Genomic DNA, 1,113,086 nt, shown 5'->3' on the forward strand with positions numbered 1-1,113,086 from the left:
CTGCGGTCCAATCGCGCTGAGCCAGGGGCCCTGCTTTCAGCCGGGTTGGAAAGGGATAGAAGCTCCCCCATCTCCTGCCCTTTTCTAAAGACAGGCAGCTCCAGCAAAACCCTCAGCCGTCAGGCGTCCCTTTCGTGGGGTCCCCGCCCCTGTCCTGGAAATGAGACCTCAGGTCCCAGGATGCAGCTGGCAACGCAGGGGAAGGGACTTGCCCCCACCCTCCACCCGCTACCATGACCCAGTAGAGGCCTTCCCGAGGGTCAGAAGGTCCGCAGAGCCCTGCCCCACCCTAGTCCATCAAGGGCACAGCGTTTTAGGGACATCCCTGGATTGTCAAGAAACGCTGGCTCATCCGGACCCCTGGGGAGAGCAGCATGAAGCCAGGAGCACCCTGACACCCCGAAAACAGGGAACCTGGGGCCCTTCTCAAACTCAAGGGGAAGGAAAGGGAGCCTGCCAAGGTCTGCTTCTGCGAGGCAGCTGCCACCAAAACCTGCGCCGCCGAGGGCCCCGCAGGGCCGCCCTGGCAGCTGGAAAAGCGCCTTCCTGCTCGCCCGAGGATGCAGAAGGCAACCGAGTCCCAGGGCGGCGGCGGGGCAACTGAGGAAATCACGCAGCCAGATGAAGCTCATAAATTTCCCCATGAACGATTGTTTTCATTTCCCTCCCATGCCACTAGATATTATAAGTGGAAAGCAAAACACAAGTAAATATGTTCATTCCGCTCTTGCGATCGGTGATAAACCGGAGGCGGCCGAGGCCGATAGAGGTCAGCGGGCCGCGCGCCGCGGGTCTGCGAGCGGACACTGCCACCCTCCGGCCGCGCGCGGGACTGCACCGGCCCCACCGCCCGGCGCTCCCTCCCGCTCGCTGCCCGCCAACGTTCGCTTTGCACCCTTCGCTCAATGTGCGTGCAAATTACAGGGACATTCGAAAGGACAGAGAGCTCCCATACTTAAAATAATCATTTTTGTTCATCATAACCTCTCTTCCAGAGATAACCGCTCTTATTAACGTTTTCGTACAATTATCTCCAGTCTTTCTCTATGTGCATTCTATGATGTTTTCTGTGTACCTATGAAATACAAAGCTGTTCCTACAATATTAAACCTTGACTTCGTAAGTAACATTTAAACGAAAGTTATTGTCACACAAGATAGCCTCACAGATATCTTTTTAGGGGCTGAGTAATATTTCAACTTGGGACTGCACCAAAAGTTACTGAACCATCTCCCAATTGTTCATTTAAAGAGTTTCTAATGTTTTCATCATTGTACATAATGCTATAACTGAAACCTCTATTCAGAAACGTTTGTTTACATTGTTAAGATACATCAATAAAGGCAGAATTACTAAATGAAAAGAAATTAACTTTTTTTTTTTTTAATGGAGTCTGGCTCCATCCCCCAGGCCGGAGTGCAGTGGAGCGATCTCGGCTCAGTGCAACATTCGCCTCCCTGGCTCAAGCAATTCCCCTGCCTCAGCCTCCTCAGTAGCTGGGACTACAGGCACGCACCACCACACCCGACTAATTTTTGTATTTTTTAGTAGAGACGGGGTTTCACCATGTTGGCCAGGTTGGTCTTGAACTCCTGACCTCAGGTGATCTGCCCATCTCAGTCTCCCAAAGTGCTGGGATTACAGGTGTGAGCCACTGCACCCAGCCGAGAATTAACATTTTTAAAGCTTAGTAGCATTATTATTTTCTAAATGTATAATACCTATGTGGAGAATATTATTTAAAATGATGAGTGAATATAAAATAGTGCTCAAATGAGTGGTCAGAAAAACTGTACCACCAACATATCAATCCCCACTCATCTCATCTTTCACTTGAATGCAAGGCCAATAAAAATTCCATCAAAGCTTTTTTGATATTTTGTCACAATGATTCCAAATTCCATGTGAAAGAGTAAATAAGTAAAAATCTCCAAAAAACATTTTTGTGAAAAAAGAGAGGAGACTTGCTCAACAAAGATATTAACATATATCACAGAAAGCTACAATAATTTAAACAGTGAAGCACAAAATAGCACAAAAGGGAGCAAATAGGCAAACACTTATATTTTAACATAAAGGCATTTTATATCAGTGGGAAAAGGATGGCTGATTGATGAAGTTACAGGTACAATCTGCCACTTATTCAGAAAACAAGAAAAGTTAGTGTCCTACTTCATACCACATATTCAAATGAATGCTATAAGGATTAAAGATTTAAATTTTAAGTGAAACTATAAAAGTGATATTTACATATATGGTAATAGAGAAGTTCTTTCTAAGTCCAATTGCAAAGGCAGAAGCTAAAAACTTTAAAATGCCCAGATTTGAGGTGCACAAATTTAAAATATCCACATGTGAAAAGTACAATTTTGAAATTGAAAGGTAAATCAACACTAGGAGAAAAAAATACTTTAACAGAAAGAAGGTTAATGCCCCAGGTGTGTAGAGCTTTCTCACAAATGAAGAACAGACAAACACTTCAAATAGAAAAAAATGAATTGGGGACATGAATAGCAATTCACCAAAACAAAATACAAATGATAGACATATAAAAGATGTTTAGTCTTATTAGTAATCAAAAGACATGCAAATTAAAACAAAAATGAGAAAATTTTGTCCCTATGTTGGTAAACACAAAAACAATGATTGTATTGTCAAGGATGGATAAATGAATCCTTTCAACACCACGGGTGATGGAGTAAATCAGGTAACTGGCAAACTTTATAAAGGGTAATTTGACAATATGATCAAAATTCTTAATAACACATGACCCAAATATTCTACTTCCAAAGGAATCTATCACGGATATGTACAAAGATTCACCCGTAAGATTGTTCATTACTATCAGAAACAAACCAAATGTCCAACAATAGGCGACTAGATTTTACATAGATCATATAATATCATAAGATAGATAATACAGTCAAGGCCTCAATAGTAATGTTGTAGAAATTAACATTTAAGGATTTCTTAACTTTTAATATTCAAGAAGTTCTCATAAAATACTGTTTTGTAGCAAAAAGCAAGTTACAGTGTAACCATGCTTTCTACACACATAGGAAAAAAAAACCTATAAGGTATTCCTTTAAATAATAATAATGGCAGGTGGACTACAAGTAATTTTTAATATTCTTTTTGCTGCTTTAATATTCTTTTTTCTTTATATATTTAACAATTTTTTATCAATTGTTAAGAAGAAAAATAGTTTTTAGTGGTTTTCTAGAAATATTGTATTTTACCTTCCCACCAGCATTACTTGAGAGTGTTTGTTCAGGCCAGGCAAAGGGGGCTCATGCCTGTAATCCCAGCACTGTGGGAGCAAAGCGGGAGGATCACATGAGGCCAGGAGTTCGAGACCAGCCTCCATTCTACAAAAAAAAAAAAAAAAGCAAAGAAAAAAAAGACAATGCCCATTCATTTGCTCATTTTTTTAATTAAATACTCTCAAAACACACGTTCAGAGCAAAGCACATTCAACCCTGGCCACAGCTGTAAACAAGACAAAGCCCTGCCCTTATAGAGCAGTCGATACGCTCCACAGTTAGGAAAACAGACAAGGAACAAACCAAGAAAGCAGCCCTGGGGGGATGTTCTGTGGCCTGCTGTGGAGGAGGATGCTCTGTGGCCTGCTGTGGAGGGAAGCAGGGCGAGGGGCACCGACGGGCTGGGGAAGGAGCTATGCTAGGGAGGGGTTCCGGGAGGGCCACTCAGAGGAGGTGACGGTGAGGAGACCTGATTGTGGTGAACAGCGAGTCACCTGCGGATCTGGGACAAGCATTTCCCCGCAGAGGGAACAGCCGAGGCGAAGGCCAAAGGAGGGGAGGGGCTTGGTGTGCCTGAGGAACAGTTGCACCAAGTCCCGTGTGGCTGAAAGGGAGAAGGCAAAGGAGAGGCGGCAGGAGGTGAGATCAGAGGCGTTGGGGAGGGGACAGGTGGCAAGAGCCCAGAGAACCTTCTGGGGCACAGGAGGGATTGTGGATTTTCTTTTGTGTATGATGGGAGCCGTTGGGGACTTTGTGTGTGAGAGCAACGAGATCTGATGTCATTTTCCCAGGATACTGCCAGCTCCCGGTTGAGAATGGAACCCAGCGCGCCCAAACTGCAGCAGGGAGGCCAATTCAGGAGGTCACTGCATGAGCTAGGCCTGGCCTGGAGTGGCCTGGTGCGGGGAACCTGGCGGCACTGGTGGTTCACACTTGCTAATTGAGTAAGCAACCGTCGTCGTGGGGGTGGAATCTTGATGTGTTTCTTTTCTGAGCCCCTTGTCAGCTGGAATGCTCTGGTAGCTCATCCTTCAGGAGTTCTGGATGTCCCTGAAAATAGAGAATCAGGCTGAGGGGGTTGCCCTCAGGATACACCACCCCCCTTTCTCCCCAGCCCAGAAGTCATCTTGTGCATTGGCCTTGAGTCCAACCAAAACGCTGGACAATCAGTGGCTAAACAAAGAAAGAAGAACGTTCTGTTGAATCATGATCGCCATCTACACTTTCAGGAGCGTTCATGTCCACCTTCACAGGTGTCAGCATAGAAATCACGCTTTTCCCAAAAATACACATCCTATGTTTTCCTGCATCCAATGCATCATGTCATGGAAGGAAGCACAAAATCTATGTGGTCCTACACATTTTTTTCAGGGTTTGGAGATTAACTAATAGATTTCCAGGACTTATTTCCTCCTGGGTTCTAATGTCATCCCACTATATTTATATGGAAAGAAAATGATGTCTTTCCTCCTCAATCATTTTAAAGTCATTATCATCTCTTGTAAGATAAAAATTAATCAAACTGTTTTCTTAAGATAATTCTTGTAAAATCGAGGTGCCTATTACAGGCCTGCACATCTTATGTCCCAGAAATTACACTCATCTTTGCCTCTCCTGTTTCCATAGTCCCATTTCTTCCAGTATTAACTATTTTTTTCTTTAATGAGACAGGGTCTTTCTCTGTTGCCCAGGCTGGAGTGCAGTGATGTGATCACAGCTCACTGCAGCCTCGACCTCCTGGGCTCAAGCCATCCTCCTGCCTTAGCCTCCCAAGTACCTGGGATCACAGGTGCATGCCACCACACCTAGCTACATTTTTTTTATTTTTTGTTTTTTGTAGAGAAGGGGTCTCATTATGTTGCCTAGGCTGGTCTCAAACTCTCAAGTGATCCTTCCATCTTGGCCTCCCAAAGTGCTGGGATTACAGGCGTGAGCCACGCTACCCAGCCCATAATCCCATTTTACCATGCACTTGGTCTCCAGTTTCTCAAGAGATCTGTGTCTGCCCTTGCCCCAGTCCCTCCTTGGGGAAGTTGCTTCTTTGTAGCCAGAAAAAGCCCTTGGGGTGGTGGAGGATGGGGGAACTGTGGGCTGGGCCCTGAGGACACAGTCTGAGGCAGGTCCTGTGCCATCTGGGGGCTGAGACACTGGGGTCAAATATGTCAGAGGTAAATTCGCAACTTCCATTATCCTTGCCCAAACCTGGAGGGGGCTGCTCTGTGTGCACCAGGGGGACCATAGGCTCAGGATGGGGCTCTTCTGTGCAAGGCAATTTGGGGATTCAGCCAGTGTCCTAATGCCTGGGGTGCCACCTGGTTGAATGAATACAAAGGCATCAGAGGAAGAGGTACTTGTGTGGATACAGGTATCTGGGACTCCAGGTGGGAGTCACTGTACTGAAAACCCATCTGTCCCAAGTAAAGCATGTGATAAGAGAAGGACATCTCCAAAAGAATACCTTGGGCACGATGCTACTGCAAAAGCTAAATCAAGACTCCCCCCGCCCCTAGTATTGGCATGGAAAAGTCTCCATGCCGGCAAGTGACACCCAGCACTAACCAAGGACATCTTAGTACCAGCAGTCTCTGACACACACGCCAGACCCCCAAGGTATCACAACTGGCCACAGCCCATCCCAGAGACAGCCACACCACAGCAAGGCAGCCACAGCATAAAGTCGGAAGGTCCTTCCACCCCGACCACTGCAACAAAGGCACTTGCTTACAGGAAGCGGTGAGAACATACATGGTTGCACATATGGACATGCACATCGGTGAGCATCTCTCCTCTGGACTTGAACGCCTCTGCACTGCACCAGCACTCATCGTGATACGTGGCATTTGGTAGGCACTTAATGAGTGTTTTCTAAATATAGGAAGGAACAAGGGGAATGGAAGGACTGTGTAGACATCATCCAGTGGCTTGCTTCTCTACCAGTTTCGTATCCAGAAGGCAGCATGGCATTTCAGGGTGCCGCTCAGGCCATATTGTCAGTTTCATACCGAGCATCAGCTGCGGGGGGAAAGAAGGACATGCATGTCCAGGGGGCTGGGTGGTTTTACCTCCGTTAAAAAATCACCTTCCAAGAGACACTCCCCAAGTTCTGCTGAGGAAGGACACAGCAGAGGGGATCCACCTGCCTTCAAAGGCGGCCAAAGGAGCAGATGCCAGCAGGCTTGAAGTGGAGCCCTTGCCACCCACTTGGCAGGCGGGTAAAGTTGGACAAACCCTGGTCTCTGTTGCCCCATCTGTAAGATGGCACTAATTACCTAAGCTTGTCCCCAGACTCTAATGACATAATGAGCATGAAAGCCCCGCATTAGCCAGGGGGCGAAAGGCATCGTTATCCCATGTTTAAAGGACGTCATTTGCCACTGGGCAGAGCAGAAGAAGGGGAACAGGAAGGAGCCAGAAACCTGATGCTCTTGGCCCATCGCCTATCAGCATCACATCTGAGCCTGGGATCTCCAGCCCTGGGCTCCTGCCTCTCCTCACGGGACCCAGAGCTGCCTGGAGGGCAAGACCCCAGTGAGTGCTCAGAGCAAAGGAGCCACTGCAGAGACTCAGAGTGGCAGCCCCATGTGTAAGGGTGTGACTGCCTTTTACCTGGTGCAAGGGGCAAGGACATGGTGGGTGGAAAGTGGGCAGTGAGGCCTCCCCATTTCAAAAGACTTCTCCCAGTGGCCCGACCGGACCCCCATGAAGGGCCTCTCCATGCCCTTCATCAGAGAGGAGACATCTCCACCACCACCAGGCATAGAAATCGCCTCCCACAAAAGCTGCTCAACTCCCTCCATCTCGGAACAGAGTGGCAAAGGCATGAGAGTGGCTACGCATTCGGAAGTAGACAAGCACACGTAACAAACACAGAGACGATCTGCCCATTTTTGGACCCCTGCATTAGATTCCCAAGCAGATGCTCCGCCACACTCACGCCGCAAGATTAGTGTGGGAGGGACTGGAGGAAGGGCTCAGACACCCGGACCGCTCTCTGCCCACCAGGCTGCGCGTCTAGGAATTGTCTGTGTCACGTTGCTCCTGTCACTAAGAGAGGGCTCACAGGAATGAGATCCCGCCCCAACAGCAAGCCCTGCCTATGTTAAAGGCAGAGCCTGCATGAGTCAGATCCTACTCCTACACCCCGTGGCCTGTTCGGGAGGCTGCCCCGTCCCCACCAAGGGTGCCCTCTCAGCCACCTTCACTGCACTCAGGCTTACCCTAGCACACTTTAAACCAGGAACACTCTCCCTTGAGCTATCTTTTTTTTATTTTTTTTTGAGACGGAGTCTCACTCTGTCACCCGGACTGGAGTGCAGTGGCAGGATCTCGGCTCACTGCAAGCTCCGCCTCCCAGGTTCACACCATTCTCCTGCCTCAGCCTCCTGAGTAGCTGGTACTACAGGCGCCCGCCACCACACCCGGCTAATTTTTGGTATTTTTAGTAGAGACGGGGTTTCACCGTGTTAGCCAGGATGGTCTCAATCTCCTGACCATGATCCGCCCTTCCTCAGCCTCCCAAAGTGCTTGGCTCTTGAGCTATCTCTTAAGGGACCCGAGGATGAAACAGTGAAACTGGAGACTGGCAGCTGTTCACTGTCAGTCTGGGGAAAGCAGATCCAAGCAGCCATGAGAAAACCCAGAAGCAGTCAGCGAGGAATCAAAGTCCTACCAGTGTCATGTGGCCCCAACAGAGCCCCGGAGAGCTGAGCAGAGGCCTGTGTGGCTGGGCAGGCAGGAGACATGTCCTGGAGGGAGCAAGCCTTGAAATTGTGGTCTGTAGAACTTGCCCTTCTGACCCAAGGGTGGCCATAGAGGAATGTTAAATCAGCACCCCTGGCCCTCAACCACGCCTGATGGCCTGGAGAAGTTTGCTTAACCTCTCCAAGCTGCCCTTTGGAGAACATAAGATCATGAACCTGGACCTCGTCCCACCCAGGAGATGCCATGAGGAACACAGTCCCCACAGCTCACAGGAAGTTGCAGACCGGAGGTGAAAGAGCGTTTTGCTGGAAGGTAATGAGATACGTTAACCACCCTGAAAGTTAGGGGATTCACCCAGCCTCCAGTTCTACACAGCTCTCACCTCACATTAAGCACCAAAAAACTCAACAATCAAGGTAAGTGCAATCTCTCTAAAAATCACAATGAATGCATTTTTCAAAATCCATAATAAGCAAGATTATCAAAATTGTAAATCAAGACAAGCTCTGATCTTGCTACCTCACTCAGCACAACCTGGCCATTTCACACTCTCGTAAGACAGAGTACGCCATCCTCATTTCACTCACCACCATTGTCATTAAATATTCATCGGAGTGATGGTTGGATTCGTTTTTGCCCCTACAAGGGCGAGGGCAGTGTGCTTCACTAGTCTGTGTGTACCTGGCACCTAGTTCAGAGCTTGGCACATGGAAAAGTGGTGCCCAGGAAATACCCAAATGTACATCATAGATGGAAGTTAACCCTGAAAGCTGTGCTGAGAGCTCTTCTCTGCTCACATGCCACGGTGGGCTTCTGCTCGTAGCCCTGGGGGACTCTCCACCCGACCCCATCGCTGCCACTGTACAAGCTCCTACCTTCCCGAATGTAGAAGCCAGACCTGGGTGTTTGTGTGTGTGTTTGTTTGTTTGTTTGTTTGTCTGTTTTTGAGACAGGGTTTCATTCCTGTCGTCCAGGCTGGAATACAGTGGCACAATCTCGGCTCACTGCAACCTCTGCCTCCTGGGTTCAAGCCATTCTCCTGCCTCAGCCTCTCCTGCCCAGGCCAGCTGGGATTACAGGTGCCCACCACCACGTCCCGGCTAATTTTTGTATTTTTAGTAGAGACAGGGTTTCGCCATGTTGGCTAGGCTGGTCTCAAACTCCTGGCCTCAAGTGATTCATCTGCCTTGGCCTCCCAAAGTGCTGGAATTACAGGTGTGAGCCACTGTACCTGGCCCAGACCTGGGTTCTAATGACCCCTTTGCTTTCATTTGTGAAAAGATACTTTCAGTGCAGAGCCCATGGGATGCAGTGGAGACACAAACAATCTGGCAGGTCCCAGGACAATGTGTGACTGATTTTCTGTGCCTCCTGGACTTGTCTCCACGGGCCACCGCCAAATGGCCATTGGAGGGTGTGTCCTGCCATTTTGGGCACTTGGGCAGCTGGGCTTCCGCCCCCAGGAGCCAAGTTGGATCCATTCCAAGACAGTCACTCTCTGTCCACTTCTTCACAGAGAACGTTTCTATATTGAGGAAGTTTAATTTGAGGCCAGTAGGAATCATAGTGTATGGGTTTGCCTGAAACAGGCTCACATGCAGGCAATGGCTAAATAAAAATCTCCAAATAGCCATGCCCTATTTTTGCATTTTTATGAGTTCTTTGAAAGGAAAAAAGAAGGGGTGAGGAAGAAATTAAGAAATACAAGGCTGAGCACAGTGGCTCACACCTGTCATCTCAGAGCATTGGAAGGATGGCTTGAGGCCAGGAGTTCGAGATCAGCCTGGGCAACACGGTAAGACCCCATCTTTAGAAAACAAAAAGAAAAATAAAATCTTTACAGAAAGAACTACAAGATGTTTCCCTGTCCTTACCTGACCTCCCAGCTGCAGGGGACTTAGGAAGGGAGGGGAAAGTGCAGGGGGCCTCCTGCATGGGCAGCCAGGTCATGGGTCCTGCCAACAGCCTCTACCCAGCTCCTCTTCTATAAGTGGACATTGGCCCCGTCCTCTGTATGCACCTGTTCTGTCTCCTCTGACCTGGAGAGACAGCTTTGCCTTTCTGCCTCAGAAGATGGAAAAAGGGGGGAAGTACCCCCAAGCTCCTGGGAAGATGCCTAGCTGAGAGGTGCCCAATGCCAGCAGGCCCAGCACTGCCAGCTCCCAGGGACCCAGGCCAAGCCAGAGACTGGCCTGGGAAATGGATGAGGGGAGAGAAGCAACATGTGGTTTTAAATCTTTGTTAAAAACTTGGCTGGGCACTGTGGCTCACGCCTGTGAGCACTTTGGGAGGCCAAGGCGGGCAGATCACTTGAGGTCTGGAGTTCGAGACCAGCCTGGCCAACATGGCAAAACCCTGTCTCTCCTAAAAGTACAAAAATTAGCCAGGTGTAGTGGCGGATGTCTGTAGTCCCAGCTACTCAGGAAGCTGAGGAAGGAGAATCGCTTGAACCCAGGAGGCGGAGGTTGCAGTGAGCCAAGATCACGCCACTGCACTCCAGCCTGGGCGACAGAGTGAGACTGTATCTCAAAAAAAAAAAAAAAAAAAAATCATAAACCCTACCAAAGGGTCAATCTCTCTTTCAGAAAGGACATTAGGTGCCGTTTTCCTGCTGGAAGCCCCATAAGTCCCCACTTCTCCTCAATATACAATTCAAAAAAGCCTCCAAATTGCCACTGCTGTCATGCTAAGCATTGGAAAGTTCTGCTTGACCTTTTATTAACATTTTTCTAAACCAATATGTTTGGTGTGGTGGTTTTGTTTTTTTTTTCTTTTTTTTTTTCCTTTTTTTTTGCTACAAGCACCCTGAGGACTTATGAAAAATACTTTTTTCTGTAGTTTATCCCATATGCACTTAATAGGCTCACAAATATAATACCATTATAAAAAAGAAAAACTGCCAACTCTGCTAAAAAAATTGTCATAACACTAAATTATTATATAAATATAAAAGGAGTGTGTCTGTAAAATATTCACTCAATGAACATCCCAAGGTGATGGTTTTGCTATGTTTTTTTTATTCCTGAGAGATCCATAACGCACTCGGATATGCCACATGTCACCACATGAATCAGGCAGTTAATACATGTGCTTTTTAGAAGCACGGATGTCTTCCCGATAGAATGTGCTATAAAAAACTGTGGAGATCCGGCTGCTTTGTCTGATAGGCATAATTTAATGTCTGGTTTATAATACTGCATCTTAAGGAAAAATACACACTGTCCTATGTAGTTATTTACAATATATTGCTAAGTCTATGCAAATATGTTTCCCCGAGCCCGGGATTATATAACAAAGGTCAACAATGTTTGAAATATTTTGAAGCATATTCCCAATATGCATAGTGTATGGTGCTAATATCCAATATATGCACATATATCTTAATATATTTCCAGATCTTTCTGTTCATTGTTCTCTCCGTAGCTTCCCACAGAATACTATTAGAGAAATGCTTTCTTCTGAGTAAAGCCAAACATTGCCTATCCATCTTGGAAAAATTTATTAAGGTGGCTAATTATGTGGTCCTTAATATTGCATTAGTAGGGAGGTTGCTCAATACCACTGCGGAAGAGAAAAAGATAGAAGCCAGTTCAATAATACTGAAACCAGAGATGCAATACGTGCGAAAATCAGCACACACCTATGTCATCCTATTTTTCTGCCCCAGATTTCCAAATCAGGCAATTCCACTTAGGGATCACACGTGTGCCTGTGCACCCACATGCGCGCGCGTGCGCACACACACACACACACATGCTTGTGATCTGGTGTGCACAAAACCAAGATTACAAGCCACACATTCTGCTTCTCCCTTCCAAATATTGCAGATTTTGCCCTTATTTTTCTGAATTTTGTGATCACCTGTGCTTTTCATTCAAATCATTTCCTTCAAGAGAAAAAAAAAATGCTTTGGCTAATTGCACAAGAGTAGGGGAGAGGGTTGTGGAAACCAGACCTGCGCTATCCAAACCACATTCAGAAGATAGCATAAAAGAGAGATTTGTTTACATCAAAGGTATATGAAATCTGAGCCCTCAATTCTGTCCCCCATTTCAAATTATATTGTTCCTCTATCATTCTCCAGTCACTGGGTTGAACTAAATTGGGAAGACTACAGTAAAACAGACACCAAAACAAGAGACTGAGGTCATTAGAAAGAGGCTAATCTCCAGAAAAGATACTCTTCCCTGGTATGTGGACCAGGCTGGACTTTGCATGTGGCTTTTCATACCTGTGCTGCTGTGACGCTGTGTAGCTGTCCCAAACTCTGGGCCACAACATCACCCAGAGGTTGACTCTGGCAGCTTCAGACTGCCTTGGTATTTAGGGTCCTCGAAAACCCCAAGGCTAAAAATCCTTCCAGCCAATCCATGTTTTAAGACACTACAAAAATCACCCATTTTCAAGGACTAATGGAGTATGTCTAGATGTGGCTATGGAACTGATGTATTTTTTTAGAATCTTTTTCCATGTTATCAGTCCAACCAGCCACACAGCCCACCTGATGAGGATTTTTAAAAAGACCCACAGCTGTGAAATCTGATGCTTTGCACCTCTATCGCCAGCAGAAATTAGTTATCTAGAAGTTTCTTGAACAGAACTCTCTCAGGAGGCGAGATTAAGTCTGTAATCACAGCACTTTGGGAGGCCAAGGCAGGAGGATTGCTTGAAGCCAGGAGTTCAAGACCAGCCTAGGCAACCCATCCCTACAAAAAAAAATTAAATTAATTTTTTTAAATTAATTAAAAAAATGAGTTATCTCAGGAAGGCAATCAGACACACAATGCAAGCCACCTCATGAGAAAGTCAGCTCTGTGGTTTCTCCAGAAGAGAATGTCATTACCAGAAATTCACACCCGTAATTCCCGCACTTTGGAAGGCCAAGGATGGTGAATCACTTGAGCCCAGGAGTTCAAGACCAGCCTGGGCAACATAGTGACTGAGACCCCATCTCTTTAAAAAAAAAAAAAAAAAATGACCATCTTGCTTGACTCTGGCCATGGGGTTTCCTGAACCCCCATAATGATCCCACAAAGTGTGGGGGAAGTGGGAAAATAGAACAACACACATGTACACTGAAGACAGCTCCTATTTCCTCCTAAGCCATAAACTGCTTCATAGAACCTTCCAGAAGGTTTTGAGGAAGGGTTTTCACAAGGGCTGAGAGAGCTGCGAGCATCTTTGTTCTCCCACTGGAAACTCAACTGTATATAAGACACAGCAAATGTTAAATCATTTAAAGAGAGCTATTTTTCATAGTTTCCAGTACATAAATGTGTTTCAGTGCATGTTATTGTAAAATAATGTTCCTACTTATGTTCTTCTACATCTGTTGTTGTGTTTACTCATCCTTTCCTTCTGACTTTTAGAAATAGCAATAAATCTATTTTTTAATCCCCTCTGCTGATGACTGATTATTCATTGCTAAAAGGAATGGAAGGAGGTCCATGTGAAGAGTGATCCGCCCTCCAGAACAAGCTCCACTTTCACAAGATAAACAGGGTCCGGGGAGATTCCTCTTTTGTCCTGGGTAGTTTATGCAAACTAAATAAGGACTTGGTGGCAGCTCAAATAAATATAAATTACCCTCCAGTGGAAACTCCAACCACTTGTTACAGTCAATTTCAGCGAGGAGGAGCCAAGGGTGACATCTACACAAACAATACAATTCATTTCTATACTGCATCCCTAATACAAAGATTGCAAAGGGCTTCGTGGGAGTCAGTCGTCACTGATCTAAACCAAACAGGGTGGGAAGCCAAGAAGGCAGAAGGAGGAGGAAGAGGAACTGCTGCTTCTGGACCCTGGGAAGAATCCCAGCTGTAATTGGAATCCCACCAAAGCAAGTGCCTACAGCTGTGTAAGTCAGGATAAGGCAGGCTCGCACTGCTGCAACAAATAGTCCCAAAATCTCAGTAGTTTGATACAAGTGTTAATTTATTTCTTTTTTTTTTTTTAAGTTTTTAGAGACAGGGTTCCATCACCCAGGCTGGAGGGTAGTGGCTTAATCATGGCTCACTGCAGCCTCAACCTCCTGGGCTCAAGCAGTCCTCCTGCCTCAGCCTCCCAAGTAGCTGGAATTAACAAGCACATACTGCCACACCCAGCTAATTTTTTTTCTTTTTCTGTAGAGATGGGGTCTCCCTCTGTGGCCCAGGCTGATCTCACACTTCTGAGTTCAAGCAGTCCTCCTGCCTTGACCATTCAAAGTGCTGACATTACAGGAGTGAGCCACTGTGCCTGGCCACAGCGTTAATTTCTTGTTCTCAGAGTCTGGGAGACTCACAAGGGCAGCTGCCTCACGTTCCATGTGTCTCAATGATCAGGCTGTATTGTTCTGCAGCTCCTATATCTCAACACAAGGCCTCTGTGGTTGCCCAGGCAGAGGAAGTGAAAGAAAGCCATAGTTAGTCACACACAGGCTCTTCTATGCTTTCACCTGGAAGCACTCTTTTGACCAGAATAAGGCACATCTTCCTATTTGCAAGGGAGCTGGGAAATGTGGGAGAAGAGAAGGTCATGTCTGGTGAACATCACTAATTCTACCCCAGGCGAGACAATTTCACAGAGCCACTCGTCGTCTGGGGATTGCAGAATACATCACAAAGGACCCTCTAAGCACTTTCCCTAAACTGTATTGTGCAATATGTTTGCCCCCTCTGTCTACAACTAAACGGTGCTTTAACTGCATTCCTGGGGCTAAGTGATGGAGCAAACTTAATTTCCTCATCTGTAAAATAGGGATACCAGTGCCAGTCTAACAGGCTACTACGAAGACCTAAGACTTTATGCATTTGTAAACTGCACATCATTAATGCACACATGTGTGTTGGTGGAAGTAACAACCATAGTTACTGGGCTAGTATTTCAGCATGAGGGGCAGGGAAACCCTGGTTCAATGCCTAGAACTTAGCATCCAGAGTAGTCACTGAATGGTGACCCCCATCCAGTTCCATTTGATGTCTAGCTGGCTGCTTTGGTGATTGCTTCTGTTTTTAGGGCCTTTCAAATTTACTCTGCTTTAACATATCTGCTGATGATATGAACACCTGTACTTATGTCTACTGGTTCTTACCTTAGAGTACTGGCTGGGATTTTTTGTTGTTGTTGTTTTCTGAGATGGAGTCTCACTCTGTTGCCCAGGCTAGAATGCAGTGGTGCTATCTTGGCTCACTGCAGCCTCTGCCTCCATGGTTCAAGCAATTCTCCTGCCTCAGTCTCCTGAGTAGCTGGGATTACAGGTATGCACCACCACAACTGTCTAGTTTATGTATTTTTAGTAGAGATGAGGTTTCACCATGTTGACCAGGCTGGTCTCAAACTCCTGACCTCAAGTGATCTGCCTGCCTTGGCCTCCCAAAGTGCTGGGATTACAAGTGTGAGCCACTGCACCCGGCCTACTGGTTGAGATTTTTTAATGAACTTTTTAATGGCATCTATCCCAGATACCTTACAATGGGATTCCCTTGCAGGTGCCTCCATTTGCACTTAGCCCGTGGTCAAGCTTGTTTATTTTGCCACTCTCAAAAGTGAATTCCAATGAATATTGTAGAAGGCCACAGGGTCTGGTTATTTTTCCAATCACGTAATGCTGATTTTCTTGTTTTGTTTGGTTTTTGTTTTTGTTTTGTTTTTTGTTAACCACATGTATTGCAAACTCTTCTTCCTAAAACCTTCTTGGCATGTGGTCATCTCTGGGTCACATCAGAAAGGACCAACTGCAAACAAAACCACCTTGAGGCTGGACAAAAGGAAAAGAATGAGATGGACTCTTTCTTGCTGGGTTCTTTTGGAAGTGGCAAGGCATAACAGGGTCAAAGAAACTTGGCTTTGAACTTGAGTTTCAATCTCAATTCTGCCATTTTTATACGTGCCCTTAAACAGATGATACCTGATATAGTTTAGATATTTGTCCACATTGAAATCTCATGTTGAAATGTAATTCTCAATGTTGGAGGTGGGGCCAGGTGGGAGGTGTTTCGGTTATGGGGGTGGATCCCTCATGGCTTGGTACTGTCCTGGCAATAATGAGTGAGGTCTTGCGAGATCTGATTGTTTAAGAGTGTGTGGCTCCTGCCCCTGCTCTCTTGCTCCTGCTTCCGCCATGAGAGGTGCCTGCCCCCTCTTTGCGTTCTGCCATGATTGGAACCTTCCTGACGCCTCACCAGAAACAGATGCAGGTGCTATGCTTCCTGTACAACCTGCAGAACTTGAGCCAATTAAACCTCTTTTCTTTATAAATTACCTAGTCTCAGGCATTTCTTTATAGCAATGCAAGAACAGCCTAATACAGTGTCCTGTCTTGGGGCCTTTCCTGGCAGGAGATGAGGGCGATACAGGGAGGACTCCATAAGACAACAGGCCAAGGATTATGGCTTGGTGGGTACTGTGCATTTGGTGAAGTCTAGTTCTCTTACTCAAGCTTCAGGTGGTACACTCATCACGGGGCACCTGAAGTATCATAGGACTGTGCCAGTGGAGGACTCGTGGACAAGTTGGTACAGGATGTGCACATAAATAGTCTCCTCTTCATAACTTTCTGTTGAAAAAAATGGAGCCATCTCCAGAAAGGAACCATGAGACTTTCTCATGGCTTGAGCTGTGACCTCCAGAAATGTCCTCCAACAGAGCTGTCCAATAGTGGGTTTTCCTGCCCAACAGCCCAACACACAAGTGCAAGTTTGATCTTCGCCACCTCCTCCAATGCTATGGTAGGTGACCCCGGCAGCAGGATTGGAATGATTATTGAAGTCATTGCTTCATTCTCAGACTACATCAACCAATGCCCAGTTCAGCTTTTCCCCACCAGTCTCTTGGCTGTTTCAACCAAATTACAAAAACGTGAAGATAAAATAATTAGAAATGCTCATTTGTCACTGAGAATCTGGCAAGAAAAACCTATATTTTGCAAGCAGTTTTAATATTGTATGTTTTTGTGCTTTCCTAAACTAATTTAGCCTACTAATTTTCTGTAATTACCTGCATGCTCTTAGCTTCCGCTGGTCAGTTGAGTTCTGAGACACTTACATAACCGGCATTAAAAAGATGCATTTAGCGGCTCAGATGGTTAAAGTAACAAAGCCTATAGAATCCGGAGGTTATTGTATTCTCCCAAAAGTACTTAAATAATAGCCTAAAATCTGAAGAATTACTTTAATACTTCAATAAAAATAACCCAATTCAAAACATTTTCAAGGAAACAGAGTTCTTTGCTCTAGGCTACCGAGTAATGGCTGAGAAAAAGTATATAGCCTGTCACTTCTGATTAGAGAACTGTGCCTCTGTGCTTTGAATGAGGGGCATGTCTGGTAATAGGAAGTGCAGATATTAAAGTTAATAAAATAATGTGGAATACGATATATATGAAACTTGACCAACTAGAGCACAGAATATAACATACATTACCCTGTTCAGTCAACTCCTGTGGCCTGGCATCTAATGACAAGCTTAATTTCTGTTTCCAATGAGAGCACAGCTAAAAATACAATTTCCAGATTAGACAAATATTTTATCCGACTCCCTAACAAATGTAACCAAGAATGGCTGACGTGTCTACAGAGATGCCCAGCGACCATGAGAGGGAATTACTAGGATTGCAAACTGCTCAGCCTCAAAACTCCGTGAAACCCCATCATCTTTGAGGTCATTATAAATAATTAGTTGCAGACACGGAGATGTTGAGGCTTCGCAACTAGGAAAGGACAAGGGTGGATCCATTTCTCTTCTGCCCTGAGAGGCTCCCAGCTCCCTCTCGGCAAAATTAGGCCTCCCCAAACCATCCGACATCAAGGCCCCTGAACACCCATTATTGCATCTTTAATCTAAAACCCCAACACCAACGATAATGGTTTTTGTTTTTCGATACATTAACCTTCAACTTGTATTTTCACTATTAAATAACCAGCCTGAGAACCTCCTAGAATTTTTTTTTCCCAGTCACCTAAAGGAAACCATGCAGTCCCCATGATGTGACCCTCTTAAGGGATTTAAAAGCAATTCAATGAGCTAATCTCAGTAAACCTAGAATTAAAGTTCTTGTTTCCATATTTCACTTTCAAAATATTTAGAACTTTGACAGATATGACATTATGTTTTCATTAAAACAGCTGATTTCAAAATGCTGCTCTGTGCAGAAACGCCATAAACAGTTTATGATGAACTGCCACGCTCTTAATTAAAACAATAAATCCAGCACACAATATTTGTGCAGCCTCCGGTCTGACCTTTGCCTCTTGCTATCCACCACCAAGCCGCGGCTGCATTCCCAACGCCAGACGTGGAAGGTTTTAAAACATGATCTGAAAGGCACTAAAGATAAAATAAGAGAAAACGTACCATTAGTCTTCGCAGTTATGATTAATTCAGTTCATATTTTACAATCTGGTTATGGAGTAAAACTGCAGACTTTACATCAAGTATTTGCCATTCACTATACCTAATGTATAAAAATGCTTGATATTTTAGAAAATGGCACCGAGCTAATTCACCACAACCCCATGAAGGACAGGAATTGAAATAATAAAAACAGAGAGTGATTCGCCATCCATCCAAAGTGAAGAGCGGATCGCACTCATTGGACGGTCAGCCTTGGACGATAAATATGTCGATTGCAGCCCGGCTTCACCATGCCACGTTTATCTCTGTGCCGCGAGATTTCAGATTAAAATATTCCCTAAATCTCTCACATCTGCTTCCGGAGCAGGCAACAAGGGTGTTAATTACCAAGCAGTAATGACAGTAAATTTGTTTCCCTGGCCTGGAGTCACCAAGCTAACCTCCAGCCTTGCCATCCCCAAAGACAGAAATGATTCTGAACTGGGGCTCACTCACTTGCACCCCATAGAGAGAGAGCACTGGGCTGGTTGGGGGACCATTTTGCAGCCTCTCTGTGGAGGGATGGGTGGACAGCCAGCATCTGGGCTCCAGGAGAAAATGCTCCCAACTGTCTTCGGAGCAGAGACTTCCTGCAGGAAGGGGAGGGAGTGTCCAGGCACCTTTGAGGACATGGAGACCTACCTCTTGATGCCAGCAGCAGGCTGGCCACCAAGACACCTCCCATCACACCTAACATGAGCATGTGTCCCCATGCCCTTCCTCCGGGCTTTGTTTCACCTCCTTCTCTGTCTTTCCAACCCTCTGTCCCCACCTGCTCCACATCCATATGACAAACACATACACACAGTACATGGACCCATACAGAGCTAGGGACAGCAAAGCCTCTGAGGCTGGGAGACCCGAAGTGACAGTGAGTGGGACCCAGCTCTGCAAGTCCTTGTCTGAGTTGCAGGCAGAGTGCACCAGGGCTCCAAAAAGGTGGAGGAGAGGAAAGCAGTGCTGGCCACAGGAGGCCATGCAGGCTCGCAGCCCCTGACCTGGGTCCCTTCTGTCCACGTTAGAAGGAGTAAAACCCCACGTGGGCCACCTCTCTCTGCCAGGGCAAGACCCTCACGTTGGCCTACCTGGCTCCAGCCTTTGGTCACCTCCAAAGCCTATCATGCTTTTCCTCTCTCCTCTCCAGGACCCTTACTTCCCTCCAAGGGCCCCTTCCAGCCAACACAGCACAGTGGACTTAGAACTGTCATTGGGACCTGAGCCCTGGAGGGAACCAATGCTATGCACCCCTGCCTGCCATGGAGCCTCCAAAGCAGCTTCCAGGGAAGGCGCTGCCAGAGCCTTTCTCCTACCTGGCCCTAAAGACGTGCCTTAGCCCTTGTTTGGTTGGGGAATTCTGTCCCAGCCATCCTAGCTGTGAAAGAGCCATGCAGGAAGGTTGGGACCTGGGGGTCCCTGAGCACCATCCAGGGCTCCTGTTCTCCCCTGGCCCTGCCCCACGTACAACATGGCTCTCTACCAGGGTTCTCACTCAGTGCCCTCATCGTGTGTGTGTGGGTGTGTGCAAGTGTGTGTGTGTGTTCGGATGGGATCTCGTTATGTTGCCCAGGCTGGTCTTGAACTCCTGGGCTCAAGCAATCCTCCCATCTCGGCCTCCCAAAGTGATTGGATTTTAGGCATGCACCATTATGCCTGGTCAAGCCTACAGCACCAAGTATTCCCAGGCAGTCTCCCATCCAAATACTAATCAAGCCCCAACCCTGCTTAGCTTCCAAGATCAGATAAGACTGGGCACATTCAGGGTGATATTAGGGTTATGCCTCACACTTTGCATCAAGCATCAGAGTTGGGATGGGGCCCATCCACCTTCCTGCCTTCACAAAAGAAGGTACCCTAATAGCAGTTAAACCCCTCTGCCCCCCATCAGCTGCCCCTACACTCAGGTACTTGGACCAGAAGGAACAGTTCCAGATCCTGGCCACCTGCCATCCCACCCCCTACATTTTCCAGCTGTGCAGCTCACCCTGGTCCACAAGGTCACACTACATGTATCCCTGGGATCACAGTGGCCCCTGTGAATATCATCATTTTTTAGAAAACTGATAGACCAGAGGAATAAAGTCGCCATCCTGAAGGCACCCAGTGAATAAGTGGCACCACGGAATTGAAACCCACACCCAGCTGAGCGCGGTGGCTCACACTCATAATCCCAGTACTTTGGGAGACAGAGGCAAGTGGATCACTTGAGCTCAGGAGTTTGAGACCAGCCTGGCCAACATGGTGAAACCCCATCTCTACAAAAAATACAAAAATTAGCCAGGTGTAGTGACACATACCTGTGGTCCCAGCTACTCAAGAGGCTGAGGCGGGGGGATCACTTGAGCCCAGGGGGTTAAGGCTGTAGTGAGCCATGTTTGTGCCATTGCACTCCAGCCCAGGCATGCAGTCTCACTGCAGCCTGAGAGTGAGACCCTGTCTCAAAAAAAAAAAAAAACGCACATCCTCTGCCTTTAGGGCTGATGGACCCTGATGGTAATGCCCTCCACCACCCTATACAACCCCACCCTCAGTCAGACCCTTGAGTTTCTCAAACTGAGGCCCATAGATACGTTCTCAGGGGTTCACGACTCTTTTTGTAAGTTATAATTTTTTTTTTTTGAGACAGAGTCTTTATGTCACCCAAGCTGGAGTGCAGTGGCACGATCTCAGCTCACTGCAACCTCCACCCCTGGGTTCAAGCAACTCTCCTGCCTCAGCCTCCAGAGTAGCTGTGATTACAGGCATGCACCACCACGACCAGCTAATTTTTGTATTTGTAGTAGAGTTGGGGTTTCACCAAGTTGGCCAGGCTGGTCTTTAACTCCTGACTTCAGGTGATCTGCCTGCGTTGGCCTCCCAAAGTGCTGGGATTACAGGCATGAGCCACGGCACCCGGCTGGTAAGTTTTAATTTTGTGTTTTCACTTAGTGCATTCATCTAAAAGAAACAATGAATAAAATAAATTCTGAATCACCCGGGTGACCAGTCACCAGGTCATCTCCATACAGTTTGTGTTTTCTGTCGGAAGAGACATACCTCGTTTTATTGCGTTCACTTTACTGCACCTCCCAGATAATTGTGTTTTTTTACAAATTGAAGGTTTCTGGCAACCTTGCATGGAGCAAGTCTATAGGCACCATTGTTCCAACGGCAAGTCCTCACTTCATGTCTCTGTGTCACATCTTGGTAATTCTTGCAATATTTCAAGCTTTTTCATTACTATTATACCTGTTACAGTGACCTGTGAGCAGTGATTTTTTTTTTTTTTTTTAAGTTGGAGTCTCTCTCTGTCGCCCAGGCTGGAGTACAGTGGCACAATCTCAGCTCAGTGCAACCTCTGCCTCCCGGGTTCAAGCGATTCTCCTGCCTCAGCCTCCCAAGTAGCTGGGACTACAGGCGCATGCCACCATGCCCAGCTAAATTTTGTATTTATAGTAGAGACGGGGTTTCACCATATTGGCCAAGCTGGTCTCGAATTCCTGACCTTGTGATCCATCCACCTGGGCCTCCCAAAGTGCTGGGATTACAGGCGTGAGCCACCGCACCCAGCCTGAGCAGTGATCTTTGATGTTACTGTTGTCATTGTTTTGAGGTACCAAGAACTACACCCATATAACATGGGAAATTTAATCGATAAATGTGCATGTTCTGACCACTTCACCAACTGATTATTCCTTCATCTCTCTCCCTCTCCCCAGGCCTCCTTATTCCCTGAGACACAACAATTTTGAAAACTGGCTGATGAATAACCCTAAAATGTCCTCTAAGTGTTCAAGTGAAAGGAAGAGTCACACGTCTCATTTTAAATTAAAAGCTAGAAATGATTAAGTTTAGTGAAGAAAGCAGGTCGAAAGCTGAGATAGGCTGAAAGCGAGGCGTCTGGTGCTAGTTAGTCTAGTTGTGAATGCAAACAAAAGTTCTTGAAAGAAATTAGAAGTGCTACTCCAGTGAACACACGAATGATAAGAAAGCTAAACAGACTCATTGCTGATAAGGAGAAAGTTTGAGTGGTCTGGATAGAAGATCAAACCAAACACAACATTCCCTTAAGCCACAGCCTAATCCAGAGCAAGCCCCTAACTCTCTTCAATTCTATGAAGCCTCAGCGAGGTAAGAAAGCTGCAGAAGAAAAGTTGGAAGCTAGCAGAGTTTGGTTCATGGGGCTTAAGGAAAGAAGCCAACTCCATAACATAAAAGTGCAAGGTGAAGCAGCACGTGCTGATGGAGAAGCTGCAGCAAGCTATCCAGAAGATCTAAGATTATTGAGAAGGTAGACACGCTAAACAGTAGATTGTGTTTCTTTGTTTGGGTTTTTTTGTTTGTTTGTTTCTTGTTGTTTTTTTTTTTGAGATGGAGTTTCACTCTTGTTGCCCAAGCTGGAGTGCAATGGTGCTATCTTGGCTCACTGCAACCTCCACCTTCTGGGTTCAAGAAATTATCCTGCCTCAGCCTCCCGAGTAGCTGGGATTACAGGCATGTGCAACCATGCCCAGCTAATTTTGTATTTTTAGTAGAGACAGGGTTTTTCCGTGTTGATCAGGCTGGTCTTGAACTCCCCACCTCAGGTCATCCACCCCCATCAGCCTCCCAAAGTGCTGGGATTACAGGTGTGAGCCACCACGCCTGGCCTGTTTATTTCTTTCTGCGAGGGAGTCTCACTCTGTCACTGAGGCTGGAGTGCAGTGGCGTGATCTTGGCTCACTGCAACCTCTGCCTCCCAGGTTCAAGCGATTCTTCTGCCTCAGCCTCCTGAGTAGCTAGGACAACAGGTGCCCACCACCATGCCTGGCTATTTTTTGTATTTTTAGTAGAGACAGTTTTCACCATGTTGGCCAGGCTGGTCTCAAACTCCTGACCTCAAGTGATCCATCCGCCTTGACCTCCCAAAGTGCTGAGATTACAGGCATGAGCCACTGCACCTGGCCTAAACAGGTGCATTTTCAGTGTAGATGCAATAGCCTTCTATTGGAAGAAGATGTCATCTAGAACTTCCATAGCTAGAGAAGAGAAGTCAATGCCTGGTTTCAAAGCTTTAAAGAGCAGGCTGGCTCTTGTTAGGGGCTAATACAGCTGGTGACTTTAAGGTAAAACCAATGCTAATTTGCCATTTCAAAAATCCTAGGGTCCTTAAGAATTATGCAAAATCTACTCTGCCTATGCTCTAGAAATGGAGAAACAAAGCTGGATGACAGCACATCTGTTTATAGCATGATTTACTGAACAGTTTAAATCCATTGTTGAGAAACACTGTTCAGAAAAAATATATATATTTTTTTCAAAATGTTGCTGCTCATTGATAATACCCCTGTTCTCCCAGGAGGTCTGATGAAGATGTATAAGAAGATGAATGTTGTTTTCACGCCTGCTAACACAACATCCATTCTGCAGCCCATAGATCAAGGAGTAACTTCAACTTTCAAATCTTATTATTGAAAAAAATACACTTCAAAAGGCTATAGCTATGATTAATAGGGATTTCTCTGATGGATGTGAGCAAACTCAATTGAAAACCTTCTAGAAAGGATTCACCATTCTAGATGCCATTAAGAACATTTGTAATTCATGGGAAGTACTCAAAATATCAACATCAACAAGAGTTTGGAAGAGGTTAATTCCAGGCTTCATGAGTGACTTTGAAGGCTTCAAGACTTCAGTGGAGGAAGTGACTGCTGATGTGGAAATAGCAAGACAACTAGAGTTGGAAGTGGAGCCTGAAGATGGGACTGAATTGCTGCAGTCTTATGACCAAACTTGAATGGATGAGGAGTTGCTTCTTATGGATGAGAAAAGATAGTGGTTTTTGAGATGGAATCTACTCCTGGTAAAGATGCTGTGAACATGGTTGAAATAATGAGAAAGGATTTAAAATATTTCACAAACTTAATTGATAAAGTAGTGGCAGGTTCTGAGAGATTTATTCCAATTTTGAAAGAAGTTCTACTGTGGGTAAAATGCTATTAAACAGCATTGCACACTACAGAGAAATCTTTTGTGAAAGGAAGAGTCAACTGAGGTGGCAAAGTTCACTGTTGCATCAGCCACTCCAACTTTCAGTAACCACCACTGTGATCAGTCAGCAGCCACCAACATCAAGGCAGGACACCCCACCAGCAAAAAGAGTATGACTTGCTGAAGGCTCAAACCATCATTAACATTTTTTAGCAATAAAGTATTTTTAATTAAGATATGTACATTGTTTTTTAGATATAATTCTATTACACACTTAATAGGCTAGAGTATAACATAAACATAACTTCTATATGCACTAAGAAACTAAAAAATTCATGTGACTCTCTTTATTGTGATACTTGCTTTATTGTGGCAGTCTGGAACTGGACCTGCAATACCTCCAAGGTCTGCCTGTACACTCTTCTAATGATCAGGGACTAAAGGGATGGGGTCAGAATTAATGTGCACCTTATGCACTGGGGTTGAAGGAAGACCAAATGGAATTGTAGAATTCTGTTCATGGCCGTGTAAGCCCTGAGTTAGTCCAACCTTAGAGTGGGAAGAAAAGAGTATTCAATGAGAAGACTCTCCACTGAGTCATCTCTCAGTTTATGCAAGTCCATCCAGGTGGGCAACTGGAATCTTCTCTCTGTTCTCCCTCCTTCATTTCTCCTACAGCTTCCTTGGCCTCTTTCCATTCCTAGGTGTCCCCTCTGGATCCATGCCCCACGCTGGAGGGACAGCATCGGATCTTTCAGCTCCTGCATTACACTGAGGGTTTTAGATATCTCAGGTTCTTCAAACTGTACCAACGACTTTTTCTTGCTCATCGTGACAGCTCTTAGATAATAACTTTCATGTGTTGTTATGCCAATGAATTATCTCCTTTTTATTGGTTCTTCCAGAAGGAATGAGGGAGATAAAGAAAGAAGGAGGCAAGGAAAGAAGAAATCCCTATCTTGTCACCAGTGATATCACCACTCTTCGCCATTGCTGGAGCATGGCTGAAACTCCATTGCTGGGAGCCAACTGAACTTCCTTACTCAAAACCAGACTTACATCTGAAATTCAGCCTGGTGATGTTGTTGGGAAACACTTCTCCCAGAGTATCTGGGTGGGGTGGAGGGACTCTAACCTCCAAGTGAAAGGGATTCCCACCTCCAAGAAGAAAAGTGATGGAAGAATTGAGTCAGCTCCGCCTCCACTCCACCCCCAAGATATGTAACATCACCAGTCTAGAAAGAATCCAGGTCATACTTGTCAGTTCCCGATTCATGTTGCAAATAACGGTTTCATTTCAGCAAAATAACATCATCCTTCCCATTAAAGGAATGTTGCTGTTTTAAAATGGAACTGGTTTCGTAACATTTTTGTTTTTAATTTGTAAGTGTGGCTTGGTTTTGTAGTTTTATAAAAGCTATAAATATTGGGAGTTTTTATCTACTTTGGTAAGATCTGTAGTCAGGACTGTTACTATCATTTCTATTGAGTAGTGACGAGGATGAAATGAAATAATGCAGAGAAAGGTGCTCAGCTCCCTGCCAGGCACATAGGAAGAACTTATTAATTGTTACTGAATGTTGATGTTGTTTTAGAATCTTGTATATTACAACAAAAATAATTCAAGTTATTATTGAAGGTCTGCAATATATGTTTGTTTGCTTGTTTGTTGTTTTTTCAGACACTGTGTCTCACTCTGTTGCCCAGGCTGGAGTGCAGTGGTGTGAACATAGCTCACTGCAGCCTCAACCTCCTAGGCTTAAGCAATTCTTCCACCTCAGCCTTCCAAGTAGCTAGGACCTTGGCGTGCACCACCATTCCTGGCAAATGTTTTGCAGTGGAGGGGAGGGGTCTTGCTATGTGGCCCAGGCTAGTCTGAAACTCCTGGCCTCAAGCAATCTTCCTGCCTTGGCCTCCCAAAGCACTGGGATTACAGGTAAGACCCACTGAGATCAGTCTTTTTTTTTTTTTTTTTCTGGATAAGCTACATGAGTCAAGCTTGAGGATGAAGGGGCTGAGCTACTGGGCCTCCAGGAGGCTGGGTCTCACTGGGAGGGAACGAGTCAACCTAAAGGCATAGCCATTAACTCATGAATGCCCACTACACACTGGAAAGGGTGCCATGTAAAGAGAGGAGGTGGAAAGTGCAAGAGGGTGGAAAGAGAAAAGAAAAGCAGATTAGAGCAAAGGAAGGGCATTAAGAGCACAGAGGGAGCTTTCTTACTCATCCCCATTGCTCCAGCATGGCTGAAACCCCATTTCTGGGAGCCAGCTGAACCTCCTTACTCAAAACCAGACTTACATCTGAAATTCTGTCCGCCCAGTGATATGGTTGGGAGAGCACTTCTCCTGGAGCATTTTGGTGGAGTGGGAGTTTCTCACCTCCAAGCCTTTCTACCTGCCAGGAACTGTACCTCTCTCCCTATTCACACACACCTGATGAAGTTCCACCCATTCCCCCAGATCCTCATCATAAGGAGAGAGCACGTAGGTCTACTTGGAGCTGGTGTGAAAATCTCCCCAAAGCCAGGGCATTGGTGGATTAATATTACCATTTCTTACTCTCCCCTTCTTGGTTATCAAGACAGACCGCAGAGTGGAGGCCTAGTACCCTGAGGGGTGGCATCTGCAGGATGGAGGCCCAATGACCTACAGGGTGGCATCTGCAGAGTGGAGGCCCAATGCCCTGGAGGATGGCATCTGCAGGGTGGAGGCCTAGTACCCTGGAGGGTGGCATCTGCAAGGTGGAGGATCAGTGCTCTGGAGGGTGGCATTTGCAGTGTGGGGGCCCAATGCCCTAGAGGGTGGCACCTACAGAGTGGAGTTTCAGTGCCCTGGGTGGTGGCATCTGCAGGATGGAAGCCCAATGCCCTGGAGGGTGGCATTTGCAGTCTGGAACTTCAGTACCCTGGAGGGTGGCATCTGCAGGGTGGAGGCCCAGTACCCTGGAGTGTGGCATCTGCAGGGTGAAGACTCAGTGTCCTGGAGGGTGGCATCTGCAGGGTGGAGGCCCATTACCCTGGAGGGTGGCATCTGCAGTGTGGGGGCTCAGTGCCCTGGAGGGTGGCATCTGCAAGGTGGAGGCCCAATGCCCTGGAGGGTGGCATCCGCAGGGAGGAGGTTCAGTGCCTGAGAGAGTGGCATCTACAGGGTGGGGGTTCAATGCCCTGGAGGGTGGCATTTGCAGTATGGAGGCCAATGCCCTGGAGAGGTATTCAAGAGATCCACCCACCTCAGCATTCCAAAGTGCTGAGATTACAGGGGTGAGCCATCACACCTGGCCTTGCCTGGTGTACTTAAAAGAAGAGATCAGGACACAGACACACTGAGGGAGACCATGTGAAGACACAAGGAGAAGACAGCCTTCTACAAGCAGAGGAGGGAGGCCGCAGAAGAAACTAACCCCCCTACACCTTGGCCTGGGACATCCAGCCTACAGAGCTACCAGGAAGCATACTTCTGTTGTTTTAGCTGCCCCATCTGTGGTCATTTGTTTGGCCACCCTAGCAGATTCATTCACCTTTGGACCCCAAAAGTCAAGAACTGACATGAACTTCCCTGTGTCCCACTGTGCTGTCCCTTCCACCAGGCAGACCCTGCCCAGTTGGTCTGAAGACGGTGGGCAAACGCTGATCGTCACCCCTGACCCCAGCCACCATTCTGCCCCCTCGGACTCACCCCCCAACATTGGAGGTGGATGTGACATGGATCAGCACAGGGGGCCCGTGATCTGGGCCTCCCTCAGTGCTGACGTCAGCAGGAGGGACCTGGGGCAACCCCTGCTGACGTGGTTTGGATATTTGTCCCCTCCAAATCTCATGTTGAAATGTGACTCCCAATGTTGGAGGTGGGCAGAGGGAGGTGTTTGGGTCATGGGGGCAGATCCCTTATGGTGGCTTAGTGCCTTTCCCATGGTCATGAGTGAGTTTTCGCCCTGTTAGTTCATGCGAGAGCCGGTTGTTCAAAGGCGCCTCCTCCTCTCTCTCTCTCTGTGACTCCCTCTCCTGCCACGTGACATTGGCCTGCTCCGCCTTCACCATCCACCATGATTGGAAGCTTCATGAGGTCCTCACCAGATGCAGATGGGGCCCCATGCTTCTTGTAAAGCCTGCAGAATCTGAGGTATTCCTTTATAGCAACACAAAACAAACTAATCTGTGCATGCGTCTGCACTGGGTTGGTACTTCGTGGTGTACTTTCCACTGTCTGCCCAGGCACAGAGCAATGCTGGGCGCTGGCCCCTCAGTGACTGTGAATTCCGGCAGGTGGCCAGCCCAGCTCCGCAGCCTCCCCAGAGCAGCCCACCATGCCTCCCCACACCGCCCGTGCACCCAGGGACACCCACCTCCCAGTCACCTACCCCACTGCAGTGCCTGGCTCTGTGGTGCAGGGCAGGAGGGCCAGAGGCATGGGTGGGAGCATAAAAGCTCCTGGGGCTCAGCTTGGCTTTACAAGGGGGCAAATGGACTGTTTCATTTCCCTAAATAGCCTTCCAGGAACACTTCCACATGGGGCCATAAAAGAAGGTTTAGAACCAGGAACTTTTAGAGGGGCTTTTATCTCTGTGAGTGTCTATTGAGTTTTACACCTCTTCAGGGTATCTGTTGGCTGTGGGCGGAGTAGGAAAAGGCCTCTCATTAAACACACAAAGGAAGGAATGGCCAGAAATGCATTAGACTCTTTGCTCTCTGGCTTTCAGGTAATTCTTGGGAGTTTTAAAACTCAGCTCCCACGGGAGAGCAAGCAGCAGAGTGAAGAGCAGCGCCCTCTGGCAGCTGATGGTGATCTGGGGCCTAGAGGAGGTCCAGGCAGCGGCCTGCAGCACCCCACTCCTGCCAAGGCCTCCTGAGGGCCACAACAGGCAGAGACAAGGAGCTGACCCACTGGAGGGGGCATGCCCAGGCCCATGTGCACCTGCAAGCATGCAATCCCCACAAACACCTGCACACACACACGCACACACACACACAGCATGCTTGCAGTCACTCCCAGGAGCAGGGTCACCCACAGGGACCTGGAAACACCCACCCCACCTTCCTTGGACCTTCTCTCCCCTGGACACCAGGCCTGCACCCAATTCCACCCCCTGGGCCCTCCTTTCACTCCTCACCTCCCTCCCATCCTCTCTCTCTTCCCATTCTTATAGTGACAACAGGCCATTTTCAGAAAAGGTGGCCGGGGGCAGCGCCATTGCTCCTGAACCCTCTGGCCACCACCTGCTGAGCACATATGAGGACAAGCCGCAGCAGCCCTCCTGGGACCCAGGCTGGATTCCATGGGGTCAGGCCTGATGCCAGTGGGCAGGTAAGGGATGGCAGGCCTGAGAAAGAGGCTCTCACCTCCCTCCCTTCCAACTTACAGCCAGCCACACCCTCAAGCTCTGGAAGGGAGTGCAGCCAGCTACACAATGTGCTCAGGTGCCCCCAGGTCCCTGCATGTTTCCCCACCTGCCTCAGAACATCTCCTCCACTGCCATCTGTGTGTTAATGCCAAACCATGGGCTCCAAGACCCCAGTGTAGAAGCAAGGGTTAGAGTAGGCTTCGAGCAGCAGAGCCCAGCCAGGTGGTCACACTAGCTCTGTAGGCCACCCAGTTGGCACATGCCAAAGCCAGGCATGGCAGCATGCTCTTGGGAACACGGGCTGGAGAGCTCTGACTCCAGCTCCTGCGTTACCTGCCCACTGACTCTAAGCCTTGGTTTCTTCACCCGTACAATGGGAGAGAATCACAGAAGTAAGTCGCTTCGCAGGCCTGTTGTAAGAACAGGCAACACACTGCATAGGAAGTGCTGGGCACCACGCCTGGCCCACGATTTGGCTCTCAACTCCAACCGTCACCATCTTGGCTATCGTCCTGGCTACCGCTTTCCTACTAACACTGCATATCCTACCCAATGTAAACAACCGCCCAGTGACCCGCGAAGGGCTCAGGCTTGTCCAAGAGCCAAGCAATCTACATTTTCCCACCAACCTACTGGGACAGGCAGCAAAAGCACTGGCCTACGCTCACCTCCGTAGCCCCCACCCACAGGACTCCAGCAACATCCGACCCTGGGCCTGGCTGGGCCCCATCTGTCTGGAAGTCTTACCCATTCTTTCTCTCACTCCGAGGCCTCCAGATAACCGTGGAGGCCAAGACAGCCAGAGCCGAGCTAGAGAAATCATTCCGTGCTGACTAGGAAGGACGCTGACATTCCCGAGTCTATTTCCATCTCGGGACTCAGAAATTTCCAGAGACACCCTTCACTCGGCAGTGAAGGCAGGTGCCCGCCAGAGCAGTGCCCACACCCCCTGCCCCTAAAACCCTGCACCCCGAGCCCTCAGCGAACACAGGTTGTAACTTCAAAATCAGGAAACGGAACATTGCTAATTCTCACGGCAGCATTAACTCATTCACTTGCACATATGGGGTACTTGGATCCCAGTAGGTCTTCTATATATATAACTTATTATACAGTAGGTGCAACTTGGGAGAATTAATGTTGCTATAGGAACATTCGGATCAAGGCTGGCTTCCAGAGGGAAGAGAGAAAAAATAAGTTTTCCTCCTCAGTGTACTTCTCTGTTTTGAGTTTCAGAGAGGAAGGAGCAGTGTAATCAAGTCAGATGAGGCAAGGAGGGGCTTCCCTTAGTGGTTTGGGGAAGGTGAGAATTCCTGGAAGCTGCTTGCTGGGGAGAGAAGACAGAAAAGCTCAGAGCATGAGCCAAGTGTCCTTGTGGCTAAAAGGACCAGGAAAGGGACTTCAGGGGCCAGATCCCCCCAGCCCTGGCCAGCAGCTCCAGGTGCCAAAGCTGGAACGTAGCCTTGGGGTGGCCTTCCCCTGAGAACGGGTTGAAAGCCACCTTAAAAACAGAATCTTCTGTGCTCAATCTCCCAGCTCCACACCCCTACGTCTCATTCCTCCCAACTTTCCATCCTTCCCAACGATAAGGTAAAAGCAAAGGGGAAATTGAAAATGAGTTTCGTGGTCTACACTGGCTCCTGGATAGACCACTGGGAGGACCCATCCCTGGCCGAAGGTCTTAAGCAGGCAGCGTATTGGAAGCTTGCATCCACCATAGCCTGTATAACTGAGCTCTGTCTTCTGGAGCAGCGATTTTGTGTCCACCTGTGAATGCTCCACCTAAACCAAACTATTTGTTAAAAACCCAGACACTTGGCTCTAAACCTCATCTATTAGAGGTTTTCCTGATTAGTAAATCTGGACATGCATCAAATCCTCCAAGAGCTATGAGACGCGTAATTCTACTATCTCCTTTGCAGATGACAGGGGTCCTAAATCGTCCTCCCCCACTACCTTCCCTGGCACATCTGGGGGTCTCAGCAGGCCATGGGTGTTGTGAAGGTCATAGCACAGCCAGACATGACACCTCACACACACCCCAAACACACACCCCAGGATGACTGCACCCCCCAGGCAGCTGGGCTGGCTCCTCTCAGCTGCCTTAGCAGTTGGCACTGTGCTGGGCAAGAGGAGATGGCTCAGAACGGGTTGGCTGCAGGAGCGGATGTTGAGCCCAAGATGGCAGCAAAGAGGGAAAGAAAAGATCCATGTTCCTGACACCATTTTCCAGCTCAGTGTTCGCCAGGTGCCCACTCGTACCCGGTGCTATCTTATGCCTGGGGGATCCAGAGATAAATAAGATACTACCTCTGCTCTCAGGATGCTCACAGGCTGGCACGATGGCCCACGCCTGGAATCCCAGTACCTAGGAAGGCACAGGAGGTGGGAGGATTCCTTGAGGCCAGGAGTTCAAGACCAGCCTGGGTAATATGGTGAGACACCCCCCCCCCACCGCCGACCCCACCCCATCTCTACAAAAAATAAAATTGTTTAACTTAGTCAGGCATGATGGCCCATGCTTACAGTCCCAGCTACTGGGGACGCTGGGGTGGAACTACTGCTTAAGCCCAGGAGGCTGAGGCTGCAGTGAGCTGTGATTGCACCACGGCACTCCAGCCTGGCCAACAGAGCCAGACCCTATCTCTGAAAAAATAAAAGAAAATAAGAAGTTGCTCCCAGTCCACCTAGGGGAGGAGGAAGGAGAGGCCTGGAAATAAATAACCAAGGGTCATGTCTTGCTTCCTGTCTCCCCAGGAACCAAGCCTAGGTAGGGCTGAATAGGCACCTGCAAATGCCCATGGAAGGACCATTGAGATGGCAGGATGGCAGAATGGCAGGGACCCACCCAAGGAGAAGTACCAAGTGTCCAAAGGAGCCTGGAGTGGTGGGAAATTCATTCTGAACAAGGAGGTGTCATCCCATGGACTTTGGCCCATCCCCTCCCACCCAGCTGACCAAAGGCAACTTGCAAAGTCCACCAAGAAGCAAAGCCTCCTTTGCCATTCAGTATTTCAGACACGTTCCACACACCGCGACGGACAAGGGGCCGCCGCCACCCAGAGCTGCTGTTTTGCATTTCATCTGAAGCTATGTCTACTTTTAAAAACATATATAACAGTGAAGTGGAATCTCTAAGCGCTTTCCAGGCCACTCTGCTCAGAGCTGCGTGCCAAACATCCTAACCATTTGGAGGGGCTGAGTCCTAGAGATGGGGAGGAAACAGAACAGCCCTGAAGGTGAGCAGAGAGGACATTAGCATTCTTCTCCTTCCTGCCTCTCAGATCGGATCATCTACGCTGTTAAAATAAAGGTGGATTTGCAGCATCCCAGAGTCAACAGTTTGCCAAATTTCACGTCACAGACCAGCAAGGGAGATGAGTCTAACACACCCACAGATCCTGGTTACTCTCAGATGGGGGCAGGCAGGTGGTGAAGGGTTATCTGTTTAATCATCAAAAGCCCAATGGGTCTCCCGGGCATTGCTGAGAGAGACCCTCTCCTAGAGCTCCCAGGCCCCTCAGAGCCTCCTACACATTTGTCACTCTGCTCTGTGTCGGAAATGCTTCTCTTTGTTCCCTTAGCTCACTTTAACTCAAGTGTGGCGTTTTTAATTCTGTCTGTGGCATGATTTTCAAATTAAGCAGTTGGTGTGCTGACAGCTGGTGTTACAACTGGCCTATTCCCTCCCCCCCCACCCCACCCACAAAGAGCCAACGTGGTGGGTGCACAGCCTCGAAGGAACTCACGCACGTTCCAAACACCCATCTCCTCCACGGGGGTGGTGGAGAGTTGTGGGGAGTGCTTCCGAAACGGGTGAGGGTGCTGAGAAGCTAAGATGGGAACAGCCTCTCACAGCCCTGGGGACATCCTGGGGTGGGACAGGATGCATCCAAAAAATACTACGCTCCACTTTCCAACACACCTCCTGGGACACAGTTCAGGTCCAAAACACCGTCTGCACTGTCAGGACACCTCCATGCCCCTCATGGGTCAGGTCACAGGCCGTGGCTAAGCACCAGTGCCCCTGCAGTGTGTGTGTGTCCCGTGGGTGTTACAAATGAGAATTCCAAGCAGAGTCTGATTTGAAAGTCCCATTTCTCTTATTCTTTTCTCTTGTTCTCTATCTCATCACAGCCCTGGGACTGCTATTCACCTGACAACCCTAGACAGGTGAAGGCGTTCAATTTCCTGGGGAGTAGGCATTTCCAGAATTTTGCTTAGACCAGAGTACTCAGAAATGGTCCCTAAACATGGAAACAAATTTGTGAAGGCAACCCCAAAAAGAGATGGCTTTATGGCCTATGGAAGTAACTATGCACACTTCCAAGCCACATCCATGCCAATCGGCCAGCCACAGCCTCACACCTCTCCCACGTCCGCATCTCCCAGCCCATGCCCATCGTTGAGCTCCCCTTGTATGCAAAGCCTGCTAGCTTTAGAGAGCAACAAACAGAAGGGGTCCATCCCTGATGTGCATGCCAGCTACCTCTCGGCCTCTGGCAATCCTTGACATTGTCTAACTTAACCATAAGCTGATGGTGCCTTCTTTGTTTTTTCTTTTCCTGGAGGCATTTTTATCACCTTCATAATTTAACCTATTTCTGAAACTAAGCAAATGTTTCATATCCTAGCTGTAAAGTGGAAGTTTTGAAAATAATTTTTTTTTGAAGGAGTATCCTAGATCTCAGAATCTGCAAATAAGTCAACAACTGTCCAGGCACAGTGTTTCATGCCTGTAATCCCAGCACTTTGGAAGGCCAAGGTGGGAGAAACGCTTAAGCCCAGGAGTTGGAGGCTGCAGTGAGCTACAATTATTCCATAGCACTTCAGCCTGGGCGACATAGCAAGACCCCATCTCTACAAAAAATTTAAACATTAGCCAGATGTGGTGGCACACACCTGTAATCCCAGCTGCTCAGGAAGCTGAGGCAGGAGGATCACTTGAGCCCAGGAGTTCGAGGCTGCAGAGCTGTGATAGCACCACTGCACTCCAGCCGGGGCTACAGAGTGAGGCTCTATCTCTTAAAAAATAATAATAAGTCCATCGGGCACAGTGGCTCATGCTTATAATCCCAGCACTTTCATAGGCCGAGGCAGGCACTTGAGGTCAGGAGTTCGACACCAGCCTAGCCAACATAGTGAAACCCTGTCTCTACTAAAAATACAAAAATTAGCCGGGCATGGGGACAGGCATCTGTAATCCCAGCTACTCAAGAGGCGGAGGCAGGAGAATCACTTGAACCTGGGAGGCGGAGGTTGCAGTGAACCAAGATTGCACCACTACACTCCAGCCTGGGCGACAGAGTGAGACTCCATCTCAAAATATTAATAATAATAATAAGTCAACAATTAATCTAAGTATCTAACATCTTATTCCTATCAATACAAAGCTGAGATTTCTGCATAACAAAGAATGTGTCATTCCTCTTTGCAAAGTTAAATAAAGTGTTCACAAGACCCTTCATCCAATGGAACTTTTCTTTGGCTCCTGTGGCTTCCAGGAAAATGCCCAGAGTCCCACCAAAGCCTACAGAGCCTGCCTGATTGGTCTGTGCCTCCCTGCAGCCATAATAGCCCAGGCCTCCCCTCCCCTGGCCTTTCCACTCCTTAAGCATGCACGCCCCTCCCTGCTCCACAGGTAGCCTTGTGCCCACCTCTCTTTCTCTGTTTGACCAACTCTGCTTCATTCTTTTCATTCTACATAAACGATGCTCCTTCAGGAAAGCAGTCCTTTTCAGACTCTACTACAGCCTCTAAGAAACCCCACTCTTTTCCTTGAGAGCATGTTTCATTCCTGTAAATATGTAATTACATGGGAAATTATAATTTTACTACCTGTCTAACTTCATATGGGCAAGAACTATCCATTTTTCTCACCATGGTATCTCCCACCCTAAACAAATCCCTAGTGCGTAGCAGGTCCTCAGAAAACGTATTTTTTAATGGAGCATGGATCTCCATTATTGAGTCATGCACACAGTTAGGCTTTTAGAAGGAAAGGGGATGAAATTGATAGGATAGACCTCAGCAAAATTAAAAACTTTTGTTCTGCAAAAACTCTATGAAGAAGATTAAAAGATAAGCTCCAGATTAGGAGAAATTGTTGCAAACCATATATCTGACATGACAAAGGACTAGTATCTAGAATACATAAAGAACCCTCAAAACTCAACAGTGAAAAGAAAAGAAACTAATTTTTAAATGAGCTAAAAAACATGAACAGATACTTCATTGACAAGGATATACAGATGGCAGATAATCACATTGCTACAGGAAAGGGGTCTGGATCCAGACCCCAAGAGAGGAATCTTGGATCTCATGTAAGAAAGAATTCAGGGTGAGTCTATAAAGTGAAAGCAAATTTATTAAGAAAATAAAGAAAGAAGAGAATGGCTACTCCATAGACAGAGCGGCCCTGAGGGCTGCTGGTTGCCCATTTTTATGTTTATTTCTTGATTATGTGCTACACGAGGGGTGGATTATTCATGCCTCCCTTTTTTAGACTATATAGGGTAACTTCCCGAGGATGCCATGGCATTTGTAAACCGTCATGGTGCTAATGGGAGTGTAGCAGTAAGGATGACCAGAGGTCACTCTCATCACATCTTGGTTTTGGTGTTTTTGGCTGTCTTCTTTATTGCAACCTGTTTTATCAGCAAGGTCTTTATGACCTGTATCTTGTGCCGACCTTCTGTCTCATCCTGCTACTTTGAATGCATTAACCATCTGGGAATGCAACCCAGTAGTTTTCAGTCTTATTTTACCCAGCTCCTATTCAAGATGGAGTTGCTCTGGTTCAGAAACCTCTGACAACATGAAAAGCAAAGTACACTTGGCAGTAGGTTTTGAAAAGTCTATTTTCTTTATGTTCAGAGATTCTACTTCTGCAGATTGCTCCAAAGGAAATAGAAATGTGTAAAATGATTTCAAGATCCAGAAAGTGTATGGTAAACTGGATAAAGAAACTGTGGCACATATACACCATGGAATACTATGCAGTCATAAAAAAGAATGAGATTCTGTCCTTTGCAGGAACATGGATGGAGCTGGAGACCATCATCCTGAGCAAACTAAGGCAGGAACAGAAAAACAAATACCCCATGTTCTCACTTATAAGTTGGAGCTAAATGGTACGAACACATGGACACATAGAGGAAAACAGCAGACACTGGGGCCTATCAGAAGGTGGAGGGTGTGAGGAGGGAGAGATTTAGAAAAAATAACTAGCGAGTACTAAGCTTAATACCTGGGTGACAAAATAATCTGTACAACAAGCTTCCATGACACAAGTTTACCTGTATAACAAGCCTGTACATGTTCCCCTGAATTTAAAATAAAAGTTTAATTTAAAAAAAAATGTCAATTGTAGCATTATTTACTTAGAATATTTAACCCTCTAAATCTCCAACTACAAGGCATTAGTTGTGCAAATTGTGTTTCATCCAAAAGAACCTAAAGGGCGAGCACGGTGGCTCACGCCTATAATCCCAGCACTTTGGGAGGCTGAGGCGGGTGGCTCACCTGAGGTCAGGAATTCAAGACCAGCCTGGCCAACAAGGTGAAACCCCATCTCTACTAAAAATATAAAAAGTAGCCGGGTGTGGTGGTGCATGCGTGTAATCCCAGCTACCCAGGAGGCTGAGGCAGGGGAATCACTTGAACCCAGGAGGCGGAGCTTGCAGTGAGCTGAGATCGCACCACTGCACTCCAGTCTGGGCGACAGAGTGAGACTCCATCTCCAACAAACAAACAAACAAACAAAAAGTAACTTGAATTTAAACTCCTCCAACGCGAGGATTTTTGTGTGGGCATCAGTGTATCCCAAATGCCTTCATGAAATGAGCTTCATTAAATATTATCAGATTGGCCAGGCAGTGGTTCACACCTATAATCCTGGCACTTTGGGAGGCCAAGATAGGCAGATCCCTTGAGCCCAGGAGTTTGAGACCAGGGGCAACATAGCAAGACCCGTCTCTACTGAAAAAAAAAAAACAAACAAAAAAAAAAAACAAGAAAATTAGCCAGGTGTGGGGATGTGCACCTATAGCTATAGTCCCAGCTACCCAGCTACCCAGCTACCCAGGAGGCTGAGGTGGGAGGATCACTTGAGCCCAGGAGGCTGAGACTGCAATGAGCCATGATTGCACCACTGCATTCCAGCCTGGGCAACAGAGTGAGACCCCATCTCAAAAAAAAAAAAAAATCAATATATCAGATTGATTCAACCTGAATGATGAAACACTCAGCACCACGGAAAATCATGACATGAGAAAATGTTCACAATACAGTAAGTAAAAAAAAAAAAAAAAAAAAGAAAAAGAAACAGATTGTAAGACTCTACATACATCATAACCACAGTTTTGTTTAAAGGAAAAGAAATATATATATCTTTGCATATTAAAAGACTAAAGCTAAGTAAACCAAAACATTAGCAAAGGCTATCTCTGGTGAATGAGATCTTAGGAATTTTTCTTTTCTTTCTTTACCTTCTTTCATTTCTTTTGTGTGTGTGTGTGTGTGTGTGTGTGTGTGTGTGTGTTCTATATAGAGTATTCCAAATTTTCTACAAATAACATTTATTCCTTTTTCAAACAGAAAATAAGACAGTAAAGTGAGGCCAGGCACAATGGTTCATGCCTGTAATCCCAGCACTTTGGGAGGCTGAGGCGGGCCGATCACTTGAGGTGAGACGTTCAAGACCAGCCTGGCCAGTATAGTGAAACTTCGTCTCTACTAAAAATACAAAAATTAGCTGGGCGTGGTGGCATGCGCCTGTAATCCCACCTGCCTGGGAGGCTGCAGCAGGAGAATCGCTTAAACCTGGGAGGTGGAGGTTGCAGTGAGCCAAGATCATGCCACTGCACTCCAGCCTGGGTGACAGACCGAGACTCCACCTCAAAAAAAAAAATAAAAAAAAGAAAAGAATACCGTAAAGTAGTTTGGAATCCATGTGGAGTTGTGATTTCTGAAGCAATAATGGAATTGGCAGGGATTTGCAGGGAACGCCCTGCCCATTGGCCAACAGCACACCTCCCAGCAATTCAGGAGTTTCTCAGACTACAGTCAAAATGGCACCTTCCGGATCTTATGCATAAACCGGCACCTATTGTCCTCTTGTTTACTGAGTATTTTTCCTTAAATTGAGGCTTTTTATTTAAAGACATTTCTTTACAGGGAATCTCGATCACGACCATGAAGGGAAATCCGTATCACTTGTCATAAATAAAATGAAACTGTACAATAGATTTCATTTCTTTAAGTGGCCTTATTTAGCTCTAGCTGAATACTGTCACCTGCAGAAGGTTCTGAGTCGGAGGCCTGCTCCCTCTTTTGTGACAAAGGAAGATTAGCAAATGTAAGAGAGGTGGGCGTTAAAGACATATTTGCAGCAAAGAAGCCTTTCTTCTGATATTGTCCAAAGGCTTGAAAGTGGATTGAAGGAGGAATGACATGTTGAAGCAGCATCATTGTCTGGGGTAATACCCGAGGTTCATTGTCCCATGGCCACGGAAAACTGGGACTCAGACACACCAGAGTGGGGTTAAGAGAGGAAGTTTAATAGGCAAAAGAAAGCGAAGAGCTCTCTGCACAGAGAGGGATCTGGGAGAAAGTGGGTTGCTGCTTCAGGGGTGAAATGCAAGAGGTTTTATAGATGAGCTAGAGGAGGCCGTGTCTGATTTACATAGGGCACGAAGGATTGGTCGGACCAGTTGTGTCATTTGCATAAGGTATGAAGAAGCTGACCACCCCACCCTACTCTTTTATTATGTAGATGAATTCTCTACCTTGCCAGCACCATGTTGCCTGGTTCTTTTTTTTTTTTTTTTTTTTTTTTGATGGAGTCTTGCTCTGTACCCAGGCTGGAGTGCAGTAGTGAGATCTCAGCTCACCGCAACCTCCATCTCCCAGGTTCAAGCAATTCTCCTGCATCAGCCTTCCAAGTAGCTGGGATTACAGGTGTACGCCATCATGCCCAGCTAATTTTTATGTGTTTTTAGTAGAGACACGGTTTCACCATGTTGACCAGCTGGTCTCAAACTTCTGACCTCAAGTGATCCGCCCACCTGGACCTCCCAAAGTGCTGGGATTACAGGCGTGAGCCACTGTGCCCGGCCAACTGTGGTTCTTTACTGTACATGTGGTGACACAGAAAAGGGAAGATGGAGCCTCCATGTTGAACATACCTGGCTTCCAGGTAGCCCTTTTCTATTGGCACAGTTACCAGCATTTACCCGTGCAAGCTCCTAGCTTGCTCATTTATGTTTGCAGCTTGATTTTTCAGGCTGCTCTTTGTTGGTTTGGGGGCTGCTTTTTGTTGAAAGGGAACCCTTGCAGAGGACTCCTTTACTCTCACTATCTGCTTAACTAATTTCTTTCCAGCTCCTGTTATCAATTTGATTCCATGTCATTTATTGCCATGTCCCTGTAGTACCCACAAGCATTTCTCAGGCTACCCGTGGTAGGCATCCCACACTCCAGGGCTGACTGGGCCTCACTGCTGAGCCTAAATGAAGCCCTGGGGTGCACCAGCCTCTGCCACACTGGGGCTCCACTGTCTCCCTCTGCACTGTCCCATACCTACAGCCCTACTGTCAGAGGCTTGTGAACCACAGCAACTCTATCTTGAATAGGGGCTGGGTAAAATGAGGCTGAGACCTACTGGGCTGCATTCCCAGATGGTTAAGGCATTTTAAGTCACAGGATGAGATAGGAGGTCTGCACAAAATACAGATAATAAAGACTTTGCTGATAAAACAGGTTGCAGTAAAGAAGCCAGCCAAAAGCCACCAAAACCAAGATGGCCATGAGAGTGACCTCTGGTCGTCCTCACTGCTACACTCCCACCAGCGCCATGTCAGTTTACAAATGCCATGGCAACGTCAGGAAGTTACCCTCTATGGTCTAAAAAAGGGAGGCATGAATAATCTACCCCTTGTTTAGCATATCATCAAGAAACAACCATAAAACTGGGCAATCAGCAGCCATCAGGGCTGCACTGCCTATGGAGTAGCCATTCTTTTCTTCCTTTACTTTCCTAATAAACTTGCTTTCACTTTATAGACTCACCCTGAATTCTTTCTCGTGTGAAATCCAAGAACCCTTTCTTGGGTTCTGGATCAGGACCCTTTTCCTGTAACATTACCACCCTCGGGCTCCAGGTATGGGACAGTGCAGAGGGGGACAATGAGAAGCCCAGAGACTGAAGGGGGCGCTGACTCCACAGGTCACTCTTAGACCTTAAAGAGTATCTTCTCCCACCCTAGGGAAGGAACATAGGTGAGGGAAGCAGCGAGCTCTGCTCTCTCTAGCCTGGTAAAGGTGTCAGATGTGAGTTTCTGGGATGCTGGGCAGGAGGAACTGGGGTGAATGATTTGCAGTCATGTTTGCCAGTTGCAGAACCAGGAAAAATGATCCTTTCCTTCCTCGAGCACTATCAGGTTAACCGCACCAGCTCCATTAGCGCTGGAAGCATCCATATGAAATTATGGGGCTTATGATGGCTTTGTCTGGGAAACTGTTCATTTCTGACCGGAAGTTCTATTACACATGAATTTAATTCTAAACAGTGTTACCAACAGCCCCAAATGATTTACATTTTAAGCAATCTTCTTTCATTATCTCATACCTTGTCATGGAGCAAAAGATGGATTTTTATGGGCTTCTATGATGAGAAATGATTAATGCCCCTAAATGGGTGCCTGTCTCTACTCCAGCCATTCTGACAAGGGGTCCCATTCCTCAGTTCTGCTTCAGTGGGCATATTTGAGAGCTGAGATCAAAGAAAGGGCATGGAAAAGAACATTACAAACTTTTCTTAAGTTGGATCTAAATAGGGTAAACATTTCCAGTGAGGGCATTGAACACCATTTGGTACCTAACATTGTCTTTCATCCAGAAAGAGAGAGGAAAGAGAGAGAGAGAAGGAGAAAGTTTGTCCACTATAAAGCCAAAGGCTGCAGCAAAAGCTTGAAAATGTATGAGAAGGCTCAGGCGCAGTGGCTCACACCTGTAATCCCAGCACTTTGGAAGGCCTAGGCGGGTGGATTACCTGAGGTCAGGAGATCGAGACCAGCCTGGCCAACATGGTGGAACCCCGTCTGTACTAAAAATACAAAAAATTAGCCAGGTGTGGTGGCAGGTGCCTGTAATCCCAGCTAGTCGGGAGGCTGAGGCAGGAGAGTCACGGGAGACGGAGGCTGCAGTGAGCCAAGATCGCACCACTGCACTTCAGCCTGAGCGACAGAGCAAGACTCCATCTCAAAAAAAAAAAAAAAAAGAAGAAGAAGAAAAGAAAAGAAAATGTATGAGAAGCAATTTGAGTTTAATCTTTCAGGGTCAGGGAGAGAGAAGGCACTGCCCTCCAGACAGATGCAAATCTGGAATGTTGCCTCCCATAGTGATGCTGTAACGAGGCACCTCAAAGGTAGGAGCAGATGAGGCATGCCAGCTCTCCTGCTTTACCTCTGCCTTTCGGATCATTCTTTCCAGGGGGCACCTGGACAACCAGCTCAGAAACACCATGAGGGTAAGGTTGTTGGATGAACTGTTACAAGGACACTTTTCTGGAAACCTCTGTTCACGCACCAGAATCAGATGGGACATTCCTCAAGAGACAGATTCTCTTCTCCAGTTCCCTGCAGTGAAGTCCTTCCCCTCCTCCCATCAAAGGAAGGGGTGTCTGTTTGAGGATCATGGCCTGAGTGAGCCCTTGCCATTGAATGGTTGGCTGAGAGGCTGAGTCACTGGGAGGAAAACGTGGAGTGAGTTGTGTCTGAGACCTCCCCAGAGAGAGGGGCCACTTTAGACTCCATCCAAATCATAGCCCAAGTTCCCAGCCCAAAAGCTAAGAAAGTCAACAAGATGCAAGAAATTCAAGTGCTCTGATTTTCAAATTGTAGAAAATATGCAAAAACAGCCTCAGAAAAAAATCATCTTTGCAGCATCAGAAACCCTGCCTTCCTCTAGGATTCTGTGGCTTGGGCGGCCTCAGAGGCACTACCCAAAAATAACCAACCGCAAGTCGAGGAACCAGAAAGCAAATTGAGCTGCAGAACGTGAATGGCCTCCACTCGGAGAAGGGGGGGTCATGTCCTTGAAGCAGGGCCCACGGTTACCCTGAGCCCCCTAGAACACTCCTCCCTCCCCCTACAGTTCATGGTATCTTTAGAAGCAAGGCTACAAACTGCTTGAATAGCGAGTAATTCAATTAACTCTATAGTCTGTGATGAAAAAAAGGGCCATTTTGCTAGCTCTAGTGGAGCACTAGTTTAACCCTGGTGCTCAGGAAATTCCCAGGCCAGACAGCATATTAAACCAGCTCTTCAACTTAAGAACAATTACTGTCATTTATCAGCCTGAATAGCAATAATGCACAAATCGACACCTTTCAGGAGGCAAAAAGCTAGTGAGGTGTAATGATATGCAAAGCCACAGCACTCTACATTTTGAACTGTCTCCATCCCATCAATACATCTCCTACTACCTACAATTTATCAATACAAATGTGGTACCCAATGAAGGCAAGACCAAGAAGATAAATATGAAGAGGGTGAGGGGAAAAAAGGCTCAGGAATGTTTGAATTTTAAAATGATGAAGTACAGATCACATTCTTAAAGCATTTTACATGCAATGACCCGATCACATCAAGTTCTCTCCTGAAAGAAGAAACAGAATAAGGGGATTTTTCCACCCCAAGGTTGCAGGCAGATGCAGCTCTTCTCTTCCATTTCCCAGATCATGTCTTTACGTGGAAATGTGTGATTCTTTAGGTCTCTGATAAAAGTAAATAAAGATATCGCCAATCATAGTGATGAATTTTCTTAGAGCCTTTTTCCTAATTACTTTCACATCTATCCTTTTTTATTTTAATTTAATTTAATTTTTTTTTTTTGAAATGGAGTCACTCTGTCACCCAGGCTGGAGTGCAGTGGCGCAATCTCGGCTCACTGCAATCTCTGCCTCCCAGGTTCAAGCAATTCTCCTGCCTCAGCCTCCCAAGTAGCTGGGACTACAGGCACGGACACCACACATGGCTAATTTTTGTATTTTTTAGTAGAGACAGGGTTTCGCCATGTTGGCCAGGCTGGTCTTGAACTCCTGGCTACAAGTGATCCGCCTGCTTCAGCTTCCCAAAGTGCTAGGATTACAGGCATGTTATTTTAATTTTATAATATCTTCAAGAGGTAAGATAAATATTATGATACCCATTTGGAAAGAGGGGGAAACTGAGGCATGCTGTGATTGAGACACTTTCTACATCAGTCAGACACTGGCAGAGCAAGGGCTAGAAACTGGGTCCAGACTCCCAGCCTGTCCCTCCAAAGTCACAGCACATCCAGGGCAAAACAAAGACTTCCCAGAAGCGCTCATGAGGATGTGCAGGAACTTCAGTACATGTGGCACAGGTGGGAGTAGGAGCCGCGAGGTGGGGCAGAGCAGAGACAAACAATTCCACATTTCAGGCCGGGCGTGGTGGCTCACGCCTGTCATCCTAAGCCTTTGGGAGGCCAAGGAGGGCAGATCACTTGAGGTCAGGAGTTCAAGACCAACCTGGCCAAAATGGCAAAACCCCATCTGTAGTAAAAATACAAAAATTAGCCGGGAGTGGTGGTACAGCACCTGTAGTCCCAGCTACTCAGGAGGCTAAGGCAGGAGAGTCGCCTGAACCTGGGAGGTGGAGGTTGCAGTGAGCTGAGATCATGCCACTAAACTCCAGCCTGGGCCACAGAGCGAGACTCCATCTCAAAAAAATAAAACAAAACAAAACAAAATTTCACATTTCAAGAACAGATGAATAGAATTACAAGTCTGCAGCTCACACAGACTGAGCCCCTACTGTGCACCAGGCGCTGAAGGAGGCAAAGACAATGCCTGCCCAGACCCAGGCCCTGCTTGTGGTCCTCCCCTCCCACATACCCGCCCTCCTCAACACACACTGACATTTTTCTTAGCAGCATCATTTAGCTGGATAGAATACATTTACTTTCTGTGGAGGGAAGCCAAGGAGGGTGGTACCTAAGACAGGAAACATTCCTACAAAGGCAACAGGGACGGGGGGAGGCCGGGGGGGGGCGTCCCACGGGAGCTCCTAATGCAAGTCAGGCAAACAAGGACCTCCTTGTTGAAACTGCACTCACTAAACGCTAGTGCCTCAAGGAGCCCCGAGGGTTGTTTACCACAGCAGTCATTTTTATCCTTCACCTTCCAACCATTTCACAGACCCATCCAGGCCCTCCCAGCCATTTCATCACAGACGCTCATCATCTCAGTCCAGGAATTTTGTTTTTGTTTTTGTTTTTGCTTTGTTTTGTTTGAGACGGAGACTCGCTCTGTTGCACAGGCTGGAGTACAGTGGTGCGCGATCTCGGCATACTGCAGCCTCCGCCTCCTGGGTTCAAGCGATTCTCCTGCTTCAGGATTCCCTTGCTTCAGCCTCCCGAGTAGCTGGGATTACAGGCATGCGCCACCACACCTGGCTAATTTTGTATTTTTAGTAAAGACCAGGTTTCACCATGTTGGCCAGGCTGGTCTTGCACTCCTGACCTCAGGTGATCCACCCGCCTCGGCCTCCCAAAGTTCTGGGATTACAGGGGTGAGCCACTGCACCCCGCCCTCAGCCCAGGAATTTTGAAATGGCCTCCAACTCTAGCGTGCAAACTCATGCCCTCTCTCTAAGCAATATTTTCAACCTATTTGAAAAGGAAAATAGTGATTGGTGGTAAAATGTAAAGGATTTGTTTGCTTCTATGTTTCTTTGGAAGATTAGTTGTTTTTTTAAAAAAAATCCACTTATCTTTATTTCTTAAGGTAATACCTACCTAATTTTTCTTTTTCTCTTTTTTTTTAGAGAGAGGCTTTAGTGCAGTGGCATGATCATAGCTCACTGTAACCTCAAACTCCAGGACTCCAGCGAACCTCTCACCTCAGCCTTCTCAGTAGCTGGGACTACATGTGCATGCCACCATGCCTGGCTAATTTTTTTTACAGACATAAGGCCTCACTATGTTGCCCAGGCTGGTCTCAAACTCCTACACTCAAGCGATCCTCCCACCTTGGCCTCCCAAATTGTTGGGAATACAGGCATGAGCCACTGCACCTGGCCCCTACCTAATTTTAAATCATATAGAACACACACACACACACACACACACACACAAATGAAACAATCATATCTTCTAAAAGCACTGAGATCATCATTTGACAAATGACATCTCATGTCTTAATTTTTCAATGGGTAAAGGAAAGCCCTAAACAGAATTCTTATTTTCTGACATCAAATAAGAATGTGGGTGCATTTCCCTCCCTTTAAGAAATTGCACCTTGCTCTTACTATTAAATGAGAATACCCTCTCTTCTTTTCTAAAATTTGGCTGCTGTACAATAAATACATAAATCAAAGAGACATAGGATCCAGACGCCAATTGGCAGACGGCACTATGAACACTATGAAATAAGCACCAGGACACAGGCATGCGGAAGTGTTACAACCTGTTCCAATCTGCTCCCTGTTCCCCCTTAAAACAAAAGAGGAAGAGAGTCCAAACCCTCCTACACACACACATACACACACGCACACACACACAGAGCAAAGTTTAGGAGGTTTAAATAGAGCCTAAGCTGCTAAGAAGAAGAGCCACCCAACTGCTTAGGACCTGGGTTTCCCACTCTTGACGCTGAGCTGCAATATTTGCCACATCTTGCCAAGCGAAGATGGTGTGAACCTGTCATGCAACTGCTGAGGAGTTTGGAAAAGCCTGGGGTTTTGCCAGTATTGTTATCATCCTCGTCGTCATTGCCATCAGGCCAGAGAAATTTTCCAAGCCCTTGAGCTTGGGGTCTTTCTCAACAGTCATGGGAGGGTGGCCGTTAGAATTACCTCTATCATTCATGTGATGAAATCCATTCAGAGATACAGGGGAGGCAGAGAATAGGTGGGTGTAGCAATTAGGACACTTTTGGTTGCAAGTAACAGGAAGTCCAGCCTGAAAAGGGTTGAGGCAAAAGAGAAGATATGGGCTCACGTACATGAAAGTTCCAAAGAGTAAACTGGCTTTGGGCAGGAATCAGTTAGAAACCTACCATTCCCAACCTCTCCTACTCTACTTCCTGGGGTAACCCTCTTCCCCAACATAACACTTGGACCAGCAGAAAATGAGTTCAAACCAAAGCTCAGAACTGACACTGATTGGCCCAGACTGCACTGACTTGGATCATGTGTTCATGCCCGAGCCAATCACTGCAGCCAGAGGGATGGAATGCATTGACTGGCTTAAACTAGGTCATATGCCCCTCTCTGCAGCGTGAGGGTAAGATCTTCACCAAAGCATGTGGGCAGAGAGAAGTAATGTGTGAGCCCCAGGCGGCAAAACCAGGAGGAGTGGGTGTTGGGAGGTCAAATGCAACAAACGCCCACTTCAAGATGCCATCTTTGGTCAGACCAAAAATCTCCAATTCCATTGACCAAGATATCATACCCAGAGTTCACTCACAATTTGAGTAGAAAATATAGCCGCTTACTTGTGTTGAATGACCTATACCTTCTACATCTAGGCTGAATATGGCCCCCGCATCACCAAAATCTGATGGATTCACATAAAGGACTCCTGAAGATGAGTTTTGCACTCACCAGTGTCCGGGATTTTAATAGCTGCCATTCTTGAGTTATAAAGCTCAGGCCAGAAGATTAAACAGTCCCTGGTCAAGAATTAAAGAAATGAGGTGAACTGCAGGACCAGTCACTTGCACTTTATATATATTGTTTAAGTTTAATTAAGATTACAGGTCAGATTAAGTAATTGCTTTCTATAAGAGATAGATAAACACAGAGACAGTTGCACCAAGATTGTTTAAAGAAACCACTTAGTTTCAACTTCAAATGTTCTTTTTTCATCCATTACACTGTATTTGTTGAAATATAACATACCTATGGGCAAGTGCACAAGTTGTAACTGTACACCTCAATTCTTATCCCAACATAAACACATTCAAGTAACTGCTATTGAGGTCAAGAAATGGAACATTACTGGTGCCCCAGGAACTCAATTGGGACCACCTTCCAATCAGTATCCTCCCCTTTCCACCCAAAGATAACTACTGTCCTGACTTCTAACAATGTAGATGAATTTTACCTATTTTTGGAACTTTATATAAATGGAGTTACACAGCGTGTATTCTTATGCCTGGATTCCTTCTTTCAAAAGAAAGTCACCCAAGTTGTTACATACAGTACAGCTCATTCATTTTTCTTACTGTTTAATAATTCATTATGTGGAGATTCTGAAATCTGCATATGCAATCTATTTGGGATTATCATTTGGACTATTGTTGTGAATGTTCTTATGCATATGCAGACATTTCTGTTTCTGTTTCTATGCAGGAGAGGAACTAATGCAGGTTCACCTTTGGCAAATAAAGGCAAATAGTCTTCTGACATCTATACACCAATTTATGCCCCTAGCAGCAGTAAGACCTTCCTGAACACCCTTGTCCACTAATTACTACTGCCTTGATCAGTTCATCTCTGTTCCTAACTATGACCACACTAAAAGAGGCTATGTGTAGAGCTCGGGAAGCAGCCAGAGCTGAGTTTAAATCCTGGCTTTGCCACTTACTAGCTGTGAGTGTTTATTCGGAGAATTTCACTTAGCCTCAGATTCCTGATCTGTAAAGGGCTTGTAATCATCATGTTCTTGCAAGAATCAAATTGGATTTTATAAGCCAACGTGCTTTGCAAACTGTTAAACTGCATACCCATGTTAGGAATTAGAAGGAAACTGTGGGTCCCTGAGGCCAATATTACAGTCTCCAAGTGTTAAGATAGAATTCTCCCCACAGCATTAGAAAAGTAGACCATAGCAAGTTAGAAAGACCTGGGTTACTGTACGACTTTCCAGGAGTCACTCAATCTCTTTGATCCTCAGTTTTTTTATCTGTGAAATTAGGGCAGCAAGGCTTCCCTGAGAGGATTGTGAAGATAAAAAGAGATAATATATCAGAAAAGAGGGAGAGGGAGAGAAAGGTTGAGAGAAAAAGAGAGAGAAAGAGAATCTAAGTGTTGATTCGAGTACCTACAAGTGCTCAAATAACAATGGTCATTATTAGTAAAAGTCTAGAAAATATGGGAGAAAACCTGGTTCCCTGAATCCTTTTCATTGATACTCTCATCTTTCATGATGAAGGTGGGTTACATGAAAAATTATCAATTGATAAAATTTGGCTTTTCTGTCTCAAGATCCTTTTGTTTTGTTTGTTTTCTGCCTGTTTCACCCATTTAAAGACTCACCATACCCAGGCTTTCTTAAGATCCACCTCCTTAAGAAAAGCTTGCTATCAGGCCTGGCATGGTGGCGCATGCCTGTAGTCTCAGCACTTTGGGAAGCCAAGGTATGCAGCTCGCTTGAGCTCAGGAATTTGAGACCAGCCCGAGCAACATGGTGAAACCCTCACTCTACAAATATTAAAAATAAAAATAGCTAGGCACAGTGGTGCATGTCTGCAGTCCCAGCTACTCAGGAGGCAGAGGTGGGAGGATCATTTTAGCTCAGGAAGTCAAGGCTACAGAGAGCCATGATCTGCCCTCAAGCCTGGGCAACAGAATAAGATCCTGTCTCAAAAAAAAAGAGAGAGAAAAAAAGCTTGTTCTCAGGAAAATGTGTCAGCATTCAATAAGACAGTCCCAGAATATCAGAGCTAGAAGGTACCTGAGGGCATACAACCCATTCAGTTCATTGTACAGATAGTGAAGCTGGGGCCAGAAATCTAAAGTAACACCACTGGTTAGTGGCAGAGCCAGAGCTAGGTCCTGACAACCAGCCCAGGGCTCATTCTTTAGTAGCTTAATACCAATGTTAATCTGTATCTCCAGTGTAAATAGAAGAATTGGTTCTTTCTTAAAGACCTTTCAAGCATTAGAGAAAGAGTTCAATCACATGTAATTGACCCCTAAATTAAACAGGCCCTGCTAAAATTTAGTGCACAGATACAGACAAAAACCATCAGTGTTTATATTTTAAATAACATCTTTCTTTTAAACAATTGGAGAACTGCTTCTAGCCATGACAGAATAACTGATATAAGACTTGCCTTCCTGCCAAAAATAACTATAAAACTAGACAAATATATGAGGCAACTGTTTTCAGACATTGAACAACAGACAGTGCACGACTGTAATTTTGAGAAAAGGCATACGCATGAGGTGAGCCCCATTGTTTATCTAGCTTTCTGGCTGGAGGCACCTTTCTGTCAAGGCACAAAGATGGGAAGTCCAAATGGAGCAATAGTTGCACTGAGCTGAGGAGGTGGAGATTGGAGTCCTACCTTGTTGAAGTGGCTGGATTTTATGAAGCAGAATAACAGAGAATAGTGATCTTCACAAAGAACATGGGGCCTTGGCTGTGGGCACAGAAGTGCATGCAGAGTGAGATTCCAGGAAGCCTAGCAGATGTCTCCTGCTATGCAGCTATGAGTGGTGTGGTGATACCAGAGGTCATGCACTGCTAAAAAGCACGGAAATTTTGGCTAAGCCAAGGTAGAGAAAGTCCACTGAATGCCCCAAGCCTCCAGTTGAGACCTCGAAAAGGCCATGCCTTTGGGTTAAGGACCCTTGCCTTAAGTGAAGGCAATACCATAAGACTCAGTTCAAAATTAAAATAGATCTGAACAACAAATTAAGCCAACCCTAACAGAACAGAAGGGATCTACCAATAATGTTACTGACAGAACAAACATTAAAACTCTTTAAAGAAAAATATGACATAATTTGGAATCTCCACAGTGCATTATTCACAATGTCCACTATGCAATCAGAAATTACTAGACATGAAAAGGAGCAACAAAATATAATCCATAATTTTTTTTTTTTGAGACAGAGTCTCGCTCTGTCACCCAGGCTGGAGTGCAGTGGTGTGATCTCCACTCACTGCAAGCTCCGTCTCCCGGGTTCATGCCATTCTCCTGCCTCAGCCTCCTGAGTAGCTGGGACTACAGGTGCTAGCCACCACACCTGGCTAATTTTTTTTTTTGTATTTTTTTAGTAGAGACAGGGTTTCACCATGTTAGCCAGGATGGTCTCGATCTCCTGATCTCGTGATCCGCTCGCCTCAGCCCCCACAAAGTGCTGAGATTACAGGTGTGAGCCACTGCACCCGGCCTATGATCCATAATTTTTTAAAAGCATTCAATAGAAAATGACCCCAAGAATACCCTCATGTTGAAATTAGTAGGAAAAGTCTTTCAAACAGCTACATAAATATGTGTTCAAGGACTTAAAAGATAACCATAATGAGTGAAGAACACAGATATAAAAAAAAATTTTTTTAAGAACCAAATGGAAATTCTGAAGCTGAACAGCACAATGCCTAAAATGAAAGCTCTGCATAAACTCAATATAAAATTAGAGACTACAAATGAAAGTTAATGAACTTAAAGACAAATCAAACCAGAGAACACAGAGAAAAATATAGGGGGGTGGGGAATAAACAGTCTCCTCAGAGACTTGTGGGGAAAATACAAGCAGTCAAATAGATATGTAATTGGAGTCCCAGAAGGAAAGGAAAGAAAGAAGATAGGAAAATATGTGAAGGACTAACAACTACATTTACATAAATTTTGTGATAAGTATGAGTTTATAGAGCCAAGAGGTCAATAAATCCCAAATGACACAAACACCAAGAGGACTACACCTAGATCACGTCAATGACAAACTGCTGAAAATCAAAGTGAAAGGAATGTCTGGGCATGTGATTACACCTGTAATCCCAGCACTTTGGGAAGCTGAGGCAGGTGAATCACTTAAGCCCAGAAGTTTGAGATGAACCTGAGCAACATGTGAAATCTCATCTCTACAATATATGTATACATTAGCTGGGTGTGGTGACACGTGCCTATAGTCCCAGCTACTTTGGAGGCTGAGGTGGGAGGATAGCTTGAGCCTAGGAGGTTGAGGCTGCAGTGAGCCATGATTGTGACACTGCACTCCAGCCTGGGCATTGGAGTGAGACTTTATCTCAAAAAATAAAAATAAAGAAACAATCTTAAAAGCAGCCAATTAATAAAGGCTCGTAGCTTACAGAAGAACAGTGATATTAATGACAGCTGACTTACCAGATTGGAATTTAGATCTATAAGAAGGAATGAACAACTGTAGAACGGTAAATATGTGGGTAAATATAAAAGAATACTTTTCCTCTCTTAATTTTTTAGTAAAACAACTGTCTCATCGCACAGTGTCATGGGGTTTATTAAATATTACTAAAAATATAACATTTTTAGTCATAAATGCACAAAGGGTGATTCAGTAAATGAACCAAAGCACAAAGGATGGTTCAGTAAGTGAATTTCTCTGTTGTAAGGGTCTTATGTTTTATGTGAGGTGGTACAATATTAGCTCAAAATAGACCATGATGAGTTAAAAATACACATCATAATTCCTAGAGCAACCACCTAAAAAAAAAAGTTACAAAGAGGTAGAGCTCTTTGTAAAAAAATATATAAAAAGATGGATTAAAATGAAACCAAAGTACAATAATGCAAAAGTATTCAGAAAAGGAAGAACAGATAAATGCAAATCAGATGGAATAACTAGAAAATAAATTGCGATATGGTAGACTTGTAGATTATCAATCACTAAATTAAATACAATGGACTAAACTCTCCAGTCAAAAAGCACAGATTGCCATATGGGTTTCAGAAAGCTCTATCCAACCATATGCTGTCTACAAGAGACATTTTAAATGAAAATAAATAGGTTAAATGTAAAAGGATGAAAAAAAGACAATAAGCAAAAAAAAGCTAGTTTGACTATATTAATGTCAGACAGACTTCAGAACACAGAATATAAACACAGATAAAGAAGGACTTTCATAGCAATAATGATTTCATAGTGAAAAAGAGATAATTTATCAGGAAAACATAACAACTCAAAATATGTTACAAACATATGTAATGATAATATATAGCTATATATTATTATATATAGATCTATAATATATATTGTTATATATGTTGATATATATATCAACATATATATCAACATGATATATATAACATATATATATCAACATACATAACAATAAATAACAAAGCTTCAAAATACATGAAGCAAGACCAAACAAAACTAAGGGGAAAATAGACTAATCCACAATTATTACTGGAGATTTTAACACCTGTCTGTTGGTAATCGCTAGAACAATTAGACAATAATAATAAATATATAGAATATTTGAAGAACATTATCAATGAATGTGACCTAATTGACATTTTTAGAACACCGTACCCAACAATTGTAAAGTGCATGTTGTTTTTAAGTGCACCTCGAAGATTTACCAAGAAAAATCATATTTTAGGTCAAATTGAAATCTCAATAAATTTCAAAATATTGAAATTTTAAAGAGTAAAATTTCACCACAATCAAAAAGCTGCAAATATGTATAAATTCACAACATGCTTCAAAATAATGCATGGGTTAAAGAAGTTACAAAAAAACCTTGCAAAATATTTAAACTAAATAATAATGTGTTCTTACACAGCATATGAAAGTTTGTGGGATGCTGCTAGAGCAGTAATTAGAGAGAATATATAGCTTTTAATGGGTTATGTTAGAAAAGAAGGAAGTTTTAAAATCAACAATTCATGTTTCCATCTTAAGCTGGAGAAAGCAAATTAAGTTTAACCTAATGTAAGTACGAGGAAGACAGTAATAAAGATGAATATCAATGAAGTCAAAAGATAGACAAATAATTGAGAAAATTAGCAAAACCACAAGTGTCTTTGAAAAAAATTAACAAAGTTGATGAATCCCAAGAAAAACTACGAAAAAAGACAGTAAACACAAATTTTCAATATCAGAAATGAAAAGGAGGACATCACTACAGATTCTACACACACTAAAAAGATAACAAGGCAAGATTATGAACAACTTAATTCCCATATATTTGACAGTGTATATGAAATGAACAGATGTATTGAAGATTTTGATTCATCAAAAGGGATATTAGAAGAAATACAATATCTGGAAAAGTCTTAATTCCATTAAAGAAGTTGAATTTGTAATCAAAAACAAACTTGAGGACTAATGGTTTTGCTGGCGAATTCTATTGGATATTTAAGAAAAGAATAATCCCAATCTTACATAAACTCTCTCAGAAAATAGAGGATGAGAGAACATTCCTTCACAAGTTTTATAAGGATAGGAGAATACTGATTCCAAACCTTACAAAGAAATTACAAGGAAAATTACCAGCAAATATTCCTTATGAACACAGCCACAAAAATTGTCACAAAATATTAGAAATAAAATTCTGTAATATAAAAAGAGAATAATACATCATGACCAATTAGAGCTTTTCACAGAATTTCAGGTTTTTTCAACAGTCATATATAAATCAGTGTAATGCACAATATTAACAGAAAAAGGGAAAGAAAAAATAATCTGACTAAATACAAAAAAAGAACTATCGAGATTCAACGTCCATTTGTAGAAGAAATAAATTTTAACTAGAAAAACAAAGGAACCTCATCAATCTGATAAAGGACTTCTGATAAATCTACAACCAATATTATGCTTAAGGGTAAAATACGAAATATGTTCCCCTAAAGATTGGAAACAAGGCAAGGAAGTTCTCTCCTACCATGTCTATTCAACATTGTCCTGGAGATACCAGCCAGTGCATTAAGAAAGAAAAAAGCCAAAATCAAAAAAGAAGAAGTAAAATTGTATTCATCTACAGATAGTATAGTGGTTTATACAGAAGACCATAAGGAATCTACAGAAAAATTGCTAGAACATCAGTAAATTTAGCAAGGTTGCCAGGTAATTCAGTATACAAAAATAAATAGTATTTCTATATACTGGCAGCAGCAAACAATTGGAAATGAAGTTTAAATAATTTCAGTTATATTTTACATTTTTGCATTAAAAATATAAAATATTTAAAAATACATGAACAAAGTAAGTGCAAGATCTTTGAAAACATTAATGAGAGAAATTAAAGAAGTAAAGGTCAATGGAAAGGCATACCATGTTTATGAATTGGAAGACTCAATATTGATTGACTTCCAATACTGGAGGACTCAATACAAAAGGCTCAATAACAATATATAGCTTCAATGAAATCCCAATCAAAATCCACAGACTAAATTCGTTACTGAAATGAGAAGAATCTGTAATAGCCAATAGTGAAATAATTGAAAAAGAAGAACAATGTTGGAAGACCCATACTATCTAATTACTAAGCTAAAGTAATGAACACAATAAGGTATTAGCATTAGAATAGATGAGTAAATCAATGGAACAGAATAGACCCATAGGTACTGATTTTCATCAATGACACCAAGGTCATTCAGTGAGCAAAATAAAGCTTTTCAAAAAATAGTGCTGAAAGAACTGAATAAATATATGGGGTAAAGTGAACCTCAATCCCTACTTCACTCTATACACAAAAAAAATCAAATTGAAACAGATTATAAGCGTAAATATAAAAGCTAATACTGCCAGGTGCTGTGGCTCACACCTGTAATTCCAGCACTTCGGGAGGCTGGGGAAGAAGAATCACTTGAGCCCAAAAGTTCAAGACCAGCCACAGCAAGACGCTGTCTCTACAAAAAATAAAATAAAATATTAGCTGAGCATAGTGGTGTATACCTGTAGTCTCAGCACGTTGGGAGGCTGAGGTGGGTGGATCACTTGAGCCCGAGAGTTCAAGGCTGCAGTGAGCTATGATTGCACCACTGCACTCCAGCCTGGGCAACAGTGTAAGAGACCCTGTCTCAAAAAAGTATAGTTTTATAAATACTATAATATTTAAAATATTATAGTAATACTGTAATAATATAATCGGAGAATAATTTCATGACCTCTGGTAGACAAACATCTCTTAGAGAAAATACAAAAGGCACTCACTTTACAAGAAAAAAGGATTAACAAATTGAATCTCGTGAAAGTTAAGAATTTCTACTCATCAAAAATTGCTGTTAAGAAAATGGGAAGACAAGCCACAGACTGGGGAAAAATATTCACAATTTGTGTATCTGACAAAGCACTTGTATCCAAAATACATAACTTAAATAAATCAAAAATAAAGACTTGAGCAGACTTTTCCAGAAAAGATATTTAAATGGCCAAAAAGACATGAAAGGTGCACAACATCATTAATCCTCTAAGAAATACAAATTAACATTACAATGAGATACTACTTCACAACCACTAGGATGGCTAAAATTAAAAAGACTGAGAGTACCAAATGTTGGCCAGAATGTGAAACAACTGGAACTCTCATACATTGCTAATGGGGATTAAAATGGAACAACCAATTAGGAAAACTAGCAGTTTCTTGGAAATTTAAACATACACTTACTCTATGACCCAGCAATTCCACTTTCAGATATTCTCCCAAGAGAAGTGAAAATGTATGTTCACACAAAACTTGTCCACAAATGTTCATAGCAGCTTTTGTCATAATAGCCATACAGCTGGATACAACCCCAAATGTTCATCAACAGAAGAATGGATAAACAAACTGTGGTGTATTCATACAATGGAATACTACTCAGTTGATATGTACAATAACATGGATGAATTTCAGAAACCGTAGGCTGAATGAAACATGCCAGGCACAAAAGGGTACATGTTATGTGATTTTATTTATTTGAAGTTCAAGACAGATCAAAGCAATCTATCATGATAGAAATCAGATCCACTATGGGTGGTGGGAATTCGCTGGAATGGGGCACAAAGGGAACTTTCTGGGGTGAGGGAAATGTTCCATATCTTTTTGTATATATTCAAGGGATACATATGCAGGTCTATTACCAGGGTGTATTGTGTAATGCTGGGCTTCTATTGAACCCATCACGAAAATTAACTCAAGTTGGATTAAAAACTTAAATGTAAGACCTCAAACTATAAAAATCCTAGAAGAAAATCTAGAAAAAAACTCTTCTGGACATTGGCCTAAGTAAAGAATTTATGACTAAGCCCTCAAAAGCAAATGCAACAGAATCAAAAATTGACAGTTGGTCCTCCATTAAACTAAAGAGCTTCTGCACAGCAAAAGAAATAATCAACAGAGGCTGGGTGCAGTGGCTCACGCTTGTAATCCCAGCACTTTGGTAGGCTGAGGCGGGTGGATCACGAGGTCAGGAGATGGAGACCATCCTGGCTAACAAGGTGAAACCCCGTCTCTACTAAAAAATACAAAAAATTAGCCGGGTGTGGTGGCGGGCACCTGTAGTCCCAGCTACTTGGGAGGCTGAGGCAGGAGAATGGCGTGAACCTGGGAGTTGGAGCTTGCAGTGAGCCGAGATCGTGCCAACTGCACTCCAGCCTGGGCGACAGAGCGAGACTCCGTCTCAAAAAAATAAAAGAAATAATCAACAGAGTAAACAGACAACCTACAAAATGGGAGAAAATATTTGCAATCTATGCATCCAACAAGAGTCGAATATCTAGACTCTATAAGGAACTTAAACAACTCAGCAAGAAAAAACAAATAGCCCCATATCTTGACTGCGGCCTTGGTTCCAGTTGTATGGTTTTGTCACCACTTGTGGAATTGTACAATTAAGGTATGTGTATTTCACTGTATACAGATTTTAACTTCAATTTAAAAAATGTAAATACACATTCCACTTGTACTGAATCTTGCTAATGTGGGACTCCAGCGCCTTACTAAGCCTCAACAGTGTTTTCTGAAGTTCCCAGAGTAGACTATGTGTCCTCATGAACAAGTCCTTCAGGCTTCCGTGCAGCCCCTGCTGTCATTGTGGCTTCTGCAGGCTCCTGGGGCTTCCCAAGCATCCCCGACTTTCCTGGCCTGGCTGCTGCCTCCCTTCCACTGCAGTCTCCCCTGTCTGTTAGATCTGGCTCCTCACACCAAAAAAGCTGTGGTTATTTATCTGTGATGACGAGCCCCTAGCAGGTCACTCATAACTCCTCAGTAGAAGACTCCCAAGCAGTGTAACTGTGAGAGTTCTGCCACCATAGTCATCATATTTCTCTGTTGTTGGCCCCAATGTTTGATCGGTTTTGCTGTTATTAATATTATTTTTCTGGAAAACTGCTCTTTCAGCTTTTTCTTAGACCCATCTTTCTTTTTTTTTTTTTTTTTTTGAGACGGAGTCTAGCTCTGTCACCCAGGCTGGAGTGCAGTGGCGCGATCTTGGCTCACTGCAAGCTCCGCCTCCCGAGTTCACGCCATTATCCTGCCTCAGCCTCTCTGAGTAGCTGGGACTACAGGCACCCACCACCACGCCCGGCTAATTTTTTGTATTTTTAGTAGAGATGGGGTTTCACCGTGGTCTCGATCTCCTGACCTCGTGATCCGCCCGCCTCGGCCTCCCAAAGTGCTGGAATTACAAGAGTGAGCCACCACGCCTGGCCCTCTTAGACCCATCTTTCTTCCCAAGACGTGTGGCGGCTGGACCAGGAGCAGTGATGAGCAGGAGACAACCTGTCCTTAAGATCACATCTCACTCCAGGGCTCACAGCCTTTCAAGGTCTTCCTTTGCAATGTCATCCCTGCCCCACCCCACCTCCTGAGAAGGCAGTCCATCCTGGACCCTCTCCTTCTCCCATATTTCGATGTGGATATCCAAGGAGAGCTGATGTGCTCTTTTTCTTAATTTTTTTTTATTTCAGTAGCTTTAAGGGTGCAAGTGGTTTTTTGTTACATGGGTGAATTTGATAGTGATGAAGTCGGGGATAGTCGTGAAGTCTGCACCCATCATCTGAATCGTGTATTTTGTACCCAATAGGTAGTTTTTCATCCCCAAACCCCCTCCCACTCTCTCCCCTTTTGAGTCTCCAGTGTTCACCATATCACTCTGTCTGCCCTTGTGTACCCATAGCTTAGCTCCCACTGACAAATGAGAACATGCAGTATTTGGTGGTCCACTCCTGAGTTACTTCCCTTAGGATAATGGCCTCCAGTTCCATTCAAGTTGCTACAGAAGGCTTTATTTCATTCTTTTTTATGGCTGAGTAGTATAACATGGTATATATATATACCATATTTTCTTTATCCTGTCATTGGTTGACAGACGCTTCGGTTGATTCCATATCTTTGCAATTGTGAATTGTGCTGCAATAAACATACGCATGCAGGTGTCTTTTTGATATAATGACTTATTTTCCTTTGGGTAGATGCCCAGTGGTGGGATCGCTGGATTGAATGGTAGATCTGCTCTTAGTTCTTTGAGAAATCACCATAAGCTCTCTCACAGAGGTGACACTAAATTACATTCCCACCAGGAGTGTATAAGTGTTCCCTTTTCACCACATCTGCCTGCTGCTGTTGCCCGTCCCACTAGACCTCTATGAGCTCCTCTGATCTCGCCTAAGAAAATCTTATACTCCTTCACATTATGCCCCAGTTTTTAGTAAAGTTTGTTAAACACAAGTTTATGCTAGCAGGGCTTTGGGGAAATGAGAGGAAGCCTGTCCATTTTGCCCCATGTGTAAACTCCAGGCCTTTCCCCATTTCTCAAAGCCCTCTGAGCATGAACTGAGTGTTTCACAAACTTTACTAAAGACTGGGGATAATAGGAGGGAACATACAGCAGAAGAGGAAAAAATTAACATTGGACACCAGATCTCTTGATTCCATCAGCTACAATCTTTTCCCCAGGGATCCCTGATTCCCTGGCAGATGACACACTGCAGGGGTCCTCTATAATCCTCTTTCTCCCCTCTCCCCAGGTTTTGTCAGGGGGATGCAAAAGCAATCAAAACAAACAAACCAAAGATCTCTGTTAATATTGCAGTGATCTCAGTGAGAGGAGGTCCTGTCTGAAGTCTGTGAATCTCGGTTACCCACCGTGCTTTGACCCCCAGTGCTTCAGGCCCCCTCACTGCCCTCTACCTCAAAGTTGCAGACACAAGCTGCTGGGAATTCTCAATGGACACACAGAGTCTCTTCCTACTTCTCCAACCCCTCAGCTTCAGGCATCACTGGGTTGAATAAACCTTGGTCCTCTCGACTTCTTCCCACTACCTCTCTGCCCCAGGCTGCACTAGGCTCCCAAGTCAGACAGCCAAGGCTGCAGCCCCTATCCCTTGCAGTGAGTCTTCTCCAGGGAGGGCCCTCATTTTGGGGTGTCAGGAGTGTCCACAGCATGGATGTGGTGAACAGGTAACACTTCTACACTGCTGGTGGGAATGTAAACTAGTACAACCACTATTGAAAACAGTGTGGAGATACCTTAAAGAACTAAAAGCAGAACTACCATTTGATCCAGCAATCCCACTACTGGGTCTCTACCCAGGGGAAAAGAAGTCTTTATATGAAAAAGATACTTGCACATGCATGTTTATGGTGGCACAATTCACAGTTGCAAAAATGTGGAACCAGCCCAAATGCCCATCAATCAACAAGTGGACAAAGAAACTGAGATACAGATATATATAGATATAGATATATATAATGGAATACTACATAGCCATAAACATGAATGAATTATGGCATTCGCAGCAACCTGGATGAGATTGGACACTATTATTGTAAGTGAAGTAACTCAGGAATGGAAAACCAAACATCGTATGTTCTCACTCATAAGTGGGAGGGAGTAAGCTATGAGGACAGGACACAAAGGTGTAAGAATGACACAGTGGACTTTGGGGACTCAGGGGGAAAGGGTGGGAAGGGGGTGATGGATAAAAGACTACAAATTGAGTGCAGTGTACACTGCTCACGTGATGGGTGCATCAAAATCTCACAGATCTCCACTGAAGAACTTACTCATGTAACCAAACACCACCTGTTCCCCAATAAACAATAGAAATTTTTTAAAAAAAATTTTAAAGAGCGTCCACAGGACACACACATCTTATGCTTAGCCTTGAACATCCAATGTCCCTATTTCAATAACTACCCTGTTGATATTTGCATTGCTGTGGCTGTGTCCATTTTACCTCACAATCAATTTTAGATGATTGTAGAACCAGAGCAAATGACTTGCAGTAGGGTTGGGGTTTAAAGGTTTGGTTTGGGTACTGGAGCTATGCTCTATCGTTGGATTTTCAATGACTAGCTAGGTGACCTCGGGCAAGCTACAGCAGATTACCTTGAAGTTACTTGGGCAAGTTACCCCACTGTGCCTCATTTTTCCCATCTGTAAAATGAGGATAATAACAGGATCATGGGGTGGGGTGAGGATTAAATGAGTTAATACGTGGGAAGGGTGTATAATCGAACAGTGTCTGCAACAGAGTAAGCGCTATTTAAACGTTTGTTAAATAAATTATAAACATTATATAAGTTGTCTTCATGGACTTCAAAAGGAGGACATGACATACGGTGGGAAAATTAGTTGAAGAAACCAAGACTTGTATACGTTCCTTTAAATACGCCACTTGTGTGAATATTTTTAATTCAGCTAAGGGGTAAATTATACAGGCGTGCACACAAGGTTGCTTTTAGCTTAGTCAACTAGAGCAGAAGCTTCAAGATGGTAACATAAAACAACACCCAAGACAATGTTGAAAGAAAGGTGAATGATATAATTGGGGTCAAGCCGTCTTCAACTGAGGGCACTCTCTTGGCTCCACTTCCCCTCACTGTAAGAAATACAGTTGGAGGGTTAAATACAAGGACATAGGCCCCAAAGATGCCTGAGTGGCAAGAGAAGAGAGGCCCCCAAGGCTGGCTTGCAGGCTGCCGGGCTGGGGGCAGAGGCGGGGGAAGGACCTTCCTCGGTGTCTTCTTATGAGGCAGAGGGGACCAGACTATCCCTCACAGCATCATAATGCTTAAGCAGCATGAAGTGGTAAAGCCCACAGTGAAGCAGGGATGCTCCACTGCCAGCGGAATCTCTCTCTCTCTCTTCTCTTCCCCCACCCTCCCCAACTCAACGGTGGGGGCAGGAGGCCCTGAGCAGCCAGCCCTCCAGCTCAGTCACTGGCCAGAGGAACCTCCACAGGATGGGCTCTCTGCCCTGCCCAGCAAGGCTACCAAGTCCGGGAGAAAGCAACATCATTCATTCATTCATCCACGCATTCAGTAATTATGTACTGAGTGCCTGTCATGTGTCAGACCCTGCCCCAGGCATTGGAAACATCAGAGACTCAAACCAAAATGCAGTATAGGCCAGCTGTGGTGGCTCACGCCTGTAATCTCAACACTTTGAGAGACTAAGGTGGGAGGATTGCTTGAGCTCAGAAGTTTGAGACCAGCCTGGGCAACATAGTGAGACCTCATCTCTACAAAATATCAAAAAATTAGCCAGGTGTGGTGGTGCATACCTGTGGTCCCAGCAACTCAGGAGTCTGAGGCAGGAGGATCGCTTAAGCCCAGGAGGTCGAGGCTATGGTAAGCTGTGTTCACACCACTGCGCTCCAGCCTGGGCAACAGAGTGAGACCCTGTCTCAAAAAAAAAAAAAAAAAAAGTAGTACAACCGCACAGTGAAACATTATCCAGCCTGAAAAGGAAGGAAATTCTGAAACATGCTACGATGTGGATAAACTTCAAGGACATTATACTAAGTGAAGTAAGCCAGGCACAAAAAGACAAATATTCTGTGATTCCACTTATATGAGGTCCCTACAGTAGTCAGATCTATAGAGACAGAAATTGGAATGGTGGTTACCAGGAGCTGAAGGCAGAGTGAACGAAAAGTTATTGTTTAATGCAGTGGTCCCCACCCCAACCTTTGTGGCACCAGGGACCAGTTTCATGAAAGACAATTTTTCCACTGATGGGGCAGAGTGTGGGAGAGGGGAGATGTTTCAGGATGAAATTTTTCCACCTCAAATCATCAGGCATTAGTTAAATTCTCATAAAGAGCACACAGCCTAGATCCCTCACGTGCACAGTTCACAACAGGGTTCACACTCCTATGAGAATCTAATGCCGCCGCTGATTTGACAGGAGGCAGAGCTCAGGCGATAATGCTCGCTCGCCTGCCTCTCATCTCCTGCTACGCAGCCCGGTTCCTAACAGGCCACAGACTGGTACCGATCTGCTACCCAGGGGTTGGGGACCCCTGGTTTAACGGTACAGAGTTTCAGTTTTGCAAGATGAAAAGAGTTTTGGAGATGATGGTGGTAATAGTTGCACATTGCATAACAATACGAATGTACCTAAGACCACTGCACTATACACTTAAATATTGTCAGGATGATAAATTTAGCATTATGTGTATTTGACAACCATTTAAAGCAACAACAACAATAATAATGATGAAAGAAGGTGGAGCTTGAGTAAGCACTTGAAGGAGGTGGTGCGATTAGCCAAGTAGACCCCTGGGGTAAGAGCAGACCAGGCAGACGGAAGCAAAAGAGAAGAAGCCACTGGAGTGGGACCATGTGCTTGATGTGGTGAAGCCACCGCATCCCCCCAGACTTCATGCCATGCTGGTGACATTTTATGCAGAGCACAGGGAGATAGGAGAGAGAACAGCACTTTGTGCTCCACAAAAGAAGGTCCTTGAGATATAAGCCCCAGAGGTTCAATGGACTATGTTGATTTCACCAGCTTTGGTGATAAGTAAGCTTCATCATTCCCCAGTCTGCTAATAATTAGGTCTCAGACAAATCAGTGATCAAACTTTGAAAGATAGTCAGTGAACCACTAAATCTCACAGAAGAACAATTGTACAAAAGTTTACTGTAGCCATATGAGGGAATTTTTATGAACCTTTTAAATCTGCTGATATACTTGGGAAGCAAGCGCATCGGTGGTGCATTTAAAAGTCTATGTGGAAGTAAACATTTTACGGCATGTTTGGGAGGAAGGGAAAAGTTAGCCAAGATTCATATTTTTCTAGGGCAAATGAGGTCATGCACTGGGTTGTGGCTGATCTTCCCTCCCATGGGATCCTGTAAAGATTCGTGAAGGCCCCAAACACTGCTGTTTTGCTACTCCTGGAGATTTGTGGGATTTGGCTTAAAACCAATAGTAAGCATTCTTCCTCAAGACAGTCCCTGAGGCTACAGCCAGAAGATGGCGCTATAGCTACGGAAACGAAGACAACAGCGTCCACGTGTGCCCTCCCACAGCCTGAGGACTTGGGACCCAGGAAGTGAGGCAGATGCATCCAGAACGAGGCTGGACTTTAATGCCCAACTGGGGTCTAAGCAGTTGTCCCCAAGCTTGGTTGGCACAGTGGCTCACACATGCAATCCCAGCACTTTGGGAGGCTAAGGTGGGAGGATCGCTTGAGCCCAGGAGTTCAAGACCTGACTGGGCAAGACCCGGGTCTAAGCAGAAGGCAAAAAGAGACCCCTTCTTCCTTCTCCTGATCCACAGCCCTGCCTGGAGCTTTCAGCAGAAGCGTAATAGGATACCATAGTTGCTCTGTGTTTCTGTGTGGTCTCAGCAGGAAGGCAGTCCTTGTTGAAGTGGACATTCGCCATTTAGGCTGTTAAAATTGCTTCTTCCTCTCAGATCCTGGTTTTCTTTAAGGGACTTGTGTCCCCTTGTCCGGGCTTGACCCGTAAGGATCCTTAACCCAGGCCCTGGAGGGAGCCCTCTCATTGCAGTCCTGGTGTCTGGACTTGCGTCTACCACACCACATGATGTCTCAAGCCACCCTGCTTCCTCTGTTTTTCCCAAGCTTTGTTCTCTTGCCTCTCTTGAGTTGTCTGGGAACCTTCCAGTAAATTGCCAATGTGCTGGTACTCGCTGGAATTTGTTGCAGTTGCCTGTCAGCAAAGAATCTTGATGGGTAAAGATGGGTATAGCTCCAGGGTCTGCTACTAAGACAAGCATCAGAAGTACTTGCACCACACATCTCCAGGCAAATACTCACTTTGCCTCCAGAGGTCCGTGATGGTTAATACTGTCAATGTGATTGGATTGAAGGATGCAAAGTATTGTTCCTGGGTGTGTCTGTAAGGGTGTTGCCAAAGGAAATTAATATTTGAGTCAGTGGACTGGGAGAGGCAGACCACCCTCAATCTGAATGGGCACCATCTAATCAGCTGCCAGCGCGGCCAGGATAAAAGCAGGCAGAGAGACATGGAAGGACTAGACTGGCTGAGTCTTCCAGCCTCCATCTTTCTCCTGTGCTGGATGCTTCCTTCCCTTGAATATCAGACTCCAAGTTCCTCAGCTTTTAGACTCTTGAACTCACACCAGTGGTTTGCCAGGGGCTCTCAGGCCTTCAGCCACAAACTGTCGGCTTCCCTACTTTTGAGGTTTGGGGCTCGGACTGGCTTCCTTGCTCCTCAGCTTGCAGACAGCCTATTGTGGGACTTCACCTTGTGATCAAGTGAGTCAATTATCCTAATAAACTCCCCTTTATATATTCATCTATCTTGTTAGTCCTGTCCCTTGACAGAACCCTGACCAATACAAGGTCCTACTGAAAAGTGGCCAGTGTGTTTCTCTGGGGGTGCAAATAAAGCCATGAGGAACTATGATTTCATTATTTCAAAAGCCAGAAATAATCCTTGGGATTCCAAGCCTTCACAGAGACAGAGGATAGACCCTATGCTGTCACCAGCTCCCTTTCCCAAGCAGGATTCTCAGGTTAGAAGTGTCAGGAGACATCAAAACCGAGAGGCTACCGTGCAGAATCCTAGATTTACTTTTATTTTAATTGTAAAACATACATGACATACAACTTACCATTTTCACTATTTTTAAGTCTAAAGTTCTGTGGCATTAAGTACATTCATATTGTGTGCAACAATGACCACCATGCATCTCCAGGGTTCCTTTCATCTTCCCCAGTTGAAACTCTGCACCCACTAAACACTAGTTCCTTATTCCTCTTCCCCATCTCCAGCCCTGGGCAACCACTGTTCTACTTTCTGTCTCTATGTATTTGACTACTCCAGATACCTCATATAAGTGGAATCATACAGTATTTGTCTTTTTGTGACTGGATTATTTTACTTAGCAGAATGTCCTCAGGGTTCACTGATGTTGTAGCATGGGTCAAAATTTCCTTCCTTGGCTGGGCATGGTGGCTCATGCATGCAATCCCAGCACTTTGGGAGGCCAAGGAGGGAGGATAGTTTGAGCCCAGAAGTTTGAGACCAGCCTGGGCAAGATAGGGAGACCCCATCTCTACGAAAAGTAAAAAAATTAGGTGGGTGTGGTGGCACATGCCTGTGGTCTTAGCTACTCAAGAGGCTGAGGCAGAAGGATCTCTTGAGCCTGGGAGGTCAAGGCTACAGTGAGCCATGATTGTGTCACTGCACTCCAGCCTGGGTCACCGAAGGAGACCCTGTCCCCCCCACCCAAAAAAACCCTTTCTATTCCAAGCTGAATAATAATCCCTTGTACAGATATACCACATTTTGCTTACTCATTCATCTGTCAATGGACACTTGAGCCGCTTCCACCTTTTGGCTATTATGAAGAATGCTGCTTTGAACATGGGTGTACAAATATCTGCTTCAGGCCCTGTTTTCAGTTCTTTTGGCTGAATTTACTCTTGAAGGCAGCTGAATGTGAGTTGCACAGCCTTGCCATTTTACAGGCAATCTACTTGAATAATGTCTATCTGAGCACTTCTCACGTGCAGGGCACTATGACAGGCTCAAGGGACCACAAGATGGATCTACATGGGCATGGGTCCTTCCCCAGGCCTCACCAGGAAGAGAAGAGGCTCCGGCACAGAAACATCAGGAATGATGCTTACCCAGCTCCTACAGGATCCCAGACAGGAGTGCCAGTAGCTCCTCTAGGAGCTCTGAGAACAGAGGGGCTGGCGTGAGCTGGCAAGGCACTGGGGATGGGCCATGAAGGGTGCCAGGACATGGAACCACCCTTCTTGTGGTAAGAGGCTGATTGTCCCATTAGACAAGCTCCAAGATAGGCCTTTCAAAGGCTCTCACCTGGAGTGCTCAAGGAGGCTCCTGCCCTGCACCCTCATGGGCAAGGACTTTACATGTGGTCTTGAAGGTTGGCAGCAAACCTCTCAGTGGATGTGATCTTGGGTAAGTTACCTATCTCAGGTTAGGTTGACCGAGCCTCTATCACCTCATCTGAAAGCTCATACAGTGGTTGTGAGAACTCAATGAAATCATGCGTGTTAATATTTAGCTCAGTGGCTGGCCTTAGGAATGCCCTGACACAGCATTGACTATTTCTCTCTAACCTACTAGCTCCATCTGAGCAAGAATTCTGTTTTGCTCATCACTGTATCCCTGGGAACTAGCATAGTGCCCAACACTTAGTAGGTACATAGTAACTATTATCAAATTTTCTAATCTTCACATTTTAAGCCACCAAAAAAAGGCAGGCATAGGTGAATTTACAAAACAAAGTGTGTTATATCTCAGCAAAAAATCACCCCGCTATGCATGCCTCTCTAGCACTGGGGCTAGATGCCTGAAAACTGCATTTTCCATATTCATTTGCTAGCTGGCTGACTTTGGGCTAGGTTTCACTAATACAAAGCACTGGGGATAAAAATGAAAGGCATGAGAAAAGGTAAAACTATTTTCCGGATGCTTCTGTGGCAGAAGTAGCAGTAGCAGCCGTGGAGGAGGGTCACAGGGAAGGGGACAGTGGCCAAGGCAGGAACAGTTGTGATGGCAGCAGCAGGCCAGAAAATGCAGGCTCAGGTTCCTGCTCAGGCAGCTCATCCTTAACAGCCATGGTCTCAGGGAGAATCCAGCCCTGGGGTTGCAGCTTCCATAGCTGTTACTCATTGGGTAAATTCACTGCACCTTTTTCCCTCCTGTCACTTTTCTGACACCTTTGTAACCAACTCCTTAGATTAAATGCCCTGTTTTGAAAGACCTGGGAGTGTCTGACTGATGGGATTTGAACTGATACAGTTAACTTATTCTTGGAGCAAGTGTCTAGGGGAGTCAGGGCAGCCCTTCTCCCATGGCCATTCTAGCGATGGTCCCACCTTTTCATCTCTGCACAGTGGAGGGTGTTATGAAGAAGCCTCACAGTCTTCCAGGCCCCACCAGAGACACAGGCCAATTCACATGGTTGTGCTGGTTGTTCATTGCACAGAAGTGCCCTGCTAAGGGTACATGCGTAACTGAGACCTGTTCTCCAAGCCTGTGCCCAGACTTTGGCACTCACCTTGTGGGTGGGGGAGGCCTTTCTCTAAGATATACATAGGTAGATGATAACCCTGCTGAGACAGGTGGGGCCAGCTCTTTTCCAAAAAGCTCAAAGCCCCTAGCGCCCTCCCAAACACCCGCAGGGTCACTTTCTGGGCTGACTCGGACATTTCAGAGGAAAAGCATTTCGATCAGGATTGAAAAATAATTCCACTTAGGCAGAGGCCAGGCCAGACTTAAGCAGATTCCAGATGCAGCAGAGCTTCTGGTGCAGCCCCAAACCTGGCTCTCCATTGCTCAAAACATCTCCAGGCCTCCCTCCTATTGTGTATGAGTTTCCACTGGGAAACTGACCTATTTCTGCCCTCACAGAGCTCCTCGGCAGTTGGACCTGCAGCAGCCAGAAATCTGTCTCCATGTCTCCTCTTACTAAATGAAGAACCCAGAAGACTGTACCAAGCCCCCCCACCAGATCACTAGCTCCCCAGGCTGGGCCTTGGTAGCACCCACTGTTTTCCAGGCATCTGTGTCCACACTACATTTTTGAAGGGCTTCAGTTACCTCCGACAAAATGCAATCAAATGAAACAAGCCACCCATCTTTGGGCTCCCTAACCCTTGCAGAACTCAACATTTCTTTTCCTGTTGATGGGGAGAAGCAACACCACCCACTGAGTTCACTGAAACCAAGGCTTCCATATTCCCGCAGGAGAGTGCTCGTATGCTTAAAACCCTCGCCATATGTGTCGATTTAAATGGAAACCAAACGGGGAAGGATTCTGACGACAGTCTGTCACTGACTGGAGCGCTACTTCCTCCAGTTAATTTATGTCTTCCGTAATCACATTGAGGCTTTTTAAAACGCTCTACCTGTGACGGCATTTTTTTTTCCCCATACGTTCACATTCAAAGGTCCCTGGCCCATGCGCTAATAGTCATTTTAAGACACCTCACACTCCTGGCACTTTATCTTCCCAGCTCTTTACCTGTATTAATTAATTAGTGCTATAAATACAACCAGCACATGACTACTCTGGAGCTAATCAGTCACTGACATGGCTCAGGACCTGGAGGAAAATTGGGAAAATTGAATCTTTCCAAAGTTGGGCCTGTGCAAGGTAAATTAGTCAATTGTGTCCTGAGGGTCAGTGGGGACCAACTGGTTTAGGCTCCACCTGGGTAGAAAACCAATTTCCTGAACAGCAAGCCAGCAACCCTAGTTAAAGTGATTCCGACCTGTTATAAGCAAAGCATGAATTCTGTTTTCCTGCTGGTTGGGTGTACGACCACTTACTGAGGGCCTGGTGCTGGCACAGCCCTCATCCTCAGCTGTATAAGGAATGTCAGAAGACAGTGTCAGGCCTTTCCCACTACATTGTTACGGTGGAGTTAAAGAGAGCCACCGTGCATTCCAGGGTTTGAAACCTCAATCCCAAAAACCAAGCAAGGGAAATCAGGGGACTTGGGGTTGATGTAAAATATTAGAGATTCTCTGAGTCATTCAAAAAAAATATTGAATGACTCAGAGAATCTCTGAGTGTGTTGCATGCCCGAGACACTAAGATACTTGATGTCTATTCTTTCTTTTATTTATGTATTTGAGACAGGGTCTCACTCTGTAACCCAAGCTGAAGTGCAGTGATGCAATCATGGCTCACTGCAGCCTCAACCTCCGGGGCTCAGTTGATCCTCCCACCTCAGCCTCCTAGGTAGCTGGGACTACAGGTGCACGCCATCATGCCTGTCTAATTTTAGTATTTTTTTTTTTTTGTAGAGATGGGGTTTTTGCCATGTTTTTCAGGCTGCTCTCGAACTCCTGGGCTCAAGTGATCTCCTACCTTGGCCTCCCAAAGTGCTGGGATTACCAGACTGAGCCACATCGCCCAGCCTTGATAACATATTTTTAAAGGGCTTACAGCCACTGAGGAAGACAGATTTGAAAACCACAAGAAACATACCCAAGAATCCACAATGCTCAGAATCCAAGGTGTAGAATATCCAACAAAAGGATATTCTTTTTTTTTAATATTTTATTTCCTTAGGTTATTGGGGAACAGGTGTTTGGTTACATGAGTAAGTTCTTTAGTGGTGATTTGTGAGATTTGGGTGCACCCATCTCCCGAGCAGTATACACTGCACCCAATTTGTAGTCTTTTATCCCTCATCCGCTTCCCACGCTTTCCCCTTGAGTCTCCAAAGTCCACTGTGTCATTCTTATGTTTTTGCATCCTCATAGCTTAGCTCCCACTTATGAGTGAAAACATACGATGTTTGGTTTTCCATTCCTGAGTTACTTCACTTAGAACAAAAGGATATTCTAAACTGCCCAATTTATCCGGTCATTGGCCTGCCTAGAAAGGAGGCTGGAAGAAGAGAACTCTTGATTCAACCATAGGCCTCGAGGACTCTTCTTAGTGCTGATCCAGCACTGTTTACGTTTAGCTTGCGCCTTCACTCTGAGTTTCTGGGTCCAAATTCTGGGTTTGGCCCTGGGGAGTTCTCCTCCACACTGAGCCTTGGCCTGGCCTACAGACCTCTTGTCCTGGCCTACAGACCTCTTGTCCTGGGGCTGGCCTCCTTGTTGGTCACAGGCAAATAGGGCTAAATGGGAGTGAGATCCAGTGAGACTGAATCCCTGAGGCTGATCTGGGAACCTCATTTCTCTAGCTCAGTTTTCTTAATTTCTTGTTAACTGCAAAATAAAGAGCTCATCTCGCGCAGAGTTTTCGCATGAAACGAATGGGAGCTGCAGGCTGTTGTTTATATCTGTGAGTAGAATTGTTTTGGTCACCTCTAATTTGCATTTGTTTTCTGCCCACCTTGCAGATTAAATCCAACAATGCTATTACACACAAGGCTCTGGGCTAGACACTGGGGGATTAAGGATGTAAAAGTCTTAGACACCAATTTGACAAAGAAGGAAGGCTGTCTGGGCTCTGGCTAGGAACTTGGGCCTTGTGTGGGATGTGTAGATAAACAATAGTGTCAAGAGCCAGACACTGTGACTCACATCTGTAGTCCCAGCTATTCAAGAGGTTGAGGCAGGAGAATCACTTGAGCCCAAGAGTTTGAGTCCAGCCTGGGCAATACAGCAAGACCCCACTTCTAAGAAATAAAAATAAACAGACAGGGTGTGGGGGCTCATGCCTGTCATCCCAGCACTTTGGGAGGATGAGGCAGGTGGATAATCTGAGGTCAGGAGTTCAAGAGCAGCCTGGCCAACATGGTGAAACCCTGTCTCTACTAAAAATACAAAAATTTAGCCAGGCGTGGTGGTGGGCACCTGTAATCCCAGCTACTCCAGAGGCTAAGGCAGGAGAATCACTTGAACCGGGGAGGCAGAGGTTGCAGTGAGCCAACGTTATGCCTTTGCACTTCTGCCTGGGCAACAAGAGCAAAACTCCATCTCAAAAAATAAATAAATAAATAAAAATCAATGATAGTGTTAAGTTTAGTTTACAAGAAGCCTTGAATGTATAGGGTGGGAGAGCTGGATTCTGCCTGCTTAGGGTGGAGAGTGGAGGAGGTGGGCAGGAGGTCAAGAGGAATTTTGGAAGAGGTCCATTTCCAACAGGCAGGGTTAAGCAGTGCCAGGGGAGGGAACACTGCAGGGCACAGGAACCATGTGGGCAAGGACAGGAATGGGAAGGGCATGCTGAGGAGTGATGAGTGGGAGCACACTTTCAACACCCATCCCAAAAAGGCTCTTGGACTTCCGCACTTCGTAGATTTCATTTCCTCCTTCAGTGTCCCAACCCTCATTCCTCACCCAGTCAAGTATCTTACAACAGCAGTGAAAGCAGGGACAGGTTTCCCTGGGAGCCAGCCTGCAGGGAAATGATCTCTTTATGTCTCCTGTGCCTTCCTGCCCCTTCTGCACTCTCATGGTCTAACTCTATTCTAAGGCAGTCCCTCTGGGTGGGAATAGGTGTGTTTTATTCTTGCATCCTTGGTGCGACAAGCCACCCTCCAACAGTTTGCTTCTGCAACTCATGAAAGAGTCCAAAATGTCCAAAGACAAGTGTTCCACCCATCCACATAGAAGGAAAAATCCTACAACTGGGCAAAGGCATTCTGAGCAGGTACAGGTTGAAGACTGTGAAATTGACCAAGGAAGGTGCCAATTCACATTTTCTTAAAGTTTTTCACTCCACTGTAACAATGTATTCTCAGGTGAGAGGGGGCTCTAGACGCCAAGTGGAGCTTGTGAGAGACACCCATTGAGGCTGTTCAGGAAACAGACACCACAGCCTGCCTGTGGATGCTTCCTCAAATTTCACCTTCTTGGAAAAGACACCATTCTGTTGGTGCACAGCCAAGGCCGTCTCTGCTTTCTGCAAGGTGCCTCTCTCTTTTAGGGATCTTTAGGAATCCCAGCAGCTGCCCTGTGCTGTGCACAAACCTCAACATCTACCATCACACAGAAATCCTGCTACCTCCTGGCCACTTTTCTATTCCACATCCCCCCCGCCAAAAAAAAATTTATTGAAGTAGGATTGACAAATAAAAATTGTATATATTTAAGGTATACAACATGATGATTCATATATATATATATAGTGAAAATATTTCCACTATCAAGCTGATTAACAAATCACCACTTCCCATAGTTACCCTTTTGTGTGGGGGGTCGGGGGTGTGGTGAGAACGTTTAAGATCTACTCTCTTAGCAAATTTCCAGTGAGTGATACATTATTATGAACTAGTCACCATGGTGACTATGGATTAGTCTGTGGATAGTCACCATGCTGTACATTAGATCTCCAGGACTTATCCATCCCGTATAACTAAAATTTTATACCTTTTGACCAATATCTCCCTCTTGCTCCCACCCCCCTAGCACCTGGTAAGCACCATTCTACTCTCTGTTTCTATGTGTTTAACTTGGTTAGATTCCACATATAAGTGAGGTCATGCAGTATTTGACTTTCTCTGCCTAGCTTATTCACTTAGCATAATGTCTTCCACATTCATCCATGTTGTGGTAAATGGCAGGATCTCCTTTTTTAAGGCTGAATAATATTCCATTGTATGTAAGTATGTCTGTGTGTGTGTTGTATGTGTATGTGTATATACATACACATACAACATACATACATATACACATACAAGACACACACAACAGTTTCTTTATCCATTTAACCATTGTCTTAGTCTTTTTTCTGTTGCTATAACAAAATACCACAGACTGGGTAATTTATAATAAACAGAAATTTATTGGCTTACAGTTTAGGAGGCTGAAAAGTCCAGTATCAAGGTGCTGGCATCTTGCAAGGACCTTCTTGATACATCATCCCATGGTGGAAGAGCAAAAAGGCAAGAATGGGTGAGAGAGGCAAAAGAAAGCCCAACTCATACTTTTATAAGGAACCTGCTTTCACAATGATAAATCTACTCCCAAGATGGCAGCATTAACCCATTAATCCAATGGAGTCCTCACAGCCTAATAACCTCTCATTAGGCCCCACCTCCCAACACTGTTGCATTGGGGATTAAGTTTCCAACACATGCTTTTCCAACACATTCAAACCATACCAAATGTCAGTGGACACTTCAGTTGTTTCCAGATCTTGGCTTTTATGGATAAAGCTGCAATTAAGTGGGAGTGCAGATATCTCTTAAGTCTTTTTTTTTTTTTTTTTTAGATGGAGCCTCACTCTGTCATCCAGGTTGTAGTGCAGTGGCACAATCTTGGCTGGCTGCAAACTCCACCTCCTGGGTTCAAGACATTCTTCTGCCTCAGCCTCCTGAGTAGCTGGGATTACAGGTGCCCACCACCACATCTGGCTAATTTTTGTATTTTTAGTAGAGTCAGAGTTTCACCAAGTTGGCCAGGCTGATCTCAAACTCCTGACCTCAAGTGATCTGCCTGCCTCAGCCTCCCAAAGTGCTGGGATTACAGGCATGAGCCACCGCACCCAGCCGAGGTTGTAATTTTATTTCTTTCTGGGTCATATGGTAGTTCCATTTTTAATTTCTTTAGGAAACTTCATACTATTTTCCCTAATGGCTACACCAATCTACATTCCCACTAACAATATACAAGGGTTCACTTTTCTCCACATACTTGCCAACACATATCTCTGCCTTTTTGATAATAGCCTTCCTAACAGGTATGAGATAATATCTTATTGTGATTTTGATTTGCAGTTCCCTGATAGTGATGTTAAGCACCTTTTTATATGCCTGTTGGCCATTATGTCTTCTTTGGATAAATGTCTATTCAGGTCCTTTGCCCATTTTAAAATCAGGTTATTTGTTTTTTTACTATTGAGTTATTGAGCCCTTTAAATATTTTGGATATTAACCCTTTATCAGATATATGGCTTGTAAATATTTTCTCCCAATACATATGCTACCTTTTCATTTTGTTAATTGTTTCTTTACTGTGCAGGAGCTTTTTAGTTTGATATAGTCTCATTTATTTAATTTTCCTTTATAGCCTGAGCTTCTGGTGTCATATCCAAAATAATCATTGCCAAGACCCATGTGAAGAAGCTTTTCCCCTATATTTTCTTTTAAGAGTTTTATGATTTCAGGCCAGGTGCAGTGGCTCACGCCTGTAATCCTAGCACTTTGGAAGGCCAAGGCGGGTGGATCACGAGGTCAGAAGATCAAGACCATCCTGGTTAACATGGTGAAACCCCATCTCTACTAAAAATACAAAAAATTCTCCAGGCGTGGTGGCACGTGCCTGTAGTCCCAGCTACTCGGGAGGCTAAGACAGGAGAATCACTTGAACCCAGGAGACGGAGGTTGCAGTGAGCTGAGATCATGCCACTGCACTCCAGCCTGGGCAACAGAGCGAGACTACGTCTAAAAAAAAAAAAGAATTTTATGATTTCAGGTCTTATGTTTAAGTCCTTAATCCATTTTGAGTTGATTTTTGTGTACGGCATAATAATACGGATTCATTATCATTCTTTTGTATGTGAATATTCAGTTTCTCCAGCAATATTTAATGAAGAGATTGTCCTTTCTCATTGTATATTCTTGTTGTTTTTGTCAAAGATTAGTTGATCATATATGTGTGGGTGAATTTCTGGGCTCTCTATTCTGTTCCATTGGTTTATGTTTCTGTTTTTATGCCAGTACCATACTGTTTTGATTACTATAGCTTTGTAATATGATTTGAAATCAGAAAGCTTGATGCCTGCAACTATGTTCTTCTTTCTTAAAGCTGCTTTAGCTATTTGGGATCTTTTGTGGTTCCTACAAATTTAAGATTTTTTTATATTTCTATGAAAAATGCCATTGGAATTTTGATAGGGATTGCACTGAGACTTTAGGTCACTTTGGATAGTATGGACATTTTAATAATATTAATTCTTCCAATACACAAAACACAGGATATCTTTCCATTTATTTGTGTCTTCTTTAATTTCTTTCATCAACATTTTATAGTTTTCAGTGTACAGATCTTTCATCTCCTTGGATACATTTAGTCCTAGGTATTTTATTCTTTTTGATGCTGTCATAAATGGAATTGTTTTCTTAATTTCTTTTTCTGGTAGTTTGTTTTTAGTGTATAGAAACAATTGATTTCTGTATGTTGATTTTGTATTCTGCAACTTAATTCATTTATTCTAACAGTTTTTTGGGGATGTCTTTAGGGTTTTCTATATATAAAATCATGTCATCTGCAGAGAAAATTTAACTTCTTCCTTTCTGATTTGGATGCCTTTTATTTCTATTTCTTGCCCAAGTGTTCTAGCTAGAATTTCCAGTACTTTGTTGAATAGAAGTGGATAGAGTGGACATCCTTGTCTTATTCCTGATATTAGAGGAAATGATTCAGCTTTGCACTGTTGAGTTTAATGTTAGCTGTGGGCTTGTCATATATGGCCTTTATTATGTTGAGGTACATTCCTTCTATACCTAATTTGTTGAGAGTTTTTATCATGAAATTATGTTGAATTTTGTCACATGCTTTTTTTGCTTTTATTGAGATGATCATATGGTTTTTATCTTTAATTCTGTTAATATCATGTATCACATTTATTGGGTTGTGTACATTGAACTCTCCTTGCATCCTGGGGATACATTCCACTTGATCACAGTATATGAGTTTTTATGTGCTATTGAATTCAGTTTGCTAGTATTTTGTTGAGGATTTTGACATTTATTCTCATCAGAGATGTTGGAAAGTAGTTTTTTCTTATAATCTCCTTGTCTGGCTTTTCTATTAGGTAATTCTGGGCTTTTGAAATGAATTTGGAAGTATTTCCTCTTCTTCAATTTTTGGTAGAGTTTGAAAATTGCTATTAATTCTTTTTTTTTAAGTTTGGTAGAATTCACCAGTAAAGCCATCTGTCTATGGGCTTTTCTTTGCTGGGAGATTTTTCATTACAGATTCTATTTCCTTGTTTTTCATTGATCCATTCATATTTTCTATTACTTTATAATTCAGTCTCAATATGTTCTATTGTTTCTCTAATCACTATTTCATTTATGTCTGCTCTGATCTTTGTTATTTCCTTTCTTCTGCTTGCTTATGTTGGGCTTAGTTTGTTCTTTTTCTAGTCCCTTGAGATGTAAAGTTAAGTTGTTTATTTGAGATCCTCACTCCTTCTTAATGTTAAGTATTTATCTATATAAATTTCCCTCTTAAACGGCTTTTGCTGCATCCCATAAGCTTTGGTATATTTCATTTCCATTTTGTTTATCTCAATTTTTTAAAAAAAAATTTCTTCTTTAACCCATTGGTTGCCGCTATGATCTGAATATTTACATCCCCCTTGAAACCCTAACCAATACCAATATGGTATTGGAGGGGAGGCCTTTGGAATGTTATTAGATCATGAGGGCAGAGCCCTCATGATTAGGATCAGTGCCCTTATAAAAGAGACGTCACCAAGCTAACTAGCCCCTTCCTCCATATGAAGTTACAGTGAAAAGACATTAGTCTATGGAGAAAGCAGGCGCTCATCAGACATTGAAACTTTCATTGCCTTGATCTTGGACTTGTCAACCTCCAGAACTGTGAGAAATATATGTTTATTGTTGATAAGCTACCTAGTTTATGCTACTTTGCTAGAAAAGCCTGAGCAAACTAAGACAGTTGTTCAGAAGTGTTGTTCAATTTCCACATATTTGTTAATTTTTCCAGTATTCCTCTTGTTGTTAATTTCTAGTTTTATACCACTGTAGTCAGAAGAGATACTTAATGTGATTTCAATATTCTTATCATTTGTCAAGACTTGTTTTGTGACGTAACATATGATCTATCCTAGAGAATATTCCATGTGTGCTTAACAAGAATATGTATTTGGTTGCTGTTGGATACAGTGTCCTGTACATGTCTGTTAGGTTTATCTGGTCTAAGGTTCAGTTTAAGTCCAATGTTCCTTACTTATTTTATATCTGGATGATCTGTCTGTTTTTTAAAATGGGGTATTGAAGTTCCCCTTCTATTATTGTATTGCTGTCTATTTCTCCCTTCAGATCTGTTAATACTCGCTTTATATATTTAGGTGTTCCAATGCTTACTGCATATATATTGTCATATTCTCTTGACAAATTGATCCTTTTATCATTATATAATGACCTTATTTTTCTCTTGTGATAGTTTTTTACTTAAAGTCTATATTTTTCCGGTTTACATATAGCCATTCCTGCTCTCTTTTGGTTACTATTTGCCTAGAATATATTTTTTCATCCCTTCACTTTCTGTGTGTCTCTTGTAGGCAGCATATAATTAAATCGTTCTTTTTTTTTTTTTTTTTTTTTTTTTTTTTTTTTTTTTTGAGACAGAGTCTCACTCTGTTGCCCAGGTTGGAGTGCAGTGGCATGATCTCAGCTCACTGCAACCTCTGCCAACCAGGTTCAAGTGATTCTCCTGCCTAGCCTCCCGAGTAGCTGGGATTGCAGGCACCTGCCACAGCACCTGGCTAATTTTTGTAGTTTTAGTAACGATGGGGTTTCACCATCTTGGCCAGGCTGGTCTTGAACTCCTGACCTCGTGATCCACCTGCCTCGGCCTCCCAAAGTGCTGGGATTACAGGCATGAGCCACCATGCCTGGCCAAATTAAATCTTTTTTAAAAAAATCCAGTCAGCCACTGTATGTCTTTTGATTGGAGAAATTAACCCATTTACATTTAAAGCAATTATTGATAGGTAATAACTTACTATTGCCATTTTGTTAATTGTTTTCTAACTATTCTGTAATTTTGTTTCTTTCTTCCTCTCTTGACATCTTCTTTTGTGATTTGATGGTTTCTACAATGGCATGCTTTGATTTCTTTCTTTTTATCTTTTATGTATCTACTAAGGCTTTGCTTTGTGGTTACCATGGGGCTTACATGAAGCATCTCATAATTATATCAGTCTATTTTAAGCTGATAACAACTTAACTTTGATCACATACAAAAACTACACTTTTACTTCTCTCCTCACATTTTATGCTTTTGATGTCACAATTTACTTATTTTTATATTGTGAGTCCATAAACAAATCATTGTAGCTATAGTTATTTTTCATACTTTTGATTTATACACCACCATTACAGTATACAAGTATTCTGAATTTGAGTACAGATAGTCCCTGACTTACAATAATTCAACTAATGATGCTTCAACTTTACAATAGTCCAAAAGCAATACACACTTAGAAAGAAAAATAAAACAAAACAAAAAATTTCAGTATAGTATTTTATCAATTACATGAGATATTCAACACTATTATAAAATAGGCTTTGTGTTAGATTATTTTGCCCAACTTTAGGCTAACATAAGTATTCTGGGTATGTTTAAGCTATAACATTCAGTAAGTTGAATGTATTAAATGCATTTTCAACTTATAATGTTTTCAACTTACGATGGTTTTATCAGGACATAACCCCATCATAAGTCAAGGAGCATTTATATATACTTACCTTTACCATTAAGTTTTATACTTTTATACGATTCATGTTACAAATGAGTGTCCTTTCATTTCAGCTTGAAGAATTTCTTCAGCGTTTTTTTTTTTTTTTTAGACAGAGTCTCGCTCTGTCACCAGGCTGGAGTGCAGTGGCATGATCTCGGCTCACTGCAGCCTCCACCTCTGGGGTTCAAGTGATATCTCCTGCCTCAGCCTCCCAAGTAGCTGAGACTACAGGTGTGTGCCACCACGCCTGGCTAATTTTTGTATTTTTAGGAGAGATGGGGTTTCACCATGTTGGCCAGGATGGTCTTGATCTTCTGATCTCATGATCCACCCACCTCAGCCTCCCAAAGTGCTGGGATTATAGGTGTGAGCCACCACACCTGGCCTTCTTCAGTATTTCTTATAAGGCAGGTCTAGCGTGATGAACTCCTTCAGCTTTTGTGTGTCTGGGAAAGTTTTTATCTCTCCCTCATTTCTGAAGGATAGCTTTTCCAGGTATAGTGCCCTTAGTTGGTAGTTTTTTTTCTTTTAGCACATTGAATACTGTATATTTGACTATATCCTACTCTCTCCTGGTCTGCAAAGTTTTTGCTGAGAAATCTACTGATAACCTTATGGGGATTCCCTTGTATGTGACCCATCTATTTTCTCTTGCCTCTTTCAAAATTCTCTTTGTCTTTGTTTTTTGACAATTTGATTACACTGTTCCCCACTGAAGTCTTCTTTAGATTGAATCTGTTTGGGGACCTTTGATCACCATGTATGTGGCTGTCCATATCTCTTCTGCTATTTGAAAAGTTTTAGCCATTATTTCTTTAAATAAGCTTTTGCCCCTTTCTCTCTCTCTTTTCCTTGTAAGATTTCCATAGTGCGGAAATTTTATTTCTCTTGGTGACGTCTCATTAATTCTGTAAGTTTTCTTCATTCCTTTTCATTCTTTTTTCTCCTCTGACTGGATAATTTCAAATGACCTGCCTTCAAATTCATATATTCTTTCTTGGGCTTGATCAAGCCTGCCATTGAAGCTCTCTATTGCATTTTTTCATTCCATTCATTGTTTTCTTCAGCCCCATAATTTCTGTTTGGTACTTTTGTGATTTCTTTCTCTTTGTTGAATTTGTTCTGTTCATGTATTATTCTTCTGATTTCATTGAGTTGTCTATCTGTATTCTCTTATAGCTAGGTGAACTTTCTTAAAACAATTATTTTGAACTATTTGTCAGGCAATTTTATAGATCTTCATTTCTTTGGGGTCAGTTACTGGAAAATTACTGTGTTCCTTTGGTGCTGTTATATTTCCCTGGTTGCTTGTTTGTTTGTTTTTTATGTTCCTTTAAGTCTTACACTGATGTCTTTCCACTTGAAGAAGCAGTCACCACTCTGACTTGCTTTGGGAGAGAAATGCCTTCACCAGTAAACCTGGTTAGAAATTCCAAGCCCTCTCAGACATTTTTAATGAAAGCATCCATTCCACCCTTCTTGTTTCCTCTTAGGATGGATGGAATTCTTAAGATTGTATGCCTTCTCTCAATTTTACAAAGCCGTGCTGGGCGTTGAGAACCTCCCTCATTTCCCATATGACAGTGTTTTGAAATGCTCAAATTTGTGTGCCTTCTCCCAATTCCCCAGAGTCAAGCTGGCTGACTATCCATGCTTTTTAACCATCTACAAAGGCTAACACTCACTTTCCAGGGGTACACACAGGGAGCCAGCCATGGGTGGAGAGATAGGTGAGGTGTTTGGAGCACTGAGGTGCCCATGGGTCAACTGGAGGATCTGCAGGTGAGGCATCCCAAACAGCTTGTGGGCAGGCTTCCTGATGGATTCTGCGAAGCAGTTAGTAGGATTGTGGCCCTTTGTTGAGTCCCATGCCCTAGTTACTGTGAGTCTCTACCTCTTTTTCCTATTCCCAGCTTCTCCCAGCTACTCAGTATACTTATCTCCTCAGTATTCTAGACAGGTGTGACAGGCGAGAAAAAGGCGAGCCTCTTGGGCAGCATTCCACACAGCTGTGGAACCTGGGCACTCACTCACTGCTCTCATTTTTTCCTGTGGGAGGAATTGTAGGCTGAGGGAGTCTCTTCTGTCACTGAGCTGTGACCCCATGGTGGAGGGAAGATGCTGGTAAAGTAAAAGTGTTCTTACCCTCTTGAATGCATCTATTCTCAGATTTTATGATTCAACTGTGTGCTGGAACTTCTCCCACTGGACTCTCAGATTCCCACAGAGGTACTCTTATCTTTGGGTGACTGTCAAAATTGGTGCACTATAGGTAAATGATGATAGAAAATTCCTATTCTACCATCTTGCTGACATCATTGCCTTCCATTTGTTTTCTGTTCTGAAGTTTCCTATGCTCTCTAGGGCTGCTTCTCAAGGCCACCTGCCCACATCATTGGTGCCTTCTCTCAACTGCCCATGGTTTCTGCAAGATCGCCCATGAAACTGTGTTGTAGTCCAGCTCTTATGCTCTCAGAACAAGAAACCTAGAAGAATAATAAAAATACCAGATTTAAGCCCAGAATCCACTTCAGCAGCATTCAGATCTTCCAAATGAAGAAAGCTAATTATCTGCACCCACTCTTCCTTAAAACAGCAACATTCAAAAAGAAGTGAGCAGCTCCTCTCCAAAGATGTGTAAGCAGAGGCACAGGAACTATCTGTTCTCAGCCAAAGATATTCTAGCCTTGTGCTACTACCAGTGTGGTCCATGGACCAGCTGCATAAGCATCACCTGGGATGCATCAGAAATGTAGAATCTTGTTAGAAATGCTCCTCCACTCTAGAGCTACTGAATTAGAGTCTGCACTTTATCAAGATCCCCGGATGATGCATGTGCATATTAAGGGTTGAGAAGTGTTAGTTCCCAGCCACAGCTGCACAGTAGAATCATCTTGGCAACTTTAGTTGTTAAATACCAACACCCAGGCCCCACCCACAACCAAGTAGATCAGACTCTCTGTGAGTGGGGCCCAGACGTCTGAATTTTAAATGTTCCCAGTGGGATTCTAATGTGGCCTGAGTGAGAACTTCCCGTGAAGATTCCTACACTTCATACCCAGCTAGACTTGAGAAATTTTCCTTCTCTTCCTTGTTGCTTTTTCATAGGTAATATGTGCACATACCTTTTTTAAAATCAAAGAATATAGGCCGGGCATGGTATCTCACGCCTGTAATCCCAGCACTTTGGGAGGCCGAGTTGGGCACATCACTTGAGGTCAAGAGTTTGAGACTAGCCTGGCCAAAATGGTGAAACCCCGTGTCTACTAAAAATACAAAAAAATAAATAAATAAATAGCCAGGTATGATGGTGCACACCTGTAGTCCCAGCTACTTGGGAGGCTGAAGTGGGAGGATCACTTGGACCCCGGAGGCAGGAGTTGCAGTGAGCCAAGATGTCACCACAGCACTCCAGCCTGGGTGACAGAGCAAGACTCTGTCTCAAAATAAACAAATAAATAAGTAAATAAATAAAAGTCAAATAATATAAACTAGTGTACAGGGAAAAGAAAGTCTCTCTCCATCTCTATATTTTAGTGCCCCAATTTCCTCTCCAAAAGCAACCACTGTTACCAGTTTTTTGTGTGTGTGTGTGCCCTTCCAGAGCTGTTCTGCTTTTTCTTTTCTCTTTTCTCTTTTTTTTTTTTTTTTTTTTTGAGACAGAGTCTCGCTCTGTTGCCCAGGCTGGAGTGCAGTGACATGATCTCGGCTCACTGCAACCCCCACCTCCCAGGTTCAAACTATTCTTCTGCCTCAACCTCCCAAGTAACTGGGACTACAGGCGCACACCACAATGCCCAGCTATTTTTTTTTTTTTTGTATTTTTAGTAGAGACGGGGTTTCACCATACTGGCCACGTTGGTCTTGAACTCCTGACCTTGTGATCCTCCCACCTCAGTCTCCCAAAGTGCTGGGATTACAGGCGTGAGCCACCATGCCCGGCCCTCCCAGAGCTTTTCTATGCATGATCAAACACATCAAAGTACAGGCACTCTTCTTCTTTATATACATAGTAGTGTTATACTATACGTGTTGTTCTGTATCTTGCTATTTTCACTTAACACTATATCTTAGACATTGTCCCATAGCAGTAATTGGTCTCAATTCTTTTTACAGCTACATACTATTCTATTGTATCAATTTAATGTCATTTATTAATCAATCTCCAATTAATGTGCATTCAGGATATTTCCAATTTTTTGTTACAAAAACAATCTGCAATGAATAATATGCAAAACAGCACACACTTTAGTCACTCTTTCCCTCTTTTCTTACTTTTTTTCAAAGCACTCATCAACACCACCTCAGGGGAACCACATCATTTATCATACAGACTGGGACACTTTTTTTTTTTTTGAGATGAACTCTTGCTCTGTCTCCCAGGCTGGAATGCAGTGGTGTGACCTCGGCTCACCACATACTCCACTTCCCAGGTTCAAGCAATTGTCCTCCCTCAGCCTCCCTACACCTGTAGCTGGGACTACAGGTGTCCACCACCATGCCTGGCTAATTTTTGTGGTTTTAGTGGAGAGAGGGTTTCACTATGTTAGCCAGCTTGGTCTTGAACTCCTAACCTCAAGTGATCTGACCATCTTGGCCTCCCCAAGTGCTGGGATTACACGCGTGAGCCACCATGCCTGGCCCAGACTGGGACACTTCTGAGAGCAGAAGGGGGCACTAACAGTTCTACTAGAACATACCTATAACTGTGCCAGGTAACTGGGATACATGGTCATCCTATATGATCTATTATGCATTCCCTATTTATTTATTTATCGTCTGCTTCTCCCACTCGAATGTAAGCTCCTGGAGGGTAAAATCTAGTCTGTCTTCCTCATGACTGTTTCTCCAGAGCCCTGAACAGTGCCTGGAATGCAGCGGTACCTCATTAAATGTTTGATGAATGACTAAATGAATTAAAATTAAATATCTCTGAATAGCATCATTAGCACATGTGTAAGAATATCATTAAGACAAATTCCTAAAAGTTGAATGATTGCATCAAAAGGTATGTGCTTTTTTTTTTTTTTTGAGATGAGATATTACTATGTTGCCTTGGCTGGATTGGATCCGAACTCCTGGGCTTAAGCTATCCTCCTGCTTCAGTCTCCCAAGTAGCTGGTAGTATGTGCATCTTATAATTTAGTAGATATGACTGTATTGTACTCCATGGAGTATGTACTAATTAGCACTCCCACCAGCAATGAGAGAGGGACATCTCCCTCCCTCAATCTGCATGGCCTGCATGTGTGCATGTGTGTGCAAATGTGCATGTGTGTGCAAATGTTCACATGCTCACACATCCATATTCAGTGTGCTCCACACACAGGCACACAGAGACCTGCTGCCACAGTGCTGCCAGGACAAGCACTGAATCTTCTGACTTCCCAGGGACACAGGTCCTGGTGCTGGGAGAGGAGAAGGAGGCCTCTCACACTCTCGATCAAGGGTGTTTGTTCATCCTCTCTTCTCCCCTGTACCCCTCCCAGACAGGATCAACATTTGCAAATTACCTTCCAGGCCTCTGACTATGAGACGCAGCATGGCAGCACCTAGTGCAGGCCTAGCTCAATAAATGTTTAATTAATTAATCAATCAAGCCAAATCAAAGATTAGGTTGATTATCCAGATATTTTTATCTGTGTGGAAGCAGGCAACTGGTTAATTGCTTTTTCTCTTTTTTAAAATTTTGTACTGAAATGATAATAATATATTTGGGAATTGTGCAGATATGGCCTCAAAGGTCAAAAGCCTGGTACGTATGAAATATTCCCAGGGTGTCTTCAGGGGCAGACTGCTGCAAAAGCAATCGTCATTATCCTAGGAGTCCATGCCTTAATGTTGCCATGATGCCGAGGTAGAAAATTTTCTGGCTTATGATGGAATAACTAAAATCCACAAATATGGTCTGTTATAGGAAAGGGTTCCGATCCAGACCTCAAGAGAGTGTTCTTGGATCTCGCACAAGAAAAAATTCAGGGAGAGTCCACAGTGCAAAGCAAAAGCAAGTTTATTTAAAAAGTAAAGGAATAAAAGAATGGCTACTCCATAGACAGAACAGCCCCAAGCACTGCTGGTTGCCCATTTTTATGGTTATTTCTCGATGATATGCTAAACAAGGTGGATTATTCATGCCCCCCCCTTCTTAGACCATAGAGGGTAACTTCCTGACATTGCCATGGCATTTGTAAACTGTCATGGCGCTAGTGGGAGAGTAGTGGTGAGGACGACCAGAGGTCACTCTCATAGCCATCTTGGTTTTGGTGGGTTTTAGCCAGCTTCTTCACTGCAGCCTGTTTTGTCAGCAAGGTCTTTATGATCTGTATCTTGTGCCGACCTCCTGTCTTATCCTGTGACTTAGAATGCCTTAACCATCTGGGAATACAGCCCAGTAGGTTTCAGCCTCATTTTACCCAGCCCCTACTCAAAATGGGGTTGCTCTGGTTCACATGCCTCTGATGATTTTCCCCACTGTGGCTGTCCATACATATGCTGATCATGAGGACAAAGGAATGGGTTATTGCATAAGATTCTTAACCATGCCTCTCCCTGTGGGATTCCAGCAGAATCTGGGCATGTCACAGCTCTGTGAGAAAATATTAGGTTGAGGCCAGGTACAGTGGCTCCTGTAATCCCAGCACTTTGGGAGGCAGAGGCAAGTGGATAACTTGAGGCCAGGAGTTCGAGACCAGCCTGGCCAACATGGCGAAACCCCATCTCTACTAAAATTACAAAAATTAGCCAGGCGTGGTGGCACGCATCTGTAGTCCCAGCTACTCAGGAGGCTGAGGCAGGAGAATCGCTTGAACCCAGGAGGCGGAGGTTGCAGTGAGCTAAAATCGCACCACTGCACTCCAGTCTGGGCAACAGAGTAAGACTCCATCTCATAAAAAGAAAAGAAAAAGAAAAAAAAGAAAATATTATGTTGGGTAAAATGTAGGAAAGTGAAAATCTGATCATCAAACAACCACAATGAGGAGAGATGCAATGTGGTTCCTGTGCTTCATAAATTTCCCATGGATAGTGGTGATTTCTACGAAACCCCATCCAAGAGCCCTGTGGGGATCCCATGTTCGTATCCCTAAGTTCCTCGTGTCGTCACTTAAGAATCATAAATTATCTGCCTTACTTTCATTTACAGATCGGAAGATGCTCAGATTTTTGTGCCATTGCATTTAGTTGCAGGTACTAGACTAGGGCTTTTTGGATATTAATCTGGTTAAAATTGTGCTCTTGGTGGATTTGGGATGGAATAAAATAACAGCATCCCGAGGGCCTTCTCTGCAAAATCCACAACCAGGCGCCCAGGCCGGATACATCCAGAACCTGCCACTCCCCTGTCCCCCGCAGCAGCTCAGTCTAAACAGGCCCGGGACCTCCAGAAGGTGCAGTCTGCAGATCGGGAAGCCCTAGCAGGTTCAATACAACTAGAAATTTTGGGGTAACTTCCAGAAGCTGGAAAAAATGATTCACAAATTCCCCTTACTTTCTAAAGATTTGCCTTTGATTTTTAAAACGCTCTTTCGGGTTGAGTTGGAGCACTCACTCACACATTCGTCTGGGAGGCAGTGATCTGGCAGCAGCCCATGCCTCAGAGCCTGCCAGGAGGACTCCAGCGGCTCTGCGAGGCCTCCGATTCCTTGCAGTCTGAGCCGGAGCGCAGAGATGCGTGATCCCGACCATAAGCGCTGCCTTCACAGGCTGTCGGGGAGTGTGAACCGGGGACAGCAGAGCTGGCTGGCAGCCCCGCAGTAGCCACTTCCTCCTCCACCCGCACGATGCAAACACTCAGAAAGATCAATAGCTGTTGCTTCAGAATTTCCCTCTGCTCAACGTTGTCAACACATGTTCAGCCACACTCAGTGTGTGTATAAGTCCACAAATACCCGAGCCAACAAACACATTGATCACACGTCGATCTTCACGGTCGACTCAACACCTTTCAATGGTGCAACACATCCCAGCGGAGGGCAAACTTGGGCCCAGCTAAGGATGGATGCCCGCAGGCTCCCAAGGGGTCCAAGTCTAATCAAGATTCACTAAGGCTTTGGGGATGCTAATCTGGGGACACTGCAACCACGCAGGGACATTTGTGCCATCTTCAGGCCCGGATCGCGTGTGAGGGAACATGCCTCCAGGGTCTGGATAACAGATCACGTATCAGCAAGCACAGAAGTAGGCCAGGCACAGTGGCTCACACCTGTAATCCTAGCAATTTGGGAGGCAGAGGCTGGTGGATCACTTGAGGCCAGCAGTTCAAGACCAGCCTGGGCAGCATGGTGAAACCCTGTCTCTACTGAAAATACAAAAATTAGCCAGGCGTGGTGGCACATGCCTGTAATCCCAGCTACCCGGGAGGCTGAGGCAAGAGAATCACTTGAACCCGGGAGTGGAGGTTACAGTGAGCCGAGATCACGCCACTGCACTCCAGTCTTGGCAACAGAGCGAGATCTGTCTCAAAAAAAAAAAAAGAAAGAAAGAAAAGAAAAAAGAAAAGAAAAGAAAAGCACAGAATGGGCTCTAGAACAGGCACATGCCTTCTGGAGAACTCATGTTTTCAGCCATGATGCGTCTTCCATCAAGTGCCACAGGACGACCTCTTAACAGGTGGCAGCTCTGGAACAACTCGGTTCCAAATTACCTGTGTCTGTCTGTATTAAAAAGAACAGGCAGCACTGTCTTTCCTGGGGACTCTAACCAACAGCCTCACGAGCACTATGGAAGGAACCCAACTTTGGCAATACATAGGCTTGGGGTCCCGCTCTGGCTGTGCCGTAAATGTCTGGGTGGCCTTGACCAGGTTTCAGAACCCCTTGGAGCTTTGATTTCTTAATCTCTAAAATGGGGATGATAGCATTCACTCCGAATTTGTTGTGGGAATTAAAGAAGATGCATATAAAACGTTTAGGACTCAACAGGAGGGTGGCACGTAGAGGGGCAGGAAGAGGCCAACAGTCAACCCACTGAGCAGGGAAACTCGGCCTTCCTGTGGTCTTTCCTCCTGCAGGGCAACCTTCCCCAGGACCCTCTGGAAATCAGAGGTCAGACCAATGTGCTTCTGTAAAGTATCATAGACTTGGGATTGACCTTAAACATGAGAGTGCATTATGGACATGCAGTGAGATGGGGATAAGGTAGTGCATGGACAGCATGCAGAGGAGGCATGGGTTGGGAGGAATAAGAAGAAAACCTTATGCTAAGTGCACCCATCCCTCACTCACACCTCAAAGACAGAGGAACTGATGGGTGACCTCCTGGAGGATGTTATCATGGTGCCCATGAATCTCACTGGAGTGTCCTCAGCAGACACTCCCGCCCCTGATCTTCACACCCACATTGTGGACCTTCCACAACAGACCCCACATGCACAACAAGGCACCATGAGGGTGAGGACTGTCCCCGTGCAGGTTGCCAGCCAGCTCCCCTTATCCCTGCAGTATCTTCCTTTTTTTTAGTTTTTTATTTTTATTTATTTATTTATTTATTTTTGTGAGACAGAGTCTTGCTCTGTCATCCAGGCTGGAGTGCGGTGGCGCAGTCTTGGCTCACTGCAACCTCTACCTTCTGGGTTCAAGCGATTCTCCTGCCTTGGCCTCCCAAGTAGCTAATTTTACAGATGTGCAACACCATGCCTGACTAATTTTTGTATTTTTAGTAGCGACAAGGTTTCACCATGCTGGCCAAGCTGGTTTCGAACTCCTGACCTCAGGTGATCTGCCTGCCTCGGCCTCCCAAAGTGCTGAGATTACAAGTATCTTCTGAGACTGTTGTAAAACCAGTGGGGACTCCTGGATACCTCGTATGGCCCCAGGGAGGAGCTCTAGCCCTGCACGGGGATGAACTGAGTGGACTTTGGCACACGTAGGATGCACACCCCATCACACAGGCAGTTGAGAACATCGCCTATCATCACTGTTTAGGTCCAGGAGGTCAGACTTGCACACACGATGGGGAAGCTGCCAGGCAAGTTCCCAGGACAGAAAAGCAGACATTGAAAGAGGCTTCTGAGAAGCCAATTTGGGAATCTGCGTGATATGATAGAGATGAGACAAGAGGGAGCAATGTCATTTCAGACTTCTTCCTGGAGAAAAACTATATGCATTTAGAGGAAAGACTTTGATAAGCTGCCTGTGGTTTGGGGGTGACACTGCAGAGGCCTGTTGAAGTAATAAAGATGGCATTTTAAAAATAATAATAAAAACTGGCCAGACTCAGTGGCTCAGGCCTGTGATCCCAGCACTTTGGGAGGGGTGGATCACCTGAGGTAAGGAGTTCAAGGCCAGCCTGGACAACGTGGTGAAACCCCATCTCTACTAAAAATACAAAAATTAGCAGAACACGGTGGCATGTGCCTGTAATCCCAGCTACTCGGGAGGCTGAGGCACGAGAATTGCTTGAACCCAGGAGGCGGAGGTTGCAGTGAACAGAGATCATGCCACTGCATTCCAGCCTGGGTGACAGTGTGAGACTCTGTCTCAAAATAATAAATATAAATAAATAAATAATAAAAACAAAGATGGCAATCAATCTGCCTCCTAAAGAGTATCCTGTTACCTAGGGCGGGGTTGGGGGGGCGGGCAGTGCTTTGTTTTATTGGGTTTGGGATTGTGAGTTTGAGGATAAGACTGAGGGAAGAGCTTAACAGTTGGACATAGAGAAGAGAAAGGCTTTGCACCCTGGCACGATGAAGAGCCAGATGATTGGACACTGTCTAGAGGACAGTTGGGAATGACCAAGAATGGCCATTGGTAGCCAGGAATTTTCACTAAGGATGTTACAAAGTCTTTGAGTTGTGACCCTAAAAACAAAACTTTTTCCCTACTCACAACATTTCTGGCACAAAATGTGTGCATTTTCCACATCAAGTCATTTTCCAGTTCTCTGAAGACACCAACTGGGTATCCAGTGATTCATTTCAATTCTGACCTTAGCTACCAAGAGATGGTATCAGACCCCATATAAGACTGCCTCCCACGTCACACACCAATTGCAAGTAGGGGGTCTGCAGGTTGCCCACACTTCTTTCTGTCTGACTTGGCTACAAATGAGGGGTTCCCATAGCCCCCTCTTCAATAATTCAATAATTTGCTACAATAATAATAATAATTAGAAAATAAAGGTTCAATAATTTGCTGTAACAGCTCACAGAACTCAGGGAAATGCTTTACTTACTGTTACCAGTTAATTATAAAGCAGATAAATAAACAGTCAGATGATAAGTATGTAGGGAGAGGTCTGGAAGGGGCAGGAAGTCCGTATGAGTTCCATGGAGCTATCTGGGCTATGCCACCCTCCCGGCACATGGATGTGTTCACCAACCCAGAGGCTTGTCAGCTCCCATTGTTCAAGAGTTTTTAGAGCTTAACCTCCAGTCTGCTTCCCAGAGGTCAGCGTGTGGGAATGAAAGTTTCAATCCTCAAATTACTTGGTCTTTCTGGTGACCAGAAAAGCTGATCTTTCTGGCAACCCAAGCCAAGGCTGTCTAGGGATCCCAGACTAAGCTACATCATTAGCATAAATTCATGGGACCAAAGAGGCTGATTATGATTAACAAAAGACTCTCCTATCACTCAGGAAATTCCAAGAGTTTTAAGAGCTCTGTGCCAAGAACTGGGAACAAAGACCAACTATATTTCTTATACTATAGCCTATAGCCCTCTCTGCCGACCAGGGATCATTCATGCTTTTGTGGGTAAGGACTTTTGGAGCATGTGGGAACAATGTCTAGGTTGACATGTGAGCAAAACACACACCACATGCCTAGACACAGGAACCAGGGGACGAGGGCCGAGCTGCTATCTATGCTGTAGCAGGAACCAGGGACTTGGGTACAGACCCAGCTCTGCAGCTGATGATTTTCATAAGCAGCCGAGATCAGGCCACTGCACTCCAGCCTGGGCAACAGAGTGAGACTCTGTCTCAAGTAAATAAATAAATAATAAAAATATAGATGGCCTTCAATCTTCATTCAAAAAATCCTCTGCCTTCTAAGGAGAATCCTGTTAACTGGGGTGGAGGGGGTGCTTTGTTTCACTAGGTTTGGGACTGTGAGTTTGAGAATAGGACTGCGGGAAGAGCTGAGCAGTTGGGCATAGAGAGGAGAACGGTTTTGCACCCTGGCACAATGAAGACGCAGGTGATTGGGCACTGTCTAGAGGACAGTTGGGAATGACCAAGAGGCTCTGGAAAAGCCCCTTCCCCTCTCTAAGTTTTATTTACTCAACCTTAAAATGGGCTCATGCGCTTCCAACCGTGAGGTGACAGCATTTATTAACAGAGCATTTGTGCATTGATATGGAATGTACTTGCTGCATCCCCATATAATGAATTTTCTCACAAATTACATATGCTAAGAACAGCTCAGATTAAACTGTAAGATCACATCAGATGCACTATTGATTTTCGTTATTTTAGTTTTCTCCATCCCTGAGTTTTCTTCAATTTATCCACCAATTTCAGCAGAACAATCTCTGCCTCCTCTTTCTAGTAATCGGTTTATAAAACTTCAGAACTTGGGAGTTTGAGGAACTAGGCTAGTTTGGATACAATGCCTGTCCTTCTACAGGGATGATGATTGCGGACCTCCTGAAGTCAGTAGGGATTCCTCTGGCTAGAGCAGTAGATGTCTTTCAATGGCAATGTGAATCAACAGCCATGCCTGTATACACACTCTTCTTATGAAATAAGGAAGGCTGGACACTGTGGCTCATGCCCATAGTGCCAGCACTTTGGGAGGCTGAGGAGGGAGGATGGCTTGAGCCCAGAAGTCTGAGACCAGCACAGGCTACATGGTGAAACCCCACTTATACAAAAAAATACAAAAATTCGCCGGGCATGGTGGCGTGCACCTGTAGTCCCAGCTACCTGGGAGGCTGAGGTGGGAGGATCCCTTCAGTCTGGGAGGTTGAGGCTGCAGTGAGCCAAGATCACGCCATTGTACTCCAGCCTGGTCAACAGAGCAAGACCATGACTCAAAAAATAGTAATAAAATAAAAGAAAGAAAGCAACTTCTGTTATGAAAAAATATCCTGCTAATGCACAAATGCTTTATCCCTCTAATATTATAGCTGCCCACTGGGAAACACTAGCGGCGCTTCTCCACAGACACTCTCTGGGGTGCCCACTTTCCCACCCATTTTGCCCTTTTGACCCTGTTTCCTTGCAATGACTAGGCCATACAGTTTCTAGGCAGTCCCAGTTCCCCCAAAAGGGCAAGCAAGGTAATTTTCCAGCAAAGGAGGCCCCTCCTGACTTTGCAAAGGCCACGTAGGGAGCTGAGATCCCTCGGGTGTCCTTTTCAGAATCTCTCCTCTGATTCATTGTCATCCCGGAGCAGATTAGCTCTGCATACAAACACCAAGTTATTAAAATTGGACACTGCTCTGCCTCTGATACTGGGAAACAGTTACAGATAGCTTTGTATAGAATGACTTCTATGACAGAGCAACAAGATGTACAACTCCAAGGCTATTAAAAACAAAGCAAGATGAAAAGCAAAACCAGAAGGGCTGCTTACCCAAAAACTTTCATGGGAACAGCAAATAAGTCAAGAGATTATTCATGAGAAAAAGACCACAAATAGAGAAACACTCAATGGCTTAAAGTGTGAGCCTTGGGGACTTGCAATGAGCTCATTCATCATTCACTTACTTTTGTACAAAGGGCCGAGCACTGTCCTAAGTGCTGGATCCCCCACAACTGAGAACAACCAACAAGATCCTAACTCCTCTGACATTTAAATACCTGTAGGGGGCCAGGCGCCATGGCTCATGCCTATAAACCCAGCACTTTCTTGAGTCCAGGAGTTCAAGACCAGCCTGGGCAATGTGGAGAGACCCTGTATCTACCAAAAGTACAAAATAAAATTGCCGGACGTAATGGCATGCACCTGCAGTCCCAGCTACTTAGGAGGCTGGGGTGGGAGGATCACTTGGGCCTGGGAGGTAGAGATTGTTGTGAAACAAGATCAAGCCACTGTACTCCAGCCTGAGTGACAAAGTGAGACCCTGTCTCAAAAAAAAAAAAATCAGTAAGAGGAGACCAACAATTAAGTTGTAAGCATATCATAAAAAAGATGACTTCAGGTTGGACATGGTGGTCACACCTGTAATCCCAACACTTTGGGAGGCCAAGGCGGGAGGATCACTTAAGACCAGTAGTTCGAGACCAGCCTGGGCAACATAGTAAGACCCTTTTTAAAAAAATTAGTTTTTAAAAAAGATAACTTCAGAAAGTTGTAAGCTCTATTAAGAGAACACAACAGAATAGAGTGATTGAGAGATATTGGCAGGGTCACAGATGTCACTCCTGTACCCTGGGTGTTTAGGAAAAGCCTCTCAGGATGTGACATTTAAGTGGGGTACAGAGAAGCAAAAAAACTCAGGGTAACTGCTGGAGGATTTTGGCTTGAGCAACTCCAGTGAAAGTGAATTATCAGTGTGTCAGGATGAGTGATAAACCCTTTCCATTATTCTTGGGAGGGACACAAGGTATTCTTTTGTTTTTGTTTCATCGGGAGTTTAGGAGCCAACTCATTAGAAATACAAGTGGTGGCAAAATTCCACTCTACAACCTGAGAAATACTTGAGCTCTTCTTTGCATATGATGATTTTTAACCTATTTCTTCAGAAAAACAAACGCCAAGCAGAGGTTAGAAACAAATGCTGGCATAAGTGTAAACATCCACTTTGCGAAGACTCAAAGGCAGACCCTTTCTCTGCCAGAAATGTGTTTCTCATCTGCAAAGGGCAGGAGAGGCCTTAACCCAACTGTCTGGTTGAGAATCCAGACTTCAAACTTAACCCAGTGGGTCTTGGAGCCAACTTAATAGAGAATGGAGTGTCTTTGTTGAAAACTCTAGTGTGTTTTGTGGAGGGGAGTGGGCAAAAGCTAGCTGAATGTGCAAGGGAGGGATGAGATTTTAGAAGAGGCAAAATATCAAGGAAGAGAAACTGCAAACAGATTCGTGCGACTCGATTGGCTGCGTAGCAGCAAATATCATTTCTGTGATTCCTATAAAGGAATCACACGACGACTTCCAAGTGCATCTGCTTGCTGTGTGGATGGCCTCTAATGAGACACAGTTTCTAGCCAATTGGGTTTCACACCGCTCAGTGCCAGCTTGGCGATTTGTTTTGCATTAAACACTGCAGCCTGTTAACCTGGTGAGTAACTGTTCTGGGTGGGCAGCCAGAATCCCTCACTGCACTGCCCTTTTTTCTTAAAAGAAAAAGATAGTGGTGATGATGGTGGGGGTGGTGATGACGATGATGATGAAAATGCGATCAATCAGGTTACCATCTTGAAAACTTGAATTCATTGAGCTAAAATGACCCAGATAATGGGCCTTTTAAAAATATTTTCTGGGCTGGGCACGGTGGCTCATGCCTGTAATCCCAGCACTTTGGGAGGCCAAGGCAGGTGGATCACTTGAGGTCAGGAGTTTGAGATCAGCCTGGCCAACATGGTGAAACACTGTCTCTACTAAAAATACGAAAAATTATATGGGTGTGGTGGCGGGTGCCTGTAGTCCCAGCTACTGGGGAGGCTGAGGCAGGAGAATTGTTTGAACCCGAGAGGTAGAAGCTACAGTGAGCCGAAACTGTGCGCTGCACTCCAGCCTGGGCAACAGAGCAAGGCTCCATCTCAAAAAAAAAAAAATTCTGGAACATTCCAGGGTAGTGCTCAATCCATTTTTCAGCCTTTCTGTGCCCTCTGCCCTTGCTGGGAGAACTAGGCCTCTCTGTTTCTTTCATTTCAGTTTCAAGATAATTTAGAGTTCTGGAGTGCCCAAGACACTTGGGAATTCCACCTGGAGGTGACTGAGCTGGGGCCTGGGGGCAGTGGAGGGGAGCAGTTTAGGAACAAAGACATCAGACTTCATAAATCTCAACTGTAAATGTAAGTCTTCCTGTGTCTGACACCACCAGAATTGTAGGATTTTTCTTCTTTAGGTGACAAAAATGAACGGTCCCCAGCAGAAACAGTCTGTCCATGCTCTGTTTCTCATTGGTCCAAATAAACTTAAAAACTAGGGCTAGGCCAAGAGTCTGGATCCCAAAGCACACTCACTGAGGCTCCATTAGAGCCCCCCATTTACCCTGAAAATACTGTGGTCACCCTCCCCACATTCCTCCTACCTCTTTCCACAGCAGAAGGGACGGGGTGTGTCAGCTGTGATACCATCAGCCACCAATGTGTGTCACTGCTCCTTCCACAATGGGACACTTGCTGGGTAAAACAGCTCATTCTCAAGCCTCCTTCCCTCGAGGTCAGGGCAGGGCAATGGTGGGAATCAGTCTGCAGAAGAAGAATCTTGATTTTCTGGATTTCAGCTGCAACTTCTGCTTCAACAAGAACTGCGTAGAGCCCATCAGAACCATTAGGCTGCTGAAATGAGTTGATGAAAGCTATGCCCCATCCACGTGTGAAACTTACAGAGTGATAATAAAAGGTTTCCGTGGCAATGACAACAAATATTTTGTTTCTTTGTTTGTTGCTTCTTTTTCTAGGCACTTCCACCAGGGGATACAATGAATTTTTTTGACCTACAATGAAAAAGAAAGTCTTCTTAGCTTGCAGAAGTCAGGAAAGATTGTGTGCACGTGCATATGTGTTTGTAGGTGTTTGCATAGTATACATAAGTGTGAGGTGTGTGTGTGTGTGTGTCACTTTCAAAGTACCAGAAGCCAAATTGTCTGTTGATTTTCTGACAAGCTACATGGTCCTTTTCAACTACCAAAAATAGAAAGATGACCATAAGCAGATGAATATTGTCAGGAAGCGCACACCAGACAGCCCTGAGCATTTGATTCAGCTGACATTGGCAATTGTTCACAGTGAGTTTCTGCTCCCATCATGGTCAAGACAACCCTCCAAGCACTGTGGCCCCTAAGGCCAAGCCCAGAAGTTGCAGGGCTCATTGGTTTGACACCAGTATGTGCTGATTAAGAGGCTGCACCCTGGAGAGCTACAAATTGTTTTAAGCATTTTATGATCTAACATCTTTTTTGTTTTTGAAACAGGGTCTCACTCTGTTGCACAATACAATACAATGCAGTGGTGTGATCATGACTCACTGCAGCCTCGATTCCCCTGGGTTCAAGCATTCCTCCTACCTCATCCTCCCTAGTAGCTGGGAATACAGGCATGCACCACCATGCCCAGTTATGTTTTTGGTTTGGGGTGGCTTTTTGGTTTTTCGTTTTGTTTTTGTGGAGACAGGGTCTTGCTATGTTGCCCAGGCTGGTCTTAAACTTCTGGGCTCAAGCAGTCCTCCTGCTTTGGCCTCTCAAAGTGCAGGGATTACAGGCATCACACCTCGCCTGTGATCTAACATTTTAAGATTTCAAGCAAATATGATTACTTTCCAAAAGAGAATATTTCCCCAATGCCTCTCTCAAAGAACTCAGGGTTAGCAAGCCATTTGAGACTTGTTTCGTGAAGTGTTTGTGAGATGGTTCCATAACATATAAAAGAAACTTAATCAAGGCAATATGAGGCCTTGTGAAAATTAACAAATAACGGGGGCTCTAGAGTTCAATGCAGAGGACTGGGCTGTGGCCAGACTCCCAATTGCAAGAGGGTGATACATATCAGGACACAAAGAAGCAGCCAGCAGGCAGGTCACGTCAGAAATACATAAACCCATGCTGTCCATAGTGCAATTCAAAGAACTTGTCGTGCTAGACCATTTTACATAAATATTTTCCAACATATTCAATCAGCCCCCACAAATTGACACTGTCACCAAAATCAAATCAATACTTCTTGGGAGGGAGGAATAAGTATCTTATCTAATAATCAACTTATTTGAGATCTGCAATGCTGGCTGCTGTTACCGAAAGACATTTCTCAATTATTTACATTTAACTATACATTACTTTGATTTTTGTCTCAGCTGCATTCAGATAAAATGTGAGCTTCTAATTTAATTTTCTTCTGGATTTCCTGTGACATATCTATTTATGCCAATTTCCCAGGAGGAAATGGACATCAGTAATAAAGATAGTTATAGAAAACACTTACAAAGCACTTCTAGCATGCCAGACTCTGGGCTCAAGCCACCATCAGGATTGTCCACTTCAATCTTCAGGCAAGTCTATGAGGAGGCCACAGATTGATATCCCCATTTTATGGATGATGAACTGGAGCTGAGATTAAGTGTCTTAACCCCGAGATTTGACCCCAGCAGTCTGACTCTAGAGTCCTGTTCCTGGCAGGACATGGTAACTCACACCTGAAATCTCAGCACTTTGGGAGGCCAAGGCAGAAGGATCGCTTGAGCCCAGGAGTTCAAGACCAGCCTGGGCAGCAATGCATGACCCTGTCTCTACAAAACATTAAAAAGTTATCCGGGCATGGTGGTGCGTGCCTGCAGTCCCAGCTACTTGAGGAGCCAAGGATGGAGGGTGACTTGAGCCTGGGAGTTAAAGACTGCAGTAAGCTTTTATTTATTTATTTATTTTATTTTTTATTTATTTATTTTTTTTTTTGAGACAGTCTCACTCTGTTGCCCAGGCTGGAGTGCAGTGGCACGATCTCAGCTCACTGCAACCTCTGCTTCCCAGATTCAAGTGATCCTCGGGCCTCAGCCTCCCAAGTAGCTGGGATTACAGGTGTGCACCACCACGCCTGGCTAATTTTTGTATTTTTAGTAGAGATGGAGATTCACCATGTTGGCCAGGCTGGTCTTGAACTCCCGGCCTCAAGTGATCCACCCACCTCGGCCTCCCAAAGTGTTGGGATTACAGGCATGAGTCACTGCACCCAGCCCTGCAGTGAGCTTTGCTCATACCAGTGCGCAACAGAGTGAGATCCTGTCACAAAAATAAATAAAATAAAATAAAAATAAAGCCCTGCTTCTAACCATTGCACAGCCCCACTTCCCAGTAGCATGAGTAATTCCAAGCAGAGATTTCCATACGATTTTCTGCTCTGAGTCAGCAGACAATAAGAGGGTCATGATGTTAACACCAGAATGGACCTAAGAGATGACCTCATCCCTGAAGAAGGTCAAAGCCACTTCCATCTGCTGTTCTGCTCTGCTGTTTGATTTCCTTCTAAGATGTTTGCCCTTCTCTAGGAGTTTTGTACAAGACTTGCAGCCTCTGTCTATTGCATTCTTTAGACAAACGGTATTTTCTGAGTAGGACTAGAAGCTAAAGAAAGGAACATGTGGATGCAGTGTGGCATATGGATGAAGCCTGCCTGCATCAAAACCCCAGCTCATCCTCTATTAACGATGTCTCCCTGTGGAAGGATAAAGTCACCGTACCTCAGCATCTTCATCTGTATAATGGGGATGATCATAATTCCTCTGCAACTTGGGGTTAGGAAGAGGAGGACAAGAAATCACACATGTTGGCCAGGTGCTGTGGCTCATGCCAGTAATCCCAGCACTTTGGAAGGCTGAGGCGGGCTGAGGTCAGGAATTCAAAACCAGCACGGCCAACATGGCAAAACACTGTCTCTATTAAAAATACAAAAAAAATAGCTGGGCGTGGTGGTGCACATCTGTAGTCCCAGCTACTTGGGAGGCTGAGGCAGGAGAATCACTTGAACCCGGGAGGCGGAGGTTGCAGTGAGCCAAGACCATGCCACTGCACTCTAGCCTGGGCAACAGAATGAGACTCTGTCTGAAAAGAAAAGAAAAGAAAAGAAAAGGAAAGAAAAGAAAAGAAAAGAAAGAAAAGAAAAGAAAAGGAAGAAAAGAAAAGAAAAGAAAAGAAAAGAAAAGAAAAGAAAAGAAAAGAAAAGAAAAGAAAAGAAAAGAAACCAAACCACACATGTAAAGAGCTCGCCATGCTCCTGGCACAGACTAACTGCTTAGTTCTCCGTTATGGGTCGCAGTCACCCCTGGGGACTCTCCCTGCACCACACCCTGCACAGCACCTGCTCTGGGACTTTGTTATACACTCTTTCTCCACTGTGCTGTGACTCACTCACTGGCCTGGGTTGTGCCTCATTCATCTCAGGAGCCCCAGCCCCAACACAGTTCCCAGCCCGTAGCTGGCACTCGTGAATGTCTGCTGATTGAGTGAGTGACTACATATATGCACTCGCTGCAACCCCAGCTCACTGCGCAGACGAGGCGGCAAGCTCAGAGGGACCAAGCCTCTAACTGGGGCCATGGAACTGGATGGTGTCACAGTTAAAGGGCGACTGAAGCTGCTTGACTTCCAGTCCAATGTTTGCACACCACAGCAGAGCACCTTAACTTTGCTTCTTGCTCAGTCACCCAGGCTGGAGTGCAGTGGCATGATCCTAGCTCACTGCAGCCTCAACCTCCTGGGCTCAAGTGATCCTCTCATCTCAGCCTCCCAAGTAGCTGGGACCACAGGAAGGCTAATTTTATTTTTTTTATAGAGATAGGGTCACTTTATGTTGCCCAGGTTGGGCTCACACTCCTGGGCTCAAAGAGATCATCCTGCCTCGGCCTCTCAAAGCGCTTGGTTTATAGGCATGAGCCACTGCTCCTGGCCTGCAATTTTCTTTAAAATGTTTTTTTGTTTCGTTTTGGTGTGTGTGTGTGTGTGTGTGTGTGTGTGTGTGTCTTTTCTTGAGACAGAGTCTCGCTCTGTCACCCAGGATGGAGTGCAGTGGCGTGATCTCGGCTCACTGCAGCCTCTGCCTCCTGGGTTCAAGTGATTCTCATGCCTCAGCCTCCCCAGTAGCTGGGTTTACATGTGCCCGCCACCATGCCTGGCTAATTTTTGTATTTTTAGTAGAGACGGGGTTTCAACATGTTGGCCAGGTTGACCTCAGGTGATCCACCTGCCTCAGCCCCCTAAAGCTCTGGGATTACAGGCATGAGCCACCACACCCAGCCTAAAATGATTTTATCACAGACTAAGATCAAACGGATAACCAGAGCATCATTAATATCAAACTAGGGATACATTCACAATCTGTTTTTCCTACTTTCCGTAATTTATATGTCAGCAATCCATCACAAAATGAAAAAAAAAGTTACAAAAATACGGACCTAAACATTTTTAGTGTCTTGCATTTTAACTAATTACACAGTAATACTATGATAATCTAATCGCAATTAACAAGATAAAAATGCACAGTAATCATGTATTGTACCTGATATAAGCAATATTACACGACCTAATATCCTGCCTTTTACGTGCCTATTTCATTCCTTGGAAGCTCCCTGGTAATGAATATGCTATTAAGCAGGGCTTTTTTAATTTGCATGTTTCCCTTATAGTGATTCATCAATAAATTTTTCTGATTTCCTTCATAAATAAGTTTCATTATTCCTCATTATTTAAAAAAAAACACTTTCTCCTGTCCCGAAAGGATATCATATATTAGATGACCTTCCTATATAAAATCACAAATGAGAGAAGACCAGACAACCTGCAACAAAATAAGTAATCAGACAATCGGGCACTAAATACAGCTGGGCAGACAGTAGGCATTATGGTATAGTCTGCAAAAAAGGCCAGGCGCAGTGGCTCACACCTGTAATCCCAGCACTCTAGGAGGCTGGGGTGGGTGGATCACTTGAGGTCAGGAGTTCAAGACCAACCTCCCCAACATGGTGAAACCCTGTCTGTACTAAAAATATAAAAATTAGCCGGGCATGGTGGCGGGCGCCTGTAGTCCCAGCTACTTGGAAGGCTGAGGCATGAGAATCGTTTGAGCTGGAGAGGTGGAGGTTGCAGTGAGCCAAGATCACACCTCTGCACTCCATCCTGGGCAATAGAGTGAGACACCGTCTAAAAAAAAAAAAAAAAGTCTACAAAAAAAATTTTTACAAAGCAAAAATCAAAAGAGAATTTAGTTTTACCACAGCATGAGTTAAGTCTCAGCTTTTGCACAATTTATCCATGATTTCTTCATTTTGTTGTTTTAAGCATGCTTTTAAGACATACTGGATAACTAGTAAAAATTGTATACAATTTCAAATGACAGATAAGTTTTATTGACTTAATGCTCTGATAATAAAATTATAACAATCAGTATTATTCTGATTTATTGCAATTTTTACTTTCACTTTGTAATGGACTTGGTGCATCCCAGCATTGAATGTAATGTTGCTGCCATCTCAAGGTCACTGACTGAAAATGAGGTGGCTCACTCCAGTCTGGTGTACTAAAGCACATAAGTAACCTAGGGCTTTATGGATGAAAATACCACTTTGTGGTCACGTCACAGTAAATCTAAACTTTTATTTGCAATGAAACAATGGGTTTTATACACAATTTTCAATGAAAACATACTCCAGTAATGCTACTATGGCAGTGTGAGTACTGGATCTGTGAGAAAAAAGGCTTTTATATCACAGTCCAGGGGAAAAATGTCAGTGCATGAAATTGAAGAACCATCTGTGCCACTGGCATATTGACACAGCGTCATCCAGATACAGTGGTTTCTTTAGAAAGAGACATCGTCCTTGAGTTTATTTTTCATTCGTAAAGCACGCTTGGCTATTTTCCCTCCCTCCTCAATCTTTCCCAGTTGGTGACCTCCACCACCCTGACACTCTTCCGTCTGGATTTATCAAAACTACCCTTAACATGAACAAACAGTTCACAGAAAAGGAAATGCCAACGAGCCGATTCAAGGAGATACATGTTTTGCCTAACAGATTGTCAAAGATCAACTTTCGATCACACTGGTTTGGCAAGGTAGTGCTGTAAATTAAAAAACAGGAATATGTGGTGATAGTTTCCAAATTTTAAAATGCATATACCTTCTGACCAGCAATCTCATCTCTAAAAATGTATCTGTCAGATCTATACATACGTGTGCGCACAGAGATGTATGTACAAGGAAATTTATCACAGCGAAAGACTGGAAACAAACTAAATGTCCATCAACAGAAGAGATGTAAATTATGGTAAATCCATAAAATGGAACACTGTACAGCCTTTGAAATCAACAAGGCAGCTCTATATGTACCAATGTGGCACAATTTCTGAGATCATACAGTTAAGTAAAAAAAAAAAAAAAGCAACTGCAAAACATTGTGTGTAGTGTGCTTAGGGTGTATGTATTTGCATAGAATCTCTGTGGAAAAACACTATCAGCCACTAACAATGGTTCCTTTGTAGGAAGAACCAGGGGACTGGTAACAGGGTGGGAGAGACTTAAAATTCACTATACACTCATTTTGTTTTGAACTGTATACCATACACATGTATTAACTACTTGAAATGTATACATAAAAATAAAACACTTCCAAAACTGCTTTGGATTGTAATTCAAATAAAAAGTCAATATTTATGAAGAAAAGACTGGCCAAGCTCAATGGCTCACATTTGTAATCCCAGCCTGTTGGGAGGCTGTGGCAGGAGGATCACTTGAACCCAAGAGTTCAAGATCAGCTTTGTTTTGGACAACAAAGTGAGACCTGTCTCTACAAAAAATATAAAAATTAGCTGAGCTGGTGGTGCGCACCAGTAGTCCTAGCTACTCATGAGGCTGAGGCAGGAGGATCGCTTCAGCCCAGGAGGTCGAGGCTGCAGTGAGCTATGATCGCACCACTGTACTCCAGCCTGGGTGACAGAGCAATATCTTGTCTCAAAAAAAAAGAAAGAAGAAAGAAAGAGAGAAAGAGAGAGAGAGAGAAAGAAAAGAAAGAAAGAAAGAAAGGAAGGAAGGAAGGAAGGAAGGAAGGAAGGAAGGAAGGAAGGAAGGAAAGAAAGAAGGAAGGAAGGAAGGAAGGAAGGAAGGAAGGAAGGAAGGAAGGAAGAAAGAAAGAAAGAAAGAAAGAAAGAAAGAAAGAAAGAAAGAAAAAAGAAAGAAAAGAAAGAAAGAAAGAAGAAAGAAAGAAAGAAAGAAAGAAAGAAAGAAAGAAAGAAAGAAAGAAAGAAAGAAAGAAAGAAAATAATAAAGAAGGGAGGGAGGGAGCGAGTGGGGGAAAGAAGCCACAGAGGAGAGAACAGAAGTAGAAGGATACAAGAAGGGCGGGTGGGGGCTGCCACGGGGGGCCTGGGGTTTGCTTCCCTTCACCATCCTTCCCGTATCCCCCCTTGACCATTTCTCTATTCTAAGCCAGCCTGAATCCACACTTCTTTTTCTTTCTTTTCTTTCTGTTTTTTGTTTTTTTTGTTTGTTTGTTTTTTGAGACAGACTCTCACTCTGTCACCCAGGCTGGAGTGCAGTGGCACAATTTCGGCTCACTGCAACCTCTGCCTCCCAGGTTTCAAGCAATTCTCTTGCCTCAGCCTCCTGAGTAGCTGGAATTACAGGCACGTGCCACCACACCCAGCTAATTTTTGTATTTTTAGTAGAGATGGGGTTTCTCCATGTTGGCCTGGCTGAGGCTGGTCTCAAACTCCTGACCTCAGGTGATGCACCTGCCTCAGCTTCCCAAAGTGCTGGGATTACAAGCCTGAGCCACCGTACCTGGCCTGAATTTGCATTTCTTCCCTAATCTCCTCCCATCTTCCATTCTCCTCTCACTTCCCATTTATTCTCCTTTGCATTTCCATTCACTCTCCTAGTGGTCAATTCTCATTTCAATTTCTCTGGTTTCTCATGTTCTGCCTGTCTCTGAGGATTCTCCCCAGCCCCCTCCATGAGGAGGACCAGAGCCAGCCCCTCTGTGCTGGTGCCAGTGTACGACCAGGCTTGCCAGGTACACACTGCGTGCACCCGGGACGCCCAAATAGTGTGAACAAGCCGCGTTGCGGTTAACAGCCCCATCTGTCATCTGCCCTCTTCTGGAACTCCAAGTGTTCAGCAGAGAGCTGTCTGTGTATCTTCTTCTCTAAGTCCAGATACCACAGTGATGAACAATATATCTGCCCCTTGGACAGCACTGGCCAACATGTAGAAGAAATGCATCCAGGATGGGGTCTAAAAATCTGGAGATATTTCACACATTTGAGGTGAGTCTCAGATAGGGACCCAGGAACACCCAGTACTAGCTGAATGTCTGTGCTGAATATGTGAGCAGAGGTGGTAAGAGAACTCCACACACAGAGGAGAAAATGGAGCTGAAGGAAGGAGGTGAGTACCTCCAACTGTTCCGCATCATGCGTTTACTGAATTTAACTTGCTTTCCCTTTTTCCTCTTTTATTAAAGCAAATCTCCTGCTATGTTTATAACTCCTTTCAACTGCACATCATTAACGGCGAAGCCAAAATCCTATTTAACATTGCTCAATAATTCAAATTCCATCAAACATCCATCAAAATACTTTTATAAGCCACTGATATGAAGCATTTCGAAAAGGTGCACATTTCATCTCTCCAAACCCACACAGAAACTGTTTGGTTTTCTTTTGATATTAATTTGAAATGCTAGAGTTCAAAAGATTAGGATTCCTGCACCGACTCAGTGAGTTTTTCAACTTGATCCACCTTGAAAACAGACACATTGTTTTTATTCTATTTGACAGTTATTGTAAAAGTTACAAGCAAACCAATAAACAGGTTATTTGATCTTAAAGAGATGCCTTGGCAGATTTCTGGCATATGGAAATCCTCCTCATTTTTCTCACAGAGATCCTCCAAGAGAACGTGAACATGGTAAGCCCTACCACACCATGTTACAGAGATTCTCCAGAAAGGAAAATGGTGCAGAAACTGGGCACTTGGCAGGATGGTTGAGCCCAGGCCTCTGCTCCGTGAGCCCCCAGCTGCACCACCTCTCTGCTTTTCCCATCCCTGAGATCCTTCCAGCTCTAAAATTCTACAACATTAACTCTGAGATAAACAACAGAAGAAGAGCAGGACAGCAAAAATGGAGAGCAATGAAAAGTGTGGCCAGGCACAGAGGCTCACACCTGCAATCCCAGCACATTGGGAGGTGGAAGCAGGAGGATCACTTGAGCCCAGGAGTTCAAGTCAAAGTCAACACAGTGAGCTCCTGTCTCTACAAGAATATTTTTTAAACAGACAGGCATGGTGGTACCCGCCAACAGTCCCAGCCACCTGGGAGGCTGAGGCAGGAGGATCACTTGGGCCCAGGAGTTTGAGACCAGCCTGGGCAACATAGTGAGATCTATATCTCTACAAAAAAAAAAAAAATTAAAAATTAGCCAGGCTTGGTGGCACATGCTTGTAATCCCAGCTACTTGGGATGCTGAGGCGGGAGGATCACTTGAGCCCAGCAGCTGGAAGCTGCAATGAGCTATGATGGTGCCACTGCACTCTAGCCAGGAGGACAAAGCAAGACCCCAACTCTGAAAAAAGAGAATAAGAGTATATAATGCATGCGAGGCTTAAAACCTAGATGATGGGTTGATAAGTGCAGCAAACCACCATGGCACATGTTTACCCATGTAACAAACCAGCACATTCTGCACATGTATCCTGGAACTTAAAGTAAAATAAATAAAAAATTAAAAATGTTTTAAAAAAGGAACTGTGTTAGAATAAAAGAGACTTGAGGGACTGGAAAACTATGGAAAAAAAAAAAAAGAAAGAAAGAAAAGCTTAAATCAAGCCTGAGTTCCAATCAGAGACAAGAAATGGACTTCCATTGTCTTCCCATTTTTTTAGGGATTTTATACAGATTCAAATTAAGAAAGACTATTTTTCTTTTGCCTCCAGATCCCTTCTTCCACCTTCTGTATGATCATCTGCGATCATCTCAAGCATATAAATAGAAAGTTTTAAAAGCACCCCCACCTCAGGAGGTGTCCAAACTGGGTTTTGAAATGGCACTCTAGAAATCCAAGATCTCCTGAAGACGCAAGGCATGTCATGAAATGAGGACGCGGTGGGCAGATGTGATCTCTGAGTAATGGCTGGGGCTTCAGGAAGCTGACCCCTGAACCAAACAAGCAAGCATGGTGGCTGTAGAATTATGGCCCATGAAAGAACCAAAGAGTGGGATTAAGAGACAGATGGCGTGAACCCAGGAGGCGGAGCTTGCAGTGAGCCGAGATTGCGCCACTGCACTCCAGCCTGGGCGACAGAGCGAGACTCCGTCTCAAAAAAAAAAAACAAAAAAAAAACAAAAAAAAAAAGAGACAGATGGACTCCTGGCTGGGTGCAGTGGCTCACACCTGTAATCCCAACACTTCAGGAAGCTGCGGTGGGAGGCTCCCTTGAGCTCAGGAGTGACCAGCCTGGCAAGAGAATCACTTCAGCCCAGGAATTCAAGACTGCAGTGAGCCATAATTGCCCCACTGCACTCCAGCCTGGACAACAGAGCAAGACCCTGCTCCAAACTGGGTTTTGAGATGGCACTCTAGAAATCCAAGAATTTTTTTTTTTTTTTTTGGAGAGAGATGGACTCCTAAAGACAGTACTTGGGAGTGGAGAAGGAATTATCTACAAGGGAAGAATTTAAGAGAATGAATGCATGGTAGGGCACTGACCTCATCAACCAAGGAATCTGAGATGAGGCCTGCCGTGAACAACACTGGTGACCACCAATCTGATGTGAGGTCTCCCTGTTAACTCTATCCTAACATTGTACAGAAGTGGATTGGACAGAATTACTGCAACCACCGGCGTTACAGGGTTTCAAAGACTTCTATTCTGCGTTTAAGAGATTTACAGGAAATCTCCAGGCAGTTAAGCTGAGGGGCTGAGCGTGCCTCTCAGCTGGCTGGAAGCCAATCATTTGGAGGGTCATTCTAATTCCTGGGATATGCAGTCATACAGTCAGGAAGCAGCCCTGACCCTGCTAAGGTCAGTGTCGTGGCCAACTACCCTGAGCTCAATTTAGAGACATAACTATGGCAACGACTGTGCCCAATCGGTTATTAGAGGAGATTTATTGACGGATATGCTGGAATAGCAGAGCCATTAATTGCAATTACCAGACAAGACACTTTGTTCATCTCGGGGAACTGAATGCCAAAATGCCCTAACAACTTTAAAATCCCATTTGCTCTTGGGCGCTCCGCTGGTGTCACTGCACCTGCCCAGCTTCCCAATCCTGAGATGGAGAGGATAAGGGGCTGAGCCTGACATGGCACCAGCTGGAGAAATCCACAATGCTGGGTCCTGAGGCACGAGGCAGAGGAACCTTCCATAGACCCTGCAAGGCCCTTCACAGAGGTGAGGGAAGCATGAGCTGTCCCGCTCCACCCAATGCCTCTTCTCCCAGTCTGCTCTAACACTGCTATAAAGACATACCTGAGACTGGGTCATTTACAAAGAAAAGAGGTTTAATTGGCTCATGGTTTTGCAGGCTGTACAGGCTTCTGCTTCTGGGGAGGCCTCAGGAAACTTACAATCATGGTGGAAGATGAAGGGGAAGCAGCCACGGGAGCAGGAGGAAGAGAGCAGGCTGGGTGCGGTGGCTCACGACTATAATCCCAGCACTTTGAGAAGCCAAGGCCGGCAGATCACTTGAGGTCAGGAGTTCAAGACCAGCCTGGCCAAAATGGCGAAACGCCGTCTGTACTAAAAATACAAAAATTAGCTGGGCGGGGTGGCGGGCGCCTGTAATCCCAGCTACTCAGGAGACTGAGGCAGGGGAATCGCTTGAACCCAAGAGGCGGAGGTTACAGTGAGCCAAGATTGTGCCATTGCACTCCAGCCTGGGTGACAGTGAGACTCCATCCCCCCCGCCCAAAAAAAAAAAGAAAAAAGAAAAAAATAGAAGGAAGAAAGCAAAGGGGAAAGTGCCACACAGTTTTTTTTGTTTGTTTTTTTTTTTTGTTTGTATGTTTGTTTTTGAGATGGAGTCTTGCTCTGTCGCCCAGGCTGGAGTGCAATGGTGTGATCTCGCCTCTCTGCAACCTGCACCTCCCTGGTTCAAGCAATTCTCCTGCCTCAGCCTCCCGAGTAGCTAGGATTACAGATGTGCAGCACCACACCCAGGTAATTTTTGTATTTTTAGTAGAGATCGGGGTTTCACCATGTTGGCCAGGCTGGTCTCAAACTCCTGACCCCAGGTAATCCACCCACCTCGGCTCCCAAAGTGCTAGGGTTACAGGCGTGAGCCACCACGCCCGGCCCAAAGTGCCACACACTTTTAAACAACGAGACAGTACTGGGAGATGGTGCTAAACCATTAGGTACCACCCCAATGATCCAATCCCCTCCCACCAGACCCCACCTCCAACACAGGGGAATACAATGGAACATGAGATGTGGGTGGGGACACAGAGCCAAACCATATCAGATCTCACCAACAGAGCACTGGAATATCTTCTGCCTTTGCTCTGCCAATCCACACCTGTCATTTCCTTTGAGATTTCCCTGAGTGGCCTTGCTATGTTTAGTGGTGTTCAGCCCTGGCTCTAATCACTCTGTGGTCCCCTGAGCCTGGAAGAGTCAATCGCTGGATACCAGCCTTCTGGTCTTCCTCAGGGCAGCCTCCTCTGAACACCTCATTTCTCTAAAACAGGAACCTCCACCTCCCTCATGTACCTTCCATCCCCTCACTCTGTTCTAGTTTCTTCCAGCGCTGAAATTACACTTCGCATTGGTCTGCCTCTTTGCCTGTTTATTTCCGTCTCTTTCACTAGATTCTAAGGTCCAGGAGAGCAGAAATTTGGTCTATTCCTTCCACCACTGTACCTTGGTGCCAAGTACAGCACCCGGCACACGGCTGGTACTCAAGAATATTTATTTTTTGTTTGTTTGTTTGTTTTTCTCTGTTGTGTTCTTGTTTCTGAGACAGGGTCTCATTCTGTCGTCCAGGTTAGAATGCAGTGACATGATCACAGCTCACTGCAGCCTCGAACTCCTGGCTTCATGCAATCCTCCCACCTCTGCTTCCAAAAGTGCTGGGATTACAAGCATGAGCCACTGCGCCCCTTGAGAAATATTTGTTGCATGAATGAATGGACTCGGTACATTCTGAAGTTGTGCTTACAGGGACCTTCTCTATCCAACTAGATCATGGCTTCTGTGAAAGCAGGGATTCTCTCCCTACTCATCCCTTCTTCCTCAGCACCGTGCATACCTCAGATGCTTTAAAATTTAAGCAAGTGAGGCCAGGTGCAGTGGTTCACGCGTGTAATGCCAGCAATTTGGGAGGCCAAGGCAGGCGGATCACCTGAAGTCAGAAGTTCGAGACCAGCCTGGCCAACGTGGTAAAACCCTGTCTCTACTAAAAATACAAAAAAAAAAAAAAAAAAAAAACCTAGCTGGGTGTGGTGGCTGGCGCCTGTAATCCCAGCTACTCAGTGGGGCTGAGGCAGGAGAATCTCTTGAACCTGTGAGGCAGAGGTTGCAGTGAGCAGAGATGGCGCCACTGCACTCCAGCCTGGGCAACAGAGCGAGACTCCGTCTCAAAAGAAACAAACAAACAACAACAAAAAAAGTAAGTAAATGAATGACATTGTGAACCACAAACACTATCCACACATCAGAATAAGAAAAAGCACATATCCACCACTTTTCTAGGGAAAAATAAGAGCTAACACTTAAAGAATGCTTTCTCCCGGGAAAGTTGTTAAGTACTCTTCAAGGTATTCATTCATAAAGTTCACAGGACAACACTAGGAGTTGGGGGATAGAATTCTCTGCTCTTGAAAGGTGAGGACTTGGGGTTACACAGCTAGCAAGTGACAGTGATGGAAATAGGTCCAGGCACTCCAGACAGAATCTCTGCCCTTAACCCCCGTACTAGGCTTTCTCTTTCTCCTGACTTGGAAAACTAGGTTAAATTCAAAAAACAATTAGAAAAGCATCCCAAGAGAGGACTTTGGGTGCTAACCCTCTGCTCTGCTCCCTTGAGTTTATCTTTTATTTTTTCTTTCCAAGTAGATTGCAAGTTACAAATCCCTGCTCCAAATTAAGACATCACGTGATAATCTCTCCCTTACAGGTTAAACTTCAAGACTATGCTTAACCTGTGGTTAGTGAGGCACATGAAGGTCTTTCCAAGAGAGAGTTGAATGCAGCTCTTCCCCGAGCTGTAAGAACGCAACCCCAGATTAAACTGGCAGAGCGAAGGCGGGAGCAGGCAGAGACAGCTTGGACTCTCTGCCAAGGGTGTAGAGTACAAGAATTTCCAGCTAACAAAGATGAACTTCTCCACTGATGCAAAACTGGCCCCCTCAGTTATCCCTGTGATTTACATCATTTCAGTGTTAACATGCAGGGGGGCCTTTGATAAATGAGACCCCTTAAGTAGCTGGAATTTTCTATACTCAACACTGATGCCCACTAATGTTAATTAAGTATTTATTGAAATCAAAATTTCTGGCCGGGCATGGTGGCTCATGCCTGTAATCCCAGCACTTTGGGAGGCTGAGGCAGGCAGACCACTTGAGCCCAGGAGTTCAAGACCAGACTGGGCTACATGACAAAATCCTATCTCTACTAAAAATACAAAAAAAATTAACCGGGCGTGGGGATGCACACCTGTGGTCCCAGCAAGGGAGGCTGAGATGGGAGGATTGCTTGAGCCTGGGAGGTAGAAGTTGCAGTGAGCCGAGATCGCACCACTGCACTCCAGCCTGGGCAACAGAGTGAGACCTTACCTCAGAAAAAAAAAAAAAAAAAGAAAATCAAGATTTCCTCAGTGGATCCAACAACCCACATAAATATAATCTTTGATAACCCATAGTGTCTACCATCCAATTCTCTATTTTACACTGTTAAATGGAGCAATGTGATATTGGGTAGACAGATTTGAAGCACTGCAAGAATCTACTAGTACCATGCCAGATGCTGATACAACATTGAGGATGACCCCACAGAATCCACAGTCTATAGAAGGGAGTGGCCATTCATCCCCAAACTACACAGATAAACTCCAACTATAGCAAGGGGCACACGGTGTTAAGAGAGGGTAAAGAGATTTTAATCTGGTCACAGAGGTCAATGAAGGCATCCCTAAGAAAATAGCTCTTTCGTTAAGACCTGAAGGAAGAGTAAGAGAATGAATGGGGAGTGGGGAGAGATAGTGAGGACACGGAGCTTGGCGCAGCTGGAAAACCAAAGTGTAGATTGGTGAGGATGGGCAGATGTGATGGGGCTGAGGCTGGGGCAGTGCCCGGGGACATCAGGCTGGACCTCGAAGATGAGATAAAGGTCTGGATCTTTATCAGCAGCCACTGGGGACCTTTAGGCTCCTTCAGAAAGGGAAAGATTCGAGGATTATGTAAAAGGTGAAACTGACAACCTGCTATGCATCCGTTCTGCACACTTGTTGAGGCAGGAGACTGGACAAACACACTAAAGAGAGAAAAAGAAAGGTCAACAGCAAGGGCTAAAATGAAAAGGACTTCCTGGCCCATCTTAAGGTAAACAGAAAAGTAAACACTGAGGGCACACATCTCCAGAGTGGTACAGTCAGGCCAAGTTTCGCTGCTCTCAGCTTACTGCAAATGTACACTTCTGCAAACGGCCCAGAAACGAATCTCAGAGCTTGATAACAATGAGTCAACCCATCTTCGACCATGGAGATGGGTTCTATTTTGCACTGCTCTCACTAAAACAAAACAAAAATCTAGGCGGGACGTAGTGGCTCACGTCTGTAATCCCAGCACTTCGGGAGGCCAAGGCAGGCAGATCACCTGAGGTCAGGAGTTCGAGGCCAGCCTGGCAAACATGGTGAAACCCTGTCTCTACTAAAAATACAAAAAAAAAAAAAATAGCCAGGCATGGTGGCACGTGCCTGTAATCTAAGATACTCAGGCGGCTGAGGCAGGAGAATTGATTGAAGCCAGGAGGCGGAGGTTGCAGTTAGCCAAGATTGGGCCACTGCGCTCCAGCCTGGGTGACATAGTGAGACTCGGTCTCAAAAAAACAAAACAAAACAAAAAATTCAAAAATCTATAACATAGCTATTATTCTTGTGATGACGCCAACATTATTATGCATCTGTAGAGCAGGGTACTGGTTTTAATCTGCACAAAAATCACAGAATGTTCATGCTGGGAGGAAACTTAAACATTATCTGAATATTTGTGTACTTTTCCAGTATTCTCACAGATGTTTTCATATATAGTTTATTTTCTATTAACATGTATGTTTGGTGTCCCCTAATTAACTATGTGTTTTTCATGTGGGCTATACCATGGGTACTGCCTTTCAAGTTACCCTCATTCCCATCTAAGCACCAGTGGAACACACACACCCACCCGCCCCCTTCCCCCCACACACACACACACGACTGTACTCAGAGGAGCTTAATCAACACTGTTAGTTGACTGACTGACTGACAACAGACCAAAGGCTGCCTCTGAGACTGATGGTCAAAACCATAAAGTCAAGAGAGGTATTTAGTCTCCATTTAAAAGAATCTGATTCGGCTGAGCTCAGTGGCTCATGCCTGTAATTCCAACAATTTGAAAGGCCAAGGAGGGCAGATCACCTGAGGTTAGGAGTTCAAGACTGGCCAACATGGTAAAAGCCTGTCTCCACTAAAAATATAAAAATCAGCTGGGCATGGTGGCAGGCCTTGTTATCCCAGCTACTTGGGAGGCTGAGGCAGGAGAATCACTTGAACCCAGGAGGCAGAGGTTGCAGTGAGCTGAGATCGTGCCACTGCACTCCAGCCTGGGCAACAGAGCAAGATTCTGTCTCAAAAAAAAAAATAAAAATGAAAATGAAAGAATCTGATAAAAATATAAGGGAGCCAGGCATGGTGGCTCATACCTGTAATCCCAGCACTTTGGGAGACTGAGTCAGAAGGATTGCTTGAAATCAGAAGTTTGAGACCAGGCTGGGGAACATAGCGAGACCCCCATCTCTACCAAAAAAAAAAATTAATTAGCCAGGTGCAGTATTATGCACCTGTAGTCCTGGCTACTATGGAGGCTGAGGTGGGAGGGTCACTTAAGTCCAGGAGTTGGAGGCTCAGCTAGGAGTCAGTAGGTAGGATCAGGCCACTGCATTCCAGCCTGGGCCACAGAGAGAGACCCTGTGTCAAAAACAAAACAGAACAAAACAAAAAAACCATAGGGGAGAGATGAAATGAACCGCCAAAGACTTGCTCCACCAGCTCTTCAAAGGATGGGAAAAACCAAAAGGGCTAGAACCTGAGGCCCCAGCCCCTCTCCGTGCAGGAAAGTTGGTTCTGTCACTCATGGGAAGAGTGGACCTGGATTAAACAGGAAAGCTGAGAAGGATGCCACATCCCTGGTTAAAAGGTCAGGGGGAAAATGAGTATATCAAGCAAACTGAGAGGTGTTGCAATTTCAGAAGGAAAGTAATTTTCTTAGATGACAGCATAAGCCACTTTCAGCTTTTTCTTTTCTTTGATCCATCAGCGTTGCCCTGGCCACCAACCAAGTTCACACAGTCCAAGCAGACATTCTGGATTGCATCAACATGTTAGCACTCTTCGTTTTCAAAATGTAGACCATATATAGCTAAGATTAAACCTGTAGCAACCAGCCCCTAGATGTCATTGTTGCTGCTGAAATATCAACTCTTGAGTCTTGGAATTTTTACATCTGAAGAGATAGCAGTGTTCATCTGAATAAGCCCCTTAAATAATGCAAATTCAATTCACTTTCGGTTTTTCAAAGCCAAGTCCAAAGTCTTCTGGACTTCTTAACCAAAATGCAACTAAATCTTAGGGTGTTAGCACACATTCAGTTGCCAACAAAATCCGCATTCAGGAAAAATAGGCTGAAAAACCCACGTAGTCGTATGTGACATTCCTAACGTGCTCACATCAAATTCCACGACATAAGCTGATTATGGAGTCGCTGGGCGATTCTGCCCTTCTTCTTTTCGTGTGTTGTCTGACTTCTGTGCCTGCCTCTGTCATCGGTGTCTGGAGCTCAGAGCCGTCTGTGCCTTGCGAACAGCAGCTTCCAATCAAGGGCGCGTGTAAGAGCAGAAGCGCCCACCCTGTTTCCAACAAGCCATTGAATGCGACATATTCTTTGTTCACAGTGTCCTTCAACTTCATCTCTTCCTTCCATTTCATATCATTCCAGGACCAGTCTTTGCAATAAAGACTGATTATTGTTTACTGATTGCTTTCTATGAGTCAGACATACATTCTGTTCTTTAAACTTTTCAATGGCCCTGTAAGGTAGGTATGAAGTAACTGAGGCACAGAGAGGTACAGTAACTTGCCCAGGACACACAGCTAGTGAGTGCTAACAGGTTTTGAAGCACAGGGTCAATAAAAACCAGTCCACAGACTGGATTCTTAGGGCCTCTCTGTGGCCAACTCCCTCGTCTCTAACTGGATGCCATGTTTATTCTCTTTCCAAGCCTCCGGCCCTCAATCTCACGCCCTATCTTCCCAAAAGATGCTTTTGAGTAGCTCCTCCAGTAAACTTTATGCTTGGGAGCATGTCTGCTAAATGAAATCACTTTTTTCTTTGATCATTCAGTGTTTACTGAATGTAACTACATTTTAGGCCCTGTTCTAGGCCGGGAGGGCAGGAGAGATATTGATGAACAAAACTGACAAGCTCCCCTGGGCTCTTGAAGCTCATTTCCCACCAGGGTAGACAGATGTTGAGGCAGTGATTACACATGGAATTAATGACAAGAGAGTGAAGTCCACAAGAGAGTGAAATCCACAAAGACACAGGAAATCACACAAGCAGAGCCCCAAACACGGGCCCTCCATCGGAAGGCCCTCAACAGGCCTGCTGCCTGTCTCTGCCTGGCCCAGTCCCAGCCCCAATCTGCCTTTCTGGCCAGAGCTCTTCCTGCTCCCCATACTGAGTCCTCCAACCCCAGCAGAGGGGTCTCCACCATTCAGATAGATGCCCTGTGTCCGTGTGCACCTCCCTGCTCCATTCAGGTTGGTCCATTTTCTTCCACGTGCCAGGGTGACCCATTCTTGAACTTAGCTAGCTCAGATTTTGCCTTCCCATTACCTTGTCCTAGGGATATCCCTGCAGGTGGCCTAGAGATATGAGTGGAAGGAGGAGGCCTGATGCAAGAGGGATGGATGGCATGGCAGCCTGACCACCTACTCATGAAGCTTCATGCACCCCACAGCTCCACTCATGCCTAATTCTGGATGCACCACTTATACCTGGCGACAGATGTCTACTGGGCCTTCCTGCCTTCTGGCCTTGTGGAGCTGAAGATGAGGCCAGAAGTGGCATGCAATTTGCTATTTGCAGTGTGGATGATATGGTTTGGCTCTGTGTCCCCACCCAAATCTCATCTCAAATTGTAATCCCCATATGTCGAGGAGGGTCCTGGTGGTGGGTGATTGAATCACGTGGGCGGACTTCCCCCTTGCTGTTCTCATGATAGTGAGTGAGTTCTCATGAGATCTGGTTGTTTGAAAGTGTGTGGCACTTCCCCCCTCACTCTGTCTCTCTCCTGCTCCAACCATGGTAAGATGTGCTTGCTTCCTCTTGCCTTATGCCATGATTGTAAGTCTCCGGAGGCCTTTCAGTCATGCTTCCTGTTAAGCCTGCAGAACTGTGAGTCCATTAAAGCTCTTTTCTTCATAAATTACCCAGTCTCAGGTAGCTCTTTAGAGCAGTGTGAGAATGGACTAATACAGTGAACTTCCTCTGGGTACGATATGCATTTTTTCCTTTCCTTTCTCACTCATGTCTCTTTCTCAGTAAAAGAAACATCCCAGGCTGGGCATGGTGGCTCACACCTGTCATCCCAGCACTTTGGGAGGCCAAGATGGGTGGATCACTTGAGGTCAGGAGTTCAAGACCAGCCTGGGCAACATGGTAAAACCCCATCTCTACTAAAAATACAAAAATCAGCCGGCGTGATGGCATACGCCTGTACTCCCAGCTACTCGGGAGGCTGAGGCAGGAGAATCGTTGGAACCCAGGAGGCAGAGGTTGCAGTGAGCCAAGATTACACCACTGCACTCCAGGCTGGGTGACAGAGCAAGAGTCAGTGTGAAAAAATAAAAATTAATTAATTAATTAATTAAACATCCCAGAAGGTCAAATACTATACCATGTTCCCTCTGCTTGGTCTTCCCCAGTACATGAAGAGCTCAAGCTGGGAATCTTAGAAGATAGACTCCTTGCAATCTGCAGTTATCCATTTACTGATGTCTTAAGCAAGAAGTAGAACTCCCAGCCAGTCAGTGATGATGCCAGCAGCTCCTCCTAGTCTATCACCTCAAGAGGAGCTGTCAAAATAACAAATGACATATTTTTAAGTTGCAGGATTACCCCTTAGCTGGGCTCTCTTGGTTTGATTAGCAGTTACTTTTCCTTTTAGTGTCTTTCTTCATCTTCTCCTCCTTCTTCTTTTCATTTTCTTCCTCTGCTCCACTCATCAATAAAGGCCACTGTTTTCAGGAAACTGCTTCTCTAGGAAGACTTGAACAGTATCCTATTACAATCACATTGTCTTGTTCAGAAGCAGGTGGTATTACCTGTCAACAGGGGCTTGGGGCAGAGCAAAAAGCTCCCATCCAGCTCAGTGGAGCCACTCCCTGGCTCCTGGGTAGAGAAAAATGGCCAAAGAAGAGAGCTCTTTGGAGGCCTCAAAATCTCATTTTCATTCCCCTTGCAGAGAAGAGACTGACTTTATTGACAAAGACGACTGAAAATTGCTTGAGCGTTCCAATAACCAGTCTGCGTTGAGGCAGAAAGACAGTCTGGCGGAGGCAAGCTCCCTGCTCCACCGCTAGCTCCGCCGAGCTGCGCTTTCCTGCAGCACCAGTCTGTGGCATATGCAGACTAGACTGAAAGGAGCCTCCTGTCGGCCTCAAAAGCAGCCCCCCTCCACCTCCACTCCCAGCCTGCTGGTGCGTTTCCTGGATCCCGATCACAAATCAACACGAATGCAGGGAATCTCTGCCAGACACCAAACTCTTAGGCTGATTCAGGAGCTTGGGGTCAGGCCTAAGTTGGCTTGGACCAGGCACAGGTCCCACTTTCCACTGGAGTGCCCTGTGGCTTGGCTGCACATTGCAGGTGGGCCACTAGATGTCACCATTATTGATTCTTGTCCTTATACCCAGGTCCTGAGTCTAAGACAGGATCTCAGGGCTAGGAGAACTCTGGAGAGAATTCCATCGCAGCATTGACTGCAGGGCTGCTATATTTACTATGTCTGAGTTCCTCTGTGGGCCTTTTCTAAATAAGTTACCATCTCAGCCCCAAAACAGCTGAGCGGCAAATAAACAAAGACCAGTGTTAGGCAGAGCCAACCCCGACTTTCACAATCACGTCCCCTGCCCTTTCTCCTCCTCTTCATCGTCATGGTTGGTCACTATGTATCCTTCTGATTTACTTGGGCCCTCAATAAGAAATAAATTAATATGTATGCCTCATAGCACCAGGGATTTTAGATGTCGATGTGCTGTTGAAAAAACGTAGGTCTGTGGCTTTTAGCAGAGAATAAATGACAGATGGGTAATTTATGATGGTCCTTGAGACCTGAACTATAATTATGAAGTATTTCTAGGTGTATATTCAGGATGCAAAGTATAAGGAACCCAGAGCTAATGTTACTCTATTACTGACAGCTGTATATATAATAATATATCACATCTTTTCATCTTACATTCCTTCTGACTTACATCAAGCAATCTTTTCATTCATTAATAAAATCAAGTCTTGCCATTATTCTTAATGATGAAGTCCCATCTTGAACCCAGAGGACTCCTATCATTAAGCTCTGTGCTTCTATATACCAGTCATCTGAAGCTCAAAAAAAAGGATAAATTGAACTTCTTGTTTTACAAGCAAGGTGAAAACATCGGAAAGATAAGAGTCCACTTGCTCACAGTCCCACAAGAGCTAGGTAACAAAGTCAGGGACAATTTTGGGGTTTATTTTTCTCAGCTCGCACTACCACATCCTTTTTTGCCTTTTAGCTCTCTTGCCTCCTCTCACCCTTCTACAATCTCTCCTTTTTTGAGGCAGTATATTTTTTAAAGGTCATGATAAAAATTACACCTTAAAGAAATACGGGCCACATGTCTCGTCCAATTTTCTGTTCTGTGTCAAAGACTTACATGATTAATCCCTTCAAAACAAACCTAATCTAATCTTATCACACCAAAGACAAGATGTCCTTCATAAGTATTGTGGCTGGAAACAAGTAGGTCTTTCTCCAGTTTCAACTGGTTCAATGTCTCATTCAGTTTACAACCAGTCATCACCTTGGCAACTTACTCGAGGCGCCGTCTTCAGCGTTCCCAAAATGTAAGTAGTGCTCCAGTTCAGCTTGTAAAGCACTATGTATCATCAAACTCCGTGGTCACTTTAGGAGATATAGAGACCCATGATACTTGTAGGAGAAGCGAAACCTTTAGCCTCATCGACTAATTAATGGCCTCAAAGTAAAATAATGAGGTGTGTGGAGATAGGGATTCAGTTACTGGGTCATCTCTCATCTGGAGACACAATCAGATTCCACTGAATAGGCACTAGATAACTGAGTAAGCGAGTTTCCTATCTATAATACTAAATCTTACTAGGATTGTTTAATTAAATCATGATAAATAACACTCTGTGGCAGGTGAGAGGTGCTGAGAAGAGTTTAGGTGAGATGTCCACAAGTTCAGTGGAACTACATCTGAATGCCTTTGCATTCTTCTGACTTAAAAATGTTGACTGTAACTTTCCAGAGAGTTCTTTTCTGGGAAAGAGAAATACTGAGGTTCTGTGTCCGAGGCTTTTTGAAGTTGTCTTGGTTTTCCTATCAGATTCTGCACTGTATACTTTCTCAGTCTTCAGGAATGAAGGACCAAATTCCTTCATTATCATTCCTTTCTGCCTATAATGATTTCTTCCTAATGGCTCTGGCTGTTCCAGGTACATCAGAGTAGGGAGTGGGTATCAGTGGCTGTGTCATGCTACAGTAACAAGCAGATTTCTCTAAGAACTAACATTAGAACTACCATTCCACCCAACAATCCCACTACTGGGTGTATACCCGAAGGAAGATAAATCATTTTACTGAAAAGACACCTGCATTCGTATATTTACTGAAGCACTATTCACAATTGCAAAGACATGGAATCAACTTAAGTGCCCATCAATGGTAGACTGGATAAAGAAAATGTGGTACATATACAGCAAGGAATACTATGCAGCCATAAAAAAGAACAAAATCATGTTCCTTGCAGCAACATGGATGCAGCTAGAAGCCATTATCCTAAGCAAATTAACACAGAAACAGAAAGTCCAATACTGCATGTTCTCACTTATAAGTGGGAGCTAAACATGGGGTATACATGGACATAAAGAAGGGAATAATGAACACTGGGGACCCCAAAAAGGGAAAGGCAGGGAGGGGGTCAAGGTCTGAAAAACTACCTATAGGGTACCATGTTCACTATTTGGGTGAGGGAATCAATGGAAGCCCATACCTCAGCATCATCTAATATACCATGTAACAAATCTGCACATGGACTTCCCTAATATAAAATTAAAGGAAAAAAAAAGCCAGGTGCGGTGGTTCATGCCTGTAATCCCAGCACTTTGGGAGGCCAAGGTGGGTGGATCATCTGAGGTCAGGAGTTCGAGATCAGCCTGGCTGACATGGTGAAACCCCGTCTACTAAAAATACAAAATTATCTGGGCGTGGTGGCATGTGCCTGTAATCCCAGCTACTCAGGAGGCTGAGGCAGGAGAATGGCTTGAACCCAGCAGGCGGAGGTTGCAGTGAGCCGGAATCACACCACTGTACTCCAGCCTGGGCAACAGGGTGAGACTCCGTCTCAAAAAAACAACAACAAAAAATCAGCTCCAAAATCATCAGAGACTTGCTCACCCTACATATCCACCACCGTGGGTCAGCTGGGGACTCAGCTCATCAGTGTCCCTCTAAGATGCCGGCTGACGGGATGGCCACCACCTGAAACATTGCCAGTCATCAAGCCAAAGGGAAACGTACTCTGGAGGGAAATGCACTGGCAATTAAATGCTCCAGCATGAAGGGAATGCCCTCACTCCCACACACGACCCATTAGCCAACACCAGTACCGGCCACACCCCCGAGCCACAGGGTCAGGAATTTCTATCTAACCTTACGCCAGAAGAGGGACAATGGGAACTAGCTGGTGAATACCAGTAATGACCACCACAGGAACTTCAGACGAAGATACACTTTCGTTCGCTTGTTTTAAAAGTTCTTTATTTTCCCTAGATTATAGTTTCTCTTTTGTGTTTCTGCACTCTCCCTTGATCAAATAATTCTGTCATTTCATCTGTCTACTTTCAGATTCATGGACATTACACTTAAGACATGACTAACGAAAAGCCTCTTCAGATAATGATAAGCGAGGATTGTTTGTGCCAATCGCCCAAGGGAAGGAATTTCTCATATTACTTGTTTGTTCTCCCTTTCAACACTTCGTATTTCTGGTTTTTCTTCACTGTTTTTTCCTTCCATCCTTCCATGCTAGTGTCCTGCTCAATCTCCTACCTTTTATTGAAAAAAAAAAATTACTCAACATTTTATTTTTATTTCTTCACAGCTATTTGGTCTAATTGGCAAAGGATTCTGTGGAATAGCAGAATTCTAACTTTGCAGCCGGGTGCGGTGGCTCACGCCCGTAACCCCAGCACTTTGGGAGGCTGAGGCGGGTGGCTCATGATGTCAAGAGATCGACACCATCCTGGCCAACATGGTGAAACCCCGTCTCTACTAAAAATACAAAAAAATTAGCTGGGCATGGTGGCATGCCCTGTAGTGCCAGCTACTCGGGAGGCTGAGGCAGGAGAATCACTTGAACCTGGGAGGTGGAGGTTGCAGTAAGCCGAGATTGCGCCACTGCACTCCAGCCTGGGGAGAGAGCGAGATTCCGTCTCAAAAAAAATAAAAATAAAAATAAAAATTCTAACTTTGCTGTTCCTAACCCCCAAATTCAGATGAATTTGAATTATGAAATACAGTAACAGGAATTATCAGCCTGTCTGATTCTAAATTTTGTTGGATCTTCCTCCCAGGACCGTGGACAGCCCAGCCAGCTGTAAAGGCCTCTAAAAGATCTGGAATAGATCCTGAAGAGGTATCTCACCAAACGAGTCCATTCCATTACAATGGCCAGAATCTTCAGTTTTACTCCCTTGCTCATGTCCACCGCTCACCCGGAGTCCGGACCCAAGCACCACACTGCGTAGTTCCTAATACAGCAAAACTATCCAGCATTTTTGGTGAAATTGGCTGGAATGCTTCACTCAGTCCGTTTTTCACTGTTAGCAGGGGAACCATCCTAGTATCTTTCATAAAACAGATCCGAATGACAAACACCATCGTGCCCTCGGACGGCTGAGCTTGTGTTACTGGGTCTGGTCCTACAAACCCTGAAAATCCTGAATCTCTCAAGCAAAGAGATTTCCCAGGGCCAGCTCTGGCCCTTAACAGGCACCCCTTAAAGCCAAGCTGCGAATCTGGCTAGGACCTCTATATTTTAGCCAAGAACACCTTGAAATGTACAGTCCTACCAAAAGAACTAATACAAATCCAGAAGCGCAAGGCTAAAGAAAAAAAAAAAAAAAAATCCCAATGCCCATTGTTGAAAGCCAATTGCGGGGTGAGTGGGGTGATAAGGCTAGCCTACAGCGGATTTAGGCGACATGGGGAGATGCCAAAGTGAATACACGGTGACTTCTAAATCTAGACGTCTGGAAGGGGCCATGAGAGCCAGACAACTGGGCCCGAACCCCGCCCAGGAGCCAGGGTTTGCAAGGGGCTAAGCCAGCTGGGCAGCCTTCCTCTCGCAGGTCCAGCCTCGGCGGCCCGGGATGCCGGTAGGCGGGGCCTGAGCCTCGCCCCGCCCCCGCTGCCCGCCATTCGGGTCACCTGACCCACCCGCGGCTCACGTGATCCGTCCCCAGCGCCGCCATTTTGGAGCTCCGGATGAGGAGGGGGAAAGCGGGGGAAAAGAGGGAAAAGAGCCGGGAGAGAGGTGGGCAAGGACGAGGGCGAGGGCACGGCCGGGTCCTGGCTGGCCAAACGAGGCTCGCGGAAGCAGCAGCCGCCGCCTGACCGCAGGTACCGCGCCCCGGGGCCGCCCCTCCGCCCGCTGTTAGCGCCGCCGCCGGCCATGTGCATCCTCCCCTCAGGCCTCTGCTGGCGCTCGCTTCCTCCTCAGCCGGCCGGCCCCCGCCCGGTGCTAGCCACAAGCCCCAAGTTCCGTGTCCCGGTTCTGTCTTCTGTGCAGCAATGCCTGCGGAGGCTCCGGGCTTGCCCTGCAGCTGGGGGTGGGGGGAACCTGCCGCTCCCTGCATACTGTCACCAGCCCAGCCCGCCTGCAGGCCCGCCCGCAGGCGTTGCTTCCTTCTCCAGGCGTTGCTTCCTTCTGCAGACGTGAGATTGCTTAGGCCAGCCGGGATGGACCCAGCAACGATGTTCTCACAGCATCTTTTGATTAATTTTCTAAGCCCCCTCATTCCCCACCCATCACCTCAGTCCTTTAGCCAGTGCGTGGTGTAGAAAAAGCTAGTACAGAAACGCAGCCCTGGTCTTCTACATTTATTACCATCCTCTGGAGATAGAATGGTATCTACAGAGATCACGGAGACCATCAGGGAAAGTTTCCACCTCTTAAAACTTGGGGGTATCGGAATGAATGGTTTGTGTAGAAGGCCGGGATGATTAATAAGGTGGAGGCCACTTTCCCAACCCCAAGGCGGTCTTTTTAAGTTTCTGCAGTGGGCTGTAATTTGCTATCAGTCTGCATCGCTCTTCTCAGACAATTACTGGATTTATCACCTCTTTGAGTTTGCACTTTCTCCAGTACTCCGCTCTCACTCAGAGTATGGGTTGCGTTATTGATTAAAAGAAAGCCTGGCCCTTCATTCCTTTACCTCACTAACTCGTTGAAAATTAACTTAAGGGGAGCCCTGAAGATGTTTTTTCTGCCCTGGCAGTGAGCTATTTGACTTAACCGTAATCGATAAGGTAGTTGCATTCTAGGTGAAACGAATAAGCATTTTTTTGTCTTTTAAATTTATTCCAGCCAGTATAAGAAACAGTGGCAAAGAAATGTAGGACCAGAGTAGGAAACTGCGTTAGAAGATATATAGGTCACACCACTGTGTCATATCTTTTTATGCCGTTTTTCTGCCTATTGTGCTTGGTTGCAGAATCACTCGTTAGATTGTATTTTTAGTTTAGATTAAAATAGCAATGTGCAATTTATTGTTCCATTCTCATTAGAAAATGATGTCAGTAAAACCAATAGTGTTGAGTCCAGTACGTAAATTCTGAGGTAAAACAAAATACACAATTATTGGGAGAAGTTTCCAGAGCTATTTTTTCCTAACTTCTGCAAAATCCTCAAGTCGGCTTGTTAGATAAATTATTTAAATTTGCATTACGTAATGGGATTGCATGAACATTCCTCTGAATTTCTTTTTACATGGAATATTGAGAAATTTTTCACTGCCAAAAAAAAAAATCATTACTTTGTTTCACCAAGAAAGAGAAATGTTTTGATACTATATACTTTCGTTCTTGGCCACAGCTGGATTTTGAAGATTGATCCAAGGGACTGTATTAATTTCAGGAATTGATTTGAAAGACACTGGCTCTGCCACTTAACAGCCATGTAACCTTGGGTAAGTCACTTAAACCGCACTGAGTGTTTCCTTATTTATAAGATTGTATAACACCCACCTAGCCTGTCCCAAAGAGTTACGAGGATCAGATACCACTAACTTGTTTGATAGAGCCTAGCTGTAAGGAGCTGTTACTCTTTTCAGTATTGATATTTTGTACATTTTTATTCTCATTGAGAATTAAGAGGAAAATTGGTGTATTAGAGAAAGCATGGTTTTAGAGTGAGATTGGCCTGGATTCCTGTTCTTAAACCAGTTACCACTTTGTGTCTGTGAGTCTCAGGTTCCTCATCTGCAAAAAAAAAAAAAAAAAAAAAAAAAAAAAAATACACAAAATTTGAGTATTACACAAAATCTACAGAGGCGTTACTCCCTAGACTTGCGCCCCATGGGCGAGGATTTCCTCAGTCATTTTTGTAGTCTCCAGCACTCTGGTTGGCACATTATAGGTGCTCAATAAATGATAGTAAATCTGAATATTGGTTAATGTTAGTTAGACCTTATGTCTTCATCGCAGCTGCCAAATTAGAATATTCTCTCAGGCCATGTGCCAACCAAGAAACTCTAGACTATGAAACTCCATATACTTGTGATATTTATACTCATTTTTTTCTTAGCGGTAATTAATAATTACCTTAGGCTCAGAAGACTTTAAATCAAATAAATTGTAGCCGATATAGTGAAGTAAATCTATAAATAATGTGTAAGCAGTTTCCAGGTAACTTTATAGACAGTTTATAATTCAGGGACCTGAAAGTTCATCTAGCTTCACCCTCTTGTTTTACATCTGAGCAATCTAAAACTCACAGAGACAGTGACTTGCCTAAGGTCACACAGCTAATTGAGGGCACTTTAGGTGAGGGACCCTTGAGCTTATGTCCCCTGCCTTCTTTTGGCTGGAGCAAAATAAATTTGTCATATTTTAGAATTACAATAATCTGGAAGAATGGGGAATTTATTGGCCATTACTTCTATAGCACAATTTTTTTTTTTTTCCATTTTGGAAAAAACAAATTCTTGTTCTGAAAGAGAAGGTTCCTTTGCATCATATTGTACTGTTCTTCATATATACACAGAAAATTACAGCCTTTTCTCCAGGCCCACATGAATTGTTCAACTTGATTTTACTCATGATGACCATACTACTGTAACTGTAAAGAACTAATTAGATATACAACCAAATAGCAAATTATAAGGAAATAAAGACAACTGAAATAATTTGGCTCCTAACTTTTTGTGAGAAAGATATTAATTAGAAGCGTTTGCCTGTGGAATACTGTTGTCAAGGAAAGATTTGGGAGAGTTGGTGGAAAGGGTTATAGAACTTTTCTGGTTTGGGATACAATTTTTGTTTATTACTTATTTATTTGTAACAATTTAATATATTTACTCTAATGTTGTTATGTCTAAACATTCCAAACAAGAAATCTCCTGTTTTGCTAATGCCTGTCGTCGTCTTTCCTCCTGGTGAACTTTCCTATTCAGCCGTATCGATCTTTTCACTCACCCCCAGATAGCATGCTTATTCTCACTTCTAAAAATATAGTCATGTCATGGCTGCTTTTCTGGTCACTGCTACCCTTGTGTCAACTTGCATCAGCAGTATTCCAAGGAAGCAAATGGCACGTTGAAATGAGGATAATTCAAGGAAGGTATATTTACAAAGATATTAGTAATAAAGGTGTTGGACTTCAATAAGCAAACCAGAGCATAATGCAGTTATCTGGAGCTAGCGGCATTAGGAGAGGGAGAGGTATCAAAATCAGAAGGGTCTTGGAGAGCAGCCTACCTGGAAAGAAGTAGCCTTCCATTGAGGAACACGGCCAATCCAAGGTGACCTAGAGATAGAGAACCAGGACAATGAATATTCTGATCTCACTCTGTTACCTCCCTCTGATCTGTCATGGTTCTTCATTGGCTGACCTCAACCAGAAAGCAGAGGGCAGGGGAGCCTAGTGATGTAATCCCTCTGACACAGAGCAGAATAGAAAGGAGGATACAGTGAGCCTAGAGGGCAAATGGATGATGTCTGGCATGCTGCCCATCCTTTGGGAACCAGTGGACATCTTACCTCTCCATGAAGTGTTTGCTTACCTTGCTAGCCCAAAGGAGCTCTTCAGTCTCTTTCAGGATTTAGTCATTGACTGTTGCCTTTTATTTTACCTTGTGTACTATTGCATTGTTTAAACGCTGTTACTTTTTAACTTCCAAATGTTTGCCTTATCCACTCAACTCAATTTTAAACTACAAGTATTAAGAATTTAAAATTTTTCCTGATACTTTGCCTTGCGCCTTGCACATAACAATTTGTTTGTTACACACACACACATATTTGTATTTCTGCATTAGTGGTCTAAGTAAAATTTCTGTGATTCTAAGAAATCAAGAAATTTGAAGAATTGGCCTTAAGGTAACTTCCCCTCTGTGTATACTTTATTATGATCTGTTTAGCCTTTTTATTATGAAAAATGTTAAACATTTACATAAGTAGAAAGAACAGTGAATTCCTAGGTACTCATCATTCAACTTCAATTACAGAATTAGTCATTCTTTCTTTATTCTCATCCTCTCCACCCCACCACTGCACTACCACCAAGGTAATTGTTTTAAACTGTGTTTACATTGATCTCTTGGAGGCCAAGGAGAGTATGCAGATTGTCATAGTTTATGTTGTCATCACTATTGAGCCACTGACATTATTTGTATACTCCTTATTTCATCTCTTTTGTTCAGATTTGCTTCACTTGACATGCAATCTCATATATATGTATTTCTGCATTAGTGGTCTAAGTAAAATTTTTGTGAAAATTGGAAGAGTTGGCCTTACAGTAACTTCCCCTCTGTGTATACTTTATTATCAGCTGTTTATCTAACTTTTTTTTTTTTTTAACAGAGACTCGTTTTTATGAGATTAACTTGTGCATTGATTTTGCATGGGGACCCAAACTGGTTTTTCAGGTGTTTCCTGACATATTTTATGTTGTCATATCTGTTTTATAGCTGCCATTACTGTACTTATCCCCAAATGTATGCAGCCTTTAAAATGAGATATTTACATAAATGTTCAGGGAAAATTGGAGCATCTGCTGCAAATTTCCATTAGTTCTTAATGCGTGAGCAGACACAGCTTTAAAAATCTTGAATGTTTTGTCAGATTCTTTTGTATTAGTCTTTTTCTTGAGTTAAGATGAACTCCTCCTTCTCTTCATTTCACTTTCTTTTTAAGGTACACACTGAAATATCCACGGGGAGCAATTTGCACTGGTCTATGTTACTTCTCTTATTAAGTAGAAGAAAGATAACATGAGTCACCTTTGTAACCCTATGGGTGTGCAAAGTCTCTTGAACAAACATTCACTTGTTAACCTCCAGATGATCAGTCAGCCTACATGGGTGTTACATTTCATGGGGAAGGAGACCTTAGATCTACAGTAGAGAGCCGCATCGTGTTCAGAAAATTGAATGTTTGAGGATTCCTATTATTAAACTTATCATTTAACCAATTTGCATTTAACCATTGAACTGACAGAAATAAGGCCTTAAGTTAATCACCTTAAAGGGAAATCAGTGGTCACATGAAGAGCCACAGCTCCCCTTGGCCTAAAAATGTGGAATTCTAAGACAATAAAGTGACTTAGGAAGTCACAAAAGGGTTTTTTCTAAGGAAACAAATTGTTCCCCCATTGGTCTCCTCTTTAATGACTTACAGCTGAGCATAAAGATCTAAAAAGACTTTTGTTCCCCCTACCTGAGAAAGATGAAACAGAGCTAGTCTTTTGAGAGATTGTTTAAGGGAGAGTGGCTGAAGGACCACGGGCCTTTGGGAGCCAGGGTAGCTATCATTGTTGGAATGGCCATGGAATGCATTTTCTGCTGTGAGGGCAGTTGGAGACAGCTGGTAGCCAAGAGAAAAAAGCTGATGCCATAGGGCAGAGTATTATTAGGAAGAAGGGAAGAAGTAGTACTGAAGAAGCCAAGAGGAAAGTGTTTGCATTTTTGCCTGATGTGGACCTAGATCTAGAAAGATGGCTTGCCAGAGGGAGTAGAAAATGAGGAAGAAAAGCCATAGCTGCTGCCCAGAGTTGTGGGCGACCTGGCACTGAAGCTGGTCAGCACTGTGTGTGTGTGTGTGTGTGTGTGTGTGTGTGTGTGTGTGTGTGTGTGTGTGTGGCGAGGGGCGGGGCCTGGCAGGACATTAGGTATCATCTTGGCAGGGGCTGAAGGGCCCTTATATGTTGATTCAACCATGCGGGGAAGAACAGCCATGATTCACCACCTAAAATAAGAATTCAGAGCCCGGGACTGAAGTTTAAGAATAGTGTGGTCTTTGGTCTATAGCTAGTGCCACTAAAAATTTTGTTGGCATTTATTTAATGTTGTGAGTAAGATTCCAGAATGCACCTAAAATGTGGAAAAACAAAACTTGTTGCTGGAAAAAAGCCTAAACTTAAAAATGTGATCCAAGTCAACAAATTAATCTCACTTTAAGCCAAAGGAAATGTTTGAAATGAAAGTACTGCCAGGAAATAGAAAGAGTATTCTAGACTTAGGCAGAAAGATTTATGGGTATTTTATGTTTAGTGACTTCCTCAGCTATAATGCATTATTAGAACGAACAAATAACCTAAGGACTCTGTTCATATCTGGACCTGAAACACAACTGGGATATCAATTTTTTCCTTCTCTGATGTCCCTTACCCTTTCAGGGGAAAAAAAAAACCCCATATATGTGGATATGAGTAATAGTTGGCCACTAATATGACCTCTAGAAAAAAACCACAGCATAGTTTGTGGTTTATCTTCAGGAAGATAAAGGAAGTAAAAGTAGGAACTATATCATTGCTTTTATTTAATTTCATTTATATAGTACTTTCCCAAATTCAGTATGCCCTGTACAAACTACATGACTATAGTTTCACAATTTCAAAGATTTGGGGAGAAAAAAAACAAATTTGTGATTTTAGTAATAAAACTGCAGCTCTATTTGGTATAAGAAATACCCTCTCAAGAATTGTATCAGTCGTTGGCTTTACAGAGTGATGTTTCACAGTAACTGGAGGGGTTTCACATGCCTTGAGAATGGCTGTGCTTCTTTAATCAAGGAATAGGAGTCTTTTTTTTTTCTTCTTTCTTGGCATTGTGCAAAAGGGAGGGAGTATTTTTGGTCCTGCTGGATGCTGAAGGCAAAGAAAGTGAAGAAAAAAGGAGAAAAAGATCATCATTTCTGAAGAAATAAGTGATGGAGGGGAGTGTCTTCATTAGTCTTGATAGAAGATTGTATTCTAAGGAGAAGTTCTAACCAATTTAAATCTATACTGGGGATCGCCAGGTGTGTGGACGTGGAGCTTTCAGCTTAGAAAATACTTAGATTATAGACACTAACATTCTCTTATATTTTCTAAATTACATGCCTGTAATTATCCTGTAACCTGGTATTTTTCTGTTTTACATTATCCTTTTTAGATATGGAAGAAAGTAGCAGTGTTGCCATGTTGGTGCCAGATATTGGGGAACAGGAAGCTATATTGACTGCTGAAAGTATCATCAGTCCTTCATTGGAAATTGATGAACAAAGAAAAACTAAACCAGATCCATTAATCCATGTTATCCAGAAGTTAAGCAAGATAGTGGAAAATGAAAAGTCACAAAAATGTCTTTTAATTGGGAAGAAACGCCCACATTCAAGTCCTGCAACACACTCTCTTGAAACCCAAGAACTTTGTGAGATTCCAGCTAAAGTAACCCAGTCACCTGCTGCTGATACTAGAAGGGCTGACATGTCACAAACAAATTTTACCCCTGACACTCTTGCCCAGAATGAAGGGAAGGCTATGTCTTATCAGTGTAGCCTTTGTAAGTTTCTGTCATCATCTTTTTCTGTATTAAAAGATCATATTAAGCAGCATGGTCAGCAAAATGAAGTGATATTAATGTGCTCAGAGTGCCATATTACATCTAGAAGCCAGGAGGAACTTGAAGCTCACGTGGTGAATGACCATGACAGTGATGCCAATATCCACACCCATTCCAAAGCCCAACAGTGTGTAAGCCCCTCCAACTCTTTGTGTCGGAAAACCACAGAAAGAAATGAAACCATTCCAGATATCCCAGTAAGTGTGGACAATCTGCAGACTCATACTGTCCAAACTGCATCTGTGGCAGAAATGGGTAGGAGGAAATGGTATGCATACGAACAGTACGGCATGTATCGATGCTTGTTTTGTAGTTACACTTGTGGCCAGCAGAGAATGTTGAAAACACACGCTTGGAAACATGCTGGGGAGGTTGATTGCTCCTATCCAATCTTTGAAAATGAAAATGAGCCCCTAGGCCTGCTGGATTCTTCAGCAGCTGCCGCGCCTGGTGGGGTCGATGCAGTGGTTATTGCTATTGGAGACAGTGAACTGAGTATCCACAATGGGCCATCAGTGCAAGTGCAGATTTGCAGCTCAGAACAGTTATCTTCATCTTCTTTAGAACAGAGTGCAGAAAGAGGAGTACAGCTAAATCAGTCGGTTACCCTGGACCCCAGTGAGGAAGAAATGCTGGAAGTGATTTCTGATGCAGAGGAGAATCTGATTCCTGATAGCCTACTTACATCAGCACAGAAAATCATCAGCAGCAGCCCCAATAAAAAAGGGCATGTGAACGTGATAGTGGAGCGATTGCCAAGTGCTGAAGAAACCCTTTCACAGAAGCGCTTCCTCATGAACACTGAAATGGAAGAAGGGAAGGACCTGAGCCCGACAGAAGCCCAGATTGGGCGCGAGGGAATGGATGATGTTTATCGTGCTGATAAATGTACTGTTGATATTGGGGGATTGATCATAGGCTGGAGCAGTTCAGAGAAGAAAGATGAGTTAATGAATAAAGGCCTCGCTACTGATGAGAATGCCCCACCAGGCCGGAGAAGGACAAATTCTGAGTCTCTTCGATTACATTCATTAGCTGCAGAAGCTCTTGTCACAATGCCTATAAGAGCTGCAGAGTTGACAAGAGCCAACCTGGGGCACTATGGAGATATAAACCTTTTAGATCCAGATACTAGTCAAAGGCAAGTAGATAGTACATTGGCAGCATACTCAAAAATGATGTCGCCACTTAAAAACTCTTCAGATGGATTAACTAGTCTTAACCAAAGCAACTCCACCTTGGTAGCACTCCCAGAGGGTAGGCAGGAGTTGTCAGACGGGCAGGTTAAGACAGGCATCAGCATGTCCTTACTCACCGTCATTGAAAAATTGAGAGAAAGGACAGACCAAAACGCTTCAGACGATGACATTTTGAAAGAGTTGCAGGACAACGCCCAGTGCCAACCCAACAGCGATACAAGTTTGTCCGGAAACAATGTGGTGGAATACATCCCGAATGCTGAACGACCCTACCGTTGCCGCCTGTGTCACTACACAAGTGGCAACAAGGGTTACATCAAGCAGCACTTACGAGTCCATCGACAGAGACAGCCTTATCAGTGTCCTATCTGTGAGCACATAGCGGACAACAGCAAAGATTTGGAGAGTCACATGATCCACCACTGTAAGACAAGAATATACCAGTGCAAGCAGTGTGAAGAATCCTTCCATTATAAGGTAAGCATTGGTTCAGGAAGTCTTTCAGAGGACCTTCGCATCTTAGAGTGAGAAGGGAACTTTATAGATCTAGTCCAATCACCTCATTTTATAGATAAGGAAACTGGGTCCCAGAAAAGTTTGGTAATTTGCCCAAGGGGATCCCAACTTATCAGTATTAAAGTTGGGACTGAAATCTAGGTCTTCAGAATTTCTGCTGTAGAATCCTTTTCCCTGCCTGCTGCCTCCTTAACAGCCTCTGTGTTTTAGTGTGTATAGTTTAAAGTGTTGATTTTCTGTTGCAAGAGAATTATAGGGAGTGTATAGTGGATTGACATCATACATACGTTTGACTTAAACAAATTTAACCGTACATCATCACAACAAAAAAATACGTATTTTTCATCTTATATGGCCCCAGAATGCCAGGCATTCAGTTCAGCTTCTACATAACCAACAGTGATGTGTATCATTGCAGAAGGAAAAATAGGCTATGGTGGACCTATTAAAAGGCACTGTCATGGAAACAGAGCCATGTGTGTCATGTTTTATGGGCAGGGTAAAGAACTTTCAAGAGTTATTTTTACTGTCTGATTTTTATGTTAAGTACTGACCTTATCAAAACCAATATCCTGTATGAAGTGCTATTCTTTTATAAAGGAAACTTGTTGAATCATTGGTTTAGAACTTTTCTTCTTCAGTGGGCCAGGTGACTCCTTGAAAATGTATTACAAATGTTATCCTAAGGGCTAACTAGGAGGTACACTTTTTCCCTCAGATTACCGAGAGCTGGGGTCTAGCTGTGGTAAAAAGGTAACAGGAGGGAGGCCGAGGCGGGCGGATCACGAGGTCAGGAGATCGAGACCATCCTGGCTAACACTGTGAAACCCCATCTGCTAAAAATACAAAAACTTAGCTGGGTGTGGTGGTGGGCACCTGTAGTCCCAGCTGCTCGGGAGGCTGAGGAAGGAGAATGGCATGAACCTGGGAGGCGGAGCTTGCAGTGAGCCAAGATCATGCCACTGCACTCCAGCCTGGGCAACAGAGCGAGACTCCGTCTCAAAAAAAAAATAAGGTAACAGGAATAAGAAAGCCCTTGAGTCTGAGGTTCACTGCTTGTCAGATTACACTCATGAAATTCCAAGTAGGACGTCCACATAGGCTGCAAAGACAAGTTCCAGAAGTCTCCAGGAGTTTCTTTTGCTACTGGGCTCTTGATTCATGGGAATGGAAGTAGAGGAGACAGGATGTCCTTGGAGGAGCACTTCCAGTTAGGTCTCTTACACATTTAGATATTTAAATGAAAAATTAGGAGTCCAGCGATGACTGATTGGATTTATTTTTGTGAAGTTGCATTATTCTGAACACTCTGCTCGTTCCTCCTCTGGGCCTGCCAGTGTTTCAGTAAATACGGACACGCCCTGCGTAATCACCTAAGAAAATGGTGACTTCCTTTCAGAGAATATGAAGAGGAACTGTCCATTGAATGTGATTATGATTTGCTAATGTACTTCTTTCTATAAATTGTCAAATGTGTCAAATGATCCTTTAGCAGACTTGATTTTAAAATATGGTAATTCATTGTACTAGGCCATGAAAGCAATGAACTCATTCTTCTACAGCCTCCTAAGAGTTGGACATGTATATTTATTGAAAATTATATCTTTCTTTCCACTTTTTAGAGTCAATTGAGGAACCATGAGAGAGAACAGCACAGTCTTCCAGATACCTTGTCAATAGCAACTTCTAATGAGCCAAGAATTTCCAGTGATACAGCTGATGGAAAATGTGTCCAGGAAGGTATCTATGTATTTTGTTATGCAGGATGCAGTGTCTCGCACATGACATAAAAGTGTCCTTAGTTGTCATGGTTATTTTCAGGGCAAAAGCCTATATTCTCCTCCATTTTTGTACCATGGATGTGAGTGAATCTGATCTCTGTTTCTGAGGAAATGCCGAGTACTGAATGAAGCAGATGATTACTAGGTCCTAGGTGAGAAGCCCTAGATAGTAAGGATTCATCTTCAGTTGTGTAGGTAGATATTGCAGTTGAAACTTAAGAGCCCCTTGGAAGGTGATGTACCAGCAAGCCAGAAAAGCTGCAACATGGAAAACAGGCCTCCCCTCCCTCTCTCGGCACCAGTTGACCTACTGAGAACAGAGCTTTTGCAGATGGTAAGCCCCCACCCCAAACTTTAACTGGGGCTTCCCGCTGTGATCTTATTCTTACCCAAGTGTGACTGCCAGATTTTATCTGCATTATTAAAAAAAAAAACACAGACACACAAGATCTTTTTATGTACTAGTTAGGTAGCAGTCAACCGAGTTTCTGGTAATAGGAATATTAGAATCAAAAGATTTAATTAGAGCTCCATGAGAAGGCGGATGCCACATCCGGAGAATTAAGGATAAAGTGTACTAAGCTGTGCCGCTTTGGTTCAGCTCACTTAAATTGATATACTTTAAATGTCTCCAGTGTGGCGCATAGTGTTTATGGGAGATAAAACATATTGGGGTGACTTTCCTTTTTAGATTTGCTAAGAATTAAAGTTAGAAACGACTACAGAGTGAAACGTTTTACCATCATGTTTCATTAAATTATACCCCAGAAAGCATAACCGATTCTAGAATGCTTCTGAAAGAACTGATTTTGACACCACTGTAGCACCAAAATTCTCATGTCAAACAGATGTCATCCCTGTAAAACTCTCCGAAACAAAAGGAGTTTATGACATAGCATCTGTTTCTGCAGTAGATGGCTGAGCTAAAACAGTTTTGTTTCCTTTTTACAAAATAGCCCTAAATGCCTCCTTTTATTTTAATTCATTATGTTTCCATATCCCCTTTAAAGGAGACATTAAAACGTCTAATATGATTGGACCATAAATCCCTAATGAAGGGATGAAGTAAATACTACTTAGTAGCACCACCTGCAGTTAATACCAGTGTTGGAAGATGTCTTTTTTAGCACCGTCCTAAAAAGCAAACATTTCAAACTGTCCAAATGAGTTAACATTAAAATTCACAATTTTAATAAAAAGATTAAAGTGTCAGCTCAAAATCAAAATAACCACTTCAGACTTTACAGTATTAATGTATGTTTACTAGCTTTTATGTTGCAGCATCTTTTCTTTGTGGCTCATGCCTTTTTTTTAGGGTTACATGTATGGATTTTTAAATTGCCTGCCGTGCCTGTTTTCCCCCACCTGGCTCCATTTGCTTTTTTCTCTCAGTACTGTAGCAGTTCAGATGGCTGCATACTTATACCTGGATGGGTACTTTATTAACTCAATATTAGATATTTTGAAATCTGATTGTCAGGCCAAAGAAAACATTTTTAGCTCACAAATAAGGTAATAATAATTCATGCTTTGTTAAAACTTCTTTACCTATTTAGTAAACCTGTTAAACAAGAAGAGAGGTGTGTGCCTCTGTGATCCCCAGTCTCTGCCATTCTGATAGCACAGATACCTTAGGGCATGTTTCAGCTTAACTAATTTGCTTGGCCAAAAGGCATGGCCTGCCTGTCTTGAGCTAGATACTGTGCTAGGTGCTGGGAGTACAGTGAAAGGCGTCACTGCCCTTCAGGAACCCAACTCAGTGAAGAAGACAGAACGAGGCTGATGGGTATGTCAGCAGATACCGCAGGAGCTCAAATAGAGCCGCAAACAAAGCCCTTTCGTATGGTGTTACTCCATGAAACCTAATTAAATTGTTTTTTATTGGAAACCTATAATTTGCCAGGCCCTGGGGATTCAGTCTAAACAAAACAAGCAGATCCTTATCCTCAGGGAATAGACAGCTTAGTGACAGGGCAGAGATTTTACCCAGACATACAGGTAAAGTACAGACTTTGCTAAAGGAAAAATATAGGACTTATTAAACTATGCTGTGAGGTTCTAGCATTTCCAATTTGTAGATGAGAAAACTGAGACTTCAAGAGGCAAAATAATTTACCCATGATCATACTGGTAGAAAGTGGCAGAGCGAGGACTAAGCCCAAGTTTTTGAACTTTAAATCCAATATTCTTTCCATTGGAAACAGTTGCTTGAAGTAGCACAGGCTCTCATTCTGTGCTATATTAAGTTTTTCCATCTGTCAGTTTTATTAGTTGTCATTGATCTGTAATATTTCTCGCACAAAACCATTATCCAATATTTCACACTTCCTTTTTTAGGGCTTTTTTTAAACTGTATTTGGAACAGTGCCATTTATAATCAAGTCCAAGTTTTTAACCTACCAATTAAGAGCAATACTTAAATTATAATTATGATTAGTGTGTATATTAATGTTATAGATTTATACCAGAAAATTAGGACATTTTGTTCTGCCTGGCAGTAGTTATTAGCAAAAGAAAATTTCAATTTTAGAAACTGTAAATTTAACTTAAGGATTTTCTTTGTTGAAATTTCAGTGTGGGTTTTCCTTTGTATAATACCACGGATTTTACTTTCATGCAGTGTATACAGGTGTCCTACCTAAGCTTTCTTCCTGCCAAGAGACACACAGTTCTTCCTGCTCTGCCTTTTTCATGAGCTTCCATGCTTGCTTTGTTTCTGAATATAAAGCAGAGTGTGAATAGCCTGTGGACTGTATGCTGACAGACAAGTACATGAAGCGTTGAATGTCTTCAAGAAATCATTTTATATGATCAAGTCACTCAACTCGTATTGACATAAGCTTACCCCAACTTGAATTACTCAGCCCTGTTGTTGCAGAGTGAGTTTAGTAACATGGCTTCTTTTCGTTGGATCCATGTTTCCTGCGTTTCGGAGAGCTGCATATTCATGTCGGTCATAACCTTTGTCCCTGTAACCTGTCAGTTAACTAGAAAGAATTATACATTGCATAGCACTTAAAAATTTGTGGCTGCATGATAGTAATAAATGTAAAATTTATTAGTAATTTAAGTATAAATAAATCAAATGTTTAAATTAAGAGGTAAATTTTGTTAGCCTGGATAAAAATAAAATCTAAGAAAACAAAAAAAAAAAAAAAAAAAAAAAAAAAATTTGCGGCTGCTTTTCCTTTCTTGTTGCATTGGTAGCTGACGTTTAGTGGTAAACAAAGAAAATGCACTGGGTGAAAAGGCCTTAGGCTTTTTCTGTAGGGGGAGAGTGGGGGAGAGATCTCTTGCTCTGTTGCCCAGGCTGGTCTCCAGCTCCTGGCCTCAAGCAGTCCTCCCACCTCAGCCTCCCAGAGTGCTAGGATTATGGGCATGAGACACCACACCCAGCCAGGCTTTTTATATTGAGTTGGTTATATATGCTTCATAGCTACACTTTATAATAATTGGAGTATAGTATTAAATTACAGCTTGTTGGCAAGTCAGTGTTTCTGTAAGACAGTATATCCAATATTGGTTAGAGTAACACCTATTTGGTGATACAGCTCAACAAGGTGTCTCTGATTAATTTAGCTCCTACACAGTCAGCCAGAAGCAAGTTCATTATGATTTAGAATATTGTACATAGTTATGCAGAAATCACTCAACCTATCTGTGTTTATAGGTCAGATGATGTTCAGTTTATATCTGCTGATAGTGTATATGCAGGAAAACCTATAAAACCACTTCAGACTTGTTAAAACAGTGAGAAAGCCATGATTGAAATATTAATACAACTGTGTGGTATAAATTTTCATTTACAATGGAATGTAAATGCTGTCATTTGAATCTTGTCAAAGCCTGCTACTAAAACTCTGAAATACCTTGTCTAGGGAATAAGTCTTCAGTCCAGAAACAGTATAGATGTGATGTGTGTGATTATACAAGTACAACATATGTTGGTGTCAGAAACCACAGGCGAATCCATAACTCTGATAAGCCGTACAGGTAAGTGTTATAATTCTAGAATTTTAATGCTTGTATTAAAATATTTCATAGTAAAGAAATAAAATGAAATAATTAAAAATGTATAGCACTTATTGAAACACAGGTTAAGAAGTAAGAAATTTTTACGAATTGGTTTTATATTTTGTTGTTTTATATATTTATTTATTTTTTGGGTCAGGGTCTTGCTGTATTGCCCAGGCTGGAGTGCAGTGGTGTGATCACAGCTCATTGCAGCCTCGAACTCCTGGCCTCAAGGGATCCTCCCACATCAGCCTCCCAAAGTGCTGGGATTGCAGGCATGAGCCACTGCACCTGGCTGGTTTTATAAGTCTTGTTTGGTTTGTTCAGATGTGAACTTTAAGCTTGAATCTTAGGACAGTAGGTATTTTGTCTAGTTGATATATAGGAAATTGTCTTTATCTGTCAATTTTCTGTTTTCATTTCATGTGGGTATAAATTTCATAGCTTTTTCAGTGCCTTAGAGTTCATTTCAGTAATTTGGCGCAGTAAGATACTCAGTATTCAGCAAAAGATCCTTAAAACTTAAAAGGCAATAAAATTTTCTATGAAAGAGTCCATTTTTCAAAATTAAGCTAGTATGTGTAGAATAAGTCATTTAATTTCGTTACTTGATTTTTCCCAAAAGCAAATTCACATATGTATTTCAGAAAATATAGGCATTCTCAGTGATAGTGCTAGGCAATGGGCATGAACTTTCACCCCCTTGTCAAAACTTAGCAGGTTTTAACTCTCTCCCCAGATTTTGTAGATATGATACAAGTGAGTGTGGGAAAGTTATTCTATTAATCTCAATGAAAACCCAACAGATTGTGCCATAAAAGGTCATTGTTTAATCCCATAGTGTGGTGATATGTGTATGGTTTTGAATATTCAATATGTGCTTAATTTGCAAACCAGCAGACTTACTTATAATCACTCTTCAGACAGTACATCTGTTTGCAGAGTCTTTTTTTTGTTTTTTGTTTTGTTTTGTTTTGAGGCGGAGTCTCGCTCTGTCGCCCAGGCTGGAGTGCAGTGGCGCAATCTTGGCTCACTTCAAGCTCCCCTCCTGAGTTCATGCCATTCTCCTGCCTCAGCCTCCAGAGTAGATGGGACTACAGGCGTCCGCCACTGCGCCCAGCTAATTTTTTTGGTATTTTTAGTAGAGATGGGGTTTCACTGTGTTAGCCAGGATGGTCCCGATCTCCTGACCTTGTGATCCACCCACCTCGGCCTCCCAAAGTGCTGGGATTACAGGTGTGAACCACCGCGCCCGGCCTACAGAGTCTTAAAACTCTGTGGAAGGTGTTTGACCTTGCCTCAGTCCTCCTCAGTGTCTTCCTTCCTTCCTTCCTTCCTTCCTTCCTTCCTTCCTTCCTTCCTTCCCTTCCCTTCCCTTCCCTTCCCTTCCCTTCCCTTCCCTTCCCTTCCTTTCCCTCCTTTCCCTCCTTTCCTTTCCTCCCTTTCCTTCCTTCCTTTCCTTCCCTCCCTCTCTCCCTCCCTCCCTCCCTCCCTCCCTCCTTCCTTCCCTCCCTCCTTCCTTCCTTCCTTCGTTCCTTCCTTTTTTTCTTTGACAGTCTCGCTCTGTCATCACCCAGGCTAGAGTGCAGTGGCGTGATCTCACCTCATGGCAACCTCCACCTCCCAGGTTCAAGTGATTCTCATGCCTCAGCCTCCTGAGTAGCTGGGACCACAAGCATGTGCCATGATTAGCTAATTAGAGACGGGGTTTCGCCAGATCTTGAACTCCTGGCCTCAAGTGTCCGCCCAACTTGGCCTCCCAAAAGTGCTGGGATTACATGGTTACACCATGTCCAATCAGTCTATTTAATAGGTGGGACTGAGTATATACACAGTCATGATTTGTACCGGGAAATGTTTAGGAGAATGTGATGGAAACAGGGAACACTAGCTTACCTGATAGGAAGAGAAAGCTTTGCCTTTATATTTTTGGTATCCTTGAATTTAGACATACCGTGCCAGATTCATGTGATTTAAGTAAGAAGAAAATAACATTTCTCTGGGTCCAGAATTAGATTGTTCTTTCATTCATGGAGAAATAGTTATTGAGCAAATATTATGCCTCAGGGGCCGTGCTAGATTCTTGGACTACAGTCATAACAAAACAGACGTCATCTTTGCTGTCATGGAACTTGTAGACAAACAATAAGCAAGTAAACCCTCAAATACTTAGGAAAAAAGTTAGTGATTCTGGTTCTGTTGAAGGTTAGTCATTCTGGATCTGCTTTATTAGATCAGTCTTGCAGCTTAAAGATTCATTTTGATAGCTGTCAGTGTCTCAGGGATGTTTTCTTATGTTCTTAAAATATTCACAGATTCATAGAATTCATTGCAGTTGTCCTAGGGTCTTCCTACCAACGGGCAACATCCCGTGAGAATCCTCTTTGTGTAACATGAGAGAACTCTCAGTCTGTTATTTTCCAAATTTATTCACACTCCACTTTGTCACTGGGTTTGGTGTGTGTTTATGCCTTAGAAACAATTTTGTCGTATCTCCCTCTTTGTACTTATTATCAGTTTTTCCTCATAAGTCTTGTTTTCTAATGTCATGGCTCTCCTTTTAACCTTCTTTAAATACTCACCATCCTTTGTCTTCATGGGATTTCTGGTCGCAGAGCATTACGGATTAACATGTTCTATTCCAGGATGTTTCTAGGACTTGCTCCTCATTGTCCTATACCGTGTGCCTTAAGTGGAGCTGGTAGCTCAGCCTTTATAATGTCTGACTTAATCCAAGGATCACAGGAGTTTCTCTGGCTCATTTCGTGTCTGCTTCATTCAGTTTCCTTGCCTGGTGCACTTATGGTCAGAGTTTGGGCTTGGTTTCTCAGAGTTCATGCCATACTCTATGCATTTCTGATTCCCTACATTTTGTTAAGAAACATGCTCACAAGCAGCAGTAATGAGTTCTTAAAGAGCTACAAGGCCTTGTTGCACAATTTCTAAACTTTGCACAAGGGCGCAAAAGATTTATTGTTTACTTTAGTGTGCCTGTTACATAGTAAGTTTTCTGTAGTGGTGAAACCTGTTCCTTTCTCATGCTTTTGCTTTTTATGCTGTCATTCCAGTCCTTCAATGACCCCATCTTTGTGGTCTGGGCAGTATGGCTTCATGGATCCCTGGTTCTGGGGGCAGATAGTCCTGGGATTGAATCTGAGCTCTCTCACTTGTGAGATTTGTGATCTTGGGCAAACTGTTTCACCTGTCTGTGCTGGTTTTGTCATTAATAGAATGAGGATATTAAGGTTGTAAGGATGAAATGAAATACCATATAAGGTACCAGCACATAATAAACAGCCAGTATGTGGTAGCTGGTAGTTACTGGGCCCAGCTTTTATCTTCCCAATAATTCATTATCTAACCAAAGAAAAGTACTAAAAGGCTGATGACCTCTAAAACACTAGGGAAACAAAGAAGAATTAATTCTGTGCCAGGGTAGGCAGGCAGAGCTCATTTTACAGGAGAGATGCTGGGCCCAGGCAGAGTGCTGTCCCTGCTGATGTCCCCATGCTATGTCTGGCTGCTTTGGAGTCACTCTAGTATCTTGGGAGCATCCCAGGCCTGGACCACACACTTCCTGTGCCCCACTGGTGACCTTGGGAATGTTATGCCACACTAAGCCTCTTTTCCCATACGAAACTGGGGAGAATACTTCCCCGCTCATAAGACTTTGTGAAGATTAAGTGAGATTATATTTATGAAGTACCCAGCATGTTACTTGGTGCATTGAAGGGGCTTGTTCCCATTTTCTGCTCATGAAGTTGTCAGATTATCTCAGAAGCCCTGTTCTTACCCAGAAAAAAAGAGAGCTGTTTTCCATTCCTGTGGAAGGACAGGGAAAGATTAAAATGACATCATTCCATCCCGGTCCTTACCAATGCAGCTATTAATAACTTTGTTTTTATTCTGTGTAAACCATATACCAATTATAGTTATACCTGACATTTTTTTCTTTTTTAAATTTTATTTTTGCATAAGTTGTTGGGGTACAGGTGGTATTTGGTTACATGAGTAAGTTCTTTAGTGGTGATTTGTGAGAACCTGGTGCACCCATCACCCGAGCAGTATACACAGCACCATATTTGTTGTCTTTTATCCCTTGCCCTCCTCCCACTCTTTCCCCCCAAGTCCCCAAAGTCCATTTTATCATTCTTATGCCTTTGCGTCCTCATAGCTTAGGTCCCACGTATCAGTGAGAACATACGATGTTTGGTTTTCCATTCCTGAGTTACTTCACTTAGAATAATAGTCTCTAATCTCATCCAGGTCACTGCAAATGCTGTTAATTCATTCCTTTTTATGGCTGAGTAGTATTCCATCATAATATATATATATATCAGAGTTCTTTATCCACTTGTTGATTGATGGGCATTTGGGTTGGTTCCACGATTTTGCTGTTGTGAATTGTGCTGCTATAAACTCGCATGTGCAAGCGTCTTTTTCAGATAATGACTTCTTTTCCTGGGATTGCTGGATCAAATGGTAGTTCTACTTTTAGTTCTTTAAGGAATCTCTACACTGTTCCATAGTGGCTGTACTAGTTTACGTTCCCATCAGCAATGTAGAAGTGGTCCTTATCGCCACATCCACACCAACATCTACTGTTTATTGATTCTTTGATTATGGCCATTCTTACAGGAGTAAGGTGGTATCACACTGTGGTTTTGATTTGCATTTCCTTGATCATTAGTGATGTTGCATTTGATTTGCATTTCCCTGATCATTAATGATTTTTTCATGTTTGTTGGCCATTTGTGTATCTTCTTTTAAGAATTGTCTATTTATGTCCTTAGCCCACTTTTTGATGGGATTGATTGTTTTTTTCCTACTAATTTGTTTGAGTTCATTGTAGATTCTGGATATTAGTCCTTTGTCAGATGTGTAGATTGTGAAGATTTTCACCCACTCTGTGGGTTGTCTGTGTACTCTGCTGACTGTTCCTTTTGCCTTGCTAAAGCTCTTTAGTTTAATGAGATACAGCTATTTATCTTTGTTTTTATTGCAATTGCTTTTGGGTTTTTGGCCATGAAATCCTTGCCTAAGCCAGTATCTAGAAGAGTTTTTCCAGTGTTATCTTCTAGGATTTTTGTAGTTTCAGGTCTTAGGTTTAAGTCCTTAATCCATCTTGAGTTGATTTTTGTATAAGGTGAGAGATTATACCTGACATTTATAACATTGACCCCAAAGTTTTACTGAAAAGTTCCACTCAAAATTTTTCATATTAGATGGTCCTTGGTTTAGTTTAATATTGCACTGCTGGACCTGCCCTGATTTACATCTCCCAGTACCACTTTTGTAGAGAACAAGATGGGAGAACAAAACGTTGTCCTAAGAGTATCAGTTTCTTTTTAACCATATGGCATGGAACCCATTTTCCCTTAGAAACACAACTGTACTGTGCTTAGGTTCTGAAACTACACTGTGGCAGGGGGACAGCATGATTTCAAGGGAAGTACATGGGCTTTGGGCTCAAGTACTCCACACACAGCCCGGGACATAGTAGGTGCTTGGTAAATGTTGACTGATAGTAATCCATATCCCACAATTTTTCCCATCTGTAAAATGGGTCTGATTCTATAAGCTTTTTGTATAAGTTTATGCTTGAAAATAAATGTGTAGTGGTATCATTATGCCTTTTCTTCCTTAAGTAGAATAGCTGCCCAAATAATATAAGATGATTTTTTTTAATACCCAGTCCAAAATACCCATTTTCCCCTAATTGTTTCAAAACATACTTTTGGAGGTAGCTTTTTCATATTGAGAACAAAACAAGGTCCAGCCACTCTATTAAGAGAGTATCTTAAGTCTCTCTCTCCCTCCCTCCCTCTAAATTTTTTAAATAGATTTTATAATTGATGTTACCATGCCTCCTGAAAATTGCATAAATCACAAAGGTACAGCTGATGAATAATCACAAATTAAACTTGTGCTTGTAACACAAACCATTATGAGCCCTTCAGCAGCACCCCTTCGTGGGCTTTCCAGTCATTAACCACCCCTCCCCTCTTTCTGGTAACCACTATCTTGACTTCTAACATTATCAATTAGTTTTTTTCTGTTTCTGAACTTAATAAAAATGGAATCATACAGTACATATTCTACTTTATGTTCAGATTTTTTTACTCAACGTGTGTGTGTGTGTGTGTGTGTGTGTGTGTGTGTCTGTATAGTTCCACCTAGCACAATTGCATTTCATTGTTACATAGTATTCCACTGTTAAGACCACCACAATTTATTCATTGTTCTGTGGATAGACATTTGGGTTATTGCAAGGTTTTCCTCCCTGATATGATCGATAACATTTTGAACATTCTTTTACATGTTTTTGGGCACATATATGAAATGAGTCCATTTCCATTGGGTTTATACCTAGGGGTGGAATTTCTGGGTAATTGGACATGTATATGTATTCAGCTTTGGTAGACAGTGTCAACAGTTTTCCCAAAATGGTTGTACCTATTCACATCCTCACCAGCACTTTGTGCTGTCAGTCTTTAATCTTTATTGTTTTGGTAGATGTATAGTAGTATTGTGCTTTGTTTGCATTTCCCTGATGATTTCTGAGTTTGAGCATGTTTTCATTTGTTTATGGGCTATTATTGCCCACTTCTTTTTTGCATTGTCTATTGTATTAGTTTAGCATTGTTATAAGGGAATATCTGAGGGTGGGTAATGTATAAAGAAGAGGTCTATTTGGCTTATGGTTCTGCAGGCTGTCCTCTGCTTCTGATGAGGGCCTCAGGAGGCTTCCAGTCATGACAGAGGTGAAGCGGGAGCAGATATGTCACATTGTGAGACATGGAGCAAGAGAGAGGGGAGGAGGTACAGGCTCTTCTTAGCAGTCAGATCTTGCAGTAACAGAGAGAGAACTCATTATTCATGAATAACTACACCAAGCCATTCATAAGGGATCCATCCCCATGACCCAGTCGCCTCTCCCCAGGCTTTACCTCCAACATTGGGAATCAAATTTCGACATGAAATTTGAAAGGACAAATATCCAAACTATATCATCTGCTGTTTTCTTACTGATGTGCAGGAGCTCTTCATGTATTCTGAGTACAAGGCCTTTGTGGGGCATATTGCAGATGTCATCTAACTATGGCTTGCCTTTCTATTTTCTCAATGATGTCTTTTGATGAACAGACATTTCCAGTTTAATATAATCAAATGTATTAATCTTTTTCTTTGTGTTTAGGACTTTTGTGTTCTTATATTCTGAAACTAGTTTTGATTTTTTGAAATAGTCTGTTGAGTAAGGTAGATGATGATACAGAAATAAAAATGTGTGCTGATTTTCAGGGATGGCGCATCAACTATGTGTGCTTAGGTATTACTGAGCCTCATTTACTAATATGGCACTAAAGCTAAAAATAAATCTAAACAGAAAACATTCCAGAAAGGCTTTCAGCAGGGGGAATGGCAGTTTAGAATGGAAATGATAAGGTTGTCTCTCAGCGTAGTCAGTTATTGTATGGGATTTGTATAAATATAAGTTTATTAGAAAGGATGATAATAGCTGGTATTTTTGAGAAGACTGTTTGTGGGCCAGGCCCGGTGTGCTAAGCATTTAATACGTGTCAGTTCAGTCCTCACAGCAGCCCAGTACTTAGGAATATTACTACCCCAATTTTGTAGACATGGAAACAGAGGCTGGGCTAGCTTAAATAACAGTTCCCCATGTCTCAGAGCCGGGGCCTGAACTCTTGCTCCTAATAACTGTGTCATCCTGCCTGTCTGTGCTACACCAGGGAGATTTCTTTATGAAGTGTACTGCTGCTGCATGCCAGCAGCCCACGCCAAATCGGGGTGTGAAACAGAAGCAATTTCATTATGCTCAGGGATTCTATGGGTCAGTCAGGAATTTGGAAAGGACACAGTAGAGACAGCTTGTCTCTGTCCCATACAGTCTGGGATCTCATCAGGGAAGGCTTGAAGGCTGGAAGTGACCCAGACAGCTAGGGGTTACAGTCCTCTGAAGGCTGCCTCAGCACAGGCTGGTGGCTGTGCTGGCTGTTGGTTGGGCCTCAGCTGGAACACATACATGATTTCTCCTTGTGGACTTTGCAGGTCTGCTAGTCCCCAAAATGAGCTTCTTAGATACGAAGTAGGCAAAAGCTGTGTTGCCTTTTATGACCTAACCTTGGCAGTCACAGCCCATCACTTCCACCAGTTACAGGCTTCAGTCTTTTTTCATCTGTAGGCATCGTGATTCTTTAGTCAATGTGTTGGCTTGGGGAAAAACTTAAGTCTTTAAAAAGCCTCAGTTTGTTTAAGGAAAATAGTGAAGGAGGTAGTTTCATCAGGAGGAAAAAATATGTATTTTGTTTTGAAGAGATGAACTGAAAGAGTTTGTTTTTCTCAGTGGCATAAAGATCTCTCAGGTTCATCACAAAATTTGAAGTGGCTGTTTTGTGGGGGCCTTAGTTATTTCTTTAAAAGCATAGAAAATGAATTGAAGGTCATAAGCCCTATTGCAAAAATTTCTATTGAAATATTTGTGTATGTGTTCAAACCAGACTCAGGTCACCCCAAATCTTGTAGGACATCCAGCTACTTTCTTCCATCTAAGCCCTCAAGGCAGTTGACCTGGAAACTATTCCCAAGGCAGTATTCCCAAGGATACAGTATTCCCAAGGCAGTTGACCTGGAAACTAACCTTGGTCCCAGGCCAGGAAAGTGGGGGTTTTTAAACCAGCATCCTTATCTCCTTGGGGTTCTGAGACCAAAGTAACTGACTTACTAACAGTGGGAAAGTCTGTAGAAAAATTCAGTCTCAGGCTTTTTAGCCAAGTTATAAGAAGCCTTGGGTCTCTACATTGGCTTTCTTTGGGTTGCCAAAGTAGCTTCTTTGCATTGGGAAGAAACCATTTTTTATACAGATACGGGTCGGGTTTTATTGGTTAACATAGAAATTGTGCTGCTTTGGACATTCCAAAGCCTGGATCTAGCAATGGCCATATTTACAGGCCACTCTAGGAGTACAGCAATCACGCTGTTAGGGTGTTCACTTCTTTCCCCATGTCATATGTATGACTTTGCCTTGGTAGACTTGAATAATTGAGTCCCAAATGGCTCTGTCATCAGGAGCATCCAGCAGTTCCACCAAGGAAGCAAAGCAGAATCGTGACAGGTAGTGTCATGATCAACATGCTCTTTTGTCAGTGTGGTTTCGTTTTGGTTTAAGCCTTTTTTTGGCCAATGGATGGGGTGGGATAGGAAGGAGCAGTTTACCCTACATGGAAATATGGTTGTTGCTGGTCTGTTGGTGAGGTGGTTAGAAATGATTTGTTAGACATAGCCTCTGTTTCAAAACATACTTTCTTTTCTTTATGTTTTTGTTTTGTTTTCTAATACATGTTATTGTATATATTGGAGGTTAACAATATGATGTATAGGATATAGACAGTAAAATGGTTACTGTAGTGAAGCAAATTAGCATATCTATCATCTTACATACTTTTTTGTGGCAAAAGCAGTTAAAATCTACTTATTTAACAAAAATTCCTAATACAGCACATTTTGATTACAGTCCTCATGCTGTGTATTAGATCTCTAGACAAGTTCATCCTACATACATGCTGCTTTGTATGCCGGAATCTTCTCTCTCTCCCCACCCCCAGCCCCTGGTAACCACTCCTTCCTTCTCTCTGTGTGTGTGTGTATTGGACTTTTAAGTAAGATTGAACAATATTTGTCTGTCTGTGTCTGGCTTGTTGGCATGAGGGCCCATCCATGTTGTGGCAAAAGGCAGGCTCTCCCTTTTTAAGGTGGAATGATTGTGTATGTGTGTGTGCGTGTGTGTGTGTGTGTGCGCGCGCACGTGCACCTGCCACGTTTTCTTTATCCATTTGTCCGTCAGTGGACACTTAGGTTGTTTCCATACCTTGGTTTTTGTGAGGAATGCTGCACTGAACATGGAAATGCAGATACCTGGTGAGGTGGCGATTTCATCTCCTACACAGAAGAGGGATTTCTGGGTCGTGTGGTAGTTCTGTTTTTAATTTCTTTAGGAACCTCCATACTATTTTTCATGGCCGTACCAATCTACATTGTCACCAACAGTGTAGTAGGATTTCCTTTTCCCTACACCCTTGCCAACATTTGTTCTCTCTTTTGTCTTTGATAATAGTCATCCTAACAGGTTGTCATTTCGTAGTGGTTTTAATTTGTGTTTCCCTGATGATTAGCGATGTTGAGCATGTTTTCATATCACTGTTGCAGTTTTTATGTCTTTGGAGAAGTAACTGTTCAGGTCCTTTGCCCATTTTTTAATCGAGTTATTTGTCCTTCTGCTATTGAGTTATAAGTGTTCTTTATAAATTTTGGATATTAACCCCTTATCAGATATGTGGTTTGCAAATATTTTTTTGCAGTCCTTAGGTTGCTCTTTCATTTTGTTGATTGTTTTCTTTGCTGTGCAGAGGTTTTTTGGTTTGATGTCCCATTTATTTATTTGTGCTCTTGTAGCCTGAGCTTTTGGTATCATAACCAAAAAATCATTGCCACTGCAGCGAGATTTTTCCTTGTATTCTCTTCTAGGAGTTGGATGGTTTCTGATATTCCATTCAGCTATTTTATCCATTTTGAGTTGATTGTTGTGGATGATGTAAGATATGGGTCCAATTTAATCCTTTTGCATGTGGATATCCAGTATTCCCAGCACCATTTATTGAAGAGACTATTCTTTCTCCATTATGTCCTCTTGGTGCCCTTGTCAAATATTCATTGACTGTGTATGTTTAGATTTATTTCTGGGCCATTTATTCTGTTCATGGATCTGCACTTCTGTTTTTATGCCCTTACCAACTGTCAAAACATATTTTCTATCATTTCTCCTTTTTCTGGGTACTACATGTATAGATCAGAGCCTTAAAAATGGCTGTGCCCGGCCGGGCGCGGTGGCTCACGCCTGTAATCCCAACACTTTGGGAGGCTGAGGCAGGTGGATCACCTGAGGCCAATAGTCCGAGACCAGCCTGACCAACATGGAGAAATCCTGTCTCTACTAAAAATACAAAATTAGCCGGGTGTGGTAGCGCATGCCTGTAATCCCAGCTACTTGGAAGGCTGAGGCAGGAGAATCACCTGAACCTGGGAGGGGGAGGTTGCGGTCAGCCGAGATCGATTGCACGATTGCATTCCAGCCTGGGCAACGAGCGAAACTCCCATCTCAAAAAAAAAAAATGACTGTGCCCCTCAGCCCAGGAACGTTCTTATCCCTGGAAAGGAAGGGGAGGCAATTGAGGCAAGGCACACAGGGAGTCTCAAAGGTATATTGGTAATGTTCTGTGTCTCAACTAGGAGTGTTAATTGTTTATTATTATTATTATTATTTTTTTTTTGAGATGGAGTCTCACTCTGTTGCCCAGGCTAGAGTGCAGTGGCATGATCTCGGCTCACTGCAAGCTCTGCCTCCCAGGTTCACGCCATTCTCCTGCCTCAGCCTCCCAAGTAGCTGGGATTACAGGCACCCACTACCATACCTGGCTAATTTTTTATATTTTTAGTAGAGATGGGGTTTCACCATGTTAGCCAGGATGGTCTCAATCTCCTGACCTTGTGATCCGCCTGCCTCGGCCTCCCAAAGTGCTGGGATTACAGGAATGAGCCACCGCACCCAGACCATTCTTTATTATTCTTAAAGAGTCTTGTGGGGGAAATGAACTCTATCCTAAAGAATAATCTACAATGCATTTATATTGATGTACAAGATAATTTGTTATAGCATTGTTTATAATGTCAAAAAGATCAAAAACATTCTAGCTCTATGCTACTTAGTAGAGTAGTTAAATTACAATATTTTCATAGGATGGAACATTATACCCCATTGAAAATGCATAATTTTTAACTTGAGAAAATACTCATGGAACGTTGTCAAAAGTAGGATTAAAAATCTATAGTATGATTCTACTTTTGCTTCAGATCTACATATGTACATTAAAAAAGACCAGGAAGCTATGCAAGTAATTTTTTAGAATTTGTCTTTATACTTGCCTATATTCCATTTTTGTGCAAGGAATATAGATTATATAATCAGAAAAGGGTTTAAATAAAGAGATAGCGTTTGCTGACCAGTTGAGTGGACAGGAATTGGCTCAGTAATTTAAACTAACAATCCATAAGCAAGGGGCTCTGATAGCATAGGAAACCAGATAACCCACAACTCTCCACATGAAGAAAAGGCGTTTTTTTCAGCTGTCAGTTCTGCAGGCCGAAAAGTTTGAGGGCCTGGCCCTGGCTTCTGGTGAAGGTTTTTGTACTACGTCACAACATGGCAGAGAAGGTCAGAAAAGGGGGGACACATGCGAAGAACAGAAGAACTGAGGGGTGTCCTGGCTTCATAACACCCCACTCTCAAGAGAACGAATTCATTCTGAGAACCAGTCCAGTCTTGGAAGAGCAGGAACTCACCCACCACCGAGAGAACAACACCAACATCCCGTTCATGAGGGATCCACGCCCAAACACAGAAACCTCCCACTAGGCCCTGCCTCCCAGTACAGCCACATTGGGGATCAAATTTCAACGTTAGTTTTGGTGTTGACAAACAGACCATATCTAAACTATGGTGCTGTGTGTCTGAGTCCCTTCAGGCTGCTATAACAAAGTGCCTTAGAATGGGTAATTTATGAACAACAGAAATGTGTTGCTCACAGTTCTGGAGGCTGGGAAGTCCAAGCTCAAGGTGTCAGCAGCTTTGGTGTCTGATGAGGGCCTGTTCCCTACTTCATAAATAACACCTTTTTGCAGCATCCTGACATGCTGGAAGGGGCAATAAAGCTCCCTTAAACCTCTTTTATAAGGGCATTAATCCTATTCACAAGGCCTCTGCCCTCATGACCTAGTCACTTTCCAAAGTCCCCACCTCTTAATATCCCTTTGGGGATTAAGTTTCCACATAGGAATTTTGGGGGGGGCACGTACATTCAGATCATACTACTCACATTCACAAGGCCTCTGTCCTCATGACCTAGTCACCTTCCAAAAGCCCCACCTCTTAATACTATCCCTTTGGAGGTTAAGTTTCCACATAGGAATTTTGGAGGCCGGGGGGGGTCACGTAAATTCAGATCATACCACACTATAATTTAAAACTTAGGAACTTTGAAAAATAAAATGTTTTGTCTCTTTGTAAGAGACTTATCGAGTGGTTTGAACAGTACTTGCCTTCTCATTGTATCCTTTGCAGTCTAGAATGAGCATCTTTCCTATGCCTTTGGCAAGTGGTCAGTTGTCCTTTCTAAGTAATTGTCATCATCATGAAATGTCTCCAAGAGTTCCTTTAACGCAAACTTTTTGGCCGCCATAACTTCCTTCAGGAACTACATACCTCGTCGTTAAATTCACTTTCACTAAGATCTTCTGGCTGCATATCCCAAGTTTTCTTCAGTGGCAGCAGTGTCAACATTTCCTGTGGCCTATTATTTATTTGTTCTAGAATTCATTTACATGTATGTCTAATTTTGCTTCCAGCATTATCACTTCGTGGGTTTTTGCTGCACTTCGATTTTGTTGGCAAGTTCCTCTCTTGTGACTATCCATTTTCGTAACATGTCCTGCAGGTTTAGTGTTGGGAGATAAGGATGCAGCATAACTACATGTTTTGCTGTCAGGAAGTGAACTGCATAGCACAATGACCAGTCACCAGCTTTGAAAGGCTTGCTTGTGGTCACTGGGCATGATGCATCTCTGTTTACATAGTAGACTGAAGAGCTGCCAGTCAAGTTTGTTCTCTGCAGTTACTCACAGTTCGTATTCCCATGGTAGTTAATAACTGAAATTTGAACCATGCTGTTGGGGGACTGATAATGTTTAACTAAGCCATAGTAACTGAAATTCATGCAGCTCGGAACTGTGCAAAGCAAGGACCCCCCCCCCCCCCCCCACACACACACACACACACTCACTCACTCATTGTTAGGCTTGTTCTTGTATATTTTATTTTTTCCATTGCTATTATAAATTGTTTTTTCCTTCTTGCTAGCATTTTGCTAGCATTTTAATATTGTTTCCATATAAGAAAGTTGTTGATCTGGATGGAATGTTAGTTTTGTGGCTTTATTGAGTTGTTATTTGTAACAGTTTTTAATTTTCTATTGGATTGTTAAGGTATATCATTATATTATCTGCAAATCATTTTCTCATACTTTCCTTTTATTTATAGCTTTTCTTTCTTTTTTTTTTTTTTCTTGAGACGGAGTCTTGTGCTGTCACCCAGGCTGGAGTGCAGTGGTGCGGTGGTGTGATCTTAGCTCACTGCAACCTATGCCTCCTGGGTTCAAGAGATTCTCATGCCTCAGCCTCCTGAGTAGCTGGGATTACAGGCACCCGCCACCACGCATGGCTAATTTTTGTATTTTTGGTAGAGACATTGTTTTACCATGTTGGCCAGGCTGGTCTCAAACTCACGACTCAGGTGATCCGCCCACCTCAGCTTCCCAAAGTGCTAGGATTACAGGCATGAGCCACCACGCTCGGCCTATACCTCTTCTTTCTTTCTCTTGTCTGATTGTCCTAGCTGGTACCTCCACAACACTGCATAGCAGTGGGGATAGTAAATGTCCTTGTTCTGTTCTTGAACTTAATGGAAATGCTTCTGGTGTTTCCTAATTAAGCTTGATACTAGTTTTGGAATTGAGAAAGTTATATTTTTATGATATTGAAGAATTATCCATCTACCTTATTTTGTAGAGAAGTTTTATTAAGAATGTATATTGGGTTAGGTGCTGTTGGTTTGATTTAAGTGCCTCCTGAGTATGACAGTAGGAAATACACAGCTATACCCATGGAATATATTTGTAAAAAAAAAAAAAAAAAAAATTAAATATGACCTTGGATCTAATGAAACGTGTAGATCATTGGTTCCCAACTAAGGGCTTTTGCCCCCTGAGAGGACATTTGCCAATGTCTGGAGACATTACTGCGTTTGTCACAACTGAGGGAGAATGCGCTACTGGCATTCAGTGAGTAGAGGCCAGGGATGCTGCTGGACAACCTGCAGTGCCCCAGACAGCCGCCACAGTGAAGAATTACCTAGCCCCAAATGTCAGGAATGCAGAGGCCGAGAAACTCTTTTCTAGATCTCACTCCCAGTTCACAAGAAACATGAAGGGCACAGGGACATGATAAACGACATCACCAGGAAGTCCTCAGTGTAGTCCATGCTGTGAGAGATTCTGCAAGACAGATGGCCTGATAGCTTCAACAGATACACGCATGAAGCCTGATGGGAAAGAAAGAAGAGATATTATAGATTAAAAGAGACTTAAGAGACTTACCAACCAAATATGAAATGTAGATCTCATTTGGATCCTAATTTGAATAAGACATGTCTGCAAAAATCAGGCAACTTTAAGTTAGAATACATGAAACAAGATTAGCAAAATGCCGACAATCAGTTATTGAAACTGGATGGTACGGATTCATCACATTTTTATTTATAATTTTCTCTTTGTTTAACGATTTCCATAATCAGAAATTTAAAAATGAATGTTGATTTTTTTAGATTTAGTCTCAGCAACACCAATGAAAATATGCCTTTTTGATTCCAGTCCTTTCAAATGGTGACTCATAATAATGAAGCTCCTAATACTGAACTGTCTGTATTCCTAGAAAAAGCCTCCCCTAAAAGAATGAGCACATACTGGTGCACAAATTAAAGTTTATAGACGGTGTTCTCAGAAGCTTTAAGTGCCTAAAATTTTTATACAAAGATGATTGTCCATTGTCAGAATTATATATTCTGCATAAAACAATAGAGAATTAAATGGAATTCCACCAGTTCCATCCAATATGAAATGCTAGGCAGCTTATTGTAGTCATTAAATACTTTATTGTAGAAAGTTTAAATTATGACAGTAGCCTTCCATAATTCCAATTTTATAAAAATGTATGTATTTTTAAATACTGGAAAATAGACATCAAAATAATAATAATGGTTATATCTAGTGATAAGGCTATGAGTGATTTTTATTTTCTTTTTTTTTCCTGTATATTTCTAATTTTCTACAGTGAATTTTTGAAATCAGGAAAAAAGTTATTTACAAAATTAAAGCAGTTCACCTGTCACCCAAATCTTGGTTTCTGATACCTTTCTCCAATAAAAAGAACTGGAGAAATTATCAGTCTAGTCTAGGACTGTGGTGGGGAATATGCAAAGTGATCCTGGAGCATCTCAGGTCCAGCAAGTAAGGAAGTGCTTAAGAAACAAAACTTGAGGTGTGGCAGCAGGACATGGGAGCCAACCACAGAGGCCCAGGGGGCAAGGCTGGAGGAGTTTGAGCAACAAAATAAATAGTGCAATACAGAATTTGCACCAATGTAGGGACCAGCCCCACAGGGTCGGTGGGTTTTTCTCCCCGTATGTGGAGACGAGAGCTTGTAGAAATAAAGACACAAGACAAAAAGATAAAAGAAAAGACAGCTGGGCCTGCGGGACCACTACCACCAAGACGCGGAGACCAGTAGTGGCCCCAAATGCCAGGCTGCACTGATATTTATTGGATACAAGACAAAGAGGCAGGGTAAGGAGTGTGAGTCATCTCCAGTGATAGGTAAGGTCACGTGGGTCACGTGTCCACTGGACAGGGGGCCCTTCCCTGCCTGGCAGCCGAGGCAGAGGGAGAGAGAGAGAGACAGCTTACACCATTATTTCTGCATATCAGAGACTTTTAGTACTTTCACTAATTTTGCTACTGTTATCTAAAAGGCAGAGCCAGGTGTACAGGATGGAACATGAAAGCGGACTAGGAGCATGATCACTGAAGCACAGCATCACAGGGAGACAGTTAGGCCTCCAGATAACTACGGGCGGGCCTGACTCATGTCAGACCCTCCACAAGAGGTGGAGGAGCAGAGTCTTCTCTAAACTCCCCTGGGGAAAGGGAGACTCTCTTTCCCAGTCAGCTAAGTAGCGAGTGTTTTTCCTTGACACTGATTCTACCGCCAGACCATGGTCTGCTTGGCAACGGGCATCTTCCCAGATGCTGGCATTACCGCTAGACCAAGGAGCCCTCTGGTGGCCCTGCCCGGGTGTAACAAGGCTCGCACACTTGTCTTCTGGTCACTTCTCACTATGTCCCTTCCACTCCTATCTCTATATGGCCTGGTTTTTCCTGGGTTATGATTATAGAGCAAAGATTATAATAATATTGGAATAAAGAGTAATTGCTACAAACTAATGATTAATGATATTCATGTATAATCATATCTATGATCTATATCTAGTATAACTCTTGTTGTTTTATATATTTTATTATACTGGAACAGCTCGTGCCCTCGGTCTCTTGCCTCGGCACCTAGGTGGCTTGCCGCCCACATCCCAAAGTATAAAATAACCATGTGTCCATACTGATGTATATAAATGGTTGAATAGGTGGGTGAGAATAGACACATCCCGTGCAGAAGAATTCCACGTAGTTGACATAGATGCCCCTCCCTCAAGGAGGCAGTTGATCATCCCAGCTCTTAAGTGTGGGCTGCACCCAGTGACCCCCTTCCCAGTGGTACACTATGGAAACAGGGTTGAGAAAGAGGAACTTGACCCTGGAGAAACCTGACCTCAGCCAGGGGAGGAAGGTCAGGGGCGAGTTCTCCTGAGAGTGGGATGTGGGGAGGATGGCCCTTTTCCTTTGTGGCCTTTCTCCCAAGAACCCATCAGCTCGGTCTAACCATGATAAAAAACAGCAGACAGCCCCAACTTGAGGGACATTTTACAAAATATCTGATCCATGTTCCTCAGATATGTCAAGGGCATTAAAAACAAGGCAAGTTGGCTGGGCTTGGTGGCTCAGTGCCTGTAATCCCAGTACTTTGAGAGGCTGAGGCAGGCGGATCACCTGAGGTCAGGAGTTAGAAACCAGCCTGGCTAACATGACGAAACCCCATCTCTACTAAAAATGCAAAAATTAGCCAGGCGTGGTGGCGCACGCCTGTAATCCCAGCTACTCAGGAGGCTGAGGCAGGAGAATCGCTTGAACCTGGGAGGCGGAGGTTGCAGTTTGCCGAGACCACACCACTGCACTCCAGCCTGGGCCCCAGAGTGAAACTCCGTCTCAAAGAGACAAGGCAAGTAGGAGAAATAATTGCAGTCTAGAAGATCCTAAGGAGACGTGAGGACTAAAAGCCATGTTGTCCTGGATGGGGTCATGGAACAGAAACAGGATGTTAAGTACAAACCAGGGAAATCCGAATAAAGCGTGGACTTCAGTTAATAATGAGGTAAGGAACATTGGCTCCTGATTTATGGCAGATGTACCCCAGGAATGTAACATGTTAACAGTAAGGGAAATAACTTTTCTATATATCTGTATCTGTATCTGTAACTATTCTAAAATTAGAAGCTTTTTTTTTAAGTAAAACAGTAAACAGTAGTTCATCACTTATTTTTAAAAGGTTGGAATAACATTAGAGATGTTCTATAGGATAAATTTGAGATTTCTGGCATTTGCTTTCTGACCCAGTTTTCTCAAAAGTATGAAATTCTTGTTGCATAAGTCTGACTTGTCACTGGGGGATCATTCCAGATAAAGAATTTTCTGGTGAGGCCCCGGGACCACAGTCTGAATGAAAGTGAGGAGGCGAGTGTCTGAAGAGCCAGCATTTCATGTCTGTTTCCCCTTTGCATAACATAAAAATTAACGTATGAGAGCCCGACATATGTAAAGGCACCTTGGTAGAGGCACTAGGCAGAAGGGAGTGGGCATCTCTTGGCTGGCAACGAGCTGGGTGCCCAACCATCATGGTGCAGGGCAGTTGCCCTTCTCAAGCAACTGATCCAGAGACATTTGAGCAGGGGACTGTAACCACACTATAGTACACACCACCACCATGTGACAGTCACAGATACAGACACTGAGTTTAATGGCTTGGGGGTGGAGAAGTTGCCAGCTGCCCACCCTCTGATAAAGATGTTAGTGAAGATTCCCTTAAAGATTTATTGAGGTTTATCAAAAAATTGCTGCATCTCAGATATAAATGGGCAAAATAAAATGAATTAAGGTTAGGTTTTTTTTGTAGATAACCAAGAATAAAATGTAGTGATTTTGTTTGTTTTATTATGCCAGCTGTAATAAAGTGTTAAGGAGAATGCAGGCTGTAAAAGCTTAAAGAGAATGGGGGAACAATTTTTTTAATATTTAAATAATGAAATGTCAAACATTTTACCACATTTTGAAGAAATAAAGCGTTGTATATATAGCTAAAGCCTCACTTTCTTACTTCTTCACCCCTTCCTCCTGAGAGGTAACCGATTGTCTTGATAGTGATATGTATCATTTCAGGTATTCGTGAATAACTTTTCTATGTATATAACATATGTATGTGTATATACATATATATGGATATATTAAGCAATACATTCTGTTGGTTTTGGTGTTTTAACAATTTATTTAAATTAAAAGCCTAACAGATATTTTTATTTTTCTTTTCACTGATCATTATTGACAATGGTTTCTGGTGCTAAGTGTAGATCTCATGGGGGTTTTTTTTTTTCTTTTTTTCCACTTTATAACATTCCACTATATGAAAATAAACCAATTTGTTTTCATATCCTTGCGGAAGAACAGTGGTTGTGGGTTGTATCCTTTTTTGGTGTTCATGGCTAGGATGATTCTTGTATGTGTTTCCTTGTGAACACCAGAATTGTGGGGCTACAGGTGTGTGCCACTTCAGCCTTAATAGATATTGCCAAATTGCTCTTCAGAGTGCCATACATAAAATTTGTACATTTCCATTTTTCCACATCTGTGAAAAATCTTACCAGATTTATCAGATTCCACATTTTATCAGACTTACTTATCTTTGCCAGTCTGAGGGGTGTGATACATTTCCTTGATTGTTAGTGAGATTGAATATCTTTTCATATAGTTGAATTTATTAGAAGTTCTATCAAGAATTGCCTATTTAGGCCGGGTATGGTAGCTCATGCCTGTAATCCTAGCACTTAGGGAGTATGAGATAGGAGGATCACTTGAGTCCAGGAGGCCAAGGCTGCAGTGAGCCATGATTCCACTACTGCACTCAAGCCTGGGCAACAGAGCAAGACCCTGTCTCAAAAAAAAAAGAACTAACTGCCTGTGTATTGCCTGTAAGTGGGCTGGTATTTCTTGAGATCAGCGACCTTTGGCCTTGGACCTGATTCCTCAGAGTGTGTGATAAAAGAATACTGCTGCATGCTATCACAAAGTTAAATTGGAGGTGGGTCAGAAAAAGAGTTTAGTCTTTGACCGTATTTAATTGTTTTATTTACTCCTATGCCGTTTGATTTTCTTTGTGCCTCGTTATTGCTGACTGTGTCTCTTATTGGTGTAGGAAAGAGTTCAGGTAAGTTATCTGATTTGTTAGGTTTGTAATTAAGTATTTAACAAAAATGTCTTTGGAAAAGTGCATTTGCAGTTTCCTAAAAAGATGACAGTTTTACAATACGGCCCAGCAATTATGCTCCTAAGTATTTGCCCAAATGATGACAACTTTTATCCTTATAAAAACTTGGGCTTTCCTTATAAAAACCTGAGCTTGCTGGGAAGCTGAGGCAGGAGGATTGCTTGAGCCCAGGAGTTTGAGACTGCAGTGAGCTATGGTCATGCCACTGTACTGGATCCAGCCTGGGCAACAGAGTAAGGCCCAGTCTCAAAAGCAAAACAGAACAACTTTGCACATGAACGTTCATATCAGCAATTATTCGTAATTGCAAAAAACTGGAAGCAACCAAGATACTGTTCAGCAGGTGAGTGAACAAACAAACTATGATACATCCACACAATGTAATATTACTCAGCAATAAGAATGATCAAGCCCTGAAAGACATGTAAAAACCATACATGCATATTGCTATGATTCCAATTATGTGATCTTCTGGGAAAGGCAAAACTTGGAGTCAGTAAAAAGATCAGTGGTTGCCAGGGATTCAGGGGCAGGAAGGAAGGATGAAAAGGTGGAGTACAGGGCATTTTTAGGGCAGTGAAACTGTTCGTATGACACTGGAATGGTGGATTCATGGCATTATACCTTTGTCAAAACACAGAATTGGCTGGGCATGGTGGCTCACACCTGTAATCTCAGCACTTTGGGAGGCGGGTGGATCACTTGAGGCCAGGAGTTCAAGACCAGCCTGGACAACATAGTGAAACCCCATCTCTACCAAAAATATAAAAATTAGCCAGGTGTGGAAGTGTATGCCTGTAATCCCAGCTACTCAGGAGGCTGAGGCACGAGAATCGCTTGAACCCAGGAGGCAGAGGTTGCAGTGAGCCAAGATCACGACAGAGCAACACTGCACTCCAGCCTGGGAGACAGAGCAAGACTCTGTCTCAAGCAACAACAACAACAACAACAAAAACCCACAGAATTGTACAACACAAATAGTGGACCCTAATGTGAACTATGGGCTTTTGTTAATAAAAATGTATCAATATAGATTCATCATTTATAACAAATACAGCACACTGATGTTAATAATGGGAGGAATTGGGTGCAGAGGAGGAGGGGTTATATGAGGACTCAGTTCTATCTGGCCAGTTTTTTCTGTAAACCTAAAGGCATCTAAAAAATAAAGTCTTACTAATTTTTCTAAAAATGTTTCATTGTTAAGTTCAGATTTTACCAAGTGTACTCAACTATGTGGAACAATTATGTTTTCTAATAGAAACTTTTTAAGATTATTATTTGTTTTATTTATGAAATCTAAATTGCTGAAGCTTTTTCAAGACGACTGCTTCCATTTTTTCTGGGTCTATAAAGAGTGCAGAGTTCATGTTGAAAATCATTTCGTTCCTTTTTGCTTTCTCAATTAAGTAGTAGAGTGGTACAAAGTATTAATTGTGTAAGTTTTTCTTTGTGTGTATGATTAAATAATTTAGAGCAAATATTTTGCCTATTACTACATCAAAAATCTTTCCAAATATTGTAATAGCTAAAGTAATCTGGAATGTTTGTCTTGATTCTTACTAATTCTTTACAATATAAAAGACCTTCTTTCATTGATTGCAGGACTTCCATTCTAGGACCTCTCTGAAATCAGTGTACCTCTTAGAATCAGTAACATCTTAGATTCAGTGAAATACAGTATGTCTAATAAGGGTTCAGAGGAAGGGCTATAATAATTGTTACAGAATCATGATAATTTTCACTGATGTTATGGGGCCGTTCTGATTTTCCCCTGCCTGCTTGTCTTCCAGATGCTCTCTGTGTGGGTATGTGTGTAGCCATCCTCCTTCTTTGAAGTCTCATATGTGGAAACATGCAAGTGACCAAAATTACAACTACGAACAAGTTAACAAGGCTATTAACGACGCGATTTCACAAAGTGGCAGGTATTTCATCCTACCCCCTCCCTTTATTGCTATATGTAAATTAAAGCCAGGATTAAATCTACTAGTCCTACATTGTAGCCTCTTCACGGTGTGGTGTGTTTGTTTTGTTTTTAAGAGTTCTGGGGAAATCCCCTGGAAAGACTCAATTAAAGAGCGGTGAAGAGAGTGCAGATCCCGTCACTGGAAGTTCGGAAAATGCGGTGTCATCTTCAGAACTGATGTCCCAGACTCCCAGTGAAGTTCTGGGTACCAACGAGAATGAGAAACTGAGCCCTACAAGTAATACCTCATATAGTTTAGAAAAAATCTCCAGTCTGGCCCCTCCTAGTATGGAGTACTGCGTTTTACTCTTCTGCTGTTGTATTTGTGGTTTTGAATCAACCAGCAAAGAAAACCTCTTGGATCATATGAAAGAGCATGAGGGTGAAATTGTAAACATCATCCTGAATAAGGACCACAACACAGCCCTAAACACAAATTAGGTGGAATAATGACTCGAGCAGGAAAGCAGTAGAAGAGGATTCCTTCACCACAGTTTCAACTTTACGCTGTCAAACAACTTCCTGCCACAGAAGAAATCGTTGATGTGATTTTTGAGGAAATGACAGATGTGACTTTGGAGCCAAACTTGTAATAAAAGGAATTCCAAATGGACAAGCGTAATGATATTTAAATATTTTGAGTGAGGGGGAGTGGGTCGAAGAGGAAGCAGAGGTGTAATCCTGTATTAACCCTCTGTCACCCCTTCTTAGTTGTTGAGTGTATTTATTAATAAAAGCTTATTAGAGTGTAGAAATGCAAGCAAAAGAGTTAAGAAAGGGCTTTTCAGGAACTCTTCTAAAAGTCAGAAAAGGGTCACAGTCTTAAGCAGAGCTTAGTTTTCTTCTCACTTGTCAAATGCAGACTGTGAGGCCTCCAGTGAGTAATGGGAGGCAGTTCTGGGAGGGGTTTTTTCAGTGTCACCAGCAGAGTCAACAAGGAAACACAATTAGAGGGCTTTGAAATGATCTACTGAAATCACTAAATTGATAGAAATTAATCATACTCAATCTAGGACATGTTCCTTTACTCCTTAAAAAAAGAAAGGAAAGACCTCTAAATTCAAAGCTACATTGTAAATAGGCATTCAAGAAGTATTGTCTTAAATTTACAATGAATTTCTTGTGAGCAGAGGATGAAACAGGTGAATTCCCACCAGACTCAAACCAGATCTCAGTTCATAGTAATGCTAAATCCTCTTGCATGTTCTCAGAGGTTCTTTTCAGTGTCTATCAGAACTTGGCATACTTTCTCCATAGTACATAGACCTTCTAATACTCGGCTAAATGAGACCACGCTTGTTATCTGAAAGTGTGTAAAAGAAACAACATATGAAAATTTACATTTGATCATCCGGCATTGGAAATAGTTTGAACTATTTCCAAAAATCCCTTAGGGGATGAGGGGTGAAATTTAAAAGCTCCTGAAAATGAGTACTGCTGTGTTGAGCTTTTCCTTCCTGGGGTATATTAATTTAGTTATATTTAGCAGAAGAGGAATATAACCAAATGTGACTAAAATATAGCAAAAATTCAGGTTGTTTGTAAAAATTTTAATAACAAATAGCATTTGGCAAGTCTATAGGATTCCTCCTATCTGGAAATTCTATCTTGTTAGAGTGCGATAGGACATATGGAAAACCAATGCAAAGTGCTTTAGCATTAAAACTCACCATCAAATAGATGTAATCTTATTAATTACACATTTTGTATTTTAATTATTTCAAGGAGTGAAGAAAACAGGGTGTTTTTGTTTTTGTGGTTCTGATTACTCATTTATGCATTGTTTTCTTAAAGTAAATTCTGCCTACAAGTGAAAAGGTCGGTGCGCTCTTCCGTGCACCATCCTCACGGTGCTATTTCCGAATATCTGAATATTGATTTCTAACACTTGGATGAGGCTGTGACCGATCAAATTGGAACACTGTAAAGGTTTTCAAATGGGATATGCTGTAGGCACATTTTAGGAAGAATTCTGTTCCCAAAGTCCAGGTATGATTGGATTAATATTTATAAATTATTATTAGGAATTATTTAAGTGGGGCCAGGCATCTTGCAACATTTTCTAATTTTTTTTTTCTTTCTTTCTAATCTAATTTTGGTGATATTTAAACAAACAAATAATTGTAACTTTGCAGCTTTTTTATTTAGGTAGCTTTAATTTATTTATGAAAGTTAATCCATTTCTGATATATGGTTTTTAAAAATATGAAATGGATTTATATATACTATATTCCTCAAATCCACTGTATGTGGACTTACATTCATTTTCTCCTTTTTTTGGAATTGAAACATTTTAATTTCAAATTCAAATAAAACATTTAAAATGATTTCATTATTATTACCCATACTGTTGCCACTCATATTGTAAGTCAGTTTTTTCATTGCTGGTACAATGACTCAGTATTTCTTTATAAAAATCTGTTGTTCTGAAAATCAACAACCTTAGAAGAATTTTGTCTTATAAAATTTCCTTGGCTTTAGTTTTATATCATATTTAGAAAATAATAATGAAAAGCATCCCCAAAATTTCAATGATGTGAATTTTTAAATTACCTTTCTTTATTTCTTTAAACTAATTCCATTGATTGTTACTTAAATTTTCCACCTGGAATCATGGATTTAAAATTTCCCCACTTAATGGGGAAAAAACTAACCCAGAAGTTCAACGCCTTTAAAGTTTCATCTGATTCTGGCCTAAGAATTGTCCTTAAAAGCTTTCTCCTGGCCGATAGGAGGAAGTATGTATCAAGGAGGTTCTTTACCTTCCCATTATCATTTTGTGGCAAGCCTTAAGTTAACAATGTGTCTACCAAGAACAATTGAGTTTTCTAAAAGTAATAATGAAGATTATGCAATTCTAATTGTAGAAGAGAGCTATTAAAATAATCAGTAGCCTGGGCACAGTGGCTCACACCTGTAATCTCAATACTTTAGAAGGCCAAGGCTGGAGGACTGCTTGAGTCCAGAAGTTTAAGACCAGCCTGGGCAACATGGGGAGACCCTGTCTCTACAAGAAATTAAAAATTAGCCAGGCATAGGTGGCACGTGCCTGTAGCACCAGCTACTTGGGAGGTTAAGGTGGGAGGATCACTTGAGCCTGGGAGATCGAGGCTTGCAGTGAGCTGTGATGGCACCATTGCACTCCAACCGGGGTGACAGATGAGGTCCTCTGTTTCCCCCCCTCCAAAAAAAAATTCAGTAGGAATTCCTTCATAGGAATAACATTTTATTTATTGGTATTGACTTCTTATTAGACAGAGCTCAAAGTATTTGTTTTCTGCTCTGAACACTTAAAAAATTATAAGACGTGATAGTGAAAATAGCTTTGAAAAGAAACTACATATGGCAAAGGTGGGGAGGGGGGAAGATGATGCATTCTGATCATTATAAAGAACACTTTTCAGGGCTCTATCATTTTCTCCCTTTCTCTAATCATCCAGAATATGACGGGTGTCCCAGTGTTCAACAGTATCATGCTAATATTCCATTTGATGGGTAGTCCAAGTTCTTTGGCCAGATAGTGCAATGTTGTGACACTGACCGAAGCCTTTGTTCTGGATCTTTCTTCCTATTGAAGGTGGCTGCTGGTGGCTTCATAATTTTCTGTTTTTTTCTCACAAAGTAAATGGTGGGCATCCATGTTTACATTGCACCTTCCCGTGCTGTAATTGGCTTGACAAAGACAAGCAGGCTTCTCTGTTGAGACTTATTGTGTTTTTAGTTTTCATAGACACTTATTTAATCTTTTTAAATTGTACAGCAAGGTGCTCTAAGTAATATTCGATAAAATATATTTAATAGAAATTTGCGTTTGATATTCATGAACATGAATACATGTATTTTTTTAAGAAATAAGTATTGTGTAACACTATGGCATTGCTTCTATAGCCAAAGTATAAAAATTTCTGGAATACTGACATGTAAAGACTACAGTTAATTCTGACACTGTATCTTATTAAAATAGGATGATTTGCATTTTGTAAAATTATCCTGCACATCGAGCTGCATGCCTTAAAGCTGAAACTCTAGGACTGTGTTCATGGGAGAGCAGTTCATCTGTTCAGAACAGTGAGGCAAGGTCTGTAGTGCTTCTTTAACTACCTTTGGAAATACTGTACAATGTTAGAATAATTTATTTTGCTTTACAGGAGTTTGTCATGTATTGACTTTAATATTGTATTTTGGTAATAAATTTTTTGTTAAAAAAAAACTTGGCTCCAAGTTCTATTAACCACAGGTTGTGTCCATTCTTTTCCTGGAAATGATGACTTTATTGCTTAGAAAGTTGTAAATAATTAAAAGCTTCCCGAGGGTTAAACGAAGGTTATGATGACTCTTGATAACTTGTTAATCTGTTGCTGACTAGCATTAGACTGTTACACAAAGATAAATTGAATAAGCATTTAGCTTTTAAAATCATTTTTAAAATTAAGTCTAATTTTGAAGCTTTTTTCCTTGCTATCCAGTTCAGTTTCTCTTCCAAATGTGACACGCTTATATGCTTTCAATTCTGATATAGTCAAAGTGCTAAAGACTAGTTCTGCTATTGACTAAGGAATTAGCATTCCTTAGTGAAGGCCAAAAACTACAGTGATATGTTCACACCTTGATCATTCTGTAGTCTATACAGACAGCTGTTGACATATTTGTTGCATTGACGAAGCTAACATCATCTGACTGTATCGTGGGTCTGGTTATCCATTTGTGCCCTAGAATCCTGGGCCACCTCAGTTGAAAGTGACCAAGGCCAAATATTTCATCCCATGCTTCCCAGGGACAACATAATCATATCCCCTGTCTTTGAAGAACCCAATCTGAAACTGTGTCACTAACCTCCAAATTAGAGAATCCTAGCATGGAAGCTCTAGAACATATGGTCCAGTGTGGCAGCCACTATAATATCTAAGTGTAAAATACATAACAGTTGCAAAGACTTAGTACAAAAAGAAAGGAAATGTATTAACAGTTTTTTATATTGATTACATGTTGATATTTTGGTTTAAATAAAATATTAAAATTAGTTTTACCTGTTTTTTTAATGTAGCTACTAAACAATTTTAAATTACATATGTGGCTTACATTATATTTCTTTTGGACAGCGCTGGTACAGAAGAGAGATTAGCAAACTAGGGCCCTCTCTTCAAAGCCAACCTGCCACCTGTTTTGGCAAATAAAGTTTTATTGGCACACAGCCATGCTTGTGTGTACATATCATATATGGCTATTTTCAAGGTACAACAGCAGCACTGAGTAATTGTGACAGAGACTCTATGGCCCACAAAACCTAATTTACCACCTATTTGATAGAAAAAGTCTTCTGACTAGACCTCTGAACTAGAACAATGGTATAATTTGTGCTCTAGAGCTACCAGAAAGAAAACGGCTTTTTACAAAGAAAGCTTTTTATAGTAGTGCTTTATAACTAAATTAGTTTGTTTCTTCCTTTGTAATTTTTATAGTCTACCTGTCTACAGATCTTAACCATATTTTATGACTTTCACCTATTTCATCGCTGATATTTAAAGCCAAACTGTTTGAAATAACAATGCATAATGAAATAATAAATTAAATCAAAATGCAGCTATAAAAAGTCTCGCTTGCCTCCTGACAACTTTACGGTGTTGATGTTGGCCCCCATGGCTTCACCCTGTCAGTGATGTGGGACTACAGCACACCGCCTGCAAATGTAACCATGGTGCAACATAACCCCAGTGACTAATCCACTTGGCTGGGGTGACAATTGAATTGAATAATCCAGGATATAAAGAAAAGAGTCTTAAATGCACCTCTTTGTAATGAATAGCATGTGCGACTCCAAAGCCAGCTTCAAAGGTAGGGAGGAGGTGGTAGTTGGCTTTGGTCTAGAGCTGTTGATTAAACTGGCAGAGCTAAGAAAAAGTCCGTACTCTTCTACATAGATTTCTTCCAAGTCAATCAGTGAATATGTAAAATGAGAACATTTTTGGCCCTGTAAATTCATAGAGAAGTTACTAATTGGTGCCATATGATAGACTGACTTAGGTAGTGTGTTTTAGTGTGTATCTCAGAATCCAAATCAGCGGAGCATGAAATGCTGAAACCATTTCCAGAGACCTATGTGTACAGCACAATCCAGTTTGCATGCCGTGCTAGGGGACTATAGACCTCATTTTTCTAGTGGTACATTAATATACTATATCTAGTTTTATTTGAACTAAGTATTTATAAGATTATGACAGCTTTGGTTTCTTTAATCTACTGATTTTTTTTCCCAATAATGGGTAATCAGTTTAAAGTGTTTGACTTACCAAAGTAGATTATGTAGGTAAGAAGGTTTTCTTTTGAATTAAAAAGTTTAATGTCAGGCATCTAATATAAATTCTTACTGCCATATAACAAAATCGTATCACATGTTGGTGGCTTTTTGCTCCCTAACTCAACCAGATTTACACCAGTTGTGTTACTTAATCCAGATAGAAAAGGGGTCATTCTGTAATAATTTGTAAAAATGCATATAAGACAGGTATTTCTACAATGGGGTGTTTGTTTTAAAAGGATTCTACATATTAGGTAAATGTGGAAAAAACATCTTAAAACTTCTAAAAACATCTTTAAAAAAAAATTGTCACCAGACGCAGTGGCTCACACTTGTAATCCCAGCACTTTGGGAGGCTGAGGCGGGCAGATCACTTGAGGTCAAGAGTTCAAGACCAGCCTGGCCAACATGGTGAAATCACATCTCTACTAAAAATACAAAAATTAGCCGGTTGTAGTGGCACACGCCTGTAGTCCCAGCTATTTGGGAGGCTGAGCTTGGAGGATTGCTTGAACCCAGGAGGCGGTGGTTGCAGTGAGCCAAGATCACACTACTGCATTCCAGCCTGGGAAATGGAGCGAAACTCTGTCTCAAAAAAAAAAAAAAATATTTGCACAAATCAGAAAATCATGAATCCTTAGCCATGAGCTCAGACCTGACTATTTCACCTTTATGATTTCTCAGCTTTGTACTTCGTTAAAAGGAAAAACAAAAAAGAATATAATTACCCATGTTACTACCATGGATTGATCAGTAATAATCAAGTATGGTTTTAAAATGAGAAAGTATGTTACCTTTAATGTATACACAATGGAAAGCTGGACCTCAATAGACCCTCAACAAAGTAAAACATTCATTTTTGAGGACTCTTATTAGCACCTACTAGTGACATTTAAAGGCTTATTGTCACAACTGTGCACATCTCCAATTTTTTTTCTACTTGTCATCTTATTTAGTATCCATATTTCAGAAATAATGTGGCTGTGTTTTACTGAAATAGGCACATCAATCCGCATCTTGTTCTTTTTGTTTATATCTGCAGTCCCATTTAAATTCAGTATTTCCAACCACAAACAGTATTAGAAAATTCTATTTCAGGCTTATGAGAAAAAGTACAGCAGGATATGGTTCAAAGCTTAAGCTGTATTTATTTCTGCTCTTCCACAGCTAGCATTCCACACAAAAAAAGTTATGCTGAAATAAACAGTGGTAGGAAACCAGTGGTTTCAAGGCTATCTGCACTTTCTAAAACCCTTCTCCATGTGAAACCTGGGAACACAGTTGGTGCGGCTATGCCTCCCTGGAATGATGATATTGGAGTCCACCACAGTTCCACCGCAGAGGTGAAAAACTCTAACGTGAGGCTCTTCAGCATTTGGGCCCCCCTGGAGCAACCCTCTGCTCAGCCTGCAAATGCAGACAAAAGCTCCAGTGTACTGACAGTTGTTTTTTTAAGTTCCAGGGTACATGTGCAGGATGTGCAGGCTTGTTACGTAGGTAAACGTACCATGGTGGTTTGCTGCACCTATCAACCCATCACCTAGGTATTAAGCCCTGCATGCATTAGCTATTTATCCTGATGCTCTCCCTCCTCCCGCCCCACCCCACCACAGGCCCTAGTGTGTGTTGTTCCCCTCCCTGTGTCTATGTGTTCTCACTGATCAGCTCCCACTTATAAGTAAGAACATGTGGTGTATGGTTTTCTGTTCCTTCGCTAGTTTGCTGAGGATAATGGCTTCCAGCTTCATCCATGCCCCTGCAAAGAACATAATCTTGTTCCTCTTTATGTCTGTATCGTATTCCATGGTGTATATGTACCACATTTTCTTTATTCAGTCTATCATTGATGGGCATTTGGATTGATTTCATGTCTTTGCTATTGTGAATAGTTCTGTGATGAACATACACATGCATGTATCTTTGTAATAGAATGATTTATATTTCATTGGGTATATACCCAGTAATGGGTACTACTGCATCAAATGGTATTTCTGGTTCTAGATCTTTGAGCAATCGCCGGGCGTGGTAGCATGCACCTCTAATCCCAGCTACTCAGAAGGCTGAGGCAGGAGAATCATTTGAACCCGGGAGGCGGAGGTTGCAGTGAGCCAAGATTGCGCCACTGCACTCCAGCCTGGGCAACAAGAGTGACACTCCATTTCAAAAAATAAAAAGTAAATAAAAATAAAAGTATACCTGCAAACCAGTCCAAATGCTAGCCTCCCCAAGTCAGGTGCCATCTTGCAGGCCCAAGGCATAGCTTACTAGTTCTATCGAGTGGCCTCGTGATCAGGTAGGAAAACCAAATCAGCACTTGTCTTTAACCATAATCCACTGATGAAACTTACTCTTGAAAGATAAAGTGGAACAAGGCATGGTGCAGTGGCTCACACCTGTAATCCCAGCACTTTGGGAGGCCAAGACAGGTGGATCATTTGACGTCAGGAGTTTCAGACCAGTCTGGCTAATGTGGTGAAACCCCATCCCTACTAAAAATACAAAAATTAGACAGGCATGGTGGTTGGGCACCTGTAATCCCAGCTACTCGGGAGGCTGAGGCAGGAGAATTCCTTAAACTCAGGAGGCGGAGGTATCAGTCAGCCGAGATTGCACCGCTGCACTCCAGCCTGGGCGACAGAGTGCATGAGATTCTGTCTCAACAAAAAAGATAAAGTGGAACAAGAGCTTCATAGCCATATTCCTAACTAGGTTATACCTTACAAAACTAACAAGAATACGTATGGACATGAGATACAAAGGGCATGATCGCTAATTAAAACCCTAAAACAGTAACACCTATCTATTGTAAACAGGCAAGCCAGCTGCACCTATACATTGTATTAAATACCGTAAGAGTTTGAAATTCAAGAAGACATCAGGCCAAGTACAGTGGCTCACTATAATCCCAGCATTTTGGGAGGCAAAGGCAGGAGGATTGCTTGAGGCCTGGAGTTTGATACCAGCCTGGGCAACACGGTGAAACGCCATCTCTACAAAAATAAAAATTAAAAAATTAGCCTGGTGTAGTGCCAGTTACTTGGGAGGCTGAGGTGGGAGGATGGCTTGAGCCTGTAGTGAACTGTGATTGCACCACTACACACTACTCTGGGTGACAGAGCAAGATGAAAGAAAAGAAAGAGAGAAAAAAAAAGGAACGGAAGGAGAGAGGAAGGGAGGCAGGGAGGAAAGAAGGGGGAAGGAGAGAAAAGGAAGGAAGGAAGGAATGAAGGAAGGAAGGAAGGAAGGAAGGAAGGAAGGAAGGAAGGAAGGAAGGAGAGGAGAGGAGAGGGGAGGGGAGGGGAAGGGAAAGAAAGGAAAAAAGAACGAAAAGAAAGAGAAAAAAGAGGGAAAGGGAGGGAGGGAGGAAGAAAGAGAAAAAGAAGAGCGAGAAGAAAGGAAGAAGGGAGGGAGGGAGGAAGAAAGAGAAAAAGAAGAGCAAGAAGAAAGGAAGAAGGGAGGGAAGGAGGGAGGAAAGGGAGGAAGGGGAGGAAGGGGGGAGGGAAGAAGGAAGGAAGGAAGAAAGGAAGGAAAGGAAAGAGGGAGGGAGGGAGGAAGGAAGGAAGGAAGGAAGGAAGGGAGGGAGGGAGGGAGGGAGGGAGGGAGGGAAGGAGGGACTAATGGTGTGCCTGAAGCGATACACATCAACCTGAACCTTCAAAAGAATGTACTTTTCACATGAGTAACGGCAGGTACTGCCAGTTGTTCCTCAGCATGCATTCTTCTATGATCACAGAATTTTTAGCTGGGCACAAAGCTGCCCAGGTAGGCTGTATTTCCCAGGCTTCCTTGTAGCTACATGAAGCCATGTGACCAAGTTATGGTTCATGGGATATGAGTAGTGATATATGAAACTTCTGAAGAGATCACGCCAGGCACAGTGTCTCATGCCTGTAATCCCAGTACTTTGGGAGGCCAAGGAGGGAGAATCACTTGAGGCCAGGAGTTCAAGATCAGTCTGGGCAACACGGTAAAACCCCATCCCTACAAAAAAATACAAACATTAGCCAGGTGTGGTGACACACGCCTATAGTCCTGTTACAGTAGGCAAACAGCTAGACATGAGCAGGAGGGGGAGCCCCTGAGAAAAGGGAGGTCTGGGAAGCCTCATGCCCAGGGACCACCCAAAATTTGCTAATTATTAACATCTCTAATGCTGGAGGGGGTGGGCAATGAGTCTAGTGTGAGCAAGGAGGAGGGGAAATACCTATACAGAAAGGAACACCCCTTAAGACTCCTAGTAATCACCCACTCTTCAGTTAACCTCTCAGAATGTCGCTAGCTGTGTGCTGATGAGGGAAAGAGGGCAAAGGAGAAATTCCTAAGAGATACCAGGTGCAATAAATATAGATCTGACCTCTATACAACCCTCCTGGGGTGGTGGCAATGAGCAATGCAGCCATTTGGTAGAGTTCATACCCAACACCGGCCACACATACCCACCAACTAGTAGTAAGAGAGGGTCCCGTGAGCCTGGGAGGGAATGCAGCAGGGATAACGGCAGGGACTTAAGGCAGAAGCAGGAAAACTAGACAAAGAAAAAAGGCAGGGACTTAAGACAGAGGTGGGAACTTCCAGAAAAAATCTGACATCATTAAAACCCACCACCGAACTCTAGGGGTGGCTGCTGGCTCATTCTGTCTCTGCAGCTGGCTCTGCCTTATCTTTCAGAGTATTCTGTCTCTCTAAATAAACTCTCTGCTCTCTATTTTCCTTCAATCAATTCTCTCTTTTTTGGCTAAACTGTCTCTTGGCCAAATTCCTTCTCCCAAGGAAGACTAAGAACTGAGGACTCTGCTCTTCCAGGTAACACCCCCAACTACTCAGGAGGCTGAGGTGGGAGGATTGCTTGAGCCCAGAAGGTCAAGGCTACAATGAGTTGTAATTGCACCACTGCACTCCAGCCTGGGCAACAGAGTGAGATACTATCTTTAAAAATAAAAATAAAAAATGTTTTTTAAAAAAAGAGATTAAATGAATCTAGGATCACAGAGTTCAAAGCTGGCTGAGAAAATATACCAGTTGTCCTTGAATCATTCACTGTATTTGATGGCTATCTTTTCTCTAAACATATTGTAATGCAAATATAAAATTGTTTTGTTTCATAAAACAATAGAATACATCAGCTGAAGTTACCCCCAAAAGAAATGAAACTTCTGGGTGTGCCCTCAAAATTAACGGGAGTTCCACCTCCCCTTCTTTCTCTGTTCTGCCACCTGTTATGTAAATGTTATGATCACTGACTATGAGAACAAGCACAGGACAGAACTCCTAAAACTCAATAACAAAACCCAATTCAAAAACAGGCAAAGGACTTGAATAGACATTTCTCTAAAGAAGATCTACAAATGGCCAACAAGTACATGGAAAGATGCTCAACATCACTAATCATTAGGGAAATGGAAATCAAAACTGCAATGAGATACCACCTCATACCCATTAGGGTGACTACTATCAAAACATAAAAAAGCAGAAAATAATAAAGTGTTGGTAAAGATGTGGAGACACTGGTACCCTTGTGCACCATTGGTGAGAATGTAAAATGGTACAATCACTGTGGAAAGAGTATGGTGGTCTAATGGGCATAGAGTTTCAGTCTTAGAAGATGAAGAGTTTTGGAGGTATATGGTGGTGATGGTTGCACAACATTATGAATGTAATACCACTGAACTGTACATTTACAAATAGTTAAGATCAGCCAGGCGCAGTGGCAATCCCAGCACTTTGGGAGGCTGAGGCGGGCAGATCACTTGAGGTCAAGAGTTTGAGACCAGCCTGGCCAACACGGTGAAACCCCGTCTCTACTAAAAATACAAAAATTAGCCAGATGTGGTGGCAGGTGCTTGTAATCCCAGATACTCGGGAGGCTGAGGCACAAGAATCGCTTGAACCCAGGAGGTGGAGGCTTCAGTGAGCCGAGATCACAGCCTGGGCAACAGAGCAAGACCTTGTCTCAAAAAAAAAAAAAATTAAGAAGATAAATTTTATGTTTTTTGCAACAAAAGAAAAATTTTTTTAAAAACCACAAGTGTGACATTTTTGTTGGAAGGACCCTGAGTCCCTGACATTGTGAAACCAGACTGCTTACATGACAGAAATAAACATCATTTCAGCCACTGTCTTTTGGGTCAATACTGAACCCTCAGCTCTTACTTCCAGTCTGCCCCACTTTTACATATAGAGAAATACATTAAAGGGAAAAGTAAACCACCAGGATTCTGCAAGGATCCAACCACCAAACCCTAGTCTATATCGGTGTTTCCACCTTTATTTCATGACCATCCTCCTGAGCCCTTCAAGGCATTTTTCCTAATTAATTTCCCCACCCATGACACAGAAGTACTGTATTGTTTATCTTTCTAGGTACTGTATCTATGCTTTTTCTTTTTTTATTTTGGGATGGAGTCTTGCTCTGTCACCCAGGCTGGAGTGCAGTGGCGTGATACTGGCTCACCACAACCTCTGCCTCCAGGTTTAAGTGACTCTCTTGCCTCAGCCTCCTGAGTAGCTGCATCTACAGGCACGTGCCACCACACCTGGATAATTTTTGCATTTTTAGTAGAGACAGGGTTTTGCCATGTCGGCCAGGGTGGTCTCTAACTCTTGACCACAGGTGATCTGCCCGCCTCGGCCTCCCAAAGTGCTGGATTACAGGCATAAGCCACCGCGCCAAGTCTGTATATCTATGCTTTATACATAAAAATTTTCAACCCCCAGGGACCAGTTTTTCCCCACTGGGGGGGTCATATTGCCATAGGGAATTTATCTTTGTATTTAAATGAACTGGTTTAATGAAGATAGTTACAGGAAAAGCTATTTATTTCAAACCTCATTTCCTGGTATCTTGACTGAACATCCAAAGAGGTCAAGAGATTGTGATGAGAAACCTGTGAGAGGAGGCTGGATTTGTTACCTCCATCACGTGGAGAATCACTAAAGTACAACAAAATCAACTCAATACAGCTAGACTCCATCTAGCTGTTGGGATAGTTTCCATCTCAGAGCTTTTGGACCTGGACAGTTGCAATCAAACACATGGACTTTATGCATAAGGACTCCTTTGGGTTATCTCATCTCTGTCCACCAGTTGACTGAGGAAGGTTTGTGGGGACACTTGGTAAGTGTTAGTGAAAATCCAGCCCTGCACTAGATTAGCCATAATTTAAGGCATGATAAAATGTCTGAATTCAAGAGTGTTGGAAACACATCCTTTTCTGGCTGAAAGTCCTGCTTACAACAGGAAAAAAAAAAAAAAAAAAAAAGTCCCAGGCCTGACAATACGCTTTGGCATCTATTAGTGGGAAAAATCTGCTGCTGAGATTTGTGGACACGTGTACATGCCTGTTTTGCAGGAAATGACATTACAGCAGTCCAAGGACACAAACCAGAAGGACCAGCCAAGGACACTGATTCTCGGACTAACATCTAGGGAATCAGCACATGTGGCAAAATCTTATGCAATAAAACATCATCATCTGCTTTAACTGAATACCTTACCTATTCGTGTCCTCATTCAAAAATACACAACAGTTATTCTAATCATGGAAATGAAAAAAAGTGTAGGTGGTAACCATGGAAATGAAAAAAGTACAGACAAGTAGAGGTAAGCAGAGGAGCAGGTGTTAAAGAAGAAAATGAGGCCAGACACAGTGACTCACCCATGTGATAACAGCGCTGTGGGATGCCAAGGCAGGAGGACTGCTTGAGGCCAGAAGTTTGAGACCAACTTGGGCAACATACTGAAACCCCACCTCTATTAAAAATTGATTGGGTGCAGTGGCTCACACCTGTAATCTCAACACTTTGGGAGGCCAAAGTGGGTGGATCACCTGTGGTCAGGAGTTTGAGACTAGCCTGGCCAACATGGTGAAACCCTGTCTCTAATAAAAATACAGAAAAGTTAGTGAGGTGTGGTGGTGCATGCCTGTAATCCCAGCTACTTGGGAGGCCGAGGCAGGAGGATCACTTGAACTCAGGAGATGGAGGTTGCAGTGAGCTGAGATCGCATCATTGCACTCGGTCTGATGACAAGAGTGTAATGGGTGACAAGAGCGAAACTCTGTCTCAAAAATAGTAACAATAATAATTTAAAAGAAAATGAAACAAAAATTCCATATGTAAATACTTTGTGAACTTTACATTTTATAGAATCCTTGGATTTGTGCACCTATGCTAATCTGTCTAAAAATTTTACCATTTTAAAGCACTACAAATCTAGTTAATATAAAGTTGAACAAAGAAGGAGAAAAAACACAAACAATATTTCATAATGCTTTTTCTGAATGTTCCCGGACCAAATCGAGGATCAGGCTGCTTATTCTCACAGCCCGATAACCAGATGCAGATGAACTGGGAAAGGAGGGAGTTTATTTCTGTAACTGGGTACAGGGAGAAGGCCTAGAAATTATCCCCAGACCAACTCAAAATCATAGTGTTCCAGAGCTTATATACCTTCTAAGCTGTATGTCTGTGTGTAAGTATGCGCTCATCTAAAGACATAAGTGGTCGACTTTTTCTGATCTCTAAGATCTGAGTCCTGAAGACCTTCCCCTGGAGCCTCAGTAAATTTATTTAATCTAAATGGGTCCAGGTGCTGGGATGATTACCCTTATCTTGTTTCCTGTTAAATCATGGTTTGGGGAGTTCCTTCAGACCCCAATAAACTTATCTGTGGAGGCCTGGGGAGTTTCTCCAGACCCCCAATAAAACTTGTACAATCCCAAACGGGTCCTGTTGAGAATTCCTCATTATCTTGTCATGCTTCAAGGCCCGGGAAAGGCCAGGGCAAAACTCTCGGTGGGCTCTCGTTACATTCCAGCCTTTGTATAGGGCACTGGCTCTATCAGCTTTTAATCTTTAACTTCACCACTCAGTCAGTACTGAAACGGTTGTTATGGAGGCCTGCGTTAGTGAGACCTGGCCTGCCACATGAAGACTCACAGAGAAGAAGCCATCTATTGACAAACATTTTAAAGAAGGGAAAGAGGAATCCAATGTGATGTCAGGGACTGTGGGACTCTGGAATGATGCGAGCATAGAGGAAGCTCATCCCTGGCACTTGGCCTGCGTTCCCTAAGACCCACGCGTGCCAAGCCAATCTCAGAGGACTGCCATAGATAGGCCCCACCTCTGTGGTCTCTGACATGAGTCATACACAGTGTGTGTAAAACAATACAATGGGATGTATGCAGAAAACACTAGGATTTCCACGTGTAGTCACTTTGCTTAAAAATATGTTTATATGAGCTGCGTGTGGTGCCCCATGCCTGTAATCCCAACATTTCGGTAGGCCAAGGCTGGAGGATCACTTGAGCTCAAAAGTTCAAGCCTAGCCTGGGCAACATGGCGAGACCTTGCCTCATTTAAAAAAAAAAATGTTTATATGTATACAGAAAGAGAAGACAAATTTTTTTTCTGATAAAAGTTTGGAGGCTGGGCGCACTGGCTCACATCTGTAATCCCAGCACTTTGGGGAGACCAAGGCAGGCAGATCACTTGAAGCTAGGAGCTCAAGACCAGCCTGGCCAACATGGTGAAGCCCCATCTCTACTTGAAGTACAAAAATCAGTCAGGTGTGGTGGCACACGCCTATAATCCCAGCTACTCAGGAGGCTGAGGCACAAGAATCGCTGGAACCCAGGAGGTCAAGGCTGCAGAGAGCCGAGATCGTGCCACTGCACTCCAGTTTGGGAAACAGAGTGAAACCCTGTCTCAAAAAATAAATAAATAAATAAATAAAAGAAGTTTGGCGACCATTGCATTGACTTTTATCAAGACACTTGAAAAGTCAACTAAATTGGATGAAAGCACTGTTGGAAAAAAATATATGTAGTGTACCAAACTGCCCCCATGCATGTTTCTGTAAGGGAATACTCAGCATTGTAAATATCTCATTTCTCCCAAACATTTCTAAACACTTTATATAATTCTAGTAAAAATTTCCATGGATTCTGTTTTAGAACTTAGTAAATGATTATAAAGTGTATCTGAGCAAATAAATATGCAGAAATTGCCAAAATACGTGGTTAAAAGAAGTGTAATGAAGGGTCAATTGCCCTCTCAATATGAAAACATTCTATAAAATAATTAAAAACATGTAGAACTGTTTCAAGACTAATTCCTTTTTAAATCATTTAAACATAAGTGTCATCTTATAATACAAAAATTAGCCAGGCATGGTGGCCATAGTCCCACCTATAGTCCCAGCTACTTGGGAGGCGGAGGTGGGAGAACTGCTTGAGCTCGGGAGGTGGCAGTTGCAGTGAGCCGAGATCGTGCCACTGCACTCCAGCCTGGGCCACAGGGCAAGACCCTGTTCCCCCCACCAAAAATAAATAAATAAATAAATAAAAGAGTGAGCTTATAAATAAGCTATATACATATGGGAATTCAGTATGTGGTACAGGTAATTTAAATCAGTAGAGTAAGAATGATGGTGAAATAATCAACTATTAATTAAAAAAGATTGTCAAGTCTCTCTCACACCATATTAAAAAGATACAATATTTTTAAATACTAGCAGAAAGAATTAAAAAACATTTACAATATTGAGATGGGGAAGGTTTTGCTAAGCATGATGGAAAAACCCAGAAAGTATAAAAGAAAGCTGACAACATAAAAATGGAAAATCCCTGCATAGCAAAAGACATACCAGATACACAATAATGAGAAACTATCTGCAGCATATATGACAACAGATTAATAAATATCCATAATTGGCCAGGTGCAGTGGCTCACACCTGTAATCTCAGCACTTTGGGAGGCCGAGGTGGGCAGATTCCTTGAGCTCAGTGGTTCAAGACTAGCCTGGGCAACATGGCAAAACCCCGTCCCTACAAAAAATTGTTTTAAATTAGCCAGGCACACACCTGTGGTCCCAGCTACTCAGGAGGTTGACATGGGAGGATTTCGTGAGCCCAGGAGGTTGAATCTGCAGTGAGCTGAGATGGCGCCACTGCACTCCAGTCTGGGCAACAGAGCAAGACCCTGTCTCGAAAACAAAAACAAAAACAAAAAAAACCCCATAATCTATAAATAATCCCATCATAGCAAGATTAAATAGGTGATGAAAGAACACAAAAAGACAAATTATACAAAAGAAATGCAAATGGCCAATAAACTCCTGATATATTGTGTTCACCTCACTAATAAAGAATGCGCACTAATCATGTATTATTTGTCACCTAAGATTGGCAAAGATTTAAAAAACTAATTGTTGGCAAGGGCATGGAGAAATAAGCGTCATAATACCCACTGGTGGAAAAGAAAAACAACAGAATCTTTAACCTTTTTGGAATGTAGTTTGCCAGTGTTTATCACAATTTAGAATATGAGTTCTAGGGCTGGGCATGGTGGCTCACAACTGTAATCCCAGCACTTTGGGAGGCCGAGATGGGTGGATCACTTGAAGTCAGGAGTTCGAGACCAGCCTAGCCAACATGGTGAAATCCCATCTCTACTAAAAAGACAAAAATTAGCCGGGCATGGTGGTGGGTGCCTGTAATCCCAGCTTCTCGGGAGGCTGAGGCAGGAGAATTGCTTGAACCTGGGAGGCAGAGGTTGGAGTGAGACAGGATTGCACCACTGCACTCTAGCCTGGGCGACAGAGTGAGACTCTGTCTCCAGAAAAAAAAAAAAAAAAAAAAAAGAATATTAATTCTAACAACCCTGTTTCCAGAAATACATCCTAAAGAGTTACATAAATATAAGCATGTTCTTACAGCATTCCCTGAAATAGCATAAAACTAGAAACAACCTAGATGTCCAACTAGATGGGAATAAATAAATCGTAACACATACATACGGTAGATATTGTATTGGTTATCTATCATTGTACAAAATTACCCCCAAAACTTAGTGGCTTAAAACGACAACGTATATTTATTATCCTCATAGTCTCTGTGTGTCAAATACTTGGGAGTGGCATAGATGGGCACTTCTGGCCCAAGATCTCTTATGCCGCCATCTGAAGGCTGACCTGCAGCTATTAGGTTGGTGCAAAAGTAATCATGGTTTTTGCCATTACTTTTAATTTCGCACCAACCTAATACTTCCAAGATGGCTCACTCCCATGGCTGCCAAGGTGGTGCAGGCTGTTGCCTACGTGGCCTTCTCTACAGGCGGTTTGAGTGTCCTCACTACATGGTGGCTGGCATCCCCGCTAAGTGAGCAATCCAAGAGAGGCTAAGGCTGAAACTGGGATGTCTTTTATAACTTAGCCTCACAAGTCCCACACTGTCACTTCCACGGTATTCTGCTGTTCACAAAGAAAAACCATGATTCAGTGGGACCGGATACTGCATGAGTATAAACATGAGGCAGCACGGATCGTGTAAGCTGAGGTCTAAAGGCTGAAGAGTACCTAGTCAAGTAAAGAGGGTTTAAGACTTTTTATAAACCATGTGACAAACCTCTGACAGAGGTTTATGTCAATAGAAAGTGAAGGAGAGTTTGGAGAGGGAAACAGAGCCTGATTTGTGGCAGTCCTTACAAGCTGTGTTATGGAGCTTAATTTTTATAATAAAGCCAAAATGCCTCCAAGGGATTTATATTTTAGTAAGATCACTATGGTTATTACGTAGAGGTAAATGGACTACGGTGGTGGCAACAGAGACGAGCAAAGTGAACAAGATCTGAGGTATTTACGAGATAAATGCCAACAGGACTCAATAGATGGTTGGATATGTGGATTACACAATAGAGAGGAATCAAGGATGGCTTCTAGGTTCTTGATTTGAGCAATAAGGTAAATGGAGCACATGGAAGGAACAGCAAGTGTGGGGATTAGAAAAAGGTTTAACATGTTGAGTTTGAGGTGTTTGCACACATGGAAATGTCCAATAGGCAGTGGACATATGGCACCTGGAGATCAGGAGATACGCCTGGACATAAAAACAGGAGTTATCAGAGTATCAGTGGAAATCAGATCCACGGGCCACAGAATCATTGATTTTTAAGAGGAAGAGGAGGCCAGCCATGGTGGCTCATGCCTGTAATCCCAACACTTTGGAAGGCTGAGGCAAGAGGATCGCTTCAGCCCAGAAGTTTGAGACCAGCCTGGGCAACAGAGAGATCCTCCCCCCTCACCCCCAATCTTTACAAAAAAAATTAAAAAAATTAGTCAGGCATGGTGATGCAGGCCTGTAACCTAGCTACTCTGGAAGATGAGATGGGAGGATTGCTTGAGCCTTTGAGAGCAAGGCTGCACTGAGCCATGATTCAGCCACTGCACTCCAGGCTGGATGACACAGCAAGTCCTCTTTCCAAAAAGGGAGAAAGGAGGAGAAGAAGAAGAAAGAAGGAGGAGGAGGAGGAGGAAGAACAAGAGGAAGAGGAAGAAAGAAGAAAGAAGAGAAAGAGAAGGGAGGAGGGAGGAGGAGTAGCTGCATCAAACTTAAAAGGAATGCCTGTAAGGTAGACAAAAGAAACACGCACAGTCTGTTGTCACAGAAGGCAGGAATGATGGAGAGTGTTTATACTAAGTCAAGCATTGAAAAATGAACACTGGGCTGGGCACAGTGGCTGACACCTGTAATCCCAGCACTTTGGGAGGCCAAGGCAGGTGGATGACTTGAGATCAGAAGTTTGAGACCAGCCTGGCCAACATGGTGAAGCCCCGTCTCTACTAAAAATACAAAATTAACCGGGTGTTGTAGCCGGCACCTGTGATGCCAGCTACTCAGGAGGCTGAGACAGGAGAATCGCTTCAATCCGGGAGCCGGAGGTTGCAGTGAGCTGAGATCGCCCCACTGCACACCAGCCTGGGTGACAAAGTCGGACTTTACCTCACAAAGTTAAAATAAATAAAATAAAAAAAATGAACATCATATATCAGACAGGAAAAAGCCGGTAAGACAGAAGAACTCACACCCTCGGGATCCCAAGACAAGGTACTTCCATGGGAAGGATGTAATGAACAGTGTTAAAAGACTTCTGGTGCAGTGCTTCTCAAAGTGTGATGTACATATAAATGACCTGGGGGTCATATTAAAATGCAGATTTTGACTACACAGGTCTTGGGTAGGACCTGAGACCCGGCTTTTCTCAGAAGACCCCAGGTGATGCCCATGCTGCATAGCCCACAGACCACATGTTGAGTAACAAGGTTCTGCTGTGGTTCCCAAACTTTTCTGAGCACAGAATTATCTGGAAAACTTCTGTATTAGTCCATACAGCTATACATACTGCTACAAAGAATACTGCTATAAAGAATGCCCAAGACTGGGTAATTTTTAAAAGAAAGAAGTTTAATTGACTCACAGTTCACCATGGCTGGGGAAGCCTCAGAAAACTTATAATCATGGCAAAAGGCAAAGGGGGAAGCAAGGCACTTTCCTCACAAGGAGGCAGGAAGGAGAAGTGCTGAGCGAAGAGTCAAGAGCCCCTTAGGAAACCATCACATCTTGTGAGAACTCACTATCACGAGAACAGCATGGGGGAAGCTGCCTCCATAATTCAATTACCTCTACCTGGTCTCTCCCTTGAAAGGTGGGGATTATGGGAATTACAATTCAAGATGAGATTTGGGTGCCGACATAAAGCCTAACCGTATCAACTTCTTAAAGATTAGTGGTCCCCTAGCCCTACAGATTCTAAATTGAGTAGGTGTGGGGTAGGACCCGATAACATGCATTTCTTAACAACCTCCCAAGTGATGGTGACAGTGACGCTGCAGATCCCCAGACCACACTTTTGAGATGCACAGCACAACTATTTCTGGCCCTGGCAGACACAACCAGGGAGGCTATTTAGGCTTCTAAACCTACTGCAAACCAGAAGTCTTCCTATACACCACCACTGTAGTCACAGTCCATTACCACAGCCCATTCCTTTTGTAGTCCCTCCCTGGCTCCTGGCTCATATGGCTAGAAGTGTGAGCAAGGACCTACACTCATCCATCACCTCCATGGTTACTTTATCAGAACCAAAGACTCATTCTTAATTGGCTTATTCTCCCCAAGACTTACTCTCAGCAGTAGGTCCTACTTAGGAAAAGTCTCAAAGCTTTATCTTGCTTAGGAATGTCCTTTCATAGTATTAAAACAAGCAGCTGCTGCTGAATTCTACTTTCTTTTTAACTAAGCGATGATGTTTCACAATGGTCACATTTCCCCCAGAGTGAAACCACTTGAGAGAAAAAAAAAAAAGCCTACACACTAAGAGGGAAACCCTATTTAAGGGGGGACTCAATTCACCTATGTATTCATGAAGCAGACAAATGTACATAAAGGCATCTTAACGTGAAAAATAAACATACAGTCCTTGCCTTAAGCCAGGCGACAGAAAAGCTACCAACAACCAGGCTGAAACAAGACAAATGCCATCTGAAAAAACAGCTGACATTTGTTTCTATCAAAGCCATCCAGCAGATACTTCAGTATCTTTCCACAGACTGTGTGCTCTTTACTAACAACCGACACACAAAGGAGGACGATCTCCAGCAGAGGTGACTAGGAAAGGCTTCCCGGATGGAGTAATTTAGTGTTGGAGTCAGACCAATGAGCTGCCTTTTCACCGGTGGAGGTCCCAGATGGCCATTCCTTTAACAAAAATCAATTAACATGCAAATTATGTACTGACAAATAAAACGTTTGATGGGTCCGCTGCAGTGGCTAAAGCCTGTAATCCCAACATTTTGAGAGGCTGAGGCAGGAGGCCTGCTTGAACTCAGGAGTTTTAGACCAGACTGGTCAACACAACGAGACCCCATCTCTATAAAAATTAAAATGAATCTCAGCTACTCAGGAGGCTGAGGAAGCAGGGTCACTTGGGTGCAGGGGACTAAGGTTGCAGTGAGCTACGATCACACCACTGCACTCCAGCCTGGACGACAAAGCAAGACCCCCGTCTCTATGAAAGATTTAAAAATTAGCCGGGCATAGTAGTGCGAGCCTGTGGTCCCAGCTACTCCGGAGGCTGAGGCGGGAGGATCGCTGGCGCCCAGGAGGCCGAAGTTGCAGTGAGCCGTGATAGAACCACTGCACTCCAGCCTGGGCGACAGACAGCCTCATCTGTAAAAAATAATTTTAAAAAAGGTTCCACCTAGTGTTTTTCGTGGTATGACTAAGAAAGCTATCTAGAAATAAAGCACAGTCAGTACCTGCTCTCAAAAAACGGCTGCCAATCTAGTTTGGAGACAGAAAAATATACCCGACTGAGAACACAGAGGAGCCTATTTTCGGAAGAGGGGCGTCTTTGGAGACGCAAAATCCTCCCTGCGGGACGCTGACCGGCAATCGTAAAGGACTTCCAAGCACTGGTCAGTGGCAATCGGGCGCTGGGGCTTTGCCAAGCCCCGGAGGCGGCGCGCCAGGCCGGGCAATGCGGGAAGCGGGGCAGGCCCGAGTGGCCCTACTGCTGCTGTCCCTACCGATCCCTGCACATCCGCCACAGAGCAGAAAACGGCACGAAGGAAAAAGGAGGGGGAGTTCCGTAAATCAGGCCCTCAGGGGCTCCCAGGCCCACACCCCTTTCAAGCCCCGGGAGCCACCGCGGAGCCGCTGCTCCGGGCCGTGCGGCTCGAGGCGAACCTTCCTCAGAGCCGCCGGGCCCTCCTATCCCGAGCCGTATCTCTAGCTCTGGCCTGAGGTGACCGGCGACTGCTTGAGCAAACACAGGACCCGCACCCCACTCCCCGATACTGCGGCTCCGCGGCCGCGATCAGTCTCCGGAACAGACCGAACGCAAGGCGGACCAGGCAAGCGGAAGTGTGACGCTTCCTTCCGGCCAGCGCCGCACGAGACGGGGCCCCCGCCCCGCGGGAGGAGGCGGGGCCTCGTGTTGACGAACAGCTCCAGGGGCCTATGGGCGCGGCGGCAGCCGCCCGGCCTCTCCGGCGCGCCCCCTCCCCGGGGCTGTCGACGCCCCCCAGCCCCTCATTTCCACAAAGCTCCGCGGCGGTTCTGCCCTCCTTGTACCCGCGGCGCGCTGCGGCCCGTGGCGCGGCCCCGCTCCCGCCTAGCCCCGTCGGCCTCCTTCCCCTCCCGGAGCCGCGCGTGAGGACGGCTCAGGCCGCAGGTCTGTGGCGGCGCGCGGGGACGCGCGGGCGAGGGTCTCCCGAGAGGGCGGGCGGGCGCCGGCGGAACCGACGGCTACAGCCCCGAGCCCCTGGGGCCGCCCCTCCCCGCCGCGTGGCGCAGTCAGGGGGCGCGGCCGCGGCGTCGGGGCGTCGGGAGGGGCGGAGCGCGGGAGTGTCTGCCGGGACGCGGGGCCGGGCTGGGCTCGGGAGGGACCAAGTTTGCGGAGCGGCTTCTGCTCGTCGGCCGTGCGGCGAGGCAGGGCCTGGGCTGCGACCCCGGCGGCCGCTCGCGGTCCTGGGAGAGCTGGGGCGCGTGCCCGAACTTCCCGGCTGCCCCTGTCCTGGGAGACCTACCCGATGGGGACGCCAGGTGTGCAGGGGCGTGGCGCGTAGGTAAGCGGACCCAGTGCCTGCTTCGCCCAGGGGATGCTCACTAGAGCGCTAGGCTTTTTTATTTTTATTTTTTAGAGACAGGGGTCTTGCTGTCTCGCCCAGGCTGGAGTGCAGTGGCACTGACACGTCTCACTGAAACCTCGAACTCTTGGGCTCAAGCGATTCTCTCACCGCAGCCCCTGGAGTAGCTGGGACCACAGGCATGCGCCACCGCACCCGGCTATTTTATTTTATTTTATTTTATTTTATTTTATTTATTTTATAGATAGGGTCTCGCTCTGTTGCCCAGGCTGGTCTCAAACTCTTGGTCTGAAGTCATCCTCCTGCCTCAACCTCCCAAAGCGCTGGAATTACATGAGCAGCCTCGCCCGGCCAGCACTAGTCGTCCTTATTAATAAAGAATCGCGTCTGGTCCCTTTTCAGTTGTTTACCACGGCATTCCTTTTGATCTGATGGAGGAACTTTTTTTCATAGTTCATGGGACTGTTGCAGTGCCTGACACATAATTGGTACTTAAATATATGTTGGTTTTCTGCCTTAACATATTAGAATATATGAATTGTTTAAAAAAGTCCTCTCCCACTTAGGGAGGACTCTAGGATGAGGTCACATGGGGGATAAGCCCATCTGTGGCTGTAGGACTTTGTTAAACACTCCTCTTCTCCCTCTCTGTTCCAGATTCTCCATTTCCAGTGCTTGAAAGCACAGTACTTAAATCTGGCTTCCTGCTTTTTTTTTTTTTTTTTTGGGTATGAATGAATACATGAATTGTATAATGTTAGTTGGTTTGTTCTGTAGAGCAAGTTACCCTTAGGAATTAATAAACTGTGAAAACAATCACGTCAGGCTACTAGTCACATTTAAGAAATAATTAGAGGCTGTTCATTATTCAGAGGAGTGAAGCAAGATGTTCTAGAGGACTGGAACCCGCTTACTCACTGCCACCACTCCCCCGCCTCCCACTTGCTGCTGCCAAACCAGTCTCCTGCTCCCCGCGGTTACTCCCACCGACGCTCCCTGGGATAGCAGCTGCCCTGATTGGCACACCCCCGCAGTCATCACCACTGAGGCATATTCCTGAAGCTAACAGTGTGAATTGTTTTATAGAACACTGGTGTTAAAATTCAGGTACCTGAGACAAAACAATATTTTAATTCTTCAAAATCCGGTTGTCAACACATTTACTATGGAGTATCTCCCACGTGGCCACTTCTGTGGGAGGTACTGAAGACCTACTACCGCCTATGGAAGTAGAAAATAATATACAACTGTATAATTACGTGACGCATTGCAGGGTAACTGCTATGGCTCAGGGAGGGAGAAGATCAGCCGGAACTGGAATGTCCCAAGATGTTCTGGAAGAAAAGCAGTGACTCGTTTGTGTCGCTCACCTGTATTCCTGACTCCTGGCAGGGCCTGCTGTAGAGCACATGCTTCATGAATAAATATGACTGAGTTAAATAAATATTTGAATTGTGTTTTGAGTGTACCTTTGAAGGCCAGCAACGATTTAGATGGCAAGATCGATGGCAGGCTGGGCACGATGGCTCATGTGTGTAATCCTAGCACTTTGGGAGGCCAAGGTGGGGAGGATCACATGAGGCCAGGAGTTCAGTACCAGCCTGGGCAAGATAGGGAGACCCCATCTTTACAAAAAATAATTAGCCAGGTGTGGTAGCACATGCCTGTAGTCCAGATACTTGGGAGGCTGAGATGGGAGTATCACCTGAGCCTGTGAAAGTAGAGGCTACAGTGAGCTGTGATGGTGCCGCTGCACTCCAGCCTGAGTGACAGTGAAACCCTGTATTGGGGGGAAGAAAAGAAAAAGATGGGAGGGCATGCTAATAGAGGGAAAATGGCATAAGTAAAGGCATTTCAGCATGGATGAGCACGGGGTGTGTTGGGGAGAAGGCACTGACGTTGATGGCCTGTTTATTGCTATCTAGGAGTGATTGGGAGAACAATGCATGTAAGTCTGACATCATGATGTCCATCCGGCAAAGAAGAGAAATAAGAGCCACAGAAGTTTCTGAAGACTTTCCAGCCCAAGAAGAAAATGTGAAGTTGGAAAATAAATTGCCATCTGGTAGGTGATTTAAACTAAAGCAGCAATTTGGATTGCTTTTATTTCTGCATATTAAAATGTCACTCTCCAATAGGATAAAAATTTGGTGGGACCTAACAATTGAAACTTGTTCTAGTACCCTGATATTCTAATTGCAATTTGATTAGATTGATTTTACAGTTATGATTTGACAAAAGATGAAAGAGCTTTGATTAGAAGTGTTTGTCAGCTGTCTGTTCATTAACTTACGGTTCTTCCGATCTCATCCTTTGACTCTCTAGAGTAATGGTCCCCCACCCACACCCCAGATTTTAGTCTGTCTCTAATTTTTCTGGTCGTGCATACTGTTTACACCAGGCAACCTTACCTTGGGTGGGTTTCCATTAAGGTAGTGAAAGGTGGATCAACATTTTTTAAAAATTCTTTATAATTAGTCAAATTCCTGAAGTTTTCTTTTGCTTTTTTTTTTTTTTATTGGTGGGAAAAGTAATCAGAACTTGGTCAGTTGTTTGTATAATGACTTGCTAAATGATGCATCAAATAGCATTAATTACCAACTTCTTGCTTCCTGAGTAGCTTTTGTAACTAAAGCATAGTCAGGGTTTTAAAAGTTAACATGAAAATCTTCATACCCATTAACCATTTTGGATATCTGACAGAATTTACATTATTTACAGCCGTGTTAATTCTTACCAGCCAGGCTAGTAAAGCAATTCAGGGAAACAGTTTAACAAAAGTAATCTGTAATGGGAGGTCATGCCACCTGGCTCAGCCATTAGCAAGTAATTAACGCGTTTTTGATAATAGTACTTTCTGAACACCTTAAACAATGCAAAGAAAGAAAAATATACTCCCATTCTGAAACTAACACCAATGGCACTGTCTTGCTGTTTTAATGTCATATTCTGCACATGTATACCCATAAGCATTCGTATACAGTTTTGCAAAATTGGGATCCACGTGCTGTTTTGTGGCTTGCTATTTTTCTCTTATTATGTTATGAACATGTCATAAGCCAGTTAATGTATTTTTGAAATATCATCTATGTAAAGTATTTTTATAGCTGCCACTGTAGAAGTAAAAGGTTTTCTTACCATTTGCTAATATAGACAGAACTGTGATCAATTTCCTTGTGGCCATATGTTTGCTTAAAACTTTCTTTCCTTGGGGCATGTCTTAGTCCATTTCCGTTGCTATAAAGGAATCTTGAGGCTAGGTGATTTATAAAGAAAAGAGGTTTCTTTGCCTCAGGGTTCTGCAGACTATATGAGAAGCCTGGCACCAGCATCTGCCTCTAGTGAGACCTCAGGAAGCTTCCAATCGTGGCGGAAGGCTTAGGGGAGCCAGTGTTTAGAGATCACATGACCAGAGTAGAAGCAATTTCTGGGGAACACAGGATGTCAGGCTCTTTTTTAACCAACCAGCTCCCTTAGGACTAACAGAATGAAAACTCAGTACTGCTAGAATCTCACCAAGCCGTTTATGAGGGCTCTGGTTCCATCACCACACCACCTCCCATTAGGCCCCACCTCCAATATTGGGAATCACATTTCATCATGAGATTTGGAGGGCCAAATAGTCAAACCATAGCCCGGTACATGCCTAGATTTGGAATTACTGGCCAAATGGGATGCTCATTTGGTGGCTTTTACTCACTGCTGCCATGTTGCATTCCAGAGAGGCACCAATTTATTCTTCTAGCAATAGTGTTTGAAGATGTCTATTTTTTATACCCTTACCAAAACAGAGTATTAGCATTTCAAAAGCTGTCAAATGGGCCAAGATTTTTAAAAGTATAACTCACAGTTTTGATTTGCATTTCTTTAACATTAATGAATTTAAACATCTTCAGTCTGTTATTATTATTGGCCACTTTTTTCTATTGTACATTGCCTGTTCATGTCCTTAATCTTTTTCCTACTGCAGTATTCATCTTGACAGAACAATAAATTGTCCTGAAATAAAATAAATTGTCCTGAAAGTATTCATCTTGTGTTAAGGGTATTGAAGCTTTCTTATATGTGCTATCCATACTTTGCCTAGTTTATATGTCCTTTAACTTGAGTTATGTTGGATTATTTATTCTGTGGGTTTTTTCCCCCAGAGCATTCCTGCAAAACCTGTGAGTTAAAAAAAAAAAGTTTTAGGTAATCGGCCAGGCGCAGTGGCTCATGCCTATAATCCCAGCACTTTGGGAGACTGAGGCAGGTGGATCACTTGAGGTCAGGAGTTCAAGACCAGCCTGGCCAACATGGTGAAACCCTGTATCTACTAAAAATACAAAAATTAGCTAGGCATGGTGGCATATGCCTGTAGTCCCAGCTACTCAGGAGGCTGAGGTGGGAGAATTGCTTGAACCTAGGAGGCAGAGGTTGCAGTGAACCAAGATTGCACTACTGCATTCCATCTTGGGCAACAGAGCAAGATCCTGTCTCAAAAAACAAAATTTTTTTTTTGAGGTAATCAAGTTTTTAAAATAGCTTTTAAAGAATAAGCCACCAATTGTACCTAGATTATCTAAAAGATCGATTACATCCTAGACACGTAACACATTTAGTCATCCATTTAACAGACTTCATAGTTAAATTATGGTAGTTAAACTGTGCCGGACAGAGGCCCTCAGTATTAAACATGAATAAGATAATGTATTTGTCTTCAAGAAGCTCACATTGTAGTTGGCAGAACGGACACACGGACAGTTAGATATGGGATAAAAGTTATAATAGAATGAAAACAGGTCTGTGGAATCAGAAAGGACCCTCCGCTGGAGACAGGAAAAGCTTTCCCAGTGACAGGCAGCTAGACTTAGCTTACTTGATAATCTGAAGTAGAACTATTACATTCTGATTTTTTTACTGACTTAGTTATTTATCTGTTCCATTTTTCCAAAAGGTTGTACCAGTAGAAGATTATGGAAGATTGTGTCATTGACAATTGGTGGAACCATTGCCCTTTGCATTGGACTTCTTACATCTGTCTACCTTGCCACGTTACATGAAAATGATTTATGGTTTTCTAATATTAAGGTATGGAGTTTCTTTGACCATTGTATGATTCACTCAGTGAGGTCTCCAGTAGTAAGCCATGTGGATGAATGACCAAGGCAACACAGTTTTGCCATAAAGAATCCAATCTCTAGAAAGGTTGGACTATAGAGTGAAAAAACTTTTGTGTTTATTATTTTAAAATAACATATTAGAATTAGAATCTTTTTTAAAATTTTTATTTATGTATTTATTTATTTTTGAGATGGAGTCTCACTCTGTCACCCAGGCTGGAGTGCAGTGGCGCAATCTTGGCTCACTGCAACCTCTGCCTCGCAGGTTCAGGCGATTCCTGTGGCTTAGCCTCCCAAGTAGCTGGGACTATAGGTGCGTGCCACCACACCCAGCTAATTTTTGTATTTTTACTAGAAATGGGGTTTCAGCATATTGACCAGGATGGTCTCGAACTCATGACCTTGTGATCTGCCTGCCTCAGCCTCCCAAAGTGCTGGGATTACAGGCGTGAGCCACCACCCCCAGCCAGAATCTTTATTTTTCATTTTAATTTTTTGAGATAGGGTATTGCTCTGTCACCCAGGCTAGAATGCAGTGGTGCAAACATGGGTCACTGCAGCCTTAACCTCCTGGGCTCAAGTGAGTATCCTGCCTAAGCTTCCTGTGTCACTGGGACCACAGGCATGCACCACCTCGCCAAGCTAATTTTTTGATTTTTTTGTAGAGACAGGGTCTCACTTTGTTGCCCATGCTGATCTCGAACTCCTGGGCTCAAGCAATCCTACTGCCTTGGTGTTCCAAAATAAGAGAATGAGCCACAGTACCCAGCCCAGAATTTTTATAATCAAATAAGTTTTTTCTTTTTCATTAACTTATTCCATTTATTTAGCAGTTATTCTAAATTAGTATTTTTCAAGTTATAGATTGTGAAATTAGTGCAGTAGGTCATGAGTAACATTTTTCTTAATGAAATCAAAAAGGAGAATACTATCATCTAGTAGGGTTGAGGATTGTTTTGTGAAACTTTTAATTATATATATATATGTATATGTATGCACAAACTGGGTCACAGTATACAAGATACTTCCTTTTCTTTTTTTCTTGTTGGCTACAACAGGAAAAAAAAAAAAAACAGAACAGAAAAGGAAATAAAAAAGCCACTGCTTTAAATCATGGAGTCTAAATGTGGCTCCACAGAGGGTCCTCAGCTCGTTCACGACTATCTGATACTCTGTGCAAGTGGTTTTGCAGAGTGTAGGGCGATGGGGAAGCCATGATGTTTCCAGGGAAAGGAACTGTAATTTTAATCAGATTTTCAGGAGGGTCAGCCAGGCGTCACGCCTGTAATCCCAGCACTTTGGGAGGTCAAGGCGGGCGGATCACTTGAAGTCAGGAGTTTAAGACCAGCCTGGCCAACATGGTGGAACCCTATCTCTACTAAAAATAGAAAAATTAGCCGGGCATGGTGACACGCACCTGTAATCTCAGCTACTCGGGAGGCTGAGGCACAAGAATCACTTGAACTCGGGAGGAAGAGGTTGCAGTGAGCCGAGATCGCACCACTGCACTCCAGCCTGGGTGACAGAGCGAGACTCCATCTCAAAAAAAAAAAAAAAGTTGAGGGGGTGGTCTGTGACTCTTTAAACATGTTTCCTGGTTTTCTTTCTCTCTCTTTTTCAACATTTCTAGAACTCCTCTTGGCATTGTTTTCAGAACTCGTATATAACTTACACGTGGAAATTTGCATCCAAATATACCTTACATTTTAATTTAATATGTCATGATCTTTAACCTAAACTGTGGTGTCTAATGACTAGTTGCTTGTAAAGGTAAACAAACACCTTCAAAGCCAAAGATGTGTATCTGTAAGAATGTTCAAAAGAAGTGACTGATGTAGGATCTAAAGACATTTTCCAAAGAAAGTTTTCCAAAACATTTTGAGCTTTGATTCTGTTACTGGAATGAGCCTCCAAAGGAGATTACTTTGATCACAAATCTAATTTATAAGAATAACCTCTAGTGTGTTTATTTTTAAAACTTGCTGTGTTACTTTATGGGTACAGTATATGTATCTTTATACAAATTGTCATAGTACCAAAGAAGAATAATTCTTATCTTTCAGTGACAGTAGGTAGTTCTTCTTGTCAGAAGAATTTTACTCGTTTATATATCTTTTTTTGGGAGGAGCGGGGGCGAACAGAGTCTTTCTCTGTCACCCAGGCTGGAGTGCAGTGGCACAATCACAGCTCGCTGCAGCCCCAACCTCCTGGGCTGAATTGAAGCATTACTCTCACCTTAGCCTCCCAGGTAGCTGGGACCACAGGTACACATCACTATTCCCAGCTAATTATTTAATTTTTTGTAGAGATGGACCTACTATGTTGCCCAGGCTGTTCTCAAACTCTTGGACGCAAGCAATCCTCCTGCATCGGCCTCCCAAAATGTTGGGATTACAGGTGTGAGCCACTATGCCCTGCATATCTCTTTAAAATGGAGTGCTGGCAGGGCGTGGTGGATCACTTGAGGTCAGGAGTTTGAGACCAGCCTGGCCAACATGTTGAAACCCCATCTCTACTAAAAATACAAAAGAAGAGGGCCAGGCACGGTGGCTCACGCCTTTAATCCCTGCACTTTGGGAGGCCGAGGCGGGCAGATCACGAGGTTAGGAAATTGAGACCATTCTGGCTAACACAGTGAAACCCCGTCTCTACTAAAAATACAAAAAAATTAGCCGGGCGTGGTGGCGGGCACCTGTAGTCCCAGCTACTCAGGAGGCTGAGGCAAGAGAATAGCGTGAATCCAGGAGGTGGAGCTTGCAGTGAGCCGAGATCGCTCCACTGCACTCCAGCCTGGGCGACAGAACGAGACTCTGTCTCAAAAAAAAAAAAAAAATAACAAAAGAAATTAGCCAGGCATGGTGGCACACGCCTGTATTTCCAGCTACTCAGGAGGCTGAGGCAGGAGAATTGCTTGAACCCAGGAGGCAGAGGTTGCAGTGAGCTGAGATCATGCCACTGCACTCCAGCCTGTGTGACAGAGCAAGATTTTGTCTCAAAAAAAAAGAGTGCTTATAAAGCGATTCCCTATAATTAAACCATGTAGTGCATATATATTAACATAAGTATTTTGAAAAAAGGCTGAAATATCCCTGTGTGAGCAGATAGCCCAAATTGAATGCTAACAACAGTATAGCAAGGAGACATGTTGAAAGAGATCATATAACTTAATTATAAACTATTAAGTGTAGCTCTTTAATTTAAAACTTGTAACCAGCCTTGCTAGTTTCCTTAAATAAATATACCCCATCATGAAGAAACCTGAACACGCTTGGTTTTTCTGTCTACTTTCACTGGGTTAAGGAAGTTCTAGTTTTACCTAGTATTTACTGAGCACCTGTTCTGTGGGTAACATTGAGTTAAACACTGCAGAGAACATGGAAGGAATAACGAAGATTTCTGAATTTACCAGCAGATTTTCCAGTATAGTAAGTGAATTGAGTAAATATATATTAAGCACCTACAGTATGCCAGCAGGGACTGTGCTTAGTGGTAGCAGTATCACTGAATAAGATAAGGCCATGCCCCCAAGGAACTTACACTCTTGAGAAGGATACAGGTGAGTATCCAGACAATTACAGGACATCCAAACTCAGTGCTAGGATGGGGTGAGATAGCGAGCACTGTGGGAGCACATATGAGTGGAAGCCTAACCTCATTTTGGAAGATCAGGGAGGCTTTTCTAGAGGAAATGATGGTTAAGTAGACCTGAAGGATGAGTAAGAGTTAACCAGGCAAGCTGGGGAGGAAAGATGGGTGTCCTAGGAGAGGGACAAGTGCAGGAAATTCAAGAGGCAAGAGAGCCTGGTGTGTGAAGCGTTGGCAGTAGTTCAGCCTGGCTAGAGAGTAGAAGGGGAGAAGGGATGTACTGGGAATGGTAAACAGAGGCCAGATAACAAAGGGTCTGTCTTCTCTGTCTCAAAGATAGAACTCTCTTTGAATGTATTATAGTAGTGAGCCCTATTTTTATTGAGGCAGCAATGTCATCATATTGGTGTTTCAGAAAGTTGCCTCAGGCTGTGATGTGGAAAATGGATTTGAGGAGAGCAAAACTAAAGTCAGGAAACTGCTAAGATAATCCAATTCAGTGGATTCAGCAATATTTAAATATCGCATTCAGATATTCAGTAAGTGAATATCTTCTGTATGCCAGACACTTTTGTAGGCCCTGGGAATAAAGCATTGAATGCGACATAGAACTTAATTATGATGAAAAGGGGAAAAATCAGAAAGAAAATGAAAATGAGTCCTGTGGTGAAAGTCACACAGGATGATGAGATAGTCACTAGAAGGCTGCTTGGAATTGGGAAGTAAAGCAGACCACTTTGAGGACATGTAAACCAAAACCTACATGATATTATAGAAGGAACCAGCCAAGCTAAGATCTGTGAGAACATTCTAGGCAGAGGAAACAGCAAGCCAAAAGTGTCTAAGGTAGGAATGAACTTGGCAAATCCAGGATCAGAGAGAAGGTGCATGTGGCCAGAATTTTATGAGCGATGAGAAGGTAGAAGAGAGGAGAACAGATCACTTAGGGCTTTGAGGCTGCATAAGAGTTGCAGAGATGTAAACAGAGTCAGAGCTTTTTAGGAAGTGGACTTGGAAGGATGTCTTGATTCATTGTTTGGAAGTCTGTTGAGAGGGAACAGTTGAGAGGCTGTCGGTCCAAGCTGCTTGGTCTCCTTAGCAGCGGGGTGGATGGATGGACATGCCATTTACTGTGACAATGAGCAGCAGGAGGAGCAGAGCTGGAGGATCAGTGAGTTCTGACACCAGCTACCCACCGTTAGGCCAGACCCCACAGGATGGGGGCACAGCTCTCTATAAAAATGCCTTTGTTTCACACACCAGTGGCAAGTTTGGGGCCCCCCCAGGCAACCCTCACTTCTGACCAGCTGGCTACAAATTCTGAGGTTCCCACCAGCTGCTCAGGTTCAATAATTCACTAGAACAACTCACAGAATTCAGGGAAGTGCTATATTATGACTACAGATTTATTATAGCAAAAGATTACAAATCAGAACCAGCCAAAGGGAGTGACACATGCAGCCAAGTCTTCGAGGGTCCCATTGGAAGCTTTCATTATCGTTTCCCCATGGAGTCAGGCCCATTACCCTCCTGGCACATCAGTGTGTTACACTATGTGGAGCCAACCAAAGAAGCTCTTCTGAGTACTGGTGTCTAGTTTTTATTGAGGTTTCGTTATGTAGGCATGATTGATTGGATTATTGCCCACAAGGCTGGACTCAATCTCCAGCCCTTTTCTGCTCCTTAGAGGTTGGGCTGCTAGCATATGGCTCAAAGCCCTGACTCTCAGGCCACATGGTTGAGTGTTCTGGCATGGCCAGCCCCAATCCTGAGTCATCTCCTTAGCACAAATTAGGAGCTCACCCTGTCACCTGCTAGCACAGGCTTTCAGATGAGGTCTGAAGAACCTACTATGAATAACAAAGACACTCTCATCACTTAGAAGTTCCAAGGATTTAGAGGCTATCTCCCAGGAACTGGGGACAAAGAGCAGCCAGATTCTTTATTCCTAGAGGGTAGAGTTTTGATACGGTTTGGCTGTGTCCCCCACCCAAATCTCATCTTTAATTGTAGTTCCCATAATTCCCACATGTTGTGGGAGGGACCCAGTGGGAGGTAATTGAATCATGGGGGCGGGCCTTTCCTGTGCTGTTCTCATGATAGTGTCACGAGATCTGATGGCTTTATTTATTTTAATTTTTTTTGAGACGGAGTCTCGCTCTGTCATCCAGACTGGAGTGCAGTGGCACGATCTTGGCTCACTGCAGGCTCTGCCTCCTGGGTTCAAGCAATTCTCCTGCCTCAGCCACCTGAGTAGCTGAGATTACAGGTGCGTGCCACCACGCCTGGCTAATTTTTGTATTTTTAGTAGAGATGGGGTTTCACCATGTTGGTCAGGCTGATCTTGAACTCCTGACCTTGTGATCTGCCCGCCTTGGCCTCCCAAAGTGCTGGGATTACAGGTGTGAGCTACCGCGCCTGGTCAGATCTGATGGTTTTATAGAGGGGAGTTCCCCCTCACACACTGTCTGCCTGCCACCATGTAAGACTTGACTGCTCCTCATTCACTTTCTGCCATGATTGTGAGACCTCTCCAGCCATGTGGAACTATGACTCCATTAAACCTCTTTCCTTCTTAAATTACCCAGTCTCGGGTATGTCTTTATCAGAAGCATGAGGAATGGACTAATACAAGGTTACCTCTCCGTAACTAGGGACAGAGGTCAGCCAAATTCTTTCTTGCACAGGAGGCAAGGCAGGGAAAAACAAGCTCAGGTTTGACTATGTTGTGAGGCACTTTTAAAGCAGTCCACATAGAAATATGGAGTAAAGGAAGCTAGACTTATGGGGCTGAAGGCAGGAGTTCCGTCTGTGTTGGAAATGGACATTTCATATTACCATCTTGTAGATGTGTGGGTGAGATTGTTTCAAGAGTGTGTAAAATGAGAAAGGAAAGAGAACCTGGGCCAGTTTCTGTCTGTGCCTCACATACCATCTGGGAAGCTATAAAACAGGCGCTTTTCCCCACCCACCACCCTTGTCCTCTGAAACTTACAATCGAGCTCAGAGTCTTACTCCGTTTTTTTTCCTCTTTGTTCGAGCAGTAGTCCATAGCACACATTTTGGGTTGTCTCCTATATCACAAGAAGAATCCTCCAATGTTAGAACCATTTCTCAAACCTGTAATACCTCTGCATAGGCATTTGGTTTCGTGTTTTGCTTAGATTCTCTAGATCAGCATTGTCCAATAGGACTATAATGAAGGAAGTGTTCAGTGTATGCACTGCCTAGTACAGTGGCCACATGTGGCTATTGAGCACTTGAAATGGGGTAGTACAACTCAGGAACTAAATTTTTTTTTAATTACTCTGATTTAATTTTTAAATATGTACATATTTTCTGTCAATAAACAATTAGAAATTATAAATAGCACTGAACAAAGACCTTATTTGGCTGAAGAAAAGCTCATTTTTGGAGTGTATATTCCTTTATAAATCTCCTATAATTTATACCATTTCTATATTGGGGAATTATTTGAGAAGAGTAAATCTGTTTTCCTTTCCTGTTTTGGGGTTATAACTTTTTCTCATCAAAATTGGTAGGTTAGTGTTTAATGAAAATACTTTGATTTTATTTTTGAATACTTTGAAGTAGTTGTAATTATTCAGAGAGTAACAGTATTGCTTATGTAATAGACAAGTTATACACTGAATTTATGCATTTGAAATGATTTTTTAAATGTTTGTTGTATTGTTTGTATATGAAAAGTGGGAACCCTGAAATAGCAACTGGAAAGTTGAAGGAAAAGATACTGGTTTCATATAGTCTTATAAAAGATATATCTAGTATCCTTTCTCAGCATATTTTTAAAATTTTAAGTTATTTTTCTATTGTCTTAATTGTATTATATTTCCCTTGCTGGGAAATTGAAAGTATTCAAGATTTTTTAAAATACCCTTTATTGAATGTCTGTTACATGCTTGGAACTATTTGGGGGCATTTTAATACATACTGTATTTATTCGTACCTTTTTTTTTTTTTTTTTTTTTTTTTTTTTTTTTTTTTTTTTGAGACAGAGTCTCACTGTGTCGCCCAGGCTGGAGTGCAGTGGCGCGATCTCGGCTCCCTGCAAGCTCCACCTCCCAGGTTCGCGCCATTCTCCTGCCTCAGCCTCCCGAGTAGCTGGGACTACAGGCGCCCGCTGCCAGACCCAGCTAATTTTTTGTATTTTTTAGTAGAGACGGAGTTTCACAGTATTAGCCAGGATGGTCTCCATCTCCTGACCTCGTGATCCACCTGCCTCGGCCTCCCAAAGTGCAGGGATTACAGGCATGAGCCACCGTGTCCGGCCTATTTGTACCTGTTTTTTGAGACAGGTTCTCACTCTGTCACTCAGGCTGGAGTGCAGTGGTGCAATCAAGGTCACTGCAGCCTTGAACTCCTAGGCTCAAGCGATCCACCAACCTCAGCCTCCCAAGTGGTGCCAGCTAATTTTTTCATTTTTTGTAGAGACAGAGTCTCACTTTGTTGTCCAGGCTGTTCTTGAACTCTTGGCCTCAAGCAAGCCACCCACCTGGGCCTCCCAAAGTGCTGGGATTATAGACATGAGCCCCAATGCCCGACCTACGTATTCTGTTTAATCTGCCTATCTTCAGAGCCCAAACACTAACTCTAAATTGTCCTTTCAATGCAACCCACTTTTTTACTGCCCTTTATTGTAAACAAAAAGTAAAAGGCACACCTCCCCCTTTCTTTTTTTTGAGACGGAGTCTTGCTCTGTCACCCAGGCTGGAGTGCAGTGGCACGATTTTGGCTCACTGCACCCTCCGCCTCCTGGGTTCATGTGGTTCTCCTGCCTCAGCCTCCCAAGTAGCTGGGATTACAGGCAGGCGCCACCACGCCCGGCTAATTTTTGTATTTTTAGTGGAGACGGGGTTTCACCATCTTGGCCAGGATGGTCTCGATCTCTTGACCTCGTGATCCACCCGCCTCAGCCTCCCAAAGTGCTGGGATTACAGGCATGAGCCACCACGCCCAGCTAGTAAAAGCCCGTTTTCTTACTTGGTGTTCTGCCCATATGGTGCCTGGCACGTCATCAGTGCTAAGTAGCTTCCAGTCTTCTGCAGTAGAGTCAACTGCTGGGGCTGCGGGGTATGAGGTAGGCAGAGGAAAAGGGGAGGCACTGGCTGCCGTGAAGAATCTGGATGGGAACTAGAACCAAAGGACGTGACTTCTGGAGCTTGCCTTCAAGGATACGATATGGTTAGTCCTGGCAGGTACAGGAGCCAGTGGATGCATTTGAAGTTATTTTTGTTTGGTAGTTTTGTTTTTTGTTGTTGTTGTTGAGATGGAGTCTCACTCTGTCGCCCAGGCTGGGGTACAATAGTGTAGTCTTGGCTCACTGCAACCTTTGCCTCCCGAGTTCAAGCGAGTCTCCTGCCTCAGCCTCCTGAGTAGAGTAGCTGGGATTACAGGTGCGCACCACCACGTCCAGCTAATTTTTGTATTTTTAGTAGAGACAAGGTTTTGCCATGTTGGTCAGGCTGTTCTCGAACTCCTGACCCAGGTGTTCACCAGTCTCTGCCTCCCAAAGTGCTGGGATTACAAGCATGAGCCACCGCGCCCTGCCATGTGTTTAATAAATTATATAGTAGGCATTTGTATAGTCTTCATTTTTATTTTTCGAATGTGTATTATTTTTTAATTATTGAAACTATGTTGTAACAATAATGAAAAATTTTAAATGAAAAACATTACTTAATATTCATTACCCTTAACAAAAAGCAGTTTTCATTTTTACCTTCTATTCTTCATCCAAAGTGCCTTAATATTTTACTTACTTATGACCCCAGTATAGCTAGTTTTTATAATCTACCTTATCTGCTGTTACATACTATGCTTTTTCCATATATACATTTTCACAAAACTTTTATAATTATGTAAATAGTTATGGTTTTATAATTTCATATTTTTGAAGTTTTTATACTCTTGATTATTCCACTATTTCCATGCTCCCAACTTTGGATAGTTAGATTGTTTATAATAGTACAGTTAAATCCTAACTTGGCTTACTTATTCTCACTTTAAAGTGGCAATGTAGTGGTATCAGTTCCTTCTTTCTTGGAATTCCCTCAGAGCAATTAAGGAATGTGAAAAATAGATAATCAAGTTGCAGCTTTGATGAAGGGGGCTGCCAAACCCAGTGGCACTCAGAAAGATGCTGAGAGAAGAGTCTGCGGCCAGGCATGATGGCTCACGCCTGTAATCCCAGCACTTTGGGAGGCCGAGGTGGGCACATCACTTGAGTCCAGGAGTTCAAGACCAGCCTGGCCAACATGACAAAACCTTGTCTCTACTAAAAATACAAAAATTAGCCAGGTGTGGTGGTGCACTCCTGTAATCCCAGCTGAAGCAGAAGAATCGCTTGAACCTGGGAGGGAGAGGTTGCAGTGAGTCGAGATTGCACCACTGCACTCCAGCCTGGGTGACAAAGCGAGACTTCATCACAAAAAAAAAAAAAAAAAAAAAAGAAAGAGGAGTCTGTAAGCTGCAGGGGTCAGATAAAGTGAGTAAAGCGTCGTCCTCCAAAGTTAGTGGCATCTCCTAAGGGGCAAAACCAACAGCACCCTGAGTAGGACCATGGGATGGGTGTGCAGGCAATAGTGGCAGCCGCTCTCATGGGGCCACTCTGCTATGAAGAACAGCATGCTAGACAGGCCGGAAGGAGCGATCACAGTGACAAGCCATATTTGTAAGAGATGGAATTTAAGAGGCCAGGAATGAAGGGAGGCAACTGCATTTCAAAGATCCCCAAAGTTATCAAGTTCTGTTGACTAAAATGAGGAAAAGACTGAAGAACTCACCCTTGTAAACCACCCTATATAATGAAAATTCTTGCTGACCTGAGCTGTGTGCCTGGCCTCACCCCCACATGAACTTCCTGCAAGTAGCTTGTGTAGTAAGAACTTGCCACATTCTGACAACTGATAAGGAAGGAACTGGGACAAGATTGTCCAGTGATACTGCAACAAAAAAGAGAAGAGAACAACAAGCAGACATCATTGGTGAAGAACAGTCACCAGAAGAATTTTACAGTGGAGATGTGGAGGTCGTAACCACACATGTCACATTAAAAGATAATCATTTGCCACTGTGGAAGATGAATACAAAGCAGAAACATAAGAAGGTGTGTGCCGCCTTCAAGAGAACAAAAGGAGGTGAAATATGAACTGGCAGACTTTAGACAAGAAATAGAATTACAAAGTAGAATCATTATAGAAATTATGACCGTCTCAGATGCAACATACAGGAGACTAGAATCCGTAGAATGTACAGAAAGAGCAATGTTGGACAGGACTGAGAGAGGTCAACAAAATGAAAGGAGATTGAATAAAGTGACAGTATGAGACAGCAAGTGACAATTGACGACAAAGAGCAGCAAGCATGCATCATTTGTGTCCCAAAAAAAGAGAACGAGAACAATAAATCAGGAAAACACACACACACGCACACACACACGTTTAAAGATGTAATTCAAGGAAACTTTCCAAAAGTAAAAGGAAATTTGAATCTACTAATTGAAGGGGCAGTGCAGGTTCCAGGATAAATTGGCCTGGAAAAATCATTAGCAGGATAGAGTTCTCCGAAGTTGCTGAACTTAAATATGTAAAGAAACCTTTGGACATTCTAGACGAAAAGATCAAGTTACCAATAAGGAGAAACAAAGGTCAACCTAGCATTCAGCTTCTCCACAGTAACGTCTAATGGTCAAAGACCATGAATGATGCCTAAAAAATGCTCAAGTAAAAGAAACTGATTTACACATTTTAACCCAGTCATTCCATTGCATATAAAGATGGCATACAAACTTTTTTGTTCCTAGAAATATGTATTTTTAAGAAAACCTGAAGAAATTGGAAGAGGAAAAACTTCATCCGTCCATGAGATACATGGAAAAACAATGGAAGAAAGATGCTCAGTGGGGCTCAAATTTATTTAACTGTAGGACTAAAACTAAAAATTAGTGATAGAACAAAATGTGTATGATATAATGTTATATTAGGTGCAAAAGTAATGTAGGTCTTGTCATTAATTTTATTTATTTATTTATTTATTTATGAAACAGAGCTCGCTCTGTCGCCTAGGCTGGAATGAAGTGGCGTGATCTTGGCTCACTGCAACTTCTGCCTTCTGGGTTCAGGCAGTTTTGTCTCAGCCTCCCCAGTAGTTGGGATTATAGGCATGCACCACCATGCCCAGCTAATTTTTTTTTTTTTTTGGTATTTTTAGTAGAGATAGGGTTTTGCCATGTCAGGCTGTTCAAGATATGCCAGGCTGGTCTCGAACTCATGAGCTTCCACTTCTGCCTCCCAAAGTTAGGATTACAGGTGTGAGCCACCATGCCCGGCTGCCATTACTTTTAAATGGCAAAAACCACAATTACTTTTGCATCAACCTAATAAGAATGCCAACATAAGTAATAATGTTATAATACACAATAGTGTAATAATAACATAACAGTGTAATATGTATAACACAAGATAAAAGAGGAAGGGGAAGAGACAGTAAAAGATGGTGGAGGCTGACTGGGCACAGTGGCTCATGCCTGTCATCCCAGCACTTTGGGAGGCCAAGGCGGCAGGATCGCTTGAGCTCAGTAGTTCAAGACAAGCCTGAGCAACATGGTGAAACCCCATCTCTTAAAAAAAAAAAAAAAAAAAAAAAAAAAAAAAAAAAAAAAAAAAAAAAAAAAACAGTATATCTAGAAAACCCCATTGTCTCAGCCCAAAATCTCCTCAAGCTGATAAGCAACTTCAGCAAAGTCTCAGGATACAAAATCAATATACAGAAATCACAAGCATTCTTATACACCAATAACAGACAAACAGAGAGCCAAATCATGAGTGAACTCCCATTCACAATTGCTTCAAAGAGAATAAAATACCTAGGAATCCAACTTACAAGGGATGTGAAGGACTTCTTCAAGGAGAACTACAAACCGCGCTCAATGAAATAAAAGAGGATACAAACAAATGGAAGAACATTCCATGCTCATGGGTTGGAAGAATCAATATCGTGAAAATGGTCATACTGCCCAAGGTAATTTATAGATTCAATGCCATCCCCATCAAGCTACCAATGACTTTCTTCACAGAATTGGAAAAAACTACTTTAAAGTTCATATGGAATCAAAAAAGAGCCCGCATCGCCAAGTCAATCCTAAGGCAAAAGAACAAAGCTGGAGGCATCACACTACCTGTCTTCAAACTATACTACAAGGCTACAGTAACCAAAACAGCATGGTACTGGTACCAAAACAGAGATATAGACCAATAGAACAGAACAGAGCCCTCAGAAATAATGCCACATATCTACAACTATCTGATCTTTGACAAACCTGACAAAAGCAATGGGGAAAGGATTCCCTATTTAATAAATGGTGCTGGGAAAACTGGCTAGCCATATGTAGAAAGCTGAAACTGGATCCCTTCCTTACACCTTACACAAAAAATTCAAGATGGATTAAAGGCTTAAATGTTAGACCTAAAACCATGAAAACCCTAGAAGAAAACCTAGGCAATACCATTCAGGACGTAGGCATGGGCAAGGACTTCATGTCTAAAACACCAAAAGCAATGGCAACAGAAGCCAAAATTGACAAATGGGATCTAGTTAAACTAAAGAGCTTCTGCACAGCAAAAGAAACTACCATCAGAGTGAACAGGCAACCTACAGAATGGGAGAAAATTTTTGCAACCTACTCATCTGACAAAGGGCTAATATCCAGAATCTACAGTGAACTCAAACAAATTTACAAGGAAAAAACAACCCCATCAAAAAATGGGCGAAGGATATGAACAGACACTTCTCAAAAGAAGGCATTTATGCAGTCAAAAAACACATGAAAAAATGCTCATCATCACTGGCTATCAGAGAAATGCAAATCAAAACCACAGTGAGATACCATCTCACACCAGTTAGAATGGTGATCATTAAAAAGTCAGGAAACAACAGGTGTTGGAGAGGATGTGGAGAAATAGGAACACTTTTACACTGTTGGTGGGACTGTAAACTAGTTCAACCATTGTGGAAGTCAGTGTGGCAATTCCTCAGGGATCTAGAACTAGAAATACCGTTTGACCCAGCCATCCCATTACTGGGTATATACCCAAAGGATTATAAATCATGCTGCTATAAAGACACATGCACACGTATGTTTATAGCGGCACTATTCACAATAACAAAGACTCGGAACCAACCTAAATGTCCAACAACGATAGACTGGATTAAGAAAATGTGGCACACATACACCATGGAATACTATGCAGCCATCAAAAATGATGAGTTCATGTCCTTTGTAGGGACATGGATGAAACTGGAAACCGTCATTCTCAGCAAACTATCGCAAGGACAAAAAACCAAACACCGCATGTTCTCACTCATAGGTGGGAATTGAACAATGAGAACTCATGGACACAGGAAGGGGAACATCACACTCTGGGGACTGTTGTGGGGTGGGGGGAGTGGGGAGGGATAGCATTAGGAGATATACCTAATGCTAAATGACGAGTTAATGGGTGCAGCACACAAACATGGCACATGTATACATATGTAACAAACCTGCACGTTGTGCACATGTACCCTAAAACTTAAAGTATAATAATAATAAAATTTTAAAAAAAACAATTTGCCAGGCATGGTGGCATGTGCCTATAGTCCCACCTACTCAGGAGACTGAGGTAGGAGGGTCACTTGAGCTCAGGACACAGAGGTTGTCATTAGCTAAGATTGTGCCACTGTCCTCCAGCCTGGGTGACAGAATGAGACCATCTCAAAAAAAAAAAAAAAAGATTGGGGAGGCCAGCTGGCACAGGGGTTCACAGCTGTCATCTCAGCACTCCAGAGGGCAAAAGGTAGGAGGATTGCTTGAGCCCAGAAGTTCAAGACCAGCCTGGGCAACATAGTGAGATCCCATCTCTACAAAAAAATTTTAAAAAATTAACTGGGTGTGGTAGTGTGCACCTGCAGCCCCAGTTACTTGGGAAGCTGAGACAGGAGGGTCACCTGAGCTGCAGTGAGCTATGATCACAGCACTGCACTCCGGTCTGGGCGACAGAGTGAGACCCTGTCTCTAAAAAAAAAAAGAAAAGAAAAAGAAATAAAAAAATATGGATGGGAATATCCTGATTTCTTTCTCTTTTATAACTGGAAGTCAAAAAGTTTGATTTAAAACTGATAAGACACACAAGCCTGGGCAACATGGTGAAAACTTGTCTTTACTAAAAATACTAAAAAAAAAATTAGCCAGGCTTGGTGGCACACAACTTACCCCCAGCTACTTGAGAGGGTGCAATGGGATGATCACCTGAGCTCAGGAAGCCAAGTCTTCAGTGAGCCAAGATCATGCCATTGTGCTCCAGCCTGGGCAACAGAGCAAGACCCTGTCTCAAAAACAAAAAAAGATCTCTGTAGATCTTCAAGTTGATCTACAGAGTCAACATGATCCCTTTCAGAATCCCTGGTGGACTTTTCACAGAAATTGACAAGCTAGTCCTAAAACGTATATGGAAACTCAGGGGACTCAGAATAGCTAAAACAGTTTTGAAAAAAGAACAAAGTTGTAAGACTCAAACTTTCTGACTTCAGAACTTACTATACAGCCACAGTAATCAAGACTCTGGTGCTGGCATAAGGATAGACATATAGATCAATGGAATAAAATTGGGAATACAGACATAAATCCTTAGATGGTCAAGTGATTTTCAGCAGGGCACCAGGAAGGACAGTTAACGTGGAGAAAGAATAGTCTTCAATAAATGGTCTATAAACAAATGGATATTCACATGCAAAAGAATGAAGTTAGACCACTGCCTCACACCATACACAAAAATTAACTCAAAATGGATCATAGGCCTAAATGTCTAAAACTATAAAACATTTAGAAGAAAACATGCAAATGAATCTTTTATAACTATGGAGTAGGCCAAAACTTCATAGAGACCACACTAAAAACACTATTAAAAATAAATAAATAAATTGGTCTTCATCAAAATTAGACATTTTCGTACTCCAAAGTACACCATCAGATGAGGCACTGTGGCTCATGCCTGTAATCTCAGCACTTTGGAGGCCAAGGCAGGCAGATCACTTGAGGTCAGGAGTTCAAGACCAGCCGGGCCAAAATAGTAAAACCCTGTGTCTATTAAAAATACAAAAATTAGCCAGGCGTGATGGCACACATCTGTAGTCCCAGCTACTAGGGAGGCTGAGGCAGAAGGATCACTTGAACCCATGAGGCAGAGGTTGCAGTGAGCTGAGATGGTGCCACTGTGCTCCATCCTGGGTAACAGAGCGAGACTCTGTCTCAAAAAAAAAAAAAAGAAAAAATTAAGACTCAAAAGTCAAAATTATTCCTTGATCCATGGGCTGTAGAATGAATTTTGTGTTAGCAGGCATGAAAATAACACAGATAACCAGATGCATTATCAGTGAGCAGTAGTATTTTGAAAAGAATTTTTTTTCCTGAGTAGAAGATCTCAACAGTGGGTCTAAAATAGTAAATCATGCTGTCAACACACGTGCTGTCATCCAGGTTTTGTGGTCCATCTCTAGAGCACAAGCAGAGTAGATTTCATTTCATTCTTAATAAGGGCCCTAGGATTTTCAGAATGTTAAGTGAACATTGGCTTCAACTTAAAGCCACCAGCTGTATTAGCCCCTAACGAGAGTCAGCCTGTGCTCTGAAGCTTTGAAGTCAGGCATTGACTTCTCCTCTTGAGTTGTAAAAGTCCGAGATGGCATCTTCTTCCAATAGAAGACTGTTTCATCTACATTGAGTATCTGTTGTTTAATGTAGGCACCTTCATCAGCGATCTTAGCTGGATCTTCTGGATGACTTGCTGCAGCTTTTCCATCAGCACTTTCAACTTCACCTTGCACTTGTATGTTAGGGAGATGGCTACTTCCCCTCAAACTCATGAACCAACCTCTGCTAGCTTCCAGCTTTTCTTCTGCAGCTTCCTCACCTCTCTAGCCTTCACAGAATTGAAGAGAGTTAGGGCCTTGCTCTGGATTAGGCGTTGGCTTAAGAGAATGTTTTAGATGGTTTGATTTTCTATCAGAGCATTAGACTTTCCCCGTATTAGCAATGAGGCTGTTTTTCATTCTTATCATTGGTGCATTCATTGGAGTAGCACTTTTAATTTCCTTCCATAACTTTTCCTTTGTGTTAACAGCTTGGCTCTTTGGCACAGGAGGCCTAGTTTTTGGTCTCTCTCAACTTTCAACATGGTTTCCTCACTAACTTATCATCTCTAGCTTTCCATTTAAAGTGAGAGACGTGCCACACTTCTTTCAACGCTTACAGGCTATTATAAAGTTAATAATTCCAATATTATTGTGTCTCAGAGAGCAGAGAGGCCTGGGGAGAGGAAATGAGACAGAAGAATGACAGAGCTGTCAGAACACACACATTTCAGTTCACTGTCTTACATGGGTGTGGTTTATTGTGCCCCAAAACAGTTACAGTAGTATTAATAACATCAAAGATCACTGATCCCAGATCCCATGACAGGTATAATAATAAAGAAAAATGTGAAATATTAGAAGAATTACTAAAATGTGACAGAGACAAAAAGTGAGCAATAGCTGTTGCAGAAATGGTGTTGATAGTTGTTTGATGCACAGTTGCCACTAAGTTTCAATTTGTAAAAATGCATCATCTGCAAAGGGCAGGAAAGTGAGGCACAGTGAGATGAGGCGTGCCTGAAGTCGTTTCCCTTTGTTTACAAGGTGTTCTTTCTTTGGTGTTTTGTTGTTTGTTTGTTTGTTTTTGAGACAGGATCTCGCTCTGTCTCCCAGTCTGGAGTGCAGTGGTGCGATCTCAGCTCACTGTAGCCTCGACTTCCTGAGCTCAGGTGATTCTGCCACTGCAACCCCTCAAGTAGCTGGAACTACAGGGGCATACCACCGTGCCCAGCTAATTTTTTATATTTTTAGTACAGCCTGGGTCTTGCCCAGCTGGTCTTAAAGTCCTGGGCTCCAGTAATCCACCTGCCTCGGCCTTCCAAAGTGCTGGGGTTATAAGCGTGAGCCACCGCACCCCCGCATTCTTCTTTCTTGTTGGAACATAAACATCTTTCGGTCAAATACTAAATTCTTGCCCCTTTTTGTTTCCCCAGCAAATAAATGTGCAGTGATAAGGAAGGCAGTTCTCCTTTGGCTATAAGCACCAAGGTCACTCTTCCTTTTTAGTCTTTTTTCCTTGTGCTAACATTTTCCACTGTTATTCTTGTTTATTTGATATTGCCAAATTTGCATGTCTTCCCATTGAATACTCCTGCAAAGCAAGGAGACTTCAGAATAGATAGGGTTAATCCACACAATAGTAGTACAGTAGTGCTAAGACTGCTGATTGCCTGAGTGTGGGCCCAGTGGAAGAACTGTCACTTCAGTAGCAGACTGCCCTCCTCACAAGCCCTGCTCGGCACTTCTCACATGCCACGGCTTTAATCAACTCTAGGGCAAGAATCATTCCCCTCTAACAGATGGACATGAATTTAACCAGACAATAAACCATGTATGTGCCATAAATACGTTTGCTGAGGGCATGATTCCCAGTATAGAACTTTAAGAACAGCTGTCTTATGGGCTACTATTTCTTGGTGAGATAATTTGTTAACCTAATTCTGAAACAGATTACATTTATAAAGTTAATTTTTCGGTGGCTTCCCCACTACTAGCAGTCTAATTATTTTGGGGGACAATTTTTGTAAACAAAAAAATTTTTTTTTTTTTTTTGAGACCAAGTCTCACTCCATCACCCAGGCTGGAGTGCAGTGCTGGGATCTCAGCTAACTGCAACTTCCACCTCCCGGGTTTGAGCAATTCTCATGCCTCAGCCTCCCAAGTAGCTGGAATTACAGACATGCACCACAATGCCCAGCTAATTTTTGTATTTTAGTAAAGATGGGGTTTTGCCGTGTTGGCCAGGCTCATCTCAAACTCCTGACCTCAAGTGATCTGCCCACCTCGGCTTCCCAAAGTGTTGGGATTACAGGCGTGAGCCACTGCGCCCGGCCTGTAAACAGAACTTTTTTACGTGAGTTGTTCTTGTTTTTTTTAAACATAAGTTTTTTGTTTTTTTTTTTTAAAGCAAGATGAGGAAGACTTCAGGACCATTGCGATAGATGTAGGGACCACTGCAATGAGGTCTTGCAGTGGTGGAGAGAGATTGTACTCAACTCCTAGTACAGCATGGGTGAGTAGGAATAGGCAGCCAAGGAGTGGGGTGGGGTCAGTGGCTGGGAAATGAGTAAGAGGAACCCCTGGGATGCGGGGGATCCTGGCTCAACCAGGCTTAGAGGGTTCTTGCTAAAGGCAGGCCAGGGTGACCAGACATTATGTGGGGGATCTATTTACATGAGATTTTTAAAAAGCTGATTTGATGTTTCCTTTCCAAATTTGGTGTCATTTGTCTCAAAGGACTCTTTAGGCTTTTGGGCATTGCCAGCAACTTGTTTGAGTGCCTGTGGGGAATGTGATCATTTATTGTGAGCAGTCATTTTTTTTTTCTTTTTGTACTTCTATTAAATTGCTATATACACTGTTACTTCAATGGTTTTAGCTGTACAGGTTTTGTTTGTTTGTTTGTTTTTGTTGTTGTTTGTTTGTTTTGAGACGGAGTCGACCTCTGTCTCCCAGGCTGGAGTGCAGTGGCGCGATCTCAGCTCACTGCAACCTCTGCCCTCCGAGTTCAAGTGATTCTCTTGCCTCAGCCTCCTGAGTAGCTGGGATTACAGGCGCCTGCCACCACGCTCAGCTAATTTTTTGTATTTTTAGTAGAGACAGGGTTTCACCATCTTGGCCAGGCTGGTCGTGAACTCCAGATTTCATGATCCACCCGCCTGGGCCTCCAAAGTGCTGGGATTACAGACGTGAGCCACCACATCCGGCCAGCTGTACAGTTCTTTATAAATACAAGTGTTTTGTCTTTCCACTTCTTTCTGTCATTATCTTTGAAGATGTTTTTGTTCTGTCAACATTGCATTCCCCATGGAACCTGTGCAAATTGAATATGAAGTATTTGTTCATTTTGCATTCTTTAGAGGATAACTACTATTGGTGTATATTTTCAAGGGTGTGATCTACCAAGCGAAGTATAAATTGCTGTAAAACTGGAAAAGCGTTTGAATGAGTGAAGCAGATGTTCTCTTAGCATGAAGCAGATGTAAAACTTGCAAGTGTCTGTCTAATAAAGTATAGCATTTGGTTCTGTACAGCTGGTGCTAGATTACCAATTAATCATGTTTGAATGCATTTTTACTAATTAGGTCCCCCCTCTGTTCTTTATGCATTCTGGCTATACTAAAGGGAGAGATGGGACACAAGAGCTTTCTACCTTTATACTTTGAGCAACGTTTTTTCTTATTCCCTGGTCTTTTATTCTTAGAACCATATAATTCACTCTTTCATTCTTTATTGGCTCTCCAGTTTGATTTGGGATGTAGGTGTGACAGGATTTTCACACTCCTCAAGTGCCTTTGAACACTTTAAGGAAGCTAGAGAAAAGAAGAATAATGTAATTAACGTTGTTGTTGTTCTTATTTGCATGGACAAAAGCTAGTATTTGCTCAGTTAACATCAATTCATAGCCTCTGTGGTTATTTGACTGAGTAGGGGTTTGAACATTCTAGAAACGAGTGATACCAGGTTGGTTTTATATTCTCAAAAGCAATAGAGCACGTTTTCTCAAAGATAAAAAATGAGTGGGTTAACATAACTACCCAGAAGAGTTGCCTTTACTGCTATGAAAGATACAACACAAATCACTAGCAATGAAAGTTTAAAAATCTGTATCATTATATAGTAGCCTTTTTATAAAGCAAGTGTGTTATTGAAATTAAATTTTAAGCCCAGGCACTGTGGCTCCTGCCTGTAATCTCAGCACTTTGGGAGGCCACAGAAGGAGGATCACTTAATCTCAGGAGTTCAAGACCAGAGCCTGGGCAACATGGCGAAACCTTACCTCTACAAAAAATACAGAAATTAGGCGGACATAGTGGCATGTGCCTGTAGTCCCAGCTACTTGGAAGCCAAGGCAAGAGGATCACTTGACCCTGACAGGCAAAGGCTACGATGAGCTGTGATCATGCCACCGTACTCAGCCTGGGTGACAGAGTGAGACCCTGTCTCCAAAAATAAATAAATAAATTTCAGAACCTGATGGGCCTTTTTTAAATGCTTGATTTCCCCAGGATAAATTTGTTTTCCGTGAAAGGAAGTTCAATATATAAGATTTGCTACCCTACCTCCCATTTTTCTAAAAGGAGTTAACAAACAATGGTAAAAAGATTTAGAGGGTAGCAGAAATACATTAAATAAATAATTTCTAAGTCTGAAGATAATAGCATGAATAGTTCTTTCTTTCTTTATTTATTTTTTGAGGCAGGGTCTCGCTCTATCATCCAGGCTGGAGTGGCTTGATCATGGCTCACTGCAGCCTCGGCCTCTCAGTAGGCTGAGTCTCAACCTCCTTCCTCAACCTCCCCAGTAGCTGGGAGTTCAGGTACATGCCGTTATGCCTGGCTACTTTTTTTTTTTTTTGTAGAGACAGGGTTTTGCCATGTTGCCCAGGCTGGTCTTGAACTCCTGAGCTCAAGCAATCCACCCACTTCAGCTTCCCAAAGTGCATGGCTATAGGCATGAGCCACACCGCACCCAGCCTGAGTGGTTCTTTTAATGAGATGTTTATTACCATTTGAAAATTAGTTGGAGTTAAGGGGAAGCAAAATGAGCTAAAAGAAGTTCATTAGCTAGAAAATGAGATGTTCAGTATTTATCACTTTCCCCCATTGGGTTTGTGGAATGTGGATCTGCTATAATATGAAAAAGCATGGCCGGGTGCGGTGGCTCACACCTGTAATCCCAGCACTTTGGGAGGCCGAGGCGGATGGATTACCTGAGGTCTGGAGTTTGAGACCAGCCTGACCAACATGGAGAAACCCCGTCTCTACTAAAAATACCAAATTAGCCAGGCGTGGTGCACATGCCTGTAATCCCAGCTGCTAGGGAGGCTGAGGCAGGAGAATCGCTTGAACCTGGGCGTTGGAAGTTGCAGTGAGCCAAGATCGCACCATTGCACTCCAGCCTGGGCAACAAGAGTGAAACTCCGTCTCAAAAAAAAAAAAAAAAAGACAGATCGAATTATATTTTAGACAATGTGTTACAGATTCTAGGACATGGTTTGTTTTGTTTTGTTTTTAACACTGGTATAAAAGAATCTCTAATGACATAGATTATAACTTTTTATTTATTTATGCTTTTACAGGTACAGGTTAAGTATCCCTCATCTGAAATGCTTGGGGCCAGAAGTGTCTTGGATTTCAGATTTTGGATTATTTGCATCTACATAATGAGAAATCTTGAGGATAGGATTCAGGTGTAAACATGAAATTCATTTATGTTTTATGTGTACCTTATGCACATAGCCCGAAGGTGATTTTATACAATATAGTTCATAAGTTTGTGCATGAAACAAAGTTTGTAGACACTGAACCATCAGAAAACAAAGGTGTCACTATCTCAACCATCCTAGTGGACAGTCTATGGTTATTTGGCATCACCATTGTTCCTGACTCTGAATTTACATGGTACCTTTATAAGTAATCATTTTGTTATACTTATTCGCACATAAGTACTTAACAATAAAAAATATGACATACCATCAATACAGTGAAAAAAATAACACTTTCAGGGTAACTTGTGGCATCATGTTGGCTCTCAGAAAGTATCCAATTTTAAAGTGTTTCATTTGGATTTCAGCTTTTCAGGTTAGGGCTGCTCAACCTATAAATAAAGTGTATCATCTAACAGTATTAATTGGATTATTCCAGAAAGTCTTCCGTGTCATTATTGCTCATTGCTTCTATTTTTTATAGTAATAATTTAAATTTAATAAAAGTACCTTGTGACTAAATTGGCTAATAGCTATTACTTTTAAGTTTTTAGTTCTTCTGGGGTTGAATACTTATCTAAAAGCAGTTTAAATATTTCATATATCCATTTACCTGCATAAACCTCTTCCCACCAGGGTTACACTTGTCAGAGTAAAATTCATGTGTCTGCCTTATTTGACTACGAATGCCTTTTATTCTTAGAATAAAATGAAAATGATTGATCTTATGTAATATTGATAGCTTTTAGGTAGGTGTCTAATGCAATTATATTTCTTTTCATTTGGGAGATTTTTTTTGTGTGCCATCCCTGTTTTGTGTCTCACTGATGTTACATAGGAATGGTGATGTATTCTTTAAAATTTTTTTTAAAATTAAACATTCACTAAAGTAGAGAATAGTAGGACAGACTCCCATGTATCCCTCACTCAGCTTTAACAATGATCAGCCTTCCATTCTTGTTTGCCAAGATTTTTTGAGACTATATTTTCAGAGTTTGTTCTCTTTCAGGTTGCAGTTATGTATCCTTTCTACAGTAACAATATGTATTTAAACAAAACTAGGTCACATAAACCCATAGGATCTAACTCTGTTTTAGGAAGTGGAGCGAGAAATCTCATTCAGAACAGAGTGTGGCCTGTATTACTCCTACTACAAGCAGATGCTGCAGGCTCCAACCCTCTTGCAAGGTAATTACAACTGATAGTTTCATTTGGGGTCTCCTGCATTTTTTTCAATATTTTAGTCAGAAGTACTGTGCACTAAAAACCACTTAAATGCTCTCTAGAACATGTGTAGTTTTTCCATGCTAATGTCTAAGAAGTTATGTAATACTTTATATAACCCTCCTCTCCTTGCCTTCCAGCTCTGTTCCATCCCAAAAGTAATATCTTTGCAATTTCATGGTTTTGTTGCTGAATTTTCTCATGATCATTTTGGAAGAGGTATTTGCAGGTGAAAGGAGTATTGTCTGAGAACAGGAGGCATTTTGGTAACACAAATGAAAACTACAGTTGTCCCTCTTGTCCTCAGTGCCCTATTCATTACTTTATTTCACAGTTGCCATTTTCCTGCATTTTTACTTCCCCTAAGTGGGTTAGACCCCACACTCTGCCTTTACTCCATCTAATGAAAGCCCCAACATGGATCTCTTCTACCTAATACATACTTGATCGGCTTAGCATGAGTGCATGTGACAGAAAACTGCTCTTTTATAGGCTTTATTTGGAGTCAGCTTTGACATTTTTGGTGGCAGTTATTCATAAATTATTTTTTTGCTGTTGTTTTTGAGACAGGGTCTCACTCTGTCGTCCAGGCTGGAGTGCAGTGATATGATCATAGCTTGCTGCAGTCTCAATCTCCCAGGCTCAAGCAGTCCTCCTGCCTCAGCCTCCCAAGTAGCTGGGACTACGGGTGTGCACTACCACGTTCATTTTTTGTTTTGTTTTGTTTCTCTGTGGAGATGAAGTCTCACTGTGTTGCCCAGGCTGGTCTCAAACTCCTGAGCTCAAGTGATCCTCCTACCTCAGCCTCCCAGAGTGCTGGAATTATAGGCATGAGCCACTGTGCCCAGCTCATAAGTGATGTTTTTTACTTGTAGTTTTATCACCTAGGAGACATGACATTTTGGTTATCTTTGGTTTTGTGCCATAAAAATTAATGAGTTGGTCCCTGTGTTGATAGCCAGAGTCATCCATAATAAGGGTAATAACTCACCAGCCCTTCACTTAGTGGTTTTAGCAGTCATTGATAATTATCATCTGTAGTTCTTATTTCAGAGGGGATGCAAATTAGTGACCTTCTAATTCTGTCATTCCTCCTGTATTTATTAGTTGGAACTCTGTTATAGAGAAAACCTTCTCATTAATTGTTTGGCTACCTTGCAGTACAGTTTATACAAGAAAGGCAGGCTTAGTATTCATTTTTTCCCCACACGATCAAACCTTGTTATTCACAGATCCCATAGTTGCAAAATCATTTACTTCCTAAAATGTACTTATAACCCTAAAATCAGTATTAATAGTGCTTTCACAGTCATTCATGGACACGTCTAGAGCAACAGAATAGCCTCTGGCATGCGTGTTTCCCACAGAGACTGAATGAGGCGACACTCTGCCTCCTTGTCTCGGCTCTCACACTGCAGTGTCCTTTTCAGAAAGTCTATTTCATGCCACGTCCTTTGCATTGTTTTGCTGTTTGTTGAAGTTTAAAATGATCCTCCGAGGCTGGGCGCAGTGGCTCACTCCTGTAGTCCCAGCACTTTGGGAGGCTGAGGCGGATGGATCACCTGAGGTCAGGAGTTTGAGACCAGCCTGACCAACATGAAGAAACCCCGTCTCTACTACAAATACAAAAAAATTAGCCGGGCGTGGTGGCGCATGCCTGTAATTCCAGCTACTCGGGAGGCTGAGGCAGGAGAATCGCTTAAACCTGAGAGGCGGAGGTTGCAGTGAGCCGAGATCACGCAACCGCACTCCAGCCTGGATGACAGAGCGAGACTCCATCTCAAAATTTAAAAATTAAATAATTAATTCATTAATTAAAACATGACAGACTCTTAAATGGCAGAAATTTATTTTCTCACAATTTAGAAGGCTGGAAGTCTGAGGTTAGGGAGCCACATGGTCAGGTTCTAGGGAGGGCTCTCTTCCTGGCTTGCAGACAGCCACCTTCTTGCTGTGTCCTTACATGGCAGAAAGAGAAGAGCGAGTTCTCTGATGTCTCTTATAAAGCCACTAATCCCATCATGAGGGCCCATAACTCTCCAACTCTTAGGTTGGAGAGTTATCCCTCCATAACACTCCTGTGTTAGACTTTAGGCTTGCCATAATGTGATACCACAGACCGCGTGGCTTAAACAACAGAAATTTTTCTCTGCCTTTTGGAGGCTAGAAGTCCAAGATCCACCTGCTGTTAGGATTGGTTTCTATTGAGGCCTCTCTTCCTGGCTTTGTAGATGCCCTTTTGTTGCTGTGTCCTCACGTAGCCTTTCCCTCTGTGCAAATGCAGAGAGAGCACAAGGGCAAGCTCTTGTCTGTTCCTCTTATAAGAACACCAGTCCTATCAGATTAAGACCCCACCCGTGTGACCTCACTTACCCTTTATTACCTCCTGTAGGCCCTGTCTCCAAGAACAGTCATATTAGGGGTTCGGGCTTCAGCATACAAATTTGAGGGGGACACATTTCAGTCTACAGCACTTCCTATTGAGGGACATCTGGGTTGTTTTGGATCAATCTTTTGCTGGTACAAATGGTGCTGCATGAGTGACCTTGTGCCGATGTCATTTTGTATTTTTGCCAGCCTGTGTGTGGGATTGATTCCTAGATACGGGCTTTCTGGGTCAAAGGGTAAATTCATATGTGATTTTGCTGGATACTACAAAATTCCTCTCCATAGAGATGACACCATTTTGTATTCCCAACTGTAGTATATAGGAGTCTACTTTTTTATGATCTCACAGAGTGTATTGTAAAACTTTTTTTGCCAGGGCAGTAGGTGAGAACTAGCATCCCTCGGGGTAGTTTTAATTTGCACTGTTTTAATAGGAGCAAGGTTGAGCATCTTCTTCTCTGTGGAAGGACTGTGTGCATGTTTTCTTCTGTGAACTATCCATTCATGCCTTGGATTAATTAGCCAGGTTACAGTGACAGAGGACCTCTATGGCTGTGGATCTCTATAACAGCAGGTCAAGTTCTCCTTCATCCTTCTCATGACGTGTCTGCTGTGAGGGAGCTGCAGCTCTACTCTGCCCCCAACATCTGCACATTCAAGCCCTATTTGGAACATGCCAGTGTCATGGCAGAGGGCAAGAGCAAGAGCTGGTAGAAACATGCCTTGTCTTCTAAAGCCTCTGCTCAGCTGTGGCTTACATCCACTCACATGCCACTGGTTAGAGCACATGGCCAAAGCCATTCTGGGGATTGGAGAAGGAAGGCCATGTATACTCTCCCAAAGGAGATACTGCAGGTTGCATGGCAGGAGGGCAGGGTGGAGAAATGTGAAATCCTCTTGCCCACATTTCTAGAGAAGGACCTTGTGGTGGTGGTGGTGGTTTCATTCCAGTTACAAAAGTTTTAATTTACCTATGTTTGTGTAAATGTTTAAATGATGTCCATTGAATATGTGGTAAGCTCTTTGAGGGCAGGAGTATGGTTTTTTTGCTTACTCTTATATCCCCAATGCCTACCACAGTCTCTAGCACATACTAAACAATCTGTGTGTAGTTTTGAATGAATGAATAATTATGAGTGTAATTATTTTCTTGCTGACTTTTCACATATCAATCTTAGGTTTTCATGGCCTAATATATGATAATAAAACTGAATCTATGAAGACAATTAATCTCCTTCAGCGAATGAATATTTACCAAGAGGTTTTTCTCAGTATTTTATATAGAGTTCTACCCATACAGGTATGTTATGTTTTGTGATACTGAATTATTAATATCAGATGAAAGTCAAAGTCTGCCATTTTGAGCTGAAAGTTGTCACATCTGTCTTTCTGATCTTCAGCTGGTTTAGTAGAAAATCAGCAATACCATATTCTTTTTCCATGTATATTGTGAACTTCATAAGATACTGCTTTTTATTTACGTAAGATACAAGGTTTTTGTACATAGATGCTTCCTGGCTTATGTATGTATGTGGTCTAGAAGCTAATAAATATTTTCATTTGCTCTCTGTAATCAGGAGTGATTACACATTCACTCCTGATGGATCTTTGAGAGAAAAAATTTGTAAAGTCAGCAAATCACAATGACCACTTCTCATGTGAATGACATATCATCGGACAAAGTTAGATATAAAACTTTGTAGAGTAAAGAGTGAAGCCAGACCTCTCACGGACTTCCTTCCCGTCTCTTCTCGGTGGCGGGAAGAAAGGCTGCCCGAACGCTTCTCTAATAGATGAAGGGGGTGTGGGCTTGCTGCTTGGAATTAGGGGCAAGCTCCTGCATATTCTGTTCCTACTGTCATGTTTTAAATGGCACTGAGGAGGGTTAGGGCTCACCTGACAAACATGTTTTATTGTTCCCTTTTACAGAAATATTTAGAGCCGGTTTATTTTTATATTTACACCTTATTTGGGCTCCAGGCGATCTATGTCACAGCTCTCTACATAACCAGCTGGCTACTCAGTGGTACGTGGCTGTCAGGACTGTTGGCAGCTTTCTGGTATGTCACAAATAGGTGAGTTGGAGTCAGTAGTCTTCTTTTCTTTCCAAAATGTAAGTAAAAATGAAGCCACTTCATTTCCAGCTCAGAGAAGTTTCTTCTGCCACATTTGTTTGGTTGGGAGCAGTTTCTCTTTGGTTTGCCTGGTGGTTTACTCAATTTTTCTTATTTAGTTAGGGAAAAAGTGCTACTTACATGTAATTCCAGCTGAGGAACAGAGAGCATTGAATTGTATATCAAGAAAATCATTCATAATAATCCCAAACCTATTATCTGTTTGCTGTGTGATCAAGATTTCTCCAGCCACATACGTCATCTCTTAAAGGGTTTTTTTAAATTGGCAAATAATAATTGTACATATTCATGGGCTACATAGTGATATTTCAATGCATAGAAAGTGTATAGTGATCAGATCAAGGTAATTAGCATATCAGTCATTAAAAAGTTTTTGGGGTTTTTTTGCTCTTTTTTAAAGCCAATGAAGATTTTTTTAAATTTTATTTATTTAGGGGTTGTTTTTGTTTTTTGTAGAGACAGGATCTCCCTATGTTGCCCAGGCTGGACTTGAACTCCTGGCTTCAAGCAGTCCTCCCACCTTGGCCTCCCAATGTATTGAGATTACAGGCATGAGCTACTGTGCCTTGCCTAAAAAGTTTTAATTATATCTTCACTATCAACCTTAATAGGGTTGTGTATGGCTCTCAGTTAGTAGAGCTTAAAGATGTACAAATGCAAGGGCGTTTTTGCCTTATTTAATATCTACTATTATAAGCAGTACAGCCTTATGAAATCACATTTTAAAAAAATGTATTCAAGATCATTAAATCATTGCCTGACCTACAGTGGAAACACCAGTATTCAATAGGAGTCTTAAAACTTGAACGTGAGTTCTAATACAGGTTTTATTTTGTAAGTCTAAGCAAATTACGTGTTATGACAGTCCTGTTGGGGGTTTACTGTATGCCAAGCACTTTACAATATGCGTTATATGTATTCTTCTAAGAACCCTATAGAGTAGATATTATTATTATCCCCATTTTAGAAATGATAAAATTGAGGCTTAAAAGGTTACATTTTGTATATAGATATACAGACATCTATATATATTTCTTTTATATAGAGATATATGTAGATATGGATACATTGATACATTGTTTCATATATATATATCTATATCTTTTATAGAGGGATATATGTAGATGTAGGTACCTTGTTTGATATGTAGATACACACGTGTATTATGTGTTACATATGTGTATCATTTATTGAATGCCTAGTATGTGTGGGGATGGTGTACAAAGATGAAAAATCTTACCCATACTTGCCCTCTTGGGATTCATGTTCTAGAGAGGCAGGAAGTTTTTTTAAAAATACTGTCAATGACATATTCAAGACTCAAGTGTAAAAAACACCAAAGAAATACAGAGAGGGAAAATGTATATTGCCTCTTGACACTAATAAAGTGAGGGAGAAATAAAAGTAAGGGTTTGGCATGATACATTTGTGAGTTTAGGAGTAAGGCTAACCTGGGCTTGAACCCTAGGTGCTAAGGGCATACCCATGGACAGAGCACTTAAATGTTCTCTATGCCAATTTTATGTTACAGGGATGATGATGATGATGATGATGATAAGGACAATTATTGAGAACCAGTGGCCAGAATCTTAAGTATACTTGTCCTTAATACATCTTTCACTGAGGAAGTCTTTGAGGAAATTATTGTAAAAGCTATCACTTTGGCCATTTGTGTTTTCTTTTGTACAGAATAGATACCACAAGAGTTGAGTTTACCATCCCACTGAGGGAGAACTGGGCGCTGCCATTCTTTGCAATTCAGATAGCAGCAATTACATATTTCCTGAGACCAAACTTACAGCCTCTTTCTGAAGTAAGTGTTTATAAAATTTCATATATTTTAATCCCCCAATTTTATATATGAAGCTTCAAAAAATGTGATGTGCTTAGTATCCCAATGCATGTGAATAGTTCTTATTCCATGACCAATTTTTAAACTTGAGTTAAATTAAGTTTTCTTTTCCTGAGCTTTTTCCTACTTTGCAAAGAAAATGTTTTCATTTTTGATGTTAAAAATGTACTCTACATAATCTACCCTTAAATAGTTGCAGCAAACCCACACACAATTTCTGCAAAACTGTCAGAATTTTTAAGCCCTTGCTCTTGAGATGTGATTTGGTGCATTATCGCCTCCATAATAGTGTGGAATACACACACCGTCTGTGAATATTTATATGCAAAGTGTCACTTTATGATAGTTAGAGCTTAAATAACAAATGCAAGGGTTTTCAGAGCAACAGTTTATGGTTTTTCTGTTTGGTTTATAGAGATACTGGCTGCTCTTGAGAAAACTTGTCTGCAAAGTTTTTTATTACTAGAGACATGTAAATTATACAAAGGTTTTCTTTTTACAGAGGCTGACACTTCTTGCCATTTTCATATCAACTTTTCTCTTTAGTCTGACATGGCAATTTAATCAATTTATGATGCTGATGCAAGCATTAGTGCTGTTCACACTGGACTCCCTGGACATGCTGCCAGCAGTGAAGGTGAGCTTTGCTTTCTTTTCTCACTTGAGATTTTGGCCATTTAGTGTTTTTATATCATAGAATGAGATGAAAATATGCAAGTACTTATGGATAAAATTGAAGCTGTTTCTTAGATCTGCTGTAAATTTGCTGTGGCCAATTGAAACTGAGTAATTTATGAAGCCTAGTTTGACCTTCTTTACTTTTATTCTGCTTATTTTAAGTTAAAAAATGGAATGAATTTATTTTGGGGCATAAATGCCTAGGTCAATTGTTATTTATAGAGATGACTTAAATTTTAAAATATAAGATAGCTCTTTTAAAATGTCTTACTGTGTACTGCCACTTTTAAAAAAGAATTCAGTAGGTATATAACAGCTTTTTTGTAGTACTTTATAAAATTTTCATAGTCACATTTAACTAATATGGGATGTGAATCCCTGTTGACTGGCTGAAAGTCACATGTGAAATAAAGAAACCAGTATCTCTCTCCTAGTGTCTGCTGCTGTCATTTAATCACATTTTTTCGTGTGCAAAAATATGATTTTATGTATTGTATACAGTTTTAAGATGGCTTATAGTTACTATTCTAAAGTAGTAGTAACTTAAATATTTCCCAAGTATAATAAAATACTTTCTCCAGATCTAAGGCGGCAGCGTAGCCCAAGGATTTGCACTCATTTATTCCATATCAAGGGAGATCCAATAAGCTTCCATAACTGACTGAGTCTGAATTAAGAAACATAAAAGCCTACCAAGAACTACACATTGCCTGTCTACTGAGACACTGTAATAGGATGGGCACTACAGAAAATGCCAGTATGTGTAATTCATTGTCATAGCCACAGTTTGCCTTTTAGCTTGGGAAACAAAGATTACAGACAATAAGAACAAGCAGACAAATGATATCTGCTAATTAGCTATACTAATATATCTAAAAGAAGAAAAGTTATTTTTAGGCAGAGAAGTGTTTACAGAAGTAAGAAGCTAGAACTAGACCACCTGGATGACAAATGAGGGCAGAATTTGGGTGGGATGTCAGGGGTGGGGGCAGAATAGGAAGGCAGAATAGAGCAAGAGCAGGTAGATAGGACAAAGTTTATATATGTGTATAAAATGTTTAGTGTTTCTGCAGGTGTGCCAGTGGCCACTCCTACACTGCTGGTGACCTGTACACTCCTGTAATCTTTCTTTAGTGTAGTTTCACAGTAGGTATCAAAAACCTAAAAATGCATTTGCCTTTTCACCAACATTTCTACCCCTATAAGTTTGTCCTAAGTAAATAATCTGCCATGTTCATTTTAGTTGTATTGTAATAAGAAAAAGCTGGGCAGAAAAGATAAAAAGAAATAAAAAACTGGAAATGACTTAAGCCAATAGCAATAGGATATACTTAAATAAATGATGGCATATCTATGCAATCAAATATTATATAACCATTAGTTCCCCCATATTTTTTTGAAAAAGCAAAACATACACAACATTTTAAAATAATATAGCTAATTTATTTTATATTTAGTTCTAAACTTTGTTCAACTTTTACATTTGAAACTGTGTTGGTATTAGAAGTAGTTTTAAATATCAGACTTTAAGGAGGAACATTATTACAATGAAAGGATCCTGAGTTATAAAACTAAATTGCGCTATCAGCTCTGAAAATAACTGGCTCTTTCAGCTTAAGCAAGTGATTTAACTTAGTTTCTTCATAAATTAGAATCACTTCTCTCTAACCATGTCAAATGGGAAAGAGCTGGAATAATTGGTATAGAAAAAGGTAATACAAATTCAGAGCTCAGTGTGGTGACAAGAAGCAGTACCTTCTACAGTACATTTTGTCATCTTTTCATGAATGATGAAACTTACCAGCAAAAGCTCAAGTTTCCACTCAGAAATGTGAACAGAGTAAAACAGAACAGCAAGCATATTATAAAGTGTATACTTTTGCTTAATTAAAGGCTAAAATATGGAGGTTAATAAAGTTTTCTTAATCTATTGTGGAAACAGACGCATTCATGATACATGCTTAAGAGATCGTGTTAAGTACCCTATATGGTTCCAGACAAGAGGGAGTAGAGACATTTCTCCCTGTTCCTCCCCAAAGTACATTGAAAAACCTTAGACAGTATATGTATATAACAAACATAAGAGGAATTTGAGAGGTAGAGAGAAGCAGACTGCCTGGGGACCTTGAGACCAGAGGGAAAATTTGACAGCAAGTTTCTTGGGTTTTCTTTTTGCCCCATATATCCTTGACTGGGTGCTGGAGAAGTCAGAAACCTGGAAATAACAATGGACTCAAACAAACAAAAAGCCTCCTCCCTCTAGCAAAAGGACCAGAAGAGAGGAAGCCTAACAAGACAGAAAACTTTCAAACATTAACTGCCTTATTCTAGCCAAATGCTACAGAAAAAAAACCACAGCCCCACTCCCACCTCCATCAGTAAAGTTCAGTGGGAAGCCTAGATTCCTACCCTCACCTAGCTGTCACTAGGCATGCCTCGCTTCCTGCCAGAGCTATGTCAGAGAAGTCTAGTGGGGAACCAGAACTTTCACCATCTCCCAGAGACATCTGTGAAGGCCACTTGGGAAACTTGGACTTCAACTCTCACTTAGTGGTAATGAGACATCCTGTCCCCCCTCTCTCAGGATGGTGTCAGAGAAGGCCAACAGGGAGGTTGAGACTCTAACCACCACCCAGATGTAATAAGCCTTTCTCTATCTACTGCCCTACCCCATGCTGTTGGTGCAGGCCATGTAAGGAGCAGTGGTGACGCACCTCTATCTCTCCCAGCCAGCATGTGTCAGCAGGGACCTGTAGAGAGCCTGAACTTTCACCTTCACCCAGCGATAAGGAAGTACACCTTCCGCTGACCCCCAGATGTCAATGGAGGGCAAGTGGGCACCTTGGACTTCCATTTCCATCTGGAAATACCGAGGCAGCACCCTTCTTTCCCCGTTAGCATAGCCTTGGCATAGTTTGAATGTTTTTGTGATCCCCCACCAAATTTATATGTTGAAACCAAAACCCCCAAGGTGATTGTATTAGGAGGTAGGGCCTTTTAGGAGGTGATTAGTGCCATTATAAAACAGGCACAAGGGAGCTGTTTCACCCCTTTCACCATGTGAGGAGGACACAGCCAGAATGCCATCAGTGAACCAGGAAACAAGCCCTCACCAGCCACTGAATCTGCCAGTTCCTTGATCTTGGACTTCCCAGCCTCCAGAACTATGAGAAGTAACTTTTTTGTTGTTTATAAGCTACCCAGATTACAGTATTTTGTTAGATAGCAGCCTAAATGGACCAAGACACATGGTGTCACAGGAGGCCTGCTAACATGGCAGATTTAAATAAGATCCAGGGTCCCATAATGTAATACGATACAGTTAAAAATCACTTCTTAGGCCGGGCACAGTGGCTCATGCCTGTAATCCCAGCATTTTGGGAGGCCGAGGCGCGCAGATATTTGAAGTCAGTTTGAGATCAGCCCAGGCAACGTGGTGAAACCCCGTCTCTACTAAAAATACAAAAATTAACTGGCTGTGGTGGCGTGTGCCTGTAATCGCAGCTATTTAGGAGGCTGATGCAGGAGAATAGCTTGAGCGAGCCAAGATGGGGCCACTGCATTCCAGCCTGGGCAACAGAGCAAGACTCTGTCTCAAAAAAAAAGAAAAAAAAATTCTTATATTAAGAATTAGGAAAATCTCTCTTGAGTGAAAAGAGACAATAGATGCTAACACTGAGATACACAGAAATTAGAATTATCTTACAAGGAATTTAAGGCAGCCATCATAAAAAAAAAAGCTTCATTGAGCAAAATTACAAACACACTTGAAACAAATGCAAATACAAACTCTAAGCAAAGAAGTAGAAGATACAAAGAAGCAAGTGGAAATTTTAGAAGAGAAAAATTCCAATAATCAAAGTTTAAAACTCAGTGGATGGACTCAACAGCAAAATGAAGTGGTCAGAGGAAAGAATCAGTGAATTTGAAGATAGAACAATTTAGAAATTACCTAATCTGAACAACAAGAAAAAATAGAATGAAACAAAAATGAACAGAGCCTCAAGGACCTGTGAGACTATAATGAAAAGTCTAACATTCAGGTAATCAGAAACCCAGAAGAAGACAAGAAAAGAGTTTACTGACGCTGAAAAAAGAATGCAAAGAAATACTTTTGGAAAAAATAGTTGAAATTTCCTCAAATTTGGAAAAAGCTATAAACCTTCAGAATCAACAAGCTGAACTAATATCAAACAGGATAAATCCAAATAGAGACACACTAAGACACATTATAATCAAACTTCTGGAGACTAAAGATAAATTTTAAAAAATTGAAAGTAGTCAGAAAAATACTGTACCTATAGGGGAAAACCAATTTAATTGACAGTGAATTCCTCATCAAAACCCATGGAGGGGCTGGGCGCAGTGACTCACGCCTGTAATCCCAGCACTTTCGGAGGCTGAGGCGGGTGGATTGCTTGAGCCCAGGAGTTTGAGACCAGTCTGGGCAACATGATGAAGCCCCATCTCTATAAATAATAATAAAATGATTAGCCAGGCATGATAGCACATGCCTGAGGTCTAAGATACTTGAGAGGCTGAAGTGGGAGAAATTGAGGCTTCAGTGTACTGTAATTGCACCACTGCATTCTAACCTGGGCAACAGAGCAAGACCAGTCTCAAAAAAAAAAAAAAAAAAAAAACCATGGAGGCCAAAAGGAAGTGGCATAGTATTTTCAGATGCAGAAAAAAAGAACCGTCAAGGCTGGGCACAGTGGCTCACGCCTGTAATCCCAGTACTTTGGGAGGCTGAGGCAGACGGATCACGAGATCAGGAGATCGAGACCATCCTGGCTAACATGGTGAAACCCTGTCTCTACTAAAAATACAAAAAATTAGCCAGGCATGGTGGCAGGCGCCTGTAGTCCCAGCTACTTGGTAGGCTGAGGCAGGAGAATGGCGTGAACCTGGGAGGTGGAGCTTGCAGTGAGTCTAGATCGTGCCACTGCACTCTAGTCTGGGCGACAGAGCGAGACTTCGTCTCAAAAAAAAAAAAGAAAAACGAAAAGAACCATCAGCCTACACTCCTATACCTAGTTAAAATGTCCTTCAGGAATGAAAGGGAAATCAAAACATTCTCAATTAAGGAAACTAATATTGCCAGCAGTCCTACCATAAGAGAATGGCTAAAGGAAGTTGTTGAAACAGAAAGGAAATGAGAAGGAATTTAAGAGCATCAGAAAAGAAGACAAGGCAATGAAAAAAGTAAAAATGTGAATAAATATAACAGACTTTTCTTATTCTCTTGAGTTTCTAAATTATGTTTGAGGCTGGGCGTGGTGGCTCACAGCTATAATCCCAGCACTTTGGGAGGACGAGGTAGGCGAATCACCTGAGGTCAGGAGTTTGAGACCAGCCTGGCCAACATGGCGAAACCCCATCTCTACTAAAAATACAAAAATTAGCCAGGTGTGGTGATGGGTGCCTGTAATCCCTGCTACTCAGGAGGCTAAGGCTGGAGAATTGCTTGAACCTAGGAGGCGGAGGTTGCAGTGAGCCGAGATTGTGCCATTGCACTCCAGCCTGGGAGACGAGCGAAACTTCATCTCAAAAAAAAAAAAAAAATTATATTTGATGGCCGAAGCAAAAATTATAACACTGTCTTATGTGGTTATCTATATGTAAAAGAAATACTTAAAACAATATAAATGGGAAGGGTAATGAGACTTAAATGGAGGTTAGGGTTCTATGCCTCACTCAAACAGTTAAAATGTCCATACCTCTAGTCTGTAAGAAGTTATTAATGCATAATGTAATAGCCAGAATAACCACTTTAAAAAGCTATACGAAGCAGTACATGAAAAAACAGTACAGATAAATAAAAATGAAATTCTAAAAATGTTCAGATAACCTACAGGAAGGCAGGAAGAAGAAAGCAAGAATTAGAAACAAGCAAACAAAAAAGAATAAAAGAGCAGATTTAAGACTAAAATAGCAATAATTACATTAAAGGTAAATGATCTAAATATACTAATTAAAGAGATGGCAGGGTGGATTTAAAAAGCATGACCCAGCTGTTGTCTAAAACACACTTCAAACACAACAATATAGATAAATTGAAAGTAAAAGGATGGAAAAAGATACAACATGCAAGTATTAATCAAAAGAAAGGAATAGTTATGTTAATATCAGAGAAAGTAGATATCAGAGCAAAGAAAATTACTAGGGACAGAACAGAACATTATATAATGATAAAAGGTTCAATGTACCGAGAAGACATAGCAATCTTAAGTGTACCTGCACCAAACAACAGTACTGCAACATGTGTGAAGCAAAAACTGACAACTGAAAGGAGAAATAGAAAAATTCACAATTGCAGTTTGAGACTTCAGCACCTCTCTCTGGACAATTGATAGAACACCAGACAGAAAATCATCAGAGATATAGAACCCAACAACACCTTCAACTGACAGAATCTAATAATCATTTATAGAAACTCCACCCAGTAACAGCAGAATACTCATTCTTTTCAAGCATTCACAGAATACTTACCAACATAGACTATCTCCCGAGCCATAAAACAACAACAAACGTAAAAGAATTAAGATTATAGAGAATATAATCTCTGACTACAATGGATTCAAATTTGAAAACAATACAGAAAGGTAACAGGAAATGTTTCAATACTTGGGAATTAAGCTCACTATTACATCTATAGTAGTAATAGCCAGAATAACCACTTTAAAAATATATAAAGATATACACTAAAAAAGAGTCTAAGAGGAACCTTGGACAGCATTGAACTCAACAAAAATGAAAGTGAAGCATATTTAAATTTGTGGGACACATCCAAAGCAGTATTAAGAAGAAAATGTGTAGCACTAAAATGCTTATATTAAAAAAGACAGAGGCCGGGCATGGTGGCTCACACTTGTAATCCCAGCACTTTGGGAGGCCGAGGTGGGTGGATCACAAGGTCAGGAGATCGAGACCATGGTGAAACCCCGTCTCTACTAAAAATACGAAAAATTAGCCAGGCGTGGTGGCGGGCACCTGTAGTCCCAGCTACTCGGAGAGGCTGAGGCAGGAGAATGGTGTGAACCCAGGAGGCGAAGCTTGCAGTGAGCTGAGACCGCACCACTGCACTCCAGCCTGGGTGACAGAGCGAGACTCCGTCTCAAAAATAAAAATAAAAAAGACAGAAAGTCTGAAATCAGTCATCCAAGCTCTCACCTTAAAAAAGGGAGCAAAATAAATTCAAGCCAGGAGAAGAAAATAATAAAGAGCAGAAATCAATGCTATTGAAAACATGAATAATAGAATTAATTAAAAAGAGCTAGCTTGGTCAGGCACAGTGGCTCATGCCTATAATCCCAGCACTTTGGGAGGCTGAGGCGGGTGGATCACCTGAGGTCAGGAGTTTGAGACCAGTCTGGGCAACATGGTGAAACCCTGTCTCTACTAAAAATAGAAAAATTAGCTGAGCGTGGTGGTGGGTACCTGTAATCCCAGCTACTTGGGAGGCTGAGCAGGAGAATCACTTGAATCCAGTAGGCGAAGGTTGCAGTGAGCTGAGACTGCACCATTGCACCCCAGCCTGGGCTCTCATTGAGCAAAACTCCATCTCATTCATTCATAGATAGATAGATAGATAGATAGATAGATAGATAGATAGATAGATAGATAGAGCTGGCTCTTTGAAAGATTAGTAAAATTGCGAACCTTCTCCATAATTGCCTTGGAACATTAAAAACTTTTCAATCTTAACAGACTTCCAAAGTTCTGATCTCAGGAAGAGTAGCAGGTGGATGGGTGTTGAGTGCTTAATGGATAGAATTCACATTGAGTGATAGATACACAAAAAGCCCAGACTTCATCAGTATATGTTATATACATGTAACGAAACCGTACTTATATCCCTTAAATTTACACAAATAAAATGTATAAAACAAAGTTTTGAGCCTCTGTGGTACTATTTATATGGTAGCCAGTATAGCATAGTGGTTAAGAACACAGACTCTACAACCAGGCTGCCTAAGTTTGAATAAGTCATATGTGGGTCACATGGAACAATGCTTGCTATTTTATTAATGTTAAACAGATACTGTGGTTATTATGAATGGTGATGAGGAGCATGAACACGATCCATTGAAGACAACTAGTTACTCTACACAGAAAGGATATACAGTTGACCCTTGAACAACACAGGGGCTCCTGGTGCCAATGTCTCCCCCCAGCAGTTGAAAATCTGCACACAATTTTTGACTCCCCAAAAACTCAATCACTAGTAGCCTACTGTTGACCAGAAGCCTTACCAATAACATAGTTGATTAACACATATTTTGTATGTGATGCATTATATACTATATTCTTACAATAAGCTAGAGAAAGGGAAATGTTAATTAAATCCAAAGGAAGAGAAAATATACTTACTGTTTATTAAGTGGAAGTGGATCATCACAAAGGTCTTTATCCTCATCGTCTTCACATTGAGTAGGCCGAGGAGGAGGTACAGGAGGGGTTGGTCTTGCTGTCTCAAGAGTAGCAGAGGCAGAAGAAAATCTATGTATAATTGGACTTGTGGTGTTCAGGGGTCAACTATATTCTTGCTGCCTTGTTTCTATACTGTACTGTACTAATAGAACCGGGAAAGAATATCCAGTATACCACTGATAATCCAGGACTTCCTAATACACAGTACTGCTCAGTTTTACATTTGGCTGTTCATCAGCAATTTTTCTTTTGAATGTATATAAAACTATACAATCTTGTTACACAAACTGCCCCTTTTTCTAGAAATAGGCTTACTTGATATAAAACGAACTGTAAACATCAAAAAACACCCACAAATAAAGGCAAACAGAAAGATGCTTTTGGAAAAAAAGCATTTGTAAATGAGTCAGTATCCTTAAAGAGTTCCTACAAATCCATGAGAAAACCATTTATAAACCAATGAGAAAAGGGAACAAAGGACACAAACACTTCCTAGAAAGAAGAGCGTCAAAAAGAGTCAAATGCATAGGTACAAATGTAACACAAAGTGACAACTTGTGCTTTACAAAACACCACAAAGCACTGTTGAAAGTTTTAAACGCCTGGATTGGAAAGATAATGCATGTTCTTGGATTGGAAGACTTACTGTTGTTAAGATGGCAGTGCTCCCCAAATTGATGTACAGATTCAACACATTCCCTCTCAGAATCCCAGGAGGAGTTTTTGCAGAAATTGACAAGCTAATCCTGAAATTCATATGGAAATTCAGGGGACCCAGAATAGCTAAAACAATCTTAAAAAAGAAGAGTAAAGTTGGAAGACTCACACTTTCCAATTACAAAACTTACTACAAAGCTATAGTAATCAGGACAGTGTGATACTAGCAGAAGGATTGACATAAACCCGTGGAATAGAATTGAGAGAGATAAGCCCTCACAAGAAATGGTCAATTAATTTTCAACAAGGGTGTGAAGATAACTAAATGGAGAATTAATGGTGTTTTCAACAAATGGTGCAGGAATAACTGATATCGACATGCAAAAGAATGAAGTTGAGCCCCTTCCTCTCATTATACACACTAACTCAAAGTGAATCACAGACCTAGGTGTAAGAACTAAAACCAAAACTTTTAGAAGAAAACCTAGTAATAACTCTTCCTGACCTTGGAGTAGCACAAACCTTAGATACAATACCAAAAGCACAAGTGACTTTTACAAAAGCAGATTAATTGGACTTCATCAAAATTAAAACTGTTGTACTCAAAAGTGTGCTTATTAAGAAAGTAAAAAGACAACCCGTAGAACGAGAGAATATTTGCAATCATATATCTCATCAGGAACTTCCAGAATATATGAAGAACTCTTATAACTCTGTCAGTGATAAAATAGCAAAGGATTTGGGTAGATATTTCTCCAGGTAAGATACATAAATGTCCAATAAACACATGAAAAGATGCTCAGCATCATTAGCTATCAGAGAAATGCAAATCAAAACCACAAGCAGATACCACTTTACACCCACTTGGATGGCTAAAATTAAAAAACAGAGACAAATGTCACAGATGTGGAGAAATTAGGACTCTCATACATTGATGATGATGGGATTATAAGATGGTGTAGTCACTTTGAAAAACAGCATTTCCTCAGCATTTCTTGATTTTAAATATAGAGTTACCATATGATTTAGCAATCCCACTCCTAGATACATACCCAAGAGAAATGAAAACATATCCATGCAAAAATGTTTGTATATGAATGTTCATAGCAGTGTGATTCATAGCTACAAAGTAGAAACCACCCAAATGCCCATATCCCTTCCATAAACAATGTAGTCCGGCCATGCAATAAATAGTGTTCAGCAATAAAAAAGAATGTTGATACATGGTGCAACATGGATGAAACTTGAGAACACCATGCTGAGTAAGAGAAGACAGCCAAAAAAGACTGCACTTTATTCCATTTCTGTGAAATGTCCAGAATATGCAAATCTGTAGAGAACCGTACATCAGTGGTTGCCGAGGCTGGGGGTAGGGGATGATGGAGGGTGATGGCTAGTGGATATGGGTTTCTTTCGAAGTGATGAGAATGTCATAAAATTAGACTGAGGTGAGAGTTGCACAACTCTGTGAATATACCAAAAATCATGAAATGTACACTTTAAATGGGTGAATTTGATGGTATATGAATTATATCAACTAATAAAACTGCTAAGAAGGAAAAACTCTTCCTTCTCTAACCAGTAATTGTACTCAGGAATCTATCCCTAAGGAAATGTTTTTATTCATCCATTCCTCCAATGTTTATTAAGTGCCACTCTTCTAGTGTGTATTTTTAAGGTACTGGGGATACAGCAGTGAACAAAATATGTAACTAATCAGATAAATCGATTAGGAATTCTGAGAATCAGACCTGAAAAATTTTTTTAAAGAGATGTTCACAATGTTAATAAAAAGCCAGAAACACCTAAATGGTCCAGTGGCAAACTAATTATGGCATATGGTGGAATGTTACATAATACATTTAAAATTTAAGTTTTCACAGAATAGTCACTGATGTGAGAAAATGATATGGTAGGATGTAAAGGATGTACAATCCTGTATATGAAATGCTATATACTGTTGTGAAATCAATATTATTTCTTTAGGTAATGGTGCTGGATTTTGACTCAAGAGCCCACCTATGGATTGCTATTTCTTTTTTGTGTTTTTCTGAAGTGTCTAACTCTCCTAGAGTAAGATACATTATCTTCATGATCCTAAAGATCATCAGCATCCATTTCCTTGAGTTCCCATTGACACTAAGCAAAAGCACTGAACTGCTGCAAGCCTCGCTTTTCAATGCTTCTATCAATAGGTTTGTTTCCCTTGAGGTTAAGAGAACAAAACCATGGGGAAAATCGGATTTGCTGCTAAATAAAACTGGTATTTTTCACTTGTCAGAATGAGTATGGCATTGTCTAATTTGAAAGAGAAGAAGAAAACTAACAGAATAAGTGTCCACTCTTTATTAGGGACTGCCTTTTTTTCTTTGTGGCATGTTTCGTGTATTCAAGTTAGTTGTGTTTTGCTTCTTTTGGTATCAACCTATCAACAAGTTTCATTACGTCAAGAGTTAATCCTTAGTGCTCATTATGTGCCAGGCATTTCCTCCCCACCCACCCCTCCCCGCTTTTTTTAGAGACCAGGTCTTGCTCTGTTGCCCAGACTGGAGTGGAGTGGAGCGCTCATAGCTTACTGCAGCCTCGACCTCCTGGACTCAAGCTATCCTCCCACCTCAGCCTCCTGAGTAACTGGGACTACAGGCTTGCACCACTACACCTGGCTAGTGTTTTATTTTTACAGAGACACGGTCTCGCTATGTTGCCCAGGCTGGTCTTGAACTGGGCTCAAGCGATCCTCCTGTCTCAACTTCCCAAGATGTTGGGATTACAGGATCAGCCACCATGCTTGGCCACCAGGCATTTTCATCCATTACCACATCTGGTTCTTCCGTGAGACCCTACATCAACGCTGAGGAAGGTATCATCATCTCTTGTTCACGATGAACCATTTAGGTCACATAGCTGGTTTGCACCAGAATCGGAACTGCAGTACAGGTGCTGTTGGTGCCGGAGCTGATGTCATTGCCCACTGTACTGTGCTGCCTTCTGTGAAGCTGTGAGGTCAAAGAGGACAAGGTCATGCAGCAGGAGGGGTTTGCAGTCTAATCGGGATCTGGGCACACACTTACACAGACAAAGCAAGGAATGATACAGTCCTAAAGTATAGAGTATGGAAAACTAGGAAATAACACAGTAAAGTACTTATTGTAACTGAAATCATTGAAAAGAAAACTGAAGATTATAAATGGCTCTTGCCAATTCCCAGGAATAAATACATTTATACTGTTGTTTACTTCCTCTACTTCATATCATCCCTCTTTACTTCACTTTTAATTAATGTTAGAAGATTTCTGTTATTAAAAGGTAAATAAACAGTTGGTATGTGTATGATTTAGTTTCCTTTTTTAGACTGTGTTTCTTTTTTTGGAGTCTCACTGTGTCGCCCAGGCTGGAGTGTAGTGGCGCATTCTCGGCTCACTGCAGCCTCTGCCTCCCGGGTTCAAGCGATTCTCCTGTCTCAGCCTCCAAAGTAGCTGGGATCACAGGCACGAGCCACCACGCCTGGCTAATTTTTTTTTTTTTTTTTTTTTTGTATTTTTAATAGAGATGGGGTTTCACCATGTTGGCCAGGCTGGCCGTGAACTCCTGACCTCAGGTGATCCCACCCGCCTCGGCCTCCCAGAGTGCTGAGATTACAGATGTGAGCCACCGCGCCCAGCATAGATTGTGTTTCTTGAATCTGCGCGTGTTTTCTGCGTTATTTGTAAGCTGAGGTGTATCCACCTCATGACCAACATGTCAACATGTGATGATCTCTTGGTAAAATGTTTGTACTCATCTAATCTTTGGTTCTTGCAGGCCACGTGGCTGTATGGAATACAGATAACAAGTTTACTCCTGGTCTGCATTCTTCAGTTTTTTAATTCCATGATTCTTGGATCACTGCTCATCAGTTTTAACCTTTCAGTATTCATTGCAAGAAAACTTCAGGTACGTCTTTTTTTTGTCCTTTATCAAAGTAAACTTTTTTTTAATTGTGTGATTTATTGAACCTTATTTTCATACAGCATACGAAGGGAAATTTACGACCTGATTTGCACTAAAAAGCGCACGTGGCATTGTGTACTTTTTCTTGTGCATGTGGTAGCATTTCTGTTTCAAGCTTTCTGAGGTCATCCTTTTGTTTTGAAAGTTATTTCTTAGATAATTGGAACCTTAACTTCAATGTGGGGACCAGCCAAAGATGCTTGGTTGAATGCCACTGATTTAAAGTTGAAGTAAAAGAGAAAAGTTATTAATTTTTATGTGTGTAAACTCAGGAGCGAGAAGAGTCTCGTGCTTGTGTTGGGAGCATGTTCATCACAGTCCTTCACGTTGGTGGATACCCTGTTGTTATCTGATGTAGTAATGCTACTGTTTTCCCCATCCTTCCATACCGTACTAGTTATTTTTAGGTGAATTAAAATTAACTGTTTTGAGAATTTTGAGAATCCAAATAAATAACTTTAGAAATAATGGGATATTTCCTAGGGTATTGTCAAATCATGTTTGAAAACAATGACTTGCTCTTTTAGCTTTATATAATTAAATTTCTTATATTTACATAAGATATGAGTAATTTGTTTTTGCCTAAAATTATAACTTCCTGTTTCACATATGCTAGAAACTTCTGTGTCAAGAAGCCATTTTGTTTTCCACTTTGAGAAGAAGAAATCATTTTTCTTATTAGTCTTTTGAGTGAGAATTGTTACGGACAAAGGCTTTTAGTTGACTATCAAAAACAACAGTTCACAGTCATCCTTTTAACCTTAATTATAAATAAATATTACTCATATTTGAACTGTTAAGATATTATTATATTTAACAATGTATAAAATTATCTGAAGATTACGAGAAAACTATTATATGTCAAAAGGCACAATGTACTTCTTTTTACAACCATAGGTCTTTTACGTAATTGAGTTGTAACTATGCCTGTGATGTAGGAATTAATGGATAAAAGATGTAACAGGGCCGGGCGTGGTGGCTCATGCCTGTAATCCTAGCACTTTGGGAGGCCGAGGCGGGCGGATCACGAGGTCAGGAGGTTGAGACCATCCTGGCTAACGTGGTGAAACCCCGTCTCTACTAATAATACAAAAACTTTGCTGGGCGTTGTGGCAGGCGCCTGTAGTCCCAGCTACTCGGAGGCTGAGGCAGGAGAATGGCATGAACCCAGGAGGCAGAGCTTGCAGTGAGCCGAGATTGCTCCGCTGCCCTCCAGCCTGGGCAACAGAGTGAGACTCCGTCTCAAAAGAAAAAGAAAAAAAAAAAAAAAGATGTAACAGTTTGTTCAGTCAGTGTATCCTGAGTACCTTCCAAATGGCAGACCCCAATCCTCCAGTTGCTAAGGTCTTAAAAAATAATTAGGAAAAAAAAGACTGGGACACATTTCCTCATCTTATGAAGCTCATTATTAAGTGATTCATTTACTACTAGAAAATCACAAATATTAAGACAGTGTAACCTCATGAAAATGAGTAGGTTGTATTTTCCACATATATTTTCCCTTTATGTTGTATGAGCCAGTGTTTTTAAATCCTTAAGTAAGCTCATCTTCAGTGTTCATGAAGTTATATTAAAATTTAAGAATTAAAACATAACTCTTTTAATTTCTAGAAAAATCTGAAAACTGGAAGCTTCCTTAATAGGCTTGGGAAACTTTTGTTACATTTATTCATGGTTTTATGTTTGACGCTTTTTCTCAACAACATAATTAAGGTAAGTTAATAAAATGACATTTAATGTATTTTTAATTAACTTACGGCATTGGAGATAATTTTTGAAACTTTCATTTTCTTTTTTAATAAACTAATTTTTTTAGAGACAGGGTCTTGCCGTTTCCCAGGCTGGCCTTGAACACCTGGTCTCAAATGGCCCTCCCACCTTAGCCTCCCAAGTTGCTGGGACTACAAGTGTGCACCACCACACCTGACTTCTTTGAAACTTTTAATTTTAAATAAATTCTTGCTTTATAAAGTGTATTAACATAACTCAAGAGTTACCAGTTTTACTTCAAACAGGCTCAGTTTTAACTTTGTCTTAGTAACAAGGATTATTTTGTTGATTTTAGTCATTAATTTCTATGTACCCTTATGTCCCACCTTGAACTTACTCACCTTTTGTTAATGAAACTTTTAAAAGCTTAACTTAAAAAGCATTAAACAAATATTTCTCTAAATTTAAAATTTTTATTTTTAGTACCATAATATACACATAGCTTTCTATACTGTGGTACTTAAAAAAAAAAAAGACATGATTTTTAATTGAGTTCAGTTAATAAGTAAAGTGGCCTTACCATCTACTTTCTGCTGGGAAGAAGAGTTGAGCTCATTTTTCCCGACATTTAACTGACTTATATGTAACAAGCCTAACAGAACAACTCATTTAGTAAAGTAGGCATCCATTGGTTTTATGTCCAGTAGGTGCTTTGCTAAGATTTTTACAATGCCCCAGGGGCTCTGCTTAGTTTAACATGCTTTTTAAATGTTTTTATTGGCTTTTTAATTTTTTTTCACAGTAGGCTTTATTAAAGGTATAGTTCTTGGACCTCGATATCCCATTTGTTTTTATGCTAGAGCAAAACTACATTGATCTCTTCGGATACTTTTGCCTGTCCTAGAAGGTTGGTCTCAGGATAAGAGGCATCTGCAAAACAAGCTCCTTCTCCACAAGAGAACTGTGGTCCTTGTTCACATCTGTTGACTATCAAAGAAAAAAAGATTCTTCACTCAGCCAGTCACTATGTCACTATGTTCTTTTTTTTTTTTTTTTTTTTTGGGCAGGGTCTCTCACCCAGACTGGAATGCACTGGTATGATCATGGCTCACTGCAGCCTCGATCTCCTGGGCTTAGGTGATCTTCCCACCTCAGCCTCCTGAGTAGCTGGGACTATGGGTGTATACCACCACACCGGCTTAATTTTTGTATTTTTTGTAGAGACAAGGTTTTGCTGTGTTGCCTAGGCTGGTCTTAAACTCCTAGGCTCAAGCAGTCCACCTGCCTTGGCCTCCCAAAGGATTATAGGCATGAGCCACCATGCCCAGCTGTCAGTATGTTCTTAAACTCCATACAGTCCAGTACTTATCAATAATTTATTTTTAAATTTCTAATTTTTTTTTTGCTTTTTTTTATTTTTTTGAGACAGGATCTCACTGTACCACCCAGGCTGGAGTACAGTGGCACGATCTTGGCTTACAGCAGTCTTGACCTCCTGGGCTCAAGCAATCCTTCCACTTAAGCCTGAGTAGCTGGGACTACAGGTGTGTGCCACCACACCTGGCCAATTTTCACAATTTTTGTAGAGACAGAATCTTCCACATTGCCCAGGCTGGTCTCAAACACCTGGGCTCAAGGTATCCTCCCACTTCATCCTCCCACAGTGCTAGGATTACAGACATGAGCTGCTGCACTCAGCCAAAAGCTTTTTTTGAGTTTATGAATACCCCATTTATCCTGATGGAATTATTATACACTATATGCCTGTGTCAAAATATCTGATGTACTCCATAAATATATACATCTATATGCCCACAAAAATTAAAAATTAAAAAGCTTATTCAAAGCCAGGTATGGTGGCTTATGCCTGTAATCCCAGCATTTTGGGAGGCTGAGGTGGGAGGATCGCCTGAGGCTAGGAGTTCAAAACCATCCTGGGAAACATAGCAAAACCTAAACTCTACTAAAAAAATTTTTTTCATAAAAAGCTTATTTGAGTGGAGCAGCCAGCATTTCTGGAAGAGTGGCCAAAGATACACAGTTCCTGCATTGGCCCACTCTACACATTCAGTGACTGGTTCTTGGATTAAACCAGTAAAGAGCTGCATCCCTGGACCACCATTTTTTGACTCCCCGAAGAATAACATCTGTTGAATTGCATTTGATGTTTTGCCAGTGACCTACAACAAGAGGAAGTAGAGAAAATTTTCCTTGAAAGTCTTTGCTGTTTTTGCTATACCCATGGGAAAAAATTGTTTTGAGTCTCAGTTCTAGGACTGTTAGGATCTCTTCTGAGCAACTGTTTTGTTTTACTCTTATAAACCTGTGAGTAACATAAATATATTGACCTCCCTGTTTGCGTTTGCTGCTGGAATGCAAAAGACCAGATTTGTGGCTCATCTCTAATGAATATATTGTGTGTACTGAACTCAATTGTGACTTCATCTTTTTTCCCTATCTTCATTTTTCTTCTAATACATTTTTTCACCATTTATGTTATTATATATGGATTTTTAAGCCACAAATTTAAAATAGAATTATATGAGTTAAAATTGTAATCACTAATGATGAGCACTCATATTTGTCTGTCCACCCCTTCACTGTTACAACTGTCTTGAATTGTCTTTGAGTGAATAAGTCTTGGATCGATTATATCCACAGACCAAAAGCCCCAAAGCCAGACAGGCCTTGTGGGCGGTGTATCTATTTGAGGTTTCAGATCATCGTCTTGTCAGTTTTCTGGTCTGAAAACTGATGCGCACTATGCCTCAGCCTTCTCCCTCTCCCTGAAACCAAAAAATCTCATCTTTTACCTATTTTGCATATTTAACTTATGTATAAGATGTTTTTTGAATAAAGGATTATGCTAAAAAGGGGAGTGGGGTTTGGAAGGAGTTTGGAAGTCCCTGCTTTGGAATTCCTCAGTTCTGAGAACTACTGTGAACATTTACTGATTTTATACACCCACACGCTCCTGTGAAATTGGACACTGAATATATAAATTCATGGGAAGTTATCAGGAAACCATGCCTAAAGGACTAATAGCAATTTTTGTTTTCTCTTTCCCTGATAGAAAATTCTTAACCTGAAGTCAGATGAACACATATTTAAATTTCTGAAGGCAAAATTTGGGCTTGGAGCAACAAGGTATAACTGAATTGAAAATCTATGTTTGCTATTTTCTATTAAATCAGCAGGGACTTTAAAACTTAAGTTGTCATTGTGCCTTCAACTATTAATTACAGACTCCCTTTGAGGAAAGATGCAATGTCATTTCTTTGTCTTGTATTGAATTTAATACTTTGCTTTCCATTTGTTCCCTAGGGATTTTGATGCAAATCTCTATCTGTGTGAAGAAGCTTTTGGCCTCCTGCCTTTTAATACATTTGGAAGGCTTTCAGATACTCTGCTTTTTTATGCTTACATATTCGTTCTGTCCATCACAGTGATTGTAGCATTCGTTGTTGCCTTTCATAATCTCAGGTATGGTATATTTCAGAAATCTAATGCTCTCCTTTAATGAACTTGTTCCATTTGCAGAAAAATTGCAAAGTTGAAAGTCGGAATATCAGACACAAGTAATAGTATTCATCTTAAAGGGGGAACATACCTCGTTTAGAGTGGACAACACTCCCAGTAATTAAGAGACAACAGAGTAATGATCAGATCGCATGTGGTCTGGGCTTAAGTCTTGGCCTGCACACTTGCGAACAAAGTGATTCTTGAGCCAGTTACATAACCTTTTGATATGTCCATTTCCTTATCTTTAGAATGGGAAAACTAAGAGTACCTACTCTACAGGATATTTGAGAAATAAGTAGGCCGGGTGCGGTGGCTAACGCTTGTAATCCCAGCACTTTGGGAGGCCGAGGCGGGCAGATCACGAGGTCAGGAGATCGAGACCATGGTGAAACCCCATCTCTACTAAAAAATACAAAAAATTAGCCGGGCGTGGTGGTGGGCGCCTGTAGTCCCAGCTACTCGGAGAGGCTGAGGCAGGAGAATGGCATGAACCCGGGAGGCGGAGCTTGCAGTGAGCCGAGATCGCGCCACTGCACTCCAGCCTGGGCGACATAGTGAGACTCCATCTCAAAAAAAAAAAAAAAAAACAAAAAAGAGAAATAAGTAAAAACAACATAAAGCACTTAAAATAGTGTCTGGTGCCTAGACTTTGGCAGGTACAAGCCATTGTGAACTGGTTTCATAATCACTGTTGACTCATAAGCTTCTGTTGTGTTTCCATCATTAGCATCCTGTGTTTTTCTCCCTTCCTCCTCTAGCTGCTTTTTTGTATTCTTCTTGAAATGTAAGAGTTAATTAATTATTGCTCATTTGTTTTCTTGCATCTTGCTTCAGGGCTCATAATGTTGGAGTGGACCATGATTATTAGTATCTACTGAAAGTTTTGAGTAATAACTGCCAATTTTAAAAAACTTAGCATATCTACTAATCTACTGAAAGAAAAAATTTTTTTTTTTTTTTTTTTTTTTTTTTTGAGACGGAGTCTCGCTCTGTCGCCCAGGCTGGAGTGCAGTGGCGCAATCTCGGCTCACTGCAAGCTCCGCCTCCCGGGTTCACGCCATTCTCCTGCCTCAGCCTCTCCGAGTAGCTGGGACTACAGGCGCCCGCCACCACCCCCGGCTAATTTTTTTGTATTTTTAGTAGAGACGGGGTTTCACCGTGGTCTCGATCTCCTGACCTCGTGATCCGCCCGCCTCGGCCTCCCAAAGTGCTGGGATTACAAGCGTGAGCCACCGCGCCCGGCCGAAAGAAAAAAATTAAGAGTATAAAGGCTTTTTAAAAACTTGTAAGAATATCTACCCATCAAGCTGCTGGGGGAGTTTTGCATTGACTATTCATGTTAAACTGAAAGAAAATTAAGTGTAAGAAGTTGAAGCTGCTGTCATTTGTGAAAACTTAATGAAGCTCACAAGGAAGCCCTTTTTCTGTAGTTACCTTGCCAATTAATGTGCTGGTGAACTGTGATTCACAGCCACGAGAGAGCTGTCATTAAAATGAGTCCAGAGCAGTTGAGAGGTTTTATGATTATTAAGAATGAAGCAACATTGAACCATGAAAATATTTCATTGACCATAAACTATTTTACTATCTTTGAGAAGTGTTCTTTTTTATACATAACCCAAGATAAAATTTAGCCCTGTGAAAATAGATGGAAATTATTCTGGACAGTATGATTTAGTATTATTCCAGACATACCAAGTGTCGACAGGACTCTAGACTGCATACAAAGCAGGAAGTTCAGTGGGCCTGCAGTATCTTTGTGAAAATGTCTGCCATTCTCTGTGTGAATCTATGAGCCATCTCTGGAGGCTGATTGGGTATATGATCATAGATAAAAGATTTTAGAGCATCTTCATCTACCAGATAGGGATATTAGGACTTTATTAGAGGAAAAGCACTACATTAAAGTAATTAAAGAATCATAGTACAGTCGTGTCACTTAACAAGGGGGATATGTTCTGAGAAATGCATATTAGGCGATGTTATCATTGTGCGACTATCATAGAGTGTACTTACACAAACATAGATAGTATGGCCTACTACACACCTAGGCTATGTGGTATAACCTACTGCATCTAGGCTGCAAACCTGGACAGCAAGTTACTATCTTAAATACTGTAGGCAGTTGTAACACAATGCTATGTATTTGTGTAACTAAATATATCTAAACATAGAATAGGTACAGTAAAAATATAAAGGCCAGGTATGGTGGGCCTGTAATCCCAGTGCTTTGGGAGGTTGAGAAGGATTGCTTAAGGCTAGGAGTTCTAGACCAGCCTGGGCAACATAGCAACACCCCATCTCTACGAAAAAAAAGAAAAATTAGCCAGGCACGATGGTGCGAACCTATAGTGCTAACAAGTCGGGAGGCTAAGGCAGGAGGATCACTTGAGCCCAGGCGTTTGAGGTTTCAGTGAACTATAACTGCACCGTTGCACTCTACCCTGGGTAATAGAGTGAGACCCTATCTCTATTTTTAAAAAATACTGTATAAAAGATTAAAAATTGTATACCTATATAGGGCAGTTATCATAAATGGAGCTTGCAGGACTGGAAGTTTTTCTGTGTGAGCCTGTGAGTGAATGTGAAGACCTAGGATGTTACCATACACTATTGTAGACTTTATAAACACTGTGCACTTAGGCTACAGTAAATCTATTTAAAAAACAAAGTGATTGTGCTATGACATTATAATGGCTGTGATGTCACTAGGCAATAGGAATTTTTCAGCTCCATTATAATCTTACGAATCCACTGTGGTATGTGCGATCTGTTGTTGGCCGAAATGTTGTTATGTGGCACATGACTGTGTCTAAATGTGAATTAACTTTTAAATAAGGGCCTTTTGTCAGTGCCAAGTATTTAAAGTATTTCTACCTTTTTAGTACTAGGAAGGATGATACTATGACTTGTTTTGTTTTGTTTTTGAAATGCGTCTCACTCTTGCCTGGGCTGGAGTGCAGTGGTGCAATCTCGGCTCACTGTAACCTCTGCCTTCCGGGTTCAGGCAATTCTCCTGCCTCAGCCTCCTAAGTAGCTGGGATTACAGGCGCGCACGACCACCCCTAGCTAATTTTTGTATTTTTAGTAGAGACAGGGTTTCACCATGTTGGCCAGGCTGGTGTTGAACTCCTGACCTCAAGTGATCCGCCTGCCTCAGCCTGCCAAAGTGTTGGGATGACAGGCATGAGCCACTGCACCCTGCCAGATACTATAACTTTTATGCAGACATCTGCATTAGTGTGAGGGGTACATCTGAAAGGGGCACGGTGTTCTGTGTTCATGGAATTAATCAGTGCCTTCCAGCTTGGCTGGGCTATGGGGGAGGTGCTGCAGACTTCTCTTAGGTATCTAGAGAGAATAAGAGCAGATACTCTCCTTGTCTGTTTTATTTTTATTTACTTTTCACACCTTGCCCTGTTTATGGATATTCTCCTTGTTTGGGGTATCCTTTTTGTACCTATATAGAAACCAGTGTTTGGGTTGTAATATTTACTTTAAAGATTCCAGTGGTGAATTACCAATGCTGAGAACTGCCTTAGAGTATCCTTTTAATTTTCCTATGTATCTATGGTAGGAAAAAAAGGATTTCTGGGAAATAAAAAAGGTCTCTAGTTACATAGAGAAGCATCATATGTGCCCAGTTCTATTGGGTATGTATGAAGGGATCAGTAGACCTTCATGAAAGTTTCATCTTTAATTAGTAGCCTTTACTGTTGTTTTCTTTTCCCCTCGACAACAAATTGTGCAATATATAAAGTCACTGATCAGTCTTAACATCACTGAAGTGGAGACAGCCAGGCAGTGTGTGCTTCCCAGTGTAATGCGATGTGGAATAGAGCCATCCCTTTTTCTGTGGGAATATGTTTCAAGTCCCTCAGTGGATGCCTGAAACCTTGGATGGTTTCAGACCCTCTCTATACTATGTTTTTTCCCATACATATATCCCTGTGATAAAGTTTAATTTATAAATTAATCATGGTAAGAGATTAACAATAATAATAAAATACAACAATTACAGCAACATGCCAGCATCACTTCTCTTGCAATTTGGGGCCTTAATTATGTGAGATAAGGGCTGCTTGAACACAAACAATACAGGGACATTTAAATGTATCTTACTTTATTAGTAGTTTAGTAGCTGAATGTATCTGCTTGTCTGTCTCGAGTGGGTGGGTAGACTATACAGCGTGGAAACACAGGACCAAGGGATGATGATCTGAGTCTTAGGTGGGACAGACAAGGATGGAGAGATTTCATCATGCAACACAGAATAGCATGTAATTCAAAACTATGAATGGTTTATTTCTGGAATTTTCCATTTAATATTTTCAGACAGCAGTCTCCTCAGTAATAAACCACTGAAAGTGAATCCACAGATAAGAGGGGACTGCTGTGCATCATAACCCCGTGAAGTGTTCTTGCCAAAAAAAATGAACTTGTGTCTAATAAACCTCTAGATCTAATTACAAGCTTACAAGAAGCATGAAACGTATAACCACCACTGTGAGCCACACCCGGGAGACGGGAGCAGCTTCAGGACATATGTTCTGTGTTCTTCCACAAACAAATGGCCTGTTTTTTAAAAAAAGGAGATACTTTTATAGATCAAAAGATATTTAAAGATATATATTAGTGAAATGTAACATGCAGTTCTTAGATCCTGATTCAGAGAAACCTGAAAAAAGCAGTTGATGCAAACGGAAAATAGAACGTGAACTGGGTATTAGATGATGTTAAGGAATTATTGTTACTTTTATTGGGTGTAATATAATTTTAATGTAGCCGTATTTGATAAAAGTCATCTTTTGGATATCAGGAGGTATTGGTAGGTTAAAAACGTGATTTTTGAGGGGTCATAAAGGAACTGAATTCCAAGTTAATGGATGTGTTTTTTGCTTTTGCTTATTTGTAAAAATTTGAAAAATACTTAACTGGTAAAACATCTTTTAAAGATCTCTTTCAATTTCAGCGATTCCAAAAAAATTTGGGTTTTTTTTTTTTGCATTCTCTTTTAATTTAAAGAATTGAAGCACTTTAAATTTTTACTTCAAAGCTGCTGTGAAATTTCAGTTTTTCTCATTATTAATGCATTTATATTGTTACACTTTAGCCTCATAAATTCAAAATTGACCAATGCAAATTCATTTCATTTTATGGAAATAATCAATTTCTGAACACATAAAGGCATACATTTCTTGTATCTTCTTCTTTTACAAAGATCTAACTAAAATTATGTTTCCAGCTTCAATTTTGTATGTTGCTGTTTTACTCAGTGATTCTACAAATCAACAATCCATGGGTAAAATGGAAAAAGGCACAGTTGACCTGAAACCAGAAACTGCCTACAACTTAATACATACCATTCTGTTTGGATTCTTGGCATTGAGTACAATGAGGTATTTTTGTCTTACCTGTTTGTTTACTTTTTATTTGACCACTCTTGATGTTACTTAGCAATATAATTTGGAAAGTGACAATCATCTTCATTAATGATCATGGTTCCCATAAAATCATCCTTATATACTATCTTCTCTCAGTATAAAATATTCATCATCAGTTTTTACAATTAATTACAAACATGCCTCTATGTTTTACTCAAAACGTAGTCCTCAAAATGCAGTGGAGTTAAACAACGAACCCTTTGGCAAATGGCATCTGCATAGTTTTAAGTAAGATTTTGCCGTCATAGACTGTAAAGCTGCCTTTATAGGTATCTCAGAATCCAAGTTTATATACAACTAGTACTTCTGACTTGCGCCTGTGTCTGTTCTTGCAGAATGAAGTACCTCTGGACGTCACACATGTGCGTGTTCGCATCATTCGGCCTATGTAGCCCTGAAATATGGGAGTTACTTCTGAAGTCAGTCCATCTTTATAACCCAAAGAGGGTCAGTGTCATCCCTTTTTCCATCTCCTTTTATGACTTGTAGTATTTCTTTCATACCACTTCTTTTTTTGTTTTTCAGTAGCTATGAGATAAAATGTATACTGAAATTGAAGCTGAAAATACATAATTGATATATTAAGATTTTATAGGGAATTATTTTAAAATAATCTTATTTTAAAAAATTACTTCTTTTTTCTCAGACTATAAGTTAGATATGTTCATTATATGGAATTTGGAAATACAAAAAAAAGCACAAAAGGGGAATTACAATTACCAATAATCCCCTTGTCCGGAATTATAACTGTTGTTATTATAAGGTATTTCAGAAAGATAATCATTCATATATGTATGACAATTATTCGGTAGCCTATAAATGCAGTTTTGAATTGCTCTACTCCATAAATTCACTAGGTGGCAATATGGTAGAAGCTGCAGATATCTTACAAATGATTAGAATCCTAATATCGACTCAGTTATTCTGCATATTGGAGACGTGTGCTCCATTAAATTATATTTCTGGTATTTTTTTTTAAGGCATATATTTACAAAGCAAAACTGTAAGGCAAAAATGTTTAAAAAAGCTGGGCACAGTGGCTCACTCCTGTAATCCTAGCTGCTCAGGAGGCTGAGACAGGAAGATCACTTGAGCCTAAGAATTCCAGGCCAGCCTAGGCAACATAGCAAGACCCTGTCTCTCAAAAAAGAAAAAGTTCAAAATACTTGTAATCTAAATAATGTCTTTCTTGTATAGATATGTCTAATGCGATATTCAGTACCGATATTAATACTGCTGTATCTGTGCTATAAGGTAAGACCGATTTTCTTCATTCTTGTCATTCATGTATTTAGCAGAATAATTGCTTTGATTCAATATATTTTGTGTATTATTTGGCAAATAGAGTGGTTTGTGAAGGTTATAAATACCTCCTTAGCTTCTTACTGAAGGTGACATTGATAGGAAAATGGATCTTTTTCCCAAATAGTTTTAACAAGTAAAAACATGATAGCGAAAACTACTATAGCATTTAATAATTCTAATTAATTTTGGTTTAGACTCTTAATATTCAACTGATGCAAATTCTGAAAATAAGGTGTTTTCAGACCTGTTTTGAAACGAAAGTAGGAAAATTATTTTCCCATTACCTGATTTATATAGACTAAGAGATTTTTAAATGTATCTTACTTTAAGCTCCATATTTTATTAGATGCTTATCTTCATAGGAGAATTAGACACATAAATAAGTAGAGCCTAAGGCTTGGCTTTTTAAAATCTGTTCTTCAGTATCAGTAGGAAGTATTTGAATTTTTCATATTCTCATTTGACTAGTTTCTGAAGCAGCATGAACTGTCCTTTAATTCAGAGAATTTCTTATCAGAGACAATGATCATTGGTCAGGTTGACTGTGGCTTTTTGTCACATCTTTGACATTGGCAGTCTTGAATCATCACTAGGGCAGATAGCACAGACTGTTTTATCCAACTGAGCTTCTGCCCTCTCTTTTTAAAAAACCTAACGCATTAAGTTTAGATTTTTTTTCCTTTAAATTTTACTTTAAGTTAAAACGATGGATTTCAAACTCTACCATGTAGAACCCCTTGATTTGGGAGGGTGGCTAAAAGCAGGGGTGATGGGGCCTCCCACAGAGAGGATCAGCTAGAGCAGCTCAGCTTTGGGGTTTATTTGCTTATATTTTCATGTAGGATTTTGTGAACCGAAGGTTTCAGGCTAAAGAAAATATTGCTAAATACTATATTGTAAATATTTCAAAAAAATGTGTTGTCATGAGCCTATCAAAACATTTACCATTAGCAAAACTCTGTGCTAACTCCTAGATATTAAAAAACACACAAATAGATTTATGCCTCCCCACCTCCGGGAATTTTATTGCTCTAATGTGAATAACTGAAACTTACTAAAAACATCTAGACACTAACAATTAAGGATTAAACAGTATATGTTACTGAGGAGTCCAGTCAGTTTACCTTTACACAGTGATTCTGAGGATTAAAGCACCCTCCTCACAGAAAAGATAAAGCTCATGAATGTTTTTCTCACCACTGAAGATGTACCAAACAGTAACCATCTTTCACACTGTTTTTTAAGCTATTTGAGGACTGAGGTGTTTTGTTCGTAATAAAATTGAGGAAGGACATTGTATAAGAAGTAAACTGTCCTAGGGAGCATTGATTCTTGAAGCGTGGTCCTCAGATAAGCAGCATCAGCGTCTCTTGGGATCCTGTAAACATGCATGTGTTTGGGTCCCACTCCAGACCTACCGAATCAGAAGGCTGGGAGTCCAGTACAGGAATATGCATTTAACCAGCCCCCAGTTTTAAGTAAGAACCCCCTGTTGTAGCGGTCACAGGGTTTCTCAGCAGTGGCACATTGACACTTGGGCCAGAGAATTCTTTGCCGCTGGGGGCGGGGGCGGTCCTGTGTGTAGTCTGCTCTGCGACATCTTCACCCTCTGCCCACTCATTGAAGCACCTTCTCCCCTGGCCGCAACCAAAAATGTCACCAGACATTGCCAGACGCCCTGGGGCTGGGGCTAGGGACACAATGTCTCCCCTTACTCATCTTGAAAACCACTGCTATAGAAGAACCGGGACGGCTAAAGAAGCCGTCATCTCCAGGAAATCCTTGCAGATTTTCCCTGAATAAGGGAGTTAGTATCCTGAGGAATCCTCCAAAAGACTGTTGGCCTAGTCTCTCTTGATGCAGGACTTTAGGAGAAATCCTAATGCATTCAGCTTTCAATGTATAAAATAGTTTAGATATTTCATCTCCACAAAACTTATATAAAATCACAGAGAAAATTAAGATGTTATGGGTATGAGGGGTTACCCTGAAACCGAATCTGTTTTCCAACTATTCCAACTCCTATAGACTTACCTGTAAGTAATGTGAATTCATATATTTCAAAGCCTGATTTCAGTTTTACATTGCAATTGTAGTTAGGGTTTCAAAATTTCTTGTTCATACTACCAATTTTGGTGTATCTCTCTTTAGTATAAGCCTATTAAAAGGGAAAAAAGCATGTACTAGCCTGCACTCTGAAGTCAAGACTTTAGTCAAATTAGTACGTTGGTCTTGATTAACTTAATTGGATTGCTGAAATCTCTACTGCTGATTGGTAAAAATGGCAGTTAATTAATTCAGCACTTTCATATTGTTAAAGGAGTTTGCCACAAAATTCTCACTAGCTTTTAACATTTTCAGAATTAATAACAGTAACTTTCAAACTAGAAAAATATCTAATATTCATTGAGTTCACAGATTTCAAATATGTTTATACTATAAGAATTAGACCATTTCATTAAAAAGTTGGTATTCTATTGGTTATCAAATTAATAAGGAAAAATAGATCATTGAAATATTACAAAGGCGTCATTTAATCAGTAATTTTTACTACATCTCTTCCAAAAACTAGAACCAGAAGTCCTGACACCTGATTTCCCATCACTAGCAATTTTCCTGATTCACCCACCCAGGAGACAAGATTTGAATGAGCAGTAAAAATGGCCAAAGATGAGATGACCAAAAAAACAGTGATAGGTCTCAAACACAGCCAGAGATCAATCAGGTGCTGCTTTGATTCTACTAGTGGTTCTTAAATAAAAGTATTATATTTTCTACATCAGTGGAGCATACATACATTGTCATTGGTCTTCTATGCTAATATGTGAAGCAAATTCTACCTTTGACCTTAGGATGTATATAGATATGATCAAGTCTTTTTAGTCAACTGTCATTTGATAAAAACAATTAATTTAAGATTTAGTTAATTGTTGAATTAAATGGACTTAAGATATTAGATAAGTAGGTAATTCAGAGAGTAATTTTTACATTTTGTTTAGAAAACCTTAAGTACTCAAGTTGACCAGGAGGTACCAAGTGCTATAAATACAGCCAGATGTACCAGATATTCCTGGAGAGCCCTACATTTAAATATTCTTCTCTCTTATTGTACCAGCAATTATATTAATATATGTCAAACCATTTGACCAGATTTCTAGTACAAAAATACAATCATGCTATTATGAAATGAAAAGGGGGCTGGATTTGGAGCCAGGGTCCAGGTTGTAGCTCTGCCACTTGTGACTTGGTCAAGTCAGATACCTCTCTGAGCCACAGTTTCCACACTTCTAAATGAAAAATAAATCCCAATGGGTGATGCTGTCTGTTGCGTCATCCATGTCGTGGGTTATTGTGAGGATAAAACAATGCCGTATTCTAAAGCATTTTTGCAGCAGTAAAACGGCTCTGTCTTCTACAGGATACATTCTACTTTTAGGGGTAAATTGCATGGTATTAGTTAATTACATATTCCTAATGGACTGTGAGCTTTCTCATGGTTGGCATTCTTGTCATGTCAAAATAATGTTTTGCTGGGTATTAACATCACATACAATAGCATTTTTATTGGAGCAAGATAAAAAGCTCATTTTTTAAAGTTGGCGATACCTCGCATCCTAATTAGCTTCAGCTGAAGATAATTTCAGAAACTTCCCAGACGCTAGTTCCCTTGTATTAGGAGGGTTGCTGCAGAGGTGAAATAGTTGTATATTCCAGTTGCCATGTTTATTTAGTTCACACATTATATGCAGTTTATCTTTTTTTCATTTAATCTTAGTGATAGTTGTGGGTATAGGGGTGGATTTTGTTTTTGTTTTGTTTTGTTTTTAATTTCAGTTCTGGCCAGGAATGATGGATGAACTCTCCGAGTTGAGAGAATTCTATGATCCAGATACAGTGGAGCTGATGAACTGGATTAAGTAAGAGGATTTTTTTTAACTTTTAAAATTTTAAGTGCCTTTTAAGAGTCACTATAGACCACATTTCGTTTTGGGGGTTTTTTGTTTGTTTCTGAATCTAGTTACGAAGAAACATTCGTCCTTACTACATTTTTCTTTAAAACTCTGTATTTGAAAATAACGTCTTTCTATTTAAGAAATATTCTCTCCAGCTATATCTCATGAAGAAAGGAAAATACCCATTTGGAGAGGAAAACAGATTCAATAAATAAATTTCAAACCACTGACAGAAATAGCAATAGAAGTTTATTTATAATATCTGTTGAAACTTAAAATTTTATGTCTCTGCCAATTTTATCTTCATTATTTTCATTTTTATACCATTCTGATTTTCTACTAATGGTGACACTTGAAAGTATTATTTCTGGCCAGGCGCAATGGCTCACGCCTGTAATCCCAGCACTTTGGGAGGCTGAGGTGGGCTGATCACCTGAGGTCAGGAGTTCAAGACTAGCCTGGCCAACATAATGAAACCCCGTCTGTCTCTACTAAAAATACAAAAGTTAGCCAGGCATGGTGGCAGGTGCCTCCTAGCTACTCAGGAGGCTGAGGCAGGAAAATCACTTGAACTCGGGAGGTAGAGGTTGCAGTGAGCCAAGGTCGCGCTACTACACTTCATCCTGGGTGACAGAGCAAGACTCACTCTCAAAAAAAAAAGGAAAGAAAATATTCTTTCCTCGTTTTTTAAATTATACTGTAAACTCCAGTTAAGTAGAGGCTCATGACAGCTCAGTGCAGATTTCATGTTAACTTGTCATATTGCCAAAGCCTAGAACCAGAGAAAATTTTAGATACAAAACCTGGAACTTTCCATCTTGACTATCATAATGCTTTAGTGTCCTATTGGCTCTTATTTCTGCCGGCACTTTGTTGTTTGGCCTCAGCATTCAGCATCAGAATGAAATTTGTGTGTTTCAAAGCTTTATTAACAAAATCTGCCTCCCACCAGCAAAAATAAACTTTTCTACCCAGAGCACCATTCCTATGCCCTGGAACACTGTATTTCCCTACTTTTAACCAGAAAGCAGCAGTGTAATTATTCACATGTAAATAGAGGCTGTGCATCACATGTGGTGCCTTCGGAAAGCATTGGCTGGATTGTCTGTGTCCCATGGCTAATGCTTACTCACCAGTACAGGTCAGCCCTGCGTGTCTGCAGAGATGGTCAGTGCTTGATAGCTGAGGCCTCCCTAGAGCAACGCATGGATCTCATAGAGATTTTTATCTAAAACATACACATGGCTTTGGTCCTAATGTCGGGCTGGGTTTGACTAGATGCAGTGAGTATAGTTTTTCACATCTTTCTAGTGCTGAGAGCACTAAGCCGTGCTTTATTTATTTAATTTTAAATCATGCCAGACGATTACAGAGTAAATAATTCCTTCAGTATTTATTATGTACAAGGAAAGAGAGTTATTCGTGTAAAGGAAAGCTAATTACTTTTGCATTAACTATAGTCAGCTGGAAATTTATGACGTACATCTGAAGTTGAGGCTGATATTTTCTATTTTCAGAACGGTGCTGTTGAAATTAATGCTGAGGACCCCTGCTTTCTGGTAGCATGCTGAAGGTGGTGGGTCTTGCGGATCTCAGATTAGCACCATAAACACCCCAGTCTTTCAGGAATTAATCATAAAGTCATTAAAAATGTATTCTAGCAGAGCCCCAGGTTATCTTTGGCAGTCTCAGACTGGATATATTTATTTGCAGTGCCTTTATTTTTATGCTTTTCCCCACAGAAAATTAAAATAACATTTCTGGCTCTGAAAAACTATGGATGAGAGATGATTCCAGGTGTAAAATACAAGTGTCCTATTTCCCTCGTTTGGGAGGTGATGTTCACTCCTCAGACCCTCCTTTTGCTAACAGCTCCTCTCCCTGTACTGCTTTTGTAGTAGACATACTCTTTTGGCTTTTTTTTTTTTTTTTTTAATTCTCAGCAACTGAAGGATTTGCCTTGTTCCAAAAAATTTTTTCTATTGTGATCTAGTCTCAGCTTTTTCCCCTAAAGTTCTTCAAATCTACACTTGATCTTAGCCAAAAGGCCGAGAAGCGATGAAGTTCTTCAAATCTAAATAATGTTTTTGTAAAACTAGTTGCTTGGCATGTTTGCAAAATAAGCGTAAGTGGTGATGAATGTATGCCAAAATAAAGTCTGTGTAGACATCAGATATGTTTGTTTAAATCAACACTCAAATCCACACTGGCCTGTAGGTGTGGATTCCAAACGCAAGTGACTGCCTTAATATTCTTTTAATCTGCCCTGATTTCTTCTGTTTTTGAAACATAAAATATGACCTTCAAGTTTCACCTCACTGCTTTGATTAGCCACACGGTATCCATGTTATTAGCAAGTATGAGTTGTGCTGGAGAAAAGGCTGCGGCCTAAGGACTCTTTCAGACGCATGGGCTGTGTCTGAAAGAGTCCCAAGACGCCTCGCAGAGTACCAGCACTGTCCTTGAGGGCTGCCTCTGTCCTCCCCAGCCTGTCTTCCTGTCTGCCCTGTTCCCAGACAGTCAAAGCAGACACACTCAAATGTCTGTCTTCTGCCCATGCAGTCATCACGGCATCTATTGGACAGGGGCACAGCCTCCATTAGGGGAGGGATGGCTGTCCTTGGGATGAATCACAACTAGAGAAATAGTGGCCTGTGGAAACCCTGGGGACACCTCAAGTGACCCTCCATTTTGGCACAGGGCACCCCTTACATGAAGTGTTAAAAAGAAGCTTATCCGTCCTCTTCATCACTCACACACCTGGAAGTGTCCCGCCCCGTGTCCTTGCTGCTGGAGTAAGCCACACTCCACACGAAGCATCACGTTGTGCTCCTGGACACAGGGCTTCCGCTTGGAGATTCAGGCTTTCCAAGTATTGTCAGAGGGCTTCTCTGCTTTGAGGGTAAATTGAAAGATGTGGTTGCCTCAGTGGGAGTTGGTTCTTTTCTTTTTTATGGGCTGAAGAGATATCCTCAAGGGAAAATAAAGGGCATTACTTGAGGGTGACACTTAACATGAGAAGGGTCATACCCAAGGGATTGGATTCCTGTGAAGACTCTTAAAGCCTTAACTAATTTATAAAGTTATTTCACATCTGAAGTTGTGCACTTATTAATATAGTTCAGCAGATGTTCATCGAGCCCCAGCTGTGTATGGGCACCGTGTGAAGTTTGTGGATGCAGGTGGTGCGCCACTGCAGCTGCCTTTCACTGGAGTAACCGCTGGGCCTCGCCTCAGCACAGTTGCCCTCATTCTTTTCTCCCGAATTCTCACCCTCAACTCCATTTTAAGTACTTCAGTGGCTTAGCAAGTTCAGTGGGAAAGTTTTTTTTAGAATTCTAATTTTTAGTAATAGAAAATGTTTTATGCTTTCCTATCTTTAGCTCCTAAAAGGAGTAGAGATTGAAGTTTCAGTATGAAACCAACAGTGTTTAGGGATTAAGCTGCTCTTTTTTACAAGGACGGTGTGACATTTGACATGTTGTTAAAGTCAGGGCCCCAGGCTGCGGTAGCCCCAGCTGCCTTCCCTAAGAGCTGGGAGGCATGTCCAGCCTTCCACACCCCAGCCTTTGTGCATTCACCTACCTGCTGCTCTCCACGCTACACCGATGCATTGCATGCCTTGTTTTCAAGCAGATTTAAATGCATATATTCATATTTACCCTTCTTTGCTGATAAGGTTTCCTGGATACAAAGATTAAAAACTTGGATTTTTTTTTTTTTTTTTTGCCTTCTGGTATCTCTTTCAGCAAAAATCAGGCGGTAGTTTTAAAGGTTTTCTGTGTGATTAGAAAGCACGTTTACCTCAGCAAGGCTGAATGCAACCACAATCTGTGGTTTCTACCTTGTTCCTTTGTGTCCTTGAATTTCATTTTTCGTTCCTGAAAATTTTCTTCTGACATTTTGCAAATAAGATAGGCAGATCTATAGATTTGCATATTTTGAGGGATGACATTTTAGCTACTTCGCTTTAGGAGATTTTCACTGGAAATAGTCTCTTTCCAGTAATGAAACCTGTGTGTGCGGTATTTTCTCAATGGGTCTGAAAAAATGGACCAACTTTCTTTCACATTTAACCAAAGCAGAAAGTTAGTGTATATTTTAAATATGATGTTGGCTAAGTTCAGACCTTAAATGCCTATAAGCCTCTTTTCTATTTAATGAATCATTTTGTAGTATTTGCATAATTCTATAAATTTTTGAAGTGTAGATAAAGCAAATGTTCACACATTATATTATAATGCTCAGTTTCCCCATTAGTTCAACAGCAATTAACTTGTTGAAGCTTAGAGCTTCAAAAATAAATGAGATTATTTGTTCAAAATGCCATCAGGTCTTCCTGGAATGACATTTAAATTATATAATGTAAATCCATTTGACCTGTGAGTCCTTGTCATTATTTAGTGACATTTCTTACAGAACAAATTGTGTGCAGGTTGGGCAGCCTGCTATGGAGCTTGGCAGAGAGCTATAAAAACAAATTATCCTTTCATTTTATACATCATTTGTTCAAACATTTGTAAAAATTGCTTTGTTTTTCTATAATAGAGAAATGTCATTCAATGGTTAAAAGCACATTAGCTATTTTAGATACAGACCACAGACTGTATCAGGCAAGAGTGTCTGTGAAGGAAGAGCACCCGGCATTATGTCCATCACTGTGCATGTTTTCAGCTAAGGACAACGGATGCCTTCTCCCTTTGCCTGCTAAATTTACCACAAAATAGAAAGGACAGTGAATATAAGTATCTTTTTAAGTTTAGAAATGTGTGATTGTTTGTTTCTCATTTTGTTCCACTTTGCTTGTAGCTTTTCCTTTGGCATTTGCCTTACGGGTAGAGTGAAGTATTGGAAGTAGCAGTGATATTTCCCAGGTTTACCATGGAGCTGGCGTATGAGACAAGGCCACATGGCATGGAGGGAAGAAGCATCATCCCTACTGTCCTCAGAAGTCAGTCATTTTCAAATAAGTGTTATTTTTGGTTTTATTTTATTTTATTTACTTTTTGAGATGGAATCTCTGTTGCCCAGGCTGTAGTGCAGTGGCGTGATCTCGGCTCACTGCAACCTTCACCTCACGGGTTCAAGCGATTCTCCTGCCTCAGCCTCCCAGGTAGCTGGGACTACAGGCAGGCACCACCACACCTGGCTAATTTGTGTATCTTTGATAGAGATGGGGTTTCACCGTGTTGGCCAGGCTGGTCTCGAACTCCTGACCTCAAGCAATCTACCCACCTCAGCCTCCCAAAGTGTTCAGATTACAGGCGTGAGCCACTGCACCCAGCCCAGAAGTATTATTTTTTAATTCATCTTATAGGCATGAGGATATGTGTATTTTACTGCTTTAAAATAAAGCCAAGTCCTCAGTGAAAGAGTATGTTAACAATCCAGATGATTGTGGCACTAACACATTAAACAGATTACACTTCTTTTAAACTTTCTGACTTTTTGCTAATAAGTCCAGACATTAAGACAGTCACAACTTAATGAGCTTTATTCCATTTTTTCTTTCATTCCCCTGAGCAGCCATGTGTCACTCACTCTGCTGGCGATGGCCCTGCTGTTGCCTTGGGGCTGCACCTGCTGGGGGCCGGGGGTGGGAGCCACTCAAGAGCTCTTAGAACCTGCTGGGGAGAGAGCATCTTCAGTGACTGCTGTTTCATTTCCAGCTTAGCTGAAGGCTTGCAGTAAGCATTAGTAAATATGTGATAGACTAGGCTCACTACAGCACTGGGTTATTTTGAAGTGTTTGTCTGTAATGGGAGCTGTTAAGTAAGCCTTTTTCTTTTTTTTTTAGCTGGAGTTTTGCTCTGTTGCCCAGGCTGGAGTGCAGTGGCACTATCTTGGCTCACTGCAACTTATGCCTCCCGGGTTCAAGTGATTCTCCCTCCTCAGCCTCCTGAGTAGCTGGCATTACAGGCACCCACCACCACGCCCGGCTAAGTTTTGTATTTTTAGTAGAGACAGGTTTCACCATATTGGCCAGGCTGGTCTTAGGCTCCTGACCTCAAGTGATCTCCCCACCTGGCCTCCCAAAGTGCTGGGATTACAGACATGAGCCACCACACCTGGTCTAACTAAGCTTCTTGAAGACAGGTTGTCATACCCTGTTTGCCAGCCCAGCACATAGTAGACCCTCAGCAATATTTTTTGAATAAAGAAAGAACGTTATAACTCCCTAGAGGGCAGTTTAGGACTTTGGGCATTTAAGCCTTTGTGAACTCTGTAATTCATCAAGGGCTATGATTATAGTCCAGGAGGCAGGCTGAAACCTTGGTCATTAGCTGTGGCTGGATAACAAGGCCTGTCATCTCTGCTGTAATTATAAAATGCATGCTACATATAGCTTTGTGCATCATCTTGGTGCTGAAGCTGCACAGAGATTCCTATTATACATTCAAAACGGTGATGGTGAGACAGTCTTGTGATTGGAATGGATGTTGGAAGCTCAGCTGCCGGGTTTGTCTTTTGTGTAGAAGGCCAGCTTGGCACTGTTCAGGCAGTGAGACTACAAACCAGGATCATTCGCCCCTGATAGCTCTCGCCTCCACCTCCTGCTCTGCCAGGCGTGGAAACCAGACTCATCATGTTCTCTCTGCATCCTAAATCTGTCTAGTTCAGAGGACCAAAGACAGCCACTTTTTGGCATGGATGTGTCAAGTTATCGTATCGTTGATTGCTGTGGAATGGCTCATGCCAGTTGAGAGTATTTAAAGGAAAGAAGCCTGGCTTGGAAAAATGGTGGCACTTTAAAAAATTAATATTTGTTCGTACTTGTTTCCTTTAGCAATTACACTCTAGGTGAGGGTAGCACAGTACACAAGGCCCAGAGTGTTTAGTAAGTGTCAGTTGAATTAAACTGAATTTCAGTGAAACCTTTCACTAAGGAATTCTGTGCACCTTCGCGTTTTCATTGAAACCCTCTTAATCCTCTGACCATGTGGGACAGAATGTGAGAGAGTCCCTGTAAATTGTTTGTACGGAGGACAGAGCTAACATCTATTTGTTCTTGTTCCTGGGTCTGTCAGAATGACAAGCTCTCAAGTGCAGCCAAGTTCATGTGAAACTTTTTTCCTGTTGGAATCTGCATTCTAGACTCTGGCATGCGAGAGGGGATGCATATTATGTGTCATTATGTATGCTCATTGTCATTCCAGCCACTTTTTTTCCTCACTTAAGAACGCTTATTGGAATGCAAGTGAATGAGAGTGTCATTGTTAGAAAGAAAATCTTGAATTTTTCAAAAGTAAACTATTTGTAAATGTCACAACTTGAATTGTGGGATGTCTTGCTTGTAGACATCCAAGGCCTCTGTTGGATGGCGTTCACGCTGGAGTCTTAGCGCTGAGTTGGAATAAATAAAACATCCTAGTGGGATGTATGAATGTGATGAGGCTTCTCTTAGAAACCGCAGCACCAGAGCTAGTTGCGTGCCCTGCTCCAAAGCCATGGAGAACAGCCTGCCGTGGCTTTTTCTGCAGAGGATGTTGAATTTTAATGATTTTAAATAAACTCCTCACAACCATCTTCCTCATTTTAGTTCAGTCCAGCAGGCACAGACTCCTCTCAACAAAAGAAGGATAAACGCAGCCCGCAGTGTCCTCAGTGGGCCTCTGTGGGAAATTCTGCACTCAGGAGAATCCCTAGAAGAGAGCCCTTAGGGCCTCCTGAGAAATTAACTCCTTGACCGCTTACAAGTGACTGTCACTCACGTTTCCAAAAAAAAAAAAAAGGAAAGGAATTAAATCAGCTACTATGATTCCTTTTTTCCAGGGAGGAAAAAGGAAAAATGCTTTTCCTATATTCTGGGAGGCTTTTCTTGGTCCTAGTCCCTGCCCCTCACACCCCTGGGAGACAGAGAATCGTAGCATGGTGGGAACTGGAAAGTGAGTTTGTGCCTTAATACTAGAGTGCCCTGTGTTCCTTGAACTGTATATAGTTTCTCATAATCAGGACCAAAGGTATGTGTAAAATAATTGTGTTTTCACATCAGAAGTATTTGTGTATCCCCCATATTGAGTAATAAGATATTGGCTATTTCAGAATCTTGTTTCCATGTTTTTTTGTTGTTGTTGTTAATTCTGTTTTTATTCATGGTGGTATCTGTGATTTTTTTTCCTTATTGCTTTTTTAAGCAAAAACCCTTGGAACTGACTCATGATCACCTGCAGTTTCTGGCTTGATGATTTGTTACATATTGCTCTAGGTAGCCCTTTTGTTAAGTTCAATACGCAAAGCAGTGGCAATCTTTTAGGTTATTTTTGTTAGACTCTGCCCCTCTGGAACAATAGCAGGAGAGGATTGTGGGTCTTGGCCTAGAAGCCTGCACTCAAGAGCTACACTGCCTGCCTTCTAAGACAATTCCTTATAAAAGTAAACCTAGCAAAACAGTAAGAAGTTTCCCCACTGTTATTCTGGTGAACAGTCAAAAACAGATACAAAACATTGTTGTAAAAAATATGGGGCTGGTGCAAAAGTAATTGAGGTTTTTTCCATTGAAAGTAATGGCAAAAACCGCAATTACTTTTGCACTCAATAGTTTGAGTGCAAATCAAAACTGAAGCAAACTCCCGTTTTTTTTTCCCTGGCTCGTAACACTTGGTAACATAGCTGGATTCTTCTGAAAGAGTTTAATATTGTCTTCTTTGTTGTCTTTAAGGACCTCTTAACAGTGGGGCTAATTCAGACTCTAAAATCTTTCAGCTCTAACACTCCAAGAAAAGCTGTGTTTGCGGGAAGCATGCAGTTGCTGGCCGGAGTCAAGCTGTGCACAGGAAGGACCCTAACCAACCACCCGCACTACGAAGACAGCAGCCTGAGAGAGCGGACCAGAGCGGTGAGGCTCCCCAGTGCCTCCCCTCGCTTCTTGTGGGCCAGCTATGGGCTGCGGGCCCCTATGTGTGGTAAAGATGGGGCTGAATGCTGCACCCTCCAGCATTAGGTTAGGAGGGTGTATTAGTCTGTTTTCACGCTACTGATAAAGGCATACCCGACACTGGGCAATTTACAGAAGAAAGAGAGGTTTAATGGACTTACAGTGCCACATGGCTGGGGAGGCCTCACAATCATGGCAGAAGGCAAGGAAGAGCAAGTCATGTCATACATGGATGGCAGCAAGCAAAAAGAGAGCTTGTGCAGGGAAACTCCCCGTTACAAAACCATCAGATCTCATGAGATGTATTCACTACCAGGAGAACAGCATGGGAAAGACTTGCCCCCGTGATTCAGTTACCTCCCACCCGGTCCCTACCACAACACGTGGGAATTCAAGATGTGATTTGGGTGGGGACACAGCCAAACCATATCAGAGGGGAAATCAGAACGTAAGTGCACAGGGCTGGCATCTCCTGGTTCAGGACCTCTGCCTGCCCATCCACTAAGGATGTGCCATTAAGCCACAGGTCCTCCCCAGGTCAGGACCTCTGCCTGCCCATGTCCACTAAGGACGTGACGTTAGGCCACAGGTCCTCCCCAGGGAAGAACCGAGAAGACACATGCCTTGAGATGTGCAGAAGAGCGCGTTTGGGAGCAAAGCTTTTGGATTAGGGAGGGGAAGGAAAAGGAGTTGAGGCATACTGTTCACATTTCTTATGGACCATTCTGAAGTCTGGGGTTTTTGTTTTTTAATAGATAATAATACAGTCTCATAGTTCAAAATTCAGAACATACAAAAGGAAATATGGTGAAAAGTGCCTCTCCCATTATTGCAGTTCTTAGTTCCCCTCCTAGGAGGCAGATAATGTTAGCAGTTTCCTGTGTTTCCTTCCACAGGTATTTCATACATATACAAATATGGGGGGAGGGTGGTGCTCATTTCTCCATTTTTACAAAAGAAGCGGCATTCTACATTCTGCTTCTTTGGCACTTAATGTGTTTTGGAAAACATTCTATATTCAGTATATTAACAGCTTCCTTCTTATTTTTAAAGCTGCTTAATATTTTACATGGATGTGGCATATTTTATTTAGCCATTTCTGCTGTTTCTCTGTCTTTTGTGATTATATGAACAATGCTGCAGATAAACTTGTCTGCCCATCACTCTTTCCAGGCACAGTGTCTGTCTGTACAGCAGATTCTTGGATGGGGAAGTGCTGGGTCAGGGTTGTTGGCATCTGTAATGTAAATCGAGAGAGGTTATCAAGTCCTCTGTCTACAGGTTGTATCTGTTTACATTCAAGTCAGCAGTGCAGGAAGGTGCCTGTGTCCCTTCGTCCTCACCAATCAGGTTTCAAACTCATAAATGTTTCCTAATGTCACTTTTTTCATGTTGGCGGTTAAAAAGTTGTTGAAAAAGTCTTGTTTTGAGTGAGATTTGACTAGCCTAAAAGCAGATGATTTTTACTAATCTCCTGTCTTGTATAAGAATCATTTGAATTTAAACTTCTGCTAAAATAGGAATTTTTTGATGGGCTCAGGTGTTCCAGATAGTTCCAAATTAACTAGGAGGATGCAGGAAAGAGGCTCCCTGGCTTTGCAGGCATCAGGTTCATCAGGGGTGGCCTCCACTGCTTGGACTGGAGACTGCAGAAAAGACAGGTCAAGTGCACAGAGCGTCCTGGGCATCTCCTTTCCTGTCTCAGTACTAGGGTTAGTCCCCACACACTGACATCCTGAAGGCCCTACGGCTCTTCATCATGACCCTGGAATCCTTGGAATGCCTTCAGCCTGAGACCTTGTGCTGGACTGCAGGACGACACAGTTGTCACAGTAACAGCATCCTACCTCCCTACCATTTCACCCATCCATGTGGACACATCAAGTTAGACCCTCAAGCCCAAATCAGAAATCTAGCACTCAAAATCGGCGCAACAAAGGAGGCAGTACCTCTCTTCATGAACCCCTACATTCAGCACCTCACACAGCCTGTTTCCATGCCAGCCCCAGAATCTGGGATGCTCAGTTTGCATCCATCCACTGAGGGTGGGTGGCATTGGTATGAACGTGAAGGGGGCCTCCTGTGGCGTTGCCCACGGTGTGCTGCAAGTGGCTCTCACCCCTAGGATGGACAAAAGGGAGAGGAGCAGTGGGGTCTCTCAATTAGCTGAGATGCGGCGTAGCAGGTAAAGCAGCCAATGCTGCCCCAGCCTAGGAGCAGAGACCCTACAGGGATCCTTCTCCCCACCTACCAGTTTCAGAAGCTGGGGCTCTGCCTTATTGGGATGTGTGTCCCTCAGACTGTCCCATCACCCTTAATGGGCCAGTTTAGTCTGGGGGTCCCCTTTTTAAAGGTAGAGACTGTGTCTTATTTACTCAGCCCTGTCATTTACCTTGGGACAGCAGTCTTAGAATTGGTGCCTACTGATGAATATAGTCCTGTCTTGAAGTAATACATTCTGAATCCAGATGTGTTCTTCCTAGCTCACTGTCTTCCCAAGGCCGAGAACTCACAGCGTTCTGGGAACTTCCACGCACACGCTCCAGGCCTACAAATGAACGAGTGCAGCGTGGCCTGGGCTGGAGAGAGCGCCTTGGGTGTTAGGTCTTAGACTCAGCCCTGTGGAAGGTTACATCACATAGTTAACTCCCTGGCAGTCAAGTAGCATTTGCCACATTGCATTTTTATCTCTTTTTGAAGGTTTATCAGATATATGCCAAGAGGGCGCCAGAGGAAGTGCATGCCCTTCTAAGGTCCTTCGGCACCGACTACGTAATCCTGGAAGACAGCATCTGCTACGAGCGGAGGCACCGCCGGGGCTGCCGACTCCGGGACCTGCTGGACATCGCCAACGGCCACGTGAGCATGCTGCCTCTCCCTGTGTGGGGGTCTCCTGGAGGAGCGGGACTCTGATTTGAATCCTAAGAATGTGAATCTTTATCCTTTATGTCTAGTTGAATTACGCTACGAATCAAGTATTTGCTTTTTCTCTTGCTTCCTACAGAACCCCTCTCTTGGCACTTTAGTGACTGCCACCGGGGCTGGGCAAGGGAGAGGTGAGAGGGGAGCCCTGGGTCCCCAGTGTCACACCAAACAGAGCAGCTCTGCCTTCAGCTCATTTGTATGATGGGGCTCTGCATAAAATGTATCTGTTAAGGATTTTGCTGCTATAAACAAAACCTCAGCCTTTAAACCCACTGCTCCAACGCTTCATATTGGCTAGCTGCTGCATGGCGGGGATGGTGGGGCCCTCCTGCCCTCCGGTCTAGGTGGTGGATTCCCCCTACCGCTTTTGCCCTCTTCCACTGAGTGTCCTGTGTCCACTGGTGCATTTCCACAGGCCAGCTTTCAGAGGCTAAGTTGCACTCCAGAGCAGAAAAGCAGCAAGCTGCTTCTCCCTTCTCCCTTCTCCCTTCTGAGGAAAGTGTTCTTGGAGCTATGCCAGGTCTCAGTAGAGCAAACAGATTTTCACCCTTTAGAGGTGTGATGTGTGCTGTAATTAATGGTATAAAAGCCAATAAATATTTGTAAACAAGTTGGACAAAGTGACAAACCTAGCCTAAATTTGAAAAAAAAAAAAAATCTTGACTGTACAGAATTTGAGATTCAGATTTTTGCCCAAGGAGAATCATAGTTCATAATTGTCTTGAGTTCAGAGGTGGTACAGACCAGAGACATCCATTTAAATTTTGATTTGAGTGTGATTTTTTCAGTTATTTATTTATTTATTTATTTTTGGAGACAGGGTCTCACTCTGTCACTCAGACTGGAATGCAGTGGCGTGATCTTGGCTTACTGCAGCCTCAACCTTCCAGGCTTAAGTGATCCTCCCACTTCAGCCTCCCAAGTAGCTGGGACCACAGGCATACATCACCATACCCAGCTAATTTTGTTTATTTCTTGTAAAGATGGGGTCTCGCTGTGTTGCCCAGGTGAGTCTCAGGCTCCTGATCCAAGCAATCCTCCTGCCTGAGCCTCCCAAAGTGCTGGGCTTTCAGGCATGAGCCACCACGCCTGGCCTAAATGTGACTTTTTCTGATGAGTTAGAGAGCTTTCTCTGATCACAGTAGTTCTCTGTATTTCGTTTCTATGAGAGAGACAGCATCGTATGTTCCTAAGAGCAAGCAGACCTGAGTTCTAGTTCTGGCTTTCCCATTAATGGGATCATCATGTGATGCTGCACTCTCCTTCTCAGCCTTGGTCTGCACTTCTGAAGGGAGAAAAGGATGGCCCTGATGATCTCCAAATGCCCATGGACATTGAAATAATATAATTTAATTTCACTCACATACCATTCTTAAACCCAATACCCATTCCTTCTACTGTCTTTTGTAAATAGGATTTTCCCCCCCAAATTGTATTTGGGTTTGTTTTGGTTTTAGATGATGGATGGCCCAGGAGAGAATGATCCTGATTTGAAACCTGCAGACCACCCTCGCTTCTGTGAAGAGATCAAAAGAAACCTGCCTCCCTACGTGGCCCACTTCACCAGAGTGTTCCAGAACAAAACCTTCCATGTTTACAAGCTGTCCAGAAACAAGTAGTGCAGATTTCTGCCCAGTGTCTATTTTTGATACGGAGAAACTGCATCATGATGAAACTCAGTAGATGACGTTTCCTATGTAAGTAGGTAGCCCAAACCTTCAAGCTGTGATATGAGTAAGTTCTACAGATGTTTACACAAGTGTTGCCATCTTTGAAAGCATCTTCTACAAGTGGAAGTCTTTTTTGTTGTGTGTCTATCTTTCTCGTTAATGTTCTTTAGCCTAAATGTTGACAACTTTCTAAGAGTGACCTAGAATTATGTTGTTGGAAAGAATGATGTGTGTTCCATGGATACCTGGATAGGCACATAACATGTTGGAAGATGAGCACCTGCTCAGGATTTGAAATACTTTTAATTTTCAGGTGACTTAAGACAGCTGTAATTGAATCAACTAGAGATGATGATCGACTTATTTAATATAATTTCACTGGTGAAGACCAATTGGTAGCTTTTTAAAAAGCTCTTTAGTGTCCTGTTTTACCTTAAAATGTTATAATATTTTCCAGTTGTCATGCTTTTAACATTAACAAAAAAAATCATGTTAAGGCTTTGTATCAAACATTTTGTTACACTGTCTGAAATGTAATGTGGAGTACTTCAGCAGTATGTGTCATGTATTGTGTGTGTCTGTGTGTGTGTGTGCATGTGCACACGTGTTTTAATGCTGGGCACAGAAAAGTGTTACAAGTTGTAAGTCCTTAAAGGGGCAGAAATATATGTAGCCAAGTAGAATTTATTACATTTTAGTGTTATTATTTTAAAACCTACTGATACTCTTTAACCTCTCCTGCTTTATTTCTTACTCATTTCAATTTATTGGGTTTGCACAATTTTGTAAACTTTTTGTGTTTTTAGCCTTTGTATTTTTTACAGCCTAGAATCTTGCGAAGTCTGAATATTTTTTAAATGTTCTATCTTAACTAGTTCACTAATACAGTATTTTTAGCAGACAGCATTTTCAGACAGCATTTTCATACCAAGTTTGACTTGTGGTCTCCAATCTTCCTGGGAAGGCCCTGGTAGTGTAATTCTTTTCCTTATTAAAAGGTAACCAAGTGCCTCTAAGTCATGCTTACTTATAAACAACAAAGAAGAGTATATGTACCTGCTCAAAATTTTTTTGATAATTGCTTGTATAATTAATTTCTAATGATGAGGACGTAAAAGTTGCTAGTAAGAACATAGTATGCATTTAATTAAATCAAGATGGCTAATGGAATTAACTTTCTCCCCTGTTCTTGCCAGGTGGAAATGATTTAAGCATTTCTCCTTGCAGTTGTATTGAAGTAAATTACCATAGGCATCAAGATGGCTGCATCACATTTTCAAATGATTTTATATTCAGTTGCTACTTATAAAGCAGCATTCAAAAAGTCTTTTACACTGTCATGTTGGACACAGCAGACTCAGCTTTTATCAAAACTTATTTAAATAAAAAATTGACAGTAGCTGGGTTATTAAATTATGCAACCAAAACTCCTGAATTATACCTTTTCTGTATCCCTTAATAAGATTGGAGACCACTGCAGTTTAGGATAATACAATAATAAAACGTTTTAATCAGTACTAAAACTTTAATTAAGCCAATAATGATGCATGCCTGTTGTAGCTGACAGCATGGGTCAGTATATCCTTCAGCGAGTGCCTTACTCTAATTGAAACCAAGCACACGTAAGGTACAATATGTTAGACTCTGTGATTTTTGTTTTCAAAATCCTCTGTTACGGCTATATTTAAATTTATTTTAAATATTCCTGTATGTATTCATCTAAGCATTTGGGCATTTGGAGTCTTAATATACAAGAAACATGTACTTAAATTTTTATGCTTATCACCGCAATGATGGCAAACAGTGATTTTTTTTCATAGTTTAGGTGTCATTGTTGCCAGCACCTTTAGTGCTCAGTCTTCAGTGAAAAATATAAAGTGCCAAAAAAATCTTGCAAAACAGAATCCATACTTAACACTCTTTCCAAGACACTGTGACCATGTACAGTAGTTTTTCTTTCCTGATGACCAAATCTCTCAATGAATCATGTTATTAATAAATATTTTTAGCACTCATCAGTAGTCTCCAATGTGACCTTCTCATTGGAGTACACAGAAGGAAAGCAAAGAAGAGCATCTGACTTCTGGCTCTGGCTTACAGCCTCTCCACCAGGCCGAAGCAAGAGACCCGCAGCGGCACTCCCCGCCACTCAGACCTGGGTGGTGATAGCCTCAAAGAATGGCTCTGTTTTCTATTGACAGAAAACCCACTTGATTTTGCTTCTGAGTTAGTAGTCAGAAGACCCTCTAAGTACAATAGAAGTGCTCTTAACGGACTCTGTCTATGTGACTCCCAGGCCCCGGAGTCTCCATCTCTCTCGTAAGCCACCTGCCCCGGCACAGCTGGAGGCTGTTCTCTGGGGTTCTCAGTGCTCCGGCTCCCTCCCTTGAGTTGTGCACCCGTCCCAAACCACTCCGTGCAAGTTCTGCTTCCTCTTGTAAGTACACAACTCAGTTAAGTATTTACATACACACGGAAAATACGGGTGTGAAAAGAAAGAACTTTCTGCAAAAATTAAGTTGAATACTTTGGTAAAAACTGATAAAGGCTGAGTTGCCAATAAAAGTTGCTTTTAAATTAGGTGTGACTGGGAAAATTATAAGATGTTGGGGAAAATACACAAATCAAGAAAATTTCTGAGCTTAGATTGCTTCATAGATTTATTTAAGTACTCATCCCACCTTTAAAAACTAAACTGAGAAGAAGGGACCCAAATCATGTTATTGGTGTGATTTATGTGAGAAGTAGAACTGTAGTCATTGGACCCTTAGGCAAAGGAAAATCCGTATCTTTATATCAGAAGATCGGCAAACGAATGTACAGTTACACAGTTTAGGTTATGATTCCCTACTTTAACCTGCCTACTTTATTAAATGACCAACTACTGATACTGATCACAATAGTTATTAGAGATTCTAATTTAGTTGGAAGGTTCTAATCACTTTTATTACAGGCATTTGAAAAATAGGGATTGTTTTCAAATATATTAGCCAGGAGCATAGTTAGATGTTACCCAGGCCATTTATCATCCTGTTAATGATGATTTTCCCAACGCTTGTGAGATCAGCGTGACAGGAGTGTGTGCGTGTGTGTGCATTTGTGTGGGTGTGTGGTTTTGGTTGGGTGCTGCCAGGTGGCAAAGGCATATGTAAATACATCATCCAATCTGCATCTTTATTTCACAATTAACTAAAAGTAAAAATGTCTATTCTGATTCCATATTGATTTTGTCTAAGATGTAAAAATTTGAGTTCATCTTTAGCGAAAACCTACCTGATTAACATACAAAATATTTGGTTTTTAAAATTTAACTCAAATCTCAAAATCAATAAAGTGTTCTCAGATCCTGTATCTTGGTTAATATGTTCCCAAATACTTTAAACATGGCAACCTTTTGGCCTAAGAGAGTGTTTGTCTGTTCATGGAAAAAAGCTTTCGAGATGAGAGAGTGTTTTACTTTCTTGTGGCAATTGATTTTCTGTTTTAACACCCTTTGGGTAAAATCTTACAAAGAGCTTTTATAATTTGTTTTACTGAATTGTATGGAGATTGTATACTAAGTAAAGCTCTTTTAAATTGCATAAGATGAGTGTCCTGCATTTCTTTGAAGGTCAAAGCCCAAGGAACCTGCTTGTTGAATTGCGTTAAATATTTGCTAAATAGAGTAAATCACTAAAGGTGGGTGTGTCTACTAAAAATACAAAAAATTATCCGGGCATGGTGGCGGGCGCCTGTAGTCCCAGCTACTCAGGAGGCTGAGGCAGAAGAATGGCGTGAACCCGGGAGGCGGAGCTTGCAGTGAGCCGAGATCTCGCCACTGCACTCCAGCCTGGGTGACAGAGTGAGACTCTGTCTTTAGACAAAAAAAAAAAAAAAAAGAGTTTTTCACCTGGATTAAGTCAGACCCACCCAATACAATCTCCATTTTTGTTAGCTCAATTGTAATTGTTATTGTTGAGGGTGTTTATTTTTTCGAATGGATTTTGGTTTAACAGCTGCTTATTTGTTTCACTTGAATTCCAAGGTTATAGTTTAGATTTATCAAGAGAAGACTACTATCAGCAGAATTTATCCTTGAAGAGATAAATGCTATTTGTTTTGACCTCAAGAACAGTTTCTACTTGATTAAATTCTGAGTCTTTAGTAATTCAGGAAGATGGGTGGTAGTGCACCTGCTTGGTTAGAGTGTATAGATAACAAATGTGTTGGACTGTTATGTTCAAAGCAGAAGTTGAAATTTCAAGCAGAAATGGTCAGAAAGACAAAATGGAAAAAAACTGGCAGTGAGGTCTCAAATATTCTGTACTGACAGGTGGTCCCTAGCAAAATAAGAATAATAATATAGATAAGCAAAAGATGTGGGATATGAATGAACTGAATTGCCAATTGAAGTCTGCACTGAAGGAGCTTGTGGACATCACAGCCCATGTTTCCACTGTACATTTCATACTAACATGCCGCAAACTTGTACATGAGACCCATGGGGGGTATGGAGAGATAACTGCAGTTAAAGTCCTGTGCAAGGACTTTCCAGACCTCCCCCTTAGTTCCACCAATCTGCTAATCCCAGAACCCAGCCACTAAACCTTTTCTAATAAAAGTACGGCCTAAAAGCCAGCACAGAATCAGATTTGAGCTGAATGCCTGTCTCCTTGTTGGTCGACCCATAACAGAAAGCTTTTCTTTACTCAGAAATAATGGTGTCATCATATTGGCTTCTAGCGCATGGAGCAGCCAGCCCTTCTGCTCAGTAATACCTTCCTTGCCCACATCCTCTTATTAGAGAGCTGGCTGAGACCACATTCATGACCCCTGCCCACAGCCAGCTGCCCATGGCTGTCTTACCCAGGGTGAACCATCATTCTTCTCTGTGTATTTGGAAATGTGATTCAGAGATTCTAATTGGTCTCCAGTGGCAACTTGAATGGTGAAGACATGAGGCTAGAGCGTCTATGTGCACACCAAGAAGACAAAGCCAGCCTGCAGCCTGCCATGAAGCAAACACAAACAGTAGCCATGAGACGCCAGGTGCCCCCAAGGAGGCAGGCAGAGGAAACCTGGGCTGTGGACTCCCAGGGCCCACGTGTAAGTCCCTCCCAAGGCTCACCCTCATTCATTGTTCCTGGGTTTCATGAAGCTCCTGGTTACCTTTCAGACGAATGACTTCTCTGACTTGGGCTAGGGCAAGAACACCTTCCTTATAACTAAGTTATCCCCCGTGAAGACCCTAAGGAGTTCCCATGAGTCTGCTTTTCTTGAGGCAGACACCTTTTTTGTAATGCTCTTTCATAACACCAATTCCAAACAGTTAAAATGGTACTTCTCACCCTGAATTCTGGTTAATTACATATGCTTCTGCCCTTCTCACAGTGCTTTGAAATTCTTGAAGGCAGAAACTTTTTTTTTCCATCTTTAAATCCCCAGTGGATTCTTGGAGTGAGTGTGTATCAGGGGTTTGTGGCCCTGGATTCTGCAGTGAGGTCAGGGTCAGATGACAGTGATACTCAGTGAACTATAATTAGTGTCTTCCTTCCAAGGAGAGAAACAGAATGAGAGTGTGGACTGTGATGCCTGGCAAGATAACTTCCCTCCCTACTGCCTTTCAAAGAAACTGACCTACCTATACATCCCCAAAAGAATGTATGAATATGAAAACTCCGCTAAAAATATCCAGGCATTCAAGTCAACAGCCAAAAAAAAGGCAGGGGGGAATAGTGACAGAATACAATGATAGAATATGTGTCCACTTACAAAACAATGTCTACCATGCCAGTGTTGGATGCAGCGCTCTGATATTTATTGTTAGACCAAATCTCATTTTGCTGTTCAGATCTTCAATATGTATAGAATTATTTCTGTGTTTCTTTCTTCTGTCAGAGGTTGAGAGGCGTTAGACTCTCCCATTGTGATTGTGGATTTGTCTCTTTCTCGGTTTATTTTATTTTATTTCAAGACAGAGTCCCACTCTGTTGCCCAGGCTGGAGTGCAGTAGCGCGATCTTGGCTCACTGCAACCTCTGCCTCCCGGGTTCAAGCGATTCACTTGCCTCTGCCTCCCGAGTAGCTGGGATTACAGGCACACACCACCATGCCCGGCTAATCTTTTTGTATTTTTAGTAGAGATGGGGTTTTGCCATGTTGACCAGGCTGATCTCGAACTCCTGACCTCAGGTGATCTGCCCACCTTGGTCTCCCAAAGTTCTAGGACTACAGACATGAGCCGTTAACACCCACCCTCAGTTTAGTCCTGTTAATTTGCTTTATATGTTTTGAAACTGTGCAGTTGGGTGCATCAGTATTTAGAATTGCTAACATTTGCAGGTGGACTGGTCTCTTTAAACATCTGTGAAATGCCCACTTAGTTTCTAAGCAGTGCTTCTGAGCTAATTTTGTTCAATACCAATGTAGTCTACCAGTTGGTATATATATTTGTGACCTTCTTCCTTGAACCTTTCTGTATTCCTATATTTATGATATGCTTTTATATAGTTAGGGGTTTTTTTTTTTTTTTGCCTCCATTTTTACTCTGTCGCCCAGGCTGGAGTACAGTGGCGTGATCTCGGCTCACTACAACTTCTGCCTCCCAGGTTCAAGCGATTCTCCTGCCTCAGCCTCCCAAGTAGCTGAGATTACAGATGTGCATCACCATGCCGGGCAAATTTTTGTATTTTTAGTAGAGATGGGGTTTCACCATGTTGGCCAGGCTGGTCTCAAACTTCTGACCTCAGGCGATCCGCCCACATCGGCCTCCCAAAGTGCTGGGATTACAGATGTGAGCCACTGTGCCTGGCCCATTTTTTCTTTTTAATAAAAGTCTTTAGGCCAGGCACAGTGGCTTATGCCTATAATCCCAGCACTTTGGGAGGCCGAGGCCAGAGGATCACTTGAGGCCAGGAGTTTGAGACCCCCCACCAAGCAATGTAGTGAGACTCATCTCTACAAAAAAATAAAAATTAAAAATTAGCCAGGCATGGTGGTACATGCCCATGGTCCCAGCTACTAGGGAGGCTGGAGTGGGAGGATCACTTGAACCCAGGAGTTGAACTACAATGATCTATGATCCCACCACTGCACTCTAGCCTGAGTGACAGAGAGAGACCCTGTCTCTAACAACAACAACAAAAAAGTTTTTAGTCTGTTTAGAATTTAATGTAATCACTGACAGATACATTGGAATCTACATACACTGTCTCACTATTAGTTTTCTATTTGACCTGTTTTATATTCAGTTCACCCCCTCTGTAAGCTTACATACTCTTTAATATTTTTTTCTGATTTTATGTTGAAATGGTGTCGAATTTATAGAAAAGTTATAAGAATTATAAAAAGAACCCAGATTCACTGATTTTTAACATATGACCATATTGGCTTTATCATTCTCTCAGCAGATTGATAGTTACAGGAAAATGTTTATTATTATTTCTTCTGAATTCTTTAGGTGTATGCTGCATATATCATACCACTATGCCCTTAATTTTTCAGTGATTATTTCCTAAAAATAAGGGTATTCCTTTATATAACCACAATTATATTACCAAATTTAGGAAATTTAACATCAACATGTGATAATCTATAGATCTAATGATATAATCTAATGATAGACATCTAATTTATAATATATGTTCTGATGTAGTTAATTGCCCACAAAATGTTTATTATAGCAATTATTTTTCCAGTAGAGAATCCATTTTGGAATCACACGTTGCATTTAGTTGTCAAATCTTTTTTTTTTTTTTTTTTTTGAGACAGAGTCTTCTGTCGCCCAGGCTGGAGTGCAAGTGGCATGATCTTGGCTAACTGCAACCTCTTCCCGAGTTCAAGCAATTCTCCTGCCTCAGCCTCCTGAGTAACTGGGATAACAGGCATGCACCACCACTCACCCTTGTAATTCCAGCACTTTGGGAGGCCAAGGCAGGTGGACCAGTTGAGGTCAGCAGTTCGAGACCAGCCTGGCCAACATGGTGAAATCCCTCTCTACTAAAAATACAAGTCTTGTAAGTCTCCCTTAATCTGGAACAGTTCCTCAACCTTTCTTTGTCTTTTATGAAATTGGTATATTTGAAGAATACAGGCCGGTTATTGTATAGAATCTCCTATGTTCCTGACTGGACTGCTACATAAATGATATTGTGTCCTCAGGTTATCACACCTGGAGGCTGATAATATTCATGTTCCCTTATTCAATGATTTTTTTTTTTTTTGAGACAGAGTTTTGCTGTTGTCACCCAGGCTGGAGTGCATTGGCACAATCTCAGCTCACTGCAACCTCTTCCTCCCAGGTTCAAGCGATTCTCATGCTTCAGCCTCCCAAGTAGCTGGGATTACAGGCATGCACCACCACACCTGGCTAATTTTTCTATTTTTAGTAGAGACTGGGTTTCACTATGTTAGCCAGGCTGGTCTTGAACTCCTGGCCTCAAGTGATCCACCCGTCTCAGCCTCCCAAAGTGCTGGTATTATAGGCGTGAGCCACCAAGCCCAGCTTCAAATATTATTTGAACTAATTATTTGCCCTTCCTTTTAATCGTGGTTGTTACTCTTGTGAAATAGAGTTGAGTTTATTGGTTTCAGTTGGCATTTAGAGTTTTTCCCCATGTATACTGATCTAATTTTATTTATTTATTTTTTACTATTTAGAACATTAACATCATGTAAGAGTGAAAACACTAAAAAAGACTCCAAAGAATGTTGCTCCTTCCTCATTCCTGCTATCTCGTCCTGGTCCTCTTGTGCAGAATCCCTTTTTTTTTTTTTTTTTTTGGCTCTGTCACCCAGGCTGCAGTGCAGCGGTGCAATCTTGGCTCACTGCAAGCTCCGCCTCCTGGGTCCAAGCGATTCTCCTGCCCCAAGCCTCCTGAATAAGCTGGGACTACAGGCGCCTGCCATCACGCCTGGCTAATTTTTGTATTTTTAGTAGAGACCGGGTTTCACTATGTTAGCCAGGCTGATCTTGAACTCCTGGCCTCAAGTGATCCACCCGTCTCAGCCTCCCAAAGTGCTGGGATTACAGGCATGAGCCACCATGACTGGCCAACTATAATCCTTTTTATTCATTTCTGATTTACCCATTCTTTTTTCCTTTTTGCAAAAATCAGCTGATATGCATGTTTTATTATTTATTATTATTATTTATTTTTATTATTTTATTATTTTCCATTTTTCTTTACACAAAATGAATATATTTTGCACTTTTTACTTTTTGATAATATAATTATATATTATATAACATATAATCATATATAACATATATGATTATATAACATATAATCATATATAACATATATGATTATATAACATATAATCATATAACATATATGATTATATAAATCATATCTATAACAAATCATATAACATGATTTATATACATCTATAATGTATATGGTTATATACAATCATAATTATACTATAATTATAGTTATACCACAAAATATATTATTATATATGTAACAATATAGTATAGTTAAATTATTATATCTTAGAAAACATTCCATGTGGGTCCATAAATATCTTCATTGTTGTACAGATGTTAAGCCTATTAACCATTATTGATATGATTGATCTCAGTGCTCTCACGTTGTTCTAATTACAGCATGTATAATATTTACCCTGTTTCTCTATATGATGTATAAGTATCTCACATTCTACAATTATTTTTTATATTTTTGAAGCCTCATATTTTGTTTCACTGATTACCTTATTTATACCTTTGATGTTCTTCATTCGGCATAAACAAGAAAGCTCATCTGTTATCTATTCAACAGTCACTGGTCATAGTCAACTTTTCTTCTCCATTCTGCTCCAATTTTTAGTTGCATTCTTTCCACTTTGTCAGAACATACTCTGTTTACATACCATTTCTCCACCATGTCTCCACCTGTTGTGTCTCATAATTACCTGAAGTGATAGAGCATTATTTCTAGGTGCTTTGTATTAAAGATGGATCTTTATTATAACCTCACAGCCTCTCTCTGTCCCTCTCTCTGCCTTTCCCTTTTTCTCTCGGTATTTGTGCATGAAATATATATTAAACAAAGTACAGCTGCACAATTAGAAAAAAGAAACAACATATGGGATAAATGGAAAAGAAAGAGCAACATAGAACATCTAGAATTAACCTTATCAATAATTATATTAAATGCAATGGTCAAAACTATAATTAAAAGGCAGATATCGTCACATTGGATACAAAGCAAAACTTTAAAGAAGCACACTTTGAATAAAAATGCATAGGCAGGTTTAAAATAAGTAGGTGCCGGGCACACTGGCTCACGCCTGTAATCCCAGCACTTTGGGAGGCCAAGGCAGGTTGTATGAGCTGAGGTAGGAGTTTGAGACCAGCCTGACCAACATGGTGAAATCCCGTGTCTACTAAAAATTCAAAATTAGCTGGGCGTGTAGTCCCAGCTACTCAGGAAGCTGAGGCAGGAGAATCGTTTGAACCTGGGAGGTAGAGGTTGCAGTGAGCCGAGATCACACCACTGCACTCCAGCCTGGGTGACAGAGCAAGACTCCATCTTAAATAAATAAATGATACATACAACATGATGTCTTGACATATGTATACATTGTGAAATAATTGCTACAATCAAGCTAATCATCGTATCTGTCACTTCACACATAGGTGTCATTGTGTGTGTGTGGTGAGAACATTTAAAGTCTACTCTCAACAAATTTCAAGCATATAATATAGTATTATTAACTTTAGTCACCATTGCCGTACATTAGGTCACCAAAACTTGTTCATCTTATATAACTGAAACTTATTACCTTTTGAGCAGCATCTCTCTTAGCCCCTGGCAACCACCATTCTACTCTATGCTTCTATAAGTTTGACTTTCTTGGATTTTTCATGCAAGGGAAATCATGCAGTGTTTGTATTTCTGTGCCTGTCTTATTTAACCTAGCATAATGTCCTCCAAATTCATTCATGTTGTCACAAATAACAAGATATCCTACTTTTTAAAGGCTGAATAATATATGCCATTGTGTATGCATGGAATACATGGAAATGTCGTCTACATACCACATCTTCATTATCCATTCACTGATCAATGGACAATTAGGTTTATTCTACATCTCGGCTATTGTGAATAGGGCTGCAATAAATACAGAATTGAGGATAGTAGTAGAATTGCTGTATCATACGGTAGTTCTACTTTTAATTTTTTGAAGAACAAATGCATTATGAACCTGAACTGTAAATAGATTAAATCAACAGTCTTATCCCATAGGGTTTTTGAAAAACGATTAAATTAATTAATAATTTAAAGCTCTTAGAACAGTGTTGGGTACAGAGTAAGCGCCTATTAATATTTATTGATATTATTAACACAATTTTGACACTTCTTAAAAGCGAGTTTGGCTTGTGTAATTATTATTCTTTTTACCCTCTGGTATAAAATGTTTACCCCTGATGTGGCTGACCCCTATGTGAATAGATACCTGACCTTCTCTTTGTCTACTGTCTGCCTATTTTGAAACACACTGTGCCATCAGCAATAAAGGAAATAGCTTCACAGAGCATTAGCAGCTACTTGAACATTCCAGGCGTGGTCCCAGCTGAAAGCACTGGCACATGTGGTCCCCCAGCCCAAGATTCCCTTCCCTCCCCTTTCTTTTTCTTTTCTTTTGTTTTTTGTTTTGTTTTGTTTTGTTTTTTTGAGGCGGAGTCTTGCTCTGTCACCCAGGCTGGAGTGCAGTGGTGCAATCTTGGTTCACTGCAACCTCTGCCTTCTGGGTTCAAGCGATTCTCCTGCTTCAGCCTCCTGAGAAGCTGAGATTACAGGCACCCACCACCATGCCTGGCTAATTTTTGCATTTTTAGTAGAGCAGGGTTTTGCCATGTTGGCCAGGATGGTCTCGAACTCCTGACCTCACGTGATCCACCCGCCTCGGCCTCCCAAAATGCTGGGATTACTGGAGTGAGCCACCGCGCCCAGCCTCTTTCCTTTCCACACGACTCCTTCCCTCCCTCCACCCAACTCTCTGTTCAAATATTGTCTTCTAAGAGTGACCTGTCCTAGTCCCCCAATTTTATACTATCAATCAGCACCTGATTATATTTTTGCTTGTTCTAGTTTCTTCACTAGAATGTAAGTTTCCAAAGGGCAAGGACTGTATCTCATTCACTCTCTCTCTTCTGCTTCCAGCACCCACTATAATTAGACTAGACTTCCTTGGCCTCCCTATGGAAAACAGCACCCCCTTCTTGGTCTCCCTTATTTTGCTTTGATTTTCTTTACAGTATGCATTATCATATTGTTTAATTATTTGTTTTTCATGTCCCTAAAACATAAACCTCATGTCTCCAGTGCCTAAAAGACCTGGCATCAATTAGACACTTAATAAATATTTTATTTTTTGTCTATTTTTATTTTATTAATTTTTTTATATTTTATTTTTATGTGTACATAGTAGGTGGATATATTTATGGGGGTACATGAGATATTTTGATACAGGCATGCAGTGTATAATAATCACATCAGAGTAAGTAGAGTATCCATCACCTCAAGCGTTTATCATTTCTTTATATTAATAAATATTTTAATGAATAAAGAGTATCTGGTATAAATAGGCCCTCAGCAAATATCCCAAGTGAATACATTTTCCAGAATATGTAATGGAAAAACTCAAGGCTATATTTCCCATGGTCAATCAAAACATAATAAAATTTTTATTTAAAAAATTCCATTATATCTTACATAAGGCAAATTAGTTCTATTATAAAGCCATGATTGCTAAGCTCAGATGGGCCCTCAGCAGCTCAGGAATTCTATTGTGTTGTCAACTTATTTTCTCATTTTCCATGACACTTATTCCAAGTCTTCTCTTCATCCAGCCCCTCCTCTTCCTACACTCCCAGTAGATAAATCCATATATCAGTAATCTATTTCTGTATAACAAAGTACTCCAAAACTTAGTGGCTTAAAACATTAAAAGCATTTATTATCTCACAGTTTCTGTTGCTCAGGAATCCAGGCATAAATTAGCTGGATGCCTTTGGCTCGAGATCTCTCATCAGGTTTCAGTGAAGCTGTCAGTGAGGTCTGTGGTCTCATCTGAAGGCTCAACTGGGGTAGGATCCTCTTCCAAGCTTACTCACATGGTTGTTGGTAGTGTTCAGTTCCTTGTAAGTGGTCAATTAGAGGCTTCCCTTAGTTTCTTGCCTTGCGAGCCTTTATTTAGGATTGCACATGACATGAAAGCTGGCTTTCCTCCAGGTGCACATGCACACAAGAAAGTCCAAGCCAGAGGCCACTGTCCTTAGGTTCTCTAATAGCAGAAGTGGCATCTCATCACTCTGCCATGTTGTATTTGTTAGAAGCCAGTCACTAAGGCCAGACCACACTTAAAGGAGAGGATTCCACAGGGAATGAACACCAGGAGACAGGGAGTCTTGTGAGATCTTAGAGTCTGCCTAGTGCACACCATTTCCAATTTTATAGAGAAAATAGAGGCCATAGCATTAGAACTTTCTCATCTTCTACTCATTTATCTGCACCACCCTGTCCTTTTCTGCTGTAGCAGTGGAGATGCGATACTTCCACCTGTGCTTTGGTTCCCATTTCGATCCTTTTTCTCAGATTATTGAGACCCAGTCTGAGAGGGATAAATTGATTGTTACCCCTTTGTTGCACAGTCAACCTCTCAACTCAACTGCATCATTCCCAACAGCCTTTCAGTGGACTCAAACTCTTCCCACAGAAGCAAACCAGCAAAAACACAAACAAAACAAAACCAAACCTCCACTTCCCTTCTCTTTCCAATATATATCATTTTATTTCTCTCCTTTATTTATTTTTCCAAATACCCTCCCTCCTCGAAAGAAAAAAATGCTGTCTGTTGCCACTTGTCAGTCCACTCCAAGGTAGCTTTTGGCAGAATTACTTGACTAACTGTTGCTGTTGTTACCAGTGACTTCATGAAACTCCATGAACATTTTTTAGTCCCTGTGTTCTCTTAATTTTGAATGCTGGTGACCGCTCCATCCTTTCTGAAACACCCTCTTCCCTTACTTTCTAAGACAATGCTCTCCTGGTCCAATTCCTGTTTCTGTAGCTTCCCCTTCTCTAGTGCTTGTGTGGGATTACCTTCTCCTATTCATCCCATTGATGTTGGAGCTCCTTGGGGCTTGGTCCTAAGATTTCCCTTCTCACTCTGATTTTCTCTTCTTTGGTGACCTTACCCAAGTCCTTGTTTCAACTACCATCTCAATGCATATGACTCACCAACTGACTTCTCTAGCCCCGACTTGTGTACATATTGACCCATTTGACATTTCTTCTTGATGTCTCAAAGGTACTTCAAACTCAGTATGTTCAAAACTGAACTCATTACTTTCACCCAAACCTGTTTTTTTTTTCTTGTGTTCTCTAGTGTATTTGTTTCCTAGGGCTTACTCTAACAAATTACCACAAACTCGGTGGCTTAAAACAACAGAAATATATTCTCTCACAGTTCTAGAGACAGGAAGTCTGAAACCAAGTTTCAAGAGTTGGCCTCCTTCCAAAGGCCAGATCGAAGGGAGGATCCTTCCTTGGTTCTTCCAACTTCTGGTGGCTCCACTGGTTCTTGTCTGGCAGCCACATAACTTCAGTCTGTTTCTCCATCTTCATGTGGCTTTCTCTTCTCCTCTTGTGTTTCAAATCTCCCTCTCTTACAAAGACTCAGAATAACCCAGGATGATCTCACCTCAAAATCCCTAATTACATCTGCAAAGACCTCTTTTTAAAAATAAGGCCATACTCACAGGTTCTGGGTGGACATATCTCTTGGGAGGCCACTCTTCAATCTAGCTCCATGAATGGCACCTTTATACTGTTGTTCAGGCCACAGGAACCTCATAACTGTTTGTGCTATCTTTTCACTTGTTTCCAGTATCCAAAGCATCCACAAGTTATTTTAATTCCTCAACGTCTCAGGTATCTGTCCACTTCTCCCTCTTTACCACTACTTTACTCAAGCTATCATCACCTATCACCTAGAGTCTGTAACAGCCTCCTGTCTATCCACAGCCACTCCTGCATCCTACTGTCCATTCTGTGCACTGTAGACTTGTTTCAAAATACGAATCTAATCATGCTGCCCCACTCTGCCTTATCTCCACGTGTTCACTGTTCTTAGGAAACAGACAAGTGTAACACAGTTTGTATTAAAATCAAAATGAAATGAGGATAAGCTGGAAACTGTGAAGCTTTTGGGATGGTAATACATAGCAGGCAGAGACATACTTGGTAAAATAAGAAGAATCCCTACAAGAATGGATGACTTTGAACCTGACCTGCAACAATTTAATATAATGACCTTCCTAGGTCCCTTCTCTGCTCTATAGAAAACAAAGCCACTGGGAATTGATGCGAAAAAGCATCTGTCTCCTTCAACACTCATCATGCAGTGAATTTTGAGATGGCTGGGATCCCCTCAGAGTATTTCTGCCAGCAGCATTTAAACTTGTCAAGCCTTCTTTCCCCATCCTCGTCTTTTCTTATAACTCTTCTGCTGTAGTACCTGAATGTGAGCTGTCCAATTGGTTTCAAAATGAACTGACTCCAAGTTACCTACTTTTATATTACTGTCACTACAAAGCAGTCCTCTCCAATTTATGTTCTAAAAATAGCTAAGTGGAGACCTTACAGGTCTGATGAAAGCAAATCTGTAGCATAAAAAAATAAGATATTCACCAGTCAATCATAAACCACCCTCTGGGCACCTATGATGTATTCAGCACTGCGCCAATTGCACTCTCCTTTAGCAAGTGTTTTGGCCCCAAAACAGAAAGATGGAGCGCAAGGTGATTTTCACAAGTAAAATATTCCCTCCACAATTTCTGTTCTTAGGATAGGCTTGATTCTGTTGCCATAATGAACAGCCCTAAAACCTTCATAGCTTAAAACAATAAAGGGTTATTTCCACTCTTGCTACTTATCCAGCAGGTTGGCTGGGACTTTCCATCATGCTGTCTTCCCTCCTAGACCAGCCGATGAAGCAGCCACTGTTGGGACATGCCTGGTCACTATGGTGGAGAGAGAAATGGCTCTTGAAGGGCTTGCACCAGTAATTAAATGCCCTGGCCAGCAAGTGAGATGCGTCTCTTTGTCAGCTCATTGGCCAGACTATGGCCCCCCTTAACCATAAGAGGCCCAGAAAATGCATTCTATGATCTTCTCAGAGAGAGCACTGGAAATATTTGCAAACAGCACTAAAGATGACCACAGTCTGCCCTCTGGTCACTAAATATTTGGACTACCCTTCTTCCCAGCAAGCAAAATATACTCACCACCCTCCCCAAGAGAAATAATCCAAAAGTTTCACCCAATGAGGGCATCAGACTTGAAGTCCCAAAGTGCTGGGTGGGGCATGAGTATCTCTACTGCAGGTCCAAGGAGGCACTCTCCATCCAGAGAGGGTATCTGTCCACTCTAAAATTACATCTGCAAAGACCCCTTTTTAAAAATAATACTCACAGGTTCTGGGTGGACATATCTCTTGGGAGGCCACCGTTCAACCTAGCTCCATGAATGGCACCTTTATCCCGTTTTTCAGGCCACAGGAACCTCATAACTGTGTTTGTGCTATCTTTTCACCTATTTCCAGTATCCAAAGCATCCACAAGTTATTTTAATCCCTCAACATCTCAGGTATCTGTCCACTTCTCCCTCTTTACCACTACCTTACTCAAGCTATCATCACCTTTCACCTAGAGTCTGTAACAGCCTCCTGTCTATCCACAGCCACTCCTGCATCCTACTGTGCATTGTGCACACTGTAGACTTGTTTCAAAATGAAAAACTAAACTAAAAGCCAAGTTATCTGCCCCACCTCCCAAGCTATTGCCCCACTCCCAATATACAAAAATGTAACAGTTGTCGGCTCACCGCCATCAACACACCTTCGGAGAGGAGAAGGATGGAAGGCACTCAGACACTGACTCTATTTTCCCTTCTCTGTCGTATTTATTTCAGTGAACATTTACATAGTGTCACTTGTCTGTCAAGAATGCCCCTAAGCACGGTACATACATTAATTGATTTAATTCTACAGCACTATGGGAAAGGTACTGTTGTAAACCCCATTTTCAGATGAGAAAACTCCAACAACTTATTTGTGCAAGGCCCCCAGCTAGTCCATGCTACAGCTGGGCTTCTGCCTGAAGCAGCAGAGCTCCAGAGTCTGCTGCTAACCATTATACCACACTACCTCTGCAGAATGTCTTCATCTTTAGAGATTCATTTACAAGTAAAATTCCAAATTAGACTTGCAACTTAAAAGTGGAAAAAATGTTTCTTATGAGAAGTACATTTGAATCTTGAAGGGAACAGATTGGTTCCTGGAGTTGCCAGCACCTACCTCTCAATGTGCACTTGCAAACTCCCCAGTGGGTTGTTGTGTGCAGCCAGGAGGAGCCTGTGGGACAGGCACACTTCTCAGAGTTGGGGTCACACTCAAATGTGGGACGCTCCCAGGTGGCTGTGTCAGAAAAGCTCCAAGTAGAAAGGACTGCAGCTTTGCTCTACTGCCAGCCAAGGAAATCACCTGTGAACAAGTACACACTCATGGGAGTGGAAAGAGAAATGGACTTTCTGAATCCAACACAGGCTGTGTTTTGAAGACCGCTTCATGAGTCATTTATGATTTTATGGCTGTAATTTCCCACCACTTAGACCTAATAATTTTGTCTATTTAGACCCAAGGATCACCACAAACCCCATTCCTTATATTCATAGGTTCTTTGTTTTTATTCTTCTTTGGATAGGTATTCCATCAACTAAAGCATGCATTTTAAGACACATCCATGAGTTCCTGACTCTAAGGTTTTTCCCTACAACAATCTGCAAATAATCATTTCACTATCTTTAACATCTTTAGTTTAGTTTTAATTATTTATTTATTTATTTATTTTTGAGACAGGGTCTCGCTCTGTCACCCAGACTGGAGTGCAGTGGCTGAATCATAGCTCGTTGCAGCCTTCACCTCCCAGGCCCAAGCAATCCTCCCACCTCAGCCTCGTAAGTAGCTGGGACTACAGGTGCATGCCACCACACCTGGCTAATTTTTTAGTTGTTGTTGTAGAGACGGGCATCTCACTATGTTGTCCAGGCTAGTCTCAAACTCCTGGGCTCGAGTAATCTATGCACCTCAGCCTCCCAAAGTGGTAGGATAACAGGCATGAGTCACCATGCCTGGCCATCACCTTTAGTTTTCAAGCAAAGAAACAGACAACCTGAAATTTCCCATAGTAAGCGGACCTTATCCTGCCCTGATGCTTACAGAATTTGTCTTGGCCCTGATTGCTTTATTCTGATTTGTTTTGTTATAGTAAGAGAATCCTTTTAGTGTATAATTTCTAGTCGTCCTTCTATTTTATCTATAAATTTGGTTTTGTTACGTTTGTTTTGTTTTCTCAGGAAAACCCACTGCGTGTGGTATCACTACTGTCGGTTTCCATCTCCAGCACCGGACCACAGCTGCCCCCCCAACCTCTGCCCCTAGTGCTTGATGCGTTTCCCCCAGACCTCATGTCCACAGCAGCAGTACAGATTTGATTCCAACGGGCTTCTCAGGCGGTTTTTTTTTTTTGAGACTGTCACCCAGGCTGGAGTGCGGTGGCACGATCTCGGCTCACTGCAAGCTCCGCCTCCTGGGTTCACACCATTCTCCTCCCTCAGCCTCCCGAGAAGCTGGGACTACAGGCGCCCGCCACCACATCCGGCTAATTTTTTGTATTTTTAGTAGAGACGGGGTTTCACCATGTTAGCCAGGATGGTCTCCATCTCCTGACCTCGTGATCTGCCCACCTTGGCCTCCCAAAGTGCTGGGATTACAGGTGTGAGCCACCTTGCCTGGCCTAGGCGGTTTTCATTTTACAAAGATTTTCCCCTCAACGAATTCTCCAAGATCTACTTTTCCCCTCTTTCTGTTGTTTAATGCTCTTGTCTTTGACCTCTTGGGTCTCTTGTTTGAACTCTTGTTTCATAAAGATGTCCTCTTTAATTTCTTTGAGGGATTATAGAATTCATAACTAAAGGTTTCTTCAATTATACGAGTCAATTCTTGTTCAGGTATATATTCTTTTTTTTTTTTTTTAGTTATTGATAAAAAATGTTTTTTGTTTGTTTTTTTTTTTTTTTTTTTTTTTTTGAGACAGAGTCTCGCTCTGTCGCCCAGCCTGGAGTGCAGTGGCGCAATCTCGGCTCACTGCAAGCTCCGCCTCCCGGGTTCACGCCATTCTCCTGCCTCAGCCTCTCCGAGTAGCTGGGACTACAGGCGCCCGCCACCACGCCCGGCTAATTTTTTTGTATTTTTAGTAGAGACGGGGTTTCACCGTGGTCTCGATCTCCTGACCTCGTGATCCGCCCGCCTCGGCCTCCCAAAGTGCTGGGATTACAAGCGTGAGCCACCGCGCCCGGCCCCGTTTGTTTGTTTTTTGAGATGGAGTCTCACTCTGTCGCCCAGGCTGAAGTGCAGTGGCAAGATCTCCACCTCCCAGGTTCAAGTGATTCTCCTGCCTCAGCCTCTCAAGCAGCTGGGATTACAGGCATCCGCCATCACACACACCTAATTTATGTATTTTTAGTAGAGACAGGGTTTCACCATGTTGGCCAGGCTGGTCTTGAACTCTTGACCTCAAGTGATCCACCTACCTCAGCCTCCCTAAGTGCTGGGATTATAGGTGTGAGCCACCATGCCCTGTCTTATAAAAATGTTTTTGATCGCCTATAATCCCAGCACTTTGGGAGGATGAGGTAGGCGGATCACTTGAATTGTGCCTTTGGTGTTGATATTAGATTAATGCTGGCCCCAAAGAATGAATTATGAAGTGTTTCCTCCACTTCTATTTTCTGGAAGAGATTGCGAGGAACTGGTATTTTTCCTTAAATGTTTGATAGAAGTCATCAGTGAGATTTTAGACCATCTGTGTGTGGTGCTTTCTTTCCTTTTTTACTTGAAGGTTATTGTTGATTCAATTTCATTTATATATATAGGGCTAATTAGGTTATCTCTTTCTTCTTGTGTGAGTTTTGGTAGACTGTGTCTTTCCTGGACATCCACATGCACAAAAATGTACCTGGAAACAGACCTTATACCTTTCACAAAAGGTCTTTTAATTTGTTTTTGAGATAGAGTCTCGCTCTGTTGCCCAGGCTAGAGTGCATCACCCTGATCACGGCTCACTGCAGTCTCTGCTGCCAGGGCTGAAGCAATTCTTCCACCTTAGCCTCCCAAGTATCTGGGACCACAGCAATGTGTCACATACCTGGCTAATTTTTAAATTATTTGTAGAGGGTGTCACTATGTTGCCCTGGCTGGTCTCAAACTCCTGGGTTCAAGTGATTCTCCAGCCTCAGCTTCCCAAAGTGCTGGGATTACAGGCGTGAGCCACCTCACCTGGCCCACAAAAATTAAATGGATCATAGCTGTAAATGTAAAACTATAAAACTTCTAGAAGAAGACATGGAAGAAAATATCTTTGACCTAGAATCTGGTGATGAGTTTTTTGTTACAACACCAGATTCATGTCATTGATACACATGTGCACATGGCTGTTGTCTAGAGAGGCAAGAAACGAGATTGAGGCCGGGCATGGTGGCTCCTGCCTGTAATCTCAGCACTTTGGGCGGCAGAGGCAGGCAGATCACCTGAGGTCAGGAGTTTGAGACCAGCTTGGCCAACATGACAAAACCCCGTCTCTACAAAAAAATACAAAAATTAGCTAAGCATGGTGGCAGGTGCCTATAATCCCAGCTACTGGGGAGGCTGAGGCAGGAAAATCGCTTGAACCTGGGACACGGAGGTTGCAGTGAACTGAGATTGCACCTTTGCACTCCAGCCTGGGCGACAAGAGCGAGACTCCATCTCAAAATAAAAAAAAAAAAAAGATTGAAGCACCCCTCAGAGCCCCTTCTGTCAGCTATAATTCCTTACTCTGTCTGCCTGCACATTCAATGAAGACAAATCTGAAAACTAAACAGAAATAAACCCTTAAGCTCCAGACCGTTTACATACCAAAAGCATGTTACTCAAAGCACTAGGCTATCAAATGGATGTCACATCCAATTTGTTTAAACAGACATAATATGTGAATAATGGTGGACAAATATATCATTGGACAAGTTTAGAGTCATAGCTTTCTTTTATCCTGAAGTCACAAAAGCTCAAGTTTAACTCTAGACAAATAAAACTGTGAATTGAAAAAAAAAAAAACTTTGGCCTTGCTCAAGAGATTTTTCTGTTGAATTTCTTCCAATAGTTAGTAATGGATAGATTAAATCTTCAGAAAAATAAAAAAAGTTTGTGTGTTTAAAGCAAGGTGATTTCTTTCTTTTTCAATATTTTTTATTTCAATAAGCTTTTGGGGTACAAGTAATTTTTGGTTACATGGATGAATTGCATAGTGGTGAATTGTGAGATTTTAGTCCATTCATCACATGAGTAGTGTACATTGTACCCAATATGTAGTTTTTAGTCTCCCATCCCCCTCCTATCCTCCCCATTCTTAGCCTCCAAAGTCCATTTTACCCCTCCGTATGCTGTTTCATATCCATAGCTTAGCTCTTCCTTTTTTTTTTTTTTGAGACGGAGTCTTGCTCTGTCGCCCAGACTGCAGTGCAGTGGCACATTCCCAGCTTACTGAAACCTCCACCTCCCAGGTTCAAGCAATTCTCTTGCCTCAACCTCCTGAGTAGCTGGGATTACAGGTGTGTGCCACCACGCCCAACTAATTTTTGTATTTTTTTTTAAGCAGAGATGGGGCTTCACCATGTTGGCCAGGCCAGTCTCAATCTCCTGACCTCAAGTGATCCACCCACCTTGGCCTCCCAAAGTGCTGGGATTACAGGCGTGAGCCACCGTGCTGGGTCTTAGCTCCCACTTATAAGTGAGAACATTTGATATTCAGTTTTCTGTTCCTGAGTTACTACACGTAGGACAATGGCCTCCAGCTCCATCTAAGTTGCTATAAAAGACGTTATTTTATTCCTTTTTATGGCTGAATAGTATTCCATAGTGTATGTATACCACATTTTCTTTATTCACTCATTGGTTGATGGGCACTTAGGTTGGTTCCATATCTTTGCAATGGTGAATTGGGTAAAACAAGATGATTTTTGTTAATAGAGTTGAACGTTCTCATGGGGAGCAGTTAGAAAACGGGTTAGGTGGCTGAGTGCAGTGGCTCACGCCTGTAATCCCAGAGGTTTGGGCAGGAGGATTGCTTGAGCCCAGGAGTTCAAGACCAGCCAAGGCAGTATAGTGAGACCCCAGTTTCTGCAAAAAATTTAAAAATTAGCAAGGTATGGTGGTGCATGACTGTGGTCCCAGCTGCTTGGAAGGCTGAGGTAGGAGGATCATTTGATCCCAGGAGGTTGAGGCTGCAATAAGCTATGATCATGCCACTGCACTCCAGCCTGGGCAACAGAGCAAGACCCTGTCTCAAGAAGAAGAAGAAAGAGGAGGAGGAGGAGGAGGAGGAGGAGGAGGACTACAGAGCAAAGTCTTTAAGGTTTTAATGGAAAATTCTTCACCTGGAATACTATTTCCAGTCTGATTATCTTTCAAAATTAAGGGCGGGATGACAGATGCAGTATATTTCAAGGAGTCAGCAAATATACTTCATTAGTGAAGAAAGACGCCAATGCATGTATCAGTACATTGGCCTCAATAAACAGATTATATCCCCAATGGCCTTAGCTGGGACATGGGAGGAAGGAATTGCTGCTAAGGATTTTACCTTGCAGGAGGGAGCAAAGTGGAAACTGATGAACTGTAAGTCTCAGTAGAATTTCACCATTCTATTGGATCATTGGTCCAACACAACTGAATCATCGATCCTAAGGAAACCCAGATCACCATTTACTTGGGTCACTCTCCTCCCTGCAGTGAGAGGTTGTCTGCACCATCTGGAAAGGTAAGATGTAGATGTGATGTAGTCTGCTGATGAGACTTCAACAGTTGTGCTTTCCAGACCACTGAAAACCCAAAGTATTATGGTGGAACCAGTACAGCAGTTTCCTCTTACCCACAGTTTCAGTCTCTGGGGTTTCAGTTACCCACAGTCAACTGCGGTTTGAAAATATTACATGGAAAATTCCAGAAATAAGTTTTAAAATGTGCACTCTTCTGAGTGACGTGATAAAATCTCACATTGCCGTGCTTCATCTTGCCTGGACACGAAACAGCTGTTAGTTCAGTGTAATCACACAGCCTACCCTACCTGCCAGTTAGTCACCTACGAACTGTCTGGGTTCTCAAACCAACTATCTCAGTATTGCCGTGTTTGTGTTCAGGTAGCCCTTATTTTACTAAATAATGGCCCTAAAGTACAAGAGGGGTGATACTGGCATATTGTTATAATTGTTCTATTTTATTATGAGTTATTGTTATTAATATATTACTGCAACTAATTTATAAGTTAAACATTATCATAGGCATGTATGTATAGGAAAAAGCATACTATCTGTAGGGTTTGATAATATCCACAGTTTCAAGCATCCGTTGGGGGTCTTGGAACATCTCCCTTGCAGATAAGAGGAAACTACTGTACCTGGCACAAAAACCTTCTTTTGAAAATTAAGCTAAAGGCATGCTGTATTGCTCTGTTTTCATGCTGCCAATAAAGACATACCAGAGACTGGGTAATTTATAAAGGAAAGAGGTTTAATTGACTCACAGTTCTGCAGGGCTGGGGAGGCCTCAGAAAACTTACAATCATGGCAGAAGGGGAAGCAAACATGTCCTTCTTCACATGGCAGCAGCAAGGAGAAGTGCAGAACAAAGTGGGGGAAAGCTCCTTAAAAAACCATCAGATCTCGTGAGAACTCACTATGACAAGAACAGCAGCATGGGAGTAACTGCCCCTGTGATTCAGTTACCTCCTGCCAGGTACCTCCCACAACATATGGGGATTATGGGACCTATGATTCAAGATGATATTTGTGTAGGGACACAGCCAAACCATATCACATGCACGTCCCTGTAGTTAGTTAGGTGAGTTCTGTTGTATCCAAAGCTATTCAAGGTGATTATTATTAGTACCATGCCTTCTGTGTTTTCTGGACCGAGTTCATGCTAGAATCCTCTTACTCAGCATGGAGCCAATTTCAGCATTGTCCTGCCTCAGCCACTTCCAGTATTGCATATAGAAATACCCATGCACCCTGAAGAGCCTTTCACAAGGCCCTCTCGTGATACTTAATGACACAGGGCCATTTTCTCTTCATCAAATCATGATTTTAAAACATACAACAAAATGTTTAAAACCAAAACAGGCCGGGTGCAGTGGCTCATGCCTGTAATCCCAGCACTTTCGGAGACCGAGCCACCCACCTCACTTGAGGTCAGGAATTTGAAACCAGCCTGGCCAACATGGTGAAACCCCATCTCTACTAAAAATACAAAAAATTATCCAGGTGTGGTGGCGAGCACCAGGCTGAGGCAGGAGAATCCCTTGAAGTGGGAGGCGGAGGTTGCAATGAGCCAAGATCACGCCACTGCACTCCAGCTTGGGTGACAGAGCCAGACTTTACCTGGAAAAAAAAAAAAAAAGCAAAGCATATGACAATAAAACCTGATAACTTGCTAAACGTAGAATTACTGGATCTGATATATCACAAAACATTACCACAACCATAAGGAGAACAAAGTACCATGATGGTTACTTTCATGTGTCAACTTTGAATTCCTGGTTTATAAAATGATTTATAGCTTCGCATTCACCAAATAGGTAAAACTACACTTTTAAGATGATAAGCTGGGCCAGGTCTGGTGGCTCACACCTGTAATGCCAATACTTAGATGGGAGGATCACTTAAGGCCAGGAGTTTGAGACCAGCCTGGGCAACATAGTGAGACCCCATTTCTACAAAAAATAAAAAATTAGCTGGCTGTGGTGGCATGCACCTGTAGTCCCAGCTACTCAGGAAGCTGAGATGGGGGATTGCTTGAGCCTGGGAGGTCAAGGATGCAGTGAGTTATGATTATGCCATTGCCCTCCAGCCTGGGCCACAGAGTGATACTCTATCTCAAATAAAATTTAAAAATTTTAAAAACTAGCTGGGTGTGGTGATGCATGCCTGTAGTCTCAGCTACTTGGGAGGCTGAGATGGGAGAATCTCTTGAACTTAGGAGTTCGAAGTTAAAGTGAGTCATGATTGCACCACTGCACTCCAGCCTGGGCCACAGAGCAAGACCTCATTTCAAAAAAAAAAAAGACAAACTGACTTGGTAAGACTACTTAAAATTAAGAAGACCTTTCTTTTTGGGCAACATTCCAACATGGTACATTAAAAAAAAGACCTTGGTTGTAAGTTTTTTGGGGGATTTTTGGTATAAAATTCTCCTAAATTTCTAATCTTTATTTAAGATGAACATAAATTGGCTCTATAGAGTTTTCACTGAATAATTAACTAAGGATTCAGCTTCTCATTTGTAATAAGATTGAAAAAGATAAATAAATCAGGCCTGTGACCAATTTACCTCAAAATACAATTTCTTCATTATAAAGAACAAAACAGGAAAGAAGTTAAAGAACTCCCTTAATAAAAGCACTGAACTGCCACAAGTCTAATAGACTATTAGAGCCTAGATGAAGATGGAAAATTACCTAATAAAAATTGCAATTTGCATAGATTTGCCCCATAATTACAAAACTTATTAAGTTCCATTTTCCCAGATGCTATAATGGGGTTCACCTTTCATTTAATGCAATTTGTGATCACTGACTACTTCAGGCAGCAAACGTTGGTAAAATCAAATCCATAATTACATTTTTGGTTCATACGTGAAAGACTGAAATATTCATTAACTGATCTATATACTATTTGTTAAAATTAAGTAGAAGGAAAAATTCTGAAGAGTGTTTTACTCAAATCTTTAACTACCTTTTTCAAGTCTTTCGCTCCATTGGCTCTGTCCAAAGCGAGGTTGTGAAGGTTACAAAACGGAAAGAAAACACTCGCTTTGGGTCTATATTCATTCCATCTAGTTCAATACAGTACATGTTTATTAAAATCATCCCATATGTGTGGTCCTGTCTGAATTAAGCAGGTGGGATAACTGCCAAATGTCTGTTTTATCCTGAATCCTGTAAGTAGCAAGTGCCTTTTGGTTGTGTGGCAGACTGAGACCAGTAAGGCCGCCAGTGAATCGTGCCTCCCTGGGTCCACTCTCTTTTCAGTGTAATTTTGTGACCCCTCCCATCAAGCAGTGATGGGTCTATTACCCCATCACCTGAATCTAGGCTGGGCTTGTGACTTGCTTTGGCCAATGAAATGCTGCAGATGTTCGGCTGGGCCATGAGAAGGCCTACAGCTTCCTTTTTCCCCTCTTGCAATGTTCCTGCTGTCAAGGAAGCAAGACTGGGCTAGACCCAATTTCAGGAGAGGCCTAGCAGATAGCAGACACATGAGGAGGCCATCATGGATTCTTGAGCTGCCAGATGACCACAGTGACATGAGTAACACCAGACCAGAGCAACAGAAAACCTGCCCAGCTGAGCCCAGCCAACCCATGGAAATAATATTACATAAATAAATTAATGAAAACATAATTGTTGTTTTTAAGCACCCCAAGTTTGGGGATGGCTTAAGCAGCCCTGGGTAACTGACACCACTGACACCATCTCCAAATCCCCAGTTTCCCAGAAGAGAGTCTCTACGGTTCTGGAAACCACACTAGTGGGTGTGACTATGGGGAATGGTCCCTGAAAACACAAATGTGTCTTCTTTTCATTTTTTCACTAGTAGTTATTGCTACTAGTTCAAATGCACTATTCCTGTTCTCTTCATCAGTCACAATAACATTTAGGATTATAGAAGATTTCTAGGTAGAAATAACCTACATATGGAGATACATGCAGAACGAATTTCAGTGTGTTCCTTACTCCAGTGAAGTCTTGCAGAGTGGTCTTAAAGGGCCTCCACATCTGCACACTTCCAATTTGGCTGTAATCATGTAGCAGACTCTCAAATACACAAGTTGATTGATAGTTTGATTGGTTAACTTATTCTGAAGTCATATCCATTGATATTTGTTTGAATATCATTCTTGGAGTGCAGAGAGGAAAGGTCCTGTGGAAGGTTGTGCACTGTGGGGCTGGTTCCCCAATCCAGCCAGTGAGGACTCCATCTTCCATGTCTCAATACCTTCTTTTTTTAGAGACAGGGTCTTGCTCTGTCACCCAGGCTGGACCACAGTGGTGTGATCCTAGTTCACTGCAGCCTCAACCTCCAAGGCTCAAGTGATCCTCCTGCCTCAGCCTCCCAAGTAGCTAGGACTACAGGCGTGTGCCAACATGCCCAGTTAATTTTTTTATTTCTTTTTTGTACAGATGGGGTCTCTCCATGTTTCCTGGGCTGGTCTCAAACTCCTGAGTGCAAGCAATCCTCCCACCTCAGCCTCCCAAAGCAGTTGGGATTACAGGCGTGAGCCACTGCACCCTGCCAGTCTCCCTCCTCTTAACTGCTTCCTGGGTTCCCTTCCCACCAGACTTGGTTTAATCTCTCTAGGCCCTGAGTTCCAAAACCCATCTCAGATTGGGTTAAAGGGGGAATTCACTCTAACTGTCAGAAAAGTTATCAAAAACTTGAGAACCCACCAAAGAGATTTGCCGGGGGTTTTTTCAGGGCAATCCTGGTTTTGCCTCTTTGATTGACTCTCTGTTGCCTGGGCTGTTTTACATCTCCGCAGGGGCAGAGGTGAATTTCAAGATTTTTTTGGTAGGTATGCAAATAACTACTGAACAGTAAAAAAGATAACCCCAGCTACAGGTTTCTGGACTGCAGGAGATTAGCCAGTTTGTGTGACCCCGCCCTAATATTCCTTTACTAGGTTGTCTAAAATACCCAGTCCCTCAAATGCCCTAAACCACTTTTAGCATCTTCCTGAACTCCACATTAATTAATGAGTCCAAGAAAATCTTTGGCACTTCCTTTTTTTATTGCTGAGTCATCTTACTTAATCTTTTGTGAATTATACCTTAACATAAAGCCCAAAAAGGGTTTCAGAGAAGCCAAAGCCTGGAGGGACTCAGCCTCCTAAAGCAGCCACCACCTCCCGCTGTTCTGGGCCACGAAGTCTCTCTCTCTTTTCTGTCTCTCTGTCTCTCTGTATGTGTCTCTCTGTGTCTCTCTGTTTCTCTGTCCCTCCGTCTCTGTATCTCTTCACCTTTGTCTTTGTCTCTCTGTTTCTGTCTCTGTCTGTCTCTCTCTGTCTCTGTATCCCTGTGTCTTTGTCTGTCTCCCTCTGTCTCTGTCTCTGTCTCTCTCTATCTCTTTCTGTCTCTGTCTCTCTTTGTGTCTGTCTCTCTGTCTCCCTCTTCATCTCTCTCTCTCTGTCTCTGTCTGTCCCTGTCTCTGTTTCTCTCTCTCTCTCTCTCTCTCTCCATTGATCCCATGCCTGCCCCTGCCACACTCTCCCCTAGACAGCCTGGCCCTCTCCCTCACACCCTCAGGGAAAATGGCTCTTCAGTTGGTATATTCTCGATTTAGAGGAATGGCCCATATGGACCAGAGTCCTTAAATCCCTTTCCAAGAAAGAGACTCCAATATGCTTCCAGCCTCTGCTTCTTGACCACTGGAAGATAAGGACAAGCATGTGAAGTTTCTGCATTTGTATCACCAAAAACATCACTGGAGTTCCTAGGGACCATGGTGTCCATCCCGAGAGTTCCCTGCCCCTGGTGCCTGGTGGAGAGCTGAGCCCTGGAGAGGATGGAGGCTGGGAAGGGGGCCGTGGTGTTGTCATGGCATCAGTCTCCCTCTTACCTCCAGAGCCACACACCCTTTGCCATTCACCACTGTTTTCTCTTTTTTGTTCTTGATTAACATTGCCAAAATTTAAGTCATTTTACATTTTTTCAACAGAGCCATTCCTTATATTAAAAATTCTACTCTAGGCCGGGCACAGTGGCTCACACCTGTAATCCTAGCACTTTGGGAGGCCGAGGTAGGTGGATCACCTGAAGTCAGGAGTTTGAGACCAGCCTGGCCAGCATGGTGAAACCCCTACTAAAAATACAAAAATTAGCTGGGCATGGTGGCGCACGCCTGTAATCCCAGCTACTTAGGAGGCTGAGGCATGAGAATTGCTTGAAGCTGAGAGGTGGAGGTTGCAGTGAGCTAAGATTGTGCCACTGCACTCCAGCCTGGGCAATGGAGCGAGACTCTTGTCTCAAAAAAATAAAAATAAAAATAAATTCTACTCGGCCGGGCGCAGTGGCTCACACTTGTAATCCTAGCACTTTGGGAGGCCGAGGCGGGTGGATCACAAGGTCAGGAGATCGAGACCACGGTGAAACCCCGTCTCTACTAAAAAACTACAAAAAATTAGCCGGGCGTGGTGGCGGGCGCCTGTAGTCCCAGCTACTCGGAGAGGCTGAGGCAGGAGAATGGTGTGAACCCAGGAGGCGGAGCTTGCAGTGAGCCGAGATTGTGCCACTGCACTCCAGCCTGGGCGACAGAGCGAGACTCCATCTCAAAAAAAATAAAAATAAAAATAAAAATAAATAAAAAAAATAAAAAAATAAATTCTACTCTAGTTCTTTTATCTAATTTATTGTTTCCTGATTTTGTCTCCGTTTTTCTTTTTCTTAGCTTTATTGTATTGGTTTTCTAGCTTTTAGGGGATGCTAAGTTCATTTCTTTTTATCCTCTCTTGCCTAACAATAGAAACACTTCATTCCCCTCCTCTGAGCAAAGGTTCAGCTGTGTCTCTCATAAGTTTTGGAGCTTCCTGTTCTCCAAGTTGCTAACTTCTAAGCATGCTGGAACTGTTATTATATTTGTTTCTTCCTGGACAGAAGGGACACTTAAAAGGCTTGTTTAACTTCTAGGGTTTGAGTTTTTTAAATCGACCTTTTGTAGTTGATTTCTAGTTTTGTTACATTGTCGTCAGAAAATGTGCCCTGTGGCCCATCCTGCTGCGCGTGGAACAAAATTTTCTTATTGTGCCTGTTTCATGGGTTCTTAGATAACATGATTATACACAGGCCAGAATGTTCCATGGCACTACGTCAGTCTTATTACAATGCCTCTAACTCTTTTGTTTTTCCTATTTGACCAAAGATGGAGAATGGTGTGTTAAACCATCTCATTGTGATTTTCCTTATGACAATTTATTCTTGAATTTCTTCTAGTTTGCTTTATACATTTCAACCTCAGTAATTTGCTACATCTATGTTATTGATACGAACATCTTCATTGTCAATTATACCTTCTGTACCGTTAATATTCTGACCTGAGGCCAGGTGTGGTGACTCACTCCTGTAATCCTAGCACTTGCGGAGTGCCAGGTCCAACCCGCAGACCCTGGCCGAACAACAGATGCACAAATGCACTCGGACACAGATATCCAGTGAAAGAGCAGGCTAGGGGACCTGGCTGCCCACAGACACCGAGGAGGGTGCTGTAAAGAGTCAGCAGCCGTGGCCCTGACAAGCTGGCCCTGTGAGCATTTATTCAGCACAGATTTAATGACAAAGGCTTTGAGTCAACACACTTGTTGGTAATTAACATGGTTGCCCTCCCCAGAGACAGCAGTCCTGCACATGGATGATTAAAGGCCAGGTTCCAAGGCCTAAGTAAATTAACTTATCTAGATCAGTTTCTTTACATCCCCTTGCTATCTAACCTAAGCTCTGAAGAGAATTAAGCTGCCTTCAGCCAAATTTTCTTTCAAAGCTTTGCAAACCCCTGGCCTTCCAAGAAGGTTTGCATCTTTCTACAATTTTGCCACCACCCCAGTCTCCTACAGGGGAGGTCGAGGTGGGAGGATTGCTTGAGCCCATGAGTTTGACATCAACCTAGGCTACACGGTGAAACCCCATCTCTACAAAAAGTACAAAAGTTAGCTGGGCATGGTGGCATGCACTTGGAGTCCCAGCTACTCGGGAGGCTGAAGTGGGAGGATCATTTGAGCCTGGGAGGTCGAGGCTACAATGAGCTGTGATCACAGCACTGTACTCCAGCCTGGGTGACAGAGACCGTGTGTCAAAAAAAATACTTTGACCTAAATCCATATCAAATATCAATAACATAACCCCAATTTATAAAACTGCATCTACCTAATATTCATTCATTCATTCATTCAAATATTTGAGCACTTGCCACATGCCAGGCACTATGCCTGGTGCTGGGGACAGAGTATTGAATGGAACCACAAGGTCCCTGTCTTCACAGAGCTCCTAGTGGAGGACAGAGACCATGATCAAATTTAGCAACAATGTAAGACTCACAGTCACACATACACACACACACACAAGCATCCATGTACCATTATGTGCTGTCATGCACACTTTCACACATGCACACAGCCATACACTGCCACACACATACTTGCATACATTCATCTTTAGCCTGTAAAAATATGCCTGGAGGATGGATTATGAGAAAGGGAATTGTGGGGCTGAAAGTCATGGGCATTTAAAATTGACCAGAACTGCCACATTGACACTCTCCAAAGACAGTACAATTATTGTACGTACGAACAGAGCAGGACTGAGCAGGAATGCTTCTCTCCCACACCCTTACAAACACAGAACTTTTTTTTTTTTTTTTTTTTTGTGATAGAGTCTCACTCTGTCACCCAGGCTAGAGTGCAGTGGTGTGATCTCTGTTGACTGCAACCTGTCTCCCAAGTTCAAGTGACTCTAGTGCCTCTACCCCCAAGTAGTTGGGACTACAGGCACGCGCCACCACACCTGGCTAATTTTTGTACTTTTAGTAGAGGTGGGGATTCTCCATGTTGGCCAGTCTGGTCTCAAACTCCTGGCCTCAAGCGATCTGCCCACTTCGGACTCTCAAAGTGTTGGGATGACAGGCGTGAGCCACTGGGCCCGGCCACAAACATACAACTTTTTTCTAGATTTTCACATTTAAGCTGGGTGATAATAGTTTGGATGTTTGTCCCTTCTAAATCTCACATTGAAATGTGATCCCCAGTGTTGGAGGTGGGGCCTAGAGGGAGGTGTCTGGGTCATGGAGGCAGATTGTTCCTGAACAAACGTCTTGGTGCCCTCATCTCACTAATGAGTGAGCTTTCACTCTATTAGTTCCCTCAAAAATCAGATTGTTGGCTGGGCACAGTGGCTCATGCCTGTAATCCCAGCACTTTGGGAGGCCAAGGCAGGTGGATCACTTGAGGCCAGGAGTTTGAGACCAGCCTGACCAACACGGTGAAACCTTGTCTCTACTAAAAATACAAAAACTGGTGGGGCACAGTGGCTCGTGTCTGTAATCCCAGCACAGGAGGGAGGCAGGGGCAGGCAGATCACCTGAGGTCAGGAGTTCCAGACCAGACAGCCAACATGGGGAAACCCCATCTCTACTAAAAATACAAAAATTAGCCAGATGTGGTGGTGCACACCTGTAGTCCCAGCTACTCAGGAGGCTGAGGCAAGAGAATCAGTGGAACCCAGAAGTCAGAGGTTGCAGTGAGCCGAGATTGTGCCACTGTACTCCAGCCTGGGCGACAGAGTGAGACTCCATCTCAAAATATAAATAAATAAATAAAAATACAAAAATTAGCTGGGCGTGGTGGCACACGCCTCTAGTCCCAACTACTCAGGAGGTTGAGGCATGTGATTCGCTTGAACCCGGGAGGCAGAGGTTGCAGTGAGCCAAGATCATGCCACTGCACTCCAGCCTGGGCAACAGAGTGAGACTCAGTCTCAAAGAAAAAAATATATATCCGATTATTAAAAACAGCCCAGCATCTCCTCCTGTCGCTCTTGCTCACTTTCTGTCCAGTTGACACACCTGCTCCCCCCTCACCTCTGCAGTGAGTGGAAGCTTCCACCTGCTCCCCCCTCACCTCTGCAGTGAGTGGAAGCTTCCACCTGCTCCCCCATCACCTCTGCAGTGAGTGGAAGCTTCCTGAGGCCTTACCAGAAGCAGATGCCAGTGCCTTGCTTCCTATACAGCTTGCAAAACTGTGAACCAAATAAACCCCTTTTCTTTATAAATTACCCAGCCTCAAGTATTTCTTTGCAGCAGTGCAAGACAGACTAAGACACTGGTCCGGTAGGTGACAGTAACATTTTTGTTGGTTTATTTTACATTTTTTTAACTCATAAACCTAAGCACCTTTCACCCTAGATTCGTCTTATCTATTTTTAGAAGCCCTTTACACATGCTGAGTATTAACACCTTGTCATATGTCACAAATATGTTTAGCTTTATTGATGGCGTGGTATGTATATAAATTATAAAATTTGAGGTGCCCTCTTTTTTTTCTTCCATTACATCTAGATTTCTTTCCACCTCTCAGATGATGAAAATATGCCCCCCTGTTTTCCGCTGCTACTTTAGCAATTCTTTTACTTTTGGGTTTTTAGCCCAGCCAGACTTTTTTTTTTTTTTTGAGATGAAGTCTCGCTGTGTCCCCCAGGTTGGAGTGCAGTGTCACGATCTCAGCTCTGCCTCCTGGGTTCACGCCATTCTCCTGCCTCAGCCTCCCGAGTAGCTGGGACTACAGGCACCCGCCAACGCGCCCGGCTAATTTTTTGTATTTTTAGTAGAAACGGGGTTTCACTGTGTTAGCCAAGATGATCTCGATCTCCTGACCTCGTGATCCGCCTGTCTCGGCCTCCCAAAGTGCTGGGATTACAGGCGTGAGCCACAGCGCCCGGCCTGCCCAGCCAGACTTCTGTTAATAATAGGAAGGCAGAGACAAGATTTCTCGCCAAAGGGACAGGCAATTGTCCTGGCAACATTTATTGACTAATCAATGAAGCAGTTCACCAAAAGTAAAATACTATTACCAGAGCAAGGGTAGAGAAGAGGGACGTTGGACAGTGGAAAAAATGAGCGTCCATTCCTCTGCATAAAATTTTCCTTCCAAATCTCAAATCTCAGAGCCTATGTTCTTTCTTTGCTTTTCTTTTCTTTTTTTGAGGTGGAGTCTTGCTCTGTCGCCCAGGCTGGAGTACAGTGGCGCGATCTTGGCTCACTGCAACCTCTGCCTCCCAGGTTCAAGTGCTTCTCCTGCCTCAGCCTCCCAAGTAGCTGAGGTTACAGATGCCCACCACCACACCCGGCTAATTTTTGTATTTTTAGAAGAGACAGGGTTTTGCCATATTGGCCAGGCTGGTCTCAAACTCCTGACCTTAGGTGATCTGTCCGCCTCAGCCTCCCAAAGTGCTGGGGTTACAGGCGTGAGCCACCGCGCCTGACCTCAGAGCCTATAATCTGAGAGAAAACTGTAACTATGTGGTAATGAACCACATCCAGCCAATAAAGAGCTTGCTTTATTTAGAGAAAACAGACTTTGTTTCATGGAGGAGACCAGGCTTCTGAACTGAGTCCAGGATGCAAGGAGGTGGCCACCTAGTCATGAGCAGAGGTCCTGGTTCTCAGGAAAAACAATACCCCAGGAGTGAAGGGGGCCAATATAGCATGTGTGCTGTGAGGAACTTTCCACGGTGACCAATTTAACACAAAGCCAAATCCTATGTTTTGATGTCTTGAATAGCTTGCCTTGAAGAGAAAGGTTGCCGTGGTAACTCAGAGACAATGTCTTCACCATAGACCGGTTGTTTAACCTGCAGAGAACAATCTTTTTATCTCTGATGCAATTAAAATCCAACAAGGAGGTTGAACTCAGCAGCACCAGTATGGTCTCCACAGGGAGACCTTCACTAAAAATGGTAAAACTAAGGCCAGGCATGGTGGTTCACACCTGTAATCTCAGCACACTGGGAGGCTGAGGCAGGAGGATTGCTTAAGCCCAGGAGTTTGAGACTGCAGTGAGCTATAATTGCACCACTGCACTCCAGCCTGGGCACCAGAGCAAGACCCTGTCTCAAAAAATCAAAACAAAACAAACAAAATAATAAGACACTCCAGTGAACAGTATTGGCAAGATCAAAAACATTTTTTATAGATGACATAAATGCTGTATTGGATTCTTTTTGAATCTGCCTCTAGACAGGTCAGGAAAAAACAATTACAAGAGGGAAAATGTAAATGTTTTTACCTTGAACATATGAAAAAGTAAAAAGTCCACCTAACAGAAATTGGGAAATGTAGATAGAAGGAGAGGGAAGGCAAGTTAGAGGGGGTTGATGTCTTCCCTCCCCATGGGGACAGGTTTAGAGATGCTACTGAACATCAATGGAACAAGACACAGGGGTCGAAGTGAGTTATTTGATGTTGCAAAGTCAGCCACCATCACCAACACCAACAAAATATAAACAGGCAGAGGGAAGAGGGTGTATTAGTCTGTTTTCACAGTGCTATAAAGAAATACCCGAGACTGGGTAATTTATAAAGGAAAGAAGTTTAATTGACTCACAGTTCCACATGGCTGGGGAGGCCTCAGGAAACTTACAATCATGGTGGAAGGCAAAGGGGAAGCAAGGTCCTTCTTCACATGGCAGCAGGAGAGAGAAGTGCAAGGAGGGGAAATGGCAGATGCTTATAAAACCATCAGATCTCTTGAGAACTCACTCGCTTTCTTGAGAGCAGCATGGGAGAAACCACCTCCATGATCCAGTCACTTCCTACTAGGTCCCTCCCCTGACATGTGGGGATTATGGGGATTATGATTCAAGACGAGATTTGAGTGGGGACACAGAACCAAACCATATCAGAGGGGAGTGGGGTGAGAGCACGCAATCTTCATTTGTCACATTAGAGAGTATTTTGAGAGCCCCCAGTGAAATCGAGGTTATAGCACCAGAGTGGCTATCAACCCTGCCCTAGGGAGATGCAGAGGAGCTAGGCATGGTTGTCTAGAGTGTGCTTTTCTTTTAAAATTTTTTTAAATTATTTTTATTAAGTTGAGATGGTGTCTCGCTATGTTGTCTAGGCTGGTCACGAACTCCTGGCCTCAAGCCATCCTCCCACCTCAGCCTCCCAAAGTGCTGAGACTAAAGGCATGAGTCGTCATGCCCAGCCTACAGTGTGCCTTTCATGGGATACTTCTTTTACCCAGTGGACAGTGACCAGAAGGTCCTTTGCATGGGAAGCTTGTTTACTCAGCGGATACTGACCAGAAGGTCCTTTGCATGGGAAGCTTGTTTCCTGAGGCCTCCCCACCAGTGGACGTCCTGGTGGCTGTTGTCTGAGCTGTGTCCAGCTTATGCCTGCCTGACCATTGCTCTGGCACTGGGATTCCAACCTCATGTTCCTAGCATCCCAGGGAAACGCAGCCTGGGGAAGCCCCTGGTTCTTCAGCTGGCAGGTGCAAATTCCATCCACCACCAGGGTAGGAAGCAAGGTCAAAGAGGTTTACTTACAGACCCTGGGCAAGGAGGGCACAATGTGTGGGAGGGCAGGTCACACAGACTGGAATGAAGAGTCAGGCAGAGAGAGGAGAGAGACAGATGCGGCTCATGGTGTATATATAAGGGAATGGGGCATGGGTCACTTTAAGTTCTTGGGAAAATGCCTGAATGCGCCACTTATTTATTTTTATTTCAAGAGCTTTTGGGCCGGGAGCGGTGGCTCATGCCTGTAATCCCAGCACTTCGGGAGGCCAAGGTGGGCAGATCACTTGAGGTCAGTAGTTCAAGACCAGCCTGGCCAACATGATACAACCCTGTCTCTACCAAAAATACAAAAATTAGCCAGGCATGGTGGGCACATGCCTGTAATCCCAGCTACTCGGGAGGCTGAAGCAGGAGACTCGGTTGAACCTGGGGTGGGGCGTGGCAGGGGGGTAGAGGTTGTAGTGAGCTGAGATTACGCCACTGCACTCCAGCCTCCAGAGTGACACAGCGAGACTCCGTCTCAAAAAAAAAAAAAAAAGTTTTGGGAGTAGAGGTGGTTTTTTGTTTTGGTTACATGAATAAGTACTTTAGAGGTGATTCCTGAGATTTTAGTGCACACATCACCCACACAGTGTACACTGTACCCAATATGTAGTTCTTTATCCCTCATTCCCTCCCAATTTCCCCATCCCTGAGTCCCCAAAATCCATTGTATCACTCTCATGCCTTTGCATCTTCATAGCTTAGCTCCCACTTCTAAGTGAGAACATGTGGTATTTGGTTTTCCATTCCTGAGTTACTTCATTTAGGATAATGGCCTCCAGCTTGATCCAGGTTGCTGCAAAAGACATTTTTCATTCCTTTTTATGGTTGAGTGGTTGAATGGTCCATTTAAAGGAAGCAACGAGAGAAAGTGGGGAGGCAGTCTGCTAGGCAGGAGAGAGATGCCTCTAAGTTTTTATCTCTGGCCACTGGCTTGAGCCATTTGAATGTGACAGTCAACTTCGAATGCCCAGGGAGCAACTTTTGATGTGTTCTTTCATTGCGGGGAGTCAGTCTATGGAATAGAGCCACAGGTGTATTAATTACAGTTGTGACATAAACACTAGATAAACTAGCACATGGCATAAAGTGACTCAGAGAGGAAAAGAGAGAGAGACAGGGGACCATTTCTCTTATGAGCAATTCTCTATTACTTAAGTTTCAACCATATGCATACACTGATAAAACAATTTTAATGTTTCACCGAAGACCACTGCAAGACATCTAAACATGTCTGATAATACTCAATAGGTGAATTTATCAGTTTTAAAAAGATTTGATCAACACGAAGGAAAGGGGTAACAACAGACTGAGAGATGAAACAGCATCTCCATCGTTGGCCATGTACGGCCCTTACCTGGAAACTGCTGGCAACGGACAAACTGAAAAACCACCAGAGTCATCGGAGCACTTGATGATTTCATACTAAGGAATTGTAAAGAGAAGAGGATTGATGGGATAGTGGTTCTGTGAATTTGTTTTTTTTCTTTTTTTTAAGAGTTGTGGTCTTGGCCGGGTGCGGTGGCTCACACCTGTAAACCCAGCACTTTGGGAGGCCAAGGCGGGCAGATTGCCTGAGATCAGGAGTTCGAGACCATCCTGGCCAACATGGTGAAACTCTGTCTTTACTAAAAATACAAAAATTAGCCAGATGTGGTGGTGCGTGCCTGTGATCCCAGCTACTAGGGAGGTTGAGGCACAAGAATTGCTTGAGCCTGGGAGACAGAGGTTGCGGTGAACTGAGATTGTGCCACTGCACTCCAGCCTGGGCAACACAATGAGACCCTGACACACACACACACACGCACACAAAAAAAGGGGGTCGTGGTCTTGCTCTGTCACCTAGGCTAGAGTGCAGTGGCACGATCATAGTTCAGTGCAGCCGCAAACTCCTGGGCTCAAGTGATCCTCCTGCCTTAGCCTCCTGAACAACTGGGACTACAGGCATGTTCCACCATACCTGGCTAATTTTTAAATTTTTGGTAGAGATGGGGGTCTCACTATGTTGCCCAGGCTGGTCTCAAACTCCTAGCATCAAGTGATCCTCCCCTCTTGGCCTCCCAAAGTGCTGGGATTATAGGCATGAGCTACCATGCCTGGCCCAATTTTTTTTTAACTAGTCCTTATTTTTTAGGAATACATACTGAAATATTTACAGATGAGATGGCATGATGTCTGGGATTGCTTCCAAGCCATCCAGTGGGAGGAGGGTAAGGATGGAACCAAACTGGCTGTAAGCTGATAATGTGGGGTTCATCATACTATTTTCTCAACTTGTGTCTATGTGTGAAATTTCCTATATTAAAGACAGACACAGAATAAGAATGTATACACTAAATGGCAACAGTATACATTTTGACATCTTGATTTTTAAAAAATTAAATACACGCTGTTCAGTTTTTAAGTAAAGCCCTAATTTGGGCAGATTCTCCCCTTATAAGGGACTTGAACACAAATTTCTGAACCATAGGGTTGGAGTATGAGTATTGCTGGCCCCTTAGTGGTTTTGGACAGGGAGAAACCAACAGTGCACAAAAGGGTGACTGTCACCAGACACTGAATCTTCCAGCACCTTGATCCTGGACTTCCTAGCCTCCAGAAGAGTGAGAAATCAGTTCATTGTGTTCCCCAAAGCTCCAAGGACCTCCTGAAATAGTCCTGAGTCCCTCTCAGCCTGGTGTAGCACCCAATTCACTCATCTGGCTGGTTTGCGGTGCCAGGCCAAGACACCACTTTGGGTGGGGAGGAGAAAGAGAATGAAGTAGGAGGGGAAAGCCTGAGCCATGATTTGGGAGAGAGAATCAGATGGTCAGCCAGAAAGATGCATACAGTAGGCACTTAATAAATGTTTGCCTGGATAGACAGAAACCGAAGTACAGGCACTGAAGAAAGGCAGTAACGTTTTCCCATGGATGGGAAGTCTGCTGCAAAAGGCCATAATAAAAATCGACATGATAATTGCTGTGATCTGAAAGTGTGAGTCCTCTTCCAAATTTGCATGTTGAAATCCTAACTCCCAAAGTGATGGTATGAGGAGGTGGGGCTTATTTGATCTGGAGGGTGGAGGCCACTAGGAAACTGGCTCTGACTGATAAGGCCTTCAGGATTTGGATGAGTGCCTTTATAAAAGAGACCACAGCCTGTAATCCCAGCCCTTTGGGAGGCTGAGATGGGCAGATTGCTTAAGGTCAGGAGTTCCAGACCAGCCTGGCTAACACAGTGGAACCCCGTCTCTACCAAAAAATACAAAGATTATCCAGGTGTGGTGGCATGTGCCTGTAGTCCCAGCTACTCAGGAGGCTGAGGCAGGAGAATCACTTGAACCTGGGAGGCAGAGGTTGCAGTGAGCAGAGATCACGCCACTGCACTCCAGCCTGGGTGACAGAGCAGGACTCTGTCTCAGAAAAAAAAAAAAAGAAAGACAGCGAGAGAGAGATCATAGAGATCCAGCTAGCCTGTTTCATAATATGAGGGCACAGCAGGAAGGTGCCACCCATGAGGAAGCCAACCATCACCAGATACTGAATCTGCCAGCATCTTGATCTTGGACTTCCCAGCCTGCAGAACCAATAAATTTTTGTTGATAGTACCCAGTTTATGGTATTTTTATAGCAGCCTGAACAGACTAATACAGTTTCCTACAAAAAAACCAAGGATTTTGTAATGCGAATGAATGCTAGGATACCAAATATTCCTGTGCTCTTCTGAGAGTCATTCTTGCTCAAAGAGCCTGAAGAGTTTCCGTGACTCTTGTCTAAACTTATTTCTAATCCCCAGTTGTTTATCTTTTAGGATTTGCATATTATTTTCTACTGCATTTGTTTGTTGATTTGACAGTGTGACCACAGCAGCCTAGCCACATGTCAAAAAGGCAGCCACAATCATAAGTCAAAGGAATTTAAGAAACAGCCAGGCACAGTGGCTCACGCCTGTAATCCTAGCACTTTGGAAGGCTGAGGCGGGTGAATCACTTAAGGTCGGCTAATTGCCTGAGGTCAGGCGTTGGAAACTAGCGTGGCCAAAACGGTGAACCTCCATCTCTACTAAAAATACAAAAATTAGCCAGTCGTGGTGGCGGGCGCCTGTAATCCCAGCTACTCAGGAGGCTGGGGCAGGAGAATCACTTGAACCCAGGAGGCAGAGGTTGCAGTGAGCCAAGATTGTGCCACTGCACTCTAACCTGGGAGACAAAGTGAGACTCTGTCTCGAAAAAAAATAAAAATAAAAAATAAAACAAAAAAAAAGTGAGGCCAGGTGCAGTGGCTCACTCCTGTAATCCCAGTACTTTGGGAGACCAAGGCAGGCAGATTGCTCACAAGTTTGAGACCAACCTGGGCAACATGATGAAACCTCGTCTCTATAAAAAATACATAAATTAGCTGGGCATGATGGTACATCTCTAGTCCCAGCTACTTAGGAGACTGAGGTGGGAAGATTACTTAAGCTCGGGAGGTGGAGGTTGTAGTGAGCTGAGATTGTGCCACTGTACTCCAGCCTGGGCGATAGAGCCAGACCTTAACTCAAACACCAAAAAAAAAAAAGAAAGAAAATGTGACTTTTTATTTATTTATTTGAGACGAAGTCTCGCTCTGTCACCCAGGCCTGGTTAATTTTTGTTTTTTCAGTAGAGACAGGGTTTCACCATGTTGGTCAGGCTGGTCTCGAACTCCTGGCCTTGTGAGATCCGCCCGCCTCAGCCTCCCAAAGTGATGAGATTACAGGCGTGAGCCACCGCGCCTGGCCAATGTGACTTATAAGCAATCGGAAAAGGCATTGCAGACATGGCAAGATTCTGTGTAAATTGCTTTAGCTGAAATTAGACACTCAATTAGGCACTTAATTACCCTGAAGCCTTATTGATGCCCTATTAGAAGTGGCCCTACCCACTAGAATCAAGTGGAGATGACAGGTCGGCTGCCTGTAGTGGTGCCGGAAGCAAGCCTGATACAGCAACCACAGGCAGCATTCAATCCACAGCTCCCAGGCCTCCTGGCCTCCTGTTATCCTGATCACACCACTCACTGCACGAGCATTTTCCGTCTGAGATCCTCTCAAATCTGAATTTTAAATGTGGGTTTCCTTTCAGGACTGCAAGCAGACAGTCATTCTGCATGGCCCCACTGTAAGGATGTCAACCTTTAGCGACAGCTCAGACCTTCAAGGGGTCATCAGCAGAGCTGCACTGATCAGCTGCTCCGAGTCCAGCTCTGACTGATGAAGTCAGCTAATGGTCCACGCGCCCCTTCTCATTCATAACTCACCTCCATGGGCAGCTGGCTCCAGGTCTCTGCCCCTGGTATCACATTATATGATAATTATATTCAGATTAGTTTTTCATATCCTTTGGACAAAGACATGCAAATTTGGGTACTTAGACATTAAAATCTTATAAAGTTCTCAAGTGATTTTAAGTCCAAGTTCTTAAATGGGATGCTTTATTGGAAAGAAAACATATGGCTATCAGCTTCCTATCAAGAACTGACTCCTGGCCAGGTGCAGTGGCTCATATCTGTAATCCCAACACTTTGGGAGGCTGAGGTGGGAGAATCACTTGAGGCCAGGAGTTCGAGACCAGCCTAGGCAACACAGTGAGACCCTGTCTCTACCCAAAAAAGAAAAAATGTAATTAAAAACAAAATAGCCAGGCATAGTGGTACCTGCCTGTAGTGCCTGTAGTTCCAGCTACTTGGAAGAATGGGGCGGGAGGATTGCTTGAGCCTAGGAGTTCAAGGCTGCAGTGAGCTGTGATTGTGCCACTGCACTCCAGCCTGGGTGACAGAGCGAGGCTCTGTCCCTTAAAAAAATGCCGATTCCTGGGTAGATAGGCAACTGACTTTAATCAGACACTCCCCTGTGGGTGGGGATGCTGTCTCACAACAGATTCAGCACCTTATTTTATTTTATTTTTTTGAGACGGAGTTTCACTCTTGTTGCCCAGGTTGGAGTGCAGTGGCGTGATCTTGGCTCACTGAAACCTCCGCCACCTGGGTTCAAGCAATTCTCCTGCCTCAGCCTCCCAAGTAGTTGGAAATACAGGCACAAGAAACCAGGCCTGGATAATTTTTTTTTTTTGGTAGGGGGACAGAGTCTCGCTCTGTCACCCAGGCTGAAGTGCAGTGGCATGATCTCAGCTCACTGCAACCTCCATCTCCCAGGTTAAGCAATTCTCGTGCCTCAGCCTCCTGATTAGCTGGGATTACAGGCTTGTGCCATCACGCCCAGCTAATTTTTATTATTATTATTATTATTTTATTTTTGGGTAGAGACAGGGTTTTACCGTGTTGACCAGGCTGGTCTCAAACTGTTGAGCTCAGGTGATCCATCCACCTCAGTCCAAAGTGCTGGGATTACAGGCATGAGCCACTGCGGTTCCCTTCTTATCTAACATAAGATATACTGACAGTAGTTAACCCTATATCTCAGCGTTTAAGTTACAGGTTTAAGTTAAGGTATATGTTTGGGTTCTATGAGGGCTAGTTGCATTGTGTTAGGTGAAAGAATGATTCTGCCACTGTTTCCATTTGGACTTAAGGGTGGGGAAAGGAGGTGACTATGCATGCCAAGGTGATGAAGGGGTGGAGTCTGCCAGATTGCAACTTTTCACCTTGGCACCAGCACTCCAGTCTAAGGCTGGGAAATCCATTGCCCGCATGGTCTGGGTGTCAGAGTCGGCCAAGAGTTGAACTCGCGTGAGATTTGAAAGGGTGAAAGCGAAACTGAAGCGCTTACTCTTGGAAGGTCCTTTTGGTGGGATTCTTCCTAATTTTAGACCCCACCAACCAACAGTGGGCTCAGCCCAGTGCAGAGGGCGGGGCTGTAGTTCCAGCAAAACATGCCTTACACAGACCTCCCCTTCACGCACCCAGCTTCCAGAATGTTCCCACAAACTCTGCTCTCCCCAGCCACACCTGTGTTTCTGGCTGTCATGGTTAGAGGCTTTCAACACCCACATTCCAGACCTTTAATTTCCTACCTTGGTGTAAATCTAGTAAGCCCCGTGTTCCCATAAAACATAATTTTTTTTTTTTTTGAGACAGAGTCTTGCTCTGTCTCCCAGGCTAAAGTGCAATGGCATGATCTTGGCTCACTACAACCTCCGCCTCCCGGGTTCAAGCGATTCTCCTGCCTCAGCCTCCCAAGGAGCTATGATTACAGGCATGTGCCACCATGCCTGGCTCATGTTTTATTTTTAGTGGAGATGGAGTTTCGCCATGTTGCCCAGGCTGGTCTCGAACTCCTGACTTCAGGTGATCCACCTGCCTTGGCCTCCTAAAGTTCTGGGATTACAGGAGTGAGCCACTGCGCCTGTCCCATAAAACACAATTAAATAGTAAAGAGACAAAAGAGATGAACAAACAGTTCACAAAAAAGGAACTACAGATGGTTCTTAGACAAATGAAAAGATGTTCAACCTCATTTATTACCACAAAGCAGATGAAAATTTCCTCAAGACACATTTTTCATCTGTCGAACTGGCAAAAATCCATAGGTTTCCTGGCACCCTCTGTGGACAAGGCTGTGGGGAAGGTATCTTCCTATAGTGAGCGTGGAAAAGTCCATGAAAGAGTCCTACAGAGGGCGCAGTTAGCAATAGCTGTCACATTTACATAAGTGGATGAGTGACTTCAGCAATCCAACTTTGCTTTTTTATTCTACAGATATGCATACCAGCCCATGAGTGTTAAAAGGTATCTATCTGTTCAAAGATTTTTTTTTTTTTTTTTTTTGAGAGGAGTCTCGCTCTGTCGCCCAGGCTGGAGTACAGTGACGAAATCTCCACTCACTGCAACCTCTGCCACCTGGGTTCAAGTGATTCTCCTGCCTCAGCCTCCTGAGTAGCTTGGATTACAGGCGTGTGCCACCATGCCCGGCTACTTTTTTGTATTTTTAGTAGAGATGGGGTTTCACCATGTTGGTCAGGCTGGTCTTGAACGCCTGACATCAGGTGATCCATCTGCCTCAGCCTCCCAAAGTGCTCGGATTACAGGTGTGAGCCACTGCACCCAGCCTCAAGGATGTTTACTGTAGTATTGTTTGCAGTAGTAAAAAACAAGAAACAATGTAACAATTGTCAAAACGTAAATAAATTCAGTTGGGTGTGATAGCACACAATTGTTCCAGCTACCTGGGAGGCCAAGGTGGGAGGATGGCTTGAGCCTAGGAGCTCAAGGCCAGCCTGGGCAACATAGCAAGACCCTGCCTCTTTTTTAAAAAGTTATATAAATTGGCTGGGCGTGGTGGCTCACACCTGTAATCCCAGCATTTTGGGAGGCTGAGGCAGGTGAATCACCTGAGCTCAGGAGTTCGAGACCAGCCTGGGCAACATGGAGAAACCCTGTCTCTACTAAAAATACAAAAAATTAGCCAGGTGCAGTGGCAGGCGCCTGTAGTCCCAGCTACTTCAGAGGCTGAAGCACGAGAATCGCTTCAACCTGGGAGGCGGAGGTTGCAGTGAGCTGAGATTGCACCATTGCACTCCAGCCTGGGCGACAGAGCAAGACTCTGTCTCAAAAAAAAAAAAAAGTTAAATAAATTAAGGTGTGTTCATATACTAGAATATTATGCAGCTGTGATAAAGAATGAAAGTAAGAACGCTGTTTTGCATTGATACGGAAAGTTATCTAAGATACTGCCATGTGAAAAGAAAAAGATGAATAACTATACACAGGGTGTGCAATTTTTTGTAGCAAAGAAAGAAAAAGAAAATATATAATTTGTATTTGTTAGTGTCCACATGAATCATTTCTAAAATGAAGCCAACGATAGAGTGGGAATTGGCAGAAACAGTACATGCAGGTAAAGATGGAAGAGAGTTTCTTTGTATGTCACTTTTGTTTTATTTTGTCTGAGACGGAGTCTCACACTGTCGCCCAGGATGGAGTGCAGTGGCGCAATCTTGACTCACTGCAAGCTCCACCTCCCAGGTTCACGCCATTCTCCCGCCTCAGCCTCCCGAGTAGAGGCGCCTGCCATCACACCCGGCTAATTTTTTGTATTTTTAGTAGAGATGGGGTTTCACCATGTTAGCCAGGATGGTCTCGATCTCCTGACCTCGTGATCCACCCGCCTTGCCTTCCAAAGTGCTGGGATTACAGGCGTGAGCCACCGTTCCAGGCCATGTTTTGTTTTGTTTTTGAGACAGGGTCTGGCTCTGTTGCCCAGGATGGAGTGCAGTGGCGTGATCTCAGCTCACTGCAACCTCCTGGGTTCCAGTGATCTTCCCACTTCAGCCGCCAAGTACCTGGGACTACAGGCGTGAGCCACCACGCCCAACTAATTTTCGTATTTTTTGAAGAGACAGGGTTTCGCCGTGTTGGTCAGGCTGGTCTCAAACTCCTCAGCTCAAGCCATCTGCCTGCTTTGGCCTCCCAAAGTGCTGGGATTACAGACATGAGCCATTGTGCTCATCTGTATACCATTTTTTAAATCATGTGAATATATTTCTATTCAAAAATTAAATATGCACAAAATCTAACTAGGTGTTGATTTAAGAAAAGCAAGTCTTACTACAATCATATTGACATTCGTTCAAAAAGTTAATTGCAGCCAGGAGTGGTGGCTCAAGCCTGTAATCCCAGCACTTTGAGAGGTGAAGGTGGGAGGATCATTTGAGGCCAGGAGTTCAAGACCGACCTGTGCAACATAGCAAGACCCTGTCTCTATAAAAAAACTTAAAATTATCTGGGCATGGTGACACATGCCTGTAGTCCCGGTTACTCTCAGGAGGCTGAGGCAGGAGGATCGCTTGAGCCCAGGAGTTTGAGCCTGCAGCGAGCTATGATTGTGTCACTGTACTCCAGCCTGGGCCACAGAGTGAGACCCTGTCTCTAAAACATAAAAAATCCTTTAAAGAAATAAATAAAAAAGTAATTGCTCACAAATTCATTATTTTTACTTAAAACCCATCTCATATATTTATATGGAGAAGTGGGGTCACAATGATTTAGCTAGCTTCTTCCCCTCAACCTTTAATTTTAACTATTTTAAACCTTAAGAAAAGTTGAAATAATGATACGATAGTCAGATACTCTTCTCCAACATTCACCACTTACTAATATTTTGCCACATTTCCTTTATTATTATCTACCTATTTAGTCACACTTGCACACAAGCATACATGCACTTTTCTGGGTGAAATTATCTAAGCATTAGTTGTAGACGTCATGACACTTTACCCCTCAATACTGCAGCATGTAGCTCTGAAGAACAAACACATTCCTTACACAGCCAACAGGTTACTGCAATCAAGAAATTTAACTTTACTATTGACTAATAAGCAGTCTGTGTTTAAATTTCCCCAATTATGCCCTTTGTATTTGTTCTTTTTCCTTTTTATTTTTTGTTTTTTCTTTTTTCTTTTTCTTTTTCTTTTTTTTTTTTTTTTTTTTTTAGACGAAGTCTCACTCCATCACCTAGGCTGGAGTGCAGTGGCACAATCTCAGCTCACTGCAACCTCCGCCTCCCAGGTTCAAGCAATGCTCCTGCCTCAGCCTCCCCAGTAGCTTGGATTACAGGCACGCACCACCACCCTGGCTAGTTTTTGTATTTTTAGTAGAGACGGGGTTTCACCATGTTAGCCATGCTGGACTCGAACTCCTGGCCTCAAGTAATCTGCCCACCTCGGCCTCCCACAGTGTTGAGATTATAGGCAAGAGCTGATGCGCCCGGCCTATACCTGTTTTTTTTTTTTTCTTTTTTTTTTTTTTTTTTGAGACAGAGTCTCACTCTGTCACCAGGCTGGAGTGCTGAGCAATCTCAGCTCACTGCAACCTCCGACTTTGTGGTTCAAACAATTCTCCTACCTCAGCCTCCCGAATAGCTGGGATTACAGGCACATGCCACCATGCCCAAATAATTTTTACATTTTTAGTAGAGACGGGGTTTCACCATGTTGGCCAGGATTGTCTCGATCTCCTGACCTCATGATCTGCCCACTTCGGCCTCCCAAAGTGCTGGGATTACAGATGTGAGCCACCGCGCCCCGCCTGTTTTCTTTCTGATTGACAATCTGGTCAATGATCACATTGCCTTTAATTGTTACACCTCTTTAGGCTCTTTTAATACACAGCAGTTCCCCAAACCTCTCTTGGTTATTCTTGATATTGACATGTTTATCTGGGCCTGTTGTTTTCAGAACGTCCCTAAACTCTGGATTTTCCAAGGTGATTTCTTACGACTAGTCTTAGGTTAAACATTTTTGGCAAAGGTACTTATAGGTAATGTGCCTTCCAGTAGGATGCCAAATGGTCCCATTGTTGGTGGAGAAGCTTGATTATTCGGTTAAGGTTGGTATCTAACAGGTTTCTCCATTGTAAACCCTCTTTCCTCTTGGTAATTAACAAGTCTTTTAAGGTGTTACTTTGAGACCACATGTGTATCTTGTTCCAACAACATATCACTCAATGGTTCAGCATCCACTGATAAATTTTGCCTAAATCAATTACAACAAAAGTTTTTGCAAAAAGTGGTTTGCTAGTTTTATCATTTCTTCTACATATATTAATTGCCATTTTCTTTTTGTGTGTAAGGTGTAAGGGGCACTATTACTATAATTCAAAAATATATATAAATATATATTTTATATGTAAATATGTATAACTAGTATAGTAATAGTTATAAATGTATAACTCAAAATGTATATAAATGTAAATATATATACATAAATTTATATATATAAATACAAAATATATATATACACATATAAAATATATATATATATATATATATATATATATATATATTTGGAAACACATCTTGCTCTGTCACCCAGGCTGAAGTGCAGTGGTGCAATCATGGCTCACTGCAACGTCCAACTCCTGGGCTCAAGTGATCCTCACACCTCAGTCTCCCAAAGTGCTGGGATTACAGGTGCACACCACCATGCCCAGCCTCAAACTATTTTTTATTTAATGTGTTACAATTCATTACTGTCATAATTCCTCACGCTCAACGTGTCCCAGTGGGAATGCCTCGGAGCTAGCTCCTGTGTCCCTCAGACATATTCCCATCAATCGTGGGGCATGTCCTTGCACTTAGAAATAAGATGTTGCAGGCTCAGTGTGTACATTTCTTGCTCCAGACCTGGAATCCACCATTTTCCATGAAGCCTTGGTTGCTTCTAGTAGGGAATGGTACTTAGAGACCACAGGCTGGGCACGAGGGGGTTTTATGGCTTCTGGGCCCTTTTTACTTACTCATTCTGATAAAGAACTGCTCTTTGCTCTTCAAAAATCTCTCAACCATTTCTCTACCCCACCTTCATTTTCCTTTCCTCCTCCTTTGGGCATCAAATTTTTGACAAAACGTTGGAAGCTCTGAAGACTAGAAACCGTGAAACTTAATGGTACAACATTTGAAATGAGACAACTTCATTTATTTCCCAGCACTCCCCACCCCCAAGTTGAAATGGGTTGCAACCAAGCTGTTTTAAGGACTGCTTATAAAGAAAGGAGCCACAGGCAGTAGTCTCACATTCAGATCTTTTTCTGGGAAGGGAGGGGAGAAGAGGAGGAATTTCATCTAATACAAATATCATTTGCATTTTAAAAGTCTATGTCTAATTGCTACTTACAGCTATAGTAAAAATTGATTTAATACACTGTAATTGTATGGTTTGAATATGTAATCAGAAATGCAAAGCTTGATGTCTTCGATTTTAATTTTCATAACTAAAACCTCTCCGTTCACATATTTCAGTAGTTTCTGGGCTGAAACACATTTTCTAATTAATGATCAAGATGTGTGCAATAGTTCAAGACCTTTTCAGGATTTGGACCACCCTGAATAATGCATTTTATTCCACATCATAATTATGCTTGTCTCTTTATTGAACTGGTCATTCCCTTGGCCATAGGGAGATATCCCCCAGAGAGTCAGTTCGTGAATTATTAAGTGGCCCAAGATTTGCATCATCCTGACAGGTTAAAGGGCCAAATTTACTTGATTATCAAACAGTTTTAGATGATTAAAAAAAATTACAGTTTGCAACAATTGGAGCTGTACTCCTATGTTTTAATAAAAGTTCTTTCCTCCAGAACAGAGTCTCAGAACAGCACAAAAGTCACTGCATGACTCTGTAAGACAAAGGACAAGCCAGTGGGTACCTGACTTGTGAAATCCAAACTCTGGCCACCTCAACACTTTCCTGTTCAAGATCAGCCTTGGTCAACACTGTATGTCAAAGTACATAAGGTGTATCAGCAGCCACCAAAACTCAAAGCAAATGGTTCAACCAAAAATGGGAACCTTCTGATTAACTGAGAAGCCTATAGGCGACTCTAACTTAAACTGCTTACACGGTTTTAAAAAATAATAATAATGATATTTGCAAATCCAAGAAAAAATATTGTATGGTTTTAATTGAATAAAACAAACTCAAGGAGCCTTATACGGTTAAATAACACATTCGGTGCACCTATATAAATGATCAACTTTTGGGAGGTAAATAATTTTTGACATTACTATCACCATGAGAATAGAGATATTGTCAGAAAAAAAGTTAATGATTTTGAAATGGCCCCAAAGAGTTTTGAATGTCCTGTGTAGTGAACCATTCAAGTCACCTGCACTTTTTCTTACCTTTGAGTTATTTTATAACTTTGTAAATTGTTGGAAACTGGTAGTAATGAAAATGATTCCTTGCTATAGATCTGCAAAGGAATTTTGTTTGGTGGAATGTAACTGATTATGGCCCTGTGGATATTCACCATTTCTGCACTTATTTCAGCATTCCTGGAAAAAAAAAAAAAAAAAAAAAAAAAAACACCTCTTTATGTGCTTTTTTAAGCACTCAAGGAGCAACTCTTTCCCTTCAGGCAAAAGGCAACCTGCTTCAAGCCAGCTCTGTAAACCTCTGTCTGCCCCAGTCCAGAGGCTCCTCATGCTGAAGCGCTCTTACAGCTCTCAGCGATGTTGTGCTCCTTGGTTCACAACACTTTCTGATTCTTTCCATATATTTCCTTATGTTTTGCTGTTACTTTAGTCTCCCCAAGTCAATTATGAAAGTCCATCCTCCAACAAAGAAGTACTTCACATTGTCTTCAATATTCCTATGGCATTCTTTGAAAATAAACTCTCTTGTTGCTGTTGTGATCATTGTTAAGGGTATGAAATACAGAAAGTTTGTGTTTGCATTTTCCATATACCTTTCATCAAATCAAGAGTTATCCTCCACCCGCAACGTCAGCTATGGTCACTACGAAAATCATCATTGTTTGATTTATTTCAGCTCCTCTTCACCCACCCTACATAATGACCCCCAATTCTGACTGCCACAAGGATTCTGTAGGAAAGCACCACGACACCCTAGAGAAGTAGAGAAAACGACAGATGTGGATATAGAACATTTGAAAAATATAAACTGGGCTGGGCGCGGTGGCTCACGCTTGTAATCCCAGCACTTTGGGAGGCCGAGGCGGGCGGATCACGAGGTCAGGAGATCGAGACCACGGTGAAACCCCGTCTCTACTAAAAAATACAAAAAATTAGCCGGGCGTGGTGGCGGGCGCCTGTAGTCCCAGCTACTCGGAGAGGCTGAGGCAGGAGAATGGCGTGAACCCGGGAGGCGGAGCTTGCAGCGAGCCGAGATCGCGCCACTGCACTCCAGCCTGGGCGACAGAGCAAGACTCCGTCTCAAAAAAAAAAAAGAAAAAAAAATATAAACTGATATCTCTGTCAATTTCTGTACTTTTTCAACAGAAAAAAAGGCACAATATTTTCGAATGTTCACGGTATATTTACAAAGGTCATCATATCCTGAGCTACAAAATTTAAAAAAAAAACCTAAATTAATGTCCAAAATAACAAAACGAGATGGGAGGCAGGACTCCACTCCGGAGTTGGGGCTCAGACACAGGACCAGACTGAGGACAAAGTAAAACAGGGAAGAGTTGAAAGCGCCTCTCCATAAGACACGCCCACCAGTGTGCCATGTCAGTTTACCATTGCCATGGCAACGCCCGAAATTTACCATGCCTTTCTATGGCAACAACCCGGAAGTGCCACCCTTTTTATAGAAAATTTTGAATGACCTGCCCCTTAATTTGCATGTAATTAAAAGTAGGCGTAAATATCACTGCCAAACTGCCCCTGAGCTGCCACCTCCATTCACTGCCTAGCAGGCCGCACTGCTCTGCTACTGTGTCCGGAATTGGTGGGTTCTTGGTCTCACTGACTTCAAGAATGAAGCCGCGGAGTGTTACAGCTCTTAAGGTGGTGCGTCTGGAGTTGTTCGTCCCTTCTGATGTTCGGATGTGTTCGGAGTTTCTTCCTTCTGGTGGGTTCGTGGTCTCGCTGGCTCAGGAGTGAAGCTGCAGACCTTCGCGGTGAGTGTTACAGCTCTTAAGGCGGCACGTCTGGAGTTGTTCTTTCCTCCCGGTGGGCTCGTGGTCTCGCTGGCTTCAGGAGTGAAGCTGCAGACCTTGGCGGTGAGTGTTACAGCTCATAAAAGCAGTGTGGACCCAAAGAGTGAGCAGTAGCAAGATTTATTGCAAACAGCGAAAGAACAAAGCTTCCACAGTGTGGAAGGGGACCCGAGCGGGTTGCCACTGCTGGCTTGGGCAGCCTGCTTTTATTCTCTTATCTGGCCCCACCCATGTCCTGCTGATTGGTAGAGCCCAGTGGTCTGTTTTGACAGGGCGCTGACTGGTGCCTTTACCATCCCTGAGCTAGACATAAAAGTCCTCCACGTCCCCATCAGATTAGTTAGATACAGAGTATTGACACAAAGGTTCTCCAAGGCCACACCAGAGCAGCTAGATACAGAGTGTCGATTGGTGCGTTCACAGACCCTGAGCTAGACACAGGGTGCTGATTAGTGTATTTACAATCCCTGAGCTAGACATAAAGGTTCTCCACATCTCCACCAGACTCAGGAGCCCAGCTGGCTTTACCCAGTGGATCCTGCACCAGGGCTGCAGGTGGAGCTGCCCGCCAGTCCCGTGCAGTGCACTCACACTCCTCAGCCCTTGGGTGGTCGATGGGACTGGGAGCCTTGGAGCAGGGGTGGTGCTCCTCGGGGAAGCTCAGGCCGCACAGGAGCCCATGGAGGGGGTGGGAGGCTCAGGCATGCCGGGCTGCAGGCCCTGAGCCCTGCCCCGCGGGAAGGCAGCTAAGGCCCGGTGAGAAATCGAGCGCAGCGCCGGTGGGTCGGCCCTGCTGGGGGACCCGGTACACCCTCTGCAGCCCCTGGCCTGGGTGCTAAGCCCCTCATTGCCCGGGGCCAGCAGGGCCGGCCGGCTGCTCCGAGTGGGGGGGCCCGCCAAGCCCATGCCTACCCGGAACTCCACCCGGCCCGCAAGCGCCACGCGCAGCCCCGGTTCCCGCTCGCGCCTCTCCCTCCACACCTCCCTGCACGCTGAGGGAGCCGGCTCCCGCCTTGGCCAGCCCAGAAATGGGCTCTCACAGTGCAGCGGTGGGCTGAAGGGCTCCTCAAGTGCCGCCAAAGTGGGAGCCCAGGCAGAGGAGGCGCCGAGAGCAAGCGAGGGCTGTAAGGACTGCCAGCACGCTGTCACCTCTCAATACCTTCATGAAGCACTAACACTACCACCTCGGTAAAGCTGTTTCTTCCACCCCTGACTCGCTCTTGAATTCTTTCCTGAGGGCAGCCACGAACCTTCCCAGGGTAAGCTCCAGCTTTGGGGCTCTCCTGCCCTACATAGAAAGCACATACCCTTACCACCATGGAAACAAAATAGCAAAGTGATCCAGTAAGGCCCCCCAAAATTGAATACACTGTAAACTGAAAATCACTGTTTTGGTCAAACTAGAAATCAACAAAAATCACCACCTATAAATAGATGACAGCAAGAGTGATAGATGTCAAATGTCAGAAAAAAATAGCTGTCTAGACTGAAAAATAAAGCCACAATATTGTATAGCTCCACCCATTGAAAGGTAGAGTTTGTTGTTGCTGTTGTTGTTGTTGCTGTTTTGAGATGGAGTCTCGCTCTGTCACCCAGGATGGAGTGCAATGGTACAATCTCGGCATGAGTCACTGTGCCTGGCCTGAAAGGTAGGGTTTGTTACTCAGCTCTTGAACCTGGGCTATCTATCCCCTGACTTGCTCTGGCTAACTGAACCTGTGGGAGTGACATTGCATGAATTCCTGAGCCTAACAGTCTCTTGTTTTGTTTTGTTTTTTTTCGTTTCATTTTTTGAGACAGACTCTCACTCTGTCGCCCAGGCTGGAGGGCAGTGGCGCGATCTGGGCTCACCGCAACCTCTGCCTCTCAGGTTCAAGCGATTCTCCTGCCTCAGCCTCCCAAGTAGCTGGGATTACAGGCGCCCACCACCATTCCTGGCTCATTTTTGTATTTTTAGTAGAGACAGGGTTTCGCCATGCTGGCCAGGCTGGTCTCGAACTCCCGAACTCAGGTGATCCAACCACCTCGGCCTCCCAAAGTGCTGAGATTATAGGCATGAGCCACTGTGCCCGGCCAACAGTCTGTTTTTGCTCTCTGGGAATGTTGTCCTGGCACTGCCACTTAAGGAAGCCAGTCTAGCCCACTGAGGATGAGTGGCCAGGTGAAGAATACGGGGCCAGCACGCACTACAGGACACATGAGTGAGGCCCTTGGACCTTCCAGCCCAGCTGGCCCAGCAGCCAAATACCACGCATCAATGACCCTGGGTAAGCAAAGGAACCACGCAGCCAACCCAAAATATTATCAGACATAAACTGTTGACAGATTAAGCCATATGTTTTAGGGTGGTTTGTCATGCAGCATTAGTTAACAAACAATAACTTTAATTGTTTTCATTATTAATCATGACTTTTTTTTTTTTTTGCGACACAGTGTCACTCTGTCGCCCAGGCTGGGGTGCAGTGGCACTATCTCGGGTCATTGCCACCTCCACCTCCCGGGTTCAAGCGAGTCTTCTGCCTCAGCCTCCCGAGTAGCTGGGATTACAAGCACCCGCCACCACACCTGACTAATTTTTGTACTTTTAGTAGAGACAGGGTTTCACCGTCTTGGTCAGCCTGGTCTGGTCTTGAACTCCTGACCTCGTGATCTGCCCATCTCAGCCTCCCAAAGTGCTGGGATTACAGAAGTGAGCCACCGTGCCCGGCCAGTCATGACATTTTTAACACATCACACACACACACACACACATTGTAGAGGATGTCTGCTGTTTTGGCCCACCCAGGATCCAGTTCCCTTTCCTCTGGTCACAGGTCCTCTCTGGAGGATTGGGATCTCCAGGAGTTGGGTGAGACTCAGGTGAAGTCAGTCCGTGTTGTTAAGTTTTGAAGAGAAGGCAAGGGTTAAAGAAAGACAGAGGAGAGAGACAGAGAGAGAGAGGTGGCTCTACAGCAGCGCAGGTTTTATGTCCAGAACAAGATCTGTGGAGGTGGGGGACCAGCTTAATGCCAGAGCCCACTGCCAGTTACAGGCTGGGGTAATTTACAAGTCTGGCTGGGGAGAAGGGGGATCTGCACGGTAAGGCTTGCTGCCCCGGAGGATATTGATAAGTTGTTTCTTTGATCAGGTGTTTTGGCCCTTTTTCTGGTGGGATGTTTTCCACGCCTATCCTGGAAAATGAATTTTTTTAATGCCATTTAAATTAGGCTCAAAGAGGCCAGGCATGGTGGCTCACGCCTGTAATCCCAGCACTTTGGGAGGCAGAGCGGGGCGGATCACGAGGTCAGGAGATCAAGACCATCCTGGCTAACACAGTGAAACCCCGTCTCTACTAAAAATACAAAAAATTAGCCAGGTGTGGTGGCAGGTGCCTGTAGTCCCAGCTACTCAGGAGGCTGAGGAAGGAGAATGGCATGAACCCAGGAGGCGGAGCTTGCACTGAGCAGAGATCACGCCACTGCACTCCAGCCTGGGAGACAGAGCGAGACTCCATCTCAAAAAAAAAAAAAAAAAAAATTAGAATCAAAGATAATCTATAGGCCAGATGCAGTGGCTCATGCCTATAATCCCAGTAGTTTGGGAGGCCAAAGCAGGAGGATCGTTTGAGGCCAGGAGTTCAAAACTAACCTGGGCAACATAGTGAGACCCCATCTCTACAAAAAATGAAAAAATTAGCTGGGTGTGGTGGTGCACACCTGTAGTCCCAGCTACTTAGGAAGCTGAGTTGGGAGGATTGCTTGAGCCCAGGAGTTCAGAGGCTGCAGTGAGCTGTGATTGCACCACTACACTCCAGCCTGGGAGAAAGAGCAAGACCCTGCCTCTAAACAGAAATTTAATTAGATAAACTTACAACTAAATATATTAAAAACAAACATAAACATAATAAATACTCAGATCTTCTTTTCCCCATCATCTACCATATTTTGACTTTGAGGTTACTTGCAGCTATTGTGTCTGTGCGGTAGAAACGCTATAAAATGGTGCCATCTCTTCCTAGATCCACATTAGATGACTTCATGTTGTAGCTGAAAATCTGCCTTGGTGGGAGTTTTGGAAATTGATAAACGCTACAAATCAGGCTTGAAAATATTTTTTTTAATTGCATAGATCTCTGTAATCCCAGCACTTTGAGAGGCCAAGGCAGGCAGATTGCCTGAGCTCAGGAGTTTGAGACCAGCCTGGGCAACATGGTGAAACCCGTCTCTACTAAAATATAAAATATTAGCTGGACATGGCGGCACGCACCTGTAGTCCCAGCTTCTGGAGGCTGAGGCAGGAGAATTGCTTGAACCTGGGAGGTGTAGGTTGCAGTGAGCTGAGATCGGGCCACTGCACTCCAGCCTGGGTGACAGAGCAAGACTTCGTCCTCCGACTCAAAAAAAAAAAAAATTGCCTGGATCTAAGGAAGTGGTGGGAAAAAATGTTAATGCCAATTAAACTTAAAAGTGAATAGTATTTATAGCTGTTACATTATGCATAGCACAGACAACTGAGAAAATAGTCTTCTGATATTCAAAAATTATTATCTGATTCAGCAAAGAAGTTGCTTATGTCATTGACAAACAAGTGATGTACCGACATATGTCTTATTTCACTTTCATCTTACTCCTTAAATAAAAATAGCAATCAGCATTTATGTCAGAAGTATACTAGTTGATTGCAATCATTGGTTGGCTGTAGATATAAGACTTCAGCAAAAATCAACGTAAACCTTTGGTTACAACCAACTGGCTTTATGAAAATTACAATAAAGAATACCATATACCATATATGTTATTACTACATAACTATAAGTTATATAATGGATTTTTTTTTTGAGACGGAGTTTCATGCTTGTTGCTCAGGCTGGAGTGCAATGGCGTGGTCTCTGCTCACTGCAACCTCCGCCTCCCCGGTTCAAGCGATTCTCCTGCCTCAGCCTCCTAAGTAGCTGGGATTACAGGCATGAGCGACTGTGCCCGGCCTAATGCATTCTTTAGTATCAGTAAAATTTATAAAATGTTGATATATTAAATAATACTTCTCTACCCAGGTCCAGAAAAAAAGGTAAAAGCCAAAAATAATTAGATAAATAAATGTTAAATATACAACATTTTTTCCAGTCTCCTGATAAATATTTACCAGCATCCAGCATACTAAGTGGGCACAAGGCAACCTTTTGGGTGATGGAAATGATCTGTATATTGACTGGACTGATGGTTTCATGGTATATACATTTGTTAAAATTCATCGAACTATGCACTTAAAATGTATGCATTTTATTATATGTAAATTATACCTCAGTAAATTTGATTTAAAAAAAAAACATAAAATTGGCAAGGTGTGGTGGCTCACGCCTGTAATCCTAGCACTTTGGGAGGCTGAGGCGGGTGGATCACAAGGTCAGGAGTTGGAGACCAGCCTGACCAACATGCTGAAACCCCGTCTCTACTAAAAACACAAAAATTAGCCTGGCGTGGGGGTGGGCGCTTGTAACCCCAGCTACTCAGAAGGCTGAGGCAGGAGAATCTCTTGAACCCGAGAGGCGGAGGTTGCAGCGGGCCAAGATCACACCACTGCACTCCAGCCTAGGCTACAGAGCAACACTCTGTCTCAAAAAAAAAAAAAAAAAAAAAAAAAAAAAAAAAAAAAAAAAAACACACACACACGAGAAAACGACAAAAAAAAAAAAAGCATAAAAGTGGGGACAAAGGTAAGGTGATGAAAACTCCAATTCCACAGTACTTTAAAAATTATTTGGGGTCTAGGCATGGTGGCTCACGCCTGTAACCCCAGCACTTTGGGAGGCTGAGGCGGGCAGATCGCTTGAGTTTAAGAGTTCAAGACCAGCCTGGACTACATGGTGAAACCCCGTTTCTACCAAAAGTACAAAAATTAGCCGGGCGTGGTCTCACGAGCCTGTAATCCCAGCTACTCGGGAGGCTGAGGCAGAAGACTCGCTTGAACCTGGGAGGCAGAGGTTGCAGTGAACCAAGATCTTGCCACTGCACTCTAGCCTGGGCGACCCAGCAGGACTCTGACTCAAAAAAAAAAGGCAGAGGGTGGGGGATTACAGTATTTTGTTTGTTTGTGTATTTATTTTGAACTTCATTTAAGCCTAAAGAAGGCAAAAGTCACAGACGCCTCCCCGACAACCTGCCAGCTCCACAGCCGACGCATGGCTGAAGCTCTGGGCGCTTGGTCCTGGCACCAGCACGCCTCTGTCTCTCATCTTCTGCAAATACCCAGGAGATCTTTCCTCTGTTAAAATAACAGCCGAGATTAATAGCTTTTTCAGTAATTATTGGTGACAGTAAAGGAAATGTGTGATTTGCACTTTTTTTTTTTTTTTTGGAGACAGGATCTCACTCTGTCACCTAGGCAAGAGTGCAGTGACGCAACCATGACTCATGCAGCCTCAACCTCCCAGGGCTCAAGGGATCCTCCTGCCTCAGCCTCCCAAGTAGCTGAGATTACAGGTGTGCACCACCATGCCCGGATAATTTTTGTATTTTATTTATTTTGTAGAGACAGGGTCTTGCACAGTCACCCAGGCTGGAATGCAGTGGTGCAACCACTGCTCACTGCAGCTTTGACCTCCCCAAGCTCAAGCCATCCTCCCACCTCAGCCCCTCCGAGTAGCTGGGATTGACTACAGGCATGCACCACCATGCCTGGCTAATTTTTGTATTTTTTATTTACTTAGTTTTTTCTGTAGAGACAGTGGTCCCACTATGTTGCCCAGGCTGGTCTTGAACTCCTGGGCTCAAGCGATCCTCCTACCTCATCTTCCCAAAATGCTAGGACCACAGGCATGAGGCATCGCACCTGGCCTGAATTTGTGCTTTTAAAAGCCTCTCTAAGTATTTGGTGAATTTTCCACAGAGATGTCCTTCTGCCCTTAGCTCTTCTGTGCAGGAGGTGAACAGGAATGAGCCCATTCACTCTGGAGGCATGTCTTCGTCACCGTCTGAGAACAAAAGCCAAGTCTGAAAGTTAAAGTCACAAATATAGAGGGAAAGTCACATATCTGGACATTCTGTCTTAATGAAGATCAGCCTTCACAGAGCACTTGGAAACATTAAAACCTTTATTTTTTCATCCAGATATGTTACAATATATTATAATATGTTACAATCACATTATTCTCTTTATATATGTACACGTCTGTATATGATATATATGTCATATTCATATTGACCTATATGATATATATCATATATACACAGTTTTATAGCAAGACAAATGCTTGTTAAGGACAAATTGGTTTTACTTATTTTTGTGAATTAAAATCCTACCACTAGACTTGCCTTTAGCACCCTAAGCCAAGTGGCTTATCAGTTATCAGTTAACACCAGTTACCAATCAGCAGGCACTTATGGAGTAGTGACTACGTGTTTATAATGCCCGCCTTTCTGTAAAGATGGGCATTTATTGCTTTGTGTTTCTTTAATTGATGTAATTAATCCCGGCTGATTGTTTCCAACCTATTCCTCTTCTTGGTCCAGCTGAGGAAGTATTGTTTGTACAAAACCAATTGCAGTATTTGTCATTACTTTTTTTTTTTTTTTTTTGAGATAGAGTCTCATTCTGTCACCCAGGCTGGAGTGCAACACTGCGATCTCGGCTAACTGCAACCTCTGCCTCCCAGCTTTAAGCGATTCTCCTTCCTCAGCCTCCTGAGTAGCTGGGATTACAGACACCTGCCACCACCTCTAGCTAATTTTTGTATTTTTAGTAGAGACAGGGTTTCGACATGTTCGCCAGGCTGGTCTTGAACTTCTGATCTCGAGTGATCCACCCGCCTCGGCCTCCCAAAGTGCTGGAATTTCAGGCGTGAGCCACCTCGCCCGGCCTTTGTCATTACTTTTGATGGCAAAAACTACAATTACTTTTGCACCAAGCGAATACATGTCATGACATATCTTCATTACCAGTTGACCTTTGGATTTTCACTCTGAAATGATTCTATCACAAGGAGAATCTTTAAGTTTGTAATGAATAATTTAATTGAGCTGGGCATGGTGGCTCACATCTGTAATCCCAGCACTTTGGGAGGCTGAGGTAGAAGGATTGCTTGAGGCCAGGTGTTCGAGACCCGCCTGGGCAACATAGTGAGGTCTCATCTCTTCAAAAAATTTTTAAAATTAGCCAGCCATGGTGGCATGCACCCGCAGTCCCAGCTACTCGGGAGGCTGAGGTGGGAGAATCGATTGAGTTCAAGGTTACAGTGAGCTATGATCGCACCACTGCCCTCCAGTCTGGGTGACAGAGTAAGACTCTGTCTCTAAAATAATAATAATAATAATAATAATTTAATTAATCTTATATTAATTGAGAATTTGGGTGATAGTAGTCCATTGTAGCAAATACACTGTTATTTAAGGAGTAAGGGTTAACTTGCTCATGAATCAAAACATTTCAGCACAACCCCAGGAAGAAACAGATCTGTGTAAACTGCAGGGAAGACGATTGAGCCCAGGAGGGTACTTAGCTCAGTGCCGTCACACAGGGGAGGTACAGACCCTCTGACACAGAGTTTTGCTGCTCTTTATTTCCAAAATCAGCCCTGGTCACACTGCTCCATGCTCCTTGAGCCCAGAAAGTCACTTGGGCTACCAGAGACAGCCGGGGCACTTTAGAATGCCGTGGCCCACAGGCCAGCCCATGGCTACCTGCATGCACCCAGAGAGCCCACCCAGAACCACTCAGGAAAGTGCACAGTAAGGGCACGGAGACAAGGCTTAGGGTTGCCTAAGAATCAGAGTGCAGCTTTGGAATACATGGGAACTGTCTCATGGCTCTGGCGCGGTTTGCTCACTCATTCCCATGGGAGGCTTCCAGATGGTTAGTGTGTGTATCCCCAGCCCACACAGCCTCCCAGGCGAGGGTCATTTGCTCACCACATTTACCACTTTTGCTGTATCCATATACCATCCTATTCTACCCAGAGGATTTTTACCCTCACTGTGTGCTGGATCCAATTCCTACTGGATTGCAAGAGTCAATTGTTAAATTTTCAGAAAATGTGCAAGCTGTATTTTGTTTTGTTTTGTTTTGTTTAATGTTTGAGACAAGGTCTCACTCTGTCACCCACGGTGGAGTGCAGTGGCGCCACCTCAGCTCACTGCAACCTCCACCTTCTGGGCTCAAGTTATCCTCCTACCTCAGCCTCTTGAGTAACTGGGACTACCGGTGCATGCCACTATGCCCAGCTAATGTTTTGCATTTTGGTAGAGATGGGGTTTTGCTATGTTGCCCACGCTGGTCTTGAGCTCCTGAACTCAAGCGATCCACCTGCCTCAGCCTCCCAAAATGCTGGGATTACAGGCATAAGCCACAGCACCTGGCCCATTAGCTGGTTTTTAAACATAGTCATTATTTTTTTTTTTAAAAAAAAGAGCTTATAATTAAATATTGTATTAAAATACGAAGGTACTAAATACCTAAAGCATCATTCCTGACTATTTTACTATGTTCTACTCCCACATTTGCTGTGATGTTATTTACGTCTCTTGTTTCTATGGTGGGAATACAATATAATGACGTGCTACGGTGCCCAACTCAGCCCCGTGTTCGGTGACCTCACATTGGCAACCTGAAATTGGCCATGGTGGAAGTATTTACACCACAGAAAGCAGCAAATGTGACAAATCAGAGTTTGTTTTGTTTTGTTTTGTTTGTTCCAAGAAACTTTGTTACGCATTTCCCAGTGCACTGCCAGATATTGGCATATCCCTTGTGGGGCTGGAGTGGGATGAATAGCAGTTAGTCTGGTAAATAGCAGGAGACCTTCCCAGCAGAGTGGATGGTCTGCACAGACACTTGGAGGTAGCAAAGGGCATGCAACCAGGGCCAGCCTGAGACTGTTAAGAGGACCTGGGTACTGCCCAGGTGTCAAAGAAAATGAGGACGGAGGGCAGGCGCCATGGTCCGTACCTATAATCCCAACACTTTGGGAGGTCGAGGTGGGAGGATCGCTTGAGGCCAGGAGTTCGAGACCAGCCTGGGCAACAAAGCAAGACCCCCATCTCTACAAAAGTTAAAATAGGTCACAGCACTTTAAGAATCTGTAATCCCAGTGCTTTAAGAAGCTGAGGTGGAAGGATCACTTGAGGCCAGGAGTTCAAGACAAGCCTGGGTAACACAGCAAGACCTCATCTCTAAAAAGTAAAAATATCTCTTGAATGAATGAGTGAGTGAGTAATGTTACTAGATGGGACCAAAGAATCGCCTTCTTGGGACGTTTTTTGTTTTGTTTTGTTTTGTTTTTTTAGTTGTTATTGTTGTTTTTGAGATGGAGTCTCGTTCTGTCGCCCAGGCTGGAGTGCAGTGGCACGATCTCAGCTCACTGCAACCTCTGCCTCCTGGGTTCACGCCATTCTCATGCCTCAGCCTCCCGAGTAGCTGGGACTACAAGTGCCCGCCACCACGCCCGGCTAATTTTTTGTATTTTTAGTAGAGACAGGGTTTCACCATGTTAGCCAGGATGGTCTCGATCTCCTGACCTCGTGATCTGCCTGCCTCAGCCTCCCAAAGTGCTGGGATTACAGGCATGAGCCACCGCACCCGGCTAGGATGTTTTTAAGGACAGGTGAGAGTCCTCCTAATTTTATTTGAGGAGAGGAAGTTCTCTTTGGTTGAGGCAGGTGGAGGCTACGATCAAATTTCATCTTGGCCCCCAATCATACAAGACCCCTGTCTGCATCAAGTTCCACAGAATGAAGACCCAGAACTGAGAGTTATCCAAAGGCCCATGGGGGCATAAACAGCCAGGAATGGAAAAAAAAAATGTATCGATGCCAAACTATAAAGAAAAAAAATGCAAAGTCAAGATGAATACACTTGATGAAACTCAAATCCAAGACCTTGCGTTGTCATTTATTATTTATATATATGCATTGTATTGGATGTGGAATGGGGTGCATTTCTGTATATTTAACATTTTATGTAATGGGTGCTCCAAAACTGAAGGAGCCCAGGAGGCTTTTAAAATAGCCCGCTTCCTGTTAGCCAGCAAACTTTCATTTCTTTTCTTTTCTTTTTTTTTTTTTTTTTCTGAGACAGAATGTCACTCTGTCTCCCAGGCTGGTGTGCAGTCGCACAATCATAGCTCACTGCAGCCTTGAACTCCTGGGCACACCACAATTCCTGGCTTATTTTTTAATTGTTTTGCAGAGACGTGGGGGTCTCATTATGTTGCCCAGCCTGGTCTCGAACTCTTGGCTTCAAGCAATCCTGTCGCTTCAGCTTCCCAAGTAGCTGGGACTACAGATGCAAGCCACTGCCCAGCTTATTTATTTATTATTTTGACAGAGTCTCACTCTGTCTCTCAGGCTGGAGACCAGAGGCATGATCATAGCCACTGCAGCCTCGACCCCCTGGGCTCAAGGGATCCTCCTGCCTCAGCCTCCTTGAATAGCCGGGACTACAGGCACATACCACCATGACTGGCTAATTTTTTTATATTTTTTTGTGCAGACAAGGGTTTCTCTATGTTGCCCAGGCTGGTCTTGAACTCTTGGCCTCAAGCAATCCTCCTGCTTCAGCCCCCAAAGTGCTGGGATTACAGGTGTGAGCCACCATGCACAGCCAGTCTGTGGCTTTCTAGCCATGACAAGGAAGTCCTGACGAGGTAATATAGCCATCTCCTCACCCTCCTGTATGGCCATCTCATGGTGAAGAAAGCTGTTATCCCAGCAAGTGGCCACAAAAGCTTGGACGGAGCTCCTTCTCAAGTAAAAGACTATAACTAGTTTTCAACGAGAAGCTTTCTTTTTTTTTTTTTTTTTTTGAGAAAGAGTCTTGCTCTGTCGCCCAGGCTGGAGTGCAGTGGTGCGATCTTGGCTCACTGCAACCTCCCCCTTCGAGGTTCAAGTGATCCTCCTGCCTCTGCCTCCCAAGTAGCTGCGACTATAGGCACCCACTACCACACTCTGTTATTTTTGTATTTTTTAGTAGAGATGGGGTTTCACCATGTTGGCCAGGCTGGTCTCGAACTCCTGATCTCAGGTGATCTGCCCGCCTCGGCCTCCCAAAGAGCTGAGATTATAAGCGTGAGCCACTGCACTCGGCCAGATTTATTTTTTAATGGACCAAACTCTGCTTCTGCTCCTTGCATTTCGGTGAGTTCCACGGCACCGTTTCCATGATATCACAACTGATCCATGCAGGATCATGGCTAATAAACGGCTCTAAAACAACCTGTGAAGACATAACCTTTAAGTGTGCCAGGTACCAATCTGCAATTCCACATGCCGCACACACAGCTCTGAAGCCCACGCTCCCCGCAAGCCCGCCGTGGCTTTCTCAGAGAGGATCGGGCATATGGAACCATAATGGTGCATAAATTTACAGCAACAGAGATGGACGAGGGAGATTAAAGCTTCATCTGTAAGGACATACTGCATGGCAAAAAAAAAAAAAAGAAAAAGAAAAAAGAAAAGAAAACAACAGTTATTGTAGTTTCTGCTTTGTAGTATAATGAGAAACTCAATCGCTTTTGATAGAGTGTGGGCTCCCTCTGCTGCTTGCAGGAGACACCAGGACTCCGGGCATTTGGGGTTCCTTGGAGATCAACGCAGAGGAGGTGGCCTGAAGTGGGAAGAGAAAGATGGGGCTGAGCGTTGCAGATGGACCGACTTGTTCTGCAGGCTCTGACCCTGTGGGCTTCTCAGAGTAATTGTGCTGCTGCCGCACCAAGAAGCAAGAAATGGAAGTAACAGAAAAAAGCAAAGAAACTGTAAGATGCACTGGCCAGATCACCTGTGTGCACAGTGGAATGCATCACGGAAGCAATGCAACCTGCCCAGAGCAGCTTCTCTTCCCCTCCCTCCCTCCTTCCCTCCCTCCCTTCCTGTTTAAATCTTTGCAGAGATGGGGTCTCATTATGTTGCCCAGTCTGGTCTGGAACTCCTGGCTTAAAGCAATCCTCCCGCCTCAGCCTCCCGAGTAGCTGGGACTACAAGTGCAAGCCACTGCTCTTTCTTCCTTCTTTCCCTTCCTCCCTCCCTCCCTTCCTTCCTTCCTTACTTCCTTCCTTCTCCTTTCGTCCCTCCCTCCCTTCCTTCCTTTTCCCTCCATCCCTGCCTCCCTCCTTCCCTTCCTTCCTACCTACCAACCTTCCTTCCTTCCTTCCTTCCTCCTTCCTCATTTCCTCCTTCCTTCCCTCCCTCCCTCATTCATTTCCCAGTCACAGGGTAGGACTGCACTTCCCCAGCCGCTTTGATGTTAGGCATAGTCACATGATTCACTTTGGCCAACACAATATAAAGAGAAATGATGGGTATCATCTCTGGCTGGAAACTTAAAGAGACAGGTTGGGCGCAGTGGCTCATGCCTGTAATCCTAGCACTTTGGGAGGCCTAGGCGGGCGGATGACTTGAGGTCAGGAGTTCAAGACCAGCCTGGCCAACGTGGTGAAACCCCATCATCTCTACTAAAAATACAAAAATTAGCCAGGTGCAGTGGCACGTGCCTATAATCCCAGCTACTCAGGAGGCTGAGGCAGGAGAATCACTTGAACCCAGGAGGCAGAGGATGCAGTAAGCCGAGATCACACCACTGCACTCCAGGCTGGGTGACAGAGCGAGACTCCGTCTCCAAAAAAAAAAAAAAAAAATTTAAGGGGACAGTGTGCAGGTCACTAGGTTATCTCTTCCATGGTACTTGGTAGCACTGAGATGACAGCTGCTCTGTCAGCCTAGGTCTCAGAGTGAGAAAATGAGGTAGGAGGCAGAACAGACTCCAGAGTCGGGGCTTGGACACCGGACCAGATTGAAGACTAGCTGAAACAGGGATGTGCTGGAAGTTTCTTTCCATAAGACACGTCCACCAGTGTGTCATGTCAGTTTACCATTTCCATGGCAACACCCAAAAGTTACTGCCCCTTTCCATGGCAATGGCCCAACAACATGGAAGTTAACACCCTTTTTCTAGAAATTTCTGCATAATCTGCCCCTTGATTTACATATAATTAAAAGTGGGTCTAAATGTGGCTGCAGGACTGCTTCTGAGCTGCTCCTCCCGGCACACTGCCTGTGGGGTGGTCGTGCTCTGCAAGGAACGGCCCTCTGCTGCTGCTGCTGCTGCTGCGCACGACCGCTTCAAGAAATGTTGCTATCCAACACCACCAGCTTGTCCTGGAATTCTCTCCTGGGCAAAGCCAAGAAACCCTCCCGGACTTAGCCCCAATTCTGGGGCCTGTCCTGCTAAGGAAGGAGGGAGGGTGAAAGAAAGAAATAAATGTGTAATTAGTTTGCTAGGGATGCCATATAAAACTACCACAAACTGAGTGGCTTAGAACAAAAGAAAATTGCTGGCCATGGAGAAAGAAGTACTGCAGTACCTGATGATAATAATTTTCCTTTCTGAAAAATCAGGCTGGGCATGCTGGCTTGTGCCTGTAATCCCAGCAGGGATTTGGGAGGCCGAAGTGAGAGGAATGTTTGAGGCCAGGAGTTTGAGAGCAGCCTGGGCAACACAGCAAGACCCCATCTCTGCAAAATGTTTAAAGAGCTGGACATGATGGTGCGCACCTGTAGTCCCAACTCCTAGGGAGGCTGAGGCAGGAGGATCACTTGAACCCAGGAGTTTAGAGTTCAGCTTGGGCAACAGAGTGAGACCCCGTCTCTTTTTTTTAAAAAAAAAATATTGTCTCACAGTTCTGGAGGCTAGAAGTGTGGTATCAAGGTGTCAGTGGGGCCATACTCCCTCTGAAACCTGCAGGAAAAGGCTCCTTCCCCATCTCTTCCTAGCTACTTGTGGTTTGCTGGTAATCTCTGGCACTCCTTGGCTTATAGATACATCATTCCAATCATGGTCATCTTCCCCTGTGCATGTCTGTCTCTCTGTCCAAATTTTCTAATTTCCCTCCCTCCCGCCACCTCCCACCTTTTTTTTTTTTTTTTGGTTTGAGACAGAGTCTCACTCTGTTGCTGTTGCCCAGGCTGGAGTGCAGTGGCACAATCTCGGCTCACTGCAACCTCTGCCTCCTGACTTCAAGCAAATCTCCTGCCTCAGCCTCCCGAGTAGCTGGGATTACAGGTGTGTGCCACCACACCTGGCTAATTTTTGTATTTTTAGTAGAGACGGGGTTTCACCATGTTGGCCAGGCTGGTCTCAAACTCCTGACCTCAGGTGATCCACCCTCCTTGGCCTCCGAAAGTGCTGGGATTACAGGCGTGAGCCACCATGCTTGGACCAAATATCCCCTTTTTGTAAGGACACCAGTCATATTGGATTAGGGACCGCCCCCAATGACCTCATTCTAACTTGATTACTTTTGTAAAGACCCTATTTCCAAGGTCACATTCTAAGATATTGGGGGTTAGGACTTCAACGTATCCTTTTGCAGGGACATAATTCTACCTATAACAGCAAGTTCACATAGCTCAGCCTTTCAGCTGGCTTCTTACCAGTCAATAAACCTACCCATATACTTGGAGTTCCTAATCAAATCTTTCTTGCTTTCTCCTTAAAAACGAACAGGTTAGGCCAGGCGTGGTGGCTCACACCTGTAATCCCAGGACTTTGGGAGGCCAAGATGGGTGGATCACCTGAGGCCAGGAGTTCAAGACCAGCCTGGCCAATCCGGTGAAACCCATCTCTACTAAAGATAAAAAATTAGCTGACTGTGGTGGTGCCCACCTGTTGTCCCAGCTACTCGGGAGCCTGAGGCAGGAGAATTGCTTGAACCGGGAAGGCAGAGGCTGCAGTGAGCCAAGACTGCACCACTGCACTCCAGCTTGGGCAACAGAGCGAGACTCCATTCGCCACCCGCCACCCAGAAAAAATGAACAGGCTAATCAAGGACCACCAGCTATCTAATGAGAGCCTATGGCATGTGGGAGAGACTGTAATAACCATGTTTTCTTTTTTTTTTTTTAATTTTAGATACAGGGGTCCATGTGCAGGTTTGTTACACGGGTATATTGCATGATGCTGAGGTTTGGGGTTCTATTAATCCTGTTACCTATATAATGAACATAGTACCCAATAGAGAGTTTTTCAGCTCTTCCCTTCCTCCCTGCCTCCCACTTTCAGAGTCCCCAGTGTCTGTTGTTGTGTCTGTTGTTTCCATCTTTATGTCCATGTGCACCCGAGATTTAGCTCCCACGTATAAGTGAGAACATGCAATTTTTGGTTTTCTGTTCTGTGTTAATTTGCCTAGGATAAAGGCCTCCAGCTGCATCCATGTTGCTGCAAAGAACATAATTTCTTTCTTTTTCATGGCTGCATAGTATTCCATGGTATCTATGTACCATGCATTTTCTAGTTTCTGTTTTTGATGCTCTGACATCTTGGGGCCTTGCTGACCCTGGAGGGATGGTCCCTCCCAGGGCTAGTCAAATCCTAAAGATAGTAAATGACTCTCCTGTGAGCACAGCTTTCAGATGCACACCAGCCAATCCAGAGGTCATTCCCCAACCACCTCTGTTCCAGGGCCGTCACAGGGCTGTTACACTCAGGGCAACTATTTCTCTGCCTTAGTCACTCCAGGGCCCAGTACCAGACAATTAGAGGCAGAGCCCACAAAAATTACTCAAACTAGCCAATCCTGAGCCCGCATATCTGCCTCACCTGTTCCTTCTCACAGAACTCACAAAAAAGGCTCTCGTCCACTTTTACCCTCTTCCCTCTGCCTCGTGACTGCCCCTGGCCCCTGTGTGGTGTGCCCTGCCTCCTGTTTCTGGCGGTCTGTGAATCTAAGCTTTTTCCTTCATGACAGTCATTTCTGTGCCTGTATGTCTTCCCATATCTAATTTAAACAAATCCCGGGTACCCTTACAACAGAGGCCGAGAAAAATAATCAGGAATAAAAACAACCTCAAAAGAAAGAGGAGTAACTCAGGAAATGAAAGAGGATGTTTAAATGTTTTCCAGGTATTATTACAACAATATTTAAGAAGTTATTACATTCAAAAATCAAGAATAAGGTAGTACTCAAACAGCACGATAATGTTGCATAAACAGAGTAAAGAGAATAAGTAAATAAATTTTTAAATGGTGCAATAAGGGAACAAGAAAGTGTTCTTATAAAATAAAAATATAATGGCTTAAATAAATTCAAGAGAAAGGTCAGATGATAAAACAGAAGAAGGCTTCCATAAAGTAGGACAAAAAGACAGAGATGGAAGACATGAAAGAAAAGGGATATGAAAGATTTATCCAGGAGGTCCAGTTTACAGGTGTCCCAGATAGAGAAAGATAGAAATCAAAGAGGAAAAAAGTATCAAATGGACAACAAAACAAAATTGCCCAAAAAGATAGAAGTTTCCAGATCAAAAGAATCTACCAAGCAAACAGGGCAAGGGCTTTTAAAGACCCAAACCTTTGCAAAATTTCAGAATCGTGGGAGGAAAAGGAAAGATTCTAAAACCTTTCTTTCTCTTCTTTTTCTTTCTCTTTCTTTCCTTCCCTCCTTCCTTCTTCCTTTCCCATTTCGTTCCCCTTCCCCTTTCCTCCCTCTCTCTCTCTTTCTCTCTCTCTCTCTCTTTCTTTTGGGGCTCACTCTGTTACCCAGGAAAATTCTTAGGCTCAAGCAATTCCCTTCACACCTCAGCTTCCCAAGTGGCTGGGACTACAGGTGTGTACCACCGTGCCCTAATTTTTAAGTTGTTGTAGAGAGAGGGTTCTCACTAGGCTCATCATGTTGCCCAGGCTGGTCTCTAACTCCCAGCCTCAAGTGATCCTCCCACCTCAGCCTCCCAAAGTCCTGGGATTACAGTTGTGAGTCACCACACTTGACCAAAAGTTTTCAGAAAGGAAAAAAAAAAAAAAAAACACCACTCACGAAGGAATAGGAATCAGATTTGTGTATCACGAACACCAAATGCTAGAAGACAGATGAGATGTACCTTTATACTCCAAAGGGAGTGGACACTAAACACAACTGGATCACGAACTGACAAGAAAACAAACAGTGGTGGTGAAGGTTATTTGAATAACTGGAGAGACAAATGTGGGCTATATCAAGTAGATGATACTATTTTATCTATATTAATTTATTGGGTACAATAATTATATTATATATTATCTTTGTTCTTAGGATATACACTTAGGAGTGAACTGACGTGATATCTGAAACTTTCAAATGGTTCAAAAAACTGTGTGTGTGTGTGTGTGCATATGCACACAAGTATGTATGTGTGTGTAGACAGATATAGTCAATGTGGCAAACTTAATGATTAGTGAATGTATGGGAAAGATATATACACGTTCTTTGTACTATTCCTCCGATTTTTATAGATTTGATGGTTTTCACAATGAAAAGTAAGGAATTTTACAAATTACCAATATATAACAAAGTTAGAAGGGCAAATTAAAAATAACATTTTGTATTATATTTTAATTTAAAGTAATTCTGAAGGAAAATATTTTATCCAAAAGTCTATAACCATGAATTAGTCAAGTGTTACAGTCAATTAAATATTTAGACATATGAGAATATAGAAAATTTGTCTATCACAGACTTTTTAAAGACAATTACTTGAAAATGTGTTTCAACAAACTTAAGGGTTAAACCAAGAAAGAACATAAGGAATCCAAGAAATAGAGGATAAAACTCAAGATGGCAATGAAGGAAAATCCAGGATAAGAGGTATGCAACAGGCCTAGTGAGAAACCTGCCTAGAATAAAGAGAGAGAATGAAAATCTTTATAAGAGAGTTTTCTGATAATAACAGTAGGGACTGCCAGAATACATAATATGATAGAGAGTTTAAAAAAGGACTGTTCAAATTTTTTTTATAAAGAAAAACAAAAGCAAGCAGAAACTCTAGGAAACACAAGAAGTTGTACAAGAAAAGAGATAACCTTGGTGTTGAACAATATTGAAAAGTCACCGCTGATGAATAATGACTATGAAACACGTCATTACAAAAAAAATCAACTAAACATGAAAGGAAGTAATGGAGGAAATTAAAAACAAAAAAGCTTTCAGATATACAGAAAGAAAATAGAAAAATGGGAAAAGTCAGTGCTAAATCAAAAACAAGATCCAACTACATGCCATCTGCAAGAGACTCATATTAGCTGTAAGGACATAAATAGGTTAATAGTGAAAGGATGAAAAAAAGATACTCCATATGCAACAGTAACTGAAAGAGAGTAAGGGTGGCTGTACTAATACCAATTAATATGGATTTGAAGTCAAAAACTGTTACAAGACACAAAGAAGGACATTATATAAAAAGGGTCAATTTGCCAAGAGGATATAACACTCATAAACATATTATGCACCAAACATCAGTGTTTCTATATATGTGAAGAAAACATCAACAGAATTGAAGGGAGAAATAGACAAGTCTATGATACAGTAGGAGATTTTAATGCCCCACCTTCAATAATGGATAGAATAAACAGAGAGAGATAATAGGAAGGGAGGGCTTAAACAACAGATGATAGAACAATTGAACCTAACAGACATACACAGAATACTCCATTCAACAACAGAAGAATGAGCATTTTTGACAAGTGTACATGGAACATTCTTCAGAATATACTATTTGTTAATTCAGAAAAAATCTTAATAAATTTAAAATATTGAAATCATACAAAGTATCTTTTCTGATCACAATGGAATGAAGTTAGAAATCCATAGCAGAAGGAAAACTTGAAAGTTTACCAATACACATGAATTAAGCAACATGCTCTTCAACAACCAATGGATGAAAGAAGAAATCACAAGGAAAATTAGAAATTATCTTCAGATACTTAAAAATGAAATATAACACACCAAATTTATGGGCTGCAGCAAATGCAGAACTAAGAGGAAAATTTATAGCTATAAATGCTTACATTAAAAGAGAAGAAAGATCTCAAATCAAAACCTAACTTTACACCTTAAGAAACTAGAAAAGAAGGAACAAACTAAACCCAAAGTAACAGAAGGAGGGAAATAATAAAGACTACAGCAAATATAAATAAAACTTAGAATAGAAAGACAATAAAGAAAATAAAAAAACTCAAAAATTTGTTTTTCAAAAAGATCATCAGAATTCACAAACCTTCAGCTAGATTGATTATAAAAAGAGAGAAGACTCAAATAAATGAAATCGGAAATGAAAGGGGACAATTTTACAGAAATAAGAAGGATTATAAGAGTACTACAAACAATTATATACAATAAATTGGAGAACTTAATGAAATGGACAAATTCCTAGAAACACACAAGCTATCAAGACTGAATCATAAAGAAATAGAAAATCTGAATAAGCCTGTAACTGGTAAGGAGATTAAACCAGTAATTTTAAAAAACCTCCCAACAAAGAAAGGTACAGGACCAGATGGTTTCACTGATGAATTCTACCAAATGGCTAGGTGCAGTGGCTCACACCTGTAATCCTAGCACTTTGGGAGGCCAAGGCAGGTGGATCACCTGAGGTCAGGAGTTGAAGAATAGCCTGGCAAACATGGTGAAATCCTGTCTCTACTAAAAGTACAAAAAAAAATTTAGCCAGGTGTGGTGGTGGGCGCCTGTAATCCCAGATACTCAGGAGGCTGAGGCAGGAGAATCGCTTGAACCCAGGAGGCAGAGGTTGCAGTGAGCTGAGATCACGCCACTGCACTCCAGCCTGGGCAACAAGAGTGAAACTCCATCTCAAATAAATAAATAAATAAATAAAATTCTACCAAACATTGAAAAAAGAATTAACATCAATTCTTCTCAAACTTTTCCAAAAAATGGAAGAGGAAGGATGTGTATCCTAAGTCATTCTATGAGGCCAAAATTACCCTGATACCAGAGCCAGACAAAAACACTACAAGAAACCACAGACTGATGCACCTTACCAGCATAGATGCAAAAATCCTCAACAAAATACTAGCAAACTGCATTCAACAGCACACTAAAAGGATTATAGACCATGACCAAGTGAGATATATTCCTAGAATGCAAGAAATGTTCAACATATGAAAATCAATGTCGCTGGGCGTGGTGACTCACACCTGTAGTCCCAGCACTTTGGAAGGCCAAAGCAGACGGATCACTTGAGGTCAGGAGTTTGAGACCAGCCTGGCCTACATGGTGAAACCTCATCTCTACTAAAAGTACAAAAACTTAGCCAAGTGTGGTGGCACATGCCTGTAATCCCAGCTACTTGGGAGGCTGAGGCAGGAGAATTGCTTGAACCTGGGAGGTGGAGGTTGGAGGTTGCAGTGAGCCAAGATCTCACCACTGCACTCCAGCCTGGGAGATAAAGCGAGACTCTGTCTCCAAAAAAAAAAAAAAAAAAAAAAAAGAAAGAAAAAAGAAAATCAATCAATCAATCAATCAATGTAATATAACACATTAACAGAATGAAGGGGGAAACTACATAATTATCTCAACTAATACGGAAAAAGCATGTGATAAAATTCAACATGACTTCATCATAAAAACACTAAAAAAATTACAAACAGAAGGAAACTACTTCAACATAATAAAAGCCATATATGAAGAAACCACAGGGAATATCATACTCAATAGTAAAAGACTGAAAGATTTTCCTCTAAGATCAGGAACAAGACAAGGATGCCTGCTTTCACCACTTCTATTCAACATAGTGATGAAAATCCTCGCCAGAGCAATTAGGGAAGAAGAAATAAAAAGCATCCAGATTGGAAAGGAAGAAGTAAAATGATCTCTGTTCAGAGAGATATGACTTTATATGTAAACTCTAAAGATTCCACCAAAAAACTGTTAGCACAAGTAAACAAAATTTAGCAAAGTAGTAGGATATAAAGCCAACACACAAAAATTGCATTTCTATACACTAACATGCACAATCTAAAAAAAAACTTCATTTATAATAGCATCAAAAAGAATAAAATACTTAGGACTTAACCAAGGAGGTGAAAGATTTGTACAATGAAAATTCCAAATCGTTGCTAAAAGAAATTAAAGAAGACATTAAAAAATGGAACAACATGCCCTGTTCATGGATTAGAAAACTTAATATTGTTAAGATGCCAATCCCGCTCAAAGCATTTTAGTTTCACTTCCATCCCTACCAAAATCTAGATGACATTTTTTGCAGAAATTGAAAATCCCATCCTGCAAATTATACAGAATCTCAAGGGACCCTGAATAGCCAAAACCACCTTGAAAGAGAAGAAGAAGGCCAGGTGTGGTGGCTTATGCCTGTAATCCCAGCACTTTGGGAGGCTGAGGCAAGCAGATAACCTGAGGTCAGGAGTTTGAGACCAGCCTGGCCAACATGATGAAACCCAGACTCTACTAAAAATACAAAAATTAGCCAGGCATGGTGTTGCATGCCTGTAGTCTCAGCTACTAAAGAGGCTGAGGCAGGAGTATTGCTTGAACCCAGGAGGCAGAGTTGCAGTGAACCGAGATCATACCACTGCACTCCAGCCTGGGTAACAGAGTGAGACTCTGTCAAAAAAAAAAAGAGGAACAAAGGTGGATGACTCATACCTCCTGATTTCAAAACTTACTACCAAGCTACACTACTCAAAACAGTGTGGCACTGGCATAAAGAAAAACACATAGGGCTAGATATGGTGGCTCACACCTGTAATCCCAGAGCTTTGGGAGGCTGAGGCAGGAGAATTGCTAGAGCCCAGGAGTTCAAGTTTACAGTGAACCGTGATCTCACTACTGTGTTCCAGCCTAGGCAAGAGACTCTGTCTCTTAAAAAAGAGAAAAGAGAGAAAGAAAGACACATAGACAAAAGAATAGTATACAGAGCCAGAAATAAACTCTCCAATGTGTGGTCGAATTATTTTTGACAAGGGTACCATGACCATTCAGTGGGGAAAGGACAGTCTTTTCAACAAATGCTGCTGGGAAAACTGGATAGCCACATGCAAAACATGAAGTGGGACCCTTACCTAATGCCATATTAACTCAAAATGGACCACAGACCTGAACATAATGAGCTAAAACTATAGAACTTCTAGAAGGAAGCAGGAGAATAGCTTCGTAACATTAGATTTGGCAGTTATTTCTTGGGTTGACACCAAAAGCAAAGGCAACAAAAGAAAAAATAGGTAAATTGGGCTTTATTGAAAATTAAAATATTTTGTGCATTGAAGGACACAATCAACAGAATGTAAATCCCATGGAATGAGAGAAAATAGTTGCAAATCATATACCTTGTTAAGGGATTATCTAAAATATGTAAAGAACTACTACAACTCAACAACAAAAAAGAAAGGCAAATTTTAAAATGGGCAAAGGGCTAGAGTAGACATTTTTCTTTTCTTTTCTTTTCTTTTCTTTTCTTTTCTTTTCTTTTCTTTTCTTTTCTTTCTTGAGACAGTCTCGCTCTGTCACCAGGCCGGAGTCCAGTGGTGCAATCTTGGCTCACTACAACTTCCAGCTCCCGGGTTCAAGTGATTCTCCTGCCTCAGCCTGAGTAGCTGGGACTACAGGTGTGTGCCACCACACCCAGCTAATTTTTGTGCTTTTAGTAGAGACGGGGTTTCGCCACGTTGGCCAGGATAGTCTCAATCTCTTGACCTCGTGATCTGCCCTCCTCAGCCTCCCAAAGTGCTGGGATTACAGGAGTAAGCCATCGCACCCAGCCTAGAGTAGACATTTTTCTAAAGAAGATATACAAATGGCCAACAAGCACATGAAAAGATGCTCAACATCACTAATCATTAGAGAAATGCATATCAAAACCACAATACCTCACCTCATACCCATTGGGATGGTTACTATCAAAAACAAGCAAAAAACAAACAAAAAACAGAACACAACAAATATTGGTGAGGAGATGGTGAAATTGGAACCTTCATTCACTGTTGGTGGGAATGTAAAATAGTGCAGTTGCTGTGGAAAATGGTATGGCCATTCCTCAGCATAGAATTATCACATGATCCAACAATTTCTCTTCTGGGTATGTATCCAAAAGTGAAAGCACGGACCTGAATAGATATTTGTACACCCATGTTCATAGGTGCATTATTAATAATAGCCAAAAGGTGGATGCAACCTAAGTGTCCATTGTCAGATGAATGGATAAACAAAATATGCTAGGTATATCCATACAATGGAATATATTCAGCCTAAAGAGGGAAAGAAATTCTGCCACATGCTACAACATGAATGAACCTTTAAGACATATGCTAGGTGAAGTAAGCCAGTCACAAAAGGACAAATATTGTATGATTCCACATATACAAGATACCTAGAATAGGCAAATTCATAGAAACTAGAATGGGAATGGGTGGAGACTGATTATTATTCTCAGACCCCTCCCACCTCCACCCATTCCTATTAAAGGCCCCTTGCACCAACCTCAATCTTTACTGGGTAGAGTTCCAGTTCAGGATGATAAAAAAAAGTTGTAGAGATTGATTCACGCCTGTAACCCCAGCACTTTGGGAGACCGAGGCAGGTGGATCACTTTAGGTCAGAAGTTTGAGACCAGCTTGACCAACATGGTGAAACCCCATCTCTACTAAAAAATACAAAATTAGCCAGGCACAGTGGTGCACGCCTGTGGTCCCAGCTACTTGGGAGACTGAGGCAGGAGAATCGCTTGAACCCGGGAGGTGGAGGTTGCAGTGAGCTGAGATTGAGTGAAACTGCACAATAATGTATTTCATACCACTGGAAAGTACACCTGAAAATGGTGAAAATGGTAAATTTTGTATTGTGTATATTTTGCCACAATTAAAACACACAGGCCAGGTGTGGTGGCTCATGCCTGTAATGTTAGCACTTTGGGAGGCTGAGGCAAAAGGATTGCTTGAGCTCAGGAGATAGAGGCCAGCCTAGGCAACATAGCGAGACCCCATCTGTATTTTTTTAATGTAGAAAAAAAATAACACACACACAAACAAACAAACAGAATCTGTATGAGTCACACGTTTAGGCAGCTGAATATCCTCTCTGCCAAAGTCAAAGGCAGAAGGGATTTGTTCCACCAAAGAGTTTACACCAGCCACAGCTGCCCACTGCAGTGTCCTCCCAGGAAAAGCCCTTTTGTGCGTGGAGGAGGCAGATGGCGAGGGTCTGTGCACATTTTTTATTTTTATTTTTTATTTTAGAGACAGGGTCTGGCTCTGTCTCCCAGGCTGGAGTGCAGTGGCACGATCACGGCTCACTGCAGCCTCGAACTTCCGGGCTCCAGCGATCCTCCTGACACAGCCTCCTGAGTAGCTGGAACTACAGGTGCACATCACCGCGCCCAACTAGTTTTTTAAAATTTTAGTAGAGATAGGCTCTTGCCATATTGCCCAGGCTGGTCTCTAACTCCTGACCTCAAATGACCCTGCCGCCTCCCGAAGCGCGGGGACCACAGGCGGCGAGCCACCGGCCGGCATCTGTGTGCACCGAGGAGCCGGGCAGCCACTGCCACGATACAGCTTTAGGACATTTCCATCACCCCACTCAGCCTTCCTGCGCCCCTGGTTCCTCATCTATAAATAGAGATAATATGCGCTTAGCCCTCTAGGCCACCAGCACATTGTACCCATAATTATTATACTTGTTGATGCCACACTTTTAGGTTTTAACCTTTCCAAAGCGCAACCCCGCCCCAGTGCAGCCCAAGTCCCCGCACGCAGAGGCGCCGATCACGGGTGGGAGGTGGATCCCAGAGGCCCCGCCCCAGGCCCCGCCCCGCCGTGCGCTCAAGCTCGACCGCCTGAAATCGGGGAATCGGGCCTCTCCTGGCGCCCTGGTAGCGGTGCGGGGCGTGGCTCCGGGCTGGATTGGTGACGCCTGGGCCCCCGCGGGCGCCTGCGCAGTGGGCAAGGCCGCGCTCGCGTCGAGGGGCTGTGAGAGTGACCGCGGCTGCTCCACCGCTGAGGCCGCGCCATGGCGGACGAGGAGCTTGAGGCGCTGAGGAGACAGAGGCTAGCCGAGCTGCAGGCCAAACACGGGGTGAGCGCACCAGCCCCCGCCAGGCCTGGCCCCCGCGGAGCGCCGCCCTCGCCCGGAGTGGAGGGCGCGCCCCGGGGCGGAGGCTCTGGGCGCCTCCCCGGGGTCCTGGTCCCCGGCGCTGCCCTGGCGGCCTCGTGGCTGGCTCCGAGGTGGCCTCGTCGCTTTCCCAGTCGCGAGGGGCCCAGGAGGCTGGCGGCGGGGGCCGCCACGTGCGGGACCTGCCCGGGCGTTGGGGTGTGGGGTCCCCTTGGCCTGGAGCTGGTCCTGGCGGGCCTGGATCCAAGCACAGTCTCAGCTTTTGGAGCCGGCAGCCGGACCGAATTCAGGTTTTCCAGAATTCAGTTGTTATGACTCAAGTGTAGCCGACAGGTATTGAGGGTTCGCTGTGTTCCGGGTGCTGAGAGCGCGGCAGGGTCGGAGGAACGCTCGCCTCGCCGGGATGACAGGGAGGGGCGGCCCGGGAAGCTTGGATGGATCAGACGCCCGGAGAGGCGTTTCTGATAAGGGACAAGGGACCGGGACCTTAGGGACGGAGGGCGCAGTCTTTGAGTTATTGTTGTCTCTAATACCGAGGCCCGTTTTATTTTCCATAAATTATTCCTATATGTAAAACACGGTTTCGTAATACAGGAATTCCCCTCCCCAGGGTGCTCTGTATTCCAAAGCGTTCTGTGAGGTTGAGACGCTCATCAAAACGTTGTAAGTGGGAACTAGTTCATTGATTTCTGTGAGGCCCAGTTTCTTATTTGGGGAGTTGTTTCTGCCACTGCAAGAGACTGTTATGTATAGGAAACAACAGAACCGTTCCTTTTTGTCTCCTCCCCCCCCCCCGTGAAATTTCTCTATTAAATTTAATTTTTTTTTCCAGGATCCTGGCGATGCGGCCCAACAGGAAGCAAAGCACAGGTATGGGCTGGAAACGTGAACTTTTTGAAGGGTGGTTTCACCAAATGGATTTCTTTTGCTGTAGTTATTTTAAGCAGGTGTGTGTTTTGCTGGAATGGTGATTCGGCCAAAATCATCTGCAGGGTATCTTCATTATTGTTAAATAAACACGTGTGCAGCTCCACATCAGACCTTGTATTGCAATTACTGGTTGATGTTTCTCTGCTAAAATGTGAGTACCTTAAAAATGAGCCTAATAATAGGCAGCTGTGGCAGTTTCCTCGGATGTGGGGGTGACATGAGTCCGGTGCCTCACTTAGTAAGTGCTCAGTAAGTGTTAACTGTTAAGCTATTCTGACTGTTTTATCCCAGCACAGCGCAGAGCACCTGAGACAGATGCAGGTAATTGATTCGGTGGCAGGTTTATTGAATGAGTATGTGATTACCCTATCATGCTATCATTTTTTTAAAATTGTGGTTAAATAAAATTTCACCACAATCATTTTTAAGTGTGCTCTTCAGTAGTGTTCACACTCTAGAATGTTTTCATCTTGCAAAACTGAAACCCTTTAGCTACTGGACAATTCTGTATTTCCCCTTCCTCACCTTACTCCTCCTCTCCAGCAAATATTTATAGAGCACCTGCTCTGGGTCAGGCACTGTGCTGGGTCTACAGAAATAGGAAGGCAGGGAGGGTTTGGGAGAAGACAGATGGTAAGAAGCATCTGGAGTAGTGATAGGAAGTAAAACGATGCGAATTTCATTGATTCTGCTGTGTACATCTTATTGTCACACATCTGAAATCAGGATGCCTTTTATAACAGATTGCTCTTGCCCCAGATTCTTCCAGAGGGGATTTACTTTTGACTCTGCCATCACTTGAGTACATTTCTGAGACCACTGAAAGTTAAATTCTCTGCTTGAGGTTTTCCCCTGCCTCCTGCCTAGTAGTGTGAATTCACACAGCAACCCTGTAAGACTGAACTTTTTTCTTCTTTACGTCAGGGCCAGGTGTATGCAAGCTTTTGTACTGCCCCTTACTGCATGGCAGATTTATTTCTTCTTTACTTTGTACTGAGAATGTTGCTCTTTGATACCCCAGTGGTGGGATCAGAACTCACTGCAGCCTCAAACTCCTGCTGGGCTCAAGTGATCCTCCCACCTCAGCCTCCTGAGGAGCTGAGACTACAGGCGTGCACCACCATGCCTGGCTAATTTTTTTAAACTTTTTTTTTTTTTTTTTTTTTTTTTTTTATAGCCTCGCTATATCACCCAGGCTGGTCTCAAACTCCTGGCTTCGAGTGATCCTCCCACCTTGGCCTCCCAAGATACCCCAGTTTTGAATGGAAATCTCTATGAGACCTCTCATTTTTAGGGTTTTTCATTTTTAGAGATACGTAAAACTATGGTGTATCTTAAAATTGATGGCATCTTAGGGTTGTGTGATATGATAGTTTGTGGCAGGCCAGGTGTGGCTGAAGCCTGTAGACCCAGCTACTCAGGAGACCGAGGTGGAAGAATCACTTGAGCACAGGAGCTTGAGCTGATCATACCTGCAGTGAGCTGTGATTGCACCACTGTACTCCAGCATGAACAACAGAGTGAGACCCCATCTTTTTTTTTTTTTTTTTTTGAGATGGAGTCTCGCTCTGTCACCCAGGCTGGAGTGCAGTGGCACATTCTTGGCTCACTGTAACCTCTGCCTCCGAGCTTCAAGCGATTCTCCTGCCTCTGCCTCCCAAGTAGCTGGGATTACAGGCACCCGCCACCATGCCCGACTAATTTTTGTATTTTTAGTAGAGATGGGGTTTCCCCATGTTGGCCAGGCTGGTCTCAAACTCCTGACCTCAAGTGATCACCCACCTCGGCCTCCCAAAGTGCTGAGATTACAGGCGTGAGCCACTGTGCCCGGCCTAGACCCCATCTCTTAAAGTTTGTGGCAGGGCTGCAGTACTCAAACTATAAAGAAGTGGCCTGTGGAAATGAGCTTTAAGCCACATTCCATGAACCCAAGGGTCTCTGAGCTGGGAGTGGATAGTGGGCACAGCCAGTCCCAGCTCTCCCTCTCAGTTGAGCCAAAGCATCTGTGCTCATTTGTTTTTAGATTTCTTAAAGGATTTCATTTGAAAGAAAAAAGAAACTTATAAGTCCCTGAGACCACTGTCCTGTGAACATGAACTACTTTCTATTTGGGTAGGTAGGAACAAGTGAGGATAGTTGCAAAGTTAATAATTTCATTCCCTTTCCCCACCCGGAAAAATAGAACTGAGAGTCTTAAAACATGGAATCTGACTGTAGCTTGGCCACAGTTACCTATGTCTCTTCAGCATAGCCTCCTGGATCTCAGCTTTATCTCTAAGAAAATGATATAGATTAGTCACGTGGTCCTTCTAATTGCCTGAAATCCCACTATAAATTTCTAGCACCTGTCACGCAATAGGTACTTAAGAAATGTTGGTGATGGTGTTTGAACTGAGGCTCCGCTCTGGTGAAACTGTAAAGCTCACCTTCCAGCCTGGTAGGTTCTCACCCGTGTAATATAAAGCTGGTTCTTTGAGGGCAAAAGGGGATTCTACTTGAATGTAGCTGCAGCCTTGTGTACAGCAACTACCATAACGCAGTGTGTATACCGCAGGCCCCATGTGGAGACACATACTGGATGGGTTCTTTTTCGTATGTTACATGGGAATGCCGACAGCTCTGTTTTAATTGTGTTTGACCTATGCTTTTGTTGTAGGGAAGCAGAAATGAGAAACAGTATCTTAGCCCAAGTTCTGGATCAGTCGGCCCGGGCCAGGTGTAAGCATCTTTGATTTCATTTCCATAAAGTTAGCTTGAGTTAGTTGAATGGGGTGATTAGATAGCAGTATTGCTATCACTAGATGAAATATTTGCTTAGGCTGAAAACACTTGAGATGTGTTAGAAGTATGAAGTTTATAAACCTAGAGAACTGTACTTTAATCTCTAGTAAAAGTGCCAGGTCACTTCTCTTACCAAGATGTTCTCCAGGTGCGTATTAGGTAAGATTTATAGGAAACAACTCAAAGGGCCAATCGCAAAATGTTGCTGGTAGTTGGCATGGGTGATGGGGACTTAGGGGCTTTTGTATGTGTTGTCAGTTTTAGTGTATGTTCAGAGTTGTTAATCATAAAAACCAAAACCTGTAGAAAGAAAAAATGAGCCAATCAGAATGAACTGGTATTTTCTGTATTTTAACTGGAAGCCCAGTTTGAGTGTAGAAAAGGCAGCCACAGGTGGATCACCACCATTATGTGTAATAAACCGCTTTCCAGAGGGCAGTCATATATTTTAAGAAACAGGAAGCATGGTGCTTAGAATCTGAGAACCAAACTTTAATCTTGGCTGGGCCACTACCACCACGTGCCCATGTGGAGATTGGCATGGCTGAACTTCAGTTTTCTCATTTTTAAGAGGAGTAACAATACTGTCTTGCCCTACACTGGTTGAGAGACAAGCTTGTGAAGTGCTTTGGAAAGGTCAATGCGTAGTTTTAAGGTATAACGTAAGTGCATTTGATTTTAATGGCTTTTTTGCATATGTATTTTTTCTTTTTAGTAAGTAACTTAGCACTTGTAAAGCCTGAAAAAACTAAAGCAGTAGAGAATTACCTTATACAGATGGCAAGATACGGACAACTAAGTGAGAAGGTAAGCTTAGACGGCCTTGAGGAACTTTACTGTTACCTGCTTTATCAAAACATGGCTTCAAAAGGTCAGCTGCATCTTCACTAGATTACAGAATTCTTGCTGACTCTTAGAAGAAATTATTGGAGAGAATAGTCATACCTACTGTAAAAGAGAATAAATTGCCTTTCCTGAATTCCTCTGCTTCGCTCCTTTCCTGGCGTTGCTCTGGAACCTTGTTGGTGTCTGTGACCCAATGACTGTTAGGGTCAGCTAGCTTCAATTACCCCTGCACTGGAAACAAGGTTTGTCAGTAACACCAATTAAAATACTACCAGTGTAAGTAGAAGGTGTGTTTTGCAGATGAGAAGGTGCTAAGATGCCTTGCTTATGTTCTCTGTGTTGCTGCAATGCCATGAGGGGTATGTTCTGGCAAACCTGACCTTTGAGATCAAGACAAACCCCACCTGCCCTGAGAAGCCCTCTACCGCCACCACAGCCTACCCGAATTGGTCATGTCCCCTAAACCCCTCACACTGAGAACTGCTTGTGTGGGAGAGAGCTGGTTGGGTTGATCTTTTCCGAGTGTGACTTAACCTCCTTCAAGGGGATGTTTAAGCTTCTCGGGCAGAAGTGGTGTGTCTGTATTCCTGAAACCAAACAGTGGTATATGTGATTGTCACACTCAGCTAGTGATGATAAAGGTGTTCTTAAATATGTTAGCTTTCAGTTTTCCTGAGGACGCAATTTTATGGATACTTCCCCCTCCTTCTCAAATGAAGAATAGCAGAGCAAATTTTATTTGGAGCTTAAACCAATAGTTATAACCAATAGTTTCAACCTCCTGCCTCACCACTCGTTCCCTCCTGAGCTCTTTTCCCACACCTCAAAAAGAGTACAAAGTGATTCCATCTGCAGAGGTAAATTCTTTGTTTAAAAAAGTACTGTTTTTCTTTTATCTTTTCTGGTTCACCTAGGTATCAGAACAAGGTTTAATAGAAATCCTTAAAAAAGTAAGCCAACAAACAGAAAAGACGACAACAGTGAAAGTAAGTGTCCCCAGATGCTCGTGGCAAATGAAAAGATGGATACTTTAAAGATTAATGTTGAATATACATCTACCACACATATTTTTCAGCCCAGAGACACTTTCCTTTTGTCAAACACGTGAAAGTTTGGGGAGAAAGTCTGAATCTATTGGGGGAGGGTTCTAATTTTTATAGGCTCTTGACTCCATTCCCACCCTTTTAGTTCATGGTAAGTTGCTTTAAAGACACAACTACTGTTCTACTAAAATTGGTAGAAATCTTTTCTCGGAAAATTTGAGTTACGCTTTATTAGAAATGTTCTGACACTCAATTTTCCTCCCAGTTCAACAGAAGAAAAGTAATGGACTCTGATGAAGATGACGATTATTGAACTACAAGTGCTCACAGACTAGAACTTAAAGGAACAATTCTAGGACAGAAGTTAAGATCTGATTATTTACTTTGTTTATTGTCTATATGCCTTTAAAAAAATAAACTTGTTATGCAAAATAAAACATTTGGATAAGTTGTTTTAGTATCATAGCCAAGTGGCCAGATCTGTTTTGAATTTTTCCCCTTCCTACCAAAAACTTTTTTTTTTTAAATTAATATTTTTATTCAACAGTTTTTTTGTTTGTTTTTTATTATACTTTAGGTTTTAGGGTACATGTGCACAATGTGCAGGTTTGTTACATATGTATCCATGTGCCATGTTGGTTTGCTGCACCCATTAACTCGTCATTTAGCATTAGGTATATCTCCTAATGCTGTCCCTCCCCCCTCCCCCCACCCCACAACAGTCCCCAGAGTGTGATGTTCCCCTTCCTGTGTCCATGAGTTCTCATTGTTCAATTCCCACCTATGAGTGAGAACATGCAGTGTTTGGTCTTTTGTCCTTGCGATAGTTTACTGAGAATGATGTTTTCCAGTTTCATCCATGTCCCTACAAAGGACATGAACTCATCATTTTTTATGGCTGCATAGTATTCCATGGTGTATATATGCCACATTTTCTTAATCCAGTCTATCGTTGTTGGACATTTGGGTTGGTTCCAAGTCTTTGCTATTGTGAATAGTGCCACGGTAAACATACGTGTGCACGTGTCTTTATAGCAGCATGATTTATAGTCCTTTGGGTATATACCCAGTAATGGGATGGCCGGGTCAAATGGTATTTCTAGTTCTAGATCCCTGAGGAATCGCCACACTGACTTCCACAATGGTTGAACTAGTTTACAGTCCCACCAACAGTGTAAAAGTGTTCCTATTTCTCCACATCCTCTCCAGCACCTGTTGTTTCCTGACTTTTTAATGATGGCCATTCTAACTGGTGTGAGATGGTATCTCATTGTGGTTTTGATTTGCATTTCTCTGATGGCCAGTGATGATGAGCATTTTTTCATGTGTTTTTTTGGCTGCATAAATGTCTTCTTTTGAGAAGTGTCTGTTTATGTCCTTTGCCCACTTTTTGATGGGGTTGTTTGTTTTTTTCTTGTAAATCTGTTTGAGTTCATTGTAGATTCTGGATATTAGCCCTTTGTCAGATGAGTAGGTTGCAAAAATTTTCTCCCATTCTGTAGGTTGCCTGTTCACTCTGATGGTAGTTTCTTTTGCTGTGCAGAAGCTGGTTTAATTAGATCCCATTTGTCAATTTTGGCTTTTGTTGCCATTGCTTTTGGTGTTTTAGACATGAAGTCCTTGCCCACGCCTGTGTCCTGAATGGTATTGCCTAGGTTTTCTTCTAGGGTTTTTATGGTTTTAGGTCTAACATGTAAGTCTTTAATCCATCTTGAATTAATTTTTGTATAAGGTGTAAGGAAGGGATCCAGTTTCAGCTTTCTACATATGGCTAGCCAGTTTTCCCAGCACCATTTATTAAATAGGGAATCCTTTCCCCATTTCTTGTTTTCGTCAGGTTTGTCAAAGATCAGATAGTTGTAGATATGTGGCATTATTTCTGAGGGCTCTGTTCTGTTCCATTGATCTATGTCTCTGTTGTGGTACCAGTACCATGCTGTTTTGGTTACTGTAGCCTTGTAGTATAGTTTGAAGTCAGATAGCGTGATGCCTCCAGCTTTGTTCTTTTGGCTTAGGATTGACTTGGCAATGCGAGCTCTTTTTTGGTTCCATATGAACTTTAAAGTAGTTTTTTCCAATTCTGTGAGGAAAGTCATTGGTAGCTTGATGGGGATGGCATTGAATCTATAAATTACCTTGGGCAGTATGGCCATTTTCACGATATTGATTCTTCCAACCCATGAGCATGGAATGTTCTTCCATTTGTTTGTATCCTCTTTTATTTCATTGAGCAGTGGTTTGTAGTTCTCCTTGAAGAGGTCCTTCACATCCCTTGTAAGTTGGATTCCTAGGTATTTTATTCTCTTTGAAGCAATTGTGAATGGGAGTTCACTCATGATTTGGCTGTTTGTCTGTTATTGGTGTATAAGAATGCTTGTGATTTTTGTACACTGATTTTGTATCCTGAGACTTTGCTGAAGTTGCTTATCAGCTTAAGGAGATTTTGGGCTGAGACGATGGGGCAGGGACAATTTGACTTCCTCTTTTCCTAACTGAATACCCTTTATTTCCTTCTCCTGCCTGATTGCCCTGGCCAGAACTTCCAGCACTATGTTGAATAGGAGTGGTGAGAGAGGGAGGGCATCCCTGTCTTGTGCCAGTTTTCAAAGGGAATGCTTCCAGTTTTTGCCCATTCAGTATGATATTGGCTGTGGGTTTGTCATAGATAGCTCTTATTATTTTGAGATATGTCCCATCAATACCTAACTTATTGAGAGTTTTTAGCATGAAGGGTTGTTGAATTTTGTCAAAGGCCTTTTCTGCATCTATTGAGATAATCATGTGGTTTTTGTCCTTGGTTCTCTTTATATGCTGGATTACATTTATTGATTTGTATATGTTGAACCAGCCTTGCATCCCAGGGATGAAGCCCACTTGATCATGGTGTATAAACTTTTTGATGTGCTGCTGGATTCGGTTTGCCAGTATTTTATTGAGGATTTTTGCATCAATGTTCATCAAGGATATTGGTCTGAAATTCTCTTTTTTGGTTATGTCTCTGCCAGGCTTTGTTATCAGGACGATGCTGGCCTCATAAAATGTGTTAGGGAGGATTCCCTCTTTTTCTATTGATTGGAATAGTTTCAGAAGGAATGGTACCAGTTCCTCCTTGTACCTCTGGTAGAATTCGGCTGTGAATCCATCAGGTCCTGGACTCTTTTTGGTTGGTAAGCTATTGATTATTGCCACCATTTCAGAGCCTGTTATTGGTCTATTCAGAGATTCAACTTTTTCCTGGTTTAGTCTTGGGAGGGTATATTTGTCGAGGAATTTATCCATTTCTTCTAGATTTTCTAGTTTATTTGCGTAGAGGTGTTTGTAGTATTCTCTGATGGTAGTTTGTATTTCTGTGGGATCGGTGGTGATATCCCCTTTTTCATTTTTTATTGCATCTATTTGATTCTTCTCTCTTTTCTTCATTGGTCTTGCTAGTGGTCTATCAATTTTGTTGATCTTTTCAAAAAACCAGCTCCTGGATTCATTAATTTTTTGAAGGGTTTTTTGTGTCTCTATTTCCTTCAGTTCTGCTCTGATTTTAGTTATTTCTAGCCTTCTGCTAGCTTTTGAATGCATTTGCTCTTGCTTTTCTAGTTCTTTTAATTGTGATGTTAGGGTGTCAATTTTGGATCTTTCCTGCTTTCTCTTGTGGGCATTTAGTGCTATAAATTTCCCCCTACACACTGCTTTGAATGTGTCCCAGAGATTCTGGTATGTTGTGTCTTTGTTCTCGTTGGTTTCAAAGAACATCTTTATTTCTGCCTTCATTTCATTATGTACCCAGTAGTCATTCAGGAGCAGGTTGTTCAGTTTCCATGTAGTTGAGCGGTTTTGACTGAGTTTCTTAATCCTGAGTTCTAGTTTGACTGCACTGTGGTCTGAGAGTTTGTTATAATTTCTGTTCTTTTACATTTGCCGAGAAGAGCTTTACTTCCAACTATGTGGTCAATTTTGGAATAGGTGTGGTGTGGTGCTGAAAAAAAATGTATATTCTGTTGATTTGGGGTGGAGAGTTCTGTAGATGTCCATTAGGTCCACTTTGTGCAGAGCTGAGTTCAATTCCTGGATATCCTTGTTAACTTTGTCTCGTTGATCTGTCTAATGTTGACAGTGGGGTGTTAAAATCTCCCATTATTATTATGTGGGAGTTTAAGTCCCTTTGTAGGTCACTCAGGACTTGCTTTATGAATCTGGGTGCTCCTGTGTTGGGTGCATATATATTTAGGATAGTTAGCTCTTCTTGTTGAATTGATCCCTTTACCATTATGTAATGGCCTTGTCTCTTTTGATCTTTGTTGGTTTAAAGTCTATTTTATCAGAGACTAGGATTGCAACCCCTGCCTTTGTTTTCCATTTGCTTGATAGATCTTCCTCCATCCCTTTATTTTGAGTCTATGTGTGTGTCTGCACATGAGATGGGTTTCCTGAATACAGCACACTGATGGGTCTTGACTCCTTATTCAATTTGCCAGTCTGTGTCTTTTAATTGGAGCATTTAGCCCATTTACATTTAAAGTTAATATTGTTATGTGTGAATTTGATCCTATCATTATGATGTTAGTTGGTTATTTTGCTCATTAGTTGATGCAGTTTCTTCCTAGCCTCAATGGTCTTTACAATTTGGCATGTTTTTGCAGTGGCTGGTACCGGTTGTTCCTTTCCATGTTTAGTGCTTCCTTCAGGAGCTCTTTTAGGGCAGGCCTGGTGGTGACAGAATCACTCAGCATTTGCTTGTCTGTAAAGTATTTTATTTCTCCTTCACTTATGAAGCTTAGTTTGGCTGGATATGAAATTCTGGGTTGAAAATTCTTTAAGAATGTTGAATATCGGCCCCCACTCTCTTCTGGCTTGTAGAGTTTCTGCCGAGAGAGCAGCTGTTAGTCTGATGGGCTTCCCTTTGTGGGTAACCTGACCTTTCTCTCTGGCCGCCCTTGACATTTTTTCCTTCATTTCAACTTTGGTGAATCTGACAATTATGTGTCTTGGAGTTGCTCTTCTCGAGGCATATCTCTGTGGCGTTCTCTGTATTTCCTGAATCTGAATGTTGGCCTGCCTTACTAGATTGGGGAAGTTCTCCTGGATAATATCTTGCAGAGTGTTTTCCAACTTGGTCCCATTCTCCCCGTCATTTTCAGGTACACCAATCAGACATAGGTTTGGTCTTTTCACATAGTCCCAAATTTCTTGGAGGCTTTGTTCATTTCTTTTTATTCTTTTTTCTCTAAACTTCCCTTCTCGCTTCATTTCATTCATTTCATCTTCCATCACTGATACCCTTTCTTCCAGTTGATCGCATCAGCTACCGAGGCTTCTGCAATCTTCGTGTAGTTCTCGAAACTTGGCTTTCAGCTCCGTCAGCTCCTTTAAGCCCTTCTCTGCATTGGTTATTCTAGTTATCCATTCGTCTAATTTTTTTTCAAAGTTTTTAACTTCTTTGCTATTGTTTTGAATTTCCTCCTGTAGCTCGGAGTAGTTTGATTGTCTGAAGCCTTCTTCTCTCAACTCGTCAAAGTCGTTCTCCGTCCAGCTTTGTTCCATTGCTGGTGAGGAACTGCATTCCTTTGGAGGAGAGGTGCTCTGCTTTTTAAAGTTTCCAGTTTTTCTCCTCTGTTTTTTCCCCATCTTTGTGGTTTTATCTACTTTTGGTCTTTGATGATGGTGATGTACAGATGGGTTTTTGGTGTGGATGTCCTTTCTGTTTGTTAGTTTTCCTTCTACCAGACAGGACCCTCAGCTGCAGGTCTGTTGGAGTTTGCTAGAGGTCCACTCCAGACCCTGTTTGGCTGGGTGCCAGCAGCGGTGGCTGCAGAACGGGATTTTCGTGAGACCACAAATTCAGCTGTCTGATAGTTCCTCTGGAAGTTTTGTCTCAGAGGAGTACCTGACCGAGTGAGGTGTCAGTCTGTCCCTACTGGGGGGTGCCTCCCAGTTAGGCTGCTCAGGGGTCAGGGACCCACTTTAGGAGGCAGTCTGTCTGTTCTCAGATCTCCAGCTGTGTGCTGGGAGAACCACTACTCTCTTCAAAGCTGTCAGACAGGGACATTTAAGTCTGCAGAGGTTCCTGCTGACTTTGTCTGTGCCCTGCCCCCAGAGGTGGAGCCTACAGAGGCAGGCAGGCCTCCTTGAGCTGTGGTGGGCTCCACCCAGTTCGAGCTTCCTGGCTGCTTTGTTTACCTAAGCAAGCCTGGGCAATGGCGGGCGCCCCTCCCCCAGCCTGGCTGCTGCCTTGCAGTTTGATCTCAGACTGCTGTGCTAGCAATCAGTGAGACTCCGTGGGCATACGACCCTCCAAGCCAGGTGCAGGACACAATCTCCTGGCGTGCCGTTTTCCAAGCCTGTTGGAAAAGCGCAGTATTAGGGTGGGATTGACCCAATTTTCCAGGTGCCATCTGTTACCCCTTTCTTTGACTAGGAAAGGGGACTCCCTGACCCCTTGCACTTCCCGAGTGAGGCAATGCCTCGCCCTGCTTCGGTTCGCGCACAGTGCGCTGCACCGACTGTCCTGCACCGTTTGGCGCTCCCTAGTGAGATGAACCCGGTACCTCAAACAGAAATGCAGAAATCACCCGTCTTCTGTGTTGCTCACGCTGGGAGCTGTAGACCGGAGCTGTTCCTATTCGGCCATCTTGGCTCCACCCCAAAAGCTTTTAAGCATGTGTGCCAGCATGACTCTATCCTTTGCAACGGTGCTGTGAATATTAGATAGGGAAAGTGTCCGTGGCGGAAACAGAAGCTGCTCCAGCACTCTTCAGGAAGAAAAACATAGCAGCAGCAGCAGCCGCCAATAACATGAGGGGAATTAAAACCTGTGCATCAGACTGAATCAGGTTCAACATTTGAGCACATCTAATATTCTAAGACGTAGATTCGGAAAGCAGGTAAGCTCTTTCTCTTCCTGCAGATACTACTTCCACTTAATGTAAGAAAATTCCTAGCTTTGCCGGGCACAATGGCTCACACCTGTGATCCCAGCACTTTGGGAGGCTGAAGCTGGCAGATCATTTGAGGTTGGGAGTTCAAGACCAGCCTGGCCAACATGGTGAAACCCTGTCTCTACTAAAAATATAAAAATTAGCTGGGTGTAGTGGCACACACCTGTAATCCCAGCTACTTGGGAGGCTTGAACCTGGTAGGCAGAGGTTGCAGTGAGCTGAGATCAGGCCATTGCTCTCCAACTTGGGTGATTCCATCTCAAAAAAAAAAAATGCTAGCTTTGATCTCATTTATAATCTGTTTTTCAGAGTTACTGATATTAACAAATACCACTCCCTCCAAAATAACTAGAGTGATAATGACTGAAAAAGAAATGACCAAAATAGACATGTTGGTAATGCTACTACAGTAATGAACATGTTTGTAAGAGAAATGACTTATGATTTCAAATCCAGTAGAGACAGTTCAGCGTTTAAACATTTTGGTAATATATCACTGATAATGTTGCAGGTGACTTAAATGTTATGTCTTCTGTTGTGCTTGCTTTCCACTAGGTTATGAAAACCTGCACTCATAAGTTACGGTTTTCAGAGACGGAGACTTGCTGTGTTGCTGACGCTGGCCTCAAACTCCTGAGCTTAAGTGATCTTCCCACCTCAGCCTCCCTCGTAGCTGAGACTGTAGGTGCAAGCCACTGCTCATATATTTACATCATAAACTTAACCATCAACCAGCTGTTTGGTGTAACCTTTTAAATGTCATAGTCCTGTGAGACCCAGCACAGGATTAAATTCATAAATTTAACAAGGTGAATAGGATTAGTAAAAAAGTGAAGGGAAATGTGGTTTGCAAACCTCGGTCTCTGTGTTAGCCAGCATACTACTGATACATGTTTAAACTAGAGATTCTACTATATTTGAAATTTGCAACTATTGTCAGTGAAGAAATAGAATATCTAACATCATAAATAAGTAGAACCGTTAAGAACATCAACATATTTTTAAAAGAATGATCATAAGATGAAATCTGGCTGGAGATTTTCTGTCAGGGTAAACTGGTAATTTAAAAAAAATTTGGTCAGGGATTTTGAAAAAATCCCAGTTCCGGGTAAATTTTGCTTTAGGCCTCATTTACATACAAATGCTAGGGGTACATGAGGCAGTTCACAAGTCCTGTGCTTTCTCACAGGATAACCATTGTCCTAATGGCAACTGCTGTGAATGTTTAAAGATGTTCAGACTCTTTCAGACACCTACCTGAAAGTGAAAAGTGGTTCCGTGTACAAGGAGAGAGGTTCCTGATGGCAACAAGAGGCTGGAGTACATTTTAGGGAGTGGAGAGTGGTTATTCTAAACTTTCTAATTTAGATCAGTGAACTTGCATTACTTTGAATTCAAAACTTTTTTTTCACAAAAATGGAAATTAGGGGCATTAATTTCTCAACTGTCACATCAAGTTTTGAGTAGGGAAAGCAATTGGAAAAAAACACAACTGGTTGTTTGCTTTTTTTTTGAGATGGAGTATTGCTCTGTTGCCAGGCTGAAGTGCAGTAGCGTGATCTTGGCTTACTGCAACCTCTGTCTCCCAGGTTCAAGCAATTCTTCTGCCTCAGCATCCCAAGTAGATAGGATTACAAGCGCATGCCACCACACCCAGCTAATTTTTGTATTTTTAGTGTAGACAGGGTTTCACCATGTTGGCCAGAATGACAATTGTTTTTTTAAAATAATCGAGGGAGTCACTTAAGATGGAAAACATTACTGATGACCAGAATAGCTCAAAAAGAAACAGCATTTACCTCTCCAGAGGAAGGGTACACCAAGCTTGCAGCTGCCACTGCCAACCAGTGAGATCCCTCGCAGCCCCCTTATTTTTCTGAATCTGTTTCCTCATTTGACAATTCTACCATCCACAGCGATTGTTGAAATTAAATGAGTATATGTGAAAATGTTTTCGGCTGGGCACAGTCGCTCATGCCTGCAATCCCAGCATTTTGGGAGGCCAATGTGGGCAGATCACTTGAGGTCAGGAGTTCGAGACCAGCCTGGCCAACATAGTGAAACCCCATCTCTACCAAAGATATAAAAATTAGCCAGGCATGGTGGCAGGTGCCTGTAATCCCAGCTACTCGGGAGGCTGAGGCAGGAGAATTGCTTGAATCTGGGAGGCAGAGGCTGCAGTGAGCCGAGATGGTGCCCTGCACTCCAGCCTGGGTGACAGAGCAAGACTCCATCTCAAGAAAATGTTTTCAAAATTATATTGCACTACCCCAAAATACTAGGTGGTATCAAATGTGTGTATTTGTATCTTGAGAATACCTGTGCTGATAAACTGTATAGGATGTATTAGGATGGTATAGAACCACAGCAGCTTTAGTCTATAAGGTGGTTTTGTTTAAAAGAAGTAGGGAAGGCTGGGCATGGTGGCTCACACCTGTAATCCCAGCACTTTGGGAGGCCGAGGCAGGTGGATCACGAGGTCAGGATATTGAGACCATCCTGGCTAACATGGTGAAAAACCCTGTCTCTACTAAAAATACAAAAAAAAACAAAAACAAAAACTAGCCGGGCGTGGTGGTGGGTTCCTGTAGTCCCAGCTACTCTGGAGGCTGTGGCAGGATAATTGCTTGAACCTGGGAGGTGGAGGCTGCAGTGAGCCGAGATCGTGCCACTGCACTCCAGCCTACTGCACTCCAGCCTGGGTGACAGAGCGAGACTCCGTCTCAAAAAAAATGTAGAGAAGAGGAAAAATCAGAACAAAGAAATTAGCAAAGCAACAGGGCTCATTTCCTGTTTGGGGTAGGAAGCTGTATTCCTTTTATTCTTCTGATTTCCAAAGAAAGAAAAACATTTTTGTGGGCCCTGGACACTGTGCCTACTGGGTTAAGTAGGCCTTGGTCAGTAGATGAATAATGAGCTAAGTGATCAAGTTCCCATATTTCAATCTCACATCTATAAAACTGAAAAATGTATATCCATTCATTCAATGGGGACCATTTTTCCCACACACGAAGCACATGTTTACAGCAGACAGGCTGAGAAACATATCCGCAGCCAAACTAAAAAAAATACCATGACAGTCAAGAATCATAAAGTTTACTGTTTCTTTTCCATCATTTGGCACATATCCAAGGCACATTAGAAAATTAGAAATCATAAATTACTTTGTAGAAAAATAATCCCTCCCTTCTGTACATACACAAGTATTTCCACGAACATGGACAAAACCATTTCCCTATTACAAGGTGATTTGAAAATGGACTCAGGACAAACCCATATACGTGTAGCTCTAGGCCAATAACATAAAAATAACAGTATAATCTATAGAAATTTATAAAAAGGAATAAATGGCAATAAATTCTAAACGAAAGTAACTTTGACCTGGTTTGTGCTGTTAAGTTTTGAATTTGAATCAAAAGACTAAGATGTGCCAAATCTACTCACTAATCCAGTAACCATCCCGTCAGGTGTGAGTGTGACATTCAAGGGAGGTTCTCAACAAAAAGGGATGTTTCTAGAAACACTGCTACAGGTGCACGTGTAGTAACCGAATATCTGTACCTACTTGTTAGAAGGAAAATGATAACCACCCTTTCCCATATGCATGATGTGGAACAGGTCTGATGCATCCTTTCACTAAAATGAACATCAAAATGGGATTGAGGCATCTTTTGGTTCGAGTGTTGCTTTGCAAAGAAACGTTGTCCAGCTGCTGCTTTCTTCCTTCAGATATGACATTTCAGCCTGGCCTCCACAGTACCATGAAACCTAAATTACTTCTCTCCAGCTTAATCCCAGGTGGAGGAATTCTAGCTGTGGTTTGTGAATGTACACAGGTCAGAGAGGTTTAGCACCTTTTGGGAGGAGGAGGAGGTCAGAATGTGGTGGTGAAACCTCTCCCACTGTGACCAACAAACCCTCATACTTAAAAAGAAGCATGCACCTCTGGCTTAAGGATCTGGATGCTACTGGAATTTTTGTCTGTTTCAAGTGTATTCATTCGCTTTGAAGAGGAGAGAGATGGTGGTGGTTAACTTTTTTGTTGCATTCTTTCCTGCCACAGAAAAGCTTTCAGGAACTTGGTGCTGAAGACTTCTCAAGCCAGTTTCATGGAAGCACAGTTAGTCCTCAGATGTGTTCACACTCAGCATCTTGTTGCATCCTTGCTTCCTGACAGTGGGTTCAACTCCTCATTCCTGTTAGGACCGGGAAGCACTAACCCCTTGGGGAGTGGGGAGGGGGCCAGCAGCCTCCGGGCCCTGGGACACGACCGCATCCTCTACCGTGTGTCTCCGCAGCATCCGCCTGTGTCCAGGGCCAGTCTGTGTCAGTCCAGGCCTCTCCGGCCAGTCGCTGTTGCCTTTCTCAGCAGCATGAGATCCACTCTGAGCTGGCGGGTTATTCTGTCTCAGTGTGACACTTTGCCTCCCTGGCTAAAGAAAAAGTACATTTTGAACCGTTCACGTCCTCACTGTACTGGAAGCCCCACAACCATGACAGTGACAGCTGCCCCTTAGTGCCTAGTGTCACACAACGTGCTCAGTGCTTGACAGGCATAATTCCAATTCTCACATCCCTGTCGTGGTAACATGACATGTGCATACTACATGTGTCAGACACAGAGTAAATGTTTCACTTGTTTGCACAATCTCTGTGACTCTAGGAGGCATGTACTACTATCGTTATCCCTGTTTTACACCTGAGGAAACAAGATCAGCAAAGTTAAGCCACCTGCCTAAAGTCCCACAGCTAGCAAGGGAAAAGCTAGCACTTGATGGAACTCAGGTAGATTTCAACGATTCTGGCTTTCCCACAAAGCAGCAGGTCTCCTAGCAACACCACGTAAGACTAAATATGATATCAAAATTAGTCATGTTAATTAAAATCATTTTAATTATCTAAAACAACAATTTAGAACTTTTGTGTATTTGTTCCAACAAGCCTATGCTACATACGCTATAAATTCTCATCAGCAATAAGGAAAGCCGTGGTCCTGAGAAGAATCACTGTCTCCGATCACAGGTTTTCCATCAAGCTTCTGAGTGATTGAAAAATGCAGTAGGGTCCGGGCACGGTGGCTCACGCTTGTAATCCCAGCACACTGGGAGGCCGAAGCAGGCAGATCACTTGAGGTCAGGAGTTCAAGACCAGCCTGGCCAACGTGGTGAAACCGCGTCTCTACTAAAAATACAAAAAAATTAGCTGGGAATAATGGCACATGCCTGTAATCCCAGCTACTCGGGAGGCTGAGGCGGGAGAATGCTTGAACCCGGGAGGTGGAGACTGCAGTGAGCCGAGATCGTGCCACTGTACTCCAGCCTGGGCCACAGAGCAAGACTCTGTCTCAAATAAATAAAATGCAGTGGGAAGATGGCCACATAAAGAATCGTCTGAGCAACTGTACACCATACTTGGAGACGTCATTTACCCATCTATATACAAACTGTCGTTTTCTTTCTTTTGTGATTAAAACCATAGTAAATTTGGGATGTTTCATCTCCTGTAAGCACCAAGACCTGTAGTTTCCCACACATATAACACTTTCCACTCCTCTGCTCAGAAATGTACTTTTAATTATGACAATCAGTGAAGTCTGTACTCTACACTGTCCCATGAAATAATTCCAGTTTTAACTGTTGCTAACTCACGGCGCAGGGAATAATGAAGATGACGATCAAGGAGATGTGTTTACCATGGATTACTTCTGACAAAGCCAGGCTTTAGAAAATATGATTAAAAGCCAGTGTTTAGTAACTTACCTCATGCAAAGAACCTTCGGTTAAATTAGGGACACTTCTATCTCTTGCCATAATCTCCCTTGAAGTCTTTCCCCTAAAACCCAAAATAAACTAAAATAAATATTTGGGTCAGTGGCATGAAACACTCTGGTTGGCCACAAGGTGGCAGCATTTTTGACATTATTAGGTGCAGATTTGTCCATAACCAATTACAATTGAAGCAGCTTACGTGCAGCTTGGAGTAAACTAGGGGCAAAAGCACAGAAATCAACTTGATTTTCATACTCACTTAAACTGACCAGCTGAGTGGACAAAGTAAAACTGTCTTGTAAAAGGCTCATCTGGTAGATCGTACAGTTTTGAGTTCCCTGTAGATAAAAAGATAAACATCTAAAAACTTCAAAAACAGTTGTAAAGATTATTCAAAAATTACAGCATAGACACAATCTTTCTATTCTCAGATTTACAAAATTTAGAAACTGAAGCACTGAATTTGCTTAAAGAAACACAGCTAGTACCTATTTATAACAGGCTGAGTATCTCCAATCCAAAAATCTAAAGCCTAAAATGCTACAGGCTGGGTGCAGTGGCTCATGCCTGTAATCCCAGCAGTTTGGGAGGCCAAGGTGGGCATATCACTTGAGGTCAGGAGTTCAAGACCAGCCTGGGCAACATGGAGAAACCCCATCTCTACCAAAAATACAAAAACTTAGCCAGGCGTGGTGGTGCACACCTATAATCCCAGCTACTCAAGAGGCTGAGGCAGGAAGACTCGCTTGAACCCAGGAGGCAGAGGTTGCAGTGAGCTGAGATTGCACCACCACACTCCAGCCTGGGCGACAAAGCAAGACTCCATCTCAAAAAAAAGCTACAAAATCCAAGACATTTTGAACTCTTTGACATCATGCTCAGAAGAATCTGATTTCCTGATTTAGATCCTCAACCAATGAGTATAATGTAAACATTCCAAAACCCAAAACACTGCTGGTCCCAAGCATTTGAGATAGGGGGTAGTCAGCCTGTATTATGAGAACCCCCATGAAATAGAAAAAAAAAACCTTAACTCCCTTAACTCCCCTAGCCACAACCAATTACGGTGAGACAGTCTCAGGGTTATCCAGATATGTGAATGGGTTTATCCATATTACTGTATTGCATTATTGCATACCTCACTGGATGAGATAATATTTCATATTGTAAATTTTAAAAAAAAGTAGAACAAGGACCCCTTCTAAGCTTTTTATAAAGAAGAAAATACTTCAGTACCACTGCTGTTTGGCAAGGGCTATTCTAATTATAATCAACCTCTGTACACGTACAAACTTAAAAAAAAAAATCTTGAGGCCGGGCGTGGTGGCTCACACCTATAACTCCAGCACTTTGGGAGGCCAAGGCGGGCGGATCACTTGAAGTCAGGAGTTTGAGACCAGCCTGGCCAACATTGTGAAACCCCGTCTCTACTAAAAATACAAAAATTAGCCAGGCATGGTGGCATGTGCCTGTAATCCTAGCTACTCGGGAGGCTGAGGAAGGGGAATCCCTTGAACCCAGGAGGAAGAGGTTGCAGTGAGCCGAGATTGCACCACTGCACTCCAGCCTGGGTGACAGAGTGAGACTCTGTCTCAAAAAAACTAACTAAATAAAAAATCTTGGTGGCTCACACCTATAATCCCAGCACTTTGGGAGGCCAAGGCGGGCGGATCACGAGGTCAGGAGATGTAGACCATCCTGGCTAACACCATGAAGCCCCTCTCTACTAAAAATACAAAAACAAAATTAGCTGGGCGTAGTGGCTGGCACCTGTAGTCCCAGCTACTCGGGAGGCTGAGGCAGGAGAATGGCGTGAACCCGGGAGGCAGAGCTGGCAGTGAGCCGAGATCACGCCACTGCACTCCAGCCTGGGTGACAGAGCGAGACTCTGTCTCAAAAAAAAAAAAAAAAAAAAAAAAAAAAAATCTTGAAAGGTAGCATTTACCTTGGATGTCCAGGAAATGCCCAGAACACCTGACTTTGGAACATGAGGCATGAAAGAAACTATCCCAGACTGTTCCCCATCTCCATAGGCAGATGCCTGAAACTTCAAGGTGGTGTTGACAGTTTCTATCTTATTTCCTCAGGAAACATCATTACCATAAACCAGAAAACTAGTAACAAAAAAAGCTTACCCATAGTCTGATAAATTGGGAGGTACATACATTTCTTTGGTGCCTGTATCTCCTCCAGGCATGATTATAATTACACTTTACATAAACAATTAAATGAACACCAGCAACTACTCATGAATGTGTTAATATACCCAAGTTGAGCATGACAGAAAGAAGGTAAACTCTTACATTTTTTCCTGATCTTAACAGTGACATACTCCTTGCGGTCGGTTTCAGCCACATCATCTAATGAAGCAACACAGCTTGGTACCACCTGAAGCAATTCCATTATTTTTGAATTCTGCAATTTGAAAGGGAAAAGGAACAGTAATGTTTTTATTCTTTTTTAATAGGTTATTTGTTTTTGATCTAAATGTCAGCATTAGTGTGACTGGGCAGAAAAAGCTCAGAAATAATTACAAATGGAGCTTGGAGGCCATAAACTCCAGTGGTAAAAGCAGGCCTGCGTGGGGAGCCCGGCTCTGCCCTCTCCGTGGCCTCCACGCTGGGGATTCAACCACTCCGTGCAACCAGCTCAACCATAATAAGATCTACTATTATATGCTTATCATGAGGCTGTTGAGGGCCCCCCATATAGTGAGTACTCATTGAAACACATTAATTAACTGGACACAGTGGCTCACACGTGCAATCCCACCACTTTGGGAGACTGAGGTGGGAGGATCGCTTGAGCCCAGGAGTTCAAGATTAGCCTGGGCAACACAGCAAGACCCTGTCTCTATTTAAAAATAATAAAAGGCCATGAGCGATGGCTCACGCCTGTAATCTCAGCACTTTTGAGAGGCCGAGGCGGGTGGATTGCTTGAGCCCAGGCAGTCGAGACCAGCCTGGCCAACATGGCGAAACCCTGTCTCTATTAAAAAAAAATTAGCTGGGCATGGTGGCACATGCCTATAGTCCAGCTACTTGGGAGGCTGAGGTTGGAGGATCATCTGCGCCGAGGTCAAGGCTGCAGTGAGCCAAGATTGCACCATTATATACTCCAGCCTGGGCAACAGAGTGAGACCCTGTCTCAAAAAATAATAATAATAAAATTAAAAATTTTAAAAGCCAAAAAAAATTCAACACAATCATTTAAGAAAGTACTAAACTGAGGGTTTAAAATATTTCAATTCTGTCACTGAAAATTAATATAAGGAGGCCAGGCACAGTGGCTCACGTCTGTAATCCCAGCACTTCAGGAGGCCAAGGGAGGTGGATCAGTTAGGTCAGGTGTTCGAGACCAGCCTGAGCAATATGGTGAAACCCGTCTCTACAAAAAATACAAAAAAAATTTAGCCAAGTGTGGTGCCACGCGCCTGTAATCCCAGCTACTCAGGAGGCTGAGGCATGAGAATCACTTGAACCCAGGAGGCAGAGGTTGCAGTGAGCCAGGATCACGCCACAACAGAGCAAGACTCTGTCTTAAGAAACAAGAAATTACTCTAAGGAGCCTATCCATGGAGTGGATTGATGGTGATGTTAGCTTCTCAGTTGTGTCACTTAACAGCCTACTCGCTGTCTATCTTGAGTAGAAAACAAAAGAAAGACTCAGCAGGAAAACAGGAACAGAAACAGCTGCCGCTCACCAGGGGAAAAGGACCCTTCCCCACCGCCCTCCACGCAAGCACCCACAGCACTGGAGAAGGCAGTAAGCCAATAATCACGATTCCTATAGCACTCAAGGACTTTTACTTTCATTTTTTTGAGACAAAGTCTCTGTTGTCCAGGCTGGATGGGGTGCAGTGGCACAATCCCAGCTCACTACAGCCTTGACCTCCTGGGCTCAAGCGATCCTCCCACCTCAGCCTCCTGAGTAGCTGGGACTACAGGCATGCACCACTATGCTCGGCTAATTTTTTGATTTTTTGTAGAGAGGGGGTCTCACTATGTTGCCCAGGCTGGTCATGAGCTCCTGCGCTCAAGTGCTTCTCCTTCCTTGGCGTCCCAAAGTGCTGGGATTACAGGCATGAGCCACTGTGCCTGGCCTCAAGGAGTTTTAAATCCACCAACGAAACAAACCTTCTCCATTGTCCTGCTAAGATAACGGCTGTGTTCACACTGCGAGGATGGTGAGAACAGAACATCATGACTTGCTCCTTCCTGAGTGCCTGACTCTATGTAACTACTGGATTAACTACTGGACCATGGCCCTACTGCTGGCTGGGGGGAGCCCCTCCACTCAGGCCTTTGAAAACCACCCATGAAAAGAATGATTCCTGGTTCCCAGAGCACCACCTCTGACCAGGAAACTGAGGACCAGCCATCTACCCACGCTGTGGACTTCTGGCACACCAACTACACCCAGTCCAGCGATGCCAAGGGCCAGGCGTTGCTCTTTCAGATCCAGCTTAAACACAAGGGATCCAGAGGGAGCTGTGAGGAGCTCAGGATTCCCTCGGCTCTTCGACCCTCTCCGCCTACCTGTTCAGCATAGTCTACAGCCGTGCGCTGCCGCTTGTTCAGCACCTGAACTGATGCTCCGTGGAGCAGAAGCAGCTCTACCACGAAGACGTGCTTTTCAATCACAGCCTCGTGCAGTGCTGTGTTGCCCTTATTGTTAGAAGCGTTAATGGAGGCTCCATGCTGGAAAGAGAAACCACACGATCAAAAGGAACGCTATGAAACGTCAGCATGGAATCTGGCTGTGGGTATACAGGTATTCGCTATAAAACACATTCAACTTTTCTTATGTCTGAAAGTTTTCTTAAAATTTTGGGGGGAAAAGTAATAATGAGAAAAAAAGATTTATAGACAAAGAGTTCACTGCAGCATTTATCCTAATAGCAGAGAAAACAGAAGCCACTTAAATGTACAGAGCAGAAAGAGGTTGAAAGAAATCACTATGGTATATCCATAGTTATGCAACCATTAAAAATCAAAGTTTAAGTAAATAAGTTTCTACATTAAACAACATTAAGACAGAAAACAATACTTGGGGCCAGGTGCAGTGGCTCATGCCTATAATCCCAGCACTTTGGGAGGCAGAGGCAGATGGATCACCTGAGGTCAGGAGTTCAAGACCAGCCTGGCCAACATAATGAAATCCCATCTCTACTAAAAAAAAAAAAAAAACCAAAAAACAAAAAAAATTAGCTGGGCATGGTGGTGGGCGCCTGTAGTCCCAGCTATTCGGGAGGCTGAGGCAGGAGAATCACTTGAACCCCAGGGGCAGAGGTTGCAGTGAGCTGAGAGTGAGCCACTGCATTCCAGCCTAGGTGACAGAGCAAGACTCCATCTCGGAAACAGAGAAAACAATACTTGGCGAGGCGCAGTGGCTTACACCTGTAATCCAGCACTTTAGGAGGCCAAGGCAAGAGGATCGTTTGAGCTCAGGAGTTTGAGACCAGCCTGGGCAACATAGTGAGACCCCCATCTCTACTAAAAACAAACAGCAAAAACTAGCCAGGTGCAGTGATGTGTACCTGTAGTCCCAGTTACCTGGGAGGCTGAGGCAGGAGGATCACCTGAGCCTGGGAGACTGAGGCTGCAGTGAGCTGTGAGGGTGCCACTGCATTCCAGCCTGGGCCACAGAGCAAGACCTCGTCTCAAAAAAAATAGCACTGAAACTATACACATTTTTTTAAAAGTCCACCATGATGAGTTTCCCTTGAGTAGCAGAGTCATGGACAAGTTGATTTTTCCCTACTTCTTTAAGGAATTCTAATCCATTCACATAACCTTTTTCAAGAGCAGCAGGGACAGAGGCGGCCACTCAGCCCATGCTCAGGTAACAGCGTGACACATTCCCGGTCAGTGAGGTGAGACCCAAACCCTTGGCAAAAGCAGCATCGGAGCTCTTGAGACTGCATCCTGGATGCTGAGGCACCGTCCGTTCCCATCGGAGAACCCCGTGTGGGAAGGCGCACGCCCCGCTCCTTTCCCCAGAGGCCTGGCGCTGATGGGTGGCCGGGCCTCTCCAACCCCAGTGCGCTGCAGGGGTCGCTGGGTGGAAACACCCCGTTAACTGGCGCAGGCGTGTAGACCGGGGGTAGGGAGGGGCCCTCACCTGTAGCAGCAGTGCCGCAACCTCGTGATGGCCACCGGAGCAGGCGTAAATGAGGGGCGTGTTTCCACTGAGGTCCTTCTTATTGGGTTTTGCATTTGAATCTAATAGACACTTCACCACCTGGGCCAGAGAAGGAAAACGTGCAAACTTAATCAAAATTTCTGTCACTTCCTGCCGGAGAAAAATTATGAAAAAAAAAACAAATAAAAAAAGAAAATAAGAAAAGTTTCTGGAGAGAAATCCTGAAGTTTGATATTCTTTTGACTTGTCTCTGAGCTTATTATTTTGTTGTTGTTGTTTTTTGGTTTTTTTGTTTTTTTTTTTTTTCAGACAGAGTCTCGCTCTGTCGCCCAGGCTGGAGTGCAGTGGCGTGATCTTGGCTTACTCCAGCCTCCGCCTCCCAGGTTCAACTGATTCTCATGCCTCAGCCTCCTGAGCAGCTGGGACTACAGGTGCCTGCCACCACGCTTGGCTGATTTTCTGTATTTTCAGTAGAGATGGGGTTTCACCATGTTGGCAGGGCTGGCCTCGAACTCTTGACCTCAGGTGATCCACCCATCTCGGCCTCCCAAAGTGCTGGGATTACAGGCATGAGCCACCATGCCCAGCCGTCTCTGAGCTTATTGAGAAGACTTTAGACCCTCAGGAGAAAAGGGACCAGGTGAAGAGGGGAGGGCTACCGTCTGCTGCGGGGCTGCTCTGTGCGGGTGAAGCGCAGGGTGACGGTGATCTCACTTCACCCGATGTGCTGGGCGACAGTAATCTCACTTCACCTTTCTATCCTTTCTACCTCAGGGAGAGCTGCAATCGCCACTCCGAATTTACAGATTAGGAAAGCCATGCCTGAAGCTCTATGCTAGGTGTTGGCGAGAGAGATGCAAGACCTGAAATATGGCTCCTGTCTTTAGAAAGTTAACAGTAGAACTGATAAAGGAAAATGAAAAAATATACACACAGTTTTCCTTCAAGAAAAGCAGGGCCTGGTGCTGTGGCTCATCCCTGTAATCCCAGCACTTTGGGAAGCCAAGGTGGGAGGATTGCTTGAGTTCAGGAGTTCAACACCAGTCTGGACAACATGGTGAAATCCCGTCTCCACAAAAAAAAAAAAAAAATTATCTGGGTGTGGTGGTGCATGCCTGTGGTCCCAGGTACTAGGGAGGGAGGCTGAGATGGGAGGATTGTTTGAGCCCAGGAGATTGAGGCTGCAGTGTGAGCTGAGATTGCATCACTGCACTCCCGCACTCCAGCCTGGGAGACAGAGCAAGACACTGTCTAAAAAGAAAAAAAAAGCAAAAAACCCCAGCACTTTCGAAAAGTTAATCACTCCAAAATTCAAAATTCTCCCTTGAGCCCCTCTATGGGGCTCTGACTGTTGTTTATGAAGTGCTGAACTGTTTGGCCCAGAGCAAGGCACTGTCGGGGTGTAAAGGTGGTAAGATGACTGTGGGGACAGGCTCGGTGGCCACCACACAAGCTCAGGAGCCAGATCCTGCTGGGGGCAGAAATCAGAATGACAACCTTGGTACCACCCAGATGGGAGTGGCAGTGGGGCGGGGACTGGCTCCACCCCCAGGGAGCACCAGGGCTCTGTGCTCTGAGGCTGAGTGGCCTACCGTGTGCACCTCAGAATCTCAGGGCTCGGGAGAGCAGTGTCCTCTGGGGTAGCCACCAAACCCCTACAGCGTTCACACCAAGGTCCTAGCCCAAAGCAGACACCCTGCTCCACCGCCCCCCGACGCAGAGCCGGAACCTGAAAGTGGCCCTGCTGGCAGGCCAGGTGGAGCGGGACGGCTTGGTCTGCGTTCCTGGCACCCGAGTTGGCCCCGTGCTTCAGCAGGAGGGGGATGAGGTCCGCCCGGCCGTGCAGGGCGGCGACATGCAGCGGGGAGGAGCTGTCCTGGCTGGTCACGTTCACACCAAGCCCACTGGCAGGAACCTTCGCCAGCCTCTGGGAAGCACAGAAAGTGGAAACGGAAACATCATCAGTATTGAAGAAACTGGGCTGGAATGACTGGCGCCATGTGCCCCCCCACAGCTCCCACGCACAATGCGGGATCATAGTGGGATCCAGGATAGATTCCAATTCGTTTAGAAGCACGTGGCATGCCAAAGAAGTGCAGTGGCACCACCACAGCTCACTGCAGCCTCGACCTCCTGGGCTCAAGTGATCCTCCTGCCTCAGCCTCCCAAGTAGCTAGCTCCACAGGTGCAAATCATTGTGCCCAGCTAATTTTTTTTTTTTTTTTTTTTAGAGATGGGGTCTCACCAAGTGGCCCAGGCTGGTCTTGATCTCCCAGGCTCATGTGATCCTCCCACCTCAGCCTCCCAAAGTGCTGAGACTACAGGTGTATGCCACTGTGCCTGGCTAATTTCACTTTTTTTGTATTCACCAGGGCTGTAGAGCCTCCAAATTCACTTTGAGGGGCATGGCCACAGCCCCGCAAAGGCGATGAGATTCACTTGCTGTTTGCACCTCTGTTTAAACCACCACTCAAGAAACAGTGATTCTTGGGTTTAGGTGAGAGTAATTTTACTTTATGATGATTAAAAATGTTACCTCTTTTTAAAAAAATACTGTATGCTAAATTAAAGGCTGAATTTTACTATATGTAAATTATATCTCAAAAATAAAAAACAAAGAAGCTGGAAAACACACGTGCACATACACACACACGCTAAATGAAATACCCTGCATATTTATCAGAATGGCTAAAGTTAAAAAGTCAAGGCTGGGCACAGTGGCTCATACCTGTAATCCCAACACTTTGAGAGTCCGAGGTGGGCGGATCACCTGAGGTCAGGAGTTCTAGACCATCCTGGCCAACATGGTGAAACTCCGTCTCTACCAAAAATACAAAAATTAGCTGGGTGTGGCGGCGCCTGCCTGTAATCCCGGCTACATTACAGGCGTGCATTGGGCTATAGAATCGCTCGAACCCAGGAGGTGAAGGTTGCAGTGAGCCAAGATTGCACCACTGCACTCCAGCCTGGGTCACTGCAACCTCTGCCTCTCGAGTTCAAGCGAATTCTCCTGCCTCAGCCTCCCGAGTAGCTGGGATTGCAGGCGTGTGCCACCACACCCGGCTGATTTTTGTATTTGTAGTAGAGACAGGGTTTTGCCATGTTGGCTAGGCTGGGCAACAGAGCGAGACTCCATCTCCAAAAAAAAAAAAAAAGTCAAAATACCAAATGTTGGCAGGGATGTGGAGCAACTGTAACACTCACACCCTGCTGGAGGGAACAGAAACTACTCCAACCACTTTGGAAAACTGGCAGTTTCTTATAAGGTTAAACATATCCTCACTACATAATCCAGCAATTATACTCCTAGGTGTTTACCCAACAACGCATATATCCACACAAAGGCCTGTACACAAATGTTCACGATGGCTTTATTTACAAATCCAGAAGCAGGAAAACTACTCAGATGTCCATCAACAGGTGAATGAAACAACAAATTCTGGTGTGTCCATCCAATCAACTACTATCCAGCAATGAACTCCTGATCCAACATGGGTCTCAAAAGTATACTGAGTCAAAGAAGCCAGACACAAAAAGGGACATGCGTTACAATTCCACTTACAAAAGATTCTAGAAAGTGTTAACTAATCCATGATGATGAAAAGCGGGTCAGGGGTTGCCTGGGAGAGGCGATGGGGGAATGGGGGAGTCAGAGCGGGGGGACGGCAAAGTCTCATAGGAAACTCTTGCAAGTGAGGGAAACGTTGTGTATCTTGATGGTGGTGATGGTTCCACAGGTTTATATATCTGTAAAACTTGCCAAATTGTATACTTTAAATACATATGCTTTATGTAAATATAAATTATATAATTATAATTTATATAATTATATAATTTATATAATTATTATAATTTATATAATTATATTTCAATAAAATATTTTAAAACAAATTCTAAAACACCACTAGAGGCCGGGTGTGGTGGCTCACGCCTATAATCCCAGCACTTTGGGAGGCTGAGGCGGGAGGATCGCTTGGGCCCAGGAGTTCGAAACCAGCCTGGACAACACAGCCAAGATCCTGTCTCTACAAAAATAAAAAAATAGGCCGGCAAGGTAGCTTATGCCTGTAATCCCAGCACTTTGGGAGGCCGAGGCGGGTGGATCATGAGGTCAAGAGATTGAGACCATCCTGGCCAACATGGTGAAACTCCGTCTCTACTAAAAATACAAAAATTAGCTGGGCGTGGTGGCATGCGCCTGTAGTCCCAGCTACTCAGGAAGCTGAGGCAGGAGAATTGCTTGGACCTGAGAGGCAGAGGTTGCAGTGAGCCAAGATCGTGCCACTGCACTCCAGCCTGGCGACAGAGCAAGACTCTGTCTCACAAAAATAAATAAATAAATAAATAAATAAAATAAAATAGCCCAACATGGTGGTACATGCCTGTAGTCCCAACCATTTGGGAGGCTGAGGCAAAAGGATCCCTTGGGGCCCAGGAGTTTGAGGCTTCAGTGAGCTATGATTGCACCACTGCACTCTGGCCTTGGTGACAGACCAAGACTGTCTCTAAAAAAAAAAAAAAAATTAAGAAAAAGTTTAGGCCAAGCGTAGTGGCTCATACCTATAATCCCAGCACTTTGGGAGGCCGAGGCAGGCGGATCACTTGAGGTCAGGAGTTTGAGACCAGCCTGGCCAACATGGCAAAACCCTGTCTCTACTAAAAATACAAAAATTAGCCAAGTGTGGTGGCACGTGCCTGTAGTCCCAGGTACTTGAGAGGCTGAGGCAGGAAAATGTCTTGAACCCAAGAGGCAGAGGTTGCAGTGAGCTGCTATCACGCCACTGTACTCCAGCCTGGGCGACAGAGGGAGACTCTGTCTCAAAAAAGGAAAAAAAGAGTAATACATAAAACACCACTGGAGGCCTGGTGCAGTGTTTCATGCCTGTAATTTAAAAACATCACTGGGCTAGAAGAGGATGGGGGCAGTGGATTTTCATTTAATCACAGACATGAAGCAGTTTAGTGCTGTGTCTTTTTGAGAAATTACAAAAAGAGAATAAGAGGTTTAGAAGTACAGGAAACCTAAGACTTCATTCTAATTGAGTTCCACAGTATTTTACTGTGTAATTAAAGTGGGAAAACACAGGGAGGAGGAAAATGGCAAAAACAGCAGCAGCAGAGACGCAGCAATCTCGCCACACACAGGTACTGAGAGCCCGAGGGCTTCGTCACTTCCCATCAGATGCTAGGGAACACCATCTGCCTTTCTTAACCTGCATTTTCATAGCCGCCCATCTCGGGGAAATTGCATTCTGAACCATGTGCATCCAGCAGCACGGGGCCAGGTCAAAAGGTGCACATCCCCAATGTACATGTTACCTCATAGCTGAAAAACGTTTGAGGGAAAACTTCAGTCATTTTCAATATCCTTAGAGTCACCCACGCTCAAGTTCTTTTTAGAAATGGTAAAATTATCCTACAATATAAAGGCTAACATCACTCTATTTTGTAAAGTCAAACCCATTTTCTTTTTTTTGAGACGGAGTTTCACTCTTGTTCCCCAGGCTGGAGTGCAATGGCATGATCTCGGCTCACTGCAACCTCCGCCTCCTGGGTTCAAGTGATTCTCCTGCCTCAGCCTCCCGAGTAGCTGGGATTACAGGCATGCACCACCATGGCCAGCTAATTTTGTATTTTTAGTAGGGATGGGGTTTCTCCATGTTGGTCAGGCTGGTCTCGAACTCCTGACCTCAGGTGATCTACCTGCCTCGGCCTCCCAAAGTGCTGGGATTACAGGCGTGAGCCACTGTGCCTGGCCAAATTCATTTTCTTTTTTATTTTATATTTTATATTTTTAGTTTCTTAGAGACAGGGTCTCACTCTGTTGGCCAGGCTGGTCTCAAACTCCTGGCCTCAAGTGATCCTCCAGCCTCAGCCTCCCAAAGTGTTGGGATTACAGGTGTATGACACTGAGCCCAGCCTAATTCTCTTAGTATGGTACATACACATCTATAATTAGATAGCTAACACGTGAATGCATGCTATGTATGCAACAGCATTTACAACTGCTTGAAAGAAGATGAAATACTGAGGTGTACACTTAACACAACACAGGCAGGATCTGTATGCTGAAAAAAATCACAAAATATTGATGAAAGAAGTCAAAGAAGGCCTAAATACTTGGATAGTTGTACCATGTTCATGAAGACTCAACATATGTTGAGTCATACGATGTTATTTCTCCCCAGTTCATCTATAGCTTTAATGTAATTCCTATCAAAATCTGAGCAAGGTATTTTGTAGACATACAGAAGCTAATTCTAAAATTGATACAGCTCAGACCAGTCTGGGTACTATAAGAGTGAGTCAGTAAGTAAGTAAACAAGTAGGTAAATAGATAAATAAAATCTACATGGCAAGGCACAGGCCACAGAATAGCCAAAATATTCCTGGCAAAGAAGAATAAATTAGGAAGAATCATTCAATCCAATACTGAGGCTTACTACACAGCATCAGCAATCAAGACAGCACGGTACTGGTAGGATGGGCCCATAGATCAACATAGCAGAACAGAGAACCCAGAAATAGATCCACACAATCTATAGCCAACCGAGGTACAAAGGCAAGTCACGCGAGGAGGGAGAGGCTTTTCAACAAATGGTGCTGGAGCAAGTGGACATTTGTAGGCAAGAAAAAAAAGAAGAACCTCAACCTAAATCTCACACTTTGAGTAAAAATTAACACAAATTGGATCATGGACTTAACTATAAAATATAAAATTATAACTTAAAAAAACAGGAGAAAGTTGGAAATCTAGAGCAAGGCAAAGAATTCTCAGACTTGACACCAGAAGTATAATCTATAAAAGGAAATATTGACAAACTAGATGTCTAAAAACCTTTTTCTCTGTGAAAGCCCATGTGAGGAGATTATAGACAAGCTATAGACTAAAAGAAAATATCTGCAAAGCACGTATCTGACAAACACCCACATATATAGAATATATAAAGAACTCTCAAAATTCAATGATAAAGCCAAAAACAAACCAATTAGAAAATGGGCAAAACAAATGAACAGATGTTTCACTGAAGAACATATACAGATGGCAAATAAGCACATGAAAAGCTGTTCAACAGTATCAGCCATTAGAGAAATGCAAATTAAGGCCACACTGAGATAGTACTACACACCTATCTGAATGGCTAAAACAGAAAATAATGACCACACCCAGTGCTGGAGAGGAAGAGGAGAAACTGGATCACTCATACATCGCTGGTGGGCATGTAAAACGATACAGCCTGCTTGGGAGAAGACTGTCAGTTCCTTATAAAAATGAACGATGGAATTGCCATGCAATGACCACATGACTCCGCAATTACACTCTTGGGCACTTAACCTAGAAAAATGAAAACTTGTGTTCTTACCAAAATGTCTACTTGAATGTTTGTTCGTGGCAGTTTTATTGATAATATTCCCCAAACTAGCAACAAACTACATGTCCTTGGACATTCCACAGTGAGTATATGCCACCATTAAACAAATGGAATGCCACCCCGCCATGGAGAAACAGACCTGATTCTAGGCAACAGTGTGGAATCAAATGGAGCAAAGAAAGCCAGTCCCAAAAGGTCATATGTATACTGTGTGATTACATTTATGTAACTTTTTTTTTTTTTTTTTTTTGAGACGGAGTCTCGCTCTGTCGCCCAGGCTGGGGTGCGGTGGCACGATCTCGGCTCACTGCAAGCCCCGCCTCCCGGGTTCACGCCATTCTCCTGCCTCAGCCTCCCGAGTAGCTGGGACTATGAGTGCCCACCACCACGCCCAGCTAATTTTTTGTATTTTTAGTAGAGACAGGGTTTCACCATGTTAGCCAGGATGGTCTCAACCTCCTGACTTCGTGATCGCCCGCCTCAGCCTCCCAAAGTGCTGGGATTACAGGCATGAGCCACTTATGTAACGTTTTTGAAGTGACAGGATTAGAGAAATGGAGAACAGGTGAGTGGTTGCCAGGGGTTGGGGATGGTGGGGTGGGCGTGGCAGGGAGAGAGGTGGGTGTGGCTGTAAGAGGGCAGCTTGAGTGATTGGTCTTGTGGTGAGAGAAGTGTTCTTGCAGGTGACAGACACGTGCTGCGTCTTGATGGTGGTGATGGCTTCACAGGTTTTACACGTGTAAATGCTCACCAGATTGTATAAATACATAGACTTTATTGTCTGTGAATTATACTTCAATAAAGGATTTAAAGACCAATTCTAAAACACTGGGCTAGAAAAGAATGGCCGGTTAGGTTTTAATCAAGGATATAAAGCAGTTTAGTGTTGTGTCTTTTTGAGACATTACAAAACAAGAATAAGAGGCTGTAAAAGAACAAGGAGGCCAGGCGCAGTGGCTCACGCCTGTAATCCCAGCACTTTGGGAGGCTGAGGTGGGCAGATCACTTGAGGTCAGGAGTTTGAGACCAGCCTGGCCAACATGGTGAAACCCTGTCTCCACTAAAAATACAAAAAATTAGTCAGGTGTGGTGGTGGGTTCTGTAGTCCCAGCTACTCAGGAGGCTGAGGCAGGAGAATCGCTTCAACCCAGGAGGCAGACGTTGCAGTGAGCCGAGATCGCCCGACAGAGCAAGACTCTATCTCAAAAAATAAAAAATAAAAAAAATTTAAAAAAAAGAACAAGGAGTATAAAAAAGTATCTGTCACAGAAAATATCTTGAATGTGACAGTGGATACATAAACCTACACATGTGGCACAACTATACAGAACTAAATACACACACACACACACACACACACGAGAACAAGCAGAACTGGGGAAATCTGAACTAAGATCCACAGATTGCATCAATGTTGATATCCTGGCTGTGATTCTGCACCATAGTTTTGCAAGGATGAGGGGAAAGCTGGGAGAGGGTTTGGGGATTTCTCTGCACTTGGAGGGAGAGTCCCCACGAAGAGTGAACTCACCTGAGTAAAAGCAGCAGCAGAACATGCGTGCAGCTTCCCTGGGGGGCTTTAGGTACCTGGAAGGAGACCCTCGAGCATCTGTTCATAAGCTCCTGCCATGGGACTCAGGGGCCCAGATAGCAGCCAAAACGCTAATCACAGGACACATCTCTGCTCACTTACCTGCCACGCAGGGAGCTGGCACCCGCCCTAGGCTAATGAGTCCCACCATATCTTGGGGAACACCTATTCACAGTCACGTAGAACAGTAATTATCTGGCTGAGAAATCGAGAACTTTCCTGAGGGAAAAAGGAAGAATTTGCTGGCCAGGAGCAGTGGCTCACGTCTGTAATCCCAGCACCGTGGGAGGCTGAGGCAGGAGGATCGCTTGAGCTTGGGAGGTCGAGACCAGCCTGGGCAACACAGAAAGGCCGAGTCTCTACAAAAAGAAACAAATTAGCCAGGTGTGGTGGTGCATGCCTGTGGTCCCAGCTAGTCAGGAGACTGAGGTGGGAAGATCATTTGAGCCTAGGCGGTTGAGGCTGCAGTAGGCCATGACTGTACCACAGCACTCCGGCCTGGGTGACAGAACGACACCCTGTCTCAAAAAAAAAAAAAAAAATTGCCTACGTTCCCCGACCTCCACCAACAGAAACAAAGCCGAACCTTCTGAGCTGGGGCACACTTGGGGCACTGGCACAATGGGTGACAGAATTCGGGGTCCGCTGCACTGACAGTGTCCTCCGCATCCTCCAGGTCCTCCTCTGTCCACTCCAACAGGTAACGCACCTGGTGATGGAGAGTAAGGGAAACAGGAACACATCCTCAGTGTCTTCGCATGCACAGTATCTTAAACACACACTGTCAACCGTTCCCAATCAGGGCACAGCTTCCTTCCCCAACCCCACAGCCATTTATAACCAGCTTCTGCTCCCTCATGAAGCCTTCCTCAGTCTTTCCACTTCAGAGCTTACGCCAGAGATTCTTTTCTTCTATCATAAAGAAGGGCAGGCAGGTCAGTGCTGCCTCAGGGTGATGGCTTTAAAACTCTAGTTCTAGGGCTGGGCGCAGTGGCTTATAGGTGTAATCCCAGCATTCTGCGAGGCAGAGGCCAGAGAATCGCCTGAGCCCAGGAGGTCAAGGCTACAGTGAGACATGATCACACCACAGCACTCCAGCCTGGGCAACAGAGCAAAACTGTCTCAAAAAAATAAACCCACCCTGGTCCTAGGGCACTTAGTGAGCACCTCACTCCCTCCTCCATTAAAAGTGGAAGATACGGCCAGGCATGGTGGCTCACGCCTGTAATCCCAGCACTTTGGGAGGCCTAAGCGGGCAGATCACCTGAGGTCAGGAGTTCGAGCCCAGCCTGGCCAACATGGTGAAACCCCGTCTCTGCTAAAAATACAAAAATTAGCCAGGTGTGGTGGCGCATGCCTGTAGTCCCACCTTCTCAAGAGGCTGAAGCAGGAGAATCGCTTGAACCCAGGAGGTGGAGGTTGCAGTGAGCTGAGATGATGCCACTGCACTCCTGGACGACAGAGCAAGACTCCGTCTCAAAAAAAAAAAAAAAAAGTAGAAGACACAGTCCTTTCAGGGGGCCAAAGGCAAGCTAGGGGAACCTGTCCGTCAGAATCTAAGGAAGGCTGTCTCCACTGTCCACTCATTTCACTCAGATGTACCTAATGGTTAGGACAGACGCCTTCCTTCAAGCCACAACATTCTCTTCAGGTGCCAGCCCAGGGCCGGCGGCTCCATCTCATCCAGATACCTGCTTATGACTCCTCGGAGCCCCAAGCCTCAGGCCCCCTCTCGTGGCCCAGGAATCCCAGCCGACCACAGCTTCTGCAGAGCCTCACAAACACCACTGGGCTCTGCCTTCATCTCTCTACTTCCTCCTCTCCCTAAAACGGTGCCCTCTCTTAAAACCAAGCTGCCTTCCTTGCATACTGGCTAGTGGGCCTGGGCTCTGAGCCCACACTCTGTGCCCCGGATGTGGTCTCTGGTCTTGGCAACGTCTCACCAAACTCCTGGAATATGGACATCTGAAAGGCAGGGCCCATGCTCGCTATGTGCCTGTATGTTGATCTGCCTCATTACTTGTCAGGAAAATGTAACATCGCCATTACCAAATATGCATTAAACATACCGCCCTCTGCACAAAATAAAGAGTCCACATGGCCCGAAACTGAACTGGAGACAAGAAACACAGGTGGGTGGCTGTTTTAAGCTAGAACAAGCTTTTTATAATACAAAGCACTTCTAAAGCTGGGCGTGGTGGCTCACACCTGTAATCACACAAGCACTTTGGGAGGCCAAGGCAGGAGAATCGCTTGAGGCCCGGAGTTCATCAGACTGGGCAATATAGCGAGACTCTATCGCTACAAAAAATTTGTTTATGATTAGCCAGGCATGGCCGTGCACAACTGTGGTCCCAGCTATTCAAGAGGCTGAGGCAAGAGGTTCACTTGAGTCCAGGAGTTCAAGGCTGCAGTGAGCCATGATCACGCCACTGCACTCCAGCCTGGGTGACAGAACAAGACCCTGTCTCTAAAAAATAAAAATGAAATAAAAAGCACTTCTAAAAACTCACCATTTCTAGATCTCCATCAGCAACTGCTCTTAAAAGTTTTTCTACCTTAATAAAAGGAACAAGAAAGTTAGAAAAATGATTTCAGTAATAAAATAATAATAGAAATAATATAAACATTCTGAAAACCTATTGGCTTGATTTGTCGAGTTTTAACATCTGATTTAGTACTTTTTTTTTTTTTTTGAGACGGAGTTTCGCTCTTATTGCTCAGGCTGGAGTGCAATGGCACGATCTCAGCTCACCACAACCTCTGCCTCCCAGGTTCAAGTGATTCTCCTGCCTCAGCCTCCCTAGTAGCTGGGATTATAGGCATGTGCCACCACGCCCGGCTAATTTTTTTTGTATTTTTAGTAGAGACAGGGTTTCTCCATGTTGGTCAGGCTGGTCTCGAACCACCGACCTCAGGTGATCCGCCCACCTCAGCCTCCCAAAGTGCTGGGATTACAGGCGTGAGCCACCACGCCCAGCTGATTTAGTATCCTGTAAACGTGTCCCTAAAACTGCTCAGAGAGGGCATCCTAGGAAGTTGCTGGTGTCACAGAACCCACTGCCATTTAGGGAATATAAACTGTAACTTCATCCACATGGAAAGGTAAGGCATGGTCGCCTTGGAGCACAAGTCCTTCCTAAGATGCCAGCCACCCCTATGATTTAGAAAAATACACTTAGCTAAGTGCAGTGGCTCAGCCTGTAATCCCAGCACTTGGGAGGCCATCCCCAGGAGTTTGAGGTTGCAGGGAGCTATGACTGTACCACTGCGCTCCAGCCTGGGTGACACAGTGAGACCCTGTCTCAAAAAAAAAGAAATACTGAACTCAGCTCTCAATATCTGCTAGCTGGGGCACCATGAGGGTGGACACTCCTTGCAGGGACAACTTCAGGTCTCCGTTAGACTTTGGACCGTGTCTCTTGGCTTTCTCTGCTGTGGTTTTGCACGGAGCTAAGCTTACTTGGTCCTCCAAGAGCATGTCATGGCTTGTGGGTAGTGGGATACTATGGTAGGGTCAGTGAGGGTTCAGCACTCATGGGCGGGTCATCAAAGGTGGTACATCCATTCAATAGTCCACTCCTCAGCGAAAGAATGAGGCAGATCTGGCCGGGCATGGTGGCTCACGCCTGTAATCCCAGCACTTTGGGAGGCCGAGGTGGGCGGATCACCTGAGGTCAGGAGTTCGTGACCAGCCTGGCCAACATGGCAAAACTCCATCTCTACTAAAAAAAAAAAATATAAAAATTAGCCAGGTGTGGTGGCAGGTGCCTGTAATCCCTACTACTCAGGAGACTGAGACTGGAGAATTGCTTGAACCCAGGAGGTGGAGGGTGCAGTGAGCCAAAATCGCACCACCACACTCCAGGTTGGGTGACAGAGCAAGACTCCATCTCAAAAAAAAAGAATGAGACAGATCTATTGTGCTGACACTGAACAAGCTCTAAGGTAAGTTAAATGAAAAACAACAACAACAAAAGAAAAAAAACAGGCCATCAATGAGCTTTTGCAAAATGCAAGGTGGACATGCATGTGAACGTCTACATAAACTTTGCAAGAAGTCAGGACAACATCAGGTTCTCAACAGAGGTGCTTATGGAGTGGGGATGGAAGGCAGAGAATGCTATGCAGATACCTTCTAAAATGATCCGAAAACAGGCAGGGCATGGTGGCTCACGCCTGTAATCCCAGCACTTTGGGAGGCCCAGGCGGGCGGATCACTTGAGGTCAGGAGTTCGAAACCAGCCTGGCCAACATGGTGAAACCCCATCTCTACTAAAAACACAAAAAAATTAGCCTGGTATGGTGGCACACCCCTGTAATCCCAGCTACTTGGGAGGCTGAGGCAGGAGAATTGCTTGAACCTGGGAGGTGGAGGTTGCAGTGAGCCTGGATTGCGCCACTGCACTCCAGCCTGGCCTACAGAGCGAGACTCTATCTCAAAAAAATAAAAAATAAAAATAAAATGATCTGAAATCAGCAGACCCCTACATGACCTGACTTGTCTTTTTCTCAGCCTATCCTCTCTCCAATACACAAACGCACTCTACCACACTAACTGCCGCTCAGGGAGTGGTCCACGAAAGGCACAACAAAGTATACAGCACCGCGAGATGCCGCTGGGCCCAGCTCGAAGGCACCGACCTCGGCCACCGCACAGCAGCAGCGGCCCCAGCACAGGCAAGCAGGCTGAGAGGGCAGCCCTCATCAGGCCATGGCTCTTCAGCTGGACACCACTGCCCAGGGCCACCAAGGCCTGCCCTCCCCCGCCCTCCCTCTGGAAGCCTCACCTCTCTGTAGTCCTTCTTAGTCTCCTCCTGCCTTGAGCCGGCTGACATGGAGGAGAAGCTGGAAGTGGAAGACTCTTGGCTGATGGAGTCCACGGAGCGCTGCGGGGACTGCACAGGGGCCTGCAGCCAGGGAATGCCAACGAGAGAGAAGACAGGGCACATGGACACATGAGGGCCAGAGAAGGCGCCCTTGGTCTCCAAGGTAACCCGACTCACTCAGCCCGGCTGACTTACCTCGGACGACTTCTGCCTCCTCTCGAAGGACAGGTGATAGGCTTCCATTACAGACAGAATCTAGGGGGACAAGGGGGATGCCAACAGTACCCAGTGAGATGGGGGTCATCTCGGCACAGCGCCATCACCCACACGTCCCACTGCCGGCCTAGCTCCTCAGAATGTCAGTGCAGTGAACCTTAGGTCACGTCGCCCAGTCGCACCCTTGGATGGACAGAAAAACCAAGACCCGGAGCCGGTGGGAACTTACGCACGATCACCCCAAAGTCGGGGCTTCCCCCCATCATGGCCTCTCCTGTCCCGTGGGAGGGCTCAGGGCTTCCCATGCAAGGGATATGAGAAGCCAGACCCGCATGGAGCCTGAAAGGTGACTGCATCCAGCCCCTAGGCCTGTCTGTCCACAGGCATGAGGTGTGGCCTTTCCTCCAGCACCCACAGATCTCAAGCAGCAACAGCTCAGAGCCAAGCCGAGAAGGCAGCCTCTCCTTTCCTCTGCAGATCTTCCTCTGGAAGGGCCTTTGGTAAACAAACGCCACAGCAATAGAACCCTCCTCCCAAGGCATCCCAGCAGCCCAGGCCATGGTGGCACTGCTCAGCCCAGTCAGCTCTACCTGCCAGAAAGCTGCGACCTTTGCAGTATTCGGGGGGTATAGCCGGAGACCCCTGAAGCCAGAAACAGGGATCTAACCCTTCACAAACTGTGCTTTACTGTAGATCTTACGCTGTCTCCCTGCCACACATGAAAAAAATAATTAAAAAAAAAAAAAAAAAAAGAGGGAAGCCGGGCGAGATGACCCATACCTGTAATCCCAGAACTTTGGGAGGCCGAGGCGGGCAGATCACTTGAGGTCAGGAGTTCAAGACCAGCCTGGCCAACATGATGAAACCCCATCTCTACTAAAAATATAAAAAAAAAAGTAGCTGGGCTTGGTGATGCACACCTATACCTCCCAGCTACAAGGGAGGCTGAGACAGGAGAATCGCTTGAACCTGGGAGGCGGAGGTTGCAGTGAGCCAAGATCATGCCACTGCACTCCAGCCTGGGCGACAGAGCGAGACTCCATCTCAAAAAAAAAAAAAAAAAAAAAAAACAATAAAAAAGAAAGATGAAAGCAGGGGCGGTGGCCCACACCTATAATCCCAGAACTTTAGGAGGCCAAGGCAGGCAGATCACTTGAGGTCAGGAGTTTGAGACCAGCCTGGCCAACATGGTGAAACTCCATCTGTATAAAAAATACAAAAATTAGCCGGGTGTGGTGGCGCATACCTGTAGTCCCAGCTATTCAAGAGCTGAGGTGGGAGGATGGCTTGAGCCCAGGATGCAGAGGTTGCAGTAAGCTGAGATCGCACCACTGTACTCCAGTTTGGGCAATACAGCCAAACCTTGTCTCAAAAAAAAAAAAGAGAACAGAAGTAAACTTTTGGAGGTGATGGATATGTTTATGGCGTAGATGGTGGTAATGGTTTCATGGATGTCCACTCATCTCTAAACTCATCAAGTTGTATACACTGACTACACACAGCTTTCTGTATGCCAATCACACCTCAATAAAGAGGTTTAGAGAAAACAAAAATAAAAACAAATTCAAACTGTGCTACTCCCAGAATAAGATGTAAACAAACTGAAAGAACAACCTAGAAGAGCTAGAAATTATAAAAGGGAGCCAGTAAAACATCAAAAGCCAGAAAGCTGGCCAGGCGCAGTGGCTCACGCCTGTAATGCCAGCACTTTGGGAGGCAAAGGCGAGAGGATCACTTGAGGCCAGGAATTTAAGACACTAAGATCGCATCTCTATTACTTTTATAAAATCATATATTTTGGGGCTGGGCGCAATGACTCACGCCTGTAATCCCAGCACTTTGGGAGGCCAAGGTGGGTGGATCACCTGAAGTCAGGAGTTCAAGACCAGCCTAGCCAACATGGTGAAACCCCATCTCTACTAAAAATACAAAAAATTAACCAGGTGTGGTGGCGGGCGCCTGTAATCCCGGGTACTCGGGAGGCTGAGGCAGGAGAATCACCTGAACCTAGGAGGTGGAAGTTGCAGTGAGCCGAGATTGTGCCACTGCACTCCAGCCTGGGCAACAGAGCGAGACTCCATCTCAAAACAACAAAAAAAATTAAATATTTTTGTAAAAAGGCAGAAAGTCAGGCCTGTACAAAGGGGGCTCCCCTAGAGACCTGGATTGGAACAGAATCCCTCAGGGGAGCCTCGGCTTGCAGATATTCTGGATGCCCATGCTGGGGTCTCCATTTCACAGGGCCCTGTGCTCGCCCCCGTCAGTCTGCCACACGCCTCTCTTAGGATGCCATTCACCAGCTCTGCTGCCGGGAGACGAGAGTGCAGAGAACTGGCCTCTGTGAGCCACCCCCAAGCCCCACTGACTCGCGAGAGGGGAGCACTTCACAACATGCTCCCCAAACTGTCTCCAGAAATTACTACCAGAAAAAGGTGAGCTCATTAACAAATTATGTATGAAAGAAACCATACTCAATGATGTCCAGAACTGGCCGAGTCTCAATAAAGATTCTAGGCATTGAAGGTGAAGCACCGGGAAAAGAGAGTTCCAACACATCCTGCTCCCTCCCCAGTTCCTGCCCCTGCAGAGCCTCGTTTCTATCCACTCCATTTGCCAATAAATCAATAGCACTCGGCAGCCAGAACAAACTCTGCCTGCAGGAGTTCCTGGAACAACCCTGAGAAAAACGCCCACTCAAACCAAAAATAACATAAATCAGTAAAACCCATTAATGATGACGTCCCACATGCGGCAGAAAGGGTGCAAGCCAAGTCTGCCCTCAGGCAATAATGCACAATTTGTCTAGGAGGCCAAGACCTAAGCTACGGACATCGATCTTCTTTCAAAGTCATCTTGCCCCTCAGAGATGGGAAGAGCTACCTTTGAGTTTAATGCACACTTTAGGGGCGTCTCCTTCAGTCTGTTCTGGATCTTGGTGGACGCTCCGTTCTGCAGCAATGTCTCTATGACGCCTTGGTAGCCCCAGCGGGCAGCAATGTGTAGAGGGGTGTCTCCTTTCTCATTGCCAATGTCAAGTCTGCACGACTCCACGTCGTAGTAAACCAGAGCCTTCACACACTGCAAAGAGATGGGGAAACGGCATCGCTCATGCATGTACCAAGCCTCGACAAGGCCTGTGCTCTCCTCAACCTCCTCACCAAGCAAATGTGCAGTAACAGACAGAACTCAGAGGTGTCACAGTATCTGATCAGGACACCTCATTCTCATTCTTTTTTTTTTTCTTTTTCTTTTTTTGAGACAGGATCTCTCTCTGTTATCCAGGCTGCAGTGCAGTGATGCAATAATAGCTCTCTGCAGCCTTGAACTCCTGGGCTTAAGCGATCCTCCCGCCTCAGCCTCCCAAGCAGCTGGGACTACAAGCATGCACCACCATGCCTGGATGTTTTTTTTTTTAATTTTTTTTTTTTTTTTTTTTGTAGAGACGGGGTCTCACTCTGTTGCCCAGGCAGACCTCAAACTCCTGGGCTCAAAAAATCCTCCCACCTCAGACTCCCACAGTGCTGGAATTATAGATGTGAGCCACTGCGCTCAGCCAGGACGCCTCATGCTTTCAAAAGGATGAAACTGCCAATCAATAAGAAGTGGCTGCAAAAACTGTGATGTCTCCATGTACAGAACAGAGTTACCACAGCAGGCCTGAGACTGCTAACCACTGAGAGGCCTGCTTGCAAGACTGCCTGTCAGCCTGAAACGTTCTACGGGTGCCTGGATGTGGGGAGTGTTCCCAAAATTCCCTAACTGATTAGGTGGCTCACACTGGGTCTGAATTGTTTTATACAATGTGGTTTATGCTGAATGCCCGAGTTTCTTCTGGGAGTATGGCATTTTGGTACACACTGTCCACAAGGTGCTTATGGGACTAGCCTTCATTAACTCTTGGGGACTGAGTTCCTAATGAGCCTCCCGAGTGGCCCACACTTCCTGTGTGTTGTTCCAACTCACTGCTGGAAGAACTGAGCCCATCCTGTGTGGCTCCATGAAAAGAAACTGGTTTTTTTTTTTTTTTTTGAGGCACAGTCTCACTCTGTCGCCTAGGCTGGAGTACAGCAGCACAATCTCAGCTCATTGCAACCTCCGCCTCCTGAGTTCAAGTGATTCTCCCACCTCAACCTCCTGAGTAGCTGGGATTATAGGTGTGTGCCACCACACACAGCTAATTTTTGTATTTTTTTTGGTAGAGACGGGGTTTCACCATGTTGGCCAGGCTGGTCTTGAACTCCTGACCTCAGGCAATTTGCCGGCCTTGGTCTCCCAAAGTGCTGAGATTACAGGTGCCAGCCACTGTGCCCAGCCGAGAGAGACTGTTTGAAGCTCACCCCTGCTCTCCTCTGGACTCCACCACATGCTTGTCCCCTTTGCTGATGTTGTTCTGTGTCCTTCTGCTGTAACAAACCACAGCTGCAAGTGTGACTATATGCTGAGTTCTGTGAGTCCTCCCAGCAAATGGCTGAGCCCAGGGGTGGTCTTGGAGACCACTGACACGACACACAATAGATCACTGCAGCTATTAAAGAATGTGCTAGATGGCCAGGCACGATGGCTCACGCCTGTAATCCCAGCACTTTGGGAGGCTGAGGCAGGCGGATCAATTGAGGTCAGGAGTTCAAGACCAGCCTGGTCAACATGGTAAAACCCCGTCTCTACTAAAAATACAAAAATTAGCTGGGTGTGGTGGTATGTGCCTGCAGTCCAAGCTACTCGGGAGGCTGAGGCAGGAGAATCGCTTGAATCCGGGAGGCAGAGGTTGCAGTGAGCTGAGATCGCGCCACTGCACTCCAGCCTGGGCAACAGAGCAAGACTCCGTCTCAAAAAAAAAAAAAAAAAAAAACCAGAATGTGCTAGATCAACAGGGACTGACCTAGAGAATTTCTGTAACGTAGAGCTGAGTTAGGAAAGCAAGTGGCACAGAAGCGTACAGGGCATGGTGTCATCTTCATACATCAACCACCTGGCCAGGCCTGAGCCCCACACACGTGTGTAAATCTATCCATATATCACTATGGAGAGAAGCCAGAGGGAGGGTGGGTAGGAAAAAATAAGCACATAGTGGTGAAACAGGACGTGAAAATGGAAATTATGCAATTCTTGGATATTATTATAAAAGTGAACCAGGAGTGGTGGCTCATGCCTGTATTCCCAGAACTTTGGAAGGCTGAGGTGGGAGGATTACTTGAGTTCAGGAATGTAAGACCATCCTGGGCAACATGGCGAAACCCCTTCTCTACAAAAATATAAAAATTTGCCAGGCGTGGTGGTGTGTACCTTTAGTCCCAGGGGAAGCTGAGGTGGGAGGATGGCTTGAGCCAGGAGGCTAAGGCTGCAGTGAGCGAAAATCATGCCACTGCACTCCAGCCTGGGCAACAGAACAAGACCTTGTCTCAAAAAAAATTTGTTTTTCTAATTTTAAAAAGTAAAAAATAAAGGCCAGGTGCGGCGGCTCACTCCTGTAATCCTAGCACTTTGGGAGGCTGAGGTGGGCAGATCACCTGGGGCCAGGAGATCCAGACCAGCCTGGCCAACATGGTGAAACCCCGACTTTACTAAAAATACAAAAATTAGCTGGGTGTGGTGGCACACACCTGTAATCCTAGCTACTCGGGAGGCTAAGGTGGGAGAATCGCTTGAACTCGGAAGGAGGAGGTTGCAGTGAGCCAAGATCCCATCACTGCACTCCAGCCTGGGTGCCAGAGTGAGGCCCTGTCTCAAAAATAAATAAATAATAAGTAAATAATAAAAACAGAAAATGTAAAAATTGAATATGTACACAAGTAAGAACCAGATGGTAGCAAGGATAAATGAAAATGATTTGACTTCAGGATAAGATAATGAGTGGCTTGTTTTAAACTTTGTTACTTCAATATGGCATCTGTAATATATTAAACATTCTTTCCTTTTTCGAGATGGAGTCTCACTGTCACCCAGGATGGAGTACAATGGTGCAATCTTGGCTCACTGCAACCTCCGCCTCCCAGGTTCAACTGATTCTCAAGCCTCAGACTCCTGAGTCGCTGGGATTACAGGTGCCCACCACCATGCCCAGCTAATTTTTGTATTTTTAGTTGAGATGGGGTTTCACCATGTTGATCTCAGATGTTCATCACTCCTGATCTCAGATGATCTGCCCACCTCAGCCTCCCAAAGTGCTGGGATTACAGGCGTGAGCCACCGTGCCTGGCCTAACATCCTTTCATATTAAAAAAATTTACACACCCAATGTTCCAATAATTATCGACACAAAATACATTAATGAGAAATCCCGACTTCTCTACGAGTGGGAAAGGGTGAACGCAGCCCCCCCGGGAACAGCAAGAGCCACTCACGTCCTCGTGGCCGTAGGTGCAGGCCAGGTGGAGTGGCGTATTCCCGTTGTTGTCCTGCACTTCCGCGCTGGCTTTGTAGTGCAGCAGCAGCAGCTGCGGAGATAAAGGAAAGCGATGAGCAGGGCACAGCCGGCTCCCTGGGAGGCCCAGTCTCCAGTCTTAGCAGGGGGAGGTCATTTACTCCCATCTTCAATCTTATTTATGCTACTATTCAAATTAAACCAACACCCATCCTTCCTGACAGTTTAGAAACTGAAGAAAAACGTCTAAAGCCCCACCTTTTCTTCCCCCAGATGATCAGGAAGTTTTTCTTTTTAGAGAGAGGGTCTCATTCTGTCTCCCAGGCTGAAGTGCAGTGGCACGATCATTGCTCACTACAGCCTCGACCTGCTGGGCTCTGGCAAACCTCCTGCATCAGCCTCTCAAGTTGCTGGGACTACAGGCACACACCATCATGCCCAAATAATTAAAAAAAAAATTTTTTTTTTGGTAGAGACAGGGTCTCCCTAGGTTGCTCAGGCTGGTCTTGAACTCCTGGGCTCAAGTGATCCTCCTGCTTTGGGCTCCCAAAGCACTGGGATTCCAGGTGTGAGCTACCACATCCGGCCAGGAAGTTTCAAATCTAAACCTAACGATCTTGTCCAGGAGACCCAGAAAGTCCTTGTACTCCCTGACTACTGCTGCAGCAGAGCTGGTGTGGAACGAGGGGGGCACAGCACCAGGAGACGGGGGTGCAGGGTAGCCAGCATGACCGTACAGTCACCGCGCAGAACCAAGCTCACAGGAGCAAAGCGACAGCCCGTCACAAAGGCACCACTGCTCACCGTCACGCTCTGGTAGCCCTTCTGACAGGCCAGGTGGAGCGGAGTGGCCCCGTGGTAGTCTGTGGCATTTACCACGGCGCCCTTGGAAACCAGGAGGTCGATGAGGGATGCCTGCCCTGCAGAGCAGAAGGACGTCACAATGGAGAAGGAAGGCACAGAGGCCTTCCACACCTTAACTATAAAACCACAACACTATTGCACCCTCCTAGTCCTGGGCATGAAACACACGGTAGATACTTTTTCTGCTAGAGAGGAACTACAGCTAATATTAAATAAGGCTCTGCAGACTCTGGACACGTTGGGGTGGGCCTTGGAGGGGACCCAGCGAAAGCCCACCTCTCAACAATAAAAAATAATGGAAAAGAGCCCTAGACTTCCAGAGGCTCCATGACTGATCAGTTCATAAGATGGAATATTATGCAGCCATTAAAAAATACTGACAAGTAAACATATTCTTGCATAGTGCCAACAGAAAACTAGCACACAACAGAGTATTATGAGCCCTAGAGCACCGCACACTTTATGCATCCACACAAGCATGCAGACACCCCAGACACTCATCAATCACAACTATCTCTGGGAGACAGGGATGGCTGGGGACTCTGGAGGACCTTATGTTTTCTATCTTGAATGTGCACTTTTTTATTTATTTATTTATTTATTTATTTATTGAGGCAGAGTCTCGCTCAGCCACCCAGGCTGGAGTGCGGTGGTGCTATCTCAGCTCACTGCAACCTCCACCTTCCAGGTTCAAGCGATTCTTCTGACTCAGCCTCCCAAGAAGCTGGAATCATGGGCATGCGCCACCACGCCAGGCTAATTTTTGTATATTTTGTAGAGACAGGGTTTCTCCATGTTGGCCAGATTGGTCTCAAATGTCTGACCTCAAGTGATCTGCCCACCTCGGCCTCCCAAAGTGCTGGGATTACAGGCATGAGCCACCATGCCCAGCCAAATGTATACTTTAAAAGACAATAATAATATTTTTTAAAGGCAGGGCCACAAGAACTGCAAGCTGACGATTCTGAGACCGTTATTGTAGTTCAGATTCAAGCCTTTCCTTGCTGGGCCCCCAGCCTGGGGCAGCATTAAGCAGTGTTTCCATGCCGTGGGAACCATGCAGGGGGGCTCACCCAGCGCAGGAGGCAGCAGGCTGGCTGTCGAAGCCTGTGGAACATTTGCTCCTCTTCTCCTTTCCGCCCTTGGAGGGTGGACCCACGATGCAGCCCCAACTGCCAACCCCCAGCCCATCCGCCAGGCCTCTCTGCTGGGTCACCCTGGGCACCATCCCTTTGCTGTGACAGCCCCTAGGGGCCAGCCCAGGACCACATACCACAGAGAGCAGCCACATGGAGAGGGGTGTGCCCCCTGTCGTCTCTGGAGAATGGAGTGACAACTGAAGGATCATTCAACCTCCTAAAATACAGAAGAGGCAGAAAACTACACAGGGGAATGGCACAGCAAAGCCTCTCCCTGACCAAGTAGATAGGCAGGTGCCACGGACAGTAGACGGCTCACAGGATGCCAAGAGGTGTGTCTCTGGCACTGTCCCAGGGCTCACCCAGCATGAAGAACAGAGGCACCTGGCCCTGGAGTCTCTCCCCCACCAACCCTTTAGGCCTCCACACCCAGCAAAAAAGCCTGACAAGGATAATGGGAAACCAAAAATGTTACTGAGAAAAACTGACATTCCTCCCATCCTAAAACTCCCTTTCTGAGGCTGGGGCAGGCCCTATAACCGGCCTACCCTGGGAGCTGGCCCGCCAGTGGGCAAGTGCTTTGACAACCTCTAACCTATCTGATTCTCCAAAGGGGCAGCTGTTATCATCTCCACTGTACAGCAGAGGCAGCTGGGGGGCAGGGAGGACAGTCCTTAACTGCAGTCACACAGCACACAGTGGAGAAGGTAGGTCCAGGAGGCCTTCTGTCTCCTGCTTCCTGGCACGCTGAGCCTCCACCAGCACCCTCTTACCCAGAGACGAGTTTCTCACAGTCATCGCAGAAGCAGAGAGGGTGACACATCTTTTGGACGGCATCTTTATCGTGGTCCTCTTGGCTCAGAAGTCTCTCCACTTCTTTCTGGTTACCTGATGCAATGTGCTGAAAAGTGATATCCAAGATGCTATCCACATGCAGGAATTACTCAATTATTAGGAGTAAATTTTTTGAGAGTCCTTTTGGTTTTTTTTTTGAGATGGAGTCTCATCCTGTCTCCCAGGCTGGAGTGCAGTGGCATGATCTCAGCTCACTACAACCTCTGCCTCCTGGGTTCAAGCCATTTTCCTGCCTCAGCCTCCCTAGTAGCTGGGATTACAGGCGCCCGCCACCACGTCCAGCTAATTTTTGTATTTTTAGGAGACATGGGGTTTTGCCATGTCGGCCAGGCTGGTCTTAAACTCCTGACCACAAGTGATCCACCCATCTCAGCCTCCCGAAGTGCTGGGATTACAGGTGTGAGCCACCAAGCCTGGCCGAGAGTCCTTTTAGAAATGCTCATCTACGCGTTTATGGATGAAATGATTTGCTCTCTGGCATTTCCTTCGTAATCATCTTGGTGGTGGGTAAGTAGGTGAGGAGAGGTGAACAACTGCACAATGGCGGCCTGCTCATTCTACTACTCTCTTTATTTCTGGAAATGTTAACAGTTTTCCATAATTAAAAAAACAATAACATGCCTGGAGCGGTGGCTCACGCCTATAATCCCAGCACTTTGGGAGGCCAAGGCAGGCAGCTCATGTGAGGTCAGGAGTTCAAGACCAGCCGGGCCAACATGTTAAAACCTTGTCTCTACTCAAAATACAAAACTTAGCCGGACGTGGTGGTGGATGCCTGTAATCCCAGCGACTCGGGAGGCTGAGGCAGGAGAATCACTTGAACCCGGGAGGTGGAGGCTGCAGTGAACCAAGATCACACCATTGCAGTCCAGCCTGGGTGACAGAGCGAGACTGTCTCAAAAAACAAAAACAAACAAACAAAAAAAATAACATGACAAAATTCATAAAGCAATAGGAACGGCGGGCAGACAACACATCTCTGAACATCAGTGTGGATTTTGCCACCTCACTAGAAAAAGCCTCAGTCCTGTTCCTCTTGTATTCTTTTTTTTTTTTTTTTTTTTAGTGAATCCCTACAGGGTGATAAATAACAGAATTTATTTATTTATTTTTTTAGAAACAAGGTCTTGCTATGTTGCCCAGGCTGGAGTGCAGTGGCATGATCAGAGCTCACTGCAGCCTCAACCTCCCGGGCTCAAGTGATCCTCCAACCTTAGCCTCCCATATATCTGGGACTACAAGTGCACAACACCACGCCCAGCTTCATCTTGTATTTTATTTATTTATTATTATTATTTGTATACTTGCTATGGACTAGGGGATCCTCTTTTATTCTAATAGAGCCTCAATCTGCAAAGGAAAGAGAATAGCTGCAATAAGCAGGAAACCCCATCAACACATAAACCTGCAGAGCTCACCCTGTGCTTCCTGGACGTGCTCATTCCCCGGGACCCACTCTGGCTCCAGGTCACCTGGAAGCACAGCAGCCTCCCCCAGAGGGCTCTGCCCTCGCCCAGCACTCACGGACTGCCCTGTGGTCACCTCAGCGGCCTGCCTGTGGCCAGTGCCTGAGCAGGGAGCTGCCCCCATGTGCCAGGTGACCAGACCACCAGGAAGTCAGGCACCGTGTTCCCAACCTAGTGCACACACCCACAAACATCTGACAATGGGCTCCTCGAGCCCAGCGGAGGCATCAGCTCTGCCAGGGCTGCCAGTGGAGGCGCCACTGAGCTGGCCTGGAAGAACGAGTGGTATTTCACGGAACTGAGAAAGCAAGAGGCCTGGCCTGCGCCCACAATGTGCCGCCCAGCACAGCTACAGCACAGCACGCTAGGGGAGGTGGGGAAACGTGCTGGTCTCACTCTGCCACCCAGGCTGGAGTGCAACGGCACAATCATAGCTCACGGCAGCCTCCAACTCCTGGCCTCAACTGATCCTTCCACCTCAGCCTCCTGAGCAGCTAGGACTACAGGTGCCCGCCACCAAACCTGGCTAATTTTTGTATTGTTTTGTAGAGACGGGTACTCATGATGTTACCCAGGCTGGTCTCGGGCTTCTGGCCTCAAGTGATCCTCCCACTTCGGCCTCCCAAAGTGCTGGGATTACAGAAGTGGGCCACCCCACCCGGCCTTGATCCCAAATTTAAAACCTCAGCATTCCTACTGCCCATTCTGAGCACAGAATGGAACTTCAGGGTTTATGCAGACCACCACACTGATCATTTTTTTTCTTTTCTTTTTTTTTTTTTTTTTTTGAGACAGTCTCTCTGTCGCCCAGGCTAGAGTGCAATGGCATGATCTCTGCTCACTGCAACCTCCACCTTCTGGGTTCAAAAGATTCTCCTGCCTCAGCCTCCCGAACAGTGAGACTACAGGCATGCACCACCACACCCAGCTAATTTTTGTATTTTTAGTAGAGGCGGGGGTTTCACCATGTTGGCCACACTTGGTCTTGAACTCCTGACCTCAGGTGATCACCCACCTCAGCCTCCCAAAGTGCTGTGATTACAGGCATAAGCCACTATGCCTGGCCAACCCTGATGGATTTTATAGAGACGCCAAGAGATGCAGCGTTCCACACCCACCTTTACCCACAGAGACGTCTTGGTATCTCACCTTAAACAGGCAGTCGGTAGGAGACGAAGTCATCTGAGAGAGTAAGCTCATTCTCTGCTTAAGGAACAGCCTGTCTCCAAATCCCTCAGACTCCTGCAGGGAAAAAACCAAACACACCACGAGACGTCAGTGCAGATCCTTCAAAACCCAGCACCTCAGCAACAACCCTGGCTGTCTCTTCAGAGCAGTACAGGCTGCGCCTCTCTCCCGTCTCATACGGGACCTGCTCGCTGAGATGGAGGATGGGCTGACGTCAGGCGGAAAGAAGGGCTTCCTGGAAGTGGAGGCTTTGACGGTTGCTTCCTGGCGGGGAAGGGGATGGCGGCGGCACCCTGACTGCGTGTATATGTGGAATGTGCCATCTCCAGCGTGGAATGCGGCACACGCACACCATCATCCTCCAGATGGAAACTCACATTGCCCTGCCCTCCCTCCCTCAAGCCTCTGACCAAATGCCTGCACAGCCCAATTCCCTGCTGTCTTATCTGGGGCCTTTGGGCAGGAAAGCCATTTCACAAGCTGGTCTCGATTTCCCACTGTCAACCAGCAGGAAAGAGAGGGGTTTTGCTTTGTGGATGTGCCTATTAAATAATATGGCCACATGGCCAGGCACAGTGGCTCACACCTATAATCCCAGCACTTTGGGAGGCTGAGGTAAACAGATCACCTGAGGTCAGGAGTTCGATACGAGCCTGGCCAACATGGTGAAACCAATCTCTACTAAAAACACAAAAAATTAGCAGGGCGTGGTGGTACATGCCTGTAGTCCCAGCTACTTGGGAGGCTGAAGCAGAAGAATCACTTGAACCCAGGAGGCAGAGGTTACAGTGAGCTGAGATCACACCACTACACTCTAGCCTGGGTGAGAGAGAGACTCCATCTCAAAAATAAATAAATAGGCCAGGCACGGTGGCTCATGCCTGTAACCCCAGCACTTTGGGGGGCCGAGATGGGTGGATCACTTGAGGTCAGGAGTTTGAGACCAGCCTGGCCAACATGGTGAAACCCCTCTCTACTAAAAATACAAAAATTAGCCAGGTGTGGTGGCGGGCGCCTGTAATCCCAACTACTCAGGAGGCTGGGGCAGGAGAATCACTTGAACCCGGCAGGTGGAGGTTGCGGTGAGCCAGGATTGTGCCACTACACTCCAGCCTGGGCGACAGAGCAAGACTCCATCTCAAAAAAAAAAAAAGGCAAAACTCTAGATACTTTTCATAATACTTTATTAACTCATTTCTTGCAAGACTGTTGAATGCTTCCTTGAGCACCTGCAACCAAACCGTGTAATAACAAATTCGCTTCCTGAAAAAGGGTCTTGGTGGGAATTAAAGGGAGTTTTTTCCAGCCAGCGGCTGCCAGAAGACCCCCAAACCCTGAAAAATTTGTGGAATAAGGATGTCTCTTTACAGCCCTCTAAGTTTTGACTTGGAGGTCCACCTAAAGATAGAGCTGACAGCACCTCTAGGGATAGGCCATTCCTGGGGTGGGCTGCCAAGCAGGGTCCTCCCAGCAGTCCCCCAGGAGGGTTAACTTAGCAAATGAATACCAGCACCTGTGAGAGGCACTTCTGCCCCCAGCTGCTGTGTGCTATATAAAGCTCTAACAATCCGCTTTACACCGCAATTCACAGCTGAGCAGCTTAGGGTCAGAGAAACATCACACATTGTTATCCGCGTAAATCCAGCACTCTTGCCGCAACTCTGGTTAACAATTTAGACAGCAGTGATGAAGAGAGGTAGGTCTCCCAAGACTGAATCTTCAGGGAAGAATGAGCTATTGGAAGAGAGGGGGTATCAGCAAGGACTTACTAGAGAAAGGAGTAAATCCTTTTTATGAGAAACCCAGTAATATAAGGAAGGCCAGAAGCATGCAAAGCTGCAGCCACGAATGGTACAGGTTCTTTCTTGTTTTTGTCTTTTATCTTTTTTTTTTTTTTTTTTTTTTGAGACAGGGTCTTGCTCTGTCTCTCAAGCTGGACTGCAGTGGTACAATCATAGCTCACTGCAGCCTTGAACTACCAGGCTCAAGTGATCCTCCCACCTTAGCTTCCCAAGTAGCTGGGACTAAAGGTGTGCCACCATGCATGGCTAATTTTTTGTAAAGATGGGGGTCTCGCTACGTTGCTCAGGCTGCTCTCAAACTCCTGGCCTCAGGTGATCCTCCTGCCTCAGCCTCCCAAAGTGCTGGGATTACAGGCATGAGTGACCAGGCCCAACTCAGATTCTTTCAAAGTTCTCTCTTTTTTTCATTCACAAAGGTAACTCTAGAGTCATCCCAGTAATTTATTTTCAGAAAGCTGAAGTCTTCATTTATGAACATGCTTAAAGAATGCTGAGTAGGTGTGGTGGCTCATGCCTATAATCCCAGCACTTTGGGAAGCTGAGGTGGGAGGATCACATGAGCCCAGGAGTTCAAGCCCAGCCTGGGCAAAATAGCGAGACCTCATCTCTACAAAAAATTTAAGAATTAAAAAATTAGCCGGGTGTGGTGACGCACACCTGTAGTCCCAGCTACCCAGGAAGCTGAGGCGGGAGGATCCCTTTGAGCGCAGGAGTTGGAGGCTGCAGTGAGCTAGGATCACACCACTGCACTCCACCCTGGGTGACAGAGAGAGATCCTGTCTCTAAGAAAAATAAAATGCTTATGGTCACCTCAAGTATATCTTGCAGAGAAAATTTCCGTGAAACTACATTATCTAAAATCAATAGTAAAATCTAACTCGATGTCCTCATATTTAGTCCTTAATACTTTTCAGAAACCTCTTCTGCTGTGAGGAGATACACTTGGGATTTTTCCCTAGGAAACACCATCAATACATAGCAATGACTCTCTACATTCCTAAAGGGAGCTTCATTACTTAAACCAGTGAGCAGCTAAGACAGAGGCCATAATACAGACAGAATCACAACAACAAGGAAGCCACGACGCCTGCTCCGTCAATTACAGGCCACAGTAAATATACGAGCATCTCTCAATACCTGCAGGGTGGGCTTCACAGCCAGCCATGAGGATGATGCATACCTGTCTCAAGGTTTCACCAGAACCAACCATACTCCATCCAGGAGGGCAGAACCAGGGTCCAACACCCTGACAACAAGAGGGGTGCCTTGGGCTGTGACCCTCCCTTGCCCATCCAAACTAAACACTATCCTTAGGGGCATCCTTACAGCCCAGATGCAGAGACAAACAGACACGCCCAAGACATCTGAGCCTATAGAAGGAGTGGACTCAGGCTGGGGGCAGTGGCTGGTACCTGTAATCCCAGCACTTTGGGAGGCCGAGGCAGGTGGATCACTTGAGGTCAGGGATTGAAGATGAGCCCAGCCAACATGGTGAAATCCCATCTCCACAAAAATACAAAAATTAGCCGGGCGTAGTGGTGCGTGCCTGTAGTCCCAGGTACTTGGGAGGCTGAGCAGGAGAATCGCTTGAACCCGGGAGGTGGAGGTTGCATTAAGCCGAGATTGCACCACTGCACTCCGGTCTGGGTGACAGAGCGAGACTCAGTCTCAAAAAAAAAAAAAAAAGAAAGACTGGACTCAAACCCTCAAACCAACACCAGCACGAGAGAAGCAACCTCTCAAATACTACTCCCAATGTGCCTGCAATATTTTCTGAAATAAAAGGAGGCGTGAGAAGCTGACGGATACTGTTTGGTCAGCCACCTCCTTACAACCTGGCAAAGGCCTCCACAGAAAATGAGAAAGTAGAAGACAGCCACGCTACGGGGCAGCAAGGGGATGGGAGCATCTTCGAGAGGTGGACACCTCTTTCCAGGTGACCAGAGACACCGTGGGCCCAGCAAGGCACAGCAGAGTGATTCCTCTGCAGGGCAGGAAAGCCGGCCAGGGAGTGAACTATCAGACCAATCAGAGCGCAAGAACCAGAGGGCAGGGCAGAAACCACTGCAGGCACGGTGAGAGAAACACAGGTTCCCAGAGCCTCATAGAAAACAAGTCAAATTCACAATTCTTACTCCCCAGCCATGGAAATGAACAGAAATTCTGATGCTGCACACACACATAGGTAGAGGCACAAGAGCACACACATACACATTCTTATTATTTATTTATTTATTTTTTATTTATTTATTTGTAGAGACAAGGTCTCACGATGTTGCCCACACTGCTCTCCAACTCCTGGCCTTGGGTGATCCACCCGCCTCAGCCTCCCAGAGTGCTGGGATTATAGGCATGTGCCACTGCACCCAGCCCACATACATACTCTAGAATCTTGCTGATTTCCCCCTAAATATGGAAACACGGCAGAAGAAAGTAACTTTTCAGAAGAGCCACAGCCAGCCACATCTGAGATGCGATGGATGACCCCCAATTTCACTGGCAGCCGAGTGGGGGAATTAAATCAGACTTCAGAGAAGAGCAGAGATTGATTCTTCATCAAGTACCTGAATACCGTCAACGAATACAGCGAGATCATGATCTAAAATTTTGGTTAAAAAGATAACTGTGTTCATTCCTTGCTACCGCCAAGTCATGTGGAGGCAGATGCTCAGGTGTGTTCAAGATTCAGCTGCACCCGTGACCCACCGCCATAGCCAAGGAAGGCATTGTACTGCTGCACCCGTGACCCACTGCCACGGTTGAGGAAGGTCTTGCACTGCTGCACCCATGACCCACAACCGTAGCTGAGGAAGACATTGCACAGCTGCACCCATGATGCACTGCTGCACCCATGACCCCCTGCCGTGGCCAAGGAAGACATTGCTGCTGGCGGTGTAATGGATGTTAACACTGATTTATAAGGGGTGCTGAAGGATGCCTTCATCCACGGTGGCCTAGCACATGGAATTCCCCAAGCTGCCAAAGCCTCAGACGAGTGCTAAGCCCATCTTGGTGTGCTTGCATCCAGCTGTGATGAGCCTGCAGATGCCACACTGGGGAGACCCTAGGTGCTGAACACCAGGTCAAACTAATTAAGATTGATGACAATGAGAAACAAAGGGAATGGGTAAGGCCTCTGTAAAACTGACAGAGAGGAGAAACCCCATGAAGGGGCTAGCTGCAACTATGTAGCAGTTAAGGACTGTGGCAAAGAATCTCGGGCCAAGGATGTCATCGAGTGCGTCACATACAAGAAATGAATGAATAAAATGCTGGCTCACATGCATCAGAAAAAAAAAAGAGAGAGATACAATTGTGTATGCACAGAAAAAAAGACAAATGCTAAAATATTAATAAGTGTCACCCCTGGCTAGTAAGTTTATGGGAAGTTTTTGTTGTCTTCACTGCCATTTTATAGACTGCAAATATTATTTGTAAGCAAATATTAGTCTTCTAATTAGGAAAAAATTAAGCTATTCTTTTGGGAAAAAAACAGTACTTTCTCTCTCTCTCTCTCTCTCTCTCTCTCTATATATATATATATATATATATGAGAGACAGAGTCTTGCTGTGTCGCTCAGGCTACAGTGCAGTGGCGTAACCTCAGCTCACGCCAACCTCTGCCTCCCGGATTACAGCAATTCTCCTGCCACCACGCCCGGCTAATTCTTGTATTTTTAGTAGAGACAGGGTTTCACTATGTTGGCCAGGCTGGTCTCGAACTTCTGACCTCAGATGATCCACCTGCCTTGGCCTCCCAAAGTGCTGGGATTACAGGCGTGAGCCACTGTGCCCAGCCCAGCACACAACATAATTTCAATTATGTAAAATATACATGGGTAGGAAAAAGACTGAAAATGCAAGAACATGTTAATAATGAATGAATGTGATGGAACTGCCTGCACCTGAGGGCGCCTGGACAGGCTGATGCTGTCTCCCAGACACTTTAGCTCATCATTATTTTGGGAGATTCTACATCAAAGTCTGACAAAGATGAACATTCAATCCTTGGCACTCTCACCTTGTAATACAGAGATCTTTTCATTTTGTTGATTTCAACTTTGTGATTTCTGTATGATCATGTTTTACTCACTGGTATGTAGTAAAACAGGCCAGCAGGACAACTATGGTTCAAGATTCTCATGATTCACGTAGAAATATAATCTCACACCCCCACCGACTCCAGCCAACGCTCAATAACAACCAAGGAAACAATGGCAAGGCCACTGAGTCCTCAAATTGCACACATTAATGGTCTCACAGATGGCAGTGGCGGCCCATCGGGAGCAGCTGCTGCAAAGACTCAAGCTGCAGCGGAGGAGGCGCGGCCAGGGTTGTACACTCTGCAGGGCCAACAGGAGCCAGGAACAGGCTACTGAGTTGGCAGGGTAGGAGCCCTGCACTCCCAGGCACAGCTGCAGCCGCCCAGCCGCAGCTCTGGATCCAGGCAACTCTGCGCTCTTGGGCCCAGGAAGCACCCCTGCCCCCGCAGGCTCGTAAGTGCCTGCTCCCGTTCCTCCCCACTCCTGGCACCGACTTCAATTTCGGAGGAAAGCTGAGGCCAAGCCCGGGTACTGTGGCAACCCAGCCAGGTGTGCACATGCTTGGGGTGACGCTGACACGCCAGCCTCATGATGCCTCAGACCCCTCCAAGATTTTGGGCGCTGATGAGCATGGGAGAGTAGCCAAGGTAGGGGCTGAGGGCAGCTCGGTGCAGGCCTGCAGATGCCCCTTGGCACAAACAGCCTGGGTGCACTGGCCAGCATGCTGATGGTGGCAGAAGGCAGACAGGCTCCTGGGCGGAAAGGGGCAGGTCCCCAGTGAAGCCCCACCTTTAAGACAGGGACAGCCTGAAGCCTGGGGGCCAGACTGTCAGTTCCAAGTGGAGTCCACGGCCCAGAGTGAGAACTCATAGTGCTTTCTCCAGACCCACCCATGGACCAATCAGCACATACTCCTTCCCTTCTGAGCCATAAAAAACCCCGGACTCAGCCAGACTCAGACAGATGTTGGGACTACCAACTGCAGGAAGGAGCTACCTACGTCAGGCCTCTTTGACTCATCAGGACAACCTGCCTGCGGAAAGAAGCTGCCCACTGCGGAAAGAAGCTGCCCACCGCGGAAAGAAGCTGCCCACTGAGAGCTATTCTGCCGTTCAGTGAAGCTCCTCTCTGCCTTGCTCACCCTCCACTAGTCTACGTACCTCATTCTTCCTGGACATGGGACAAGAACTCAGGACCCACCGAATGGCAGGACTGAAAGAGGTGTAACATAAACAGAGCTAAAACATGCTCCCGACTCACTACATTGCAGGTGACGAGAGGAGAGAAGAGCTCTGGCCCTTCAGGGATCCCAACCTAGGAGTTCCCTGAGCCAGGGCTATGACACCCTCTTTGGGGCTCTGCAGTTCCTGGTGTCTCCAAGCTTCCAGGCGCCACTGTGTTCCCCAGTGCCCACTGTGGAAGCAGCCTACAGTATGTCTGCTCCAGCTGCAGCCTTGCATGGAGCAGGACCCTGTACAAGCAACTTGGAGCTGCCCACCCCACCTCAGTCGTCACACCTGGTTGTGTGCAGTGGCAAGACCCCGCACTTGCTCACATACCCCTCGCCACTCCACACCTGGCTCGCCCTTGGCAGGCGTGGGATCCAGGCCAGTAGTGCAAGCCGAGCGCAGCCTGCCAGGCCAAGAGGGTGAAATGAGCCCGGCAGGCCCAAACAAAACTCAGGCAAAGGAGCCACCAGCCACAGAGGTTTCCGGCTGGAAAAGTGACAGTCCAGGGATCCCGTGACATCAATTCTTGGCTATCAAGGTCAAGAAATCCAAATTCCATACTTCTGGCTTCCCTTTGCACCCACATGTCTTTGGAGAGGATGGGGACTAAAGTAGGATATTAACAATGTAAATCCCAATGATAACCCACCAACTTTTACCACCAATTGGGGGCTTGGTGTTCTCTTCACTGAGTGATTTTCAAGACTCACAGCCCTCAAACAGCTGAGGCTCCACTCCTGGGAGGCAATTTAAGAATCCCTCTGCCCACATACCAACCCCAGCACCCTATCAAGGGAACCATGATGCCCACAAAGGAAGGCCAGGGCAGGGGTGAGATCTTACAGGGGGTTTAGCAGAGAGGCTTCCTTGCCGAATATATTCGATGGCAGCTTCGAATGAGGTCAGGCAGTATCCCAGTTCATCCTTTGCCGAGCTGCTAAACCTGAAGTTTTTGATGTAACTCAAATTTGCCATCCTAATGAAAGGAAGAAAAAAGTTATGTTGTCGTCTATCCAAGTCACACTTCTGCAAAAAAAAAAATATTATTGGCTTGGGCGACTGATCAAATATCTAGTCAGTCAGTTCGCTCAGGAAGCTACAACCACCATCCCCTGGGTCTCTCTGCAGAGCGTGTGCGATTAGGAACACAAGTAAAATGACTAGCTAGTTCCCTGAAATAGTCTTTAGCAAGCTGATTACTATAAACTGAGCTGTGGGTTCTGGGGGAGAGATTATGGGTTTGGGGACCAGAAAGAATGGCAATCAGCTTTCTGCTCAACCACTGTCTAGACACTCATTCCAGAACAAGAAACGTAAGCTCTCTGGGCCTTGGTTTCCCCATCTGTAAGTGGATGGATGAAGCGGGGGGAGGCCCCACACCTAGCTCATAACAGGTGTCCAATTGAAGGTGGGCTTTTCCTAGAGTTACATTAGAACTACCACAGTGCAGCGCTGCCATTTTTTTTTTTTTTGTGACGGAGTCTCGTTCTGTTGCCCAGGCTGGAGTGCAGTGGCGCAATCTCGGCTCACTGCAAGCTCTGCCTCCTGGGTTCACGCCATTCTCCTGCCTCAGCCTCCTGAATAGCTGGGACTACAGGCGCCCGCCACCACACCCGGCTAATTTTTTTGTATTTTTTAGTAGAGACGGGGTTTCACCGTGTTAGCCAGGATGGTCTCGATCTCCTGACCTCGTGATCCGCCCACCTCAGCCTCCCAAAGTGCTGGGATTACAGGCGTGAGCCACCGCGCCTGGCCAAGCACTGCCATTTTTAAAAGAGCACCTTAACAGAAAATGTTACCAATTAGGGATCTCCGTTTTCACAAGCAAGTATAACAGGACTGATAGCAGATCATCAGCACACATGGTCTCCAGGTTCACTGCAAAGGGGAAACACACATTGAATGCCATCATGAGATTCAAACAGACTGACAAGCGTATCAACTCCCTACCACCGCACACCTTGTGAAACCACGTATCGGGGGATCATACATTGAGGGAGAAATGTCATTGCACAAGCTCCTTTACAGCGTCCTGATCAGGTAACAGGTCCAGGGGGGAAAGAATACCCAGCATTTTCAGAACATGACCAAAACAAGGTATTAATAACTCAGGCCAGATATGGCGGCATGTGCCTGTAATCCCAGTGCTTTGGGAGGCCGAGACAGGAGAATTGCTTGAGGCCAGGAGTCTGAGGCCAGCCTGGGCAATACAGCAAGACCCTACCTCTACAAAAAAATATGAAAATTAGCCAAGGGTGGTGGTGCATGTCTGTAATCCCAGGTACTTGGGAGGCTGACGCAAGAGGATCACTTCAGCCCAGGAGTTCAAGGATGTAGTGATCTACAAATGCACCCAGCCTGGGTGAGAGTGAAACCCTGTCTCTTTTTTGTTGTTGTTGTTTTTTTGAAACAGAGTCTCACTCTGTCGCCCAGGCTGGAGTGCAGTGGCGCGATCTCGGCTCACTGCAAGCTCCGCCTCCCGGGTTCACACCATTCTCCTGCCTCAACCTCCCAAGCAGCTGGGATTACAGGCGCCCGCCACCATGCCCGGCTAATTTTTTTTTGTATTTTTAGTAGAGACAGGGTTTCACCGTGCTAGCCAGGATGGTCTCGATCTCCCGACTTCGTGATCTGCCTGCCTCAGCCTCCCAAAGTGCTGGGATTACAGACGTGAGCCACCACGCCCAGCCAACCCTGTCTCTTAAGAAAAAAAATACATATATGTTAACTCTAAGCAGACCACGCCTTGCCACCCCCTTGGACACTGAAAGAGCCCAGGGAGGTGGTTGCAGTGATACAAAATGAAGATGAGCCCAGAGCCATCACCAAAAGTCTCTTTCTTCCTAAAGTCACTAAGGTCCTTCTTAAGGTCACTTCCATTTGATAGACACGGAGTCCACTGCCCATGCGGAGTTTCACTTTTTTTCCATTTTGAAATCTTAAGTAATTCATTCACATTTAAAAATTCAAACAATACAAAAGAGCAAACTGTGAATGTTCCTCCCATCCCTGCCAGCCACTTTTCCAAGAGGCTCCTGCTGTTGCTTCCTGCACATCTGTCCAGGACATGAGCTCGCCATCACATCATGGCCAAACAGCTATCCCCCATTCTTTGATGCTATTGGCTGGAAGTCTACCATATGCATTCCTGTTTATTTCATTCGATACACTCAGGATCATCCCTTATCTATACACATAGCTATATCTCTTTCTTACTGACTTTTTCTTGACTTGTTTTCTTTCCTTTTTTTATATTTTTTTTTTTTTTTTTGAGAAGGGGTCTCGCTCTGTCACCCAGGCTGTAGTGCACTGGTGTGATCACAGCTCACCACAACCTCCAATTCCTGGCCTCAAGTGATCCTCCCACCTTGGCCTCCCAAAGTACTGGGGTTACAGAGGTGAGCCACCGCACCCAGCCCCATAAAAATCCCTTAAGATAGCATCACTCTTTGCTTTTTCATCTGGATGTAGCATCTACCCCTTGGCCAGGCCCCTTCCCAAGCACAGACCTCTCTGGCTTGGAGACTGCGTAATGAGCTGCACCACTTTTCGCAAGCAGACAAGCTTCTGCTGTGGAGAGGTACATTTGTTCAGTTGAGCCAGCTCTCTTTTGGCACGAGGTATGTTAAAGCTGTAAAATAATTTGGAAAGTGACAACTTCAGAGCACAGTAAGAGAACCCTCCAGCCTGGATCTAAGAACACATCTCAGGGTCTACACTTCTCACAACAAACCAGAAGGAATGAAACACAAAAACAGATTCTGAAAAGTCATCTGACTCCAAGTCAGCAGCAAAACAGAAGAGCCTTCAATCCCATTCAGGCTGCCAGGTGATAGAGCTGTACAAGAAAGTTGAAAAAAAAAAAAAAAATCCTATTCCTAGAGGGAAACAACCCAAAGAGGGTTGTGGGAGGTGAAACATTTTTGTGTCCTAATGAAACTTAAATTAGGCTGGGCGCAGTGGCTCATGCCTGTAATCTCAGCACTTGTAAACCAAGGTGGGCAGATCACTTGAGGTCAGGAGTTCAAGACCAGCCTGGCCAACATGGTGAAACCCCGTCTCTACTAAAAATACAAAAATTAGCAGGGCATGGTAGTGTGCACCTGTAATCCCAGCTACTCGGGAGGCTGAGGCAGGAGAATCACTTGAACTCGGGAGGCAGAGGTTGCAGTGAGCCAAGATCACACCACTGCACTCCAGCCTGGGCGATAGAGTGAGACTTTTTCTCAAAAAGAATAAAAATTAAAATTTAAGAAATGAAACTTAAATTAATTCCTAAGTAGGTACCTCTATGGCAAGGTTCCCTTGGGTGGGCAAGTGGGATGTCCCCTGCACGCAGAACCCACGTGGGCAAATTACATGCCCACTTGGGAACCAGCTGCACAAAACCCTGTGCCCAGCGGCTCCCATCCAGCCGGCATGCTGGTGCACAGTGCGGGAGGGGGACGGCCACAGTCACCTGTAAAGGGCAGCCCTTTATCTTTGGTTGCAAGTAACTGCACGGCTCCTCAGAACTAACCACGTCAAACCAGCATGTCACCTCTGCCACCAAGAGGGCCTGCTTCCGGGAAAAGACAGCACCCGCCTCTGAGGACACCAAGCCGCTGAGGTGCAAACTCTTACCTGAACTCCGATTTCACACCAATATCTTTCTGCTGAAGATCTTGAAGGCTTCTTGTGATTTTGTTAAAGGCAGCATCCTAACAACAGATTTTAACGAACCTTCAAATTTCTCAAAAAGCACAGAAGAAGGCTTCCATCTTGGGTGATAATAACTGAGAACCTACCTCGCTTGCCTCCATGGTCCCCACGTATTTAAAGATCAGGTCATAAATTTCATGATGGACGTATATCTGTGGAATCAACAGACGCCATTCAGGGTGTGAGCAGGCAACAGGGTGTGCCTCCCAGCCACTCCACCCCACCCTCACCTCCACTGCCTGCTTCATCAGGCTCATCTGGGCCTCCTGCTTGGCGAGCATTTTCTAGAAGGCAAGAAAAGCACAGTGAAAGGGCTTGGATTTGCATGGGGGTGCACCGCAATTCTCCCTCTCAGAAGTCCTGCTGCTTACCAGGTGAGAGTCCCTCAGAAGCTGCTGGAGACATTTGGTGTAGAGAGCATTCGCTGAATCCTAAACCACATAGAGCAGAGGGACAGGCCACCCTTACCAGCGAGGCCATGACAGGGGAGCTGGAGCGGGTAACACGCCCAGAGCTTCAAGTGTTAACGCAAGCTTTATCAAGTCAATTACATGATTTTTCTCAGCTTTTTTCTTAGGTGTATACGCATTAAAAGCAGGAGAAACTTCCCCTTGGGGGTTAACACAGAGGATAATAATACTCATTTTTATACTTCCCCCTGACTGTACCACTTGGTTTTTTTTTTTTTTTTAGAGACAGGGTATCACTTTGTCGCCCAGAGTAGAGTGCAGTAGTATGACTATAGCATGCTGCAGTCTCAAACTCCTGGGCTAAAGTCATCCTCCCACCTCGGCCTCCCAAGTAGCTGGGAGCATGCCACCACGCCTGGCTAATTTTTGTATTTTCTGTAGCAATGGGGTCTTTTTATGTTGCCCAGGCTGGTCTTGAGCTCCCAGCCTCAAGAGATCCTCCCATCTCAGCTTCCCAAAGTGCTGGGAAGACAGGCTTGTACCACCATGCCCGGTTAAACTACTTTTATAGTTAGAAAGAAACATTTTTAAAAGACTTCAAACAGTGAGGCAGCACCAGGCAGTTCCAGAGGGAACTGAGGGCTCCCGGCGCCCTGCACTGAACCAAGACAGGGCACGCCAGGCAGAGGACCGCACAGCTACTGACTATGTGGTGACGGAGGCTCTTTCTCTCGCATTCTCGGAATGTTCGGTGGAAAGAGGCGATGTTCCTGTCAAATCGCTCAGAGTGTCTTCCCAAGAACTCTCTCACATCTTCAATGGTTTTCAGGGAAAAGGGATCTGAGGGTGCCAAAGGCTCTTCTGAAAAAGAAACAGGTCAGGCCGGCTGAAGCCTCTGCTGGTTCCTGACTCTGTCCTATCCTACAGGGTCTAGGCCCTCTGGGGAGGAGAGCAAATGACCTTATTTCAAGGCACTGCACAAGAACAGCCCAGTTACAGGACACCCTGGAGTCCAGAGAGCCTGGTCCTCTCATGGCCTCTTCCTGGGACAAAACCACACTATCTGGGACCATGGGCAAGACCCCAATTCCTGACAATAAGAGCATCAGTGTGCATGTAGCACACTGTTATCTCAATTTTCTGGGGCAAATGAAGAATTATTATTTATTAAAAATAACGATATCTCAAAGAGGCACAATGCTGGGGCTGGGCGCTATAAGAGACAGCCCTGAAGCTGACACCCAGAGACAAAGCTGGGGTTACTGCTTTGCACAACTCATGGGGGCAACAGTCACATCCTAGGTTGATCACAGGTAGGCTGAGGTCTATGTGAATGCTGCCTCCTGGAATTGTGCAATGCCCGACCTGTGCAACAGCATCCCCGATCGACACCTCCTTAGCCCAGTGACTTTAAGTTCTAGCAGGAACCACTGGAAACAATTATATAGGTCTCCATGTGGCTCTTGAATATTTTCCAGGATGTTTAACCTTTATTAAAAAATAATTTATTGGCCGGGCGCAGTGGCTCCTGCCTGTAATCCCAGCACTTTGGGAGGCTGAGGCGGGCGGATCTTGAGGTCAAGAGATCAAGACCATCCTGGCCAACATGGTGAAACCCCGTCTCTACTAAAAATACAAAAATCAGCTGGGTGTGGTGGCGGGCACCTGTAATCCCAGCTACTCAGGAGGCTGAGACAGGAGAATCACTTGAACCTGGGAGCTGGAGGCTGCAGTGAGCCGAGATTGCGCCACCACACTCCAGCTTGGCAAGAGAGCAAGACTCCATCTCAAAAATAATTAAATAATAATTTATTTTATTGTTTTTGGAGATAGGGTCTTGCTCTACAGCCCACGCTAGAGTGCAGTGGTGTGATCATGGCTCAGTGCAGCCTTGAATTCCTAGGCTCGAGTGACCCTCCCACCTCAGCCTCTTGAGTAACTGAGACTACAGGCATGCGCCACCATGCCCGGCTAATTTTTTTATTTTTTTACTTTTTATCTTTTTTTTGAGGCAAAGTCTCACTCTGTAGCCCAGGCTGGAATGCAGTGGTGTGATCTCGGCTCACCGCAACCTCTGCCTCCCGGGTTCAAGTGATTCTCCTGCCTCAGCCTCCTGAGTAGCTGGGATTACAGGCACACACCACTGCACCTGGCTACTTTTTTTGTATTTTTAGTAGAGACGGGGTTTCCCCATGTTGGTCAGGCTGGTCTTGAACTCTTGACCTCAGGTAATCCACCCACCTCGGCCTCCCAAAGTGCTAGGATTACAGGCATGAGCCACCGCGCCCTGCCAACTTTTTATTTTTGAGACAGACTCTCACTCTGTCACCCAGGATAGAGTACATCAGCGTGATCTCAGCTTACTGCAAACTCCGCCTTCTGGGTTCAAGCAATTCTCCTGCCTCAGCCTCCCGCGTAGCTGGGATTACAGGTGCACACCACCACACCTAGCTAATTTTTATATTTTTAGTGGAGATGGGCTTTCACCATGTTGGCCAGGCTGATCTTGAACTCCTGGCCTCAAGTAATCTGCCTGCCTCAGCCTCCCAAAGTGCTCGGATTACAGGGGTGAGCCACCATGCCCAGCTTGATGTTTTTTATTTTTTTATAGAGACAGGGTCTCACTATGTTGTCCAGGCTAGTTTTGAACTCCTGGCCTCAAGTGATCCTTGCGCCTTGGCGTCCCAAAGTGCAGGGATTACGGGCGCAAGCCACCATACCCAGCCTTGTTTAACCTTTCGACAGCTAAGTCAGGAACAAGTTCAACAAACACATTTCTCTAAAACAGGAGAAAAGGGTTTTTTCTCCCAGAATACCTGAACTCTCTCTCTTTTCCAAAGGATGGGCTATACACAGGATGCTGAAACTCTCTTCTTTTTCATTGTAGAAAGTTTCTTCAAAGAGAATGGGCACTGAGAGAAGACAGGCAAAACCAGCTCCTAATTTAATCCTGTTCCCTTGTATAAAGACATCCTGGAAACAAGAAAGTCATCACTGCACCAGCAGCCGGGGCAACCACATCCCACTCTCAGCCTGGCCCCCGATGCAGCACTTAACCAGACCCTACGGCCTTCACCCCAGTGTGAGTTTGCTGGGGCACAAATACTCTCCTGTTTTGCTTGTTTTGATACTAAAATGTTTCCTCTTTGTTGGCCAAGATACCTGAATCATTTCTATTTGAGACAGAGTCTCACTCCATCACCCAGGCTGGAGTGCAGTGGTGCAACCTCGGCTCACTGCAACCTCTGCTTCCCAGGGTCAAGCAATTCTCCTGACTCAGCCTCGAGTACCTGGCACTACAGGCACCCACCATCACGCCCAGCTAATTTTTATATTTTTAGTAGAGACATGGTTTTGCCATGTTGGCCAGGCTGGTCTCGAACTCCCGGCCTCAGGTGATCTGCCCGCCTTGGCCTCCCGGAGTGCTGGGATTACAGGCGTGAGCCACCACACTTGGCCCACACGGTGCATTTGTTCATCTTTCTAGTTTCCTTCATTTGGAACAGTGCCTCGGTCTTTCTTTGCCTCTCACGACGTTGACATTTTTGTTGTGTACTGCAGACTCTCCCTCCATGTGTTTGGGAGGGTTTGTCTGATGTTTCCTGACAATTAGATTACAGTTTTACAGTTACATGTTTCTGATAGTAATGCCCTGAAAGGGGTGCTTTATCTCTCTCTGTGTATCCTGTTGGAAGGCACATGATGTCAGCTTTTTTCACTGTTGATGTTAACCACGGGGTATGTGTTGTTTTGTTTTGTTTTGCTTTTAAAGCGGAAGCAGGTAGGTTCTGAGAGAGGGAGATTTTATTCCCATTCAGGAATGGCCCTGTTTTTCCCGGCATCCCCATAGTCAGGGAAGCCCGGCCACACTGTCCTCACTGGGGCAGGGGCTGTGTTCAGATGCGGCAGCTGAGGCTTGTGGCGCTGTGACAGGGAAAGGAAGCACTGGGTTGTCAGTGCATCTGCTCTGCCCCGTGGCTCACAAGACACACTGCTGTTTTCCTGCTAGAGATCTGCTCACCCCAGCTGTCGGTCAGCTTAATGATTTATTCTCTTTTGGACACCCAGACCTACAAAGAGGACAGGAGTCGGGCTTTGTGCAGCTGGTCTGCCCCCAACACCCGGCCATGACCACAGTGAGCCGTGCAGGGAGTAGCAGGTGGGATTCAGCCCTGGCCACACTGGCAGCACCAGATTACTTCCATCTCTTAGATAAGGAGAGCTTTCTTACTTTTTCTTTTCACAAAGAACACAGGATTTCTTCTACTAAAGAAAAAGCTCAATGTTTTTTCTGTTGCAACGTTTAAAAAGGATCCAGGTCGGGTGCAGTGGCTCATGCCTGTAATCCAAGCACTTTGGGAGACCAAGGTGGGTGGATCATTTGAGGTCAGGAGTTTGAGACCAGCCTGGCTAATACGGTGAAACCCCGTCTCTACTAAAAATACAAAAAAATTAGCCGGACATGGTGGCGGGTGCTTGCAGTCCCAGCTACTCAGGAGGCTGAGGCAGGAGAATCGCTTGAACCCAGGAGGCGCAGGTTGCAGTGAGCTGAGATCGAGCTACTGCACTCCAGACTGGGCGACAGAGTGAGACTCCGCCTCAAAAAAAAAAAAAAAATGCACTATGTGATTCTAGAGCTAAGAAGAAGAAAAATTTTTTTTTTGCTATGAAAGATATAATTGGTATAATCAGCACAGACTGTATGAGGACAATATGTTGGAGAACATTCTATCAATGCTAAATTATCTGAGTGTGATCACTGCGTTGTGGTTACATAACAGAATGCCTGTTCTTGGGAAATACACACTGAACTGTCTTGGGCTAAAGGGCACAGTGCCTGCAACTTACTTTCAAAAGATTCAGGCCGGGCACAGTGGCGCATGCCTATAATCCCAGCACTTTGGGAGGCCGAGACAGGCAGAGCATAAGGTCAAGATATCAAGACCATCCTAGCCAACATGGTGAAACCCCGTCTCTATTAAAAATACAAAAATTAGGCCGGGCGCCATGGCTCACGCCTATAATCCTGGCACTTTGGGAGGCCGAGGCGGGTGGATCACAAGGTCAGGAGATCGAGACCATACTGGCTAACACGGTTAAAACCTCGTCTCTACTAAAAAATACAAAAAATTAGCCAGGCGCAGTGGTGGGCGCCTATAGTCCCAGCTACTCGGGAGGCTGAGGCAGGAGAATGGCGTGAACCTGGGAGGCGGAGCTGGCAGTGAGCCGTGATAGTGCCACTGCACTCCAGCCTGGGCTGGAGTGAGACTCCGCCTCAAAAAAAAAAAAAAAAAAATTAGCTAGGCATGGTGGCACGCGCCTGTAGTCCCAGCTACTCGGGAGACTGAGGCAGGAGAATCGCTTGAACCCAGGAGGTGGAGGTTGCAGTGAGCCAAGATCGCACCACTGCACTCCAGCCTGGTGACAGAGCAAGATTCTGCCTCAAAAAACAAACAAAAAAAAAAGATTCAAAATAATAATAATAATATGTATCGAGAGACAGCAATAAAACCAGTGTGGCAAGAACGTTAACAGTTTAGGGAGAAGCATGTTTAAGAGTTTTTTCAACTTTACTAAAACATTTGAAATTATTTCAAAACAAAAAGATTGTGTTTTGGGTAGTTTTTTGTTTTGTTTTGTTTTTGAGACAGGGTCTCGCTCTGCTGCCCAGGCTACAGTGCGGTGGCACAATCATGGCTTACTGCAAGCTCAAACTCCTCGGCTTAAGTGATTCTCCCACCTCTGCCTCCCAAGTAGCTGGGACTATAAGCACACACCATCGCGCCTGGCTAAATTTTTTATTTTTATTTTTGGCAGAGATGGGGTCTCGCTATGTTGTCCAGGCTGGTCTCAAACTCCTGGCCTCAAGTGATTCTCCTGCTTCGGCCTCCCAAAGTGCTAGGATTATAGGCATGAGCCACCATGCCCAGCTGAAACAAAAAGCTTTTAAAAACTAAAATATTCATCCCTGATGTCCTATTCGGGGCCAAGAAACTGACAAGCTTTTCATGGCACTGGGATAAAACAACTTCCTCTGGCTCGGACATCAGCAAGAAGGAGGTGTTCCAGCGACACATGGCAGAAACCCCATCACGGGCTCAGGGAGAGATGCTTGGCGCCTCCCGGCCTCCAAGGCAGCAGCTGGGGTCCCGCTTACTGTCACCACCTCCCTTTCCTCCACCACAAAGGCAGGGTCCCTCCAGGCCCCCATGGGGCTGCAGTGTGTGTCAAATGCCACCATTGCCAGTAGCTGTGAAAGGCTGAGAACAGGACTCTCTTCCCTCCCCTCTGGCCCCAAACACCAAGTAGGTGACCCTGGCTGATCCACCAAGAAATTAATACCTTTCCATTTAAGGTCTGAAAATGCTCTTCCACAGGTATCAAAATGTAGGACTCAAACTGACAAGTAGACTGGATGCTGCTCGACAGGCTTCCCTTGCAGGGTACTAAGACCTGGAAAAAACAATTCGGCGGAACATTAGACAGACGTGCCATTTACCACTTCAGCAGAACAGGGTGTGCCCAAAGGTGCTCCAGCTGGACACACAGCGGGACCTGCTGGCAGAGAGAATGCCCGAGGTCCCTTGACAACACGGCCACAGTGGCTGCCAGCTGAGTTGATCTGCTGCTGCTGTTGTTGTTGTTGTTGCTGTTGTGATGGAATCAGCCTCGCCCCACCACAGGCAGAGGGAGGAGGTGAACAGTACAAATCCTTCTCCACCTTCAGATGTGGAGGCTGACAGCTCCTTCCCACACTCACTGAGTCCCCCCCGCCCAAAGCTAGTGGCCCCAGGCTCCCTCTCTATTCTTAACAGTGCAGTTACAAGGACCCAGGGGCTCAGGGACAAGTCCAGACGGAGAGAGGAGCACTTGGAAAGTACAGAAAAGGGAAGCTAAGGCTGGGCGCGGTGGCTCATGCTTGTAATCCCAGCACTTTCGGAGGCCGAGGTGGGCGGATCACGAGGTCAGGAGATCGAGACCACGGTGAAACCCCGTCTCTATTAAAAATACAAAAAAAATTAGCCAGGCGTGGTGGCGGGCACCTGTAGTCCCAGCTACTCAGAGAGGCTGAGGCAGGAGAATGGCGTGAACCCGGGAGGCGGAGCTTGCAGTGAGCCGAGATCGCGCCACTGCACTCCAGCCTGGGCGACAGAGTGAGACTCTCAAAAAAAAAAAAAAAGGGGAAGCTAAAAAAAATCACACATTCTCCCACCATTCAAAAAAGAAACATGGCCGGGCGGTGGCTCACACCTGTAATCGTAGCACTTTGAGAGGCCAAGGCAGGCGGATCACTTGAGGTCAGGAGTTCGAGACCAGCCTGGCCAACATGGCAAAATCCTGGCTCTACTAAAAATACAAAAATTAGCCAGGCGTGGTGGCACTTGCCTGTAATCCCAGCTACTCAGGAGGCTGTGCTTCAGCCCAGGAGGTGGAGGTTGCAGTGAGTTGAGATCACACCATTGCACTACTCCAGCCTGGGCTGCAGAGCAAGACTCTGTCTTTAAAAAAAATAAATAAATAAATAATAAGAACACTTCACATGGATGATGGATGATGGTTTCCTTCTACTCTTTTCGTTACGCTTTTTTTTTTTTTTTTTTTGGAGACAGGGTCTTGCTCTCTCACCCAGGCTGGAGTGCAGTGGCACGATCTCAGCTCACTGCAACCTCTGCCTCCCAGGCCCAGGTGATCCTCCCACCTCAGCCTCCCAAGTAGCTGGGAATATAGGCGTGCACCACCACGCCCAGCTAATTTTTCTGTTCTGTTTTTGTTTTCATTTTTTGTTTCTTTAGTAGAGACAGGGTTTTACCATGTTGCCCAGGCTGGTCGCGAACTCCTGGATTCCAGCGATCTGCCTGCCTCAGTCTTCCAAAGTGCTGGGATTACAGCCATGAGCCACTGTGCCCGGCCAAGAGTGCATTCTTATATGCTATACAGTTAGATTACAGAGTGATTTACCTCACAGTTTCCTGAACATGATATCTTTACATATGAGACCGTGGTCAGCCATGCTATTATTATTATTATTGCCTTTTTTTTTTTTTTTTAGAGTCAGGTTCTCACTCTGTCACCCAGGCTGGAGTGCAGTGGCGCAATCATAGCTCACTGCACCCTCAACCTCTGGGCTCAAGCCATCCTCCTGCCTCAGCCTCGTAAGTAACTGGGACAACAGGTGCACACCACCATGACCAGCATTTTTTTTTTTTTTAAGTAGAGATGAGATCTCACTATGTTGTCCAAGCTGGTCTTGAATCCCTGGTCTCAAGTGATCCTTCCACCTTGGCCTCCCAAAGTGCTGGGATGACAGTGATGAGCCACTGTGCTTGGTCCATTGTATTATTCTTTCTACCTTTATATGTTTGAAATTAAACATAATAATCTGAAATGTAATAAAAAATTAAAATAAAGGGAGGCCCTTAGATATTAGGCTAGAAGAAACGACCTCAAGGCTCCCAAGTGGCCTCACCATTGCAGTTGGCAGACAAAGAAGATCCTAGAGGCCAAAGTGGGCCACAGGCAATGGGATCTAAAGAGCCAGTCCTCAGGTGTTTAATGCTTGAAGTCAGAGATGGCCTCCCTCCAGCTGCAGCATGAAGGACTCACACCATCCCATTCAAGGAAGGGCCGTGGCTGGAGGGCCTTCATCTGGCCTCTGGGAAGCAGGAACTTTTTTTTTTTTTTTTTTTGAGACGGAGTCTCACTCTGTCACCCAGGATGGATTGCAGTGGTGCGATCTCAGCTTACTGCAAGCTCCGCCCCCCGGGTTCACGCCATTCTCCTGCCTCAGCCTCTCGAGTAGCTGGGACTACAGGCGCCCACTACCACGCCCAGCTAATTTTTTGTATTTTTAGTAGAGATGGGGTTTCACCGTGTTCGCCAGGATGGTCTCGATCTCCTGACCTTGTGATCCGCCCGCCTCAGCCTCCCAAAGTGCTGGGATTACAGGCGTGAGCCACCACGCCTGGCCTCGGAAGCAGGAAGTTCTAAGGGGCCTCAGAGAACTCTGCCCCACTGTGCCCACATGCTGCCCGCTTGTTTGCGTCACCTTCTCCACCTCCCCGACTTGCATAACGCATGCCTGGCCCCATTCACTGTATCCCCACTGTCAAGCACACTGCTGGACACAAGGCAGGTGCCAGTGCATGTTTGCTGGGTAAATTGGGGGCCCTCAGGACCAACCCTTTCCCCAACCAGTTTTCTGGCAGACACAAAAAGGAGCTCTAGTTCCTCCTATGCCAAGAAAGAGAGAGGCCCCTGCTGCCCAGAGCATTTCATAGCAAGCAGAAGCCAACGCTGGGCTCTCAGGCTCCACCCATCCCCACAGCAATCTTGCTGAGACGGGGGAGGAGTCACCTGGGATGGGGGGTAGGCAGCTAGGCCAGCAGCCTCCGGGCTATCCCTTAGGGGGCTTCAAACTACTTCTGGAGTAGCTGTGGAGTTTTTACTGCCGGCAAAGACTTTTCAGTTATCAGCATAGACAAAGTTCAGAGTTACTGTGTAGACTAGAAGGTGGGGACCTGGAAATTTCAAGGCTTAACCAAAAAATGGTTTATTCTAGCCCCTTTAGAAAGAATTTTTAAAATAACAGTAATTAAAGAAAGGCCAGGTGTGGTGGCTCACGCCTGTAATCCCAACACTTTGGGAGGCTGACGCAGGTGGATCCCCTGAGGTCAGGAGTTTGAGACTAGCCTGGCCAACATGGCAAAACCCATCTCTATTACTAAAAATACAAAAATTAGCCGGGCGTGGTGGCGGCTGCTTGTAATCCTAATTACTCAGGAGGCTGAGGGAGGAGAATTGCTTGAATCCGGGAGGCGGAGGTTGCAGTGAGCCGAGATCGCACTGCTGCATTCCAGCCTGGGCTACAAGAGTGAAACTCCATTCTGGGGGTAGCGTTGGTGGCGGGGGTGTAGGGGGGATGTCCTGCAGGAGCTGGAGCTGCATTTTATGGGGAAAAACAAAAGGAGACAGGCGCGGTGGCTCACACCTGTAATCACAGCACTTTGGGAGGCTGAGGCGGGTAGATCACTTGAGACCAGGAGTTCGAGACCAGCCTGGGAGACAGGGCAAAACCCCGTCTCTACAAAAAATACAAAAATTAGCCAGGCATGGTGGTGCATGCCTGTAGTCCCAGCTACCTAGGAGGCTAAGACAGGAGGATCACTTGAGCCGAGGAGGCGGAGGTTGCAGTGAGCCAAGATCACGCCACTATACTCCAGCGTAGGTGACAGAGCAAGACCCCATTTCAAAATAAAGAAAGAAGGAAAGAAAAGTCAAATAAAAGGCAAGAATCTGCCTGAGTGGCACATACTCCAGGGCGCCCTCCTGCCTCCTCCCCAGGCTGGATTAAGCACTCCACAACTGCCCACACTGCCTTCTGTCCTGACACTCATTCCTCTGGCCTGCAAATGGCCTGTTTCTGGAATTCCCTGAAGGCGTGCCAAGTTCCCCACTGATCGTGTAACCTTGAAACCTGGCACGGTGCCTGGCGTGGAGTGGATGGCCACGGCTTGTTGGAAGCATCTATACTAAATAAATCCTGAGAACTGGAGCAGGAGTCTCAGCGACCTTAGCTTGGATGAAAGTCAGTTCCTGGGGCTTACAAGACATGCCGCTAGGCTCCCAGACTAGGCCCCCGGAGCCTATTTACCCCATTAAATCAGACACCTCAATAAAAGGACCAAGTTCAATCTCCTTTGAAATTTTTGTTTTTCTTGTAGGCAAAGGGGCCAGTCTCCTGGTGCACCTGGGAAACCTAGAGGACTTTCAACCCTGCACTAAAGCCCCAGGGACGCAGACCTGCCCAGCCTGCTCTGAGGACGCCGCAGGTGTGTAATTAGCCGGATAGTTGTAAGCACAGCGGTGACTTTTAGAAGCAGTGGGGGTGTCACGGGCCTCTGAGATTGAAATTTGAAATCTGGGTGAGCACAGGAGAAAGCGCTTCCACTGTCCAATCAGATAGCAGAGGAGGGCAGGAAGGAGACACCTGCCTGGATGTGGGGACATCCCCACAAAAGGAACACCTGGGAAGGAAGGCGCCTTGAGGCGTGGTGGGGCGGGGGCGGGGACAGGGGTGGCGGGGGAGGGAAGGAGCAGTCAAGCTGCACCCTCAGCTGCCCCACACACACTGCTGCAGGGCCACACGGAGATGAGGCGGCCCAGCAGCTTGGACGCAGGGAGAAGCGTGGTGCAGTTCACTCTGAGGGAGACACTTTTTTTGTTTGTTTGTTTTGTTTGTTTTTTTGATATGGAGTCTCGTTCTGTTGCCCAGGCTGGAGTGCAGTGGCGTGATCTCAGCTCACTGCAACTTCCGCCTCCCCGGTTCACGCGATTCTCCTGCCTCAGCCTCCCCAGTAGCTGGGATTATAGGCGCCCGCCACCACGCCCGGCTAATTTTTTGTATTTTTAGTAGAGACGGGGTTTCACTATGTTAGCCAGACTGGTCTTGAACTCCTGACCTAGTGATCTGCCTGCCTCGGCCTCCCAAAGTGCTGGGATTACAGGCGTGAGCCACCATGCCTGGCCGAGACATGTTTTTAAGTGATTTCACATTTTTTGGAGCCTGATAAAGGACTCTGATCTCCAGGGCAGACTCAAGGGCAGTCAAACTTGGTACAAGGTTACGACCAGCCTGGGCAACACAGTGAGACTCCATCTTTACCAAAATATTAAAAATGAAATAAAGTTGGTACAATGTCCAAACTTCATGGAAAGACATTTGGTATTCAACTGCTGAGGCCACGGGGATCCCTTAGAGGTGACAGAAAGGATGGCATTTTCCTGGAGACCATCAAGATATTCGACTTTTTCTTTCAATCCATAAACATACGTAGAGCACAACTGCGGACTGGACAGGTGTGGGTCCATGTCCCTCATCACACGGACAAGAGGGGGCCGGCATGGGCCAGCAAACCTGACCGGTGTGACAGTGATGGCAGCTCCTGCACTCTGCTGATTTCTGCTGAGAAGCTGGCCTCCCTGATTCTTTTCTCTTTTTCTTTTTTTTTAGAGATGGGGTCTCACTATGTTGCCCAGGCTGGAGTGCAGTGGCTACTTAGAGGTGCAATCCCACTACTGATCAGCACAGGAGGTTTTTTTTGTTTTTTGTTTGTTTGTTTGAGATAGAGTCTTGCTCTGTCGCCTGGGCTGGAGTGCAGTGGTGCAATCTCGGCTCACTGCAACCTCCGCCTCCAGGATTCAATAGGTTCTCATGCCTCAGCCATCCAAGCAGCTGGGATTACAGGTGCACACCACCACATCTGGCTAATTTGTGTATTTTTAGTAGATATGGGGTTTCACCATGTTGGCCAGGCTGGTCTTGAACTCCTGACCTCAAATGATCCGCCTGCCTTGGCCTCCCAAAGTGCTGGGATTACAGGCATGAGCCACTGCACCCGGCAAAGCATGGGAGTTTTGACCTGCTCCATTTCCAACATGGCAGTGTTCACCCCTCCTTGGGCAACATGGTGGTCCCCCACTCCTGGGAGGTCACCATATTGATGCCAAACTTAGTGTGGAGATGCAGTCAGCATAGCTCACGACATCCCAGAGCTCCTGGGCCAGCGATCCTCCTGCCTCAGCCTCCTGAGTAGCTGGGACTACAGGCCTGCGCCCACATGCCTGGCAACCTCACTGATTCAAGTCCACCAAACAAGGCTGAGGAAGACCAGAGGCTCACTGCTGCCCCATGTGGACCCCAGCAGTTCCTTGTGGATGGCCTGGATCTCAGGAGGAGCTGGACTGAGGGTCTGGGGTTCTGTGGGGGAACCCCAGATGGCACAGCCTAAGAAGAATCTCCATTCTCCGGTGTCCCCGAAAGGAAGGCGATAAGGCAGAAAAGTTCATTCAAAATCCCTGTTTTGCTAAAGTGGGCTTGAGTGGGATCCCATGACTTGTAGCTGAAAAGCACTTAGTTGGCCAGGCATGGTGGCTCATACCTGTAAACCCAGCACTTTGGGAGGCCAAGGCAGGAAGACTGCCTGAGTTCAAGGCCAGCCTGGGCAAGAAGTTGAGAACCCCGTCTCTACAAAAATTACAAAAGTTAGGCCGGACGCAGTGGCTCACGCCTGCAATTCCAGCACTTTGGGAGGCCGAGGCAGGTGGATCACTTGAGGTCACGAGTTCAAGACAAGCCTGGTCAACATGGTGAAACCCCATCTCTACTAAAAATACAAACATCAGTCAGGCATGGTGGTGGGTGCCTGTAATCCCAGCTACTTGGTAGGCTGAGGCAGGAGAATCGCTTAAACCCGGGAGGCAAAGGTTGCAGCAAGCCCAGATAGAGCCACTATACTCCAGCCTTGGCAACACAGTGAGACTCTGTCTCAAAAAAAAAAAACAAAAAAAAAAAAAAAAAAGAAAGAAAAGAAAAGAAAGAAAGAGAAAAGCCTGAAGTGGCAGCCACCGGGCTCAGTAACACCATGCTGGGCAAGATAGAGCTTCCCCAAAGAGCTTCCACAGAAATAACTATGCCAACAGTGTGACACTTCTAAAAAGCTAGATAAAGATATATATGAAAATATGCACTTGTATAGACAGTAGTTTAAAATATCATACAACGAAGACAGGAAGGGAGGAAATATTCCCGCAGTACGGCCAGGCCCTCCTTGATCCATGCCTGCCTTGCGTCCCGTACTTTTCCTCTGCGACACTCACCACCACCGTAATTAGTAGGCACTCGCTCAGTGAATGACTATCTCTCACACTAGAATTTAAGCTCCATGAGGGTAAAGATGGTGATCTAGGGCCGGGCGTGGCAGCTCGCACCTGTAATCCCAGCACTTTGGGAGGCTGAAGCAGGAGGATCACTTGAGGCCAGGAGCTCAAGAACAACCTGGGTAACATAGTGAGACCCCATCTCTACAAAAAATAAAAACCAGCCAGGCGTGGTGGCACATGCTTGTAGTCCCAGCTACTCAGGAGGCTGAGGCAGAAGGACTGCTTGAGTCTAGAGGTTTGAGGCTGCAGTGAGCCATGTTCATGTCACTGTACTCTAGGCAGCCTGGGGAACAGAGCAAGACCCTATCTCAAAAAAAAAAAAAAAAAAAAAAAAAGATAGTGATGTGTGTTTCTGTTTCTTGGTGAATCCTCACCATCAAGCAAAGTGTCTAGTATACAGCAGCTTTTAATAATTGCTGTGAAATGAAGAGATGACAACGAATGTCTTTGGTGAATTTTATGAGATTTTTATTTGGAAAGAGCTATATTCTCTAATTTTTAAAATAATGAACTTTTTGGCTTCTCAAATCTAAAGTAAGAAGATTGTGGTGAAGAAATATGCATCACAAAACTAATCATAAAAACTGGAAAAGATGTCAAGAAACCTAGCTTCTCTTTGGGAGACGGAGGCAGGCGGATCACTTGAGGCCAGGAGTTCAAGACCAGCCAGGACAACATGGTGAAACCCCGTCCCTACTAAAAATACAAAAATTAGGCCGGGTGTGGTAGCTCACACCTGTAATCCCGCACGTTGGGGGGCCGAGGCGGGTGGATCACGAGGTCAAGAGATCAAGACCATCCTGGCCAACATGGTGAAACCCCATCTCCACTAAAAATACAAAAATTAGTTGGATATGGTGGCACACGCCTGTAGTCCCAGCTACTTGGGAGACTGAGGCAGGAAAATCGCTTGAACCTGGGAGGCAGAGGTTGCAGTGAGCCGAGATCGCGCCACTGCACTCTAGCCTGGGTGACACAGCAAGGCTCCATCTCAAAAAAAAAAAAAAAAATTAGCCGGGCATGGTGGCTTGTGCCTGTAATCCCAGCTACTCAGGAGGCTGAGGCAAATCGCTTGAACCCGGGAGGCAGAGGTTGCAAAGAGTCAAGATCGCGCCACTGCACTCCAGCCTGAGCAACAGAGTGAGATTCTGTCTCAAAAAAAAAAAAAAAAAAGAAACCCGGTTTCTGATGGCAGAGCTTGGCCTGCGCAAAATGAAAGTCAAGTCCAGGCCAGGCACGGTGGCTCATGCCTGTAATCCCAGCACTTTGGGAGGCCAACGTGGGCGGATCACCTGAGGTCGGGAGTTTGAGACCAGCCTGGCCAACATGGGTGAAACTCCATCTCTAGTAAAAACACAAAAATTAGCTGGGTGTGGTTGCACACACCTGCAATCCCAGCTACTTGGGAGGCCAAGGCAGGAGAATCGCTTGAACCTGGGAGGCAGAGGTTGCTGTGAGCTGAGATCATGCCACCACACTCCAGCCTGGGTGACAGAGCAAGACTCTGTCTCAAAAAAATTAATAAATAAAAATAAAAATAAATGAAAGTCAATTCTGGCGTCCCTGAGAGGATGCTGAGAACCTGAAGCCACACTCAGCTAACCTGACTTCTCCTTCAGTTCAAACCCTCAGGCACCTCACATACCTAAGTAAAGTTGCCCCACGGGATAAGAGAAGTGGACATCCATTTGAGAGAGTAGGGGACAACAGACAAAAAGAAGGAAGACTCCTCAAGCAGAGGCCACAGACGACACAAATGCACCCAGGATACTGTGTCCCCCAGTGCTGTCCAAGTAGGATGCCCGCCAAGTTCACTGACCTGAGAACTGGAAAGACCCACAACGTGGAGCCCGCCCTCCGTCCAGGCAGATGCCCCCACCGTGACAGGCGACAGCATCTCCTGCCTGCTTTTCATTCCTGTTACCTGGCTGCCCCTGAAGGCTTCTGACGTTTTGGCCTCTACCAGAAAAGTTCTTTCATCATGGTATTTCCCTTTGGAAAAGCCTTTCAAAGCAGTGTATGAGTTCGTTTACTCGGTCCCTTATTCTATGAGGGTGAGCACCCACCTCCCAGACAGACCAGGACTCATGAGGCCCCAGAGAGCACAACTCATTTTAGCCCTGGAGAAGCCTCCATAGGCAAGAGAGAAACAAGAGAGCACTGCAGCGTGAGACCAAGTGTCACTGGGGGTGCTCCACGAAAGGGCACAGTTAGCCACAGGCAGGGGCCAGGAGTTCAGAGAAAGTATTACAGCCTGGACTGCAGTCCCCGGAGGCTTCCTGGAAGGAGCGGCTCACGGGGGCCCCCCGCTGCTCACTCACAGACCAAGCACACTGCTGGGAGCTTGCTAAGCTGGGTTTATAACGAACTCCCTCCAAACTGAGCTTTAGTCTACCACGTGTCTGGAACCATTCATGCCTCAGGACAATCCTGAGGCTCAGTGCACTTACAATGCCATGGATTTGGGCCACTTTGCTGCATAAGTCGGGGCGCCACTTTTGCAGAGCCAGATAGAAAGGATTTTTCAGGAGGTCTTCATCATACAGAGCCATATGGACTTCAGATGGGTCAGAGCAAATCTCCTGCAGTAAGGGAGGGAAAAGCAGTGAATGGCCATTTTCCAGTTTATGTAACACACGAAAGTCTGCATCTGATGCATCTAGCATTTTCTTTTTTTTTTTTTTTAGACAGAGTCTCACTCTGTCGCCCAGGCTGGAGCGCGGCTTAGCCTCAGGAGTAGCTGGGACTACAGGCGCCCACCACCACACCCGCTAATTTTTGTATTTTTAGTAAAGACAGGGTTTTGCCATGTTGGCCAGGCTAGTCTTGAACTCCTGACCAGCAGGTGATCTGCCCACCTGGGCCTCCCAAAGTGCTGGGATTACAGGCGTGAGCTGTCACACCCGACCTGCATCTGGCAATTTCTAAAGAGTATCCTCCAAATAAAAAAGGATTCACGACATGCAATTTTCTTCTCCCACAGACTTACTCCACCAGGAAATCTCAAATATAACCCACCAATTCCAAGATGACCCGTTTATTAGCTAATGTAGAAATTATGTTCAAAAAATCTTGTTAAACTCCAAGTCTTGGCTAAAGTATAAATGGCTATTTTTAGAACATCCTACATGACCAAAATTATGACATTCTCAAGATACTCATGTATTTTTAATGAAATATTTTAGCACATGGAAAAGTACTGAGTAATAATGCAAACCTAGCACCAGAATTAAGGAATCATCACATTTTGCTATGTTTGCCTCAGATTTTCTTTTAAGAAATAAAGTGGAAGCCAGGTGTGGTGGTTCATGCCTGTCATCCCAGCACTTTGGGAGCCTGAGGCAGGAGAATCCCATGAGCCCAGGAGTTCAAGACCAGTCTGGGCAATACAGCAAAACTCTCATCTCTACAAAAATAAACAATTATCTGGGTATGGTGGCATGTGCCTGTAGTCCCAGCCACTCGGGAGGCTAAGGCAGGAGGATCCGCTTGAGACCAGGAGTTGGAGACCAGCCTGGACGATATAGCAAAACACTATCTCCCCAAAAACTAAAATAATAAAATAATAAAATTTCTGTTAGTCTGTGCTATGGTCTAAATGTTTATGTCCCCGGAAAACGCATATGTTAAAATACTAACCCGATAGGTGGGGCCTTTGGGGGTGATTAGGTTACAAAGGCAGAGCCTTCATGAATGAGATCAGTGCCTTTCATGAATGAGATCAGTGCCCTTATGCAGCCGGGCACAGTGGCTCATGCCTGTAATCCCAGCACTTTGGGAGGCCAAGTCAGGCGGATCACCTGAGGTCAGGAGTTCAAGAACAGCCTGGTCAACATGGTGAAACCCCGTCTCTACTAAAAATACAAAAATTAGCTGGGCGTGGTGGCACATGCCTGTAGTCCCAGCTACTTGGGAGGCTGAGGCAGGAGAATCGCTTGAACTCAGGAGGCAGAGGTTGCAGTGAGCTGAGATCACACCACCGCACTCCAGCCTGGGCAACAGAGCGAGACTCCGTCTCAAAAAAAAGAAAAAGAAAGAGGCCTGGGAGAGCTCCTTTGCTCCTCTGGCCACGTGAGGTTACAGAAAACAGACAGCTGTCTATAACGCAGGCCCTCCCCAGACATCCAACCTGCAGGATCTTCACCTTGTACTTCCCAGCCTCCAGAACTGTGAGAAACACATTTCTGTCATTTTCAAGCCTTCTGTTACAGCAGCCTGCATGGGCTGAGATAGTCTATGAGTATAAAGTCATATCCCACTGTTTTTAATTTTCATTGGTTCATTAATTAAATGAATTTCTTTCTGTTATGTAAATTGCCTGATCATGTCTTTTGCTCACTTTCCTGCTGGGTTGTTGGCCTTTTTCTTAGGATTTACAGTTCTTTACACATCTGTATACTAAAGTTGTAAATATCAACTCCCAGCCTGGCTATAATCACAGCACCTGGGGAGGATGAGGTAGGAGGATCACTTGAGGTCAAGAGGTCAAGACCAGCCTGGGCAACATAGCGAGACCGCATCTCTACAAAAAAAGTTTTAAAAATTAGCCATGTGTGGTGGTGCATGCCTATAGTCCCAGCTACTAAGGAGGCTGGGGCAGGAGAATCACTTGAGCCCAGGAGGTTAAGGCCACTATGAGCCATGATCACACCACTGCACTCCACCCTGTGTGATGCAGCAAGATGCTGTCTAAAAAAAAATATATATATATATATATACACACACACACATATACACACACTCCCACATATACTCATATCATCTCCTAGTCTGTAACTTACTTTTTCATTTTGTCAAATGGGTGTGTTCAGAAATAGAACTTTGCATGTTATTTATTTTGAGACAGGGTTTCACACTGTCGCCCAGGCTGGAGCTGGAGTCCAGTGGCATGATCGTAGCTCACCGTAACCTTGAACTCCTGGGCTCAAGAGATCTGCCACCTCCCACCTCAGCCTCCAGAGCAGCTGGGACTGCAGGCATGCACCACCACACCCAGCCTTTTTTGTATTTTTTACTTTTTGTAGAGATGAGATTTTGCTGTGTTGCCCACGCTGAACTTGAACTCCTGGCCTGATTCAATCCTCCCACCTCAGCCTCCCAAAACGCTGGGATTACGGGCATGAGTCACTGTGCCTGGCCAGAAGTTTTGACGTGAATGGACAGTCATCCTTCAGTATACTTGGGGGATTGGTTCTGGGACCCTCTTGTATACCCAAGTCCACACATACTCAAATCCCACGGTGGGCCCTGTGGAACTCACATGTCTGTGTCAGCCCTCCATATACAGAAATTTGCATCCTGTGAATATGGTATTTTCAACCTGAATTTGGTTGAAAAAAACACATGTAAGTGGACCCACACCGTTCAAACCCGTATTGTTCAAGGATCAACAATAATTGGATTTGCCACTCTTTGCTTTTAAGGTCAGTGCTTTTTGAGCCTTAGGAAATCTGTAATTGGCTTGTCTATCCTCTGGCAGGTCTTTTTGCAAAGTGACTTCACTATTCCCCCATCAGAAGATAGAGTAGGCCAGGTACGGTGGCTCACGCCTATAATCCCAGCACTTTGGAAGGCCGAGGCAGGCAGATCACTTGAGGTCAGGAGTTCGAGATCAGCCTGACCAGTATGGCAAAATCCCATCTCTACAAAAATACAAAAATTAGCAGGGCGTGGTGGCATGTGCCTGTTATCCCAGCTACCTGGGAGGCTGAGGCAAAGAATCGCTTGAACTCAGGAGGCAGAGGTTGCAGTGACCCCAGATCCTGCCACTGCACTCCAACTTGGGCAAAAGAGAAAGACTCAGTCTCCCAAAAAAAAAAAAAAAAAAGCAAGTAGACTCATTTCCGCAGCCCCTGAATCAGAGCCAGCCCTATGACTTGCTTCAACCAACAGGCAGAATCGATGCTGTACAATTTGTGAGTGTCAGCTTCAACAGGTCTTACAGGGGCTGGGCACAATGCCTCACTCCTGTAATCCCAGCACTTTGGGAGGCCAAGGCAGGAGGATCACTTCAGGCCATGAGTTCGAGACCAGCCTGGGCAAAATAGCAAGAACTTGTCTCTACAGATAATAAAATACAAAAATTATCCAGGTGTGCTGGCACATGCCTGTAGTCCCAACTACTCAGGAGGCTGAGACGGGAGGATCACTTGAGCCCAGGAGTTTGAGGCCGCAATGAACTATGATTGAAACACTGCACTCCAGCCTAGGCAACAGAGTGAGACCCTGTCTCTTTAAAAAACAAAAAAAAAGGCCAGGCACAATGGCTCATGCCTCTAATCTCAACACTTTGGGAGGCCTAGGCGGTTGGATCACTTGAAGTCAGGAGTTTGAGACCAGCCTGGACAACATGGTGAAACCCCGTCTCTACTAAAATACAAAAATTAGCCGGGCGTGATGGCATGTGCCTGTAATCCCAGCTATTGGGAAGGCTGAGGCAGGAGAATCACTTGAACCCAGGAGGCAGAGGTTGCAGTGAGCCGAGATCACGCCACTTCACTCCAGCCTGGGTGACAGAGTGAGATTCTGTCTCAAAAACAAAACAAAACAAAAAGTCTTAGTACATTCAAGAAATAAGAAAAGTAAATGTATATACATACATACACACTTATAAAAGGCCTTGCGGATTCCATTCTCATTCTCTTGGTACCCCAAGATCCCAATGGTATGAAGAAGCCCACGTGCTGAAAGGCCATGGGGGAAGAGCGAGGCCTAGGTGGCCCAGCGAGCACAGCCAACCCACCAGCAGAATACAACCCCTTGAGGGAGCCCAGCTGAGACCAGCAGAGGAACCACCCACCCAACTCACACAACGTAGGAAGTAATAAATTGTGGCAGTTTGAAGTCACTACATTTTGGGCGGGTTTGTTACACAGCAAAGGCTACCTGAAACCACGTCCTTTCCAATTTCAAAGCCATAAAGATAGTCCTTATGATTTCTAAAAAGATTAAAGTTTTCTATTTTTAGGTCTTCAATCCATCTGGATTTTTGTACATGCTATAAATCGAGTGTCTAATTATATTTCTCCATATAGTAAGCCAATTGTCCTATCATCATTTTTTTAATATTCTATCCATTTCACACTGGTTGATAATGCTACGGTTGTCACACTCCAAGATCCCATATATGTTTAGCCTGTTTCCAGGCTCTACTCTGTTTCAAGGGTCTCACTGTCACTTGTGAAAAATACAATTATGTATATATTACATAGAAATACACAATGTCATTTTAAATTTTCTAGTAGCACATTAAAAAAGAAATATGGTGCAATTAATTTTAATAATATATTTTATCTTAATATATCCAAAATATGATATTTTCAACATGTGACCATTATTTATTTTGTTTTTTAGAGACGGGGTCTTGCAATGTTGCCCAGAACAGAGTGCAGTGGCTATTCACAGGCACGATCTCAGCTCACCACAGCCCTGAACTCCCAGCCTCAAGCAATCCTCCCATTTCAGCCTCCCAAGTAGTTGGGACCACAGGTATATGTCACCGCACTTGACTTGATCATTATTTAAAAGTTATTGGCTGGGCACAGTGGCTCACACCTGTAATCCCAGCACTCTGGGAGGCTGAGGTGAGTGGATCACCTGAGGTCAGGAGTTCAAGACCCTGGCCAACATCATGAAACCCTGTCTCTATAAAAATACAAAAATTAGCCACGTATGATGGCGGGTGACCGTAATCCCACCTACTTGGGAGGCTGAGGCAGGAGAATTTCTTGAACCCAGGAGGCAGTGGTTGCAGTGAGCCGAGATTGTGCCATTGCACTCCAGCCTGGGCAACAGAGCAAGACTCCATCCCCAAATAATAATAATAATAAAAAGTTCTTCATGATGGCCGGGCACAGTGGCTCATGCCTGTAATCCCACCACTTTGGAAGGTCAAAGCAGGTGGACTGCTTGAGTCCACGAGTTCGAGACCAGCCTGGGCAACATGGTGAAACCCCATCTTTACAAAATACAAAAATTAGCCAGGCTACTCAGGAGGCTGAGGTAGGAGAATCACTTGCCCCCAGGAGGCAGAGACTCCAGTGAGCTAAGATCGCACCACGGCACAGCAGCCTGGGCGACAGAGACTCTGTCTCAAAAAAACAAAAACAAAAACAAAACAAAACAAAAAACTATTATTAATGATATATTTTACATTTTTTTTATTCCTAAGTCTTTTAAATCTAGTGTGCATTTTACATTTACAGCACTTCTCAATTCATACTAGCCACATTTCATGTGCTCAATAGCCACTAGCAGCTATTACACTGGACAGGGCAGGGAGAGACCACATACGAACATTTATTTTACATGACTACAGCCTCATAATAAGCCTTACTAACTCACAGAGAAAGGCTTCCCTCCCACTTGTTCTCCAAAGGTTATTCCTTGTCCTTTACAATATCAAATGAATCAGAATCAGCTTGTCAATTACATGAAAAATCCTATTAGGATTTTTATTGGACCTGCACTAAATTCATGAATTTTTTTTTTTTTTTTGAGACAGTCTCGCTCTCTCACCCACACTAAAGTGCAGTGGCATGATCTCAGCTCACTGCAACCTTTGCCTCCCGGGTTCAAGCAATTCTCCTGCCTCAGCCTCCCAAGTAGCTGGGATTACAGGCACCCGCCACCACGCCAGGCTAATTTTTTTTTTTTTTTTGAGATAGTCTTGCTCTGTCACCCAGGCTGGAGTGCAGTGGCATCTCGGCTCACAGCAAACTCCACCTCCAGGGTTCACGCCATTCTCCTGCCTCAGCCTCCCAAGTAGCTGGGACTACAGGCGCCCGCCACCACGCCCGGCTAATTTTTTGTATTTTTAGTAGAGACGGGGTTTCGCTGTGTTAGCCAGGATGGTCTCGATCTCCTGACCTTGTGATCCGCCCACCTCGGCCTCCCAAAGTGCTGGGATTACAGGTGTCAGCCACCGCGCCCAGCCTAATTTTTGTATTTTTAGTAGAGACGAGGTTTCACCATGTTGGCCAGGCTGCTCTTGAACTACTGACCTTAGGTGATCCTCCTGCCTCGGCCTCGCAAAGTGCTGGGATTACAGGCATGAGCCACCACGCCCAGCCTGCAGTTTTGTTTTTTTTTTTCCCAAGACAGAGGTCTTGCTCTGCTACCCAGGCTGGAGTACAGTGGCACAATCTTGGCTCACTGCAACCTCTGCTTCCCAGGTTCAAGCAATTCTCATGCCTCGGCCTCCCAAGTAGCTCGGACTACAGACGCATGCCACAACACCAGCTAACTTTTTGTGTGTATTTTTTGGTAGAGACGTGGCTTCACCATGTTGGCCAGGCTGGTCTTGAACTCCTGGCTTCAAGTGATCTTCCTGCCTCGGCCTCCCAAAGTGTTGGGATTACAGGCGTGAGCCACCACACTCAGCCCTATAATTATGAATTTTATCATCCACATATATGGTATATCTTTCCATGAATGTCTTCTTTGATGTCCTCCAACTTTTCCATAAGGATCATATACGACTTTTATTAGACTATTTATATATTCTGTATAGACTTTGCTACTGTTGTGAAAGGGGTTACTAAAATTAGATTGCTTATTATAGGTAAGGTTCTAAAAGCAAAATCCAAATGGACTTACATCAGAGTCACGCTGTACAGATAAAATAAGAATCAGTATGGAACACACCTACCACTACCATCAGAACTAGGACTTCTGAAGCCAGAGTAGACCCTTCCATGATTCATGACTGAAAGGTCTGTGAACAGCCAAAAGAAGATTACAGGTCAGTGTTCAACTCACTTTAGAAATAAGCTGTTTGAAGGATGTTGCTGTCTGCAGACTGCTCCATGCTGCTAACTAATGTGAACCAGTGCTTTGCGTGTTTCTTGAAACATTCTACAGCTGCTCCTCATCGTCCCTGGTCTGCTCCTCTGAGCCAATGAGCTCTCAGAGGGGGTGCCTACAAAATGGGCACAGAAAAGGAAATCAGATTTCTTTTTTTTTTTTTTTGAGACAGAGTCTCACTCTGTTGCCTAGGCTGGAGTGCAGTGGTACAATCTTGGCTCACTGCAACCTCCACCCCTGTGATCAAGCAATTCTCCTGCTGCCTCAGCCTCCCTTGTAGCTGGGATTACAGGTGTGCACTACTACTCCTGGCTAATTTTTTTATTTTTAGTAGAGACAGGGTTTCACCATGATGGCCATGTTGGTCTCAAACCCCTGACCTCAAGTGATCCACCCACCTCGGCCTCCCAAAGTGCTAGGATTACAGGTGTGAGCCACTGCGCCCGGCCAGGAGATCAGATTTCTAACCATGTCATCCCACTTCTCTGAGCCTCCATCTGGGCCTGCGCCACAGAGAATGGTAATACCTGTCTGCAGGATTCTTATGAGGGTCATTTACATGCCACCTTCACTATCTGTGACATGCAGTACTGCATATCAACGTAGCACCAGTTACTGCAAGCTCACATGGGACCTTTGTGAGAATTAGAAACAGGCACCCGACTTCCCAGGGGACGCAGCCCTGTGCAAGGGCACCAGGCTAGTGAGCAGCTCCTAGGCCACATGCTGCACAGCCCCTGCTGCTGGGCAGTGAACAAGCTGCCCACAATGTGAGCACAATTTTTCCCAACAATGACACATAATGGCTCTCTTGCTAGTGTTTGACATTTTCCTTCAATAACTTATTGTCTTTATAAAAATATTTTCTTTTCTGTTTTATTTTTGTTTACTTCTGTAGAAATGGAGTCTCGCTGTGTTGCCCAGGGTGGTCTTGAACTCCTGGCTCAACAGGCATATGCCACCATCCTTGGTCTAAAATTTATTTTAAAAAGAAATCTTATTACTACTTTAAATAGAAAAACAGTATCACTTCCAACGAAGAGAAGATCATCTTAAAGTTAAAAATTATAAAGGTAATTACTGTTATTTAAAACCTCATAATCCCAGCACTTTGGGAGGCCAAGGTGAGCGGATCCAGCCTGGCCAACGTGGTGAAACCCCATCTCTATTAAAAATACAAAAATTAGCCAGGCGTGGTGGCACACACTTGTAATCTCAGCTACTCAGGAGGCTGAAGCAGGAGAATTGCTTGAATCCAGGAGGTGGAGGTTGCTGTAAGCCGAGATCATGCCATTGCACTCCAACCTGGGCGACAAGAGTGAAACTCTGTCTCAAAAAAAAAAAAAAAAAAAAAAAACCTCATTAGATGCTAAGCTTGAGCCTGGGGCCTTCTCTCTTCATTAAAATGAGAAAATCAGCAACTACTAAAAGAGCGTAAAGTGAATTTATCCTTGATACAATTAAATGAATGAAATATGCAATAGGAGCTACTCTCTCACTATGTAACAGGGATCCAGAATGCCTCCTTGGGAAAACACTATGCATACATAACTGCATGATGAATTCTATTCCTTGGGACTAATGGTAAAAATAGCCACGATCTGGGAGAGTCTTTGTCCCAGGCACTGTGATAACTTCCATACATCCTCATCTTTACTTACTTACCTTCATTTATTTATGAGCTGGGGGTCTCACTCTATTGACCAGGCTGGAGTAGAGTGACACAGTCATAGCTCACTGAACCCTCAAACTCCTGGCCTCAAGTAATCCTCCCACCTTAGCCTCCTAAAGTGCCACAATTACAGGCATGAGCCACCTGGCCTAGCCTAAGTTTTTTGTTTTGTTTTGTTTTTGGTAGAAACAGGGTCTCACTATGTTGCCCAGGCTGGTCTCAAACTCCTGACCTCAAGTGACTCTCCTGCCCTGGCCTCCCAATGTGCTGGGATTACAAGGCACGAGCCACTGTACCCAGTCTTCATCCTTTTTTTTTTTTTTTTTCCAGATGGGTCTTGCTCTATTACTCATGCTGGAGTACACTGGTACAATCACAGCTCACTACAGCCTTGACCTCCTGGGCTGAAGTGATCCTCCTGCCTCAGCCTCCCAAGCAGTTGGCACCACAGGCATGAGCCACCACGCCTAGCTAATTTTTTTTTTTTTAATTCTTCATAGAGATGGGGTCTCACTAAGTTACTTAGGCAATCCTCCTGTTTCGGACTCCAAGGTGCTGAGATTACAGGCATGAGCCACCGTGCCCAGCTAATTTTTTTATTTTCAGTACAGATGGGGTCTCGCTATGTTGCCCAAGTGATCCTCCTGCCTCAGCTCCCCCAAAGTGCTGGGATTATAAGTGTGAGCCACCGCACCCAGCCCTCATCCTATTTTAATGCTCACAATAACTCTAGGCAAGTAGGAATCACTAGCCTGTGTCACAGATGAAGAAACTGAGATTCAGCTGGCTGACTCAAGGCTAAATAAGAGCCATTTATTCATTCATTCATTTAGTAGAGATGTCGTCTCGCTATGTGGCCCAGGCTGTTCCCAAACTCCTGGCCTCAAGTAATCCTCCCGCCTCAGCCTCTCACAGCGCTGGGATTACAAGCGTGAGCAACCATGCCCAGCCTAACAGTCATACTTTATTTCAACCGATAGAAAAGTCCACAAGACAGACAGCCACACAGGCCCCTCATCTAATTCCCCAGGTCCAGCCAGAACTGTCTTGGCTGCAGGTGCCCTGGGTGCTTGAAAAAGGCCTGTGAGCTCCTGGCCAGTCCTCCTAGGGAGAAGAGACTAGCATAAAAATGGTCACATATAATCCCTGCCTGGGCCCCAGGGGTGCCTCTGCAACAACTCAGCTATTTGAATCGTTAAATTCACTTATTACTGGAGCCCAGATAATCCTTTTATGAGTCTCCACCACAATGAGATAATGCAATTTTGCTGGGACAGAGTCACAAGAAAACAAAACTCTTTCTAGTTCCTGACATAGTTGGTTCTATGTGGCACACTGCAAAAGTAAAGATGCTCTGGATGAAAGCCATGTGAGAAACAGGATGCAATATGGTCAGACTCAAGCTGGGAAAAGACGCTCCTTCTGCTTCAGAAAAGATGCTGGAGGAACACCAATACTTCCACCCCCCAAGATGAGACAAGGACGGGCTTCCACGGACGAACTAAAAACAGAGCTGGGAGGTAAGGAGGTAAGGACCAGAGACAGAAGAAAACGGCAGTGGTCAGGCACGGTGGCTCACACCTATAATCCGAACACTTTGGGAGGCCAAGGCAGTGGATCACCTGAGGTCAGGAGTTCAAGACCATCCTGGCCAAAATGGTGAAACCCCATCTCTGCTAAAAATGTAAAAATTAGCTGGGTGTGGACATGGGCACCTGTAGTCCCAGCTACTTGGAGGCTGAGGCAGAAGAATTGCTTGAACCCGAGAAGTGGAGGTTGCAGCGAGCCGAGATGGCGCCACTGCACTCCAGCCTGGGTGACAGGCTGAGACCCCGTCACGAAACAAAAAAGAAAGAAAATGAAAGAAAATAGCAGGGAAGGGGATGAAGTAGAGGATGCGAAAGTAATAAGACTCCAAGCAGAGGCCAGAAAGGGGCAGAACAGCAAGAGAAGGGAAGGCCACTGAGTGCCACATCAAAACATGCAGGTCACATGCAAGAACTGTGTAAACACACCATGCCCTTAACAAGCACTGCTGCGCGGACAGGGCCTGCTCTTATCTAGCCCCAAGTCATCTGCTTTATCTTGGACCTCAGTCTTCTTGGTCACCAAAGACTGAACCCTCTGTCCAGGAGTAGGGATTCAAAGAGCTCTGTCCTTTCATCCATGCCGTCACATGAAAAAAAAAGAAGAAAAAGGACCTCTGTCCAACACTCTTCACAACCTTTCTGTCCTAGTGTTAAAAATAAGTAACATGAAGGGTGCAGTGGCTCACGCCTGTAATCCCAGCACTTTGGGAGGCCGAGGCGGGTGGATCACCTGAGGTCAGGAGTTTGAGACCAGCCTGGCCAACATGGCAAAACCCTGTCTCTACTAAAAATACAAAAATTAGCCGGGCATGGTGGCAAAGCCCTGTAATCTCAGGTACTCAGGAAGCTGAAGCATTAAGAATCACTTCAACCCAGGAGGCTGAGGTTGCAGTGAGCCGAGATCATGACACTGCATTCCAGCCTGGACAACAGAGGGAGACTCTGTCTCAATAAAAAATTAAAAATTAAAAAAAGGGCCGGGCGCACTGGCTAACACCTGTAATCCCAGCACTTTGGAAGGCCGAGGCGGGCTGATCACTTGAGATGGAGTTCGAGACCAGCCTGGCCAACATGGTGAAACCCTGTCTCTACTAAAAATACAAAAATTAGCCAGGCATGGGCGCCTATAATCCCAGCTACTAAGAAGGCTGAGGCAGAAGAATCACTTGAACCTGGGAGTCGGAGGTTGCAGTGAGCCAAGATCACACCATTGCACTCCAGTCTGTGTGACAGAGTGAGACTCCATTTCAAAAAAAGACAAAAAAAAAAAAATCTGTACTATGCCAGGTGCAGTGGCTTACATCTGTAATCTCAGCACTTTGGGAGGCGGAGGCTGACAGATGATTGAGCCCAAGAGTTCAAGACCAGTCTGAGCAACAAAGTGAGACCCTGTCTCTACAGGAAAATCAAAAAATTATCTATGGGTATGGTGGCACACACCCAGCCAGGGGAGGCTGAGGCCGGAGGATCACGTGAGCCCAAGAAGTCAAGGCTGCAATGAGTTATGACTGCACCATTGCACTCTAGCCTAGGCGACAGAGCAAGACCCTGTCTCAAAAAAAAAAACAAAACAAAAAAAAGAGGCCGGGTGCGGCGGCTCACGCTTGTAATCCCAGCACTTTGGGAGGCCGAGGCGGGCGGATCACGAGGTCAGGAGATCAAGACCACGGTGAAACTCCGTCTCTACTAAAAATACAAAAAATTAGCCGGGCGTGGTGGCGGGCGCCTGTAGTCCCAGCTACTCGGAGAGGCTGAGGCAGGAGAATGGCGTGAACCCAGGAGGCGGAGCTTGCAGTGAGCCGAGATTGCGCCACTGCACTCCAGCCTGGGCAACAGAGCGAGACTCCATCTCAAAAAAAAAAAAAAAAAAAAAAAAAGTAATAATCTCATACGATCTGGTGCTTAATGCCAGAGTTGAATTCTTACATTAGGGTAAATGCTTAAAAAAACAGTTTTATACCCTGTCAAGTTTACCTGCAATAATTAGTTTGCTGGCTGGGCACAGTGGCTCACGCCTGTAATCCCAGCATTTTGGGAGGCCGAGGCGGGTGGATCACTTGAGGTCAGGAGTTTGAGACCAGCCTGGCCAACATGGTAAAACCCTGTCTCCACTAAAAATGCAATTAGCTGGTTGTGGTGGTGCACGCCTATAATCCCAGCTACTTGGGAGGCTGAGGCACGAGAATCTCTTGAACCTGGGAGGTGGAGGTTGCAGTGAGCCGAGAGCGGGCCACTGCACTCCAGCCTGGGCAACAGAGTGAGACCTTGTCTCAAAAACAAAACAAAACAAAAAAAGAATTAGCTTGCCATTTTAAAATAACATGCAAAGAAAGTTGGCTTTTTCTTGTAAAACTGGAAAGATAAGTGAATCTTCTTATAAAACTTCTTTTAAAAAATTCCATCCCTGCCTGGGCTCAAATGATGGGAAAATGTGCAGAAAATCCAGTTGAGTTAGCTGGAGATACCAAATACCCCTAAATGTGAGTTATCTGCAGTTATTCTATGAACAGGAGAGCCATGTGAGGCCTCAAACTAGTATTTCAGGCAGCAGTATGCACACTCGTGGTTTTGTGGTCTTCAACCGTCCTGCTAGCCCAGATAAGTCTGGGTGGTCAAGAACCCGTCTGGTGACAGCATGCAGCCCAGCTCAGCAGAATTCAGCATGGGGAATTCAGCCTCCTTAGAGATGCACTCCCTGCTGAAATCTCACTGCGATGGCTGTTCCCGCCCTTCCGGGGCTCTGACCAAACACTCTGACCAGGAACACTTCCCAACAGATGAGCAGTATTCTCCATTTGGTCTAATTTATGATTCAGAAGGAAAAGGTGAAAAACGAAAACTTTCTATTCATCTATTTTTCATACCAATGGAAGCAATGTGGTGATGTAATATATGCTGTTACAGTCACTTGTGTCCTCCTGACCTATAACATTTAGAGATCCTGTCCATATTCTTCTCAAAGCTTCTCATTAAAGCACCCAGCCCTGCGTCTAGTTCCCTGCAGAGATGGAGTAACTGCTCACCCACTCGAACAAAATGATAGTGGGGCATTAAGAGGAAGCCCCAGCTCCCAGGGAGAGGTCATCTCTCACAAGAGCTGCAACTCCACTGTCCATATCCAGGGTAGGTGAGGGGCTAGCCCCAGGTCATAGCCCAGCAAGTGCAAAGGCAAAAAGCCCAAAACAATCAGGATGCTCAGTGCCAGCCCAACACCGTGACAGCTGGAATGCGCAGGGTTAGAGAAGCCAGGACCGGAACCAGGGCGAGACCATGCAGGCAGCAGGAAAGTCTGCAAGAGCGCAACAGCCCCTCCGAACGCCACTGCATCACCCTGTTCCCGGACCACAGGGAGAAGAACCACCATGCACCCTCCACCAGTATCTTGGGCAGATGGGCAGGAGCTCTAGGGCCACTTCTCAGTGTTCCTCAGATGGAGAATCAACCTCAGGACCAATCAAGTCTGGATCCTTCTGGACTGAATCCTTTCTAGGATTGGTACCGATCATGACGTGGTCACATTCCTCCACTCCTCTGTGAGAGGATGGAGTCATTGGACACCAGCCTAATGCTGGCAAATGACAGACAGGAAGAGCCCCAGCAGGGCAGATGCCACAGAAACCCTAACCGGGACACAGAAACATCACTAAGACCCAGCAGCTGCCTTGGTGAGGGAGACACAGTCTAACAGTCACAAAGAGGCACAATGTAGACCCTAACCCCCGGCCCTCCGCAGACACCTCTGCCTGCCCTCCCAGGGAAGCTGCCGGCCAAGATTATTTCAAGTCACCAGGCAAGGCTGGGTGTAAGTTGGGAATGTAAGCCTATCCAACGTCAGAGCCCCAGGTGCATTCCTGTCCCTATGGCTGGTCAGGAGAGGTCTCTGCTCCTGCTCCCATCCTGCATCCCCTCCTTCCAAGGCCTATGGGCTGTGCCTCCTGGATCTGCTCCCTGGATTTCACTCACACCCGTCCACCAGCAACACAACAAAGTGATCTTTCCAAAGCAGAGCTCTGCAGGATTCCTCAAAGGCTTCCCCTCCACTCCCCACCAGGTGAGCCCTCAACTTCTCTGCTAGGTGCTCAGGACCTGGCACATTTGGCCTCTGGCCACCTTTGCAGCTTCCTCACCCTCTGCTGTCTGCAAAGCTCCCCCAGAAGGGAAACAGGATTTTTCCCTCTTTCCACCCATTGTCCTGAAAACTACTGCTCCCCTGGGAACGATCCTATGTAGCGTGTGGGTGGCTGGGAACCCCCCTTCCACACAACGGTCAAGGCCAGGAGTACCCAAGCCCTGGCAGCAAACACCCAGTCTACTGCTCACCCAGTTAAAGGATGGACCCCTGGGTGACAGCAAGCCCCGGGGCTCAGTGCACCGGACCCTCAGGCCACCTCAACACCAGACCTCATGCCAGGCTGATCTCGAAACGATAATAGCTACTGCTAAGCAAAACGTGGTGGCTAGTGCCTGTAACCCCAACACCTTGGGAGGCCAAGACAAGAGCATGGCTTGAGTCCAGGAGTTCAAGACCAGCCTAGGCAATCTGCTAGACTCCATCTCTACAAAAAAAAAATGTAAAAATTAGCCGTGCATAGTGGCATGCGCCTGTAGTCCCAGCTACTACAGAGGCTGAGGTGAAAGGATTGCTTGAGTCCAGGAGTTTGAGGCTGCAATGAGCTATGATGGCATCACTGCACTCCAGACTGGCCAACAGAGCCAGACCCTGTCTCAAAAAGAAAAAAAGACGAAAAGAAAGAAAAGAAAAAAAATATCCACTGCTCTACTCTTCGGCCAGTGGGAAGAGTGCATTTTTAAATCAAAATAGGGGCCTCTATCCATGAAACCCATCAACTTGTAAAATCTGAGCTCTCTGTAGCCTCACAGTCCCTCCAGCGCTGCCAGCAGCCCTCGTGCCCTGCATGCTCTAAATCCTCTGCGAAGACCCGTCCCTTGCTCCCTAGCCCAGCACAGGCCGCGAGTGCCCACGTCCCCTGCACCTCGTGGGGCAGCCAAGGGGGCACCGCGTGGCTCGTGCGCTCCTGGGCAGTCCATTTTCAACCAAAAGACGGAACAAACTCAGAATCCGGAACATCTGTCGGTGCTTAAGAGTTTTCCTTTAACAATCTTTACCTGTGGGGACGCAGAGACCCCGCCCCGCGAGAGGCCGGCAGCCAGGGATTCCCCGCTCCGCGCCCTCATCACCCCCCGGAAACCACAACCGCTGCGCGCGCGGCTCGGACCCCCACCCGCCGCCTCCCCTCCAGCAGCCCCTAGGCCGCCGGGAAACCGCGCGGGGCGCCCCGCGCCCCGCCAAGTCCGAACCCCCAGACCCGGGACCCCGGCCCCACCCGCCGGTGTCGACGCAGCGGGGCTCGGAGGGCGCATTCTCCGCGCCGACCGCTTCCTCTCCTCCAGACCCGAGGGGCGGAGTGGGCAGGGAGCGCCGGCTGCGGACCGGGCACCCACCTGAGGACGCGGGGACTAGGGCGGCGCGGGGCCACCTGGCGGACCCGGGAGCGGACTGCGGAGAGCAGGGAGCCCCTCCCCCCTCACTCTCCGGGCCCCGCCCGGCCGCCGCGCCCAGAGGCGCAGCCATCCTGCGGGAGGGGAGGCGCTGGAGGAGGCCACCGCGAGGACACTTACTTAAAAGGCTACATCGCTTCATTCCCAGCCCATCCTGGGCGGCGGCGGCACCTCCCTCGTCCGCTGCTGGGACCTCGATGCCCACCACCCTCGCGCGGCGATCTGGCCCTACAGCCCACCCCTTACTCCGCCGTGGGGCGGAGCCGCGCCACAGCTAACCGAATGAGAAACCGACGTTTCCCAGAGTGACGTGAGCACAGAGCAATCATGGAGCCCAGAGCAGCCGGGGGCGGGGCTCAGGCGGCTCCCTACGCTTCCTGCTCCAGCTGGCCCCGCCCCTGGCCCGCAACTGCGCGTGCCCAGAACGTGAGGAGCCGGGCTGCGAGTCGGGCTGACACTTAGAGGTGGGGTCAGCGCTCGGAAGCATGGACCAGCGTGAGCGCGACGCGGCAGGGACACCCGACCCCGGCAGCGCCCAGCCCCTCGGATTGCCAGTCACTGCTCGCTTTGGGGCACGGAGGTGCCCAGTCCTGCGGGGCACCCCACGTCCTGTCGCCGACAGGGTCCGGGAGTCAGTATAGCTGGGTTCTAGTCCCATCACTGGCAAAAACTCCGCGGGAGCCTGGCCCGATTTTTCCCTGGGCCTTAATTTCCCCATCCGTAAAACAGAACGGGTTGGATCTCCCGAGCGCTAACATTCCAGAACTCGGATGGGGTGAAGGGGAGGGAGGGAGGGATGGGCGACCCACACGTGACCTCCCCGCGTGGAGCCCCGCCTACCACTGATCCAGGAGGTGGCAGCTCTGGCCGGGACGGGCGCGGTGGGCGGGTCCTAGGAAACCCTACCCGGCCGCCCTTGGCAGCGCCCAAGGCGGAGCGCGCGGCTCCGCAGCCTGCTCGCCCCGGAGTTGGCACCCACGGAGGATGGGGACCGCACCCTCAGCTTCGCAGGGAGCCACCGTGGAGGCCAGGGCGGCGCAGAGACACGGCGTGTGACTCGGAGTGCGCCTGGGGAGGATGGACGAGGGAGCGGGGGACCGCTAACGGGGCTCCCTCTCCGCGCCCCGTCGGTAGAAGCGCACGTCGAGGGTCCCGGGCGGGCTCCGTGGACGTTGGCGGCAGCGCCGAGCGAGTCACGGACCATGAGGAGCGTTCGTGCCGCGCGGCCCAAGGCCGGGATGGGGGCTAGCCACGTCCTGCCGCGCTGAGGGGGAGGCTAACGGGCGCGGGCTGCCGGGCCCAGCCGGAGCGCACCGCGATGGCGAGGGAGGAGTGCAAAGCGCTGCTGGACGGGCTCAACAAGACGACTGCGTGCTACCACCACCTGGTGCTGACCGTCGGCGGCTCGGCGGACTCGCAGAACCTGCGGCAGGAGCTGCAAAAGACGCGCCAGAAGGCTCAGGAGCTGGCGGTGTCCACCTGCGCCCGGCTGACTGCCGTGCTGCGCGACCGGGGCCTGGCCGCCGACGAGCGCGCCGAGTTCGAGCGGCTCTGGGTGGCCTTCTCGGGCTGTCTGGACCTGCTGGAAGCGGACATGCGACGCGCGCTGGAGCTGGGCGCTGCGTTCCCGCTGCACGCGCCGCTGCGGCCGCTGGTGCGCACAGGTGTGGCTGGTGCCTCCTCCGGCGTGGCGGCGCGCGCGCTGAGCACCCGCAGCCTGCGGCTCGAGGCGGAGGGCGACTTCGACGTCGCGGACCTGCGGGAGCTGGAGCGCGAGGTCCTTCAGGTGGGCGAGATGATCGACAACATGGAGATGAAGGTCAACGTGCCCCGCTGGACCGTGCAAGCCCGGCAGGCGGCGGGCGCCGAGCTCCTGCCCACGGTCAGCGCCGGCCCTTCGTCGGTGGTGTCCGTGGAGGAGCGCGGGGGGGGTTGCGACCCCAGGAAGGCCCTGGCCGCCATCCTTTTCGGCGCTGTGCTGCTGGCGGCTGTGGCCCTAGCCGTGTGCGTGGCGAAGCTGAGTTGACGGACATCCGACGGCCGCCTGCTGCAGCCGCTCCCTCCCTGGAGAAAAGACTCGGGATGGGTATGGGGTCTGGCCTGCGCAAGGGGAGTGGTCCTAAAACCCCGTGTGTGCATGGGTACACGCGCGTTTCCAGTGCACATCCGCCTGGGCAGGACACGGTTTCCTCTTGCCGGCCCTGGAGGAGTTAACTTTGCGCCGGCCGTCAGGGCATTACCGCTAACGTCTGCAGGAGCTTTATTCCCTATTAATAGAAAACCGTCACAGTGACCCCAGATCCCTCCGAGTTAATGAGTTAACACATGTGCTGTTGGGGCGTCTTTACAGGGAGTCCGAGTTCGGTGCCCACCCCTGCCAGCGTCGCCCCCTCTCCGCGTGGGACAGTTTGAAAAGGTGGGTGGGGTAGAGTGAAGTTTGGAGAGGGGCGCTGTTTGGTTCTATGTGGTTGGTCTGTTTCCTGGACAAGAAAAATTGCAGTCAAATGTCAGCAGCTTTTATTACCTTCATCTTTCAGGGCCTAAATTTAGGAGAGTGTCCTGAGAGCAGTTCATACAAAGGGCTTTCTCTAAGACGCGCTACAGCCCTTCCTAACAGAGTTTATCCATTCGTCCCCAAGAGCAGCTAGAAGAGATTTGAGGTCATGACCTCCCACTGCCACTCAGGGGCTGACCCTGTTTAGGAAACCAAAGGGGGTGGATTGAACCCACTCTCACGGACTTGGATCCAGTGCGCACACTTGCCTGCGGAAAAGGGCTCTCCCCAGCCACCCAGAGATGGGGGTAAGAGGAAGAGCGGAGGCTTGGGGCAGGGCCACCTGGTGTTTAAACGGCACTTTCTCCTTCTCTGGGGCTTATTTTTGTTCAGAACTAGACCAGAGTGTTTGAACCTCCTTTGCAGGAGGGCTGGGAATCCTCTTTAGAGCACTTAATCCTATTTATCCCCTGGAATGTGCGTGCTGGCCAGTAGGAGGGCTGGCTTTGGCAGCTCCCTGACCCCCACGCTACCCGCCCCTCCGGGGTAATGTGGCATTACTGGCCCACAGAGGTTTTGAGCCAATCAGCTCTGAGACTGGGTTAGAATGTAACAGCTTTAACTTGGGATTTAAGAAGCTTTTTAAGAAGCTTTTAAAAAGTAATAATCCTGTGAAAGAAAAATGACGTAACCACAGCGTGTACTATGAAAGCTGTTATTTTAATAAAGAATGCTGGGCCATGAACTCCTGCCTGCCAATGAGTCAAACATAATATCTTTACATAGATACTTAGATTACTAAATATACATTGCATCTACTTCTGAAGTTGATAGTCTTCCCCCCCCCACTTTTTTCTTTTTTGAGTCAGGGTCTCCCTCTGTCACCCAGGCTGGAGTGCAATGGTGTGATTGTGGCTCACTGCAGCCTCCACATCTTGGGCTCAAGCTATCCTCCTACCTCAGCCTCCTGAGTAGCTGGAACTACAGGTGTGTGCCACCACACCTGTCTAATGTTTTTTAAGACAGTTAATTTATTTATTTTTATTTTTCTTTAGAGATAGGATCTTGCAGTGTCGCCCAGGCTGGAGTGCAGTGGCACAATCAGCAAACCACAGCCTTGAATTCCTGGGCTCAAGCTCTCCTCCCACCTCACCCTCCCAAGTAGCTTGGACTAAAGGTGTGCACCACTGCACTCAACTAATTTTTTGTAGAGACAGAGTCGGGCTATGTTGCCCAGGCTGGTCTCAAACTCCTGGCCTCAAGTGGTCCTCCCACCTAGGCCTCCCAAAGTACTGGGACTACAGGCATAAGCTACCATGCTCAGTCTAAAATCAATATTCTTTATTTTTTTCTATAATTTCACTGCAAAATAAAATCTGTATGCTTGAGTAGCCACACAGGTGTAAATGACAGAATGTTAAGTGGCCTTTAATTCTTTTGATCAACAAGTAAGAAAATGCTTGGTCCTTGGTCCCAGGATGACATCTGCCTGAGCAGTGCTGCCAAATCCTGCCTGTGGTCCAGAGAGAGCTCTGTCCCATTCTTGGGTAAGTTAGGCTGTAAAAACAGATGCATTTAACTTTCTTTTCTTTCTTTTTTTTTTTTTTTTTTTGAGGTGGAATGTCACTGTTGTTGCCCAGGCTGGAGTGCAATGGCGTGATCTGGGCTCACTGCAACCTTTGCCTCCTGGGTTCACGCAATTCTCCTGCCTCAGCCTCCTGAGTAGCTGGGATTACAGGCGACTGCCACCATGCCCGGCTAATTTTTGTATTTTTGGTACAGATGGGGTTTCACTATGTTGGCCAGGCTGGTCTTGAACTCCTGAACTCAGGTGATCTGCCCTGAGAGAGACTTTGGCTGAAAACTGACAAGGATTTTTTTTTAATTCTTTTTTACCCCAGAAGTGAGAACGGGGGTGACCAGGGGAAAGGAATTGGCCATTTTTCACATGGGCAGCTTGGAGGACCAAGGGGCAGAGGTGGTAGCAGAAGGGGTGCTGTCAGGACACCTAGACTTAAGAGTCACTCTCTCCCCAACCCCCCACTACTCCTCAGGAGGACTAAGAGATTCTAGCAGCTCAGATAGGGCAAATGTGGGATCTGTGTTTGTGTCTGTGATCATGCTTTTAAAAGACCCACAAGGTCGTAAGCTGATTAAACGTTTTGCAATTACTTTTTTTTCTTTCTTTCTTTCTTTCTTTCTTTCTTTCTTTCTTTCTTTCTTTCTTTCTTTCTTTCTTTCTTTTTCTTTCTTTCTTTCTTTCTTTCTTTTTTCCTTTTTTTTGAAGATACTGGGTCTCTCTCTGTTACCGAGGCTAGAGTACAGTGGCACAATCATAGCTCACTGAAGCCTCAAACTCTTGGGCTTGAGAGATCCTCCTGTTTCAGCCTCCTGTCTGGGACTACAGGCATGCACCATCACACCCTGCAAATTTTTAAAATATTTTTATTTTTTAGTTCTTGTACAAATGGAGCCTTCACTATGTTGCCCAGGCTGGTCTCAAACTCCTGGGCTCAAGCAGTCCTCCCACTTCAGCCTCCCAAAACCCTGAGATTTATAGGCGTGAACCACCATGCTTAGCTGACGATTACTAATAACAATAACCTCTTGCTTCACCCAGTGTGGGCGAATCTGAATAGGGGCCACTTCAAATTCTTTTGCGCCTGGTTGCCCAGAGTGCCTTCGAAAATGACACAGAACGTTTTTAAGCCACTCCTCCCACATATGGAGTCTCTTGTTACCTTCCCCAGAGTCTCATCTCTCTCTGGCAAGAGAAGGCTGGGACATTTCATAACCCTGTGTTGGAAAATATACTTAGGCCAGCACAGTGGCTGAAGCCTGTAATCTCAGCACTTTGTGAAGCTGAGGCAGGTGGATCACCTGAGGCCAGGAGTTCCAGACCAGCCTGGCCAACATAGCAAAACCCGATCTCTACTAAAAAATATAAAAATTAGCCGGGCATGGTGGCACATGCCTGTAGTCCCAGCTACTCAGGAGGTTAAGGCAAGAGAGTCGCTTGAATGCGGGAGGTGGAGGTTGCAATGAGCAAGATTGTGCCACTGCACTCCAGCCTGGGCAACAGAGCAAGACTCTGTCTCAAAAAAAAAAAAGAAAAAGTGTATCTAAAAATGAAGTCCTAAAGTTATTCTACTGTTTCTAAGACTGGGAACCTCTGTTCTTATCAAGGTATTTTGGGTTATGAATTTTTTTTTAAAAAATGGTTTAGCAGAACCTATTGTTAAAACAACCCATCAGATGTGTGTTTCACTGAGGGCAGTGGGAAAAACAAGGTTTTTCTTTTTTTTTTTTTTTTTTGAGACAGGATCTCAATCTGTCACCCAGGCTGGAGTGCAGTGGTACAATTGTAGCTCATTGCAACTTTAAACTCCTGGGCCCAAGCGATCCTCCTTCCTCAGCCTCCTGAATTGCTAGGACTACAGGCTTGCACCACCATGCCTGGCAGGATAAACAATTTTTGTTGTTGTCACTCTTTCCACCCACTTGACTTATCTTTGGGTATTTAATATGTGGATCAGATGTATACTTGATTCTGAAGGTCTTCTGCTCACTGAAATTAGTGATAAAATGTTGCAAAAAAAAAAGCTGAATTACAATAAATATACTCACCCTGTTGGACCTATTAATGTAAACAGCTCTTTGAGTTTGAAAATTTTAAATGTTAGGGGTATTTGGTATTATTTGGAGTTATGACATTGCCTAATAGAACTTCTGCTATACGACAAGCAAAATCACTTTCTGCCTTGTGCAATAGGCTGCTCTCTAACTAGTATCTCTGCTCTCATTTACATATAATGCAAGAGATTGCTTTCTAATAGAAGCCTGATTAAATTGAGATGTTTGATGCATAAGTCATTAATTTTCTGTGAACATTTAGTATGACCTTAAACCATGATACAAGTGTAGGAAAAAAAAAATTCAAACTGTGTTAGCTGACACTGAAAAGACAAAAACTTGGAATGTCAAGGCTTTTATCATGGGAACTTTGATTTCAGAAGAATGTGATCTGGGCTTTTGTTATTAGTAAAAATAATATTAGTAGGAGAAAAAAATGCCTGGCAAATTATTTTTATGTGTTCTAAGAACATATGCTTTTTTTCTTTCTCTTTTCTTTCTTTTTTTTTTTTTTTTTTGAGACAAGGTCTGGCTCTATCTCCAGGCTGGAGTGCAGTGGCACAACCTTGAGTCACTGCAGCCTCCACTTCCTGGGCTCAAGCGATCCTCCTGCCTCAACCTCCCAAGTAGCTGGGATTACAGGCTCCCAGCTAATTTTTTTTTTTTTTTTTTTTGTAGAGATGGGGTTTCACCATGTTGCCCAGGCTTGTCTTGAACATCTGAGCTCAAGCAATCCACTAGCTTCGGCCTCCCAAAGTGCTGGGATAACCAGCAGGAGCCACCACTCCCAGCTGCTTTTTTTTTTTTTTTTTTTTTTTGAGACAGAGTCTTGCTCTGTCACCCAGGCTGGAATACAGTGGCAAGATCATGACTCGGTGCAGCCTTGAATTCCTGGGCTCTAGTGATTCTTCCACTTTAATCTCTCGAGTAGCTGGCACTACAGGTGCATGCCACCACACCCAGCTAATTTATTTTAAAAATTTTGTGTAGATACGGGGTTTCTCTATGTTGCCCAGGCTATCTTGAACTCCTGGGTTCAAGTGATCCTGCCAGCTCTGTCTCCCAAAGTGCTGGGATTACAGGCATGAGCTATTGTGCCCAAGCTAAGAATGTGTGCTTTTAAATCCCACAAGGAAAAAAATATTTTTGGTAAATAAAATTAAAGCATAAATATCATGATTTACCTGACGTTTACCGTAAGCAACATAAAAGATACGTGATACTGAATGACTAAAAAGTAGTTTTAGTTAAAGAGAGTTCTAGTTTCCGTGAGGACTCTGACAATGCTGCATTTTATTTTACTTTTTAATGTGCACATTGGTACATGTTTAACTACTCTACTCCTTTTCAAAATGTACTTCTCTGTTCTGCAATGAATGCTTTTTAAGGGTGCAAGCCCCAGGGCGTGAAATGAATGTGGTAGAACCGGCCTCTATATTTCTTTTGGGTGTGTCTCCTCCTGCAAGGCTTGGCCAGCTGCGATGGGCAGAGGACACTGCCTCTCTCTCCAAGTACCTCAATAAGTCATTGACCTACTTGTGCCTCATGTCTCTCATTTGCAAAATGAGGGTCCTACCTGATTAACTCAAAGATTCCCCTTCTAGAGCTTAAAACATTGAACAAAATGCAGTTAAACAAGAAAAGGCTATGTTTGTTGGTTTTGTTTTGTCTTTTTTGGTGTAGTTGGTTGGTTTTTGTGTATAATGGAATGGAATCATATCATTTGCTGGTTATTGTCTAATATTAGTTTCAAAAACTAATAAAGATACTTTAAAACTTCAAATTAATTTTCAAAATCAGAATTAACTAAGCATATCATGCTTTCAGTGCACATCAGAATTAGTGGATGGGCTTAAAAGCAAATGTGTGTAAATGCTACTTATTGGTAGTATTTAAATTAGATTAGGAATTTAAATTCAGGCTCTAAGTTGGAGTCTAAGAAAGCCCACTGATTATTAAAACCGTCTGTTTTACCCAGCAATCCAGGCCACCTGAACATTGGAGTCTGGGAAACAGTAGATAGGAAGCTCTGTCATTTGTCTTGGAGGCTGGGAGAATCCTATCCCATAAGTAGTTTGGTAGCCTCAGAACTGCATGAGCTGCTTTACCACTGGGAAACACGAGTACAGCCTAGCTTGATTTTGTATGTGGCATCAGATCTAAGGTGGATGGAATTCAGGACTTCCTGTCTACTCTTTGATTTTGTTTTATTTTTAGAAATTTTTTATTTTGTTTTATTCATTCATTCATTCATCTTCAGAGACGTGGTCTGCCTCTGTTGCCCAGGATGGGGTGCATGGTGTGATCATAGGTCACTGCAGTGTTGAGCTCCCAGGCTCAAGCAATCCTCCTGCCTCAGCCTCCTTAGTAGCTGGGACTATAGGCGCATGCCCTAACACGCCTGGCTTTGTCTACTTTTTGAATGATGTCTCAAACTAGAAGGTCTATTAATTTAAAAAATTAAGGATAGCATGCCATAATTAAAAATAATAACAGTGGGAAAAGGCACCTTCCAATGATTCAGACATCAACTTGTGATTTAAAAAAATGAAAAATAAATAATAGGAAAAAAGGGAAAAAAATTAAATAAAAATAAAATTTAAAAAAAAAAAAAACAGGGCCTTGCTAGGTAGTCCAAGCTGGTCTCGAACTCCTGGCCTCACGTGATCCTCCACCATGACCTCTCAAAGTGCTGGGATTACAGGTATGAGCCACTGTGCCCAGCCTTAACTTGTGATTTTTTTTTTTTTTTTTTTTTTGAGACAGAGTCTAACACTGTCACCCAGGCTGGAGTGCAGTAGTGAAATCGTGGCTCACTGCAACCTCCACCTCCTGGGTTCAAGGATGAGCCACCACACCCAGCCTCTTTTTTTTTCCTTTGAGATGGAGTTTCATTCTTGTTTCCCAGGCTGGAGCGCAATGGCGTGATCTCGGCTCACTGCAATCTCTGCCTCCCGAGTTCCAGCAATTCTCCTGCCTCAACTTCCCAAGTAGCTGGGATTACAGGCACCTGCCACCAGGCCCAGCTAATTTTTTTGTGTTTTTAGTAGAGATGGAGTTTCACCATGTTGGCCAGGCTGGTCTCAAGCTCCTGACCTCAGGTTATCCATCCGCCTCAGCCTCCCAGAGTGTTGGGATTACAGGCGTGAGCCACTGCACCTGGTCTTTTAAAAAAATATATATTCTTAATTTTTGATATTTGAGTGGGAGTGAACATCCTGATCAATGTATTTACCCTTCACAGATTTCATTACATAAGAAGATGTTCAGGATTATAAATCTCCAAGTGCTTTTCTGCAATGTGATTTTTTTTTTCTGAGACAGTCTCACTCCCGTTGCCCACACTGAAGTGCGGTGGCACAGTCAGGCCTTACTACAGCCTCTACTTCCTGGGCTTAGGTGATCCTCCTACTTCAACCTCCTAAGTAGCTGGGACTACACATGTGGTGCCACCATGCCCAGCTAATTTTTGTATTTCTAGTAGAGACAGGGTCTCACTATGTTGCCCAGGCTGTTCTCAAACTCCTGGGCTCAAGCAATCTGCCTGCCTGCTTCAGCCTCCCAAAGTGCTGGGATGACAGGTGTGAGCCACCCTGCTCAGCCCACAATATGATTGTACTCAGACTTTAATGCAGGATGCAATCCAAGAAGATAGGTCTCCATATCAAAGATCTTTGGCTATGGTCAACACAGATCAAAGTCATATTTCAAATATTGTTTTTTTCTCGCTATTAGGAACTGACCAAAGGTCATGTTTCAGTCTTCTCTCCATGAGGACAAGATGAATAATATCTGGAAAGATGTTTTTCTCACTTATAAAAAATAGAAGATTCTGGATGTTTTTATTGCAGTACCATGAGATCTTGGGCGTATATACTTGTTCTTTGGTGTTTGAGATTTTTTTTTTTTTTTTTTGAGACAGAGCCTTGCTCTGTCACCCAGGCTGGAGTGCAGAGGTGCGATCTCAGCTCACTACAGCCTCCACCTCCCGGGTTTAAGCAATTCCCATGCCTAAGCCTCCGGAGTAGCTGGGATTACAGGTGCATGCCACCACGCCTGGATAATTTTTGTATTTGCTAGAGATGGGATTTCACCGTGTTGGCCAGGCTGGTCTCAAACTCCTGATCTCAAGTGATCCGCCTGCTTTGGCCCCCCAAAGTGCTGGGATTACAGATGTGAACCACCGCACTGGCCTGAGAATTTAAAAATTTTAAGGCTTATAAGACCAATGTAAATAAGCCAAATAAGAGTTCCTGTTGTCAAAAGGATTTAAAGAGTACTTCTGGCCGGGTGCAGTGGCTCACGCCTGTAATTCCCAGCACGTTGGGAGGCTGAGGCGGGCAGATCACTTGAGGTCAGCAGTTTGAGACCAGCCTGGCCAACATAGTGAAACCCCATCTCTACTAAAGATACAAAAATAAGCCGGGCGTGGTGGCATGCGTCTATAATTCCAGCTACTTGAGAGGCTGAGGCAGGAGAATCACTTGAAGCCAGGAGACAGAGGTTACAGTGAGCCGAGATCACACCACATCACAGAGTGAGACTCTGTTTCAAAAATACATATATTTAAAGAGTACTTTTAATATGCTAGTACCAGAAAGCAAAGTTGAGTGTCCCCTGCTTGTATGTATGTATTAGGCATATGGAAACATCTACAAGGAAGTAAAGAAATAAAAATATTATTAATATATATTAATATTTAATAAAGTGGTAGGATTATGAATGGTGTTTTTCAGTATTTTTCCTGAATAAGATTATATTGTTTTTACAATAAAATTTTGAATAATTTTGTCATCTAGAAAATATTATTCTGTTGTTTAAATTGGAACCCCAGCTACTTGGGAGGCTGAGGCAGGAGAATCACTTGAACCTGGGAGGCAGAGCTTGCAGTGAGTTGAGATCATGCCACTGCACTCCAGCCTGGGCGACAGAGCAAAACTCCATCTCAAAAACAAACAAAACAAAAGTAAATACAGGCCAGTTGTGGTGGCTCACACCTATAATCCCAGCACTTTGGGAGGCTGAGGCAGATGGATCACCTGAGGTCAGGAGTTTGAGATCAGCCTGGCCAACACAGTGAAACCCCATCTCTACTAAAAATACAAAAATTAACCCGGTATGGTGGTACACGCCTGTAGTCCCACCTACTAGGGAGGCACAAGAATCACTTGAACCAGGGAGGCGGAGGTTGCAGTGAGCTGAGATTGCACCACTGCACTCCAGCCTGAGCGACAGAGTGAGACTCTGTCTAAAAAAAAAATAAAAGTAAATACAGTTAAATTCACTCTAAAGGTGTGCAATAATGTACCAATAATGTAAACACTACTACAGCCAAGAAGATATAGAACATTTCCATCATCCCTAAAAAGCTCCCCCGTGTCACTTTGTAGTTCTCATCCAAAACACCATGGGATATCAGTTTGTAAAGGTCTCTCTCTTCAAAGAGGGAAAGGGCAGGTTGGGTTTTATGCATCCCAGGGTCTGTATTACACAAGAAAGTCATATTCAGCAGGTTTTGGGGGAAAGCTGTACATATTTATGGGGGCGGGGGGTTGACCACGTGTGCAATGGGTAAACATATAGGTAACATACATCCTCCATGTTTATTTTGGAGCAAGATTGTGTCAGGTGTTTGAACCAGAGCAACTCCATCTTGTATAGGGGCTGGACAAAATGAGCCTGAGACTGGTACGAGAGTTAAGAAGAATTTACTTAGGCAGATAGTGAGGGCACGTAAGTCCTCCGTAAAGTTTTCCCTTCTAAGGAGCAGCCTGTAAAATCCAGCTGCAGACATAGATCCGACAGTTGTGCCACTCCTGTTGAAGATGGCGGCTCCATCTTCCCTTCTCTTTGTCGGCCACGTGTACTGTAAGAAGTAGACAAGATGACACCAATCAAATGGAAAGCCCATTTGCATGATAAGATTAGGGTGGGGTGACCAGCCTTCCCCAAGATCATGCCACTGCACTCCAGCCTGGGGTGACAGAGTGAGAGACCCTGTCTCAAAAAAAAAAAAAAAAAAAAAATGCCAGGCACAGTGCCTGAGGCCTGTAATCCCAGCACTTTGGGAGGCCAACACGGGTGGATCACATGAGGTCAGGACTTCAAGACCAGCCTGGCCAAGATGGTGAAACCCCGTCTCTACTAGAAATACAAAAATTAGCCAGATGTGGTGGCAGGTGCCTGTAATCCTAGCTACTTGGGAGTCTGAGGCAGGAGAATCGCTTGAACCCAGGAGGCGGAGGTTGCAGTGAGCCAAGATCATGCCACTGCACTCTATCCTGGGCAACAGAAACAAGACTCCTCAAAAAAATAAAATAAAAATAAAGGCTCATGTTGCTGCGTTGGCTCATGTCTGTAATTCCAGCACTTTGCAAGGCCGAGGCAAGTGGATTGGTTGAGCCCAGGAGTTCAACACCAGCCTGGGCAACAAAGCAAAACCTTATCTCTACAAAACATACAAAAATTAGCCCATTGTGGTGCTGTAGTCCCAGCCACTCAGGAGGCTGAAGTGGGAGGACCACTTGAGCCTGGGGGTGTCTAGACTCTGGTCTGCTGTGATAGCATCACTGCATCTGGGCCACAGAGTGAGACCCTGTCTCAAAAAAAAAAAAAAATGAATAACCACCTAAAAATAACTTCTCAGAATGATTTTAAAGAAGGTTTTTTTTCTTTTATCTTTTTCTTTTTTTTTTTTTTTGAGACGTAGTCTAAGTCTGTCACCCAGGATGGAGTACAGTGGCATGATCTTGGCTCACTGCAACCTCTGCCGCCTGGGTTCAAGCAATTCTTCTGCATCACCATACCAAGCTAATTTTTGTATTTTTAGTAGAGATGGGGTTTCACCGTTGACCAGGCTGGGCTCAAACTCCTGACCTCAGGCAATCCACCCATCTTGGCCTCCCAAAGTGCTGGGATTGCCAGGTGTGAGCCACTGTGCCCAGCCTGAAGCGTAACTTTTGAGGCTAAGTCATAAAAGGCATCATGGCTTCTTCCTCTCTCATAGATCATTCTTTCTGGGAGAAGTTTACCTACCAAGTCCGGAAGACATTGACGGAAAGATCCATGCGGTAAGGAACTAGGCTCCCTGCCAACAGCCATGTGAGTGAGCCATTGAGGAAGTGGATCTCCCAGTGCTGGACAAGCCCTGGCTGACATGCTGATCACAACCTCATGTGAGATACTAAGTTAGGATCACCACATGGAGGTGGTCCCTAATCCCTGATCAACAGAAATGGTGGGATAATCAATGTCCATTGTTTTTTGTTTATTTTTCTTGTTTTTTGTTTTGTTTTGCTTTTGATTTTGAGACAGAGTCTTGCTCTCTCACCCAGGCTGCAGTGCAGTAGCACTATCTCAGCTCACTGCAACCTCCGCCTTCTGGATTCAAGCAATTCTCCTGCCTCACCCTCCCGAGTAGCTGGGATTACAGGCGCCAGCCACCACACTCAGCTAATTTTTTTTTTTTTTTTTTTTTTTAAGTAGAGAAGGGGTCTCACCACGTTAGCCAGGCTGGTCTGAAACTCCTGACCTCAGGAGATCTGCCCACCTCGGCCTCCCAAAGTGCTGGGATTACAGGTGTGAGCCACTGTGCCCCACCTTTTGTTTTTCTTTCGAGGCAGTCTTGCTCTGTCACCCAGGTCGCAGTGCAGTGGCGTGATCATGGCTCACTGCAGCCTCCAACTCCTGGGCCCAAGCGATCCTCCCATCTCAGCCTCTTGAGTAGCTGGGACCACAGGCATGTGATACCACACCCAGCTAATTTTCTTTCTTTTTTTTTTTTTTTTTTTTTTTTTTGAGACAGAGTCTTACTCTGTCACCCAGGCTGGAGTGCAGTGGCGCAATCTCGGCTGACTGCAAGCTTTGCATCCCGGGTTCTCACCATTCTCCTGCCTCAGCCTCCCAAGTAGCTGGGACTACAGGAGCGGACCACCACGCCCGGCTAATTTTTTTGTATTTTTAGTAGAGATGGGGTTTCACCGTGTTAGCCAGGACGGTCTCGATCTCCTGACCTGTGATCCGCTCGCCTCGGCCTCCCAAGGTGCTGGGATTACAGGCGTGAGCCACCGCGCCTGGCCACTAATTTTCTTTTAAGAGGCGGGGTCTCGCTGTGTTTCCCAGGCTGGTCTTGAATTCCTGGCCTCAAGTTATCCTCCCGCCTCGCCCTCCCAAAGTGTTAGGGTTACAGACATTACCCACAATGCCTGGACAATAAGTGTTTATTGATTTAAGCCACCAAGTCTTTGACTAATTTGTTAACAGCATTAGGTAAATAACATATCCACAAATTAATTTGTCCTGTGAGCAGAGCACTTTAGATATGAATATGATATCTGTATCTCTTTGAATGCTCATGGATAGTTGTTTGCTTCTGTACTGTTTCTTGGCTACAGTTCAGATAACTGAGTTTATATGACATGATCTCTGGATCCATAAACTGTAATTGTGTCATCTCAGAGCCCCAAGTAAGACAGTCATGGCAGTGTGCACATTTTGGACACCGTTCTGTGTTGGTTAAGGTCCAGTTTCTGCCAGGTGTGGTGGCTCACACCTGTAATCCCAGCACTTTGGGAGGTTGAGGTAGGCAGATCACTTGAGGTCAGGAGTTCGAGACCAGCCTCACCAACATGATGAAACCTTGTCTCTACTAAAAATACAAAAATTAGTCAGGCGTGGTAGCACGCGCCTGCAATCCCAGCTACTCCAGAGGCTGAGGCAGGAGAATTGCTTGAACCCGAGAGACAGATATTGCAGTAAGCCGACATCGCACCACTGCACTCCAGCCTGGTGAGAGAGCCAGACTCCCTCTCAAAAAAATAAAATAAAATAAAATAAAAGGTTCAGTTTCTCTTGTTTTGCTATGCACCCAGGACCAGGACTTGGTCATCTCACTCGTGAGTAACCAGCTTCTGTGAAAACCAGCTGATGTTGAAACACACACATTCACCCACAAAGGCATGGTGTTATTTTATAGCAAAGGGAGTAGTATGTTCTTAAGACCCTTAATCCCTCCATAAATGGTTAGTCATCTGTAAAATAGTGATAACTGTTTCCACTTCATGGGGTTTTGTAAGAATTACACAACTGGCCGGGCGCGGTGGCTCATGCTTGTAATCCCAGCACTTTGGGAGGCCGAGGCGGGTGGATCATGAGGTCAGGAGATCGAGACCACGGTGAAACCCCGTCTCTACTAAAAATACAAAAAATTAGCCGGGCGTGGTGGTGGGCGCCTGTAGTCCCAGCTACTCAGAGAGACTGAGGCAGGAGAATGGCGTGAACCCGGGAGGCGGAGCTTGCAGTGAGCCGAGATCGCACCACCGCACTCCAGCCTGGGCGACAGAGCGAGACTCCGTCTCAAAAAAAAAAAAGAATTACACAACTGATACTATACTTACAAAGTTCCTAGTGCCTCACACACAGTGTACTCAGTAACTACTAATATTATTATCCCCTAGGATTATTATTACTCCTAGTATTGAAGACATGTTACTTTAATCACCTGAATGCCTTATTTCCTTTCTCTTCCTTGCTCTGTATTTTTATTTTATTTATTTTTTTGAGACAGAGTCTCGCTCTGTCACCCATGCTGGAATGCAGTGGCACGATCTTGGCTCACTGCAACCTCCGCCCAGATTCAAGTGATTCTCCTGCCTCAACCTCCTGAATAGCTGCAACTATAGCCGCGGGCCACCACACTCAACTAATTTTTGTACTTTTAGTAGAGACGGGGTTTTGTCATGTTGGCCACGCTGGTCTCAAAGTCCTGGCCTCAGGTGATCCGACCACCTTGGCCTCCCAAAGTGCTGGGATTACAGGTGTAAGCCACAGTGCCCGGCCAGAGACCAGGTCTCTTCAAACAAACAAAAACCCTAAATATTGACAATATCATCTGTGGATTCTACCCAGGAAATAACCCACATTAAAATGATGGTTTGTGAGGGTTGGCAGGGGTATAGTGTATTCATCCAAAAACATAACAAATGTGTGATCCAATTATAATAGCAATTATGGGAGAAGCTGTCGCTGACTGATAAGGAGTTATAAAAGAGAAGACTCAAATTTACACAGGCTTTTCAAAAGATCATAATCCTCCTATTGGAGGTGGGAGTCTTCTAGTCACTAAAAAGGTGGAGAGAAATCTCCATGTGGAGGCCCAGATTAAACATCTCCCATCAAAGTGGAACTCATCAAATGTCCTAAGACACCTAAGGCCGTCCCCAGGCGCCCCGACAATAAAAGGTAACCAGAACACGAGAGAAATTACTCTGGGAGTACCTTTCACATTCAAGCTGTGCCCCAGGAAATTTATAATTTGGCAACTGGCTCATCCATTCATTTCTCATTGGTGTGGTTCACGTGTGCTTGCAAAGGTCAGACTTTTGCCCTTCGAATGTCCTCTCTCCCTCTTCCACAGGAAACACCCACATGTGGATCCTTGTTTAAAGGAGAAAGTACTAGTCCTGAGCTTTTAGTGCGGTGGATGTCATCAGGCCTGGGTTTGCAGCTTGTTTTTTTACCATGACAAGTCATATGCGCCCTTAAGCAGTCCCGCTCTTGGTCCAAGCTTCCTGCGTGGGAATACTGCGGTCCTCCTTTCAGGCAGCTGTGAATGACAAACGGTCGCTGGCTGCCGTGACACCCATTGTCCCGCGAGAGTGCCCTAGCTGGGCCCCAGTATCCTGGAGGCGGTGCCAGCTCGGGTGCCCCTCCCACAGGCAGGCGCCGGTGCCGACCAAACGCCCAGGTTCACCCAGCACCGGACGCTGGTCCTCAATCCTCGCGAGGCCCCCAGAGGTGCTGGGGTCCCTGCAGGGCCGGGCCACCTGCCAAAGAGCTCTGGCCGCGCCAGAATCGGATTCGGGAAGCGGCGCGCCATGAGCAGCTCCCTGCGGCCGGGCCCCAGCCGCTGGCGGCGGGCGGCCAGCATCGTCCTGGCGTCTGGCTGGACGCACCCGGAGACCGCCACCCCGCCGTCGCGCCCGCCGCCCGCCGAGGGCTTCCGGCTGCTACTGCTGCAGCGCTCCCCGCACCAAGGCTTCATGCCAGGCGCGCACGTCTTCCCGGGCGGAGTGCTGGATGCCGCCGACCGCTCGGCGGACTGGCTGGGCCTCTTCGCCCCGTACCACAGGCCGCCGCGCTTCGGCCTGGGCCCGGCGCCATTCAGCCGTGCCGCTTTCCCGTCGCTGCCCGACACCGATGACCACAATGCCGACAACACTGGGACGCTGCCTGAGGACGTAGCCTTCCGCATCTGCGCCGTGCGGGAGGCCTTCGAGGAGGCGGGCGTGCTGCTACTGCGGCCCAGGACTTCCCCACCAGGCCCAGCACCTGGGCCCGGCCTCGCCCTGGAGCCGCCAGCGGGCCTGGCCGCCTGGCGCGCCCGCGTGCGCCGGGACCCGCGCCACTTCCTGCGGCTGTGCGCCCACCTCGACTGCACACCCGACATCTGGGCGCTGCACAACTGGAGCGCCTGGCTCACCCCTTTCTTGCGCGGCACCACTCGCCGCTTCGAAACGGCCTTCTTCTTGTGCTGCCTGCGGGAGCCGCCGCCCGTCTACCCCGACTTGGCGGAGGTGGTGGGCTACCAGGTAGGGCCTGCTCATGGCCTTGCTGGGGACCGCAGGGACGTGAGAGGGAGGACCCCTCCCAGCGGCCCAGGCCCCTCAGGGACCCCCGCATAGGCCGAGCCCGGAGAGATTAATCTGCAAGGAATGCTTAGACGGGCAGGAAGCCCTCACTCCTGTAGACCAAAGCCATGCTCTTGGTGAAGCGCTCTCTGCTTTCCTAGGCTTTGGGGTCTCAAGGCCTGGAGCCTTTCTCCACGTGGTTCCTCCAGCGTGGCCACTGTGTAAGCACTGGTACATGTGTAGACATAGTTCATCTCCACAGCCATTTAATTTGGTTTTCTTGGAGAACAGACTTAATATGATTCCAGTCTTCCTATTTTTATTTATTTTTGGTACGGATGGGGGTCTTGTCTCTTTGTGTTGCACACCCAGGCTCATCTCCAGCTCCTGGTGTGTCCAGAATTGGTTTCTTCCGGTGGGTTCTTGGTCTCGCTGACGTTAAGAATAAAGCCGCGGACTCTTGCGGTGAGTGTAACAGTTCTTAAAGATGGTGTGTCCAGTTTCTTCCTTCAGATGTTCAGATGTGTCCGGAGTTTCTTCCCTCTGGTGGGTTCGTGGTCTCGCTGACTTCAGCAGTGAAGCCGCAGACCTTCGCAGTGAGTGTTACAGCTCTTAAAGGTGGTGTGTCCGGAGTTGTTTGTTCCTCCTGGTGGGTTTGTGGTCTCGCTGGCTTCAGGAGTGAAGCTGCAGACCTTTGCAGTCAGTGTTACAGCTCATAAAGGTAGTACAGACCCAAGGAGTGAGCAGCAGCAAGATGTACTGCAAAGAGCAAAAAAACTTCCCACAGCCAAAGGGGACCAGATCCGGTTGGCTGGTGGTGGCTCGGGTGGCCAACTTTTATTCCCTTATTTGGCCCCGACCATGTCCTGCTGATTGCTCCATTTTACAGAGTGCTGATTGGTCCATTTTACACAGTGCTGATTGGTGTGTTTACAAATCTTTAGCTAGACAGAGCGCTGATTGGTGTGTTTTTACAGAGTGCTGATTGGTGCATTTATAAACCTTTAGCTAGACACAGAGCACTGATTGGTGCGTTTTTACAGAGTGCTGATTGGTGCATTTACAAACCTTTAGCTAGACAGAAAAGTTCTCCAAGTCCCCACTGGACCCAGGAAGTCCAGCTGGCTTCACCTCTGAATCCCACCTCTAAACAGGACACTCCAACTGCTGTTGGGAATTGGGCGATGACTGCTGTAGCTACTTCCTGCTGGACAGGGGCAAAGAAGGGGCCCTGCAGTTGTAGTGTCCTCCAGAGGGGAACTCTCTAGGCCAGTGAAAGGGCCAGTGGGTCAGTCCAGGGGGTCCTCGGTAGAAGTTGTTAGTTGAGCTCATTTGGGTTTCCACTTGTAAGACCATCTGTAGTTTGATGGCCTTGATTCTAGAGGAAGCAAATTTGACAAGGAGGTTAAAAATACAGGGCCTGAAGGCAAGTAATAGTAAAAAGGCTGTCACAGGATGTAGAAAGGGGAGAAGCCATGTTGCCCAACTCCAGAGGTTGGTGTAAGAGTTTGAAAGGCATTGTCTGATTTCAGAAGCCTTTTCCTATAAATGCCGGGCGGCATCTCACACTATCCCTGACTTGTTAGTGTAAAAACAACACTCTTCCCCTAAGGTGCAAAGTCCTCCTTTCTCAGTAGTGAGGAGGTCTAGGCCTCGGGTGTTTTGGAGAGTCACCGCTGCCAAAGAGTCTATTTGGGATTGTAGTTACTATCCTTACTGGATAGATTTTGTTATTTCTTGCAAACTGTCTGAGAAATCCTTTGAGAGTGTGTGGTAGTAAGATAATGAAGTAGATAAACTGGCTATTCCGGTTCCTGTAGCAGTGGCCATTTCTAGCCCTATAAGTAGGGGTATTAGTTGTATGGCCCTGTGCTGACAGACTTGAGCTTTGAGGGGCACTGATAGGGTCTGATATCCATAAGATTAGAAGTTAGGATAATATATGTTACACTGTTAACTTTTAGCAAACTTTACTTTTGTTGAAAACCTTAAGTTTGGGATTTCAATTATTCTTTGCTATTAATAAGACCTCATTCAGTCCATATTAACTTAAAATTGGTATAGATGGCTCCTTCCTGATTCTGTAAGTACTTTAAGGTTTGGCTGAGTGCAAATAGCTTGCATGTTTGAGCAGACCAATTATTAGGCAATTTTCTTAACTCTGCTTCTATAAGAGTTTCCTTATCACGTACTGAATACCCATTGTGTCTTTTTCCTTAATCGCCCAGGAGGAAACATCTATCATCCTGTCCTGAAGGGAATTCCTCCTATGTCTGGTCAGACCTTCAGATTTAGATCCCCCGTTAGGAAACTTGCTGGGTTAAGGATTTTTGATAGGAAGGCTACGGGTTGTCAGTGGCCTCAGTGCTTTCAGGCTATGCCCTTGTTTACACTGACAGCAAGGTGGTATTGGAGTGTTATAGGGTTACAGAGAAGACCTTTAATTGTCAATTGTAGGTTTTATTTTTTATTTATTTTTTATTTTTTGGAGACGGAGTCTTGCCCTGTCATCCAGGCTGGAGTGCAGTGGTGCAGTCTAGGCTCACTGCAACCTCTGCCTCCCGGGTTCAAGCAGTTCTCCTGCCTCAGCCTCCCGAGTAGCTGGAATTACAGGTCCCCGCCACCACACCTGGCTAATTTTTGTATTTTTAGTAGAGACGGGGTTTCACCATGTTGGCCAAGTTGGTCTCGAACTCCTGACCTCGTGATCCGCCCGCCTTGGCCTCCCAAAGTGCTGGGATTACAGGCGTGAATTATAGGTTTTAAATTTACCCTGGCTTTTAAAGGAATAGGGTACACTTTTCTTTACTACTTCTATCTCTTTCTCTCTGACTGCTTTGTCTCTTCCTCTCTTTCCTTCTCTCTTTGACTTTCTGTCTGTCTCTTCCTCTCTTTCCTTCTGTCTTTGACTTTGTCTCTCTCTTTCTCTCTGCTGGTCTTTCCCTGCCTCTGCCAGCCGCTTATGCTGCTGTTCTCCCTTCTCCTTCCCCTTTTTGATGGCTTCGGCAGTATAAGACTGCCACCTCCTTGGGTTTTTGCACTGAGTGCTATAACTCTATGATTTCCTTGTGGTATTTAATGGGGGTTCCCCCGGAGGTTAGGAACTCCCTTTCTTTACATATTGCAGCATGGGCATGTAGGATTAGATAAGCATACTTGCTATCTGTATACACATTTATTCTTTTTTCCTTTCCCAGTTCTAAGGCCCGGGTAAGTGCCACTAGTTCTGTTAACTGGGTGCTGGTCCCTGGGGGAAGAGGTTTACTTTCAAGTATGGTTACATCACTAGCTATGGCATAACCTGCCCTTTGTATCCCGTTTTCCACAAATGAACTTCCAATGGTATATAGGTTAAGGTCAGGATTAGCTAAGGGGACTTCTAAGAGATCCTCTTGGGCGGCATAAGTCTGGACTACAACCTGTTGGCAGCCATGCTCGACTGGCTCCCCATCCTCTGGGAGAAAAGCAGCAGGGCTGAGGGCCACACATGTATGCACTTGAAGCACTGGTCCCTCAAGGAGTAGTGCCTGGTATCTAAGCAGGTGGTTGTCTGATAGCCATAAACTTCCTTTGTCACCTAGTTTGCCATTTACATCATGAGTAGTCCAGACAGTGAGATGCTTTCCTTGTATTATTTTGATAGCCTTTGACACTAAGTCAGCCACCGCCACAACTACCCGTAAACAGTGAGGCTAGCCTTTTGCTACTATATCAGTTTCCTTGCTTAGGTATGCCACTGGTTGTGGGATTGTCCCATGAGTCTGAGTAAGGAACCCAAGAGCTATTCCTGCTCTCTCTGTGACATTTAAAGAAAAGTTTCGTCCTGTGGGAAGGCTTAAGGCTGGAGCTTGAGTTTGTTCCTTCCAATGCCCAGACTTCAGGGTTGATTCCCTCCTCAAGCAGGGGACAACAAATGGGTAACTTGTTCCTCGTATTCATGTAGGTAATAGTTCCAGTTTGGGCTAATATATCCCTCCCTAATAAGGGTGTGGGACTTTCAGGCATAACAAGAAAGGCATGTGAAAAGAGCAAAGTCTCCCAGTTACAACTGAGGAGGTGGGAGAAATACCTGGTTACAGCCTGTCCCAGGATTCCTTGGATGGTAATGGACCTTGAGGACAGCTCCGGGACAGGAGATTAATGCTGAGAAAGCTGCGCCAGTGTCCAGGAGGAAGTCAATTTCCTGGCCCTCAATGGTTATACATACCTGGGACTCAGTGAGAGTGATGACATGAGCTGGTGCTTGCCCCGGGCACCCTCAGTCTTGTTGCATCATCTGGTTGGTGGCTTCTGTCCCAGAGAACCTTTGTCCTCTGGGGCAGTGTGCCTATCAGTGATTGCCTTGGCATAGTGGACATGGGCGAGGGGGCAGCTTGTTTCTCATAGGACAATCTTTTTTTTAAAAAGTGTCCTTGTAAACACACTGATAACAAGCCCTACCAGGTGATTGGCCTGCTCCATTTTCTGTCCCCTCTGAACCCCCAAGAGGGCCATGACTAAGTCTGCAGCCTTTCTCTGATCTCACTTTTCCTTTTGGGCCTGTCCATCTTGATCCCTATTATAGAACGCTGAGGTTGCCAGGTTTAATAATGCTTCTAGAGTTTGTTCAGGGCCCAGGGCTCACTTTTGGAGCTTTCTCCTGATATCCACGGCTGATTGGGTAATAAACTTATCTTTTAGGATCAATTGCCCTTCAAGTGAGTCGGGTGACAGGGGAGTATATTAAGGCCTCCTGTAGCTGCTCGAGGAAGGCAGAAGCATTTTCTTCCTTTCCCTGAGTTATGGTGGACATCATTGAATAATTCATGGGCTTTTTCCTAATTCTCCTTAGTCCTTCTAGAACACAAGTCAGCAGATGTTTACGACTCCAGTCCCCATGATCTGAGTCGAGGTCCCAGTGGGGATCCATACTGACTTGCTGACATACGGCTTGCTGACTGGTAAGGAATTTATCGCTTTCTTCAGCTGTCATTCTATCATTTACTGGACTAAGATACCAGGTATCTCCAAACTCTTTGGCTGCAGCTAAAGCCGCATTCTTTTCATTAAAGGCCAGGGTTTGATCTAACACTAGCATGACATCTCTCCAAGTGAGATTGAAGGTTTGCCCTAGACCCTGTAGGACATCTGTATACCTATCAGGATCATCTGAAAGCTTCCCAAGGTCTGCCTTGATCTGCTTAAAATCAGAGAGGGAGAAGGGGACATGTACCCAGGTTGGGCCAAATTCCCCTCCCCCTACAGCTTGAAGGGGACATAACCTATAGCCTGGGGGTTTTTGTGGTCCTTTGGAGATTTCTTTGCTTGTTTCCTTCTGGGCGGGAGAGATTAGAGGAGGCTTACCATTAATAGGAAGGGGAGCTATAGGGAGGCTAGGATATGGGGATAAGCTGAGAGGTCCTCCTGTGGGATGTAAATTGCAAGCTTTGCATAGTTGCGTATTCTCCTTCAATGAAAAGAAAGCTTGGACATAAGGTATTTCACTCCATTTGCCTTCCCTCTTACAGAAAAGGTCAGGCTGCAGGATAGTATTGTAGTTTATACTTCCCTCAGGTGGCCATTTTTCCCCATCAGAGAGAGAATATTGGGGCCAGGCTGTAGTGTAGAAAAAAATGAGCCACCTCTTTTTCAGGGTTTTTGGGTCAAATTGGTCCCAATGGCTTAGGATGCATTTCAAGGGTAAGCCTGTTGATGCCTGAGTGTTTCCCATCTGAAAGACAAAACTGCCTGCAGTTTTGGTTTGTTTGTTTCTCCCCCTGCCCAAGAACCCACAACGGTCCCTGGACCCTGCTGATTGGAATAGTTGCGCTCACCAGTGCAGCAGCAGAAACACCTCTTGCCCAAGAACCTGCAACAGTCCCCGGACCCTGCTGATCAGAATAGTTGTGCTCACCGACGCAGCAGCAGAAACAACCCCTGCCCAAGAACCCACAACAGTCCCTGGACCCTGCTCATCAGAATAGTTGTGCTCACTGACACAGCAGCAGAAACACTAGTTCTCCTAGACCACAAGGAAGAATGAGGAAGTTCGGATTTAGTGGCCTTTCCAACACATTCTCGAAAACCTGCACCCTTGCCCGTCCTCCTAGACCACAAAGAGGACCAAGAAAAATTGGATTTAGTGGCCCTTACTGATGCATTCTCAGAAACCTGTTAGAGTCCTAAGCATTCTCTTGTTAGTATTGGGACCTTACCCATGTCCTATAAGGATGTTATGCCCCCAAAATGAAGTGGAGGGCCATACCCTGAGGGAGAGAAGAGATCTCCAGAGTTGAAAGAGTGAAGCCTTTTGTCCCCACTTATATGAATAGGAAGGATACAATTTCTGAGGCTCCCAATATCCTAGCTTCAGGAATAGCTTTTGTTAGGCCTACTTATCTGAGGAGGGATTCTAAAATTCCAGATAGTCCCCCCCTACGACGGGGCTTTGAGCAAAAATTATGTCTTTCTGATTGGTGAGCCCAGGTGTCTAAAGAAGGTAAGAGTCCTGAAGTTTATACTAGAAATCATTCTTACAGGAGAAACTAGAAAAGCACCAGAGACGGAGTGGGTTTTAGAAGTGGGACTAGCCTTGAAGAAAGGCGAGAGGAAGTTTGTCTGACAGGCATTAGGACCCAGGAGGCAAGGGTCAGAATAGATAGGATAGATGGGTGAGTCTCACTTGGGCGACATGACTTTCAGAGTTCCACTCATGGCTGCAGGGTCAAACAACTTGTTTGAATCCTGGAGCTGAATGGCTTTCTTCTCTGTCAACCCTCGGCTCAGACCAGAAGTATAGGAAAAGCAGAAGCTGGTTCCAGGCAAACCAGCACTCCCAACTCTGAAGAGTCCAGGGTTGTTAGCCCTTTCCCAGAAAGTTTGACACGCGTGTCCTTAGTCTAGCAGCCACACTAGTTGCTTTTATTTAGCCCCCAAATTCTAAGGAAAAAATAGGACAGAATAGCAAGCAAAAGGGGTCCGAAGGTACTCACTACTTGGCGATAGGTGATAGTCCCTTCGTGGTCGCCAAAATGTGTCCGGAATTGGTTCCTTCTGGTGGGTTCGTGGTTTTGCTGACTTCAAGAATGAAGCAGCAGACCCTTGCGGTGAGTGTTACAGTTCTTAAAGATGGTGTGTCCAGAGTCTGTTCCTTCAGATATTCAGATGTGTCCAGAGTTTCTTTCTTTCAGTGGGTTCGTGGTCTCGCTGACTTCAGGAGTGAAGCCGCAGACCTTTGCAGTGAGCGTTACAGCTCTTAGAGGTGGCGTGTCTGGAGTTGTTTGTTCCTCCTGGTGGGTTCTTGGTCTCGCTGGCTTCAGGAGTGAAGCTGCAGACCTTCGCGGTGAGTGTTACAGCTCATAAAGGTAGTGCAGACCCAAAGAGTGAGCAGCAGCAAGATTTATTGTGAACAGCGAAAGAACAAAGCTTCCACAGCATGGAAGGGGACCCGAGCAGGTTGCTGCTGCTGGTTCGGGTGGCCAGCTTTTATTCCCTTATTTGGCCCCACCCACATCCTGCTGATTGGTCCATTTTACAGAGCGCTGATTGGTCCATTTTACAGAGCGCTGATTGATCCATTTTACAGAGTGCTGATTGGCTCGTTTTTACAGAGTGCTAATTGGTGCATTTACAAACCTTTAGCTAGACACAAGAGTGCTGACTGGTACATTTTTACAGAGTGCTGATTGGTGTGTTTACAAACCTTTAGCTAGACACAGAGCACTGATTGGTGCATTTTTAGAGTGCTGATTGGTGCATTTACAAACCTTTAGCTAGACAGAAAAGTTCTCTAAGTCCCCACTCAACCCAGGAAGTCCAGCTGGCTTCACCTGTCACTGGGCTCAAGTGATTCTCCAGTCTCAGCTTCCCAGGTAGCTGGACCCACAGGCACCTGCAACCACGCTTGGCTAATTGTTTTATTTTTTGTAGAGACTGGATCTCACTTTGTTGCTCAGGGAGGTCTTGAACTCCTGGCCTCAAGCGACCATCCAGCTTCAGCCTCCCAAAGTCTTGGGGATTATTGGCATAAGCTACTGTGCCTGGCCAGTTTCAGTCTTTTAAAATTTGTTGGCCAGTACAGTGACTGACACCTATAATCTCAGCATTTGGGGGAAGAAGGCCAGAGGATAGATTGAGCTCAAGAACTCAAGACCTGCCTGGACTGTAACATACTAAGACCTCATATCTACAAAAAATTTTAAAACTTAGCTGGGCATGGTGGTACATGCCTGTGGTTCCTGTTACTGAGGAAGCTGAGGTGGGAGGATCCCTTGAGCCTGGGAGGTTGAGGCTGCAGTGAGCCATGATCACACCACTGCACTTCAGCCTGGATAACAGAGTGAAGCCCTTTCTCAAAAAAAAAAAAAAAAAATTATTGAGACTTGTTTTATGGCCATGAATATGTTCTATCTTGGTGAATGTTCCCTTTGCACCTAAGAAAAATATGTTTTCTGCTGTTTGTTGGTATTTTGGTAAAAATGTAAAATTAGGTTGAGTTGTTCATAGCATCTTGCAGGTTTTTTTTTTTTTTTGAAATGGAGTCTTGCCCTGTCACCTAGGTTGAAGTGCAGTGGCCTGATCTTGGCTCACTGAAACCTCCACCTCCCAGGTCCAAGCGATTCTCCTTCCTCAGTCTCCTAAGCAGCTGGGATTATGGGCGCCCGCCACCATACCTAGCTAATTTTTGTATTTTTAGTAGAGACGGGTTTCACTGGGTTGGTCAGGCTGGTCGCCAACTCCTGACCTCAGGTGATCCACCTGCCTGGGCCTCCCAAAGTGCTGAGATTACAGGCGTGAGCCACTGTGCCTGGCCAGTCTTACAAGTCTTCTATATCATTTCCTTGTTTCATCAGGTGCTGAGAGAGGAATGCGGAAATCTTCAACTAATAATTGTGGAGTTGTCTTTTTCACTTTTTGGTTCTATCAAATTTAGCTTCATGTATTTTGAAGCTCCCATGTAAGGTACTGACTGTATCCACATTTAGGACTTTTAAAAGTTCATGGATTAACTCTTTGATGATTATGAAATATCCTTCGTTATTCCTGGTTATAATCTTTATTCTGAAATCTGAAGTTTACTCTGTTTGATATTAATATAGCGCCTCTGACTTTCTTTTGATTCATGTTAGTATATTTTTCTATCCTTTTAAACTATCTTTGTATTTATTATTATAAGTGTGTTTCTGGCTGGGTGCAGTGGCTTACACCTATAATCCCAACACTTTGGGAGGCCAAGGAGGCCTGATCACCTGAGTTTAGGAGTTTGAGACCAGCCCAGCAACATAGCAAAACCCCATCTACATTAAAAATACAAAAATTATCCAGGTGTGTGGGTGTCTGTCCTGCAGACCCTGACCCAATGATGGATGAATAACGTGCACTGATACAGATACTCTGCATTGCCAGTCTGACTGAGCATCAGGGCTACTTACAGACTCCCAGGAGAGTGCTGTAAAAAGTTGCGACCTCGGCCTTGACCAGCCAGCAAGACTCGCATTTATTCAATAAAGATTAATTGACAAAGGCTTGTGTCAACACCACTAGAGGGTAATTGACCTTGCAGACATCCCAGATAGAAAGCAATTAAGCACCTGCAGTAGATCAAGGGTTAGTCTTAGGACCACATGAGTAAACAAACGAGTTAGATAAACTCCCCACATTCCTTTGTATCTACTTTAATTTATTTAACTAAAGGTGAATGGACTAGGCTGCCTTCAGCCAGATCTGTTACCAAAGTTAGGCAACCTCTCAGGCCTTCCAAGAGGGTTTCTGGGTATTATAACTAAAATTTTTCCCACCAGCCTGACTGAACCGTCACACAGGTGGAGACAGGAGAATTGCTTGAACCCAGGAGGCAGAGATAGCAGTGAGCCAAGATCATGACACTGCACTCCAGCCTGGGCAACAGAGTGAGACTCCATCTCCAAAAAAGAAAAAAAAGTGTGTTTCTTGTAGGCAGCATATAGTCTTGCTTTTTATCCAATATAAAAACTTTTGCTTTTTAGTTGGAGTGTTTATTTATATTTGTTATTGTCAATAAGATTAGATTCACATGTACCATCTTACTGCTCATTTTTTGTTCCCATCTATTTGGACTGTTTTTCTTATGACTGTTTTATTTCCATTATTAACTTATTAACTATGTCTCTTTGTAGTTGCTCTAAAATTTGCAATAGACATTTTTCATTTCGTTTATAGAGTTAGAACCTTGCAGCAATATATTTGTTTTTTCCCTCCTGTCCTTTATGCTATTGTTGTCATACATTTGACTTTTATTATAAACTCTACAATACACTCTGATTATTTTTGCTTTAGACCATCAATTTTTTTTTTTTTTTGAGATGGGGTTTCGCTCTTGTTGCCCAGGCTGGAATGCAATGGTGCAATATCAGCTCACCACACCCTCCACCTCCCGGATTCAAGTGATTCTCCTGCCTCAGCTTCGCCAGTAGCTGGGATTATAGGCATATGCCACCACGCCCAGCTAATTTTGTATTTTTAGGAGAAACGGGTTTTCTCCATGTTGGTCAGGCTGCTCTCGAACTCCCAACCTCAGGTAATCCGCCCACCTCGGCCTCCCAAAGTGCTGGGATTACAGGCATCAGCCACCACACCCAGCCTAGACCATCAGTCTTAATGAGAAAAAAATGTCTTATGTTTACCTGCATATTTACTATTTTTTTATTGAGATGGGGTTTCATTCTTGTTCCCCAGGCTGCAGTGCAATGGTGCTATCTCGGCTCACCACAACCTCCGCCTCCCGGGTTCAAGTGATTCTCCTGCCTCAGCCTCCCCCAGGTAGCTGGGATTGCAGGCATGTGCCCACCATGGCCAGCCAATTTTGTATTTTTAGTAGAGATGGGGTTTCTCCATGTTGGTCAGGCTGGTCTTGAACTCCTGACCTCAGGTGATCCACCTGCCTCAGCCTCCCAAAATGCTGAGATCACAGGTGTGGGCCACTGTGTCCAGCCTTTTTTTTTTATTTGAGATGGAGTCTCACTGTGTCACCTAGGCTGGAGTTCAGTGGCGTGATCTTGGCTCACCACAACCTCCGCCTCTCTGGTTCAAGTGATTCTCCTGCCTCAGCCTCCCGAGTAGCTGGGATTACAGGCACCCACCACCATGCCCAGCTACTTTGTGTATTTTTAGTAGAGACGAGTTTTCACCATGTTGGCCAGGCTGGTCTCAAACTCCTGACCTCAGGTGATCCACCCAGCTGGGCCTCCCAAAGTGCTGGGATCACAGGCATGAGCCACCATGCCCAGCCACATATTTACTATTTTTAGCACTCTTTATTCCTTTGTGTAGCTCCAAATCTATCTCTGGTATCCTTCTGCCTAAAGAAGTTTCTCTAATATTTCTTGTAGTGTAGATCCTATGACAATGAATACTCTAACTTTTGCTTGCTTGAAAATAACTATTTTGCCTTTGTTTTTGAAAGATACTTTGGCTAGGTATAAAATTCTAGGTTGATAGGTTTTTTTCTTTATGTACCTAAAAATATTGCTGCCTTATTTGCTAGTTTGCATAAATTTCTTATGAGAGGTCTGTTACCACTCTTGCAGGTAATTTTTTTTTTTTTTTTAGACAGAGTCTTGCTCTGCCGCCCAGGCTGGAGTGCAGTGGTGCTATCTCAGCTCACTGCAACCTCCACCTCCCGGATTCAAGCAATTCTCCTGCCTCAGCCCCCTGAGTAGCTGGGATTACAGTCACGTGCCACCACGCCCAGCTAATTTTTGTATTTTTAGTAGAGACGGGGTTTCGCCACGTTGGTCAGGCTGGTCTCGAACTCCTGACCTCGTGATCCACCTGCCTTGGCCTCCCAAAGTACTGGGATTACAGGCGTGAGCCACCGTGCCCAGCCTCTTGTAGGTAATATTTTTTATTTCTTTCATTATGTTGATGTTTTCCTTTGTATCTTTACAGCATTGTTTTTTAATGCCCTTTTCTGCTAACTTAATCCTTGCTATAATTTCTGGGTCTGTTTCTGTTGACTTACTTTTTTTCTAGTTTTGGATGAAGTTTTCCAACTTCATCATGTCTTGCAATTTTTTACTGAATGTTGGATATTGTGACTTTATGTTGTTGAGTGCTGGATCTTGTCACTTTCCTTTAAACAGTATTGGACTTCGGGCCAGGCACAGTGGTTCACGCCTATAATCCCAGCACTTTGGGAGGCTGAGGCGGGTAGATCACCTGAAGTCAGGAGTTCTAGACCAGCCTGGCCAACATGGTGAAACGCTGTCTCAAGTAAAAATACAAAAATTAGCTGGGCATGGTGGCAGGCGCCTGTAATCCCAGCTACTTGGGGGGCCAAGGCAGAAGAATCAGTTGAACCTGGGAGGCAGAGGTTGCAGTGAGCCGAGATTGCACCATCACACTCCAGCCTGGGGGACAAGAGCAAGACTTCGTCTCAAAAAAAAAAAAAAAAAGTACTGGACCTTGGCTGGGTACAATGGCTCACGCCTTTAACTCCAGCACTTTGGGAGGCCAAGGTGGGTGGATCACGAGGTCAGGAGTTCAAGACCAGCCTTGCCAACATGGGGAAACCCCGTTTCTACTAAAAATACCAAAAAAATTAGCCAGTCATGGTGGCGGGCGCCTATAGTTCTAGCTACTCAGGAGGCTGAAGCAGGAGAATCGCTTGAACCCAGGAGGCAGAGGTTGCAGTGAGATGAGATCACAGCACTGCACTCCAGCCTGGGTGACAGAGCGAGACTCTGTCTCAAAAAAGGAAGAAAAAAAAAAGAGAGTATTGGACATTTCCTAGCAAGTGATTGCAAATTACCTTAATTGTCTTGAGGTTTAATTTTTAAATCTTAATGATTTTAAGTGATTTTAGCATGGGCCTATAGTAGCCTTTATTCTAGAGCTAATTTAGCTGCACTTTTTTTTTTTTTTTTTTGAGACATACTCTCACTCTGCTGCCCAGGCTGGAGTGCAGTGGTGTGGTCTTGGCTCACTGCAACCTCCACCTCCTTGGTTCAAGTGATTCTCATACCTCAGCCTCCTGAGTAGCTGGGATTGCAGGCATGTGCCACCATGCCTGGCTAATTTTTGTATTTTTAGTAGAGTCAGAGTTTCACCATGTTGGCCAGGTTGGTCTTGAACTCCTGACCTCAGGTGATCCGCCCACCTCTGCCTCCCAAAGTGCTGGGATTACAGGCGTGAGCCACTGCACCTGGCCATTAGCTGCACTTCTAAATGGGTGACCCTTATAAGGTCTACTTGAGTGCTGCTTATGTTCAACATGATCTCTCCACTGTGATTGGAAGGAATTCGAATAATCCTTGGCCCCAGGTGAGCTCTGGGAGTTTAATCTTAAGGCTCTCAGGTAATTGTTCTTTCTTCAGAAATCATTCTCTCCTTATGTATACAATGGTGAGTAAAGTAAAATACTAATAATAGGAAAAAAAAGAGGCATCATTCTTTCCTGGTCTCATGTGGTTTCACCTTATGCATACATAGATAAGTGTTGAGCAAAGATTCAAGTGCACCCTACACAGATTTCTAGAGCTCTACTCTGTAGGTCTTTCCTCTCAGGTACAGCTTTATCCTTGGTTTCTCTTTCCATGGTTTGAGTTACCCTCAGTCAACCAAGGTCTGAAAATATTAAGATATTTGGAGAGACAGAGACCACATTCACCAACTTTTATTACACGAAATGTTATCATTGTTCTAGTTTATTATAAGTTATTGTTGGCTGAGCATGGTGGCTCACGCCTGTAATCCCAACCCCTTGGGGGCCGAGGCAGGCAGATTACCTGAGGTCAGGAGTTCGAGACCAGACCAGTCTGACCAACAGGAATAAACCCCGTCTCTACTAAAAATACAAAATTAGCTGGGTGTGGTGGCGCATGCCTGCAATCCCAGCTACTCGGGAGGCTGAGACAGGAAAATCGCTTGAACCTGGGAGGCGGAGTTTGCGATGAGCAGAGATCGTGCCATTGCACTCCAGCCTGGGTGACAAAAGGGAGACTCCATCTCAAAATGATAATAATAATAGTTATTGTTAATCTCTTACTGGGCCTAATTCATCAATTAAACTTTATCATAGGTGTGTATGTGTAGGAAGAGCATAGTTTGTATAAGGCTTAGCACTTCCTTGATTTCATGCGTCCACTAGGGATCTGGGAAAGTATTCCTCTTGCATAAGGGGAGACTACTGTATGCTGCTTCCCAAATTCTGCTGTATGGGCTTCCCAAAATCCAAGCTGTGTCTCAAGTCAGTGAAAATCCCAGGCTCTGATTGGTCTCTTGCTCCCTGGGTTGCAGTCTGGGAATTCCCTTTAAGCAGTAACCCTGGCCATGGTAGGACTCACCGCCCATTGTGGCGTCCCAGGTGGCTGTGATTACAGGCGTGAGCCACTGCACTCAGCAGGAAAGCACTGCATTTTGTACAATGCTTTACTAGTAAGAAGTAATCAGTAAGTGATAAGGTATTGTAACCTGTGGTCCGGACTAACCTAAACAGGTTGGATTAAGTGGGTTGATGCCTGCCAAATTTAACCCTTTGTCTTCATTGTTATCACTGAACTCATACGGTTGCCTTGGAAATAACATAGAGAGATTGGGTGGTCCTTTGAGGCCCAGGGCTCTGTTTTTTAAATGCCATTTTGGCCAACTGCAGAATGATTAGGGGACTCACTGAACTCATAGATTGCTGGGTACCATACCAGGGCCCTGGGAATGTGAAGCCTTCACAGGCTTCTCAGTCAATGTTTAAGCATGTACGAGCTTGCAAACCTTTGACCTACAGTCATCTAAAGCAGAAATCAATTCCAAATCCCAGGGCTTGGGGGCGAGAATCAGTTTCTCCTAGGTGTATAAGTGGATATTTAGTAAACCAACTAAAGAACAACCTTATGGCTAGGCACGGTGGCTCACACCTGTAATCCCAGCACTTTGGGAGGCCGAGGTGGGTGGATCACGAGGTCAGGATTTCAAGACCAGCCTGGCCAAGATGGTGAAATGCCATGTCTACTAAAGATACAAAAATTAGGTCGGGCGCTGTGGCTCACGCCTGTAATCCCAGCACTTTGGGAGGCCGAGGCGGGTGGATCACAAGGTCAGGAGATGGAGACCATCCTGGCAAACACGGTGAAACCCCGTCTCTACTAAAAGTACAAAAAATTAGCCGGGCGTCGTGGTGGGCGCCTGTAGTCCCAGCTACTCGGGAGGCTGAGGCAGGAGAATGGCATGAACCCAGGAGGCAGAGCTTGCAGTGAGCCGAGATCACACCACTGCAGTCCAGCCTGGGCGACAGAGCGAGACTCCATCTCAAAAAAAAAAAAAAGATACAAAAATTAGCTGGGATGGTGGTGGGTGCCTGTAGTCCCAGCTACTTGGGAGGCTGAGGCAGAGAATTGCTTGAACCCGGGAAGTAGAGGTTGCAGTGAGCCAAGATTGTGCTACTGCACTCCAGCCTGGGCGACAGAGCAAGACTAGGTCAAAAAAAAAAAAAAAATCACGCCTGTAATCCCAGCACTTTGGGAGGCCGGGGCTGGTAGATCATGAGGTCAGGAGATCGAGACCATCCTGGCTGACACAGTGAAACCCGTCTCTACTGAAAATACAAAAAATTAGCTGGGCGTGGTGGTGGGCGCCTGTAGTCCCAGCTACTTGGGAGGCTCAGGCAGGAGAATGGCGTGAACCCAGGAAGTGGAGCTTGCAGTGAGCCGAGATCACGCCACTGCCCTCCAGCCTAGATGACAGAGCGAGACTCCGTCTCAAAAAAAAAAAGAACAACCTTTGAGTTTTTTCCATATCCGTTGAATCAGCTCTTTTTATCTAAATGTCTGTGGAAAGAAGGCTCAGGAAGGAGAGGAGGTTTTAGAATGAAGCCACTGAAGTTTACCGGGCAAATACTGCCTGGCTGAAACCCTACCAAGTTATTACTCTCTCGACTGTAGGCTGAGTCATTCCGGGTTGACTTCCTGAAAGCTGCTGTTGCTCCTGATGCTTCACTGCCGTTGTACCATGTGGCACACATCACCACATCACAAAGCATTTTGGTTGCTGAAGTCCCCATAGGGCCTGGGAGAGCTTTGTGGTGTCCATCATTATATCCTCAGGATCTAGCCAAGTACCCATTTCCCAGAGGAATGAACAGGCACCAAATTCTCCATCTACTGTGATGAGTTTACCCTTCGGAGTCTTTCTTCTTTCAGCAAGGACCAGAACCACCTTACCCTCTCTGCATCTCCCGCCTCTTATGCTGAACAGCTCTCCCAGGTCAAGCCTTGGGGGTCTGCCCTGGTTTATTCACTAGTTCTGAGGATCAGTGTCCTAATAAGCAACCTCTTAAGAGGATCAACCCAGCTTTCCTCACTGAATCTTTTCATGTTGTCTTGGAGGGATCTCGCAGGGCGCATTAATGAATTCATTTTACACATTCAATTCTACCTTAGGTACTGGTCTGACTGTCTCAAATCTCACATTGTCTATGGCATAAACCTTAGGAAACCCTGCCTTTGTCTTTCACAGTGGTCATCTCCATCAGAGGCAACTGAAAGTTTCTTAACAAAAGAAATTTGGTTGCCACCCCCACAGTTCTACGAAGTGAGAAGACTTGCAAACTTTGCCTCTCTCTCTGACTTGCACAAATTTTGTTTGGGTCGTGCATTAGAAGGACTGGAAAGGTGGCTGCCGATCATCTTGTTAACTGCTGATGGGATGGTCCATCTTTTACCAGGTAAACCAGCGAAGCATCAGTGCTTTTGTTAGTATTCACATTCAGTGCTCTGGGCTGCATGGCAGTATTGCCCAACATAGAGACAGGAATTACAGTCTGTGTGTGTTTTGTAATCTACAGGGTATTAGCTAAGTAAGATCAAAGCCTATAAAATATCCATATTATTATAACCAGAAATTCTGCATAATGTCATATATATATACACATACATTTATATTAATATATTTGCTAGACATTGACAAAGGTCTTTCTCATATAATTTGTCACTTTTTTTTTTTTTTTGAGACAGAGTCTCCCTCTGTCACCCAGGCTGGAGTGCAGTGGCACGATCTTGGCTCACTGCAGCCTCCACCTCCCAGGTTCAAGCAGTTCTCTGCCTCAGCCTCCCGAGAAGCTGGGATTACAGGTGCCTGCCACTGCGCCCGGCTAATCTTTGTATATTTTTTCAGTAGAGACAGGGTTTCACCATCTTGGCCAGGCTGGTCTTGAACTCCTGACCTTGTGATCCACCTGCCTTGGCCTCCCAAAGTGCTGGGATTACAGTCATGAGCCACCGCGCCTGGCCAATTTCTCACTTTTTTGCATTTTAAGTTTGAATTACGAGAACTCGTAAATTGTCATCTAATTTGAATTAGGGAGCTTTTTTTTGAGACAGAGTTTTGCTCTTGTCACCCAGGCTGGAATGCAATCTGGGCTCACTGCAACCTTTGCCTCCTGGGTTCAAGCGATACTTCTGCCTCAGCCTCCCGAGTAGCTAGAATTACAGGCATGTGCCACTATGCCTGGCTAATTTTTTTGTATTATTAGTAGAGACAGGGTTTCACCATGTTGGCCAGGCTGGTCTTGAACTCCTGACCTCAGGTGATCCGCCCGCCTCAGCCTCCCCAAATTCTGGGATTATAGGCATGAGCCACTGCACCCAGCCAACTTTGTTTTTTTTTCAGTTGAACATAATTTCAATTGAAATTATGAATTATGAAATTATGAAGAAAATAAAATGTTAACTCTATCTCAACTGAAAATACAAAAAAAAAAAAATTAGCTAGGCATGGTGGCACACACCTGTAATCCCAGCTGCTCAGGAGGCTGAGGCAGGAGAATCACTTGAACCCAGGAGGTAGAGGTTGCAGTGAGCCAAGATCATGCCACTGCACTCTAACCTGGGTGACAGAGCGAGACACTCTGTCAAAAAAAAAAAAAAAAAGGCCTGGCACGGTGGCTCACACCTGTAATCTCAGCACTTTGGAAGGCTGAGGCAGGTGGATCACCTGAGGGCGAGAGTTCGAGACCAGCCTGACCAACATGGAGAAACCCCGTCTCTACTAATAATACAAAATTAGCTGGGCGTGGTGGTGCATGCCTGTAATCCCAGCTACTCAGGAGGCTGAGGCAGGAGAATCACTTGAACCCAGGAGGCAGAGGTTGTGGTGAGCTGAGATTGCACCATTGCACTCCAGCCTGGGCAACAAGAGCGATACTCTGTCTCAAAAAAAAAATAAATAAATAAAAAGATTTATTACTCAACCTACAGTGGGAAAATTTAGCAGTTTTGATGTAATTTCTCTAAACCTGAAGATGATAAGAACAGCCCACTTTGAAACATCAAAAGTATATGGATATCAAGGCCAATCTTAATATCAGTATTGAATAGAATAAAGAGAGTCATGAACTAGTATAATAGTTACAGTTCACAGTGGAAACATACCAGTCACAGATGTTTATGGGCCCAAAGAAAACTCTTGGCTGGGGCATTGTGAGGGGATATTAAAAACACAAGAAAGAGGACAGGTGCAGTAGTTCACGCCTGTAATCCCAGCACTTTGGGAGGCTGAGGTGGGTGAATTATTTGAGGTCAGGAGTTTGAGACCAGCCTGGTAAACATGGCGAAACCTGTCTCTACTAACAATACCAAAATTAGCCAGGCGTGGTGGCAGGCACCTGTAATCCCAGTTACTTGGGAGGCTGAGGCATGAGAATTGCTTGAGCCCAGGAGGTGGAGGTTGCAGTGAGCCGAGATTGCGCCACTGCACTCTAGCCTGGGCAACAGAGTGAGACTCCATCTCAAAAAAAAAAAAGATAAAAAAAACACAATAAAGAAATTAAGGTAAGCTCATAGAATTAGGTTAATTAACAACTATCTCAGTTCCAAACATATTAAATAGATCAAAATAAATACTGATTTAACAACTATCTCAGTTCCAAACATATGAAACAGATAAAAATACTGATTTGTATGTCATTAATATATTGGAGTGATTTATAAAATAATACTCGATGGAATTAAAATTTTATCCCTTGTGCCATGGTGAAAAATAATTTTGTATTTAAAAATAAAATCCAATTTTTTCCTTTTTCAGGTGATGAGCTATATTTAGAAGATTCAGACTTTTTGGAAAATCTTATGTCTACTGAAAAAAAGACTGAGGAAATCATGAAGGAAGGCAAGCAATTTCACCGGATAGTGACATACAATCGCCACCTTTATGATATCCACGTGACTGTTCAGTCAAAGTATAAACACGTTTATCCTAAGAACTCTGTAGTAAGAAAAAGCCATTTGTAGGGTGCTTAAGCTTGTTTGTAAAATGGCCTACTTGAAGTCCTCATGAATAATGAGGGTTGACTTTCATTTTCTTGAAACTTAAGGAAGTTTGTGCCTATAAAAGTTATTGCAATTCAGTATTTCTTTTCTTTTTCTTTTTTTTTTTTTTTTTTGAGACAGAGTCTTGCTCTGTCTCCCAGGCTGGAGTGCAGTGGCATGATATAGGCTCACTGCAAGCTCTGCCTCACGGGTTCATGCCATTCTCCTGCCTCAGCCTCCTGAGTTGAGTAGCTGGGACTACAGGCGCCCGCCACCATGCCCAGCTAAATTTTTTGTATTTTTAGTAGAGACGGGGTTTCACCATGTTAGCCAGGATGGTCTCGATCTCTTGACCTTGTGATCTGCCCGCCTTGGCCTCCCAAAGTGCTGGGATTATAGGCGTAAGCCACCGCACCCGGCCTTTTTTTTTTTTTATTTGAGACAGAGTCTCACTCTTGCCCAGAACCCAGGCTGGAGTGCAGTGGCCCAATCTCGGCTCACTACAACCTTCGCCTCCCAGGTTCCAGCAATTCTCATGCCTCAGTCTCCTGAGTAGCTGGGACTATAGGCATGTGCCACCATGCCCCACTAAATTTTGTATTTTTAGTAGAAACAGGGTTTCACCATGTTGGCCAGGCTGGTCTCGATCTCCTGACCTCATGATCCGCCTGCCTTGGCCTCCAAAGTATGGGATTACAGGCGTGAGCCACCGCGCTCAGCATGGTGTTTCTTATATCAAGTGTTTTAGGGAGCTCTCTTGCTTATTCCATTCTTTAATCCTTACAGTGTGCCACACGTATGAAGTTTATAAAGTATTAATGATCTCATTACCCAAAACAAGAACATAATTTCACAAGGGTTACCACTTCTGTATTGTTTTATTATCTCAAAAATTTAAATAACATGTTCTGCTGCTTTATTGTTCTTGCTCTCCACCGTATTAGCACCTTCCCTGATGTGCTTTGGAGGTTGATCAATGAATTTCTGAGACTTTCTGCTGGAATTACTTGAGGGGTGTCTTATTAGATGATGAAAAGTAGGCTGAGATACCCTTCAAGTGACCTTGTCATTGTTTTCTTGCTATGTCTTTAGCTTAATGATTAAGATACAATTCTTTTTAAAATCAAATGGTATTATGTTTCCCAAATTAGAAATCGATTTTAGTTAACATTTTATTTTATTTATTTTTGAGACAGAGTCTCGCTCTGTTGCCCAGGCTGGAGTACAATGACACAGTCTCAGCTCACTCCAGTCTCCGCCTCCCGGATTCAAGCGATTTTTCTGCTTCAGCCTCCTGAGTATCTGGGATTACAAGCACCCACCACCACGCCCAGCTAATCTTTGTATTTTTAGTAGAGACGTGGTTTCACCATGTTGGCCAGGCCGGTCTCAAACTTCTGACCTCAGGTGATCTGCCCACCTCGGCCTCGCAAAGTGCTGAGCATGAGCCACCACACCTGGCCTAGTTAGCATTTTAAAGAAACACAAAGCCATAACAAAAACCATCATTGTTTGTATTCCACACTGTTAATGAATGTAAAGAGGTTAGAAATGTAGTGTTTGATTAATGATGTTTATTTTTACTGTATTTAATATGAGTAATTTTTCATCATCTTTCAAGAGGAATAATATTTATTGATTAAAGGTGAGAAATGATAGTGAAGACACCAATTCCATGTCCAGATCTTGACTGTATCATGCATTGTACAATTGATTTCATATTTTATGAAATGCCTTAGTTTTCCTACTATAACATAAAGACAATGATGAATAAAGTTTATGTGTATGATTTAATCCAGATTAGAGAACTATATCTAGTGCGGCAGTCCTCAGCCTGAGCACTTTTGCCCTAGGGAACATTTAGCTATGTCTGGAAACATTTGGTTGTTGAAACTGTGGGCAGAGTGGGTGGGGTGGGGGAGTATGCTACCACCATCTAGTTGGGAGAGGCCAGGGATGCAATTGAACAGCCTGCAATGCATAGTCTCACCCACAACAAAGAATTACCTGACCAAGGGTGAGACACCCAATCTAAGGTAAAATCTTTTTTTTTCAATAAATGATTCCAATATGTAAATTTTGAGAACCACAGATACTACTATTCTGTCTGCCTTTTGAATCTACAAAAATGGGAAATTATGTTCAATTGGAAAAAAGAAAAAGTTGGCTGGGCGCAGTGGCTCATGCCTATAATCCCAGCATTTTGGGAGGCTGAGGTGGGCGGATCACCTGAGGTCAGGAGTTCAAGACCAGCCTGGTTAATGTGGTGAAACCCTGTCTACTAACAATACAAAAAAATTAGCCAGGCGTGGTGGCACACGCCTGTAATTCCAGCTACTCAGGAGGCTGAGGCAGGAGAATCGCTTGAACTCGGGAGGCGGAGGTTGCAGTGAGCCCAGATTGCACTCCAGCCTGGGTGACAAGAGGAAAACTGTCTCAAAAAAACAAAAACAAAGTCTACAAAAATTATTGTTGTCTTGATTTTTTTTTTGAGATAGAGTCTCACTCTGCTGCCCAGGCTGGAGTGCAGTGGTGCAATCTCAGTTCACTGCAACCTTCACCTCCTGAGTTCAAGTAATTCTTGTGCTTCAGCCTTCCAAGTAGCTGTGACTATAGGCACCCGCCACCACGCCCAGCTAATGTTTATATTTTTAGTAGAGACGGAGTTTTATCATGTTGGCCAGGTTGGTCTTGAACTCCTGACCTCATGTGATCTGCCTGCCTCAGCCTCCCAAGGTGCCTGGGATTATAGGCATGAGCCACCATGCCCAGCCTAGCTTTGTCTTTTGACTCTCAAAGATTACTAGAATGTTGCCGCTGGAAGGGACTTCAGTGAACACCATGATTTTGCCAGTGAGAAAACTGAGACATGCAGCTGGTTAGTGCCACAGCCAACTCCCTCTTCACTGGAGTTGCCATGGCTCAGTGGGTGATATTAGAAAATGTCATGATAAAGTACTATGACTAGTTTTTCTTCATAGAAAAGATCGTTTTCACCCCACTTGACTATGGGAGTATAATATACAAATATTTCCATTTTCTGTGAGCCAGGTTGTAAAAAGATTGGGAAATATTGTACTGTAGCACAGGATCTAGTCAAAGAAGAAAAGGGTCTCCCCACACCGAGAACTGGGAGAAGTCTATATTACCCATCTTTGTGGATTGAGAACTGTTTTGAGACTTCCTATTTAAGATAGGGTTTTGCTGTGTTGCCAAGGCTGGGCTCCAACTTCTGGCTCAAGGGATCCTCCCATCTCACCCTCCCAAGTAGCTGAGACTACAGGCACATGTCACTGCACCTGGCTACGAGACCTCCTGTTTATTTTATTTTATATATATTTTGAGACAGAGTCTCACTCTGTTGCCCAGGCTGGAGTGCAGTGGCATGATCTCGGCTCACTGCAACCTCTGCCTCCTTGGTTCAAGCGATTCTCCTGCCTCAGCCTCCTGTGTAGCTGGAATTACAGGTGCCTGTCACCATGCCCGGCTAATTTTTGTATATTTAGTAGAGACAGGGCTTCACCATAGCCAGGCTGGTCTCGAACTCCTGACCTCAGGTGGTCCACCCACCTCGGCCTCCCAAAGTGCTGGGATTACAGGCCCGAGCCACCTCGCCCAGCTGGGACCTCCTGTTTAAATCAGATCCTGTCGTTTTCCATCTCTTTTTGGCGAGGTCTTGGGCTTTCAGCTGAGTTGGCCATACCAGGTGCCTTGATTGGAGGTGAGGCCTTGTCAACCTAATTTCAGGAACAGGTGAACATCATGCACTCTGCAGCTGTGTTTTTCTCCTGACTGGCAGCTAAACACCTTTCTTCTGCAACCATCCTGCCTGAGAGTTTAAGTGCATGTTATCTGTGGGACCTTGTGCAATCCAGTTTTCTTATAGAACTGCATGTTTATGTGAGCATTCTGTTCCCCAAATAATAGCTCCACAATTTCCATGCTCTCTCCAAACTCTTGCAGCCTTTTGTCATCTTGTTGGTTCCCTTACTAGCAAATTAACTTGTTTAGACTCGGAGAGCCCTGCCAGTTGAAGTCCAGCTGGGAAGAAATCCAGGACCAGGAACCTTTCCAAAAGGTGCAGATCAAGTGGAAATGTTGCTAGGAGGCCACAAAGACCCAGGGATTCGTGGCTGACCAAGACTCTTCCTCACCACCAAGGCTTCCAGCTCACAGCATTTAAGGGGTGCAGGCTGACCTAGAGAAAGCAGGAGGACGGGGCCCCTTGGCAGGCAACAAGGACCAACTGAGGTCCCGGCGTGGTGGTTCATGCCTGTAATCCTAGCTGCTCAGGGGGCTGAGGCGGGAGGATGCCTTGAGCCCAGGAGTTCAAGACCAGCCTGGGCAACACAGCAAGACCCCATCTCTACAAAAAAATTAAAAAATTATTCAGGCGTGGTGGTGCGTGCCTGTAATCCCAGCTACTTGAGAGGCTGAAGATGGAGGATCAACTGAGCCCAGGAATTCAAGGCTGCAGTGAGCCATGATTGTGCCACTGCACTCCAGCGTGGGCAACAGAGCCATATCCTGTCTCTTTAAAAATAAAATAATGAACTTGTAACCACCTAATGGGTTAACCCTGCCTGCTGCCTAGACAGAGCCAATTTATCAAGACAGGGAATTGCAATGGAGAAAGAGTAATTCACGCAGAGCAGGCTGTGCAGGAGACTGGAGTTTTATTATTACTCAAATCAGTCTCTCCGAGCATTCGAGGAACAGAGTTTTTAAAGACAATTGGGCGGGTAGGAGCTTGGGAAGTGGGGAGTGCTGATTGGCCAGGTTGAAGATGGAATCAGAGGTTGTCGGAGTTTTTCTTGCTGTTTACTGTTCCTGGTTGGTTTCGCAGAACTGGTCGAGGCAGATTATCGGTGTGGGTGGTGTCAGCTGATCCACTGAGCTGATCTAAGGATTGTTGTCTCATGTCCCCCTAAAATGTAAAAAACCAAGTGAGGCAGGAAAATAGGGTCCGGAGGTAGGGAACATAAGGCCGATTCACACTTCAGTTGTAAGGGGAAATATCCTCTCCACAGGGCATAATCAGAGTAAATGACTTCGTGACTTTACTTCACCGTCTTCATTTACATCGGGCGTACCCCAAGCAGAGGGTATTTAAATTCACAAAAATTCTGTAAGGGGGCCTTTGAGTCCCTATGCTCAGGCCTGCTCCCACACTGCGAAGTGTACTTTTTCAATAAAACCCTTCATTCCTTCCTTGCTTTGTGTGTGCCTTTTGTCAAATTCTTTCTTCAAGACACCAAGAACCTGGACACCCTCCAACTTTAACACAAGCTGTGCCCCGACCACCTCTAGCGAATGTCGTTAGGACTTCCTGTGTCAGGGGCGCCTGTCCTTAACCTTGGCAAAAAAAATTTTTTTTTTTTTTGAGACAGAGTCTCACTCTGTCGCCCAGGCTGGGGTGCAGTGGCCTGATCTCAGCTCACTGAAACCTCTGCCTCCTGGGTTCAAGCGATTCTCCTGTCTCAGCCTCCCAAGTAACTGGGATTACAGGCGCTTGCCACCATGCCTGGCTAGTTTTTCTATTTTTAGTAGAGACGGGGTTTCACCATGTTGAGGATGCTAGTCTCCAACTCCTAACCTTATCAGGTGATCTGCACCCCTCGCTCCCAAAGCGCTGGGATTACAGGCCTGAGCCACCTCGCTCTGCTGGCCAAATAAACTTTCTAAATGAACTGAGACCTGTCTCACATTTTCAGGATTCACAAGCTCTTATCAATTTTGTTTCAGAGTCAAACCATGGACTGAATTCCTTCCCAAGGTTAGTTGGGCTTCCGCCCAGGAATAAACAAGGACAGCTTAAAGGTTAGAAGCAAGATGCAGTTGGTTAGGTCTCATTTCTTTCACCATCACAATTTCCTCAGTTACAATTTTGCAAAGGTGGTTTCCAATGGACTCAGCCGCACGCGGCCCCTCTGTCCCTGTGGGGGACAGGCCAGTGTCCCCTGGGCCTGCAGGGAGGTCCTGCTGGCGGCAAAGGAGAGAATCACGCGACTCCTAGCCGGGCCTCCCTGGGCCTCGCGGGTCAGTCCTCCTGACCACCGCGTGGCGCTGTGCGGTGCGTTGTTGGGCCGTTGGGTGGACCACGTGGTCTCCGACGCCTCAAGGCCTGCTCAGCGTGCGCGGGCATCCGGTGGGTGCGGGAGGCTCGAAGCCAGGCAGGCAGGGAGCCCGGAGCGAGGGGCTGGTTACTGCCAAGATGGAGCGCATCGCCTCGGGCCGACCCTGGGGTCCGCGAGCGCTCCTGGGGACGAGGAGTGTGGGGCACCTGCTGCGGGGGGCCGAGGCGCTAAAGGTGGAGGGAAGGAACGCACTCGCGGCAGGGACCTGGCGGGGACGGCCAGCCTCGCCCGCGACGGTAGGGGACTTCCAGGGCGAGGGGGCCCATCTGCCCTCGGGCGCCAGGAGGATGCTCCAGCTCCTGGTGCTGAAGGTGAGCACGGCCAAGCCAGACCCACGCCAGACCCCCGCAGTCTCCCACCCCCACCCCAGCCCTGCAGAGCCTCGCACCCCCACCCCAGCTCCGCAAGCCTCCCACCCCCACCCCAGCCCCGCACAGCCCCCTACACCCACTCCAGCCCCGCACAGCCTCCCACACCCACCCCAACCCTACACAGCCCCCACGCTACCCCAGCCCCCAACCCCAGCCCTACACAGCCTCCACATCCCCCCACACCCACTCCCCCCAGCCCACGCATCCCCCCATGTCCACTCCCCCTCAGCCCACACCTACTCCCCACAGCCACTCCCCCCGGCCCCACACATGCTCCCACACCCACTCCCACCCAGCTCCACCCCCACACTCACGCTCATGCCCCCACCCCATCTCACTCCCACACACTCCATCCCACTCCCACACACTCCAACCCCCTATATACCATCCCGCCACGCCACGCCCCCACTACCACCCTACCCCATCCCATTCCCACCCCTACACACCCCCAGCTCCTACCCTAGTCCCAGCTCCCACCCGTTTCCTTATCCCTGCCCACCCCACAGTCACACCCTCACCCCTGTCCCCACCCCGTCCTCATTCCCATCCCCCCCCACTCACACTTCCACCCCGACATTTCATCCCCCCACACTCAGCCCCACACACCCCACCACCACCCCATCTCCACTCTCACCTGCACCCCAGCCGCAGCCCACCCCACCTCCACTCCACCCCCACCCCGCCCTCCCCCACCTGAACCCTCCCCCACCTGAACCCTCCCCGCGACCCCACCAGGGGGCACCCCGGGCTGGGAGCTGGGGTAGAACCGGAAAGCCCGGGTTTCACGGGCCCTGGCGTGGCCCGGGATGCACCTGGAGGAGCGTGGGATTGGCTGCCCCTCCGAATGCTCGATCACCCGGGCCAAGCGACACTGGCGTCCCCAGGGCCCTGCTCTCCGTACTCCACGGGGCCCTTAGGCTGGGCCCCTGGACAGGGTCGGGTGGCCCGGGCAGCCCCACCCCATGGGTCCCGGCTTCCCTCCTGCCCCCAGTCTCTGTTGCCGTCTCCGCTCACCGCGTGGGCTCTGCGTGGGCGACGGCCTAGTCCCCGGGAAAGGGACGCCCACCTGGACCCTTGCTTTTCCTCCTTGGAGCCCAGTGAGGGCTCACTGGTGAAGAAGAAGGTGTTGCTGGAGGAAGGAGTTGAGAGGCCAGAGCAGAGGGGTGGGTGTGGGTTATTGGAGAAAGAAATCTAAATCACTTTGAAAATCACACTTCATTGGGCCCAGGAGCGGGACGTAGCAAATTGTGGGATTGTTTTATTTTATTATTTATTCATTTATTTTTTTGAGACGGAGTTTCGCTCTTGTCTAGGCTGGAGTGCAATGGTGTGACCTCAGCTCACTGCAACCTCCACTTGCCGGGTTCAAGTGATTCTCCTGCCTCAGCCTCCTGAGTAGCTGGGATTACAGGTGCCTGCCACCACACCTGGCTAATTTTTGTATTTTTAGTAGAGACAGGGTTTCACCACGTTAGCCAGGCTGTTCTCGAACTCCTGACCTCAGGCCTCCCAAAGTGCTGGGATTACAGGCGTGAGCCACCGCGCCTGGCCTGTTTTATTGTATTGTATTGTATTGTATTTTTTATTTTATTTTATTTTTTTTGAGACGGAGTCTTGCTCAGTTGCCCAGGCTGGAGTGCAGTGGCGCGATCTCTGCTCACTGCAAGCTCCGCCTCCAGGGTTCACACCATTCTCCTGCCTCATTCTCCCAAGTAGCTAGGACTACGGGCACCCACCACCATGCCCGGCTAATTTTTTTTGTATTTTTAGTAGAGACGGGGTTTCACCGTGTTAGCCAGGATGGTCTCCATCTCCTGACCTTGTGGTCCACCCACCTCGGCCTCCCAAAGTGCTGGGATTACAGGCGTGAGCCACCGTGCCCGGCCGGTGCGATTTTTAAAACCAGCACTCTCCTGCTCTTACTTGATGTCTTGTGTAATCTCTCTGAACAAAGATTCACAAACGTTTGAGGAAGCTGACTCTTACAGATAATTTGCCCTGAGACTTTTAGGGTTCAGATCCACCTGGCAAGCTCCTCTCCCCCAATCAAATGTTGTCCATCAGTCCTAACGATGCTAGTCCGATTTTTCCTTTAGAAGAGACAGGGCTACACATCCTGACACATGCACAACCATCCTGGCAGAACTTTGACAGCAGGAGCTGGACTTGCTGCCTCCTGTTCAGGAACCCCTTTCCTCTCAGTTGGGCCCAGGAACTCTTTAATTTACCTGCTCAACTCTGGTCCGCCCCCGCCTCCGGCCCTCACCCAGCTTACCCCCTAAGCAAATTCTGTCCTGAATAGAAGTGTCTCCCCAAGTGCTGTGCAGGTACCACCTGTCCTGCAGATGAAGTTAGCTCTTACAAGGATGAAATATTTTTCCCCCCATGTATCCATCAACAGATGACTGGGTAAACAGAAGGTGGTTTGTACATATACAATGGAATATTATTTAGCCTTAAATATCTGAGAAATCTTTGCCTGACTCACAGTCACAAAGATTTTTTTCCCCCATGTATCCTTTTATTATTTTTTAAATTTTTTATTTATTTATTTTTTTGAGATGGAGTCTCGCTCGTTCTGTTGCCCAGGCTGGAGTGTGGTGGAGCAATCTCGGCTCACTGCAACGTCCGCCTCCCAAGTTCAAGCAATTCTCCTACCTCAGCCTCCTGAGTAGCTGGGATTACAGGCGCGTGCCACCACAGCTGGCTAATTTTTGTATTTTTGGTAGAGATGGGGTTTCACCATCTTGGCCAGGCTGGTCTCCAACTCCTGGCCTCAAGTGATCTGCCCTCCTTGGCCTCCCAAACTGCTGGGATTACAGGCATGAACTGCTGCACCTGGCCCCCGATGTATCCTTTTAGAAGTTTTATAATTTTATATTTTACATTTAGATATATGATCCGAGTTACTTTTTGTATATGGTGCAAGGAATGGATGAAGTTTCATTTCTTTGCACGTGATTATCTAACTGTTCAGCATCATTTGTTGAAATGACTATCCTTCCTCCTTTGTGTCTTATCAAAAATCAATTGACTATATGTGTGATTATATTCCTGCTATATTGATTTATGTACAATACCACACTGTCTTATTACTGTAGCTTTATAGGTAACTCTTTTTTTTTTTTTTTTTTTTTTTTTTTTTTGAGACAGACTCTCGCTCTGTCCCCCAGGCTGGAGTGCAGTGGTGTGATCTCGGCTTACTGCAAGCTCTGCCTCCGGGGTTCACGCCATTCTCTTGCCTCAGCCTCCCGAGTAGCTGGGACTACAGGCGCCCGCCACCACGCCTGGCTAATTTTTTGTTTTTAATAGAGACGGAGTTTCACCGTGTTAGCCAGGATGGTCTCGATCTCCTGACCTCGTGATCCGCCTGCCTCGGCCTCCCAAAGTGCTGGAATTACAGGTGTGAGCCACAGCGCCCAGCTAAAACTGCATATTTCTTTCAGCCTTCCGACCGTTGGTCTTCTCTGGACTCCTTGGGGTCTCATCTCTGCCAAGAATGTGACAGGTGTTCTTATGCAGACTTTAGGGCTCCCCCTCTATGGCTCTCCATTTAGGAATTTTACCCTTTAATTCTCAAGCTGCTATGGCAGCCCCAAACTCTGTTCTCTGATTCCTCAAGCCACAAACATTATGACTTTCTCCTTGAATTGCAGCTGCTTAACATCACGTGGACTGGGGAATGGGCTCAGGGGAAAAGCCGTGTAAAAGTGGATCTCACCCAGGGAAGTTTCCTTCTTTCAAGGGTTGAATCTCCTCCAGGTTCTGCTTGCTTTTGGTAGCTCTTCACTGCCTTCAAATAGTTATTTTTGTATTTTTTCCAGGATTTATTATTGTTACCCACAGGTGATATAGAAACTATTCTATTGTTGGCCGGGCGCGGTGGCTCACGCTTGTAATCCCAGCACTTTGGGAGGCCGAGGCGGGTGGATCACGAGGTCAGGAGATCGAGACCACGGTGAAACCCCGTCTCTACTAAAAATACAAAAAATTAGCTGGGCGTGGTGGCGGGCGCCTGTAGTCCCAGCTACTCGGAGAGGCTGAGGCAGGAGAATGGCGTGAACCCGGGAGGCGGAGCTTGCAGTGAGCCGAGATCGCGCCACTGCACTCCAGCCTGGGTGAGAGAGTGAGACTCCGTCTCAAAAAAAAAAAAAAAGAAACTATTCTATTGTTACTGGAACCAGAATAACTACTGTTCTTTTTTCTGATTATTTGTTATAAAAATGTTCAAACCTTCAGAAAAGTAGAAATAATACTAGTGTGAATACCTGTATTCTTGCCACCTTGGATTTAGGATCCCAAATCTTGAGATGTCATTTTTTCTAGGCAGAGTTCGGTGATACTTTTGAAAAATCATGAGTTCTTGGCTGGGCGCGGTGGCTCACGCCTGTAATCCCAGCACTTTGGGAGGCTAAGATGGGCGAATCACCTGAAGTCAGGAGTTCAAGACCAGCCTGGCCAACATGATGAAATCCTGTCTCTACTAAATATACAAAATTAACTGAGCATGGTGGTGCACGCCTGTAATCCCAGCTACTCAGGAGACTTAGGCGGGAGAATTGCTTGAACCCAGGAGGTGGAGGTTGCAGTGAGCTGAGATTGCACCACTGCACTCCAACCTGGGTGACACAGCAAGACCTTTTGGTATTTACAATTCAAATTTAACTTTTCACTTTATATTTGTGTCTTTAACAGTGAAAATCTTGGCTTCTAATAACAATAGTACATAACAAAATACATTCCAGGAAGTCTGACTTTCTTCCGTGTCCCTTCTCCATTTCTTCCCTCCCCTTAGGTCATGATTTGCATTTATTTTGGTTTATCTGCCATTATTTCTTTTTTTTTTTAATTATCAGCAGAATGTACTTATATTCACATTGCTTTCTTTCTTTCTTTTTTTTTTTTTTTTTTTTTTGAGATGGAGTCTCGCTCTGTCACCCAGGTTGGAGTGCAGTGGTGCGATCTCGGCTCACTGCTAGCTCCGCCTCCCGGGTTCACGCCATTCTCCTGCCTCAGCCTCTCTGAGTAGCTGGGACTACAGGCGCCCGCCACCACGCCCGGCTAATTTTTTGTATTTTTTTTAGTAGAGACAGGGTTTCACCATGATCTCGACCTCCTGACCTCATGATCCGCCCGCCTCGGCCTCCCAAAGTGCTGGGATTACAAGCGTGAGCCACCGCGCCCGGCCTGCTTTCTCTTTCTTACAAAAGAAGAGTACAAACCAGGCACAGTGGCTTATGTCTGTAATCCTAGCACTTAGGGAGGCCAAGGTGGGAAAATGCTTGAGCCCCGGAGTTTGAGACTAGCCTGGGCAAAATAGCGAGACACTGTCTCTGTTTTTTTTTTTTTTAATTAAAAAAATTTTTTTAACAAACAAAAGTACTAAAAACATTGCTCTGAACCTTGTGTTTGTATATTACTATAGATTTTTCAGAATATGGGAGATTGAGGACATCTGTTTGTTATTTCAGTTACAACACATAGTTGAGAATTACTTATATACTATTGGTTATGTGTTTTAGAATTTTATCTTTGGTCTAACCATTTAAGCAAAGGCATTTGTCAAGAATTTGTTAGGTCACTTAAATTAGAAACAGTAATTGTTGCTCTAAAGTTTATTATTTTGTGGTATTACTTTTAACTCATACACTGTTCTGTTTGTCTTTTAAAAATTTTACAGATTGAAGATCCAGGTTGCTTCTGGGTTATTATAAAAGGGTGTAGTCCCTTTTTAGATCATGATGTCGACTATCAAAAATTAAGTAGTGCCATGAATGACTTCTACAACAGCACATGTCAAGATATAGAAATAAAACCATTAACACTGGAAGAAGGACAGGTATGTATCTAAATGTTCTTTAATCACTGTGTATTGAAACACCACTCAAAATATAAACTATTTTGGCAACGACGATGATTCAAGCTTTTAGAGTATTTTAGTTTCTTACACTCAGTGCTTCGTGTTAGGTTTTTTTTTGAGATGGAGTCTCACTCTGTCACGTAGGCTGGAGTACAGTGGCACCATCTGGGCTCACCGCAACCTCCGTGTCTCGGGTTCAAGCACTTCTCCTGTCTCAGCCTCCTGAGTAGCTGGAATTACAGGCATGGGCCACCACACCCAGCTAATTTTTGTATTTTTAGTAGAGACGGGGTTTCACCACGTTGGCCAGGCTGGTCTCAAACTCCTGACTTCAGGTGATCCACCCGCCTCAGACTCCCAAAGTGCTGGGATTACAGGTGTGAGCCACCGTGCCCAGCCAGTGTAAGGTTCTCTAGGTTGCACAAGATTCAGGCTAGTCATGGAAGGGGGCGGCCACCATGTAAGGTCCATGTGGGGCAAAAGTAGACAGAATGTCATCTACACCCAGGCATTAGGGCCATCCCTCTGGGGCTGGGAACTAGGGGGTTATTTGAGATCCCACAGAGCTGTAGGGACCTCAGCAAAGAGGGAGTAGTGTCTTCAGTGTAGGGCCAACACCTCCCTTTTGGTTGCTCATGACTTTGGCCAACTCAGATATGTTCTCCTTACTCCATGCCGTGGCCCCTCCTTGCCTTCTTGCAGACTCAGCTCTCACTGCCCCTTGTCATGGTCTCCACAGCTCAGCTACTTTTCAGAAGAGAGTGAATTTTTGTAATGGTGTAATAGGAAAAGGTTTATAAACTCTTTATGAGAAAAAGCAGAAATAATTTGAATCCTCTTCCCCCAAATCATCTAATGATAACATAATTTATTTTAGTATATGTGCTGCCGAAGCAAGCACAATAATATAATTTGTTTCCATACCATTGACTAATTGAAGAAGTTAAACCAGGTCAATTGTTTTTAAAAATATTCCACATTTTGGGCTGGGCGTGGTGGCTCATGCCTGTAATCCCAGCACTTTGGGAGGCCAAGGAAAGAAGATTGCTTGAGCCTAGGAGTTTTGTGAACAGCCTGGGCAACATAGTAAGACCCTGTGTCTACAAAAAATAAAAAGATTAGAGGGCATGGTAGCACGTGCCTGTGGCCCCAGCTACTCTGGAGGCTAAGGCAGAAGATCACTTGAGCCTGGGAGGTAATAGCTGCAGTAAGCTGTGTTTGCGCCACTGCACTCTAGCCTGGGCGAGACAGCGAGATTGTCTCTTTAAAAAATGTGCGTAGCCAGGCGTGGTGGCCCACGCCTGTAATCCTAGCACTTTGGGAGTCTGAGGCAGGTGGGTCACCTGAGGTCAGGAGTTCGAGACCAGCCTGGCCAACATAGTGAAACCCCATCTCTACTAAAAATACAAAAAATTAGCTGGGCGTGGTGACAGGCACCTATAATCCTAGCTACTAGAGAGGCTGAGGCAGGAGAATCACTTGAACCTGGGAGGCGGAGGCTGCAGTGAGCCGAGATCACGCCATTGCACTCCAGCCTGGGCAACAAGAGTGAAACTCCGTCTCAAAAAAAAAAAAAAAAAAAAAATGTATATGTGTGTGTGTATGTGTATTGTTAAATATAAAGCTTTGGGTAGATTTAAGGTCGCTTCTGTTTTTCAAGAATAGGTGTACTGTGAACTTCATGTTGTATTGAATTGAGAGATGATGCTTTCAGTGATGCTGAGATTGACCAGAGGGGACGTCCTGACCCTCCTTGTGGCCTTACCTGTCAGCATTCGTGTGATGGCTTCTCCATTCACTGACCACTGCTGCCCAAATCAGCTCTTTCATTCAGGCACTTGACGTGGGGATTTCTCTCATTCCTTCTGCATTCATCAGCTGGAATTCTTCTGTATAGAACTTTCCCTGATCTCTTAGGACTGTTTGATGACCCTGAAATAACACAGTTCCTTTTTTAAATTTTTATTTATTTATTTATTAAATTAATTATTATTATTATTTTTTGAGACAGAGTCTCGCTCTGTTGCCCAGGCTAGAGTACAGTGGCGCCATCTCTGCTCACTGCAAGCCCCACCTCCTGGGTTCACGCCGTTCTCCCGCCTTAGCCTCCTGAGTAGCTGGGACTACAGGCACCTGCCGCCACGCCCAGCTAATTTCGTTTTTGTAGTTTTAGTAGAGACGGGATTTCACCTTGTTAGCCAGGATGGTCTCAATCTCCTGACCTCATGATCCACCCGTCTCGGCCTCCCAAAGTGCTGGGATTACAGGCGTGAGCCACGGAGCCTGGCCCTTTTAAAAATTTTTTAAATGGGAAGGCCTATGAATGCAAATAATACAGTTCATACTGCAAAGAAAGAGAAATCGTGTGGATCAGTTTTCAACTTAGTGCTTTGTGCCTAGCTATCACATTTTTGGTGTCTAGAGGGTGGTTTTGTTTTTCTCTCCTCCTCCTCTTCCTTTTTTTTTTTTTTTTTTTTTTGAAGACGGAGGTCTCACTCTGTCACCCAGGCTGGAGTGCAGTGACTCAATCTCAGCTCACTGCAACCTCCACCTTTTGGTATCAAGCAATCCTCCCACCTCAGCCTCCCAAGTGGCTAGGACTAAAGGCACGCACCACCACACGTGGCTAATTTTTTTTGTATTTTTTGTGGTGACAGGGTTTCGCCATGTTACCCAGGCTGGTCACGAACTCCTAGGCTCAAGAGATCTGCCCGCCTTGGCCTCCCAAAATGCTGGGATTACAGGCATGAGTCACTGCGCCTGGCCCTTTACACTTTTAAGTACAAACTTAAAACTCATTGTGAATTTGCAGTAACTATGTTATTTTACAAATGGAAGGTTCATGGCAACCCTTCATGGAGCAAGACTATAGGCACCATTTTTCCCACAGCAAGTCCTCACTTCATGTCTCTGTGTCACATCTTGGTAATTCTCCCAATGTTTCGAACTTTTTTGTTATTATTCTATCTGTTATAGTGATCTGTGGCCAGTGATCTTTGAGGTCAGTATTTTAATTGTTTTGGGGTGCCACGAATTGCACCCATGTAAGATAGTGAATTTTATCAATAAATGTGTGTTCTGACTGCTCCACCATCTCTCTCCCTCTCCCGAGGCCTTCTTGTTCACTGACACACAATTGAAATTAGGCCAATTAATAACCCTACAATGGTCCCTAAGTGTTCAAGTGAAAGGATGAATCACATTAAATTAAAAGCTAGAAATGATTGAACTTAAAGGAAGACATTTTGAAAGCTGAGATAGGCTGAAAGCTAGGCCTCTTGCACCAAACACTTAGCAAAGTTGTGAATGCAAAGGGAAAGTTCTTGAAGGAAATTAAAAGTGCCACTCTGGAGAACACACAAATGATAATAAAAAAAAATTAAAAAGAGAAGAAACAGCCTTATTGGTAATATGGAGAAAGTTTTATTGGTCAGGATAGAAGCTCAAACCAGTTACTACATTCCCTTTAGCCAAAGCCTGATCCAGAGCAAGGCCCTAACTCTCTTCAATTGTATAAAGGCTGAGCAAGGTTAGGAAGCTGCAGGGAAAAACTGTGAAGCTAGCAGAGGTTGGTTCATGAGGTTTAAGGAAAGAGGCCATCTCCACAACATAAAGTGCAAGGTGAAACACAAGGACTGATGGAGAGGCTGCAGCAGTTTCTCCAGATGTAGCTAAGATCATTGTTGAAAGTGGACACACTAAATAACAGGTTTTCAATGTATGCAAGACAGCCTTCTATTGGAGAAGATGTCTTCTAGGACTTCCAGAGCTAAACAGGAGAAGTCAGCCAGGTGCGGTGGCTCACACCTGTAATCCCAGCACTCTGGGAGGCTGAGGTGGGTGGATCACCTAAGGTCAGGAGTTCAAGACCAGCCTGGCCAACATGGTGAAACCCCATCTCTACTAAAAATACAAAAATTCACCAGGTGTGGTGGTGGGCGCCTGTAATCCCAGCTACTGGGGAGGCTGAGGCAGGAGAATTGCTTGAACCTGGGAGGTGGAGGTTGCAGTGAGCTGAAATGGCGCCACTGCACTCCAGCCTGGGTGACAGAGCGAGACTCTATCTTAAAAAATAAATAGGAGAAGTCAGTGTCTTTAAAGGACTAAAGCTTTAAAGGTCAGAGTGGCTTTCTTTTTAGGGTCTAATGCAGCTGGTGACTTTTAAGTTGAAGCCAGTACTTATTTACCATTCCAAAAGTCCTGTGACCCTTAAAGATTATGCTAGCTCTAGTCTATCTGCTCTACAAATGGAACAAGAAAGCCTGAATTACAGCACATCTGTTGACGCATGGCTTACTGAATATTTTAAGCTTACTGTTGAGGTCTATGCTCAGAAAAAAAGATTCCTTTCAAAATATTACTGCTGAGCTGGGTGTGGTGGCATGTGTCCACAGTCCCAGCTACTTGGGAGGCTGAAGCGGGAAGAACACTTGAGCCCAGGAGTTCGAGTCCAGCCTAGGCAATGTAGTGATGAGACCCTGTCTCTAAAACAAAAAACAACAAACAATTAGTGCTCATTGACAGTGCACCTGGTCACTGCAGAGCTCCCATGGAGATGAATGTGGCTTTCATGCCTCATTTTCAAGGTTGACTGGCTGTGTGAATTATTAACTATTCATGGTATTTCTACAAGATGCTTTGACTTCAGCATTAAATAGAAATACCTTTCATCCTTTGTCAGGATTTCTGTTGAATTATTCGAGTTTTGAGTTATGTGAGGTTCTCTAGAACCTATCCCTTGCAGTATGGCTGTACTGTATTTCCAACTTATTCCCGAGGACAACAATCTCTATGAGTCCCCTTCTTTTCTGTCTGAGCACAGCTCTCCTGCTGGACTGCTTTATAAAGCTGTGGTTAGCATATGGTTTATTAGTTGAGTTGGCTGTGGCCTGGCAGTCCTGTGGTACGGTCAGGATGCCAAGGGTTGTCACCTCTGCAGGGTGGTTCTCCTTAAAAGGGGCTGCAGGCATTTACAAATGCTTCTTAACTTACGATGAGGTTATGTCCTGATATTGTAAGTAAAAAATGCACTTAATACACCTAACCTGCTGACCAGCCTAGCTTACCCTAGCCTGCTTAAATTTGCTCAGGACACTTACATTAGCTTATGATTGGGCAAGATCACCTAATACAAAGCCTATTTTGTAGTAGAGTTTAAATATTTATGTATTTTATTGAATACTGCACATAATGTAAAAATTGCAATAGTTTCACACCATCATAATATTGAAAATTGTAAGTTAAATCATCATAAGTCAGGGACTGTGCACTTATTCAGCCATCAAACAGGTAGTTGATTGATTGATTGATTGAGACAGACTCTCATTCTGTCGCCCAGGCTGGAGTGCAGTGGCGCAATCTTGGCTCACTGCAACCTCTGCCTCCCTGGCTCAAGCGATCCTCCTGCCTCAGCCTCCTGAGTAGCTGGGACTACAGGCACATGCCACCATCCCTGGCTGATTTTTGTATTTTTAGTAGAGACGGGGTTTTTCCATGTTGGTCAGGCTGGTCTCGAACTCCTGAGCTCGAGTGATCCACTCACCTCGACCTCCCAAAGTGCTGGGACCACAGGCGTGAGCCACCACGCCTGGCCCAGGTAGTTTATTTTTAAAACATTTTATTACTGTTATTTTTTGAGACAGGGTCTCACTGTGCCACCCAGGCTGGAGTGCAGTGGTGCGATCATAGCCCACTGCAGCCTCCAACTCCTGGGTTCAAGCGATCCTCCTGCCTCAGCCTCCCAAGTAGCTGAGACTACAGGCACGTACCACCATGCCTGGTTCAAGTAGTTTTTGAAGACTTAGTATATGCCAGGCACTGTGCTAGGTGCTGGGAATTTGGCAGTAAACAAAATAGACAAAAATCCATGTCATCAAGGAGCCAGCGTCCAGTTATGACAGATAGTAAACAAATGTCAGAGGCCAATAAGAGTCATGGGGAGGCTGGGCGCAGCGGCTCATGCCTGTAATCCCAGAAGTTTGGGAGGCCAAGGTGGGTGGATCACCTGAGATCAGGAGTTCGAGACCATCCTGACCAATATGATGAAACCCCATCTCTACTAAAAAAATTTTTTTAAATTATCTGGGCCTGGTGGCATGCGCCTGTAATCCCAGCTACTTGGGAGGCTGAGACAGGAGAATCGCTTGAACCTGGCAGGCGGAGGTTACAGTGAGCCAAGATCGCACCACTGCACTCCAGCCTGGGCAACAAGAGCAAAACTCCGTCTCAAAAAAAAAAGAGTCATGGGTAAGGGAGTGGAAGGATGAGCCTGGTGGCAGCTTCCTGTTGGTCAGACACATGATTGACAATCATTCCTAAACATTATTTCCTGATTTAAGAAGGTAAAGGAATGCATTTTTCTTATTTTACTTTCTAAAAATTGTCCTCAGTTAAGGAGTGAAAACAATTGTAGTAAGAAAAACAGTGGCCTAGTACCCAGGCGGCCTGTGTTCCTGAGGTTTTCTTATGGGCAGAGGGGCTCAGCTTGGGTAGGCCCGGCCTCCTGGCATCTCTTTCCTCTGCTGTAAGGGAGAATGTTGACTGGGGTGGTTTTGAGAGTACCTTTTAGCTCTCTTGTTCTTTGATGAGATGTTAACACTGACCTTAAAAAACCTTTCTGTTGGCCGGGCGCGGTGGCTCATGCCTGTAATCCCAGCACTTTGGGAGGCTGAGGCAGGCGGATCACGAGGTCAGGAGTTTGAGACCAGCTTATCCAACATGGTGAAACCCCATCTCTACTAAAATACAAAAATTAGCCAGGCGTGGTGGTGGGCGCCTGTAATCCCAGCTACTTGGGAGGCTAAGGCAGGAGAATTGCTTGAACCTGGGAGGTGGAGGTTGCAGTGAGCTGAGATTGTGCCACTGTACTCCAGCCTGGGTGACGGAGTGACACTCTGTGTCAAAAGAATAAATAAATAAAAATAACTCTCTATTTTGCAGGTGTGTGTGGTCTATTGTGAGGAGCTAAAGTGCTGGTGCAGAGCCATTGTCAAATCAATTATGTCTTCCGCAGACCAGTACTTGGCAGAATGTTTCCTTGTGGACTTTGCCAAGAACATTCCAGTCAAATCTAAAAAGTATGTACATGTTTATCTCACCTTACACTCTTGTCAGAGACAAATGTCAGTTTCAAAGGAGAATGTCCATTTTAAAGTACGGGGCTAGAGGTCACTACACTGAGAAAAGACAAAACGAGTTCTTTAGCTTCAAGAAGGGGAGCTTTGTGGGTTTCAGGTCTGTACCCACTGACTGGCAGAGCGGGTGGGCAGGGTGAAGGCTGAGGTGGCTCTGGCTCTCTGCCACTGTCCGTCCTGGCAGGGGAGGCAGGTTCAGGTGGTGTTCTCTGCATCTCCTGGCTGCTCTCTGCATCTCCTGGCTACTCTCTGCATCTCCTGGGTTCTCTATCACCTGGCTGCTCTCTGCATCTCCTGGCTGCTCTCTGCATTTCCTGGGGTTCTCTCTCTATCACCTGGCTACTTTCTGCATCTCCTGGCTGCTCTCTGCATCTCCTGGGGCTCTCTCTGCATCTCCTGGGGCTCTCTCTGCATCTCCTGGGGCTCTCTCTGCATCTCCTGGGGCTCTCTCTGTATCTCCTGGGGCTCCCTCTGCATCTCCTGGGGCTCTCTCTGCATCTCCTGGTGCTCTCTGCGTCTCCTGGTGCTCTCTCTGTGTCTCCTGGGTGCTCTCTGCATCTCCTGGGTACTCTCTGCATCTCCTGGGTGCTCTCTGCATCTCCTGGGTGCTCTCTCTGCATTTCCTGGTGCTCTCTCTGCATCTCCTGGATGCTCTCTGCATCTCCTGGGTGCTCTCTGCATCTCCTGTGTTCTGTGCATTTCCTGGCTGCTCTCTGCACCTCTTGGGGTTCTCTTCTGCATCTCCTGCGTTCTCTGCATCTCCTGGCTGCTCTCTGCATCTTCTGGCCGCTCTCTGCATCTCCTGGGTGCTCCTTACCGGCTGCTCTCCTGCCTCTCCTCAGTTTCCTTGTGCCCTTTAGGGAGGCTTGGCTGCAAGAAAGACACTTCCAGGAGGTAGAGAGAAACGCGTCTCTCCACAGAAGGGGGGTTGGGGGCATAGTCTTAGGGTGCAGAGAGCAGAACTTGTACTCACATAGGTGTTCCTGGTTGTCCTGCTTAAAAGAGGGAGGGTGTGACCATCAATGAGATTGGGAGATAGCTCAGAATGAGCTGGTGCCGAGATGGTGCTGTGCAGCCTTCACTGCTTCTGGGATCACACGTCATAGTGTTCGTTAGAAAACATCAGCAACAAGTCAGTCTTGGTGTTTTGTGATGATTTTTCCACAGTTGCCCATCCCAGAGTAAGAGGATATCAGTTTAATAAATATAAAGATTCTGATTTCACTGAAGAAAGAGCAATACCAAATAGACTTGATTGCAATAAGAGGTGTCTATTTTTGTTGTTTGTTTTGTTTTTTTTTGAGATGGAGTCTTACTCTGTCACCCAGGCTGGAGTGCAGTGGCACGATTTCAGCTCACTGCAACCTCTGCCTCCCAGTTCAAGTGATTCTCCTGCCTCAGTCTCTCTAGTAGCTGGGACTACAGGCGCGTGCCACCACGTCCAGCTAATTTTTGTATTTTTAGTAGAGACGGGGTTTTGCCATATTGGCCAGGCTGGTCTTGAACTCTTGATCTCAGGTGATCCACCCGTCTCAGCTTCCCAAAGTGCTGGGATTACAGGTGTGAGCCACTGCGCCCGGCCAAGAGGTGTCTATTGAATAGAAGAATTTCATGGCAGACGTGCTTATCAGACATTGGGAATTTGCAGTAGTTACTGTAAGAGTAGGTGCCATTCGAGCTTGTGATCCTGCATCGCATACAACCGTAACCGCTGCAAAAACAATTAGTGTGTTTAACTGTTTGGGGAGCTTTTCTTTTTGCATTTGGTGTTTTACATTTAGTTTGTTTTGGGTGAGAAAACCGTATGATTAAATAGAGCTTGAGGAGACTTCAGGCGCCATGGGTGCAGCCACCTTTCCCTAACCTGTCTGAGACAGAAGATGGCCAGGCTGCCCAGACAGGCCATAATAGGAACCCTGGAAAGAAAGCCAGTTCATGTGGAAATAGTACGTGGAAGTGGTTTTTCGGCCGGGGTGGTGGCTCACGCCTGTAATCCCAGCACTTTGGAAGGCCAAGGCAGGAAGATCACTTGAGGCCAGGAGTTCAAGACCAGCCTAGGCAGCATAGTGAGACCCGGACTCTACAAAGAAAAAAATGTAAAAATAAAGTGCTCTGTTGTTTGCCGACGAAGAATGGAAATTAAATTGCCAAACTTATTATTTAAAAATCTCAGTCCTGCAGCTCTTTTGTGCAAAGTTGGCAAATATTAATTATTAAAACATCTGTTCATTTACAGAAACTTTTAAGGTAATTTTGGTCATATATTGAGATTGGTATTTGGAAAATCTTGAATAGAATTTGCTTTACAGGTATGTTCATTAGTATCCAGATCCAGTATTTGTCTACCTAAGGAGCCTTATTAGACTTTTTTTTTTTTTTTTTTTTGAGACAGAGTTTCGCTCTTGTTGCCCAAGCTGGAGTGCAATGGCACGATTTCAGCTCACTGCAACCTCTGCCTCCCAGGTTCAAGCGATTCTCCTGCCTCAGCCTCCTGAGTAGCTGGGATTATAGGAGTGCACCACTACGCCCGCCTAATTTTTTGTAGTTTTAGTAGAGACAGGTTTCACCATGTTGGCCAGGCTGATGTTGAACTCCTGACCTCAGGTGATCTGCCCAACTCGGCCTTCCAAAGTGCTGGGATTACAGGTGTGAGCCACCGCGCCCAGCCAGGAGGCTTCTTAGACACTGTTTTCCTAAACTCCTACCCCTATGTCATGAAATGTCAATTTCACTGATATACTATCTATGTACCATATTCGTGCTTTATGTAACAAAAGAGTAAGATTTTTTTCAACCTCCCAAGAAGCAGTTTTTCCCTCTTGGCCAAATGTCTCCAAGCACTGTTGGTGGCTATATTAGAAACAGAAAGAATTGTTTTTTGTGTGTTTTGTTTTACATCAAGTATATTAATAAAATAGGTATACTTTAACGGAATATGTTGTATATAATTTTCTGTATAATGGAGCTGTTTCTGTTTCACTTTTTAGCATCCGAGTTGTAGTAGAATCATTTATGCAGCTTCCCTATAGAGCAAAAAAATTCAGCCTGTACTGCACAAAGCCTGTCACATTACACATTGACTTCTGCCGAGACAGTACTGACATTGTGTAAGTACAGTTTAAGTCCTTCGAATCATTAGTAAAAGCCTTCTATCAAGTGCACGATCTTTGTACAAAGTCAGTTCCTCTGTAGAAGTGCTGAGCAGGAGGTCTCTGTTCTTCAGAAAGGGCTTCTGAGTCAGTGTTTGTCTGACCTGGCTGTGGTTGAGGGGATTTGGAGCAGGGCCTGAGCTCTGTGCTTCTTACCTTTGTTTCAAACTTATGAAAAGTAATAAATTAACTGTAAAGAAAAATATTCATAAAACATAGGATCATGGAGCATTATACATGTGTACACACACACACACACACACACACACACACACACACACGGTCTCACCCTGTTGCCCAGGCTGTAGTACAGTTGCATGATCATGGCTCATTGCAGCTTCACCCTCCTGGGTTCCAGCAATCCTCCCACCTCAGCCTCCCAAATAGCTGGGACTATAGGCACACGCCACCATACCCAGCTAACTCCCCTCCCCTCTCCTCCCCCCTCCCTTCTTGCTTTCTTTTTTTGAGATAGGATCTTACTGTCTTGCCCAGGCTAGTTTCAAACTTCTGGGCTTAAGTGATCCTCTCACCTTGGCCTCCCAAAGTGCTGGGATTCCAGGCACGAACCCCTGTACTGGGCCCGTGGAGCATTATAAAAGAGTCCATTGCAATTTTCTCCAGGCCCACATCCTTCCTCCTGGGAGGCCTGTGTGATCTTTTCCAGCTCTGAACTTGCAGGCGTTTGTCAGTGCTTTTACACACACTTACCTATGTGGAGCTTTTAACAAAAATTAGAACATACTGTCTTATTTGCAGAATTAACTTAAGAATGCGTGTAGAGGCCAGGCATGGTGGCTTACACCTGTAATTCCAGTGCTTTGGGAGGCCAAGGCATGGGAATCACCTGAAGTCAGGAGTTCGAGACCAGCCTGACCAACATGGCAAAACTCTGTCTCTGCAAAACAAAATTAGCCTGGCGTGGTGGTGGGCATCTGTAATCCCAGCTACTCAGGAGGCTGAGGCAGGAGAATTGCTTGAACCTGGGAGGCAGAGGTTGCACTGAGCCAAAATCGCACCACTGCACTCCAGCCTGGGCAGCAAGAGTGAAACTCTATCTCAAAACAAACAAACAAAAAAGTATGTTGAAACTCTTTGTCAACATACGTATCTCTTCTTTCTACTGTTAGTCTTTTTCATGGGTGGATGTGATTGACATACTTGCTGTATTTAATCATTCCTCTCTGGGTAGCCACTAGGTTGTTTCCAAACCATTTGCACAGTACAGTCCTGCAAGTATATGGATGAATCTGGCCGGGCCTGGTGGCTCATGCCTGTAATCCTAGCACTTTGGGAGGCTGAGGCGGGTGGATCACTTGAGGTCAGGAGTTCGAGACCAGCCTGGCCAACATGGTGAAACCCATCTCTACTAAAAACACAAAAATTAGCCAGGCACAGTGGTGCGCACCTGTAATCCCAGCTACTCAGGAGACTGAGGCAGGAGAATCGCTTGAACCCAGGAGGCAGAGGTTGCAGTGAGCCAAGATCACGCCACTGCACTCCAGCCTGGGCGAAAAAGTGAGACTCCGTCTCAAAAAAAAAAAAAAAGAATATAGATAAATCTGTCTAAAATACATAGACGTAGAGGCATATATATACATGTGCCCCACACCCCATCTTTGCTCCCTTTGTCTAGTGTTTGACTGCATCGCTAGTGTTTGTACAGGACAGATCCCTGCCCTGGGCAGTTCCCTCTCGGGTGCGGGCGCCATGTCTGCTGTCTTGAATGAGCACTACCGAGTGGCCTGACTTCTGCCTCCTGTGGTCTGTAGAGACGTCAGCCCCATCCTCCCACCTGGTGCTCCTCCTCTCCTGCCCTCCCAGGACGATGGCATTATGGAAGGAAAAGCCACAGGGAGCAGCCCAGTTCTGACTCCACTGGCATGCCACGTTGCATTGTGTACTCTGAACTCAGAAGCTGCCTTCATGGGCTGTTTGATGACCTTCCCATTCTCCACTCACCCCAGCCCCCAGCACCCACAGTTTCCTGGTGGTGGTGAGTGCATCACTCTTGTGGTCAGCGTGGCATCTACACTGATGTGAGGATAAGTCCCTGCTGAGTTCAATGCGCCCTACCAGGCCGCCCTCCAGCCAGCCCACCCCACTGCTCACAAAAGGCTCTGGGAGTGGGATTTCTTGCACGCAGCAGCCCCTGCCCCATGTACTGCCCTCTTTCAGAGCGGCCCACTGCTCACCCTCCAGGCATGATTGGGCCCCCGTATGTGCAGCCCAGCTCCGCTCAGAGGCGGTCGCGGGTCCTGTCGTTCTTGCCCCTCTCCGCGTGGGCCCTTCCCAGAACAAATGTGGGCTTCGGGCCCTTCCCCACCCACCCTAGGATGCCCCCAGGGAAGGGCCTACTGGGGTTTGGTCACCTTCTTTGAAATCTGATACCTTTGTGTTTGTGCTTTATCCAGAACACCCTTTGAATGTGTGTATTACAGTTTTATAGATTTTGTCAAATCCCCTTCAAAAAGACTAGCAATTTATACTGCCATCGTTGGGGTATGGAAAGCACTGTTATGCCCACACAATATTGAATATCGTTAGGCTTTCTAATTTCTGCTTGTTTGCTCAGTGAAAATGGTATTTTGATTTAATTTGTATTTTTCTGACTTGCAAAGCTGGTTATGTCTTCATGTGATTATTGTGTATGTGTGAGAGAGGGAGAGAGAGAATAGCTGATGTGTTTATTCTGTGTGAGAGGGAGAGACTGGCTGATGTTATTCTATGTGTGTAAGAGAGGGAGAGAGACTGGCTGCTGTGGTTATTCTGTGTGTGTGTGTGTAAGAGAGAGAGGAAGAGACTGGCTGATACGGTTATTCTGTGTGTGAGAGAGGGGGAAGAGACTGGCTGATGTGGTTATTCTGTGTGAGAGAGAGGGAGAGAGACTGGCTGATGTGGTTATTCTGTGTAAGAGAGAGAGGAAGAGACTGGCTGATACGGTTATTCTGTGTGTGAGAGAGGGGGAAGAGACTGGCTGATGTGGTTATTCTGTGTGAGAGAGAGGGGGAAGAGACTGGCTGAGGTGGTTATTCTGTGTAAGAGAGAGAGGAAGAGACTGGCTGATACGGTTATTCTGTGTGTGAGAGAGGGGGAAGAGACTGGCTGATGTGGTTATTCTGTGTGAGAGAGAGGGAGAGAGACTGGCTGATGTGGTTATTCTGTGTGAGAGAGAGGGGGAAGAGACTGGCTGAGGTGGTTATTCTGTGTGTGTGAGAGAGGGAGAGAGACTGGCTGATGGGGTTATTCTGTGTGTGAGAGAGAGGGGGAGAGAGACTGACTCGTGGTTATTCTGTGTGAGAGGGAGAGACTGGCTGATTTACCTGTTCATATGTTAGATTGGGTTTTCTCTTGGGTTGTTTGCCTTCTCATTATTAGTAATCTACTACATTTTGCTTTTTTAAAAAAGCTAATTATTAGGTAATTCCTTGTGTGTAACAAGGTTTTAGAACCACTGCCTTTACTTCCTTTTAGAAATCCTTTGTAATTCTCTTGAATTGCTTAATATCTTTCTTAACAGAATAAAAATAACCAACATTTTTGAGTAATGATTATGTCCAGGCACTGGGCTAAGTGTTCTATGTACATTATCTCATTTGATCTTTAAAACAATTCTTGGAGGATGGTGGTGGCATCTCTGGTACATAAAATCAGAAGAAATATAGAACATCATTCTGACCTTACATTTTATTTTTTTTCCTTGCTTCCAAGTTTCTCCTCTTTCCCCACTGCCTACAGCTTTTCCTACAATTTTCTTTGCAAAGCATAAGAAAGATGTAGAAAGGACAAGATGACGGGTAAAATGGGAGCCAGTGAGAGGGCGCTAGGGTCAGCAGAGTGAGGAACAGTAGTTTTATAGTAGCTGAGACCCAATGCGTTAGCTCACGCCTGTAATCCCAGCACTTCGGGAGGCCAAGGCAGGAGAATCGCTTGAGCCCAGGAGTTTGAGACCAGCCTGAGCAACATAGCTAGACCCTCTCTCTATAAAAAAAAATTTGTTTTAATCACTAGGTGTAGTGGGGCACACCTGTAGTCCTAGCTACTCAGGAGGCTGAGATGAGAGGCTCCCTTGAGCCCAGGAGTTCAAGGCTGCAGTGAGCTGTGTTCATGCCACTGCACTCCAGCCTGGGTAACAGAGAGAGGCCCTGTCTCAAAAAAAACAAAATGAAACAAAGATAGTATCTGGCTCTCCCACGACTGCCTGTGAGGGTGTTGGTGTACCAGCATGTGTCGCGCCCTCTCTGTGCTAGACTGTGCTAGACGCCGCACACTCAGGATCCCTGTCCCAGGAGCTTATGTTCTGGTTGGGGTGACTGATTTGTCTGGGGATGGTGGTGTCGTGACAGACAGTGCAGTGGTGAGCACAGGTCATTCTCAGAGGGACCTCTGTGCTGTGAGTCTGCACCGGTGCAGGTGACAGTGTTGAGAAGAGCGTGTTGCAGGATACAGTGGGATCTTCACCCCCAGAGCAGGGCCAGTGCCAGGCGCCCCATCATCTGTATCACGTGTTCCATATGTAGTGTGAGAAATGTTCAGTGCATGGTTTACAAAATGCTGTTGGTGTGCTAGCCTCAGATTTTTATGTAATGAAGTTGCATCTGTTCACTGTTCCAGACCTGCCAAGAAGTGGGACAGTGCAGCTATTCAGTACTTTCAGAACCTTCTGAAAGGTAAGCCAGTGCCTGATCACTGCAGCCTGCCTGGAAGTGACACCCACAGAGGCCTCAGCTTCTGCTGCTGGAGGGGGTTGGAGACGCCCCTGTTGGCCACACAGCCCTCCTCAGAGGAGTTCCCTAAGCTACCTGGGGCTTCTTCCAGCTCAAGTACCACAGTAACTCTACACCCCTAGTGGCAGTGAATGTCAGTAATTGATAGCTGAGATCAGCAGGGGGCTGTTTGTGCAGGGGAACCCTTACACAGTAATAATGCCTGCCTCTTCATTTGCATAAAAGCTGCGGCGCTGCAAAATAAATTCATGTGGATTTTATTGGACCAGCAATTGATGAAAAACCTAGCATTTTTAGTGAGCAAGAGATAGTAAATGGATATTTATTGTGTAATATTCATTACTGCTAATTTAAGATGCATAAAATGTCTTCAGCTGTTCTTTTTATTTTACATCGGTGACTATAAACAGTGTCTTTTGTGGGATCTATCTTAACCGCTGGCAGATACCTGGTTTTAGTGAGAATGTTGGCGGGTGGGAAACGCCCGGGGTGCTGCCTGGTACCTCGTTGGGTCCTGGCTCCTCTCCTGCGCTGTGCCATTGTCTGGATAGAGGAGGAGCCAGATCCTTTGACCTGGGAGCAGTGGGAGGCTGGGAGGTCACTGGGACTGGAGTGTTGGCCCCTGTGAGCCACGGGGGCTGCTGGGAAATGAGAATGCGGGTCTGGAGGAGGCCGGCCACCTAATCCTCAGTGGCTCAGTCAAGTGACTTAGCCTCTGAGCCTGGTCTCCTCACCTGTGACATGACCACTGTACTTACCTTGAAGGTAGTGGTAAGAACTCAGTGAAAGGTTTCTAAAGGACTTAGCACAGTGCCTGGTAGGTGGCAGTGATGATGCTGCTGTGGGGTTTTGAGTCTCTAAGGGAGTAGCCGGGTGCTGCACTCTGTGGGGCTTTGTAGGGTAGAACGGACCTCAGATGAAGGCCTGGGACTGGAAATCTGTGTTTGGGAGGAGTGGAGGAGAAGAGAGGACCAAGAGCTGTACTTGAGGAGGTATTCACAGGGTGGCACAGGTACCTGTTGACAGGGACAGGACCCGTGATCCACTCCACAATCAGGAGTGCCTTTTCCTAACATACTCCCCCTGGTCCTGCCCGAGGAAGCCAGTTGGGCACTCTTAAGTGGTTAGCAGAGGTTACTAGGTGGGAAATAGTCATGATTGTTTCAAATATACTTTTAACGTCAGCTAATTTGTATTTTCATTTATGCTATTTAGCAACTACCCAGGTGGAAGCCAGATTATGTGCTGTGGAAGAAGATACATTTGAGGTTTACCTTTATGTAACTATAAAAGATGAAAAAGTAAGTGAAAGAATTGTATTTTTAAAATATTTCATCATGATTTTAAATTTTACATTAATAAAACAGAATAAATGCCAAGGAAAACACTGTAGTTCATACAGCATAGAAATTGTCTTTATCTCTTAAGGTCTGCCTTAGACCCGAAGTTAGCCAGGTCTCTGTTTTCTTCTTTTGATTACTTTAAAAAATGACTTTGGCATTTTATTTAAAAATGGCCAAGAAGAGCTAACTATCCTAAATATATATGCACCCACTACAGGAGCACCCAGATTCATAAAGCAAGTCCTGAGTGACCTACAAAGAGACTTAGACTCCCACACAATAATAATGGGAGACTTTAACACCCCACTGTCAACATTAGACAGATCAACGAGACAGAAAGTTAACAAGGATATCCAGGAATTGAATTCAGCTCTGCACCAAGCGGACCTAATAGACATCTACAGAACTCTCCACCCCAAATCAACAGAATATACGTTTTTTTCAGCACCACACCACACCTATTCCAAAATTGACCACATAGTTGGAAGTAAAGCTCTCCTCAGCAAATGTAAAAGAACAGAAATTATAACAAACTGTCTCTCAGACCACAGTGCAATCAAACTAGAACTCAGGATTAAGAAACTCACTCAAAACCGCTCAACTACATGGAAACTGAACAACCTGCTCCTGAATGACTACTGGGTACATAACGAAATGAAGGCAGAAATAAAGATGTTCTTTGAAACCAAAGAGAACAAAGACACAACATACCAGAATCTCTGGGACACATTCAAAGCAGTGTGTAGAGGGAAATTTATAGCACTAAATGCCCACAAGAGAAAGCAGGAAAGATCCAAAATTGACACCCTAACATCACAATTAAAAGAACTAGAAAAGCAAGAGCAAACACATTCAAAAGCTAGCAGAAGGCAAGAAATAACTAAAATCAGAGCAGAACTGAAGGAAATAGAGACACAAAAAACCCTTCAAAAAATTAATGAATACAGGAGCTGGTTTTTTGAAAAGATCAACAAAATTGATAGACCACTAGCAAGACTAATAAAGAAGAAAAGAGAGAAGAATCAAATAGACACAATAAAAAATGATAAAGGGGATATCACCATCGACCCCACAGAAATACAAACTACCATCAGAGAATACTGCAAACACCTCTATGCAAATAAACTAGAAAATCTAGAAGAAATGGATAAATTCCTCGACACATACACCTTCCCAAGACTAAACCAGGAAGAAGTTGAATCTCTGAATAGACCAATAACAGGCTCTGAAATTGTGGCAATAATCAATAGCTTACCAACCAAAAAGAGTCCAGGACCAGATGGATTCACAGCCGAATTCTACCAGAGGTACAAGGAGGAACTGGTACCATTCCTTCTGAAACTATTCCAATCAATAGAAAAAGAGGGAATCCTCCCTAACTCATTTTATGAGGCCAGCATCATCCTGATACCAAAGCTGGGCAGAGACACAACCAAAAAAGAGAATTTTAGACCAATATCCTTCATGAACATTGATGCAAAAATCCTCAATAAAATACTGGCAAACCGAATCCAGCAGCACGTCAAAAAGCTTATCCACCATGATCAAGTGGGCTTCATCCCAGGGATGCAAGGCTGGTTCAACATATGCAAATCAATAAATGTAATCCAGCATATAAACAGAACCAAAGACAAAAACCACATGATTATCTCAATAGATGCAGAAAAGGCCTTTGACAAAATTCAACAACCCTAAAAACTCTCAATAAATTAGGTATTGATGGGACATATCTCAAAATAATAAGAGCTATCTATGACAAACCCACAGCCAATATCATACTGAATGGGCAAAAACTGGAAGCATTCCCTTTGAAAACTGGCACAAGACAGGGATGCCCTCTCTCACCACTCCTATTCAACATAGTGTTGGAAGTTCTGGCCAGGGCAATTAGGCAGGAGAAGGAAATAAAGGGTATTCAATTAGGAAAAGAGGAAGCCAAATTGTCCCTGTTTGCAGATGACATGATTGTATATCTAGAAAACCCCATCGTCTCATCCCAAAATCTCCTTAAGCTGATAAGCAACTTCAGCAAAGTCTCAGGATACAAAATCAGTGTACAAAAATCACAAGCATTCTTATACACCAATAACAGACAAACAGAGAGCCAATCATGAGTGAACTCCCATTCATAATTCCTTCAAAGAGAATAAAATACCTAGGAATCCAACTTACAAGGGACATGAAGGACCTCTTCAAGGAGAACTACAAACCACTGCTCAATATATATAAACAATATGGAATAACAAATTGTTTATGGATATAAACAAATGGAAGAACATTCCATGCTCATGGGTTGGAAGAATCAATATCTTGAAAATGGCCATACTGCCCAAGGTAATTTATAGATTCAATGCCATCCCCATCAAGCTACCAATGACTTTCTTCACAGAATTGGAAAAAACTACTTTAAAGTTCATATGGAACCAAAAAAGAGCCCGCATCACCAAGTCAATCCTAAGCCAAAAGAACAAAGCTGGAGGCATCATGCTACCTGACTTCAAACTATACTACAAGGCTACACTAACCAAAACATCATGGTACTGGTACCAAAACAGAGATATAGATCAATGGAACAGAACAGAGCCCTCAGAAATAATGCCGCATATCTACAACTATCTGATCTTTGACAAACCTGACAAAAACAAGCAATGCAGAAAGGATTCCCTATTTAATAAATGGTGCTGGGAAAACTGGCTAGCCATATGTAGAAAGCTGAAACTGGATCCCTTCCTTACACCTTATACAAAAATTAATTCAAGATGGATTAAAGACGTACATGTTAGACCTAAAACCATAAAAACCCTAGAAGAAAACCTAGGCATTACCATTCAGGACATAGGCATGGGCAAGGACTTCATGTCCAAAACACCAAAAGCAATGGCAACAAAAGCCAAAATTGACAAATGGGATCTAATGAGCTTCTGCACAGCAAAAGAAACTACCATCAGAGTGAACAGGCAGCCTACAAAATGGGAGAAAATTTTCACAACCTACTCATCTGACAAAGGGCCAATATCCAGAATCTACAATGAACTCAAACAAATTTACAAGAAAAAAACAACCCCATCAAAAAGTGGGCAAAGGACATGAACAGACACTTCTCAAAAGAAGACATTTATGCAGCCAAAAAACACATGAAAAAATGCTCATCATCACTGGCCATCAGAGAAATGCAAATCAAAACCACAATGAGATACCATCTCACACCAGTTAGAATGGCCATCATTAAAATGTCAGGAAGCAACAGGTGCTGGAGAGGATGTGGAGAGATAGGAACACTTTTACACTGTTGGTGGGACTGTAAACTAGTTCAACCATTGTGGAAGTCAGTGTGGCGATTCCTCAGGGATCTAGAACTAGAAATACCATTTGACCTGGCCATCCCATTACTGGATATATACCCAAAGGACTATAAATCATGCTGCTATAAAGACACATGCACATGTATGTTTATTGCGGCACTATTCACAATAGCAAAGACTTGGAACCAACCCCAATGTCCAACAATGCTAGACTGGATTAAGAAAATGTGGCACATATACACCATGGAATACTATGCAGCCATAAAAAATGATGAGTTCATGTCCTTTGTAGGGACATGGATGAAACTGGAAGTCATCATTCTCAGTAAACTATTGCAAGGCCAAAAAACCAAACACTGCATGTTCTCACTCATAGATGGGAATTGAACAATGAGAACACATGGACACAGGAAGGGGAACATCACACTCCGGGGACTGTTGTGGGGTGGGGGGAGGGGGGAGGGATAGCATTAGGAGATATACCTAATGCTAAATGATGAGTTAATGGAGTTAATGGGCACAGCACTCCAACATGGCACATGTATACGTATGTAACAAACCTGCACATTGTGCACATGTACTCTAAAACTTAAAGTATAATAATAAAAAAAAAGAAAAAAATTGGCCAAGAAATTATTCCTGTAGTGATGAGCATGAAATGTTGTTTTCTTCTCAGGGAACATGATTTTTATAAATATACTAATTTGCTGTAGCGTTAGTTCACTGCCTTTCCCCCTAGACCTTCTCACTGTATGTAACGTGTTTGCTGTAAAGAATTCAGATCACAAGCAGAAAGAAAGCGGACATCACATGTGAGCGGCCCCTACCTCTGCCAGGTGCCAGCTGTTAGCATTTTGGCTTCTGCACTTTCTGAAGGATGGCTCAGGGCACAGCTCAGCACCAGGCAGAGGTGGACAGAAGGGACACATCCAGGGATACTCAGAGCCCATGGAGGGTACCTTAACCATGGATTTTTTAAAAATTATATTTTGAAATAGTTTAGACTTACAGAAGAGATGCAGAAACAGTGCAGAGATTTTGGGGTATGCTTTGCCCAGGCTGTCCTGATGTTAACATAGCACAAAACTGCAGTACAGTTTTTAAAACCAGAAAAGTAACATTGATAAAATACCACTGAAAACCTGCAGACAGGTGAATGTTGACAGTTTCCTGGCTGATTTCCTTTTTCTGATCTAGGATCTGCTCCAGCACCTCCCACTGCACCTGTTTGTCATGTCTCCTTCCCCTCCTCTGGCCTGTGACAGCTCCTCGGTACTTCCATGAGAGCATGGCATTGACTGCTTTGGAAGAGCAGTGGTCAGTGGTTTTGTAGAATGTTCCTCAATTTGGTTTGCCTGATGTTTCTCATCTTTGTATTAAGGCTGTGCATTTTTGGCAAGAAGGCCACAGAAGTGATACCGTGCCCTTCTCAGTGCATCCCAGCAGGGGGTTATGATGTTAGTATGTCTAATTACTAGTGATGTGAATGGTTTTTTTCCTTCAGCTTTTAAGTTCGGGGTACATGTGCAGGATGTGCAGGTTTGTTACATAGGTAATTGTGTTCCATGGTGGTTTGCTGCACAGGTCATCCCATGACCTAGGTATTAAGCTCAACATCTGTTAGCTATTCTTCCTGATGCTCTCCCTCCCCCCCCACCCACCCCCTGACAGGCCCCAGTGTGTGTTGTTCCCCCCAGTGTCCGTGTGTTCTCATCATTCAGCTCCCACTTATAAGTGAGAACATGCAGTGCTTGTTTTTCTGTTCCTGCATTAGTTTGCTGAGAATAATGGCTTCTAGCTTCATCCATGTCCCTGCAGAGGACACAATCTTATTCCTTTTTATGGCTGCATAGTATTCCATGGTGTATATGTACCACATTTTGTGGTGTGGATGTTGATCACGTGGTTAATGTGTTTGCCAGGTTTTCCTTGTACAGAGGTGTTATTTTTTCCTTTTGAAATTAATAAGTATCTTGTGGGGGCCTACTTTGATGCTGCAGATAGCCATTTCATCAATGATTCTTGGCTGTGAAAGATATTACTGTGGTGTATACCTGTTTCATCTTTCCTTCTACATTTTTATCCTCTCCTCTCCCCTCCCTTCCGCTCCCCTTCCTTCCCCTCCCATCTGTCTTTCTCTGTCTCCTAGATTGAAGTACAGTGGCACAATTGTAGCTTGCTGCAGCCTCAACCTCCTGGGCTCAAAGGATCCTCCCACCTCAATCAACTTCACAAGTAGCTGAGACTACAGGTGTGCACCACCATGCCCGTGAAATGGGATCTCATTATGTTGCCCAGGCTGGTCTCAACAGGCAATCTTCTCACCTTGTCCTCCCAAAGTGCTGGGATCACAGGTGTGAGCCACTACACCCAGCGCCTTTTGCATTTTCAATTATTATTATTATTATTACTATTTTTTTGAGATGGAGTCTCGCTCTGTCACCCAGGCTGGAGTGCAGTGGCGCAATCTCAGCTCACTGCAACCTTTACTTCCGGGTTCAAGTGATTCTCCTGCCTCAGCCTCCTGAGTAGCTGGGATTACAGGCACGCGTCACCACGCACAGCTGATTTTTATGTGTTAAGTAGAGACAGGGTTTTACCAAGTTGGCCAGGTTGGTCTCAGACTCCTGACCTCAAGTGATCTGCCTGCCTCAGCCTCCCAAAGTGCTGGGATTACAGCCGTTAGCCATCACGCCTGGCCCCCTTCTGCATTTTTTCTTTCTTAGACGGAGTTTTGTTCTTGTTGCTCAGGCTGGAGTGCAATAGTGCAATCTTGGCTCACTGCAACCTCTGCCTCCCAGGTTCAAGCGATTCTCCTGCCTCAAACTCCTGAGTAGCTGGAATAACAGGTGCCTGCCACCACACCCGGCCAATTTTTTGTATTTTTAGTAGAGATGGGGTTTCACCGTGTTGGTCAGGCTGGTCTCGAGCTCCTGACCTTCGGTGATCCAACTGCCTCGGCCTCCCAAAGTGCTGGGATTACAGGCGTGAGCCACTGTGCCTGGCCCCCTTCTGCATTTTTAATTGGAATTTTATACCAAAGAACCCTCCCTCATCCCCCATATATTAATTGTTTGATAATTTGCATTAGTATGGACTTTTGGAAGTGTATTTTATTTGGGGAGTCATAATCTATGACTATCATTATTGCCTTGCTCACATTACCTTGGATTCTGGCCAGTAGGTGCTCCTTCAAAGGGGCTTTTGTATACTTTCAATGTGCCTCATCATTACTTGAACACTCTTTACTCTCTGATGCCACGGTGTTTATCATTTTGTTATTTGCCAGACCTAGCCCTAGAATCAGCCACTTCTTCCTTTTTGTTTTTTTTTTTTGAGATGGAGTCTCACTCTGTAGCTCAGGCTGGAGTGCACTGGCACGATCTTGGCTCACTGCAAGCTCTGCTTCCTGGGTTCACACCATTCTCCTGCCTCAGCCTCCCGAGTAGCTGGGACTACAAGTGCCCGCCTGGCTAATTTTTTTTTTTTTTTTTTTTTTTTTTTTTTTTTTTTTTTTTAGTAGAGACAGGGTTTCACCGTGTTATCCAGGATGGTCTTGATCTCCTGACCTCGTGATCCACCTGTCTCGGCCTCCCAAAGTGTTGGGATTATAGGTGTGAGCCACCATGCCCGGCTGGCCCCTTATTCTTAACCCCTTTCTCCAACAGTGAGGTGAGAAACCTACTCTCATTGGCTGCAGTCTACCCATTTGATTCATCCATGTATTCACATTAAGTAATTTCAGGATTGCTAACCCACACTCCTGTGAAAACAAAATTTGTATTTAGCCTTCACATTATGCAGCCAAAATACTGTTTGCCAAAGTTACTTAGGTTGTTTTTTCTCTTTTGCACCTTCTTCAGGGTGATTATGTTCTTCTTTTGTAATGGGGTTCATTTGTTACTGCTTATATTGCATTTTGGGTTCCCCAAATGTTCCCCATATCCTGGTTCATTTTACCTATGACTTTTCATTACTTATTTTACAACTTAGTAAAAATACCAAAATCAGCCAAAGGCTGTGACTTACACCTGTTTAATCCCAGCACTTTGGGAGGCTGATGTGGGTGGATTTCTTGAACTCTGGAGTTTGAGACCATCCTGGGCAACATGGTGAAACCTTGTCTGTACAAAAAATACAAAAATTAGCTAGGTGTGATGGCTTGCACCTGTAGTCCTAGCTACTTGGGAGGCTGAGGTGGGAGGATCACTTGTGCCTGGGAGGCAGAGAGCCAAGATCACACCACTGCACTCCAGTCTGGGTGACAGAGTAAGACCCTGTCTCAAAAACAAAAAAACCACCAAAATATTGGCTGCAGAACCAATCATTTTTTTTCATTTTTTATACCCAAGAGATCTATCCTGTAAGGACCAGTCTTGTAAAACATCTTTTTTTCAAATAAATTCTCTATAAACTTGCTTTCTTCTTGCTTTTCAAAAGTACGTCTCTTTCTAACCATGTGGGTTGTATACTGATAATGACTCTTTTTTTTTTGAGATGGAATTTCGCTCTTGTTGCCCAGGCTAGAGTGCAATGGCGCGATCTTGTCTCACCGCAACCTCTGCCTCCTGGGTTCAAGCAATTCTCTAGCCTCAGCCTTCTCAAGTAGCTGGGATTATAGGCATGCGCCACCACGCCCAGATAATTTTGTATTTTTAGTAGAGACGAGGTTTCTCCATGTTGGTCTTACTTTAAGGTGGTAAAGTGCAGAAGGCAGGGAGGTTCGTGCTTAGCTGAGAGCTTATAATGGATGCATGAGATCATAACTGCCAGAGGAAAAAATGTGGGCCAGCAATCCTTTACCAGATCCCAGAGGTGGCAACAGGATGTGTCCCAAGGTGTCTTCTTTTTTGGTCTGGCTTCTTTCATTTGGCAAAATTATTTTAAGATGCATCCACGTTTGTTGTTGTTGCCAAGTCCTCTTCCATTGTGTGGATATATTACAGCGTATTTACCCATTAACTCGTTGATGGATATTTGGGTTGTGGCCATAGGGCCCTTACAGATACTCATGTACAAGTCTTCCTGTGGATCTGTGCTTTCATTTGTCTCGAGCATTACCTAGGAGTCAAACTTTTGGATCATATTGTAGGTATTAAGAAGCTGCCATATTTTTTTCCAAAGTGGTGGACTGTTTTACCTTCCCATCAGCAGTGAGAGTTCCAGTTCCTCCATGTCACTTGTGTAAACATTCTGCTAAGTGTGCAGTGGCACCTCATTGTGGTTTAAATTTGCATTTCCCTAATGACAGTTTTATATGCTTATTTGCAATCTTCAGACTTTGATGAAGCAGACATTCAGATTGTTTGCCCATATTTTAATGGTGTTGTTTTCGTTTTATTGAGTTTTGAGAGTTCCTTATATATTCTGGGTACATGTCATCTGGATACTTGATTTTAAAATAATTTTGCCTCATCTCTTTATTCTCTTGAAGAGCAGAAATTTAAAATTTTGAGCAAATCCAATATAACAGTCTTTCCTTTGATGGTTTGTGTTTTGTCTCTGTCCTCCCATCAGGTTTTTGCCTGGCCAGGTAGTTTTAGTGCTACAGTGCGTATGTCCAAGAAGACATCTCATGTGTTTCACACAGGTGCTTGCTGTTTTTCCTCATCAGGATTGGTGGGAAGTATTTGGTTTACCAGAGCAGGAGTCAAATCTGTTTCTATCAGATTATGTTCTATAAAATAATTTCTCTGAAGATAGAACTTTGGGGTTAAGTTTGGAATATTTCCTTTAAAATCGCTTGACTATATTTGTCTTATTAGTGATGAAATGTTTAAAATTTTACAGGTTTGTGTTAATGATGATCTTGTTGCAAAGAACTATGCTTGTTATATGTCACCTACAAAGAATAAAAACGATTATTTAGAAAAACCAAGATTGAATATAAAATCAGCACCCTCCTTCAATAAGCTCAATCCAGCCCTTACACTCTGGCCAATGTTTTTGCAAGGAAAAGATGTTCAAGGAATGGAAGGTGAGTAGATTCTCATCATACCAATTTCCCTTACATTGTTTTATTAATAATCTTAGTGTATAGATGTAAGTTGTACAGACTTTTCCCCACATGGAGACAAAGACTTGGACTCTGTTTAAAGTTTAACCCTGATGAGGCTGTGACACATTGTAAGGTCCTAAAGTGTTACAGTTTGTGTTTATGAGACCAGGAAAAAAACTGCCCTCGATTTCTTTTTTTTTTTTTTTTTTTTTGAGACAGAGTGTCGGTCTGTAACCCAGGCTGGAGTGCAGTGGCGTGATCTCGGCTCGCTGCAAGCTCCGCACCCCGGGTTCATGCCATTCTCTTGCCTCAGCCTCCCGAGTAGCTGGGACTACAGGCGCCCACCACTACGCCCAGCTAATTTTTTTGTATTTTTAGTAGAGACAGGGTTTCATCATGTTAGCCAGGATGGTCTCAATCTCCTGACCTCATGATCCGCCCCGTCTCGGCCTCCCAAAGTGCCGGGATTACAGGCACGAGCGGCCTCAATTTCTTATTAATGTTGAGTTATGTTGTTAGAAGTCCAAATGTTTGTAATTTAGAGATACTAACAAAACAAGATTTTGAATATTTAGACTTTTAGACACCTTTAAAAAGAGCTATTTGTCACAAATAACCCTTAGCATGAAAATATAAGAGCTAGTCACGGATTGTGGAAACAATTTCCGATGTTTCTGTCCACATCCAGTTTTTAGTCCCCTCACCTTGTGTCCCCTAGTCAGGTTTCCTGTAACCTCAGAGCAAAAGCAAGAGCAGAAGTAATGTACTAATGAGTTCACATTTTTATTTTGGGTTTTATTTCATGCTTTAATTCTGAAATGTATTCTTTCTATCAGATTCACATGGTTTAAATTTTCCGGCACAATCTCTGCAGCATACATGGTGCAAGGGTATTGTCGGTGACCTCAGGCCAACAGCCACAGCACCGGGTGAGTTCTGCTAATGTGGTTTATTTCATAGGCAGCATGAAAAAAGTATTCTTAGCTTTTTAAAGATTAGAAAGGTTGTCCAGAAAGGCCATGGTAATTCGTTTTCTTTTCTTAATTTCATGTAACCAATTTGTGATGTAGATGCTGAAAGAGATCATGTGTCCTGCATTTCATACTTAGATATTTTACTGTCACGTAAAGAACATAACAGGCACCAGTTCATATGCAGGACTGATTTATTCCAGCCTAGCCATCGACTAGTAATCACTGTCTGTCCTTAGGGTGTACATATGTATTTATTATTGATTTTTCACTTAGGCAACAGGATGCATAAAAATAGGGAAGACATGCTTATGAGGGCAGAAATATGTAGTTTTTAATTCCAGTCTTTAAGATATTTAATGAATTGGAATTGCTGGGTGAGGGTGAAATTTGTTATCCCCTTTGATGCCTAGCTGGCCCTCTGTGGTGGTTCCTCCACCATTTCACTCTTATGCTGGATGTGTGTCCAGGAAGGCCTCACTTCGTGTCTTGGATAGGTTCTTGGAAACTGACTTTAAGTGAAACAATGTTACAATGAAACAACCTTGAGCAAAGCAACTTAATTTGAGGGCCTGCTGTACTTTGTTTCCCTTAAATCCATGGTTTCCAAGAACCTATTGATGAGTCAAGTGAGGACTTACTGATACCTGTGGGTGTAATATTTCATGTGTATCCATAGTAAACCACAACTACATTAAAGCTTTAGCCAACTAAAATATTTCCTGTACTTCAAATTATTTTCAATTACTTTGGTAATGTTGCTCATCATAGAGAAAGAAAGATACAAAGGGTTTTTCTAGCCACTTTGCCAACTAGGGTCCTCCATGGCTGGCATTGCCCACCCTGTCCCTGACCTGGGCCTCACTCAGCCCTGGGCCTGGCCGCTGGAGGCTCCCTACCCACTCACCCCACCTGTGCTATAGATTGTATCCACATTTGGCGGTTCCCAAGCTCTTGTCCTGCGTCCAAGAAGAATAAGGTTATGCTGACAGAAGGGTGAGGATGGGCAGAGAAGAATTTTATGGAGCGATGGAATAGCTCTCAGTGTAACCTCATTCTTCTTGGATGGGTGGTTTCTCTCTCATTGTGGCTGGGCTGGCACTTTTTATGGACTCAGAATGGGGAGTGTGTGCTGATTGGTTAGTGAGTATGCAAAAAAGGTTAAAGCAAACACACCACTCAAAGGTGGATATGACAGTGTAGAAAACCAACTAGGAAAAGGTAGGTGTATATGAAATAAGTGAAAGGTAGAGATCAATCAGAGGAAAAAATGCCAAACAGGAAGACAGTTTCTCAATCCAGACTGTGTATTACCCGAGACTTGTAGCTAGGCTTTAAACTGGTTTGTGCTTGAAAATTGGGTTTCACCAGGGACCCACCCCATCTCCCTAGGCATTTGAGTGCCTTTTGCTGCTATCAATAGCCCAAATTGTAAAAACCTGTCATCTCACTACCTACTTTTTAAAATTGTAGAGTCAGGGCCAGGTGCAGTGGCTCATACCTGTAATCCCAGCACTTTGGGAAGTCAAGGCTGGCAGATCACTTGATGCTGGCAGTTCAAGACCAGCCTGCCCAATATGGTGAAACCCCCTCTCTACTAAAACTACAAAAATTAGCTGGATGTGGTTGCACATGCCTGTAGTCTCAGCTACTCGGGAGGCTGAGGCAGGAGAATCGCTTGAACTGGGAGGTAGAGGTTGCAGTGAGCCAAGATTATGTCATTGCACTCCAGCCTGGGTGACAGAGTGAGACTCTGTCTCAGAAAACAAAATAAAATAAAATTGTAGGCCGGGCATGGTGGCTCATGCCTGTAATCCCAGCACTTTGGGAGACTGACACAGGTGGATCACCTGAGATCAGGAGTTTGAGACCAGCCTGGCCAACATGGTGAAACCCCATCTCTACTAAAAATACAAAAATTAGCCAGGCATGGTGGCATGTGCCTGTAGTCCCAGCTACTCAAGAACTTATTTGCTGCATGATGAAATGAGAAACTGGGATGTAAAAAGGAGGAGTGAACCCCGTAGACTCTTTTGCATTGAAGGTAAGGGTGGCAACACAGTGTAGAGAGAACAAGTTCGGGGCTAGAAGCCAGGAGACATGTGTTCTAATCCTGGGCCTACCACTGGCTTGGTGGGAGCCTCGACCTTCCAAGAGCCTGCAACTGCCCATCTGTACACGGAGGGGAGGTAGGGGCAGACTAGAAGGCCCCTGGAGTTCTAGCATGTCTCAGTCTGGGAATTTTTTTTTTTTTTTTGAGACAGGGTCTTGCTCTGTTGCCCAGGCTTGATTTCAGTAGTGTGATCACAGCTCACTGCAGCCTCAACCTCCTGGCCTCAAAGGAGGCTGCGGCAGGAGAATCACTTGAACCCAGGAGGCAGAGGTTTCAGTGAACCAAGATTGTGCCACTGCACTCCAGCCTGGGCGAGTGAGACTCTGGCTGAAAAATAAAATAGAAAAGAAGAGGAGAAGAGAGGAGAGGGCAGGGGAGGGGAGAGGGGAGGGGAGGGGAGGAATAATGCCTTTGGGGAGGGGAGGGGAGGGGAGGGGTAAAATAATGCCTTTCTTTCCAAAGGGGAGGGGAGGGGAGGGGAGGGATAAAATAATGCCTTTCTTTCCAAAGTTTTCCAGAGGGTATTTATAAAATCTTTATTTCACAGAAATGGGGTCCTACTACACATACCTCTTTGTAATGTATTTTACTTAGTATATGGCTGAATTCCCTTTCTAGGTCAAATATATCCGGTATAATGTGTTTAAGGACATAGATTCTGATGTGAGACTGCCAGGGTGTCAGGCCACTTCCTTCTCTGGGACATGGGGTGTTGCCCCCATCCCCCTGGGAGTTGCTGAACTGGGCCATCGTGCAGCGTGCTTGGCTCAGCGCCTGGCCTGTGGCAGCCTCAGTGCGTGTGGCCCCTGCCCCAGATTCTGATAATGCCTCTTGTAGGTCCCCAGGTGAGAATTACAGCAGAAGGTAGCACCCGTTGTTGATGGGCATGTATTCTTTCTGTTTATATTCTTTTCCCATTGGAGGAATAAAAATACCAGGCACTACATCATCGTGTTTAATTATTGCGTGGCTTTCCATTGCATGGTATGTCAAAATTACTTTCAGGAGTCCCAACTTGCTGGGCAGAAATTGTTTCCTGTTTATTACAGTCAGTACTGGAATGAACTATGCTTATCTTTGAAAAGGAAAAGATTATGGTGAACAACAACAACAAAAAAGATAATGTGAGGTGTAACTGAATTGGCATGTAAAAAACAGAATTATTAGATGTTACTTTTCTAAGTATAGATTTCCCTTTCCTTTAATTATTGTGAGAAGGTACTTCAGTTATATTTCAGTTAGTTTTTGGTGTTTCTCTTTGAAGTTGTCTAATATTTTTGAGAATCAAAGTATAATACTTTGCTAATACTTGCTTTGCTAATACTTGATTAAACACTTACATATTACAGAAGGGCTACAGTGAAAAATAATTTGCAACCTCTTCTTACCCCAGGATGTCCCCTAGAGATAAACTCACTTTTTAAAGTTGTTTATTTTGGTAGTTATCTCCAGATTTTCAAATAATTACGTATATTTTACTATTACTAGGCTTCTTCACTTTAGACATTGTATCGATTTCTAGGGCAGATTCACTCGTGCCCCTAACGCACATTCATTCATTCATCAGATATTTATGAAGCCCTCACTGTCAGGTGCTTTTCTAGGGATTCCTAGGAAGGAAACAAAGTCTCTGCTTCCATAGAGTTTACATCCATCTTCTCAATAAATTTTTTATTTTACAATAATCACAAACTTACAGAAAAGTTGGAGAGTATTACAAAGAACTTTTTTCCCAAACCATTTGAGAATAAATTGCTAACCTGATTCCCCAATACTTGAGTTTTTCCTAGAAAGAAGGACATTCTCAAAAATAACCACAATACAATGATGAGAGTGTGAAGATTAACACTGATATATTGTGATCATATAACTCCCAGGCACCATTCAGGTTTTGCTGATTATCAAAGAGATGTCGTTCAGCATCACTTGTTGCATTTAGAGAACACGTTTCTTTTTCTTCTTTTTTTTTTTTTTTTGAGACGGAGTCTTGCTCTGTTGCCCAGGCTGGAGTGCAGTGGTACATCTCAGCTCACTGCAAGCTCCGCCTCCCAGGTTCACACCATTCTCCTGCCTCAGCCTCCTGAGTAGCTGGGACAACAGGCGCCCACCACCAAGCCCGGCTAATCATTATTACTTTTTTTTTTTTTGTATTTTTAGTAGAGACGGGGTTTCACCGTGTTAGCCAGATGGTCTCAATCTCCTGACCTCGTGATCCGCCCGCCTCAGCCTCCCAAAGTGCTGGCATTACAGGCGTGAGCCACCACGCCTGGCCGAGAACACGTTTCTTTAGTCTTTCCTCTGGAACATTTCCTGGGTCTCCTTGATTTTTATGACCTTGCACTTTGGAAGATTACAGACCTGTTATTTTGTAGAACGTGTTCTGGATTTTGGTCATTCTAATAGGGGTGTAGTGGAATATCATTATTTTAATTTGCATTTCTCTAATGACATCGGATGTGAGCATCTTTTCATATGCTTAGTTGCTGTTGGTATATCTTCTCAGATGAGATGTCTCTTCAGGATTTCGTTATTTATTTGTTTATTTATTTATTTAGAGAGGAAGTCTTGTGCTGTCACCCAGGCTGGAGTGCAGTGGTGTGATCTCAACTCATGGCAACCTCTGCCTCCCAGGTTCAAGCCTCCTGCCTCAGCCCCCTGAGTAGCTGGGATTACAGGTGCCTGCCACCATGCCTGGCTAATTTTTGTATTTTTATTTTTATTTTTTTATTTTATTTTATTTTTATTATTATACTTTAGGTTTTAGGGTACATTTGCACAATGTGCAGGTTTGTTACATATGTATCCATGTGCCATGTTGATTTCCTGTACCCATTAACTCGTCATTTAGCATTAGGTATATCTCCTAATGCTGTCCCTCCCCCATCCCCCAACCCCACAACAGTCCCCGGAGTGTGACGTTCCCCTTCCTGTGTCCAAGAGTTCTCATTGTTCAATTCCCACCTATGAGTGAGAACATGCGGTGTTTGGTTTTTTGTCCTTGGGATAGTTTACTGAGAATGATGTTTTCCAGTTTCATCCATGTCCCTACAAAGGACATGAACTCATCATTTTTTATGGCTGCATAGTATTCCATGGTGTATATGTGCCACATTTTCTTAATCCAGTCTATCGTTGTTGGACATTTGGGTTGGTTCCAACTCTTTGCTATTATGAATAGTGCCGCAATAAACATACGTGTGCATGTGTCTTTATAGCAGCATGAAATTTTTGTATTTTTAGTAGAGACGGGGTTTCACCATGTTGGCCAGGCTGGTCTCGAACTCCTGAGCTCAAGTGAGCCACCCACCTCAAATGATCCGCCTGCCTCGGCCTCCCAAAGTGCTAGGATTACAGGCATGAGCCACCCACCTCATCTGGCAAGGATTTGCCTATTTTAAATTGACTTTTTTGTTCTCTTATTGTTGAGTTTTAAGAGTCTTTTGCACATTTTGGATAACAACCTTTTTTTATATGTGTCCGTTGCAAACATTTCCTCCCAGTGTGTGGCTTGTCTCTCATTCTCTTGACAATATCTTTCACAGAGCAGAAATGTTTAGTTTTAATGAAGTCCAGCTGATCAGTTGCTTCTTTCATGGATTGTGCCTTTGGTGTTGTCTCTAAAAAGCCATCGCCATACTCAGGGTCATCTAGGTTTTCTCCTATGTTATTTTCTAGGAGTGTTGTATTTTGCATTTTTCATTTAGATCCATTTGAGTTGATTTTTGTGAAGGTTGTAAGGTCTGTGTCTAGAGTCATTTTTCTGCATGTGGATGTTGAGTTGTTCCAGCACCATTTGTTGAAAAGAGAAGGTTGGAAGTTTTATTAGAGAAATCTTACATATTGTTTTGAAAGGAAGTTCATTGACACTAGAGAAGCTTTTGGAAGCTGGCAAGCTCTGATTGGTAGGTAATGGCGGTAGGTAAAACTAGTCTTAAAGTCGTGGCAGGTTATTTCAGCAGCTACCAGGTAAAACTGGTGTTGGGATTCTCGCAGTGCACCTCAACAGCGGGGCCAAGAAGGTGCTCTGTGCCTCGAGTACTTTTCCTCTGGCCTCTCGACTCTGATTTAGTTGGAAATGAAAGAATGACCTAGTTTGTATAATTAACTTTCACAGGACCATTGCGTTTAAAGTGATTATTTATATACAGTCATGTGTTGCTTACTGATGGACTATGTTCTGAGAAACACGTCATTAGGTGATTTTGGTGTGCAAACATCATAGGGTGTATTTACCCAACCTATGTGGTGCAGCCTACTACACACAGAGGCAATATGGTATAGCCTATGGCTCCTAGGCCACAAACCTGTACAGCATGTTACTGTATTGAATGCTGTAGGCAGCTGTAACACAATAGTAACTATTTGTGTTATCTAAACCAATTTAAACATAGAAAAGATGGTGATTATGCTATGAGGTTGCTAGGCAATAGGAATTTTTCGTCTTCATTAAAATCTTATGAGACCACCATCGTATATGTGGTCTATTGCTGACGGAAGGTCGGCATACAGCACGTGACTGGAGTTGGATTACTGTCTGCCATGTTTATTACTGTATTTGATTTATTGCCCTTGTTTTTTTGTTCCTCATTTGACGTCAGCTCTTTTTCTACCACTTGTGATTTTAATTGGGCATTTTGATACCATATAAATGGTAGGAGGGGTGGAGAGAGGGAAATAAATGTCTAGAGCCTTGTGATTAGACTTAGTCTTTTAGGGAGCCTGTACCTTTGGGCTGCATGCTTCTCAGGTGCCCTTCAGCATCCCTCACCTCCCACCTTATGTGGGACAGGATGGCTGGAAGGGGCTGAGTTGTGTTATTTTCCTCCCCCATCAGAAGGCTAAATCGGGCTGTATTTCCCTTCCTCTAGGTTAGGTAGGTTCTGATAAACTCCAGTAGTTTAGGCTCTGGTTCAGTAGTTTCTCCTGAGGTCAGGCCCTTTTGGGAAGAAACAGCACTCCCTTTATATTTCCAAGTAGTTACTTTTCCCCTCTTCTTGTCGAAGCACAAGGTGATTTTCCTGTGGTATTCACTGTGAGAACTGCTAGAGCTCCAGGAGGTAGAACTCACAGAAGTGTGGCACCCAGCCCCCGACCCCGGAGTTTTAACTAACAGAGGTGTCCATGCTGACCGTCCAGCAAATTGTCAGTTACAGTTCAGGTTTCCCTCCTCACTCCTGTTCCCATAGAAGTTTCTTCTTCTGGGTTTCTGCCCCTGTCCGTTCTGAGTCTCTCTGTCCACCTGTCAGTCTCTCCAGTGCTGGGGCAGCAGTTTGCCCTGTGACCTCACTTTGATGGACCTAGGAAGAGTTCCTGATTTTTCAGTGTGTTCAGCTTCTTACTTGTTGTTACGATAAAGTGATAACCATCAAGCTTTTTACATGCTCGACTGGAAACTGGAAATTACACTAAATTTTAAAATGTAAGATTGACAAATCTTGGAGATTCTAATTGCTTTTCTTTTTATACTTGTCCATCTTTTTTTTTTTTTTTTTGAGACGGAGTCTCACTCTGTTGCCCAGGCTGGACTGCAGTGGCACAATCTCAGCTCACTGCAAGCTCCGCCTCCCAGGTTCACACCATTCTCCTGCCTCAGCATCCCAAGTACCTGGGACTACAGGCGCCTGCCACCACACCTGGCTAATTTTTTGTATTTTTAGTAGAGACGGGGTTTCACCGTGTTAGCCACGATGGTCTAGATCTCCTGACTTCGTGATCTGCCCGTCTCAGCCTCCTAAAGTGCTGGGATTACAGGCATGAGCCACCATGCCTGGCTGTATTGTCCATCTTCATTGACTCCTTAAGTTGTTCCAGATTCTCATTTATGGAACCCTATATCTGTGTGATTTGAATCTTTTAATATCTTTTGAGACTCCTATTATGATTCAGGTATGATCTCTCTTGGAAAATATTCTGTGTACACCTTAGAAGAATAGGTGCTTTGCTGTTGTTGGGTAGAATGTTATAGAAATCTTAATTAGGTCATACTGGTTGATAGCATTGTTCAAATCTTCTTTATCTTTACTGATTTTCCATTAACTGTTCTGGCAATTATTGAGAAAGAGGTTTTGAAATAGCCAACTATAATTGTTTTGTTTTCTCTTTCCAGTTCTGTCAGATTTTTCTTCATGTATTTTGAAGGTCTGTTATTTAGGTGCATAAAGGCTTAGAATTTTTATGTCCTCTAGGCATGGTCTAGGACTTCATGTCTAAAACACCAAAAGCAATGGCAACAAAAGCCAAAATTGACAAATGGGATCTAATTAAACTAAAGAGCTTCTGCACAGTAAAAGAAACTACCATCAGAGTGAACAGGCAACCTACAGAATGGGAGAAAATTTTTGCAATCTACTCGTCTGACAAAGGGCTAATATCCAGAATCTACAATGAACTCAAATTTACAAGAAAAAAACAACCCCGTTAACAAGTGGGTGAAGGATATGAACAGACACTTCTCAAAAGAAGACATTTATGCAGCCAAAAGACATATGAAAAAATGCTCATCACTGGCCGTCAGAGAAATGCAAATCAAAACCACAATGAGATACCATCTCACACCAGTTAGAATGGCCGTCATTAAAAAGTCAGGAAACAACAGGTGCTGGAGAGGATGTGGAGAAATAGGAACACTTTTACACTGTTGGTGGGACTGTAAACTAGTTCAACCATTGTGGAAGTCAGTGTGGCAATTCCCCAGGGATCTAGAACTAGAAATACCATTTGACCCAGCCATCTCATTACTGGGTATATACCCAAAGGATTATAAATCATGCTGCTATAAAGACACATGCACACGTATGTTTATTGTGGCACTATTCACAATGGCAAAGACCAATTGGACTTGGAACCAACCCAAATGTCCAACAATGATAGACTGGTAGACTGAATTAAGAAAACGTGGCACATATACACCATGGAATACTATGCAGCCATAAAACATGATGAGTTCATGTCCTTTGTAGGGTCATGGATGAAGCTGGAAACCATCATTCTCAGCAAACTATCGCAAGGACAAAAAACCAAACACTGCATGTTCTCACTCATAGGTGGGAATTGAACAATGAGAACTCTTGGACACAGGAAGGGGAACATCACACACTGGGGCCTGTTGTGGGGTGGGGGAGGGGAGAAGGATAGCATTAGGAGATATACCTAATGTTAAATGATGAGTTAATGGGTGCAGCACACCAACATGGCACATGTATACGTATGTAACAAACCTGCACGTTGGGCACATGTACTCTAAAACTTAAAGTATATATAAAAAAAAAAAACAACAGAGCAGCTGAAAAAAAAAAAGAATTTTTATGTCCTCATGATGAATTGATTCCTCAGTCATTGTTAAATGGCTCTCTTTATCCCAGATAGTATTCTTTGCTCTGAAATCTACCTTAATATTAATATAGCTTATCTAGATTTATTTTGATTAATATTAGCATAGTGTATCTTTTTTTGTCCTTTTAGTTTTAACCTATTTGTGCCTTTATATTTGAAGGGGAGTTCTTGTAGGGAGCATATAGTTGTGTCCAATCTGTCAATCTCTGTCTTTTAATTGGAGTATTTAAATCATTTCTATTTAATGCAATTTATTTAAAATTTTTTGTCAAAAATTTTTGTGGGCACATAGTAGGTATATATATTTATGGGGTACATGAGATATTTTGATACAGGTATGCAATGTGAAATAAGCACATCATGGAGAATGGGATATTCATTCTCTGAAGCTTTATCTTTTGCATTACAAACAATCCAGTTACATCTTTTATTTAAGACTTACAGTCACCCTGTTGTGCTATCACATAGTAGGTCTTATTCTTTCTAATTTAATGCAATGTATTGATGTTGTTGGCTCTTAATCTAGCATCTTGCTATTAGTTTTCTGTTTGTCTCATCTGGTTTTTGTTCCCTTTACCCTATTTTTTTTGCTTTCTTTTGGATTAAGCACCTTTTATGTTCCATTTTAATTCCTTTGTTAGCTTATTAGCTATAATTTTTTTTTTTTTTGAGACAGAGTCTCACTCTGTCTTTCAGGCTGGAGTGCGGTGGTGCAATCTTGGCTCACTGCACCCTCTGCCTCCTGGGTTCTAGTGATTCTCCTGCCTTAGCCTCCCGAGTAGCTGGGACTACAAGCATGCGCCACCACACCTGGCTAGTTTTTGTATTTTTAGTAGAGATGGGGTTTCACTATGTTGGCCAGGCTGGTCTTGAACTCCTGACCTTAAGTGATCTGCTGGCCTCAGCCTCCCAAAGTGCTGGGATTACAGGCACGAGCCACCATGCCTGGTCAGCTATAATTTTTTGTTTTGTATGTTTAGTGGTTGCTTTAGAGGTTAGAGTAAACATCTTTACTTCTCGTAGTCTACCTTCAAACAGTATTAGGCACTTCATGGATAGAATGAGGAACTTAACAGCAGTCTCCTTCCATTTCCTCCCTCCTGGCCTTTGTGCAATTGTCATGCATTTTATTTATTTATTTATTTATTTTTGAGACAGAGTTTTGCTCTTGTCGCCCAGGCTGTAGTGCAGTGGCGCCATCTCAGCTCACTGCAGCCTCCACCTCCTGGGTTCAAGCGATTCTCCTGCCTCAGCCTCCTGAGTAGCTGGGACTACAGGTGTGCACCACTACGCCTGGCTAATTTTTGTATTTTTAGTAGAGATGGGGTCTCACCATGTTGGTCAGGCTGGTCTGGAACACCTGACCTCAGATGATCCACCTGGCTCAGCCTCCCAAAGTGCTGGGATTACAGGCATGAGCCACTGTGCCCAGACTGTTGTTATGCATTTTAATTCTACATATATTAGAAACCCCACAATACTTCATCATTTTTTATTAAGTAGTCAATTCTTTCTTTCTTTGAAAGAAGAAAGAAGTTGAATTTTCTAACATGTCATAAGCATGCAGGCAGGTCATCAGAGTCTGTGCTCTTCCTGTCTTGTTGGCCTTGCCATCCTGAAGGGTTTTGCCGCCATCCTCCTATTCCAAAATGATTTATCACTGTATCTCCCTTCCAGCTAGCTGGGGGGCAGGGGGAAGAGGTGAAGGGAGTACAACTCAGAGGTTGCACATGGTGCTTTCTCTTCATTTCTTTGGTCAGAATGTTCTTGTGCAGCCATGCTTAGTGGGGGATGAAGATCTGGGAGAGGTTGTCCTTTTGGATTGCCAGGCTCCCACTAAAAATGAGGGGTTCTGTTACCTCAGAGTTAGAAAACTGCAGCCATGGGCCAAATCTGGTCTGCCACCTATTTTTGTACAACCTGTAAGCTAAAAATGATTTTTCCATTTTTAAATAGTTGAAAAAATCAAAAGAGAAAGAATATTTTGTGACACATTAAAATTATATGAAATTGAAATCTCAGTAGTTACAAATAAAGTTTTACTGAACATAGCCAGACTCATTTGCTTACATATTGTATACAGCTGCTTTTGCACTATTGCAGCTGAGTTGAGTGGTCGCGCCCTAGGCCACCTGTCCCACAAAGCCTGCAGTATTTACCAGCTGGCCCTTTGCAGAAGGAGTTTGCTGACCCTGATCTGGAGCAAGGACTGAATGATATTCCAGGATAACCAACAGACCCTGCCACACTCCCCAGCACAGAGACCACAGATTTTGTGTGTCCCTTTAAATTTTAATCCTCTTTTAAAGAGATTTTTAAGATAAGAATATATGTTTTTATATTTACCTTCATATTTATCATTTCTGGTGGTCTTTATTCTCTCTTTTTTTTTTTCTTTTCAGAGACGGTGTTGCACTGTTGCCCAAGCTGGAGTGCAGTGGTGCGATCATGGCTCACTGCAGCCTCAAACACCTCAGCCTCCTGAGTTGCAGGGACTAGGCACACACCACCATGCCTGGCTAATTTTCAAATTTTATTTAGAGACAGGTTTTCATTATGTTGGTCAAGCTGGTCTCAAACTCCTGACCTCAGGTGATCTGATCTGCCTGCCTCAGCCTTCCGAAGTGCTGGGATTACAGGCGTGAGCCACTGCGCACTGAGGCCTTTCTTTGGTTTACTTTGCTTGGATGGAGCGCATCCATGCCCTAAGGGCAGGATATGTGGGAGCTGTTTCTCAGCTCTTGAGCTCTGTTACTCTCATTGCAATGGCAGAGGTGGCCTTCTGGATTGCAGATCGCTTTCCTCGTTACTTATGACACTGCACATGTTTTCATGTTCCTGTTGACAGTTTGTCTGTTCTCCTTTGTGAAATTCCTGTTTACATATTTTCTTATAATAAGCTTTGAGAGTTTTTATTTTTTAGTTTTTATGGAGACAGAATCTCCCTATGCTGGCCAGGCTGGTCTCAAACTCCTGGCCTCAAACAGTCCTCCTGCCTCGGCCTCCTGAAGTGCTGGGATTATAGGCGCAAGCCACTGTGCCTGGCTGAGTTTTTAAAATATATTCTGGAGATGTCATTTGTATTATAGATAAATTTCCTTCTAGGCTGTGGCTTTTCATTTTCTTAATGGTATTTTTCAGAGGAGAAGTTTTTGATTTTTGATAAAAGTCTAGCTAATCACTTCTTTTTCTTTTAGGATTTTATGTCCTATTTAAGAAATCTTTGCATTCTCTCTGTTTTCTACTTTTGGCTTTTACATTTAATTCTAGGATCCATTTCAAGTTAGTGATGTGAGGTAAGGGTCAGGATTTGGTTTTGTTTTTACCATGTGGGCATCCAGTTTTCCCACTACGTATTATTTTGTATTTGTGGAGCTGCATCTTCAAGGTAGATTCCTGGAAGAAGGGTTTCTGGTCAAAGAATGGTTTTATCTCTGTTGCCAGGTGCTGTGGGTCCTGTATCATCTGGGAGTCTCATGGGAATCTAGGAGACTGCCTGTTTGCCCACAGCCTCACCAACAGAGAGTTTTCAAGTTTTTGGATCTTTTTCATTTTGCAGTGAGAGATAGTATCTTAGATGAGTTTCCATTTGCATTTCCCTTATTATGAGTGCCACTTACGATTCTTTAACAAGTCACATACATTTATTGTGATTTTTTTTTTTTTTGAGACAGAAGTTTTGCTCTCATTGCGCAGGCTAGAGTGCAATGGCACGATCTCAGCTCACCACAACCTCCACCTCCCGGATTCAACTGATTCTCCTGCCTCAGCCTCCCGAGTAGCTGGGATTACAGGCATGTGCCACCATGCCTGTCTAATTTTGTATTTTTAGTAGAGTCGGGGTTTGTCCATGTTGGTCAGGCTGGTCTCGAACTCCCGACCTCAGATGACCCACCCGCCTCAGCCTCCCAAAGTGTTGGGATTACAGGTATGAGCCACTGTGCCCAGCCTTGTTGTGATTTAATATATATTTGGACGTCTTTTCATCATCTCATTTTGTGGGTGTGTGTGGTTTTCTTTTTGTTTGTTTGTTTGTTTGAGACAGAGTCTCGCTCTATCACCCAGGCTGGAGTGCAGTGGCTCACTGCAGGCAGTGAGATCATGGCTGACTGCATCCTCTGCCTCCCAGTTTTAAGCAATTCTCCCACCTCAGCCTCCCAAGTAGCTGGGATTAAAGGCATGTGTCACCACGCCCAGCTAATTTTTGTATTTTTAGTAGAGTCAGGGTTTCACCATGTTGGCCGGGCTGGTCTTGAACTCCTGACCTCAAGTGATCCACCTGCCTTGGGCTCCCAAAGTGTTGGGATTACAGGCGTGAGCCACCACGCCTGGCCTCATTTTGTGTTTTCTATTGACCATAATTTTTCTTTCTATTTTGTTATTTTCTGCCTCCTCTTGAATTGACCATTTTCCCCCCTTCCTTTTTACTCTTATATATATTGTATTTCATTTCTCTGAGCCTTAAATTTTATATATACTTATACTTTCTAATGAAGTTTCAAGGTAATCATTGTCTGTCCTCACATCAAGAACGACACATTTTCTTTTCTAAACTCCTCTTTTCATTTCTGTTCTATTTTCTAAAATTTTAATTTAACCTGTTGTTTTGTAAATACATTTTGCACCCAGTTTTTCTTTAAGTTCTTTGGAGTGGAATTGCTTGGGTTCGAATCCCAGATCTGTTCTTTATTAGCTGAATAAACATGGGCAAGTTATTTCACCTTTCTGTGCTTGCTTTTCTTAATCTGAAAAGGGGGAAATAATTGTGCCCATAGAGAAATCACATGGAATTCAATAAAGTACATGGTACCTATCACATAGAATTGAATCAGTTAATTCATATAAAGCATTTAGAATAGTTCTTGATATAAGTACTAAGTAGATGTTGATTATATAATTAATATTATTGTACTACTGATTTATTATCCTCATTCCCCAAATATATACTTTGTAGTTCTTTTAGTAGGGGGGTGTCTTTGTTCACGTTGCTGTAAAGGAATACCTGAGACTGAATAATTTAGCAAGAAAAGAGGTTTATTTGGCTCACAGTTGTGCAAGCTGTGTAAGAAGCATAGAGCTGGCATCTGCTTATGGTGAGGCCTCAGGAAGCTTCCAATCATGGCAGAAGGGGAACAGGAGCTGCATGTCACCTGGCAAGAGGGGAAGAGAGAAAGGGGAGGGAGTGCTAGGCTATTTATTTATTTATTTATTTATATTTTTTGAGATGGAGTCTCACTCTGTCACCCAGGCTGGAGTGCAGTGGTGCAGTCTCAGTTCACTGCAACCTCTGCTTCCCAGGTTCAAGTGATTCTTCTGCCTCAGCCTCCCAGGTAGCTGGGACTACAGGTGTGCATCACCACGCCTGGATAACTTTCATATTTTTAGTAGAGACAGGGTTTCACCATGTTCAGCAGGCTGGTCTTGAACTCCTGACCTCAAGTGATCCACCTACCTCAGCCTCCCAAAGTGCTGGGATTACAGGCATGCTGTTGCACTTGGCCTGTTTGGTTTCATAAATACTATTCTTTTATTTCTTGGATATTTTAATTAAGTTCATTTGAAAGTCCTTTTCAGACAGATGTTTTATCTTCATATCGTCAGATGTGGATATTTCTCTCCCAATCTCCTTTTTTTTTTTTTCTCTTTATCATGGCATTGAACTACTTTGTGGACTTAGTGATTTTTGTGTGAGAGCTTGTCTTGTATGAACATTTGTCTCTTGGCGAATATCAACTACCACCTCCACTCCTAGTTCCAGAGTTTATCTTTTTGGCTAAAAGGTTGTACCCTGATAATATAATTCCAAACCAGAAGACCATATGACATGCAGACTTGGGTTCCAAATTACTTTAAAGAAGGGTTAGGGCAGTTTATAATATCATTCCACATTTCTAGGGCTGCTGCTTATTTCAGTGACTTATTTAATAAGTGAAAGGTGTATCTTGTCATTTCAATTTGTGTTTCTTTTATTAATAGTAGGACACTTTTCTAGAATTGCCTCTGTATTTCCCTCATTAATGATTGGCGGGTAAAACAACAGCCATTTTATTATGCTGATGGGTTCTGTGGTCAGGAATTCGGAATGGGCATAGCAGGAGGGTTTGCCTTTGTTCCACACTGTCCAGGGCCTCAGACAGGGAGACATGAGGGCTGGCGGTAACTAAGTGGGGGTAGTGATCTGAGGACTCAGGCACGTTCTGGCAGTTGATGCTGGCTTTTGGCTGAGACCTTAGCTGGGACTGCCGTCCGAAATGCCCTGGCAGCCTTTCCATGTGGCTGCTTCCCCACAGCATCATGGCTGGGCCTCAAATATGAGCGTCCAAGATGGCAGATCCTGAGTATGTGGCCTTTTGGTAATGTCGCTTTAGAAGTCACACAACACCACTTCTGTGTTGGTTATGAGCCCACCCAGGTTCACAGGAAAGGAACATAGAGCCTACCTCTTGGCAGGAGGCGGAGTCGCGTTGTAAGAAGAGCCTGTGTGTTGGGAGATGTTGCCATGGTCTTCTGAGGGAAATGTCATCTGACAAGTTGGGAAAATACTATTGTGTTCCATTATTAGTCAGCTGGTATGGGAATTTTTACAACATTTTAATTGTTTTTACAGTAAAGGTGAGACAATATTTTAAAATTTAATCCTCTCAAGTAAGGTTTACTACAAATTCATATTCCATAAAAATTTCACATATTAAGATTTTTATAGTGGTATTTGCTTTTATTCCTTTTTATCCTCTTTTCTATTAATATCACTTTTTGGTGTAGCTTTCTTATTACCATTTTTATTTTGCAGACAAAGCTGTAAAATGTAATATGGATTCATTGAGAGATTCACCTAAAAACAAATCTGAAAAGAAACACCATTGCATCTCTTTAAAAGATACAAATAAGGTTGTATTTTTTAAATGTTCTTTAAATACAAAGTTCATATAGTGTTAATTTTCAAATTTTCTCTTTTGAAATCTATCTGAAATCAAAAATATGTTTTCTATTAAAAAATCATTGGCCATGATAGTTTCCTTCATGAGAAAATATAGTTTGCTTGTTTGCTTATTTTGAAAGGAGAAAGTAGCTCCAGCTTCTTCATGTCAAGCTCTTGTTCTTGGTCTAGTTTCCTTTCTACAAAATTGGATATTGATCCTCCTTTTAACGAAGGTGGGAAAATCTGGGATTCCAGGGTATTGTCCTAGTGAAGTGCAAGTCTAATCTGCTCTCCGTCCCTTTAACAAGACAGGTGAAAGTAATTGCAGAACATTTTAAATACTGATGATCTGGAATGCCACCTGCCTGCCATTTGTACGTTTAATGTAGTGGTTATAGCACTGGCATAATCACCCAACTTTCCAGTTTTTTATCTCTCTATCTCTGTGTGTGCATGAAAGCTGTCTGGGATGGTTGTTCATGAGAATAACTCCCATGGAATTTTGGTTGCAAAAGAATGCATATTATATTGCTTAGCATACACATTCTTTCTGAAAAAAAATGTTTCTTTTACAGCGTGTTGAATCTTCAGCGTACTGGCCAAGAAAAAGAGGCATAACCATATATGCTGATCCACATGTACCAGAAGCAAGGTATGATTTGAAAGTTCAAACTGGGTGTGGTGGCGGCTGCCCGTAGTCCCAGCTATTGGGGAGGCTGAGCTGAGGGGATCGCTTAAGCCCAGGAGGTCAAGGCTTCAGTGAGCTATGATCGTACCACTGCACTCCAGCCTGGCTGACAGAGTGAGACTCTATCTCTAGAATAATAATAATAATAATAATCAGTGTAATTAACGAGACTTAAGAGTGATATTGTCTTATACAGTGTTGTATAAGATTGATGATGGGAAAATAGTCCATTTTCAAAGAGTGGCCCAGGAAATTTTGGTTAAATGTATTAACATAAAGGAAAAATGTGACACCTGGTTGACAGCAAAATTGACTGAAAACTGATAGTGGCCCTAGAGTCTGTCTCCTCTTTGCCTTGTTGGACAGAGTTGTCTCTGTAAGGCAGGTCTGAAGATTGGCACGGAGTGGTCCTGATGAGAAGGATGGCCTCACGTGGCCAGATGGCAGCACAGGGTGAGTGGTTACCTGGGGCAGAAAGAGAAAAATGGTTTCCTGAGTGTCGGAGGCTGGGTGTGTACATTGTCCTCTTCAAGATACATGTCAGTGACGTTAACGAAATTGCAGAAAGGATGTAATGTTGTACCACTTCATGAATGGTCTAAGAACTCAAAATAGGTAGACTTTCACACTTCCCCTTGTGTCATGGACTTTATGCTGTGGTTGTCATATGTTGTACTTTTACATATATCATAAATGCTAGATTCTATCTCACTTTTATTTAAATAGTCAATTATATTCTAGAGAGAGTTAACCAACAAAAATATCTTCTCTCTTTACCTATGTGGTTGCATTGGTGTTCTTTACTTTTTGTGTAGATCCATATTTCCATCTGGTATTATTTTCCTTCCACCTAAAGGGCTTCCTTTAATATTTCTTGCATTGCAGGTCTGCTGTTGATTAACTCTTTCAGCTTTTTTTTTTTTTTTTAAAGTATTCATTTTAGGTTCATTTTGAAAAGGATACCTTTGCTAGGTGTAGAATTCTAGGTCGACAGCACTTTATTTAAAGATGTTGCCCCACTGTCTTCTCTCTTGCATTGTTCCCAGCACCGCCTCTGCCGTCACCGGTGCCTTTGTGCCTCTGCCGTTTCCTCTGACGGCTTTTCAGATTTTCTCTTGATTACTGGTTTTAGCAATTTAATTGTGATGTACTGGCCAGGCATGGTGGCTCACGCCTGTATTCCTAGCACTTTGGGAGGCCAAGGTGGGCAGATCACCTGAGGTCAGGAGTTCAAGACCAGCCTGGCCAACATGGTGAAACCCCATCTCTACTAAAAATACAAAAAAGTTAGCCGGGCGTGGTGGTGGGTGCCTGTAATCCCAGCTACTCGGGAGGCAGAGACATGATAATTGCTTGAACCCGGGAGGCGGGGTTTGCAGTGAGCTGAGATCACACCACTGCACTCCCACCTGGGCGACAGAGCAAGACTCCATCTCAAAAAAAAAAAAAAAAAATCATGATATACCTTGCTGTCATTGCTACCATATTTCTTATGCTTGGGGTTCATTAATGTTCTTCATCTGTAGCTTTCTTACATCAAATAGTCATTATGTCTACAAATATTTTTTCTGCGCCAATCTCTTTTTCCTCTCCTTTTAGAGACTCTGATGAAACAAATGTCAGATATTTTGATATTGTCCAAAAAGTCCCTGAGGCTCTGTTCATTTTTTCAGCCTTTCAATCATGCTATTCTGCAGATTAATGATTCTACTGATCTGTCTGTACATTCATTATCTTCTGTCATCCACATTCTGCTATTGAGCCCGTCCTGTGAGTATTCTATTTATTATATCTATATTTTTTTGAGACAGGGTCTTGCTCTGTTACCCAGGCTCTCGAGTGCAGTGGAGCAATCATAACTCACCATAGCCTTAAACTCCTGGGCTTAAGTGATCCTCCTGCCCTAGCCTCCCAAGTGGCTAGGACTACAGGCATACACCACCACAGCTGGCTAACATTTTAATTTTTTGTAGAGATGGGAGTCTGGCTATGTTGCCCTGGCTGGTCTCCAACTCCTGAGACCAAGTGATCCTCCTACCTCGGCTTACCAAAATATTAGGATTACAGGTGTGAGCCACTGTGCCTGGCCTATATTTCTTATTTCTAAAATTTCCTTGTTTTTTTTTTTTCAAAAGTTTATATTTCTTTGCTGAGAACTTGTGTGTTTCCACTCGGGAGTGCTGGCCTTCTTGTGAAGTGAGTGTCCGATGATTGCCACCCTGAGCCACCAGAGGTTGGTGCCTGCTGATTGTTGTTTCCCTTGGCAGTCAATCTGGTTTTCCTGGGCCCATGTGTGCTGAGTAACTTTGGACTCACTCTGGATATTTTGATGTTATGTTGCGAGATTCTGGTTTCTGTTAACATTCTCTAGAGAGTGTTGGTTGGTGTCATTTGTCTTAGCAGGCAGTCGGTACCTCCATGAGGTCCGGCCCTCATGTTCTGCCTTGCGATCTGTGGGTGGCAGTGGCCGTGTGAGCTCAGGCTCCGGGCCCTCGATGCTGCCTGGGGCCTGTTCTGCATCTGCTTAGCTTGGGGCGAGTCAGGGGCTTGTGTTGGTTCATGAACCAGCTCTTTCTTTTCAGAATTTCCCTCACAGTTACCAATTTCTAGGGCCTCCTTCCCCGTGTTCCTCTGGCCAGTAGTTTCTCTTGGAGACATTGGTGTGCAGTAATGTGGAATTGGGATACCTTGAGAATAAAACAAGTAAGGGAGAAAAAAGATGGAGATTTTCCTCACACAGTCTTTGGACCACAGCTCCCATCTCCCAGTTCCTCTGGCTTCAGGTGCAGGTTTTCTCTCAGGGTTTAAGGTCACCACACTGCTGTTGCTGTTGCTGGGTGCAGCCCCAAGATCAGAGCTGACCTTGGGGCCCAGTGAGGAAAGAAAAGAAAAACAATGGGGATTCCCCACACTTTCTGGTTTAAAGGGTGCCTCTTCCCGCTTCTCTGGCTTGAAAGAGGAAGTCTGTCCTGGAGATTCTGGCATCTGCACCTGTCACAAAGTCATCTTGAGGTCAACACAGAGAGACACAGAGAGAAAAAAGACAAGAAAGTCCTGGTGATTCTGTTTTTCAGGTGTTTGACTTCTCCCCCCTGCTGCTGGGCCTCATCCAGAATCTCTAGTTGTGATCAGTAGGAGAGAGAGGCTGTGGCGGGCCTACTCCATCCTGTCCAGCACCAGCACCAGAAGTGTCAGAAGTGACTTTTATACTTAAAGGACTAAGCTCCAGTTCTTACAGAAATGTGCTTATGTAGATAAACCAGTTCCTCAGTGGTGCTTCTTAAATTTTTAATCCAGAAAATAAAGATATTTTCAGGATTGGGGTAAAGGGCTTCACAATTTTTCACTTTTTTTAAGAGACAGGGTCTTGCTCTTGTTGCCCAGGCTGGAGTGCAGTGGCGCAATCACAGCTCACTGCAGTGTCCAACTCTTGGGCTTAAGCGATCCTCCCACCTTGGCCTCCCGAGTTGCTGGGACTATAGGTGCACACCACCGTGCCCGGCGTTTTTTATTTTTTTATTTTTGTCGAGATGGGGACTCGCTATGTTGCCCAGGCTGCTGTTCACAAATTTTAATGAATTTTTTTTTTCATTTCTAGTGCTTTAAGTCAGAAGCCAAATGAGAAACCTCTTAGATTGGCTGAGAAGAAAGAATATGATGAGAAGAATAGCTGTGTGAAGTAAGAATTTTTTCCTTGCCCTGAATTGTGTATTGAAATCATTATAATAAAATTATAAACAGAGAAATCTACACATTTTATTATTAATTTCAAACCTGTATTCTCATCAAAAAATAAATGTACAGTATATCTCTTGTAGGGGTTTGAGGTTAATTTTTTCTTTTCCATCCACTTGGGCACATTTTTCTGTTTAAAGCTTTGTTCCAGTGTAAGTAGACATTTTCTGCCTCGCCTTCTGGATTCTCTTGGTGAAGTGAACAGTGTCACAAATCGAATTAGATACAGTTGATCTTTTGGGGCTGTTGATGTTCTTTGGGTTGGTCTTTGCTTGCTTTCCAGTTCTCTGAGGCAACACTGCCAGAGAAACTGAGTGGTTTGCCTTGATTTTATACTTGTGTAATCTATAAAATATTGACATACCAATTTTCGTTTTGAGACAAGGTCTTCCGCTGTCATTTAGACTGGAGTGCAGTGGTGCAGTCACAGCTCACTGCAGCTTTGACCTCCTGGGCTCAAGTGATCCTCCCACCTCAGCCTCCCAAGTAGCTGGGACCATAGGCATGCACCACCATAACTGATTTTTACATATATATATATATATATATTTTTTTTTTTTTTTTTTTTTTAGGATGAGGGTCTTGCTATGTTACCCAGGCTGGTCTCAAAGTCCTGGCCTCAAATGATTCTCCTACCTCTCTGCCTTTCAGAGTGCTGGGATTGCAGGCATGACCACAGCTCCCAGCCTCACGCCATTTTTATACTTTTTACCATATTGGCCTCAACAGTTTTACATTCCAAGTAACTGTAGCTTCCCTGGAGCTCCCAGAGTGACAAAGTGTGAGACAGGTCAGAGGTGGGGAGGTCCTGCTGTTTCCACTGGTTGGCCTTGGGGGTTGGAGCCAGGGCGTGGACTCTGCAGCCATGTGGGCTTCCCAGCTTCCCAGAGGCCGTGCTGATGGCCTGCCAGGGCTTCTTACCCCACAGGACACCACCCAGTATTTCAAGGGTGAGGCTTTGAAAGCTTCCACAAGCCCACAGAGTTGGGGATGGCTGTTGATGCACCTAACTGACACCCCTCTCCCAGGGCAACCTCAGCCCTAATACCCAAAGGTTTTGCTGTCACAGTGGTTATTTTCCTTGGAATAGAAGGCCTTACATTATCCACACAGCTTATTTCTTTCTTTTATTATTTTAAATTATAACCTGGCAAATTAACCCTGGAATAGTCTTTTTTCTTTCTTTCTTCCTTCCTTCCTTTCTTTCTTTCTTTCTTTCTTTTTCTTATTTTTTTAATTTTTTTTTTAATTGGAGACGGAATCTGGCTCTGTCACCCAGGCTAGAGTGCAATGACGTGATCTTGGCTCACTGCAACCTCCACCTCCTGGGTTCGAGCAATTCTGCTGCCTCAGCCTCCTGAGTAGCTGGAATTAGAGGCACCTGCCACCTCGTCCAGCTAATTTTTGTATTTTTAGTAGAGATGGGGTTTTGCCATGTTGGCCAGGCTGGTCTCGAACTCATGACCTCAGGTGATCTGCCCACCTTGGCTTCCCAAAGTGCTAGGATTACAGGCGTGAGCCACTGTGCCCGGATGACCCTGGACTATTCTATTCCCTTTTATTTTCGTATTAAAAAGTTCTGTCTTGTCTTCTGTTGTGTTAAAATGCCCTTACTTAGAACCCACTGATTGAACAACATCAGTTATCCTGTCAGTCTCCTGTGGGTTTCAGGGAACTTTGAGGTAGTTCAAGATTAAACATCAAAGAAGGCTTTGAGTTCCTTAAGGACACGGGGATGACCTGGTGATCCTGGGACCCTCCCCCTTGACTGAGCAGAGGTCCTGCATTGGCTGCACTGCGTCCAAAGCCTGGGGAACCCTGTGCTGTCATTTCTGGTGAGATAGCCAAGGCAGCCTGGAGGAGAGGCACCCTTTCCTTAAGGATGGCCAGTCAGGGACCCGCATTGCTGCATCCCCAAACCTCACTTGGGACTGTGATAACAACTGTCATGATGTGGACAGAGGGGCACAAGGACCTTGGCTCGTTGCCAGGGGCCAGGTGTCTCACTAGCCTCCTCTGTGTGACACCTGTGGTTTTCTTTTCCTGTCTTTTTGTCTCGCTGATGGAGTTGCTCAAGCCTGTAAGTACCAGTAAGCAGTTGTGTTTCTTTCTCCTCGGGCCTGTTTCTTCATATAACTCATTTGGAAACCCCCAAGTTGCAGTCCATTCTGGAAGAGGTCACCCCAGATGCAGTCTGTCCCATTCCAGGATCACATACCACCAGGATCCCCTTGGGAATCCTGGATACTTGGGTAGCAGAGGAAGTGGCAGGGCCCACACCCAGGTTTAAGGGCTCTCCCAGTGAAATTCTCTCTCTTAATCTTTGGGTGTTCAAGAGAAACTGCTCTGTTCTGCTAAGGGTTTCTGGAGGTGGCAAGGCAGCCTGGATTGGGCTGAGATCATGTTTCTAAGCTGGTGCCAGATTCCACCCAGCCCGTGGAAATATGCTAGATGGTGGGTGAGTATCAACTGTGTGTGTTGACCCTCACAGCATTATTTTCAGGAGGATTTTGGACTTTGACAATGCAGCCATATGTGCTGCGGGGAGTACTTTCTTAACTGGTGAAGACGTCCTGAGCATAGGAGGGTGGAGTGGTGCCTGCTTGCCACTCACGTCATCTCTGATATTTAAGGTACCCTGGAGCTCTCTCTGCAGTTCTTTTCTTTCCATCTTCTGTGTCCCTCGTGCCTACTGTGATATTCATTCTTTATTATTCTGTTGTCTTCCTTTAAACATTTTAACATCAGCCTACTTTGTACTGCCCACTGATTGACGATGGAAAATTCTCCAAATATGCCCATTCTTTTTTTTTTTTTTTGAGACGGAGTCTCGCTCTGTCGCCCAGGCTGGAGTGCAGTGGCGCAATCTCGGCTCACTGCAAGCTCTGCCTCCTGGGTTCACGCCATTCTCCTGCCTCAGCCTCCCGAGTAGCTGGGATTATAGGCGCCTGCCACCACACCCGGCTAATTTTTTTTTTTGTATTTTTAGTAGAGACGGGGTTTCACCATGGTCTCGATCTCCTGACCTCGTGATCCGCCCGCCTCGGCCTCCCAAAGTGCTGGGATTACAAGTGTGAGCCACCGTGTCCGGCCTTTTTTTTTTTTTGAGACAGAGTCTCGCTCTGTAGCCCAGGCTGGAGTACAGTGGTACAAGCTCGGCTCACTGCAACCTCCGCCTCTCTGGTTCAAGTGATTCTCCTGCCTCAGCCTCCCGAGTAGCTGGGATTACAGGCACACGACACCATGCCCAGCTAACTTTTTTGTATTTTTAGTAGAGACGGGGTTTCGCCATGATGGCCGGGCTGGTCTCGAACTCCTGACCTCAGGTGATCTGCCTGCCATTAGCTTCCCAAAGTGCTGGGATTACAGGCATGAGCCACTGCACCTGGCCCGAATATCCACATTCTTTGTGATACCGTTTCAATGTCAGAGTCTGAACAGCAGTGCATGTCGAAGCCTGGACTGAAATGCCCTTCACACAGGCTGCTGAGTCCTGGGTCGGACACTGTCCTTCCAGACCCGAGCCCTCTGCCAAAGAAGGGCCACAGTGAGTGGTGAGGACACGGCTCTGTTGTACAACCCTTCCTCCTCCCTCTTGAAATCACACCCACACTTCTGTTCTTCCCATGACCCCACTCTCCCTGCGTCATGATTCCGGTGAGATGAGTGTGCATTGTCCCCGGGCTGTGAGCAGGTGAGTGCTGCGGGGCTCTGCAGTCACACAGCACAGCTGCTTCTCTGTTCTCACATAGCCTTTTGGTTTACCTGAAGTTAATAATTATCTTGTTTTTCTCTTTCCTTGGGTTTGTTTTTTTTTAATGGGGTCTCACTGTGTTTCCTAGGCTGGTCTCAAACTTCTGGCCTCAAGCAATCCTCCTGCCTCAACCTCCCGAGTAGCTGGGACTACTGTGTGCCACCATGCCTGGCTCACTTCCCTAAGTTTTTAATCTATCTTTTTTTTTTTTTTTTTTTTTGAGATGGAGTCTCGCTCTGTTGCCCAGCCTGGAGTGCCGTGGTGCGGTCTCGGCTCACTGCAAGCTCCACCTCCCAGGTTCATGCCATTCTCCTGCCTCAGCCTCCCGAGTAGCTGGGACTACAGGCGCCCACCATCACGCCTGGCTAATTTTTTTGTATTTTTAGTAGAGACAGGGTTTCACCATGTTATCCAGGATGGTCTTGATTTCCTGACCTCAAGATCCGCCCACCTCGGCCTCCCAAGTGCTGGGATTACAGGTGTGGGCCACCGCGCTTGGCCGTTTTTAATCTATCTTAAAGATTCATCCCCAGAATTCTCCTCTGTTGTCTAAACTGAGGTTCTCACTTGTGTGTCTTTGGACATCCCTCCAGACCCTTCCTGCCTGCTTTGGTCTGTGCCTGATACGTCCCGTGTTCATTGTCACCAACATCCTGAGATTCTCTGCATCTTTCTTGAATTAAATCTCCTCTTTTCCAGATCATCCATCTTCTTCTTACTTGGTTTACTCCCTTGTTTTGGTGGAGAGCATCCTTTAGTAGCTTTCTAGGAAGGGAGACACAAAACATAAATTTTTTAGAGACTTTGCATAAATGCTTTTAGACTATCTTCACACTTGATCAATAGTTTGGATATAAATTTTGAAGACATTTCTACTTCTAGTTTCTAGTGTAGAGACGTCCACTCTATTCTGATTTCTTATTCTTTATATATGACTCCTTTCCTTTTCTCTCTCTCTCTCTGGAAGCTTATAGGATCTTCCTTTGTTGCCAGTGTTTGGAAGTTTCCTGATGTTGTGCCTTGGCGTGGTTCTATTATTATGCTTGTCATTCAGTGGACCCTTCCAATGTGTAGCCTTGTGTCCCTTACCCCTGGGAAATTCTCTTGACATTTTCGTTGTTCTCTTGTGTTCCGTGTTCTCTGTCTTCTTTTAAGAACCTCTGTGATTCATATGTTGAACCTCCGGAATTGGTCGAGTAATTTTATAAAATATATTTTTCTTCTTTTTTTTTTATTATACTTTAAGTTCTGGGTTACATGTGCAGAACGTGCAGTTTTGTTATGTAGGTATACGTGTGCCATGGTGGTTTGCTGCACCCATCAACCCGTCACCTACATTAGGTATTTCTCCTATTGTTATCCCTCCCCTAGCCTCCCACCCCCACAAGCCCCAGTGTGTGATGTACCCCTCCCTGTGTCCATGCATTCTCATTGTTCAGCTTCCACTTAGGAGTGAGAACATGCAGTGTTTGGTTTTCTGATCTTGTGATAGTTTGCTGAGAATGATGGTTTCCAGCTTCATCCCTGTCCCTCCCTGCAAAGGACATGAACTCATCCTTTTTTATGGCTGCATAGTATTCCATGGTGTATATGTGCCACATTTTCTTAATCCAGTCTATCATTGATGGACATTTGGGTTGGTTCCAAGTCTTTATTATTGTGAATAGTGCCACAGTAAACATACGTGTGCATGTGTCTTTATTGTAGAATGATTTATAATCCTTTGGGTATATGCCCAGTCATGGGATTGCTGGGTCAAATGGTATTTCTGGTTCTAGATCCTTGAGGAATCACCACACTGTCTTCCATGATGGTTGAACTAATTTACATTCCCACCAACAGTGTAAAAGCATTCCTGTTTTTACACTGTATGTATACACATATGTATATATCCTCTCCAGCGTCTGTTGTTTCCTGACTTTTTAACAATCACCATTCTAACTGGCATGAGATGGTATCCCATTGTGATTTTGATTGCATTTCTCTAATGACCAGTGATGATGAGCATTTTTTCATATGTCTGTTGGTTACATAAATGCCTTCTTTTGCGAAGTGTGTGTTCATATCCTTTGCCCACTTTTTGATGGGGTTGTTTGCTTTTTTCCTGTAAATTTGTTTAAGTTCTTTGTAGATTTTGGATATTAGCCCTTTGTCAGATGAATAGATTGCAAAAATGTTCTACCATTCTGTAGGCTGCCTGTTCATTATGATGATAGTTTCTTTTGCTGTGCAGAAGCTCTTTAGTTTAATTAGATTCCATTTGTCAATTTTGACTTTTGTTGCCATTGCTTTTGGTGTTTTAGACATGAAGTCTTTGCCCATGCCTGTGTCCTGAATGGTATTGCCCAGGTTTTCTTCTAGGATTTTTATGGTCCTAGGTCTTATGTTTAAGTCTTTGATCCATCTTGAGTTTATTTTTGTAAAAGGTGTAAGGAAGGGGTCCAGTTTCAGTTTTCTGCATATGGCTAGCCAGTTTTCCCAACACCATTTATTAAATAGGGAATCTTTTCCCCATTGCTTGTGTGTGTCAGGTTTGTCAAAGATCAGACGGCGGTAGATGTGTGGCGTTATTTCTGAGGCCTGTGTTCTGTTCCATTGGTCTATATATCTGTTTTGGTACTAGTGCCATGCTGTTTTGGTTACCGTAGCCTTGTAGTAAAGTTTGAAGTCAGGTAGCGTGATGCCTCCAGCTTTGTTCTTCTTCCCCAAGATTGTCTTGGCTATGTGGGCTCATTTTTGGTTCCATATGAAGTTTAAAGTAGTTTTTTCCAATTCTGTGAAGAAAGTAGTGGTAGATTGATGGGGATAGCTTTGACTCTATAAATTACTTTGGGCAGTAAGACCATTTTCACGATATTGATTCTTCCTATCCATGAGCATGGAATGTTTTTCCATTTGTTTGTGTCCTCTCTTATTTTCTTTAGCAGTGGTTTGTAGTTCTCCTTGAAGAGTCCTTCACATCCCTTGTAAGTTGTATTCCTAGGTATTTTATTCTCTTAGTAGCAATTGTGAATGGGAGTTCACTCATGATTTGGCTCTCTGTTTGTCTGTTATTGGTGTATAGGAATGCTTGTGATTTTTACACATTGATTTTGTATCCTGAGACTTTGCTGAAGTTGCTTATCAGCTTAAGGAGATTTTGGGCTGAGATTATGGGGTTTTTGAAATATACAATCATGTCATCTGCAAACAGGGACAATTTGACTTCCTCTCTTCCTATTTGAATACCCTTTATTGCTTTCTCTTGCCTGATTGCCCTGGCCAGATACTGCCCTTTCTCTTGCCTGATTGCCCTGCCTTTCCAATACTATGTCAAATAGGAGTGGTGAGAGAGGGCATCCTTGTCTTGTGCCAGTTTTCAAAGGGAATGCTTCCAGTTTTTGCCCATTCAGTATGATATTGCCTGTGGGTTTGTCATAAATAGCTCTTATTATGTTGAGATACATTCCATCGATACCTGGTTTATTGAGAGTTTTTAGCATGAAAGGCTGTTGAATTTTGTCGAAGGCCTTTTCTGCGTCTACTGAGATAACCATGTGGTTTTTGCTGTTGGTTCTGTTTATATGCTGGATTACATTTATTGATTTGTATATGTTGAACCAGCCTTTCATTCCAGGGATGAAGCCGACTTGATCATGGTGGATAAGCTTTTTGATGTGCTGCTGGATTCGGTTTGCCAGTATTTTATTGAGGATTTTCGCATTGATGTTCATCAGGGATATTGGCCTAAAATTCTCTTTTTTTGTTGTGACTCTGCCAGGCTTTGGTGTCAGGATGATGCTGGCCTCATAAAATGAGTTAGGAAGGATTCCCTCTTTTTCTGTTGATTGAAATAGTTTCAGAAGGAATGGTACCAGCTCCTCTTTCTACCTCTGGTAGAATTCGGCTGTGAATGTCTGTTCCTGGACTTTTTTTGGTTGGCAGGCTATTACTGCCTCAATTTCGGAACCTGTTACTGGTCTGTTCAGAGATTCAACTTCTTCCTGGTTTAGTCTTGGGAGGATGTATGTGTCCAGGAGTTTATCCATTTCTTCTAGATTTTCTAGTTTATTTGCATAGGTGTTTATAGTATTCTCTGATGGTAGTTTGTATTTCTGTGGGATCAGTGGTGATATCCCCTTTATCATTTTTTATTGTGTCTATTTGATTCTTCTCTCTTTTCTTCTTTATTAGTCTTGCTAGCAGTTTATCTATTTTGTTGATCTTTTCAAAAAACCAGCTCCTGGATTCATTGATTTTTTTTTGAAGGGTTTTCTATGTCACTATCTCCTTCACTTCTGCTCTGATCTTAGTTATTTCTTGTCTTCTGCCAGCTTTTGAATTTGTTTGCTCTTGCTTCTCTAGTTCTCTTAATTGTGATGTTAGGGTGTCAATTTTAGATCTCTCCTTCTTTCTCTTGTGGGCATTTAGTGCTATAATGTGTCCCAGAGATTCTGGTATGTTGTGTCTTTGTTCACATTGGTTTCAAAGAACATCTTTATTTCTGCCTTCATTTCGTTATGTACCCAGTAGTCATTCAGGAGCAGGTTGTTCAGTTTCCATGTAGTTGTGTGGTTTTGAGTGAGATTCTTAATCCTGAGTTCTAATTTGATTGTACTCTGGTCTGAGAGACAGTTTGTTGTGATTTCTGTTATTTTACATTTGCTGAGGAGTGTTTTACTTCCGATTATGTGGTCAATTTTAGAATAAGTGTGATGTGGTGCTGAGAAGAATGTATATTCTGTTGATTTGGGGTGAAGAGTTCTGTAGATGTCTATTAGGTCTGCTTGGTCCAGAGCTGAGTTCAAGTCCTGGATATCCTTGTTAATTTTCTGTCTTGTTGATCTGTCTAATATAGACAGTGGGGTGTTAAAGTCTCCCATTTATTATTGTGTGGGAGTCTAGATCTCTTTGTAGGTCTCTTAAAAACTTGCTTTATGAATCTAGTTAGCTCTTCTTGTTGAATTGATACCTTTACTATTATGTAATGGCCTTCTTTATGTCTTTTGGTCTTTGTTGGTTTAAAGTCTGTTTTATCAGAGGCCAGGATTGCGACCCCTGCTTTTTTTTTTTTTTTTTTGCTTTCCATTTGCTTAGTAGATCTTCCTCCATTCCTTTATTTTGGGCCTATGTGTGTCTTTGCATGTGAGATGGGTCTCCTGAATACAGCACACCGATGGGTCTTGACTCTTTATCCAATTTGCCAGTCTGTGTCTTTTAATTGGGGGCATTTAGCCCATTTACATTTAAGGCTAATATTGTTATGTGTGAATTTGATCGTGTCATTATGATGCTAGCTGGTTATTTTGCCCATTAATTGATGTAGTTTCTTCACAGTATCGATGATCTTTACATTTTGGCATGTTTTTGCAGTGGCTGGTACCGGTTGTTCCTATCCATGTTTAGTACTTCCTTCAGGAGCTCTTGGAAGGCAGGCCTGGTGGTGACAAAATCTCTCAGCATTTGCTTGTCTATAAAGGATTTTATTTCTCCTTTACTTATGAAGCTTAATTTGGCTGGATATGAAATTCTGATTGAAAATTCTTTTCAAGAATATTGAATATTGGCCCCCACTCTCTTCTGGCTTATAGAGTTTCTGCAGAGTGAACCACTGTTAATCTGATGGGCTTCCCTTGGTGGGTAACCTGACCTTTCTCTCTGGGTGCCCTTAACATTTTTTCCTTCATTTCAACCTTGGTGAATCTGACAATTGTGTGTCTTGGGGTTGCTCTTCTCGAAGAGTATCTTTGTAGTGTTCTCTGTATTTCCTGAATTTGAATGTTGGCCTGCCTTGCTAGGTTGGGGAAGTTCTCCTGGATAATATCCTGAAGAGTGTTTTCTGGCTTGGCACCATTCTCCCCATTGCTTTCAGGTACACCAATCAAAAGTAGATTTGGTCTTTTCACATAGTCCCTTATTTCTTGGAGGCTTTGTTCATTTCTTTTTACTCCTTTTTCTTTAATCTTGTCTTCTCACTTTATTTCATTAATTTGACCTTCAATCACTGATATCCTTTCTTCCACTTGATCGAATTGGCTGTTGAAGCTTGTGCATGCATCACGAAGTTCTAATACTGTGGTTTTCAGCTCCATCAGGTCATTTAAGCTCTTCTCTACACTGGTTATTCTAGTTAGCCATTCATCTAACATTTTTTCAAGGTTTTTAGCTTCCTTACGATGGGTTAGAACATGCTTCTTTAGCTCAGAGAAGTTTGTTATTACCGACCTTCTTCTGAAGCTTACTTCTGTCAACTTATCAAACTCATTCTCTGTCCAGTTTTTTTCTGTTGCTGACGAGGAGTTGTGTTCCTTTGGAGGAGGAGAGACGTTCTGGTTTTTGGAATTTTCAGCCTTTCTGCTCTGGTTTCTCCCCGTCTTTGTGGTTTTATCTACCTTTGCTCTTTGATGTTGGTGAGCTACAGGTGAGGTTTTGGTGTAGATGTCCTTTTTGTTGATGTTGATGCTATTCCTTTCTGTTTGGTAGTTTTCCTTCCAACAGACAGGCCCCTCAGCTGCAGGTCTGTTGGAGTTTGCTGGAGGTCCACCCCAGACCCTGTTTCCCTGGGCAGAGGCTGCAGAACAGCAAATATTGCTGCCTGATCCTTCCTCTGGAAGCTTCATCCCAGAGGGACACCCGCCTGTATGAGGTGTCTGTCAGCCCCTACTGGGAGATGTCTCCCAGTCAGGCTACACATGAGTCAGAGATCCGCTTGAGGAGGCAGTCTGTCCATTATCAGAGCTCATGTGCTGTGCTGGGAGAACCACTGCTCTCTTCAGAGCTGTCAGGCAGGGACGTTTAAGTCTGGAGAGGCTGTCTGCTGTCTTTGGGTCAGATATGCCCTGCCCCCAGAGGTGGAATCTAGAGAGGCAGTAGGCCTTGCTGAGCTGCGGTGGGCTCCGCCCAGTTTGAGCTTCCCTGCTGCTTTGTTTACACTGTGAGCGTAGAACCGCCTACTCAACCTCAACAATGGTGGACACCCCTCCCTGCACCAAGCTCCCATGTCCCAGGTCCATCTCAGACTGCTGCGCTAGCAGCGAGCAAGGATCCGTGGGTGTGGGATCCACCGAGCCAGGCACAGGAGAGAATCTCCTGGTCTGCAGGTTGTGAAGACTGTGGGAAAAGTGCAGTATTTAGGCAGGAGTGTGTACTGCTCCTCCAGGTACAGTCAGTCACGGCTTCCCTTGGCTAGAAAAGGGAAATCCCCCAACCCCTTGTGCTTCCCAGGTGGGGCGACACCCCACCCTGCTTCAGCTCACCCTCCATGGGCTGCACCCACTGTCCAACCAGTCCCAGTGAGATGAACCAGGTACCTCAGTTGGAAATGCAGAAATCACCCATCTTCTGCGTCGATCTCGCTGAGAGCTATAGACTGGAGCTGTTCCTATTTGGCCATCTTGGAAGTGCCTGCTCTTTTTTTAATCTCTTTGTCTTTTTGCTTTACTTTTTTTCTTTTTTTTTTTTTTTTGTTTTTTTGAAATGGAGTCTCGTTCTTTTGCCCATGCTGGAGTGCAGTGGTGCGATGTCGTCTCACTGCAACTTCTGCCTCCTGGGTTCAAGTGATTCTCCTGCCTCACTCTGGGATTATAGGTGCCTGCCACCACACCTGACTAATTTTTGTATTTTTAGTAGAGACAGAGTTTCACTATATTGGCCAGGCTGGTCTCAAACTCCTGACCTCAAGTGATCTGCCTGCCTCGGCCTCCCAAAAGGCTGAGATTATAGGTGTGAGCCACCACACCCAGCCTGCTTTACTTTTTGGAATGATTTTACAATTTTGTCCTCTACTCATTTTATTGTGTTTTTTATGTCTAATATCACGTTTTTAATTTGCAAGGGTTTTCCTTTTGTTCTCTTTTCTCTTTCTGATAGTGTCCTGTCCTCGTTTCACATATACAGTAGTTTCTCTCATTTCTCTAAGGAGACTAATGATTTTGGTCGGGGAGTTTTCTTCTCCCTACACTGTTTCTTTTTTTGCAGGGTGCATTACTCGGTTTTTAAGGTTGGAGGCTTTCCTTAGACGTCATGCGGTCCTCGACTGTCTGCCTGTATTTCTTTTTTTTTTTTTTTTTTGAGACAGAGTCTCGCTCTGTCGCCCGGGCTGGAGTGCAGTGGCGCAATCTCGGCTCACTGCAAGCTCCGCCTCCCGGGTTCACGCCATTCTCCTGCCTCAGCCTCCGAGTAGCTGGGACTACAGGCGCCCGCCACCGCGCCCGGCTAATTTTTTGTATTTTTTAGTAGAGACAGGGTTTCACCGTGGTCTCGATCTCCTGACCTCGTGATCCGCCCGCCTCGGCCTCCCAAAGTGCTGGGATTACAAGCGTGAGCCACCGCGCCCGGCCTGTCTGCCTGTATTTCAACGTAGAGGCCCAGTGAGCTGGTGAGGGTCTCTGAGTGTACCAAGCCTGTGGGCTGTGGGTCTCACTGGGGAGCGAGCTGCTGTGAGTGCAGGGACCTCTGAATTCCGTCCAGATGCCCAAGGGAAGACTTCTCCTGTCTCTCGCCCCCGGGGCTAAAGACCTGCCTGTGTCCTGGGAGCTGAGTGGGAGGCACAGGCTGGGTCTCACCGTCCTGTGTGTGCTTAGCCTCCCTCTTTTCAGTTCAGCACTGTTTGCAGCTAGGCCTACAGCCCCGAGTCCTGAGAGTTCTGCTTTATCCTCTCCAGAGAATCAGCCCCTGGCCTTCCTAGGGTTGGGGTGAGTGGCAGTCTGGTGTGGAGCAGTGTAAGGTGATGCAGAGGTTCCCCCCTCTGCCACACTGCTGCAGCCAGGGAGCCTGCCCCTAATTCCTAAGCTTTCTGAAGGTCGTTCTCTGCAGATAGGGTCAGGCTCCCATGGCTGGCTCAGATTCAACTGTCTTGGGGCTGTTACCAGTTTGTCCATCTGTTTTTTAGCTTCCAACATTCTGTTCTGGAATATTGTCTCTAAAACATAGCTTTTTTGAAATATAATTCATGTGCCCTTTTTTCAAACGTACAATTCAGTGATTTTTAGTGTATTCACAGAGTTTGCAACCACACAAGTAAGTCCATTTCCATTAGTGGTCACTCTCCATTTTCCTCCCTCCACATCCTTTGGTAGCCAGCTGTCTGCTTTCAGTCTCTATGGGTTTGCCTGTTCAGGACATTTCATATCGATGGGATCATACGGTGGGTGGGCCTTGGTGACGCTGGTTTCACTGCGCACAGTGTTTCCAAGGCTCACCTCTGCCATATCATAAACGAGCACAGCATGCCTTTTCATGACTGACTTATATTCCGTTGCATTCATGGAGCGCATTTCATGTACCCATTCATCAGCTGATGACAGTTGGGTCTTGTGGCTTTTGCATTTAAAAATCTATTTACAGGGCCGAGCGCAGTGGCTCACGCCTATAATCCCAGCACTTTGGGAAGCCGAGGCAGGCGGGTCACCTGAGGTCAGGAGTTCGAGACCAGCCTGGACAACAATGGTGAAACCCTGTCTCTACTAAAAATACAGAAATTAGCTGGGTGTGGTGGTGGATGCCTGTAATCCCAGCTACTCGGGAGGCTGAGGCAGGAGAATCTCTTGAACCTGGGAGGCGGAGGTTATAGTGAGATCACGCCACTGTACTCCAGCCTGAGTAACAAGAGCGAAACTCCATCTCAAAAAAAAAAAGAAAAGAAAAAATGCATTTACAGGAATGGGGCTTTAGGAAGGAGTGCAGTTTGCCATGTGTGTAACCCACCATCTTTATCCTGGAGTCCCTGCCATGTCTGTGCCTTGTGACTTCTCTGTGACTGCCACTGGCCTTACCCATGTTGGGGTTGGGCTGGATCTAGAGGAAAGCAGTTTCAAATTTCTTCTCCTCTCAGCAGAGGTGGTTGTGGACAAGTCCTATCTGGTCTTGTTTTTCTCATCCATAAAATAAAGATAGTAAAGTACACTAGTGGTTCCTGAGCTTGGCTGGGTCCCCTCAGATACTCAGGGGGACCTGGGTGGCAGGGTTGTGGCAGCACAGGTACAGGCCCTCATGCCTCATAAATCAAGCAGAACAGAACAGGCAGTGGTTGTATAGCTGAGCCTTGGGCTGTGCAGCCCCTGCTATCTCTATCAAGGAAGAACTAAAAGAATAGCTCAACTGAGGAAACAGAAACACCTTTTTCTTCACATTCTTCTTTTAACTATCTTACAGATTACTGCAGTTTTTAAATCCTGATCCTTTGAGAGCTGACGGAATCTCTGATCTCCAGCAGGTATTACAGGCCCTAAAAAAAGTAAAATAAAAAGAGAGAAAAAACTGTTTATCCTTTAAATCCTCTCCTTCCTCCCTCCAGACTTGAGATTAGAAGAGAAACTCCTTAGATGGGGGACTTAACCTGAAGACATCCTTTGAGAAACGATCGAATGGATTGTTGCTTCTGAGCAATTGTTCCTTGCTTTTTGGATAATAAACGATCTTCCTTTTGGTAGTTTGGTGGTTTTTTTTTTCTTTTTTTTTTTTTTTAAGTAAGCATATATACCCAGGTGTTTACATTGAAATCTGTATTTTCTTCATTTCCATTAAGTTCTTGATCTCCTGTGCTGATGCCTCAGGGCAGACACTGGTTGTCTAATGCACACGTTCTCTCAGTTGCAGAAGCTGAAGGGCCTGCAGCCGCCCATGGCAGTGCTCCGGAACAAGATCGAGCCCTGCTTAACCATTGACTCGTCGCCGCTGTCAGAAGACCTGAAGAAGGTAAAAGTGCTCGTAAAACTGAATTTATCAAGAATGCCAACTTTTTCTAATAGAGAAGGATTTTGAAATAAATGGCTCTAAGGTTGCATTGTATAATTTCTTTGCTTTTGAAATTCTCTTTTTATTTGAGATTACAGGCATGAGCCACCACACTCGGCCTAATTTCTCATTTATTCTTAAATCCAAGTTAGCTTCTTAGAAGTGAGTGAGTGATTGTTTTGTGAGGCAGCCGCTGTGTAACTGTGAGCCCCTTCTGCAGTCAGGTTTCCAGGATGCCTGTGGACAGGGCTGTGGGAGGAGCAGCAGGCCACCAGGGCAATTGTAATGCACTCCCCCACCGTTCTTTTCAAAATTGTCTTACACACATATGGTTTCATTTGGAAAATTGATCATACATGTTTGTTTATCTACTTTTTTCCTGATTAAAAAGAGTTAAAAAAAATTTTTTAAGATAGGAAGATAAAACAACCAGGACAAATAGCGTGAGAGAGAAGTGGACAGATTCCACAGTCTTAGAAGATGAAAGCAGGAGACAGAGTGTGGCTGCCTCTTCAGGGAAGGTGTGCTTTGTGAGAGGAGCATGAACCACCAGCTCTGTCTTCTGAGCACCCACAGCCAGCTTGTATTGTTCTCAGCAGCAAGGTTGGAGGCTCTTTTTGGAGAAATTTGAATGGCTCTAGAGAAATGACCTTCAGATGATGCTATTTGGAATTCTCCCATGAACAGGGCCTGCTTGCCGCCTTGCCTTTCTGCAGTGAGGTGACACTCATGTGATGACAAGAGTCCCCAGAGCCTCCAGTTGGGCGTTAGTGTCTTGCTCTCCACCATGAACAGACATCAGGGATCATGGACATTTGAAGAAAGCCTTCACCTTAAAAAAAAAAAAAAAAAAAAAAAGACCAGGCTGGGTGCATTGGCTCACACCTGTAATCCCCGCACTTTGGGAGGCCGAGGCAGGCAGATCACGTGAGGTCAGGAGTTTGAGACCAGCCTGGCCAACATGGTGAAACCCCGTCTCTACTAAAAATACAAAAATTTGCCAAGCGTGGTGGTACATGCCTGTAGTCCCAGCTACTTGGGAGGCTGAGGCAGGAGAATCACTTGAACCCAGGAGGCGGAGGTTGCAGTGAGCTGAGATTGCACTACTGAACTCCAGCCTGGGCGATAGAGCAAGACTCCATCTCAAAAAAAAAAAAAGACTGAAACAAACTCTCAAGGAAACAGACAATGCAGTGAGGAGGAGAAAATGTTAGAGAATAAATGTCCCCAGAGAGAAGACATTGCATCTCTAACAGCTTACTGTTAAAGGGATGTAATGTTTTCTCCCTGGGGATATTGAAAATAGGATATTTTAAAAAGGAACAGGCAGAAAAAAAGGTTCTTGGAAGTTCAAAATATAGAAAAATGTAAAAATCACTAGTATGTTTGAGATATAAAAGAGAAGCTAACTCAGAAAGTAGAGGAAAAAGGCAAAGAGATGGAAATAGGAGGAAAAATTTTTGAGGGTCAGTTTGAGGTCCAGTATCTGAAAATGGGATTTCTAGGAAGAATGAAGGAAGATGGTAGGACATTTTCTGAAGATTAGCATAGGAACATTTTCTGGACCTAATGGACAAGAATTTCCGGATTAAGAGGGCCTGCCTATCACAGGCCCAGCACAACTGCTGAAGAAAGAGATTCTGAAGCATCTAAGTTGAGGGAATCTGAAGATTATGAAGGCTTCAAGAGAGATGAAACTGGTCCTACACACTGGACCAGGAATCAGAATGGCTTCAGATGTCTCCACAATGCACCAAATGAGCATTGATGTCAAAATTCTGATGAGGTCGGGCGTGGTGGCTCACACCTTTAATCTTAGCATTTTGGGAGGCTGAGGTGCGGATTGCTGAGTCAGGAGTTTGAGACCAGCCTGGGCAACATGGTGAAATCCTCTACTAAAATACAAAAAGTTAGCTGGGTGTGGTGGCACGTGCCTGTAGTCCCAGTCGCTTGGGAGGCTGAGACATGAGAATCTCTTGAACCTGGGAGGCGGAGGTTGCAGTGAGCCAAGATCGTGCCACTGCACTCCAGCCTGGGCACAGAACGAGACTGTCTCCGATAAAAATAATAATAATAATAATAATTCTGATGAAAAGCTCTTTCCAACCAGAGGTCCTTACTCAAACTGTGGATGGAGTGTGAGGGTAGAGTGAAGACATTTGCAGACATACAGAGTCTTAAGAAAACGTACTTCCCTTCCAACCTGTGTCAAGAAGATATTAAAATATGTTCTCTACCAAAACAAAGAAGTAACCCAAGAAAGATGACCACATGGGTTTGCAGACAAAGGGTGATGGTGAAGGATGATCCCAGGATAGTTGCTGAATACCAGGTGCAGAGCATGGCGGGTCCTGACTGCACCTAGGGCTCAGGACTTGAGAGGACCTCACAGAGCTCATGGTGCCGATGAGCTCAGCCATTTGGAAGATCCTATCCATGTGGGTGGAGAACTCTATTGGAACATTTGGGCTTTAGTGACAGTTACATAGAAAAATAAGCAAATAAAAGTCTATCTTTTAAAAAGCTTTACAAGTGAAGCTGATGGACTGGCAGTTTATTAGGAGAATGAGGAGGAAAAGCTGCATCTTTGATCCGGTGAACTTTAAGTTCCTGTCAATGGGCCATCTGTTGGATCCTTTTAATTTAGAAAATTAAAGCAAGAATCTTTTTTTTTTTTTTTTTGAGATGGAGTTTTGCTCTTGTTGCTCAGGCTGGAGTGCAATGGCATGATCTCGGCTCACCACAACCTCTGCCTCCCAGGTTCAAGTCATTCTTCTGCCTCAGCCTCCTATGTAGCTAGGATTACAGGTGCCTGACACCACGCCTGGCTAATTTTCTATTTTTAGTAGAGACGGGGTTTCTGCATGTTGGTCAGGCTGGTCTTGAACTCCCAACCTCAGGTGATCTGCTCGTCTTGGCCTCCTAAAGTGCAGGGATTACAGATGTGAGCCAGCCGCCGTGCCTGGCCTTTTTTTTTTTTTTGAGATGGAGTCTCGCTCTGTCACCCAGGCTGGAGTGCAGTGGTGCAATCTTGGCTCACCGCATCCTCTGCCTCCTGTGTTCAAGTGATTCTCCTGCCTCAGCCTCCGGAGTAGCTGGGATTATAGGCATGCACCACCACACCTGGCTAATTTTGTATTTTTGGTAGAGATGGGGTTTCACCATGTTGGCCAGGCTGGTCTCGAACTCCTGACCTCAGGTGATCCACCCACCTTGGCCTCCCAAAATGCTGGGATTACAGGCATAAGCCACCGCACTCTGCCTAGCAAGAATCTTTTAATGGGAGTCTTAATAGGAGAAAAAGCAACAGTCTTTTAATAGGAGGTTGCTACTGAGAAAATATTTGGGGAAACTTAACAAGTTAGGGCTTGGAAAATACTGGGTTTGGCAATGTGTAGTGCTTATTGGGGTGAAATGAACCATGCAGTGGAGTTTTTGTTAGTTTTCTCTACCTTATTTTGGTTTCTGGTTGTTTCTGTTTTGTAGGCTCTTCAAAGAAATAAGTTTCCAGGCCCCAGCCACACTGAATCTTACTCTTGGCCTCCCATAGCACGTGGCTGTGATGTGGTTGTCATTTCTCACTGTGAAAGCAACCCTTTGCTCTACCTCCTACCAGTGTTGACAATTTTGCAAACAGGAGCCTGCTACAAGTCATTACCAAGTAGAAATGGAGTAAGTCAAAGACAGTTTTGCCTCACAACCAAATGGGTTAAATATTTATTTTAAAATTATACACCTCACCTTTGGGGAAAGTCATCCATTACTCAGTTTGGTTTTCAAACTTCCAGGCCAGAAACTGTCCTATGGGAAAGTGTCCTTTCCCTGTTCCAATTACTGATGCTCTCATACTGATTCTCGCCTGGAGCCGCTAGTTGTGGGCCATTGGCTGAGGCTTTTAGAAATGGATATTGAGGCCGGGCACAGTGGCTTATGCCTGTAATCCCAGCACTTTGGGAGGCCGAGGCAGGTGGATCATCTGAGGTCAGGAGTTCAAGACCAGCCTGGCCAACATGGTGAAACCCCATCTCTACTAAAAACAGAAAAATTAGGTGGGCGTGGTGGCATGCCTGTAATCCCAGCTACTTGGGAGGCTGAGGCAGGAGAATCACTTGAACCTGGGAGGCGAAGGTTGCAGTGAGCCGAGATCATACCATTGTGTTCCAGCCTGGATAACAAGAGCAAAACTCCGTCTCAGGAAAAAAAAAAAAAAAAAAAGGATATCGAGTGTCTAAAACGCTGTCACGGACCTGAGTCTATCTAACCATCACAGTAGCAGCATGAGATGGGCATTGTTCTCACCATTTCATGGAGGAGAAAATGAGGCTCAGGAAGAGTTACTGGGGTAAATTTCCCGCTGACAGGGCTAGGAGTGGGGTTGAAGTCTGAGCTTCCGCTGCCTTGTCCCGTGCTCTGCCAGTCATTTCCTAGCTCCCCACCCTGCTTCATAATCCTTCTTAACTTTTCCCATGTGGGAAAACCTCAGAATAACTGTATTAAGTCTGTTCTAGCATTGCTATAAATACCTGAGGCTGGGTAATTTATAAAGAAGAGAGGCTTAACTGGCTCATGGTTCTGCAGGCTGGAGCGGAAGCATGATGCTGGCATCTGCTGGCTTCTGTGGAAGCCTCAGGAAACTCACAATCATGGCAGAAGTCTAAGGGGGAGCAGGTGTGACACATGGCTGGAGCAGGAGCGGGGGAGGTGCCACATACCTTTAAACACTAGATCTCAGAAGAACAGCACCAAGAGGACAGTGCTAACCCATTCATGAGAAACTGCCCCCATGATCCATTCACCCCCCACCAGCCTCCACCTCCAACACTGGGGATTACATTTAATATGAGATTTGGGTGGGGATGCAGAGCTAAACCGTTTCACCGAGAAAGAGGTGGTGGGAAAGAGAGGAGTGGTGTGAAGGTAAATGATGCAGGGCATGGCCTTGTGCTGCTGGTTTGTGGCTGTTAGGGGCCTGATGGGTGTGGAACCTGCATCTCGGGGCCTGGCACTGAGGGTGCTCCAGACGGGGCTCCACCAGTGAAAAACAGCAGTAAGAAGACATAGTGTTGCAGTTAGAAAAGATACTAGCTCATTTTTCTAACCATGCCATGCAGTTGTATGATTTCCCTTTAGAAAGTTGCATCTGTTGGCCGGGCGCAGTGGCTCATGCCTGTAATCAGCACTTTGGGACGCCGAGGCAGACGGATCATGAGATTGAGATCGAGACTATCCGGGCCAACATGGTGAAACCCCGTCTCTACTAAAAATACAAAAATTAGCTGGGCATGGTGGCACACGCCTGTAGTTCAGCTACTCGAGAGGCTGAGGCAGGAGAATCGCTTGAACCCGGGAGGCGGAGGTTGCGGTGAGGCAAGATTGCACCATTGCACTCCAGCCTGGGCAAGAAGAGCGAAACTCCATCTCAAAAAAAAAAAAAGTTGCGTCTGTTATTATGAATTGATTTAATCAAATTAATGGATATGTTTCTATCACCCAAATTACTTAACAGTAGACTAATGAGAAGCAACTGATGAGAAGTCGCTTATATTGAGGCCGAACCCAGGCTCGGGGCAGAAAGGGATGTCCAGGTCTCGTCCCTGTGGCCCCAGCTTTCTCCACGCCTCCATGGTCAGCCTGCTTTCAGGCCTGTGCCTGGAAGCTGGGCCCACCTGGATCTGTGTGAATGAAAGAGGAGCCTCGGTTTGTCTTCGGTTACTGGAGGGTGTGTGTCCAGGAAGGTGTCTGGCAGGCAGTGCAGCTTCAGGAGTTACCTGTGGGCTTGCAGAGGGCAGGGTTCAGAAGATAGTCTCCTAAGGAAGAGGAGTTCGTCTTTTTTTTTTTTTTTTTTTTTTGAGATGGAGTCTCGCTCTGTCACCCAGGCTGGAGTGCAGTGGCACGATCTCAGCTCACTGCAACCTCTGCCTCCCGAGTTCAAGCAATTCTCCTGTCTCAGCCTCCTGAGTAGCTGGGACTACAGGCACACACTACCACGCCTGGCTAATTTTTGTATTTTTAGTAGAGACGGGGTTTCACCATATTGATCAGGCTGGTCTCGAACTCCTGACATCAGGTGATCCACCCGCCTCAGCCTCCCAAAGTGCTGGGATTACAGGCGTGAGCCACTACACCCAGCCAGGGTTCGTCTTTTTTAAGGCCCCTTTCAGGAGGCATTTAGTTCATTCTTGTGCTTAGGATCTGTGCAGGGGATGTAGAGCCAGACTGCCTGCGTTCAAATCCTGTTGCTACCATGTATTAGCTGTGCAGCCTTGGGTAACTGACTTCAACTCTCTGTACCTCAAATTCGTCACCTATGAAATGAAGCATTGACAGCCTCTGCCCCGTAAGAGCATCTTAAGAGCTAAATGAATGAATACTTGTGAAGTGCTTCATTAAGACTCTCAGAAAATATGACTCAATGTGTCTAAATCTGTTTTAATGAAATTATATTGTCACTTTTCTGACCTGTATGATGGTTATAGCAGAAACTTACGGGGTGCTGCTTCTGTGCAAGGAGATGTTCTTGATGTTTCATATGTGGATGCTGAATTCCTAACTACTGTCTGGAGTCATTTGAATTTGTCTGTCTTCGCAGCCTCTCGCAGTCATTGTGTGCCCTGGGTGGAAGAAGGCCCAATTTATTTTTGAATTATTGGGAGAATATAGCATGTCCTCCAGGCCTCTTCATCCTGTGCTATTAACAATTGGGCTCCATAAAGAGGAAGCCAAAAATACAAAGCTTCCAAGGGGCTGTAAGTATCCTTTTCAAGCGGCTATAAAAGTTAAAGTATCCTTTTCATTGTCTTCCCTACAGAAGACGGTGGAGCCTGGCTGGGTCTGGGTCTGCAGTGACATGGCTTATGTGATGACACACTCACAGTCACTAGTCCAGACCTACTTGTCAGCTCCTGACGGTTTTGATTACGAAGGCTTGATCTTGACTTACATCTGCTTCACTGAGAAAACTATGTCACTTCATTCATTTATCAACTATTTACTGAACACTTAAACTGTTTGTTAGATGCTGGGCATATGGGGTTGACTAGGACAGAAACAGTGTTTTTTACTTCATTAGAAGGCATTTCTAGAAAGTATGTGGACTCTTAGCAGAGGAAATCTTAAAAAAACCTGTGGAAAATTGAAAATGTTCACTTTTTCTTTTAAATGCAGGTGAAGTGATTGTTACGACCCCATACAGCCTGCTGAGGCTTCTCGCCTGTCAGAGCCTACTGTTCCTCAGGCTCTGCCACCTGATCCTGGATGAGGTAGAGGTGCTATTCTTGGAAGCCAATGAACAGGTGAGCGTGGCTTAAGGTCCTCACCCCTCAGAAGAGAGGTGTGATTAACATGCTAACTGATGGCAGGAAGGAGGAAAAGTGTCTGGTTGGGGAATACATTGGTTAATCTAAAAAAATTTTATGCTTTAACTTCTATAATTAAGAAGAAGAATGTGAAATTTCCTTCCCAATGTTAGAATTCTTTCTGAAGTGCAAACATTCTTTCCTAGAGATTTCCTAAAATACTTAAATTTTTTCTGATTACAGAAGTAATGATTTTTATTTTAGAAAATTTAAGACATGGAGAAGAGCACTTGAAAAACCCAGCCTGCACAGCCATAGTCTCAGAAGGGATACCTCTTACTATTTTGGAGTACTTGCTTCTTTTTCTTTGAATTATTGTGTTTGTTGATACATATAGTTAATAACATCAGGGGTGTGTTTTACAGGCCGTTTTATAGCCTGCATTGTGCAGGGCGCAGCAGTGTAAGGGCCACCGCTTCCTGTTCCACAGCCTGGTGGTTACTGGCCATATAGTATTCAGTTCTTTGGACATCACAGAATTTGTTTTACAACTGTCTTAATATTGGATATTCGACATAATTTGTATACGTGTGTGGCTATAGAACATGCATGCTTTTTGCACCTGTTTCCTTTAGGATGAATTCCTAGGAGGGGATTCATGGGTCAGAGGCTTTGAGCTCTTGTAAGGCTTTTCTTGGAAGCAGTGTCACACAATTACCAAGGGTATGCACTTGGGAGTAATGATGGCCCCAGTTTTGAGTCCAGGCTTTGTTACTGACTATGGGGCTGTGCAGGGTTCCTGAACTCCTTTGAAGTCTCAGGTTCTGATTTTTGTAAAACTAGTATCTAGGCATACTGCTCTGTGTAGCGTCCTTTCTGAAAGCATAACCTGATGTGCACTCCTGTCAGCCATGTGCCAGGCTTTCCACACCCCTGCCAGAGCAGGCTTGGCCCAGCTTTCTCTTCCAGTCTAACTGGCCAACAGTGGAATCTTGTCAGCCTAACTTATATTTCCTTGATTACTTTTTAGGTTGAACATTAATTCGTATTGATCATTTGTATTTGCTCTGAGTTGCTTGTTCACTTCCTTTTCTTATTTTCTGTTGGTAGGGTCATCTTTTGCTAATCAGTTTTTAGAAGTTTTTATGCAAGAACATTAATCTCATGTTAGTTTGTTATACATATTTACCAAGATGTTGCTTGTGCTTTAGTTTTGTTTATAATGGAGATTGTAGGATATTTGTTGACTTTAAACTTGACATTTTCTCCTATTTAGTTTTTGCCTTTTTTTTTCTTTTTTTAAGACTGAGTCCCACCCTTGTCGCCCAGGCTGGAGTGCAATGGCGCGATCTCGGCTCACTGTAACCTCCACCTCCCAGGTTCAGGCAATTCTTGTGCCTCAGCCTCCTGAGTAGCTGGGATTACAGGTGCCCACCACCACGCCCAGCTAATTTTTTTTATCTTTAGTAGAGACGGGGTTTCACCATGTTGGCCAGGCTGATCCTGAACTCCTGACCTCATGATCTGCCTGCCTCAGCCTCCCAAAGTGCCAGGATTACAGACGTGAGCCACCACCCCCGGCCTTTTCTTTTTATTTTTGAAAGACTTTCCCCACTCTGAGAACAGAAAATATACAATCCCTTACATTTTATGTTCTGTCATGCTAGTTCTTACTCTTTTGAAATAAAAATGATATTAATTATACTAATTTTTCAGATGTTTGCTATATTAGATAACTTTAAAAAAAATATTGAAGTTGAAGAAAGGGAATCTGCACCACATCAGATTGTTGCCGTTGGAGTTCATTGGAACAAACATATAGAACATCTTATCAAAGAGTTCATGAATGATCCCTACATTGTGATCACAGCCACGGAAGAGGCTGCTCTCTATGGCAATGTCCAACAGGTAATTGTGTGTGCGTGTGTGTGTGTGTGTGTGTGTGTGTGTGTTGGTGGGGGGCTGATGAGCACAAGCAAGTAACTTTTATTTCATGGCTTAATATTAAACAATTACAGCTTTGATTTCATATATAAATTATGAATGAAATACAATTGTAGTTGAATATTTAAATTTATATTGATTTCCTATACATTCTTTTCTATTAAAATCCCATCACCTATGGAAAGTGGATCTGGAGCACCTAAAATATTAAAAAGTCACATTGTTTCTGTGCTTCATTACCAGGTAGTACATCTTTGCCTAGAATGTGAAAAAACTTCTACTTTACTCCAAGCTCTTGATTTTATTCCAAGTCAGGCACAAAAGACCTTGATCTTCACCTGCTCTGTAGCTGAAACAGAAATAGTGTGTAAGGTGAGTCCATCTCCATATAAAAAATGTTCTGTTTGTTTCAACTGTTGAATCTCAAGTCATCACAAAATTACTGGGATAGTTGACTGTGTGGCAGGGAAGTACAGTTTTACAAGTTTAACATCAATCAGAAGAGGAGGTGGGGTCTGCTCACAGAGCATGCAGGCTAAGGCCTGGCGCTGGGGAGGAGCCAGATGGGGGGGGCAGGGCCTTTCCCCTGCAGCAGCATTCCCCAGGGCAGGGCAGTTTCGTCTTGGTAGAGTATTAAAAGTATCAATTTATAGACATGACAACATCTTCTGTACTCTCTATTTAAGAAGATTGAGATGGTTCCTGCCTGAATCCTAGCCCTTTGGGAGGCGAAGGTAGGAAGATTGCTTGAAGCCAGGAGTTCAAGACCAGCCTGAACAACATAGTGAGACCGTCTCTACGGAAAAAAAAAAAAAAAAAAAAAAAGATTGAGAAGACAACAGTAAAAGATATAGCCAAAAAATCAAATAAATTGGCTAAAGATTTATTCAGTTTTATTTTGTACATATTAGTGCTAAAACGTAGAAATGAAGCCAACTACCAAATAAAAGAATTAATAGTACATCTACCTTTCTGCAACAGTGAGCTAGAAGTATAGTTATATGGTACTGTAGTCAACAAGGACTTTCTAGCTGATGTGTCTGTGTGTGTGTGTTTATACACACACAAGTATGGCTGTGTTATTTTAAAAGGAAGCAAAATAATTTTAGCAAAATACTGCTTATTTCACTTCAGCAAGATTTTAGACATAAACACCTGAATTTTGGAAATATCTTTCAGTTTATAATCATCTCATTCTTAAGAATTATGGAATCAGTGAGGTAGTGCCCTCACAGATAATTTAAAGTGCTTTACATTGACAATTATTGATGGAACGGTTGGCTTCCAGCCTATATCCCTGACTGTGACCTGGCCTCTTTGGTTTCATCTTTAGGTAGTAGAAAGCAGTTCAATATTTTGCTTGAAGATGCATAAAGAAATGATTTTTAACTTACAAAAGGTTTTAGAACAGTGGAAGAAGAAGTTAAGTTCTGGCTCTCAGATCATATTAGGTAAGTGTTTTAATTTCTACTTCTATTTAGTGAAGGCTGAGCTACTAGGAATTCTATCTTTAATTCATTTACATTTCTCATCTCCAGATTTCTCATTATTCCCCAGGTTTACTGAGAGTTTATTAGCAGTGTTAATTTCAAAATGAAAAATTAACCTCTACTAAGATTTTGATGTTGAGGTAAATCTCTCAGGTCAGTGGGCAGCCACCATTAGTCTAGACATTCTCCCTAGAGTTACAGCTTGAGGATCACTATCATATATATGATATATATATATGATCATACACTATCATACATATATCATATATATGATATATGATATATATGATCATACACTATCATATATCATATATATGATATATGATCATACACTATCATATATGATATATATCATATATATGATAGCGATATATATGATAGTGATCATGTATATGATCATATATATCATATATATGATAGTGATCCTCAGGCTACGTATATAGTCATATATATGACTATATACATATGACTATACATATATATAGTCATGCACGATTGCTAAATTTAATATGAGAAGTATAAAAGTCAAAATGTATAGAATAAGTGAAAAATATATGGGCTGCTTGGATTTGTAATAAGAGACATTTTTCAGGCTAAAAAGGAGACCACTTTTCTCTGGAATTAAGCACTGGGCTGTGGCATTTTGGAGAAAAAAATGGGGAAGAAGTTTCTTTGCATCCAAAAAAGTAAAATGTGATACGGAAATGCACTGCAGTGTGGCCTTGGGGACTGCCAGTTAAAGTAAGTGTGGTAACTCCAGCGCGTGTGACATTGTCGGACTCCCTCTCTGCAGCCCTCACGGACGACTGTGTCCCACTCTTGGCCATCACTGATGCCACGTGTGTGATTCACTTCAGCTTCCCTGCCTCGCCAAAAGTTTTTGGTGGACGCCTGTATTGCATGTCTGATCATTTTCACGCTAAACAGGTTTGGTGAATTTTTATTCTCTTCCATATTCCACTGGCATCTTCTGTGTCATGATAAGCTCAGAGTCCACAAGGTTTCCTCAGTCAGACTGGGATAAATGATCCACTTCCTTTATTCACCCCCAATTTTCAGGGCTCTCCTGCAGAACAGGGAGATAAGAAAGCCAAATCTGTCTTGCTGCTGACGGAGAAAGAAGCGAGCCACGCAGTGGGCGTCCTGCGCTACTTGGAGCGAGCGGATGCCAAGGTCCCTGCAGAGCTGTACAAGTTCACCGCAGGAGTTCTGGAAGCCAAAGAAGATAAGAAAGCCGGAAGGCTTCTTTGTCCTTATCTGAAGGCTTTCGGTTTTTGCAAGTGAGCCAGTGATTTGTTTCTTATTAAACTGATGTATAACCTGCAGTAAAGTGCACAGCTGTTGCAATGTGGTGAATTGTCACGTATCTAGAAGCCACCACCTACTCTGAGGGAGCAGACCGGGGTTTCCTCGCGCTCTTCCCCACGTGCCCTCCCCTCTGCAGGGCTGTCAGTGTTGATTAATTTTGCTTAGTTTTGAACTCCATAGAAATGGCATCGTGGTATGTTCTCTTTCGTGTCTGGCTTCTTTCAACCTCATGTCTGTGACATTTGTCTGTGCTGTTGTGTGTATCTGTGGTTTGTTTTGTAGCTCAGTGTTCTGTTGTATGACTGTATTACAGTGTGTGTATCCATTCTCCTATTGATGGGCCTGTGGGTGGTTTCCACTATCAGGCTATGATGTTTGAAGCTGTTAGGAACACTCTTGGCCATGTCTTTTGTGGAAATGTGTACCCATTTCTCTTGGGTAGACGCTCCGGAGGGCAAGTGGCAGGTCATGGCGAGGCATGCATTTAACTCTTCCAAAGTGGCTGGCCATTTTCCGGTCTGGTCAGTACTGTATGCCAGAGCCTGAGTTGTCCCCCACCCTCACCAGCGCTTAGTGTTGGTGGAGGTGGAGTGGTAAACCATTGTGATGTTAATTTGCATTTTCCTAATGGTTAATGATGTTGAATATCTTTTCATAGGCTTGTGGGACAGTTGGCCATCCTGTTTTTGTGAAGTGCCTGTTGAGGTCTTTTGACCAGTTTTTACAGGGAGTGTTTATCAAGAAGAAAAAGGCCACACCCGGCCTGATGAAGTATTTTAAGGTTACTTTTTTGTGTGCTTATAGGAAATATTTGCCTATCTTGACCAGGTGCAGTGGCTCACACCTGTAATCCCAGCATTTTGGGAGGCCAAGGCAGGCAGATCACGAGGTCAAGAGATCAAGACCATCTTGGCCAACATGGTGAAACCCCATCTCTACTAAAAAATACAAAAATTAGCTGGGTGTGGTGGTGCGTGCCTGTAGTCCCAGCTTCTTGTGAGGCTGAGGCAGGAGAATCACTTGAACTCTGGAGGCGAGGTTGCAGTGAGCTGAGATCACGCCACTGCACTCCAGCCTGAAGACAAAGCAAGATTCTGTCTCAAAAAAAAAAAAAAAATTAGCTGGGTGTGATGGCACATGCCTATAATCAGTTACATAGGAGGCTGAGGCAGGAGAATCACTTGAACCTGGGAAGTGGAGGTTGCAGTGAGCCAAGTTCGCGCCACTGCACTCTAGTGGCAGAGTGAGAGATTGTGCCACTGAATTCCAGCCTGGACAACAGAGCAAGATTCCATCTCAAAAAAAAAAAAAATTGTCTATTTCAAGGTCATGGAGACATTCTCCTATATTTCTAGAAGCTTTGTAGTTTTAGCTTTCCTAGTTACACTTATAATTCATATTAAATTAGTTTGTATGTATGACCAGGTATGGTGGCTCACACCTATAATCCCTGCACTTTGGGAGGCTGAAGTGGGAGGATCACTTGAGCTCAGGAGTTCAAGACCAGCCTGGGCAACACACAGAGACCCAGTCTCTTTAAAATATATATATAAATATATAAATATATATTATATATTTATATATTATATAATATATATTATATATATATATAAAAATAAATAAGCCAGCTGTGGTGGCACATGCATGTAGTCCCAGCTACTCAGGAGCCTGGGGTAGGAGGATCGCTTGAGCCTGGGAAGTCAAGTATTCAGTGAGCCGTGATTGTGCCACTGCACTCCAGCCTGGGCGATAGAATAAGACCCTATGTCCAAAAAAAAGAAAAAAGAAAAAAAATTATATGTGTAATATGAGATCTGGGGCAAGGTTTGATTTTTCCATATGGATAATGGTTTGCTGCAGTATCGTTTGTTTAAAATATCATTCGGTTCTCACTGCATTAGTGTGTTTGCCATAAGCCAGGTGATGGTATATGTGGTCCGTTTTTGGACTCTGTTCTGTTACGTTGGCCTATTGGTCTAACTTTATACCAGTACTACACTTTCTTATAGCAAGCCTTAGGAACTGGTGTATGAGTTCTCCAGCTTTGGTCCTCATCAAGGTTGTTTGGCTATTTTAAATCCATTGCATCTCCACATACACTTTACTTTTTGTATCTTATTTTTTTTGAGATGGAGTCTCGCTCTGTCTCCCAGACTGGAGTGCAGTGGCATGATATCGGCCCACTGCAACCTCCTCCTTCTGGGTTCAAGCAATTCTCCTGCCTCAGCTTCCTGAGTAGCTGGGACTACAGGCATGTGCCACCACGCCCAGCTAATTTTGGTATTTTTAGTAGAGACAGGGTTTCACCATGTTGGCCAGGCTAATCTCGAACTCCTGACCTCAGCTGATCCGCCACCTCGGCCTCCCAAAGTGCTGGGATTACAGGCGTGAGCTACTGCACCCGGCCTCCACATACATTTTAGAATGAGCCTGTTAGTTTCTTCAGAAACCTTGCGGAATTTTGCTAGGGACTGCATTGATTGTGTTGATCAGCTTGGAGAGCGTGGGTACCTTGACAGTCATGGGGCTTCTCTGCCTGATCCAGACACAACACCACTGCTTGATACACAGACAGCTGAGGCTGGGGCATGGGTGCCTGATATATAGCTGCTGGATTGAATTTAAAGATAACTGTTGACATTAATGTTTTTGAATTGTGGTACATTAAATGTGTTACTAGCAGCATTTCTATTTATGCTTTAAGAAGACCGAGTTTTTTTTTTGTTGTTGTTTGTTTTTTTAAGGCAGTCTCTGGCTCTGTCACCTAGGCTGGAGTGCAATGGCATGATCTCAGCTCACTGAAACCTCTGCCTGCTGGGTTCAAGCAGTCCTTGTGCGTCAGCCTCCTGAGTAGCTGGGATCCCAGGTGTGCACCACCACACCTGGCTAATTTTTGTATTTTTAGTAGAGATGGGGTTTGCCATGTTGGCCAAGCTGGTCTCAAAGCCATCACCTCAAGTGATCTGCCCTCCTCAGCCTCCCACAGTGCTGGGATTACAGGCATGAGCCACCATCCCCAGCCAAATACTGACTTTATTTATTTATTTATTTAGAGATGGAGTCTTGCTCTGTCACCCAGGCTGGGGTACAATGGCACCATCTTGGCTCACTGCAGCCTCTGCCTCCTGGGTTCAAGCAATTCTCCTGCATCAGCCTCCTGAGTAGCTGGGACTATAAGTAGGCGCCTGCCACCATGCCCAGCTAATTTTTGTATTTTTAGTAGAGATGGGGTTTCGCCATGTTGGCCAGGCTGGTCTCGAGCTCCTGACATCAGTTGATTTGCCTGTCTTGGCCTCCTAAAGTGCTGGGATTACAGGCACGAGCCACCGCGCTCGGCCTCAAATACTGACTTTTAAAACGGCAATTTCAACTATTTCTCAATGTGAAAGCAGCATTGTCGTTAAGGAACGGCTTCTGGGTTAGAGGTCGATTGGCCTTTGTTGTGTATTATGGCAGTGTATTTCTAATTCAGTCTTTATTTTGGAAATATATTTTGTTCATTTACATAATGCATTTTAGAATGTCTAGAGGAATAAGGTGGCTGAGCAGGGAGGATCTCTTGAGCCCAGGAGTTAAGAGGCTGTGGTGAGACATGATCTTGCCACTGCACTCCAGCCTGGGCAACAGAGTGAGACCAAACTCTTTTTTTTTTTTTTTTTTTTTTTTTTTTTGAGACGGAGTCTCGCTGTCGCCCAGGCTGGAGTGCAATGGCGGGATCACGGCTCACTGCAGGCTCTGCCCCCCGGGGTTCACGCCATTCTCCTGCCTCAGCCTCCTGCGTAGCTGGGACTACAGGCACCCGCCACCTCGCCTGGCTAATTTTTTGTATTTTTAGTAGAGACGGGGTTTCACCGTGTTAGCCAGGATGGTCTTGATCTCCTGACCTCGTGATCCACCTGCCTTGGCCTCCCAAAGTGCTGGGATTACAGGTGTGAGCCACTGCGCCCGGCCAAGAGACCAAACTCTTAAAAAAAAAAAAAATAGTTTTTTAGAGAAATAATGAAGTAACTCATTAAGTTTTTTCAGTGTTAATTAAAATGCAAAATCCATTTTTACTTATTTGTATATTATTAATGTCATCTGAAATATTCAATGTGGTTATTCAATCTTTAGGGTATTTGGAATAAAAGTTCTCTGATTTAGGTTGCAGATTAATTTTCTGAAGAAAGCATTAAAATTCACATTAACAATTATTACTTATTTATGGTAAATCTAGGCATTTCATTTTCAGAGACAAAAGGATCTGTCCTGACCGACACCGTATTAATCCAGAAACGGACATGCCCAGGAAACTGTCCAGCCAAGCCGTACCTTCATTTGGATACATTAAAGTAGGTTCGGTAAAAGGTGCTTGTGTCCTCTGACCAATAGTCATGTTAATAAACGTGTTTTATGTGTTAAGCAGGATCTTAGTAGATGTCATGATGCCTTCCAGTGATCAGTATTAACATATCACCATTAATCCAACCAGAGGCATGTGTCCTTACAAGGCGCCTTATTTCAGGGCCCCAGCTTATTTATAAGCCAAGATCAAATTCAGTAATGGATGACAGTTTAAGGATTTTTTTTTCAATTATATTTTCAGAAAATGTTTCTATTTGGGGGCCATTAAAAATAATGCAGTGACTGGGCACAGTGGCTCACACCTGTAATCTCATCATTTTGGGAGACTGAGGTGGGCAGAGCACTTGAGGCCAGGAGTTCAAGACCAGCCTGGGCAACTCATTGAGACCTTGTCTCTACAAACAGATTTTTTAAAAAATAATAACAATACAGTGATTACATGAATCTCTTCAAGACATTCATGATAATTTCTTTGAGGAAAATTCTGTAATAAGGTGCAGATAGAATTGCCAAGTTAAGAATTTTTTTATTTTCTTTCAAATCCTTTTTTATTAATTTATTCATTTCTTTTTGAGCATGCAATTTCTCTCCCTTTCACCTGTTTCCCTTAGGGCAGTATCTGTTGTGTTAGTTTCCTAGGCTGCTGTAAAAGATTACCACCGAGTTAGTGACTTAAAGCCACACACATTTCTTCTGTCATGTTCCTGGATGCCAGAGTCCAACGTCAGAGTGTCAGCAGGGCTGTGCCCCTCCGCAGCCTCCAGAAGGTGACCTGGCCTGTGGCTCGCCTGGCATCCTTGCATCTCAGCCGGCAGCCACTGTCACTCTCTCTCCACCTGCATCTTCACATGACCTCCTCTTCTCTGTGTCTCTTATAAATGATGTTTCATTGGAGGGAGGGCCCACCTGGATAACCCAGAGCCATCTCTCAGTCTGCAGACTTCACTACCTCTGCAAAGACCCTGTTTTCAAGTCAGGTCAAAGTCACAGTGACCTTGGGGGTTAGGACATGGACATACTTCTTTTGGGAGAGTCACCATCCAACCCACTACAGTTTTCATTATTGATTTTTTTTTTTTTAATTTCTAACTCTTTCCTGCATTCTGTCACCTCATTTTGAAGTTGTTGTAATTCTGATCTGTTACTCTTTTATACATGCATTGTTTTCTTAGTTAACAAACTAAAAGCAGCGTTTCTTGAAGGTTATAGTTTTGATCTGTTTGTGGATGTATCTTTCCAACAGGTTTCATTGTCTGTAGGGACGGTTCTTCTGCTGTTTATTCTCTTTTTAATTATTTTATTTTTATATATTATTATACATTTTGTTATTTTATGATGACTTCATATCGGATTTGACCTCGTTACTTTGCTATTGCTCATTTTTAGATAGAATTTTTCTTGACATTTTGGAGGAGGTGTGAGTCAGGGTAACTTTTCTGATTTCACGGAGTTCCCATTTCTGTTTTTTATGTGCTGTGTGAAATGAATATGGTGACATAGTGTCTCAGATTTCTGAGATTCCCTGGCCCTGTTCCCCTCCCGAACTGTTACTTGGTTTTCTCTTCCTTCATCCCTCCTGTCCCTGGAGGGACAGTGTGGAGATTTCACAGGGGCTCCAGCCTTCACCCACTGTGGAGGCAGGTAAAGCCTTCCAGGCTGGCTTGTTGCACTGGCTGAGCCCGTTTCCAGGGAGGGCCTCTTGCCTCTTCTAGAGCTCTCTGTTCTCAAGTCTATTGCTTCCCTCCGCTTCCTCCTGCACAGGCACAGACACTGGTGCCTGTGGGTGTCGCCAGCCCATTCCTCTCCCCTATCCTGCCAAGTGCCTAGTTCTCACTCCTGGCATCTGCTCTGGGCAGCCAGGACTCCCTCCCTTCATGCAGAGCGTCTCTGCCCTCTGCACACTGACTTTTTCCTCACACACAAGTCCCCCTGCCTACTCTAACCTGTGAAGGGCTGTCTTCTCCAGCACACACAAGCTGTGGCCTCTCTGTCCACTTCTGGATTGCCAAGGGTCCCTGTAGGACACAGTTTAATCCCCGTAACCCTGGAGGCTGGTATACAGTATGCTCTTAATAAAATGCATCTTGTTACCTAAAAAAGATCAGAAAGTCTCAAGAGACAGCAGTGCTATTTTAAGAAGAATTTCTATAAAAGTGCAGTTAGAAGGTAAGCAAAGGAACACTTATAATGAAGTTTTAAAATAATGAAATTTGCAAAATAAAAAAAATCTTCCATTAGATTTAAAGTGAAACTCTAATTCTTTATGACTGTGTGAGGTATTGGTTTTGCCTTGCTTTTTTGGCTAGCTTCTTAGTTTTTTCTAAATCCACGTTGCTAAGCTTTGGTTTCTTAGGTTGGGTACTGATTTCTGCAGATACAGGGAGTGTGTACATATCCGGTTTAGACTAAGGTTGTTTATTGGTCATGTTTACTATGTATGTTTCAGATAATACCTTTTTATATTTTGAATGCAACAAATTACTTTGGCCGTATAATTGATAAACACATGGATCTTTATGCAACTCTCAATGCTGAAATGAATGAATATTTTAAGGATTCTAATAAAACAACTGTGGAAAAGGTGGAGAAGTTTGGATTGTATGGATTAGCAGAAAAAACGCTTTTTCACAGGTAACACATCTGTTTATTTCATCTGTAAAGTTTTGAAGCATGAGGTAACTAAATGGTATTGAGTTCCGATTTTCACCTCTGTCCATTTGACTGAGTGTGTATGTGAGCCTGGTGACAGCGGGGTGTCCCCCTAGATGCCTGCTCCAGTTCTTTGTGGGAAACTCTTCCCCGGGCTCCTGAACCCAGTGACACCGTGACCCCTTGAGCCATCACTGCGTGTGACATACATATACATCTTTAACTCACTTAATTCTTGCCAAGTTCCTATCAAGTGGGCGTCATTCCCATTCTACAGATAAGAAAACATCCTTGGCAATGTTATGAATGTGGTGTCAGGTCAGCTCGATACTGGCATAGTTTGTTCTAACCTGGTCAGTCTGAATCACATGCTCGTTTGTACCCACTTCCCTTGAATCCACACCTGGCACCATTTGGTGATAACCTTGAATTCAGAAACTTTGAAACTTGACAGGTGACGTTGCTCATGCCTGTAATCCCAGCACTTTGGGAGGCTGAGGTGAATGGATTGCTTGAGCCCAGGAGGTCGAGGCTGCATTGAGCTATGATCATGCCACTGCACTCCAGCCAGGGCCACAGAGCAAGACCTTGTCTCTACAAAAAACAAACAAACAAAAAAGACAAAAGGAAAAAATAAAAAAACTTTGAGACTTTAATTTGCTATGTTAATTTTATTATGTTGTTAGATAAAAGGATTTACTCTTATTCAAAAGTACATGTTTTTATACTTATGGAATCCACCACTTGAATTTCTGAAGGCCTTAGTTTTTTATTTCTAGTATAGAGTAAAATCATGGCGTTTTGGAGTCTTTTTATATGTTTTCCATTTCATGGTAATTTGAGACAAAGATGATCCTTTCTGGAATCTCTGCGTTGAACCAATGCCCCATTGCTCTCCAGAGTTCAGGTGTTGGAAGTGAGCCAAAAAGAAGACGCCTGGGCCCTGGATGACATCCTTGTAGAGTTCATCGACGAAGGCAGGACAGGGCTCGTCACAAGGGACCAGCTGCTGCATCTCCCAGAACATTTCCACGTGCTTCCTCCGCAGGCTGTGGAGTTTATTGTCTGTAGGGTGAAACCTGCTGACAACGAAATGGAATGGAATCCGAAGGTGGGTTATTTTGGCTTTTTATCTATTGTTGACTTTTAGAATATATTTAACCCAGAATATACACAGAATTGAGGCCTGTCTGGATTTACAGTGTCACGTTTGGGCAGGGAAAGCGCAGTCTGCTTAGATCCCCATGGTGTGTGAACGTCCCAGCTGAGCCCTCAGAGAGGTGCCGGGGCAGCCGCAACACTGCCTTCGCCACTATCCTTGTGCTTACAGTCACAGAATCTGTATAAAGTAGGGATGTTGGTAAAATAAATTGCCCATCAGCCTAAGCAGGAGAAGTACCTACAAAAGTGAACATTCCAGGCTGGGTGCTGTGGCCTATAATCTCAACACTTTGGGAAGCCAAGGGATGAGGATCCCTTGAGCCCAGGAAGTTGAGGCTGCAACGATCTATGATCGTGTCACTGCATTCCAGCCTGGGTGACAGAGTGAGACTCTGTGTCTTAAAAAACAAAATAAATCAAAAAACAGAAAAAAAGTAGAAAAGTGGATCCTCCAGCCAAAGAAGGGGCACAATGGGCGGTCTCAGGAGAAGCCAGGTGATTCCACTGGCGCAGGGACGATGGGCCAGGAAGGAGAGATGGAGACCAGAAAAGCTGCCAAAGAAAGGGTCATTTCCTCTGGGCTTCGTGGGGTAACTAGGATGTCACCAGGTAGAACAGATGGGGCATTGAAAGCAAAGAGAACCACTTGTGCTGAGGCACAGGCACAGAAGATGGCCCCATGCAGGCTCATGCGGCCGTCCAGCTGGAGTGGGAAGGCCCAGCCCTTGCAGACCTGTGCTGAGGCACAGGCACAGGGGGGCCCGTGTCTCATGCACTGTCCAGGTGGGGTGGGAAGGCCCAGCCCTTCCGGCCAGGGAGAAACCTGCAGCCAGTCCTGCCCATCACTAGAGCATGAGTCGTGTTGATAAGTGCTCCAATTCTCCGAGGAAAAGTTATATTTTGCATAATTCGACAAATGGGACATGAAATAAGTTAATTGCAATTGATAAAGTACAAACAGTTTGGGTTATAAACAAAGTTAAACATTATCCAGGAAATAAACAAGTGAATGTTTCCACGATACAGGATAAATACACAACCTTACTCTTCTAAGTTTAGTAAAAGGAGCCTTTATCACAAGGCAGTGGCGTTTCTTCTTTGTAATGACTGCTGTGTACCAGGTACCCTACTGGGTTCTGGGGATGTAGCCGTCAGTAAGAACGTCACAGTTCTTTCCCCAAGAAACATCTGACCTGTAAAGATGACTGACCAAAAGTATTTCTTGAAGGAGCAGCCTTCTGTGGGAATGGAGAAAGGTTCTCCTGTGTATGTTCTTCTGAATTAATTCACCAAGTGCAAGGGGGATGGAAACGGGCAGGTCCCTTTCGCCCTGCTTTGTTCACGTGAAAATGTGCGTGAGAGATTGCTTAGACAGGTCCTGCCTGTTGTGTTCCTCCTTTAGAGGAAACGGCCATGGCCAGGCGCAGTGGCTCATACCTGTAATCCCAGTGCTTTGGGAGCCCAAGATGGGAGGATTGCTGGAGCCTGGGAGTTCAAGACCAGCCTGGGCAACGTTGTGAGACCCCCATCTCTAAAAAAAAAAAAAATTAAAAATTAACCAAGTGTGGTGGTGCGTGCCTGTGGTCTCAGCTACTGGGGAGGCTGAGGAAGAAGGATTGCTGGCGCCCTGGAGTTCAAGGCTGCAGTGAGCTATGATTGTGCCACTGCACTCCAGCCTGGGTGGAGGAGAGAGACCCTGTCTCAAAGAAAAAGAAAGAAGGAAAACAACAGCCATTTACTCAGCAAGGGGTACACAGAAGACCAGGCCCTCAGCTCCAGTGTCACTGGCTGCAAGGCAGCTCCATTGCAGTGACGGCCTTGGAGCAGGAGGAACAACTTTCACTTCACTTTCATTGAGCTTTCGAAGAAATAGGCATCTGTGCTTTAAAGACAGATTGGCAGGTGATGGAGGAGATGGCGTATGCACGTCCACAGAGGAAAATGTACAGTGTTGGGTCCCAAAGGCACAGACCCCCACCTTGAGCTCTGGGAACTCACTAGTAAGAGGCCATGGGCGAGTTCCTTTCCACACCTGCCTCACTAAACTCTGCTATTAGCCTTGTGGATGAAAGGGGGTGATGACCTCTGTGATCTCATAGCGTTACTGTGAGGCTCAAATGAAATGCATGGAATATTTTGCAAACTGTATGGCATATACAAAATAAGGTATTTTGTTAAAGCCTCACCTAAAATAATGTTAAGTGCTTTTTTCAGGTTACTAGGTACATTCATCATAAAATTGTTGGAAAATTGCATGATGCAAAAGTGATCCTGGCTTTGGGAAATACAGTTTGGATTGATCCAATGGTAAGTATGCATTTTTCTTAGAAATAAATCTGTTTGAATGGGCTGCTAAAATTATCCAGATTATTCTAAGCCGCCACTTGAATAACTTCTGCATAGAAATGGTGACTTATTTGGGGCTCTGTTAGGGAGAGGTGTTTTTCATGTTACTTGGGTCATGAATTGGGTTGTGGGTTTAGTTTTTGTTCAGGGGAATATTTTACATTGTAACCCCAGCGCACACGTGCATTGTGTATGTGAGGCACACGCACGTGCACACATGCAGCCGAACAAAGCTTCGTGAGGACTCCATGCTACATTCTCTGATGCTGACAGTTTCTAACTTGCTCATTCACCACGTACTTACTGAGCACCTGCCACGTGCCAGGAGCAGTGCTGGGCACTGGGGTTCCCTCTGTGAGCAAAGCAGACGAAGCCCCCATCCTGCAGAGCAGCCGTAGGGGGAGGCGGGGGAAAGGGAGAGGGGAGGACACATGACAAGGACACCTGACTCACGGGCCTCCGTGTCTCTCCATGGCTGCTGGCACCACCCTCCCTGCTTGTTCCCCAAGAGCTCCACTCCTCCACTCAAAGTTCTGCTATATTAGACTTAAATCTTATTATGAATACTTACAAGATTTAACAGAGTCAGTTTATAAAAACTTTTGCTGAAAGTTATTTTTATGAGGTTTGAAAAGTTTTAACATGTTAAAAGGGAGTTTGGATGTAAGGTTTAAGACTAAGCAGAAAATGGTTTTCAGAAGAGAAAATACGGATTACAAATGCAGGTAAATGAGGAGATTTGGGCATCTTAGTTGATGTTGTAATAGTATTGTGTTTGTTTTTTGTTGCGGGGAGAAAAGCAGAAATTTTATAAGCAGAGATTTAAAAGAGGTTGAAGTAAAAAAGAAAGCCCACCTGTCAGATGTGTCCACGCTGCAGCGTGTGTGGCAGTGACCACAGCGGCCAGAGGGACACAGACCCACCCTCGCCATCTCCACCCGCTCCTGCCCCCACCCAGTTTGAGCAGAGAGAGGCTCCTCCACACATTCCCCGGTGGGCACAGATTCCTGGGGTTCACCTAGGAAGGGGCCCCAGCCAGGGCAGACCTGGAGCACCCCCTACCCTCACCATGGAAAGGACAGCCCCTCCTATACCCAGACTGCCACCAACAGCGCCAGGCTGTTGCAGATTTTTGTGTTTTACTTAATTTTGTATAAATGGAAATGGATGAGGATGTTTTGGTTGCAGAAAAGACGAACAGAAGAAATGGCCCAGAACAGGATTCAGGTCCTTGGCTTAGGCCCTTCCCATCAGGCAGACGCTGAGCCTCAGGAGGTAAAAGTAGTTGAGAAGGAATGAGAAAGATGTAAGAATTATGCATCTGACTAGGGGTTTATCCCAGATTTGCAAATTGGTCTTGACTAGGGGTTTATCCCAGATTTGCTCTTGCCACCCCTCCACCACCTGCCCATATTTCTGTGGCATGGGGCGAGGCCTGGATGATTTGGATGGAACCTCAAGTAGGAAACAATCCAGATGCTGCCATGGAGAGCCCTGCACGTCATGGTAAGCGCCGAAGTGCAGCCAGCGTGGCAGGATGAACCAGAGAGGCCCTGTGGGAGTGTCTGTGCTTCAGTTAAAATTCAGAGTGACTCCTGCTAATGTTCAATTTTTTCATTGATTGAAGGTGCACATTACAAACCTTTCCAATTTAAAAACCTCTGTCATTGATTATAATGTTCGAGCTGAAATTTTATCCATGGGCATGGGCATTGATAATCCAGAACACATAGAACAACTGAAAAAATTACGCGAAGATGCTAAGATACCAGCTTTTGAAGAAAGCCTAAGCCAGACCCCGTAAGTGGATTTCTGTCTCCTTTTTGGAAGAGGTGTTTTTTGGAAATAAAACTCACAAGTGTTAAGGACATGTTTTATGAAAGTAGAAGAGTTGGCTGGGCATGGTGGCTCACGCCTGTAATCCCAGCACTTTGGGAGGCCGAGGTGGGCGGATCACGAGGTCAGGAAATCGAGACCAGCCTGGCCAACGTGGTGAAACCCCATCCCTACTAAAAATACAAAAATTAGCTGGGCGTGGCGGCACGTGCCTGTAATCCCTGTTACTCGGGAGGCTGAGGCAGGAGAATCGCTTGAATCCGGGAGGCAGAGGTTGCAGTGAGCCAAGATCACGCCACTTCACTCCAGCCTGGCGACAGAGTGAGACTACGTCTCAAAAAAGAAAAAAAAAAAGTAGAAGGGTTTTTAATGAGTCTCCTTGTACCCATCACTCAGTTGTAATAATGACCAAAATTTTGGAAATCTAGTTTTATCTATACCCCAGCCCACACTTGCTTTTGTTGGAGTATTATAAAGCAGATCTCAAATATAGTATTTTACCTGTATCTCTTACAGAAAGGATTGTTGTTAACTTTTTATTGACAAATAGCGCACACAGAAAAGTGCGCACGTCAGACGTGGTGTGTTTCCTGAGCATACCTGTGTAACCAGCCAGATCAAGAAACAGAGCCTGGCTCAGAGCCTCCCCTCCCTTTAGGTACTCCCCCTCCCCAAGAGGAGCTATTCTCCTGACGTCGAAAAGCAGGGATGGTTTTCCCCAGTTTTGTACTTTGTTTGAATGGAATTAGACAGTATGCCTCCTCCCCCATAGTGAGTTACAGAAGCTAGGCTCAAAGGAGGCATAAATTCTCTAAATTCTCACAGCTACATAATGTTCCTTTGTATGAGTATACCATTATTTGTTTACCCATTCTACTGTTGACTGGGGAAATTTCCAGTTTGGGGTACTTCAAGTAATGGTGCTTTAAACATTACCATACATGTCTTTTACAAATATATACACTTACAAATATATTTCTGACGGAATGGGATTACTGAGTCATAGTTAGAGTTACTACCCAATAGTGTTCCAAAGTGGCTGCGCCAGCGTCTCCTCCCATGGGGGGTATTAGAGAGACTGTGACAGTCACTCCGAGGAGGGATCCTGGCAGCTCCAGAGGGGGAAGGATCTGTATCAAGAACTCCTTCCAGCCAGGAGGAAAACAGCAGGCACCTGTTAGGAAAGTGGGCAAAAGACCTGAGCAGCCACTTCAGGATACCTGATTATCATATGAGAAGGTGCTGGAACTCCTGAGTCATCAGGGAGACGCAGATGAAAGCCCAGGGAGTAACACCACAGCACGCCCAGCCCACCAGGGGGGGGGAATGAGAGAAGGAAGGAAAACACACACCTAGTGTGGGCAGGGATGAGAGCGGCAGGGCTTCCCAAAACTTGACCAGAGCACTGTTAGCACAGTTAAAAAGGCTCACAGCGATTCCTTCAATTGCATGTGTTTTATTGTGGCAAAATAAACATGATGACAGCTGCCATTTAAACTCTTTTTAAGTGTACAATTCAGTGGCATTTAGGACATTCTCAGTGTTGTACAACCATCATCACTATCCATCTCCAGAACTTGCTCATCATCCAGACAGAAACTCCATACTCCTTAAATAATAATTCCAGAGTCCGCCCCCCCCCCCCCCCAGCCCCCTACTCTCCTTTGTCTCTAAGAATCTGCCAATCCTGGGCACTTTAAGTGGAATTGTCCACTGTTTGCCCTTTTGTGCCTGGCTCGTCTCAGTGTAAGGTCCTCAAGGTCCACACGTGTTGCAGCCCGGGTCAGATTTCCTTCCCTTTGAAGCTCATCCTCCATGGCATGGATCACCACGTTTCGCTTCTCCATTCATCTTCCTGTGCACACCTGGGCTGCTGCCCCTCTTGACTGTGGTGGATGTGCTCCTGTGTATACGGTGTACAAATGCCTGTTTGAGCCCCTGCCTTCACTTCTCTGGGGTTGCTACTCAGAAGTGGAGCTGCTGGGCCCTGTGGGAATCCTGTGTATGATTTTTGGGGAACCTCCATCCAGATTCCGCAGCAGCTGCCCCATTGCGTGTTCCAGCAGCCACGCCCGAGGCCTGCAGTTCTCCATGTCCTCTCCTTGACCCTGCCTGAGGTGCAAACTCCAGGTCTCTTCAGGGCTCTTCCGGGCGTGCCTCTGTGCGCTTGTGCAATTCTAAATGGCCCGTACACACGACTGCTTTTGAACATCCTAATTCCGCAGTCTCTTGCTCTCTGCGTCTCCTCCAGCCCAGCCCACCCAGGCATCTTAGATCTGTAGGGCCTGGTAGCTTTAGAAGCAGGCCTCCATCTCAAAAAAAAAAAAAGTGCTTTTCCCCCTGCACTCCAAGCTCTGTCCTCCACTGTCCCCAGACAGGCTCCACAGATGCACATGATTATTTGCAAATGAAGTCTGCTCTGCTTCCTCCAGGCCGAGGGTGACAGGGACCAGGCCTGCTCAAGACCAGGAACATCCATCCGAGGAGCAGGAGGGGCAGGGGTGAGTAAGAACACCACAGAGCTTCCTCCCAGAATGCCAGGGACAGGGGGCCGTATGTGAGGGGGACAGTCCATGGGGACTCCATGGGGACGCCTGGGAGGAGTTCCCACGGGCTGAGGGAAGGACTGGGCGGTGAGTTCCAGCAGCAGGGATGAAGGTGCCCAGAGCGGAGCAGCACACAGAGACCTGGAGGTGCTGGGCCAGGTCTTGCGGGGCCTGTGGCCACTGCAAGGAATGGGCTCTTGCTCCACAGAGGCAGGAGCCATGAGAGGGTATTGAGCAGAACAGTGACTTGAACAGAAGATGGTTCATGGCTGCTGTGTTGAGAACAGACTGAAGGGAGGGATAGGGGACAAGACTGTGCCAGGAGCTTAGGACGGGAGGATGGAGGCTTGGACCAGGTGGCTTTGTGGAGGCTGAGAAGCTGCTGGTTTATCAGTGTGTTCTGCTAGAGCAGATGGGGCTCCAGGCAGGCTGCATCTGTGGCAAGAGCACAGCCTTCGTGGCAAGGCCTGGGAGCTCGAGAGGTGTGAGAGGAGGGGTCCGGGGGTGAGCCCTGGTGCCTCCGCTGGGGAGCGTGGAGTAGGGTGGGGACGCTGTAGCCAGCAGGTGGAGGGAAGCCTGGAGAGGCGAGTAGGCGAGGGATGCATGTCCCGGACAGGAGTGATGAGCTAGCCCAGGTGCAGCTGCAGACCCAGCGAGTGAGGACTGAGATGGACAGCTGGGCTAGTGGCCTGCTGGGCTAGTGGCTTGCTGGGTTAGTGGCCTGCTGGGTTAGTGGTCGTTGGTGACCTTGAAAGATTCCTAAGTTCAGCTGAAAGTAGGAGGATTTAAAATAATGTGGGCCGGGCGTGGTGGCTCATGCCTGTAATCCCAGCACTTTGGGAGGCCGAGGCAGGAGGATTGCTTGAGCTCAGGAGTTGCAGACCAGTCTGGGCAACATAGCAAGACCCTGTCTCTACTAAAAATACAAAAATTAGCTGGGTTTGGTGGTACACGCCTGTAGTTCTAGCTACTTGGGAGACTGAGGTGGGAAGATTGGTTGAGCCCAGGAGGTTTAGGCTGCAGTGAGCCATGATTGTGCCACTGCACTCCAGCCTGGGTGACAGCAAGACCTAGTCTCAAAAAAAAAAAAAAAATGACGAAGGTAAACACAGTATGATCTAAAGTTTTTTAGTTTTTTACCTTAATAAAAATAGATACCTATAGGATTAGGATACAGGGTAGTTTCCCTCTACTTTCAAGAAAAAAAAATTTCCCATACTTTTAAGATACTTTTTTAGAAATGAAGATGTCATTAAAGTTTAGTAGATTTTGGCCGCCCCATCCGGGAAGAAGTGAGGAGCGCGTCTGCCCGGCCACCCCGTGTGGGAAGTGAGGAGCGCATCTGCCCGGCCGCCCCATCTGGGAAGTGAGGAGCGCCTCTGCCCGGCCGCCCCGTCTGGGAAGTGAGGAGCGCCTCTGCCCGGCCGCCCCGTCTGGGAAGTGAGGAGCGCCTCTGCCCGGCCGCCCATCGTCTGGGAAGTGAGGAGCGCCTCTGCCTGGCCGCCCATCGTCTGGGAAGTGACGAGCGCCTCTGCCCGGCCGCCCCGTCTGGGAAGTGAGGAGCGCCTCTGCCCGGCCGCCCATCATCTGGGAAGTGAGGAGCGCCTCTGTCCGGCCGCCCCATCTGGGAAGAAGTGAGGAGTGCCTCTGCCCGGCCGCCCCGTCTGGGAAGTGAGGAGCGCCTCTGCCCGGCCGCCCCGTCTGGGAAGTGAGGAGCGCATCTGCCCGGCCGCCCCGTCTGGGAAGTGAGGAGCGCGTCTGCCCGGCCGCCCCCATCTGGGAAGTGAGGAGCGTCTCTGCCCGGCCGCCCCGTCTGGGAAGTGAGGAGCGCCTCTGCCCGGCCGCCCCATCTGGGATGTGAGGAGCGCCTCTGCCCGGCCGCCCATCATCTGGGAAGTGAGGAGCGCCTCTGCCCGGCCGCCCATCGTCTGGGAAGTGAGGAGCGCCTCTGCCCGGCCGCCCCGTCTGGGAAGTGAGGAGCGCCTCTGCCCGGCCGCCCATCGTCTGGGAAGTGAGGAGCGCCTCTGCCCGGCCGCCCATCGTCTGGGAAGTGAGGAGCGCCTCTGCCCGGCCGCCCCGTCTGGGAAGTGAGGAGCGCCTCTGCCCGGCCGCCCCGTCTGGGAAGTGAGGAGCGCCTCTGCCCGGCCGCCCCGTCTGGGAAGTGAGGAGCGCCTCTGCCCGGCCGCCCCGTCTGGGAAGTGAGGAGCGCCTCTGCCCGGCCGCCCATCGTCTGGGAAGTGAGGAGCGCCTCTGCCCGGCCGCCCCGTCTGGGAAGTGAGGAGCGCCTCTGCCCGGCCGCCCCGTCTGGGAAGTGAGGAGCGCCTCTGCCCGGCCGCCCCGTCTGGGAAGAAGTGAGGAGCGCCTCTGCCCGGCCGCCCCGTCTGGGAAGTGAGGAGCGCCTCTGCCCGGCCGCCCCGTCTGGGAAGTGAGGAGCGCCTCTGCCTGGCCGCCCCGTCTGGGAAGTGAGGAGCGTCTCTGCCCGGCCGCCACATCTGGGAAGTGAGGAGGTCCTCTGCCCGGCCGCCCATTGTCTGGGATGTGAGGAACGCCTCTGCCCGGCCACCACCCCGTCTGGGAAGTGAGGAGCGCCTCTGCCTGGCCGCCCCGTCTGGGATGTGGGGAGCGCCTCTGCCCAACCGCCCCGTCTGGGAGGTCTACCACGGAGGCCAGAAGCAATGTGGGGGCTGGACGTGGTGGCTCACGCCTGTAGTCCCAGCACTCTGGGAGGCCGAGGCGGGTTGATCACTTGAGGCTAGGAGTTCGAGACCAGCCTGGCCAACATGGCGAAACATATGAAAAATACAACAGACAAACCAACCAACCAACCCAGCGACAACAAAACAGGTCTACCCTGGAGTCATACTCTAATTTTTTCTATTTTCCTCCCTTTCTGATCCTTTATCCCACTTTCTTTTTCTTCCTCTTCCTTATCCTTCTTCTTTGTCAAATAGAGGATTGAGTTATTATCACTGATCCATACAAAGTCCCTCTCTCATTTATTTTCTTTAATTCCCACTCCCCATTTCTATTCCCCGTCTTCCCATGTGCAACCTTCCTAATATGTTTGATATGCATCTTTTTGTTTGTATGTATTTTTAGAAAATGTTTATTGTTTTGTGTGCCAAAAAAAAAATAAAAATAATAAAAATAAATAAAGTTTAGTAGATTTAACCAAAATGAGGTTTGGTGGCTTATGGGAAGCACTGACTTTGAGCCCCAGCCCTGTGTAAAGGCTCCCACAGCCCCCTTTCGCACTGTAGCTTTGTGGTTTAGGGAGCTTAACATACCCGTCGTCATGAACACAGAGCATACAGCAGTACGGGCACTGCAAGGTTTCACAGAGAGCCTGCTAGGAGAGACCCCATATCAGACAGCTCCTGGAGAACGGGGGATCCTGACAGGTAGAGAGGGAATGGCGAGAATATTTCATGCTGTGACCCGCAGATCTGGAAGCCATAGGACTTAGCGGTTGGCAGATGTTAGGGAGCGTGGGACGGCAGGTCTGAGCCCTGGTGCCTGGGGAATGCTGGTGCGGTGGACAGTGACAGGTGGTTTCCAGGCACAGCCCACGCAGAGGAGGAGAGGCTGAGGTGGGCTGTGGAGGTGCCAGTTTTTAAGGTTACTGAAAGTCTAAGCCTAGGGCTCAGGAAAGCAGCTGGGGAAGGCTCTTGGTTTGCTGCTGTTTGAGGAGAGTCAAAGCTCAGTGAGTGTGAGGAGGAAGGAATCAACCTAGCAGAGGAGGATCTAGCAAAGGAGAAGAAGGTGGGTGACTGCACAGAGCCTGGGGAGGGGCGGTGGCTGGGGATGCTGGCTGCCTGAATCTGGAAAGTGCCACACTGCAGGCTTCTTCTGGGCCTGTCAGAAGACAGGCACACCCCTCCTTCTCACAGGTTTGTGTGTGTGGCTCTCAGAAGACAGCACACCCCTCCTCCTCGTGTGTGTGTGCATGTGCATGTGTGTGTGTGTGTGTAGGTTTGCTCATTTAGGCTTGAATTGTCTCTTCAAGGATGTACAAAAACCAAGTCACATTGTCGCCCACGAGGAAGGGAGCTGGCTGGCTGGGGAGCAGGGGTGAGAGGAGCTTTTCAGTGTACAGCCGAATTTGACTTCTTTTAAAATACTGAACCACATGAATGTGGTTACCTGTTCAAATAACCAAAAGAATAACACCATTAAAAAATTTTAAAAAGTATTCTAGCTGGTTATTAAGTAGGATAAAATATGGGGCAGCACATCGAATTTAGTAGGTTCCCATATGTTTAAATGTATGTATGTGTCCATGTGTTTTAGATAGAAAGGTATAGAAGGCAATAATTTCTTTTTTATGCAAAGAATATTTCTAGAAGTGGGCCCAAACTGGTAACAGGGGTGGTCTCTGGGAAGATGGCCCCAGAGACTGGGTCAGGGGAAGCAGGAAACTGGCTTGTCACTTTCTGTCCTTTGGTCCTGTTTGAAGCGGGCAGCAGTGAGTATGGAAGGCAAACCATCTTGGTAAAGAGTGAAGGCCTCCCTGGTCCCGTGTCAGTCACGCGCTGTGTGCTTGCCCATCATCCTCATTGGAAGGAACAGAGTTGACTGGCCGCCTGGGGCATCTTAAATGAGTCATAAGCTCTATGTGGGTCTGACTCCAGGGCCACAGGCACTTCACAGTCATTTATTGCCTGCCTTCCTCTTCCACTTGGGCAGTTCCTATAGAGAGCCAGGTGTTAACCCCCGCCTCTCCCGTCTAGGACGCCTCCTCCAGCAGAAGATGCTGCTTGCCTGCAGAGCCCCCAGCCTGAGGACACGGGTGCAGAAAGAGGGGCTGAGTCCAAGACGAGCTCAGAAAACCAGAAGCCTGGTGGGTACTTGCTATTCAAAATATGGTTAAGTTCAAATTGTTAATGTCTGGAAAATTGCTAATGTTTAGACTTTCTACTTTGAGACGAAATGTAGAGAAGTTGACATAAACTGGTATCACCTAACTGTTCTTATTTTTGACAGGTCAGCCCCCAATGTTTTGTTTTTGTAGTTTGAGATCTAACAACCATCCAGTGATGTGCACAGATGTTAAGTGAACAGCTCAGCAGTGTGTGTGTGTGTGTGTGTGTGTGTGTGTGTCTGTGAACCACACCCAGATCAAACTGTTGAACATTTCCAGGACCCCAGCAGTCTCCTGTCTGGAACCCTCCCCACTGACCATTCTGATTTCTGACACCATTAGTTTTGCTGACTTGGAAGCATATAGAATACATTCTTTTATTTTAAATAGAGATGGAGGCTCACTGTGTTGCCCAGGCTGATTTTGAACTCCTGGCCTCAAAAAGTGATCCTTCTGCCTTGGCCTCTAAGAGTGTTGGGATTATAGGCGTGAGCCACTGTGCCCGGCCTATAGTATATGTTCTTGTGGCTTCCTTCAGTCAACATTATGTCTGTGAAATTAATCTGTATTATTGCAAGTGGTGGCATTTTTTCTTAATCTTGGAAAGTATTTGCGTACTGCATGGCTTTCTCCAGACTTTACATCTAGGCTCACTTTTATTGCACAGCGCCTCAGCAAAGAGGAGGAGCTGGCGTTAATAGAGTTGGCTGACCTCAGCCAGGCTAATTGCACGGACTTAGCAGACATTTCTGACATGTATGAACTTGGCACTGAGTTAGGTGCCATAAAGAAAAAAGATAATTAGCTGGGCGTGGTGGCGGGCACCTGTAATGCCAGCTACTCAAGAGGCTAAGGTGGGAGGATCATTCGAACCCGGGAGGCAGAGGTTGCAGTGAGCCAAGATCACACCACTGCACTCCAGCCTGGACGACAGATTGAGACTATAAAAAACAAAAACAAAACTGGTTGGGCACGGTGGCTCTTGCCTATAATCCCAGCACTTTGGGGGGCTGAGGCGGGTGAATCACTTGAGGTCAGGAGTTTGAGACCAGCCTGGCCAACATGTTGGAACGCCATCTCTACTAAAAACACAAAAAAATTAGCCGGCTGTGGTGGCACACGCCTGTAGTCCCTACTACTCGGGAGGCTGAGGCAATAGAATCTCTTGAACCCAGGAGGCAGAGGTTGCAGTGAGCCAAGATTGCACCACTGCACTCTTGCCTGGGCAACAGAACGAGACTCTGTCTCAAAATAAATAAATAATAGATAAATGGGGCTGGGTGCGGTGGCTCACACCTGTAATCCCAGCACTTTGGGAGGCCAAGATGGGCAGATCATGAGGTCAGGAGATCGAGACCATCGTGGCTAACACAGTGAAGCCCTGTCTCTACTAAAAATACAAAAAATTAGCCGGGCGTGGTGGTGGGCGCCTGTAGTCCCAGCTACTCGGGAAGCTGAGGCAGGAGAAGGGCGTGAACCCTGGAGGCGGAGCTTGCAGTGAGCCAAGATCGCGCCACTGCACTCCAGCCTGGGCGACAGAGTGAGACTCTATCTCAAAAAAAAAAAAAAGATAAATAGGACAAAACCCAAGCCCCTTGTGGAAGGGGAAGTCAGTGAGGGAGAAGGAAAGGAGAGGTGAGGAGACCATTTGCTGTCACTGGAATTTATCTTCGTGTGGCCTTTTAATTTTGGTATTTGCTGTCTTTATGAAATGGGGTTAGATCATTGCTCCTTGTCTTGACAAATCTTAGAAATTGCCTAGACAACATATATTGATAAACTCATCCCATGACTAGACAAAGTCTCCAACACTCCAGTGCCGGGAGCTCCAGCTTTCCACACTGCAGATGTTCTACGCCCCTGCTCTGGTCCCTCATTCCGCTTCCCAGGAGGGCGGGATAAGATCCTGGGAGGGTGGACCCTGCATGGCTCTGCTCCCTTTGATATGCATCCAAAACAGTGAAACCCACAGATAACGCAGCTGAGGTGCTGAGAGCCCCAGAGGGTGGTTTGCTCCCTGACAGGTTCATTCCTCATTGAGGATGGAGAGTGTGGGAGGAGGAGCCGCAGAGGTGGCTCCTGTGACAAAGGCGGCCTTGCCCACTGCCTGTGTGATTCCCGTGCATCTCTGGGTATGTTCTGGAAGTTGTTTCCTAAGGAAATTCTTCCAGCCATTTCCCCACACAGCTTTTTTTTGGGGGGTGGGAGGGGATTGTTGTGAAGGATGGGGGTCATCTGGAAGGATGGGTTTAGATGCATTTCGTTGTTGCCGTGGTCCAAACCCAGGTTCTTCATCACAGTCCCATGTGCTGCTCTTGCTGGCAGTGACTGTGGCTGGTGAGGTGAGAGGTGCAGGTGAGGAGAAACGATCTTCCAGAGCCGAGTGGTATGTGGGGGACTGGATGTAGCTGTTAAAATGCACATACACCTTCTCTTCATAAAGTTTACCCCTGGATTCGGCCACAGTGGGGAGCAACTGGTTTTGCTGCGTGGGATCCACTGGAAAAGGATTCTGAAGAGTTCTGGGAAAGAGAATTTGCAAGACCAGTTGGTCAGAGGAACAGGGTCATTGGGACAACAGTTGTCATTAAGAAGATTTTCCCAGAGCAGTGTTTATTCCACGGTAGCAGACCGGGATCCAGTAGACTGCGGAGGGGGCTGAAGCAGGTCTGCACTGTCGCAGGCCATGCTACTGGCCGATTTGCATTTTGCATAGAGCCTGGTGTGGGGCCCAAAGGGGACGTCAGGGCAGCCAGGTGGGTCCCCGAAACCATAGCCCTTGGAGGACATGCAGTTGTTTACTGAGCTCTACTGGGAAGCTCTGGCTATTAGATGTCCACTGCAGCCACCAGGCACTTGGCCACCTTCCTGGAAGAGCCGTTGTCTCAGCTGGAAGAGACTTCATCTCTGGGCTCCTGCTCAGGTTCAGGCAGATGAAGGAAAATATCATGGACTTTCTTCATGGTTCTTCTTGCCTCGGCTTCCCGCAGGGTTTCTGATTTTGGATACTCAGTGTCTCCATGTGGCTAGAAAAGTATGATGCACCCATTGTGCCGCCACAGGCTGGTGAGGGGCAAGGCCTGAGCCCTGCTGCAGGTGGTTGATCTCAGGTGGACCCCGTGCCCTCCTCTGCAGATGTGCCACCCGCATGCCACTGTGCCAGGCAGGGCTTCTGGAGGATGCGGGTGTGGGGTTGTTTGTGTTGCATGTGGCCCGGCTTGGGGGCTGCTGCGTGCTTTTGCCCTCCTAGCTGTAGCTGTGCTCTGTGCAAGCAAACACAATCTCGGGACCCTAAACTCCCTCTGCCAAAGGGGAAGTTACGCACTGGACCTGGGTCTAAGGCTGTCTGCTTTTGTTCCCAAGCAGACAGCTGTCACTTCATAGCCCTGGGTCGCAGCCCCATGTCCTCTATGTCTCCTGTCACATGTCACTTTATCTTGTGTAAAGCTAGATTTCCTGAGCTCGAGGGGATGCGTGATTGTCTTTGTCCTGTCCTGCCCCCCGCCGCCCTTTCTCCCTCCAGCTTTCTCTCCCTTTTAGACACAGATGTTTAGGAAGCCCCTTTGGAAAAGCAGAGGCCATGGCGCTCCTGTGACTTGTGTTTCCCGGGGCACATCCTCAACCTTGGATAAATCAGCCTCAAGTTGGCTGAGACTCCCTCAGTCCCTTTTTGGTTGACGGCTCCGAGGAGGAACCTGGCCTCTTGCTCCCAGAAGCGGTGTCTTGTTCTTGTTCGCGTTCGGTGGCAGGACCGCCTCCTTCGCACCCCAGCTTCAGGGCTCTGTCTTTAGGATCAGTCCCAGCTCTGTGATCAGGCCAGGCCACCCCAGGTTTCCTCTGCTCGCCGCCTCTCAGAAGGGCTCAGGGATTGTGCTCTCCAAGGTTCTTGATGTCGCTGGGTCAGCACACTCTTTTCCTGAGGCCACTCGATGGCAGGCCGCATGTGACACTGAGGATGGCGCTTTCTCAGCAGGAGTCTGTTTCTTTGCCATTGTATTCTATACCATGAATAAACCACAGAGGGTGGATCTGTTTTCCATCTCAGGCTACTGTGATTCCAGCAGCTGTGAACATTCTTACTCCGGTGTTTGGATGGAAGCCTCGCCTGTTGGAGATTGAGAAGTTCACATTGCATTGTTTGAGAAGATGTCATTTCCAGCACTGGCTCCTCGTGCGTGCTGGCCGCTGTCCTTGAAGTTGTCCTTAGGGCATCCTGGCAGGTCAAGACAGCTTCAAAGAAGCCTGCATGTTTGTATCCAAGGCCAGCCACTGCAATGAGGTTCTTTTTCAAATGAGTGACTTTACTTCCTGGTCATTGAATTTTAATACTTGTCAAAGGGTGTTTTTATTTTAAAATAAAATTTTAGGCCAGGCACAGTGGCTTAAGCCTGTAATCCCAATACTTTGGGAGGCCGAGGCGGGTGGATCACCTGAGGTCAGGAGTTCGAGACCAGCCTGACCAACATGGTGAAACTCCATTCCTACTAAAAATACAATATTAGCCAAGTGTGGTGGCACATGCTTGTAATCCCAGCTACTTGGTAGGCTGAGGCAGGAGAATCACTTGAACCCGAAGGTGGAGGTTGCAGTGAGTCAAGATCATACCATTGTACTCCAGCCTGGGCAATAATAACGAAACTCCATCTCAAAAATAAAATAAAAATTTTAAAATTTTATTTACCTATGTAATGGTTTTAATTTTTTCTAACTGTTCTTTGCAGCTAGATACTAGGGTTACTCAATTTACACTTTTATGTGATTCCTCATCTAGAAGTTGTGTAAGGTACAAAAAAGTATATATATGTGTGTACATGATGGAGTTACATATAAATAACGTGTAGGAAAATCTGACCTTGATTTTGTGCAGAAACTTTACCTGGAAACACTGAAGGTGCCTCCATTAGCAGAACTGCACAGCTGCCTCTGAAAAGGTACGTCCACTCGGCATGGAGGAGTCGGCGTCCCTTACCCAGTAAATAAGATCAATGAAGGCACAGGTCTTTCTCTCTTCTTCTAGCTTCCACCCACAAATAAAATGGTTCCAAAAAGAAGATGTCGTCATCTTAAAGATAAGAATAAGGAATGTAAAGGACTACAAGTGTCAGTATTTAAGGGATAGAGTCATTTTCAGGTAGGTTTATGTATAGTCATATAAAGTAAAATAGAAATAATTTCTAGCATTTTAAAAGGCTGACTTTATTTCTTTTTATAAACCCAGTGCTTGGGCGGGAGACAAATTTTACCTGGCTGATCTGGAGCTGCGGGGCAACATAAGGAAAGATGATTGCAAATGTGTGATTAGAAACGATGAACCTGTTATCACTCTGGCCAAAGAGAGAAGGGAGGCATGGTTTCACCTACTCAGACAAAGGGTGAGTTGGGATGCACTCAGCGGGTGGTCTTTACCCTGCGTGTGTCGTATTCATGCACTCACTGTCAGCTGTTCTCTTGAACAGAACCCCAACGTGGCTTTTGATTTTGATCACTGGGAAGACTGTGAAGAGGACAGCCACTTCCCCAAGGGTAAGGCATGGAGCGCCCACTCTCAGAGGGGTTGTAGGTTCTGAGGGCAGTGAGGGACACCATCACCCACTTAGGAATTCAGCCTTGGTGGAAGTGGACCGTTCACGTCAAGCCCTGAGAAATTAGTTTTCTCTTTGTTGATCTTGGTGCTAAATGTTCTGGTTTGAGTACTGTTCAACGCTTGGTGATAAACACACCTTTTAATAACACACTACAGATATTCTTCCTAGAAGAATAAATTATTTGTAAGCAGACCAATTTGACCTGCTCATTTCTTACCTAAAATAATGAAAATATAAAATAAGATACATAGAGCTGGAACCCAAGGCATTTTTTTTCTGCATTGACCCAAATAATGGGGGGAAATAAAGATTTGCTGATTAGTCTACACTTATTTGTTATAATATCTTACTCCTTTAGTAGTGAATTCTAAAAACCTGCCGTACACAGTGACAGAGGTGGTTGAAGACAGTAGCAGCACTTCAGAGGATGACGACAGTGAGAGTGAATGCAAAGGTGAATGACGTCCTCAAGAGCAGCTGGAAGATGTTGAACAAAAATGGATATTGCCATGTGACCAAAAGTTAAGAAAACAGTCAGTCATAACCAAATCTTTCTTTTCTTTCTTTCTTTTTTTTTTTTTTTTTTTGAGACAGTCTTGCTCTGTCGGCCTGGCTGGAGTGCAGTGGCATGATCTTGGCTCACTGCAACCTCCACCTCACAGGCTCAAGCAATTCTCCTGCCTCAGCCTCCTGAGTAGCTGGGATTACAGGCGTGTGCCACCATGCCTGACTAATTTTTGTATTTTTAGTAGAGACAGGGTTTCACCATGTTGGACAGGCTGGTCTCGAACTCCTGACCTCAGGTAATCCTCCCACCTCAGCCTCCCAAAGTGCTGGGATTACAGGTGTGAGCCACCACACCTGGCCAACCAAAACTTTCTTTACCTCAAGGATAAATGATTACTGTCACCTTGTGGTGCTGGACTTGGTAACAGTGAGAAATTCTTCATTGACTTAAAAATAGGCTGATGACAAGACCATCAAAGGAGGGTGGACACAGAGAAATGGCAGGTGTGGTCTGATTCCGCCGGCTTGTCTGTCCTGTCCGGCGCCTCTCGCCGCTCACCCTGGCAGAGCAGGCGTGCATCTGGGTGATGAAATGCGCTGTCTGGAGTCAGTCCATTCATTTTTTTTTCACCTAGACCTCTGTTTGATATGTTGCTACAAACCTGATCTTACACATATAAATTGAGGTTTCTAATGTACACACTTACACTCAGCAACTGTTGAACCAGGCCTTTCAACCATGAGATAGTGGGATTTAACATAACCATCTATATGAATTGATAGTGTTAGCATTCTTGGATAGTGATAGCTCCTCAGAGTAAGTTGACTTCTGATGAAGAGATAGTCCAAGGATAGAAATCGGATTGCTCAGTAAGACCCAGGGCATTCCGGGATGAAGCTGCTGGTTCTAAACAATCCCTTGGACCTGCAGAGTCCTGAGCAGATGGCACAAAGGTTGCTTTTTAGTGGAAATTTACAAGGGCCTATGGGGTGCCTGGGGTGACCTTTGAACGCCTACATGTCGTGAGTCCTGCAGACATTCGCCACCCCATCCGCATTGTGGCTGCAGCACTGAGGGGTCACCAGGTTTAGGGGAGGAGTGTATGTAGTCATGGCCACACCCAGAGGCTGGCTTTTGTGCTTTGGGTTTCTTTGTTGACTGAAAAAGCGAGAAAGGTGAGCTATTGGGAAATTAAAAGTCCTGTGCACTCAGTGTCTGTTTATCAGCTTCGCCTCAGAATGGAAAAGAATTTGGATAGAACATGAGTGTTGTGTGACGGCCCCAAGATCTTTATTATTTTTTTGTATCAGACAGCACTGATGCCCAGGCTTATGTATGTCCCAGCAGAAGCCACCGCTTGAACTAGAGGCGAATTTTGTCATTCAGCTGTCCTGTGAGCAGGTCTGGATCACACTCTGGCTCAGTTTTCTCATCTGTAAAATGAGACATCCCCTCATTGTGTGGCCTGGCCTTGTCTCAGGGAGCGCCTGCCGAGTGCTGCTGGGTTGGGCAGTTTTTCTGCCCAGTGGCTCTGTGATGGGGGCTCAGAGCCCTGGCCTCTCCTGGGAGGACACGCTGTGCAGCCAGGACAGCTGCCGGGAGTGTGCCCAGGTCACTGCTATGACCTTCGCAGGGTGACTGGCAGGTATCGAATCGGCCCATGAAGTAAGATGGTGATTTTCCTTCTTCGTAGCTAAACCGGGCAGGCTCTTGGGAAGTAGAAAGTTCTGGTGTTTTTTGCTGGCGAAGGTTTTGACTGTGGGGCTCTTCTAACACCCGTGTCAGTGTCCGTTTCTCTGCATGTGGCTGCTGCCCTGTTGGTGGAGCTCTGGGAGCAGAGACAAGGCCGCCGTCCAGTGGCTCCCTGTGCGCACCAGCTGCCTGCTGTTTACACCCAGGTGCGTCGAGTCTCTTTCATACAACATAGCAAATGATAATAGCTAGTGACAATGTGTTTGCTGTGCACGTGTGAAAATGCAGGGAGGACAACTGCATGCTTAGATCTGTTTCTTTTTTCAGACATTCAAATTTTCTAATATCTGAATCTCTAACATTTTGTAGGATATAGGATGCTGATTATGTGAACAATTAGTCATTGGTTTTCTGTACTGCTATGAATATGTCTGATTTCAAGTTTTGGGCAAATATCTAAAATACAAGGTGAAAGTGCCTTTGTCTCTATGCTTCTAAAATCGCTCATACTTAGTTGTGGTATGGATGTCTTCTGCAGTGTATCATCAATAAAATTTCACTGTTTCCACAGAAATGCTGCTTTTTACATTTGTTAAACAGTACTTTCGGCCGGGCATGGTGGCTCACGCTTGTAATCCCAGCACTTTGGGAGGCCGAGGCGGGCGGATCACGAGGTCAGGAGATCAAGACCACGGTGAAACCCCGTCTCTACTAAAAATACAAAAAAATTAGCCGAGTTTGGTGGCGGGAGCCTGTAGTCCCAGCTACTCAGAGAGGCTGAGGCAGGAGAATGGCGTGAACCCAGGAGGCAGAGCTTGCAGTGAGCCGAGATTGTGCCACTGCACTCCAGCCTGGGCGACAGAGCAAGACTCCATCTCAAAAAAAAAAAAAACAAAAAACCAAAAACAGTACTTTCCCTGAATGCCAAACACAGAACAAAACTTTACTCACCACACTTTCTGGTTTGACTAAAACGCCCATGAAGGCTGCTGGGGAGCCAGCAATGCTGACTGGCAACGTAGGCGACCCTCGTGATGAGCACACCAGCTGTGGAGGGTTCTGGATGGAGGCTCAGCTCTTGCCATTCATCCTGGCAGATACATGCCACACACATCACAGGCTCAGCACAGGGCACCAGTACTTTTAGGGTAGGGGAGAGTGGGTGAGAAACATTTGTACTTTAATATTATTTTTATATATTTATTTACTTTTTGAGTTGGGGTCTCTGTCATCCAGGCTGGAGTGCAGTGGCATGATGATGGCTCACTACACCCTCAACTCCCAGGCTCAGGTGATGCTCCCACCTCAGCCTCTGGAGTAGCTGGGACTACAGGTGTGCAACACTATGCCTGGCTAATAATTTTTTTATGTTTGTTTTTTGTAGAGACATGATTTTGCCATGTTGCCCAGGCTGGTCTTGAACTCCTGGACTCAAGCGATCTATCCATCTTGGCCTCCCAAAGTGCTGAGATTATAGGCGTGAGCCACCACACCTGGCCAGTAATTTACTGTTGTTTTTAAATCTGTATCAATCAAAGCAAAAATGTCATCCATTTTATATAAAAGAAGAGACCTTATTGACATTGAGTTTAAAGAACACCCTTCATTTAAGTGTGATGTGCCCTTTGTTAAATAAATAGCTGCCACTGTAATGGTGGCTTTTATTCAGCCCTTCCCTAAGCATCTGCCTTCTGTTAGGTGACATCTCACCTGACAACAACTTTAGCAAACACTTTCCACTTCCCCTTTCTAGAACCCCCACTCAGAGAACTAAGAATATCTAAAAATAACAATATTTTAAACATCTGAGTATATTTTATTCATAAGAAAAAAAGGAAGAAATAACCACAAATACTGCTTAAGAAAATAAACTCAGCTTTGATTTGGCTACAAGAGACGGAGCTTGTTACTCAGGGTCTTCCTCCGGTGGGACCACTTCCATTAGCATCTGAAGGTGCATGGTAATCGGCTCTGAAATAAGAGTCAAAAATGAGTAGTTAGTTAGACTGAAATTCAAAAGTTTCACTGGAGTTGTGGGTGAGGGTGACATTTTTCTCAGTCTTTGGTGATGCGTCACCTAGACCCTGTGCTCAGGGGATGGCCAGCTTTCCTGCCTTCTGGTTGGATTTCATGCTTTCCTGGCTTCTGTCTTTTCCCAGAATTGCAGGAATAGAAATAAAAACCTCCTAGGAGTGTCTAGAGGGGCGATTGCACTCTCCAGTTCAGACAAGCTGAACAGGAGAAATAGGCAGGCTTTTAATCACATTCACTTAATAAATCTTAACTGGCTGTTACAGGCTGCTGCAGCCAGAGTTAAATTGCGCACAGCCCAATTCCTGTCCTCAAGGAGCTCCTGGAAGAGGAAGAGGGACTGGGTACAGGAAGACTAGGAAACAGATAGTCTCACTGCCCCATGAGGATGCCCAGGAAGTCTTAAAGGCTTTTAGAAATGGGGTTTCCTACGTGGGCAGATCATGAGGTCAGGAGATCGAGAATATCCTGGCTAACACAGTGAAACCCCGTCTCTACTAAAAATACAAAAAAAAATAAATAGGGTTTCCTGCAGTTGAATCTGTTGTAAAGGATAAAACATTGTGAATATAATATACATTTTTCGTTTTTGTGTTGAGACGGACTCTCGCTCTGTTGCCCAGGCTGGAGTACAGTGGGGCGATCTCGGCTCACTGCAAGCTCCGCCTCCTGGGTTCACGCCATTCTTCTGCCTCAGCCTCCTGAGTAGCTGGGACTACAGGCGCCCGCCACCATGCCTGGCTAATTTTTTTGTATTTTTAGTGGAGACAGGGTTTCACCATATTAGCCAGGGTGGTCTCGATCTCCTGATGTCGTGATCTACCCCCTCGGCCTCCCAAAGTGCTGGGATTACAGGCGTGAGCCACTGCGCCCGGCCCAATATAGACTTTTTTAAAGGTGTAATTCAGTCTCTTTTGATGTACTTTGACACAAGTGCTTTCTTTTCAGAAGCAAAAGTGGCTACTAATGTAGCTAAACTTTTAAACAACTGTCCTAAAATTGATGAGGGTCAGGACTGCTGAAAGAGTGAGCCCTGTGCCCTTGGCATTAGAAGGCTTGGGCCCCAGCCCAGTTCCCCAGGCCAAGGCCATGACTTTTTGTGTGTCTTTGCGATGCTGCTAGGCCTCTTAGATGATGTCTGCATATCAGACAAAGGAGAATGGTGTTTCAGGATGAGGCGCACGATGGTGGGAATATGCCTAACACTACTGAACTTTGCACTGAAAAGTGGCTGAGATAGAAACATTTATGTTGTGTGTCTTTTGCAATTAAAAAGAAAATGGGGCTGGGCGCAGTGGCTCACACCTGTAATCCCTGCACTTTGGGAGGCTGATGCGGGTGGATCACCTGAGGTCAGGAGTTCAAGACCAGCCTGGCCAACAATGATGAAACCCTGACTCTACTAAAAATACAAAACAACAAGAAAATTAGCCAGGCATGGTGGCAGGCGCCTGTAATCCCAACTTCTCGGGAGGCTGAGGCAGCAAAATCACTTGAACCTGGGAGGCAGAGGTTGTAGTGAGCCGAGATCGTGCCAGTGCACTCCAGCCTGGACAACAAGAGCAAAACTCCATCTCAAAACAAAGAAAATGGGCTGGGCGCAGTGGCTCACATCTGTAATCCCAGCACTTTAGGAGGCCAAGGCGGGTGGATCACCTGAGGTCAGGAGTTTGAGACCAGCCTGGCCAACATGGTGAAACCTCATCTCTACTAAAAACACAAAAATTAGCTGGGCGTGGTGGTGCACGCCTGTAATCCCAGCTACTCGGGAGGCTGAGGCACAAGAATCGCTTGAACCTGGGAGGTGGAGGTTGCAGTGAGCTGAGACCGCACCACTGCACTCCAGCCTGGGCAACAGAGTGAGACTGTGTCTCAAAAAAAAAAAAGAAAGAAAAGAAAAGAAAAATGACCAGGTACAGTGGCTTAGGCCAGTAGTCCCAGCACTTTGGAAAGCCAAGGTGGGAGGATGGTTTGAGCCCAGGAGTTCAAGACCAGTCTGGGGTACCTAGTGAGACCCCTTCTCTACAAAAAATAAAAAAAATAGCCAGGTGTAGTGTGTGCCTGTGGTCCCAGCTACTTGGGAGGCCCAGGTGGGAGGATGGCTTGAGCCCGGGAGTTCAAGGCTGCAGTGAGCTATGACCATGCCACTGCACTTTAGCCTGGGCAAAGAGCAAGACTGTGTCTCCAAAAAGAAAAGAAAACAGTGCTTTCCCTTCCTACTTATTACAGTAATTGACAGGAACAAAACAACCAAGGGTGGACCCAGAGGTGTACAGTGAGGGCGTGGGCATGTGTCCTCCTGGGACAAGGGAGATCTGCCAGCAGGGTGAGACACTGTGACAGAGGTCTTGGAGTCAGGACAGGTGAGGACGCTGTGCCTGCCTGCACCTCACAGAAGCCAAACGGCCCTTCTGTTGGTACTTACTTGAGATTTTCTGAGCCCATCCAAACTTGTAGTGGACAAACAGGAAGTAAAATAAAAGGCCGCTTAACATAAACAGCACACAGTAGAGGTACTCCCATGCGGGCTTGCTGATGATTGGAGCCAGAACCAAAAACACAGAGATGAGTGTCACCAAGATGGGGATGACTATGGGCACCTGGAGGCGAAAAACAGGTCATGGGTACTCATTTTCTTTTTGAAATTTTTCATTATAAAAAACCAATTTTTATAAAACGAATATGAACTCCATGTACCCCTCCTCCAATTTCAATAATTTTAATGTAATTTTGCCAATCTTATTTCATCTATACCTTTTAAAAATTTTCTTTACTTTTTAAAAAATTCTGTGGCTGGGTGTGGGTGCTCACACCTATAATCTCAGCACTTAGGGAGGCCAAGGCCGGTGGGTCCCTTGAGGTCAGGAGTTCAAGACCAGCCTGGCCAACACAGTGAAACCTCGTCTCTACCAAAAACACAAAAGTTAGCCGGGCGTGGTGGCAGGCACCTGTAATCCCAGCTCCTCAGGAGCTGAGGTAGGAGAATGACTTGAACCCAGGAGGCGGAGGCTGCAGTGAGCCGAGATCGCGCCATTGTACTCTAGCCTGGGCCACAGGAAGAAAACTCCCATCTCAAAAAAGAAAAAAAAAAAAAGATAAACTGTTTAATGTTTTAGCATCCACTGACGATCGTTGCCTTCATTGTTTCATCAGGGTTTGCAAAATGGTGATTTTTCTAATTTGTCATTTCTTCCTCAATTATCTGAAATGCTGTATGAAGTACTTCAACTTTCTGGTTATTCTGAATTGCAGTTCATACAGGAAGGGCAGGACCAGCACTCTATTCTGTGTGTTTCCAGAATGACAAGTTGGGCCCCTGAGACCTCCAAAGGCAACTCAAACCTGTGGGTTTTTCTATACGTGGTGAGTTTCAATCCATTGTAGTCATTGTTCACGTTGTTCAGAAGGTCCTGTGTGGGGCAGCAGGAGCCCTTCACACTGTCCTGGGCCCTGGGAATGGGACGCCAGTGATCTCCAAAAGCCTCTTTGTTTTCTGGGTGACAAGAAGTGCCAGATCTGGGTTTTCGTTCATCTCTCCAGAGCCAGACCTGGGTTTTCATCCATTTCTCCAGAGAGCTTTGTTAGCAGGAAATGGCATTTAAAGACCATAACCTGGAGGCTGGGTGCAGTGGCTCACTTCTGTAATCCCAGCACTTTGGGAGGCTGAGGCAGGCAGATCACTTCAGTCTAGGAGTTTGAGACCAACCGGGCCAACATGGTGAAACCCCGTCTCTACTAAAAATACAAAAATTAGCTGGGCGTGGTGGCAGATGCCTGTAATCCCAGCAACTTGGGAAGCTGAAGCAGGAGAGTCGCTTGAACCTGGGAGGCGGAGGCTGCAGTGAGCCAAGAATGTGCCACTGCCCTCCAGCCCAGGCGACAGAGTGAGACTCTGTCTAAAAATAAGTAAATAAAGACCATAACCTGGGTGATTGGAGGACTCATTATCCTTTTACAAGGACAGAGATTAATTTTGGCATTCTCTTATTAGGAGCAAAGTTCAGTTTGCTGGGATTGTTTTGTTTTCAAGTGTCATTGCATTTTTCCTTTGACTGTGTTTTGTTTTGTTTGTTTGTTTTGTTTCCCAAGACAGAGTCTCTGTCGCCCAGGCTGGAGTGCAGTGGCATGATCTTGGCTCACTGCAACCTCTGCCTCTTGGGTTCAAACAATTCTCCTGCCTCAGCCTCCCAAGTAGCTGAGATTACAGGCATGTGCCAACACACCCAACTAATTTTTGTATTTTTAGTAGAGACAGGGTTTCACCACGTTGGCCAGGCTGGTCTCGAACTTCTGACCTCAAATGATCTGCCCGCCTCAGCCTCCCAAAGCATTAGGATTACAGGCATGAGCCAACCACACCCAGCCCCTGAATTAAACTTTTAGTTAATGGATTTTCTAGTCTTCAGCTACCTTTGCATAGACTGGACCTAGTCATGATATATTATCTTTTTAGCGTAACTGGGTTCTGTTTGTTAATATTTTATTTTAGATTTTTTATATCGTTATTCCTAAGTCAGATTGGTCAGTACATTTCCCTTTTTTTGTGAATGTTACCTTTGTAAGGTTTGCTATCAATGTTATAGTCTAAAAATAACTTGAAAAATCAATAAAATCAATAGCTAACCTTAAGGAGAAAGCACAAACACAAATAAAAAATAAAAATGGGCAATTAATCTTTACAACATAAGTTATGTTCTAAAGATTAATACAAATCATAAGACTATTTTGTACAACGCTATACAGATAAATTTGAATACCTAAAAGAAATGGACAATTTTCTAGGAAAATGTAATTTACTAAAACTGATCTTAGTTGCATTAGAATCACAGGGAAATTCTAAAAATCAGACAATTCCAGTATTGCTTAATTTATTCCAGAGCATTGAAAAAGGAAAACTTTCAAAAAGCCTGATTATTATTCACTCATTCATTCATTTCTGTTTTTTCTAACACCTTTTTTCTTTTTTTTTTTTTTTTTGAGACAGAGTCTCACTCCGTCACCCAGGCTGGAGTGCAGTGGTGCAATCTCAGCTCACTGCAAACTCCGCCTCCCAGGTTCATGCCATTCTCCTGCCTCAGCCTCCCAAGTAGCTGGGACTACAAGTGCCCACCACCACGCCCGGCTAATTTTTTGTATTTTTAGTAGAGACAGGGTTTCACCATGTTGGCCAGGATGGTCTCGATCTCCTGACCTCATGATCCGCCGCCCGCCTCGGCCTCCCAAAGTGCTGGGATTACAGGCGTGAGCCACCGTGCCCGGCCAACACCTTAAGTTTTTTTCCTGCTTATTAGTTCCTTCTATTCTCTTTTGGTTTTCTGTTGTTCTTTATCTTGCTTTTGAAGTTGTCTAATTTGTTTTCATTTTTATTGATATATTTAATGTAATGGAGCTTCCTCAAAGCACTATTTAAGCTGTGTTCATAGATTATATGTCCTGTCATCATTACTGCTATTTCTAGGAATTTATGTACTCTGTGTGTGTGTGTGTGTGTGTGTGTGTGACCGAGTCTCAGTTTGTCACCCAGGCTGGAGTGCAGTGGCACAATCTCGGCTCACTGCAACCTCTGCCTCCCAGGTTCAAGTGATTCTCCAGCCTCAGCCTCCTGAGTAGCTGGGACTACAGGCGCCCGCCACCACGCCCAGCTAATTTTTTGTATTTTTAGTAGAGATGGGGTTTCACCGTGTTAGCCAGGATGGTCTCAATCTCCTGACCTCGTGATCCGCCCGCCTCGGCCTCCCAAAGTGCTGGGATTACAGGCGTGAGCCACCACGCCCGGCCTAATTTTTGTATTTTTAGTAGAGATGGGGTTTCACCATGTTGGCCAGGCTGGTCTCGAACTCCTGACCTCAAGTGACGCAACCGCCTTGGCCTCCCAAAATGCTGGGATTACAGGCATGAGCCACCACGCCCGGCCAGAATTTATGTACTTTTTTGTTCTATTTCTATTAATATTTCCTCTTGGACCCAAAAGTTTAACTTTTTTCTTTTCTCAATTTCCTGTTTTGTTTCATTATAGACAGAGAATGTTATTTGCTTTTTGTTTGTTTTGATTTCTGGGGTTTTTTGAAATATCAGGGTTTTCTTCATGGCATTAAAAGCTGTCAGTTTTCAGACAGGTCCCATTTGCAACTGAAAAAGGTATACTCGCTGTTGTTGGGGTTCAGGGCTTGATAAAAACCTCTAAGATCTATCTTGCTATATTTTAGATCTCCAGTCACTTTTACCAGTGCTGTGTCCAGATCTGTCTTGGCCTGAGGGAGGTGTTTCCCAGTCACCTGTTATTAATGTGTTTCTCCCTCCCTGGATTTCCTGCAGTTTCTGCTTCGTAAAGATGGTTCCTATATGGTTTGGTGAATAGGTTTTCAAAACTTATCTCTTCACTGTGGATTTTAGCCTTTAGCATGGCCTGTCTTTGTCTTAAGTAATGCTTTGGGCCTGAGCACTTGTCTGATACGATCACAGCCCGTTTTTCTGTATATTCATTTGCTTGATATTTCTCTGCCTGTTCTTTTAATTTTTCACAGCTTTGAAGATCCACCTGAAAAATCTTTTACTTTCAATGGGTGATGTAAGTCCAATTTAAATGGAGTAAGCCCATTTATTCATATAATGATAAGTCTGGTCTCCATTCTCTCGTGGTGCTTTATCTTTCTGTATACAAGCATCCTCTACTTACTGTCAGTCTTGCGTCCTTGAAGAGTGATGTTCTATGGAAGAACCCCCCAGGCCTGTGTCCCTTCTTTTACATTCACCATAGGAAACCTCAAATTTCCTGCCAGGTGCGGTGGCTCACACCTGTAATCCCAGTACTTTGGGAGGCCAAGGCAGGAGGATAACTTGAGCCCAGGAGTTCAAGACCAGTCTGGCCCACATGGTGAAACCCCATCTCTGCAAAAAATACAAAAATTAGCCAGGTGTGGTGGCATGCACCTGTGGTCCCAGCTATTTGGGAGGCTGAGGTGGGAGGATTGCTTGAGCCCAGGAGGCACAGTTGCAGTGAGTAGTAATCACACCACTGCACTCCAGCCTGGGCAACAGAGAAGACTCCATCCAAAAAAAAAAAAAAAAAAAAGGAAAGAAACCTCAAATTCCCAACCAAAACACAGTAAATGCACATATAAATAACATGTTACCCAACACAGATTATATTAGATGGTAAACTGCATTTAAAATAATTTTTGGTGACCAAACAATTAACATGGCTGTTGACCAATGACTGCCTTTAATGCAATAACATGGTCTCGCAAGACGTGAGATGCTCACACCTCACACTGTCAGTACACCTACGCGTGACTTTCAGCACGCCTACACGTGATTTTGGCGTGTGTTGAATTTGGAATGTAACTTGAAACTTTTATCACACATTTTATTAAAAGTTTATACTACATTTTGGGGATTCAAATACTAATTTTTCCATATAAATATCAGCTGGAAATGAGAGCAGTTAGAGATTCATGGATTCTATAGTTTAGGGTGTTAAAAACTAATAAGCAAAAAATAGCAATGACAAAAAATCCTGATAAGCAGTCTACAAGAAAACATCAACCAGGAAGGTATTCTGAGGGGTCCTCCTATACAAGGCTTTATATGTAGGGTCTTTTACAGTATGGTCTGTTTTGTTCCCTCCTTTGTTTAAATGTTAAATGTTAAATTTTAATTATTTCATGTATTCTAAGCACACCTCCTTTTTTAATGGTCTTTTGGTAGGTATGAAGGATGTGTTTTTGTTCTGAGAATTACTGTAACTATTACAGCTAATATATCATAACTAATATATTTTAAAGGGGACTAAGGGTATTATATAAGGATATATTCTTATATATGTGTATATTATATAATATATATAATAGACACAATCTATACATATATAATAGGCATAATATACATATATTATACATATATTTAATGCTATATATTATATATTTGTTGTATATATGTTATATATTATGTATATACATATTTGTGTATATAAAAACACATGTATTATACATATACCTATAATATATACGTATATATAACATATACATATATATCTTATATCCTTATATAATACCCTTGGTCCACTTTTAAAGATATTATACATATATGTATATATGTACTTATATATGTATATGTATCTATATGTATAACAGACATGTAATTATACACATATACATATATACATAAACATAGTATATACATACATATCTATTATACACATATATTACATGTATACATTATACACATATATAGTACACATATATGTATATATTATATATAATACCCTTAGTCCCCTTTTAAAGATATGAATATTATTAACTGAGCATATAATAGCCTTAGTTTCTTCTTTTTTTATTGTGTATAATAAGCAATAATGAAGTTAGCTAGGTGTTCTCTTCCTCCCAGCATCTAATTTAAAGTGGCTTCCTTATTGGCAGCTTGTCTGGCTACTTTCCTCAGTTGGCATATACTTTTCCATGTGCTTTCTCTCGTTCCTGTTTTTGTATGATATTGCCAGTGCATAATAGTGGCATACACTTCTGTCCCCTTTATCTCTCATCATTAATCTTAGTTCTATAATTTGATATATTCACCTTTGCCAGTGACTTTTTGGTTTCTGAAGCTCATTCTCTGGGTGATTCCTCAAGGTCTCATGTAATTGGTGGGGTGTGGTGGCTCACACCTGTAATCCCAGCACTTTGGAAGGCTGAGGTGGGTGGATCACAAAGTCACCAGCCTGACCAACATGGTGAAACCCTGTCTCTACTAAAAATATAAAAACTAGCCAGGCTTGGTGGCACGCACCTATAATCCCAGCTACTTAGGAGGCTGACACAGGAGAATCGCTTGAACCCAGGAGGCGGAGGTTACAGTGAGCTGAGATCGTGCCACTGCACTCCAGCCTGGATGACAGAGTGACACTCCGTCTCAAAAAAAAAAAAAAAAAAAAAACCAAGTCTCGTGTAAGGATATTTGCCTTGAGTTCTTTCATACTAGCGACTATAGACTTTATCCTGCAAGGTCAGTTTGGCTGGGTATAAGAATTTGGCTTACATTTTCCTCCTTTGAGTAGTTTAAATATGTTGCTCCACTCTCTTGTGGCATGAAGTATTGGTGATGAAAACTTTGAGGCCAGAATTATTTATTTCCTTTATAAGTGAATTGCAGATGAGAGTGGGAATGGGAAAAGGGGAGTGGATGCCCAAAGCATTTTTTTAAAGCTCTGTAATTTTATCAGCATATATTTTTGCTGCCAATTTTAGCTCCAATTTTCCAGTTACATTGTATGCCTTTCAGTACGTTGGTTCAAGATCCACCCTCCACATTTCCTCCCACCCCAGGAAATATTTCTTGAATTATGGATTTTAGGATTCTGTTACTTGCATTTTCTTCTTCAGGGACTCCAGTTATGCATGTATTAGATTCCCCACCTGCCCCACCCCTAGTTTTTTTCTGTCCCCTTGTTTTCTCAAACTCTTTCTATTTCTGTCTGATATTTGTTTTCTTCCTTTTGGCCCTCTGTTTCCTACCATGTTTCTTTGCTCTTATATTCTTTATTTTCTTTTTTTCTTCGTGACAGGGTCCCTCTCTGTTGCCCAGGCTGGAGTGCAGTGGCACGATCTTGGCTCACTGCATGCAGCCTTGACCTCCTGGGCTCAAGCATTCCTCCCACCTCAGCCTCCCAAATAGCTGGGACTATAGGCATGCACCACCACACCCAGCTGTTTTTTGCAGAGATAGGGTCTTGCTGTTGCCCAAGCTGGTCTTGAACTCCTGGGCTCAAGTGATCTTCCTCCCTTGGCCTCCCAAAGTACTGGGATTACAGGTGTGAGCCACCACACTCCGCTTCTGTGTTCCTTCTTTTCCTTCTTGCCCACTCTTTATTTCTGAAATGACTTTCTTCCCTAAAATGATGTTTTGAAGTGCTAATGGGACATGGCCTCTCTGTGGAGCCCCTTCCCAGTTGAGAGATTTGTATCCACAGGCTCCAGCTCCTTGACCCTGATATTCTTGCCAAGTTCCATGTCCTTTCTCTCCCAGCAGTTGTTTCTCTTGCTGTTGTCTTTAGTGATCCTTATCCTTCTGGAAAGGAGTTTTTATGGGGAGTTTCTGGGATCCTCAAGGGCTTAAGCCACTGCAGCCCTGCTCCCCCACCTCCCCTGGGGGTCCTCTGATCTTCCCACTGAGAACCTCGCTCCACGTGCACCCTCTCTTCTGGGAACACATGGTGCTGGAGGCTAGTGGGGCATCCACTTAAGAGTCTGGAGTTGGTGGTAAGACTTCATTTCCTTGATTTGTGTTGACGATGTTGGCTGAAGGGTTTTTCCTTTGTTATCCTAGAGGCTCTGTCTGTTTCTATGAGGGATTTTGTGCAGATTATAAGTCTATGCTACCATCATAATTTTGCCTGCAATGACTTAACCAAGGTGGATCTGCCAGGCTCCAGGCAGGCTGTGCCATGACTCAGCTGATGCCAGAGACTTGTCCATAGTCAAGACACAGGGCCAGAAAGACCACTGGATGTATCTCTGAAAACAAAGTCCTAAAGCTAAAGACATTGTCCTTATTCTCGTCCTAGTGACTTAAGCCCTCAGCTTACCTTTTTCTTATGTCTGTTATCATAAGAATTAAATAGCAGGGTTTTTTTTAAAGCCCCTTAACGTAACAACAATAAAATTCTACTTCATCCTTATTGGTATGTAGATCCACGCCAGCCATGCAGGGAGCGCGAGGGAGCCCAAAACAGATGGCAGGAATAGACTCTGAGTGGTTGCATGCACAGTAACGGGTCTGCGGCTGGAGTTCAGACGTTCCCATCAGTCTGTGAAAGGAGGCCGGCGTGGTGGCTCATACCTGTAATCCCAGGACTTTGGGAAGCCAAGGTGGGAGGATCGCTTGAGCCCAGGAGTTTGTGACCAGCCTAGGCAACACAGTGAGACCCTGTCTCTAAAGAAAAAAAATAAAACAAGAAAAGTCTATGAAAGTGTGAGAGATATCAGAACTGGGCCGGGTGCAGTGGCTCACACCTGTAATCCCAGCACTTTGGGAGGCCAAGGCAGGCAGATCGCTTGAGGTCAGGAGTTTGAGACCAGCCTGGCCAACATGGTAAAACCCCGTCTCTACTAAAAATACAAAAATTAGCCAGGCGTGGTGGCAGATGCCTGTAATCCCAGGAACTTGGGAAGCTGAAGCAGGAGAGTTGCTTGAACCAGGGAGGCGGAGGCTGCAGTGAACCAAGAATGTGCCACTGCACTCCAGCCCAGGCGACAGAGCAAGACTCTGTCTCCAAAAAAAAAAAAAAAAAAAAGAGAGAGAGAGAGAGGTGGACCTCTTTGGTTACAGAGACAGGCCACAGGTATTCGTGATGACTTAATAAAATGAATAATAAGGTGGCTAACTGGATCATAAACTATGCTATGAAGAGTAAACTCCACTCTAAAATATGATATTTTAAAAGAGTCAAGTCAGATTGGAACTAGAAGGCATGCCCCTAGCATTTGAAAGAGTTATATCTAATTCATTAAAAAATCCAAAGCCACTTGTGACTCTGGGGCTGCAAGCTTACCTTGATAGGCCTTTCCAGCTCTTTCCTTGTAAATCTCATCACGATGAGTCCTAGAATCGTCAGGCCATAAAAGAGCCATGCGGCAAAGCTAAAATAATTGACTAACGAGTTTATGTCACCAGGGATGATATAAATCGTTGCTATGATACCCTAACAGAAAGAAGAATGGATTTGTAGGTCATTACTACAACAAAACACTGTTGTCATATCACAGAAGACCGAAGAAGCAGTTTTTCTTGTAAATAAACACTTTAGCATGAAAGGAACTTCTAGGCATTCCTTGATAGTTGGGGTTAAACCTGACTTTGGCTATGATAGCTCTTCTCTATGAAGCCTGCAGAAAAGCCTTGGGAAATTTCTGAATCTTTGAAGTTGTGATTTTAAGCAAGGGAAAAATAAAGTATTATGTTGGTGCAAAAGTAACTGGTTTTTTGTTTGTTTGTTTGTTTGTTTTGTTTTTTTGAGATGGAGTCTCACTCTGTCACCCATGCTGGAGTGCAGTGGCGTGATCTTGGTTGACTGCAACCTCCACTTCCCAAGTTCAAGCAATTCTCCTGCCTCAGCCTCCTGAGTAGCTGGGATTATAGTCAGGCACCACCACGCCCGGCTAATTTTTGTATTTTTAGTGAGATGGGGTTTCACCATGTTGGCCAGGCTGTTCTCGAACTCCTGACCTCAGGTGATCCACCTGCCTCAGCCTCCCAAAGTGCTGGGATTATAAGCATGAGCCACCATGCCTGGCCAGTAATTGTGGTTTTTAATGGCAAAAACCACAATTACTTTTGCACCAACCTAATATGTATGAATATTGTACCAGCTTCATAATTACGAATTTTCCTCACAGAGAGTTTCCAATGTGGGCTGGGGCCCTGGATTAGAAGCTCAGGTCTAATCTTGGCCTGTGTTAGTTGCGTGGCCCTGGACTGGTATTTCCTGGGTGTGTTTTCTTGTCTTCAGAATGATTGATAGAGAGTAGTGGTTCTCCTCTAGGGAAAGGAGTGTAGACCACCCCGCAGATGGAGTGTCCCCGCCTTGAAGATAGGCTGGTAGCGGGATTCGTACTCACATAAAAGATGATGGCGGGGGCTGGAGTGAGGCGCCTGACGCTGATGTAAGAAAGCACTTTGAGCATGTGGCCCTCCCGGCCCGCCACATAAATGAGTCTGGAAAATAATGACATGGGAGTCCACTGACCGGAGTGCAGACCATCTGTCCAGGGCCACCGAGGACATGTGCTCCGGGGTCCACCAAGGAGCCCTCAGGAGGCTCAGGAAGCGAGCTGAGCGCAGACCTGGGCTTCAGATGGGGGTCTGTCTTCGGGAGAGGAGTGGGTTTTGGCAGAGTGAGTGAGGAGGTTAAACGCACTGAGAGACTAGGTTTGGTGGCTCACGCCTGTAATCCCAACACCTTGGGAGGCCAAGGCAGGAGGCTCACTTGACCCAGGAGTTGGAGACCAGCCTGGCAACATAGTGAGATCCCATCTCTACAAATAACTTTAAAATTTTTAAAAATGTACCATTTCTTTGTGTTGGAAAGATTCAATATCCTCCCTTAGCTATCTGAAGCTACATATTAATATTAATGTGAGCTCTAGCCACCCTGCAGCGTGTAAAACACTAGAACCTGTTCCTCCTGTCTAGCTGTAATTTTGTATCCTTTAGCAAGTCTCTCCCTATCTCCCTTTCCCCCATGCTTTTCAGCCTCTGGTATCCTCTGGCTAACCAGAATTTCTTGAAAAAGTTACCATAATTAAAAATCTGGGCCAGGCATGGTGGCTCACACCTGTAATCCCAGCACTGGGAGACTGAGGCAGGTGGATCACCCGAGGTCAGGAGTTCGAGACCAGCCTGGCCAACATGGTGAAACCCTGTCTCTACTAAAAATACAAAAAATTAGCTGGGCGTGGTGGTGCACACCTGTAGTCCCAGCTACTCAGGAGGCTGAGGCAGGAGAATCGCTGGAACCTGGGAGGCAGAGGTTGCGGTGAGCTGAGATTGCACCATTGCAGCTAAGATCCCACCATTGCACTCCAGACTTCAGCCTGGACAACAGAGTAAGACTCCGTCTCAAAAAAAAAAAAGCCAGATGTGGTGGCTTACGCCTGTAATCCTGGCACTTTGGGAGGCCGAGGCGGGCGGATCACGAGATTAGAAGTTTGAGACCAGCCTGGCCAACATGGTGAAACCCCGTCTACTAAAAATACAAAAAATTAGCCAGGCATGGTGGCGGGCGCCTGTACTCTCAGCTACTCAGGGGGCTGAGGCAGAAGAATCGCTTGAACCCGGGAGGCGGAGGTTGCAGTGAGCCAAGTTTGTGCCACCGTACTTCAGCCTGGGTGACAGAGTGAGACTCCATCTCAAAAAAAATAAAGAGGAGAAGATATAAAAAACAGGAGCCTGGGCTGGGCATGGTGGCTGTCGCCTATAATCCCAGCACTTTGGGAGGCTGAGACAGGTGGACTGCTTGAGCTCAGGAGTTCAAGACCAGCCTAACCAACATGGGGAAACCCCGTCTTTACTAAAAATACAAAAATTAGCTGGGTGTGGTGGCGGGCACCTGTAACCTCAGCTGAGGCTGAAGCTGAGGCAGGAGAATCACTTGAACCTGGGAAGCAGAGGTTGCAGTGAGCCAAGATGGCACCATTGCACTCCAGACTCCAGCCTGGGCGACAGAACGAGACTCTGTCTCAAACAAAACAAAACAAAAACCCAGGAGCCCTTGAAACATAGCAGACAAAAATTGGCAAATCCAATTTGAGTGCAAGATTTGAACATTACAAGTTACAATCTTGATGATCATATAAAAATCTAGATATAATTATGGAATACACATTATCTTCAAGACCACAGGAAACATAAAAATATCAGTGAGCCACGAAGGGCATTTTCAAACTTCTAAAGAATTGAGGCCAGGCACAGTGGCTCACGCCTGTAATCCCAGGACTTCAGGAGGCCGAGGCGGGCGGATCACTTGAGGTCAGGAGTTCAAGACCAGCCTGGCCAACATGGTGAAACCCCGTCTCTACTAAAAACACAAAAATTAGGTGTGGTGGCAGGTGCCTGTAATCCCAGCTACTTGGGAGGCTGAGGCAGGAGAATCACTTGAACCTAGGAGGCAGAAGTTGCAGTGAGCCGAGATTGTGCCACTGTACTCTAGCCCGGATGACAGAGCGAGACTCTGTCTCAAAAAGATAAATAAAATAAATAAGAATTGATATCAGGCCAGCCACTGTGGCTTATGCCTGTAATCCCAGCACTTTGGAGGTTGAAGTGGGAGGATTGCTTGAGGCCGGGAGTTTGAGACCAGCTTGGGCAACATAGTAAGACCTCACATCTACAAAAAACTTAATATTAGCCATGCGTGGTGGCGCGTGCCTGTGGTCCCAGCTACTTGAGAGGCTGAGGTGGGAGGATCACTTAAGCACAGGAGTCTGAGGCTGCAGTGAGCCATGATTGCGCCACCACACTCCAGCCTGGGCGACAGTGAGACCCTGTCTCAAAACAACAAACACAAACCCCAAACCAAGACTTGATATCATAAAGGTCACATACTCTAATTATAGTGTAATAAAATTAGAAGTCAATACAAATGCCACAAAGACCCATCTACTTACAACTACATATCTTAACTTTGAATTGATATGAACTTGATATTAATTCCCAAAAGAAGTGAAACCGGGAGGATGGGAGTTGATAAATGGAAGGGAGATTTAGACTCAAGGTGAATACTGTCAAATCTTTTTATCAGTCCTCCAGAAATTAATATAGAAATTCCATACAATCAGAATGCAAGCAGGACTTTTGGAACTGGACAAAATAATTGTAAGTGTATAGGGAATGCTAAACAGACAAGGAGAAGTCTGACGTGGGAGTGCTAGTCCTGCCAGATTTTACATGACCAAAGCTATAAACTTTTTTTTTTTTTTTTTTTTTGAGAGATGGAGTCTCGCTCTGTCACCCAGGCTGGAGTGCGATGGTGCAATCTCGGCTCACTGCAACCTCCGCCCCCCAGGTTCAAGCGATTCTCCTGCCTCAGCCTCCTGAGTAGCTGGGATTATAGGCACCCACTACGTCCAGCTAATTTTTGTACTTTTAGTAGAGACGGGGTTTCACCATGTTGGCCAGGCTGGTCTTGAACTCCTGACTTCAAGTGATCTGCCCACTTCACCTTTCCAAAGTGCTGGGATTACAGGCGTGAGACACCACGCCTGGCCCGTGTCATTCCATTTAGATGAAATGTCAAGAAAAAGCAAAGTTATAGAGACAGAAGCAGATTAGTGGTTGCCTGGGGTTTCAGGTGAAAGCAGGGATTAATTGGGTAATGAGGAAACTTTTTGGGGTGATGGAAATGATCTAGAATTGGATTGTGATGTTTGTACAGCCTTATAAATTTATGAAAATAATTGAGTTGTACAATTACAAAGGGTGAGTTTTATGATATTTGTACCTTAATTAGAACTGTTAAAATTGTGTTTGTGTATACTAGCAATAAACTATCAGAAACTGAAAGGCAACTTTAACAATACCATTTACAATAGTATGAAAAATGAAATTCTTTGGAATAAATTTGACAAAAGACGTGCAAGAACTATATACCAAAAACTACTCAAAAAACTTTTTTTTACAGAAAATTAAGCTGGGCCCGGTGGCTCACGCCTGTAATCCCAACACTTTGGGAGGCTGAGGCAGGTGGATCACTTGAGGCCAGGAGTTCAAGACCAGCCTGGGCAACATGGTGAAACTCTTTCTCTACTAAAAATACAAAAATTAGCCAGGTGTGATGGTGTATGCCTGTAATCCCAGCTACTTGGGAAGCTGAGGCATGAGAATCACTTGAACCTGGGAGGCAGATGTTGCAGTGAGCCAGGATCGTGTCACCGCATTCCAGCCTGGGTGACAAAGCAAGATCCTGTCTCAAAAAAAAAAAAACAAAAAAAAAAAAACAAAAAAAACACACAAACAAAAAAGTTGTTAAAAACAAGATTAAAGACCTAAATAGTCCACCCATAGATTGGAAGACTCAGTGCTTTTTTTTTTTTTTTTTTGGAGACAAGGTCTCACTCTGTCTCCCAGGCTGGAGTGCAGTGGTGCAATCTCAGCTCACTGCAGCCTCGACCTCCTGGGCTCACACGATCCTCCCACCTCAGTCTCCTGAGTTGCTGGGACCACGGGCATGTGCCACCATGCCTGGCTAAGTCTATTGTATTTTTTGTAGACATGGGGTCTCATTATGTTGCCTAGGCTGGTCTCTAACCCATGGGCTCAAGCAGTCCTCCCCCTCGGCCTCCCAAAGTGCTTTGATTACAGGTGTGAGCCACCGTACCCATGCTGGAAGACAGTACTTTTAAGACAGTAGAGTCTTCCCCCAGTTGATCTATGGATTCAACCCAGTCCTGATCAAAATCCCAACAGCTTTACTGTAGAAACTGACAAGCTGATTGTAATATTCATATGCCAAGTGGGAAAGCTGGTAGAATGAAATTGGACCCTTATCTCACCCCTTAGACAAGAAATCTACTCAAAATTGATGTAAGACTTGAAACTGTAAAATTCCTAGGAGAAAACAGGGAAGCTCTGTAACATTGGTCTGGGCAGTGATTTGTTGTTGTTGTTGTTGTTGAGACGGAGTCTCATTGTGTCACCCAGGCTGGAGTGCACTGGTGCAATCTCGGCTCACTGCAACCTCTGCTTCCCGGGTTCAAGCAATTCTCCTGCCTCAGCCTCCTGAGTAGCTGGAATTACAGGCATCTGCCACCACGCCCCACTAATTTTTGTATTTTTAGTAGAGACAGGGTTTCACCATGTTGGCCAGGTTGGTCTCGAACTCCTGACCTCAAGTGATCCACCCACCTCGGCCCCCCAAAGTGCTGGGATTACAGACATGAGCCACTGCATCTGGCCTTGGGTATATATTTGAATGAATTGAAATCGTATGTCAGATACCTGCACTCCCATGTACCTCTGGGTATATATTTGAATGAATTGAAATCCACATGTCAGGTATCTGCACTCCCATGTTCATTACAACGTTATTCACCACAGCCAAGACACAGACACAACCTAAGTGTCCATCACAGACGAATGAATAAAAATAATGTAATAGATACACAATGGAATACTATTCCGACTCTAAAGAGAATGGAATTCTGTCATTTTTTGACAGCAGAGATGACTCTAGAGAACATTATGCTAAGTGAAATAAGCCAGACACAGAAAGACAAATATCCCATGATCTCCCTTATATATTATGGAGTCCTAATTAGGGAAAATGAGTCAGGCTGGTAGGACCAAGGAAAAGCCAAAAGAGATAAAGCAGATAAGCTACAAGCGTGCCTTTCTTCATGGTCCAGGACACATAGCCCCCCTGCACAAATAACTCACAATCTTCCTGTGCCCAGTGATCGCCAGACCCTCAGCTAATAGAAAAATGCAAGTTAGCTCACTGCAACCTTGGCATTATTGGTACTGCTTGTACCCCGTCCAGCACACAGCACAAGTACCATCCTATAAAATCCCCAGCAAGCCTTTGTCTCTTTGCAGTCAGCTCCTCTCTTGCTGACCTGCTCGTTGCACCTTTGCAACGTATTTTCCTACTTTCTCTAATAAATCTGCCTTTCCTGACCTACAGCTGTCTTGGTAAATTCTTCTTATCCCTGTACCACCAGTCCAGATAGTTGTAATACTTGCAACATACATGAAATCTAAAAATTCAAACATAGCAATAGAGAGTAGAATGCTGGTTACCAGAGGCTGAAGGAAGAGGGGCCTGGGACGGCAAAAGGGGAAATGTTGGTCAAAGGCCACAGAGTTTCAGTATGATGGGAGGAATAAGCTCTGGTGATCTATTGCACAGCAAGGTGACTATTGTTAGTAATAGTGTATATTTAAAAATAGCTAGTGGATTTTTTTTTTTTCTGAGATGGAGTCTTGCTCTGTTGCCCAGGCTGGAGTGCAGTGGCGCGATCTTGGCTCACTGCAAGCTCCACCTCCCGGGTTCACACCATTCTCCTGCCTCAGCCTCCCAAGTAGCTGGGACTACAGGCACCCGCCACCACGCGCAGCTAATTTTTTGTATTTTTAGGAGAGACGGGGTTTCACCGTGTTAGGCAAGATGGTCTCGATCTCCTGACCTCATGATCCGCCCACCTTGGCCTCCCAAAGTGCTGGGATTACAGCTGTGAGCCACCGCACCCAGCCAGCTAGTAGATTTTTAATGTTCTCACCATAAAGAAGTATGTAAGGTGATACATATGCTAATTAGCCTGATGTGCTCATTCCACAATGTTTACAGGTATTGAAACATCACACTGTACCACATACATATATGCAATTATTGTTGTTATTTTTTAGAGACAGGATCTTACTCTGTTACTCAGGCAGGAGTGCAGTGGTGTGATCATGGCTCACTGCAGCCTAGAACTTCTGGGCTTACACAATCCTCCCACCTCAGCCTCCCAAGTAGCTGGGACTACAGGCATGGGCCACTACACCCAGCTAATTTTTAAATTTCTTTTTGTAGAGACAGAGTCTCACCATGTGGCCCAGAATAGTCTTGAACTCCTGCCCTCAAGCAATCCTCCTGCCTCAGCCCATATAAGCAATTATTATTTGTCAATTAAAAATAAAATAAGGCGGCCGGGCACGGTGGCTCACACCTGTAATCCCAGCACTTTGGGAGGCTGAGGCAGGTGGATCACGAGGTCAGGAGTTCAAGACCAGCCTGGCCAAGATGGTGAAACTCTGTCTCTACTAAAAATACAAAAATTAGCCAGGCATGATGGCAGGTGCCTGTAATCCCAGCTATTTGGGAGGCTGAGGCAGAGAATTGCTTGAACTAGGGAGGCGGAGACTGCAGTGAGCCGAGATCGCACCACTGCACTCCAGCCTGGGTGACAGAGCGAGACTCCATCTCAAAAATAATATAAGGCTGGGCACGATAGCTCATGCCTGTAATTCCAGGGCTTTGGGAGGCTGAGGCAGGAGGATCACTTGAGCCAGGAGTTCGAAATGAGCCTGGGCAACATGGTGAAACCCCATCTCGACTAAAAATACAAAAGTTAGCTGGGTGTGGTGGCACATGCCTGTGGTCCCGGCTACTCCAGAGGCTGAGGAGGGAGGATTGCTTGAGCCCAGGAGGTAGAGGCTACAGTGAGCCAAGATTGTGCCAGTGCGCTCCAGCCTGGGTGACAGAGTGAGACCTTGCCTCAAAATTCATTAGTTAATTAAAATTAAAATTTAAAAATGTATAAAGAAATACAAAGGATCTAGCCAAAACGCTTTTGACAAAGAACGAAGTTGGAGGCCTAGCACTACATATATTTTGGTTTGGCTTTAGAAGAATGATTTTATGGTATTTAATTTTTTAACATACACAGGCATTGTCAATTTCACTCCTAAATCTATCCATTCAGAACACTGGACAACTGAGCCAAGACACGTGTTCGAGGATGTTCACTGCAGCAACGTTCATGGAAACCACCCACACCCAGGTGTGAGTGAAGGACTTGTTAAGTTATGCTACATCTGAAAGTGTGATACAACACAGCTGGTGGCGGTCTCCAGACCAGGTGGGTCTAAGGACTGGCAAACCACAGCTGTTTGTGCAAATAAAGTTTTATTGGAACATGACCATGGCTGTTCCCTTTTGGGTACCAAGGCGGAGTTGAGAATCTGTGACAGAGGTTTATGCAGCCTGTGAGCCTGGAACATCTGGCCCTTTAAAGGAAAGTTAGCCAATTCTGGGTTATTGTTTATTAATTTGCTAATTAGCAAATTAGTTTGTGTATATTAACATGGGGAAGATGTTCAGGAAATATCACTACGTGAAAAATATCACTAGGTGAAAAGGTAAAAAGTGTCACGTGGAAAACCAGTGCCTCATTCACGCGGCGTCACTTCCCTTTGCCTCAGCATGGGCAGCTTTCCCGCCATGTTGGGAACTAGGGCCCCCTGGAGTGGAAAGGCTGAGATTCCAGGCAGCCTTGATCAGTTCCCATGTGCAGGCCCATCCATGCCTTCCTGGCCAGTTTGCGATGTGGGTTCAAGCCACACCCCTTCCCTGGATTTGGGTCTCCTACTTGTGCTGGCGTGGGTATTGCCCAGCAGAGCCCTGAGGATTTTAGCTGTGTGTCTTCCTTGGGGGTGATATTGCTTTCACTGCCCCTGTCCACCCTGGGAGTGATGGCGGGGGTCGCCTACCTGCCCGCTGTGAAGCAGGTCCCGTTAGCAGCACCGATGGTTGAAAATGCCACAAAAAGTGGAACGACCCAAGAAGCAGGATAGAGAACACGGTCACCAAATGTCTGGTGAGAGAAGCGAGATGAGTCCTGAGGGTCTTTCTCGGCCTCCAAGAGCGGCCGGCCCCCAAAAGCTATTCTGGCCTCCCAGGGGACCCAGGGACCCACCTAACCTCAGGGCACAACCTCTTGACTCCTCCACTGCAGAGAGAGAATGCCATTCACCTATCTCCAGCTATTGTGATGGCAAGAGAAATCTCTTATCCACTACTCCCTGGCATAAATCTTTATTTTATTTTTATTTATTTATTTATTTTTGAGACGGAGTTTCACTCTTGTTGCCCAGGCTGGAGTGCAATGGTGCTGTCTTGGCTCACTGCAACCTCTGCCTCCAGGGGTCAAGCGATTCTCATGCCTCAGCCTCCCAAGTAGCTGAGATTACAGGCGCGTGCCACTACACTCAGCTAATTTTTGTATTTTTAGTAGAGACGGGATTTCACCACGTTGGCCAGGCTGGTCTCGAACTCCTGACCTTGTGATCTGCCCATCTCGGCCTCCCAAAGTGCTGGGATTACAGGCATGAGCCACCATGCCCGGCCAAATCTTTTTTTTTTTTTTTTTTTTTGAGATGGAGCCTCGCTCTGTCACTCCAGCTATTGTGATGGCAAGAGAAATCTCTTATCCACTACTCCCTGGCATAAATCTTTATTTTATTTTTATTTATTTATTTATTTTTGAGACGGAGTTTCACTCTTGTTGCCCAGGCTGGAGTGCAGTGGCGTGATCATGTCTCACTGTAGCCTCAACCTCCTGGGCTCAAGCGATCCTCTTGCCTCAGTCTTCCAAGTAGCTGGGACCACAGGCACTCGCCACCATACCCAGCTGCATAATTCTTGGTCACTTCAATATCCTGACACCTTCACCTCTCACTTCCCTGAACCCCCACTCCAACCGGAATGGCTGAATTCTCCCTCCCACCTTAACAGCCCCCAGTCTCGTGGTCAGTGACCTCAGCACTTACCCAAACTGCGTCTCCTCCACCTTCCAAATCCCCAACACTTGGTTGTCTGTTTGCAACCGCAGAAGGCCCCCAGCCATCTCTTCACTGACCCCAACGCCTCTCACCTCTCACCTTCTATGATTCATTATTATTTAGGGTGGTGCAAAAGTAATTGCCAGTTAAAAACTGGCAATTACTTTTGCACCAGCCTAATATAATGACCTCCCCCGACTCCCTGGCACTTTGTGCCTTTGCTTCATGCTTGCCTGTCGAACCCTCACCCTGGCTAGCCCGGCCCTGCCTCCAGCTCCATGCCGTGTGTGCCCAGTCTGTGTCCCCGTTCATGAATATCGCCCTCCTTCCCTGGGAGGGAGCTCACCTCCAGTGCTGACACCTGCCTTACTCCTTCCCACAAGCCACAGCCCCTGCCAGCAGCGATGCCCGCGCACTCACCACAGCCACAGCCTGGGACTGCAGGAGTTCAGTGGCAGTCATCACGGTGAAGTAGGACACGTTCATGAGGATGTAGCACGCCGTCACCAGGGGGATCCCGATGATAATGGCTAAAGGCAGGTTTCTGGGAGGGGCAATGACACAGAGACCCACATTCAGACCACAGCCTCCCATGGGAGATGGACGCCCTCTCTGAGGCCCTCCCAGGGAGAAGATTCGCAGGTAGCAGAGCCCCAGCAGGAACGTGAGACATTTTCAAATGAGAATGCTGCCTCTCTCAGACTCCAGAGCAGTTCACATGGAACTGTTTATAAAGCAAAATAAGCTAGAGATAAAGGAAGACCAAACTCTTCCCTCCCTTAAGAGCCACTGCTCTGCCCCAAACCAAACCAAACTCTAAGCGTGCATAGTGAACTCATAAGAAACCATTCACTGGCCGGGCGCAGTGGCTCACACCTGTAATCCCAGCACTTTGGGAGGCCAAGATGGGCGAATCTCTTGAGGTCGGGAGTTCAAGACCAGCCTGGCCAACATGGCGAAATCCCATCTCTACTAAAAAAGTACAAAAATGAGTGAGCTGAGATTGCAGCACTGCATTCCAGCCTAGGCAACAGAGCAACTCTGTCTAAAAAAAAAAAAAAAGAAATAATTCACTGTTGGGAAGGGCATCATGGAATACCCAGAGAAGCAGCTCCAGCCTTCACCAAGAGAAGAGAAATCAGGCTGCCCGGCTACTGTCCTCTGCACTGATTCAGCTGTTACCTGTAAGGGTGTCTAAGTTCTTCTGTGATGTAATTGAGTTGATTCCTGGAAAAAGGAAAGTAACAAGCGTCACACACCTTGACTTTCTTTTTCAATTATGAAACCCACAATAATAAATGTTGGCCTCATTTAAGATTCTTTACCAGAGAAAAAAATTCTCCTGCAGGAATTCCAGGTGAATTTATTTCCAGGTTAATGGCCCTGCTAGTGGTGGGGCCTGGGGCCCTACCCAGACCTACACATCTGTCAGCTGGTTGAGCCTTTGCCCTCCTTGGGAATCACACGGATTTTCAAGAATAATCAGGATTAGTGAGTCCCCAGGGTGCTTTGAAAAAATGGAATATTCTTTGTCTGAAAAGGGAATGAAATCTATAAATGCTTTGCAGGAGAGAAGGACCATCATTACAGACAGTCATGCTTCTTCCTTAAAGGACAAAAATGGGCCAGGCATAGTGGCACACGTCTGTAATCCCAGCACTTTGGGAGGCCGAGGTGGGCAGATCACTTGAAGTCAGGAGTTCAAGACTAGCCTGGCCAACATGGTAAAACCTCGTCTCTACTAAAAATACAAAAATTAGCCGTGCATGGTGGCAGGTGCCTGTAATCCCAGCTAGTTGGGAGGCTGAGGCAGGAGAATTGCTTGAACCTTGGGGATTCAAGCAACTGCAGTGAGCCGAGATCTCACCACTGCACTCCAGCCTGGGTAATAGAGTGAGACTCCATCTCAAAAAAAGAAAAGAAAAAAAAAAAAGGACAAAAACAGAGTCTCATCCACTAAACTCAATAAATATATAAAATGTATATGGTATTATTTTTGTAGGGCAGTCCCCCAAACCATAATAGATTCAGAGAGGCTCCCAAACCTAATGATTTTCAAGGTTAAACAGAAGTGCTATTGAGTATTCTTTGTTTAACCAATAGCTTGGGGCTGGGCGCAGTGGCTCACGCCTGTAATCCCAGCACTTTGGGAGGCCGAGGAGAGAGAATTGCTTGAGTGCAGGAGATTGAGAGCAGCTTGGGCAACACAGAGAGACTGTCTCTACAAAGCATAAAAATAAAAAATTATCAGGGCATGGCAGCTCCTATCTGTAGTCCTAGCTACTCAGGAGGCTGAGGCAGGAAGCTGGCTTGAGCCCAGGAGTTTGCGGCTGCAGTGAGCTATGATCACGCCATTGCACTCCAGCCTGGGTGACCAAGTGAGATCCTGTCTCTAAAAAAAAAAAAAAAAACCAAAACAAAACAGAAAACCTGAGCTTGGGCCCTGGCTGCCTCTGATTTGGCTGAGCCTGTGTTGGCCCAGTGAGGGTTCTACACAGAGCACTCTGAGCAGGTGTCTCAGGGAATAAAGGGGAGAGGTTGTCACATGCTTCACAAAAAGGAAATGTGAGGGTGAATGTCAGAGTCACACCACACCCCAGAAAGGGGAACTCATTGTTTTCCATGACAGGTGGAGTTAAAGTCACCTGGAGAACCCCACCCACCCCCAGACTCGGGTCATCTCAGGACACCTCACCATCCATCATAGGCCCAGAGTCCATTGTAAAACGCCAGGCTGATGGCTCCCACAGACAGCTGGGCGCCCTCGAAAGAATTTTCAAAATTCTTTGTGTTTCCTGTAATGAAGCCAGACAGTGAACGGTGGGTGTCAGCCAGGCAGATCTTGAGTGCATCTCCACGGGAAAGAAGGGCATGATTGTGACCCCAGCTTATTAAACATGCCCTGAAACTAAGGATCCCTCCCACCGAGTTCCTGCCATGCTTCCTTGGAGATGGGCTCGTGAGGCAAGGCTGCTCCTGCTCCCAGTGGAAGGGCATTTGTTGTGTGCCCGTGCAGGGCCCACCCTCCCGTGGGTCACCTTGGGCCAGGAGCACGAGCCCGCTGATGATGATGATGGCCACGATCACCAGCTTGGCCGCGGTGAAGATGTTCTGGACGTAGCTTCCCAGCCGCACGCTCAGTGAGTTCACCGTCGAGATGAACACTGGATGGGTGGGGACAGTTTCTGCATTTATGGTTTTCAGCAAAGCCCTGGAGAGAGTCTCCTGTCTTTTATATATTTTTTAATTTTTTTAATTTTTTTTTTGAGATGGAGTCTCTGTCACCCAGGCTGGAGAGCAGTGGTGTGATCTCAGCTCACGATCTCAGCAATCTTTGCCTCCCCGGTTCAAGCAATTCTCCTGCCTCAGCCTCCTGAGTAGCTAGGATGACAGGTGCACGCCACCATGCCCGGCTAATTTTTGTATTTTTAGTAGAGAGCTTGTCTGGAGGTTCTAGCAGGGGAGCACAGCTACTCATATACCCTTGACCGAAGACCAGTCCTCCTCTATCAGGGATGGCCATCCGCTTCCACCGAGTGCGCAGCTTCAGGAGGGACGCACGTGGAGCAGTGAGGGAGGAAGAGGACACGCCTAGCCAGCCAGATCACCTGAATCAACCCTGGCGATCAGTGGGGTGACAGATGTCCCTGCCAGATCGCCCTCACATCCAATTTTTGTAATTTTATTTTTATTTATTTATTTATTTGAGATGGAGTCTCACTCTGTAGTCCAGGCTGGAGTGTAATGGCACAGTCTCAGCTCAATGCAACCTCCACCTCCCGGGTTCAAGGAATTCTCCTGCCTCTCTCAGTCTCCCCAGTAGCTGGGATTACAGGCACGCACTACCCCACCACCCCCCTCCCCCGCCCTGCTAATTTTTGTATTTTAGTAGAAACGGGGTTTTGCCATGTTGGCCAGGCTGGTCTTGAACTCATGACCTCAAGTAATCCACCTACCTTGGCCTCCCAAAGTGCTAGGATTACAGGCGTGGGCCACCGCACCTAGCCTCTTTTATTTTTTGAGATAGGATCCAAGGCTCAAGTGATCCCCCCTCCTCAGCCTCCCAAGTAGCTGGGATGCCAGGTGCATGCCACCACACCCAGCTAATGTTTTTATTTTTTGTAGAGGCAAGGGTCTCACTGTGTTGACCAGGCTGATCTCAAACTCTTGGCCTCAAGCGATCCTCCCACCTCAGCCTCCCAAAGTGGTGAGATTCCAAGCATGAGCCACTGCCTGCGGTCCACCCCTACTCCCCCACCAGCCACCATATTCTCTCCCAAATTCCAAGAGGGCAGATCCGAACATGGGAGTTTAAGGACCTTTTAAAAGAACCTGGAGATGACCTTAGCCAGGCTGCCTCAGATGGCGAAAAGTTATCAGGGCATGATAAGCAGCCTCCCGAGTAGCTGGGATTACAGGCACCTGCCACCATGCCGGGAGAAGAAGCTGGGCCCTGAGCCAAGGCTCTGCCCTGCAGGACAGCCAGCGGCACCCCTCCCTGCAGCCCCCACGGGCCTGGGGGTCCCCAGTGTGCAGCACCCACAGGTACCGCAAAGGCTGATGCCAGGCCCTGCCTGGGCTCTCGCCAGAGACTTTAGCTCACTGGGGAGGAGCTGAGGGCGGAGTCCCCAGACACCCTCTATGCCAGGTCTTTTCTGACCCCTGCCCTGGGCTCGGGTACTCACAGATGGCGGCGGCGGCCAGGCATTTCACAACGAGTTGAGGAGGCTTGCAGCCCGCATAGAAGGGCGCGCACACATACTCGGAGAAGCTGAGGCAGATGATGGCGAAGGATGAGGGCTTGATGACGATCAGGCTGGCCCAGGAGAAGAGGTAGGCGGGGATGGGCCCGTAGGCCTCCATCAGGTAGGGATACTCGCCTCCTGACTTGGTGATCATTGTGCCAAGCTCCGCAAAGCACAGGGCGCCTGGAACACAGAGAGGAAGGGCTCACAGGCCCCTTGTGAGGCACTGCCCCGGCCCCAGGGAGCCTTCCTCCCCCTGGAGGCTGCGCTTGTATGGGAGGGGCCCACCGTGGTCCACCCTCGCTGGACGGCCCTGATCTCCGGCGTTGGACACTCAGTCCAGCCTGATTTACACCTGTTTGCCACACATGTGCCAAAAAGGATAGTGGCAGGGTGAGGGCTGGCACAGGTAGCACCTGCCTGGCGTGCCCCTGCATGCTTCCGGGGCTGCACCAGGCACCCAAGTCTCTTTACCCAGCGTCGCGAGGACCCCGCAAGCCGCCCATACGATGAGGCAGGGCCCCACAGCTTCCGTGTTGCTGAGCACAGACTTGGGGGAAACGAAGATCCCAGAGCCAATGATGGTGCCCACGATGATGGAGATGCCACTGATGAGGCCCAGCTGGGTGTGGAGGAAGGAAGAGGGCGTTAGTGCCACGCCTGGACCCAGCCCAGAAGGCCAGGCGCCACCCTGCCTCGGTATGGCCAGGGCAGCCCCAGCCAAAGCCCATGCCCCAGGCGCTTCCACCCTGGGTGGCTGCCCTGGCAACACCAGGGCGCCGCTCCCGGAGCTTTGCTTACATTAACGTGATTAATTCTCGTGACAGCCCCGCGAGCTGGCCACACTGTGCCACCCCCATGGTACAGAGGAGGACACTGAGGCACAGAAAGGTTAGGAGGCTGTCTGGGGTTTACAGCTAGAGAGGGGGAGACCCGGCTCAGGTTCCACGTGCCTAACCATGATCCTGTGCCCTCAGTGAAAAGGCTGACTTGGCAACAGCTCGCCAATGAGAAAGGCCCTTGGGATACGCCTCTGAGCTGGGTGGAGGAGAAAGGAGTGCGCCACCAAAGCCCGGGGAAGTCAGGGCCTAGAGTCCTGGCCAGAGACTCCATGCAGGGTGAGCAACGGAGGCCTCCCAGAAACAGAAACATTCGGGGACTGTGAAATAAAGATCATAGCTCACTGCAGCCTCGAACTCCTGGCCTCAAATGATCCTCCCAACTCAGCCTCCCAAAGTGCTGGGATTGCAGGCATAAGCCACCGTGCCTGGCCCAGTGCCATTTGCTAGGATGTGAGCTTTCTAAGAACAGAACCCAGCTCAAAGAGACACTGGATGGTTCCATTCCCGTGAAGTTCAAGAACAGGTGAAACTAATCCACAGCCATAGGAATTCAGGGCTGGGGCCCTGCCTAGAAAAGGGCAAGAGGGAGCTTTCTGGGGTGGTACATCTGTCAAAATTCACCAAACTCAGCACTAAAGATTTGTACATTTTGGCCAGGTGCGGTGGCTCATGCCTGTAATCCCAGCACTTTGGGAGGCCGAGGCAGGCGGATCACCTGAGGTTGGGAGTTCGAGACCAGCCTGGCCAACATGGAGAAACCCCGTCTCTACTAAAAAAAATACAAAAATCAGCCAGGCATTTAAGGTGCGCACCTGTTCCTAGCTGCTTAGGAGGCTGAGGCAGGAGAATCTCTTGAACCCAGGAGGTGGAGGTTGCAGTGAGCCACTACACTCCAGCCTGGGTGACAATGAGACTGTCTCAAAAAAAAAAAAAACTGCACATTTCACTGTATGTAAACTACACACCAATCAAGGAGGGAAAAAAAGTCCAACTCAAGCCCTACTCATAACACCTGTCCTCAGAAGCGGCCCCGGCCAGATCTCCAGAGCCTGAAGTTTAAGCGCCTGTGTTCACCTGTCTGGGAAGAGGCAGGGCTTGAAGTCAGATCGCAGGGGATGAGGGGCTCCCAGCTGCAGGCTGCCACCCTGGGGACTCTGCACACACCAGCGGATCCCTAGGGAGCAGCGTCAGCTTTCAGGGCCAGGGCACATTTCCAGGACAGGGAGGGGACGGGCTCAGGTCTCCTCATCTCAGCCCTGCCCAGGACTGGCAGTTTGGCTCCAGAATCCTCCCTCCTGCTGAGGGACTGCCTGGGTTCTGATGTGGGTGAGGTCTGCATTCACCCTGAAGCTGCCTGAGGGGTAGACCCAGCTCAGATTTTCGGTTTTTAGAGTCAGGGTCTCACTCTGTCACCTAGGCTTGGAGTGCAATGGCGCGATCATGACTCACTGCAGCGTCGACCTCCTGGGCTCAGGTGATCCTCCCACCTCAGCCTCCCAAAGTGCTAAGGTTACAGGTGTGTGCCGCCACACCTGTCCCCAGCTCAGAATCTGGGGATTTCTCAGCTGTGCTCTGTGGCCACTGGGCCCACCAGGGTTCCAAGAGGCCCTTGCTGAGATCAGGCCTGAGACTGGCAGAGAGGGACGGTGCTGCAGCCCATCGTCTGCCTCCTGGGGACCCAGTCCCAGGCCAAGCCTTCAGGCCACTGCCAGCCCCCTGGTCAAGCCCTAAAGCTTTGGTCCCGTCCCTCCTCCATCCCCTCTGCTGCCAGGCATGGGAGCTCTCGGAGGCCCCGCCCACACCTCTGCCCTGGAAGCAGAAGCCATCCTGAGCTCACCTGGGGCTGCCTTTCCTCATCCTAGGAGTCTGAAGCCCTCCCCGCCCCTCCATGCTCAGCAACTGCTGCTCCCAACTGCCTGAGACTGGCGCCGTGTGCTGTGTGGAGCTCCTTTCTGCCTTCCCCTGCAGCCCCAAGGCTCCCTTCCCCTCCAGGCCCAGGGCTAGCCCCAGCTGCTCACTGCAGCCCAACTCAGAGTGGCTGTCCCTGATAGATGCCTCTAAGACAGAACGGGCTATGCCGGGGGCGGTACTTCCCATCACTACAGCCATTCAGACGTAAGAAGGACAGGCATTTAGAGGAGACTCAACCATCAGAACGCCCTCTCTGGCTGGGCACAGTGACTCACGCCTATAATCCCAGCACTTTGGGAGCCCGAGGTGGGAGGATCGCTTGATCCCAGGAGTTTCAGACCAGCCTGGGCGACACAGCAAGACACTGACTCTACAGAAAAATTTTTTGAAAATTTAAAAATTTGGCAGGGCATTGTGGTGCGCCCCTGTAGTCCCAGCTACTCAGGAGGCTGAGGCAGGAGGACTGCTTGAGCCCAGGAGGTCGAGGCTGTGTGAGCTATGATTGCACGACTGCACTCCAGCCTGGGTGACAGAGCAAGACCCTGTTTCTAAAATTTTTTTTTCTTTAATTTTTAAAAAGAAGGCCCTTTCTGACCCTTCCTGGAAAGGCCATTAGTTTGAACAAAAATACTGGCCCCTCTAGACACTTGCCCAACACACAAAAGCACCTATGTATGAACTTAAAATAATATGCAAGCCAGGCAAGTTGGCTCATGCCTGTAATCCCAACACTTTGGGAGGCCGAGGTGGGTGGATCACTTGAGGCCAGGAATTGGAGACCAGCCTGGCCAACATGGTGAAACCTCGTCTCTACTAAAAATACAAAAATTAGCCAGGCATAGTGACACATGCCTGTAGTCCCAGCTACTCAGGAGACTGAAGCAGGAGAATTGCTTGAACCCAGGAAGCAGAGGTTGCAGTGAGCTGAGATCACACTACTGCACTCCAGCCTGGGTGACAGAGCAAAACTCTGTCTCAAAAAAAAAAAAAAAAAAAGAATATGCAGCCGGTTGCAGTGGCACACGCCTGTAATCCCAGCACTTTGGGAGGCCGAGGCAGGAGGATCACCTGAGCTCAGGAGTTCGAAACCAGCCTGGCCAACATGGCGAAACCCGGTCTCTACTAAAAATACAAAAATTAGCCGGGTGTGGTGGCGGGCGCCTGTAATCACAGCTACTCGGGAGGCTGAGTCAGAAGAATCCCTTGAACCAGGGAGGTGGAGGTTGCAGTGAGCCGAGATGGCACCACTGCACTCTAGCCTGGGTAACAGAGCAACACTCCATCTCAAAAAAAAAAAAAAAAAAAAGAAGATGCAGAGTTCCCTGGCGAGAGGGAAAGAGAAGTAAGTCCAGAGATTATCCCTTTAAAGATGTACTTCACAAATCAAAGAGCACATCTTCTGCCGTGTCACTAGGGATCGGCCCGGATTTCACTGCCTGCACCCCTTGTTCAGACCCCTTTGCCTAACCTGCAAAGGGCCTGCCCCGCCAGAGACCGCCTTACCTCCTTTTGGAGACTGGTGGTCTTAGGCTCTTGGCTCTGGATCGACTTCTCATCCTCTCTCCGCTTTCTCAGGCCAGTATCCCCCATGTTTCCTCCTGCTGGTTCCAGGAGACTGCAAGGAGGGCGCACAGCTAAATCTTGGATCAGCGGCAGCAGACAAGACACAAGTGCAAGCTCGGCCTGGACTAGGGGAGCTGGCTCCAAAAGCACAGTGTTGGTTATTGCTGCAGGTGGGGGCCACTGCCAGTCCCTCAGGGCTCACGCGCTGGGCCCCAGAGTCAAAGTCAGTCATTAACATTGTCCAGGCAGGGGAACACAGCTCCCCGCTGCTCTCCAAAGCTCAGCTGCTTGCTTAGCTCTCTCCCAGACAGGCCCCGGGAGCCTCCTGGCCCACGTGCCTGTGCCTTGAAAGTCATTCTACTTCTATGGTCCAACTTCATTTTTTTTTTCAAAAGTAAAAAAATATTTAACAACATCCTGGGCTGGGCACAGTGGCTCAGGCCTGTAATCCTAGCACTTTGGGAGGCCGAGGTGGGCGGATCACTTGAGCCCAGGAGTTTGAGACCAGCCTGGCTAACATGGCGAAACTCCATCTCTACTAAATATGCAAAAAAAAAAAAAAAATTACCTGGGCATGGTGGCGGGTGCCTGTAATCCCAGCTACTTGGGAGGCTGAGGCAAAAGAAGCACTTGAACCCGGGAGGCAGAGGCTGCAGTGAGCCAAGATCGTGCCACTGCACTCCAGCCTGGGCCACAGAGCGAGATTCTGTTTCAAAAAAATAAAATATAAAAAATAAAAAAATGAAAATATTGTGGAATGTATTTATCAGAATCAAGTCCAGGTAAGGAGTGTCTGTCTTATAATTCCTTCCCAAGATTAAAGGCACTCCCATACATCACAGATCCACAATACAGGTACTTTTTCTTTGTACTTTTTAAATTTTTACAATATTTTTTATAAACACGGGAGTCTCGCTATTTGCCCAGGCTGGCCTCCAACTCCTGGGCTCAAGCAGTCCTTCCATCTCGGCCTCCCAAAGGGCTGGGATTTCAGGGGTGAGCCACCGCTCCTGGCCAGGTGCTTTTTCATTGAGTGATGAAAGGAATGAAAACATTGCCGAGGAAACCCAGTTCCAGACTGAATCAGTAGATAACCATGCACCACTGTACCCTCTCTCTAAATAAATTCTCTGTCCAGGCCCCGGCCAGGAGAGCCATGAGCCTTTCTATCACCCATTGACCTTACCTTCCTCCGTGACCCTGCAGAGCCAGAGGAGCTGCGGCCCAGCTGACCGCCCGTGCCTGCACGGTCCAACACTAGGAATGGCCATGTCTTGTGCCCAGGAGCGAAGGAAGAAGTCCAGAAGGTACAGAGGTCAATAAGGGTAATTATTAAACCCTTATTAAACTTTTTTTTTTTGCAATGAAGCTTAGATACGCCACACAAAAAACGGGAGGGTCAGGCAGACCAATTTCTCTCCAAAACCATTTTTGTTTTGTTCATTTGTGTCTAGGTCAGATTATTTTTTTAAAACCAGATGGTCCCAAATCGTCTACACTTTTTACCTAAAGATAAAATAAATTATGCCTTCTTTTATCTTTGGGAATCAGAGGAGATAAACTTTGGAACCAATTCTCTAATTGCCTTAATAGGCTGTATTTAAAACCCAAGTCAGGCAGCTCAAACAGGAACTGCTGTGTGTGAGTAACTCAGCTGTTGGTCAGTTTCCTCCCCGCCCAGGAATTTCCCCCAAGCCACAGGCCTGCCTCTGGCTGAGCAGGTGAGAGCGGTTGAACCCATCCCACTCCTCTTTACCAGTGATGGGGCTTCACCACTTGGAATCACAAGCAGGCCTGAGGCAATGCAGGCCCCTGCGTCCTTCCTGCAGCTGCGGCCAAACGCCCGTCAGGTTTGGCTGTGGTGCTGTTCAGGTAGCCATGTCCTGGCTCATCACAAGGGACACAAAACTTTCCCCATCGGGGAAACGGAGGGGGACAGGCAACACAAGGCCAGGAAGCTCCGGTCCCCATCCAGGGCTGCCAGGGTCTGGATCTCTCTGGGAGGGAGCAGAGGTTCTCCTGCACTGCGATTGGACCTAGGCTCAGGCGGCAGCCTCAGGGGTCAGCACTAAGCCCTTTCAGATAGGGAAGGAAGCACCTTATGAGACCTTATGAGACAGCCTGGCACAGCATAAGCACTGCGTCTGAAGCATCGTAGCTGTTACCTTCAGCCAAAACTCTGGTAGTTTTGCCTTGGGCCAAACTTAACTGCATCCCAGATATCAAATGGAAGCAAAGGTCAGAGATGGAAGGAGCTGGGCCAGTCTCTGGGGGTCAGTTTAGGAGCAGTTTGGGGCAAACAGACCTGAGAGAGGCACAGGTTTCTCTGAAAGCCGTCTGCAGAGCACAGGGACCCTTGGTGTCCCAGAGGCAGGGTCCTGACTTAGAAGTTTGTCACCTCCCATCTTGGGAGGGCCCAGCCTGTTTACCTGCCTGCCATGCCCAGAGCCCTGAGCAGAGAGGCTGGCGGCAGGTCCTGCCACCCTAGACAGAACCTGCCCACCGGCTTGCTGGGGTCACTCCTAATGCTGCAGCACTCATCATAGCACCTGGCACATCCATGTTGGCAAAACACCACAGAATACCCCCTGGGTCAAAAGTGATCCTGGCAGGCTGACAGGAGACCACATGAGGAGGGCAGGGTGGGGCAGTGGTCCCCCGCTGGGGCCAGACAGCCCTGCAACCTCACCCACTACCCACATGGGCTCAGGCAGCGCTGCCAGGATCAGGGTCTGAATCTGCAAAGCGGGGCTAGCAACAGGCGCCTCCTCACGGAACACATTGAACTTGCGTGTTCCATGAATGTCCAGGACCAGCCCTCTGGTCTTCCTGGGCCTCTTCCAAGTGCCGAGTCTGGAACGTCGGGGTGTGAGGGTCCCTTGTAAGTCAGAAATCTCCACTTCAGTTCATTTTGGGTCCACGGTGAGCATTTCTTAAGCCTGTTTCTTTTTTTGTTTTTTTTGTTTTGTTTTGTTTTTTGAGACGGAGTCTCACTCTTTCACCCAGGCTGGAGTGCAGTGGCGCGATCTCGGCTCACTGCAGGCTCCGCCCCCCGGGGTTCACGCCATTCTCCTGCCTCAGCCTCCCTTGTAGCTGGGACTACAGGTGCCTGCCACCTCGCCCGGCTAATTTTTTGTATTTTTAGTAGAGACGGGGTTTCACCGTGTTAGCCAGGATGGTCTCGATCTCCTGACCTTGTGATCCGCCCGCCTCGGCCTCCCAAAGTGCTGGGATTACGGGCGTGAGCCACTGCGCCCGGCCCAAGCCTGTTTCTTAAAGTTGTGTTTTTCACCGCAGTCCCACCCTCTCCCTCCCTTGAATACATAGAAAGTATTCAAGTAATTCTCATAAGCTCTTCCTCATGGAAAATAATACAGATTTCATTTAAAAAGCAAAATTTTCCTCAGTTCTTGAAGACCATTGGTTCATTGTGTATCCAGTGCTTCTGCCATGTGGCTAAAGTTTCACCTCCCTGCTGTCAAATTTTTTTTTTTTTTTTTTTAGATGGAGTCTCACTCTGTTGCCCAGGCTGGAGTGCAGTGGCACGATCTCGGCTCACTGCAACCTCTGCCTCCTGGGTTCAAGTGATTCTTCTGTCTCAACCTCCTGAGTAGCTGGGATTACAGGCATCCACCACCATGCCTGGCTAATTTTTTGTATTTTTAGTAGAGGTGGGGTTTCACCATGTTGGCCAGGTTGGTCTTGAACTCCTGACCTCAAGTAATCCACCCATTTCAGCCTCCCAAAGTGCTGGGATTACAGGTGTGAGCCACCACACCCAGCCAACCACTCTATTTCTTAAGTTTCTGCTAAAGACTCTTGACCTTCATTTTCAACCCGTGCTTTTCCCTTCCGATTGCAAAAATGCTTGCAGTGTGAAGATCTTCACACCATCTACATTTTCTTATATTTGGTGCACATTTGGTTTCAGTTGGGGAGGGTAAAATGCTTCTCTCCACCCTTCTGGGTTCTTTGGTTGGGCTTCGAATTGAGACTAATGGGATGAAAACTGTTTTAATTATGTGTATATGCAACAGAGTCCCACAAAATAAGAGACTTGAAGAAGGGCCAGATGACTAAACCCTATATAGCATCCTGAGCTATATAAGGATTAGGGACTTGGGGCTTCTGGGGCAGGTAGGGACTAGTAATGGGATGGTGAGGGGAGGAAATGCATGGCGAATAAAGATCATCTTGTTATGCAGATATAAGTCTCTAGGGTAATAAAAGTTGTCTCTTCCTGGTACAGATACTTGTACTAATGTAGATTTCCTTCATGACATAAATTTCTTTTGCAAAGGGCAGCTTTTCAGAGCTACACCTGTTGTGTCTGCAGTTTCTCAGAATAAACCAGCTCAAAATATTCCAAAGAAGTATAATTTGGGGTGATATATATCTGGTCTCCTACAGTCATATTTTGGGGGTGGTGTGTCCTGAGCCCCAACATTTCCTTCTCCTGTGATGGTTTGTGTCTGAGACAGGGTCTCTTGCTCCCATGCTAGAGTGCAATGGTGTGATCACGGCTCACTCCAGGCTTGACCTCTTGGGCTCAAGCGATCCTCCCATTTCAGCCTCTCAAAGTGCTGAGATTACAGGCGTAAGCCATTGCACCTGGCCTCCTGTGATGGTTTTAAAAACGTCTTTAATCCCATAGTGTCAGTCCATTTCTGCACAGCCTCTGGGCTGCCCTGCTGGGTCTTGTTCTCTAATTCACTGTCCTCATGACAGAGGCAGGGTCTTGGGCAAACATTCAGGCAGAGGCTGAATCTTCCTTTACCGCTGAAAGCTTGTTCCAGACCTGCCTTCAAGTTTTCACTTTCTCCTATTCATTAAGTTCACTCGGTCTTGTATTCCTTCCCACTGCTGCTGACAGTAGCACTTTGGGATTTGGAGGGGGACTCAAAAGACAGAAATAACTGGCATACTACCACAGATAGAAGAGGTGTTTGTTCCCTTACTACCTGAATTCCAACCGGAACAACTTGTGATGAGTTGGCGATGTGCAAAGCCTTTCGATGTCAGAGACGTGCTGTCTAGCCATAAAACAATTAGCAAGGAAAGCATAAACATAATTTCAAAACTCTTATCTAGGAACAATCTATATATATCCAACAACTATTGGAATAGTACAATCCTGCCTTCGAACTTTGTCCATCATTTTTATGTGTTCCAAGTAATATGGTTTTTCATTAAATAACCTGCATGGGGAAGACAGTTACAGCATGCTGTCAAAACATGACTTCCCATCCTGCTCCCTTCCCCACTGACCTTGTCACTATTCATGGTCGCTGCCTCTTTTCTCAACCATGGTGGCCACACATGATGAAAGTTGTGATTGTTGCTGATTTTGGGGAAAGAGGGTTCTGTGTCATCAAACATCTTTAATAAAGAGTTACTATTTTGGGGGCCGGGTGCTGTGGCTGTGCGCCTGTCATCTCAGCACTTTGTGAGGCCGAGGCAGGGGGATTGCTTGAGGCCAGGAGTTTGAGACCAACCTGGGCAACATAGCAAGCCCCTGTCTTTGCGAAAAGAATTTAAAAATATTATCCAGACATGATGGTGTGCACCTATAGTCCCAGCTACCCTTGGGAGGCTGGGGCGGGAGGACTGCTTGAGTCCAGGAGTTCAAGGCTGCAGTGAGCTACGATCGTGCCACTAGACTCCAGTCTGGGTTACAGATGGAGACTCTAACATAGGAAGTTACCATTTTTTGTAATCTCGTTTCTGTCTGCCCAGTATCCACAACTTGGGGGAACTGTCCCTTTCTGTGGGACACTGGTGGGCTGCCAACCAAAGGACCTTACTTCTCTGGCCACACGGGAGGGCTCAGGATGTCAGGTCAGCCAAGAGGCCATTGTCTCCCAGGATTTGCTACCTGAGTGAAGCACAGGGTAGGCTGACAGTGTTCAACTACTGAGACCACCCCCCCAGGCTCTTCCGGCTTCTGTCCTTCTCAAAACATGATGGAAGCCACAGAGTGTACATTTCCAAAATATTTCCTTCTTTCCCTTAACATTGGGCAGTATAGTTTCTGTTGCTTGCAACCCAGCCCTGGTATGCTACATATACTACACACGGACCCTTCACTTTCAAATAATTATTCTTTAATAAAATACTCAAGACCCTCCTGACCAGGTGAAATAGATGCTCCAGGCTCCTGATGACCCAAGGCAGCAATGCTCTCACCTCAGTGCACTCTCCGTCTCATCTATACCCTCTGTAGAGTGCTGACACACGGGTGGACTGTGGAACAAGGGGATGGCGGCCCAGAGCACCCAGCACAGACGCGGGGAGCCAGCCTGGGTCCTCAGCAGCAGGTGGCATGCCCAGTTCCAGGAAGCAGCCTCATGCGCTCCGTAGGTTTGAAGCCCAGCCTGGGTCCTCACTACCTCTGTCCTGTTGTTTGCAGACATTGGGCCTGCAAAGCAGCCCAGCAGGGCCCTGCAGGTGAATATCAACTACAAAAGCTGCCCTTCTTCTTTCTCTCCAAAACCCTCCTACCCAGTCCACCCCTAGTCAAAAATGAGGAAAAGAGCCGAGCCTGAGGCTGGGGATGGTGGCTCATACCTGTAATCCCAGCACCTTGGGAGGCTGAGGTGGGCAGATCACTTGAGGTCAGGAGTTCCAGACCAGCCTGGCCAACGTGGCAAAACCCTGTCTCTACTAAAAATAAAAAAAAATTAGATGGGCGTGGTGAGACACACCCTGTAATCCCAGCTATTCGGGAGGCTGAGGTGGGAGAATTGCTTGAACCTAGGAGGTGGAGGTTGCAGAGAGCCGAGATCGCACCACTGCACTCCAGCCTGGGTGACAGAACGAGACTGTCTCAATTAAAAAAAAAAAAAAGAGCCGAGCCTGGGAGGCTGGAAGGGCAGCAGGTTTCCTGCTCAGCTTTAGGGCCATGGACTCACACCTTGAGAAAACCAAGAGAGGCCCAATGAGCTGTACCCATCCCCTTTCCCACGCCTGGCTGCAGCCACTCCTTACCTGTGGACCCCCGCCCAGCTGTGACCCAGCAGAGAGGTACCACAAACCTGGGCACACTGAGCCCTCCCCATGCCGCCCAGCCAAGTTTTGAGTGGATGATGTTTCCAGTCTTACTCAAGAATTCAGATGTCAGCCCAGCCCCATCCCAAGAGGCTCAGCCTCCTGCTGTGGGATCTGTATCCGGCTCAAGCCCTCCCTGCTGGAAGAGCTGCCCAGGCCCAGGGAGGGCTGTCCTGAGCCACCCACACTGGGGACTGTGCCTTTCATTCCCGCCAACAATACAGGTAGGGGAGGTGGTGAGGAGCCAGTGACAGCTGTGCTCCAGAGGCTAAATGCTAGGCCACCCTTGGCCTTAAATCTCTGTCCTCTCAACACAGTTACTGACAACACCACCAAGCGTTGAAGAGGATGCGGAGCAACCGGAACTTGCGCAGAGGTTGGTGGTGGGAAAGTAAAATGACACAAACACTCAGGAAGCAGGCCTGGGTGTTATTCCTTTTTTAATTGTCTATATAACAAAATCCACTGTTGTCACTGTTTTCCAGCATACAGTTCAGTGGCATTAAGGGCATTCAGGACAGTTCTCACGACAGACTCACACTCACACGCACACCTGGTGCCCCAGCCTGCTTTGTCCACTGTCTCCATTTCCCCAGGGCTGCTTTCACTTTTTATTTTATTATTTTTGAGACAGGGTCTCACCCGGTTGCACAGGCTGGAGTGCAGTGGCATGATCATAGCTCACTGCAGCCTCAACTTCCGAGGCTCAAGTGATCCTCCCACCTCAGCCTCCTGAGTAGCTGAACCCATAGGCGCCATCACCATGCCCAGGCAAAGCCAGCAAGACTCACTCGAGTGCCTGGGTCATGTTCTACAGCTGCTTGACCAGGAATCTTCCAGTGCCGTATGAAACCTCACCAGGACCAAGAAAGAGAAGGGTTCCCTGCTCAGACTGGACACTTGCAGCATGGGGAAGGAGAAGCCCCTCCCAGCAGACCCAGTTCTCCACTGTGCAGTCCAGCCTCATTTCCCACCCAAGCTCCAGCCAAAGCCCCTCCTGCTGCTCTGAGTGCCTGCTGTGCTCCTGGGGGCCTCTCCACTCTTCTGTAGCTCCTGAAACCCTGTCCACTCTGCAAGGGCTGGGGCGTGCCAGTTCCTCCCAGAAGCACCCCAATGTTTCTGTCCTTTCCTGGAACCTCACAAGCACCCGGGTGCCTCTCGGTCTTGCCTGCCCCGCCCTCCTTGGCATCCTGGACTCGTGGCTTCTCTGCCCATTTCCTATGGCACCCAGCAGGAGGCTGGGCAGAAGATAGGGTCTGTGGAACACCTGCCCTTGCCCTGGTCACAGTGCCATCCAGGAGTCCCCACACTTGCAAAGTATGTTTGCGCTGTGTGAAAAACTTAAAGCAGAAACATAAGAACAAAAGTGGACACTTCTCAAAAGAATAAAATGTTTGCATAAAAGGCAGAAAGACAGGGATGTCAACAGTGGTTCTCTAGGTCACGATGGCAGCAGCGTTCCTGCTGACAAGAAGCCTGCCCCATGCAGCCACACTGGGCTGCCACCGCCTGTCAGCCTGTCTACAGGAGGCTGCAGAGCAGCCGTAAATGCCTTTGAAATAGCATCACAGTTATTTGTTAGGTCATCTCCTAGGAAGATGATACACAGTTTTCAAACCCGGTGAGTCTTTCTACCGCTTGTAAAATAAAATTAAATTACAATGATTCAACTGTTGAACAAGCTTATAGAATCATAAAAGAACTATGACTTTCTATCTCACCCTTCCGCTGGCAATCAAAGATCACACGTAGAACTTCTACACGTGGCCGAGGACCAGTATTGGGGCCTCCTTCCCACCTGAAACAAGGCAGGACTTCACTGTGAGGGGCTCTGAAAAGGAGATGCTGCAGGGTGCCACCCCTGAGTCCCACAGTTAGGGTCCTTTGTAGCCCAATGTCCTCAAGTCCCTCCAGCATGCCTGGGACTGAATGATCCTGAGCGGCTGGGGTAATTTTCCTGAGGAGGTGGCACGTCATTTAACACACATGGGACAGAACCATGGCCCCCTGGTATGTTTCTTGGTGGCGGCAGTGGGGCAGGGACTCTATCTTAGCTCAAAGCCAGTGGGGAGCTGTGTGGCTCCAGAATAAATTACCTTCCCAGACCAGGCGCGGTGGCTCATACCTATAATCCCAACAATTTGGGAGGCCCAGGCAGGAGGATTGCTTGAAGCTAGACATTTGAGACCAGCTTGGGCAACATAGCAAGACCCCATCTCTACAAAAAAAAATTTTTTTTTTTTGAGACAAAGTCTCACTCTTGTTGCCCAGGCTGCCCAGGCTGGGGTGCAATGGCGTGATCTTGGTTCACTGCAACCTCTGCCTTCCAGGTTCAAGCAATTCTCCTGCCTCAGCCTCCCAAGTAGCGGGGAATACAGGCACCCACCACCATGCCCAGCTAATTTGTGTATTTTTAGTAGAGATGGGGTTTCACCATGTTGGCCAGGCTGGTCTCGAACTCCTGGCCTCAGGTGATCTGCCTGCCTTGATCTCCCAAAGTGCTGCGATTACAGGAGTGAGCCACCATGCCTGGCCTACAAAAATTTTTTTTACAAAATTAGCCAGGCATGTTAGTGTATGCCTGTCATCTCACCTACTCAGGAGGCTGGGATGGGAGGATCGCTTGAGCCTGGAGGTCAAGGCTGTGGTGATTGCACCACTGCATTCCAGCCTGGGTAGCAGAGTGAGACCCTGTCTCAAAACAAACAAACAAAAATAACAACTGAACAAAAGAGAATAAAGTACTTGCTCAGGAGGATAGAGAAGGGCTAGGGGAGAGGGCAGAAAAGGTTTGTACAACTTAGAGGGCATGAACAGCAGCACCTTGTTTTTTTTTTTACCAAACAAGAAAAGGCCCCCAGAGCTCATGCACAGCTATCATCAGGGCCGCTGCCATGGCCTGGCTCCTCGGGTGACACTTCCCCATCTGACACATGGCACGAGGGCTCAGCTGCCCGCCCAACCCTTCCAGCACTTCCCAGCTGCAGATCTAGGAGCTGGAAGGCAGGCCCGCTCAGCAGGCCACCTACTCACCAGCGCAGTGGGTGTCATGGAGCTCATCTCAGTGGCAATGTGGCCAGAGAACATGCCCTGGCTAAAACATATTTCAGCAGCACATTATTAAAATAAAGCACAATGGGCCAGGTGCAGTGGCTCACACGTGTCATTCCTGCACTTTGGGAGGCCAAGGCAGGAGGACAGCTTGAGGCCAGGAGTTTAAGACCAGCCTGAGCAACATAGCAAGACCTCATCTCAACAAAAAAGAAAAAAAATAGCTGGGCCTGATGGTGCACACCTGAGGTCCCAGCTACTCAGGAGGCTGAAGCAGAAGGATCTCAAATGTGTTTGAGGCTGCTGTGAGCTATGATTGCACCACTGTACTCCAGCATGGGCAAGAGAGTGAGACCCTAGCTCTAAAAAAAAAAAAAAAAAAAAAAAATTTAAAAAATAAAGCAAAATGTTATCAATGGATTAAACTCTGAGACCATTTATTTCTTCCCTGCCCCACAGCATTCAGTGGGCTTACGCACCTCTGGCTGCCACCATGGGCTGCCCCCCAGGGAAGGCCTGTGTGAGGCAGACTTTTCAGGCCAGAGGAGCCTATACCACCGGCTCCCGCAGATTCTGGCAGGTGGGGGCAAAAGTCTTCAGGACATAGGAGCAGACATCGCAGCCGTCCAGCAGGTCTGCCTGAGAGACGCCATTGAGGCTGGGGGCCACCAGAGCTCTGGGGTTGTCCCGCACACCTGTCCTCGTGAGTGCGTCCTGCAGAAGTTCTCGGATTCTTCGGTTTTCCCTGAAGGTAGATTCCCAAATAACTTCAAGTTCACCTTCCATTTCTCTGAGGGAAATAAGTTTAAAATGGCACAATTTAAAAAATAGTATAGAGCCCATATGAATCCCAAAGTAGCAAGAACTCAAAACAGAAGAACGCTAACAGCAGGGAACAGAGCCCTCGGTGCCTGGATTCTGAAGCAAGCGCTCAGTGTGGAATGAAGCAGCTGGTGCCCTGGGAATGGGGAGCAGCAGGACAGCCCAGGCTGGGGCTCACTGTGGAATGAAGCAGCCAGTGCCCTGGGAATGGAGAGCAGCAGGACTGCACAGGCATTGCTCTTCCCTCTACATTCTGCCCTTGACTTTGGCGCCAGTGCAATTCCTGTTTTCTCTCAAGAATGAACTTGGGCATATCAAATAAGGAACTGCAGGAACTGCAGGGCTGGCCTTGGCCAGCCAGATGCTCTAGCACGATGGCCTGGCCGCAGGCACCCACACAGCCCTGCCTGTGTCCCGTCTGCCTGTCCACTGTGACCTGGCCAGCACTCAGCGACCTTCCACAGGTCTTCCGCTCCATACAGCCCAGAGCTAAGAGCAAGTCAGGGGGTGAGGTGGGGGACCTGAGGAGACAGACTCATTGCCAAGATGGAGAAGACTGGCCTGGCCCATGTGCCGGGATGGGGAGGCCCTGAGGGGCCGAGGCATGTGAGGTTGGAAAGAGCCACAGGGCAGCATTTCCAGAACCAGGATGCAGTGCTCTGTGGTGTGCTGGGGAGACAGGACAGATGAAGGTGGCCACATCCTCACAGGGCCACAGTCCACTGGGAATAGACCAGGACACCAGCCACACCGGGGAGCATGGCCAGGCTGGAGAGGCCAGCTCCTGCCCGGACACTGCCAGATGGTTCTGGAAAATGTTGGAAACTGGATTCACAGGTGGACTTCGCACCACGGTTTAAAGAGCAGGACACTGAAGTTCAGGGAGGCCAGTGATGTGCCCACTTGGCCAGAGTCACTTTTCTTGTGAATGTTCCTTCCTTCCAAGGCCCCTGATGCCCACTGTGTGGTGAGAACAACTTAATTAAACTATGTCTAAAAAAGCTCCAGCCTGGGCAACATGTGAGACCTCATCTCTACAAAAAACTTAAAAATTAGCTGGGCCCACGTGGTGGCATGCACCTGTATTCCCAGCTACTCAGGAGGCTGAGGCAGAAGGATGACTTGAGCCCAGAAATTTGAGGCTGCAGTGAGCTGAGATTGTGCCACTGTACTTTAGCCCAGGCAACAGAGCAAGACCTTGTACTTAAAAAAAAAAAAAAAAAATCCCCAGACTTTGGTTTTCTGAAGATATTTGGTAAATTATAGCAATCATGTTTAAATGTAGGGTTGACCTTGAAAGAAAGAACAGGCAATCTTTAAGGGCAGAAAAAATGAAGCCTAAACTGAAACCAAAGAGGCAGACAAAGTATCAGTTGCTTTGAGGACAAAAGTCAATGCCAGACCCTGGATGTTTATAGACTGAGAGATCATGCAGATCAAGAAAATCTCAGGGCCCACTCTTGTCCAAGTTTCTCTTCCTACTAGAGGCGCTGTGAAGGTAGGTAAGTGGAGGATGTGAAGGACCCTCAAAGAAAGGAGGGGTGGGTGGGAGACCTGCAGATCTTCAAAGGAAACCTGTTCTGAAAGGCCAGGCATCGCCTGGGGACCAGAGCCACCGGCCTGCTCTCAAATGGATCTGGAGTGTGAGTCTACACTGTTCCCCATGAGTGGGGATCCCCAGGCCCTGACTGCAGTGAATGAAGAGTTTTAAAAAGTTGGGCACAGTGGCTCATGCTTGTAATCCCTGCTACTTGGGAAGCTAAGGCAGGAGGATGGCTTGAGCCCAGAAGTTTGAGGCTGCAGTAAGCTATGATCACACCACTGCACTCCAGCCTGGGCAACAGAGCCAGACCCTGTCTATAATAGAAATAACAGAAATAAAATACCTAATCAAAAATTAATAAAATCTCTCAAGAAAATGAAACAAAACTGGCTCATGCCTACAATCCCAGCTATACTCAGGAGGCTGAGGTGGGAGAACCGCTTGAATCCGGGAGGCAGAGGTTGCAGTGAGCCGAGATCGTGCCACTGCACTCCAGCCTGGGAGATAGAGTGAGATGCTGTCTCAAAAAATAAAATAAAAAGAAAATGAGATAAAATAAAAATATCAGCGAGATGGAAGGCAGCAGAAAAAAAGAGAAAGGCAATTAGAGGTGTGCACTGATTCCAGAAGTCCAATTCAAACAAGAGGAATTTTTAAAAAAATAAAGAAGATGAGGAGCAAATAAAACTCGAGACCAATATTACATTCAGATAAGAGTAAAATGTAGAAACAAAATTAAACAACGGAACAAATAAAACAGGCCCAGAGGGTTTTAGCAGAACCCTCAATCAAACATTCAGACATCCCTGTGGGCCATGGCACAGGGCGCACGCCCCACCTGTTCTGCTGCAGCGCCTGGTCCAGCACCTCCTGCTTGTCCTTCAGCACCTGGTGCAGGTGCCGCATCTCCTGCCGGTACTGGGCTGTCTTGCCGGCGAAGTCCTCCTGCTGCTCCAGCAGACGGTGACTGATGTCCCCCAGCTTCAGTGCTGCCTGCTTCTTGTAGCCCTGGTCAGGGGAAGGACTCTGTGAGTGAGGGGATGCTGCCAGGCCAGGGTGGATGGTGCCTCCTGGCTGGGCTCCCTACCCACTCCTTGTGTGTCAGAGCCTTTAAAATCTAGTAACTCCAGATAAGTTTGATCTGGGATTGAAAGTCTGGACAATAAAAGTCATAAAAAGTGATAAGGCCAGGCGTGGTGGCTCACGCCTGTAATCCCAGTACTTTGGTAGGCCGAGGCGGGTGGATCACGAGGTCAGGAGATCGAGACCACGGTGAAACCCCGTCTCTACTAAAAATACAAAAAATTAGCCGGGCACGGTGGCGGGCGCCTGTAGTCCCAGCTACTCGGGAGGCTGAGGCAGGAGAATGGCATGAACCCAGGAGGTGGGGCTTGCAGTGAGCCGAGATCGCACCACTGCACTCCAGCCTGGGCGACAGAGCGAGACTCCGTCTCAAAAAAAAAAAAAAAAAAGTGATAAAAGAATTTCAGGTACAATAAAACCAAATTTCAATGTATATAAAGCCTAGTTCTTTATATGCTATAAATAAATGAAAACATAAAACATCACCATCTGGCACAGTGGTTCATGCTTGTAATCTCAGCACTATTACAGGCTGAGGCAGGCGGATCACTTGAGGTCAGGAGTTCGAGACCAGCCTGGCCAACATGGTGAAACCCTGTCTCTATTAAAAATACAAAAATTAGCCAGGCGTTGTGGTGCATGCCTGTAGTCCCAGCTACTTGTGAGGCAGAGGTGGGAGGATAACTTGAACCCAGGAGGCGTAGGCTGCAGTGAGTGTGATCACGCCACTGCACTCTAGCCTGGGTGACACAGTGAGACCCTGTCTCAAAAAAAAAAAAAAAATTACCATCACAGAACAAACTGGATGTTCTTGCAAATTAATCTACAACTGTATTTTTTCCAGGACAACTTTTATCCCTGCATCAACTGGTAACCTAAGAACTAATGCTGCCACTGGTCAGCACTATTTCACCTTGACAAGACAGCCTCATCAAAGAATCCAACAAGGGCTGTCACTCTCTGTCACCAAACAGACAGCTGAGATGAAAGTCCACCATTTACTTTCCTTCTTTCGTTTTTACTGTGTAGTACTGAAGGTTCTGAATTGTCCTGTGAGCATTTTTTTCTTTTTTTTTGACATGGCGGAGTCTTTTTTTTTTTTTTTTCAGACGGAGTCTCGTTCTGTCCCCCAGGTTGGAGTGCAGTGGCGCGATCTCAGCTCACTGCAAGCTCCGCTTCCCGGGTTCACGTCATTCTCCTGCCTCAGCCTCCCTAGTAGCTGGGACTACAGGCGCCCGCCAACACGCCCGGCTAATATTTTGTATTTTTAGTAGATACGGGGTTTCACCGTGTTAGCCAGGATGGTCTCGATCTCCTGACCTCGTGATCCATCTGCCTCGGCCTCCCAAAGTGCTGGGATTACAGGCTTGAGCCACCGCGCCCGGCCAAAGAAGGCGGAGTCTTGCTCTGTGGCCCAGGCTGGAGTGCAGTGGCTCACTGCAAGCTCCGCCTCCCGGGTTCACGCCATTCTCCTGCCTCAGCCTCTTCAGTAGCTGGGATTACAGGCGCCCGCCACCAAGCCCAGTTAATTTTTTTGTATTTTTTTGGTAGAGACGGGGTTTCACTGTGTTAGCCAGGATGGTCTCAATCTCCTGACCTCGTGATCCACCCGCCTCGGCCTCCCAAAGTGCTGGGATTACAGGCGTGAGCCATCGCGCCCATCCCAGCATTTCTAAAATTATTGTCACAGAGAGTCTGACATGTAGTTCCACAGACTCATTTTTTATAAGAAACTCTGACAGTTCATACATTCTCTCTGACCCAAGAATTGTTTAGTGCACAGTTTTTACATTTTCAAGTGAAATAACTTTTTGTTTTCTGATTTTGCTCATTAATTTCTGTTTTTCATATTTGTGATCAACAAATGCTGGCTGGGTGCGGTGGCTCACGCCTGTAATCCTAGCACTTTGGAAAGTTGAGGCAGGCAGATCACCTGAGGTCAGGAGTTCGAGACCAGCCTGGCCAACATGGTGAAACCCTGTCTCTACTAAAAATACAAAAATTAGCTGGGCGTGGTGGCGCATCTGCAATTTTAGCTACTTGGGAGGCTGAGGCAGGAGAATCGCTTGAACCTGGGAGGCGGAGGTTGCAGTGAGCCAAGATCACGCCACTGTACTCCAACCTGGGAGACAAAGTGAGACTCCGTCTAAAACCAAACAAACAAAAAACAAATGCCTACATTATTTCTACTTTAGGGATTTATTGAGGCTTTCTTTATAGCCAAGCAATGATCAATTTTTGTGTCTTTTATATATATGTAAATATACTCTGTTGATTATGTTGTTAAATCTTGTATTTTCTTATTTTGTTTAACATCTTGATCAGTCTTGGATTAAGAGAGGTGGATTATAGCTCCTATTACCAAGTTTCCATTTTTCTTTGTATTTCCTGTAGTCTATACTTCATAAATTTGCTGCTGTGTTATTTAGTACATAGATACTCACAATTACTATAGATGATGATGATGATGATGACGACGACGACGATGATGATGATGTAGACAGGATCTCACTATGTTGCCCAGGCTGGAGTGCAGTGGCTATTAACAGACCTGATCATGCTGCACTACAGCCTCGAACTCTTAGACTCAACTCAAGTGATCCTCCTGCTCAGCCTCCTCTACACGGACCCACACACCCAGCTCATACTATATATTATTAACTGTAGTCTTTTAGTATTATAAAAATCTCCCCTTTTTTTTGGTGTCATTTAGTGCTTTTGGTCTGAATTCTATCTTGGCATATGTTAAGATTTCGACCTTTACTTTCTTTGTGTTTGTAGAAATCTGGGTTATCACTACACATCCTTTCAATTTAAATCCTTCATGAACACTTCGTTTTAGGTTGGCTCTTGGGTCTAGTGTGGAATAGCATTTTGCTTTATGAGCCAATCCAAAAAATATTGTTTTCCCTAATGGGTGAATTAAGCTAATTTACATTTACCTATAGGACACATTTGTTTGGTCTCAATTTTGTTATTTTATGTTTGGTTGTTTTCTCTACATATTTTTAAAAGATTTTAAACTAATGTAGTCTTTTTCTTTGCTTTTTTACTGTTATAATTCTACCATTTAAAAAAATTTAAAACATTTTTTTTAGAAAGAGGATCCTGCTCCATGCTCTGTCCCTCAGGCTGGAGTGCAGTGGTGCGATCATAGCTCACTACAGCTTTAAACTCCTGGGCTCAAGATCCTCCTGCAGAGTTGGGACTACAGGCGCTGGCTATCAAGCCCGGCTAATTTTAAACTTTTTTTAGAGATGGGGTCTCTATGTTGCCCAGGCTGATCTTGAACTCCTGGTCTCAAGCGATCCTCCTACTTCAGCCTCCTGAGGAGCTGGGATTATAGGCATGTGCCACTCTGCCCAGCTCTAATTCCACTATTTAGGAATAAAGCTTAATTCTTGTGGTTGGCTTTATTCTTACGCCTTTATATTACATGTTCTTAGTCCCCTCTTTTTAGATCGTATCCACTGGTTCCCTAACAAAAGTAACAATACATTAGCTCATAACAACGTTTTCTTCACTTTCCCGCTCCTTCTGTTCACCTGCTTAAGTATGCTTAAGCTCGTACCACTTGGTTTTCAGCTTTAATGATATCCCTTGATTCTTATTACCTACGAAGAAATCAGCAAGTGCAATCTACTTTCTACCTTCCTTCCCCCTTTGCCCATCAGTTTCCTTGGTTGTATTATTACTACATTGTCAGAAAACATTTACATACAATTCTATCTGCCTTATCCCCACTGTAAGTCTTATTTCACAGTTAAATATATTCTTCGCTCACTACAAGTTAATTTTGCTGAAGTTTCCCCAATTACTTCTTGGTTGGCAGGACTCATTGTTGAGACAGGGTCTTGCTCTGTTGCCCAGGCTAGAGTACAGAGGCACGAACATAGCTCACTGCAGCCTCAAACTCCTGGGCTCAATCAATCCTCCCACCTCAGCCTCCCAAGTAGCTGGGACTACAGGCATGTGCCACCAAGCCTAGCTAACTGCTGTATTTTTTGTAGAGACTGGGGTCTCCCTATGTTGCCCAGGCTGGTCTCAAACTCCTGGGCTCAAGTGATCTGCCTGCCTTGGCCTTGGATTACAGGCATGAGTCACTGCACCTGGCCATTTTCTTTATCTTAAAGTCGTATGTCTTAGTGTCAATTTTCTGGGTCCATTCTGTGTCAGTTTTCCCTAGGTACATAATGTGCCCTTTCAGGACGTAGATTCAAGTCATCTTTTATTTCAGAAAGGTTTTTATTAGTTACAGTTTAGAGCAGAATGAGCCACTGTTTTGGTTTCTTCTTTGGAGGCTCTAGAAGTCGGTCTCTTAGATCTCCATCACTTTCCACCGAATCCTTTGCACATCTCCATTTCCACTTTCCTGTCTGTCTTTCTTGGTTCTAGCTGCATATCCCCTATTGCGCTGTTATGGCATCTGTCTCCATAGAATTCAGACTGCATTTGTTTTTTTGTTTGTTTGTTTGTTTGTTTGTTTGTTTGTTTGTTTGGAGACTGCATTTCTTAAACGGCTTCTCTTTCCCTTCTATTTCTTCCCTGGGTCATGTCAGTTCCATCCCACACCCTCGTAGGCCTTGCTGCCTCTTCCTGAGGTCCTGTGTCTGCTCTGTGACGTTTCTTCCTGGCTCTGACTGCCTCCTGAAGTGCTGTGTCTCCAGCTGTCTCCAGCTCTCTAGCCAGCTACCTAGCAGTTCACTTTGGAGTATAGTTTTGATCTTATTTGCGGCAACACTTTTCCTGGTAAGTTTTCAGCAGTTTCCGTCAGTAGGAACTTATGCTTCTATTTTTCTTCCTTTTCCTTAAACTGTTTTTATCTGAAGGCCTCTGAATTCCTCTGGAGTGAGAGGAGGTTCCTGGGAGGGTGGGAGCAACAGTTGGGCCAGGGTGTCCTTCCAGACTTCCCATGTTCCCACCACCCTCCACCTTGCAGCCCCATCTCCCGCTCTGAATTCAGCCTGGTTCGGAGGGGCTTCTGCCTGCATCCCTCAGTTCCCAGATTCTCGTCACAGCCCCAGATTTCCAAGGTGATGTCCTCCCTTTGAAGAGTGATATTTTGCAGGGATTTTCTGAGATGTCACCTCTGATTTCTCAAACCTTTTCTCTTCATTCCCCCCAAGGCCCTGGCCTGTCTACCTTGGGGCCTGCTCACAGGTGTCTCCTCCGGGTGAGCTGGTTTTACTACTCCTGTTCAGATAAATGGTAATGCTATGGATTCCCCAAGCAAGGCCAACTACTCCGAGGATCACTCCTTCTCTTTTGGAAGTAAAAAGCAGGAAAATTAGAAAAAAAGAAAGAAAGAGAGAAAAGAAAAAACCCCATGGGGGGATTTTAAATTACTCGATACTTCTATGCCGAGTCCCCTCATAAACAGCATGGCATATCCCCTTCCTTCCCTTTCAGACTTTTTTTTTTTTTCTTAAAGAGATAGGGTCCCTGCCAGGTGAGGTGGCTCATGTTTGTAATCCCAGCACTTTAGGAGGCCGAGTCAGGCAGATCACTTGAGCTCAGAAGTTCAAGACCACCCTGGGCAACATAGCAAGACCTCATCTCTAAACAAACAAACAAAATACAAAAAAAAAAAAAAATAGCCAGACACCATGGTGCTTGCCTGTAGTCCCAGCTACTTGGGAGGCTGAGGCAGGAGGATCCATTGAGCCTGGGAGTTCGAGGCTGCAGTAAGCCATTGTCATGTCACTGCACTCCAGCCTGGATGACAGTGAGATCCTATCTCTCCTTTTATTGGTGTTTTTTGTTTTGTTTTGGTTTTGGTTTTTTTTTTTTGAGACAGGGTCTTATTCTGTCACCCAGGCTGGAGAACAGTGGCGTGACCTCGGCTCACCGCAGCCTTGAACTCCTGGGCTCAATGGATCCTCCCCCGTCAGCCTCCTGAGAAGCTGAGACTACAAGCAAGCACCACCATGCCTGGCTAACTTTTTAAATTTTTTGTAGAGATTGGGGTCTTGCTATGTTACCCAGACTGGTCTCAAACTCCTGACCTCAAGCGATCCTCCTGGCTGGGCCTCCTGAGTCACTGAGATTACAACGTGAGCCACTGTGCCTTGCTTCATATCCTTTTTTCTTAAACAGCTATGCAGTATTTTATTGTGTGAATGAACCAAAGTTTATTGAATGAGGTGAGAGGTGCTATTCTGCCTGCAAAACCTTACAATACTTTTACTCTGTGGACTATTAGTGATGCACATGCAAAAGGTGTCATTTTCTTAAACACAAAAATCCACAGCAATAAGCCTGCATTCCCATCTGAAAATGAAATCTCCGAGGCCAAAAAACCACTTACCTTGACTTTTTCCTCTAACTTTCCTAGGCGAATGTTGCTTTTTATGACTTTGTTAAGCACTCCATCCTTCTCACTTTCTAAACATTTTGCCTAAGGAGAAGGGTGATAAATGGGCTCTCAGTTTTACAGAAAAATTGAAATAACAAACAATTATTTTGCGAAGAGTGTTACTACTACTGCTCACAAGTAATCTTCATTCTGCAACCTGTCCTGCCTCAACCCCTTCCCTGCCCACTGTGTGAGGGCCTGGGCCTCAGGCCAACAGATGAGGATGGGCAGGAACAGGGCATGTGGGGTGCCCTGCTCCGCACAAAGAGAAGAGTTCCAGCCCCACAGACCAGGGGAACAGGAGAGGCTGCAAAGGCTTCCAGAATGCATCTCTGCTCTTATGGAATCTATCTTTCCTTCAATCGCATCCAAGGAATAAGTGCCAAGAGGCCAATCAACTCATAATTTGACTCATTTGAACAATTTCAAAATTAAGGATAACGTAATATGAACGCACAATGCCGTTTCTCCAAGCCATACATGAAGGGCAATACATCCAGGAGAGATGACATCATTTGAAGTCGAATGATTTAAACTAATATCCAGGTTGGATGTGACCTGCTACATTCTATAAATTAACTATTTCAGATGCTAAAATAAAATAAGTAATGGTGAGCATTCTTTCCAAGGTAGGCTAGTGGTGACAAGTTTGATTTTCCAGAAGGAAAGCTAAGTCACAGAGAAATTGCTCCAGGTCACATGGAAAATCCACCCTAGAAGCAGGATTTAAAAAGCTCTCAGGCCAGGCTTGGTGGTGTGCACCTGTAGTCTCAGCTATTCGAGAGGCTGAGGCATGAGAATGGCTTGAACCCAGGAGGCGGAGGTTGCATGGAGCTGAGATCGTGCCACCGCACTCCAGCCTGGGCAACATAGTGAGATTCTGTCTCAAAAAAAAAAAAAAAAAAAAAAAAGATCTCAGTACCTAAGACTATTGTGTCTCCCACAAAAATGTGATAAATGCAAGATGGTGCGGTCATACTTGGGGACACTGAAAGTGATTATTTATTTATTTATTTATTTATTTTTTGAGACAAAGTCTTGCTCTGTCACCCAGGCTGGAGTGCAATGGTGTGATCTCAGCTCACTGCAACCTCCACCTCCTGGGCTCGAGAGATTCTCCTGCCTCAACCGCCTGAGTAGCTAGGACTACAGGCGCGCGCCACCATGCCCAGCTAATTTGGGGAAAGCAAAAGTGATTTGTAGCCAGAGGTCATCAGCAGAAACTTCCCAAGGCAGAGTGGAGTCCTCCCACTGTTGGTGTATGTACAGGGTTGGGTGCGGGCTCTCACGAGGTCCTGGAGACCAGGAAGGGGTAGGGCAGGAGTACATGGGTCCGTCCTAGGACACGGCAGAGACTGGCAGAGCAGCCAGTAACACCCCTGGACCTGGCTACAGGGGCTGGCCTAGGCACTCCCAGGGTCAAGGGGCCTGCAAGGCCGTAGGGATGTGTCCACTCCAGACCTGGCTACACAGGACCAAGAGCCCTGCCCAGACATCCTGGCAGCTTCCATTGCCTCTCCCTGCATGGACAGCGGGTGTCTGCTTGGACACAAAAGTCCCTGGTGACAGGTGGAGCCAGCATGGAAGAAAGCAGCTCTCCCACATCCTACATTTCCGCTTTGACTCTGAGGGGCCTGAGGATTCTAAACTTGACAGCCAGGCCATGATAACGGTCAAGGCAGGAGAAGGGAACACATTTTACTAACAGTTTGTTGGCTCAACGAGTAACTTTTAAATATCAGGAGACAGTAAGTGGCCTCCATTTGTATTTCCGTCCTGGGCCCACAAATATTGGGGGTGGGCCGAGAGGGGAGTGTCTGAGGGCCTGGGAGGATTCTGACTTCATCGTGGAAGCCTGTGATACTCCCTGGCCCATGTGAGAGGCATGGGGCCTGCATCCCAGGGACCAGGATTCCCTGCACATCCTGCCCTACAAGCAAGACGGCTTTGCGTTTACAGTGGCCTGAACATGTGGTGGGCAGGTTCCCAGGAAATCTGTGGATGAAAGGGTTTGTTCGGCCCTTTAGATTTTTCAGCAAGCTTTCTCTTGCCCTCTCCATGTCCCGGTGAGGAGGGCCAGCACACACAGCGGAAGGGAAAATGGGCACTTAATGCTACCACAGAGAGTGCCAGCATTCGGCTGCCTTTCAGAGGGGCAGCGCTGGGCCAGACACTTTGAGTGCCTTCAAGCCTCCATCCATGCGCGTCAAAGTCAAATTGCTTTCTCGAAGGCTCTGGAAAGGACTCAGAAGTCACCAGTAAAGTATGGCCAGACTGATCACACTCTTATCAGCAATTATTGTAATTTAAAAAACTGTTTTCAGCCGGGCACGGTGGCTCACACCTGTAATCCCAGCACTTTGGGAGGCTGAGGCACACAAGGTCAGGAGATTGAGACCATCCTGGCTAACACAGTGAAATCCTGTCTCTACTTAAACTACAAAAAATTAGCCAGGTGTGGTGGCACGTGCCTATAGTCCCAGCTACTCAGGAGGCTGAGGCAGGAGAATCGCTTGAACCCAGGAGACGGAGGTTGCAGTGAGCCAAGATCGTGCCACTGCACTTCAGCCTGGGTGACAGAGTGAGACTCCATTCCAAAAAAAAAAACAAAAACAAAAACAAAACCTGTTTTCAGGAGGAAGGCTCAGAGTGGCTGGCTGGAGGCACAGGATGTCAGATTCCTCCACACAGGAGAACCAAAACAGGAGTCAGTCATCACACAGAGGACATCTAACAGAGACCACAGGAACTCGACAGGGGAGGGCTGGGCGGCACCCGTGCAATGAAGGAGAGGGAGATGACAGCCCAGACGGGATGGGTCTTGGTCGGGAGCCTGGAGAGGCTCCCCTGTGTGGGGAAAGGGTGAGAGAACCCCAGGGGTCCACATTCTCACTGCATACTCCTGTGATCCCAGCCCCAGGGGAGCCCCTCAACTCCTGCAGGCCCTGAAACTGGTGCAGCGTGCTCCCTGGAGTCTGTGAGACCCCACTGCTCCAGAGAGGGGGCTCACGCTGGGTCCCACACTGACCCAGGTTCCAGGCAGCTGCAGCACAGTGGCATCATTTTGAGAGTCCAGCCCCCACCAGACTGCATCCTGCCCTGGGACCCAGCAGCCCCTGCATCTCCACATCCCTGGAGTGCCACGGACGTCCCCCTACATGTACCCGGAAGGGTGAAGCAGCAAGGTGCCAGGTGGACCCAGTGGAGCAGTGGGTCCCCAGCACTTTACCCTACAGTGTCCTGCATACCCAGGAGAGTATGGTGCAGTGCACCGAAAAGGCTGCCCATGGGAGCAAGGGAGCCGAAGCAAGTGCTCCCTAATCCTGAAACCTGCCTGCCTGGGGCCCCTGTCACTAACAGCAACCCCACCCCCTCCAGCCGCAGAGCCCTGCACACGTGCATGTACCCTGAAGACAGGCTTCCCCTGCCCAATGCCTCCATTGCCAAAGCAATCCAAGCACACCACCCGGGGCCTGGGGATCACCCCATCCTCTTCACCACAGCCTGCAGGGAGTGTCCTACCATGTTGGTTGCCCCAGGCGCGCGCACACACACACACACACACACACACACACACATACACCAATACAAAAAATTAGAAGAAATGACTGTTACACTTGATTTGCAGAAATCAATGAAAGGACATAAGAAACATGAAAAAGCAAGGCAATATGACACCTCTAAAGGAACATAATAATTCTCCAACAACAGATTCCAACAACAACAAAAAGAAATGTATGAAATGCCTGAAAAAGAATTAAAAATAATGATATTAAAGAAGCTCAATGAAATATAAGAGAACACAAATAAACACTATAAAGAAATCAGAAAAACAATTCAGGATGTGAATGAGGATTTCACCGAAGAGACAGATATAAAAAAGAACTAAACAGAAATCCTGGAACTGAAGAATTCAATGAATAAAATAAAAAATATGATTGAGAGCTTCAGCAATAGACTAGATCAAGCAAGAGAAAGAATTTCTTTTGCTTTTGAAATACTCAGTGAGATGAAAGAGAGAGAGAGATAGAGAGACAGAGAGAGGAAGACAGAGAGAGAGAGAGAAAGAGCAAAAGAGAGAAAAATTAAAAAAAAAAAAAAAAAAAAGAAGCATGCCTCCTGGTGTTCCAAGGGGTGAAAAGAAGTTTAATGGCATAAAAAACCTACTCAACAAAATAAGTTGAAAACTTCCCAAGTCTAGCAAGAGATTTAGAAATCCAGATATAGGAAGCTCAGGTTCCTAAAAATGTCTTCTCCCCATGATATTATAGTCAAACTGTCAAAAGTCAAATACAGAATTCTAAATATATATATATGTGTGTGTGTGTCTAGTTACATATAATGAACTCTCATAAGACTAACAGCATATTTCTTTCTTTTTTCTTTTTTTTTTTTTGAGATGGAGTCTCACTCTGTTGCCCAGGCTGGAGTGCAGTGGCACTATCTCAGCTCACTGTAGCCTCCGCCTCCTGGGTTCAAGCAATTCTCTGGCCTTAGCCCCCCAAGTAGCTGGGATTACAGGCATGTGCACCACCACACCCAGCTAATTTTTGCATTTTTAGTGGAGATAGGGTTTCGCCATGTTGGCCGGGCTGGTCTTGAACTCCTGACCTCAGGTGATCTGCCTGCCTCAGCCTCCCAAAGTGCTGGGATTACAGGTGTGAGCCACTGTGCCCAGCTAATAATGTATTTCTCAGAAGAAATCTTACAGGCCAGGAGAGAATGAGATGATATATTCAAAGGGCTAAAAGAAAACAAAAACAAAAACAAAAAAAACCTGTCAGCCAGCCAAGAATACTATACCCAGCAAAGTTATCCTTCAGAAATGAAGGAGTAAAGACTTACAGATAAGCAAACACTGAGAGAATTTGTCACCACTAGACCCATCCTACATTAAATGCTTAAGGGAATCCTACACCTGGAATTGAAAGGACGGTATCTACTATCATTAAAACACATGAAATGATAAAACTAACTGGTAGAGCAAGCACACAAATGAGGAAGAGAAAGAACTCAAATGTTATCACTATAGAATAATGAGATAAATAAGAGGAAAAAATGACATACAAAACAACCAGAAAACAATCAACAAAATGATAGGAGTAAGTCCTCGCATATCAATAGTAACCTTGAATGTAAATTAATTAAATTTTCCACTTAAAAGATACAGACTGGCTGAATAGATATCAGAAAAAAAAACAAAAAAACATGATCCAACTATGTGCTGCCTACAAGAAACACATTTCACTTGTAAAGATCCATACAGACTGAAAGTAAAGGGATGAAAAAAATATTCCATGCAAATGGAAACCAAAAGCAAGCAGGAGTAGCTATACTTGCATGAAATAAAAACAAACTTTAAGTCAAAAACTGTGAAAAGAAGGTAATATTATAGTAATAAAGGGATAAATTCAATAAGAGGACATATACTCTAAACATATATGCACCCAACACCACAGCATCCAGGTATATAAAGCAAATATTATTAGATCTAAAAGGGGAGATAGACTACAATACGATAATAGCTGGGGACTTCAACACCCTACTCTCAGCAATCAGATCATCAAGACAGAAAACTAACAAAGAAACATTGAATTTAACTGCACTTTAGACAAAATGACCTAATAGACATTTACAAAACATTTCATCCAATAACTGCAGAATATACAGTCTTATCAGATATAGAACATTCTCTAGTATACACTGTGTGTTAGGCCACAAAGCAAGCTCAACAAATTTAAAAATACTGACATCATGTCAAGTATCTTCTCAGACCATAGTAGACTAAAACTAGAAAGCAATAACAAGAGGAACTTTGGAAACTGTACAAACATATGAAAATTAAAGAACATGTTCCTTAACAACGATTGGGTCAATGAAGAAATTAAGAAGGGTATCAAAAATTTCTTGAAACAAATGAAAACTGAACACAACATACCAAACACAACATACCAAAACCTATGGGATACAGCAAAAGCAATGCTAAGAGGGAAGTTTATAGCAATAAAAGCCTGCATCATAAAAGTGGAAAGATTTCAAATAAACAACCTAATGATATACCTCAAGGAACTAGATAAACAAGAACAAACAGAACCCAAAATTAGTAGAAAGAAAGAAAAAATAAAGATCAGAGCAGAACTAAGTGAGGCAGGGTGAAACGTTCTTATAGTCCCAGTGACGCAGGAGGCTGAGGCAGGAGGATTGCTTGAATCCAGATGTTCAAGGTCAGCCTGGGCAAGATAGTGAAAATCCACTGCTAACAAACTGAAAACCTAGAGAAAATGGATATGTTTCTGGACAACATACAACCAACAGAGGCAGGATAAGTAAAGTTATGAGACAATACTGACTTGTCCCCTTTAGTGAAGCCCCACATGCTCCTTTCGCAGTGGGCTCCTTTCATGTGCACCCTTGTATGTCAGCACCTAACTTATCTTAGCAAGATAAGTAGTCCCACACGATCCCAGCCAACTACCAGGTGGTTACACGTTCCTGATACCCAATATGGCCTAGGAAAAAGAACAAAAATCCCTTAATCATAATGTAGTTTCCCCAATCTCCAGCCAATCAACACCAAAAGCTCAAGAAGCTATTAACTACCAATTCCTGCCTGGACAGGGCTAAAGATATCTGCAGGGTCCTGCATGCACAGCTAGGCACAAGGTTTAGCTTACAGTGACCTTTTCCTCATTTTAATAGTAAAAAACATACCCTAGGTGGAGGTTTTATATGCTAATTATACATGTGATACATGTCAGAGCATGTGCATGCTGAGTGCATGCACCAACCATAGGTCCACCTTTGCACATTTGACCTCACCAATACTTTATGAATATGCATGCACAGCTCCTGTAAAGGGCATTCCCTTAAAATATTAGGGTCTGTCTCTTCCTCTGTCTCTCAGAGTGACTTCTGCTTTGCAATAGACTTCTTCACCTGCTCTTACTTTGGACTAGCTCTCAAATTCTTTTGTGCAGTGAAGTCAAGAACCCGAACTGGCCCATCAACAACACTACCAAGATTGAATTAGGAAGAAATAGAAAACTTGAACAGACCAATAACAAATAATGAGATTGAATCATTAATAAAAAGTTTCCCAACAAAGAAAAGTCCAGGACCAGATGGTTTTTCTGCCAAATTCTACAAACCTTACAAAGAAGAACTAATACAAATTATCCTCAAACTATTCCAAAAATATTTAAGAGGAAGGAATTCTTTCTAATTCTTTGAGGCCAGCAATACCCTGATACAAAAACCAGATAAGGCCACAATAAAAAAAGAAACCTACAGGCCTATATCCCTAATGAACACAGATGCAAAATCCTCAACAAAATACTAGCAAACCAAATTCAACAGTATATCAAAAAAATAATATGCCATGATTAAGTGGGATCAAGAGATGCAAAGACGGTTCAACATATGCAAATCAATAAACATCATAGATCACATCAGCAGAATGAAAGATAAAAACCATATGAGCACACCAATGGACACAGAAAAAATTGGATAAAAATTCAACATCCTTCATGATAAAAACACTTAATAAACTAGACATAGAAGGAATATACCTAACATAATAAAGGCCATATATGACAAACCCACAGCTAACATCATACCGAGTAGGGAAGAGCAAAAAGCCTTTCCTCTCAGAACTGAAACTAGTTAAGGATGCCTACTTTCACCACTTGTATTCAGCACAGTACTGGAAGTCCTAGCAAGAGGAGTCAGGCAAGAGAAAGAAATAAAAGTCATCCAAATTAGAAAAGAGAAAGTCAAATTGTTTCTCTTTGCCAATGACAGGATCTTATATTTAGAAAAAACTAGACTTCACCAAACGACACTTAGATCTGATAAAAAAAAAGTTTAGTAAAGTTGCAGAATACAAAATCAATGTATAAAGATCAGTAGTGTTTCTATACACCAATAATGAATTCCCTGAAAAAGAAATCAAGAAAGCAATCCCATTTACAACAGGTACAAAAAAATACCTAGAAATAAATTTAACCAAGGAAGTTAAAGATTTCTACAAGGAAAACTACAAACACTGATGAAAGACAATGAAGCTGACTCAAACTAATGGAAAGACATCCCATGATCATGGATTCGAAGAATTAACATCATTAAAATGACCAGACTCCCCAAAGCAATCAGTAGATTCAGTGCAATCCCTATCAGAACATCAATGATGTTTTTCACAGAAATAGAATAAACAATCCTACTTTATACATATGGAACCAAAAAGGAGCCTGAAAAGGCAAACCAGTCCTGAGCAAAAAGAACAAAGCTGAAGGTATTACCCTACCTAACTTCAAAATATATTACAAGGCTATAGTAACCAAAACAGCACAGTATCAGTACAAAATCAGACACACTGGCCAGTGGAACAGAATAGAGAACCCAGAAATGAACCCACATATTTACTGCCAACTGCTTTTCAACAAAGGCACCAAGAACATACATTGGGGAAAGGACACCCTCTTCAATACATGGTGCTGGGAAAATTGGATATCCATATACAGAAAAATGAAATTAGATCTCTATTTCTCATCATATGCAAAAAATCCACTCACAATGGATTAAAGACTTAAATGTAAGACCTGAAACTATAAAACTACTAGAAGAAAACACAGAGGAAGCACTCCAGGACTTTAGGCAAAAATTTCATGGCTAAGACCCCAAAAGCACAGGCAACAAAAACAAAAATAGACAAATGGAACTATATTAAACTAAAAAGCTTCTGCACAGCAAAGGAAACAATCAATAGAATGAAGAGACAACCTGTTGAATGAGACAAAATATTTGCAAAATATTCATTCAACAAGAGGCTAATACCCAGGATATACAAGGAACTCAATTCTCTCTCTCTCTCTCTCTCTCTTTTTTTTTAAGGAACACAACTCTTAATAGCAAACAAACAAACAAACAAACAAAATCCCATTAAAAAGTGGGCAAAGGATCTAAATAGACATTCCCCAAAAGCAGACATACAAATGGGCAATAGGCATATGAAAAAAATGCTCAACATCACAAATATCACAGAAATGCAAATCAAAACCACAATGAGATATCATCTTACTCCAGTTAGAATGGCTATTATTAAAAAGACAAAAAATAACAGATGCTGATGTTAACCTAAAATAATCAAAAGGGTCAGAATCTAGTTTAAAGAGAGTTTATTCAAGCACAAAGTTTGAGGACAGGCCACCCAGGAAGTAGATTCCGAAGCACAGAAGTCTGTGTTCTGAAGTGCACAAGTTTGGAATGGCTAATAGGACCACATGTAGGAAAGCTTAACAGAATTTCAGTGTCTTTCTATGTAAGACTGAATGCATAGCTACAACAATCTAATTAGTTGAGGTGGTCTTTTTCTTTCAGGAAAGGTATATTTAACATTCCACATTGAAGATGTAACAGTCATGGGGTCATGGGTGCCATCTGGTCTTAGGTAGAAGAACAATAAAGGAAGCAAGCAGTTCATCTTTATAGATGAGTGACTGGAAGGAGGAGAAGGTCTGGTCTCTGGTATCTCCTAGTCATTTACAAAACAACAGCAATGAAGAAGAGAACTAATCTGTAAGAAGTAGAATAGCAAACAAGCTACATCGCTCAGTCTCCAGGGCTTAACTTCCCCCTTTGCATAATACATTTAGAGGGTCCTGAAATTTTTTTTCTTTTCTTTTTTAAAATTGAGACAGGGTCTTGTTCTATCACCCAGGCTGGAGTACAGTGGCATGATCGACCTCCTAGGCTTAAGTGATCCTTCTTCCTCAGCCTCCTGAGTAGCTGAAACCACAGGCATGCACCACTATGCCTGGCTAAGTTTTTCATTATTTGTAGAGACAGGTTCTCCCTATCTTGCCCATGCTAGTCTCAAACTCCTGGACCCAAGTGATCTTCCCACCTCAATTTCTCAAAGTACTGGAATTACAGGAGTGAGCCACCATGCCTGGCCTGAAATTTTACTTTATTTTATTACACTGATGAGGATGTGGAGAAAAGGGAACTTTCATACACTGTTGGTGGGAATGTAAATTAGTACAGCCATTATGGAAAACAGTGGAGGTTCCTCAAAAAACTAAAAACAATTACCATATGATCCAGCAATCCAACTACTGGGTATTTATTCACAGGCAAGGAAATCAGTATATCAAAGGGCTATCTACACCCCCATGTTTATTGCTGCACAATTCACAGTAGCAAAGATATGAAATGAACCTAAGTGTCCATCAATGGACAAACAGATAAAGAAAATACGCTCTGTTTACACAATGAAATATTATTTGGCTATATAAAAGAACAAAACCATGTCATCTACAGCAACACAGATGGAACTGGAGGCCATTATGTTAAGTAAAATAAGCCAGACCCAGAAAGATAAATATAGCATGTACTCATTCATATGTGGGGGCTAAAAAAGTTGACCTCATGGAGGTGGAGATTATAATGATAGCTACCAGAGGCTAGGATGCATGTGGGTATGGGTGTGTTTGTGGGGAGCTGGGGGGCAGGTGGCAGAATGAAGAGAGGTTGCTTAATAGCTATAAGCATACAGTTAGATAGATGAAATAAGTTATAATGTTCGACAGCAGAGTAGGTTGACTCAAGTTAACAACAATGTATTGTATATTTTAATGTAGCTAGCAATGAGGACTTGAAATGTTCTCCACACCCAGAAATGATAAATCTTAGCTAGGTGCGGTGGCTCACACCTGTAATCCTAGCACTTTGGGAGGCCGAGGTGGGCAGATCCCTTGAGGCCAGGAATTCAAGACCAGCCTGGCCAACGTGGCAAAACCTTGTCTCTACTAAAAATACAAAACCTAGCCAGCTGTGGTGGCATGTGCCTGTAGTCCCAGCTACTTGGGAAGCTGAGGCACAAAAATGTCTTGAACCCAGGAAGCAGAGGTTGCAGTGAGCTGAGAGATCATGCCACTGCACTCCAGCCTGGGTGACAGAGTAAGACTCCATCTTCAAGCTTGTGGTGATGGATAGCCCAAATACCTGACTTAACCATTACGCATTCTATGCACATTACAAAATATCACATGTACCCCCATGTATGTATGTAAATATATTTAAAATATTTTTTAAAATGTAAAAATATTATGCATTAATAAAAAGATACAATTGTTTAAAAAGAAAAAAATGATTTGTAACATTTTTTGAGAATGGTATCTCAAGACTGGTTTAATTAGCATTTCTTTTTTTTTTTTTTTTTTTTAGGGACAGAGTCTTTCTCTGTCTATCAGGCTGCAGTGCAGTAGTACAGTCATAGCTCACTGCAACCTTCAATTCCCACACTCAAATGAACCTCCTATCTGAGCTTCCTGAGTAGCTGAGACTACAGGTGCATGCCACCACACCCAGCTAATTAAAAAATTTTTTTTTGTAGAGATGGGATCTCACTATGTTCCCCAGACTGGTCTTGAATTCCTGGGCTCAAATGATCTTCCTGCCTCAGCTTCCTGAGTAGCTGGGACTACAGGCACACAGCACCATGCCAGGGTAATACAGTTGAAATTTTAAAATACAGATGGTTCTCGACTTACAACAGGGCTACATCCTGATAAACCCATCATAAGTCGAACAAACTGTATATCAAAAATGCATTTAATCCTGGCAATACAGCAGATGGTTTCCAACTTATGATGGTTCAATCTAAATTTTTTCAACTTTATAATGGTGTAAAAGCAATGGGCATTCAGTATAAATGGTAACTTCTTTATAAGTTGTAAGGAGCTCCTCAATTTATAATAAGATTACTTCCCAACAAATACATCATAAAGTTGAAAATTTCTAGGTGGAACCATCCATCCAGGAAATGCCTGGATAAAGCTTTTAATAGATCATTTTTAAAAATACTCTTAAAATCATATTTGCATATTAACTTGCAGTTTACTTGATGTAACCTTCAGGAAACTTACCAAACACATAAGACTGTCACGTTCCTGGGTTATATTTTCTGCCAGGCCAACAAGGTTTGCCAGGTACTGGTGAGCAGACATTTCGTTCCCCATGGCTTTTTCCACCTGCTTTTTGAGGACCTCAATTTTCTTTTGAGATTTCCTAGAGAATTACCCCAAATGGTAGAATAAAAAACCCATTGGTTTACATGGCTAGGGCACGGTGAATATCTGTATTACAAAAACAGCAAGTATGTTAGTACTTAAATGCTATTCTTCAGCAACCTAAATCTTCTATTAAGTTTCAAGGTGAGAAGAGGTAACTGAATTTAATTTGAAACCAGGCATAATTAGTGACCCCAACTCAAATTAATAAGGGGAGTTGCAAATGTCTAACAACAAATAGGTTCTTTTTTTTTTTTTTTTTTTGAGACACAGTCTTGCTCTGTCACCCAGGCTGGAGTGCAGTGGCATGATCATGGCTCACTGCAACCTCCACCTCTCAGGTTCAAGTGATTCTCGTGCATATTTATATATATATATCTATATATTTTTTTTTTTTAAGTAGCCAGGGCTTCTCTATTTTGGCCAGGCTGGTCTTGAACTCCTGACCTCAAGTGACCTGCCCATCTCGGCCTTACAAAGTGCTGGGATTACAGGTGTGAGCCACCACACCTGGCCCATAGGCTCATTAAGTATTATCCTATTAACTTTCTGGCTCATGTTCTAAAAGGTACTTTCAAAAAAAAGATCCAGAAATTCCAAAGTAGACTTTTAGGAAATGGTTAGAAAAGAGCTCCTAGAACTTTGAATCTTAGGGTTATCAATATGACTATCAACCATATTTCAATTATAGACTTTAGAAATGTTGGTTAACATTGGTTAACAGAAACAATAGTTATTATAGTCTGATATCCAGTAATTTCAATTACCCTTTTCCATTTTATAGCCACTATTAGAAAAAGAAAAGATTAATAGAAATGAAATGGAATATTCTTCATTTGTCTTTTTTTTTCTTTTTTTTGAGACAGGGTCTTACTCTGTCGCCCAGGCTGGAGTGCAGTGGCGTGATCTCGGCTCACCGCAACCTCCACCTCCCAAGCTCAAATGATTCTCCTGCCTCAGCCTCCCAAGTAGCTGGGACTACAGGTGCGTGCCACTACTGCCTGGCTAATTTTTGTATTTTTGTAGAGACGGGGTTTTGCCATGTTGGCCAGGCTAGTCTTGAACTTCTGACCTCAAATGATCACCTGCCTCAGCCTCCCAAAGTGCTGGGATTACATGAGTGAGCCACTGCACCCAGCCCATTTGTCTTTTTTAACTATTGAAAATAAAAGCAACTTAAAGAAAAAAAAGACACAAACCTATTGATTTTCTGTGCTCGTTCAAGTTCGGCTTCCAGTGCTTTGTTTTGCTCTGTCAAGCTGTTCTTCTCTAGCAGCAGGCTCTTCTTCTGCGCTTGCAGGACTGTCAGCTTCTCCATCAACTCCTCCATCTCAGCCCTTTCTTTCTCTTCTTCCTTCTGTAACTGGCTGAAGGACAAAAACATTACATGCTTGTATCCAGCACAATGAAGCTAAAATGGGGCAGTCACATATCGAGGCAGATGAGTGATAACAGTCCAGCCCTCCAGCCCCTGGGTGGGTCACTTGGAAGGCCTCTGTGGAAACATCTCCCCATCCTGGGCCCTAGAGGACCTGGGACCAGGCTGCTAGACCACGGCAGAGAGGGCGTGGCTGGGCACACACTGTGTGTGTGTCTGTGTGAGACATGGTCTCACTCTGTTGCCCAGGCTGGAGTGCAGTGGCACAATCATGGCTCACTGAAGCTTCAAACTTCTGGACTCAAGCGATCCTCCTACCTCAGCCTCCCAAGTTGCTGGGACCACATGCACACACGATACCTGGCTAATTTTTGTATTTTTTGTAAAAATGAAGTCTCACTATCTTGCCCAGACTAGTTTTGAGCTCTTGGGCTCAAGTGATCCTCCTGCCTTAGCTTTCCAAAGAGCTGGGATTACAGGCATGAGCCACCACACCCGGCCACACATTTCTTTGATGGTGATGATCTAACCTCTTTTTCTCCCAGTTTTGGCTTATGTCTCTGTCTCTCTGTCTGTCTCTGTCTCTGTCTCTCTCTCGCTCTCTCTCTCTGTGTGTGTGTGTGTGTGTGTCTGTGTGTGTATACCCTATTCCTTCCAAAAAAATCTAAGATAGCTCTATTTTTTACATGGTTATAAATGCCAGACTTAAAAAAAAACCTGCTGAAACAATTTTTTCCATAATAATGTAATTATAAATACATGTTTTTAAGACAAAAGAAACAAAGAACAAAGGGGCACTTATTTTGTTGAACACCAGCTTGGGTTTTACCAAATTTGCATAGAGAGTAACTTGGGATAGGGGCTGCATCCTTTACCAGCACAGCAGGAATACACAACAATGTATGATTTTAAGATTTGTCAACTATAACTGTAAAACATACAAAATCCAGGATTCATTTCTTTCACTGAAAACTTATTTAACTATTATTTTATTGGATAAATTGTTGAACTGGATTAATGATAAAAGGTTAAAGAATGTTGAAAATACCGAGACTTCTGCCTGCAGCCAAGATAGAGTTACAGAGACCAGATTTACCCCTCAGCTAGAAAACCAGGCAAAACAGAAGAAACAACAGTTTTTGGACTTTGGACAACAGGCGAGGCAGGACTGTGATCCCGAAGGGAAGAGAAAACAAGGTGAGTGCTGCAACTGCTCCCTCCACCTTCCTGTCTGGCAGACACCTGCTGAGCCCAGGAGCCAGAGATCCAAGAGCAGGGAGGTCAAGGCAGCTGGAATTTCCAGGGCAGGGCAGAGGGCGTTTCACGGAGGGAGAAAGGGCTCTGGAGATCTTGAAGGGTCTTCGGCTGGGTACTGATCTGTACATGTGTGAGAGGAAACTGCCTAAAGCCGAGGAAAGAAACACTACAAATAGTAGGCAGAATAATTTCTGACATGCACAAAGAACAGGAAATAGTTCACGCACCCACCAGTCAGAATGGAAAGGCCTTATAATAAAAGAGACATTGGATAGAATCCTTAGAAGAGTGTTACTTTGAGAAAGAAGAGAAAAATAGCATGCTGGGGACAGAGATGGAGAACACAAAAAAGACTCAAATGGATCTTTCTTACAGAGATGGGAAAAATCATTACACAAAGTGAACGATATATTGGATGGGAATAACAGCAGATTAGATTGTAGAAGGATAGATTTGCGAAGTTGAAGACATAGTAATAGACACTGTCTGATTGAAGCCCAGAGAGAAACAAGTGTGGGCAAAAAGTGAACAGAATGATCAACAGGACAACATCAAGCAGTCCAGGAGAGGTGAGAGGGAAAAACAGAAGAGAATGTTCAAGAAATAATAGCTGAAAGATTTCCAAACTTGATGAAAAATACACACTGACAGCCCCAAGAAGCTTAATGAACTTCACGTAAAGAAACCATGCTGGCCAGGTGTGGGGCCCCCCACTGTAATCTCAGCACTTTGGGAGGCCAAGGCAGGAGGCTCCCTCAGGGCCAGGAGTTTGAGACCAGCCTGGGCAACATAACAAGACTCTGTCTCTGCAAAAGATTTAAAAATTAGCCGGGAGCAGTGGCATATGCCTGTAGTCCCAGCTACTCGAGAGGCTGAGGCAGGAGGATCACTTGAGCCCAGGAGGTCAAGGCCAGAGCAAGCAGTGATTGCACCACTGCACTCCAGCCTGTCCAACAGAGCCAGACCCTGTGTAAAAAAGGGTCTGAAAGAAAGAAATAAACCATGCTAAGACATATCCCAATTAAAATGCTGAAAAACAGTGACACTGAAAAATTCTTAAAAGAAACCTCAGAGAAAATGCACGTTATCTTCAGAAGAATACAGATAACCATGACAGTAGATTTTCATCATAAATGATGCAAGCCAAAAGACCATGAACAGCCAGAATCTTTAAAACTCAATGGAAAAAAACCCACAAACTACCAAAAACCTGTCAGCTTGGAATTCTTCACCCAGCGAAATAATATAATCAATAAAGTTTCATAATTTTCCCAAAAGAAGTACTGTAAATCTTTCCACATCTATTTGTGAAGCTTTGTCAATGGTTCCTTCTTTTTATTAAAAAAAAATTTCTCATCATGATAGCCTATCATTACCTTAGTTTCCAAAATAGCATTTTCTTTTTTTTTGAGACGGAGTCTCACTCTGTTACCAGGCCGGAATGCAGTGGCGCAATCTTCGCTCACTGCAACCTCCGCCTCCCAAGTTCAAGCGGTTCTCCTGCCTCAGCCTCCTAAGTAGCTGGGACTACAAGCATGCGCCACCACACCCAGCTAATTTTTGTATTTTTAGTAGAGACAGGGTTTCACCATGTTGGCCAGGATGGTCTCAATCTCTTGACCTCATGATCTGCCTGCCTCAGCCTCCCAAAGTGCTGGGATTACAGGCATAAGCCACCATGCCTGGCCCAAAATACCATTTTCTACACATCTTTTTCCTACAAAGAAATGCAATTTTTATAAATTTTCTGTTTTGAACAACTTTGCTAAAATCTCTTATTATTTTTAATGATTTGTAGATTTGTTTTCTACAGATAGAATTGCATCATTTATGAATAATGACACTATTGTTTTCCCTTTTTCCAAACCTTCTAAGTTTTTCATGCCATGTGTGTCAGTTACCACTTGGTAACCAGTGCTGTTAATGTTGTCAGAAATGGTGTCAGAGGGCAACCTTGTATTGTTTCCAATTTCAACAGGAAAGCTTTCAACATTTCACTATTTGGTGTGATCTTTATTGTAGTTGTATTTTTAAATAGAACTTTAGAATGTTAGAATTTAATAGAAGTTTTACATCTATATTCATAAGTGAAATGAAAAGTAATTTTCCTTTCTTATACTATCACTGTTGGGTTTTGGTATCAAGGTTATACTAACCTCATTAGATTAAGGAGCATTAATTCTTTTTCTGTTTCTAGAAAGGTTTATGTAAGACTAAAATTATTTCTTTCTTGAATATTTGTAGAGCTCTCTAGTGAGGTATCCAGGCCTGGAGTTTTCAAGGGAAGATTTTTTTTTTTTAATTCAATTCTTTTAATTGATTACAGGACTATTCAGGTATTCTTCTTCTTGAGTCAGTTTTAAGGTAAGTTTTTCAAATAATTTGACTATTTCGTCTAAATTTTCAAATATATTGACATAAATTATTTCTAGGTGCACACAAATTTAAATTTGTGTGAATTCTACTTGGTAAATTGGGCCTTTTATTTTTGTGAATCATCCTCTTTGCTTAGTATTTTTGTTTGTTTGTTCTGTTTGAGACAGGGTCTCACTCTGTTGCCCAGGCTAGAGTGCAGTGGTGCGATCACTGCTCAGTGCAGCTGCAAACTCCTGGGCTCAAGTCATCCTCCTGCCTCAGCCTCCTGAGTAGCTGGGATTACAGACGGTGAGCCATCACACCCAGTTAATTTTTAAATTTTTGGCAGAGACAAGGTCTCCCTATGTTACCCAGGCTGGTCTTGAACCTCTGGGCTGAGCCACCATGCCTGGCCTAAGCAGTATTTTTTACCTTAACATCTATACCTTGTTAGAGATCAAGATTTACCATCTCTATTTTGGTTTGTACTTGAGTAGTACTGCTTTTCCTGCCCTTTTACTTTTGACCTTTCTCTATCCTCATGCTTGGGACATATATCTTAAAGACAACACAGTTGCGCTCTAGTTTACACTGTGACATTCTTTGTCTTTTAACTGGGGTATTTTGTCCATTTAGTGTATCTACTGCTGGTATGCTTGGCTTTAAATCTAACATTTTACTTTTTGTTTTCTATTCTCCCCTTGCCTACCTTTCATTTTCCTGCTCTTATTTGGATTATTTTTTAATCATTCTTTTTACCCCCATACTAATTTAAAAGTTATATACATTGTTTCTAGAAATTTCATCGTGTATATTTTCAAATTATAAAATTAGTCAACACTTTTATCCTCTTCTAATGATATAAAGACTTTAGAACACAAACTCCATGTGCCTTGTGCCTGATTATATGCTATTATTATTGTGCCTTTTAATTTTACGTATTCTTAAATCCCCAAAAATATTATCATTTTATAGACTCAGTGTTCATCACATTTATCTATATATTTACCACTATCATTTACTTTCATTTTACTTCCTTCTTGCTTCTCAGGCATCCTGCCTTGAATCAACCATCTCCTCCTCAGGGGCCTCCCTTGAACATTGTATCTAAAGCACTCCTCCTGACTGCAAGTCTCTCTCCATCTTATTATCCTCATATATAGATATATATATATAAATATTTATATATAAATACTAATAGTTGGCCGGGCGCGGTGGCTCACGCCTGTAATCCCAGCACTTTGGGAGGCCGAGGCGGGCGGATCACGAGGTCAGGAGATTGAGACCATCCTGACTAACACGGTGAAACCCCGTCTCTACTAAAAATACAAAAAATTAGCTGGGCGTGGTGGCGGGCGCCTGTAGTCCCAGCTACTCGGGAGGCTGAGGCAGGAGAATGGCGTGAACCCCAGGGGGTGGAGCCTGCAGTGAGCCGAGATCGCGCCACTGCACTCCAGCCTGGGTGAAAGAGCGAGACTCTGTCTCAAAAAAAAAAAAAAAATACTAATAGTTACATATATAAATATATATACATACATATAATATAAACAACATCTTTAAGAGTAAGAATTAATTTTGGCTATTGGGTGTTTCAGTTCTAAAAATTCTATTTGTTTCTTTTTCAAATCCACTATGTCATGTTTTGTAGTTCCCTGAAGAAATTTTGGAGCTTCTCTGTCTCAAACTCCTGGGCCCAAGAGATCCTCCCACCCTGGCCTCCCAAAGTGCTGGGATCACAGGCTTGAGTCACTGTGCCTGGCCTCACCCCAGGACTTTCTTAAAACCCTCCCAGATGAAATGAAACACTTTTATTCCCTGTGGCTTAAGGAATAAAGACCAGGGGCCAGGCGTGGTGGCGCATGACTATAATCCCATCACTTTGGGAGGCCAAGGCAGGAGGGTCACTTGAGACCAGGAGTCCAAGACCAACCTGGGCAACACAGCAAGGCCCCATCTCTGCAGAAATACTTAAAAATTAGCCCTGCATGATGGCATGTGACTACAGTCCCAGCCACTGGGGAGACCGAGGCAGGAGAATCGCTTGAGCCTGGAGTTCAAGGCTGCAAGTGAGCCATGATCGAGCCACTTCACTCCAGCCTGAGACACGATGAGATCATATCTTAAACTAAAATAAGAGAATAAAGACCACACATTTTAGTCTAACATTCTGAGGACAGTCCACAAATGCTTTCCCTCCAAACATGTCTGTGGTTTCTCTATTTTTTTTTTTTTTGACAGATTCTCACTTTGTCGCCCAGGCTGGAATGCAATGGCATGATATTGGCTTACTGTAACCTCCACCTCCTGGGTTCAAGACATTCTCCTGCCTCATCCTCCCGAGCAGCTGGGACTACAGGCATGTGCCAACACACCTGGCTAATTTTTGTATTTTTAGTAGAGACAGTGTTTCACCATGTTGGTCAGGCTGGTCTTGATCTCCTGACCTCAAGTGATCTGCCCACCTCAGCCTCCCAAAATGCTAGGATTATAGGCGCATGCCACCACACTTGGCCAATTTTTGTAATTTTAGTAGAGACAGGCTTTTGCCATGTTGGCCAGGCTGGTCTCGAACTCCTGACCTCAACTGATCCACCTGCCTCAGCCTCCCAAAGTGCTGGGATTACAGGCATGAGTCACTGTGCCCGGCCCCATTTTTATCTTTTCTACTGTATTTTGACTGTACTTTTTCTGTTTAGATATGTTTAGATACACAAATATTTACCATTGGTTTATAGTTGCCTGCAGTGTTCAGTACAGTAACATGCTGTGCAGGTTTGTAGCCTAGGAACAAACAGCTCCACCATCTAGCCTCAGTGTGCAGGAGGCTATGGCATGTGGCTTTGTGTGAGTACACTCTGTGATGCCCACACAATGATGAAATCACCTAATGATGAGTTTCTCAGAATATATCCCCATTAAGTGACACATGATTGTGTTTTGATAGCCCCCTAGATGTAAGTAAAGAAGGTATAAAAAGCTTTAAAAGGAGTCACTAATGGTGAAGGCAGGGGGAGAAATGACCATTTTAAAATAACAAAGATGCCACCAAATCTTTTCTCAGTGGAAATTGGAGAAAGACTTTTGTGGCTCAGAATGAACTGGCTGGGGAGGGAAAGCCTTTATGGCAGCTTTGGCTGAACGGCTTTGGGCTCAGAGTTGATAGGTGGGTCGAGGGTAGAGGAATGAGAAGGATAGAGCCGGGGATGTGACCCTAATGGGCTCTCCTGTGGAAGGGGCGGTGCTTGGAGAGAGAATTTATAACACGGAAGAGGGGCAGGAATTCATCAGAGCTAGAATATGTGGAATTCCATGAAGACCTAGTGAAAAATAGACAAAATAAGGAGTAGGAAACTGAGTGTTTCTGTTTTGGCTACAGAAGCCGAGGACACCTTGGAGCTTCGTAGGGCAGAAGTGCCCTATGACAGCCTCCACTAGGGAGCCCCTTCTCATGTTGGCATCATAACAGAGATAGGCCACATGCAGAATACGCACTGATTTATCAGCAAAGCAGCTGCTGAACCAGCAGGGGGGAATGTCTGGGGAGGAGTTTGGGAAAGGGTTATGCCTCAGGCAAAGGTGAGGTCATGAGGACAAGATTTTTGTGTAGGGATAAAAGGGCTCATTGAACTTGTGCGGGGCAAGCCTCGAGGTGTGGTGTGTATGTGTTCTTTCGTCTACCCTGGTTGAAAGGAAGGCAAATAATGGGTATTTTGTCTTGCTTTCTCTGCCCATTGGCAACCCTGCATGGAAGGAACAGTGATGCGGGAAATGGCACAAGCTCATGTTCCTGGTGAGCTGCCAGTTGGCTTTGGATTCGACTGGCGGTCACACCTGGAAGCAGAGATGGCTGTCTTTGCTTTTACTATTTTCTAGAAAGATTGGGCTTACTCAAAATGAAGGTGGGAGAAAAACAAGGTGTCAACCCACTTCTCTGAGGAAATTTAGCAAACTTTTGGGGAGAACTAAAGATTTAAGGGGACAGGTTGTATCTACAAAGGGAAGCCTTTATCCTGGCTTTTGGGAGACCTGGATCATAAAGTAAAGCTGACCATTACATGCACCTTATCTATATACACAGAGGCCTGCTCAGCAGCCAGGGAGATGCCTGCACAGGTAACCACCAGGGCAGAAAATCCCTGAACTGACACAGTACACACCAAGTACCAGTAGTTCCTCTTCCTAAAATCAGAACAGATGACTAGATGTGAACAAGCAACAAGGGTCATTAGGTGTGATGAAAGAAATTGCAACATGAAAGAGAGATCCAGATAAGCAGAGAAGCTCAACGGAAACTGAGATAACACAGAGGACTAAGGAGGTTTTAAAAGAACAAAATGCCATGAGAAAAGAAAGTACAGTCACTAAATAAGAGCCAGACTAAACATGATCACCAGAATTTAAAAAATATCACAAGGGCTGAAAGATATATTTGAGGAATCTCTCAGAACTAAGGAAACAAATGATTGGGAAATGGAGAGAAAAGGTACTAGAAGTGGAGGACCCATCCAGGAGGTCCAGCCTCAGGTCATCAGGAACCTCAGGAGGATATGAGAGACACTAGCAAGGAAGAAGTGAATAGCTGAAGGGCATTTGCAGACCTCTGAAGACCTTGGTGGATTCACTGCAGAGGTACCCACTGCAGCAAATGAAAAAAAGACACCCACATCTACACATATCCTAATGAAATATCAGTCAACCAAGACTGATGAGATACGCCAGGTGCAGTGGCTCACGCCTGTAATCCCTGCACTTTGGGAGGCTGAGGCAGGCATAATGCTTGAGGCCAGGAGTTCAAGACCAGCCTGGCCAACATGGTGAAACCCCGTCTCTATTAAAAATACAAAAATTAGCCAAGCGTGGTGGCACACTCCTATAATCCCAGCTACTCAGGTGGCTGAGGCACAAGAATTGCTTGAACCCAGAAGGCAGAGGTTGTAGTGAGCCAAGATCATGCCACTGCACTATTCCAGCCCCTGGGTGACAGAGCGAGACTCTGCCTCAAAAAAGAAAGAAAGAAAGAAAGGAAAGGAAGGAAAGGAAAGGAAAGGGAAGGGAAGGCAAGGCAAGGGAAGGGAAGGCAAGGCAAGGCAAGAGAAGGCAAGGGACAGCAAGGCGAGGGGAGGGGAGGGAAGGGAGGAGGGGAGGGGAGGGGAGGGAAGGGGGGAGGGGAGGGGAGGGAAGGGGGAGGGGAGGGGAGGGAAGGGGGGAGGAGAGGGGAGGGAAGGAGGGGAGGGGAGGGAAGGGAAGGGAAGCGAAGGGAAGGGAAGGGAAGAAGAAAAAAATTGTACACCTGTACAGGGCACTTACCATGAATAGAGCTTGCAGGACTGGAAGGAAGTTGCTCTGGGTGAGTCAGTGAGTGGTGAGTGAATGTGAAGGCGTAGGACATTACTGTACACTCTTGTAGACTAAATACTGTACTATTAGGCTACATTTAAATTATTTTTAAAAATTTTCTTCAATAATAGATTAATTTTAGTATACTGTAACTTTTTACTTTATAAACTTAATTTTTTAACTTTTTGACTTTTTTATAACACAGCTTAAAACACACATTATATAAATATTTTCTATTTTTATATTCTTACTCTCAAGCTTCTTTCTATTAAAAAATTTTTTTAAACCTTCTAGACCTTTTTTTAAAAAATGAAGAACAAATGCCACAGGAGCCTAGGCCTGCAGAGGGGCAGGATCATCAGTGTCACTGTCCTCCACCTCCATGTCTCATCCCACTGGAAAATCTTCAAGGGTCAGTAACGTGCATGGAGCTGTCACCTCCTGTGGTAACAATGCCTGCTTCTGGATACCTCCTGAAGGACCCACCTGAGCCTGTTTTACAGTTAACTTTATTTTTTTATAAGTAGAAGGAGTACACTCTAAAATAACAATAAAAAGTAGGGTAAATACATAAACCAGTAACACAGTCATTTATTATCATTATCAAGTATTATGTACCGTCCATAACTGCACGTCCTAGGCTTTCACAGGACTGGCAGTGCAGTAGGTTTGTTTACACCAGCATCACCACAAACACGAGAGTAATGCATTGCTCTACGATGTTACAATGGCTATGACATCACTAAGTGATAGGAATTTTTTGGCCCCATTATAATTGTATGGGCCCACTGTCGTATATGTGGTCCATTGTTGACTGAAGCGTTGTTACATGGTACATGGCTGTATGTTTATGTAGTTATGACACAGCCACAAAAACACATCGGTTGCAGGAGCAGATGTTTGAGAAAAATAAAATTATAAAGATGAACATGATTTCAAAAATATTTCCTTACTCTACTGCAACAGAAAAGCACGTCTGGCCACACATGGCGGCTCATGCCTGGAATCTTAGCACTTGGAAGGCCAAGGTGAGTGGACTGCTTGAGCCCAGTTCAAGATCAGCCTGGGCAACATGGTGAAATCCTGTCTGTAACAAAAATACAAAAAAATAGCCGGGCACTATGGCACGTGCCTGTGGTCCCAGCTACTCAGGAGGCTGAAGCAGAGGATGGCTTGAGCCTAGGAGGTGGAGGTTGCAGTGAGCCAAGATCGTACCACTGCACTTCAGCCTGGGTGACAGAGGGAGATCTCATCTCAAAAAAGCAAAGCAAAGCAAGAGTCTGGCCCAGTCAGCATGTAATAGCAGAGTCCAAACTAGGCTCTAGTAATTGGAATCACCAGCATTTACTAAAGCACCTAGCTTCACATGCACTAGCTCATTTGTTGCCCCACACCAACGCTACGAAGGGAGAAGGAGGAGTTGGAGAGAAACAGAAGTCAATAGGTGTATTCAGTCAACCATTCTGAGCTGAAAGGCTCACCGTTTAAAACATTATTTCCCCCTTATTACAAAAGTGAATAGGACACTTGGAAATATAAAAATATACAAGAGGCCAGGCTGGTGGCTCACACCTGTAATCCCAGCACTTTGGGAGGCCTAGGCAGGCGGATCACTTAAGGCCAGGAGTTCAGGACCAGCCTGGCCAACAAAATACAAAACTAGCTGGATGTGGTAGTACATGCCTGTAATCCCAGCTATGAGTGGGGCTGAGGCATGAGAATCACTTGAACCCAGGAGGTGGAGGTTGCAGTGAGCCAAGATCACGCCACTGCACTCCAGTCTGGGTGACAGAGCAAGACTCTGTCTCAAAAAAAAAAAAGGAAAAAAAAAGAAAATAAAAATTACTCATTGTGATGGTTAATTTTATGTGTCACCTTGGCTCGGCTGTGATGCCCAGTTGTTTGCTCAAACACTAGACGTTGCTGTGAAGAATTTTGTTGATGTCGTTAACATTTACAATCAGTTGAGTTTAAATAAAGGAGATTTACTCTCGATAATGTAGGTGAGCCTAATCGAAGGCCTTAAGAGCAAAAACAGGTTTCTCAATGAAGGAGTTCTGCCTCAAAACTGTAAGATGGAGATTCTGCCTGGGTTTCCAATGGGCTGGCCTGCCATATGAATTTTGAGCTTGCCTGCCCCCACAACTGTGTGAGCCAATTTTTAAAAGAAATCTCACTCTCTCTCTTTCTCACTAACCTATTGGTTGCTTCTCTCGAAAACCCTGGTTGAAACACTTACAATCTCATCTGCCAAAGATATTTTCTATTAATATTTTCCCATTCTGCCTATCTTTTTTCTATGTACTTACAGTATATATGTAATTCTATATATCTATACACATATAATTTTACAATTTATATAAAACATATAAATATATAATAAATATAAATATATAAAATATTTATATATAATCATACAAAAGATTTATATATAATTATACATATATTAGTTACATATGTATGTTTCCTATACATAATTAACATATATACCATATGTATATATACCATATCTCTCTCTCTTACATACACACACATACAATGTGAGAAAATGAGAAAATAGCCACCATATATATATATTTTTTTTTCAACATGAGAAAATAGCCACTATATATATATATATATATATATATATATATTTTTTTTTTTTTCCCCCCCACAATGTTGCCCAGGCTGATCTCAAACCCCTAGGCTCAAGCAATCCTCCCACCCAGACTATTACCAATTGGCCAATTACCAATTACATACATACCATACATAGGTATATATATACACACACATACACATGTAATTATACAAACACATTTATACATACATACTAGAATGATCAACTCATTTCACTTTGCCTAGGACATTCCCAGTTTTAGCACTTAAAGTCCCACATCCTGGGAAACCCCTCAGTCCCAAGCAAACTGTTATGGTTGGTTACACACACACATACACACACACTTCTTTTTTTTTTTTTTTTTTTTTGAGACAAAGTCTCGGTCTTGTCCCCCAGGCTGGAGTATTTCGGCTCACTGCAATTCTCCTGCCTCAGCCTGGGTTCAAGCAATTCTCCTGCCTCAGCCTCCTGAGTAGCTGGGATTACAGGTGCCTGCCACCATGCCTCGCTAATTTTTGTACTTTTAGTAGAGACAGGGTTTCACCAGGTTGGCCAGGCTGGTCTCAAATTCCCCTCCTCAGCTGATCCACCTGCCTCAGCCTCCCCAAAGTGCTGGGATTACAAGTGTGAGCCACCGCACCCGGCCACACACACTTCTTAAAAAATAAAATTGTAATCATTTTCTATGTGCTGTTTTAAAACCTAAACTCCTTACTTAAAAATATATTGCGGCCAGGTGGGCATGCCCCTGTAATCCCAGCTACTTGTGGGGCTAAGGTAGGAGAACTGCTTGAGTCCAGGAGTTTAAGACCAGACCAGCCTGGGCAACATTGTAAAAACATAGATATATGGTGGCTATTTTCCTATGTCAAAAAGGATCTTGTGTCATATCATATTTAATGACTACATTTCCTTCCATTTCAAGGATGTATCCTTTCATTTAACTAATTCCTTATTACTGGATATCTAGGTTTCCAGTTCCACTATTTTATTTATTTATCATTTTTTGAGATAGGAGACAGGGTCTTACTCTGTTGCCCAGGCTGGAGTGCAGTGGCGTGATCTCAGCTCACTGCAGCCTCGATCTCCCAGGCTCAAGTGCCTCCCATCTCAACCTCCTCTGTAGCTGGGACCACAGGTGCGTACCACCATGCCTGGCTAGTTTTTGTATTTTCTTTTTTTTTTTTTTGGTAGACAGGCAGTTTTGCCATGTTGCCCAGGCTGGTCTCAAACTTCCGGGTTCAAGTGACCTGCCTGCCTCGGCCCCTCAAAGTGTTGGGATTACAGGCATGAGGCACTACCCCCAGCCTAGTTCCACTATTTTAAATTGCCTTTGGTTCTAAAACTAATAAAGGCCAAAACAGCATGAAAAAAAATCACAAACACCCAAACTGCAGACTGCAGCCCTCAAGGAGAGCCAGGCTCTACTTTAATTTATCATTTATTACCAAAGTTATTAACAGAAAAAAAAAGTCAGCCTGGGCGTGATGGCTCACACCTGTAATTCCAGCACTTTGGGAGGTCAAGGCAGGCAGATCACTTGAAGTCAGGAGTTTGAGACCAGCCTGGTCAACATGGTGAAACCCTGTCTCTACCAAAAATACAAAAACTAGGCAGGTGTGGTGATGTGCCCCTGTAATCCCAGATACTCAGGAGGCTGAGGCAGGAGAATCACTTGAACCCACGAGGTGGAGGTTTCAGGTGCTGAGATTGTGCCACTGCATTCTAGCCTGCGCAACAGAGTGAGGGTCCATCTCAAAAAAAAAAAAAGTCCCATTCTCACTTTCAGACACCTGTGCTGCTATGCCGTGCATGACCATAGGTGAAGAAACCCAGAAAGAACTGAGCAACCTCTCTCCATTCTGCCTATAACCACAGGCAGAGTGACTCATTATACTCAAAAAGTCATTAAATCAGCTGGGTGTGGTGGCTCATGCCTGTAATACCAAAACTTTGAGAGGCTGGGATGGGCAGATCGCTTGAGCCCAGGAGTTTGGGACCAGCCTGAGCAACATAGCAAGACCCTGTCTCGAAAAAAAAAAAAGACAAAACATTAAATCCTTACCTTTTTAATTCATTCACAATTGATTTATGAACTTCCACTGCGATTTTGCCATCCGAGTGTGTTTTGAGTTCTTGGCATTTGGCACGTAAAATCTCCAGCTGTTCCCTGTTCTCCGCCAGCTCCTTTTCCTGGCCCTGGGTTTTCGTCTCCAGGAGCATTAGTTGCTTAGTCAGCTTAGAAACTGAAAATCAAAAGAGGAGGATAAAAACTTGGCACAGAAAACCTCACAAAACACAATTATTGGCTATTAGGAAATACTAATGAGAGTCAGCTGATAAAAATGACCTTTTAAAGATCTTTTGGGCTGGGCGTGGTGGCTCACACCTGTAATCCCAGCACTTTGGGAGGCTGAGGTGGGTGGATCACGAGGTCAGGAGTTCAAGACCAGCCTGGCCAAGTTGGTGAAACCCTGTCTCTACTAAAAATACAAAAATTAGCCAGGTGTGGTGGTGGGTGCCTGTAATCTCAGCTACTCAGGAGGCTGATGCAGAGAATCACTTGAACCCAGGAGGCGAAGGCTGCGGTGAGCTGAGATCACACCACTGCACTCCAGCCTGGGCAACAGAGTGAGACTCTCTCAGAAAAAAAAAAAAAAAAAAGACCTTTTGGAGTGTTATAAATTAACACCAAAGGCTTTGTCCTTAGAAGTTACTGTCCATACTGGGCACAGTGACTCATACCTGTAACCCCAGCCCTTTGGGAGGCTGAGGGGAGGACTGCTTGGGGTCAGGAGTTCGAGACAAGCCTGGGTAACATAGTGAGACCCCCCAACTCTACATAAAAATTTAAAAATTAGCAGGGCATGGTGACATGCGTCTGTGGTTCCAGATATCCGGGAGGCTGAGGCAGGAGGACTGCTTGAGCCCAGGAGTTCAAGACTACAGTGAGCCGTGACTGGGCCACTGCACTCCAGCCTGGATGACACAGCGAGACCTTGTCTCCAAAAACAAAAACCAAAAAAGCCAAAAGAAATTACTGTCTCTACATTAAGCACTCACTAAATATATACTTTTTAAAATAAAATCCACTATAATATTTTGCCAAACATGATTCCAGTCTTCAAGGAACTGACTTTCCTAAGACTAAAGCCTTAAATCACACACAGGTGTGCAAGCATATGTCATAACGTTGTCCCTAAAGCTGCAAAATTTTCAAGATTTTTAAGGACATCAAACATGGCCAAACTGAGAACCGGATTTATTATTTTCCTTCCCTCTCCTCATTAAACTTTTATTTTATGTCTTGTATCTAAAGTAAGTCATAAATATTTTCATCCTGTGTTACATGGTTGTACGTAATAATTCCCAAGCGTCTGCTGACACTAGCACTTAGAGGTATTTATTATAGCATAAAACTGTACATCTCTCTACTCTATGAAAATATCTAATTAGTGGCTGGGCACAGTGGCTCACACCTGTAATCCTAGCATTTTGGGAGGCCAAGGTGGGTAGATCACTTGAGGTCAGGAGTTCAAGACCAGCCTGGCCAACATGGTGAAAACCCCTCTACTGAAAATACAAAAATTAGCCAGGAGTGGTGGCACGTGACTGTAATCCCAGCTACCCGGAGGTTGAGGCAGGAGAATCGCTGGAACCCGGCAGGCGGAGGTTGCAGTGAGCCTAGATCATGCCACTGCACTCCAGTCTGGGTGACAGAGTGAGACTGTCTCAAAAAAAGAAAAAGAAAAGAAAAGATCTAATTGGTCAAAGTGAATGGCTGTCTGTGGGCAATGGGAAAATAGCACAGGCAACTCACTGAATCATAGAGGTCAAAAGGTTTTCCCTGCCCCATGTGACCAGAAATCCTCTTTCTGTTCAGATCTGGTATGTTCAAGAAAATTAAGCTCAGTAAATAGGAAACTAATGTCATCCCTAACCCTGAAAACAAAGAGGCTCCACAACTCTGTTTCCCCTCTCCTCTTAACAATGCCAGAGTAAAGGCAAATACTCCTGGGCCATGCAGGTCTCAGGAGAAATCACGTGGAGGAAACTCCTGTGCACGTCTTTGGAAGATGCTCTCATCTTTAAACACGACCTGGTTCTCAGAAACAGGAAGTGCTAGCCCCGCAACTGCAGCAACAGCAGGGGCTGTTCATGGACCTGCCATGGTGTGGAAGGGGCGGCCATTCCAAAAGCAGCTGGAGAGGGGAAAACCTCCATCTGCTTCTCAGGGTGCCAAAGCCTCATGCAAGATGGCTTGTGTTTCAGTTTCCCAGCCTATGCCATTCCTCACTAGAAATGAAAAATCAGTAAAGCAAAGGGAAAAAATGCCACTATCTTGTACTCATGAGTTGTGGTTTTAAAGCAGAAGCGATGACTCTTAGCCTGGCCCCCTTACAGTTGTGCACTGTCACAGACTGTGAGGCTCCTAGGGGTTGAGGGAATGCATGGGAAGAGATGGGAAGAGGGACACTCTCAGAAGGTGTCTGACGGAAATCTAATCTGCAGTGATGTCGCCTCCCAGGCCCGCAGCTCTGAAGGAAGGAAGGACACAGGGGAACTGTTTAGAAAGTGAACGGTTCTGCTTACGCATCCAACAAACATCTGGGAAGAGATCCTGTGTTATTTCAGATGTTTACCTCGCGTGATCGTTCCCATTTCTAAGGTACTATTTTACCCCAAAACCAGTTGTGCTGAGTCTAGCACTATCATCTATGAGTGATTTACAAACCCATGGGATGATGAGAGACACTGGAGTCTGAGAAAGCAATCTATGCATTGAGGGTAATGACGTGGAAAGGTTATAAACAGCCACATTTCAGTCAAGAATGTAAAACGTGACTTCTCTCATTTTCAACTGGGGGTCCCGGCAGGAGGGAGATAGAAGGGTAAAATGACAATAGTGACATCACCGCATGGCCATTCCTCGCTGGAAGGACCTCACCTTCTTGGAGGCGCTCCTGGTGGCTGTCCTTGACTTTCCTTTGCTGAATCTCCAACTGCTCCAGCAACAACTTATTTTCCTCTAAAACCAGTTTTGCTTGAGTCTGAAGCTGACACCTGCAATTGATTTACAAGATGAAATACTGTGATTCAGGTGCTGAATGGTTACAGAAACACTCTGGAATCTAAAAGGAAGCAATGGGTGCATTATAGGTAATGAATATCAAGCCATGTCTTCATGTTAAACATATTAATACAGCAACAAATCCTGCCATTTGCAGTCAGTTGGGGAAGGACAGCCGTGAAGTCTGAATTATGGACTGCTTCAGAAATGCTTTCAGATGTAAAATTTCAAACATGTACAGAAGTAAAGAGGATAGAGTAGGAGACTCCCATGTGCACAATACCCAGTTTGAACAGTCACTAAATGGCTGATGAGGTTTCATCTGTATAAACCTGTAGTCCTGCCACCCAGTATATTATTCTGAAGCCCATATGGAACATGTTTAAAGAATTTAGAAAGTTCCCATTTCAATTTTAAAATACTCCTTTGTAAGCAGTAGCATATTTGCAGAAAAAAAAAAAAAAAAATTTTTTTTTTTTTTTTTTTTTTTTTTTGAGACAGAGACTCGCTCTGTCGCCCAGGCTGGAGTGCAGTGGTGCAATCTCAGCTCACTGCAAGCTCTGCCTCCCGGGTTCACACCATTCTCCTGCCTCAGCCTCCCAAGTAGCTGGGACTATAGGTGTCCGCCACCACGCCTGGCTAATTTTTTTGTATTTTTAGTAGAAGCAGGGTTTCACCACGTTAGCCAGGATGGTCTCGATCTCCTGACCTCATGATCTGCCCGCCTCGGCCTCCCAAAGTGCTGGGATTATAGGCATGAGCCACCGCGCCTGGCCAAAATGGTTTCTTAGAACTGTATGAATCTGCCCCAGCCTTCCTCTCAGCACAAGCAAATCCTCTCCTTCCAGTGCAATGTAAATCCCAGCCCAGCTCAGCCCTCAAGATCGCAAATTCTGATTAGAATGAGCTGAAGGGACCTTAGAAATCATCTAGTGAAATGCTGACCACGCAAAGTACACTGGGTGGTAAGTTTACTTAATAAAGCAGTAAATAATCTCAATTTTCCACTTGAAACCCTACAGGTGAGGAGGAGGAAGGAGAGAGACAAGATGAAAGGAGTCAGGCTGTAACAACGGTGTGGCCCCAGCAGTGGTGTGCACTGGCTCCTGGGCACTGTGGGGGTGCCTCTTGCCTGCTACCAGCACCCATGGAGTGGGCTGCCATGCTGTCGGGAGGGGGCTCACCCAAAACTGGTCTGTGCTAGCCTCCTCATTCCCGCCACAAACTGGGCAGCTCCACGATGGTCTGTTTTATGTTTTAGACTTATATATTTATTTATTTAGAGATAGGGTCTCACTCTGTTGCCCAGGCTGGAGTGCAGTGGTGAGATCTTGGCCCACTACAACCTCCACCTCAGCTTCCTGAGTATCTGGGATTACAGGCATGCATCACCAGACCAAGCTAATTTTTGTATTAGTATTTTTTGGTAGAGACAGGGTTTCACCATGTTGGCCAGCCTGGTCTCGAACTCCTGACCTCAGGTGATCCTCCTGCCTCAGCCTCCCAAGGTGCTGGGATTACAGGCGTGAGCCACCATCCCAGCCGTGTTTTGGACTAATTTATAAGACTTTTTCTTTATTTGTTCATTCATTCATTTGTTTACTCCTTCCTTCCTCCCTCCCTTCATTCATTTCACTTTTTTTTAGAAACAGGGTCTTGCTCTGTCACCCAGGCAGGACAGGAGTACAGTGGCGCCATCAGAGCTCACTGTAGCCTTGAATTCCTGGGCTTAACGAATCCTCCTGCTTCCGCCTTCTGAATAGCTAGGACTACAGGTGCATGCCATCACACCCAGCTAGTTTTTAATTGTTTTTTTGTTTTTGTTTTTGTTTTTTTTTGAGACAAGGTCTTGTTCTGTCACCTAGGCTGCTGCACAGTGGTGTGATCATAGCTCACTGCAGCCCTGAACTCTTCGCCTCAAGTGCTCCTCCCACCTTGGCCTCCCAAAGCATTAGGATTACAGCAGTGAGCCACTGAGCCTGAGCCATTTCTTTTTAAAATGAAAGGGATCAATCCCCCATTCCTAAAAAAAGTTCAAAATCTCAGATTTGGTTTAACACTCCCTCTTATTTTGTTTTATTTATTTATTTATTTATTTATTTTATTATTTGAGACACGGTCTCACTCTGTTGCCCAGGCTGGAGTGCAGTGGCATGATCTAGGCTCACTGGCAGCCTCCGCCTCCTGGGTTCAAGTGATTCTCCTGCCTCAGCCTCCTGAGTAGCTGGGATTACAGGCGTGCACCACCACGCCTGGCTATTTTTTATATTTTTAGTAGAGATACAGTTTCACCATGTTGGCCATACTGGTCTCAAACTCCTGGCCTCAACTGATCCTCCTGCCTCGGTCTCCCAAAGTGCTGGGATTATAGGCGTGAGCCACTGCACCCAGCCTCCCTCTTATTTTATAGAGAAAGAAACAGACCCATTAAGCCTGAGGTTACCCAGTGATTCAAGGGAAGTTAGGAAAAGAAATATACAAAATTTAGTTGCACCCACAGAAGTTCATTGAGAAATTACTGGCAACCAAGCAGAAAGCGTCTGCTGGGCCAGGTGTGGTAGCTCACGCCTGTAATCCCAACACTTTGGGAGGTGGAAGAGGGCAGATCACCTGAGGTCAGGAGTTGGAGACCAGCCTGTCCAACGTGGTGAAACCTCATCTCTACTAAAAATCAAAAAAAAAAATTAGCCAGGCATGGTGGTGGGCGCCTATAATCCCAGCTACTCAGGAGGCTGAGGCAGGAGAATCACTTGTACCCGGGAGGTGGAGGTTGCAGTGAGTTGAGATCACGCCACTGCACTTCAGCCTGGGCAGCAGAGCAAGACTCTGTCTCAAAAAAAAGAAAGAAAGAAAGCATCTGCTGAAGTGTGAAGTCTGTGTACCGAGTGCTGTGTGCAGGTTTAGCAGCCATGCAGGTGTGCAGGTACTCAGAGCAGCAAGGAGGTCTGCCCACCAAGTGTGATGCTCCAGAGCCCAGAGACCCTCCTGCAGCTGGAGGGCAGTGAATTCAAAGTAAGGGGTTGGCAGCCAGGGAGGCCCTGAGCAAGCCTAACACTCTCCCCATGCTGGCGTGGGCCATCACACTAGAGCAAAGGGCAGATTTCAAATCCCAACGAACGCAGGATTAGGGAACACTGCAGGGCTGTGGATTTGAAAGCAAGGCCTGCCTTCCTTTCCTTTGTTTCACTGATTTTATTTTAAGGAAACGCAGACAAGTTGGATTTGTAGCTATATACAAGGCTAGGGAAGGAATCTGGGGTTCCAGAATCTGACGAGGTCTCTTGAGCCCCAGCCTGGCTAAGCTGCTTTCCAGGCCACTGTTCAACGAGGGTGTGAGGGGAGACACACTAGGAACCCTGACAGAAGAAAATCCAAGCTCAGCCACGGAGGTCACAGAGCACCAAGACCCAGGAGTTGCCTGAGCCAGTCCCACCTGACGCATCAGTGACCACAAAATCAGGGATAGCCAATGGTAAGAATGCTGTTGACTCAATTCCAGATTTCTAAACATCACATATAGAAAATACTTCATTTTTTCCAGTGATGTTAAGACATTTGAAAACATTAAATATAACATAGCTATTCAAAGTGAGTAATTTTTGTTTTCTTAGTCCTGCCTGGATATTGCTTTTAGGCTTTTCAAGACATGTTCTTTCTCTAATTCAGTTAACAGGCATTTGCTGTTGCTGTGCTAGATGCGGGGCCACACACAAAAATGAGCAGGACATTGGTTCCTGCCTCTGAGGAGTTCACAAAGGAGAAGATGGAGGCAGATGTGGAGGCAGACAGGATAGGCAGGCACAGCGTGGCAGGTACCAGGACAGGGCATGTGTTTAGGGCTACATCAGAACTGGAGACAAGGGGCCAGGTGCAGTGGCTGAAGCCTGCAATCCTAGCACTTTGGGAGGCCAAGACGGGAGGATCACTGGAGCCCAAGAGTTCGAGACCAGCCTGGGTAACCCAGTGAGACTCTGTATTTACAAAAAATTTTTAAAAATGGCTGGGCATGGTAGCGCACACCTGTAGTCCCAGCTACTTGGGAGGTTGAGGTGGGAGGATGGCTTGAGCCCAGGAGGTTGAGGCTGCAGTGAGCTATGACTGAGCCACTGCACTCCAGCCTGGGTGACAGAGTGAGATCCTAACTCTAAAAAAACATAAGAAACAGAGATGCCAGGTGCAGTGGCTCACGCCTATAATCCCAGCACTTTGGGAGGCCAAGGTGGGCAGATCACATGAGGTCAGGAGTTCGAGACCAGCCTGGCCAACATGGTGAAACCCCATCTCTACTAAAAATACAAAAATTAGCCAGGCATGGTGGCACATGCCTGTAATCCCAGCTACTCGGGAGACTGAGGCAGGAGAATCACTTGAATCCAGGAGGCAGAGGTTGCAGTGAGCCGAGATCACGCCATTGCACTCCAGCCTGGGCAACACAGCAAGACTCTGTCTCAAAAAAAAAAAAAAAAAGAAAAGAAACAGAGACAAGGGAGCAATAATGGCCTCTCCTGAAGACAGCGCTATAGACAAGTGCCATTACAGTAGGACCCTAGAGGATGAGGAGTGCAGAAAGGGCTTTTGGAGGAAGGACAGACTGGAAGTGGGGCAACCTCAGTTGTCAGGGAATCTGCCAGGGCAGGCGGATGGAAGCTGGTCGTGCAGGCCTCATGAGCTTTCTGTTTTGGGAGGCCATTTTGAGCTTTCTGTTCTCAACCCCTGGGAGCCATCGTTGGGGCCTAAGAAGGGATGAGACTCTCCAGGTCTGAGATGGAAAAATCACCCTAGAAAAATACCAACTCAGAAAATAAAAAGCAGAAAGCAACCATATTTCAGGTTTGAGAACCTACTTAGAATTTTAAAAGTCATCTTGAAAATATAAGTTTAGAATGATTTATTAGGGTTTTATTGCACCTTATTAATTTCTTAGAAACTCTCCCTTAAAATATTTTAGTTAAGAATGTAATTATGTATTTGATAATTTTATAACATATTTTCCTATTACCCTTTGTTTTAAATTAGCAAAAGAGCAGAAACACAATGTCACTTGCCATTCCTCACTGGTAACAGCACTACTCTTATTTAACTCTTGGTGCAATTCTTCATTTTCTTTCACCACTTCTTGGACTCGCATTCTAAACATTCTCATTTCCTCCTGAAATAAAATGTACGTAAATTGTAACACACACATACCCACGCATCTATATTTCTCAGTTCTGGTGCTGCTGCTGTGGCTAAAATCAAATGGTAACAGCCATTTAGCAAGGTCTCACAATAGGCCAGCCTTCAACTCTCAGTACTAGCACCAGTGGTGCCTGCTTTCAGGGAGCTTACGGTCTAGTGAGAAAGCACTAGGACCCAATGCAAGGCCAAGTACAAGAGGCAAAGAACCTGGGCTTTCGAGTATTAGATTCCTAATCTGCTAACATTGTTCTATAACTGCCAAATACTGATAGAAAAGGCAGAGATGCCCATCGACGCTGACATTTTTCCTTTATTTAAAGATGCAGGAGAATATATTGGAGGTTTTTAATATAAAAAATAAGACCTTTTCATCCTTAATTAAAGCTAGATTTGGTGGGGAAGGGGTTAGTTAGTGTGGGAGTTGGAGGAAGCTCTTAATTTTTTTTTTTTTTTTTTTTTTTTGAGACAGGGTCTCACTCTGTCGCCCAGGCTAGAGTGCAGTAGTGTAATCACGGCTCACTGCAGCCTCAACCTCCTAGACTCAAGCGATCCTCCCACCTCAGCTTCCCAAGTACCTGTACTACCATGCCTGGCTAATTTTTGTATTTTGTGTATAGACGAGGTTTCGCCATGTTACTCAAGGCTGCTCTTGAACTCCTAGGCTCGAGCAATCTTCCTGCCTCAGACTCCCAAAATGCTGGGATTACAGTCATGAGTCACCACGTCCAGCCAAGGCTCTTAGTTTTGTCCATGACAACCATGAGAAAGTGTCTTACTAGCGTCATCAGTCTGCAGAGCTTCAATGGCCATTAGCCACAACATGAGGTCTGTCACTGGGCCAGTTTTGATGCCTAACAGTCTATGTCTGTTTCAGCTCCCAACAGTCTGTGTGTGTGACACTTCAGCTGAGCCTCCTCCATCAGGGCTTTTCCAGCTTCCGTGTCCTGAGCTGTCCTTTCGTGAGAATCTGAGGTGCCAATATTTACTCTGGTGTGCCTCTAAAATATTCTACTCCCAGCTGTCAGATGTTTATGCCTACACCCTTTTAACTTAAAGCAGCACTGCCAAGTAACTTCTCCTCTCATCTCTCCACCCAGACACACTCACTCACTGCTGGCAGTCCATGTGACTCTTTTTTGGAACAGGGGTCAGGCAAACTAAAGTGTGCAAACCAGCTGCCTGTTTTTATAAATAAAGTTTGATTAGAGCATGGCCTCAGCCATTATTTACATGTTATCCTCAGCGGCTTTCATGTTGCAACAGCAGGGCTGAGCAGGTGCAAACAGAAACTGCATGGCCTCCAAAGCCTAAAGTACTTATTAACTGGCCCTTGACAGAAAGTGTGTGCTGACCCTGATTTAGAAGGAGCACCAAAATAATAACATTATTAGTTATTAGGATTGTTATATATTCAATTAGTACAAGATTCATTCATGCTCTTAGAAAATTAAGTGTCCAACACTAAGTCTAAATGAAAAGGATTAAAATTCCTTTCCATGGGACATGGACACGGGATAGCATCACTGACGAGGAACAAGCTGGGAGCCTCTTAAAGGACCCTCCCAGCTCAGGATCCCAGAACAACCAACATTTCTTTCGCTGGATCCTTCCAATTTCAGGGATCTATATGGACACTTAAATGAGGAACTCAGAGGAATGTAGGAGGCACAGGAGGCATCTACAACGCCTGCACAGGCTTGGCCTCCTGAGGTTAGAATGAGCTCTGCTGTGAGAAGCCATTCCCATAAAACGGCGGTGGACAAGGCAGAAATGGATAAAAACCTCACTTCTTCATTTCCAATAGCTCAGCAATCAGACTTCCCTGGGGTCAGCTCATCCTAGAATTAAGAAGCATCTAAGTTTGCCCAAAACATCTCCAGCCTTTCCTTCCCATGTCTGCCCAAATAGCCCTTCTTTTTTTTTTTTTTTGAGACAGAGTCTGGCCCCATCGCCAGGCTGGAGTGCAGTGATGCAATCTCGGCTCACTGCAACATCCAACTCCCTGGTTCAAGCTATTCTCCTGCCTCAGCCTCCCAAGTAGCTGGGATTACAGACACGTGCCACCACACCAGCTAATTTTTGTACTTTTAGTAGAGACAGGGTTTCACCATGTTGGCCAGGCTGGTCTCGAACTCCTGACCTCATGTGATCCACCCGCCTCGGCCTCCCAAAGTGCTGAGATTACAGGCGTGAGCCACCGCACCCAGCCCAAATGGCCCTTCTAATGGTGGTATTTGCAGCTGCAGAGTACCAGGAAAGAAGCGCTTCCCCCCTGCTGTCTTCCCTGCACCCCAAGATCTCAGCCCATATGGGCTGGCTGTCCAGAAAGCCATGGCTTCTCATGTAGCACTGCTCTGACCCTCCATACCTCTCTCCTCACTCCCTATCCACCCCTCCTGCTCTGCCAATCATTCCCTTACTTCCTCCCCTCTTCCTTCTTTCCCTCCCTCCCTCCCTCCATCCCACCCTGCCACACTCCTTCCTTCCTCCTTTCTGTCCTCTAATAAACATTTGGTTATCTATAATATGCTGGGTATACCTACATTCAAAATGTTTCTATAAAATTTGAAGCGGTCCTATATTTTTATAAATCTTGTCTCTTCTGAGACATTTGCCAGCCTACCTTGAGGGTGGCATTGAGCTCGTCCTTCTCTTTCATTATATCTTCATAAGCCAGCAACAATGGTGACAGGTACTTTATATCCAACTGAAGATAGAGAGTAAAGGAAGGTTAATATATTTCTTACATCTAAACACAACCAGCAAATTTTTAAATGGCAAGAAGTTACACTTTTTTGAAATGGTTTCTTTGGTTGCTGTTGTTACTGTTTTTTAAGGACCCTCCCAGCTCAGGATCCCAGAACAACCAACATTTCTCTCCTTGGATCCTTCCAATTTCAGGGATCTATATGGCCACTTAAATGAGGAACCCAGAGGCATGCAGGAGGCACAGGAGTCATCTACAACACCCACACAGGCTTGGCCTCCTGCGGTTAGAATGAGCTCCGTTGCCCGAAGCCATTCCCACTCTGCCGCCCAGGCTTGCATGCAGTGGCACGATCTCAGCTCACTGCAACCTAAACCTCCCGGGTTCAAGTGATTCTCCTGCCTCAGCCTCCCAAGTAGCTGGGACTATAGGTATGCACCATCACACCCAGCTAATTTTTGTATTTTTGGCAGAGACAGGGTTTCACCACGTTGGCCAGGCTGGTCTTAAACCCTTGACCTCAACTGATCCACCTGCCTCAGCCTTCCAAAGTGCTGGGATTACAGACATGAGCCACCACGCCTGGCCTGAAATGGTTTTTAATATCTATGCAAATATAGCCTGAAAATATGGGCCTGAAATTAAATAACTTTTACTTACCAACCAGGGTGGTATAGGGCCCTTGGATGGGAGGCCTTCAATATTTAAGCTCTAAGAACAAAACATGTATTGAAGACAAGTTAAACCACACTTCCTCTGAATTTTCAAGTCTTAGATATTCTTAATCTAGACTGGGCATTGCCCATCTATGCATTTATCTGTCTATCCATCTGCCTACCCACCTACCCACCTACCCACCTACTCATCCATCCATCCATCCATCCATCCATCCATCCATCCACTCTCCCATACACCTACCTATCTATCTATCTATCTATCTATATGTATATATGTATATATGAGAGAAATATTTTTTCTGAAATGTTTGAGAGTAATTTGCAGATATAATGCCCCTTTTCCTCTAAATACTTGTATTTCCTAAAAACAAAAACATTCATTTACTTAACCACAGTACTGTCATGAAAATCAGGAAATCAACACTGATAACAATACTATTTTCATATATATATATATATATATATATATATATATATATATATATATATATTTATTACTGCTCCTTGCAGAGCAGGGGTACCCCATAGGCAGTGTGCCTACAGTAGCCTATAATACTGTTTGTTAACCTAACCTAACCTATATGTTATCTTCAAATTTCATCTATTTTCCCACTAATGTTCTTTTCTAATCAAGGATCCAATTCAGGGTCACACGTTGCATTTAGCTGTCAAGTCTTTTATGTCCTTTTGTTTTTTTTTTTGTTGTTGTTGTTTTTTTCTTCTGAGACAGGGTCTCATTCCATCACCCGGGCTGGAGTGTAGTGGTGAGATCATGGCTCACTGCAACTTCTGCCTTCTGGGCTCAAGCAATCCTCCCACCTTAGCCTCCTGAGCAGCTCTGACTACAAGCGCATGCCACCACACCTGGCTAATTTTTGTATTTTTTGTAGAAATGGGGTTTCACCATGTTGCCCAGGCTGGTCTTGAACTCCTGGGCTGAAGTGATCCTCCTGCCTCAGCTTCGCACAGTGCTGGGATTGCAAGTGTGAGCCAGCACACTTGGCCTTTTGGTTTTGTTTTGTTTTTTTTGTTTTTTTTTTTTTTTTTGAGACAGTCTCGCTCTGTCACACAGGCTGGAGTACAGTGGTATGATCTCGGCTCACTGTAACCTCTGCCTCCCGGGTTCACGCAATTCTCATGCCTCAGCCTCCTGAGTAGCTGGGACTACAGGTGTGTGCCACCACACCTGGCTAATTTTTATATTTTTAGTAGAGGCGGGGTTTCACCATATTGGCCAGGCTGGTCTGGAACTCCTGACCTCAAGTGATCCGCCCACCTCAGCCTCCCAAAGTGCTGTGATTATAGGTGTGAGTCACTGCACCTGGCCTCCAGCCCTTTTTAGTCTTTTAAAATCTGGAACATATCTAGTGACTGTTTTCACTGGATATGGAACTTTTTAATGTCATATTGTTGAGTGTCTGGATTTTGTTACCTTCCTTTAAAGAGTACTGGTTTCTTTTCCTTCCGCCCTTCCTTTCTCCCTCCTCTCTCTCTCTCTCTCTCTCTCTCTTTCTTTCAGCTCCTAAGTTGCTTGTGGATCACCTTCATGCTTCTGAGGCTTGTTTTTTCACCCTGGTCATGGTAGGTCTGTAGTAACCTTTCCTAAAAAGCTCTTTTAGCCATACCTCTCAGGCATGGCCCTCCTGGGCTCTTGACTCAATGCAAGGTCTCTCCATTGTGGCTGGGCAGAACTCGAAGGTTCCTGGTGCTGTGTGAGCTCCGGGAACCATGCAGCTCACAGCTCCCCGTTCTTATTTTCTGCCCAGTATCTTGGAGTCTCATCCCACACGTGTGCAGGGTGGTATTCCACAAGACTCCAAGGAGCCCCATGCAGATTTATATAAGTAGCTCTTTCTCTCCAGGACTCCATTCTTTCTGGTATTCTTGCCCTACAAATTCTAGTCTCCTCAGCTTCCCCAGACTCTCATCTCTGTTGAACTCAGGGAAGGGCTCAGCTCAGGCCCTTCCCCCCTGCTCTGTGATCTGAGACTGCCTCCAGACAGAAAGCAGATCACAGGCTCATCTATTTATCCTGCTGCTCTTGAGGGTCATAGGCCGGTACTGCCTACTGCTTGACATCTGTAAACATTTGCATTACATATTCTGTCTAGTTTTCTATTTGTTTAGAGTAGGAGGGAAAATCTAGTACAGAATCAATGGCCTAGATAAAATATTTATTTCACAAAAGCTTTACAATGTGAACACCTTAATATCTATGTAATTACTCACTCACTCTGCAAACATTGGCAACTCACTAAGTCATTATGGACACTGCAACGCAACCCTTGCTTTCAAGGATTCTATGACCTAGTAACAGAAATAAATTCCACTAACACATATGTACATGATATACAAAAACAGTATAGGGTAGAATGCTATAAGTGCCTTAAGAGTGATTACGAACAAAAGTCTGCAATGGTTTAAAAGAGAGAGAGGGCTGGGCATGGTGGCTCATGCCTGTAATCCCAGCACTTTGGGAGGCTGAGGAGGGTGGATCATTTGAGGTGAGGAGTTTGAGACCAACCTGGCCAACATGGTGAAACCCCATCTCTACTAAAAATACAAAAATTAGCTGGGCGTGGTGGAACACGCCTGTAATCCCAGCCATTCAGGAGGCTGAGAAACAAGAATCACTTGAACCCGGGAGGTAGAGGTTGCAGTGAGCTGAGATTGTGCATGCTGCACTCCAGCCTGGGCGACATACAGAGACTGTGTCTAAAAAAAAAAAAAAAGAGGGAGAGAGAGAGATCAATCACTTCTGGCTGGGGTGATCAGGGAAGACTGTCATGGAGAACATAGCATTTGCACAGGGCAGAAGACAACATGGGAGGAGGCTGTCCCTGGGCCTGTCTGCCCGCCCCATGGTCCTGCAGGAGGCCCTGACCTAGCAAGCATGTTTTGAATTATAGGACCCTAAGAACTTTGTTTTTGTTTAAAAGTTAGTATTATGTTAAGTGAAAGAAGTCAGTCACACAAAGTCATGTCTTGCATGATTTCATTTCTATGAAATGTTCAGAACAGACAAGTTCATAGAGACAGAAAATAGATTAGTGGTTGCCAGCGGCTGAGCTGGAGGAAATGGGCAGCAGGGGAACGCAGGGAGCGATTCCCAACAGGTATGACACTTCCTTTTTTTTTCCCTTTTTTTTTTTTTGAGACGGAGTCTCACTCTCTCTGTCACCCAGGCTGGAGTGCAGTGGCATGATCTTGGCTCACTGCAACCTCTGCCTCCCAGGTTCAAGCGATTCTCCTGTCTCCGCCTCCCAAGTAGCTGGGATTACAGGTGCACATGACCATGCCTGGCTAATTTTTTTGTATTTTTAGTATAGATGGGAATTCACCATGTTGGTCAGGCTGGTCTCGAACGCCTGACTTCAACTGATCCGCCCACCTCAGCCTCCCACAGTGCTGGGATTATAGGTGTGAGCCACCATGCTCAGCCAACATTTCTTGATTTAACAAAAGTGCTCTAAAATTGATTGTGGTGATGGTTGCATAATTCTGTGACTACAATAAAAACCACTAAATGGTACACTTTTAAAATGGGTATGAATTGGATGGTATGTGAATCATATTTCAAAGCTGTTATTAAAAAAAAAAAAAAGTGAAACGTAAGCCCTCCTTCAAACAACAACTCAGAAGCCCATGAGGCCTAAACTCCCAGGAGCCACGGGAGAACACCGTGTGCCTCCCCGCCCTCTACCCCAGCAAGAGCCCAGCCAGCAGTGCCTCCCTCTTCTGTGGCCACAGTGTCACTCACATCCTCACAGCCCCAAGTTCTGTAAGAGTAAGGACCTGAGCACTGGTTCATCTGGCACTCCTCCCAGCATCTCATGCAGTGACCTGCTCAGTGAGAGTGTGTGGCGTTGGACTCTGCAACTGTTCTTAGAACTGAAAACTCTGCTTTCCTTTCCAAGTTAATGCACTGACAACAGCTGCAACTTTCAGGAACGTGACTGAGAAGGGAGCAGCCAACACACACTTTCATTCTTTTACTTTTGTTATTTTTTTTTTTTTAATTTTTGAGACAGGGTCTTGCTCTGTCGCCCAGGCTGGAGTGTAGTGGCACAATCTCAGCTCACTGCACCCTCGACCTCCCATGCTCAAGAGGTCCTCTTGCCTCAGCCTCTTGAGTAGCTGGGGCTACAGGCGTGTGCCACCATGCTCAGCTAATTTTTAAAAATTTTTTGTTTGTAGAGACTAAGTCTCGCCATGTCCCCCAGGATGGTCTCAAACTCCAGAGCTCAAGCAATTCTCCCACCTCAGCCTCTGAAAGAGCCGGGATTACAGGCACGAGCCACCTCATCCGGCCTCTTTTACTTTGTACACTTCTGTATTGTCCCAATGTTTTACAGTCTTTATTGCCTTTATTACGGGGAAGAAGGAAGGGAAGAAGGCAAGAAACAGAATGGTCCTTAGAAACATTGTGCCTTGGACAGAGCTTTTCTTACATCAAATTATAATAAATAAGAAACTCTCAAGATTGGAAATCAATTCAACAGTAAAGGCTAAAAAATCTGAAAAGCTGATTTTCACAATCGGAAACGTTACCTCTTCCTTGGACAAATGCCTGAATTTTGTCTGATATCGACTGAGTTCTACATTCAAACGATGGACAGTCATTTTCAATCCATCATTTTCATCCACCAGTTCTTGAGCTTGTTTTCGCAGATAAAGTAATTCAGGTGCAGCAACTAGGGAAAAAAATTTAATATTATACTATAAGAAATAATGTCCAATTTACCCAGATTTTATTTAAATTGCAAATTGTTTGCTTTTCCCCCCTCTTTCAGGCTCAGAGGCAATGAACTGTGTGTGTATGTATGTCTACGTGTGTGTGACTGAATAGAAGTTACAACGTTTTTTAACACTGAATAGTTAACATTATATTGGAAGTTTGTGGAAGTTTTTGCATGTACAATAAAGTAAAATAAAAATTTCAAGTTGGAAAGGAATAGTCATTGTTTCAGATGACATAAGAATATGTGCTTTGAAAAATCATATAGAAGGCCAGGTGCGGTGGCTCACGCTTGTAATCCCAGCACTTTGGGAGGCTGAGGCGGGCAGATCACGAGGTCAGGAGATCGAGACCACGGTAAAACCCCGTCTCTACTAAAAATACAAAAAATTAGCCGGGCGTGGTGGCAGGCGCCTGTAGTCCCAGCTACTCGGAGAGGCTGAGGCAGGAGAATGGTGTGAACCCGGGAGGCAGAGCTTGCAGTGAGCCGAGATTGCGTCACTGCACTCCAGCCTGGATGACAGAGCGAGACTCCGTCTCAAAAAAAAAAGAAAAATCATATAGAATACATGGAAAATGTATTAGAGCTAATAACCTTCCCACATAATAGCAATGTCCTATTAGAAAACAAAGCAGAAAAGAGATGCCACGAGGTAGCAGCACAAATAATATACAGTATCTAAAAATAAATGTGCCTAAGATAAGAATTATGCAGGGTCTATATGAAAAAAACTGACACCACCTTACTTAAAGCTATATTAGTTTTATATAAACAGAAAAAGGTATAGAGAAAATACTGGTGAATATTTATATAACCTTAGAGCTAAAAATGACTTAATACCAAGAATGTAAGTCATAAAAGAAAAATATTTTATAGATTTAGCCCAATTATCAACAAACTAAGAAAATATTACACCTATGACAAAGGGATAAAATCTTTCATATGTAAGGAGTTCCTGCAAATCAATAAAAAGAAGTCAAGTGTCTCATTGTAAAGTGGGGCCATGCATAGTGGCTCATATCTAAAATCCCAGTGCTTTGAGTGGCCAGGGAGGAAAAATCCTTGAGGCCAGGAGTTTGAGACCAGCCTGGGCAACACAACGAGGTCTCATTGCTATAAAAAAAATTAAAAAAAAAAAAAAAAAAAACTTAGCCAGGCATGATGGCGTTCGCCTTTAGTCCCAGCTACTTGGGAGGCTGAGGTGGAAGGATCACTTGAGCCGAGGAGTTCAAGGTTATAGTGAGCTCTGATCACCCCACTGTAGTCCAACCTAGGTGACAAGAGTGGGATGCTGTCTCTAAAAAATAAATAAAGTGGGCAGCTTTATGAAAGAAAAAGAAAATGACCTGCAAAGATATGAAAAAATATTCAAGTTCAATAATAACCGAAATACAAATTAAAATACTATTTCTTTTCTTAACCTATCAAATTAGCAAGGAAAATATAATCATTGATAAGTCTATGGTAAAGGAAGAGCTTTTATATGCTTCTCTTGGGGATAAAAACTGAAGTGAAATATATGTAAGCTAAGCATCAAGTTCCAAAAGAAGTATTGGAATCTCTGTTTTGTTTTTGTAAATTCAGCTTCTTTCCAACCTGAGGAATTTCTTTAGTGTAATAATGATATAACAGATGAAATCAAATCTCAACAAACATAAGGGTATTTACAAAAAACCTGAAATATTACAACATAAATTACCAACACAAATATCATAACATAAAATATTAACTCTCAAAATAATTGAGTGAAGTCCTGCTCGTTCCTCTAATAAAGGCACTGTCCGTCCCCACCTTCCTGTGATGATGCCTTCTCAGCCTCTTTGAGCTTTCTTTTTTCTTTTTCCATTCCCTTAAGTTTTAACTGTAGTTCTTTCATTGCTTGTTTCATTGTGTTTAGTTCAAGGGTAAGGCTTTGATTCGTATTGTTTAGGCGCATATTTTCTTCTTTTAATGCCTCAAACTTTTCTCTGGTTATTTCTGTATATCTTTGACGTGCTCTACCAGTTACATCTGAAAGGGTTCAAGGGAAAAGTTTTACAATGTTAATTGATGTTGACAATGTTATGTCAAAATCACCTGACTTTGTTCCAAAAACCACATCAGGCCTGGTGCCATGTTCTTTGGTCCCTGGGAAAGGAGTGGCTTGTACAGGAAAGAGTAAGTGGCCTGATGAAGTCACAGCGGGTGGCAGGAAGAGAGGTACTGAAGGGAGGCCAGAAAGGGAGGCCAGAGCTGCAGGAGGCCGTGCCTATTGTGATGTGGCATGGAAAGTTCATCTTGCAGGGCAGCAGGAGCCAGCAGGGCTTTCAAGCAGAGGTGCGAGAAGGAAGAGGCTCTGCTCTTGGGTGAATCCCTCAGGCCAGCAAGGAAGAAGGCAGGTTAGAATGAGGCCCAGCCCAACAGCTGAGGGGCAGCACTAGAGTAGGGACAGAGAGAAAGGGACACATGAGAGCAGGACTCAGGGGCTAGTGGCTGGCTAGGTGCGGGCAGTGAGAGAGAAGCAGACCCAGGATGACCACCCAGGTCTGTGTCTGGCAGATGCTCCCCCAGATGAGGAGCACACTGTGAAGAGCAGGTGGGGATGGAAGACGAGGGGAGGCAGGCTCCGGTTGGGACACAGGCCCAGAGTCCCACGGGCAGCCTCTGCTGGGGAGACTGATGAGCCGCTGGCCTATGGGCAGCACCTGAAGGCACAAGGGGAGGAGAAAACAGAGGTCACATAGGGCCTTAAGAAGGAACAGCAAGAAAGTGGGGTGGAAACCAGCGCTGTTCCACGGGGAGATGTGCTCCGAAAGGTCACAGGAGGTGAGGCTCCCATGGGCCCCTGGCCAGCACACCTCCCAGGGGAGGGAGAGGCGGAAGCAGAGTTTCCACACAGACAAGGGCAGGATGGCTGGTGGCTCCAGAGAGCCTGGCCCGACCCCTGACACACATACATCCAATCCCTAACATGCGAAAGGTGAGGCTCAGAAATGGAAAACTCAACAGCTGCACGGAAAAAAGGGAATCCTGAGAAATCCCAGAGAGAAAACAGTTGAGATGAGACTGAAGATGGACGCCACAGCCTGAAATGTGCCAAGAGAGGGCAGCTAGAAAATGGGGGGTGGCTCCAGGGCTATGTCTTCTCCTGGTAGGAGACACAAAGTGGCCTAGAAAGAGCCAATGAGGCTAGGCCTGGTGGCTCACACCTGCAATCCCAGCACTTTGGGAAGCTGAGGCAGGAAGATTGCTTGAGGCCAGGAGTTCAAGACCAGCCTGAGTAACATAGCAAGAGACCATCTCTACAAAAATCAATCAATCAATAAAATTATATTTAAAAAGAAGCAGCTTGAAACAGCTGATGAGCTGTTGAGTTAGATAACCAGAGTGGGAATAGCAAGGGGTTAACCCACCTGACCCAGGCAGCAACAGCAGAAATGTGTGCCCCTTCTCAGGCAGAACACACAGGCCCTGAGGGCAGACAGGCAGGGCAGGCCAGGGGGCTGGAGAAAGCCAGGAGGAAGAGGGGTCCCCACGGGTCCCGGCGGGCCTCACATTCTGCCCATCCCCATCAGTTGCTGGAGGCAGCAGTCAGTACAGCCTGGAGGCCTGCTGGCTCTTCCTCTCCAGGCAGGGTACAGTAAACAGAGATAGCATCCCCATGCAAGCCACAGGGAATCTCAGGGACCCCAAGAGGCATCAAACAGCAGAGCCAGAGAAGCACCAATGGCAAGTGAGAGAGGAGAAGGGGCTGCAACACAAACCCTAAGACTGGATGTGCACGGTTACAACTTTCAGAGAGATGTGGTCAGTGTCACAGAAATCATGGAAGTTAACGTTTGATTAACACCGTAAACTAAAAGGATGGGCTGAGCCACAGGATACACATCATGAAGAATGAATGCATGGCACAGAAGTTAGAGCCCCAGCAATCACCCAGAATACAGCATTGAAAATGCTGAGATTGAAAGGGTGCAATTAAAGTCAATCTGACATGGAGGAGACTTAAAACAGGATTTTCAGATCAGTGATGCTGATGGCAGCAGCGGCCCATCTAGAGTGGCTGCCGTACAGACTCTAGAGCTGGGAGGTGTGGCCCAAGCCTCTTGCTCCATGGAGCAGGCAGGAGCCCTGGCCCTCCCTGGGTGCCGCTGCAGCTGCCCAAGCCTGGCTGCAGACCCGAGAATCTCTGTGTTCTTGGGGGCCCAAGAAGGACCCCCCTACCCCCCATAGGCTTGGAAGTGCCTGATCCCACTGCCTGGCTTCACCCCACTGTGGGCACCTGCTCCAGAGGTATGGTCAAGGCTGCATGCTCCACAGAGCCATCGGGAGCTGGGGACAAGCGGGAGCCCTGCCCCTTCTGAGTTGGCAGGACAGGAGCTCATGGGGTGCTGCTACAGTCGCCCTCTCAGGTGTAAGACCTGGGTGTCTCTGCAGTCTGCACCCTCCGGGGCCTGGGAAAGCTCCCGTGTCCCCGCAGGCTCACAGGAGTTTGCTCTGGCTGCCTGGCCTCTCCCTGCTCCCGGCACCTGCTCCAATCTCAGAGTGGGTTGAGACCAACCCTGGGCACTGTCACAGCCCGGCCAGGAGTGTGCACACTCAGGGCAGCACTGACATGACAGCACCCTGCCGCCTCAGCCCCCTCCAGACTTTGGGCACCCATGAGTGCAGGAGGGAAAGACAAGGTGGGGCTGAGGGTGGCTCTGCACTAGCCTGCAGGTACCTCTTGGTGCAAGCAGCCTGGGTGCCATGGACTGTGAAGCAGGAGGCAGACGGGCTCCTGGGCAGAAGCAGGCAGGTCCCACCTTCAGGTCAGGGAGGGCCTGAAGGCTGGGGACTGGGTTGCCCATCCCGTGGGACCGCAGTAGGAACTTGTGGTGCCTTTTCCAGGCCCACCCATGGCCACTTATGGACCAATTGGTGCGTACTTCCTCCCTTCTGAGGCCCATAAAAGCCCTGGGCTTAGCTGCAGCAGAGCAGATGGGATGACCAGCTGCAGAGAAGAGTTACCCTCTCTGCTGATAGCTGGAGATGTCAGAGGACCAGCAGCAGAGAGGAGCAACCCAGTCCAGGGCCTCCTCTCTGCTAGGAGCTGGTCAGAATAACCAGCTGCAGAGAAGAACAACACTCTCCAGGGCTTCCTCTTTGCTGAGAGCTGCAGAGACAGTCGATGACCTGCCTTCAGAGAGGAGCCACCGACTCCAGGGCCTCCTCTCTGCTGAGAGCTGAACACTTAACGACCTGCCTACGGAGAGGAGCTACCCACTGTGGGTCTTCTCTGAACTGTCCTAACACACAGTAAAGCTCCTCTTTGTCTTGTTCACCCTCCACTTGTCTGCTTACCTCATTCTTCCTGGACGCAGGACAAGAACTCAGGCAAAGGCACACTGGCACCACAGACATTTCCGGCCAGAAAAGCGACACCCCAAAGATCTTGTAACAATGTGAGACCTAACAGCAAAAATTATAACCTCCATTTTGGAAGCCACTGAAGCTCCCCAAACTGTTCAGTGGGGCGTAACCCATAAAGCATCTCTGGACCTCTCCCTCTGCCTTCAGCCTCAGAGCAGAGCCCATAACTGCACCTGCCTGCCCAGCACGGATCCCAGTACATCATGGGTCCACTCCTCCCACTGGGATCCCAGCACATCCCACAGGTCCTCCTTCCACCCCCAGGACCCTATTACATCCCACAGGTCCACCTCCCTTCCCCCAGGATCCCAGCATATCCCACAGGTCCACGTCCCCCCAGGTCCAACCCCTACCCTCCCAGGATCCAAGCACATCCTGTATGGACATATGTCCACTACCTAGTGTTTGGACCCTCTCTTTTGAGGCAAGGGTGAAAGTTCAACAACTAATACAAGAAAAAGAAGGCGTAATCTTTATTTTCAGATAAAATTAATCTGGATATTCTCCAAAACAAGCTTTTCAATCATAATATAATTCAAAAGGCAAATACCTGGGGAGGGTGGAGGTTTCTCACATAATGGAGGTTTTTCATCCTAGGAAAGAAAGAACATAAGAGGAATAAGTGCAGAGCATTAGTGTTTTATAAAGTAGACACAGGCAGCTAGGTCATTAGACAGCAGGTATATAAGCATGCTTTATTTCCTTCATATTGACTCTTGTTCTTTGTTTTAGCTTTCAAAACTTTAATATCTACTATTTCTTTTTTTCCTTTTTTAAGATAGGGTCTTACTCTGTCACCGAGGCTGGGGTGCAGTGGTGTGATCACAGCTCACTGCAGCCTCCAACTCCTGGGCTCATGCAATCCTCCTACCTCAACCTCCCAAGTAGCTGGGATTACACATGGGCCATCACACCTAATTTTTTTTTTTTTTTTTTTGTAGAGATGGGGTCTTCTGTTGTCCAGGCTGGCCTTGAGCTCCTGGGCTCAAGGGATCCTCCTACCTTGGCCTCCCAACATGCTGGGATTACACTGTTTCTTATACCTGAATCTGAGACCTTAAGTGTCTTCCCCTCTGGTGGGCTCTCTGAGGCTATAAAGGAAGTCCTGCCTGAGCTTTCTTCCTGCCTTTCTGCACTGAGTTCAGTGACTGTCCTTACAGGTAGATCCCGTGAGTAACGGGCTGTGGGCTCACGTTAGAAGCATGTGCTAGGTAGGGCTGCAAGTGCTGAGCAGAGACGCCCTCAGCAAAATCCAGCCAGGCCTTTTCTCACTGGGATGGGCAAAAAGGACCCCATCAACTGCAGGGAAGCACATTTGCAAAATGCTGAGAAAGGAACAGTAAGATATTGCTTCTTAACCCCAAACCTAGAGGAAAGGGAAGGCTGTGAACTTTTGTTAATTTTTCCTTACATGGTGGTGTGATATTAAGTTTCTAATTTCTGCTGACAAAGTAGACAAGGTTATAAATTAACTCTGCAGAGAAATGTTTAATTTTTAAGTTCCTATGACATCGCACAATGAAAAACTTACGTTAGAACTATTTCCATGTTTGCAAATTAGTTATTAAAATTCTCAGGCAAGGCCAGGTGCAGTGCCTCACACCTGTAATCCCAGCACTTTAGGAGCCCGAGGCAGGTGGGATCACCTGAGATCAGGAGTCCAAGACCAGACTGGCCAACATGGTGAAATCCCATCTCCATTAAAAATACAAAAATTAGCCTGCCTGCCTGCCTGCCTGCCCGCCCGCCCGCCCTCCCGCCCTCCCTCCCTCTCTCCCTCTCTCCCTCCCTCCCTTCCTTCCTCTTTCCGTCTCTGGCCCAGGCTACAATCTACTCCGCTTGCTGCTGCCCGCACCGCGGACTGCCTCGGACTGCTGCCGGCGCGCGCCTGCCTTTTCTCTTTTCGCTGCAGGCACGCGTTCGCCATCTTGGCCACGCTGGTCGCCAGCTCCTGACGCCAAGTGCTCTGCCCGCCTCGGCCTCCCGAGGTACTGGGACTACAGACGGAGTCTCGCTCACCCAGTGCTCGGTGTTGCCCGGGCTGGAGTGCGGTGGCGTGGTCTGGCCTTGCGGCAGCCTCTGCCCCCCCAGCCGCCTGCCTTGGCCTACCAGGGTGCTGGGATTGCAGCCCCTGCCCAGCCGCCGCCCCATCTGGGAGGTGGGGAGCGCCTCTGCCTGGCCGCCCCGTCTGGGAAGTGAGGAGCGCCTCTGGCCGGCCACCCACCGTCTGGGAAGTGAGGAGCGCCTCTGCCCGGCCACCCACCGTCTGGGAAGTGAGGAGCGCCTCTGCCCGGCCACCCACCGTCTGGGAAGTGAGGAGCGCCTCTCCCCGGCCACCCCGTCTGGGAAGTGAGGAGCGCCTCTGCCCGGCCGCCCTGTCTGGGAAGTGAGGAGCGCCTCTGCCCGGCCACCCATCGTCTGGGAAGTGAGGAGCGCCTCTGCCCGGCCTCCCATCGTCTGGGAGGTGAGGAGCGCCTCTGCCCGGCCGCCCCGTCCGGGAGGAAGTGAGGAGCGCCTCTGCCCGGCCGCCCCGTCCGGGAAGAAGTGAGGAGCGCCTCTGCCCGGCCGCCCTGTCCGGGAAGAAGTGAGGAGCGCCTCTGCCCGGCCGCCCCGTCCGGGAAGAACTGAGGAGCGCCTCTGCCCGGCCGCCTCGTCCGGGAAGAAGTGAGGAGCGCCTCTGCCCGGCCGCCCCGTCCGGGAAGAAGTGAGGAGCGCCTCTGCCCGGGCGCCTCATCCGGGAAGAAGTGAGGAGCGCCTCTACCCGGCCGCCCCATCCGGGAAGAAGTGAGGAGCGCCTCTGCCCGGCCACCCATCGTCTGGGAAGTGAGGAGCGCCTCTGCCCGGCCACCCACCGTCTGGGAAGTGAGGAGCGCCTCTGCCCGGCCGCCCCGTCTGGGAAGTGAGCAGTGCCTCTGCCCGGCCGCCCTGTCCGGGAAGAAGTGAGCAGCGCCTCTGCCCGGCCACCCCGTCCGGGAAGAAGTGAGGAGCGCCTCTGCCCGGGCGCCCCGTCCGGGAAGAAGTGAGAAGCGCCTCTGCCCGGCCGCCCCGTCCGGGAAGAAGTGAGGAGCGCCTCTGCCCAGCCGGCCCGTCCGGGAAGAAGTGAGGAGCGCCTCTGCCCGGCCGCCCCATCTGGGAAATGAGGAGCGCCTCTGCCCGGCTGCCCCGTCCGGGAAGAAATGAGGAGCGCCTCTGCCCGGGCGCCCCATCCGGGAAGAAGTGAGGAGCGCCTCTGCCCGGCCGCCCCATCTGGGAGGTGAGGAGCGCCTCTGCCCGGCCACCCATCGTCTGGGAAGTGAGGAGCGCCTCTGCCCGGCCACCCACCGTCTGGGAAGTGAGGAGCGCCTCTGCCCGGCCGCCCCGTCTGGGAAGTGAGGAGCGCCTCTGCCCGGCCGCCCCGTCTGGGAAGTGAGGAGCGCCTCTGCCCGGCCACCCACCGTCTGGGAAGTGAGGAGCGCCTCTGCCCGGCCACCCACCGTCTGGGAAGTGAGGAGCGCCTCTGCCCGGCCGCCCCGTCTGGGAAGTGAGGAGCACCTCTGCCCGGCCACCCATCGTCTGGGAAGTGAGGAGCGCCTCTGCCCGGCCACCCATCGTCTGGGAAGTGAGGAGCGCCTCTGCCCGGCCACCCCGTCTGGGAAGTGAGGAGTGCCTCTGCCCGGCCGCCCCGTCTGGGAAGTGAGGAGCGCCTCTGCCCGGCCGCCCCGTCTGGGAAGTGAGGAGCGCCTCTGCCCGGCCACCCACCGTCTGGGAAGTGAGGAGCGCCTCTGCCCGGCCACCCACCGTCTGGGAAGTGAGGAGCGCCTCTGCCCGGCCGCCCCGTCTGGGAAGTGAGGAGCACCTCTGCCCGGCCACCCATCGTCTGGGAAGTGAGGAGCGCCTCTGCCCGGCCACCCATCGTCTGGGAAGTGAGGAGCGCCTCTGCCCGGCCACCCCGTCTGGGAAGTGAGGAGTGCCTCTGCCCGGCCGCCCCGTCTGGGAAGTGAGGAGCGCCTCTGCCCGGCCACCCACCGTCTGGGAAGTGAGGAGCGCCTCTGCCCGGCCACCCACCGTCTGGGAAGTGAGGAGCGCCTCTGCCCAGCCGCCCCGTCTGGGAAGTGAGGAGCACCTCTGCCCGGCCACCCATCGTCTGGGAAGTGAGGAGCGCCTCTGCCCGGCCACCCATCGTCTGGGAAGTGAGGAGCGCCTCTGCCCGGCCACCCATCGTCTGGGAAGTGAGGAGCGCCTCTGCCCGGCCTCCCATCGTCTGGGAGGGGAGGAGCGCCTCTGCCAGGCCGCCCCGTCCGGGAGGAAGTGAGGAGCGCCTCTGCCCGGCCGCCCCGTCCGGGAAGAAGTGAGGAGCGCCTCTGCCCGGCCGCCTCGTCTGGGAAGAAGTGAGGAGCGCCTCTGCCCGGCCGCCCCGTCCGGGAAGAAGTGAGGAGCGCCTCTGCCCGGCCGCCCCTTCTGGGAAGTGAGGAGCGCCTCTGCCCGGCCGCCCCATCCGGGAAGAAGTGAGGAGCGCCTCTACCCGGCCGCCCCATCCGGGAAGAAGTGAGGAGCGCCTCTGCCCGGCCACCCATCGTCTGGGAAGTGAGGAGCGCCTCTGCCCGGCCACCCACAGTCTGGGAAGTGAGGAGCGCCTCTGCCCGGCCACCCACCGTCTGGGAAGTGAGGAGCGCCTCTGCCCGGCCGCCCCGTCCAGGAAGAAGTGAGGAGCGCCTCTGCCCGGCCGCCCCGTCGGGAAGAAGTGAGGAGCGCCTATGTCCGGCCGCCCCGTCCGGGAAGAAGTGAGGAGCGCCTCTGCCCGGCCGCCCCGTCTGGGAGGTGAGTAGCGCCTCTGCCCGGCCACCCATCGTCTGGGAGGTGAGGAGCGCCTCTGCCCGGCCACCCATCGTCTGGGAGGTGAGGAGCGCCTCTGCCCGGCCACCCATCGTCTGGAAAGTGAAGAGCACCTCTGCCCGGCTGCCCCATCTGGGAAGTGAGGAGTGCCTCTGCCCGGCCACCTATCGTCTGGGAAATGAGGAGCGCCTCTGCCCGGCCGCCCCGTCTGGGAAGTGAGGAGCGCCTCTGCCCGGCCGCCCCGTCCGGGAAGAAGTGAGGAGCGCCTCTGCCCGGCCACCCATCGTCTGGGAAGTGAGGAGCGCCTCTGCCCGGCCACCTATCGTCTGGGAAGACGTGAGGAGCGTCTCTGCCTGGCCGCCCCGTCTGGGAAGTGAGGAGCTCCTCTGCCCGGCCGCCCCGTGTCTGGGTAGAAGTGAGGAGCTCCTCTGCCTGGCCGCTCCGTCTGGGAGGTCTACCACGGAGGCCAGAAGCAATGTGGGGGCTGGACGTGGTGGCTCACGCCTGTGGTCCCGGCACTCAGGGGGGCGAGGCAGGTTGATCACTTCGGGCTAGGAGTTCGAGACCAGTCTGGCCAACTTGGCGAAACATGAAGAATACAACAGACAAACCAACCAACCAACTCAGTGACCACAAAACAGGTCTACCCTGGAGTCATACTCTAATTTTTTCTATTTTCCTCCCTTTCTGATCCTTTATCCCACTTTCTTTTTCTTCCTCTTCCTTCTCCCTCTTCTTTGTCAAATAGAGGATTGAGTTATTATCACTGATCCATATAAAGTCCCTCTCTCATTTAACTCCCACCCCCCATTTCTATTCCCCGACTTCCCATGTGCAACCTTCCTAATATGTTTGATACACATCTTTTTGTTTGTATGTATTTTTAGAAAATGTTTATTGTTTTTGTATGCAAAAAAAATTAATAAAAAAAAAAAAATACAAAAATTAGCTGGGCATGGTGGCATGCACGTGTGGTCCCAGCTACTCGGGAGGCTGAGGCAGGAGAATCACTTGAATCCAGGAGGCGGAGGTTGCAGTGAGCCGAGACTGCGCCACTGCACTCCAGCCTGGATGACAGAGCGAGACTCCATCTCAAAAAAAAAAATCTCAGGCTAGGCACGTCACATCATGCCTGCAATCCCAATGCCCTTGGGAGGCCAAGGCAGGAGGATCGCTTGAGCCCAGGAGCTTGAGACCATCCTGGGCACCATAACAAGACCCCATCTCCAAAAAAAATTTTTTTTTAATTAGCCAGGAGTGGTGGCATGTGCCTGTAGTCCCAGCTACTCAGGAGACTGAGGCAAAAGAATCACTTGATCCCAGGACATTGAGGCTACAGTGAGCTATGATCACACTACTGCACTCCAGCCCGGGTCACAGAGGGAGATCCTGTCTCAAAAAATGATTTTAACAAAAGATAAAATTGTCTATTCATTCTACATTTATTTTAATTATAAAGTAGTTTCTAACCCTTTAATACATTACTTTCATCATTAAACTATGGAAAATATCAATTTCCTCATGTTTTAAAAGTATTTAAGGCCAGGCACAGTGGCTCATGCCTGTAATCCCAGCATTTTGGGAGGTCGAGGAGGGCAGATCACTTGAGCTCAGGAGTTTGAGACCAGCCTGGGCAATATGGTGAAACTCCATCTTTACCAAAAATACAACAAATCAGCTGGGTGTGGTGGCATGCGTCTGCGATCCCAGCTACTCGGGAGGCTGAGGTGGGAGAATCGCTTGAGCCTGAAAGACAGAGACCGCAGTGAGCTAAGATTGTGCCACTGCACTCCAGTCTGGGCGACAGTGAGACCCCCTTCTCAAAAAAAAGAAAAAAAAAAAGCATTTAAAAGAAATATTCAACAGGAAAGAACTCTTAAGGGAAGATTTATTTTTCCCCCAAAATCACCGCCAAAGTTTCAACACCAAAGTTGTTGAAAATTTATGAAAAATTATGATGAAAACTCTATTTATTGAGAAAATCAGTTTTTTAAAAAAATGATCTTACCTTTAAATTCAGAACAGGATGTTTACCGTCTGATGAAAAAAAAGAGAGAGAGAGAAACTTTTAAAGTAGATAATGAAATATGACAACTCAGAAAGTACAATCATAGAAATTCACCTTCTACAGAGGAGCTTGACAAGGCCCGGAACAGGGATAAAATTCACAGGGTCACAGGGCAAGTGGGTCTCAGAGCCAGTCTGGGGCCTGACTCTAAATTGTCATCTCTCTCCCGTACCCATGCCTGAGCACCATCCGTGGCTCACGTGGCTGCAGAACCAAAGCCAAACTCTTCAGTGTCTCCAAGCCCTTCCCATGCCAGGCTCCCCTCCCCTTCCAACACCCCTCTCCATCACTCTCCACACATCTTCCCATGCCGGGCTCCTCCTCTCCTTCCAACACCCCTCCCCATCACGCTCCACACATCTTGCCGACCACTCCCTGGATGGTCACATACTCCTATCGGCCCACCCTCCCTAGATGCAGCATCCAACCTGGTCAGAAAAATAGTTGTTCCTTGAAGCAAACTGTCTCAACGATAGAAAGGAAAACAAATCTCACCCAGTTACTCATCTTCCACACATCTGTAATCCAGGTACCCTAGGAAGCAGGTGATCTTACACCCCAGTTTGCCTGTGCACATTCATGTTGTGAAAAGTTGGACATCGAGTTGCTTTTTTTTTTTTTTTGAGACGGAGTCTCACTCTGTCCCTCAGGTGGAGTATAATGGTGCAATCTCGGCTCACGGCAACCTCTGCCTCCCATGTTCAAATGATTCTCCTGCCTCAGCCTCCCAAGTAGTTGGGATTACAGGCATGCGCCACGATACCCAGCTAATTTTTGTATTTTTAGTAGAGACAGGGTTGCCCCATGTTGGCCAGGCTGGTCTTGAACTCCTGAACTCAGATGATCCGCCCGCCTCGGCCTCCCAAGGTGCAGGGATTACAGGCGTGAGCCACTGTGCCTGGCCCTGAGTTGCTTTTAACTTTCTACTATTAATTTGCAGAGCAGAAATAACTGGCTGAAAATAAACTGGAAACACATGCAAAAAATAGGTGAAAAAACCCTACAAAATTCAGACAACAGAAGAAAATGCTAGAGATACATACAAGATTCTAAATCTACTTCCTGGTTGGGCGCGGTGGCTCACGCCTGTAATCCCAGCACTTTGGGAGGCTGAGGTGGATGGATCACTTGAGGTCAGGAGTTCAAGACTAGCCTGGCCAACATGGTGAAACCCCATCTCTACTGAAAACACAAAAATTAGCTGGGCGTGGTGGCGCTTGCCTGTAATCCCAGCTACTTGGGAGGCTGACGCAGGAGAATTGCTTGAGCTTGGGAGACAGAGGTTGCAGTGAGCCAAGACTGTACCATGACACTCCAGCCTGCGCAACAGAGCAAGACTCCATCTCAAAAAATAAATAAATAAATAAATAAATAAATAAATCTACTTCCTGATGTATTGAAAATACCAGTACTTGAGCAACTCATCAATGAAGAGCTCATTTTTGGCCAAAGTCATCTTGATCAACTGTTTTTAACCAAACTGCTTTCAGTCAAACGTTCAGGGGCAGCCTGGACTGCTCTCCTGCGTTGGACACCAGGTGAAATCCTGCCCTGTCCTTCTGAGTTCAGCCTGATGAACCTCCCTCCCCCTACCACCTTCCCTAACTGAGAGACAATCACCTCTACTGCCTACCTTAGCACCCCAGACTACGGTTTGCTATCTGCACCTCCTCCTCTGCAGCTGGGATGCGAGGGGAAAGGCCTGTGGCTCTGTCATCTCTGACACACGGCTGGCACTGAACAAATTTCCAATGAGCAAATGTTTAAAGTAATACAACAAGAAAAAAATGTATTTTTAATAACATCTTTACAATAGTCTTGATTTGGTATCACACAATGCTACCTCAGATCTGACTGCTTTCATATTTAATGGAGTCTTCTATGTCCCCCTTAAATTCTTCACAAAATAAAATTGGGGGAGCAGGGAGTTACATGAAATAGAATGGCAAAAGGTTGACAGCTGGTCGGGCACACTGGCACATGCCTGTAACCCCAGCACTTTGGGAGGCCAAGGCAGGTAGATTGGTTGAGCCCAGGAGTTTGAGACCAGCCTGGGCAACAGAGCAAAACCCCATCTCTACAAAAAATACCAAATTAGCCGGGTATGGTGGAACACACCTGCAGTCCCAGCTACTCGGGAGGCTGAGGCAGAAGAATCACTCAAGCCTGGGAGGCAGAGGTTGCAGTGAGCTGAGATCACGCCACCGCACTCCAGCCTGGACAACAGAGAGCGACCCTGCCTCAAAAAAATAAGCAAATTGTTGACAGCTATAGAAGTGGGGAGATGCATAGGTGGATAGGTGGGAGTTCATTTTACTAGTCTCTCTACTTTTGTACACATTAAAAATGATCACAATAAAAAGTTTTTAAAGGGCAATTCAATTTTCCCAAAGGAAATCATGCTATTTTATCTTAGTCATCAACTTTTCAGAAAAAGAGTCTGATAAAGATTAAACTTACAATTTACAGCATCCCAAATTCATGTTGGTATTTAATGTACATTTAATGTACACGCAGTTCACTTGGTTCTGTGAATCTACTTTGTGTCCTGTGTTCTTATTTATCATTTCTCAAAAAGATTTCCAGAGTCCTCACCCTCCTCATTTCTATTACCTATATGGGTGAGAGGGATAGACATAAAATAACAGCAAAAGGCTTCAATACTGGGCATACTCCTGCTGCATACAAGGTGTCATGCTGGGTACTATCCCAGTCTTTTTTTTTTTTTTTTTTTTTGAGACAGGGTCTCACTCTGTCACCCAGGCTGGAGTGCAGTGGTGGAAACTGCACTGCAGCCTCAACCTGCCGGGCTCAAGCGATCTTCCTGCCTCAGACTCCAGCTGCTGGGCTCAAATGATCTTCCTGCCTCAGCCTCCAGCTGCCGGATTCAAATGATCTTCCTGCCTCAGCCTACAGCTGCCAGACTCAAGTGATCTTCCTGCCTCAGCCTCCAGCTGCCAGGTTCAAGTGATCTTCCTGCCTCAGCCTCCAGCTGCCGGGCTCAAGTGATCTTCCTGCCTCAGCCTCCAGCTGCCAGGTTGAAATGATCTTCCTGCCTCAGCCTCCAGCTGCCGGATTCAAATGATCTTCCTGCCTCAGCCTACAGTTGCCAGGTTCAAATGATCTTCCTGCCTCAGCCTCCAGCTGCCGGGCTCAAGTGATCTTCTTGCCTCAGCCTCCAGCTGCCAGGTTCAAATGATCTTCCTGCCTCAGCCTCAACCTGCCGGGCTCAAGTGATCTTCCTGCCTCAGCCTCCAGCTGCTGGGCTCAAACAATCTTCCTGCCTCAGCCTCCAGTTGCCGGACTCAAGTGATCTTCCTGCCTCAGCTTCCAGAGTAGCTGGGACTACAGGTGTGTGCCATTATGCCGGCTAATTTTTTAAATTTTTGTAGAAACAGGGTCTCCCTATGTTGCCCAGGCTGGTCTCAAATTCCTGGGCTCGAGCAATCCTCCTGCTTTAGCCTCCTAAAGTCCTGGGATCATAGGCCTGAGCCACTGTGCCTGGCCCTATTCCAATCTTTATAGAAAGAAAATTCACATGACATGAACACATTCTTGCTGTCAAAAATTCTAATGACACAGATAAATCAAAATTCACCCATGACCATAATCCCTCGAAACCTTCCCCTCTCCAGAGGTAACCATGGTTATCACTTGGGTATGGTTCTTTTCAGATATATTTGAGCATATAAGGATGTAGTGGCTCACACCTGTAATCCCAACACTGCAGGAGGCCGAGGTGGGAGGATGGTTTAAGCCCAGGAGGTAGAGGCTGCAGTGAGCTATGATCACACCACTGTATTCCAGCCTGGGTGGCAGAGCAAGATCCTGTCTCAAAAAAAAAGTCAAACCCCACAACTCACCATGTTTCACATGCCTACATATAAGAGACATTAGGTAGTGGGGAGGGAGAGTAGCATGTACACAGGTCCAGTGGCAGGAAGGAATACCACAGAGTTGAGGAAATAAAAGAACAGCAGAGTAGCTGGAAAGCAGTCAGCAGGGGCTGGCAGGCCATGCAGGTGGTGGGAAACCATGGAAGAGATCCAGTTCAAAAGGGTCTGGGGTATGTGGGGGTATGAGGGGACGCATGTGGGGGTCCATGGACATGCAAGAGGACACTACCAGCTTCGTGATTTGAAAAGATGGCTCTGGGCCAGATGAGGTGTCTCATGCCTGTAATCCCAGCACATTGGGAGGCCAAGGCAGGTCGAATGTTTGAGCCCAGGAGTTCAAGACTAGCCTGGGCAACATAGTGAAACCCTGTGTCTAACAAAATACAAAAATTAGCCAGGCATGATGATGCACACCTGTAGTCCCAGCTATTCAGGGGCTGAGGTGGGAGGATCAACTGAACCCAGGTTGAGGTTGCAGTGAGCCGTGATCACACCACTGTACTCCAGCCTGGGCAACAGAGTGAGACCCTGTAAAAAAAAAAAAAAAAAAAGACTGTTCTGGCTGAGAGGATGAATGAATGAAGTCAAATGGTTACATGGCATAGAAGCTGGGAGAGGAAACCTGGGCGCAGCACACAACAAATGATAGCAAACTGGGGAGCAGGCTGTGAGTACTTCGAAGAGTAAACGGCCTAGACTGAGGAGATGACGGGTGGACACCCAGGAAGGCAGGAGGAAATAAGATGTCCTGAGCCCAGGGAGAAGGTATGTTAACCACGTGGTATGCTACTGAGACATCATCAGATGAAGCCAGAAAACCACCCGGTGCACTTAACTACATGAAGGTCTGGTCCAGTGGTGCGATGGGGAGGGAAGCCAAGCTGGAGAGGTATGAGGAGACATGGAGAGGGAGAAGGCCTGGAGAAGTGTATCACTTGACAAAGCAGGCTGTTAAGGAGGAGAAGGAGGAAGTACTAGCAAGAGGGGACTGTGGGATCAAAGAAGGGTCTGCAAAGAATCTAGGAAAGGGGAACAGCGTCCACAAGCATGAATCTGGCAGCTCTGACCAAGGGTACAAGGGCCTTGCCCAAAGTGTGTTTGGTCTTCTTGGCAGGGGTCTCGCTAGAGTGCAGAGGGATGCACCAGGTGATGAAAGCTTCAGGCTTTAGACACTAATCATCACTAGCACTGACGGAAGCCACTGCACTTTACATTGTCACTTCATTTATGAGACAGACACTCTCAGATTGAGGAGAAGATGAGGTAAGTAACTTAGCCACGCCTGGAAACGACAGAGTCAAGGACCAAACCACCAAAGGCCAGGGTTCCTCACGTGTTGTCCAAGGATCACCCACAACAGACTCCTCTGTGTACTTGTGAAAAGTACAGACCCTTCGAGACCAGTCTGACCAACACAGAGAAACCTCATCTCTACTAAAAATACAAAATTAGCCAGGCGTGGTGGTGCATGCCTGTAATCCCAGCTACTCAGGAGGCTGAGGCAGGAGAATGGCTTGAACCCAGGAGGCGGAGGTTGCAGTGAGCCGAGATCGCGCCACTGCACTCCAGCCTGGGCAACAAGAGCAAAACTATGTTTTAAAAAAAAAAAAAAAAGTACAGACCTCTGGGCCCAGCCCTGAGCCACTAAATTACAGTTTGGGGTTTGGGGTTTTTCAGAAGTATGCAGGGGCTTTTAATGCCCACCACAAACCAGGCATCACTGCAGGAGCTGCAATCCCTCCCAACCACCACCTGTGTGCCAAGTGCACGTTCCCAAGTATGTGGGTGGCCACTGCCTCTCATCTCCAAATCCACCTTCATGGCCAGCTCATGTTACTGCAGCATTTCCACCCAGCCAGTTGGCACCATGGAAGGCTTCCTCTGTAGGGGGCGCTAGAGAGGCGCCGGAGGAGCCGGGCTTTGCTTTCTGATTCCAGCTTCCTCTGGCTCTTCCTTCCATGCATTAATTTCTTTTTTTAATTTCTGGTTTTAGAGTACAAGGGTCTCACTATATTACCCAAGCTGGATTCGAACTCCCAGGCTCAAGTAATCTTCCCGCCTTGGCCTCCCAAGTAGCTGGGATTACAAGTGGGATTTCATGCGCAGATCCTTTCTTTCTTTTTAATTTTTTGGGTGGCCAGCAACATGCAGTACCTCCCCATGGTGGCTTCTCTTGGCCCCCTATCCCAGTGAGTTTCATTAGGGCAGCCCCTCAGCAAACTTCTTGGCCACCCAGCAGGCCACAGCTACATCCTCTCCAGGAAGGTGTGGATCTTGGTTCTGGCTGAGGCTCCTCCAGAGCTGCTTCCTCCTGAAGCATCAGCCCTAGGGGCAGTGGCTGCTCCCTTGAGCTGCTACTCCTGAATTCTTGAGTATTCTCTTTACTCCTTAGTAGGCAATCTTGTTATTATTATTATTATTTTTAGAGACAGGGTCTCACTCTGTCACCTAGGCTGGAGTGCAGCGGCACTATCACATCTCACTGCAGCCTTGACCTCCTTCCTGGGCTCAAGTGATCCTCCCATCTCAGCCTCCTGCATAGCTGGGACTACAGGTGTCAGCCACCATGCGCAGCTCCCAAACCTGTTATAATTAATCATTTTTTATAGTAAATTTCCCTCTTCAAGTCATTGTGTGTGTTCTGACTCCTGATTGGACTTTGACTGATATATGCTACATCAGGCCACACAATGCAGATGTTACACAAGGCAGGAGAGAACCAAATTTGGGGACATAAGAAGACATTTGGCATGTGTTGTGAGATGAAAGGTAACAAAACAGTGTGCACTTTATATACACATACTCTCTAAATTGTTAAAAATCTTATCTGTGGGAGCAGAAGTAAGTGTGTTTAGCTTTATGATATGGTCTGGCTGTGTCCCCACTCACATCTCATCTTGAATTGTAGCTCCCATAATTCCCTCATATTGTCGGAGGGGCCCAGTGGGAGATAATTGAATCCTGGGGCGGTTTCCACCATACTGTTCTCATGGTAGTGAATAAGTCTCATGAAATCTGATGGTTTTATAAGGGGAAACCCCTTTCTCTTGGTTCTCATTCTCTCGTCTGCCACCATGTAAGATGTGCCTTTCACCTTCTGCCATGATTGTGAGGCCTCCCCAGCCACGTGGAACTATGAGTCCATTAAACCTCTTTTTCTTGATAAGTTACCCAGTCTTGGGTATGTCTTTATCAGCAGCGTGAAAACGGACTAATGCACTTTATATATTTATGTATTTTTTTTACAGTGAGACAGTATTACTTTTGTAATTTAAAAAGAGATGCACCTTTTACATAAATCTAATATTTAAAAAATACGCCAACTGACCAACAGGTGTTTTCTGGCGTTCTGTGTTCCCTGAGAAATGATTTACAGAAATGTTTCCCTGAGCCCAAGCAACTCTGGGGCTGCTGATAAAGCAGTTATTGGTTGTCCACTTGATGCCTGGCTCTCCTTGTCACTTCTCAAATGTGAGCCACCTCTTAGGAAACTGAAAATTTTTCCCTACCTTTGCTATAACATGCTGAATTCTCTCATTGTGATAATCAAATAGATATATATGTCCACGTACTCATTCACCCAACAGATCTTTCGTAGTGGGCCACTGTGGGCCAGGTCTTTCCCCAAGCACTGGGACTAGGGAGACCCTATCCTATCCCTACCTCTATTGCTTAAACCCAGCAGTTCAAGACCAGCCTAGCTAACATATCAAAAAAAACAGCACCTTGTACTTTAAAAACAACCTAATATCCAGAAGCAATTGACTGTGGAATAACTTTTCCTTTTTTTTTTTTTTTTTTTGAGATGGGGTTTCACTCTGTCACTCAGGCTGGGGTACAATGGCGCGATCTCAGCTCACTGCAGCCTCTGCCTCCAGGGCTCAAGCGATCCTCCCACCTCAGCCTCCTGAGTAGCTAGGACCACAGGCACACGCCACCATGCCTGGCTACTTTTTTGTATTCTGGTAGAGATGGGATGTCCATTTTTTGTAGAGAGAGTCTATGTTGCCCAAGCTGGTCTCAAACTCCTAAGCTCAAGAGATCTGCCCACCTTGGCCTCCCAAAGTACTGGGATTACAGGAGTGAGCCACCACACCCAGCCTTATTTTCTTGAGACAGGTTCTCATTCTGTCACCCAGGCTGGAGTGCAATGGTGCAATCATGACTCGCTGCAGCCCTGACCTTCCAAGCTCAAGTGATCCTCCCACCTCGCCCTTCTGAGTAGCTGGGACTGTAGGCGTGCACCACCTTGCCTGGCTAATGTTTTTATTTTTACTTTTTGTAGAGACGATGTCTCCCTGTGTTGCCCAGGCTGCTTTCAAATTCTTGAGCTCAAGGGATCCTCCAGCCTTGGCCTTCCAAAGTGCTAGGATTACAGGCGTGAGCCACCACACCTGGACTCTCATTTTCAATAAAAAATAAATTTCAATTATATTCCTAGTTAAAATCACAGAGCTACAGCATGAAGGGGCAATGGGTATGTTTTCCTAAAAATAAGCAATATTCATGATGAAAAAATGTTCTTATATTTTATAAAAATTGTGGCTTCTTTTTTCTACCTTTTTGTTGTGTCCACTGTGGTGTAGGAGGGGAGCCTGGAAACCCATCTTGATCAGAAATATTTTCATTGTCTTCACTGTCCACCTTTGGTAACAATGGCACCTTTTTGTTATAAAAGACAAAGGAGCAAAAAAATGAGAAAGGTAAACTTTATATACAGCATGTCCTCCTAACAAATTCCAACATCTTTCAAACCTTCCCCACTGGGAGCTCCCTCCATAGGCACTTCAGCTGCTTTCCTCAGTGACACACAAAAGGGGTATATCAGGTGGGGCTGGATGACACTTCCAGGCCCTCAGGAAAAGCTTAGGGGGCAAAGGCAACACCATTAAAGTTATGCTAAGGCCACTGAGAGCTCCAAATCCCAGCCATGTTGCCAGGGCAGCTTCCCTTCCTCATCCCTGCCAGGGACCACCCAATGCCACTCCACTCTGGTATTGACACCGTGTTACTAATTTCCCCCCACCCCTTTTTTTGAGACAGGGTCTCTCCTCTGTCACCCAAGCTGGAGCACAGTGGTGTGATCACAGCTCACTGCAGCCTTGACTTCCCATGTGCAAGCGATCCTCCCACTTCAGCCTCCGGAGTAGCTGGGACCACAGGCATGCACCACCACAGCCATGCCTTTTAAATTAATTTAAAAAAATTAATTTTTTTAAATTTTTTGTAGAGACAAGGTCTCCTTATGTTGCCCAGGTTCGTCTCAAACTCCTGGGCCCATGCGATCCTCCTGCCTCAGCCTCCCAAAGTGCAGGGATTACAGATGACAGCCACTGCACCCAGCCTGTGTTAATCATTTATTTGTGGGATAAGCAGTGCTGACCTCCCCTGGGAGGACTCACAGTGAAGCCTGCTATGTTCACCAATTATGTAAGTCCACTGTAAATTTCATTTACTGAGGGACTCCCCTCTACAGACTGAGAGTAACTCCTATATAGGTAACGATTCATGTTAGCTATATAGGAGCTAATGAAATTTTGTTTCATCCCAACATGGCAGGGACACAGAGGTGTCCCTTAGAGAGGCCCATGGGCCAGGAATGGGACCTGACGGTGATGAGGAGGAGACATACCCATTGGCAGGAGCCTGAGGGTAGGGACAGAGGCTGCCTAAGAGGAAGAGAAAGAACAGTGAAGCAGGTCTTTTTTTTCTTTCTTTTTTTAAGACATGATCTCACTCTGTCACCCAGGCTGGAGTGCAGTGGCACAATCATGGCTTGCAGCAGCCTTTACCTCCCGGGCTCAAGCAATCCTCCACCTCAGCCTCCCAGTAGCTAGGACTACAAGCGTATGCCACCATGCCCAGCTAATTTTTAAATTTTTTGTAGAGATGGGGTCTCAGTATGTTGTCCAGGCTGGTCTTGAACTTCTGGCCTCAAGTGATCCTCCTGCCTCGGCCTCCCAAAGGGCTGGGATTACAGGCATGAGCCACCGCACTCGGCCTGAACCAGGTGTTACGTGGTAAACTGTGACTGGCGCTGTCTGGGTGGGCTGCCCTTTGGCTCTCCTGATTCTTCAGTACAATCTTGCTTTTGTGATCAGTTTGGCTTAGCTGGGCTGCACTGCAGGCAATGGAAGGGCTGTCCCTGGGGCTGACAAGGAGGTGGTGGCAGGGACTAGCAAGATGCCCATGAGAAGGGGCATTTCAGAGTAAGAGCTAAAGCTGCTATGTCCACCTGTCTCTGTGGACATGGTTCCAAGATGACCTGGCTCAAGAGAAGCAAACAGGTCTCCCAAGATACTCATCATTTGAAGAAAGAAAAAGTAAATGGCCCTGTACTTTTTTTTTTTTTAATACAGATAGGATCTCACTATGGTGTCCAGGCCAGTCTTGAACTCCTGTCCTCAAATGATCCTCCCACCTCCACCTCCCAAAGTGGTGGGATTATAGGTGTGAGCCACTGCGCACAGCCGACCTCAAGCTTTTTTATCTCCCAGGAACAAACTTCCTTGTTCAACCTGTCAAAATATTAAGTGACTCACTATTCTCAAGGAAATGTGAAATGGATAATCTGACTTAAAAAGCATTAGGGGCCAGGTGCAGTGGCTCACATCTATAATCCCAGCACTTTGGGAGGCCGAGGCGGGCGGATCACCTGGGGTCAGGAGTTCAAGACCAGCCTGACCAACATGGAGAAACCTTGTCTCTACTAAAAATACAAAATTAGCCGGGTGTGGTGGCACATGCCTGTAATCCCAGCTACTCAGGAGGCTGAGGCAGGAGAATTGCTTGAACCCAAGAGGCGGAGGTTGCAGTTAGCAGAGATTGTGCCATTGCACTCCAGCCTGGGCAGTAAGAGTGAAACTCTGCCCCCTTCCCCCCCACAAAAAAAGCATTAAGAAGATGCTCAATATGGACAACTGTTTGGCAGTTAACTACTGGTACTAAAGCTGATGGTACATATGCCCTATGACCATATACATACCATTCCTCAGTATATACCCACCAGAAATACACAAATATGTACATCAAGGGACACATCCCCAAATGTTCACAGCAGTACTGTTCCTAAGAGTCCCAAACTGGAACCAATCAAGTCTCTGTCATCAGTAAAATGAATAACTGAGTAGCACGGTTGTACAGTAAAATATACAGCAATGAGAACGAACCCGCCCCTGCTATACACAATAACTGAGGACTCCCAAACTCCAAATAATGCATATCGTCCAATTAAATGCATGTAAATTTTCAGAATAGGCAAAGCTAATCTCAGGTTATTTTTAAAGATTAAAGCTAATCTTGGCAATGGTTAACTCTGTGGGAAGTAGTGACTAAGAAGAAGGGGGATTTCTAGGGTACAAGTAATTTTTTTTTTTAATCTGAGTGGTGGCTACTTTTTGAAAATTTATCGAAATGTACACTTATGATTTATCCACTTCTTGTGCATATTTTATGTATCAATAAATAAGTCTACTAAAAACATACCTTCATAAAGAATTTGTGATACTTTATATAAACATACTTTAAAAGGCTTGGCTGGGCGCAATGGCTCACGCCAGTAATCCCAACACTTTGGGAGGATCACCTGAGGTCAGGAGTTCGAGACCATCCTGGCCAACATGATGAAACCTAATCTCTACTAAAAATACAAAAATTTGCTGCGCATGGTGGCGGGCACCTATAATCCCAGCTACTTGGGAGGCTGAGGCAGAAGAATCACTTGAACCCAGGAGGCGGAGGTTGCAGTGAACCAAGATTGCACCACTACATTCCAGCCTGGGCGACAGAGCAAGACTCTGTCTCAAAAGAAATAAACAACAACAAAAATTATATATATATACACACACACACATGCACACTACTACAGTTGTTTACTTAAACTTGTAGTAAAAGAATAAAAACACAAACTTCCAGGATGCACTCCAAATCCAAGAAAAGATGAGTTTCCAAGGAGGGAGTGGGGTTAGGGGACAAGGCAACATCAACCCTAATGGTAACATTTTATTATTTATTATTTTCTACTTTTCACATGTTAAAATTTAAAAATTTTCCTACTACACATGGCTCCTAAAGCCACCCTAACAGACTTGCCTAAAAAACAAAATATCTGTCCTTCTAACAAGGAAAGAGTCTCTGTAGGTCACTGTATCTCTTTCTTCCAAGGGAAATATTGTAGCAAGCTTTCCCTCTAGAATAGTGGAGTGATACGACTCTATGTATAACATTGGTCCAAAATAACCAGCCGGCAAGTGTGAGGGTGAGGAGCAGTGGGACCGATTCTGAGCCCTGCAGAGCTTGACAGGAGCACCTCCCTCCTTGGGGCTCTGGGCAGTGTCTGCCTATTCCAGAGCTGCTTGCTATGAGAAACCTAATTCTGTGTGTGAAAGTCTGTATATGTGGGAAAATGATGGTGAGTTCATGAAACAGCCACATAAGGATCCCTCAAAATAAGCTCCTGAAGACCATTTAAAATGTATTTTAGGGCCGGGGCATTGGCTTATGCCTGTAATCCCAACACTTTGGGAGCCCGAAGCAAGAGTATTGCTTAAGCCCAGGAGTTCAAGACCAGTCTGGCTAACATAACAAGACCCTGGCCCTATAGAAAAAAAAAAAAAAAAAGCCAGTTGTGGTGCTGCGTGCCTAAAGCCCCAGCTACTTGGGAGGCTGAGGTGGGAGGATCACTTGAGCCCAGGAGGAGGTGGCTATAATGAGCTATGATCATGCCACTGCACTCCAGCCTGGGGACAGTGAGATCCCATCTCAATTAAAAAAAAAAAAGTGTTTTAATATAGTAGAGGTTAATTAATATACATATAATCAATACTGGTGTAGCTTAATGCTGCCGGTCTATATGTACAGACAGTATGAATAACACATTATAATAATGGCGAAAAAAGAAAAAGGGGCTGGGCACAGTGGCTCACACCTGTAATACAGGTACTTTGAAAGGCTGAGGCGGGTGGATCACTTGACGTCAGGAGTTCGAGACCAGCCTAGGCAACATGGAGAAACCCTGTCTCTACAAAAAGCACAAAAAATAGCCAGGCATGGTGGTGTGTGTCTGTAGTCCCAGCTGCTTGGGAGGCCGAAGTGGTAGGATCACTTGAGTCCAGGAGGTTGAGGCTACAGTGAGCTATAATGGTGCCACTGCACTCCAGCCTGGGGGACAGAGCAAGACTCTGTCTCAAAAAAGAAAAGAAAAAAAAAGGAGAAAGAAAGAAAGAAAAAGATAAAGGGATATGGTGCTATATTTTGCCATTAAAAAAATGTCATTATCTAGTTTCCAAAACCCTGGGAGCAGTTTAAAAATTGGGATTCGCAAAGCAGCTGGCAGTGGAGAAGTATGTTTCCTTGAATCTCTCTGTGTGCAGTTCCCTGATGTATGACAGGGCAATGAAGGGAATTTCTCAATGAGTCAGTGGGGGTCAGCTAAGATAAATGCACACAGGAGTTAGAAACGGGAGCGCTCATAGTAAGCACTCAAAGCACGTCAGCTCCCATTGAGAGACGCATGACGATCTTCCCCGTCAGGCACGAATTTAAAGAAAGGTTGCAGTGTGCAAAATAATACCATAAAAGTGATAGGAAATTTAGCTTCCAAGGTCAAAGAAAAGAACAAGATTGCTAAGTTGTGAATGGAAGTCCACATTAACAATATGAAGATGTTCATCTTTGTTTTTGCAAGATAAAGGAAAGAAGTTTATGTTTTAACCTAACCAGATAGAAATGAGGCTGGACACGTTTAAAAAAATAAGCCCCAAAGCAATGCTATCAAATGCAGAATACAGAGAAGAAATCCTTAGCAATGGGCTAATTTACCAAAAGTTAATATCAGGGTAAATGTCAAGAAGAAAACTGGGAACATAGAAAACACCTGATTTCTGTGTGGCACAGCGTACAGGTCATCACCGTGGCCTCCTCTGTCCTCCTGGGCACTGACATGCCCCAATTCCTTGCAGCTGGATGACAGCTGAGTTTCAATGTCCTCTTCGTCCCCATAGTCCAGTGTTTCAAAGGATGGCAAAGAAGATCTTCTTCCCATCTCACTCTGCCAATTCGGTCTGTATTAGAACATTCATGGGGAAAACAAACAAAAAGTCACTTAACACTTGACACTGATAAATATCATTTTTTTTTTTTTTTTTTTTTTTTGAGACAGTCTTGCTCTGTCGCCCAGGCTTGAGTGCAGTGGTGCAATCTCGGCTCACTGCGAACTCCGCCTCGTGGGTTCACATCATTCTGCCTCAGTCTCGCGAGTAACTGGGACTACAGGCTCCCGCCACCACCTCTGGCTATTTTTTTTTTTTTTTTTTTTGTATTTTTAGTAGAGATGGGGTTTCACCGTGTTAGCCAGGATGGTCTCGGTCTCCTAACCTCATGATCCGCCCGCCTTGGCCTCCCAAAGTGTTGGGATTACAGGTGTAGGCCACCACACCCGGCCAATATCATGTATTAAATGCGCTGCCTCCAAGTCCTTACCATAAATGTGTGATACTACAAAGTACACATAAGCTAAAAGATTAAATTTTCCACCGTCCCATCTCTTTGTACACTCGGCATATCCTTCTAGTTTGTTTTTAGAGTTACTGCATACATATACAGTTTGCCTTGTTATGAATAAGGGTTTTTTTTTTTGTTTTTGTTTTTGAGATAGGGTCTCACTCTGTTCCCAGGCTGGAGTGAAGCGGTGCAATCATGGTTCACTGTAGCCTCAATCTCTCTGGGCTCAGGTGATCCTCCAATCTCAGCCTCCCAATAGCTGGGACTAACCATGCCCAGCTAATTTTTGTATTTTTTGTAGAGACGAGGTTTCACCATGTTGTCCAGGCTGGTCTCGAACTCCTTGGCTCAAGGGATCCACCTGCCTCAGCTTCCTAAAGTGCTAGGATTACAGGCATGAGCCACTGAGCCCAGCCTGTTGTTATTATTATTGTTATTATTTTGAGACAGAGTCTCACTCTGTCACCCACGATGGAGTATAATAGCGCAATCTTGGTATACTGCAACCTCTGCCTCCCAGGTTCAAGTGATTCTCCTGCTTCAGCCTCCTGAGTAGCTGGGATTACAGGCACTCGCCACCACGCCTGGCTAATTTTTCTATTTTTAGTAGAGATGGGGTTTCACCATGTTGGCCAGCATGGTCTCGAACTCCTGACCTCAAATGATCAGCCCACCTTGGCCTCCCAAAGTGCTGGGATTACAGGCCTGAGCCACCGTGCCTGGCCCCAGCCTGCTATTAATAAGTATTTTTATTTTTTAAATTGAGGCGGGGTCTCATTCTGCCACACAGGCTGGAATGCAGAGGTGCAATCTTGGCTCCCTGCAGCATCCACCTCCCCAGCTCAAGTGATCCTCCTACCTCAGGCTCCCGAGTAGCTGGGACTACAGATGCACTCCACCATACCCAGCTAATTTTTTGTTTGTTTATTTGTATTTTTAGTAGAGAAGGGGTTTCGCCATGTTGCCCAGGCTGGTCTCAAACTCCAGAGCTGAAGTGATCCACCCACCTCAACCTCCCAAAGTGTTGGGATTACAGGTATGATCCACTGTCCCCAGCCTATTAATAAGCTTTTATAGTCGACATTTTAAAAGGTAGGAATCCACATTTTAAAAGGTAGGAATCCACTAAGGTAGGTAGATATACCAGCTTAACCAGCCATTTTTCTTGCTTAGGTGGGTTTTTTTTCCTTCACTTTCCATTGTTGTAGATAACCCTGTAATAAACATCTGTGTGCAGATAACCTCTACTGTATTTAAGGTTACTCACATAAAACAAACCACCACACAGTAAATTCTTTTTTTCTTTATCTTTTTTATTTGAGATGGAGTCTCGCTCTGTCACCCAGGCTGGAGTGTGGTGGCGCAATCTCAGTGCACTGCCACCTCCACTTCCCAGGTTCAAGTGATTCTCCTGCCTCAGCTTCCCGAGTAGCTGGGACTACAGGTGCCTGCCACCATGCCTGGCTAATTTTTGTATTTTTAGTAGACACGGGGTTTCACCACATTGGCCAGGCTGGTCTTGAACTCTTGACCTCAAGTGATCCGCCCACCTCAGCCTCAAAAAGTGCTGGGATTACAGGCGTGAGCCACTGTGTCCGGCCCATACAGTAAATTCTTAAGTCAAATGGTGTGAACATTTTGTGTCTACATACATACTGCACAAAATCATTTCTCCAAGCTATAAATACGTGGTAATAATTTTCTAAAACTTGCCAAAACAACTTAAAACCCACTGTCTAAATTTGCATTTGTTACTGAGACTGAATGTTTTTCCATATACTTGTGTTCAGGTCCCTTGTCTGTTTTACTTCTCGTATGTCCATTCCAATTTGGTTCCTCCTTTTTTTTTTTTTTTTTTTTTTTTTTTTTTTTTGAGATGGAGTCTCGCTGTGTCCCCCAGGCTGGAGTGCAGTGGCTCCATCTCGGCTCACTGCAAGCTCCACCTCCCAGGTTCACACGATTCTCCTGCCTCAGCCTCCCGAGTAGCTGGGACTACAGGCGCCCGCCACCATGCCAGCTAATTTTTTGTATTTTTAGTAGAGACGGGGTTTCACCATGTTGGCCAGGATGGTCTCGATCTGCTGGCTTCGTGATGTGCCCGTCTCGGCCTCCCAAAGTGCTGGGATTACAGGCGTGAGTCACCGCACCCAGCCTGTTTTTTCATTTTTTTCTTGTTTTGTTTTTTGGGGTTTTTTTTTTGAGACAGGGTCTCACTCTGTCATCCAGGCTGGAGTGAAGTGACAAGATTATAGCTTACTGCAACTTTGACCTCCTGGGCTCAAGTGATCCTCCTGCCTCAGCCTCCCAAGCAGCTGGGACTACAAGTGAGCAACACCATGCCAGGATGATTTTTGTATTTTTTTGTAGAGATGGGGGTCTCACTTCGTTGCCCAGGCTGGTCTCAAACTCCTGATCTCAAGCAGTCCCCCCACCTCAGCCTCTCAAAGTGCTGGGATTACAGGTGTGAACCACCACACTTGGCTTCCATTCCAATTTGAAATTACTAAAATTAACCTACTAAAATTAAAATCCTGACTTTGCTTTTACTATAAATGTTTTTTCTGTTCTATTAATATTATTTTGCTTATATAAATTTCTTAAACATAGAAGTGATTAAAAAGGTTTTTTTACCTTCTAAATTCTTGGTGTAAAAGCAAATAGCAGTCATATCCCTGAAGAGGTGTGATGAGACTGGATATTGGATTTCATAGTCTTATTTGTGTGTCTATACAGTACAGTCCTTCATTCAATAGGAATTTTAGTGTATGACTTAGGCAAGGCTCAAAGCTGATTTCTAATACTGCTAATCAATACAGCACTGAATGCTTTCCTTCCCCTTTGAGCTGTGGGACAGACTTTATTAAAGATTCGGTATGCTTGTAGAAACACCAGGTTCACCTCAGAGCATTCCTGGGCAACTCTGTATCACTCAACTAGTCCTACACTGTTCTTGCTACTTTATCTATACGTTTTAAAATATGACAGGGCTGGGCACAATGGCTTTTTATTGCATCAATTGAGGAGTAGCTGTTGGGATGTTCGTGGTTAAAATATAATTTCTGGGCTCTGACTGGGTTGCTTTTTAGTCTCTTGTTTTTAGGGTTTGGCAAGGGTAGGTTTACCTAGGTTGATGGAAAAGTCAGAGATGGGGTGGTTGCGGATTTAATCGGAAATAGTTCTTGAAATTGAGTGTACATGTGTGCATGAGCATAGCTCACACCTATAATCCCAGCACTTTGGGAGGCCAAGGAGAGAGGATCTCTTGAAACCAGAAGTTCAAGCCCAGCCTGGGTAACATCAGGAAACCCTGTCTCTACAAAATAAAAATAAAAATTAGCCTGGGCTGGGCACAGTGGTTCACGCCTGTCATCCCAGCACTTTGGGAGGTCAAGGTGGGCAGATTGCTTGAGGCCAGGAGTTTGAGATCAGCCTGGCCAACATGGTGAAACCCTGTCTCTACTAAAAATACAAAAATTAGCCAGGTGTAGTGGCGCACAACTGTAGTCCCGGCTACTCTAGAGGCTGAGGCAAGAGAATTGCCTCCCAAAGGAGGCAAAGGTTGCAGTGAGCCGAGATCATGCCACTGCACTCCACCCTGAGTGACAGAGCAAGACTCTGGCTCAAAAATAAATAAATAAATAAAAATAAATAAATAAATAAATTAGCCAAGCACGGTAGCAAGCATCTGTGGTACCAGCTTCTTGGGAGGCTAAGGCAGGAGAATCACTTGACCCCAGGAAGAGGAGGTTGCAGTGAGCCATGATTGTGCCATTGCACTCCAGCCTGTGCAACAGAATGAGATCCTGTGTCAAAACAAAACAAACCCCGCCCCACCCAAAAACATAAAATACAATGGGGATAGTCCAGCACTCCTGTGGGTCAGACCACCTCCTCTGATGGTCTTACGTGATTATTTTTTCCACTGAATTTTAGAACCATTTACTCATCTTTAGTTTTTATTCAGCCAAAGTATAATGCTTACCAGGAAAAAAAAAAAAGGTTAAATTCAACTATCTCAAAATGGTAGCAATACTTTTTGGCCAAAACAAAAATAAAAACAAGCCCTAGAAGGAAATACATTAAGTATTTATATAATACTACAGTAGGAAGGGTTTTACTAAATTTACAATTATTAGAGAAAATGTAAAGAAAAAATGGATAGATTTTACTACATATAAAATACAGAATATTTAGTATATCAAAAAAGTCTACACAGGCCGGGCATAGTGGCTCACACTTGTAATCCCAGCACTTTGGGAGGCCAAGGTGGGCACATCACCAGAGGTCAGGAGTTACAGAACGGCCAACATGGCGAAATCTCATCTCTACTAAAAATACAAAAATTAGCCAGGAAAGGTGGCATGTGCCTGTAATCCCAGCTACTCGGGAGACTGAGGCAGGAGAATAGCTCGAATCCAGGAGGCGGAGGTTGCAGTGAGCCAGGATTGCACCACTGCCCTCCAGCCTGGGCAACAGAGTGAGACTCTGTCTCAAAAAAAAGTCAACCCAACACAAAGGTGAATATACATGACAATTAAAAAGGCAAATGTGGCCGGGCGTGGTGGCTCACGTTTGTAATCCCAGCGCTTTGGGAGGCCGAGGCGGGTGGATCACCTGAGGTCGGGAGTTCAAGACCAGCCTGACCAACATGGAGAAACCTCGTCTCTACTAAAAATACAAAAATTGGCCAGGTGTGGTGGCATGTGCCTGTAGTTCCAGCTACTCGGGAGACTGAGGCAGGAGAATGGCTTGAACCCAGGAGGTGGTAGTTGCAGTGAGCCAAGATCGTGCCATTGTGCTCCAGTCTGGGCAACAAGAGCAAAACTCTGTCTCAAAACAAAACAAAACAAACAAACAAAAAAACCGGACAAACGTGATCATGGATCCCTACTCCCATCCCTGCCCCATGCACCCTGAGAGACCTCCAGTGTCTTCCCACCACTCCAAAGGCAGACACCAACCCTCTAAACAGGACACCAAAGGCACTCCCAGCCTGGCCCCTGCCCACTCCTCCAGCCCCATCTTGCATCCCAAACATCCTCCTTCCACTGCCACCTGCGTCACACTCCCTCGTCTCTGTCTGGAAAGCTCATCCCAGCCCCACAAAGATCATGCCCAGCCCTTGAGCTGTTACTAGATGATTCCTGTACATCCTAAGCTCTCCCCTCGACCCTCTCTTCCTCAGGAGGAAACCTTCCTCACCCCCTAGCCCTGTGTCAGCTCAAACCCAGGACAAGCAACAAATGAAAAGATGACAAAGAAAAAAGGCTAAATTGCAGCTGCCAAGAAGATCAAATTAATGTGAATGTCCAGAGATACACGTGAGAGGTAAGGAGGGACCACTCTCACTGTTCAGGTTGCTGCACAAAGAAACTTACTAAGGGTTGGAAGCAGTGCTGAATTCATTAGCTCTGTGCTGCTGTGAAAATGGCCAGGACCCACACAAGTCAAAATCTAACAAGATCCACTATGGAGGAAATCCAGATCGCAGAGCAATTAGGTCGCTGGACAGTGTCCGTTTGACATTGGTGATGAAAACCCAGCGACTAAGACTCTAGTCATAAATACGTGCACGAGCACCCACGCACCCACACAGGTACACATGCACACATGTACTCATGCACACACACACGTAGAGACCAGGCTGAGCTGCCTCTCTTCCACCCTCAGAGGATGCAGAGGTGGCGATCTGGTACCTACCGAGGCCTCAGCTCTGAGGTGGTGGCATAGGGCTCGATGAAGCTGGCCTGTTCAACACTGCTCACATCACTCTCAGACCGGGATCTCTGGCGAGGCTGAGGAATAGCAACCGTCTGCCCAGTCAATGTTGTCGCCAGAATGGCTGCTGCCAGAGCAGATCTGCGGACAAAAACATCCCATAGAGACGGTGAGACATGAACATTCCAGGTGAAGCCTGAACAAGATACACGAACTGATCAAGGCTTACCTTCTGCTGGACAGTGTCGACTGAGCATTTACTCTGTACCCATCGTCTACCACAGGCCATCAGACAATCTCATTTGATTCTCACACAACTGTATGACTACATATTATTGTCATCCCATTTTCCATAGAAATTAAATGACTTGTAAAGATGACCTAGCCAATAGGAGGTAGAACAGGACCTCTAATCCAGGCAGACACAAAAGCCTACATTCAAGTAGTTTTCTTATTAGAATGGAAGATCAGAATGGAAAAAGAAAACGAGATACAGAAAGACTAAAAGATTTAAAAGGGAACTTTAAAAATACTTGCAAATTACTCAGGAATATTTTACAGGAAAGTTAGAGTAAACAGATTTACCCTCCTGCCTAAAAAAGTAAAACAAGGCCAGGCGCGGTGGCTCATGCCTGTAATCCCAGCACTTTGGGAGGCTGAGGTGGGTGGATCACGAGGTCAGGAGATCGAGACCAGCCTGGCTAACACGGTGAAACCTCATCTCTACTAAAAATACAAAAAAATTAGCCAGGTGTGGTGGCGTGCACCTGTAATCCCAGCTACTCAGGAGGCTGAGGCAGGATAATTGGTTGAACCCGGGAGGTGGAGGTTACTATGAGCCTAGATTGCACCACTGCACTCCAACTTGGGCAACAGAGCAAGACTCCATCTCTAAAAAACAAAAATAGTAAAACAAAACAAAAGACCACCGTCCCAGCTTGCTGCCTAGAAAAATTTCCAGGTCACAGCACAGGGAGGAGGAATGGGTGGAGCCAGGCAGACTCCCTGAGTTGTAGAGATGGAGCTGAGAGAATGTGTAGGATAGAGTGCCGGAAAGGAGACAACTGCCCAGAGAGAATGAGGAGATCTGCAGAAGGTCCCCCAGTTTCAGCGCAATACAGTGCAGCACACAAGTGTGAGGAAATTACCCGACAGTGGAGGAAGAACCATTCACCAGGATCAGAGGAGCGGGTGCTTACACACAGCCCAAGATGGCAGCTGCTCCCACCAGGAAGACTGGAGAAACCACAAGACGCTGGGTGCAGCACTCAGAAAGGTCTGGCCTCGGTACTGGGGAATAATTAGCCCTGGCTGAGCACTGCTTCACACCCCACCTAACAAATCATATAAGAAAGACCTGGCCAGGTGCAGTGGTTCACATCTGTAATCCCAGCACTTTGGGAGGCTGAGGCGGGCGGATCACAAGGTCAAGAGATGGAGACCATCCTGGCCAATATGGTGAAACCCCGTTTCTACTAAAAATACAAAAATTAGCTGGGCGTGGTGGCACACACCTGTAGTCCCAGCTACTGGGGAGGCTAAGGCAGGAGAATTGCTTGAACCCAGGAGGCGGAGGTTGCAGTGAGCCGAGATCATGTCACTATACTCCAGCCTGGTGACAAGGCAAGACTCTGTCTCAAAAAAAAAAATAAGACCCAAAAGACCTGTTTCGAAGAAATTGAACTGCATCCCAGAACAAAGGTCAAGATGTTTTAAGGAATACAAAACTATCCAGCACTCAAGGTAAAATTCACAACAAGACCTTATATCCACTTAGATAAGCAGGCATGCAAAAAGACAGCAAACCATAACCTATAATGAAGACAACCATCAACTGAAACCCACTAAGAACTGAAGACATATGTTAGAATTGGCAGAAAAGCACATTCAGATAGTTATTACACCTGTATTTCATATAATCAAAAAGCCAAGTAGAGACATGGACAATTACAAAAAGATCCGAACTTCATGAGATAAAAATGACAACATCAGAGATAGAAAGTATACTGGATGGGATTAACAGATTATATGTTGCAGAAGATCAGTAAAATTAAAGGCAAAAACAACCGAAAACAACCAAAATGAAATGGAGATAGAAAAAAAATTTTTTTAAAGAGCATCAATCAGATGTGGGATAAAAACCACCATTTTTTATATTTTGGTTTTGGGGCTTTTTTTTTGAGATGATCTCACTCTGTTGCCCAGGCTGGAGTGCAGTGGCGCAATCACAGCTCAGTATAGCCTCAACCTCCTGGGCTCAAGTGATCCTCCCATCTCAGTCTCTTGAATAGCTGGGACTATAGGCACACGCCACCACACTTGGCTAATTTTTATATTTTTTGGAGAGATGGGGTCTCGATATGTTCTCCACGCTGGTCTGGAACTCCTGGGCTCAAGTAATCCTCCTGCCTCAGGCCCCCAAGGTGTTGGGATTATAGGCATGAGCCACCACACCCACCTGCTGTTTTGTTTTAAATTACTACATTTTGGTGCAATTGTTACACAGCAATAAATAACTAATAGCCTTATCATCAAATGGTGCTGGAAAAATCAAATCTCCATATGCAAAAAAAAAAAAAATCATGGATCTATACCTTACACACTGATATGGTCTGGCTCTGTGCCGTTACCCAAATCTCCTCTCAAATTGTAATCCCCACGTGTCAAAGGGGGAAAGTGATTGGATTATGGGGGCGGTTTCCCCCATCCTGTTCTTGTGATAGTGAGCTCTCACAAGAGCGGATGGTTTTACAAATGGTAGTTTCCTCTGAGCTCTCACATGCTCGCTGTCTCTCATCTGCCACCATGTAAGACGTGCCTGCTTCCCCTTCCGCCGTGGTTGTTAGTTTCCTGAGGATTCCCCAGCCATGCAGAACTGTGAGTCAATTTAATCTCCTTTGCTTATAAATTACCACATCTCAGGTAGTATCTTTACAGCAGTGTGAGAACGGACTAATACACACACCATTTACAAACATTAACTCTAAATGGATTATAGACCTAACTGTAAAGCCTAAAACCATAACACTTCTAGAAGAAAATATAAGAGAAAACCTTTGTGACCTTGGGTTAGGTAAATATTTCTTCAATATGAGATACTGAAAGCATGATCCATAAAAGAAAAAACTGTAAGCTGGACTTCATAAAAATTAATAACTTCTGCTCTTTGAAAGGCACTGTTTAAGAGAATGAAAAGACAAGCCATAGATAGAGAGAAAAGACTTGCAAATCACATATTTGATAAAAGACTTGTATTGATACTATATAACGAACCCTCAGGACACAATAATGGAAAACAAGCCGGGGCTGTGATGTCTCCAGGAAACCCACAGTCTTCACCCAGGTCTCTGCTTATGTCTCCTGGACGAAAAATGTCATTGTCTCCAACTGAACATGATCCTGAGTCCAATGGCCTTCCCAAGATGGTTCTTAGATCTGCAACAGGACTTGTGACCAACAAGGAATGTCCAATTTTTATAAATGGGCAAAAGATGTGAACAGATGCTTCACTAAAAAAGATATAAAGATGACAAATAAACACATGAAAAAAACGCTCAATACCATTAGCCATTAGAGAAATGCAAAATAAGGCCGGGCGCGGTGGCTCACGCCTATAATCTCAGCACTTTGGGAGGCCAAGGCGGGTGGATCACTTAAGGTCAGGAGTTTGAGATCAGCCTGGCCAACATGGCGAAACCCCATCTCTACTAAAAATACAAAAATTAGCCGGGTGTGGTGGTGCATGCCTGCAATCCCAGCTACTCAGGAGGCTGAAGCATGAGAATCTCTTGAATCCAGGAGGCAAAGGTTGAAGTGAGCTGAAATCGTTCCACTGCACTCCAGCCTGGGTGACAGAATGAGACTCTGATCAAAAATAACAGACTCCACCTCAAAAACAAAAAAAACAATAAACAAAAAAAACACAATGAAATACTAGTACACACTCATGAAATGTCCAAAATTTAAAAAACTGACCAAGACAACCCCTTGAGCTCTTTTATTCTAAACTGGGCCTATGAGAATGGCTTCCACAAAGGAGGGCAACAAGAAGGGTTGTTCTGTCATCAACAAGGTTGTGACCAGAAAGCACACTATCAGCACTCATGAGCACACCTATGGAGTGTGCTTTAAGATACTGCCCCTGGCATACACAAAGAGATCTGGAAATTTCCCATGAAAGAGCTAGGAACTCCAGATGTGTGCATTGACGCCGGGCTCAACAAAGCTGTCTCAGACAAAGGAGTAAGGAATATCCCTCACCCTATCTGTGTACCACTCTCCAGAAAGCATAATGAAGATGAAGATTGATCAAACAAGCTCTGTACATTGGTTAGCTATGCAACTGTCACCACTTTCAAAAAACTACAGTCAATGTGGATGAAAACTAACCACTAACTGTCCAAGTTATAAAAGACCACACACACACACATACACACATGCACTCACACACATGCACATGAACATATACACACACACACACACACGCGCACGCACGCGCACGCGCACCAAACCAAGTGTTGGTGAGAATATGAAGCAACTGGACTCATATACGGTTGGTGGGAACATAAATGGGACAATGACCTTGGAAAACAGTTTGACAGTTTCTTAATAAATTAAATACCCGCCTAGTATAAGCCCCAGCTATAGATATTTACCCAAGAGAAATGAAAGTATATATCCAAACATTTGTGTATACATTTTTTTTTTTTTTTGAGATTTGAGTCTCGCTTTGTTGCCCAGGCTGGAGTGCAGTGGTGCGACCTTGGCTCACTGCAACCTCTGCCTCTGGGTTCAGGCAATTCTCGTGCCTCAGCCTCCCCAGTAGCTGGGACTACAGGAGTGCACCACCACACCCAGCTAATTTTTGTATTTTTAGTGGAGATAGGTTTTCACCACATTGACCAGGCTGGTCTCAAACTACTGAGCTCAGGTGATCCGCCCACCTTAGCCTCTCAAATTGCTGGGATTATAGGCGTGAGCCACCACACTTAGCCAGTGTGTAAATGTTTACAGCAGCCTTATTCTAGTAACCAAAAATTAGAAACAAACCAAATATCCATCAACAGGCAAATGAATAAACAAACTGTGGCATATTCACATAATGAAATACTACTCAGTAAGGAAAAGGATGAATTATTGACTTTCAGAACATGTGTGAATCAGAATAATCATGCTGAGTGAAAGAAGGCAGTGTATTTTATGTAATTCCACTTATATAAAATTCTAGAAAATACAAACAAATCCCTAGTGCAAGAAAGGAGATGAGAGGTTGCCTGGGCATGAACAGGAGCATGAAAGGTGGCAGAGAGGGGCAGGGGGAAGGAATTACAAAGGAGCATGAGGACTTGTCAGAATGATAGATGTATTTATTATCTTTTTTTCTTTTTCAGGAGCTACCCTATTATCTTTTTAAAAAAATTTTTTTTAGAGGCAGGGCCTCACTCACAACAGCCTCACTGTTGCTCAGGCTGCAGTGCAGTGACTCGATCATAGCTCACTGCAGCCTTGACCTCTTGGGCCCAAGTGATTCTCCAGCCTTAGCCTCCCGAGTATCTGGGATTGCAGGCATGTACCATCACGCTCAGATAATTTATTTTCTTTTAATTTTTGCCATAGATAAGGTTTTGCTATGTTGCCCAGGCTGATCTTGAACTCCTGGGCACAAGCAATCCTCCTGCCTCAGCCTCCCAGGATCAGTTTACCCTAGGAGTTCAAGACCAACTTGGGCAACATAGTGAGACCTCCATCTCTGCAGAAAATTTAAGAAATTAGCCAGGCATGGTGGCGTGCACCTGTAGTCCCAGCTACTCAGGGGGCTGAGAGAGGAGGATCGCTTGATGCTAGGGGGTTGAGGCTGCACTGAGCCAGGTTTGCACCAATGCACTCCAGTCTGGGCAACAGAATGAGACCATGTCTCAAAAAAGACTTTTTGTTTTGGCCAGGCACAGTGGCTCACATCTGTAATGCCAGGCACTTTGGGAGGCAGAGGCAGGTGGATTGCTTGAGCCCAGGAGTTCAGCCTGGGCAACATGGTAAAACCCTATCTCTGCAAAAAATAGAAAAATTAGCTGGGCATGGTGATACGTGCCTGTAGTCCCAGCTATCCAGGGGGCTGAGATGGGAGGACTGATTGAGCCTGGGAGGCGGAGGCTGCAGTGAGCCATGATTGCATCACTGCACTCGAGCCTGGGCAACAGAGCAAGATCCTGCCTTGAAAAAAAAGATAGGCCGGGCGCGGTGGCTCACGCTTGTAATCCCAGCACTTTGGGAGGCCAAGGCGGGCGGATCACAAGGTCAGGAGATCGAGACCACGGTGAAACCCCGTCTCTACTAAAAATACAAAAAATTAGCCGGGCGTGGTGGCGGGCGCCTGTAGTCCCAGCTACTCGGAGAGGCTGAGGCAGGAGAATGGCGTGAACCCGGGAGGCGGAGCTTGCAGTGAGCCGAGATTGCGCCACTGCACTCCAGCCTGGGCGACAGAGCGAGACTCCATCTCAAAAAAAAAAAAAAAAAAAAGAAAAAAAAGATTAATTTTTTAAAAAAAGAAAATTGGCTGGGTGCAGTGGTTGATGCCTGTAATCCTAGCACTTTCAGAGGCTGAGGCAGGTGGATTAAGAAAGAGGTCAGGAGTTTGAGACCAGTCTGGCCAACATGGTGAAGCCCCATCTCTACTAAAAATACAAAAATCAGCCGGGTGTGGTGGCATGTGCCTGTAATCCCAGCTACTCCAGAGGCTGAGGCAGGAGAATTGCTTGAACCTGGGAGGTGGAGGTTGCAGTGAGCCAAGATTGTGCCACTGCACTCCAGCCTGGGCAACAGAGCAAGACTCTGTCTTGAAGGAAAAAAAAAAAAAGAAAGAAAATTATGTGTATAGGCCGGGCGCGGTGGCTCACGCTTGTAATCCCAGCACTTTGGGAGGCCGAGGCGGGCGGATCACGAGGTCAGGAGATCTAGACCACGGTGAAACCCCGTCTCCCTCCCTCCCTTCCTTTTCTTTCTTTCTTTCTTTCTTTCTTTTTTTCCCTCTGTGGCCCAGGCTGCAATCTCCTCGGCTCGCTGCTGCCCCGCACGGCGGACTGCCTGAGACTGCCGGCGCGCGCTACCACCGCTGCCTGCTTTTTCTCCTTTGGCTGCGGGAGCGGTTTCGCCATCTTGGCCACGCTGGTCTCCAGCTCCTGACCCCGAGTGCTCTGCCCGCCTCGGCCTCCCGAGGTGCTGGGACTGCAGACGGAGTCTCGCTCACTCCGTGCTCGGTGTTGCCCGGGCTGGAGTGCGGTGGCGTGGTCTTGGCTCGCGGCAGCCTCTGCCTCCCAGCCGCCTGCCTTGGCCTACCAGGGTGCTGGGATTGCAGCCCCTGCCCGGCCGACGCCCCGTCTGGGAGGTGGGGAGCGTCTCTGCTCGGCCGCCCCTCTGCCCGGCCTCCCCATCTGGGAAGTGAGGAGCGCCTCTGCCCGGCCACCCATCGTCTGGGAAGTGAGGAGCGCCTCTGCTCGGCCGCCCCGTCTGGGAAGTGAGGAGGGCCTCTGCCCGGCCGCCCCGTCTGGGAAGTGAGCAGCGCCTCTGCCCGGCCGCCCCGTCCGGGAAGAAGTGAGGAGCGCCTCTGCCCGGCCGCCCCGTCCGGGAAGAAGTGAGGAGCGCCTCTGCCCGGCCGCCCCGTCCGGGAAGAAGTGAGGAGCGCCTCTGCCCGGCCGCCCCGTCCGGGAAGAAGTGAGGAGCGCCTCTGCCCGGCTGCCCCGTCTGGGAAGAAGTGAGGAGCGTCTCTGCCTGGCCGCCCGGTCTGGGAAGTGAGGAGTGCCTCTGCCCGGCCGCCCCGTCTGGGATGTGGGGAGCGCCTCTGCCCGACCGCCCCGTCTGGGAGGTCTACCACGGAGGCCAGAAGCAATGTGGGGGCTGGACGTGGTGGCTCACGCCTGTGGTCCCGGCACTCTGGGGGGCCAGGCCGAGTTGATCACTTCAGGCTAGGAGTTCAAGACCAGTCTGGCCAACATGGCGAAACATATGGAAAATACAACAGACAAACCAACCAACCAACTCAGTGACAACAAAACAGGTCTACCCTGGCGTCATACTCTAATTTTTTCTATTTTCCTCCCTTTCTGATCCTTTATCCCACTTTTTCTTCCTCTTCCTTCTCCTTCTTCTTCGTCAAATAGAGGATTGAGTTATTATCACTGAAAAAAAAAAAAAAAAAGAAACCCCGTCTCTACTAAAAATACAAAAAAAAATTAGCCGGGCGTGGTGGCGGGCGCCTGTAGTCCCAGCTACACGGAGAGGCTGAGGCAGGAGAATGGCGTGAACCTGAGAGGCGGAGCTTGCAGTGAGCCGAGATTGCGCCACTGCACTCCAGCCTGGGCGACAGAGAGAGACTCCGTCTCAAAAAAAAAAAAAGGAAAATTATGTGTATAAATCAAAATTCCCTGTTAACCTGAATACTTGGGCTTTAATGCTTTACATTTTTTTAAAAAAATACTCATTGCATTCAATCATGAAATGTGAGAAGTTCATGCACCTGAAAGGGATAGACCTCAAGTCAGTCCATTATCCTCAGGGACACCATATTAAGTGCATCATTATGGAATCGTGGCAAACATTTTGAAGGACATGATTCTAACCACCCTACTTGTACTTTTCTGGGCAGTTTGAGCAGTTCCAGGATCCAGTACTTGGAGGCTGAGCACAGGGGTGACCTCAGTGCCTGCTCATCTGATACTCACCTTGGTCTCTCTGGAGACGGGTTGGGGCTGCGGGGAGGAGGTGTGCGTGGCACAGCTGCCTTCGGAGCAATGCTGGCTGCAGGTAAAAGGCCATGGATGATGTGTTTCTGCACAAATGAAATCCAACAGAAGTCACTGGGTTGGGTCACTGAATCACCTGAGTCTTGTCACCACTCCCCCTGGGCCTGCAAGGGGACACCTGCACTGGCCACCCATGGATCCAAACCCATCAGAAGCCCACTCCTCCCCTGCCATCCCCAGTCGCCATCAGGCCAGACAAGTGCACACAGCCAAGGAGCATCATGACAGCTGCTCATTTGGGGCCCTCTTGTCCTTCCCCCCTCAGAGCTTCCCTGGCTGTCCCCAAGAGTCACTCTCTAGCTCTTCCATGTGTCCCACAGCACTCCTCCAGTGATGTCTCATGTGGCTCCCCCTGCAGAGCAGGGCGACTTCCTGAGAAGCAAGTGACATCCTTATCGTTTTTCGCTTTGTTTTGTTTTTGAGATGGGGTCTTGCTCTGTTGCCCAGAGTGGAGTGCAGTCGTACGATCATAGCTCACCGCAGCCTCAAACTCCCGCTTCAGCCACACGAGTAGATGGGACTACAGATGTTCACCACCATGCCTAGGTAACTTTTGTATTTTTTTGTAGAGACAGGATCTCACTACATTGCCTAGACTGGTCTCGAACTTCTGGCTTCAAGTGATCCTCTCACCTCAGCCTCCCAAAGTGTTGGGATTACAGGTGCGAGTGCCGCACCTGGCCCACTGTCTTATCTTTATCAATCCTGGAACTCTAGCATTGAGCACATTGCCTCACACCTCATAGGGGCTTAATATAAGCTTTTAGGTGGCTTATCTCCAAGATGAGAGTAATTAAAACTAGCTCCTATACACAATGAAAGTCAGAGAGCTCCGCTTTAGGTAACTGTAACTGGGAGTCTCTGAGACGTTTCTGGGTCTAGTCCAATCATTTTCTTGGCACGAGCCATTCATTCACACCTACTAGAGGCAGAACACCATGACAGCAATGAAGAAACCTTGTCTTCATACCCAAAGTGGTGAGAAGGGAGGAAAAACACCCAAATAATTATTACAGAACATAGAATTATGGAATGAGCCGGGAGAAAGGCTCTCACTAAAAATGAAAAAAAAAAAAAAAAAAAAAGAGCATCAGTGAGATGTGGGATAAAAACACTATTGTTTTCTATTTGAAGCCAGTAATTAGCACAAAGTGCTGGGGCAGGCAGGGAGGGAAGATTTCTCCAGATCTGGGGCCAGCCTGGGAATTTCAAATGCTTTCCCTTGAGAAAATCACACAGGCGTTTAAACTGGGCTTTCAGAGATGCCCACTGGTCCCATTTGGAAATGTGACGGAACAGCATTCTAGGAAGAGGGAACAGCATGAACAAAGGAATGGAGCAAGACATTGGTTGCAGTGCTCGGAAATCATAAGTACGGTTCTCCGTTTTGCTGGAATAGAGGCATCTGCGAGGGTGGGGCTCAGGGGCATGGTGGGGACAATTCCCATGGGAAGGGCTTCCAGAGCAGATGGAGGAAATCCCGAGGCCTAGTGAGGAACACCCACTGACAGTGGCCCCAGGAATGTTAGGTAGTGGTCAGCACGAGACACAAGGCTGGGAAGGGTGGCACAGAGTGGGGACATCTTTTAGGAGTGAGGGATGGGCACACCTTCCAGTCATCTCCTACAGCCCCCACCACCGACTTGCACAGCCACCCACAGGAGCAGAAGCTCCAAGCAGTCTCTACCCAATACCCCCACTCTGTTTACCTCTGTGTGGTGCCTGCCACCCTGCATCTGTCAAGTGATTTCACAGTTTCCATGTTTCCTCCCTGCCCCCCTCCACCACCTGCTACACGACAAGAAAGGGTTTTTGTTTGTTTGCTTGTTTTGGAGACAGAGTCTTGTCTGTCACCCAGGCTGGAGTGTGGTGGCACGATCTTGGCTCACTGCAACCTCCACCTCCTGGGTTCAAGCTATTTTCATGCCTCAGCCTCCCAAGCAGCTAGGACCACAGGCATGTGCCACCATGCCTAGCTAATTTTTGTATTTTGGTAGGGACGGGGTTTTACCATGTTGGCCAGGGTGGTCTCAAACTCCTGACCTCAGGCAATCTGCCTGTCTCGGCCTCCCAAAGTGCTGGGATTACATGTGTGAACCACTGCACCTGGCCAGAAAAGGTTTTCTTAACCTTTGAATCCCAAGGGCTGGCATCCAGCAGGTCCTCCAAAAAGGCTGCATAATATTTTTTTTTTTTTAAAGAGTGAATCCCCCATTGCACACTAAACATGTCTCATACCATCACAATCATTTCCTAACTATGGTCCCCTCATCAATCCTGTCTCCACTGGGCATAAAAACCCTCACGGGCAGCACCACTCTCTCAACGGCAGGCAAATGTCCAGCATGTCATATCAGGCTGATATAGGTTGGTTCCTACCAAGTATTATGGGATTTTTGGGGTGTCGATTTTTCTGGCCGGAATCTCTGTGGCCACAGTGCGTTTGCCTGAGTTCTTGTCCTGCATCCAGGAAGAACGAGGTATGCAGACAAGTAAAGGGTGAAGAAGAGTTTTATTTAGTGTTAGAAGAGCTCAGAGGAGTGGGTAGCTCCTCTCTGGAGACAGATTGTCCCATGAGCTCAAGTGTTCAGCTCTCAACAGAGAGGAGGCCCTGGAGAGAGTGGCTTCTCTCCGCAGGCAAGTCATTCCAATGTCTCTGCAGGTCTCTGAAGCTCTCAGCAGAGTGTAGCTCCTCTCTGCTGGCAGGTGGTCTCTGTAGCTTTCAGCAGAGAAGGTACTCCTCTCTGCAGCCCGTCACCCCACCATCTCCAGCTATCAGCAGAGAGGGTACTCCTCTCTGCAGCTGGTCATCCTGTCCCCTCGTCTCTACCCTCTCCGTCCTCTGGCCATTCTCTGTGCTGCTCTGGCTGAGCCCAGGGTTTTTATGGACCTCAGAGGGGAGGAAGTGCATGCTGATTGGGCCATGGGCAGGCCCAGAAGAGGCTCCACGAGTTTCCACTCTGGTCAGAGGGACTGGCAGCCCAGCCCCCAGCCTTCAGGCCCTCCCTGGCCTGAGGGTGGGGCCTTACTGGGGACCCTGCCCCCTTCCTCCTGCTGCCATTCACGGCCCCAGGGCTTGGCTCCGACCCCCGTCCAAGATTAGAGCAGTTGCTGGAGTGGAGAGAGGCCAGGCAGTGGAAGCAGACACCCCTGAGCCTGCAGGGATGGAAGGTGAAGGGGGCTGTCCTTCCTGGGGTGGCCGACGACGGTGCAGGCTGCAGAGATGCCCTGGTCCTGTGCCTGGGAGGGCAGCCACAGCTGCCCCTGGGAGCTCCCATCCCGCCAACTTGGAAGAGGCAGGGCTCCCGCTTGTCCCCGGCTCCTGCCTGTCGCCGGCTCCTGCCTGCGCGCGGCTGCAGCTGCATCTGGAAGGGCAAATTCTGCCTGTTCCCGGCTCCCCCAAGAGCACAGAGAGGCTCGGATCCACAGCTGCAGTTTGGGTGGCTGTAGCCCTGCCCAAGAGGGTGGGGCTCCTGCCTGCTCCGTAGAGCAGAAGGCCTGGGTCTGCAGCAGCGGTTTGCGACTCCAGTCCCAACTCACAAGGGGCGGGGCTTCCACCGGCTCCATGAAGTGTGCAGCCCTAGCCACACAGCGTGATGGCAGCAGCCACTGCCATCACAAGAACCCAAATTCATTTCTTGCTTCCCCTCCTCTTCCTGGGCAGAGTCCCTGTGCTTCAGCACTCAGCGTGGGCTTCCATTTCCCAAACAGCAAATAATTCATTCTTTTTTAGGCCTTGGTATTTGCTGTCTTCTGCACCCAGAATTCTTTCCTTACTCCCTGTCAGGCCCAGGCCAACTCTCCAGGCTGACGTCGCTGCCCTTCTGGTACACACGTCAACAGCAGTTCTTGTTTTACCATTGTGTACAGAATTATTTATGGGCTTGTCTATCCTACAGACCGTGTGGCCATAAGCTGTCAGTTGTGGGTATCAGCACACAGCAGGAACTCATTAATGTTTGGGGCTTTAAATAAAAACTCAGGCCAGGTGCAGTGGCTCACACCTGTAATCCCAACACTCTGGAGGCCAAGGTGAGAGGATTGCTTGAGCCAAGGTTTAAGACCAGCCTGGACAGCATACCCAGACCCCATCTCTACAAAAAAAAAAAAAAAAAAAAATATGTTTTTTTGAGGCAGAGTCTCGCTTTGTTGCCCAGACTGGAGTGCAGTGGCACAATCTTGGCTCACTGCAACCTCTGCCTCTCGGGTTTAAGCAATTCTCCCACCTCAACCTCCCATGTAGCTGGGATTACAGGTGCCCACCACCACGCCCGCTAATTTTTGTATTTTTAGTAGAGATGGGGTTTCACCATGTTGGCCAGGCTAATCTTGAACTCCTGACCTCAAATGATCCGCCCGCCTCAGCCTCCCAAAGTGCTGGATTACAGGTGAGAGCCACCTCGGGTGGCCTCTACAAAATAATTTTGAAAATTAGCCAGGCATTGAGACTTGGCAGAGTGTGAGGCAAAAAATAAAATAAATAAAAAATACCTAGGTGTGGTGATGCACACCTGTAGTCCCAGCTACTCAGGAAGCTGAGGCAGGAGGATCACTTGAGCCCAAGAGGTTGGAGCCACAGTGAGCTATGATCATGCCACTGTACTCCAGCCTGGGCATCAGGACAAGACCCTGTCTCTAAAACTAAATTAAATAATAAATAAATATAAGAATCCCCTTGGCTGCTACGTGGAGAATGGACCTAGGGGAAGGGCGAGAGTGGAAGCAGAGAAACCAGTGAGGATCTGCCGCAACAGTCCAGGTAGATGCTGGAGGCCGGGGTGTGGGTGGAGATGGGAACAGCTGGCAGATGTATGTAGTGGGTAGATCGGACGGGACTTGCTGATGGGTGTACATGGTGGGTGGCGGAGGGAAAAATGAAGAATGACTATATCCAGCAGTGCAGCAGGTGTACGTCGTCCAGGAGTTAACTCCGGGCACGGGGACGAATGCTACAGGGGAGGCAGGGTGCTCCTGTCCAACTGTGGCCGACCCTGGGGCAGAAGATTGTTAAGGCCGGGCACAGTGGCTCACGCATGTGATACCAACACTTTAGGAGGCTAAGGAGCTCAAGACCGCCATAGCAACATAGCAAGATCTCTGTCTCCACAAAAATATTGAACAATTAGCCGGGAGTAGTGGCGCGCGCCTGTAGTCTCAGCTACTCGGGAGGCTGAGGTGGGAAGATCGCTTGAGCCCAGGAGTTCGAGGATGCAGTGAGCTACGATCGCACCACTGCACTCCAGCCTGGGCGACAGAGCGAGACCCTGTTTCTTAAAAAAAAAAAGTTTAGAACACGAAAAATCAAGGCTTCCTCAACTGAAAACCACTTTCTCTTGTGCCGCCACCTTGACTGGATCTCAGGCCAAACCCCAACCCGCTCCAACCCTTTACCCCTAATTCCCGGCCCCATAGAGCCCCGAGCGCGGCGGGCGAGCATCTACTCACGAACTGGCTCCTGCGGCCTCTCCGAAATCCCAGGAGCATGCTTGCAGCGCGAGGAGAATGGACCGGGGGCTGGACTCATCAGTAGATCTATCCACAGCCAAGGACCACTCCCTAAAGCCCGCCGCAGGCCCAGCCCCTCACGCTTTCTCTTCGCAATGGACTTTGCAGCAACCACGTCGGCCATTGGCTCAGCTCGGCCCTCGACCAATCAGAGCTAAGGTTACTTCCACACCGGTCGTTCTTGGCAACCAGCGGATTCCCGTTCAAATCCCCGCCAGGGCGGAAACGTCCGCCCTATCCGTTCTCTTATTGGTCAGGTTAGACGTCCATTTCTGACGCCACAGCCTATCCGGCGCCGCGGGAGGCAGAGGGCGGGCTGGATGAAGGACTGGGCGAGCACCGAGGGCGTGAACCCGGAAGTGGCGCGGCAGCCAGTAACATGATCTCTAGACTGGGACGCCGGGATTCCTGCCGGCTGTATTCGGGCCTTGGACTGGACTGAGGAGCCACGGTGCGGATCTAGCTGGGGTATCAGGGGTTAGGCACGTGATGAAAATGAAGGACGCGGACACCAGGACAGGAATCTCCTGGTTCTTAGAGAATTTATTTCGCCACAAATAATTGGCAAACGGGATCTCACTGTATTGCCCAGGCTGGTCTCGAACTCCTGGGCACAAGCGATCCTCACGCCTCAGCCTCGCCTGGTGTTGGGATTACAGACGTGAGCTACCATGCCCAGCCCAGGATTCTTTTAAAACTTAAATCTGATCGTGCTTCTGGCCTTATTGGAATCCAGTGCCATTACCACCTCCACCACCACACATCCCCTCTCCAGCCACCCTGGCCTTCATTCAGGCCTTTGTGTTTTCTTATTAGTAATTAAAAAGGGAATCTTATTTGACAGTTCTTTGACAAATAATTCAGTCTGCAGAGGGGATCCTGCCCCAGAGGCCCCGGCTTGGAGTGGAATGCAGGGCCGTGTGCGGGAGAGCCTGTTCAAGTGCCGCCTGGCTTTTCCCTCCTTAGGTGGAGACCATCCATGGAAAAGAACCCCCCTGAGGATACGGGCCCCGTGCACGTGCCTTTGGGGCATATTGTGGCCAATGAGAAATGGCGCGGGTCACAGCTGGCGCAGGAGATGCAAGGTCGGTGGGCTGCCCTCTGCCAGCCCTTTCCTCCCCTGACATATTAAAAAAAAAAAAATCTGCCTATTATTGCCATCTTTTCATCCAAAGCTCATGGAACTCATTTTCTCCTCTGTATTTTAAGGGAAAATTAAGCTCATTTTCGAGGATGGCTTGACACCAGACTTTTATCTGTCGAACAGATGCTGCATTCTTTATGTCACCGAAGCTGATTTGGTGGCAGGAAATGGCTACAGAAAGAGGCTTGTTCGGGTTAGAAATGTAAGTATTAGGCTGGGTGCCGTGGCTCACGCCTGTAATCCCAGCACTTTGGGAGGCCAAGGTGGGTGGATCATCTGAGGTCAGTAGTTGGAGACCAGCCCAGCCAACATGGTGAAACCCTGTCTCTGCTAAAAATACAAAAATTAGCTGAGTATGGTGGCGCACGCCTGCAATCCCAGCTACTAGGGAGGCTGAGACGGGAGAATTGCTTGAGCCTGGGAGGCAGAGGCTGTAGTGAGCCGAGATCATGCCACTGCACTCCAGCCTGGGCGACAGAGTGAGATTCCAACTCAAAAAACAAAAAACAAAAACAAAAAAGAAATGTAAGTATTGGATTAAAGAAACTCAAACATTGATTTGTCTCACCCCACCCTTCCCTCCATCCCTTGGTATCATTTATTTAAAATCATTGGCCAGGTCAGGCATGAAGTGATAGCATTCTTAACCTGAAAAGCAATTTGGTTGCAAAATGATTTACTGTCTTTTTTCCTTTCAAGTCCAATAATCTTAAAGGAATTGTAGTCGTTGAAAAAACCCGGATGAGTGAACAATACTTCCCAGCCCTACAGAAGTTTACTGTGCTGGACCTTGGAATGGTCCTGCTTCCAGTGGCCAGCCAGATGGAAGCATCCTGCCTCGTCATCCAGTTGGTGAGTACCGATTCCTACACCTTCATGGTAGTCCTGTCCTCATGGACACTCAGCTGCCCTCCAGAAGCAACCATCAATCCAATCTATGTCATTCTCTGAGTTGGTTTATAAAATCTCTTTGAGGAATTTAAATGTGGAAGCTGCCTCTGCAGTCAGCTCAGCTTGTCACTCACTCTAGGCAAGTGTATCACAAAGTATACAAGTTGGAGACCTGATTTTAGATTCTCAGGTGTGATGGCTCCATCAGTCATTATCCTGCCCTTTCGCTGGTGAAAATGTCAACTAGAGGCCAGGCATGATGGCTCACGCCTGTAATCCCAGCACTTTGGGAGGCTGAGGCGGGAGGATCACTTGAGGCCAGGAGTTCGAGACCAGCCTGGCCAACATGGCAAAACCCTGTCTCTACTAAAAATACAAAAATTAGCTGGGCGTGGTGGCGGGTGCGTGTAATCCTAGCTACTCAGGAGGCTGAGGCAGGAGAATCACCTGAACTCAGGAGGCGGAGGTTGCAGTGAGTGGAGATGCTCCATTGCCCTCCAGCCTGAGCAACAGGAGTGAAACTTGGTCTCAAAAAAAAAAAAAGAAAGAAAGAAAATGTCAACTAGAAGCTGCTTTGTCTCATCCCGTGTTTTTGTTTAGCATCAGCACCTTGTGCAAGTTTTTTTTTCCTTTTTTTTTGAGGCGGAGTCTCGCTCTGTCCTGCAGGCCGGAGTGCAGTGGCACAATCTTGGCTCACTGCCGTCTCCACCTCCTGGGTTCAAGCCATTCTTCTGCCTCAGCCTCCCGAGTAGCTGGGACTACAGGCACGCACCACCACACCCGGCTAATTTTTGTATTTTTAGTAGACAGGGTTTCACCATATTGGCCAGGCTGGTCTCAAACTCCTGACCTCATGATCCGCCCACCTTGGCCACCCAAAGTGCTGGGATTACAGGTGTGAGCCACCACACCTGGCCAGTTTTTTTTTTTTTTTTTAGTTAGGGTCTTGCTCTGTCATTCCGGCTGGAGTGCAGTGGCGCAATCTTGGCTCACTGCCACCTTTGCCTCCTGGGTTCAAGCGATTCTCCTGCCTCAGCCTCCCTAGTAGCTGGGATTACAGGCACCCACCACCATGCCTGGCTAATTTTTGTATTTTTAGTAGAGATAAGAGTTTCACCATGTTGGCCGGGCTAGTCTCAAACTCCTGACCTCAGGTGATCTACCTGCCTCGGCCTCCCAAAGTTCTGGGCCACCGCACCAGCCAACACATTTTTTTTTTTTTATTTTGAGATGGAGTTTCGCTCTTGTTGCTCAGGTTGGAGTGCAATGACGCAGTCTCGGCTCACTGCAACCTCCTCCTCCTGAGTTCAAGTGATTCTCCTGCCTCAGCCTCCCGAGTACCTGGAATTACAGGTGCCCGCCACCACACCCAGCTAATTTGTATTTTTAGTAGAGACGGGGTTTCTCCATGCTGGTCAGGCTGGTCTCCAACTCCCAACCTCAGGTGATGCGCCCGCCTCAGCCTTCCAAAGTGCTGGGATTACAGGCGTGAGCCATCGTGCCTGGCCGCCAACAATTATTTTTAAAATCAGTTTAGTAGCTTACACCTCTGATCCCAGCATGGGGAACATCAATTGTGTGTGTGTATGTGTGTGTGTGTGTGTTGTGTTTTTGTTTTTTTCACTTTTATTTTCTTTGTTATGTGTGTGTTGTTTTTAAATCACCCCCTCTGATATGGAGCTAGAGTTGAGAGCCACATTGGAGATGCAAGCAGCCATGAATGGTTCACAGATCCCCCTCTACCATATCCCTTGCGTCACCGTTCCTAACTTTCCTTGATATAACGCTGTTGTCTGCCTTAGTATAACCACCACTAACTACACACCAGGTTTCTCCTTTGAGGCAGGCTTCCTGCAGCTCCTGCGTGAAGTAGGCCTAGTTTAGGTGTAGCCATCATTTAATCCTGCACAACTGAAATGTTTCTTAATGGACCATCAGAAAGTGTTTGAATTCCTCAGTGTGTTTTTCTAAACATTCTGAAAACGCACGTTTCTGTAAATTATTAATGTCTTAACTCCTTAATGTGGTTCACCTTTCAATAATTTTACTGATGTCTGAGAAATTATATTCATTATATATGAAAACATTTGTTCCCATAAGTCAAGCTGAGCCAAATGGAAAAACATAATTTCTACAAAACATATTTTAAGAAAATGGCCAGTCCTCCAGAGGGCGCTCACGTGCTGTTGCTTTCATTGCGGTTCAGGTTCAAGAGCAAACAAAAGAGCCCAGTAAGAACCCTCTTCTCAGGAAGAAACGGGCCCTGCTGCTCTCTGAGCCTTCGCTCCTTCGAACCGTGCAGCAGATCCCAGGAGTTGGAAAAGTTAAAGCTCCCCTTCTCCTCCAGAAGTTTCCAAGCATCCAGCAACTGAGTAATGCTTCCATTGGGGAACTGGAGCAGGTGGTCGGACAAGCAGTGGCACAGCAGATCCATGCCTTCTTCACACAGCCCAGGTGAGGGCTGGCCTCGGGGCCACGGCATCTTCTCCCGAGACCACAAACACCAGGATCTTGTTTTCAGCTTTAAAAACCAAGAGAATGGGCCGGGAGCAGTGGCTCACGCCTGTAATCTCAGCACTTTGGGAGGCTGAAGACAGCGGATCATCTGAGGTCAGGAGTTCAAGACCAGCCTGGCCAACATGGAGAAACCCTGTCTCTACTAAAAATAGGAACAATTAGCCAGGCATGGTGACAGGTGCCTGTAATCCCAGCTACTTGGGAGGCCGAGGCATGAGAATCACTTGAACCCGGGAGGCAGAGGTTGCAGTGAGCCAAGATCATGCCACTGCACTCCAGCCTGGGTGCCACAGCGAGACCCTGTCTCTAAAAAAAAAAAAAGCCCGGGCGCAGTGGCTCACACCTGTAATCCCAGCACTTTGGGAGGCTGAGGCGAGCAGATCACAAGGTCAGGAGAAGATTGAGACCAACCTGGCAAACACAGTGAAATCCTGTCTGTACTAAAAATACAAAAAATTAGCCGGGCGTGGTGGTGGGCCCCTGTAGTCCCAGCTGCTCCTGAGGCTGAGGCAGGAGAATGGCGTGAACCCGGGAGGCGGAGCTTGCAGTGAGCCAAGATCGTGAGCACTCCAGCCTGGGCGACAGAGCGAGACTCCGTCTCAAAGAAAACAACAACAAAAAAAAAAATGAGAAAAAGGATTTCCTCTAGCAGCAACTAGTGAAAGATGAGGCGAGGCCTGAATGGAGCCTGTGGGTTGTCCTGCCTTAGCGTCTGAGTTCAGCTTGTGAAGTTAGTGGGCCGCAGAGGGCACTGCCTTCATTCTGCTAAGATGAAAAGGGCTGGTGGGATCTTCGCAAGAGAGTCAGGGACTCACTCAACAAAAAGCCAGTTAGGGCCGATTTTAATGTGCGACCTTGACCTGCATCTGTCATGGAAAGTGCCTTCTAAAAAGCTTCAGTGGTGGATGTGACCATCTGAAGGAAACAAATGTACAAGGAAGCACTGCGAATCCTAAGCCCTGTGTTCCTGGAGTTTGACCTGCTGTTCATCAGCTTTGGCCTTCATGTACCTGTACTGCGGAGGGCTGCTTCCAATGTAAATAAATAACTGCGAAACAGTTCCTTCCTCCTTTCCTTTGTTCCTCCCTCCCCGCCTGCCTTTTTTTTTGGCAGATGTACAATTTGTTTATAATCACTGCGTATGTCTTCTGCACACAGAAAGTATGGAGTCTGAAGTTCCCACTTAAAGTTGAAAACTCGACGGCCAGGCACAGTGGCTTACACCTGTAATCCCAGCACTTTGGGAGGCCAAGGGGGGTGAATCACAAGGTCAGGAGATCCAGACCATCCTGGCCAACATGGTGAAGCCCTGTCTCTACTAAAAATACAAAAATTAGCTGGGTGTGGTGGCACACACCTGCAATCCCTGCTACTCGGGAGGCTGAGGCACGAGAATCGCTTGAACCCGGGAGGTGGAGGTTGCAGTGGGCCAAGATTGCACCACTGCGCTCCAGCCTGGACAACAGAGTGAGACTCCATCTCAAAAAAAAAAAAAAAATTTAAAGTTGAAAAGTCAATGTGCATGAGGCAGAACAGGCTGTGTTTGTATATGGAAGGCCCAACAATGGGAGGATACAAGAAAATGATGGCAGCAGTTGCATCCAGTGAGGGAACCAGGGGCTGGGGATCAAAAGGTACAAATTGCCCATTCAAAAAATAGACACAGGCCAGGCACAGTGGCTCACACCTGTAGTCCCAGCACTTTGGGAGGCTGAGGTGGGAGGATTGCTTGAGTCCAGGATTTCGAGATCAGCCTGGGCAACATGGCAAGACCCCATCTCTACAAAAACATTAAAAAATTAGCCAGGCGTGGCAGCTCATGCCTGTAGTCCCAGCTACTCAGGAGGGTGAGGTGGGGGGATTGCTTGAGCCTGGAAGGTTGAGGCTGCAGTGAGCCACGATTGCACCACTGTCCTCCTGCCTGGGTGACAAAGCGAGACCCTGTCTCGAAAAAAAGACAAAAACAAAAAATAAGCACAAAGATGCCATCTGTCTTAGAAAATACTAAGATAATTTGACAGCTCTTTAAGTTCTGCTTTGTGAAATGTTAGTAACTAAAAAAATCAAAACATTAGAAACTCTGTGCATTGGGGAGAAACAATTTGAAAGAGGAGGGAATGAAAAGTAAAAAGAAATATTAACTCAGGTAAATGAATATGTTTATTTAAATATTTATACAAACATGGCCCTAGGAGCAACAGATACATTTTCCCAAAGGTGGTTGCTTCCTTTAAGATATTGCACAATAGAAAATAAACTCTTGTTAATCCTTAAAATTAGTCTTCAATGCTATGTATTTTAGCTATGTAACTTGTACTGTGTCAACAGTGAACCTTATTAGATTCACGGTGTCATCCAACTTATAGCAAGATAAAAATCAATCAGTAAGAATGTCATTTTAAAAAGTAAAATACTGGGACGGGCATGGTGGCTCATGCCTGTAATCCCAGCACTTTGGGAGGCTGAGGTGCGTGGATCATTTGAGGTCAGGATTTCGAAACCAGCCTGGCCAACATGGTGAAACCTCACCTCTCCTAAAAATACAAAAATCAGCCAGGCATGCTGGAGGGCACCTGTAGTCCCAGCTACTTGGGAGGCTGAGGTAGGAGAATCGCTTGATCCCAGGGGGTAGAGGTTGCATTGAGCTGAGATCGCACCACTGCACTCCAGCCTGGGCAACAGAGCAAGACTCTATCTCAAACAAAAAAAAAAGTCAAATAGAGCTTTAAACCTGAATCATTTACATCTTTACTTTATAAAATGTAAAACTACTTTTTTACCCAAGACTTAAAATATAGAATTATGTAACTTCTACTTTAAACAAAATGAAAAATGTTTTGAGTATCAAATAGTATATTATCTACCTTGTAGACAGCATCTTCATCTAACACTGCCAGTGTTAGCAATTCTTAAATGACATCAAACTAGAAGAAAAGCTGCTCCTACATTGTTTTTATTTAATAAGACAAATTTGGCACTAGACTTTTTCTAGAAATAGCATTCATAGTATATCGATATAATAGTAACATCTTGTTTTAGGTTAATGAATTCCTATTAGGAAGCAGCACTTTGGAACAGTTTTTAGTGACATTAATTCTATCATTATAGTCCTCTGACCTGCCTTAATTCCAGGATCATCTGAATTCTAGGTTAAGGAAGGATTATTAGCCAAACCTGGAAACAACTACAAATTGTACTAATATAGGCAACCCCAATTTAATAGTGACTAAAAGTCATAATTGTCACCATTAAAAATAGCTGTATTTCATATCTTCAACACTATTCTATTTACAATACTTTATATAATAAATAACGTACAGCAGTATAGTAACATGCCTCAAAAAAGTTCTTTTTTCACTAACTCGTGGAGGTTTCTTGGTTACTTTCCTTCATAAAAACACATCAAATGTGAGTTTACACTATGAGAAAAACAGAATTTGAGAATAGATAGATATTTTCCATTATGGCACAAACGTTTAAGGCCGAGTCAGCACCGAACATGTTCGGGGCCTGAACGTGTTTGTTTCTTCACATTAGTACCAAGAACTGTCTGAGTTGAGAAGGCTGAAAGGGGAGGGCAGCTTCTTCTTGACCTGAGGCCGTGCAGCCCCGACCGATGGGAGGCACAAGGTGCTGGCTGACTTCTGTCTGTTCTTGTTGGTGCCCCAACTCAGGAAGGAAAGCTTCTTGGAGATTTTCTTGGTTTTATCAGTTTTGTCGTCATCATCAATGGCTAAGCAGATCATGGAGTATGTTTTCTGCATTCCCACGGAGTATGTGGCACTCTTATTATGCTGCACATAGAAAAATAAGAAAAAGGGCGTCAGGCATCATCAAGATAGATGATAAAAAGTACGAAGTTTGGCCAGTCGCGGTGGCTCACACCTGTAATCCCAACACTCTGGGAGGCTGAGGAAGGCGGATCACTTGAGGTCAGGAGTTCAAGACCAGCCTGGCCAACATGGTGAAACCCCATCTCTACTAAAATACCAAAATTAACCAGGTGTGGTGGTAGATGTCTGTAGTCCCAGCTGCTTGGGAGGCTGGGCACGAGAATCACTTGAACCCGGGAGATGAAGGTTGCAGTGAGCTGGGATCACACCACTGCACTCCAACCTGGGTGACAGAGCAGGACTCTGTCTCCAAAAAATAAATTAAACAGACATAATTCGGAAACTCAGGTGACCAATGCTTATATAGAATTAGGTTCTTAAAACAAGGACAAACTTTTTTTCTTTTTTGAGACAGGGTCTTGCTATGTTGCCCAGGCTGGTCTTGAACTCCTGGGCTCAAGTGATCTTCCTGCCTTGGCCTCCTGAGTAGCTGGGGCTCTAGGTGTGCGCCACCAGGTCCAACAAGGATAATTGTTTGTTTGTTTTTTATTTTTATTTTTTTTTTAAGACGGAGTCTCACCCTGTCACCCAGGCTGGAGTGCAATGGCATAATTTCAGCTCACTGCAAGCGCCGCCTCCCGGGTTCACGCCATTCTCTTGCCTCAGCCTCTCCGAGTAGCTGGGACTACAGACGCCTGCCACCACACCTGGCTAATTTTTTGTATTTTTAGTAGAGATGGGGTTTCACCGTGGTCTCGATCTCCTGACCTCGTGATCCGCCCGCCTCGGCCTCCCAAAGTGGTGGAATTACAAGCATGAGCCACCGCGCCGGGCCCAGCAAGGATAATTTTTAAGGAATGTACTCAATAGTAACAATTTAAGCTTAGGAGTCATAACTCACATTTTAAGGTTGTTCTTCTGTTTGAGAAAGTAATAATACTAATAGTCACGAATATGAAAGTACAGGGTGGGGCGTGGTGGCTCACAACTACAGTCCCAGCTACCTGGGAGGCTTAGAGGGGAGGATTGCTTGAGCCCAGGAGGTTGAGGCTATAGTGAGCTGTGACTATGCCACTGCACTCCAACCTGGGCGACAGAGTGAGACCTCTGTCTCAAAAAAAAAAAAAAAAAAGGGTGGGGGGGAGGGAAGAGGGGAAAGGAAGGAAAGAGGGGAAGGAAAGGGAAGAGGAGAAGGGAAGGGAAGAAAAAAAAAAAAAAGAATATGCAGTGAGTAATAGGTCTCCCTGTCACCTGGGCTTCTAGGCCCTCCATGTTATACTTCTAGAGATGATGTGCATGTACTGGTATTTCTATATGTACATAAGTATATTACCATTCATTTTCTTAAAAGGAATATACTACACTATTCTATACCTTATTTTCTTCTTTTTTTTTCTTTTTCTTTTTTTCTTTTTTAAGACGGAGTCTCGCTCTGTTGCCCAGGCTGGAGTGCCATTTTCATCATTTTCAAGTGTAGAGTTCAGTGGCATTAACTACATTCACATCATTATGCTCCACTGCCACCATCCATCTCTAAAACTTTTTCATCTTCCTCAGCTGAAACTTTGTACCATTAAACACTCTCTACTATTAACTTTCAAAGAATCATGTAGGATTCAAACTGGAAATCTAAGGAAGCTTGCTTTCTGAAGACTTCCACATGGGCTATCACCAGCTTCTAAGGTTTGCCTAACATTGAGATTGTTTAGTTCGCCACATGTTTATTGATGGTCTACTATGTTCTGGCACTAAAATTAGGCATACAATATATCGCTGCAATAGTTAAGGATGTTGTTCCTAATATAAACCCTAAGAGGGGCTGGGCACAGTGTCTCACACCTGTAATCCCAACACTTTGGGAGGCTGAGGTGGGCGGATCACTTGAGGCCAGGAGTTCAAGACCATCGTGGCCAACATGGTGAAACCCCATCTACTAAAAATACAAAAATTAGCCAGGTGTGGTGGCGCACACCTGTAATCCCAGCTACTCAGGAGCTGAGGCAGAAGAATCACTTGAACCCAGGAGGCGGAGGTTGCAGTGAGCCAAGATCATGCCACTGCACTCCAGCCTGGGCGATGGAGTGAGACTCTATCGCAAAAATAAATAAATAAATAAATAAATAAAATAAACCCTCAGAGGAATCTGAGTTATGCAGCAATAAAGTAGGGGGTACTTCGAGCCCCTAAGGATGGAGATGCCTTTTCCTTTTCTGGAAGACTGACCACTAACTCCACCATGTTTTACGGAGCACACACAATGTCATTTAAAACAATAATAAAACGAATAATCCTGGAGACAGATGTGAGGCCTGAAAGCATTTCCCAACCCTCAGCTGCTCAAAGTCCATTGTGTATCAAAACCACTGCCTTATAAATACCCTCAGTTCTCTTCCATCTGCCCCCAGCAATGTTAACTCGCTCATCTCCACCCTCTGCCTCTCTTAGGGCCTGTATCTGAAAGGTTGTGCATTGCTGGAGGACACTCACCAAGGCTTCCCTTGGAATTCTAACCTGACCCCAAACCTCTAATAGGCACCCATTTCCTGGCACTCCTGTGTGACCCTAGTAATTTCATTTCCTTTTCTCCTGCATACTTGTTTCTTATCTTTGCTCTCCTCCTGAAGCCACTCACGCACCCTCCTGAAATCCCTGCCGTATACTTCATGGCATCCGTCCCCCAAGACCAAGCCCTTCTGTGTGCCTGGATCCCATTCCCTCTCTCCTCCGGGCACCCTTGCCTCCTAGATCTCTACACACACACACACACACACACTCCTGCACACACACACACACACACTCCTGCAATGCATACCATCACATTCTTTGAAAAGCCTTTCTTGGCCAGGCACGGTGGCTCACGCCTGTAATCCCAGCACTTTGGGAGGCCAAGGCGGGCGGATCACAAGGTCAGGAGATTGAGACCATCCTGGCTAACACAGTGAAACCCCGTCTCTACTAAAAATACAAAAAATTAGCCAGGCATGGTGGCGGGCACCTGTAGTCCCAGCTACTCGGGAGGCTGAGGCAGGAGAATGGCGTGAACCAGGAGGTAGAGCTTGCAGTGAGCTGAGATAGCGCCATTCACTGCATTCCAGCCTGGGTGACAGAGCGAGACTCTGTCTCAAAAAAAAAAAAATAAATAAATAAATAAAGCCTTTCTTGACCCTATTCCCCTCCAGGTCCACCCCAGTATCATACCCCCACACACTCTCTCTCACTCCTGCCATGTGTACCACTACTTTCTTTGAAAAGCCTTTTTTTTTGAGACAGAGTCTTGCTGTCACCAGGCTGGAGTGCAGTGGCCCAGTCTTGGCTCACTGCAACCTCCACCTCCATGTTCAAGCAATTCTCCTGCCTCAGCCTCCCAAGTAGCTGGGATTACAGGCACATGCCACCACGCCCAGATAATTTTTGTATTTTTAGTAGAGACGGGGTTTCATCATGTTGGCCAGGTTGTCTTGAACTTCTGGCCTCAAGTGATCCACCTGCCTCAGCCTCCCAAAGTGCTGGGATTATAGGCGTGAGCCACTGTGCCCAGCTCCATTTACTATTTCTTTCCCCGCCACCCACTCCTCACTCAAATCCACCTGGGGTCCTCCTCTAGAACTCTTAGGGCTTTACAGAGCACAGTTTAAAACCACTGTGTAGGCCTAACTCTTCCATCCTCTGGATGAGAAAACCGAGGCCCAGGGAGGGTATGAACGTGCTGAAGGTTACACAGCTTGTGAACAGCAGTCAGGGCCTAATTCCAGAGCTTGATTCCAAGCTTAGATTTGTTCAACTAGGGATCCCCACTGTAGTCAAGAGGGTAGCCAAGGGCAGCAGGTCATCAGTTCAGTCAGAGTGCTAGGCTAAATGTTCTCTTTATTTGATTTTGTTTGAAAGGCTCAGTCGCTAAAAACAGTGCTTGGCTGTCATTATCTAAAATCCTTATCATAAAAATTAATAGACAAAAATAATTTTTTTAAATTATTTTTAAAAAGCCAGGGGCTGGGCATGGTGGCTCACTCCTGTAATCCCGGCACTTTTGGGAGGCCAAGGCAGGCCGATCACCAGAGGCCAGGAGTTTAAGAACAGCCTGGCCAATATGGTGAAACCCCGCCTCTACTAAAAATACAAAAATTAGCCAGGCATCGTGGTGGGTGCCTGTAATCCCAGCTACTTGGGAGGCTTTGGCAGGAGAACTGCTTGAACCCGGGAGGCAGAGGTTGCAGTGAGCCAAGATTGCACCACTGCACTCCAGCCTGGATGAAATGAGCAAGACTCTAACTCCAAAAAAAAAAAAAAAAAAAAAAAAAAAAAAAGAGCCAGGTACAGTGGCTCACGCCTGTAATCCCAACTATTCGGGAGGCTGATTCAAGAGGGTCTCTTGAGGCTAGGAATTCAAGATTAGCTTGGATAACTTAGTTAGACCCCGTCACTACAAAATTAATTAAATAAAGGACAAAAGGAAATTACTTTTGGCCTGGTACAGTGGCTCATTCCTGTAATCCTAACACTTTGGGAGGCGGAGGCAGGAAGATTGCTTAAGCCCAGGAGTTTGGGACCAGGCTGGGCAACAAAATGAGACTGTCACTACAAAAAAATTAAAAATTAGCTGGGTATAGTGGTACACGCCTGTAGTCCCAGCTATTTGGAAGGATCTTTTTTTTTTTTTTTTTTTGAGATGGAATCTCCCTCTCTTGCCCAGGCTGGAGTGCAGTGGCACAATCTCGGCTCACTGCAACCTCTGCCTCCTAGATTCAAGCAATTCCCCTGCCTTGGCCTCCCAAGTAGCGGGGATTATAGGCACCCGCCACCACCACACCCAGGGTTTCACCATGTTGACCAGGCTGGTCTCGAATTCCTGACCTCAGGTGATGAGAAGGGAGGATCTTTTGAGCCCTAGAACTCGAGGCTGTAGTGAGCTATGATTGCACTATTGCACTCCAACCTGGGCAACTGAGTGAGACCCTGTCTCAAAACAAACAAAAAAACAACAACAAAAGAAATTATTTGGCCGAGCATGCTGGCTCATGCCTGTAATCCCAGCACTTTGGGAGGCAAGGTAGGCGGACTGCTTGAGCTTAGAAGTTAGAGAACAGCTAGGGCAACACGGTGAAGCCCCGTCTCTACAAAAAATATGAAAAATTAGCTGGGTGTGGTGTTGCATGCCTGTAGTCCTAGCTACTCAGGAAGCAGAGGTGGGGGGATCACTTAAGCCCAAGAGTAAAGGCCACAGTGAGCTGAGATCACGCCAGGGCAAGGAGAGTGAGACCCTGTCTCAAAACAAAAAACACACTTTTTTTTTTCTAGACAGGGTCTTACTCTGTCGCCCCGGCTGGAGTACAGTGGCGCAATCTCGGCTCACTGCAACCTCTGCCTCCCAGGCTCAAGCGATTCTCATGCCTCAGCCTCCCATGTAGCTGGGATTGCAGGCATGCACCACCACATCCCGCTAATTTTTGTATTTTTAGTAGAGACAGGGTTTTGCCATGTTGGCCAGGATGGTCTCGAACTTCTGGCTTCAAGTGATTCGCCCGCCTCGGCCTCCCAAAGTGCTAGGATTATAGAAGTGAACCACTGTGCCCAGCCTAAAAACATTATTTTTTAAAAAATTAAAGAGGTCCTGCTGGGTGAAAACAATAAACATCATGATCATAGTTATCATCATTATAATGCCTGTTGTGAATTGAAATGTAGCTCATGTTTGGCCCTCTTGTAAGGGCTTTATGTAAACTCAGTTTATCCTGAGGCTCACAGCTATTCCCTGACTTGCTGAAGGTCACACAACTGGTGGTGGAAAGCCAGGATACACATCTAGACTGTCTGCGTGCAGAACCCTTGCTTTCAGCTACTACAGCAGCCCCTTCCTTGGACTGGTGTAAAGATGTCACAGGCTTGAAAGTCAAGCCTTTGTACCTCTCACAGGGGGGGCAGGGCATGCCCCATAAACTCAGGCCTCTGCTGACGGGGTCCCTACTCCAACCTTCAGTGTGTGGCTCGGCTCTTTTCTCTAACCTCCTTTTGGACAAACTTCTTTTCTGTTTCTGCTGGGGACCTTAATCACTTGTCCAGAAACTCCATGGATTTTGTCCCTAAAAATATAATTTCTTATGATCCCTTCTCCCAAGATGCTCTGAGTCCCTTGACTTTATCTTCTTTTAAAATTTGAAGTATGTCTGGTGCAGTGGCTCACACCTGTAATCCCAGTACTTTGGGAGGCCAAGGTGGATGGATCACAAGGTCAGGAGTTCGAGACCAGCCTGACCAACATGGTGAAACCCTGTCTCCACTAAAAATACAAAAATTAGCCAGGCATAGTGGTGTCTGCCTATAATCCCAGCCACTCGGGAAGCTGAGGCAGGAGAATCACTTGAATCCGGGAGGTGGAGCTTGCAGTGAGCCGAGATCATGCCACTGCACTCCAGCCTGGGCGATAGTGCGAGACTCCGTCTCAAAAAAAAAAAAAAAATTTTTTTTGAGATATAATTCAGATACATGCATAAAATTAACCATTTTAATACCCTTCTGTGGCTTTTATTTATTATTTTTATTTTTGAGACATGACACCCAGGCTGGAGTGCAGTGGTACAATCACAGCTCACTGCAGCCCCAACCTCCCTGGGCTCAAGTGATCCTCCTGCCTCAGCCTCCCAAGCAGCTGGGACCACAGGCATGCGCCACCATGCCTCTCTAATTTTTTTTATTTTTTGTAGAGACAAGGTCTTGCCATGTTGCCTAGGCTGGTCTCGAACTCCTGGGCTCAAGCGAACATACTGCCTCAGCCTCTCAAAGTGCTGGAATTACAGGTGTGAGCCAGCATGCCAAGACATCAGTGATTTTTAGTATATTCACAAAGTTAGGTGACCATCACTACTACCTAATTTCAGAACATTTCCATCCCCCGAAAAAGAAACCTTCTACCTTATGACCCTTCAGCAGTCCCTCCCCACTCCCATTGCCCAGCCCCAGCACCATCTACTTTCTGTCTCTGGATTTGCCTATGCTGAGCATTTCATATCCATGGACTCAAAATCCATTGGCTCTCTGGCCCTCTCTCAACTGACTTCTGTTGCCACCTCTCCACCAAAGTGTCTTTTCATCCTGCTGCCAAATACAACAGGCACAGCTAAGCCGACCTCATTCTCCACCTCTCAACTGCATTCAATGCAACCCATCACTCTCTCACTGCAAAGCTTTCTCCTCTTAATTTGAGAAGCTCCTTTCCTCTGACATCTCTGAACTCTCCTCCATTTTCTTTGCACTTGCTTCTCTTCCAACTGATCTCTAAATGTTTAGCCCTCAGCCCTAGCCCCCTTGCAGGGAGCTGCATTTTGTCTCACAGCCTCAAATACCATCCCTGTGCAATGATTCTCAAATATTTATTTCTAGCTCTGATTTCTTCCTCGAACTAAAGACTTCACATCCAATCTCCTCCTTTATGCTTACGTCTGACCACTAATAGCATCTGAAACATTCAAAACACGACTCTTGATTTTTCTCTCCTTCACCTCCCTCACACCCATTACCCATCATTATGAAAAATAACCAGGCCAGGCATGGTGGCTCATGCCTGTAATCCCAATACTTTGGGAGGCAGAGGAGGGAGGATCGCTTAAGGCCAGGAGTTTGAGGCCAACCTTGGCAATATATCAAGGCCCCATCTCTACCAAAAAAAATTTACAATAGATAGATAAACAAATTAGCCAGGCATAGTGGTACACACCTGTAGTTCCAGCTACTCGGGAGGCTGAGGCAAAAGGATTGCCTGAGCCCAGGAAGTCAAGGCTACAGTGAGCTATGATTGCACCACTGCATTCCAGCCAAGCAACAGAGTGAGACCCTGTCTCAAAAAACAACAACAACAACAAAAAAAAAAAACAACAACAGAAAAAAGAAATTAAAGGTAGAAAAATAACCACTACCCATGAGATTGATCAAGCCAGAAACTGAGGCCTCACCTCCCTGTCCACTGTCTCCTTTACACAAATCATCCACAAATCCCCCATCAGCTCTACCTCCAAACTATGTCCCAGGGACACTCAGGTCTCTCCAACTCTACAGCCACCCCCATCACCTCAGCCACTAACGTCACCAGCCTGGACAACTGCCATGGCCAGTCTCTGGCAGCAGACGCCCTTCTAAAACAAACATCACACCACGCCGTTCGCCTTCTGAAAAGGCCCAGTGGCTTCCAAGCTCCCACCACTGCCGCCAAGGCCTCCTTCCTACCTCACTTCCCATGCCCCCTTCCTTGTCCTGGTGCTCTTGCCAAAAGGCCTTCTTTTTGCCTCTCTGGTAGGAGAAGCTTATTCTGCTGCAGGTGCTCTGTACCTGTAAGTGCCCCTGCCCAGAAGGCCTTTCTTGTCCCTCTGCAACTGGCTCGAACCTCCTGGTCACTCTCATGTCTGTTTCAGCCCTGCCTAGATAGAGCCTCGCCCGCTCCCCAGTCATTCCACCCCATTACAGGTCTTTTTTCCTTTACAGCACTTATCAAAATCCTGACCATTTATTTGCTGACTTAGTGCCAGCTTCGTGGCGGTGGGGGGGGTGCAGGGACCTTATCTATGTAATGTAAACTGGCGCTCTGACACCTAAGAGAGTGTCTGGCACCCAAATGATCCTCAATCAATATTTGTTGAATGAATAAATAAGTGTTGTTACAGAGGGAAGGTCGAGGGTACGTCATTAAGTGTGGCAAAGTACAGAGGAGAACGTCATTAAGTGTGGCATGAATCCTAGCACTTGGGGAAAATTTTAGGGTTTTTTTGCAGACAAGAGTCTCACTCTGTTGCCCAGGCTGGAGTGCAATGGAACGATCTCCGCTCACTGCAACCTCCACCTTCCGGGTTCAAACCATTCTCCTGCCTCAGCCTCCTGAGTAGCTGGGGTTACAAGCGTGCACCACCACGCCCAGCTAATTTTTATATTTTCAGTAGAGACAGGGTTTGCCTTGTTGGTCAGGCTGGTCTTGAACTCCTGACTTCAAGCAATCTGCCCACCTCAGCCTCCAAAAGTACTCAGATTACAAGCATGAGCACCGTGCCTGGCCTCACGTGGGAAAATTAAAGGCGGTAACTGTGTAGGTGAACTTGAAGAGACTCAAATGCTTCCCAAATCTCCCAGGACATGGCTGACACTGCCTCTAGGGCGTACAGAGGGATTGTCTTAACTTTCACAGGTTGTCTTAAGCTCTTCTGTACTATTAGAAATTTTTTTTGTTTTTTTTTTCACTATGAGTATGTATTACTTTTGTAATTAAATAATTTGATCAGAAAAATAGATCAGTTGATTATTTTATCTACAGGATATTTTTAAAAGTTTGCTAGCAGGGTGCAGTGGCTCACGCCTGTAATCCCAGCACTTTGGGAGGCCAAGGTGAGAGGATGGCTTGAGCCCAGGAGTTCAAGACCAGCCTTGGCAACATAGCGAGAACCTCTCTACAAAAAACAAAGAATGGGCCGGGCACGGTGGCTCACGCCTGTAATTCCAGCACTCTGGGAGGCTCAGGCGGGTGGATCATGAGGTCAGGAGATCAAGACCATCCTGGCTAACACAGTGAGACCCCGTCTCTACTAAAAATACAAAAAATTAGCCGGGCGTGGTGGTGGGCGCCTGTAGTCCCAGCTACTTGGGAAGCTGAGGCAAGAGAATGGCGTGAACCCGGGAGGCAGAGCTTGCAGTGAGCCGAGATTGCACCACTGCACTCCAGCCTGGGCGACAGAGCGAGACTCCATCTCAAAAAAAAAAAATAAATAAAATAAAATGAATAAATAAATAAATAAAGAATGAGCCAGGGGTGGTAGTGGGTGCCTATAATTCCAGCTGCTTGTGTGGCTGAGGTGGGAGAATCACTTTAGCCCAGGAGATAGAGGCTGCAGTAAGCCATGATCATACCACTGCAAACCAGCCTGAGCAATAGGGCAAGACCCTGTCTTTAAAAAGAAAAAGTTTGCCAATTTTCTCTTTGACCCAAGGTGAGCACACTACAGTGATTACAAGCCTGGGAGTCTAGTCATTTGTACCATGTTACACAGGCAGCAGACAGAGGGTCTGGTAAACACCTCTGGGGCTGAACTCATGCAGATTTCACTCCACGCCACTACTGACTGCCCAGGGAGGTGTCAGCGCTCACCATGGATGATGTGGAGTCCAGGAGGCTCACGACTTTCATCTCGATCTCGTCCTCGCCAAAGCTCTTCAGCAGCTTCATAACCTCACTCACCGTCAGCCACTTACAATCCACAAGCTGAATGGAGACAATATAATCTCCTTCCCGGGCTCCTGCCACCTGAAAAAGTATTGTTGAAAATAAGTCAACGTTTTGTTTGCTCAAATCCTTGAATCAGTCCCCATTAACAAAATAGGTATTTGCATAAGTTCGCATCAAGAAAGCAAAAATTCGCTTTGGGTGGGTGAGACGGGTAGATCACTTGAGGTCAGTAGTTCAAGACCAGCCTGTACAACATGGTGAAACCCATCTCTACTAAAAATACAAAAATCAGCCAGGTGTGGTGGTGGGCACCTGTAGTCCTAGCTATCTGGGAGGAGGCTGAGGCAGGATAATTGCTTGAACCCGGGAGGCAGACATTGCAGTAAGCCGAGATCATGCCACTGCTCTCCAGCCTGGGTGCAATTTAAAAAAAAAAAAAAAAAAAAGCCATAATTGGCCAGGCACAGTGGCTCACGCCTGTAATACTAGCACTCTGGGAGGCCAAGGCAGACAGAATACTTGAGGCCAGGAGTTTTGAGACCAGCCTGGCCAACATGGCAAAACCCCGTTTCTACTAAAAATACAAAAATTAGGCCGGGCCAGGTGGCTCACACTTGTAATCCCAGCACTTTGGGAGGCGAGGTGGGCGGCTCACGAGATCAGGAGATCGAGACCATCCTGGCTAACATGGTGAAACCCCGTCTCTACTAAAAACACACAAAAAATTAGCTGGGCATAGTGGCACACATCGGTAATCCCAGCTACTCAGCAACCTGAGGCAGGAGAATTACTTGAACCCAGGAAGTGGAGGTTGCAGTGAACCAAGATCGCGCCACTGCACTCCAGCCTGGGCGACAGAGCGAGACTGCGTCTCAAAAAACAAAAACAAAAACTAAAATTAGCTGAGTGTGGTGGCACATGCCTGTAATCCCAGCTACTCAGGAAGCTCAGACAGGAGAATCACTTGAACCCAGGAAGCAGAAGCTGCAGTGAGCCCTGAGATCGCGCCACTGTACGATCGCAACTCACTGCAGCCTCCACCTCCCAACATCTAAAAGAAACTAAAAACAAAAAACAAATGAAAAAAAGACAGTAAAAATTAATCCTTTTCTTTTAGGGAATGTAGCACCCATGAGGCCTTTCACATCAAGTCAGGCTTTTGACATGGGTGAACCCACCCTAAATTCAATCACCCAGATATCTGTGTTTGCTGCCAACCAAGAAAAGCATGTGCTTACCGAGGCAGAGCAGTAAGGATCCAGGAAATGAACCTGAACGGGGGCATTCCCTCTCAAGGTGAACCCCAAGTCCCCTTCTTCTGCGGTGAAGCAGATGCTTCGAGGAGGCGTCCAGCGCTTGTTAGCCGAAAACACAGATAAGGGGCCCTTTGGAAGAGAGCATCGTTAGGTGTAGGATTTGAAGGCTGGATCAGACGTTTGAAAGCTAAAGGGAATTTTGCCTGCTGTCCTTGAAGATCTCACTTGGCCTTGCTCAGGGACAAATGACACATCTGGGGGCATACATGCTACAGCAGTCATGCGAGAACCTGGAAAGCCATCTTCTCAAACACACCCAATATATTTTCAATAAAATTATCTTTTAGACATTGTATTAATTATCTTTTTCTTTTTTTTTTTTTGAGACATTGTCTCGCTCTGTCACCCAGGCTAGAGTGTGGTGGTGTGATCTCGGCTCACTGCAGCCTCTGCCTCCCGGGTTCAAGCAATTCTCCTGAGTAGCTGGAATTATAGGTGCGAACCACCATGCCTGGCTAATTTTTGTATTTTTAGCAGAGATGGGGTTTCACCATGTTGGCCAGGCTGGTCTCAAACTCCTGACCTCAGGTGATGCGCCTGCCTCAGCCTCCCAAAGTGCTGGGATTAAAGGCGTGAGCCACTGCACCCGGCCAAAATTATCTTAAATAAAATCTCTAATATAAACAATTTAAGACCAGGCATGTCATGCCTGTAATCCTAAGCACTTTGTGTGACCAAGGCAGAAGGATCGCTTGAGGCCAGGGGTTTGAGACCAGCCTGGGCAACATAGTGGGAACCATTCTCTACTAAAAACATAAAAGAATTAGCCAGGCATGGTGGTGCATGCCTAAGGTTCCATCTACTCAGGCTGCTGAGGCAGGAGGACTTCTTGAGCCCAGCAGTTCGAGGCTGCAGTGAACTATGATTGTGCCACTGCACTCCAGCCTGGATGAAAACAGAGTTAGACCCTGTCTAAAAAAAAAAAAAGGAAAAAAAAATCTCAGGCCAGGCACAGTGGCTCATACCTGTAATACCAGCACTCTGGGATGCCTAGGCAGGAGGATGGTTTGAGCCCAGGAGTTTGAGACCAGCCTAGGCAACATAGCAAGACCCCATCTCTACAAGAAATAAAAATTAGTTGGACGTGGTGGTGTGTGCCTGTAGTCCCATCTACTAGGATAGCTAAGGCGGGAGGATACCTTGAGCCCAGAAGGTTCAGGCTGCAGTGAGCTATGATCATGCCACTGTAATCCAGCCTAGGTGACACAGTGAGACCATGTCTCTAAAAAAAAATTTAAAAATATTAAAAAAAATTTTAAATAGACAATACCTAAAAACTACTTTTAAAATATGCTATGGGGCTGGGCACAGTGGCTCAGGCCTGTAATCCCAGCACTTTGGGAGGCCGAGGTGAGCAGATCACTGGAGCCCAGGAGTTCAAGATCAGCCTGGCCAACATGGTGAAACCCCGTCTCTACTAAAAATACAAAATTAGCTGAGCGTAGTGGCACAGGCCTGTAATCCCAACTACTCAGGAGGCTGAAGCTGGAGAATCACTTGAACCTGGGAGGCAGAGGCTGCAGTGAGCCGACATCACGCCACTACACTCCAGCCTGGGCAACAGAGTGAAACTCTGTCTCAAAAAACAAATAAATAAAAATAAATGAATAAAATAAAATATGCTATGGTCTGAATGTTTGTACCCTCCCAAAGTTGGTATATTAAAATATTAAAATTTTATTAATATTTATTAAAATTTAAAATGTATATTAAAATCATCAATGTAATTATTAGGAAGTGGGGCCTCTCGAGAGGTGATTCAGTCTTGGGGTGGAGCCCTCAAGAATGGGATATATGCTTTTAAAACAGGCCCAAGGGAGCTCATCACCTTTTCTGCTATGAGGACACAGGTAGAAGGCCCCACCTATAAACCAGAACATGGGCCTTCAGCAGATACCGAATCTGCCCATACCTTGGTTTTGGACTTCCCAGCCTCCAGAACTGAGAAATATATTTCTGCTGTTCATAAGCCCCCCAGTTTGAGGCATTTTGTTATAGCAGCCCACATGGACTAAGACACCATACTCGCCAAAGTGAAGAGCTGTCCCCTTAGGTCATTTATGTAGAGAGCATTCAACATACCAGCTTCTGGAAGAAGTCCGTGACTGTCAGCTTGGAGAACTGGGGCAATATAATGTCAACCTCTTGCTCAGTTTTAGCTAGAATAGAGGATTAGAAATGGGAGGATAAATGTTTCTGTAATTGAAAGTGATCCTTATAGCCCAGTGTTGTGGCTCACGCCTGTAATCCTAGCATTTTGGGAGGCCGAGGCAGGTGGATCACTTGAGGCCAGAAGTTCAAGACCAGCCTGGCCAGCATGGTGAAACCCCGCCTCTATTAAAAATACAAAAATTAGCCAGGTATGGTGGCAGGCGACTGTAATCTAAGTTACTTGGGAGGCTGAGGCAGGAGAATCACTTGAACCCAGGAGGCAGAGGTTGCCCCGTGAGTTGAAGTCATGCCACTGCACTCCAGCCTGGGTGACAGAGTAAGACTCCGGGGGGGAAAAAAAAAAAAAAGAATGTGATCCTTGGGAAGGAGACAGTACAGAGCTTTTTCTTAGTCACACATCCTTCCCCTTGGTTTAGACAAGTAGTACAAGACGATGGAACACAGCTCAACCCCCGACCTAGGGTGAACTCTACCTTCCATTTGGGTACCTCCTGTGAGCCATAGGAGGTATAACTCGTTCCTGAGCTGGGACCAAGGAGTGATAACCAGACACATTCCCATGGAGTTTCCTGATACTTAAGGGGCTTAGTGGGCTTCTCTGGCACTCATAAAACCCTAATGAGGAGGCTGGGCACGGTGGCTAATGCTTGTAATCCCAGCACTTTGGGAGGCCACGGTGGGAGGATCATCTGAGGTCAAGAGTTCAAGACCGGCCTGGCCAACAAGATGAAACCACATCTCTACTAAAAATACAAAAACTTAGCCAGGCGTGGTGGCACGCGCCTGTAGTCCCAGCTACTTGGGAGGCTGAGGCTTGAACCAGGGAGGCAGAGGTTGCAGTGAGCTGAGATCACGCCACTGCATTCCAGCCTGGGTGACAAGAGTGAAACAAACTCTCAAAAACAAACAAAAAACCTATTGAGAAGTCATCTGTGTTTCAAGTGTTGTTGTTAAGGAAGTTCTATGCCTCACTGGGCACAGTCCTGGGATACTGTGCTTTCTGTTTTCATCATTATTACTATTTTGAGACAGGGTATCGTTCTGTTGCCCAAGCTGGAGTGCAGTGGTGCGATCACAGCTCTCTTGCAGCTTGACCTCCAGGACTCAAATGATTCTCCTGCCTCAGCCTCCCAAGTAGCTGGAACTATAGGTATGTACCACCATACCTGATGAATTTTTTAAAATTTTTTATAGAGATGGGGTCTCACTATGTTGCCCAGGCTGGTCTCAAACTCCTGAGCTCAAGTAACCCTCCTGCCTCAGCCTCCCAAAGTGCTGAGATTACAGGTTTGAGCCACCGTGGTTGACCTTTTCATTATTAATGTGGTATGGGGATTTCCCAGTGAAAAGCAGGTTTGGCAAATCATGACCATTGACAGCTACATACCCCCACCAGCATCTTCACAGCAGGCTCAGACTACCCTTAACATAAGGCTGGTCAATTTCTAACAAAGGATCCCAGGGCAGGCTGATTCTACACGAGAACAAACAGCATAAAAAGTGTATCTAGGCCAGGTGTGGTGGCTTACCCTGGTAATCCCAGCACTTTGGGAGGCCAAGGCAGGCGGATCACTTGAGGTCAGGAGTTCGAGACCAGCCTGGCCAACATGGTAAAACCCCATCTCTACTAAAAATACAAAAATTAGCTGGGTATGGTGGTGGGCGCTTATAATCCCAGCTACTCGGGAGGCTGAGGCAGAAGAATCACTTGAACCCGGAAAGCAGAGGTTGCAGTGAGCCGAGATCACGCCACTGCACTCCAGCCTGGGCAACAGAGCGAGACTCCATCTCAAAAAGAAAAGAGAACTCCAGGGCAAAAGCAGCACCTCGGCCCCTGCCCTGTGCAGCCCTCCCAGTGCCAAGCACACAGCAAGGGCTTGCTCAACCCCCAAAGGCCAGGCGTGCTCTTTCCGTGGCACAGGCACCCCCACAGAGGGCACACAGTCTAGGTTACTCACCAACAACACTGGGGGCGTCGATCAGGTTCAGCAGGTCATCATCCTCCTGGTGCTGGGTGTATGTGAGCCGGGAGCGTTCCTGTGCCGCACACAGCACCTTCTGTAGCACCTCAATGCTCCGCAGCTTCTTGCAGAGGCTGGCCTCCCGCACCGACTCCTCGTGATGAGCCATGGCTCTGCACAGGTGGGACTTCCCTGCAGACGGAAGCCAGCACCCACGTGACTTGCAGATCCACCAAGCAGAGCATAAGGGCCCAAGGGGCAGTCCAAGAGGTTGGACCTTCTCTTTTCTAAAGGATCTGCCTGTATAGCTAGAGCCTGTGATACCCTACCTTGTTTTAACCTGAGTGACTGTCTCCTAGCAGAGAGAGCTGGACAGACTCCATTTTAGTTTCTTCACTTGCAGCCCCCTTTATCCCCCTTAAGGGAATAACTAGTGCAAGCTGACTCCAAGCACATCCAGGAATGCAAACTGCTGATAAGATATTGAAGCAGGCTGTACCAGCAGCTCCTAGGGATGTACTCAGTGGCAGGTACCTAAAGCCCCTGCATTATCTCTTAGTGATAGTTTAAGCCCCTGCACCTGGAACTGTTTATTTTTTGTAACTGCTTCTATAACCAATTACTTTTTTTTAACTTTTTGCCTATTCTGCTTCTGTAAAATTGCTTTAGTTAAACCCCTCTCCCCTATTTAGACCATAGTATAAAAGAAAATCTAGCCCCTTCTTCGGGCCCGAGAGAATTTCGAGCATTAGCTGTCTCTCAGTCGCCGGCTAATAAACGACTCCTGAATTAGTCTCAAAGTGTGGTGTTTCTCTATAACTCGCTTGATTACAACAAGCCTTTTATTAAAATATTATTTTATTTCATTTATATTTTATATTTAGAGACAGGGTCTCACTTTGTACAGTGGTGCAAACATGGCTCACTGCAGCCTCAAACTCCTGGGATCAACTGAACCTCCCGCTTCTGACTCTTGAGTAGCTGGGACCACAGGCATGCACCACCACACTTGGATAATGTTTTCATTATCATTATCATTTCATTATAATTGCTATGTTGCCCAGGCTGGTCTCAAACTCCTGGCCTCAAGCATTCTGCCTGCCTTAGCCTCCCAGAGTGCTGGGATGACAGGCGTGAGTCACTGCGCCCAGCCCAAGCCTCCCTTAAATGCGTATGTAATAAGCTCACTTGTGTCCATAAGATGTTCACTCAACAAACATTTACCAAATGTGCTGGGCACTAGAGATAAAGCAACGAGTAAACAAACTGCCCCCACATTCATGGAGTTTACATGTAGTGGTTGAAGACAGATAACTAACAAGACGAGAAATATGTAATGGATGGGGTGGTGATGAGGTTATAGAGAAAAATAAAGCAGGGTAAGCGGAGATGGTAAGAGAAGACTGGGAATGGGTTTGTCCTATGATGGGTGACCGAGAAAGGCTTTTTTTTTTTTTCTTGAGACGGAGTCTTGCTCTGTCACCCAGGCTGGAATGCAGTGGCACGATCTCGGCTCACTGCAACCTCCACCTCCCGGGTTCAAGCAATTCTCCCACCTCAGCCTCCCAAGTAGCTGGGGCTACAGGAACACACCACCACATCTGGCTAGGTTTTTGTATTTTTCGTAGAGACGGGGTTTCTGCATGTTGCCCAGGCTGGTCTCAAACTCCTGACTTCCAGCTATCCTCCCACCTCGGCCTCCCAAAGTGCTGGGATTGCAGGTGTGAGCCACCACACCCACCCAAGGAAAGCTTTGTGATATGGTTCTTTTTGAGCAGAGCCCTGATTGATGTGAAAGAGCAGCAGGTACGAGGGCCCTGGGGCAGGGGCACGTGCAGGTGTTCCAGGGCAAGGAGGAGCTAGGGTGTGCCTGGAGGCAGGGAGGGCGGGAGAGAATGAGTGCAGGGAAGAAGGAGCCAGGTCAGATCATGGCGGACCTCACGCGTGCGAGATGAGGGCTCTCACTCCTGTTCTGCATGAGATGGGAGCCCACTGGGGTGTGAGCAGGGGACTGATGTGATCTGGCCTGCGTGACCAGACTCTGAAGGGGCAGCAAGAAAACCAGCTATGAGCAGGGCAAGCCACGTGACCGCTCTGGGTCTCAGTTTCCTCAGCTGTAAAATGGGGACCCATCTCCAAGTGTTGCGTGGGGTTTAAGTGAGTGAATGTTTGTTAAATAAGCACTGTACACATGTGGCTTCCACCAGGGCAGCAGGGTTAAAGTGGCCAGATTTGAGTTGTGTTTTCTAAGTACAGCCAAAAGGATTTGCTAATCAAATGTAGGGTGAGAAAGTAAGACAAGAGGTTAGGTGTGGTGGCTCGTGCCTGTAAACCCAGCACTTTGGGAGACAGAGGCAGGAGGATCGCTGGAGGCCAGGAGTTCAAAACCAGCCGGGCAACATAGTGAGACCGCATCTCTACAAAAACCTTTTTACAATATTAGCCGGGCGTGGTGGTGCATGCCTGTAGTCCCAGCTACTCAGGAGGCTGAGGCAGGAGGATCACTTGAAACCAGGATTTCGAGGCTAAACTGAGCTGTGATTGCACTACTGCATTACAGCCTGGGGGACAGCAAGATGCTGTCAAAGAAAGCAAATGAAAGAAAAGGAAAGGAGGGAGGAAGGGTAGATGGGGAGGAGAGAGAAAGGAAAGAAGGAAAGAATAAAGGAGAAAGAGGAGAGGAAAGGGAGAGAAAAGGAAAGCAACAAGGAAAGGAGAGGGGAGGAGAGAGGAGAGGAGGGGAGGAGAGAGGAGAGGAGGGGAGGAGAGAAGGAGAGAGGAGGGGAGAGAAGGGGAGAGGAGGGGAGGGGAGCAGAGGGGAGGGGAGGGGAAGGGAGCAGAGGGGAGGGGAGGGGAAGGGAGCAGAGGGGAGGAGAGGGGAAGGGAGCAGAGGGGAGGAGAGGGGAGGGGAGGAGAGGGGAGGGGAACAGAGGGGAGGGGAGGGGAAAGAGGAGGAAAGAAAAGAAGAGTGGAGAGTGAGTCCAAGGTTTCTGGCCTGAGCACCTAGAGGGGTGGGAGTTGCCATCACTGAGACGGGGAAGCTGCGTATGTGTGCATGGGTGGTGCGCAGGGGGGCAGGTTAGGGTGGTGGAGGTGAGGTCTGCACATGGGAAGAGATATTCACACTGAGACATGGCAGAGACCAAACCAGGACACTTCATTACCAGTCATTAGGTGTTCTTGGTAATTCAGCTATGCATAAGGAAATCAACAAACGTCTCCTTCCTTGTTAGCATGATACGAGCCACTCTGTCAACCCCAAGGGAGATGGTTAAAGTCCTAGCTCCACAGTGGGAGGCCTGGGTGCTATGGAACCCATGAGAACACAGCCTGGGAAGCCCTCTGAGGCTCAGGACTGCGCCTCATGACTTCTGAACCCAAAGTGGCCACGATGACTCAGAATACCCCCCTCTCCCGGGCCCTCTTCAGGGACCTCTCTGTGGCTGTCTGTGAGCAGGACCAGCTGGGCATGAAGTGGGGCCCACGTCTGGGTGCAGGGGGACACGCACCCAGCTGTCGGCGCTGCTGATCATTCTTCAGTGTGGCCAAGGGTGTCAGCCCCTCTGGCATGTGGTCGTAGAGCTGGGACAGGCACTTCTCCTGGTGGTCCAGATCCGTGCCTGGCTTCACTGCAAAGAGAACCACAGGTTAAATCCCCTCTCATGGACCTGGCCACAGACCCACGTAGAGATTTCTCTTTCTACCATGTCTCCAGCTTCCTTCTTTCTGCAGTTTCACAAGGCATTTGGGATCATGGGTCTCCTTTCTGCCCCTGGACACACCCCAGGCAGTCTGACCCTCCAGCTTTTTTTTTTCTTTGAGACGGTCTCACTCTGTCACCAGGCTAGAGTGCAATGGCACAATCATAGTTCACTGCCGCCTTGAAATCCTGGGCTCAAGTGATCCTCCCACTCCAGCCTCCTGAGTAGTTAGGACTACAGACATGCATCACCACACACCAGGCTAATTTTTAAACTTTTTTGTAAAGACAAGGTCTTGCTACATTGCCCAGGCTGGTGTCAAACCCCTGGGTTCAAACGATTCTCCTGCCTTAGCCTCCCAAAGTGCTGGGATCAAATGTGTGAGCCACTATGCCTGGCTACCCCGAAGCTCTTGCTCATTGGGACCAGTCACACTCCAGAGGTTCATAATTTTTTTTTTTTTTTTTTTTTTGAGATGGAGTTTCGCTCTGTTGCCCAGGCTTGGGTGCAGTGGTGTGATCTTGGCTCACTGCAACCTCCACTTCCCGGGTTCAAGCAATTCTCCTGCCTCAGCCTCTTGAGTAGCTGGGATTACAGGCACATGCCACCATGCCTGGCTAATTTTTGTATTTTTAGTAGAGATGGGGTTTCAGCATCTTGGCCAGGCTGGTCCTGACCTCGTGATCCACCCATCTCAGCCTCCCAAAGTGCTGGGATTATAGGCGTGAGCCACCACACCCGGCAAGGTTCGTAATTTGACCCTGAGCCCCCACACACTACCTCCTCCGACTCACCTACCACACAGAACCTCCTGGCATAGCCCAGACCCTGTCATGCCCGGCCAGCACCCCTCTGTGGGCCTGCACACCTGCAGCAGAGCCCCTTCCTGCTTCAACCACACCCTTCATGGCGCCGTATCCTGCTCTCAAACCTCACAAAACCACTCTCCACTTCCCCAGCACCCTCAGCCTCTGTTCCTGTGCTCAGATACTTTACCCCCTCTAGGCTGACCCTTCCCTCCTGTGCAGATGGAAAAGTCGAACTCAAATGTCATCGCCTCTGAGAAGCCATCCATGACTGCACCACGGAGTCCACCTGCTGCTGCATTTGTGTCTCTGCAGCAATCACCGAGGCACTATATGGTATTTCTATTTGTTTCCACATCTTGTCTCACCTAATAGACTATATAGTACTAGGAGTGGCGTCTCACACTTTCAGAGAACCTACAGTATATAAAGCATTATTGAGCTTTGCATACAGGCCCTTCGTTTTCATGATAGCCTATGAGGTAGGTTCTCTCCATATACCCATTTTACAGATGAGAAAATCGAGGCAGAGGACAGCTAAGTAACTTGCCCAAGGTAAACCGGCTCATTCATGGCAGAGCTGAGATATGAACCCAGGAAGTCTGGCTCCAGAGGCTGTCTTTTTAATTCCTTGGGAGGATGCCTGGATTAGTACTCATTAGATCAAAAATCCCTGGCCAGGCACCATGGCTCATGCCTGTAATCCCAACACTTTGGGGAGGCCAAGGCAGGACAATTGCTTGAGGCCAGGAGTTTGAAACCAGCTTAGGCAACATAGTGAGACTCCATCTCTACAAAAAAAAACTTTTTCTTAATTAACTGGTGTAGTGGCATGTGCCTGTAGTCCCAGCTATTCGGGAGGCTGAATTGGGAGCATTGCTTGAGCCCAGGAGTTCAAGAAGGCAGTGAGCCATGATCATACCACTGCACTCCAGCCCCATCTCTAAAAATAAATAAAATAAAATAAAATAAAATAAAATAAAATAAAAATTCCGATCATCACAGATTTTTTTGCATTAATTTTTATTTTATTATTACTAGTTTTTTTGAGATGGAGTCTTGCTCTGTCGCCCAGGCTGGAGTGCAGTGGCATAATCTCGGCTCACTGCAACCTCCACCTCCCTGGCTCAAGCCATTTTCCTGCCTCAGTCACCCGAGTAGCTAGGATTAGAGATGCACGCCATGCCCGGCTAATTTTTGTATTTTTAGTAGAGACGGTTTCACCATGTTGGCCAGGCTGGTCTCAAACTCCTGACCTCAAATGATCTGCCTGCCTTGGCCTCCCAAAGTGCTGGGATTACAGGCATGAACCACTGCACCTGGCATGCATTAATTTTGATTCTTTTAAAATATTACCTTAAAATGTTACTTATCTTGATGCCAGCATTTTTGGCCTTCCCTTAGATTCTAGATTCCAGGTGAAAATTCATCCTCTTGCACCCAGGCAGAATTAAAGGTGCCTCTTCTTCCTCCCTCTAAAGAAGCTAATAACCCCTAACCCCACCATGGCCTCTGCGGCAGCTGCCTTGGTCATGGGTCATTGCCATCCTCTGCCTTCAGCCTGTGAGCATCTCCAAGGAAGGCAGTTAGCTCTCACTCAGCTCAGAATGCCCCCTGGGACAGCTGGACCACAGCCCTGGCCAAACCCCCGAACCTCCCAGGCCTTACCCTGGTGGTCGATGAGGAGGATGGCAGTGAAGTAGTGGGCCAGGGCCATGTAGTGGTGGGCCTTCACGCAGGCCAAGCTGGCCCAGGAGTAGGGGATGTTCTCTTTCACTGGCACCTGGCTCATGGCTGCGTGCAGCTGCTGGTAGACCTCTCCCACCTGAAATAGAAGGGGCACTGGGAAGGGGCAGCCCGGCACAAGGGCCCTCATGAACCCATTTGCAGAGAAAGAGCCCTTTCTTCTTCTCATGCAATAGCCCCTGCCAGGGGCTGCTCCAGAATCTGGGAGCAAGTCCAAGCAACCCCTCGTTCTGTCATTGTCACAGTTAACAGGGGGATCAGGCTACTGTCATTATGCTGGTTTTTAGGTTAAGCTGCAGATGGAATCAGTGATCCGTATCTGAAACACCAATACTTGCCAAGAAAACTCAAGCCAGCAGTACTGGCCGGAGCTGGCACAATGCCCAGGTCACAGGCAAGCTCCCATGGGAAGGCCCCGCTACTTCCAGTGCTCCTGTGCCAGCATTTCTTGCCCACTCCCCAAAGTCACAGGAACCAGGGAGTCTTACCTTGGCAGCCTCCTGAGCCACCTTCACCAGCATGAAGAATTCATTCCGGATCCCAGGAAGGCTGATTTTCTCAAACACGCTTTCTTGAGCTTGTGCAAGCATCATTTTGACGAGCACACTGAGCATGGCAGGGCTCATGTCATAACTTGGAGTATGGGTAAATGTCTCTTTCAGGTAGTTTAAAACCCCTAAAAGCGGAAAATGTTTTGCCCATTAGTTCGGGTTTATATTTACTTCATTACGTTGCTGTAGAGAAAGATAGGAGGCCAGGTGCGGTGGCTCATGCCCATAATCCCAACACTTTGGGAGGCTGAAGCGAGCAGATCACTTGTGTCAGGAATTTAAGACCAGCGTGGGCAACATGGTGAAACCCTGTCTCTACAAAAAATACAAAAATTAGCTGGGCGTGATGGCATGTGCCTATAGTCTCAGCTCCTCTGGAGGCTGAGGCAGGAGGATTGCTTGAGCCCAGGAGGCAGAGGTTGCAGTGAGCTGAGATCTCACCACTGTACTCCAGCCTGGGTGACAGAGCAAGACTCTGTCACAAAAAAAAAAAAAAAAAAAAAAAAAACAGGAAAGATAGGAGAAAAAAAAAAAGAACTGGTGTCCTACAACATATTAAAAAGTTTGATTCTCAATTACATGGTCCAGCAATTCCACTCCTATGACATATATCCCCAAACAATTGAAAGTGGGGGCTTAAATGACACTTGAACACCCATGTTAATAGCAACATTATTCACAAGAGCTGAAAAGTGGAAACCACCCAGACGTCCATGAGCAGATGAATGATTAAACACAATGTGGCCTATCCATACAATGGAATATTTTTCAGCTTTAAAAAGGGATGAAATTCTGACACATGGTACAGTGTACATAAGGACATTATGCTAAGTGAAACAAGCCAGTCACAAAAGGACCAATATTGTAGGATTCCCCTTAGATAAGGTACCCGGAATAGTCAAATTCACAGAAACAGAAAGGAGAATAGAGGTTAGCTGGGGCTGGGAAAGGGGGCAATGGGAAGTTATTGCTTAACTGAGTACAGAGCTTTGCTTTGGATGATGAAAAAGTTCCGGAGATAGCTGGGCAAAGGGGCTGCTGCCTGTAATTCCAGCTACAAGGGAGGCTGAGGTGGGAGGGTTGCTTGACATTAAGAGTTCAAGACCAGCCTGAGCAACGTACTGAGACCCCTGTCTCTTAAAAAATATATACTTTTTGAAAATGTATTTATTTTATTTATTTTGTGACAAGATCACACTCTGTTGCCCAGACTGGAGTGCAGTGGCACGATCATGGCTCACTGCAGCCTCAAATTCCTGGGCTCAAGCGGTCCTCCCACCTCAGTCTCTTGAAGAGCTGGAACTACAGCCATGCACCACCCTACACCCAGCTAATTTTAAAATTTTTTGTACAGATGGGGTGTCCCTATGTTGCTCAGACTGGTCTCCAACTCTTGGATTCAAGTGATCCTCCTGACTCAGCCTCCCAAAGTGCTGAGATTACAGGTGTGAGCCACCTTGCCTAACCAACAAAAAATTTTTTTAACTTCTGGAGATGTTTAGTGGTAATGGCTGCACAACACTATGAATGTACAAATGCACTTAATGCCATTGAACTGTACACTTAAAAATGGTTAAAATGTGCTTCTGGTTGGCAGGATAATTTTAAAATTTTTAGAATTTAAGATAATCATTAAAATGGTGATTTTATGTTCTGTGTTATTTTACTATAATAAAAAACCGGTTAAAATAGTACATTTTAAGTTATATATGTAAATTTTAACACTATTTATTTATTTATTTATAAATAAACGCCCAGGCTGGAGTGCAGTGGCATGATTTCGGCTCACTGCAACCTCTGCCTCCCAGGTTCAAGCGATCCCCCTGCCTCAGCCTCCCAATTAGCAGGGATTACAGATGCCCACCACCACACCCAGCTAATTTTTGTATTTTTAGTACAGACGGCATTTCACCATGTTGGCCAGGCTGGTCTCAAACTCCTGACCTCAGGTGATCTGCCTGCCTTGGCCACCGAAAGTGCTGGGATGACAGGCGTGAGCCACCCCACCCAGCCTTTTAACCCAATTTTTTAAAATTGGATTATCTTCCAAAACACTTATATCTCTATTGAGTAAAGAAACTAGCCTGCTCCCCACAAATCCTGTTGTCACCTGGGACAAAATTCCATCACGACAGGTATGGAGATGCAAGCAGAGAGCAGGCAGAAGGACTGAGGGGCTCACAGGGGGCCAGGCTCACACATAAGATCTGAGTCATTCAGCAGTCCAGGGCTTTTCCCCTGGACCTCAAGAAAGATCTATTCTGGCCAGTCGCGGTGGCTCATGCCTCTAATCCCAGCACTTTGGGAGGCCAAGGCGGGCGGATCACCTGAGATCAGGAGTTCGAGACCAGCCTGGCCAACATGGCAAAACCCCATCTCTACCAAAAATACAAAATTAGCTGGGTGTGGTGGTGCATGCCTATAATCCCAGCTACTCTGGAGGCTGAGGCAGGCGAATCGCTTGAACGTGGGAAGCGGAGGCTCTCGCCACTGTACTCCAACCTGGGCGACAGAGTGAGATTGTCTCAAAAAAAAAAAAAAAAAATCCGTCTGCTCCAATAGAAATTTTCATGCTGCAGCCTTCCACTGACTTCTTTATAGTTTAGAAAATTAACTGTCCAAAGCGCTAACTGACAATCAATCTGGAACTGAAATAGAATCTCTCATATGAATCCCATCCAACTGGTTCCTCTGGTTTTGTTGCTGAGCAAAAAAAAAAAAAAAAAAAAAAGCCCCGCCCTGGGGAGGGATGGCACCTGCTGTTTTGAGCTGTGAGCTCCATGGGGGTTCCCTCACACTCCCCACTGTTCTCCCACTTGCTTCATTTCATCTATAGTTTGTCTCCATTGCTGTAATCTCAGGGACAGGACACAGAGTGCCTGCCTAAGATTCCTCAGAAAGATGGGTCCAGAAAAAAGATTTACAGCAAAAGAAATCAACTCATACTTGGAATCTTAGCATATCGCTTCATCCCAAGAGACCAATCTTTTATTTTTTTAATTAATTAATTATTTTTTGAGACAGGGTCTTGTTCTGTCACCCAGGCTGGAGTGCAATGGCACGATCTTGGCTTACCACAACCTTGGCTGATCCTTCCATCTCAGCCTCCCAAGTAGCTGAGACTACAGGCATGCACCACCAGGCCCAGCTAACTTTTGTACTTTTTGTAGAGATGGAGTTTCACCTTGTTGCCCAGGCTGATCTCAAATTCCTGGGCTCCAGCAATCCACCCACCTCAGCCTCCCAAGTATCTGGGATTACAGGTGCCTGCCACCATGCCTGGCTAATTTTTGTATTTTTAGTAGAGATGAGGTTTTGCCATGTTGGCCAGGCTGGTCTCAAACTCCTGACCTCAGGTAATCTTAGTATGAGAATGAGGTGCGGGATCACGGAGAAAAGCAGCCTAGTGCTTACACCTATAGAAGACCGGGGTCACCAGACCCAGCGCTGTGGGTGAGCCTGGCTTGGCTCACCCATGCCTGCGGGTTCTGCCTTGCTCCCCCATAGCAGGGCCTGTGTCTGGGTCAGACTCCACGTGGGGATGGATGCAAGAGCAGGGCACAGTGTAGACCACAGTATGTTCCCCATGCTAGCTCTATAGCGTGTTGCCTTCTGGGCTGATCATCAACATTCTGCTTTGGGGTGTGATCCCCTTCCACCTGTGTGGATCATTGTTTGATTATCACTTTGCCCTGCAAGCTTGTGAAGAACCATAGCTTTGCCACTTCGACTCATTGTGAAATTTCTGATGTTATAATGATTGGTCCTACCAGCCTGGGCCACACAGGAAGACCCCGTCTCTACAAAATATTTAAAAATTAGCCAGGCGTGGTGGTGTATGCCCATAGTTCCAGCTACTCCAGAGGCTAAGACGGGAAGATCACTTAAGCCTAGGAGTTTGAGGCTGCAGTGAGCTATGATTGCACCACTGTGCTCTAGCCTGGGTGACAGATTAAGACTCTGCTTGAACCCAGTAGGCAGAGGTCGTAGTGAGCAGAGATTGTGCCACTGCACTCCAGCCTGGGCGACAAGAGCAAGACTCTATCTCAAAATAAACAAATAAATAAAATAAAATAACAAAAGACAGTTCCCAGAAGAAGAAGGGAACTGAGCTGAGACATCTTTTGAATGCATCACTTGACAAAGGATTGAGAACACCCACCTCGTGCTGGAGAAGTTGGCAGAATGCAGGTGATATAAAGGCATGGAGGGGCAGGGCGCAGTGGCTGTAATCCCAGCATTTTGGGAGGCTGAGGCAGGCGGAACACCTGAAGTCAGGAGTTCGAGACCAGCCTGGCCAGCATGGCGAAACCCCATCTCTACTAAAAATACAAAAATTAGCCGGGCATGGTGGTGGGTGCCTGTAATCCCAGCTACTCAGGAGGCTGAGGCAGGAGAATCGCTTGAAACTGGGAGGTGGAGGTTGCAGTGAGCCGAGACCACGCCACTGCTCTCCAGCCTGGGCGACAAGAGCGAAACTCCATCTCATAAATAAATAAATAAATAAAGGCACGGAGAGTAATACGCACAGATAAGGTACACTTAATACAAGAAAAAGAAGCCTACAGTTTCACTATTTGGGAAAAGTTATTCTGCTCTTCATGACAGTGTTGAAAGAAACAGTTATGCACTCCATCCCAGGGGCCACTTGTCTGGAAAAGACCAATCGTCAGCCACAGGATTCACCATGTATATCAGCCATCCCAGACTGAGGTCTGAACCACCGAGCAAGTTTCTTTTTTTTGAGACTCTCTCTTTTTTTTTTTTTTTTTGAGACGGTGTCTGGCTCTGTCGCCCAGGCTGGAGTGCAGTGGCGCGATCTCAGCTCACTGCAAGCTCCGCCTCCCGGGTTCACGCCATTCTCCTGCCTCAGCCTCCCAAGTAGCTGGGACTACAGGCACCCGCCACCAGGCTCAGCTAATTTTTTGTATTTTTAGTAGAGATGGGGTTTCACCGTGTTAGCCAGGATGGTCTCTATCTCCTGACCTTCATGATCTGCCCGCCTTGGCCTCCCAAAGTGCTGGGATTACAAGCGTGAGCCACCGCGCCTGGCCAGAGCAAGTTCCTTAATGGGAAGTTACACCAGAGCTGGAGACTGGTCTGGCACTTGCGGGAGACGACCTGTAGACCCTCTTCAGTGGGCGGGGCGGGGGGGGGCGGTCCCCTGGTGCCACCGGGCGGGGCCAAGGCTCTGTCCAGTCAGCCCTGGAGGAGACATACCTGCGGCTCTCTGAAAGGCATCTATGGCACTCTCCAGCCCAGCCTGCGTCTGCCGATCGCACCGGGTCCCGATCTGGGTGTAGAGAGCCCCAGTGTTGAACAGGACACTGGCCTTCTCCAGCAGCAGGTTCTGCTGGCTGACCGGAACCCCGGTGAGGGAGTCATACCTATGTGAAAGAAATGCATTCGGAGAATACAGATTACTTGGCTAGTTAATGCTACTTTTGGATGCAAGTGGAAAAAATTCTTTTTTTTTTTTTTTTTTAAAGAGTCAGGATCTCACTCTGTTGCCCAGGCTGGAGTGCAGTGGTGTGATCATAGCTTACTGCAGCCTCCAACTTTAGGGCTTAATTGATCCTCCCACCTCAGCCTCATGAGAATAGCTGGGATTACTGGTGCATGCCACCATACCTGCCTAATTTTTTTTTTTTTTTTATTTTTGTAGAGATGGGGTCTCACTATGTTACCCAAACTGCTGTCAAACTCCTGGGTTGGCTGGGTGCGGTGGCTCACACCTATAATCCCAGCACTTTGGGAGGCCGAGATGGGTGGATCACCTAAGGTCAGGAGTTTGAGACCAGCCTGGCCAACATGGTGAAACCCAGTCTCCACTAAAAATACAAAAATTAGCTTGGCATGGTGGTGGGTGCCTGTAATCCGAGCTACTCAGGAGACTGAGGCAAGAGAATCACTTGAACCCGAGAGGCAGACGTTGCAGTGAGCTGAGATTGCACCACTATGCTCCAGCCTGGGCAACAACAACAACAACAACAAACTCATATCTTCAATAAAATTCAAGAATGCACATGCACTGAGGCTTCTGTTTCCAAGCAAGATGACAGGACTAATCACACTGACCATCACAGCCACACACAAAAATATCTGACAGGGTAACTGGATAAAAACAGCATGGGACATCCAGACAATGGAATATTACTCAGTACTGAAAATGGAGAAATGAACCAGCAAGCCATGAAAAGATGCAGAGGAAACATTACTAAGTGAAACAGCCAACCTGAACATTGCTACCTACTGTATAGCACGCTGTGTGATTCCAACATTCTGAAAAGCCAAAAACCCTGGAGACAGAAGATCAGGGATTGCCAGGACTTAGGGGGAGGGAGGGAGGAACAGGCAGAGCACAGAGGATTTTTCCAGCAGTGAAACTCTTCTGTATGACACTGCAAAGGTGGATCACTGTCATTCTATGTTGGCCAAAAGCCACAGAATACACAAGTGCAAGAATGAACCCTAATGGAAACTATGGACTCTGGGTGATAATGATTTGTCAGGTAAGTTCCTCAATTATTTAAAAAAAAAAAAAAAAAAAGGCTGGGTGCGGTGGCTCATGCCAGTAATCCCAGCACCTTGGGAGGCCAAGGCAGTATGGCTTCTCCTAAATGAAATATGGCAATTACTAACCCCTCATAATTCTTTCTGAAATCTAAAAACTCAGGATTTGTTTTAATTTGTTTTACTTTTTATTTTTTCAGACAAAGTCTCACTCTGTTGCCTAGGCTGGAGTGCGGTGGCATGATCATGACTCACTGCAGCCTCAACCGCCTGGGCTTAAGAGATCCTCCCATCTGAGCCTCCCACGTAGCTGGGACTACAGGCATGCACCACCCATGACCGGCAAATTTTCTCTAATTGTTTTGTAGAGATAGGGTCTCACTGTGTTGCCTAGACTGGTCTCAAGCAATCCACCCACCTTGGCCTCCCAACCTGCTGGAATTACAGATATGAACCACCACACCCAGCCTAGGACTTGTTTTATTTTTATTTTATTTTTTATTTTTTATTTTTTTGAGACAGAGTTTTGCTCTTTCGTCCAGGCTAGACTGCAGTGGCACCATCTCAGCTCACTGCAGCCTCCGCTTCCCAGATTCAAGTAATTCTCCTGCCTCAACCTCCCAAGTAGCTGGGATTACAGGCACCCACCACCACGCCCGTCTAATTTTTGTATTTTTAGTAGAGACAGGGTTTCGCCATGTTGGTCAGGCTGGTCTTGAACTCCTGACCTCAGGTGATCCACCCACCTCGGCCTCCCAAAGTGCTAGGATTACAGGTGTGAGCCACTGCTCCTGGCCCTAGGACTTGTTTTAAAGTTTACTCATGAACCAGGGGGTGTGCAGACAGCTTCTCCCTAATTCATGACTAAGGAGAAACCACCTTTTGCCCTTTCGGCCATGCAGACGGCCTGGTGCATTGTTAGGAAAAGTCATCCCCCTTTTCTTTGCTTTCCATGAGGAAGGCATCAGTAGCCATCCATCAGCTGTAGAAACATTCAATTCTGATATGCCCCTGACCTTCTAGGATGTGTTCTTTCACTGACACTCCTAACGACACTCAGAGAAGGGGTGTAGCATCTCCAAAGTACTTTTTTTTAGGTTTTTTTTTTTTTGACAGAGTCTCACTCTATCACCCAGGCTGGAGTGCAGTGGTGCAATCTTGGCTCATTGGAACCTCTGCCTCTTAGGTTCAAGCGATTCTCCTGTCTCAGCCTCCCAAGTAGCTGGGACTACAAGGCACGCACAACCATACCTTGCTAATTTTTGTACTTTTTACTAGAAGCGGGGTTTCACCATACTGGACAGGCTGGTCTTGAATTCCTGACCTCGTGATCCGCATGCCTCAGCCTCCCAAAGTGCTGGGATTACAGGTGTGAACCACCACGCCCAGCCTTTTTTTTCTTGTTTGAAACAGGGTTTCACTCCTATCACCCAGGCTGGAGTGCAGTGGTGTGATCTCGGCTCACTGCAACCTCTGCCTCCCAGGCTCAAGTGATTCTCCTGCCTCAGCCTCACGAGTAGCTGGGACTAATGGGTGCATACCATCATACCCAGCAAATTTTTGTATTATTTGTCAATATGGGGTTTTGCCACATTGCCCAGGCTGGTCTCAAACTCCTGGGCTCAAGTGATCTGCCTGCCTCAGCCTCCCAAAGTGTTGGCATTACAGGTGTGAACCACTGTACCCGGCCTCCCAAGTATTTAAACTATACTAACCTTTGAAAATACCAACTGGGTCTACAGCCATACCACCCTGACGTGCCTGATCTTGTCTGAAAATACCAATTGTGGAGAAGAATCAAATGCTCTACTTCCTTTTTTTAAATCTGATCTAAGCTGAGTATGTAGCTCATGCCTATAGTCCCAGCTACTCAGGAGGCTGAGGCAGAAATATCACCTGAGCCTAGGAATTCAAGACTAGCCTGGGCAACACAGTGAGACCCCGTTTCAAAAGAAACCTGATCTATTTGTTTGGTGCTTTTGTCTCACTGGACAAGACCTGATTTACTCTCTCTCACTCATACATACACACGCATGCCCCTGTCCAATCTGAGACAAGAATCTTCTTCTGGCTAATTCCACTTCAGAGCCCCCGTGCTTCTCCAGTGATACAACAAGCAAGAAAAATGTCTCTTCTCCTTGGCTCGCTTGTTCTGAGAAGCAAGAGGCCACAGTCTGTTGGAGCCATCTCCCCTCAGATCACCTTCATAAATAAATAAATACCAATGTACTGACATCTTTCGAGACTTCCCCGGATAAATGCAAGATAGGAAAGGGGGCTGAGGTGCACAGGGGTGCCCACAGAGGGGCGTCTGTGATGCTGAGGCTCCGAAACTGTGGCTGCCATAACACGTGAAGTGCCAGCGCAGACCTCAAGCACCTACCAGGTGAACAGGAGTCCCATCTGCCGTGTGGGCGGGAAGAATCGACTCTCGACAAAGCCCAGCTGGATGAAGTATGTCATCAGCAGTTCCACCCCGGCCTCATCCCGGCTAGGCGTCCGACAAGCCTGCGAGGAAAATAACCCCAGAGGGCATGAGCAGAGGAGGACACAGCTGACGGCCCTTCCCGGAAGGTGCCCTGCACATACCAGCAGGTGCCTGTAACTATTTCTGCAGTATGATGACCTCGCTGCTGGCATTGTAAACTCTGGGAGGGGTGGAAAGAATCTGGGAAGAAGTCAGAAATCCTGGAATCCAGTTCCAGCCCTGCCAGGAGGCAGGTCTCTCCCCTCCTATGGTTTTCCCTTTTTTTTTTTTTTTTTTTTTTTTTTTTGAGAAGGAGTCTTGCTCTGTCACCCACCCAAGCTGGAGTGCAGTGGTGCGATCTTGGCTCACTGTAACTTCCACCTACCAGGTTCAAGTGATTCTCCTGCCTCAGCCTCCCAAGTAGCTGGGATTACAGGCGTGTAGCACCATGCCTGGCTTGTTTTTGTATTTTTAGTAGAAACGGGGTTTTGTCATGTTGGCCAGTCTGGTCTCAAACTTCTGACCTCAGGTGATCCACCCGCTTCAGCCTCCCAAAGTGCTGGAATTACCAGCATGCACCACCATGCCCAGCTAATTTTTGTATTTTTAGTAGAGACAGGGTTTCACCATGTTGGCCAGGGTGGTCTGGAACTCCTGACCTCAGGTGATCCGTCCACCTCCACCCCTCAAAGTGCTGGGATTACACAGGCGTGAACCACTGCACCCAGCCTCCTTCTACGGTTTTCTTATGCAGCAAGTGGAATGGATGATTCCAGCACCCCCCAACCATCACCTCTATCCACCCACGATTCTGTTAAGACCACAAGCATGCAATAATGGGGTTCCCTGAAGACTCGGAAAAGCCACCCTCCCCTCTCTGCTGCCCACAAAAACTTACTTGTCTCAGATCCATAAGATCTGCAATTTCATCTTCATATAGATAGCCATCTTCACTGTAATGTTCCAGAATAAAATCCTTAAAGAAAAATGAGGTCAGATATTATAAAGTGTGATTGAAAACCATATATGTGCATAATAGTAATATGTCAATTATGAACCGGTTTTTAAAAAGGCAGAATAAAGAAAAACTTACAGTGATTTTCAAAGTGGGGGAATTTATTTTCTTAATTTATGTAGTTTTTTTAATACGGAGTCTCTCTTTGTAGCCCAGGCTGGAGTGCAGTGGCTCAAACTCGGCTCAACGCAATCTCTGCCTCCCGGGTTCACACAATTCTCCTTCCTCAGCCTCTCGAGCTGGGATTACAGGCGCCCACCACAATGTCTGGCTAATTGTTGTATTTTTAGTAGAGACAGAGTTTCACCATGTTGGCCAGGCTGGTCTCAAACTTCTGACCTCAGGTGATCCCCCCCACCTCGCCCTCCCAAAGTGCTGGGATTACAGATGTCAGCCACCATGCCCGGCCATAGTTTTTTGTTTTTTGTTTTGTTTTGTTTAAAAAAAAAAAAAAAAAAAAAAAAAAAAAAAAAAAAAAAACAGAGTTTCACTCCTGTTGCCCAGGCTACAGTGCAATCTTGCGATCTTGGCTCACTGTAACCTCCACCTCCCAGGCTCAAGTGATTCTCATGCCTCAGCCTCCCAAGTAGCTGGGATTACAGGCATGTGCCACCATGCGCAGCTAATTTTTGTATTTTTACTAGAGACGGGGTTTCACCACATTGCCCAGGCTGGTCTCAAACTCCTGGGCTCAAGCAATCCATCTACCTCAGCCTCCCAAAGTGCTGGGATTACAGGTGTGAGCCACTGCACCCCACGCCTATGTTTTTAAATGTTGTGTTGCTTCAGTAAAAGTTAAGAGTTGAAGTTAATTTTTTGCTTAAAAATGTCTTTGTGTCTGTGCATCGTGGCTCACATCTGTAATCCCAGCACTTTGTGATGACCAGGCAGGTAAATCACTTGAGCCCAGGAGTACGAGACCAGTCTATGGCCTATACATTCAACTATACTGCAAACACCGCAGATATTCAGGGGCTCAGACTTGTAATTCTAGGTCTCCCTCAGGACCCAGACCAGTTTCCCAGCACAGACCCTGAGGGTAGGACTGTCATAACAGTCCCCAGAAACAAGTTTCCTTTGCCAAGAAGACCCTTAACCATGTTATAAAGGCATTTTATTTTATTTTATTTTGTTTTATCTTTGAGGCAGGGTCTCACTTTGTTGCCTAGGCTGGAGTGCAGTGGTGCGATCGCAGCTTATTGCAACCTTGACTTCTCCGGGCTCAAGCAATCCTCCTACTTCAGCCTCCCAAGTAGCTGGGACCACAGGCATGTGCATGTGCCACAAGCTAATTTCATTTTTTGTATTTTTTAATAGAGATGGGGTTTTGCCCTGTCGCCCCACCCCCGCCCCTACAAGTGCTGGCTGCCTCAAGCTGCAAGAAAGGTGATCACATAGATTGCTCAATTATGTCTTCCCAAGTGACTGTGAGTAACCTCTTTACACAACTTCTACATTAAAGCTCCTCCTGTTTTTGTGTGTTCAACGTACAGACACACAAACACTTGTCTTACAAAAACGGATTTGTACTAAATATACAATTTTGCTGTGCCTTCTTTTTCTAAGAGATGAGGGTCTCGCTCTGTCATCCAGGGTGGAGTGCAATGGTGCAATCATAGCTCACCGCAGCCTTGAACTCCTGGGCTCAAGTCATCCTCCCACTTGAGCTTCTCCAGTAGAGGGGACTATAGGTGTGCACCACCACACTCAGCCAATATTGTTATTTTTCGTAAAGACAGAGTCTTCCTATGTTGCCTAGGCTGGTCTCGGACTCCTGGCCTCAGGTGATCCTCCCACCTCAGCTTCCCAAAGCGTTGGGATTACAGGCACGAGCCACTGCACCCAGCTGACTATGCCTCTTTTCTTTAAACTTGGCCATGGGCTGGGTATGGTGGCTCACACCTGTAATCCCAGCACTTTGGGAGGCTGAGGTAGGTAGATCACTTGAGGTCAGGTGTTCCAGACCAGCCTGGCCAACATGGTGAAACCCTGACTCTATTAAAAATTTAAAAAATACAAAAATAAAATAGCTGGGCATGGTGGTTAAAAGGGGTCAGGTGTAGTGACTCATGCCTGTGATCCCAGCACTTTGGGAGGCCAAGGTGGGAGAATCACTTGAGACCAGGAGTTTGAGACCGGCATGGACAACATAGTGAAACCCCATCTGTACAAATAATAAAAACTTAGCCAGGCGTGCTGAGGCAGGAGGAGGATCATTTGAGCCCAGGAGGTTGAGGCTGCAGTGAGCCATGATCATGTCACTGCACTCCAATCTTATGTTCACCTCATAAAAGTCACAGAGGATTTTGATTAAATTATATATGTGATCCTGAATTTGAAACTTAGTAAACTAGGGTAGATTAATGTACTTAGTGGGATAAAAAATTATCTAACTGACCAGGCACGGTGGCTCATGCCTGTATCTCAGGACTTTGGGAGGCCAAGGCAGGTGGATCACTTGAGGCCAGGAGTTCGAGATCAGCCTGGCCAACGTGGTGAAACCCTGTCTCTACTAAAAATACAAAAATTAGCCAGCGTGGTGGTGAGCACCTGAAACCCCAGCTACTCAGGAGGCTGAGGCAGAGAATTGCTTGAACTCGGGAGGTGGAGGTTGCAGTGAGCCGAGATCGCGCCATTGTACTCCAGCCTGGGCAACAGAGCGAGGCTTCATCTCAAAAAAATACACATATACACACAAAAATTAGTTGGCCATGGTGGTGTATGCCTGTAGTCCCAGCTACTCAGGAGGCTGAGGAAGGAGAATCGCTTGAACCCAGAAGGTGGAGGTTGCAGTGAGCTGAGATTGCAGCACTGCACTCCAGCCTGGGCAACACAGTGAGACTGTGTCTCAAAAAAAAAAAAAGAGAGAGAGAGAGAGAGACAAGGTCGCATTCTGTTGCCCAGGTTGGTCTCGAACTCCTGGCCTCAAGCTGTCCTCTTGCCTCAGCCTCCCAAAGTGCTAAGATTATAGGCGTGAGCCATTGCATCTGGGCATAAATCTCACGTAAAAGTTCAGGCAGGCTGCGGCAGTGTGGCATAAAGCTGCAATTCCTGGATTGTTTTCATTGCTTTCTACCCAGAATCTAAACTTTCCGGTAAATTTGAGTCCTGAAACACTCAGAATACCAAGTTCCCTTCTCCAATTCCAAAATAAACCCCAAACTCACAGGATTTAAACAAGGCAGCAGTCAAAAAGTCCTCTATTTATGTCAAACAACTCACCGTCTCTGAGAATGAAGGTCAAGTGCTTCCAAAGTATTAACCAATTGCTTTTAAAAGTAGTAGTTGGCCGGGAGTGGTGGCTCACACCTGTAATCCCAGCACTTTGGGAGGCTGAGGCGGGTGGATCGAGTTCGAGACCAGCCTGGCCAACATAGTGAAACCCCATCTCTACTAAAAATACAAATTAGCCAGGCATGATGGCGGGTGCCTGTAATCCCATCTACTTGGAGGCTGAGGTAGGAGAATTGCTTGAACCTGGGAGGCAGAGGATGCAGTGAGCCGAGATGCCGTCATTGCCCTCCAGCCTGGGCAACAAGAGCGAAACTCCAGCTCAAAAAAAAAAGAAAGAAAGAAAAAAAAAGTAATAGTCAAAATGTCATAAGATGTGTTCTTTTCTAAACTAAAAGTAGTCCAAGATGAGCCAACTAAGAGGATTATCATGGAAAGTAAAATAAGCCAGGCACAGTGGCTCATGCCTATAATCCCAGCACTTTGGGAGGCCGAGGCGGGAGGACTGCTTGAACCCAGGAGTTTGAGACCAGCCTGGGCAACAGTGGGAAACTCTGTCTCTACAAAAAATACAAAAATTGGCCGGGCATGGTGGCTCACGCCTGTAATCCCAGCACTTTGGAAGGCCAAGGCAGGTGGATCACCTGTGGTCAGGAGTTCGAGACCCACCTAACCAACATGGAGAAACCCCGTCTCTATTAAAAATACATAATTAGCCAGGCATGGTGGCACATGCCTGTAATCCCAGCTGCTCGGAAGGCTGAGGCAGGAGGATCGCTTGAACCCAGGAGGTGGAGGTTGCGGTGAGCCGAGATCACGCCATTGTACTCTAGCTGGGCAACAAGAGCTAAACTCTATCTCAATAAAAAAGAAAGAAAGAAAGAAAAATGCAACAATTAGCCAGGCACGGTGGCACCTGCCTGTAGTACCAGCTACTCAGGGCTGAAGTGGGAGGATCACCTGAGCCCAGGAGGCAGGGGTTGCAGTGAGCCGAGATCATGCCACTGGCATGCCAGCCTGGGTGAAAAAGTGAGACGCTGTCTCAAAATAATAAAGAAAAAGAAAAAAAAGAAGAACGTAAAATATTTCTTCGAAGCAATTTTCACGATGCTAGGATTAATTCCTATAACCAATGCCTAGGCTGCATGGCGCAAACTTGGGCCACCCTGCACCTCATCCCCTTTCCCCTCCTTGACGGAATTTGGAGGCAACTGGTTAAAAACTCAAACGATACAGTTGAAGAGGGAAGGAAGAGGACGGTATTCCAGGCACAGGACGGTCTCCCGGCCCCAGCCTCGGGGCACGGTCTCTCCTGTGTTCTTCATTGAAGCACCTCTTCCACTTCCCACTTGAAACCCCCACTGACCCAAACGCCCTGCAGGCAGGGCTTGTGGCACCTCTGGCACCCAGCACAGTGCCAGGCACAGGTGGGCTTATGACGATCTGCCAAATGGGAGAGGAGTCCAGATACCCAGTAATGTGGCAGGGGGACGCACAAGCAAAGACTCTGGTTATTCAAATATTTAAGGGGAGTGAATTGACATCTTTGATTTCCTTTGAAATTGCATCACAAATAAGACAGACTGATATTAGCCATTACTTTCGTTCTCTTTTTTTTTTTTTTTTGAGACACAGTTTCACTGTTGCCCAGGCTGGAGTGCAGTGGCACAATCTCAGCTCACTGCATCCTCTGCCTCCTGGGTTCAAGCGACTCTCGTGCCTCAGCCTCTCGAGTAACTGGGATTACAGGCATATGCCACTATACCTAGCTAATTTTTTTTTTTTTTTTTTGAGATGGGATCTCACTCTGTCACCCAGGCTGGAGGGCAGTGGTGTGATCTCGGATCCCTGCAACCTCCACCTCCACCTTCCGGGTTTGAATGATTCACCTGCCTCAGCCTCCCAAGTAACTGGGATTACAGGTGTGCACCACCACGTCCAGCTAATTTCTGTACGTTTAGTAGAGACAGGGGTTTTACCATTTTAGCCAGGCTGGTCTTCAACGCCTGAGCTCAAGTGATCCGCCTGCTTCAGCCTCCCAAAGTGCTGGGATTATAGGCGTGAGTCACTGTGCCCGGCCTTTAGCCATTACTTTCAATGGCAAAAACTGCAATTACCTTCAAACCAAACTAACAGACACAAGAATGCACAGATGGACAAATATGTCAGGAAGCAATGCTGGCAGTATGTTCTTGGAAGAAGTGAGTACGCAGGGGTTTGCTATAAAATTCTTAAAATTTTTTGAAAAGTTTGGAAATTTTCATAATAAAATGTTAGAGAAAAAACTTTAGCTACTCTTCCAAAGACATAACCTAAACTGGTTACATGATTTAAGAAAAAAATACACTATTAATAAAAGAGGATATACGTTTTAAATTTCAAAGCATATCCACTACAGACCCTCTTTGACTTGGCCTCTCGGGGAAGGCCCTCCTGGGTTTCCAACCTGCCTTGTCCAAGACCCAGGAAGAGCTTCAGAAGCCATCAAAGGCAACAACAAAAATATGGCAGGAATAAACATATAAATTATGCATGTAGCTGGCTGAGAAGGGCCTCAGGGTCACTCTGTAGATATCAAGTGACTCTGCCTGTTGAGCCTAAGGCCATTGCAAGGGATACATATTTTCTCAATCTCCATTTTTTTCTTTTTTTTTTCTTTTTTTTTTTTTTGGAGACAGGGTCTCATTCTGTTGCCCAAGCTGGAGTGCAGTTGTATGATCACAACTCACTGCAGCCTCCATTTCCTGGGCTCAAGTGATCCTCTTGCCTCAGCCTCCCAAGTAACTGGGACTACAGGCATAAGCCACTGCAAATGGCCTATTTCCATTTTAAACACTGAGTCTGGTGCCCATGGCTTTGAGATTTACCTTGAGGACGACTGAAAAGTCGACGTCTTTCGTTTCCTTCAGGCCAAGGGGAATCAGGGGAATCGTAAATGCCTCCCTATGAGGAACACAACAAGGTATGTATGAACACCCCCAACCGGACCCCTGTGCACCCCACGGCCTTGCCCTCAGCAACCCAGCTCAGGTGTGTGCCCCCTCCTTGCCCCATCCAGTACTCACCTGGCTGAAAGGCTCATTTTCCATAAGGATGACTCTGGTCATGCCCCACCCTCTGCTCTAAAACTGACCCCGCTCCCTAAGACTGCTGGACCACCCCGCCTAACACATCAGGCCCCTGGCATCTTGACACTGATTTATCTTCCAGTTTCAATGCCTCAGTGGCTCCTTTTTTATTTAATTTTTTTTTTTTGAGAGACTCTTGTTCTGTCACCCAGGCTGGAGTGCAATGGCGCAATCTCAGCTCACTGTTGCCTCCGCCTCTCGGGTTCAAGCAATTCCCCTGCCTCAGCCCCCCGAGTAACTGGGATTACAGGCAAACGACACCACACCTGGCTAATTTTTGTATATTTTTTTAGTAGCAATGGGGTTTCACTATGTTGACCACGTTGGCCAGGCTGGTCTTCAGACCTCAAGTGATCCGCCCACCTTGGCCTCCCAACGTGCTGGGATGATGGGCACAAGCCTCTACGCCCAGCTCAGTCTCAATGCTTCTTTTGGTAGCTGTGCTGAGAGTCTATTGTGTGCCAGGGTCTGTGCCTGGTGCACTTGCTGCTCCCACCTGGGTGTACCACCCTGCTGCCCTGCGCCTCCTTTGTCAGCTCCTCACCCCCTCCTGCTCTGCCCACCTCAGCAGGTCCCACAGCTGTGGCAGCTCTCCAACACCCTCACATTTGCAACTCTGGGTTCGTAGGGGCCTCTTCTTCGGGAAGTGTCTAGGCGTCCCACCACCAGCACAGGAGATGCCGTCAGGGCAGGAGCCCCATCTGACACCGAAGTGCACCTGCCTCCCAGCCCAGGGTCAGACACCCTCCACCTCCTCTCCCCCAGCTGACCACTCCGTAACCACAGGTCGCCTGGGGAGTGCTCCCTGAGCCTACATTCCTAGGGGCAGGGCCAGCAGGAAGTGAATGGAGCCCAGGCTGGAAGTGAATGGAGCTCCCTGACCTGTAACAGGAGACCTCCTTGGGCTGCTCAGCCCAGCCCCACAAGAAGGCCAGGAAGGCTGGGCAGGGCGAGGGGACAATGCAGCTTTAAGTTGAACCTGGCTCTGCAGCGCAGCTGTGCTACGGCCAGGTGAGACCTATCCTGGGGGCATGGAAAGCCGGATCCTGCGGCTCCTCCAGGCTACGCAGGGCGGGAAGCCAGGTTTGCGGCTATCCAGGCAACGAGAAGAGAAGGAGCGAATGTCCTGAGTCCCAGCTCCAGGGCACCCCAGCCCCAACAGGGCACTGACAGTGCCCTCTAGGTGCCCTCTGGCCTCCCTGAGTTTTCCCATCTGCACCATGAGGTTATTTCTTTCCCGCCTGCCTCCTAGAAGACTGTAAAGATCAACCATGCTAAGAAAGAAACAGTCTACTTTGAAAACAGAATAGTGCAGGCCAGGCACAGTGGCTCACGCCTATAATCCCATCAGTTTAGGAGGCTGAAACGGGCAGATCACCTGAGGTCAAGAGTTCAAGACCAGCCTGGCCAACATGGTAAAACCCCGTCTCTACTAAAAATACAAAAACTACCTGGGCATGGTGGTGTGTGCCTGTAATCCCAGCTACTCAGGAGGCTGAGGCAGGAGAATCACTTCAACCAGGAGGTAGAGGTAACAGTGAGCCAAGATCACGCCACTGCACTCCAGGCCTGGGCGACAAAGCGAGACTCCATCTCAAAAAAAAAAAAAGATCAACCATGCTAAGAAAGAAACAATCTACTTTGAAAACAGGGCCGGGCATGGTGGCTCACGCCTGTAATCCCAGCTCTTTGGGAAGCCGAGGCGGGTGGATCACGAGGTCAGGAGATCGAAACCATCCAGGCTAATGGTGAAACCCCGTCTCTACTAAAAATACAAAAAATTAGCTGGGCAAGGTGGCGGGAGCCTTTAGTCCCAGCTACTCGGGAGGCTGAGGCAGGAGAATGGTGTGAACCCGGAGGGCAGAGCTCGCAGTGAGCCGAGATTGCGCCACTGCACTCCAGCCTGGGTGACAGAGCGAGACTCCGTCTCAAAAACAAAGACAAAAAAAAGAAAAAGAAAAAGAAAAAAAAGAAAACAGAAGAGTGCAGGACCCAAATGCATCGTGCCGTGTTGAATCTGCACAGCTCTCCCTCTTCCCAATGACACAGGGCAGTGACTGGCCACTCTAGAGCCCAGGGACCACTCCAGAGACCTTCGGTTCACTCTGTGGGAAGCCCTGTGTTGCACATCCCTGCTCTTCGGCACAGCAAATGCGAGTGTGGAACAGCCGACATTTATTACCAAACCTTGGCCCCATCTCGCCTCCTCCAGAACTTGAACCTTTTGGACAAACACTGGAAGTGAACACCAGAGCATAGGCTGGGAGAACCTTCCATTAGCTGTCACACTGACTGCACAGGAGGCTGGGTGTGGTGGCTCATGACTGTAATCCCAGCACTTTGGGAGGCTGAGGTGGGTGGATCACGACGTCAGGAGTTCAAGACCAGCCTGGCCAACATGGTGAAACCCCGTCTCTACTAAAAATACACAAAATTAGCTGGGCATGGTGGCATGCACCTGTAGTCGCAGCTACTCAGGAGGCTGAGGCAGGAGGATTGCTTGAACCTGGGAGGCGGAGGTTGCGGTGAGCCGAGATCGTGCCACTACACTCCAGCCTGGGCGACAGAGAGAGACTCCATCTCAAAAAAATAAATAAATAAAACAAACAAACAATAAAAACCGTACAGGAGCCCACAGGTAAGCCAGGCATGGTGTGTCACAAAGGGAAGAGCCAGCGAGGTTTCACACACTGACGCTTCCCCTCCAGCTCTGAAACCACCCCGGTGCCCTGCGGAGGACCAGCACCAGGAAACACACATTCCAGAGGTGACTCAAGGTTCCCAAATCCAGGGAGCTATTTTCCAACTGAGTTTCCCCTGGGGCCCACCTACTTTTTGAGAAGTCTCATGCCCACACTGAAAAAGCACGTAAACCCTTCTCTGAACTGTCTCAAAGTTATTTCTCCTTAAAAAGAAGCATTTCACTTAGGGTTTTGTTTTGTTTTTGTGTTTTTTGAGAGAGGACTTCTTTCTGTTGCCATTACTGCAGTCTCGACCTCCCTGGCTCAAGTGATCTTCCCACCTCAGCCTGCTGAGTAGCTGGGACTACAGGTGTGCACCACCATGCCCGGCTAATTTTCTTATTTTTTGTAGGGATGAGGTTTCACTATGTTGCCCAGGCTGGCCTTGAACTCCTGGGCTCAAGCGATCCCCCACCTCAGCCTCCTGAAGAGCTGGGATTACAGGCATGAGGCAAGAGGGGCATTTCTTTCATAGTTAGATCTCCATTTTTGGAGATGTATTGCAATTCTGAGGGATGGTGTTGTTGGCTTTCACCTTGAAGAAATCGATTCTAAAATTGAGTTATGGAGAATGATACGATAGAGTGCCTTCAAAATTGACCTACGGGCCAGGCACAGTGGCTCACATCTGTAATCCCAGCACTTTGGGAGGCCAAGGCGGGCAGATTACTTGAGACCAGGAGTTCAAGACTAGCCTGGCCAACATGATGAAACCCTGTCTCTACTAAAAAAAAAATTAGCCAAGTGTGATGGTGCACGCCTGTAATCCCAGCTACTCAGGTGGCTGAGGCACAAGAATCGCTTGAACCCAGGAGGTGGAGATTGCAGTGAGCTGAGATCACGCCACTGCACTCCAACCTGGGTGAGAGAGGGAGATTCTGTGTCAAAAAAAAAAAAAAAAAAAAAAGGAAATACAACCTTAAAAGGAGACTGGTGTGTTACTTTGTTTTAATTTGGATTTTTCTGTTTCAGTTTGTCACCTCCAGCTAGGAAACAGACTGCAGTCCAACCTAAGTACAGTGCACAGAATCTCTGTATGTGCATAGTGGCCTCCCTTACAGGGTCAATTTTGGCCTTTGGCCTTAATCCCAAAGTATTTGTGTATGCTTTTTGTTCCTTGGCAAATAAATGAGGAAATAATTAGCCAACATTGGAAAGGTATTGTCCTAAAAATGTCCCTTTAATGACTTTAATGTTTCTTAGGAAAATTATGGTGACCCACTAAAATATCCTTGCTCAATGTCTGTTCAGTTGAATTTAATAACATATCTTGCTAATGTTTGCGTGTCTATGAAATGTGACTACGTGGAATTACTGAAAATTAACTATAAAATCCAAGGCATCTAACTGTTAACTTATCTTGGTTCATCACGTGTATTTACACTAGATTTTATACTGTCTTCATTTGTTTTTTTTTTTTTTGTCTGTTTCTCTGTTTTTTTTTTTTTTTTTTTTTTTGAGACGGAGTCTCGCTCTGTCACCCAGGCTGGAGTGCAGTGGCGCAATCTCGACTCACTGCAAGCTCCGCCTCCCGGGTTCACGCCATTCTCCTGCCTCAGCCTCTCCGAGTAGCTAGGACTACAGGTGCCCGCCACCACGCCCGGCTAATTTTTTGTATTTTTAGTAGAGACGGGGTTTCACCGTGGTCTCGATCTCCTGACTTCGTGATCCACCCGCCTCGGCCTCCCAAAGTGCTGGGATTACAAGCGTGAGCCACCGCGCCCGGCCTTGTTTCTCTGTTTTGAGACAGAGTCTTGCTCTGTCAGCCGGGCTGGAGTACAGTAGTGTGATCTCGGCTCACTGAAACGTCCAACTCCCGGGTTCAAGCAATTCTGCCTCAGCCTCTGAGAAGCCAGGATTACAAGTGTGCACCACCATCCCTGGCTATTTTTTTTTATTTTTAGTAGAGACGGGGTTTCACCATGTTGGCCAGACTGGTCTCGAACTCCTGACCTCAGGTGATCCACCCGCCTCAGCCCCCCAAAGTGTTGGGATTACGGGAGTGAGCCACCGTGCCCGGCCTCACAAATGCCTTTTTGTCCAACACTGCAGGTATTTCCCAACAAATGGGCTCATCCCTTCCAGTCTAGCACCTCACTCAACCCCAAACCTGATGGTTCTCTCACTTCCAAAAGTGGGGGCTGCCACACCCCAGTCTAGAACCCTATCTGGCCTCTTTGTGCAGCACCCTGGATGTACGAAGGATCTCTGGCTCAGAGGCTTCTGGAAGGTGTGCTGCTCCCACTTACTCTGTGTTCTGATAGACGCCCACCGAGATGTTCAGCCCCTCCAGCTCTTCCTTGAGCATCTGCAGGTCTGAGTTGACGAAGCTCAGCTCCAGCCGCACTTGCTCCCGCACCTTTGGGTTTGTGGCCACTCTGTTCAAAGAGAAGAGGGAGAGATGTGCCCTCAGCCAGGTATCCCAGCTTCTGGGTGAGCAGACCCAATCCCCAGTCCCTGCAGGGAGGATCAGGGCACGGCTTGCAGAGGAGGGCCAGGAGTGTCGAGTAAGGTATCCCAGGGACACAGGGCACCTGCCCAGCTTGCAGCACACCTGCCAGTACGTGGAGCCGGGGACACAGGCAATGACACTGTGAGCTGCAGACATGAACTCTATGACATCCTGCAAAAACTCAGTCTTGAGAAGAGAAAACAAAACTGCTCCCAGCCATGCCTTAGAATACTGTAAGATAACCACTTGAAAAGAAATGAATGATTCCAGCCAGGTGTGGTGGCTCACGTCTGTAATCCCAGCACTTTGGGAGGCCGAGGCAGGTGGATCAGCTGAGGTCAGGAATTCAGACCAGCCTGGCCAACATATAGTGAAACTCTGTCTCTACTAAAAAATACAAAAACTAGCTGGGTATGGTGGTGCACGCCTGTAGTCCCAGCTATGCAGAGGGCTGAGGCTTGAACCTGGGAGACAGAGGTTGCAGTCAGCTGAGATTGTGCCACTGCACTCCAGCCTGGGCAACAGAGCAAGGCTCCCTCTCAAAAAAAAAAAAAAAAAAAAAAAAAATGAATGATTTCTTTCGGTAGGAGAAATCACAATACATAAATAAATAAACATAAAAATTTGTTTTAAAAAAAGAAAGAAATGGATGATTATAGCTGGGCATGGTGGTGCATGCCTATAGTCCCAGGCAGGAAGATCGCTTGAGTCCAGGAGGTTGATACTGCAGTGAGCTATGATCACACCACCGCAATCCAGCCTGGGTGACAGGGCAAGACACTGCCTCTAAAAACTAAAATAAGATAAAACGAAATGAAATATAAAAATATATACATATAAGATAGAGAGTAAAATAAAATAAATGAATGAGAAAATGAAGGGAGAGGTAATGCTTCCCAATTCATTCTGTAAGACTAGTATTAGCAACCCAAGCCTAGCAACATATAAATAGGATTATACACCATAACTAAGTGGGATTTATCCCAGGAATGCACGGTTGGTTTAACATCTGAAAATCAATATAATATATTATATTAACAGAATAAAGGACAAAAAACACATGGTGACTTCAACAGATATTGAAAAAACTATGTGACAAAATCCTTCACAGGCCAGGCGTGGTGGCTCAAGCCTGTAATCCCAGAACTTTGGGAGGCCGAGGTGGATGGATCACGAGGTCAGGAGATCGAGACCATCCTGGCTAACATGGTGAAACCCTGTCTCTACTAAAAATACAAAAAATTAGCCAGGCATGTTGGCAGGCGCCTGTAGTCCCAGCTACTAGGGAGGCTGAGGCAGGAGAATGGTGTGAACCTGGGAGGCAGAGCTTGCAATGAGCTGAGATTGTGCTACTGCACTCCAGGCTGGGGGACAGAGCGAGACTCCGTCTCAAAAAAAAAAAAAAAATCCATCACAGATTCATAACAAAAATTCTCAACAAAGTAGGAATAAAAGAGAATTTATGAAATCTGATAAAAGACACCTACAAAAACCCACAGTTAACATCACACTTAGTGGTGAATGACTGCTTTCCTCTTCTCACCAGGAACAAGGCAAAGATGCCCACTTTTGCTATTTCTAATCGATGAGGCAAATAAAGAAATTAAAGGCATCCAGATTAGAAAGGAAGAAATAAAACTATCTTTATTTACAGATGGCACTATCTTATATATAGAAAATCCTAAGGCATCCATAAAACAAATATTAGTACTAATAAATTTAGCAAGGTCACAGGGTATAATCAATATACAAAAATCAATTTTTTTTTTTTTTCTCTAGACAGGGTATCACTCTGTCACCTAGGCTGGAGTGCAATGTCACCATTATGGCTTACTACGGCCTCAACCACCCAGGCTGAAGCCATCTTCCAGCCTCAGCCTCCCAAGGAGCTGGGACTACAGGTGCACACCACAACGCTGGCTAATTTTTGTATTTTTTTGTAGAGATGGAGTCTCACTATGTTGCCCAGGCTGGCCCAGAAATCCTGGGCTCAAGCAATCTTCCTGCCTCAGCCTCCCAAAGTGCTGAGATTACAGGCATGAGCCACTGTGCCTGGCCAATTCTATTTCTATATACTAGCAATGAACAATCTTGAAATTGAGAAAACCATTCCATTCACAATAGCATCAAAAAGAATAAAATACTCAGGAATAAACAAAAGAATCACAAGACATGTAAAATGAAAACTACAAAACAATGCTGAGCTATATTAAAAGATGAGCTAGTCCATGGTTTATGGATGGGAAGGCTCATTATTGTCAAGATGTCAAGCCTCCTTAGTTGGTACATTCATTCAATGCAACCTCAATCAAAATCCCACTAACTTTTTTTTTTTTTTTTTTTTTTGGAGACGGAGTCTTGCTCTGTCACCCAGGCTGGAGTGCAGTGGCGCGATCTCCGCTCACTGCAAGCTCCGCCTCCCGGGTTCATGCCATTCTCCTGCCTCAGCCTCTCCGAGTAGCTGGGACTACAGGCACCCACCACCACGCCCGGCTAATTTTTTGTATTTTTAGTAGAGACAGGGTTTCACCGTGGTCTCGATCTCCTGACCTCGTGATCTGCCCGCCTCAGCCTCCCAAAGTGCTGGGATTACAAGCGTGAGCCACTGTGCCCGGCCGCCACTAACCTTTTTATTAGAAATCGGCAAGCTGATCCTAAAATTCATATGGAAATGCAAAAAAAAACCTACAATAGGCAAAATAATTTTGAAAAATAAGAACAGAGTTGGAAGACATATTGATTTTAAAATTTACTAAGAAGCTGGGCTGGGCATGGTGGCTCACGTCTGTAATCCTAGCACTTTGGGAGGCTGAGGCAGGTAGATCACCTGAGGTCAGGAGTTCGAGACCAGCCTGGTCAACACAGTGAAACCCCATCACTACTAAAAATGCAAAAAATTAGCCGGGCGTGGTGGTGGACACCTATAATCCCAGCTACTCGGGAGCCTGATGCAGGAGAATCACTTGAACCCAGAAGGCAGAGGTTGCAGTGAGCCAAGATCGCACCACTGCACTCCAGCCTGGGCAACAAGAGCGAAACTCCATCCCCAAAAAAAAATAAAAAATAAACTTACTAAGAAGCCATAGTCATCAAGATAGCATGGTACTGACATAAAGATAGGCAATGAAACAGAATGAGAGTCCAGGAATAGGCCGGGTGTGGTAGCTCACGCCTGTAATCCCAGCACTTTGGGAGGCCGAGATGGACAGATCACGAGGTCAGGAGATCAAGACCATCCTGGCTGACACGGTGAAACCCCGTCTCTACTAAAAATACAAAAAATTAGCCAGGCATGGTGGCGGGCACCTGTAGTCCCAGCTACTCGGGAGGCTAAGGCAGGAGAATAGTGTGAACCCAGGAGGCGGAGCTTGCAGTGAGCTGAGATCACGCCACTGCACTCCAGCCTGGGCGACAGAGCAAGACTCCGTCTCAGAAAAAAAAAAAAAAAAAGAGTCCAGGAATAAATGTTTACATTTATGTAGTAAATCTTTACAATTGATTTTGAACAAAAGTGCCAAATCAATTCAATGTGGAAAAGATTATTGTTTCAACAAATAGTGCTAAAGCAGGTTGACATCCATAGGTATGTCAGGGTCCCTAAAACCACCCCCAAGTTCAGTGTTAATCTAGGAGGACTTGCAAAAGCCATGGATATGGTTTACTACAGCAAAAGATACAAAGCATAATGAGCAAAGGGAAAGGCACACAGGGTGAAATTGGGAGGAGGCCCGGCCCAGGCTTCTAGGGGTCCTCTCCCAGTGGAATCCCACAGACCGTGCTTAATTCCCCCTGCAAGGAGTTGTGACAACACACGTAAAATGCCATCTACCAAGGAAGCTCAGAGACTCTGTGTCCAGGGTTTTTACTGGTGGCTGATAGCATAGGCACCTCTGCCTAGCATGCTCCAAAATTCTGGATTCCCAGAAGGAAGGCAAGTGGTTCCACATAAACCATACCATTTGTACAAACAGTTCAGGCACAGTGAGTCAATCTTATCAGTCTGGGAATGGTGAGAACACTTCTAAAATCGAAGTTTCCGCCCTCGTCACGTGTGACAACACTCTTCCTCTTGTGGCCCTGGAAGTCCACACACATGCACATTTGGACTCCCCCAGAAAATAAGATACTGGAGGCTCAGCTTGGTGAATTTCATCAATTTAGAGATTTTTGTGTGTGTATGGCTATGGCACCAGTAAGAAATACATTTTAGGCCAGGCGCAGTGGCTCACATCTGTAATCCCAGCACTTTGGGAGGCCAAGTCACGCAGATCACTTGAGGCCAAGAATTCGAGATCAGTCTGGGCCACATGGTAAAACCCCGTCTCTACTAAAAAGACAAAAATTAGCCAGGCATAGTGGCACATGCCTGTAGTCCCAGCTACTCAGGAGGCTGAGGTATGAGAATCGCTTGAACCCGGGAGGTGGAGGTTGCAGTGAGCTGAAATCGCACCACTGCACTCCAGCCTGGGTGACAGAGCAAGACTCCATCACGAAAAAAGAAAAAAGAAATATATTTTATTTTACAACTCAGTACATGCATGCACACACACACAGACACATGCCCCTGCAACAAAAGTCTCACAGAAGTCACAGGCGTGATCCACTCCAGCATATTCTAGTCTACTCTAATAACTTATTTTTAAAACACAATTATGTTTTCAACCCTCCAACTCTCTGATTATCTGACACCAACTGGGTATCCAACAATTCAATTCGATTCTGACCCCAGCTCCCGGGGTAAGCACATACCCCACAGAGTAGGGGCTCGGTCCCATGAGGCTGCCCCCATTTTAGGGACCAGTCACACATCCTGGGAGAGAGGGGGATACTTGTGCTTCTGACTGATGAGCTGTCAATCAAGGGTTCCCACTGCCACCTCCTCAGGTTGGGTAATTCACCAGAAAGACTCCCAGAACATAGGAAAGCACCTGATGGACCAGTACTGGTTAATGTTATTCAATTCAGGAACAGCCAATTGGAAGAGGTGCACACGGCAAGTTATGGTGGGAGACAGGCACGGCTTCCATGCTCACTCCAGGCACCTCAATGTGTTCACCAACCCAGAGGCTCCCTGAACCTCATTGTTTAGAATTTTATTCTATTGTATTCTATTGTATTCTATTGTATTCTATTGTATTCTATTGTATTCTATTCTATTCTATTCTATTCTATTCTATTCTATTCTATTCTATTCTATTCTATTCTATTTTGGGAGAGGGTCTTGTTTTGTCACCCAGGCTGGAGTGCAGTGGCATGATCATGGCTTACTGCAGCCTCGCCCTCCAGGGCTCAAATGATCCTCTCACCTCAGCCTCCCAAGTAGCTGGGACTACAGGCATGCACCACCACACCCGGCTAATTTTTGTATTTTTTCACCATGTTGCCCAGTCCAGTCTCCAACTCCTAGGCTCAAGCAATCCGCCTGCCTCAGGCTTCCAAAGTGCTGGGATTACAGGTGTGAGCCACAACGCCCAGCCCTATTTTATTTTTTGTATAGATGGTGTCTTGCTATGTTCCCTAGGCTGGCCTCCAAATCCTGGGCTCCTGGGCTTGAGTGATCCTCCCTCACCCTCCTGAGTAGCTGGAACTACAGATATGCACCATTGCACCCGGCTAATGTAGGTGTTATTTTTTTTTTTTTTTTTTTTTGAGATGATGTCACCCAGGCTGGAGTGCAGTGGCGTGGTCTCTGCTCACTGCACGCTCCGCCTCCCAGGTTCCAATGATTCTCCTGCCTCAGCCTCCTGAGTAGCTGGGACAGTGATTCTCCTACCTCAGCCTCCTGAGTAGCTGGGGCTACAGGTGCCCACCACCATGCCCAGCTAATTTTTTGGACTTTTAGTAGAGACGGGGTTTCACCATGTTAGCCAGGATGGTCTTGATCTCTTCACCTCGTGATCTGCCTGTCTCGGCCTCCCAAAGTGCTGGGGTTACAGGCGTGAGCCACCGTGCCCAGTTTTTTTTTTTTTTTTTTTTTTTTTTTTTGAGGCAGAGTCTTGCTCTTTCCCCTGGGCTGGAATGCAGTGGTGCGATCTCAGTTCACTGCAACCTCCACCTCCCAGGTTCAAGTAATTCTCCTGCCTCAGGCTCCCGAGTAGCTGGGATTACAGGCGCCTGTCACCATACCCAGCTAATTTTTGTATTTTTAGTAGAGACAGGGTTTCACCGTGTTGGCCTGGTCTCCAACTCCTGACCTCAGGTGATCCACCCACCTCAGCCTCCCAAAGTGCTGGGATTACAGGCGTGAGCCACCATGACCAGCCTAATGCAGGGTTTTTTATGGAGGCTTCATACGCACAGATGATTAAATCATTGGCCACTGGTGACTGAGCTCGATCTCCAGCCTCTCTCCCCTCTCCAGAGGTGGTGTAGGGAGGAGCTGAAATTTCCAGCCCTCTCACCATGGCTTGTGCTTTCTGGGGATCAGCATCCATTCTAAAGTCTCCCACCAAGAGTGATCTCATTAGCATACAAAAGATACTTTTATCACTCAGGAGCTGTGTGCCAGGAACACAGGAGCAGGACAAAGGCCAAATATTTATCTTTTATTATGCCACAGCAACGCACTGAATTGATGTCATTACACACCACAGGTCACAATCTGCAGCTTGTAAAACCTGTGCTACAAAGAGCTTATTGAGAAAACGACTGATTCTGTAGCTGATAATGTTCACAAGGATTGGGGTGGGGGGAATCCTCCCATCCCTCAGTATCAGGAATGGGTTCATTTCTTCTTACAAATGAGATTCCTTTTGGCTAGTGAATATAAAATGTGTTCCAAATATATTCCCTTCCCCCTATTGCCTGCCAGGAAGCTCAGAGACAAACCATGGCTCACATTTCACAAAGTATATAGGACTTTGTGGCATGCACTAGCCTTACCTCCAGCTAAATCTCTCCTTTATTCTTCTTTCTCTTGCCTTCATATCTTCATTCACTCCTGATTTAATCTTACATGTTGTATGAATATGTTAAGGTACTTCAAATCTACTTTAAAATGAAGGAAGATAAACAATTATAATTCAATTATAATTCCTAGAGGACAAGCCTTCTTTCTCTTGGTATTTTTTTCCTAGAACCTGGCATATGGCCGGGCGCAGTGGCTCACGCTTGTAATCCCAGCACTTTGGGAGGCTGAGGCAGGTGGATCACGAGGTCAGAAGACTGAGACCACGGTGAAACCCCGTCTCTACTAAAAATACAAAAAAAATTAGCCGGGCGTGGTGGCGGGCGCCTGTAGTCCCAGCTACTCGGAGAGGCTGAGGCAGGAGAATGGCGTGAACCTGGGAGGCAGAGCTTGCAGTGAGCCGAGATTGCGCCACTGCACTCCAGCCTGGGCGACAGAGCGAGACTCCGTCTCAAAAAAAAAAAAAAAAAAAAAAAAAAAAGAACCTGGCATAGCCCTTTCCACATCATGGGGGCGCTGAACAAATTTTAGTTCATGGAAGAACAAATGACAGAGTGAAGACTACTCCCTCCAGGCAGCGAGGGAGCTGATTGGTTCTTAGCACTACAGTAGGTTCAACTTAAATATAAAAACTAAGGCCGGGCACAGAGGTTCACACCTGTATTCCCAGCACTCTGGGACGCCAAGGTGGACAGATCACCTGAGGTCAGGAATTCAAGATCAGCCCGGCCAACATGGTGAAACCCCATCTCTACTAAAAACACAAAAATTAGCTGGGCATGGTGGCACACGCCTGTACTCTCAGCTACTTGGGAGGCTGAAGCAGGAGAATCACTTGAACCTGGGAAGCAGAGGTTGCAGTGAGCAGTGATCACGCCACTGCACTCCAGCCTGGCGACAGAGCGAGGCTCCATCTCAAAAAAAAATAAAAATTAAAATAGGCCAGGCACGGTGGCTCATGCCTATAATACTAGCACTTTGGGGGGCCGAGGTGGGCAAATCACCTGAGGTCAGGAGTTGGAGACCAGCCTGACCAACGTGGAGAAATCTCATCTCTACTGAAAATACAAAATTAGCCGGGCATGGTGGCGGGCACTTGTAATCCCAGCTACTCGATAGGCTGAGGCAGGAGACTCGCTTGAACCCGGGAGGCACAGGTTGCGGTGGGCGGAGATTGTGCCATTGCACTCCAGCCTGGGCTACAAGAGCGAAACTCCGTCTCAAAAAAGAAAAAAATAAATAAAATAAAAATAAATAAAAACTGAGACCCTAAGAACCCCACCAAAATCCCTGGAGAGCTTCCACGTAATGCCAACTTTTTATTTTTCCACCTTTATATATAAATTTGCCATGTCTCCCCGCTCCCAGCTTGGCAAAATAGTTTTTTTTTAATTTTATATATTTTTTAATAGAGTCAGGGGTCTCAACATATTGCCTAGGCTGGTCTCAAACTGCTAAGACAAAGCAATCCTCTTGCCTCATCCTCCCAAAGTGCTAGGATTATAGGTGTGAGCCATCGCACCTGGCCTGGCAACAATTTTTGATTTAAGATTTGCCACAAGGCCAGGCACGATGGCTCACGCCTGTAACCCCAGCACTTTGGGAGGCCAAGGCGGGCAGATCACGAGGTCAGGAGTTTGAGACCAGACTGGCCAACACAGTGAAACCCCGTCTCTACTAAAAATACAGAAGTTGGCCAGGCGCGGTGGCTCACGCCTATAATCCCAGCACTTCGGGAGGCCGAGGTGGGCAGATCAAGAGGTCAGGAGATCAAGACCATCCTGGCTAACACAGTGAAACCCTGTCTCTACTAAAAATACAAAAAAATTAGCCGTGTGTGGTGGTGGGCACCTGTAGTCTCAACTACTCGGGAGGCTGAGGCAGAAGAATGGTGTGAACCCGGGAGGCAGAGCTTGCAGTGAACAGATATCGCGCTACTGCACTCCAGCCTGGGCGACAGAGCGAGACTCCATCTCAAAAAAAAAAAAAAAAAAAAAAATACAAAAGTTAGCTGGGCATGGTGGCACACCTCTGTAGTCCCAGCTACTCAAGAGGCTGAGGCAGGAGAATCGCTTGAACCTGGGAGGCGGAGGTTGTGGTGAGCCAAGATCATCACACCACTGCACTCCAGCTTGTGCAATAGAGCGAGACTCCATCTCAAAAAAAAAAAAAAAAAAAAAAAAGATTTACAAGAAAGCCAGGTGAAGTGGGTCATGCCTATGATCCTAGTGCTTTGAGAGGCTGAGGCAGGAGGATTGCTTGAGGCTAGGAGTTCAAGACCAGCCGAAGCAACATAGTGAGACCTTGTCTCTAACTAAAACAATTATTTTTTTTAGTTTTTATTTTTGAGATGCAGTATTTTTGAGATGGAGTCTTGCTCTGTCACCCATGCTGGAGTGCAATGGTACAATCTTGGCTCACTGCAACCTCTGCCTCCAGGTTCAAGCGATTCTCCTGCCTCAGCCTCCCGAGTAGCTGGAGTTACAGGTGTGTGCCAACACATCCAGCTAATTTTTTGTATTTTTAGTAGAGATGGGGTTTCACCCTGTAGGCCAGGCTAGTCTTGAACTTCTGACCTCAAGTGATCCACCTGCCTCTGCCTCCCAAAGTGCTGGGATTACAGGTGTGAGCCACCACACCCAGACAATTTTTGTATTTTTAGTAAAGACAGGGTGTCACCATGTTGCCCAGGCTGGTTTTGAACTCCTGGCCTCAAGTGATTCTTGAGGATCGGCCTCCCAAAATGCTGGGATTACAGGCTTGAGCCACCACACCCAGCCTAAAAATTTTTTTTAAATACATTTCCAACAAATCAATGAGCTGCCCTTAAGACGTAGACCTCTTTACGTGGGTCACTCTGAAACTGTTGGCAGCCAGGTGGGGTCTCAGAGTTGGTTTCTGTAATGCTGACCTTTGGTGCAACCATGATTGAGAAATCAACCCTGGAGTCTGAGCTTCGTTGCTAGCACAGGTGTATGTCAGAGGCGTTCGAAGCAGAGCGATTCCATTTTGAGTGACGGCTGGAAAAAGAGGCTGAGACTTGCTGGGCTGCATTCTCAGAAAATTAGCCATTCCTAGCCTCTAAATGTTCACAGTAAAGGGAACAAATTAATAGTTTTCTAAAACAGACCCAGACCTGGGGGTGTCCAGATATCCTGATGTCTGGAGAACAAAGGCATTCCTCAATTTTGCTTTAAAGATAATAATATCGGGTCGGGCGCCGTGGCTCATGCCTATAATCCCAGCACTTTGGGAGGCCAAGGTGGGCAGATCATGACGTCAGGAGAAATAGACCATTCTGGCTAACACGGTGAAAACCTATCTCTACTAAAAATACAAAAAAATTAGCTGTGCGTGGTGGCGGGTGCCTGTAGTCCCAGCTACTCGGCAAGCTGAGGCAGGAGAATGGCATGAACCTGGGAGGCAGAGCTTGCAGTGGGCGGAGATCAGGCCACTGCACTCCAGCCTGGGCCACAGAGCCAGACTCCATCTCAAAAAAAAAAAAAAAAAGAAAAGAAAAAGATAATAATATTGATTCCTGCAAAATATAATAAGTAAGAAAATTAATTTTTTTTTTTTTTTTTTGGTGACAGAGTCTTGCTCTGTCGCCCAGGCTGGAGTGCAGTGGCACAATCTTGGGAGGCTGAGGCAGGAGGATTACTTGAGGCCAGGAGTTCAACACCAGCCTGGGCAATCTAGGGAGACCCCCATCTCTACAGAAAATTTGAAAATGAAAATTAGCTGGGAATGGTGGTATACATGTATAGTCCCAGCTGCTTAGGAGGCTAAGGCAGGAGGATCACTTGAGCCCAGGAGTTTGGGTCTGCAGTGGGCTAGTGAGAGGCGACAGCGTGCTGGCAGTCCTCACAGCCCTCGCTCACTCTCAGCGCCTCCTCTGCCTGGGCTCCCACTTTGGCAGCACTTGAGGAGCCCTTCAGCCCGCCGCTGCACTGTGGGAGCCCCTTTCTGGGCTGGCCAAGGCCGGAGCCGGCTCCCTCAGCTTGCTGGGAGATGTAGAGGGAGAGGCGTGGAACCAGGGCTGCACGTAGTGCTTGCGGGCCAGCGCGAGTTCCGGGTGGGCGTGGGCTGGGCGGGCCCTGCACTCGGAGCCAATGGCCGGCCCCGCTGGCCCTGGGCAGTGAGGGGCTTAGCACCTGGGCCAGCAGCTGCTGTGCTCAATTTCTCACCCAGCCTTAGCTCCCTTCCCATGGGGCAGGGCTCGGGACCTGCAGCCCGCCATGCCTGAGCCTCCCCCCACCCTCCGTGGGCTCCGGTGTGGCCCGAGCCTCCCCAACGAGCACTGTCCCCTGCTCCACAGCGCCCAGTCCCATCGACCACCCAAGGGCTGAGGAGTGCGGGCACAGGGCGCCAGACTGGCAGGCAGCTGCACCTGCAGCCCTGGTGTGGGATCCACTGGGTGAAGCCAGTTGGGCTCCTGAGTCTGGTAGGGACTTGGAGAACCTTTATGTCTAGCTAAGGGATTGTAAATACACCAATCGGCACTTTGTATCTAGCTCAAGGTTTATAAACACACCAATCAGCACCCTGTGTCTAGCTCAGGGTTTGTGAATGCACGAACCGACACTCTGTATCTAGCTACTCTGGTGGGGACTTGGAGAACCTTTATTTCTAGCTAAGGAATTGTAAATACACAAATCGGCACTCTGTATCTAGCTCAAGGTTTGTAAACACACCAATCAGCACCCTGTATCTAGCTCAGGGTTTGTGAATGCACCAATGGACACTCTGTATCTAGCTACTCTGGTGGTGACTTGGAGAACTTTTGTGTCGACAATCTGTATCTAGCTAATCTGGTGGGGACATAGAGAACCTTTGTGTCTAGCTCAGGGATTGTAAACACACCAATCAGCACCCTGTCAAAACAGACCACTCAGCTCTACCAATCAGCAGGATGTGGGTGGGGCCAGATAAGAGAATAAAAGCAGGCTGCCTGAGGCAGCAGTGGCAACCCGCTCGGGTCCCCTTCCACACTGTGGAAGCTTTGTTCTTTCACTCTTTGCAATAAATCTTGCTGCTGCTCACTCTTTGGGTCCACACTGCCTTTATGAGCTGTAACACTCACAGCGAAGGTCTGCAGCTTCACTCCTGAAGCCAGCGAGACCACGCACCCACTGGGAGGAACGAACAACTCCAGACGCACCACCTTAAGGGCTGTAACACTCACTGCGGAGGTCTGCAGCTTCACTCCTGAACCAGTGAGACCATGAACCCACCAGAAAGAAGCAACTCCAAACACATCCAAACATCAGAAGGAACAAACTCCGGACACGCCACGTTTAAGAACTGTAACACTCACCGCAAGGGTCTGCGGCTTCATTCCTGAAGTCAGTGAGACCAAGAACCCACCAATTCCGGACACACTAGGATTGCACTGCTACATTCCAGTGTGGGCAACAGAGTGAGACCTCCTCTCAAAAAATAAATAAATAGGCATGGTGGCTCACACCTGTCATCGCAGCACTCTGGGAGGCCTAGGCATGAGGATTGCTTGAGCCTCGGAGTCTGAGACCAGCCTGAGCATCATAGGGAGACCCAGTCTCTACAAAAAAATTTTAAAAATTAGCCGAATGCCAGTCAGGTGTGGTGGCTCATGTCTGTAATCCCAGCACTTTCGGAGGCCGAGTGGGCGGATCACTTGAGGTCAGGAGTTTGAGAACAGCCTGGACAACATGGTGAACCCCCTCTCTATTAAAAATACAAAAATTAGCTGGGCATGGTGGTGCATGCCTATAATCTCAGCTACTAGGGAGGCTGAGGCAGAATTGCTTGAACCCAGGAGGCGACAGAGCGAGACTTTATCTCAAAAAAAAAAAACTAGCCTAGTATGGTGGTACACACCTGTGGAGGCTGAGGTGGGAGGACAGCTTAAGCCCAGAAGGTTGAGGCTGCAGTGAGCTGTGATCATACCACTGAACTCCAGGTTGGGCAACAGAGCAAGACCCTGCCTCAAAATGAATAAATATAAAAATTTTATTTATTTATTATTTATGTATTTATTTATTTTGAGACGGAGTCTTGCTCTGTCACCCAGGCTGGAGTGCAGTGGCATGATTGTGGCTCACTGCAACCTCCATCCCCCTGGTTCAAGCAATTCTCCTGCCTCGGCCTCCCAAGTAGCTGGGATTACAGGCGCACACCACCACACCCCGCTAATTTTCTTTTCTTTTTGTTGAGACAGGGTCTCACTGTCACCCAGGCTGGAGTGCAACGGCGTGATCTCGGCTCACTGCAACCTCGAACTCCTGGGCTCAGGTGATTCTCCAGCCTCAGCCTCCCGAGTAGCTGGGATTACAGATGTGTGCCACCACGCGTGGCTAATTTTTGTATTTTTAGTAGGGACAAGGTTTAACCATGTTGGCCAGGCTGGCCTCAAACTCCTGACCTCAAATTATTTGCCCGCGTCAGCCTCCCAAAGTGCTGTGATTACAGACTTGAGCCACCACGCCTGGTCTAAAAAGTTCTTTTTTTTTTTTTTTTTTAAGTAATGCATGTGTATTTTGCATTCTGTCCCCATTTGTTTTCGTGTAATTATTTCTCTCCCAAGTCTTTTAATAAAACTATCCTTCCAGGAATAAGCTCCACATTGACACAGTGACTTGCCGCAGCTTCAGCGACCTTATTAGAGTAGCTTAGCCTTAGTCCATCTGATCCCAAATCCCACCCTGCCAGGGTTTCAGGAGGCTGGAGCGAGGACCGTCCCATCCCCTGCTGAGGTGGCTGATCAGCCAGACCGGCAGGACATCTGCTCCCAGCCTGTCTCTCGATGGAGCAAGGTAGGCCTTGATGTTGATGTCAGCCCCAAAGGCTATGGAGGGCCTGCAAACCCCACCACAGACACACACCAGCCCTCCCACAACTGACGGTGTGAGCTGTCATTAACCTCAAGCCACTGTCATGACAGCCAAGGCCACCTCACATCACTCCTGACCCAGAATTTCATCACCCCCGTCCAGAGGTCACAAACTAAACTGAAGGCCTGAGGGACTTGTTCACCTGGCTCTCAGGATGTTACTATACTCTCTCTGAAACGAGTCCCCAAAACTTAAAAATTCAACAATCGGCCAGGCACAGTGGGTCATGCCTGTAATCCCAGCACTTTGGGAGGCTGAGGCAGGCAGATCACTTGAGGTCAGGAGTTTGCCAACATGGCAAAACCTTGTCTCTACTAAAAGTACAAAAATTAGCCGGGCATGATGGCGCATGCTTGTAGTCCCAGCTACTCGGGAGGCTGAGGCAGGAGAATCACATGAACCCGGGAGGCGGAGGTTGCAGTGAGCCAAGATCACGCCACTGCACTCCAGCCTGGGTGACAGAGCAAGACTCTGTCTCAAAAAGAAAAAAAAAAATTCAACAATCCATCAGATTAAAAATAAAAAAAATTCCTAACTTCTCCTGGAAAAAAAAAAAAATTAGAAGATACAGCAATTCTGGCCCTACCCTCCATGAGGCAAACTGCAGTTGCCTCATCCAGAGAGGGCATATGCTGTGCACTTCACCACAGTCCCCACCACTCCCTATTGTCTCACAGCACAGAATCCAGCCCCATTCACTCATTTAAAGCCCACCTGATCCCTGTAAACCTCGGAGCAGGTCACTTCTGATCTAGCCCAATAACTCTCAGCACAACAGGGAAACCTGAAGCCCAGAGAGCTTAAATGACCTGCTCTTGTTCAAAGAACTAGTTAGCTAAAACTAGTTAAAACTAGGCAACCTGCCTTTTTTTTTTTTTTGAGATGGAGTCTTGCTCTGTGGCCTCGGCTAGAGTGCAGTGGTGCGATCTCGGCTCACTGCAAGCTCCGCCTCCCGGGTTCACGCCATTCTCCTGCCTCAGCCTCCCGACTAGCTGGGATTATGGGCATGTGCCACCACACCCTGCTAATTTTTTTATTTTTAGTTTTAGAGATGGGGTTTCACCATGTTGGCCAGGATGGTCTCGATCTCTTGACCTCGTGATCCTCCCACCTCGGCCTCCCAAAATGCTGGAATTACAGAAGTGAGCCACCATGCCCGGCCCTGCTTTAAATTTCACAAGGACTGCCTCAATTTCAGATAAACTTCATCACATTTCTACCCTAGCTTTTCTCAAGGGAGGGAAGCTGGGAGAAGACAGAATATTGTCTCTGGTTGGCCTAAATGAAAAAGTACGGTCAGGCATGGTGGCTTACGCCTGTAATTCCAGCACTTTGGGAGGCTGAGGCAGGCAGATCACCTGAGGTCAGGAGTTCAAGACTAGCCTGGCCAACACCGTGAAACCCCATCTTACTAAAAGTATAAAATTTAGCCAGGCATGGTGGCACATGCCTACAATCCCAGCTACTCGGGAGGCTGAGGCATAAGAATCACTTGAATCCAGGAGGCAGAGGTTGCACAGTGAGCTGGTATCTCGACACTGCACTCCATCCGAGGAGACAGAATGAGACTCTGTCTCAAAAAAAAAAAAAAAACCTGAAAAAAGTGCATTTGAAATATTTGATGGCTTCCTAACAAAACTCCAGGAAGCTCATGGACTCTCAGCTGGAATGGATCAGAGAAGGGGAAGACTTTGAAGGATCACAAAATCTGGTTTTTCAAGTGCCTGCCTAGCCACGATACCCTCTGACAGTCCTCAGGTAAGGGCTTAGCACCCCCATTTCCATTCCTGCATTTCTGGGGTCGTCTCCAAACATCCCCCACCCCTATTCCAACGGATCTACCTTCCTTTGGGGGCTGCGGTAGGAAACCTGGGAACCAGAAGACAAACAGAAGGAAAGCAGGGCCTAATTTACAACTGAAACCACCCATGGCCTGCAGAGACAGCCATGTAATGGGTCGCCCAGGGACACTGAGGGGCCAGAGCAGAGCTTGGCAAAATGCCCTATTTGTTTTCGGGAAACCGTTGGTGCTTGTTGAGTCAGATTAATAAATACCTTCAGGGTTTCCTCTGACAACATTCTCCAGCAAGGGGTACTTTGAACCTTTGGGCCACTGTGAGAATCATTAACAACCCCCAACCCCTACCCCTGCCAACCCAACCACTGCCAGTTTAACAATAAGCTTGAGTCAGGCTCGGGCCTCAGAAAGGGTGACTGCTGGTGTCATTAAGAAAACAAGGCACACAAAACTGCCCTAGTTCCTGCCTGAGAAACTCCAAGTTCTGTGCTCACAGGGGCCTCTCTGACCACCCTCTGTCTCTAAGGCTGGCCACCCTGGGCCAACCTCTATGACATTCAGAGTTCATTACTCCCTAGAAAACATCACTTCCCTAGGTGATCTGATTTGTTTACTTGTCTATAAAAGTCTCCTCCCATCCCCCAACACGAGAAATCACAAAAGCAGGGCCTCGCCTGATCTTCATGCACCTCAACTGTGCCTGCCATTTAACAGGTGCTCAATAGCCAGGCACAGGGGCTCACTCCTGAAATCCCAGCACTCTAGGAGGCCGAGGCAGGAGGATCACTTGAAGCCAAGAGTTTGAGACCAGCCTGGGCAACATGGTGAAACCCTGTCTCTACTAAAAATTAAAAAAATTCAATTAGCCGGGTGTGCTGGTACGTGCCTGTAGTCCCAGCTATTTGGGAGGCTGAGGCAGAAGAATCACTTGAACGTGGGAGGCAGAGGTTGCAGTGAGCCAAGATTGCGCCATCACACTCCAGCCTGGGCAACAAGAGTGAAACTCCATCTCAAAAAAAAAAAAAAAAAAAAAGGTGCTCAATGAATCCATAAATAGGTAAATCAATTGTTGTCCACTCCTAGGAAAGCCACACAGCATCAAGGCTGCCCACCTGCCCCCTTGGCCACAGAGCAGGCCTGTCCAAGGGTCAACCAGAACCCTAGGCCACAAAACACACCACAGCCTTCCCAGCACATGACAGGGAGTCCCAAAATTGGGGGCCTCTCCCACGTTACACAGACGACATGAGTTCCTCTCTGCTATGGGAGTGGACAATTCCCATGTCCAGACTTGTCTTGAGACAGGGACACTGCTTGACTTTTTAAAGGCCAAAATGCTACTGTATTTTTCCTAGCCTCCTCCAGTAACAACCTCCTTTGCACCCAGTTGCAAAAGGAGCTGGAGAAGAGATTCCCGGACAACCTTCCCACCCAGGACCTCAAGTCATCAGGTATTCTGTGAGTAACAAAAGCAACACAGGCCAGGCACAGGGGCTCATGTTTGTAATCCCAGCACTCTGGGAGACCAAGGCAGGAGGATCACTTGAGGACAATAGTTCGAGAACAACATGGGCAACACAGCAAGACCCTGTCTCTACAAATAATTTTTAAAAAATCAGTCGGGCATTGGCCAGGCACAGTGGCTCACGTCTGTAATCCCAGCACTTTGGGAGGCTGAGGCGGGTGGATCACAAGGTCAGGAGTTCGAGACCAGCCTGGCCAAGATGGTGAAACCTCGTCTCTACTAAAAATACAAAAATGAGCCGGGCACGGTGGCGGGCACCTATAATCCCAGCTACTGAGGAGGCTGAGGCAGGAGAATCACTTGAACCCGGGAAGTGGAAGTTGCAGTGAGCCGAGATCACGCCACTGCACTCTAGCCTGGGTGACAGAGCAAGACTCCGTCTCAAAAAAAAAAAAAAAAAAAAAAAATTAGTCGGGCATGGTGGTGCATGCCTGTGGTCCCAGCTACTCAGTAGGCTGTTAGGAGGATTGCTTGAAGAGCCCAGGAGGTTGGGGGCTACAGTGAGCTGCGATTGCACCATTGCACTCCAGCCTGGGCAACAAGAGTGAAACTCCATCTGAAAAAAAAAGAAAAAAGGAGGCATGGCGCCAGACGCAGTAGCTCACGCCTGTAATTCCAGCACTTTGGGAGGTGGAGGCAGACGGATCATTTGAGGCCAGGAGTTCAAGACCAGGCAGGCCAACATGGTGAAACCCTGTCTCTACTAAAAAGACAAAAAACTAGCCAGGCATGGTGGTGCATGCCTGTGGTCCCAACTACTTGGGAGGCTGAGGCAGGAGAATCGCTTGAACCCAGGAGGCACAGGTTGCAGTGAGCCAAGATTGCGCCACTGCACTCTAGCCTGGGCGACAGAGCAAGACTGTCTCCAAACAAACAAAAAAAAAGGTGGCACGGGGCTAACCATAGTCTCCAGTAGAACTCTGAAGGAAGAAGAAACTCTGCACTCTTTGTAAACAGAAGGAAGCTGGCACATTGTCTTTTGTTGCATTTCGTTGCCTGGAGAGGGTTTATAGAGGTCTAGACACAGGTAAGGTTTCTCTGAGTTCTATGCTGGATAAGTAATTGTTTTACCACCAGAGCATACTAATGAGTGCCCTAGAGCACAGGGGTGTACTGAGCACTCTCATTAGCAAGGTGGACACTGGCAATAGAAATGTCCCCTCTCCCTCCTTTCTGCTTTTCTTTCCTTTATATATTCAATAAACATTTACCAAGCAAATTCTGCACCAGGCATAGTGTCAGGCAGTGGAGAAAATAGACAAGTCCCAGAGAAAGCCAGAAAACAAATCTTGAGACAAAAATTGGGCTTCCCATCAAGATTGCTGACTGAATTGAAACCAAACGCCACACCGTCTGCATCTATCTCCCACCCACCCAATCCCCAAACACACAAACAGGCGGGGTAAAATATCTGTTTTCAACATAACCAAGCTCTAGGCAAGAAGGGGATGACTCCAGATGCCAGAAATGAGGAGGAAACCCAAAGCTGAAACCAAGAGCCTGGCCTGGGAGTTTAGGAAACAGATGGCTAGGACTTGGGAGAGGCAGGGAAGCCAGAAGACACCTACTTCAGAAGGTTTTCCGCTCCGGTCCTCATCCGCACGGCTTTCAGGATCTGCTGATTCAAAGCAGCTCTTTGATTCTGCAATTTACTCCGGCCGGTTTGTGCAAGGGGATTACAGCCCTGAGGAAAAATAAGAGATGCCCCTTCAGAGGTTGGCCACTCTAAAAATGATGACAGGGTTTAATATAATGGAAAATGTCTAACTTGAAAAATAATCTTTTCTGAAAACAAAGCATCTACATAGAAAATATTGAAAAGTATAAAGAAAAGTCGCTCATAACAACACAATTGCAAAATAGCCACTGTGAATTGGTCTCTCCTTCTCATCTATTTTTTTAATTTATTTTAGAAACAAGGTCTGAGCTAGGCACTGTGGCTCATGCCTGTAATCTCAGAACTTTGGGAGGCCAAGGCGGGTGGATCACCTGAAGTCAGGAGTTCGAGACCAGCCTGGCCAACATGGTGAAACCCTGTTTCTACTAAAAAATACAAAAAAATTAACCAGGTGTGGTGGTGGGCGCCTATAATCCCAGCTACTCAGGAGGCTGAGGCACGAGAATCGCTTGAATCTGGGTGGTGAAGGTTGCAGTGAGCCGAGATTACGTCACTGCACTCCAGCCTCAGCGACCAAAGTGAGACACTGTCTCAAAAATAAATAAATTAATTAAAGACATATCTCTAGGGCAGAGTTATAAGATCAAACCTTTTAGGGCTACCCATGGGCCAGCCCAATCATCCTCCAGGACAGAAAGGCACACACACCCTTGTGACTGCTTTCCCCCTCACTGTTACTGAGTATCTACTTTTTTTTTTTTTTTTTTGAGACGGAGTCTCGCAGTGTGCCTAGGATACAGTGCAGTGGCACAATCTCAGCTCACTGCAATCTCCGACTCCTGGGTTCAAGTGATTCTCATGCCTCAGCTTCCCAAGTCGCTGGGACTACAGGTGCATGTCACCATGTCCAGGTAATTTTTGTATTTTTAGTAGACATAGGATTTCGCCATGTTGCCCAGGCTGGTCTTGAACTCCTGACTTCAAGTGATCCACCTGCCTCGGCCTCCCCAAAGGGCTGGGATGGCAGGTGTGAGCCACTGCGCCTGGCCTACTTTTTTGTTTAGTAACAGCTTTATGGAGATATAATCCATATACCATACATTTTGCCCTTTTAAAATAAACAATTCATTGGTTTTTAGTATATTCAGGAGTTACAGAACCATCAATGCTATCTGTTTTTTTTTTTTTTTTTTTTAGAGGGAGTCTTGCTCTGTCATCCAGGCTGCAGTGCAGTGGCACAATCTCGGCTCACTGCAACCTCTGCCTCCCAAGTTCAAGTGATTCTCCTGCCTCGGCCTCCCGAGTAGTTGGAATTACAGGTGCCCACCACCACGCCTGGCTAATTTTTGTATTTTTAGTAGAGACAGGGTTTTGCCATGTTGGCCAGGCTGGTCCTGAACTCCTAACCTCAAGTGATCTGCCTACCTCAGCCTCCCAAAGTGCTGCGATTACAGGCGTGAGCCACCACGCCCATCAACCACTATCTGATTTTAGAACATTTTCATCACCCTAAAAAAAAACCAAGTAGCCATTAGCATCACCCCCCATTTCCTTTTCCCCTTAACCCCAGCCCTAGGCAACCACAAATCTACTTTGTCTTTACAGGTTTGCTTATTCAAGATTATTTCATATAAATGGAATCATATAATATGTGGCCTTTGCATCTGGCTTCTTTCATTTGCCATGATGTTCTCAAGGTTTATCCAGGTTGTAGCATGTATCAGAACTTTGTCCGTTTTTGTCCCTGAATAAGATTTCATTATATAGATACACCACACTTGTGTACTTTATCGATTCATCACACGATGGGCATGGGGAGTGTTTTCACTTTTTGACTATTACGAATAAGGCTGTTTATGTGCGTACAAGGTTTGATACGGATATATGCTTTTGTTTCTCTTGGCTATAAATATAGAAATAAAATTTCTAGATCAGGTGGTTTTTTTATTTTGTTTTTGTGTTTTTGAGACAGAGACTTGCTCTGTCGTCCAGGATTGAGTGCAGTGGCTCGATCTCGGCTCATTGCAACCTCTGTCTCCCGGGTTTGAGCGATTCTCCTGCTTCAGCCTCCCGGGTAGCTGGGATTACAGGCGTGCACCACCATGACCAGATAATTTTTGTATTTTTAGTAGAGAGGGGGGTTTCATGATGTTGGCCAGGCTGGTGTTGAACTCCTGACCTCAAGTGATCCGCTTGGCTTGGCTTCCCAATATGCTGGGATTACAGGCGTGAGCCACTGCACCCCATCTAGATCATACGATTTATTTTATGTTTAATGATTTGAGGAACTATCAGGCTCTTCAAAGTGGTTATACAATTTTACAATCCAACTAACAGCATGGGAGTTCCAATTCATCTGCATCTCACCAATACAGCTGCTGGTCTATCCTTTTATTACAGCTATCTTATGTGTGTGCTGTCTCACACTGTGGTTTTGAATTGTGTCTCTCTGACAGTTAATGATGTTGAATATCTTTTCATGAACTTATTGGCCAACTGTATATCTTCTTCGAAGAAATATCAATCTAGATCCTTTGCCCATTTTTTTTTTTAAAACAGGGTCTCAGTCTGTCACCCAGACTGGACTGCTGCAGTGGTGTGATCTTGGCTCACTGCAACCTTCACCTCCTGGGTTCAAGTGATTCTCCTGCCTCAGCCTCCTGAGCAGCTGGGACTACAGGTGCATGCCACCACGTCCGGCTAATTGTTGTATTTTTTGGTAGAGACAAGGTTTCACCATTTTTTTGCCAGGCTGGTCTTGAACTCCTGACCTCAAGTGATCTGCCCACCTTGGCCTCCCAAAGTGCTAGTCTTACAGGCATGAGCCACCACACCCGGCCCTCCTTTGCCCAGTTTTAAACTGGATTGTCTTTTTAACTGTCTAGTTGAAAATTATTTTTAATTTCTGTCAAGTTGACATGCAAAAATAAATAGCTCATTCTTCTAATTTGTACGTTTATTATAACAGTGAAGGTAAAGGTTTTTCCATATAATCTTGACACTTTAATTTCTTTTTCAACAAATTGTCTGTGTTCTCTGACCATTGTGCCCTGGTGTATTTGGATTACAGCGTTTCATGCTAAAAGTTTAAGATCAGAATAAAAGTTGCATTTTAACTTAATGGTGTTCTTCCCACCCCAGACAGGTAGAAGCCTCAGGACCTGGGTTAGGCCCACATTCCTCTTTGACGCTTATCTCTAGGTCCTGCCCACTGCGGTTACTCCCTGGGAGCGGTCTGGCGGGTAGTATTACGTGGTGAAGAGACTGCCCTTTCTCTCTCGCTGAGTCACATCTCAGGCCTGCACACACCTGGCCTCTCCGACCTCTGCCCAAGCCACACCCATGGCCTGGACCCCAGTGAGGGAGATGTGAGTTATCTATAGCGGAAACCTCCTCAGGAATCCCAGTATTCTCCTTCCACAAAGATTTCTCATTCTTGGCCAGAATGGTCATGGTAGCTCACACCTCTAATCCTAAGCACTTTGAGAGGCTGAGGCCAGAGGATCGCTTGAGGCCAGGAGTTTGAGGCTGCGGTGAGCTACAATTGTGCCACTGCAATCCAGCCTGGATAATAGAGTGAGACTCTGTCTCTACAAATAATAATAAAAATTTTAAAATAATAATAAAAATAAAAGACTTCTCATTCTCATTTCCCATCAGGTCACCACCACCTGTCCCCCACATAGCCCCACAACTTAATTTTCCCTGTCTCGCAAGGACACTTCCCCCAAGTTCAAATTGCACAGATATTCAGAATTCGAGTTGGCTTCTGTAGACAGGCTGGAGTGCAGTGGTACGATCTCAGCTCAGTACAGCCTCTGCCTCCTGGGTTCAAGTGATTATCTTGCCTCAGCCTGCTGAGTAGCTGGAATTACAGGCACCCGCCACCACACCCAGCTAATCTTTCTATTTTTAGTACAGATGGGGTTTCCCCGTGTTGGCCAGGCTCGTCTCGAACTCCTGACCTCAGGTGATCCACCCGCCTCGGCCTCCCAAAGTGCTGGGATTACAGGCATGAGCCATGGCATCCAGCCCTGGAATGGATTTTAAAATTAATATCGTTTAAAGCATTAAACGGTTTCCAATTTTGTCTTTCTTCAGATTTAAGATTAAAATATCTTTGGCCAGGTGTGGTAGTTCACGCCTGTAATCCCAGCACTTTGGGAGGCTGAGGCGGGTAGATCACCTGAGGACAGGAGTTCGAGAACAGCCTGGCCAACATGGCGAAACCCCGTCTCTACTAAAAATATAAAAATTAGCTGGGCATAGTGGCATGCGCCTATAATCCCAGCTACTCTGGAGGCTGAGGCAGGAGAATCACTTGAACCTGGGAGGCAGAGGTTGCAGTGAGCCAAGATAACACCACTGCACTCCAGCCTGGGTGACACAGCGAGACTCAGTCTCAAAAAAAAAAAAAACTTTAATGTTAAGTTATTATAATTAAATGCTAAAGAACTAAAATAACTGTTCGTCTCTATCCTTTCCACTTCCAAAAATGACGACGATTCAGTTTGACTCTGAATTACCTGGATCACCACTGCTGTGTTTCATTTTACAGGGAAGCTTGAATAACTAATTCCCAGAGCTCAGATAAGCAGCCATTCCAAACTACAGATAAGAATGTTTTTTTTCTGTTCGTATACTTTCCCCAACTTCTGCTGGCCTGGAATCAGTACGCCCTAACCAGCCCATAGATATGTGGTCAAGTTTCTAGATAAGGCATAGGAACACTTAGGGTTAGATTTGACTGAGTAATTGGGCCCGAAACCACATTACTTATTCCTGACAGGTAGGAATGTTGGGCTTTGCTGGGGAACACAAGAAACACCTACAGGGCTGTGTGTGGAAACTTCCCTGAGAGGTAAATCTGGACAAGACTGTCAGAAAGACTCCCTGGCATCATCAGAAACTATTGGCCATCTACTAGCCCCTGCCAGGGGCTGCTCTGAAGGGGACAAGGTGGCGGGTCCACCATCCCCACCCATACATTTCTCACCCCACCCTTTATCTTGTCTAATAACGAGACCTTAGCCCTGAACAAACAGCTTCCAGAATAGCCTCTGCAACTCAGAGACAGGGATTGGTTCTCAACAGAACACAGAGCCGCTTTGAAACTGGAGTGAGGGTTCGCACCAGGGACTGGGGCTAAACCCCTCACACCTGTGGGGCCAACTGAGCTGTCCTGACCTCGGGGTCTGCTGTTGACAAGTTCTACAGTGAAGTGAGACTTTCTCCTCCACAGAGTCTATTCCCTTCCCACACTAAGGTTCACACATTTCCGTCAGTCCCAAAACTTGAAGAGTGGGCAGACAGCCAACACCCAAGAAAAGCAAGTACTAAGTGAACCCCGGTGTCATCACCAGCTTTACAGGCAACTCCTGGGGTCGGCCCGCTTATGCGGACCCTGGTACAGCATCTCGGATGCCATGGTTCTGCAGCAAGGAGGTTATATGAGCAACTTGAGATCCTAGAGGCGAGCAGTAAAAGTTGGGGTGGGATTTAAGACCCTGTCCTTCCTGCTGCTCCAGGATGAGCGGTGAGGCGGTGTGAGCAGTAGGAATGCATGCAACCCCCAGACACCCCTTCATGGGTGATGGCTGCCCACCATCACCCCACATCTTTTGGGGGAACAGTGACACCAGCCCACTCTCCCACCTCATAGCCCATGATGGCCTGGTGGGGGGCAGGGGTGTGTGTGTAAATCCATGCTCCCCCAACATCCTTTCCAAGGGGAAGAACATCTGACTTCTGCCTGGCCCATTAGAAAACGAAAGCCTGAAGATGAGGGTCAATCAAAACCCATCAGGAAGAGGTCCTCATTGGCCTTGAACCTGGGAGGCTGTGACACTGAGCAGTTGCAGCCACCTTACCACCAGCAGAAGAGTGCCTCCCTAGACATGGAACCAACCCCAGGTGGGCTGAGCTGAGAAACAGATTTGGCGATGTCATCTGAGCCCTGGATCAAGCCAGGCCTGAAGCCATCCCTCTGTACTTCTCATTTACAGCAACCAATTCATTCCCTTCTTTGCCTAAGCCATTTTCTGAATTGAGGTACAATTTACATATAATAAAATACACATATTTTAAGTATATAGTTCAATGAGTTTGAACAAACATATAAACCTGTGTAACCATCACTCCTATCAAAATACAGAACACAGAACATTTCCATCATCCGCCGGCAACCAATACTCTGATTTCTATCACCACATATTTTTGTCTGCTTTTGAACTACGTAAATGTAATCAGATAGGATGCAGACTTTTGTGTCTGGTTTATTTTGCTCAATACCATGTTTTGAGATTCACCCATGCTGTTTCATTTACCAGTAGTTTGTTCCTTTTTTTCTTTTAGACAGAGTTTTGCTCTTGTTGCCCAGGCTGGAGCACAGTGGTGTGATCTTGGCTCACTACAAACTCCACCTCCCAGGCTCAAGCGATTCTCCTGCCTCAGCCTCCTGAGTAGCTAGAACTGCAGGCACCCGCCACCACACCCAGCTAATTTGTGTGTTCCTTTTTTATTGTGGGATAGAATTCTACTGGAGGAACGTACTAGGGTGTGTTTATCTGCCAAAGCTATTTTGGATTAAATTTTCTAGCACCTGCAACTAAAAAAGTACTAACTCAAATAAGTTTACCTAGAGTGAAAACTCTTTTCTTTCCTTTGAGACAGAGTCTCACTCTGTCACCCAAGCTGGAGTGCAGCGGCATGATCTCAACTCACTGCAACCTCCGCCTCCTGGACTCAAGCGATTCTCCTGTCTCAGCCTCCGGAGTAGCTGGGATTACAGATGCGCACCACCACGCCTGGCTAATTTTTGTATTTTTAGTAGACACAGGGTTTTGCCATGTTGGCCAGGCTGGTCTCAAACTCCTGGACTTAATTGATCTGCCCACCTCACCCTCCCAAAGTGCTGGGACTACAGGTGCGAGCCACTGCACTGGCCTAGAGTGAAAACTCTCTTTACAGGTCACTTACATGCCCTTAATGTACAGTCAGATTGTTCACCTGTAAGACAAGTATTTAAGAGCAGCACCTAGACAAAGCCCACAGGCAGGAAGACTGTACTTCCAGGGATCATTTCTACAGTTCGTTACTGGAGAATTTTCTCTGAATGTGCACAGCAACCATTTATATTAGTGTGGCACACACCTATCTGAAAGCTTTGAGTGCAGAAATGCTGATTCACCTTGCTTGTAACTACTGTTCTTGAGCTCATAAAACACCTAAATAATGTGGTGTAACAACTAAATGTGTACACAGAGAAAAGCCTCAGAATGTTATCCTAGGTGAAATCTGTTCAGTGAACAGACAGATCACAGCTACAGTGACATTTCTGCCAATGTTACAAGTTTCTTACAAAGTGAGAAAGTGGCTGTCTAAAATCAGAAAAAAGCCTGGCGTGGCGGCTCACGTGTATAATCATGGCACTTTGGGAGGCTGAGGTGGGCGGATCACTTGAGGTCAGTATTCTGAGACCAGACTGGCCAACATGGTGCAACCCCGTCTCAAGCAAAAAATACAAAACTTAGCCAGGTGTGGTGGCATGTGTCTATAGTCCCAGCTACTCGGGAGGCGGAGGTTGCAGTGAGCGGAGAACTCGCCACTGCCCTCCTGCCTGGGTGACAGAGTGAGACCTTGTCTCAAAAAAAAAAAAAAAGAATTAAAGTCAGAAAGAGAGCCCTTACCAAAAACTGACCGTGCTGGCACCTTGATCTTGGATTTCTAGCTTCTAGAACTGTGAAAAATAAATTTATGTTAAATTTAAAAAATAAATAAAACTGGAGGCAAGCACTTAATTAGGAAGAAAGGAAAGGGTGGTCAAGCTACTCCTGGAACAGGGCAGTTTTTCTTCCCCTATGGGGGCCCTGCTCCATTCTGGGCAGTCCCTGGTGCCTGCTTCCCCTCCACTACAGGTAACAGTATGGGCCCTTCTGCACAGCCAAAGATAAAGCTCACACATGCAGAGGTGTTTCCAGCAAATTTAGGACAATGTGCAAGCTTGGGATCTAAAGTTTCAGGCATAAAACTAAGTGAGAGACGACACGGTAGGGCTGGGCCAGCTCCCAGCCAGAGAGACCTTCCCATGGGATACAGGAAGGCAGGTGTTTTTAGCTGCTTCTCCAGCAAAGATTATTTTCTCTGCCTTTCTCACTCCTTCCTGGTTACGCAATCCCTCACTCAACCACCAAACTCTGGAAAACAGAATTGCTTGTTTATAAGTCAGCCAGAGCAATCAATGAGAAAGCACAGAAAATAGCATGCAGTACCCTGCAATACACACATACATCTAATTTAACTTTTCACCAGAATGGAGATTCGGGGCAGGCTGGGTGGAAAGAATGTAGCTTGTCTATGTCCATAAAAATGAAAACATGAATTCAGTACTTGTCAACAGCCCTCCTGCCCTTCCAGGATCTCTGCCAGGTGTCAGGGCTAGAGGTTAGGGCCCAGCCACCTCCCCCAGGGAATCCCAATCCATTCACATGGGGGTGGAGGGGGGCTCGATATGAATCAACACAGCCATAATCTTTAGTTACGAGCTCCCTTCAGTCTGTTCCAGAAATCTCTGTAAACCCCTGCTGTGTGCCAATCACAGTTATTTTTCAATATGCTGAATAACTTTTTTTTTTTTGAGACGAAGTCTTGCTCTGTCACCCAGACTGGAGTGCAATGGTGTGATCTCAGCTCACTGCAACCTCCACCTCCCGGGTTCAAGTGATTCTCCTCTTTCAGCCTCCTGAGTAGCTGGGATTACAGGAATGTGCCAACACACCTGGCTAATATATATATATATTTATATATTTATATATATATATTTTTTTTTAGTAGAGACGAGGTTTCACCATGTTGGCCAGGCTGCTCTCAAACTCCTGGCCTCAAGTGATCCACCCACCTCAGCCTCCCAAAGTGTTAGGATTACAGGTGTGAGCAACTGCGCCTAGCCTTGAATAACTAGGCTTTTACTGTGCCTCCCACCACATCAAATCGTGAACATTTCCATGAATCAACTGTATTTCCAGACCAATGATCTGCTTATTTCAACTGGTAGGACACACTCAACAATAGTTTTAACAGTTTTTTTTTTTTTTTTTTGAGATGGAGTCTCGCTCTGTTGCTCAGGCTGGAGTGCAGTGGTGCGACCTTGGCTCACTACAACCTCTGCCTCCTAGGTTCAAGCGATTCTCCTGCCTCAGCCTCCAGAGTAGCTGGGATTACAGGTGTGCGCCACCATGCCTGGCTAATTTTTGTAGTTTTAGTAGAGACGGGGTTTCACCATGTTGGTCAGGCTAGTCTTGAACTCCTGACCTCGTGATCCACCTGCCTTGGCCTCCAAAGTGCTGGATTATAGGCGTGAGCCACTGCACCCGGACACCCAGCTAATTTTTGTATTTTTTACTAGAGACGTGGTTTCACTGTGTTGGCCAGGCTGGTCTTGAACTCCTAAGACCTCAGGTGATCCACCCGCCTCAGCCTACCAAAGTGCTGGGATTACAGGTGTGAGCCACTGCACCCAGCCTCTTGTTTTTGAGGCAGGATCTCACTCTCTTGCCCAGGCTGGAGTGCAGTGGCGAGATCTCCATTCACAGCAGCCTCAACATCCCGGGGCTCAAGCAATCCTCCCACCTCAGCCTCCCAAGAAGCTGGGACTACAGGTCCACACCACCACACCTGGCTAATTTTATTGTATTTTTTGTAGAGACAGAGTTTTGTTGATGCAACCCAGGCTGGTCTTGAACTCCTGAGCTCATGTGATCTGCCCACCCTGGCCTCCTAAAGTGCTGGGATTACAGGTGTGAGCCACTACATCCAGCCTTTTTTTACCACCTGCCCTTTTTTCTTCTTTGTTTTTTTTTTTTTTTTTGAGACAGAATCTTGCTCTGTCACCCAGCAGGCTGGAGTGCAGTGGCACAATCTCAGCTGACTGCAACCCCCACCTCCGAGGTTCAAGCGCCTCAGCCTCCCAAGTAGCTGGGATTACAGGCATGCAGCACCACGCCCGACTAATTTTGCATTTTTAGTAGAAACAGGGTTTCACCATGTTGTCCAGGCTGGTCTCCTGAGCTCAAATGATCCTCTTGGCTCGGACTCCCAAAGTGCTAGGATCACAGGCGTGAGCCACTGGGCTGGTCCCCTTTTCTCGTTACAATCAAATGGAAACCTGGCCATAGGGAACTCCGAGGGTCTGAATGGGCAGCCCTGAGGGACTCATATCATTCACTGTGGTGTCTCCGTCCCTGGTGCTCCAAGTGGGGAACCTTGTCCTCACTTGGCACCCATTACTGCTGCTCTGCCAGACACCCAGCCTCTGGCTGAGCAGTACCTGCAGTTCAACTGTGTCCTATGGCTACCTCCAATGCAGCCTTTGTGTCATGGGACGCTGGTACCTGAGCCAAAGGAGGAAGTGTTGATCAGGCTAAAGCCAATGCCCAGTAGCATCAGGTGGTGTCGTGGCAACCATCCAAATGGCCCCAGGAAACAAGGGACATTTACAGTGTTACAGGTCATCATGTTGTCTCTCCTCTGAGTCACCCTGAAAATTCTGTTTCTGCCAGGGGATACCTCCCAGCCAGGATCCCACAGTTGAAGACTGTTGGTCAGGCAGGTCCTCGGGGCTGATGGCGGATACCATGCAGCTGGGCAGACCCTCTCCAAGGCCACAGTCAGCCTGGATCCAGCCTGGTCTTCAAGATCTGGCTTAGGGGTGGGTGCAGTGGTTCACACCTGTAATAGCCCACCACTGAGACGGGAGGATTGCTTGAGGGCAGGAGTTCAAGACCAGCCTAGGCAACACAGTAAGACCCCATCTCTACAAAAAATAAAAATAAAAATCAGCCAGGTGTGGCGATTTTTAATCATGCCTGTAGTCCCAGCTACTTGGGAGGCTGAGGCAGGAGGATCACTTGAGCCAAGGTGGTCAAGGCTACAGTAATCTGCACGTCAGCCTGGGTGACAGAGCCAGATTCTGTCATCTTTAAAAAAAAAAGAAAAGAAAAAAAAAAAACCGTTTTAGACCATGATGGGGAATCAGGAGCAGGGTCAGCATCACCAACCTTTACTCTCCTCTGCCTCCCTCCCTCTCCACCTGGGAATTGACTCAAGCCTCCAAGGGGATGGATCTAAACAGCCGGAGGGGTAGTATCAGTACCAATAGAGCTGGAGCTGCTGATCCCACATGACCCACGCTGTGCCTGGTGGACTCAGCCCATCAGAAGGCTTCCTCATCCACACGTGCGCTCATAAAAGATGCACACAAGTGTCTAACACGAAATTAGCCCTCCCTAAGACGAATGCTGCTCATTCATCAAAGAGTAGATCCCTGCTCAGAAGATTGCAAGGAGCTTCTGGGTTAAAAAAAAAAAAACAATAAACAAAAATTCTCCTTCCTTCTCTGCCGGAGCCTCCAGGAAGCCCAGAGTCAACAGGGACCATAAAACAGGACACAATGAACCCGGAGGCCCTGTCCAGGCTGGAGGTTTCTGTGAACAAGAAACAACTTCTCCTACAGCTCTTGAGTAAAAACAATGGAGCTAAATTCATTTGGGGGCATTAGCATTCCCAAAGGATGAAGAGGCAGAGATAAGAAGTGACAATGCCTCACTGTGTACTCACTCTCCTCTTCCACATAGTGCCAAGACCTTTCATTTCGGGCCTTTCAATGGCCCTGGGGAAAGGCTTTCTCTAGTTTGTTTCCAGCTGCTTTTATTTTCTTTTCTTTTCTTTTTTTTTTTTTTGAGATGGAGTTTTTTGTTCTTGTTGCCCTGGCTGGAGTGCAATGGCGTGATCTCAGCTCACTGAAACCTCTGCCTCTCAGGCTCAAGCCATTCTCCTGCCTCAGCCTCCTGAGTAGCTGGGATTACAGATATGCACCACCACACCCAGCTAATTTTATATTTTTAGTAGAGACGGAGTTTCTCCATGTTGGTCAGGCTGGTCTCAAACTCCCAACCTCAGGTGATCCACCCACCTCAGCTTCCCAAAGTGCTGGGATTACAGGCATAAGCCACCACCCCCGGCCTTCCAGCTGCTTTTCTTCATGGCCAAGAACAGATTTTCCTGTGAGTTTTAGTACTATGGGGTACAGGGGCAGTTGCAGAAAAGGAATCGCTATCAGGATGCAGCATTCTAGAAAATTACATTACTTTGCATTTAACTACAGGCCAGAGAGCAATAATTCTTCCAAGATTTTCAGTAGGAAGAGCATAAAAATCTGGGGAAAAGAAGTTGCATTTCCACTTCTTGAGAAATAATTTATAGTAATATAAGTTGAGAAAGTAATTTATAGTAATCTTACAGAGCTGTACCTCTGTTTAAACACAGTAACATAATGAGAAAGAAAAAATATAGTGAGAAGCTAGGGAAAGCTGGGTGCGGTGGCTCATGCCTGTAATCCGAGCACTGTGGAAGGCTGAGGCTTGGGCCTAAAGAGTTCGAGACCAGGCCGGGCGCGGTGGCTCACGCCTGTAATCCCAGCACTTTGGGAGTCCGAGGTCAGGAGATTGAGACCATCCTGGCTAACACGGTGAAACCCCGTCTCTACTAAAAATACCAAAAAAAAAAAAAATTAGCCGGACGTGGTGGCGGGCACCTGTAGTCCCAGCTACTCCAGAGGCTGAGGTAGGGGAATGGCGTTGACCCGGGAGGCGGAGCTTGCAGTGAACCGAGATGGCGCCACTGCACTCCAGCCTGGGCAACAGAGCCAGACTCTGTCTCAAAAAAAAAAAAAAAAAAAAGAGTTCGAGGCCAGCACGGGCAACACAGTGAGACCCTGTCTCTACAAAAAATTTAAAAATTAGCCAGGCTTTGTGGCTCATGCCTGTTGTCCCAGCTACTCAGGAGGCTGAGACAGGAGGATCGCTGGAGCCAGGGAGGTTGAGGATGCCGTGAGCTATGATCATGCCACTGAACTCCAGCCTGGATGACACAGCAACACTCTGTCAAAAAAGAAAGAAAAAAAAAGAAAAGAAAAAAGTGAGAGACATGATTTTATAATAGACTTGAGGCTGGGTATGGTGGCTCACGCCTGTAATCCCGGCACTTTGGGAGGCCAAGGCGGGCAGATCACCTGAGGTCTGCAGTTCGAAACCAACATGGAGAAACCTTGTCTTTACTAAAAATACAAAATTAGCCGGGCATGGTGGCACATGCCTGTAATCCCAGCTACTCAGGAGCCTGAGGCACATCACTTGAACCGGGGAGGCAGAGGTTGTGGTGAGCAAAGACCGCGCCACTGCACTCCTGCCTGGGTGACAGAGCGAAACTCCATCTCAAAAAAAAAAAAAAAAAAAGATAGAAAAAAAAAAAATAGACCTGAAAGGTTTCTTTTTTCAGAGACCTCCCAAGGTGCCAGCCCAGACCAGGAGGTCTGTACTGGGGGTGTCCATTTCCAACCTGAGGCTAAGTTACATCTTGAGGCTCTGTACAGCCAAGTCATCCTACCTGATTCCAAAAAGACCAATTAACAAGGGGACTCCTGGACTTGGCGCAGTGGCTTACCCCTGTAATCCCAGCACTTTGGGAGGCCAAGGAGGGCAGATCACCTGAGGTTGGGAATTTGAGACTAGCCTGACCAACATGGAGAAACCCTGTCTCTACTAAAAATACAAAAATTAGCTGGGCGTGGCGGTGCACGCCTGTAATCCCAGCTACTGGGGAGGCTGAGGCAGGAGAATCGCTTGATCCCGGGAGGTGGAGGTTGTGGTGAGCCAAGATTGCACTATTGCACTCCAGCCTGGGCAACAAGAGGGAAACTCTGTCTCAAAAAAAAAAAAAAAAAAAAAAAAAAGGGGGACTCCCTCCATCTCCCACCAGTGACTGTCTTACACATTCAGGATCCACACCCAGCCCACATAAGGGACTTTTGAGCAATTAGGTGCACAAAGCACAGTTGAAGCTCTGATTAAGGCCCATGGACCACCCCACTTTTTGCTCTCTAAACTAAAGCCAAGAGGCTGATTCCAGGCCAGGCACCATGGCTCACACCTGTAATCCCAGCACTTTGGGAGGCCAAGGCGGGCAAATCACTTGAGGTTGGGAGTTCAGGACCAGCCTGGACAACATAGTGAAACACCATTTCTACTAAAAATACAAAAATTAGCTGGGCATGGTGGCGGGCGCCTATAATCCCAGCTACTTGGAAGGCTGAGGCAGGAGTATTGCTTGAACCCTGGAGGTGGAGGATGCAGTGAGCCGAGAGTGCACCACTGCACTCCAGCCTGGGCAACAGAGCAAGACCCCGTTTCAGAAACAAAAAAAGCCAAGAGGATGATTCCTTTTCAAGCATGGCCAGAGCCATCCCAACAAAGCACCAATTCCCAGCACTGCTCAGCACTCCAGGAAACGAGACCTGCTGGGAACTGCTGCCAAAGAAACCATATCGAGTCAGGGTCCGGAATGCCCCAGAACCTGAGGAGGGGTCAGGCACTGAGCTGTCGCTCCATAAATCCTTTTCAGATGAATGGAGCATAATGTCATTTTAAAGAAAAGGGGAGGGAAGGCATGACACAGAGAACAGGATGAAAGAGAAGCTTGACTTCAGTGGAAATTCATTTGATCCTTAAGTGTGCACAAAATCCCAATAGTCGCCAGGCATGGTGGCTCATGCCTGTAATCCCAGCACTTTGGGAGGCCAAGGCAGGCGGATCACGCAGTCCAGAGGTTGAGACCATCTTGGACAACATGGTGAAACCCCAACTCTACTAAATATACAAAAATTAGCTGGGCATGGTGGCACGCGCCTGTAGTCCCAGCTACTCGGGAAGCTGAGGCAGGAGAATCACTTGAACCCGGGAGGCGGAGGTTGCAGTGAGCCGAGATCGCGCCATTCCATTCCAGCCTGGTGACAGAGCGAGACTCCGTCTCAACAACAACAAAGAAATCCCAATAGTCAAAATACAGGTCCAGGTGCAGGGACTCACACCTATAATCCCAGCACTTTGGGAGGCCAAGGTGGGTGGATCACTTGAGGTCAGGAGTTCAAGACCAGCCTGACCAACGTGGTGAAACCCTGTCTCTACTAAAAAATACAATTAGCTGGGCATGGTGGTGCACATCTGTAGTCTCAGCCACTCAGGTGGCTGAGGCATGAGAATCGCTTGAACCCAGGAGGTGGAGGTTGCAGGGAGCTGAGATTGTGCCACTGCACTCCAGCCTGGGGGACAGAGCAAGACTCTGTCTCAAAAAAAAAAAAAATACAAGATTGGAAGCCTCATGGGTTCTCACTCACTGCCCCCGGGTGGCTCAGACACCCAATCAATGCAGCAGCTGTTGGCAATCTTCACCCCCTCCTCGACTCCTGGGACCCATCCCCAGCTCACCTTCTCCCTGAATCTCCAGCCATTCCCCACCCAACTTCTTCACTTTTGTTTTTTTCTTTTATCTTTTTTTTTTTTTTTTTTTTTTTTTTGAGACGGAGTCTCGCTCTGCTGCTCAGGCTAGAGTGCAGTGGCACAATCTCAGCTCACTGCAACCTCCACCTCACAGGTTCAGGCGATTCTCCTGCCTCAGCCTCCCGAGTAGCTGGGATCACAGGTGCCTGCCACCATGCCTTGCTAATTTTTTGTACTTTTAGTAGAGACAGGGTTTCACCGTGTTGGCCAGGCTGCTCTCAAACTTCTTTTTTTTTTTTTGAGACGGAGTCTTTCTCTGTCCCCCAGGCTGGAGTGCAGTGGCGCGATCTCGGCTCACCGCAACCTCCACCTCCTGGGTTCACGCCATTCTCCTGCCTCAGCCTCCCGAGTAGCTGGGAATACAGGCACCCGCCAACACGCCCGGCTAATTTTTTGTGTTTTTAGTAGAGACGAGGTTTCACCGTGTTAGCCAGGATGGTCTCGATCTCCTGACCTCGTGATCCGCCCGCCTCAGCCTCCCAAAGTGCTGGGGTTACAGGCTTGAGCCACCTCGCCCGGCTACTGCTCTCAAACTTCTAACCTCAGGTGATCTGCCCGCCTCGGCCTCCCAAAGTGCTGGGATTACAGTGTGAGCCACTGTGCCCTGCCACACCTTTGTCTTTAACCGGCTCTGGACTTCCACATTCTAAAACAAAGCTGCCTTCTCTCTTCTCAGCTCCCCTCTTTCTCCAGTAATATCTTCCCTGCCCTTCTCCCCCTGTACCCTGTCACACTGACTTTTGTCCCCAATTCTCCAATCATGCATTTCCTAACGACTTCAAAAGGACTAAATCCAGGACCTTCCAGCATTCTTCTGACTTGTCAAGCCTCGCTCCACTAACAACACTGACCTCTCAGCTTCCTAGACCTGGCCACCCTTCTGGCTTTCCTCCCACCTCTCTACCCATCTCTTAAGCGGAGGAACTATTCCCTTCTAGCCCAGATCCTTTCACTCAGTACCCCAAGTGCCTCCCAATTGGTGCCACCCAAAACTGCATCTCCAGCCAGGGTGCCTGCATGGCTGCTGGGCCCATGGAGTGGGCTCTCTGCTGGGACCACCACATGGATATCCCACGAGGGCCATCAAGTCTACGCACTAGCCCCCACGTTCACCCGCGTTCATGGATCTCGAGGGGGCGCATGACCAGACGCCTCAGGCAGGCATTGTGACTTTTTTTTGAGACAGGGTCTCATTCTGCTGTCCAGGTTGGAATGCAGTGGCGTGATCTCGGCTCACTGCAGCCTCCACCTCCCAGGCTCAGCGATCCTCCTGCCTCAGCCTCCTGAGTAGCTGGGACCACAGCTGGGTGCCACCACACCTGGCTAATAGGCAGGCATTTTGGATTCTCATTGGCAGCTCCTTCCCTGCCATAACCTGTCACATCAGTTCTTTCCCTCTCTGCCAGATATTGCCTTTTCTCCAGCTCTATCATTCCAACCTCCTCATCACTGGAATCTCTGCCTTCTGTGTGGACCCCTGCTCTGAGCTAAGGGTGCAAGCTGGTGGAAAGAATGGGTGATTGAGGCTGTGTTTACATGGCTGTTTCTTTTTTTTTTTTTTTTTTTGTGAGACAGGGTCTCACTCTGTCATCCAGGCTGGAGTGCAGTGACATGATAACAGCTCACTGCAGCCTCAACCTCGTGGGCTCCGGATATCTTCCCACCTAGGCCTCCTGAGTATATGGGATTACAGGAACACAACACTATGCCAGGCTGATTTTTAAACTTCTTATAGAGATGGGGTTTTGCTATATTGCCCAGAGTGGGCTTGAATTCCTGGCCTCAAGCAATCCTCCCACCTTGGCCTCCCAAAATCCTGAGATTACAGGTGTGAGGCACTGCACCCCACTCACAGCACTGTCACGGACTGCATCATCAGTAGTCCGTAACAGAGAAGGAAGGGCAAAGATGATAGGTATTACAAGTAGCTAAATCCTCCCAATGCCTCCCTGCCTGGCTCCACCATAGCTTCTTTCCCATCCACCACCCTTTCACCATTCATGTGTCAAAGTGGTCTTTTTCTTACACAAATCTCACAGGTCTGGTCCTGCTTTAAATACTTTGATGGATTCCACAGTTCCCAGGTCAAGCAAGATGCATGACCCTGAACTGCCTGGCTCCCACTAACACCTCCACACCCCTGGGGTGCCTACAAAGCACTCACAAGTCCACAGCTCTGTCCAAGCTGTTCCCTCTTCCTAAAGGGCTCTTTCTCTCCTTTCACCTGGACAGCACCTGCCTTTTTTTTTTTTTTTTTTTTGAGACGGAGTCTCGCTCTGTCACCCAGGCTGGAGTGCAGTGGCGCGATCTCGGCTCACTGCAAGCTCTGCCATTCTCCTGCCTCAGCCTCCCGAACAGCTGGGACTACAGGCGCCCACCACAACACCCAGCTAATTTTTTGTATTTTTAGTAGAGACGGGGTTTCACCGTTTTAGCCAGGAAGGTCTCGATCTCCTGACCTCGTGATCCACTAGCCTCGGCCTCCCAAAGTGCTGGGATCTTTTTTTTTTTTTGGGTTGCGGGGGTATGGAGTCTCACTCTGTTGCCCAGGCTGGAGTGCAGTGGTGTGATTTCAGCTCACTGCAACCTCCGCCTCCCGGGTTCAAGCGAGTCTCTTGCCTCACTCTCTCGAGTAGCTAGGATTACAGGCGCCTGCCACTACACCCGGCTAATTTTTATATTTTTAGTAGAGACAGGGTTTCACCATGTAGGCCAGGCTGGTCTCGAACTCCTGACCTCAAGTGATCCACCTGCCTCAGCATCTCAAAATACTGGGATTACAGGTGTGAGCCACCACACCTGGTCAGCACCTGCCTTTCATTCAGCCATTTGGTTTTGTTTTGTTTTCATTTTTATTTTTAAAATTTTTTATACAGCCAAGGTCTTGCTATGTTGCCCAGGCTGGTCTGGCACTCCTGGCTTCAAGAGATCCGCCTGCCTCGGCCTCCCAAACTACTGGGATTACAGGTATGAGCCACCACACCCGGCCCTCATTTGCTTTAGATCAAACTGGTTCAGGTCAGAGATCAGGAAAGATTCAGCATCAACACCTTTTATTTTCCTAGGACAAATAGACTCTTTGAACTGGTATGACTTAACATGGAGTAGCACAACAATTGTTACAAGGTCTCATTTTCAAAATTGATGCTTTTAATTGTAAAGCAATGATTCCTCTTATTTTGCACCCCGATTCTCTCATCCAACACCAGAGAAACTGCATCTAAAAAACACCCCACTTTAGGAGGCCGAGGTGGGCAGATCACCTGAGGTCAGGAGTTCAAGACCAGCCTGGCCAACATGGCGAAACCTTGCCTCTACTAAAAATACAAAAGTTAGCCGGGCATGGTGATATGAGCCTGTAGTCTCAGCTACTGGGAAGGCTGAGGCGGGAGAATCACTTCATTCTGGTAGGTGGAGGTTGCAGTGAGCTGAGATCGTGCCACTGCACTCCAGCCTGGGCGACAGAGCGAGACTCCATCTCAGGGGGAAAAAAAAAAAAAACACCTGTAGCCGGGCGCAGTGACTCGCGCCTGTAATCCCAGCACTTTGGGAGGCCGTGGCGGGTGGATCGCTAAAGGTCAGGAGTTCAAGACTAGCCTGGCCAACATGGTGAAACCCCATTTCTACTAAAAATACAAAAAATTAGCCAGGCGTGGTGGCAGGCACCTGTAATCCCAGCTACTTGGAAGGCTGAGGCAGAAATGCTTGAACCCGGGAGGCAGAGGTTGCAGTGAGCCGAGATCACACCACTGCACTCCAGCCTGAGCGACAGAGTGAGACTCTGTTTCATCATCATCATCATAATCATCGCCATCATCATCATAAATAAATAAATGAAAAACATCCAACTGTGCGCCTTTCCTAGCTCTCTTGCCATCCACTCTTTCCCAGTGTGGAGCAAGAAGTCCTCCCCTGGGCTCACAGACATGGAGGGCTCCCACAGGAAAACGTGTTGTGGGAGACTTGGGACTACCCCTCACAGGTGTGCTCCTCTTGCTGCCATTTTCCCCCAGGTGCTGCTGGAGTTCCAGAGCTACACCTGCTCAGAGAACGGTCTGGGGAGGAAATGTCCCAGAAAGAGGCAGCAACTTGCGGGAGGCCACACAGCAATTTTGTGGGAGTGGCAGTCAGGCCCTGGGGCCTGAGGACAGACATAGGAATTCCCAGGCCAGGCCTCCTCCTGCAATTCCATGGCCTGTGATCCTCTGTCCCAAACGCCACACATAATTAGAAGTTATAATCCTGTAATTCCATGATGACATCTTTGAACTTAAATATACCTCAAAACTACTTTTTTTTTTTAATGCTAAAAGCAACTTCACAAAAACGAAGTTTTCCCACTCTGCCCCACACTGTCTTGCCCAGGGCTCCTCACCAGTTAGCAAAGCCCAGTCTCTCTGTGTCACCTGGGAGAAGGAGGAAGATGCCAAGACCATTTAGGAACTGGATCCTAAAGCTTTAAACAATTAAGAATTGATTCGTTTATGGGAAAGTTTCACTTCCCTATTTATAATTATGCACTGTCGTATGTATTATAAAAACGAAAATCAACAACAATCTCTCCACCCTCTCAGTGATCCCTGGCCAAGGGCCAAAAGCTATTTTTAGACTTGCTCGGGACCTAGAGAGAGGAAGGCGTGGAAGGTATCACCATGACTCCGGGCTCCAAAGCATCTTTGTAGCCCAGGCCCTGACGCCTGCGGCTCTCCCAGGGCCCCTGCTCCGCAGGCTGGGGTCGCTTTTGAGGGACTCAGCTCCCTGACTGTTATCTTCTGGGCAGAACTCCGCAGTGTGAGCCCAAGAGCTCCTGGACATGCCAAGAGCCCGCGAGGCCCGCACCCGCCGCCCGCCGCCAGCCCCCGCCAAGTCTCCCGGACAACAAGACAAATCCGCTTTGGCACACAGTGAGACGCACAAGACCGTGGGCCTCACCTGCGGTGCTCACGCCCTCCTGGACGACCCGGAGCCGAGGAGGGGGCAACGCCGGAGGCTCCCTCCCACCAGCAGCTCTCCCCTGCTCCCTGAAAAGTCCCACAGGCGGACGTTGGAAGCATTTTGGAGGCAAAAAGAGACCGCCGGCCGGGCGCAGTGGCTCACGCCTGTAATCCCAGCACTTTGGTAGACCGGGGCGGGAGGATCCCTTGAGCCCAAGAGTTTGCGACCAGTCTGGGCAACAGAGCGATACCCCAGTTCTACAAAAAATTAGCGTGGCAAGGTGGCGCGCCAGCAGTCCCAGTTACTTGGGAGGCTGGGGCGGGAGGATCGCTGGAGCTCAGGAAGTCGAGGCTGCAGTGAGCTATAATCGCGCCACTGCACTCCAGCTTGGGCGACAGAGCGCCTAAAATAAATATGAGACCGCCAACCCGCCTGGGATGGTCTGTCTCCACCCGCGCTCCCACCAAGCGCTCCTGCAACGCGCCCAGAGGCCAAGGGCGCCAGCGCAGCCAGGAACCGGTCCTTTCCCCAGGCACCAGGGATCGCAAGCGAGGGGTGGCGGGGGGGTGGGAGGGGGGAGACCCAAGCACCCCTCCAGGTCCTCCGCCCGCACCTGCGCGGGGCGGCCACATGCGCCTCCCCTACTCCCCGCCCAGTCCCGGATGCCACCTGCTCGGGACGCCGGGGACATCGCCGCCCACCTCCTCCCCGCCGGCCTCCGTCCGGCCAGCGCCGGCCCAGTGCGCCCCCTCCCCCTCCCAGCCTGGTGGACCCCGACTGCGCGCTCCCACGGCCCCTGCAGGGCCTGGGGGAAAGGAGGTCTGGAGCCCGCAGGTCCCCGCCCGCTCGAAGCCACCCACCTTCCGAAAGTAGCCGTCGTTCTCCTTCTCCAGCGGCTGGGGGGCCGCGGGCAACAGCGCGTCGGTCATGCTAGCGGCGCGGGCGCTGAGGGCGGACTGTGGCGCGGCGGCTGAGGCTGGCCGGAGAGGACGTGCGGCCCCGCCCCTTGCCCCGCCCCTCCACTCCCGACCAGTCCCGCGGCCCTTCTAGCCCCGCCTGGGGCCGAGCACGGGAGCTCTGGAGACGCGCCGCGCCCCGCCCCGTCGCGGGCCCCGAACCCGCGCCCCTTGCGGGGCTCGTCACCCGGAGACCTGCGCCCTGGGCGCGGCGCCTCGGGGTTGTCTCTGGGCGTCGTGGCTGGCTCAACTTTGCGAATGCCGCGACAGCGCAGGGAAGGCACGGGGGTCTCAGGGGCCGCAGCGAAGCCCTCGCTGTGGACCTGCGCCCTGCCCTGGAGCCCGGGGAGTCAGTGGTGACGGCGTGGATCCAGGCGCGTCCCTCCTGGGTGAAGCCCGCGCGCCGCGGTGGAAGGGGCCAGACTCGACGCCACGTCGAGGGCGCGGCTGGAGCTCTGGGCCCTGGGCCCGGCGGTTTGGAAAAGCTTTTCCCAAGAGGAGAGCCCATGGCCGAGGGAGCGTTGACTGCGCCGCCGAGCGCCTTGCCCGGACTACTTGGGCTTGTTGGCATGGGATCAACTCAGCCGATCCCCCGTCCCCGCTGCAAAGACGAGTGGGATCCGCTGGGGGGCTCGCGGACGGCCCTGAGAGAGGGGACCAGGAGGGGTTTTGTGCCCCAGACACGGCAGATGCCCTTGAGCACAGTTCTTTTTTTTAAGAGATGGGACCTCGCTCTGTCGCCCAGTCTGGAGAGCAGTGTTGCGATCTCGGCTCTTTGCAGTCTCGACCTCCCAGGATCAAGCGATGCTCCAGCCTCAGCCTCCCAAGTAGCGGGGACTGCAGGCGCGGGCCAACGCGCCCGGCCTTTTTTTTTGAGACGGAGTCTCGCCCTGTCACCCAGGCTGGAGTGCAATGGCGCGATCTCGGCTCACGGCAACTTCCGCCTCCCGAGTTCAAGCGATTCTCCTGCCTCAGCCTCCCGAGTAGCTGAGACTACAGGCGTCCACCACTACACCCGGCTAATCTTCAGTAGAGACAGTTTCACCTTGTTGGCCAGGCTTGTCTTGAACTCTTGACCTTGTGATCCGCCCACCTAAGCCTGCCTCCCAAAGTGCTGGGCTTACAGGCGTGAGCCACCGCGCCCAGCTTTTGTTTTGTTTTTAAATAGATGCGGAGTCTAACCATGATATCAAGGCTGGCCTCAAACTCCCGACCTTAAGTGATCCTCCCTCGTTTCGCTCTATTGACCAGGCTGGAGTGCAGTGGCGCGATCTCGGCTTACTGCAAGCTCCACCCCCCGGGTTCATGCCATTCTCCTGCCTCAGCCTCCAAGCAGCTGGGACTACAGGCGCCCGCCACCACGCTCGGCTAATTTTTTTGTATTTTTGGTAGAGACGGGGTTTTCACCATGTTAGCCAGGATGGCCCGAATCTCCTGCCTGACCTTGTGATCCGCCCGCCTCAGCCTCCCAAAGTGCTGGGATTACATGGGTGAGCCACCGCACCTGGCCGTAGAGCACCACTACAGACCTCAGTTTTCTAGGCTGCAAAATGGGGCTCTTTTATTATTCTTGGATTCTTTTTTTCTCGGGCTGATGGAGGGTAGTAGGGCAAAAGTGAGTGTTGGAAAGTAGGAATGAACTTAGTTTAGGGGAGAAAGGGTGACCCATGGGGACAGGGTTTGTATCAGTCTCCCACCAACCTCCTGCTGGCTGCTAGACTCTGTGGGCAGACACCTGGCAGCACGTGAAGCCCGGACCTTGCCACCTAAGCAGGGACACCCATCCCGCGGGCCATGCTCCTCCCAGCCGCTGCTTACTGTTACAACTGCTTCTCCCGCAGCAAAGGGACCGCCCTCAGCGGTGGCGATAGATGTCACAGGTGGAACAGAATGCAATGTGCTGCAAAACCAGCCCAGTGTTAACATATCTTTAAAAAAAAAAAAAAAAAAAAAAGTCCGGGCGCGGAGGCTCACGCCTGTAATCCCAGCACTTTGGAAGGCCGAGGCTGAGGCTGGAGGATCACCTGAGGTCAGGAGTTTGAGACCGGCCTGGCCAACATGGTGAAACCCCGTCTCTACTAAAAATACAAAAATTAGCCAGGCGTGGTGGTGGGCGCCTGTAATCTCAGCTACTGGGGAGGCTGAGGCAGGAAAATCACTCAAAACTCGGGAGGCGGAGGTTGCAGTAAGCCAAACCCAGACCTTGAGACTGCCCATTGCACTCCAGCCTGGGCGACAGAGTGGGACCTTGTTTCAAAACAACAAAAAAAGTTAGTCATTGGAAACATAGTAGAGGTTGCAGCTGTCAGGAACATTTCTGAAGCCAGTGCCTTCGAGCCTATGTGCTTCCCAAACTGCATGTGAAGCTACTGGGTTGGTCCAAAGGTAATTGCAATTACTGGGTGAGTTGTGCCAGTCACAGAAATCTAATCAGGAAATTAGCTCCTGTAGCCTGAAAGGACAGAATACCCGCATCCGGATTTAATCCTGCAGGTGCTGCCCCGGGACCTCCACCAAAGCCCCTTAGGAGCTGAGGCCTTGAGGACTGAAGAAAAACTCCTCTAGGGGAAAAAAATTACATTACAAAAAAAAAAAAGAAGCAACTATCAATCTAATTTCAGCACTCGCAGGTCACACTATTACTTGTAAACAGCTACTACTGTTTAAAGGATCAGGAAGTTATGGGCCACTCTCTTACCTTTGTAATACTAATAAACTTATCAATAATAGAGCCTCTACTCTAGCCAGGGAGTTTATAGATACTATGTTTCGTTCTTGAGACCCTTCTGCAAAAAAAAGCAATAACCTTCATTTAACAGATGAGAAGAGCAAGGCTCAGAGCAATGAAGTGGCCACCAGCAGTCCCCTTGCTGGCTGAGGTCATTCCCTACTGCCTTTGGATTTTTGCCATCTTTTTCTGCCAACTTAAAGCTCAAATTGCCTTTACAATTTGTCGCATATAATGCCATTTGTACTACTGTTAATAATCTTTTTTTTTTTTTTAAGACAGTCTTGTTCTGTCATCCAGGCTGGAGTGCAGTGGTACAATCTTGGCTCACTGCAACCTCTGCTTCCCAGGCTCAAATGATCCTCCCACCTCAGCCTCCCAAGTAGCTGGAACCACAGGCATGCCCCACCACACTCGGCTAATTTTTTTTTTTATTTTTTATAGAGACGGAGTTTCTCCATGTTGCCCAGGCTGGTCTGGAACTCCTGAGTTCAAGTGATCCTCCCACCTCAGCCTCCCAAAGTGCTGGGATTACAGGCATGAGCCACCACCCCTGGCCAATAATCTTTTTTTAATTACTTTATTTAAACAAATTTAATTAAATTTATTTAGTTAGTTTTTGAGACAGTGTCTCACCCTGTTGCCCAGGCTGGAGTGCATTGGTATGATTATAGCTCACTGCAGCCTCCAATCCCTGGACTTGAACAATTCTCCTGCCTCAGCCTCCCAAGTAGTTGGGACAACAGGTGTGCACCACTAACTTGGCTAATTTTTAAATTTTTGTAGAGATGGAGTCTCACTATATTGCCCAGGCTGGTCTCAAACTCCTGGGCTCAAGTGATCCTCCTGCCTTGGCCTCCTAAAGTGCTGAGATTACAGGCATGAGTCACTGTGCCTGGCCCAAATTTTATTTTATTTTATTTTATTTTATTTTATTTTTATTTTTTTTTTTTTTTTTTTTTGAGACGGAGTCTCGCTCTGTCGCCCAGGCTGGAGTGCAGTGGCGCAATCTCGGCTCACTGCAAGCTCCCCCTCCCGGGTTCACGCCATTCTCCTGCCTCAGCCTCTCCGAGTAGCTGGGACTACAGGCACCCGCCACCACGCCCGGCTAATTTTTTCTATTTTTTAGTAGAGACGGGGTTTCACCATGGTCTCAATCTCCTGACCTCATGATCCGCCCGCCTCAGCCTCCCAAAGTGCTGGGATTACAAGCGTGAGCCACCGCGCCCGGCCCCAAATTTTATTTTAAAAGGCAACTATATCACAACAATAAGGGGAAAACCAGTGATACTTTCCCTATTAGAGGAGAAACATAAAAGTGAATACAATAAAGGGCAAAGTATATTATTAAATCTAGCCAGATATCATTGCCTTTTTGAGTTGTTCCTTTTGTTAAAAAGGAAGAAGAGACCAGGCACAGGCTGCAGTGCCGAGATCACACTACTGTATTCTAGCCTGGGCAACAAGAGTGAGACCCTGTCTCAAATAAACAAATAAATAAAAATAAGCCAGGCATGGTGGTGCATGCCTGTAGTCTCAGCTACTCAGGAGACTGAGGCAGGAGGATTCCTTGAGCCCAGGAGGTGGAGGCTGCAGTGAGCTATGATCGTTGCCACTGCACTTCAGCCTGGGCAACAGACCAAGACTCTGTTTAAAAATAACTAAATAGGCCAGGCATGGTGGCTCATGCCTGTAATCCCCGCACTTTGGGAGGCTGAGGCGGATGGATAATCTGAAGTCAGGGGTATGAGACCAGCCTGACCAACATGGTGAAACGCCGTCTCTACTAAAAAATCAAAACATTAGCTGGGCCTGATGGCACAAGCCTGTGATTCCAGCTACTCAGGAGGCTGAGACAAGAGAATTGCTTTAACCTGGGAGGCGGAGGTTGCAGTGAGCCAACATCGCGCCATTGCACTCCAGCCTGGGCAACAAGAGCGAAACTCCGTCTCAAGAAAATAATAATAATAAAATAAATAAATAAATAGACCAGGCATGGTAGCTCACACCTGTAATCCCAGCACTTTGCGAGGCCGAGGCAGGAGGATCAGGAGGTCAGGAGTTTGAGACCAGCCTAACCAACATGGTGAAACCCTGTCTCTACTAAAAATACAAAAATAAGCCGGGCATGGTGGCATGCGCCTGTAATCCCAGCTATTCAGGAGGCTGAGGCAGGAGAATCGCTTGAACCCGGGAGGCAGAGGTTGCAGTGAGCCCAGATCGGGCCACTGCACTCCAGCCTGGGCAACAGAGCGAGACTGTGTCTCAAATAAGTAAGTAAATAAATAAATAAATAATGTAAAAAATAAAAAGGATGAAGAGTAAGAAAAGGACACGTGGTATTAAAGACACACCAGCCCACCCAAAGACTACCTCCTGAGCATCTTCAGAGGAAAACGGGCACCTCTTTGTGTGTGAGTCCCAGCGGGGCATCTCCTGGCCATGTGAGCCATCTGAGTGTCAGTGCTTGGGGATACAGCTGCACAGAACCAGCCATCTTTAGACATTCTCATGACTCATCGCAGTGGTACCCACAGGTCTGTTCTTTTATCTCTGATCTCACTTTGACCAGGAAATTAGAACTGCTGCCGCTGACCCAACAGGACAGCAGCATCTCACCTCCTATTTGTCAACCCCATTGGTGTTCTGTGCAACAAGAACCACCCATAAGCCCCTGTGCTACTAACAAAAGAGCTGGGTGGGAACTTCTGAGCTATGCAAAAGATTAAAATCTCAACTGCAAACAACTGTTTTGTTAAGTCTCATTTTACCATCTGGTTTAGGTCAGCAGGTGGCTGCCTGTCCAGGGACCCAGTTCCTCCAAGTAAAATTCAGGTGTCACATCCTAAGACCTTCTTGTTGACAAAAGGAACATTGGTTTTTGAGGGCAGCCTGACATACATCCTCTCTTGGGGAATCTGATGAAGTTTGCCAAATTAAATGCAGAAATTATAAGATAATCCTTGAATGAATAAAATTCACTGCAAATAGTAAACTCAACTTTGCAATTTTTTTTTTTTTTTTTTTTTTTTGAGACGGAGTCTCCCTCTGTCGCCCAGGCTGGAGTGCAGTGGCACAATCTCAGCTTACCGCAACCTCCGCCTCCCAGGTTCAAGTGATTCTCCTGCCTCGGCCTCCCTAATAGCTGGGATTACAGGCACGCACCACCACGCCCCACTAATTTTTTGTATTTTTAGTAGAGATGGGGTTTCAGCATGTTGGCCAGGCTGGTCTTGAACTCCTGATCTCAGGTGATCCACCTGTCTCGGCCTCCCAAAGTGCTAGGATTACATGCATGAGCCACCGTGCTTGGCCCATTTTGCAATTTTTGTAAAAATAATTCTTAGAAATTACCAGGCCCAGTGGCTCTCACCTGTAATCCCCAGCACATTAGGAGGCCAAGGCAAGAGGATCACTTGAGCCCAGGAGTTCAAGACCATCCTGGGCAACATACTGAAACATCCATTTCTACAAAAAAATTTAATTAGCCAGGAGTGGCCGGGCACAGTGGCTCATACCTGTAATCCCAGTACTTTGGGAGGTTGAGACAGAGGGATCACTTGCGGTCAGAAGTTCGAGACCTGCCTGGCCAACATGGTGAAACCCTGTCTCTACTAAAAATGCAAAAAATTAGCTGGACGTGGTGGCGGGCGCCTGTGATCCCAGCTACTCAGGAGGCTGAGGCAAGAGAATCACTTGAACTCAGGAGGTGGTGGTTGCAGTGAGCCAAGATCGCGCTACTGCACTCCAGCCTGGGCAACAGAGTGAGACTCCATCTCAAAAAAAAAAAAAAAAAAAGCCAGGAGTGGTAGCACATGCCTGCAGTTCCAGCTACTCAGGAAGTTCAGGCAGGAGGATTTCTTGAGCACGAGAGTTCAAGACTGCAGTGAGCCAAGATTACACCACCGTACTCCAGCCTGGGCTACAGAGCAAGACCCTGTCTTAGAAAGAAAAAAAAAATGGCCGGGCGTGGTGGCTCACGCTTGTAATCCCAGCACTTTGGGAGGCCGAGGCGGGCAGATCACGAGGTCAGGAGATCGAGACTACGGTGAAACCCCGTCTCTACTAAAAATACAAAAAATTAGCCGGGCGTGGTGGCGGGCGCCTGTAGTCCCAGCTACTCGGAGAGGCTGAGGTAGGAGAATGACGTGAACTCGGGAGGTGGAGCTTACAGTGAGCCGAGATTGCGCCACTGCACTCCAGCCTGGGTGACAGAGCAAGACTCCGTCTCAAAAAAAAAAAAAAAAGAAAGAAAGAAAAAAAAATTGGCCAGGCACAATGGCTCACACCTGTAATCCCGGCACTTTGGGAGGCCGAGGTGGGTGGATCACGAGGTCAGAAGATAGAGACCATCCTGGCTAATATGGTGAAACCCCGTCTTTACTAAAAATACAAGAAATTACCTGGGCATGGTGGCACACGCCTATAGTCCCAGCTACCAGGGAGGCTGAGGCAGGAGGATGGTGGAACCTGGGAGGTGGAGGTTGCAGTGAGCTGAGATGGCGCCACTGCACTCCAGCCTAAGCAACAGAGCAAGACTTCATCTCAAAAAAACAAAAAAAAAAAAAGAAAGAAAAAGAAAAAAAGAAAAGAAAAAAGAAAAAAATTAAAATTCTCAGAAATTGAAGCCATTTGGTGCCATGGAGGAACACCAACTAGAGAGGACCACATCAAGTTCAGCAGGCTCAAAGTCTCCTCAGCCACACCCTTTTGGCCCTCACGGTCTCAGTTTTCCCCACTTTACTATATATATATATATATATATATATATATATATATATATATATATATTTTTTTTTTTTTTTTCGAGATGGAGTCTTGCTCTGTCCCCCAGGCTGGAGTGCAGTGCAGTGGTGTGATCTCAGCTCACTGCAACCTCTGCCTCCTGAATTCAAGCTATTCTCCTGCCTCAGCCTCCCGAGGAGCTGAGATCTTAGGTGTGTACCACCATGCCTGGCTAATTTTTGTATTTTTAGTCAGGCTAAATTATATTGATCAGGCTGGTCTTGAACTCCTGATCTCAAGTGATCCGCTCATCTCGGCCTCCCAACATGCTGGGATTACAGGCGTGAGCTACTACGCCCAGTCTACAATAAATTCTTTTTTTTTTTTTTTTTTTTGAGACAGAGTCTCGCTCTGTCGCCCAGGCTGGAGTGCAGTGGCGCGATCTTGGCTCACTGCAAGCTCCGCCTCCCGGGTTCATGCCATTCTCCTGCCTCAGCCTCCCGAGTAGCTGGGACTACAGGCGCCCTCCACCACGCCCGGCTAATTTTTTGTATTTTTACTAGAGACGGGGTTTCACCGTGTTAGCCAGGATGGTCTCAATCTCCTGACCTCGTGATCTGCCCGCCTCGGTCTTCCAAAGTGCTAGGATTACAGGTGTGAGCCACTGCACCCGGCCTACAATAAATTCTTACACATAGCTGTCATTTCCTGCATACTTATTCCGTGCCAGGTGCTGTCCTAAGTACATTGCATGCATTAGCTCAGTTCTCCCACAACCCTATGAGGTAGGTACTTTATCGTCCCCTTTTTACAGAGAAGGAAGCTGAGCCTCAGAGGTCACTAGCCTCTTAAGTGGCAGAGTCAGGGCTGTCTGATGCTATGTTATACACTATACTGTATTACACTGTTCCCTACTACTTAAAAGGAAAAGTGTTTTGACATATAGGGAGGAAGTGACTGTGGATTAAAAATAAATGAATTACGAGCCTGGGCAACATGGTGAAACTGTGTCTTTACAAATGATACAAAAATTAGCCAGGTGTGGTGGCAGGTGCCTGTAGTCCCAGCTTCTTGGGAGGCTGAGGCAGGAGGATTGCTTGAACCTGAGAGGTCGAGGCTGCAGTGAGCCCAGATGGAGACCCTGTCTCAAAAAAAATAAAAAAATAAAAATAAAAATAAAGAATAAATGAATTACAGGATGGCAAACAATACCAAGTACTGGTGAGACTGTGGAATCTCATATATTGCTTATGGGAGTGTAAATTGGGATGACCACACTGGAAAATTGTTTGACATTTGCTACTAAAGAACATATGCTGGCCAGGTGCCGTGGCTCATGCCTGTAATCCCAACACTTTGGGTGGCCGAGTTGGGTGGATTACTTGAGGTCAGGAGTTCAAGACCAGCCTGGCCAACATGGTGAAACCCGCTCTCTACTAAAAATACAAAAATTAGCTGAGCATGGTGGTGGATACCTGTAAGCCCAGCTACTCGGGAGGCTGAGGCAGGAGAATCACTTGAACCCGGGAGGCGGAGACTGCGGTGAACCAAGATCACGCCATTGCACTCCAGCCTGGGAGACAAAAGTGTAACTCCATCTCAAAAAAATATATATGATGCAACTTATGATCCAGAAATTCCAACTCTAGGTAGATACACAACAGAAATGCATACATCTATTTACCATAAAACAGGTCCAGAATGTTCACAGCTGCACTATTCAAAATAGCCAGGCCAAGTGTGGTGGCTCATGCCGGTAATCCCAGCACTTAGGGAGGCAGAGGTAGGAGGATCGTTTGAGCCCAGGAGTTGATGAGACCAGCCAGTGCAACACAGTGAGACCCCATCTCTAAAAACCAAAAAAAAAAAAAAAAAAAAAAAAAAATAGCCTCTAACTAGAAAGTATCCAAATGCCAGTCCACTATAGAACAAATGAGTGTAAATGGTGGTATATTTGGTCGGGCACGGTGGCTCACGCCTGTAATCCCAGCACTTTGGGAGGCCGAGGCGGGCGGATCACGAGGTCAGGAGATCGAGACCATCCTGGTTAACACGGTGAAACCCCGTCTCTACTAAAAATACAAAAAATTAGCCGGGCGCAGTGGCGGGCGCCTGTAGTCCCAGCTACTTGGGGGGCTGAGGCAGGAGAATGGCGTGAACCCAGGAGGCGGAGCTTGCAGTGAGCCGAGATTGCGCCACTGCACTCCGGGCTGGGAGAAAGAGCGAGACCCCGTCTCAAAAAAAAAAAAAAAAAATGGTGGTATATTCACACAATAGAAAATTGCACACAATGAAAATTAACACATTGCTATTATGTGCAACATCATGGATAAATGTCACAAAAATATTATTGAGCAAAGAAAACTAGACACAAATACTGTATCGTTCCATCTTATTTGTATTTTTTTTTTTTTTTTTTTTCTGAGACTGCATTTTGCTCTTTCGCCTAGGCTGGAGTGAAATGGCAAGATCTCTGCTCACTGCAACCTCCACCCACCGGGTTCAAGCGATTCCCCTGCCTCAGCCTCCCAAGTAGCTGGGATTACAGGCGCATGCCACCATGCCTGGCTAATTTTTTGTAATTTTAGTAGAGATGGCATTTCACCATGTTGGCCAGGCTGGTCCTGAACTCTTGACCTCAGGTGATCCACCTGCTTCGGTTTCCCACAGTGTTAGGATTACAAGCGTGAGCCACCATGCCCAGCCTCCATTTTATATAAAGTACAAAATAGACAAAACTAACCCATTATGGGATTCTTGCTTCTGGGATTCTGGAAATTTTCTATTTCTTGATCTACTTGTTACACAGATATGTTTACTCTGTGAAAATACGAAGAACCAGGCCAGTGTGGTGGTTTGTGCCTGTAATCCCAGCTACTCAGGAGGCTGAGATAGGAGATTGGCTTGAGCTCAGGAGCTGAAGATCAGCCTGGGCAACATAAAGAGACCTTTTCTGTACAATAAATAAACAAATTAGCTGGACGTGATGGTGCCCGCCTGTAGTCTTACCTACTTGTGAGGCCAAGTGAGAGGATCACTTGAGGCCAGGAGGTCAAAGATGCAGTGAGCCACAATGGCGCTACGGCGCTACGACACTACAGCCTGGGCGAGAGTGCAAGACCCTATCTCTTTTTTTTTTGAGACAGAGTCTCGCTCTGTTGCCCAGGCTGGAGTGCAGTGGCACCATCTCAGCTCACTGCAAGCTCCGCCTCCTGGGTTCACGCCATTCTCTTGCCTCAGCCTCCCAAGTAGCCCTATCTCTTTAGGGCCGGGCGCGGTGGCTAACGCCTATAATCCCAGCACTTTGGGAGGCCAAGGCGGGCAGATCACGAGGTCAGGAGATGGAGACCATCCTGGCTAACAGGGTGAAACCCCATCTCTACTAAAAATACAAAATTAGCCAGGCATGGTGGCACGTGCCTGTAGTCCCAGCTACCCGGGAAGCTGAGGCAGGAGAATCGTTTGAACCTGGGAGGTGGAGGTTGCAGTGGGCTGAGATCGCACCACTGCACTCCAGCCTGGGTGACAGAGCAAGGCACCGCCTCAAAAAAAAAAAAATAATAAAATAAAAAATAAAATAAATAAATAAATAAATAAAATAAACAACAAAAATGCATAGAACCATGTGCTCATGATTTATGCACATTATTTTTTTTCTTAAATTTTAGTCCATGTCCTGCTGAACATACATGTTATATTTTAAAAAGGAAAATAATGGGCTGGGTGCGGTGGCTCACGCCTGTAATCCCAGCACTTTGGGAGGCTGAGGCAGGTAAATCACAAGGTCAGGAGTTTGAGACCAGCCTGGTCAACATGGTGAAGTGCCGTCTCTACTAAATATACAAAAAATTAGCTGGGTGTGGTGGCAGGCGCCTGTAATCCCAGCTACTCGGGAGGCTGAGGCAGGAGAATCGCTTGAACCTGGGAGGAGGAGGTTGCAGTGAGCCAAGATTGCGCCACTGTACTCCAGCCTGGGTGACAGTGCAAGACTCCATCTCAAAAAAAAAAAGGATAAAAATGAGTGATTGGCCGGGCGCGGTGGCTCACGCTTGTAATCCCAGCACTTTGGGAGGCCGAGGCGGGCGGATCACGAGGTCAGGAGATCGAGACCACGGTGAAACCCCGTCTCTACTAAAAAATACAAAAAATTAGCCGGGCGTGGTGGCGGGCACCTGTAGTCCCAGCTACTCGGAGAGGCTGAGGCAGGAGAATGGCGTGAACCCGGGAGGCGGAGCTTGCAGTGAGCCGAGATTGCGCCACTGCACTCCAGCCTGGGCGACAGAGCGAGACTCTGTCTCAAAAAAAAAAAAAAAAAAAAAAAAAAAATGAGTGATACTGGCCAGGTGTGGTGGCTGATGCCTGTAATCCCAGCACTTTGGGAGGCCAAGGCGGGCAGATCATTGGAGGTCAGTTCAAGACCAGCCTGACTAACATGATGAAACCCTGTCTCTACTAAAAATGCGAAGAAACTAGTCAGGTGTGGTGGCAGGTGCCTGTAATCCCAGCTACTTGGGAGGCTGAGGCAGGAGAATCACTTCAACCCAGGAGGCAGAGGTTGCAGTGAGCCAAGATCGTGCCACTGCACTGTAGCCTGTGCAATAGAACAAGACTCAGTCTCAAAAAAAAAAAAAAAAGAAAAAAAAGAGCGATACTGTTTTCAAAGCACATTGGGTGGGTTTCTGTGCATGTTATGAGTGACCATCACACTGCCAGCACCCATACATGGACCCAGAGGAAGGAATGACACTGGGCCCAGGTGATTCAGCCCATCTTCCTAGCTACAGTTTCCTCATAAGGTCCTGAGATTTGCACTTTCTTGCATGTCTGAATAAGAAAGAAAGCAATCCTATATATTGGATTATACCCTGCCATAAATATAAATACATAAATAAGAGGCCAGGCACCATGGCTCATTACCTGTAATCCCAGAGCTTTGGGAGGCCAAGGCAGAAGTATCACTTGAGCCTTGGGGTTCAAGACCAGCCTGGGCAACATAGCAAGACCCTGTCACTACAAAAAATAGGAAAATTAGCCAGGCTTGGTGGCACATACCTGTATTCCCAGCTATTCAGAAAGCTACAGTAGTAGGATTGTTTGAGCCCAGGAGTTCGAGGCTGCACTGCACTCCAGCCTGGGTGACAGACTGAGACCCTGTCTCTAAAAAATAAATAAATAGAACAGAAAGAAAGGAAAGGTATGTGGGCTGGGTGTGGTGGCTTATGCTTGTAATCCCACCACTTTGAGAGGCTGAGGTGGGAGGATCACTGGCACCCAGGAGCTTGAGACCAGCCTGAGCAACACTGCAAAATTGCTTCTTTACAAAAAATACAAATATTAGCCAGGCATGGTTGTGCATGTCTGCAGTCCCAGCTACTTGGGAGGCTGGGATGGGAGGACCACCTGAACCTGGAGAGGTTGAGGCTGCAGTGAGCCATGATCGTGCCACTGCACTCCAGCGACAGAATGAGACCCTGTCTCAAAAAAAAGAAAAGAAAAGCTATGTGGTGGCCAGGTGCGGTGGCTCATGCCTGTAATCCAGCACTATGGGAGGCCGAGGAGGGCAGATAACTTGAGGTCAGGAGTTTGAGACCAGCCTGGACAACAGGGAGAAACCCTGTCTCCACTGAAAAAAACAAAAATTAGCCAGGTATGGTGGCACCTGTAATCTCAGCTACTCGGGAAGCTGAGGCAGGAGAATCACTTGAACCCGGGCAGTGGAGGCTGCAGTGAGCCATGATGCCGCAACTCCAGACTGGGCGATAGAACAAGGCTCAGTCTCAAAAAAATAAAATAAAGTTATTGGGTGTTCTTTGCCTATTTTAAAGCTACAAGCAGTAAGAAAATTATGAGTAATACAGAAATAAAATCATGGACTTGGGTGTTTTGTCTGAATATATGAATTTGTCCCCAGTCTTTTTTACTTCCTTTTACTTTTTCTTTTCTTCACTTTTTTTTTTTTTTTTGAGACAGAATTTCGCTCTTGTTGCCCAGGATAGAGTGCAATGGCATGATCTTGGCTCACCGCAACCTCTGCCTCTTGGGTTCAAGTGATTCTCCTGCCTCAGCCTCCCGAGTAGCTGGGATTACAGGCATGCTCCACCACGCCTAGCTAATTTTGTATTTTTAGTAGAGACAGGGTTTCTCTAAGTTGGTCAGGCTGGTCTCGAACTCCTGACCTCAGGTGATCTGCCCGAGTTCTGGGATTATAGGCGTGAGCCACTGCACCTGGCTTCTCTTCCTTTTTCTTTGAGACAGTGTCTCATTCTGTCACCCAGGCTGGAGTGCCACAGTGCGAACTCTGCTCACTGCAACCTCTGCCTCCCGGGCTCAATTGATTCTCCCATATCAGCCTCTGGAGTAGCTGGGACTACACTCACCACTATGCCTGGCTAATCTTTGTATTTTTTGTAGAGGTAGTTTTGGCATGTTGCCCAGGCTGGTCTTGAACTCCTGGGCTCAAGTGATCCTCCCAGCGTGGCCTCCAAAAGTGCTGGGATTATGGACTTGAGCCACTTCGCCCAACTTTCTTTACTTTCTTTCTTTTTTTTTGAGAGAGAGAGTCTTTGTCGCCCAGACTGGAGTGCAGTAGCACAATCTTGGCTCACTGCAAATTCTACCTCTCAGGTTCAACTGATTCTCATGCCTCAGCCTCCTGAGTGCCTGGGACTATAGTCATGTGCCACCAAACCTGCCTAAATTTTTTTCTATTTTTAGTAGAGACGGAGTTTCACCATGTTGGCCAGGCTGGTCTCAAACTCCTGACCTCAGGTGATCTGCCCGCCTTGGCCTCCCAAAGTGCTGGGATTACAGACATGAGCCACCATGCCCGGCCCCAACCTTCTTTACTTTAAACATCTACATTTACATTCACAATGACAGTAGATGGTCAAATGATGACCTTGGGGTGCTGTAGAGCTTCAAGAAGCAGGGAGATTCCTTTCTCAAGGCAGGAAAGGGGCTAAAACATACAAGAACCTTCAAAATGAAAACTAAGACACTAGCAAAAATGTTTTGGACAGAATACCACGCATGCAGCTAAAAACAAAAAATTCTTTTTTTTTTTTTTTTTTTCTGGGATGGAGTCTGGCTCTGTTGTCCAGGATGGAGTGCAGTGGCACAATCTCTGCTACCTGCAAGCTCCTCCTCCTGGGTTCACGCCATTCTCCCACCTCAGCCTCCCCAGTAGCTGGGACTACAGGCGCCTACCACCATACCCGGCTAATTTTGCTTTTTTGTATTTTTAGTAGAGATAGAGTTTCACTGTATTAGCCAGGATGATCTTGATCTCCTGACCTCGTGATCGTGCTGGGATTACAGGCATGAGCCACAGTGCCTGGACTTTTTTTTTTTTGAGACGGAGTCTTGCTCTGTCGCCCAGGCTGGAGTGCAGTGGCGCAGTCTCGGCTCACTGCAACCTCTGCCTCCCGAGTTCAAGCGATTCTCCTACCTCAGCCTCCAGAGTAGCTGGCATTACAGGCGCACGCCAACACGCCTGCTGAATTTTTGTATTTTTGGTAGAGTTGGGGTTTCACCGTTTGGCCAGGTTGGTCTTGAACTCCTGACCTCAAATGATCCACCCACCTGGGCCTCCCAAAGTGCTGGGATTACAGGCGTGAGCCACTGAGCCCAGCAAAAACAAAAAATTCTAATGGTATAATGCTGGGTACATGTATCCTCCCATCCTAGTGTCCTTTGATCAGTGGTAGCCACTGTTACTTTGGGGAGTTTACTGGAGATAGAATACGTATATTAGAGTATATTTGTGGATGTACTTACTGTATCCATACATCATGCTGTAATAGCCACAATACATTCAGCTATTCATGTTTTCTTTTAACATAAACGGAAGCATCCTGTGTACTTTATCTCACTCTTGGCTGTGCTCTGTCAATCTGAAATCATGAGATTCAGGAAAATGTGATTAAGTATAGTTTTTGTTTGTTTTTTGAGACCGAGTCTCACTCTGTCACCAAGGCTGGAGTGCAGTGGCACGATCTCGGCTCATTGTAATCTCAGCCTCCTGAGTTCAAGCGATCCTCATGCCTCAGCCTCCCAAGTAGCTGGGACTACAGGCATGAGGCACCACACCTGGCCAATTTTTGTACATTTGGTAGAGACAGGGTCTCACCGTGTTGGCCAGGCTGGTCTCAAACTCCTGATCTCAGATGATCCACTTGCCTTGGCCTCCCAAAGTGCTGGGATTACAGGCGTGCGCCACTGCACTCACCCTGATTAAGTATAGTTTACTATGTTTATTTATCCTCAAACATTCCAAAGCTTGAGGATAGCCACCCAGAAACACCAATTCCAAATGTATAGGGTCAACATTCCAAAGTGGGGCCCAGGCATGATGGCTCACGCCTATAATGCCAACACTGTGGGAGGCTGAGGTGGGAGGATCACTTGAGCCCAGGAGTTTGAGACCAGCCTTAGCAACACAGTGAGACCTGGTCTCTACAAAAAATAAAATAATTAGTTGAGCGTTGTCAACTAGAAGTCCCAGCTACTTGGGAGGCTGAGGTGAGAGGAAGGCTGCAGTGAGCCAGGATCCGGCTACTGCACTCCAGCCTGGGTGTCAAAATGAGATACTGTCTCAAAAATGAAAGCAAAAACACAAAAAAAGCATTCCAAAGTGGAGAAGTTACGGTTTCACTTATATAGGCAGAGACATACAATCCTTACAGTGGCTTGACTAGCTATAAGATGCTACATTCCAAGGAAGATTGCTTTATTACTCTGTGAGGGGTGTACCCGCCTGAGGAAGTCTTATCTCTGCCCTGTTTGGTCTTAGTTATTTCTAGGGTAAAAGGGGCAGAAGGTACAGCTGCTCGCCATGTGATTCATGCTGCATAACCACATTCCTCTCAAGTTTCAGGATCATTTAAAATTCCAACAGCAGCTGGGCGTGGTGGCTGGTGCCTGTAGTCCCAGTACCAGGGACGTTGAGGCTGGAGGATTGCCTCAGCCCAGTAGTTTGAGGCTGCAGTGAGCTATGATTGCATCACTGCACACTGACCCTGCCTCTAAAAAATAATAATATCAACAAAAAAGTTCCAATGGCTTTACGTTTGAATTATTTAATTCCACAACTCATTTATCAACATATGTTGCAGATAACTCATGGGGAGTTTAAAATACTCATAGTATTGTCACAGGTTATAGGTTTTTCTGATTACCTATTGCTATAATGAATTATCCCATATCTTTCTGTTGTTGTTGTTAGAGACAGGGTCTTGCTATGTTGCCCAGGCTGGCCTCTGATTCCTGGGCTCAAGTGATCCTCCTGTTTCACCCTCCCAAGTACTATCACTAAACCTGGCTAATTGCTTCATATCTTTTTTTTTTTTTTTTCCCTTAGAGACAGGGTCTCTATAGACAGAGATCCTCTCTATAGGAGCAATAGGGATGCCAATCAATTCTGTTTTAGGACAGATCCTGGGATTACAGGCGTGCGCCACTGCACTCACCCTGATTAAGTATGGTTTACTATGTTTATTTATCCTCAAACATTCCAAAGCTTGAGGATAGCCACCCAGAAACACCAATTCCAAATGTATAGGGTCAACATTCCAATGGGAATGCCAATCCCTCAACGTGGGATTACAGGTAGGATTTCTGACATTAGGGTCCTAAGACTGTTCAAGAATTGATTTGGCACTTTGGGAGGCCAAGACGGGCGGATCATGAGGTCAGGAGTTTGAGACCAGCCTAGGCAACATTGTGAAACCCCCGTCTCTACTAAAAATAAAAAAAAATTAGCTGGGCATGGTGGTGGGCACCTGTAGTCCTAGCTACTCGGGAGGCTGAGGCAGGAGAATTGCTTGAACCCAGGAGGCGGAGGCTGCAGTGAACCAAGACTGCACCACTGCACTCCAACATGGGTGACACAGCGAGACTCCGTCTCCAAAAAAAAAAAATGGATTTCGGCCAGGCGCAGTGGCTCACGTCTGTAATTCCAGCACTTTGGGAGGCCGAGGTGGGTGGATCACTTGATGCCAGGAGTTTAAGACCAGCCTGGCCAACAGGGTGAAACCCCACTTCTACTAAAAATACAAAAACTAGCTGGGCACGGTGGCAGGTGCCTGTAATCCCAGCTACTAGGGAGGCTGAGGCAGGAGAATCGCTTGAACCCGGGAGGCAGATGCAGTGCACCGAGATCCTGCCACTGCACTCCAGCCTGGGCAACAGAGTGAGACTCCGGTTAAAAAAAAAAAAAAACTGATTTGAATCTCCATTGTTCCTATAGACAGGATCTCTGACTTTAGAATCATAAGGCTTTTGTTTAAGGAACCCTTAAGATGTTTTTCAGATCTCTGAATTCCAGCGAAACAAGTACCAAGAGAGAGCCGTCTCAAAAAACAAACAAACAAAAAAACACTAGCCCCGAATTCCGTGAGGAGGTGGATTTGAGGTTTCCTCTTATCTCCTCTTTTGGTGGCCCTAGGATTAAACTTCTTTCTCTGCTGCCACATGTTATCTCTAGGCATTCATGTGCCTAATAGGCAATGAACCTATTACGATTACAGTGTTTTCCCCCACCTCCAAGAATAAAGTGAAACCCCAGAACTGCTTATGCCCTGCTGGTGGGAATGTAAATTTCTTCAGCTTTTGTAATTGAAAATTACAATGAAGGCCCGGTGCGGTGGCTCATGCCTGCAATCCCAGCACTTTGGGAGGCTGAGGTGGGTGGATCACCTGAGGTCAGGAGTTTGAGACCACTGGCTGGGCGCGGTGGCTCACGCTTGTAATCCCAGCACTTTGGGAGGCCAAGGCGGGCAGATCACGAGGTCAGGAGATCGAGACCACGGTGAAACCCCGTCTCTACTAAAAATACAAAAAAATTAGCCGGGCGTGGTGGCGGGCGCCTGTAGTCCCAGCTACTCGTAGAGGCTGAGGCGGGAGAATGGCGTGAACCCGGGAGGCAGAGCTTGCAGTGAGCCGAGATCGCGCCACTGCACTCCAGCCTGGGTGACAGAGCGAGACTCCGTCTCACAAAAAAAAAAAAAAAAGGAGTTTGAAACCAGCCTTGCCAATATTGCGAAACCCCGTCTCTACTAAAAAAATACAAAAATTAGCCAGGTGTGGTGGCGCACGCCTGTAGTCCCAGCTACTCAGGAGGCTGAGGCAGGAGAATCGCTTGAACCCAGGAGGCAGAGGTTGCAGTGAGACGAGATCGCACCATTGCAGTCCAGCTTGGGCAACAGAGTGAGACTCTGTCTAAAAGAAAATAAACTAGCGGGGCATGGTGGCTCACGCTTGTAATCCCAGCACTTTGGGAGGCCAAGGTGGGCAGATCACGAGGTCAGGAGATCGAGGCCATCCTGGCTAACATGGTGAAACCCCGTCTCTACTAAAAAATACAAAAAATTAGCCGGGCGTGGTGGTGGGCGCCTGTAGTCCCAGCTACTCGGGCGGCTGAGGCAGGAGAATGGCATGAACCAGGGAGGCGGAGCTTGCAGTGAGCCGAGATTGCGCCACTGCACTCCAGCCTGGGTGACAGAGCGAGACTCCGTCTCAAAAAAAAAAAGAAAATAAACTAAAAAAAAAAAAAAAGAAAATTACAATTAAATTACAATTACAACTGAAAGCAGTTGGAGAGATTTCCTGAAGAACTTAAAACAGAACTACCATTAGACCCAGCAATCCCATTACTGGGTATATACCCAAAGGAATATAAGTTGTTCTACCATAAAGACAAATGCATGCATATATTCATTGAGGCACTACTCACAATAGCAGAGACATGGAACCAACCTATATGCCCACAAACGGTGGACTGGATAAAGAAAATATGGTCCACATACACCATGGAACACTACACAACCATAAAAAAAGAACAAGACTGGCCGGGCATGGTAGCTCACGCCTGTAATCCCAGCACTTTGGGAGGCTGAGACGGGCAGATCACGAGGTCAGGAGATTGAGACCATCCTGGTTAACACAGCAAAACCCCGCCTCTACTAAAAATACAAAAAATTAGCCGGGTGTGGTGGCAGGCGCCTGTAGTCCCAGCTACTTGGGAGGCTGAGGCAAGAGAATGGCGTGCCTGGGGGACAGAGTGAAACTCCGTCTCAAAAAAAAAAAAAAGAAACAACAAGACCATGTCCTTTGCAGCAACATAGATGCAGCTGGAGGCCATTATCCTAAACAAACTAATGCAGGAACAGAAAACCAAATACTGCATGTTCTCACATATAAGTGGGAGCTAAACATTGAGCACACATGGACATAAAGAAGGGAACGACAGGGGCCAGGCACAGTGGCTCACGCCTGTAATCCCAGCACTTTGGAACGCTGAGGCGGGTGGATCACTTGAGGTCAGGAGTCCAAGACCAGCCTGGCCAACATGGTGAAACCCAGTCTCTACTAAAAATACAAAAAAAAAAAAAAAAAAGGCCAGGCACGGTGGCTCACATCTGTAATCCCAGCACTTTGGGAGGCCGAGGTGGACGGATCGCCTGAGATGGGGAGTTCGAGACCAGCCTGACCAACATGGACAAACCCTGTCTCTACTAAAAAAAAAAAAAAAAACACAAAATGAGCCAAACAGGGCCGGGCGCGGTGGCTCACGCCTGTAATCCCAGCACTTTGGGAGGCCGAGGCGGGCGGATCACGAGGTCAGGAGATCGAGACCATCCTGGCTAACAGGTGAAACCGCGTCTCTACTAAAAATACAGAAAAATTAGCCGGGCGTAGTGGCGGGCGCCTGTAGTCCCAGCTACTTGGGAGGCTGAGGCAGGAGAATGGCGTGAACCTGGGAGGCGGAGCTTGCAGTGAGCCGAGATGGCGCCACTGCACTCCAGCCTGGGCGACAGAGCGAGACTCCGTCTCAAAAAAAAAAAAAAAAAAATGAGCCAAACATAGTGGCGCATGCCTGTAATCCCAGCTAATAGGGAGGCTGAGGCAGGAGAATCGCTTGAACCTGGGAGGCGGAGGTTGAGGTGAGCCGAGATCATGCCACTGCACTCCAGCCTGGGCAACAAGAGCGAAACTCTGTCTCAAAAAAAAAACAAAAAAAAACAAAACCACCACAACAACCAACCAAACAAACAAAAATTTAGCAGGGTGTGGTGGGGTGGATGCCTATAATCCCAGCTACTCAGGAGGCTGAGGCAGGAGAATCACTTGAACCTGGTAGGCGGAGGTTGCAGTGAGCTGAGATCGCGGCCACTGCACTCCAGCCTGGGCGACAGAGCGAGACTCTGTCTCAAAAAAAACAAACAAACAAAAAAAGGGAATAACACCAGGCCCTACTTGAGGGTGGACCTACTTGATGGTGGAAGGTACGAGGAGGGTGAGGATTGGAAAAACTACCTATTGGGTACTATGCTTATTACCTGGGGAGGAAATAATCTGTAATCCAAATCCCTTGCGACATGCAATTTACCTATATAACAAACCTGCATATGTACCCCTGAACCCAAAAGTAAAAAATAATAATAATAAAAATAAAGTGAAGCCCCACGGGGCGAGCATGAAATCTGGGAGCTCAGCCATTTCCCTGGAGGTGGCTGCGTGGGCGGTGGGAGTGGACGGGGCTGGGCAGTGACTGCTGCCAGGGCAGAGGGCTGGCGCGAGGCACGGGGGGTAGGGGGCTGGGCAGGCATCCGTGTCTCCTCGCAGGGAACAGTTGGGTGGCTTCCAGCTTATGCCAGGAGTCTCCTCCTCACCCGCACATCGCGAGGCTAGGATGGGATGTCGTGGCTGCCAAATCTTCCGAGGCAACTCCTGCCTGGGACGGCCTCCCACAGCACAGGCCTGAGAATCCGAAGCGCAGGCTCGGGCTGCTGGGACACCTTCCCCCGCCCGCAGACCCAGCCTTCCAGCATCACCGGGGTTCGCGGAGGAGAAAGAGGAAAGGCGTTTGGCCTGCCAAGGCCGCCGTAGCGAGGGGGCGGGGCCCGGAAGAAGAGGATGGCGGCGCGGGACAGTGACAGCGAAGAGGATCTGGTCAGCTATGGGACTGGGCTGGAGCCTCTGGAAGAAGGTGCGGGCCGCCTGGGCCGGCAGAGCCTGTGGAAAACAGGCCAAGGGCCCAGGATTCGGGCCACAAAAGCACAAGTCAGTGCTGGACCGTTGTTAGATCGTTCCCAGCGCTGGGAACACGGCCGCGAGGGAGGCGTTAGCCGCGCTCTCGGGGTGCTCACCTTCTGCAGCGACAGAGAGAGATTTACAGGGACGGGAGACACAAGCGTGGCCGAACAAGGGGGCGGCGAGATAGAAACAAGAAAATGACGGAATAGGTGGTGTGAGAGCGGGGGGTGCTCAGGCAGTGTCTTCCCTGAGAGAGGACGTTTGAGCTCAGACTTGAAACCGAGGAAGAAAACAACCATGAGCAAATCTGGAGGGAAAGCATTTCAGGCAGAAGGAACATAAAGTGCAAAGGCCCTGAAGTGGGAGCCAGTTTAGGAAATTGAGGGGCAGGCAGGACGGGTATGGTTGCAGCAGACGACAGCGGGGGAGACAGGTAGAAAAGAATGTCAGAGGCCGGGCGCGGTGGCTCACGCTTGTAATCCCAGCACTTTGGGAGGCCGAGGCGGGCGGATCACGAGGTCAGGAGATCGAGACCATCCTGGCTAACACGGTGAAACCCCGTCTCTACTAAAAATACAAAAAATTAGCTGGGCGTGGTGGCGGGCGCCTGTAGTCCCAGCTACTCGGGAGGCTGAGGCAGGAGAATGGCGCAAACCCTGGAGCTTGCAGTGAGCCGAGATCGCGCCACTGCACTCCAGCCTGGGCGACAGAGCGAGACTCTGTCTCAAAAAAAAAAAAAAAAAGAATGTCAGAGGGGCTGACAGGGGCTGGATCTTGGTAGGGTAAAGAGTTTGGATCTTGTACTAAGTGCAGGATTAGGGTTAGGGTTAGTGTCATGGGAAATTACACAGGGAGGGAGATATACATATATATGATTTTTAGAGACAGGGTTTTGCTCTGTTTCCCGGGCTGGTCTTGAACTCCTGACTTCAAGTGATCCTCTTGCTTCTGCCTCCCAAAGTGCAGGGATTACAGGTGTGAGCCACTGTACTCGGCCAATTTTTAATATTATTCTATCTTTGATGTTGAGAATACACTGGTTGGCGATGGGTAAGAGTGAAGCAGGGAGATTAGCAAAAAGAGGTCAGGAGATGATGGTGGCATGGATGGGACAGTTAGCAGTGGCGGTGGTGTGTAATGGTCTGGGTGAAGATATATTTTGAAAGCAGAGCTGACCATACTTGCTGGTGGAATGTGGGGGTGAGAGGCAAGATGAATCAAGGTTCTCTCCTGTGTTTCTGGTCTGTTCCACTTAATGACTTGACTTGTTTAGCAAGTTATGTATTGAGTGTCCAGTAAGGGCTGTTGGCTGTGCTAGCCCTGTGGCGAATGCAGAGGAAGAATGGTGGAATCATTGGGCCACAATTTATTTGCAGACCTCCTGTTGGTGGGGGTCCCCTCCCTTTTTTCACCCTGACCACATCCTGCCAGGTTGATTGTACTTCTGGGATATCTCCACTTATGCCCCCGTTATTTCCTACAAACAGTTCTGGTGGAAACTTCTGCTGGATACTGGCCCTTCTTCTACCCTCGGCTTACAAAAAGTTGAGAAAGGGGCCAGGCACAGTGGTTCACACCTGTAATCCCAGCACTCTGGGAGGCTGAAGTGGGAGGATCGCTTGAGGTCAGGAGTTTGAGACCAGCCTGGGCATTGTAGTGAGACTCTGTCTGTAACAAACAAACAAACAAACAAAAGAAACAAAAGGCTGAGAAAGGCTAGTCTTCCGAATGCTTTTTATGTGTTTGAAGTCAGCTGTTCCATTTTCTTAAGACATCTCTGTTCTACACTCACTATCCCAAGTTCTTTTTTTGTAGAGACAGGGTCTTGCTGTGTTGACCATGCTGGTTTCAAACTCCTGACCTCAAGCGATGCTCTCACCTTGGCTTCGCAAAGTGCTGGATTGCATGCATGAGCCACAATGCCCAACATTTTTTATTTTAAAAATAGAGATGAGGCCAGGCGTGGTGGCTCACGCCTGTAATCCCAGCACTTTGGGAGGCCAAGGCGGGCAGATCACGAAGTCAGAAGATCCTAACCATCGTGGCTAACATGGTGAAACCCTGTCTCTACTAAAAATACAAAAAAAAAATTAGCTGGGCGTGGTGGGGGGCTCCTGTAGTCCCAGCTACTCAGGAGGCTGAGGCAGGAGAATGGCGTGAGACCGGGAGGCAGAGCTTGCAGTGAGCCAAGATGGCGCCACTGCACTCCAGCCTGGGCAACAGAGCGAGACTCTGTCTCAAAAAAAAAAAAAAAAAGTAGAGATGGGATCCTTCTGTGTTGCTCAGGCTGATCTTGAACTCCTGGCCTCAAGTAGTCTTCCCAGCTCAGCTTCTTAAAGTGTTGGAATTACAGGCATGACTCTCTACACCTGGCCCTAACCATGTTTTTTTTTTTTTTTTTTTTGACAGAGTCTCTCTCTGTTGTCCAGGCTGGAGCTCAGTGGCGCCATCTCGGCTCACTGCAACCTCCACCTTCCAGGTTCAAGCAATTCTCCTGCCTCAGCCTCTCAAGTAGCTGGGATTATAGGTACATTCCACTACGCCTGGCTAATTTTTGTATTTTTAGTAGAGACAGGATTTCGCCATGTTGGCCAGGCTGGTCTTGAACTCCTTAGCTCAAGCGATCCATCTGCCTTCACCTCCCAAAGTGCTGGAATTACAGGCGTGAGCCATCGCGCGTGGCCCCCAACCTTGCTTTTGAAGTAGAAGGAAAGGACATGGATTTGTAGACTTTGTTTTTCTGGACTAAAAACATCCTTTAACTTCTCAGTAATACAAGTTTTTGAGGATTGATTCATTGTCTTCTAAGCACTTTTTTTTGAGAGTTTTGCTCTTGTCACCCAGGCTGGTGTGCAATGGCACGATCTTGGCTCACTACAACCTCTGCCTCTCAGGTTCAAGGGATTCTCCAGCCTCAGCCTCCTGAGTAGCTGGGATTATAGGTGCCCACCACCATGCCCGGCTAATTTTTGTATTTTTAGTAGACACAAGGTTTCACCATATTGGCCAGGCTGGACTCGAATTTCTGACCTCAGGTGATCTGCCTGCCTCGGCCTCCCAAAGTGCTGGGATTACAGGCATGAGCCACTGTGCCCAGCCAGTTTTCTAAGCACTTTGAAATTTAAATGCACTCTGTCTGTATTTTACAATATAACACACTAGACTAATAATTATTTTTACTCCCTGCTTTGAAGTTTTAGTGACAGGTTAGACAGGCATTGGTAGAGGAGAACTCTATTTTAATTAAAATTGCTGGCCCTGACAGAAAGATTTATTAGTTAAGAGTTAGCCAGGGAGCCTAGTGACAGTGGCTGAACTTTACGGACACATAGGCCTTCTAATCTGGAAAGAAGGGGGCCAGATACCTGTTCTTTCCTTAGACACTTCCACTTGGTTCTAGAATTCATATCTACAGCTCATTCTATACCCAGATTAATTTTAGGGCCAATTTTCTCCTCCTTAATGCTGTGACTCTCACACTTAAAACTAACCATGGCTTCCCTCGCCCCCAGGACATACCATAAACCCTGCAGCACCGTGTTCAAGGCCCCCTGCACTGTCTGCCTTTCTGGTTCCATCTTCCGCTCATTCCTTGGCCTCCTGTTAGACTGGACTTTCTCAATACACCTGACCTTGCCCCCCCCCTTTTTTTTTTTTTTTTGAGATGGAGTCTTGCTCTGCCTCCCAGGCTGGAGTGCAATGGCGCGATCTTTGCTCACTGCAACCGCCACCTCCCAGGTTCAAGCGATTCTCCTGCCTCAGCCTCCTGAGTAGCTGAGCTTACGGGTGCGTGCCACCACGCCTGGCTAATTTTTGTATTTTTAGTAGAGGCAGGGTTTCAGGATGTTGGCCAGGCTGGTCTTGAACTCCTGACCTCAGGTGATCTGCCCGCCTTGGCCTCCCAAAGTGCTGGAATTACAGGCATGGGCCACTGTGCCCAGCGACTTTGCCCTTTTATCCCTCCTTCTGTTTACTGGTGGGAGTCAGTGCCTCTGTCCTGTCCCTATCTGCAGCTATCAAAATTCTGCTTATTCCTAACGGTGGCGGATGTTGCAGACCTTCTCATTGACAAAAGTGCTCCAGTACGTGCAGATCTTCTCTGCTGGGCTCGGAGTGTCCTGAGAACAGGAGCAGAGTTTTGTTCAGTTTTCTACACCCCGGGTCTAGAAGGGCTGCTTGCATGGCAAGGCCCTCATCAACTTTTTGTTTTTGTTTTTGAGACAGAGTCTTGCTTTATCCCCCAGGCGGGAGTACAGTGGCATGATTATGGCTCACTGCAGCCTTGGCCTCCTGGGCTCAAGCGATCCTCCCAGCTCAGCACCCCCCAGCCCCCAGTAACCAGGACTACAGGCGCATACCACCATGCCCGGCTAATTTTAAAAATTGTGTCACTATGTTGCCCAGGCTGGTCTCAAACCACTGCTTCAAATGACTCAAACCACTCCTACCTGGGCCTCTCAAAGTGCTGGGATTACAGGTGTGAGCCACCGCACCTGACTCCCCCACCCTTTAAAAAAAAGTGTAACCATTAGCCAACCAGGGGCTCGTTGAACTTTTGGTCAGGGAATGAGAGGAAGCAACAGTATAGGAGGCATCTCTGGCTTGGAGACAGAGCTGAGATCTGGTTTCACCTTTGTGCTTATTAGCAGTGAGTCTCAGGGAAGTTACTTAATCAGTACCCTTATCAGGGTATGATAAATGAGATAATATGTACTAAAGGAAGGAATTAGTTGTCATTAGTAGCAGTAATTAGGACATGGCCTGGCTAAAATGCCGCCCACCTCCTTTCTGGAGTTGTTCCATCACTGGTTAGAGGTGGTGCCTTCTGTTTAGGAGACCTGTGGGAGCTAGTTGGCCACATTGCTTGGCCCTCATCATCTGCCGCCACAGGTTGCACTCAGTTGTCTGCAGATCTTATCTCCCCTTTGAGATCAGAAGCACTTCAAGAATAGCACCAAGCACTGGCAGCACCTGTTCCCTCTTACTATAGCCCAGTGGGACAGTTGGCAATGCCTGGAGACATTTTTGGTTGTCATGCCTGTGGGGCATAAGCTGCTGCTATAGGCCCAGGATGCTGCTGAACATCCTGCAGTGCACGGAACATTCCCCTGAAACAAAGAATTCTCCAGCACAAAATATGCTGAGATTGAGAAGCTCTGCCATAGCCAAGAATAATGCCAAGTGCATATATAGTAATGTAGTGTGTGTACTGCATTTCCATGAAATGGTGAACATCTTGGGTTGTGGGACTGAAGTTGTAATTTAGTCCTTTAGAGGGAAAAGACATTGTAGCTGATACTAACTGATTTCCCCCATGGCCAGGGACTGTGCTCAGCTGTTTACATATGATATTTAATCCTCGTTACCACCCTACAAAGATGGGCTTCTTTATTACCCTGATTTTACAGTTGTGGAGGCTGAGGCTTAGAGTGATGAAGTAACTTGTTCAAGATGACAATTTTTTTTTTTTTTTTTTTTTTGAGACAGAATCTCACTCTGTCACCCAGGCTAGAGTGCAATGGCATGATCTTGGCTCACTGCAACCTCCCCCTCATAGGTTCAAGCGATTCCCCTGCCTCAGCCTCCCGAATAGCTGGGATTACAGGCGCCTGCCACCATGCCTGGCTAATTTTTCGTATCTTAGTAGAGACGGGGTTTCACCCTGTTGGCCAGGCTGTTCTCAAACTCCTGACCTGAGGTGATCCACCCGCCTCAGCCTCTCAAAGTGCTGGGATTACAGGCGTGCGCCATCGCGCCCAGCTGATGACAAATCTTAACAAGTAGTAGAAGGGGATTTAAATTCAGATCTCTAGGTCTTTAAACTCCAGCGCCAGTAAAGGGAGTTGGCTTGAAACTCCAGAGCACTGTGACTCTCACCCCTTAATTCATACCCTTAACCACTGTATAACCTACTTCCTCTTGTGAACCTTTGAAAATAACTTGATTTTTTTTTTATTTTTTTAAAAAATTTAAATAAATTCAGGATTTTGAATTACAGTTGATAAAATGAGGCAGTAATTTGTGCCATAGTACCTGGGACTTTAAACCTAAGGAATTGTTAGGCTAGGCCTAAAATGTATTAGATTAAATTCCCTTGCTTGTGTGATGTCACAACCCAGCCGTTTCAACAAAGTAGGAAAAGGGATAGATTTAAAGAACACTGTGGAATCAGGAGATTCACAGAAATTAAGGAAACTCTTAGGAGTTGGGGAAAATAGGAAATATCAAAGGAAAAATGCCGGATTCAGGGATGGTATGAAGTTCTAGAAAAGGTATGGAAGTGTTTCTCTCCTTGCCACGTGCCACCCCAGCTTCTGTGCCCTTCATTTGAAGCCAGGAGATTTCAATTTCATCTGTCTGAACTCTCCTGACAATATAATTGTTTTTTTTTTTTTTTTTTGAGACGGAGTCTCGCTCTGTCGCCCAGGCTGGAGTGCAGTGGCGCGATCTCGGCTCACTGCAAGCTCTGCCTCCCGGGTTCACGCCATTCTCCTGCCTCAGCCTCTCCGAGTAGCTGAGACTACAGGCGCCCGCCACCACGCCCGGCTAATTTTTTGTATTTTTAGTAGAGACGGGGTTTCACCGTGGTCTCGATCTCCTGACCTCGTGATCCGCCCGCCTCGGCCTCCCAAAGTGCTGGGATTACAAGCGTGAGCCACCGCGCCCGGCCTATAATTGTTTTTTTTTTGGCGGGGAGAAGTCTCGCTCTGTCTCCCAGGCTGGAGTGCAATGGTGTGATCTCGGCTCACCGCAACCTTCACCTCTCAGGTTCAAGCAATTCTCCTGCCTCAGCCTCCTAAGTAGCTGGGATTACAGGTGTCTGCCACCATACCTGGTTAATTTTTGTATTTGTTAGTAGAGCCGGGATTTTGCCATGTTGACCAGGCTTTGCAATGGAATTTAGTAGGAAAAGAGGGCAATCATTATAACATAAGCTTATAAAATATATTGTTTTCTAGGCTATATAAAGTAGTAAAGTCTAGGAATAACAATTTAAATGATTATGTTTGAATTATAAGAAGTAAAAAATTTATGATGTTTAAAAGGTGACATTTTCCCTAAATTTGAACTGAGCATTTCCTTCTCTCTTTTTCATTAAAAAAAAAATTTTTTTTTTTTAGGTGAAAGACCAAAGAAACCAATCCCTCTTCAGGATCAGACTGTCAGAGATGAAAAAGGAAGGTATAAACGATTCCACGGGGCCTTTAGCGGAGGTTTCTCTGCTGGATACTTCAATACTGTTGGCTCAAAAGAAGGTATGATTTTCCTAACTGTAGCTATTATACCATTAAAGCAAATGATCAAAATATTGATTCTCCCTCACCCTTGCTTTTTTTTTTTTGAGATGGAGTCTCACTCTTTCGCCCAGGCTGGAGTGCTGTTGTGTGATCTCGGCTTACTGCAACCTCCACCTCCCAGGTTAAGCGATTCGGGTTAAGCGATTCTCCTGCCTCCGCCTCCCAGTTAGCTGGGATTACAGGCGCATGCCACTACGCCCGGCTAATTTGAAAAAAATACTTTTGGTAGAGACAGGAGTTTCACCATGTTGGCCAGGCTGGTCTCAAACTCTTGACCTTGAGTGATCTGCCCACCTTGGCCTCCAAAAGTGCTGGGATTACAGGTGTGAGCCACTGCACCCGGCCACCTTTGCTTTTTTTTTTTGAAATGGAGTCTTGCACTGTTGCCCAGGCTGGAGGGCAGTGGCATGATCTTGGCTCACTGTAACCTCCGCCTCCTGGGTTCAATCGATTCTCCTGCCTCAGCCTCCCCCGTAGGTGGAATTACAGGCGCCTGCCACCAAGCCCAGCTAATTTTTTTTGTATTTTTAGTAGAGACAGGGTTTCACTATGTTGGCCAATGTGGTCTCTAACTCCTGGCCTCAGGTGATCCACCTGTCTCGGCCTCCCAAAGTGCTGGGATTACAGGTGTGAGCCACCGTGCTCAGCTTTCTCTGAACATACACTGTAACCTCTTGTGTTCTTTGGATATTTGGATGTTTCCAGAGTCAACTTGTATCTTGTTCATTGATTGCAACCTTATGGTGAAAGAGTTTTCTTCCACTTTGTAAAAAAATGCATACCTTCTAATCAGATGATTAAATGATGATAATGACTTCGGTTTTTATTATGTCTTGCCATTCATGAAATACTCTTACACAGTCTTTCAGTTAATCATTGACTGTCTCTCGTGACTCAGTGAGAGGAGGGCAGGTGTCACAGGGATCTTTCGATGAGGCCACCAAGGGTCAGAGAGGTTAAGGAACCAGCATGGTGTTAGTGCTGAGGGAAGAGCCACCAGGTGCCCTCTTTAGACACTGGGGACCATAGCAAGACTGGCTCCTCAGTGCTCTCTACCTGGGGAAAAGTCAGTTAAATATTTTATGTTATGTACTTTTATAAATGCCAAGTTGTTTAAAGTATTATATGTTTTAAGATATATTAATCTAGAAGCATTTTTTTGAACTGGAAGAAATGGCTTTCTATATCTCAGTTATGAATGGAAGATGAACTGATTTTATTACATGTGCTGCCGAAGTGAGCACGGAAGATGAATTGATTAACTCACATAGCAATTATCAAGAAAAAGGTGGGCTAGATCTTTTATAATTTTTTTTTTTTTTCCTGAGATGTAGTCTCGCTCTGTCGCCCAGGCTGGAGTGCAATGGCACGACCTCGGCTCACTTCAACCTCCGCCTCCTGGGTTCAAGCGATTCTCCTGCCTCAGCCTCCCGAGTAGCTGGGACTACAGGCGACTGCCACCACACCCAGCTGATTTTTGTATCTTAGTAGAGATGGGGTTTCACCATGTTGTTCAGGCTGGTCTCGAACTCCTGACCTCAAGTGATCCACCCGCCTCAGCCTCCCCAAGTGCTGGGATTACAGGCGTGAGCCACTGTGCCCGGCCTTACCATTTTATTTAATTAATTTATTTATTTTTTGAGACAGGGTCTCACTCTGTTGCCCAGGCTTTAGTGCAGTGGTGCGCCTACTGAGAGTAGACCTTCCCCAGATGCCTCAGCTCACAAGACCCTTGGAGAGAATCAGGAAGGAGGTGCATCCCTCTTAGAGAAAACTAAACAACTTTATATGCAGAGGTTACAGACATATGTGACCTCCAGAGCATTCCCTGTTTGTAGACATGGGGCATGCTCGGTAACCATGGTCAGGGAACAAGGCCATCAGTTATAGGATTCCAGTGTCTGTTGGAACTGGGGGCCTGGCAGAGCCAATGCCCTTGGACCTGCCAGGTTGAGTCTTTGGCCAGGATACCCTGAATGTTGCCTGGATTCCTTCTGTTACTCTCTCTTTATCCATCGTGACTGATTAGAACACCTTGACATCATATCTTTACCCTTGATCTTAGCCAAAAGACCTAGAAGCGATGACATCATTTCTTTAGATATGTTAATATGACAGTGGAGGTTGCTGGTCTCAGGTCCTTCATTTTAAGGTGACCTTGCATCTGTCCGCTCAGATCTGCTGTGTTCATTTCATAGTTTAACTTTCAATGTGTAATTCTTTATCTCTTGGTTTCACTTTCTTATGGGGAAACCTTAATGTATCCACTAAGTTTTGCATCAGGGGATACAGGGATTAATAAGAAATTTATGTGGAATAATTATGTCTATATAAGCAGTGAGATGGGAAGTAGCTAAGAGTTTATAGTTATTGGGAGTTTCAAGTCCATACATGTTATTTAATCATTTACTCATAGATCCAAATACTCTCTAGGATTGTAAAGTTCTAAACTCTTTTTTTTTTCAGGATGGACACCCTCTACCTTTGTGTCTTCACGACAGAACAGAGCAGACAAATCTGTTCTTGGTCCTGAAGATTTTATGGATGAAGAGGTGGGTGTGCAAAACTTTAATTGCCAATTAGCTGGTGGGACAGGTCTAGTTGGCCTCTGTAAGTGCCTTCTCTCTCCCTAGAAGGTCCAATGTACAATTTCCTCTTTGTTTGTAAGGCTTTATCTTTTAGGTATTTGATGTACAGTGTCATGTACATCAGTAGAGTCTTGTTCATTGGAGGAGCATTTTATACTGGGGCCAATTTCTAAAATCAAGAGTGTAAGGGGAAAGTCATATACAGACAATTTACTTGAAAAGCCTCCATTGCCTCAAAAGCTCAGTATCTATGGTGCTGGGTCTGCAGCTTTCCACAGTAACTCTCAGGCACACTGCAGTAAAGAACTGTGAGTGACTGCACTAAAATTAAATTTCTGCTACCTTAAAACCTGGTCGTGGATTCACCCATGATAAAGATTAAATAGGGAGGGAGAGCATCAGGAAGAATAGCTAATGCATGCTGGGCTTAATGCCTAGGTGATGAGTTGCTCTGTGCAGCAAACCTCCATGACACACGTTTACCTGTGTAACAAACCTGCACATCCTGCACATGTACCCTGGAACTTAAAATAAAAGTTGAAGGAAAAAAAAGATTAAATAAAACATTTATATCAGCATGCGTTAGGCTGCAGGTAAGAGGGAAGGTGGTCTCCTTCCTTTTTTGAGTAGCATCATCTAGAAGGAAACATATCTCATGTAGCAAGAAGTCTAGATGTGCTGAGACTCCAGGCTCTCTCTTCTCAATCTTCTGCTGGCAGCTTGTCTTTTTTTTTTGAGGAGTCTCGCTCTGTCGCCCAGGCTGGAGTGCAGTGGTGCGATCTCGGCTCACTGCGAGCTCCGCCTCCCGGGTTCACGCCATTCTCCTGCCTCAGCCTCCTGAGTAGCTGGGACTACAGGTGCCCACCACTATGCCCGGCTAATTTTTTGTATTTTTAGTAGAGACGGAGTTTCACCGTGTTAGCCAGGATGGTCTCGATCTCCTGACCTTGTGATCCGCCCGCCTCAGCCTCCCAAAGTGCTGGGATTACAGGTGTGAGCCACTGCGCCTGGCTGGCAGCTTGTCTTTATACTACCTCTCCTTATGATTGCAAAATGGCTGTAGTAGTTCCAGGTGGCACATCCAGGATGACGTTGCCCAAGATAACTTTCCTCTTGGTCCCTTTCCTTTTCTTTTTTTTTTTTTTACCTGAGACGGAATCTTGCTCTGTTGCCCAGGCTGGAGTGCAGTGGCGCTATCTCACTGCAACCTCTGCCTGCCAGGTTCAAGTGATTCTCCTGCCTCAGCCTCCCAAGTAGCTGGGATTACAGGCACATGCACCACCATGCCCAGCTAATTTTTGTATTTTTAGTAGAGATGGGGTTTCACCATATTGGCCAGGCTGGTCTCGGACTCCTGACCTCAGGTGATCCACCCACCTCGGCCTCCCAAAGTCCTGGGATTACAGGTGTGAGCCACCACACCCGGCAGTCTCTTTTCTTAAAAGCAAAGTAGCTTTTCATATAAATCCTACCATGAATTTTCTCTACATTTGCTTGCACAAATTGCTTTACATGCCCATTCCTAACGCAGTCCCTGGCAAGGAAAGTGGGATCAAAATGACTGGCTTAGATAAGACACAAAGCCCCACTTCCTAATCCTGCCTCCCCAACACTGGGAGTACCACTCCTGCAGTGTGTGCCTAGACAACATCAGGACTCTGCAAGGAAAGAGGAAACGTGACAATGGTTGGACAGGCAGCCAGCAACATCTGCTCCAGTAAAGGCAAAGGCACCTGACTCTAGGCCTGGCACTCACACTTGCGAATGCTTGCTGGCTGGGACTCCAAGCTTGTCCCCTTCATGCTGACCTTTGAGATACTGTCGAGAAGAACACGGCTCTTACTTCCTGTCTTCCCAGCTTGGTCATGCTCGGGGTGGCCCTGATGAGCAGCGACTATCATGCCCTGCCCTTGGCCCCTGGCTTTAACTTGTGTGAGGATGAGTTTCTAAAGTCAGTGTGAGGCCGGGCACAGTAGCTCATGCCTGTAATCCCAGCACTTTGGGAGGCTGAGGCAGGTGGATCACCTGAGGTCAGGAGTTTGAGACCAGCCTGACCAACATAGCGAAATCCCATCTCTACTAAAAACACAAAAAATTAGCCGGGCATGGTGGTGTGTGCCTGTAATCCCAGCTACTTGGGAGGCTGAGGCAGGAGAATCACTTGAATCCGGGAGGCAGAGGTTGCAGTGAGCCCAGATTGCGTCGTTGCACTCCAGCCTGGGCAACAAGAGAGAAACTGTCTCAAAAAAATAAATAAAAAAAAAAATAAAGTTAGTGTGTATGTCTGTCGCTCTGCTGATCCAGACCTAAATTTTGTAGATTTAACTTTTTTTAACAGAAATAAAACTATGTGATGTATTGTGTATAGTCACTTTCCAAATAATTCTGTTTGAATTTTTTTGAAGGATCTTAGTGAATTTGGGATAGCACCTAAAGCGATTGTCACCACAGACGATTTTGCCTCCAAAACCAAAGACAGAATACGAGAAAAGGCCAGGCAGTTGGCCGCTGCCACTGCCCCTATTCCTGGAGCCACCCTCCTTGATGACCTCATAACGCCAGCAAAGTGAGCATTTCCTTTTGACTGTTGTGATCTTAGCACCGGTTTTTGCATATGTATGATTCTCTTGCTGAGGGATTGTTTGATTGCAAGTAAGACAAGCCTTCTTAGGCTCAAAGTCTAAGTGAAAAAGGGGGTTTTGCCTAAAGGATCTTGCACTGTCACTGCACGGAGAGATTAAGAACTCCAGCCACTAGCTGTGCTGCTGGGACTCGCAGAGGCTGGAGAGCTGTTAGGAATTGCAGTAACTTCTCCCATCACCCCTCCAGACCTTATAGCCTCGCTCCTGTCTGCCTCCTTCTACCCTCACTTTCTTTGTATCTCCTTGTGCTCCTGGGCTTGTGGCCTGATATGGCAGCCTTAGACCTTCAGGGATTCTCAGGCCACATGTTTGGCAAGGACTGTCTAGAGTCCCTGTGATCCCATCATAAAGGCCCAGAAGAGAGGTCATCTGATTGACTTCCCCAGTTCAGGCGTGCACCCCAGTGCAGCCTGCTGTGGCTGGAATGGCAGGGTCACGCCAGTTGTAATGTGGGTGAGGGCAAGGGCCCCGGCAAGACAGGCCTAGGAACTGAGCAGGAACTCAGAAGCCGCTTATTTCATATTCTTTGTTAATGTTATTTTGAAAAGTTCATTTTCAATGCCTTGCTATCCTAGATTATCTGTTGGTTTCGAATTGCTAAGAAAAATGGGTTGGAAAGAAGGACAAGGAGTTGGTCCTCGAGTAAAGAGACGGCCACGCCGACAGAAACCTGGTGTGTATGTTAATTGATTAACTGGTATCACTGCTTCTGCGTACTGTTTTTTTTTTTTTTTTGAGACAGAGTCTTGCTCTGTTGCCCAGGCTGGAGTGCAGTGGTACGATCCCGGCGCACTGCAGCCTTGACCTCTTGGGCTCAAGTGATCCTTCCACATCAGCCCCGCAAGTAGCTGGGACCACAGGCATATGCCACTACACCAGGCTAATTTTTTGTATTTTTTGTAGAGACAGGGTTTTGCCATGTTGCCCAGGCCCAGGCTGAGGATTGCCTGAGCAAATTCCAATAAACAAAATAGCTGGGCCCAGTGGTATGTGCGTCTTTGAATGCTTTTTATGTGTAACACATGACAGCTTCCAGAAAGGCTGTGCTAGTTTATGCTTCTGCCAGCAGCATGTGAGAGTTCATGTTTCCTACCCTCCCCCAAACTGTCACAGTTTAACGTTATTACTTCTTCCTTATTTCTTGCCCTAAGTCTCCCCAGCCAGACTGTAAGTGACTCTTTGAGGGCAACAGTCATTTCTTTTGGGTTCCTCATGCCATGGGGCAGTATTGGTTACTCATTGAGCACATTACTGCCAGGTAGGGCAGGTGCTGGTAGAAAATGATTCCTGGCTGGGTGCAGTGACTCATACCTATAATCTTAGCAGTTTGGGATGCTGAGGTGAGAGGATCTTTGAGCCCAGGTGTTTGAGACCAGCCTGGGCAACATGGTGAAACCCTGCCTCTACCAAATATACCAAAATTAGCCAGATGTGGTGGAGCGCACCTGTACTCCCAGCTACGACTCAGGAGAGTGAGTTGGGAGGATGGCTTTAGTCCAGAAGGTTGAGGCTACAGTGAGCTATGATCATGCTGCTGTACTTCAGCCTGGGTGACAGGGCATGACCCTGTTTCTAAAACAGTCCCTGGTTATCTGCCTCTCACCGTAATGCTGTAGCAAATTTTATAAATGTACCCATGTACCTCTGAAGAGTATCAGTGAGTTTTTTTTTTTTTTGAGATGGAGTTTCGCTCTTGTTGCCCAGGCTGAAGTGCAATGCACGATCTTGGCTCACTGCAACCTCTGCCTCCCGGGTTCAAGCGATTCTCCTGCCTCAGCCTCCTGAGTAGTTGGGATTACAGGCTTGCGCCACCATGCCTGGCTATTTTTTTTTTTTGTATTTTTTGTAGAGACAGGGTTTCTCCATGTTGGTCAGGCTGGTCTTGAACTCCCAACCTCGTGATCCACCTGCCTCAGCCTCCCAAAGTACTGGGATTACAGGCATGACCCACTGCGCCCAGCCATTTTTTAAAAAATTTTTTGTGGAGGCGGAATCTCACTATGTTACCCAGGCTGGTCTTGAACTCCTGGGCTCAAGTGATCCTCTCACCTCAGCCTCCCAGAGTGCTGGGATTACAGGTGTGGTCCACTGCGCCCGGCCTGGTTGGGGTTTTCTATTTGTAGTCACTCATGACTATTGCGTTTGAAATCTCTTTTCTAGATCCTGGAGTCAAAATCTATGGCTGTGCATTACCCCCTGGAAGCTCGGAAGGATCTGAGGTATTGCACGGTCTGACTGACCTTCAGTTTGGTACAATAGCACCTGTTTCTGTGTGACTGTGAAATTTTAGGATTGGAGACAATTTTAGAAATCAGACCCAATAACTATACAGTGAAATACTCATACCCTAAAGCTATCCTCATTATATCAGCATACATATTCAGCAACATGCCAGCACCACAGATACCCAGGTCTGTTCAGCTTCATAGAATGGAGTTGGTGTTAGCATCCTTTGTGCCAGAAAGTGATTTAGTCATTTGTAACAGCACCAATGAAAGTTTGCTAATTGTTCTGTGTTGCATTAATCACTGCGTTTTCAATTAGTATTTTGTGGGTTTACTTTGCATCATTCAGTGACTCACCTTAATTCCACTTTAAATGGAAATAGGGTGAAGATGATGACTACTTGCCTGATAATGTGACCTTTGCACCCAAAGATGTCACACCTGTGGATTTCACACCTAAAGATAATGTGCATGGTCTGGCCTACAAGGGCCTGGATCCCCACCAGGCACTGTTTGGAACTTCGGGAGAACATTTTAATCTTTTCAGTGGTGGTTCTGAGAGGGCTGGCAATCTTGGAGAAATTGGACTGAATAAAGGAAGAAAATTGGGAATTTCAGGCCAGGTAAAATTATTTTCTATTTTATAAAGGGGGAGTCATTGATAAATTAGTCTACTTTCTTTCTTTCTTCTTCTTTTTTTTTTAATTTAATTTTATTTTTTTTTGCACACAAAACAATAAACATTTTCTAAAAGTACATACGAACAAAAAGATGCATATCAAACATATTAGGAAGGTTGCACATGGGAAGACAGGGAATAGAAATGGGGGGTGGGAATTAAAGAAAATAAATAAGAGAGGGACTTTGTATAGATCAATGATAATAACTCAGTCCTCTATTTGACAAAGAAGAAGGAGAAGGAAGAGGAAGAAAAAGAAAGTGGGATAAAGGATCAGAAAGGGAGGAAAATAGAAAAAATTAGAGTATGACTCCAGGGTAGACCTGTTTTGTTGTCGCTTGGTTCGTTGGTTGGTTTGACAGTTGTATTTTTCATATGTTTCGCCATGTTGGCCAGGCTGGTCTCGAGCTCCCAGCCTCAAGTGATCAACCCGCCTCAGCCTCCCAGAGTACTGGGACTACAGGCGTGAGCCACCACATCCAGCCCCCACATTGCTTCTGGCCTCTGTGGTAGAACTCCCAGACGGGGTGGCCGGGCAGAGGCGCTCCCCACATCCCAGACGGGGCGGCCAGGCAGAGGTGCTCCTCACTTCCCAGACATGGCGGCCGGGCAGAGACGCTCCTCACTTCCTAGACGGGGTGGCGGCCGGGCAGAGGGGCTCCTCACTTCCTGGATGGGGCGGCCGGGCAGAGGCGCTCCCCACATCCCAGACAGGGCGGCCAGGCAGAGGTGCTCCTCACTTCCCAGACGGGGTGGCCGGGCAGAGACGCTCCTCACTTCCTAGATGGGGTGGCGGCCGGGCAGAGGTGCTCCTCACTTCCCAGACGGGGCGGCCGGGCAGAGGTGCTCCTCACTTCCCAGACGGGGCGGCCGGGCAGAGACGCTCCTCACTTCCTAGACGGGGTGGCGGCCGGGCAGAGGCGCTCCTCACTTCCCAGACGGGGCGGCCGGGCAGAGGCGCTCCTCACTTCCCAGACGGGGCGGCCGCGCAGAGGCGCTCCTCACATCCCAGACGGGGCGGCCGGGCAGAGGCGCTCCTCACCTCCTAGACGGGGTGGCGGCCCGGCAGAGGCGCTCCTCACCTCCCAGACGGGGCGGCCAGGCAGAGGAGCTCCTCATAACCCAGATGATGGGCGGCCAGGCAGAGACGCTCCCCACCTCCCAGACGGGGCGGTGGCCGGGCAGAGGCTGCAATCCCAGCACCTTGGGAGGCCAAGGCAGGCGGCTGGGAGGCGGAGGCTGCAGCGAGCCAAGACCACGCCACCGCACTCCAGCCCGGGCAACACCAAGCACCGAATGAGCGAGCCTCCGTCTGCAGTCCCAGCACCTCGGGAGGCCGAGGCGGGCAGAGCACTGGAGGTCAGGAGCTGGAGACCAGTCCGGCCGACATGGCAAAACCGCGCCTCCAGCCAAAGGAGAAAAACGAGGGAGGGGTGGTGGCGCGCGGCGGCAATCCCAGGCAGCCCGCAGGCCAGGGCAGGAGAATCACGGGAGCCGGACGCAGGGAGTCTGCAGCGAGCCGAGTTTACTCCAGCCTGGGCCAGAGAAGGAAGAAGAAGAAAGGAAGGAAGGAAGGAGGGAGGGAGGGAGGGAAGGAAGGAAGGAAGGAAGGCAGGCAGGCCTTTCTTCTTTTTAGAGGTTCTTTATTTTCTTTTTTTTCCCCCTAATCCTCAAGTGGAATCAGGTCAAAGATTCTTTCTTAAAATGCATTTAAAAAATGGTGACTTTGCCATTTCATTATTACCGTTTCTTTTTTTTTTTTTTTTGAGACGGGGTTTCGCTCTGTTACTCAGGCTGGAGTGTAGCGGTGCGATCTCGGCTTACTGCAACCTCTGTCTCCTGGGTTCAGGTGATTGATTCTCCTGCCTCAGCCTCCTGAATAGCTGGGATTATAGGCATGCGCCACCATACCCGACTAATTTTTGTATTTTTAGTAGAGACGGGGTTTCACCATGTTAGCCAGGCTGGTCTCGAACTCCTGACTTCAGATGATCCACCTGCCTCGGCCTCCCAAAGTGCTGGGATTACAGGCATGAGCCACTGTGCCTGGCCACCTTTTCTTTCTTTCTTTCTTTCTTTTTTTTTGAGACAGAGTTTCACTCTTGTTGCCTAGGCTGGAGTGCAACGGCACGATCTCGGCTCACCGCAACCTCCACCTCCTGGGTTGAAGCGATTCTCCTGCCTCAGCCTCCCGACTAGCTGGGATTACAGGCATGCGCCACCACCCCAGCTAATTTTGTATTTTTAGTAGAGATGGGGTTTCACCATGTTGGTCAGGCTGGTCTTGAACTCCCGACTTCAGGTGATCCGCCCGCCTTGGCCTCCCAAAGTGCTGGGATTACAGGCGTGAGCCACTGCACCCGGCCCACCTTTTCTTTTTATAAATGTGTTTTTTTTTTTTTTCAGTCTTTTAAACAAAAATGCTACTTGTTAGAGGCTCCTTCCCGCAAAAAGTAGGAGTTCTTCCAGCGGGCAGCAGAGTAGCAGCGGCCCTTAGACCCCAGCCACCAGCGTTGGCCCAGGCCGCATGGATCAGTTGATGAACATTTCTGCCTTTCTCCTCTTGGAAGCCACATTTCCATCCCTGCACTGCTGCTTGGCTTTGTTCTCCACTCCTCTTCCTGTGCTGGGACCTGGAGCCATGGCTGTTGTGCGGACTGGAGGGCAGTGTTGGCAGTGGGGACATGGCATTCACCTCTGGTCACTGTTTTCCAAAAAACGTGTGTGTGTTGATCTGGGACCCCCGTTCACTTCTCTCTTGGTGATCTTGAAGTGCTAATGTGGTTTCCAATCACATCCTTAAAGTAGCTTTATCCCTGAAGATCCCAGACATACCCTAACATCTGTGCTCAGTTTGAAACTTTGTTTTTTAAAGGCTTTTGGTGTAGGTGCCCTGGAAGAGGAAGATGATGATATCTATGCCACAGAAACTCTATCCAAGTATGACACTGTTCTGAAGGACGAGGAGCCTGGAGACAGACTCTATGGCTGGACAGCACCCAGGCAGTATAAAAACCAGAAAGGTAATTCGACAGCCGCAAACCTAATGGCAGGACCAAGTGTCAGGGTATCAGGAAGGAGGGGCTGCAAGAGTGATACAGGAGCACCAGCCTCTGTTGTTGGTCAAAGTCACGGTAAGAAACAAAACAAAGAAGCAAGGCCCAGCATGGGAAGTGAAACAAACGCAGGATTCAGACCTGGCCAAGGCCAAAGCCAGCTGTCAAGGTGGAGCCCAGGTGGGAAGGAGGGAGAGGTCTGTAATCAGGGAAAGAGGAATGCCTGGACCAGTGACCACATGGCTGGTCAGAGCTGGCAGTGGGTCAAAGGGAAGTACCCAGAGCTCGAAGAACTGGGCAGGCGGCCAAAGGAGGCCAACACATGCGGCAGGTCAGAAGGTCAAGCTAGAGGACCAGGAGGCAGGTACACCAACAGCCTGCAGCAAGATGGAGCTGGGCGCCCAGTCCATCTTCTCCCTTGAGTCCCTGGCTCTGAGGAGGCTCTTGTTGGGATAAGAGGCTGACATCTCTCAACACAACTTTAACTTCATGCTGTGTTGAAATTTCAAGGTGAATCAGATCTTGTGGTTTAAAGTCACATTTCAGTTGTTTCCAGAAAAGGTGCAGGGCCAGATAGTGTAGAGTCGGTATTAGCAGCATGTGATTTGGAGTCAGTCAGACCTGGGTTTGGATGCCAGGTCCCCATTGGCCAGCTTTGTGACCTTAGGCAAGGCTCATAAACTCTCTGGGCATTGGAGTCCACATTTGTAAAGTGAGGATAAAATCCGCTCCAGAGGTGGTTGTGAGGATTAAGTGGCATAACTCAGTGTCTGGCATAGCACCTGCCCCAAAGACTGAAGAAGTGGCACCTACTGTTCTTTGGTTATCATACAGTCATGTGTCACTTGACTGGGATGGTATGACAGGGAACCCAGGATTTTACACTGGACACTGGAAGGGCATGCGTACCCAGTGTTAGGAGACTTAACCTCTGGGTGGTCAATGGGCTGCTAGTACTTACTTCCTTTTTTTTTCCTTCAAATGTTTTTCATTTTTTTTTCTCTGAGTCATTTAGCTTCTGAGCCTTCTTCCTTTTGCCTCCCTATAGTTTCTGAATTCTCTCCCCAAACTATGGATTATTTTTATATAACTTGAAGATATATTAATATATCACAATATACTATTTAATTTTAATACTATATTATAATCAATATACCATCATATATTGTATATGATTTATATTTTATATAATTAATATATCAATACTGTCAGTATATTATGTAACATATCAATACATTATTCATAATTATTGATATATGTTAATTATTTATTAAAAGTGGTGGGAGAATGAAATTGATAATATCCTAAATCTGTTAATATAAATGATATTTAATATTATACAACATATTAATAACATTAATATATCAATCCTTTGATAATTAATGATATGTAATGACATATTTAAGTCTGCCTGCTGAGCCACATCTTTCACTTTTCCCTCATGCACCAGCTTTGCCCCCAGCTGATTGGTTCTCACTCCTTCCACTGAGCTCTCAGCCTGTCCTTGTCCCTCTCTGCTGTGGCCTCTCTCCCCCACCTTCCTCTCTCCCACCCTGCAGGGCCACAACATCTGTAGTTTTGACTGTATGGTTTTCTATTCAGTGAATCTATCTTTATTTTACCCAGTCTCCACGGTTGATTTTTTACATTTTTAAATTTTTTTTTTTTGAGATAGAGTCTCACTCTCTCACCCAGGCTGGAGAATAGTGGCATGATCTCGGCTCACTGCAACCTCCACCCCCCGGGTTCAAGTGATTCTCGTGCCTCAGCCTCCTGAGTAACTGGGATTACAGGTGTGCACCACCACGCCCAGCTAATTTTTTTTTTTTTTTTTTGGAGAAAGAGTTTCGCTCTTGTTGCCCAGGCTGGAGTGCAATGGCCTGATCTTGGCTCACCACAGCCTATGCCTCCCAGGTTCAAGCGATTCTCCTGCCTCAGCCTCCCAAGGAGCTGGGATTACAGGCGCCTGCCACCACACCCAGCTAATTTTTGTGTTTTTAGTAGAGACAGAGTTTCATCATGTTGGCCAGGCTGGTCTTGCACTCCTGACTTCAGGTGATCTTCCTGCCTCGGCCTCCCAGAGTGCTGACGCCCAGATAATTTTTTGTAGTTTTAGTAGAGATGGGGATTTCACCATGTTGGCCAGGCTGGTCTTGAACTCCTGACCTCAAGTGATCCGCCTGCCTCAGCCTCCCAAAGTGCTGGAATTACAGGCGTGAGCTACCACAGCTGGCCATGGTTGATTTTTAAATTTTCATTTTTTTTTCCATGATCAATAGGGCTATAATGAATATTTTTCTGATTCTGTCTTTATGTACATTGTTTGTTTCTTCAGAATTCTTCAGAATGAACTCATAAACATGAAATTTCTGGGTTTTAAGAGAATACAAATTCCAAGAATGTGAAATTGAATCCCACATTACCTGAAGAAATTTTAGTAAGTTCTAGAAGCTTAAAAAAAAGCCCAACATGCCAGGTGCATTGGCTCATGCCTGTAATCCCAGCACTTTGGGAGGCTGAGGCAGGTAGATCACGAGGTCAGGAGATCGAGACCATCCTGGCCAACATGGTAAAACCCCATCTCTACTAAAAATACAGAAATTAGCTGGGTGTGGTGGCACATGCCTGTAATCCCAGCTACTCGGGAGGCTGAGGCATGAGAATCACTTGAACCCAAGAGGCAGAGGTTACAGTGAGCTGAGATTGTGCCACTGCACTCCAGCCTGGTGACACAGCGAGACTCCATCTCAAAAAAAAAAAAAAAGCCCAACATGAGTCAAAGCACAAAGAATGGTTTTGTGGGGAGGGGAGAGATGTGGTGGTGCTGAATGATCAGTGGCTAAAAGCCTTAGCTCATCTGCACTGCAGGCTATTCCTGCTTCAGGCCTGAGCTCCTAGTCTGTGAAAGAGCTTGTGATTGTCATGTAGAAGAGGCTTTGGAGTGCAGAGAATACAGTTCATTTATACGGACTTTTGGTGTAACCAGTACGTGCAGGAAAACCTTGAGAATCAAAGAGCTTTTGTTGATGGAGTTGTCTCTATGGCCAGGAGACGATCCCCACCTCCAGGTCAGAGGGTATTGGTCATTCAGTTTCCTACGTCTGTGATCTTTATGTCTTGTTAAAGATTACAGGCTGACCTGGTGGCACTGCCTTTCGTCCCTATTTGGATTGTTGCTAAGGAGATGGCCAGGTAGTCACCCTGTAGTTCTTAACCTAGTTTTACACATGACGCGCTCACAGTTGTGATTTGTATTTTCCTCCATACTTGTCCTCTTGGTGGTTTTTCTTGATCTTTTACTCCATGGGGTATATCCTTTGGTGCCCCTAAGGTACTTTTTCTAAAAGTCTCGTCAATGTACTTGTCTTGGAGGACCACAGCCTAGTGACCTGGGTAGCCCAATCTGTCGAGGGTGGTGTGGGCTGGGCCCTAGTCACTGAGTCAACAGAGGTGTGGGGCTTTGCTTGCCACTTGTTCTTCCCTTTACTGCTGCTGTTGAGTGATAGCATGTATGACATGTACTATTTATGTTCTTAGAGATAAGAAGTAAAATGCTGACGTGTTCTGTCTTATTCTAATCGTCTCTACTTCTGGAATTAATCTATGACATCATTTTGTAGAATCAGAGAAAGACCTTCGATACATTGGCAAAATTTTGGATGGATTTTCCTTGGCTTCTAAACCTTTATCTTCTAAGAAAGTAAGAAAAACTTTTTTTCTTTCTTTTTTTACTGGTTTAGTTCTTAAAATATTTGCTGCTATCTGATCTGAGTTCTATTAACAACAGGAAAGATAAGTAAATTCTGTTTTCAAAAAACAACAGCCTGGTTACTAGTGATTGTCTAGAAAAACATTCTACATTAGAAATATCAGGGCCAGGTGCAGTGGCTCATGCCTGTAATCCCAGCACTTTGGGAGGCCGAGGTGTGTGGATCACCTGAGGTTGGGAGTTCAAGACCAGCCTGACCAACATGGAGAAACCCCATCTGTACTAAAAATACAAAATTAGCCAGGCGTGGTGTTGCATGACTGTAATCCCAGCTACTTGGGAGGCTGAGGCAGGAGAATCACTTGAACCCAGGAGATGGAGGTTGCAGTGAGCCAAGATCACACCATTGCACTCCAGCCTGGACAATGAGCAAAATTCTGTCTCAAAAAAAAAAAAAAATCAGTTGGCCAGGTGTGGTGGCTCACGCCTGTAATCCCAGCGCTGTGGGAGGCCGAGGTTGGCAGATCACCTGAGGTTGGCAGATCACTTGAGGTTAGGAGTTTGAGACTACCCTGGCCAATATGGCAAAATCCCATCTCTACTAAAAATACAAAAATTAGCTGGGCATGGTGGTGGGCACCTGTAATCCCAGTTACTCGGGAGGCTGAGGCAGGGAGAATCACTTGAACCTGGGTGGCAGAGGTTGCAGCGAGCCAAGATCGCACCATTGCACTCCAGCTTGGGCAACTAGAGCGAAACTGCGTATCAAAAAAAAAAAAAAAAAAAAAAAAAGAAATATCAGTCAGTAGCTACATTGTGATAAAAATATCTGATTGCTATTTTTTTTTTTTTTTTTGAGACGGAGTCTCGTTCTGTCGCCCAGGCTGCATTGCAGTGGCGCGGTGTCAGCTTACCACAACCTCTGCCTCTCAAGTTCAAGCGATTCTCGTGTCTCATCCTCCTGAGTAGCTGTGATTACAGGTGTGGACCACCACGACCGGCTAATTTTTGTATTTTTATTTTTTTTTTTTTTTTTTTTTTTTTTTGAGACGGAGTCTCGCTCTGTCGCCCAGGCTGGAGTGCAGTGGCGCGATCTCGGCTCACTGCAAGCTTCGCCTCCCGGGTTCACGCCATTCTCCTGCCTCAGCCTCTCCGAGTAGCTGGGACTACAGGCGCCCGCCACCACGCCCGGCTAATTTTTTGTATTTTTTAGTAGAGACGGGGTTTCACGGTGGTCTCGATCTCCTGACCTCGTGATCCGCCCGCCTCGGCCTCCCAAAGTGCTGGGATTACAAGCGTGAGCCACCGCGCCCGGCCTAATTTTTGTATTTTTAGTAGAGATGGGGTTTCACCATGTTGGTCAGGCTGGTCTCGAACTCCTGACCTTGTGATCCGCCTGCCTCAGCCTCACAAAGTGCTGGGATTACAGGCGTGAGCCACCGCTCCTGGCCACTAATGTTTTAAATTCAAACTTCAAGTGAGTGGTTATTTACATGAAGAGAGACATACATTAGAAAGAAGAATGAAATTTCAGAAAGCCGGATAACCCATAGCCTTGGTTCCTTCCCATGCTCTGAAGCTAGCAGGGGCAAGGTTCCCTGGCCTCCTCAGCTGGGGCCGAGCAGAAGGGAGAGAAGCCGTGTGCAGGTGGATGAAGTTGGAGGAGAGCTCTGCGTGCCTTTGCAGATAGCTTTGTTTTTGTGAGATGCTGTCACAGCCACATGTGAAGCTCTTAGGCCACATGGTGCTCTTCCTGTAACCACCAAAGTCACATGCTCACAGGCACACTCAGGAGGGAGATGGGGTGCTGGCCAGCCCAGGAGGGGCGCCTGGCCGTTTGCCTTGTCAGCATTCCTGTTTTAGATTGTTTCATGCTCTAATCAGCATTTTGTTTTTTTATTCAGCAAACATTTGTTCATAACCTCTAGGCTTGGCTGTGCTTGTCTGGGACACGGGAGGCCAGAGGACAGCTTTGATTTGTTTCGTTGTGATAGTTCATGTGTTGTGATAGCCAGCAGAATATATCTAGGACAGTGTTGGGCATACAGTAAGCTGCTATTATTACCAGAAATGTCAAATAACATTAAAGGAAAATGCAGGTGTTTTACATGTATGAAAAGGAAGCATAAGGCCGGGCACGGTGGCTCACACCTATAATCCCAACACTTTGGGAGGCTGAGGCGGATGGATCACTTGAGGTCACGAGTTCGAGACCAACCTGGCTAACATGGCGAAACCCCACCTCTACTAAAAATACAAAAATTAGCCAGGCGTGGTGGTATGTGTTTGTAAACCCAGCTACTCGGGAGGCTGAGGCAGGAGAATTATTTGAGCCCAGAAGGTGGAGGTTGCAGTGAGCCAAGATTGTGCCACTGCACTCTAGCCTGGGTGACAGAGCAAGACTACATCTCAAAAAAAAAAGAAAAGGAAGCATAGTTTAAAAATGATGGAGAAGCACTCACTGGTCCTTAGGATAAATAGGCCAGCCTGGCCCCAGGTAGCTCCCATCCAACAAAGGTAGCAGATACACAAATACAGAGTCGTGGGCAAAGATCCCTAAGTGGAGAGACACAGTCCTGGGGGTTCCTGGCGGTTCGCTGGAGTAGGGCTTTGGGCAGGAACGCTTTAGAGGAGGGCTGTGTTCATCTAGCTTTCACACACAGATCTAGATGGTTCTCTAGATCTGAATCTAGAGGTCAAGCAGAACAATGATTTGGCAGACAGAGAGAGAGAAATACTTTCAATCCAAGGCTGGGCATGGTGGCTTACACCTGTAATCCTAACACTTTGGGAGGCCAAAGCAGGCAGATTGCTAGAGTCCAGGAGTTTGAGACCAGCCTGGGCAACATGGCGAAACCCCATCTCTACAAAAAATACAAAAAAAAAAAAAAATTAGCCAGGTGTGGTTGGTATGTGCCTGTAGTCCTAGCCTCTTGGGGGCCTGAGGTGAGAGGATTGCTTGAGCCCGGGAGGTCCAGGCTGCAGTGAGCTATGATTGGCTGCTGCACTCCAGCCTGGGCGACAGAGTGAGACCCTGTCTCAAAAAAAGAAAAAGAAATACTTTGAATCCCATGGAGGATATAGAGAAGTTGTGGACACACTCCTCCTTTCTGCCGTGTTCCTCTGGGTTTTTGTGTGGTGGTAACATGAGAGTGTTTTCTGGCTGATTTGGGGGTGTGTCTCCAGAAGGTGACGAGGCTAAAATGATAAAAAGCAGGATTTCTTGACAATGATAACACCACTCTTTCATGGACTTTCACTGTGCCAGGGGCTTGACCCAGGCTCTGCACTTTTAACAACCACCTGGGGAGCTTGGGGAACTCCAGTTATAGCAGACTGTCTGGGGTGGGGCGCAGGCATCAGTATAGTTATAGCTCCTCAGGCGAGTCCAGCATGCACCTGGGCCGGAGAGCCAGAGCAGAGAGGGGCCGGGAGAGAGGGGTCACTGCTTTCAGCTACAGGGTTACTTCATCATGGACTTCAGCCTTCACATAGCTTAAAAATCTAGAGAACATTTCAGTGTGAATTTGGGGGGAAAAATAGTAAAGAAAAGTCTAGAAAATAGCTTAAATAATAAACACGTGCGGATTTGTTAGACCAAGAGCAAGGGAAACCATTTAATGCAGTTATTTAACAATATCTAGTACTTTCCTTTACCATGTCTGCTGTGCCATCATTCATGCCTGTCAGTATTAAAAATCCCCAGATTTCCCAAATAGATTTTCATTTCACTTCCGTCAACTTTTAAATTAAAGTTTTTAAATTCCTGTCCCCACTGCCCTCCTAGCTTCTGGGCCAGGTCCTCTCGGCTCTACTCATATTATTCATAGTAATATCTTGGATGAAAAAAATAGGCCAGGCGTGGTGGCTCACGCCTGTAATCCCAGCACATTGAGAGGCTGAGGCGGGTGGATCATTCGAGGTCAGGAGTTCGAGACCAGCCTGGCCAACATGGTGAAACCCCGTGTCTACTAAAAATACAAAAATTAGCCAGGCATGGTGATGTATGCCTGTAATTCCTGCTACTCGGGAGGCTGAGGCAGGAGAATTGCATACCCAGTAGGTGGAGGTTGCAGTGAGCTGAGATTGCACCACTACACTCCAGCCTGGGTGACAGAGCAAGACTCTGTCTCAAAAAAAAAAAAAAAAAAAAGAAAGTCTGAAGCTTCAATTTGCAACTGAAACATAACTAGAAAAAATAATTCTGAATTTAAAAATAACTACAGTTATTATTATTATTATTTTTGAGATAGAGACTCACTCCATTACCCAGGCTGGAGTGCAGTGGTGTGATCTGGGCTCACTGCAACCTCTGCTTCCCAGGCTCAAGCAATTCTCCTGCCTCAGCCTTCCGAATAGCTGGGATTACAGGCATCCACCACCACACCTGGCTAGTTTTTGTATTTTTAGTAGAGACGTGGTTTCACCATGTTGGCCAGGCTGGTCTTGAACTCCTGACCTTAAGTAATCCACCTGCCTTGTCCTCCCAAAGCTCTGGGATTTTAGGCATCAGCCACTGTGCCCAGCTATTATTTATTTATTTATTTATTTTTGTTTGAGACGGAGTCTTGCTCTGTTTCAGCTCTGCATCGGAGTGCAGTGGCACAATCTCAGCTCACTGCGACCTCTGCCTCCCGGGTTCATGCAATTCTCCTGCCTTAACACCCCGCCCTACCCCGAGTAGCTGAGATTACAGGTGTGCGCTACCACGCCTGGCTAATTTTTGTATTTTTAGTAGAGATGGGGTTTCACCATGTTGGCCAGGCTGGTCTTGAACTCCTGATCTCAGGCAATCCATCCGCCTTGGTCTCCCAACATGCTGGGATTACAGGCATGATCCACTGTGCCCGGCCCCGACTATTATTTTTTTAATATATATTTTTTTAGTTTTATAGAGATGGGGTCTCATTCTGTTGCCCAGGCTCGTCATGAACTCCCGGGCTCAAGCAATCCTCCCATCTTGGCCTCCCAGAGTGCTGGGATTATAGATGTGTGCCACTGCACCCAGCCATTATTTTTCTTCCATGCTTTGAATGGTACTTTTCTAAATTTTCTGATGTACAGTGGGCCTGCCCTACTTGTAGACCCTGACATTTATGATCTATTGTCATCTTTATAGTTCTTATCCTATAAAATAGGCACATTAGCTTCTTTCTGTAGAAATGGGTGGGGGGATATTCGAAATGCCTGACTGCTGGAACACGGTGGCTCTCATGACCCTCCAGGTCCAGAGGGGATGCTGTTTGGACCTCTGGCCAGCCTGTTCTTGTGCTACCTGCCTGCTGAGTGTTAACCCGGGAAGGGGCAGGGTTAACAAGGCTCAGAGGTAACAGGTTTTCCTGATTAAATCAAACATGATCTTGCAGCCTGTATTTTCTGCGTTTTGTCTTGTTTTGTTAAGATCTATCCACCTCCAGAGTTGCCAAGAGACTATCGACCAGTGCATTATTTCAGACCCATGGTGGCCGCCACCTCCGGGAACACACATTTACTGCAGGTATTATCAGAGTCAGCTGGAAAGGCAACGCCTGACCCAGGGACACACAGTAAGCACCAACTGAATGCCTCCAAACGGGCAGAGTTGCTTGGAGAGACGCCTATTCAAGGTATGTGCCATGGAGAAGACTGAAATCATTACCAGTCTTTTCACATAACTCGAGTTCACATTTCACATAACTCGAGTTATCAAAATCAAAATGGAAAGTTGTTTTCCCACTGAAGTTTTTTACGTGAATTTGTATTCCCAAACTGTGGAAATAACACTATTTATTGTAAATGGCATACGTACTAGTGTGCATATCTTTTACTTATTTTTTTAAGTTTTATTTTTAAACTTATTTATTTTGAGATAATGTCTAGGTCTGTCACCCAGGCTGAAGGCAGTGATAACTCTCTATAACCTGGAACTCCTGGGTTCAAGCAATCCTCCCACCTCAGACTCCTATGTTGCTGGGACTACAGGCATGCACCACCACCACACCTGGCACATTTTTAAATTTTTTTTTTTTAATAGAGATGAGGGTCTCACTATGTTGCCCAGGCTGGTCTGGAACTTCTGGCTTCCCAAAGTGCTGGGATTACAGGTGTGAGCCTCTGCGCCCAGCCAAGGCTTGTTTTTCCACCTTTAGTTTGGTTAATATCATTCAAATCACAACTTTTGTTGTAAGCTCAGCTGTTTTCAGACTTGTGATAATTATCAGGGAATGTGGTTAAGGTGCCTTCCCCTTCTCTGCACAGCCTGGGAGAGTATGTTTTCTTCCTCCTGGGGATTGCATTGTGTAACTCTTCTCCCGAAAGTCTGAAAGGGATGAAAGTCTGAAAGGGATGAATGCGTCTGAAAGTCTGGAAAGACATGGAGAATCCCCTGCAGGGTGCAGCAGAAAAGACCCACCATGAGAGGTGGACTTGAACTCTTAGGGGCTCAGGCCTCACTGCCATGGGGAACCCAATAGGTGTCTCGTATAATTGGCAAACAGAACCCTTGGTTCCCCACCCCCATCACACACTGCACTTCCTCATCTATGTCTTCTCATCTCAGGAAATGGTGCCACCGTGATCCACTGCTCGGACCAGGATATAGGAGGCCTAATTCTTTTTTTAATTTTTAATTTTTAATTTTAATTTATTTTTTTTTTGAGACGGAGTCTCGCTCTGTTGCCTAGACTGGAGTGCAGTGGCGCGATCTTGGCTCACTGCAAGCTCCGCCTCCCGGGTTCACGCCATTCTCCTGCCTCAGCCTCCTGAGTAGCTGGGACTACAGGCGGCCGCCACCATGCCCGGCTAAATTTTTGTATTTTTAGTAGAGACAGGGTTTCACCGTGTTAACCAGGATGGTCTCGATCTCCTGACCTTGTGATCCGCCTGCCTCGGCCTCCCAAAGTGCTGGGATTACAGGCATGAGCCACTGTGCCCAGCCAATTTTTATTTTTTTTATTATACTTTAAGTTCTAGGGTACATGTGCACAACGTGCAGGTTTGTCACATATGTATACATGTGCCATGTTGGTGTGCTGCACCCATTAACTCGTCATTTACATAAGGTATATCTCCTAATGCTATCCCTCCCCCCTCTCCCGGGAGGCCTAATTCTTAGCTCCTCTCTTTTCGGTCCTCTGCCATCCTCCCTGACCCTCCCCGGCCCTCAGTGAGTCCTCCTGGCTCTACCCACATGTGTGGGGGTTCCCTCCACTACTCAGGTGCATTTCCCTGGCCTCCCGCGTCTGAGCCCCGCCCCTCCACCTGGACCATTGCTGCAGTCTCGGTGGTGGTCTCCTTGTTTCCCGTCCATTCCCCTGCAGTCTCTTCCCCTCACCAGCAGCTGGATGAGGCCTACTATACCAGCCAGCACCTCTCCCACCTACAGAAACCTCCAGGCTCCCCACGAGGCCCTGTGCAGCCCCGCCCTTGCCCGCCTTTCAGGCTGCACCATCCACCACCTTCCCTTACCCTCCCGCAGTGTGGCTTCCTCCTCCTCCTTTCCTCCCCTTGAACACGCTGTCACCCATGACACTGCCTAAGGGCCTTTGTGTTTGCTGTACCTCCCTTTCTGTTCTTCCCTCATATTTTTGTGAATCTGGCTCTTTTTTTTTTTTTTAGCTTATGACTTATCTCTAATGTTATCTTCTTCCAGCCTTCCCCGAACACCATAAAAGCTGGTTATGTCTGCCCCCTCTACCAGCCTGCTCACGCAAGCCCCCCTCAGTCACATCGTCCTGTTTTTTTCATAGCCCTCCTCTATTGAGGGCCAGTGTATTGCTCCTTGGCTTCTTTCCTGTCTGCACTGCCCTCCAAGCTCCTGGGCCAGGTCCTGGTGTGGAGTTGGCACCCATGAGTGTTTGTGCAGTTAGTGAGGGCTTGCTGGGGAGCTGTGCTTGGAACCAGGGCTAGTGGTGGCAGACTGCAGGTCTGGAGCCGGGAATGTCAGGTTCCCCAACCTGGGATCACTCACGTGCCCTGTAAGTGTGCATGTGTTAACTTCCATTTTTGCTGACTATAAAACAGGAATCTTGGCTGGGCACAGTGGCTTGTGCCTGTAGTCCCAGAACTTTGGGAGGCCGAGGTGGGATGATCTCTTGAGCCCAGGAGTTGAGACCAGCTTGGGAAACATGGCGAAATCCTGTCTCTACAAAAAATACAAAAAGTAGCCAGGCATGGTGGTGTGTGCCTGTGGTCCCAGCTCCTCAGGAGGCTGAGGTGGGAGGATCACTTGAGCCCGAGAGGTGGAGGTTGCAGTGAGCCATGATCACACCACTGTACTGCAGTCCAGGTGACAGAGCGAGACCATGTCTCAAAAAAAAACATAGGAATCGGCCGGGCATGGTGGCTCACGCCTGTAATCCCAGCACTTTGGGAGGCTGAGGCGGGTGGATCACCTGAGGTCAGGAGTTCGAGACCAGCCTGGCCAACACGATGAAACCCTGCCTCTACTAAAAATACAAAAAATTAGCTAGGCATTGTGGCACATGCCTGTAGTCCCGGCTACTTGGGGGGATGAGACAGGAGAATCGCTTGAACCCGGGAGGTTGCAGTGAGCTGAGATCGTGCCACTGCACTCCAGGCTGGGCAATAGAGTGAGACTCCATCCAAAAAGAAAAAAATATATAATAATAAGAATCTCATTTTTTATCACTGTCTAGTCCACAGGGATATATGAATATAAATGAAACACTAAACATAAAATACTCATCCCCAATGATGTAAATTTGTGATATTGAAATGTATGTACAGAGAAACGTAAATGTGGTTGTCTTATGACTCTTTTCATCTCTTCTAATTACTGTTTTTATTTAGGTTCAGCTACTTCAGTGTTAGAATTTCTGTCCCAAAAAGATAAAGAGAGAATCAAAGAAATGAAGCAGGCAACTGACCTGAAAGCAGCTCAGTTCAAGGCCAGGAGTCTGGCCCAGAACGCTCAGAGCAGCAGAGCCCAGCCCTCCCCTGCAGCGGCTGCTGGGCAGTGCTCTTGGCACACGGCATTAGGTGGTGGGACGGCCACCCTAAAAGCCAGCAACTTCAAGCCTTTCGCCAAAGATCCGGAAAAGCAAAAGCGATACGAAGAGTTCTTAGTACACATGAAACAGGGTCAGAAAGGTGGGTGCTGGGCCTGAGTGTCCCATATCTCAGCCAGGGCGGGGTCATGTTCTCACTGTTCTCATCCTAGACCCATATTTACAGTTGAGGTATCCCGTTCTGTCAGTGTTTTTGCTTTATCCTGCTGCAAATAGTGCAAAGGTTTCAGCCCTTGGCTCTTGACCTCAGAAAGCAAGAACAGTTGGCTTATGTTCCTCCATATCTCAGGCCAAAGCTAGCTGTTTAAGTAGAGAACACAGCTTGCGGTGGCCGGTGCTTACAGGCCGTTTGGTGTTTGCAAGTGCTTGACTGCTACAAGCATTGCATTCACATTTCATATCAACATCATCTTCCACCTCATCCGAAGATCCTAACCATCCACTCCTGACTCATAGTCTAAAATTTGACTTAAAACAATAGTTAGCTATTGAACCGTTACAAAGGGAAAACAATCACTTTGTGATCTGTGAAGTAAACAGGGCAAGAATGAGGAAAGGGGTTGCTGTTGTATGCAATAGTCCTCGTGAGAGGTTATCAGTAAATTACAGGGTTGTTTTTTAAAAACAGATCTTTGCGGAATGTAAAGTCTATTTACTGTGCCTTAACTTTCTACTAAGAACCTACATCACTAATGTTTATTTATTTAAAAAAAAAAAAAAAAGGTTAGTGAAAGACTGTTTTTCTGCCAAAACATAGGGATGTGGTTAAGGTGAACTTATCATTGCCTGGGAGTGGTGACAAGTTCCTTACTGCTGAAGATTTAACCAACCATTAGCCTCTCAAATGGTTTTCTCTGTTATGTTTGGTAGACAGAATTCAATAAAAGCATCATTTTGGCTGGGGATGGTGGCTCATGCCTGTAATCCCAGTACTTTGGGAGGCTGAGATGAGGATCACTTGAGCCTAGAAGTTCAAGACCAGCCTGGGCAACATAGTGAGATCCTGCCTCTACAAAAAAAAAATACATATATATATATATACACACATACATATATATATATACATACATATATATATAAAATATATATTTTTTATATATACATACGTAATTTTTTATTTATTTTTTTGAACGGAGTCTTGCCCTGTTGCCCAGGCTGGAGTGCAGTGGCAGGATCTTGGCTCATTGCAACCTCCACCTCCCAGGTTCAAGTGATTATCCTGCCTCAGCCTTCTAAGCAGCTGGGATTATAGGTGTGCGCCACCACGCCTGGCTAATTTTTTGTTTCCCGTCTCTACTAAAAATACAAAAAATTAGCCGGGCGTGGTGGCGGGCGCCTATAGTCCCAGCTACTCGGGAGGCTGAGGCAGGAGAATGGTGTGAACGTGGGAGGCGGAGCTTGCAGTGAGTGGAGATCGTGCCACTGCACTCCAGCCTGGGAGACTGAGCGAGACTCCATCTCAGGGGAAAAAAAAAAGCGAGAGACGGGGTTTCACCATGTTGGCCAGGCTGGTCCCGAACTCCTGACCTCAGGTGACCCACCCGCCTAGACCTCCCAAAGTGCTGGGATTATAGGCGTGAACAACTGCGCCTGGCCTAAATTTTTTTTTTAAAAAGCACAATTTTGAAGGAAAGAGCAATATTACCTGCCAAATACCTCGCCATTACCATAGTGATAAAAACAAGGATAAGGACTTATGAAATATACAGGGATACAGTGGTGCCCAGCAGATGTTCTCTTGTAAGCCCCATGTTTTTCTGAAAAGTGAAGCTGCTTCTTGTTCTCTGCCCCGCAGATGCTCTGGAACGCTGTCTGGACCCCAGCATGACAGAGTGGGAGCGAGGCCGCGAGCGGGATGAGTTTGCCCGGGCGGCCCTGCTGTACGTGTCTTCCCATTCGACCTTGTCCTCCAGGTTCACTCACGCCAAGGAGGAGGATGACTCAGATCAGGTTGAAGTCCCTCGAGACCAAGAGGTCTGTTGTCATCATGTCCCTTACCTGGTGAACTTTAATATTAAAGCACTGCCTAGCCAAAATTGTTTTTTCTTTTTTTTTTTGAGACAGAGTCTCTCTCTGTCGCTCAAGCTAAAGTGCAGTGGTGCGATCTCGGCTCACTGCAGCCTCCACTTCCTGAGTTCAAGCGATTCTTCTGCCTCAGCCTCCCAAGTAGCTGGGATTACAGGTGCTCGCCACCACACCCATCTAATTTTTGTATTTTTAGTAGAAATGGGTTTTGCCATATTGGCCAGGCTGGTCTTGAACTCCTGACCTCAGGTGATCCACCTGCCTCAGCCTCCCAAAGTGCTAGGATTACAGGCATGAGCCACCATGCCCAGCCGAGCCAAATATTTTTAATCCCTTGGTGAGAAGATGAAAATATACATGGTATAGGAGAATAAGAAACCATTTTATGCCTTAGTTTCCAATGTACTGGAGCATAAATGTTATAACACAAACTTTTTTCGCAGTTCTAGAAGATTGCTTGAAAATTTTAAATGGGAGAGCAGTCAGGTCAATGGTGCGGCCACTTGATGAAACAGAATGCATGTCTTTTCCCAGAATGATGTCGGGCACAAGCAGTCAGCCGTGAAGATGAAGATGTTTGGGAAGCTCACCCGAGACACGTTTGAGTGGCACCCTGACAAGCTTCTATGTAAGAGATTTAATGTCCCTGACCCTTATCCAGAGTAAGTTGGATAAACCTTTACATCAGTACAAAATGTATTCTTGATATTAAAGCTAATTTTCCCGTTACATACTCATATAAATTCTTATTTTTTCGACATGAACTTATTTACATATCCCTGGATATACAAATCTACACATTTTATAGATTTGCTTTGATAAATTACTTCTATAATTTGTTACTAAAACAAAATCTGGATAGCAAACTTTATTCCATATTGAAGCTATGAAACTCAGATATGTCAAGTTACAAAAGCATTATGCCTCTCTTATTTGCCACCTTGTTATTGCTGCTCATGTGGTTTACATTTATAATGTTACTTATGTTTTTTAATTATCATTATAAAAGTTAAACACTTTCTTATTTGATTAATAACACTTCAAGAGGTGGGGTGTGGTGGTGCACACTTGTAATCCTAGCTTGGGATGCCAAGGCAGGAGGATCGCTTGAGCCCAGGAGTTCGAGGCCAGCCTGGGTAACATAGTAAGACCCCATCTCTAAAAAAATCAAACGAACAAACAGAACACTTCAAGATAGTAGGCCGGGTGCAATGGCTTACGCCTGTAATCCCTGTATTTTGGGAGACTGAGGCAGGCAGATCACTTGAGGTCAGGAGTTCGAGACCAGCCTGGCCAACATGGTGAAACCCCGTCTCTACTAAAAATACAAAAAATTAACCAGGCATGGTGGTGCGCGCCTATAGTCCCAGCTATTTGGGAGGCTGATGCAGGAGAATTGCTTGAACCTGGGAGGCAGAGGTTGCAGTGAGCCAAGATTGTGCCACTGCACTCTAGCCTGGGTGACAAAGCGAGACTCAATCTCAAGAGAAAAAAAACAAAACAAAAAGATAAGCCGGGCGCGGTGGCTCATGCTTGTAATCCCAGCACTTTGGGAGGCCGAGGCGGGTGGATCACGAGGTCAGGAGATCGAGACCACGGTGAAACCCCGTCTCTACTAAAAATACAAAAAATTAGCCGGGCGTAGTGGCGGGCGCCTGTAGTCCCAGCTACTTGGACAGGCTGAGGCAGGAGAATGGCGTGAACCTGGGAGGCGGAGCTTGCAGTGAGCTGAGATTGCGCCACTGCACTCCAGCCTGGGCGACAGAGTGAGACTCCGTCTCAAAAAAAAAAAAAAACAAAAGATAGCATATGTAGTCAAACCAGAGACTGTCAGAAACTTTAGGTATATTTTTATCAGTGGAACTTTTCCTTAATGGAAATCCATTTTCAAAGTTAAATTCTTGTCCTTATCATAATAAGGAAAAACTCATGGGACCTAAAGTCAGTCACCCAGATTCTCGAACTGCTTTGAGAAGTGAAAGCATCTTAGGAGACTTTTTAGTCATGCAGAAGAGGTGGAAAACTTGAGTTGGAAAGCTTCTCAGGAGGTAGATTTTATCCTACTGGTTATTACTAAAATGATTCTTTTTTCAATTCCCAGTTCAACTTTAGTTGGCTTACCACGAGTGAAGCGTGACAAGTACTCAGTCTTCAACTTTCTGACGCTCCCAGAGACAGCTTCCTTGCCCACCACTCAAGCATCAAGTGAAAAAGTATCACAGCACCAAGGTCCTGACAGTGAGTAGGGCGTCCCCGGGCTCTCTGATTGACCAGGGCCTCAACCCCTAGCCTGTAGGAAGACAGAGTTAAAGGGTAGTTTAGTCCTAACAATATGAATGGTGCATATTCGCCCTCTGTTGAGGGAATTGCTCTTACTAATAACTTAGCTCATGTTGTAATGGTCCAGATGTTTAGTCTTTGGGGTTGGGGCTCTGTCTCTGCCTCTGCCACCTACCTCCCCAGGACCCCGCACAATGCCAGGCCACCCCATAGTAGACATGCTGACATTCTGAGTGAATGAAAGAGCAGTGGTGAAGAACTTGCTTTTTCCTTGGTAATGCTGGAGTTATATCTATGTCCTACCTTTCAGAATCAGGAAAACCATCCAGATGGGATACCTCTAAACACGAAAAGAAAGAAGATTCCATTAGTGAATTTTTAAGTTTGGCTAGATCAAAAGCCGGGCCACCTAAACAAGAGTCCAGCCCCTTAGTAAACAAAGAGGAAAAGCGCGCACCAGAATCATCCGCAAATCAGGTATTTGGGGCTTCCAGATTCTCTTTGCCACGCTGAGTGTGGCCCTTGCTTTTCTCTTTGGTGATACTTTCTCCTCGTGACTCACCAGCAGAGGCAGCCAACTATTGATCCATTTCCCCATTTGGCTTGTTTCTAACTTTTGGCTATAACAAGTAAAGCTGCTGGGAGCATTCATGTGCAGGTTTTTGTGTGAATATAAGTTTTCATTTCTCTAGAGTACGAACCTAGTAGTGGGAATCCTGGAAAATATGTACGTGTATATTTAATGTTATAAGAAACTGTCAAACTGTATTCCAAAGTTATTTTTGCCTTATGTATTTTGAAGTGCACTTCTTAGGTGCATATACATTTAGGATTGCTATTTCTCTCTTTTTTTTTTTTTTTGAGATGGAGTCTTGATCTGTCCCCCAGGCTGGAGTGCAGTGGCATGATTTCAGCTCACTGCAAGCTCTGCCTCCCCTCCCGGGTTCAAGTGATTCTCCTGCCTCAGCCTCCCAAGTAGATGGGACTACAGGTGCACACTGCCATGCCTGGCTAATTTTTGTATGTTTAGTAGAGTTGGGGTTTCACCATGTTGGCCAGGCTGGTCTCGAACTAGGATTGCTATTTCTTTTTGGTGAATTGATCTTTTTTTTTTTTTTTTGACACCGGCTTTTACTCTGTGCCCAGGCTGGAGTGCAGTGTTGTGATAATGGCTCACTGCAGGCTCGAACACCCAGGTTCAAGCAATCCTTCTGCCTCAGCCTCCTGAGTAGTTGGGACTGTGGGCACATACCACCATGCCTGGCTAATTTTTTTTTTTTTTTTTTTTTTTTTTTTTTCCAGAGAAAGGGCCTTGCTATGTTTTTCCAGGTTGGTCTCAAACTTCTGCTCTCAAGCAATCCTCCTGCCCTAGCCTCCCGAAGTGCTGGGATTACAGGCGTGAGCCACCATGCCCAGTTGACCCTTTTAACATTTTGTAATATCATCTTTATCCCTGGTAATTTTCTTTAGATTAGTGTTTGCGTAGTATATATCTTTTTCATCTTCTTTTTAACACATCTGTTTCATTATATTTTAAGTGGGTTCCCTTTTTTTTTTTTTGAGATGAAGTTTTACTCTTCTTGCCCAGGCTGGAGTACAATGGCACTGTCTCAGCTCACCGCAAGCTCTGCCTCCCGGGTTCAAGCAATTCCTCTGCCTCAGCCTCCTGAGTAGCTGGGATTACAGGCAGGCACCACCTGCCGGGCTAATTTTGTATTTTTAGTAGAGATGGGGTTTCTCCATGTTGGTCAGGCTGGTCTTGAATTCTTGACCTCAGGTGATCTGCCTGCCTCAGCCTCCCAAAGTGCTGGGATTACAGGCATGAGCCATCGCGCCCGGCTAAAGTGGGTTTCTTATAAACACCATGTCACTGAATCTTTCTTAAAATACATTTTGATAATTTATATTGAACATTTGCATTTGATGTGATCATTGATATTTTTGGATTTAGGTGTATGATGTTATATTTTCTGTTTATTCCCACTCTTTTTTGTTTCTTTTTTTCCCCTTCCCTGCCTTCTTTTGGATTACTTGAATAATTTTTATATTCCATTTGAATTTTTCTATTTTTTTCTCAGTATTTTTTTTTTAGTGATTGCTCTAGGGATTATAGTATACCTACTTACCTTTTTACAGTATACTAAGAATTAAATGTTTTACCACTTCAAGTAGAATGGAGAAGCTTTAGCACTATGTAGGTCCTTTTATTCTCCTCCCTCTATGCTGTCTTACATATTACATGTACACACAATGAAAACGCCATCAACCAGTGGTGATCATTTTTGCTTTTAGTCGTTAAACATATTTTAAAAGAACCGATGCAGAGATAATAGCCTTCTCTCTTTAATCAGATATTTTCCATTTCTGTTGCTCTTTCTTCATCCTTGAAGTTCCACGTTCCCCTCACTTATCACTTCTGTCTGAGGAACTTCCTTTAGCATTTCTTTTAGACCAGTTCCAACAAGTGATTCTCTTAAATTATCATTATCTGAGAATGTCTTATATTTTGTCTTCATTCCTGAAGGATGTTTTTGCTGGATATAGAATTCTGGGTTGATAATTTTTTTTTAAATTAAACTGCTACATCCTCCGGGCTTTCATGATTTCTGATGAGAAATCTTCAGCCATTCAAATTGTCCTCAGGCTGGGTGTGGTGGCTCACATCTATAATCCCAGCACTTTGGGAGGCTGAGGCAGGGGGCTTGTTTGAGGCTAGGAGTTTGAGACTACCCTGGGCAACATCGTGAGACCCCATCTTTTACAAAAAATTAAAGAACTAGTTGGGTGTGGTGGCATGCACTTGTGGTCCCAGCTACTCAAGGGGCTACGGTGGGAGGATCACTTGAGCCCAGGAGGTGAACACTGCAGTGAGCTATGATCGCACCATTGCTCTCCAGCCTGGGTGACAGAGTGAGAACCTGGCTCAAAAAACCCCAAAACAAATTATTATTCCTCTGTACATAATGAGGTGATTTTTCCCCTAGCTGCTTTCAAGATTTTTACTTGGTCTTTGGATTTTAGCAGTTTGATTATGATGTGTCTGGGTGTGAATTCTTTTGAGTTTATTTTGTTTGGGGTTTGTTAAGTTGCCTGAATCTGAGTTTGGAAATAGAAGAGAGGCACAGTGCTCTACTGCATTTTTGGGGATCCTAGTAGCTGGGATTACAGGCGCCCACCACCATGCCCAGCTAATTTTTGTACTTTTAGTAGAGACAGGGTTTCACCATTTTGGCCAGGATGGTCTCAATCTCCTGACCTTGTGATCCACCCACCTCAGCCTCCCAAAGTGCTGGGATTACAGGGGTGAGCCACCACGCCTGGCCTGGTTTTGCTTCTTTGACCTCATCAGCGCATTGTACAGTTGTTGACTCGGAAACACCACAAAAATAAAAGCTATGTGAGTGATCACTGTTTAGTTGGCTGGTGTGTGGCTATGGATACCCATGTACATGAGCATGAACACAAATATGTGTGTCTGGGAGTGTATTCTAGAATGTCTCCTCCCTTTTACCATTGCCTCTGTATCCCTGACTCTTATTTCACTGTTAATACAGACAGTCAACAAAGGTGTGGACGCACAGTCTGAAGGAGAAGGGAGCCGCCCATCCATGGACTTATTCAGGGCCATCTTTGCCAGTTCCTCAGATGAAAAGTCCTCATCCTCTGAGGATGAGCAGGATGACAGCGAAGATGATCAGGCGGGCTCTGGGGAGGCCAAATTCCAAAGCTCCCAAGACACTGACTTGGGGGAAACATCATCTGTGGCTCACGGTATGTCAGTATTTCAAACTCGGAAAGACAATGACTCTAGGACAGCTGCTTCTCTGTTTACTCTATAATCTTAAACCCGAATGATTAGCAATCAATGATATGTAATCTTTTATATGTATATAATTTTTTTTTTTTTTTTGGAAACAGGATTTGGCTCTCTTCCCAGGGTGGAGTACAGTGGTGCAATCTTTGGCTCACTGCAGCTTCCACCTCCTAGGTTCAAGCAATCCTCCCACTTCAGTCTCCTGAGTAGCTGGGACTATAGGCATGTGCCACCAGCCCTGGCTAATTTTTGTATTTTTAGTACAGATGGGGTTTCAGCATGTTGGCCAGGCTAGTCTCTAACTCCTGACCTCAGGTGATCCGCCCGCCTCAGCCTCCCAAAGTGCTGGGATTACAGGCATAATCCCAGTGCCCGGCTAGTTTTCCAGACTTTTAAATTTTTTTTTTTTTTTTTTTTTTGAGACAGAGTCTCGCTCTGTCGCCCAGGCTGGAGTGCAGTGGCGCAATCTCGGCTCACTGCAAGCTCCGCCTCCCGGGTTCACACTATTCTCCTGCCTCAGCCTCTCCGTAGACTTTTAAAATTTTTATATCTCTTCTATCTGAATATATAGTAATCTGTTTAAAAAACAAGATTATTAATGTGAATATGATCATTTATCTTCAAGGTTTTTCTTTGATAATTTATTTTGAGTGAAACTTGTCTCCCGCAGTTCTCTGGGATGGGACATACATAGTCTTACATTCCTGATGGTTTGTGAGTTTTTTCCTTCTCAGATGGTCCTTTCTTGGGGACACATTTCTAGTTTTCAGGTCTTAGGGGCGCTAGGCTATGTGCCTACAGGTGCACTAGGCACCCTGTACCTCAGCCATTGGTGCCCTTGGTTGCAGGCGCCCTCATGTGACTGACATCCAGCTCCAGAGTTCACAAGGGCAGCACCGGGGTCTGCGTGTTCACTGCTGCATCCTTAGCACCTGGCAGGAGTGAAGTGGTGTGGGCAAGCATATGTTATCTGGTGGCAAAAGACATGAATGAAAGACTCAGAGAAATTAACTTGGGGCAGACAAATGACATGAACACCCCACTGTTTTTCAGCTCTTGTGCCAGCACCCCAGGAGCCACCACCTTCCTTCCTGATACAAAAGATGCAGATAGATGAAAGAGAAGAGTTCGGCCCGCGGCTGCCTCCCGTCTTCTGCCCCAGTGAGTGCAGAGGCCTTTGGTTCGCCCGTTTTTATCAGTGTGTGATTGCCCTGAGATGGGGACAGTGTGACTTAGAGCCCACCAAACATACGTGCTTGCTTCTGGTGTATGTGTTTTCAGTCACGTTTTAAACCCGTTGTCTCCACCTAGTGCCTGAAATGATAGTTGTTTCTGTACAGCTTCAGAGATCTCCAAACTTGATTTCCTTACCTGCCACATGTTTACAGGAGGGTCCTAAGTATCTTAATTTTTGTTATAGAAATATAAGTTTCCCAACAGAGCTTAAAGAAAAAGAGGCTGGCCAGGCACAGTGGCTCATGCCTGTTATCCCAGCACTTTGGGAGGCCGAGGTGGGCGGATCGCTTGAGGTCAGGAGTTTGAGACCACCCTGGCGAATTTGGTGAAAGCCTGTCTCTACTATAATTTTTATAAAAATTATAAAATTTTATAAGAATATAAAATATAAAAATTATTTATATATAAAAGTTTATATATTTTTTAATTTATTTTTATATATAAAATTATATATTTTTTATTTTTTATATTTTATAAATTTTATATATTTATAAATTTATATATAAACTTACATATTTCATAAATTTATATATAAACATGTATTTCATAAATTTATACGTAAACTTATACATTTCATAAATTTATACGTAAACTTATACATTTCATAAATTTATACGTAAACTTATACATTTCATAAATTTATACGTAAACTTATACATTTCATAAATTTATACGTAAACTTATACGTTTCATAAATTTATACGTAAACTTATACGTTTCATAAATTTATACGTAAACTTATACATTCCATAAATTTATACCTAAATTTATACCTAAATTTATACCTAAATTTATACCTAAATTTATACCTAAATTTATTCCTAAATTTATACCTAAATTTATACCTAAATTTATTCCTAAATTTATACCTAAATTTATTCCTAAATTTATACCTAAATTTATTCCTAAATTTATACCTAAATTTATTCATTTCGTAAATTTATACATAAATTTATTCATTTCGTAAATTTATACATAAATTTATATATTTCGTAAATTTATACATAAATTTATATATTTCGTAAATTTATACATAAATTTATATATTTCGTAAATTTATACATAAATTTATATATTTCGTAAATTTATACATAAATTTATATATTTCGTAAATTTATACATAAATTTATATATTTCGTAAATTTATACATAAATTTATATATTTCGTAAATTTATACATAAATTTATATATTTCGTAAATTTATACATAAATTTATATATTTCGTAAATTTATACATAAATTTATATATTTCGTAAATTTATATATTTTATATATTTATAGATTATATTTTATATATTCATATCTTATATATTTATAAATTTATATATATTTATTTTTATATTTATATTTTATATATAAATATATATTTAAATATATATTTTAATTTAATTTAAATATATTTTAAATATATTTATTTAAATATTTTATTTAATATAAAATAATTAAATATATTTATTTAAATATTTTATTTAAATAAATATTTAAATTATATATTTATATATAAATATATATTTAGAAATATATGAATTTATATATTTATATATTTATATTTATTTATATATAAATATATTTATAGATATATATTTATATTTATTTATATATAAATAAATACATATATAAATTTATATATAATATGATAAATTTATGTATAAATATTTTATAAATTTATGTATTTTCTTAAATTTTTAATATATTTTTTAATAAAATTTATATATATAAAAATACATAATTTTATATATAAAAATTTTATAAAATATATATAAAATATAAAAATTAGCCGGGCATGGTGGTGTGTGCCTGTAATCCCAGCTAGTACAGAGGCTGAGGCACAAGAATCATTTGAACCTGAGAGGCGAAGGTTGCAGTGAGCCGAGATCGAGATCGCGCCACTGCACTCCAGCCTGGGTGACAGAGCGAAACTCTGTCTCAAAAAAAAAAAAAAAAGGAAAAAGAGGCTGGGTGCGGTGGCTCATGCTTGTAATACCAGCAGTTTGGGAGGCCAAGGCAGGCAGATCGCTTGAGCCCAGGAGTTCAAGACCAGCCCAGCCTGGGTGACGCAGGGAGATCCATCTCTATTTAAAAAAATAAATAAAAAAAAAAAAAAAAAAAAAAAGGGCCGTCATGGTTGCTTACGCCTGTAATCCCAGCGCTTTGGGAGGCCGAGATGGGCGGATCATGAGATCAGGAGATCAAGACCATCCTGGCTAACATGGTGAAACCCCATCTCTACTAAAAATACAAAAAAATAGCTGGGCGTGTTGGCATGTGCCTGTAGTCCCAGCTGCTGGGGAGGCTGAGGCAGTAGAATGGCATGAACCTGGGAGGCAGAGCTTGCAATGAGTCGAAATCGCGCCACTGCACTCCAGCCTGGGCGACAGAGCAAGACTCCGTCTCAAAAAGTAAATAAATTAATTAATTTAAAAAATATTAAACAGAAAAAGAGAAATTAAAAAAAGTATACAAAATTAGAGGGGAATTGCAAGAAGAGTATTTAAGACTCATATATTTTTAAAATTTTATTTATTTATTTATTTATTTATTTTTCAGACAGGGTCTCACTCTGTCACCTAGGCTGGAGTGTACTGGTGCTGTCATAGCTCACTGCATGACTTCTGGGCTGAAGTGATCCACCCACTTCAGCCTCCCACAGTGCTGGAATTACAAGCGTGAACCACTGCACGCAGCCAAGCCTCCTTTTTTTCTCTTTCTCTTTTTCTTTTCTTTTCTTTTTTTTTTTTTTTGAGATGGAGTTTTGCTCTTGTTGCCTAGGCTGGAGTACAATGGCGCAATCTCAGCTCACCACAACCTCTGCCTCCTGGGTTCAAGTGATTCTCCTACCTCAGCCTCCCAAGTGGCTGGGATTACAGGCATGTGCCACCATGGCTGGCTAATTTTGTATTTTTAGTAGAGATGGGGTTTCTCCATATTGGTCAGGCTGGTCTTGAACTCCTGACCTGAGGTGATCTGCCGGCCTCAGCCTCCCAATGTGCTGGGATTATAGGCATGAGCCACTGCACCCGGCCACCAAACCTCCTTTTTACTTTAGCTAATGTAGCAAATACAATAAAATGGTCCTCTCAGAAGTAAATACAATCTATCCCCCATTCCGATCCCCAAATATCTGTCAACAACTTCTATTCAGTGCCATCTTAAATTGGCATCTCAAGTTAAAACATTTAGACTGGTTTATCGTCTCTTTGAGGGCTGGGTTTACAAACGTCTGTAACATGGCCCAGATATATAACATAAAAATATCATTATTCACTTTATAGTTTCCCATGGTGCCCATATGTGAATGATGGTTTGATTAGCTAACTGCTTTCAAAGACAGGATTAAAAAGCAGAGAAAAAAGTATGAAGTTTTGATAAATTGCAGTGAATGTATTTCTTATTTGCTATAGTTGTTGACTTTTGTTTTATTTTGTTTTGTTTTGAGACAGTTTCACTCTGTCACCCAGTCTGGAGTGCAGTGGCGCGATCTCGGCTCACTGCACCCTCCACCTCCCAAGTTCAGGTGATTCTCCTTCCTCAGCCTCCGGAGTAACTGGGATTACAGGTGCCTGGCTAATTTTTTGTATTTTTATCAGAGACAGGGTTTTACCATGTTGGTCAGGCTGGTCTTGAACTTCTGACCTCAAGTGATCCACCTGCCTCAGCCTCCCAAAGTGTTGGGATTACGGGCGTGAGCCACTGTGGCCTGGTTGTTCGGCTCTTTAGTTTCAAACTGGTATCAGCACTTGAAAGCCAAGTCTTTTATGTCCCTTTCCCATAATGTCTTTGATACCCTTGTAATAGTGACTTACTTTGGTCTATGGGTTATTTAGGGAAATGATTTTTGAAAAAAACTAGTGTTAAAAAAAAGTTTTGGGCCGGGCGCGGTGGCTCACGCTTGTAATCCCAGCACTTTGGGAGGCCGAGGCGGGCGGATCACGAGGTCAGGAGATCGAGACCACGGTGAAACCCCATCTCTACTAAAAATACAAAAAAAATCAGCCGGGCGTGGCGGCGGGCGCCTGTAGTCCCAGCTACTCGGAGAGGCTGAGACAGGAGAATGGCGTGAACCCGGGAGGCAGAGCTTGCAGTGAGCCGAGATTGCGCCACTGCACTCCAGCCTGGGCGACAGCGAGACTCCGTCTCAAAAAAAAAAAAAAAAAAAAAAAAGTTTTGGGCTGAGTCTGGTGGCTCACGCCTGTAATCTTAGCACTTTGGAAGGCTGAGGTGGGAAAATTACTTGAGTCTAGGAGTTTGAGGCCAGCCTGGGCAACATAGATTGCATCTTTTAAAAAAATAAAAAAAAAATTAGCCTGGTGTGGTGGTGCGTGCTTGTGGTCCCAGCTACTCAGGAGGCTGAAGTGGAAGGATTGCTTGAGCCCAAGAGGTTGAAGCTGCAGTGAGCTATGATTCCACTGCTGCACTCCAGCCTGGGTGACAGAGCAAGATGCTGTCTCAAAAATAAATAAATAAGGCCGGGCGCAGTGGCTCACGCTTGTAATCCCAGCACTTTGGGAGGCCGAGGCGGGCAGATCACGAGGTCAGGAGATCGAGACCACGGTGAAACCCCGTCTCTACTAAAAATACAAAAAATTAGCCGGGCGTAGTGGCAGGCGCCTGTAGTCCCAGCTACTCGGAGAGGCTGAGGCAGGAGAATGGCGTGAACCTGGGAGGCGGAGCTTGCAGTGAGCCGAGATTGCGCCACTGCACTCCAGCCTGGGCGACAGAGCGAGACACCGTCTCAAAAAAATAAATAAAATAAAATAAAAATAAATAAATAAATAAAAAGCTGGGCGTGGTGGCTCACGCCTGTAATCCCAGTACTTTGTGGGGGCCAAGGTGGGCGGATCACCTGAGGTTGGGAGTTCGGGACCAGACTGACCAACATGGAGAAACCCTATCTCTACTAAAAATACAAAATTAGCCAGGCATGGTGGCACATGGCTGTAATCCCAGCTACTTGGGAGGCTGAGGCAGGAGAATCGCTTGAACCTGAGAGGCGGAGGTTGGGGTGAGCCGAGATCGTACCATTGCACTCCGGCCTGGGCAACAAGAATGAAACTCCGTCTCAAAAAAAAAAATTGAAAGAATTTTGGAAAAAAAAAAAAAGTTTTGGGAGGTTGAATTTTGAAAAATCTGGTTGGGCATGGTAGCTCACACCTGTAATCCCAGCACTTTGGGAGGCTAAGGTCGGAGGATCCCTTGAGTCCAAAAGTTCGATAACAGCCTTGGCAACATAGGGAGACTCTCACTTCCACAAAAAAATTAGCCGGGTATGGTGGTACATGCCTGTAGTCCCAGCTACTCGGGAAGCTGAGGTAGGAGGATATGTGAACCCAGGTCAAGGCTGTAATGAGCTGTGATTGCACCATTGCCCACCAGTCTGGGTGACAGAGCGAGAACCTAAAAAAAAAAAAAAAAAGAAATAGGACTACAAAATCTCAGGCATCTGTTAACTGAGTTGAGAAAATATTCACCCTTACGAAACATCTTGAAACTTTCCTTTTTTTTTCTTTTTTTTTTTTTTTTTGAGATGGATTCTCGCTCTGTCACCCAGGCTGGAGTGTAGCATGATCTCGGCTCACTGCAGCCTCTGCCTCCCAGGTTCAAGTGATTCTCCTGCCTCAGCCTCCTGAGTAGTGGGGATTACAGATGCATGCCACCACGCCCATCTAATTTTTGCATTTTTAGTAGAGACAGGGTTTCACTGTGTTGGCCAAGCTGATTTTGAACTCCTGACCTCAAGTGATCTGCCCACCTCAGCCTCCCAAAGTGCTGGGATTATAGGCATGAGCCACTGTTCCTGGCTGAAACTTTTCTTTAGGTGAAAAAACTTGATTTAATGCCTTTCACTGCTTCTACTATTGTGAATTTTTGTTGATTTAGTTACCCGGAAATTAATGACCTATGAAAACATTTTGGTCTGAATTTGGAGATGGAGAATTGAGGCACATGCAAATTCTTTAATGATTTTTAATGATTATATACATTATTATTATTTTTAAAAATTAGGTAGAGATAGGGTCTCACTATGTTGCCCAGGCTGGCCTTGAACTCCTGAGGTCAAGGATCCTCCTGCCTGGGCCTCCCAAAGTGTTGGGATTACAGGCATGAGCCACCACTCCCAGCCCATTATGTTGTTTTGATGGTAGTTTTTTCAGTGTTTCCACTTATAAGACAAATTCTTATAAAATACGTTTTTGTAGAGAGAGGATGATATAAGAAGAGCTAACATTTAGGTGCCAGATTCTGAGCTTCGAGAATCATGGACATGGCCCTGTCTAGTCTAGTCTGTGTCCCTAAAAGGATTGGGATTCGTATTGTCCCCATTTTATAGTTGGGGAAACTGGGCCTGGGAGAGGTTAGGCAACGTGTCGAAGATCACAGTGCTGGCAGCAGAGCTGAGTTCCAATTCCGGTCTGTTTCTGAGCTTATCTGATGATGTTGAATTACAAAAGGCTTTGTGGGCTTTCTGGTCTGACTTTATCTGCATCTGGCAGCTGGGGTCATGGCAGGATACTGATTGGATCACACAGGTCTTTGTTGAGGTCTCTGGCAGCTTTCTAAATACAGCTCTGCAAGGTGGTGTGCTAATCTGTTTCTCAGTGAGGCAGAAGCTAATCCGAGGGCAGGAGTTCTTCCTCAGTGTTAAACATTCCATCTACACTAGATGCCTGATTCAGCAGTTTAGGAGCTTAGTTTTGGATAGTCTTTGTTTTTGTGCTATATAGGTCCTGTGTTTATTACCTTTGTGTTTCAGATGCTCGTCAGACACTTGAGGTTCCTCAAAAAGAGAAACATAAAAAGAACAAAGACAAGCACAAGGCCAAGAAAGAGCACAGGCGGAAGAAAGAGAAGGTGAGAGACTTGTGTGTACCCCAGGATCAGTGTGGGGTGGGACCCGCTGGTCCGCCCCTAGGAGTGTCGTATACCGCAGCTGAAGAGCGGATCTGGTGGCCAAGTCACAGTTCTCTCTGAGACTTAACAGAAATGTTGACATTCAATGCAAATGCTTGATTTTTCAGAAACATTTTCTTTTGCACTTAAACACCCCTCCCCTTTTCTTTTTTGAGACGGGCTCTCACTCTGTTGCCTAGGGTGGATGGAGTGCAGCTGCAACCTCTACCTCATGGGTTCAAGCAATTCTCCTGCTTCAGCCTCCCGAGTAGCTGGGACCACAGGTGTGCACACCCAGCTAATTTTTTGTATTCTTAGTAGAGACGGGGTTTTACCATGTTGGCCAAGCTGGTTTTGACCTCCTGACCTCAGGTGATCTACCTCCCAAAGTGCTGCGATTACAGGCATGAGGCACCATGCCTAGCCCTTAAAAAAACTTTTTTTTGTGAACATTAAAAAGCAGAAAAAAGGGCATTTAGGGAACTTAGAGCAATGGATGAGTATTAAATAATAAAACGATTTATTTCTTATTTATTCAATATCAAGTGAAGGTATTATTTTCAGCATTTCTCAGCTACTTTGTCTTTATTACAGTTTGAGATTTTAGTCCATCACTTGCCATTTGAAGTAAAAGAATTCGAATGGAAGGCAGGCATGTGCTTCCACTGTTGACGTCTCTTATTTCATCATCCATGTCTTCTTTTGGGTTACAGCACAGGCTTTTAATTAGGTTAATGTTCTTGTTGGGTACCCAAAGTAGTCTGGGCTAGCAGCTGAAGAAATCAGAAACAGTTTCCTTACTGGCCACCAGAGGGAAGCACTCCCATGTATGGCGGATGACGGGCGTTCCCTCCTAGTGAAAGGAAGAAAATGTGTGCCGACCAAATCTGTGTGTCCTTACCAGTGTATCTGCTGTTCGGTAACCTTCTGCCAGTTTCTTCCTTGTGGTTTTCCTGGGTGCCCATCATCCTGACATGAAGTTTCCCAGGGGCCTGACAAAATAAACAAGTCAAGTTCACCGGAGGTGGCACAGGTCACCACGCATAAGATGTGTGGTGTCACATCTTATGATACCAAGTGTTACAATGGGTCCTGTCTGCGCCTCCTTGGTTCTGCTGTGTCTGTTGCTGGAGGCGCAGCTGGGTCAGGGTGCACAGCTGAGAGCGGCACAGCCGTCTGCCCTGTGCTGTCTTGTTAGGCTCTCACTCTCACTCACTCTAAATGAGGTTTAAACATTTTTTTGAATGACTCCATCACTGCAGCCTTGTTAACCTTTCATTGTATTGAATTAAGGAGGAAAAAATACATTTGTTTTCCCCCACCACTATTTATTTTTTTTACAGAAAAAGAAACACAGGAAGCACAAACACAAAGGCAAGCAAAAGAATAAAAAACCAGAGAAAAGTAGTAGCTCCGAGAGTTCCGACAGCAGTGACAGCCAGAGTGATGAGGAAACCGCAGACGTGTCGCCCCAGGAGCTGCTGAGACGGTGGGCAGTGGAAGATGGAGGGTTTTTCAGAAATCTTTAGAGGCTTACTGAGTGCTTGATGTGTTTGCTTAGAGGCAAATATCAGAAATGAGAAATTGGTAGGCCCGGCGCAGTAGCTCACACCTATAATCCCAGCACTTTGGGAGGCAGAGGCAGGAGGATCGCTTGAGCCCAGGAGTTTGAGACCAGCCTGGGCAACGTAGTGAGATCCCATCTCTACAAAAAAAAAAAAACAAATTAGCTGGGCGTGGTGGTGCACACCTGTGCCTCCAGCTATTTGGGAAGCTAAGGTGGGAGGATCCACTGAGCCCAGGAGTTGGAGGTTGCAGTGAGCCACGATCATACCACTGCACTTCAGCCTGGGTGATAGAGCAAGACCCTCTCCCTAAAAGAAAAAAAAAGTGTGTATTAACTAGGCTTTTTAAAAAGTTTGAATATCTAATTATGTAAGTGATAAGTGAATGTATTACCATTATGAAAATTCAGGCCGGGCTTGGTGTTTGTATTCTCAAGGCTAAATAAGACTAGGGAAAAAAGTTGCTTTTATAAATGGTCTTAATATGAGGTGTGGCTGAGTGAGTCTCTCTGTGTTTTCAGGGTAATAGAAGAAGCATTTTAAGAACACAGATTGGCCGGGTACGGTGGCTCATGCCTGTAATCCCGGCACTTTGGGAGGCCGAGGCGGGCAGATCACGAGGTCAGGAGTTCGAGACAAGCCTGGCCAACATGGTGAAATCCCGTTTGTACTAAAAATACAAAAATTAGCTGGGCGTAGTGGCATGCATCTGTAATCCCAGCTACTCTGGAGGCTGAGGCAGGAGACTTGCTTAAACCTGGGAGGCGGAGGTTGCAGTGAGCTGAGATCGCACCACTGCGCTCCAGCCTGGACAACAAGAGCGAAACTCCATCTCGGAAAAAGAAAAAAAAAAAGGAAAAAGCACAGATTAGGCAGTACTTCATTGTGGGTTATTGTGAATGCATTTTATAGGTGCAGACATGCTGCTATGATCTGGGGAGGCCTGGCATTCTCAGCCTTCGTGGAGCTGTTTGGTTTTTCACTTCCTAGCTAACTTTCCATTTCTCTCTTTTCTGTTTTCTTTTCCAGGCTGAAAAGTCTTCCGCTAAGAAGGCAGTAATTGAATGCTGCCCTGGCTCGTTCTAGAATCATTTCTCCTCCATGATGGAAGCCCAGTGATTGTTCAGTTAACGCATCGTACAGAGTGTATTTATATGTAAATTCCTGCTGTAAAATAATTTTTAAAACCATGACATTTCAAAGGCTGCCTTGAAAGGTCGCAGAAATTGATTTCTATTTTTAATTTCAGTTAGTGTCGGGGGAAAAAAATCCAGACTGAACAGTTTAATTAAAGTGGAATTTTTCTATTTTCTTCTTGATTTTTAAAAAAATTTCCTGGGACGTTAAAAAAGAAGTTAAAAGTGAAGGCTTCTCTCTGGTTTTGTGATGAAGACAGTCTGGACTCACTGAAGGACAAGTGTGTGAGAGGGGGTGGTTGCTTCTCCTCCTGCTGTTTCTTGGGAGTGAAGCTCTTCCCTCTCTGGGTGGCTGGGTTGCTGTTGGTGCCTAGGAAGCCCCATGGGAGGGCAGAGCCAGGGCCTGGCAGGGGGCCTCAGCCTCTCAGGGTAGATGTCACTAAAGTGTCTGAGACAGGCAGGGAAACCAGGCGGGGGAATGTGCACCCACAGCCTGGGTTACACGGCTGCAGCTCCCTGCTCTGAGGCCACCTCATATGTACCAAGGAGACCTTTTTGAAAAATAAAGTGCAGACTAGGTGTGATGGCTCATGCCTGTAATCCCAGAGCTTTGGGAGGCCGAGGCGGGAGGATTGCTTGAGCCCAGGAATTCCAGACCAGCCTGGGCCACATAGAGACCCCTGTCTCCACAAAAAATAAAGTACTGAGCATTTGTATTTTACATTATGAAAGTAGCATCATAGATCACAACAATTTTAAAAGCAGAAAGAAGGAAGAGGCCGGGTGCGGTGGCCCATGCTTGTAATCCCAGCACTTTGGGAGGCCGAGGCCAGCAGATCACTTGAGGCCACGAGTTCAAGAACAGCCTGGCCAACGTGGCAAAACCTTGTCTCTACTAAAAATACAAAAAAATTAGCCAGGTCTGGTGAGCATACACCTGTAATCCCAGCTGTGTGGGAGGCTGAGGCACGAGAATCCCTTGAATCCCAGAGGTGGAGGTTGCAGCGGATCACTTGAGGCCAGGAGTTTGAAAACAGCCTGGCCAACATGGCAAAACCTTGTCTCTACTAAAAATACAAAAAAATTAGCCAGGTCTGGTGAGCATACGCCTGTAATCCCAGCTGTGTGGGAGGCTGACGCACGAGAATCCCTTGAACCCCGGAGTGGAGGTTGCAGTGAGCTGAAATTGTGCCACTACACTCCAGCCTGTGTGACCAGCTGAAATTGCGCCACTGCACTCCAGCCTGTGTGACACAGAGACTCTTGAGTCCACCAAAAAAAAAAAAAAAGAAGAAAATCACTTTTAGTTTTATCATCCAAAGATGACACCCTTCAATATTTTGAATAATTCCACCCTGTCCTTTTCTAGCTATGGGGCTGTTATCTGACTGGTGGTAGCATTTTATTCCCTGTCCCTGTTGTTGGGGTTGTGACAGATATTTCCCTCATGCTGTTATAAATGTTGTAAACCCACCCCTAATAACTGCATCTTATTTCGTGCAGGGGCTACCGCATAACTTACTGACCTTTTCTGTTTTGTCATGAAGTGGGTTGGCCAGGAGCTGTACCCAGGCAGAGGACATGAAGAAATTGCCCTGTGACAGGAGCCAGGGAAACTACAGGGGAGGGCTCGAGGCTGGGGTGCTGGTTTTGCTGGCTTGGCCTGGTTCCCAGAATGCAAAGCCCATTTTTCTTTTTTTTTGCAACCTCCACCTTCTGGGTTCAAGCCATTCTCCTGCCTCAGCCTCCCATGTAGCTGGAACTACAGGCGCACGCCCCCATGCCCGGCTAATTTTTTTGTTTGTTTGTTTGTTTTTTTAGTAAAGATGGGGTTTCACTAAACCTGTTGGCCAGGCTGGTCTCAAACTCCTGACCTCAGATAATCCGCCCGCCTCGGCCTCCCAAAGTGCCGGGATTTACAGGCGTGAGCCACCGCACCCGACTGCAAAGCCCATTTTTCTATAGGTAACCTGTGGTGCGCGGGGTGGCACTAGTTTTCACCCAGCGGTCGAGGAGGCAGCGAAGTCGAGGTCCCAGCGTAGTGCGCGCCTCTGAAGCGCTTGGTGCGGGCTCGGGCGCGCGGCGCCACCGTTCCCATCCAGGCTTGTGGGAGGCCACCGGCGGGCCGGGCTTCGAGATGGCCTCCCCGCCGCGGTGCTCCCCGACAGCCCCGGACAGGGAATGCAAGTTGCCGCCACCCTCGGCCCCCGCCAGCGAGTATTGTCCCGGCAAGCTGTCCTGGGGGACCCTGGCGAGGGCCTTAGGCCGCTTCAAGCTGTCGATCCCGCACACGCACCTGCTGGCCACCCTCGACCCCCTGGCCTTGGACAGGGAACCACCACCGCAGCTGTTGCCTGAGAAGCACCAGGTGCCGGAGAAATTGATCTGGGGCGACCAGGAGCCTCTCTCCAAGGTCAGAACCGTCGCTGGGGTGAGGGGGCAGTGGCCTGTTCCTCACACGGTAGGAAGGCGCTTGAGCTGTCGGGGGACCCATGGAAAACCCACCTGGCTTCACCAGGACCCCCAGCGAGGCCCTAGGCCCATTCCCCCATCTGTGGTACATTTGTGGGCAAAGGTCAGACCCAGCTGAGCAGGGCGTGCTGGGGATGCCGGCGGGGGCTCCCCCCACTGCCACCTGCTGGGGAACCAGGACTCTTCGCGGGGAAGAGGCTCTGCCCCACCATGTGCACCCTGACCCTATCTAGACCTTGGAGTCTCCGTAGGGCCAGCCACAGTGATGCTCCTAATTGCAGCCCAAGGGTCAGTGGCTCAGCTCCCCCCATCCAGGAGATACAGTTAGCGTCAGAAGAAACGGGAAACTCAGAATAATAATTAATAATAATAACAACAATGAATTGGGCCAGGCAAGGTGGCTCACACCTGTAATCCCAGCCCTTTGGGAGGCCCAGGTGGGAGGATCACTTGAACCCAGGAGTTTGAGACCAGCCTGGGCAACATAGTGAGAGGTCGTCTCTACAAAAAATAAACTTAGCCCAGTGTGATGGGGTGCACCTGTGGTCCCAGCCACTTGAAAGGCTGAGGCAAGAGGATCCCTTGAACCCAGGAGTTTAAGGCTGCAGTGAGCTATGATTGTGCCACTGCACTCCAGTCTGGGCAACAGAGCGAGACTCTCTCTAGAATAAATATGTATGTATGTATATATATATGTGTGTGTGTGTGTGTGTGTGTGTATATACATATATATACGTATACGTGTGTGTATATATACACACACACACACATATATATATATATATATAGACAGAGAGAGAGAGAGAAACTGGCTGGGTGCGGTGGCTCACGCCTGTAATCCTAGCACTTTGGGAAGCCGAGATGAGCAGATCACTTGAGGTCAGGGGTTCAAGACCAGCCTGGCTAACATGGTGAAACCCTTTCTCTACTAAAAATGCAAAAATTAGCCGGGCGTGGTGGTGCGTGCCTATAATCCCAGCTACTCAGGAGGCTGAGGCAGCAGGATCATTTGAACCTGGGAGGCAGAGGTTGCAGTGAGCTGAGATAATCTCACCCGTCTCAAAAACAAAACAAAACAAAAACCCAATAAAGAACATTCTCAATAAGTAACGTTTCATGCTTGGCCTTGATTTAATGCACTCACATGCAGATGTCAGAGTGTGGTTTTAATAATTTCCTTGAAACCTCTGCCTGGCTTCCCAGCATATTTAAGATGAAGTCTGGCGATCTGCCTGTGGCCTTCCAGGCCATTTCAAATCTGGCACCTCTCCATGTTCTCCTCCCCCATCTCCCTGTCTTGCTGACCTATAAGCAGGTCTGGCCTCAGGGCTCTTGGCGGGTCCCTGCCCCACTGTATTGCGCTCTTGGGGAGGCCCTCCCTGACTGACCATCTAAAGTAGCTGGGGCCACTGTCTCCTCCGTGCCTCATGCCATGGTCTGACATCCCCGTTCCATCCTCAGAGTGTCCTCTGGCTGCCAGCAACTGGCCCCTCGAGGTTAGGGACTTTGCTCCTAGGTGGTTGCTGAGCTGCAGCATCAGGTCCAGGCCCCATGGGGGAGGAGGCTCTCGAGGTTTATTTGTGGAACATGTGAATGAACGCTACACATAGAAGAACCGTTTTGGTTTTGCACAAATTGCTCTGTCCTCTGCATGAGCTTTGTCAGCGCCTCTGAAATGTACTCATGTGTTGGAGACTTCTCTCTGCAGCCCCTGGGACCCCTTTACCTAGTGGATCCCAAGGGACTGTGTGCAGAAAAAAACCTGAAATAAGGGCCCCAGAAAAGCCTGTGGTGGGGGTAGTGGAATGATTCCCCCTCTTGCTGATGTTTTTCCATGATGGAGTTCTAGGTTTTTTGTTTTCCTATTTTTTAAATTAAATTATATATTTTAAAAATTATTATTTAATTTTAATTTTGATTTTTTTTGTAGAGAGGGGGAGTCTCGCTATGTTGCCCATGCTAGTCTTAAACCCCTGGTGTCAAGCAATCCTCCCTCCTCGGCCTCCCAAAGCACTGGAATTGCATGCGTGAGCCACTGCACCCAGCAAATTTAATTTCAATTTTTAATGATAGTTCGGTTTTCCTAATGAGAGAGATAACCCAAACCCTGCAGGGGCGGCGGGGGCTGGGGTCGCCAGGGGCGGAGGCGGTGCGGCAGGGCTGCACAGGTCACGTCCAGGGGACTGGGGCCGCTCCTGGAGTAGGGAGCGGACCCTGCACGCGCGGCCCCTACCGGCCCGCCCGGGTTAGCGAACTCCCCCAGAGAAAAGCCCGGTCCCAGCTCTCCACACTCCCTGGCAACGGAGCCCGCGTTCCAGTGTCCCCGTGTCCCCGAGTCCCCTAGAGGTGGGGTATCCTCTCATCCTCTGCATCCCCACCTGCGCGTCCCAGACACCCCCCGCATCACCTGCAACCCGAAGGCCACTGCCACCCTGATGAGACCATCCCCTCACCCCTGCCCTCCTGCCGACCCAGCCCAGGACCCTGACACTGCCTTCCAGGCGACACCCCTGGTCTTGCCTCCAACATTTCCCCCACCCCCACACTTCCACAGCTCAACCTGGGACGTGTGGCCATGCGCGGGCGGGGGGAGGGAGGGGCGGGACATCTTCAGGCTTCCCTGCTCTGTCCTCTTTTTTTTCCCCCAGTTTTACTGAGATATAATTCTCGTACCATATAATTTAACCATAGAAGCTGCGGTGGTTTCTAGGGTATTCACAGAGTACTGTACTCCCCAGTTCCCCAATACCCATCCTGCCAACACCAGGCAATTCTACTTTCTGTCCATAGATTTGGCTATTCTAGACCTTTTATAGCGATAGAATCAAGCCATACGTGGTCTCTTGTGACTGGCTTCATTTCCTTAGCATAACGTCCTCAAGGTTCATCCATGTTGTAGCCTGTAGCAGTGCTCCCTTCCCTTTTCATTACCAAGTAATATTCTGTTGCATGGCCATGACACATTTTCTCTTTCTTTGAGACGGAGTATCGCTCTGTTGCCCAGGCTGGAGTGCAGTGGCGTGATCTTGGCTCACTGCAGCCTCTGCCTCCCAGGTTCAAGGGATTCTCCTGCCTCAGTTTCCCAGTAGCTAGGATTACAGGCATGTGCCACCATGCCCGGCTAATTTTTGTACTTTTAGTAGAGACAGGGTTTCACCATGTTGGCCAGGCTTGTCTCGAACTCCTGACCTCAGGTGATCCACCCACCTTGGCCTCCCAAAGTGCTGGGATTACAAGTGTGAGCCACCGCGCCTGGCCGAACTGCCTGTTTTTCAAAGTGGCTGCACTACATTATGTTCCTACCAGCAATGTAGGAGGCTTCCAACTATTCGCATCCTTGCCAACACTTGTTATGGGACTTTGATGATAGCCATCCTAACAAATATGACACGGTATCACACTTCGGTTTTCTTTTCTTTCTTTCTTTTCTTTTCTTTTTTTTTAAAGACAAAGTCTTGCTCTGTCACTCAGGCTGGAGTGCAGTGGCGTGATCTCAGCTCACTGCAGCCTCTGCTTCCTAGGTTCAAGCGATTCTCCTGCCTTAGCCTCCCAAGTAGCTGTGATTAGATGTGCCTACCACCACACTTGGCTAATTTTTTTTTTTTTTTTGAGATGGAGTTTTGCTCTTGTTGCCCAGGCTGGAGTGCAATGGCACGATCTCGGCTCACTGCAACCTCCGCCTCCCGGGTTCAAGCAATTCTCCTGCCTCAGCCTCACCAGTAGCTGGGATTACAGGCTTGCGCCACCATGCCCGGCTAGTTTTATATTTTTAGTAGAGACGGGGTTTCTCCATGTTGGTCAGGCTGGTCTCAAACTCCCGACCTCAGATGATCCACCTACCTCAGCCTCCCAAAGTGCTGGGATTACAGGCGTTAGCCACTGTGCCTGGCCTAATTTTTGTATTTTTAGTAGAGATGGGGTTTTGCCATGTTGGCCAAGCTGGTCTTGAATTCCTGACCTCAGGTGATCCGCCTGCCTCGGTCTCCCAAAGTGCTGAGATTACAGGCGTGAGCCACTGCGCCTGGCCACACTGTGGTTTTCATTTGCACTTTCCTGATGTGGTGAGTGATGTTGAGAATCTTTTCATGTGCTATGAACTATTTGCATATATATATATATTTTCTTTTTGAGACAGGTCTCACTTTGTCACCCAGGCTGGAGTGCAGTGACATGATCATAGCTCATTGTAACCTCCGCCTCCTGGGTTCAAGCAATTCTCATGACTCAGCCTCCTGAGTAGTTGGGATTACAGGAGCACACCATGACGGCTGGCTAATTTTTTTTTTTTTTCAGTAGAGATGGGGTTTCGCCATGTTGGCCAGGCTGGTCTTGAACTTCTGGCCCTTGAACTTGCCTGCCTCAGCCTCCCAAAGTGTTGAGATTATAGTTGTGAGCCACCGCGCCCAGCCCTTGCATATCTTCTTTGGAGATATATCTATTCAAATCCTTTGCCCATTTAAAATTTTGATTTTAATTATTTAAAGGCAGGGTCTTGCTCTGTCACCCAGGCTGGAGTGCAGTGCTGCAATCATAGCTCACTGTAACCTTAACCTTCTGGGCTCAAGTAGTCCTCCCGCCTCAGCCTCCTGAGTGGCTGGGGCTACAAGTGTGCACCACCATGCCTGGCTCATTTTCTTTCCTCTTCTTTTTTTTTTTTTTTTTTTTTTGCAATTTTGTACAGTCTCACTATGTTGCCCAGACTGGTCTTGAACTCCCAAGCTCAAGCAGTCCTCCTGCCCCAGCCTCCCAGAGTGCTGGGATTACAGGGATGAGTCACTGTGCCCAGCCAGAGTTTTTTTTTTTTTTTTTTTTTTTTTTTTCAGATGGAGTCTCACTCTGTCGCCCAGCCTGGAGTGCAGTGGTGCAATCTTGGCTCACTGCAACCTCTGCCTCCTGTGTTCAAGTGATTCTCCTGCCTCAGCCTCCAAGTAGCTGAGATTACAGGCATGCACCAACATGGCCGGCTAATTTTTGTATTTTTAATAGAGATGGAGTTTTGCCATGTTGGCCAGGCTGGTCTCGATATCCTGACCTCAGGTGATCTGCCTGTCTCGGCCTTCCAAAGTGCTGGGATTACAGACGTGAGCCACCCCCCTGGCCAGAATTTTTTAAATTCATTTTTTTCCAGGTGGTTTATTGCAAGTGTTTAGAAATAAAATTGACTGTTGTACATTGATCTTGTGTCCTGCAACATATTTAGCTCATCTGGTCTCTCCTTTTTTCAGATCCCATTTAAAATTCTGAGTGGGCACGAGCACGCTGTGAGCACCTGCCACTTCTGTGTGGATGACACAAAGCTCCTCAGTGGCTCCTATGACTGCACCGTGAAGCTGTGGGTAGGTGGCCCGCTGTTAGGTGCTCCTGGAGCGAAAACCTTTCCTAAGCTTAGGCACCTCCTGTGTCGAGTTCCCCAGCACTGAACTCGCAGGCACTTGTGGGTCCTGGTTTGCAGGTCTTCTGAGCAAAGTACCAGAAAGAAGGGAAGGTGAGAGCCCAGCCTAGATGAAGTTAGGGTGGCTGCTGCCAGCTTGTGGGCCTGGAAACAGTGGGAATGGGATGGAGACTTCTGGACTGACAGCGCCACACTGGTTTTTTTTGTTTTTTGAGACGGAGTTTTGCTCTTGTTGCCCAGGCTGGAGTGCAATGGCGTGATCTTGGCTCACTGCAACCTCCACCTCCTGGGTTCAAGCAATTCTTCTGCCTCAGCCTCCCAAGTAGCTGGGATTACAGGCATGTGCCACCACACCCAGCTAATTTTGTATTATTTTTTTTTTTTTTTTTAGTAGAGATGGGGTTTCATCATGTTGGTAGGCTGGTCTTGAATTCCTGACCTCAGGTGATCCACCCACCTCGGCCTCCCAAAGTGCTGGGATTATAGGCGTGAGCCACGGCACCTGGCCTTTTTTTTTTTTTTTTTTTTTTTTTTGAGACCGAGTTTTGCTCTTGTCACCCAGATGGAGTGCAATGGCATGATCTCAGTTCACTGCAACATCCGACTCCTGGGTTCAAGTGATTGTCCTGCCTCAGCCTCCTGAGTAGCTAGGACTACAGGTGTGCGCCACTACTCCTGGCTAATTTTATATTTTTAGTAGAGACAGAGTTTCACCATGTTAGCCAGGCTGGTCTCAAACTCCTGACTTCAGATGATCCACCTGCCTCAACCTACCAAAGTGCAGGGATGACAGGTGTGAACCACCGTGCCCGGCCCCCACACCTTTTTTTTTTCTTTCTTTCTTTTTTTTTTTGAGACAGAGTCTTGCTCTGTCGCCCAGGCTGGAGTATAGTGGCATGATCTCGGCTCACTACAACTTCCGCCACTGGGTTCAAGTGATTCTCCTGCCTCAGCCTCCCTAGTAGCTGGGACTGCAGAGGCATGCCACCATGCCCAACTAATTTTTTTTTATTTTTAGTAGAGACAGGGTTTCACTATGTTGGCCAGGATGGTCTCAAACTCCTGGCCTCAAGTGATCTGCCTGCTTTGGCCTCCCAAATTGTTGGGATTATAGGTGTGAGCTACCGCGCCCAGCCACCCCACACACCTGTCAGAGAATGGAAGTCCTGGCAGTGTTTGGGGCCTAGGATGTCATCTCTCTGGGTCTCCTCATCTGGAAAACTGAGTTCCATCCACAGAGACTGGATGGCCAGGTCTGTGTGGTCACAGAGGACAGAAAGGTGTCCAGGCCTGGGACCTGTTCATGAGGGGTGGTTGGAAGAGGCAGGCCTGGGTGCAGATCAGCACCCCAAGTTGCAGGAGGCTGGGGCACCGGGGATGGGGCTGTGATGTTCACATAAGTTTGCAGAGGTGGCTCCTGGAGCCCTTCTGGGGACTGCAGGGTATGGCCAGCAGGCCCGGGCAGTGCAGGGCACTCAGAAGGGCTGGGGAGGAGCAGGGCTGGAGGAAGGCAGTGGCCATGGGGCCAGGCCGCAGAAGGCTGTGTGGCTGGGGCTGGGACTTATGGGAGAGGACAGTCAGTTGTGAGTTTTGCAGCATCTGGCTTCAGGGACAGGAGTGGAGGGAGTTGAGGCTGGTTCCTGGATTCTGGTTTGGGTAATGGGGAAGAGGATAGCCCCTCACCCTACAGACGACCTCGAGGGAATGTTTTCTGTGGTATTTCCTGCTGGGGGACAGATATTCACATGGAGATCGGAAATAAAGACATCAGTTGAGTGGTTCTTAGGGTGGTACAGGGAAAAGGATTTAAGGGTTTGGAACACAGGATTTTTTTGAGACATTATCAGTCATTCCCCACTATTGTCTGTTTTTGTTTGTTTGTTTGTTTTTAATGAATTTAAGACCATTGGCCTATAACTTCATACTTGTTCTTTTGTGAAATGGAAAGGGGAGAAAATATGCATACACACACACACACACACACAGCCACAAGATATAATCTGTGCCAAGGCCATGCCAACTGGGCAGGAGGGTTTGTGGTGGACTCCACGTTTAGGACTTACCAGCTGTGTGACCCTGGGGGGTTGCATGACCTCCTGGGCCTCCCTGGGTCTGCCCCTGCTGCACAGGACCAGTTGTGTGAAGGGGCTGCCCGGGGGCTCAACTCATCTCCACTCCCGCCCTCTGTAGCTGTCCTTATGGACACCTGGCCCACAGAGCCCAGAGCCTCAAGATCTTGTTAGAAAAACTACTGGTTTCTCTGGGAGCCTCACCCCCACACCCCACAGGATAACACTAGAGGAATTTTTTGTTTGTTTTAGAGACAGAGTCTTTCTCTGTCACCCAGGCTGGAGTGCAGTGGTGCAATTATGGCTCACCGCAGCCTCAACCTCCTGCACTCAAGCAATCCTCCCATCTCAACACCCCAAGTAGCTGGGACTGCAGGAGTGCACCACCACACCTAGCTAATTTTTAATATTTTATATTGTAGAGATGAGGGTCTTGCTACATTGCCCAGGCTAGTCTCAAACTCTTGGCCTCAAGCAATCCTCCCACCTCAGCTTCCCAAAGTGCTGGAATTTCAGGCATGGGCCACCAAGGTCCCAGTTTCATAGATGTATGTGGACATGTGTGGACAAGAAAAAAGACACGTCGGCTGGGCGCGGTGGCTCGCGCCTGTAATCCCAGCACTTTGGGAGGCCGAGGCGAGCGAATCACCTGAGATCAGGAGTTCAAGACCAGCCTGACCAATGTGGTGAAACCCCATCTCTACTAAAAATACAAAAATTAGCTGGGTGTGATGGCAGGTGCCTATAGTCCCAGCTACTCGGGAGGCTGAGACAGGAGAATTGCTTGAACCTGGGAGGCGGAGGTTGCAGTGAGCCGAGATTGCACCACTGCACTCCAGCCTGGGCGACAGTGGGAGACTCCGTCTCAAAAAAAAAAAAAAAAAAAAAAAAGACACATGCCAACACATTCACAACTGTTAACTCTGGGATCATGGAAGGATGAATGTTTTTCTTTCTTGTGTTTTCATGTGTTTTCTGTAATAAAATCATATTACCTTTGTAATAATATGAGAAAAACTACCAAACTTACATTTTTTTTTTTTTTTTTTGAGACAGGGTCTTGCGCTATCACCCAGGCTGGAGTGCAGTGGCAAGAACACGGCTCACTGCACCTTTTACCTCCTGGGCTAAAGGCATTCTCCCATCTCAGCCTCCCAAGTCGCTGGGACCACAGGCACACACCACCATGCCTGGCTAATTATTTTGTTTTTCGTAGAGACAGGGTCTCACTACATTGCCCAGGTTGGTCTCAAACTCCTTGGCTCAAGCGACTCTCCTGCCTCAGCCTCCAAAAGTGCTGGGATTACAGGTGTGGGAGCACATTTTTTTTTTTTTTTGACACAGGATCTCACTCTGTTGCCCAGGCTGAAGTGCAGTGGTGTAATTATGGCTCACTGCAGCCTCAACCTCCTGGGCTCAAGTGATCCTCCCACCTCTGCCTCCTGAGTATCTGGGACTGCAGGAACAGGCTGCCGTGCCCAGCTAATATTATCATTTTTTGTAGAGATGGGATCTCCCTATGTTGCCTGGGCTGGTCTTGAGCTCCTGGCCTCAAGCCATCCTTCCTCCTTGGCCTCCCAAAACACTGGGAGCCCCAAACTTATTTTTAAATGACCAGAAAAAAGGTGGCAATATATTAGAGGGAGATTGGGCATAGGATTAAGAATATTTTTCCCAGCTTCTCTGTACATTTATGGACTTTCCAAGTTATTCACAATAATCTCCAAGGAGGGGAAAAGGGTTTTTTGTTTGTTTTTTTTGAGATGGTGTTTTGCTCTTGTTGCTCAGGCTGGAGTGCAATGGTGTGGTCTCAGCTCACTGCAACCTCCGCCTCCTGAGCTCAAGCGATTCTCCTGCCTCAGCCTCCGAAGTAGCTGGGATTACAGGAGCCTGCCACCACGCCCGGCTAATTTTTGTGTTTTTGTATTTTAGTAGAGATGGGGTTTCACCATGTTGGCCAGGCTGGTCTCAAACTCCTGACCTCAGGTGATCTGCCCGCGTTGGCCTCCCAAAGTGCTGGGATTACAGGTGTGAGCCACTGCACCTAGAGGAAAAGGGGCTTTTAAAAGATTTAAAAGGTATTTGGATTTGAGGTGTTGCTGGGGGCAGGGACTGGAAATGGGGTCAGTGGGTGAGGCAGAGAGGAGAGGCCAGGGGAGATTTTGGCCAAGATACTGTGACAAGAGGAGATGACTGTGTAGGGTTATGGGTTCACCCCCTACGGAGGGACATGGAGCGCATGGTGGGAGCCACAGCTGAGGGTCTCAAGGAGCCAGCAGGACGGGACGAAGATGGAAGAAGAGAGCCAGGGGAGCAGACAGGTCTCTGGAGTGGCAGCCAATGGGACCAGCTAAGGCAGGGGCTCAGAAGAGAGGTGGCGATTATGGGACAAGGGGCGAAGGCACTAGGAGGGCAGAGGGAGGGAGCACAGGGATGAGGGGCTGCCTGGAGAAGGTGGTGGAGGGAGGAGGGCTGGAAGCAGTCCGTGGTGCGGGTGGGGAACACTTGGATGCACTTCCTGGGACGTGGAGAAGGACGGCTCATGGGAAGGAGGGCATACGAGGTGGCAGAGGTGACAGTGCCTGCATTGTGGATGGGGCATGGAACAGGCAGGGAACGAGAGCAAGAAGGCTGTTGTGGGGACCGAGGGCCTCTCCAAGATTAGGGTCTCTAATCTTGGGACAACAACCAAGGTGAAAACAGGCATCTTTCCCTTCATGGAGACAAGAGCCCTTTGGCCAACACAGACAGCAGCCCGGGGGGGCCCTTCTGCCGACTCAAAAGGGGAAAGAAAGGCCGGGTGCAGTGGCTCACACCTGTGATCCCAGCAATTTGGGAGGCCCAGGTGGGTGGATCATGAGGTCAGTAGTTCGAGACCAGCCTGGCCAATATGGTGAAACCCTGTCTCTACAAAAAAAAAAAAAAGGCCGGGGGGTGGGTATAATGTGGGAGAATTGGAAGATGCAAGGTGGACTGCACAGGTGGCAAGTTACCATCCCATCCCCTGGGCAATGACAAGGGGAGAGGCTCCCTTGCCCCTGGGGCCTCTCAGTCACCCCAGAGGATTAAGAAAGGGTTTAAGCCTCCCTGAAAGTTGAGTGCAATGGCCCACGTCTGTAATCCCAGTGCTTTGGGAGGCTGAGGCGAGAGGGTTGCTTGAGGCCAAGAGTTTGAGACCAGCCTGGGCAATGTAGTAAGACCCTCATCTCTACAAAATAAAAAATTAGCCAGGCATGGTGGTGCACTTCTGTAGTCCCAGCTACTTGGGAAGTTGAGATGGGAGAATTGCTGGAGCCCAGGAGGTGGTGCCTACAGTGAGCCATAATTGCACCACTGCACTCAAGCCTGGGTAACAACAGAGTGAGATCCAGTGTCAAAAAAAAAAAAAGGCTGGTCACAATAACTCACGCCTGTAATCCCAGCACTTTTGGAGGTTGAGGCAGGAGGATCGCTTGAGCCAAGGAGTTTGAGACCAGCCTGGGCAATATAGTGAGACCTTGTTTCTACCAAAAACAAAAAAATTAGCCAGGCATGGTGGCATGTGCCTGTGGTCCTAGCGACTTGGGAGGCTGAGATGGGAGGATGGCTTTGGCCCAGGAAGCCAAGAGGTGCAGTGAGCCGTGTTCTTGCCACTGCACTCCAGCCTAGGTGATAGAGCAAGACCCTCTCTCAAAAAAAAAAAAAAAAGTTTGGTAGTTTTTCTCATATTATTACAAAGGTAATATGATTTTATTACAGGAAACACATGAAAACACAAGAAAGAAAAAAAAAACTCATCTTTCCATGACCCCAGAGTTAACGGCTGTGAAAATGTTGGCATAGGTATTTTTTTCTTGTCCACGCATGTCCGCATACATTTATGAAATTGGGACTGTACCAAAATACTGAATATGTACTCACCATAAACCTAGACACCAAATATTGTCACATCTCCTTTATTTTCCAACTATTTATTAGACTCCCTTTCCCTCATTCATTTGAAGTCTAACCAGTAGTTCCCCTTTAAATTGTCTGGGTCCACAGGGGTGGGGTCCTACTTCCAAATGCCCAGAGTGGAGGGACTAGGCCTGTGTGCACAGCCGCTGTTCCTGCTCTTGGCCACGTGGTGTCACTGTCGAGTCTAAAGCTGCACAGCCTCACGGATCCATTCTGGCACTGCCCTGAGCTGGCCCTGGCTCGCCCAGAGTGCGTGCATGGTCCTCGATCCCACACCCCAAGACGATCATTTTCTTTTTTTTTTCTTTTTTTTTTTTTTGAGACGGAGGCTCGCTCTGTTGCCCAGGCTGGGATGCAGTGGTGCGATCTTAGCTCACTGAAACCTCTGTCTTCCAGGTTCAAGTGATTCTCCTGCCTCAGCCTCACCAGTAGCTGGGACTACAGGCGCACGCCACCACACCCAGCTAATTTTTGCATTTTTAGTGGAGACGGGGTTTCACCATGTTGGCCAGGCTGGTCTCAAACTCCTGACCTCAGGTGATCCACCTACCTTGGCCTCCCAAAATGCTGGGATTACAGGTGTGAACCACCGTGCCTGGCCTGGAAGATACTGCTAGATTCTGCAAAGCCTTTTTGGCCAGTAGGAAAGGAAAACATGATCTGTTTGCAGCTCTGCCCCGAGCATGGCCAGTTTCCACCTGGTGTCTGTGGAATTGCGGGGGAGTTTCCCATGGATGCCAGGAATGGCAAGGGTGTCCTTCCTGCTCAGGGGACATGTTGCAACATCCTTTCCTCTTTTGGAGCTGAGTGAGAGCCCCAGGACTGTGGAGTTCTCAGATTTTGCTACCAGAGATAAGCTAAGGGCTAATGTTGACCTCGATTTATGACTTCGGCAAACACGGCAGTGACCACTCTCTCCTCCTCTCTCTCCGTTGATTTGAGGATGCGGTGGATGGTTCTGTGGTTCGCGATTTTGAGCACAGGCCCAAAGCTCCTGTTGTAGAGTGCAGCATCACGGCCGACAGCAGCAGGTGACCTTTCTCTCGTCTTACACTGGGAAGAGGGAGGGCGAGCAGGCAGGCCATAAATAGGCACGCCTGTGACATTTTTGTTTTTGTTTTAAGTAATAGATATGGGGGCTCACCATGTGGCCTAAGCTGGTCTCGAACCTGTGGCCTCAAGCGATTCTCCTCCTGCATTGGCTCCCAAAGTGTTGGCATTACAGGCATGAGCCACCACACCTGGCCTTTGTTAATTTTTTATTTTTTATTTTTATTTTTATTATTATTTTTTGAGACGTAGTCTCTCTCTGTTGCCCAGACCGGAGTGCAGTGACGCGATCTCGGTTCACTGCAAGCTCCGCCTCCTGGGTTCATGCCATTCTCCCGCCTCAGCCTCCTGAGTAGCTGGGACTACAGGCGCCCGCCACCACGCCCGGCTAATTTTTTTGTATTTTTAGTAGAGACGGGGTTTTCACCATGTTAGCCAGGATGGTCTCGATCTCCTGACCTCATGATCCGCTTGCCTCGGCCTCCCAAAGTGCTGGGATTACAGGCGTGAGCCACCGTGCCCGGCCAATTTTTATTTTTTATTTAGACAGGATTCTGCTCTGTTGCCCAGGCTGGAGTGCAGTGGTGCAAACATGGCTCACTGAAGCCATGGACTCTTGGGCTCAATGATCCTCTTGCCTCAGCCTCCTGAGTAGCTGGGATTACAAGTGTGCACCACCACACCTGGCTAATTTTTGTATTTTTGTACAGATGGGGTTTTGCCATGTTGCCCAGGCTGGTCTCAAACTCCTAGGCTCAAACAATCCTGCCTTGGCGTCCCAAAGTGCTGGAATTACAGGCATGAGCCACTGTACCTGACCTGTTTTGCTTTTGAGATAGGGTCTTGCTTTGTCACCCACGCTGTAGTGTACTGGTATGAAAATGTAAGTTTCATGGGAATTTATCATTTTTTTGTTTTTTTTTTTTTCTTTTTTGAGATGGAGTCCTGCCTGCCTGTTGCCCAGGCTGGAGTACAGTGGTGCGATCTCGGCTCATTGCAACCTCCACCTCCTGGGTTTGAGTGATTCTCCTGCCTCAGCCTCCTGAGTACCTGGGACTACAGGTGCACACCACCGCAGCTGGCTAATTTTTTTTATTTTTAGTAGAGAGGGGTTTCACCATATTGGCCAGGCTGTTCTCGAACTCTTGACCTCAGGTGATCCGCCCACCTCGGCCTCCCAAAGTGCTGGGATTACAGGTGGGAGTCACCATGCCCACATGGGAATTTATCTTATATAGAGGACAAACTTTGCCACAGAAACGTGCCATGTAAGAAGACAAGGATACATTTATGTTTTTTTGTACAAGAAAACATTTCAGAACAAAATAAGTAGTCTCTTAAACTATATTCCCTCCCTTCCTTCCTTCCTTGCTTCCTTTCTTCCTTCCTTCCTTCTTTCCTTTTTTTTGATGGAGCCTCTCCTGCCCACGCTGGAGTGTAGTGGCGCAATCTTGGCTCACTGTAACCTCCGCCTCCTGGTTCAAGAGATTTTCATGCCTCAGTCTCCCGAGTAGCTGGGATTACAGGTGTGCACCACCACACCTGGCTAATTTTTGTATTTTTAGTAGAGATGAGGTTTCATCATGTTGGCCAGGCTGGTCTCGAACTCCTGACCTCAGGTGTTCTGCCCGCCTCAGCCTCCCAAAGTGTTGGGATTACAGGCGTGAGCCACCGTGCTTGGCTCGTTCTCTCTGGTTTCAATGAGAACCGAATGGTCCCTAGGGTGGGTGATGGAGCAGTCTTTTAAAGATGATTGTGTTATTTATAATCTTGGTCCTAAATTAGAAAAATGAAAAAAAATCTTCATAGAAGTCATAGGCAGGCCAGGTGTGGTGGCTCATTCTTGTAATTCCAGTGCTTTGGGAGGCTGAGGTGGGAGGATCGCTTGAGGCCAGGAGAGACCAGCCTGGGCAACGTAGAGAGACTCTGTCTCTAAAAAAAAAAAAATAGAAAGAAGAGAGAAAGAAAGAAAGATAGAAAGGAAGGAAGGAAGGAAGGAGAAAGAAAGAAAGAAAGGAAAGAGAGAGAGAGAGAGAAAGAAAGAGAAAGAAAGAAAGAAAGAAAGAAAGAAAGAAAAAAAAAAGAAAGAAAGAAAGAAAAGAAAGAAAGAAAGAAAGAGAAAGAAAGAAAGAAAGAAAGAAAGAAAGAAAGAAAGAAAGAAAGAAAGAAAGAAAGAAAGAAGCGAGCCAGGCATGATGATGAGTGATGATGAGTGCCCATAGTCCCAGCTACTCAGGAGGCTGAGGTAGGAGGATCACTTGAGCCCAGAAGCTCAAGGTGGCAGTGAGCTAGGATTGCACCACTGGACTGCAGCCTGGATGACAGAGTGACATCCTGTCTCAAAAAAGAAAAGGAAAGGAGGAGAGGGGAGGGAAGGATGGAAAGGACCACAGACCTAACTGTCTCTGCTGTTAAGAATCTATGTTTGGCCAGGTGCGGTGGCTCACGCCTATAATACTAGCACTTTGGGAGGCCGAGGCAGGTGGATCACTTGAGGTCAGGAGTTTGAGACCAGCCTGGCCAACATGGCAAAACCCCGTTTCTACTAAAAATGCAAAAATTAGCTGGGCGTGGTGGCGGGCGCCTGTAATCTCAGCTACTCAGGAGGCTGAGGCAGGAGGGTCGTTTGAACCTGGGAGGTGGAGGTTGCAGTGAGCCAGGATTGCACCACTGCACTCCAGCCTGGGCAACAGGAGGAGACCCTGTCTCAAAAAAAACCAAAAAAAAAGAACCAGTGTTCATCATCTTATTTCCAGAGTCATTGCCGCATCCTATGATAAGACAGTGAGGGCCTGGGACCTGGAGACAGGCAAGCTGCTGGTACGTATGCCTGTGCAGTGGGGGCCTTGCAGCCCAGGGGCTTGACCAAGCCTCAGGCAGCTTTGGCTTGGACCCTGGGTAGGGGGAGGTGACAAAACTCCATTCTTCTAGGAAGGACGCATCTTCCTGGGGATGGAAGGTACAGATGTGAACTGCACCCCACAACAGCCATTGCTTGCAAAAAGTCTGGAGGGTGAGAGGGTGGGCACTGGGGGAGGAAGATCCTGGAGGAGGCGGATGGAACCAAGGCTTCTGCTTGAAGGATGGGATGGGTTTGGATACACAGAAAGAAGCCAGAATGGGGGGTGGGGTGTGGGGGCTGGTATTCCAGGCTCCCCGGTAAGATGTTTGGATTTGATTAGACAGGAAGTGGGGCTGAGGCTATGGGACAAAGGCCATGTGCCCCCAAGAACCAGGGTTCTGGTCCTTACCAGTCTGTTCTCTTTATATCTTGGAGGGGGCCACTCTCCATCCATCCCACAGGCTCAAGACTCCCACTCGGCCCTGCACCCCCTCCAGGCAGCCTCAGCCCTGCTCAGGGGCCTCCTTGGGGTCTCCTGCCCCACCCCTGCTGTCCCTCCCTCTCAGCTCCTACAGGCCTTTCCTGTCCTTTTCTCCTTCCTTTCCTTAAAAACAACCTTTCTTGTTAGTGCAAAGGTCAGTTTATATTCATTGTAAACATTTTTAGAAAGACAAAGTAAGCCAAGTTTTTATTTTATGATGATGATGATGATGATTTTCAGAGACAGGGTCTTGCAAGCTCTGTCACCCAGGCTGGAGTGCAGTGGCGCCATCATAGCTCACTGCAGCCTCAAACTCCTGGGCTGAAATGATCCTCCTGCCACAGCCTCCCAAGTAGCTGGGACTACAGGCGAGCACCACCACACCTGGCTAATTTTTTACTTTTGTAGAGATGGAGATCTTGCATGTTGCCCAGGCTGGTCTCAGGCTCCTGGTCTCAAGTGATCCTCCAGCCTCGGCCTCCAAAAGCACTGGGTTTATAGGTGCGACACACCACACCTGGCGTAAAACAACCTTTTGATTGCTGGCTCATTTCAGTGGAAGGTCAGGTATGATACCTTCATCGTCTCCTGTAAGTTTTCTCCTGATGGTAAATACGTGGTCTCAGGCTTCGACGTGGATCATGGAATCTGCATAATGGATGCTGAGAACATCACCACTGTTTCCATCATCAAAGGTGAGGGTGTACGGGCTCCCTGTCTCTTCAGTCTGCCATAGGAATAGCCGCTTGTCACTGACTGACGGTGACCTTCCATTGCTTTATTTGGTGAAACTGTAATGGTATGAAGCACGTCATTAAAGCTGGGACACTAGGCTAGGTGCGGTGGCTGGGATTGCACCTGTAATCCCAGCACTTTGGGAGGTTGCTTGAGCCCAGGAGTTTGAGACCAGTCTGGGCACCAGGGTGAAACCCTGTCCCTATCAAAAACAATGCAAAAATTAGCCAGGTGTGATGGCGTGCACCTGTAGTCCCAGCTGTTTGGGAGGCTGAAGTGGGAGGATCACTTGAGCCCGGAGGTGGAAATTGTAATGAGCTGAAATTGAGCCACTGGACTCCAGCCTGGGAGACAGAGTGAGACACCATCTCAAAAAAAACAAAAACAAAAACAAAAAACAACCCAAAAAACACACCAAAACTGATCCTCTTCAGTTAATGCTTTTCCATTCATTCAGTCTTGTGCTTTTAACAAATGACACAATGTTCGGCTCCAACCTCATGTGGTCATTGAAAGCCTAATCTTTTATTGAGTGGAGGCTCAGACTTCTTAACATTAACAGAGTTAACATTAACAGAGTCTCGCTGTGTTGCCCAGGCTGATGTCAAACTCCTGGCCTCGAGTGATCCTCCTGCCTCAGCCTCCAAAAGTGAGGGATTATAGGCAGAAGCCCCCTCACCCAGCCTACCTGTATCTTTTTTTTTCTTTTTTCTTTTTTGAGATGGAGTCTTGCTCTGTCTCCTAGGCTGGAGTGTAGTGGCGCGATCTCGGGTCACCTCAACCTCCACCTCCTGGGTTCAAGCGATTCTCCTTGCCTCAGCCTTCTGAGTAGCTGGGATTACAGGCACCCGCCACCATGCCCAGCTAATTTTTGTATTTTTAGTAGAGACGGGGTTTCACCGTGTTAGGCAGGCTGGTCTCGAGCTCCTGACCTCAGGTGATCTGCCCGCCTCGGTCTCCCAAAGTGCTGGGATTATGGGCATGAGCCACTGTGCCCGGCCTATTTTTAAAATATAGGATTGGTAATTGTCGTATGACAGTTTCCTGGTTGGGACACTGTGTGACGATGATGCCACATGTTCCCATGGGGGATGCTGGGTGAAGGACATGGTTGATTTCTCTGTTATTCCTTACACCTCCATGTAAGTTTACAATTATCTTAAAATTAAAGTTAAAAAAATGTGTAATCATTGTAAAGACATTCATTATGGGCTGGGCGTGGTGGCTCATGCCTGTAATCCCAGCACTTTGGGAGGCTGAGGCCGGTGGATCACCTGAACTCAAAAGTTCGAGACCAGCCTGGCCAACATGGTGAAACCCTGTCTCTACTAAAAATACAACAATTAGCCGGGCGTGGTGGCAGGCGCCTGTAATCCCAGCTACTCGGGAGGCTGAGGCAGAATTGCTGGAACCCAGGAGGTAGAGGTTGCAGTGAGCCGAGATCACGCCACTGTGCTCCAGCCCAGGCAACAGAGCGAGGCCCTGTCTCAAAAATAAAAAAATCATTCATTATATAAATAAAAAAGCAAAAGGCTGCTGTGTCCGTCCTGTCTCCTCCCCAGAGGCACCTGTTATGAACCATACATTGCTGGGCGGCCTTCCTGAACCCTGTGTGTATGCCTGTGCATACACATGTTTGCACACACAACACTGCTTCTCATATGTGCTTTGTGTTTCTTTTTATCAATGTGGCACCATGCCATGTGCGCTGCCCCACAGCTTCCCTAATAGCCCCTAATAACCCACCTGACACTCTGCCCCCACCACGCTTCAGACTCCAGCTTCGCCCCACACTGCTCCATGATCCGGCCCAGGCCTTCGCAAGCACTGTTCCTTCTTCCTGGAGTGCTCTTCCATTTCTGCTTCCCTTGCTGGCTTTTCAGGCTTTCCTGGACCCCTCAGGGTGGCCGGGCTTCTGTTGTCTGGGCCTTGGTGGCCTGTGCACTCGTCTCATGACTCGTGGCATGTGGCAGGTCATTGCCTGCTCTGGGGGGTCTCCTCCATCAGACTGGGAGTTCTGTGGGGGCAGGGAACCAGCTGTGCTCCCGGTTCAAAGCCTGGGACGTAGTAGTCACTCAGGAATGTTTGTGCAGGTGCGTAGCTCCTGATGAAAACTGGAATTGTGTTTTGTAATCGTCGCTGGCTGGGGAAGTCGTGGGAGTCCTCCAGCCCAGCATGTGGAAGGCGTGGTCTCAAGTCCCTTTCCTCCGTGTTCTGCAGATCATCACACAAGGTCCATCACGTCATGCTGCTTTGACCCCGACAGCCAGAGGGTGGCTTCTGTCTCACTGGACAGGTGCATCAAAATCTGGGATGTTACATCCCAGGCCACGCTGCTCACCATCACTAAGTGAGTTGGGCCCCAGGAGGCCAGAAGGGAGTTTGGGCGGGGCGTCCCCATTCATGCCCTCCTGGATTCCACACAAGCCAGCGTCCATGTGGACACGTCTGTAGCTTGGTCATGGGTGCTCTGAGGAGGCTGGGGACAGCCAGGCAGGAGGGAGCCAGCTGTGGCCTGTGGGCTGGGCTGGGCCTCAGATGCATTTGTTTCAATGTGAGCCACTAGTGGAAACCATTGTGCAGAGAAGTCCACAAAATGTGAAGTTCCAGCATCTCCTGTAAAATGGGAAGGTCTGGCTGGGCTTATGGCTCATGGCTGTAATCCCAGAGCTTTGGGAGGCCAAAGTGGGAGGATCACTTCAGGCCAGGAGTTCAACACCAGCCTGGGCAATGTCACGAGACCACGTCTCTACACAAAATTTAAAAATTAGCTGGGTGTGGTGTCACACACCTGTAGTCCCAGCTACTCAGGAGGCTGAGGCTGGAGGATTGCTTGAGCCCAGGAGTTTGAGGCTGCTGTGAGCTATGATTGCACCACTGCACCCCAGCCTGGACAATGAAGTAAGACCCTGTCTAAAAAAAATATATAAATGAAATGAATTCAGTCGTTTGGGAGATATTACATTATCATTAAAAAAATTTTGGGGGGCTGGGCTTGGTGGCTCACGGCTGTAATCCCAGCACTTTGGGAGGCCAAGGGGGCGCGGATCACCTGAGGTCAGGAGTTCGAGACCAGCCTGGCCTATCTCTACTAACATAGTGAAGCCGTATCTCTACTAAAAATACAAAACTTAGCTGGGCGTGGTGGCGGGCACCTGTAATCCCAGCTATTTGGGAGGCTGAGGCAGGAGAATTGCTTGAACCTGGGAGGCGGAGGTTGCAGTAAGCCAAGACTGTGCCACTGCACTCCAGCCTAGGTGACAGAGTGAGACTCTGTCTCAAAATATATATATATACAACATAAAACATGACATTTTAACCATTTTTAAGTGTGCAATTCTCTGGCATTCATTACATTCACAGTGTTGTGCAACCGTCACCACTGTTTATTTCCAAAACAATTTCATCATCTCAGACAGAAGCTCTTACCCGTTAAGCAATAACTCCCCATTCCCCATGCCCCCAGCCCTGGGTAACGTTTATTCTACTTTCTGTCTCTATGAATTTGCCTATTCTAGATATTTCATATAAGTAGAATCATACATTATTTGTCCTCTTATGATCGGGTTATTTCACTTAAAATAATGTCCTCAAGGTTCATCTGTGTTGTAGCCTGCATCAGAACATCAGAACTTCATTCCTTTTTTTTTTTTTTTTTTGAGACTTAGTCTCGCTGTGTCACCCAGGCTGGAGTGCAGTGGTGCCATCTTGGCTCACTGCAAACTCCACCTCATGGGTTCAAGTGATTCTCCTGCTTCAGCCTCCTGAGTAGCTGGGATTACAGGCGCCCGCCACCATGCCTGGCTAATTTCTGTATTTTTAGTAGAGATGGGGTTTCACCATGTTGGCCAGGCTGGTCTCAAACTCCTGGCCTCAGGTGATCCGCCTGCCTCGGCCTCCCACAATGCTGGGATTAAGAACTTTATTCCTTTTGATGACTGAATAGTACTGCATTGGAGGTGTACATACCACATTTTGTTTATCTGTTCATCTGTTGATGAACTCTTAGGCTGTTTCTACCTTTTAGTTATTGGAAATAATGCTGCTATGAACACATGTACATGTAACTTTGAGTTCCTGCTTTCAATTCTTTTCATTTTATTTTACTTCTTTTGAGACAAATTCTTGCTCTGTTGCCCAGGCTGGAGTGCAGTGGCGTGATCACAGCTTGCTGGAGCCTTGGACTCCTGGGCTCAAGTGATCCCCTTGCCTCAGCTTCCTGAGTAGCTGAGGCTACAGGTGCACACCACCACGCCTGGCTAATTTTTAAGGTTTTTTTTTTTTGTAGATACAGTCTCATTATGTTTCCAAAGCTAGTCCTGAACTTCTGAGCTCAAGTGATCCTCTCACTTTGGCCTCCCAAAGTTCTGGGATGACAGGCGTGAGCCACTGCACCTGGCCTGTTTTTAATTCTTTACTCTGTATACCCAGGAGTGGAATTGTTGGATCATATGGTAATACTGTGCTTAGCTTTTTCAGGAATGGGGACCTTGCTTATTAATTTTGCACTGAGAACTGAAAATGATACAGCCCGACCAAGATTATGAATTTTTTAAGTCCTCTAGCAAGACCAGCTATATCATTTGCAGTGGTGCAATCTCAGCTCACTGCAACCTCTGCCTCCCGGGTTCAAGCAATTCTCCTGCCTCAGCCTCCCGAATAGCTAGCACTACAGGTGACCGTCACCACGCCCAGCTAATTTTTGTATTTTTAGTAGAGACAGGGTTTCACCATATTGGCCAGGCTGGTCTCGAACTCCTGACCTTGTGATCCGCCCACCTCAGCCTCCCAAAGTGCTGGGATTACAGATATGAGCCACTGTGCCTGGCCACACTGTGGTTTTCATTTGCACTGTCATTCATATTGTTTTTCTCCAATAGGTAAAAAGTCATTTCTCTCTTGCAGCTCTCAAGATATTTTTGTTGTCCTTAGTTTTCAGAAGTGTAATTATGTGTCTGGGTGTAGATTTGGATTTATCCTGTTGGGTTTTACTCAGACTCTTGGATCTGTAGGTTTATATATTTTGCCAAATTTGGTAAAATTTCAGCCATTTAAAAAAATCACTTTTAAAGTCGACTCCATCTTGTCCAGAACTGTAGGTGCAGCATAGCCATTTTCCCCAAACTTCTGTACAGGTGAAATGGCCTTCTATGAGAAGTGGGATTTATGTGAAATGAGGGCCCATAGAGATACCTCTGGTTTATTTATTTATTTATTTAGAAATTGCTATGTCTTTTTTTTTTTTACTTTAAGTTCCGGGACACATGTGCAGAATGTGCAGGTTTGTTACACAGGTACACAGGTGCCATGGTGGTTTGCTACATCTGTCAATCCGCCATCTAGGTTTTAAGCCCCGCATGCGTTAGGTATTTGTCCTAATGCTCTCCCTCCACTTGCCTCCCAACCCCTGACAGGCCTCAGTGTGTGATGTTACCCTCTCTGTGTCCATGTGTTCTCACTGTTCAACTCTCACTTATGAATGGGAATGTGTGGTGTTTGGTCTTTTGTTCCTGTGTTAGTTTGCTGAGAATGATGTCCCTGCAAAGGACATGATCTCATTCTTTCTCATGGCTGCATAGTATTCCATGGTGTATATGTACCACATTTTCTTTATCTAGTCTATCATTGATGGGCATTTTGGTTGATACCAAGTCTTTGCTATTGTGAATAATGCTGCAATAAACATATGTGTGCATATGTCTTTATAGTAGAATGATTTATAATCCTTTGGGTATACCTCTGGTTTAAACCTCAATGACAGTGTCTGGCTTCTGGGAGAGCTTGCTGTCAACCTCCATGATATGCCAGCATGGTTCTTAGCTCACCAGGCACTGGGAATTGGTGAGGTTTATCCTGGGTGCCCCTGTGAAGTTGACATTTCTTCTCCTTTGGCCTTGCTCAGTTTGTGCATTTCAAAGAACCAAAATGGGTTCCAAAACTCTGACCTGAGCTCTAGAAAATTGTTTTGCTCAGGCCGGGCACGGTGGCTCAAGCCTGTAATCCCAGCACTTTGGGAGGCCGAGGCGGGCGGATCATGAGGTCAGGAGATCAAGACCATCCTGGCTAACACGGTGAAACCCCGTCTCTACTAAAAATACAAAAAATTAGCCGGGCGTGTTGGGGGGCGCCTGTAGTCCCAGTTACTCAGGAGGCTGAGGCAGGAGAATGACGTGAACCTGGGAGGCGGAGCTTGCAGTGAGCCGAGATCGCGCCACTGCACTCCAGCCTGGGGGACAGAGAAAGACTCCATCTCAAAAAAAAAAAAAAAAAAAAAAAGAAAATTGTTTTTGCTCAACCTTTTCTTCAGGTCAAATGATTGATTTTGTGATCCAGGCTACTCAGAGAAAACTCTGCTTACAAGAGGAGGTGAGAATCACAGGAGAAAGACATTGAGGGTTACAAACAAAAAGTGGCAAAATACAAACAGGCTTTTTATTATTATTATTTTTCTGAAAAAGAAGATGCTTAAAAATTAGAATGAATAACTTCATTTTTTTTTCTGAGATAGAGTCTTGCACTGTTGCCCAGGCTGGAGTGCAATGGCACAGTCTTGGCTCACTGCAACCTCCACCTCCTGGGTTCAAGTGATTCTCCTGCCTCAGCCTCTGGAGTAGCTGGGACTACAGGCACGTGCCACCATGCCCAGATAATTTTTATATTTTTTGTAGAGATGGGGTCTTGCTATGTTGCCCAGGCTGGTGTCAAAATCCTGGGCTCATGCAATCCTTCCACCTAAGCCTCCCAAAGTGCTGGGATTATATGCATGAGCCACTGCACCCAGCCGAATAAAAAAATTTATTAATTAAATATACAACACTGAAATATACTTGAATAGCACTGAAGACAAATGAGGATAGGAGTGAGAAAAAGAGAGAGTGAATAGTTGGGGTGGAGAAGCAGAGGAGTAAGTAAGAGAGGGGTGGAACAGGGGGAGACCACGCCTGACATTGTCGGGGGAAAGATGGGGAGCAAGAGAGAGCCTCTGTGTAAGCGCGATCCAGCACCAAGCCCCAAAGGCTGTCTGTCAATCAACCACTCCTGACACCAGCTGCTTTTCCCTCCAGCGCCAAGGGAATACTGCAGAATCTTCTCAAATGAGGGCAATTTGTGCCCCAGTGGACATTTGACAATGTCTAGACACATGTTTTGTTGTCAGAACTGGGTGTGGGGGTTCCTGGCTAGCTGCTCCACCTCCTACAGAACATAGGACGGCCCCCACAACTCTGAGTGACCCAGCTCAAAATGTCCACCTTGGTGTGGTTGGCCGGGTTCCGTGGCTCACGCCTGTAATCCCAGCACTACTTTGGGAGTCCAAGGCAGGTGGATCACTGGAGCCTAGGAGTTTGAGAGCAGCCTGGGTAACATAGCGAAACACTGTCTCTATTATTATTTTTCTAAAAATTGGTGCAGTTGAGAAATGCTGGAACAGCGTGACAGTCTGAGCAATTCACATCCGGACCATGGTAGGCAGTGATCAAAGGCATGATGAACATGAGCTCACAGGAGATGCTGACCCCCACTTAGGTATGTCTTCAGGTCCTCTTGGGGCGAAGTGCTAGTATGTGCACCCCGACCATAAGCTCACAGGAGATGATACCCCCTGGCTTTAGGTACGTCTTCAGGTCCTCCAGGAGCAAAGCGCTAATGTGTGCACCCCACCATCTGTGTTTCAGGGCACATTCCAATGCAATCTCAAACTGCTGTTTTACCTTCAGTGGCCATTTCCTGTGTACAAGCTCCTGGGATAAAAACTTAAAAATATGGAACGTCCACACAGGGGAGTTTCGAAACCGTGGAGCCTGTGTGACTCTGATGCAGGGCCACGAAGGTTCTGTCAGTTCCTGTCACTTTGCCAGAGACAGTGAGTAATTAACACACAGAAGGCCTCCATTCCTGTGGGAGTGCTGGGCAGAGTTCTCCATGTTCTGTTCGAATGGACAGAGTCCAATGATGCTGACAGGGAGGGCGGATTCTTCCCCACGAGAACAAAAAAGCCAAGAGGGAAGACCACAGGTACCAGTTTACAGTGGTAGAAACTCAGCTCAGTGTGGCTTATGCAACCAAAGAAATTGATTAATCCTGTAATGGAAAAGTCCAAGAGCACGTCTGACTTCAGGCATGGATGGGACAAGAGAGTCAATGCTGTTGGGAACCCAACTCTTCCACTCTGTCTCTCAACCTAGCTTTCCTCTCTATCAGCCTTTACCCCCAAGGAGGCAAAGATGGCCGGACGCGGTGGCTCATGCCTGTAATCCCAATGCTTTGGGAGGCTGAGGTGGGAGGACTGCTTGAAGCCAGGAGTTCAAGACCAGCCTGGGCAACACAGCAAGACCCTGTCTCTACAAAAAAATTAAAAAATTAGCTGGGTGTGGTGGTGCACACCTGTAGTCTCAGCTCTTCAAGACGCTGAGGTGGGAGGATCACTTGAGCCCAGGAGTTTGAGGCTGCAGTGAGCTATGATTGTGCTACTGCACTCCAGCCTGGGCAACAGAGTGAGATCCTGTGTCTAAAAAGAAAAAAAAAAAAAAAAAGGCCAGGCACAATGGCTCACGCCTGTAATCCCAACTCTTTGGGAGGCTGAGGTGGGCAGATCACCTGAGGTCAGGAGTTCAAGATCAGCCTGGCCAACATGGTGAAACCCCATCTCTACTAAAAAATACAAAAATTAGCCAGGTGTGGTGGTGGATGCCTGTAATCCCAGCTACTCGGGAGCCTCAGGCAGGAGAATCGCTTGAACCCGGGAGGTGGAGGCTACAGTGAGCCAAGATTGCACCACTGCACTGCACTCCAGCCTGGGTGACAGAGCGAGACTCTGTCTCAAAAAAAAAAAAAAAATATATATATATATACACATATATATACACGCACACACACACATATAATTATATCTATATAGATATATATATTTTATATATATATATAAAATAAAAGAGGTAAAGAGGACCTCTAGTGGTCCAGCTCAGCCTAGTTCTGGCCCCTGGCAGTCCTGGAGAAAGAGACCCTCTTGTCTGATGGTGCCAGAACAAGTCCCAGGGAAGACTCCCATTGGCTCAGCTTGGGACACATGTCCATCTCTTAACGAATCACTTAGGAGGCAATGACAGCCTCTGATTGGCCAGGTCTGAGTGACTTGCCCACCTGCAGAGCTAGGGTTGGGGTCAGAACCCCCGATGCAGACGGACTAACAGTAGGTGAGGAGTGTTTCCCCACAGGAAATTGGGAGCTGTTGCCAGATAAAGGGACATAGAGGTGAATGGGGGCAGTGACAGGAAGCCACCGCGGCTAGCCGGCTCCAGGGAGGGAAGTGGGTGCTTTTGACACTCAGGAGCCAAACGTATGCTCCCCTATCCTGGTGAGAAGTGGGGCTTGCTCTGTGTGTCTAGGGGCCTCAGCTGGCACACATGCCACTGGGGCCTGGCTTGAGAAGCACTAGGGTGCTTCTGGGCAACTTTCCCTCTTCAGCAGCACCCCTTGTCTAAGTCCCACCATGAGGTGCCCTGCCAGCTTCTGTCCTTGGCTTTACGGGGTTCAGAATCACATGCAGTTGAGCCAAAATTGTGCCACTGTGCTCCTACACTCTAGCCTGGGTGATGGAGTGAGACTCTGTCTCAAAAAAAGAAAAAAAGAAAAAAAAAAAGAATCACATGCAGTTAATCATTATTATTCCAGGTTCTGTATTTGTGAAGTCACCTACTTGCTGATATTTATTTGTAAACCTAAAGTCAACATTCATGGCACTTTCAAGGTCACTCACAGATGTGAAGAGCAGCAAAAAATCTAAGTCACCTCCCAGCTGAGGTTGGACAAGGCAACACTCTGCCTTCTTGTTTCACCTCCCACGTGGTAAAATGTCCTTTTTGTGGTCTATTTAGTGCCACCGTTTGTTTTTTTTGTTGTTGTTTGTTTGTTTGTTTGTTTTGCTCCCTCTGTTGCCCAGGCTGGAGCACAATTGCGCAATCTTGGCTCACTGCAACCTCTGCCTCCTGGGTTCAAGCGATTCTCCTGCCTCTGCCTTCCAAGTAGCTTGGATTACAGGTGCGCACTACCATGCCTGGCTAATTTTTGTATTTTTGGTAGAGATGGGGTTTCGCCATGTTGGCCAGGCTGGTCTTGAACTCCTGTCCTCATGTGATCTGCCTGCCTCAGCCTCCCAAAGTGCTGGGATTACAGACGTGAGCCACCACACCTGGGCTTTCTTTTGCTTTTTGTTAGTGATTTTGCTGTGTAAAATGGCTCCCTTGGCCATGTGTGGTGGCTCACAGCTTTAATTTCAGTGCTGGGGGGGTGCTGAGGCGGGAGTATTGCTTGAGCCCAGGAGTTTGAGATCAGCCTGGGCAACATAGTGAGACCCCATCTCTACCAAAAAAAAAAAAAAATTTAGCCAGGTGTGCTGGCACCTGCTTGTAGTCCCAGCTACTTGGTAACTGAAGTGGGAGGATTGCTTGAGACCAGGAGTTTGAAGCTGTTATGAGCTGATTGCATCACTGCATTCTAGCCTGGGTGACAGAGCAAGACCATGTCTCTAAAAATAAATAAATAAATAAATAACAAATAAAACGATCCCTAACCACAGTGCTGAAGTGCTGTTTGCCGTTCCTAAGTGCAAGAGCGCTATGATGGGGAAAAAGCATGCATCCATTCAGGCATGAGTTATAGCTGCTGGTTGTGAGTTCAATGTAAACAAATCAACAGTATATATGCAATAAGGTGTCTTTAAACAGAAACACACATAAAACAAAGTTATGTACTGATCAACTGATGAGAATGTGACCAGAGGCTTGCAGGAACCTGACCCTGTATTTCCCCTAGGAGCGATGGTTCAGTATTCACTAATTCAGTGTCTGCAAAAACTGTAGAGGCCCCCAACCTTTTTGGTGCCAGGGACAGTTTTCATGGAAGACAACTTTTCCACAAATGGGAGGTGTGGGGGATGGTTTCAGGATAATCCAAGTGTATTACATTTATTGTGCCCTTTATTTTTATTATTATTACATTGTAATATATAGTGAAATAATTATACAAGTCACCATCATGTAGAATCAGTGGGAGCCCTGAGCTTGTTTTCCTGCAAATAGACGGTCCCATCTGGGGGTGATGGGAGACAGTGACAGATCATCAGTCATTAGATTCTCATAAAGAGTGCACAGCCTAGATCCCTCGCATGCGCAGTTCACAATAGGGTTCATGCTCCTGTGAGAATCAAATGCTGCAGCTGATCTGACAGGAGGCAGAGCTCGCGTGGAAATACGAGCGATGGGGAGTGGCTGTAGATACAGATAAAGCTTTGGCTTACTTGCCTGCCGCTCACTGTCTGCTGGGTGGCCTGATTCCCAACAGGCCACGGATTGGTACCAGTCTGTGGCCCAGGGATTGTGGACCTCTGTCATAGAACATAACTACTGTAAATGATGAGAATCAACTATAATTGGCTTGGGGTCGTGGAGCCACTCCAGGAAGGGGTTTCAGTGTTGTCAGAGTGAGCTGAGGTGGTGCTTCGCCAAGGCATCTTTAGCTGGCTTTGGGCTCACTTGGCTTGGAAAGTTGACCCCCATCTCCACCCTTTCATTTTCTGTTGCAGGCTCTTTTCTCATTTCTGGAGGGTTTGATAGGACTGTGGCTGTTTGGGATGTAGCAGAAGGCTACCGGAAACTCTCTTTGAAGGTACATGTGGCCGGCATGAGATTGAGGATCTGAACTTCCCTCCTGAGTCCTTCCTGTGCTCAATGCTGGGTGCTGGGGACACAGCCGTGGGTGACACAGGACTTGATGCCTCCGTGGGCTGATGAAGGACAGACAGGAAGCCAGCAAACACACCACCAATTATGAGGAGTGAAATGGAGAAACCACAACAGGGTGACGTGATGGGGACAGATGGGGGGGACCCATCCACATTGCATGGGCAGGGAGAGCTTCCTGGAGAAGGAGGTGTTTGAGCTGAGAACAGAAAGGACTACATAAGTGGGGATCTTGAAGAAGAAGGGCAGTCCAGGCAGATGGAACAGCTGATGCAAAAACCCTGAGGTGGGAGTGTCCAAGAACAGCAGAAGTTACTGTGCAGGGCTGGGCACTGTGGCTCACTCCTGTAATCCCAGTACTTTGGGAGGCTGAGGTGGGCAGATCACCTGAGGTCAGGAGTTTGAGACCAGCCTGGCCAACATGGTAAAACCCCCATCTCTACTAAAAATACAAAAATCAGCTGGGCATGGTGGTGCGAAGCTGTAGTCCCAGCTACTTGGGAGGCTGAGGTGGGAGGATCGCTTGAACCCCGGAGGTGGAGGTTGCAGTGGGCCGAGATTGCACCACTGCACTCCAGCCTGGGCAATAGAGTGGGACTCCGTCTCTAACAAAACAAAACAAAACAAAACAAAAACCAGAAATTACCTTGAAGAGGGACACATGCCATAGTGAGGCATGCACAGAAAGCTTGGGGCTCCAAAATGGGGATGTCAACTGAATGCTCTGGGCTACAAGTGAGAGAATGAGAGGACCCCCAACTCAGAGTGGCTCTATGATAAGGGGATGTGTTATCCAACACAGCAAGACCCCACAATTGCCTCATGCTGTGCCCCTTTTCCCCCAAGGGGCCTTGCACCCCAGGATTTCTGCATACTCCCTGGTTTCACGATCTCACTGTCACCTTTGGCTGTGAATGCGTGCATCCCTGATTCTTGGTCTTTCTGTCCCCAGAGACACAAAGTAGACATGTGTCCTTGAGCAGCCCATATTCAGGTCCCTGGGGCTGGTCTATCTGAGCTGTCTTCTCCTAGGACTTGGGGAGACAAAGCAAGTTTACTCACAGCAAATAAATGGCTTAAAATGGAATGTTAAACCTCTCTGTGCTTAAAGTCCCTCTGTCATCTAGGCCTAGTGGCTCATGCCTATAATCCCAGCACTTTGGGAGGCTGAGGCTGGAGGATCATTGGAGGTCAGGAGTTCGAGACCAGCCTGGCCAACATAGTGAAACACCATCTCTACCAAAAATACAAAAATTAGCCAGGTGTGGTGATGCCCACCTGTAGTCCCAGCTACTTGGGAGGCTGAGGCATAAGAATCTCTAGAACCTGGGAGGCAGAGGCTGCAGTGAGCTGAGATTGCACCACTGGACTCCAGCCTGGGTGACAGAGCTGGTTGTTCTATTCTCTCTCCTCTTCTCTCCTCTCTCTCTGTGCTCCCATCCCCAAATTCCTGTCCTTTTATTACACTAAGCGGTTTAACCTTCTCTCTGATCCCTTTTTCTCTGACCACACGATGGCCTCACTTTCTGCCTCTTTCCATACAGGGAAGGCCAAAGAAGGACAGAGATGCTGGCATAAAGCCCGGACATCATTCAGTGTCTGAAGCAGCAATGGCAGCTATCTGCTCTGAGCTGTTTTTTTTTTCTTTGAGATGGAGTCTCGCTCTGTCATCCATGCAGTGGCATGATCTCGGCTCACCGCAAGTTCTGCCTCCCAGGTTCACACCATTCTCCTACCTCAGCCTCCCGAGTAGCTGGGACTACAGGTGCCCGCCACCACGACTGGCTAATTTTTTTTTTGTATTTTTTAGTAGAGACGGGGTTTCATCGTGTCAGCCAGGCTGGTCTCGATCTCCTGACCTCATGATCTGTCCGCCTCGGCCTCCCAAAGTGCTGGCATTACAGGCATGGGGCACCGTGCCTGGCCTGCTCTGAGCTCCTATTTACCCAAAGAAAACACCCCACTCCTCCTCTGCTTAAGCCACAGTGGATCAAGTTTGCAGTTATTGGAAGCGAAAAGCCCCCTCACTTACAGGGCCTCTGAGGGGTATTTCCTAGAACAAAGAATGCAAATGAAAACCTGAGACCAGCTGGGAATATAATATTTCTCCCCCAATCCTGCTAAACACCCGAGTACTATTTTAAAAAACCATACACAGTGGCACACACTTTTGTAGTCCCAGCTACTCGGGAGGCTGAGACAGGAGAATGAGGTGAACCCGGGAGGCGGAGCTTGCAGTGAGCCGAGATCGCACCACTGCACTCCAGCCTGGGTGACAGGGCGAGACTCCATCTCAAAAAAAAAAAAAAAATTAGCTGGGCATGGTGATGGGTGCCTGTAATCCCAGCTACTTGGTAGGCTGAGGCTGGAGAATTGCTTGAACCAGGAGGTGAAGGTTGCAGTGAGTGGAGATTGCACCATTGCACTCCAGCCTGGGCAACAAGAGCAAAACTCTGTCTCAAAACAAAGAAACAAACAAACCCCAGAAAACAACAACAAAAAAACACAGAATGTACATATATCACACGTCTTTATACTTTGTATTCCACCCTAAATGTTGTTGATGAAACCAAGGAAGTACAATGAGCTGCTCTGCTCTTTCCTTTTTTTTTTTTTTCGTTTTTTTGAGACAGTCTCACTCTGTTGCCCAGGCTGAAGTGCAGTGGTGCAATCATGGCTCACTGCAGCTTCCACCTCCTGGGCTCAGGTGACCCTCCCGCCTCGGCTTCCCAAAGGGCAGGTTACAGGTGTGAGCCACTACACTCAGCTTGTTTTTGTTGTTCTTTCAAAATTATTTTCTCCAGGTTTTCATTAAAATTTGATATTTCTTCAGGGCCATAATGACTGGGTGATGGATGTCGCCATTAGCAACAACAAGAAATGGATCCTGTCTGCTTCCAAGGTAAAAGTGGCCAGGCTTACAATATCGGTCACATTTGCCAGAATTGGTGATAGCGGAAGAGTTATTGCCAAGTATAAAATTCCTGGGTGGGTTCGGTGAGCTGTACCTGACCGGGCCATCATGTTCATGGAGCTGCCTGGGAATATGGACAGCATGTCCTTCCATGCGCAAACGCGATGAGTTTGGAGTTTCCAGGTATTTCTGTGTCTGCACCGTTGACATTTGAACTTTGTTGGAAAAAGAGTCTGGCTGGATCGGTGAGCAATGCAGCCAATGGGGGACTTGAAGGGAAAGCATCAGCTCATGGATAAGCCTTGGAGACCACCCAAGGTCCAGGGGGGTCTCCCCTTCCTGCAGCACTGCATCTTGAGATTCCCATTCCACTGGCACATAACAGTCAGCCCAGGATGTCCCAAGAGCTGTCCTGCAGGTGTGAGCCCCAGAAGTGGGGACTTACTCTGCCCTCCACCTATATTAGAGCAGCAGCCCCCAACCTTTTTGGCACCAGGGACCAGTTTTGTGGAAGACAGTTATTCCGTGGATGGGGGGTGGTGATGGTTTTGGGATGGTGCAAGGGCATTACATTTATTGTGCCCTTTATTTCTATTATCATTACATTGTAATATGTTATGAAATAATTATACAACCCACCATTATGTAGAATCAGTGGGAGCCCTGAGCTTGTTTTCCTGCAACTACATGGTCCCATCTGGGGATGATGGGAGACAGTGACAGATCATCAGGAATTAGATTCTCATAAGGAGCACACAGCCTAGATCCCTTGCATGTGCCACAATAGGCTTCATGCTCCTGTGAGAATCTAATGTGGCCACTGATCTGACAGGAGGTGGAGCTCAGGTGGTAAAGCTAGTGACAGGGAGCGGCTATATATACAGATGAAGCTTCACTCCCTGCTCACCGCCTGCTGTGTGGCCCATTTCCTAACAGGCCACAGACTGGGGGATCGGGGACCCCTTTATTCGAGCATGTCATGTTCTAGGCTAGAGGTTTCTAGATCCAGGAGACTGTGGGAGAGGCGCTGCCTAGCATGACCAACTTTTTAGAGAGCCAACTTGGAATACAGACATATCAGAAAAAAAAAAAAAAAACAAACCCATAATAATACAATATATAGCAAAAGATTATATGCCTATATGTTACTACTTTAATATAAAAATAAGGTTTACTTGAAATTGTACATTATATTTTTTACTTTTCTGTTCCATTAATATTATTATTTAAGCAAAACAACAGGACTAGTGAACAGTGACAATTAGTAGTGATTAACAGTAGGGCAAATTAAACAAATATGTTTGAGAAAAATAGAAAAATATTGGCCAGGTGAGGTGGCTCACGCCTGTAATCCCAGCACTTTGGGAGGCTGAGGTGGGTGGATCACCTGAGGTCAGGAGTTTGAGACCAGCCTGGCCGACGTGGTGAAGCCCCGTCTTTACTAAAAATACAAAAATTAGCCAGGGGTGGTGGCAGGCGCCTATAATCCCAGCTACTCGGGAGGCTGAGGCAGGAGAATCACTTGAACCCAGGAGGCGGAGGTTGCAGTGAGCTGAGATCATGAGTCATGCCATTGCCCTCCAGCCTGAGTGACAAGAGCGAAACTCTGTCTCAAAAAAAAAAAAAAATTTTATAATGTTTCTTTCTATTCTTTGATACAGTACTTTAGTGTTACTTTAAAAAAAATCTTGGCTGGACATGGTGGCTTATGCCTGTAATCCCAGCACTTTGGGAGGTTAAGGTGGGAGGATCGCTTAAGTCCAGGAGTTGGAGACCAGCCCTGGCAACATAGTGAGACGCTATCTCTACAAAAAATCTTTAAAAAATTAACCGAGTGTGGTGGTGTATGGCTGTAGTCCCAGCCACTCCAGGTCCAGCTACTTGGGAGGCTGAGGTGGGAGGATGACTTGAGCCTGGGAGGTCGAGGCTGCAGTGAGTCGTGATGGCATCACTGCACTCCAGCCTGGGCCAAACAGTGAGACTGGTTGTGGTCTCAAAAAAAAAAGAGTTGGGTGTGGTAGCCGCTCACGTCTGTAATCGCAGCACTTTGGGAGGCCAAGGCAGGCAGATAGCTTGAGCTCAGGAGTTTGAGACCAGCCTAGGCAACGTGGCGAAACCCTGTCTCTACAAAAAATTAGCCAAGCATAGTAATATGAGCCTATAGTCTCAGTTACTCCAGGCCTAGCTACTTGGGAGGCTGAGATGGGAGGAATGCTTGAGCTTAGGAGGTCGAGGCTGCAGTGAGCTGTGATCATGCCATTATACTCCAGCCTGGGCGACAGAGTGAGACCCTGTCTCTTTAAAAAAAAAAAATTATTGAATATTTACACTTTTGGCTAGGCACAGTGGCGCATGTCTGTAATCCTAGCACTTTGGGAGGCAGAGGTGGGAGGTTCGCTTGAGCCTGGGGGTTTGGGACCAGCTTGGGCAACATGGTGAAACCCTGTCTCTACCAGAAATACAAAAAATTAGCTAGGAGTGGTGGTGCACACCTGTAGTTCCAGCTACTCAGGAGGCTGAGATGGAAGGATGGTTTGAGCATGGGAGGCGGAGGCTGCAGTGAGCCACAATCATGCCACTACACTCTATCCTGGGTGACAGAGCTAGACCCTGTCTCCAATAAATAAATAAATAAATAAATAAATTTTGTAGGTTATATTACATATTCTTAAGATATATAGAGGTAAGACTGTTTAAAAAAGAGAACATAAATAAAATAGGACTGATTAAATACACATATTACTTATATTTAATGTAAAGCAGTGACTTCTTTCTATGAGGCCAGCACTAGTTGGATACCAAAGCCAAGGACAAACATCACAATAAAAGAAAATTACAGACCAATATATCCTATTAATATAGATGCAAATATGCTCAACATAATATTGGCAAATAAAATCCAGCAGTACATTAAAAGGATTATTTACCATGACCAAGTGGGATTTATCCCAGGGATACAGGGTGGCTCAACATAAAATCAATGAATATATCACATTAATAGAACAAAGGGAAAAAAACCCAATATGATCATTTCAACTGACACAGAAAAGGCATTTGAAAATTTCCAAAACCCTTTCATGATAATAATAAAAAAACTCAGAAAGCCAGGAATAAAGGGATAATTCCTCAACATGATAAAGAGTGTTTAGAAAAAAATCTGCAGCTAACATGATTCTCAGTGGTAAAAGACTAAAATTTTTCTTCCCTAAGATCAGGATTAGGACAAGGATGCCTACTTTCATTGCTACTATTCAATATTGTACTGGAAGTGCTAGCTGGAGCTATCAGACAAGAAAAAGAAATAAAAGGCATCCAAATTGAAAACGAAGAGGTAAAATTCTCCTTCCTTCCTTCCTTCCTTCCTTCCTTCCTTCCTTCCTTCCTTCCTTCCTTCCTTCCTTCCTTCCTGTCCTTTCTTTCTTCCTTCCTTCAATCCTTCCTTCCTGCCTTCCCTCCCTCTTTCCTTTCCTTTCCTCTTCTCTCCTCTCCTCTCCTCTCTCTTTCTCTCTTTCTTTCTTTCCAGGGTCTCATTCTGTCACCCAGGCTAGAGTTCAGTGGCACAATCTTGGCTCACTGCAACCTCAATCTCCTGGGTTCAAGCAATTCTCCCGATAGAAACGGGATTTCACCTTGTTGTCCAGGCTGGCCTTGAACTCCTGACTTCAAGTGATCTGCCCACCTTGGCCTCTCAAAGTGCTGGGATTACAGGTGTAAGCCACCATGCCCAGCCAAAATGATTTTTTTTTTTTTTTTTTTGAGATGGAGTCTTGCTCTGTCACCCAGGCTGGTGTGCAGTGGCGTGATCTTGGCTCACTGCAACCTCCATCTTCTTGGTTCAAGCAATTCTCCTGCCTCAGCCTCCCGAGTAGCTGGGATTACAGGCATGTGCCACCATGCTTGGCTAATTTTTGCATTTTTAGTAGAGATGGGTTTTCACCATGTTGGCAAGGGTGGTCTTGAACTCCTGACACTGTGATCCACCCACCTCAGCCTCCCAAAGTGCTGGGATTACAGGCATGTGCCACCATGCTTGGCTAATTTTTGCATTTTTAGTAGAGATGGGGTTTCACCATGTTGGCAAGGGTGGTCTTGAACTCCTGACACTGTGATCCACCCACCTCAGCCTCCCAAAGTGCTGGGATTACAGGCATGAGCCACCATGCCTGGCCCCAAAATTATTTCTATTCATAGGTGGCATGATCATAAATATAGAAAATCTCAAAGAATTCACAAGAAAGCCACTAAAGCTAATAAATGAATTCAACAAAGTTTCAGGGTACAAAATCAACACACAAAAAAGCAGTTGTGTTTCTATACACCAGCAATGAACAATCTGAAAAGGAAGAGCGATTCCATTTATAATGGCATCTAAAACAATACTTATGAATAAATCTAACAAAGGTGGTGAAAGACTGGCACAATAACTACTGTAAAGTATTGCTGAAAGAAATTAAAGAAGAATGAATGGAAAGACATCCTATATTCATGGATAGGAAGACTCATCATTAAGATGTCAGTACTACCCAAAGTAATCTACAGGTTCTGCATAATCCCTATCAAAATTCCAACAGCATTTTCATATGAAATTGCAAGGGGCCCTGAATAGCCAAAACAATCTTGAAGAAGGAGAAGGAGAAGGGGAAGGAGAAGAATAAGAGGGAGAAGGAGAAGAAGAAAATTGGAGGACTCACACTTTCTGACCTTGAAGTTACTACAAGTCTACAGTAATTAAACAGTGTGGTTCTGGCATAGGGACAGACATATAGACAGATGGCTTAGAATAGAAAGCTCAGAAATGAGGGATTTTTGACAAGGGTGCCGAGACCATTCAATGGAGAAAGGGCAGTCTTTTCAACAAATGGTGCTAGGAAAATTGGAAATTTACATGCAAAAGAATGAAATTGCACCCTTGCCTAATACCATATAGAAAAATTAACTCAGGATAGAACACCTTAACTTGAGAGCTAAACTATAAAACCCTTAGAAGAAAACAGTGGAGAAAATCTTCATGATATTGACTTTGGCAGTGATTTCATGGATATGACAACAAAAATATAGGCAATGAGAGCAAAAACAAACTAAACTTCGTTGAAATTAAGAACTTTTGTGCATCAAAGGATACTATCAAGAAAGCAAAAAGACAACTTAGAGAATGGGAGAAAATAGTTGCACATCATGTATCTGATAAGGGATTAATATGCAGAATACATAAAGAACTTCGAAAACTCAACAACAAAAAACAACCCAATTCTAGGATGGGCAAAAGACTCGAACAGGCATTTCTCCAAAGAAGATATACAAATGGCCAAGAAGCATATGACAAGATGCTCAACATCATTAGTCATTAGGGAAATGCAAATCAAAAGCACAGTGAGGTATCACTTCACATCTATTAGGAGGTCTATAATAAAAAAACTCAGAAAATAATGAATGTTGGCAAAGGATATGGAGCAATTGGAATCCTTGTGCCTGACTGATGGTGACAGAGTGAGAACCAGTCTCAAAAATAAAAAAGATTTTACCTACTGGCAACAACAGGTTTTTTGATTTGTAGGCTTTATTTCCCAGCACTCCAAAAATGTTCAATGTACTAAATCTATTAAGCTTGCTTTGAAAGACCAGGTATTTGTCAATGAAGTCCTTTGCATTATAAATTCACGGTATAGGCTATGTCTATCTAAAATGTGCATTATTTATTTATTTTATTTTATTTTTGAGATGGAGTTTCTCTCTTGCTGCCCAGGCTGGAGTGCAATGGTGAAATCCTGGCTCACTGCAACCTCCGCCTCCCGGGTTCAAGCAATTTTCCTGCCTCAGGCTCCCAAGTAGCTGGGATTACAGGCATGTGCCACCACACCCGGTTAATTTTGTATTTTTAGTACAGACGGGGTTTCTCCATGTTGGTCAGGCTGGTCTCGAACTCTCGACCTCAGGTGATCCACCCACCTTGGCCTCCCAAAGTGCTGGGATTACAGGCGTGAGCCACTGCGTCCTGCCCATTTATTTATGTTTTAAAAAGACAGGGTGTTGCTATATTGCCCAGGCTGGAGTGCAGTGGCATGATCTCAGCTCACTGCAGCCTCAACCTCCTGGGCTCAGGCGATCATCCCACCTTAGCCTCCTGAGTAGCTGGGATTACAGGTGCCCGTGATCATGCCTGGCTAATTTTTTGTATTTTTAGTGGAGGCGGGGTTTTGCCATGTTGCCCAGGCTGGTCTCAAACTCCTGGCCTTAAGTGATTCGACCGCGTTGGTCTCCCAATGTGCTGGGATTACAGGCATGAGCCACTGTGCCTGGCCCATTTTGACATCTTTTCTATGGTGAGAAATGATAATAGCCATCTTGCAGGCACATGTTTAAGGAAGATATCTCTTTCCATTTCTCTAATTGAAAATCTTGGCTGGGCACGGTGGCTCATGCCTGTAATGCCAGCAATTTGGGAGGCTGAGATGGGCAGATTGCCTGAGTTCACGAGTTTGAGACCAGCCTGGGCAACATGCCAAAACCCCATCTCTACTAAAAATGCAAAATATTAGTGGGCTATGGTGGTGCATGCCTGTAGTCTCAGCTATTCAGGAAGCCAAGGCAGGAGAATCACTGGAGCCTGGGAGGCGGAGGTTGTAGTGAGCTGAGAGCATGCCACTGCACTCCGGCCTGGGTGATAGAGTAAGACCCTGTCTTAAAAAAAAAAAAAAAAGAAAAAGAAAAAGAAAAAGAAAAAATCTCATTAAATGCTTCTGTATATTTTGAGGAAGGTGAAAAGTGGCCCCAAACACACTACAGGTGTGCACCACCACACCCAGCTAATTAAAAAAAATTATTATTATTTTTTTGAGACAGAGTCTCACTCTGTCACCCAGGCTGGAGTGCAATGGTGCGATCTCGGCTTACTGCAACCTCTGCCTCCCAGGTTCAAGCAATTCTCCTGCCTCAGCCTCCCGAGTAGCTGGGATTATGGGCATGCAGCACCATGCCTGACTAATTTTTGTATTTTTAGTAGAGACAGGGTTTTGCCATGTTGGCCAGGCTGGTCTCAAACTCCTGACCTCCGGTGATCCGCCTGCCTCGGCCTCCCAAAGTACTGGGATTACAGGCGTGAGCCATGCCCTGCCTAACAGAATTTTTTTTTTTTTTATTCTGCAGACACAAAGTCTCGCTATATTGACCAGGCTGGTCTTGAATTCCTGGGCTCAAGCCATCCTCCGGCATATGCCTCTCAAAGTGCTGGGATTACAGGTGTGAGCCACCATGCCCAGCTTGAAACTAACTTTTGAATTAAAGATCTAAGAGCTGGGAGGACATTTTTTGTTGCCATCATTTGGCAAACCACTTGCTATACTGTAGGAAGTATGCTTATTGGTAAGATCTGACAGCTCTACGCAGCATGAAGTCAACACATCTGTTACAAAAATGTCCCCTTTGTTCTCCCACAGGATATTTAGTTGCAACTGCTGAATCAAGAAATTAACATACTCAATGTATCCATTTTTTATTGCTGCTATAATAAGTTACCAGACTGTACTGTTTAAACATTAAACAACATAAATTTAATATCTTACAGTTCTGTAAGATAGAAGTCTGATAAGCTCTCACTGGGCTAAAATCTAGGTATCAACAGGACTGCATTCCTTTCGGGAACTATTATTAACTAAAGTCCGTGGTTTACATAGTTTCTTTTTTTTTTTTTTTTTTTTTTTGAGACGGAGTCTCACTCTGTCGCCCAGGCTGGAGTGCAGTGGCGCAATCTCGGCTCACTGCAAGCTCCGCCTCCCGGGTTCACGCCATTCTCCTGCCTCAGCCTCTCCGAGTAGCTGGGACCACAGGCGCCCGCCACCACGCCCGGCTAAGTTTTTTTTGTATTTTTAGTAGAGACGGGGTTTCACCGTGGTCTCGATCTCCTGACCTCGTGATCCGCCCGCCTCGGCCTCCCAAAGTGCTGGGATTACAAGCGCGAGCCACCGCGCCCGGCGGTTTACATAGTTTCATGCTTTGTGTTGTATAGTTTTGCCAAATGCATATCATATATCCACCAATACAGTGTCATATAGAATAGTTTTGTTTGTTTGTTTTGAGAGTCTCACTTTGTCGCCCAGGCTTGAGTGCAGTGGTGCAATCGTGGCTCACTGCAACCTCCACCTCCTGGGTTCAAGTGATTCTCCTGCCTCAGCCTCCCAAGTAGCTGGGACTACAGGTGCACGCCACTGTGCCCAGCTATTTTTGTATTTTTAGTAGAGACGGGGTTTCACCATATTGGTCAGGCTGGTCTTGAACTCCTGACCTCACCCACCTTGGCCTCTCAAAGTGGTGGGATTACAGGTATGAGCCACCACGCCTGGCCATATAGAATAGTTTTACTATTCATCCCTCCTCCTCTTCCCTATAATCCTGGGCAATGACTGATCTATTTATATTCTTTAGTTTTGCCTTTTCCAGAATGTCATGTGGTTGGAATTATACTCTGTAGCCTCTTCAGGTTGGCTTCTATGGCATAACAATGTGCATTGAAGTTTCCTCTTTTTGTGCCTTGACAGCCCATGTCTTTTGATTGTTGAATGATATTCCTTTGTATGGATGTACCACAGCCTGTTTTGTGACCGCCGGTTTGCTATTTGTTTTAGGATAGGACCATGAGACTGTGGAATATTGAAGAAATTGATCAAATTCCTTTGGTAATCAAGTACAAAAAGGCCATGGGCTTAAAGTTGAAACAGGTTGGTATTGGGTAAAATTAAGCCCAGTGAAGGCTTTCATTAGTTCCCTCTATAAATTAATTTATCATTTGAATGAACTTTGGGCACCTGGAGATGCAACCGTGAACAAACAGACCGACATTTTTGCCCCAGGGGAACTTAAATTCTAAGAGAGGAAACAAAGAGGAAAGACACAAGAAAAATGTGTAGTAAGTCGCATGGTGATAAGTAATTGACAGAAAAATACACAGGAAATGGGAATAGGAGTGCTGGAGGTTGCAAGATTTTAAAGGGTGGTCAGGATAGGTCTCATTGAGAGGTGACTGCTGTGTCGACTTGAAGGTGGTGAGGGGGTGAGCTGTGCAGATATTTAGAGGAAAGAACTTCCAGCTGGATGCAGTGGCTCACGCCTGTAATCCCAACATTTTGGGAGGCTGAAGCAGGCAGATCACCTGAGGTCAGGAGTTCGAGACCAGCCTTGTTAAGTCCCGTCTCTACTACAAATACAAAAAAATTAGCCAAGCTTGGTGGTGCACACCTGTAGTACCAGTTACTTGAGAGGCTAAGGCAGGAGAATCCCTTGAACCTGGGAGATGGAAGTTGCAATGAGTTGAGATTGCACCACTGCACTCTAGCCTGGGTGATAGAGCGAGACTCTGTCTCAAAAAAAAAAAAAAAAAAAAGAGCAGAAAGAACTTCCCAGCATAGAGAACAGCCAATGCAGAGCCTGAGAGGCAGGAGCCAGCCTGGTGTGTTGGAGGGGTGGAGTGAGGGGGCTTGGAGGGGATGAGGCCTGCAGGAGGACTGGTCAGTAAAGGAATGGCCAGGTACACAGCTGGGCACTGCGTGAGCCTCGTACCCTGGGCAGGTCCCCAGTGTCCCACTTCCCATGCAAAAGGCTTAGGTGCCCGCGTTTCTCTAGTGCAAGAACTTGGTGGTGGGGCCAGCATATTTTCTGCTTCACCAGGCACAGCTGGGGCTGGCCACAGAGGCAGTCCCTGGGCAGTGGAGGCAACTCGCCGCTGAGCCCCTCTGTGCACGCACCTGGCTGCTGCCTTGGAGTGCGGGCTGGGCCCCTTTAAGTCCTTCCCTGGGAATCCTGGAGCCACCTAGACTTGGCCTCCTCTCAGAAGGTTCGGCTGGGAGCCACTGCTTCTGGGAATGGCTAATTTGGGAGCCGCACTGCAAGGCAGGAGTGTGAGGGGTGGGACTCACATGGACCTCGTCCCTGTGGCGGTGTTGGCCCTTAAACTGTGAAAGCTGACTTGCTACAGAGCAGTGATGGCCCTTTTTTTTTTTTTTTGATACGGAGTCTCGCTCTGTGGCCCAGGCTGGAGTGCAGTGGCGCAGTCTTGGCTCACTGCAAGCTCCGCCTCCCGGGTTCACGCCATTCTCCCGCCTCAGCCTCTCCCAGTAGCTGGGACTACAGGCGCCCGCCACCACGCCCGGCTAATTTTTTGTATTTTTAGTAGAGATGGGGTTTCACCGTGGTCTCGATCTCCTGACCTCGTGATCCGCCCGCCTCGGCCTCCCAAAGTGCTGGGATTACAAGCGTGAGCCACCGCGCCCGGCAGATGGCCCTTGTTTTTCAGCAGCCACCTAGGGCAAGGCCTGGGAGCCGCCTCCTCTGTGAGCCCTACTGTTCGGGGGTTGGACCGTGGGATGTAGGAATGTAGGATAAGGTAGGTGAAGGATCAAATTTCTTTTTTCTTTTTCTTTATTTCTTTTTTGAGATGGAGTCTCACTCTGTCACTCAGGCTGGAGTGCAATGGCGCTATCTCGTCTCACTGCAACCTCTGCCTGCCAGGTTCAAGCGATTCTCCTGCCTCAGTCTCCCAAGTAGCTGAGACTACAGGCACCCACCGCTACGCTGGCTAATTGTTTTGTGTTTTTATTAGAGACGGGGTTTCACCATGTTGGCCAGGTTGGTCTCGAACTCCTGAGCTCAAGTGATCCGCCCACCTCAGCCTCCCAAAGTGCTGGGACTACAGGTGCAAGCTATCCGCACCCAAACTGGGATCTAATTTATTTCTTGCAAAAAAGGAAAAGAAAGAGGCCCACCTGAAGCTGAAGCAAGGATGAGCCTGCTGCATTTGACTTGCTCTGAATCAATCAACATGAGAAGCCTCAGAGGCCAGGCTCCCCCGAGGCCTGCCCCAGGTGGGGTTTAACCCCCTCTCCAGCAGACCTCAGTGTCCTGGAGCGGGCAGAACAGCAAAGCCCAGGGGCTGGGACAGCCAGGGCAGGGGCATGTCACCTTGCAGGCTGGCTCTTCTCCAGGGGACCATGCATGGCAGGAACCCCTGAGGGGCCTCTGCCTATGGCCTGGGAGACCCCATCCCATGGCACTCTTGCTTGTTAGTGGGAAGCAGACGTGATGGGTGAGCTGTACCATTTGTTTTCAGTGTTCTCTGTGAGCTTTGGCCAGAAACAGGCTCAGGGACGCAGGAGGGCACCTAGCACCTACATCAATCTACTTCACACCCCTGCTTTGTTCAGAAATCTTGCCTACTTGCGTCTCATGCTTCTGTAAAAGTTGGGTGTTCTCAGGATGTCAGGGAGTCATCCTCTCAGTCCCACAATTTTACTCTACACAGAATAATGGATGGGGCTGGACACCCACCCCCATCCTCCCAACTGTCAAGGGGCTTGCCACGCATGTCCTCAGGACCCCCATGGCAGGAGACATGAGCTGGCAGGACCTGCTTAGCCATTGGTGGGGAAGCAGCCTGTGCTCATTCTCTCTGCAATTTCCACCTTTGTAGGGTTAGAGATTCCAGAGAGGGGCTGTGCCCAGTGGCTCACGCCTGTAATTCCAGCACTTTGGGCTGCCAAGGTGGGTGGATCACTTGAGGCCAGGAGTTCGAGACCAGCCTGGCCAACATGGAGAAACCCCATCTCTACTAAAAATACAAAAATTAGCAGGATGTGGTGGTGCACACCTGTAATCCCAGCTACTCAGGTGGCTGAGGCAGGAGAATTGCTTGAACCTGGGAGGCGGAGGTTGCAGTGAGCCTAGATGGTGCCACTGCACTCCAGCCTGGGCAACAGAGTGAGACTCTGTCTCAAAAACAAAAACAAAATAAAAAAACAAACCAAAAAGAGATTCCAGAGAGGGGAACCCTTGCCTTGCCCCAGCTCAAGGTAGCTGGGAGAATTCTAACGGCATGCCTGGATCCCCTCTGACCAGCACCTCCTTTCTGCTGTTTTAAAATATCCCATGTCAGTGCGAAAGATGTGACAGGCCTTTCTCCATCTTCAAGAGTGACACTTCTTCTGAAATGTTCACCCAATGCGTGTTCTGCCGGATAGATACAAGGGGCTTGCCAGCAGATACTTCATCGTCATCATCATCATCGGAAAGGGATAACTCGCCGCCGCCAAGGGGAAGCAAGGATGACTGACAGCCACAGGCTCCTTTGAGTGACTCCAGCACAGGCTACCTAGCATGTAGGTTTCGGGGCTCTGCGGGGGCTTTCTCTTGGGCCCCTCCCAGGCTCAGTAGGCCTGTCAGACTGGGGCAGGACCCAAGCCCTGGCTGGACTCTCAGCACAGTGCCACCTCCTCAGCTCTCAGCTTGGGGAGTGAACACTTTACTTTCCGTTTTCATGCAGAATAAATCTAATTCCTTTGGAAAACAAGTGTGCATGTGCATTTGAAAAGCAGTCTTGCTATTTCTAAGCTTTACGTCTTGGTGCTCATCCTGTTTGATTCTTGGAACACATATTAGACTCACATTGTGGAGTCTGGAGTTGCCCTGTAAGGTGACCTGTGGGGGCTGGCACCAGCAGTTCTGGAGAGTTTGTCAAATGAATATGACAAGGTGTGGGGCCCCCTCTGTGGACGTGATGGCAAGACACAATGGGTGCCTCCCTGGCTAATGCTTCCAGATGGCCACTTGCCCGGAGCAGAGGACGGTTTGGTTAGGCAAGGGGGTGGCAGTGGCATTGCCATCACGGAATGTCTCATGCTTTCTCCTCTAGACGTCTTAATTTCCAGAACCCCTTGCCTATGTGCAGCCCTCTTCCTGTTGCCACGGCATTTTGCACAGCGTGCATCAATCCAGAAATAGGCTGAGATAGGAGCTTAGGTTCCTATTGCACACCATGCTGGGTGAACCTTTCTGTGCATGCTGCAGGGATGCCAGGTGGATGGGCTGGCAGTGTTCGGCTTCGTAGTTGCCCACAGGCCCTCTGGAAAGTGCGGAGACCAGTGGCTGGTGTACTTGCGTGAGGACACCCAGAGGGGGTCAGTGAGAAACCAGGGAGGGGAGGGCCTTGCCTACTCTGGCAGCAGAAACCCCTCCATGTAAGGTGTCGGTGCCCCACGCCAGCAGCCTGGGAAGCCCTAAGTCTATGATCCCTCCTCTGAGCCTTCCGGACCCCTCGACTTTCCCCCAGCTCAGGATCCGCGGAAGTAGCGACTCAAATGAAGTTATAGTCCCGGGAGCAGGCAGGGCCCCGGCCTTCTCAGGCTGAGGTCGCGGGGCAGAATGGTCCGAAGCTCACCGAGGTCATAGTAGGACCGAGGCGGGTGTGCGCCTCGACCGGACACCAGGGGAGCCAGCAGCCCGGCTGCGCTGGCGGGACCAGGGGTTCTCCGGAGTGGGTAGGGGCTCGACCACACTGCCCTGAGGCCCAAGCCCTGCGCGAGCGTTCCCCAAATGCGGAACGTCCTGGCTCCACGTTGGAAGAGACATTATCTTGACTAGGAAGCCTCGCCTTCTCAGGCTCCGCCCACTCCGTGCAGCCCGAGCTTCCGGTCTCAGCTGCTTGAGTGAATCGGGAGCTACACTACGCGTGCGCCGCAAAAGACAGAGCTTGTGCGCATGCGCACAACCCGTATGCGAAATGGTAATGAAGGATCATTTCAAAACGTACCAACACGGGTGGCGCCGTGGCTTAGTTGGTTAAAGCGCCTGTCTAGTAAACAGGAGATCCTGGGTTCGAATCCCAGCGGTGCCTCAACCGAGCTTCCAAGCTCTTTCCACTTTTGCTCCTGCACTTTTGTGCTCTGAGCCGTCATGTGGCTGCCAGATACTATGTGGGTGTGAGGGGGAGCCCGAGAGGCCTATGTAGACTGGCCCCCCAGTGGGGCGTGGCCTCGGCCACGGGGGCGGGTGCAGGCGGGCTTCGGACTCCACCTCCTCGGGTCTCAGGCTCTGTGGGGCGTGGGCGGCGCGGGGACCCAGGCGACCGCGGTTGCCATAGTGCTGGCTGGCCGTGGGAGGCGGGCAGGCGAGCGGGCGGGCGGGAAAACAGCCGTGCGAGTCCAGCACCGGCCCCGAGGCTGCTTCCTCAGGGCGGCCGGTGGACGCGCTCTCTGGCGCCGCCTTCTGTGGCGTGGGTTCCTCGCGCTAGTCTTCCTAGCTCCAACCTGCCACTTGGGGGAGCTCACGCGGGTGCCGATCCTCGACGTTCGCCGGGCTTAGCTGATTCTTGCAGAGGCCTGAAGATTGCCCGTCTCCCTGCAGCCGCGCGGTGGGTGCAGCCTTTTCACAAATGCAAGACCTGGGCCGGCGGCGAGGCCAAGGGGACCCCATGTGGAGGGATGCGGGACTGAGTCCGGTTAGCGTGACCGTCAGTCCGATGACTGCGTGGAAACTCCAGGCCAGGCAGGGGACTCTGCCCCCGCTGCAGGCGGCCGAGTGTGGGCTGAAGCCAGCTGCCTGGGCTGGGGTTGGTTGCTCAGCGCTGGGGTTCTACCCACATTTGCATGTGGGAACCTATTCCTGAGCAAGTGCATCCCAGGCTTTGGGGGTGGTGGGGTAGGGTGCGGTGAGGCATTGGAGTTTTTACAAACATTCTTCAAGGATTCACATGTCAAACCCGACAGGACAGTCCCAGTGCAGAAATTGCAGTCATGGCATAAGGCTGTGTAGTCAAATTCACCTGCCCCGGAAGGAGTTTCTCTTCCTGCCTCTTCTATGGATCTGGGTTTATTGTTTTTGTTTGTTTGTTTATTTCTCTCGTTTTCCAGTCAATTCTTGCGCCTTTGTATCTTGGTTGTTTTTGATTGACGTTGCCCAGGAAAGCTTGTAAGGAGACTTTGACGCTTTGCAGTGCTGATAGGAGCGTTCACCTGGATCCAATCAGGGATGAATTTATTGGAAACTGGGCTTGCGTCATTGTGGAGCTGGTTTATTTCTGGCTCATACTTAGGCCACTGCAATCCAGCCTGGGCGACACAACGAGATTCCATCTCGAAGAAAAAATAAAAATAAAAAAGTCCCTCATTGGATACAGGGTTTGAAATCTTCTCCGTTTCTTTTTCTCTTTGCTATTTATTTATTTACTTACTGAGATGGATGGAGTCTTTGTCGCCCAGGCTGGAGTGCAGTGGCGTGATCTCGGCTCACTGCAACCTCCGCCTCCCTGGTTCAAGCGATTCTCCTGCCTCAGCCTCCCAAGTAGCTGGGATTACAGGTGCACGCCACCACGCCTGGCTAATTTTTGCATTTTTAGTAGAGACGAGCTTTCATCATGTTGGCCAGGCTGGTCTCGAATTCCTGACCTCAGCTGATCCGCCCCGCCCACCTCGGCCTCCCAAAGTATGGGGATTACCGGTGTGAGCCACAGCTTTTTTTTTTTTTTTTGAGACGGAGTCTCGCTCTGTCACCAGGATGGAGTGCAGTGGTGTGATCTCGGCCCACTGCAACCTCCACCTCCCGGGTTCAAGCGATTCTTCTGCCTCAGCCTCCCAAGTAGCTGCGACTACAGGCACGTGCCACCATGCCCAACTAATTTTTGTGTTTTTGGTAGAGACGGGGTTTCACCATGTTGGCCAGGATGGTCTCAGTCTCTTGACCTCTTGATCCGCCCGCCTTGGCCTCCCAAAGTCCTGGGATTACAGGTGTGAACCACCGTGCCCGGCCTTCTTTGCTTTCTTGATACTGTCATTTGAAGTGCAAACGTTTCAATATCGATCAAGTCTAATGTATCTACTTTTCCTTTTTGCTTATGCTTTTGATGTCATATTCAAGATTCCATTGCCAAGTTCAGGGTCATAAAGATTTACACTAATGTTTTCTTATAAGGGTTTTATAGCTTTTGCTCTTACATTTAAGTTTTGGATCTACTTTGAGTCAATTTTGTATATGATATGAAGGAGGGGTCCAACTTCATTCTTTTGCATGTGGATTTTCATTCATCCAAACACCATTTGTTGAAAAGACCATTCTGTTCCCAAAGGTCTTGGCACCCTTGTAGAAAATCAATTGACCATAAATATGAGGGCTTATTTGTCGATTTCCAATTCTAGTCCCTTAATCTACATGTCTAGCTGTATGCCTGTGCCACACTCTTGATAACTATAGCTGTGTACTAATTTTCAAATTGGGACGTATGAGGACTTCAAAGTTGTTATTTTCAAGATTGTTCTGGCTATTCTGGGTCTGTTGAATTTCCTTGAGTTTTAGAATCAGCCTGTAAATTTCTGCAAACAATCCAGTTGGGATTTTGATAGAAATTGCATTTGATAGAAATAAAGCATTTGGGGGAATATTGTTATCTTAATAATGTTAAGTTTTCTAATCCATGAACATGGAATGGCTTTCAATTTATTTAGGTCTTCTTTAATTTCTTTCAACAATGTTTTTAGTTTTCAGAGCATAAGTTTTACATCTCTTTTGTTAAGTACATTTCTAAATATTTTCTTTTTTTGATACCATTATAAGTAGGTTTTTTTTTTTTTTTTTTTTTTTTTTTTTTTTTTGAGACGCAGTTTCACTCTTGTTGCCCAGACTGGAGTGCAGTGGCGCGATCTTGGCTCACTGCAACCTCCACCTCCCAGGTTCAAGTGATTCTCCTGCCTCAGCCTCCCAGGTAGCTGGGATTACAGGCGTATGCTACCACACCTGGCTAATTTCTGTATTTTTAGTAGAGACAGGGTTTCACCATGTTGCCCAGGCTGGTTTCCGACTCTGAGATCTGCCCACCTCTGCCTCCCAAAATGCTGGGACTTCATGCAAGAGACACTGTGCCCAGCCTGGGTCCCATATATTTCTTGCTGGGGTTATTTCTAGATACTATGAATGGGATAATTCCATTTTTAAAAAATTGCATACTCCTGCTAAATAGGAATGCCTTTGATGTTTAAATGTGGCTCTTTAAAGCAGCCCTCTTGCTTGCCTGACTGCCTTGACTGTCTTATTACTGCTGATTGCTTGTTTGATTTTTTGGCAGATTCTGAATTGTGAAAATTGGGATAGTGAATGATAACTTTGATCTTAAAGGGGAAAAAAAAAGACAACTTACAAACAAGAAAAAGTTATCTACAACACATAGAAGTGACAAAATAATTTTCAGCAGAGGAAGGTCCCAAGGGGTATAGCAAAGCAGTGAAAATTACCACATTCTATCAGAATCTGAAAAGCTGGGTTATGAACAATCCCAGCCTTCAGTATTTATCCAAAAGAAATGAAAACAACATCCATAAGAAAATGCCACAGATGCTCTCAATACAATAGTAAAAAACTAGGAACAGCCCAGGTGTCCACAGCAGATGAATAAACTGTGGGTTATCCAGGCAATGGACCACTACACAGCAAGAGAAAGGGATGGGATGCTGACACTTACACAGACATGCGTGGAATCTCACGTCGTGTACAGTGAAACAGTACATCATTTATGATTTCACTTACATAAAGCTCTAGGAAATGCAAATTCATCTATAGTGACAGCAGAGCAAGGGTTGCATAGGTGGCAGAGATTGATTTCTTGAAAAGGGGTACAAAAAGACCTCTGAGGGGTTGATGGAAATGCTCTTTATTTTGTAGGAGTTTGGGTGTGTGTTTATCAAAACTCATTAAATTGTATGCTTAAGATCTATGCATTTCACAGCACAAAAGTCAATCTAATCTAAATAAAAATATTAAAGGCTGGGCACAGCGGCTCATACCAGTAATCCCAGCAGTTTGGGAGGCCAAGGCGGGTGGATCACTTGAGCTCAGGAGTTCAAGACCAGCCTGGCCAACATGGCAAAACCCTGTCTCTACTAGAAATACAAAAGTATCCAGGCATGATGGTGTGTACCTGTAGTCCCGGCTACTTGGGAGGCTGAGGCACAAGAATCACCTGAACCTGGGAGGTGGAGGTTGCAGTCAACTGAGATTGCGCCACTGCACTCCAGCCTGGGTGAAAGAGCGAGACTCTAACTCAAAATAAAATAAAACAAATGAATAAAAAGAGTTCAAGACCAGCCTGGTCAACATAGCAAGACTTCATCTTTCTAAAAAAAACTTAAAATAGTAAAAGTCATGTTGACAGCAGTCTGGTTCGTCTTCCCAGCCTGTCCCCACCAGCTCCATGTGGATTTAACTATTTCTTGCCCATGGCCTGTGCTCTTCCAGTAGGGCAGGGCCTGCATTTGCTGGGTGGCGGGCTACCCCATTCCACTCTGTTTCTACTTCCCATGCAACTGTGGCCTGAAGGGTTCCAGACAGGGGAAGAGAAGTTTCATCTGGGCTAGGAGGGCAGAGATATGCACACACCATCAGCTGCTTCCAGGAGAGGGTTTCAGCTTTAATGACTGAGAGGTGACCTCAGCCTTGGGGAAGAACCCTCTTACAGCCTCTCCGGAGGAGCAGTGCCTCCTTGCTGCCAGGGAAGGCTGAGAGTGTGGTCTCCAGTATGCTGAGTTCTCAGCTGCAGGAGGCAGAATCACTCATCCATTTCCCTCTGTTCAATGATGGTGATTTTTCCTTTTTTTTTTTTTTGAAATGGAGTTTTGCTCTATTGCCTAGGCTGGAGTGTAGTGGCACAATCTCAGCTTACTGCAACCTCTGCCTCCCGGGCTCAAGCAATTCTCCCGCCTCAGCCTCCCAAGTAGCTTGGACTACGGGCATGTGCCACTACCGCCTGGCTAATTTTTGTATTTTTAGTAGAGACAGGGTTTCACCATGTTGGCCAGGCTGGTCTCGAACTCCTGACCTCAAGTGCTCTGCCTGCCTCAGCCTCCCAAAGTGCTGGGATTACAGGTGTGAGCCACAGCGACAGGCCAATTTTTTGCCTTTTTAAAGACAGGGTTTCACTCACTCTGTCGTCCAGTCTGGAGTGTGGTGATTCAATCACGGCTCACTGCAGCCTCTAACTCCAGGGCTCAAGCCATCCTCCTGCCTTGGCCTTCCGAGTAGCTGAGACTACAGGCATGAGCCACCATGCCAGGGTCATTTCTAATTCTTTTTGTAGAGACAGGGTCCTGCTATGTTGTTCAGGCTGGTCTTAAACTCCTGGGCTCAAGTGATCCTCCCTCTTGGGCCTCCCAAAGCACTGGGATTGCAGTCGTCAGCCACCGTGCCTGGCCAGTGATGGGTGAGTTTTATAAATCAAAATGTAACGGTGAATGTATTTGTACAAACTATATTTACAAGATTCTATCATTTAATTTAAAAGGTTGACTGGTGTGGAAACAGAAACATCATTTCGCACCACATTTTATTTCTTGCAGTCAATTAGATTATACTTTAATACAAAAAACTAATTAAAATTTAATTGAACTTTAGCAAACATGGGATGTCTATGAAGTGTAAGACAATTTACTACATGTTCTGGGGGCTGAATGGGAGCATGCTTTTGGTTTCCACCGGAAGCGGTCTCTCCCTGTCCCACGTCTGCCCCTGAAAAGAATGCCTAGGATAGGCAAATTCAGGCAGGCGGGGAGAGAAGGGTGGTTTTGGAATTAGTGTGGACTGACTTTCAGTGTTGTTTTGTTCTTCACCGATCTGTGCCTCTGAGATAATGTAACACCTTCTTCTGAATTTACAGTGGCTCCTAAGAAGCAGTTGTGATCAGTTATTTAAAAAAATAAAATGAGGCCAAGCTGGACACTGGCTGGGCTTACTATGCTGTGTGTGGCAGATCACCTGGGGCACGTGTGCGTATCTGGGATTGAATTGCATAAGCAGGCTGGGAGCCTTGCTTGAAGGATGGTTTGGAGGCCAGCTGATGCTCCAGGAGCCTGTCTGCTCTTGAATTCCTCAGCAGAGCTTCTCTGGCTCAGTCCCACAGGCACACAGCTAAGGGTGACTGCAGGCGTCGGGGTGGACATCTGGGATGGCTGCCCAGCAGGTGATGTTCAGTAAATCCACACCTAGGAGAATCAAGCCCTGAAGACAGCCAGGCTGATCAGATTCCTCTGATGCTGGAGTGCGCACCTCTGATTTCCCTCTTTCAGTGAATCCCAAAGCTCTTTTGTTTTGAGCTGAAGTCTCACTCTGTCTCCCAGGCTAGAGTGCAGTGACACGATCTGCAATCTCTGTCTCCCAGGTTCAAGTGATTCTCCTGCCTCAGCCACCCAAGTAGCTGGGATTACAGGCACCCACCACCACACCCGGCTAATTTTTTTGTATTTTTAGTAGAGACGGGGTTTCACGATGTTGGCCAGGCTGGTCTTGAACTCCTGAGCTCAACTGATCCGCCAGCCTTGACTTCCCAGAGTGCTGGGATTACAGGTGTGAGCCACCACACCCAGCCTAAATTTTTTTAAAGAGAAAGTAAAAATGTAAACCATAGGTCCAGGTGTGGTGGCTCATGCCTGTAATCCCAGCACTCTGGGAGGCCAAGGCAGGCAGAGCACTTGAGGTCAGGAGTTCGAGACCAGCCTGGCCAACATGGTGAAACCCCGTCTTGACCCACAATACAAAAGTAGCCGGGCATGGTTGTGGATGCCTGTAATCCCAGCTACTCGGGAGGCTGAGGCAGGAGAAACACTTGAACCCAGGAGGCAGAGGTTGCAGTGAGTCGAGATTGCACCGCTGCACTCCAGCCTGGGTGACAGAGCAAGACTCTGTCTCAAAAAAAAAAGTAAGCCATAGATGGGGAGAGAAATTTGGAACACGTACACCGAGATCCCTCTAAGGGATCTCCGGAGTTCCAAACAGTCTTACTCACCTCCAGTGTGAGTGGTGTTCCAATTTCCCCTTGGCAGGCAGGGTCCATCACCCCAGCCAGCCCAGTCCCTCCCTTCTTTGCTCATTGATTCAGAGGCATGGGGAGCTCAGAGTGGCCAAGAGTCAGCCTCAGCTTCCAGTTCGGTGGAATCAGTGCTGTGACTCCTGGCGGAATCATTCCTTCCTTTGGAGCTAAGACCTCTACGCCAACAGAGCATGAAATGGGAGGAACAGGAAACAAAATTGCCTAGTGGCTCACTAAAGGTAATAGTGAACGGTGCCATTCCTTTTCCATTCCTTGATTCCTGGACCCTCGAGTCCTGGCTAGAAGCAGCAGCGCCATCTATCGGACGCTGATTCGGAGCTTATGCCGCCTTCTGAACAACCTTGCAAGATATCGCCTCTGAGCTGATGCTGTAACTGCGTCTTCAAAAGGCCGTTCCAGGCCGGGCGCGGTGGCTCACGCCAGTATACCCAGCACTTTGGGAGGCCGAGGCAGGTGGATCACGAGGTCAGGAGTTTGAGACCAGCCTGACCAACATGGTGAAACCCCATCTCTACTAAAAATACAAAAATTAGCAAGGCGTGGCGTGCGCTATTCGGGAGGCTGAGGCAGGAGAATTGCTTGATCCCAGGAGGCAGAGGTTGCAGTGAGCTGAGATCGCACCATTGCACTCCAGCCTGGGCGACAGAGCGCAAAAAAAAAAAAAAAAAAAAAAAGAAAAAAGAAAAAAGCCATTCCACTGTTCTATCAAGCCAGCTGCTTCAGATTGGTGGGGAACATGGCAACACCAGTGAATTCCATAAACACCGCTGCACTTCATTTGTGGGAAATTGAATTCCTTTTTTTTTTTTTTTGTGACGGAGTCTCGCTCTGTCACTCAGGCTAGAGTGCGGTGGCGTGACCCCTCGGCTCACTACAACCTCTGCCTTCTAGATTCAGGCAATTCTCCTGCCTCAGCCTCCTAAGTAGCTGAGACTACAGGCGTGCACCACTATGCCAGGCTAATTTTTGTATTTTCAGTAGAGACGGGATTTCACCATGTTGGCCAGGCTGATCTCGAACTCCTGACCTCAAGTGACCTGCCCACCCTGACCTCCCAAAGTGCTGGGATTACAGGTGTGAGCCACCGTGCCCAGCCTACTTTCTTTTTAAAAAATTTAATTCACGTTTCATAATAATCCTCTCCCTCCCCCCTTTTAGAGACAGGGTCTTACTCTATCCCTCAGGCTGGACTGCAGTGGTGCAATCATGGCTCACTACAGCCTTGAACTCCTGGGCTCAAGCTATCCTCCTACCTCAGCCTGCTGAGTAGCTGGGACTACAGGCATGCACCACTGTGCCTGGCTATTTTTTATTTTTTATAGAGATGGGGGTCTCACTAAGTTGCCCAGGCTGGTCTCAAACTCCTGAGCTGAAGTGATCCTCCTCCTTGGCCCTCCAAAGTGCTGGGACTACAGGCGTGAGCCACTATGCCCAGCCCTTTCCCCCTTTGTAATGATGTTTCATTTGGTTTGGGCCACCATAACACTGTTCTTAAATAATATAACAAGGAATGGATTTAAATATAGCGATTAGGTTCCTAATAAAGATGGGCTGTCTGTGGTGGTGGAGGGGCCCACGGAGCTCCGGCAGGTGGGTAGCACTGCCTGCTCCCTATTGCATCCCTCAGGGAATCCCAGGGTCTCTCCCAGGGCTGGTGGTCTTGCTACCAGACATCAGGAGCCCCTCTGCCAGCTGCTTTGAACTTGGCTGAAAGTGAGCTTGGTCTGCTCCTCTCACCTGCTATGATTAAAGAGGGGCCACTCCTTGGGACGGAAGGGCTTGTCCATGACTTTCTTCATCCACCCCTCCAGTCCTGTGTTCCCACAATCTGTACTTAGGCCTCGAGACAGGCTGTCTCAGGGTGTCACCTTTATTCCTGTGGCTCTGTAGTAACCTGTTTTGTGTTGCTGTAAAGGAATACCTGAGGCTGGGTCATTTATAAAGAAAATAGGTTTATTTGGCTCACAGTTCTGCAGACTGTACAAGAAGCTTGGCACTAGCATCTGCTTCTGGCGAGGACCTCAGGAGGCTTCCAATCAAGGCCAGACATGGTGGCTCATGCCTGTAATCCCAACACTTTGGGAGGCCGAGGCAAGCAGATCACTTGAGGCCAGGAATTCGAGACCAGCCTGGCCAACACAGCGAACCCTCATCTCTACTAAAAAATACAAAAATTAGCTGGGCATGGTGGCAGGTGCCTGTAATTTCAGCTACTTTGGAGGCTGAGGCAGGAGAATTGCTTGAACCTGGGAGGTGGAGGTTGCAGTGAGCCGAGATTGCACCACTGCCCTCCAGCCTGAGTGACAGAGTGAGACTGGGTCTCAAAAAAAAAAAAAAAAAATACAATCAAGGCGGAAGGCAAAGGGGGAGCCAGTGCCACGTGGCAAGAGAGGAAGGAAGTGGGAGGAAGTGTCAGGCTCTTTTAAGCAATCAGCTCTCACTCATTCATTACTGTGTGGAGGGCACCAAGGCATTCGTGAGGAATCCACCCCCAAGACCCAGACACCTCCCACGAGGCCCCACCTCCAATACTAGAGGGCCACATTTTGATATGAGGTTTGGAAGGGACAGATATCCAAACCATATCAGGTGCCAACAGGGTTAAAGAACAAACCCAGGGCCGGGCGCGGTGGCTCACGCTTGTAATCCCAGCACTTTGGGAGGCCGAGGCGGGCGGATCACGAGGTCAGGAGATCGAGACCACGGTGAAACCCCGTCTCTACTAAAAATACAAAAAATTAGCCGGGCGTGGTGGCGGGTGCCTGTAGTCCCAGCTACTCGGAGAGGCTGAGGCAGGAGAATGGCGTGAACCCGGGAGGCGGAGCTTGCAGTGAGCCGAGATTGCGCCACTGCACTCCAGCCTGGGCGACAGAGCAAGACTCCGTCTCAAAAAAAAAAAAAAAAAAAAGAACAAACCTTACCTGTTAACCCATCTTGGGGTTTCTGATGTGCTTGGCTTCATTAATAATTTAGTGAGGTGGACGGGATTGGATTGATTCTCCCCCAAATCAATACACAAATGATTATTGCTTGAGGGTACTTCTGAGTGCTTCAGCAAGGCCGAGGGAGCTTTTTGGTTGAAAATGGGAACTGCACTCAGCACTGGAAGTTCCTGCAGAGAAGGTTATGTAAACCAAGGGGCGACCTGCTGCTAACATTTTCATTGCAATAAAACACTTTTTTTTTGGAATGGTGCTTTTATGACATACTTACTATCACCATTTCAGGCCTATAATTTTAAAATTACTGCTCAATATTGAAGGTGAAATGATTTTACTGCCGCTGGTCTATTAAGGTTCTAGGAACTGGCTGCAGCTTGGAGAGTGTCTATGGCTGGATGCACTTGGGCACACCGTGCCCACTGCCCCGGATGTGCCTGCAGACACAGCAGGCTGGATGGATGCACTGTGGCTGGGTGTGTCCGGGCACTCCCACAGGCGAGCAGGCACTCAGCTCTGAGCTTTGCAGTTCCCACCTGGACTGACCAAACTCCACCGCCCCTCCCGCCTCCTGCCCCCCTGCCACTGCCTCGGGATTGCAGAAATGCTAGGAAGCTGCACTGAAGTCAAAGCAGCAACCCCGGCTGGCTGCCCCACCCCATTGAGCTCAGGAGGAAGTGCTGTGATTGCAGCCATATATGTTGCCAGTTTATTTGTAGTATTTTTAAATTTATTTTTATTTTTATTATTTATTTATTTATTATTGAGACGGAGTCTTGCTCTGTTGCCAGGCTGGAGTGCAGTGGCGTGATCTGGACTCACTGCAACCTCCACCTCCCAGGTTCAAGCGATTCTCCTGCCTCAGCCTCCCGCATAGCTGGGACTACAGGCGCATGACACCAGGCCCGGCTCATTTTTTGTATTTTTAGTAGAGACGGGGTTTCACCATGTTGGTCAGGATGGTCTTGAACTCCAGACCTCGTAATCCTCCTGCCTCGGCCTCCCAAAGTGCTGGGATTACAGGAGTGAGCCACCGCGCCTGGCCTTGAATTTATTTTTATTATTATTATTATCATTTTTTTTTTTTTGAGAGAGAGAGTCTTGCTCTGTTGCCAGGCTGGAATGCAGTGGCACGATCTCGGCTCACTGCAACCTCTGCCTCCCAGGTTCAAGCGATTCTCCTGCCTCACCCTCCCGAGTAGCTGGGATTACAGGTGTGCACCTCCAGACCCAGCTAATTTTTGTATTTTTAGTAGAGGTGGGTTTTCACCATGATGACCGGGCTGGTCTCGAACTCCTGGCCTGAAGTGGTCTGCCCACCTTGGCCTCCCAAAGTGCTGGGATTACAGGCATGAGCCACTGCTTCTGGCCTTGTACTTTTGTTTGATTTTTTTTTTTTTTTTTTAATGGTAAAAGACACATGAAATTTACTATTTTAACCCTTTGTAGCTGTACAGTTTAGTGGCATTAAATACATTCACATTGTTGTATAACCATCCACACATCCATCTCAAGAACTCTTTTAATTTTCCCAAACTGAAACTCCTTACCCATTAAATAACTCTCTATTTCCCCCTCCTCTCAGCCCCTGGCAACCATCATTCTGTTTATTGTCTGTATGAATTTGACTATGCAAGGTGCCCCTGTAAGCGGAATCAGACAATATTTGTCCTTTTGTGACTGGTTTATTTCTGTTAGCATAATGTCCTCAAGTTTCATGCATGTCATAGTATGTGTCAGAATTTCCTTCTGTTAAGACTGAATAGGTGGCTCACGCCTGTAATCCCAGCACTTTGGGAGGCCGAGACAGGTGGATCACCTGAGGACAGGAGTCTGAGAACAGCCTGGCCAATGTGGCGAAACCCTGTCTCTACTAAAAATACAAAAATTATCCGGGTGTGGTGGTGCGTGCCTGTAATCCCAGCTACTCAGGAGGCTGAGGCAGGAGAACCGCTTGAACCTGGGAGGTGGAGGTTGCGGTGAGCTGAGATTGCACAACTGCACTCCAGCCTGGGCGACAGAGCGAGACTCTGTCTAAAAAAAAAAAAAACCCAAAAACAAACAAAAAACTGAATAATATTCCATTGTATGGATGGACCACATTTTGCATATTCATTCATCATCCATCAAGGAACACTTGGTTACTCCCACTTTGTGGTCATTGTGAATGATGACGCAATGAACATGGGTGTACAAGGATCTGTCTGAGTCCCTGCTTTCAATTCTTCTGGGTATATACCCTGAAGTGGAATGGCTGGATTACACGGTAATTCCATTTTTAATTTTTTAAGGAACCAGTATACTGGTTTCCACAGTAGCCGCACCATTTTACACTCCCACCAGCAAAGCACAAAAATGTCAATTTCTCCACATCCTTGCCAACATGTGTTGTTTTCTGTGTATTCCACTCCTGCCCCCCACCGTAGCCATCCTAATGGATGCAAAGTGGTGTCTCTTTGTGATTTTGATATTTTTAATTCAAATAAACCTTAGCACCTGTATTAGTCCGTTTTCACACTGCTGTTAAAGATATACCTGAGACTGGGTAATTTATAAAGGAAAGAGGTCTAATGGACTCACAGTTCCATACAGCTGGGGAGTCCTCACAGTCATGGTGGAAGATGAAGGAAAAGCAAAGAGACTTCTTACATGTCAGCAGGCAAGACAGGACTTGTGCAGGGGAACTCCTCTTTATAAGACCATCAGATCTCATCAGATTCATTCACTATCACAAGAACAGCATGGGAGAGACCCACCCCCATCATCCAATTACCTCCCACCAGGTCCCTCCCACAACACTTGGGAATTGTGGGAGTTACAATTCAAGATGAGATTTGGGTGGGAACATAGCCAAACCATATCACCGCCCTTTCTCAAAAGCTCCATTTTTTCTCTTCTTTTCTTTCTTGTCCTTTCACCATCTTACTCCAAAGTTGGACATAAACTTCTGTTCAGAAATCCCACAGTCACAGGCCCTCATGTTAATTTCTACACAAATGGCTGAGCTTTTCAAATGTCATTGGAGAAACATGGATTTTAATGTATACAAGGGCCTTGTGTGGTGGCTCACTCCTATAATCCCAGCACATTGGGAGGCCAAGGCGGGTGGATCATTTGAGGTCAGGAGTTCAAGACCAGCCTGGTCAACATGGTGAAACCTCGTCTCTACTAAAAATACAAAAATTAGCTGGGCATGGTGGTGCATGCCTGTAATCCCAGCTACTCAGGAGGCTAAGGCAGGAGAATCGTTTGAACGCAGGAGGCAGAAGTTGCAGTGAGCCAAGATCATGCCATTGCACTCCAGCCTGGGCGACAGAATGAGACTCTGTCTCAAACAAACAAACAAACAAAAATAATAAAAAAATGTATACGAGAGCAAAATAGCCATTTAGAAGACATCATCCTGTGAGGCACCTCTGCTAGGGTCCCGGGAGGGATCAAGGCTACAACAAACCATGATCACACCACTGCGCAAAGCATTTCAGGACAGTTTCTGCCCAAGGAGAGACTGGGCAGACAGACCTTCCTCTTTCACTGCTAGCGCCAGGTGCTTGCAGTTCTCTCCAAGGGGGCCCTGGAGACCTGGGGGTCCATCAGTATGTCCATGTGCTGGAGCAGCTGCTGGCAAGATCAAGAACTTCCCTCCAAATGCTCTCTGGCTCGACTATTGGCCTGATGGAATAGGCAGAAGGATAGAAATTAGCTCTGGCAGGAGCAGAAACATTCTGAGGCCAGAGCAAGCTGGTGATGAGGGGGGCTTGGAGAAGGTGGCAGGCAGGGCTATTCCAGAGGATCATGCAGCTTGAGCTAAAAAATTTGAAGTCTGTTCTGGAGCATTTTCAGCAGTGGGAATGAACCAATGTGCATGTTAAAAATGTGAGCAATGAATTGAGAGGCAAGGGACCACATGGAAGGGGGCCTCTGTGGAGGTCCAGGAGAGAGGAGATGGTGGCTGGGACCAGGGAGGTGGTCATGGTGGTGGAGAAAGGTGGGTAGATTTGAGATACATCATGGGGACCAGCAGGTTGTAGTGATGGATTGGATGTAGGGAGATTGGAGTAAAAATTATCAAGTCAGTAATGGACGTGGCCATGAACTGAGTAGGGCACAGTAGAGAAGGGGCAGATGTGGGGGTGAGGGGTGTCTGGTCTATGGCTCAGCTAGAATAATGAGGGGTTTGCCCTCTTGGAAGTCACCTGTGATAAACCTGGGCAGGTGATCATAAAACAATTTTTTCAGTTTTATTTGCCAAAGCCACTTTTGGCCTTTGACCTTCAAATAGATTGTAGGATTTTTGTTGTTGTCGTTGTTTTTGAGACAGGGTCTCACTGTGTTGCCCAGGCTGGAGTGCAGTGTGCGATCATGGCTCACTGCAGCCTCAAACTCCTGGGCTCAAGCAATCCTCCCACCTCAGCTTCCTGAGTAGCTCAGACTACAGATGCATACCACCATACCCAGCACATTTAAAAATTTTTTTCTGTAGAGCCAGGGTCTTGCTATGTTGCCCAGGCTGGTCTCAAATTCCTGGCCTCAAGTGATCTGCCCACCTCGAGCTCCCAAAGTGCTGGGATTACAAGTGTGAGCCACCATGCCTGGCTGGTTCTAGTTATTTGAAATCAGGAAAGACACTGACCATTCAACACAGAGTCCTCTTCATTAGTGTCTGGTAAGCAGCTGGATAAGAGAGCCCTTGAGTTTGCATCTGCCTGTGGGTGAATGTTGGGGGAGGATGTGGGACTCCCCTGTGTCATTGGTTTCTTCTGTGTCACATGAGGGCTCAGGGTATGTGGCTGATGAGTGGGCAATGGTGGTGGCCCTCTCATTTGGGATGGAGTGGGGACTTACATGGGATGTCTCTGTGTCCCTTCTGTCTCCTCTTTGCATGTCCTCTGGCCCCTCACTCCTGGAGCAGATTCCTGAAGGCATCACTGGCCCACAGTGAGTGTGACAGCAGCTTTGCTTCCTCCTAAGTGGGAAGGCCAGCTTCTTGCCAGGAAGCCCCTGCTGTCATGTCTGAGCCCCTCTGCCCCACCACTGCTTCCTCACCAGTCCCAGCCAGTCAGTTCCCATGTTCTGGGTCCATGCCCACCATCTCCTTCCCAGTACTGAATTCTCCACTAGTTAGAAGCTTTTGGGTTGTGATGAATAGACACGTTCTGGATATAGCTTGAGTCAATGAGGGAGGTTTATGAAAAGGTTTCAGAGGTAGAGAGACCCAGGCGATTGCAGCTAGGGTGGAAGAGTGTTAAAGCAGAGACAGGAATACCAGGAACCTTTCCAGAAGTGGTGAGAGGGCAGTGGGGGAGAGGACTGGGCCAGAGCTGCACTGGGGACCCCCAGCAAGGGTCTCGCCTGGCACAACAACCTTTAGGGGGCACTAGATCATCCTGAGACAAACGGGAAATGGGGTGTCAGATAGCCAAGGTCTCAATATGGGCCGGGAGTAGGATAGGGGAGTGAGGCACTCACCTTGGGCACAGAATTGAAGGAAGTGCCAAAAAACTCAATAATGAAGATAAATCAGCTTTAATGCAAATTTTTTTGTGTGTGCAATGGGGACAGTTGTTTCCAATCAGCCCAAGGTTCCTGGGTACCTTGGCCATTTCTTGCCTTATGGGTTTATGAGGGTTCACAATGGGATGTGCATAGATTGGGGAGCATGGAGATTTAGATAAAGTCATGTTGTGATTGTAGAGCTTTTCTTAGCCTTTCCACTTGGTTCAAAATATGGGAGGATATTTTGATAAGTGTGTCTAGTGGCTCACATTTTTCTTTTGCTTCAGGCTCCAACATGATTCCCATATTGGTCATTGTTCTGGACCCTAGATTCCTTACATAACGTGCAAAACATGCATTGAAGCAGGCAGCATCTTCAACAAAACCGCATATTGTGGCCAGGTGTGGCGGGTCATGTCTGTAACCCTAGCACTTTGGGAGGCTGAGGCAAGAGGATCCTTGAGTCCAGGAGTTTGAGGTTGCAGTGAGCCATGATCACACCACTGCACTCCAGCCTGGGCAACAGAGCAAGACCTTGTCTCTACAAAAAAATGAAAAAATTAGCCTGACATGGTGGTGCACACCTGTCATCCCACCTACTTAGGAGGCTGAGGTGGGAGGATTGCTTGAGCCCAGGAGTTTGAGGGTACAGTGAGCTATGGTTGCAGCTCTGCACTCTAACCTGGGTGAAAAAGTGAGACTCTGTCTCTAAAAAAACTAAGAAGCAGCAGCAGCAGCAACAACAACAACAACAAACAAACAAACCGCAGATCCACCCTACCATTGCCCCTGCCCCTGTTGAGCGTTTTCGCCATGCGTAAATAAATGCCTGCTCTTCCGCAGTCAGCAGTCTGAGGAAATTCTGAAACCAAATTACACATAGGCTAGTGCTCTATGCCGTCAATCTGTAATGTATCTTGTTATTTGATTCTTACATCCTTTAATACATTTCCTAAGAAGTCTGCTTTGGAAAAATCACCAAAGGAATTAGAAGAGAGAGAATAAGAAAATCCAGAAAAACTAAAAGGATTTTTCTTCCCCCCGTTTTTTATTAAAATCCAATCAACCTGCGAAGTGCGAGTGAGTGAGTGACTGTCTACACTTTGGCTAACGGACCATCAGTTTCTCTCAACCTTCTCTCCATTAACAGAGAATATCAAATGAGGGTCTGGGGGTGTTAGAAAAGGGTTGGGAGCCTCAGCTCAGGTTGGTGGCCCCGCTGTGCCATGGAGCCTTTGGGGACCTCTGATTTCACATCCGTCTTGGCCCTAAATGGCCTTCTCAAACCTTCCCCCCCTCTCTCCTGGTTCCTGCCTCATTGGACTCAACCTCTTGGTGGGCAGCTCTCCAGAGGGCACCCCCAGCCTAAGAAGCAGGACTCCTCCCAAGTCCCCAGCCTCACGAGGATAGTGGGTAACAGGGTGGGCTCAGGGGGTCCTGGGAGATCTCCAGAGGCCTCTGGAGTGTTCACCAATGTCCTCTAACAGGTCTTGCTCGGCACAGGGGGTTCCTCTTAGAGACGTGACAGGGCACTTGGACTGTGGCAAATGAAAGAAGCGGAGGGGCAGGAACAGGGACACCATGCGAAGAAGACAGGCCTTAGCCTTGTGCCGCCCCTATGAGGTCCCCTAAGCAGCCCTCCCTCTCCCACCTTTTCCCAATCCTCGCTCCCCGGCCCTCCCCAGCACAGCCGGCTCCAGGAGGGATCAATTCGTGGGCCCGGGAGGAGGCCAGGCGAGCGCCCGCTGCCTGGAGCGCTGGGCTGGAGCGCGGGGAGCGCGGCGGGGGGCGCGGGCGGGGCGGGGCTAGTGCGTAGAGCTGTCCAGCACCCCGAGGCGGGGCGTGCGCCCCCGGCCCGCCCCAGCCGCCTCCGCCCGCCCAGCCAGCGCCACTGCGGCTCGGCGGGCGCGTCACGTGGCTGGCGCAGCGCGGCCTCCAGGCTCCGGGCGCGGGCGAGGGGCCGGGCGGGAGGACTGACAGACCCACGGACGCTCCACCGGCGGCACCCGGCCGGGCGGGCTGGGCGCAGCGCGGGGCGGCCCGGGGACGCCGGGGCCGGGCGGGCTGCGCGTTGCGGGGCATGGGCGCGCCGGGGGTCCCCGGGCCCAGGCCGGCCGCGGCGGGGCTCCCGGGGCGCGGGGGCAGCGGCGGGCGGGGGTCTTCCCTGGCGGCCGCCGCTGAGCCCCCGCGGGGCCCGTGACGCCGCGGCCGATGTGGCCCCGCGCGCGCTACGGGCCTGCACCGCCACCGCACAAAGACGCCTTGGGAGCCGCCGCCTGCACCCGGACCGCAGCAGCCACGCCAGCCGGAGCCCGAGCCCTAGCCCGAGCCCGAGCCCGAGCCCGAGCCGCAACCAGAGCCAGAGCCGCAGCCGGAACCGGAGCCGGAGCCTGGGGGCAGGAGGCGGCGCCCGCGGGCGGCCGGGCCTGGCATGGAGAAGCGCGCGGCCGCGGGGCTGGAGGGCGCGCCGGGCGCCCGGGCGCAGCTGGCCGTCGTCTGTCTGGGTGAGTGGGCCGAGCGGGCCGGGCAGGTCCGGGTCCCCCGCGTGGCAGTCCGCGCCGCGCCCTGACCGACCCCCTCTCCGGCCGTGGCATCCCGAGGCCCCGCACCGCAGTGGCTCCCGCGCGGAGGCCCAGAGAGCGGCCAGCACCGCTTGCCCGCCTGGCCCCGGGCCTGGGAGGGCGACTCTGGTGGCGCAGCCCCGGGTCCCTCCCCGCTCGGAGTAGCGCCCGGAGCCCGGGCTGAGCGCTGGCAGGCGGCCCTTCGTGCAGGCGGCAGCATTCAACCCCGCCCGCCCGCGCTGAGCCTGGAGGCGAGGGGGCCCCGGGAGCTGGGGACAAAGGCCAGGCCGGCTGTCCCCTGAAGAAGAAACTGTTTCCGGCCCGGAGTTGGGGTGGGGGCTGGTGTAAGCCGCAGATGGGGACTCGGGGTGCGGGGCAGGGCTGGAGGAGGGTGCCAGTGTGGAGGCGGCTTCCAGGGGACTCCTGTTTTCCCTTTGTGTCTCTCAGCCCCCAGGCAGGCCTGTTCAGTTTAGGAGGGTGCTTGGGTTGGGCCAGGGACCGGTCAAGGCCAGGCATGGGGTGGGAGGGGCTCCCCCCCTGTCCGGGAGTTTTTCTGTCCAGCTTTCCAGCGCTCCGTGTAGGCGAGAGGAGAAGGAGTTAAATCCCCAACCCACATGGCTCCTTTATTTACTGTGATGAAGGAGGGAGGCCATTATAAGAACTGGGGGTCATTAGGGGACACCCTGTGATGTCACCAGTGAGGGCTCTGTAACCTGACAGATTTGCTGAAGCCACTGAAATGACAAAGTAATCACCCCCAGGCCTCAGGGAGCTCCGAGGCTCGGGCAGGCCCGTGCCCCAGCTCTGTGAGCCTGGCTTAATGGGAATGTGCCATTGGGGAGCATTGAGGATGTAACCCCAGCGTGCCCACCCCAACCTCGGTGTGGGGTCATGTGTGCTGGGCTCTGAGCTGCTGGGTGCTGGCATCCCTGGTGAGCAGAGCAGAGCAGAGGGACAGGCGCTCCGTGCTCAGGAGCTTTGGCCTGGCTCTGTCCAGGGGGCTTGGGTGTCCTGGGTGGGGGCAGCGGTTCCTGCTTCCTGGCCAGGCGGGATCTGACCCGCATCCTGAACCCCAAGAAGTCGGGCTTCCCCCCACCCCCCCGACTCTGGGCCCGTAACCCCCGGGGGCCAGAGCAGAAGGTGAAAGTAAGGGCCAAACCCCATGGAGGTGGGCACTTGAGGGATGGCTGGGGAGTTTTGCTTTCCTTCTCAAGGTCAGCGTGGCACAGGGAAAGAGAATGGTTCCGTCACCAGCTGCGTGCCCTGTAAATGAGGATTATCAGAACTGCCTCCCCTCCTGCCCCTGCTGCTGCTGGGCAAGCAAAGCCCCTTGGAGGGGGACGCCCTTCAAAGTTGTAGCAGCAGGCCAGGGCACAGTGGCAGGTGCCTGTAATCCCAGCACTTTGGGAGACCAAGGCAAGAGAATTGCTTGAGGCCAGGAGTTTGAGACCAGCCTGAGCAACACAGTGAGACCTCATCTCTACAAAAATAAAAAATAACAAAATAACCAGGCATAGTGGTGCACACCTGTAGTTCCAGCTACTTGGGAGGCTCAGGTGGGAGGATTGCTTGAGCCCAGGAGTTTGAAGCTGCAGTGAGCTATGCACTCCAGCCTGGATAACAGAACATGGAGGCAAGGAGGTGAGGGTGAGGTGGTAGGGGCCCTTTTGATGGGCAGTCTTGGGCTGCGCTCTGGGCCTTGCCCTGTAAGAGGAAGGGGACCAGCGGGCCAGCCTTGGGTTTAGCTGTGGTGTCCCTCATGGGCTGCTGCTGGTCCCCAGCAGGTATGTGGGACCCCTGACCCTTTCTTTGTATCTCCCACAGTGAACATCTTTCTCACCGGGAGACTCAGCAGTGCAGTTCCTGCCTTAGGTAAGTAAGCACTTTCTCTCCTTGTTCCACTCCTTTGGTCCCTTTTGGGTGAGTGGTCCCTGAGGACAGGCCTTCAGGGTCCTGGCACTACCCCGAGTTCCTGTGTGCATCTTTTCTACATCACAAAGGAGCTGTTTGGCTTTGGACAGGCTTCAACTTGTCTGAGCCTCAGCTTCCTCATCTGTAAAGTGGGTGAAATAACAAGGTCTACTCAAAACCTGGCTCTTAGTATTCCATGAGCCAGTGAGGCAAGCTCTTAGTGCGGTGCCTGGCACGTGGTGGCTTTATACCACCAGCAAGCTGCCGAGGGTCCCGTGGAATTGACATCTTGTGCCTCACGCAGGCCGTGGGCTTCCTAGGATTTAATTTATAGGGGTATGGCTGAGGGATGACACAGAGAGGCCCATGCCAGGGAAAGAAGGCTTTATTAATTTTCTTGAAAGGAGGGGACATGCCACACCATGCAGGGCCACCTGGGAATTACTAGATTTGGACAAGCAGGAGTGGGGTGGAAGAAAGGTGTAAGTTAGAAGCTGCAACACAGCTTCCACGGGAAAGTCACGACATCCAGGTGCTGTGGCTCACGCCTGTGATCCCAGCACTTTGGGAGGTGAGCAGAGGTGGGCAGATTGAGTGAGCTTAGGAGTTCGAGACTAGCCTGGCTATCATGGCGAAACCCCACCTCTACTAAAAGGTAGCTATAATCCCATCTACTCGGGACACTGAGGCAGGAGAATCGCTTGAACCTGGGAGGCAGAGGTTGCAGTGAGCTGAGATCACACCACTGTACTCCAGCCTCCAGCCTGGGCAACAGAGCAAGACTCTGTCTCTTAAAAAAAAAAAAAAAGAAAGTCAAAGCACGGCAGAGTAAACAGTTTAGGATTGGCTGGATTGAGTCATTCTGCTGGGCTTGGGCTATGGGGGTGCCCACTGGTTGCCTGGTAGCGGGTCTGGGGGTGCTTCAGGGCAGGGAAGATATTGGCTTGGTGTGGGAGGTTAGATAAGAAGGTGGGTGGAGGGTGTGGCCTTGCATCAGCGACACGTGAAAGGTGAGTTTCAGGCAGCTGGCTTTCAAGAGAGAGGTAAACATTTTGGCCAAAAGTACATACAGAATCCAAGAGGACACTGAGCACGCTGCCCCCGCCTCTACCTGTTGGCATGGGTCTGTCCAGCCGCTGGCTGTCTTTAAGCTCCAGCCTAGTCCCCAGCACAGCAAAGACCATCAAGAGCTGGAGGGGCGGCCAAGCCCATCCATCCTCTACTACTGGAGGTAAGGGGCTGCTGAGGTTGGCAAGTGGATAAGCCCAGGCCCCTCGGGGCCCTCAGTGCCACCTGGAGAGTCTGAGAGGGGACTGAGGGAGCCTGTTCTATCATTGATAAGCCCCCATAGACCTCTGCATCTCTTGCTAATTCTGCCTATATAATGCCATTTCCAACAACCCATAAAAAGGTATTAAAGTAAGCATAAGTATTTCCATAAAAATGTTAAGTCTGGTTGGGTGTGGTGGCTCATGCCTGTAATACCAGCACTTTGAGAGACTGAGGCAAGAGAATACTTGAGCCCTGGAGTTTGAGACCAGCCTGAGCAAAATAGTGAAACTCCATCTCTACAAAAAAAATCTGAAAATTAGCTGGGCACGGTGGCATGTGCCTGTAGTCTTAGCTACTCGGGAGACTGAGGCAGGATGATTGCTTGAGCCCAGGAGTTTGAGATTGTAGTGGGCTATGATGGCTCCACTGTGCTCCAGCCTGGGTGACAGAGCGAGACCCTGTCCGTAAAACAAAAACCAAAACCTGAGGTCAAGGTGCAGCCAGGGAGAACAATGGGGGCCTCTGACTTGTTCGTTGCCTGCTGCTCTGCTCGGTGGGGCAGGAGGTGCCTGGGTTTCTAGTTCTGTGCAGGGCCCAGCTTGCTGGAGAAAGGACCCAGAGCCGTCAGGCAGCGGGACCCCTGCTGTGATCGAGGGGGAGGCCCAGGGTGCACAGAAGCTGTGCTCACTGGCTCCTCTGGCAGGCTTGGGCCTCTTTCCCTCTCTCTCTGCCCTGAGCTGTGCTCTCAGGAGCCCAGCCTCCTCTGATGCTTCGGGCTGGCCCAGGGCGGGGCCTTGCTCAGCGCTGACCTAGCCCCAGCCCTGTCTGCTGTCCTGGTCCACACAACTGATGGTGGCCCAGTTTCCCATCCCAATTTCCAGGAAAAGGCTGACTGGCCCAGCCTGGGTCAGATGTCTGTGGCCATGGTAGAGTCAGGGGAAGGGGGAATGAGGGTGTCACAGCTTATGAATGTGAGCCCCAGGACACCCTCCTGCTGGTGGGTGTGTTACCCCAAACGTGCATATACTCCACTTTTAGAAAAGTGCTTCCCCGGGGACTAGGGCCACTCATGGAGCTTGGGCGAGGAGGACACTCTCCAGGTCCTTGCGTTTGGTTGTCCTTAGCTGTCAAGACCTCAGGCCCCAGCAGGGTCCACGTTGCCAAACTCCAGGGGCTGCTGTTCACCCCGGTGCCCTCTGATGGGAGCTGCATGCCCAGTGCGCAACGCCATGGGTGGTGGTCTGGGACCCTAGCTGTCCTAGAGCCCACTTCTGACACCTCCAGCATTACTGACCACCTGCAGGTGGCCCAAGGTACCCACCTCCCACCACGGCTCCATGATTCTGCATTTCTAGGGCTTTCCCTGGGATTCCTGCTGTGTGGGACCCTGGATTGGGAAACATTCCCCCGGCCCCTTCTCCACCCTCACTAGGCTCAGTTGCTCCAGAGGGTCTGGCAGGGCTGCCTAGGGACCTCACAGGTTTTTACCCCTCAGCAAACCCCATCCTAAGCCCAGCTATGTTGGGCCCTGACTGGTCAGAACACCTCCTGCATCCCCCCCGGCCTCTGGGCTCAGCCCTGAAGCTACTGTGGCCCCAGCGGGGAGGGCCTGGACAGGGACTTCATGCAGTTTGCAGGCAGCTGGCAGCTTCCCTGGCACGTCTGGGGTGGGACTCCCAGCTCCCCGTCGTCGGATTACACCAGGCAGGTTGGCGGGGGTATTGATCAACTTTGGAAATTGGATCTGCAAATTGTGCTTCCTCAGGCCTTACAGTGTCCTCTCAGGAATATTCGATGACTCTGTGGACCAGGAAAGGACACTGGCCCGAAAGTGCCCGGTCATTCCTTCCCACTTGTGTGGGCCACCGTGGCTCCGAGGGCCCAGGCCATCTTCTGCCTGAGAGAAGGCAGGTCACCTCCAGCTAAAGCTCAGACAGACCTCTGGACAGCCCCCAACACCTCCGAACCCCTCCCTCTTCCCCATTATCCCGCAAATCATGCAGTCCTCCCATCTCCCCTCACTGCCTGCCTGCTGCTACACAGCCTGTCATGAACCTCACCTCCACGGGGCATTCCTGGAAATCCCCCTCCTCATTGGCAACCCCGACCCCGTCCCCCACCACATGCACGTCTGCTTCAGGTCAAGCAGGGTTCTTGCCTAGGCTGGGCATGGTGGGGTACACCTGTAGTCTCAGCACTTTGGGAGGCTGAGGTGGGAGGATCACTTGAGCCTGGAAGTTGAGGCTGCAGTGAGCTGTGATCGCACCACTGCACTCCAGCCTGGGAGACAGAGCAAGATCTTGTCTCAGAAAAAAAAAAAAAAAAAAAAAGGAATCCCTGCCTAGAACTTGCAGCTCCCTGCACAGAGCCCAGCCTCCCTCCTGCCTCACATCCCCTCTGCATGAGGCTGGGCTGCTGCTGCACCCACCATGGTCTCTGCCAACCCTCTTTGGAGAAAAGCAAACAGTTTAACCAAGTTTCCCTGATGTGGAAATTTCCAGGGGGCCCCCAGGGGCGAGGCTGTTGGGAGGCACCCATTGTCAGGGTTTTGCTGAGAGGCAGAGCAGCTGGCAGTTGTCCCTTCCTCTGCTCCTCATGCGGCTGGTGGCCTCCCAACCCCTGATGAAGGGGTCAGACATAGGTCTACGAGGGAGAAGGGTTCTGGCTGAGGTAAGTGGGAAGAGAGAAAGGTGGCAGGTGACACCTGGCTTTTCCCAGAAAGCGTGGGTGAGACACCTGGCCCCCAAGGGCCCCAAGGAGAGGGGCAGGTCTGTGTCTGTCCCCTAGGGGAAGCCTCTGGGGCTGGGTAGGAATGGACAGCGCCTTGCCCTGCCCCCGGCCCTGTCCTCTAGGACAGGGGACCTCACAGGTTTTTACCCCTCAGCAAAAAGGTGAACATGGGAGGTTCCCAGCCACGCTGACTCAGAGGCTGACACTTTGGCTTAGCATGTGCTTTAGAGATGAATGTGAGGGACGATACCACCCCAGCCTCACTGGGCCTTCCCTTCCGTGGAACCTCCTCTTCGGCCCCCTCCAATGGGAAAGATCTCTTCTTTTGGATTTCCTTCTTCTTCTTTTTTTTTTTTTTGGAGAAAAAGTCTTGCTCTGTCACCCAGGCTGGAGTGCAGTGGTGTGATCTTGGTTCACCACAACATCCACCTCCTGGGTTCAAGCGATTCTCCTGCCTCAGCCTCCCGAATAGCTGGGATCACAGTCGCCCAGTACCACGCCTGGCTAATTTTTGAACTTTTAGTAGAGAAGGGGTTTTGCCACGTTGGTCAGGCTGATCTCAAACTCCTGACCTCAAATGATCCCCCCACCTTGGCCTCCCAAAGTGCTGGGACTACAGGCATGAGCCACTGCACCCAGCCTCTTTTGGATTTCTTAACCCTACACCTCCCAAGGAATCCCAGTTCAGGACCTCAGGGCTCTGTGAGGTCCTCATGGTCAGTGGCCTCACCTGGCAGAGGGAACCAGGCTGGGGCCGGGGCCACTTTGCATGTTTGGGTGCCTGCACCCTGAGACTCCTCTCTGATAGTTTATCTCCTGGCCTTCCGGGCTGGAAGCAGGGTGTACAGTGCCCTGTTTCTGGGGCAGGATCAGAGGCTCATTGTGGGGGCTGCTTCCCAGGGCCATACATGAGTTCCAGGTGGAGAGGTGCTGGCTTGCACCTCACTGACCCGGGACTGTCGAGGGTCTGATGGTGACGCGGTGGTGGCCAGCTTTGCTTTAGGACCAAGAGTTCTGTTCTTATCCTTGATGCTCTCACGAACTGTCCATGGGGGTTACCAGCTCCCTATTAGTCACAGTCCCGGCTCACCTGGGCCTTCATGGTCCCAGTAGGCCCCCAGTAGGCCCCCTTCGGCTCTCAGCTCATGGCTCCAGCTGCCCAGCAGGTCCTCAGATGGACCCGTCCACTCAGGGACCCACATCTGTGGAGCACCTGCCATGCGTTAGGCACCGTGCAGGGTCCCGGGACACGGCACGGCCCTGCCTGCCTGTGTGACGTTCATCCATCAGTCCCAACAACAAAAGGGAAATGCTCTGTGGCCGAGGCTGGGGGGAGGGATGGAGGGCTGGAGCTCTGCGGGGGGCAGCCTGGAGGGCTTCCCTGGGAAGGGACCACTGAGTTGGGGGTGGAAGCTGAGGAGTCCGTGAACAAGATAAGAAGGTGGGGATAGCACCCACTAGGGACCACCAGGGCTTCCAGAACAAAGTTCCCTCCAATGTGAGAGATCGGAGCGGTCTGGGGGGCTAGGGTTTACGGGAGGGATGAGGCAGAGTGTGGGGCAGGGAGGGGGTTGGGGCTGCTGCAGTGAATTGTGGTTTTGTCCTAACAGCATGGGAGGCAGCCAGAGGGCTCTCCTTCCTTTCCTGCAGCTGGGTGCCAGAGTCTTGCTGAGAACCAGAGAGAACTCAGCTTGCAAGGTCACGGTGCCAGGGGCCAGCCATGGGAGAGTGAGGAGAGAGTGTCACTGGGCTCGGGAAAAGGGTCATCCCTCGCCTCAGTTTTTCCATCTGCAAATGGGCCCTGCCTTCATCTCAGGCTGTTATGAGAATCAGATGGACCAGCACGGGGAAGGGTCAGGGTGCTGTGGGGTGGGAGGTGTGGTCAAATGCAGGGGCCAGTCACCTGGTCCTGGGAGGGCCAGGGCACAGCGGGGCAGGGCAGGCTCACCACGCCGTCCTGGGAGGGCCAGGGCACAGTGGGGCAGGGCAGGCTCACCACGCTGCCCTGGATGGTTTAGAAGCAGAGCATGGAGAATGGATGGATTAAAGTGAGGCCCATGGGGCTGGGAATGGAGGGCTCCTCCTTTGAGCTTGCGGGCATGATGCTTTGCTCAACCTGAGCGGTATACAGTTGACACTCCACGAGTGCATGCTGGCTCAGTGCTGCAGTGAGAAGCTGAGGCCCCCAGAGGACTACGGTGATTCCTGACTTTGCCCCTCCCTAGCTGTGTGGCCCCGGGCAAGTCGCTGACCCTCTCTGAGCCTGTTTCCTCACCTGGTTCCGAGATCTACCTTTGGTGGCTTTCCACTTGTACTCAGGATAAAACCCAAATTCTGCACGGGGTGTGATCAGATCCAGGTGGCGTTTCCAGCCACAGCTGGACTTTGCCACCTCTTTTCAGGTCTGTTGTAGGATATTCATTCTACTGAGGGGTTCTGCGTAAAGTCCATCTGCTCCCACCCCCAGCCTATGAGTTCCATAGAGCAGGCCTTATTCCTGCCTTACTCAGTGTGCCTACCATGCATGCTTGGTACGTAGTAGGTGCTCAGTAAATACTTGTTGAGTGAGCAAAGCCTCAGGGAAGGCAGGCAGGGGGCCATCACAGGATGGGCTATGCCGGCTGGGCAGGCCTAGGGGTTGTTGGTGGGTTTTCTCCCAGCTGTGCCAGAGATGCGGGGGACAGGACCTAGGCTGTAGCCCACTGTGTAGGGTTGGGGGCTACAGCTGTCCCAAGTCTAGGGGGCCCTCCTTGGCCTCCCATACACACCGCCTCCATGAAGTCACAAATTATGGCCTTGGCCATGGCCACCCTTGGCTGGACTCTATCCCACCATGGGGGAGACCTGTGCTGAAGCCCCCTTCCCCCCACTGCAACCCGCTTCCCCACCAAAGATGGGCTGGCCTTTCTCGGCCTCCTCTCCTGACAGCGGCCTGCAGTGGGAAGCTGGAGCAGCACACGGAGCGGCGTGGGGTCATCTACAGCCCGGCCTGGCCCCTCAACTACCCGCCAGGCACCAACTGCAGCTGGTACATCCAGGGCGACCGTGGTGACATGATTACCATCAGGTAGGGGCGCCCGGGGGTGTCGGAAGGAATCAACGTGGGCCCACGTGCATGGGGTGGGTGAGAATGTGTGTGTGTGAGCAGGTGTGGAGGGCACATGCCTGAGGGTGTACATGTGTGTGAACAGGTGTGGGATCATGTGCATGTGTGTGAGCATATGAGTGAGGTGTGTGTGAGCGCTCATGTGTGAGCAGGTGTGAACAGGTGTGTGTGTGTGTGAACATTTGTGAGTAGGTGTGTGTGCATGCAGATGTATGCATGTGTGAGGCAGGCGTGTGTAGGTATTTGAGCAGGTGTGTGGTGTGTGCATGCATGTGAGCACATGTAAGTAGGTGTGAGTGCGTGTGTGTGCATGTATGTGAACACATGTGCTTGTGTACATGGAAAAACCCATGTCAGAGGAGACATAAAGGACACATGTGAGAGACTGCATGTGTGAGCACATGTACGTGCACGAGCCATGCCTGCAAAGGCGCAGAGAGCGTGTATGTGTGCATGCATGTAAGATAATAGGTGTAACCATGCGTGAGCCGTAAGCGTGTATGTGCACATGTGAATGCATGCATGCAAGTGTGTCCAGTGCTCTGGGTCTCCACGGGCCTCTTTGGCGAGGTGTCCAAGCTGGACCTCTTCCTGGTTTGAGCCTCGTTCATGGGGTGTGGGGGGTGTCAGTCACTCAGCACTGCCAGGAAGTCAGGGCCAGCGCACAGGCCACTGCAAACACAGCCTGGGACTGGTGGGCATGGTCTGATGTCTCTGAGGTGGCAGAGGTGTCCTCTCTGTCCTGCAGGGGTGGCTGGGGGCCAGGCTGGCACTGAGCCCAGAGCATGGTTTCTGGAGGGGCCTTGGGGAGGGGAGTGAATCAGGCAAAGCCCGGGTGCTCGAGCTGCAGGGACATGCAGAGGGAAAGGGGGCCAGGCAGTGAGCGGTGGTCCTGGCCAGGGGTGGTCACAGGGACATTTGGCTGGGGAGTCACTATAGGTTCCATCTGCCATAGTTTTCCTAAATGCCAGAGCCCAAAAGGCGCAATCCCTGACTTACTCCATAGCTGCAATGCATGAGGATGTGATGGGCATGGGCAGGGTCTGTCCTAGTCTCTGTGCCTCAGTTTCCCCAAGGGCCAGGTGGTTCAGGGCCAGTGTATCTCCGGAGATGACAAGCTGTCAACTTGCTGCAGCCTTGGCCAGCCCCATGGGCAAAGTCTCACCCTCACTTCCCATGCCTGGGACTTCGTGCTGGGCCCATCCCAGTAGTCCCAAGGTGGAGGGTTCTGGGCCCTTGGGCCTCTGCCTTTTCGGGGAGGGTGTCGGGGTGGGGGGCTCTTGACTTCCTGCTCCACTTCGGCTTCGGGCTGAGGGTGCCGTGTGCACTGGTGGAGGGAAGGGGAGCCGCAGCAGAGCTGGAAATGACCTGCATGGACGTCGCAATTCTTCATGGAGCCTCCCGTGCACACCTGGATGGGGACAGTGTGGGGACAGAGTGGCTGGGAGTGGAGGAACCAGGCAGTCTGGAACATGAGGAGTGGGGGCGGCCGGCCGGGACAGGGCTGGCTGTCCTGGCTGTGGCTCCAGCCTGACCACTCCCTGCTAGTCCTCGGCCATGGAGGTCCCACCTACCCCGCCTCATGTCTGGGTCTTCTCTGCCCCCGCCCACAGCTTCCGCAACTTTGATGTGGAGGAGTCCCACCAGTGCTCCCTGGACTGGCTCCTGCTGGGCCCAGCAGCCCCGCCCCGCCAGGAGGCCTTCCGCCTCTGTGGCTCCGCCATCCCACCTGCCTTCATCTCTGCCCGAGACCATGTCTGGATTTTCTTCCACTCAGACGCCTCCAGCTCCGGCCAGGCCCAAGGCTTCCGTCTGTCTTACATCCGAGGTGATGGCGGCCGCAGGGCAGGAGCACAGCGTGCATGCCCACAGGCTCCCAGCCCACAGGGGCAGCACCCTCCACAGGGCCCCGGCTCCCTGTGGGATGTCCCCTGACTGCCCTGTCAATCTCAGGATAGTGGCAGGACTGGGCATGTGGATGCCTTGGACCTCTCAAGGTCACTGGCCCCACTTCCCAGTCTTGGCTAGTTGTGGGAACTCACTCCTAACCCCAGGCTCAGGTCAGGGACTGAGCCCACCCTGGTGTTGGAGGGGTCTCTGCTTCCACAGTGATGGGGAACCACCTGCCCGCTTTTGGTCCCAGGCCCCCTGGCCGAAGGGAGGCTCTTCTGTCTCCTGACTGTCCCCTGCTACGTCTCCACCCCACAGGGAAGCTGGGCCAGGCATCCTGCCAGGCAGATGAGTTCCGCTGTGACAACGGCAAGTGCCTGCCCGGCCCATGGCAGTGCAACACGGTGGACGAGTGTGGAGACGGCTCTGATGAGGGCAACTGCTCAGCGCCCGCCTCCGAGCCTCCGGGCAGCCTGTGCCCCGGGGGGACCTTCCCATGCAGCGGGGCTCGCTCCACGCGCTGCCTGCCTGTGGAGCGGCGCTGTGACGGCTTGCAGGACTGTGGCGATGGCTCAGATGAGGCGGGCTGCCCTGACCTGGCCTGCGGCCGGCGGCTGGGCAGCTTCTATGGCTCCTTTGCCTCCCCAGACCTGTTCGGCGCCGCCCGCGGGCCCTCAGACCTTCACTGCACGTGGCTGGTGGACACACAGGACTCCCGGCGGGTGCTGCTGCAGCTGGAACTGCGGCTGGGCTACGATGACTACGTGCAGGTATACGAGGGCCTGGGCGAGCGCGGGGACCGCCTGCTGCAGACGCTGTCCTACCGCAGCAACCACCGGCCCGTGAGCCTGGAGGCCGCCCAGGGCCGCCTCACCGTGGCCTACCACGCGCGCGCCCGCAGCGCCGGCCACGGCTTCAATGCCACCTACCAGGTGAAGGGCTATTGCCTCCCCTGGGAGCAGCCGTGCGGGAGCAGTAGTGACAGTGACGGGGGCAGCCCGGGCGACCAGGGCTGCTTCTCGGAGCCACAGCGCTGCGATGGCTGGTGGCATTGTGCCAGCGGCCGAGACGAGCAGGGCTGCCCTGCCTGCCCGCCCGACCAGTACCCCTGCGAGGGTGGCAGTGGTCTGTGCTACACGCCTGCGGACCGCTGCAACAACCAGAAAAGCTGTCCCGACGGTGCCGATGAGAAGAACTGCTTCTCTTGCCAGCCCGGCACCTTCCACTGCGGTACCAACCTGTGCATCTTCGAGACGTGGCGCTGTGACGGCCAGGAAGACTGCCAGGACGGCAGCGATGAGCACGGGTGCCTGGCCGCCGTGCCCCGCAAGGTCATCACGGCAGCGCTCATCGGCAGCCTGGTGTGCGGCCTGCTGCTGGTCATCGCGCTGGGCTGCGCCTTCAAGCTCTACTCACTGCGCACGCAGGAGTACAGGTGGGCGCTGTGCCCGCAGCCAGGGGACCGGGCTTCTTCATCGCCCAGGCTTGCTGTCCCCGCAGCTGTGGGTTTGCAATCGGGGGCCTGGACTAGCTACATGGAGGCTGCCCTGGTGCACACTGGGGTCCCTACATCTTGGGACGTCTGGGTGGAGGGTAGTCCCGGAATCCTGTTGCTGCTGCAGGTCCCAGGCAGCCCAGCCATGTCGCCCTCCGCCCACTGCTTCTAGGGCCTTCGAGACCCAGATGACGCGCCTGGAGGCTGAGTTCGTGCGGCGGGAGGCACCCCCATCCTATGGTCAGCTCATCGCCCAGGGCCTCATTCCACCCGTGGAGGACTTTCCTGTCTACAGTGCGTCCCAGGTGAGCCCCCGGAGGGTGTGAGGCCCCTCCGGGGCCACTTGGGACAGTGTGTGGAGGAGGCTGGTCCAGGGGTCACAGGAGCGGGAGGCAAGGCCTGGGCAGGGTGACCTGGGGGCCCATGGCCAGGTGGGAGGGTGGACAAGGTGGTCTCTCGGGTCTCAGATCCCTTGGGGGTGTGCTGACTCCTGCCCTTGAGCAGCCTGGCTGCCCCCTCAGCCGCATCCCCCCACCCACCCCCGCTCCACCCCACAGGCCTCTGTGCTGCAGAATCTTCGCACAGCCATGCGGAGACAGATGCGTCGGCATGCCTCCCGGCGGGGGCCCTCCCGCCGCCGCCTCGGCCGCCTCTGGAACCGGCTCTTTCACCGGCCGCGGGCGCCCCGAGGCCAGATCCCACTGCTGACCGCAGCACGCCCCTCACAGACCGTGCTGGGCGATGGGTTCCTCCAGCCTGCTCCAGGGGCTGCCCCTGACCCCCCAGCACCGCTCATGGACACAGGCAGCACCAGGGCGGCCGGAGACGGGCCCCCCAGTGCACCCGGCCGTGCACCGGAGGTGGGACCTTCAGGGCCACCCTTGCCCTCGGGCCTGCGAGACCCAGAGTGCAGGCCCGTGGACAAGGACAGAAAGGTCTGCAGGGAGCCACTGGCAGACGGCCCAGCTCCTGCGGATGCACCTCGGGAGCCCTGCTCAGCCCAGGACCCGCACCCCCAGGCCTCCACTGCCAGCAGCACCCTGGGCCCCCACTCGCCAGAGCCACTGGGGGTCTGCAGGAGCCCCCCGCCCCCCTGCTCCCCAATGCTGGAGGCCAGCGATGATGAAGCCCTGTTGGTCTGTTGACCGCTGGGCTCGCTGGTGACCGCCACAGCCCCGCTTTGTAACCAGGGAATACACAGTCATTTCTACCCTGCCTCTGCGTCCTTTCTTATGGAGAGGCCCTCCGGGGACCCCAGCGGAGGGGCTGGGCCCTCAGCCAGCTGGCTGCACTGGTGGGCATGGTGGGCGGGAGCTCTGGGACTGAACAGCGGGGGAGAAGGATGGAGTGGTGAGCCCATCTGCAGGGTCCCAGTGTACACAAGCACCCTGGGGTCTCACTTCTGTCCCCCGACTCCATTCTGGGAACCCATTTCCAGAGAAGCAGGGGACCAGAGCCTTTTTGCTTCATCTGCCCTGCAGTGGCACCAGCCGCCCCTAGAGCTGGGAGTTGTCATGAGGATGGGGCCGGGCCATGGGGATGCTGGGTCTCATCCGTGGTGACTGTTCTGTCCACGCCTCACCCTCTTCCTGTCCAGCAAGGCCCCCGGAGGACCTGGGTTGGGCAGCTCCTGCCAAACCCTCATGCCCCTGGCCAGGCAGGCGCCCTTTGCCCTCCCTGAGGGTCCAATCTCCTGGGCACTGTGGCAGGGCTGGGGTGTGTGCCTGGTGTACAGGAAGCCCTTCGAGTTCCCTGCAGGCCTCAAAGCCCCCAGGACATGCTGCTTTGTGCTTTCTGGGGACAGAGAGGCCGAGGCACCAACAGCAGTGGCCACGTCTGTTCCATCCTATCTCAGGGCCTCAGTTTCCCCACCTGTAAGCCAGGGTGAGACTGTGGGCTCTGAAGTCCTGACCTTCACTCTGTGGTGATTTATGGGAAGAAAGACAATCTCAGCTGGGAGCCCGGGAGCTCTCCTGGGTGGCCGAGCTCAGACTGGCATCGAGCGGCCTGGGGTAGGGGCGGACTGAGCTGCTCCCCCATCCTTGACATCCCTTTAGGGCAGGGGGACTCTGGGTGCCATGGTAGGGAGTGCCTGTGTCAAGCAGCAAAGACCCCTAATGTCGAGAGCCTCCTCCAGGGCCTGCCACAGCATCTTCCTGGCCAGCAACATGTGTGCACCCACCAAGGTATGCCCCAGCCACTCCCGTCTGTGCCCATCAGGGACTCCCCATAGTGCGAGCGAACAGCCAGCCCTGTTTATTTATAGGCCTTTTCAGGAAAAGCTAGCAGGGCAGTGCTAAGATAGGAAACCCAGTCCACATTTTAGGGCTTCCTTAAAACAGGCTTCTAAGAGTCGTATCTTTTTTTTTTTTTTTCCCAGAAAAAAAAAAAGACAAAACTTTTTTGCCAAAACACCTCCTCAATAAACAACATGTAAACAGAAACAGCTGCTTCAGTCTCTATAAACATCTGATTGTGGCTTCGAGGGTTTGTCTGTGGCAGGCAGCAGGGAGGGTGGGCAGGGGCCATTCTCCTCCTCTTCGGGGGCGTCCTGGGGGTAGACCACGAAACACAGCTCCTGGCCCCAGCGTGTCATGGAATCTGAGGACAGACAGATGGACCTTGGGGCCTGACCTCTCGGGATAGAGGTGACCCCCAGCTCCGGACACTCCCCTTGGGCAGGGGTCTTCAGGGAGCTGCTCCGTTGGTACACGTGGTTCTGGAAACTTTGGGTACATCTTGGGAAGAGACATTTGGCGGCGGCTGGGCCCTGTGTTCCCACCTCAGCTGCTAGGACACCCTGCTCTGGGGTGAGCCTCTAAGAGGGAGGTCCGGTCTCCAGGCCCCGGCCCCCTGTGCCGGGTGACCTGCAGCTGCCCGGCTCACCTGTGAGTCTGTGCACACACTTTGGTTTGCTTCTCCAGAACACTCCCAGAAAGAAAATGGGCACCCCCGTAAGGATGATGATGACGCCGACCCCACAGACCATAGGCTCTGAGATGAAGCTGAAGACCAGCAGGAAGGCCCAGAAGACCAAGTATGCCACGGGGATGAGAAGGTTCACCTGGGGAAGGGGGAGCAGAAACACCGATGGTGCAGGGCCCCCAGCTGTCTGCACCCCCGACCCCTGGGGATCTGGGGAATTTTCCTCCCTTCCCTGGGAGCTGAGGCCTGAAGGGCAATTGCACCCACTACACCCCCTCTTGGCAATAGCCCAGTGTGTTGGAGGCCAATTCATGGGTCAGGCCGTTGGCCAGTTTTGCTGAGGATTTTTCGAAGTCTCAGCAGCACCGAGCTCCACACAGCGGTTGCATGTGGACTTGACGCTTGCTCTTGGCCGGAGGTCGGTGATTTTTTGGTGTTTCACATTTCAGGCACTGAGCACTTCACTTAACGATTTATATACACATGGGGGGCTTTGCTTTTAGCTCAGGCTATGGTCTTCTGTTTTTGTGTGGGCTCATGGAATCCTGGCAGCCTTTGTGACCTTGAACAGATCCTGAGTCTCATTTTCTTTTTTTTTTTGGAGACAGGGTCTCCCTCTGTCACCCAGGTTGGAGTACAGTGGCCCTAGCACCGCTCACTGCAGCCTCAACCTCCCAGGCTCAAGCGATCCTCCCACTTCAGCCTCCCAAGTAGCTAGGACCACAGGTGCGCACCACCACACCAGGCTAATCCTTTTAACTTTTTGCAGAGAGGAAGTCTCGTTATGTTGCCCAGGTTGGTCTCAAACTCCTGGGCTCCAGCAATCCTCCCACCTCGGCCTCCCAAAGTGCTGGGATGGGCATGAGCCCCTGTGTCCAGTCCTGAGCCTCATTTTCCCCATCTGTGTACACTGGGAGCATTCAAAGCTCTGTCCTCATGGGGCTACTATGAGAAGTGGATGCCTCAGTGCACAGAGAGCCCTGAGCAGGGCCCAACACTCCACAAAAGCTGGCACCTCCCATCCCACCTGCCCCTGGTGCCCACTGTGGATGTAGGGGTGGCTCTGGCAGCGCCCGGCACAGGGCCATCCGTCCCAGGGCCTCACCTTGATGGGCCTGTGGAGCGCAGGCCGCCTCCAGCGCAGCAGCAGCAGGCCCAGGATGGTGACGCCATAGCAGAGGTAGTTGATGAAGGACACGTAGTTGATGAGTGTGTACGTGTCGCCCACGAGCATGATGATGGCTGTGGCCCCGCACTGGGAGAGGACCTGGGGCTGACGGCTGGCTCCTAGCCTGCCTCCTGACGCCCCTGCAGGATGAGCCCTGGCCCCACCCCACACCCCCGCCCTGGAATGGCTCACCCCTGCCATTACCCTGAAGGTCCTGCATTGCCGGGTAGCCCTGCCTCCACGCCCTGCCTGGCCCAGGTCCCCCAACTTACACAGACGAGGAGGGCGGGGATGGGGGTGCAGTGTCTGACATGGATCATGGCCAGCAGGCTGGGCAGGTGCCCCTCGCGGGCTCCAGAGAAGCACAGCCTAGCGTTGGGGACAGAGATGGGCACCAGCCATATCCTGGGTCTCAGCTCTGGACCTGATGTCCCTCTTAAGCTGTCACCTCTGACCTCCTGCTCCAGGCCCAGCAGCCCCACTGGACAGTTCTTCCCCTCATCCAACCTGCCTCCCTCTTGCTTTCTTTGCCTCCCAGTTGTGATCAGACACTTGTTACTGGTGTGGGATCATCACCCCAGCTTCAGGCGGACCCCTCCCCCTGGCAGGTTTCCCTTCCTCTGGCCCGTGGCATGACTGGCGCACACCTGCGCCCCAGCCTTCCCTCCCCATGCCCACGTCTCCCCAGTGCAGTCACCTGGAGTAGGTGAACAGGTAGCCATTGATCCCTCCGAAGGTTGACAGAGCCACGGAGACGGGCATGACCCAAGAAAAGTAGCCCAGCAGCTTCTCCCCAAAGGTCTGGGTGGGCACAGGAGAGAGGCCGTGTGTAAGGCCGGGGCAGGGGCCTGGGCAGGAGCCAGGGACTGAGCGAGGGCCCACTCACCACAGCCACCGCATTGGAGGAGAGCAGCTCCTGGGGGGACATGGCCGTGAAGTAGGCAATGTTGGTGAAGGTGTACACGAAGGTCACCAGTGGGATGGAGATGAAGATGGCGCGAGGTAGGTTCCTGGGGACAGGCAGTGGAGTGCGTCAGCGTCAGCTCCTGAGGGTGCAGGACCCCTGAGACCCAGCCACAAGAGCAGCTCATAGTCTCCATCTCTTGTGTCTGCTGGGGATATTGGGGCAAGAAAGGGGGCAGCATTGCTGCCCGAGACACAGGGACCCTGCTGTCTGCCCTGCCCCACCCCCACCTGGACACAGGCTGGTAGGATGGGAGATGGGGGAGGGGCCGCATCACATCCTGAGGACAGGGTCTGATGTCTGTGCAGAAAGATAAAATCGCATACAGCCAAAATCAGCCTGGGAAACTCCCCAAAAGGCCCCAGAGCCCAGTCCACAGACCCAGAGTCTTCCTGGAACTTTCCAGTCCCAGCTCGCTCAGCTGCAAAGGTTCACTGTCGAGATCCCTGGCCGAGCATCAGACGCAGTCATTGGCTTCATTCGCAGGGACCATATTGTGTGCATATGCATAATTTTAGGCCAAATGCAAATCTCTGGATCTATTTACAGCAGGATGATGATATTCAGCCTTTCTGAGGCCCTGCAAGGGGCTGTGACGTGTCCATAGCCAGAGAGAACAGGGCCAGGCTAGAATGCAAGCCCCCCGGCTTTCTTTCCAGGGCCATTTTTGCAGGGCAACAGGCATGGGCCACTGAGGACCAGCCTGAGCCTTGGGTGGCAGTGGGGCTGGGCGGAGAGGCTGCCTGTCCCACCAGAGGGCCTGGCAGCTTCCCAGGGCCTAGTCAGGGGCCCCACTCACTTTCGGGCGTCAACCATCTCCTCGGTGACATAGTTGAGGAAGTTCCAGCCACTGAAGGCGAAGGAGCCCTGGAGGAAGGCCAGGGCCAGGTGTCCCACAGAGGGCATCATCCAGAAAGCAAAGGCGTTGCTGGGCCTCAGCTCCTCGAAGTGTCCTGGAGGCCCAGAAGTCGGGGATCAGCACCATCTCCCCAGCCCGGCCCTTACCCCGACTCGGCCCTACCTTGGAAGATCTGGAGAAGGCCCACGCCGATGATGAGGGACAAGGCCAGCAGCTTCCCGCCTGTGAACATGTCCTGGATGCGCGTGGCCCAGCGCACGCTGGAGCTGTTCACCCACGTCAGGAGCACTGCGGAGGGAAGCCGGGGGTGGGCGCCGAGGCCGGGACCTTTCACAGTGGACCATGGCCAAGTCCAGTCCAGGCGGCCTGAGAATGGCATCCCCTATAGCAGCTGGAATTTTCCGAAGGGAAATCTCACCCCTCTGTCCTACCGCTCAGGGCAGGGTGGGGCCTGGGCAGGTGGCTGATCTGGGGACAGTGAGCCAAAGGGGACGCTTACTCAGGCAGGCCATGGACAGCACCCGGGAGGCTGCAGCGGGGGGGATGCAGTTGGGGAACACGGGCTGCAGCACGTAGTTGGAGAAGGTCATGGAGATGACAGCAAGGCTGGTGGGGTACATGATGAGCACGGCACTCCAGAGCAGCAGAAAGCTGGAAGGAGCAGGGGTGGGAGTGGCTTAGGCTGCCCAGAGCCCTTCCCAGCCAACCTGGCCCTGATGTGTGCAGCAGGCTGTCCTGGGCCTGGCACCCAGGGGCTGGCAAGGCTGCCAGATGCCGGCACCGGTCCAGGGAGGCAGGGTTGACCTTGTTGAGGTCTTGCGGCTGCATTGATAGACTGTTTTAACAGAGAAGGTGTTACAGTACTTAGACATTGACAGGGCTGCTGTGGGGCAGGCGCTGGGAACAACATGGGCACCAAACTCTTTTCTTTTCTTTTCTTTTTTTTTTTTTTTTTTTTGAGATGGAGTCTTGCTCTGTCATCCAGGCTGGAGTGCAGTGGCATGATCTTGGCTCACTGCAACCTCCGCCTCCCGTCATGCCATTCTCCTGCCTCAGTCTCCCAAGTAGCTGGGACTACAGGCGCCTGCCCCCATGCCCGGCTAATTTTTTGTATTTTTAGTAGAGACGGAGTTTCACAGTGTTAGCCAGGATGGTCTCGATCTCCTGACCTCGTGATCCGCCCGCCTCGGCCTCCCAGAGTGTTGGGATTACAGGCGTGAGCCACCGCGTCCAGCCACCAAATGCTTTTCTAATAACAACTAGGCCCCCCATTGGACGGAGGCTGTTTCCTGAGCCAGAGTCCCTGTCCCCAGACCTCTCAGCTTCAGCCCTGGCTCTCGCAGAGTACTGTAGCTGAAGATGGGTGACTCTGAGCTGTGTTCCCCATGAGGGACACCTATGGGGTGCAGAGACTAGACCTTACCAAGAGCCCTAGCTGGGGGTGGAGAGTGATGGATGCCCCTTCTACCTAAATCTTGCCTCTGCAGGGCACCCAGACTGTGAGTCTGACCTGTTCTCAGGGACTTTCCTGCACCCAGGGGCAGGTCTGCCCTTGGGGGTGGTCCTAGCCCCTGGCCAGCCCTCCAGGGAGAGGACTGCCTCATCGGGGACATCAGCCATCTCTGTATCACCTGCCCCTTGCTCTGCACAACCATCCCTACTCGGCTTCTGGGACATCCTAGCTCCATGGCCCTCCTCCCCTGCCAGGCATCCCCTCTGCCCATCCCCGCATGTTCCGTGCCCAGGGATGAGGTCCTGGCCCTCTTCTCCCTCCTGAATGTCCTCTCCAGGCCCAAAGCATGATTATTCTGCTTTCTTGGGTCCCAGCCCCTTTGAGGACCCTCTCCCCAGAGGAGAGTGCCATAGACACGCCCACAGCGGTGTGTAAGCCCTGGCAGGTCTCCCCATCCAAAGCTGCCCAGTTAAGGACCCCTGGCCCTTAGAACCAAATTTTGTAAATTTCAGCCCAGACTTTTCCTCTGAGCCTCCGACCATCTAGGAGCCTCTCAGCAGGGAAGTGGGTGCCACCTCCGCTGCACCCACCTCTCCCTCTGCTATGCTGGCTGCCCTATCCTCTCGAATCAGGCTCCTAAATGATTTTAGAATCTGCCTGTACCTTTGCAGCTCTTGGCACAACGCAGTTGGACAAATACAACAGCTTCAATCCCCTGATGCTCTCCAAGCCCCGGCACCTGCCGTAAACCCAACCTGACCTCACCTCTAGCTACAGCAGACTCCCTGCGCTCGCCTGGGCCACCACACCCTCTGTTCACACCCGCATCCTGGGATGCTTTCCTCACTGGTGAGCTAGGCCAGGTGGGGAAAATCCTCTTCCTCCCAGCCTCAGGGCAAGCATTGCTTTCCTGGGAGTCCTCCCTAGATGGCGCACACCGTTCTCTTTGCTGTGTAGCTGCTGCCTCTTGTACACACTCTCAAAGCAAGGCTCCTCCAGGCCTTAATCCCATTTAAGGGGCTGCTTCCTTTCTGTTCTGTGAGCAGCTTGAGTACAGGGACAGACCTTTCTATCACTGCCTTCCCACCCCGAGGCTCACAGTAGGTGCTCAGCAAATATTCCCTGGTGAATGAAGGAAGGATAGCAGGGTGCTATGGAAAGGAGACCTCTGGCTGGCTGCAGTGCCTTACTCCAGTAATCCTAGCACTTGGGAGGCTGAGGCGGGTGGATCACCTGAGGTCAGGAGTTCAAGGCCAGCCTGGCCAACATGGTGAAACCCCGTCTCTACTAAAAATACAAAAGAAAATTAGCCAGGCGTGGTGGCAGGCACCTATAATCCCAGGTACTCAGGAGGCTGAGGCAGGAGAATCACTTGAACCCGGCAGGCAGAGGTTGCAGTGAGCTGAGATCATGCCATTGCACTCCAGCCTGGGCAATAGAGCGAGACTCTGTCTCAAAAAAAAAAAAAAAAGACCTCATGCAGGGTATATGGTAAGAATATCACACTTCCTTCCTTGCTCCTCATGCAACATATGGGTTTACCAAAATTGAGGCCCCTCCTCGCCTGGGCACTCACATTACCTAGGGGTTTCAGACAGTAAGAATCCCCCCTCCTTAAGTACAAGGCAGGGAGTGGGGTTCAGAGGGACCTCTATTTAAAAGGAGATCCAGAGAGGCCCAGGGGCCTGCAGGAGTGCCCAGCACACATCAGTGGGGTGGAGCGGGCCTCAGTTCCACCTGCCCTGACCTCAGAAGGCTGTCCAGCATCCCCACACCTTCTCTCCATCCACCCCCACGACCTCCCTAGGAAGCCAGAAGCAGGAGTGGAAACTGAAGCCAGGGCTCATTTGGCCATCCCATTCCCAAGAGGGTGTCCCCCTGCCCGCTGGTGCCCCACACTCACCCAGCCAGGCCCCCGAAGATCTCTGTGACGTAGGCGTAGTCCCCGCCAGACTTGGGGATGGCGACTCCCAGCTCTGCATAGCAGAGGGAGCCCAGAGCCGTCACACCCCCACCCAGGACCCAGACGAACAGGGCCAGACCCACGGAGCCCGAGTGCTCCAGGACCCCCTTGGGCGAGATGAAGATGCCCGAGCCGATGATGTTCCCTGCAGGGGGAGAGATGGGGAGGCATCAGGCCTGGGGTCCCCTTCACAGCCCGGCCTTCTGTGTGGGGATCTGCCTGCTGCCAGGAGGAAGAGAGCCTGGGGTGCTTCCTGGAGGAGGAGGAGGCAGGAGGTGGGCTGGAGGTGTTGAATGCCACTGGCCCCTAAGCCCAGCAAGTGCCATTCTGGGCTCATCATCTGCCCCTTCCTCAGTCCCTCACATGGGAAATGGCACCTCGTTCAGCTGGCCAGGCCCCTCTGCCAGAGACAGGCCCTGTTTGACTTCCTCAGCCCTCCATTGCCCCCCGTGAGGCAGGGCCAGCAAAGTGAGGAGGCTGAACCACCTGAGCGACGGCAGACGGTGGCTCCCGAGGCACCCCACAAGGCCCATGCTCAGCCCTCATGTCTACTTCAGAGCCCCAGGCGTATCAGCCTGCAGCCACTTGTCCTGCCTCCAGCCCGCTGGCCAGAGCTGGCCCCTAACACAGAACTTCAACCACCCTCCTGCCACTTTCCCACCGGCCAAAGTCCAAACTCATGGAGTGGCTCAGGAAGTAGCATCTCCTCCATGAAGCCCTCCTTGACCACATCAGGTTTGGGCTTCTCTTCCTACTTCAATTTCCTTTCCTTTCCTTTCTCCTTTCCTTTCTCTTCTTCCCCTTCCCCTTCCCCCTCCCCTTCCCTTCCCTCCACTTCCTGGATTCAAGCAATTCTCCTGCCTCAGCCTCCCAAGTAGTTCGAATTACAGGCGTGAGCCAACACGCCTGGCTACCATTTTTTGTATTTTTTTAGTAGAGATGGGTTTTCACCCTGTTGATCAGGCTGGTCTCCAATTCCTGACCTCAAGTGATCCACCCGCCTTGGCCTCCCAAATTGCTGGGATTATAGGCGTGAGTCACTGTGCCCAGCTTCTTTCTTTCATTTAGACAGGGTCTCGCTCTGCCACCCTGGCTGGAGTGCAGTGGTACGATCATAGCTTACTGCAGCCTGGGACTCCTGGGCTCAAGAGATTCTCCCATCTCAGTCTCCCTAGTAGCTGGGACTCCAGGTGAATTACCACACCCACGTTTTTTTTACTTTTTGTAGAGACAGGGTCTCACTATATTGCCCAGGCTGGTCTCCAACTCCTGGGCTCAAGTGATCCTCCCTGCTTGGCTTCCCAAAGTGCTAGGATTACAGGTGAGTGCCACCACACCCGGCTAATAAAAAAAGTTGTAGAGTTGAAGGGTCCCACTATGTTGCCGAGGCTGGTCTTGAACTCCTGGGCTCAATCGACCACCCACTTAGGCCTCCCAAAGTGCTGGGATTACAGGCAAGAGCCACTGTGCCCGGCCCCTCTGCTTTCTGACATGATGGGAAACATTCAGAGGGGCCAACTATGGTCTGTAGAGTAGGTTCCCAGGATGAGCAAGACTCTGAGTGCCTGCTGAGCCCTGAGCTCTGCAAAGAGGGACAATGTTCTGGGTTATATGGGTCTCACCATCTGTGCACATGAATCAGGTAACGTCACTAGAGATCTGCACTAGGGCCTGTCCAAGAAGAAATAAACCCAGAACCTCGGGCCATATGAACAAACAGCCCTGGTAGGACCAACGTCGTTCTCTATGCAATGGCTACACCAGACCGGGTCCTGAGAGGACGGGTCCATCTCCCTCAGAGCGGGAGTCCACCTCCTCCACCTGCCGGGCCCGCAGGGGGCTGGATAAGGACACGGTTGTAGCCGCCAATTTGTATTCACTCCTTGTCCACGGTGCTCCCCCACTGCCCCCACCCCCAGCCGACACAGATTTCCAGTCTGGACAGCTACGATGCCCCACTCAGTTTTCCGGTCACATCCCAGGAGCCCTAAATACATCCAGATAAGGACGAACTAATTCCTGTGCCTCAACCCCCAGAGGTAAGCTGTACGCTTAGTCTACCTCTTGGGGGAGAGAAGCGCCTCTCTCATCTCGCAGAGCGGCCCAGGCCTGGGTGGGCCGTAAGGTTTCTAAAGAGCCTTTGAGTTCCCTCCATCCGGCAGCAGAGCCTCTGTTCTCAGGACCTGGCGGACTGGGATTTGCCGAAAGCCAGGGAGGTTGGAAGCCAGCGGGGGCTGGGTGGCCTTGGAAGGAGCTGAGCATGTTCACGCTGGGAGCATCCCAGGCCCTGAGCCACCCACCCTGCACAGAGCCCACCATGCTTCTCCTTGGCGGGGCCTCTTGGGTGGAGCTCCGGGGAAGCCACATCTGGCACCCTATCTTCCAGGGCCGTATCACTAGCCTTGTGCCCAGTGGCTGAAGACTCGGATACTGGGCTTGCCAGGGGTGGAGAGGCCACTATTGTTTGGAACACGTGGCCTCAGGCCACAGTTCAGGACTTTCTCCCTTGTGGCTCAAAGGACCACAGGCGTTAGCCAATGTCTCTGAGGTCCTCAGGGGTTTCTCCCTCTGGGCCTAGACCACTCGCAGCATCTCCCCCAGGATCATGTTTGAAGGTGGCAGAAAATCGCATCACGCACTCCACACACTGGCTGCTCCCGGCACCATGAAGGGTGGGTGGGGCACTGCATGGAGCAGCCGGGGCTGCGGGCTTGGGCACGGAGGAGGGAGGGGCCTGTGTGGACAGGGATGGGGGCCTCCAATGCTCCAATGATTATAGGAGGGGTGTGGGAGGGACCAGTGGATTTCTTTCTTTCTTTTTTTTCAGTAGAGACGGGGTTTCACCATGTTGGCCAGGCTGGTCTTGAACTCCTGACCTCAAGTGATCCACCCACCTCGGCCTCCCAAAGTGCTGAGATTACAGGCATGAGCCACCATGCCTGGCCAGATTACTGGAGCTGGAAGGGGGCTGCCCGGGGTTCCTCCCAGTGGTGTGGGAGGGTCAGAGGGTCTCCCTTCCCAGACCCCGTATTTCAGCCAAGCAGATCTACCTGATTCGGGGAGCAGCGATGAAGAAGCCCAGCCCTTGGGGGAACCTGGTTTAGAGGGGCAGGAACTCAGAGTGGAACAGGATGAGGGGCCACAGGATGGGCCTGGAGATACCACTGAGCCCCTGTTGGGTATCTGACCCATGGCTGACCAGAGAGATGTGGGTTCTAAGGCCTCCACGTTCCTGTCCACCCAGTGAGATGACAGCTCAGTGGTCCCTGCAGGTCCTCCGTGGGCCAGAGCTCTGGGCAGGTAGGCGAGGAAGTGACTGCCCCTCAAGTCGGCCTTCCCAGAGTCTCCACCACCCGCCCCTCTTCCCTGAGCCTTCGCTGGGTAGCTTTTATCACATTAAGATGTTTGGCCTGATGGGGCTTACTTAACTTCTTGGAGGAACGAAGAAAGGGCCATTGTTCCCCGTGGCCGCTGTGGTGCGTGCTGACCTATTTCTGGAGGCAGCGGCAGACCACTGAGGTCACAGGGGCGGCCCATGGAGGTCGAATCGCAGAGTGAGCCACCTCCTGTGGTGTGTGTGGGGAATGTGCAGTCTGATTTGGTGGGGGGGCAGGGAGGGCCTGTCGGGCCAGGACACTGGCACCAGTCCTCATGCCTTGAAGCACATTCTGGACCCGACTGTGTGACTCAGGCCAGTGCTGCCCTTCCGAGCCCCAGTTTCCCCATCTGTCAGGTGGGGCCACTGGGCTAGGGGGCAGCAGAGGGCTAGTCCGACCCTGACTTCAGCAGGGAGGATGCACCCTGCATATCTGTGCTGGGCCAAGGAAACAGTCTGCTCAGGGGCCATGTCCCTCACTGTGATAGGCCTCTCCCCAGCTCACTGGTCTCCCTGAAGCAACACCACCTCCAGGAAGCTCTCCCTGACCAGCCACCATGGCCCCTGCAATCTGGACATCGCCCCACGGCCATGGTACCTGGATGATGGCTGGGAAGGGATTCTTTTATTTGATGCAGGCATTCTCTTGATCCTGTCTGGCACATCAGAGGCCATGGGAAGTGATTTGGATCTCACTACGCACTGCCATCTGCCTTGGAGACCCCCTAGGCAGCCCCATCTTTCCTCTGAGACCTGAGCCACCCGGGACCCCAACACCCCGGGGTGATTGGCTGCAGCCTGGGTGAAGCCTACCCCCGCCAAGCGCACGGGTGTCCTCACATCCTCACAGTAAGCCTGTGTCAGGCACCTCTCCGGGATGCTGACTGTGACCACTGAGGTCTGGGCAGCACCCCAAGGAGGTGAGTGGGGACATCCAGGATGTGCCTGGAACTGCCACTTGGCCGGCACCCGACTCCAGCCTAACCCACTTTCCTTTGGAGACAGGAGATGAGCGGAAGTGTGCAGCCCTCTCCGGCTTGTTCAGCTCAGCCAGCTCAGCCAAGCAAACCTCGCCTGGGGCCCTGTCTCCTGGCTGAGGCTTCTCATGGTCACCGGTGAGTTCCACGTTGCCAAACGCAACAGTCGAGCCCTAGGCCACGTTATTGACGCATCAGCATCATGTGGCAAGTGGATTGCTTCCTCCTCACTCGGCCTCCTGGCCTCCCCTCGGCCTTACTGGCTTCTCCTTTTCAGAATCCCTTATCTTGCTTGAGTTCTAGACACTGCGTCCCCAGGGCTCAGTCCCGGGGCTTCTTCTCTTTTCTTTTTATGCTTTCTTTATAGATACATAGACCTCATCTATTACCTTGACTTCTGCTGGCAACTCCTAAATTTATATCCCTAGCATAGACCGCTCTGCTAAATGAAACCTGTATATGCAACGAACCACTCAGCCGTGGACATCATGGACTTTCCATGTTCAAAACAGAATTCCCGACTTTTACCTCCTTGTCCCCAAAATGCTCCTCTCGGTCTTCCCTGATCAATAAATGGCAAAACATCCTCCCAATTGCTTGGGCCACAACCTTGAGTCGCCCATGATTCCTCTCTTTCTCCCCCAGGACCTCCATTCCATCACAAATCCTTTGGCTGTCATCTTCCAAACTCATCCGGAATGGAACCTCCTCTGACACCACCATGGCCACCGCCCTGCCCTGAGCCACCGTGGTCTCTTGCCCGGGGACACCCAGGTAGCCTCCTGACCGGCCTTCCTCCTCCCACTTCTTCTCCCGCTGCCTCTTCTCCATAGTGGGCCCTGTAAGCCCCATCCCATCATCCCTCTGCTCAAAGCCCAGGGCTCCTGCTTCACAGAGAGCAAAAGGCAATGCCCTTAACATAGCTTGCAATGCCCTGCTCACACTGAACCCCACCCCAGATCTCAGCTCATTTCCAAACTGAAATCCCCCACCCTGGCTCTCTCCATCCTCCTTCCTGGCTTGACTGTCTGGTCTTAGCACTTAACAATATACGCATTCAGCTTGTTCATCTTGTTTGCCGGACTCCCACACCAGGAGATGGATTTTGTTTGTCTTGACCCCCCCATGGTGTCTCTGGCACATAAGCCAGTGCCTGACACAGTTCAGTATGTAGTGGTTGAATAGATGGATGAGTGTGCCTAGGACTGGCAGGCCCCCGAAATTATAGTTGGGGCTTCCCTTGGGGTCCCAGAGCACACCGAGGGCATCTGAGCCCAGGGCAGGTTGCTTCAATTTCCTCACCTGTAAATGGAACTGTGGTGGGGAACAGCTAAGCCCCTGCACAGTTGTATGGCTCCCCAGGGCCCCGGTGAGGAGGGGCTGGGGTTCTGCAGAGGTCCAACCCTCTGGGAAGCCCAGCCACTTGCAACCCTGGAGACCAGGGAGGGTCCTGGCTGACTGAGGCTGGGTGAGCAGGGATTGGTTCCTGAGGAGTTGAGGTTCATGAAGTCAACTCCTGAGTCCCTGAACACACATCTGACCCACAAACCCCTGCAGGAGCTGGACTCTCAAGTCAAAGAGAGAGCAGAGGAAGGGCCTGGTCAGCAGACCCAGGGGGGACTCCCACTTTGGAGGACCTGGGTGTGTTCCTTGGGTTGTGGATCCGGCGAGGGAGCTGGCCGAGGTTCCTGGGTCAGTATGAGAGGCCTGTGAGTCCAGCCGCCGACGGGGAGGCAGACTTCCCTGGCCGTCTGTTTGTTTGTCCACCCATAGTGGAGTAGGAGCTCAGTGAAGCCTAGTTGGACAAGCTCCCAGCTTGGTCCCCAACCCTCCCCCGTCAGGGCTCTGACTCTGGCCCCAATTTGCCCAGCATCAGAACAGTATAAAGGGCACTGGGACCGCGCACGATGGCTCCCCTCTGTAACCCTAACACTCTGGGAGGCTGAGGTGGGAGGATCACTTCAGCCTAGGAATTTGAGATCAGCCTGGGCAACACGGCAAAACCCAGTCTCTACAAAAAATACAAAAATTAGCTAGGCGTGGTGGTGGGCGCCTGTGGTTCCAGCTGTTTGGAAGGCTGAGGTGGGAGGATTGCTTGAGCCTGGGAGGTCGAGGCTGCAGTGAGCTATGATCATGCCACTGCACTATAGTTTGTGCTATGGAGCAAGAGCTTGTCTCATAAAATAAAATAAAATAATAAAATAAAATAAAATAGGCACTGGACTGGGAATAGAGCCCAAATCTGGTTCCGAATCCTGAGCCTACCCCTTGGAGCGGTATCATTTCACTTCCAACCTTAGTTTCCACTCTGGAAAATGGGTATAAAAATTCCTCCCCTGCAAGGTGGGCATGAGATTCAAATGAGATAAAGGAAGAACATGTTTTCATAAGGTAGTAGGAGGTGTTTTTCTGAACAGATTTTGGATGTGATGATGTCCTGCAGACCCCCTGCCCCAGACAGTTCTATTTCCTCCAGCCTGGCCGATTCCCTTCCATCTGCGCTTGCGGTGGCCAGCGGGCCCTGCCTTAAACACACTTGACGTGAGTCTCACGCCAGCCCATAGCCTGCCATTCCAGGTCTTCCCATTCTCGAAAGCCTCACTTCCCAGTCTGAGCTGGAGCAGAGGGTACACATGAGGGAGAGAGTGATAGGATCTCCTAGGAGGGTTGCTGTGGAAGTTTTAGAAATAGCGTTCAATAACAGTAACAAACCAAGGTAGATTATGAAGCAGAACGTTGCCTGGGCAGGGTGGCTCACACCTGTAATCCCAGCACTTTGGGAGGCCAAGGCAGGCAGATCACTTGAGGTTAGGAGTTCGAGACCAGCCTGGCCAACGTGGTGAAACTCTGTCTCTACTGAAAATACAAAAATTAGCTGGACATGGTGGTGCGTGCCTGTAATCCTAGCTACTAGGGAGGCTGACGCAGGAGAATTACTTGAACTCCGGAGGCGGAGGTTGCAATGAGCTGAGGTTGTGCCACTGCACTCCAGCCTGGGGGACACAGCCAGACTCTGTCTCAGAAAAAAAAAAAAAAAAGAAAGAGAGAAAAAGAGAAAGAAAGAAAGAAAGGAAGGAAAGGAAAGGAAAGGAAAGGAAAGGAAAGGAAAGGAAAGGAAGCAGGATGTCAAGTTCTCGACTTTTAGAGCTAAAATATGACACTTTGCAGACATTTTTTGTTCTGACCAGGCTCCCCAGGGTATTGGTGGAGAGAGAGTGAGCCCACCTGGGGCAGAAAAGTAGGGTGGGCTGGGGAGGGGCGACCGTTAGTACATCAGGTGGGGAAGGCAGTGCAGACCCCCGCTCAGTCCTCACCTGCCCAGTCCCCACCTCCTATCACCTTCTGGCTGAAGTTGATCTCTCCTTGTTTTTTCCTGTCTCGTCCAGCCTCCTGCCTGCTGTAATCCTCAAAGGCTCCCCAGGCCAGGCCAAGACCAAGGCTCCCCAAGACCACCACTGAGTGCCCCGGGCTTGAGTTTTGTAGCTGAATCCAGCATCCTTGGCTGGCCAAGTGGCCCTTCACCCTGGCTCAGTCTTCAAGGTTTGGAGGCCAAGGTAGTGGACTTGGGCACAGCAGGAAGGAACTGAAGGGTAGGGGAGCTGTCAGGGCAGACCTGGGCTGCATGGGAAACTTACAGAGTCTGTCCTGGAAAAGGAGGGTGATAGTGGAGTTGGACTTCTCCACTCCCACCACCACCACCTCCACCATCACCACTACCACCAGGGCCCCCTTCTGGGGAGAAAGGAGCCAGGCAGCCTCCCTGTGGCCTGGGGAGGATGGGATGTGGGGAGCGGATAGAGTAGGAAGACAGGTCAAGGATGCTGGGCTTAGCTGAGGAGCCCAGGCGGAACTGTGTCTCTCTGCACCTGCCTGGAGCTATAGCTGGTTCTAGGCATGGTCTCAGTCCTATGACCCACTCATGGTGTGAGCTTCCCCTTCCCTGGAGGACAGTTCCTGGAGAGGGTATGGGCCAAGAAGAAGCTCTAACTAGTGCCCTGGCAAAATCTCTGGAACCAGCCCTTCCTTCCAGCAGACCGTCCGTCAGGCAGGGGCATTCTAGGCCAAGAAGCTCCCAGGGCCAGGTCAGGACCAGGGTCTGGGAGACAGCATTCTAAGGGGAGGGGGTGAGATGGTGGAGTGACCTGGCCAGGGGCTGTGTTCAGGGGCAACTCTGGATGTGAAGAGCTGCTAATGTGGGGTTATGAGAGGACGAGGTGAAGACCCTGGGTCTGCCCTATTGAGCCCCCAAACTTTCTCCATCTCCAGGGGTCTGAGGGTGGGAAGGCAATGAAGACACAAGCGGCTCTCACTGGCAGGGGACCGGGAAGACTGGCTGGCAGTAAGGTGAGAACAGTCGAGGCCCCAGTCACTCATCCCCCCAAACCACTTCTCCTGTCCCTCCCTGGAGGGGCTCAGAGGCACCCTGTGTAGACAAAGAAACAAGTCAGTATCCATGACCTGGGACAGAGAGTGGAAAAATACCACTGCCATTCCCATGACCCCTGAGCTCTCTGCCTACCCAGAAATCCCTATGTGGGGGCAGGACATGGACCCATTCTCAGGTGGGGACTTTGAAGTCCAAGGCCTCCAGACCAGGCGAGTGTCCAGTGCCCACCAGGATCCCAGCCCAGGGAGCAGCTGGCCTTCTGCAGGCTGGGTCTGCCCGCTGCTGCCCCCTTCCCCCAGTCGCTGGCTAACCCGCCCCCTTTCCTGGGTCCTGCTGCCAAACCCTGCAGTCATTGCGTGCTCTGAACCTCCGTCCCCTCTGTGCAGGCTGCACTTGTTCACTCTACTCACAGGCCCTCCTGCTTTCCAAGAATAAAGTCACTGCACTGCGTGGCACCTGGACCCTGCACACAGTAGGTACTCAGACTGACCTACGGTCCAGAACTTGGGGAGCTCAGCCTGCCGCAGCCTGACCAGCCCCTACACTGGTCAAGTTCCTGCGCTAATCGCAGGACTGTAGTCATGGCCATTTCACAGATGAGGAAACTGAGGGTAACTGCCTTGCAAAAGCCCTGCAGCAAAATCGAGTCAGGAGGAAGAGTCCAGCGGTGGAGGGTCCCAAAACTCCCCCAGTGCAGGCGGCCGGGAGGTGGGAACACGGAGCTTTGGCACCCGGGGCTAGCAGCCCCTGCCCTTCCCGCGGTCATAGTGCTGTCTGAGGCCAGACCGCAGGTTCCCCAGGCACACCCGTCCGAGCGCTCGGAGAGGGGGCGCCCCTCGTTCGGGGCGGCTGCGCCCCTCATTCGGCCTCCGCCCGGCGCCCGCCCGCCTGGGTCCAGCTCACCGATGATGATGGTGCAGGCGCTCAGCAGCCCGATCTCCTTCTTGAGCGCCACCCGCTCCGAGGCGCCGGGGACGGGGCCTGGGACTGGGGAGAGCGAGGGCGCAGGCCTGGGGTTCCCGCGCCCGCTCGGCTGCTGCGTGTGGCCGGCCATGTCGCTGTCCCGCCGCTTCCCCGCTCCCTGCGCTGCCCCGTCTGTCCGGCCGGCCGCCCGTCGGTCCGTCGGTCCGTCGGTCCGTGAGCTCACGGCCCTCGCAGCCGGGACAGCGCCCACAGGCGGGCGCATGCGCTGGCGCTGGGCCCGGGACTGGGGGCCCCGGGCGGCTGGGGCCCGGGAGGGGCGGAAGGAGGGCCGGCCCGCAGCCCCCTCCCCCGCCTCCCTTAAAGGGAACGCCCCCTCCCCCAGTCCCGGCCTGAGCGGGAAGGAAAGAACTAGGGGCAGATCTAGGAAGGACTTCCCAGTTGGGTGAAGGAAGGGACCCTCCAGTTCCCTGAGTTACATCCATTCTTGGGGCCGGGTGGGGGAGCAGAGCTCCGAGACAAGACAATCCCTGCGCTCAGGGAGGCTGAGGGGGACGGCAAGAATAGCAGCTGGCCGCGTGTGGGGATCCAGTGTGTGCTCCCTTTAGTACTCTATGCCTGCACGGGGTGTGTGTGTGTGTGTGTGTGTGTGTGTGTGTAGGAGACAGCTCCCAGGGTGAGGGTGGAAGCTGAGGCCCAGAGATCAGTAGCGATCGCCGAGCAAGTGCAGGGCTGAGACCAAACCCTTTCTCGTGCCCCCTTGGCTCCCAGGAGGACAACCTCAGGAGGGGTGGAGGTTGAGGTCTGGAACTCCTCTGAGGGGTCTGGGTGTCCTATGCACCCTGCATCAAAGGCCTGAGGGTCGAGGTGAAGATCCTGGGCGCTCTCATTCTCATCACGGGGACCCAAGACCTGTGAGGAGTCCTGGACACGGCTCGCCCACCCCACCAGGCTCTGGGCCACCTCTGGCCTGAGGTCTCCTCTACAGGCTCCTCGTCCCAGGTCAGAGTGAGGGCTCAGCGGACTAGAACTCGGGTCTCTGGTGCAGGTCCCGCGCGATCCAGCCCGGCTCAAGGAGGCCAGGCGACCTGGAATGCCCGGGAGACACGGAGAAGGAAGCTGTGGTCGCGGGAGAGGGTCAGGAGTGCGGGGATCCGAGGGAGGCTGCCTCCTCCGGGAAGCCGTCCGGACTGTGCAGCCGATGCCGGCGGAACAGATCCAGGGGGGCCGCGTCGGGGCCACCGGGGCGGCGGGCGGGGCGAGCCTGGCACTGTGCGACCGGCAGCGGAACAGCCTTTGTTTCTTCCTGGCGGCCGCCGCGACGCGCCGTCCCCTGCATGTGGATGAGGCTTCGCCGGGCGCCCCGTCCTTCCCCCCAGTGGCGGCCTCCGGGTTTGCTGGGGCCCTGCCAGGGGTCCGACGGCCGCAGGGTGGACCCGGGTGGGACAGGGCGGGGGCGGGTCCCGGGCAGGGGCGGGGCGTGGAGGTGGGAGCGGGGCGGGGCCGGCGTTTGTAGGCACACCGGAGCTTCGAAGTTGGGGGCGGGGACTTCGGGTAGGAGTAGGAGCGGGAAGATCCAGGGTGGACGTGCTAGGGGGACGCGGAGGGGGAGGCCACCCGGCGAAGCTGCATCCCTCTCGCTTCTGTCGTCGGAGACCGGCATTCTTGGCGCCCTCCGCCTCCAGCCCCAGAGACCATTCAGAGACCGACTCTCTTAAAGGAGCCTCGCGCAGGGTAGGGGCAGCCCTGGCTCCGGAGACCCCTGATTGTCGCGGGTGTTGGGGGCCAGGGGCCTCGACCTTCTGGTTTGACTCTCCCCAGCCCCCCAGTTGCCCTTGCAATTCTAGGGTCTGCTGGGAGACGGTCTAGCCAGGGCTGGTGCAATCAGGGGCAGCTTGCCAAGGGGCAGGGGCTGGCGCAAGCCTCGCAGCTCTGAAGCCTGTGGTTTTCGAGGGTGTCTCTCTGGGACCTGGAATGTGGAGTATGCGTTTTTGGGGGAAAGGTCGGCCTAGGGCTTGGCACAGGCTGGAGTTTGTATGTTGTCACCCAGGCCCCATAGCTCAGGAGGTCCTTTTCTTGGAATTGAACTAGAACCTGCAAGTTTCAATGGGAACAAAAGGTTAGTAGGATTGGTTTACCATCCAAAAACCAATCAGCATGATTCTCCACATTAATAGAGAGAAAAAAGGAAAACCTCAACAGATGTAAAAAACAGTCATCCGTGATGTAAACAAAAGAACTCTTAGCAAATAGAAACAGAAGAGAACCTCCTTAATCTGATAAAAGTATCTACCTAAAAACAAATCTCCAAGAAACCAAGAAACAAACAAAAACCCTACAGCTGACATCGTGTTTAATGGTGAAAATGTGAATGCTTTTCTACTGAGATTGAAAATGAGAAGGGATGTTGGCACTCATCAATATTCTATACAATAGTGTACTGGAGGTCCTAGCCAGAGCAATAAGACAAGAAAAATAAGTAAAAAGGTATGAAGATAGTAAAGGGAGAGATAAAGCTGCCATTCACATATGATGTGATTCAGTATGTAGAAAAAAAGTTACAGGCTAATTTAAGGAAGACAAGTTCATTTAGCAAAGTCACTAGACAGAAGCTTAATATACAGAAACTAATTGTATTCTATATACTAGCAATAATTAGAAAATGAAATTAATAATAGCATAAAATCAAATACCTAAGAATAATTCTAGTGAATGATGTGTACAATTTTTATGCAAGAAACTACAAAACATTTCTGAGAGAAATTGTTAAAGACATAAGCTAATGGAGGGATATACCATGTTCATAGATTGGAATTTAAAATGTTGGTCTCCACATTGATCTATAGAATTGATAAATACATCCAATGTAATTTTGATCAAAGCACCAGACAACTTTGTTGTTGATTACAAGGCTTTTTTGGAGGGATGAAACTCAACAAGCTGATTCTAAAAAGTATGTGAAGAAGAACAAATCTGGAGGACTTATACTACAGTAAGGAAGAGAGTGTGGCATTGATGCAAAGATAAACAAATCTACTGGTGGAAGAAAACAGAAATCCAGAAACAGACCCATCCTGGTTTATTATGACAATGTTGATATTGCAGAACAGTGGAGAAAGGACAGGCTTTTCAATAAGTGGTGGTGGATCTATATATTGAAGAAAAAAACCAAAACCCTTTTAATATCACCCTTGCATTATACCCTAAAACCAGTCCCAGGTGATGTACATGTGAAATGTACGTGTGAAAGGTGAAACATCAAAGCTGCTAGAAGAAAACTTAGGGGAGAGAATAGATACATTTTCTTAAACAGACACAAGAAACACAGTAAGAAAGTGACAGATTGGACTACATTGAGATTAGAAACTTCTGTCAGTCAGAAGACATGATTAAAGAGGAAAGAGTAAGCCACATATAAGAGAAGTTATTTCAATACATATGGCTGATAAAGGACTTATATCTAAAAATATAAGTGTATGAGTTGTATTGAAAAATATGTATCAAATCAATAGGAAAAAGTTTTAAAATAGGCCAGACGTGGTGGTTCATGCCTGTAACCCCAGTACTTTGGAAGGCCAAGGCAGGTGAATCACTTGAGATCAGGAGTTCGAGACCAGCCTGGCCAACATGGTGAAACCGTGTCTCTACTAAAAATGCAGAGATTGGCCAGGGGTGGTGGTGAGTGCCTGTGGTCCCAGCTAGTCAGGAGGCTGAGGCAGGAGAATCGCTTGAACCTGTGAGGCAGAGGTTGAAGTGAGCTGAGATCATGCCACTGCACTCTAGCCTGGGTGACAGAGCGAGACTCCATCTCAAAAAAAAAAAAAGGACTTTAAATAGGTGCTTCCCAAAAGAGGATGTTCAATGACTGTTAAACTCCTGAACAGGCCCTCAAACCTCATGGGTCATCAGGGAAATGCAAATTAAAATGAGAATAAGATACCACCGAGTAGCCACCAAAATGGTGAAAATTACACACCCAGTGTTGGCAAGGATGTGGAGTTGGTACCACCAGTTTGGAAAACCATTTGGCAGTACCTCCAAATCCAGCATCTCCACTCTGTATTAGATACCTCTTGGATATCACACCACCTCCCCAGCCTCTAGCCTCACCTTGGTGTGAAGGCTTTGCCACTTTTCCTCCCACTTCAGGTACAGGTACAACCTGCCAGCACCCTCAGGGCTTCTCTGATGCCCCTGAGGAATGAGATAATAAGGGACCAACCTGGCACCCGCAAACTTGCAATCAGAAAGGCCCAGTTAGCACACTTGGGCCTATCCTTGTGTACTGAATGGTGCCACACAGTTCCAGGATCTGGGGGACTCAAACAAAGAATTGGACGAGACACATACAGATAGCAAAAAGTGTATTAAGTGCAGTATTCCACTCTCAGAGAGGAAGAGCGGACTGATCTCTGTCAGATGAGATCAGCATTAGTTTAGTGTACTTTGGGTCCTTCTATATGTTGTTTTTTTTTTTTCTCGTCTTCCCAAGGCTGCCTAATCTCTAGCCAATGTCTATCTTTTTGATTGATAGGTGTGTTGCTTAGTTACTTTGGTGCCCCGTGCACTTGCACCTTGCCTCCATCCCATAATCCTAAGTACATGCATGATATGCAGCTCATATGTATGAACCTTAAGTAGCTGATTATCATAGTGGGGTTATGTTATGTTAAGGATACCTTTTCTCTCCAATGTGCGTGCCCATCTCTGAAGAGCAGTCCCTTACTGGTTTGGTCAGGATCCTGCTGGCCATGGGGTACTGCTCACTTTTTTTTTTTTTTTTTTTGAGATGGAGTCTCACTCTCATCATCCAGGCTGGAGTGCAGTGGCGCAATCTCGGTGGCTCACTGAAACCTCTGCCTCCCGGTTCAAGCAATTTTCCTGCCTCAGTCTCCTGAGTAGCTGGTAATTAGAGGCGCCCACCACCACGCCCGGCTAATTTTTGTATTTTTAGTAGAGAGTGGGTCACCATGTTGGCCAGGCTGGTCTTGAACTCCTGACCTCAGGTAACCCACCTGCTTCGGCCTCCCGAAGTGCTGGGATTACAGGTGTGAGCCACGCCGCCCGGCCCTGCTCACTTTTTTATCTTACTTTTGTTTTGGCTGCTGAACCTCTGCTTTTTGTCTGGCTTCTTGCTCACCTGCCCCTCACCTTGCTTCTTCTGCTCTCTGCTTTTACTTATTCTGCCCTTTATCTAACTTTCAATTCCCTTTGCTATTTTCCTGCCTCATTTTCCCTGTTCTCCTATCTCACTTGGACAATGGCAGATGGATAAATGGCAGATAGGAGTCAGTGGATAAATTCTTCCCTCTACCTCATCCCAGATGGACCATTATGAATCACATTCCTTATAAAACCTCTTGGAAGATGTTACTACAAGATTCAGCATCAGCTGCCTTTGGCACCAAGTGGTGGCCAGCTCTGAAACTCACCCTCATATTGGCTCTCATGCCATCCCTGTTCACTTCCTTTCCCCCTTACTCTTGCTTCCCTGCAATTGCACCCCCTAATTAAATTCTACCTAAGGCCAGGCACCGTGGCTCATGCCTGTAATCCCAGTACTTTGGGAGGTTGATGGGGGAGGATCGTTTGAGGCCAGCCTGGGCAATATAGTGAGACCCCATCTCTGCAAAGAATTTAAAAATTAGCTGGGCGTGGTGGTGCACGCTTGTAGTCCCAGCTGCTCAGGAGGCTGAGGCGGGAGGATCCTTTGAGCCCAGAAGTTTGAGGTTGCAGTGATGAGCTATGATGGTATCACTGCAGTCCAGCCTGGATGACAGAGCCAGATCCTATCTCTAAAAACACAAAACGAAACAGAAGTACCTTCTAAGCTTTTGCCCCAGGCACTGCTTTCTGGAGAGGATGAACTAAGATACACCCCTAGGTATGTCTCCAACAGAAATAAATATATAAATGTACTAAAAGGCATTTACGGTATCATTCATAGCAGTCTTCCTAGTCGCCCCAAACTGGAAACAACCCAGATAGCCATTAACAGTAGAATGGATTAACATGTTTAGAGTACATGTAAATTCCGGAGTTCTGTGCTGCAAAGGAAATGAACAAATTGCTACTATGTTGCAACATGGTGAATCTCATAAACAATGTTGAGCAACAGAAGCTGGACACAAGATTACATTTTGGGATGATTCCATTAATTTTTTTTTAAGAGACGGAGACTCAGTCTGTCGCCCAGGCTGGAGTGCAATGGCACCATCATAGTTTACTGCAGCCTCCAACATCTGGGCTCAAGTGATCCTCCCATCTTAGCCTCCCGAGCAGCTACAGCTACAGGCATGCACCCCCACGCCTGGCTAATTTTTAAAATTTGTTTGTAGAGACAGGGTCTGGCTCTGTTGCCCAGGCTGGTCTTGAATTCTTGGTCTCAAGAGATCCAGTTCTGGGATGATTCCATTTATAGTTCTAGAATAGGCAAAATGAATGCTGATGTTAGAAGTCGAGACAGAGGTTTATCCTTACCTTCTTGGGGGTGGGAACTGGGCAGGGGCATGAGGAGGGGCCCTGGAGTGCAGATCATGCCTGACTTATTGATCGGGGTGCTGGTTTCACGAGTATGTTCAATTTATGAAAATTAATCGAGGTGAACACTAGATGATTGGTGCATGTTTGTGTGTGTGTAGGTTACACTTTGACAAACATGGGACATTACACATGGCCTGGGCAGGGTCCTGGGTGGGTCAGGATCTGCATGCTGGGAGGGGGTCTGCGGCCTGCTCTGACTCCACAGTCTCTTGTGGGTGTTAAACTCACTCAGCACTCCTACGCCACTTCCATTCTCTTTGACACTCCCAGGTCCAGCCCAGGTATCCCCTCAGGCAGCCCCAGTCTTTCCTTGGTTTCTACCATCCTGACCCCAAACCATTCCCTCTCCAAGCTGCAAGCACCTGCTAGTTTATGGCCTCCTTTCTGCTTCTGTCTCATGGATTCTCAGACCTGGACATTGTTTCTGTCGTGCTTGCCTCCTTCTCTCTCCCCACCTGCTCTGGCCTTGCCCTGCATTTCCTGCCTCCTCTCTGCACCCTCCCTGGACTTCCCCCACAACAACCATGTTCAACCCTTGCACTGGTGGGCGAAAGGCGCAAACACACACGCAAGCCCCACACCCAGGAGGCCCACATATTTCCAAGTTAGAGATGAAACTGCACCCACGATGCAGCCCTCATTCACACCTGGCCCTGCAGCCTGCCCCTGGGGGGTGGTCTCCCCTGGTTCTCATGGCCATCATCCACCCCAGTGGATGCCTAAGACATGCCTAAGACAGTGCCCAAGAACCCTGGGTGTGAGCATGCTCCTGAGTGGGGGCTGGCCTGGGCACCCTTTCCCCACCTCGCTTTTCCAACTTGGCATTTCCAGGGCATTCTAGTCTCCTCCCCAAAATCTCACCGAAGAACAGGACAGGGAGGGAGCACAGACAGGTACCAGGACATCAGGCTGCCCAGACACACACTCACACAACCACACACAACTACATACAACCACACACACAACCCCACACACACATGCACAGCCATACACACTCACACACCCACATGCATGACCACATACACACTCTCACACACTCACATGCACCCACACACTCACATGCACCCAACCACACACTCATATCTCACACTGTCTTACACACACACGCACAACCACACACTCGCTGTCACACACATGCACGACCACATGCTCGCTCTCACATACATGCACACAACCACACACTCTCACACACACATGCACAACCACACATTCTCACTGACATGCACACACCCACACACTCATACCTCACACACTCACACGCTCACATGCACAACCACACATACATAATCATACATTCAGTCTCACACACTCACATGCACACAACTACATACAACCACACACAACCACACACTCACATGCACGACCACATTCACTCACATACCCAGATGCATGACCACATACACACTGTCACACACTCACATGCACTCAACCACACACTACATACAACCACACACAACCCCACACACTGCTACACACTCATGCTCACAACCACACACTCAAAACCACACACACAACCACATGCACTCAACCACACACAACCACCTACACGGCCACTCATATTCACTCTCACACAGTGACATACACACAACCACACACAACTGCACACTCACAACCACACAAACTGCATACTCACACACTCTCACACACTCATACACACAACCACACATACAACCGCACATTCACAACCACACACAACCATACACAACCTCTCACACAACCACACATTCACAATCACACACAACCACTCACACACTCATCCACACACGCACTCCACACTCAGCCCCACATCTTTGGGTCTGTGGGATCTTTTTTCACATCTATCTTCTCCCACAACTCACTGTTGTTCAGTTATTAACCTTTAAAACACTCTTACGAGACGGAAATTTAAAAAAAATTCTTTGCATTTGCTGCTGGTGATGTCCTGGCTCTCCAGGGCATGGGGTCCACGGCAGGGACCCCCTTGCCCAAGTCTAAGGTTGGCCTGGCCTCCATAGCTGGTGGAGCTTCTAGAATGACCACAGGGTGTTGTTTCCGGTAATTTTCAGGCTGTGACATCCCACCCAGCCCCAACCCATCCCTCCTGTGAGTGGGGTCGGGATCCCAGTTGCCATGCCCAGAGCTCCGACCACCCCACCTGGGCCTTTCACCACCTCCTCACCCCCCTATGCACTGCACCCCCCACCCCGTCCTGGGGGCTGAAACAGCTCCTCCCCAACCCAGGGCTGCTGCTCCGAGGTACAAATGGAACCCGCCCTGTCTCGGATCCTCTTCTTTCAGTGCAGCCACAGGCTGCGAATGACCCCACAGGCAGGTGTCAGGAGGGAGATCATTTAATTCATGGTCCAAACTGAGACAGGTTTGCAAGTGAAAGGAGGCACTATTTATAATCACAGCAGGGTATAGCTGACAGATATAAACCAGGACCTCCCAGCAAACTGGATGGATGGTCACTCTCTTTCAAGCCAGTGCCTCCGACTCTGAGTGCCCAAATACAGCAGGCGTTGGTCACACCTTGCCTGCTCCTGCTGCCTCCTTGGCCGTACCTTGTCACACCTTCATGCTTGTCCCTCATGAGTCAGGCCAGGCATCACCTTGCCCAGGAAGCCTCCTGGTCCCCAGAATGGAAGAGGTGCCCATTCTGTGTCCACATTGCCACCTCCCCAGGCTCACAGGCAGAGACCTGGTCTTGCCCCCAGCACGTCACAGGTTCTCCATGGAGGTTCCAAGCGTCTGCCTCAGGAGCTGCGAGATGTAGGTTCTGGTCCCGGCTCTGCCATTGACTTACAGACTGGACATGGAGCGTCTCAGTTTTTCCCTGTGAGGTGGAGAGGAAAAGGGCAGCATGTGATCCCTCGGTGCCCACAGCTGTTGGACAGGCAGTTTGCCTGAACTCACCTTTCTTGCTCCCCAGGCCCTGGGGTCCTAAGAGGGGCATGGAGGAGGGGGGACCCAGGTTTCTTGTATCTTCCTGTCATCCCATGTCCTCCCCTGAAGCCACTGCATTCACGGCTCTGTGCAGCCCAGTAGGGAACATGAGAAGGTAGGGCTTGGACTTCTGATCTGGAACCGGGATCCCCTCTCCTTCCAGGGGTTCCCAGCCCTGCATCCTGTGGGGCCAGCCTCCCGGACCAGGGTACCCTCTCCCTGGGACCTTTACCCATATCCTTCCATTTAAGGACACCCGCCATCCCAAAAGGTGCCACCAGAGGGCAGCCTCCACCTCGGTCCTTGAGACCAAGTGCCTGAGCTGGACCTAGGGGCCTGACTCTCCCGATGTCAGAGTCCGGGCCTCTGCCGGATCTTGTATTGGAGGGCTGGGGAGAACAGGCTAGGATTCCTGGGCTTCTCCTGGGACCACTAGAGTCAGCTGGGAGCCAGGGAAGTCCTTCCTGAGAGAGGCTCAGGCTCCCTTCTGCTGTAGCCCAAGAGAAGAGATGCAGGGGAGGCCCCAGGGGCTGTGGGTGCTGGCCTGGGTCAGGACATTCATAGTGAAACCAGAGTGATCTTGCAGTGAGATTCATTTCGTGCAGCGCACCTGCCCCGGGGCAGGGCTGGGAGGCACGGGGAGGCGATAGAGCCCATGTGGTGGCGGTGGCTGCGGGAGGGCCCGGCGCTTATCTGATGGGCCTGGCCTTTCTCACAGCTCGGTGGAGCCGCCCTGCCAGGCCCATCTTGGCCGGTGGGTCGGAGCTCCGCAGGCCCCGTGGGCTCAGCCTCCCCACCTGCCTGGTGGGCAGGGAGGCCGTGAGCCTGGGAAAGGCGCGGGCGGCCACTGTTGGAGGGGAGCGGGCACCGTGGGGCTGGGCGCTGCGGCGGGCTCCCCCCACAGGCTCGAAGACACGTCAAAACCGGGTACAAAAAATTGGGGCAATCTACGTGTTTGCTTCTAACAAATGAATGCTTGTAACATAAAAACAAGACTTTGCACACCACCAGGGGCTGTTCCGGATCCAAGAACGCATGGGTTCACGGGACCCTGTGGGTGGAGGCCCAGCTGGATGTGGCCCCTGGGTGGTGGCATCCTCAGCTCTGCCGGTGGCTGGGGGACTGTGTGTGGAAGGTCGGTGAGGGACCCCAGAAAAAAGTCTAATAGCCAAAGGCGGAGGTTGCAGTGAGCTGAGATTGTACCACTGCACTGTAGCCCTGACGACGGAGGGAGACTCTATCTCAAAAGAAAAACAACATTTTTTTTTTTTTTTTTCTCATTAGCTATCGTTAGTGTTAGTGTATTTTATGTGTGGCCCAAGACAATTCTTCTTCCAAAGGAAGTGGAAGATTGTGGTCCAGGGAAGCCAGAAGATTAGACCCCCTTGGTCTAAGGCAAAGCACTCTCAGGGTCAGAAGACCCCCCACCCCAGCTCGGGCCTGGGTCACCCTTCCTGCAGAGTTCCTGAGAGCAGGGTACCAGCCGCTTGCAGGGGACTGAGCTATCTGCTGGAGAAGGGTTCAAAACTGGCCCCCCATCCTGTGCTTATGTGAGTCACCAGTGGGCTACCCAGCGCCGCCACTCAGGCCCTGCAGACAGATGTCTGTGGAAGCACTTTCACAGCGACATGTCACAGGGATGGAGAACTGCGGATGAAGACTCTCCAGGCTGGCCAGCCGGCTCCGCCCTGACCATGGGCTGGGACCCCAGTCAACCTGGCTGGGGCTGGGCCTGCCAGAAGGGGCGCACTAGCCTGGCCTGACCATGGGATGGAACTGGGACATTGTCTGGGGGAGACGGGGGCGGGGCCAGCCCTATGTTATCTCCCCATTTCAAAGAAGGAAAAACCAGGCACAGAGAGAGGGAATCATCGGCCCAAGGCCTCACAGCTGGTAAGTGGGGAGCTGGGGTAACCAGACCCTGAATCCTGGGGATCTGGTAACTGGGACCCTGGGAGGCTTGGCCATGTGATCCTGGGGCTTCCTGGCCCCCTCCTGGCCTGAGGCACTCATCCCAGCCCTGTTGATTTGATGGGCAGAGACCCAGGTCTGCCAATGGCTGGGTGCGGCCAGCCTCGTGGGACTGAGTGGGGCCCAGTGGCTTCTGCCCAGAGCTGCCTTTGATCTCAAAGGGAGGCTACCCCCATTGGTGAGAAGCAATCTGGGCGCTGCTGTGCTAACCCCATGCCCCAGGACCACTCAAACCTCTCTTGAGCCTCCCTGGACCAAACTATCTGGTTGCTCTCAGTCCCTTCCACGGCCCCTCGTCCTTCAGCTGCCCCTGCAGTGCCCTGGGGCTCCCTCCAGCACTCCCATCTCCTCACATTTTTTTTTTGTTGTTGAGACAGAGTCTCACTGTCTTGCCCAGGCTGGAGTGCAGTGGTGGGATTTTGGCTCACTGCAACCTCCACCTCCTGGGTTCAAGCGATTCTCCTGCCTCAGCCTCCTGAGTAGCTGGGATTACAGGCATGCAAAACCATGCCTGGCTAATTTTTGTATTTTTAGTACAGATGGGGTTTCACCGTGTTGGCCAGGCTGGTCTTGAACTACTGACCTCAAATGATCCTCCCCACCTCGGCCTCCCAAAGTGCTGGGATTATAGGCGTGAGCCACTGTGCCTGGCCTCCCTCACTCTTGACACTTTATGGGCCTGCCATCTTCACTCCTTGCTGCCCACACCCAGATGTTCCTCCTGGCCTCAGAGCTTTGCACCCAGCCTCGCTCTAGCTGAGGGTCCAGGCATTAATCTTCCTTCACTCCCAGGCCTCACCTCCTTTCCCTTAGCCATGGGACATCCTCCTTCTGCAGACAAGAACCCTGGGGTGCTCCTCCCTATCCCCTGCCCCCCGTGAGCAGCTAAACCTGGTTCATCTAACCAGATCCCTTCTCCTGCTGTAAAGAATCTTATTGTATCTCCTTACCACCCCAAAGTAAAATTCATAGATCATAGAATCCTAGCCAGACTTTCAAAATCCATCTAATGTCGTAGCTTTAAAATAAGGAAGAAATAGGCCAGGCACAGTGGCTCATGCTGTAGTCCCAGCACTTTGGGAGGCTGAGGAGGATCACATGAGGCCAGGAGTTCAAGGCTGCAGTGAGCCACGACTGTACCACTGCACTCCAGCTGGGGTGACAGAGCAAGACCCTGTCTCTAAAAACAATAAACAAATAAAATAAGGAAGAAATAGAAGGAAGGTAATTTATAATTTCATTATGTATATTCAATTGGAAAGAGGCCTGGGTGTGACCTACAGTGGACTCAGATGTGGGTTGCACAGAATGGCAGAGGCTGTTACTGCTGCAGGCACAGACGGGAGCAGGGTTACCCTCAGGGCTCAGGTGCCTGCTGGGGCCACCCTGTGATCTTGGGGATGTGTTTCTCCAAAATGGCAAATGCTTCTTGGTAAATTTCCAGACAAAACAAAGCTCCATCTCCCCTCAGCTTTCATGCTCATTGCATCCCTAGAAATTGTGCATCTGGAAAAGATGCTGAACAAAAGTAGTCATTCCCAATAGGGTCATTACCGATAGGGTTTATTAGCAATCCTACACCGGGGTTCCTCATAGCCCGCGCTGTGGACGTGTTGAGCAGAATAACTGCTGTGCAGTGGGGTATGTTCGGCAGCAGCCCTGGCCTCTACCCTCTAAATGCCAGCAGTACCCCTAGGTCGTGACAATCAGAAGTGGCTCCAGACACTGAGAAATGTCCCCTGAGGGGTGAAATTGTTCCCAGTTGGCACCTCCTCCCACACAGACCTCCCCACCTCCTGCCCACACAGACCTCCCTCCTCTCTTGTGTGGGGTGCAGGGCAACTTGCCACCAGGCGGGTTGCCCCTCACATAGCAGGTCCCTGCCACCCCACGACTACAGCACCCCATTACTTCAGCCAGTGAACCCCCTCGCATTTCTAAACTACCCCAGGGGAGAAGCAAAACCACCACTGTGGGCCTCTGACCTCCCTGATTCTCTAATCTGGGTGGGTGTGGGGGCAGTGACGCCAAGAAGCTCCTTTCCTTCCCAGCACACATTGCAAGATCTGCGGTCCTCATTTCTCCCAGGCCTGGCTACTCTGTAACAGCTGCATCCTCACTGGCCCTGTGGGGACATGGGACGCATCCCTGCCATGGCTCCCAGCGGCCCCGGTGTGCTGGCCTTTCTGCCTCCCTTAATTCCAGCCTCCCTGTTCCAGCTGCTTGGAATGTCGAATGTCCTCAGTGCTTTTCCTCTGCAGTTATCCTGGAATTCCAAGGGAGTGCTTGGGTTGGTGGAGCCCTCTTAGCCCAGGTATCCTCCTCCTCCAGGGAGCCTGCCTGAAATGTCCCTCCCTTGATAGGCTGGGGCCAGCACTCCCTCCCCAGCTTCTTTAGCCCAGCTTCTTTAGCCCATGGGAGGCAGCATCCACTCATTATGTGTTCCTCATTCCCTGCCTCCTGCTCCCCCCTACCATCCCTTAACCCAGCCAGAGTCATTCCTCTTTGTAGCATCCCAGTCCTGGCCCGGAGTCTGGCTCCTAAAAGGCACTATAAATATTGGTGGCAAAGTTGAGGCTGTGACACTCAGTTCAATTTTTTTTTTTTTAAAGAGACAAGGTCTTACTCTGTCACCTAGGCTGGAGTGCAGTGGTGCAGTCATAGCTCACTGCAACCTCAAACTTCTGGGCTCAAGCAATCTTCCGGCCCAGCATCCTGAGTAGCTGGGGTTACAGGTATGAACCACCATGCCTAGCTAATTAAAAAGAAAAAAAATTTTGTAGAGACGGGGTCTCGCCATGTTGCCCAGGCTGGTCTTGAACTTCTGGCCTCAAGCAACTGTCCCGCCTCAGCCTCCCAAAGTGTTGGGATTACGAGTGTGAACTTCAATTCAATTCAATTCAATTGGCCCTTCAATTCTGTGTTCATTCACTGAAGATTCCAATGCCCCTCCCCCATCTAAAGTGGGGCAGACCAGAGGAGCAGCGGAGGCGGGGTGGACAGGGTCCCAGCGCTGGAGGACACCCACCTGTGAGCCACCTGGAATCTCATCTGCCTGCCCAAGGCTTCTGCCCCTTCTACAGGAAAGGGAGTCCCTTCAGGTGGACATAGCAGTTTCTTCATCTGAAAGTGCCCACCAGGGAAGAACTGTGCCAATCCTGATGGGCACTGGGGCTGAGGGAAGGCACTGGGGATTCAGGGTGCCCTCTAACTCCCACCCATAGAACACTTTTGGGGGCCCAGGCCTCCAGGCCAGCTCCCTGGCACACACCGCTTGTGGAGTATGAACTTCCAGCCCCTAAGCCCCGGGGCTTTGAGCACAGCCTGGGCAGCAGCTGCAGGCACGCTGGGGTGCCCACTCACTCTTCATCCACCCCCATGCCTGCCCATCTTAGCCAAGGTCCATGCCACGCACACAGCTGAGTGCTGTGGGGAAGAGCACACAGAGGCTGCAGCTGGCTCCTCCTGGCCGGTCCGCAGTCCACTAGGCCCCTGGCCCAACCCTGGCTGAGACCCCAGCCTGCCCCGTGGGTGCCCGGCTTCTGTGACACCTCCGTTGCATAAGCGGGGACTAGACGTCAGGTGAAGGGTGCAGGGGAGGTGGCGCTCTAGTGGATGAGGCCACCTCCCAGCTGGCAGGGCTGAGTGCATGGTAGTGAGGGACGCCTGGGTCCTGGGAAGGCACAGGAGGTAGAGACCCCGAGGCCCTGCCAGCTTCCCCCCGCAAGCCTGGGAAGCAAAGTGCCCACATCTGTTTCTGTCAGTTCCTGCAAAGTCCCAGTGCCTACAACTGGGAAATGGGGCAAGTGACCTTCTCCCTCCTCTCTTGGTGGCTCTGGAAGGAAAAAGCCAATGGTGTCACCTGAAGGCAGCCCCTTTAGGCAGGCTGGGTCTGGGGTCTCAGAAGCCTGGTGCCGCCCCATGCTGCTGTTCATGTGTGCCCCCGTGCCTTGGTTGGCAGGGTTCTGGGCAGCCCCGCCTACAGGCCTTTCCCCCAGTTCTTCGGGCTCCCCTGGGTGATGCAGGCGGCCTGGCCCTGGCCCAGGCCCAGAAGGGAGGTCGCTCTTGACTGATGCTCACATGCCCACTCCTGGGCCTGGCCTGGCTCCTGGGCCTTCTCCCATGCCCATGTCCTCGAGGGCCACCAGGAGACGGGCCCTGGTTGGGGCAGGCATCTCCTTGGGGCTGGTCCCTCCTGGGCTTCTGGCTGGGTTGGTGACCTCCTTCCCCACTGGGTTCTGGCTGGGTGTTCACCTGGGGCTCCTGGCTCTGTCCCAGGTTTTCACAGCAGCAGCCTTGAGGCCTGGCTGGGAGGAGGTGGGTGGAAAAGTCCAAGGCCCCTCCTCTAGGCCTCCCTTCCCAGGGGGATTAGTTGGTCACAGGGAGTGCTCCTGGGGGTGAGGGGTTGTTGGGGGGTGCATGTGGTCTGGTAGGGCACTGGAGAAGACCCTCTGCCCAGAGGGCCCCAGGACACCCCTCCCCATGGGCCCACACGGCTCTGTGGCCGTGTGCGTGGGAGGGATGAGTGTCACAGCGAGTGTGAGTGCGCCTGTGGGTGCGGCCCGGAGAGCCGGCGCGGGGGCGGGGGACCGTGAGAACCAGTCTGTGGGTGGAGACCTAGGGCAGGGGTGCCCTTGCTTTCTGGGACGTCCCAGGCCAAGGAGTTTGGGGGCTTGGGGGCCCACAGTGCAAGAGGGAATCCTGGCCACTAGGTGTCACCTGGAGCCCATGGGACAGAAGCAGGCCCCCCTCAGGGGAGGGGCCGGAGCCCCTTACCTCCCAGGTATGCCCACTCCTGCAGCTGGGGGGCAATCTCTGGTCTGTCATGGTGTCTGAGGGTCCACTCGCAGTGGGGAGCTGGTGGCACGGCGTTGCCCCGTGCAGGAGGCCATATGCTCTATGGAAGCATCCCGTCCCCATCTCCTGCCCATACAGACCAGGACTGAGGACGGAGCCAGTGACAGGTGGGGATGCAGCGTCCCTCCCAGCCCACGCAGCCCCTCTGATGCCTGGCTGCCTGCGGCAGGGGCCCCCTCGTGCCAGCCCCTCCAAGAGAGCAGCTTGGACCTGCGCCTGCCGTGCTTGCTGGCCTCAGGATGGAAGAGGGAGGGGTCCTCGCTCACAACCACCCCCATCCCCACTTAGGTCCAGCTCAGCAAATTAGGGTCCCAAAGCCCTGCCCAGACCACTGGGGGCCTTTTGCAGCCTTTCAGAGCCAGTCCCCACCCTCCTGCTGTGCATCCACTCATCCAAAGCACAGCAAGGACCTACTGTGTGCTGGGAGGGCCCTGCCTGGTGGAGCTCACGTGCGATGGGATGTCAGCCGCCAAATATAGAAACCAGAAAATTTGTTTTTATTTATTTATTATGAGATGGAGTCTCGCTCTGTTGCCCAGGCTGGAGTGCAGTGGCACTATCTGGGCTCACTGCAACCTCCGCCTCCTGGGTTCAAGTGATTCTCCTGCCTCAGCCTCTTGAGTAGCTGGGACTACAGGCATGTGCCACCATGCCTTGCTAATTTTTGTAGTTTTAGTAGAGACAGGGTTTCACCATGTTGGTCAGGCTGGTCTCGAACTCCTGACCTCAAGTGATCCACCTGCCTTGGCCTCCCAATACAGGCATGAGCCACCGTGCCCGGCTAACATTTATATTTTTTGTATGGACAGGGTTTCACCATACTGGCCATGATGGTCTCGAACTCCAGACCTCAGGTGATCGCCCCCCTTGGCCTCCCAAAGTGCTGGGATTACAGGTGTGAGCCACTGTGCCTGGCCTAAACCAGAGAATTTGTAATGGAGATAGTGACACACAGGAAAACATCATGGAGGAACTGGAAGGGCCATGGGTGAGGTGGCAGCTTTGGTGGGGCTTGGGGGAGAGGAGCACCCCCAGGGAGGGCCTTGTGAGCAGGTGAGGAAGAGCATCAGTTAGGTGAGCACCCTAGGGAAATGCATTAGCGCAGCTGGAACAGTCCGTGCTAAGGCCCCAAGGCAGGAACGAGCCAAATCTGTTAGTGAAACACCAGGACCTGTGTGGACTGGGGCGGTGATGCAGGTGGGAGGTGGGAGGAAGCAGAGGGCCTTGGACCATGTTGCCTTCTCCCCAGGCCCTCAGGCCTCGGGGTCCATCCCTGCCACAGGGCAGTGGAGCCTTCTGGCTGGCACATGAGGCTGTCCTAGCCGAGGCTGGTCCTGGCTGGTGAGGAGGAGATGCCATGGCTTGGGGGTGAAACAGTATCCAACTCTCACATCCCTGTAGGCTGAGGAGCAGTTACAATCCCAAGAGAGGCTGGGTAAAGTAGCTCTCGCCTGTAATCCCAGCACTTGGGGAAGCCAGTGTGGGAGGATTGCTTGAGTCCAGCCTGGGCAACATAGCAAGATCCTGTCTCAACGGGTGGAAAGAAAAACAAGAAAAACCCCCAAAATACTTAGCCAGGCATGGTGGTGTGCGTCTGTAGTCCCAGTTATTCAGGAGGCTGAGATGGGAGGATCGCTTGAGCCCAGGAGTTTGAGGCTGCAGTGAGCTGTGATCACTCCACTGCACTCTAGTGACAGAGTGAGACCCTGTTTAAAAAAAAAAAAAAATGGAGGGGCCCTTTCCTCACTGGCTGAGTGCTCTCCAAGGCAAGGCATGGCCGGTCTGTCCCAGCTGCCAGGCTCCTAGACAGGGTCTTCTTGGCTGGGGGGCAAGGTTGGCTGGGGTAGGGCAGAGGGAAGGGCGGCAGAGGTCCTTTCCCAGCACCCCTCTGCTGCTCAGCCCTTTGCAGTATCTGCACACCCCAGAGTAAAACCAAAGACCTTGCCACAGCAGTGACCCTATGCGCAGCCCCAGAAGCTCATCAACTCTCCCTGTCACCCAGTTGGCACCACCACGCTACTCCTTAAGTAGGGACGCTCCTGCCCCAGGGCCTTTGCGCTGGTGGCACCTCTGCCTGGATGCCCTTTCCCCAAAACCCTCAGAGCTTCTCACCTCTTCACCCCACTGCAGGAATCTGCCAAATGCCACCTTCCCAGGAAGCTTTCTCTGCCCATTCCATTGAAAAGCACATTCCCCACCTCAGCACTTTCTTTCCTTTCCTTTTCTTTTCTTTTTTCCTCCCTCCCTCCCTCCTTCTTTCTTTCTCTTTCTTTCTTTCTTTCTTTCTTTCTTTCTTTCTTTCTTTCTTTCTTTCTTTCTTTCTTTCTTTCTTTCTCTTTCTTTCTTTCTTCTTTCTTTCTATTTCTTTATTTCTCTCTCTCTCCTTCCTTCCTTCCCTCCTTCTCTTTCTTTTCTCTATTTCTCTCTTTCCATCTTTCTCTTTTTCTTTCTTTTTTATTTTTTAGAGAAAGTCTCACTCTGTCATCCAGGCTGGAGTGCAGTGGTGCCATCAGAGCTCACTGCAGTCTCAAACTCCTGGGCTCAAGCGATCTTCCCGCCTCAGCCTCCTGAGTAGCTAGGACCACAGGTGAGCACCACCATGGCCGATTAACATTTCTTAAGATGTTTTTTTTTTTTTGTAGAGACAGGGTCTCACTATGTTGCCCAGGCTGGACTCGGACTCCTGGCCTCAAAAGATCCTCCCACCTTGGCCTCCAATAATGCTGGGATTACAGGTGTGAGTCACTGCGCCCGGCCAACCACCTTGGTACTTTCTACCCTCTTTGCCCTGCTTCTCCCCTGATCACCATGTGAACTTCTAGATCTTTTACTTGTTTATTTTTATGGCCCATCTCTCCCACTACCCACACTAGGCTGCAAGCTGAATGGTCTGTTTTGTTTACTGAGGCATCCACACCACCTAGCGCAGTGCCCGCACACACAGCAACAAATACTTGAATGAATGAATGGGGTTGAATAGGACAAGGCTCCCCCATCCTTCCTGACCTCATCTGGCCACAGCAAGACCAGGATTTGGGCCTTAGCATCCACCCATCTCCAGCAGAGGCCAAGGCCTGAGCAAGGTGTCATGTGCCCCAAGAGATCCCCAGGCTGTCACAGTCAGCTTGGCATGCTGTGGGTCCTGCCACAGAGGTCAAGAGAAATGGTCCCCATGAGGAGCTTCCTGGGTCAATCTAAGCTGGAGGTGGTGGGCCAGGCTGAGGCCGGACGGCCAAGCTACTGACCACAGCACCTCTACTCCGGCTTGATGGTTCTGGGAACTGCGTTTTACCTGCAGCAAATCACATTCAGTCACCTCAGGCAAACACTGCAAGGCATGAAACGTGGGCAATATGCTGTGCCACACATGTTACATGGAGGCACTGGGGACATGTAGGAGGATGAAGGAAACTGCATCACAGGGAAGAGGTGATGCCTTGGGGAGAGACAGGCCTCGACTGTCCTGCCTCCCCTGGGGGAGGTGTCAGTGGACTATTGAGTGAAGATGTCCTGTTATCAGGGTCCCCTCATGCCAAGTTTCTAGTGGCAAGGCAGGGCCTCCCCTGGGAGCCTCTCACATACCTGCCCCTTTACTAGAGGGCATGAAATCTGCTACAGCCCAAGGTTGCCCAGTTCTGAGATGGACCCTGTCTCTCTGAATTGCCTCTTCTGATTCTCAAGAGGTATTTAAAGCAGAACTCTACTTGCTTTTTATTTATTTTTGAGACAAGTTCTCACTCTGTCACCCAAGCTGGAGGGCAGTGGCATGATCACAGCTGGCTGTAGCCTCGAACTCCTGGGCTCAAGCTATCCTCCTGCCTCAGCCTCCCAAAGTGCTGGGATTACAGGTGTATGCCACCAGGACCAGCTTCCACTTGCTTTTGGCTTATCCAGTTTCCCTAAATTAATTTCGTGTGCCTTTTAGGAGAAGATGGGGTCAGTAATGCATTAGAGCCCAATTAATAATTCTAAAAAAAGATCTGATTGAGACATAAACCGACTCCTAGAGCTGAAAGGTCAAAATCTAGCCTAGATATTTAAAAACATTTTTAGAAAAATGTATTCACAAAGCTCAATGCTCTTTTTAAGGCGAGAGGTGGGGAGCCTCAAATTTTGGGAGCCCTTGAAGGGACCTGAAGGAACCCTAGGGATTTCTTGGAGCATAATTTGAAAACCACAGATTAAACTCAAGCTATCCTCATTGTAGGGAGGAACCACATTCTGAGGCCTATTTTTATGACAATGGCTAGTAGAGCCAGTCTGCAGTACCTGATGTGCCCAGTAGGGGTCACTTCTAGGAGGAAGCCTCTGCCAGGCCCTGGTGTAATCAAGGAGGGCTCCAGGCCCACGCAGGCTCATGCGCCTGTGTCTGTGCCTCAGTGCCAATGACTTCAAGCTTGAGTCTGCTCTGAGCCAGGCGCCACTACATGCCCTCCCAGTGGACAGAGCTGCCCTCTGGCCATGCCGCCAGCTGGCTAGGGCTGATCAGAAGCCTTCAGTTTCAGGACAGCTGCCAGGGTGTGGACCATGGGGACTGGTAAGAGTTTCTGGCTAAGTCCTGGCCAAGCCATTCCAAGGGACAGCTGCAGTGTCTCTCCAGTCAGCAGTTGGAAGGGGGCCAGCCCAGCCTCAGGCCTGGGGCCAAACACATGTGAGTACGTGCAAACATGCACACATATGTCCACGGGCACACACAAATACACATGTGCATGAACACATGTTCACACATGTACTCCATGTGCAAAGGAACACACACACAAATAACACGTGCACATGCAAGCACGTGCACTAACAAGCGCATGAATGCACACATGTGCAAATGCACAGGGATGCGTGCACAAGTCACATATGTGCACACACTCACACAGACAAACACTCCCCACTCTGCCTCCCCAGGCAGGCTCTAGGAATGGAGAAACGCCTTTGCATCCAGTGTGTTTGGGGTGAGATCAGCTCGGGGAGGGGCCTCTTCCCTCCCTCCCCAGCCCTGGCAGCTCCTCCTTTCCGGGCCAGGCTTCTCCCCTGTCTGGACTGGTGGGCATATGTGTATGGGAGAAGGAAGGGGCAGCAGGAATGTCCTACCACCCCCGGGAGCTGCTCTGGGCAGAGGCAGGGGATGGCGCCTTTGCTGGACTCCCTGGCTGCATCTTTCTGGGTGGGGGGCACTGGGATGGTTCCTGCATCCCATAGAAGCAAGCTGGGCAGAGGGCCGAGGTGGGTGCTGTGGTCACTGTCAGGCATTGAAGGGACCCGGGGTTATCCCTGAAGCAGGTCAGCCTGGGAGAGGCCTTCCAGGCTTGCTTCAGTCGGCACCCTCTCCCCCAGGAAGCCAGCCCAGCCCACAGCCTCCTGCCCTCTTGAAGACGCTCCCTCCTGGCCTCTGTCCCTGCTAGCAGGCTGGGGCTTCTGAACCCCTCATTCCTCAGTCATCTCGACCCCATGAGAGCCTCAGAGGCCTCCTGATCCCTGTTGTCCCCTGGCCTTTGCATCCAGTGATGACACTCCCCTGGCGTGTCAGCCCGGGGCTGGCCCTGAGCTCATTTTCAGCATGACAACTGGTCCCCTGCTGACACCCCCATCCCCTCAGCCCAGGAGGCCAGCTCTGGTGGGTTCTGCTGAATCCAGCTTGCTAACCACCAGCCCATGCCCACAGTCCCTGGCAGGGGACACAGTTCTGCCCCCTCCCCCACCAGATCAATACCTCCAAGGCTGCTGTCAGCAAATCTTTGACCTCTGACCTGGCCACACACAGTGACCCCTGAACCTGTTGGTCTTTCCATCAACCCTTGCTCTAGTCTCTGGGGTGGGTGAGGGGCTGACCCCCTGGCTCTGGCCCGGGCTGTTTGGGGCAGGGAGAGGGTGAGGCCATCAGTCCCCACCAGCCCGGTCTCTTCCCTTCACTGCACACTCAGGGCCACAGTGGTTGGTGTTGTGGGGGGGGATGGATGCAGTGGAGGATGTGCCACCTATGCCAAACAGGCTGTGATGAAGGATTCGGGGATTCCTTCTGGAGCCCAGGGGCCCTGGGAGCTCCAGCCATGAGCGAAGAGCCAGCAGACAAGAGGATGGATGGCTTCCCATCCTCTCTCCAAGGCCCACAAAGGTGCCCACCCCTTTCTGCACTGGGCCCTCCGGATCCATCTGGGACCCAGCAGCCTTGCAGCTCTGACCTGGGAATGCAAAGGGGCCTGTACAGATTGCTTCCTGAGCCCTGTTCCTTGCAGCTCAGCTGGGAGGGTCCCTGTCTTGCCCACCCATCCTGCTCCAGATAAGGGTCTAGTCCACTGTCTTGCAGAAACCGTGGTGGACCCCGGTGGTGCTGCTGGGAGCCCCACATCCCGAACCACCCTGGGATACAGCCTCGGGAGTCCTGCGCTCCCTGGCAGACACCACTGACCAGGGACCCTGCCTTCAGGAAATCCGGCCAGGACAACACGACCTGCCCCTCTGGTGTCCAGGTCAGCTCACCATGTGGCCCTTTCCTGCCCCACCCTCCCTTGCTCCTGCTCCTAGGAGGAGACGCCTCCACCTCCACTCCCCCATGGGGCATTCTGAAGGCCATGGGTTCCAGCAGTTCTGCGCTGGCACCAGCTGGGTCTGCGGTAGGACAAGGGGCAGTGGCTCAGAGACTCCAGCAGTGAGACACTTCCCTGTCCCAGGAGGAGGGGAAGAAGAGGAGCAGGAGGAGGAAGGAGAGGGAGAGGAGGGAGGATGGTCAGGGCCCCCCACTAAAATGGGACAGGCAGGTGAGGGGTGCTTGGAGTGGAGACTACGCTGGAAACTGAGGCTCAGAGAAGGTAGTCAGAGGTAGAGCCACGCATATGTGCTCCAGTGTGCCTGACTCCAGGGTCCTGGCTTCTCCTGACTGCATCAGCCTCGACCTTGACCTGTGGGTATGCTGGGTCAGGGCAGAGGGCTGACGCACTGCAGAGCCCCTCGGGGCCCGCCTCTCCGCTTACGGGGGCCTTTCAGGAGCCAGGAGGGACCAAGCCAGGCAGGGGACTGTTTGGACGAGTCCAGGCCAGGTGGAGGTGTGGGCAGCCGGCCCTGAGGTCACTGGGTGTGTGTGGGGGGGTGGGGATTGTCCAGGAGGCCCCTACAGAGCAACACGTCATTCTAAGGCTACATTTCACACTGGCCTCGGGTATGACCTTGGCTGTCCCTCCTCCCCTAAGCAGTCCTCTGGGCTTTCCGGGAGCCTTGGTTTCTTCTCCACCTAGGACCTGGGCCAGTCAGGTGGGAAAAGCCAGCAGCCACGGGGGGCCTGGTACAGAGGAGGAGGTGGGAGAAGCAGCGGGCGGAGGGGGGCGCCCTGGGAGCCTCTCTGCCTACCTTGGGCTCAGCCTTGCACTTGACCCCACCTGGGCCTGTGTGACACCCATGCCACTGACGAGGGACTGAGCCTCGGAGAGGGGAGGTGACTCACAGAGGTGACCGAGGAGATGGAACCGCATTGGGAGCTGGGGCTGGGCATTCCAGCCGCTGCCAGGAAAATCCTGCCGGAAGAGTGCACTGTGCGGGCGCCTAGGAGGCTGCGGGTCTGCACCCAGCTCCTCCAACCCAGTGCCCAGGACCCTGCCTAGCTGGCCAGAGAGGGGAAGTGCGCTCCGGGCGGCCAGCCCGCAGCTGTTGGGCAACATCTGGAGGGAAGGAGGTGAGGAGCAGAGGGCGTGGAGCTGGGTCCTGACGTGTGCCCGCCCTGCCCAGCACCCACGAGGGCTGGGGCCCGGTGCCACTCGGGGCTTTCAGCCTCCTTCTAGTCCCACGAGCCCTAGAGGACTTCCTAGTACCCCTTGCTGTGCCCTGGGGGATCTGGGCTCTGTCCTAGGGGGTCTGGGCTCTGCACAACACACCACACTCCCGCCCCAGATGGGGGCTCCCGAAGACCCATGCTCCAACGCACAGGCACACACAGACACGCATAGACAGATACACACAGATACACACCACACACAGACACACAGATACACACCACACACAGACACACAGATACACACCTCACACACACACCACACACACACATAGATACACACCACACGCACACACCACACATAGACACACAGATATACACCCCACACACATATCACACAGACACACAGATGCACAACACACACACCAAACACCACACACGCCACACACCACACACACAGATACACACCACATACATACCACACACACAACACACACAGACATAGACACACACAGACATAGACACACACACCACACACAGAGGCACACACAGACACGCATAGACAGATACACACAGATACACACCACACACACACACCACACACACACACAGATAGCTACACACCATACACACACACCACACACAGACACACAGATACACACCTCACACACATCACACAGACACACAGATACACAACACACACACCACGCACCACACACACACACACAGATACACACCACATACATACCACACACACACACAACACACACAGATATAGACACACACATCACACACACAGAGGCACACACATACATAGATATACACCACACACAGACACACAGATACACACCTCACACACACACCACACACACACACACACACAGATACACACACCACACACACCGCACAGACACACAGATACACACCACATACATACCACACACAGACACACACACCACACACCACACACACAGGTACACACCACACACACCACACACACAGACACATAGATACACACCACACACACAGACATAGACACACACAGACATAGACACACACACCACACACAGAGGCACACACAGACACATGTAGACAGATACACACAGAAACACACCACACGCAGACACACAGATATACAGCACACATATCACACAGACACACAGATACACACACACGCAGATACACACCACACACACACCACACACAGACATATGTGGACAAATACAGACACACACACACACACCACACACCACACACACAGAGATACACACCACACACAGACACATGTAGACAGATACACACAGACACAGATGAACACACCACACACACACAGAGGCACACACAGACACATGTAGACAGATACACATGGACACACATGCATACATCACACACCACACACACAGATACACAGACACACACCACATACATACCATACACAGACACAGACACACATACCACACAGACACAGACACACACACCACACATACTACACACACAGAGGCACACACAGACACATGTAGACAGATACACATAGACATAGACACACACACCACACATACTACACACACAGAGGCACACACAGACACATGTAGACAGATACACATAGACATAGACACACACACAGACACACAGATACACATCAGACACATACACAGCATACAGACACCAAACACACAAACACACCACACATACACACACAACACACACATATAAACACACACTACACTCACAGACACACACCACACACACACACCATACAGACACAGATAGACACAGGCCACACACAGAGACTGATACACACCACACACACACACCCCACACACAGATAGACACACCGCACTCACACCACACACACAGATACAGACACACACACCACACTCATAGACACACCAAGCAAACACACACCACACACACACAGACACACACACAGGCAGACACACACACCACCCTGACCCCGTCCACCAACACACACAGACCGTGCCTCCTCGTTGGCTGCACAAGCCCACACAGACTCGCAGTCAGCCACCCTGCAAGGGTCCTCAGCCACGCGTCCCCTCCCCCACCCCTCAACCCCGTCAGCCCCCGCTGGCCAAGGCTGGAGCTCCAGGCAGGCCTCCTGGGCTGGGTGCCCCTCCCTTTGCTCTGGGAGACGTGCAGGGCAAACGGGCACTTCCAGGGGTCCCCCAGGGGGCAGGGCTGGGGTGGCTTCATGGAGGGCGAGCTGGATGCCGACACCCTGAAGCCTCCAGCATGGGGCTTGTCACCTCCTTGGGGCTGCCCAGAGGAACCTCCTGCCCCTTCTAGAGCCAAGTCCCCCTCTGCACCCCCTGGGGTCTGGGTGGGCACCAAGGGGGCCCTCGTCTTTGACTCTTCATATTCCCCTCACGCTGGCCTAGGGTGGCCTGCGGGCCCCACCTCACTGTCGTCCTGGATTGGAACGAGGGAGTTCAGATGGAGGGGCCCACACACCGTGTGGGGCCTGGCCCACTGGGGCTGCCCTGGCCTGGGCCAAGACCCACCCTCTGCTCCAGGCCATGGAGACGCCTTCCCCGGGCTCTTAGTCCAGGCCAGACTCGGTTCTCTGACTCTGAGCTGGTCAGGGCAGAAGCCCCATCTTGGCCATCAGGGCGCCAGGGACCTCTGACCTGCTGCCTCTGTGTGACATTCCACTACCCCAGCCAGATTCTTCCGCTGCAAAGTGCCCAAGGCGCCATGAAGACGTGAAGATACGAATGCTCCTGGGCTACTTGTGACGGGGTTGGAGGGGGTGGGGCGCGGTGGTGGAAGGAGTCGCTTCTCCCTAGTCCGGTGGGGCTCTTCCCTGAGGCTGCAGAGAGTGGGCAGTGGGGTTCTGAAGCCTCAGTGCTGTCCTCCCTCCCAGGAGGTGGCCCAGAACGGCAGGAACAGGCTTGCAAATGCGCAGGTGCTGGGCTCCAGCTCCTGAGGCGTTTTTAGGGTGGACGCCCTGCCCTCTTGGGCAGAGCAGGGCAGTCCCTGCCTAGGGGCGTCCCTGCTCACCAAGGTCACCACTGTCATTGACCATCACTCTTTGTTAATTATTATTATTTTAGACAGAGTCTGGCTCTGTCGCCCAGGCTGGAGTGCAGTGGCGCAATCTCGGCTCACTGCAACCTCCCCTCCCAGGTTCAAGCAATTCTCCTGCCTCAGCCTCCTGAGTAGCTTGGGACTACAGGCGCCTGCCACCATGCCCAGCTAAATTTTGTATTTTTAGTAGAGACGGAGTTTCGCCATGTTGGCCAGGCTGGTCTTGAACTCCTGACCTCAAGTGATCTACCTACCTCGGCCTCCCAAAGTGCTGGCCGAGTCTTTGTTCATTATTATTATTACTTTTTAGAGATAGGAGTCTCACTCTGTCACCCAGCCTGGAGTGGGGTGGTGCCACCACAGCTCACTGCAGACTCAAACTCCTGGGCTCAAGTGCCTCCCAAGTAGCTGGGGTTACAGGCACGTGCCACCATGTCCCCAGCTAATTTTTTATTTTTTGTAGAGATGGGGTCTTGCTATGTTGCCCAGATTGGTCTCGAACTCCTGGCCTCCAGTGATCCTCCCACCTCGGCCTCCCAAGGCAATGGAATTACAGGCATGACCCACCACACCTGGCCTAGTGGCCAGCACTCCTGACTGGGCATCACTGCCCATTCAGACTCACAACTGCCAGTGCCAATCACTGCCTACTGGGCTTCACTGGCAGAGGAGGGTTGGCATTGGCAGTGGTAGTGGCCACTAGGTCTTTAGAGTAATGACCTGGATAAAGACAGCAAAGGCACCCAGATTCGTGAGAGGCTCCCCCTGCCCAGCGCAGGGCCTAGGGGAGGATGCAGCCTTGGCAGGTACTGAGGGTGAGGGCACAGTGCCCATAGCTGGTTCCTGTTGAACCCTGGCCCTCCTCCTGGTCAGCTGCAGGCCACAGTCCCCATCCCTGGACTCTGACCCTTCTAGAGGACAGTGGGCTGGGCTGTCTGGGCAGGAGTCACACTCATGGCCAGGATGGGTTGAAAATGGGAAGTGGCCCCCAGTGCCTGGTGGGTGCCAGCCATTCTTCTTGGCTGTGGGGGCGGCTGCCTCTGGGAAGGGCCTTAGTCACTCAGCAGCGGCTTCCGGGAACCCGGCGCTCAGTCTCTGGAAAACGTCACAGGTTTTTCCAGCGGGACGCCCCCCACCCTGCCCTGGGGTGGACCCCAAGGACCACGGTGCAGACACCTGCTGGGAACGGGCCAGGCTGGCTCTCCAGTGTCCCTGCTGCCCCCAGGCTGACTGCCAAGCTAGCCACCGCCTCTTCCTGCCCTTGGTGTGGGGCATAGAGCTTTGACCTGCACTTGCCTGGCTCAAGAGCCCTTCTTGGCTCCCAAGAACCCAGGATAAGGCCTGACACTCGGGGTTTTTGCCACCTCCATGCTGCCGACTTCTGTGACTACCCCCCTCCGTTCCTGGCCCCTGCCTCAGCCAAGCGGTCCTGGACGTTCCTCCCTCTGTCTGCCCCCGAGACCTGAACAGAGTCAGCCCTACCCACCCCTCCCTAGCCTGCAGGTCCTATGGCTGTCCTGTCTCTCTAGGGTGCCCCAAACATCTGGGTGAGGGGCAGCTGTCCCACCAGCGCATAGCACACTCCCTGGAAGACTGGAAGATTGTAGATCTCCTGTCTAGTCCTGTTCATCCACTGAGAACTGGGGGCTCACTGAAGCCCAGGCTGGCAGGAGCCCCTCCCCGCAGCTCTGAAGCCCGCCATCCCTCTTCAGGCACTCCCAGGCCGCAGTGCCTCCCTGTGGGGTGGGTAGGGGGTAGGGGGCTGGCCCTGGAGGCCGATGACCTGACTTTGATTCCCAGCTCGTCTGGTCCCAGCAGCCCTCAGAGCCCGCCTGTGTCCCCCTTTCATTGTCTGCACCAAATGGGGGTCGTGTTTGTGCACACACCATGCAGCAGTGACATCGGTTCGTATGCAAGGGGCCTGGAACAGTGTTGGGTAGACAGCAGGTGCTCTGTCTGTGCTAGTTACTGTCATGGCTACTATTGCAGTCTAGCCCAATGCTATCTTTGTCTTCTCACTCCTCCCTGGCCAGCAGTGGTGGCTGGGAGAGGGGTCCAGGAGCGCCAGCTTCCCCATGTGGGAAGAGGAATCAGGCCGGGGCTGGGCACCCTCTGTGAGAGGCATTTCTAGCCAAGGGTGCCATGCAGCCCGTGGCCCTGTCCCCTCTCCCCTCTCGGCCCTCTCACCTGGATACATCTACAGCCAGAAGCGTGTGTGTCTGACGCCAGAGCCCCACTCTCCCTTGCACAAGGTCTCCACCTCTGTTCCCTGACCTCGGCCCCCACGAGGACCCTGCAGACCCCACTGTGGAGGATCTGCGCAGCAAGCCTGGTAAAGGGAGACTCAGGAGGCCAAGCTCCCAGAGGCAGCGGGGTGGGGGCTGTGGGGAGCAGCAGGAGCCGTTGGTGTGAGGGAGTGGCCAGGCCCCAAAACAGTTAGTCTGTGCGAATAGAGAGAGGCTGGGCTCAGGGTTGGGCCGAGCCAAGTTCTGCAGGTCACGTGCAGCTCAGCCCAGCCCCTTCTTTTACAGTCAGCCCCTTCTTCTGCAGTCGCAATGCTGAAGACAGGGCACCAAGGCTCAGCCCAGTCAGTACCCACAGCCCTTGGTGTGAGGACAAGGCCAGACCAGGGCCTGGCGTCCTCCCCATTCCTAGCTTGGGGCTGTAGCTCCCAGCTCCCCGGCACAGGGGACTCCTTCTCTAACCCCATAAGGGGATGTAGATAGCAGCCCCTTGATGCTGACCGCCCACATCTCCCCAGACACTGCAGGACGCAGCCACCAGGCCAAACAGGCGTTGAGGGCTCCATCTCACAGATGGGGAAACTGAAGACCTAAGAGGGAAAGGGCAGAGGCATGGGGGCCAGGCTCTGGGTTTCCATCCTTGTCATTGCCCCCAGATTCTGCTGAATGTCCCCACCCTCAAACAGCTTGCTGGGCCGGAGAAGACCTTGACTGCCCGAGGTCGCAGGTCTGTCCGCTGCAGCCCCTGGCCCTCAGCCCTGCTGGGGCACCGGCTAGAAGCCAGCATGTCCTGAAAGCGTGAGTTTGTTATTCCAGCTCATCTTCCCGGGACCCCTGTAAGGCAAGCCTGTGTTGCAGAAGAGGAAGGCAAGGCCCAGGGAGAAGCCGTGACCTGCCCAGGGTCCGTGGCCAGGAACGAGTGGCATTGAGACTTGAACTTGGGTCTATCTGAGCCCAGGATCAAAGTGTGAGGAGAGTGAGGCCCAGCCATCCAAGGTCTGGTGCAGGGAGAAGTGGGGAAATGAGGCCAGGGAGCTCTGTGGGGAGGGGTCACCAGAGTGGGGCAGGGCTTGGCATCAGGGGCACCGGAGGCTGGCGTTAGCTCTGTTATCTATTGCAGCTTTTTTTGGTTACAGGGTCTCACTTTGTCACCCAGGCTGGAGTGCAGTGGTACAATCACAGTTCACTGCAGCCTCAACCTCCTGGGCTCAAACGAGTCTCCTGCCTCAGCCTCCCAAGTAGCTGGGACTACAGGTGTGCACCCTATATCCAGCTACTATTTTATTTTACTTTTTTTTTTTAGGGATAGTGTCTTGCTATGTTGCCTAGGCTGGTTTTGAACTCCTGGCCTCAAGTGATTCTCCCACCCTGGCCTCCCAAAGCACTGCAATTATAAGCATGAGCTTCTACATCTGGCCAGTTTAGCTTTTAATAAAGGCCACAAGAGACATAAATCAGCGTGATGAGTGAGTGAGTGACTGTAAGGGTGAAGACTGTAGCTAAGGAGGTCAGGAAAAGGACCCCTGGCGGGGGTGGGGTGGGGTGATACTTTAGCCAAGATGTAAAGGACAAGAAGGAGCTGACTATGAGTCTAGAAGGGGAAGAGTGTATCAGGCAGAGGGAGCCGCCAGTGCCAAGGCCCTGTGGCAGGAATAGGTTTGGTGTATTTCAGGAACAGACAGGGACCAGATGATGTGGTTCTCAGATGCAGCCACCCCCGCCACGCAAATGACCTGAATCTTGCCCCGGATCTGAGTGGGGTTGGGTTCTGTCCAGCTCCGGTCAACGGAGGATGCCCTGGATCTTGAAGTGTGTGGAGGGTTCCTGCTGCCACGGACCAATAGCTGGAGGCCTGTGACTTTTCCCATCTCTTCCCGGGAGGACGGGCCGGGGGAATACAGGCACTGACGGCAGCTTGATGCGACCATAGCAGATGGCTCACTCATTCCCCGCTGTGCCACAGGTCGACCCACAGGGCCTTCTGACCCTCTGTGTGAGGCATGGAGGGTGGTCCTGGGGCAGTGGGAGGCACGCCAGCTCTCAGGACCCACTGCAGCCTCCCCTGACTGGATGCAGCCAAGCCTGTGAACAGCCTCTGAGGACTGAGAAATCCACCCTTCCTGGCACTCTCCCCAGGGAAAGTGAGCCATGGGAGGCTTGGGTGGAAAGCACTGATGAGTTTCCACTGAGCCAGGGGTGGGTGTCTCAGAGGGGAAGGGAATGCAGAGGCCCAGAGGAAAATAATCTGAGCTGGCATAGAGGAGAGAAGTTGCAGTGGGTGAGGAGGCCAGGGAAGCCCTGGAAAGAAGCCCTGAGGGCAGGCGATGGCCCAGGCAGAGATGCAGGGACAGCGTGGCTGTGTCCAGAGGCCAGAGGAGGTCCAAGGCTAAAGGGGTCCCTCGCAGCCTCTGACGCACTCTCACCACCTTGCCGGGAGCAGACACAGGGCTGGCTGGCTGGGACTCTCTTGCCACTTTATCTCATTCTTCTCAGGAACGTAGCTCAGAGTCTGACCTTGGCCTTCAGCACTTTCCTATCTGAAGTGTCCATCCAAAGCGAAGCCACCCTCCAAAAGCCCAGATGAACACACCTTGCCATCTGTCTCACCACCCATGACTTCTTGTAAAGACCCCAGTCTTCTCACTGCACACTCTGCTTCAAGCACATGTCTTTGTATCCCAATTCTTCTTCTTTTTTTTTTTAAAAAAACATGTTTTTGTAGAGGCAGGGTCTCCCTATGTTGCCCAGGTTGGTCTCGAACTCCTGGCCTCAAGTGATCCTCCCACCTCAGCTTCCCAACATGCTGGGATTATAGGCATGAGCCACCTTGCCCAGCCTCAATTAATTATTTCTGTATAAACTGTGTAGTTTGGTAGTTTGGGTACAGATAGGATTCTTTTCGTTTTTTTCCAAAAGAAAGCATCTGCAAGCATTGCAAAGGATTCCTTTTTTTTTTTTTTTTTTTTTTTTTTTTGAGACGAAGTCTTGCTCTGTCGCCCAGGCTGGAGTGCAATGGTGTGATCTCGGCTCACTGCAACCTCCATCCCTCAGGTTCAAGAGATTCTCTTGCCTCAGCCTTCCCAGTAACTGGGATTACAGGCGTCCACTACCACGCCCAGCTAATTTTTGTATTTTTAGTAGAGACAAGATTTCACCATGTTGGTCAGGCTGGTCTGGAACTCCTGACCTCAGGTGATCCACCTGCCTTGGCCTTCCAAAGTGCTGGGATTATAGGCGTGAGCCACAGTGCCTGGCAACATAGGATTCTTGGTGGAAATTTTTCCTTCGCACCTAGAAGGTGTTATCCACTAGTCTTCTGACCAGTTGCTGAGCTGATATGTCTACTGTGAGGCAAATTCCTTTGTAGTATGCATTCCTTTGTAGTATGCATTTCTTTCTGGTACTTTCAAGATAGTATTTTTGTCTTTAATCCTTTTTAAAAAATTATTTATGTATTTGTTTGCTTATTTATGTATTGTCAAGGTCTTGCTCTGTCACCCAGGCTGGAGTGCAGTGGCACAATCATAGTTCACTGCAGCCTCCACCTCCTGGGCTCAAGAGATCCTCCCACCTCAGCCTCCAAAGTAGCTGGGACAACAGGTGTGCGCCATGATGCCTGGCTAATTGTCAATGGTCTTTAGTTTTACTGTGGTGTGTTTGTTCCTAATTTATCCTTCTTAGGACTCAGTGTGCATCTTCAGTGTAAGGACTTCATTCCCTAATTCTGGAAATTTCTCAACTATTAATTAGGTTTTGAGGTTTTCCAGTTTTCACCTTCTGCAATTCCTATTATATGTGTGTTAGCCCTTCTTGGCCCTTCTCATTCATATCTCCAAGAATCTTAGACTCTCATATATTCCTTGTTTTCATATCTCTGTACTGCATTTCATGAAATTTCCTCAGATATGCTTTATATTTTTCTTATTCCCCTTTGAGCTGCAACTAATTTGCTATATAACCCATTCACTGAGCTCCTATTTTATACTGCAATTAGTATTTTTTGAAGGACTCTGATTTCTTTTGAAATCTACTTGTTATTTTAAAATATTATTTTTATTATGTCTTCCACTCCCTTTTCTATCTTAATTATTTTAAGTATACTTATTTTTATGTAGTCTTTTACAAATTGTTCTAATATCTCTAGATCTAAGATCTCCCACTGACATAGTTGCTTGCTTTTTTGGGTCATTCATGATTACTTTTTATTGTGAGCTCATCTTCATCAGGGGTTAATTTTCCTGTTGATCTGTGTCTGGGCTGTGAAAGTGTCCATGCAAAGTAGTTTGGAAGTAAGTTTCTTTCATGGCTGTATATACATTTTTTTTTTTTTTTTTGGAGACAGAGTCTCGCTCTGTCCCCCAGGGTGGGGTGCAGTGGTGCCATCTCCGCTCACTGCAACCTCCACCTCCCATGTTCAAGCGATTCTCCTGCCTAAGCCTCCCAAGTAGCTGGGACCATAGGTGCATGCCACCATGCCTGGCTAATTTTTTATTTTTAGTAGAGACAAGGTTTCACCATGTTGACCAGGCTGGCCTTGAACTCTTGACCTCGTGATCTGCCTACCTCGGCCTCCTAAAGTGCTGGGATTATGGGTGTGAGCCACTGCAGCCAGCCATGGCTATATACACATTTTTATGTTAATTTCTGGATTTGGAGTTTTAGTACTACTTGACTGTGTACATTTGAATCCACACTTAACTTTTTCCTATCATTTCCTCAGGAGGATAGAAAGCTTCACTAGCACCTTTTTTTTTTTTTTTGAGATTGAGTCTTGCTCTGTTGTCCAGGCTGGAGTGCAGTGATGTGATCTTGGCTCATGGCAACCTCCACCTCCCAAGCTCAAGCAAGATCCTTCCACCTCTGTCTCCTGAGTAGCTGGGACTACAGGTAGGTGCCACCACTCCCAGCTAATTTTTGTATTTTTTGTAGAGATAGGGTTTTGCCATGTTGCCCAGGCTGGTCTTGAACTCCTGACCTCAAATGATCCACCTGCCTCAGCCTCCCAGAGTGCTGGGATTACAGGCATGAGCCACTACGTTGGCCTTGCTACTACTTCTTTTGGATCAGCTTTACACATCCCTTTTGTACAGAGCAGCCCTTCCAGCCCTGCAGTTTATTGAAGGGGGTCGGTTCCAGCTCCCCACCTCAGGGAGTACAGGACTCATATCCCAGCCCTGTGTTCTGCCCTGGTTCTGAAGTTTTTCCTGTTCTTTCTGGCCTAAGCCCCTAACCCTGTGCCTTGTGGCCCCAAGGTGCCTCACTTATGCTCCACAGTACAGCTCCTGGATCTGCTCTTGAATAAAACCTCCCAGTTTCACCATCCCCCTTCCGGTCACAAGGGTGCTCTTTCTGGCTCCAGGCTCTGCAAGGCAGTTATGCTCAGAGCCCCAGAGCAGGCCCTACAGCACAGATACTGCAGACAGGCACAGCCTCCACCTCCCAAGAACTCCAGGCTCTGGCTCATTAGTCAACTTAGTCCATAGCTTTCTAGAAAAAATCATGAAGCAGGCCAACTGAGACCTAGAACTTTCTAGTCATGGAAGCCAGGGCCTTTTGGTGCACCTGGATCAGTGATTCTTGACCTAGGATAATCTTGTACTCTCAGGAGACATTTGGCATGTCTGTAGACATTTTTTTTAAGAGAAGGGGTCTCACTATGTCACCCACGCTGGAGTGCAGTGGTATGATTCTAGCTCACTGCAGCCTGAACCTCCTGGGCTTAAGCAATCCTCCTGCCTCAGCCTCTTGAGTAGCTGGAACTCCAGGTGTGTACCGCCATACCTGGCTAATACTTATATTTTTTGAAGAGACAGGGGGTCTTGCTATGTTGCCCAGGCTGGTCTTGAACTCCTGGGCTCAAGTGATCCTCCTGTCTCTGCCTCCCAAAGTGCTAAGATTACAAGCATGAACCACCGTGCCCTGGAGACATTTTTGATCATTGCAATTGGTGGTGGTGATGGAAAATTGTTCCTGGTATCTAGTGGATATAGGCCAGAGATGCAGCTAAATATCTTATAATGCACAGAATGGCCCTAACAACACAGAAGTATCCAACCCCAAACACCCACAGTGAGTTCTGAATCCCGAGGGGGTGAGCCCTCTGTCTGCTCTGGGTGGAGGGATAGAGAAGCTGGCTAAGGCCCTATCCCAGGGTATTCCCTGTGGGGAAGCTTGGAGCTGAGGCTGGGACTGGAGGAAGGATGACTTTATCAGATCTAGAGGACGCCAGATATCCTGACTGCTCCCAGCTGGCACACGAAGCCTCATCTGAGCCCACGAGCCAGGGTGCATCCCACATCCCACCCTACCTGCCCACGAAGCCTCCCACCTGGCCCCTCCCCGGTGCAGCCCTGCACACACGCACCGGCCACACGCACGCCCGTGTGATGTGGTGAGCAGGCCCTGTATGATGTGGGGAACGGGTGTGTGGTCGTTGGAGCAGGCCAGGCCCCCCTGGGGGCGGTGAGGACATATCTCTGGTGCCATCTTTCCTGTTCTGATAAATAACTGATCTGTGGTTGAGGCAAGAAGGTCACCTCTGCCCAGGGAAGCTCAGGAACAAACCACTTGTGACCGGTGGGAAGAGCCCGGGGGGGCAGCGGGAAGTCTGTCTTCCCTGGCCACCGGGCTGCTGGGGGCAGATTTCAGAAAAGGGAAGTGCTGAGCTGGGGCAGTGCTTCCTGTGGTCGCGGCAGGCAGGGCATCAGGGCGGGCACGGCAAATCAGAGGGGTGACTGCCCTAGCTTGGAGGGGCAAGGAGCTGGGGTCCCCCGGCTGGGCCCTGTGTGCTACCAGCCTTCATGCGTTGGGCTGAAGGCCCGGGGGGATGGAGGAACATACTAGAACGCCAACAGCACTGAGGCTCCCCTGCTTGGGGGTGCCCCTGGGCTCCTCTCTGCACTCAGAGTGAAGTCCCCCTGGGCTTCGTGATTTGCTCCTCAGCCTCTGCTTCTCTGGCATCTGCTCGTCAAGTCCCCTCTGCATAGGGCCCCCTTCTCCCACCAGCTCTGAGCACTGGGGTTGGTGGGAGGGGCCGCCCCCTGCCCCTTCCTTTCTGCTAAGCCCGGAGCCCCTGGCTTGGCTGCTCTGGGAACCCTCTTCATCCCCAAAGGAAGGCCTGAGCCCAGGAGCCTGTGAGATCCTTCCCAGGCCCTGGCGCCCCTCTGGTGGGCAGCTGTCTGTACCCCTCTTCTATCCTTAGCGGGGAACTGGTGCGGGGGCTTAGGAGCGAGGGAGGTGGCCAGGCCTCTATAGTTCCTGGAGCTCCCATTTCCTCTTCCACTAAACTCTCAGCATCACCACATGACCCAGACTGTGACCCCAGGGGAGTGCTCAGTCGGGGAGGGGAGTGGAGGGAGATCGGCTCCCTCCTGTCCCAGCCGTGAGCACCAGCACTGCGGTTCCAGCTCCCTGCAGGCACTTCCTGCCTGCTCTGGGAAAGCACAGATGGCTGCCATGCCGTCACAGCCCTGGGGTTGAGCCCAGACCCCCGAATCTTGACTGTCCAGCCCTGCCAGACCCCATCAGGATCCACATAGACCCCGATGGGTTGCTCTGCCTCATTGGTCCTGGCCGAGTCCATGGACAAGGAGCATGGCTCCATCTGCCCCGCTCAGCTCTGCGCATCCCACAGCTCTGCCTGCCCTGCCTGAGGGTCGGGGCTCCCTGGACTGGTCAGGGGTGTGTGCTGTCCCTGCCCCCCTGCCCCAGCTGAGGCCTGTACCTGGCAGGGGTCGAGCCAGTAAAATCATCATCCTGCCCTAACCCGCCGTGTCCAGGCTGTATGGGCAGTGCCAGGGAGGGCCCATCCAGCCTCACACCCCACCGCTCACCCTCTTGCTCCCTCCTTTTCACTCCCTCTGTCTCCTGACCTTGGGTCACCTCTTCCCTTTCTTGCTGTCACTCAGTCCCTTCTCTCTGTTTTTCTGTTTCTTATTTTGAGATAAAATCTCACTCTGTTGCCCAGGCTGGAGTGCAGTGGCACGATCTTGGCTCACTGCAACCTCTACTTCTTGGGCTCAAGCGATTCTCCTGCCTCAGCCTCCCGAGTAGCTGGGATTACAGGTGTGCGCCACCACGCCTGGCTAATTTTGTATTTTTAGTAGAGATGGGGTTTTGCCACGTTGACCAGGCTGGTCTTGAACTCCTGACCTCAAGTAATCTGCCTGCCTCAGCCTCCCAAAGTGCTGGGATTACAGGCATGAGCCACTGTGCCTGGCCTGTTTTTCTGTTTCTCTATCACTTTAGTAAGTCCTTCTAGCCTCCAGGACTCCCCAGCCCCTCTCTGTATCTGCACACATTTGTCAGTCTGTCCCTTCGCCACTGTCCTTGTTTCCTCTCTCTTCCTCGTCACCCTGCCCTGACCTTGGGGGTTTGTGTCTCTCTGTCTCTCTCTGCCTGTCTCCATCTCCCTCTTATCCTCACTCTCTCTCTGTCTGTCTCTCATTTTCATTCTCTTTCCTTTCCTCTTTCTGTTTATTTTATTTTATGGGTCCATAGCAGGTGCATATATCTTAATACAGGCATGCAATGTGTCATGATCCATCAGGGTGAATGGGGTCTCCGTTCCTCAAGCATTTATCCTTTCTGTGTGTTACAAACATTCTGATCATACTCTTAATTATTTTTAAATGTACAATAAATTCTTGGTGACTGTCATCACCCTGTTGTGCTATTAAATACTAAATCTTTTTTTAAAAAATTTTTATTTTATTTTAAGTTCTGGGATACATGTGCAGGACGTGCAGATTTGTTATATAGGTAAATACGTGCCATGGTGGTTTGCTGCACTGATCAACCCATCACCTAGGTATTAAGGCCTGCATGCATCAATCCTAGATCTTAGTCATTCTACCTAACCATATTTTTGCACCCATTTACCATCCCCACTGCCCTCCCCTCCCTTTCTCCCCTTCTCTCATTCTCTCCCCATTTTCATTTTCTCTCTCTCTTCTCATTCTCTCTCTTCCTCTCTCTGTCTCTGTCTCTGCCTCTGCAATCACCCCTGGTCTTCGCCCTCCCTCAGTCTCTACTGCCCGGAGTCCCTGCATGCGGCTTGACAGTGGCCTTGGTAGGACCCACTGGGGTGTTTCTTCGTCGCCCGTGGGCCCTCATGCTGTTATCAGTTGGAAATGAATCAGAGATTAGGAAGCGGGGCCAGTGGTGGGGGTGTTATCGCCCAGTGCACACAGGGCTCTCAGCTAATCTCTGGCGGCCCTGGGTTCGAGAGGAAATGTAGTTGCAACACTGAGTCCTTCTTACCATCACTGTCATGTCCGCGGCGAGGCTGTGGGGGACACGGGCAAGAGATTGGAGAGGGGAGAGGGAGAGGAGAGAGGGCCTGGCCTGAGCTCCCGGCAGGCATTTGTACAGGCTCACGTGCACACGTGTGCACACATAGCATGTACACCTCCTGGCCCTTGACACCTGAGCCGTCGCCAGGTCTTGCCTGTCACCCTTCCACTGCCTCTGCATGCCTGCACCTGTCCATGTCTTCCCCTGCCACCTCACGTCCCCAGCCACCATCTCTCTTCATTGGATGGCAGCTCTGGCTTCATCCAGGCTCTTAGCCAACAGAGTGGCCATATCATTATTATTATTATTATTATTTTTTTTTTTTGAGATGGAGTCTCGCTCTGTTGCCCAGACTGGAGTGCAGTGGTGCAATCTCAGCTCACTGCAAGCTCCGCCTCCCAGGTTCACGCCATTCTCCTGCCTCAGCCTCCCGAGTAGCTGGGACTATAGGTGCCCGCCACCACGCCTGGCTAATTTTTTGTATTTTTAGTGGAGACGGGGTTTCACCGTGTTAGCCAGGATGGTCTCGATCTCCTGACCTCATGATCCGCCCGCCTTGGCCTCCCAAAGTGCTGGGATTACAGGCGTGAGCCACCGCGCCCGGCCCAGAGTGGTCATATTATTAAATGACCACATGATCAGGCTCCTTTCCGAACTTCACCTTCCCACAGTTCTAGGAAGCAGCCACCATTGTCGTGGTGGCCTCCAGGCTTGCCTGTCTAGCTCCTGTCCTTCCTGCCCTCACCTCCCACACCCCTTGGCTTCCTAGCTCCTGCAGTTCTGCCTCGACCCCTCCTTAGTGCCCTGGCTTTTGCAAATGCTCTCTCCTCTGCCTGGAAAACTCTCCTCCCCATGACAACTCCCATGCCTCCCAGGGCACTCGGCTTTCCTGTCCTTCATGAAAGCATCCAGGGTCCCCGAATGCCAAGCTGCCAAGGTCCCTTGTCTCAGGGGCTTCTACCCTCGAGGCCTGAGCTCCTCCTGTCACCATCCTGCCTGTGGATTATGGGTGTAATTCCTACTTCCTGCTCACCTCCTGCCAGACTGTGGGCCTGATGGGGCAGGGACGGAGCCCTCCAGTCTGTCTAGGGCCTGGCTGCACCAGTGATTGAATGAACAGATCCATAAAGACACCAAGAGACACGGATGTACCCAGGCCCATGCACAAACACACAAATGCAGTCACCAGCCATGCACGGAAACTCTCACATTGACAGACGTTCAAACTCACAGACGTGCAAACCAAAGTTACCTAGAGACGCACGCAGTGACCAAGACACACACACGCCCACTGTCTTCCGTCTACGCTCTGGGCTCACTGCCTCTCATCCAGCCCTGCCCCTCGGGCAGGAGCCCCTGTGGGTGTGGGCCTCCTGCACTGTAGCCCTGGCCTTAGCTCCAGGGGACCGATCCCAGGTTATGGGCCCCTAGCAGGATTCTCTGGGCTCCAGCAGTGGTCTTGCCATGTGACTACTTACAAGTGGCTTTTATGCTAAATGCACATAATAGCACATTGGCATAATATCATTGCCAATACTCACAGGTACCATGGTTCACACAGGGAGCATGGTGTGAATCTCCTCTCACAGGGCTTGTTAGAGGAAAGTTCCAGCTCAGGCAAAGGCTTGGGATGGAGCGCACAAAGCTACAGTTTGGCCTTTTCCTCAGCAGCATCCTGCTTCTAGAATCACTGCTAAAGTTAACCCAGGTGAGGGGTTCTCTCCCAGCCTCCAGGAGGGTCCGGCTGGAGGCAAACCGCCAGCCTGGGAGAGGTACAGTGGCCAGGGAGAGGAAGGGCTTCAGGGTGGTGTGGGTAGTAGGGGCTGAAGGCAGGGGCAGCGGGGCAGGGCCTGGAGGCCAGCAGCACAGAGGGTCCCCACCTGGCTTCATTTTGGAGGTGGGGGCTGGGCAGGGTATCTGGCAGAGGAAGTAAGAAGGGGTGGCCTCAGAGACTGGCTTGCGGAGATGGGGCTGCATTCCCTGTGGCGGGGGAGTGGGCCTTCGGGGCTTCAAGGCCGTTTGTCATCTAAAGCAGGCACGGGAATCTTCTCTCTTCCCTCTTTCTTTTTAGAGACAGTGTCTCACTTTGTCTCCCAGGCTGGAGTGCTGGGGTGAGATCATAGCTCACTGCAGCTGCAAACTGCTGGGCTCAAGTGATCCTCCCACCTCAGCCTCCTGAGTAGCTGAGACTACAGGTGCACACCACCATGCCCAGCTAATTTGTGTATTTTTTGTAGAGATGGCTATGTTGCCCAGGCTGGTCTCAAAGTCCTGGCCTTAAGCAATTCTCTTGCCTCAGCCTCTTAAAGCACTGAGATTAGAAGAGTGAGCCATGGTGCCCAGCTTTCTTTCTTAAAGATGGCTTTAACCATCACTTACAGCATAGCTGCAACCCTCCTTGGCTGGGTGGGGGAGATTCTTTCCCACCTCTCTGAGTGTCCCCATCTGGGTCCTTGCTCAGTGAGTGCCAGACTTTCTGCTATAACCAGGCCCTCAACAAGAGAGAAACAGAGTCACGTGCTGTGCACCAAATGCAGTGGGAAGACACGACGGATGCCTCGGTGACCTTCTTTTCAAACAGAGGAGTCTTTCCCTGGTAACCTGCCTCTGACCTTCCATTAGCCAGATGTTATCTTCCCAAGGCAACAGTGTTCCAGAATTCTTTCTGAGGCAGCCCTGGCAGCTTCTGGGTCCTTCTATTCTGATTTCCAGTTTTCTTTTTCCATTTATTTATTTATTTATTTATTTATTTATTTATTTATTTATGATAGGGTCTTGCTTTGTTGCCCAGGCTGGAGTGCAGTGGCACGAACACAGCTCACTGCAGCCTCAAACTCCTGGGCTCCAGTGATCCTCCCGCCCCAGCTTCCTGTGTAGCTGGGACTACGGGCACGCACCACCATGCCTGGCTAACTTTTTATAGAGATGGGGTCTCACTGTGTTGCCCAAGCTGGTCTCAAACTAGCAGACTCAAGTGATTCTCCTGCCTCAGCTTTCTGAGTAGCTGGGACCACAGGTGAGCACCATCATGCCTGGCTAATTTTTTATAGAGATAGGGTCTCACTATGTTGCCCAAGTTGGCCTCAAACTAGTGGGCTCAAGCGATCCTCCCGCCTCAGCCTCCTGAGTAGCTGGAATTACAGGCATGTGTCACCATACTGGGCTAGTATTTGTATTTTTTTGTGGAGACAGGGTCTTGCTGTGTTGCCCAGGTTGTGCTTGAACTCCTGGGCTCAAGCGATCCTCCCGCCTCGGCCTCCCAAAGTGTTGGGATTACAGGCATGAGCCACTGCACCCGGCTCCAGGTTCCTTTATAAGGCCCAGGCCTCACCCTTTCTCCAGACCTCACATTCATAGGCTCGTTGAAGGGAGCAGGGTGCTTCAGGCAAACTCGGGGCTCGGGTCTCCAGGCACTCGGGGTTTTCTTGTCCCCCAGCGCTGGCAGCTGGCCTGGCTTCTCTCGGCTGGAGATGCTGAAGACTCCTCGGCTGGTCTGAGAAGCATGAGAACAGAGCTGGGAAAACCGGCCGTTTTTGTGGTTTGGGGGTTTGATGCAAGTTTCACAACTGATCTCCCAAGAACACGGTCAGTCCGGTCAGATGCGCTCCCCGGCCAGGGGCCCGCTTCCCTGCTGACGCCCGTGCTGACCGCCCGAGGTGGGGGCTCCACTCGCCCTCCCCACCCCATTCCCCACTTTCCTTCTTTGGGGAACAGCCTGGAGGTGTGGAGAAGATGGCTTTGTTTTGGGGGCTTTCGTGGTTTCCACCTCATCCTTCAGCCTGGGGAGAGCTGACGGCCTGGCACCTCTCACTCCCATCCTGGAGTTTTTCTCAGACACCTCTGGGCAGCTGTTCTTAAAGCTTTCATTCTGAGGGGACAGTGGGCCGAAGACATCTTTTGTAGTGAAAATCTTGGGCCGGGGCTGACAAGTGGGAAGTCCTAGAGAGCCTGCTGTAGGGCTCGGGGAGAGATGAGGGCCACCAGGGAGGCACACACCTCCATATCCAGCCCACTCCAGGAACCCAGAGCTGCCTCCTCCACAGACAGCTGGGCTGGGGAGGGGGTCCTCAAGACCTGGCCCTGCCTCCAAGTGGCCTGGCCCCCGGACCTATCCTTCCACCCTGGGAAGTCCCGAGCTGCCTCAGGCCAGCTGGGGCAGAACTGAAATTGGTGACATGTGCCTCTCTGGTCCCTTGACTCCCGCCCCCGCTCCCTCACCCCCAGAGTCTTCCTGAAGGAACCTCCAGACCCAGCGAGGAGCCACAGGCAATGCCCACCCTGAGTGGGAGCTGCTGTCCTGCCTTCCACGTGGCCCCAGCCTAGCCCGCCCTTGCATGAACTGGGAGCTGCCCCACTTCCGGAGGTTGGTGCGTGGTTCTAGATCCTGTCGTCCCTCCGCTTGGGGGCACAATGGGCTGGGACCCATGCGCATTTCTCAGACACTCCATCTCTCATCCCACAGAGCAGGAGGGGGCTGCAGAGGGCAGGCTGGTCAGGACACAGTGTGAGGCAGGGGGCCCCGGGGAAGAGAGTCCAGGCTCCACCTCCGCTGAGCAGGCAGTCCTGAGTGTTGTTACCAAGTTCGGGTGAGGGCCTGGGACCTGTCACATCACAGCTGGGGAAACGGCCAGGGCTGGGACTCAGTGGCGAGCAGCAAAACACAAAAGGCGGCCGCACAGACTCATGACCAGGGGGCTCGGTCAGAGTTGGGGACAGAGGGTGACCTGGACGGACGTGCTGAGTCAAGGAGTCAGGCCAGCGCTGCGGAGAATCCCACAGGGCTACACTCAGGGGCCAAGGAGAGGCACGTGGCCAGGCACATCTGGGTGGACAGAGGGGTTCCAGCCACCCACGGAGCCCTCTCAGTCAGAGCCAGATAAGCCTGGGCAACTGAGCTACTCAGGCAGGGAGCGGGCCGACATCTGAGGTCCCCAGGGAGTCTGCCCTCCTGGTGGGCACAGCTGGGCCCAGATGAGGCCCACAGCATTGGGATTGGGCAGAGACACCCAGACACGGCTGCTGCTGTGGGGCCCAGGAAGGCCCCATATTTGGGGTGCATCTGCCGGGTGCCTGCGTCCCCTTCCCGTTCCCTATCCCTGTGCCCCCCTCCGAGCTTCCTGTTTCTGTTTTGGGGCTGCAGGAACTTCCTCTTCTCATCACGGACCAAAATGGATTCTTGGTCTCAGCTGAAGGCCTGGCGGGGGGCTGGTCACCCCAGCCTGAAGGACAGCCACAGAGCAAGGGGGGCTCTCAGCCTCTGGGGGCGGTGACATCTGCCAAGGGGTGAACCGTGGCCCTTTCCCAAGAGACTCCCACAGCTCCTCCGATGGAACCTCTAGTGTGAGCACCTGCCCAGGCCACGGAGGGCCTGGGTCCTGCTGGAGTGACCCTAAACGGCCCCCTTGCACCCTTCCCGCCTCATGCGAGGGACCCAAAATATGGATTGCCTGGCCTCCCCTTCCTCCTGCTCCCTCCCAGGCACAGGGTGCAGACACTTATGGGCACCGTGTTGGCCTATGTGTGTGGATGAGCAAACACACACACGGGGGGGTGCCCCGAGCCTGTGACCCCCTGAGCCCATGACCCCTGCCTGCCAGGGAGCAGAGCTGCAGATTCCTGGACGCTGAGGGAATAGAAGGCCTGGCCCAGCCTGGGCAGTACATGGTGAGGGTGTGTTTGCGTGTGTGTGTGTGTCTGTCTGGGTGAGTGTGCCTCTATGCATGTCTAGGGGGCACCATCCCTTTCCTCCCACTCCCCCTGCCCCCTGACCCTGAGCAGAGCTGCTCCCTTAAATAAAGCTGAGCTGTGCCCTTTTGAGCCCCTGGGCCCTCGGGGGAGCGCAGGGTGAGAGAGTGGGCTCCCCTTACTCCTGGGACTCCTCACTCACAGGGAGCCTGTGGTGGGTGTTGGGGGAGGGCGTGAGATGTGGGCACATGCCAGGGAGGGCACACAGGGTGGTGCCCCTGATCCACTGGAATTGTGGTGCCCACAGGAGGGGGTCTCTACCAGGCTTGGGCACCCCAGGAACATCTTGGCCTTGGGATGGGGTGTGGGGGTAAATGGGGGATGCTGCTGAGAGGCCGAGCCCCGGTCTACCTCCCTGCTCATCCAGGTGGCCCGGGATGGAGCTGAGGAGCCAGATGCATCCTCTGGGGGGTTGTGGCCTGGGTCAAGGTCAGGACAGCACCAGGGAAAGTCCTGCTACCAGCTGCCCCCAGCCCCAGGCTGCCGCTGCTGTCCAGAATTCACCCAGCGTTCACTCCATGCCAGGCACCAACATGGATGGCTCCTTTAATGCCTGATGCCCATCCTTGTCACAGACAGGTGAGTACCCTGTGGCCAAATGGGCAGGAGGTTGTGGAGCCTGGCACCCACACTGCAGAGACGCCGAACTCTGGCCAGCAGCCTCCCTCCCCAAGGCCTGCTCCACGGGGAGACAATGAGGGGAACCCACAAAGCCTCGGGTCACTGGGTACCCCTAGCTGGCACCTAGCTTGTGCCCCCATTAGCACAGATAGGAGGCGGTAAAACAAACACTCCCGACTGTTTACTCCAACATCTCGGGGCCATAATTAAGCTTCCTTCAATCGGGCCCTTATCAGCCTGGTATCTTGAGCAGCTTCTGAAGGGGAAACATCCCGGAGCACCTAAAGAAGGAAAGTTGGACGCCTTTTGAGAGTTTTTAAATCCTGAAGAATAGGCCTTTGTTGCCAGCTACCCACCTGTGGCAGCCTGCCTCGTCTCTGGACTCTGCCGGCTGCCCCAGGGGCAGGGGCAGGACCAGGCGGCCCCAGCCCTGGCACCCCAGCCCTGCTGGGATGAGCCCCCAGGCCCTGCCCACCATCTGGCTCCTCCAATTGCAGTGTTCCTGCTGGCCAGCAGTGGGGTCCTGAAGGCACCCCCTCTTCTGCCCTCAATGCCCCACTTCACCCTGCCAGATGCCAATATCTGCCTTCGGCGGGCACCCTTGCCAGCCTGGGCCAAACCCAGGTGGTGGGTGGGGCTGGTGATGAAGGGTGAGCTCTGATTGCCTACAGCCCCCCATCACCTGGTTCTACAAGCTCCCCACCAACCAGGTCCAGACCTGCCACTCTCTCTCAGCCTCTGAGCTTTGCTGAAGCTGTTCTCTCTACTTGCAATGCTTGTCCCTGCTACTTCCCCCTGGATAATTTCTGCTTATATTTTAAAACTTAGCTTCCAGATGTGGCGGTTCATGCCTGTAATTCCAGAATTTTGGGAGGCTGCACTGGGAGGATTGCTGGAGCCCAGGAGTTCAAGACTGGCCTAGGCAACACAGCGAGACCCTGTCTCTACAAAAAATTAAAAAATAAGCTGGGTATGGTGGTGCATGCCTGTAGTCCTAGCTATTTGGGAGGCGGAGGTGGGAGGACTGCTTGAGCCCAGGGGTTCAAGGCTGCAGTGAACCACTGCACTCCAGTCTGGCCAACAGAGAGAGACTCTGTCTCTTAAAAATTAAAAAAAAGACTTGGTTTGAGTATCACTCCCTCTGGGAGCCATCTGTGCATTGCAGGTCAGGCTCCTGTCTCTCCTCTGTGCCCCTCCAGCTTCATGGTCTCCGTGCCCCACCTCCGTGTGTGTCCCTTGGAGGGCAGACCTTGGGTATCAGGCCAGCCCCCTACCAGGTCCAGAGCAGCCTCTACAAGTGCTCAGCTTCTATGTATTGGCATCAAGAAAGCATGACCCTGGGATACCCATGCCGCCCAGCAGCCGACAGTAAACCTGGAGTCCTCACCGCCATGCTCTGAGGGAGGGTCTGTTCACTCCACATTATAAACCGGAAACAGCGCTGGAGCAGAGGCGACAGCTGGGTGCGTGGTGGCTGGAGAGCCTAGGATACCAGGCAACAAACATTTTCTGTAAAGGGCCAGATGGTAAACATTTTAGGCTTTGTGGACTGGATGGTCACTGCTATAGCTTTTCAACTGCCTTTGCAGGGCAAAATCAGTCATAAATGAATGGGTGTGGCTGTGTTCCAATAAAACTTTATTTATAGACACTGAAATGTGAATTTCATATCATTTTCATGTGTCGTGAAATCTTTAGATTGTTTTCTAATCTGGTGGCAGGCTAGATTTGGCCTGGGGGCTGTAATTGGCTGATTCCTGGTGCAGGGTGAGAATCAAATATATGTTTCCCCACCTGGTCCAGGGCCAGCCTGGTCAGTCCTCCCTCAGGGCCCCAGCAGCTGCTCGGAGGAGGAAGCAGAGTCACTCCATCTCCAGCCCAAGTGGAGGACACAAATGAGTGAACAAACTCACCTACTATCTAACCAACTAACCAGTTAACTAAGCCCTTATCTCCTGGATTCAGAGTTACCCCCGCCTCCTCTCTGTTTTTTTTTTTTTTTTTTTTTTTTTTACAGACGGGATCTAACTGTGTTGCCGAGGCTGGAGTACAGTGGCGCAATCATGGCTTACTACACCCTGGGCTCACGTGATCCTCCCGCCTCGGCCTCCCAAAACGGTGGGATTGCAGGCATGAGCCACTGTGCCCAGTCCTCTGGGCTTCTTTAGACCCGACTGACCCCTTGTTGTCTGACCTATCTCTTTGACCTCTGGCCAGGTATCTCATCACCCCCTCAACCTGCCCAAGGTGGTGGGAACCTCAAGAGAAGCCCATTGAGCCCCTGAAAGCTGCTGACGACCACTCACTACTGATGTGGCGTGGCCTGGCCTACAGCCTGGTACAGGCTAGCAGAGGAGCTGGGTACAGCCTCAGGGCTGTGTGTGATGGGGAAGGGGGCTTTGGGACTGGGAGGGATGTCTGGCTGCACCTGGAGATGGGGAGGGACTGACCAGGCAGACATAGGAGACATTCCAGGCAGTGGAATGTCCTAGACAAAGGTGCGGAGGCGGGAGCTGGCAGAGTGCGGGGTCCCTGTAAATCCAGGACACTAGATGCAAGGGGATTCTCGCCGTGTAGGGCCAAAAGCCAGGGCAGAGCTAAGCCCACCAGGAGCAAAGGCTGTGGCCCTACATCCCCATCCTAGCACTGACCCATGCAACTGGACCTGCCTGTGTGATATGGGCCAGGAGGACCCCAGGAGGCCCCCACATCCCCCTCCTAGATTGCCAAAACGTGAATTTCATATGATTTTCATGTGTCACCAAACACTATTATTCTTTAGATTATTTTTTCCAAAAAATCTGGGCAGGACATGGACGATGGGCAGGCCGGACATGTGGCCATTCCTATTTCTGACCTGCATTTGGGTTCTTCAGCATTGCCCTCTCTCGGTCATTCATTCACTCTACAAACACTGGTCCTTGGTGCCAACGACCTGCCAGATAAACCCCTTCCAGGATGCGAATGAGACAGACACGGTCCTTGCCCTTGTGGAACTGACAATCCAGCAGGGATGACTGACAGGTACAGTGCCATTTCAGAACACGAGAGGTGCCCGCAATACTGTGCATCTGCGCGGTGACCAGGGGTGGCTTCAGGAAGGCCTCCCCGATGAGGAAAAAGACCAGCCAAGGAAGACTCAGCGGGAGCTGCCATGTGATGTCGCAGGGGCAGGAGGCAGCTGTTTGACGGACAGAAAGGAACCGCCACAGCCAAGGGAGGTGCAGAGTATGGAGGTCTGTGGCAGGTGGGTGGCCAGGAGGGCCTCACAGAATTCATGGGGTGGCTGCAAGCAGAAGAGGCTGGAAAGGTTTTGGGGGCTGGGCCAGGAACACGATCTGATTGACATTTGCAAGGATCCCTGGCTGCTGTTGAGAGGTGGAGGGTAGGACCTGCAGGGCGGGAGGCCGGTACTCCTGGAAGGCTGTGGTGTGGAAAGAGTCGGAGGCCGGGTCTCCAGCTGGAGCAGCATGGAAGGCTGGGCCGGACGTGGGCGGTGGGCAGGCCCCGGGACTGCTGCTCTTGGCCTGGCTCTGGCTTTGGCTTAGCGTGCGGCCGCGGGGGAGCCGTGTGTGGGCACGTCCCGGTGCTTCCGCCCCCGCCGCCCCAGAGACACAGCCATGCAGGCTGGCTCCCCTGGGCCCGGCTCACACGTGGTGGAGGTGATCAGGGATGACGAGGCGGGTTGCAGGGTGGCAGGGACCTACAGGGCCCCAAGGCCAGCCCAGGGGACAGAGGAGTCCCTTGCCAGGTCCTTGTTCATTCATCCCCCCACTTTGTATGGTGAGACCACTGTGAGCCAGACACAGCCCTACCCCAGGGACCATGGGGAAACAGGTGTCTGTCTCTGGTCCAGGGCCAACCCCGAGGTGGGTGTCCCCTCCTGCAGCAGGGCCACAGGCACCTTCCAGCTCCAGCCCCAGCCCAGCCAGGCTCTGACGGAGCCTGAGGCTGCCTCTCCTCCAGGTTCCTGTTTCCCCAGTGGCCCCAAAGACAGAAGACGGTGTGAGGTTCAAGGGCTCAGTCCCAGGCTCAGATTTCCTGGGTGTGTCAGATTTCCTGGGCGCTGTGTGGCTAGTGTCTGCAAGGGAGGCCACTGAATAACGTGAAGACCACTGGGAAAGCATAGCAGAGTGTGCGGTGGGTGAGTCTGTGTGTGTGTGCGCGCACTCGTGTCTGTGTGGGTGTGGGGTGTGACTCACACAGGCCTGGGCTTCATGTTGTCTCCTGGGAGCAGGAAGGCCTATGTGAGTCTGTGTCTGTGTGTGCATGTGTGTGTGTACCCGTGTGACTACAAGCATGTGTATGAGTGCACACAGTTGGTGCAGGTGTACTTATGTGTCTGTGCACGTGTGTGCATATCTGTGTCTGAGCGTGTGTGCATGTGGTTATGAGTGTGTCTGTGGGTACGCATGTGACTATAGTGTGTGTGACTGTGTGTGTGCACGTGTGTGTGTGTGTGTGTGTGGACACAGCCCTCTCTGGCCTGCACTCCTGGAGCCTGTTTTCCTGCTCCACCGCCCTCCTCGGCAAGTGTTGACTTAGGGAGGGACAGGCAGCCTTGGTTCAGGATTTCCTGGTCAGGCAGAAGTGGTGCCTTGAAAAGGGAACAATCTCGTGCTAAAGTGGACGCTGAGGGTCCGCACAGTGCAGTGCTCTAGGGTGCCCAAGACCGAGAGACCTTGTGCCTGCCTTGCCTGGGTTTGCAGTGGGGGTCCCAGAAAGTTTTGCCCCTAGGGTGGCCCGTAGGATGTGCCCTTAGGCTTTTTCTAAATGCTTCCTGATCTGGGCTGCCCGGGGTGGGGGCTCTGGAGCTGGACAGTCCTCTGACTGCTGTGGAGGCAGGGACAGCACCCCCACAAGAGGTACCCCAAGAGAAAGGGGGGCCCCAATGTCCCCAGGCACTAGCTGTCCCAGGTTCCCTTCCACAGTGAGCAGCTTTACCCCTGCACCGCCCCATCCCCCAAAGCCTTAACAAATAAAAATGAAGCTCTTTGAGGCTGAGGGTCTATTCAAGCTCCAAGAGCTCTCTGCCATGTTGGGAGGAGCCTTCTAGAAGTGCTGCTTCTCTCAGGGGCTGGGAGGACTGGCCTCACTGGGTACGCCAGAGAAATGCAGCGTCTTAGTCGGCACCCACCTGCCGCATCCACATCTGGGCTGTACCAAGGACCCCTGGAGGCACCACTGTCTCTGAGAGACACTGAGTGACCCCAGGGCCCGCAGACAGCAGCCACTTACTATGCAAATGCCGGACCTTCCCTGTCCCCACCACCTGGATTCCTCCCGGTGTGGCCCTGGGTCTTGGGTCAGGCAGAGGGCACGGCTGCCCTGGGGCAGGGAGGCTGAGTGGGGTGGGCAGCCAGCACAGCTATCATGTCCTTGTCCCCCTGCCCAACAGGTGGTCCCTTCTCCAGCCTGGAGGTTCAGGCCTAATCCCCAGGACAAAACAGGGATTTGCATCCTAAAAGCTGCAAATGTGGCTGCTGCTCCTCTGTCAGTGCCCTCTCATCGTAGAGGAAAGATGCTCTCCCTGGGGCGTTGGGAGCTGCTGGTCTCAGCTGGTTCCAGGGATGATGGAGACACAGCTGGGTGGCACGGAGCTCAGCTATCCTTGAGCCCGGTCAGCCAAAGCAGGAACCCCACGGAGGCCCCCAAGAACATCTAGCCCAGACCCCTGGACTCAGGCCTAGGTGCCTATCCCACTGTAGACACCACCCCAGCCCTGCGTGCTGCCACCAAACCTGTCCCCTGCCAGTGATGTGGGCACCCCCGACCCCTTGCACCCACTGGGACTCTTCTCCTGCACCAGGTACCTGTCCCCACTGCCGCTTATGCCCTGTCCCCTCCCTGCTGGGTGTGACACCCAGAAACCGGGCTGTGGGAGGCAAACATGGAGCTGGCTTGGAGAGCCTTAGACCCCCTTTCTTGCCTTGGGGACCCCGGGATCCTGGCATAGGCCTGCCCTGAGTGGGGAAAGAGGATGTCAGAGTCCCTGGGGCTGCAGAGAATGTGGTGTCCTCCGAAGCATGCCTGGGTCCCCCTGGTCAGGGTGGCAGCAGGGGGCAGTGCCTGGGCTTTGGGTGCTGGCCCCCACCACGCTGAGCGGCCACGAGCGGGGCTGGCCGGGCAGCCATTAATGATTAACTTGGGGCCTGGGCCTTGACCTCGTGGGCCTCTGAGTAAACAGGCCTGCCGGAGCCTGCCGGGCCCCTCATGGCCTCTCCGCCCCCTGACCTCTCCTGCCCTCCTGGTCCTGGCCTCCCTCACCCTCCTTTGCTGCTGAGGTGGAGCAGTGGCAGGCGGTCTAGATGCACTGGCCTTTCTCACCCCCACCCTGGATGAGCCTACCACTGATTCCTGCCCCTGGCTCCAGCCCATTCTCTTTGGAGCCTTTGAGGTGGGTTTTCTTCTTGGACTGGGGCTTGCCCACTGGGGCGTCTCAAGCCCTGACCTTAGCCCCTTGTGTCCACGCTGCTGGGGCTTGTTGAGACCGGCCGCTTGGAGCATGCTGTGTAGACAGTCAGGACCGCTGTCAGAAGGCCTGTGTTCTAGCTCCAGCTCTGGTCTCACTGGCTATGTGACCCCTAGACCCTGCCCTGTCTCTCTGGGCCTCAGTTTCCCCATCTGCACAATAAAAAATACAGCAGGAATCCCAGGGCTTTCTAGTCCCAGACTTCTAGACGCCAGTCTGGTTTGGAGTGAGACCGAGGATAGGAAAAACACGTGTCCCCACCCTGCCAAGAGGACCACTTCCCGAAGAGTCACTGGGGTGGGCCTCCAAGTTCCTGGCTGCCCCCACTCACTTCCTTCTTCTAGGGCAGCCCCATGTGTTCCCTTGGAGAACCAGCCCTCAAGCTCTCAGACCAGGGGCTTCAGGCAGGGCAGCCCCTGCCTGGGGCTCTGGAAGTGGGTCAAATGACCTGGGCCTGGCCAATGGGTGTCTGCCCTGAGACTTTTGCTGGAAATACTGAGAAAAAATCATTTCTTCTTCCCTAGCAAAGCAGGAGAATGTGAGCCCCATGGTTATCTTGCTGGGCACAAAGGAAAGGAGAGCTGAGAGACCGACACGGGTTTTGACAACGGAGCCCCAGCTGTGCCCGAACCGGCACCTTGTGGACTTTTCCATGACAGGAACCAGTGGATTCTTTTTCTGCTCAAACCAGTGAGAGTTGGGTCTCTTCCCTGATTCACACATTCACACACTGGACTCACACCATGCAGGGACAGATGCCACAAATGCACAGTTGTCACAGTTACACACACACCGATAAACATCTGTGGAGAAAATGTGCGTGACAAACAGGGCTGGGGAGGAAACCTGGCTGGCCGCAGTGAGCAAGGGTGGCAGGGGGTGGGAGAATGGGGGCCCAGGGTGCCGACCCGAGCTCTCTCCCTGTCACTTCACCCGCCATTTGCCCATCATTCCCACGTCCAGAACCCTCAGCCGGCCATTGTGGATGATGGGCGAATGGCAGCTGAGGTGGGCGGGCTGAAGCTGATTGGCCAGGGACAGACGTGGATGCTCCTGTTTGCACTTGTGCATGGGTTCACATGCACGCTGAGCTTTGCATGCAAGAAACATGCTGTGGCCCACTCGGGCAGCACTTTCAGTCCCTCCCCACTGCAGAGGCCTGAAGCTCAGTGAGTGGGGGAGGTGTCTCTGGTCAGTCGGGCCCTCCTCCACCCTGGGACTGTGTGGTTCCTGGGAGCTCAAGGGCCACCTGGGTGGGGGCAACCCGAGGAGAAGGGACTGCCTCTTCTGCTCCATTGTGGGATAGAAGGGTCACCAGGGCATTCTGCAGGAGCAGAGAATCCGCCCCATTTGGGCCTCCCCAGTTCCCCAAGGAGTGCTGGCCTCATGGGGCTGGGGAAGAGGCTTTGTTCTGGAGCCCAGGCTGCCTTTATGACACTGGGTAGTCCAGGGTCCTAGATGCAGATGGCTTCAGGCATATTGCACATACCACGTGCACACGCAGACACGCACACGCATGCATATGGGCACATGCAGGCACGGCTATCTTGTGTGAGCTCTGTGGATGGAAAAGGAGAGCTTTCTGTGGACAGAGAACAAAGGCGGCAGAGGAACCCCTTGGCCCTCCTGGGAAGGCCCCACCCCGCAGCTTGGCTCCTGCCAGTCCCCTTGGGCTCTAGCCTGGGGAAGCGCTCTCAGCCAGCAGCAGGAATAGCTGGATCAGGTGTCTGGAGATAACCCTGGCTCCCTGCTGCTGGCTAAAAGCCCTTCCCCCAAAGCTCTGTCCTCCCCTCCTGCTACTCTTCTCCTCCCTGCCTTGCTTTTGGACTTTCAGGCCACATCACATTCCTTTTTTTTTTCTTTTCTTTTCTTTTTTTCTTTCTTTCTTCTTTTTTTTGTAGAGATGGGGTCTTGCTATATTGCCCAGGCTGACCTCCAACCCCTGGCCTCAAGGGATCCTCCTGCCTCGACCTTCTAACGTGCTGGGATGACTCTCTCTGACTCTCTCTCTGCTTCCTCCTGTCTCTGTTGGTCCCAGTTTCTGTCTCTCTAGGGGGGCATCCCAGGAGAGGGGCAAGGTTCAGGCCTCAGGGCTTAGGCCCCTTGGCTGCTGGGCCAGGCCTTCCTCTTTCTGCTGTCTGTCCCCTGCCCTCCTTCCTTACTCTGTCCAGAGCCGACTTGCCCTTTGCCCTGGAGCTGCAGCACCTCGGGGGTGGGGGAACTGATGGCCTCACCTCCCCCACCCCTTGCAGCCCCTGCTCCTCCCCACAGGAGTCTGGCCAGAGAGTTGGGCCCTGGGGAGGCCACACAGCCAGGACACATGTCCTGGCCCCAGGCAGAACCCTTGCCCTGGCCACAGAGCCACACCAGCCAGGTCAACTCTGTCCTCTGAAATCATTGGAGACCAGGGCAAGCCCCTCTCCCTGGGGCAGCTTCGGAGTCCCACTCACTTCCAGGTTGGGGAAACTGACCCCCAGCCCAGGGCAGGAGGCAGGATGTGGAGGGGCCTCTAGCAGAGCTGAGGTCCAGCTGGCCACGTCTGGGGAAGGACGACCCTGTACCCTGTCATTCCCCTCATGGTGTGAGGCCCCAGGGAATAGCCTGCCCTGGCAGGGGAATGAGAAGCAGGAGCAGTTTCCCAGCTCTGGAGCATGCTGGGTGGGAGCAGACACAGGGCGTCTGTCGGGGTGGGGAGCAGCCCCTCCTTGCCTAGGCAGTCACTATCTGGGGGCCAGCACTTCCCACACTCTCTTTCTTTTTTGAGACAGGGTCTCACTTTGTCACCCAGGCTGGAGTGCAGTGGCGCGATCTCGGCTCACTGCAACCTCCGCCTCCTGGGTTCAAGCAATTCTCCAGCCTCAGCCTCCCAAGTAGCTAGGCTTACAGGCGTGTGCCACCACACCCAGCTAATTTTTTGTATTTTTAGTAGAGACGGGTGTTCTCCATGTTGGCCAGGCTGGTCTCGAATTCCTGTTGATCCACCTGCCTTGGCCTCCCAAAGTGCTGGGATTACAGGCCGTGAGGCACCACGCCCGGCACTTCCCACACTCTCAGTGCATTCACCGCTGCTGTCCAGGCCAAAGTCGGCTGGTGCCCGCCTCCAGGAAGCCCACCTGGGCTGGACCAGAAGAGAGAGGAGCCTGAAGCAGCCGGCCTTCTTCCCCACTGCACACTGGGACCGGGGCTTCCCCTCACCACACTGATAAGGCTGGAAGTCGGGGGGACAGGGTCAGCTTCCCACTCCTGGAAGACCCCACCTGCCACCCAGCCTGCCTGGGGCTCAGGGCTGCATTGAAAATGCCCACCTTTCCACCCCAGAGTCCAGGGCAAGGCACAGCTTCTGATAACCCCTGGGCTGATGTTTGAACAAGGCCCCTGGGAAAAAGTCCTCAGGCCTTACTGAGCCCAGCGCTGCCGCTGTTGCTACAGCAGACGACCTGGGGCAACGTCTCTGGAAGCTGGAGAACCGGCAGGTGGGGCAGCCGCAAAGAGGGTTCCAGCGGTGTTGGCTGCCTGGGTGTGCGGTTCACTGTGGCTGTGTCCACCTGCTGCCTTCCTCTCTGGGCACCTCCACTGATATCTGGGAGGAGGCCACCTCCAGGGGTTGTGAGCACTCAAATGAGGCAATGTGGGCAAGTGCCTGGCCTGCTGCTTGGCACACACTGAACCCTCAATGAATGCAGCCGTCAGCCCTGCTCAGGCCGGCAGGGTTGTGAGGACTGGAGGATCCAGGTCATCTCTGCAGACCAGGGCAAGGCCTACTGCTGGCCAAGGGGATGGCTTGGGACTAAATCTCCGCCTTCCTGGCCCCCAGAGTCCACAAGGCACAAATGTGCACTTGCACACCCCCCCCACATACACACATACACATACACACATACACATACATACACACACACACACACACACACACACACACACACCTGGCTTGGCTTCCCATTACCCAGCCACCTGCTGGAAAACCAAGAGCTGTCTCTTGAAAAGGATGATTAAGAACCAGCCTTGACTACTCAAACTGAAACTCCAAACCCTCCTCTGGGGTACTCAGCTCCTCTGGAGCCTGTGGGCGAAAAGCTCTTACCATAGTGGAAAAAATATTCTGCCGAAACGGAAGTCGTCCTCAATTTAGCTGAGTCATTTTCTTGTGGTTAAGGAAGTCCGGGTTACCTCTGGCCCTTCCCCTGATGCCCATGGCCTAGCCAGCTTGGGGGACCCCAGTCCACACTCCCGCCCTGGCAGGGGATATGCCCATCCCGGCGAACCTGAAGGGCCCTTGATTGTAAGTCACCCCACTCACCCCGGGCTGCTTCTCACCACTATTTCTTGTGCTCAAGTGGGAGTCCAGACCCCCGAGAACCAGGATCCAGGGTCACTGATCACCAGGTCACCAGGGGCAGCTCCTACAGGCCTGGGGTCTGCCTATGCTTCCTGTCAGGGATGGTGGCCCCTTGAGGATAGAGGCCTCCTGTGGACTGACACTGTGCCCCTGTGTCCCCAGCTCGGGCAGCTCTTAGCACGAGGTAGGTATCAGGAGCCCAGTCTCCCAGCATTCAGCAGCTTACAGATCCCCCAAGGAGCTGGTAGCTTGGGATGAGTTCCTAGTGGATGGGCAGTGGAGGGGCTGGGTGCCAGGCCCTGCTTAGCTCTCAGACCCAGTTGGGCTTATGGCAACCAGGGATGGAACCTGTTTCATTCTGGATCCCAGGAGTCTGAGCCTGCAGGCCAAGGCACCTGGCCCAGGTGTGGCAGAGCCTTGCCCAGTCGGGGCTCTGGCTGGATGGAGGCTGGTGCTTGTGGTGCCCCACCCTGGCTGCAGGTGGCTGCCTCCTCCTGGGGAGACCTTTTGGAAGGTGCCAGAGGCTGTTGTGGGGGAAGGCGGAGAGATGACGTGGCGGGCCACCTGAGTGCCGTGGGGAGAGCCTTGAAGGTGCCAAGTGGTGCCAGTTGCAGGTGGGGTGTGGAGGCCAGCTCTGTGGGCACTGGGTCCTTCCCGTGTGGCCATGCTGTGTGCCAGGAACCAGAGACCCCCTGGCTGTGTGTTCCACCCTGGCCCTCCATCTGAGCCCTGGGCTACTGGGGAGGCAGCAGGAGCCCAGGCAGACCGCTCATCTGAGCTCGGCCTTCTGTCAGCTGACAGGGGTCATGTGCTGTCTGGGCTTGCCTGGGGCCTGAGAAATGGGGATGCGGGCAGCCATGGTCAGGGCTGTTGGGGAAATTCAAGGAATGGAAGAGTTAGAGGGAGTTGGGAGGCCACGTCTCAGGGTGTGTGTGGGGGCATCGAAAGCCCTGCTGGATTTGGGGGATCAAAGGACCACCACACGTCACTTGTGGGGTCTCGGGGTGGTGGGGGTCAGGGCTGCTGTTCGCTGGGGAGGCCAGTGGCTAGCAAAGTCTGGGGCTCAGTGAATAAGGCCACGCTTGCGGCCGCCCTTGTCCCAGTGCTTGGAGAGCCACCAGGCAGACTTTACCTGCATCCCTGGAAGTGACCTGAAGAGACTGCCGGGCACTAGAGGGGCCCGTGTGGGACCCGGAACCCAAAGGATCAGGTTCACCAAAGCCTGGACTTCCCTGGAGGGCCCCCAACCCCTCTCAGTGGCTGTCAGGCATCCGCCAGCTGGGCCCTGCAGGCTGTGCTGCCCAGCGACTCCAGAGTCCTCCCACACCCACTTGGACTGGGTCCTCCCGTGGCTCTGGCAGCCAAGGTTTGGGAAATTAGGTGAGGGGGGCCTGGGACAAGGGTGAGGAAAGGAACAATTTATGTTCAAAAGTCATCTTGAAATTTTCAACATATTTTTTTATTTTTCAAAACAAAAGCTCTAAATGTTGGGGCTGGGGGGTGGCGGTGGACCTAGCTTTGTGGGAAGTGAGTCAGATGGCCATAAAATGTGTTTTTCTGAGCCGAGGGGATTATTTTACATCTTGTGGCATGGAGACGCCAGGAGGAAGCCCTCCTCCTGGTCCCTGGTGGGGCTGCCTGCTGCTGGGCAGGGCTGGGCCTCAGCACTGATCTCTCTTCTTGAGATGGGGGCTCCTGCCCTTCCAGGACCCCTCATCAGCCCTCTCCCTCCCTGACCTCACATCCCGTTCTTTTAGGCAAGAGTGAGGCTGGGAAGGTGGTGGCTTCATGGTGGGGCCTAGTACTGGCTGTGCCATGTCAGAGAATCTGGGTAAAGTATGCCTTGGGGACCCCCCAACCCCTCGTCTGATGGATAGGCTGATGGCAGGACCACCACCCAGAGCAGCCACCAGCATGAAAGGGGAGATTTGAGAACGCATCTGCAGGCTGTCAGGGCTCGGCAAGTGGGTGCCCTCCCACCTTCAAGAACATCCTTGAGTGCAGGTGAATGAATGAAGGGCAAAAGGGGCAACTAGGGTCTTTGGAGACCCTTCCTAAAGCCAGAGGCGCAGGGGTCCTCCCCTAACCTCCGCTGTCGCCGGCATCTTCCCTGGGACCACAGCGGGGCAGTGGTGGCTCAGGGGAAAAGTCATCTTGAAATTTTCAACATTTTTTTTATTTTTCAAAACAAAAGCTCTAAATACTGGGGCTGGGGGGTGGCGGTGGACCTAGCTTTGTGGGAAGCGAGTCTTCCCAGGGAAGAGGATGCTGAGTCCCCACTTCAGTGACCAGAGACCTCAGAGGGGCTAGGGTCAGGGACTCTAGATGCCCATCAGGACAGGACCTGGTGGTTTCAGAGGCCTCAGGGTACAGGTCCCGCCACTCAAGGCAGGGACTGGGTGGGACCTGTAGGGAGGGCTCCGTCTGGAGCCTCCCATGCCCTCTGCCTCGCTGGGGGCTGCTGTCCACTGCCATGCATATCCCCTGAACCCTGCCTTCCCTGGGCTGGAGTCACAGGCCCCATGAACAGCCCAGGGTCCAAGGGCCCATGCTGCCCGTGAAGGGAGACCCCTGGTAGCCTGAGTCCGGCAGAAATTGGGAAGAAATCTGGGGCCCAAACCACACTGGCTGATTCCAGAAAGCCTCCACCCTCCTCTTGAAGCTGCAGTAAAGGGGTCTCCCTGAGCCATCCCCACTGACCATGGGCTCTGCTTCTTCCTGGGACCAAAGCGAGGCACAGTGGACACCCACTGTTTTGCCTGTCTCAGCATCCATTTCTCTCCTTCCAACCAACACATGGATTTTCCTCGGAAAACCTCCCTCCTCCATGCTCATTCCATGCAGTGTGGGTGGGGCTGAGCCCCCAAACTGTGTGTGTGTGTGTTGGAAGTGCAGGGTAAGGACGTGACTCAGGACTGGCCAATCAGTGTCTTCCATGCTCCTGGATACAATGGCTGGTTCAGTGATGAGCCCATGGTCCATCAGCATCCAATTCTGGAATTTCTAATGGAATTATTTAGAAATGGAGGCTCTAAGTCTGGGCACAGTGGCTCAAGCCTGTAACCTCAGCACTTTGGGAGGCCAAGTTGGGTGGATCACTTGAGGGCAGGAGTTCAAAACCAGCCTGGCCAACATGCCGAAACCCTATCTTTACTAAAAATACATAGTGGCACACACTGGTAATCACAGCTACTTGGGAGGCTGAGGCATGAGAATTGCTTGAACCCAGGAGGTCAAGGTTGTAGTTGAGCCAAGATCACATATGCCCTCTAGCCAGGGCGAGAGAGTGAGAACCTGTCTCAAAAGAAGGAAAGAAATGGAAGCTTTAGTCCAAGTTGTTGGGTGTCTGTTTGGAAGCCTTAGTTACTGGGAATCCCCATCAGGTGGCTGAAGCCAGGGCAAAGGATGGCAAAACCAGGAGATGGAATGGGAGAAGACTCCAGATGACATAATTTGGGCTGCTGGATCCAGCCATGCCTGAAGATGAATCCTGATTATTTTCCTCATTGTGCCCAGCTCTGTTCCTGAATCTCCATCTAGAGGCAGAATTTTTGGTGAGATGTGTCAGTGTCGTGTGCCCTTTTCTGATCAGGCCACTCGAACTGGGATCCTGTGTGCATTTGTAAGCCGGTTACTGAGAGCTAGAACCTGCGTGGGGTGAGGGGCCTGTCCGGGCAACCCAGCACACAGCTGGGCTCACCAACTACAGGAGCTGGATACGTGGGTGAGAATGGGAGTCAGGTAGCTCCCTGCAAAAGCCTGTCCTCGAGGGTGAGTTTGGGAGAAGACTTCATGGGAAGTAGCTCATGATTTTCCAATTATTAAACCTAGAAAAAGAACCAGCAGAAGATTCTCTTTGCCTTCATCTTTCTGCCTGTTCAGTGGGTACCTTGACACATCCAGGGCACCGAGTTGTGGAGAACTGGTTAATTTTGTCAGATGTCAGCCTTCGTGACACTGGAATGTAAGCTCTCGATGGCAGAACTCCTGCCAAAAGTGGCTCACTGCTGTGTCTGCAGCTAAGGAGAGCTCTCAGCACTCAGTGAATACTTGGTGAATGAGGAAAAGGCATGATGCTGTCACTCGCTCTCTCAAAACACTCAAATGCCTTCCTATTGCAGCTAAAATATATAAAAGCTAGACTTTTTGCTCTGCCCTCTAAGTAGAGTGACTGTGTCATTTGCTGAACAAGCAGGGGCATTTTTTTGCAGGTCAAAGGGAATGCTACCAATTAGGCTGGAACAATGGGAGCAAGCCAGAATTATTCCAGGCAAAGTGGGATGCATGCTTTCCCCAGATCCAAGGCCTCCAGGATGCTGGTTTCTGTCCCAGGCGTCAGCCTCATTTTCTGCCCTCCGAGTCATGGGCCACACTGATCATTCATCAGAACTTCGCACTGTCTGTTTCTCTATCAGGAGAAGTCCTTTGAGTGGCTCGGTCTTTTCTGGCACCTCGGTTTCCACTGCACGCCACCTACCCAAAGAACCTACCCAAAGAACTCTTTTCTGACACCCATCCTCACCCAGGCAGCCTCTACCAATAGGCTGTGTTTCCTGTTCCGCATTGCACTGGACTCTATGCAGGCAGGCAGGGAGTGAGCGCTGAATTTCAGGGCACAGCTCCCAAGCTTCTGTCATCTTCCGAGTAGGTGCTTGTGTGCCCAGCACGTGTCTTCAAAGGGAAAGTGAAGTGAAGCCAGTGTCAGTGCAGAAGTGGGGTGGGAGGGGAGGAAAGACAAAGGAAAGGCAAGAAGAAGAAATGAAGCCTGTGGCAGAGAGGCCAAGTCACAGCTCTATGCACAGCCTCAAAAGCAGTGAGTCCACTCCAGAAATCAGATGTACTTTGACCTCAATCACTGGGGCACCTCTTTTTTTTTTTCTTTTGCACTCTTGTCGCCCAGGCTGGAGTGCAGTAGAGCCATCGTGGCTCACTGCAACCCCTGCCTCCAGAGTTCAAGTGATTCTCCTGCTTCATCCTCCCAAATAGCTGCGATTACAGGTGCCTGCCACCACATCCGGCTAATTTTTGTATTTTTAGTAGAGATGGGGTTTCGTCATGTTGGTCAGGCTGGTCTTGAACTCCAGGCCTCAGGTGATCCACCCTCCTCGGCCTCCCAAAGTGCTGAGATTACAGGCATGAGCCACCACACCCAGCCTGGGGCACCTCTTTTAAGATGTGTTTGGAAGCGGCATTTGAATGCAGATTGTAAAGCCTCCCCCTGCCCTGCCCCATGGCTGGAATTCCTGTAGACATACGCAGGGATTGTGCAGCCAGAGAGGCCACCACATACGTTCCTCATTTTCCCGATTTCCTCTGTCCTTGCTGCTATTGGGGCTCTGTAACATTGTCCCAGCTGTGTTTGTCATTTGGCTCTGCCTCTCCATGCACACCTGTGGGTGTTTGTTTATAGAATGCAGACACCACCCTTTTGGCTGCCACGAGGGACTGGCGCCCCTCCAGGATCCCCAGACAGATTTGCTTCTCTGCCTTCTAATTTTTTTTTTTTTCTTTTCGAGACAGGGTCTTGCTCTGTTGCCCAGGCTCACTGCAACCTCTGCCTCCTGGCTGAAACGATCCTCCAACCTCAGCCTCCCGAGTAGCTGGGACTACAGGCATGCACCACCATGCCCAGCTAATTTTTGTATTTTTAGTAGAGACAGGGTTTCACCATGTTGCCCAGGCTGGTCTTGAACTCCTCGCCTCAAGTGATCCGCCCACCTCAGCCTCCCAAAGTGCTGGGATTGCAGAGGTGAGCCACCGCACCTGGCCTTCTCTGCCTTCTTTAAAGCAGAAGGACTGGAGTAGCAGGCATCACTCAGGGTCCTGGCTGAAACCAAACTCACCCCTGATGATTCCAATAAAGGGATATTAACCAAGGGGCCAGTTTATGGAGGTGTGAGCAGGGGTAAGGGAATGAGGATGGGATGCTGAGGCCCCAGAAGCTGGCCATGGCTGCCATCATCACCACCTATCAAGCTGAAGGGCCAAAGGGAGGAATCGGTGCTACTGGATCCTCATGGAGGGCGGAGAACAGGCCACCTGACAGGGGTTGTAGTCTTGGGGGTGCAGATGGGGCATGGACGCAGAAGACAGCGGAGAAGAAACACCGCAGCCTCTCTCTCCTTCCTCCGTCTGATTTCCTGCTGGTGCCGCCCATTGGCCAAACCCAACAGGAAGCCAGACGGCCTGGGAGGCCCTGAGTACGGCCCACACAGAGCAGACTCCAGGGCCCAGGGCAGGATGTAGAGGGGATGGGGGCAGAAAACCAGCACAGGCGGGTAAGCCAACCGGGAACAAGTCCATGCTCAGTCTTAGTGCAAATCCTACTTTTCTGTGGCTCCATCCACCTCTGGCCACAGAGCTTCCTCACTGGGCTGACAGAGGTCCTTTTGCTGGTCACGACCCATGCTCCACACACCAGCAGAGTGATCTTAATAAGCAAACCTGGCCTGGTATGGTGGCTAAGGCCAGTCATCCCAGCACTGTGGGAGGCTGAGGGGAGTGGATCGTTTGAGCCCAGGAGTTCGAGATCAGCTTGGGAAGCACAGTAAGACTCCGTCTCTACAAAAAATTAAAAAGTTAGCTGGGTATGGTTGGACATGCCTGTAGTCTCAGCTACTTGGGAGGCTGAGGCAAGAGGCTCGCCTGGACATGGAAGGTCAAGGCTGCAATGAACTATGATCACGCCACTGCACTCTAGCCTGGGCAACAGAGTAAGACCCTGTCTCAAAAACAACAACAATAACAACAAACAAACAGAAAGCAAACCTGTCCTTCATGTTCTCTATGGCTCCTGTTGCTTTTGGGATATTGACTAAAGTCTGAACCCCTGCATGTGAGAGCCTGTGTAGTCTGACCCAGCTGACCCTCTGACCTCACCTCTTGTCCTCCACCTCCCTTTACCCCCCACTCCCTGGTCTGTGCACTGTGGCCACAGTGGATATTTTTCAGGACCTAAGAATGTCATGCTCATTCTCCATTCTGAGTTTTGTATATGCTGTTCCCTCTGCTGGGATTCTTTTGCTCCAACCCCAACTACTTATAAATACCACTTCAGGGGGCCGGGTGCGGTGGCTCAAGCCTGTAATCCCAGCACTTTGGAAGGCCGAGGCGGGCAGATCACCAGGTCAGGAGATCGAGACCATCCTGGCTAACACGGTGAAACCCCATCTCTACTAAAAAAATATAAAAAAAATTAGCCGGGCATGGTGGCAGGCGCCTGTAGTCCCAGCCACTCGGGAGGCTGAGGCAGGAGAATGGCATGAACCCAGGAGGCAGAGCTTGCAGTGAGCCGAGATCGTGCCACTGCATTCCAGCCTGGGCGACAGAGCAAGACTCCATCTCAAAAAAAAAAAAAAAAAAATACCACTTCAGATCTTCAGATCTCAGCTTAAGAAAACACACCCCTAAGAGTGACTTCCCTGAGTCTACAAAGCAGGTGAGGATTCTGGGCAGACACTCTCACCACCCCTGAATTTCCTTACTTCACAATATGTGTCACAACTGCAATTAGCTAATCAATTGTGTCACTCTCTGTTTACTGTCTGTCTCCCCAGAGAAACTAGGAGCTCCCCAAGATCCTGCTCTGTCTGTCTGTTTCACTGCTGTGCTCACAGCACAGTGCCTGGCACATATGAGGCACTCCACCAACACTTGATGAATGAATGAAAGGAGGACTTCCAGTTCCCAGTACAGGCACACTTGATTATTTGGGCTTATCCTCTTGCTGTAAACAACAGCTGGATAAAAAAAAAATTAAAATGTATTAAAAGGAAGGAAGGGAACCACCAGGCCAAAATTGAGGAGAAAAGGAATCCAGACAGGTGAGCAAGAGAAGAAGCCACTTTTTCCCTGGGACACATTCTGCACCCCAAAAATGCAAATCTTGTTTTGATAGCCTCATGGAATGAAAGAGACAGAAATCAAACTTTGGGGCTCATACAAGGTGGGGCATATAATAGGACACCCATCCCATGTTGATGCAGAACTTCAAAGGGCTACACCCTCGGGATAAAGGTGAACCAGAAGTAAACCAGCCCTCATATGAACTTCCAATCTAAGTTCTCATCTCCTGGGTGGGATAGGGACCACTAAACCTTACTAGTTGATTAAGGTGGTCCTGGAATGTCGGTATTCCTCAGTGTTTGGCAGGAGAAAATGAAAATGATCTCCAGTGGAAGGCATCTTTGTCCTAAATCTTTCTTATAAACAATTTATCAAAACAATGACCGGCACATAGTCAAAGATAATCAGACACACACACAAGACACTGTGAGTAAAAATTGGAAGAACTGATACACAGACTTCAAATTATTGACTATAAAGTAATTGTGCCTATGATGTTTAAAGAAATAAGACATGCTTAAAATAACTGCAGAAATGGGAATCTATAAAAAGTGAAATATCAGATCTGCAAAAGAATCAAGTAGGATCTCTAGAAATGAAAACTACAATAACCAAGACCAAGAACATCAATGGACAGGTTTAATAGATTAAACACAGCTGACAAGAGAATTAGTAAACTAGAAAGGATGTCAGAAGAAATTGTCACAATTGTAGTACATAAAGACAAAAAGAAAATACAAAAGAGAAGATATGAGATAAAGAATAAGACCTAATATATTTCATATTGTCCTTGAAGGTGAGGAGAGAGGAAATGGAGTGGAGCCATTGTTTTAAGGATGAATATGGGTAAACATTTTCTGGAACTGATACATGACTGTGTGAGAAGAAGCACTGAGTCATTGTGCCTTGGTGACAATCAATCCATCTCCATGTTTCAGACAATCTAGAATTCAAAACATACTAATGGGAGATTCTGGACCTAGTCTACTCTTGGCCAAAGGCCACAGTGTTGTACAATACCAAGTAAAATATAGCAAATGACACATGAAAACAAGATCAGGAGTGAGAAATCAACTCTTGCCTGTCTCCTGCCTCTGTGGTTCACCCCTGCCTTCTTAGGAACTATTTGGGCTGCTCTGAGATGACCACAGCTGTGTCCTCCTGTCTCTTCTTCCCTCCCATGGGCCTTGCTGACCAGCACTAGGAGATAGCAAGACAACATTCCACAGGCAACTGGGGGTCCGATGGCATGAGTGGGTGGGTGAGGAATGCCTCTCTCCCACCCTGATTCAGTGCTGATGCTGATATCTTCCTCCTAGACACTGTTCCTCTTCTGTCCACCAACCTCTGTCTCCCCATTCTGTGCCTGGGCCCTTAGGGGTGCTTGGTGGAGACTCATTCACTAGCTGACTGATATGAATTGGTCCAAAGGAGCACCAATGTCCCTCACTTCCCAGCACACCAGCATCACCTGGGACCTGGCTGTCAAAGACCTAGGAGCTGGGCTCCAGGGGTAGGCAGGAAATTACCCAACCCTGGGTCCTGCCATCCTCTATCTCCCAGCCTTGTGCTTTCTTGGACGGGCGAGTGATCTGGCTGGCAGGTGGGTAGCTTGTTTGTGACTCACGCTCCCCACCTTGGTGGCCAGGTGGCCTGGTCCCTGGCCTCCTCATGGTGACTCGTCCTGGAATCAGGTTCTCGCAGTTGCTCTGTTCTGGAGGGACACCATTCATCATCTTGCCTCTGGGAATCTCGGCACGCCTTTCAGACATGCTCAAACAGAGAGGCTGCCAAACCTGTGCCGGGTCACACAGCAGGTGTGTGTTGAGGCCAGGGCGCACACACAGTCCCACACCCCCAGTGGGCGGGAAGGCAGGCCCAGCCCTTTTGTAACCAGCGTCAGGGCCTGGGCACTGTGAGCAGCTTCATGGTGGAGCTCAGGGAGGCCCTGGTCCCACCCTTATCCTCAGGCATGTGCCAGATTCCCCCACCCCCAGCAGCAGGTCCCTCCAGGCCCCTGTGCTGGGCAGGACACCAGTCCCAGGGCAAAAGCAGAGAGGGGTGGCCAAGTGGTGGTTGATCTCCCAGCCCCTGATGAGCGAAGCCTGGAGTGTCATGTCGTCTCCCAGATCTGGCTCTGCAATGTCTCGGACACGCCGTTCGATTTTGAAATTCTCAAAGATGTTCCAAACAGCATGCAGTTGATTTAATTTTTTAAATTGAAAACTAAAGGAAATTGAGTTGAGGAATGTTGAGTGGAGGCAGTGGTGGGAGGTGTGATGGAATTGAGCCAATCATGAGGGCATTGGGGAAACAGGAGCATTTCACTCCCCTGGGTGGATTTGAGGGTACAAAGGGTTAAACTACCCCACTGGATGGGGAGTCTAGGAGCTCAGGTGCCGCTCCTGCCTGTGTTTCAGCCCTGGTCTTATCACTGCTCCCGGTGAGAAGGGTCCCTGAGGGACCTAGGCTTTATGGCACTGGGCACTTGGCTGGGGCACCTCCTAGGATGCCTGGCTCCTGGGTGAGCGGCTGGGACCCTGAGGAGTCTGGTGCTTTCCAGGGAGGCAGAGGAACCCATAGCAGGCTGCTGTCCCTCCAGCGTGGCTCACACACCCCCCAGGCAGCGCTGCCCCACATAGCAACATCACTGCCTCGCTCAAGATGCTCATCTCACCTCTGACACATTTCAGGCTTGGAGCCATAGTCCCCACCTCCCCTCGGCTCACGGGCCTGGCCTGTGACTCACGCCTCCACCTCTCCCAGACAAGATTGCTCCTTGAACAAAGGAGCCCAGGCCTTGGTGAACTTGGGAATTGCACTTGAGGGGACCCTGAGCCCCTGGGTCTGACCCCTGCAGCCCTGCATCAGCCTTGAGCTCGCATGCAGGTGGCACGTGGCTGCACCAGCACCAGCACTCCCACATTGCCCCTCTCCCTGGTTGCTCTGGGAGTCACCCACACCCCAGCCTCTCCTCTGTCCTTTCTGCTGCCCTGCACCGAGCCCAGCTGATCCGCAGGGTGAAGAAGCCAATGATTTAAGGCCTCCCAGCTCCTCTTCATAATTGTGGCCCTCCTTTGCCTTGGCAAGTGGAATCCAACAGCTTCCTGTGCTTGAACACGGAGACGAAGGGGCCCAAGAGCTGCCTGCCTTCCTTGCCTGAGGAGTTTGCTCATTAACTTGAATTACCCTCGTGGTAGCATTCCTGGCAGGGCAGGGAAGAGCAGGGTCGGTTTCTAGAACCTTTTCCTGTTGGCGGCCCCAGCGCTAGGGAAGCTTGGCTGAGGCCTCCTCCTACCTGCCTTCGTGCCCCTCCTCCAGGACACCCCAGGACCCCAGAAGCTTCCCTGGTTGTTGGAAGCCCTGCCTGGGTGGCTCTCCTGCAAGGCTCACGCTAACCTCCTGGGCCCGAGCTGGGTTGGGCAAATGGAAACCAGCTGTGATGCCAAGTGCTGAGATGACGCAGTTGGGAAGTGAGGGGGCAAGGGAGCAGGATGTGTCCCCCACCCCTGACACACACAGCACATGTCTCTGGCTCCCTTCTCACCAGCAAGGGGAAGGCAGGACCCCCACTCCCGCCCCTTTACTTGCTGAGGTCACAGCCTTCCAAACAGAAGTTAACTGGGAGGCCTTTGGGGCCGAGGACTCTCTCAGGACCTGGTGAGGCCGCTACCCCAGTGAGAATACTTGTTCTCTCTTGAACTCCCCATGGGTTGTCACCTGGGATTCTGCACTTGTATGAAGAACATTAAAACAAATCTTGTAGAGATGGGGGTCTGGCTATGCTACCCAGTCTTGTCTCAAACTCCTGGCTTTAAGCCATCCTCCCACTTTGGCCTCCCAAAACGCTGGGATTACAGGCATGAGCCACTGCACCTGGCCCACAAAGAGCATTTTACTTCGACAAGCACACGGGGCACCTGTGCCTGCTCATCTGAGTGTCGTACAGGGTTTGACCACTGTGCCTAGCCTTCAAAGTCACTGGCAAGGGGGCTCTGCCCCCAGAATAGCTCATTAAGTGTTTTCTAAGCAAATGAAAGGCATCCTTAGTTGGGGGGGAGGGGGTGTGGAAATCTAAGCAACATTAAAATGACTTCAGTTCTTTGGTTATTTGAAACAAGCATTTTGCCCTAAATTCTTAAGAAGGCTGTCTCCTTCCATGGCGTTTTTCAGGGACCAAGGTGTGCCCTAGCCTCCCACTCTGCCTTCTGCCCCAGCACGTGGGAATCATTAGCTGGAGCCAAGTGTCTCACAAGCTTTCCCTGTTTACCTTTCACAACTCCATGACATGCTACTTGTTTTGCATACATTTTGCATAAAAGGAAACTGAAGCTCGGAGAAACAGACTCAGTGCGGGGCCACCCAGTCAGCAGGAGGCAAAGCCAGGATTCGGTTTGATGCCAGGATGGCACGGCCCTCTTCCCATGGGCCATCCTCATCATGGGATGGGAGAAACGGGAAATGCCTCCTTGTCACCCGTGAACAAACTGCTTTGCTCCAGAAACCAACTCAGCACACACCTTGAGTGTGCACTGTGTCAGGGCGCCCGGGCTTCACTTACGTGTCCAGTGTGAGACTGAAGGACCACTGTGAGCCAGGGTTCTGTAGCCTTCAGCTCCATGCCCAGTGGTCCTGGCTCCAGGCAAGTAGCACTTGCGATGCTGAATGAGGCATATATTTCAGCATGACAGACCACAGTGCCTTCAAATTGTTCTGGGATAAATCCTTTGTCCTGTGGCCTCCTGGGCTAAGGCCAATTAAACAGCTGCCAGGTAGGGCTTATTCCCTATAAATCAGTGGGAATGTGGCCACATGAATTTTAAATATCAGATTAAAATCAAATTAGTGGGAAAATTTGGAACAAATTGCCTTCAAGTACAGTGAATGAGTCTATTTTTAAAACGCTGCCGCACCAGGCAAAAGAGTGAAGCAAACACACATTTCCTAACAGCGAGCAGACACCATGCTGGGAGTGATCTGTCATGCTTAGTCACAGTAATTGCTCTAGCAAAACTCAGGAATCAAATAAAACGTGTTTGCAAATTGTAAATCGCTCCAGGAGGCTACTTCAGACGGGTCCTAACCTGATGCTGAAGGTCACGGTGGCTCCCTTTGGAACAGACACCCAGCCCTGACGCCCCCTTGACCCATTCCTACCCCCTTTCTCTGAGCAGGGGTTGAGCTGGCTGAGACCATTGCCCAACATGTGCACGGGAAAGGCCGCCGTAAATCAGCCACATTTCCGCATCTGCGGGAGGGCATGGCATACTTGGGGGGTGCCGGGGAGGGTGCTCTGGTTGGCTGGAGGGAGGTGAGGGACTCTCCGAGGCCTCCATGGCCGAGGCAGAGAAGAAATGGTGGCGGTGGCTCAGGGAAGAGAGGCTGTGTTTCTGGTGAAAGGTTGGGCTGCCATTTGGCTGAAGACAAGATCTTCAGATCCAAGAAGGCTTGGGACAGGCGGTGAGGGCTCCCTCAAGCCCCGTCCGGGTCCCTGGGTGACATGCCCTGGCTCTAGGCCACCACATTTGGTCCCTAGCGTCCCCACCCTCAGGCTGTAGTCCCTCAATAACAACCTTTCCAGTCGTCCTAGAGTGGAGATAAGAGGAGAGACACGAAGCTTTTAAAGCAGAAATGTGGCCGTTCTTGTTCCCCGTGCTCACCTGTGGCTCCTGCGCTTGGGGGCAGACAGGGCTGCTTCTCCCCTACCCTGTCCCCTCTTTTGGAAATCTTACCTCCTCCCCACACAGTCTCCTGCAGAGCATGACTGTCTTTCTGGGCCTGGCCAGACCTCTGATTCTCGTGATAAACTAATCACATGAAGGCAGGGAAGATTATCTAGGACCGGATGGGTTACCTTTCTTAGGATTCTTGCATGTTAAAAGTAACTTCAGGGGCCAGGTGCCGTGGCTCATGCCTGTAATCCCAGTGCTTTGGGAAGCCAAGGAGAGAGGGTCGCTTGAGCCCAGGAGTTCCAGACCAGCCTGGGCAACAAAGTGAAACCCCTTCTCTACAAAAATATTTTAAAACTAGCCTGGTGTGGTGGCATGTGCCTATAGTCCCAGCTACTTGACCTCCTTGAGTGCAGGAGGTGGAGGTGGTACTCCAGCCTGGGCAACAGAGAGAGACCCTGGCTCAAAAAAACAAAACAGGCCAGGCGTGGTGGCTCACGCCTGTAATCCCAACACTCTGGGAGGCCCAGGAGGGTGGATCACCTGAAGTCAGGAGTTCGAGACCAGCCTGGCCAACATGGTGAAACCCGTCTCTACTAAAAATACAAAAAGTATCTGGGTGTGGTGGCGTGTGCCTGTAATCCCAGCTACTCCAGAGGCCGAGGCAGGACAATCACTTGAACCTGGTTGGTGGAGGTTGCAGTGAGCTGGGAATGCACCATTGCATTCCAGCCTGGGCAACAAGAGTGAAATCCCATCTAAAAAAAAAAAAAAAAAAAGCCAGGTGTGATGGCTTATGTCTGTAATCCCAGCACTTTGGGAGGCCAAGGTAGGCGGATCACTAGAGGTCAGGAGTTTGAGGCCAGCCTGGCCAACATGGTGACACCCCATCGCTACTAAAAATACAAAAAAAAAAATTTAGCCAGGCATGGTGGTGCATGCTTGTAATCCCAGCTACTTAGGAGGCTGAGGCAGGAGAATCACTTGAACCTGGGAAGCAGAGGTTGCAGTGAGCTGAAATTGTGCCACTGCACTCCAGCCTGGGCAACAGAGCGAGACTTTGTCAAACAAAACAAAACAAAGTAACGGTAGAAGCTGCAACTCAGTGGGCCACCACGGGGGAGCCTTATTTATTGTGCTCTTGTGTTGCCTCTGACAATGGTGCAGCTTGCTTGGTGGACCTTGGGCCAACCCAATGAACCCTTGGATAGAAAGGAGAGGGTGAGGATGTCTTGTAAAGAAGGAGAGAGATCCTTGCATTCAAACACGTATGTTCAAGACCTGCATATCCAGACACTTGAAGTCTGCTGCAGCCAAGTTCAGTAGGAGGCCAAGACAGGCAGGAAGGACCCCAGGAGTGGTCATTTGATTTGGCTTTAGGAGCTAGTGTGACCTTGGGGAGAAGAGTTTCCAGGGAGGATAAAGGTGGAGGATGAGGTTGAGGGGACAGTGAGGATGAGTGTCAGAAAATGGCTCTCTGGCTATGTGACAACCACAAAAGATGTTTCTTAAACAAGCTAGTTTCCCACCCCAGCTTGATGGCTGCAGGAGAACTACGTCTTTAAGTCGGGTGAGCCTGCAGACAAGTCTGAAAAACGGGGCTGCTATAGAAGAGTCTCACTTCTTGGCTCTGCCTAGAAAAGGCTTTGAATTCATAGAGGATTCTTTGCCTGTCGCCCTGGTCCAGCCTCTTCTGGGCCCCTCAAGGGAGCCGGGCAGTGTGAACCCTGTGCCCCGGCTGCCCCAGCAATCATGCTGGCTTTTGAGAGCTCAGCTGGTCTTGCTCAAAGTGTCTACCGCTTTGCATTCTGTTTTTTTCTTATTTTTGAGACAGGGTCTTGCTCTGTTTTCCAGGCTGGAGTGCAGTGGTGTGATCATAGCTCACAACAGCCTCCAACTCCTAGGCTCAAACGATCCTCCCACCTCAGCCTCCTGAGTAGCTGAGACTACAAGCATGTGCCACCACACTAGGATAATATTTTTGGAGACACAGGGTCTCACTATGTTGCCCAGACTCTTCTTGAACTCCTGGGCTCAAGCAATCCTCCCACCTCAGTCTCTCAAAGTGCTGGAATTACAGGTATGAGCCACTGCACCCAGCCTTTGCATTCTAAGGGGAGCTTCTGGGGTTCAGGCCTACTAGAGTTCCCCAACACTGTCTTCTGCTATTGTTGAGCACAGGCAGTGGATGTGGGCACAGCAAATGGAGAGAAATGGTGTCTATGCCAGCCAAACCCGGAGAAGCCTGTTCCTAGTGGGTGGAGCCAGAAGGCTAGAAAAATATAAATAAAAACAAACCTAAGGGAAGCAAAGCTCTTGGGTGCCAGAACGGGGCTAGCCAGGGCTGCAGCTGTCTGAGTAATGGGTTCCACATTTGTCTGGCTCGGTCTGCAGCCACCAGGATCCAGGGTGCACTGTGGGCCTTGCAAGGGCTGGAGGGGACAGTCCAGCTACATCTGGACCTAGCATACCCTTACGGCGGCCCCATCCCCGGCCACCACAACAGGGTGGAGATGTTGCTGTGAGCTTCCACTTCGGCACCCCAGCTTCCCTCCCCCCACAGCCCCACCCCTGCCTGGGGCTCCTGGGTTCCCCCGGCCAACACAGATTGTTCGTGTTATTAATGCCGTTTTCCCAGAGATTCCATCTGGCTTTTTAATTGCTCTGGGATGGGGCTAGGATGCTTTGATAGTGAATCGGTATCTTTCCTGGGCCTCAGCTTACGTCAAACACTCCATCCGCAGAGAGGGGCGTGGGGGAGGGGGAGAGGTGGGGTTGTCCAGAGAGAAGAGATAGCAAGCGTCTTTCACAGAATCAAGAAAGCTTTCAAAGGTGCTAGTGGGTTAATTTTATGTAAAGAAAGGAAAAAGAGGCCTGGCAGGGTGGCTCGCGCTTGTAATCACAGCACTTTGGGAGGCTGAGGAGGGAAGATCACTTGAGGCCGGGAATTCTGAACCAGCCTGGGAAACACAGCAAGACCCCCATCTCTATGAAAAATAAAATTAGTCCCAGCAGCTACTTAAAGGCTGAGTAGGAGGCTGAGGCAGGAGGATTGTGTGAGTTCAGGAGTTTGAGGTTGCGGGAGTGGTGACTGCACCACTGTACACCATCCTGGGTGACAAAGTGAGACCCTGTCTCTAAGAAAAGAAAAGAACAGAAAAACCTTCCCCTCTTCCCTAGTATAGGAAAGAAACAGCTGGAATATCAACACCGTCTAGGCAAGGACTCTGCCCCATGCCTGGAGAAGGCCTGTGGGTGCCTTGGAGGCCCCTCTTGGCTAAACAAAGTCAGGGGTTTCTGCTATCCCTTGTCCTTCCCCATGAGTGGCCCCCTCCCCTCCTGTGAGATCAGCAGCTCCTGGAGGAGGCCTGGCAGGTTCCTGCCTGGGAAGGAGCAGGTGGGAGAGCTGGGAGGGGCAGACACTCCTCACCAGGCCCAGTGGCTCATCGCAGGTGTCAGGGCCAAACCCCACGTTCACAGATTCCCAGGAGATCCAGGAGATAAGAGTAATAGCCGTGACAGCACTAAGCCATCAGGACGCATCTGGCAGCAGAGGAGATGCCTCCCTCCCTTCTACCCTTGCCCTTTCCTTGAAGGCCAGCTAACCCTGAACAGCGCTGTCATGGGACACAGGGCTCAGGAGTGGTGCAGCAAGGGGGGCGAGGTCCCCGCAGTCAGGTGCTACATGTCAAGGGGAGATCAGGGCAAAGGAGAAGCATCCAGGCATCTTGGGACTGGGGCCAGCAGGAGGCCACCCTCCCCAGGTGTTTCATCGAAGCTGCTGCCTCCAGAAAGCCCTCCCTGGTGGACCCTGTTCACACTCTGAGCTCCCTTTCGTTGCACTTGGCAACCTTAAACCACAGCTTAGGGCCTCAAGGGTGTGAGCTCCCCCAGAGCCAGAGCAGAGTCGGCTTGTTCCCAGCCCAGTGCCCCATCTTTGGCGCAGGCCCTGGCCTACAGTAGGCATCCGATAAATACTTGAGGTGTGTTCAGTGCTGGGCTCTTGGAATGGTTCTTCCTGAAGGTCATAGTCAGGAGGGGAACTGTGAGGAACCCTGCAGGAAGCGGTGGGTGGCCGAGGGTGACTCTGTTCCCGGGAGGCCCCTACAGCTGGGCATGGGGTACATGCTGGGCAGGTTCACCCCATGCCGCCCAAAAGACCTTCCTCCCCTCTACTTTGGCACCCCCCGGGGGCCTCGCCCTCCTCATCCCTTCCCTGGGGCTGGATGTGATTGGATCCTTCTTGTCCCTAACAAAGCCCACCCTGGAACTCAGGACGAGGAGGAAGACTCGGGGTAGGAGGGATCCTTTCCGGGAGCCGACAGCTTTGAAAGAGGAAGCCCCTAGCTGGCTGGCACAGCAGAGAGGAGAGGAAGGAGTGAGGGCAGGAGGGTTGCCCCACCCCCTCCCGTCCTAGGACCTGTTCTGGGGGGAAAGGGGGAAGACAGGGATCAGCCCCCTCAAACAAGAAAAACTGGAATTAGCACTGAACTCAGAGGGTTTGCTGGGGCTTAGCAAGCTGTGGCCTGCCCCAGGCCTCTGGGCACGCGGCGGGGCTCTGCCTCCTCTGTTCCCAGGGTGGTGGGGCAGGCGCCGCCTCCTCACTGGGCTCATGGCCTCTCCTCTGCCAAGGGCGGCCGTGGGTGAGGAGGCGGCCAGACACAGGACAGAGCTGGGGGCCGGAAGGGGTGCCAGCTAACCACGCAGGCAGGTAAAGCTAAGCTTCCAGAGTGTAAAAGGAATGTGTAATTTCTCGAAAATGCCTCAGCCCGCATCGGCACACACAGTAAGCCACTCAGTGAACATTCTCTCGGTACAGAGTTAAAAAAAAAAAAAAAAAAAAAAAAAGTGCAATTTATCCTTTACCCTTCGTGAGGGTAAAATCTGAAAAGAACCATCAGCCTCCTGGGCCTCTTCCTCCCAGGCCTTGTTAGTTCAGGCATAAGGGCTGCCCTCCCTTGCTTGGCTGTCACTGCTGCTAAGGGGGGTGCCAGAGTGCCTGACCTTACAGGGTGCTCATTGGAGTTGGCGGCACACCAGCACTCAGTCCCCTGCTGGGTCCGGGATGAATGCAGTGGGGAGTGTGGATGCTGGGTCAGTTCTTGAACAGCCAGTGTGTGGGGCAGGACCAGACCCCTGTTGCAGGCCTGCCTCAGCCCCCTTTCTTGTGAGGGCTGGGGCTGGGCAGGTGTGGAGGGCTGGATGGAGGGCTCTGTCTCTTCAGGCTGCCTTCAGGCCTCGCAGGGGTAGGGTGTAGCCACATGGTCCAGGGAAAGAGGAGAGGGTTGGAGAGTCCTACCACTGGAGGCCTCTTCCTGCTGGCTGAGGGTCCTGCTGGAATCTGGAGCTGCGGTGGGTGTGAGTGAGGCTGCCGGGGCTGGAGCTATAGGTGATTTGCAAGGAAGTCTGCACAAAGGGCTCCTTGAGCCTGGGGCTGCTAAGCCAGGCCTGCCCCTCAGGCAGAGGACTCCCTCTCCTCCTCCCAGGGGCAGATAAGAAGCCTCGCCAAGGCCTCAGCCCCGTAACCCCTTCAGCCCCCTCCCCTGACACCAAGAGACTGCCTTCAGGCTCTGGACATACTCCATTTGGAGCTTTGTCCTCTGCTATTTATTTGTCTTGCCTGGGGGAAGTAAGTCACCCTCTTAGGGTAAGGGGCTCAGGATGGATGGAGAGCTCACGAAAGTCAGGACTGCCACCAGGGAAAATGCTGTATTATTCACAAATGTGACCTGGCCCACAGACAACCTTGGAAGTAGCTTCTTTCTGGTTTTAAAAAGACACTGACATTGACTTTGATATGTTTATATTATAGATATAATACATAAAACATCTAGGGTGAGACTCTACGTTCTCCCCAAAAGAAGAGAACCAAGCCGTCCTTCCCTGCTCCCAGCCCCAGTGATGCGTTGGCGGGAGGCCACCTCCCTTCCCGACCAGGAGCCAGGGCCTCTGGGGGACAAGCCTTGTGGGCAGCCCAGGCCGGAGGGGCTGGGGAAAGCTGAGGGCAAAGGAGAACCCCCCTCACCTCATTGGTCCCCCAGGATCACAAGTAATCCCAAAACCAAAAGGAAAGAGTCTCAGACCCTTCCCCCAGCTGCCGACGGAGAATCTCATTTTGGCAAGTATCCGAGCAAAACCAAAACAAAACAAAAACCAAATAAAATGGTGGTTTAGCAGAGACGCGCACATTCACATTGCACAAGGCACTGCTGGGCCACAGAGGCCCGATACAAGTGTTGATATCGGCTGATAAAGCAAAATATTTGGAAAGCTTGTCATAACTCCAGTCCCTCTGGGATGGACTAATCGTGCTTCGTGTTCCTAGGCAATGCTGAAGGCATACAGTACAAACAAGGCTGAGGGTCCCAGTGGCCCTTCACCCCCCATGCCCGCCCCACGGCCAGATCTCTAGGTCTCCCTCTCCCACCAGGGGTATACATCCTCAGAGCTGACCCACGACCTAGCTTTCTCGTCTGACTCGGGGTGGGGGCTCCCACTGGTCACCTGGTGACCCCCATCTCAGTGAGTTCCGCCCCAAGGGGAAGCCCAGCCTATAGCAGGCTGAGGCGGGGTGTGTGCGGAGCGAGGTGGGAGAGGCGTGGAACCAGAGACCCTCCACCTTCATGTAGAACTAGGGGAACAACCTTAGGTTCCAAGCCCCAAGTCCCTATGTTTCCACCCCTTTCTAAGGACAGGCGCGGAGGAGCGGCTGGGGCTGGCAGGCTTGTCGGGATCTCAGCTCCCTGAGCCCTCCTCCTGCCACGGGCCTGCTCCCCTCTTTCTCTCATGGGGGTCTGCTGTAGCCTCGGGAAGGAGGCAGGAAACCTCCAAATAAAATGACAAGGCACGATTTGCTCCCCCTACTCGGTAGGCATCGGAGCGGTGAGTTTGCATTTCCAAGGCACAAGGTTATCCTTAATACTAGAGTTGCCGGGCTCCCAGCTCAGCCCCAAGAATTCTCCCCTCCTCGCAGGGAGAAGCCACCGCCTGGCCCCCTCATCTTAGACGCACCAAGTCCGGCGCAGAAGAAGGGAGGGGACACGCGGAGCAGGCCAGGCTTTCAGGAGGCACCGGAATCTCCTAGTCCTGGCTCGCACGGCTGATGCAAGCCTCGAGATCTGGCGACCCCAAACCACTCCCTGGGTCCCCGCCGGAGGCTGGCCCAGGGCGGTCCCACAGCCGCGCGCCTCACGCGCAGTTGCCCATGGCCTTGACCAAGGAGCTCTCTGGCAGCTGGCGGAAGATGCCCCGCAGCGTGTCTAGTTCGCGGCTCAGCTGTTCCACCCGCTTGCGCAGGCGGTCATTGTCACTGGTCAGCTCCAGCACCTTCTGCTGCGTCTCCACGTTGCGCTGCTTGGCCTTGTCGCGGCTCTTGCGCACCGCGATGTTGTTGCGCTCGCGCCGCACCCGGTACTCGTTGCTGTTCTTGTCCACCGACTTCTTGGCCTTGCCCGCGCCGCTGCCGCCACTCGCGCGGAGGTCGGCGTGCGCGGCGCCCAGCCCCTTGAGCGCGCTGCCGGGGCCCGGCAGGCCGGCGGCACCGAGCGCGGGCGCGGGGTGCGGGCTGGGCACGGGCGTGGGCGGCGGCGTAGGGTGACCGGGCTGCAGGTGCATGGTGGTCTGGCCGCAGTGCGCGATCTGGAACTGCAGGTGCGGGGCGGCCAGGTGCGCGGGCGGCGGGTGCGGGTGCGGGTGCGAGGGCGGCGGCGGCGGCGGCGGCTGGTAAGGGAAGAGGCCGGCCAGCGCCAGCTGCTTGGCTTCATCCTCCTCGCGGGGCTCCTGCTTGATCACCAGCGGCCGCAGCGCCGGCGCCCCGACGCGCTCGTACAGGGGCTCCAGCCTGCCGTCCAGGTAGCCGGCGGCCGCGCAGCCGTAGCCGGGCGGGGGCCCGTGCGCTCCCCCGGGCATGACGGCGCCGCCCGGGCCCGCGGGCGCGCCCGAGTAGTCAAAGTCGCCGCCGCCGCCGCCGCCCGCGGGGCCCGCGGCCGCCTTGGCCTTCTCCTGCTGCCGGCTGTGCTGGAACAGGTCGGCCAGGAACTCGTCGTTGAAGGCGGCCGGGTCGATGTAGGCGCTGATGTCGATGGACGTCTCGTGCTCGCAGATGCCGCCCAGCGGCTCTGGGGCGGCAGGTGGGGCAGGAGGCTGCGCGGGGCCCGCGCCCCGGGGAAAGCCGAAGGCGGCGCTGCTGGGCGCGTGCGGGGGGCTCTGCAGGTGGCTGCTCATCGGGGGCCGCGGCTCCGCCTCGTAGAAGTCGGCCGACTCCATGGGGGAGCTAGAGTTCTCCCGGCATGGCGAGCCTCGGCGGCCTCCAGCCTGCGCGGGGCGTCGCCGCCGCCCACCTGGAGACGCTGCTCGTCCGCGCCCGCGCAGCTCCGGGTCGCTAATGGCCCGGCCCGCGCCAGCCCAGCTTTTATACCCAGCGGGCCGCGTCGCCCCCTAGAGTCGGAGGCGGCCTCTGTCCCCGGGCGGCGGCGGCGCGGCGCCTGCTGGGTCCTAGCGCGCGGCCGGGATGGGGCGGCTAACGAGCGCGGCCCAGCGCGGCGATCCCCAGGCAGGCCGCGGCGCAACGGCCACCGCCTCCTGCGCGCCCAGCAGAGACGCGGCGCTCGCTCCAAGCTCCGCCCCCGGCCCGGCTGTCGCCCCCGCGCCCACGTGGTCGGTAGCGGGGGCCCCCTCCTCCTGCCTCCCCTAGGCGCCCGTATCCAGCCACTGCCGGGAGCCCAGGAGTATCCCGAGGCTGCACGGGGTGGGGGTGGGGGGCGGAGGGCGAGTCTTGGTCTTGAGCTGCTGCGGCGCGGACTCGCTTTCAAAGCCAGAACCAGGCCTGTCTGGGACCCGCGTCCCGGGGAGGCTGCGGCGCAGAGCAGCGGTGCTGGGGCCGGTGGGGGGCCGTTTGGGACGCGCGGAGAGGCCCGGAGCGCGGTGGCTCTGCGTCTCCTAGCTCTGATCTCCAGGCTACCCCTGTGATTCCGCGCAGAGGCACCTCTCGAAGGACGCCGGGGTCCCATGGGCGGCGCCGCGCAGGGCGCTAGGACCCCGCGGGGAGCGGAGGCGGCCTCGGCCCGGGAGCCTGGAGGACCTGGCCGGTCGATCCGCCCGGGCTGGAAAACTTTCTTTATAATTACTTCTTCAGGCCGGAGCGCGCGGCTTGCTAGGCGCGCGGAGCCGGCGCTGTTACCCGACGTGGAGTCGCCGATTTTTTTTCCTGCGGGACGGGCGTGCCCCCCAGACGAGCCGAGCTGGACGCCCGGGCGAGCACGGGGAGGGGCGCACCGAGGGAGGAGACAAACTTGACTCTGGGGCCGGGATTCCGAGGCGGGGGCCGCAGCTCGCGACGCCCGAAGCCACCGCTTCCTCCCCCCCCTCCCCATTCAGGTGGGCGCCAACGGCGGGAGCGAGGGTGTCCAGGCCGCCGGGCTGCCAGGTCTGATCACCCACAGGGAGAACTCTGCCCAGTGGTTTGCCGGGCGCTGTAGTCCCCGGGATCCTAGGGACCGAGGCGGTCAGGCCCTGGGGCCCCTTGAGTGCGGCAGCTAATGCTCTCACCGCTGCGGGGGAAGGAGCTTGCCACTGAGACCCCCAGCCACGTGCGTCCCTCGCATTCTTTACTGGGGCCGGGGTGGCGGCTACGGACTGTCAGCTGGGCCCACATGGGGTCTTGGGAGCTCTCAAGTGTCTCCTGTCCTTGCCCGCGCCTCCCCTCGCCACTGGCGCTGAGGCCTGACGCCGCCTGGGTCCGGGCTAGAGGCGCGCTTGCCTACAGGTGACGGAAGACCCCCTTCACCGGCAGTGGCCTTCTTAGGCTTGGCAAGGCGCCACGACCCGCCCAGGAGCCCCGGAGGGGGCGCAGCTAAAAACACCGCTGGAGAGCCCCGAGCTTCCGCGACGATCGCAGTAAAGAAGCAGTTTCATCTGGGCAACGCACACTGCGCTTTAATCAAGTTCCTATTCAACATAGTCCCAGTGATTAATAGCCCAACTGCTTCGTTTTCGGTCCAGAGCTCATAAACAAGATATTTTTAGCTTGACGCTTTTGGACGGGAGGGAGTAAAAACCAGATACGTTAAATAAATAACCCGATGTGAGCCGAAGAGCTGTTTGCTGAGCCAAATGCAGGACCCATGCATATACCATTCACCTGTGGAGGGAGACCTTGCCGGGAATCAAAAAACACCCAGAGCGATTTGCATTTTTTTCTGCGGTGCTAAAACTAATGGCTTTTCCTACCTAGGAACAAAGAAACGCCACTGTACATGCACTGTTCCCGGCCTGTGGAGTTGTGGGAGAACGGCGATGTCTGGCATTTTTTGCACAGCTGCTGTTGCCTGCGCAGAGATCGGGAACTCTGCCCCGTAGGACCGGAAGAAACCTCAGTAATGGGAGTGAGACTTTGTCCAATAGGGGGCTGATGAATGTGTGGGGGCGACAATGGCAAGGAGTGGGACTCCCAGCCTGGGGTTCTCCAACCCCAGGGGCCACAGGTCCTCCTACAATTGAACCAGAATTCACCCACCCGGGCCTGCCCTGTGCAGGGTGCCGAGAGCCCAGGGATGCATGAGAGGGTGGCTCCTGCCTCTGGGAACTGGGACAGTGGGAGAGACAGATAAGTTGTCACACAGAGGCTGCTGGGAGGAAGGAGGAGACAGAAGGAGTAGGGGATGGGACTTCATTCATTCATCAAATGCACAGGAGGCAACAAATGGGAATCAAGGGTGGATGTGCTGTGATGAAGAGAAGTCCTGCCCTGAACAAGGTGGCCCGGTGGAGGAGGCAGAGATCAGATTTGTCTGGGGAGGTGTTATGGACTGAACTGTGTCCCTGCCCCAAATTCCTATGATGAAGGCCTAACCCCCATGTGACTGTATTTGGAGATAAGGCTTTTAGGAAGTCATTAAAGTGAGATGATGTCATATGGGTAGGGTCCTAATATGATAGGATTGGTGGCCTTATCAGAAGAACCAATGTCATGGGCATGCACAGAAAGGAGGTGGCCATCTGCAAGCAGGGAAGAGGCCCCTCACCAGAACCTGACGGTGCTGGCAGCCTGGCCTTGGCCTTGGGCATCCAGCCTCCAGAACCATGAGAAATAAATGTTTATGGTAGGTCTATGATGGCAGCCTGCTTGGACTGAACCGGCGGAGAGACAGGGCTTCATGCAGGAGCAGACCTTTGAGCTGGGCCTTGAAGATTGAGCAGGAATTTACTGGAAGGATAAGGGAGGAAGGCTCTTCTAGGAGGAGGGAATGGTAAGTGCAAAGGTGGAGAGCCTGCCAGTGCATGTGTTCTGGTAACAAAGAACGAGATGTTTGGCCGGCTGGAGAGTGGGGTGAGGGAGGGTGGGGCCTAGATAAGGCTGGATCCGCAGACGGGGCTGGGCTGATGGCCAAGGCTGCTTCAGGTGAAGGGGGAACCCTTATCTCCCAGGCTTTTGACCTCCAGATTTTAGCAGGGGAGCTTCATTGTCGGATTTGGGTTCCTGAGAAGCTACTCTGGCCAAGACGGAGAGGGGGTGTTGACCAGATGGGAAAGGATGGAGACTTGTATTGCCCCAGTATTGAGCGGGCAGGGTAGGTTAGAACAAGATGTCAGGACTTGGGGGCTGAATGCCAGGCTTCTGGCTGGGATTACCACCCCCTGACACATATAATGCCCAGGAAATTGGAGGCCCCTCTCCGAGCCCCCAGGAGGCCACTGGGGACTCATTCCAGGATACTCACCTGCCTGCTTTGTGGTTTTGGAGGGGAGGACCTTGAAGCGGTTGCTAAGATCCATCTACCATGTTCTAGTTTTTCCTTGGAAGCCTAAAAGTGTACCTTGGGATGAGGAGGAAGTGGTTTTGAGGGCAAGTGGTAGGTCTCTGGCTAGGCCCGGCTGGGTTCTCAGAGGACAGGGGGTGTCTAGGGCCCTAGATAGAAGTGTCCTGCCCAAGCCCTAAAGCAGGAAATTAGCTGGGGAGTTGGGGTGAGACCTCGGGGTCGATGGAGGCACTTTCCATGGGAGATTCCCACAGGGTAAGGGAGGGCAGGGCTGATGCTTGACAGTCTCATAGACAGTCGGCTTGTGGCTGGAGAAGTGAGAGCAAAGGAGAAATCACCTTTGATGGAGAGAAGTGGCTCTGGCTCGTGTGCAATTGAGACAAAGCCAGTCATAAGAGCAGCTTGTAAATTCTTCTGTGACCACCTTTAAGGTCCTTCGTCCTGAGGCTGTGGATGGGGGTGTACACAGGCCGAGCGTAGGGGGGGAGCGTGAGTCCCTGGGAAACGGTGATCCTGAGTTTTGGATGCTCCAGGATGAAGCCTGATTCTGGAGTCAATCGCAGCACCAACCGTTTTGAGAAGACAAACAGAGCCCTAGAAATGTTTTATTTTACTTTGGTTTAACTTTCCTAATGCAAGGCCCACGAGAGAATTAGTATGTAAGTTTGGAAATCAATCAAATTCTGAAGAGCAAAAACGGAACTAACCCTTCTGATGTAGTTTTCTGACTTTATCTGAAGCTGAAGTGTGTGTGTAAGATTGGTTGCTCCAAACAGGACCAATTCAGATAAGATAAAAGTCCAGAACTATGATTTCAGGCTCAGCTGAGCTCTGGCTAGGGGCACAAGCATCTAATATGGTATAGCTAATAATGTTTCAGTCGTTCAATAAGATACTCTCAAAGGCCTTCCTCAAATTAGACAAACGAAACAAAATAAAAACACTAGTTACTTTTTGTTACAAATGGATTCACAAACGAGTTTTATACTGGTTCGTTTTAGGCTTTAGATCTTGACATGTAAAGCGTATGAACTCAACACATAATCAACCCAAAGTCTAGTGTTTCTTTTTCTTTCTTCTTTTTTTTTTCGAGACAGGGTCTCACTCTGTTGCCCAGGGTGGAGAGCAGTGGTTGGATCTCAGCTCAATGCAACCTCTGCCTCCCAGGCTCAAGTGATCCTCCCACATCGGCCTCCTGGGTAGCTGGGACTACAGGCATGCACCACCATGCCTGGCTAATTTTTTATATAGATGGGGTTTCACCATTGCAGCCCAGGCGGGTCTTGAACTCCTGAGCTCAAGTGATCCTCCCACCTTGGCTTTCCAAAGTGCTGGGATTTACAGGTGTAAGCCACTGTGCCTGGCCTAGTGTTTTTTATCAACAGGAGCCCAGCTCTACCCATGAGATTACTCATCCTGTCTCCCCAGGAGGCCCAGTGGTGTAGGGAGCTGCTGGGAGGATTAGGGAGGATGTTGTGCCAAGGCCAGTTCCTGGCATGCAGGAGGCACTTGCTCAGTAAATAAGAGCTTGGCATATTCTTCCCTACTCTCCTTGTCTCTCCATAAGCGCACTTTTGAGGTTCTAGTTTCCCCCAAAACTTTCAATATTAAGCAACTCATTTCTTTTTTTCTTTTTCTTTCTTTTCTTTTCTTTTTTCTTTCTTTCTCTCTTTCTTTCTTTCTTTTTTTTTTTTTTTTTTTGACATGGGGTCATGCTGTGTCACCCAGGCTGGAGTACAGTCGTGCAATCTCAGATCACTGCAAGCTCTGTCTCCCAGGTTCAAGCGATTCTCCAGCCTCAGCCTCTGGAGTAGCTGGGACTATGGGCGCGCACCACCATGCTCGGCTAACTTTTGTATTTTTAGTAGAGACAGGGTTTCACCATGTTGGCCAGGCTCGTCTCAAACTCCTGACCTCAGGTGATCTGCCTGCCTCGGCCTCCCAAAGTGCTGGGATTACAGGTGTGAGCCACCACACCAGGCCTAAGCAACTCATTTCAACACATGGTTATGGAATATTCTGGCAGTGTATTAGGCTGAGGTTCTCTGTATGTTCTGCAGAAAAGTACCTAGAAGGCATGGTAGTCTATGCAGAATGTTCCAAGGCATAATAAATTCTGTCTTCATAAGGTAGAGATCATTTAACCGTTAGGAAGTGTAACTATATTGTATGTATACCACATAAAATCACAACCATAAGTACTCAAGTCTATAACAAGTCCATATTGTCAAATTCACAAAAATCAGCTGTTTCCAGCTCTCTCTCTCTCTCTGTCCTCTCTGTCTTTTTTTATTTATTTTTTTTTTTGAGATGGACTCTTCCTCTGTCACCCAGGCTGGAGTGCAGTGGCATGATCTCAGCTCACTGCAACCTCTGCCTCCCCGGTTCAAGCAATTCTCCTGCCTCAGCCTTTCAAGTAGCTGAGATTACAGATGAGCGCCACCATGCCTGGCTAATTTTTGTATTTTTAGTAGAGACGGGGTTTCACCATGTTGGCCAGGCTGATCTTGAACTCCTGACCTCAGGTGATTCACCCGCCTCAGCCTCCCAAAGTGCTGGGATTACAGGCGTGAGCCACTGTGCCCAACCTCCAGTTTTCTCTTAATATTCATCTACTATACCGTGTGTGTGATTTCTTTTGTCATTTTTCATGTTTATAATATAGTTAGGCTTTGTGTCCCTGCCCAAATGTCATCTTGAATTATAATCCCTATATTCCCCACAACCGCCATGTGTCAAGGGAGAGACTAGGCGGAGGTAATTGATTCATGGGGGCAGTTTCCCCCCATGTTGTTCTCATGATAGTGAGTGAGTTCTCATGAGATCTCATGGTTTCATAAGGGGCTCTTCCTTCTTCTCTCGGCACTTCTCCTTCCTGCCGCCTTGTGAAGAAGGTGCCTTTCTTCCCCTTCATCTTTTGCCATGATTGTAAGTTTCCTGAGGCCTCCCAAGCCATGCTGAACTGTGAGTCAGTTAAACCTCTTTTCTTAAATTACCCAGTCTCAGGCAGTTCTTTATAGCAGTATGAGAAAGGACTAATACAGTTTGTTTATTTATTTGCTTGCAACTGCTAGCAGGTAAGCAGTAGCTGGCACCAAACATTCTAGAAAAAGAAAATTAAGTCAAAATTTAAAAATCAGGACCAGGCACACTAGTTTATGCCTGTAATGGCAGCACTTTGGGAGGCCAAAGTGGGAGGATGTCTGGAGGCCAGGAATTTGAGACCAGCCTGAGCAACATAGTGAGACCCCGTCTATAAAAAAAAAATGAAAAAAATTAGCTGGGCATGGGGATGAGAGCCTGTAGTCCCAGCTACTCAGGGGGCTGGGACAGGAGAATTGCTTGAACCTAGGAGTTTGAGGCTGAGGTGAGCTACGATGGCACCACTGCAGTCCATCCTGGGTGACAAAGCAAGATCCTGTCTCTAAGAAAATAATTTAAAAAAAATTAAACATTCAGAAAATTCTATCTAGTACTTTTGTTTAGCAAATTGGGAAAAGCCCTTCATTCTATTTTGGTGGAAAACTTCTTTGGTAAATGATGGGTCCCCAAACTCTGCATCTAGCATTTGGGGAGCACTGCAGAAAGCAAGCATTGGATGTGGCAGGTTGCCCATGCTTCTGTGAGATTCGAGACAAGAGTACAAATGGCAGCGCCCATAGCATTTGTTTAAATATGAAAAGTTACCAATCAAACTGAGAAACTGTTAGAGAAAATATGTTCCACCTTCTTGTCTTAACACATACATCTTTATTATGTCCTAGAAGACCAGATAGAATCTGGTTTGGGAACATGGTGGCGTGGGGATACTCAGCCACACCAATTCTCTTCCCATCTGCCAGAAAGGTCCTGAGTCAGGGGTGTGGATTCCCAGCACAGGGCGCAAATGCTGCCTGTGCCCCTTGAAAAATGCCACACCTTCTTCCTTCCCACATCCTGGGGCTTGAGGGCCTGGTGAAGAGGACCACGCAGGTCCAGGCAGCTGGCCCTGGGCTGCTACGGCAGGAAACTCCTTCGCCCATGGGCAGGAGCAGCCAGAGCGGGACTAGCAGGCGCCCTCTCCTGTGAGGGTCCAGCACGGAGGCCCTCCTGCCTGAGTCTAAGGGTGGGACTAGGCCGGCACTCACAGGGTAAGCAGGAGAGCAGGGACCCCGCTGGTCCTCGCCTTGTCTGGGGGCCCCTGGCCCTGCTTCTGTAGGAGGACACGACAGTTGGCAATAATTCCACGCCTGTGTCCCCAGTTCTTCCCTTCCCTCCACCTCACCATGCACATCCTGCTTCCAGCCCCGGGGCTTTCTCACCTGGACCACTGCACCAGCCTCTGACTGGCCTCCCTGTGGCTTTCCCTGCCGCCATGCCCCCCACTCTCTCCACAAAGTAGCCCGAGTTATCCCTTAAACATGCACTCAGCCTGTAATCCCAGTGCTTTGGGAGGCTGAGGTAGGAGGATCACTCAGGGCCACGAGTTGGAGACCAGCCTGAGCAACATAGCAAGACCTCCATCTCTACAAAAAAAAGTTTTTTAAAAAAACAAAGCGAAACATGCACTCAGATCACGCCACTCACCAACTTAAACCCTCCTGTCACCACCCATTGCATGTGGGAGAAAACCCAAGTACATCCAGCCGGCCACAGACCCTGCCTAAATTGGCACTCATCTCTGCTCATGCCCCATCTGCTCCTTGACTCCCTATATGGCTTTGCCAAGCAGAGCGTCTCCCAGCCACAAGGCACTACGCTTTGTACTTTTGGCTCCCTGGAATGCTCTTCCCAGGTTGGCATAACTCCTTCCTTCCTGTTATTTGAGAAGGGGCTCTCAGGCTCCTGGCAGGGACGTGCTGCACACTTGTCACCCCTCCCCCATTGTTCCGTAGGCCACTGTATGTTTTATTTTCCTCATAGCACCCTCTAAAAATGGTATTTTATGTGTTCCTTATCAGCTTCTCCCCACTAGAGTGCCAACTCCACAAATGCAGGAAACTTGTCTGTCCCGTTCTGCCCATTCCCAGAGCTAGGGCCAGCCTCAGCCTATGAGAGAGCCTCAAATATTTGTTGAATGAACACAGATGGATTTGACTGCAGAAAACGGCTACCCAGCCACCCTCCTGGAACCGAGTCTGTTCCTAAGCCTAGAGTTGTTCAAGGGTGGCCCTGAAGGATGCTGGAGAAGACCCGACTGACCCCCCGGGTCAGGGATCACTACATCTGACTCAATCCGGAGCTTCCTGAAGCAGTTTCAGGCAAGGCTGCCAGGGCCTGGAGGGCCTGCTCAGTGCCTTTAGGTAACTCCAAAGAGGCCACTGACAGGCAGCTATGGCCCCCAGGGGCTTGGCTAAGCAAGAAGAACCTTTGTAGGGAGGAAAATGGGCCCTTTTTTGGGGGTAGCTGCAGTCCAGCCAGGACACAAGGCTTCGTGAGCCGAGTTCACCTGAATTGGTCCCTGCCCGAAGCGCCCCCTCCACCATGGCTCCAGAGCTCCCCCTACCTGTAGGGCACTGCTGGGAGGGGCGCCCAGGGAAGCATGGACATGGCTGGGCATCAGACCCACCTAGGGAAATGGGCCTGTCTCCCAGCTGGCTCATGGGGGCCACAGGGACTGCTCTATCCTGCCGACTTGGCAGACCCCACTGTTCCAGAGATAGGATGGAGTCCTTGGAGCCCATTCTTGTGCACCCACCGTTATGACCCCATTTCTTTTCTTTGCTGAATTCCAAGGATTTGTGCCTCAAGAGGCATCTTTTTAAAACGTTTTAGCTTGATGCCTCAGCTCGCACCTGTAATCTCAGCACTTTGGGAGGCCAAGGTGAGAGGATCTCTTGAGGCCAGAGTTTTAGACTAGCCTGGGCAACATAGTGAAACTTCGTCTCTACGAAAAATTTTAAAAATTAACTAGGTGGGGCCAGGGGCAGTGGCTCAAGCCTGTAATCCCAGCGCTTTGGAAGGCTGAGGTGGGCAGATCACCTGAGGTCAGGAGTTTGAGACCAGCCTGGCTAACATGGTGAAATCCTATCTTTACTAAAAATACAAAAATTAGCCAGCCATGGTGGTGCGTGACTGTAATCCAAGCTACTCAGGAGGCTGAGGCAGGAGACTCGCTTGAACTTGGGAGGTGGAGGTTGCAGTGAGCTGAGATGGCGCCACTGCACTCTGGCCTGGGTAACAGAGTGAGACACTGTCTTAAAAAAAAAAAAAAAAAAATTAGCCAGGTGTGACGGTGCATGCCTATAGTCCCAGCTACTCAAGAGGCTAAGACAGAGGATTATCTGAGCCCAGGAAGTCGAGGTTACAGTGAGCTATGATTGTGCCACTGCACTCTAACTTGGGTGACAGAGCAAGACCTTATCTCTAAAATTAAAAAAAAAAAAAATCCTAATAAGGTGAGAAGCCAAATCTTTTGAAAAATCAAAATAAGAGTGTCTAGGGGCTGACTGCATGAAAGCCCCAATTCTAGCCTTTTTTCCTTGTGATTCTACTCAGCTGCCTCAAGTCTAAGCCCCTCAACACTGTGTAAAGTAGCCCCAAAGTGCAGACACTGAAGCTACGGGAGGAACGAGCTGCACGCAGCGGGCTACTTGGAACATTTCCAAAGGCTGCATCTGCTCTAGCACATTAGCTGGAACTCGATTTTTCCCAAAGGAAGCTAGTATCAGGTCCTGCTGTGGCCTGTGGAAATACACTGTCAACTTACAGGTTAAGAAACCGAATGGCACAGTGTAAATTAGTTCAACCATTGTTGAAAGCAGTGTGGCAATTCCTCAAAGAGCTAAAAGCAGAACTACCATTTGGACCAGCAATCCCGTTACTAAGTATATACCCAGAGGAATTAAAGCATTCTATCATAAAGACACATGCATGCGAATGTTCACTGCAGCACTATTCACAATAGCAAAGACATGGAATCAACCTAAATGCCCATCAATGACAGGCTGGATAAACAAAATGTGGTACGTATATACCATGGAATACTATGCAGCCATGAAAAAGAATGAGATTGTGTCTTTTACAGGGGCTATTATCCTTAGCAAACTAACACAAGGACAGAAAACCATGTTCTCACTTATAAATGGGAGCTAAACGATGAGAACTCATGAGCACAAAGAAGGGAACATCAGACGCTGGGGTTTACTTGAAGGTGGGGGGTGGGAGGAGGGAGAGAATCAGAAAATATAAGCTTCGGGTACTGGGCTTAATACCGGGTGATGAAATATCTGGACACCAAACCCCTGTGACACGAGTTTGCCTATGTAACAAACCACATGTACCCCTGAACTGAAAATAAAAGATTAAAAAAAAAAAAGAAACACAATTGCAAAGGTTACCATTCTTGACATCCAAGATAAAACCTTAACTGAAACAAAGCAAGTTGCAGAATAGCTTGTAGCTTCCACTTTTCTGGGGAAAAAAATAAACCTCTTTAACTATACATTTGTAGGTGTATAGAAAGAAGTTAGGAGGACTTCACATCAAACTGTTAATGGTGGATTCTCACTTTGTGGGAAGGGGATAATTTGCACTTTTTCATTTATATGCTTTTGTATTTTGGATTTTTTAAAGAGATGAGTATATATTTATTAATTTTATAGTTTTTAAATTATAAAAATATGTTGTCACTTCAATTTTATAGTTTTACAAACTGTAAATTGTTTTAAGTTACTTGAATTTACTCTACAAATTATATAATGCTATAATGGATGGCATAGTTTTATAATAACTTCAAAATGCTTTTCAGTAACCATATTTTCCAAATAAAAAAAACTGGAGGCTGGCGTGGTGGCTCACACCTGTAATTCCAACACTTTGAGAGGTCAAGGCGGGCGGATCACGAGGTCAGGAGTTCAAGACCAGCCTGGCCAAGACGGTGAAACCCCTTCTCTACTAAAAATACAAAAAAAAAATTAGCCGGGTATGGGGGCAGGTGCTTGTAATCCCATCTACTTGGGAGGCTGAGGCAGGAGAATCGCTTGAACCCAGAGGGTGGAGGTCGCAATGAGCTGAGATCATGCCACTGCACTCCAGCCTGGGTGACAGAGTGAGACTCCATCTCAACAAAACAAAACAAAACAAATAAAAATCTGGAAACATGCTCTAAAATAGATTTTTAAAAAACTGATTTGTGGATTTTCTCATATGAAGAATCATATGCAGTTATAGATAATAAGTCACATTTAATTCTACATTTAACAAGTCATCTTTATTTTAAAAGAGAAAAGCTTATTTATTTATATATAAAGAACTTCTGGCCAGGCGCAGTGGCTCACATTTGTAATCCCAGCACTTTGGGAGGCCGAGTCTGGCAGATGACTTGAGGTCAGGAGTTCGAGACCAGTCTGGCCAACATGGTGAAACCCTGTCTCTACCAATAATACAAAAATTAGCCAGGTGTGGTGGCACGCACCTGTAATCCCAGCTACTTGGGAGGCTGAGGCATGAGAATCGCTTGAATCTGGGAGGCGGAGGTTGCAGTGAGCCAAGATCGCGCCACTGCACTGCAGCCTGGGTGACAGAGCAAGACTCCGTCTCAAAAAAAAAAAAAAAAATAAGAGACCTTCTAAAAATCAGTCTGAAAAGGAATTACAATCCAAAAGAAAACTGAAATATATAGAGAGTTTATTTTAAAAAGTAAATGCAGGCCAGGTGTGGGGGCTCACACCTGTAATCCCAGGACTTTGGGAGGCCAAGGTAGGAGGATTGCTTGAGGCTAGGAGTTCAAGACCAGCCTGGGCAACATAGTGAGACCTTGTCTCTACTAAAAATAAAAGCTTAGCCAGGCATGTTGTTGCATGCCTGTAATCCCAGCTACTTGGGAGGCTGAGGAAAGAGGATCCCTTGAACTCAGGAGTTCAAGACTGCAGTGAGCTATGATTGTGCCACTGTACTCCAGCCTGGGTGACAAAGTGAGACTCTGTCTGTTAAAATAAGGGAAATGCAAATAGATTTTAAACATGCTTAAAAATGCAAATTCTCTGAAAATGATAAACAAATTGATATACAAGATGATATACTAAATGATATACAAACTACACCATTGGACAGGTGAAGATGAAAATGTTTAATAATATGCTGGATTGGTCAATGAATAGGGCAAATAGGTAGAATTCTATATTGATACAACCTCTTTGGAGGATAATTTAGCAATACTTACATAATTTTAAAGTATCATTTTCCTTTCAACTTGCAATTCCCTTATAGAAATTGAATCCCATAAACTCTTATGTATACACAAAGGGGTACGTGTTGGATATTAACTGGGGTACAAGGGATATTGACTGCAACATTGTTTTTGTTTGTTTGTTTGAGATGGAGTCTCGCTCTGTTGCCCAGGCTGTAGTGCAGTGGCGTGATCTCGGCTCACTGCAACCTCAGCCTCCTCAGTAGCTAGGATTACAGGTATCCGTCACCACGCCCAGCTAATTTTTGTATTTTTAGAGACGGGGTTTCACCATGTTGGCCAGGCTGGTCGCAAACTCCTGACCTTAGGTGATCCACCCACCTTGGCCTCCCAAAGTGCTGGGATTACAGGCGTGAGCCACTGCGCCCAGCCAACATTGTTTATAATTGTAAAATAAAAGAGTGGTTAAGTGACCATGGGCTAACTGATTAATAATCCCTGTGTCTGTTAAAAAGAAGGAGAAAAAGGCTGTATGAACATTTATAGAAAGATCTCTGGGCTGGGGGTGGTGGCTCATGCCTAGCATGTTGGGAGGCCAAGAGAGATCACTTGAGTCTGGGAATTTGAGGCCAGCTTGGGCAACATAGTGAGACCCTATCTCGACAAAAAAATTAATAAGATATATATAGCCAGGCATGCTGGCATGCGCCTGTAGTACCAGGGACTCAGAGCTGAGGTGGGAGGATTGCTTGAGCCTGGGAGGTCGGGGCTGCAGTGAGCTATGATTGTACCACTGCACTCCACACTCCTAGAGTGAAACCATGTCTCTAAAAACAAAAACATAAAAACCTCTGATATATTCATTCATCATTACACAGAGGTGCCTATGTGGACCTGGAAATATGCTCTAAAAATGGATTGTTTAGTGATTTGTGAGTTTTTGCATATGAAGAACATACACAGTTATAGACACTAAATCACTTTTTTGTTGTTGTTGTTAGATGGAATCTCACTCTGTCACCCAGGCTGGAGGGCAGTGAAGTAGCCGATCTCGGCTCACTGCAAACTCCACCTCCCAGGTTCAAGTGATTCTCCTGACTCAGCCTCCCGAGTAGCTAGGATTATAGGCACACACCACCACGTCTGGCTAATTTTTGTGTTTTTAGTAGAGACAGGTTTCGCCGTGTTGACCAGGCTGGTCTCGAACTCCTGACCTCACGTGATCCACCCACCTCGGCCTCCCAAAGTGCTGGGATTACAGGCATGAGCACTGCACCCGCCCAACAGTACCTTATTTTTGTTGGTGGCCCTGAAAAAACCTATACAGTATTCAGATACAGTAAAGTTTTTCATACAACATGAGCCCATTTCTCTCAAACATGGACTGGGGTTTCCTGTCGTGTTGATTTAGCAGTCCGGGGACTGTAGGTGCGGCAGGATTGTCCCATCCCACCTCTCTAATTAGTCTTGTCTCTACCATTTTCAGTCAAAATTCCAAAGGTCACTTGGAAGGCACATAGCCCACGAAACTGTCCAGACACTCCCTTTTGGCCAAATAACCCTCCACTGCCCTGATTGCAGTGCAGAGCCCTGGGAACCAGGGGCACGCTGTTTCCAATCCTCATCTGCTTAGCCAACAGGGAGAGGTGACACTGAACAAATTGAGTTTCAACCAGCATATCTTTAGAACCCAATTTGTGTTATAATTGATTAGAAAATCTAGCTTACATTCCAAATGCACTCTTTTTTTTCTTTTCTTAATCTTAGTCAAGGTGCAATAACAGTTAAACAAAAACCAGCATGAGTCATGTTCCTATAAAACTGTCTGCTCTCAGAGTTCAGCATTTTTCTAGAGCAGGAACATTCGCCGGCAGTCAACATAGAATGGGGTTATTCTGGCCTCTTACTTTTCTAGGGGAACTCATCATAAGACAAGCAGGTCACGTGACATCTGACACTGACATGGAATGCACACACTGGGTGGACATTGATGGAGTTCTTGGGTCTCACTCTGTTGCCCAGGCTGGAGTGCAGTGGTGTGATTTTGGTTCATTGCAACCTCTGCCTTCTGGGTTCAAGAGACTCTCATGCCTCAGCCACTCCATAGCTGGGATTACAGGTACCCGCCACCATGCCTGGCTAATTTTTATATTTTTAGTAGAGACGGGGTTTCACCATGTTGGCCAGGCTAGTCTTGAACTCCCAGCCTCAAGTGATCTGCCCGCCTCGGCCTCCCAAAGTGCTGGGATTACAGGCATGAGTCATGTCGCTCTGCCAGGGAATTCTTAAGTAGAATTTGAAAAACAGCAGCAGCAACAACGATACACCTAGGGACATTGGAGTCAAATTGATAAAACTAAATAAAAATACAATCTTGAACATGGTCAGAGAAAACAAGACCTTGCATACAGAGGTGCAAATATTCAAATGACCGTGGACTTATATCAGAAATAAATGAGGCCAGAAGACAGTGAAACAACATCTTGAAAGCACTGGGAAAAAACCAGTCAATCCAGAATTCTATATCTAGTGAAGATATCTTTTAAGAATAAAGGTGAGGCTGGGTGTGGTGGCTCATGCCTGTAGTCCCAGTGCTTTGGGAGGCTGAGGAGGTGGGGGATCACTTGACCTCAGGAGTTTGAGACCAGCCTGGCCAACATGGTGAAACCCCATATCTACTAAAAATACAAAAATTAGCTGGGTGTAGTGGTGCGTGCCTGTAATCTCAGCTTCTTGGGAGGTTGAGGCACAAGAATTGCTTGAACCAGGAAGGCAGAGGTTGCAGTGAGCTGAGATTGTGACATTGCACTCCAGCCTGGGTGATAGAGCGAGACCCTGTTGCAAAAATAAATAAATAAATAAATAAATAAAATAAAGGATAAAGGTGAGGCTGGGTGTGGTGGCTTACGCCTGTAGTCCCAGCACTTTGGGAGGCTGAGGCTGGAGGATCAGCTGAGGTCAGGAGTTTGAGATCAGCCAGGGGAAAAAGGTGAAACCCTGTCTCTACAAAAAAATACAAAAATCAGCCAGGTGTGGTGGTGTGTGCCTGTAGTCTCAGCTGCTCAGGAGGCTTAGGTGGGAGGATTGTTTGAGCCTGGAAGGCAGAATATGAAGTGAACCAAGATCATCCTGCCACTGCACTCCAGCCTGGGTGACAGTGCGAGACCCTGTCTCAAAAAAAAAAAAAGAAAAAGAAAAAGAAAAGAAAAAGAAAAAAGAATAAAGGTGAAATAACATAGACATAAAGATGGGAATGATAGACACTGGGGACTACTGTGGGGAGAGGGAAGGGGGTGTGGGCTGAAAAACTACCTGTTGGGTACTGTGCTCACTACCTGGGTGATGGGATCATCTGAACCCCAAACCTCAGCATCACACAATGCACCCACATAACAAACCTGCACATGCACCCTCTGAATCCAAAGTAAAAGCTAAATATATATAATATATTATATAATATATAACATATATAATATATTATATAACATATAATATATAATATATAACATATATAATATATTATATAACATATAATATATAATATATAACATATATAATATATTATATAACATATAACATATAATATATAACATATATAATATATTATATAACATATAATATATAATATATAACATATATAATATATTATATAACATATAATATATAATATATAACATATATAATATATTATATAATATATAACATATTATATAACATATAATATATAATATATAACATATATAATATATTATATAATATATAACATATATAACATACAGTATATTATATAATATATAACATATAGTATATAATATATAACACATATAACATATAATATATGTTATATATTATATTATATACTATATAATATATAACATATATAATATATAATATACTATATAATATATAACATATATAATATATAATATACTATATAATATATAACATATATAATATATAATATAATATATAACATATATAATATATTATATAATATATAATATATATATAAAGGTGAAATAAAAATGTTTTTAGTTTTTAAAATAACTAGGAGAATTTGTTAGCAGCAAACCTGCACTACAAGGAATGCTAAAGGTGCTTTAGGGGGCCAAGGTGGAAGGATCATTTGAGGCCAGGAGTTCAAGACCAGCCTGGGCAACATAGTGAGATCTCATCTCTATTGAAAAAAATGCTAAAGGAAAAGTTCTGCACGCTGAAGGGAAATGAAACCAGATGGAAACTCGGATCTACAGGACAGAATGAAGCTCGTCAGAAATGGTAAATATGCGGATAAGTAGAAAAGATTACTTTTGTCCTCTTAATTTCTTTAAAACACAGTTAATTGTTTAAAGCAAAAATTATATTGTGTTATGGGGTTTATAATTTCTGTAGGTGTAGTAATTATGACAACTATAACATAAATAACAGGGAGTGTACATGAGCCTATATAGTTGCAAGCTTTCTGCATTTTATGCAAAGTGGTGCAATATGAACTTTTGGCAGGCTATAAAAAGTTAAGGGTGTATATTCTAACCCTAGGGCAATAACTTAAAAATAAGCCAAAAAGGTATAGCTGTAAAGCAATGGACAGGTTAAAATGGAATTCAAAAATATATTCAGGTAATCAAAAGGAAGGAAGAGAAACAGAATTTAAAAACAGAAGACAAACAGAAAACAGTAAAATTACAGGCTTAAATCTAATCATATCAATAATTATATTAAATAAGAAGGAATAGCATTGTAGTTAAAAGGCAGAGATTGTCGGAATAGATAAAAATGTTTGGGAGGCCGAGGCAGGTGGATCGCAAGGTCAGGAGTTTGAGACCACCCTGGTCAACATGACGAAACCCTGTCTCTACTAGAAATACAAAAATTAGCCTGGCGTGGTGGTGCACGCCTGTAGTCCCAGCTACTCGGGAGGCTGAGGCAGGAGAACTGCTTAAACCTGGGAGGCAGATGTTGCAGTGAGCTGAGATCATGTCACTGCACTCCAGCCTGGGTGACAGAGCAAGACTCCATCCCAAAAAAAAAAAAAAAAATCCAAGGCCCAATTATATGCTGTCTATAAGCAACCTGCTTTTTGTTTTTTTTTTTGGTTTTTTCTTTTGAGACGGTCCCGTTCTGTCACCCAGGCTGGAATGCAGTGACACCAACACAGTTTACTGCAGTCTCAACCTCCCAGGTCCTCACTTCTCAGTCTCCTAAGTAGCTGGGACCACAGGCATGCACCACCATGTCTGGCTAATTTTTGTATTTTTTTGTAGAGACAGGTCTTCCTTTGTTGACCAGGCTGGTCTCAAACTCCTGGGCTCAAGTGATTTGCCTGCCTTGGCCTCCCAAAGTGTTGGGATTAGAGGTGTGAGCCACTGTGCCTGGCCATTAAGCAACCTACTTTAAATATAGACACAAATAAGTTGAAAATTGATAGGAAAAGATATATCATGTAAACCTTAAGCATAAGAAGGCTTAACTGGCTTTACAAATATTAATAGTTTTCAAGACAAATAATATTACCAGAAAAAGGAATCTTTTATAATGATAAAAGGTCAATATATTATGAAGTTATGATCATTGTAAATGTGTATGTACCTAATAACAGAGCCTCAAAACACATCAATTAAAAATGGACAGAAAAAAGGACTGGAGGTTGAGGGTGGAAGACTTTTTTTTTAATTTCAATTTTATACTTCATATGGTTTAAATTTTAACACCAAATGTGTATTCTGCCATCATCATCATCATCATCATCAAAAGAGTGAAAATAATATTTGAGCCAAGTCTTAAAAGATGACTAAGAATTTTTCAGAGAGGTGGTAAGGGAGGGCATTCCAGGCAAAGGTCACATGTGTGCCAGCACAGGGAGGCATGAAAGTGCCTGATGTGTTCTGGCCCTGCAGTTTTTTTGGCAAGTCTGAAATATAGGGTTGGGTTGGTATTACTGAGGAGGAATAGGAGATGAGCAACAGACAAGTAGAAGCCAGATGTGGAAGGGGTTTATAAGTATGCTCATTTGAACTTTACCTTGACAGTCATGGATAGTCACTAATGTGTTTTTCAAAGGGAGGATACAGGATTGTCTCTGGGCTTTAGAGAGACAATTCTGACTGCAGCTTAGAGAATGGTTTAGAGGAGACCAGAGTGAAGGCAGAGTGACTTCTGGGAGATGCTTTAATAATGCAGATTAGAAATGCTGGTGGCCTAAGCCAGGAAAGTAGAGCAGAGGTAGAGATAAAACAAATGTGGTTTTGAAAGGTACATAGGGGCCAGGCACAGTGGCTCACGCCTGTAATGCCAGCACTTTGGGAGGCCAAGCCAAGTGGATCGCCTGAGGTCAGGAGTTTGAGACCAGCCTGGCCAACATGGTGAAACTCTGCCTCTACTAAAAATACAAAAATTAGCCAGACATGGTGGTGCGTGCCTGTAATCCCAGCCACTCAGGAGCCTGAGGCAGGAGAATCATCACTTGAACCTTGGAGGCAGAGGTTGCAGTGAGCCGAGTGCACTCCAGCCTGGGTGACGAGCAAAACTCCACCTCAAAAAATAAATAAATAAATAAATAAAAAATAAGAAAGAAAGAAAGAAAAAGAAAGGTACATAGGAAGCAAAATAATGAGAATTTTGCAATTCTGGATCTAAGTGATGAGAGACATTGACATCTATTAACTCCTGCAAGTTGAGTCTCATGAAACCACTTAGTGACACAATACTTTATTTCCATTTCCATAAAACAATAATAACATAATGATGTCTACCATTTAGAAAGTTTATTTTATTCAATGCAATCCCTATAAGAATCTCAACTGGCTTCTTTATGTAATAGAAATGGACACACTGCTGATCCTAAAATTCATGTGAAACTCAAGGGACTTAAAATAGCCAACATAATCTTGAATAGAAGAACAATGTTTGGAGGACTGAAACTTCCTGATTCCAAAACTTACTACAAAGCAAAGGTAATCAAGACAGTGTGGTACTGGCATGAGATTACACATATAGATCAATGGAAGAGAATTGAGAGTCCAGAAATAAATCCATATATTGATGGTAAATTGATTTTTCAACAAGGGTGCCAAAAGCATTCACTGGCAGAAAATAATAGTCTCTTCAATATATGGTGCTGGGACAACTGGATATCTATATGTCAAAGAATGAAGCTGGACCCCTACCTCACACCATATACAAAAATTAATTCAAAATGGATCAAAGACCTAAATGTAAGAGCAAAAGCTATGAGATTCTTAGAAGAAAACAAAGAAGTAATTCTTTATGACCTTGGTTAGGCAAAATGGTTTCTCAGATACGACACCCAAAGCATAAACAACAAAATAAATATAGATAAATTGGACTTCATCAAAATTAAAAATTTGTGTGCTTCAAATGACACTAATAAGAAAGTTGGCCAGGCTTGGTGGCCCATGCTGTAGTCCCAGCACTTTGGGGGGCTGAGGTGGAAGGACAGCTTGAGGCTGGGAGTTCAAGACCAGCCTGGACAACATAGCAAGACCCTGTCTCTCAAAAAAAAAAAAAGAAAATTAGCCAGGTGCATGGTGCATACCTATAGCCCCAGCTACCCAGGAGCTAATGTGGGAGAATCATTGAGCCCAGGAGTTTGAAGCTGCAGGGAGCTATGATTGTGCTACTGCACTCCAGCATGGGTGACAGAGGGAAACACTGTCTTGAAAACAAAAAACAAAACAAAACAAACAAAAAAGAAAGTGAAACAACTAAACAATGGCAGAAAATACATGCAAATTGTATCTCTATTAAGGGACTTATATGTAGAATACATAAAGAACTCTTACAACTCAAGAATAAAATTATCCCAATTAAAAAAATGGACAAAGGATTTGAATAAACATTTCTCCAAAAAAGTTCTACACCTGGCCAATAAGCACATGAAAGGGCGCTCAACATCATTATTCCTCAGGGAAATGCAAATAACACAATGGGATACTCACTTCACACCCACTAGGAAGCCTATAATAAAAAAGACGGCTAGTAAGTGTTAGTGTGGAGAGACTGATACCCTCAAACCCTGCTGGTGGGGATGTAAAATGGTGCAGCCACTTTGGAAAGCACTCTGGCAGTTTCTCAAAAAGCTGCCATTTGACCCAGCAATTCCATGCCTAGGTATATAGGTAAGAGAAATGAAAATATGTTGTGTTAGCCTGTTTTCATGCTGCTGATAAAGACATACCTGAGACTGGGTAATTTATAAAGAAAAGAAGAGGTTTAATGGACTCACAGTTCCACGTGGCTGGGGAGGCTTCACAATCATGGCAGAAGGCAAAAGGCATGTCTTACATGCTGGCAGGGAAGAGAGGGCTCGTGCTGGGAAACTCTCCTCTATAAAACCATCAGATCTTGTGAGGCTTATTCATTATCACGAGAACAGCATGGGAAAGGGAAAGACCCACACCCATGATTCAATTATCTCCTGAGTCCCTCCCACAACACATGGGAATTATGGGACCTATAATTCAAGATGAGATTTGAGTGGGGACACAGTCAAACCATGTAATATGTCCATACAAAATCTCATACGTGAATACTTATGGTGGTATTATTTATAACAGGTAAAAGGTGGAACCAATCTAAATGCTCACCCACTGCTGAAAGGATAAACAAATTATGGTATATCCACATGATGGAATATTACTTGGCTGTGAAAAGGAATAACATGCTGATATGTGCTACCACACAGATGAACCTTGAACATATTATGCAAAGTGGCAGAGACAGTTACAAAAGATGACACAGTCTATGAGTCCATTTATATGAAGTGTCCTGAACATGCAAATCTATGGAGACAGAAAGGAGATTAATGGCTGCCTAGGGCTATAAGGAGGGGGTGATTGGGGGTGGCACATGATAGCTAAAGGGGACAGAGCTGGTTTTGAGAGTGAAGAAAATGTTCTAAAATTGTACTGATAGTTGTACAACTCTGTGAATATACAAAAAAATCATTAAATTGTACACTTAAAATGGGTGAATTGTATGGTGTGGGAATTATATCTCAGTAAAGAAGTTACCAATAACATTACAAACAAGAAAAAGAGTTTATTTTATTTTATTGAGAGATGGGGCTTCGCCCTGTCACTGAGGCTGGAGTGCAATGGCACCTTCTTAGTTCACTGCAGCCTCGAACTCCTGAGCTGCCTCAAACTCCTGGCCTCAAGCGAGCCTCCCACCTCAGCTTCCTGACAAGCTGGGACTACAGGCATGCACCACCATGCCCGGCTATTAAAAAAAGTTTGTTTTTTTTTTGTAGATGGAGTCTTGCTTTGTTGCCCACGCTGGTCTCAAACTCCTGGCCTCAAGCAATTCTCCTGCCTTGGCCTCCCAAAGTGCTAAGATCACAGGTGGGAGCCACTGGGCCCAGCCCTTTTAATTTTTAATTTTTAAGTTATACAGATGATATATGTGTATTTTATTTTTAAGAAAATCAAAGTATAGCAAGGTGTAGAGGAAAACATTTTCAATTACCCCCTTATCCCAAATTTCGAATCCTACCGCAGTTCTAAGAGGAAGCCACTGTCATCAGTTTAATGCAAAGCTTTCTTCACCTTTTTTTGTGATGTATAGGTATGAACGTAAATAAGAAGATGTAGATACATCATTTAGTTTTCTAACTTTAAAAATAAAAGGGCTCGTGTGGTATGTATTGCTCTGCTGCTTGCTTTTTCACTTAACATTGTGTTTTGGAGATCCCTCTGTGTTATTACATAGAGATCTGCCTTTGCTTTAAAAAATACTGCATGGTATAATATTATATAGCAAAGATGTGTGTAGGCTTAATACTTAGTAGTGAAATTGTTGGGTCAAAGGGTGTGGGGTTTAAAATTTAACAGAGGCCGGGAGCAGTGGCTCACACCTGTAATCGCAGCACTTTGAGAGGCCAAGGTGGAAGGATCACTTAAAGCCAGGAGTTGGAAACCAGCCTGGGCAACATAGTAAGACCCTATCTCTAAAAACTTGGCTGGTTGTGGTGGCACACACCTGTGGTCCCAGCTGCTTTGGAGGCTGAGGTGGGAGGATTGCTTGAGCCTGAGAGTTCAAAGCTGCAATGAGCTATGATCACACCACTGCACCCTGGAGGGGTGACAGAGCAAGACCCTGTCTCTTAAAAAAAATAAAATAAAATAAAAATAAAATGTAACAGATACTACACATTGTTTTTCAGAAAGGCTACACAGTTTCACACACTCACCAGCAGTAAATACATACATCTTTCAATAATATTTTGTAATATCAAATAATGGATATTAATAATTTTAAATTTTGTTTGTTTGATAGCTCATTGTTGCTTTAACTTCTATTTTCCTGATTACTTATAAGGTTAATGAATATGAAATTCCCTAATGTTTTCACTCTGAGTTATTTTTCTTAGGCTGCCTGGTGTATTTTTTATGTATTTTTATTTCAAGGGCTTTATTTTTAGTTTGTTTTACCCATAGCTCTTGTCAACAGCAAGTAGCTGATTTTCTTGGTTGAAGTTCTTATAAATGTACCTGATCTGGGAGCTGAAAAAAAGGGAACTTGCAAATTTTAACAGTTTGTTAATGACAAATCACTAAAATTGTTTAAAAGTTGTCTATTTGGCCATGTATTGTCTTAGTTTAGCATATTATCATGTTCTGTAGAATTAAAGTTTATTTATATAGTACATTTTAAGTTTTTGTTTGTTTGTTTGTTTTGAGACAGTCTTGCTCTGTCGCCCAGGCTGGAGTGCAGTGGCACAATCTCAGCTCACTGCAACCTCTGCCTCCCGGGCTCAAGCAATTCTTGTGCTTCAGCCTCCTGAGAAGCTGGGATTACAGATGTGCACCACCATGCCTGGATAATTTTTTGTATTTTTAGTAGAGATGGGGTTTCACCATTTTGGCTAGGTTGGTCTTGAACTCCTGACCTCAAGTGATCTGTCCCCCTTGGCCTCCCCAAATGCTGGGATTGCAGGCATGAGCCACTGCGCCCAGCTCATTTTAAGTTTGACCAAAAAGAATTCCACTTGGTCATTATGATGGTTTTAAAACATGTCCACAAATTCTTTGCCACTTCTCTCACTAAAGGTGGAGTCTAATTCCCCTGCCCTCGAATGTGAGCTGGCCTTAGTGATGCACTTCTAACAAGCAGAATGTAGCTCTGGTGCTGTCTTTCCCTCCAGCTTCCAACTGGCTGTTTTCCTATTGGAATCCATGTCCTTGGAACCTAGCCACCATGTTGTGAGGAAGCCCAAGCCACGTGGAGAGGAAAGGAGGCTCCCAGCCAACGGCCAGTATCAACTGCCAGACACATGAATGAACCAGCCCTGGGATGACTGCAACTCCCAGCTTATAAGTCTTCCAACCAAGGCCCCAAACACCCTGAAGCAAAAACAGGCCATCTTCATTGTATCCTGTCCAAATTACCTATCCATAGAATCTGTGAGCAAAATAAATGGTTGATGCCATTAAATTTTGGGGTAATTTATTATGCGGCCACAGTAACTAGCATATTTATCGATAAAGAGAGTTAGCCAGGCATGGTGGCTCACACCTATAACCCCAATGTTTTGGAGGCTGAGGTGGGAGAATCACTTGAGGCCAAATATGTAAGATCAGCCTGGGCAACATAGTGAGATCCTCTCTTAAAAAAAAAAAATAGCCGAGTGTGGTGGGGCATGCCTGTGGTCCAGCCCAGGAGGCCAAGACTGCAGTGAGCTATGGTTGTGCCACTGCACTTCAGTCTGGGCAACAGAGAGAGACAGAATCTTTCTCTTCAAAAAAAGAGAGACAGTTTTAGAGGTGTTTCTCAACACCTTTCAATTGGGGTGAAAAAAAGAACACAATCTTGCGCAGAAATGTAATTATGTTTTTCTAGTAAATCACTTCTCCACTGTCCTCAGTGAGATATGTTTGAAACTGTTTATGCCATCTTATTTTAGGTTTCCTATTTTTATTTCCAAATAGAAATATTTTTCTTTTTTGTCTTTCTTTTTTCATTAAAAAAAAAATTGTTTCCTTCATTGAAGAATAGGATTTTCTTTCTTCCATTCTTTTTCCCTCTGGGAATTAGGATACACAGAATTTATGCATCTTTTATTTTTCTAGGATTACAATCTTTTTTTTTTTTTTTTTTTTGAGATGGAGTTTCACTCTTGTTGTCTAGGCTGGAATGCAATGGTGTGATCTCGGCTCACTGGAATCTCTGCCTCTTAGGTTCAAGCAATTCTCCTGCCTCACCCTCCCAAGTAGCTGGGATTACAGGCATGCACCACTACACCTGGCTAATTTTGTATTTTTAGTAGAGACGAGGTTTCACCATGTTGACCACGCTGGTCTCAAACTCTTGATCTCAGGTGATCCACCCACCTTGGCCTCCCAAAGTGCTGGGATTACAGGCGTGAGCCACGGCGCCCAGCCTACAGTCACATTTTTAAAAGACATTTTTTCTACCAATATTTAGTGGTGCCCAGTATCTTTCCTGTCCTGAGCAAGACAAAGAACTTAGTAGGATTTCACGCCTCTCCTTCTCTGCCCCTCCATCTCTCATGTTTACATCATCTGAACTTGAGTTTTAGACTACCTTTAAAAAAAAAAAGCAATTATTTATCTTTAATTATAAGTTTATGTCCCCACCCTCCCCCCCCCCTTTTTTTTTTTTTGCTTGTCACTGTTTTTAGTGTCACTTATCTTTCTCACGGATTCATTTTCTGACTTGTTGGAATTTGTCTTATAATAAAATTTTCAGGGAATTCTTTGAGGGTAAATTTTATGAGTCTTTAGATGACTGAAAATGTCTTTATTTTGTGCTTTCCCTTTTTTTTTTGGACGGAGTCTCGCTCTGTCGCCCAGGCTGGAGTGAAGTGGTGCAATCACAGCTCACTGCAAGCTCCGCCTCCCGGGTTCACGCTATCCTCCTGCCTCAGCCTCCCGAGTAGCTGGGACTACAGGCACCTGCCACCACGCCCGGCTAATTCTTTTTGTATTTTTAGTAGATACAGGGTTTCACCATGTTAGCCAGGATGGTCTCGATCTCCTGACCTTGTGATCTGCCTGCCTCGGCCTCCCAAAGTGCTGGGATTACAGGTGTGAACCACCGCGCCCGGCCTGTGCTTTCCATTTGAATGCTGGTTTGACTTGGTGTAGAGCTCTGGGTTTAAAAATTGTATTTCTTTTTTCTTTTTCTTTTTTTTGAGACAGAGTCATGCTCTGTCACCCAAGCTGGAGTGCAGTGGTGTGATCTCAACTCACTGCAACCTCTGCCTCCCAGGTTCAAGCAATTCTCATGCCTCGGCCTTCTGAGTAGCTGGAATTACAAATGTGCACCACCACACACAGCTAAATTTTGTATTTTTAGTAGAGACGGGATTTCACCATGTTGGCCAGGCTGGTCTCGAACTCCTGACCTCGAGTGATCAGCCCACCTCAGCCTCCCAACGCCTGTTGGGATTACAGGCGTGAGCCACCGCACCCAGCTTAAAAATTGTATTTATTTCAGAACTATCTATAGTGTGTTCCATCATCTCAGCACCCAGTGTTGCCAATGACAGACACGATGCTAATATGATTGTTGTTCTTCTGTGGGGGCCTGATTTCCTGTCTCTGTTTGGCAGGATTTTCTCTTTCTCATGCTGAAATTTCATGAGATGAACTTCCTCTTTATTATTCTCTCTTCATCAGTCTTCACCCACCTTCTCTTTTGTTCCTTCTATTGTAACAAGGGAGGTGACCCTCCTTCTGCCCCCGGTGAAGCCCTGTTCTCATGCTCTGGACGCATTTTCTTCCACATTCTCAGGGGTGCCACCCCACCTGCATTGAACTATGCTCTAGGGTCTCCCACTTAAGAAAACAAAACGCCTCTCTCTGACTACACACCTTTCCAACCATCTCCCTATTTCTTTTTTTTTTTCTGAGACAGAGTCTAGCTCTGTCTCCCAGGCTGGAGTGCAGTGGTACAATCACGGCTCACTGCAGCCTTGACCTCTGGGGCTCAAGCCATCCTCTCACTGCAGCCTCCTGAGTAGCTGGGACCACAGGCGTGCACCACTGTGCCCGGCTAATTTTTATTATTATTATTTGTAGAGACAGGGTCTAGCTATGTTGCCCAGGCTGCTCTTGAACTCCTGGCCTCAATGATCTTCCTGCCTTGGTTTCCCAAAGTGCTGGGGTTATAGGCGTGAGCCACCACACCTGGCCCTTACTTCTTAACTCTTCACTCATAACTAAACTTCCTGACAGAGTTCTCTCCAAACACTATCTCTGCCTATTCACCTTTCATTAATTTCCCAATGCGGTTTCATCTGTTCCCCACACTTTACTGTGGTTGTTGTTGGAAAGGCGCCCTCCCCGTTCTTAGGCCCAGCAGCGGCCCCTCCCCTCGTCCGCAGCAGCGTGCTGCAGCCTCCCGCTGGTGAAATGCTTCCTCTCTTGCTGTCCACCTGCTGCTTCCAGTCTCCTGTGTCAGCTCCTCCCCTCCCAGGGGCAGCCTCACTTGTCTCCTCTATCTGCACTGTTCTTCTGGGGACTCTAATCCTCTCCCCCGGCTTTAAATATGATCTCCTTGCTGTTTAGTCCCAAATTCGTGTCTTCAGCCCAGAGGCCAAGCCTGAGCATCACCCTCTAACATCCCATCTCTCTCTCTCTCTCTATTTCACAGTTATCTCGGAATTAACAAGTCTAAGATGAAATCTTGTTTTCCCGGTGAACTTACCTCCTGCCCCTAATCTGCCCCTTCTTTCCAGCTACTTAATCCAGAATTTGAGGAGCCAATCTCTACCTCTCCTTCTTCCTCACTGTTCCCTGCCTAATCTCTTATAACCTATTGTCTCCTCTTTGGCTCAAAATAGACCTATCAACTACTTATCCCTGCTGCCAATAGCCTAGTACAAACCACTGCTGTCTCCCACCTGGACCACAATGATGGGCAAACCCTAACTGGGCTCCATGCCTGCCTTCCTGTTCCCTTACAATACATTCTCCATCCAGAGGCACTGTTGCAAAAACATAATCCAGTGCGTAACTTCCCTTTGCGCTTAAAATAAACCCTACAAGGCCCAGCATGATCCAGCCCCTGCTTCTCTCTCTCCAGCAACACCTATGTCCTTCTCCAGCCCCACTCAGCTTCACACCTTCATTCATGCAGGGACTTCGGTCTTTCAGTTTCAGCCTCCATGTCAGCAAAGACCCCTTCCATTCTGAAGAGAATCAGCCAGTTGAAGAGTGGGTGGATGATAGAGCAAGTTGCCCACAGAGACAGCAAATTGGACTCATTCTCCTTTCCATTGACAAAGGATATTTATTTTCCTGACTCAGGACTAAAGGGGGCTGAGAGGCCCATGCCGGGAAAAGTACTTGCAATACATATGGCAGAGGAAGGGTTAATATCCTACACGCACAGACAGCCTTGAGAAGAAAAGCACAAAAAATTCAATGGGAAAAGGAGGGGGAGGAATTTAATAGGTTTTTCACAGGAAGAGAAATTTAAATAGCCAACAAGTAAGTGAAAAGATCAGTTTCATTAGTAACCAGGGAAATGCCAATTAAAGAAACTAGAGCAGGTTTTTAAAGAAAAAAATCATCAGATTGGCAATAATTAAAGAGTGGCTGGCTGGTAAGAATACATGAAATCAGACACTGTGTACCTTGTGGGTAGAATTACAGCAATGCTTTGGGGAAATAATTCGGCAATGTCATTCAGATGAAAAAAACAAACACGTGGCCGGGCGAGGAGGCTCACGCCTATAATCCCAGCACTTTGGGAAGCTGGTGGATCGCTTGAGCCCAAGGGTTTGAGACCAGCCTGGGCAACATGGCAAAACCCTGTCCCTACAAAAAACACAAAAAATTAGCAGGACATGGTGACGCAGGCCTGTAGTCCCAGCTACTCAAGAGTCTGAGGTGGGAGGATGGCTTGAGCCTGGGAGGCAGAGGTTGCAGTGAGCCGAGATGGCGCCACTGCACTCCAGCCTGAGTGACAGAGTGAGACCCTGTCTCAAAAAAAAAAAAAGGAAAAAGAGTAGTTCCCTCTGACCCAGAAATGACAATTCTTGAGAATCTATCTTCTAAAATTATCTTACAAAATTACCAGCCTACAAGTATATTTACACCAAGATGGCATTTTAGCACTGTTTGCAATGGGAGAAGTCAGAGGGGAGGGTAGGAAAAGATTCTACCAAAACAGAAAATTACCCATGATGCCATGTTAAGTAAGATAGGAAGAAACAAACTTCTATCACTATTAGTCCAAATCTGTAAACATTGACTAAGTATATGGACAAAGGCTAGAGGGTGCCATGTATCTACAGAAATATTGATTTAAACAGCTGATGGAACTGTGGGGGAGTTTTGCTTTGAATTGTAATATTGTTTTGCCAATTATGTAAATAATTTTTTAAAAAATTATTTTATCTTTTTTTTTTTTTTTGAGATGGAGTCTTGCTCTGTCAGCGAGGCTGGAGTGCAGTGGTGCCATCTTGGCTCACTGCAACCTCCACCTCCTGGGTTCAAGAGATTCTCTTGTCTCAGCCTCCCAAGCAGCTGGGATTACAGGCACGTACCACCATGCCTGGCTAATTTTTTTACTTTTAGTAGAGATGGGATTTTGCCATGTTGGCCAGGCTGATCTCAAACTCCTGACCTCAAGTGATCACCCTGCCTTCGCCTCCCAAACTGTGGGATTACAGATGTGTATTTTATCTTTTTTGAGACAGTTTTAGTCTATCTCCAAGCCTGGAGTACAGTGCCGTAATCATATCTCACTGCAGCCTTAAACCCATGGGCTCAAGTGATCCTCCTGCTTTAGCCTCCTGAGTAGCTAGGACCACAAGTGTGCACCACCATGCCAGCCTTATTTATTTATTTATCTATTTATTGACTTATTTATTTATAGAGGTGGGGGGTCTTGCTATGTTGACCAGGCTGGTCTTGAACTCTCAGCCTCAAGCAATCCTCCCTCCTCGGCTTCCCAAAGTGCTGGGATTACATAGTGAGCCACTGTGCCTGGCCATGAATGGAAAATAATAATAATAAGAAAAACCCACAAAGAAGCCATAACTGAGCATTCTTCTGTTACTTGATGGATCTGTAGAAAAATTAAACTTTGCTTTCAATAAGACAAACTACTTTCATCAGAGAGATTTCCAAAAATAGTACTTCCTCACTTTCTGGTGAAACTATTCCTCATTTTGCATTGCTTTATACTAATATTTTTTGGTTTAATATTGAACTCAATTGCTTTTTCAAAGTCTTTGCAATATAGCTAGTGTATTTTCCCTACTGAAGACATCCTCTTCCTTCTAAAAAAACAATTGCTTGGTTGGTTTTGCCCATTATATAATTGTAAATAGTGGACACAGATGACCCAAACTACCCCTTGGAGCTTTAGTCTTTCGTGATGGACCAATTCCTCCATTCTTTTAATAGCTTTGGTTCCTCTTTGCATGCTGCCAGCCAGAAAACTCTACATGCTTGTGGTAGAAAGCTGCCCTAGCTAAGCACAGTTTTCTGGGTGTGGCTCTACCGTACTTCCCTCATCTGAGCAGCCGGGGCTCTCGCTGGCCTTTTTGGGTTCTCTGGCACTAGCTGGTCTGTGACCTTCTCCTGAGAGGGCCTCTTCAGTGTCTCTATGTGGCTGTGCTACAACCAACTACGGCCACAGTCTCTACCACTCATACTCTCTGCCACTCATAGACTCCACTAAAAAGATCTATAATTTCCCAATCACACATGAGCATTAACATATCCAAGCTCACTTACTATGATGACTATTATCATTTTTAAAAGGAGAATGACAAGTGTTGGTGAGGATGTAGGAAAATTGAACATTCATATATTGCTGGTAGAAATGTCAAAAAGTGGCTGAGCGTGGTGGCTCATGCCTGTAATCCCAGCACTTTGGGAGGCTGAGGCCGGTAGAACACCTGGGGTCAGGAGTTCGAGACCAACCTGGCCAACATGGGGAAACCCCCTCTCTACTAAAAATACAAAAATTAGCCCAGCGTGGTGACATGCACCTGTAGTCCCAGGTACTCAGGAGGCTGAGGCAGGAGACTTGCTTGAACCTGGGAGGTGGAGGTTGCAGTGAGCTGAGATTGTGCCACTGCACTCCAACCTGGGCGACATATCGAGACTCCGTCTCAAAAAAAAAAAAAAAAAAAAGTGAAAAATTGCAGTCACTGCAGAAAACAATATGGTGGTTCCTCCAAACATTAACAATAGAATTCCTATATGATCCAGCAATTTTGCTTCTGAGTACAGACCTGAAAGAACTGGAAGCAGAGTCTCAACAAGGTATTTGTACATCCATGTTCATAGCAGCATTATTCTCAATAGCCAAAAAGTAGAAGCACCCCAAGGGCCTAACAATGCATGAATGGATAAACAAAAGATGGTATGTCCATACAATGGAATATTATTCAGCCTTATAAAGGAAGGAAATTCTGGTGCATGCTACAATATAGATAAACCTTGAGGATGTTATGCTAAAGGAAATAAGCCAGTCACAAAAAGCAAATACTGTATATTCTAAGCAAATACTATATAAGGTACCTAGGTAGTCAAACTTATAGAAACAGAAAGCAAAATGGTGGTTGCCAGGGGCTAGGGGGAGTGGAGTTGTTCAGTGGGTACAGTTTCAGTTTTGCAAGATTAAAAGAGTTCTGGAGATTGGTTGCACAACAAATGAATGCATTTAATACGACTGAAACATACACTTAAAATTGGTTAAGGTGGTGAATTTTATCTTATGCATATTTTACCAGGATTTAAACTTTCTTAAGAAAAAAAAAAAGTCTTAGAGCTGGGATCCAAACCCCATCATCTGATGGCAGTGCTAACTCTGAACAATAGGCTATGCTAGTCCTGCAGGTAAGAGGACCCACACACATTAGAAGGCAGTTCACGTTCCCACTCCTGCCAGAGCGTGCACCCTGGTGGTCTCACTCCCCAGCCCAAGTAGCTTATCAATGGATTCCTTATATGTACATTCAGAGCACCGCCCGTCCACCCCACCCCTGTCCAGCTAGGTTCTGGTAAACTCATTTCTGTGTCTCCATTAATTCTTTCATGACTGGTGTCTTAGCAGCCACCCTCAATCACACACAAAAGCAGCACATCCTCTATCACCTATAAAGTTGGAGCCTGGGCCAAGCATGGTGGCTCACGCCTATAATCCCAGCACTTTGGGAGGCTGAGGCAGGAGGATCGCTTTAGCCCAGGAGTTTGAGACCAGCTTAGGCAACATAGCGAGACCCCTGTCTCTACAAAAAAATTTAAAAAACTAGCCAGGTATGGTAGTATGTACCTGTCATCTCAGCTACTTGGGAGGTTGAGGCTGGAGGATCGCTTGAGCCTGGGAGGTCAAGGCTGCAGTGAGCCGTGATCTGAGCCACTGCATTTCAGCCTGGGCAACAGAGCAAGACCTTGTCTCAAAAAAAAAAAAATCTGGAGCATAGTGAGTGGTGAACATGCATTAATTAATAATTTAATAAATTATTAATTAATTGTTGGTAATCACCATCTGGTTATTAATAAGCATTTAATAAATATGTAATAAGTAATAGCATTAAATGAATATAGACAAAAAATTGAGCATTTAAAATTGGATGTAAGAAATAACTTCTTGGTAGGTCCACTGTATTTCTTTTATTTTTTTCTTTTTCTTTTTTTTTTTTTTAGAGATAAGGGCTTGCTCTGTCATCCAGGCTGGAGTGCAGTGGTACAATCACGGCTCACTGCAGCCTTGAACTCTTGAAGTGATCCTCCCACCTCAGCCTCCTGAGTAGTTGGGACTATAGGCATGCACCACCACACCTGGCTAATTTTTTTGTTTTTTGTAGAGACAGGGTCTTGCTATGTTGCCCAGGATGGTCTTGAACTCCTGGCCTCAAGTGATCCTCCTGCCCCAGCCTTCCAAAGTGCTGGGATTATGGGCGTGAGCCACCATGCCTGGACCACTCCATTTCCTAATAGGTGACATTGTGGCATATACTATTTGTACATATCTATGCTATATTATGCCTTTCTGAGGTCATTTATTATTAAAATAAAATTGTTTTTGAGACAAGGTCTAACTGTTGCCCAGGGTGCAGTATAGTGGTAAAAACACAGCTCATTGCAACTTCAACTTCCTCAAGCAATCCTCCCACCTCGCCTCTCAAGTAGCTGAGACTATAGGTGCATGCCACCATGCCCAGCTAATTTTTGCATTTTTTGTAGAGATGTGGGTCTCGCTACATTGCCTAGGCTGGTCTTGAACTCCTGGCCTTAAGTGATCTGCCTGCTTTGGCCTCTCAAAGTGCTGGGATTACAGGCGTGAGCCACGGCACCTGGCCTCTGTTATTTAAATCTAATTCTGCTTAATAACAATTTAGGAATATGCTAAATTGCCTCTTAACGTGTTTTCCCATTGGTTAAGTCCAGAATTCATCAGGGTCTTATAGGGCTTGCTGACTTACAAGCAAGAGAAACTGAGTCTAGTTAACTTAAACCAAATAATCTATTGAAAAATTGTGGAGAAGCTCATAGAAACCAAGAAAAAACCTGGACAACTGTGCAAATGACAGTCACTAGAGCAACTCCAGGAATCCAGATGGCAGGAACGGACCAGCATCTACTACGGTGCCGCTGCTGCTGAGAACCATCACCAGCCATTCTCTTTGTCCCTGCTGTCATCATTGGAATTCCCAAGAGGAACATCTGATTGCTCTAGCCTGCTCAACTAACAAATCACAATGACTGTTGTGGCCAGGCCAGGCTGGCTGCTCAAAGAAGAATTTGTGCCATTATCAAAAGAATTAGTGGGCGATGACAAGGACGAGCTGTGTCCACCTCAAAGACTCATGAGGCTTTCTCCTTGGCAGCGCCTTCCAATCTAGCTTTTTTTTTTTTTTTTTTTTTTGCCCAGGCTGGAGTGCAATGGACTGATCTCGGCTTACTGCAACCTCCACCTCCCAGGTTCAAGCGATTCTCCTGCCTCAGCCTCCCAAGTAGCTGGGATTACAGGCATGCGCCACCATGCCCAGCTAATTTTTGTATTTTTAGTAGAGATGCGGTTTCTCCCTGTTTGTCAGGCTGATCAAGAACTCCCAACCTCAGATGATCTTCCCCCACCTCGGCCTCCCAAAGCGCTGGGATTACAGGCGTGAGCCACTGCACCCGGCCCCAACCTAGCATCTTATGGACGTTACTTGGCTTATATAGACTCAGGTATGGCTTTAATTTTTTAAATGTTAAGTAATTTTTAACCAGTCCCTAAAATACTGTCACCCTCTGTGACATCACCTCTCTGTCCACACAGAGAATGGACAAGGCCCAGGAGACCACAAATCTACCCCATCCATTTTGACCCCAATTCCAGTTTATGAAATTGATAAATACCTGGACTGTCTATGCAAGACACTTTCTTGTGGCAAGTCAAGTTCTATTTTCCTATTAACTTATTTACAATATTAAGGTTTTGTCCTCTTCATTTCTGACTGTTCTTCAGTAAATACTGGCCATGACTATGGGATTGTCTTATGAGTTAAGCGATGCTCTGTTCAAAGCCTACTCCATGTGAGATCCTGTAACACTGCTGCTTCAGTAAAGCTGTTTTCTTCTACCTTTGGCTCGCCCTTGAATTCTTTCCTGGGCAAAGCAAAGAACTTTCCTGGGCTAAGCCCTTATCTGGGGCTCACCTGCCCTGCATCAGTATTGGCACAAGGACAGACAAACTGACCAGTGGAAAAGCACATACAGATACATACAGTCAACTGATTTAGGACCACGGCCACCTGTATTGCAACCAGGAAAGAAAGGATGAACTCTTCAGCCAGGCACAGTGATATGCACCTGTAATCCCAGCTACTCGGAAGGCTGAGGCAGGAGGATCCCCTGAGCCCAGGAGCTTGAGACCTGCCTGGGCAACAGAGTGAGATCCCATTTCTTAAAAAAAAAAAAGGGAGAGAGAGATTATCTTTGATAAATGATGGAAATAATGGTGGGTCAGGCTTCCCTCTCCTATGTGGATGGGCCTCAACCAATCCACTGAAGGCCTGAATAGAACAAAAGGCTGTGTAAGAAAAAATTCTTTCTCTCTGTGGTTGTCTCCAAACTGGGACATGGGTCTTCTCCTGAATCCAGACTTGGGCCCAGACTGGAACATAAACCATCAGCTCTCCTGAGTTTGGATTTCTCAGACTCTGTAATTAGGTGAGCCAATTCCTTGTAATTAATCTCTTTATAAAAACACACAGACAGACACACACATTCTATTGGTCTGTTTTTCTGGATAGCCCTGATATAGTATGTTATACTTTGACAAATAATTTTTTAACTGTTTACGAAAATATGTGAATAAAAAATCTGGCCTGGCATGATGGCTCATGCCTGTAATCCCAGCAGTTTGGGAGGCTAAGGTGGGCAGATGACCTTAGGTCAGGAGTTCAAGACCAGCTTGGCCAACATGGTGAAACCCCGTCTCTACTAAAAATACAAAAATTAGCCGAGTATGTTGGCATACACCTGTAATCCCAGCTACTCGGGAGGCTGAGGCAGGAGAATCACTTGAAGCTGGGAGGTGGAGTTGCAGTGAGCTGAGATCATGCCACTACATTCCAGCCTGGGCGACACAGTGAGACTTCATCTCAAAAAAAAAAAATTTCTCCAGTGACTAAGATCTATAAAAATATCATCAAATGGAAAATCTAGTGTGAAAAGGACAATAGCCAAAATTAAGACCTCAATAGATGCAGTTAACAGTCAATGCACATTGAAGAGAGGTCACTAAACTGGAAGGCAGATGGATTGAAAAGCTGAATGGAGAGATGAGAAGGTCAGTGAACTGGAGGATAGGTCCAGACTGAAGTACGGTGAGAGGAAGAACATGGAAACTATAGACAGTAATTTAAGAGGTATGTTAAAAATGTTTAATGTCCTATCATTGGGGTTCCCAAACAAGAGGAAAGAGAGAACGAGGCCGGGCATGGTGGCTCATGCCTGTAGTCCCAGAACTTTGGGAGGCCAAGGTGGGCGGATCACTTGAGGCCAGGAGTTTGAGACCAGCCTGGCCAACCTGGCGAAACCCCATCTCTACTAAAAAAAAAAAATACACACACAAAAAATTAGTTGGGCGTGGTGGCGCATGCCTGTAATCCCAGCTACTTGGGAGGCTGGCGCATGAGAATCGCTTGAATCTGGAAGTCAGAGATTGTGGTGAGCTGAGATCATGCCACTGCAATTCAGCATGGGTGACAGAATGAGACTCTGACTCAAAAAAAAAAAAAAAAAAAGAGAGAGCAAGAGAATCAATCCTAAGCTGCGTATAAACAAAGAAAGCCATACTTAAGCACATCCTCACAAATACACTAAAAATCAAAGAGAAATCTTAAAAGTATCTAGAGGAAAAAAAACATATTATCTTAAAAATGAACAATATAAATGACAGCTGAGTTTTTCATAGAAAGGATAGAAGCCAGGAGAAAATGAAATAATGTCTTCAATGTGATATTAAGACATAATTTTTGACTTCAAGTCAAAAATGACTTTAATAATCAAAAGAGTAATAAAAAATAAGAGTAAAAAAGAAGATAATTGCCAACCTAGAACTCTATGTTCAGTGACCTATGCTTCGGAAAGGAAGGCGAAATGAATAAATGTTTAGGCAAACAACAACTGAGAGAATTAGTTACTTGTATACCCACACTAGAAGAAATGCTAAAAGGAGTTTTTTGTTTTTGTTTTTGTTTTTTGAGACAGGGTCTTACTCTGTTGCCCAGGCTGGAGTGCAGTGGCGTGATCATGGCTCACAGCAGCCTCGACCTCCTCTGCTCAAACGATCCTCCCACCTCAGCCTTCCAAGTAGCTGGGACTACAGGTGTGCACCACCATGCTTGGCTAATTTTTATATTTTTTTTGTTGAGATGAGGTCTTGTTATGTTGCCCAGGCTGATCTTGAACTCCTGGACTCAAGCAATCCTCCCGCCTTGGCCTCCCAAAGTGTGAGCCAATATGCCCCAAAGGAGTTCTTCAAACACGAGAAAAACCATTCCAGAGTTAAGGGCAGAAATTCAGGAAGGAATAAAGAGTAAGAGAAAGCATAAAGTATGTGGGTAAATCTAAGTGCACACTGGCTGCATCAAACAAAAATAATAATGACTTCTGGGTTTTATATACACCTAGAATCAGAATATATGTCAATAACATCACAAAACAAGGGAAGGGACTTTACCAGAAGCAACCCTTGAAACAAAGATCTGAGTCCAAATGATTTATTTGGGAAGTTAACCCAGATCACATCAGTATGGGACATGGGAAATGAGGTAGGGAAGGGAAGGGAACCAATACATTGTGCATAATCCCGCAAAGTATCACTCTGGGTAATTGAAGCTTAATTCTGCTTGGAAACCCTGGGAACGAAGGTGGAAAACGCAGCTCAGAGTTACTAGCACCTGAAGCACACAGAAGCTGGGAGAGTTATGCAGCAACTGTGGCCAGTGATGGCTTGAAAACTACTCCAGGGAGATTTTAATTTCCCGGCACTTCTAGCCAGCGCTATACTCAGCCTCCACAGAAGCCCTTGGGCGGAGGTGAGTCACAGATGCTGGGAGTTGTAAACTGAGCCAGGATGTGCAGGAATGGGAGTGCCAGGGGATTTAGATGGGGCATAGAAGGCATCTACTGCAGGAAAAGAGGAAGTTAAAATATTCTAAATGTATTCTTAATCATCCGGGAAGAAATAAATGTACCGACTCATATTGGCGCTAGTAAATACAGGATGCATATTGCAATCTGCAGATTTCAAATAGTAAAATAATATGTATTTGACAAGCTAGTAGAGTGGTGAAATGGAGTACTAAAAATGACTTGGCCGAGTCCAGTGACATGTGCCTGTAATCCCAGCTACTTGGGAGGCTGAGGTCAGAGGATTGCTTGAGGCCAGGCGTTCGAGACCAGACTGGGCAACATAGCAAGACCTTGCCTCTACAAAAAAAATAAGAGTTAATTAAAAACAGCTGGGCACGGTGACTCATGCCTGTAATCCCAATGCTTTGGGAGGCCGAAGCAGGAGGATCACTTGAGTCTAGGAGTTTGAGACCAGCCTGGGCCACACGATGAGACTTCATCTCTATAAAAAATTTAAAACATTAACCCAGCACTGTGACACATGCTTGCAGTCTCAGTTATTTGGGTGGCTGAGGAGAGAGAATCCCTTGAGCCTAGGAGTTTGAGACTGCAATGAGCTGTGATCACATCACTACACTCCAGCCTGGACTACAGATAAGGAATTAAAAAAGAAAAATGACTTGAATAATCAAAATGAAGATAAGAGAGTTAAAATAGTGAAGAGAGAAGAAGGACTGATGATAGATTTTAATCTTATGTGTCACTAATTGCATTAAATATAAAAAGATCAAATATTCCAATTAAAATACAATTATCAGATTGAATAAAAAACAATCCAACTAAACACTGCTTACAAGAGACACACATTAAATATAAAGATAGAGAAAAACTAAAAGTAAAACTATAGGAAAATGTAGACACTGCAGACATCAACCAAAACAAAGTGGATGTGCAGTTATAGTCAGATGAGACAAAACAAGGCTAAGGCAGAAAGCATTAAGAAGTTATGACTAGGCCTAAAGAGGGGTAATGAGAAAAGAGTCAATCACCAGGAAGATATGATAATTCTAAACTTGTCTGATTTTCGGCTCTGTGAGCAGCGCCACGGTGGTCGGCAAGAACAAGCGTCTTTTGAAAGGCAGCAAAAAGGAAGCCAAGAAGAAAGTGGCTCATCCATTTTCTAAGAAAGATTGGTGGGCTGGGTGTCGTGGCTCATACCTGTAATCCAAGCACTTTGGGCGGCTAAGGCAGGAGGATGGTCTAAGGCCAGGAGTTTGAGAACAGCCTGGGCAACAAAGTGAGACCCCGTCTTTTCAAAAAATAAGTAAATACATACATAAACAAACAGACAAACAAGCAGACAAATAAATAGCAGGGTGTGGTGGTGCATGCCTGTGGTCCCAGCTACTTGGGAGACTGAGGTGGGAGGACCTCTCAAGCCCAGAAGGTCAAGGCTGCAGTGAGCTATGATCACAACATTGCACTCCAGCCTGAGTGATACAGGGAGACTCTGAGAAAAGGAAGGAAGGCAGGAAGGAAGGCAGGAAGGCAGGAACGAAGGAAAGAAGGAAGGGAGGGAGGGAGGGAGGGAAAGGAAAGGAAAAGGAAGGAAGGAAGAGAGAAAGAGAGGAAGGAAGGAAGGAAGGAGAAAGAAGAAAGAAAGAAAGAAAGAAAGAAAGAAAGAAAGAAAGAAAGAAAGAAAGAAGGAAAGAAAGAAAGAAAGAAAGAAAGAAAGAAAGAAAGAAAGAAAGAAAGAAAGAAAGAAAGAAAGAAAGATTGGTATGATGTGAAAGTGTGAAACCTCCTGTTATATTCAATATAAGAAATATTTGACAGACACCAGTCACCAGAACTCAAGGAACCAAAATTGCATCAGATGGCCTTAAGGGTCATGTGTTTGAAGCGAGCCTTGTTGATCTGCAGAATGATGAAGTTGCACTTAGAAAATTGAAGCTGATTACTGAAGATGTTCAGGGCAAAAACTGCCTGCCTAACTTCCATGGCATGGATCTTACCTGTGACAAGATGTGTTCAATGGCCAAAAAGTGGCAGACCATGACTAAAGCTCATGTTGATGTCAAGACTATCAGTGATTATTTGCTTTGTCTGTTTTGTGTGGTTTTACTTAAAAAATGCAATAATCAGATACGGAAGCCCTCTTATACTCAGCACCAACAGGTTTGCCAAGTCTGGAAGAAGATGATGGAAATCACGACCCAAGAGGTGCAGACAAGTGGCTTGAAAGAAGTGGTCAATAAATGGATTCCGGACGGCATTAGAAAAAGACATAGGAAAGACTTGCCAATCTGTGTATCTTCCTTGTGATGTCTTCATCAGTAAAGTAAAAATGTGGAAAAGCCCAAGTTTGAACTGGGGAAACACACGGAGCTTCATGGGGAAGGCAAGAGTTCTAGAAAAGCTACTGGGGATGAGGCAGGTGCTAAAGTTGAATGAGCTGATGGATAGGAACCACCGGTCCAATAATCTGTTTAAAATTTGGACTTATTTTTTTTTGAGATAGGGTCTCACTCTCTCACTCTGCTGCTCAGGCTGGAGTGCAGTGGCCCAATCGTAGCTCACTGCAGCCTCAAACTCCTGGGCTCCTCCTTCCTTAGCCTCCCAAGTAGCTGGGACTACAGGTGTGTACCACCATGCCTGGCTAATTTTGTGTGTGTGTGTATGTGTGCTTTGTTTTTGTTTGTTTGTTTGTTTTTTTAGAATTTTTACATCTACGTTCATGGGAAGAGATGGGCTAATAATTTTCTTTTCTTACAATATCCTTCTTAGTTTGGGGGTAAAGATCATTCTGTCCTCATACAAGTTGAGAGGTGCTCCCTCTTTTAGCGGTCCCTGGAAAAGCAAATATTTATCCTCCTGGAGTATTGGATAGAATCCATCAGTGAAGCCACCTGGACTTGAGTTTTCTTCATGGGAAGGTGTTAAATCATAAATTCAATTTACTCAATTGAGTAAATTGAGTAATGAGATCATTCAGATTTTTCTACTTTGGTAGGTTGTGTTTTTTTCTAAGATTCATCTGAATTTTCAAATTCATTGGCATAAGAGCGTCATTGTTTATCATATCCTCTTCTTATCTTTTTAATGTTTGTAAGATCTGCGGGCATAACAAAGTACCACAGATTGGGTGGCTTAAACAATGGAAATGTATTTCTTCACAGTCCTGGAAGCTGGAAGTCCATCAAGGTGTCAGCAGGGTTGGTCTCTTCTGACGGCCTCTCTTCTTGGCTTGAAGATGGCCATCTTCTTCCAGTGTCTTCACAGAGTCATCCCTCTGTGTGTGTCTGTGTCTTGATCTCTTCTTATATGGACACTAGTCATATTGGATTAGGGTCCACCCTGATAACCTCATTTAATCTTAATTATCTTTTTAAAGGCCCTACTTCCATATATAGTCACATTCTAAGGTAGTAGAGGTTAGGACTTCAGCATATGAATTTGGAGGGCCACAATTCAACCCAGAACATGGGGCGACTGAATGTCTCATGTGCTTTGAGTGTAAGTTGATAGAACCACTTTGGGAAATGATTGGGCAACACGAAAGCTGAACAGACACACATTCTGTAACCTACAGATTCAATTCCTAGGTGTATAAGCAACACAAATGCACATGTGCACATCAGAAGATGTAGGACAATGTTCATGGAGATGTTCATAATAGCCCCAAACTGGAAACTAACCACATGTCTCCAATGGATAAATCTTGGAATATTCACACAGTAGAATCTTATGGAGTAGCAAAAATGAGTTATCTTTTGCTACTCCCAACATAGGTGAATCTCATGAACATAATGTGGAATGACAAGAGCCAGATATGAAAGAGGACTATCTGCATATTCCATGGAATTGCATTTATATCAAGTTTTCTATCAAACAGGCAAAACTACGTCATGGTGTTTGAGGAGGAGGGAGGGTGGAGACTGGCATAAGAATCACAAGGGGACTTCTGTTCCTTTATCTGGGTGCTAGCCTTGTGAAATTTCAGAGCTGTGCACTTATTAGTTCATTGAAAGAAAAGTAAAGCAAGGCTGGGTGCAGTGGCTCATGCCTATAATCCCAGCACTTTGAGAGGCTGAGGTGGGAGGATTGCTTGAGCCAGGAGTTCGAGATGAGCCTGGGCAATATAGTGAGACCCCTGTCTCTACAAAAAAATGAAAAAAATAGCCAGGCACGGTGGTGCACACCTGTAGTCTCAGCTACTTAGGAGGCTGAGGCAGGAGGATCACCTGAGCCCAGGAGTTTGAGGCTGCAGCGAGCTATGATCATGCCGCTGTACTCCACACTGGGCTATAGAGCAAATCCTGTCTCAAAAAAAAAAAAAAAAAAAAAAAGAAAAGAAAGAAAGAAAAAGAAAAAGATAGCACCTCAAACAAGCCTGATACTGATTTGCAATTCATTAAACAACTAACACTTTTGTCAGTACAATGCAAGTATCCATCTTGTTAGGTCCTTGCCAGGCAGGTGGCCAAGAGGTCAAATCAGCGTGATTCTCTCCTTGCTGCTGACAGCATTTCTAATTCAGCTCCTCATCAACAGTTCTGAAAATTTCCCCCAAGGGACTACATTTTCCATGGTCAGAGAAACATTAAATTGAGTATTTTTAGAAAAAGGAGCTTTGATAAGAGACTACTTTTCATTATGGAATTGAGAAGAAAGAATTAGGAGAGAAAACAACTTGGGTAAACAAGACAGAAATAGACCCAACAAACGTACCCAGATGTGGTCTTGATCCCTTAAGAATCCAAAACTAATTCACACCATGGATTTTTCTTAAGGATATGGTTTTCTTATTCCCAGCTGATATTTTAGGAGAATTTCGCTATGAGGTGTCCCAGAGCTGGCCGAGTCTGCAGTTGCCATTCCCAAGCCCCTCCCTTCTCCTCTCTTCCCCGATACCATGGAAACCCATAATCAAAGGCAACGCCAACAACTCCTCTTCCTTCTCCCACGGGGCAGAGCTGAGCGCTCAGAGATGCAGCTTTGGATGAAAAGTGAGAAAAAAAGAAAGAAAGAAAGAAAGAAAGAAAGAAAGAAAGAAAGAAAGAAAGAAAGAAAGAAAGAAAGAAAGAAAGAAAGAAAGAAAGAAAAAAGAAACTGAGCTCACTGGAGATTCACCCTTGGAACTCTTAACAAGATTTGGCATCTGTGTACCTCATGTGATTCTGGGAGAATTCTGTATCAAAAACAGTTTTGTGTGTGTGTGTGTGTGTGTGTGTGTGTGTGTGTTTCAATGACAATCTTGACTTGTTGAATATCCCAGTAATCAAAGGTGAGAATTTCCTCATATGCCGGTGCCTCTTTTTCCCTTCCCTCTAAGGAGAGCAAACTCCTGGCAGATCTCATGTGAGTTTTTGGAAATAAGTGTGGCTGTTACTAAATCCATGCACAGGAGAACATACTCTACTCTCGGGTGGATCCCACTGGCTCTTGTTTGCACGTGTTTTAGATTGAGAGGCCCCTTTTAAAAGATAATTCACTAAGCATGTCATTTCGGTGAGTTTTACTTAAATTTCAGTTACAGTAAAATTCTCCCCGCAGGAACACATCTCTTGTCAAGAGAAAGGAACTTAACATTTTCCTTTGTAGGAGTCTAGCTGCCTCTGTGAACACAAATCCTATATATAATCCTTGAAGAGAAGGTGGAGAGGAGGGGAGGAGACATTTCCCAAGGGAGTGACTGTGATTATACCTACGATAGCATGGGGTAGGAGAAAAAGTGAATTTGGCAGTTTTCAGAGTAATACAACATCTCTAGAAAGCCATTCTAGATAGTCCAATCTCATGGCCCATTTTGGGAGCTTTGATCCTATTGATGGGACTCTGTAAGTCTTTGGTTCCACATGGCCTTCTCACTGTGGCCTGGGCCATGCTATTTAAAATGTACTTTATCCCACGCCTGTTCCTCTTTAGCCTCCTCCACTTTCCACCCCCACGATACTTACCACCTTTTAACACAGCATGCACTGCTAGTGGGAGTGAAAATTAGTCAGAAATAATAGAAAACAGCATGGAGGTTCCTCAACAAATTAAAAATAGTACTACCATAAGATCCAGCAATCCCACCAGAGGGTACACATCCAAAGGAAATGAAATCGGTATGTCAAAGAGATTTCTGTACTGTTATGTTTATTACAGCATTACTCACATAGGCCGAGATATAGAATCAACCTAAGTGTCCATCAATGGATGGATGGATAAAGAAAATGTGGTATATATACACAGTGGAATACTATTCAGCCTTAAAAAAGAATGAAATCTTGTCATTTGCAGCAACATGGATGAACTTTGAGGACCTTATGTTAAATGAAATAAACCAGGCACAGAAAGACAAAGTCTATGTGACCTTACTCATATGTGGAGCCTAAAAAAGTTGATGTGGCTGGGCACTGTGGCTCATGCCTGTAATCCCAGCATTTTGGGAGGCCAAGGCAGGCCTATCACCTGAGCACAGGAGTTTGAGACCAGCCGGGACAACATGGTGAAACCCGTGTCTACAAAAAATACAAAAATTAGCCATCTGCAGTGGAGTGCACCTGTAGTCCCAGCTACTCAGGAGGCTGAGGCAGGAGAATTGCTTCAATCTGGGAGGCGGAGGTTGCAGTGAGCTGAGATCACACCACTGCACTCCAGCCTGGGCAACAGAACTAGACTCTGTCTCAAAAAAAAAGTTGATCTCGTAGAAGTAGAGAGTAGAATAGTGATTATCAGAGAAGCAGGGGGCAGGGGGTGGGGGAGATAGGACGAGACTGATACGAAGTTACAGTTGGATAGGAGGAATAAGTTCTCCTGTCTATTGGTGATCTATTGCAGAGTGGGATGATTATGTTTGTTTAGCAACATTGTATTGCATATTTCAAAATAGCTAGAAAAGAGAATTTTGAATGCTGTCACCACAAATAAATGATAAATGTATGAGGTGACAAATATGCTAAATATCCTAATTTGATTATTGTACAATGCATACATGTATTGAAATATCACACTGTTCCTCATACATGTGTGCAATTATTATATGTTAATTAACGCAAAAAAAAAATAACACGGTGTCCAGCTTACCTCTGTTTTTTATTATTTGTGGTCTGTTTCCCCTGCTAGTATGGGACCCCAGGAAGGCAGGAAGCTTCCTCTCTTTTATCCCCTGGTTCATACTAAATGCTTAGGACTGTGCCTTGCATACAGTGAGCACTCAATAGATACTTGTTGGCAGTTTAAAAAGTCAGTACCTTAATTAACCAAGTACCAAGGCTTTTAATCTTTTTGCCTCAAATCAAACTAAAAACCTTGATTAAAAAGTCTTACCCTGTCTCTACAAAATAATTTTTAAAAAATTAGCTGGGCATGGTGGCATCTGCCTGTAGTACCAGCTACTCAGGAGGCTGGGGTGGGAGGATCTGAGACCCAGAAGAGCTGTGATTGCACAACTGCTCTCCAGCAGCCTGGGCAACAGAGCAAGACCCCACCTCTAAAGAAAAAACAAAGTCTTTGCTGTTATCCAAAAGGATAAAACAGATTTTCCAGACAGAGGGTCGAGTTGTGCTATCTTTTTCCATAATATCATTTAAAACAAATTATTAAGAAATAATAGTTTTCTAATATGAAGTTATACAAATCCTGGACATTAAAAAATTATGTCTGCAACATTTAAATAGCCTATGATATAAAGCAAATTCGGGGTTAATCAGTTTCTCTAAAGAACTTAAAGACACATTTGTCTTTAATCATGGCATGAAGTGTCTGATAGAGGAAGATCATATGAAAATGTCCACATCTGATTATAATTATTAAACTGTATATTAAACGCTTGATATGTGCCAGGCATTTTTGCCTAAATTATCTCCAATTTTGCCAGCAACACTTCAAGGTAAATATTACCATCCACAGATGAAAAAGTTGGGACCCAGAAAGGAGAAATAACAAGCCAAGGTTACACGGATCTCAGATGAGGACATGGGTTCGCTCCACTCCTGGATTTCTCCCCAAACAGCTTTCTGGGTTTTCCAGAGCACAGTGCAATGCAATTTCACATGTGTCATTGGTTTCGCATTCGCAGTCAACACACATGTTTTGAGTAATTGTTATGTTCCTGGCACTGTGCAGGCTTTCTTGGAGATCACTGTAGGAAGCTTGGCATCTTGCTGGGAGGTACTCGGGAACCCTGGGCACATTTTGGGATGTGACAGCGAGTGAGAGCCATTGTAGATGCTTGGGGCGTTCGGAAGAGGGAGGGATCCTCGTGGGCTGGGCTCTCGAAGCCTAATGATGGTGTCCCTTGGCCTTCCCAGCCAGGCAGGGGCCATTGTTGGGTCTGGCTGCCTGGCTGCTGCATCCCCTTGCAGGGGCACCTCAGTCCTCAGGAGCAGTGACCTGTCCCCTACCATGTGGTCTTGGCAGAGAGGTAACTTCAGATCAATGTCTCCCACTGTCCCTCGCTGCCCCCCTGGCCTCTGTGGAAGCTGGAGAGGCCAATTCTCCCTCGCTGGGATGCTGGGGACCGGGGCCTGTGACCCATACTCAGCCAATTTCAGGTCCAGTCCACTGACCAGACCTTGGACCTTAAAGATGGCAGAGCATCTGCACACAAGGATGGCGGGGCATCCACAGGCAGTGATGGCCGTGGCGGGAAGAAGTCAAAACGGAAGATATCTGGCTGTATCTCCAACCGGCTGTTCTTAAGATGAGGCGGTGACCAAGTTCCCTGAGAACAGGATCATCTTCCAGCTCCCACCAAGCCTGTGAGCCCACGATGGCTTCCCAATCGACTCCTTTTGAATCAATACAATCTTAAACCTGTTGTCCAGCCTGTACTGGAAAAGTAAGCTTTTTCCTTTACCCTTTATCCGAAATTCAACATGGATGGATATAGGTCAAGAAAAGACGTTCTGGGGACAATCACAGAATCAGCAGGTGAAATCTGCTTTTAAGGAGTTTTTCTTTACCTACTCTGATGCTTTCTCCACAGGCTGATGAAGGCTGCCTGATTCTTACTTAACAAAGCTGGGAAATTTCATCAGCCTGGGCAATATAGTGAGGCCCTGTCTCTACAAAAAGAAAAATAAATAAAACTTTAAAAATTAGTCAGGTGTGAGGTGAGAGGATCGGTGAAATCCAGGAGTTCAAGGTTACAGTGAGCTACCGTTGCACCACTGCACTCCAGCCTGGGTGACAGAGCAAGACCCTGTCTCAAAAAATAATTATCATAATAAAATGCTGGGAAGTTTCAGTGTTTTCTTCATTCTCCCGAAGCTAGGGAATCACACACCAGGACAAGAGAGAGAGCCCGTCAATTTGCCACAGGAGAGCTCGGGCTGTCTGGGTTGGGCTGGGGTTCTGGCTGAGGCATCAGGAGCTGGGCATCAAGGCCCTGGGCTCCCTGCTGGGTTGGATCTGTGGATTGATGCAGGGAGAGGCTTTCCTGTATTTTGGCCCAGAGCACACGATCTTATCTGCAAAACCTCAGCACTGTGCCTGGTGCTGAAACCATGAGAGAATTAAGCCTCAGATGACCCAGTTACTGGACAATGCTGTCCAGCTCCAGGACTGCTCGTTGCTTCCACAGCATGATGTGTTAATTCGCTGACTGTATTTTCAGAGTCCATCCACCGCCCTAAACTCTCTGCACCCACAGTTCCAATGGGGAGCTGTTAACTTCAGTTCATCAAAGCCAATTATTCCAGTTCTTCTTTTTCAGCTTGGACTTTTCCATTTCAAGTCGTCATGGGAAAATAAGTCTTAATAAATCCCTTTATGCACAGAGAACTAGGGCAATGACTGACATTTTAAGAATTATTGAAACATTTTTAAAAGTTTTTTGATTAAAGTTCTAAAGGACTTAAATAATCCTTTTTTGGTTTTTGGAAGGGCTTCAATTATTTTCAAGGACAGAAGTTGGGCACACAGGCTGTTCAAATCTAATTAATTATCTGGCTGTGCCCACAAAAGTCACACCTTCAAAACACTGCAGTTACAGCTAATCATCTGAGATTCTCCCACACTGGAATAACTGTACCCACCCTCTGGGGCCATGACAGATATATGTACAGGATGTGTTATAGGAACTCAAGGCACACCTCTGCAGGGAAATCAAGTTTTGTTTGTTTGTGACTCAACAATTATAGTCGTGCATTAAATATTCAATATCTGATGCAAAGGATTTAAAATCCTGAGGTGGTACCTTGGAGCAAAAAGCACACAGGCTGGGTTAACCAATCACATTAATATTTTTATACCATAAATTAGATTAGAAATCCCACAGCTGGGAAAAGCCAGGGTGGAAAGATCCCAGGGAATGATGTGGCTCAGAAAATTCAGTGGTGAGCAAACTCCATGAGGCTGGATGAGGGTCTGTTTCGGTTTAGGATCAACAGGAAACTGAAGGCAGGTAACCTTTGACCATTGGAGAGACATACCCATGCCAACCAGAGTTCACTGGAGTTGATTTACTGCACTACGGTATGCTCTAAAAATAAGCACATAGGCCGGGCGCGGTGGCTCACGCTTGTAATCCCAGCACTTTGGGAGGCCGAGGCGGGCGAATCACGAGGTCAGGAGATCGAGACCACGGTGAAACCCCGTCTCTACTAAAAAATATAAAAAAATTAGCCGGGCGTGGTGGCGGGCGCCTGTAGTCCCAGCTACTCGGAGAGGCTGAGGCAGGAGAATGGCGTGAACCCGGGAGGCGGAGCTTGCAGTGAGCCGAGATTGCGCCACTGAACTCCAGCCTGGGTGACAGAGCGAGACTCTGTCTCAAAAAAAAAAAAAAAAAAAAAAAAAATAAGCACATAGTTTGACTCAAACTTGCATTTGAGTTAAAAAAAAAAAAACAACTTTTTTTTTTTTTTTAGTTTACCATGCATTGGTAAATTTCGAAAGAGGATAAGAGCTGGGCAGGAGGATCACTTGTGGGTGGGAGTTCGAGACCAGCCTGGGCAACATAGCCAGACGCTATCTTCAAAAAATTAAAATAACTTAGTTGGGTGTAATGGTGCATGCTTGCAGTCCCAACACTTTGGAAGGTTGAGGTGGGGAGATCCCTTGAGACTTGGAGTTCAAGACCAGTCTGGGCAACACAGCAAGATCCTGTATCTACAAAAAAAATTTTAAAAACTTAGCCAGACATGGCGATGTGCACCTGTAGTCTCAGCTACTTGGGAGGCGGAGGTGGGAAGATCACTTGAGCCCAGGAGTTTAAGGCTGCAGTGAGCCATGGTCGTGGCACTGCACTCCAGCTGGGCAACAGAGCAAGACCTAGACTCTAAATACATAAATAAAAACAGGATAAGAGAAAAATACTTGACCTTGAAACCCCTATTGGAAAAGCTGCAGAGGTCATCTGTAGTAAGGCAAAGGAGAGAATGGAGCAGCCACACCTCCATCATTGCTGAAAGCCAAATTCTTTCTATTGACTCCAGAAGAAGACATATTACGCCAGTTTTTTAAAGCTGCCATATGTCTTATCAGAGTCACAGTTGAGTAGTGGTATGTAGGTCTACGGTACAAATACAAAAATAAGCGTTTGAGCAGGTCACAACATGCCCACACACCGTCAACTGCATCTTTTCTTTGGCAGAGGAGTTTGGAATTCACGGCTCCAAGGAAACAACTGTTTGTCAATCCAAACCTTGGATGCCGATACTGGTGG

General features: G+C 46.6%; 16 protein-coding genes, 1 long non-coding RNA gene, 2 other non-coding genes and 2 pseudogenes across 47 annotated transcripts; 13 read left to right on the forward strand and 8 right to left on the reverse strand.

Moving 5' to 3' along the window:
* Nucleotides 1-121,031: 121,031 nt before the first annotated feature.
* Nucleotides 121,032-162,765, forward strand: ZNF507 (zinc finger protein 507). Of its 2 annotated transcripts, none has more exons than XM_055237102.2 (6): nt 121,032-121,210; nt 128,242-130,367; nt 132,029-132,146; nt 136,066-136,180; nt 158,380-158,514; nt 158,630-162,765. In XM_055237102.2, the coding sequence occupies exons 2-6, from the start codon at nt 128,244-128,246 to the stop codon at nt 158,994-158,996; spliced, it is 2,859 nt and encodes a 952-aa protein (XP_055093077.1). In that variant the 5' UTR covers nt 121,032-121,210; nt 128,242-128,243; the 3' UTR covers nt 158,997-162,765. The 2 variants fall into 2 exon arrangements, with proteins under 2 accessions (XP_055093077.1, XP_055093076.1); XM_055237101.2 differs by lacking the exon at nt 121,032-121,210 and adding an exon at nt 122,679-122,778.
* An 18,871-nt stretch (nt 162,766-181,636) lies between these two features.
* On the forward strand, nt 181,637-263,704 carry DPY19L3 (dpy-19 like C-mannosyltransferase 3). Of its 3 annotated transcripts, none has more exons than XM_055237108.2 (19): nt 181,637-181,863; nt 184,204-184,343; nt 187,215-187,348; nt 210,457-210,547; nt 214,150-214,271; nt 214,901-215,046; nt 216,796-216,919; nt 217,461-217,595; nt 230,528-230,659; nt 232,328-232,429; nt 235,500-235,573; nt 235,751-235,909; nt 241,225-241,347; nt 241,728-241,839; nt 242,590-242,646; nt 246,532-246,614; nt 255,354-255,486; nt 258,226-258,384; nt 259,908-263,704. In XM_055237108.2, exons 2-19 carry the CDS (start codon nt 184,241-184,243, stop codon nt 260,067-260,069), a joined length of 2,151 nt encoding a protein of 716 aa, XP_055093083.1. In that variant the 5' UTR covers nt 181,637-181,863; nt 184,204-184,240; the 3' UTR covers nt 260,070-263,704. The 3 variants fall into 3 exon arrangements, with proteins under 3 accessions (XP_055093083.1, XP_055093084.1, XP_055093085.1); XM_055237109.2 differs by lacking the exon at nt 181,637-181,863 and adding an exon at nt 182,043-182,257; XM_055237110.2 differs by lacking the exon at nt 181,637-181,863 and adding an exon at nt 182,072-182,234.
* A 73,578-nt stretch (nt 263,705-337,282) lies between these two features.
* PDCD5 (programmed cell death 5) lies at nt 337,283-343,617 on the forward strand. Its single transcript, XM_055237123.2, has 6 exons — nt 337,283-337,544; nt 338,413-338,450; nt 341,167-341,228; nt 342,007-342,098; nt 343,052-343,123; nt 343,446-343,617. Exons 1-6 carry the CDS (start codon nt 337,479-337,481, stop codon nt 343,491-343,493), a joined length of 378 nt encoding a protein of 125 aa, XP_055093098.1. The 5' UTR covers nt 337,283-337,478; the 3' UTR covers nt 343,494-343,617.
* Nucleotides 343,618-353,189: 9,572 nt separating this feature from the next.
* On the reverse strand, nt 353,190-432,699 carry ANKRD27 (ankyrin repeat domain 27). 5 transcript variants are annotated; one of them, XM_063614051.1, is made up of 30 exons: nt 432,513-432,662; nt 423,567-423,726; nt 416,258-416,389; nt 406,431-406,541; nt 402,905-403,061; nt 400,795-400,949; nt 400,050-400,109; nt 399,909-399,962; nt 399,765-399,830; nt 399,601-399,677; nt 398,487-398,608; nt 396,777-396,855; nt 395,821-395,953; nt 387,865-387,957; nt 385,168-385,295; nt 384,529-384,611; nt 383,196-383,311; nt 382,372-382,464; nt 378,911-379,108; nt 376,010-376,069; nt 375,776-375,895; nt 373,499-373,543; nt 371,572-371,694; nt 363,751-363,948; nt 362,001-362,120; nt 360,416-360,577; nt 358,181-358,292; nt 356,137-356,215; nt 355,869-355,941; nt 353,190-354,542 (listed from the first exon to the last, which is right to left on the reverse strand). In XM_063614051.1, exons 3-30 carry the CDS (start codon nt 416,357-416,359, stop codon nt 354,309-354,311), a joined length of 3,153 nt encoding a protein of 1,050 aa, XP_063470121.1. In that variant the 5' UTR covers nt 416,360-416,389; nt 423,567-423,726; nt 432,513-432,662; the 3' UTR covers nt 353,190-354,308. The 5 variants fall into 5 exon arrangements, with proteins under 5 accessions (XP_063470121.1, XP_055093071.1, XP_063470122.1 ...); XM_055237096.2 differs by lacking the exon at nt 423,567-423,726 and having other exon boundaries at nt 432,513-432,699; XM_063614052.1 differs by lacking the exon at nt 373,499-373,543 and having other exon boundaries at nt 432,513-432,633.
* LOC129461334 (small nucleolar RNA SNORA68) lies at nt 364,394-364,525 on the reverse strand. The gene has a single exon (XR_008650486.1). It is a non-coding gene; the product is annotated as a small nucleolar RNA SNORA68 (small nucleolar RNA).
* A 934-nt stretch (nt 432,700-433,633) lies between the features above and the next one.
* RGS9BP (regulator of G protein signaling 9 binding protein) lies at nt 433,634-435,631 on the forward strand. Its single transcript, XM_055237117.2, has one exon. It carries the CDS (start codon nt 433,711-433,713, stop codon nt 434,416-434,418), a length of 708 nt encoding a protein of 235 aa, XP_055093092.1. The 5' UTR covers nt 433,634-433,710; the 3' UTR covers nt 434,419-435,631.
* Nucleotides 435,632-448,804: 13,173 nt separating this feature from the next.
* Nucleotides 448,805-471,193, forward strand: NUDT19 (nudix hydrolase 19). Of its 4 annotated transcripts, XM_063614099.1 has the most exons (5): nt 448,805-450,107; nt 450,519-450,611; nt 466,611-466,818; nt 469,176-469,259; nt 470,596-471,193. In XM_063614099.1, exons 1-5 carry the CDS (start codon nt 449,394-449,396, stop codon nt 470,628-470,630), a joined length of 1,134 nt encoding a protein of 377 aa, XP_063470169.1. In that variant the 5' UTR covers nt 448,805-449,393; the 3' UTR covers nt 470,631-471,193. The 4 variants fall into 4 exon arrangements, with proteins under 4 accessions (XP_063470169.1, XP_063470168.1, XP_063470170.1 ...); XM_063614098.1 differs by having other exon boundaries at nt 469,176-471,193; XM_063614100.1 differs by lacking the exon at nt 450,519-450,611.
* Nucleotides 471,194-474,058: 2,865 nt separating this feature from the next.
* Nucleotides 474,059-475,255, reverse strand: LOC134732022 (uncharacterized). Its single transcript, XR_010114850.1, has 2 exons — nt 475,106-475,255; nt 474,059-474,326 (listed from the first exon to the last, which is right to left on the reverse strand). It is a non-coding gene; the product is annotated as an uncharacterized lncRNA (long non-coding RNA).
* Nucleotides 475,256-475,455: 200 nt separating this feature from the next.
* On the forward strand, nt 475,456-583,783 carry TDRD12 (tudor domain containing 12). Of its 3 annotated transcripts, XM_055237093.2 has the most exons (33): nt 475,461-475,847; nt 481,588-481,746; nt 488,707-488,843; nt 491,888-492,007; nt 496,664-496,719; nt 497,992-498,077; nt 507,212-507,398; nt 508,256-508,348; nt 524,626-524,723; nt 525,330-525,406; nt 529,041-529,121; nt 543,063-543,123; nt 543,501-543,605; nt 547,131-547,316; nt 550,234-550,390; nt 550,809-550,936; nt 552,656-552,847; nt 553,127-553,255; nt 554,217-554,334; nt 555,167-555,300; nt 555,433-555,653; nt 559,913-560,012; nt 562,472-562,656; nt 563,575-563,785; nt 566,050-566,142; nt 567,809-567,981; nt 570,450-570,518; nt 575,294-575,403; nt 580,292-580,355; nt 580,442-580,555; nt 580,643-580,796; nt 580,881-580,947; nt 581,368-583,783. In XM_055237093.2, the coding sequence occupies exons 1-33, from the start codon at nt 475,614-475,616 to the stop codon at nt 581,469-581,471; spliced, it is 4,203 nt and encodes a 1,400-aa protein (XP_055093068.1). In that variant the 5' UTR covers nt 475,461-475,613; the 3' UTR covers nt 581,472-583,783. The 3 variants fall into 3 exon arrangements, with proteins under 3 accessions (XP_055093070.1, XP_055093068.1, XP_063470119.1); XM_063614049.1 differs by lacking the exon at nt 491,888-492,007; XM_055237095.2 differs by lacking the exons at nt 543,501-543,605; nt 547,131-547,316; nt 550,234-550,390; ... (16 more) ...; nt 580,881-580,947; nt 581,368-583,783 and adding an exon at nt 543,205-543,492 and having other exon boundaries at nt 475,456-475,847.
* Nucleotides 583,784-585,004: 1,221 nt separating this feature from the next.
* On the reverse strand, nt 585,005-625,826 carry SLC7A9 (solute carrier family 7 member 9). 4 transcript variants are annotated; one of them, XM_063614085.1, is made up of 13 exons: nt 625,759-625,826; nt 616,055-616,166; nt 612,273-612,420; nt 611,739-611,981; nt 610,092-610,217; nt 609,749-609,848; nt 608,236-608,280; nt 607,474-607,597; nt 605,983-606,086; nt 597,852-597,948; nt 596,786-596,935; nt 587,666-587,840; nt 585,005-585,180 (listed from the first exon to the last, which is right to left on the reverse strand). In XM_063614085.1, the coding sequence occupies exons 1-13, from the start codon at nt 625,824-625,826 to the stop codon at nt 585,116-585,118; spliced, it is 1,557 nt and encodes a 518-aa protein (XP_063470155.1). In that variant the 3' UTR covers nt 585,005-585,115. The 4 variants fall into 4 exon arrangements, with proteins under 4 accessions (XP_063470155.1, XP_055093088.1, XP_063470156.1 ...); XM_055237113.2 differs by lacking the exon at nt 625,759-625,826 and adding an exon at nt 624,883-624,927; XM_063614086.1 differs by lacking the exon at nt 625,759-625,826 and adding an exon at nt 616,683-616,816.
* CEP89 (centrosomal protein 89) lies at nt 623,585-726,161 on the reverse strand. Of its 3 annotated transcripts, XM_055237103.2 has the most exons (19): nt 726,010-726,161; nt 720,484-720,590; nt 711,752-711,910; nt 705,426-705,612; nt 700,111-700,213; nt 691,596-691,624; nt 685,326-685,368; nt 681,176-681,394; nt 679,197-679,339; nt 674,629-674,679; nt 673,885-673,968; nt 671,129-671,232; nt 665,961-666,076; nt 663,078-663,258; nt 649,283-649,450; nt 647,940-648,081; nt 635,968-636,057; nt 629,416-629,585; nt 623,585-627,002 (listed from the first exon to the last, which is right to left on the reverse strand). In XM_055237103.2, exons 1-19 carry the CDS (start codon nt 726,046-726,048, stop codon nt 626,762-626,764), a joined length of 2,376 nt encoding a protein of 791 aa, XP_055093078.1. In that variant the 5' UTR covers nt 726,049-726,161; the 3' UTR covers nt 623,585-626,761. The 3 variants fall into 3 exon arrangements, with proteins under 3 accessions (XP_055093078.1, XP_055093080.1, XP_055093082.1); XM_055237105.2 differs by lacking the exon at nt 635,968-636,057 and having other exon boundaries at nt 626,633-627,002; nt 726,010-726,138; XM_055237107.2 differs by lacking the exons at nt 623,585-627,002; nt 629,416-629,585 and adding an exon at nt 633,887-634,522 and having other exon boundaries at nt 726,010-726,150.
* Nucleotides 726,162-726,416: 255 nt separating this feature from the next.
* Nucleotides 726,417-731,679, forward strand: FAAP24 (FA core complex associated protein 24). 4 transcript variants are annotated; one of them, XM_055237119.2, is made up of 5 exons: nt 726,417-726,520; nt 727,036-727,154; nt 727,279-727,415; nt 727,913-728,065; nt 730,311-731,679. In XM_055237119.2, exons 2-5 carry the CDS (start codon nt 727,049-727,051, stop codon nt 730,560-730,562), a joined length of 648 nt encoding a protein of 215 aa, XP_055093094.1. In that variant the 5' UTR covers nt 726,417-726,520; nt 727,036-727,048; the 3' UTR covers nt 730,563-731,679. The 4 variants fall into 4 exon arrangements, with proteins under 4 accessions (XP_055093094.1, XP_063470187.1, XP_055093093.1 ...); XM_063614117.1 differs by having other exon boundaries at nt 727,337-727,415; XM_055237118.2 differs by having other exon boundaries at nt 726,448-726,537.
* A 1,084-nt stretch (nt 731,680-732,763) lies between these two features.
* RHPN2 (rhophilin Rho GTPase binding protein 2) lies at nt 732,764-839,707 on the reverse strand. Of its 2 annotated transcripts, XM_063614060.1 has the most exons (17): nt 839,573-839,707; nt 833,679-833,794; nt 804,858-804,907; nt 797,120-797,235; nt 778,247-778,375; nt 772,996-773,071; nt 766,781-766,858; nt 765,799-765,923; nt 762,123-762,289; nt 756,840-757,027; nt 756,274-756,430; nt 753,608-753,727; nt 750,096-750,290; nt 748,048-748,124; nt 745,888-746,034; nt 744,572-744,727; nt 732,764-734,415 (listed from the first exon to the last, which is right to left on the reverse strand). In XM_063614060.1, the coding sequence occupies exons 2-17, from the start codon at nt 833,713-833,715 to the stop codon at nt 734,155-734,157; spliced, it is 2,079 nt and encodes a 692-aa protein (XP_063470130.1). In that variant the 5' UTR covers nt 833,716-833,794; nt 839,573-839,707; the 3' UTR covers nt 732,764-734,154. The 2 variants fall into 2 exon arrangements, with proteins under 2 accessions (XP_063470130.1, XP_055093086.1); XM_055237111.2 differs by lacking the exons at nt 804,858-804,907; nt 833,679-833,794; nt 839,573-839,707 and adding an exon at nt 818,354-818,495.
* LOC129461399 (uncharacterized) lies at nt 804,228-804,329 on the forward strand (annotated as a pseudogene).
* On the forward strand, nt 839,600-890,257 carry GPATCH1 (G-patch domain containing 1). 4 transcript variants are annotated; one of them, XM_055236182.2, is made up of 20 exons: nt 839,600-839,889; nt 847,058-847,192; nt 849,701-849,786; nt 852,228-852,388; nt 853,040-853,137; nt 854,625-854,683; nt 855,073-855,312; nt 858,244-858,391; nt 862,045-862,124; nt 867,535-867,739; nt 870,924-871,223; nt 872,937-873,115; nt 873,701-873,828; nt 875,268-875,404; nt 875,757-875,923; nt 879,001-879,217; nt 880,314-880,421; nt 887,249-887,346; nt 888,729-888,874; nt 889,980-890,257. In XM_055236182.2, the coding sequence occupies exons 1-20, from the start codon at nt 839,817-839,819 to the stop codon at nt 890,008-890,010; spliced, it is 2,796 nt and encodes a 931-aa protein (XP_055092157.1). In that variant the 5' UTR covers nt 839,600-839,816; the 3' UTR covers nt 890,011-890,257. The 4 variants fall into 4 exon arrangements, with proteins under 4 accessions (XP_055092157.1, XP_063470124.1, XP_063470126.1 ...); XM_063614054.1 differs by lacking the exon at nt 889,980-890,257 and adding an exon at nt 889,472-889,949 and having other exon boundaries at nt 839,778-839,889; XM_063614056.1 differs by lacking the exon at nt 839,600-839,889 and adding an exon at nt 839,945-839,963.
* A 119-nt stretch (nt 890,258-890,376) lies between these two features.
* On the forward strand, nt 890,377-936,040 carry WDR88 (WD repeat domain 88). 3 transcript variants are annotated; one of them, XM_055236188.2, is made up of 11 exons: nt 890,377-892,499; nt 897,784-897,894; nt 904,898-904,986; nt 907,762-907,825; nt 908,885-909,023; nt 911,284-911,413; nt 916,737-916,924; nt 920,642-920,724; nt 923,632-923,700; nt 932,331-932,423; nt 935,630-936,040. In XM_055236188.2, exons 1-11 carry the CDS (start codon nt 892,224-892,226, stop codon nt 935,804-935,806), a joined length of 1,419 nt encoding a protein of 472 aa, XP_055092163.1. In that variant the 5' UTR covers nt 890,377-892,223; the 3' UTR covers nt 935,807-936,040. The 3 variants fall into 3 exon arrangements, with proteins under 3 accessions (XP_055092163.1, XP_063470158.1, XP_055092164.1); XM_063614088.1 differs by having other exon boundaries at nt 935,666-935,834; XM_055236189.2 differs by lacking the exon at nt 935,630-936,040 and adding an exon at nt 934,446-934,649.
* A 1,252-nt stretch (nt 936,041-937,292) lies between these two features.
* On the forward strand, nt 937,293-937,366 carry TRNAT-AGU (transfer RNA threonine (anticodon AGU)). The gene has a single exon. It is a non-coding gene; the product is annotated as a tRNA-Thr (tRNA).
* Nucleotides 937,367-954,730: 17,364 nt separating this feature from the next.
* On the forward strand, nt 954,731-968,945 carry LRP3 (LDL receptor related protein 3). 3 transcript variants are annotated; one of them, XM_055236185.2, is made up of 7 exons: nt 954,731-955,274; nt 957,156-957,203; nt 964,173-964,311; nt 965,964-966,178; nt 966,559-967,675; nt 967,908-968,040; nt 968,293-968,945. In XM_055236185.2, the coding sequence occupies exons 1-7, from the start codon at nt 955,202-955,204 to the stop codon at nt 968,878-968,880; spliced, it is 2,313 nt and encodes a 770-aa protein (XP_055092160.1). In that variant the 5' UTR covers nt 954,731-955,201; the 3' UTR covers nt 968,881-968,945. The 3 variants fall into 3 exon arrangements, with proteins under 3 accessions (XP_055092160.1, XP_055092159.1, XP_063470129.1); XM_055236184.2 differs by having other exon boundaries at nt 954,838-955,274; nt 964,138-964,311; XM_063614059.1 differs by lacking the exon at nt 964,173-964,311 and having other exon boundaries at nt 954,838-955,274.
* A 1,023-nt stretch (nt 968,946-969,968) lies between these two features.
* SLC7A10 (solute carrier family 7 member 10) lies at nt 969,969-987,016 on the reverse strand. Its single transcript, XM_055236186.2, has 11 exons — nt 986,711-987,016; nt 977,008-977,212; nt 974,151-974,302; nt 973,814-973,939; nt 973,592-973,745; nt 972,715-972,838; nt 972,526-972,629; nt 972,101-972,197; nt 971,766-971,915; nt 970,622-970,799; nt 969,969-970,336 (listed from the first exon to the last, which is right to left on the reverse strand). The coding sequence occupies exons 1-11, from the start codon at nt 986,991-986,993 to the stop codon at nt 970,188-970,190; spliced, it is 1,722 nt and encodes a 573-aa protein (XP_055092161.1). The 5' UTR covers nt 986,994-987,016; the 3' UTR covers nt 969,969-970,187.
* A 74,754-nt stretch (nt 987,017-1,061,770) lies between these two features.
* Nucleotides 1,061,771-1,064,879, reverse strand: CEBPA (CCAAT enhancer binding protein alpha). Its single transcript, XM_055238230.2, has one exon. The coding sequence runs from the start codon at nt 1,064,247-1,064,249 to the stop codon at nt 1,063,173-1,063,175; it is 1,077 nt and encodes a 358-aa protein (XP_055094205.1). The 5' UTR covers nt 1,064,250-1,064,879; the 3' UTR covers nt 1,061,771-1,063,172.
* A 36,242-nt stretch (nt 1,064,880-1,101,121) lies between these two features.
* Nucleotides 1,101,122-1,103,914, forward strand: LOC129460225 (small ribosomal subunit protein eS1-like; annotated as a pseudogene).
* The last annotated feature ends 9,172 nt before the right edge of the window (nt 1,103,915-1,113,086 follow it).

Source organism: Symphalangus syndactylus, chromosome 13, assembly GCF_028878055.3.
Source record: "Symphalangus syndactylus isolate Jambi chromosome 13, NHGRI_mSymSyn1-v2.1_pri, whole genome shotgun sequence".
Lineage (NCBI taxonomy): Eukaryota > Metazoa > Chordata > Mammalia > Primates > Hylobatidae > Symphalangus > Symphalangus syndactylus.

Coding starts and splice junctions, on each gene's coding strand:
- WDR88 (XM_055236188.2), top strand. CDS start 892,224: ATGGCCTCCCCGCCGCGGTGCTCCCCGACAGCCCCGGACAGGGAATGC. Junction 897,895..904,897: donor ACTGCACCGTGAAGCTGTGG/GTAGGTGGCCCG, acceptor CGTTGATTTGAG/GATGCGGTGGATGGTTCTGT. Junction 916,925..920,641: donor CTGTCACTTTGCCAGAGACA/GTGAGTAATTAA, acceptor TTTCTGTTGCAG/GCTCTTTTCTCATTTCTGGA.
- FAAP24 (XM_055237119.2), top strand. CDS start 727,049: ATGGAAAAGAACCCCCCTGAGGATACGGGCCCCGTGCACGTGCCTTTG. Junction 727,155..727,278: donor GCTGGCGCAGGAGATGCAAG/GTCGGTGGGCTG, acceptor CTGTATTTTAAG/GGAAAATTAAGCTCATTTTC. Junction 727,416..727,912: donor GGCTTGTTCGGGTTAGAAAT/GTAAGTATTAGG, acceptor TTTCCTTTCAAG/TCCAATAATCTTAAAGGAAT.
- RHPN2 (XM_063614060.1), bottom strand. CDS start 833,715: ATGTATTGTGGCTATTACAGCATGATGTATGGATACA. Junction 778,376..797,119: donor GGAGCGGAAAACCTTCTGAA/GTAGGTGTCTTC, acceptor CTCTTTGAACAG/AGTGGCCACAAACCCAAAGG. Junction 750,291..753,607: donor TCAGCAGCGCCGACAGCTGG/GTGCGTGTCCCC, acceptor TTCCGTCTGCAG/GGAAGTCCCACCTGTGCAGA.
- PDCD5 (XM_055237123.2), top strand. CDS start 337,479: ATGGCGGACGAGGAGCTTGAGGCGCTGAGGAGACAGAGGCTAGCCGAG. Junction 338,451..341,166: donor CAACAGGAAGCAAAGCACAG/GTATGGGCTGGA, acceptor CTTTTGTTGTAG/GGAAGCAGAAATGAGAAACA. Junction 341,229..342,006: donor TCAGTCGGCCCGGGCCAGGT/GTAAGCATCTTT, acceptor TTTTCTTTTTAG/TAAGTAACTTAGCACTTGTA.
- TDRD12 (XM_055237093.2), top strand. CDS start 475,614: ATGGAGCGCATCGCCTCGGGCCGACCCTGGGGTCCGCGAGCGCTCCTG. Junction 555,654..559,912: donor AAGGCTTTCGGTTTTTGCAA/GTGAGCCAGTGA, acceptor TTTCATTTTCAG/AGACAAAAGGATCTGTCCTG. Junction 566,143..567,808: donor CAGTTTGGATTGATCCAATG/GTAAGTATGCAT, acceptor CATTGATTGAAG/GTGCACATTACAAACCTTTC.
- NUDT19 (XM_063614098.1), top strand. CDS start 449,394: ATGAGCAGCTCCCTGCGGCCGGGCCCCAGCCGCTGGCGGCGGGCGGCC. Junction 450,612..466,610: donor TAAAGCCGCGGACTCTTGCG/GTGAGTGTAACA, acceptor TGTCTTTCACAG/TGGTCATCTCCATCAGAGGC. Junction 466,819..469,175: donor GATGGTCCATCTTTTACCAG/GTAAACCAGCGA, acceptor TTCCTTTTTCAG/GTGATGAGCTATATTTAGAA.
- DPY19L3 (XM_055237108.2), top strand. CDS start 184,241: ATGATGTCCATCCGGCAAAGAAGAGAAATAAGAGCCACAGAAGTTTCT. Junction 242,647..246,531: donor TGCTGTATCTGTGCTATAAG/GTAAGACCGATT, acceptor TTTTAATTTCAG/TTCTGGCCAGGAATGATGGA. Junction 258,385..259,907: donor TGGACATCGCCAACGGCCAC/GTGAGCATGCTG, acceptor TTTTGGTTTTAG/ATGATGGATGGCCCAGGAGA.
- LRP3 (XM_055236184.2), top strand. CDS start 954,982: ATGTGGCCCCGCGCGCGCTACGGGCCTGCACCGCCACCGCACAAAGAC. Junction 957,204..964,137: donor CAGTGCAGTTCCTGCCTTAG/GTAAGTAAGCAC, acceptor TCCCCACCAAAG/ATGGGCTGGCCTTTCTCGGC. Junction 968,041..968,292: donor CTGTCTACAGTGCGTCCCAG/GTGAGCCCCCGG, acceptor TCCACCCCACAG/GCCTCTGTGCTGCAGAATCT.
- GPATCH1 (XM_055236182.2), top strand. CDS start 839,817: ATGGCGGCGCGGGACAGTGACAGCGAAGAGGATCTGGTCAGCTATGGG. Junction 849,787..852,227: donor AAGATTTTATGGATGAAGAG/GTGGGTGTGCAA, acceptor ATTTTTTTGAAG/GATCTTAGTGAATTTGGGAT. Junction 871,224..872,936: donor CATGAAACAGGGTCAGAAAG/GTGGGTGCTGGG, acceptor TCTGCCCCGCAG/ATGCTCTGGAACGCTGTCTG.
- CEBPA (XM_055238230.2), bottom strand. CDS start 1,064,249: ATGGAGTCGGCCGACTTCTACGAGGCGGAGCCGCGGCCCCCGATGAGC.
- ANKRD27 (XM_055237096.2), bottom strand. CDS start 416,359: ATGGCTCTGTATGATGAAGACCTCCTGAAAAATCCTTTCTATCTGGCT. Junction 398,609..399,600: donor GGTGTGAAATCGGAGTTCAG/GTAAGAGTTTGC, acceptor ATTATTTTACAG/CTTTAACATACCTCGTGCCA. Junction 385,296..387,864: donor CTACCGACTGCCTGTTTAAG/GTGAGATACCAA, acceptor ATCACTTTTCAG/CACATTGCATCAGGTAACCA.
- RGS9BP (XM_055237117.2), top strand. CDS start 433,711: ATGGCGAGGGAGGAGTGCAAAGCGCTGCTGGACGGGCTCAACAAGACG.
- CEP89 (XM_055237103.2), bottom strand. CDS start 726,048: ATGCTCCTGGGATTTCGGAGAGGCCGCAGGAGCCAGTTC. Junction 681,395..685,325: donor GAAACCTCCACCCTCCCCAG/GTATTTGCCTTT, acceptor GAACCCTTTCAG/ATGTAACTGGTAGAGCACGT. Junction 629,586..635,967: donor AGTTAGAGGAAAAAGTCAAG/GTAAGTGGTTTT, acceptor TCCCCTGACCAG/GGCTACAAGAAGCAGGCAGC.
- SLC7A9 (XM_063614085.1), bottom strand. CDS start 625,826: ATGCAGTGGTGCAATCACCACAGCCTTGACCTCCAGGCTCAAGCGATC. Junction 616,167..625,758: donor CTCCCATCCCAGCCTCCTGA/GTAGGTGAGATG, acceptor CCCTCCTTGCAG/TCTCCTGGAACCAGCAGGAG. Junction 611,982..612,272: donor CGGGGTCCTCGCGACGCTGG/GTAAAGAGACTT, acceptor TCTGTGTTCCAG/GCGCCCTGTGCTTTGCGGAG.
- SLC7A10 (XM_055236186.2), bottom strand. CDS start 986,993: ATGCGCCCGCCTGTGGGCGCTGTCCCGGCTGCGAGGGCCGTGAGCTCA. Junction 977,213..986,710: donor CGCCTGCACCATCATCATCG/GTGAGCTGGACC, acceptor CTCCCCCTGCAG/GGAACATCATCGGCTCGGGC. Junction 972,839..973,591: donor GAGATGGTTGACGCCCGAAA/GTGAGTGGGGCC, acceptor GCCTGTCCCCAG/GAACCTACCTCGCGCCATCT.
- ZNF507 (XM_055237102.2), top strand. CDS start 128,244: ATGGAAGAAAGTAGCAGTGTTGCCATGTTGGTGCCAGATATTGGGGAA. Junction 136,181..158,379: donor AACTCTGATAAGCCGTACAG/GTAAGTGTTATA, acceptor CTTGTCTTCCAG/ATGCTCTCTGTGTGGGTATG. Junction 158,515..158,629: donor GCGATTTCACAAAGTGGCAG/GTATTTCATCCT, acceptor TTTGTTTTTAAG/AGTTCTGGGGAAATCCCCTG.